At 35.9% G+C, this 1153433-nt stretch overlaps 4 protein-coding genes and 1 long non-coding RNA gene across 9 annotated transcripts; 2 read left to right on the top strand and 3 right to left on the bottom strand.

The window, feature by feature from the left end:
• Positions 1-11355: 11355 nt before the first annotated feature.
• LOC145684073 (uncharacterized) lies at positions 11356-178041 on the top strand. 3 transcript variants are annotated; one of them, XM_081755929.1, is made up of 16 exons: positions 11356-11474; positions 22776-22808; positions 26234-26262; positions 30474-30506; positions 56498-56539; positions 60691-60723; positions 79584-79619; positions 82524-82559; positions 102390-102425; positions 115976-116011; positions 129209-129288; positions 133172-133263; positions 141408-141531; positions 152989-153102; positions 165193-165333; positions 177798-178041. In XM_081755929.1, exons 4-16 carry the CDS (start codon positions 30497-30499, stop codon positions 177972-177974), a joined length of 957 nt encoding a protein of 318 aa, XP_081612055.1. In that variant the 5' UTR covers positions 11356-11474; positions 22776-22808; positions 26234-26262; positions 30474-30496; the 3' UTR covers positions 177975-178041. The 3 variants fall into 3 exon arrangements, with proteins under 3 accessions (XP_081612055.1, XP_081612054.1, XP_081612053.1); XM_081755928.1 differs by having other exon boundaries at positions 11362-11474; positions 26234-26266; XM_081755927.1 differs by lacking the exon at positions 11356-11474 and adding an exon at positions 11506-11728 and having other exon boundaries at positions 26234-26266.
• Positions 178042-237301: 59260 nt separating this feature from the next.
• Positions 237302-240357, bottom strand: LOC145683516 (uncharacterized). Its single transcript, XM_081754856.1, has 2 exons — positions 237520-240357; positions 237302-237420 (listed from the first exon to the last, which is right to left on the bottom strand). Exon 1 carries the CDS (start codon positions 240196-240198, stop codon positions 237805-237807), a length of 2394 nt encoding a protein of 797 aa, XP_081610982.1. The 5' UTR covers positions 240199-240357; the 3' UTR covers positions 237302-237420; positions 237520-237804.
• A 141151-nt stretch (positions 240358-381508) lies between these two features.
• LOC145683515 (leucine-rich repeat-containing protein 66-like) lies at positions 381509-394006 on the bottom strand. The gene is made up of 2 exons (XM_081754855.1): positions 393891-394006; positions 381509-382815 (listed from the first exon to the last, which is right to left on the bottom strand). The coding sequence occupies exon 2, from the start codon at positions 382778-382780 to the stop codon at positions 381800-381802; it is 981 nt and encodes a 326-aa protein (XP_081610981.1). The 5' UTR covers positions 382781-382815; positions 393891-394006; the 3' UTR covers positions 381509-381799.
• An 11573-nt stretch (positions 394007-405579) lies between these two features.
• On the bottom strand, positions 405580-932515 carry LOC145684072 (uncharacterized). 3 transcript variants are annotated; one of them, XM_081755923.1, is made up of 2 exons: positions 932380-932515; positions 405580-407589 (listed from the first exon to the last, which is right to left on the bottom strand). In XM_081755923.1, exon 2 carries the CDS (start codon positions 407563-407565, stop codon positions 405844-405846), a length of 1722 nt encoding a protein of 573 aa, XP_081612049.1. In that variant the 5' UTR covers positions 407566-407589; positions 932380-932515; the 3' UTR covers positions 405580-405843. The 3 variants fall into 3 exon arrangements, with proteins under 3 accessions (XP_081612049.1, XP_081612051.1, XP_081612050.1); XM_081755925.1 differs by lacking the exon at positions 932380-932515 and adding an exon at positions 538479-538612; XM_081755924.1 differs by lacking the exon at positions 932380-932515 and adding an exon at positions 494449-494473.
• Positions 932516-980599: 48084 nt separating this feature from the next.
• On the top strand, positions 980600-1123935 carry LOC145684071 (uncharacterized). The gene is made up of 3 exons (XR_014131242.1): positions 980600-980807; positions 988168-988329; positions 1123208-1123935. It is a non-coding gene; the product is annotated as an uncharacterized LOC145684071 (long non-coding RNA).
• The last annotated feature ends 29498 nt before the right edge of the window (positions 1123936-1153433 follow it).

Genomic DNA, 1153433 nt, shown 5'->3' with positions numbered 1-1153433 from the left:
TAGTAGTAAAATTCATCTTAAACCATCAAATATGAAAATATTTAATAAAGTACACGTACATCTAAAGACGACATTCAATGTATGAGTATGCATGTTGTTCATTATAATGAAATAAGAGAAAATTCAATTGGAAAACGTGCTTTGTGTTAAGCATAAACAATTATGTGATTCAATCAACTTCTTTATATAACATCGGAATAATTTATAAACGAAGACTTTCGTGCTATATCAGAAAATGACCACCTTGTTGTTAATTAATACAATTTAGTAATATTTAAAAGACGCTCAGAACTGAATAGAGTTAAATCTAATTTATTTTTTAATTATTTTCATTGCCTTTGCTGTTGAAACAATGGGTGCTTTCAGTAAAGAGGTAAAGAAATCAGTGAGACCAATTTGTTCACAGCTGGTTGTGAAAACAGGGGATACGCGGAGAAAACAATTTTTAATAGAAAGACTCAGTTTAGCAATTCTGCGGGGAAACGCATCTTGTATTTTGAAATCATTCCCCTTTGCTTCTATTATGGAAGAGTTTTTTTTATCTTAAATAGTTGTAAGGGACATTGTAGCGTTCCCATCCGGCATCAACGTCAGAGTCGATGCTAAGAGATCAATATTCATGGATAAAATAATCGCAAGATATGTTGACCCGTCAGCAACACCCAAAAACGCAACCACAGAGGGATCTATGAGGACGGACGCCACCCGGAGGTATTATGTGAAGACCGCAGTCAGAGAAATATAATTTAGCATTTATCCAATAAACAAGCATTAAATACCAATCATAACAATATAAATACACTTATATCTAATAAATAAGAACAACAACAATTCAACTCAATAATTTTATTTACAATATATATATATATATATATATATATATATATATATATATATATATATATATATATATATATATATATATATATATATATATATATATATGTATATATATTTACAGATGATATCTGCCCAATCAGATATCTAAACGGTATTATTATATTCTCTGTCGGCTTGTGTCTAATAGGTAGAAATTCTCAATCTCGAATTTAGTTTATGTAAAATTAGTAAAATATCAATTATCATCAATCCGTTTAATTTCAAATCTCAAAAATATGTAAATCTTCTTCGATATTTGACAAAGTTTAGTATTCCAAGAAGAAGAGAGAAAAATTATTTGCTTAGCCTCAATTTCTCGAGTAATAATAGTCAAGCATATTCATGAAATTCAAATGACCCAAAAGTCGGGGGGAGAGTGAACTTTAACCACAACTAAATCCAGAAGGAAAAATCTGAGATTAAATTTCATACACACAGTTACTTTAATTAGAATCCAACTAAGATAATTTCGCAATTGTGTCTCACCACATACGTCTGTCGTATACGGCATCACATTAAATCTCTCAAAATATTAATATTCACTAGGTAGCATTCAAGCTGATATTAGTCCAATAACTAACAAAGGTATTCAAACAAACTCCTAAATGGCTCACAGCCCATATACTAAATGCTGAATTATCAACGTGATCAAAAGTTTATTCACAAATTAGATAAATGATTAGACCTCAATTGAAACTCGGATGGAGACAATTAAACAAACCACAAGCATATAACACAAACAAAGGACAACCAACTAGAAAATTAAGTTAAGTGACACTCACCTCACGCTGACTCCATTATCATAGTTACCTCCATATACTTCCTTGGTTTGGACTGCATTTCGACTTATGCAAATTTGAAAAGAAACAAGAATAATTTGTTATTGGTGTGTTAAACTGTTTCCGAATTCCGACCAAGACTTAGGTCAATTTGAACACTAAGGTAAAAATCTTATTTTTCTCTTGACATGTGACCACTACACCAATTAGCTCTCTCTTACAACAAATTCAACGAAATTCTCTGCACAATATATATATATAACCCAGCTCAATAGGAATTATATTCAGACCCGATTTTTCTTCACTTTGTTTATTCGAACAATTATCTGTCCTGCGATATCCCACATTCGCATTTCACCACTTGGTCAATAGAACTCTCACAAAAATAAAGAGAAAAGAACTTTAAAAAGATAGTAAGACCAAGCCTATTTTGAGCAAAAACCAAAGTTTGATCCTGCTTATATTTGTATCTCCTGCATCGGCATTCCACCATTTAGTCAAATTCCCAAAAGTAGCACATATAACAAGTACTACGGGGAAAGAGCATTAAACTACAAACACTTTGGAAAAATTGATCCGTCTATAGTAGGATATCCATAACAGTTCTTTCTTGAATTTCCCCATTCACATTCCACCAATCTGGAAATTGAAACAAAACGATACTAATCTTTGTCTTTTTTTTTTTTTTTTTTGAATAGGGAAATTCAATGAATGCGCCAAGCTTAAGCATAAGTGTCTCAGCAGGTTAACAAGACCCTTTAAAACTGGTTCCAATATAAAGAGGCTACTGAATAAACTTCCATCCTCTAAGAACACTTTAACTGGGCTCACTTATAAAGCTTAATTATTTCTCACGATAACGTGACACTCAACTTCCCACAGCACTTCCTTTTAGAAAAACACACAAAATAAGCACACATCAGAAACTTCTTATTCTTGTTTCTAATAATATTCCACCCCATACTGAAGTTCGCAGAAAACTTTCAAACGAATCAAGATTGAAATCAAACGACCCATTAAAAGACGTGCTCGTTAGACTATAGTATACACGAACAGACCAGGGACATCCTCTCTCCTTGGGCACAAATCTATCAGTTCGCCGCCGAAAAGGCAGAGCGAACCCACGAAGCTGAACCGCGCTACGATCGCGTCAGGTGAGACACTCAACACGCAAACGACCTTGAGACAATCAAACACAAGAATTCTTTCTCTCTCTCTCCTTATCTACAATCAAACTCACTCAAACCTAATCTTCTTACTTAAAAAAAAAAAAAAAGCAAAGACAATTTCAAGGGAATCTTACATACAACTACAAGTCTTTCTTTCAAAGAACCAAACATACTTTTACATAGTAGAAATTTATTCCTTATTTTTTTTCTTTTTTTTATTATCTTCTTTCTGATCCTATAGTAACGAGATCGTTACAACATTGAGGACGAAGATCGGCCTAAGTACCAAGAACATTAATTCTTTTAATCCAAATGTCTAATACTTGTACTTCATTTGCATCAATAGTTTAATATATATTATTCTATGTATAGTATGTGATGTATTCAGTATTGTATGTGCATTTTTTCTCTTGGCGCACTCGTGGCTGTATGCTGTTGTGTCAATAAACCCTAATATTATGCAAAAAATATTTTTTTAAAAATACAAATACAAACCAATTTTACCTAAAGAGCATAAGTACGTTAATAAACGTAATTAACAACAATCTCTGAATACAATTAAATTGTTACTCAATATATATTTTCTGCGCCTGTTAGAGTTTTGGATCTAAATAAAGAAAATAGTGCTTAAAAAGAATCTGGAAACGAACCAAATATCGAATGTGCACAATCCAATGTAAAACTGAATATGATGTAAAGTGACGGTAAAGAGGAAATCTTGGAGATAAATGGTCCTCTATGTACACTCATGTCCAAAATGATTGTCGCATATCTATAATTTTCTTCTTGTAAGAAAATAATTAGATAATGATTTTGTAGGGTACTTTTAATACTGATACTCTGTGCATAATCGGGAAATGTATATTTGTGGCAAATTTCATAGGAAAATAATTATAAATACGAAAATTAGAATGAGTAAAACAAAATGTTGCTAAATGGACAAGAAAGTTTCATTTTTGTTTTATTGTTCTTATTTACTGCTCTTTTGACATGAAATTCGCCACATACATGTATTTGCCGATTATACACATACTAACATTATAAGAAATACCGGGCGAATTCGTTATCAAATTATATTCCTACAACAACATATTATAGACATGCGACAATAATTTTGGACATGAGTGTACATATATAAATTCTCAACTTAGTGTTGACTTATCTCCTTACACTGTTCATTCTCAGATAATGGTATCTTTTCAGTGTAAGATATTAGGAAATTCCAAAAACATATCATAGTGAATATCTTCTGTCGCTTTTCCTTTCTTAATCTGGGTATATAATCAAAAATATTCCTTGGATGATTTCAAAACCAGAAATAGTAAATGCTGGAAAGTCTTCAACATATACTGGGTTACGTTAAAATTATTTTTGAAATAAAGTAATCGAGGGGTGTAATTTTCAAAATCGAGACACAAATGTATATTCACCTTCTTTATATTAATCAGTTTCAACTCCAAGAAATGAAGATGATAAGGATGCAATAAATGATTTTACGTCAAGATCAAATATTATTTAAGGAAAATATATATGTATTTTTAGCACTTACATTACATGCATGTGAATGTAATCACATTACGTGTATACGTATGCTTCTGATATGGAGTTTACCCGTGGATATCAAATCCATATTACAGCACTATTTCCTGGACTGGAAGAAAGAACACTTAATAAGATCGGTTAAATTTTTATAGTGTTATCAGACATCATAGATGTCCACAATGGAGGGTAAGGTCAATTATCCCCACCTGTACTTTCGAATGGTGTTCGGTTCTTTAACATACATGTTGAAACATATCAGATTTACTTATTTACTAGAACATTCTTTAATACATTTGCTATAGTTAATAACGTTACGTAATGTGTGTCTATAATAATTATTTTACATGACGCATTATGTACATGAAGGTATGTATATTCGTTGGTTCACTTATATGTTTGTCTCTTCTTCCCCAGTCGCATCCCTCTTTCTTGTTAAACTACCTTATGTGCGTATTTTTTTAAGATATAGATTTAGATATACACGAACATTTAAGTGTACGTTTAGTAGAGTAGATGTTGTGCTTTTTACGAACTCTGTATAAGTATGTTATTAAGCTTACCATAATAATCTTATTTTTCAATTAGTAAAACAAGCAGCGAAGTAAGTGTGGGGTATACATTACATCACTTTTCAACTTGACGAAAGTAGTTCAACTTTGTATCGTGCGCTCACACTGGAGTGAGTACGAAGGAAGAGAATTACATGAAAGTATCAGTTTAATTTTCATCTAGATATTCTTCATTTATCTGAGAATTAAATGAAATGAAATGAAATCTTTAGTTTTACGTCCCACGGTTATGCCGGTTAGGCTAAAGGAGACGGTGATGATGAGTGATGAATGAAATGGTGGAATGAAGAAAGTGGGAGGAAACGGGAGAAACCCGAGAAAACCCACGCACACGGTGTTTGTCCACCACAAAGTTCACTTGGCGGGGGCTGGGATATCTGACAAGTAAACCTTACGTTTGGGTGAATCGAGTTGCTGACGGAGACACATATGAGAAAGTAGTACTAAATGTGGTCAGTATTTCAGTGAAGTTATAGGTGCGAAGCTCCAGCGGTTTAGGAGATATAGCTACCAGAACATTACATGGAAGTACAGAATAGTCTTCATACAGTTGGAGGTAAAAGCTCTATAAGACCTCTTGTAACGACAAAAGATGAATAACAAATATATGGGCACATATTAGGACTAGGGAGAAGTCATATAGTAATTGTATACCTGACGGCGGCCATCTTGAAATCCGCCATTTTGAATTAAGGTTAAGTTTTTAAAATAGGAATAGGGTCATGTGATACATGATTTAAGACTCGAATGTAATCAGAAGAACAATGGTGACGTTAATTTTGATTTACGCGCAATTGGTAAAAAGTTACAGGGAAATTAAATATTGTTGCAGCATATGTATTAGTCCTCTACCCCACCTTGTAAATTTTGTGTTAATGATAATAATTAAATAAAAAGCAGGTGGATAAATATTAGGTCTATGGTAAGAGTTGCCTTGATGGCGGCCATGTTCAAATCCGCCATTTTGAATCAGACAAAAGTTTTAAACAAAACGCATAACAGTGACACCTTATTAATAGCAAATTTGCCATAAATCCAACGGTATAACCATTTTTGCTTTATCATTATCCAGCACAAAATTAAATGGGAATAGAGTAATGCAATAGATGACTTCGGGCTAGAAGTTAATCAAAAAAAGAATGGTGGCGTTACAATGTTAGTTGTTTGATGCTGTACTTGCACGCCATTTCGTTGTTTTTCTTGTATCATGTTCACATCTATTTCTCGTTCGCTATTTAAAACTTTGTCTGATTCAAAATGGCGGATTTGAACATGGCCGCCATCAAGGCAACTCTTACCATAGACCTAATATTTATCCACCTGCTTTTTATTTAATTATTATCATTAACACAAAATTTACAAGGTGCAGTAAAGGAATAATACATATGCTGCAACAATATTTAATTTCCCTATAACTTTTTACCAATTGCCCATAAATCAAAATTAACGTCACCATTGTTCTTCTGATTAAATTCGAGTCTTAAATCATGTATCACATGACCCTATTCCTATTTTAAAAACTTAACCTTAATTCAAAATGGCGGATTTCAAGATGGCCGCCGTCAGATATACCCTTACTATATGACTTCCCCCTAGTCCTAATATGTATCCATATATTTGCTATTCACCTTTTGTCACTACAAGAGGTCTTATAAAGCTTTTACCTCCAACTATATGAAGACTATTCTGTACTTCCATGTGATGTTCTGGTAGCTGTATCTCCTAAACCCCTGGATCTTCGCACCTATAACTTCACTGAAATATTGACCACATTTAGTACTACTTTCTCATATGTGTCTCCGTCAGCAGCTCGATTCACCCAAACGTAAGGTTTACTTGTGAGAATTAGAGGATGATTTAAAACACTGCATATCAATCCACTACTATTTATGAACAACAATGGTACTTACATTTATCTCATTGAGTATTAGAGATGCAAAAAAGCCGGCTTTTTTGAATCGATGGTTTTTTTCACATAAAAAGCCGGCTTTTTTGGGAAAAAAACGAGAATTTTGGAAATTTTGGCTTTTTTCAACTTCATGATTTTTCTATCTAAATAGCTTTCTTATAGTATATTCTATAGTTAGATAAGAATTCCATGACCTGAATGTGATATTTCGCTCTGAAATTCACCATCAAGATGGATGGAGCACATGTTTTACGAATTAAAGCTAACATGAAGAATGTAGTATTTGAGGGTAATTTTAGAGGCTATTTAACTTTATTTTAACTTTTGAGTTATCGTCATATTTTTTCTTCTCTAGTTTGTCATCCGTGTTTCATTTCTAAGAGCTTTTAGTACTCTAGTTTCTAGCGCAAAAGTTAAACTTGCCCATTTTTCTATTTATCCGTCAAAGCGTACGTTTTTCAATATATCCGTCAAACCGTACTTCCACATTTCTGTTATACTGTGAAGTGATTTAGCAATAATTTTCCGGACACAACCTTGAATACCAATTTATACAAATAATCAGTAGCGGATTTAGAAAAGTACTTTAGGAGGGTTTTTTCTGATTGTTTCGTTTCCTAAAAAGTCCTAATTTTATTTGGGAAGTGCTTGAAGTTTATGAGTACAGGCATAACTAATATTTCGTTTCGTTTATATGTTTAGCAATAATCTTCCGGATACAACTTTAAAAATCATTTTATACTGAGAATCAGTGGCGGATTTAGAAAAGTATTTTGGAAAGAGTTTCTTACTAATGTTTAGTTTTTTTAAACGTTCGTAATTTTTATTTGACGGGAGCTTAAAGTTTATGAGTAAAGGCATAAATAATAGATATTTCGTTTGTTGCAGACATTCCGTAACTTTGGGGAACGGACTTCAGTCCGAAAGACCGCCCCCCTAACCTTCGCAAAACCGTCACTGCTGGTAATTAGTAATAATAACGATTTAAAAACAATAAAAAAGGAAGTCGCCCAACTCACAGTACACGCACTATTTCTACATTCACAGATGGAATGAAGAAAAGCTTTGTCAGAATGGTCAAATGCTGGTTGAATCCCGGACTTCCCGATAGAAGCGCAAAAGCTAATCACTCAGTCATGTTTGTTGTGCAGTTGTATTTAGCTTAACTTAAATATATTCCGTAGTCTTTTTTTTTGGGGGGGGGAGTTCCGTAATGATATGTTGAATCCCTCTTGTTAAAAATTCAGAAAACTTGAGGATCGGGTAAACTGTGATGGTGGTTCTATGAAACTTAACTGTAGAATTTCAAGAATATACAGAACCAAAAGCTCTAGATGTGCAGTCTTTAAGTGTATCATATAAATCTAAGTATTTCTCTTATGTTTTATTTTAATTTTATTTTGTTTCAAAAAGAGGGTATGGAATATTTTGAAGTAAAAATACTACATACTATTTTGCTAGTTATTTGTGTATTCTTTAAAAAGAAGTGTTTACTTTTAGGGTTGGCTGATTTACACCAACTTTTTTTTTTAATAACTGGTTTAAACCACAAAAATAAAAAGAATGAAAAATGCGAATCGCGTGAACTTCATGGTAACGTTTCCAGATATCAAACCAGCTGCAATAGTTTTATTTCCCTTTCACCTTTTAATCAAGGTGTCCCATATTCAATTCTCGTCGAACCACAATCCTTCTTTCATGCGTAACCCAAGTAGCGGTTCGGATGTCAGTTTAAGCGAAAGTCTTCTCCTTGATAACCTCGGTATTTCGTAAGGATGTTAAGCCTAAATATACGAAACAAACCAAATTGTATATTTCTACATGCCTAAATGCGTGTTGTTTTATAAAGAAGCCAATATTGCTTAAATATATTGATAGAAATTGGCAAAATTTACCGATTGCCTACGTAGCTTCCAATATTAGCTTGGGTTGGACTTTCAATGATATCTACGTACCGGTACCGGTACTAAATTTGTAATTTAATACCTCAGTTTTAGCGTACTGATTATGGTACGTTGACCTTTAAATTTTACATGCAAAGCAATAACAGGATTTTCCCGTTATTGTCTTACATTTCAAGTAATGACGGGATTTTCCCAATGGCTAGGGCGGGAGATTCTCAACTTAAGAAATTTACTGACCGCACTTCTTTAAGCTTATGGGAGTTCTTCCGGCATAACCCCGCTGTTGCATAATAACATCAAGGCGAAACAAACTTAGGCTATTTCTGTGAATGTGTAATATAAATACATAAAGCAAAAAATCTAAGTCAAAAAAGCCTGGTTTAAACCAAAAAAGCCTGGTTTAAACATCCCCCAAAAAACGGGTTTTTGGCATATTCAAAAACAACCACGGTTCTTGCCAACTCTGCTTACTTTTGTATATAGGAGGTTAAAAATTCTTATTATATACATTGGTTAATCCTCTGGAATTCATAATGTAAATATGTTGAAGAAAAATTGTTTGAAATATTTTTTCGAAATTCATAGTTTATTTTCGATGTTTTATATTATTATCAGCATCAACCACTAATTAAATGATTTTTTGTGTTATAGAGAAGCGATACAAAGTCTGTTTTATCAATTTAAAGCAGTATTTTGAAAAAAGCCCAAAATTTCCGAAGCAAAAAAGCAAAGCAGAAAAAACCGAGTTTTTTTCCAAAAAAGCCGGTTTTTTTCCGAGCCCTTGCATCTCTATTGAGTATATTAATGAAAGGAAAATCCAAATGCTAATCCATTCTTTTTTGTGCACGTGTGTAGAGGACAGAAAAGATTCTTGAGACCTAAACATTGTTAATAAACATTCAAGGAAAAATAAATTCCCTAACACTGGACAGACATGGAGTAATAAAATGTAATCAAGGGACTATAGTCTTACACCTAAACATTCAATTGTTCTTGAAATATTAAAGTTATGTAATTATTGTTTAAGTTTATTCTTTCACATACATTGTGCTGAGATCAGATCATGTTCAACACACTTGGAAGTAAAAGTTCTAATTATGGAACATTAAAAAAATGGAAATAAATTTATAACAAAATGAAAAGTACTTTTATTATTATTATTATTATTATTATTATTATTATTATTATTATTATTATTATTATTATTATTATTATTATTATTATTATTATTATTACTTTATCTTTATGGAACGTTTCTTTACTGATTTTACAATATCAGTTTTGACAAATGGTTGAGAATTAAGGTCTCAAGTTCTAGAAAGATGGCAACTGCTAAACGAACTTTTGTAAATGGTTTTATGATCCTTAGTATTGATAAACGATGAATTGGCAATAAGCAATCGATATGCGATAAGGCAGTCGATATTAATCGTATATTAAGGGGCATCGTCTATTAGTATTTCTATAGTAGATGATTGATGAAGCTTTAGAAAATGATTTTGTTCTATGGAAATATAATCGTAACACTTTTTTGAACTGTGAATAAGCATACTTAATATCATAATTTGTTAAACAAGGTTTTTAAAATGTTTTCTGAAACTACAGTTTATTTATTTTTTTTTTCAATAAGATTTCAAATTATTACATGCATTCACTTACTTCCTAAGTGCTATTAGTAATGAACGTTTACAATATTCATAATAGTACTTGAAATAAATCATTTCTTATTAACTATGTTATTATGTTTCTATAAAAATGAATAATTATATCTCTTACTACTATCTAAAAAAATATAGCCTGAGAGACAACAATAGTACTTCTGAAAAACAATGGTACTTATATTTATCTCGTTGCGTATGTGAATGAAAGGAAAATTTTAATGCTAATCCATTCTTTTTGTGCACGTGTGTAGAGGACAGAAAAGATTCTGTGCCGCAAACATTGTTAATACACACTCAAGGAAAAATAAATTCCCTAACACTGGACACACATGGAGTAATAAAATGTAATCAAGGGACTATAGTCTTACTGCTCCTACTCTACGTAGAGTAAAACAAAGATAACTTTTAAATTTAAAGCATAAATGATAAACATACCTGACTTCAATTGATTCATAATTGTTTCTTAATTTCGTATATTGAAGTTGTAATTGATAATCAAGTATAAAAATTTTTCTTCAAATTAGCATAACACTCAATGAGCTACGGTTTCATGTAGATATCTGTAGTGTATAAAATTACTAGTAGATAATAATTGTACTGAAATTACTTAAGTAATACGAGTCGAAAATATTGCATGTTCATTTTATATATTTTACAAATTTTACAGAGTGAAATCCTAATGCATTACCACGTGTGTAGTGTAGTATAGTATACTCAGTTGTATTAAACAGTACATTCGTTATTGTAAGTGTTATCGCGTATGACAATGGTTATTTTTTTCATTACATCAGAAATTATATACTTACAATTTTATTTGTGATACAGAAACAATACAATGGATTTCATCAGGTAATATACTATAACATTTATACTTAAAACAATTACATTGCACATTGTGAATTAAACATGGTTAAGTGTTTTAAGATATTGTAAAACTATAATTACTAATATATGTCTTAAACTATGAAACTCAATTTTCCATTCTGAAGACGTTTATACAAGTATCCTCAACACGCAAAAATTTCCTAACATTCGGGTTTTACTTTCTTCGAAAACATTTAGGTATTATCACATATAGCATGAAAAATTATATTAGAGTGTTTAGTTATGAAAGAGTGGTATCAAATGTTATTTCGTTTCTTTTGTTTTAAAGTGTATGTTTTCATAACAGACTGTATAGCATGGAGCACAGAAAAGGGATGTAGTTGCTACAATTCAGATCGTTAGCAATGAAAATATTAAATAAAGGAGTGCGATGCAATTCATTAATATTTATAATATTCTTATCGCAGTTACATATGTATGTTACTCGCAAGGTAAGGAAGAACAATTTTTTCTCTCTTGTCGTTGATTTACGAAAATCTTTACGTTTCCATGAAAATCGAAAGCTTGCCCATCACGTAGTAGTAGTAATTTATTTTAAAAGCATTTAATTTTAACTAATTACACAAGTCATCCATACATAATAATAACACACATATATTTATAGATGGATAGCAGGGTTCCCACTTATTTCCCAAAATCAAATTCCCTGACTTTTCCAGGTTTTCCAGGTCACTTCTCAGAAATTTACAGGTACACCATTTTGTAGAACACATTTGTACCGGTGCATAGAAAAATAGAATTTGCACATGAAGGAAAAGAAACAAAACTTTTTAAATTATGAAATGTCCCCTACCAAATAGCCGGATAAGGCAAAAAGTGAAATCTGGTAACTTTTTAAAAAAATAGGAAAATAACCTGTACGTTATTTATGTACTTTTTCTGGTCAAGAATGTTGCCAATGAATTTATGAAAGTGCGCAACAGTTTCAATCTGAGAATGACTTCATTTTTCATCCTGGATGGGGTATGGCTGTTTATTTTTATTTATTGCTACAAGTATTCTATTATTGTTCCTTTTCACAGAAATAATTATAGTAAACATTTACAATCGTTTAAGTTGTTAATGGACGGATTCAGAAGTTAAAACATTTTATCATCAGTTCGATTATTTGTGAGACTTGCTGCAGCTATATATTTTCTGTCTGTCAAGAGAGCTTTCTGCACTGATGATACATGAGTACAGACGTTTTCGCAAGTCTGTTAATTTTTTATGAATGTGTGCTTCGTCGCGAGATAAAGATGTAATAACCTTGGACTTCTTAGTTCAAGTTCTCTTATTTGAAATTGAATGTGTCTCTTCTGCAGTCTCTTTCTATGTCCATCTGATTGTTCACTTTTCTTTTTCTGTAATGTATCTGGATATCTTGAGTAGGAGCAACGTACATATTGAAGCATCTTGTTGGTCACGTACACTTTTAATGGAGCACCCTCTACCTAAACTGAGTCATACACCATTGTTTGAGAAAATTTTTGATGCAAATTCTCTTCATGCAAATTTTTCACTAGTAAGTTTTCGTTAATAGAAAATCCACTTTCAACATTCGCGTTGCAATATATTCCGTTCTTCATACTCCGCGTTCTTTATATTCCTTGTTGTCTCTTAATATGTTTGCGTACATTTGACAACGATTATCATTTTCAAGAGAAAATTCCATGAGCTGCTGCTGGACTTTAGTATCTGAAAGAAATCGGGAGTACTGCTGTTTTGCCACATCTGCTTGTGTGGTTATTATCATGTAGGTAGGAGAGTTATGTATTCACCCGATTTTCCGCCTTACTATTATCTTGAAGGATAACTGTGGGGTTCAAACAAGAAACTGCATGTACAACACCATATTTAATAAGACTTCTTTCGATCATTTTCAATATAGTTCCTACAAAAAAATTCTGACATTGATTTAAAAATTCTAGCTTATGTTTTCCACTTTAGTAATTGTTAGCTGCTTTCTAGTAGAAAATCCTACATCAATAGATTGTACAAGAAGAAAATTAACTTCGGAGTTCATGTCAATTTTCAACGGGTTTGGATAATTATTTTGCAGGATCTGTTTCTTTATACAACGACGTATTAAATTGAACAATACGTCAGGAAATGAACTATACAAGTAAGGTATCATTGAATCAGAGGTTTGAGATTTCTTCAAGAACAGTTCAAGTACTGATGCAATTGTGTTGAAAAAGCAATTTTTGACAATGCCAATGGATCTTCACAGGCTTCACGCAAACAGTTTACAGATACAGTGGACGGTAATTTACTTGTTGAATTCAAATATTTCTTTACACTGGGAAAGATTTCCATGGCTCTTCTCGAAACGTCTGCATTTTGCACCCAACAGATTTGACAGAACTGCAGTGGACCAGTTATGGCAATGAAGTCTGTACGACCAGCAGGGCTATCTTTGTAAACTGAGTACATTGCTTTGAGAGTACTATTAACCTTCCACTCACTTGCTGTGTGACCAACCTGAAAAGAACCATTTACCACATGCAAACCACATGATCCTATTTCCAATGGCATAGGGTTACCAGACTCTTTACTTAGATCGTCTTTAAGTCCACTAAAAGAATTTCCAGTTTACATTTGGTCCATCCATTAATACTTGAAGGTATTTTGTAAAAGGGATATCTTAGAGAGCTGCTGTGAACTTCTCCATTAAGTCTGGTGCCCTTGTATGCCCAAGAAAGGTGGAAGTCAAATACCTAGATGAAACCTTTCGAAAATCATCGTCCAAGAAACGAAGTATAATATCCATTTGTGAACTACCGAATTGAGCGAATCCTCAAAATAAACCACTATCTTTTCAGACTTCTGAACTTGACTCGTCAGCTCCTCCTTCAAAAACGGAGCTAGTCCATATGAAACTATGTACACTACTTTTGTTGTATGAAACAAAAAGTGATTAGCTATTTTACTGCCAGAGACCATGGATTTAAAAAGATTTGATATATCAACAATTGAATTGTAGGAAAAATGATTTGCTATCATTTTTAAAACCCACTATAATTCAGCTCGAGTAACTTCTTTTAGCATAAATGATCACAGTATTTTCATTAGTTTTATATCCTTCTTCCTCTGGAAGATGCATGGTTTGTTCCCTATTTTTAATTGAAGGACTACCCTTCAGGCTTGAAGAATCACTGGCAACGGACACATGCATGTTTAGTTGAAGAACTTTCGATCGGGATTGAAGAATCACTGGTAACGGACACATTATCGTTCAAATATATAACTTATTTTTGGAGTTTTATGTCCTGTTGCACTCGTGTGTGATTTACTATTCATATGACTAACTACAGCCTGACGAACCATGTTACTCAGCTCGAAGATCTTTTTGTAATTGGAACAAAACGCTTGAAACTGTGTTCAAGTGGCTTCAGAAACTTGGTCTATTCAGGATTTAACTTATCATCCATCCAATCAGAAACGGATGTAGAATTTTTCCTTTGTAGCCATTATCACGAGATATACTGCCCTACAAAAGATATATTGATTTAATTTATCTGCAAGAGGAATAGCTACATTCAATTCATTAAATATATACATCTATAGAAGTATCACTAAGTTGCAATTAAAGTAATCATTAAATTATTTCAACCTAATTAGACTTCCAAAAAAAAATTAGCATACTCAATCAGTGCATTGTTGTAGTGCTTTCGAAAATGAAACTCCGATAAGATCTGAGACAGAATTCTGAACATAAAATGATGATGTACATTTAAAAAAAAAATTGCCAATAAGAAAATGAGTTTTCTTTTGTAAAACTCTCTTCATGGGATAGAGGAATTTTGGCTTTGCTATTAAAGCTACATTAGCTTCCAAGTAATTTCAAAAATGACCTAACATTATTTTTCCATTGTAGAAATCTGAATCGTCTCATGTTTAGATACTAACAACAAAGAAACCAAGTACATTCATATAGTAACAGGGCACACTGGATTATATATTTTCAAGAATCATGCATCACTATAAAAAATATTTGAGATTTTTCACCTTTGTAGCGAGAAAAAAATTCAAAACATTTTTTGATAAGAAAATATCCCTATAATACCCAGAGTGTGATATCATAGAATCAAAAAAATATGCTTTCAAGTACTTCTGGGAGGACAAAATGACAAGAAGTTTAGCAATAATCCAGTAGGTGGTGTTGAGCATACTGTTACAGATGTGTCACAGTGGGCATTGGCAGCAAAACACCATTGTATTCAATATAAAGAAGTAAAATCCCAATGTTACATATACGTAACGCGGGGTATTATAGGGATATATGTAAAATTGCAGAAGACTCTTTGACTTTCAATGTTAGAAATACAGAAGTCAAACACATTCATGCATTAACACAGGCATTGCCCTGTTATATTTTTTTAAACTAAAAATATTAAACCACTGGCTCTAGTAGCAAGAGTTGCCACCTATTTCAAGGATTTGTCATTACCTAAGAAATACCTGCTGTAATTAAATGAAATTTAAACAATAAGTTATGAAATTCCCCGACTTTTAAAGGTTTTCAGGCATTTTAGTGAAATACCCTGACTTTTCCAGGACACTTTAGTGCTAAGCTGAATTCTCTGACTATTCCAGGTTTTCTAGGTGAGTGGGAAACCTGCTATGATAGATAGATAGGTAGATATACGAGATCCAATTTGTTTCAACCTCCAATGGAGCTTAACAAAAAGAAACTTGAATCGCAAAATCATTTTATTACCAAAAGACAAGCACAATTACAGTTACTTCACCACATAGTCATCACAAAGATGAGGTCATTTGTCACTCGGTGAACGAAATTTCCAATACCCTCTTCATAAACGGTTGCCGCAAGCGAATGCAGATAGATCATCACAACATTTTGAAGTTCTCCATTGGTGCGAAAGTCCTGTATTCCCAAATCTTGTTTCAGCAACCGAAAAAAATTAAATTCAGTAGGCAACTCATTCTTCGAACCACTTGATCCACTCGCTGAACAAGCTTCACGTCATTCGAAAACAGACTTTCCTCGTTTCCGTCTTTATCATCAACATCTGTACGGACTTGATTTAATTTTCTACACCACTTCCGCACAACTTCCTCACTCATACAGTGTGCAGCATAAACACGGATCTTTCGCGATGAATTTCGGGTTAACTATTTCCTTCTACTTGTAGAAAACGAATGATGTTTCGCAACTGACACTTTGCGGGAAGCATGTCCTATAAAACCAAATAACAAATATTCTCAATATTGCAAAAAATTTAACCAAAAATTAAAAATTTCTATTAATTTTCAATCACATCTCAATGCATATAAAAAGGAAGGTTCCGATCTGCATTCGAGGCAATAATATCAATCCAAATTAAATTATATATTCACACGAGATGAAACAACAGACAGAAAAGAATTTTCGATTTTATGAACTGATTTGCAGAACTTGAAAAACAAAAGTTAGTTTCCCATGATGTGGAGATTATTGAAAAAAAAAAAAAACAGATTCAAATGCCATTCAGGAAATTCTACAATATGATACTGAAAACAAAAGCAGATACAGAAACACAAATGAATGTTTATACACAAACAGTAACTTACATTAAAATGACAGAAACTAATGATGGTGCCTTAATATGACAAAATGAATTAATTGGTCCTTCGAAGAACTAGCGATCAACACGGACCGCATGGTATGCTCTAAAACGAGCTGCAATGCAGCTCACAGGGCGGGTAATGAGTTTCTCTGGTATTCACCACCATTCCCTCACCAGCACTGTTGACAACTATATAATAGCTCTTGGTGCATCTGGTCTTTCTGCAACATGCCTTTCCATAGCACCACTTACATATTCATTGACCATCCAATTCACCTTTCAGCATATTCAAAGCTTTCTCGAAATTATGCTAAACTTCCACGTTTTCAGAGGGATTCAACATATATATAGCTTCACATTCTTTTATTTCTTTTAAAAATCATGTTTTTATTGCTTATGCTACAATCGCTTAATTCATAAACTTCGTATTTTCTGAAAGCCTATAATACTTGAAATAACTTTATCTAAATTTAAAATTAGTATATAACCTAATTCACTGATATTTATTTATGTTCAGTCTTATTTTTAATACTGATTTCCACGTAGGGGTTAAGAGAGTATAAAGGTTCATAACGGAACAAGGGAGGAAAATTATTTAAAAACTGCCTAATGTAACAATCATGGATAACGTCAGCTCCTGTTTCTCAGTGATGGGAAGGAGAGTTGCAGAGAAATATTTAGGGGTAGCTGTTAGTGTGTATACCAGAAACGTAGGAAGATTCAGGAAGTGTTTGTCTCCTAGCAGACCAGATTTCATTCATGAAAGCGTGGTGAGATAGAAAATAAAACTTTTAACGTTACATTTTCAACTGATCAAGCAGGAGTGAATCATGGGTCCCTTTCTGACCGAAAATAATTGATCTTATTACTGGACCTGCTTCACAATACCTTTCTGAGAATACAAATGAAGGGTAGATGTATTTAACGGAGTCTTAGTTACTCTTCTATTACCATAGTCTAGCGCCTTTGTTAACAACCATCTTTTACACGTTATGTGTATTTTGTTCTCATAAGAAGACAGGAAATTTACAGAATTAGTTTGTTTTTGATTAGTCAGAGATCCTAGACTTTTAAGTATAAAAATCAAGAGTACAAGTTCCAGAAATATTAATTGTGTAAGATACTCACTTCAAAGTGCTAGAAAAGCAATGAAGAAGAGCTATAAGTAGAATGGGGATAGATTATGCAAATTGTGCAAGGAGGGATTATCTACAAGTTCTTGTCTTTTTTCCATGGCAAAATAATTTAAACTATAGTGCTGTGTTTAAAAATGTGTGGAGTTTTACTTCGCCTTTATACTTTTACAAATATTACTTATGCTGTATTGCTAATCTACTTATGTTAAACAATGTATAGCAATATTTCTTTTCAATACGGCTAAAATAGATATATCGGGTGTTGCAAAATTAGTGTTACAACTCTTCGGAGATGACTCCTGCCACTGAGACAAGAAAAAAAGTTCTCTTGAACTTTCGGCTATCGGACATAGTTTCAGATCTACAAGGTGCCGAAAGCGTGGGAAAATGACTTTCGGACGCCAATAGTTCGGAAACTATCCAACGTAAAGAGGGCGGGTAAAAAATTCACTGAAGAAGTCATACCTGCTGTACTGAATTTTGCATGTTTCACAATCCTACCATGCACGCGCAAGGGATTCCCCAAAGGAACGTAGGAAGTCCCGGATAATATGCCAAATGAAACTTGGTCTAAATGGATATGAATTGATAGGGTTTCTACCAGGTAACAATAATCCGTTTCTATTAAGTCGATATCTGGAACAAATACAAAATGGCGGACACCTTCATGCCCGTTGTGTGTGGTTGCATAATTGCCAGGTACGGATTCTGGCTAACAGTGACTTCTGAGTATTAAGTGTAGCGAATTTGTACTCAAATGCTCTAGAAAGACATCTGGAGTGTCAGTAGAGCATAACAGATAAAGCAGGGTGATTCACATGTGTGGAAACACTTAACGAAAAATGCCCAGAAATGCACTCATACTCAGTAAACGTGAGTTCAAAGCGTCGGAAATATAAGGATTAGCGTCAAGAACATGAAAGCCATTGCCAATTCACCAATAATATTCCTTTAAACCGATGCAATATGATGTGCACGGTTGCATACCAATAAGGATGCAACAACTGAGGCCAAGTTGAAATTGTGCAATTGGACTCTAAGAAACTGGGTAAACTAAAGGAATGTCACTAGTGGGATCGCATGATCGATATTGAAATGTGGCCAATGTGTGTGTTGATATCAACATATAGCTAATGGACAAATGTCAACATGTCGCACTATTGCTGGGACACGTCTCACGTGCGAAAGCTAGGAAAATAACGTTGTACACTCTGCTCTTACATCTGTTGCACCTTTTGGTAGAACTAAATAGAACACGATTGTATCAATGTCCCTCTTTGTTTGGGACATTGTCCCACAGTCGACGCATATGAAAAGAAATCTCTTAATGCAGGGTTCAAATTCTGATAGAGCGTGAAAATAATAAACTTGTATCATGTCCCACGTCTTCTGGGACATATGATGTACTCGTAATATAGGAAAATACCTCCAGAAATTCGTATCTTACACACAGTGCACATGCCAAGACAAAGACGAAACTGAATCATTTTGGCATATTTAACACTACAGTTGGAATACCATACATATGGAAAATAAAACGACATGAGAAATAGGAATAAACATCTTAAAGGTCTGATTGTTTACAACTGTGCAGTAGGAGTAACAAAATGAAACACACAAGCATGTCGGGAGGAGGCTGTACAAGGGCGCTTGCCAAACAAAGTGGGTGCTCCTCAAAGAAATAAATACAGAGAAAGTAAGGCTCCTTCGAACCTCACGGCTAGAGCACTCGCTTTTGCTCGCGTGGTTGCAGTTTCCAATCCTACTGGGAACCCACGGCCTCAGATTCAATACCCGAGTAGTTATTTTCCTATTTTTCGCACGTGGGACGGTGTCCCAGCAGTAGTGGGACATGTTGACATTTGTCCATTAGCTACATGTTGATATCAACACACACATTGACCACATTTCAATATCAATCATGCGATCCCACTAGTGACATTCATTTAGTTTACCCAGTTTCTTAGTCAGTCCGATTGCACAATTTCAACTTGGCCTCAGTTGTTGCATCCTTATTGGTATGCAACCGTGCGCATCATATTGCATCTTACATTTCCGACGCTTTGAACTCACGTTTACTGAGTATGAGTGCATTTCTGGGCATTTTTCATTAAGTGTTTCCACACATGTGAATCACCCTGCTTTATCTGTTATGCTCTACCGACACCCCAGATGTATTTGCAGAGCATTTAAGTACAAATTCGCTACACTTAATACTCAGAACTTCACTGCTGGTCATCATTCGTATCTGGCGATTATGCAACCATACACAACGGTCATGAAGGTGTCCGCCATTTTGTATTTGTTCCAGATATCGATTTAATACAAACGAATTATTGTTACTTGGTAGAAAGCCTATCAATTCATATCCATTTAGACCAAGTTTCATTTGGTAGATTATCCGTGACTCCCTACGTTCCTTTGGGGAATCCCTTGCGCGTGCATGGTAGGATTGTGAAACATACAAAATTTAATAGAGCAGGTATGACTTCTTCAGTGAATTTTTTACCCGCCCTCTTTATGTTGGATAGTTTCCGAATTATTGGCGTCCGAAAGTCATTTTCCCACGCTTTCGGCACCTTGTAGATCTGAAACTATGTCCGATAGCCGAAAGTTCAAGAGAACTTTTTTCTTGTCTCAGTGGCAGGAGTCACTTTCCAAGAGTTGTAACACTTATTTTGCAACACCCGATATAAATTATGGATCTATGTTAAAAATGTGGTAATTGCAGCCTTCCTTATTATTTACCATCATAGTGCCGTCTTTTTTCCACGCTACACTTATTTGGTGTTGTACACGGCCACAATTACACCTCGTGGCGAGAATTGGAACTAAATTTAGTTTCTACATCCATGTATTATGTATGTTTCAAAATGCACCCCTACCAAGTTTGTCAAGTGATTATGCCTATTGTTTTCTGTGAACAGCGATACTTATTTTATGATAATCTCGTATATCCGATCACATAATTAAATAGTCATTCTAGTGATCCCAGTAACTAATGATAAGAGACTTATAAGGCAAGTAGCAAACTCCACCCAAAGTATCCTACGACATTTCCCTGTTTCAATTTTATATTTTACACCTTTTGTGTTAAGCCGTTGATCATTCTAAACAGTCTCCATTTTATCTAACTTTTTAAGAATGCATATATGGACTAGAAACGAAACAATCAACACTACAAAATGTTTATTTTTCGTTTAATTTTCACTATAATTTATCAAATACTAGATTTATTTAATATTTAGGAATGGTCACCAATTTCCAATCATAGGGGACTTTATCAGCAAAAAAGATTCTTTATTCAATGCGAAGTACCTCATGTTCTTACTCGATCTTCTTTTATCATTTAATATAGTTTTTTTTTCAAAAACACTAAACGTTTTATTCAAAACACCATGCACGTATGTATCCAAACCATACCCTTCAGTTTTAAAAATATTCAACGACAATATCAAGAGGAAGTACTATGAACTTATGAGTATACTTTTCACAATCAGAACCTAGATACGTACGTCAATGAATCAGAAACAAATAAATGTCAAAATAAAGAGATACACTCCCATCACACATATACAAATATACCTTTCGGTGAGTACGGAACATATCGAGTAAGAAACGGATACAATATTGTTGACCTAGCATACACTATATCACGTAATTACTAGAAACAAAATAGAAGATATTTTATTGTTTCTGAGGAAGCTTTCCTCATTTCGGTATAGGTGCTCACAGTGTTACTTGTGTGCATACATCAAGTCCGAAGGTACCATGAAGCACTCAAATTTCATTGGTGATGTTTCATCACTAATTATCATCATCCATGGAAACTGCAATTATATTTAACTGCATTCAACTGTATTTAACTGCAATTCATATATGAAAGTGTTAAAAAATCTACATTGATAAAGGATGTTTGCTACAATAACTTAAAATTCAAATTCGATATCTTTAAAATCAAATTCAAGTGATATTCATCTGAGAGCACCACTGTCTATTTTTTGAAGAAGGACGAACGTGGCACGTTATAGGTTCAACGGAAAATATTATTGCTTTTGTTAAGTTCTATACAAAGAATTTCTAGTTATACCGAACTGAATAGCGAATTTTTACAAGCTGTTGTATGTGAGAAGGTTATAATGCTTCAGTCTTTCATCATCGAGACATAATTGTCAATAAAATATACGATCCATGGCGTTCCTACATATAAGAAATGTATCAAGTCCTGATACTGTTAAATTGCCTGATAAACTGCTCGATTGTCAGTACGTGTTCACAATTTCATCAACTAACTCATAATCAACGTTGGACGGCAAACCACACACACGAGCACAGTAGTTTTGCATTACGATGAGTTGCTTTGTATTAGTTTAAGCATTCGTTCTTTATACTCGTACAGAAATATTTTTATTAAGATCTTTGATAACATAAAGACCTAGTAACATTTGTGTTTGAAATTCATTTACTACACATTTGAAAAGTAGGCACATGATATATAACGCTATTTAAAGTTGTGAATACTTAGTGCAGAGTTTCATAGAAGTTTGATATATGTTTATTCATCCATCTTGATAGGAGATCTCCATATATGGAATCTGACTTAACTATAACAAGCAACTTACAAAAATTATTTGTCTTTCTTATATACTTTGCCCAAAAATACAAATTACTAGTACACTGTATAATAATGCTAAACGTCTCAGTAAGTTAATTTTGTTAGTTTTATTTTTGGGTATATATATTTAAATTACCTTGAAATAACACAATTCTGTTTTTTCTGTTCTGTACAGATATTGAGGATTCCAAAGATGACATGATACCAAGTAAGTATCACAAATATATGTTTAAATTAACGTGTAGCAAATCGCAATATAAGCAGAAACCATTAAAATAATTTGTTATTCTGCATTTGTTTTTGTAAAGAAAACAGTCGTCACAATTCATATAACACTTTAGTAAGATACTCTAACAGTTAACACAATCGATCTTACTGATACAATATACCTTCAAAAATATTCAAAACAATTTTAGTAGCATAGCAACAAATACCTATCAATTATGAAACAAATTTAATAGCATTCATATATGAAAGTGTTAAAAAATCTAGATTGATAAAGGATGTTTGCTACAATAACTTAAAATTCAAATTCGATATCTTTAAAAGCAAATTCAAGTGATATTCATCTGAGACCACCACTGTCTATTTTTTGAAGAAGGACGAACGTGGCACGTTATAGGTTCAACGGAAAATGTTATTGCTTTTGTTAAGTTCTATACAAAATGTTATTGTTATTTTGTTAAGTTTGTTAAGTTATTCAAAAAAATTCAATTACTCAAAATTTACCGAACATTCCAAAATACATAAACATCTTTTATAATAATCGGGCAGAGATGCATACATTGCTGTAAGACACGAAATAATGTTGATTATTATATGAACAACTCAATTATTTAGCATTTCCTTTGTAGCAAAATATTCTGAATATTAACACTGTTGTTCAATACATTTGCAGTTTAGAAATGTTTGAGATGTGAACTTGCACTTTACCGTGGAGTCCAATAAATGTTTAACTACTACGAATAGAACCAGGGTTCACACCGAAATCATGTATACTACCCTGCAACAATGAGGAGGTTGTATAGGATGAATGCTCTAGAAATTTCTACATATTTATATTTACATTCTTCCTAGTCTTACGATGTAATAGCACTTAAAAGATTTCATATGTTCTATGCTTATTTAACCTGTGGCTGTTTGTGTATCGTGATACTTTTATTTTCTACAACAGTTTGAAGAAAGAGATGTGTGTTAAGAACGTCATTTTCTACTCAACACTTCCCAGTGAAGATTTTAAGATTATATCGGAAGGGTCATTGTTCTTGTTAGCGATTCCGTAAACTAAATTCGATCTGACATTGGTCATTTACTTATATATATATATATATATATATATATATATATATATATATATATATATATATCCCCTTGCACAATTTGCGAGGAGCTGACTTTGGATTTATATCGCATCAGAAGTTTAAATGCTCATTTTAGCGACATCACAAACTATAGATCAGGCACTAATATCTGTCATTTTCGATCATTTTTAATTACTTTTTCTTCCTTTAAGTTACATAGCAAAACAGACACGACACGAATCATCTCAGGTTTAAACTTCTTCTATGTTGAAACTTTGATCTAGATCTTTATGGTGATTGAGGATTTATTAAGTTCTATTTAGTTTTATATATCCCCCCTTCTATCTCCTCCCATACGTTCTATCGTTAAAGTGAATAAATAAATACCATTCCAGACCCGAACCTCATCTATGCTGAATATGTAATCGAGATCGGTCATATGGTTCAAGAGTGAAGACACACTTTCATTTTTATTTTTTCATATATCTCCGCCTCCCTCTTTCCATCCACTTAGTTGCACCGTCATGGTAAATAATAAAAATTATCCCAAGCCTAAATGTCATCTACATTATAAAATATTCTCGAGATCAGTTGGGTGGTTCAAGAGTTATTAAGTAGATTAGGTAGATTAGGTTGTGTGGTTCAAGAGTTATTAAGTTTATTTATTCTTATATATCTGCCCCTTCCCTTCCCACCCACCTAAGTTCTACCGTCACAGTTAAAAGATGAAAACCGCCCCAGGACCGTACTTTGAAAATGTAATTAAGATCTGTCCTGTGATAAATGCTTGGCGAGATCATAAATACCGTCACTTTTATTTTCATTCTTTTTACATATATCCACACCTTCTGCTTCCCCTGAGTTTGACCGTAAACGGGAAATGACGAAACAATCCCAGGCCCGAACCTTATCTATGTCGAAAGTTTGTTTAAGATCTATCTGGTGGTTGAAACGTGATGAGCTCACAAAGACAGTCACTTTTATTTTTACTTTTCTGACATATATACCCCCTCCCCTAAACCCTTCGTTGCACTTTAAATGTGAAGTAAAAAAATATCAGAGTAAAATCATATTTATGTTGAAACTTCGATCGAGATCGGTCGGGTGGTTCAAGAGATATTAAGTTTTATTCATTTTCATATATTTCCCTTCCTCCCCTCCCCATCTCGTAAGATTTACTGTCAAAATGAAATGACAAAACACTTTTCAGATTTTACGCCATATATGTTGAAAATTTGATTGAGATGAAGAGTGCGTTAAAATCAAACAACAATCGAGATGTCCTTCAAAATCTCTCACAGTTACACTTATGTGCATACATCAAGTCCGAAAGTACTATGAAGCACTAAAATTTCATTGATGATGTTTCCTCACAAATTATCATCATCGATGCGCACATTAGTATTTTGGTGCAATTCATTAACTAAAGTGCTAAACAATACGCATTCATAAATTATATCCATTACAATAACACAAAATTCAAATTCGATATCTCTAAAGGCAAATTCAAGTGATACTAATATGAGAGCACCACTGTCTCTTTTTCGAAGAATGAAAAACATGACACGTTACACGTTCAAGCAGAAATGTTACTGATTTTGTGAAATTCTATACAAAGTATTTCTGGTTATACCCAAGTGATTAGCGAATTTTTACAAGTTATCGTACGTGAGAAGCTTACAATGCTTCAGTCTTTCATCATCGAAACATAATATTCTATATAATATACGATCCATGGCTTTCCTAAATACAAAAAATGTGTCAACTCCTGATACTGTTAAATTGCCTGATAAACTGATCGATTGTCAGTACTTGTCACAATTGTATCAACTAAAACATAATCAACGTTGGACGGCAAACCACACACACTAGTACAGTACTTTTACATTACGATGAGTTGCTTTGTATTAGTTTAAGCATTCGTTCTTTATACTCGTACAGAAATATTTTTATTAAGATCTTTGATGACATAAAGACCTAGTAATATTTGTGTTTGAAATTCATTTACTACACATTTGAAAAGTAGGCACATGATATACAACGCTATTTAAAGTTGTGAATACTTAGTGCAGAGTTTCATAGAAGTTTGATATATGCTTATTCCTCCCTCTTGATAGGAGATCTCCATATATGGAATCTGACTTAACTACAACCAGCAACTTACAAAAATTATTTGTCTTTCTTATATACTTTGCCCAAAAATACTAATTACTAGTATACTGTATAATAATGCTAAACGTCTCAGTAAGTTAATTTTGTTAGTTTTATTTTTGGGTATATATATTTAAATTACTTTGAAATAACACGATTCTGTTTCTTCTGTTCTGTACAGATATTGAGGATTCCAAAGATGACATTATAGTAAGTAAGTATCACAAATATATGTTTAAGTTACCGTGTAACACATCGCTATATAAGCAGAATCTATTAAAATAATTTGTTTTTCTGCATCTGCTTGAGTAAGGAAAAAATCGTAGCACTTCACACAACACTTGAATAAGAAACTGTAACAATTAATTAAGACATTCGATCTTACTGATACAATATACTTTCAATTATATTCAGAACAATTTTAGTAGCATTGCAAAAGGTACCTACGAATTTCGAAATAAATTTAATAGTTTATTCAATTATTCAAAATTTGGCAAACCCTCAAAAATACATAAACATCCTTTATAACAATCGGGGATTCGTGCATACATTCCTAAAAGACACGATTAATGTTGATTATTTTATTAATAACTCAATCATTACGTATTTTCTTTGCAGCATACTATTCCAAATTTTAACTCTGTTGTTCAAGATATTTTTAGTTTAGAAATGTTTGAGATCTGAACTTGCACTTTACCGTGGACTCCAATAAATGTTTAACTACTACGAATAGAATCAGTGTTTAGCACACCGAAATCATGTATACTACCCAGCAACAATGAGGAGGTTGTATGGGATGAATGCTCTAAAAATTTCTACATATTTATATTTACATTCTTCCTAGTCTTACGATGTTATAGCACTTAGAAGATTTTCTATGTTCTATGCATATTTAACCTGTGGCTGTTTCTGTATCGTGATACTTTTATTTTTTACAACAGTTTAAAGAAAGAGATGTGTGTTAAGAACGTCATTTTCTAGTGAACACTTTCCAGTGAAAATTTTATGATTATATTAAGCATCCAATACGCGCAATGATTTTTGCAACATGGATAGTCGCGCGTTCAACTACGGAATATCATTAGCTTTTATTTTATTGTATTGCCTAGCTTTGTTAATATTCTATTTTTCTTGTATAGAATTGTGTTTATAAACTGTTTTAAGGTTTTTCTACAGAACTAGCATAAATTACCCGCTTCGCTCGGTTAATTTAAGAAAAAATAACGTGTTTCGTTAGTTAGTCACCTTTCAATATTACCAAAACACTATATAGTATCTTTCATTTTCTAATATTTATATATATCGTCTTCCCCTCCACATGTTATGAGCACGGTACCGGAATGGTAATAGTTCTTGTTAGCGTTTTCCTAAACTAAATTCGAACTGATATTTTTCATTTACTTATGTATATATATATATATATATATATATATATATATATATATATATATATATATATATATATATATATATATATATATATCTGTGTGTGTGTGTCCCCTTGCACAATTTTCGCGGAGCTGACTTTGGATTTATATCGTATCAGAAGTTTAACTGCTCATTTTAGCGACATCACAAACTTTAGATAAGGCACTAATATCTGTCATTTTCGATCATTTGTAAATGACTTTCCCTTCGTTTAAGTTACATAGTAAAAGAGACATGACAATATTCATCTCAGGTTTAAACTTCATCTATGTTGAAAATTTGATTTAGATCTTTATGGTGGTTCAGGATTTATTAGTTCTATTTACTTTTATATATCCCCCCTTGTACCTCCTCCCATAGGTTCTGTCGTTAAAGTGAATAAATAAAGAAATAAATACCATTCCAGACCCGAACCTCATCTATGTTGAATATGTAATCGAGATCGGTCAGATGGTTCAAGAGTGAAGACACACTTTCATTTTTACCTTTTTCATATATCTCTGCCTCCCCCTTTCCCTCCGCTTTGCTGCACCGTCAAAGTTAAATAATAAAAAATATTCCAAGCCCAACCGTCATCTATATTAAAAAATTCTCGAGATCGATTGGGTGGTTCAAGAGTTATTAAGTTTTATTTATTCTTATATATCTTCCCCCTCCCTTCCCACCCACCTAAGTTCTACCGTCACACTTATAAGATGAAAACCACCCCAGGACCGTACTTCATCCTTGAAGACCTAATTAAGATCTGTCCTCTGATTAATGCTTGATGAAATAATAAATACCGTCACTTTTATTTTCATTCTTTTTACATATATCCACAACTTCCTCCCCTAGGTTTCAGCGTAAACGTTAAATGACAAAACAATCCCAGGCCAGAACCTCTATGTTGAAACCTTGATCGAGATCGGTTTGGTGGTTCAGGACTTATTAATTTTTATTCATTTTCATATATTTCCCTTCCTCCCCTCGCCATCTCCTAAGATTTAGTGTCAAAATGAAATGACAAAACACTTTTCAGATTTGAACTCCATATATGTTGAAAATTTGATTGAGATGAAGAGTGTGTTGAAAGCAAACAACAATCGAGACGTCCTTCAAAATCAAAAAAAGACGAAAAAATGAAAGAAATCTGGATATATGATTTGCTCAAAATGGCGGATCACTATTCGACAACTTTACGAAGAACTAATCTGTGAAGACCTATGGACAGCCTTCGTGAACTGTAATCCATAACAAACATTATTACACGAACACTTATTTGTTTAATCATTTTTTCAATTGTATATTCGATAACATAACTTGTTAGTTAAGAATTCTAGTGATCACAGTAACCAATGATAAGGGACATACAAGACAAGTGGCAAACAGCAGTGTTTTTTTTTATTTTCTTCATAAACACTAAACTATTTATTTGAAACACCATGTACGTATGTCTCCAAACCATGTCATTCCGTTTTAAAACTATTAAGCGAAACAATCAAGGGATATTACTAGGCTATGATCTTATGAGTTCACTTTTGACAATCAGAACCTACTTACGAACTTCAATGAATCAGAAAAAAATGAATGTCAAAATAAAGATATACACCCCGTCTCACATATACATACATACTTTTCGGTGAGTAGGGGAGAAATCGAGTAAGAAACGGATACATTATTGTTGACCTAGCATACACAATCTCACGTAATAACTAGGAATAAAATACGAGATGTTTCTTTCTCTCTGACGAAGGTTTGGACATTTCGGCATAGGTGTTCACAGTTACACTTATGTGCATACATCAAGTACGAATATACAAGGAAACACTCAAATTTCATTCATAATATCTCCCTACTACTTTTCATCATCCATGTGTACATTAATACTAAGATGGAGTTCATCCATTAAAATGTTAAACAATGCACAATCATAAATTGTAATCCTTACAATAACACAAAATTCAAATTCGATATATCTAAAGGCAAATTCAAATGATACTCATCTGGAAGCACCACTGTCTATTTTTAGAAGAATGACAAACATGCCCCATTACAGGTTCAAGGAAAAATGTTACTGCTTTTGTAAAATTCTATACAAAGTATTTCTAGTTATACAGAACTGAATAGCGAATTTTTGCAAGTTGTTGTATGTGAGAAGTTTATAATGGTTCAGTCTTTCATCATCGAGACATAATTGTCAATAAAATATACGATCCATGGCGTTCCTACATATAAGAAATGTATTTAACCTGATACTGTTAAATTGCCTGATAAACTGCTCGATGCAGTACGCGTTCACAATTTTATCAACTAACCCATAATCAACGTTGGACGGCTAACCACACACACGAGCACAGTACTTTTGCAATTCGAGGAGTTGCTTTGTATTAGTGTAAGCATTCGTTCTTTATACTCGTACAGAAATGTTTTTATTAAGATCTTTGATAACATAAAGACCTAGTAACATTTGTGTTCGAAATTCATTTACTACACCGTCCAAACATTTGAAAAGTAGGTACATGATATACAACGCTATTTAAAGTTGAAAATACTTAGTGCTGAGTTCCATACAAGTTTGATACATGCTTATCCATACTTCTTGAAATTAGATCTTCACAAATGGAATCTGACTTAGCTACAACGAGCTACTTAGAAAATTTGTTTATCTTTCTTATACACTTTGCCCAAAAATACTATTTATTAGTACACTTCATAATAATGCTAAACGTCTCAGTAACTTAATTTTGTGAGGTTTTTTCTGTATATACGTATATATATTTAAATTACTTTGAAATAAGTCTATTCTGTTTATTCGCTTCTGTAGAGATATTGAGGGTTCCAAAGAAGAAACTTATGTCTCTTTGTTATACATTTTGCCCAAAAATAGTAATTATTCGTATATTTCATAATAATGCTAAATGTCTCGGTAACTTAATTTTGTTAGTTTTGTTTCTTGATATACATATTTACATTATTTTGAAATAACACAATTGCTTTTATTCTGTTCTGTACAGATATTGTGGATACTATAGATGACATGATACCAAGTAAGTATCACAAATATATGTTTAAGTTACCGTCTAACAAATCGCAATATAAGCAGAATCTATTAAAATAATTAGTTACTCTGCATTTGTTTCAGTAAAGGAAACATTCGTAACTCCTCATATAACATTTTAATAAGAAACTCTACCAGTTAACACATTCGATCTTTCTGATACAATATACTTTCAATTATTTTCAGAACAATTTTTACAGCATTGCAAAAAGTACCTATCAAATTTGAAACAAACTTAATGGTTTATTCAAGAAAATTCGATTATTTAAAATTTACCGAACCCTCGAAAATACAAAAACATCTTTTGTAATCATCGGGGAGTGCTGCATACATTCCTATAAGACACGATACACTGTTTCTTATTTTATGGATAATTCAATTATTTCGTATTTCCTTTGCAGTAAACTATTCTGAATATTATTTCTGTTGTTCAATATATTTGTAGTTTAGAAATGTTTGAGATCTGAACTTGCACTTTGCCGTGGAATCCAATAAATGTTTAACTACTACGAATAGAACCAGGGCCTAGCACACCGAAATCATGTATTAAACTACCCTGCAACAATAAGGAGGTGATATGGGATGAATGATCTAAAATTTTCTACATATTACTATTTAGATTCGTCTTAGTGGTACGATGTAATAGCACCTTCAAGATGCTCTATTTTAATGTTTATATAATCTATGACTGTTTGTGTACCGTGATACGTTTATTTTTTTACAACAGTTTGAAGAAAGAGATTTGTTAGAAACGTGATTTTCTCGTCAACGTTTTTCAATGATGATTTTATGATTATATTAACCCTTCGATACGCGCGGAGGGTTTGTGACATGGACAGCTGCTCGTTCAACTACTGAAGATCATTGATTTTTATTTTATTGTATTGCCTATCTCTGTTAATATTCTATTTTTCTTGTATAAAATTTTTTTTATAAATTGTTTAAACTCCTTTATACACAACTAGCATAAATTACCCTCTTTGCTGTGTTAAATTAAGAAGAAAAGTAACATTTCCGTTAGTCAGTCACTTTTTATTATTACTAAAAGGCTCTAGGGTATCGGTCATTTTCGATTATTTTTGTATATCCTCCTCCCCTCCCCATGTTGCGGGCATGGCATCGTAAGTGTCATTGTTCATCTATGCGTTTCCGAAAACTGAATTCGATACGGATATTGGTCTTTTTGATTATATATATATCCCTTCCCTCCTGCAATTTTTGCGGAGTTGACTTTGGATATAAATCGCATCGGAAGTGTCACTCTTCATTTTAGAGACCTCAAACAGTATAGATTAGACACTAATATCGGTCATTTTCGCTCATTTCTAAATGTCTTTCCCTTCCCTTAAGTTACACCGTCAAAGAGATATGACAAAAATCATCTCAGGTTTATACTTCATCCATGTTGAAAATCTGATCTAAATTTTTTCGCAGATTCAAGAGTTATTAAGTTTTATTTATTTTTATATATCTCCCCCTCGTACCTACTCTAATATGTTCAATCGTTAAAGTGAATAAATAAATACCATCCCAGACCCGAACCTCAACTATGTTGAATATTTAATCGAGATCGGTCAGATGGTTCAACAGTGAAGACACAATTTCATTTTTATTTTTTTACATATATCTCCGCCTCCCCCTTTCCCTCCTCTTCGTTGCACCGTCAAAGTTAAATGAAATAAAATTATCCCAAGCCCAAACGTAGTCTATATTGGAATTGTGTAGATTCGGTTGTGTGGTTCAAGAGTTATTAAGTTTTATTTATTCTTATATATCTGTCCCCTCCCTTCCCCCTCACCTAAGTATTAGCGTCAAATTGATTGGAGAAAAACCACCGCAGGACTGTACTTCATCCTTTGGATATCTAATTAAGATCTGTCCTGTGATAAATGCTTGATGAAATCAGAAAGACAGCCACTTTTATTATCATTCTTTTTACACATATCCACACCTTCTGCTTCTCCTGGGTTTTACCGTAAACGGAAAATGACGAAACCATCTCAGGCCCGAAACTCATCTGTGTTGAAAATTTGGTTAAGATCTATGGGGTGGTTGAAAGTGAAGTCACAAAGATAATCACTTTTATTTTTAATTTTCGGACATATGTTCACCTCCCCTAAACCCTTCGTTGCACTTTAAATGTAAAGTAAACAATATCAGAGTAAAATCATATCTATGTTGAAACTTTGATCGAGATCGGTCGGGTGGTTCAAGAGATATTAAGTTTTATTCATTTTCATATATTTCCCTTTCTCCCCTCCCCATCTCCTAAGATTTACTGTCAAAATGAAATGACAAAACACTTTTCAGATTTGAACGGTATATATGTTGAAAATTTGATTGAGATGAAGAGTGTGTTAAGAGCAAACAACAATCGAGACGACCTTCATCATCTAAAACAGATTAAAAGTCAACGAAATTGGCATATACGATTTGCTCCAAAAAGCGAATCACTATTCGACAACTTTCCGAAGAACTAATCTGTGAAGATCTATAGTCAGTCTTTGTAAAACAGAAATCCATAATAAACATTATTACACGAACACTTCTTTCTTTTATCGTTTTTTTAATTGTATATCCGACATGACTTAGTAGTTAAGAATTCCATTAATAACAGTAACCAATGATAAGGGACTTATAAGACAAGTAGCAAAGAGCAGTGCTTTTTTTATTTTCTTCATATGGGATGAATGCTCTAAAAATTTCTACATATTACTATTTATATTCTTCTTAGTGGTACGATGTAATAGCACTTAAAAGATGTGTTATGTTCTATGCTTATTTAACCTGTGATTGTTTGTGTACCATGATACGTTTCTTTTTTACAACAGTTTGAAGAAAGAGATTTGTGTTAGAAGCGTCATTTTGTCGTCAACACTTCCCAGTGATGATTTTATGATTATATTAACCCTTCAATACGCGGGGGGGGGGGATTTTTGTGACATGGATAGTCGCGCGTTCAACTACTGAAGATCATAGGTTTTTATTTTATTGTATTGCCTAGCTTTGTTAGTATTCTATTTTTCTTGTATAGAATGGTATTTATAAACTGTTTTTATCTATAACAACTATCATAAATTACCCGCTTCGCTGGGTTAAATTAAGAAAAAATAATAACGTGTTCCGTTATTCAGTCACTTTTTAATATTACAGAAACGCTGTAAAGTATCGGTCATTTTCATGGTTTTTATATATCCTCTTCCCCCCCCCCCCATGGGTGTGGGCTCGACATCGGAAATGTCATTGTTCTTCTCAGCGTTTCCGGAAACTTAATTCGACACTGATAATGTTTTTTATTTTATATATATATATAGAGGGAGAGAGAGAGTGAATCAAAAGTCTGGATACGGTGGAATAACATGAGAACTGAACTGCGGATCGAAAAACCAAAAAACACCTGTTTAGTAATATTAAAAAAAATATCTGATGTAGCCAAACTCGACCCTCTATAACCATCCTCTGGGGGTTGGGGTGGTGTCAACTTTGAAATTTCAAATTGAAACCCTGATTTTTGATTGCAGATTTGGATTCTACGGCACAAACTATGTGAGGTTTCATCAACACTTTTCCGTCGATGCATAATTAGTGATGGGTAAATTCCCGGGAAGATATTTTTCGGGAATATTCCCTGGGAAAATTCCCGGGAAGATTCCCAAATTGGGAATTTATCCGGGAATTTATGTACAATCAGAAAGAAAATTGCAATCTATTACTATATTATGATTTCAAAGTGGAATTAATTTTTATATCACAGCATATTATTACTGTTCTCCCCAGAGGATTCTTTAAAATGGATATTCTGAACGGTACTATGCTACTTTATTAACACTTTATTATATTTAAGAATACGCATAAATGTATATTTATTTACAATATGTTCTATCAATTAAATATGTGTGAAAAAATTATATAGTAATTCCTAATACTTTTAAACCGCTAAACAGTTTAAATTTATATGTGAGTGGATTTGCTAAACTTGACTCTACTACTAATATTATAAACACATTAAATTTATGAATGTTATAAACCAATTAGATTGGGTAAATGCCAGAAGATACATGTCTCACCAATTTATCAACATTTCCGCATACATATTTATGTTCACAAAATTTGCAACATACTCACTTATCTTTATATTTTAGCACGTAACACTGCCATACACGACCTTTCATTCACCTATTTCTCGAAATTAACATGTAATACGTTAATTCACATGTAAGAGAAGTCCGAGAACCTCTTCAGAAATTAGTGTCAGAGATAGTGATTGGTAAATTCCCGGGAAGATATTTTTCGAGAATATTCCCCAAAATGGGAAGTTTCCGGGAATTTATGTACAATCACAAAGAAACTTGCATTCTATTATTATATTATGATTTCAAAGATAAATTCGTTTTGATATCACAGCATGTTATTACTGTTGTCCCAAGAGGAGTCTTTAAAATGTATATTCTGAACAATGTTATGTTATTTTATTAATATTCTATTATATTTAGAGATAACGCATAAATGGATATTTATTTACAATAGGGTCCTATGAAAGTAAATATATTTCAAAAATAAATTTACATGTAAGTGGCTTTTCTAAACTTGACTCTATTACTGCTATTATAAACATATTAAATTTTTAAATGTTATAAACAATTTTGTCAACATTTGCGCATAAATATGTATGTTCACAATATTTGTAAGATATTTTCTTATCTTTATAATTTTGCATGTTACACTGCCACACACGACCTTTCCTCCTGCCCATTTCTCGAAATTTCGTGCGTTAATTCACACGTAAGAGAAGTCCGAGTATCTCTTCAGAAATTCCAGTCAGAGAGGGGAGACAGATCGAAGTCTATTACTAACTGTGGTTCAGGGTTTATTAATAGTACTACATCTCTATTTCTACATAACTCTAAATTACTTTACAAAATGGTTCCTTTTCATCATTTGTAAGTTAGTACTTTGCTAATTTTGGCTGTTGTTTAGCATTGGAGGCCAGCTTTTGCACCTACTTTTTTGCGATATTCTATTCCGATGCGGTTGTTTCATGGTTTCATACGTTAAACTACGTTACCAACATTAAATTCAGACAGCATTGCAGAGCGAGCGTTAGCGAGTGAAAGCGGGTTAGAGCCCCGCATGGCACGTTGTTTTATATCTTCGTTACCAACAACTCACTTTCTTTTCTCACAGAAATCACTTCCACTTATCTTTACGGTTTGTACAATGCGCGGCAAAAAACCTGCAACATGAGCATATAAGTTTATTGTGAAATGACGAAGTCTTTTGTTCCAAAATAAGTGTGCACGGGAGGAGGCTGAGGATTATGCTGGCGTGATTAATTCCACTTAGACGTTATGTTCATTCCCTGTGCTGTTAGGCGTAGTTTCACAATAAACTTACATCCTCATGTTGCAGGTTTTTTGCCGCGAATTGTACAAATCCCCTACTGCCTTAAAAAATTGTGTTCGATACTTTCATGACTACTTGAACATCACTATAAACTCATTTCTTTCGTAAATCATCCTACTTTTTTCTAGTTTTGGCCCCCAATATAGACAATTAGCTTACAATTAGCTTACCTTTTAGTCCAAATTCAAATGGAACTTAAAAAATCATATTATTAGTTATATAAAGTACAGTCAAAGAATTTTAGATTTTTAACCTCCAAATTCTTTAAAACCTAGAAGTAAGTCATAATATTATATATTAAAATAAAGTAATTAGTCATATGGTTCTTATAATTTTGAAGATAAAGTAAACAGTTGGAAATAAATTCCTTCCCGGGAATTTATAGGTCAGGGAAAAAACCCGGGAATATTCCCATTTTTAAATTCCTTCCCACCGGGAATATTCCCACTGCCCATCACTATGCATAATATGGTGCTGCAATCGGGGAAAATAAATGATCCCTAAATAATTCTATTTCGTTCATGAGCTTGGTAGTATTTCCGACCTCTGTTCTCGTTCAGTGTAACTGGTTCACTTCTCTGTTTCTTCTCGTCACTGGATAGAAGCACACTACACACAGACAGAAGACACAGAGAAAGGCACACTTTCTTCATTCGGACTTTGGGGAGTATCACTGTTGCAAACCAGAATATTCAAAAGCGGTGAGTAGAGGACAAAAACTAAAACAATTAAAAGTAAAAGGAAAATTAAAGAAAAGTATAGCTATTGAAGTATCTGCTTATTGCACTATGGTGTTTTTTTCTTATGTGTCTGAAATGAAAATGTATTGATATAACTATTTTCTAATCGCTAAAATATGACATTCATTAGGGTCGATTGTACCATTCTCTGATAAATTATCGGAAAGATCCAACCTTGTAGCGGTAGTAGATCTCATTTTACACAAAATAACACATGGCCAATGTGACCAGTGTTATCTTATCTGATTAAAAGATATCAGGATAGTGTAGAATTGGCCCTATAACGTACAAATGTTCAAATGGTGTGAAATTATCAAAAATAGCCTGTAACTGTCAATGTAATTTATGTTTGAAATAACGGGTGAACCAAAAGTTTGGCCACGGTAGAGCAATTGGAGAAATGCACTTCTGATCAAAAAGCGCAAAAAAATGTATTTAATATGTTTTAAGAAGCTACCTGATGATATCAAACGCAACACTCTACCCCACCTTCTGGAAAGGAGCGGGGGGCATTGATTTTTCAAATGGAAGCTCCAATGTTTTATTGAAGATTCGGAGACTACATCCCAAATAATGTAAGGTATAATCAAAATTTTTTCGTCAATGTGTGATATTGCGCTGTAATCGGCGAAATTAGATGCCCCCTCTTCGTTCATGAGCTTGATATTAGCTCCGACCTTCTGTACACGATGCAGTATTTTGAGAAATATGGGTCGGATCAACAAAGTTATTCAATGGTAGCAAACACGATACCGCACCCTTCCGCTAGGTGGGGCTAGCTGAAACATTGGAAATGGAAGCTTTTATTTCTTATTGCAGAGTCGAATTCTGCGCACAAACGTGTATAAGATTTAATCGAAACATCGTTGTCGCTGTGTGACGTGGCACTGTAATGGCGAAATCAGGAGAACTTCCTACATGAACTTGAATTAGCTTCAATGCTGTGGACATGGTGAAATAGGTATACATGTGATCAAAAAACAAAAGAAAATGTATGACTATTGGGTTTGTTAGGGTGTTTATCGTTCCTATTCCGCAGTGCGACGCGAGAGACGGGGCCTACAGTTGAAAGTGGGATCCGAACCTTATTAGTTTTGCAACCGAGACATTCCCCATGAACAATTGCCGACGAAGTTCGTCCGACCGTCGTCGGTTATTGGGTGGCAGCAGCAAAAGGGATGAGCTAGTGCTGGTTCAAAGGCAGCTGCATATTTCGGCTTGACAGCGGACACTGTGACGTCTCCGACGCTGTTCAGGAATGGCAGCAATGAGACAGACGGTTGTCTTCGGCCCAGCAATGGCACGACGTCGTCCCCCAAAGCGACGGCATCATGAAGATTTTCGCCATCGTTTCGCCTTACTTGTACCAGTAGTTTTGCATTGTTTTAGATGGGTGAAATAATTATGGAATTCTTTCTTTTCTTCTTCTTCTTTCTCTTCCTCCTCCTATTCTTCTTCTTCTTCTTCTTCTTATTATTATTATTATTATTATTATTATTATTATTATAGTATATTATATTATTGTCTGCTAGTAGTAGTAGTAGTAACAGTAGTAGTAATAGGAATTGTAGCATTAGTTGTAGTAGTAGTAATAGTAGTAGTATTACTACTACAAGTAATAGTATAGTAGCAATGGTAGGAGTATAGTAAAAGTAGTATAGTACTACTAGGAGTTGCAGTAGTACTAGAACTATGTAACGCTCCTGTCCCGTTGGGCTAGAACCGGAAAGAATTCAGAATAAAAATAAAATATAAATAAATTAATTCTGAGCTCCACCCAGTAATTCCCTAGAAGACGGAACTAGTGTCGAAGGACCTCAACGGTTCCCAAGATTCATGTTGACTAATACTGTTATGGAACAATCCAATACTCCTCTTAGAAAAAACAAAATAAATACATATATTCAAATATAAATGAAATAACAACACAAATTTCAGTTTTGAACAACAATTTTTATTATAATAGTAACAAGTTCAGAGTAGTGTATATGCACCAATGCGATTGAATGATGCATATACACTTTGTAAATTAACAATAACCAATAACTAATAAATGAGTATATCCGCAATTAATAAATTAATAAAAGCTGAACTCTGAATATAATTATATATATATTATTAATTAAAATATTTGAATAAATGAATTTAATATTTATTAAGAAAAAACTACCCTATTCTCTTTTAATATTGAAACTTCGGAATTAATTCCTAATACCAAAATTCCTTTTTTTTATCCATAAAAAAAATTTTATTATCAAGACTATATTCATTGAGTCGAATTCTAAATCGTCAAAAATATTTGTATTATTTTTAATTAATACTTTCATTGCATTTCAATTAAACTCCAATCTAATTAAATTTCAAAGTTGTCAAAAGTCTGTGCTCTGATTCAATTTTTAATAGAACTCCAAAGTTCTTCAATATCGAAATAATTCATTCAAAATTAATTTATTAGAAAACACATTTAAAATGCTAATAACATATCACGTCTAATTCTGAAATATTTACTATCAAAATACTTCTTGAATCGAATAATTCTCAATCCAGACAATAATCGGTATATTTCTTTCGGACTCCCTGTATATAGTAATTCTCAACAACTCAATGCGCATTAACTCACAATATTTCAATAGTTTAATCAATCCCGATTTCATACTCTAAATTCAGAAAAATAAAGAGATTACCAATGTATGATTCAATTAAAGCAGTCGAATTCAAATCGGTTGAAATAATTTCACTTAATACTATAAATTCTATAAATAATTAAAAAATATATGAGGAATAAATTGAAGAGGAATATTGGATTCGTATCGTCAAATTCTTTCAAACAAATGTCCCATCGGATTAAAATATATATATTGAAATGGTAATGTGGGAGGAAAAAGAATTCCGACTTTTTTTAAAATAAAAATAATCTTGAAAGAAATATGCGGATTGGGAAGAAAAGGACTTCCAAAGCAGAAATCCAACCGAAAAAAAAGATTCTATAGAATGATGATGTGGGAGGAAATAAAGTCAAATTTTAAAAAAATAAAAAATGTAAATTGGGAAACAAAGACCTTCGTAGGCAAAGCGGTGCAGAACAACGATCCTATCCAACAACCTTTAACACACACAAACTTGACGCAACACTCACTGTTAACTTGAACAAAAATTGTTCACTCGCCTTCTCAAAAATCACTTAAACACCACTCTTTTACCTCCTCCTTGCTGCTTCGCCACCTCTTTGGAATGCTGTCTGACTTCGCTCAACACTCACGCCAATCGAGACAATTCAGTTTGAATGCCTTATATTTCAGTATTATCAAACTGTAATCTTGGGGGGGGAGGGGACTGCACAAGTAGCTCATGAGCCCAAGAAAGATTAGCTCAAAAATCTCGGCAATTTAGTTGGCCGAAAGAAACCACAAGTTCATAAAGAACCAACGTCTTTTAATACAGGTTATAATAACCAGAATTGTCTTTCAAAGAAGCGCAAAGCATACATTCATTGAGCTACGGTGCGAACTTTTAGATAATAAAAATTAACATCACCTACTATAGTCCACTCGGCCTCTAAACAAGATTTCAAAGGTACATAGCACACGCCTTTTGTAAGGTATACACTTTCCTTCCGCACTGACATTCCACCCTAAAAAAAAAAACAAGGTGAACAAGAATTTCTTTGGAAGGAAATTACTTTGCCGAGTTTATTCATAAATTTAATACTATCCATAAATAACTTGGCTAGAGACTTGGACTCCCTTTTCTTTCCTTATTAAACCAGGCACGTTGCCACCAAACCACTACTGATTTAAAAACGGTAGCAAAACTAGTCATAAGATAGCAGCCAAATTATTCACTGCCTCTTTGCGTTCAAATCTAATTATCATGAATAAGTCTTATGATTGTGACTCTGAACAAAACAGGTTCTTGCATGCTACCACTGCACTACATTTCGTGTGCTACCTTCAGAGAAAAATACCTACAACACATAGCTTTAATAGGCCAACTACATATATTAAATGGCACTCTGGCGCCTGCTGTACTAAGCTTATACTAAATAAGCATGCGATCACTGATTTACTTTCCTTTCTATAAAAAGGAACAAAAGTTTCACATACAAAAATATTCGATATAATTTAAAAGCCCATCACCATTAACTTGACTACTATAGCAAGTTATTTCGCTTTCGAGGACAAAGTGCCCCCTTGTTTCATAACCTCTTAGAACCTTGCTTAGTTCATTTGTTGAACAAGAAGTTGCTAAATTCGTGCCTTTAATACTCAAATCCATCAAGTATGTAATCAAAAGAAGGAAAAGTAGTGATTTAAGTTTTGGCATTCAAACACTTTTGTTCAATACTCACTTGCTCCACTATACAGTCATACGCTACAAAGTAGAAATAGCTGGACACGACCACTCCAACAGTAATATAGAGAGCGGAGCTCCTTCTTCACGTCACCCACAAAACGTTAAGACAAGGCAATCACCTTGCGTATCGGTGATGAAGGCTCGGAGGGGAGGGAGCCGCGCCAACAGCGACTCACGCGAACTACCGAATTGTCTCATACATTGGCACTCTTCACTTTCTATTCTTTCTTTTTTTTTTTTTTTTTTTTTTACTTTTAACACCTATTTAAAAAGGAGAAAAATTAACTAATTTTTATACAGAACAACTAGATGACAAGTTCAACAGTCCTTTCATTAACAATTTTCCAGTTATTCTCAATCTTATTTTACATTTTCTTTCTTCCTTTCTTTCTTTTCTTTTTCTTTCTGTGAAGAAGCATCCTGGAATAGAAGTTGCATCAACGCCCGCAGGATGGTTTCTTTACAACTAGTAGCAGCTGTAGTAGTAGTAGTAATTGTAGCATTAGTAGTAGTAGTTGTTGTAGTAGTAGCAGTAGTGATAGTAGTAGTGCTATTAGCAGTAGTAGTGGTAGCAGTAGTAGTAGTCTGTAAAGGGTAGTAGTCTGTAGTAGTATTTTTTCTTTTTATTTCTAATCATTTCATCCTTTAATTTTTAAATATCTATAATGTGTCATCAACAAATTGACCCTAGACAAGATTTGATTCTGTCGTTCCAATATAATTTCAAAACTAAAGGAGTTACCACTAAAGAGCATTGTGTGAAGAGTGCACATTTTATTACGTATGTATGGTACCACCTTAATTTCGTGGCATGGAGGCCTCTTAAGTACGTTGATCGAACTTTCGTTCGGGATAGACATGACGAAGGTTATAGACGTAACCTGTAATTTCGGCATTATAGTGGAGCATTTGTACAAGAAGTGATATATGTGTTTAGTGTGTGTGTGTTATTCGTTTCATTATTGTTTTCTTTTCTCACATGCAATATATGGATGTGTGAATTATAACACGTTTAGTGACACCTGACATGGGATTGCAACATTGGGATGGCATTGCTCGTTCGTTCATTCACATATTAAAGCGACTTTCACCTGAACAATTCGTTTATAAGTGGCAGGTCTTTAACGGTGACGGATCTATTGGTAACGATTCTCGAGCTAACAGCAAAATGTCTTTCTTTTTCACCCCAAACTGTCAATTTACTTTCGCCGATTATCGACGGAAAAGTATTGATGAAACCTTACATAGTTTGGGCCGTAGAATCCAAATCTGCAATCAAAAATTTTGGTTTCCATTTGTAATTTCAAAGTTGACAACACCCCAGCCCCTAGAGGGTGGGTCTAGAGGGTCGAGTTTGGTTTCATGAGTTTCTTTTCAATATTACTAAACACGCGTTTTTTGGTTTATCGATCCGAAGTTAAGTTGTCGAGTTATTCCACCGTGTTCTTCAGACTTTTGATTCACTATATATATATATATATATATATATATATATATATATATATATATATATATATATATATATATATATATATATATATATATATATATTAGGGTGGTCCCTAATATATAAATTTTCAGATCGGGCTGGTCTCACCCCCTATATGGGACTAAATTAAGCCAGGAGAAAAATTAGCTTCATTGAATAATATTAATGGTGCCCAAGAGACCTAAAATTTTGAATCCGATTACAGCACATATTTTATGGGGAAAATCTGCAATAAACTCATGTAATTTAGAAACGGCTAAAGGTAATGCGAAGATACCCTGGATAATAGAAATAGAGGAAGAAACATACGTAATTCTGTATAGTACTGTCATTACGGCCATCTTGAAACCCGCCATCTTGGATTCAGGTCAAAATTTTCAAATAGAAAGAGGGTCATGTGACATATCGTTTTGAGGTGTCGTTTTACCTGAAGCTTAAATCTGGCACTATTTTAAAGAGAGCTTTACTCGTGTAAGAATTATTAACTGTGAAAAGGTTTCTCCTTTTCAGAGGTAATAATTCTCACACTACTAAAAGTGCAGACATGAGATTGAAAGAACGATAGGGATATGCACGGTTTCAAAAGAAAGAGGAACGCGAAAGAAAATGCATTCTGAAATTGATTTTTTTAAACTTTATACACCAAAAGATATGGAGAAGTACAAATAATGAAGATTAAAACCCAGTGTGGAATATTAGAGAAAGTGTAAATACGGATGCGTGTGCGCCCGGACCGTCCAAGTGATGTAAAAGAGGGAAAAACTAATTTTATTACTCAAAGACTGCTGTTGCTCTTAATCGATAAAAGGTCACTGATAGAGCAGCAATACATATTCTGACAGCGACTGCAGAAGCATTAGGCCATAAGGTAAAGGGGTCTTCAATTCACCGATGCTGAGACAAAACCCGTAGCGAAGTCGCACAGAACCAAAATAAACCATTTCAGAGTGCATCAAGTGCGTTCGTTGTGCATTGGAACGGCAAACTACTGCCGAATTTGACTGGCAGAGAGACTGCCGACAGGTTGTCAATAATTACTACAGAAGGTGGTCATGAGAGGCTAATTGGTGTCCCCATTTTGTCGTCATCAAGAGAAGAGCATACTGCATCTACTGTAGTACGTTCGGTTGAAGAATGGAACTTGATAAAGTTCGTGCAGGCAGTTTATTGTGACATTACTTCCTACAATATGAGTCATGTCATCAGTGCTTGCATTCTGCTAGAACAGCAGCTCCAAAATAACCTTCTATACCTTCCTTGTAGATACCACATTTATGAAACAGTTTTAAAATGTGTATTTGATAAGTGTTACGTTTCGTTTGCATCTGGACCGGACGTTCACCTATTGAAGTGTTTCAGAACGAGCGGTTTAGAGTAGATTGCCCTAATTTATTCCAGGAATTGATGATGATGTAAGGAACAATATTTCCGATGTAAGAAATGAAGTGTTCAATTTTGCTATCAAACTTGTAGAAGCAGGACACTACAGAGAAGATTACAGGGAATTCTTAGAACTGACCATCATATTCCTGGGTGGCATACCTCCTCGAGGAGTTTTCTTTTGTTTCCCTGCAGCAATTCACCATGTAAGGTGGAGTGGAAAAGCAATCTACTATTTAAAAATATTTCTCTTTTGCCACAATTTCGTTTAACGAAGCAAATAGAAACGGTTCTTCGGAGAGTATGCACTTTCTGATACGACTATATGTTCACACTTGGCTTAAAAGTGATCAAGCATCCCATTCACCATTACAAGACCTAAAATTTTTGAAAGGTTTGTACAGTTAAAGACAAGTAGATGCTGAATTACCTGAAGTTTCTCTTTCTAAATTTTCACGCCAACTGTGGTACTTGGGGTTTTTTGATGATGGGGTTACCATAATGAAAAATAAAAAATGGTTGAAAGAATTAAAACTATAAGGGCAAACCGTGAAGCATCAAAGGGGCTTGACGCAAGAGATGACACCATTCTCATGAAAATTCTTGTGAAAAGAGAAATCAGTGATTTTGTTGCAACAAACACACAAATTTTCCTCGAACGATTAATACGAACGATTGAAAAACTAAAATAAAAATGGTTTCTTGAGTGTGATCCGACTTCATGGCCAAAAAACAATGACTATCTTCAAGGAGAGACAATAGTTATATTCATACAGGTACCAAACGGTGCAGCAGAAAGGGAACTGTAACTAATAGAAGATTACAACAACGTTCTTACGAGAAATGAGAAGCAGAAACAGTTTCTTTTGCAGATAGTAAAGGCCAAAAGATAATCTTTTTCTGTATGCGACAAAGTGAGCTATGTAGCAAATAAGATTCATAATTTACCAAAAAGATACTACACAAATAAGGGATATTTCAATTTCTTCCACGTTATAATTTAACCTTTTCCTCATAATGATTTATGAATTATATTGATGGAAAATCTTATTCGTAGTTCAAAGCGAAACAAGAAGTTAGTAGTATGGGGCTGACTTGACGGCACTCTCGATTATCCAATTTCAGGCCACCATCGACCATAGTGAATGAATCGCGGATGCTTTGGCCCGGGATTGCGTCACCTATTGAAATTTTGCTTATGCTTATTCAGGGGACATGCACGCTGGTGCGAATGAGTCAGAGGTGCTTTGGCCCTGCTATGACGTCATTGAATTTTGTGTTTTGGATCAGATGTTATGATGATTCTTTAAAATTACTAAAAATATGGTCTTGATAATTAATTACGTTATGAAATAGTACAGGTTTACGAATGATTTTTATTTTTCGTTCCCTTTTATGGCATAAAATTTGGAGATTGTTATATCTTTGATGAGATGGACTAACACTGGTGCAAATGAAATAGTTAGTTTTACGTCCCACGCTTATGCCGTTTAGGCTAAAGGCGACAGTGACGATGAGAAATAATTAAAGTGTGGGAGAAAATTGGAGTATCCTGAGCATAATGTTGCCCACCATAAAACTATTTTCGCGGGGATTGAACCAGGGACCACATACAGCAGAGGTGAACGCCCTACCACTAAGCCACCGCACCTCTACTGGTATGAATAAATTAGATGTATTTGGTTCGATCTAATATGTTCGTTTCACGTCTCTGAACTAAGACTTTTAGCTTGGAGGTTATGATGGCTTTTTCGTTCCCTTTTATGGGTATAAAATTACCAAAACAAGGTTTGATCTCTTTCTTGATGACCTATTACATTATGAATTAGTAGATGCAGTAATAGTATAAATTAGTATTAGTATTAATATGAAACTCGAAAGCTTTGGAGTTCCCTCGTGGCTAACCGGTTAGCGTATGCGCCTTTAACGTGGGAGACCAGGGTTCGATTCCCGGAAGGAGCTCATGCGGTTTGGATTTCACGTTAATTAGTAGGTTCTATTTTTGCTGGTAAACTCAAAATCAACTTAATTCGACAAATTTGGGAGGAATACTTGATTTTTGATTAAGATATAGTTTTCATTCACGGGACTTATGGGATTCGAACCACGATACTGAATTGTCAAAAAATTTGTCCAGGAAAGCATACATTTATTGAGACGCATAAATGCCGACTAGGCTAAAGGAGACGGTGACGATGAGAAATGAATGAAAGTATGGGAGAAAATTGGAGTATCCCGATCATAATGTTGCCTACCACAAAACTACTTTTGCGGAGTTTGAACCAGGGACCCCATACAGCATAGGTGAACGCTCTACCACTGAGCCACAGCGCTTTGTACTGGTGAGAATGAATTAGAGGTATTTGGTTCGGGCTTATGTGTTTGTATGACGTCACTGAACTGGGATTTTTAGCTTGGAGGTTATGATGGCTTGTTTCGGTAAAAGAAGGAAGGTAAGAGAAGGAAGTGATGAGCTGACTTCGAACCTAGTTAGTACCTTTCGTTTTCGTTCGCGGATAAATAATAATGACGTTACATTTACTCTTTGCTTAAATCTGATTAGTTCATTGTAATAACTCTCACAAAATATTGTTATTGGTTTGAACGATTTAAACGTTCAGCGTTTGTTTTTCTTGGTTTGAACTTCTAGGTCCAAAAATTTTCATTTCAAAATTTCGTTATAAAAATTTTTAGTTCGAAAACAGGTTCAAACTTTTAGTTCGAAAATTTTAGTTTCCACTTTCTAGTTCTAAAATTTGGATTGAAATGTTTTGATTCGAAAATTTTGATTCCATTTATCGAAAAAATGTAATTTAAAATTTCTAGTTCAAAAATTTCAGTGTGAAATTGTGTGGTTTGAAAAAATTTAAATTCGAAGTTTTATTTCAAGTTTTTGTTCGAAAATTTTAGTTCCGACTTTCTAGTTGTAAAAAATGGTTTGAAATGTTTTGATTCGAAAGTTTTAGTTTAGAATTTGTAGTTCAAAATATTTCAGTGTGAAATTGTTTGGTTTGAAAAGTTGAATTCGAAAAGTTTTATTTCAAATTTTTGTTCGAAAATTTTGGTTCGATGTTTATAATACGAAAGTGTCAGTTTGATTTCTTTTGTTTGAAAATTTGAATTCGAAAATATTGATTTCAACTTTTTTGTTCGAAAAGTTTAGTTTCATGTTTTTAATTCGAAAATTTCAGTTTGAATATTTATGATTTGAAAAATTTGAGTTCGAAAAAATTTAGTTTCAGATTTTCACTCGAACTTTTGTAATAACTGGAAATTAGTGGACTCAAAATTTAATAGAATAGTTAAAAACCGTTTATTTGTTAATCGAATAGTTAAAACCGATAATTTTTAATCGAATACTTAAAAACCGGATAACGTTTGACGGTTAACCGTGAAACGTTTCCCTCTTTGCATTCTCTGAAAATTTTTGGCACATACTAAAATATTTTTGAAATGATGATTTAAACTAAACTGTCAATTTCATTTAAGATATAAGTTACACGAATTAACACTAGGACCAAGAAGGTGACCTTAAAGTAACGTGGTTCTCTCATCAAAAAGCTTAAAAGGGGTGCATTTAGGTACGCATATCCTCATTATATGTAAATAAAGTAACAGCAAACTCTACTTTGCAGAGCTCAGACAACGTCTATGTGGAGCATAAATCCTAAACAGCACAAGAATTTAAGTTAATATCAAAGTCATATAAACTCTCATCGAGAATCAAACTCATGACCTTCGGGGACTAAATATAGAACGTGCATGGCTATAACGTAATAAAGAGAATACATGAGGCTAGAAACCTTCCCAAATTATATCTTTAGCAATTTTAGGTGATCAAATACTAACATTAGTTCTTTGGACCATGACTTTGGTTCTGCCAAATTAACACACAAAAAGTTGGTACCAATCACTTTCGTCCATGTCGCATCCATATACTGTAATAAAGAACCAATCAAGCTTAGAAATATTACACAATATTGAGAACATTTTAATCATGAACCTAAACAACATATAACAAGCATATAACAAGTACTGTCGGAACAGTTTTCCATCAGCTAAGCCCTTACTAATTAAACTAAACACAAACGCTAAACGTTTAAATCGATCAAACCAATAACAATGTTTTGTGACAGTTATTACAATGAACTAATCAGATTTAAGCAAAGAGTAAATGTAACGTCATTATTATTTATCCGCGAACGAAAACGAAAGGTAGTAACTAGGTTCGAAGTCAGCTCATCACTTCCTTCTTTTACCTTCTCTAGGAATGAATATATTCTTTCAAAGTAAACCATTACACATATATGTTCTTCTTTTGTCATAAGAAATAACTCCTCAATGTTATCTCGTTACAAAAGTAGATTAATCGTTATTACAATGAACCCATCAGATTTAAGCGAAAAGTAAATGTGACGTCATTTATTTTAATTCACAAACGAAAACGAGAGGTACTAACGAGGTCGAAAATCACATCATCCCATCCCTTTTATCCTTCTCAAAGAAGAAATATATCCTCTCAAAGTAAACCATTACACACTATTTGGCAATTAAACACCGTATTTGTTCGAACAAACAATGCCAACGATACTGTGACAACGAATATGTAAGCATAGGTAACACGATATAGCTGACGTTTCCTCTTCAACATATGATTATAAGTCAATACAATAAGAAAATTTTTTAAATCTTTCCAACAGTTTTATTTAACCCACAAACGAATACGATATAAATTATTGTTGTTAACCAGGTCCGGGATCGTCCCTCCCCCTCCTTTATGCGTCTCAATAAATGTATGCTTTCCTGGACATATTTTTTGACAATTGAGTATCGTGGTTCGAGTCCCATAAGTCCCATGAATGAAAACTATACCTTAATCAAAAATCAAGTGTTCCTCCCAAAGTTTTCGAGTTAAGTTGATTTTGAGTTTAACGTACCGTTCAGCAGCGAGGGTAAAACCTACTAATATACGTGAAATCCAAACCGCATGAGCTCCTTCCGGGAATCGAACCCTGGTCTCCCACGTTAAAGGCGCATACGCTAACCGGTTAGCCACGGAGGAACTCCAAAGTTTTCGAGTTTCATATTAATACTAATACTAATTTATACTATTACTGGGTGTACTAATTCATAATGTAATAGGTCATCAAAAAAGAGATCAAACCTTGTTTTGGTAATTTTATATCCATAAAAGGGAACGAAACAAGCCATCATAACCTCCAAGCTAAAAATCTCAGTTCAGTGACGTCATACAAACACATTAGCCCGAACCAAATACCTCTAATTCATTCGCATCAGTACAGAGCGCTGTGGCTCAGTGGTAGAGCGTTCACCTATGCTGTATGTGGTCCCTGGTTCAAACTCCGCAAAAGTAGTTTTGTGGTGGGCAACATTATGATCGGGATACTCCAATTTTCTCCCATACTTTCATTCATGTCTCATCGTCACCGTCTCCTTTATGCTAATCGGCATAAGAGTGGGACGTAAAACTAAAGATTTCATTTGCACCAGTGTTAGTCCGTCTCATCAAAGAGATAACAACAAAATATCAAGTATTCCTCCCAAATTTGTCGATTTAAGTTGATTTTGAGCTTAGCAGCGAAAATAAAAACCTGCTAATTAACGTGAAATCCGAACCGTATGAGCTCCTTCCGGGAATCGAATCCTGGTCTCCCACTTTAAAGGCGCATACGCTAACCGGTTAGCCACGAAGGAACTTCAAAGCTTTCGAGTTTCATATTAATACTAATACTAATTTATACTATTACTGAATCTACTAATTCATAATGTAATAGGTTATCAAGAAAGAGATCAAACCTTGTTTTGGTAATTTTATACCCATAAAAGGGAACGAAAAAGCCATCATAACCTCCAAACGAAAAATCCCAGTTCAGAGCCGTGAAACGAACATATTAGCTCGAACTAAATACATCTAATTCATTCATACCAGTAGAGGTGCGGTGGCTTAGTGGTAGGGCGTTCACCTCAGCTGTATGTGGTCCCTAGTTCAAAACCCGCGAAAATAGTTTTATGATGGGCAACATTATGCTCAGGATACTCCAATTTTCTCCCACATTTTAATTCATTTCTCATCCTCACCATCTCCTTTAGCCTAAACAGCATAAGCGTGAGACGTAAAACTAACTATTTCATTTGCACCAGTGTTAATCCATCTCATCAAAGATATAACAATCTCTAAATTTTATGCCATAAAAGGGAACGAAAAATAAAAATCATTCGTAAACCTGTACTATTTCATAACGTAATTAATTATCAAGACCATATTTTTAGTAATTTTAAAGAATCATCATAACATCTGATCCAAAACTCCCAATACAATGACGTCATAGCAGGGCCAAGGTACCTCTGACTCATTCGCACTATCGTGCATGTCTCCTAAACAAGCATAAGCAAAATTTCAATAGGTGACGCATCCCGGGCCAAAGCATCCCTGATTCATTCACTATGGTCGGCCCCAAATTGGATAATCGAGAGTGCGGTCAAATCAGACCCCTACTACTCAGTTTGTTTCAGTTTATGTAAAAGACTTCCAAAATTCTTACAAATCTGTGTCCCATAACTGCAGTAAAATAACATTAAGTGAAGAATTTTGTTTTTCACACGTAATAACTCTTGGCTAATTCCATTTGTGACTTACACGACAACAGACGTCAGACGGCAGTAAATATTATGTATTACAAAAATTATAAGATATATTCATGGGCAAGTTTTAGGTTATAAATAAGGGGCAGTAAGTCCTTCATTCATTTTTATTTGCAGCATTTAAATATGTAAACAAAATGGCTGAAACAAGTCTCTAAATATATACGTGACTTACACGACAGTAGGAGACATCGTGTTTTAAATAACGGTTAACTATATGAAAATTCTGTTCTTCTATTGCTGCAAGAAAACTAAAACTTTTTACATATATTAAATAGGTATCAAGCTATAAGACCAAAAGAAAATTATTACATTTTCTATATTTATTTTAAAATATATGCTACAAATATAACGTGACGTACACGACATAAATTTGTGACTTACACGACAAGTCTAACATCATGTCTTCGTTTAATTACACTTTCAAAATCTATTGGCAGACAGAGTGGCACTAATGATTTAGAGAGATAAAAGGAAGTTAACAGACAAAACAAGAAGTTAACAGTTCTTTTATTCGAGCAAAATTTGTCAAATTCTAATTTATGTCTGTGATCAATGTCTGTTAAACGCAACATAGGCCTAATCTTTCTGTTGCGGCCAATAAAATTCTTTATCTTGATGGTAATGGCGAAGAAATGTTACATACAGTTGTTCTGATTCTTTTCTCCACATCTAACAAATATTTCATAGTTCTTCTTCCGGCGAAGGGTACCAATACCCTGTCTCCAGTAGAGTATTTTCATCATTTCGTCGCTGCTTTTATTCCCTTCACATGCGCCAGTGAACTGTTCTGGAATGAAATCAAACTTCCTTCGTGGTGAAGAAGTATCTTAGATGAGAGAACATTTAATAGTATATGCTGAAACACTATGAAAGTAGTGCTAGTTTCGTATTTTTGGAATATTACATGTTTCTTTCTTATGAAGTTTCCATTGGAGCATGAACTCAAATTTTTGAAGTAATACTCTTTACTACAGTATATCACATTAATGTTCGGACATGCGTGCTCTCAATAAATTCTAAAGCAGATTGAGGATCAATTTGTCTTTGAGAGCCTTTTCCATAGTTTGTAGCCGAAAAATAACAAGACATTTCAACTTTCTGCAATGATATTGAACAAAGTGAATAATGTTGTGCACCATCATCCGACTGACAAATTCACATTGTTGATCGGAAAACCCGGATGACGCCCTTCAAAATCTTCCATAAGTGTAGACTTAAAACAAGCAAATGAAAACACATCTTGATGCATACAATCAGATATAATTACGAACGAATCATGTTCTGTGGTTTCCTTTTCTTCAGGAAAATATATTATTGCAGTTTACATAGCACAACCGTGCGATATCCAGTGAGCGGTTTGTATCTCTTCGTGGTACATAAAACAGTAATTTCCACTAAAATCCATTTGATGCAATGTCATTCTTTTCAACTTCTCTATCTATTTCCGCTTCCATTCAGCTTTTGAACTAGGAATATCTGAAAATGCAATAGAAAAGCCAAGTGTTACATATTTGACATGACCTAATTTCATAATCTTAAAGTAAACTTTGATGTGACTTACATATTTTCGTTTGAATAAGCATGTTTTCTACCAAGGAAGCGTGACAGAGTAGTAGCTTGCTAGATTTGGCTCGGTAGGTTGCGGGTTTAAAACATACAGCTGGCAAATCCTGACTGAGGTGTTCCTCATTCACACCAGGCAAATGCTGAGATGATATACTTTCAATAGATCTGAACGAATCCTTTCCCACATGCCCACCTGCGTCCTATACCGGCCTGAGCTTTAGATGCCTAAAGGCAATAATTACCAATTTACAAGCATGTTTCCAAAACAACAAAAGAGTACGAGAAAACCAATAATGGTATTAAAAGTAGCTGGGCTAGAAACTTCGGAATCACATATGCCGGCATTGTTCGAGAGAGAGTAGATACTTCCTGTCACATTTTTAAAACTTTCTAGATCACATTGATTCATATTGTTTAACTTTTCATTCATTTGTTACATTTATAGTCCAGTCAAGTACATTTTACATCCATACTTCATAATATTGCTTTTATCCTCCTTATCTTTCATTCTCTTACACTAAACATGGCACTTAATACATTAATTGAGTTATCAATTCACTATTTATATGTTTTACTGCAGTTAGCTACTATTGATCATGTGGTAACATTGCAACAAAATGTGACTTACACGACACGCATAATGTGACTTACACGACATATTATATTTTGTATTTAAAAGAGTTACACGTATTATTTCAGGACTTTCTGCACGGCCTTTGATTACCGTCTGTCCAAATGAAGAAAATTTAGAATAACAGCTTTTTTGTTTAATTATGTATATAAATACATAAACTTATTTATGTTTTCTTGTGACTTACACGACAGCCTACTTGAATAAATCAATTATTATAATTTTCATGCTATTATTAAATTATGTGCAAAACAATTTCACCGATGTAAACACAAACATTACCTTAATAAATACCATACGCGATCTTCACTTCCCTACAGAAATTACCAGGAAAAAACTTTGTGTTAAAATCCAAACGTAGGTACGATATTCTGCGACATGAAAGTGGCCATATTTTACCTCCTGCAGAGCCATCTACAAATCAATGTTGGTATCATCTTGTTCATGTATGAAAAATTCAGCATTCTTAAAAAATAATTTTAATACTTATGAAGGCCAAGGTGAAACTTCAAAATTTTCCTTCGTAGGGTCACTTACCGCGGAATTGATCTCTTGCATGATGGCAACTTAAAAATAATACTAGATTTGAGCCTCGGATGAAATGCTACTTCAAAAAGATATGTCACATGACCCTCTTCCTATTTAAAATGTTTGACCAGAATTCAAGATGGCGGACTTCAAATGGCCGCCATGATAACGCTTTACAAGATTAGGTTAGTCTCTTCCTCTAGTTTTATTATCCAAGACAACTTTTCATTCCCTTGAGCCGTTCCTAAATTACAAGTGTTTATTACAGCTTTTCCCCATATACTATGTATTGTAAACGAGTTCAAAATTTTAGGTCGTTTAGGACACCATTTAAAATTATTCAATGGATCTAATTTTTCTTGCGGCTTAATTTGGTCCATATGGAACCTTTTTAGGGGGTGAGTCAAAAGAAATTCCTAAAATTATTTTTTCCCACATAAATTTGGACCACCCTAATATTATCAGAAACTATAGATTAGGCACTAATATCGGTCATTTTCGAACATTTGTAAATGTCTTTCCATTCCTTTAAGTTACATCGTAAAAGAGACAAGAAAAGATTCATCTCAGGTTTAAACTTCATCTATGTTGAAAATTTGATCTAGATCTTTAATGGTGGTTTAAGAGTTATTAAGTTTTATTTAATTTTACATATCTAACCCTTCCTACCTCCTACCATAAGTGGTATCGCTAAAGTGAATAGATAAATACCATCCCAGGCCGGAACCTCATCTATGTTGAAATTTAATCGAGAGCGGTCAGGTGGTTCAATAGTGAAGTCGTACTTTCTCTTCACTTTTTTTTACATATATCTCCGCCTCACCCCCATCCTCCCGTACGTTGCACCATCAAAGTTAAATGAAATTAAATTATCCCAAGCCAAAACGTAACCTATATTGAAAATTTGTGTATATTCGGTTGTGTGGTTCAAAAGTATTTAAGGCTTTTTTATTCTTATATATCTGTCTCCTAATTTCCCGCTCCTTAAATCCTACCGCCAAGGTCACAAAATGGAAACCAGCGCAGGCCCGAACTTCATCCTTCGGGAATTTTATAGAGATCTGTTCAGTGATCAAAAGCGTTATGAAGTCACAAACATAGTCACCTTTATTTTGATTCTTTTTACAATTATCTCTCCTTTCTCCATCATCTAGGTTGCACGGTAAAAGTGAAATGAAGAAAACATCCCAGGCCGGAATTTCATCTATACACTTCCATCACACATATACAAATATACAGGGTGCGGCACGTAAAACCGGCTCGTAAAGTGAACACATAAAATGAAATGTAATGTATTGAATATGATTAACTACAACACATAAATGAAATGTAATGTATTGAATATGACTACTCACCTTCACAGCAGCCTTCACAGGAGGTGCTGAAAGTGTCCTCCGCCCACTTCAACACACATGTGAGCACGATTGAGGAGATTCATATATAACCTTGTCAGTTCTTGTATTGTAATGCTATTGGTGACATCCTGGATCCTGGTCTTGAGTTCTTCAATTGTGTGTGGGTTTGTTTCGTATACTCTTCCCTTTAACAGTCCCCATAAGTAAAAGTCACACGTGGACAAGTCTGGTGACCGAGGACTTCTTGTCATTATCTCCTCCACCTGCATCTTCATAATTCAGGTGTGCAGACAGATGGTCGTCTGTTCCTGGGAACATTTTGAACCGATCCTGTACGCCGCCATTTTTCAATCAATTCCTGAAAGGTGCTTTTTGCTGGCACAGAACGTCCTGGAAATTTTTCCCTAAACAAATTCCTTGTTTTCACAAAAGATCCAGTGAGAATGAACCCTTCAACAACGGCAACACGCTCGGGTATCGAATACGGCATTATCACACACTGACACTCAGCCGGCTTAACACAACGAGGCCTTTTTCTCAACTGGTTTCGACAAGTTTCACTGGCTGCGGCTGCACGTGACTGCTGCAGGTCACGTAAGTCGACCCGACCTCGACACGCCATCTCTTGGTAGGAAGGTAGATTATTTAAGTGTTGCCAAAAACACAATATACCAGAATATTACGACGGGCCGGTTTTACGTGCCGCACCCTGTACCTTTCGGTGAGTACGGAGCAAATCGAGTAAGGAACGGATACAATATAGCTGACATAGTATACACCATGTCACATGCTCACTTGAAATAAAATAGAAGATATTTCCTTTTTTCTGATTAAGATTTGTACATTTCGGCATAGGTGCTCACAGTTATACTTATAAGCATACATCAAGTCCCAATGTACAATTAAACACTCAACTTTCATTAGTGACGTTCCCTCAATAATTATCATCATCCATGCGCACATTAGTATTTAGCTGCAATTCTTCCCTCAAAGTTAAATGATATTCACTACAATAACATAAAATTCAAATTCGATATCTCTAAAGGCAAATCCAAGTGATATTCATCTGAGAGCACCACTGTCTATTTTTTGAAGAATGACGAACATGCCACATTACAGCTTCAAGGAAAAATGTTATTGCTTTTGTGAAATTCTATACAAAGTATTTCTAATTATACCCAACGGATTAGCGAAATTTTACAAGTAGTCGTATGTGAGAAGCTTATAAAGCTTCAGTCTTTCATCATCAAAACATAATTGCCAATAAACTATACGATCCATGGCGTTCCTATATCTAAGAAATGTGTCAAAACCTGTTACTGTTAAATTGCCTGATAAACTGCTCGATTGCCAGTACTTGTCACAATTGTATCAACTAACTCATAATCAACGTTGGACGGCAAACAACACACACTAGCACGGAACTTTTACATTATGACGCGTTCCTTAGTATTAGTCTAAGCATTCGTTCTTTTTAGCTCGTACAGAAATGTTTATGATTAGATCTTTGATAACATGAAGACCTAGTAACAATCGTGTTTCCAATTTAATTGTTACACCGTGGTAGCATGTATACAACGCTGTTTAGAGTTGAGAATCCGTAGTGCTGAGTTCCATTTAAGTTTGATATACGCTTATTTATCCATCTTCATATGAGATCTCCATTTATGGAATCTGACTTAACTACAACGAGCAACTTAGAAAATTTATTTTCTTTCTTATACACTTTCCCCAAAAATATTAATTATTGGTACACTTTGTAATAATGCTAAACGTCTCAGTAACTTTATTTTATTAGTTTAGTTTCTGGGTATAAAAATTTTGCAATCCTTTGAAATAACACAATTCTGTTTATTCTGTTCTGTACAGATATTGAGGATTCTAAAGATGACACAAATTCACAATTTCCAAGTAAGTATCACAAATATATGTTTAAGTTAGCGTGTAGCAAATCGCAATATAAGCAGCAACTATTAAAATGATTTGTTATTCTGCAAATGTTTGAGTAAGAAAAGAATTGTAGCAATTCAAATAACACTTGAAGAAAAAACTGTAACATTTAACACATTCGATCTTTCTGATACAATATACTTTCAAGTATATTCAGAACAATTTTAGTAGCAAATCAACAAATACCTATCAAATTTGAAACAAATTTAAAAGTTTATTCAAGAAAATTCAATTATTCGAAATTTTGTGAACCCTCCAAAATGCATAAACAGCTTTTATAATAATCGGGGTGTGCTGCATACATTCGTATAAGACACGATATAATGATGATTATTTATGAATATCTTACTTATTTCGTATTTCCTTTCCAGCTAACTAATTTTACATATTAACTCTGTTGTTCAATATATTTGTAGTTTAGAAATGTTTGAGATCTGAACTTGCACTTTCCCGTGGGATCCAATAAACGTTTAACTCCTACGATTAGAACAATTGTCTTGGACACCGAAATCATGTATACTACCCTGCCACAAAAATGAGGAGGTTTACGGGATGAATGTTATAGCAATTTCTACATATTACTATTTACATTCTTCCTAGTAGTACGATGTAAGAGCACTTAAAACATGTTCTATTTTATATGTTTATGTAACCTATGACTGTTTGTGTACCGTGAGACGTTTATATATATATATATATATATATATATATATATATATATATATATATATATATAACAGTTTGAAGAAAGAGATTTGTTTGAAACGTCATTTTCTCGTCAACGTTTCCCAATGATGATTTTATGATTATATTAACCCTCCAATACGCGCGAGCATTTTTGTGACATGCATAGTAGCTCGTTCGACTACTGAAGATCATTGTTTTTTTTTATTTTATTGTATTTCCTAGCTCTTTTAATATTCTATCTTTCTTGTATAGACTTGTATTTATAAATTGTTTTAAAGTTCTTTTTTAAACAACTAGCATAAATTATCCGCTTTGCTCTGTTAAATTAAAAAAATAGTAAGATTTCCGTTACTCAATTACTTTTACTATTACTAAAACGCTTTTTGATATCGGCATTTTCGATCACTTTTATATATCTTCCTTCCCTCCCCATGTTGTGGGCAAGACATCGGAAGTGTCCTTGTTCATCTCTGCGTTTCCGAGAACGGAATCAGACAAGGATATTGATCATTTTCATTATATATATATATATATATATATCCCTCCCCGTTTGCAATTTTTGCGGGGCTGACTTTGGATACAAAATGAATCAGAAGTGTCACAGTTCACTTTAGCGACCTCATAAACTATAGATTAGATACTAATATTAGTCATTTTCAATCATTCGTAAATGTCTTTTCCCTCCTTCAAGTTACATCGTCAAAGGGATATGACAAAAATCATCTCAGGTTTACACTTCATCCATGTTGAAAATTTGATCTAAATTTTTCCGCTTGTTCAAGAGTTATTAAGTTTCATTTATTTTTATATATGTGTCCCTCATACCTCTTCCCGTATGCTCGATCGTTAAAGTGAATAGATAAATACTATCCCAAACCCGAACCTCATCTATGTTGCATATTTAATCGAGATCGGTCAGATAGTTCAAGAGTGAAGTCACACTTTCATTTTTATTTTTATACATATATCTCCGCCTCCTCCTTTCCCCCCGCTTCGTTGCACCCTCAATTTAAATTATAAAAATTATCCCAAGACCAAACGTCATCCATATTAAAAATTTTTCGAGAAGGTTGTGTGGTTCAAGAGTTATTAAGCTTTATTTATTCTTATATATATATGTCCCATCCTTCCCCCTCCCTTAAATTCTACTCTCAAAGTGATAAGATAAAAACCACTCCATCACCGTACTTCAACCTTTGAAAATCTAATTAAGTTCTGTCCTGTGATTAATACTTGAAATCAGAAAGACAGTTACTTCTCTTTTTATTCTTTTTACATAAAACCGTACCTTCTGCCTCCCCTAGGTTTCACCGTAAACGCGAAATGACGAAACCATCCCAGGCTCGAACCTCATCTATGTTGAAAATTTTGTTAAGATCTATCGGGCTGTTGAAACGTGATGAGTTCACAAAGACAGTTACTTTTGTTTTTACTTTTCTGACATATATATCCCCCTCCAAAAAGCCCTCCGTTGCACTTTAAAAGTGAAGTAAAAATATCAGAGAAAAATCATATCTATGTTGAAACTTTTATAGAGATAGGTTGTTGGTTCAAGAATTATTACGTTTTATTCATTTTCATATATTTCCCTTCCTCCCCTACCCAGTCCTAAGATTTATTATCAAAATGTAATGACAAAACACTTTTCAGATTTGAACTACATATAAGTTGAAAATTTGATTGAGATAAAGAGTGTGTTGAAAGCAAACAATTATCGAGACGTCCTTCAACGTCATAAACAGATTAAAAGTGAAAGAAATTGGCATATATGATTTGCTCAAAAAGGCGAATCACTATTCGACAACTTTCCGAACAACTAATCTGTGAAGGCCTATGATCAGTCTTTGTAAACTGTAATCCATAACAAACATTACTACACGAACCCTGGTTTGTTTTATCATGTCTTCAATTGTCTATCCGATCACATAACTTACTAGTTAAGAATTCTAGTGATCACAGTAATCAATGTAAGGGACTTATATGACAAGTAGCAAACAGTAGTGTTTTTTATTTATTTTTTTCTTAAACACTAAACATTTTATTTCAAACACCATATACTTATGCCTCCAAACCATGCCTTTCAGTCCTCAAACTATTGAGCGACAAAATCAAGTGGAATTACTATGATCTTATGACTATACTTTTGACAATCAGAACCTAGGTACGAACGTCAATGAATCAGAAAAAAATGAATGTCAACATAAGGAGATATACCCGTCACACATATATAAATATACCTTTCGGCGAGTAATGAGGAAAACGACTAAGAAAGGGATACATTATTGTTGACCTAGCATACACTATGTCACGTACTCACTTGAAACAAAATAGAAGATATTTTCTTTTTTCTGAGGAAGGTTTGAACATTTTGGCGTAGGTGCTCACAGATATATTGATCTGCATGCATCAAGTCCCAATGTACAATGAAACACTCAACTTTCATTGGTGATATTTCCTCAATAATTATAATGATTCATGCACATATTAGTATTTAGCTGCAATTCGTCAATTAAAATGTTAAACAATACGCATTGATAAGTTATATTCATTACAATAACATAAAATTCAAATTCGATATCTCTAAAGGCAAATCCAAGTAATACTCATCTGAGAGCACCACTGTCTATTTTTTGAAGAATGATGAACATGCAACGTTACAGGTTCAAGGAAAATGTTACTGGTTTTGTGAAATTTTATAAAAAGAATCTAATTACACCCAACGGATTAACGAATTTCTACAAGTTGTCGTATGTAAGAAGCTTATAAAGCTTCAGTCTTTCATCATCGAGACATAATTGTCAATAAAATATACGATCCATGGAGTTTCTATATGTAAGAAATGTGTCAATTCCTGATACTGTTAAATTGTTTGATAAATTGCTCGATTGTCAGTTCTTGTCACAATTGTATCAACTAACATTTAATCAACGTCGGACGGCAAAACCAAACACACTAGCACAGTACTTTTACATTAACACGAGTTCCTTTGTATTACTCTAAGCATTTGTTAATTTTAGCTCGTACAGAAATGTTTATGATAAGATCTTTGATAACGTGAAAACATAGTATGAATAGTGTTTCCAATTCATTTATTACACCGAGATAACATTTGAAAAGTAGGTACATGATATATAACACTATTTAGAGTTCAGAATCCTTAGTGCTGAGTTCCATATGAGTTTGATATATGCTTATTCATCCATTCTGATATGAGATATCCATATATGGAATCTCACTTAAAACAAAGAGCTACTTAGAATACTTATTTGTCTTTCTTATACACTTTGCCCAAAAATATTAAATATTCGTACATTTTATAATAATGCTAAACGCCTCAGTAACTTAATTTTCTTAGTTTAGTTTGTGGGTACAGATATTTAAATTATTTTGAAATAACACAATTCTGTTTATTTTGTTCTGTGCAGATATTGAGGAATCTGAAGATGACATTATAGTAAGTAAGTATCACAAATATATGTTTAAGTTACCGCGTAGCAAATCGCAATATAAGCAACAGCTATCAAAATAATTTGTTATTCTTCATTTGTTTGAGTAAAGAAAAGAATCGTAGCAATTCATATAACACTTTAATAAGAAACTGTAAAAATTAACACATTCGATCTTACTGATACAATATACTTTGACGTATATTCAGAACTTTTTTCTAGCATTGCGACAAATACCTATCAAAGTTGAAACAAATTTAATAGTTTATTCAAGAAAATTCAATTATTCAAAATTTAGCGAACCCTCCAAAATACATAAACATATTTTATAATAACCGGGTAGTGGTTCATACATTCTTAAAAGACACGATATAATGTTGCTTATTTCATGAGTAACCTAATTATTTCGTATTTTCAGTGTTGCAAACTATTCTGAATATTAACTCTGTTGTTCAATATATTTGTAGTTTAGCAATGTTTGAGATATGAACTTACACTTTATAGTGGAATCCAATAAATGTTTAACTATAATACTACGAGTACAACCAGGGTCTAGCGCAGCGAAATCATGTATACTACCCTGCCACAAGAGGAGGTTATATGGGATCAATGCTCTAAAAATTTTTACATATTACTATTTACATTATTCCTATTGGTACGATGTAATAGCACTTAAAACATGTTCTATATTCTATGCTTGTTTACAATGATACGTTTATTTTTTTTACAACAGTTTGAAGAAAGAGATGTGTGTTAAGAACGTCATTTTGTCGTCATAACTTCCCAGTGATGATTTTATGATTATATTCACCCTCCAATACGTGAGGGGATTTTTTTACATGGATACTCGCGCGTTGAACTACGGAAGATCATTATTTTTTATTTTATTGCATTGCCTAGCTTTGTTAGTATTCGATTTTTCTTGTATTGAATTCTATTTATAAACTTTTTTAACGTTTTTATACACTACTAGCATAAATTACCCGCTTCGCTCGATTAAATTAAGAAAAAATAATAACGTGTTCCGTTAGTTAGTTACCTTTTAATACTACCAAAACGTTCTATAGTAGCTGTCATTTGCAATCATTTTTATATATCTTCTTCTCCTCCCCATGTTATGGGCACGGCATCGGAAGGGCCATTGTTCTTCTTAGTGTTTCCGGAAACTGAATTTCCACTGATATTTCTCGTTTTTATCATATATATATATATATATATATATATATATATATATATATATATATATATATATATATATATATATATATATATATATATATATCCCTTTCCACAATTTTTGCGGAGCTGTCTTTGGATTTATATCGTATCAGAAGTTTAACTGCACATTTTAGCGACATCACAAACTATAGATCAGGCACTAATATCGGTCATTTTCGATCATTTGTAAATGTCTTTCCTTTCCTTTAAGTTACATCGTAAAAGATACATGATAAAAATCATCTCAGGTTTAAACTTCATCTATGTTGAAAATTTGATCTAGATCTTTATGGTGGTTCAAGAGTTATTTTTTTATTTAATTTTATATATCTCCCCTTCCTTCCTCCTCCAATAAGTTCTATCGTTAAAGTGAATAGATAAATTCCACCCCAGTCCCGAAGCTCATCTATGTTGAAATTTAATCGAGAGCGGTCAGGTTGTTCAAGAGCGAAGTCACACTTTCATCTTCACTTTTTTACATATATCTTCGCCTCACCCTCACCCTCCCCTACGATGCACCGTCAAATTTTAAATGAAATTAAATTATCCCAAGCCAAAACGTAATCTATATTGAAAATTTGTGTATATTCGGTTGTGTCGTTCAAATGTATTTAAGGCTTATTTCCGTCCCCTAATTTCCCGCTCCTTAAATTCTACCGCCAAGGTCATAAAATAGAAACCAGCGCAGGCCCGAACTTCATCCTTTGGAAATTTTATGGAGATCTGTTCATTGATCAAAAGCGTTATGAAGTCACAAATATAGTCACTTTTATTTTGATTATTTTTACAATTATCTCTCCTTTCTCCATCATCTAGGTTGCACGGTAAAAGTGAAATGAAGAAAACATCCCAGGCCGGAATCTCATCTATATGGAAAATTTGGTTAAGATCTGTCAGGTGGTTTAAATGTGATGATGTCACAAAGACAGTCACTTTTATTTTTAACTTTTAAACATATATCTCCCCCTCCCCTAAACCTTCATTGCAGTCTAAAAGTGAAATGAGAGAAAAATCTCAGACCCAAATCTTATCTGTGTTGAAAGTTTTTTGAATAACTTAATTATTTCGTATTTCTTTTATGGCAAACTGTCCGAATATTAACTCTATTGTTCAATATATCTGTAGTTTAGCAATGTTTGAGATCTGAGCTTGCGCTTTACCGTTCAATCCAATAAATGTTTAACCACTACTAATATAACCAGCGTCTAGCCTCCAACAATAAAGAGATTATACGGATTAATACTCTAAAAATTTCTACATCTTATTATTTAAATTATTCCTATTGGTACGATGTAATAGCACTTAAAAGATGTTTTTTTTTTCTATGCTTGTGTACAATGATACGTTCATTTTTTACAACAGTTTAAAGAAAGAGATTTGTATTAGAAACGTCATTTTCTCGTCAACACTTCCCAGTGATGATTTTATGACTATATTAACCCTCCAATACGCGCGGGGACTTTTGTGACATGGATAGTAGCGCGTTAAACTACGGAAGATCATTAGCTTTTTCCATTGTATTGCCTAGCTTTGTTAGTATTCTCTTTTTCTTGTATAGAATTGTATTTATAAACTGTTTTAAGGTTTTTATACACTACTAACATAAATTACCCGCTTTGCTCGGTTAAATTAAGAAAAAATAATAACGTGTTTCGTTAGTCAGTCTCTTTTTAATAGTACCAAATCGCTCTATAGTATTTGTCATTTGCAACGATTTTTATATATCTTCTTCCCCTCTTCTTAGTGTTTCCGGAAACTGAATTCTCACTGGTATTAGTAATTTTATATATATATATATATATATATATATATATATATATATATATATATATATATATATATATATATATATATATATATATATATCCTTCCACAGTTTTTGCGGAGCTGTTTTGGGTTTATATCGTATCAGAAGTTTAACTACTCATTTTAGCGACCTCACAAACTATAGATTAGGCACTAATATCGGTCATTTTCGATCATTTGTAAATGTCTTTCCCTTCCTTTAGGTTACATCGTAAAAGATACATGATAAAAATCATCTCAGGTTTAAACTTCATCTATGTTGAAAATTTGATCTAGATCTTTATGGTGGTTCAAGAGTTATTTTTTATTTAATTTTGTATATCTCCCCTTCCTTCCTCCTCCCATAAGTTTTATCGTTAAAGTGAATAGATAAATACCACCCCATGCCCGAAGCTTATCTATGTTGAAATTTAATCGAGAGCGGTCAGGTTGTTCAAGAGTGAAGTCTCACTTTCATCTTCACTTTATTACATATATCTCCGCCTCAACTTCACCCTCTCTACGATGCACCGTCAAAGTTAAATGAAATAAAATTATCCCAAGCCCAAACTTAATCTATGCTGAAAGTTTTTGTAGATTCGGTTGTGTGGTTCAAAAGTATTTAAGGCTTATTTATTCTTATATATCTGTCCCCTCCCTTCCCCCTCCCTAAGTTCTACCGTCAAAGTGATAAGATAGAAACCAACCCATGCCCGAACTTCATTCTTTGGAAATTTTATGGAGATCTGTCCTGTGATTAAAAGCCTTATGATATCACTAACATAGTTTTATTTTGATTCTTTTTACAATTATCTCTCATTTCTCCATCATCTAGGTTGCACGGTAAAGGTGAAATGAAGAAAACATCCCAGGTCCGAACTTCATCTATATTGAAAATTTGGTTACGATCTTTCAGGTGGTTTAAATGTGATGAAGTCACATAGACAGTCACTTTTATTTTCAATTTTAAACATATATTTCCCCATCCCCTATCCCTTCGTTGCACTGTAAAAGTGAAATGAGAGAAAAATCTCAGACCTCAATCGTATCTGTGTTTAACGTTTGATCGAGATGTTAAATAAACCAACACAATTCAGTTTTCAAAAGTAATACAGGAATAAAGTAATAAAAGTAAATATGTTTAGCAATGAATGTATTAACCTTGCTAATTTAAATTTTAATTGGTCGTACATATATAAGTAAGAATAATTAAAAAAAAAATATATGAATAATTTTACTAAAACTTAAAAACGAAGGACACAAATAAACATATTATCTATAAAGCATACAGTGTGGACCATAAACTCGGATCTCTTGCGATGAATTTCTGGTTAACTATTTTCTACTGTTCGTAGAAAACGAATGACGTTTCGCAACTCACACTTGGCGGGAGAATGAATGATGGAAGTCATGTTTACTCGCCTGTAGCTCTTATTGCTACTAACGTACTGAACCTAGCAGTGGCTGATCTTATTTTGGAGTAGTTGAGCAATAGCACAGTGCGCAGGTCCGCATCCTTATGCTTATCTGGTCACGTAAAAGGGCAACCCGAGGTTGAAAAATAGCCTCTTATGTATTAAGTATTTAATTACCTAACAAGGCCAATAGTGAAATAGAAAACTTTTTAAAGAGTTCTATGCATATAAAATTTAGAAAAGATTATTTAAAATATATCTGATATGATGACTTGTAAACTTATAATCATAATCTCAAATTTTTTTGGACATTCTCACAGTAATACAGTTTTTTGCTTTTAAAAATCTTCCCACAATGTGCTCTAAAAGATATATTAACATATTAGGGAGTTACGTTCGAATTATCACAGCTAGACACTAATTTAAGTATTTATTTTGCTTTTCTATATTACTTTATTTTCAAAATGAATTTACTAGACACTTATTGTACTATTTCCAAAATCTATCAAGAATACAATTATCATTATGTCGAGAATATATATTTAACTTAGCAGAAGTTTGCTTTCACGTGAGAAGTTATCGTCACGACATAAAACGAAAAGAAATCATGATATTGCAAAAACCACATTTGCCTGAGAATAGCACATTCTCTTCCCCTCTACAGCAAGAAAGCATATATATTGCAAGATTAAGGAAATTGCAAACATAACTTTGAAGACAGGCAAGTCCTATAAAACCCCATAAGAAATATTTTCAAATTGAAAATATATTACCAAAAGTTAAGAATTTCTCCTTATTTTTAATCACATCTCAATGCATATAAAAAGGAAATTAAATTATATATTTACACAAGATGAACCAAGAGACAGAAAAGAATTTTCGATTTTGTGAACTGATTTGCGGAACTTAAAGAACAAAAGTTAGTTTCGCATGTTGTGTCACTACCAAGTGGTGGAGATTGTTGAAAAAAAAAACAGATTCAAATGCCATTCAGGAAATACTACAATATGATATAGGAGACCAAGAGAAAGAAAAGATTATAGATATAGAAATGGCAACTTCATACATAAACAGTAACTTACATTAAAATGACAGAAACTAATCTGTGAATATTTGTGGTCAGTCTTCGTAAACTGTAATCAATAACAACATTTTTACACGAACCCTTGTTTGTTTAATCATTTTTTCACTTGTATATCTGATCACATAACTTATTAGTTAAGAATTCTAGTGATCCTAGTTGCCAATGATGAGCGACTTATAAGAAAAGTAGACCTCCACCCAATATATTCTACGACATTTTCGTTTCTCAATTGTATGATTCCACCTTTTCTTATGAGCCGTTGGTGACTTTAAACATTGTCAATTTTATCTAACTTTGCAAGAATGCATATGTGGACTAGAATGGCACAATCAATATCACAAAATGTTTATTTTTCGTATTACTTTCGCTATCGTTTATCAAGTTTTGGATCTATTAAATTTTATGAATGATCACCAATCTCCAATGATAGGAGACTATATCAGCAAAAGAGATTCTTCAGCCAATGCGAACTATCTCATGTTCTTTCGCGATCGTCTTTCAACTTTTCATATCCAGTTTTTACTCCTTTTTTGTACACAAACCTCGAAACATGTACTTCTCTTACGATTTCTCTAAAAAAAGAACCTATAAAACACATTTACAAAATTGGTAATAAGAACATAAATCCTGTCTCCACTTTCAGAGATCTTTGTGTTATCGTTGACAGTAAGCTTACTTTTGTGGGAGCACAATATCTTGTACAGCTATGAGAAAACTTGGACTCCTTTATAAGCTTTACTAACATAAAAAGTCCTAATTCCTTAAGCTTGTTCTGTAAGTCATATGTTGCTCCCACTATTGGGTGCTGTTCTTCTATCTGGTCTATGACTTGTCCTACTCATTTTAAAAAATAAATTCCGTAATTAATTTATTCTTAGCCATTGTAACCTACCGAGTATCTCACCTCTGAACACTTCCAAAAAATGACGTTTTAAAATCCCTTAATATCAAACCTCCCTAGTGAGAAACAAAATTTCTGACCTAATATTTTTGAAAAAATTGTAAATGTCCACATATCATGTGAACAGTTGTTAAGTCAGATCAATATTCGCGTACCTGCTAGAACAACACGGTCTAGGGATCTCTTTTACAGTCGAGCGGCGAGAGTTAACATTGTCCAAAGGTCCCTTCTAAATCGAATTGTCAGAACCTATAATAAGCTACGAGAAACTGTAGACGGTTTCTCAAGTGAGTATACTTTTTGATTATCTATAAATAATCTGTTTTGTAATGCCGCTGTTGTGTTGTACTATCTTGATCTCAAATTATGTTATCAAATTGTTAAAATGTTTCAGTGTAAAATGTCCTAGTGCTGTATCTGAAACCTGTTATAAATAAATAAAAAATAAATAAACGCTAAACGTTTTATTTCAAACACCATGCACATATGTCTCCAAACCATGCCATTCAGTTTTAAAACTCTTCAAGGACAATATTAGGAGAAATTACTATAATCTTATTAGTCCACAGTAATGAATAATTCAACTCGGTCGGGCGTGGGAAAATTTTTAAAAATTTTCCCACGGGAACGTGGCGTGGGCGTTGTTGCTGACCTGGTATACGTATGCGCGGGGCACCTACCGGTTGTAGAAACAAGATGAAACATGCCTTTTCCTCTTCATATTCTTCTCGTTGTGTATTCGCTAGTTATTTTTATCCCCCCAACGCCCCAAGGCCCCCTCTTGCAAAGTTATGACCGGAAGGAGCTCGTAGCATTGGGTAGCTATTTTGAATCCTCACCTCAAATCTTTGATAATCAGTGATCGAAGCTTCCCAACTGATTGGCCTTAGTCTTCTCGTCTAGTATTGGATAACTATTTTGGAATCCCTTAGCCCTCTGACGAAGAGTATACTTATATATTGTTTGGCGTTGGGTCCCCTGTAGTGTAGCATATGATATTTATCGTTTGAAGCTCTTCATTTCGAAGCACTATAATGTTTTCAAGTGTCCAATGTTCTTTCTCTCTCTTTCATCGAGAATTGAACCCGGACCCTCCACATGCAAGTAAAGATGCGTTAATTAGTATTCAAAGTCAGTTTTTCAGATAGACCAAGTATGAAATTACGTTAATCGAACTTAGGAAAGATGTGTTAAAGATTGTATGTATAATCGAACGCTCCGAGAGAGAAACTATGAACACGATGTTGTTTATCATAAAATTAATCCAACTTGGTGTGAGCACTCTGTCACTGAGCCTCAGTGCCCGCATACAGATCAGATTTGTATTTTAAAGAAAGCTTCGAAATATAAATATATATCACTTTTGCAGATAGACCAAGTACGAAATTACGTTAATCGAGCTTAGGAAAGATGAGTTAATGATTTGTGTATGTATAATTGAACTATCTGATCCTGAACAATGTGATATTAAAACGTAAAAAATATTATATATTTTACTTTCAACGGAAATCGAACTTAGACCGTAAATAACAAACAAAAATATATTAAAAATACAGCATCACATTATTATTATTTATATTATTATTATTATTATTATTATTATTATTATTATTATTATTAATATTATTTTGGGGGAGTGAAAAGTGAAGCAGACAACTAGCCTTGATTGTACCTTTGTTAATTTACAATATAAATTTTCTGTACACAAAAATCCATTTTGGTTGGAGATGGGATCGAATTTAGTACTTCACGATTTAGAGTTGAATTAGTCCTTAAATGAAAAAAAAGAATTTCATGTATATAACACTTCGCATTGATTTTCGTTTCACGACAGAAAAGAACGAATTAACTTAATCTCTTAAAATATTTTTCATTTCTCACCAAGAATCTAACCCGGACACTAAATATGCTTTCATTTTGAAAGCTCTGTTACCGGAATCGAACGCAAGACAGTTGATTGTTCGTAAGTGTATGGAATATGTATAAACATTTTCGACTGACTTCCACATCAGCGGAACCGAACTCATGATCTTAGGGTCAATACTCCCCTCGGAAGTTCATGTTCGTTAGATTGGAATTTCGTTTAGCTTTCTGTACCGTACATATGTTGTTTGCGGATGACAATAGAGACTAGGGTGCATACTGAGGATTGAATAAAGGTATATATTCTGTACAAACATAATTTGCTTGATCATTTTATCCACATTTTACCTTGCTTCTTTGCTAAACATTTTAGTATTTGCCAGGAACTGGGATCGAATTTGATACTTCATGATCTAGAGTTGAATTAAGTTTGTCTTAGTGTCGCTTTCCGTACCGCAAATATGTTGTTTGTCATATGCCATTGTGCACATACCGAGGATTGAATATTGTAATGATGATGAAAATAAAAAACAGTAATATTGTTTGGGTTTTGGTTTGGGTTTTTGCAGCATATATCCTTGCATGAAAAAAAATTTTACGTATATAGCACTTCGCATTGATTTTCGTTTTCACGACAGAAAGGACCGAATTAACTTAATGTCTTAAAATATTTAATGATTTCTCATCCAAAATCGAACCCGCAACCCAGGGATCGTGGTCCTTCGTAAGTGTATGGTATATTACGCTTAGTTTAGAATAGAATACGTTTTAATGTAATATTTTCTTGATAATGAATCAGAAATTTGTACATACAAGCAATATACCAGCGTTGGTTTTTGCGACTCCATTTTCTAGAATGTAAGTTATATTCTGTATATAGGATAGGTTAATGTTTTTGTTTCTTTAGACATAAGTTATCTTTTGTTATTCAACATTACGTCACTTGATGTGAGAACGTCACGTTTCATATTTTTTTCGCTTCTCACTTCTTGTTGATGTTTGTCTTTACAAGTGGATTTCAAACTTTTAATGAAGTCAATCGATTCTTTTATTGGTAGACTTTCGTTTTGAAAGTAATTACTTTTCTATAGTGGATGATGAGCTCTGGTGTACCCTGCAAAACTTCTCAAGAAGTCATTATTACCACCCTGAGAAAATGCAGGGTGATTTTTTTACTTTTAAAAAAAATATTTAATTTCAAAACCCTTTTATACAAACTATCTACCAAATCAAAGTCACCGAGAAACGTGTATAGATAGTACAATCAATAAAGCAAGCAAGCAGATAGTGCATACATTATTATTATTGTTATTATTTTCGACATATTCTTCATATCGCTTGAGGCACGTGTGGCATCACAGTAGTAACAAAGGTCAGTCAATGCGTTACAAATAAAGTTCACTATAACTGATAATGGTATGCATTACACATCACCAAACAAGTTAGTTATTTTTAAAAGTCCTATGTTTCGCGTAGTTTGCGTATCACTTTAAGTACATTCTCTTTCTTATACAATTTAAAAAGAGAAGAAACAAATGTGAACACACTATTAATGGACGTAGAAACCTTTCGGGAGCACTAATAGAAAACCCACTACAAACACGATGCTCTTCATCACAAATTTACTTGAGTAAGGATTGAAGCAACGACCTCCACACATGTTAATCCTCTAAACGAACTGAAAGTTGTAAAAATTAATACTTTGTAATTTCAACTATAAATAACATACTTCAAGCAAGTTTCACTTAACATTGCAATTTGTCTTATGTCTTACCGTTGTTGCTATATGATGATAATATTCAATCCTAAAATGAAATGAGATGAAATAAAATCTCTACGTCCTACGATTATGCCGGTTAGGCTAAAGGAGACGGTGATGATGAGAAATGAATGAAATGATGAAACGAACGGGAAACGGAAGAACTCCGAGAAAACACACAAGCACGTTCTTTGTCCATCAGAAAGTCAAGAGATCCACGGTTCGACTTCGTCTGAGAACTGCTGAGATTTGGATTCAACGTTAATTAGCAATAGTAGACCACAAATCAACACAATCAAATCATACGTTATGGGTTTGTATTTTAGGAATGATGAACATGAATAGTAAAGTATGATCATGTTGTAAACGTAATAAGCATTTCATTAATTAATTAATTTAAATCTTATAGTTTTCAAATTCAAGAAAAGAGTATACTTAAATTAGATACTAGTAATAATGAATTCAAATACGATTTTTCATACAATATAAAATATTACTGATCTAATGAATGTCACATTTTCAGAAATGTATAAAATGTATCACTTTCACTAAAATCCGTACACTGAAAAAATATTTTTCTTGTCATAATAATGAATTCAAATACGATTTTTTCATACAACGTAAAATATTACTGAACTAATGAATGATACATTTTCAGAAATGTATAAAATATATCACTCTTATTAAAATCACTAGACTGAAAAATATGTTTTCTTTCTTTGCGTGCTCCATTTCACTAATGCAATAGTACACCTGATAATGCATATTATTTTCAGGTAGTGAGACATTCTTCACATGCTCTTTTCACTCAATTTATGTTATAAAATATATCACTTTCATTGTAATCACTGAAAAATATTTTTCTTCCTCTTTTTTATCAATACATATCCATTTCATCGATATCCTCCAAAGGTTGAGTATCAGTTTTCCCCACCATGGCTGTGTTTGAATCCTGATCTGCTTCTATATTTTTTGTTTACATAATTTTTTCATTTCCAATTTTAATCTTTCAACATCGATGTTTAAATCACCGTCCTTCTTTAAAGCAAGAGATATATTCGGAAAACGAATGTTCATTTCACTAATAATACTTTGTTCATCCACACATCTATGAATACCCTCTAGTCCAGCACATGCAAGAATTTGCGATTCTGCATGAATGCGAATAGTCTCTGTACACAAATGAAAATATTCACGTACCGCATCAATGCAAAGTTTATTCTTTTTTACAGCATGCTCAATACACGGCGATATTTCCAAGAAATGAAACCATTCGCTTGAATTTAATTACTCAATGTTTCGAGGAGCATGAGGTGTTTCTTTTTTCTCTAACAATACTATTTTTTCATCTATTAAGTTTCGCATCAGCAGTTCATTATTTCGTCCAACAAAATTTATAGATGTAATTTCCACTTCCGAATTAAATAGTCCGTAACAAATGGGATCAAAAGTACAAGTTTTTCCCACTCCGACAAATTTATCTTCACTCCAAACACAAATCCTTTACTAATACGAATTACTGACTCAAATGTATCACTATCCAGACCAATACAAATTAATTTTCTTTTCATTGAACATGGTCCATATTGAGCATTTAACAACAAACACTCTTTCTTAGTTACCATAGTCGATGTACAAATACTCATGGACATGTTACTCCAATAGCTGAACAGTACAGAATAATGTCACTATACACTCATGTTTGTATGAGAACACTTGATAGGAGGAAGAAAGAGGTAATCATGTACATGCCCATACACTTACGATGTGGCCAACTCAGTGAATTAAATATCGTGCATGCTATGGCCCGTTAAATTAATCTTTTTTCCTTTGTATATTAAACACACGCTTCCACTTTGCAAATATGATAACAATGCACCATGATCTGCTTCTACTTTTTCAGTAAATCGTCCTGGTAGAATCACTTTTCGTCCTGCTTCAAATGTCACACAAACCTTCTTTCCATATAAGGTTGTAATTAATTTGCAATCTACAACACGATAGGTTTTATTAATTTCTTAGTCTTGTAATTTTGTAAAAGATACTAACGATGGTGCATTAAGTTTGGTTAATAAATTCATTGACTCTGTCATCTTTAAGTAATAGATAATATGTTCACTTTCGAAGACGTATTCTATATGTATGACCACTAAATAAGCTTGTTCTCATTGTTTTAAGAATGCAAAGGATACCTTTCTTATCTCTCTGAGGAAATAATAAAGGACTCTCTTGCGTGAGACACAAAACTTAACACATTCACACAGGATTGAAATTTCAAGCTCAATTTTCCTAAGCATATTGTGAGAACATGATGTCTTAAGAAATCACACGATCAAAGATCATTTGCTGGATCACATAGGAAGTAAATTGCAAACGAAACAAGCTGAATTGCATAAATAATGAAATTTACAACTAAGGAAGTTAACGAATAGTGTAATGAGAGAATTTGTTCATCATGGGTACAAAGAATTACATTAATTTTACAGCTAAAAAAGTGCTAATGTTATATACAAGCATATCAATTATTTATTAACTTGAGGAAGGCACACAATTCGATTATGTGGGAAACAATGTATAACTTTCTTACAGAATTTGAAATACTGAGAAAAGCTATTTAAACTAATTAACATATGTTTAAATGAATCAAAAAGTAATAAATTTTTCTTCACGAACTATGAGAATGCCCTGAAACAAAGAGAGATACCTTGACGCCCTTATTATTATACTGAGCACCTAGACTAGTAGTACATGGACTACAACTTGATGTACGATTCGAAAAGGCCAGAAATCTAAATATTATCCTAATCATAAGTTTTAGTGACACGTGAGGACCGTGATCTAAAACCACTCGAAATAAGATTGTTAATGTTTCTAACTAAATATATATATAGGGAGCATTCCTATCTTTGATATGAGAGATAAAAGTATAATTTTAAATGGTTGCTTATTTGATTCGAAATTAAAATGAAATCTTTTACTTTAATGCCACGAATATGCCCAAAAAACAATACTTTGAATTAAACTACTTTTATACAGGGAACGTATCGTACCCATACCTAAATATGAATGTTCGGTACCGTTATCAAGCTAAAAAAAACTTTTCGCAATTCAAATGAAACAAGAAACTTTTTTCCCTTGATTGCAAATCCTCGAATGAAACAAGAAGAAAATACTTTCACAAATCTCTAATGGCATAGGCGAGCACTCTAGTACTGAGCTACCATGTTCCTGACATCTTCAAATTCATTTTCATACATACTTTGTGAAATGAAAGCTGGGAAGACAGTTTGTTTTTCATTTCCTTAAAGAGAGGCGGAACAAATATCTCTAATAGCAAAGTAAACGCTCTTCTTTCGTTTCCTGTATTATCCTTCATTCTTTCAGTCTATTTATTCAAAACTTTGGTCCTGAGATCGATTTCCGATGTGGACATTCTATCGAACAATTATGCATTATAGGTTGATCCTGGGATCGATTTCCGAGGCGTAGTGATAAGTAATTATTGAGGAAAACAAGATTAAATGTAGAATTATATGAAGGATTGTAATGAGATCGTAGTTAGTGAAGTAGCGATTCATCGAGTCTACGAACTTCATGTTTTATTATCTAGAAAGTATATGTAGCCATACTGAGAGTACTATAGAAATGTACAATGGAAGGCAAAATTTGTATGTCATGTCTTGTGCTTCCAAGTCGGGTTGCCATATTACATGATTTAACGAGTACCATCCAATTGTTGATGAACATTATAGCCTTAATTTAGAACAGTACTAACAGAGTGAAGCCTTATGTGTAACTTTTATATGGGGTTCAGTCCAACATTAATAAATTCAGTCCAACCTCCTCATAATTTTTTGTAAAAGTCTCGTCTGTTTTTGCTTCTCAAAGTATTCTATCTCGTCTCGATAATGAACTATATCATGACGGACGTGCCCTCGCCACAGAATTAAGATTTCCTGTTCGAAGTAATTCTACTTAAGGAACGTCTAAGACGACTTTCCGTTTCCTTTATTTTTATAAAAATGTAAATTTCCAAAGCTAACCAAAGAACAGAAACACGACTAAATTCTAGAATGTCATTAACGTTGAAGGGAAAAACAAGTGTGCAACGAAAAGGGGAAATCTTTCAGTTTAGCGTCTCACGAATATCTCTTTTAGGTTAAGATGAAGGGATGATTAAGGTAAATGAAATGATATAATGAGATGAAGCGAAAGTACTCCATGAGAATCAACGGACACGATGTCGTCAACCACAAATTTATTTAATTTCCTACGATTATGCCCATTAAGGGCACCATGAGCTAATATATTCGGGAGTCAAATTAGGGACCACATACACCAAATGTATGCGCTCTGTCGCTGTACCATCTGCCCCCTTTTCTGTTACTAAGTTCTTTTATCCTCCCAAGCTGGTCTAATAGCTAGCACGGACATGTGGTGAACCTGGTCCGCGATTTCCGTAGGGAGAGCATTGAACTTTAAACCATGTGTCCTCTTAGCGAAAAAGGACATTTTCTGGGACGTTAAACTGAAAGATTACATCTCTCTCTTATCAAACGTAGGTCTGGTTTAGAAGTATTTTGCGGTAAATAGCATTGTAATGTCGTTATTAATAAAACCATGTTCGGTTCAATTGCACACCAAACTGAACTAGATGATCATTATTAGTTAGCATTCTTTGTGAACCAGATAAGGATATCGACTGGACTATACAAAAAGCAGCTCAGCAAAAATACGATAACTCGCAAACACACCAACAAAAAATTCATAAATTCTATATATACATTAAAGGTAAACGCAATCGCGAAGCAACACGATCACTTATATAAAAAAGTACAGCATATCTGAAGAAAAAGATAAAGAGAGCTTATTATGATGAAGGTTCTCAAGAAACATGACATTTTCCAAGTGAATGCAACCCCTCACTTCACCCTTGCTACATTTTATATACTTATTCAGTTCCACGTCTGAAACAAAGTTATAATGTTAACTCATTTCTTTCTTCACACACATTATTCGATAGGTGTATCAAATATCATCTTCAGTAAATCTTATCCTTCAACAAAATTACTTTACATTACACATAGTTCAGCGTTTTCGCGAACTTATTTTACATTACACTATCTTCAGTGGCACGTGAGTATGTTGTATGTGAAGACGAAATCAAACATACATGCAATATCAAATGCTGTATACGTTTGAAAAAAGTAATGCAATGGGATATTCACCTTAGCAACTAATATCTATTCGATCAAAGGACAGCCTGAAAACAAACCCTATTCCCATGAACACCTACAAGTGAATTCGTGAGAATCCCAACAACAAATTAGATAAACCAAATAGCTTCAACGAAATATTATATCAATCTCACAAGTAAACCTTGCGTTTGGGTGAATCGAGTTGCTGACTGAGACACATATGAGAAAGCAGTACTAAATGTGGTCAGTATTTCAGTGAGGTTATAGGTGCAAAGCTCCAGGGGTTTAGGAGATACAGCTACCAGAACATCACATGGAAGTACAGAATACTCTTCATACAGTTGGAGGTAAAAGCTCTGTAAGGCCTCTTGTAACGACAAAAGGTGAATAAAAAATATATGGATACATATTTGGACTAGGTGGAAGTCATATAGTAAGGGTATCCTTGACGGCGGCCATCTTGAAATCCGCCATTTTGAATTAAGGTTAAGTTTTCAAAATAGGAATAGGGTCATGTGATACATGATTTAAGGCGCAAATTTAATCAGAAGAACAATGGTGACGTTAATTTTGATTTACGCGCAATTGGTAAAAAGTTACAGGGAAATTAAATATTGTTGCAGCATATGTATTAAACCTTTACCCCACCTTGTAAATTTTGTTAATAATAACAATTAAATAAAAAACAGGTGGATAAATATTAGGTCTATGGTAAGAGTTGCCTTGATGGCGGCCATCTTCAAATCCTCCATTTTGAATCAGACAAAAGTTTTAAACAAAACGCATAACAGTGACACCTTATCAATAGCAATTTTTACCATAACTCCAACGGTATAACCATTTTTGCTTTATCATTAACCAGCACAAAATTAAATGGATCGCTCCTTACGACTACTGCTTTGGCAGACATGTTAACGACAAATGTGTCAAGTGTAACTCGATTGCCTTTGTCAGGTGTGCTCACTGTGAGCAGAGCATTTGTGCAAGTCATGCACTCTTTTCTGAACTACATATTGATTGTACTAATTGAGGATTTTTCTGGAAGAAAGACCCAAGTTCAATTATGACTCAATTCCACTTTGGTCATTTTTCCTTAAATTAGCAACTTGTTTATACGATAACAAATGCTGGTTAATGATAAAGCAAAAATTGTTATACCGTTGGATTTATGGTAAAATTTGCTATTAATAAGATGTCAATGTTATGCGTTTTGTTTAAAACTTTTGTCTGATTCAAAATGGCGGATTTGAACATGGCCACCATCAAGGCAACTCTTACCATAGACCTAATATTTATCCACCTGCTTTTTATTTAATTATTATACACAAAATTTACAAGGTGGGGTAAAGGACTAATACATATGCTGCAACAATATATTTAATTTCCCTGTAACTTTTTACCAATTGCGCGTAAATCAAAATTAACGTCACCATTGTTCTTCTGATTAAATTTGCGCCTTAAATCATGTATCACATGACCCTATTCCTATTTTAAAAACTTAACCTTAATTCAAAATGGCGGATTTCAAGATGGCCGCCGTCAAGTCTACCCTTACTATATGACTTCCCCCTAGTCCTAATATGTGCCCATATATTTTTTATTCACCTTTTGTCGTTACAAGAGGTCTTACAGAGCTTTTACCTCCAACTGTATGAAGACTATTCTGTACTTCCATGTGATGTCCTGGTAGCTATATCTCCTAAACCCCTGGAGCTTCGCACCTATAACTTCACTGAAATACTGACCAAGTTTAGTACTACTTTCTCATAAGTGTCTCAGTCAGCAACTCGATTCACCCAAACGTAAGGTTTACTTGTCAGCAACTAATAAAAAGTGGAGTCTTTACGATTCCCAGCCTATGACTTCAAACCATTATGAATTGCTATGGACATTGTTGGGGATCCGAGTTCAATTCTCGATGAAAGAGAGAGAAGAGCATTGAACACTTGAAAGTATTATAGTGCTTCGAAATGAAGAGCTTCGAACCATAAATATCATATGCTACACTACAGGGGACCCAACGCCAATCAATATATAAGTATACTCTTCGTAACAGAGCTAAGGGGGTCCAAAATAGTTAACCAATACAAGACGAGGAGAAAAAGACCAATCAATTGGGAAGCTTCGATCACTGATTAAAAAAGAGTTGGGGTGGGGATCCAAAATAGCTACCCAATGCTATGAGTTTCTTCCGGTCTTAACTTTGCAAGAGGGGTCCTTGGGGTGTTAGGGGAATTCAAATAACCAGCTAATACACAACGAGAAGAATATGAAGAGGAAAAGGCATGTTTCATCTTGATTCTACACCCAATAGGCGTCCAAGAGTATGAGTATACGCATACCAGCGTAGCAACAACACCCACGCCACGTTTTTGAAAATTTTCCCAAGCCCGATCCAAATGAATTATTCAATACTTCCACTTTTGACAATGAGAAACTAGGTACGTACTCCAATGAATCAGAAAAAAATGAATGCAAAAATAAAGAGATACGCCCCGTCACACATATGCAAATATCCCTTTCCGTGAGTACGGAACAAGTCGAGTAGGAAAACGATACAATATTGTCGACATTACATACGATATGTCACGTAATCACTAGAAACAAAATAGAAGATATTTCTTTCTTTCTGAGGAAGATTTATTTGTTTCCGAATACGTGCTCACAGTCATACCTCCGTGCACATATCAAGTCCGAAAGTACCATGAAAGACTCAACTTTCATTTGTGATGTTTTCTTACTACTTATTATCACCCATGCGCACATTAATACTTAGCTGCAATTCATCCATTAAAATTTTAAACAATACAAATTGATAAAGTATGTTCATTACAATAACAAAATTGAAATTCGATACCTCTAAAGTAAATCCAAGCGATACTAATTTGAGAGCACCACTGTCTATTTTTGAAGAAAGACGAACGTGGCACATTATACGTTCATGGGAAAATGATACTGCTTTTCTGGAATTCCATACAAACTATTCCTAGTTATACCCATCTGATTAGCGAATTTTAAACTTGTCGTATGTGAGAAGTTTATAATGCTTTAGGCTTTCTTCATCGACACATAGATGTCAATAAGATATACGATCTATGGCGTACCTACATATAAATGTGTCACATCGTGATACTGTTAAATGGCCTGATGAACTGCTCGATTGTCAGTATGTGTGCACAATTGTATCAACTAACTCATACTCAACGTTGAATGGCAAACCACACACACAAGCACAGTACTTTTACATTATGATAAGATACTTTGTATTAGTCTAAGCTTTCGTTCTTGATAGCTCGTTCAATAATGTTCAATTTAAGATCTTTGATAACTTGAAGACCTAGTTCCAAACGTGTTTCCAATTCATTTATTACACCATGCTAACATTCGGAAAGTTGTTACATGATATACAGCGTTTTTTAAAGTTGAGAATTCTTAGTGCTGAGTTCCATATAAGGTTGATCTAAGCTTATTCATACTTCTTGAAATGAGATTTCCATATATGGAATCTCACTTAACTACAACGAGCTACTTAGAAAACTTACTTGTCTCTCTTATACACTTTGCCCAAGTCGTGGCAACATTTTGCTTCTAGAAATAATATTTAAATTACTTTGAAATAACTCAATTCTGTTTATTCTGTCCCGTACAGATATTGAGGATCCAAAAGAAGATTACACGATAGTAAGTAAGTATCACAAGTATATGTTTAATTTAGCGTGTAACAAATAGCAATATAAGCAGAAACTATTAAAATAATTTGTTATTCTGCATTTGTTTGGGTAAAGAAACGAACCATAACACTTCATATGCCACTTTAATAAGAAACTGTAACAATTGACACATTCGATCTTACTGGCACAATCTACTTTCAAGTATATTAAGAACAATTTTAGTAGCCTTCTAACAAATACCTATCAATTTTGAAATAATTTAATAGTTTATTCAAGAAAACTCAATTCTTCAAAAGTTAACGAGCCCTCGAAAATAATAAACATCTTTTATAATAATCGGGCAGTGCTGCATACATTCCTATAAGACAGGATATAATGTTGATTATTTTATGAATAACTCAATTATTTCGTACTTTCTTTATAAAAAACTATTCCAAATATTAACTCTGTTGTTCAAGATATTTGTAGTTTAGAAATGTTTGAGATCTGAACTTGCACTTTCCGTGGAATCCAATAAATGTTTAACTACTACGAATAGAACCATTGGTTAGCATACTAAAATCACGTATACTGGTCTGCAATAACGATGAGATTATATGGGATAAATGATCTAAAATTTTCTACAGATTACTATTTACATTCTTCGTACTGGTACGCTGTAGTGGCACTTAAGAATGTTCTATGTTCTACGTTTATATAACCTGTCACTGTGTACCATGATGCATTTATTTTTTAGAACTGTCGGAAGAAAGAGATTTGTGTCAAGAACGTCATTTTCTCATCGACACTTCCCAGTGATGATTTTATGACTATATTAACCCTCGAATACCCGCAGGGATTTTTGTGACATGGATACTCGCGCGTTCCACCACTATAAATCATTGGTTTTTATTTTACACAATTGTATTTATAAACAGTTTTAAAGTTTTTATACACAAGTAGCATAAATAACCCGCTTTACTGGGTTAAATTTGGAAAAAGTAGCAACATATTCCGTTAGTCAGTCACTTTTTACTATTGCTAAAACTCTCTATGGTATCGGTCATTTGGGATGATTTTTATATATACCCCTCCCCACCCATGCTGTGGGTACGGTATCCGAAGTGTTATTGTTCATCTCAGCGGCTCGGAAAACTGAATTCGACACTGATATTGGTCATTTTGATTATATATATACAAAGGTTGGACAAAAAATTCTAAAAACTTGCAAAAGTGTGAAAATCATACCTAAAGTGTATTCAACGTAAGAACCACACCTGAGATAAAGAAAACAGTTTGTATCACTCCGCGTCAAGCAGGTGCTTCTCGGCGAGATTTCTGCTTCGGTCAGCTGTTCTGTTTCCGTGCGTTCCTCGATCTCAAAAGCAAGATATATCTATGTTATAAAGCAAGCATAGCTACAAGGTAATTTCGTGGAGGGGTGTCCGAGGTTCCTCCCCCGGAAAATTGTTGGATGAAAAACGCGATTTTAGGCTTAATTTTAATTTCGGGGGGACGGAACCACCTAATTCCTACGCTACTGAATGGAATTAAGTAATAGCGCTAAGTAAATGTTATTAACAACATAAAATGAAATAAAAGATAAAATAATTATGAATTACTGACGTTATTCTGAGGTTTCTTCTCAATCACTCAACGCAGTAACTTGCAGGTCTTCATCAGAAAGTTCATCAGATTCGTTGTTTATGTTCATTACATGGCGATCCACCAAGGTGTCAGAAAGTTCGTCCAGATTATACATCTTCTCTTCTTCTCTCAGCACATGACAAATATTGTTTTTCCACATACCTGGTGCCACTTGAGTCAATGCAGTTTCAAGCAGGAGTCGAACGTCACGTAACTTAAACGTGGTATTGTTTCTGGTTAGAAGACCCTTAACAAACGCCCACACAGTTTCTATCGGGTTCAAATTGCTGTGGTAGGGGGCAGTCTCTCCTCATTCTCCCAGTCTGTTTTGCGATGCTGTCTACTACATATAGGTTTTCGTTGTTGAGAGCAATGCTTTGCGCTTTATTCAGTAGTTCAACTTTAACATCGGACTCTGAGAAATACACTTTCTTTGCTGTCAACCACTCAGTTATTTCTTGTTTTCTCCATGAGGAGTTTGGACGTCGTTCGAGACTTACGCTATGGTATGAAGCATTATCCATTACAATAACACACCCAGGATCAAGTTTAGGCAATATTGTTTCAAACCATTCACGAAAAACGTCACCATTCATGTCATCATGGTAATCACCACCGCGCTTACATTCAAAGATATGAGCACCACCATCTACAAATCCACCATCACTGCCTATAAGAACAATTATTAGTCTTTTTCCTTTGCGCGTATGATTTTTTAGGCCGGTTGATTTTCCAGACAAAAACGCCTGCTTTTTAGAACATACAGTTGTGTCTACCCATACATTGGATGTAGTGTGACCTTCGTTCACCCAGATTTCGTGTACGTAATATATGCTTCTATTTTCCGCTCTGTGTTTACGAATATTTCTCAAATATCGTCGCCGCCATAATGCAATGCCATCCCTATCTAAAATAACGTTCCCTTTATATCTCTTCAGAAACTGAAAACCAATATCCAACAACAATGTGTAGAACGTAGTTCGTTTGAAACTAGGCAACATAGCGTCACTATTTACAGAACTCAAAATTTTGTTTAGTGTAGGTGGTTCATTTCTTAGAAAGAAATAATGCACTTTGCTCCGAATAACACATTTCACAAAGTCGTCCGCCTTCCCTAATTCTGTTTTCAGTCTGTTTCTGTTTTTACCCGGTGTTTTCAACAACCCCGTTTCTTTGAACTCTTACTTGCCTCTCTTATACACTTTGCCCAAGTCTTAGTAACATTTTGCTTCTAGGTATAATATTTGAAATACTTTGAAATAACTCAATTTTGTTTATTCTGTCCTTTACAGATATTGAGGATCTAAAAGAAGATGATATGATAGTAGGTAAGTATCAGAGATATATGTTTAAGTTAGCGTGTAGTAAATCGGAATATAAGCAGAAATTATTAAAATAATTTGTTATTCTGCATTTGTTTGAGCAAAGAAATGAATCGTAGCACTTCATATACCACTTTAATATGAAACTGTAACAATTAACGCATTCGATCTTACTGATACAATCTACTTTCAAGTATATTCAGAACAATTTTAGTAGCATTCAATTTTGAAACAAATTTAATAGTTTATTCAAGAAAACTCAATTCTTCAAAAGTTAACGAACCCTCGAAAATACATAAACGTCTTTTATAATAATCGGGCAGTGCTGCATACATTCCTATAAGACACGATATAATATTGATTATTTTATGAATAACTCGATTATTTCGTATTTTCTTTATAACAAACTATTCCGAATAATAACTCTGTTGTTCAAGATATTTGTAGTTTAGAAATGTTTGAGATCTGAATTTGCACTTTCCGTGGAATCCAATAAATGTTTAACTACTACGAATAGAACCAGGGTTTAGCACACCAAAATGATGTATACTGCTCTGCAACAACGATGAGGTTATATGGGATGAATGATCTAAAATTTTCTACACATTACTATTTACATTCTTCGTACTGGACGCTGTAGTAGCACTTAAGAATGTTCTATGTTCTATGTTTTTATAACCTGTCACTGTTTGTGTACCATGATGCATTTATTTTTTTTAGAACTGACGGAAGAAAGAGATTTGTGTCAGGAAGGCCATTTTCTCGTCGACACTTCCCAGTGATTATTTTATGACAATATTAACCCTCGAATACTCGCAGGGATTTTGTGACATTGATATCTAGCATTCCAACACTGTAGATCATTGGTTTTTATTTTACTATATTGCCTAGCTGTGTTAATGTTCTATCTTTCTTGAAATGTGAAAAAATAGTTTCTCTCTTTAACCAATTACAAATAAGCAATGACTTCAATCTAGGAACTATATTTATAACTCCAGCCAATTATATTTCATTGTAGTAGGTCATTTGTTTATCTCAAGTGTGTTTCTTACATTGAATACACTTTAGTATGATGTGAGGCTTCCTTTCGCGTCCCAAACAGCTTGTATGGGACGTGGAATGGACGTATGCAGCTCCTGAATCGTGGTGTGTGGAATTTTGTACCAATGCTGCTCCAAAACATGCTCCAGTTTCGTAAGGGATGCTGGTGGAGGGTAATGAGACCGAACACGGCTTTCTAGCTCATTGCACAATGGCTTAATGATGTTTTGATCTGGTGATAATGGGAGCTAGGGGAAATGTGATAGTCATGCTCCTCAAAACACGATTTTACCGTTTTTTGCAGCGCGATAGGGTTCCAAATCATCTTGTTAGATGTCATCACCAGCAGGGAACAATATTTGGGCCATAAGTAGAACCTGGTACCCCAAAACGCCCTCATACACCTTAGCATTCATCATTCCATGCAAAACTATGATAGATCCTACAGAAAACCACGATATCACTGTTCTTACTGTAACAGAACCAACCCATGCTTTAAAGTTGAGAGCAGACAGTCTGTATTATAGGCATGCGAAGGTGTTCTCCATACGTAAACACTACAGGTTGTTGGAAACAAGGTGAAGGTCGATTCATTGGACCACATTACGGGTTTCACTGCTCATGAGTCCACTCCTTGTGGTCCTTACATCAATATATATGCCTCTTCCCATTTACTGCAGTGACCAGGGTTTGGCGATAGCGGTCCTGCCATGAATTTTCATTTTATGAAGTTCCCGTCGCACTATTTTAGATGAAACTGGGCTCTGTAGGCAGGAAGTTAGTTCAGACGTAATTTTCATTGCAGTGGTCTTCTTTTTAGCTGTAACAACCCGTTTTAATGCTCACCGGTCCCTATCTGTTAGGATTGTCTTTCGACCACTGTTGTGCACTGTAGACGTCATCTGCCCATGAACTGTGTATGCCCTCGTGACATTGGACACAGTGCTTTTCGATACCCCCACAATGTTCTCCACTGTTGCCATTGAAGTTCCAACCAGACTGGCACCAACGATCATGCCTTTTTTGAAATCTGCCACGTCAAACATTTTACCGCACCACTTTTACACCAAGACACTCACTGGTGAACTAGTTAATGCTGACGGAAGGGGAAGGTCCACAGGATACATTGAAAACAAAACACGATCGGCAACCCCAACAAGTGTTGTACAGTGGACGACCAAACTTACGTATCTTGCATGAAGTGTTTTTAGATTTATTGTCTAAATCCTGCATATATATATACACCTCCCCTCTCATAATTTTTGCGGGGCTGACGTTGGATTTAAATCACACCAGAATTGTCACTTTTCATCTTAGCGCCCTCAAAAACTATAGATTAGGCACTAGTATCGGTGACTTTCCCTCATTTGTAAATGCCTTTGCATTTCTTTAAGCTACATCGTCAAATAGATATGGCAAAAATCATCTCAGGTTTAAACTTTATCTGGGTTGAAAACATGATCTTTCCGGTGGTTCAAGAGTTATTAAGCTTTATTTATTTTTATATATCTCCACCTCCTACCTCCTTCCATAAGTTCTATCGTCAAAGTGAATAAATAAATACCATCTCAGGTCCGAACCTCATTAATGTGGAAAATTTAATCGAGATCGGTCAGGTGGTTCAAGAGTGAAGTCACACGTTCATTTTCATTTTTTTCCATATATCTCCGCATCACCCTTGCCTAATATCAATATTGCAAAAAGTACATTTGCCTGAGACTTATCCATTATGTTACCTTCCACAGGAACAAAGCAAATATATTAAGTATTAAGGAAATCCTGCAAGATTAAGGAAATTGCAAACATAACACAAAGGCAAGCATGTCCTATAAAAGTCCATAACAAATGTCCTCAATATTGCAAAAGATTCAACCAAAACCTTCGAATGTCTACTTATTTTTAATCACATCTCAATGCATATAAAAAGGAACGTTCCAATCTGCAGCATTCGAGGCAATAATATTATTCTAAATTAAATAATATATTTACACGAGATGAAACAAGAGACACAAAAGAATTTTCGATTTTATTTGCAGAACTGATTTGCAAAACTTAAAGAACAAAAGTTAGTTTCGCATTATATGTCACTACGAAGTGGTGATCATTGAAAAAAGAACAGATTCAAATGCCGTTCAGAAAATACTACAATATGATACAGGAAACAAAGGGAAAAACAAAAGATTATAGAATCAGTAATGGCACTTTTATACGCAAGGAGTTACTTACATTAAAATGACAGAATCTAATGATGGTGCCTTGACATGACAAAATGAATTAACTGGTCCTTCGAAGAATGAGCGATCAACACGGACCGCATGGTATGCACTGCAACGAGTTGCAATGCTACTAACAACGCTGCTAATGACTTTTTTGTATTGACCTCTATTCCCTCACCAGCGCTATTGACAAATGTATGATTGCTCTTGATGCATCTGGTCTTTCTGCAACATGCCTTTCCATTGCACCACTTACATACTTTTTGAACATCAAATTCGCGTTTCAGGATATTCAAAAATTTCTCGAAATTATGCTAAACTTGTAAGGTTTCAGAGGGATTCAACATATATAGCTTCACATTCTTTTATTTCCTTTAAATCATGCTTTTATTGCTTATACTATCCTAGCTCAATTCATAAACTTCGTATTTTCTGAAAGCCTACAATACTTGATATAACTTTATATACATTTAAAATTAGTATACAACCTAATTCACTGATATTCATATTGTTCAGTCTTATTACTGATTTCCACGTAGGGATTTAAGAGATTATCAAGATTCCTTACGTACGAGGGAAGAACAATTATTTGGAAACTGCATATTGTGACAATCACGGATGATGTCAGCATTGTGTCTCAGTGAGGGAACGTAGAGTGACAGGGAAGTATTTAGGGGTAGCTCTTAGTGTGTATACCAGGAGCCTAGGAGGATTCACGGGATGTGACTCCCAGTAGCCCAGATTTCAGTCATGAAAGCATGGTGAGATAGAAAACAATCTTTTTCCCGCTATATCGTCAACTGATCTCGCAGGAGAGAATCTTGGGCCCCTTCCTGACCACAAAATATTGATTTTATTGCTTGACCTGCATTACAATATTTTTCTGAGAATACAACTAAAATTTTTTTGTATTTAACGGAGGCTTGCTTGCTCTTCTATCACCACATTCTAGCGTCTTTGTTGACTAACATCTCTTACATGTTATGTATTTTGTCCCCATAAGAAGACGGGGACTTTACAGAAGTAGTTTGTTTTCGATTGGTCAGAGATCCTAGACCTTTAGGTATAAAAATCAAGAGTATATGTTCTAGAAATATTAAATGTGTCTGATACTGACATTAAAGTGCTGCAAAGGCAATGAAAAAGAGTTATAAATATAATGGGGATAGATTATGCAAATTTTTCTTGGAGAGACCATCTAAAAGTCTTCGTCCTTTTTCCATGGAAAACGAATTTAAAGTATAGTGTTGTCTATAAAAATGTGTAGAGTTTTAAATTGCCTTTATACTTTTCCAACTATTACTCATGCTGTCTTGGTAGTCTACTTATATTGAACAATCTATACCAATACTTTTTTTTCGAATACGGCTAAAGTAGACATACAAATTATGGATCTATGTAAAAAAAAAAAAAGTGTGGTTCTAATACAGTCGAAAATTGCACTAGAATTGAGACTAATGATGTTTTCTCATTTTGCTATGTATTATCAAATCGTTTGTAAAATATAATTCCTAGATAGAAGTAAATAAAGTAATTATATAAATTCGAAGAAAAGCTTTTAAAACCTCATTGAAAACACACTTAACCAGGATAATGCACCAATAATGGAAAATCTTTGAAACTTACTTCCCAAGCCAGTGTTGATACGATACTTCAGATATTGTCAAGTATATGTCTAAATGTGTTACATGGCCCAATTTCAAAGCCAATATCTTTCATTATAACTTGGTTCCACTTTGGATTTGAGGCCGACGTCCGTACCGATACTTTGTGAATGTAGTATGATTACTCCTTTATATTTCTATTTATTGGTGAGGAGGTTAGCCTATTTAATATATAAAGTATATTTGACTTCCAATCAAAATGATCATTCAATGATATAGGCAATTAATACAATTTTAACAGCCGCCCTACTAACTGTTGTTATCATTTGTCTAATTATTATACTGATTTCAACTCATTATGATTTACCAGATTATGAAATACATAATATGAAATAGGTAAGATTGTATTCGTATCGCATCCACCATTCTGAGCTAATTTGAACCTCAATATCATTATGTGTGTTACGTTTAGATGAATAACTATTTTTGTTCTAGTTTTCTAAATTACATTAGTTTTTAATAATTGTTGAAAGTATATTTACTTGAGTGCACTATATATAAAAAAACGGTTGCTTCATTCTTGGAAGAAACCTAAAACCTAGTATAACTTGTTAATCTCTCATGTTAATGACTGTGAGAATACGAAGTAACTCATATATGGAGCACAATAACTACACATTTTTTCATAAAACATGAAGAAAAAGTTCAGAAACCTATTTTATCAATATTTGAAGCAGAGAGAGACTGTGCTACTCAACTTTAGAAATAAAAAAAATAGTTTTACAAGGTCTGATCAAAACGGATGGTGAATGTAGTTCCTCAGTGCAATATATCAACGATGTATCCATTTTAAGTAATAAGTCCGGTAACCTAAATCTTTGGTACACTCAGTGTCGAGTTTGAGCGAGTTGTGACATGTTAGTTGACTTCCAGAGACAGAGGATTGAGGGTATGGTAAAAGTGTCTGTCAAGCGCTAATATTATGATTTGTACTAAGCTGGAAAAAGTGCCAAAGTAGCTCACGAAATATCTAATCAGTGTGTGATGATTAAACGTTGTACTTGAAGACTGTTTACAAGTTGTATGAGAGATTCAAAAGCAGCAGGAGTGTGTTGAAAATAAATAAAATCGAGACGTCCTTCAACGTCAAAAACAGATGAAAAAGTGAAAGAAATTGGCACATATGATTAGCTCAAAAAGTCAAATCACTATTTGACAATTTTCCGAAGAACTAATCTGTGATGACCTATGGTCAGTCTTGGTAAACTGTAGTCAATAATAAAGATTATTACACGAACATTTGTTTGAATTATCATTTTTTAGTTGTACATCCGATCACATAACTCACTAGTTAAGAATTCTGATGATCACAGTACCCAACGATAAGGGACTTATAATTCAAGTACTAAACTCCACCTAATGTATCCTACTACATTTTTCTGTTTCAATGTTATATTTTCCACTTTTTGTGTTGAGCCGTTGGTGATTGTAAACACTGTCAATTATATTTAACTTTGCAACAATGCATATATGGACTAGAAACGGCACAATCAACATTACGGAATGTTTATTTTTCGTCTTATTTTCATTATCATTTATCAAATTATAGATCTATTTAAATTTTATGAATGATCACCAATCTTCGATCATGGGAGACTGTATGAGCAAAAGAGATTTTTCATTCAATGCGAATTATCTCATATCTTTCCTCGATCTTCTTTTATCTTTTCATATCCAGTGGTTTTTTATACTGTTCATAAACACTAAACGTTTTATTTCAAACACCATACAAATATGTCTCCAAGCCACGCCTGAAACTATTCAACGACAATATCAAGGGGAATTACTATGATCCTATGAGTCCACTTTTGAAAATCAGAACCTACGTACGCACTTCAATGAATCAGAAAAAATGAATGTAAAAATAAAGACATACACCCTGTCACACATACACAAATATATATTTCGGTGAGTAAGGAAGAAATCGAGTAAGAAACGGATACATTATTGTTGACCTAGCATACACTATGTCACGTAATCACTAGAAACAAAATAGAAGATGCTTTTTTCTTTCTGAGGAAGGTTTGGTCATTTCGGTATAGGTGCTCACAGTCTTGTGTGCATAGATCAAGTAGGAAAGTACAATGAAGCACTCAAATTTCATTGGTGATGTTTCCTCACTACTTATCATCATCCATGTGCACATTAGTATTTAGCTGCAATTCATCCATTAAAGTATTAAAAATACACATTGAAAAACAATTTCATTGACATGACAAGACACAAACTCCAGTGTTTTTTTATTTTGTTCATAAACACTAAACGTTTTATTTCAAACACCATGTACGTATGTCTCAAAACCATGCCATTCAGTTTGAAATCTATTCAATGACAATATCAAGGAGAATTATTATGATCTTATGACTATACTTTTGACAATCAGAACCTAGATACGAACGTCAATGAATCAGAAAAAAATGAATGTCAAAATAAGAAGATACACCCCGTCACACATATACAAATATACCTTTCGGCGAGTAAGGAAGAAAACGACTAAGAAACGGATACATTATTGTTGGCCTAGCATACACCATGTCACGTACTCACTTGAAACAAAATAGAAGATATTTCCTTTTTTCTGAGGAAGGTTTGAACATTTTGGCGTAGGTGCTCACAGATATATTGATCTGCATGCATCAAGTCCCAATGTACTGTGAACGGGAGGAAGGATGATTGCATGTGATGAATAAATTTAACAAAATAATTAATATACTGGAATGGAAATGTGGGAGGAGACTTCACATGCACACTCAAAATTACTCTAAATTAATGCAACCTCCACTCACAAAGTTAATTTAATGAATTTAGATCAGTCGGTAGAGTCTTATTTAAAATAAATTAAAATTTAGAAAAGTTAGACAATGTTCTCTGTAGCATGAAACTCTAATTTTCAAGGAACCCGTGGTTTTAACAACCATCCTGAATGTGAAAGTTACCCAAAATACGCACGTCGTATTCACGACTCATTGATAATCCCAGCATCTGGCCTGAAAAGGAAACAAATAGACAGAAAAAGGGTAACACATACCTTGCAGCCACACTGTTGTAAAGAAAGAGAAGTTCAAAATTCCTGTGGTAATCCTTTTAATGCACCTCTCCAACATTCCAAATACACAGAATATTGTATTATACAAGAGCACACGCGCGCGCGGTCTCGCACTGAGACCCGAAAGAAAAAAGAAAAAAAACATAATAATATTTCCTTTTGAAATTTTAAATCACACTTTAAGAGATCTCATTTTAATTGTTCGTGCACGGTTATTGTAATTGCGCTGATCTCTCTTCTCTCTTGCAGTGTCTCTGCATGTTAACACTTCCTACTCTTCACTGTAGCGTTTCTTCCGTATTTGGTGACCATCCTCCTTCTTCCTCTGTTGTGCTGCTTTGCTCTTTTACCGGTCATTCTCCCTCTAACATCGGAGTTCTGCTGCATCAGTTGCGGTTCAGCGGGTAGTCCTCTGTGCGATGGTACTAGCGAATCGTTGAATATGTGATGAAAGTTCACACTAGTTCTCCATTATATGACGCACTGCACTTTTATTTCTGCTAAACGCGCCTAACTCGTTTAAGGGTAAATGCTCAGTTCTTGTACCAAACGTTATTTAAATAAACTGTACGGTATTATAGTACTGGTCATTGCCTAAAGAATCAAGCATAGAGTTTGTCTTTACCAATACTATAATTAAATTCAGTAATCTCCGCACATAATGTTAAACATGTGACACGGCGCTTGACGTATGACTGAAAAAGTTAATACTTGTGCGAAACACTTCACAAAACATACTATGAAGCAATGTCTCTTCACACTTGCAACTTTTGTACATGTATTTACTTAATGTAATATCAACTCGCTGACATTTCCGCAAACCGCACCTTCTTAACTGTTAGGAGTACTTCCTACACTCTCATTCCACTAGAAAATGAGTTCAGTGTAAACGTAGATTATATGACAGTAACTAACTTTTAAGTGCTCATTTCGTAAAACACACTCACAATGTATTTACTTTTAAACTAACACACTGCCTTTCGACCACAGAGCTTAGCACGACCGATGTTGTCGATTTCAATATTTCAACGTGACTGTCGGTTAAAATAAAACTAAGAGTTTCGTGACCGAAGTTCGCGATTCGAATATTCAAGAAAGACTGCCTCTCTGGTTGTGTCCCGTACTGTTTTATTCAGCTGAAGTTCATTGTATGCTGGAACTTTTGTGTTGGGCCAAACCACTATTGCCCGCTTTCCCAAAATAGGTGGGGAAGGAACATCACTCACCTGTAGGCTTCCAATGACCTACTTACTTCCGATATTGAACAGTTTTTCATGTTTTTCTGTATTTTATGACTCACTCCAATTACATCGTTAACAGACACTATATGTGTTTAATAGCTTAATTACTAAGTTTAATCTTGTGTATAACATTCACTAACACTGTGCTGTACTTATTAGCAATATTTAAATAAACAACAAAATCATTTAAACTTGGTCACTCTACAGGTTCACGTACTTGGCTTGACATGTGGAACCACCTAGTGGCGACACGTGTAACTTTTTGTCCAAGTGACATTGAATATAGCATACCACTGAAATTGATGCATTGAAGGATTTTGATTATTATATGGTTACTCATGCTAAATACACAATTTAAATATACTACACAAATGCTAATATGTTAAATGAGTCCTAAACAAGGCTGTCGTAGACTGACACATGAAAATAAGTATAATAATACCATTTGAGAGTTCTCTTCTCTAACAAACAGTAGTGAATCTCGTTGATGTTAAAAAAAACTGAGGTTTGTGTTAGTCTTTTGAATACTTCTCACAATCATCAACCAGGCCTATCACTGCCATTAGTACAAGCCATTAATATTATTCAAATTACATATCGATCTAAATATATCTAAATACTACGGGTACATCCAGAAAGTTTATTTACATATCATAACGCATACTATTATAGCAAATCATGTACCAGCGGAGCAGACGAAAATAATCTTTTAACAGAGACATCTTACGGATGTTTCTGTACTATTACAAACAGTATTCTGGACGACTACAACTAGGACTAAAATGAACTCGTCCAAAATTTCAAATTTGTCAACTTCCTCCTCTCTGACGGCAGTTCGTTGACCAAGGGACGCTTCCAGTGACTAGAACGCGAAAAGTAGGCGTGTCTTGAAAATCTAGCACCTCTTTGTATCATCAATTTTGCCACAGATACGCCAAAAATTTTATTGCTCTGAAACCATTCTACTTGCGGACATAGTGTCTCTCTAGTGTCACATAGTGTATGTTCCTACCTATAACTACACTAGGAATTGAGACTAGCTCTGCATATATGCGAAGAGTGGAGCTCATAGTTATTTTACCCCAAATAAAGATAGCTACATTGATTCACTATTTCTTCCCACGCTGCGGTAGACCAAGGCTCCGTTAGAAACGCAAGCTTTCTTAATGTTTTTTTTCTCTCTGAGGCCTTCTCTGCCTCTCTGCAAGCAAAATAGCGTATCTGAACTCTAGAATGTTCTATCTTCTTCGAAGTAAATTTTAAATAATATTAAAATATCGTTGGACCAATATGATGTCCCGTCCTGTTGTTAGTCAATGTTCAATTACATACTCAAACTAAACAATATATATACATGAAAATACCAATAAAAGTTATCTGCTCCCGCTGATACGTATGCAAATTCCAATAAACTACATATGTAAATCCCTAATTAAATGATAAAATATTCATAAATTGACGCAAAAATTTAGTATGCAAATCTTATCAAAACACAGTTCATGTGCTGTTCACAGTACAATGAAATACTCAACTTTCATTGGTGATATTTCCTCAATAATTATAATCATCCATGCGCACATTAGTATTTAGCTGCAATTCATCCATTAAAGTATTAAAAATACACATTGAAAAACAATTTCATTGACATGACAAGACACAAACTCCAGTGTTTTTTTTTATTTTGTTCATAAACACTAAACGTTTTATTTCAAACACCATATACGTATGTCTCAAAACCATGTCATTCAGTTCTGAAACTATTGAGCGACAAAATCAAGGGGAATTACTATGATCATATGACTATAATTTTGACAATCAGAACCTAGATACGAACGTCAATGAATCAGAAAAAAATGAATGTCAAAATAAGAAGATACACCCCGTCACACATATACAAATATACCTTTCGGCGAGTAAGGAAGAAAACGACTAAGAAACGGATACATTATTGTTGGCCTAGCATACACCATGTCACGTACTCACTTGAAACAAAATAGAAGATATTTCCTTTTTTCTGAGGAAGGTTTGAATATTTTGGCGTAGGTGCTCACAGATATATTGATCTGCATGCATCAAGTCCCAATGTACTGTGAACGGGAGGAAGGATGATTGCATGTGATGAATAAATTTAACAAAATAATTAATATACTGGAATGGAAATGTGGGAGGAGACTTCACATGCACACTCAAAATTACTCTAAATTAATGCAACCTCCACTCACAAAGTTAATTTAATGAATTTAGATCAGTCGGTAGAGTCTTATTTAAAATAAATTAAAATTTAGAAAAGTTAGACAATGTTCTCTGTAGCATGAAACTCTAATTTTCAAGGAACCCGTGGTTTTAACAACCATCCTGAATGTGAATGTTACCCAAAATACGCACGTCGTATTCACGACTCATTGATAATCCCAGCATCTGGCCTGAAAAGGAAACAAATAGACAGAAAAAGGGTAACACATACCTTGCAGCCACACTGTTGTAAAGAAAGAGAAGTTCAAAATTCCTGTGGTAATCCTTTTAATGCACCTCTCCAACATTCCAAATACACAGAATATTGTATTATACAAGAGCACACGCGCGTGCGGTCTCGCACTGAGACCCGAAAGAAAAAAGAAAAAAAATATAATAATATTTCCTTTTGAAATTTTAAATCACACTTTAAGAGATCTCATTTTAATTGTTCGTGCACGGTTATTGTAATTGCGCTGATCTCTCTTCTCTCTTGCAGTGTCTCTGCATGTTAACACTTCCTACTCTTCACTGTAGCGTTTCTTCCGTATTTGGTGACCATCCTCCTTCTTCCTCTGTTGTGCTGCTATGCTCTTTTACCGGTCATTCTCCCTCTAACATCGGAGTTCTGCTGCATCAGTTGCGGTTCAGCGGGTAGTCCTCTGTGCGATGGTACTAGCGAATCGTTGAATATGTGATGAAAGTTCACACTAGTTCTCCATTATATGACGCACTGCACTTTTATTTCTGCTAAACGCGCCTAACTCGTACAAGGGTAAATGCTCAGTTCTTGTACCAAACGTTATTTAAATAAACTGTACGGTATTATAGTACTGGTCATTGCCTAAAGAATCAAGCATAGAGTTTGTCTTTACCAATACTATAATTAAATTCAGTAATCTCCGCACATAATGTTAAACATGTGACACGGCGCTTGACGTATGATTGAAAAAGTTAATACTTGTGCGAAGCACTTCACAAAACATACAATGAAGCAATGTCTCTTCACACTTGCAACTTTTGTACATGTTTTACTTAATGTAATATCAACTCGCTGACATTTCCGCAAACCGCACCTTCTTAACTGTTAGGAGTACTTCCTACACTCTCATTCCACTAGAAAATGAGTTCAGTGTAAACGTAGATTATATGACAGTAACTAACTTTTAAGTGCTCATTTCGTAAAACACACTCACAATGTATTTACTTTTAAACTAACACACTGCCTTTCGACCACAGAGCTTAGCACGACCGATGTTGTCGATTTCAATATTTCAACGTGACTGTCGGTTAAAATAAAACTAAGAGTTTCGTGACCGAAGTTCGCGATTCGAATATTCAAGAAAGACTGCCTCTCTGGTTGTGTCCCGTACTGTTTTATTCAACTGAAGTTCATTGTTTGCTGGAACTTTTGTGTTGGGCCAAAACACTATTGCCCGCTTTCCCAAAATAGGTGGGGAAGAAACATCACTCACCTGTAGGCTTCCAATGACCTACTTACTTCCGATATTCAACAGTTTTTCATGTTTTTCTGTATTTTATGACTCACTCCAATTACATCGTTAACAGACACTATATGTGTTTAATAGCTTAATTACTAAGTTTAATCTTGTGTATAACATTCACTAACACTGTGCTGTACTTATTAGCAATATTTAAATAAACAACAAAATCATTTAAACTTGGTCACTCCACAGGTTCACGTACTTGGCTTGACAAGTGGAACCACCTAGTGGCGACACGTGTAACTTTTTGTCCAAGTGACATTGAATATAGCATACCACTGAAATTGATGCATTGAAGGATTTTGATTATTATATGGTTACTCATGCTAAATACACAATTTAAATATACTACACAAATGCTAATATGTTAAATGAGTCCTAAACAAGGCTGTCGTAGACTGACACATGAAAATAAGTATAATAATACCATTTGAGAGTTCTCTTCTCTAACAAACAGTAGTGAATCTCGTTGATGTTAAAAAAACTGAGGTTTGTGTTAGTCTTTTGAATACTTCTCACAACCATCAACCAGGCCTATCACTGCCATTAGTACAAGCCATTAATATTATTCAAATTACATATCGATCTAAATATATCTAAATACTACGGGTACATCCAGAAAGTTTATTTACATATCATAACGCATACTATTATAGCAAATCATGTACCAGCGGAGCAGACGAAAATAATCTTTTAACAGAGACATCTTACGGATGTTTCTGTACTATTACAAACAGTATTCTGGACGACTACAACTAGGACTAAAATGAACTCGTCCAAAATTTCAAATTTGTCAACTTCCTCCTCTCTGACGGCAGTTCGTTGACCAAGGGACGCTTCCAGTGACTAGAACGCGAAAAGTAGGCGTGTCTTGAAAATCTAGCACCTCTTTGTATCATCAACTTTGCCACAGATACGCCAAAAATTTTATTGCTCTGAAACCATTCTACTTGCGGACATAGTGTCTCTCTAGTGTCAGTGTATGTTCCTACCTATAAATACACTAGGAATTGAGACTAGCTCTGCATATATGCGAAGAGTGGAGCTCATAGTTATTTTACCCCAAATAAAGATAGCTACATTGATTCACTATTTCTTCCCACGCTGCGGTAGACCAAGGCTCCGTTAGAAACGCAAGCTTTCTTAATGTTTTTTTTCTCTCTGAGGCCTTCTCTGCCTCTCTGCAAGCAAAATAGCGTATCTGAACTCTAGAATGTTCTATCTTCTTCGAAGTAAATTTTAAATAATATTAAAATATCGTTGGACCAATATGATGTCCCGTCCTGTTGTTAGTCAATGTTCAATTACATACTCAAACTAAACAATATATATACATGAAAATACCAATAAAAGTTATCTGCTCCCGCTGATACGTATGCAAATTCCAATAAACTACATATGTAAATCCCTAATTAAATGATAAAATATTCATAAATTGACGCAAAAATTTAGTATGCAAATCTTATCAAAACACAGTTCATGTGCTGTTCACAGTACAATGAAATACTCAACTTTCATTGGTGATATTTCCTCAATAATTATAATCATCCATGCGCACATTAGTATTTAGCTGCAATTCATCCATTAAAGTATTAAAAATACACATTGAAAAACAATTTCATTGACATGACAAGACACAAACTCCAGTGTTTTTTTTTATTTTGTTCATAAACACTAAACGTTTTATTTCAAACACCATATACGTATGTCTCAAAACCATGTCATTCAGTTCTGAAACTATTGAGCGACAAAATCAAGGGGAATTACTATGATCATATGACTATAATTTTGACAATCAGAACCTAGATACGAACGTCAATGAATCAGAAAAAAATGAATGTCAAAATAAGAAGATACACCCCGTCACACATATACAAATATACCTTTCGGCGAGTAAGGAAGAAAACGACTAAGAAACGGATACATTATTGTTGGCCTAGCATACACCATGTCACGTACTCACTTGAAACAAAATAGAAGATATTTCCTTTTTTCTGAGGAAGGTTTGAACATTTTGGCGTAGGTGCTCACAGATATATTGATCTGCATGCATCAAGTCCCAATGTACTGTGAACGGGAGGAAGGATGATTGCATGTGATGAATAAATTTAACAAAATAATTAATATACTGGAATGGAAATGTGGGAGGAGACTTCACATGCACACTCAAAATTACTCTAAATTAATGCAACCTCCACTCACAAAGTTAATTTAATGAATTTAGATCAGTCGGTAGAGTCTTATTTAAAATAAATTAAAATTTAGAAAAGTTAGACAATGTTCTCTGTAGCATGAAACTCTAATTTTCAAGGAACCCGTGGTTTTAACAACCATCCTGAATGTGAATGTTACCCAAAATACGCACGTCGTATTCACGACTCATTGATAATCCCAGCATCTGGCCTGAAAAGGAAACAAATAGACAGAAAAAGGGTAACACATACCTTGCAGCCACACTGTTGTAAAGAAAGAGAAGTTCAAAATTCCTGTGGTAATCCTTTTAATGCACCTCTCCAACATTCCAAATACACAGAATATTGTATTATACAAGAGCACACGCGCGTGCGGTCTCGCACTGAGACCCGAAAAAAAAAAGAAAAAAAAATATAATAATATTTCCTTTTGAAATTTTAAATCACACTTTAAGAGATCTCATTTTAATTGTTCGTGCACGGTTATTGTAATTGCGCTGATCTCTCTTCTCTCTTGCAGTGTCTCTGCATGTTAACACTTCCTACTCTTCACTGTAGCGTTTCTTCCGTATTTGGTGACCATCCTCCTTCTTCCTCTGTTGTGCTGCTATGCTCTTTTACCGGTCATTCTCCCTCTAACATCGGAGTTCTGCTGCATCAGTTGCGGTTCAGCGGGTAGTCCTCTGTGCGATGGTACTAGCGAATCGTTGAATATGTGATGAAAGTTCACACTAGTTCTCCATTATATGACGCACTGCACTTTTATTTCTGCTAAACGCGCCTAACTCGTACAAGGGTAAATGCTCAGTTCTTGTACCAAACGTTATTTAAATAAACTGTACGGTATTATAGTACTGGTCATTGCCTAAAGAATCAAGCATAGAGTTTGTCTTTACCAATACTATAATTAAATTCAGTAATCTCCGCACATAATGTTAAACATGTGACACGGCGCTTGACGTATGATTGAAAAAGTTAATACTTGTGCGAAGCACTTCACAAAACATACAATGAAGCAATGTCTCTTCACACTTGCAACTTTTGTACATGTTTTACTTAATGTAATATCAACTCGCTGACATTTCCGCAAACCGCACCTTCTTAACTGTTAGGAGTACTTCCTACACTCTCATTCCACTAGAAAATGAGTTCAGTGTAAACGTAGATTATATGACAGTAACTAGCTTTTAAGTGCTCATTTCGTAAAACACACTCACAATGTATTTACTTTTAAACTAACACACTGCCTTTCGACCACAGAGCTTAGCACGACCGATGTTGTCGATTTCAATATTTCAACGTGACTGTCGGTTAAAATAAAACTAAGAGTTTCGTGACCGAAGTTCGCGATTCGAATATTCAAGAAAGACTGCCTCTCTGGTTGTGTCCCGTACTGTTTTATTCAACTGAAGTTCATTGTTTGCTGGAACCTTTGTGTTGGGCCAAAACACTATTGCCCGCTTTCCCAAAATAGGTGGGGAAGGGACATCACTCACCTGTAGGCTTCCAATGACCTACTTACTTCCGATATTGAACAGTTTTTCATGTTTTTCTGTATTTTATGACTCACTCCAATTACATCGTTAACAGACACTATATGTGTTTAATAGCTTAATTACTAAGTTTAATCTTGTGTATAACATTCACTAACACTGTGCTGTACTTATTAGCAATATTTAAATAAACAACAAAATCATTTAAACTTGGTCACTCCACAGGTTCACGTACTTGGCTTGACAAGTGGAACCACCTAGTGGCGACACGTGTAACTTTTTGTCCAAGTGACATTGAATATAGCATACCACTGAAATTGATGCATTGAAGGATTTTGATTATTATATGGTTACTCATGCTAAATACACAATTTAAATATACTACACAAATGCTAATATGTTAAATGAGTCCTAAACAAGGCTGTCGTAGACTGACACATGAAAATAAGTATAATAATACCATTTGAGAGTTCTCTTCTCTAACAAACAGTAGTGAATCTCGTTGATGTTAAAAAAACTGAGGTTTGTGTTAGTCTTTTGAATACTTCTCACAATCATCAACCAGGCCTATCACTGCCATTAGTACAAGCCATTAATATTATTCAAATTACATATCGATCTAAATATATCTAAATACTACGGGTACATCCAGAAAGTTTATTTACATATCATAACGCATACTATTATAGCAAATCATGTACCAGCGGAGCAGACGAAAATAATCTTTTAACAGAGACATCTTACGGATGTTTCTGTACTATTACAAACAGTATTCTGGACGACTACAACTAGGACTAAAATCAACTCGTCCAAAATTTCAAATTTGTCAACTTCCTCCTCTCTGACGGCAGTTCGTTGACCAAGGGACGCTTCCAGTGACTAGAACGCGAAAAGTAGGCGTGTCTTGAAAATCTAGCACCTCTTTGTATCATCAACTTTGCCACAGATACGCCAAAAATTTTATTGCTCTGAAACCATTCTACTTGCGGACATAGTGTCTCTCTAGTGTCAGTGTATGTTCCTACCTATAAATACACTAGGAATTGAGACTAGCTCTGCATATATGCGAAGAGTGGAGCTCATAGTTATTTTACCCCAAATAAAGATAGCTACATTGATTCACTATTTCTTCCCACGCTGCGGTAGACCAAGGCTCCGTTAGAAACGCAAGCTTTCTTAATGTTTTTTTTCTCTCTGAGGCCTTCTCTGCCTCTCTGCAAGCAAAATAGCGTATCTGAAGTCTAGAATGTTCTATCTTCTTCGAAGTAAATTTTAAATAATATTAAAATATCGTTGGACCAATATGATGTCCCGTCCTGTTGTTAGTCAATGTTCAATTACATACTCAAAATAAACAATATATATACATGAAAATACCAATAAAAGTTATCTGCTCCCGCTGATACGTATGCAAATTCCAATAAACTACATATGTAAATCCCTAATTAAATGATAAAATATTCATAAATTGACGCAAAAATTTAGTATGCAAATCTTATCAAAACACAGTTCATGTGCTGTTCACAGTACAATGAAATACTCAACTTTCATTGGTGATATTTCCTCAATAATTATATTCATCCATGCGCACATTAGTATTTAGCTGCAATTCATCCATTAAAGTATTAAAAATACACATTGAAAAACAATTTCATTGACATGATAAGACACAAACTCCAGTGTTTTTTTTTATTTTGTTCATAAACACTAAACGTTTTAATTCAAACACCAAATACGTATGTCTCAAAACCATGCCATTCAGTTCTGAAACTATTGAGCGACAAATCAAGGGGAATTACTATGATCCTATGAGTCCACTTTTGAAAATCAGAACCTAGATACGAACGTCAATGAATCAGAAAAAAATGAATGTCAAAATAAGAAGATACACCCCGTCACACATATACAAATATACCTTTCGGCGAGTAAGGAAGAAAACGACTAAGAAACGGATACATTATTGTTGGCCTAGCATACACCATGTCACGTACTCACTTGAAACAAAATAGAAGATATTTCCTTTTTTCTGAGGAAGGTTTGAACATTTTGGTGTAGGTGCTCACAGATATATTGATCTGCATGCAAATTCCAATAAACTACATATGTAAATCCCTAATTAAATGATAAAATATTCATAAATTGACGCAAAAATTTAGTATGCAAATCTTATCAAAACACAGTTCATGTGCTGTTCACAGTACAATGAAATACTTAACTTTCATTGGTGATATTTCCTCAATAATTATAATCATCCATGCGCACATTAGTATTTAGCTGCAATTCTTCCATTAAAATATTAAAAATACACATTGAAAAACAATTTCATTGAAATAACATAAAATTCAAATTCGATATCTCTAAAGGCAAATCCAAGTGATACTCATATGAGAGCACCACTGTCTATTTTTTGAAGAATGACGAACGTGGCACATTAGAGGTTCAAGGGAAAATGTTAGTGCTTTTGTGAGATTTTATACAAAGCATTTCTGGTTATACCACACTAATTAGCGAATTTTAACAACTTGCCGTATGTGAGGGGTTTATTATGTTTCAGTCTTTCTTCATAGAAACATAATTGTCAATAAGATATACGATCCACGGCGTTCCTACATTTAAGAAGTGTGTCATCTTTTGAAACTGTTAAATTCCCTGATAAACTGGTCGATTGTCAGTACGTGTTCGCAATTGTATCAACTAACTCACAATCAACGTTGGACGGAAAACCACACACACGAGCACAGTATTTTAAAATTACGATAAGTTGCTTTGTATTAGTCTAACCTTTTGCTTTTGATAGCTCGTAAAGAAATGTTTATGTTAAAATCTTTGATAAAACGAAGAAATGGTAAGAATTGTGTTTCCAGTTCATTTATTATACCGTGGTAACATTTCAAAAGTCGTTACATGATATACAACGCTATTTAAAATTGATGATTCTTAGAACTGATTTCCATATAAGTTTGATATATACCTCTTCACACTTCTTCAAATAATCTTTCTATATATGAAATCTGACTTAACTACAACGTGCTACTCAGAATACTTATTTGTCTTTCTTATACACTTTCCCCCAAAATATTAATTATTCGTACACTTTATAATAATGCTAAATGTCTCAGTAACCTTTTTTTGTGAGTTTTGTTTCTGGGTAGAGATATTTAAATCATTTTGAAATAACACAATTCTGTTTATTCTGTTCTGTACAGCTATTTATGATTCTAAAGAAGATGTCATGAGAGGAAGTAAGTATCACAAATATATGTTTAAGTTACCGTGTAAGAAATCGCAATATAGCAAAAACTATTAAAATAATTTGTTACTCTGCATTTTTTTAGCAAAGAAAGGAATCGTAGCACTTTATACACCACTTTAATATGAAACTGCAACAATTAACACATTCGATATTACTTATACAATCTACTTTCAAGTATATTCAGAACAATTTTAATAGCATTGCAACAAATACCTATCAATTTTGAAGCAAATTTAACATATTATTGAACAAAATTAAATTATTCAAAAGTTACCAAACCCCCAAATTACATAAACATCTATTATAATAATTGGTGTGTGCTGCATACATTCCTATAAGACACGATATAATATTGATTACTTTATGAATAACTCAATAATTTCACATTTCCTATAAAGGAAACTGTTCCGAATATTAACTCTATTGTTCAAGTTGTTTGTAGTTTAGAAATGTTTGAGAACTGTACTTGCACTTAACCGTGGAATCCAAAGTTTTACTACTACGAATAGAACCAGGGTTTAGCACACCGAAATCATATATTTTACCCTGCAACAATGAGGAGGTTATAAGGGATGAATGCTCTAAAAATTTCTACATATTACTATTTATATTCTTCCTACTGGTACGCTGTAATAGCGCGTAAAAGATTTTATGTTCTATGTCTATTTAACCTGTGAATGTTTGTGTACCATAATGCTTTTATTTTTTTACAACAGTTTGAAGAATAGATTTGTGTTAGAAACGCCATTTTCTCGTCAATACTTCCCAGTGATGATTTTATGATTATATTAACAATAAAATACGCGCGCTGATTTTTGTGAAATAGATAGTGGTTGTATTTATAAACTGTTTTAAAGTTTTGATATACAACTAGCATATATTACCCGCTTTGCTGGCTTAAATTAAGTAAGATAGTAATATCATTCGTTAGTCAATCACTTTTTACTATTACTAAAATGTTCTCCGATATCGTTCATTTTGCTTATATATATATATATATATATATATATATATATATATATATATATATATATATATATATATATATATATATATATATATCCCATCCTACAATTTTTGCGGGACTGAATTTGGATTTATATGACATTAGAAACGTCACTGTTTATCTCAGCGACCTCCGAAACTATACATTCGACACTAATATCGTTTATTTTCTATCTTTTGTAATGGTATTTCCCTCCCTTTAAGCTACATCGTCAAAGAGATATGACAAAAATCATCTCAGGTTTATGCTTCACCTAAGTTCAAAATTTGATCTTCGTCGGTCCGGTGGTTCAAGAGTTAAGTTTTGTTTATTTTTATATATCTCTCCTCCTACTTCCTCCAATAAGTTCTATAGTCAAAGCGAATAGATAAATGCCATCACATCCCGAACCTTATCTACGTTGAAAATTTAATCGAGATCGGTCAGGTGGTTCAAGAGTGAAGTCACAATGACAGTTACTTTAATTTTTAACTTTTTACATATATCTCATCCTCTGCCTCCTCCTCCCCTACGTTGCACCGTCAGAGTTGAATCATAAACATTATCCCAAGCACAAACGTCATCTATATTGAAAATTTGTCGAGATCGATTGGGTGGTTCAAGAATTATTAAGTTTTATTTATTTTTATGTATATATCTGTCCCTTCCTCTCCAACCCCTAAGTTCTACCGTCAAAGTGATATGATAAAAACCATTCCAGGCCCGAACTTCAACCATATTGAAAATTTGATTAAGATCGGTCCCGTGTTTAAAGCGTGATAAAGTCACAAAGACAGTCACTTTCATTTTGATTCTTTTTACATACATATCCCACTTTTATCTCCCCTAGGTTGCACCGTAAATGCGAAATGACGAAAACATGGCAGGGACAAACCTTATCTATGTTGAAATTTTTATCAAGATCGGTCTGGTGGTTCAAGAATTATTAAGTTTTATTTATTTTCATTGATTTCTCCCATCCCCTTCCCCTCTCCTAAGTTCTGTCGTTAAAGTGATATGATAAAAACCACCCACTTCACGTCCTAGTCTCATTTATGTTGATATATTTTTTAAGATCTGACGGGTGGTTTAAGCGTGATGAAGTCACAACAAGTTACTTTTATTTTTACTTTTCTGACATATATCTCCCCTCCCCATTCTCTTCATTTCACTGTAAAAGTGAAGTGAAAACAGAAACATCTCAGGACCAAATCTTATCTTTGTTGAATGTTTGATCAAGATCGGTCGGGTGGTTCAAGAGTTATTAATTTTTATTAATTTTCATATATTTCCCTTCCTCACGTTTCCTACCCTAAGATCTATTGTCAAAATGAAATGATAAAACACTTTTCAGATTACAACTTGATATATGTTGAAAATTTGATTGAGATCGATCGGGTAGTTCAAAAGTTATTAATTCACAAACATAGTTTTTTATATTTTTATATTTATTGATTTTGGTATATCCCACTCACCAACCCCTCACTAAGTTGCTCCGCTAAAGTGAAATGAAAAACAAAATGCCAGTCCCGAACCTCATCTACATTTAAAATTTCATCAAGATCGGTCGGGTGGTTCAAGAGTTATTAAGTTTTATTTATTTTATCTATCTCCCCCACCTCTTCCTGCTATAAGATATATCGTCAAAGTAAATAACTAAAAGCACTCCCAGGCCAGAACCGCTTCTACGTTGAAAATTTCATCGAGATCGGTAGGGCGGTTCAAGAGATTAAAAGTCACAAACATAGTCACTTTCAATTTTATAATATAGATTTGAGAAATATCTTTATTTTGTAAGGTATGTATCTATAAAGAAGACCAACTATATTCATTTTTTCAAAAGTAATACACGATTAAAACTGTAAAAGTTAATTGTATTTAGCAATAAATGTACCAATCTGGCTCATTTTAACTTTTCTTTATCGTAAACATATCTGTCAGAATTCTTTAAAAAATATTTATAATTTTACAAAACCTTTACAAACGAAGCTTACAAATAAACTTATTTTCCACAAAACATACTGTTTCAGTGAAGTATTTTTCTATGATTTCTTGCTATCAAAGTTTGATTACTATTTTGCATAATTATACAAATGCTATTTACACTCATATATTTTTCTTTTTCTGTTTTCCTATTCATGACCCTCTAATCATCTTCTGTACCCAAGTGATGAGTGGCCAATGCTCCCTTTCCTCCAAGCATTGACCAGTCATCAAAAGTTTCAAAAAAACAATAAAGGCATCTATTCCTGTGTCGTCTGTAAGTTTTGCATCACGGTCACGTACAACTCCCTTTCTAAGTCTGTCAATGTAAATGTGGTACAATCATCTATACGTCTCAAAATGTTTGCATCTAAAAGCAATTCTAGACATTCAACTTTCGACAACAGACCTATCCTCACCGTTAGGTTCCGGAAAACGAAGCACAATAGTATGAGCACGGGTGCGAATATTATGAGTAGGAGTGTCTTTTTTCCCTTTGGAAATTGTCTTTTGCTACGTAATAGTTCACTTGACAACTGTCTTTACTACGCATCATCAACAGGTATCGGTGATGTCTGTCGTCCGGAATTCTCAGTCACAGCTTCTCAATTTTCACTAAGTATTTCAGTGTCCGAAAAATGTTCTTCTTCGGTCTCAAAATGTTCTTCACCATCACTATCACCATCTAGAAAACATTCCTCATCAGAACCGTCATTTTGCAGACTCATTGACCATCTTATCAGCACTGAAACTATGATGAGAAAACTTCCGACGTTTTGGAACACTCATGATAACAATAGTCGCGCGGGCTACATGCGTACCTCATGAAACTTTCAAGCAGAAACACAATGAGCTCCTTTCCATTTTACGATCGAGCACACACGTGCAGAATGATAGTTGATAGAAAGGTACACAAACTCCCCTTGTGTTAACATCTCGAGCTACTTTGCAGCAAGGAAAACAAAAACGCTGGGCTACAATAGTAGCCCGCGCGCGTATTTCAGGGTTAAAGATATATTCACGAGAAAATAATGTATTGGGCTACTTTATTTTGTTTTTAAGGATGTAACACTTACCACTATTACAGTCCACAATTAATTTGCGGAAGTTGCACGTGGTTGCATATTTCTCAGTAGTGAATTATTTTTCTGAACAACATCCATCCACGTCTGTTATTACCAGGGCCCGGATCTTGTTGACAAGTCAACTTTTTTCTGTTACGCATAGGACAAGACAAGTTCAAATAAAAACGATATCCATCAACTCTTGGTTCTAAAAATATTTTTTTAGGGTCAACTTTTGGTCACTTTTTGCAGTTTTGAAGTTTCAGGTCAATTTTTAATATTTTAAGGTAACTTTTAGGTCACTTATGGTCTTTTTCTTCTACATAAGGAAATCTTAAAATGAAAACTGTTTACGGATTTAAAAACACGAAGTTAAATTATCTTTTTTTCTGCTTCCTGATTGTTGGGGTGGAAAAGCTGCATTCCTAACAAGTCAATGAACACTAAGCTGTAGCTGGTTGACGAGGGATGGGGGATCGTAAGTGGCCAAAGCAGATGGTTGTAGGTTGTTTACCACAAAGAATATGACTACGTGAATAACTAAAAATAGATTAGAAAACGTACAAAGATTTTAAACGGGGTTTTTATCTATTATTCTCGTGTATACAATCTACACTTGCGAATAAGTTCGCTTCCTAGTTTCAACTCGAGAATCAATTGATGCTTTGAGTATGTAGAATGCCGAGACCTAAACCATCTACAGCTTCTCATTTAAGACAGATTGTTTCTGAATTTGGTGAGGATGTTTTTAGTACTGACAGGACAATATTGTTTTGCAAGGTATGTGAAGAAAAGTGACAGCAGAGAAAAGATACACTGTGCTAAAGCATATCAGAAGCGAAAAACATTTACGTGCAGTTGAAACCAAACATAAAACCAAGTGTTCGCAGTTGTTACTTGTGGAGAGTGCTTCGAATAGTAAAGGCAAATCCTCAGTTTTCAAAAGAGTTGTGTGAAGTTTTTGTGTCTTCAAATATTCCTCTTTGGAAATTCAACAATGTGAAATTGCGGGATTTCCTGGAACGTCATACAGGTCGTTGGAACGAATCTTAGGGGGAAAATGCATGCCAAAATGTAACGAGGACACAATAAGAAAAATAAGAGAGGAACTTTGGACTCAGAAAATTTTTGTTTCTATAGACAGACTAGTGATGTGGAGAAACGCTATAGCCCTATAGTCAATATTATTATTAGGGCAATGAAAGCCGCCGAACCTAGCAAAATATTTTTGCTAACTGGTGAAGTGTTGGAATCTGTCAACCATTTTACAATATGTAGACTTTTCGATAAATCGATATCCCTACTTTGGCCTGAAGGTGTCCAACATGACCATGTTCTTTTTGTAACAAATGGTGCTTCGTATATAATTAAGGCTGCTAATTCAATTAAATCGTAAAAATGTTTACAGCTATCTACTGCAATGCCGAATAAGGTATGAACTAAATTTTGAGACGATTACAAAGTTCCTGAATTAGTTTGTTGTATCACAGCTTATAAAATGTTTATATGTTGCTTAACTGGATATAGGCCTATATATCTGTAATTCAAATATGAAATGCTTAGCCATTTACTAAATTGGTCAAAGTTTAGTTTTAATATTATTGCTTTTTTAACCAGACACAAATGATCAATGGACTGCAACTAACCGAAACAAAACTTCTGAAAATGTGTGAGAAATGATTATTGAAATTCAATAGATATTCAAAAAAATGTCAATGTTTTAACGAAATAAACGTTTAAAAAAACTGCAAGTTTTAAGGTCAACTTTGTGAATTTTAGGGTCATTTTACAGGAATTTTAGTGTCATTTTATAGGTCACTTTTTAGAAAATTTTAGGTCAACAAAATCCGGGCCCTGGTTATTACCGTTAATCTGTGCTTGAAATGATTGATAGTGAATTCAACATTTACTCAATATTTGGGACAGAAGCAAACATTAATGGACCCTGCATCTTTCCGTGTAATGAAGAACGTGTAATGACATCAGGGACCAAGAAAAAACTCAATGATAGGTTTAGCACTTCAGAAAGATTATATAATAAACGGCGTTATGCAGTTAAATATACAAAAGATCAACGTGGGATCTTAATCACTTTAAACATTGTCGCGACATTAGATTTCCGGCCTTTTCTTCGGTACAGCTCTGTTAATACGTAAGGAAAGTACAAACTCTTATTTGTTACATATAAAACTCCCAAAGAGGTTTGAATCTTATGATGTCACTTACTCAAACTCTATTATATGGATACACTACGAAATCCAGATGGAGTTCACGAAGAGGATACCTTGCCTACTCGAAATGCAAAGTACAAAACTCCTCTCATCTCATATTGACTACGTAATCACAGGAATTTTCATTGGCATTTTTCTTTTCTGGACGTGCTACATTTTCCTACTTTCAAAGACACGAAACAACAAACTACCATTTTCAACTTCAATAATCACAAGCTTAGGATCTAACTTCGAATAAAAGCTACCTTAAACCGCCATAACATTGTTGAGGAGATATATCATTACCAATTTCAATACTGTTTAATGACAGTGAGTTTTCAACATAAACGCAAATGAGAAAGCAAATTATTTTGAATACATTCTGAACAGATTATATGCGTATAGGTTTTGATAGATATGCTTTGGCGCTATCTCAATATGGACGGGTGAATTTAATAAATTCCAATTTCTACAATAATATTCATAAGAGCGTTAAATCTAAATTTAAACGTAATTGTATACGTTTCTAAATTTAACTTCTCTAAGATAATATTTTATCCTCTAAAACGCACCTTTTTTCATCATATGACATCATTGGCACTTCCTCTTTTCGTAGTGAAAATACATTAAACATTTTATACATTTCGTAAATTTCTTTATCTTCAAATTGACAATCTTTCGAAGATTTAAAACATATTTTTGATTTAACGGTGTTTGAATTTTTCCTTTTGCTTTCGTTATTTAATCCTTTTTTCTCTATATCTTCTTTATCATCGTTACCTTCTTTTCTGTTAATAGCATATTTTTTACATTTAACACCTATATTTCCTATATTTACACATTTAAGCTCATCATGCAGTTTCGCAAAAATGTTTTGACTAATTTCAATCCATATTTGTTGTTTTTCTTATAATCAGATACATCTAAATATGAATATATATCTCTATCTTCATGTGCATCGTCTTTTGGTATATGCGTTATAACAGAATAAATATAACTTATCAATAATTTCACTTATTTCTGTATTTACAGTCCGGTCCAAAAAATATCCCCACTATGAATATTTACTTTAAACGTATATTTTATTTCAGATTTTTAAACAAATTTATTTCTTATCATGCGTTTTAGGTTAAATGGGCATTGTAAATAATTCGTAATATACTTAGGAATAATTCCATTGATATTGCCTCTAATTTTATGGATTTTGTTAGAGAATAGATGTCAGGAAACAGGTTGGCCTGTCTTGTTTAACATGTGTAGTCATGGGCAATGAGAATATTCCCGGTGGGAAAGAATTTAAAAAATGGGAATATTCCCGGGTTTTGCCGTGGGCCAAAAATTCCCGGGAAGGAATATATTTCCATATATTTACTTGATGTTCTAAATTATAAGAACTATAATGACTAAATACTTTATTTTTATATATTATGACTTACTTCTAGGTTTTAAAGAATTTGTAGGTCAAAAAATTAAAAATATTTTGACAGTACTTTATACAATCAATAATATGATTTTTTTTAGTTTCTTCCCATTTGTATTAAAAAAAGTAATTATTTAGTATTGGGGGCCAAAACTAGCAAAACGTAGGATGATTTACGGAAGAAATGAGTTGATATTAGTTTTCAAGTAGTCAAGAGAGTATCCAACACTTTTTTTTTTTTTTTTTTTTTTTTTTGGTAGTAGGGGATTTGTACAAACCGTAAAGGTAAGTCGAAGTGATTTATGTGAGAAAAGAAAGTGAATTGTTGGTAACGAAGATTGAAAACAATGCGCCTTGCGGGGCTCTAACACGCCTTCACTCGCTAACGCTCGCTCTGCAATGCTGTCGAAATTTAATGTTAGTTACGTAATTTAACGCATGAAACCATAAAACAACAACATTGGAATAAAATATTGCAAAAACGTAGGGGCAAAATCTGATCCGCCAAAGCTAAACAATCGCCAAAAGTAGCAATGTACTAATTTATAAATAGTGGAAATAAACTTTTTGTAAAGTAATGTAGAATTATGTAGAAGTAGAAATAAAGTACTATTAATAAACCCTGAACCCCGTTAGTAATAGACGTCAGTCTGTCTCCTCTCTCTGACTCGAATTCCTGAAGAGGTACTCGAACTTCTTTTACATGTGAATTAACGCATAGAATTTCGAGAAATGGGCGGGAAGAAAAGTCGTGTATGGCAATGTTACATGCAAAATTATAAAGACAGGAAAGTATCTTGCAACTATTGTGAACATATATATTTTTGCGCAAATGTTGACAAAACGGTGGGATATGTGTGTTCTGACAGCTACCCAAACTAATTTGTTTACAACATTTAAAAAATTAATATGTTTATAATATCAGTAGTAGAAGTTTAGAAAATCCACTAACGTGTAAATTTAAACTATTTAGCGGTTTAAAAGTATGTGGACTTACTATAACATTTTTGAAACATACTGTATTTACTGTTATAGAACGTATTGTAAAGAAATATCCATTTTGCGTACTCTCTAAATATAATAAACTATTAATAAAATAACATACCATCGTTCAGAATATACATTCTAAAGACTCCCCTGGGGACAAAGGTAATAATATACTATGATATAAAAACGAATTTAACTTTGAAATGATAATATAGTAATAGAATGCAATTTTCTTTGTGATTCTACATAAATTTCCGGACAATTTCCACTTTTGGGAATCTTCCCCGGAAAATTCCCAGGGAATATTCCCGAAAAATATCTTCCCGGGAATTTACCCATTACTGAACATGTGGTAATATGCAGTAAGTTAAAATTACAGAAACAGTTCATTTCAAAACTTTAAAATTAGAGCAACAATAGAATTTTAGATGACATTCGCGTCTTTTTAGTTTACAAAAATCACCATTTCCTGGTCTTTTCCGCTAATCACGACTTCCCGCTCGAACACTTTCCCGCCATTCTGACTCAGCTGTTGTTGCGGAAGCAGAGCATTGGAAGTATGGACTGAAGGTTTAGTGTGATGATTTTTGAGTGAACTGATGTTCGATTCTGAATTTCACAGTGCTGTAGAAGTGTATTTGTGTAATTTAATATTAATTTCACTCGAAATTATCAGTATTTATATCATGGAAAAGGCGAAATACCTGTCTCCTCGAAAGCAAGGAAAAATTTTAGCATGGAATTCGGAAGGGATATCTAACAGGGAAATTGCTAGAATGCTACTCATTGATCATAAACAGTTGGTAACGTTTTGAAACGTCAGGCAGAAACCGGAATGTCAAGTTTAAGGTATAGATGTGGGCGTAAAAAGAAGACAAACGACCGACTCTGTAGGACAATCAAAAGGATTGCTAAGTAAGATAGGAAATTAAGTTCCAGGCAGATTGCTGTTAAAATAAGTGAGAAAGTAGGGGAGTCAGTTTCACATCAAACAGTGCTCCGACGGCTTTCTGACATGAACATTAAGAAGCAAAGTCCTGTAAGGAAGCCACTTTTGTCAGGCAAACACGTTACGGACAGAAAGCGATTCGTAGAAATGTTTGGAAACTGCACAACTGAAGATAGGAAGAAAGTTATCTTCTCAGATGAGAAGAAATTTAGAGTTTTTGGGAATGATAGCGGTGTAAAATTGTGGATGGAGCCTGGAGAGAAGTTGCAGAAAGAATGCACTAAAGAAAAGAAACAAAAAAGTTTAGTGGTAGTGTTATGTTTTGGGGGGCGATGTCTTCAAAGAGAGTGGGAAGATTGAAAGTGTGCGTTGGTTCAATTGATGGTTTGGAATACTGTGGGATACTAAAAAAGGAACTCTTATACACAGCCAGGGACGATTTCAGTGGAGTTAACTTGGGACCATTTATTTTCCAACACGATAATGCTGCGTGTCATCGCTGAGAGATTGTTAACAAATGTATTCAGATCTTGGTATCCAGAGATTGTGGTGGCCTGCAAATTCACCGGACCTAAATGCTATTGAAAATTTGTGGGTCATTATGTCATCTAAACTAACAAATATTGTATTACAAATAAAAGGGAACTAACTGAAAAAAAATTGTTCATGTTTGGTATCATGAAATCGAGCCAGGCACTTGTGACAATCTAGTTGCGTCAATGCCGAAACGAGTACAGGCACTGAAACAAGTTAAACGTCATCACACAAAATATTGAAATCGATGTCAGATGTGTAAAAGAAATTGCGAAACGCATGCACAATCATGTTCAAATAGAGTCTTATTATAGTAGCAAAACTTGTTTCAGCAAAACTTCAAGTGAGGATATGTTTTGGACTGGACTGTATTTAAAACATTTAAAAGAATTCATACAAACAAATTTTAAGAATTGTTTAACACAAACATTTTAAAATATATATGTTTCCTAAAGTAATTTTATTTTTGCACATATAAATATTCGCAATCTTTTTTCATTAGATTGTTGTTATTTGCAAGTATTATATCAATGTTCTTATATCTTCCAGAGTTTTATTTCAAATACAACGTTATTTCCAAGTTTATAAAATAACTTTTTCGAAATCATTCTTTGCTCGTGGTAGAATTTGTGTGTTTAAATCTGTATATTTCTCTAATCATGCTGAATGTTTAAATGTTAATAATTCGTGTATACTATAAGATCTTGATATAAATTCAACTTTAGATGTAAATGTAATACATAATTCTATTCACATTAAGGTATGGTCAACAGTTATGAAATTTTCTTATCGTTTATCTAATTTGCTAGAGCTCGTAGAAAATCTGAGTGTTTATTATCAAGCTCTTTTGAATATTCGAAATCTAATTCATTGACAGTAATTGGTGAAGTTTCTTTCAAAATTTAGCGTTCCACACACAAATATAAACAGAATTTGACCATTGAAATCCTAAACAATGAACATTTGTAAAGTATGTTTATTGCAATATCACATAATTCGTATGATATCACTAAAAACAGCTTCAAGGGATACTTATACGAGAGCACTACTGACTACCTTCTAAGGAATGCAAATGGTGGTCCATTGTAGCCTTAATGAGTAATGTTATTTTTGCAGTGATATTCTTTACAAGTTATATAGCTCGTTGGTCAGACATTTCGTTAAACTGTTCTTTCTGAATAGTGTGTAATATTTCCGTGCTTCATCACGGAAATGCCAGTGGCAACAGATGTATGGCTCACTGCGGCCAAACATAAACAAGTCATTTCCTGACTTTGTGAAATTGGAATATCAAATGGTCGGTTGTCTAATTATGTGTGTTATATCGACAAAATTACGTTCAATATACTTCGGCTAAGCACTCACACGAGCACAGTACTCGTACATTACGATAACTGGCTTTCCAGTAATCTAAGATCATGATCTTGATTTTTCGTGCGGAATACTTAAGTTCTTTCTTACCGAGAAAGAACCAATAATACTTCTATACTCCTACAATTCACTTGTTATACCCTGCAAAACAGCTCAAAAGTAGTTGTATGATATTCAGCGCCATTCCACGATGAGAATTTTTAGCACTTAGTTTCTTATATATTTGATGTATCCTTTTTTGCACTCCTTTAATCAAGGTCTTGTTAATGTGCACCTACAATGAACTTCAATGCGCTATTAACTAAAAATGTTTGTCTTTCTTGTACACTTTGCCTTGTGCATTTTACTGTGAGATGAAACCTCAAATATTAAACACATACTGTTTTCATCATACAACCAAGTAGCTCCAGGTATCCAATTCATGTCGCCATCAAACGCTTTCCTCCTTGGAGCTGCTCTCTCAGATGAATCAAGAAGAACTCTATTAACTGAGAAGATTAACCAGTTAGACATGTATTTCTCACGTCTATCATCAATATCTGTTCATTCTGCCTTTTACTTACTAAGAACATCACTTTGCATCCCAAGATTATTATACTTCCTGCGATGTTCACCTTCATCGAAAGAAGAGGATTTATTAGAAAGATACGACAACAGTATAAAATCTGGTTTGGAGTCTATCCTAAATTGTGTCCTTGAAGATAGCACATGGCTTCAGGCATCTCTCCCAGTTAATCTTGGTGGATTAGGCATTCGAAGAGCCTTAGATTTGGCTATTCCCGCCTTCTTAGCATCATTCTACGGCTGTCAATGTCTAATAAAATCACTTCTCCAACAGAACAACAATCTCCACTGGGATTATGAAGTTCAAGATTGCTCGTCTACATGGTCATTGTTGGTGGGCTCCTATTTACCCGACTTCAGTTTCAGGGCTAAACAATCCACATGGGAAGAACCTACCATACAATCAAAATTTTTCATTTTTACTACAGTCTTCCGACAACCCAGAAGACAAGGCGAGACTGATCGCTGCATCGCCCATTGAGGCAGGTGCTTGGCTCAAAGCTTTGCCCTCACGTCCTCTAGGCCTTCGCCTGAATGATGAATCTTTTAGAATAGCAATTGCGTTAAGACTGGGAGCAATTATTTGCGAACCCCATAAATGCCAAGCGTACAAAAATCCTGTTGACAAAAAAGGACTACATGGTCTCTCCTGCATAAAAAGGTCTCTCCTGCATAAAAAGCACAGGTAGACACCCTCGACACTCGAGCTGCAACGACATCATTGTGAGAGCACTCATCTCCGCACGTGTACCGGCAATAAGGGAGCCAAATGGCTGTAGTAGAACAGATGGAAAAAGACCAGATCGGATGTCCTTAATTCCTTGGAAAAAAGGTAAAGCCTTAATTTGGGACTTTACATGCACAGACACTTTTGCACTTTCCAACCTTCCTTTCTCTTCAATCCAGGCGGGCAATGCAGCAGGTCGGAAAGAGATAGAGAAAAGAAGAAAATACAACAACTTATGGAAAAATATCAATTCGTACCAGTTGCAGTTAAATCCGGTGGCTCGTAGGGAAGGGAAGGCCTAAACTTCATAAAGGAAGTAGGAAAACGCATCACACAGTTATCCGGTGACGAAAGAGCAACCAGCTTCTTAATGCAAAGAATAAGCATGGCGGTGCAGAGAGGTAATGTCGCTTCAATACTAGGAACCATACCTCCTGGTAAAGCACTGGAGGAGATTTCCTTACTTTAAAAACAAGAGTAATGTGTCCATATTGTTGTATACTAATTATTCTTCATTGTTATTCATTATTGTTTCAACTGCAACAATGTAATTTTAAATTACAACTAATGTATTTGGATGAAAGAAATGAAGAAATAAAGAACTAAATTTTATTAAAAATATTAAATCACTCTTTTTCGTTATTTGGATCTCAAGAAACAACAACGTGATTTTGTATTTTTTTCGTAGTATACATATTTCAAATACTTTGAAATAACTCAATCCTGTTTATTTTGCTTTCTACAGACATTGATTATTCTGAAGAATACGATATACTGGACAGTAAGTATCATGCGATTAGATTACAGTGTAGTTAATTGCAATATAAGTAGTGAAGTAATTTAATTGATTTGTCTTTCTATAATGATTTGAGTAAAAGAAAATAATGGTAGAATTTCAATTATTAAATTAATTTAAAAATTAAAGAATTAATACACGCAAATTTACAGATTTGATGTACTTTGAAGTACATTCAGGTACACGTGAGATACACTTAAACACCAACACACCAATTTGTCACAAATTTAATGATTTACTCAAGAAAATTAAACTATTCGAAAGTTTAAAAACCTTCCAAAGTATATAGAAAATTATGATAATGGTGATTATGAAAATTATGATTATGATACTACTACTTATGCTATTGTAACATTCAATTATAAATATGTTACTGGATATATATTTCTCTTTTATATATGTAAATTGATTTACTGACCAGAATATGTACTTGTGTATTAAAATTGTATTAATTCGTAACAGTTTCCATAACATAATGTCTGAGGAATATAACGTTACGTTGCGGAAACTGTTACGAATTAATTGAATTTTATAAACAAGTACATACTCTGGTCGGAAAAATATGAACTATTTAAGTAACAATTCTAGAGTCAACATGGGAGGAGTTATAAATTGATTTCTTCTTTCCTTTAAGGCGAACTATTGAGAATATTAACTTTATTGTTTAATTGTATTCTTGCCCTCGTTTTTCTGCAAAGAGGCTGCACGAGAATTGTACCTACACATTTAACATGGGATCCAAATCATATGGTTAACTACTACAAATATAAGCTGGGTATCCCGCATCAAAGGCTTCTACACTAACGAGCAATCACCTACCGTACCAGATTATATATGGTGGTTGCTGGTATATTTTTTCAATACTACTACTTACGCTATTACTATTAGTACGCTATTGTAACATTCAAAGAATAGACCTTTCCATGTTTCAACTACTCGTGATTGACTTTTTAAAAAATTGATTCGTTTAATTTTGACATCAACTTGAAGAACTAGATTTGTGTGAGAAACCTGAATTTCTCGTTAACACTTAGGAGTAATAATTTTATAATGAATATGAATGTACTTTAACGCGACAATGATCCCTAGAGCTAATTTAGTTTGCTTTTAATGATGAAGTACATTAAAGTAGAACAATACAAAACTTGTTTACCTTATTCCTATGTGATTGCATATTCCTCAGTAACAAATTTCGTAGTTATTCATTCACGTGTATGAATGGATGCTGATGCTGAGCGTGTTATTATTGAGATAGTTCCAACTTATGAGATATTGTGAGATTAAGGTATCTTTTCCATTGACATGAAAGCAGTGCATATGATTCCACATTGTTACTTGAACGATTCCCTATACACCTTGACGGAATTTTAAACCAAGCTCCTGCCAATTGACGTGAAGAAATCCTAATAAATTACACCGAGGTAATTCAAGTTTGGAGTGCTATTGTTGCATGGTACGGGCGTATTAGTTCGAACCAGAAACCAAATAGCAATCTACTGTTTAGGTGTTTCTAAGTTAGCCAAATCAACAAAATTGTTCGTTAGAAGGGTTCTGCCGGTCGAGTAAATGGTTACCGGTCGACAAATGGTTACCGGTCGAGTAAATAATGATATGCTTACTAAGAGACAAAAAATTGTTCGTCAGACACCATCAACGAAATACGTATTAAAATCCCAAACATTCCTATCGCTATTCATCACCACAACGCCAGTCAGGGAAAACTCTTTACTTTTGATAGCAAAAATTTCAGCTAAACGAAGATTTATCCGGAGGCTACTAATTTAACATTTAATTACTTTTTTCTAACATGTTAAAGATAGGATTCACTCTAAGCAATTCGTATCAAATTAAGAAAATGTTAACGTATTCGGAACAGCGCTGTCGGATATACCTCTTCAACTTGCTGAAAAATAAAAGATACAAGCTAATAGAAACAATCACTTATGATCATAGAACGGCCAATTCTTCCGAATTTTATAATACCGGAACATTTGTCCTATTGCAAGTATCAATTCGCGGAAGCTTTTCTAGCAGGATTCCTATTACAACATTCAAGTGGCTTCTTGCTCATTTGAATATCTTTCTTACGTGCTGGCGAATTCACCTTTCAAGATCATCAGTGTTATATAATCTACGCACATCTTGTTAGAGAAAATCTTGGCATGGTAATTGATTTTAAATAATACTTGAATATATAAATTTTACTTTGAAACTGACTTGTAAATCTACACAACGAACTCCCAAATTTAAGAATAGGAGGCCTACAACTTGCAACATATGTCTTTATTTGTCTTAAGAATAGAAATAACCACAACATGTGATGGGTATAAGAAAACAATGGGATAGTGGACCTCATTGTACTTTTAAAACTAAAATGTTATTTCTTTTTTTCAGCATTATTGTTTGCTGCACTACATTCTCCGTTCTGACAGAGCGTGTTGTAATGTTACCGCGAATTATGGTGCTAAATAGTCCAGTTTGAAATGTACCTAGGTATTTGAAGAAATAGTTAATTTATGGATTTGATGATTATCTGTTGTTAGTAGCTCTACATTGAGTATATATATTTTTTCTGTAAAGTTCTGTAACAATGTGAATGTTCGTTCTGGATGCAACTGCCAGAGCTAACTACTATTTTTAAGTCGCTTTCTTTGAGAACCATAGATGTCTTCCAATTTAGAGCATGAATATTATGTTCATCCCATTATCCATGCTAATTTGTGCAGGCCCTTTTGAGCATTTGTTGGTTGTCTTACAATGAAGAAGATATGCAAGAGAATCGAGTGAATGAATTATCAGTTTTACTTATTGTAAGTAAAACAAGTGGTAATAAAACTCTCTATCGATAACGTCTCAATGATATCTCCCACATCTTCAATTGACATTATGCTTTTTTTACCCAAACCTATTTACGAGTAACTGTTACTAGAGAAAAAGATAAAATAATGTACTATGATTATTAGAAGCCGTCCTTTCCAACATCTACTCTTTAACTTAATAACCGTGTAACGGAGGAAGATATCCAAAGGTGACTTTTATACCATTTAATAGATCATATTGAGGTGAAAGAAGAGATATCCGCTGTGTTACAGTTCATGTAACGTTTTCAATGAAATATAGGAGAAGCATATAACGTTTAAATCTAAACATCTATGATGTACAAGAAACATGCAATTTCTTAAGTAAAATGATATCCATGCATACCCTCATTAACTCTTTGGGGCACGGTGGGAAGGAAGGCTTACCACTTTAATATTCTGCAAAGTGCACGGTGGGAAGCAGCACTTAACAGTTTATCTTTTAACCCGAATTTTCTGTTTATAGAAAACTTCATAGCACTTCCTACTTTTTTGTTCAAATATTAATCTGTAGATTGAAAGCAAGTGATTGATTACATGCTCTAAACATAGGAGAACTACAACAAACATTCATTATCAAAGTTATTGTGATATCGTTGTTATGAAGTATTGGTATTGCTAGCAGGTTTTTGTTGTGAACAATCCCTGAAATTTATGATTGAACAAAATCAAACGATTTAAGGTTCTCGCCTAATACTGTGTGCAGTGTAAAAATAATAACATTTTCTGCTCATTAGATCCCACCAAAGAAACAATTGCTTTCTGGGTTATCGATGTACATATGGCATGTGTTATTTGTGTGAAACATTTCGTGAGCCATTTTCATTGTCTTATGAGCGTTCTTTGTAGTATGAATGTTTCAGAGTAATTTCTGTAGACAATTTTCCATATCAGAATTTTTTGTCAACGAAAATGACTCAATTTCTGAAGACGAAGAAATTTTTTAGATTTGAAAGCAAATACCTATTGACTCCGATTGTAGTTTATCTGATGACTGACGATGATCTAACGTTCGAGACTCCAGGAAAGAAGATATTTCCTAAGCCTCTTGATGGACCTGAAACAAAATTGTTCAGTGTACATATTAGTGGTATATCTAGTGATAGTGAGAACATTAAATTCGATAGAATCGTGATAAAATTCAATGGCCGAAATTCAATGAAACAATTTATGCTTGATAAACCAATCACGCGAGGATGTAAAGTGTGGATATTGTGTGGTGAGACAGGGTAAAATCTGAAATTTGAATTGTATACTGGAAATACCGTGGACAAGGTGGAGAAAGGTTTGTACTAAAGTTATAATTTCTATGTGTAGTAACTTCTTCAACAAGAACCACTTATTGTTAATTCACAATTACTTTATGTCCCCAGAACGGCCCCTCTTCTTGCGCAACATTGGAATGTTCGCATGTGAAACTGTGAATCCCGCTAGAAAAAATCTGCTACAGGTAAAGGACGAGAGAATATGCAGAGAAGAGAATACGATTGGAAGCATTGTGATGAAGGATTATGTGTATTTAGATGGAAAGGCAGCAAAGATTTAAATCTGCTGTCAAGCTATCATCATCTATCTGATAATGTTTCAGTAAAAAGAAAAGAGAACAATGGCATATTAAAGAAATTCCTTGAACTATAGAATACAATTCTAACATGAATTATATGGACAATTTTGGTCGTAAGCCCCATAAATGGGATTTACATATTTTCTTTCGTTTGGTACATGCTTCAATAACCAATGTCTTTCTGCATAAAGAATTGGTGAGCTCTCAAAAGCAGCTAACAAACAAAGCATTGGACTTGAAGTTTACAAAAATATCTTAGCAAAGTGGCAATTAGGAATATTCTCAGCCAGAGCAACACAATCTGTTCCTGCTGCGCATGTAAAAGATCACAAACCTCATGTCGCTGAAAACATTAGGTACCTGGAGGTAAAACACATGCTTCAGCATTCTATAATGAAGCGGTGTTCTGTCTGCAGCACAAAGAAGAAAGAAGTGAGGACAACATGGACATGTTCTACCTCCAAAGTACCACTAGTTTTGAGAAAAGATAAATTTTGTTACCAATCTTTTCACACTTGTTAAAATTTCCATTTCTACATTGCATAGTTAAAAACGAACAGGCAAGGAAAATGTTCTGAATGTTTGTTCTTTCTTTATGTCTCTTTAGTAGCCTCTGGATTAGTATAGTAATAGGATGGGTCGTTTTGCCACTTTTTCTTCGGAACGAAATGTAATACCTGGCAAAAGTGGCCAATCCACGTGGACATTTCAGGTATAATTTTTTTTTTTTCAAATCAGATAATATCTTCTGTGAGAACTATTGCATCAAAGTTTCAAAATTTCACTGAAAATTGCAAAAAAATACCAAAATTGTTCATTTTTTTAGTTATGTTAAAGTAAACATATTTTTGGGTTTATACATGCCAGATGCTATGAAAACTGACATTCCAGTCTCAAAATGCCAGTTATGTGCGCTTAGGGGGGTGTAGGGGTGCCTTCTCTGGGGCCGGAAAAGAGGGTAAATTCAGTACAATTAAGCGTTTCTACAGCTTTTTTCGTCCTTGCTTTTTCCTTCGGGACCTGCTGGACCAATATGAAGATGAACGTGACAATTGTTTTGGATAGCGTCGTCACTGGAGATGATACGTGGTGTTATCACTACGAGCCGGAATCCAAAAGACAGTCCATGGATTACCCATTTCTACAAGTGCTTCATGCAGGCTCTGGTTCATCGTTGGAAAAAGTGCATAACAAATGATGAGAACTATGTCGAAAAATGAGTCTGTAGCTGAAATATTGCTCTGTTTAGCTGTGCTGTTGTTAGTTATGTATCTCCATTAGTTTCCATAAAAAAGAAGGCATTACTTTGGGAACGACTTTCGTGGATTTGACTGAAACTGTTATGATTGCTCAGAGATACAATGTAAAAATGAAATGAAATCTTTAAGTTTTACGTCCCACGGTTATGCCGGTTAGGCTAAAGGAGACGGTGATGATGAGTAATGAATGAAATGGTGGAATGAATAAAGTGGGAGGAAACGGGAGTACCCCGAGAAAACCCACGCACACGGTGTTTGAGATACAATGTAAGCAAGAGGGCTGCGGCACATATAACAACTGTGCTTCAGGCAGCTTCAAAGGCTGGAATCACAACTTCTCAAAAATCTAGCGACATAACATCTGCTTTAACTGTAGACAGGAATATAAAGGTGTGCGAAACTTAAACTTGCTCGAAATTTAAAAGAAAGTTCTAGAAATGATGATCCCATTAAAATCCTATACTTTGATGATAGAAGGATGACACTAAAATACACACAGACATCGTTAGAGAAGAGCACTTATCACTTGTGGCTGAACGTAACTCTCAATACGTTGGTCACGTGACACCATCCTCTGGCTCTGCACATGACGAGACCAGAACTATTTTCGAATACATCATGAACCAACTCAGAGTTGGCTTTGATAAAGTTGAGGTTCTTGGGTGTGATGGAACATACACTAACACTGCTTGGAATGGAGTTGTTCTTCGAAAATTAGAGGAACTAACAGGAAAACATATGCAATGGGTTATTTATTTGTCTCTTGCATTTTAATGAACTGCTGTTCCGAGCTCTCTTCATGCATATTCACGGCGCTTATTCAAGCCCCTATTCTTACACACGTCCCATAGTTTTAAAACTATCTAACTGTGAAAAGCTTTCAGTGTTGCTATTCAAACTAATAAAATATGACTTACCTCATCATAGTCCAGAAGAGCACAGAAAACTCAGTAAGGACCTGAGATGCTTGTTCCAGATATCTCAAGCCATTGACTCCAGAGCATGCCCGGAAGAGCTTGTTTCTATGTTCCCTGGCAAACTAAACAAAGCTAGCTACAGTGCCCGAGAATTATCTTGGCAGTGACGTAGACACCGCTATTGCTCAAATGCAGTCCCACTGGTTAAAACAGACGCTTCGTTCAATTCAACGTCCAATCCCAGGAATGAGAAAATGCGGGAACACAAATACCAACTTAACAGCAAGCAGTGTTCTCTACAACAGGAAAGCGAAAGCAAATGAACAGAAATGGGAGATTAATTTCTGACAAATATACTTGTTATCTTTGTATAACGATAACTGGAGTTCGAGAAGACGTAAATGCTATATTTTTTGCTTTTCAATTTATATAACTTTCATGAAGAATATGATTATTTTATATTTGACTTTTATATTATAAGTATGTGGAAAATAATTTTAAATGATAGCCACTTAGTTTTTATTCTGTTCTAACAACATTCAGATTTCAACATGCTACAAACTTCCGTTCTGTTGAAGATAGACACAAACATGCAGTGAACGAAATGGAAAGGGAAGTTTAAAGTTTATTTTAAAGAAAGCCCCATGTTTTTACCTATCACAGTTCTTGAATTAGAGGATGATATGTGAACGTGTTTCTTGCGCGCGGAAACAGAGCGTGGGGGTTGTGAATGTAGCTTCGAAAATTCTAATATTTACCGATAGGGCACAGGAACAGCGCTTCCAGGAAAAACACACACACACCAAACAAAAAAAAAAAAAGAAACGAAATGAACTGGAAAGCGCGTGTTTTCTTTGTGTAGGGCTATACAGTGTGTAGTGACTGGTAAGAGTTGTGAATCCTTTTGTTTTGTTCTCGTGTTTGAAATTTTGTGTATAAAAATGGGTGATAGTGCCGTAAAGAAAGGCAAGCCGTTGCATAGTGATGCAAGAGACATTGTTTTTAATGTTTACAACTTTTTTGCATCAAACAATAATAAATCTGATAGTGTGCGTGAAACCTCCCGAGCAACATGTGTCAGTGAGAGATCCGTGTGGCGAATTGTGAAAGAGAAGGAGAAAAGTCTAAATACAGGACAACCCGTCGTGACACCCGGTAAAGCAAGACCAAATACCCAGAAAAGGCAAACAAATTTAGATTCTTTCGACGAAGCAGTAGTTCGTAGAACAATTCACAATATGTATGCTGAAGGCATTGCCGTGACCGTAAATAAATTATTGTGTGAACTTAAGGAAAGCATTAACTTCAAGGGTTCTGAGTGGGCATTACGACAAATACTGCGGAAGTTGGGTTTTAGGTTTAAAAAACATTCTATTGGGAATAGAAATCTGCTTCTTGAAAGAAGCGATATTGTCGTTTGGCGACATAAATATATACGCGAAGTGAGGAGGTTGCGCGTAAACGAACCTCAAAGACAATTTGTGTACTTGGATGAAAGTTTCGTTCATACGCATCATACTGTACCGAAAGTCTGGTTAGATTCGGAGGGCTGTGGAGGGTTACGAGTTCCGACTGGAAAAGGTCCTCGGTTCATTCTCGTCCATGCCGGTAGTGAAAACGGGTTTGTAGAAGGTGCAAAGCTGGTCTTTTTCTCTAAATCAAGTGCTGGAGATTATCATGGTGACATGAATGGCGATAAATTTTTTTCGTGGTTTCAAGAGCAACTCATTCCAAATTTACCAGAAAACTCAGTGATCATTCTTGACAATGCTCCATTTCACAACAAACAAATTGAAAAAGTTCCAACTTCCAATAGTAGAAAATCAGAAATGTTGTCCTGGTTATCGGCTCATAATGTACCCCATAGTCCGGATTTCTTGAAAGCTGAACTTTATGAATTGATAAAGAAAAACAAACCTCAACATGTAAAATATGTTATTGATGAAATTGCAACAAGCAAAGGACATAAAGTAATAAGACTACCGCCATACCATGCTGACCTTAACCCTATTGAATTAATATGGGCAAACGTGAAGAAATACATCGCTGTCAATAACAAAACTTTTACCAAACAAAGTGTAGAGAAGCTTATTGAAGAAGCTTTCAAACAAGTAACGAAAGAAGACTGGAGGAAGGCTGTTGAAAACTCGCGAAAATGGGAACAGTTTTACTGGGAAAAGGACTGTCTTATGGATGAACGGATTGACAATTTAATTGTGAGTGTTGGAAGCCATTCAGAATCCGATAGTTCTGTAACAGACAGTGATCGGGAAGACGGGCCTGGAATTTATAGCGACGATTCAGACGACCTCGGTTGCTCACCAATGATAGACTAAAGGTAAGAGTAAATTATTTCTACTTGTATTGTTGTGATTTATTGTGTACATTTTAAAATATTCTGATAATTGTTAGTGTAATATTATTTTTTCTTTCTTTGTCATAACAATGCACATATATACTAGAATTATACAAATCAATTGTTATCTAAATTCTCCCATAGTTTGCTAACAGCATATTATTACACTACAGTTTCGACGTGACGTACAAAGCGTTCAGTGAGCTTTCGAAGTACTATTTGTGAGTAGCGTAAGTTGGTAGCCTTGCAACTGAGAGCGCTGACGTCACTGCCAAGATAATTCTCGGGCACTGTAGTTGACTAGTGCAAAAAGAATTTTAACATTGTATATGAAAACAAAAAACCAACCAAGAAATTAATAGAATAAAGTTCTTCTCGGGCAATCAGCCAGGTGAAAACTGGTGAATAGGCCAACGTTTCGAGAGCTTTCAGTACCACAGCAAAGAAAACGACACACAAACATTCAGATAACCCTCAGCCAATCAATAGCACGGACTACGGAACATAGCCAGCCAATCACAGCTCCAGTTTTTCAGATTGAACCAGCCAATCAGGAAGCAGCATTTTCAGCCAATCAGGAACCAGCATTTTCTCCAGCCCAGAGTATATATTACTTATATCCGCTGATCTCTACATAATTGCCCTGATGACGAGAACGATGACAGCTCTCGAAACGTTGGCCTATTCACCAGTTTTCACCTGGCTGATTGCCCGAGAAGAACTTTATCATATACGCCGCCAGGAAAGCTTCAAATCTTACTTCAAATTAATAGAAATTGCGACATTCCCACTTAAGAGTCTGTGTGGTTATGAAATGCTGTATTAGAACATAGTCTTTCATTGCTGATGGTCCTCTCACGTCTTTGAGACCATTCAAGGTCTAGACACTTACCAAGGGAATACCAGGCTGTAATCCGTTCATCCATTCAGACGAATGCATTCTTTGCACTACCAGAAAATTTCTTCTCGCCATGATGACTGATGGTCTACTTGCTGTCCGACAAGATGCATTACACAAGATTCTTAGTGCTCGAGAACACGAAGCAGGGAACCTCCATAACTCCATTAGATATAACATTCCAAGACTGAATTTTGAAGCGAACGATTACACTGCAATGATCTTTTGGGAAAGCACTGATGTTTCAATAACTGTACTACCAATAAGTTCTATGGACGGTACCAAACAAATAGCTCATGGTCAAACTTTCACTTCTAGACAACACTGTGCCAGAATGGTCCTTCACCGTCCATCCGTGCCACACAGTGGCAGTAGGACGGGTAGTAAAATTATTCACTGAAGAAGTCTCCCGAGTATGTGCCAGTGATGCTAGAGGCGGAATAATCAGATCAACTTTACTTTCTAGGCAAGCTGCGTCTAAATTTCAATCAAAGTCCCAATTTGTGACATTTTTTCCTGACAGTGACTAATCGGATCAGTTCATCCGGCCCAACATATGGTTGGTTGATTGGATAAGTCTAGCAGAGGAGCCCTAGGTGCAGCCACCTCTACATGGTGGGCTCTGGGTCACTTGGCCATGCTATATTACCAGGTGAGCGAGGAGCTGCACAACCGCCTAACTGTACTGTATTTGCCCCCTTTTCTGGCCCCAAAGGAGGCACCCCTATTCCCCCCAAGGGCATATATCTGGCATTTTTATACTTGAATGTCAGTTTTCATAGCAACTGACATGTATTTAACCAAAAATATGTTTACTTTAACATAACTAAAATTAATGAACAACTTTGGTATTTTTTGTAATTTTCAAGTAAATTTTGAAACTTTGAGGCAATAGTTCTCACACAAGATATTATCTGATTTGAAAAAAAATCTACACCTGAAATGTCCATGTGGATTGGCCACTTTAGCCGGGTATTACATTTCATTCCGAGAAAAAAGTGGTAAAACGCTGCACCCTAGTATAGTAATCAATTGAGAAAGGTGGTGAGCATTACTCCCCACCATTAATGTATTTCAATTTTCATGGTGGGAAGTTGTACTTACCACCTTTGATATTCATTTTTTGGTACAACTATTAAATGTAAAATAAAATAAAAATAATTTGGTGTGTTCTGAGATTGTCTAGAAGTATAATTTTAATGAAATTTTTAAAAAAATCCATTAAAAAGTTTCGTACAGCAAAGGGTTCCTTGACATTTCCCACAAAGGGGAGGGGAAAAACACGATGCTCACAATTGTAATGGTTTGTACTTAACCCCTAATAATCCTGATACTCACAAAGTGACGGTTGTGACTTATAATGCCTTTTACTAGTACTAAACAGTATACTTTTTTTCTTTTCTCAAAACCAGATTAACACTTAGAACACAATAAGAAAGTACCAAGCAATGACAATGCTTAATGCTCACATTACTCGTTTGCGTAAAACTTGGTGAATCATTTTCCGTCCTTGTAAAGGCGCAGATACAAATTACATTTTCGTACACTTTGTTCGGGATCGTGACATGTAACCCTGAAGTCTGTAGCATCTTGGAGACTAAATTTTGTCCACTATAGGTCAGTGATTATACCCGTCAAATCTTTTGTTTCATGATAGGATTGTTTTAGGTCTTCTATTCTTAACTATTTTTTGATGGGGTTTAGGCATTTTCTGGTCCTTCAAACTGATCAGGTGAGCGCTTCGAGTTGGTCCATCGAAGAGGCACTGTAAAATAGAGAGACGAAAATCCAGGAGATCAACCTGATTTTGTTTCTTGACATTTAGTATCTCACAGTCTTGACGGTACTCGAGCTATGAGTAAACAATTGTCAAGTCAAAAAATTAAAAATCACTTTAAGATTCCACTTCTTGGTTCTAATACATGTCCGAAAATATTCCAGCATTTGATCATTTAAGTCCTAACAGCAGGACAACGATCATTATTATATTCCTCGTTCTGATTGTTTCATATTCGGACATCTTCAATGGCTTTGGAGCCAGTGCTAGGCGATACAATCGCAATGGATTTGCTGTACTTCCAATGTAGTAGAGGTATTTTGTTATTGTCTCATGTGAACTCTTCGAATTCTCCCTTATGTCTTACTCTTTAGAAGTTTCACTTCCTACAATATGAATTATTCTTGGTAATTCTTTTAAGTTGAAGTGCTCGAGTTTGATTTTTTGCCTTTCGCTTAACTATTCTAGCAGAAATTAATGACAAACATATTTCGAAATACGTTTGCAGGCACGTTTTACAGGAAACATCTAGACCAGTCTTAAGATTACTGCCGGACCATAGCATACACTGGTATCTGGATAAGGAGTACTAGAGTCCTGACGGATTTCGAAGTCTACGACTATTTGCGTATCGTTTAGCACTAGCACTCACTTTTGTGTGGGTTACTAATGATTGTCCAAATAGAGCATTAAATTTGTAAGCAAATTTCATGACATTCACTGAGCAACATCTTTCAACATTTAATGTAGCAACGCATACAATAAGAACACGAAATAAAACGGCAATAGTAATATTTACAGAAGTTTTCAAAATTACTCGTTCAATAGCCCCTAGCTAGCAATATCCTTCAACAAAAAGAATTCAGTATGGCAGAAACATGCAAACAAATTAAATTGATGCACACCAATTCTCGTTATCACACTTGTTCGAGCCCGGTCCGAAGTTTTTCTAAGCAACATACGTGTAATTCAATTATTTTGAATATACCCTCACAAAAGTGAGTGTCACGTCTGGAAGGGATAGAGTGTTCGAATTAGCCATACAGGAGACATAAGTATTACTATGATAGGAGGCAGCAAACTACACCTCGAACACTGATTGTATTACCACCCCTACTACCTAATTATTACTTTTGTTCTGTAGTAACTTATGATCTGTTCTTTTATTTCCTTATATATATATATATATATATATATATATATATATATATATATATATGTGTGTGTGTGTGTGTGTGTGTGTGCGTGTGTGTGTGTGTGTGTGTGTTTGTGTGTGTGTGTGTGTTAATTTGCATTCTTGTATGTGAATAATTTGGTTAGAAGGAATATAATCTCTCGCGTTTAAGAAAAGAAAGCTAATTACACACTTGGATACTATCGAAATTCACCCTTTTACGTTGACCGGAAAAAAATATACATTACTTTTCGGATTGTAGATTATAAAGTCAAATAGCAGGTGTTGTTGTTATGGAAATTGTATGTAAATCGTGTAAATTGTATATACAATTTAAGTTATCGTCTTAATTGCCCTTAATATATATTATTTCTTTCAGAGATCGGTAAGGATATTTTTCCCCCTGAGCACACTATTTACAACGGAGCCCCAGTAGCGCCAGGAGAATTTGAATTTATGGTAATTAATGCTAAAGATATTCTAAACGTTGTAATTATAGAATATTATTTACTTCGTAAAATGTTCTGTATTAACTTCAGTTCATTTCCATATTGTTTAATGTACTTCAACAGTGTCAAATAACTATTTTATTTACACTTGATATAGCTTCCCTACATATACGAAAAGTAGAAATCTAATTTTCACATATGATTGAAAATATGCATTTACATGTTTAAATACATTGTCAACTTCCTCGAATTAGGTTAGTTACGCCCAATAGCTCAATATTTTTATATCGAATATTTGTAGTTTGAAATAAATATCTATCATAATAGCATTTGCAGTCTAAGTTATTGTTAGCGATGAAATTTAAAAAATCCATTCAGACGTAACTTAGCGTAATATAGCTGTATTAATCTGAAAAGAAAAATATGATTGAATTTTAGAAAATGCCTTTATGTATTAAATTAAATATAATTTTGTACATGGAATTATTTGAAAGTATGATGAAAAGATCACAATAAAATATCACACGTTGCATATAGAAAATTGTGAAAAATGTCTTAGCTTAGAAGTGATAAACTAGTTTTCTTCCGTATCATGAGAAAGTAACTCACTGAGTGATACATATGTTTTAATTGAAGCCTCCACGTTTATGTTTCTATTTTATTATTAATCTGTGGACATACTTGCTATCAATTAAGTGATATCAACTAAGAAAAGCATTTATATGTTCCTGGCAATTGCACTTTTAGTTGTTGATCACAAATTCGATATTCAATACTTTCTGGGAGACAAACATTCTGCGAATGGATTTTCTCGGGTTCTCCCGTTTCCTCACATTTTCTTCATTTAATGAGGTCATTAATTCTAAGCATCATTGTCTCTTTTAGCCTTGACATGCCATGACTGTTAGATGTAAGAATCAGAATTTTCATTTTTTTCTAAACTGTTCTTCTATTAGTGCCTTACTTTAGATAACTTGTACTTTTCTGCTTCTCCTTGCACCGCATACAAACTGTATTCAAATTGCTGTGTTGTTTGTAATCATTTTACATGCATAAGTTACATTCTATTGCAGCATTCTCTACTTTCTGGGAATACATACACAATCTTGTACGCATCTTATCTCGGGTTTGTTGACAGATTCATCTTGGAAATTCAGTGAATCAGGATAGGTTCCTAAGCATTTTTGTGAAAGTCAGTAACGCTTTGTCGATTGTTTGCAGGGTCGATGCATGGCTCCGCCTCTGAAACAAGAAACAGGGATATTATCTTAGAATAAAATTAATTTACCTCTCTACTTCAATAATTAAATATAAAGTAGTCTGTTTCTGTTAGGAAGAATTTCAGCTTTTCAGAATTGTTGGTCTAATTTACTGTCGCAACAATTTTTTAGTGTTTGCAAATGTGAAGTTTGTAAAATTGTTATTGTTTGTAGCATTCCTGAACGTTTAGGTTCATGATCCTACAAACAAAAGGACTGAAAAGACTATATAAGTAATTATTTATAAACTCAGATCTTGAATCATTAATAATAGAATAGTCATAAAATATAAATGTAATAACAAGAATAGCATCGTGCTCCGAACTGTCATCTACTGTCCCACCAAATACAATTATAATGATAAGGGACTTTAAGGTCAAGTATTTATTTTTTCTTTGAGCCTATCATCCTTATATTATCACTGTTATTATCAAAAATAAACTAAAAAGATAACTGAGTGTTGTGAAAAACGGACTATGTCAATTAAAACAAATGACTTTATTATATTTTAATCAAGTCAGCTTCGTATGAAATATATTAGTTATATGTCTCAAAGGCTCATATTGTCATTACTAGGGTTAATAAACCATGGTATGTTGTAATCGCCAGAATAGGAACATATTTAATAATTCTATATAGTGAAACTCGAATGGCAAGATAAGAACTTAGTATTTTAATTTCAATAAATTAATGTTGAACATTTATAATAATTAAGAGCAATTGAATACAATATTTAATATTAATAGTATTTATTATTAAGTTTGATAACTCTGGCACTTAGGCAAGCTAAAATCCGAGTTTCCCACTAAGACACTAAAGTCATATAACAAGCTAATCGTATAACGGTTATGCACTTATTTTAACTTCAAAAGGCACACTAAGTAAGTATGTTAAAAGGAAATTAAACATCCTAGTATGAGTCCTGAAACATGATTCATCTATAGTAGATAATATATTTCTAGAATTATATATACTGCAAATTCAAGCTACGTTAGGAATAATATATTTTAAACAATCGATTAGAATTGAGATGAGCATATATTAATCCTTTTCTTTCTTAACCAGTTACGTAACCTAAAAAGTAATGCAGTACTTAATGTTTCCTTATTGCAAAGCATATAATTTAGGATACTTTGTAGTACAAATGTTGCGCGAAAATATAATTTGCCTTAATAATGAAAAACAATAGAAGCAAAATATTTAACACATTAAAATTGTTAATTATTTCCTTTCCACAAATAAGTATTAAAATGTACTTGGCAGAAAATATACTAATCCATCAAGTTTTAAATTGTTATCCGGCCACTTTCCTAGAAATAATAATCAATGTGTTGAAAGCTTAATTGCTCGTAAAACAGCCATATTATACCCTATTTTATGTCATTTATCGACGTTTTTCTACAATCGTTTCAGTTGTTCGAATTATCTATTCGAGCAACATCTATTTTTTAACACATATGTAATTAATATTGTGATTATTCTGACTGTGGTTCACTATATTTAACATGCATAATACAAAATGTTTAAACTTCTTTCCCGTTAGTTTGGAGAACGAAGTTCAGGGAACAATCTCAGTCACCTTGGTTAATTTGATGGCAGGTTAGCATTTCCAACTCAAAAGTCTGTTCGTCACTTTCTTGTGGCTTAGTCTCACTTAAAAACAATGTACCGGGAACTTCTTTGTTGCTACGTAAGTGATATTTTTACATTATTGAGAACGTGGCCCTCGGTACGAATGAATATGACATCAGAAGCAAAAAGAAAATTCGAGAGACACCCAACGTAATAATAACAGACTATCGAAACTTCTATATGGCTATACAATTAGCGTATACACTTTTTTCTCGGAAGACATGGTTCAGCGCTTCGTGTGAGTACGTGATTTATATCTTGCGCTAAGCTGTGGATGCATGTATCACATACCTTTGTTGTTGAACGTAACGCTCTATTCGTAATCAAACAACTTACAGAGAATCATAGCGACATAAGTAAAAGAAGTAATGCTATACTTACCATAAAAAAGAGAAAATTAATAAAACTATTTGTCTGAAAATAGTAATTAGGAACTTACTCCTACTCTACGCTTGAAACTGTCGATGTCACTAATTCAATTTTAGGTTGTTTGTTTTATACTTGCTACGTAATAATTTCTATAATAATAACATATATTCTAAAGTACCATGCTGGGTAATTTTATATACAATATTTTAAAACAAAAGAAAAATAAAATAATGTATTAAGCATTCTCTCAAAACGGACGGAAATATACTAACTTGAAAATAAACTGTATTTCTTTGAAAATAATTAAAATAAATGTTAATAACAATTATATTAATATTCTAATCATTAGAAATAAACAAAAGAGTGTTATTCTATTAGCACTTTTATTATAATAGTTTTATTACTGCTAATCGTATAGCATGTGGAAAACAATGTTAACTCTCATTCCAAAACGAGTGAGTTAACTCAGACAAAATACCATAAAGAATATGATGCAGTTTAAAACCTGAAGTCTTTCCAAATTTCACATGAGCGTTGCCATTTTGTTCTGTACTAATCTCACTAGTTTTTAGAATGAACATTACCTTTTTTTCACAAACATCCTTCTATTATTCAATGTTTTAATCGTTTTAGGCTTCCATCATATTAATGGAGACAGTACCTTGGTGTGGAGCGGCAATCTTAAATGAGGAATGGGTTTTAAGTGCATGGCATTGCATTAGCGTGTAAGTTTTAATTTATCAAACATTAATAATGTACTCCTCACTTGCTTTCTCTAGTGCTATGTTATAACGTAAATCGTTATAAACAGGTCCTCAGTCATAATTATAACAAGATATATCTTTAAAACCACTTCAAAGAAATCGATATTGCATTTTAGCTTTCCTCGCCTTTATTGAAGCAATTATTGAAATAAATACACACCTTTTTAATTATGCATACATACTTTTGTATAATGGTTCCGGAATTATTTCATTTATTTACAAGTCGTTACTATGACAACGAACAGACAAAAACTCAACACAAATCATCACATTATAATCAACTTCTGATTCTCTATCCTTTTCGTATTTTTTCCTTCTTCTTGAAACTGGTTAGTGCATATTTTAAAATTATACATTGCCGAGAAATTTAAAAGTACACTGAAAATACAAGATGTTGTTACATCATGTCGCCCGAACTATGGAACTCTTTTATTGGATTTACTATTAAAAGAAAATAATCCTGGATCCTTAGGTAATACGTATTAATCACTCGAGTTTTCAAATGCACCTCATATATTCGAAAATTACAATTCGCACCCACCCACCCACACAAACACACACACACACACACACACACACATATATATATATATATATATATATATATATATATATCATATTTATTTTTATAACAATATTATTATCATATTTATTTGAAATTTTATCATTGACTTCTACATTTCAACGACGATAAGGCACATTCAAAATTTGACTTACAAGCTATTTAATTTTTTAAGTCCTTTCTGAGTCCATTAAATGTAGTTACAAGTTAATAATCTTTACTTGGGTATAATAAAAAAGGTTTTGAAAAATATGTATTTATGATATTCATATGGTTGTTCTTTGAACGAAAAAGCATCAAGTACATATATTTTTTAAAAATATCAATAATATTGAAGATAAAAAATTACAATTAATATCAGAACAAAAATTAAGTTATACTCTGAACAAGAGACAAGATCTTATCGTAATCATGTGTGTACAGAATTTATATAAAGAATGTAAACGTTAAACGAAATCAAAACTACACTTACGGTAAATCAAAATACAAAATTAATCGAGTATATTACAATTAGCTTATATGTCCATCAAATTCATTAATTTGGTATTAAAAGTTATAAATTAGTATAAAACGTGACATGTTTTATATCTCTAAAGTTCTTTGTTCTCCATTTTAAAATTAATGCCACTTGTTACAAGTCATTTATGTTAATTTTATTCATAATTTCAGATGAAACAAAAGTTTTTAACTAGTTCCATCCATTTACTTCTAGTATACTGCGAAGGACGCCATAGCTTAAGTTCATCAATATTACGTAACCCCAAATTTTATCCAGTCTTCACATGCATTACTTCAAAAACTTTAGGATTAACTTGTTTTATACAAAGATACGGTCCAGCAAATGAATCACGGAACTTATAAATTCTTTTTAATGATGCATCACTTTGTGGATGCAGTTTTACAAAGACTAAATCGTTAAGCTGAATCTTAGTTTTACCTAATTGATGTTATATTTTCTGGTTGCGAATCTTAAGTTTCTGCATCCTGCGAAAGTGCACCATACTCACAAGATGTGAATAGTTCGTATCATCATTCTCATAGAGTGTAATACCAAAATGTTGCTCAATCTGTTGTATGAAATCGGTTCCAAAATGGATATTAGCTGGCGCTACACCCAATGTATCTGATACCGATTTGATTCAAAAAGTAAGTAATTTCAGTAACATATATAATCCAGTCAGAGTGCTTACCACGACAATAATATCTAAATAACATACCAATGTTTCTGTTTGTTTTCCACGATAGAACTACTGGGATGGTAAGGAGTAACAAAATGCACCTTAATATTGGCTTTGTTCATTGCACGTATGAACAAATTACTTCAAAATTGTCCACCATTGTCACAAAGTATATGTTCTACACGAAAACAATGAGATATATATATATGCATTTAGGATTCGATTAACAATTGCTGAGGAAATCGCTTTACCCAAAGGGTATGCTACTAAATATTTGGTAAAAATATCCATGACAGTGAAAAGGTAAGTTTCATCTGTAGGCGCTCTTCTAAGAGGTTCCTACAAATCTACTGAAATAAAGGAATGAGGTAGTTCAGGTATTATTGACATCATAGGTTTATATAGCGACTGATAATTATGTTTGATCTTCATACATTCCTCACAATCGTTGATATAATTTCTGATTTGGGATCTGAGAAATTTCCAATAGAAAGATTTGCTAATTAAGGAATACACCTTCAAATATCCGAAATGTCCGAAATCATCATGACATGCCTTTAAGATGCGAGGCACCAATATTAGTGATACACAAATTTTATTCCTATATTCATATTTAAAATCTTTGATAACTAACACATCATTAGACATTCGATATAATGCATTCAAGTACGAGGACAATCACAATTTCCAGAACAAGATGTTAAATGATGTATAATTTTTGCATATTCTTCATAATTTCTTTGATGTTCTCGCAACTCCTCCAGAGAAATTTTGGATATTTCCTCTCGTAAGATTTCAAATTCATTTATAGATAATACCTGATGATGCTCATTCGGAAACAATCTAGATAATTTATCAACAGGGACGTTATCCATCTCCTTTATATGTTGAACGTTAAAATCAAAAGATTGTAGTTCTAAGGGCCATCTTAATAAACGACTGTTATACCCTTGTACCTTCTTAAGATGAAGTAAAGAACTGTGATCAGTGATGACAGTAAAATGACATCCACTAAGATATGGAGCAAATTTTCGCAATGAGAAACGCAGAGCAAGTAATTCAATTTCTGTAGTAGTATATCCCTTTTCGGCATTCTTTAACGTTCGGCTGACACAATGTATGACAGCTGGTTCATTAGGTGAAGGATTCCGATACCAAAGTATCCCAGAAATTCCAGACAACGAGACGTCACACTGTACAAAAAATGGACAATCATACGTAGGATGATTTAAACGGATATTTTCATAATGCACATTTTAAATTGATGGAAACTTTGTTCTTGCAAAGTACCCCATTTCAACGGTATTTCATCTTGGTTATAGAAAATAAGGGTTCAGCAATTTCAGCAAACCGAGGAACAGATCTTCTAAACCAATTAAATAGACCAAGAATTTGTTTTGTTTCCTTTACGTTGGTGGGAACAGGTAAATTTTTAATGGCCTGTATTTTGGAATCACTAAAACACATTCCACTGGCATCAACAGAATACCGTAGAAATTCGATTGATTCCCTGAAAAGTTTTGATTTTTCAATATTGATAGTCAGACCTTAATTTTCTAATCTCTCCAAATCAGTGTCCAAACTATTCAAATAATCCTTAGGTGTTTTCCCCATAATCAAAATGTCTTCGGCATAATAAACAACATTATTGCGTAAATCCTTATTGTACAAAGTCGGTGGTGACGAAAACAGCTCTGACTTACATGGTGTTTTTATGTACCAGTAACGTTCAGTATACCTTCAAGCAGTATAGGGTGAGCTGTTGTATATGAATCCTTGAACACAGTTATCCTTTAACTGGGATCAGATTAGGATATTTGGCTTTTCTACTGCTAGAAAACAGATAAAATATTTCTCTCTTACCATACATATGATAATGCATTGATAATTTGAAGAAAGAGCTCTCACTCATTGGACTGAATCACTAAGAACAAAACAAACTAATTCTTTAAAGATGATTTCTTGAAAATTATGGATCTCCCGATGTTATTCGTTTTATAAAACTTAATCAGAATGTATTGGTTACATTTGATAATAGCAGAAATTCTCCAAAACTGTCAAAGAATGTTTTCATATCCTTTAAAATGAAGGAGGGGAAACGGGAATCGATCTCAATTACAAAATTGCAAACAAAATCACCAAAATTATTACAACATTTTTTTTCTGCAGCGATAATCAAAGATGAAGTTGCTTTCATAATCATGTGAGATGAAAATTTTACTTGATCATTCAAAACGGTGTTGCTTTGATTTTCATGTAAAACGAATATTTCAGCTACCACACATCGAAGTAACAAAACTCTGACTTTTATTTATATTTTCACACTCGAAAAAACCTGTTCTTCCGTTTTAAAACGCTGCCAATACTATATGCACATGAACCTTGAAAGAGCTTACAAAGAAAACTAGCAGGATGCGAGATTTTTTTCGTTAAACTTGGATAAGAATATATATGATCAGAATATTTTTCCTCTTATTGTTACTACTTTGAATTTAAATACTATTTTAAAGAATTTACAAATTCGCCATGCTATTTTGTTATTGTACATTGCGTAAAAAGAACATATAACTTATGTCGTAATCTGTAAAATTTACGAAAGAACAGAAAATAATACGAGATAAAAATGCAGGGAAACTTCAAAAATAAATATAGAGTATCGAAAGAATAAAATAGTAAATGTGTATTTTCATAATGTTATTTGGAAATGACTGAAAATATTCCCAATTTTGGCTTCTAAAAAGCTGAATGTTTTTGATTAACCTGATAATACCAAATCCTAACTTAAGTATATTCTATATTACTCTTACCCTTCTATGACACACAGAGACAATCAGTGATCTCTCTTTCTCTTTATGTGCAGTATGTAGCGAAATATACATTATAAACACAACGGATTATGATATCATTGATGAATTGAACTCATTGGACAACACGCTCATCAAAAATATGTCTTTAGGCGTCTAGATTTACCAATTGCTTGAAACGTTATGTGTAAGTTGGGTTGCATCTGTCCAGCAGTTTGTAAGAACAACATGATTACCGAACCCAACCTGATTGACTTGTAGCAGCCAGGGATTCTACTAATTTTATCGCTGAGTGTACCACAGGTGACTGAAGACGCAATAAGAATAAGACAGATGATGATACTGCATTGCCAATGAGAATACATCTAGATATATCTATCTTTGTTGTAATGAACATTTGTCAAGAAACATGGATAGGATGTGCATTATAAAGCAGATTTCGCCTCTAACTTTTCTCTATTTACAACCCATGCATTAAAATGTTCGTTTACGATTATTCCTATGGCGTTTTAATGATTGTCCTTGAATAGTCTTGTGTATTTGCGAAAGCCTACAACGAAATTCTTCAATCGTATTTAGTAATGACTGGCAACTAATGTTGCATCATGTCACATCAATGCCAATTAACAAAAAAAAACTTGTACTCTAGAATATAAAATACAGAAGAACCCTAATTTCATATGATTTGCGACTGCGAGCAGACGATGATTCATGCATATTAGATCTGCACCAACAACAGCAGAACTGTTACTTCGTATCTACTGCACTACACAGACGCGAGATCAATCTATACTTTGCTATTTTCTCGAATTTTCAACAAAAGTTTTTCACCTATGTAGCTTCATATTCGTGGTCACTAATTCCAGAAGAATTGTCAAGTGATCGACGTTTGCAAAGATATTTTTACAATGCTCGGAAGACATATCTAGGAATATATTTTTGGGGAGATGCTTTGTATTCTAGACTTAAGTAGTTGAATATATTATCGTAATATTATATTGACCCTTATTTGCTTTATTTTAACCTGTGCATTATACTTTTATTTGTTGTTATCATTCTAATTTCACATGAGTAAATTAGTACTTAATTAAAATCACTTTCATGTAACCTGGGATAATATTTTATTCCAAAAATTATGCGTTATCCACTTTATGTGGATATAAATATAAAGTAATGTATGAATAAATAAATTATCGAAACGAATATTGAAACAAAGAGCGAAATTAATCAGAATTTTATTGAAACGTACGGGAAAAGGGAAAATATTGACTCTTTGGAAAATTATGATTCTACTATTAAATCTGTGTATCACCGATACTGAGTATAATCTCTTTTGGGCTCTTAGGTAATGGTGAAAGTAAGTGCAAAAACGCATAATATTTACAATATACAAATTTTAAAGAAAATAATATATATCATAATGAAACTTACGTGTTATGTCAATCTTAACAAACGAACACAGTAGTACGAGAGGTGAGTAAAAAATTCAAAATTTTGATAGTAGCAATCCAAATGAGGAAATCTGTATGCGTTATATATCGTTGGAGAGGACACATCGAATAAACATCACAAGTGAAATATCTCGCTTGAATGGGGCCTGTAGAAAGCGTTGCGACCATTTGAAGATGAGAGTAAAACATGCTCCGAAACACCAGAAAACGGTGGTGAAATAGGAAGCTATGATGTAATTGTTTTGAGACGTGATAAATATATAGGTTTAAAAGATATTTCAACACGAATGACACCAAATGTTAATAATCAAAATGACGGATCCAACTTGGCGGACACAAAAACAAGCTATGGACCTAAAATTGGGTATATAGAGATATTAGACGTCACTATGTGTGAATCGAATACCAAAAGTATAAAACTCAAAATGGCGGGTCCTGGATGGTAGACAAAATGAAAAACACTGCTATGAAACTGAAAGCGGGTAGGAAGAGGTTTTCGTGGTAACAGAGTACGAATTCAATTTTAAAAGTTCAAAAATACAATATGATGGATTCAATGTGGCCAACGAAATGTCCAAAAAATAACAATAGAACGGACATACGTGATTCTTACACATGTAGTAGAACAATACCTATAGTAGATAACACGGCAAATAGGGGTATGTGATGATTTATAATAAAGACGACACGTGTTTTGCTATACAATCATTTCATTGAAGCACGGAATGCAGAGCAAGTTTTGTAACGCTCATGAAAGTTTTATGATACGAACAAATGGCAATCATAGATAATAATTATTTTAGTACCAACTCCCTCCCCACCCCCAAAGAGATACAAGGGGATCGGGATGTATTATATATCATTCTAAACCTCGCACCGACTACACTTAATATCTGTAATATCTCGCTTGAATGTCGCATGTAGAGTACGTTGTGAATAATTGCAGTTATCATTTGAAGATCCGAACGACAGCGAAAAGTGCGCGTTGGAGTTTAAAAGATCGCTGTGCTTTCGTAACTATATTTCCGTTTTTACATTATGCTGTGTAAACTTCTCAGATATATGTACAACGAAAGTCCACTCTCATGAGTACGGATGGTACCGACAGCGAGACAAATCTCAATCTGGTCTCGGCCTTGCCCCTTATTCGAGACCGAGATGTACTTTTCCAAATCGAGACCAGATCAAGACGAAGCCCAGGCTCGTCTCGATACAATATGCCCATTCTGTATTTTTGTGTTTTTTGTCCGTCATATTGGATCCGCTATTTTGAATTTTATACTTTTGGTATCCGATTCCTACATAGTGACGTCTAATATCTCTGTATACCCAATTTCAGATCCATAGCTTGATTTTTTTTCTTGTAAATTGAGTACACCAAGTTGGATCTGACATTTTGATTTATAAACATTTGATGCCAGATTCATATTTAGCTACCTTTTAAACCTACATATACCACATCTCAAAACAATTACATTACATCTTCCTGTTTTGTCCACGTTTTCTGATGTTCCGTTGCGTGCCTTCTTCTGATCTTCCAATGGTCGCCATGCCCTCTATAGTCACCATTCAAGACAGATATTTCACTTGTGAGGTGTACTTAGTGTAACATTTCCAATGGTATATAACACATGTAGATCCCCGAGTATCACTTCCAGTACTTCTCTTGTAAGAAATAATTAAGAAATCTACTAGTTTTCGAAAAAGAACCTAATTGGCTGTGTATATTCCAAGAAATAAAGATAAATTACGACGCAAAGAAAAGATATTTTGATTTCTGATTGAAAAGTGATTTTCATATGTATATTAGCATTTTTTAGTAAAAAAGTTAACTTATACTATTTAAATTACAAATGTATCTACTATCTAGAAGCATATGTAAATAATCGGTAATCTTTTGGAATGTAGTTGATTGTGATATTTGTGTGTAAGTTTTTTCAAAGTCATTTCGGAGCTAGAAAAAAAAGAGGACTTTGTAATTTTGAATGTTTCCATGATATTAAAGACATGATTTTTAAAAATAATAATACAGTGTACACAAAGTAATATAATAATTATTATATGTTAAGATGTATTTACCTTGAAAATTAATACCTACAAATTATTGCAGATACCCAATGCACTATTACACTATTCTAGTGGGTTCAATATATGTTGGCATTGGAACTAAGCACACCGTTATAGATTGGAGTTACTATGGAGGAGAATATCAAAATGATATTGCAGTACTAAAGGTAACACTTAACTTCGCGTGAGTAGAAAAATTAGTCTTATACTGAGCCAATGTATTTCTTTTGTAGTAACAACATGCTTCTGAATGCCTGAAGTGATCTAGCCATAAATTTAATTCAAATATTTATCAGTAAATTTCTTTACCACAGACTAAATTTTATTCAATAATTCGGCTTGTGAGTTACTAAACATTGTTATTTTTGCGTGGTCCATAGAACATTGCCATCAGTGGCACATGTTTACTTGATGATACTTTAATATGAACAGTAATTAAACATACTTAATTATCAACCGTAGAGTCTCTAGATTTCATGAGTTGTGGATAATGGATGTGTCTAATCACCAATTAACACGTTCGCTGCGTTACGAGTCTCCGGTAGCTCGTGCGATACTTCGCATCTGGGCGGTGGCTTTGCATGCATTGTGTTACCTCTGTGCGTTTGTGATATTTTCGTTTTTATATATTTTTAACATTACTAGCATCCACGTGCTACACGAGTCACAGGTGACGCATCCTGCTTTTGCGTCATAGCTTCAGATTCTGTCAACAAATGGCTGAAGTATGAATTTGAAATATCGTGTCGAGAAGATCAAAGTAAGATCTGTGCACGAGTCATTGCTGACTCGTAACGCACCGACCGACAAATCTTCAACGAGGCACACGGTGACTCGTATAACACTGAGATCCAAACTCAGTTTTATACTGCCGCAGAGAACGTGTTAAGAGAACAGTTAAGTTACATAATTATCCTTTTTATAATAGTTGTATATATATATACCGCACACAGCATACGTTACTAATACATTGGAATATATAAAATACAAACTATCATTAATGGGAAATACATTACTTCCATCCCCGCCATAGACAAAAGTTAAAAAAATATTGCGGGAAAAAGTGGAAACTTTACCGTCAGAATTAACTTTTCCCACCTACGCCTGGTAACATCGGACGGCGCTGAAACAACTGAGCATCAATATTGTATATTTACCTCCATGCTTGTTGGTGTGGTGAGATGCATTTTCTCTTGACGTACTGTGCTAATAAAAGATAAACAACATTGAAACGCGTGTTCCTGTGACTCATAACTTGTGGATCTTTTGTTGTGAATTGGGTAACATTTGAAAACATTGTTATGTTTTTTGTTTTATAGTTGTACAATTTTGAATATGCATAGGAAGTGTAAAAATTATCCTGACAACTTCTGTTATGTGTGTGGACGCATAACTCCAAAACCGAAGATCCTTAGGATAATGCTTGATGTGAAGAAAACGCATGAATTAAAATTTTCATCGAAAGTTGACGTAGATAAACCCTGGGCACCGAAATTCCTTTTTGTAAATCCTGAGCAGTAAATCTAAGGGGCTGGTTACGTGGTTCTCAGAAGTGTATGTCATTTGCTACACCAATCTTATAGTTTGAATCACGTGATCATGTACACGACTGTTACTTTTTTCTGTCAAACGAAAAGGGAATAACCTCCAATTGTAAACGATAAGCACAATACCCAGATCTAGAATCAGCTAGAAGAACCATCTCACATGAAGATTTTCATGTGCCACTGCCGCCAGACGTATGGACAGTAGACAGCTGTGATGTTGATGAAAGTGAAGATATTATGGATACTGAGGGTGAAGACCCTACATACAGTGTACGTACCAAAAAGCCACATTTGATAACGTAAGAGGAACTGAACGACCTTATTAGATACCTGAACCTACCCAAACAACAAGCTAAACTTTCGCTTCAAGACTTCAAGGTTTGAACCTTCTTCAGAAGGAAACGAAAGTGTAATTTTACCGTGATAGACAACATGACTTCCTCAAATTTTACAGCAGTAGTGAAGATTGCATATATTGCACTGAGGTAAAAGGACTTATGCAGGCATTACAAATAAAGTATAACGTTGATGAATGGTTTATTATTGGACTCGTCAAAAGCAGGCGTTCACCTCCGGTGCTTGGGGTCCCTGGTTCGATCCCAGCTCGCGCCGTGTGGAGTTTGTGGTGGACAAACAAAGTGCTCGTGGGTTTCCTCGGGATTCTCCCGTTTCCTCCCACTTTCTTCATTCCACCATTTCACTCATTTCTCATTATCTCCGTCTCCTTTAGCCTAACCGGCATAACCGTGGGACGTAAAACTTAAAGATTTCATTTCATTTTTCGTCAAAAACAAGTATGAATGTGTTTTCCACAACGGTAATACGTACCCTTCCATTCCAATTTGTGTTTTCCTTTCATTTAAAAGAGACCTATCAAAATGTGAAACTCCTTTTAGACCAAGTGAGATATGCTGAGCATCAGTGGAACATATGTGGCGACTTGATTGGTTTGGTGTTAGGGTTAGAATTGGGCTCTACACAGTATCATTGTTTTCTGCATCAGCGGGACAGTAGAGCAAGGGATCTGCACTACACACAAAGAGAATGGAATGGAATGGAATCTTTAAGTTTAACGTCCCACGGTTATGCCGGTTAGGCTAAAGGAGACGGTGATAATGAGAAATGAGTGAAATAGTGGAATGAAGAAAGTGGGAGGAAACGGGAGAACCCCGAGAAAACCCACGAGCACGGTGTTTGTCCACCACAAAGTCCACAAGGCGCGAGCTGGGATCGAACCAGGGACCCCAAGCACCGGAGGTGAACGCTTTACCACTGAGCCACCGCGCCCCCTACACACAAAGAGAATGGCCAACTCGTACATCCCTCACTCCCGGAATTAAGAATGCGAAAGAGAAACCCCTTGTTGATCCCAAGATTCTTTTTCTGCCTCCCTACACATTAAATTAGGCCTTATGAAGGTGTTCGTGAAAGGGTTTGAAAATGAAGAACAAGGATTTAAGTATCTCCAGGAAATGTTCCCAAAAATATCATATGCTAAACTGCAAGAAGGTGTATTCATTGGACCCCAGATACGTCAATTGATGAAAGATGATATATTCGAATCAAAACTGACTGAGGTGGAACGGAAAACCTTGAGTTCTTTAGAAAGTGTCTCAGAAAACTTTCTGGGAAATACCAAAAGTGCAAACTATGTGCAAGTAGTGGAGGCGTTGTCAAACTTGCACACTATGGGATGCTACATGTCACTGAATTTGCATTTTTTACACAGTCGTCTGTGTTTCTTTCCCGAAAACCTAGGAGCTGTGTCTGATGAGCACGATGAAAAGTTTAACCAATCCATTCATTACCTGGAGCAGCTATACAAAGGAAAATCTGATGTGTCAATGCTCGTAGATTTCTGGTGGAGCTTGGCACGCCACATGCTCCCTTCATCACACAAAAGGCCAGCTTCATAAGTTTTTCTTTTCGTTTGAGTGCCAATGTATAAATGCAGTGATTTCAGCCGCGGCTTTTGCTTACTTATACTTGGAAACTTCGTAGTTTTCATTGTTAGATACGTAGGAGTTTTCCGCAGTTTGACATACAAAATGTCGCATTTGTTTTTTTACAAATCTCGCATATTGTCGCCAAGTAAATTAGTTTACAAGATTAAATATACAATATTATACAAACTCTATAATACAGGCTTAATATACGTACTTCATCAATATGCGAAAATCCCCTTTTCCCTATTCATTGCTTGTCAGTCTAATATGAATGAAAATGCCACGAAATACAAAGATATATATTTTCGTTTATATTTCTCAAATCCAGATGTGCCACGCATATATTTTTACAACATCTCGTTTTTACATTAAAATCACAATATTTATTGAAAATCATACATTAAAAAAGCCTTTTAATCTTTATTTACAAATTTCTCAACAACAAAACCTGATACAGCATATCTGACTTTATATTCGTAATCAGAAGGTCAAAAACTATAAACAACACCTACTTTCATTCAGGAAAGTGAAAAAAGTGAAAATTTGTGGAACAGTGTAATTTCTAACCTAACAAAACAAGAGAATAGAATATGCAATCCTTCTGACGTTCAAGTACCCGAACTTTAATTGGGGTCCAGATATTGTAGCTTTATATATTTAACTTCAAAGTTTGACTTTACGAAAATGTATTTAATTTATTCTACACTTAATTGTTACACTGTAATAAGAAAAAACAAATTATTTAATCAATCTCTTTTTAAATGTCTAAGAAAGAATAGGATGAAACTCAGAAAATAAATCAAAGGATATATAACTGTGATAAATATATATTTAGGAATGGTTACCTAATTTTTTTTTCATTCGTTTAAGAGTATTGTAGTTTAGAGTTAGTTTATGTAATGGGAGTTAAATTCCAAGAAGTGTTTCAAAGTTACTAATTTTCCTCCTTTCACATCCATAAAAATCTTGAATGCAAAATAGTATAAATTCTTAATATCTTGATGTGCATGGAAAGGATTAATGTAAATAATGTAACCATTTCTTTAATTGATGAGTGATAGTGGAGATTCAAAAACTTTTACGACTGTAGAGTGTTGGACGAACATAAAATGTTTCTTGGCTCATCTTTTAAACTCTAGCACCTTTACGACTGTAGAATGTCTGGCTATCATATAATGCTTGTTGGCTCCTCTTTTAAACTCCGAGAAAAACATTGCATTAAATTCACACAAGCCCTGGGTAATTAGTGTTTCATCAGCGCCATAAATACTTGAAAATGTGTTTAAAGTTGTCCATTTTACCATTGAAGATTATTCATGAAATTGGAGGTCTCCAACGACAACCGACCCGCGAAGCAAGTGATGCTCTCCACGATGTGAAATTAGAGCATTGTCAAATATACTCCCAGAAATTAACCCAGAAACAAAACATTTCACAGAGAAATGTTTGGCCCGTTATAAGCAGTTCGTCTACATTCGCAGGCTTTAAAGAAATTGAATGATTTAATGTCCGAACAGTGGTCAGAGCGATAAAGAAATTGAAACATTGAATGCAGAGTCGGTGTGTTTTTAGGTTTCTGCGTATATGTATTTTTAGTGATTGAGAACGAACGCTTACAAAATTTCTAATCTTGAGACAAAGAAGGAACCTTTACATGAATAGCTCTATTCTTGGTCTGTGCTGCGAGGAAGTGTAACATATAGAAATAATTAAAACAGGTAATGATTCTATCTTATGCGACGAATATAGTATCATGTATGTAAACTTTCTGCTTCTTAACTCTCAAATCGCCGACGAATATTATGATGAAATGTTTAGTCCGCAACAGGTGACAATTAGCAGGAAACGCCTTGGAACATTATCCAAGATGATTCTTAACTTGCATGGGAACTGAGCATTCTGTTGCTACAGAATTTGACAAACTGGTATTCTAGGTGATTCATTATACCTATATTCACCTAATATGGTTCTCTCATCATATTTGTTCCACACTTAAAACAGTACCTACAGAAATATCATTTTGATTACAAGAGAGTCGTTTTGCATGCAGAATAAACGTGATATTGGGCTCAAGCAAAGGAATTAGAAACTCTCCAATATCGCTGTACGAAGTGCACCATTTCAAAGAGGAACATATATTAAGTTGCAATTTCATCCATGTGTTCCTTAGCTTTCTTCTCAATATCAGGATCTTTAAGCACTCTCACATATTTGATACTTTTATGTTTATATTGGTATAACAACCGAAAATATTAGTTGGCTGACTCTCCATTTACAATGATATTGCCTGCAAGTTTTCAGTTCCTAATTTAAAGTTATCATAAGGATGAAGACACTATATCAGAGACTAAACGTATTTCAACAACTATACAATGATATTACTTGTCACTCCATAGACGTTATTATTTGCTGTAGCTTCACTGAGAGTTACTAGTTTTCTACAGAAATTTTAGCAGAAAGTTCTTCAACAGTCAAATTTGTAACACTGGAAATTGGACAATGAATATAGAGAACGTTCTCGGACTGAAAAAGAGAGCCTTCCTTCAAAATACTTTGCAAAAAATTACTAGCCAGATTATTAAAAATTAACGTGTATCTTGTTAGCTACCACCGAACAGCAGAAATATTAAGCTCAAGGTATTTGAATCAAAATAGATAATAAATCTTAAAGAAATTACCCTCAGTTATTCATTTTCCTAACTTAAAACGAAAATAACATTTCTAAGTAAGATTTGTTCCAGGAGAATGTATCTCAATTCTTAATGTCCGTAGAATATAAACATTGGGCATACATAGGAAATTATGAAACCATGTATGACTGAGAATAAAGAATATAACGAAATAGGATTTATCGTTATATTGAGGTTAGTTAGATACTTCAACGAAAGTATAGTAATTCTGCTTTTAAAATTATTCAGTTTTTTATACAATGTATCCCATCATTAAACAATTCACACTGTCTTTATTCTTTCTCGTTGTTCTGTATGCTACAGAATAGACTTCTTGTAATAATTATTCCAACACCCAGTCTAAGTGATTCGAACATAATATAAGTAAAGTCCGGAATTAATGGCAAAATGCCCTAAGTGTCATTATTGCAATTTTCATGATATTTTCAAGAAAATTGCAATTTCACAATTTAGAAGCAATTTGTTGCCATTGCCAAAGGCTTTCTCTTCCACTACTCTTTATTCACTCATGAATGACAGCATACTACAGATTTGAGTCGCTCTTATCTGGCCAAGCGATGTTGGTGTCTGATAATAACTGGTCTATTCCCGTTGGAATTTGACAAGTGGAGAGGCAGGGATGCTAGTGCGTATTCAGTTCTTGGAATTTTGAAGCAGTGTTCGGTTATCGGAAAGATAAACGAAAACTCTTACTTTCAAGAAGTAGTCAGGTGGGCAGTTATTGTGAATCTTAGGCGTGAGTGATACAGAACTGGCATTTATGTGCGTTTTAGTATTGGTTTCTCTAGGAAACAGAAGTTGGAAAATTTTGTGAGTAAATTCGGGCCTACTGTGTTTTCAACAGACGGTTCAGTACTGTTTTGTAAGTTATGTAAAACTGTGGTTTCCGCTGTAAAGCGTTATTTTGTAACACACCATATAAGCACTGCAAAACACAATTCTGAAAGGACAAGCAAATGAGCTGGTGAAAAGATTCAAAATCTTCTTGGAACAGTCACGAACCCCACTTCGAGTACTAACAGTTTTGTGAATGATTTGTGTGAAGCTCTAATTAACGCTGGCATTCTTTTATGCAAGTTAGAAAATGTTTCCTTTAGAAACGTTCTCGAGAAATACACAAAAGAAGTTCCAAGTGAATCATCTTTGAAAAATACTGACGTTGATAGCGCGTACAGCAGAATTATCGACGATATCCGCAAAAGCGTTGCTGACATAAATATATGGATTTCAATTGATGAAACTTGCGATATTCTAGGACGTTCTATTACCAACGTTGTAATTGAAACTTTGAGAGGGGAAGAAGACACACAAACATTTTTGATTCCATCAGCATTTCTGGGAAAAGTAAATGGCACGGCAATTGCACAGGATCTTACAAAATTGCTGAGTATTTTGTGGCCAGAATGTGTAAAATACGATAAGGTCCTTCTTTTGGTCACAGACGGAGCTACATACATGAAAAGTGCAGCAAAAGCCCTTAAGGTTGTATTCCCACGTATGCTGCATGTCACCTGTCTGCCACACGACTACATAGAATTACGGAGGAAGTTCGTTCGCATTTTCCTGACGTTGACCTTCTTGTGTGAACTGAGAAAAAGGTATTTCTGAAAGCTCCGTCGCGAACAAGTGCGTTTCGCAAATTAGCCCCTGAACTTCCCTTCCACCACAGCCTCTTAACGAGATGGTGTGCATTGATTACAGCTGTTATCTATTATGCTAACAACTGTGACCGCATCAAAAGAATCATTGATACTTTTGATGAGGATGATGCGTCTTCCATTAAGGTTGATCAAAGTTTGCTTAAGAATAATTCCTTGAAAAAGGACTTAGTCTTCATTGCAACACATTTTGCAAAGATACCAGGTGCTATTGCCAAGCTTAGAAAAGAACATACTCTCTCTAGTTCTCTGAAAATCTTCAATAATATTCTCAACGACCTGAGTATTGTACCTGGTGACAAGGGCAAGTACATTCGGCGTAAGAGTGATCGTGTTGTAACTGCCAATCCAGATTTGGGTAAATTGAAGGACATCGCTACTGTTATGGAAGGTGATGCTGATAGAACTGTTGACAATGAAAGGAATCTACACAAATTACATGTTTGAAGTATGCTCCGGTGACATCTGTAGATATGGAAAGATCATTTTCACATCTAAACCGAATTCTTTCTGACAGGAGACAAAGTCTTTCCTTTAAAAATCTTAAAAATATGTTAATAATTTCAGAGAAAAATAATATGAAAAACCTTTAGTAAGTGAAAATATATTGCTTGTGTAGTGTAAAATGACTTCACTTTAGTATTTCTTGTGCTTTGAATGTTTGTGTTAATGTAACCGCGTGTGAATAAAATGTGATAGTGTTTTTAAGGTATTGTTTCATTGTTACTACTGAAGAATGGCGAATGAATTGTTAGATGTCGTCCCTTCACGGGTTGCGCAAGTTTCCACAATTTTAAGTGGTAAGTATAAAGTGCAAAATGAAACATATTATTCGATTAGTAAAGGAAATATAGCCTATTATAGTTTTTACATATTTTAGTATCTATTTTATTCCCCGAAGTTTATGATTGCTTGTTTATTTTATTTTGCCATTTTACCTCCCATTTTTGGGCTATTATTTCGTCCTTAATTCCGGGCTTTAACTATAAGTAGTGTAGAATTTGTATCAAATATCACTTACGCATGAAATATTTCCTTCAAAACTAATTAAAAAGCAGAAAATAAATACTTTTGCAGATGTTTTGCTAATATGATTTAGTCACATTAACTAATCTACAAGAATATTTTACTAGACAAGTAAACGGTTTACGCTCGCTGGTGAATGCTTTAAAAACTGCAGCATTAACATACTTTCGTACTAACTGTGACTTTGAGTGAAGCATTTTCCCCCCATTTGAAGAGTTTGACCCATGACTTTTACGCTGTGAATGACAAAGTGTCATGTGGATCAAGTTCTTATTATTCATTGACCAGGTATGTATTGTGTGGTTAGAAACAATTGCATTGAGTTATATTATAGCGACGAAATACTCCTGTATAACATTATTAAGCAGTGCTTGTATGAAATGTCTATTTAATTTTTCTTCAGAACTCTTTTCATATTTCAAAATTTTCAGTTAGTATACAATAACAAACGACATTTTCATAGGCAGTGATACATCAAACTCTAATCCAGAAAGTTACAGTTGGAAAAGATACTAGTATCTGGCTTATTCGTTCCTCTGAGAGTTTCGTGTACATTTTCTTTGATAGTGAAGAAGAATTTGATAAATTATCTCTTTCCTAGTGCTCAAGAATCGATGGACGTTATTCTGGCAGCACTACCATCCTCGGTTTAAAGCTTGTTCATAACTGAAATCACCTTCAATGTTCCCAGCATTTGTTCCATCGTCATCTATGAATAGTGTGTTCAACTCATCAACAACAACCTTTTCCTTACACAATTGTGTTTATTACCATTGCAAGAAAACGTTCTTCTGTCATTGAGGTTTCCTGCGAGTAACAAACACATCCTCTTATAGCTTCACACCTCCAGCTTGTCGCATTTTGCACACATATACACATTATAAATGAATTCTACGATTCCACTGCACTGTTTCATTCAAACTACCTGAAGTTCGTGATCATACTGAAACAACTGCATTCATATACAATATTTCTACATCCCAACTACAATCACTGGTTTTATCTCGTACAATTATACCCCTCGCGCCTATCTACTTGCGCATGGCCCTCTATTTCCGCCTCCTGTAGTCTATAGCATGAAATATTTGATCTCATTTCTCTTTATATTATAGCACAAATGTCAAATTGTATTATTGTTATTCAGCTCCTATTACGCAGATGATAATAACATAATTTATATTTTTTCTAAATTTTAGTATACTTATCTTAGTTTTAGTATTCTAGAGCATTCGATGTCTCCATACAGTTACGAAACAAAAAGAAAATTGGAGTGTATTTTACTAGGAGTCGAAACCTTAACACTCTTATTCTGTATAAAACACTCTACTACTTAGTTAAATTCAACGGCTTTGCGACACTTGAAAGTTTTGTGATCCTTGAACGTTTAATACCTCAGACTTCATATATTAGCAACATACATAAACGACTGTGCATTGATAGTTGAATTTTCCTTGAATTGAGCACCGATAATTGTCAGCACTTATAACCAATGATTAATTTGTACCGGGGAAGCAAGAAAATTGTCTCGTCTAGCTTTGCTATTCTTTGCACTACATTAATTATTTTTCCTATACTGTTAAAAATATAATAGTATTCTCATAAATGCAACTAATAAATAGAATTCTAATAAATAGTGATGATATGAACTCTAGACATGTTCCTTACAGTTCTCGTTGATTTTTAGAAATATAAGATTTGTTATGGGTTATAATATAGTGTGTACACAACATCCTCTAACAATAGACAAGAAAATGAAACTTTTTTAGAGAATCTATGAACTAGTTTTCATAATATAAGCAAAATAATTTATATACGGTAAGTGTTGAACTCATATACTTCAGTACAAGGTTCATGAAAGTGCTTTCCTGGCTTAGTGGATCACTTTGAAAATGCCTTCACAGATTCTCAAGTAGTGTTCGTGATCGTGTAATCTTTGAGAGACATTACGAAAAACTATCAAAGTAAATTTTTGTTTATAAAGTGGCTATGTTTTAGGGTGCTTCTAATGTCTTCAAGCAGCTCATGTATTTCCAAGAAAGATCAGGAATTATCATAATAGCTGCGCCCAAGGTTCAAACTCTTGTACATGTATTTTAAGCCTTGGAAACTTTTGAGATACTGCCTTTGCTATTTTAAAGAGCCTTTTCTGGTACCTCAGTAACAAATCTTTAGAAGAGTCTCTTCATAGTTGTGAACGTATAAGCCTAGTTCTTACGAAATCTTATTGAAAAACATCACGCCTAGCTTTTCGCAGAAAATTTTTAATTGAATTTTAGCTTGATGGGATAAAAATTAGTCAAGAAATTAGGTAAGAAAATGTTGAGTGGTGAACAGGAAGTACCAGAAATTTGAGAAAAATATTTTTTTCCAAGTCATCTAAGGTTTGGCAATAATTTAAGAACCCATTATGTAACCTAACTGAGTAGAAGTGAACCTACTAAAAGTATTTAATACTGAATGTTCCTCCAATTTCATCTGCTGTCGTAGGTGGGTACAATTGTATTTTTCGTCAAATTGGCGTGAAGTTCTGGTTCTTCCAAATAATGAACCACATAAATTCTTAACATGGAGACATGATAAGTACAAACAAGAAAACAGATTGGAATATACTGCAGTAAGAAGATTAATAGGTACTATATTCAAAAATATTCTGCTATATATTTTTCTCAAATTATAACATTGAAAAGATTATACTGTCACAGTTAAGGAAAATGACATTCTAATAATATGACTAACAGTTTAAATTAAATTTTTCAGGCATATCCACCATTTATATACGATGGCTTTAATGTAGGACCAGCTGTATTCTATTTTGGACCAGACATTCCTGTCAATAAATACGTAACATTACTAGGATTTGGACTAACAGAAGTAAAGTATAAGATTTCATTTGAACTTAGTTAATTACAGTTATTCAAACCTTAATTCAGAATAACATTGATAGACATAGTATAAAAATTTAGAAGTATAAGTTTCTTGTATCTTAATCAAGTTTTGAAATTGCTATTAACAAAACTAGAACAACACAGCTTTAATACTAATTTTACATGAGTCACTATTATTAATACTATTCTCAAATTAAAACCGAGACAGAAAATAATTTGAAGCAAAGCAGATATATTTGACGGAGTCTACCAAACTTCGTGATATATACTTGATAAATAAAATGAATGTAAGTAAATATCAGTCAGCTTTATATCAAATATACTACCATAAAATCATTATTACTTGAATTGTTCGAAGACCGAATCAAGAATCCATTTAAAATTATGCGCCTTAAAATGTATTATGGACAGCAAGTTATTCGTGTACAATGCCGGAAGCGTAATTTCAATGTAGTATGGAATATACCTACCAACCATGTTGCAAACACTCTAAAAGCTCTCCATGTACCTCTACAAGTTTCGGAAGTAACTTGAAATATATATTTTTCTGTAACTGCAATCTGTTGTGGTATGTTTCAAGATGGAAAGACATAGTGTAGAACGACGAATGAATGACTCTCCCTGTTCAATTGAAATTCTAATATATGCAATAAAATGTGTAAATAACAAGATACGAATTTTAATGTAAATCAAAGGTATAAGCATAACAAGGTGAATAATTCAAGCTATTTCAACGGAATGCCGAGATATTGTTGGACTGTGAAATTTCTTTCTGTTGACAATATGGAAATTTAACACTCGAATATCCAGGATTTTTAACAATTTCAAACCCCAATTTGTGGGATATTTTCGTTAATGACATTTTATTCGTTTATCATTAAGTAAGTGTTAAAGATACATCAAAGTTAGTTTATGTGATTCTTTTTGTATCTTCTTTTTACAATATTGATGAAGTAGGAGGATAAACAAGGAGATAAGGGTGCACTGGACCTCAGAGTAAGATATAATTGTGTACAGTTTTTAATTTTTTAAACTAATTTTCGGTAGATGTTAAAAAGCATCCTTTCATCCCATCTATTTCGTTCTTTCCACATCGTTTCGCTAACTAATACAGTTCGAGCTTTAAAACTTACTGCCTTACGGTAGCATGCGTGGTGCATTTTTTGTGTTTTTCCTCACATACAATCAGCAAGAATATCCTCCGTTAATTTCTGAATAAACACTCTTTTCTCGATACATTCAACGCTTTTACAAATACGTAGAAGACACTTGCATTGCTACCATCAATTACTGTCTGATTTTGAGACAATGTACCAGTAAATGGACAGATCTTATTGCTAAAGAAGAGCTATTCATACGTGGTTATGTACTGTCCTGGTTTTTGAAAAAAAGTAACATTCCAATGAATTTCCTCTAGATCTCGATAAATAACGCGAACTTGTCGTTTTCGAAACGCTCCTTTCATGTTATTTGTACGTAAAATTAGAGATATCAGTATCTCGAAAAAGCAATTACATGCTATTGTTCCTTTACAAAATAGGCGCACGATAAATTTTAGATCACATAATATGAATAACATTATTCCTACTGTCATAGATGTTGTGTGTATACATTATTCCAACAAACGCTTGGAGTTCTCATTTCGCTTGATCCCTGCTTGTGTTTAAACAAATGAAGGACCTGTTTCCCTTACTATGTTTTATGCGAGTTTATACTGTTAGCACTCAACAGTATTTATGCAGTTACCGCAATCTCCATCGAAATACAGTATTAAACTCGGCGTGGAGGGGTTCTCTTATGTTCCCTTTAAGAGAAATAAGAAAGTATGTTCAACATGGCTTCCAAACGTACAAGTATTTTTACATAGAGCCTTCCTCCAGATATTTAATCTGTTTCCTTCTTCAATTTATTTTTCTCGCGCCATCTTTTTCGAACTGTAACTTTCGATGTGATAAGTGTGTAATGTGCCTTGTTCTAGCTTCGTCGTGGGCAAACGACCTTTAATGAAACGGACAAGTATCTATACAGGGAGACAGGTCTTACAATGATAATTGTTGAATGAGGGAAAATAATGGAAGTTCCTTCTATCTCAAATAGTATATATACTTTCTATAATAATTCTCGTTTATCGTATCAACGCGTATTTCAGACTACCAAAACAAAAACCTGTATTTCAGTAATCAAAGAGGTAATATAAGGCTATAAAAATAAAAGCTGATATATCTATGAATTGCATAACTTTATTAACAATAAACAATCGAGTAATATAAAGTGGAAATTGATTTTAACAAGAATAGAAATTTGTAATAATTTGTGAATTGATATCCTTACATATATATATATATATATATATATATATATATATATATATATATATATATATATATATATATATATATATATATATATATATATTAATTCACAAAAACTGTTCTTGCACTAAGTCTAATTGAGAAGTTCAACACATCAGCAAAATATACCCTCATACAATGCAGTAATTTTACTTGCAATAAATTTATATTTAAAAACTTTTTGATAGGGCTTTGCTAAATAATTTACATAGATATATATTTACTCCTCAATAGATTAACACTTTCAATGAGAGAAAATAACACAAATACAAACCCTCACCTACTGCCGAAAACAGGTAAATATCTATATACACCTCAAATTTAATTATTTTATGTAGCACCATAGTAATTTTTAACTATACAATATCGTAAACAATATTAACACTTTTCTGTAATTATGTAACAATGCTTTTGAAATTATATGCATTTCTCTCTATTGAAGAAACTGTTAACGTCATTAATCCTGACACTTGTAATATATAATTACGTTATAGCTGACTAGAATAGAACAGTTAGTGCCCACTTTCACAGTAGTGATCGAATGGCTAAGCCATCCTCTGCAAGCACCTTCGTATGTACGTAATTCACAACTTTCCACCAGAGGCACTAAAAAAATACATCTTTATTTAAGGTTGCATGCTCCTCAGGCAACCTTCCAAGATTTTTTCAAGTGTGGATAAAAATTTCCGCACGCAACAAGCGGTAGTCGAATATCTGGTACTTACTAAATTCTACAATTTTTCTGTTATAGAGGACACTTATCCTCCGCAAATTCTTAAGTCTCATGTATGTTTTCATACTCGTAGAATACACACCTGAGTCGTTCTAGTTTCCTTGATTTCTCGTTGCAGTAATTTACTTGAGTATTGTTTTCGTTTTCTTTATTTCACACCACACCAAACTTTTCGTTTTATTTTTTTTTAATTTCTATGTTTCTCATCCTTCAAAAGGAAAGAAATGGTGTAAATAATGATCAACAAGAATGCTATGCGCCAAATAAATAAGTCGAGAACTGCTGTAGTGGGTTCTACAGAGAACAGAACTACGGGAATGCAAGAAATACTATATCTTGGATTTTGTCAAATCCACTGGGAATGGCATTCTTATGTTTCTTGTTTATGTTTAACTGCAATGTACATAATGAAATGTTAGTTAGTAATAATACTAATCTTTGATTGTTTCTAGAAATATACTTTTATTATTATTACGAAAGTAGATATTGCATTACAACAAAAGTAGCCGACATGTCCTAAAAATGGAATAAAAGTATGTTTGCATCACTAAATCAAAGCTTCATTATTGTGGACAAATTGTCCGCTGTGGGGCGTTTAAGGTAAATTGTTATTTTTATGGAACGTATTGAGGAATATAAAACATAATTTTTTGTTAGAACATTCTTTAACTCAACTAAGAACATTTAAGAAGCGAATCCAACTTAGGATCAATCTTAACGGGCTAGTAAACAAAACGAAATCGAAAGCTAAAATTTGTCCATCTTTAGCGGTTCGCGTGAAAAGGTATTTTCAAAAAAAAATAAGAGAGAATTAAATGTTCTAAATATGTTATAAGAACCAACGATATCAGATATTAGTTTATTCAGGATTTTTTTGTAAAATCAATTTAGAAAAAACAAATATCTTAAAGATTGTCTCTGAGACAAATGTTATCTCATATACAGTATAATAAATAATAAAATGAAACTTATTACTTGAACCGATTTAGAAATCATCACTTGCACAGACTGAAATCTAAGTTATGAATTTCACTAGCTCCATTCTACACGTATACTCTAGTTAATAAATTTCAGTAAGCAACTTCATAAGGAGGGTGTGAGTATCATGTGCTAATAACAACTTAATAAGAACGCATACATCTTCAGAGAAACGAGAAAAAGTAAATTAAACAACCTCGACGTAGAACAATCTTTTTAATTACTATTACTTGTATAAATTATGAAGATGGCTTACATTTTTAAACCCTTTATAAGTGATGAGGAAAATAAAAGCGTGTAGTTTACACCAATTAATCTTATAAGATATATACGATTAAGTAGACAAATTAGCCTTGATGATTCAATCATGTGTTACAGATAGTTATACAGGGAGGACTAACCCACCATCTTGTACGTATTACTAATTCTTCACGTATATCTGCGCAATATATTATAGTTCTATGCATTATTCTTAATGGACAAGACATTATGAATCCGTGAACTCTGAAGTCACCGTCGTAACAGAAGATGATGGCATGCACCAAATTTAGATGTTTTGTTCTCGATGGGACACAGTGTCGTCAGTACTAAGTTGACTGTACTAAACAAAAACAATGCACTTTATTTCTTTTATATAATTCTTACACTTATTGGTCCCTACTATCTTATTAGGTCTAAGACGTGTAATGATGCACCTCCTATTTGCATTCGATGCATTTTTATCATTACAAAAGATAGGAAAAATAACAAAATATAAATTGTAATATTTAATTTATAATACATCTTATTAATAAAGTATTATTTATTTAAGAAACAAATCGTAGTTTCTCTTGCTTCGAAACAAGTAATATCAGAAAGAACCAACTATGTCTATTGGTAGATTTTAATGTCTTCAGTTAACTAGTGGGTTGTGAAAAGTAATTAACAATTTTTTGGTGCGAGTCAGGCAGAATGACAGGAAGGCCGTTAATATTGGTGACGTGTCGTGTTAACACGAGGAAGAAAACTGAAGACAAGTTACTTCACCTTGTAAGCACCAGTCCTCTAATACGGACATAAATATGTTATTAGCTTCCGCTATTGAATTTGTTTGTTGAATCGGGCCTCTAAATTTCTTACAAAAAATATTTTGTATACGAAAAGTAATAAAAACATATGTGCGGTATATGGCATGATATGAATGTAGTAATTTGGTGAAAGAATAGCTAAGTAGCAGTAGTGTTATTCTGCTCTACTTTTCCCCTTGCCAGAAGTCTTACAAGAAAGAATTAGAGCTTTTTGGCTCGTTGGATTACTTATCTTTTCCTTTCTGGAATTTCTCCGGAACTTGTAGTCTTGTAGAAATTCTCAATTTCTTAAAGTCAAGTAATGTACCACCAGAATGAAAGATAGCAGCATGAAGGTTTCGTATGACTAACGATTAAAGTTAATAAGATAACATGAGGTAAGCGAGATTGTAACCTTTATCAAATCGTTCTGTCCTTTGTTTACTGTGAAAGTTCACTACCGTTTATTGAATGTGTACTCGACTCCTTTTACATTAAATGCGTCATTAGAGACGTTGTATTTTTTACTAAGTGGATCATATAATATTTATTATAATCTTCAGTTAATTAAGTAACTCCAAAATTTTAATTGACTTCAACTGGAAGAATGTGAATTATTTTGAAATCGCAATAAACACCTACATCCCACTGCGGTAAAATCGAACAATATGTACGAACGTTATCGCAGAACATATATTTTTAAACATTGTGGGAGATAAAGTACATCCTCCTGTTCTCAACTGATTTTAAATACAAATAATGGAAATAGTTGTGAAGCCTCGAAAACTACAAAACATACTTCATGAATTATATTTCTACGAAAGATATCTGGGATTATATTTTTGAATTGAAGAGGTATAGTCTATATCACACCATGGAGCTAAATTGACCACTCATGTTTCCTGTTTTCAATCCCAAGCACAGAGATTGCAGGAAGTAGTCAAGAAATTATAAATAATATTCTTTAGAATCCAACTGAGTTTTGTAGTGGAAGTTACAGATATCCATTCAGAGTCATACCACCACATTATACTTCACTGATATCAGCTCTAAGCGTCGTGAATAATCGGCAGGCCTTATAGAAAATGTATGAAATAAACTTGAACAGTTGTATCACAATATTTCGTGGGGCTTTTCCTTTAATTAGGGGAGGCTGCCGGAGTAATCCATATCACATTTGAAGGCTCAATCAACAGCTCATTCGTGATTGATTTTAATTCTAAGCACTACCTAATACGGAAAAGAATAAAAGAAAATGTTCATTATATAGTATCAAAACCGAATGAATAATAGAAAATTTATCTTAGAGCTCGGAAAGAAATTGGGGTGTGGGAGCGTAAATACACTACTTTATTCATTACTGATTTAAACATTCTATAAATATTATTCTAGAATTGAGCATTTTCTATCGAAAATTATCACGGAACGTATGTACGAAATTGCATGGGAGATCAATTATCACTAACATTCTTGGCACATTTTAATCTAAGTTGTGGGGATATTTCCTATCCCAAAAGTAAGGTATACATTAACCTTATTCTCATAATGGGAAGCTTTTACCTGGCTCATTTCAAAAAACTCTTGTAATTTGGAGTGGATTTAACCCCTTTATACCTGTTGGATTGGAACCTCATACGGTATGCTTAAGTCTCCAAGTGGAAGGAAAACTTATTTAATGTTTTGTCGAAATCGTGGAAATTTTATGAGAATTAATAGAAGCAGAAAAATGGAGAGACCTGAGACACACGAGTAGAGTACAAATACTTGTCGAGTTGAGTGACAGTAACTTTGGCATATGCTCACCTGAATTATGCTCGTTGCTTGTTGGTTTAACTGGTTGTTTCGAAATTCAGCGTCTGTCTCTCCAACAAGGCTATGCGAGGCTTCTGAGGTTATTCGAGAGTCATTCTTGAATCATAACAATTGCCAATGCTTTACAGATTGAATTCACTTCGTGATGGGTCAGGTCCATTCTATGAGAGATACGATTTTCATTCGACAACATATCGGACGGAGAGTTTGTCTCTGAAGTCATTGCCATGTATTGGCCTGGTAACAATGATTTTAAGGACCTATATTTAAGTCTGTTGGTTTAGCTGTTACATTTGGAATTATATACATACTATAAAACTCTATAAGAGCAACTTGCTTAATGTTGTAATTGTTACATTTCTTATCAATTAGTTTTAAACTTACAATTGCGAACGTACCCGGTAAATATATTACGATAATGTTTGTTTTGGTGTTTTTCACACTGGTAGTGCAGTATTTGTAGTGTTCAGTAACAAACACATACCATCTCTTAAAGTATGGCCATCTGTCATTAGCTTAAGAAATATTAAGATCAAGTGTCCATAGATAGCATCACCAATGTTCCGATTTATATTTGCATTATACTCTAGGAGCATAGCGCTTTGAACATCACGGTATAGATACTAAATATGTGACGCTAACTAACTTGAATGACACTAACATAAAAGTCATAAATATAGACATAAAGACTCTTACTTTTACTAACATACAACACTCGCCTGATGGAATTGACGGCGGACATTGGCGCATTTTGTGTTCAGCTCATCTTTTCTGTTTTCATTCTACTTTATTTAACTTCTTCTGCATTGGCCGCAACAGCGAGCAAAAGCTCAGTTCCATCAATATCTGATTGACACGCCATACTTCTCCAGCACAGTAGGGTCCATTATTTCTGATGCAACCAGTAATAGACAAGTCAATATACAAACTTGTAATTATCGACAAACAAATCAATATTAATCTGTATATTTTAAACTAGCTTTCTTTGTTTCTTCTAGTTAGTGCAATACTTAAAAGCGGTACAATTGCCCAAAAGCTGGTTATATAAAAACATTATGCAAAAGTTATCATTGTACCTTGAACATTAACTACAGGGTGGTCCGAAAGTGGGCGTACCCTTAAGTTTCAACAGTATGGTGTTAGTTATGGTAGAATGTCTGTGCACAGTTACCTTGAAGTCTTAAGAATCATAAACCTCGGTATGATCACCATCCAGGACGTAACACAGCTGAATTCTGCGCCAAGTTCTCGCAGATGTTTTGAGGAGATACTCCGGATTCACGAGGGTGAAGGCGTGTTTCACAGCTACTCGCAATTCCTACGTTGTTTGATATCGAGTGTTTCTTACTTGTTGCTTTATGAAACCCCAGAGAGCATTATCCGGTGTCATGAGATCGGGATATCTTGGAGGCCAGGCAAAAGGATCTGGTGAAGATGCACAACCTCTTCCAATCCAGCGACCAGGAAATGTTTGATTCAGATAATTGCGCATGTGAATCCCGAATGCAGTAATCATAAATGTTTCCAGACAATGCCAAGCAATCCTATAAGACAATGAAAAACAATGCTACCAAACAAAATTGGGTAAAACTTAAAACCGCCAGAATACATCAATTAGGGGTACACCCAATTCTGGAGCACGCTGTACAGTGCTCATGTTTGTTATCAACATTCATGAACAATTGGCCATCTATAAGAAATACTCATTAGCAATTTGAATAATTAAGTGTCATTCGCTTTATTAATTCATTTTATAGAGTGTGATTCATAATAGTCATTATGCAGAAATCATTATCAAAGTAGAGATCCATATATAAATGTATAACGGCAGAAGTCAAATATGATCGGACTGCTACAGTTAGAAACTAGATAGCGTTGTGTTTCTAGAAAGTCGGTATCATAGGAGTCTCCTTTAGAGAATAAATTAAAGTTTCTACAGAATAATCGAGGACACTGAAGTAACGAAACTAATCCCTTAAATATAAAATGTCCATAAAATACTAATCTTTATTCCAGAACGCCCGGAAAATAGTTTTTCAAGAACAACCAAAGTGTCCACTTCGACCTTTGTGTTTATGAGTCTGTAATTGAAAACTTATATCAATAAAATATACATTTATTTTCCTATGCTAGAAGCGATAGAATTTTAGGTATATATCCACATTCTCAGCATACTCTATATCAAAACATACCGTATATATAAGTCGAAAGTTGAATGATATAATGCAATTTTTATAGAACTTTAGTTTATTTATCTATTATAAAAGTTTAAAATTAATACTGTAAAATTTACTCACATTTGAAATGATTTACGCCAAAACCAGTAGCTATCACATAAATACTACTTTATCCAGGACAGGTATAGTACAGTATATATATTGGAACAGTCATTATGTTCTATCTATTAAAAAATCCATCGCTCATAAATACTGGTATAAAGACTTGTTTACTTTACACTTCTTAATCTGACATTTCTTTCCTTTTCCTCTGAAAGTTTATAATGCTACTCGTAGAATATATTATAAAAACAGTTTTGCCTTCTACCTTCAACTTTAACATAACACATATGGGCCTACTAACTCGATTAGGGCTTACCAATTCGGTGATCACTCATGATTCCTACGTAGCTGTGATGTGAACTAAATAGGTCCCTATCAGTACATTTTACATTGGAATTTCGTATTTGCAGGTTCGAACATGTTTAGAACCCTTTTGTCATTAACAATCTTCCATTATTGATTTTTTCATCATTCAAGATAAAATGTGCCTTTAGATATTGCTATACATATTTATAGACAATTGTGTTGTTGTCTTGGAAGATGCAAAGACGTAAAGAAGTTACCACATGTTACATGTAGTCCATCCGAAGTATAAGAATGATTTCATAAGGAGCAGAACTATATGCTTGGTAAGATAGATTTTTATTACTCTCTGTTCAAAGTTTCATATATAATGGAAAACTAATCAAATTATTTTTATTATTTAATTCAACAACGATATATAACTTAATATCATTTGCTTACTACTCATGAACTGAATAAACACACAGGAAAGTGATCTACTGGTCAAAATGACTCCCTAAGGAAGCTCTGGGCAAACCCTTCCTTTTCGAAAGAAAAACAACAATATATGTAAACTATTATTTATGAATTGAAAGGTATGAATACATAAAGAACAAGCGGTACTATCTATTGAGTGAATTACAATTTTTGTTCAAAATATAGAATGTTGGATACTACTGAGCGGTCGAAATTGTTACTTCAATACTATTGATAGTAATTACCTCAGTATTAGGAAGAGTAAACATACTTAAAGCATTCCCTTAGAAGACCACAAGGCATAGCATTTTTGAAATGAAAATTAGTTGGATTAAATCATAATCAGATAATGAACGTCACATTGCAGCATAGTCTACTAAAGGCCCATGCTTGAAATTTATTGCAATAACATACATTATAACTAGACAAAATTTGTAGTTGTTCAAGATGTGCATTTCTGTAACTTATGTAATATGCAGTACTCTTCTACTTTTATCCTGAATACATGAATTTAATAAATATTTTGAAGTAACTTGTTTCGCTTATTCCATCTCCATTATATATTAAATTACTATGCATATTCTATCATATTATTTGCATTTTTAAATCCGAGGTCTGTTGTCATCAAACTCAAGGTTACACAGATTCAGAAGTTAGTAGCAAAAATTCAACTCCAAGTATTTTTATAGTTATCTTGTCTTCTTTCCCTTTTAATATTTATTATTTAAGTAATACTTATTAATATAGGTGCATAAATCCTCAAAATTAATTATTTATATGTTTATAATAACAATAGTATCTTTTAGAGAATGTATGCTGCATTTCAGAAATCATTATCAAAGTTATTTCGTTTAGAATATGTTAGTCAGCAATTTCTCAAATCACTTAGATAGCAATTCAATAATCAAATAACGTTTTAAGTTCTCTATCGTTATTAGATGTACGTATATATTGTATTTTGTTCAAATATGACAATTACACTCATAGAATCAAATTGAATCGTAAGTTTCATTTATACTGTCAGGAAAACTTTACGTTAGACCCATGGAAGTATTTGATAACTTTATGAGTAGATGAGCTTGGAATAATATATGAGTTGAAGTATTTACTGACGAGTACTTTAAAATACGCTTAGAATCACAAAATGGCACACAGAAACGTATCAACTTTATTCTTCCAATATATCTCTTTTGATGTCACTGTGCGTTGGAATGTCACATTAATATGGTACGAAAACTATACACGCTGTTCTCTACTATGTTCATAATAAATATATTTTTTCCTATTATTCTTAATTGTGCTCCCCCTAAAATTAAAATTACATAAATTGCATACATACATCTAAATCAAATATATATATATATATATATATATATATATATATATATATATATATATATATAGTATTAATAAATTATACAGACAAACTGTGAGGAGTACTACTCACATAGCAATAAAATAATCGTGAGCATGTAGCGCAAAGTGCAACGTTTCGAATTTAGGAAGTTCACATGTGCAAGGGCGCCCATCAGGGGGCAAGGTGGAGCGCTCGCCCCCCTTGAAGAAATTGTACTTCAGAATATAGAAAACCCAATAGAATTTTTACATTGGTTACACCAAAATTTGAAACTATATTTGAAACGTCACTTATACTTGCCCCCTTGGAAACCGCAACACGGGCGCCCTTGCATAAGTGTGAAAAAGTACATGTAATTTCGAACGCAAGCAACCTTGTAACTTGTTATCCCTAACACTTCTAACTCCATGTCAATTTATTCCGTGTTCACTGTGAGAAAGCATACTTTCTGACTAGTTTGGAACCACCTCTAAGTTCGAACATATCTGGATGCTATGTTGACGTAAATTCTACGCCAATTGGATATTGCTTAATTATGCAGTTCTCGATTGTGTTTTGTGACCTTCTTTACGCCGATTTGGACCACGAAATTACATGTGTTACAATGTTTTTTTTTCCATGGATTTAGCCCTCTCAGAGGAAACTAGCTCCTAAGTTTTGCACTCTCACCCCAGGACAATATGATTTGCTTTCTTAATTTGATTTGAGGAATTACCTCTTACACCATGTTCGTGATCTATTCTTATGTTCTATTCTTCCAGCAAGGGACACCTTCAAAAGTTATTAGAAAAATACTTCTTCCAGTAATGGATTCCGAAGTTTGCCAGGGATTCTATGGTTTGGCACTTCCTCATCAAGTTTTTTGTATTGGAAATCCTTATCGTGATGACGGAGGATGTGGGGTACGTATATATAAAATGATGCTGTGCGCTATTTACATAGAAGTATTTTAAAGCTTAATGGGATTCAAAACCATCGTCTACATTACATATATAACAACAAAACATATTTTTGCTAAATATTATTTAAAATAAAACTGAAGGAAAGAGCATTTGATCTCATAACAGCGTGAGTAAGAAGAATATGCATATAATTTACAACTTTGCCTATTTCTCTCAAAATATATTTAAACTGTATATAATGGGTCGAAAATTTAATCTTTCTATATTAGAAAAACAAAGAGGAAAATAAAGAGAAGGAAAGAAGATTTTTCTGTATAGATCTAAATGATTGATATAGTACTAAAGGTATTTTCGTCCACTTTGGTTATTTCGACCAAAGAAAGAAACAATTACATTCTTTTAGTTTTGATAGTTATGATCAAATTTGGCTTTCAGTGTTGCGATAAATGTCACAAGGGTCCAGGATGTTGATGCATTGAAAGAACAGTTTTCTTTTTTTTTTTTTCATCTTCGAATGGTAGTTATTCGAAAGGGTTGTTTCGAAACTGTTTTCTTCTCCTTTAGCAACATGCAGTATTCAATATATTTCGATTCTTATTTGATAATGAACAACTTTATGGATCAGGTATGTAAATACCTTTATGCATAATTATCAAATATTCGGGCTATTCTGATAGAAGTAAAAAGAAGGTATTTCTTTGTCGTAGTGTTTTGCTGATCGGGGAGCTGATTCTGATCCCATCAGATGGTGAATGTCTTAATTTAATGAAAGAGAAATCTGCTAATTGAAGTAGACGTTTAGATTTTCTTGTTTGCTGTGATTTGTTGTATAATTATGGAGAAATAGATTGCATATTAAAAACAATTGATTTGATAATTTATGAAAGTTTTTCGAGTGGGAACTGAACAGCACACGTGGTTGCTTGACTCCCATCTTTTGCGGTGTAAAGTGCTATCATTCATCCAATTGCTTGAGAAATAATATTCTAACACAATATTGAAATCAGATTCCATCAAAGCAAATAACAGTTCGGATTGCTATGGTGAAAATAGCATAGTCTTTGTCATTTTCTGTTATATTTTAACAGTAAATTGTCGCTTTCTTAGTGACAAGTTGTCGCAAAGGTTGGTGTTCACAATTGCTAGAATAAAATTTTATGTGGGACAGCTTTTATCGGTAGGGTGTTAATAAAGTATACCGGTACCGAAAAACATGATTCCGTGCAACAAAATAAGAAATCTTTCATGTGAACATGTAGAGAAAGCTACTAAAGCAGTGCAGAAACGTGGAATATATAACGAATCCAGCGTCATTTCGAGGGTCAAAATCTGTGGAACTGTTGGCGCATAATACTTTTTGGCTTCCTGTACTGACTTTCGGCATTCCGTCTTCTCGGCTCTAAAGTTGCACTTATTGGACTCAGCTGTAGATAAGAGCGTGACGGTATATTCCTTATACCCTGTTGTTGTAAATGTATGGCTTACCATTGCACAGTGATGAAATATGAATTTTAGGGTGGTTTATGTTTGAAACTTTTTTCACTGAAATGCACTGCCGCTAACGTATGTTATTGTTTATTTTGTCACGAATTCAGACTTTCGTACCTCCAAACATATGCATCTTGAGGAAGGATTTGTTCATAGTAACTTCTCTTTTCATTTTTGATATGCAAAACTAACTTATAAAATTCATCAATCTCATTCATCAAGACCATGTTGTTTGACTAAGCTAATATTTTTCTTCCAAAATGTATTTCTTTTGTCTCATCCCGGTTGTACATCTCACTCATTTTCACTTAAAATGCCAATAGTCTTACCTTTTCCATACATAAAACTCTATTACACATTTCCTTTTTGTCTTACTACCACACTTTACTTAGATAATACTTGCGAACGATTTTTTGAAATGTATAATTTTCCATTGGCCTGAATGATACATTACACACAGCTTTATAAACGAATTCCCATTGACAAATTATATCAAATATTTTTGCACACAAATCTCCATCGGTAACCATTAGCATACACGTTAATAATTTACAAACTCACTCTTTCTCTTAAAATTGTACATATTCTGGAAATAAAAATATGCAAATCCGGAACTGTATAATTTAATCAATAGCAAAGATGCCATAGTTCTAAACTGTGGGACAATGTTGTTATTATTTCTTTTAAGTATTTTCAAAAACACAGACTGCTGACACTACTAATTTGTAATCTTTACTTTGTGTACGAGTGGTAAAAAAATTAAATGAAATCTTTATGTCCCACTGTTATGAAAGCTAGGCCAAAGGAGACGATAATGAAGAGAAATGATCGAAATGATGGAATGAAGAAAGTGGGAGGAAACGGAAGAACACTGAGAAAACCCACGAGCACGGTGTTTGTCCACTACAAATTTCACATTGAACGACTTGGGATCGAACCAGGCACCCCAACCTTCGGAGGTGAACGCTCTACCACTGAGCCACCGGGCCCCCAATATGTAAGATTGGTATTTAAATATCAAGAGGTTCGAATTAGAAATACAGAAAGAAAACAAATTTTCGTTTTTTTCTTTCGATTGCATTAGGTACAAGGATCGTTCAAATTTGACTGGGATTTTCGTACGTAAATAATAGATGAATAGCCGGATCATAATGAAACTTGCCGGTGACGTAATGCATTCTTTCTCGAGTAACTAGCGTCGACATGATGAATTTGATGCATGCGCAGCAGTTGCAGCGAACATGGCGGAAAGCATGTCTGTGGCTATGGAGCAGCGGTGTGTAATCGAATTTCTTGTGAAGGAGAAAGTTAAATCACCTGAGATTTTCAGAAGACTGCAAGCACAGTATGGTGAACAATTGATGTCACGGACAAGAGTACAGATGTGAACAGTTAACGAACGACGGGAGCTGGTGACAAATGAAGCGCTTGGACACATTCGCCCGACTGCAGTCACACTAGTAAATATCGCATGTATTGAGCAAATGATTCTTGAGAACCGGCGAGTAACAGGGCGTAATATTTCTGCCGAGGTGAATATCAGTGTTAGGAGTGTTGAGACAATCATTCATGACCACTTACGCTTCCACAAAATCTGTGCAAGGTGGGTTCCCCGCCATTAAACATTTGATCAGAAGTGGACACGCATGACGGTCTGTGAACAGCTGGGAAGTTCTTCCCCATCCCCAAAACAGTCAAGATTTATCCACCAGTGATTATAATTTGTTTGCACCTCTTAAAGACCATCTGGGAGGGAAGGAACTCACGACAGTAGAAGCATTGCGGAACGATGTCCTCCAGTGGCTAAAACAACAACCAAGTTTTTCATTCTCCAAGGGAATCAGGGAGCTGCCATAACGATGGCAATGGTGCGTCGACGCGCACGGAGAGTACTTTGTAAAGCTGTCATAGTTTGGTGCTTCTTGTGTTATCTATTTCCTCTGAAGAAATAAAAGTCCCGGTCGATCTTGAGCGGCCCTTGTAAACGAACTGAGAAGTTATATAATTAAGAAAAATCACAATTTCCGTTCCCTTTTAGTACTGAATATCGTTGTTTTCTATGATTCTTTAGTGTTTTAGCAGATGTTTCAATTCAGAAAGTTTTCCATTTATAAGCAGATATATAAATGAAGAAGACATGTTTAAGTTACTCTGTTAGTGCCAGGAAGACGCATGACGAGAAGGTTCTAAATAGCAACAGTTCTTAACGTTGGGTTGAACATGTTGTTTTGAGTTCCCATCTGACCACTATTCCTCTTTATTGATGTGGTTAAGTTGGCGTTTTCTATGGTGCCATTAGTGTGGATACTGCCCCTAGCAACAAACCCAACCACCTTGACACTTTATTGTCGACCATACCACATGACCAAGAGTCTGCAGTTAGTCCTCTTTACAAATGAAACCGACCAACCACTTTACACTCTCATTATATGATAATCTGCTCAGTTCACTGCACTCTGCCGGTCAACTGCACCATACGTAGTACGAAGTTCGTCCTTACACACACTACCAGTAGCACGTAACTGCAGTCTCAGCTTTGTCGTTGCTAACCCACATATTTAACTTGTTTCCAATTCCATTAAATTGATATTGGAGACTTAACTTATTGCAGAGAATGTATTATGTGAAATAGCTACATGTTCTGTCGTTAGGAATTGACTTGTACCCTCGAGATAGAGTTGAGTTGTTACAAATAACAATCACGATTAGGAGTAGAAGTGGCACATCCACATTGTGATGTGGTAATGTTTCAGAGGTGGAAACAAAGTTGTGCAAAGATATTCTCTTATCGAGTATTGAACAAAGATCAGTGTGTACAAATTTATACTTTAATAGAACTTTTTGCCTTCACACTATCCTACAAATCTTCTTTATGATATTGAAATAAGAATATTCCAAAGCTAATATCTCCAAAATAACCATAAATGATTCTGTAACATTTCCAGAAATAAATTTATGTAATTTTTCTACTTGTTTCTCATTTTGATTTCTGTCTTTTATGTTCTGATATCTCCCTTGCACTTTCCGAATTATGTTTTAAAGGTGTAATGTTTTCTTTTTGTGCCAGGATAACATTAGAAACAAAATTTGTTTTATCACTATTTTCTGTCGTTCTATTCATAACGCTAAACATCAACTACGACCATGGTGCATCTAAGGATGGACATGCAATTTTCACTTCTAACAGTATTACCTTCCTTGTTATATAAAGGTAACTAAGAAAGTTACGTCATTTTTGTGGTGGTCTGTGTTCAATGGGACCTCACACCGTGAGTTGATTGCGAATGGAGATACGGCGAATGTCAGTTGTTGGTGTGGGTATATACAACATACTACATGGTTGTGACAGTTCAGTTACGCCGTGAACTTGGGTCAGGACAGAGTGAACATGGGACCTCCACAGAGCGTAATAAGACCATGTATGCTTACGAGTTCTAACTGGAGTCAAATGCGCTGCAGCGGGGCGGGGAAAATGCCACGTCTTTGGTGAGGGTGTCATGAATACTTGTATAGTGCAGTGGCGGTTCAACAAGTATAAGGACAGTGACAAAACACTCGGAGACGCACTACGAGCCGGAGGACCAACATATGAAAGAATGAAGACCTTCAGGCAGCAATTCAGGCCAACAGTAGCCAGACATGTGTGGAACTGGGACTACAATTCAGTGTGAGTAGAGAAAACATTCCGCACCTCCATCAACTTGGGAAGCTTTATAAGTTGGGTGGATGATTCCCACATGATTTGACTTTGGGTCAGAAGGCAACGCCAGCAAAAACCTGTGTTTCTTTGCTGTCTCGTGTGAGGAAGGAGCCATTTCTCGACAGGGCGTTGACTGTGATGAGAAGTGGATCCTGTACGAAACTGTCGAACTTTTACTTATCGTCAAAATTGTCAAATATTTCCAAATTCTGCTGCTGTTTCAAAATAAAAATTACTAATAGCACCAGAATTGTGTACTGAAACATTTTAGAAAGTAACTTCTGCCGAGGTAACAATCCACTTCACTTGGAGAGATTAATAATTATGATTGAACTATGAGAAACAATTAAAGGTTAAATAGGATCTGATCACGTGAGCTCCCGCCGGAAGTCAAACTCAGGTCTCCGCGCTAAAAGTGCATACGTCACCTAGATCCAAAAAGTATCATACATTTAGGAGACTCATTAGACATGCACAAACTGGACCTAAACGAAGACAGTGAGCTGCATATAGACAAACGAGTGCAAGATTTATGTACCGCATTACATCAATGGTGGTGAAGAATATTACTGACATAATTCTTATTATTTGGTCTCCATTGCTTCTGTTATGTTTTGCTTGCTGAAAAGTCAAGTCTTTAGTAATAGTTTCCGTTTAATCCCTTCACTAGCTAATCGCAATACAAACTGATTTGAAATTTGTCTCTTCAGGTCTAAAACAATGTTAGAAATTTAGAGATGGAATTAGAATTGCAATAAGTAAAACCTTCTCTACCGTATTCACCTTGAGTAGGCCTACATTTCTTCACATGTCTTAGCACCAGGTAATTCAAATAAGTAAATGCTGGATATTTATTTCATATGATTTATTTCGAATACACAGTAAGAATACCTATTTTCATGTTCTTTGAAATTTGCACAGCAACATGAATGTTTCAAAAACGATCTAAACCATTATACAACTACGGAGCGCAAAATTCAATAACCAATGTAACTTGTAATATTTTGTCTGCTTTTATTCTTCTCTATTATCATAACCAAGAAAATAAATTGTAATCGAAATATTTTAAGTACAGTAACAATAACAAGTACACGAATGCAGAATAGTCCGCTTCAATACTTACTACTAACAACACTTGACAACGGTGTTTTGTTACAGACGCACTGGCACCTGTTTCTTGCAGAGTTTGATGTTCTGAATTCAAATCTGTCATCAGATTTTCCCATGGGGCTCTTTTTTTGTAATTTGCATTTCTCGTCTGAGTGTTAATAACTATAATTTGACATAATGCTACAACTTTCCAGCATATGGAAGCCAAAAAAGGGATATATGAAAATTGTCTTATCAATACTTTACCACAGTAATATAACTTTACTATATTTTGTGTGCCGAGAGAATCATAAAGGATCTTTTGTAGTAACTGATTCGTAATTCATAATTCATTGTTACACAGCTTTGGAGAATCTCTCTAAATCCTTTATGTAATAATTTTTGTAGAAGTGAGTGAGACAATTTTGTTGATTTTGCCAGCTCCATAAAGACTACAAAGCCGGACAAAACTTTTATTCCTAACCAAACTACAATATCCACCGAAATCAAGAACAAAACTCAGACCACCACAGACGTTATTCGCCATCTTCTAATTGATACAAGTGTTGAAGACATCACAGCAGCCCTCAGGAGAAGCATTTTCCAATATTCTCCTTGTCACAAATGGGAACCCAGAATCGTGTACGTGGGAAAGGGAAAGTCGCCATTCAACTATTATTGATTACCTTAAAGGAAACTCTACAAGCTTCAAAGAAGACTAATTGATACACATGAACATTCTCATAGAACCACTACAAAAGAATCATTACATGCAATGCTTCAAATGCCAAAGAATTGGACATTTGCAAGCAACTTGCCAAGATCTGCCTTGGTGCATTAAGTGTGTCTACTCTTATTGAACGTACCAATACGAAAGGAAGACAGATACACAAGCGAATTGTGTCAACTCAAAAGACGCTCCTACTGCTAATTGTTATGGATGTCCACGACTGCAACAAATTCTACAAGCAATAAGAAAAGCAACACCAGCTAGCACAATCTCACATTCAGCACCTCTTCAAGACACCACTGCTACATCCACATTAAGATCTTAGCCTACATTATCAAGCAGCATCAACACGGAAGACGTCCACAGATAACAATTCATTCTCTGAAGACATCATTCAAACTATTAAAAATGTTTTTCAACTCCTGAAAGATATAAACCTAACCAACATAGTACACGCACTACGCGCCTACAATGTTTGAAAGTTACTTGATTCCAAAAGAGCTGACTGCGTGGCAATCTTTAGCCAGCATCGCCAAAAACTTTCTTGGTAACTACTGAGCCGACAACTATGAAGTGCTTGTTAGAGAACTATAAACCTACAAGGAAACTGGATGCCGTATGTCTCTAAAAATTAATTTCTTACATTCCCACTTGAACCTTTTTCCTAGTAATTTCGGAGCTGTCAGTGATGATCATGAGGAAAGGTTTCATCAAGAGTTGCCAACCATGGAAAGTCGTAATAACGGCAGAAAGAAACTGCAGGATGCTGGCGGATTATTACTGGAGCATAAAAAGGGTCCTCCTAATGCAACATACAGCAGAAGTTCGACATAAGTACATTTTATGCGAGTATACATAGCGTATAATACACTATATTACAATGTGATATTATATAGTGTAATGCACTATATAATATAATAATAATTGCGTTTTCTCACTTTGACGCTCTCTCATTTTTCTTCATTTTAAGATTTTGTTCATTCTCACAAATACTGTATCCCTTGCATTTGGATCTTGATTGGGGGTCCTGAAATAAATTAAGGATCTCTATGTGCAAGTGAGCAAATATCTTAGCAAAAGGAATAGCGGTTAGGTTTCTTGCAACGAATTATTTTGTTGAGTTAAAATATATTTACTAGAATAATCGTCAACACACATATCACAAAATTTATCGTCAACAGTTTCAAGGATAGTACGAAAAACACACGACTAACTGCAAATATTGTGTCATTTAAGGTGGTCAATGGAGAAAGTGATTCATCATGTATTATTACGACTAAGCAAAACGACACTGCTCATCATTACAGTGATGTGCTCAATATAATATATCGCAAAATTCTACATAAACTTCAAAAGTCCATTTTACTTTCAAATAACATGAAAATTTTCCATGAATTGAAATATATGAATGTTTTCTTTATTAACCTAATCTAAAAACATGTTTTCAGCATGTCGATGCCATCTTGTTTCTTGTTTCGAGAACTTTCCTCATTACCGGACAGTACAATGTGCCATTGATCACTTTAACACATTACGGATACATCATCATAGAATTACCTGTATCATCCAAGGAAGACTAAATAAGTTTGGATGGAGGCATTGTCTACTTTGAATAAAAAGGTAATCTAGTATGCATTGTTTCGGCCCCGAAAGTGACACTCCCTGGTAGAAGGGGCACGGTGGCTCAGTGGTAGAGCGTTCACCTCCGGTGCTTGGGGTCCCCGGTTCGATCCCAGTTCGCGCAGTGTGGACTTTGTGGTGGACAAACACCGTGCTTGTGGGTTTTCTCGGGGTTCTCCTGTTTCCTCCAACTTTCTTCATTCCACCATTTCATTCATTTCTGATAATCACCGTCTCCCTTAGCCTAACCGGCATAATCGTGGAACGTAAAACTTAAAGATTTCATTTCATATTTACTCCCTGGTTGAACATTTCAATCGTATAAACAAAAAGTCTTCTATTTACTTTTACAGTATTTCCTTCTCGTAACATTGACTTGACTGAATAATATAGAAAAGAACTTACCTTACTGGCAGAAAGAACTACCCCGAACGAACCTACGTTACACTCAAGTGACTTCAAACAATTTTCCTGTATTTTAGCAGCAATTGTGTAACTTTGAAAAAATCTTCGAAATGAACTTTATTACACGGTAAGTTGCGAATACGGAAAGTTCACTGCTGACATAGTGTATTTGCGTCGAAACTTCGAAATTGAGATCCTTAATAATGAGATATATCGAGTTGAAAATTCCCGAATGTCGTGTAGCTACCAGTGAAATTATGCTGTAAAAGAATGGTTGCTGGGAAAGGTAGCAATAGTTCTTTTTAAAACAACAACAGAAAACTGGAACATTCTCAGAAGAATGTATGTATAACCAATCTAGTGAGCACAGCTAAACAAATCGTAGGCAGGCAAATGCAAGTTGGAGACATTCAAAAATATTTCTGAAGAAGGGGACCACGTTAAGGCAACCATCATGAGAATATCCCTGATGTCCATCATTAAGTTCGCCGTCGATTGGCGGAACAGGAGAATCTACTATCCAATGCAGGCACAATCCAAATATTAAATTCAGCGCATGAACTCACCATACTGCCATGATATGAAGTTTGAGGTCTCTGAAGTGGAAAAAAGTTATGGGTAATGATTCTTACTTCTAGCAATCTACCATGACTCGTATTTGTTGGAAATGTATCATTTCTTTTACGGAGACATAAAATTCCAGGTAAAGATCCACGTAGACGAAGGATTCATCCAGAACATCTTATGATATAATTTAATGGAGCAAGAAACGAACATCTGTAGCATGTCCGTCTATATCATTTCTTTTGTAGCCCGGAGGTCAACCTAAGGATCTCAGCGAATTTTCCTTTCAAAAGGGCATTTACAATATTGATCATACTGTCTTATGGAATCCTGCCCATAGAACGAGAATGGATTCGATATGGCTGTGATACAAAATAGTTTGATGAAGATAAAATATCGAATATAGCGGAAGTTTATTATAAAGATTGTCAAACAGAACACAGTTGCTGGTAGCATAATTAGGTAGTAATGCCTGTTGTGTAATTAGGCAGTAATGTCTGTTACGTAGGTAAATAAATAAATAAATAAATAATAGGACTTTATACGGTTTAAACACTTTAAAAATGATACAGATTTAATCAGATAAAACTTTTCCAGCATATTTCAGAATTTTAAAATTTATCCTTTGATTAATCCATTGAAACCTCTGTCAGTATTGAAGATTTTACAACAGATACTGCATTATTTTACATGCAGAATACTTGCATGTTTTTCCAATTTGAAGGTAACATTACTCATGACCATGCAACCAATGTAGAAGATGAACAAATTCCTTAAGAAAATTTTCGAAATGTGACTAAGGTTTACAATCTAAGTATTAAATACGTATTCTTTATTTAGACAACATCCAATAAAATATGCTACTTCTATTCGGATGATGTTATCTACTTTCATTCCTTGTATGCACGATAGGTGTAACATTATAAATAAATTTTATAATAACCTTGTTATGTGATTGTGCCTTCTGAATGTTTGCTCCTAAATATTAGTTCTATATTATGTTATTTATATGCATACTTCATGAATACTTTACCCTGCAGAATGGACCAAATGCATACAGGTCCGTAGCCAGCCCAAAAATGTAGTTAGGGGGCGATCCAACCATATTATAGTTCATTTTCAAGCCTACCGTGAAAAATTTTAGGGGGCCGGAAAAATTTTAGGGGGGGCGGTCCCCACTAAACCCCTGGATACGGGCCTGAATGCATATCGGAGCCATAAAAGTATCATTGCGATTACATTACAATTTTCTGAAGGCATATCTTGTATTAATTGTGTTTCACACTTACAACACTCACATTCATACGCAAGTAGAATGGAAGTTACTCCCTCACAAAAATCACCAAAGATATATGTTTTTAAAATGTCTAGTTCCGATTCTAGCTAAAAATAAACCGAGATTTAACACGCATATTTAATCCATAATATTCAATAACGAATACTTACATAGTTGTCATGCTTATATAAAGGGTTTCCAAAAAGTTTTGCGCAGTGATCTCTAATTGTTTTATTTGTTGCAGGAGGAGAATGCATTTTTTTGTGAACATACTTGGAACATTGATCTATAAGTCGCTATATAAAAGTATTTTCTTTCATTTACAGATGAGCAACAATGGACCGTGAAGTAAATGTCAGGTTCCAACAACGGTCGATGATGTAGTTCCTCTTCAAGACCGTTGATGGCTCTGCCACATCGATTCACAGGAAGTTGCTCCCTGTTTATCGGGAGGACACATTGGATCGCAGGAGTATCCAGCGGTGGTTGCAGAGGTTTAAAGGTGATTTCTCTCTACTGGACAATCCACGATGCGGTAGACCATCGACGGTAGTGAGTGATGTGAATAAGAGGACCATTAATCAAATCATCCAAAATGACAGATGTGTGACGACACGACAGCTTGGGCAAGCTGCGACATGCCATCAAGACCCACAGACCACAGCTTCAGGGTAAGCTCATCAGACTACATCATGACAATGCCAAACCCCATACAACCCTTGTGACGCAGGAGAAAATCACGAAAATGGGTTGGAAAAATTTTTCCTCATTCTCTCTGCAGTCTGGACTTGGCTCCGTATGATTTTTTTCCTCTTTGGTCGTCTGAATGCCCACCTTCGCGGTAAACCATTTGATAGCGAGAAAGATCTTACTTCTTGTGTCAATCGATGGTGTAAAAGTCAATCCCCAGAATTTTACCAAATTGCTTTTACATCATGAAAAGAACGTTGTTCCAGATGCGTCACAACTGATGGAGGCTACATTGAGTAGGCTCAGTGTATAGCTAAATGTTCCAAGTACGTTCACAAAAATATTCATTCTCCTCCTGCAACAAATAAAAAAATAGACCACTGTGCAAAACTTTTTAAACACCCTTTGTATATATATATATATATATATATATATATATATATATATATATATATATATATATATATGTGTGTGTGTGAGTGTGTGTGTGTGTGTGTGTGTGTGTTAAGTTTCTCTCTACGTTAGTAAAGAGTTTGAATAATTTTATTTTCTCATTTTCCAGTCTGCAAAATAATTCTTAATTTCAAGTGCAAATAATTCATCACAGCATTCTCATAAGAAACATATACAATGCAAACATTTTAACATTTAGTTCTTTAATAATTATACTATGGGGCTTATAAATGAATCGTTGCAGAATTGAAATAATTGATCGTGATAAATATTCTATATTGAATATAGTCTCTTTTCAGTATCAAATCTATATCTACTTTAAATATTGTACATTGGGAAACAGAATTAGTTATGTGTATACGAAGACGAGCAAATGTGGAACTAACTGTATTTTTATTCTTCTTTATTTGACTTAAATGCATAAACTAAATTTAAATTTTATTTTGCAGGGGGATTCTGGCAGTCCAGTTGTAGTGTATGGTGTTGTTGTGGGACTTATATCACAGGGAAATATAGACTGCTCAGCTGAAAGATTCATGCCAACAGCATCTGTTAAAGTTTGGCTGTATATCGATTGGATTCAAAGTATAGTTGGAAACATTCAAATAACCTATTACCTTCCGTAGAAACAAAACATACAGACTTACAATTTTATCTCCTGTAACAATTCGAAATATAAACATGTGGTACAGATCTGCTTATATTATTCAATGAATAGTAAAGCATTTACAAATCGCGTTGTAACCAGGGGCGGATCCAGGACCGACTTCTGGGGGGGCGGTGGTTTGTCATACTGCTACTTTTAACGGCTCCAAACTTTGGGATGGGTTTTATTTACATATAAAAAATAAGAAAATTTCCTCTTCTGGGGGGACGATTGCCCCGATCGCTCTCCCTGGATCCGCCCCTGCTTGTAACTTAATTCGAAGTTGGCCTTGATGCATAAAATTAACCCCAAAACTCGCAAAACATTGCTAAACTCATGTAATTGTTCATACGCTTAGCACGAGTAGACATGGAAGTTCACCATCAGCCTGAAGGTCATAGTACTTCCCAAAACTCAGAAATGTTCATTATGAGTAATTGGCTCTACCCTATGTAAGCTAAGTAAATAAAAATAATTTCTCGCAAATAACAGAAAATCGAAAATGAAAACGGTCAATACCACTGAACCTGGAAAAGTTTCTATCCAAGTAAATATAAGGGTAAGTCATGATTCTTACGGTAAGTTAAAATTAGGTTAACATGCAATGTGCACCTCCGATGTTCGGTCCTAGCCAGCAACCTGGCAGTTCCTGGGTACGACATCCTATGCCTAAAGGCAAACAAATAAGTCGACCAATTCTATTTCTTCCTCCTGTTGGTTCGTGAAGCATAGTCATTTCAAGAAATGGACCAAGGGCCGAAACACTTTGTAATTCGAGGAAACAAGTCAGAACAATATGCCGGGTATTTCATCAGTTGATGGCATTAAATTTGTCAATTTGTTGTTGTGTTTCCTCAAATTGAGTGCTGTTTTGCGTTACTCTGCTGCAGCACTGTGCGATTTCAGTTCACTAACGTAGGATAATTTTAGCATAGTGCAGCACACCTGTATTCTAACGGTATAAAGTAAAGGTCGGCGTTGATGTTTCCACTGTTAGAATTGAACTCGAAGTGAATTACTCCATAGGATTTCCAAAACACAACCAGAGCAGGAATTCATCCTGAAATGAACCTGTTTGACAACCGGTTCTTGAATCTGACCTTGGTCAACCAGTGTTTCTGCACTCCCGTTTATAGAACAAAGACTCACTTTTCTTCACATATGAAAATCTATTTCAGAAAACGCACACCCTCTCTCCTCTGTGGCTCTGCTGGGATTTATTCATCTAGCACAATGCGACAACTCGTTATGATTTTCCTGATTTAGTGCACAACCTGCACAAATTTCTCGAACAGACGAATTGTTGGGCTTTTCTTTACTGTACCTTCCCCTTTTTGCATGACAAATATTTTATTTTGTTTCTGGAGCGTTATATACGAATTGGAAATGATAAAATAACAGTTCAAATATCGAAACGTTGTAGAGCACCTATCGTCATTGTTATAAAAAAAGACTGTTTGAAGATACTGACAGAGTGGTGGCTTCCATGTTATATATTTATCTTAGCACACTACCTCTTGGGTTAGTTTGTACTTACAGTTGCTTATGGTATATAGTCGCACTTGCTGTTTTGGTTTTAGATATATTGCATGACTTATGACTATTACTTCTATATGCACAGTTCAGAACTAGCAGTAGTCTTAGACCTGAAAAATCAACAAAATGCCCTAGCAATTAGCATAACGAATTCTGAAGTATGAAACAAGTTTATGAAGAAATATTACGACAGATTATGTGTTAGTTTCGCTCGTTAGCTACGCTTCTTATAATCTAATAATTAGTTATGTAATAAAGTGTACCGAGTCTTGTCTTACTGGGATTTTGTGGCTATATATAGCGTCAGGGGATCTGAATGCCATGCTGCCCCTGAAGGCGTAAGATTTAAGGGTTAGAATATTTGACTGAAACAGATCCCAGCCTTCTAGATTTACAGGAGTCTAACACTGAAGATATCATTGATCGTGCTCGGTAATTTGAAGCAGTACGTGTCAAAAACCCGAATCTCTCAGTTCATCGCTAGTCTTCAAAATTCTCCTAAACAAAATTTAGGAAGCCCTATCTACTTTGAATTAGGGATGTTCTGTATCATAAAAACAGGACCCATATTTCCTTAGTTGATGTAGTACCACATGCGAAACAACCATCGATTCAATGTCTTCGGAATTTTATACTTTATGTGGTATTTTGCCAATCAGGGTATGTGTTATAACTAGGGCCCGGAAGTTGAAGAAAACTCTTCTTTTTTACGAGTGCCCGAAGACAATGTTCATTTTGGGTCATTGCAGGCCAGAACATGATGGATTAAATTTTGTCCTTCTTACCTTATTCGGAGTTTTTTTATTGGTCCTTTTTAAGCTTTTCACGGGGCTTAACGTCTTTTTTGTACTTCATCTTTCGACATTAAACTTACTGGTCATTAACTCAAATCCACACCACCTCTTAAAGATCTTATCTTTAGTAAAGAAAATTCAAAAGATAAGACATTCTTCAACGACTGGACTGATAAGACCAGATCTGCAACAATCACAAATGAGATAAGGAAGCATAACAATGTCCTTCAACAAGGGGACGGGGTTGGGGGTGGGAATGATTTCTTATTTTAGTTTGTACCTCAGTTTGTTAAAGAAGGACACACTGTTAATTTACCAGAAGCTTGTATTTCTTGAGCATTATATTCATTAAATATTTACTTCTAATTAAATTGGGTCTTATTTTTACGCCTTTTTTCAGTTTTTAGGGTCTTTATAAGATATCTTTAGGTCTTTTTATAGGTCATTTTTAGGTAACTTTTAGGTCTTCAACTTCCGAATCCTAGTTATAACTAACTATTTGACTTGCTGTTTCGTCCATATGCATGGCTGTTTTCTATACTTTGGCGAATGTTCTGTCCTTTTGCGTGAGAATTCGTACTGTTGTTTTGCATGGCTGAACCGTTTGGAATTCTGACTGTCGGAGATTCGAGGAATTCTTCTGCGTGACATAAATATTGGATTTTCTTATTGAACACGTTATTACGTTTGCAAACTTTCTAAACATTTTAATTGACATCATCACAACTGCACGAGAAAAATAGTTTTTCTTTCAAAGTTCTAAAATTCAACTTAAATCTCCAAACATGCAAGTATTTAAGAAAGTTTTAATACTTATAAGAACGAATGCTCAATGTATGGGTATGCGTCTTGCTGATTATAGTGAAATAAAAGAAAATGATTAGAAAACAGTGTTATTATATTATAGATAATCAAGTATGTCATTCATTCCACTTTATAGACATAACACTGCAAGAAATTATAAACGAATTTCGTACTATACCAGAACATGATCAGCTTTGTACTTAATCAAGACGATTGAGTAAGGTTTAAAAGGTGTTGATAACTGATTTGAGTTAAATCAAATGTATTTTTTTAATACTAACACTAGCTGAATCTGCGCTCTCTACACAGCGCATCATTCGCATATGAGCATAAATGTCCTTATCATTCCTCACAACGTCTGTACATATCCCTTTACAGACACAAGTGAAAGACGTATTGATTTAAAAAAAGCCAAGGGGTATCATAAACGGGAGACCTTTTTCGATTAATTTTCGATTAATTTTCAGAGAAATTTCAAAACAATTCATGTCTTTAGTTTCCATGATATAAGACTGAAAATTTGCATACGCATTCTGTCCACAACTACGTATTTTTCAAGAGATTTTCAGATCTCTATGTGAATTATTCCTGAGCCAGAGAGGCGAAATATTTCGGGGAGTGTTTTTTCAGAAACAAAATTAGTTTTTTCCCCGAATTTCTTGATTCAAGTGTATGACACGGACATGCAAGGAGTACCGTTCAAAAGAGCAAGTTATACTGAAGAACATGGCGTCAATCATGACTCTAGGCCAAATAATAATGAAGCAGTAAATTTTTAGAAATCTTCAAACATTCAAAAAAAATTCTGCCCTTTGTTTTTAAGATACAAGATTTGAATTCTGCAGACCCGGGGGCAAAAATTTTGAAAAATTCCCGTTTTCCTGTTTCAGTTATATAATATCGACAAGCGAGTGGTACCAACTGGAAACAATGCCCTATTGTCAAGAAAACGAGTTATGAATGATGACACTACGATAAATAGTGAGGAAGTAATAGCTGTTTGACTAACAGTTTAAAATTACCTTTAAAAAGTCGAAACCCTAAAAGGGTTAACGAACTCGGCCGAGGTAATTTCCTCATCTATCTATTGCTAAAAGGTAGAGTTTGAAAAATCTTGTAGAAACAAAGGGTATTAACTATATATAACCATACTTAAGTTGCCATTCTTTGCTACTATATTAATATGTATTGCCTCCAATAACAACTGCGGTCGAGGTAGTATGCTTTAGCGATCTCTATTGCATGAAACATTAATGCGTAAAGAATTTTTTTTTACATTTAGAGAGATATGAGCTATAGATACCCACCGTTAAAGTCATAAATATTGGCCAATACGTTAACTGATTTACAACATTAATTAACTTGGCTGATGTAATTGCTCAATCTTTCTCTAGCTAAAACAGAATTTAAAAATTTCGCATCCGTTCGAGAATTATAGTCGTGCGGAGTGCAGGACGAATGGACATACTACCAACGCAATATTAGAAGTCTCAGTACGCGATCTTAATAGAATATAGAACACAAAACATTGCACATTTTTTAAAATATTAAACAAAACAGTAGAAAATTTACCAACGTAAGGATTTTCTTTGTATTTAAATTCAAGTATTTATTGCACCTTCTTATTTTAATAGTTGTTATTCCATATTTTCATTATTCCAAACAGAACAGTTGCCGGATAATGATACACATAGGGCAATGATTGTATGAAATGGATTATTCTTGGTAGAAAGAATGTCCAAGCATTATACCAGAAGAGAATAGTGTCATACAAGGAAGATATGCAATGAATTGTGAAAACTATTGGTTTCACGTCCTGCTAGCAACATGTAATTCAGGTTCTATGCACTACACATACATAAACTCTAGCAAAATATCTGATTGGTACAATTTAGTCATTCTTATCAGCTGAATATCTTCTCTTGCCAGCCTTGTTGGCAATTTACTCATTGCTCCTCCGTGATCAGTTTTGAAGCAAGGAGCCATAGGCCTATTTATTAATTTCCTCTAGCGTTAAAAAAGATATAAAATAACTCTTTGTGAAACGGGTATGATTAAACCCCACTTTCATCTTGGCAATCCAGTATGTGTAGTCAAAATCTGCAGGCATGTCAACCCTTAATGTAAGGGAAGCATTTTAGGCAATCGCTTATTAGTACCGTACAAGAAAGAAAAGGAAATTTGCAATATAGAAAACGAAGACCGTTTGACTTCTTGTCAAAGATATGTTTGTCGTATATATAATGAATGAAAACGAAAATAGACATGGTCAACTCTCGTTCTATTCGGATACAAGAAAAAACTACGTGAATTATAGCAGGATATACACGAATTTGATACAAACAACTTTAGTTCACAAGTCACCAATATGTCTTTTTAATTTTATTTCTATTGTTTCCGCATAGTAGGATGTTCACGAAATCGATACAAACAACTTTAGTTCACAAGTCACTAATATGTTGTTTTTTTCTTCTATTTATATTGTTTACCGCAACCTTGGGAGTCTTAACATAAATGTGGTAATGCAAATAGCTGAACATTCAATGTAAAGGAAATTATACAGTAATTGGTTGTTGTATCTTATGATACATCACTAAACTAAACAAAACTATGATAACATTTCAAAATTGTATGTTAATTATTTAATATCAAGAAAAAAAATATTAAATTATCCAACTTTTATTGATTCAAACCTGAAGAAAACATAAAACCCCACATCCAGAGTCAAAAAGTCTTAATTAGCTTTTGAACTTCCCACATTAAACTACATGTGATTGATTACAAGATAATGATAATAATAATAATAATAATAATAATAATAATAATAATAATAATAATAATAATAATAATAATAATAAGTGAAACTAAACTATTTGATCTTCATGAACATAAAATTGCTTGTTAATTAGTATCCCTTAATCGAAAAAAGTGTAATTTTTATTGTCAGAAATGTAGTGTGTATATCATGCCTATGTCTTATAAATCAGTGATTACCAACCATTGTGTCGCAACAGACTGATGTGTCACGCCTTCCAATTGGATGTGTCGCCAAGTTTTAGAATGTAATGTACTAAAAAAAAATAAATCCTTTAATTTAAGGTTTCACGATTATGAACTTTAGGCTAAGGAAAACGAAAGATTGATGCAAGAGAATGATGCTGGAACAATTATTTGGTGGAATGAGAATAATGAGAGAGAAAGGAAGTATCCCAAAAAAGCTCACGGACACAATGTTGGCCACCACAATCTTACTTGGCTGGGGATCGAACGACGGTTCCCTTGCACCAGAGGTAACCGCTGTATCACTGAGCCACCCACGTAATGTATCTATCAGTTAAAAATTAAACGTCGTGACAAACATCTTGGCATTTGAAGGCGGCGCTCCAAGTTCCCTTTAAATGCTGCCAGCAAATGAGAGGCCAGCGGTATTGCCACGTTTATTTTGCACACATCCACGTCTATCCCCTGTCACCTGATCGCGCTGGAGTTTGTCTGCGTACCCATAGCCACACCCCTTTACCACTTGGCAACGTCACGCCAGAGCTTGCGTTTCATTCGTTTAGCTGAAATGCCAAGATGTTTGCCACAGGCCTTAATTTTGAGACATGTTATGCCAGTAAACGCCTTTAATGGCAGAAACAACACTCAGTACTACATTTAGTCGCTACTTTATTAAACCTTATAACCTCACACTGTTATCAGTGGTGTATGCAAAGGAATTTCGTACGTTTAACCCGCTTCATTAAGATATTACTGAAAAATAAGAATGATCTATATTATAAAATCATGCGCCTTCAAAATGGACATAAAATTGAGTGCTTGAATACCTATTGATGAAATTCTCCGTACGCCACTGGTTATTATAATTTTCATCATTTTAATAAAAAATCAAAATACGTGTCACGATGTCTTAGGAGTACAGAAAAGTGTGCCATCATTCGGAAATGCTTGAGAATAACTGGTATTAATGCACATCCTTCATACATGTTTAGAGTGTTTGTTATTATTTTCGAACAAAAGTCGTTGGTTTCTCTTCAATTTGTGCGTGTGTTCTGACCTTTGTAACAATCATCACACAAATCAACAATAAAGTACATGAATTTAAGGGAACAACATTAATCTTATTACCAAATTTCGAATGGCTTGGGGTGTTAGTAGTATCAAGGATGATCATAGTCCAAATTAAACAGAATTGTTCCATATTGAGAACACAAAATATTCTAGCAATTAATTAGCACATAACAATATTTTAGCATGAAGGTTTGGTATTTCAAAGGATTTTAATTAAATGAAATCTGTGAGTTTTACGTCCCACGTTTATGCCGGTTAGGCTAAAGGAGACAGTGATTATGAGAAATGAATGAAATGGTGGAATGAAGAAAGTGGGAGAACGCCGAGAAAACCCACGCACACGGTGTTTGTCCACCACAAACTTCACTTGCCGGGAGCAGGGTTTGAATCCAGGACCCCATGCACCAGAGGTGAACGCTCTACCACTGAGCCACTGCGGCCCCGGATTTTAAGTAAGTGTTACATATACGGTCATTGTGAAAACACTATTTTCTTATATTTTCAACTACATAATAAACACTGTTTTGTTTTATATTTTAATTTTGTGGAGGGCCATAATATATTCCTGTGAAAATAGTTATGAATTTCAAAATAAGTTTCATCTGCAACTTGTGTGTATATTTGAGGAGTTTTATGCAATAAGGGCGTAAATGTGGAACATGTAGTTGGAGAAAAACGATGTTGAATATTTAAGTAATGCTTTTCTCTTACATGAAACAATGTAATATGCAGCATTTTATTCCGATATTGAATTGAAGTGTTACCAGGAGGCTAAAGAAGCATGGCAAAAGTCACAAATGCGTTTGATGCAAAAAAAAAAAAAGCGTAAGCTCTCTTACAACCTTATTGCATCAAACTCCTCAATTATTGGTTGGAAACTATGGGCATCTCAGTAGTCATGAAATGAAGGTTACGTTCAAAATTCTCTGACAAAGAGAAATATATTTCTATGTTATGAAAAATAAATTATTTCACATGATGCTGGTTATTACTTTAGCAACTGTATTAAGTTTCCTGGTTTCTCGTTGTCCCGTATATTGATTTTTACCAAAAACAGTTCGTTAACTGAAGTTTAATCGTTATCTATAAAAAATGGTCACACATTTATAACCGAAAGGACGTAGAAATATAACACTTATCCACTCAACCGTTCACTAGTTATTCATAAACAACTATTGCTAATAGTCAGTCGATAAGTGATCAGGGAGTTGATGGGAATCGAATGTTAACGTGCATTGACAAAAATAATTTTGTATTTTTTTAATTGTACATAATTGATGGAACTGTAAGAACTGATCTGTTATGTGAAAATATAAAACTTTTTTCAACTGTGTTTAAAACATACGTAATTTCTTATACAAGTTTTTGAAATATGTTCTGAGGATACTTTTTTTGTTTGCATGCTACTTCAAATTATTATATCTATTCACTTTGTTCCTTAGTATCGTTAGTAATGAAAGTTTACAATATCATAATAATACTCAGCACATATCATTTATTAATTACGTTGCTTTGATTTTATAAAGGCGAATAATCGTATTTCTTCCTACTACATTAAATAAGTACAATCTCAGAGATAACTGCAACAATCCACTGGTCCTACTCCACGTAGAGTAAAACAAAGATATTCTAAATTTAAAGCTCAAATGATAAATATACCTGACTTTATTTCATTCATAATGGAAGTTTCATTTTATATATCGAAGGTTGTAATTGATAATCAAGTATAAAATTTGTACTTGAAATTAGCATAGAATTCAATAAATTAGTCTTTCTATTTAGACATCTGTAGAGTATAAAATTAATACTTTACAAAAATATTCATACGGAAACCACTTGAGTAATTCAAATCGTAGATAGTGCAAAATCTCAATTAGGAACGTATATTTTACATGATACCTTAAAGATTTGACAGACTGCGTTATAACGTGTGTCCTTTCGTAAAGTTTATTTAGATATATTAAGTATTCAATTCGATGACATGCTATCATGTATGACAATGCACACTTTATTTTTATCACATCCGTAATAATATACTAACAGTTTGTTTATGATACAGAAAGAACACAATTGAGTTCCGCAGGTAATATCCCATAGCATTTATACTTGAAAGAATAATGCTGCATATTAATGCATTGAACATGGTTAATTATATCAAGATATTATGAACATCTCATTACTAATATGTGTCTTAAACTATGAAAGCGTACTTTCTATTCTCAACACGTCTACCCATGCAATAATTTTCAACATGCAAAAATTCCTAACATGTGTGTTTTACTTTCATTGAAAATGTTAAGATATTACCACATAAAGCATTAAAAGTTATATTACAGTTTCCAGTTATGAAAGAGTAGTATCAAATGTTATTTAGTTTTTGGCTTTTAAAGAAATGTTTGCATAACACATCGTATTGCATGTAATAATACAGGTATAATTCAACTGGACAGGAATGAAAATACAAAATGCTGCACGATGCAGGTCTTTAAAATTCATAATATCCTTATAGCAGTAACATATGCTTGTTATTGGCTAAGCAGATACTTCTTTTCTGTTTGTTATTGGCTTACCGAAGTGTATATGCTTGCATGAAAATCGAAACCTTGTAGATAGTTTTATATTTAAATCTGTTCATTACTGGAAAAAATAATTATATTAGAAGGGTAATAGTAAAACATAAAATAGTTATAAGATTTCTTTGCATCTAAAATTCAGAAATGTATTATTTCAGGTATATCTGATATGATAAACCGTAAAGTGATATGCATAATAGAAAACCTTCTTGCACATACTCAAAGTAATTTTATTTCTTACCTTTACAAATATTCTTACAGTGTTCTCTAAAGAAAGAAGACATTAAAATAATAATAGTTTTGTATCATGATCACATAAAGCAACTAGAAACTAAAGTAAGTATTTATTTTGCAGTTTTTTATTCATTTATTTGCGAAAGGAAACTACTAGACACTTGTTGTGATATTCCATAAAACACAACATGAAAAATATCTTTATGTTGATAATGTGTCTGTGGCTGAGCAGAAATTTGTTATATCATGCGAACTTTTCGTCACAAAATAAAACAAAAAGAAATATTGAGATTTTAACAAATACGTTTCCTTTAGAAACAGAAAGGAATTTTTGTCGACTCTCAAGTGGGGTAGATCATTAAAACCATACATTCAAACATCATACGGGAAATACTACAATGTGATACAGACAACAACAAAAACAAGTCATTATATAAACAATAATGTCACTTTATACCAAAGAGTAACTTACACTCTAATGATCTCCTTGACATGGCAAAATGAGTTAAGTGTCCTTAGATGAATGTGTGGTCACCACGGACCGCAGTGCCTTCTCTGCAACGACCTATCATGCTGTTCAAAGGTCTGATAACGGGATTTGTTGTTTGGAGTTCTACTTCCCCACCAGCGTTGTTGACAACTGTTTGATTGTCCGTGGTGCATCTAGTAGTTCTTCAAAGATCTCTCCATAGCACCCCTTAGGTGCTCATTGGATTCAAATATTGGGAACAGGCAAGAACAGGTAAGTAGGTGTAGAATGTACCCCTGAAAAGTACCAATTCGGCTAGATGTACAGTGTCACAATAATCTTCTCCAGTATGTATATCGTTTTGAAACATTTGGTGGTCTTTACGCCTTATACTATTGTGCCCTCCATGCAAGAACATTGCACCACCAATTGACTTTGTTTGACAATTTTTTAAAGCTATTTGTGTGCTTCACCTTTCGCAAGATGAGTGTACATGCAGAACCATTATTCCGATTCAATCTACTCTTATCTGATAACCCAACTCCACCATTCCTAAGTCCAGTTCTAATATTGGTAACCACCGAAAATATTGCTACCGATTTGTAGGTGTCAACGAAACACAATGTAGTGGCGTTCAGCGAAGGGATCACCTACATACAGGTATCGTACCACTGTATGTATCGTAATTGAAGGTTTCAATTCTTGTTAAATGTTCCGTAATTGCAACCCCAGTATGACGTTGTTCTTTCCTTTCCTGTTCCACAAGGTTACGGTCGTCTGCTGTTATGATTGACGTGTCCGACCACTATATCCCCATATCACAGTATTGTATGTGGTTCAGAACAAGTCACGTGTACGTAAAACAATGCTGTAATTAATACCAAGGTCCAAACGACACTCGTATTTTGTCCTGGTAATTTATTACCATGTGAGGTATTCTAAATGTTGTATCTGGGTCATATTTCAGTGGGTAACGCTGCCACAATAAACCATAACAGCTGTTAAATTGATGCGCTGTCTCGTCCTATCATTTAATTTTTTCGTGTTGGGAATTGGGTGCTACACTCACGCAGGCTTCACGCCATGACACGTCATTCTTCATTTTTACTGTATGTATAGGAGACCCTTCTTTATTATTCTTCCGTTATTTCATTCCTTTCTATCAATTACACATTATATTTTGTTGCTTTATCTATCAAGTCCCAAATATTTCCCCCAATATAGATGGCATTTTGTCCTTTAGTTAAGAAAGTGTCACATTCTCGTAAGGATCGCAGTTTCCCACAATATCATAGCACGATGTCTTCCTCCTTGTCCGAAAGGAAGGGGAATAGTTGTCTAATTTTAGCGTGCTAATATGCTGTGCAAATTTACGTTTTAAGAAGTGTGTATTAAGTTTAATATTTAGAAAGAAGGAAACAAGGCAATTATCACATCACTAATAAATATCAGTATTTGGTTCTGCACGTTTAGATCTTATAATTTATGGTCGGGGCTATGTATTTTGAAACTCATGGAAATTTTAACTTTCCTTTCTGTTTTTATTTATTTAAATGTATAGTTTAGTTATGTAAAAAATTGAAACTTACATATTTGTCAGTTTAAAGTACTGTGGTTCAAAACATTGTGTTTTACCCGTCTTCAATTTATATTATAGGTAACTGAAAGCTGAATGTCGTTTCATTAAAATGTTTAATTTGTGGAATATTGATCTTTACGGTACATATGGTAATGCACGGTTTGAAATAAGGATTCTTCAAAATTATCTCTTTTCTCTATGTTTATTAAACTCCCAAATTGAGTTCATCTTGATATGAGTTTAACATTATATCTACCCTTCAGAGTACATTATAATTTCTCTAAATGCAGCTGAGCATTCTAGTTTTGTTATTATAATGTATATTAAGTTTCAAAGCCTTTTTTAATTATTTTAAGAAAATTCATGTTTTAGATAGCTTATGTTTTCTTCACTTCATTTTTGCACCTCGTACTTTCTCCAAGAATACAATGCTTGAAGTATAGCACTAATTCATTGATATACACAGGAACAGCTGTTATTGTGTATACTGAATGTTCAGGCGGATCCACGGAATTGTTTGCCCCCATTCCTAAACCTAGCGAACCAAGTGCCAATGAGGAAATCGCGGTGATATAGAGAAAAGAGATTTTTTTACCGTTTCAACTGTAACTAACCCGGCAGGAGAGAATCTTGTTTCCGTCCATACCGAAAATAATAGGATTCATTGCTTCCCCTGCATTGCAATACATATCTGGGAATCAAATGGAAGGTAGACGTATTTATTGGAGCTTGCTTACTCATCTAGCGTCTTTACTGAAAACGAGCTCTCAGATATTATATGTATTTTGTCCCCAGAAGAAGGGGAGAACTTTAAACATGTACTTGGTATTTGTAATAAAAATGTTCCATTAGGGAAGATTCAAAGTGTTCTGTGTGTGAAATTAAATGTATATATAAGTGAATCATTGTTGAAAATATTCATAGACTTTCTGTAATAAATACTCATAAAGAAACTGAAGGGTGTGCAGGAAACAGTGAATCTCTAGAGAAACCAACAAAGGATCAATTTTTATTGAAATGTAACTAACATTGAGAATTGACTTGATGTTGCAAAAGGTGTACCAAATTCATAGGCATATTGATATTTTTGACAGACTCGTTGCAGCGTTCAGACCTCGATCAAGGGTAAATATATATAGATGAAATCTGCAAATTATAAAATCAGCCCGGTAGTATTATGTGATTTCGTTTGGAATAGAATAAAAACAACGATGTGATGACCACTTCAATAAGAGTTATGTAGAGCATTTACACACACTACATGAAACTGTGTGCAATCAATCAGAAGTGTAAGATTCTTAAATACAAAAACCAAGAGCATAACTTCCAAAAGCACTAAATATGTCTGATAATAACTTTCTAGTGACAGTAAAAAAGTGAAAATGATCTTTCTACAAGCGGAATAAGGATAGATTATACTATGCACATAGTGTAGGAAGGGATGACATGAAAGCTAATTACCACATTCAACTTGAGAAACGTAGTTCAGCTTTGTACCGTTAGATGTCACCTAGCCACGTCATACACTAGCGCCCGAATTGGAGTGTGTGCCAAGAAAGGGAACTACATGAAAGCATCAGTTTGATTTTCATTTAGACGTTCTTCATTTATCCTCACTTTACCTGAGATCTAAAGGGATAATTGAAGCAATTGTCATTTAAAACAGTGCATCTCATTCTACAACCATTTATGAACAACAATAGTATTCATATTTATCTCATAACATGCATGGATGGGAGATAAATTTAAATGTTAATCCATGCTTTGTTCGTGCACGTATGTAGAGGACATAAAAGATTCTCGGGATGCAAATATTATTAATAAAAATTTAGAAAAATAATAATGCACTAACACGCGACAGGCATGACGTAATAAAACACAACCATTATTACATAGGTTCAGTGTTTCTTTCAGAAAAAAAATGTTCCGGGGGCTACACTTAATATTTAGGGGAGTACTGCTGGTTTTGGTCTCCTCCGAGGGGCAGTCTGAGAGCTCCAGGGAACAGTGTTCCCCCAAAATCATGTTTGAAAGAAACACTGCATAGTTTAACACATAAACGTTTAGATTTTCTTGAATATGAAAGTTTTTGAAATTATTGTTTAATTGTATTCTTTGACATGCATTTGACAGGTGTCTGATATGTTCAAGACAGTTGAAAGTGAACGTTTTAATTAAAGAACATTTAACAAAATGGGAAAAAAACTTACAGTAAATGGAAAAGTGCTACTTATTTTTGTTATTATTGTTAATGGTTTAATGGAACTTTATTTTTTAATGGAATTACAATTAAATTTACTGAAATTAGCCTTGACAAAGAATAAAAGATTAATATCTCAAAGTTAGAAAGATGGCAATTCCGAAACGAACCTCTGTAAGTGTATTTATAATAGATTGAACACTCATATATATATATGAAGCAAGTTAAACTGATAATTCCTAATGTCAGAATTTATTCTGTGAAATATAATAAACATATGTTACATGAGATATGCGTTTCGAAAGGTAGACTCTCAAATTGCTTTCACGAAGTGTTTCCACTTTCAACCTCAACAGCGAGAATGAAACGAATTGCTGATATAGACGCAAACATGATACCATTAAAAAAAAAAAAAAAACAGCCTATCGAGTTGGTGTGCCGTGTTAAGAGAGGTGATCACAGAAAACTTGCGATATGTTTTTTAAGAAAACTTCGGCAGTTTACCTTTCCTAGCTCTTGTATTACAATGAAATATGTTTACTAAATTTCATAGAATAAATTTCTGAAATCGATGCCATCATTTTGACTTCCCCTATATATTTTGGTGATTCGAAAAAAATATTAATTTTCTATTTCCGGAACGCTATAGTTCGCAAAAGTTGCCATTGGTATAGGCAAGAAAAAATAAAAAAAAAACTTTTTGATTTACATATCTTTCGGTCCCGCATCGCCGTTGAAATTTAAAAATTCTGGTAAAAACAATAAATTTTCAATCTTTTTCTAAAACGACTGTATAATATAGGATGATGACCCTATATAGCCTAAAGATTTCTTCAAGTATGTAAAAACAATTTTAAAATAAATACAGTATATTTATATAGTATCTTCCGGTCGCACATCGCTGTCAAAAATTTGCGAATTTTACAAAATTTGAGAGCTTAACATTTTTTTCTTTTCTTAAAACAAGTATGATAAGGACACTACTCACCACAAGGGGATGGCTGCACTTGGAGTTCCACTACCCAACCAGCCATCCCATGATTAGGGTGTATTATTTACTATTGCATTTACAAATTTATAATTTTACATAATTCGTACCCTACAAACTTCCATTTTTCCCTTAATTTTTGTCCATTACTAGTGATTACAAATACTAGTAATGATTTACGCGGGGACACCTGTGGCAGAGTGGTAGAGCGTTGACTTCTTGTGCATTGGGTTTTTGATTCCATCCCAGCTCGCGCCAAGTGAATTTTGTGGTGGACAACCACCGTATGTGTGGATTTTCTCAGGGTTCTCCCACTTTCTTCATTCCACCATTTCATTCATTTCTTATTATGACCGTCTCGTTTATCCTAGCGGGCATAATCATGAGACGTAAAACAAAGATTTCATTTTGTCATTTTTTTCTGATTTTTCCGAAAATGTAGGATGATCTTGACAATAATGTAGTTCTGATGAGACCTCTATTTTTGTAACAAAAGAGCACATACAAAATATTCTTGATCCTGAAAATTAGGCCTATTCAGAAAATTCAGAGTCCGGCATACAGTCTTATCTCGATTTCTAAATTTAAAAGTAATCCAATAGTGCATGCTATTCTATAACATTGAAGTAAAAGATTGGTAGAACTGTAAACAACATACCAATAAAACAAACAATGTAACAATAAAAGTAAATGAAATAAAATTCCACACGGAGTTATGGCGCACTTGCCAACCAACCAAAAATGCCATACGCCAATTAACCCCAAGCCCATGTTGTGCACCGAGGTCACAATTACTCAGCAATTGTTTAGCATTTACGTTTTATTGTTTGAATATCCATCAAAACAAAGTTCAGATCTAACTAATGCTATATTACTTACCTTTGTACTCCAAGTAGTGACGATTCTGTGATGTTGTAACGGAGAACTGAAAAAATACTTCAGACTGACAAAAACACTCTTTATCTAGCAGACGCCATAATCCGCAAGTTACAAATTCCATATAAAGGTGGCAGCTGCATCCATAGGTTGCTCTTTTATGACAGCAGCAACAGCTCATTATTTTAATTAATGAAGGAGTTATATGCTGTTCGTCAACCAGCCCCTGCTGCCAACCAGCCCAGGTCTCCCCTACTATATAAATATTCTGTATTTATTTTAAAGCTCATTTTACATACTTGAAGAAATTTTAGGCCATATATGGTCGTCGTCTTACATTCTTTAGTAGTTTTAGAAAAATATTAAGAATTTATTGTTTTTACCGGATTTTTTAAATTTCAACCGCGATGCGTGACCAGAAGATATGTAAATTTAAAAAAAAATATTTTGGGGTTTTTTCTTGTCTATACCAACGGCAACTTTTGCGCACTATAGCGTTTTGGAAATGATTTTCTTCCAACCACCCTACTATCTATCTATCTATCTATCTATACATATATATATATATATATATATATATATATATATATATATATATATATATATATATATAGGGTGTTTGAAAACAACACCGACAACATTTGGAAGGTGATTCCTGACACCAAGATAAGATAAAAAGTATAGACCATCATGGATGCACAAATGCTTCCTTTCGGAGTTTTGGCTGCCGAAAAAATGAAAAATTGAACTGTAAAGGTCCATAGCTCTAAAGCTATGGAACCTACCGTAGTCGGGTCACGACTTCACTTAGGAAATAGTATGTGCCCTATCCAAAAATACATGTTTCAGAATCCTAGGGGACTCACGAACCAATTTTTATAGAGGGAGTTTAGCTACGGTCATATAATTTGAAGTACTCTCCAACTGCCTCTATAGAAATTGTTGTGGAAGCACCGAAGGTTTCTGAAACATGTATTTTTGAATAGGGCACATACTAGTTCCTAAATGAAGTCTTGAGCCGACTACGGTAGGTCCAATTGTTTTGGAGCTATGGACCTTTAAAGTTAATTTTTTCATGTTTCCGGCAGCCTGTAACTCTGATAGGAAGCATTTTTGCACCCATCATGGTGGATACTTTTTATCTTATCTTGGTGTCAGGAATCACCTCCCAAACGTTGTCGGTGTTGCTTTGAAACACCCTGTATATATATACATATCAATGGGATATCAATGGGATGTATATATATATATATATATATATATATATATATATATATATATATATATATATATATATATATATATATATATATATCAATGGGAATGCAAATAGAACTTTGAATGGAAGGCAATTAGGCAGAAATCAGTTGTTATTTCTTATGATAGTTCACTAGACTATAAAGAAAAATACTACAACATTTCAGAACCTTTAAAATTATGTATTATTTCAAGCAGAAAATATTGTCACATTAGCTAACCTTCACAGTGCAGCTTAACTTATGCGTCAAAGCAGACTTGCCACATCTCAGTTCTGTAATAATTAATGAGTCATTCCGACCTCTATTTATTCACAATACCGCGAATCACTTCTTGATATTATTTTTGTTAATAATAATATACATGTAAATTACAATAGTGTACAATTTTAAGTTATTTATAAGGTAATGACCCAATGTCATACTAAGCGTTGTTGCTAGTAGTGAACATGTTGACTGGTACACACTGTCTAAAAATTGGTTTTAACTAGTTATTATACTATTTATGATTTTTAAATTCTAAAATTTCCTGAAACGCTCTGAAACAGTGCGACACACCGATTGGCAACCACTCAAAAAGGTAGTCAGCAGATTAGGATGTAATATCTACAGTGGATTAATTATATTTACATTAATTTCGATGTGAAGAATAATTTTCAGTTTACTACGATTTCGGTTCACGAACAGTGTTACGGAACGAATTAGATTGGTAAAGCGTGGGTCCATTGTAGTGCGCAAAAGAAGGCCTAGTGTTATATTATAACTATATAGCCCTATACACCAGCTTTTGCCAACCAATATGTCGCGACATACTGGTGCGTCATTGGATGTACGAAATCTTATAATGTAATTACTATTGCCATTCGTCCCGGAAAATCCGGGACCGTTACGAAACCGAGAAATGCGTCCCGGCCTCCCGAAAGTATTTCTCGGGACGCTTAAGTATCCCGGATTTCAGCGAAGAAGAAAGAAAGGTAATATTAAGTTTGCTTTTTAACAGTATTAGGTATATAATTATTGTAAAGGGATTTGTGTGTCTGTGCTGGCGCCCACATTAAAGACTGTCAGTGATCGACCTTTCATTGATTGATTGATTTTGTACATATCGTATTTATCAGCGAACAATGATGTGGGTTACCTATTTTTAGCCATGCTGTTTGTGTTTTGTGAGATTTGGTGTATTTCAGGAAAGGGCAAAGATCTTTTCAATATTATTGTGTGTTTATATTACGTCGCAAGAAACAAGCAAAATGTGGACTAATTCTCTAAAGAACCAGCAACCGACTGTTCTGTGTTTTGCTGAATCAGTACTTTGTAAATGTGATATAATTTATGTCCATTGTTTTTGCATTTTGTAATAAATGTGCGAGAGACCTTTTCCTGACTCCTCCCACTACCTCATACCATACCTCCCGTGACGTCTGGGACTCGCTTCTTGGCTCACCTGTAATAGTCACCGAGCCCTGGGCCCGATCTTAAATAGGACCGGAAACTTCCGCTTTGGGAAGTTGGAGCTGAAGTTGGATTGCGAGCTGGCGGATGGATGTTGCATCTGGCCAGTGGACGAGACTCTGATCCACAAGAGCGAACTTCGACCAGCTGACCACAAGGGCTCTTGAGAGAGTAAGGAGCCCAGCCTTTGGATACAAGACCTGATCTTGAAGGAGTGACAGCTTTACACCCAGACGTCGTGATGAAGGTATTCCCATCACTCTCCTAAGCTTCTTTCCAAATCCAGTCTCTCTTTTCTAGAAAATCATCTTGCTAATTCCTTACTATATACTTATGCTTTTACCTCACAGAACAGCCATCCGATCTTAGTACTCTGTCATCTAGAGCTAGATTCCCCACTTATTTCTTCTGACGGCTAGTGGTGTAGGAAGAGTTTTTGCAGATTTTTCCTCCCCTTTACACGCCCTCTTCATTATTCTCTTCAACTTCCGAGTATGGCAATTCAAAAGTTGAATTCTTGTATATATATACAAGAATCATACGTATCCAATGAGTATGAAATATTTGCTTGAATACCCCTTGACGAAACTCTGTGTACGCCACTAGATATTATAATATACTATTTTAATATAAAATAAAAAATATGAGCTAAAGCTAAAATATAGTTCAAATATGCATTGAAAACCATAGAAACCGCATTTTTGTGTTCCCAATAGGTAAAAATGCACCTATTTGTAATTAGTGTACTATAGCCAGGATCAAATATGACAAGTCATAAATATCCTAACTTTAGTTATAAATGTTATATTAATTCTATATTGAGATTCCGCAAAAAAAAAAAAAAAAAAAAAAAAAAAAAAAAAAAAAAACTGTCCCATAACAGAACGGTTCTAATTCTTATAATTCTATTAATTCATTGTTTCGTTTTATTATATTTATTATATGAATGATTTTTGGTTCTTAGTTCCTTGATTGACTTGTGTTGGTGTCTTTCGCCAGCAGCGAGGATATTTGAGATGAAAGCCACACTTCAATGCATGGTGTAAACTGTAATGTGTTCAAGTTTCTCCTATCGGGAATCGAATCTTTTACCTCGTGCAACAAAGGTACGTTCTCTAACTATAAAGATCAGAGAGGAAACCGTTTTGATTCTACTGTTTTCCTCATAAAAATTATTCTTTACTGATGTATTTTTTTCTTTCTTCCAAAAGAAACAGTGTATCAGCGTAGCGTAGTCGCTAACGCTCTCGCCATCGGTGCGAGCGGTCCCAGGTTCGATTCCCTGTAGGAACACTCGGTCGAAAAAGTGTAAAAAGCTTTCTTAGGCCAGCCATACTGAATGATGTTTTCCTGAGATTTCCTCATTCATACCAGGCAGATGCCGGGTTAGCACCTTAACTTATAGGTCCCACGTCGCTTCCTTCCTTCCCTAATTATATCTCTCTTCCCTTTCACCGAATAGTGTGCTCGCGGAGGGGCGGCATCCCTCATACGTGACGAGCTAAATGGCTGTACACGCCGAAAGCCCAGAAATGTAAATCCTAAATCCTCTCCTTGTAAAAAAAAAAAGAAAGAAAAAAGAAAAGAAAAGAAAAAGAAAGAAAAGAAAAAAGAAAAAAGAGAGAAAGAAAAAGAAACATGCATCCGTGTCTAACATCATTTCGAATTGCATTCTCACCAGTTCTATATCTTTTCCTATTCTAATGACAAGTCATAGATTCATGAAATTAAAACGAAAAGAAAAGGGTATAACTTAAGGTTAGCGTTATTGCCCTGTAATCTAAAGATACTGTTGATGACACAGGACGAGAGGAAATATAAAACGTTGCCATTCTATCTCATAAGTTTTAAAATCGTCTCGTATTGTCGCGATTTTTTAAAGAATTATTTTTCTTTATTTTGTCTCAATTTCGAAAAGTTTCTCTCATCTAGTTTTGGAAATTTATGTAATTTATGAATTGATTTTTTTGTGTTCTTAACATCACAAAATAGGTCTACAAATGGTGTGGCAACATTTCTTATTTAAATATATTGTGAAAGGGCTTTAAATATATTGTGTAAATATATTGTCTCTTCAAACGTTAATAAATGCTCTTCTTTGTGTTCGTGCAGTTATTTTTTATCAATTTGTAGCTGTATTTATAATGAATCATGTCTGACTATAACAGATTTTAAGACCTTCTATTTGAAAGAACTACTGTTTCTTTCTCGTGTCGTGTCGGAAATGGTTTAAGAGTTGTCATCTTGCCACGAATTTAGAAACGTATTCCTTGCTACGATTTCGAGAAGATATCAGAAATTTCTCGTCTTGTCCGCAACAGTACCTACAATAGGCGAAAGATTAATAAGGCTAAATGATTATAAAAAATTTAGTGGGATGATAATGAAGAATGAAACAAGTATAAAATAAACACATGTAACGTCCATAATCAATTCAAATAGTGTGAATAAAATCATTGACGTCCAAGACAAAGACGATTGCTTTAAAGAATCTTTATACAGGGTGTTTCAAAACGACACTGACATAGTTTGGGAGGTGATTCCTGACACCAAGATAAGACAAAAAGTATAGACCAACCTGGGTGCACAAATGCTTCCTTTCGGAGTTATACGTTGCCGAAAATATGAAAAAATAAACTTTAAAGGTCCATAGTTCCAAAACTATGAAATATACCGTAGTCGAATCAAAACTTCATTAGGAACTAAAATGTGCGCTATCCAAAACTATAGATTGCAGAATCTTAAGGTACTCATGCAACAATTTTTAAAATGGGAGTGTAGTTACGGCCATTTAATTTGAAGTACTCATCACCTACCTCTATAAAAATTGTTGCGGAAATATCGTAGGATTTTGAAACATGGATATTTGGATAGGGCACATATTAGTTCTTAAGTGAAGTCTTCAATCGACTATGGTAGGTCTCAGTTTTGGAGCTATGAGAATTTAAAGTTCACTTTTTCACGTTTTCGACAGCATATAACTCCGAAAGGAAACATTTGAGTTGAGTTGATTTTGAGTTTAACATCCCGTTCAGCAGCGAGGCTATATGAGACGTGGACCTACTGATTAACGTGGACTTCGAACTACTTGAGCTCCCGCCGAGAATCGAACCCGGGAAGGAAACATTTGTGCACCCATGTTGGTCTATACTTTTTGTCTTATCTCAGGAATCACCTCCCAAACGTTGTTGGTGTTGTTTTGAAACACCCTGTATAGTTCTACTAAACCAAGACTTTTTCCACTTAATTTTACTCGTTTTAATTCTGATTCTAAATCCTATGTAATCCACATCGAGAGAAATATGGCAACAGTGATGTTTCTGATGGCAGCTAAGAACATCCATTTTCTTTCGGTGGACTTGAACCCTCAATGGGGTTTTGCCTCACGCTTATAAGAATAACGCCTCAGATACATTATGTTAAACCACACCTGCTATTCCAGAGTCGCCCTGTACACAGTTGTTGGTTCACCAGCTAAAAATACCTGGTCCTCACAATGGATGAATACGTTTATGTAGAGCTTTTGAAACCCCTTTCCTCTTAGAATACGAATGGCGAGTGAATTTGGACTTAAATCGTATCAGGAAGGTGACTCGTCATCTCGGCAGTCTCAAAAACTATGGATTAAAATCTAATATTTCTAGTTCTCGATTATTTTTCTTATATATTACCCTCTCGTTAATTCTCATCCCTTGTGAAAAATGTGTTAGAAATCTAAGTTCGGTCAGGATATTGTAATGTAGAGCTCCTTCGTGGTTTAGCGGTTAGCGTACGCGCCTTTGGCTTGGGATAACTGGGTTCGATTTCCGGTGGGAGCTCATATGGTTCGCATTCCAAGTTAATCATTAAGTCCATGTCTCATACAGCCTCAGTCCTGCAAGGGACGTTAAACTCAAAATCCATTCAAATGGATGCTCTCTTGTACGAAAATCATCAAAGTCGGAACAGCAGTCAAGAAGAAGTTACCCGTCGAATATTTGTGATATTGTAACATGCATGGCTTCTAGTAAATTTTATAAATTTGACGGAAGCCAGCACACGAAATTGAAAAATCAAGTTTATAACAAGTAGAAGCATGATTTTTTCTTACGCGTTGAATAACAAATAGTCTGTTCGTGCCTATCAACAACAAGTAATATATATTAATGAAGTTCCGAAATAATAATTTAGATAACGTATCCTTCGAATAATTCTTAACCATAAATTTCCTCTATATTTAATACTAGAAATAACACTTGAAATAGTCTAGAGGTAAGCACAAATGATTCATATATAAATGGCCTCGTGACAGGTTAACAATTTGGAAAGTTAATAACACTAAATATGTATATTGAAATGCGGCCTTTTTATGCCGAAATGGTACCATTGAACTTCCTTTCCCATTTACATACTATTATAAAAGAACTGTAGTTATAACATTATATAAATTTAGACCTAAATTAGGCGAGGATATTATTCCTAACCCTACGTCTTACCTGCTAAATCCAAAGTGAGTGTTATTCGGCACGGCACGGTTTAGTTCCGGCTCTAATACTGTAATTGCCCACCAGATGGCAGCACACTTCAGACACAGGCCAGCATATATTATATTATCTCTCTGTGCAGAGTTTTTATCACTGTACTCTTACAAAATATCGTTATCGAGGATCAGAAACTAAGTTTACAAAGTCGATATTTCTGTAGTTTCGTCTGTTATAGAGGAGTGTAAGTGTAATACATGGAGTTAGCAACCGTGCACAGTTTCAGCCATCTGCCACCTATGGCGCTACACTGAGAAAAAAATTGTAGGTGGCGTACTTCAAAAGGTAGGCTACATGCATAATTCCTGTAGTTTTTAGACTTAACGTACAGCAGAAGTATAACTGAAAACTCATGTTTTATAATACTTTCCGTATAAGTGTTCCATCTATACAAACTTTCCGTATGAAACAATATAGGCGGTCATGATGTCACATACAAATGGACGTATATAACATGTAGCTCAGGAATGTAACATAAGTATATGCATCTCATGGGGAATATACAATATTTAGTATAAGTTGAATGCAATTTGTCTTAAAATCCTCGTTTATCCCTTCAGCATCTGGATGCTCCCCCCCCCCCCAAATTTACCAAGAAATCAGCGTCCTTGATTTCTATTATACTTTTTTTCGTCTTTCGTCATCACTTCTCTGTAGTATTGAACATATTATTTCAGAAACAATTTTGTACTGCTCCTTTAACTTGTCATTTGGAACATACAGTAGCTGACGGAATAATAAAAACAAAAAGTTGCGTGGAAAGAAAGTTCTGTTAACATTTGATTCGAACAGAGAAAGGAAAGCAGTTATTGTAAAATATTATACAAGATATTATTGAATATGTCCTTTTTGTAATAGTGGATATGTATTTTTTATAATAGTTGAGATCATAATGAAAGGAAAATTGTTATATTTGAATGAACAGATGAAGGAACGTAGACATTATAAAGTCTTTTCAATATATTTTTTTAATTTTTTTTTTACTTGAGATTTTTTTCATAGTTTTTTTATTAAAATACTTACTAACATATCCTCGTTTTATGATCCTAACAAACCAATATGTTGCCAGTAAAGTAGCTTAGATTGATTGAGCTCCTGGGCTTTCAGTATTTCATGTCACGCCCCCCCCCCCCCCTTCAATCACGAAATCCTGCCTAACGAACCAATATATGTTCCAGTAAAATAGTTTAGAATGATCGAGCCCCTGGTGTGAAGACCACAGTATTTAATGTCACGGACCCCCTCCCCGTTTACGAAATCCTGGCTACATGGCTGCTCCAAGCAACTTTCATCTGTTCCCGCACTTGAAGCAGCATCTAAAAGACTATTGTTTTAGTTCGGACGAGGAGGTGAAACACTTCGTGACAACGTGACTCAACAAGTAAGGACAGGATTTTTACCAAAAGGGAATCTTCAAATTCATCCCACGATGCGACAAGTTCCTCAAGCGGTAAGGAAACTGTGTCGAAACATAACCGAATGCATGTACTCAGGCCCGTATGCAGGGGGTCTAGGGGGTACGCCCCCCTAAATTTTCACTGCCCCCCCCCCACCTAAAATTTTGATGGTAGGCTTGCAAATCAACTATAATATGGTGAGGAACTATATTATGGTTGGATAGGGCCCCCCTAACTTCTGTCGGCCCTCCCCCTAAATTTTTGGGCTGGCTACCCCTCTGCATGTACTATCTGTTGGCTAATATATACACGTTTGACTGCAGGTTTTGTAATTTTACTTTCCGATCACTACTCATAATTTTTAAAGCAAGAAATAATTAAAACTTCAACACATTTTTCGTCGTTGCATGGTAGCAATTCTGTTTCAATTCTAGATCCTACCAGGCCCGTATCCAGGGGGATCTAGGGGGTAGGCCTCCCTAAATTTTTACTGGCTTCTAAAATTTGCACTGTAGGCTTACAAGTGAACTTTAATATGGTGATGACCTATAATGTGGTTGGATCGCCCCCCCCAACTTTGACCGCCCCCCCCCATAATTTTTGGGCTGCCTACGGGCCTGGATCCTACTAGCCAATTGTAGAGTTGTCAAATAAGAAGTTATTTAATTAACAGTAGTATTTGGTAGGTATCGAAGGTACCAGACCTTTTCAACTACATCATATCATTATAAGAATAATAAATAACGAGTTAAAGTACATGTAGGGCCTACAATGAAATGGATATGAAGACTAAAAGGGTTAAGCAACTAAATATACAGAATTGATTGTACGATATTCAACAAGAAATAAATGGTAAATAATAACAAAAATATTGTATAAAAATAATAATTATTAAAAATGCAACGAAAAGGTTATTTTGGGGGGAAATGGAGAATGTACACTCGTGTCCAAAATTATTGTCGCATGTCTATAAATATGTTGTTGTAGAAATATAAATTCATAACGAATTCGCCCGGTATTTCTTATAATGTTAGTATGTGTATAATTGGCAAAGACATGTATGTGGCAAATTTCATGTCAAAAGAGCCGTAAACAAGAACAATAAAACGAAAATAAAACTTTATTTTCCATTTTGCAACATTTTGTTTTACTCATTCTAATTTTCGTATTTATAATTCTCATCCTATGAAATTTACCACAAATATACATTTCCCGATTATACACACAGTATCAGTATTAAAAGTACACTGCAGAATCATTATCAAATTATATTCTTACAAAAAAAAAAAAAAAAAAAAAAACAGTTATAGATATGCGACAATCATTTTGGACATGAGTGCACATTTCCCTAATAAGCCTACTCATAGAAACTTAAGCCCTCGACTTTGAGCAGAACCCAATGCTTCTTCTACCTTTCAGTGCATTTCATTAAAGATACCCTAAAAAAAATACGTTATTTTCCATATTATTGTTATGGACTATATTCGCGTGCTATGAATTGTCTTGTCTTCCACACATGTGCGGAGACAAAACATCCTATTTGCATATAAATTTATCCTCCTTTCATAAGCATGGAGATCCTTATCGCATAAAATGACCTCTATTGTTGTTTATAGATTGCTTTGCAATAAAGGGTATTAGTTTAAATGACAATTGCCTCAATTACACAGCTTTTCGACTTGCGATAACTACAATGGAAGTGTTAAGATATTAATACCTTTAGGTAGTTCGTACTTTTGCCGCTGGAGGGAGTCGCCATTGTATCCAGTCATTTGTGACATCTGTCGGAAGAACCGTAAACTAAATAACACGGATTGAATATCAGCTGTTCCTACTAAATCTTTGGTGCACGGTCAAAAGCACTCAAGTTACTTACAGTTACTTTTACAGTTTGAGATACATTTTTGTCAAGAAAGAAACTATTATTCATTTGGTCCTATGGGTGTATATCTGAGTACAGTGAGGAATGTTCCTTTCACCATACTTCATAAGTTTCTTTCTCAGTTTTAAGATTTGGCAACGAAATACTTTGACGTTTGTTTCGAGTCATCTTAAACACTATTATTATTACTATTATTATTATTATTATTATTATTATTATTATTATTATTATTATTATTATTATTATTATTATTATTATTATTATTATTATTATTATGCTTAAGTTATTTTGACTGTCCACCAAAGAATTAATCACGAAATAAGCTAAGTGCAGGTAAATACGCCATGTTAAGGGTGTTGGATTTTTTATGGTCTTAATTTTCATGAAACTCAAAGAATAAGACATGTGCGTTGCAGAGTGGCCTTTTCTGCGTGTAGAAAAAATGTGGGAATGATGAGACTCATATCTATTTTATACCCAAGATTTAAAAAAAAAAGAGTTACAAAGTGGGATATTTACCAGCACGTGCTGGTAATTAAGCCAAATTTACGATATTACTATAAACTTGTACTACATCTTGCAATTGCTTACATTGTCTGTATTATACGAACTCAAGTATTACTACACAAGATGGCAGAAGCAAAACATAGAATAACCAAAGTGCAAGATTAAGATTAAACGATAAAATGTAAAAATGAGAATCTCCAAAGTTGAAATGAAGTTCCAAACCGTTAAGTTTTAGTCTCTAAGAAGATAAACAAACAGTGTCACTACACTGTGACTTTAAAAAACTACACCGATATTACATGGAACATGTGGGATAAATGACAACATCTTTGTCTTCTGCAGTCAGACCTGCACAAGCCCTGGCCTTTTCGCTGCACCATGCTTGGTATTTATTTAGTAGCTATAGACTCACAAATACTGAAATTACACTTATGAAGAAAGTTGAGTTGACTTTGAGTTTTACGTCCCGTTGAGCAGCGAGGCTATATGAGACGTGGACCTACTGATTAACGTGGAATCCGAACCACATGAGCTCCTGCCGGGAATCGAACCCGGGTCTCCCACGCCAAAGGCGCGTATATGAAGAAAGTGTTCCTAGACGGACACGAAATAAGGCATACATTGCTGTAAAAAATCGGCAACGTTCTGAGTTAGTACGGTACTAATAACGGATTCTCATCTCTATTGAAATAATAACATCCTTCTACGGAACCTTCCCGAATCAAACAACACTGCACGGCGTAGCGGTTTCACCGCTGTCTCTCAGAGTATTCGTCAAATCGGACTTGTCCAAGATCGTGGCACACATTGGAGGCGCATCTTAGCGGATTTTGTCGGAAACGTCCCAGTACTGAACACTTGGCATATTTAGCTGCACTGGCGTACATACCTACAGTTACCTTATTACTTGCTAATATGAGTAATGAAAGTAATCAGCCGTACAAGTTTTCTACTAGCGGGAAAAAATCGTCCTTCATTTATTTTTAAAGAAAACCTTTGTTAACATTGTTTTTGAGAAAATTTCAATGCCTCACCCCCCTCCCCCGTATTTGATGGCACATGACTCAGAAACCTCAAGCATACATGCTATAAAATTTCACAATTTTGTATGGCAGGTCAGAGTCTACCAGGATAGAAAGTTTGATTCAGATATGATGCGTTCGGTTGAGTTTTCCTATTTCCAATTTCCAATTTCAGATCAAAATTTCGGGAGCGAAGAGCCCACATACCTTAATGGGGCCGCGGTGGCTCAGTGGTAGAGCGTTCACCTCTGGTGTTTAAGGTCCCGGGTTCGATCCCAGCCCCCGCCAAGTAAACTTTGTGGTGGACAAACACCGCGTGCGTGGGTTTTCTCGGGGTTCTCTCGTTTCCTCCCACTTTCTTAATTTCACTCATTACTCATCATCACCGTCTCCTTTAGCCTAACCGGCATACTCGTGGGACGTAAAACTCAAAGATTTTATTTCATTTTTCCCACATACTATAATACTTTAGAAGTTTATGTACCAGGTATATCTTTACCATTGTGCCAAGTAGGTCTATGTCGAAAAACTTTAATTAAACTAGTACGATTTATAATGTGCTTGATTTTTAAGGGTTAGGGAACCAAAGAATGACGAAAATGAATCAGTCATTCCTGAAAAGCTCTTTGTCTTTCAATAGTAGTACTGAGAAAATGAATAAAGCTATTTTCAATAATTAGGATTAGTATATTATTTTAATACATTGTGCAACTGAACAAAAGACGCAAGAGGTTCTTCTAACAGAGAATGCATGCATATTTCCATGGGAATGCGGCGTAGGATCCACACTGCGTAGGATCAAAAAATTCAGCTCAAAATCTGTTTGGATCCTACGCAGTGTTGACCCTACGCAGTGTGGATTCTATGCAGTTTCGATCCTACGCAGTTTTGGTCCTACGCCGTTGCCCTGAAATAATTTAAGTTTTAATCATGCGCTCAAAAAAAAATAATTTTTATCATTTCTTTAGTTTGTTTAACCTGTGCAGCTATCAGTTAGGGTTATATTCATGGTCTCCGCACGACCTAAACTGCGTAGAATCCAAACTGCGTAGAATTCACACTGCGTAGGATCCACACTGCGTAAGATCCAAACTGCCTACACTCCACACTGCGTAGAATCCACACCGCGTAGAATCCAAACTCTGTACGATCCACACTGCGTAGGATCTACGCTGCATACGACCAGCGGCGACGCTAAGTAGGGAAAGGGGGGAGCAAGTCACCGACTTCTGATCGAGTTGGCATTTCCTTAGTTACCCAGTTGTTGTGAATTATCAATTCTTTTACGGACTTGGCAGTTAGCACAATTGAAGATTTATGTAATTAGTCTAGGTTTCTGGCTAGGTGGGGCTTCGTCCCACATTTACCAAATTTTGAACAAGTTGGCAAATTAAAATGCCTAGTTGCCAGTTATTACTTTGAAGACTATCGTCACCTTCAATCAGAGCCGTAGCTAGAGGGGGGCCAGTGGGACGCAAGAAGAAAAGAAAAGTGTTGAAAATGAATAAACGACGCGGCGCCCCGTAAAAGTTCTGGCGCCCTATTAAACTAATGTTGTCGGTTAGCAAAGAAATGGATTTGTTAAAGATTTTCTTGCTCGCTCCGCTCGCAACTCAAACGTTTCAATAACAGTCACAAGTTTTTCACTTATTAAAGAAAGTTATTATATATGATTTATTAATGACGATGTGATATCAAGGTGCCGAGTAATGTCTTATAGCTTATGCAGGAGAATTTTCAAAGTCAAACGATCAAAATCTGAAATATGTTTCGATTGTAATGAATTTTCTTAGTTTATCACACCTTTCTACCCAATCGGGTTTATCACGATGGTGAGAATGAAGGTATGAAAAGTGGAGGAATGAAGAGAACATGCAAGCTGTTGTTTGCGCGGGAATATTAAAAATGAAAGTAAACAAGAATAATAACATTTTCGAACTTGAAGAAGTTGTAAAATAGAGGCTTAAGAGGTCAGAACATAACCAACGATTTTGTCTTTTCCAAAGACTGATCACTACCAGTGATTTTTAAAAATTCAATTGACATGAATTGCTTCCATTTGAATGTTTCTGTTCGAATCATTTCTCCATCGATATTTTTTCTGCATATGTATCTAGTTGTGATATTTTTACCGATTCCGATTCCTGTCAGCACAGTGGTGGTCAGGAACCAGGCCCCCACCATGAGGTCGCAGAAATGGGGTCCCGATGTTTTGCGCATGAGCCCCTTCTATACGCCTATTAAACATGAATTGTTGTACGAGGGTGATGAAAAAACTTGTATCTTGCTTCAAAAAAAAAAAACTTGTATCTTCCTTACAATTATTAGATAATAATCTCAGCTCCTAAACACGTATAAAAGATATCGAAGTTATATTTCTTACCATAAAACATCTATTTCCATGTGTAATGATTGAAATGTATTATACTTTGCTTCCCTCCCAAATAAACAAATAAATAAACGATTACAGTCGATAACAGAACCTATTTTCCGAAATCTAAAGCAAATCACGCAGATTGTTTATTGCTTGTTCGAGATTGTCAACATTACATTTTCGGTTTTTCATTGCTTGTAATTAACTTATACCATAACAGAAATTCCCGCTACGAACAAATTAACTATGGGAGAACGAAAGCTGAAATTTGGTAGCCCATCCAGCCCACAAACAGTACTATGTGGACCATTCATTCTATGTACCAGCCCAGAAAGTTGGGGGGGGGATCACGTTAAATTAGTGCCCGAAATCTTTGGCGCGAATATCTCATTAACTCTTTCGGGACAAAATCGATTTTAGGGTTTTCGTAGACTTTCAGTTAATAATTTATTGCCCAAACACTGTTAGCCTGATTGATATCGTTTACATCTTGTATTTTAGAAGAGGTACATGGCTATTTTTTGGTGTAAGTTAGATTGCAGTGTTGCAAACGGGGGTGATTATTGAGAAAAATGTAGGAGTGAAATTTTTGAAAAAAATTCCCTAGTCGAATTTCATGATTTTTCTAGCTGGCAACACTGAAGCTACATGGATTCAAGTCACCTAAAAAGAATTCTTTCGTATGTTGACAAGATACAGTAAAAACCTGAAGTCGCTGGCTGCCATACAAAGAGAGAAAAAATTCTCTCTCATAATACACATGAAATTTTGGCACTTCTTAGCGTCAGAAGCAAAAATCAGCATACATGGTGGTTCACCGGCTTCCCTAATTATCCAATCGTGCTCCTCTATGGTGTATTTTGTAGGCCAAGAATGATTTCAGACAGTTGTGCGTTGGTTCGAATATAGCCAACGACACTGAAATAATAGGAAGGAAAAGTATAAATTTCCCAAATTTCTCACAAGAAATTAGAATTAACATTTTCTGTAGCTGGCAACATTGCTATCAGACAGACGCAAACATTTTTAAAGTAACCTTTGGCCCACCACTAATATATTCAGGTAGTTTCATGATGATATCTCTCAAATTAGCATGTAATTTTAAAAAATATATCATTTTACCTAGATAGTCACTATTATCCTTAAAATTATGTAATATGGTATACTATAAGACCTGAATTGTAGTATCCCTAATTATTCAAGTGAAACTTTTTATAGTGCGTTGTGTAGGTCAAGGATGAGGCTTCCCGAATCTGATATGTTTGTTATAATGTAGCCAATAGAAGAGAAGGAAATAAGAGGCAAATTTTAGAAGGGAAAAAGGGAACTTTTTTACCAAAAGTCTGGAAATAAATAGTTCTATGGCTGGAAATACTGCTAAGAGACAGATGCAAACTATCTTAAAATAAACCTTAGCCCACCACTAATATATCCTGAAAGTATCATGTCGATATTGAATAAACGAAGCTAGTAATTAAAAAATAATAGATTATGGTAAATATAAAAGTGAGAAAAATCAAGGATTAGAACCTTAATACGAAAATGACATAAAATGAAATCTTTGAGTTTCACGTCCTAAGGTTAGGCCGGTTACGCTAAAGGAGACGGTGATGATGAGAAATTGATGTAATGGTGGAATGAAAAAAGTGGGAGGAAACGGGAGAACCCAAGAAAATCCACGTACACGATGTTTAGAACTAAATACGAATTTATGGTGCGCCACCTAATTACCCAATTGCAACAATCTGTGCCCACGTTTGTCGGTCCTTACTGAAACTTCATTTCAGTAGGATTCACTTTTGGCTATTTTCCTGTGAGTTTGTCTCGAAAAGCTACAATCATGCCAAGTTTAATCATTGTACCTCTACAGGAAGTGCTCAATAATTTGCGGGTGTAAAAGTTGTTCCATATAAATAACACGGGGAAGATTTTTCAGGGATTTAGTTATCTTATTCACTAAGGCATTTACATATACTTTTGGCGCCAGTTCCATGGGGCCTCCATGAGCATTCCTTTATTACACTGTCCTTACTCGTCACACCAAATACAGTAGAACTCCAATTATCCGAACTCCGACTTTCCGAATCGTTTTCAGAATTTCAGAAAAAAAATAAGACAGAAACATACTGCGATTCGCAAAATAATGATTCTCTCTACGCGCTCAATTGTCCTTCCCTCCGGCATTATTGGAATTATGAGTCATCTTTTCATAGTGTATGAGTCATCATTGGCCGTCGTCCGTTACCAGATGGCCTTCCCGGCTACCTGTCATTGTTCGTTTTAATTAGTCAGTCAGTGTGTCCTTGACCTGCTACTGTGACGGTACTCTTTCGTGTTGGAGGGTTGTTTTGTTTCTGAGTGCGTTTCGTCGTTCATCATGACTTCTAAGAGAAAACGTGTTGTGTTATCGTCAGCGGATAAACTAAATATTATACAGTAATCAGGTAAAGGAGTTACGGGTAAACAGTTGGTTGAGAGGTACGGTGTTGGACAATCAACAATTTCAGACATTAAAAGGAGCAAAACCTATACTTTTAAACTGTCAGTGCTTGAAAATAAAGATGGAAGTTCTTCAAGAAAATCAATGAAAGCAGCAACAAATGAAGCATAGAAGATGCCGTTTTCAAGTGGATTTTTCAGCAACGTTCTATGAAAAACCCAATTTCGAGTCCGATTCTCTGTGAAAAAGCTAAGATCTTACCTCAGAAGCGTGGCTGTTCATCCTTTAAAGCAAGGAACGGCTGGCTAAGAAATATTAAGTCCGGGTACGGTGTCCGTGAATTAGATCCAAGTGGCGAGAATTTATCAGCAGACTCCAAAGCTGCAGATTTTATTGAAACGTTTAAAGTTGTAGTGGACTCTTACGATCCTGGCTTTTTATACAGCGTCGATGAAACCGATCTTGTTTGGAAAGCTCTGCCTAGATCCACTGTAGAACTTAACTGTGCGTTTTGAAGCAGACACGGGACCATCAGCTAGTGAAGAATTTGCCGACCTTGAAACTGCGTTGAAGTGGATGGCGCGTCAGCCCAAGTGTGACCACATGAAACTTCTCACTGCCAAGCGGATACGCGACTTGGCAGCCCGAAAACGGATGTGAGACAGTCAAACACCCTACTTTGACCGAGATGTTAAGCAAACAATGACTTTCATTTACAGCACGGTACAGTACGTACATACTGTATTAATGTACAGCACTTGTAAGTACGCTTAACATGTAGAAGTATTGCCTTGTCATTTAATTTATTAAAAGCTCGTATTCTTTAAAAATGGTTTTTCTCCCGTTTTCAACATCATACAGTAATTAATTAAAATATACCCTTTTTCAGATAAAATCTAATTATGCGAAGTTTTAATTATCCGACTGCGGTCCGGCCCCAATTGATTCGGATAACTGGAGTTTTACTGTATATATCTTAACATTCTCATACCCAAGTCTTCCATCTTCTTTTCCTAAGCCTTTGCTATTGCACAAGTTTCACTACTGTATATCATGACCTTATAACCATCTCATAGGACGGTCTTTAAACATACAACTTACTTTCTTGTTACAGATCACCCCGCGTTTCTTTCTCCAGTTTAGCAAGCCATATTGTATTCTGTCTTGGCTTCTGCATATAATCCTCCATCCTGTCGTGATACAAGAATAGGGATGTCAACCGGCTCGGCTCGAGTCCTGAGCCATTCTGTGGCACTAATAGTTTTCATGCAATTAATATTTGTAATCAGAGACGTTTCATGTGGACGCCCTGTATTGCTGTAACGTTTGAGGTGAGAGCAGTTTCTGCGAAACACTATTGAATCGAATTTATGTGAATCACTAATCAAATGTTACTGCATAAGACCAACATAGCTTGTCGCTTATATGGCTTAAGTAACTAAAGTGGATTAAAGTTTACCGTTTCCATTCCCTCACTGAGACAAGCCTGTATCAAAGCACATTTACAGTTGAATATAGTGTCCAATATATATGAGATTCTAGCGGAAATAGAACTGGGATCTCGTTAACTTAAGACAGATATCTAAACATAATAGCCAAATGGGTATTATTTTACTCACATGACAAGGTGTAATGGTACGTACGTAGACAGCGAAACTAGATTTTGTTCGGAATCAATACTAATAATAGGTCATTACCTCAATAACGTTTCGATTCCCGGAGGGAGCCGATGTGATTCGGATACCACGTTAATCTGTAGGTCCACGTCTCATATAGCGTTACTGCTACAAAGGACGCTAAATCCAAAATGAAATTAAATCAACTCTCCATAACCTCGGTGCTGTATAAAAAAGTGAAAAATAAAAACAACTTTTCAAACGAAATTAAGCATGATATTTGAAACATATCAATAATTTTGACTGCAATGGCACAGCATAAGATATATTCCCAGACTAAACTTTAATTTCTACATCGAAAAGATTTCACACATCTTCAACCATATTGTTGGTTAGTTTCAACGTAAGAAACGTGGTTCGGAAGCAATAATATGTAAAAATAAATAACAAAAAGCTTGAAAAAAAACTTTTGGCGTAAAAAAAAACTTATGGGTCTAAAGGGAAGAAACCTGGAAAGTCTCGTTGAAGCACTTACTTTCAAAACTCTTGTGAGTAACGATTGGTTCTTTAGAGTTCTCCGCACGTTGTAGGACACACGAGGTTATAGAAGTTGTATCCGAAACCAGGCCGAGAGAAAGAAGGTGCTTCGAGATACTTCTTGAATACAAAATCCTCCAAAACAGTTTTTTTTATTTTTTTAACTGGTTCAATTTCATTTCTTTCTCTCTTTTCTTAAATAGGTTACACCATTATTAGCCTTTTAACCTACTTAAAATCATGTCCAAATTACGGCAGGAAATGCACTGTAAAAAGGGTTGAAATCTACAAGGTTTGAATTGTCTCATTTTCGTCTAAGATTAAAGGGAAGGTAACTGTAGTGAGATTAGTGTGTGATTGTAAAGATTAGTTATTCTCATTTTTTTTCTTTTTCAAGTGGGAAATAGTTCGGATTAATCGGAATATTCTACAGACTATTCTATTCTTGTCCCCTTCAAAAGCAAATTTATCATTTACAAAACAAGTTTTGAGCATATGGGCCAAGGATGTTATAAATAGAGGATCTGCCCATATGTATCTTCATAGTATTAAATAATGAAGCTAAAAAAACAACCGAGCATCGGCACGTCTGATTGGCTACTCTCGTTTCCGCCATCGTCTGATTGGTTACTTTCGTTTCTGCCATGTTTGTTGGCTCAAAACATTGCGATCTTATTGGGTGGAGTGGGCAGAGTAGGGGTGGCGAAACTGTGACGTATGGCTTCAAGATTTTGTTGTAAGGGCAGATCCTCTATTTTATAAGATCCTTGATATAGGCCCTACTAATACATTTTTCAAATAAGCCTACATAATCAAGATGGCATATCGGTACGAAGTAGAATGATAATATACATACAGTTTGCAGATCTTGTGGTATTTGTGACGGAATCTGAAAAGAAAATCAATAAATGTTAGAAAATTTGAACAAGAACTGTGAAGAATATGGGATGAAAATAAATGTTAGTAAAACATGCAAAAAAAAAAAAAACATAATTAAGTGAATGCTGTGGGTAGTATAGCGTATTGAAAAGATAACAGAATAATTTTCTATATAAATACCATCAGAAGGTTTTATTGAGGTAGATACATAATTGTGATTGAGGTAGATACCAACACCATGAAAAAGTACAAAGGAAAGGTTCATGAATACAATGCTGAGTGAGATTTGGAGGTCACTAACGTGATCCGAAACGACACAGAGTTCATAATCTCGTATAGAAGTCAAGTCTGTTTAGTGTCCATTTCTTTATAAGCGCTTACTATGGTAAATAGATAATTCATGAAAGGCGTACTCATAGTCCACAAGAGTCCATGGTTGTAATTAGCACCGCACTTTATCCAAAGCACCAACACTAGCGATAGTCAGAACGTCGAAAGAGTTATTGTCTGAACGAGTGATTGTTGAAAGATCGTTGGATGCTCGCTGAATGATGATCTAGTAAAATTTGTTAGTGTTTTTATAGTCACTTTCTTGTAACCACCAAGACTCCCATTTTCTATTTGTAATTTCATATTCGCGGAAGTTGAAGGCCATGAGGAGAGAACTGTTTTTAAAATTGTTTTAATTTCGCCAGGGCCTTCCGTGGTTTCCTATAATGCACGTTTACATTTTGCCTTGTTTGTTAAGTAAATGTTTATTCTAATGTATTTTGGAACGAAATTTTACTACGTGATATAATCGATTTCACTTTTACTTTTCTTATTGTTTTCCGTACTTTTGAAAAGAATGTCTGTCTCTATTTCTTGTTCGGAGGAACAGGTAAGTTCTTGGATTTATTATTTCTGTTTCTTTGTATCACAATTGTAGAACGTCTTATTAGAAAGACAAAAGTCACAGCGATTATTACCAAAGCGGTTAGTGTCAAATATAGAAATAAGAGGGGGAGGAAATAGAACAGGTGGCCAGTTTTCGATACCTGGGTAGTATTATTAGTGATGATATAAACTCCGAACGTAAAATAATGGATAGGATTGAAAGGGCGAAAGAAACCTTTAGGTGGAAGAAAAGTCTCTTTTGTGAGACCTTAAATAAAGAACTAACAAGGAACCCTAGGTATCTATCAGAGTCCAGTTTTTATGAAATTTTGTATATAGAGAGAATACCTAGGGAAAATCGCACAGCCAAAATTATAGCTGCAGAGTCCAAGACGTTGGGACACTAGGGCCCGAGATAGATCAATAGTGGAACGTCATTACATTAAGGACATGGTGAGAAAATGCACGTTTTTCTTTAAAACTAATCATTGTGGCGACATGAAATGAGCATATATGGATACGAGATGGTCGATATGATCTGTTAAAAGTTATAAAAAGAATATCCACCATCTTGAAAGAGGCCATGTTGAAACTCGTGCGATTGGTGTAAATGAGAAGAGGGTCACCCGATTCATTAATTTGAACGTAAATAGTAACAAAAATTTGTTGGTGAAGTCGGTTGTGGGATTACACTTGTGCTTCTGGTAGAGTGATTTAGGTACAAGATGAGCAAAGTGTATCTTATGACACTCGAGCTTTCTCGGGCCCTAATTCTATAAGACTTCTGACACGTATGCATAACACAATTTGGAAATTTAATAATGAGAGAAAAATATAACCAAATAAAGGTCGTAATAAGGATAAATATGTATTGGAAATGCTCAGCATAATAAAAGAGAAGTTCTCCAAAATTAGAATCTTATTTCCGAAGAGAGAAATTCATGCTATTTTTAAACAACGTGAAAAGACTGAAACCATATATTAGGTGTTAGAAAAAAAGAAGTATGTCGAAGGAAAGGAGCGAGAGGAATCTAATAAAGATTGGAAAGAACAAATCCTGATTTTGAAGTTATTTACGAGTCTCGTTGTCTCTGAAAGTTGGTCGCTACGCTGTGAAATACCACTGCTGTGTCTACTCTCACCTTATTTCCATTTGCTCCCGTGTTTATTTTTGTAAAAAGTCACAACACATGCTGCACTTCTACCAGATCTGAACACGTTGACATTAATTTTCTTTGTTCTTCAAAGACAATATAGCCAAACAAGTTTTGTTGATCAGTGTTGCAAATTCAATATATTTTTTCGCGTAAGAAAAGAAACGAAATAAGAATGCAGATCAGAATTGGAAATCGTAACGTGCTGTAGTTAAGCTCCGCCATGGGTCTCTGACCATATAGACCACGACAAGATTTTTGCTCAACGAGACTACAAATTTATAGATTCCTTTTTGGAAAAATGATGGAAAATATCATATTATGATTTAATATCAAAATATAGGCTCAAACAGTATATTGTCCAAAAACCCAAAAATAATGTCCTGAAAGACATAATTCAATAATTATACATTGAAATTGAATATATATTTAAAACTCATTAAAACAATTTAATTCTAAATAACGAAAAATTTCAACAAGTATAAAACCAAAATATTTAATGAATACATTTCATGAATATATTTCTTTTTCTTCATAAATTACTCTCATTCTAATAAACTAAACTAGAAATTAACCAGAAATGAGAAATTTTGGTCAAATATTACGCTTATTAATGTACGTACTGATAATATACTTATATACTCAATATTAATAATTTATAATTACAAATTTATTAATCTCCTTCTTCCAATTATGCAGAGTGTAAAAAATAAAAAGAGTCCCTGTGTGATACTAAATTTGCAGCTTGCTGAGAGTTGTTACTTCTTAACGTTAGCGAAGCGCTCGAGTGGGGTTACTTTGTGTCTTTCAGCGGTTTAGTGATGATTGTCAGTAGTCAGTTTCAGGGCCGCAACTAGGGGGGGGCAGAGGGGGCACGTGCCCCGGGCGCGTGGTTGGAGGGGGCGCCGGAAAGAAGATATATCAATTGTTTTAAAAATCGCACCCTTTCCCTTGAGGAACTTATTCTAGAGGTTAAAAGAAATCAAAAGTTTACTTGGCCTTTTCCATGGGACCTCTTTTCGTTGATTATATATATCTGATTATATTTACTATAGGTGTAATGTCATACATTAAAAACCTAATATTGCATGCATTTGTTCCCTTGGGCGACCACAGAGAATCCGCCCCCCTTTCCTTTTCCTACCACAAGGAGCTGTTTGTTTGTATAATTCCATTGAGAACAGCTCTGAAGTTTAAAACGCTGTTATCAATAGGTGCGGGGGCGAAAAGTTCCCGATTTTTGTTGCTTGCTGGTGGTTGAAGAGTTTAGCTCAGACGCGCCCCCTGTAATGTTACGCAATTGCTGTAATGTTTTTAAACTAGAGGGCAGTTTTGTGGCGGAAAAGATAATTTACACGCCTCGGTGTATTTAATTGTTTCTTGTACGCCTACCAAGAGATTTTGCGAGTGAAGGCTGTATGAAGCTTTATCTATTAGTTTTGCTTGAGAGCTTTTCGAGGCATTTTGAATTGTTATCTATCAGTCCAACTCATGCTTTATTATGCTTTATTGTTAATTTCAATATATATATATTTTTTTTACATTAATCGTGTGTAATGTATAATATTTACTATACATTAAATCTAAATATCTTGATCTATTTATTAATTTTTTATGAAGTAATTTCTTTCATATTTAATGAACTTTCTAGTTAATGCACTGTAAAGAGAGATGCTTTGCTCGAATCAGTTTTTTCTATCACTTGTGTGCACCTTAGAGGTGCATATATACACAGGGGTGCCCATCCCCCCCAAAGCTGATGGCGCACTCCCCCCCAAAACTAATAATCTCTTCCCTCCTCAAAACTCAAGTCCTCTAAAAACAATTGCCCAGTGTAGCAGTAGTTTTTGTAGTACTAGTAATTGTTATTTTTGTTGTTTTTATTTCCTGTAGTAGTATTATAGAATGCTTGTAGTAGTAGTAGGGGCAGTAGTAATTATAAAAATGGCATTACTTTTATTAGTAGTCTTGGTAGTGTACAATACTAAATATGTTCTATAAGGATATTGAAGGGTATAAAAACTTCTACACACTGTGTATGGCACAGGTATTCTTTTTTTACAATTAGTAGTAGGTATTATTTTTTTCTTTACAAAATATTGATATAATTCCCTTGTACATGAAAAGTAAGACGCAAGTTACAAGTTATTGAGTTTGATACCAAAAGAAAATGTTATCCTCGAAATTAGCCTACAGAAAGAAGTGATGTCCAACAAAAAACATTCCTGTAAAAGAGCCAAGTACGAGTGGCCTTAAAAAGAATTGAAATCACAAAAATAGGCGCCAAGTTCTGGTGGACAACAGTTACAAACACTCACTGGCTCACTTCAAATTTAGATTTGAAACTTGGCTGTTGTCTGTATGGTTACCACTAGCTCACAATTAGGCCTATGTCAAACTACTTTATAATTTTCAACAGACAACATAGGCAAGTTTCAAATCTAAATTTGAAAGTGATTCCTTGAGTGTTTGTAACTGTTGTTCACCAGAACTTGGCGCCATCCTTTCATATAGCAACTTGCGCGGTACTTCATTCATAGAGTTTCTAAGCAGGGGGTAGGGGGATTCATTCTCGAGATTTAAAAAAAATGCATCGTATTCCAATGTTATTCTGACGACAGCAAAATTACTTATTCGACATTAGAGTAAAATTCTTCCCCAATTTTTTTTATTCTCCCAATTTTTTTCTCGATGGCACAACTTGCGCCATTCATCCCTCCTGTGGGCGACCCTTCTCTCTTAAAACGAACCAACCTTTCCTTTCATATGGCTACTTGCGCGGTACTTCATTCATCGAGTATCGAAGCATGGGGTACGGGAGTTCACCCCGGAAAATTTTTGAAAATTAGCTTCTCAAAATCGTGTTTTAATGCTATCCGACAGTAAAATTGCTAGTTCGAAAGTAGAGTAAAATCCCCCCCAAAATTTTTCTCAATGGCGCAGCTTGCGCCATACATCCCCCCTGTGGGCGGCCCTGTATATACAGAAAGAGAAAGTATACAGAAAGGTGCCCAAAAGGTACAGAAAGTGCTCAAGTTCGAGAGGTACACATAACAATATAGTGTGGAGTTCTTCTGTGCTTCATTGTTGATGGAAAGTTTTCTTCTTTTCTCCACATCAAAGGATTACACCGAAAAATTTACAGAAATAAAAATAAGCTTTTCATTGTTGCATTGTTATGTTCTCAATGATTTTGGATCGTAAATATTGGTTTTAAAAACATTTCTAATCAGAATTGGCATTTTGCAAACTCATTGACCATCTGATCAACACTCAAACTATAATGAAAAAAAAACTTTGACGCTTTGGAACACCCGTGACATCAATAGTCGCGCGGGCTACAGATGTAGCCCATGAAACTTTCAAGCAGAATAACAATGAGATCCTTTCGATTTTACGTTTGACCACACCCTAAACACGCAGAATGATAGTTGATAGAAAGGTACACAGACACCCTTTGAGTTATCATCTCGAATTACTTTGCGGCAAGGAAAATAAAAACACTGGGCTACAATGGTAGCCCGCGCTCGTATTGGAGGGTTACAGTACTTAAAAATCGATATAACTGGTTTCATTAAGAATGTTATTTACAGTTGCAATCCATAAGTGATACTTTTCGACTAAACCTTGGGGGGGGGCGCCGAATTGTGTGTTTGCCCCGGGTGACAGAAACCCTAGTTGCGGGCCTGGTCAGTTTGACGCTGGTGTATGAGAATACAGTTATGCAGAATGCCTTTTTCAATCGAACAAAGAATTACTATTGCAATTTGTTTATTGTTGCAATTTATTTTGCACATAAATCGTTTAGAACGTTAAATGAAAGGTACACGATAAAACATCCAGAGACAGGTGTTCCTGCAAAAAGTGTTGTGCAGAAATTTAGAGAAACAGATTCAGCCGCTAACACCAAACGTAATCGTGCAAACACATTATATTCAACCAGGCCCGTATCCAGGGGGGTCTAGGGGGCCGCCCCCTCTAAATTTTTGCTGGCCCCCCTAAAATTTTCATGGCAGGCTTGCAAATGAACTATAATACAGTGATGAACTATAATATGGTTGAGTAGTTCCCCCCCTAATTTCAGCCACACACACCCCTACATTTTTGGGCTGGCTACCGGCCTATGTTCACCTGAAAGACATTTTCAGCACCTCCTGTGAACTATTGATATTGAATGTTCAGTACGTAGTTATTGATAATGATACATTGCTTCATTATAATAATTTACTATTCTGTAATCTGTATTTACAATAAACGAGTTACAAGACATGAGGCCTCTTATATCTTGACCATCCTGTACATTTCGATAGATCAAATCAAATGAGTTACAAAAGTATCTAAAAAAGATACAAAATTTAACATTCACCCAATAGTATTTCTATTGCCTTGTACCTCTACCACTTCTCTCTCTCTCTCTTTTCCGTAATACAGAGTGTCCTATATACAATGCATCCCAGAGTTTGGGATAGTAGAACTTTTGAACCTAAAGTGATGCACAAATATAGGTTATACCAAACTGAAGCCTTGCTCATGCATATAATTTTAAACTAGGAAGCAACGACTGAAGTACACTAGGAACTACACGGTGTTGCCAGATGTAACTGAGGGTGTAAATCAATTTCTTTTGCAAAACATGTAAATTGAGTCATAACTCATACGTATGGATGTTCTGTTGTTAATTTTCCGTTTGTTTAGTTGGAGTAGCTTCGAAAATATGGAGTAGAAGAAAGAATTTTTTCATTTGCACCGATAACTAATTAGATAATGCCTCTGTAAGGGGGAGCTAGGGAAATGGTAGTTTTCATAAATTGGTACTCTGAATTGGCAACTCTGCTGATGTTTCAGTGCATCAAAAGGTGTATCAAGGATCTGTCTACATTATGCAATTCCTGAAAAAAATGAAAAACTAACTTTGAAATTATCATGATGAAAGTGTTACTTACATGCACCCGGCAACACTGCTATTCATTTCTATAGGGCTATTTAAAGCAAAAGGTATACAAGAACAATTCTCGAACTATTCAAGACCTGGAAACGAACATTCGCAGTGCCATTGAGAACATTAACACTTCTAATCTTCGTAAAGTTGCTGTCAACCTGGTGAAACGTGTGAATCAGTGTTCGAATCAGAACAGGGAACACTCCGCTGTATAGCTGGTAACTCATTTCTGATAGTAGCAGTGTTGCCGTGTGCATAAAGTAAACGTTTTATCATGATAATTTCAAAGTTTGTTTTTCATTGTTTTCAGAAATTGCATAATGTAGACAGATCCTTAACATACCTTTTGATGCACTGAAAAATCAGCAAAGTTGCTAAATCAGAGTATTAATTTATGAAAAATACGGTTTCCCTACTTAACCCTTACAGAGGCCTCATCCGATTAAGTATCGGTGGAAATGAAAAATTCCTTTTTCTGCTCCATAGTTTACAAGCTACTCTAACTAAACAAACTGAAAATTAACGACAGAACATCCATACTTATGAGTTATGAGTCAATTTACATGTTTTGCAAAAAAGTTGATTTACACCTTCGGTTACATCTGGCAACACTGTGTGGTTCCTAGTGTACTTCAATCATTACTTACTAGTTTCAAAATATATGCATGAAAGAGGCTTCATTTTGGTATAACCATTATTCGTGTATCACTTCAAGTTCAAAAGTTCTACTATCCCAAACTCCGGGTTACATTGTATATTTTACACCCTGTATATGCACTAAATATTGATATCACATTGCATTTTACGCTACAATAGAACTTTCCAATATACAGTAATACATAAGAGATTCAGAACTGAACACATTTTTTATTAAAATTTCGTTTAACAGCGTCAGCCTTATGCAGAGTCGTTTTGACGTATGATTAGCGTCATACTAAAGGCCTGACTACTGCAGGAAACATATGTTAGTCAAGCTCTTTAGTGTGACACTAATCACGCGTCAGAACTACTCTGTATACGGCCCCGTAAATTTTGACTTTCAATCTATAAGACAAGCAGAAAATTTGCAGTTGTTCCCATTACTATCTATTAACTTCAAATGAATTAACCGTCATCGAGACGAATATTCGAAGGTTAGAGTTTCCAAAAATTTCCGTCTGTGGCGATGAACATATAGATAAACCAAACGGATTGTAGGTAATAGGTTATAAACTCTGTCTTTATATATATAGTGCGTTCCACGAATAACACTAAGGCCCGTCTCCTGAAGAAACCAAGGCAGATAGAAACATGAAACCTTTTGTAAGCTGCAAGGCACATAAAAGACATTATGCTGATATGGAGACCCTCTCCCATGAGGTGCGCTCAAGGTGGTTACGGGGGTTAACTACAAAATTGTAAATAGCAACCCCCACCGTGTGGTATCTCGTTTGAAAGGTAATCACATGTAGATACCAACTTTGGAAACTACATGTCGCTAGCGTGTCCCTATCCAACATGGCAGCCATCCGTAAAGTACGGTGAAATAAAATGAACCATGAAAATATTTTAAATTGCAAAGCCATTAAAAAAAAATAATTTATTTTACCACGGTTTCCTAAATTTTATATTGAACAAAATTCCTAAACATAAAGATTTTGTTTGTGAATTTCAAACGTAATTATCAAAAATGGCTAAAACAAGGAGGCAGAAAATTATTAAAATAATAATGATGACAGTCAGACCTTCAGAACATTTAAGGATAATTTGAACGAAAATACAAACTGATTCAATTGTCCTGATATTCACGTATATCATTTTACATTTTTAAGAGGTAAATTACCAAGATCAAACACCAAAACCTTTAAAGAAATAATTATACAAAATCACACTCACGAATTATAGTTGTAATGTTATATCGCTCGATTCTCAATATGCATAAACCAGAAGAGTCTGAAATACGAATTGATAAATTATTATTCAAAATATATGCATCTTTATCTAAAATTTAACCTGAATCCCTATATACTCTAGTTTTTCTTTACTATTCACCGAATGAAAGTATAATTTCGAAGTTAATTCGAACTCAAAAACTCAATGGGTTCCTGAGCCCCGGAGCACCCACATAGTCGGCGGCTATGGTTGCAATGGTAGAAGAAATAAAAGGTACAGGTCACCGCACTTAATTTTCTTGTTCCAATTCCCTAAACTAAATCATATTTTGCTGCAGTTAATACTGAAATATTTTCTTGGAAATACGAGTAAAATTAACTAAGGCCTATTCGAGAAACTTCGCCCAAAGGAAACTGAGCCATAAAAGGCAGATTTTTTCATAAGAAATGACTTTATTCCAAGTGCTAGAATTATAAATGGAATGTTTAATTTTTAAGATATCAACAAAATTGCATGAGTCATATTTCACAAAATTGTCAAAAAAAAAAAATACCTACAAGTAAGCTTCTTATGGATATTCTTATGTCCCTGACTTAGGAATCATTATATGGATATTAATAGAATATGTATTTATGAAATATGAACAAGATCACCTGATTTCTTTTTGAAAATTCATCCTCAAGAGTAAATCCCTTCTTGATTTCTCCCAGATAAACCAGCCATACCATGGTGTAATATGTTTAATAAAATATTGATTTTTGAAATAAAAAAAAATCGCTAGAGCCGTTATTCGAGAAAATTTCATTTTTTTTTTTTTCATTTCCACACTTCAATAAACTACCCTTAATTTTTAGAAGAATGAAAATTCGAAAAAAAACCTGTGAAGAATCACATGAAAACCTTAAGTTATAAACTTAATTCAGATACTTTGGACGGTATAGCCGTTACGAAAGTGTGCATCAGAACGAACAGAAGGACAGATGTCGAAAAATCACGTTTGCGGAATGTATGGACCATGAAACGTGTAAATCCGTTGAAATCTCATTTTTTAAACATTTTTTTCACGATCAATACTTTCTTTTCTCCTTTTGCCCACTCGAAAGTAGAAAAGGAATATACTTTAAACAATTTCGAAAAGGACAGATAAAATGTAATGGAATTTATGCTCTAATATGTAAAACTTAAGGAGAAGCGTAAACTTCGCATGCTATGACACTTTCAAGCTTCAGAGATTGGTGAAACTTTTAACCATACATAGAAAGTAGTGCTAAAATATGATACAGAAAGAAACATGTGATTAGAGAAACAAAAATTGAACAAAATTGACACTTTCAATCGTCCCAAGTTTCAAAAATTGGATTCTGTGTAACAAAATACATTGAATGCATACCCTGGGATCCATCCACAGAACTTATATATATGTTTGTGTGTTTGTGTGTGTGTGTGTTTGGTTGTGTAATAATTAAGCAAATAACACTTGAAAGAAACACCAACCAAGTAATAGCACTAAGTAACTGCTATTAAAAATTATGCCATCCTTTACAGTACAAAACTGTACGGAAATGTATCAGATAATATATTTTTTATTTATTTTAATTTTCGTTTTTTTTTATTTATTTATTTAAAAGGCAGTAGCCAGCAAGAAACAATACAAGTATGTCCTCAACTGTAGACTGCTTCCTAAGATGAGAGACGTTTGGTCCTAGGTTAAGAACCAGAAATTGAAAGATTGAAGTCTGCTGTACCAATTGTGAACACTTTCAGCAACCATACTGGGTCTTAATCGATGGAATAATTCTATATAAGCAGAACTTTTAGCTTCTTAAATCTCCACTCAGGGTCGTACGATCTTCCCCAAAATCTGGATAAATCCAAGTAAATTCAATTTAATGGGATGAGTTTACAAATTTTAATATAATTTATTCTGATATTGAATTCCTCTTCTCACTTGTTTTGAGCTTTACTGAATATCTTAAATACCTTTGGACGGTGTTAGGCATCAATTGACCAAGCGCCATTTTCCGATTTTCGAGATTTTTACAAGATTATGTAGGAGACAATGTAAATAATGTAAAAAAAAAATGGAAACCCTAATATTTGCTTAAACGTTCTTGAAAAGCTATTCGACAAAGCGCCAAGTACTGGATCGTAATGGTAATATGTTTGTGTTTCTTTCAATATCTCAGGACCATGTTTTGGCGCTTGGTCAATTGATGCATAACACCGTACAAAATGAATTCTGAAGGAACATAAGATATGTACAATGTTACTGAATGAAATACTTTTTAAAAATTATATTTTAAAGTTATTGCGTAGTACAGTGTACACCAGCTTTCTCCACGGCTGTGTCGCGACATATTGGTGTGTCGCGAATACATGTCAGATGTGTCGCGAGATTTTAAGTTTGATGTCTTCTTATATTTCTGATGGTAATATTCCTTTATCATATTCCTGCTTAAGTGTTATAAGTTTTCTTTTATGCTAACATGTTTCTATTCAAAAGTCTTTGCGTAATTTGAGAATTGTATCTCATAGTTGTTCGATTTTTTTTTTTTTTTTAAGGTATTGTATGTATTTTTACGTGTTTGCTTTTAGCATCTAGGAAGCAAATCACATGCAGGGGTGTCACGAAAGCTTGAAACGTACAGCTCACAGATGACGAGAAGAACCCTAGCAGAAGTAGTGTGACGTAGGTATGGGCTCGCCCACTTTTCGCACGGGGGTTTCAAATGACACCACGGAATAGCACACATATAACTTTACCCGGAGTAGCAGACGACATCTAAATACAGAGAACATCTCAAAAACCGAAAATGGACTTGACCGTGTCGTTGACCTTTCCCCGCTTCCCCTGTTTTAGGGTTCTTCTCGTCATCTGTGAGCTGTACTTTGATGTGCCACAAGGAAAAAAAATGTTGAGAAGTGCTGGTGTAAGCATGTGAATGTCTATCAATTATGATGTAATACAACGCGCACAAATTTCTGCTATATAGGAAAATTCTCTGAAAACGTTACAAGTAGTACACTAAATTGCATCTTGCTGAAATTATAAGATCCGCTTTGTAAATGTACACTCATGTCCAAAATTATTGTCGCATGTGTATAAATATGTTGTTGTAGGAATATAATTTGATAACAAATTCGCCCGGTATTTCTTATAATATTAGTATGTGTACAATCAGCAAAGACATGTATGTGTCAAATTTCATGTTTAAAAAGCAATAAATAAGAACGATAAAACGAAAATAAAACTTTCTTGTCAATTTATCAACATTTTTGTTTTACTCATTCTAATTTTCGTATTTATATTTCTTTTCCTATGGAATTTAATACAAATATACATTTCCCGATTATACACATAGTATCAGTATTAAAAGTACCCTGCAAAATCATTATCAAATTATATTCTTACAAGAAGACAATTATAGATATGCGACAATCATTTTGGACATGAGTGTACATAAGTATAATGTTCTTCATTGTCTTCACTAAACCTCGAGAAGTGAGGCGGTACATTGCGTAGTGAAATCCTTTAAAATTTTCAAATTTAACCCCATAACATACTGCAATGCTAGACTGCTTATCTCATTGTGTTTTCTACTAGCCACAACATTGCAGACACACAAAATGGTTCTTCTGACTTTGTGTAAGCGTTTCAGAGTGTATCTTGTTCTTTTGTGTCGTTTTAAAAATCGAACACTTGAACACCAACTATTTCGTTCTCAATTCACCGTGAAACTTTAAAGTTGTTCTTTCATTACCTTGATCGGAGCAGTTCTCGTTTATAAGAAGACAATTGCAGGACGATTCCACTCTGTAATTTGGATCCCTGTGAACCCCGGGTCACGTTTCTTTGTTGTTTTCTTTGTTATTCTTCTTTGTATTTTATTCATTCGTCTCTTAGCTTATTTGTGCTCCCTCTCATTTTCTATTTGTTCTTTTCTTTTCAGTGGTAGGACTATGGTTTTTCTCCATAGGAAAACTAGCTAATGTTAAAGGTTTATTTGGGAATGACACAAACCTTCTGCGCATTTTCAAGTTTCAACGCGTACTCCCTACGAGTGGTTGGACCGTCTGATTTGACTGTTAAAAAGTCGTTCTCTTCCCTTTTCTCATCTGAATAACAGGAAATAAATTCTGTTCCAGGAATGCTACTGTTTTGTTGATAGAATTACCGCTTTACATGAAGAAAATAATGAAAAAAACGAGGAAGAATAAGGAAAGATAAATTTTCACTAGTGTAATGATACTTTTTGTAGACAGGGAGCCGGGCCGAGGTAGTTAAGTGATAGAGCTTTCACCTCTTGTGCATGGGGTCTTTTGTTCGATCCCAGCTAGGACCAAGTGAATTTTCTGGTGGACAAATACCGTCTTTGTGTGTTTTCCTAGGGTTCTCCTGTTTCTTCCCACTTTCTTCATTCCACCATTTCATTCATTTCCCTTCATTACCGTCTCCTTTACCCTTAGCCTAGCCTAGTCCTTAGATAATCATGGGTCGGGAAACTTGCATATTGTATTTCATTTTCTTTTTATAGACAACCAAAACATGAGGTAATGATGTTTACGTTTCCCTGTCCGGTCTTTCCTGTCATGTCTTTGAAGTACGAGTTCCCAGACTCGACTCCCATTAAGAGAGCACGATTATTTAGAGTAAAGTGTTCCTTTTGACCACCGAGACTAAATGAGACGTGTACCTATAGTTTAAGATGGAATTCTATTGCCCATGCCGGTGCCTCAGTTGACTTTTCCAATTTGTCTCTTCATCTAAACTACCATAACGTGTTCCAGAATCAAGGCTCTTAAACCGGAAATCGAACCCAGAACCCTGAGCACCGAAGATGCTCGCGCTGTCCAAAAGACCAGCACGGGGGCCATAGAACATCGAACGCACAAAGCAGACCCGCACTAGAGGGGGCTTGGCACCCCTTAAAACTTTTGGCCCCAAACCATAATGCATATCACATTTTGTATGTGTTCCTTTAATACGAAAAAATATAATTTAGATATTTCTATGAGATCCATTATAATAAATTCATTATACGAGTAATTCCCATCCACTTCGCTAGCCATTTGCGTTGACGCAACGCGAATTTTGCGTATTTATTTGAGGTATCAGCACAGCAATTATAATTCATTTTTGTCTTTTTCGTATATAAATATGTGAAATGCGATTTATTTGGTGCATTCTACATTAGTGCTTAATTTAGTGCTATACATTAGAACGGTTCGCTTTTTATTAAAATTAATTGAGCCTCTATAACGCAAACTTTCACTGTCATAATCCCATTTATTTATATATGTTGTCCTGACAACGACGTTCCAAAGTCTTATTATTTAAACATTTGAATATATTTTTATATACATTAACATTAACTAATCGGATGAGGCCTCTGTAGGGGGAAACTAGGAAAGTCGTAGTTTTCATAAATTAACACTCTGAATTGGCAACCGTGCTGGTGTTACAGTGCATCAAAAGGTGGGTTAAGGATGTGTCTACATTATGGAATTCCTACAAACAATGAAAAACAAACTTTGAAATTATTATGATAACATTTTTTCATATAAAAGTTATATTTTCTTAATCCAATTGACGTTCATATTTATTTATGCAATATAAATTATCATAATCCCTTTTACAAATAATTGTCACATACATTTCGTTGCAGAGCAGTAAATATTTACAACTGAGACCATCATAAAGCTGTAGGCTTAAAACAAGATAAGGCATGAATAAAGCTTCTAATTACGGAAATAAATGTATGAAGCAGAAGTCCTATAGCTATTGTTCGATTTTTACAAGTGAGCAAGGCTATATGGCTAGAATGTGAACAATTACAAAGTATAGCACAGCAACCGTTAAGAAATCGTAATAACGAAGTTTAAGCTTGTGTCTGTAAGTACCTGAACTATTCAGTTCCATCAGCTGCCACCGATACTAGATGCCGTGATTGATACTGACTAGAATAGTTGTCTTAAAAATCCGAAGAAGTATTGGTATCCAAAAAATAAATGAGGTCTCTCGTGACTAAGAAGTTAGAGTACGAGCCTTTAGTGTGGGAGACCGGCGTTCGTTTCCCAACGGAAGCTTATGTTGTTCTGATACCATGTTAAGCTGTAGATCTACATCTCATATATCCTCACTGCTGAATGTGACGCTAAACCCAAAAAACAAATCGAAGAAAAGTAACTCTCAGTGTCGAAATGAAAATGCTGTTACCTGACACAACTTTTAATGTCAAATGTCTGTGTGTGGTTCAGTGGATCAATCTTTGATGTTCCTTTGCAGACTCGAAAACACATTTCTTTTTAAGATTGCCTAATTCATAATCGGTCAACTAACCGCTAAAATATAAAAAATCTTTGACAAATAGTAAATTAACCTCTGCATGTAGACAAAGAGGTTATAGAATAAATAAAATATCAAAATTTAGGTTTTTCTAACTTTTTGAGCGATTTTATATATATATATATATATATATATATATATATATATATATATATATATATATAATCTTTTAAATACACACACACACACTCATAGACATATTATTGTTCTAAAAATATATATCGGGTGTTCTAAAAAAATGGAGCCCACGGACAATTGAACACAATTTTTCAGCTCAAAATAAAGCGAAAGTACTATATAATGTTATACCCTTCGGGGCCTCCTTCGTTTCCATGTGCTATCAGAAGTTTCAATGTGTGGCAACGTCGCATATTAACTTGGAACGGTTAGCATTGATTTACGAATCCTTCAAGCAGTTACATTGATTCTTATGCTAATAAGTGGTGCTTGGGTTAATGGCTATTGACTTTAACTGCCATCTGGAAAAATTCAATATAACTATTTGATGGAATAGTAGATCCGGTTCTTTATCTGCGATGTTGTCACATAGTGCATTTCATTTCGCCTCTCCAGACGAGGACCCGAGAGGTATACAATTTTATATATAGAATATATATATATATATATATATATATATATATATATATATATATATATATATATATATATATATATATAGGGGAGACTTGCCCAAGATGGGACAGGTCATAAGACGGGACAGTGGCAACACTGCTTCAGAGAAAGCATGGGCTCACGTGATTGTGGCGTCAATTTGATGAGTACTCAAGAAGGGATAACATACTGTGACAAAGGATCAGCAACTGGACAAAACGAAAGAAAGAGAAACAACATGTAAGAATATACCATATTTTCTAAAATATATCTGGAACATTCAAAACCTGTTTTCTACTACTCACAGGCACACTTTTTAAAAATGTTTGTCTGCACAGACATGTGTCATTTTTTAAAGAAAATGGACAAAGCATTGTAGTGCCACATTGGCTAAGGTTATATGTAAAAGGTGTTGAAAACTGTAACGGAAGTGTATTTCCTAAGACGGGAAAAGCGCGAAATAGAAAATAGAAACTGAATAGGATCTCAAGTTGTGTCCCTACCCGTGCATAAACTTTCAAACGTACTTACTAAGAAAGGTAAGAAGCAGGTTGGTGTCCTAACGTCCGCTGAACGCGGTAGAAATGTTACAATTGTGTGTGCTGTGAACGCCTGTGGAAACTATGTCCCTCCAGCTTTCATATTTGCACGAAAGAAGAAAAATCTTAAGTTGACAGACAAAGATCCAGAATGTTGTGTTCAATTTGTTAGTTCCAATGGATGGATCACAGGTGAAGTATTTCTCGCGTATCTCAAGCATTTTGCCTCTTACGTTAGACCAAGCCAACAAAACCCGGTACTATTGATTGTTGACGGCCACACCTCGCATACAAAAAACCTTTCCACTTTGGATTATGCGTCAGAAAACGGTATAGTGCTTTTGAGCTTACCACCACACTGTACCCACAAACTCCAACCGCTAGATGTGAGCGTGTTTGGTCCTTTGGAACTTTATTGTGATCAAGCGGTGGAACACTGGCTTTGGCATCATCCTGGAAGATCTTTTACTGAGTATCACGTTGCGGAAGCGTTTACAACAGCTTATGGTAAAGTAGCTACTTTGGCAAATGCTTCAAGTGGTTTTCGTAAAACAGGAATCTGCAATGTCAACCGCGATATTTTTTAAGACCATGAATTTGTAGTTCAACCTGTGGTTAGAAGGCTTGATACGTCTGATGTTCGAGATATCAGCGACGGTGCAGAACCTCCCGTTCCTACAAATACCCAGCCTACGCATTCTGTTGACCTGGTACCTTGGGCTATAACCCTTTCCACTTGCTAATCAGTCAGTAGTCAACCAAGATAACGCCCTTCCATCTACATCCAAAACACAATCTTCTAGCACGTCTGCACCTCAGACATCGCACGTAAGCCTAGAAGACATCAACCCAGTTCCTACATTAGGCCTATATTCTCAAGGAAGCAGTCCAGGAAAGAAACTTACAGCATCAATAGGAGCGACTATACTAACCTCTACTCCATATAAAACTCTTCTTCGATCAAAAGTGGCATATGTTCGTCCTACCCAGGCTGCAAAAGCGTCTCACAGTGGTGCAAAAAGGAAACTCCAGCTGGGACCTACTCAAACTTTAACTTTTGGAGTAACCAAAAAGGGAAAAGGAGTCAAGAACAAAAAGGAATGGTATTGTTTGGTGTGCGGAAATCCATATTCCACTACAACTGTAGGCTGGATTCAGTGTATGGGTTGTAAGAGGTGGGCTCATGAATCATGTTCAGCTGCAACCAATGGTGTTTATTATTGTGCGGAGTGCAATGATTAGGAGTGGCCAGTGTTGAGGATTGTGATCATAATTCAAGGATTAAGGCGCATCTAAGGTACATTAGTGAAAGATACCGGTTAATGTAATGCCTAACTATGAATCGTTCCTTGGTAATAATAATCACAATAAACTAGTTATGACGAAGTGTGTCGCACAGTAGCTACACTTTTGTGTTCTGTAATTGTATCTTCATGTCTAGCCTAATTTTCTTTGTGTGTTTCTCTTTGTGTCATTTTCTTAGTATTCCAGATTTTGATATTACTATCATAATTATCTAATTGCTCAAAATATTGTTTATTTGCAACTGAATTTGAGTTGATATCAAATTTACAGTAATCTGTGGTAGTGACTTGTGCTTGTGATAAACAGTTTATAAGTTCATAACATAACCTACGTTATAACTTTTATAACCTACAGGATGTCCCATCTTTGGAACTGCCTTGTCCCAACTTATGCGCACTATTTCTTAAGACGGGACAATCACAAGCCTTTTTCTTTCTTTACAAAAATAATGTTTAGTATTGTGGCATGCCACTTGGACTTTGCATTTGTGGAGCAGAAGGACGATACATTTGAATGCATGTGTTACCCTTCTTATTATTACATTTGTGTCTTTTAAATAAATTCTTATTTGAAAAGTGTCCCATCTTGGGCAAGTCTCCCTATATATATATATATATATATATATATATATATATATATATATATATATATATATATATATATATATATACATATATATATCTTTGCATGATTACAATCATATGTATAAATCGGAAACATCTCACTTTCTGAGAAACACAAATATCCACAGCACAAAACATTTAAGAGTTACAATTTAGATAAACAACTGGACGAAAATATTTAACTTTGTCATATACACAACACGACTCACTCTGTGAGTTACGCTAATTTCTAATAGTTCACAGTCCGGCCAATAGATACCACTAACTGCATTGCCTCATATCTGTTACCAATAGGCCCGTAGCCACGGAAATCTAGGAGGGGTCGAACATCACCAAAATTTTTGCTGCACCCCTAAAATTTTCACGGTAGGTTTGCAAATGAATTATAATATGGTGATGAACTACAGTATGGTTGGATCGAGTACCCCCTAACTTCTACCGGGCTCCCCTTCCCCTACATTTTCGGGCTGGCTACCGGAATGGTTTACCAAGAAATATCATTAGTGTACATGTAATTTCCAAACAAGGTGAAGACTTTGAGAACAGCTAACTGAATATAATTGTAATAGTAATATTCCTTATTTTTATTATTTTTTCGCTTATTACTGAGTCTAACATGCACCATGATGCTGCTACAAAAGCACAAGGTAATTAGAACTATTTCTTATGTTACAATTAAATCAGAATCTCATCCATTTTGCTTTTTGAGATAAACTTACGAAGTTACTACCATTTTGAAGTACTTTTGTTAGTAAGAATTGCTTCCATTTTGACCTTTCAGACTGAAAATTTGTGTTTTTACTTAAAATAAAAGACATGTAGAGACCCTCTCTCTCTCGTGTTTGTTCTAAAATACTGAATGCTGTGTTGAGAAGAAGATTCCCGGGGGTTGAGCTACAGAATCAAAGGATTCTAGGCCAGGAAGCTCTCTCACACCCTTCCGCACCGCTTTCACTAAAGCTATAGAAGGCAAACCCTTTGTGTTTCGAACGGAATGGCGAAATAGAGCCGTCCCTTTTTGCATGCCTATTACGAAAGACTGAAGCGGAAAAGGCTGCATAAATACAACGCGTTTTTTCTTTGTATCTAAGCGCTTGGGCTATCCTCTTCTGTTCCATGCACCAGATTCAAACGGCAAACCATGGACTCTGGAGAAAGAAGTGAAAAGCGTAGAAAGGAGAGCCGGTCTGCTATCATGACGTTTCGAGATCTACCCACTCTCCCCGTAATAGTGAGTCGTCCGAATGAGTACTTACTAATCCCGAGTAATAGCCGAGGATTCCTCTGTTGCGTATAGGCGAGATTTTGCTTCTATTTCGTACCGTTCCTTCTGAGAGCACTTGTTAAGGTGATAATTACAAGGAGTGGATTAGACGATGGAAGAGCAGAAAGCTCTTTCCATCTGAGATGCTCGAAAATGGATAATTGTTCCACTAAGAACAAGAAAAAGAAAAGGCTCTGCTATCGACTAACTAATTTCCAACTTCATAGACTTAGTCCCTCATAAGAATGGATAGATTTAGTCTCTTGTATGGTTTTCTTAAAACACCTTCAGCAGACTCTTCGCTGGGGTATAATTAAACGAAAGTATTACATGAAATCCCTTCGACTGTACACAATGTGAAAAAAAAACTATTATCGAGTAATAACCAGGGAATAGATTAATATAACGCATTTTAGGAATTAAATAATACTATATCTGAATAAAAAAAAAATATGCAGTCACCTTATAAAGCTAAAGTCAGTAGCTAAAATGCATACATCTGGATTAATGATTTTACATAAACCTCTACATTAAAAATGATCCTTATTAAATTTACATATAATCAAATGTGCGGATATTATATAAACTCGTTAATCCTCTTCGATAGGCTTGTGATTAGCAGCATGCTGTTAGTGCTTAAGAGGCTTAATCACTGCGAAATTAAAATACCGCTAATTTTAAGCAATAGTGTGATATCTTCAAATAGATAAAAGACAATCAAAATGTAGAACAAGAGCGCCCTAGGCAGTATTATTTTCCATGAGGTACAGTTATCACAAGTCATCTAGTAGCTTTCCGTTTGCAGCCATTTAGAACCGCGAAAATAAATGCCGATTTTCTAAATGGCTGGAAACCGAAAGCAGATCAATGAGCCATGATAACGGTATCTCACGTAAAATAATATTGTCTATGGCGCTCTTGTTCCACATTTCGATTATCTTTTACCTAATTGAAGATATCATCTATGATGTAATTACTGTAAAATCAGCTGTATTTTAATTTCGCCGTGATGAAGCATCTTAAGGTCCCGGGTTTGATTCACGGCAGGAGATCATCTGTGATTCAGATCCCATTTTAAGTTCTAACTCTTCTTCTACACCAACCCTTGATATTATCAAAGGATGTGAATACAATTAATCAATTAAACCAAGTGCCACTTATCACCAAGTAAAGAGTTAATATGTGCTCAGTTTTATATATGTAAACCTTAATTGTGTAATATTCCGAAATGTAATGTATTATTACCGTCGTCTAGGTATTGGATTACAGACATATCTAATTCAGAAAGCCACTGTTATTACCAGACACTGAATTAATGTGTATTTAAAATGTGTATTATGTTTCTGAAATATGTATTTACATACAGTAAACAGGTTGAATTATCTTGAAAATGTAAGATTAAACACTAATAGTTATCTTACAAAGTAATGTCTTTAAAACTTTGCATTAAACATCTTGCGTCCTACGGATTAATTTTTGCGCATTTAAAAATGTATTGAAATGTACATAAATATCATAATCTTAGAAACGTGAAAGTAAATATCTAAGTGTTTTACGAAACAACGCTATCAATAACGAAAGGGTTATCGTATACAACTCCTACATTGTGTGTGTGTGTATATGTTCCAGCATAACTGGAACATATAGAGTAATTTCAACCAAACTTAGTATGCATACTATTTTCAATCTGGAAAAGAATACTGTGAGGGTAAAATCCCTCTTGCATACCTAGGGAGAGTAGGAGGTGGTGGCATATAAAAATGATCGAAAATGACCGGTATTAATGTCAGTAGTAGTGGTCCGCGTATGGCGAACTGAGTCAGCAAAAATTCCTCGATTCTGATTGGCTGAGAGAGGTCACGTGACGTTAGGCCCCGCCCACGCGGGAAATTCAAATTTTCCAGGTCACGTGGTATGACGTCATGAGTCACCCTGCGGGGAAATCCCTCATTCTCTTTTATGACCGGGATTTTTGAAATTTGTTCCCTTTTACGGGTAAGATGTGTGATTCTGATTGGTTGACAAATGTTACCCCTGCGGGGAAATCCCTCATTCTCTTTTATGACCGGGATTTTTGAAATTTGTTCCCTTTTAAGGGTAAGATGTGTGATTCTGATTGGTTGACAGCTGTCACGTGATCTTAGACCCTGCGATATTTGAAATTCGTTCCCTTTTACGGGTAAGATGAGTGTTTATGATTGGCTGATAGAGGTCACGTGATCTTAGGCTCAGGGATTTTTTAAAATTCGTTCCCTTTTATGGGTAAGATGAGTGGTTTGGTACCTTGAATTTGATTGGTTGATAGCGGTCACATGATCTTAGACCCTGGGTTTTGAAATTTGGGTATCCTCTTTGATGAGTACTTTGGTACTACGATACTGATTGGCTGATAGAGGTTACATGATCTTAGACCCGCTACACGCTGAACAGGTCACATGGTATGACGTCATGTTTTACCCTTGCGGGGAAATCCATTACTAATTCGTTTCCTTTTACGGGTAAGATGAGTGCTTTGGTACCTTGATTCTGATTGGATGATAGAGATCACGTGATTTTAGGTCCTAGGATTTTTGAAATTAGGGTGTCCTTTCTGATGTATACTTTGGTATCTCGATTCTGATTGGTTGATAGAGGTCACATGATTTTAGACCCATCACACGGTGAACAGATTACATGGGAAAACCCCTCACTCATTTGTTTCATTTTATGGATAAGATGAATGTTTTGGTACCTCAATTTTGATTGGAGGATAGAAGTCACATAATCTTACCCTCACCCCAATGCTAGACATTCAGAGTGGTATGACAGTGATCACCCTCGACCTGGATTTTTTTTAATGGTTATCCTTTTTGGTACCTTAAAGTTCCCGTGGAGGGTTCAACCCATCCTTAAATAACCCTTTTATGGTATGATATTGTACTGAAGTTTACATTAAATATTATCGTTCTCTCTTTGACAGATAAGATGATTCTTACCTTGATGGAGATCCTGTCCTTGAATTAGTAGCCTATGTCTCTGGAAGTAACAATGGTGAAAGAGGGGTGTTGCTTGTAGATTTCTTATAACACATTGTTGTGAGTTTAAGCGATTTATTGCTCAGTAAGCGCTTCATTAATGGAAACAGTGTTGCCAGATTTTTTTTACCTAAACTGCTCCGATTCTTTTCGAAACGGTTCCGCAGAGTGCAAGAAATTTTAAACTAAAAATTTTTCGAACTAAAAAAAATTTGTAACTAAAAATTTTAAACAAAAATTTTCAAACAAAAAATTTTCGAACTAAAAATTTTGAAACAAAAATTTCAAAAAAATTCGAACTAAAAAATTTAAACTAAAAACTTTCGAACTAAATTTTCAAATCAAAAATTTTCGAACTAAAAGGAATTTAAAAAATTTTCGAACCCAAAAAAAATTCGAACTAAAAAAATTAAAATTTTTTCGAAAAAATATTTTAAACTAAAAACTTTCGAACTAAATTTTCAAATCAAAAATTTTCGAACTAAAAATTTTAAAAAAATTTCGAACCAATTTTTAAAAATAAGTTTCGTACTAAAGATGTAAACCACATTTGAAAATTTTCAAATCCAAATTTTTTCGAACTAAATTAAAAATCAAATTTTGGACACTAAAAAAATTCTTTAATTATTTTTTCGAACAAAATCATGTAAACCAAATCTTGAATATATTTTCCACCTTAAATTTTCAAGATTACCATGATTTGAAAACAAGTGTTCAGGGTTTCAAGAAATAATAAAACATATTTTTTTTTCAACTTGTTGTATTTAACGAAAAGTATGTGCTCTTCCTATACATGTTTATTAACATAATAAATACAGGATCTAGTTTAATGAATATATTGGACGTATCATCATCTTCGAATGTTGTAGACGTATCCTGTAAAGAAAAAGAAGAAACGACGGATTACTTTAAGAATTTCTTTTTTCTGAAACAATAAAAATGAGTCAATATTGATAAGAGAGAAATAAAACTTACTCGTAAATGATGGATGTGCTTAGGCTCATCTTCCCCCTCCTCGGGTACATTTCATCCACTGATGGTGGTTTACGAACTTTTTCTGGGTACTGCATTTTTCTAGGTGTTGCTCCTTTATGGTCAAGGTTCCCCCTTGGGTACGAGATGACTGCATTTTCTTCCACTGATGGTGTTGTTGATGGTTTATGAACTCTTGTGGGTACTTCATTTTCTTCTTGGTGTTGCTGCTTTGTGGTTAAGGAAGGGAAAGAAGAAAAGGAAAAGGAAAAAAAAGAAATGTCGGCCTTATTGGGTGTTTACAGTTTTTTCTTCTTCATCTTCTTTTTCCAGTTCCATCTTCTGTTTTTTAACGTACCCGTACGGAACCGTATCATAAGAATTGAATTCTTTAAATCGACGTTTTGTGTACTGGATACTGTACATTTTTTCTTCTTTGCGTGTGACGATGGTATGGTCTTTGGTCCTGCATATTTTATGTGGGATAGTGATGGTGACTTGTCCACGGCATTGATTTGTAATCATTTCTTTTAGCGTATTGAAATTTAATTGTTGTCCTGCATTGTAATTTAATGTAAATCCTCTAATTTTGCATATGTAACTGGTGACGTTGGTATCCGGATTGTATATTTCTAGGCTGTAATTTTTTGGTCCTCCACTGACAAATGTCTTGATGTATGCTCGTGGTCCGTAAGATTCCATCTCATTCGATAAGCATCCCAAGTACGTTGAAGGTTCAATGGTTGGCTCCCCGGGCTTCTCCGTAAATATCACAGAATCCGTGTCGAAATATAAAACACGTTCCTGCAACATTTCCAGGTACTTGTACAGTTCCAGACGTGCCTGACATGTTGTAAATGCACCTAACACGACATTGGTGTTTCGGTTTTGAACAGGCACATGTTCATTGTACTCCCAGAACGCATACAACATCGTATCATTGATGGGTACAATTTGATGGAGTTTAATGTCGGGGGAAGTGAGTTTTTCATAAAATTCTTCCGGCCGATCAATAATTGTGGTCTGGCTAAAGTTTGTACGCTGGCAAAGCTTTCCCCATAGAGAGTTCCCACAAAGCTTAGATAAACTTCTTCTTGCAGGATTATTTTCAATTTTGGTCGGATCCAATGCAATACCTTCACGCTCCAGGACGGTTTGTATGAATTTTGATTTGTCTTCTTCGGTCACACAGGAACTGGGCCAGCCAGACGCTTCCATTTTTGATTTTAAAAATGTATTGATATATTCCGTGAACAAGCCACCTGTTTTCGTGATGGGATCATATTGTTCAATGTCATAATCCCAAATTTCAAAAATTTCCACCGGTTGATATCCTAATTCTACTGCTTTCTGGATTTCATATGATACCCATGTTCCAGTGAGGCATCGCTCCTGATCGTTGTGTGTACACGTTGCTGTAGGGTCTGGGTTCATTTCTTCGGCACACGCAGCACACAGTGGAAAGAGTAGTTTCTTGTTACATCGGTAAGGCAGGAGACCATGATAAAGATGGCGACTTGGTAATATCGACATTTTGATTAGACCATTGACTTTATTTATTGGTGGTATATTTTCATCACCCTGTAGATAAATTCGTGGATGGCCTACAGGGTATTTAGCACACTTATTGATGTAAGGATAAAGCGAGACAATATCGAAATATTTTATTACTTCTCCTGCTTTTTCATCGACTTGGTGGTACAATTTCACGCAATTGGTCCTTCCTCCAAAAAAGCTATCTCTTGGATTTAATGGTCTGCGGTTCATGTACGGGTGATTCTTCAGATACGTCGCCATTGCAGGATTTTGTTTTAAGAATTGATTAAATTCGCACTCCCACATTTCATGTACAATGTACCCCAATTCACGCAGTCTTGCATTTTTGCGTTGCGTTCGTTCATAACGGAATTCCATGGTGTCTTCTGGATTGGTGTAGATGGGCTGATTACGGCCTGTAGTAAAACATACTTTACACCCGTGATAAAAGCAGCCGGCATGCTCGTAGACGTGCTCCTCTAACGTCTCAGGATCTTGGTAGTAACCATCAACATGGAATCCCGCAATAAACACTTCTTTTTGTCGGGCCGCATGTAAGATTTGTTTTTCTTCGGTTTTTTCAATGTAGGCCAGCCATTGCATTGCAGCGATCGATTGGGTACTTCTCCATCGATAGCCATGTGCCGGTAGAATTCCAATGGTATTGGGTTTAAGGAAATTCCGGCGAAATACTAGATTGGAAGCACTGGCAATCGTGATCGTCTCCAAGAAGGGATTCACTTTGGTTTCTGTTTCAAATGACGTCATAAACGAAACACATGCTTGTCGCAGTACATTGACATCTTGAATACAATATTTGATAATTTCTTTCTGGAAATCAAACGTGTCATTACGATGATCGTTGTACCACTGCATGAACTTGTTTCTGTCTTCGACGGCCATTTCATCTGCACCATAATACTTTGTTTCTGGAAGTGGTCCAATATACGATTGATTCTCCTTGGTGTTGAAGAAATGCGGGAAGTAGCCTTTGGTTGCGGGTAAATTGAACGCTTTTGACAATTTACTTAATGCCATAGGTAGGAAGTTCAACGAGTCAATGAACGTCAGATTATTCAACGTTAAACTCAGTATCTTGGTCCCATTTAATATGACGTCAGGTCTCCATTGGCATTGTTCTACCATGGTCTTTAGGATAAAATGTCCATCGTATCCCTTAGCGTTGTGCGCGACACAGAAAATCCTATTTATATTGGGACGACGTTCCCGCAAGTACTGGAGAAAATTATAAACTGGATCCTCTCCTTGGAAAATATGCTGGCGCTGACCACACGTACTGCAAGACTGCTGGATATTATCGTTTTCAACACATGCATAACATACTTGTTGTGTAACCAATAAATTTGGAATGTGTACATACGTATTATCGCCAATATTCGTGTCCTGCATAGATTCTATATCATAGAATATCAACAAGGCTTTGTTTGCGTGCATGAGTGAAGGAACACCTGGTTTCAAGCATTGTCGATCAGGAAGCATAAAACATTGATGTGATCCCGGAACAATCTTCTTACAAACATTGCAAAAGATCTCATTGCAATCATGAAGTCGTTGTCCTGTATGCACAAAAGAATAAACTCTGTAGCATCTAGTACATTGCTTCACCATTCTGCATACAGGTTCCCCACGATGATATACAATATTACGATGATTGTTAAAACATTCTTCGCCGTAAAATTGACGATTGCAGTCGTTGCACTGCACTAGCGTTTGGTTCTTGTCGCAAAGAGGTCTCTGTAAACATTTGGAGCATGTTACAGGACAATTTTTCACATGTCTGTTACGTTCACTGTATTTTTTATGGCACGCTTCACAGTAGAACTTGGTTGCAAAACAAGCAGTTAAAGATTGGATGATGTCAAAGTGACCAGCCAAACAAATCAAATTTATGGGAGTGCGATTTTCATCGTTCGGTCCCTCGTACATGATATCATGGCCTGTGAAACTGGTGTACACTGTAATTTTATATTCTTTGAGGTATGCCTGGAATTGTCGAATTTCATTTACACTGGCACCATGATCCAAATTGACTCCTGCATTTGCACATAGCGCATCGACTTCTTGGTCCACAACACATTTTGATTGATCTTTATATTGCTTATGTCGTTTTACATCTACATTCTTGTATTTTTTCAGGCCAATAGCAATAACAAGGGCGTACGCCAGGCACCTTGAATCTTGATTTTTTACACGTACAATCCCACGCTTGCAACGTAATAATTCTTCATTTTGAAGTACTCCTTGCCGCAAACCACCGCCGTAGCCACGTGGAATATCCACACGATGAAAATGCACGGTGAATGGTTCGTGCAGGAGAAATGCATTGTTACTTTGTAACACTCTTTCGAACGAGGCCCACATCGTTTCCAGTGTCAAGTTTCGTGCTTGGCGAAAACTCACCCAAAATGGTTTATTCGTGTTCCGTGGCGATATTACCGATAAACCAACCATCGCCTCATCGTCGACATTGGCTAACAAATGGTCTAGCATTGCTTGGAAACTATTATGTACATACTGTATGATATCGGTTCCTACGGGCGGTGCGTTGAATTGAACTTCGAGCATTCTGCCTTCAATGTTAAATCGTCTATAATGACGAGTGATTTCATTGCGAACAGTAAAACCCGATTCGGCCATGGTTAATAAAAGGAGAAAACAAACAAACAGGTACAATTACGGTAAAACAAATATGTAATGGGAAAAAAGGAATTGAGCAGCGTGAATTTACTACAAAAGAAAAGAAGAAAGAAAAATCTTAATCACCTGATAAACAGGAAATCATAACATTCATGATAAATTCTTAACTAAGCAATTCATGTAAAGGTCCTGAGTTTGATTCCTGGCGGTGACGTTCAGAATCTCATTATGAAAGCATATGTACTAGAAATCAAAGTTTTTTTAAAAAATAATTATGTTACTGAAATGAGTGTTTTATTGCTGTCAAACTCGAGAGCATTACATCAGCATGTAACTGACCTACCATTCTATAGTGATAAAAAGAATGCATGAAATGAATGAATGTTTCATCAGTGCTGAGATGTGACAAAGTACGCGTAAGCATTTTTTCTACTCACAACGACCTTTAAATGATGCGTTTGCAAGTTGAAGAGACTCATCGAACATTAACGATACACATACGTAATTGTCGAAACAAAATCTGTATAGCGTATTTTTTTATTATTATTGTGACTAAGCGGTTAGCGTACATGCTTCGGACGTGGAAGGTCCTGGTTCAAGCCTCGGTGGGTTTGCTTTCCACGTCGGTGCATGTCAAGCCTTTTCTGTAATTTAATATTCTCACACGTTATCATACATTCTTTTCAAAACTAAGCTAAATGACTGACGTACACCTCATAATACATAAACGTACATAAATCGTCTATAATGACGAGTGATTTCATTGCGAACAGTAAAACCCGATTGGACCATGATTAAAAATGAAAACAAACAAACAGGTACGGTAAAACAAATATGTAATGGGAAAAAAGGAATTGAGCAGCGTGAATTTGAGTTGATTTTTTGATTTTTTAGTTTAGCGTCCCTTTCAGCAGCGAGGCTATATGAGACGTGGACCTACTGATTAACGTGGAATCCGAACCACATGAGCTTCCCGCCGGGAATCGAACCCTGGTCTCCCACGCCAAAGGTACGTATGCTAACCGCTTAGTCCAGGAAATCATAACATTCATGATAAATAATTAACTAAGCAATTCATGTAAAGGTCCTGAGTTTGATTCCTGGCGGTGACGTTCAGAATCTCATTATGAAAGCACATGTACTAGAAATCAAAGTTTTTTAAAAAATAATTATGTTACTGAAATGTGTATTTTATTGCTGTCAAACTCGAGACCGTTACATCAGCATGTAACTGACCTACCATTCTATAGTGATAAAATAAAAAAGAATGCATGAATGAATGTTTCAACAGTACTGAGATGTGATAAAGTACGCGTAAGCATTTTTTCTACTCACAACGACCTTTAAATGATGCGTTTGCAAGTTGAAGAGATTCACCAACCATTAACGTTACACATACGTAATTGTCAAAACAAAATCTGTATAGCGTAAATCTTTTTAACCAAATATTCATGCACTCTTTTTTATTTAAGCGGTTAGCGTACATGCTTCTAACGTGGAAGGTCCTGGTTCAATCCTCGGTGGGGTTTGCTTTCCCACATCGGATCGCTGTCAAGCCTTTTCTGAAATTTAATATTCTCATGCGTTATCATACATTCTTTTCAAAACTAAGCTAAATGATTGACGTACACGCCTCTGGCCCAGGTTCAATCCCAGGTGATTGCTCGAATATCACGTTAAGCTGAAGGGGACGCTAATGCTTTCAAAGGGTATCGAACCATATTGTTCTCAGGCATAGTTTCTGAAATTTTGTAATGCATTCTTTTCAAAACTAAGCGCACACATCTTTGGCCATGGTTCAATTCCCGACGGGAGTTCACATTCAACATTAAGCTGAAGGGGCGCTAAACCATATCATTTATCGTGCTTACTTTTAATGTGTGGGGGTTCCTGATTCGTACTTCCACTTTCCCATTCCACTAATTTCTTCATAGTCTAAATATTTCGTACTAAAAGTAAAACAGTGTATTCGTGATCCACCCCCACAAATATAAAATAAAAATGATTTTTCGAATCTTGTGTGAAAAATAAAATCTCACTGAACTTACCTCAAATTCAATGAACAAAAAGTCGGTGCAGTAAAGCTTCTTAAATAAAGACACTTTTCAAGAACAGACCTTCTCACACGATAGTTGAGAGCGGTGTAAGATTTGAAAAATGAAATTTAGATTTTTATTTAGGTCGCTGCGAAAACGACGTCACCGTCAGCCAATCAGAAACGAGGAAATTTATAAAATGATGTCATAACGAACCAATCAAAACGCTCGCTGCTTTTGTCATGAATCACGAACCAAAACGATGTGTAACAATCGATCGTGACGTCATTCACGTTTCTCAATAGTATCGCAATTCCGATCCCAAATGATTTCTACATGTCACTACTTGTCGTAACTGTGACGACATTTCATTTTCATCATATTCCATACGAGAATGTCAATGTTTGCTTTTTTCATGAATCATGCTGACACGTTCGTAGTAAAACTAAAGTAATGCGATCCGCGGACGTTTGCATTTTTTCAATCATATGTGCTTCTATGTCGTCACACAAAGAAGTCTATCAGCATTTTATTTTAATCCACGAACGGAAGCGTTACACTGTCAGATTTATTTTCTTAAAGTATAAGTGTATCCTTTTCAAGGACCATGGTTCGAAACCCACCAAGCATGATTAAATCCGAATTCATTCATAGCTAAGCGGTTAGGATACACATCTTTGGTTTGAAAGACCTGAGTTCGATTCCTGGAGAAACATTTCTTAGGATTTTTCTAAAACTTGGTTTCAATTTCTAGTTCGAAAATTTTAAAAGTTTAGTTCGATAAAAAGTTTGATTTGAGAAGCGTTACACTGTCAGATTTATTTTCTTAAAGTATATGTGTATCCTTTTCAAGGACCATGGTTCGAAACCAACCAAGATCGATTAAAACCGAATTCATTTAAGCGGTTAGCATACACATCTTTGGTTTGAAAGACCTGAGTTCGATTCCTGGAGAAACATTTCTTAGGATTTTTCTAAAACTTGGTTTCAATTTCTAGTTCGAAAATTTTAAAAGTTTAGTTCGATAAAAAGTTTGATTTGAGAAGCGTTACACTGTCAGATTTATTTTCTTAAAGTATATGTGTATCCTTTTCAAGGACCATGGTTCGAAACCAACCAAGATCGATTAAAACCGAATTCATTTAAGCGGTTAGCATACACATCTTTGGTTTGAAAGACCTGAGTTCGATTCCTGGAGAAACATTTCTTAGGATTTTTCTAAAACTTGGTTTCAATTTCTAGTTCGAAAATTTTAAAAGTTTAGTTCGATAAAAAGTTTGATTTGAGAAGCGTTACACTGTCAGATTTATTTTCTTAAAGTATATGTGTATCCTTTTCAAGGACCATGGTTCGAAACCCACCAAGATCGATTAAAACCGAATTCATTTAAGCGGTTAGCATACACATCTTTGGTTTGAAAGACCTGAGTTCGATTCCTAGAGAAACATTTCTTAGGATTTTTCTAAAACTTGGTTTCAATTTCTAGTTCGAAAATTTTAAAAGTTAAGTTCCATAAAAAGTTTGATTTGAGAAGCGTTACACTGTCAGATTTATTTTCTTAAAGTATATGTGTATCCTTTTCAAGGACCATGGTTCGAAACCCACCAAGATCGATTAAAACCGAATTCATTTAAGCGGTTAGCATACACATCTTTGGTTTGAAAGACCTGAGTTCGATTCCTGGAGAAACATTTCTTAGGATTTTTCTAAAACTTGGTTTCAATTTCTAGTTCGAAAATTTTAAAAGTTTAGTTCGATAAAAAGTTTGATTTGAGAAGCGTTACACTGTCAGATTTATTTTCTTAAAGTATATGTGTATCCTTTTCAAGGACCATGGTTCGAAACCCACCAAGATCGATTAAAACCGAATTCATTTAAGCGGTTAGCATACACATCTTTGGTTTGAAAGACCTGAGTTCGATTCCTGGAGAAACATTTCTTAGGATTTTTCTTAAACTTGGTTTCAATTTCTAGTTCGAAAATTTTAAAAGTTTAGTTCGATAAAAAGTTTGATTTGAGAAGCGTTACACTGTCAGATTTATTTTCTTAAAGTATATGTGTATCCTTTTCAAGGACCATGGTTCGAAACCCACCAAGATCGATTAAAACCGAATTCATTTAAGCGGTTAGCATACACATCTTTGGTTTAAAAGACCTGAGTTCGATTCCTAGAGAAACATTTCTTAGGATTTTTCTTAAACTTGGTTTCAATTTCTAGTTCGAAAATTTTAAAAGTTTAGTTCGATAAAAAGTTTGATTTGAGAAGCGTTACACTGTCAGATTTATTTTCTTAAAGTATATGTGTATCCTTTTCAAGGACCATGGTTCGAAACCCACCAAGATCGATTAAAACCGAATTCATTTAAGCGGTTAGCATACACATCTTTGGTTTGAAAGACCTGAGTTCGATTCCTAGAGAAACATTTCTTAGGATTTTTTCTTAAACTTGGTTTAAATTTCTAGTTCGAAAATTTTAAAAGTTTAGTTCGATAAAAAGTTTGATTTGAAAATTTTTAGATGTGATTTACATCTTTAGTTCGAAACTTTTGTTTTTAAAAAATGTTTTAGTTCGACAAAATTTTGTTTCAATTTTTTTTTAGTTCGAATTTTTTTTGGGTTCGAAAATTTTTTAAATTCCTTTTAGTTCGAAAATTTTTTGATTTGAAAATTTAGTTCGAAAGTTTTTAGTTTAAATTTTTTAGTTCTAATTTTTTTGAAATTTTTGTTTCAAAATTTTTAGTTCGAAAATTTTTTGTTTGAAAATTTTTGTTTAAAATTTTTAGTTACAAATTTTTTTTAGTTCGAAAAATTTTTAGTTTAAAATTTCTTGCACTCTGCGGAACCGTTTCGAAAAGAATCGGAGCAGTTTAGGTAAAAAAAATCTGGCAACACTGTTTCCATTAATGAAGCGCTTACTGAGCAATAAATCGCTTAAACTCACAACAATGTGTTATAAGAAATCTACAAGCAACACCCCTCTTTCACCATTGTTACTTCCAGAGACATAGGCTACTAATTCAAGGACAGGATCTCCATCAAGGTAAGAATCATCTTATCTGTCAAAGAGAGAACGATAATATTTAATGTAAACTTCAGTACAATATCATACCATAAAAGGGTTATTTAAGGATGGGTTGAACCCTCCACGGGAACTTTAAGGTACCAAAAAGGATAACCATTAAAAAAAATCCAGGTCGAGAGTGATCACTGTCATACCACTCTGAATGTCTAGCATTGGGGTGAGGGTAAGATTATGTGACTTCTATCCTCCAATCAAAATTGAGGTACCAAAACATTCATCTTATCCATAAAATGAAACAAATGAGTGAGGGGTTTTCCCATGTAATCTGTTCACCGTGTGATGGGTCTAAAATCATGTGACCTCTATCAACCAATCAGAATCGAGATACCAAAGTATACATCAGAAAGGACACCCTAATTTCAAAAATCCTAGGACCTAAAATCACGTGATCTCTATCATCCAATCAGAATCAAGGTACCAAAACACTCATCTTACCCGTAAAAGGAAACGAATTAGTAATGGATTTCCCCGCAAGGGTAAAACATGACGTCATACCATGTGACCTGTTCAGCGTGTAGCGGGTCTAAGATCATGTAACCTCTATCAGCCAATCAGTATCGTAGTACCAAAGTACTCATCAAAGAGGATACCCAAATTTCAAAACCCAGGGTCTAAGATCATGTGACCGCTATCAACCAATCAAATTCAAGGTACCAAACCACTCATCTTACCCATAAAAGGGAACGAATTTTAAAAAATCCCTGAGCCTAAGATCACGTGACCTCTATCAGCCAATCATAAACACTCATCTTACCCGTAAAAGGGAACGAATTTCAAATATCGCAGGGTCTAAGATCACGTGACAGCTGTCAACCAATCAGAATCACACATCTTACCCGTAAAAGGGAACAAATTTCAAAAATCCCGGTCATAAAAGAGAATGAGGGATTTCCCCGCAGGGGTGACATTTGTCAACCAATCAGAATCACACATCTTACCCGTAAAAGGGAACAAATTTCAAAAATCCCGGTCATAAAAGAGAATGAGGGATTTCCCCGCAGGGTGACTCATGACGTCATACCACGTGACCTGGAAAATTTGAATTTCCCGCGTGGGCGGGGCCTAACGTCACGTGACCTCTCTCAGCCAATCAGAATCGAGGAATTTTTGCTGACTCAGTTCGCCATACGCGGACCTCTACTACTATGTCGAACCCATAGTTTTCGGTGTCGTTGAGATAAATAGTTATACTTGCGATACCGTTAGTCCAAATTCAGCCTTCATCGGTATGGAGGGTGAGAAATGGTGAAAAATAACGAAATTAGTGTTGAATCCATAGTTTTCGGAGGCGATATGCTGTTAGATACTAATCCCTATGACATTAAGCCTAAATTTAGGGAAGAATGGGCATATCAGCTTGCTCGGAAACTTACAGGGGCAAGCCTGAATGGGTTCCTCGTATATATATATATATATATATATATATATATATATATATATATACAGAGTGTTGATTAATTCGTGTGTCAATTTCATTTGTTCACTGTGCAAAAGTGGTATGAGGTAAAGCCGTGGAATTTGGTGTAACTTTAGACAAAGGACATAAGTTTTGTTTCGCCACAGAAGCATGTCACTTGTACTGGAGATTGAAGAGATATAGGGCCAAAGATCAAATTTCGATTTTTTCCTTATGAGGTTCCAATGTTAAATTCTGAAAGAGCCTGAAATAACGTAAATCGAAGTGATAACAAAAAAAGCTGTATGGTATGATTGTATGTCGCAAGCCAACCAAATATGCGTCAATTAAGTGTCATGGTCAGAGGTCACTCAGATCAAGGTCACAGGTAACCTTGAGAACCCATTTGACATGATGAGGTACGGACAATGCGTTTTTTCAGTGTAATCAAGTAGGTTCTCAAGATGACCTGTGACCTTGATCTGACCTTGACACTTGATTGTCGCATATTTGGTTGGCTTGCGACATACAATCATACCATACAGCTTTTTCTTTGTTATCACTTCGATTTACGTTTTTTCAGGCTCTTTCAGAATTTAACATTGGAATCCCATAAGGAAAAAATCGAAATTTGATCTTTGACCCAACATCTCTTCAACCTTCAGTACAAGTGACATGCTTCTATGGCGAAACAAAACTTATGTCCGTCGTCTAAAGTTACAACAAATTCCACAGCTTTACCTCATACCACTTTTGCACAGTGAACAAATGAAATTGACACAAGACTTAATCAACAATCTGTATATATATAAATGGAGAATATGTATGCTCGTGGAATGAATGTTTCAGTATATCTCTGGAACACCTAAGGCAATTTCAACCAAAATTGCTACAAGTATAACTTACAATTTAAAAAAAAATACTATACGTGTAAGATAGCTATATTATCCCGTAGAGGGAAGGAAATAACATGTAAAATAATCCAAAACGTCCCATAATGTTTTTCTGGTTACTAACATACATAGTGGCACTTATAGTGCTGTAATATATTTAAAACATTTTAGTCAGTACTAATCCATTTTTTCGTAACGCTCCTATGAGGTGGAAAGCGGTGGTATGTAATAATAATTGCAAACGACCAATTTTAATGATGCAAAGTTTATAATTTTCGCAGTCGCTACGGTGAATACTAACACTCCCTACATGTGGTGGGAAGACGTAATAATAATCGAAAACGACCTACATTAAAGTCAAGTAGTCCATAGTTTTCGCAATTACGAATATTAACACTTTCGATTACGTTTAAGACAATATTCAGCCCGCCATCGGCATGGTTGTTGAAAAAGGGCTAAAAAATTAAATATTCTAAATGACCGAAAATGGTGTCGAATACATGGTGTCGGGAAAACTGCTAACCTGTTTGAAATAACTTTAAGAAACATAGTATCCACCAGGGGTATCACCCATGGGGGTTCGCTAGGTCCGAACCTTTCATCCTGAAACTGACAAACTTAACATGCATTTCCTTACTCTCTCAATTAAATTGTACTTGTTTAACAGAGAGACGATAGATGTAGCATGAAAATTTGATATTACACTTCATCTGTACCCTTCTCTTATATATATATAAAATAGTTCTATCATTTTTTTTTCTGAAAATATGGGTGGAGGTATGTTATAATTACTTATCGTCTTTTCGGGTGCATAATAGACCTAATACCCGTTCAATCAGTAGCGGCTAATGTTAGTGTTGCAGCGTTGATCAACGACCAAAGTATTTCAAGAAAAAAATATTATTGTCAATAGTAGTAAAGAACAGAAAAAATACTTTTTAATACTCGCATATATACACTTTAAATAACATATTTTTTACTTCTGTAACTGTCCGTTCCGTTAATCCATTTTAAAAAGCGAAAAATAATCCGTAACAGAGTCTCTAATTTACATTGTGTTGCAGCGAGCATGCAACGACCAGATTCCTTCAGCGCGGGAATTGGAGCAAATGTTAAGTCTTCTTTCCCCTATATCAGAAGTTAAAGGAACTGGTCGTTGCAGTGCTTCTGCAGCACAGCACGGTTTCCAGTGAACGAGAAGGTTTTTCACGCTAAATAAGATTTCTGAATTTTCTTTCACTAGCAATTAAAAAATGGGATTTGTTTTTATGCATTCATATTTTTAAATTACAGGACCATACTGAAGCAAATCAATATAATGACAATTAAAAAAAGTGATAGCAAAATTACAAAATAAGAAAGAAAATATCCAGTAGAGGAGAAAACAAATGAAAGTAGACCCACATTTACAAGTTAATTCTTAGCTTATATTGATAATGAAGGCTTCTTCTACAGTAATTTGTGAATCAAATATTAATAAGTCAGTATGTAGAATCGTTCCCCCTCCCCCCTCTGTGGATAGTATTTTAGTATAAACATATTTCTTTTATAAAATAAGTATATTTTATACTCTTGATAATTTCCACATAAAATTGTATGATGGGGAATGCCGCATTGAATTTGGGACTAATTAGCAATGCTCAGGGGCGTAGCCACGAGGGGGTCCAACGGGTCCGGACCTCCCAAAAATTTCGAAACTTGACTAACATTTGTAGACTTTCTTAATAAACTATACTTTTCTAACACAGAAAGGATTGATGTAGGCTAAATATTCTTATTTTACGCCTCATCATGTACTCTTCTTTTCTTATAAAAATAATCGTTCTATCATTTTTTCTAAAATTATAGGTGACAGTAAGTAAGAATTAGTTATTGTCTTTTCGGGTGCAGTATAACACAGGTTCCATATTATGTAGACGTATTGCACCTCTCTCAAATATTTTGGACCCCTCCCAGTTAACATTTCTGGGTGTAGAACTGGCAGTGCTGCTTGTTTTGATGTTCTTTGATTTTTTTGGCTTCTGTTACATGCTGATCCTTCATCTGGCGGGTTTCGAGGTTTCCTTTCCAGAGCATATCACATTGGTAGGCATTGTTTCGCCTCATGTGTAAGTATATTGTGTTCATCGTGCATTGCGTAACAACCAAGACGGATGATTTGGAATGTAGTTTTTTCTTTTACGCACATGTGTGTGTGTGTGTGTGTTTTGATGTATGAACATGTGACATTCGGAATTCATATACCAGTACCTATTTTGTATCAACTGTTTTGGTTTTTAACTATTAGGTTTAATTTTATTGTGTGTGCTTTAATTCTGTAAATAACCTACAAATTCTGAATGAATTGCATACCATGACTTCTGTAAATAAATTACAAAAAACATCGACCAGCTTTCAACTGAGGAAAAATTTGCAATTAAGGCTTAGACAAAACAAGCAAAGGGCAATTCAGGAGAGTGTTCGAAAAAAAATCCAGTTTAAATTTACAGGATATCTTATGCAGTAGTGTTGTTTGCGCCAGATACATTTCCTCAATTTATTTTAAATTTTCCTGGATAAACTGTGAATAAAGTGTGTTCAATGCACATTCTTTATAACACTAATCTCTGCTATGAACTCTCTTCAGTCAACGCTGAAGAGGAATTGGGATCACTGTCAAGGACTGAGTTTGCTAGAATGAATCGTTCGCAATAATCTAGAAAAAAATATTTAGTAAATCTACAAAGCTTTGAAATTAATATGAACAGTACCTATGGCCTCAGCAAAAGACGAAAAGTTTTTTTTCCACATGAGAAAGAATTGACACTTTCAAGGAATTGAATGTCCCAAGAAAGGTTATCCCCATATCCCCATTGGTTATGCTTTCCATCGAAAAAGACCTGACAATAAGAATACCAGAGTTCAACCAGCATGTATTAGACAGATTTCCTCCAATCAAGGAGAGGAGAATGAACTTACTAATTAATGAAGGTGATTAATTGGATAAAATATTCTGCATTTTTTATTTTTTAAAAACAGAATTTTATTTAATTTAACATGTCACATAGCATTTACATCTAAAGTTATGCTGATTAGTCAATGAGTCAACTTTATATCTTCTGTCTCTTATCGCTCGTACTGCAACACCCGAAACCACAATCCACCGACCGCCACTGCGTTCAAAACTACATAAATAGCAGATTGTAGTATTAGAGAAACATTCCCAAAACTTGGACTCCTAAGAAAAAAAATCTGGGTGCGGATCTCGTATCTACCTCGATTTTTTTTTTTTTTTTTTTTTTTTTTGTCATGTTACTTCGATTAAAGTTTTTATTCTACAGGGTAGAGTGTTTCAAACTTTATGCTAAAAGGATAATATTTCATGGATTTGTATTACTATAATTTCATTGAAATGCATATCCTAAGAGCGAAGAGATAAAAAATATTTCCTATACACCTATTCTCTCTGTATGATACAATGAACGGAATTTTAGCTTGTATGTAATTATTAAAACATGTCAGACAAAAAATTAGTAATTTTTAACTTATCCTAGTTGCCATCATCACAATAAGGAGTTAAGTACATAGCCACTTGCAAATCTTATATCATCATCAGGAAATGGGTTAGTAGTGACTACAATGTTTTATATATATTAATCTGTGATACGTTTTTATCTTTAGAATGTTAAATTAAATATATCTCTATAATGTTATCGTTATTAGCGAGAAAGGTGTTAATAAATACCAAAAATATGTTATACGTGTAAATTTGTGCATTTTTTTCTTTTCCTTGAATTAGTAATCTTTCATTCTTTTCCACGCTGCTGTTCATTCTTCTCCGTCTTGAGCCAGATTTTAAAATTCCTTATAGCCCTCCTTCTCTACAGTTTGTATTATTTGATTCGCATATTTCAATCCAAACCTTTCTTTGACTATGTTTTCCCCTCTGGTAGCAAATAGTATTTAATCCATGTCTCATAATGTGTTCAATGATTGAACTTTCGGTTTATGAAATAACACAGGTGTGCAAAAATAAAACAATGCTATACTGTTTTGGTTTAGTTAACTGATTCGTATGTGTTAGGGTGCACTGAATCCAGGAATGACAACCGTTTTGTTCTGGGGCGTCTGGGTTTCGAACAAACGGGTGGTCATTGCTGAACAAAAATATGCGATTTACAGAAACACCAATAACAGCGTAACAAATTAATGTACAGAAACACGCACACACGTGTAGACAAAAAAGTAATACTACTCTCAATCAGATTGCTTGTGAAATCGTCTTCTTTTAAAGGTCAAAGTTCGTTTGGAGCTTGTCCTTTTGTACGTGTCTGCCGGAAGATTCCTAAACAACATCCAGCACTAGTCTGCTATCATCGGAACACTCCAGTTCCCCTGATAACGTCGTACCAATTCTTTGATATATTGATGGAAATGCTCCCCTGCTCTTCACTCCCTGCTTCTACATTCTCAGAAAAGTGGCCAAGGTGGGAGTTAAGAAAATGGACTTTTAAGCTCATGGAGCAACCAAGCTTCCGGAACTTGCAACATTTTTCCATCATTTCGTTGAACAGTGGGTCCTTTCGGTTTCCTTAAAACGTTTTGATGACCACAGTAAAGGCAACCCAAGCCTCTTTTTGAGTTGGAGCCATTGAACTGATGAAGTCTTTGTCGGATATGTGTTTTCTAATATCAGGGCCAACCAAAACCCGCGTACTCGTATTATTTGAGCAACCACAACTGCTTACCGCAAACAGTGTAACCACAACTGCTTACCAACATTTTACAAAACTAAGATGTAATCTTACTAAATTCGTTTTATGAGCAAATTTATTGTTTTTTCTTTGTAATCACGTACTCTAATTCATGGTTTCATTACGATATGTGTCAGAGATCCCCATCCGGGCCAATATACATGTGTTTTCATGTTTCGGTAAGCATATATACATTTAATCTTCCATGTTCATTTTAATTTTCGGCTGATGCATTTGCAATTTAGCTATTTCCAACTACCTGTTTGATCATGTTATATCTCGATTGTGCAAAAACTTGACGTCCCAGGAAGAAACGGGGATCATTTTCAACTTCGATGCACCCAGAAGCGTAAAAATTTAATTTCCAATATTCTTAAATAGCACCATATCTTGAAGATTTCTATTATCTGTTAATACACCGTATTTTTCCCTTCGAGTTCACGTCTCACATCCATACACATTGTTTCATCAACATTTCCAAACGTTCTGTTGATATTTTCAATTTGTCTTTGTATTTGCCTGTCTTCATATGTCTTTTCTTCTGAGCTATTGGAAAATGAAATCTTTGAGTTTTACGTCCCACGGTTATGCCGATTAGGCTAAAGGAGACGGTGATTTTGAGAAATGAATGAAATGGTGGAATGAAGAAAGTGGGAGGAAACGGGAGAACCCCGAGAAAACCCACGCACACGGTGTTTGTCCACCACAAAGTTCACTTGGCGGAGGCTGGGATCGAACCCGGGACCCCAAGCACCAGAGGTGAACGCTGTACCACTGAGCCACCGCGGCCCCCACTGAGCTATTGGAATCTCACAGCTTGTTATCATTAATTGTCGCTTGTACGTACACCATATATTGCGAGTTTAGAATCTAAAATTGGATCTTAGGGAGGCAGGGGCGGATCCAGGACGGACTTCTGGGGGAGCGGTGGGTTGTCATACTGCTACTTAGAGCTACTTTTAAGAGCTTCAAACTCCAGGAGTTTCAATGGGTTTTATCCCCCCCTGTATCCGCCCCTGTAGGGAGATGGATAATAGTAATCCAGATAAGAATTCTTTAATCTATATTATAAAATTGAAAGTGACTATGTTTGTGACTCTTAATCTCTTGAACCACCTGGCCGATCTCAATCAAATTTTCAACGCAGATGGGGTTCGGGACTGAAAATTTTCTTATAATCTCGCTATGATGGTAGTACCTAGGAGAAGGGGAGGGGGCGGGTAAATAGTGGGTCGATGCATAAGTTCGTGCAGTTCTCTTTTGGGTTGACAACAACACGGCGTGAAGCGATCGTTTATCGTTATTTCGTTGTTTTACCGTACTTTGGAGTTTGTGTGTTTTGAAACAGAGGTTTTCTTGATTGTGAACGTATTATTATATATATTTCAAACAAACTAATATGGAATGTCAAGCTGAGAAAAGTGATCATTTCCGCCACATTTTATTCTTCGAGTTTAACCGAGGATCCAGAAACTGCGAGAACAATTTGTACAGTGTACGTGAATGAAGCAATTGCTGAAAGAACAGCACAAAAAAAAAAAAAGCTTCTATTGACCAATGGTTAACAGATTTCTTCCAGTCAAAACTAAAGCAGTTCTACAGGCGAGGCATTGAACTGCTACCTGCACTTTGTCAGGTCATAAATAGTGAAGGTCAATACATCACTGAGTGATTGTGAGTTAATGTGAGTGACAGTAAAATACGTATATGCAATGTATTGTTACAGTCGTAGAATATGTTAATGTTATGTCTAGGTTGTATTTGTATTTGAATTAACAGAACAGCAGAATAAAAATAAAACATAGAATGTAAGAATCACACGAACTTATGCATCAACCCAATAATTTTAAAAATAAATAGAACGTAATAACTCTTGAACCACTCAACCGATCTCTATCAAATTTTCCACGTAGATGAGATTCTGGCCTGGGACGAATTTTATAATTTTACCTTGACGGTACAACGTAAGTAGGGGAAGAGGGTGATATATATGTAAAAAAAAGAAAATAAAAATGAAAGTGGCTGTCTTTGTGACTTCATTACTCTTGAACCCGACCTATCTCAATCAAATTTTCAAAATAAATGAAGTTTGGAACTGGGAATGGTCTTATTATATCACTTTGAGGGTAGAACTTAGTATTGGGAGTGGGGAGGAGGAGCTATATAAAAATAAATAAAACTTAATAACCCTTGAATCCAATCGATTTTGATTAAATTTTCAACATAGATGAAGTTCCGGGCCCGGGATGATTATCATTTTACTTTGACGGTGCAACGTAGAGGAGAGGGGATACATGGAGAAAGTAAAAATGAAAATGACAGTCTTTGTGACTTCATTACTCTTGAACCACCCGACCGGTCTCTTTCAAATTTTCAACAGTGATGAAGTTCCAATCTGCTGTGATTTTTATAATATCAATTTGACGATAGGGAAGGGGAAGGAAAGGGACATTTGTAAATGATCGAAAATGACCGATATTAGTTTCGAATCTAAAATTTTCGGGGTCGCTGAGATGAACAGTGACAATTCCGACGCTGATTAAATCCAAACTCAGCACCTTAACTTATGTGAGAGGAAGGAAGGAGATACATAAAAATTAGTCAATATTAGTGTCAAAGCCATGGTTTTCGGAGTCCTTGAGATGAACGGTGACCAAATGCCGTCCCCGCAATATGGGGGAGGGGAAATATATAAAATCATCGAAAATACCGATATCAGTGCCGAATCCATAGTTTTCGGGCTCACTGAGATGATCATTGACACTTCTGATGCCTTTTAAATCCAAATTCAGCCCCTCAACTTGGGGGAGGGGGAGGAAGGAGATATATAAAATTGACGGACGACCGATATTAGTGCTCAATACATGATCTTCGGGGTTAGTGTTAAGAACAGTGACGCTTCCGATGGCGTTTGAATCTAAATTCAGCCACTTCAGATGGGGGACGAGGAGGGAAGGGAAATATAAACATAATCGAAAATGACCGATATTAGAGAGCGCTTTATTAATAGTCAAATGTGACTGACTAACGTAACATATTAATTTAACCCAGCGAAACGGGTAGTTGATCATAGTATAAGATAATATCAATTCAGATAAGGCAAGGAGTTCAAGTAGCAATAATATTCAGGTTCAAATTAATTAATGTACTAAAATTCGTACATTTTTTATTAAATGTAAAAGTATTTACTAAAATTTTTAGAGTATAGCATGAAGGAACGGCTTAAAACGTATGATGAAAAGTTTATGTATTCACTAATGAAAAAGCATTCAAGAACATCTCATATGAACTCATGGACTTCACTCGAAGTTGGTAAACAATAAGAAGATAACGAAAAGTTGTAGTGATCCCAATGTAACATTATTATCATCCTGAATACGTTATACAGGGTATTCTGTGAAGATGCACATTCCCGATGCACAATCTTTTCTGATAGCGCCGAATATAGTCTCGAAAATGTGCAGAGGAGTTATGATCTTGCTACACTTTGCAAAATTAGGTCTTCCATGTTCACACGTCCATATGGGTTACTAATATGGCTTTAGTTGTTTTGGAGGTCATCGTCCTGCCAGTCAAGGCAGTGAAAATGGTCCTTCCGTCCAGATGCTCCCCGGTGCGTCGCAGCACTAAGAGATGACCTGTTTTGTAGCAACCGGTTTTCTCATGTGTTGTTTCCCATCAATGAGTAACTGACATGTTCCAACAAACGAAGGAAGTAGTTCTGTCGAACATCCACCCGACCTCTCATAGCGCCATTATTTGGCAACGGTCGAAGTCAGTTAATTGCACATTAACACCAGAAGGACCGAGCAAATTTACCCCCACTAAGAACCAAGGAGTCAATTTGACGCCTACATTATTTTTGAAGGTGGAAGCGAATTATTGGCGATTTATTGGATATCTTCTATAGTATTATTTTATGACATCCGATTTTCAATTTGTTAATTATATCTTTTAATGGTTTAATTACTGTACTTTATAATAAGTATCTAGAAATAAAATTTTCTACACAGCAGTGTTCAATTTACTTTTACCAGTGTTATAAGTATGTAATATATACAGATATTTATACATTTTTGCGATAAGGAACATAAATTTTAAAAATCTTAACCTTGTGTATTTATTTTAGACTAAATTTTAAAATATCATTTGAAAATGGTATTTTGCAAAGATAATTTGGATGTAAATGTTTTAGATTACCGCTGCAATGTATTGTATTTTCTGCAAAATTGTAATAGTCATATGTAAAACAAAAATAACTAAAAGAGTACAACTATATTTGAAATAATTTCAAAATACTTTCATTTACCAGAGGATATCTATTGCGTGGTGATGGAAATCAGTTTTCATGTTTTATACGGAAACAATTTCGACGTAAATGAATCACTTTTCTGTTTGTAGTGTTTGTAGTGTTTCTGTTTGTAGTGTTTCTCTCTTCAAATTGATCATTCAATTAGAATAACACCTTTTACGCAACACTTGCTTGCTGTGTTTACCGACACACTTCCCACAGACACACTTCTTACATACCTTGCACATATCCATAGTTTTATTGCCATTACATAGCTAAATTTGGAATTGTTTTCCTTTTTTTGCACTGTGCTTGCTCATGAACATACGAGAAACTGTCAATCTAGTTCTGTACATGCTCAGCTTTATTCAAACATTCTGCGAACTGTCTGAGGAAGTGTCTTCTTCTTATATCTTTTCGTTATAAACAATTCAGAAATTGAGACATGCTATATCCATCACGTGATAAAACATATGAACCAGCCATCTCCTGCTGGGTGATATTACAGAGCACTTCCGAAGCATCTGTTCAACGACATAGACACCCAATTTTGTTTTGTTGTAATAAAGTACAGTCGCAGATATCTTCTTCTTACCTTGTAACACACGAACTGTCTTATGTATAGCACTGAAAATAGCTACTCTTGTTCCTCTTGCATTTATATAGGGCCTATTGTCAGTGCGTTATCGCTACTGTCTTTGTAAATATATGTAGTATACAATTCCTTATTTTTTTGAGAGGTAATTCCTTTCGGAATTTCCTTTCGATTTTGCCAGATTGTACCAACTAAAGTATTATTATTATTATTTAGGTTATTATTTTTCATTATATCTGGAAAAAACAGATCGCAGTCTTCTTCCTCTTAACTACAAATTACACATTTTGAAGTTTGTTACATCATCAGGGGGCAATATTCCGCAACACTCCCTTACTGACACTGTAAACATATTTTATATGCAATTAATGGGCCAGTAATTTCGTTGCGATTGTGGTGTGTGAAGTTATTGTTATTAGAACAGGTGTAAACATGCATTATATATATATATATATATATATATATATATATATATATATATATATATATATATATATATATAGATAGATAGATAGATAGATAGATAGATAAGTTCCTAGAGCTGTAAAGAAATCATTTTATACTCTCAAATAGGTAGTTTTAACTAACGACATGTGCTATGCCACAAATTTAAGAACTTTAGTAATACCTTATAAATCAATCAGTATATGCATCAAGTGATATAAGATTTTATGTAATATCTCGAAACACAATACACAGAGAAAAACTTAACATTTCATAAATCTGTCAATTTAAATCAATCTGAATGTAACCTTTGCTTTCCTACGCTTGTCATTTTTTTTAATTTCAAGTAAATTTATATTTCGTTCTCTTTCTCGTAACGGTGGATGGGAAGAGGAGGGATTGGCGTAGAGGTACATTGCTGTCTCAACTAATTCGCTTTCGCTCGTGTAAGCAATCTACCTTAACTTCTCGCTGTGGCAATTGCAGGACTCTACAATTGTCAGTCCTAATTAGCTAAGCATTACGGAGCTCATGCGTGATAATGCACAAATTAAGGCCCCCTTTTCGTAGACGAGGAAAAGAACGCTAGCGCACTCCCTAGGCTTTCACAAGGCGAAAAGAATTTCTCCGAGAAAAGGGAGAGATCAGAGAGAGAAAAGGGGTAAAAGGAAGTAGAGATATCTCTGAAGCAATGTTGCCAGACTTTCAAGTTAAAACTCGTTCCCAAAATATCGATTTTTAAAATAATGTTAGTCTTACATAATGTAGGGCAAATTTTTAAGACTAAGACAGTAATAAATACAAACCAGTCAGTCTCATAGTAATTGCTGAAAACATACAGTATAACTCCAACTAACCGAACTTTAGTCGTTTGGATTTCCAATTATTATGATCGACATCAGAAAATAATTATATTAAAAAAAATTACTGAACTCCGAACTGTATGCATTCTTTTGTGAAATATACGATCTTCTTTAAATCCATTTAAAGTCATATCGTAATTTAATATTTTCAACTAACATATCTAAATGTATCTGAGTACTGCTGCACACTTTGCTTTATTTTATAAATTGTAAAATAATCTTACTTAAATTAAATTTTTTGATCTAACTTCTTACTATACAAGTAGGGATTAAGTAGGTAAACCCAACACAAAGGTTCTCGGTCCCTGACCGAACTCGATCACCAAAAAAACTATCATTATTTCTTACACTATGGGATACTTGCGCGACAAATTTGGTTGAGATCCTGTCAAAGAGCAACCAAGTACCACATGCTAGGTGACTAAGGTCTAACCAAGCTCGGTCAACAAGTATAGTGATCTTTATTCTTTATACGATGGAATACTTGCACAAGAAATTTGATTGAGATCCGGTCAGTAGTTAAAGAGAAACAAAGTAGGCCTACTACGTACTGGGTGGCTGAAGTCTAACCGAGCTCGGTCAACCAACAAAGCAATCTTTATTCCTTTTACTCGCTACTTACCCACCAAATTCGGTACGTACCCGGTTAGAAGTTACCTAGAAATAAAATATCACATAGATACACACATACACGCACATAGAATGAAATAATAAACCACCGTATGCTTGCGCTGGGAGCTGATAATAACAGTCTTAGAAAAATTTTTATTTCATGTCATCATTTTTTGATTGATGATTGCTCCAATTATTCGGATTTCTGCACATCCAGATTGTGTCCAAAACTAAGTAGTCCGAATAAGTGTAAATAAAACTGAACCATTTGCTTAATATGGTATATACGTACTTGTACTTGCCCTTCTATATATTACACCCGTATATATATATATATATATATATATATATATATATATATATATATAGTACGCACATGATTTACACGTGAAATTCAGTTATACAAATATAAGGCATCTCATAACTTTCCATACAAAGGAATTTCTTTTAGAACCATTTTTATATGTTCTTATTTAACATCTTATATTATTAACCATAGAGGACACGCACCGACACGTATTTTCAAACACTGGATGCCATGTGAATCATATTATATAAATAGAAATGGTTTTCATGAAAGAAATGCTTATTTTTCCTATGTAAGGAAACTATTGGGTCATCCTATATACATGACATAGCATTCACAAGAGCATAAAGATATAACAAAATTATAGCATGTTGCGCTAGCATGCTCGGCTACGAGGGCCGACTAACAAAACTATGGTTATGTAAAAGTTTCAGTACTGTGTCAACTTCATCAGACATAGAGTCTGAAAAAAAGAATTACACCATCTCTCCATTTGCCTGGTAGAACAGAAAAATCTGTATGTTTGTAAATGTCTGCGATATTTGAGCTAGAGAAGCTTCAGTTTATTAAACAGAAACCTTAACCATTTTCTTTCATCTATACAGCATCAATGTGCAATAATACAGTATAAATGCCACCTTTTACACATGAGAAATCTACATCAGTTATGCACAAAAAGGTTTAATTACTCATAGAATACATACATACATACATATGCATTATACCTAGTGTTGGAAAATTTCATGAAAAGTTCAAACTTGAAAAGTTCGCCGAAAGCTCGACTCATTTTTTTTTAGTGTCCATTTAAAAAGTCCCTGTAAAATTACAAACATTTTGGTATATAACATGGCTATATTAAAAATCGAAGTAAATTTATTTTAGTTTTTTCTCTTTCTGATAGTACATAATTTTCACATTTTTTCAAAAGACGTTACGGAGAGTTACAAGCATGTATTTCAAATTTCAAGCCTATATCATAAAACAGTATGTTTTCGGCAGAAACCTTCAATGTTACATGATGCTGACAACCGAAAACTTAAATTTGACTTGCACAAACAAGTTTATATTATAAACTCACGCATTACCAATACAAAATTAATCATTTTATTTAATATTTTTTCTTTGTGGAAAGCACTCATTCAGTTACAATAATGTGTTTTAAGTGTTTATCCATATCATGTATAATGTCAATATGTGTCAGTCCATCTTGTATCATTATGGTGCAAATAACTATACTGTATACTACATAGCTAGCTCACAGTCATCACACTATGTTCAGAATAAGTTATTATAAAAATGAGTGTCGCTAATTAGTAAATAAAAGAAAGCGAAAGCTCGGGATAAGTTGCTTATAATGAAAATGAAAGTTCGCGAGAAAAGTTTGCTCATTTACATCTCTAATTATACCTCAAGAAGCAAATTTTGATTTTGTGATCATTGCTACATTTTCCTTACGATGAAATGCTACCAACCCGAATCCAGTTCATAATTGATTTAAGTTGGTTAAAGTTTAACGTCCCATTTTAGAACTGAGGATGTCTGAAACGTGGATGTGCAGTTTAAGATGGAATCTGAACCACTGTAATCTACTCAAATTTCAAAGATCTCACCCGGAAATAGAACCTAGGATGCCATGTACCAAAGTTGTACGAGCTAGTTACTAGACTTATGGAGAGGACTTACAATGTTAGACTTTGAAGACATAAAAGTAAGTTTTTTCTATTAGTAAAATGGAACAGATAGACATAAAACTATGAATTCACTTAAATATTAAAGGGCACAACCAACCACGAAAAAATTTGCAGCAGTGCAGAATAATCCTTGCTAGTGGTAAATACTTGAGTTTTAAATATGGTTATAACACCTGATAACATGAAAATTACGAACTTTCTTTATGAGAACCCACATCTATAAAACGAATCATGAAACACAGTTAATCATTCACAGTTAATTCGAATGTGAAATTTGAATTTCGAATTTCTTTCATTTTAATGGCTACTATGAAAAGTTTTCAATGGAGTAATATCATTTTCGAACAATTTACATATTTGAAAATGAAATGAAATGAAGTCTTTGAGTTTTACGTCCCACGGTTATGCAGGTTAGGCTAAAGAAGACGGTGATGGTGAGTAATGAATGAAATGGTGGAATGAAGAAAGTGGAAGGAAAGGGAGAACCCCGAGAAAACCGACGCATACGGTGTTTGTCCATCACAAATTTCACTTGGCGGGGGCTGGGATCGAACCCGGGGCCCCAAGCACCAGAGGGGAACGCTCTACCACTGAGCCACCGCGACCCAATTTACATGTTTGATTGTCATTCAGAATCTTGTTACATTCCATTAAATATGTGATTCTTGGTTTATCTAGAAATAGATTTGTTTTATCTATTTTATTTGATATTGTTATATAATAATACACTGAGGTAAACAAGAGTGTCATTTCACATTTTGTATCGGGAGTGTGAAGAATTTTCACCGAAACAAATACAGTTTCAAGTTTTTCAATAATACGTTACTATACTAATGATACGATACTATATTAATAATATTGTACGCCTCTTAACCTAGAGAGAATGAAGGTTGAAATCTACAGCTGAAGTCGACCACGATCAAGAATTTTATAAGATACTTTAAGACTTTGTAAGATACTTTATAAGATAAGATACTTTATACTTCGAGTAACATTTGAATCTTCAACTACAATCAAGAAATGCCAGTAATAGACAAAATAAGTTTTCTGGAAACTGATTGGCACAAAAGATCGCGATAATAAGAGAACCCTTTAACATTTCCCCCTCATAACAAAATATTACAAATAAAATGTCAAGGAGACACGGTTGTTCAATGGTAGAACGCTTATCTGGTCCGTGATTCGATTCCCGACCAAGATAGTTTGTGGTGGACAACATCGTGTCCGTGCCTTTTCTCGGGGTACTTCCTTATCTTCCGCATTCCCATTCTACCAATGCTTCCATCATCATTCACTACATATAATCATCTCTCCCTTAGCCTAACGAGCATAATCTTTGGACGTTAAACTTAAATATTTCTAAACTGACAAGATTAATACAGTCTGGTTTAAGCAATTCATGCATACCTGGCAACACTGCACCGCAGAGTCAAGAAAAGAAGTAGGTCCTCCGAGAGAACTAAAGTGTTATTAGACTTGCGAGTTAAGGGAGACGGGTGTATTACTCTACCGTTATATTTATACTATTACAGTAACATTAGTATATAACGCGTATTTATTATAATTATTCAAGAAGGAAGGAGCATCATAAACAGCACTAAGACACGCTATTTTATCATTACATCATAGTTAATTAGAACAGTTATTACAACAATACTACGTTATATTTCTTCATCTTTTTAGAGGAAGGAAACGTCAACTCCGTTTTCACTGCGTTTTCTTTACATAGACTTCATTTTAAATTATGGGTACGTCGTACATATCAATTCATAATTAACACCAGTTTCTAACTTCATATCGTATTTATACAGGGTGGCCCAAAAGTAGGTATACACCCCTGCATTGATCAAGTATAACATTCTAGTTTATGGATTTATTTGCTTCGACTATTCCGGGCTTAAGGTATAAGTAAAAAGACGTTAAGATCAAATAATGAAGAAACTAGGCCTACCTGTTTGATAACAATAAGAAATGATATAAAATACGGGAAAGTACTGTATACCTACTTTTGGGCCACCCTGTACATTGTATTTCATAATTTCCTTTTGAATTTCGGAAATTTGTAATTCAATGACAAATTCATCCTTCAGAAGAGAAAAACACGCCATTTGCAAAAGTAAGTGACCAGTCTTGTAATCTACCTTACAAATCATCATATGTCGTCTTTTCATAGCCTACAAACTTCAGTCATTAAATGTAGTTCTTCCCATACTACTTGCAGTGTGTCAACTTAGATGGAAACTGCAATCGTGCTTCTCTATCGAGGCTAGACTAAATATATTTATAACAAATATGCATTTGAATAAGGGTAGTAATGTATACTGTACGTCAGTAAACCGATATGAATTGTATATAATTAATATACTGGATGCCCTACAAGTTCATTCATAAACCGTATGTGTTCAGTGCATCTGTGTTCTGCTCCTCATTCTCGCTGCATAAAATAATACAACACATCATTCTCTGAGACATTCTTGCATAATAGCAAAGGTTATTGCTTCATATGTCATGACAACAGCTATACTCACTTCATCATTGAATTGCAATATTATTTTGATACAATGCCCTTCACATATCAGCAAAGAGTTGTTACACACTGTGGAACTCATATATGTTTAAGGGGTCACCGTGGCTCAGTGGTAGACCGCTTATTTCTTGTACGTGGGATTCCTGGTTCGATCCTGCCAAATAAGCTTGTAATTGATAAATTCATGTCTGAGGGTTTCTCGGGGGTATTCTCTATTTCTCTCACATTATCATCCCACTATATCTTCCATCATCCATATATACGGTATCTTCTTTTCGGCCATCTGTTAAGAAAAGTGTTATCGAAAAAATCCAGATCCAGAGGTCTTCTTATTCAAACCTAATCTCCTTCTTGATTTCAAGTTCATTGAGTTTCAGTATAAGCTGTAAATATCTTAAATTATCATATTAATGTTCAACCATGTATTGTAACTTGTAAGCATGAACACTGTTTATTTACCACAGTAGATCACGTTATGCAATTAACCTTGTCGACATCAATATTCATTCCCTTGACATCTTCATAGTTTAATTCCCTATTTAAATACTATTGAACCAAATTTTTTTAAAGCTCGATCTTTGATTTTCTTCTTCTTTGATCAGATCGCAATCAACCAAATCCAGGTTAGAGTCAGAAGAAGATGCCTCAATGTAATCTTCCTCTACCTGCGAGTAACTGTATGAACAACCATAATAATTACTAAAATCGCATTCATTGTGATTATATCTTCAATTAAGTAATTGTGCTCAAAATATTTGCAGATCACCGTATTACTTCTTCGCTATTCTCTTTCCTTCAGTTCCAGCTGTAATAAAGCTTATCAGTATGTTACTGCTGCATAGTCTAATAGGTATGGCTCTTCTACCTCTCCGTTCTTCTCCTCTGAAATCTGTGTTATTTGCAGTTCTTCTTTACTCTATATTTTCTGCTCATTCTATACTATTCGTATTCTTACTTTTTCTTTCTGTCGTATGCGAACGAAAAATGATTGCAGCCTCCAAGGAAACAGATTTTCCCAAACGTCGGACACTGTTGTCTGAGGTGGTATTTGGCGCCGTTTTCAAATGGACGATATCAGCGCTGTTTTTGCTGGAAGCTTCAAATCTACGATCCGGTTTGTTTTTTTAACTATGTTTGATAGAGATTCAGTTTATACTTTGTGTCAGGTCTTAAAAAAAGTCATCTGATCTTCAGTTTCCTTAGCAGCACAGGCTGTTTACTGCCTCCTATAAGGTTAACTTTATCGCAGTGATAATTTTATTACGAGCAGCGTCATTTCTCATACCCACTATGAGCTAGTCCCGAATCATATCATTCACAATTGATCCATATTCTAAATAAGAGACTTGTTCACGTATAACTGTTACAAACTGCATCACTATGCATCTCCGATTGAATCATCATATGCAGATAGAAACTCTCTGTGCAATTTGACTTTCTGCCTCTAATGTGAGAACAATATTTCTTTTAATTCTTAGACCCTCTGGCCATGTCACACAAATATCCTCAAAATACTACCTTACCATTAATACCAGACAATACTGTTAGTACTTTTCTTAACTGACGTGGTTACATATCACTTCCTCATTTTTTAAGATACTATAGTATGTTACATTAGGGTGATTCTTATATTTTAACTTGAATTTTTTTTGTCTCACCCCGTTTATTGTTCCATGTCAGCCCAAAGTAACAAATGAGAGAAACTAGTTCTATTGACTAATGTTAAATGATGCCCAAAGCGATCTCAAATCTTCAATGCGTTTACAGTATACAATATGAGACAAATACCACATAAGTTTGGGATGTCTAGAAGGTGTGACATCATATTTTGGATATTGGTAATGGACATAGAATTGCATCGAGTGGGCTTTGAACCAGGTTCGAAAGTATTGCATTAACACAGAAATAGAATACTTAACACGCATGGCTATACCAGCAACTACAGAACGCTCCTTTAGTTGTATTGATAAAGAACGAACTCCTTAGCTACCCTTCTTTTTATCACGATTTTCTTTTGTGTGTGTGTGTGTGTGTGTGTATGTGTGTGTGTGTGTGTGTATCTGTGTGTGTGTGTCGAGAAGTGTGTGTGTTTTCTTAACAAAGTTTTCTGCGTTAATGTCAAGGTACTGTTTTGTACTAAGAATATCATTATATGAAGTAACAAAAGGGAAACTTTGAATTTCAAGCTGCGTCTGTAAGTTCGTCGTTCCTTTTTCATTCCTTCCTATCATCTCACTACGAATGCGTTGTTGACAAATTTACAATTTTAAGGGACTTATAAAATTTTACTCGCGCAAATATAAATTGGAGAAGTGTACATAAATTGTTTTATTCATTCTGTTAAATATAAAACACAATTTATTTGCATGAACAAATGTACAACTGATTAGGCTGATTAAAACTCTATATGCACACAAATTGGAGTCCAATTTTACTACCGTAATTTCCATCGAAACTGTAACTGATAACCAGAACATCACAACATTGCAAGGCTATTTTTAATGTTAGATTTCAGCCTCCGAAAATACGCATTATTTGACCGCTCCATATAACTTGACTTGCTCCCTACTTAAGGGCCTACGATGACTCAACCGACAGCGTTTACTTCTGGTGCGTGGTCTCCTTAATTCTATCTCAATCCGTGCCAAGTGAGCTTTATGGTGGCTAAACACTGTCTGTGTGTTTTTTTCTGAGTTCTCCCGTTTTCTTCCACTGCTTTTATTCCACCATTATCATCATCACCGGCTCTGTAAGCATCTGTGCATAATTGTGGGATGTCAAAACTTTAGAAAATTCCGAAAAAAACCATTATTGGATTATATTGGAACACGATAGTTTACTGGTCTATCAAAGAAGTACGCTCCAATAATGTGAAACACATTAAGTGTTGCTCACATTATAACATAAGATGGGTTGGATTCAAGTTCCTCAAAATAATGAGGATTCTCTTGAGCTCAAAAGTAAACGTTTCGTGAATTATTGAAACGGTACATTGCGTACTAGTCCGTAAACATGACTTGCCCTTTAGTAGGGGTTATACTGAGAGTTCGCAGTAACTCATCACTGGCCATTTTCCTATTTGCTATATCAGAATTGCTCAGTTTATTCACAAAAGTGGATCACCGTGCTTTTACTTCCAGACCTTGTTTTGTAAATGTTTGCACATTTGACAGCAGAACACAAATTTCAACCGATCTTTTCCTGTTAACTTTAATTGTGAGTAACGATTATTTTACACTAGCACATGTCTCCCTACGTTGGACTCATTTTCTTTTAGCATGATGCCAATGTTGTTAAACATCCAGCATAGACGTCGGATGATTGGGAAAGAGTGATATGCTTAGCTCTATCATCGTACTCCTTATTTCAACCTCCTTTCCGGAGAAAAGTGGCCCAATGCCACATTGTAAATGAATGCTGTTCATTCTAGTTTTGGAACCATGTTACCTTAAATATAAGTAAAATCGCTTTTAATGGCTAATAATGTTAATGTATCATTGCCTTCATCAAACATACTATGAAATAAAATCTACATTCTGCAGTTTCGTATATATCTCAGCAAGCGAATTATTTATAAGAACCAATGAAAATCTTCCTTTCATTTTCAACAACTTTCAATAGCACACAGATCACCACTTTTAATGATACAAACTTTCACTTTATTAAGAATTTTTACATGTTTTGATTAGCACACTTGTGTTACTCCATCCATGTCGTAACTTTTAATAAGGATCTATAAACGTTCACTATACTTAAATTACATACATCCCTGCACTATTTCTTTTCTGTTCTTTCCAAAATCTTCTCCACTATTCCGTTGATTAGTTTCTCTCCTTGTTCTCTCTCCCATTTTGTATCTTTTCACTTTTATAAAATGCTTCATTTTCTTTTTCTAGTCTTTTCATACCTTTCCAGTTTATTTCATGTTTATATACCGCGCTATTATCCCCCGTTTTTAATCTAGCATCGTTAGTGTGTTGTTTAATTCTTTCTTTTAACCTCTTTTCTGTTTTCCTATGTAATTCATTTAGCATTCCTTACGCCTAATTCTATGCACTACATCTTGCTCACTTTACTGAATCCCCGTTCCTCCTCTTCTCTTCCTTCTCACTAAATCTGAAATCACCAAAACTTTTCAATACCTTCCTATTCCCTTTCTGTACGTTCTTACTTCCCCTATATGCAATAACTTATTCAAAACTTATACTTTATCCCGAACTTTATTAGTGATGATATGAAGTGTGAACGTGGAGTAAAAAAGGGATATGTATGGTGAAAGAAATCTTTAGGAGGAAGAAAAGTCTTTTTTGTAGGACACTGAATAAAATGTTGAGAAAAAAACTCATAAAATGGTTCGTATGAAGTATTGTACTGTATGGATGAGAAACATGGACATTTCACAAAAATAATGAAAAATGACTGGCAGCTTTCGAAATGTGGGTGTGGAGAAGAATGAAAAGAATAACTGGGTAGAGCGGGAAACGAATGAAAGGGCGTTAGAAATTGTAGGGGAGAAAAGAACAATCTTAAATATTACGAGGGTCATTCGGAAAGTAAAGAACGTTTTTGTATAAACACTTTAATAACTTATATACAAAGGCAAAATTTGTGTTACATACTATGCGATACTTAAGTTACTTTTCGACATAGTCGCCGTGTAAATTTAAACACTTGTCATACCGTGGTACAAGTTTTTCTATGCCTTCGGCATACACAGTTGCCGCCAAACTGTTGAACCAATCACTAACAGCTTCCTTAAGTTCATCATCATCGTGCAGCCCATCAATAGTGAATCGCCTATCCTCTTGAATTTTCCGCTCAATTCTTCCTTTGAGTTCGTCAGTCACAACAGAAGGCCGGCCCGAGCGTTCCTCATGGTGCACATTCATCCGTCCGTCATTAAACATAATGCACCACTTACGAACTGATGCTTTATTCATTACATTTCCATACATCTCAGTGATTTGTCTATAAATTTATATCGGATGCACTTTTCTTGCATTCAAAAATCTTATCACACTACGAACCTCACACTTGGCGGGATCAGTAATTGTATCGCACATTTTACAGTCGCACAGCGAAGCAATAACGGATCGCAGCTGGTGCCAGACTGAGGCTAAAGCATGCCCAGGTCAATAACCCAGCGGCAGCGGGGGTGGGGGAACACGCGCACGAGCTAGCGCAAAACGTTCTTTACTTTCCGAATGACCCTCGTATTAAGAAGAGGAAGAGATACTGGTTGGGACAGTGGCTAAGAAGTAACTGTATCATGAGAGACATGCTAGAAAGTGTGGTGGCAGGAAAGAGAGGGAGGGGTTATGGAAACCACAATTAACGAACGATATGAAAACAGAAGAGGATAGCGGAAGACCGTGAAGCATGGAAGATTCTCAGTTGCGGCAAGTGGCCTGCCGATAATGGCAGAATATCTATGATAATGATTATGATCATGTAGCTTCAGTACCAAAACAGGACGTTGAACTTTAAAACTTTTCATCATGTAAATGAATAGACAAAGTTACATAATTAGAACTTAACAGTAGGTAATTATATAAACTTATATATATATATATATATATATATATATATATATATATATATATATATATATATATATACCGTACTTATGTATATACACTGTAAAAAATCGTTGTGTTATTTCAACGACATGCGTATGTGTTAACACGATTGTGTTAAAATATAACACAAACAAGTGGTTAGAACAACTCACTCTCCATTTGGAGTTGTGTGTCAAATGCCGGTAGTTGAAATGACACACAGCCTGTGTGTTAAATTAACACAAGTGTAGAATCTTCGGTGTTGCTTTCTGCGTGATTGCCAAATATGTTGGGCATCTAATTATAAAGGCTTATGAATTGAAGCTATAGACAAACACAGTAAAAAGAAATACTTAAACAAATCCAGGTATACGCAAAATTTCCAAATGCAAACCGCTCGTTGTGTTTTCAAGTGTTTTGCATAATGTTTCTGAAGAAACCCTAACAGCACGAGATTTGCTAGGCATGTGCCATTTAGGTGTTCTAAATTCATCTCCCACATTTGATGCATTTGTTGCTTCTTTTTCTAAGCGATTGTGTACTAGAAGCAACAAACGCATCAACTTTATTAGATAGCAACTGGCGCCGATCATTTGAAAGTGAATATGGAAGAACTATAAAATAAAGTAAATAGACAGTCGTCATTTTGTTATAAAAGTAGGTCTACATGGCGAGCAGATTTTATCTTATCCCGAACGGTTATCGTCCGAATATACGCGGCTTAAAGGAGCACTCTGATTAGCCAAGTTCAAAAGACCTCAACAATTTCTCCCTCTACAAGCGACATTTTCTTCATCGCCTCCGTGGCCAAGTCGGAAGAGCACCCGGCTAGTAATTGAAAGGTTCGTGCCCCCCCCCCCCCGCCACTGGAGTAATTTTTTTTACTTGTTTAAAGTGTTTTTTTTTTTTTAGACTCAGCATAATGTAAACACATTACGCATATAAGCGATTTAACATATTTTGGGGGAGTAATTTTGTGGTTCATTAACGCTTTCGGCACGGCTCAACACCGGTTGTGTGTTAAAGACGTAACACACACCCTGTGTTAAACGCTAACACCGCGGGGTATATGTTTGAACTAACACCGCATAGTAGTAGTCATGCTGGAACTGCCCTGCCCTGTGTTAAAATTGAGTTGAATTAACACAACCATTTTTTACTGTGTACGTATAGACCACTTCGTTTAGGAGTCGTCAATCTCATCGTCTACAGCTTATGGTGCGAGAAGAATAATTAAACAAAATTTAAAGATTCTATGACTAATAGTTTTGAAGATTTGTTGATAAGAGAACCAGTGACTGAGTCGGTTGATTTACTCTTTTATAATATACATACAATTCACACACCACACAAAAATAGTTGTCCTTTCACTTAAGTTCGAAGAATTAAGGAATGATTGAAACGTCTCATCTTCAAACGGGGAAAATATGTAAAGTATTTGAACCCCTCCCCTCTCAGGTTTAATGATAGAAATCTAGAATATTATCCCCTTTCTCTCATGTCAATGGGAATTTGGACTTGAATCCAGGTCGTTTCGATTATTTTTGCATGTCATTCCTCAATTCTTCGCCAAAATAGAAGTACAACCTCTCGTTTCACCTCTTAAAATACTGATTTTCGAAAATGCTGATTCTCGGGTCCATGTATTTTATATACCGAGTTTAATCTTCTTAACTTGATGGGATTATGATACCAAATTTTATATGAATTATGACCCCTATTCCACCCTCCTTAAGAAACTTATTTTCATAAATTTAACATCATACTATCCTTGGAAGGCATAAGATAGAGACTCATGCCAACTATCATTTTACTTGGTTCAATAGTTATTGCCTGTTGCGATCTTATTTTATTATGTAGATTATCCATTAAACATTTTTGCGTGTCTAAGTCATGGAATATACAAAGAATATGACGGTACAACATATTCGAGCTCCAGTTCATTCCCTCTAACTTACACTCTTCTCTGATTTACATCACTTTCTTTCTTATTCCTTAAAATGCAATAAAGCTGGATAATACTGTATTTCACATTTCCTTTTGGGGATAATCTAATACGCAGTACTGATAGTACTGACCCCGTTATATCTAGTCGAAAAATCTTTAAGTTTTTTGCTCCACTGTTATGACGGCTGGGTTAAAGGAGACAGTAATGATGAGAAATGAATGAAATGGTAGAAGGAAGAAAGTGGGAGGAATCGAGAGAACCTTGAGAAAACCCATGCGCACGATGTTTGTCCACCACAAGGTTCATTTGGTGCGAGTCGGGATAGATCCAAGGACCACATGCACCAGAGGTTAAAGCTCTACCGCCAAGCTACAGTGGCTCTCATATCTTGTCGAGTCAACAAAATTTTGTGCATGATTCGGGGTCAATGACCTAACAGTTTGGCCCGGGTCAATTACCTAAGAGTACTTAGGACTGCCATCTGTAAATTCTGCCAGGGTTATCTTGATATACCTTTAAATTTTGGGAGGGTACATAGGACTACTCCCATTAGATTTTGGAAATTGCCAATACGTAATCTAAGGGGCGGAATTAATTTTGAATTTCCGGCGGGATGTGACCTTATAATATCATGCCACGTGATCTAGGAAGCGGAGCTAATTTTGAATTTCCTGCTGGAGGGTGACCAAAGATCACGTGACCTCTAAGAACCAATCAGAACCGTCACGTGTTCTGAATCCACAAATCAGTGTTGTGGGAAGTCACGCGTAGATGAAAGCAATAAAGTTTCCTCCTCTTAGTTTGTAGCGATAAAACTTTCATGTTTACCGATGTGACTTCACTTACAAGTCGTCACAGCAAATGTATAACAAAAATTGGAGAGTGAGAAGTCTGTTTGACTAACTGGTTCATACTAGCTTTGCTATTTTAAATAACTGAAACTATGAATACAAATCACTGTTACACATTCATTATTTTTAAATAAAGATTGCTTTGTTCATTGTTTTGTATTCCTAGTTTAAGCCTGTTTGATTATGGTTACATTGCATTGGGAAAAAAAAAAAAGAACTCAGAACTCCTAATATAAAAGACCTGATGGTCAGGAAAATGAAGAAGGTAAATTGATTTTGGATGTTATTTCTTTCTTTTGTGTCAAAGAGAATTGTCATTAATTCAATGGTAACACAGGGACACGCCTTTTTCTCTTGTGAAAAAAATAAGAATAAACTCACAAAGTATTGGTGGCCGAGAAATGAGGAAGAGGAAACCGAATCCATTGCCAAGTTCCTGACCCACCGGAAATTCTGGTTCATTTCCCGAGTTTTGCCTTCGTCGGCAATTTTCTTCTTTTGTATCTTGTGTTCTTTTAACGAGACTTCACTTGTCATCGAATTCGTTCTCTCTTTTCTCCTTCACATTTCTTTCAGTTCTTTTCTATCACTACTTTTCTTTTGTCTTCTTAACGGTTTCTACTTACTTTTTTACCTTATTATTCCCTTTTTCCCAACATTCTATTACGACAAAAAGATATTCTTCCTTTCAACAAAGAGAAAATCTGAGAAAATCCAATAGTCTTAACAGTGACAACGATTCATTCAAGTGGAGAGAACTGATACTTTTTTGTTTCATATGTATTTTTGTTCTTTGGAACCAAGTTTTTAGATGTTTTGGTACTAGTTTCAGGGATGTTATGTGGCCGTAGGTTATTCCTTAAACACAATAGCAACCCTCCCTCCTGGTCTAGTAACTAGTGCGTACGCCTTTAATGTAAGTTGTCACGTGTTTGATTCCCGCTGATGGAGTATTAAAATTTGAACACATTATGACATTTCAGATTCTAAAATGAAATGTAGGCCCATGTCTCATGTAGACTTAATGCTGAAAATAGTCGTCAAATTTCAAGAAACGGTCATCAATCACAGCAGTTTCCTTAGGCCTCTATCAAATTACATGCATAGGCTCATACAGTCTCTTCTTAATTTCTACCTAATCAATCGATGAACGGATCAAAATAACAATGATCATTATAGTCATAGTGCTACTCTAACTTGTAGTGAGATTGAATCAATAGATATTTTATTTTAACTCGAAGTTACTCTATGAAGATTTGAGTCGATTGAAGTTGCACGTCTCTTTCAGCAGCGAGGTTATATGTGACGTAAACTTATCCGAACCACATGTCCACCAACCGGGAATCGAATTCGGGTCTCCTGCGCAAAAGACGTGTGCGCTTACCATATAGCCACTAGGAAACTGTTCTCTTCGTAAAATATAATACAATATAACATTACGGGCATAGTTTGTGGTGCTTGAATATACTGTATATTCGAGAACCCAAAGCAAAATGTGGATTTAAGGACAACCTTATACTGTTGGCTATACAGTTTTCTAATCATAAAGTATAAGTATTTGTAGGAATGTATTTTGTATGTATTAGTGTGTGTGTGTATATGTGTGTGTGTGTGTATTGCATAAAAGTTGTTGTACGTATATCTTTAAGCAAATATAAACTCTCCAATGTCATTAGAGTTTAACGAAAAGAATTCAAATCAGATGCGCACTCAGAAATATTAGTTGGAAGCAAGGTCGCTGATTTCTCTGTAACTTTGGGGGAGCATCTATTAAAAAATACATGTAACAATACATATAAAAATAAAAATACAAGTAAAAAATAGATATTCATAAAAATACATAGGGGTCCACATGGGCTTTGGGGGGGGGGGGCTGGGAACTCCCGGCCCCCTAAGGATCAGTGCCCTTGGTTGGAAGGGGTCCATGCTTTGGGAGGGGGGTACTAACACTACAAGCCACTGCGTCTAGGTAGTATTGAAGGGTACTATTATTCTGCGGTAATTGTAAAATACTTCCAATTATATTTTCAGAACAAAATGATAAAACTAGATTGTTTTTTATAAGAGAAAGAATACAGGTGAAGTGTAAGATCAAATTTTCATGCTACACCAATCATTTACCTGTTAAACAAGTATACTTTTATTGAAACAGAGTACAAATATACGTTGAGTTAGAAAGGTACGTGCACTGCTGGTCCAATTACATACCAATCGATAAATTTGAGTGACCTAGACAATATTATATGAGTGAATGTAAATCTGCAAGTGTGGTTTTAAACAAAATGGAGAAAAATATATCTTTTCTAAAGCGTAAAAGTGATGTTGTTGGATAACTACGCCACCTACTAAGATCAAACTAACTGAAGTATAGACTATGAATAACCACGCCATCTACTAAAATCAAACTGAGACTGAAATATAGAGTATCAATAACCACGCCATCTATTGAGATCGAACTGACTGAAGTATAGACTATGAATAACCACGCCATCTACTAAAATCAAACTGAGACTGAAATATATAGTATGAATAACCACGCCATCTATTGAGATCGAACTGACTGAACTATAGACTATGAATAACCACGCCATCTACTAAAATCAAACTGAGACTGAAATATAGAGTATCAATAACCACGCCATCTATTGAGATCGAACTGACTGAACTATAGACTATGAATAACCACGCCATCTACTAAAATCAAACTGAGACTGAAATATAGAGTATCAATAACCACGCCATCTATTGAGATCGAACTAACTGAACTATAGACTATGAATAACCACGCCATCTACTAAAATCAAACTGAGACTGAAATATAGAGTATCAATAACCACGCCATCTATTGAGATCGAACTGACTGAAGTATAGACTATGAATAACCACGCCATCTACTAAAATCAAACTGAGACTGAAATATAGAGTATCAATAACCACGCCATCTATTGAGATCGAACTGACTGAAGTATAGACTATGAATAACCACGCCATCTACTAAAATCAAACTGAGACTGAAATATAGTGTATGAATAACCACGCCATCTATTGAGATCGAACTGACTGAAGTATAGACTATGAATAACCACGCCATCTACTAAAATCAAACTGAGACTGAAATATAGAGTATCAATAACCACGCCATCTATTGAGATCGAACTGACTGAAGTATAGACTATGAATAACCACGCCATCTACTAAAATCAAACTGAGACTGAAATATAGTGTATGAATAACCACGCCATCTATTGAGATTGAACTGACTGAAGTATAGACTATGAATAACCACGCCATCTACTAAAATCAAACTGACTGCAGTATAGAATAATCAAATTTTTCAATTTTGATATTCCCAAGACAACAGTGCATGGTAAAGCTAATTAAATATGGCTCATAATTATGATTAGCTTTTAATCCTTAATTTTTGTTTAGCTTTAATAACATTGCACGAAGATAAGACATAGAATGAATCACATCAATATGAGCAGAATGAGACGCCTGACGATAAATTCTGATGCGTGGTTTTCGAGCCAAATAGATAAAAATATTTTTATGGTCTTGTAAATGATGTTGTTCGTCCTCAGTCTCGTGTATCTGATAGTTCTTATGTTTAGAATAGATCATGCACGTTATTATATAACGAGTTAATCAAAAAGAAGAAACATTTAAAATTTGTTTTCCAATGAACAAGAAAAGATAGAGAGGCATATTGGATAGAGGAGAGTTCAAATGGCGAAGGTATGCTAAGAAAGAATGTTTATCAGATCTTAACAGTGCATACGTGAAAAGTGAAACGCTATAAAATCCCATCTAAAGAAGGAAAACATCCCATTTTGCATCCAAATTTCCCATTGCATTATTATTATTATTATTATTATTATTATTATTATTATTATTATTAATAATAATAATAATAATAATAATAATAATAATAATAATAATAATAAATATTGTAATGAAAGTTAATTATGACATGTGTTACTTTCTTCAATTTCAAGGTTAAATAGCAATGAATTTCGATCTTCTACATATATATGATGAAACTTCGTGTGGAGAATAAGCGTTGCCAGGAATGTAGTGACTCCATGACACTTTTGTACTATCACATTATATTGAGCCGAATAATACTAGAAACGTTTTGTTCTCCATACATTTCATGTGGAACGTTGGGAAATAATTGTTTCTCGTTCTGATATTTTACTTTCTGTCTTTTATTCGTACATTGGATTGCTTTCTTCTGTCTTCGTATTCTTGAGTAGGGGAAAGTCGGATAAAATCGGGTAGGTGGATAAAACCGTAAAATGGGTTTTCTGGCTATATTAGTGCCACTATCTGTCGGCCAACGCATGGAATTAGTTGCAAACAGCCGCCATGTCATTCTTAGTTGAAGAGAAAGCTGAGTAAGTGGCTCCTTTGTTGTTGGCGATGTGTTAAAGAATCTGTGTAGAAAAGTTTTGATTTGTCTCCCTCCAATAATATACTACTGGAAGATTGACTTATGTAAGTATACATCATATAATAATAACTCTTCCTGCTGTTTTTTCATGTCTTGAATCAGGATTTTTGTGCTCTTTGAGAGATACCGTACTAGGCCTGTAGTTCTGAATAATGGCGTAGTAGGATAAAACCTGGACATCAACAGTCGGATAGGACCGGGTAGTACAGTAAAGCTGAGAAGGTTAGATACAGTGTCTTCACTGTAAAGTATGGGCACACAAAGCTTGTAGCAATGTGGACTAATATGATGAAACTTTTATTTGTGATTTTTGTTCTTAGATTTAACAAAATCGTGAACTAAAGTTATTTTTTCTATGTTATTGGTCTAATAGTCTAGCCCTCTATATTTTTCGTACTTTTAAAGCTCACATATTTTTTTCAGTTGTATTGATTCTTACTGTACTGGTTCTTGGAATAATTACATATTTTTATTGTACAAGAAAAGTTTTTGTAATTATTTTATATGTACCCGTTTTGTCCAACCTGGTCGCACCAAACCGAGTTTTTGCATACCTTGTAAAAATGTTTTTGCTCTCGAAATATGCCAGCTTTTTCCACTGAAATAAACATTTTTGTGTCAATAACAGATCTATTTAACATTTGAAAACTAATTCAAGCTGTACTATCCACATAGATGCTTAGGAACAAGCAAAAACATATTGGGTCCCGGTTTTGTCCGACTTTCCCCTACAAATTTCTTTTCTTGGTACTTGATTTTGAAAAACCACATACGATTAAGTCCTCACTAGCATGGACTTTGCCGATAACAAAGTGAAATTTTAGACTACAAGTTGACAACACCAATGCGCTTGTTGATGATTCAGTATGTTTGTTCTGTTTCGTAGAGAATTTTGTTGGAGTGGACTACACACAGCGAAAAATCTCATCTATATAGAAGAAAATTCAATTTATACTATTCCAAATAATTAATGTCAAAAAGTCCCACGAAATGAGATTCTTACCACGAGCTGGCATTACTGGATTTAAATTTTGCGAATTTTATCTGGGTACATAAGGGACAGTCTGTATGTACCACCTATGTCTGCTACTATTCAAACTCTACAAGATTGAATTGTTATTCCAGCAGTAAGTTCAATAACCAGACTATTTAATTCATGCGTAACAAGAAATGGGCTAACGATTCCACGTTTGTCGCATAACAATTGATACTCATTTGGAATGCGTAAAATAAACCTTTAATCCGTATGTGTCTCTATCTACTGTCATTCATTAGAAAAAAAAATATTTTATAATTTTTCATTCTTTTTGACTAACCCTGTGGCATCCATACTCGTGACAGTAACACACATAGTATTAATAGTTACACAATTAATGCTAACAGTGACAGAATTAGTAGAGGAAAACAGGGGGTTATAAAATACCATTTATATATGTGAAAATAACTATTCGAGGATATATGTTAAATAAATAAATGAAATGAAATCTTTGCGTTTTACGTCCCACGGTTATGCCGGTTAGGCTAAAGGAGACGGTGATGATGAGTAATGAATGAAATGGTGGAATGAAGAAAGTGGGAGGAAACGGGAGAACCCCGAGGAAACCCACGCACACGATGTTTGTCCACCACAAAGTTCACTTGGCGGGGGCTGGGATCGAACCCGAGACCCCAAGCACCAGAGGTGAACGCTCTACCACTGAGCCACCGCGACAGAAACGTATTTTCGAGTCAAGACACGAGTCAAGATAACATTTTTTCGAGACAAGTCGAGACAGGATTAAATCTCGACTGACTCTACTCGACTCGAGCGCATCCCTACGAACAATCAATACATGCTTGTATTTACAAATAATACTACATGCTTCCTTCTACAAGCTACTACAGTGGGAGACGACATGAGCACCAGGTACATTACTAGTCATGTAACAAAAAAGAACTATCAGCGCCACCGCCACATTGAAGCTCTTATAAAACCAGGAGGTATCAGTCTTTGACTGGCCAATTCTACTCTCTCATCCTGGAGCTTTGAGAGGTACCTAATCAAAGCCCTTTAGCTTGCCTGGAGGTCTAAGGCACTCCATTCTGCTTGCCTGGAGCACTGTTGGATTGCAAACCCCCGGAACCCAGCTTGCGTGGATCATGGAGATTCTAAATCCACTCCACTTAGTTTGCGTGGAACTCTGCGAGGATCCTTCTCTAGGCTACTTTGTCCTTGGGACAATTATTTATCCTAGATATTGGAGAAGCTTTTTGTAGTGACGCTGTATTATACCGTTTATAACAGGAAATTTTGTAATAAAATTGATAATGGGATAAAACGATTCCTACGTATGTGATTTGCTCTACCTACGGTATATTAAGCAGAACTTTACAATATCAACTAATGAGAGACATTAAAAATAGAGTTTAAGATAGTGCTAATTGCAAATAAGACTATAATAAAGTGAGAGAATAGTTGTCAGTGAATGATTATTATTTTAACAACAAACGTGTGGTGTTCATCTAGTAACAAATGGGTCTCTAAGTGTGCTGACCATACGTTCCCAAATGGTCAGCTTTAGTCTCATGGAATTCAAACCAGAGTGTTTATGTGTCATTCTGAATTGACGCTACTAGAGTCAATGTGTTTCTATTACTTCTTAGACCCATTTCTGCTATACTCCATAAACTGGTAATTACCCTACCGATCACATTATCCTTATTAGGTATTCATGGACCCTATATATCAAGCAATGCGGTATCTGATACGTACCACTTAAACTTTGGAAAAAAAAACAGTGAATGAAATTAGCTATTCAGCAATGTCTTACGCATCGCAGCGAGACGGTTACGGCTTCTAAATGGAACAACTCTTTCTTAAGGCTATCGCCCTCTTTTCCGGAATCATCATTATCAGCCAAATTGCAATGCAGTTACAATACTGTTCTCTGCAGCATTAGAATAAAACTAGAAATTGGTGAATTTCTTTCTATCTCATTCCTTTTATTTTTCTCTCTCTTTCTTTCGTTATCCTATTCCCAGATTCTCTCCTTCTCTATTTCTTCTTTTTCTTAGGGGCTAGTTTTCGTTCACAGTATGAGAGATCTTACTCTCCCAGATTCCATCCGTTTCTTATCTTCCTTCAATCCACTTGATTCTAAATAGGTTCGAGCTAGTGTTGTCAACTGTCAAAATTTGGGACCAGAATTATTTTTTTTTTTTGTTCTAAATTTCGTAAAAGTATCGATTTGAAACATACCTTCGGAGATTAATCAGATAAGCACACTGACCAATTTAAATGTCGCATATAGGACCACGGCATCTCAATGATAGAGCACTCACCTCTGGTGTTTGGAGTTCCTAATTTGATCAGAACTCGTGCTAAGTGTGCTTTGTGGTAGATACTTGGGTGTGCGTGGGTTTTTCGAGGCTTTCCCCTTTTCCTTCCACTTAACCCATTTCCACTATTACATTCAATCTCACCGTCCCCTTTAGCCTACACTGAGGGTAACAAACGTATTTGTCATACGTTAAAACGTAGGTTACATGGGTAAAGCCTGTAGTTTTTCGATTTAACGTACAGCAAAAATGTATAACTGAAAAAGTACGAGGCGTGGCAAGTAAATAAGGAGACTGCCCACCTCCTGCGGTGCAGGATCGTTGGTGGGAGGTAGCTAATGATGTGTTGTTGATCTTGAACCGTCATGAGCAGCCACTGTTTGTTTCATGATTCTGAAAGCTTTTCTTTTCTTTGCAGGCTTGCATGAAGAGGACAGTGTTCTGCAGTAGTGCCGGAATCATGGTGAACAGTAAAGTTGAGCAGCGCATTAACATCAAATTGCTGGTGAAATTAAACAAAACACCGACCGAATGTTGTGCAATATTAAAAGATGTGTATGGCAATAATGCTATGTCACGTGCAAGAGTTTTCGAATGACACAAACCATTTTCAGAAGGTAGGGAGGAGGATGAAGATGATGAACGACCCGCACTCCCTTTGAGTTCAAGAACGGGCGAAAATGTTCAAACAATTAATGAACTTGTGCGGAAAGACAGACGTCTGAACATTCGAATGATCGCAGACGTGGCGAACATTAAGAAAGAGACAGTAAGACAAATTTTGCATGACAATTTTAACATGACAAAAGTTTGTGCAAAAGTTGTCCCGAAAAACCTCTCTCAATAACAAAAAGACATTCGAAAGACCTTTGCTGTGACGTCATGGAACGACTCAAAGCAGAACCAGACTTGCTAACACGTGCCATCACATGTGGTGAAACATGGATTTTCCAGTATGACCCCGAGACTAAGCGTCAATCCATGCACTGGAAGACTCCCAAATCGCCAAGAATAAAAAAAAGCAAGAATGAGCAAGTCGAAAGTGAAGGCAATGCTCATCGGTTTTTTCGATATCAGGGCTATCAACATGACTGAATGGATGCTTCAGGGTTAAACGGTGAATCAGACCTACTATGAAGAAGTCCTAATCAAGCTGGGGAAAAGAATAAGGAAGAAGAGACCGGATTTGTAGAAGAACTATGCATGGATCCTTCACCAAGACAATGCGCCTGCCCATAATGCCCTTTCTGTGAAGCAGTTTTTAACATCCAAGAGCATTCCTGTGCTCGACCATCCTCCGTATTCCCTAGACCTGGCTCCATGTGACTTTTATCTATTCCCAAAAGTGATAAGTATATTGCAGGGAACACATTTTCAGTCTGTGGAAGAGGTGAAGCAATAAAACGGCAGAGTTGTTGAACAGGGTGGCATCTGATGACCCACAGCATTGCTTTGAACAATGGAAGGCACGTATGCAGCGCTGTATAGATAGGGGAGGGGAATATATTGAAGGGAATAGCAGTCAATTGTAACTTTCTTTGCAATACATCACATTTATGACATCAATCTCGTTATTTAGTTGCCACACCTCGTATATTTTATACTCGGTGTACAAGTGTTTAAGTACAAGTGGTAGCAATAAACGTACTTCTCATACGAAAGAAAAAAACTGTATATTGGCGGTCAGAAACGTACATAGAGACGGATGTATGTAACATATAACTGATGTATGTAACATACGTATATGTATGTAATATACGGAAGACTGTTATATGTTTATAACCTAACTCGTTATACGCAGATCCACAGTCATAATTATAGCTAGATTAAATTAATATTAACTTTCCTGGTTTTTATTGTGGCACACACTCTTGGAAGTAAATACACACCTTTTTAATTATGCGTTTCACACTTTATGATGGTTCTTGAATTTTATCGTTTATTTTACAAAACGTTGTTATGACAACGTAAAGACAAAATCGTATCACAAATCATCATATTTACAAGATGTCAATAATAATCTTAGAATCATGTTTTTAAATTTCTTTTTCATATTTTTCTTCTTCTTCTAACTGGTTAGTGCACATTTTAAAATCACACATTGCCCGGAAATATAAAGAAATTAATTTAAAATTTTACAGAAAATACAAGATATCGTTATATCATGTCGCCCGAACTATGAGACTTTCTTTTATTTTGTTTACAATTAAAATAAAAGAATCCTGGATCGTTAGGTAATACATATTAATCACTCGAACTTTCGAATGCACATCGTATATATGAAAATTACAATTCGTATATATATATATATATATATATATATATATATATATATATATATATATATATATATATATATCATATTTATTTTCATAATATTATTATCATATTTATTTTAAATTTTATAACTGCCTTCATTTATCTATACATTTCAACGACCATAAGGCACATTCGAAATTTGATTTACAAGTTATTTAATTTTAAGTCCTTTTCGGGTCCATTAAAAGGTTGTTACAAGTTAAAAATCATTTACCTGGGCATAATGAAGAAGGTTTTGAAAAAGATGTAAGTATGATATTCATATAGTTGTTCTTTGGACGAAAAAGGATAAAGTACTTATATTTTCAAAAAAATACCAATAGTATTCACGATAAAACATGATGATTAACATCATAACAAAAATTAAAGATACAGTTTGAACAACAGAAGTTCTTATCAAGGTCATAAATGTACGAATAAATGATCATAGAATTCAAATGAAATGCAAATAACAAATAACATCATAACGCTATTTATAGTGAAGTGTAACAAAAATCATTTGAATATATTCTTTCGGACGCCACAACATTAGCCTAAGGTACATTACCAATGAATTCGTTTAAGTTGCATTGAAAGTCACAAATGAGAATACAGTCTTGTACGTTACTTACTTCTATTATAGGGAGCTAGCTTGTTTACCAACGGGGCCTGAGGTAAAGGGGGAAAATTTCAACAATTTTTCTGCCTGACTATTGCAATACTCCCTTACCCTCCTTCTATATGTCAGCGTTGCCAGGGTTAAAAAATTGTCACATGAATGTCATTCTGAAGAGTTAGTGTGAGTTGGTTATTTGTTGTATGCTTTTGTGGTTGCGGTTTTGTTGCTTATTATTTACTTGACAATGGCTTCACAGTGTAAGAGAGGGCAAACTATACACAGCGAAGCTAGAGAAGTAATAAGGAAGGCCATAGTGCAGTGCGACGAAGAGGCGAGGGAGAAAAAACATTTGTTATCACAGCCTAATTTGCGTGTGTCCACGTATACAGGGATCTTCGATAGGGATTGCATAATTGCATAAACCCTTTGAATTAAGTGAGTATTAGCTGAATTTTTTGACAGAGCACTAGCAACCCTGCCCAGAAAAGTCGAGTGGTCGTTTCTTGGTGACTGGGTGGGGAACCTGTCAATCAACTCTGAATTCCTCAGCCTCGCATTTAAGCCAGCTCCCTATAATACAGTTGTTTGTTTCTTACTTTGAGAATTTGTACCATCTATGAAATTTCTACGAAATCCAATTCGAACGAAATTAGATCTAATGAGTACATTCTTCTTAAGTGTACGGTTACTATTACTGTTGCTACCAAGATTATGTTCGGTTATCTTACAGGTAAAATTAGGTTCAGTTCTCATTCGTTTTACTGGTGGCGAAATGTCGTGTCTCCTAACGGATTTGTACTTGTCCTTTACACGATATTCACGGTAGTCTGTCCTACCACAGTTTCTGTTTCTTCTGTAATTAAGTTCGGTTACATTACCGGTATACATGAATGTGACATCACCTTTTACATTGGTATAACACTTTAATCTTACATGGATGTTTCGAATTTGGTTTCGATTTAGGTTAGTATGCTTCAGATTAGTACCGCATTCCACCATTGATGGATTTTCAGAATTTTGCAATGTCATACATAGATGATTGAAATCAACGCACTGCAACACGTTATGTAAAGGCATCATCAAATTGTTTATTAACATCATTTTAGTCTTTTCGTTCAGTGAACATTTCAACAGATTCAACTCAATCGGCCAATCACTACAAACATTGGTAGGAACACACGTTCTCTTACTGAATTTCACGAATACTGGAATCAACTTTCTTCCTGCTACATGAACTAATGTCGTATACATATCATTAAACGGTTATATTACCACTACTTCATCTCCAGAATTAATGTCATGTTGAATATACCATGAACACAAGCAACCAATAACATTCATTAGACGAAGATGGCCATAACTTTTCGCATATTGATACATACTAAAATCTTCATTACACGCAGCATCAATAAGATAATCAAAAACATTCGAATAAAGAGAAAAGTCAGGATAATTTGATCCAACCAATACCGCAGTATGTTTCTGAGAAAACTCAAAAAAAAATTCATCCACACATTTAAATCAATGACGTCACATTCCTTCGTCGATGCAAATTTAGGATCTGTATTTTCCATAATTTCAGTGGAAGGTTCAGGTTCACTTATTTTGGTAGTGTGATCATTAACTATAGTTTCTACCACTTCGATGGAATTTTACATTTCACTGAATCTATGTATAATTCGTTCCCATTTAAGGTCACTTTGTTCAATTCGTAGAGTTGTCTGGTCGATTTTACTATTGAGTTGTGTCATCTGTTCACCAAGATCTTGCTTTAATTGTCCCATCTGTTGATCAATTTTACTGTCAAGTTGGCTCATTCGTTGATCCATTCAGTCACCAAAATCTTGCTTTAATTGGTTTATCTGTTCCGTTTGTTGATCCATTCGGTTACCAAAATCTTGCTTTAATTGTTCTATCTATTGATCAATTTTACAGTCAAGTTGGTTCATTCGTTGATTCCATTCGGTCACCAATATTTTGCTTTAATTGGTTCATCTGTTCCGTTTGTTGATCCATTCGGTTGCCAAAATCTTGCTTTAATTGTCCCTCAAGTTGGTTGATTCGTTCCATTTGTTGCTTCGATTGTTCCATTTGTTGCTTCGATTGTTCCATTTGTTGTTTAATGATATCGACCAGGTCAGGAAAGCTCATTTCCCTGTGGCCAGCTGATTCAGATGTATTTTCAATACAATGAGACTCATTTTAATATTCCTCGAAATTTTTGTGACACTTTTCAACACGGTAAACTCCGTTTTGTTATCTTTCTTAATGAAATCACCTCGTAGCCTTATAGTCAATCTGTACTGATGACATTTATTATTTAGAAGACTGCCCACTTTACTTCAATGAATCTCCTAAAGGTTCCTGGCGGCAAACCACCAAAATTTTATAACCTAACTCTTTATACGCAGGTCCACAATCATAATTATAGCTAGATTAAATTACTATTAGCTTTCCTGGTTTTGATTGTGACACGTACTTTTGGGAATAAATACACACCTTTTTAATTATGTGTATCACACTTTATGATGATTCTTGAATTATATTGTTTATTTTACAAAACGTTGTTATTACAACGTAAAGACAAAATCTCATCACAAATCTCATATTTACAAGATGTCAACAATAATCTTAGAATCATTTTTTAAATTTCTTTTTCATGTTTTTCTTCTTCTTCTAACTGGTTAGTACACATTTTAAAATCACACTTTGCCCGGAAATATAAAGAAATATATTTAAAATTTCACAGAAATACAAGATATCGTTATATGTTATACATCCTGCAACGACATGATGTAACATTAAGCGGGAAAAGTACCGATAACGGATGCGGATGGATATGGATAGCCTATGCTCTGTACTGATTTCCGCAGCAAACGTAAGGATTCCCTACATTTGTACTACATAGTGGTCTACCGCTGTCCGTGTATACAGCATAATCTGAGATGTAAAGCAGAAATATTACATATTTTAATATCGTACTTTTTTATATGTTTGGACAATTAAGTGGAATTCTGATGATGATTGCACTGGAAGTTTACTTTGCAACAACAATTACCAAAGAACTGATTTAACAATTAAGAAATATTTGATTTGAAGAAAGATCAAGTATATTTTTCAATTATGTGTGCAACATTCCAACATAGCCTAGTAGTTCTCACTTTGCCCCCACCAATATTTATTCTGTAATTCTTAGTGCTATACATTATTATTTGCTATTAACTCATGATTCTGATAGACGAATTGATACATGTACACTGAAGTAAGGAGAAAGATATGTTCATCCAATGGCGGATCTAGGCCAGGGCCGGGGGCCTAGCCCCTCCCCCAGTGTTTTCAGTGACAAAATAATTTAAGCTATTATTTATATTTTTTGGAAAGTTTATATATACCAATCATAGTCTGGGTGCTGGCTGCCCTCCCCCCAGTTTTTACCTTCTAAATCCGCCACTGTGTTCATCTCTATTTGGGAAAGTCCAATTGGGGCATGCAGGGTGTGGAGGTGAAGCTACACACATAAATCAAGTTTGGCACTTAATTGAGATATATTTAGCTGCACGGTCCAGTTTCTTTTAACCTATTGGTACCCGTATTTAAAAGAAAACTGAGTGAACTTCTTAAGTCACATTCAAACGATGATATAAATGAGAAAACAAGCCGCACTCCAATCACGGACCGAACTTGACCCGTACGGTTGATACCAAGGGCTCACCTAAATGAGGGTCCAACAGGTCTGGACTCCTCCTCCCCCCCAATAAACTTAGTAAATCGACATGTATGTCTATGCTTTCTTAATAGAACTATACTCGTTTAGCAGAGAAGTGGTGGATGGTAGCACGAAGATTTGATCTTAACTTTATCTATACTCTTTATTTTCTTATAAAACAATTTAGATATCGACTTATCGAGTGTAAAATAACACTGGTTCAACATTACACAGACGTAGTGTCTTGTATTATATTGGATTTTACAAAACAATGGACCCCTCCAGTAAATATTTCTGAGTGTGTGCCTGGTTTGTTCATGATTTAGTTACCGAATATACAACCGCGTCTCCAATAAATAAAGCAATCAGAACGGTTATAGGATAGGGGTGGGCATTCTTAAGGTGATCATCGAAACTGTTTCTATACCCTTGAAATTATAACATGAAGATCTTTTATAGTGAGAAATAGAAGCGATGTAGTGAGAAACATTGAAATGGGAAAAATACCAAAATCGTTAACATGTCAATATTCACTAGACAATTTTTATTAAAGTGGTATTTCATTTCCATCCAGTGTTGCCAACAAGGTCTGCAGAAAATAGGCTAGATGGCCTTCAAAATAAGCTTTTTCACTCAAAAATTGCTATGGATCACCACCCGGAAGTCAGTATATATTTTAACTCATTCCCTTAACTACTGCGCAATGAAACGTTACATATTATAAATATTGTACTATAAGATAGAGTAATGTTTCAGCTACAGCACAAGACACTGATTCATTTTGCTATGTCTATTGATATCCAAAAATGTAACAAGCAAAGAATATAATTTGATTCGTTTTATAATGAGCACACAAGATGGCACTTGCTGTTAGATCTTACTAGAAGTGCTCCGTTTTATGAAATGTTTATTTGTATATGAAACGTATTTTAAAGTAACAATCTTAACACGAAAAACGGTCAAACAATGTATTTATTTCGTCCGTTTTTCGTGTTACGTTTCATATTTTATTAAGATATTAATTTACATTTAAGGAAATAGATTTTGAGAACGCCATAATGCGTTGTTGCCAAATTTGTACGTTTACTGTAGTAGTCACAATAAGAAAATTCCTGTATTCTAGCGTTGCAGTTGGAGAAGCGGAACTTAGCTATGAATTGTGGTAAAGATCCAAAACTAATTTCTGCAGTACGTAAATAAGTAGAATTCCATGATTACTCCCTTTATTATCTGGCATCAGCAAACAATCGACACTATCTGGCATCAGCAAACAATCGACACTATCTGGCAATGCCGCACTATTCAAGCAGCATTTAGCATAGCACCGAGAACACCCAGTGATCCAACTTAAACTCCTTTTTTATGTGTAGAATTATAAGTGTGTTATAGTACAATTTGAAATGAATTTTATTCGCTGAAGACTAACAAGGAACATACATGGCTTTAAGTTACAATAAAATTCATCAACAACTCACCTGATTTGAATAAGTCAACAGCCATATTATTAGTTGAATTGAAGTAAGTCATCATCAATTACGTCGCAGCTAGCGGAGGCGCTGGAACTGGATGCACCATCTTTGGATTGTGGATTGGTTGTTTTTGTAGACCGCTATTGTCCCAATTTTCGGTAGTACTTCTTTCGACAGGTCATGGTCCTTACAAACACTTCTTATTTCTTCGTACACTCTCATGAAACATCATGATTGCATTGAGAGTTTTTAAGCTAATTAGATATCCTATTTGTTTCCTTTAACAAATAATAATAATAATAAAACAATCTTCGTGGCTTGAAGAACCGAACAGTTTACTAAATTTGTATTAGAAAATTTTCATTCTTGCAAAGAAATGCGAAAATTAAGATAATTAAAAAGTAGCAAACAGACACGTTACGAGAGCGACATTAAAATTCTTTGAGTCGGTAAGTTTTGTTATGTAGTTGTAAATCTGTGGGTAGGGAGAGAGAAGAAAAATGAAAAACAAGTTTGTTGTGTAATAATCCAGAGAAATCAATTAATAGAATAATATATAATAAAACACGCTCTGTCCAGAGAAATCAATAGATACAATAATATATAATGACTTATAGGCTAATTATTAAAAATTAGACTTTTATTTTCAAAGAAAATGTATTTTTTGAATTAATTTAAGGGCTAATAAAAAAGCCAAAAATACAAAAGACAATGGCGCCGATTTTTATAATTTTTTGTGGGGCGGCATTTAGATGCAGAAGGTATATATATGAGGATTTTAAGACAAATTGCAATCAAATTGTGCCAAATATTGTATATTCATAAATACAATAGAGGGGCCCACATGAGTTTTGGAGGGCCCGAGCTCCCGGCCCCCCAGGATCGGCACCCTTGGCAAAAGAGTTTCATAAAACAAGGTATATTTAAGGCTATAAGCATTTCGTAGATTTTTATGGCTAAACGCTTCTTCAAATAGGCTAGATTTAGCCAAAAATAGTAATTTGGCATCACTGTTCCCATTTAAAGATGGGTGACGCTTTCTTTTGAGTCATACAGGATTTATTTATTTATTGCTATTTGGCTGTTTACAATACAAAATTCATACAACATGCATATCTAGAGAAAACTTAACCATTTTGTGTTTTGTAGTAAATTTCAATGAACGTACCTTATATCAAATTTACATATATTTTGACTGCTAAGGCTCGTATTAAGCTAAGAAATAAATGCATAATTCCTCACAATCTTATAGAACCTTGTATGGTGCGCACATGATTTTTTAATGGATGTAGAAAAAGTTTACTGACTATTTCACTTTGAGAGTACAACTTAATTTCTTAAATTCTGAAGATTCTATTGAGAACGGGGACACCTCGCCACCATATTCTCAAACGTCTAGGCTGAGAAAAGTCCGTTCTCCGAACAGCGTTATATTGTATTTTACAAATGTACGGAATCCCCTTGCTTACTACAGAAATCAGTACGGAGCATACGTTATCCATATGCTACATAGGCATTGCCCTTAGATGTTACATCATGCCGTTGCAGGATGTCTGATATCTAACAGTTTTCCTTATACTACATATATATATGGGGGAGATGGTCAATGGCGATCACCTAAGAAAAATGTTTTATTACCTAGTTTCATTTGCAAAATATATTGAAACAAATTTGTAAATACGTACTCCAATCCTTCTATAATAAGTGTGTAAAATAAATAGAGGATCATTCTTTCAGTTCGGGAACACGATGGAAAAAACTCAAATTGCTACTTCGGTCGCCATTCCCATCATATGTTGGTAATGGCGATCACAGTACAAACTTAATAAACACACATAGTTTCATAGGCAGTTCAAGTTTTTTTTTCTATACTGCGCCTTCGAAAGACTGAGAAACGTTTACTGAATGTTTTATTGACGTTTTTTCAAAGACACGTCACAGATATATCCATGTGGTAAGTCCACAACAGTACAGTCAGCATGCACCCACGATCCACAAAGGTTACACCGATACCAAAGTTTCAGTGTTTGACTCAAGTAGGCGTATTTCCTGTCTTAGGTCTAGCCTCTTTTACAATTTTTGGCTGGAGAAGTATTCCAAATGTTTGTTAGGAATGGCGATCACCATGATGGTAAACCGATCACGTTGATCGGCATTCCCAACATTGTTCCATTTTGAAAATTGAGCTGGTTATACTATAAAACGTAGTTTATTTCAAATATAACTATGTGTCGTGCATTAGACGTAAATATAACTTTTTTATGAATTTTAGTAACTTCAAGATCTTACGACTTAAAATTCTAGGTATCGTGAGTTGAAAAATGCAGATCCTTATAAGAAAATCAACAAAAACAAGTTTCAGCAGGCTATAGACTTCAGTCTTCTCTGGCAACTTCCTCGACAGTACACAAGAAACCTTGTTACAAGAGGCAGATGGCAGCACTAGTTTGACTTCTCGGGTCATGCAAGAGGGCAAAGTGGGCTGATCGCCATTCCTTTCCTTTCCCATATATATATATATATACATACATATATATATATATATATATATATATATATATATATATATATATATATATATATATATATATATATATATGTACATATATATATATATATATATATATATATATATATATATATATATATATATATACATACATAGATAGATAGATAGATAGATAGATAGATGTGTGTGTGTGTGTGTGTTTCCTTCGTCAGCTACACCGTATATGTTATATACGTCCATTAGTATGTGAGATCCTGATCATCTATATTGTTTCATACCGAAAATACGTACAGATGGAACACTTATAAGGAAAATATTATAAAACATGCGTTTTCAGTTATACATTTGCTGTATGTTAGGTCCAAAAACTACAGGATTTAAAAATCTACCATACGATTTTAAGTACGCCACATACATTTTTTCTCAGGGTAGCAACGGATGTTTCGTGGCAACTTTGAAATTGTTTAAGTAAAAAAAAATGTAATGCAGTGTATTGAATGTGGGTACAGCTTTGTGAGTTAATCATTAGTGATTTGGTTAGGAAAATCAAATATATATGTTTATGATATTTTTTTAAAAATCATATTAAGGAATATATTACATACATTTCATTTAACGCATGTGTTCACTTTTTGTTCTTAGAACGTTCTGGTTCGCTTCTAATTTTATTTCATTGAAAGAAGCTTTCAAAATATGGAAATTATTGTCAAAAACGTAAATGTTCTAAATAAAAGGGTACGATATGTGCTGGTGTCCAGTTTTTTGATAATTATACTTACATAATGTATTTTCACCAAAATATCAAAATAAAAATAAAACTTTCAAAGTAGCTACATGTTTCTGAAATTTAAAGCAAAAGGGATTACCATTAATTTACAACAAATTATTATTAAATGATTGCACATACAAAAGTTTAGAGAGAAAAACCTACAAACATGTAGACCTATTTCCTCTAGAGAAAAGTATGTTTTTATCTCCCAACAGACCAATAACCCCAAAAACAAATGTTTAATTAAAATAATGGCTACCTTTAAAGCCCGTGGATTTTCTCAGGATATACCCATTCTCTCAAATTCTCATTTCGCACTTCAAAAAAAAATGAAATTTTTGAGTTTTACGTCCTATGGTTATGCCAGTTGGGCTAAAGGAGACGGTGATGATGAGAGATGAATGAAATGGTGGAATGAAGAAAGTGGGAGAATCCCGAGAAAACCAACGCACACGGTGTTTGTTCACCACAAAGTTCACTTGGCAGGAGCAGGGTTTGAACCCGGGACCCCAAGGACGAGAGGTGAACGCCATACCACTGAGCAACCGCGGCCCTATTTCGCACTTCATTCCACATAATTTAGTTTCATTTGTAACATATAACTGCATGTACTTTTATTCGTAACATGACTTACTTTCATTCATAACTCAGAAACAGTGTAATTCCGTTTTTCTATTATGCAACTGATACATAGTATATAACTGATATCAGAGATTTATTTCAAGCCTTCATCTAGTTCGAGCCTGATCGGGCAACGACTTGAGTCTCCTTCGGTATAATCTTTCCTTTAGCTCAAGACCATGTAAATTTGTGGTAAACAATATTGTGTCTACATCAGTGGCGGCAATTGGACGTTAGAAGTGAGGGGGCAAGACATGATCTGAATATGTGCATATAAATGTTACTTTTCCTGGTTGTTTCTAACATTTCGTTTGACGAAAGGTTGTTAACTAATAGGATACTATCTTTTTCAGTTAAAATACGGTATATCGTATTTTATATTTTATTAAGTAAATTGACAAGAGCAACGCCAGTAGGATGTAGCCCTTTCTACACTTAAACAACGAAAGTGTAAGGAGAGATTTGATTCCTTGCTCATGAACATCTTAAAATTCTGTTTGGAAAATTGAGTGATCAGATTATTGAATAACAAATTTGCAAAACAAATAAATAGAAAGGATAATATTAATCATAGTAATGAGTAATGATGCTTGTTTTGCAAAAGTTATATTGAAACAGGGTTTAATAAACTACTTAATTTTTAATTCCACACATGCTATTAAATGTATGTTATTACTCTTAGAAAATGAAAGTCAGTAAATACTACAAGCATATGCTACTACATTTAAAGAAATATTTGATTTTGCAACTTCACGAAACACGTTCGTTGCCATTAGGTGCAGTTTTCACTTTCTTGTAGCACATCAAAACACAACAATGCTTAGAATAACTCCATACTCTAGTTATACAAAATGGTCATAAAACCTAGAATTATGTTGAAATCTCTAAATTTAATTGTACAGTACATACACTCGTACACCCGTAACACACCACTTCGCTCGTATATTACACTACAAAACAATAAAAAAAGGTAGAAGTTGTTTCTTATTACGCTTTTTTCCCTTACATTTTAGGAACTGTCAACTTTGTGCAAGTAAAGAATAACTTGTGAAAGTCTTTTTTTTTTTTTTTTTTTTTTTGCGAAATGTACTCTCAATTAGTTTTTAAGCGGGTGACGAACATATGGAGCCTTCGTAAGAAGTGAAAGTATGCTGAAATTGTTGTGCTCAATAGGTTAATTTTGGGTTATTTTCTGTGGCAATTAAAACGCAATTCCTGTACTTTTCTTTACTCCACGCGAACACAACCAATACGTTCTCGTAGAACGGCAAATATATTGCACCATTTTTCTATGAATCAATAATACATACAAAAACTTTACATTTCTAAATGAAACTATATATTTTAATGTGTTACTTCAAAAAAGTGCGGGAGCAACTGCCCCCCTTTGCCCCCCTAATCGCCGCCCATGGTCTATATTGCCATTCCACCAATTCTTTCACAATCTCTCACTTACCCCCACAGCAACTAAGAATTGCGCATTGGCAAGATATTTTTACTGCTTTGCTTGTTTATATTTTAACAATAATGAGGATTGTGAAAATGTTAAACACAGCCCAACGTAAGTTGAGAGTCAAATATCTTTCTATCGGGAAGTGAACCCGGGTTTTCGAAACTATAGAAGAGAATGCTATCCAATATATTTTATTTCAATAATAATAATAATAATAATAATAATAATAATAATAATAATAATAATAATAATAATAATAATAATAATAATAATAATAATAACATTATGATACATTGAAGAAAAAACTTTTGTAGATTTATGTCCCACGGTTATGCCGGTTAGGCTAAAGGAGACGGTGGTGATGAGAAATGAACGGAATGGTGGAATAAATAAAGTGGAAGGAGACGGGAGAATCGAGAGAAAACTCACGCACACGGTGTTTGTCCATCACAAAGTTCATTTGGCGGGGACTAAGTGAACTTTGTGGTGACAAACACCATGTGTGTGGATTTCCTCGGGGTTCTCATCATCACCGTCTCCTTTAGCCTGTGTATTAATAGAGAAAAATGAAGAGAAAGTAATGAAAAGATCTAAATTTTACTTGTATATGAGTATAATGCAAAGGACAAATACAAGTACTCACATATTGGTCCATTCAGTCGAAGTTTGGAAGTGTAATAGCAATAATTTGTCTCAAAGATAGAAATTTTGTATCTTCGGTTTCCAGACAACTTTCATTTTATCTCATTGTCATAGAATTGAATAGCATATATTGCAAAAATTGACCTGATATCAATACATATCGTGACGGACATTGATCATACAACGGTATCATTGAAATATCTCATTATATTCTAAATAAAAATTTGAATGTAATTGACCAATCTTTATTAACTTAGACGGACTGGTAATTGTTTACATATTTTGTTGCTGGTTAGAAATTCTGTTTCCTCCGTTAAGACATGATAGGCGATCGAGGATTGCCTGTTACAATAAAGGCAGAATATAAAAGACTAGTTTTGACTAAAAGTCATGAGCGTTATCAAAGATGACCTTGAGACACAAATTTTCAGGTGTATGCCTTACGCCGGCAGGTAAAGCTAAGCCGGCTGAGTAGTGGTAGTGCTGTCAGCTTCTTTCTCTTGTGCTAGTAAAAAATATATAGAAAAAAAGAAATTGAGAACCTAGAATGAAGTGGCATATTGATAATTAGGATTTCTGATATCAATTTGTTAATAATTATTATAATAGCAAATGTAGGTTTCGGGGCTGCGGTAACTCTATAGCAGAGCGTTCACCTTTGGTGTGTTAGGTCCCTGGTTCGATTCCAACTCATCCCAAGTGAATGTTATGGTGAACAAACACCGTATTCCTGGGATTTATCAGGGTTCTACCGTTTTCTCCCATTTTTTTCGTTCCAGCATTGCATTCATTTCTCATTATCATCGTCTCCTTTAGCCTAGCCGGCATTATCGTGTGACGTAAAACTTCAAGATTTCATTTCATTTTTAAATGTAGATTTCATTACGTAAGCAGTCATATTCAGTGGAGTAGGGAAGGGGGGCCAGAGGGGCCGCCCACCCCCCAAAACGGTCCGACAATTTACTTTGGTACTTTGATGTTTGTAATTTTCAATATATTTTTATGGTTATATATTTTTTGTTTGTAATTTTTCTATATGTACCTATAACAGCACTTGCCACCCCCAAACACACATCCTGGTTACGCTACTGGTCATATTCATTCGTAATGATTTTCTGTGTAACAACACATTATTATTATTATTATTATTATTATTATTATTATTATTATTATTATTATTATTATTGCATATTTGGAAAACATTCGGCTCTCAAAGACAATTATTTTTTTTTCTTCATTAGTTTGTTAATGAGTAAAGAGTTAATAGTGAACGTTTCGTAATTAAATACTGAAATTAAATTTTTGAATTATCTCTATTTGAATATTATATTAACGTAAGTGCAGTACGCAAGATCCTTTAGAGTAATAGAAAATTAACAATCAAATTACAATTACACACATATATAAATGTACACTTATTTAACTTCTTCATATTCTGTTGTTTCTTATTTATTTATTTATTTATTTGCTGCACTAGTAATACGAGGGCTAGTTAAGAAAGACTTGGACTGATTTTTTTTTCTAGGCAATTTATTATTACTCAGCAACAGGCACATGATCCTTTTCAAAGTAGCCCCCGCCCATTTGAATGCACTTTTTCATTCGAGTCTTCCAGTCCTCAAACACGTGTCGCAGGCCATTCTTTGAGAGGTCCTTCAAAACCGCCTCCGATGCCTTCAGAACCTCGGAATTATCGGAGAAGTGGCGTCCACGCAGTCTGGATTTTAGGGCAGGGAATAGAAAAAAGTCGCACGGTGCGGTAGGCGTCTCCACCATCCTCAAACCTTTGTAACAGCTCCCTGCAAGTCTCCACTCGAACGGCCTTCTCCTCTGGTGTCAGGAGTCGCGGAATCCATCTCGCACACACTCGGCTCATGTGGAGGTGGTCATGCAAAATTTTGAAGGCACTGCCATGAGATATGCGTAGTGCGGCTGCCAGATCGTCAATACTGATGCGGCGATCTTCTCTAACAATGACTGCTGCCGTGTTAATGTTCACCTCAGTAACAGCTGACGCTGATACACCTGGTCCACCAGCTTTCGTGATTGTCATTCGGCCCTCTTTAAACTCTTTGAACCACCAGAACACGGTACTTCGTGGCAGAGCGTCATCTTTGTAGGCTGCTCTCAACATTCCTAGAGTTTCTGTTGCACTTTTCCCCAGGCGATAGCAGAACCGTATAGCTGCAAATTGTTCATTTCGTAATGACTCCATTTCTTCTACAGGCGACTTCTAGAGGCGGCGCAGAACATCACCTGCAATAAAAAGTCGTGGTTACCAAACATGCAATGATTCCTTAACAACATTTTATATATATGCACAGCAAGACCCACCCTACTTGTATGCCAAACTATGAAGCTCCAGCGTTAACAGAACTGCCGGGAAAAAAATTAGTCCAAGTCTTTCTTGACTTGCCCTCGTATAAACATTTAGAAAAATTCGAGCATGAGTGCAAATGTATAACCCCAACATTGGAAGTGGCATTCCATGAACCAAAGTGCGGACTAAAAATGTTTTAAATAAAATTTACTTTCTTAAAAAAAAATAAATAAATAAATAAGTCGAAGTTCAACGTAACTATCGACATGAAATATTGTATGTATATGAAATAAGACCTACTGTTTAACGTGGAATCTGCACCAATGATAAGATACTGTATGTTTAGGGCTACTTACTACTACCACTAGAACTTAAGCTACGATCACACATATAGAAATATGTGTGTGCAAGGAATGAAAAGAAATTTCAAAATAATAGAAATACTTCACTCTGCGGCGTAGGAAACAGTATAGTCAGTCATATTTAGTATTTCACGAATGAGCTTGTTTTGAAAGATTTGCTTTGAAGTTACACATCTCGAATGATTGGCATTTAACTTTAAAACTAGTTTCATAGATGCAACATAAATAATTGATTTAGTTTTATCCATATACAGTAAAACCTGCAAACTTACCCAGGTCTCTAAATTGGACTGGTGCTATTTTCTTTTTCTTTTTTTCTTTTGTAGGATCTGCATTTTTTCGTAAGATGAGCATTATATAGAGTGTTAATGAACTATACCGATAACCTGAAATAAATGATTCCTTCCATCAAAATAAGAGAAAAGTTTCAAGAGCCAAAATCAAGCTAAATTTCAACAGGCCCAATTTCGAATTCGAGAAACTATGGATGATGGTAGTTGTCAGTATAAAGAGAGTCACGTATACGCAATCCAAAAATGCATATTTCGTCAGTGTTCAATGGGTGTGCAGGGTATCCTCTACAGGGTGTTATTCATTTTTTCTTCGATTTTTTTCAGAATTCTTTTTCTGGATATTTAGGGGCCTATGCAGAGTCATCCTGACTCGTGATTAGTGTCATACTAAAGAGTTCGACTAACATATGCTTCCTGCAGTAGTCAGGGCTTTAATATGGCACTAATCATACGTCAAAACGACTCTGCATAAGGCGGCTATCTTGAAAATATCCTCCACGTTGAAACATCCAGTGTACCATCGATCAGAAAGGAACTAGTTCAGAACGTGAAGTGTCAGGTTTCGCACTAAAATGGTAAGTAAATATTTTTTTTTCTAATTTTGTTTAGTAAGTAAATATGTTGGTTATCGTTATAAGAGTTTTTGTGTTTCTGTGTTGTTAGTGTACGACGAACAGGTTTCTACATTGAATGGAGCTATGCAATTCTTGTGAAAATGTGATTCATTGTCTCGCACGGCCGTCAACATCAGTAAGTTCTCCATAAGTAGCCCATCCACTGTTTCAGCTTGTACATGCCCTGATATAAATAGATTACATATTACAAAGATATTTGGTAATTCAATCCAGACGGATTTGGCTGTCCTTTGTTTTCGTCACTCTTTGAAAATGTTCTTCTGAGGAGTTTGCAGAGAATTTAGAACAAATGACGATCAGATTTATGTCGCACAGAAAAGTAATAACAGGATAAATACTTCCCTCTTCCATTCCTTTGTCTCTGATCACCAAAGTTAAGAAAAGATAAATGTAGCTGTTTAAATATGCAATAGATCGTGTTTGGAGTTTCATTTCTTAGAGGAGTGAGACGCTATGTCTATTTTGAATATTACTTGGTACTTATGATCTTATATTAATCTATTGTCATAGTTAGGGGGGAATAATTACAAACCGAATGTGCCGTGAGGCTTAATAACTAATTAGAAAATTGAAATTACAATATTAAACACACACCGTGTGAATGACAAACTAAGAAAGATATTAGTTACATACAATGCCTTTTATGTTGCAGAAATACAGACTGAAAGTACATTTATTCGAGAATAAAATCTTGAGAACAAAAATTAAAAGCCAAGAGGGATGGGAATGTGGAATGGCAAATCTCCACTAAGAGAAACTGCATAATTTATATGATTCACCAAACATTGTTAAGGGTCATCAAGCCTATATATAAGGCTCAGGGGTACAGGTCATGTAGCCAAAATGGAAGAAATTTGAAACGTTTTCGAAGTTTTAACTTTAAAACTAGTTTCATGGCTGCAACATAAATAATTGGTTTAGTTTTATCTAAATACAGTAAATCCTGCTAATTTACCCTGTTACCTAAATTGGACTGTTCCTTTTACTTTTTTTGTTTGTTTGTTTAGAATCTGTTTTTTCTTGTGAGATTTGAAGTTAAGGAAGTTCAAATTGGAAGAAGGCCAATAGGCAGACCTAGACGCCTATATTAAGTATGATCTCATATAAATTGAAATGCAAAGTAGAAATTGGTAGACTTGGCTAAGGACAGAAAACAACTAAACAATTTTGTGTATGTGACTACTATATTGGACCTTCGGGTTTCATAATACATAAAATTACTTACTTAATTATATTGCAGAAATAATTTTCTGTTATATATTATTTTTTTACAAAGTACAAAGTAATATTTAGATGATAATTATCAGCTGAAGTGATTATTACGACCTAGAATAGTTTTGACGTCAATATTAATTTATTTTCTTTAAGATATCCAGCTTTCTATAATGAGTCTCCCACTTCCCAATAAAATCCACTATAGTTACATAGACAGGTACAACTGTATATATATATATATATATATATATATATATATATATATATATATATATATATATATATATATATATATATTGTATAAAAGATGAAATTCGGTATCCTTATTTCAAGGTAAGGATAAATTTCTGTATGAATTTGATTGTTTTAAAATTGTATATATTAAACATTTGTTTTGAACGATATGACATTTATAAAAGTACTCTCTTTTCAACTTCGGCTATACAGTTTATCTTTATTCTTTGAAATAGTCATAGCGTAAAAAATTTTCTTTCACCACAATGAGTGTTATATGAATTACAGTAGTTGGTATCACTGCGACTGTCTTTCTCTAGATGCTGCCAGTTTCCTGAAATTGGACGTGGAGACCGGATGTCTTTTTTTTTTTCATCTCTTCCTTCTACAGCTTCCTTTTCATCCCGTCGCGTGATTTCTCTGATATTGTGGTTCAATCCTCTACTCTGCTCACTCTCATGCCGTAACCAATCACATTCACTGTCTACGCGACGAACAAATGAGTGTGAAAATAAATAAATGAATTCTTTCAGTTCCAACACTGGAAATAAAATATATTAAAAATAAATCAAGAATTAATTACTTTTCTAAAAAAACCTGAAAAGAAGAAATTAATAATTATTGATTACACAAAGTAGATTTATTTACGTTGGTGTTTCGCCTCACACATTATTTTTTTATTGATTTACTTACTAACTTGTATTATTGTCAGTGTATTAATGCTTTGGATTAGTATCAAACCTTGCTTCGATCGTAGGTATCGAACCTAGGTATATAATGTAATTAATGTAATAAAATGAATGTGTTTTAATGTGCAGTATATAAACTCCTAAGGCCTTATGCAGAGTCGTTCTGACGAATGATTAGTGTTATACTAAAGTGTTCTACCACAGTAACATATGTATCCTGCAGTGGTCATGCCTTTAGTATGACGCTAATCATACGTCAAACGGCTAGTGTTTTCATCGTTGATGTAGTGGTTACCTCATGTTCCTTTGATGCGTAACGCCTAGGTTCAATACCAATCCAATCTAAGCCTTATGCACCAAAATAACATGCGATCATCAATAGATCAGTGATGAAGAATTAGGAGTTTATATACTGCACATTAAAACATGTACATTTTATTACATAATATTATAATATCGTATTGCACATAGTTACAAATGAGGTATGACACATATAATAATGGTTGCCAGGATTTTTGATTGGACAAAAGAGAAAAAAAGTGAAAAATTTTTCAAAAACGACGTCACAAGTCTTAAAATATAATAAGCAACCGAAACATCAGGCGTAATGTGATCGACCGTAAGAAGAACGTCTAACTAGCCCAATAGGTAATATATAGCAAGCTAAATATTTAAAACAGAGGTCACCACCCCATCAGTTTTTAATGGCAGTGACGATGAGTGCGTAACAACCTGATTGAACTCTTACACTGTATGAGTTGGAACTCTAGCATAACGCTGGGGCAGCAACTCAACACTTGAAATGCAAAAGGTGAAAGTTCAGTGTAAATACAGTACAGCAAGTCGTTAGTTCCAGAAATTTCGTGCAGATTGTAAAAATACGAGTACAGGTCTGTCCATTCGAAAGTAACAGATCCTGTGGTCATACGACGCACCATTGAAGAAAATCAATTCGCCAGTACACAATGATTGTTAAACCACTAGACATGTCCCAATCTACTGTTGGCACCTTCTCGCATTCTCCGATTATATATTTGCACCGAAAATACTGAAGAAGCACTTTGTTGACTTGCACAGTATGTCAGCAAAGCATTTATACAAGTTTGGTTTGAAATGAAGTGATATTCTTCTCTCACCAACGGGACGCAAAACTTGCGGCTACTCGCCCGATCTTCTTCCTTTCTTCCAGAGAAATTAAGAAGAATTGCGTAAACAGTGATTAGCTCCAATGCTTACCTTGCCCATCCGGAAAGCATGTTGTTGGCAATGATCACCGACAGGAACCAGGACACCCGAGCTTTAGGATGGAGAAGAATAAAAAAAGTGTCGCAGAAAGAGATCAAGTCTACGTGAATTCGATGTTCCCAAAGTAAATTTAGGCGCAAGTAAATATCATGAGATGATCGATTGGTTCTCAACGGACGTCACCGAACAACCATTAACAAGAAAACTTTCTTCAAGCGAAATAAAAGAACGGCGGCTACAGCTTCTGAGGAAATTCGATGTTTTCCGTGCCATACACAAGCGGTGAAGAGGATGATAAAAGTAGTTACAGCATTAGTGTGTGGAGCGGATCGGAGAGATGGCTTTATCAGGGCAAAATTAGTCTCTCGAAAAAAAATGCAGAAGTTGGACTCCCAGAAGGACTTTCAAATATAAATGAGCACAAAAAAAAAAAAAAAAAAAAAAAAAAAGAAAGAAAGAAAGAAAGAAAGAAAAAGATCGGAAGCAAGTGGGTGGACGGGTGGAAGTCGATTTGCAGTCACCTCCTCGTGATGGGTTCTGGGGAGTTTCGGAATGTATGTGCCAAGACGAGTTAAGAACTGCAAGGGAAGGTTTATCAACAATTTTTCATGACCTATATTTATAATGTGTTTGAAAACATCAATACAATTTCTTCGTCTAATTGATTATAATTTTTTTAACCACATAGGAACAATATCACATCTCACTTCTATCTTGAGTTTTATTTTCAGCCTCAGAATGCTTCAGTGTGAGAAACAACCAAAGGTTATAGCTGTGCAGCACAATTTTCTTCGTAGTGTTGTGCGGGGTGCATAGCCGCAGCTATAAAAGTATTTAAGTCCCAGAGACGAAAGAAGGGCTTGACCAAAAAAATCCAAATTTTGTGTGTTGACTACTATTAACATGAGGCATCTTTTCCGCAACCCGCCCAATCGAAATTAAAAAAAAATCGGCCCACCCTAACATTGCTATCTGACATTCCCTGAACTACTTGGCTAAATTTACATAAGATTTTGAAAGCAACTAGTTTATAGGCCCCATTTTCAAGCTGTTTATATAAAATGCTATAGTGACCGAAATTAAAAGCAAACGAACATGCACACACACACACACACCTATGCACATACACAATGCAAACAAGTAACAGTGTCGCGTGCACACAACGCAGAGGAGTTTGGCTTGAATGCAGTGGTATTTTTTGATTAAATATTTAAAAGATAGTAGTTTTTTTTTACCATTTTCGGTTTTAGTAGAGAGATTACAGTGCAGATCTAATATATGTATATTCAAGAGGCTTAATGGGATGCAGAAAACACCTTCTGCTATTCATTACGGTTTCTTTTCTAGAGCGATCAAAGTTGAAACCTTAATTGATTGATATCTGCTACTTTCGGTTTGAACAAAGGGGAAAAGAGAAAGGGTGATATATATTCTGCTAACGTTAAATTGATTCTTTTTTTTTTTTAATAGACGTTTCATGCTATATCTTACCCTTTTTCTTCTTTTATACAGATCAATTGAAATGGCAAGTTGTAGTAGGATTCTCCTTCCGGTTTTAGTGCACAGTTAAGAATTAGGAGGACATGTACTCTTGAGACACTTAAAATACATCTGAAAATCTCTTCTCGCTATATATATCAGGGCCGTTTCACGATTAGGGTCGATATTATAGGTGCAAAATCTAATATATATATATATATATATATATATATATATATATATATATATATATATATATATATATATATATATATTGAAATATTTGAACGTTTATATTTTCTGAAATATTTGACAAAATTCCCAAACTCAGTAGATTTAAAGGAGTTTACCGTAACTCTTTTTCCAAATTTTGTTTTTATTATATTACAAATTGACAAACCTACAAGTAAAAATATTTCGCAATAAAAATCTAAAAGTATTAGTAGTTCTTAGTAGTGTATTTAAACAAAAAATATATTATTGTGACGGTAATGACGTAAATGTCACGGTAATGACTAATGACACACAGGGTGGCAATTATAGGGTTACATTTGACAGAAAACAGTGATAATAATGTAATAATATAGTACTTTTATATCAGGGGGCTGGTGCAGAAATAGAGTAACCCACAAATAAAATTAGAAGGTATTTTTGTATTTGTTCAATTGATTATAGTATTTATAAACCCAAACATTTTTGTACTTTTTTTCAGGTATAAGAAAAGTGTACAAAATATTTGAGTATAACAATACTATAATAAAGTCACAAAAAGTACAAAAATAGTAGGAAATTTTGTGTTACATCATTTCTGCTCCATGCCCCTACTATACAGTTAGTGAATAATACAGTTCACATCCTGATTAAGAAATACATAACTATTGCTGCTGATGAAACAGATCAGTAATATGTAGTTACTTCAGGCCAAAAAATTTAGTTATGTTAATTTTTGGTACTGCTGATCTGTTTCAGAAAAGAGGAAAGAATGCTAGCATACAAACAAGCTTCTTTTGTAATAATATTGAGTACAGTTATATTAATGAACATCGTGTTTTCTGAGAGCCCGCGGTGGCTCAGTGGTAGAGCGTCCACCTTTGGTGCATAGCGTCCTTGGTTTGATCCCATCTCGCGCCAAGTGTGCTTTGCTGTGGACAAACGCCGTGTGTGTTGCTTTTCTCGGGGTTCTCCCGTTTCCTCTCACGTTCTTCATTCTACCCTTTCATTCATTTCTCATCATCACTGTCTCCTTCAGCCTAGCGGGCATAACTGTGGGACGTAAATCTTAAAGATTTCATTTTCATCGTGTTTTCTGACAATAAAAAATACAAGTGTTATATATTTAGTATGTCTATTTTTTAGACCTGAAACATTTGGGAACACTTTTGGATTTTTTCAGAAACAGAAAATAATTCTTACATGCAAAGGAGTTTCTCTCTTTCTCTCTGTGTGTGTGTGTGTGTGTGTTAGTGTGTGTGTGTGTGGAGAGAGAGAGAGAGTAAGATTCTTTGGTGCAGTTTCATCATACCTGGTATCTTCGGCAATTTTGTAGAAACTAAGGAATCAACAGCCAAACTTTTAGAAAAATCAATGTAAAAGAACTTAATTGTTGAACTTTCGGACCTACTTAACATATTGAACATTGTTCACACGAAATTAATGCGTCATCTTGTCATTGAATTGTCCCACCAATAACGTCTGCAAAACTTTTTCCGTGGCTTGTTTCATTGACATTCCATGACACAAACTTAAAAATGTACTTGCTATAAGACAAAGTTGAAAACGAGAATACGTTTTTTTTATAACAATACTGGTTTGTCGGTCCATCATTAATGATAAGTAATCAATCTCTGATGTGAGTTTAATGTAAATTAGTACGGGACATAAGTGAGTATATTGGTGACGCATTGTGTCTTGTACCTTTTGAGATAGTGCAAAATGACAATATATTTTCTCGGTGAAACGAAGAAACATAGACAACACATGTATGTAATGATACCTGCTTGCAAGAAGCACCTAAATGAATCTGCTATATTTCTTCCGAACATTTACACTGATAATTCTGGTAAATATTCTTCCTGTTTAAGCGTAACGTTAATAAACGTAACGAAATTTCACGTAACGTTAATGACCGTTACGGTAGTGACATTTCTTCATATTACAAAAAAAAAATCTAGAAAATATTGGATAGGTAACAAGTCGAAACGAATGAAGGAAGAAATTGATTTAAAAGGTTTACAAAACATACGCTAAATGTCACAGTTATACGTTAATTTTATAACTCAACTCATCTGAACACAAAAGCAGTAAAATACTTCAGCTCGCTGTGCGTTTGATTCCATGTGCCTTACAACACATGCAAAAGATCCAAGACACGCTGCGCATTTGTTTGGACGCAATGTTACGAAACCAAAAACATTTAAGAACGAAGAAGTAAGTTAGTAACGTTAGTGACAGTAAAAGCTAGGGATACCACTCTCATCACAAAAATGTCCCTTAAATGAAGAGAAAAGAAAAGTGCATTTCTGCATTTGTATAAATGGTCTCATGTTCTCTAAACACGTAAAGAAACAAGTAAACTTTCTCACATGTAAGTACTATAAAATACAATGAATGTTCGTGACTTGTTGTTGGGGACATGTTACAGTAGTGACATTTACAAATAAAAGAATTAATTTTTAAAAAAGTAAAAATTAATAATTCAAACTTAAAGTATAGACAGTAAATTAGTGTGACATTAGCTAGTTATGTATCCCAAAAGCAAACCGTATTTGTAGTTAGAAAAGGTGATTTTAATAAGGGAGATTAATTTTGAACCTAATAGTGAACCTAATAGCTCATTACTCTTTTTGCTCTATAGTCGTAAAGATTAAAACCAGAATTGGTTTATTTTAACCATTTCCGGTTTGAATATCACCTCCATCAACGAGGTATGTAGTGCCGAGGTTTTGAACCTGTACATCCTGGTCAAAGTTTATAGACATTCATCAAGTAGTTCTTGAGATATTTTGTCTCCCGGACGAACAGACAGATAGGGTAAATATATAAAGAAGTTTCGACGGACACATGGACAGACATGGTAAATATAGAAAGAAGTTTGGACGAATACGTGGACAGACAGGGTAAATATAGAAAGTATTTTGCAAGGACACATGTACAGACAGACTAAATACATAAAGGAGTTTGGATTAACATATGGACTGACGAGGTAAATATATAAAGAATTTTCTACGGACACATGGACAGACGGGGTAAGTATATAAAGGGTTTTGGAGTGACACGTGGACAGACAGTAAATATATAAAGGAGTTTGGACGCACACATGGACAGTGTAAATATATTAAGGAGTTTGGTCGGACACATAGACAGACAAGATAAATATATAAAGGAGTTTGGTCGGACACATAGACAGACAAGATAAATATATAAAGGAGTTTGGTCGGACACATAGACAGACAAGATAAATATATAAATGAGTTTGGACGGACACATGGACAGTGTAAATATATTAAGGAGTTTGGTCGGACACATAGACAGACAAGATAAATATATAAAGGAGTTTGGACAGACACATGGACAGTGTAAATATATTAAGGAGTTTGGTCGGACACATAGACAGACAAGATAAATATATAAAGGAGTTTGGTCGGACACATAGACAGACAAGATAAATATATAAAGGAGTTTGGTCGGACACATAGACAGACAAGATAAATATATAAATGAGTTTGGACGGACACATGGACAGTGTAAATATATTAAGGAGTTTGGACGGACACATGGACAGTGTAAATATATTAAGGAGTTTGGTCGGACACATAGACAGACAAGATAAATATATAAAGGTGTTTGGACGGACACATGGACACACAGGGTAAATTATATAAACGAGTTTTGGTAAACCTAACTCCTTAAAGATAAATTATTAAAGAGATGTGAATGACATTTGCGTAAAACTGAAGAATAATAGAATAAATTTTAGCGCAATGCTTAAAAATATTTTGAAAGTTTTCGTAATTCCTTTGAAATTTCTTCTATTTTCTTTAACATCTTACTTTAAAGGGAAAAAACTTTTTTTTTATCATAATGTTAACTTTAAATCTATCTGAACATATCTTTGTTAGTGTTTCTAGTACAAGCACGAATTTCCGTTAAGATGTCCGAATGAGGTCCTCGCTTGATTAGTGTTGGAAATTTAAAGGCTGCTAGCTAACTAACCATGCTGCAGCCACGTATGTGACCCAATACTTCAAACGTTTTAGCGGATGCTGCTCCCTCATCCCACCACTCTCTCGCATTTGTTCCTTTTGCCTATTCCCAAATGACCCTACATCCACGTGAGTTGGTGGCGAGAATCAATCGATAACTTCATGGCATTCGCGAAAACTGCCCAGTTCACTTTACTCCTCCGGGGGCCTTTGCTAGTCCTCATAAAATTTAGCCATTCTCAAAAAAACTCTCTGCAGAATTTCACCTCGTTTTTTTTTTTCACTCCAGTTGTCACCTTTATTCTCTATCATAAAAACAATAGTTTATTATTATTATTATTATTATTATTATTATTATTATTATTATTATTATTATTATTATTATTATTATTATTATTATTATTATTATTATTATTATTATTATTATTATTATAACATTAAATTGAAAACATAAAATACTCAGAAGAATGACAATGTTTTACAATATAAAATGAACAGAAATGTTAAGAGAAATAATAGAGCAATTCTTACAAAAATTAAACTGTTTCTACTTTATGACAAGAGCTCTAGGTGCCAATCTTGATTTTATTGTTATTGTGTATTCACAGTGTACTTTTATGTTGTAATCTTTTTTTTAAAAAAAAGAAAAGAAAAGAAAGAACCGAAACTTCTATGTTAAAATATGACAAAAAGTGACCAAGATTTTTTCATGCTGGATGTGCAATTTTAAGCAAGTTTGACTCATTCTTTTAAATGGTAGTTCAATGAGGCTAGTTTGCATAATTATATTAATTATATATTATGAAGTTGACCGTTGTTTTGAATTTTTGTTTTATATGTCAGTTTGAACTTCATAATTCTAATATATTGACCTACTGACAAAAACCTTCGTCTGCTTATTCTATATTATAAATTTTATAATATAAATTTTCTAGTCTGCTTAAAACTTTTACATAATGGTTTTAACATAGTGGTGTATTTTTGGCTACAAGGTGTTCACACCATTTAAAATGAAGTTCTTCTTCTTCTTCTTCTTCTTCTTATTATTATTATTATTATTATTATTATTATTATTATTATTATTATTATTATTATTATTATTATTATTATTATTATTATTATTATTATAAGAAAATCGTTTGAATTCAAAAACCGTATTGTTACTTATCTGTGTAACACTAAAAGAAGGACATTAAAATATATAGAAATGTTTTGTTAGCTGTTTGCAGCAACATCTTGAAGTAGATTACCTTTCTATGATATGAATTGCAGTCTTTTCTAGGAAGGAGCCAACACAACAATATAGGATTTATTTATTAAGAAATGTAATTGAAGCTAACGTAGCTAAGCTCCTATCATACGACTCAGACGACATTTATGAATCTGTCTGTCCATTTACCTCTGGTGGGTGAGTTCCTATTTCAATCCCCGGCAAAGTAAGCTTGTGGTGAATGAGATCTTGTCCTTGTGTTTTCTCGGGGTACTTCCGTTTCCTCCCACCCTCTCATTCTATCATTTTTCCATTATCATTCACTTGTTTTCCATTATCATTAGCCTAAAGGACATAATTATGTGTCGTTAAACTGAAAGAATTCATTTCATTTCCATTTCCGTGTACCTGGTGTACCACAATAACTTTCGTAAAACCTTATCTGATTTTAATGTATCTTCCTCCGACTTTCAGAAATAACCATATTGTTTGGAGTTGAAATTCGATAAAAACAAAAGAGTTATAAGAGAAGTAAATTTTGTACGTTAACAATGAATGTGGCGACTTTCGGATAGTATTAACCCCTTTCTGCATTACTTTTTTCTTTTAACGAAAAAAAAAAATCAGTATTGGGAATCCTCATATGGGAACTTGAAAAATGAATTAAAACTTGAATTTTAGATTTTTCACTTAATTCCGACGAGAAATAAGTAAGTGCCATATATGACACACTTACAATACACAAAGAACATGCCAGATGGCACCAAAGTCTCTTATTCATACACGTCAATATCTCACACAGCAGACAAAACAGTCATTTGATGCCTTTGATAAATCACAAAAAAGCTAAAGTAAAAAAGGGCATGTGCCATATATGACACGCACAGTGCGTCGAGCATATGGGAGTAATGGACAAAAATAAAACAAATCATACTGAAGCTTTTATCACATATTTATTGTGTCGCAAGGCGTTCTTTGCTCACTTAGACTGAAGCAAAGTTGTTCTTGAAGTTATCGAACTTGACAACTGTACTTATATAGAAAATAATATCCCGTTCAGAGATGTAAAAGAACTATGTTAGACATTTAAGGCATTATGCAGAGTAGTTCTGACGTGTGATTAGTCCCATACTAAAGAGTTCGACTAACATATGTTTCCTGCAGTAGTCAGGTCTTTAGTATGACGCTAAACATACGTCAAAACGACTCTGCATAAGGCCCTTACTGTTTACGGCACTCGTAAACACGAACCCATCCGACTCAAAACTACATAACACTAAAATATAATGAAAAACAGTGCATGAAATGACTGAAACAGTTCTATTTTTTTTAGATCAGTCAGTACCATCACTGCCTAAGTTATCAAATTCCATAACTACACAATTTATGAAGCTGGGCAGCATCAGTTTTGAAATAACTTTCCAGATCCGTATCTGTCCTCCTTTTCTTTGCGTGAATCTGTATCTTGGAGGAGACAATAGGGTAAGATAGAATAAGCATATGCTTCATCAACTCTAAATAAGTATTGAAGAGAGCAGTTTTCCGTATAAGATCAAGCCTATTGTGACGGAAGACTTTGTGGAGGGCTTCTAAAGCTTCTTTCGCATAACCGACAAGCCTTTGGACTATTCGTCATTTCTTGCTGTATTTAATTTCGCTGCTGCTTCTTTGACAGCAAAGGCAAGCTCCTCTGCCGATTTAGTCACTACAAGATCTTCCTTTGTGTTTACTGAACACTCTGCGAACTGTTTACTGGTTCTACAGCGAGTAGAGCAAGCTACATCGGTCTTCACGTTGCTGTGATATCGAGCAGTTATCACTGTTGAGACATGGTCCGGAAGTGTACATGCACGATCAAACCACTCTTTATTTTTAGCTAGGAAAACCGACCAAACTCTGTGCGACATCCTCCATTTTTTTACTCAAGGTCATATTAATAAATTTCTCTAAACTGTTGTACACATCTTCCGTGGCGACTTTAAGTTTATAACGACTACAAATAGCCTGCATAGTTTCCGCTTTCTTCCGACTAGCACTAGTGGTTGTTATCCACCTTTCAAAAATGTCTTTGTTTTTCACGGCGTCTTCTTTCGCAATTTCACTAATTACAGTCAATATTGCGGACACTTGCATACACACTATTGCTGATTCCAAAGGAAATCATTAAAGGAAGATATTCCTGCAGAGATCTCAAGACATGTTTAGGCTTTTTAGAGATATTCCAAATATACCAGTAAAAAATGATTACCAATCGTTCGTCGTAAAGGAAAGAACGTACCTGTGCTATAACTGCCCACTAGTGACAAAAAAAGTCTCACCTTTCGCTTTGGTCTAAAACACCAGTGCGATCGCTATGGAGATAATGAGTCAGGTCGGTCTAATATAGTAGTTGTGCATGCGAATTGTTATCTGTAAGAGTGTCATCTCGACTCGGGTCGGTATGATGTGGTAACTTCGTGCGCGCCCTCTGTAGGATGACGGGTTGTCATCAGTTTGTGGCTAGGGATTTCTGTCTTGTGAATCATTTGTGCTTCATTCCATGCTATTTGCAAGTCCGAAGAAAATTGTTTCTTTTCTCATTTTTGTCCATTGGTCGACGCACTGTGCGGCATGCGGTAAGGGGTTAAGAATATGGAAAGATTAAACTTCAGGGCTTTGCGGAACTTTAATTTAATTAGACTGGACAACTAGAGGTTACGCAAACTTGGAAGTATCTTTGTCTTCGAGATTCAGATATTACCTTGTTTTTTGTATGTCTAAAGTTTTGAATACTTATTACCATTGTCACAGATTATTTCATTCGGAGCCTAATTATAGAACTTTAAAATAAAAAAGAACGCTAGTTTAATGTTTAAAGTTATTATTTAGCTGTTGTGTACTATTCCTTGACCAACTTGTATTCCATAATGTTAAGATTGTGCTATATTAAAACCATTAACTGGCTACATTTAACTTTTTTTTCTTTAGTTTCGGGCGGCGATAGGAGAAAAGAAAGTGTGATTATCATGAAACAAAAAGAAAGAAAATAGAATTCGAGATTTTAACGAAAACTAACGTTTCATGGAACACATATGCTGAAAAACAGATTATTGAATGTCTGTCTGTTTGCTTATACCAAAGCAAATAGGTTCGTTTACTCAGATTATCTATCAATTACGTTCACCAAATTTTGAACTTAATATTTTTTTTATTAGATTCTCTAGCCGAGTTCTTCGAATTTTCCTCCTACACCGAAAAATAAGGATAATTTGCTGAAGGGTGAAAAAAATAAAAGTGCGATTTTCTCGAAAATGACTAACAACTTTTGTGTATATCCTGTATATCAATATCTCATTGACAACCGTATATTCTGGGATAAATCATTACTCTGAATAAAATCCTGAAGGGGTAGTTTGATCTAGGGATGAGCTCTTTTGAAACGATCTCGTCAAAAACGATTAAGGTTATTTCAGTGATAATTTACAATAAATGGGGGCGCAGTGGCTCAGTGGTAGAGCATTCACCTCCGGTGCTTGGGGTCCCTGGTTTAATTGCAGCTCGTTTCATGCGGACTTTGTGGAGGACGAACACCGTGCTCGTGGGTTTTCTCAGGGTTCTCCCGTTTCCTCCCACTTTCTTCATTTCATTCATTTCTCATTATCACCGCCTCCTTTAGCCTAACCGGCATATCCGTGGGACGTTAAACTCAAAGGTTTCATTTGACTTTTAGGATTGAGTTTCTTTCCGAATGATTTTCTCAAAAATGGCTCAAGTTAGTCTGTTCATATTTCATAAGAAAATATTTTATTAATAACCCAATAACATCTAATAAGTCATTTCTCATTAAGGAATGCATAAGGAGTAGTTTATCCTTGGTGGGTCAGATTCTTTTCGGTCAATTTTCTCAGAAACGAAAATCGACTCAGGAAAATTTCCTCATATTTCATAAATAAACATTTTATTAACAACGCTATAAATGCTGCGTAAATCACTTCTCGTAAGAATATCCATAAGATGTATTTTATGTTGTTTTTATTTAGGGTTCCACTTCCACAAATACAGCATTTGCAATTTTTTTGTTATATCATATTACTAACCCTAATGTTTTGACATATGTCATTTTATTATAAAGAGTCCAGAAAGAACTGGTGTATTTACGTTTGAGAGTGCGTTTCTTCTTATGAAGTTTCCAAACAACACTATAATTTCGATTGTATTTCAAAAAATAAACGTTTCAGCAATAACTGTAACATTTCACAAATAAATGGTTCAGTGATAACTGTAACATTTCACAAATAAACATTTCAGTAATAGTTGCAACATGACATGATTTATTTTTTAAAAAAAAATTGGAACGAGAAAATATGATGCGGAGGCCCGTAACATTTATTTTATCAGTTTGTCCAACAACTTACTTACAGTTACACAAATACGGTATTAATGCTCAAATCTAAATATTGTTACGGCCCTTTTCCATTTTTTTTTTTTAAGAAGAAAACATTAGATTGAACAATACAGTTTAAGATGCAGTTAAATCGTAACAGTAGTTGTAAGTCGCACGTACCTGCATACTAGAGATGCCTATTGGCGTCAGGCAGTGCAGATAGCAACGTAACTATTTATTATTAGGAATTAGAGTGACGCACGGAATGAAAGTCTAAGAAATTCCTCTTTTATAATTAATATTTCTAGTTATTTAAGTACAAATACGAAATTGAAACAATTATAATAATTAGAAACTCCAATAAATAATATTTCGCTTGGCATGCATTGATAGAGCAACATTATGCGATGAACCTCTCTCCCTTCTAAATGACCTTGCTGCTGGTGGTGCTGCTTTGATAGTAGTTATTATCAAGATCAGTGGTTCTCAAACTTGTTGTTACCGCGATGCACATTAAATATTAAAAAGTACTTTGTAGCCCGCCTACTTTTATTCAAATACACATTGTCATTTTACGTAATGGTGAACTCCCTTGTGGCTAAGCGGTTAGCGTACGCGCCTTTGGCGTGGGAGACCCGGGTTCGATTCCCGGGGAGCTCATGTGGTTCGGATTCCACGTTAATCAGTAGGTCCACGTCTTATATAGCCTCGCTGCTGAAAGGGACATTAAACTAAAATCAACAAATCATCTACGTAATGGTGGTATTTCAATTTTGTAAATCATAATTCCATTTTTTTCCATATGAAGGTAACACAGAGCTCTCACTATTCCCTACTCCGTGACAGATTTTGACTCACCCATCCTCTTTCCATTCTAACCCAGCATCTCTACTGACTGTACAACAGGGCAGGGCTCTGAATAACCACTTACTCTTCACCTCATTAACAAACGCTTTCAATTTTCACTTCCAGAATGGTACTTACTTTACAACATATGTATGTTTCTGCATCAAAATAAAATTTTCACAATTAAAAGGAAAAGCTTCTCGCGACTTACCAAAGAAACGGCCAGCGACCCACACTTTGAGAAACACTGATCTAGATACGTAGATGGCGGGAGTATATTCCACTTGTGACGCAGTTGCGGCAAGGTAAGAACTACGTGCGTAGTTTATAGCGACAAGGTAAGTTCTCACTTGATTCTATACTGGAGGAACACGGTAGCTCAGTGTTGGATGAGGAAAATTTAGATTTCTGGGCTTTCGGAATCTATGTCTATGTTAGCCCGTCACGTTTTTGAGGGACGACGTCCCTCAACGATCACACTATCCTTGGAAAGGGAAGAAAGAAAGGATTAGGAAAGGAAGGAAGCGGCCTGGAATTTATACGTTAGGTACCACCTCGGCATTTGCCTGGTGTGAATGACGAAAACCCATAAAAACCTCAATCAGGGTGGCTGGCCTGAGCTTCTACACTTTTTTGACCGAGTGTCCTCACCGCTAATCGAACCCGGGACCGCTTGCACCGAAGGCAACAGTGTTAGCGACTACGATACGCGGGGCCTCTGGCCAAGTGGTTATCGTACGTACCTTTGGAGTTTGGAAACCCGGGTTCGATTCTCGGCTCCAGCTTATGTACTTTGTATTCCACGTTAATCAGTAGGTCCACGTCTCATAGAGCTTCACTGCTGGAAGGGACGTTAAACTCAATCACCTCACTGCTTACTTATAGTGGTGGAGTCCCTAATTAGATCCCTGGACAAGTAAGTTTCTGGTTAACAACATTGTGTCCGTGGATTTTCCCGGGGAAATCCTGTTTCCCCCCACCAATTTCATTTCGCCGAATCTTCCAGCATCATTCACTTGCCTTGATCATCCGTCTTCCTTAATCTAACGAGCATAAGCGTGGGATGTTAAACTGAAGGAAGAATCTATACTAGATAGAGATGGTTGTCGGAATAATGCAAACACTTAAATACTTGCAATATTACCAGATTAATATTACGTTGAAATACATTTCGCTCTCAGAGCAGCTCTGATGTCACGTGCAATAGAGTCCCTGGGATCGTGCACTTATAGTCGAATCAATAAAGGTTTTATGTCGGGACTAATTAGTAACAACCTGAATTTTTCCGGAACGTTAGACCACAATATAAGGAGTATTTTCTGAAAAGGCCCCACCCCTTCCCCTCTTACTTTCGCTTCAACCTTCCTTAACCCTTTCAGACTTGCATTTCTGAAGAAAATGCTTACTTTCAGTTAAGTAGCTACTACTTCAGTACTATTCATCCGAGTATCATAGATTGTACGTCATTCTCTTCAGAATAAAACATGCTTTCAAATGGTATCATGCGCGTATTTGTATGTTGTACAGGGGAAGGGAAATTCGAGATAAAATAGAGAACTTCCGTTTTGAAAAATCCCTTTCTTGAAATTTAGTGCCCTTTGGATCAACCCTGGCTACAGGTACCTGAACATAATCTACTTTGCAAAGTACTATGGTCTATATGTAATGCGTGTTCCAAGTTTTATTGCAATATCTAGAATAGTTACGACGGAAAAATATTTCTCAATCCTACTTGACAATATCTTACGTAGATTAGGGCCGTTCCATTATCTATCACCTATGGACCCGCCGTGTCCTCGACTGGCAACAATCGGTAGCTGCTTAACAGTACAAAATAATATACTTTGTACTGTAATACCATCACGGAGCACCCACCCAAAATACACACATTCTACTTTCTACAACGTTACTACACATGGTGGAACAATCTAATCCTACATTTCTACATATAGTTGGCGCAAGATTATTCACTGCTGCGAGAAACGAGACGAAGATCACCAGGTGCAAAGGTCTTAATGCTTGGTATCAAAACGTTCCTTTAACATGTTCCATCTTCACGATAACGGTCAAAAACGACAGTGACATTTCTTCCGTATACGTTTACAATGTATACTGTGCTCACTGCACTGACACAAAAAAGTGTGGCGAGTAGCCGAGATGATTATAATTATGGCCTGGTACACGACTGGTAGTATTACAGAGAAAGAACATACTCGAGGCTACATATTGGCAGAAAGCAATTATGATGGGAGGTGGGCAGGATTTATCCGCTTTTTAATAGAGCGTGATTGTGGGTACCCGAGCAATAGGTACGTCAATACCCAGACAGCAATACTTGTCGGATGCGCCCTTTCCTGTATAATGAAGGTGTACAAGGACTGAGAAGAAAATTGGGTGACGGTCTCCATTGGCAAATATGGGGACGTACCGAAGCTGAAAACGTGGGGCGCGCGTCGCATCAAACTGTTCGTGACAGCCAAACGAACTATCAGTGTCCGGGAATCACGTGACCAATACAATGGTGGATGAACAACACCCATATTCCACGCAACTATACGGCGTACACAGACACGCATGCAGGTCCACAGCAGATTACACACTCGTCACCCACTCTTCAGACTCGTTACCACCGACTTCGTCGCGCTTGGGCTCAGGAACACGCTAATCGTACCATGGATGATTGGAAAAGGGTGTATTGGTCCAATAGATCACTGTTTGTGCTACTCTTCTCGGATGGGAGTGTGCATGTGTGGTGCCAACAACACGAAGCTATGGATCCCTCGTGCATGGTGCGTACTGTACGGCTGTATGGGTTGGGGATGCTTCTGTTGACATGGATTGGGACCGTTGGTGTGTATGAACCAAACGAGACATCCGTTGTGTACCTGCAGGTGTTAGAGAGTCACGTACACCATATAATGGAACACTTCCACCCACACGAAGACGGCATTTTCTAGGACATCAATGCACGGTGCCACCAGGCTAGGATTGCACTAGGTTAACTTAAGGAACATTTCACGGAGCCGTAGCATATGAATTGGCTCCCTATCTCACCGGATCTTAATTCAATAGAACATTTATGGGATGTTACGGAACGAGCTGTTCGAACCATGACTTCTGCACCAACATCTGTGGGCTAGTTGTGGGATGTCATCAGGAATATATGGTATCATATACCCGTGGAAACATATCTGCAACTACCAGAATTCATGCCATGCCGTGTTCACGCCGTCCTCTGAGCAAAAGTGGACCAACAAAGTATTAGGTAGGTGGTCGTAATGCAATGAATACTTAGTGTAGTTGCTACAGTTTTGAATAACATTTCCGTAAGTACAAAGGGTGTTCAAAAGTTTTCCACAGTGGTCTCTATTTTTCTTTATTTGTTGCAGGAGGAGAATGAATTTTTTTAAGAGCATTTATTTATACACTGAGCCTACTCAATTTAGCCTCCATCAGCTGTGACGCATTTGGTCCAACGTTCTTTCCATTATATAAATACACTTTAGTAAAATCCTGGGGATTGACTTTTACACCATCGATTGACACAGGAAAAAAAGATCTTTCTCACTATCAAATGTTTTACCACGCAGGTGGGCCTTCAGACGATCAAAGAGGAAAAAATCAGACAGAGCCAAGTCCAGACTGTAGGGAGGATAAGACACAATTTTCCAACCCATTTTCGTGATTTTCTCCTGTGTCACAAGGGCTGTATGAGGTTTGGCATTGTCATGGTGAAGTCTGATGAGCTGCGGTCTGTGGGTCTTGATGGCACGTCACAGTTTGTCCAATGACAAACAGTAACGGTCCTTGTTAATTGTGGAGCTTGTCCTTGGATGATTTGATTAATGGTCTCCTTATTCACATCACTCACTACTGTTGGTGGTCTACCGCATCGTGGATTGTCCAGTAGAGAGAAATCACTTTCTTCAAACCTCTGCAACCACCGCTGGATACTGCTGCGATCCAAGGTGTCCTCCCCATAAACAGGGAGCAACTTCCTGTGAATCGATGTGGCAGAGTCATCGCCGGTCTTGAAGAGGAACTCCATCACCGACCGTTGTCGCAACCTGACATCTACTTCACGGTCCATTATGGCTCACCTGTAAATAAAAGATTATACTTTTGTATACCAACTTATAGCTAAATGTTCCAAGTATATTCACAAAAATTTCGTTCTCGGGCTGGATACTGCCTTTCTGCTGGTCCTCACGTAGTATGGAGCCTATCATAATACACCACTACTAAGAAGAAAGTGCTCTGATCGTCTTTTTAACATGACAAATTATACAACTGGCGTGTTTCCAGCTCCACTTGTTTTCATTACTTTGAAAACCATCTGTATATTGCTGCTGCATTCATATCATTTCCCTATACGCTGTATTTTATACTAGGTTCGATGACGCAGGCGTGTGTCATCGGCTGAGATTCGACTGCATTTTCATCACAAGTCCTGATAATACGCTCATTTAGTTATACAGTTTCTGAGCGTAATGACAAGGCAGTGGGACACAATCTCGAGAAAGTCAGAAAAGAACTTGTGAACATTTAGGCCAACGAAATCAAAATTTATAATGTTCAGTTTTCATTGGAGAACAAATGTGTCATAAAAAAAAAAAAGCGTTACCCAATCAGGATCGTGTTGCGATCGTCCGTCTTCAACATGCCAAATTATACAACTAACGTGTTTCCAGCTCCGCTTGTGAAGTTCGATACAGTTATCTTAAATAAGCTCAAACAAAATTATAGGTTACCTTACCTTATTTTGATAATAATTCCTCATTAAATCATTGAAATCATTTAGAATCCTTTTTCCTTATAGAATGATCTTGACTTTGTCTTGAATCAATGCAGCGTGTTGTATTTGTTCTTTTGTCGCTGGTGACAAAGTACAAGTGAGTGTTTGAACTGAAGAGTCCGAATTACAAATACTTCCTCCTTCGTCAGTTGGCGTGAAACTGGTGTCGTACTCTTTTCGTGTTCAGAGTCAGAAGATTCACTTTCTGATACGACGATTCTGGAGGCCGAACTGCTCAAGTCACTAACTCTATTTGTGAATGTGTCGTAGAGTCTCTCACGATGTGTAGCTTCATTGAAATATTTCTTCCAGCAGCATACGGTAATCAAACAACATAATACACGTACATATCTTCTCATGGTTTCAGAAAGATATGTTTTCAGCATTTTCTGAACCATTTTGTAATCCTATTTGTTTCAATTTAGCCATCTGAAAAATTAAACCTACTCAAAAATATTTCTATTTAAATTTCTAATTTTCTCTACTCTTAATGAAAAGTTACTTGTTTTCAATTTTATATATTGTAGGGTGAAGGAGGACACCAAAAATGCTTACCGCAATAAAAAAAATCTTATGATATCAAACATTCTTTCTTTTATAAGCGTAACTCAAACTACCTACTTTCTGTTGCTCTCGCGAGTTTATATATCAAACCATTCGACTTCAAACATTACATTTTTTATATTTTTTTACAGGAAGAGGTCCATAATAATATTGCCATTACATCAGGCCCGCAATCAGCCACAGAGGTTTGGGGGGGACACGAATATGTTTGGGGGGGACAAATCATTAAACATTCTCTTACCAAGAGCTAAATTGTGTTTTTTGTATTAATAATAGCATTATGTGTTAAGCTCTGGAGGGGCCACGAAAAGATTTTTGGGGGGTAAGGCCTCCTAGCCCCCTCTCTAGTTGCGGCCCTGCATTACATTATCAGTGGAAATGCAGCAAGGTCTATAAAGTATTGCGTTACACAAATAATTTTGACACAATTCCCCAAGATCTCTGGTAACACTGTTTATTAGATTAGTTATTTCTATCTGCTGGCGACCACAGTGGTCTGTCAAATCTAAAACTAACTTTATCATGGGCTCCATTAGGCAGCGGTTTGCATCAGTGTAATGCAAAATATTTGCGTTTTGTTTTTAGTTTTTGATAATCGGTATAGCAACTATAATTACTTATTGTAATTTTTGCGTTGTGTTATGATCCGCAAATTATACGAAATCTGAAAAGTGACAGGCCTCGGAGCTACTGATCAGATGGCAAATTACATCACAGAATCCTATCATGATTAAATTTGTTATAAAGTTTGAAAGCTTTTTTTGAGAGAGGAGTAAGACAACACTTTATTACTTAGCACAAGATTTATGTCTAAATTAATACTATCAATAAAAAAACTCTTCAGCAGTAGGGTATACTAATCGCAATTAAATAAGTTTGACACAGAATAGAATCTTGTTTCTGCTATAATGAACCAATTAGTTTCTTAAGCTATGAAATAAACGAATATGTGGCTTCAAAATGTGTATTAAGAATATTAGTTAAACATTCCGCTAAATTGAAATGTGCAAGTCAGTATCGTAGACACGAGGAATGATCAAAAAGTAAGGTCACCATGTCTTCAGTGAAATGTGTATATATTATTTCATACACCTAATACAGCCAACACATAGTACATACATTAGGTTATTTTTCGATACTTTCCATATCGGTTAAGGCATTTGTCGAATTGTGCGATGAGTTTGAAGGTTCCCTCCTCATAAAAAAAAAACCTGTCCTTGCATGTTCGGATACGATGTCACGAACTGTTTCACCTCTTCATCTGAAGCGAAGCGACGACCTCTTAGGTGTTCCTTCAAGTGCGGGAAGAGGTGAAAGTCTTTTGGAGCGAGGTCCAGGCTATAGGAGGGTGGTCGATGATGTCCCAGAGAAACTGCTTCAACACCGTGCTGATCTTCTGGGTTGAATGCGGGCGAGCGTAGTCGTGAAGGAAGATGACGCTCTCGGTGAGAAGTCCTGGTCGCTTCCTCCTGATTGCTCAGCGTAATCGTGAATTTCAGCAACGGTTACATGTTTCGCAAACATAAATCTACGAATAACTCATCGGACTTCTTCCAAACGAGTCGGCATTTGGATGTACTAGCACCATAGGTGACTGAAACTCTACACAGTTGCCACCCCAATGTATTAAAAAACCGCACACTCATCATTGCTCTATAATAGACGAAATTGCAGAAATATCGCCCTCGTAATCATCATTTCTGACCATCCCTCATATATTTTATATACTGTAGAGAATGTTTCTACGGTGATTGAGACTAGCTTCTACGTTTCTTTTTTCAACGTCTTAATTCATTGTGTAGTTCCAAGAACTGATTATCATGGAAAGAGGAAAAATATTGGAAAAAAGAAGATCAAATTGGAAGAAACAAGAAAACAAACTGAAATTCATTGAAAGAAAAATTGGGCGTTAAGGGATAAGGGAAAAGAAAAGGAGCTGTCGTCCTGTTTCACAAAGTTACCGCTAGGAGGAGCAATAGACGCTAGCTACTTTCTTTTTTTTTAATGTTAGAAGATAGTTTCGAATCCAAAAAGATAGAAAACCAGGTGGTAAGAGCAAGAAGCGACGGCCTGCCATGATATTGTTAGACCAAACCTGACAGTTGACTACTGCAATGCGATCTTCAGATGGTTCTTATTTTCTTCAACGCTGTTTTTCTTCTCTACGAGAACGGAAAACAGACAACATGATAAGAAAAACACACACAGAGAGGAAAAAAGAGAAGTTAAATAAATAAAAATGGCTCTCCAAAGGAAACTTTCATCTCTTAAAAACGCCAAGAAGCAAATGTTCAAGTATTGGAAGCGACGTTTGTCGTTTTCCAAACTGGATTACCAACGAAATGCATCTTCCAACTACTAATTACACACACACACACACACACACACACATATATATATATATATATATATATATATATATATATATATATATATATATATATATATATAGGGTGTTAGGTAACTCCACCGAAAAAAAATGGGAGGCGATTCCTTATACGAAATGAAAGAAAAAAGTTCTAATAAACATGGGCCGAAAAATGCCTCCTTTCAGAGTTATGATCCATTGAAAATTCGAAATATCATTTTTCAGAACTCCCTAACTTCGAAACTAGGACCTATCCCGAGCGGTTTAAGGAATTACACAGGAACTAGTATGTTCTCTATCTAAATACCCATGTTTTACCATCTTCCGTTATCGGTAAAAGGAACTGTGAAAATGAAGTTGTATAGGAATATTCCTTTAAGTACTAGTTTCGCTGGTACCGGTTACTTCTGAAACATCGATATTTAGGTAGAGCGTATACTAGTTCCTGTGTAATTCCTTAAACCGCGTGGGATAGGTTCTATAGTTTCTAAGTTAGGGAGTTTTGAAAAATGATTTTTCGAATTTTATTTGGACCATAACTCTCAAAGGAGGCATTTTTCGGCCCATGTTTATTAGAACTTTCTTCTTTCATTTCATATAAGGAATCGCCTCCCAAAGTTTGTCGGTGGAGTTACCTATCAACCTGTATATATATTGAATAGATAGATAGATAGATAGATAGATAGATAGTAATCTGCAAGTGGTCTAGTTGCGGAAATTTGTCGGCAAAAAGACCACTTTTCATTATCTACTTTTATGAAAGTGGCCTATTTGCTGACTGAGGTGGTCTATTGGCGGAATCTTGGTGGTCTATTGGCAGACTTGGGAAATTTGTGGTCTAAATGCGTAATAAGGCTTGCCAACCTCTGCATTCTCTACAACATAACCATGCACAGTAGATAGCATCATTGCTTGGCAATCATGCGATTTAAGGTATACCGTTAGTCAGACATACTGGCTTAGGGTTTCCTGGGTAAATCTAATTTCAGGGATAGACGTATGTTATCATTTCAATCAGAATATATATTTCTTCTCTAAAAATAGTTCCACCTCACTAGTTCATCATATTTTATTTTTCTCACGCTAGTGACTACGCCTTCTTCTACTCATTTGACATTGTTCTTATCAGCATAAGCCGCTAGGAGGTAAGACTTAATCTCATTTCAGGGCTACACATTTTATAAAGGTGACCAAGAAAGTTTTTTTCGCCTTTTCACCCACCGCCTTCGAACATCGATATGTCACCTAAGACGTACCTGGAAGATCAAAAATGATCCCCACCAGCATTGACATTATTCTGCCAACGTTCTGGAAAGCCAAGGATTCCATCGCGGTAGAACTTGGTGGGCCGTGAAGCGAAGAAGGTATCAAGTACATTTCGCACCTCTACAAGTTATTTGAACTGGCGTCCTCTAAGGTGATTCTCCAAGGAATGGAACAGGTAATAATCGGAAGTGCAATGTTCGGGGAGTGTGGCGGTTGCAATAGTGTTTCCCATCTAAGGCGTTGAATGGTGTCTCGGGTCATCCTGGCCACATAGAGCTTAGCGTTATCCTGTAACAGGAGGACCCCATTTTGAGTTCTTCTTGAACATGGTTCAACTGCTGACAGCACACAGTTACATTGATGGTCTGACCAGCTTGTAACAGGTTCCGATGCACAATGTCGCAAGCAGTCCACCAAACACACAGGAGGACGTTCTTCTGTGCAGTGCTGGTTTCGGCTGCTTTGTAACCGGTTCATGGGATGCTAACCAATAATGACGGTATCGTGGACCTTCGTACAGGTCCCACTTCTCATCACATGTCAACACCCTGTCCAGAAATGGCTCTTTCCTCTGATGAGAAAAGAAAGAAACACAGGTGTCTGCTCGCGTTGCCTTCTGGTGCGGAGTCAATTCATGTGGGACACATCGTGCCAACTTGTAGTGCTTCCCAAGTTGATGCCGAATGGTTTCTCCACTCACATAGAATTGTAGTTCCAGTTCCTCACATGTCTGGCCACTGTTCGCCTCAATTGCTGGCTGACGATCTTCATTTTGTACATGTGTTGGTCTTCTAGCATGTGGGGCGTCTTCGAGTGTTTCATCACCGTCCTTAAATTTGCTAAATCAGCGCTGAACTGAAGCGTAGTCAGGAAACCCTCACCAAACGCCTGGCATATCTTCCGCCCCTCTGCATTGGCGTTTGACCCCAGTTGGAACTTGTACACCATACAAGCACTTATGACGTTCTGTGGAGGTCCCATGTTCATTCTGTCCTTAAGCAAGTTCACGGTGTAAGTGAACTGCCAAAACCAAGTAGTATGTTGGATATACCCACACCAACAACTGACTTTGGCATTATCTCCATTCGCATTCAATTCACGGCATGAGAGCCAATTGAACACATATCTCCATAAAAATCGACAGAACTTTCTTGGTTACCTTCCTAATAAGTTGTCGTGGAAGTCCGTCAATACAATTTTGTCAATATATTCATCTTTTAATATTCTCAAAGTTATAAAACACTAATATTCTGGAATAGGATTTCTAAATGACGACAGTTTATATTAGTAAATATTTGTTTGGTTATTAATAATATGAATTAAAGATGCACTGATTTTTTTAAATTGAGATATGAAATTAGCGGTGTTGCTTAGATAATTAGAAAATTCAAGTACACTGCAACCTGCTACAATCACTCTCAAAAAATGTACATAATTCAAGTGCATTTCATACCATGATGTTTATTTTAAACGTGTGAGTATAGGAAATACTGTATTCAGCAATTTTGTTGTATTTTTTTACTTTAACATATTTATCAATATACGTATTTAAATTATGTAAAGTTTATTACTTTTATAGAAAACATAAATTTAGATTTCTAATACAGTACTTTAATTCATTTTTCGTTAAATAGGTAACGAACTCAACTATAGATGCTCAATGGTAAAGCGCTCATCTATAATGCGTAGGATCCCTGGTTTGATCCCGGTTTTCATTTAGTTTTTTTTTTTTCGGTGGCAAAAGTATGTGCATTGAAATTTCAAGGAGTTCTGTTCTCACTCGTCTTCATTCCACAATTTTGTTCATTATCATCATCACCGTCTCCCTTAATCTAGATGCATAACGTGAGAAATTAACTAAAGAAAACATCGTGTTTGTGAGTTCTCTTGGGTTCTCCCTTTCCTCCCACGTAAAACTCAAAAATTTCATTTAATTTCATTTAATTTCATTTCAAAAATAGAAGACTTACGAAATTGCCGTGGAAATATTTTATTTATAATCAGGAGGGATTCACTCCCTCATTATTGACATGTGTAAAAATAGAACAATGTTACGTATGTAACTGTAGAACACTTCTACTTATTTGAAGACCGGGGAGATAAGATAATGTCAATGTCTAGTTCTCGATTGATTTTAAATTCACGTAGTAGGGACGATTGTGAAGCCTCAAAAAATATGCACCATATTGAGTCAATTTTATTATTATTATTATTATTATTATTATTATTATTATTATTATTATTATTATTATTATTATTATTATTATTATTATTATTATTATTATTATTACGAAAGTTATAATGTAGCTTATCCTGCAAAATTGTTTTAAATGTTTACAACCTGGGGTTGCTTTGATCCACCTTTCACTCCTTTAAGGGGAATTCACTCTGTACTAGGGATAAAACTATCGATTTATTCCTTTTTGATCCCAAGCACTAAAGACTGTGAAAAATCTTAAAAGAAAATAGTAACTAAAGACCTTTTATCAAAATCGATTGACATTTACTTGATATCTTGGATTTTTTAAAAATCGTCGGATGGAATGTAATCAATCTCTTTATATTTCACTAATTTCAATTCTTCCAAGAGGGGCTCAAAGAAAATATGCGCCATGTTGCGTCAACATTTTTTAAAACGAAAATTATTGTGGAACATATTTATTTAAATGAGGTATAAATTCACCCTTCAATTCTTGGCAAATATTAGAGACGAACTAGGGTATTATCGGAATCCTCTAAGAAAACTTTACATTGTATTCTCTCGAATAATTATTAATATTATTAATATAATATATATGTAATTATTAATATATATACATTTATAACTAATGTAATGTACTGAACAAAAAGGAGAATATCTACTAAATGTTTTACAAAATGAAGTACGTTACAATGCGTTTCTGCAGGGAAGAATTTGCCATTAATATTGTTCCTAACAGCAATATTTTGTTCTATGAGCTGGCTTTCGTTCCTGTATACACAAACTGATGGAAGGATGTAACTACAGGAGATTTTACAGTAATCTGTTCATGTAATAATTTACTTTTACACTTAAGGTCTATAAAATGTTTGTATTAATATACTTCTCAAACAACTATATTATCTCTTTAAATTCTACAATAGGTTATTGTACAATAATTGTCCAAAGATGAGATATGCATATCAATCGATAAATCTAGTTGAACCTAAGAACCTGAGATGCAGGGGATAAAGCCTTATATGTACTTTTCTGGAAACTCTGCAAAAATAAATATTTATGGTGCTTAAAACATGTTATTAGTGGCCAACAATAGCAGGCTCAGTAACATTACACCTAATAAAGCGAAATTGATGTTAAAAACTTTACAAAGCATTTCATTATAACACCAGCAAGAAAGCAGTACGTTCTTTGGTTAAAAATACAATAACTTAAAATCATCATTAACTTTAATTTTAACAGAATATATAAAAAATCCAGGATTGTAATTGTAATAATGTATCCCCTTGAACTAGGATCATATGAGTCTTACCGCCTCGGACAAGGCACTGATAACTATAGCAAATATGTGAAAAACGTGTGAATTGCCATCTCGCCACGTTTTTGATTCTTAACCGAAGCCATACTTTCAGGCTCGTATTTATGTAAGTGCTATTCTGTGCTCGAGCACAGGGCGGCAGAATTTAATGAGCTGCAATTTTTTTTTTTTTTTTTTTTTTTTTTTTACGATTCGCAATAAAGTAATATTTAAAACTAGCAACCCACAGAGTCCTGTGCAAGCGCGAGAAAATATCTTAATGTGTTTAATTCGCACTAATTACAGTAGTTACTAATTAGCTAACTTATCTGATTGTTTCTAAAATATGCAGTCCTTTCAAAGAATATTATTCTGTTCAGTAGCGTAGGCGAGGGAACAGATTTCGGGCCTTGAAATCCTATTTGAGTAAAATGTTATGTAAAAGAAGTAAAAGATATATATATATATATATATATATATATATATATATATATATATATATATATATATATATATATATATATATATAAATACTTGAAATTATATGAACTTGGGAGTCTGAATCCCCCTTGACGAACTTGTGCGTAAGATACTGATTGTGTTCCTCTTGTCTCTCTCTCTCTCTCTTTTTTTCTGCTTTCTGCTTTGAATGAAATTTGCAAGTACACGGCAAGCGTGAAGATGATCACCAGTTTTATTATCAAAATATATTTAATGCTTTTCGATTTTTCTTCAAAACAATCAATAACCCAAGAAAATAAACTACTAGTGTGAAGTTGGCTCACCCAATATTATTTTATAAACGACTCTTAATATTTTTCGAAACAAATTATATTCTCTTCAAACCAATCAGTAAAAAACGAAAAACAAATGATTGGCATGAGTCGAATTCAAATTTAAAAGTAGAATTAGTAGTATGAATTTGACCATCAAATGAATCCTGTAAATATCTGTTTTCGTTTTTCGATTTTCTTCCTCAAACAATCACGAACAAACGAAAAATATGCCACGTTCATTAATGTAAATATATCCTTATGTTTATCGAAACAAACTACTTTTCTTCAGAATGATCAACAACAAACCGATATAAAGAAAATTGATTTTGGTTTTGAATGAAATTTTCTAAGTGAAGGAACTAAGGTAAATTTGACAACATTCTAGCTTTATTTAAATATATCTTTATGATTTTGGAAATAAACATCTCTTTCTTTTAAAATCCATCAATAACTTCAGGTTTGGATCTAAATTGAAAAGTAGGGTAGGGCAGTGAAAGTGTAAATATGTCTTAATAATTTTCGAAAGAAACTATTTCTTTCAATAGAATCAGTAACAACTATAAAACAAACGATTGGCTTCAGCTTCGAATCAAAATTTGAAAGTGGTGGGTCAGTATGAAGTTAGTCCCAGCTTTGTTTTAAAAATATATCTTAAAGTTTTTCGAAACAAACGATTTTTTAATTCAAAATAATCAATAAAAATGAAAAAAAAACTATTGATTTTGGTTTCCAGTCAAATTTTGAAACTGAGGGACAATGTAAAGAAGCCCCAAACTTTATATTGCAAATATCTCCTGAAGTTTTTCGAAACAAACTATTTTTTTCCTTCAAAACAATCAAAAACTAAAGATTGATTTTGGTTTTGAATCAAAATTTGAAAGTGAGGGGGTCATTGTTAATTTGCCCCCAACTTTGTTTTGTATATATCCCTTTATGTTTATCGAAACAAACGATTGTTTCTTCCAAACAGTCAACAACACACACATACACAAAAAAAAAAAAAAACAAAAAAAAGGATTGATTTTAGTTTCAAGTCGAAATTTTGAAGTGCGAGGGGGGAGGCAGCTTTATAGATGTATGTGAAAGTGGTCTCACAAATATCAAATGTAACTCACTGATCAGATCAGAAACCTTAGTCTCTGTTTGTGTGATTCTCCGCATCTCCTCCCTAATGCTGTTAAATAATATTTGCTTTTTTGGCAATATAAGCAAACGATTGAAATCTAGTTTTAACTTCGTAAAAAAAATGTGTGGCACACTTAATTCATGTCCGACATTAGAAAATTTTATCTATTGTGTATCGTTATATTGTAGTTTATCTACTGTGCAAGGTTGGCAGCCTTGCTCCGCATTTAGACCACAAAAACACAATGTTGCAAACTAAGTAGCACGTAATAAAACATTAATTTATCAAGAACATTAATGATGTGACTTTTAAAAGGAACCGTATAGTGCATTTTCTCATGTCAATTAGGAATTCGTATTCATAAATTGAATGTCACCATTAACTTACACTCGGTTTCAAGTATTTGATTTAAAACATCGGTCAAATGACAATGAAGTACTCAGATAGGAGATGGTGACACTGAATTCTGCAAATAGACCACAAGCAGCTTCAATTATTGTATGTGGATTATTAAGTATCTTAATGAAAATATTGAAGTAAAAATTGTCATGTACAATTTCACCCTAAAGGGAAACATATTTCAAACCTTATTTTCCTTAAATGTTTACTGAGAATTAGATTATTTCAGTTTTTGGCGAAATCTTGTTCTTTTTTCCGCATATAGACCACTTTTTTTGGTTTATAATAAATATTTTCATATTAAACACTCAATTAGGATGGAAAACCTATTTTAATAGCCAATAACATCACATTAAACAATTATAGATACTCACAACAGTTAATATCAGAAATTTTAAAAATTCAATTTTTTTCACTTTTTCCTCTGATGATCGAACATCATTTTTGACTAACACATTGACTTTTTTGTCCCAAAAATTCAAACTTTTTTATTTGAAGGTTGATAATATAGTTGATAAAGATTAAATTGTTCCTTTCAGCTCTTTAATGCCTATCAAACATCAATATTCTAAAAATAAAACATTTTTTTTTTTTTTGTGATTTTCATAGTCGGCAAATAGACCACTTTGGGACATGTTTTTCCCAGTTGATAATACAATTTTGCAATGAAACACCAGTCGGCTTTTACTTTTTTGGTTAATTCTACGCAATTCACAGCACCTACTATAATTTATTATGCCGTCGTACTATTTTTAGACCTATAAATTACGAGTCCGCAAATAGGCCACTTTCAAGCAGCTATAGATAGATAGATAGATAGATAGATAGATAGATAGATAGATAGATAGATAGATAGATAGATAGATAGATAGATAGATAGATAGATAGATAGATAGATAGATAGATAGATGGATGGTTTTCCAACACCTGAAGTATATGTAAGTTATCATATTAACATGGTTGCTGTGGGACTACCGCTAGCCTGTGGAACAACTGCGATTCGTAATGAAATTGATGCATATAAGTTATTAAGAGTTGCAAGAGGAATATTGTATATACTACCTTCCTCATGGAATGTAGCACGCAATTTCTTCCCCGAAAATGTAGAAAGATAAACTACTCTTGAGTATGTGCTCGTTTGAATAATGCTGTAGTTAGAAGATTTCGGGGGTGTACCAGGCACGTAGCCAAGGAGGGGTCTGGGCCCCCCTTCGAAACCAGAAATGATAAAAAATAAGGAAGGATGAAACAAAAAGAAAAGAGAAAAAGAAAAATCACCGTTAGAAATAAAAAAACTACAGCAAGCATTTGGTTACTGTTTCTTATGAGGAGGTTCTTGTGAAGGAAACGGGAGTGAGGAGGATCAAGTTAAAAATGAATATTATTGTTATATGGGACCACAATAATGATAAAAAGTTATGCGGAAATTAAATTCTGTTAACACTTGTGTCAACAGAGAAAGAAACGCAGATATTCTAAAATATTTTAAATACATTATTGGATATATTCTTTTTGTAAGGCCGTCCATCAGGAGGGCAAGGTGGGGCGCAAGCGCCCCCAAGAAAAAATCGTACTTGGGAATATTGAAAGCCCAATAGAATATTTACACTAGTTATAGCAAAATTTGAAACTATATTTGAAACCTTGCTTATATTTGCCCCCTCCCTTGGAAACCACAACATGGGCGCCCTTGATTGAGATTATATTGAAAGTTACAGTCTTGTATTTAAATGAACAAAGGAAGGAACGTAGATGCTGTAAAAATCTTTTTCAATAATATTTTTATATTTTTTTACTCGAGATTTCTTCATAGTTTGTTATTAAAATACTTACTAACATCCTTATTTTATTGTCCTAACAAACCAATATACTTTGTATGATGCCAGTAAAATAGTTTAGAATGATCTGGTGCGATAACCACAGTATTTCATGTCACACACACCACCGCATTACGAAATCCTGGCTAAACGAATCGATATGTGTTGCCAGTAAAATAGTTTAGAATGATCTGGTGCGATAACCAAAGTATTTCATGTCACGGACACTCCGCCCTTCCGTTACAAAATCATATCTACGTGGCTGGGTACTTTATCATGATATTTATAAAACCACGTCTCAGCAAATCCAGCAGTGTAAATTAACTAATTTTAAAATTGAATAATAATAGCATCACTGAAGGGAAACCACATCTGTGCATCAGTACGTGACTCCTTCCCCTTCCCCATTTTGGAGGTTGCGATAATCTTGGATGCTGTTCCTTAATACTAGAGGTTTTCACGGGCCAGAATTTTTAGCCCGGGCCCGGCCCTGCCCGGCCCGTGAATTTATTATGTGAGACCCGACCCAAGTCCCAAATATATTATAGCATTTGGGCTCGAGCCCGGCCCGAGCTCCTGTGATAATGAAATGAGCCCGAAAGAGCCAGTACACAAACTTAATAATCAATGCAAAATTGTATTTTTATTTACAGCAATTAGAGGTTTAATTTTGGAGTTGTTCTTTAAAAGTTCTCCAGAAAGAACGGTCCAATAAATATCTTTGTACAGTATATTTACAAAGTTAGGCCCGTAAAGGTCCGAGAAATATGGTTGTATCTTTGAAAATTTACGGCCCGAGCCCGACCCAGGCCCTAAGTAATAATACATTTTTTAGGCCGGAGTTTGGCCAGCGAGCTCGGCCCGAGCACGTGCAGACCTCTACTCCCGACACAAGTAACACACTGGACACCTTTAATGTACTTACGCTAACTAACCGTGAAAATCTTAATTTTGCAAGCTTTGAAACTCAGAGAGATGGAGCAACGTATTTACGTAGTCACAGAACGTACCTTCAGAGTGGTTAATTTTCAACGGTCACAATAATAGAGTAAGACTAAAGGAAGATAAAATAGTTCAACAGATTCCAAATATTACTAAAGTTCAACGAAAAACCATTATCCAAATATTAGATATATACTGTAACAATCGATATGTGTTATTCAGAAAAATAAAATATATCCTTGAATGTGAGAGAGTGTGAGTAATGTTTCGCCGAATTGTAGAAAGAAAAAACAATTTGTAAACCTAAAATTTGATAATGTATTCTAACTATACTACTTATTTATGTAAAATTAAAACTGAAGTGTATCCTCATTACTTTCTTCATTATTATGCTAGCAAAATCACACACAATACCTAGTAAAGTGAATTAGATTTAGACGTACCCTAAGATTATCATTATAACTCTTAAATTTTAACTTATATTCAGTTAAAATATTGTGTGTAAGTCATACACGCCGAGCTAAAGAAAATAACGTACCTGAGGAATTCCCATGTGTAGTTTTCACAAATAATATAACTTAGCGAACTTTTGTGACCTTACAAAATTTGTCGTTAATTATCAATAACAATTAGCAGTTTATATTGTGCTGGAAGAAATTATTTAATTCCGTAATGTTCATGTAACAAAATGCACGGTTAACTGGCAGATTGTTTCGTGTTGTTTCCTCTTTATGACGTACATACTCTTCTTTGCACTATATATATATATATATATATATATATATATATATATATATATATATATATATATATATATATATATATATATTGTGTGTGTGTGTGTGTGTGTGTGTATGTGGGTGATTGTATGTGCATGTAATAGTCTACTTTCATGTCTGGATTTACGTTCAACACAAAATAGGCCTATGTTGTATTCAGTTTTTCCCAAAAATTTTCAATCTTCCATATTGAAAATTTCTTGATACGCGACTGTGTCACGATATGTTACAACAAGTTAGAAACAAATTACAGGGTTAGTAGTTTTGAGAAATAGGTTCCTGGTGTTTTAGTGATAAAATTTATTGCAACTTACAGAATACACTGGTAATTATCAAAGTTGAATGTTTGAAATCCTTATTTCACCACTTCAATAAATGCTGAGTTTGTGGTCCGTAGAAATTTAACACACAATAGTTATTAAACAAATGAATTCGTTATTATTTCTTAGCAGCACTTAAGTTGAAACGCTCTTTCAGTTCTTCGTTCCATAACACAGAGAAGAAAATAAGTGAATCCCTTTCATAAAGACTATCAGGAGGTCATTAAAGTTCCCTTAGCAATAATGAACATGTCACCAAATGGATTTCCCAATATCCTTTTCAGGTTGTCTAGACACCAGAAAGATTCATCAACTGAGATCCTTCCGTGTGGTCAATATCATAGACTGCAGCAGGGTCTGTTCTTCATATCGCTCTCAAACATTTAAGCGTCATAAATTAGATATCAAAATTACGTATTAAAGTCGTATAAATTATGCCTTTGAAAAGTATCTTAAAACCTCTATAAATGACAATATCAGTTAAACTTTGCCAACTTTTGCGTAGATAATAGGAATATTACGATCTGTTTCAGCAGTAAAATTTCTTTAGCTACCACGGACACGAAAGCTAAGCTATTATTGTAATTTTACTTAACAATGTTGAAATACCATGAATAAACTGATTAATTTTGCAATAAATAAAATACCATACTTTTTTTTAAGTAAAGTACCTAATCTCATGCAAATGAAACACAATTAAAAATATGTTGAAATATGTATTGTCAATTTGATGTCGAACGTCACTATCTACGTCAGTTAAATAAACAAAAACTTATCTGAAAAGATTGTACGTATGTAATAATTTTAGCACACCAACTGGTATTCGCTTGATTTAAGGTTCTTTGGTGTATTTAATCAGGAAAGAAAAATCTTCCGATATGCATGCGGATATGTTACTGTAAGAGTTGAAAGAAAAATCACTTAGTTTCTTAGTTGTCTAGACATACAAATACTTATCCGCCTGATTTTATTAAAATATTTTAATAATAAATGCAATTTCTATATCACACAGTGATATTTTCCCTTTTTCATATAATATATAAACATTTAAATTATATTAAGCTTTTTAAGACTATAATGTGTGTTGTTGCTTATCTAAATAGCTTAGTTTGTCTATATGCCTACCCTAAGGTTTTTAGATAGCAAGAACACAGCTATGCGACCCATCTTTTGCTTATCAAAAACATCTAGTGTCAACATTCTTCAATCGGAAAACGTTGCAAACAGTTTCAGAAAACATTTTATCGAACGGAATACTTTGTTTTCCACCTACTATATACTTTTTTTTTTAACCAAAAACATGCAACTATACACACTGAATCTTAAAATCACCGAATTTCATTTGTTTTGTTTCGGCCTAACGCTGACTGGCAAATTTCTGTCGGGCAACCACCTGGTTACCCTGGCTAAATGCATTCCGCCTTGTGTAGAGTCGCTTTGACGTATGATTACCGTCATACTAAATACTTGACTACTGCAATAAACATGTTAGTCGAACTCTTTAGTATGGCACTAATCACGCGTCCGAACGACTCTGCATAAGGCCCATTGAAACTTACGAGACTCCGCTCACTGCGGCGACGGCGACAGAAAAGTTACCGTGGTGTATCCAAGCAGGGCAACATCTCGGTGACGGAACAGTTGCGCAACAACTAAAGATTCATTGAATCTTATGGAATTCGCTCACTGCGGCGACGCGATAGAAAAGTTGCCAAGGTGCCTCCATGCAAGGAGTTAAAATTTTAATTCTATATAAGTTTTTTTTCGCACAAAAGGTCGTTCAGTATGCAGAGCGTGAAAAGAAGTATTTGCAATGGAAGCTAATATGTCTTTAATTAGCGATGAAGGCAATGAAAAATTAATTGAGGAAATAAATAAACGCCCAGCGTTATATAAACAAAGTCGGCAAGAATATTCAGATGTGAATTTAAAGATAAAATTGTGTTTCGCTGTTATAAAAAAAAAACTGGAACGAGCTTGAGGAATAAATCCCTATATAGCGTGTAAAATTTTCCCTCCAGCAATCACTCGTTATATATAAGATACACTCAGTATATCTTTTTTTCTTCTTTTTTCCTTAAATGCAACATTAGCACACAAGTAATAGCACACTCTTCGTAGTCTTTTTTACTGTGTCCAATCCCACCAAATTCTGAAATCAAATGCCCGGCAACTTGTTTTGTTGCCGTCGTCAGTTAACGAGTGTGTGGCAACAAAACTGTTTTGTCTCCGTGAAATCGCTGACTGTAGAACACAGCGAGGAGATAGTTCTGTTTTGTCTACAGTGAGCGGTAGGCCTTACAATTATAGAGAGTATGCGTGTAGCGCAAAGAAGAGTATGTACGACTTAAGGAAACGACATGCAACAATCTGCCAGTTAACCGTGCATTTTGTTACATGAACATTACAGAAGTAAATTATTTCTTCCAACACAATAAAAACTGCTAATTGTTATTGATAATTAGCGACAAATTTTGTAAGGTCACAAAAGTTCGCGAAGTTATATTATTTTCGAAAACTACACATGGGAATTCCTCAGGTACGTTATTTTCTTCAGCTCGGCGTGTATGACTTACATACAATATTTTAATTGAATATAAGTTAAAATTTAAGAGTTATAATGATAACCTTAAGGTACGTCTCAATCTAATCCCAGATATGTCTCCAGTATGTTAAATATACTCAGCAACGCTACGGACACAGAGTTAATGTCGTTTTTGGTGGTTACTCAGGTCCAAGAATGAAAGATGAAGAGCACGAGAGACGAAGATGTAAAGAATCAGCAACAGAGACAATAATCAACAATTCGCAAACCATCGATTGTATCCCAAGGACTGGTTTTGGCAAACGTCTCCAACAAAAGAAGATTTATAGAACTTTTAATAGAGCATCTTCAATCAGCGAGTATTATGGTACTTAAAGCTTTGGCCGACGCAGAATTCTTGGCTGTTTCAACATCAGTTACCGTAGCAAGAGCAGGAGTATCTTCAGTTCTTGTAGGAGAAGACATTGATTTGTTAGTTCTTTTGGCTGCACATGCTGATGTAGATTTCGAAGTTTTGATGCTAATACCAGGAATAAGAGACAATCCTCACAAAGTTTACAGCAGTAAAAAACTTCAAGCTGGCCTCGGAGAAGTTCCTTCTAATATTATTTTCCTCCATGCTGCAACTGGGTGTGATACAACTTCTACGCCGTTTAGGAGATGAAAAGAGATAGCTTTCAGGAAATGTCGAGAGAACCTTTTTTAAGAAAACGTGTAAGTGTATTTAATAGATCAGACACAACTCACGAAGAAATTACGAATGCTGAGGAATCCTTTCTCCTTGATTTATATGGCTTCGTTATAAATGGTAACCTAGATAAAGCAAGGTACCGCCAATACATGAGAACTGTGACAATACAGTTTGTTAAGTCAGCATTTGATTTATCTTCACTTCCACCAACATCAGCTGCACCAATGCAATATTCCTAACGAGTTTATCACTAGGTTCAGCAGTGGAACGGCGTGAATTTATCACCAACGGATTGCGGATGGATGTTAATAGATGGTCGTTACCAACCGCACAGACTTTGCAAAATTTGTGTGGGTACTTATCAATGATGGGACGTGTTATGTTTTCAGGAGAGTCTCTATATTTTTTGATTAATTCCCTTTCAGTTAAAATCTTTTTCTGAACACTGTCGTAAAGGGCTGTGCTCGATCCTATTAACAATATAGTTCCATTTTTACTGTGGGAACTGCCTTTGGCTAGGCCATAGCAGTTCTGCTAGTATTTTGCATAAAACACCTCTAGAAAGAATTGGACCGAAAATATAATTTATTCTTTGAATATTTATTTTAAAAAAATAATTGTTTCAAAAGAAAACAATATTGATCAGTTGAATCATTAAATAGAGAAGTATTTTTCAGTATTGAAAAATTAAGTTTTAGAAAAATTATAACATTGATTTGTTAGTTCTTTTGGTTGCACATGCTGATGTAGATTTCGAAGTTTGGATGCTAATACCAGGATTAAGAGACAATCCTCACAAGGTTTACTGCAGTAGAAACCTTCAAGCTGGCCTCGAAGAAGTTCTTTCTAATATTCTTTTCCTCCATGCCGCAACTGGGTGTGATACAACTTCTACGCCATTTAGGAGAGGAAAAGAGATAGCTTTCAGGGAATTTCGAGAGAACCCTCTTTTAAGAAAAAGTGTAAGTGTATTTAATAGATCAGACACAACTCACGAAGAAATTACGAATGCTGAGGACTCCTTTCTCCTAGATTTATATGGCTTTACCTCTTAAGAACATTCCGTAAGCTATATGTTTCACACTTATTTATGGCAGAAATATAACAAAAGTTATCCCGAATATTGCAACAATTATTTGCAATAAAAATTACGTTTACTTCCGTTTTCAACATCATAAATAATTTTGTTGCTCTCTTTTTAAAAGATAGTCGGTTGCTGCGAATTCTACATTAAATTGGCTAGCTCCGTTATTTTTAGAGATAGAACAATAGTTTTAGGCTCGTTGGAAAGACCTTAAAACAGCAAATAACGGTTACTTCAGAACATTTTTCCGTATATAATGCCGTTTCAAAGTTATTCATAATTAAAGATTAAAATTCAAATTGAAAATACACATTCCTTTCACCTTAAGACGCCATTAAAAGACGATGACAGTGTATGACAAGAAGTCGTTATAAATAATAATTCTGAATCTATTCTGAATAAAATGAAGCAAAACGAAGTTTCTACCTTCAAATGTCGAGAAGATAGGACGTTTTAAAATTTAAGGGATAAATATAATTCTGTCGTCGGCCATCTTGATGACGTCGTATCTTGGTTTTCCCAAGTGGGAGTTTTTGGGACTTAGAGTGGGTTGTTCAGAACAACAATGTGAACATCTCCACCAATTTTCACCTTGTTATTATAAAATTCCTGGCTTTGATCATTTTTTTTTGTCTAATTGCACTGGACTACTTCCATTACGCACAAATTGATACATCTGAATTGTAATGGAGTTTCGTTTCGTTTCGTTGTTCTTGGCGGGTGTTTATTGTTCCAAGTAACGAGCGTGAGCTCTTGCCTTGCATTTGTGTTTGTTTGGCTGGCTTTTTGTGTTCCATAGTCTTGTATTGTTCGGATCGCTACTGTCGCAGATTCCCTGGTAGTTGGGCCTTGGGGAGGTCTTGGCATCCTGTAGACTTGTCGTCGTGGTGCGTGGGTTCCAATGTCTGCAGTACTTGGGTTGGAGTGGTTCCTGACCGTGTTCCAGAATCTGGCGGAGGGGTTCTCTCGAACTTCTTGTAGGAGCGGGAGATCCAGATCTTCATGAATTTGGGCGATGCTGGTTCCAAGAGCGTGTCTGGTTATGGCTCGTGCCGCCTTGTTTTGCACAACCTGAAGTTGACGTTGATGGAGAGGTGCTGCGTGCTCCCAAGTAGGATGTGCATACAACAGGATTGGCCGAATGCAGACTTCGTAGATGTGTCGTCGTGTACTATGGCTGAATCTTCCGCTGAGGATAATTGGCAGCAGTACTCGCAGTCTTCTCGTGGCCTTGGTTGATGTTGCTGTGAGGTCTCGTCCAAACGTCAAGCGATGATCCAGGATAACTCCGAGGTACTTGGCTTCTGTGGATAGGGATAGCGGGGTTTCAGACATCGTGATGCCAAAGTCTCTCTTTGCGTATCTTCTGGTGGTCTACCAAGGTGGTTTTGGTAGGGTTGATTCTGATTTTCCACTTCTGTGTCCACTCTTCTAGTTTGTTGATATGGCGTTTCATTGCCCTTTCCGCGTAGCGTTGGTTCCGGTTCTGGGTAAAGAATGTCATCTGCATAGGTGGCTAAGAGCGTTCCATGACCCGTTGGTATGTCTGCAGTGAAGAGTGCATATTGAAGTGGAGAGAGGCAGGACCCCTGTGGTACTCCTGCGTAGATTGGCCTGGCGTCTGTTAGATGTCCTGCATGGTACACTCGAAATCGGCGAGCAGTCAGTAGCTCTGGATGATCCTGGTTTGATATGTTGGAAGGCCAGTTTAGTGTAGCATATGGAGGAGTCCATTGTGCCACACTCTGTCGAAGGCCTTTTCGATGTCTAGAAATAGGCCAAGGGTGTGGCCTCCATCGTTGTACTGGTGAGTGATTTTCTCTACCACCCGGACTAGCTGGAGGGTGGTACTTTGCCCTGACCTGAATCCATACTGATGTTTCGGAATGCTATCCCGTTCCTGCACCTGGTTCAGAATTCTCTTCTGGATCATTCTTTCTACTATCTTGCCAAGGTGTGAAAGAAGAATCGCCGATAATTCTTCGCTTCTGTCCTATCCTTCGGGATCATGATGATACGAGCTTCCTTCCATGCTGGGGGAAGTGTCCCGTCCGCATGATGCCGTTGGTGATTCTCGTGAGTGCACATTGTTTTGACAAGTAATTACAAATATCTCATTAGCTGAATTTGAGAGTTTGTATTTATCTTCTATATTTTAATGTTAGCAAAGCTTAACTCGGTATATTGGGACAGATATTTACATCAAGTAACAAACAACACTTTTCCTGGTGATATTTTGCCGAAATAATTCCCTGAATATATGGACATTTTGTCAAAATTTACATTAAAAGAAATTTCGCCATCTGTATTTAATCTTTTGTTACATCTACTCGGTGTATTACCTCATATAAATACTCTTCGAAATAAGCTACGCTTAGAACAACAGATACAGAGTTTTTAATTGCTTTGCTGGTCATTTTCTGGATGTTCTTTCTTGACTAAAGAAGCGTACCAAATCGCAACATTCAAGTCTACTATGTTATTCTTCCTAGCTGACTATATATTTCGTTCCTTGCAACCAAATATAAATAATTTATGACAAACTATATTATCCCATATACCTTTTACTGTTTAATAATAAGAAAGATTTTTCCTCTTTGAACACGTACATTTTTGGTAACTCTACAAAAAAAAATAATAATGATAATGTCAATGTTGCGTTACTAAAATGACTCGATATTGACAGTCGTAAATCCATGTAGTTGATTTAACTACTATTAACAATTGACACCTATATAATATGGCAGGGCGCAAAATTTCCAATCGCCAGAAATTTAGAGATGGCGACCAGTGTCCAATAGGAATGGTTTCTGCCTAAACTCACAGGGTTACGCAGTTCATGTTTTGCACAAAAATAATCCTTGAATTTGGTGTGGAAGAAATTAAAATGATTTTTAAATACTTGCAACCAGATTTATACAATGAAAAAGTGAATCTTGTTTTACCAAAGTCGACAGAATATAAATTAGTTTGTTTTCCTCATTGACGTTGAATCAGACACTGAAAAAGATTTACAGTAAAAAAACTTCATTGCGAGATTCTGAAATTTTCTTCCAATTGTCACATTTTGTGTAGTTTTACCTTTGAGTACTGCTTCATGAGAAAGAGGCTTCAGCAGTCTCAACAGAGTTAAGACTGACACACGATGATTTGCTGACAATTTCCATCAATGGCCCTTCACTTAAGGACTTTGATCCGAAAACTGCAATCGATAACTGGTACTTCAGTGCAGAGAGAGAGAGCGTTACACAAACGTGAAATCTTAAGGTAAGAAACTTTTTAACATGTATATGAATTGCTCAATTCAAAATTGATTATAATGATCTGGTTGTCTGGTTTTGAAATTTTATGCCCTAATGTAATCTCTTTCTTTGTCAAAGCAAAGGACGTGGGGGGGAAGGAATCTGTCATAATTTGTACGAGGGTTTACTGATAAGTTCTCGGCCCGACCCAGAAGGACTTGAGCTGTGCAGGCATGAAAGTGTGAGGCTATTCAACATAGTCCCGTCGAAGGTCAACACACGTGGCACTTCGATGCTGCAACTTCTCCAACCCCCCCAAGAAAAAGAAATTCTCAAGGCCTTCAAAAAAAACTGTTCCGCAGCCTTTATCACTTCTTCATCACTGTGAAATTTCTGTCCTTTCAGTGCTGTTTTGAGTTTTCGAAACAGATAATAATCGGAAGGGGCGAGATCTGTCGAGTAAGGTGGGTGGTCAATGCACTGAAACCCTAGGTCCCACAGAAAATCCATTGCTCTGCCAGCCTTATTTACGGGAGCATTGTCCTGGAAGAACTAGACACCTTGTGTCAACTTTCCCTGGCGCTTTTCTTTACCAGCGTCCTTTACCTTAGGCAGCAGACTGCAGTAATACTCTGCAGTTAGGGTTTGGCCCTTTGGAAGGTAGTCTGAGAGCAAAACACCACATCCTTATCCCAGAATATTGAGGCAAACACCTTTCCTGTGACCTTTTCCGCTTTAAATTTTTTTGGCCTTGGAGATCCTGAGTGGCGCCACTCGCATGACTGCTGTTTGGTTTCCGGATCAAAGAATGCAACCACGTTTCATCCTGGGTAAAAGCCGATTCAAAAATTCGTCCTTGGAGTTCGCAAAATGCCGTAAAATCACTTGCGATGATCTCACACGTTCGCGTTTCTGATCCGCGTTCAAACATTTCGAAACCCATTTCGCAGAAAGCTTGCACATGTAAACTGATCATGGATTATTGACCCAACAGGTTCTTTGGATATGTGCACTTTGTCAGCTATCTCCTGAAGCGAAATCCGTTTGTTGCTCAAAATCAGGTCATGAATCTAGTCCACTTTTTCCGGAGTTGACACTGACACTGGCCTGCCACACCTGTCACCATCGTTTGTTGAAAATTCACCACGCTTGAAGTTTGCACACCATTTCTTCACAGTGGAGTATGAAGGGCACTGTCCACCCAATGTGTCTAGCATGCAACCATGGATTTCCTTGGGCGACTTCTGTTCCAGGAAGAAGCAATTCATTACACCTCGCAACTCCTTTTTGGTGAATTCGACATCTGGCTCCGCCATGGTTCATTCAATTACCTGTAAAATAAAAACCGTTCATGGTAGAATCGTGAAATTTGGTACTTAAACATATAAAAAATCAGCATTTCACATGACATCAATTACATTAGGGTAGTACATTCGGAAGGGGGTCGGGCCGAGAACTTATCGGCCGACCCTCGTACGTGAGAGATACTAGCGACCATCATTTTTGGATTGGCGAGTGCGGCTGACTTCGAAATTTTGCGCCCTGTACTATGAAGTCTTAGCAATACAAGACATGCATAAAAATTTAACACATGTATGTAACATAGAACCAATGTGTTGAATTAACACAGCGATTTTTCAGTATGTATAAATTAAGCAATGCAAATATATATTTATGTCTACAAAAGTTTTCTGTGAAGTGTGCTTTCGTAAGCTATTGTCCTACGCACATAATTATACAGTGTCGTTAGAACAAGGAATGGTAACAGTTAAGGATATCGACACCAACAAACTTAGAGAGAATAAATCGATTCCAAGAATATGAGAAGTGGACCACTAGTAACTTGGAAAACTTAATGGGAGTTATACAGAGTCGTTCTGACGCGTGATTAGTGCCATACTAAAGAGTTCGACTAACATACGTTTCCTGCAGTAGTGAGGCCTTTAGTATGACGCTAATCATGTGTCAAAATGACTCTGCATAAAGCACAATACATTTAAGTAAGTCATCTTTCTACCCATTTGGAAACTGTAACTTGACTGCAGATGCTCAAACTATTCAACAGCTCCGCAGTTACTTTTACCGCGTTCGCTCTATGATTCATTTTGACAATCTCCTTCAATGCTCGGTTCTCGAAGACACTAAGGTTTCTGTAGGCCCACTGCTGTACTTCTCTATTGTTGATTTAGTAAGTGTTATGTAGGCCATTATCACATTCTGACACTGTTCCTTACGATATCCATTACACACTGGTCATCTTGGCCACAATTTGGGTTCTTTGAGACTCAGATTGATCCCTCATTTTGTATCATCACCACCTGCCTCTTGAATATACATCTACGTTTCCCTGAACTACTACAGACGACCGGTTAACTCACTACTCACAACTGCTAGGCACTGCACAGCACACCCATCCTTACTCTCATCGTCTGGTACACCTTACGCGCTGCAAAATATATGTATTTCTATACCGTTTTTGGTTAGCATCTGTATATGATTGCATACCCAAAAACAATCGGAATATCCTGATAAAATGCATATAATTTATTTTTTAATACTTCTTTTTTCAAATACAACTTTAATCAACCTCAACGTACTCTGCATTGGTAATAATGCCTTTGTCCAAACTTTCATTCTATTGTTTGAAACGCCTTTGCTGATTCAACATCTTTGATCCCTTTTAAAGCCATCGTGAAATTACGTCTGACTTGACCGACTTCGGCAAAACGTTTGCCTTTCAAGTCTCACTTCCTCTAACGGGACAGGAAGGAGTTCGCGAGAGCTCAATATGGCAAATAGGGTGCGTGGATCGTCTGTAACTGCATCCTTCATTGCACGACAGGCTTCCATGTGATAATTCCCTTGCTTTTCGGTGAAAAATATGGGCATAAACTTAACAGCCACTCGTTGCATTCTCAAATCGTCTTGTAAAATGCGCTGAATGGAGCTCCAAGATGATCCGAATGTCTTGGAGTTACTCAATTGTTCTGCGTCGATCTTTCACAATGAGATCACGAATTTTGGCAATGTTGTCCTTGGTTCACACACTTGAAGGACGATCGGAACAGGGTTGATTTTCAATGGTCATTTTTTCCCTTTTAACCAGACCAAACCTAATTCGTACATTTGCGTTTTACTGAGGGCGTGTTCTTCGTGAACTTTATGTACCATCACAACAGTTTCTCCTGCGTTCTTGCCGAGTAAAAAACAAAAGTTCACAGCAACACGTTGTTCATGAGAATCTGCTATTTCTTCGTGTCACGAGTGCACCACAGACACACACATAGAACTGCCAGAGAAACAACACGCATCGTTATCCTACACTCAGCCAACGGTTTAAACTCTTACTACAAGTACATGATACGCAGGAGTACGGTTCTTGATATTTTTGTATCCTCCTCGTATAAACCACGTACGGAAATCTCATGGAAGGAAAATTAAATGTTTTTGCTGTCTCTAAACCTAAAAGTTACTAAACGAATTGAATATATGTACCGCCACAAAGTCCCGTTATCCCTGAAAATAAGTAACATAAACCAATAAACGTACGTAAATAACTACACGGAAAGAACTGAATGTCATAAACAACAATACTTTCGAGAAGATTTATTGAGATAGGAAACATTAAGTTTCCAAAGGATTAGTTTGTCGACCGTCATTCTCATGGGAAAATATAATACGCCGCCAGGTTCTGCGGGACATTTTGCGGGGAATTGCAGGGGTAACTTGAGTGAAAACTTGTTTCACAGCTTCTGTCAGTTTGACCGTAGTATCATAACGGTTTTGTGCAACGATGCCCTTTATAAATAATCATAGCACATTATCATAAATGGTGAGGTCTCGGCTTCTTGGTGGCCAGACAAGTGGTGAGGTCAGATAAGGACAACCACGACCAATCTAACACCCAGGAAAGACTTCCGAAATATATTCGTGTAGGCGAAGGTATAGTGGGCAGGTGCCCCATCATGCTGAAACCAACATGTTTTTGATTCCGTGCTCTTCCAAGAGAGGAAAAAAAACCGTTCTGCAACATGTTGAGGTATAGGTGCTGTATTCACAATACCATCAAAAAAGAACATCTGCTGTCAACACCTGTCCATATCATTACATGCAGGGGATTGTGTTCCAACTATACATACGTTAATTTTTGTTTTAAAAGTATCCTTTCACCGTCACTGCACAGATATGACAGGTAAAGAAACTTTTCGCTTATTGCTCAAATTGTTCATTTGTTTAATGAAATTTGGCGTCTCTTTTCAACAGCGATGCCAGTATGATATGTCCATGTCTCTACATGAGACGTGGACATACTGTTTAAGAGTCTTCATCCCGGCGAAATTAAAATACCGCTAATTTTGCAGTAATTATGTGATATCTTCAAATAGATAAAAGATAATTGAAATGTGGAACAAGAGCACCCTAGACAATATTATTTTGCGTGGGGTACCGTTATCACAAGTCACCTAATGGCTTTCCGTTTTCAGCTGTTTAGAAACGCGAAAATAAATGCCGATTTTCAAAATGGCTCGAAATCGAAAGCAGATAAGTGAGTCGTGATAACGGTTTCTCATGTAAAATGATATTGTCTAGGGCGCTCTAGTTCCACATTTTGATTATCTTTTATCTATTTGAAGGTATCACATAGTTACTGTAAAATTAGCGGTATTTTAATTTCGCCGGGATGAAGACTCTTAAGGTGAAATCTGAATCTCCGCACGTGTTCAAATTTAAATGCTCTCCTATCGGGAATCGAACCCGTGATCACATGCAACTAAACAAGCGGATAGAGGAATGAACTTATTTCCACACACACACACACTTCAGTTCCTAATAACAGATTTCACGTTACGTTTGATAAGCTACGAGTGTGTTCGATTTTTTTCCGTGGTTACTTTTCAAGTTAAATTCCGAGTTTTCTTTTTTAAATATACACAATTGTAAATCACTTTATAGATATTTGCACACCACTCTAGCCTTCTTTAGGGAAACTCATGAACATAAGTGGTATCTTGTACTGCTATCAAGCTTAGCGTAATAAGTCTTCTGAAAAAAATAACCCAACGAGCTGCACTTCGGTTTAGAATCATTTAATCAGATCTCCGTTGAGCCGTCTTCTTTAAGGACCTTTCCAGTTCCAGCTGAGCCGTGGGTAATGAAGATGGAGGCCTCGAGGCAACGAACTGAAGAAGGAGGGGAAAACAGAGAGAGAAGAACGAAGAACGAACCTTGAGATTTTGGAGCGGCCAATTTTCCGCCCTTATATATCCAAATCCTAGAACCACTACTTCCTTATAAGAAAAGTGAAAAAAATTGGAGGAAAAAAATCTCAGGAACCACTCTTTCCAATATCCAACAAGGTATGACGAACTAAAGTATTCTTTTGTTTTCCTCCTTTCTCTCTCTCTCTCTCTCTTTATCCATATCTTCTTTTTCATTCTACTTTCTAGTTTTTTTCTTTTCCTCCTAAACCATCCCAGATGTACTCATATATCAAGAATCGAAAAGGATTTTCCCTACAACAGAGAAACGTAGACTTTATGTACTAAAACTAAAATAGAAGAAAAAGATAAGCTAAAAATGATCTTGATACGGAAAGAAATATTTGTTGTTGTTGTGCTTATGATTTAAAAATATATACAGGGTGGGCCATTTTAATTAATCCACGGAAATATCTGAAAAATGATAAAACATAGAAGAAATGTTTGAAGTACACGTTATATATTGCTAAGGGGGAAAACCAATTCCGCCAAAAGTACCCCTCCTCGCCCCCCGTAAATGGGGGTAACGGGGGGTAACTTTGAAATGTCAAATGGGAACATGGGTCGAGTAATACCTCGTTCGAAAGGTCTTGGAAAACTAAGTAACGCTGTACCAAAAGATGTTTCATATTGTGCACCAGTTTCAAAATGGCCGCCATGATATGGTTCGGAAACTCCAGTACCCGTAGTATGAAAACCATGGAAGGTAAATGAATGGAACAAAATTGAAATACGTAAATATCATAGGATGATCCCTGTGATCCCAGTGGCCTCCCTGAAGGGGTCTTGGGGGCTAACTTCAAAATTTCAATGTCCGACCGGACAACGGTTCGGGCGTACGCTTGACCTACCCAATGCTGTTTGGAAGGCAGACTTCATGGATAGAGAATTGGTGCACTGAGTTAATGCGGATGGCCACAGTTACATTTTGAGTAACTATTAGCGGCCTTTTGAGAACACTGCCATTTCACCTCAATCGTTTTCTCCTGCAAGATCTTTGATTTTGCAAGATTTATCGAACGAGGTACCACTCGACTCATGTTACTATTTGAAATTTTGAAGTTAGCTCCCAAGACCCCTTCAGAGAGGCCACTGGGATCACAGGGATCATCCTATGATATTTACGTATTTCAATTTTGTTCCATTCATTTACCTTCCATGGTTTTCATACTACGGGTACTGGAGTTTCCGAACCATATCATGGCGGCCATTTTGAAACTGGTGCACAATATGAAACATCTTTTGGTACAGAGTTACTTAGTTTTCCAAGACCTTTCGAACGAGGTATTACTCGACCCATGTTGCCATTTGATATTTCAAAGTTACCCCCCGTTACCCCCATTTACGGGGGGCGAGGAGGGGTACTTTTGGCGGAATTGGTTTTCCCCCTTAGCAATATATAACGTGTACTTCAAACATTTCTTCTATGTTTTATCATTTTTCAGATATTTCCGTGGATTAATTAAAATGGCCCACCCTGTATATATTAATTTGGGGCAACATATTATTAAAGATGTTCTGAGTATGAATTCCTAATATTTGTTCTAATTTTTGTAGACTCATCGACAGAAATAAATATCAGATGTTTATTCACTCTCTATATCAGTAATTTCAAGCTGAAAAATGTATAAAATAGGAGTAAGGTTTCTACGACCAGAGAAATAGCTCTGAGAATTAGATGGAGAAAATGATGGGGGGTTTCGAGGTAGAGGAATGGAAAAATTTAAATGAAATTTTGGAGTTTTACGTCCCACGATTTTGCCGGCTAGGTTAAAGGAGACGGTGATAGTGAGAAATCATGAAATGGTGGAAAGAAGAAAGTGGGAGGAAACAGGAGAACCCCGAGGAAACTCACGCACGTTTGTCCAACACAACATTCTCTTGGCGCGAGCTGGGATCTCATGCACCAGATGTGAACGCTCTACCACTGAGCCACCGCGGCCCCGGTAGAGGAATGGAATGAAGCATGTCGGTAGTTAGTTGATTGAAGATTAGCGTCCCTTTCAGGAGCAAGGCTATACGAGATCTGGACCTATAGCTTAAAGTGGAATTGAAATCACGTGAACTCCTAAAAGGAATAATAAATTAAATATTGACAGTGTACTAGTAACCTTGAATTCACGACTAACTTATCTGCAAAACCATCAATGTTCCTTTTCTTCCTATCACCACTGTAATTTTTAGGAATGCCTAAAATTTTCCGGGATCTTGATTTCGGAATCGAATTATTTTCCGGAATGGGACATTTTACTTTCCAAATTCCAAATTCCGCAGTTTTTTCAAAATCCGAATATTTTCCGAAATCGGGAAATTTTCCGAATTCCGAAGTTTTCCGTTTTTGTTTTCCGGATTCCAGGTATTTTTAAGCTCCAGGTTTGATGTAAGCTTCTTGTTCTTTCTCGTGTGATGTACTGAGGTGAGAGCTGCAAACTGTGAAGTCAGAGATCTTTGAAGTAGAAATGACTTCTCTATATGAAGCATATTGCCCGACCTATTTACTATCTTCAATTACTATATAAGTCTCTTGGAGTAGAGAAGCTTCTAGAGTTATAGAACTGCAGTCGTAGGTGTGAAAACCTGGCGACTCGGACTACTTCACACGTACTCCTTAATATTGCAATGTTTTGTTCGGGAGTGTCTAAATAACAAAGTCCATGATTTAAACCTTTCACTTTTTTTTATTGCAAAATAATGTCTTTATAAAAGTCTTTGAAAGTATTTGTAATCTTCTAAATGTTCTTCAGTGTTTAATAAATTCTTCAGCACACAAAAGTAGCCTCGGAAAAGGTTCAATTGTGTCATATAATAAATGAATTATTATGTAATAATAATGCATAAGATTTTTTAATATTGAAACGGAACAGTTAAAATCTGAGTTACAATACAAGTATTTGCATCGAAGCAGTCGAAAGTAGGAGCAACTTATGATCAAGGTTGTGTGTGAAATAGAAAGTCAAATTTTCCCATCGGAAAATAACATCCAAGTGACGTCAATGTGTGCTTCTACATTCCTGGTACGCATATAAGAATATAAAAACATATAGTGGCATTTTGAGATGAAAAATAAGACATGGATTTTTTTTAAAACTGGACAAAGAAACAAACAGCAGCAATCAATGTTTCATATTTCAGTTCAATAATAATATTTTCAGAAAAGTCAAAAATACTGTATCAAAAATTCCCGGAAAACAAAAATACTTGGAAATACAAGGATGATGGTGCGTATTAAAAAAGTACGACTTCTAAAGTGAATCTATTATTCAATAATAATTCAACGATCATTCTTCCAACGTTCATTTCGGGCACCAGATCCATTCAACTCTTCACAACTTCTTCATGAGGTCTCTGAGTAGCAATGAGGACATTAATTATTAGAGCAACCTAAAAGCATAAAAAGCATAACAGCAATTTGCACATATGGTTGGTACCTTGAACATAGTTGTGGTTGTTTAAGAGTCCTGAAGAAACTAATTTTAAAAGCAGAATAAAGTATAATTTTAGAAACTAAAGCATAATTTAAAATATATAGCACAATTCTTTAAAAAAAAATATCTTTAACTACAAGTTTAACATACTGTATTAATACTTTTTAAAACCAATATTTACAATACAAAAGCATTGAGAACAACAATGCAACAACGAAAAGCTTAATTTTAATTCTGTAAACTTTTCGGTGTAATTCTTTGATGTGGAGAAAAGAAAAAGAAGAAAACTTCCGCCAACAATGAACAATACACAAGAACTCCACACTATATTGTTTGGTGTACCTTTCTAACTTGAGCATCTTGTGTACTTTTTGGTATCATCTTTTACTGTCCCTTTCTGTATGTGTGTACCTCTAAGGCGCACACACTAGTGATAAAACAAAAACTGACTCTAGTAAAGCACCTCTTTACAGTACATTAAGTAGAAGGTTCATTAAATATGAAAGAAACTGGTTGCATAAAATATTAATAAAGAGATCAAAATATTTAGAATATTTAATGTATAGTAAATATTACACATTATATACGTTTAATGTAAAACAATGATTGAAATTAATAATAAAGCATAATTTGGAAAAAAATAAAGCATAATTAAACAAAAAATAAAGCATAATATGGATTGCTCTATTAATTATAAATTTAGAAGGAAACGAATTGGTATGATTGCATTGTATGGGTAAAGTAAGACAACTTATATAATGGCATTCTCACATTTCTATGCTATATGTATGTTTCCTCTTTTGTATTTTATTTGTGTATTTGACTTATATGTAATTGTTTCTTTTATTCTGAATATTAATTAATCACATTATGCATTAGTATTATTATTTTTATTCAATTTCTTTACCATCTGTCACAGCTGAATGATATGTCATGCATCATTTGGTTGTTGAGTTGATTTTAGTGTAGCGTCCCTTTCAGCAGCGAGACTATATGCGACGTGGACCTACTGATTAACGTGGAATCCGAACCACATGAGCTCCCGCCGTGCATCATTTGGATATTGGTCTCCATGTCACAAGTAGTACACTATAACTATACTACCGGTATTACCCGTTCTATTATTGTGGTATACAAGTATGCTGTAATGAATTTAATTTTTTATATATATGTTAATTGCTTTTAGCTCGAAATGATTTTAACAGGTAATGAGGATAACTCCTTCGTTCAGTGCAGCCTCAGGAGTGGATGATTAGAGGATGTCTCCTTTGCTCATAGAAGACTGGGAAGACAGTTAAAGAAGTTCTCCGTAGCTTATAACAGACCCAGGAGAAAGGTGATTAAAGGATGTCTCCTTTACCCATAGAAGCCTCTGGAGACAGTTAAAGTTCTCCGTAGCTCATAACAGACCCAGGAGAAAGGTGATTAAAGAATATCTCCTTTGCCCATTGAAGCCTCAGGACATGGTAGACCTATTAAAGGATTTTTCCATAGCCCATGGCGGGCCAGGAGAAAGATGTTGATAAATAAGTGATCACCTGTCAACTGATCGATTTCTCCTTTTGAGGTCTTCTTTTATAAGCCACTTCTTGAAGGGGAGCACATGTAGGGACAGTCGCCTTTCTTCGTAGGATTCTTCGAATCTTTCTTCGTGTATTCCTGGAGGTGTGTTCTTTTTACGACACCTATTAGTTTTTTTTATTTACGAGCGTAAAACCATGTGCTTGTGGTAGACATGTGATTAAAATGTATGCTGGGATGGTATCTTACAATATTGTTGTGAAGGTAGCTGAGCAAAAATGATGAGTTGTCTCGCTAAATGTATATGTTTATATTGAAGCATGTCTATCTCGTCTCACATACTGCCATTAAAAATCTGTTTTGTCTCGTCTCGTCTCTCCGACAACCCTAGAACGCTCTTAATGTTTTCATCCCATCAGCGCTTACGGCTACAGTACTTTGGTAGTATAATCAGCTAAATACTGATGACCTGGATACCTTATATGCTCTTCTGTCAAGAGATTCGTAACGAGTTAAAACAATGTTAATCATGTCTTTGATGCTGACAACAGAATTGCCAACGAAGCAAAAGATAATTATGTCTCGTGTTTAAAAGAAGTCATGAACGTGACAATTCATATCAGACTATATATATGTGGGTCAGTCAGAAAGTTAGTTGTACTCTTTCGTAAATATTTTCGGTCAAAGGCTATTTTGATAAAACTGTGTGGCAACACTGCAGACATGTAGTTTTATCGTGCGACGTAGCGGCTTTCACGAGGCAAGTGGAGGTGTTCTGGTAATCAGTCGTAAACATGTCTCGACAGCTGCAAGTGGCGTCCAAATTGGAAATGAGTGGGCAGATAGGTGTAACTGCACTGAACTTCATCGAGGACTAGCTCAGGAGAGTAATGCTCCTGGAAGTAGGAATGCAAAACACAATGAACTCTTTTGGCGTGAGTTCAAACCCGGCCCGGGGTAAGTTTTCTTTAACATTTTTTTTACATTTTTATAATTTTTTAAATTAAAATAATATGAAAATAATATTGAAAACAGTGATTTACGTACTTTTGTGCAGATAAGAAGTAGTAGTAGTAGGAACGGGTTAGAAGCCCCGCAGGGCTCGTTTTGTTCCCCTTCTACTCCATGATATAAATTTTGTGACCAATTTAAAATAACTGGCTAGGATACCGCGTAAAACAGCTGGCTAGAGTAGCGCGCAAAAAAAAGTACTTCCGAGAGCATTACTCTCCCAAGTGGGTCGTAATTTATCGGCAGTTGCATGAAGTGTGTAGTGAAAGTGGAATGTCACGTCAAGCTATCGCAACATATATGACAACGGATGTACAGATTTAGATGATGCTGAGCGCGAGGAAAGACCATCAACAGCGACAAATCCCGAAATCGCTGCTCGGGTGAATGAATGCATTCTTGCAAACAGAAGAAATACAATAGACGAACTTTCAAAGTAACAATACCGCTCGTATGATGAGGTGAAAGCTGCAACCTAAGAATGGTTATCAGGCATTGGACCGGATTCTTCGCAGAAGATATAGAAAAACTTTTACCAGACCTCGACAAATGCTTAAATAACGGAGGTCATTACCTTGAAAAGTAGATTGTGAATGGTACTTTATGAATCAAATAGTTATTGTAAAATTTGTATCCTGTTTTATTTTCTTAAACAGTGCGACTAAGTTTTTGACTGACTCTCGTATGATTCTGTTGAAAAAGATTTTATTTCGTCTTGTATATATCGTATACTGAGCACCACTAGTAGATAGATCATCTTTCTTTATTTAGTACTCCAAACTTCATTTCAACTCGTCAGTTTCTTCGAAAGTTATTTTCAAATAGTAGTAGGATAGGTACTTCAATTTTTATTACTTTAGGATAAGCAATCTTTAGTAGTATAGTGTCTTATCAAGGTAATGGAGACACCTAACAAAATGCAAATTACCAGATTAATTGCATTGGTACACAACCTTTCACCCTCAGAACAACTCTCATGTGACGTGGAACGAAATCATAAGAGGTCGTGAATTGTAGGGAGTGAAATATTACAATTTCTCCTTGAAGTGCATTACCTAATACCGCGACAGAAGATAGAGGCAGAAATTTGTGTCTGATTCGTGTCACTAAAACGGACCAAACATGTTCAATTATGTTCAGATTTGGGGATTGGGCGTGCCAGGAAAGGTATTCAACTTAATCGATGTTCTTCAAGTACATCGGAGCAGCTCAAGCTGTGTACAATGGCCCATTATTATAACGGAAAGCGGCGTCATTGCCCGGAAAAATCTAAACGATATTGTGACAACGAACCAACGAACCCTACGGTGGCAACATAATCATGGGCAGTAACGTGACAGATAAACGGCAGCACGAACCTACAAAAAAAAAAAAAAAAAAAAAAAGATATTGTAACAGAGTTTCAGCATGACAGAACCGTTGACATATTTCATGATTGAAGGAAACACAGCGGATCATGTGCTCTTTGAGCGTCCGCCACACACAAATATGGCCTGTGGTTTTGAAATAAGATTAAGGACAACTCATCCGACTGCATCACATGTTTCTAATTATCAACACTCTATATTCCATGTTCGGGGCACATTGGTAGCGAGCAAAAGCGCAACACTCCATTATAAGCCGTTTCTTCCTTGAAAGCCGACCTCATATGTTCATGTATTTTAAGTTGCAGAGAACTGTGATTGTCGACACAGGCTCTGAGATGTACTGTTTGAACTCGTCCTATACTTGCACCCCAGTTACACGATCGTTGTGAATGACAACTCGCTTTAATGCAAATCAGGACTTGTTACTCTATACTCTCTGATACAACCAGGTAAACAGTCTTGCCAACCAAGCGAAAAGTTCTATTTTTTTAAAAATGGCACTGTCAGGCCATGACACATTCCAAACATCCCTATTAAAAGGAAGCATACTATACTACGCTTGTCATACATTGCTTCAAACTAAATATGTTACAGTACCACAAACATTCAAAATTTGTTGACCTCTGCAGCAGTAGTAATGCAGACGCTACAGATAGGATATTGCACATCCAAAGTACTTTATGTCTAACACTATGATCATGATCATGGGCGAACGCAGAATATTTTCCAAGGGGTGGGGGAGGCAAGACACCCACATACACACAATTGGTAGAATGAAACACAACAAAACAAAACTTCATTGCTATCAGCACCACGTCAGCAAAAGAAACAACAAAGAGCGAAATTATCTTTTCAGCTCAACTGACAGATACCACCATTCAAGATACTTAGCATTGCATGCAGCATCAGGCTGAATATAATTATTACTGAAAAAATATGAAACATCACATGGGAGAGAGAAGTAGATTAAAATCTTAGGATGTGTTTGACTAAATTTTGTTACTCTAAATCATTTAGTGAATGTTGATTTTAAAAGTATACTATTGTCACCAGAAAAGCCTATAAATGTTAACCTTTTTCGAAAATCCAGGGAGGGGCAATTTCCCCCTCTTGCCCCCCTCTGTGGGTGCCCATGATCATGATATGACGGATTTTGAATGAATACGAATAAAGTTACAAGGAATTGAAAATCTGTCTTTTCTAAAATTCTTTATCTAGAAAAGCCGATTAGATAAATACCTACATCAATTGTATAGACGTTCTTAAATAGGTGTCATTATTACAATGCCATTTAGAGAAAATTGATATCTCAAACGTTTCTGGAGATACGATTTTTTTTAAAAAAAACTTTGAAACAGTGCTTAAAATTATGTAATTCCAAGAACTTTTTGTAATTACCTACTACAAAAATATATTTTTGGAATGTAAGAGAAGCAAAATCAATTTTAAAAAGTTGTTCTAAAAGGTTCCAACAAATACGGCATTTTAAGCAATATATCAACTTTTTCCATTTTTCATATCTCCCAAATGGTTTGAGATATCAAGCTGCTATGAATGACTTTATGACTATATATTTAAAATCATCTACATAGTTCGATGTGAAACACATGGACTGTTTCGAAATACTTCTCTGAAAAAAAAATACTTATTAAAAAAAGTGAAAATTTTCAGTTCCTTGTTACTTTAGTTCTAGTTGTTCTATGACTATGGTAGTATTAGAGAGTAAGGTATTTTGGGTGTAGATTACCTTATTCGTCTTACTTGCGTTATTACTGTTGTAGAATCCTCCTAAATTTGGTTATTTTTCTATGTTTATGATACAGTAGTATCCATAGTTTGAGCACGGCAGGACAACTGTATATACCGGTATTTGTTTTTGATTTGCATGTAGATTTAAATCATATAATAACAATATGTAATACTATTTGAAAAATATAACTTTATGTTAGGTTTGCAACACTGTTAACTTTGTGGTAGTGCAAAGTATATCAAACAATGTCCTTCTACCGATATTTGAATGGTATAAAATTATATCGTTTTTTTGGATTCATTAGTAGAAATGTTACAAGGATGTGTCAAGATTAATCTATAATTCAGTTATCTCCAAACCGTCCATCGCGAGCTGCTAGAATCTCAAGGGGACATTTTCGGTAGATCGCGTTAACACTCTGGTTACACCTAGTTTATATTCAATAAACGAATGTAAGATTTTTTAAGTAGGTAGTTTTCTTTTGGTTGGTAGATCACAGTAGGATTTAAACACGGTACGATAGTTCAAAAGTTTCATAAATCTGGCGACCACTGATTTATGTAAATAAAAATGAAAGTAACTATGTTTGTGACTTTATGGCTCTTGAAACACCCCATCGATCTCGATCAAGTTTTCAACATAGATGAGGTTTGAACCTGGGATGTTTTTTCTATGATTTAACTTTGACGGTGCAACTGACTGTGAGGGGATGGGATAGATATATAAAAATGATCGAAAATGATCGATATTAATGTCGAAATCACAGCTTTCGGGGTCGCTGACAGTGAAATGAACAATAACACTTTCGATGTCGTTAGAATCCAAATTCAGCCCTTTAACATGGGTGGGGTGGAAGAGAGGAGGTATATAAATATAATCAAAAATGACCAATATCAGAGAGCGCTTCAATAATAGTAAAAAGTGATTGACTAACGTGACATATTACAATTTTTTCTTAATTTAACCCAGCGAAGTGGGTAATTGACGCGAGTGGTATATATGCAGGAAACACTATAATGAATTGAGAAGTCCAGCTTAGAATGGAAAGTTGTGTGAAACCAATGGAAAGATTATTGACTCAAAATGAATGTACAGTACGGTCTAATTAAAAATGATTTTACTTCGTACTACAATATTTCAATAAATCACTCTGTGTAATATTCCCAGAATAATTATAGAGATAATAACACAATCAAAAACGAACAATTTCAGTAAAGTGGATACTAATAACTTTCACTTTTCATTTTTTCTTTCCAATCTTTGGCCGTTGTGTGTAATAATTAAACGTTTTATCCAGAAAATTGATTTTAACTACCAGTGTGTATGTAGCTATTGTTATGTAGAAAAAACTACACATCATACTTCATACATATATGTGAGCAAAATACATACATCTACATGGTCAAATAAACTCTCACACACGCACTATTGCAAATGTGCATTGAAACTAAAATATTCTCTCATTTGTTCTTTCCCTCTCCCCCTATGCATGCGTGTTGATGCTTGCAAAGTACAAAGTATATGTGAGTGTGTTTGTGTGTGTGTGTGTGTGTGTGTGTGTGTGTACATATACAAAACACTACACACGCACACCCTTTCCCTCCCGTTACACACACCTAAAGTATCCGATGCCTGCAGCACATGCCGTTACATGCGGGCTTTTTGGGAAAATCGCGTTCACTCGTGCAAAACAGCGTTAGAGACAGTTAGCGTACGCCTCATTGGAAAAACCGAACAACAGATTGATGAGGGTAGAATGTTATGAATGACAAGTTCCAGGTACGGTGAATGTGCGTGGTAGCAGACAAACAGGAAGAATCAAAAGCTTCTGTGTTTTCGAACAGAAAACGATTGAATGTTGATGCAGGAGAGAGAATTCAGTCGATACATACACAACAAGCCGTTAGGTAGAGATGTTTACGATAGTAAATACCAGACAGAACATACCACATGAAAGGGAAACAAATACCAACCCTACTTTTTATAGTTATACAGATTAAATCAGAACTTGTTCAGATTTACAAGTATTGATTTGTCATTAACCATTTCATTTTACCTAGAGTTAGATGGTGTAAATTTTTTGCACCATAACTCGTTCTGATGAACATGATAATTGATTCTAACTAACTAAACTAACTAACTCTATGGCCTATGGAACCCGGAGGTTCAGTGCCGCGTTCACAAAAGCTCTCCACTGACTTCTATCCTTAGCTAATTGGATCCAGTTTCTACTTTGTATTCCTATCTCTGCGAGATCCATCTTAATATTATCCTCCCATCTGCGCCTAGGCCTTCCTAATGGTCGTTTTCCTATGCGTCTACCAGTCAAGACTTTGAAAGCGTTTCTACTTTCTTCCATTCTAGCTACATGACCTGCCCACCTAAGCCTCCTAGACTTGACGACCCTAACAATGTTGGGTAAACCGTATAAACTATGTAGTTCCTCGTTATGAAGCTTCCGCCATTCCCCATTCTCGTTCCTCTTGGGTCCGAATATTCTTCTCAGGATCCTGTTCTCAAATACTTTCAGTCTATGTTCTTCCCTCAGAGTAAGCGACCATGTTTAGCAACCATACAGAACAACAGGCATGATTATCGTTTTATATATTTTAAGCTTCAAATTCCTCGACAGAATTCGCGACGACAAGAGATTTTGAACCGAATAGTAACACGAATTCCCTGCCTTTTAGTCGACATTTAATTTCTTCGTGAATATGATTTTCGTCTGTTAATATTGATCCTAAATATTTGAAAGTATCCACTTTATCAAAAGTATTATTTAATATTTTAACACCTCCACAATTTGCCGTATTACGGTCCCGACGCACTTCCATGTATTTAGTTTTCTCTGCATTTACTTCTAAATAATTGATTCTTCTGAAGTGAATTAGTATCAAGTTATAGAAGAAACTTATATCCTAACTATATATAGAATTACATGAACTGACATAAAATAAAAGGGTACTTCCGGTTGATGTGGAAAGTTCTAATTTGGCATGATTGTACCTTTCCAGAACTAACTCACAAGAAAATTGCCAAAAGATATTTTTTTTTTTTTAATTTTTATACGGTCTAAAGGGGGATGAAGAACTTTTTCATGTTATTTTAATGTTTTCTTTTACCTATAATCTCATGTTTTAAGTATTTGAAATTAGAAGACAAACTTGAAATTCGGTATGCTTGTACGTTTTCTATAGGATTATTTAACAAAATCACACAATCATAGTCAACGTCTTGCGAATAAAATCAGAAAAATAAACACACTGCTGAACAAGACTGCACTTATTTAATATAAAAACACATTTACACGTGACGTTTCGATCTTCTAGCCAAGATCCTCATCAGATGTACACACGTGAGGATAACAAAATCACTAAAAATAAAAGAAACTCTAACTTTAGAGTGGTTTTATCGGGAACTGAAAAATCTTCCACATGTTATATTATATGGGACACCCTTTACATCCCAAAATTATTGGGCACTTCCTGTAGGGTTACAATTTAAATTTGACATGATTGTAGCTTTTCGGGACTAACCGACAGGAGAATTGCGAAAAGTGAATATTTTTAAATTGTTTGAAGTCTGACAATGAGCATGATCACCACCTGGCTTCCTCTCCTTCACGTAGCAAAATATCCTAATCACAGATAATTTTATCCCGCTGTAAGGGGGTAGGGGAAGCGCTTTCAATATACTATTTATGAAAGTAACTTTCGGTTAAGCACGATTGGAGAAATGCCCCGAAGGAATTTCATAGATTCGGGGGGAAATTTCCTACCTGGGTCACCCTCTAAAATGATCACTGGTCCTAGCGGTAATAACTTTAAAGGTTTACAAGCGTTTATGGAGTTTATACTTTCACAGCAACGAATCCAGCAACTTGTTTGACAAAAGTGCAACTTACGAAGTAGCTTTTTAAGCGCCGAAACTGTCTGCTTCCTTTTACTCGTAGCTTTTTAAGCGCCGAAACTGTCATCTTCCTTTTACTTGTATCGGAGCTTTAACAAACTTTAGCAACATTACAGCTATAAAGGGCTTTCAACAGCGCCGGGGAGGGCAAGCATTAATACGCGTATTTGGGCCAACTAGAAAAAGTTGTTTTTCTAATTCTTCGGCCCCCTCTTTCCATCTTACTCTTACTCTTTATGGGCCCCCCGGAGCCTGTGGGCCCAAACGCACGGTAAGGTCTGCGGGGCGGTTAGTTACACCCCTTTCTCCGTTTCATACAAAAATTAATTAAGGGGTCAATATTGGCAAATCTGAAACCCATACGAATACATATTATTTCTAGGGTAATTAATAGTATACATTTTTTACTGAAATGGGCTCACCACTCGTTTTTGTTTCATTTATCTTTTGTGTGCTGTTTTGTTTATGTAATGTATTGAACCTGTTTGATGCTTCATTTATAATTTCATGTTCTTATCGTGTATAGAGTAAGAAAATTTTGTCTTAAAACGGGCTCCCCTCGAACGGCAGGGAGCTTCCCTCGGAGGCAGTTGCCTCCTGCTGCCCCCAAGTTACCCCCCTGGGTTTCAAGTATAATTAGTGTTTTAGAAATACTGCTACTAATGATGGAAAAGAAAAATATTTCTTGATATAACGGGATACATAGGGGGTCTATCCTAAACTATCAGCAATGAGAATTACTTCTGCTATCTTTAACAAGTTCGTGATATTTCATTTTATGAAGTACTTCGAAATTGGGGATAGCCTACTACCAAATTAGGCATACTTGTCATATAATTTCAGCATATGGTGCGTTGATATATTTTATATATTAAACTGTGTGTATCGTCTTATATAGCCTTGCCGCTGAGACATAACGTAAATGCTAATTAATCAACTGTATCGATAGATAAAAAAAAAAACTAATCTGTTTCGTAACGAATTAGTACTTCAACCAAAGAAAAAGAAAACCATTGAAAGGGCAGTTGCCCCCTCCATGGATTCGCCACTGCCCTAGTTTTTGAGTAATATGTTGAAAATGTGTGTAGGGCGGGATATTAAATTGAATGGACATCCCAATGGCAGATTACACGTAAAATATTCTTGAAGCGAAATGGAAGATTGACTTTTTTTTTTTTTTATTTGTTGTTACTTTCTGAGCTACAATATGGGAATGACGTCCTTTAATTCTATACAATGCCAGAAGGTAGTTAATAGCTTGTTTCGTAGTACAGAAGATCGAAAACAACGTCTTTCTTTTTTCAACTTCTTAGAACGTAGTTGCGTGATTAACATTAATTACAGTTATTAATATTACCTCTGCTTTTGCTGCTATTAGTAGCCTACTGTTACGTTGTATGATGGATGCTTCCTGCAGAATGATTCAGCGCCTCACATTGAGTCGTGGGAACGAAGATGACAGAGCACCTAGTGGTACAAATCGGAAGCAAGTACTAACATGTCAACGTGCCTTTTGTGTAAGCATCAGAAAGCTAAAGAAAAGAAAATATTATCTTCTGCAAAGGGGAAGTACGGTCTTCGATTGCATGCTGAAGGAATTACTTTGAGGCCGTCTTCACCGCAGCGATTCATTAGCGAGAAAATTAATTGATTACATCACAGTGGTAATTAATTGTAGAATGTCCTTTCATTCCTACCAATAATGGAGTTTCAGATATACAGTATTGTTTTTAAGAGGCGGGAAACTTCGATCAAGTCACCTACTTTTGTTCCATGTTCTTCAAGTCGATTTTCTTACACTTTCTTTTGTTATGTGTTATGGGTATTTTCTTTAATTAGTTTCTCATTACCATGAGAATAATGTAACCATATCTCTTGTGTTCAATTTAAGATCCCATAAGAAAGAAATATAAATCACCCACTTTCTTTCTACAGTCATCAATATTTATTAGGTATTTAGAGATAAACTTGTAAAAAAACATAGGAAATGAAGATTGTATACAGGGTGTTCCGAAAGACCATTACCAAATAGAAATATCACGGAGCGCAACTCCTATTAGTACCACTTTAGTTCTTTGATATAAGAACAAAGGGGCCGCGGTGGGTCACTGGTAGAGCGTTCACTTCTGGTGCATGGGGTTTGCGCCAACTGAACTTTGTGATAAAAAAAAACAATGTGTAGGTTTTCTAGGGGTTTTCCCGTTTCTTTCCACTTTCTTCATTCCACCATTTCATTCATTTCTCATCATCATCTCCTTTAGCCCAACAGACATAACTGTGGGACGTAAAAACTTAAAGAAAGATTTTTGGTATAAAGTCAGTTATGTAGATTATCGGACACTATATCCGTCACACACTAAACAAATCGTAAAGTTTTTAACCCAAAAAAATAAAAATAAAAATAAATAAATAAGAAAGAAAAAGAAAGTATGTAGTGCCGAGGTATCTGGTTACCTCTAACACGCTTTCATTTCTTCCCCGTATTTCAAATGGTGCATTTTTTTAAGAGGCAGACTACTGATACAAAAGCTAACCATTTTCTTTTGCCCGCTTTTCGTAAGTGAAAAGAAATTATGAAATATAACTTACCCCAAAAATACATGTTATTTTACGCCAGAAACTACAAGTCAGAAGAATTTTCAGTGTTGGCACCCTTAGAAATTACAGTGTGGCCAGAAAATGAATTACCAAAAATCTAGGTTAAGACAGCGACTAGAAAAATTAGCTCAATGGCAATTGTTGAATTATCATATTGTCTTGGCTCCTTGTTATCTACTTGTTAAATAATATTTGTATTTATTTTGCAATAAACAGAAAGTGTAATTTTAATAAACTGTGGGCCAAAATGAGCAGAGAGCAGAAACTGTGAGCCAACAGCGCCCCTGAAAAGGGGTACATAGGCATACAGGACCTGATCTCTGTACCTCTGGCCGTTGATGGACCCAGCTTCGAAAATATGCAGGTCAGTATGACCATTTATCATAATGCCTGCTCAGACCAATACGTCGTTTGGGATGTAAGCGAGTTCACGCCAGATTAGAGTGCGATGGGAATCGCTCTAGGAACTGAATCGGGATTCATCCGTGAACAGTACGCGGCAACATTCGTTGGGAGTCTACTGGTGATGTTCTCAACACCACTTTGAACGGGTCCTTTTTGAACCTGAGTCACTGGAACACATGTTGCTGGTCGTCGGGCATACAGACCACTGGCACTCAATCTCCGATACACTCTCATTCCTGTCGATTCCCGGCGGGAGCTCATGTCGTTCGAATTCCACGTTAATCAGTAGGTCAACGTTTCAAATAGCCTCGCTGCTGAACGGGACGTTAAACTCAAAATCAACTCAACTTAACTCTCATCCCTGAGACGGTTGCAAGCTCCAATGACAGTTGTCTTTCAGGCATGGTTCGGTTCCGATGCGCAGTTACGGATAAGTATCGGTCCTATTGTGAAGTCATTACTCGTAGACGTCTTCCACCGGGCCTACGGCTGATGTCCCTGGTGTCGATAAACTGTTTCCACGTCCTAGATACGACACTTCATGGCACATTGATGACTCGTGCTACTGCTGTATGTGTTTCACCTTTTTCCAATGATCTGTCCTTTGGTAAAATGACGTCTTTGTGCCATATTCCATTAATCTATTGCCACATTCAACTCAGCAGTACCCTCCGCTTACTACAATACTCCATTCACTGCACACAAGGAGTGCGCCTATTTCGAATCCAAGCACTAGTGTTCGTTTTCTTTCCATAAGGAGCCAGGCGGATATTTTGCATAGCCGGTTCAATACTCCTCACAAGCAATACACGCCATTCACCATAACTCATATGCTTGCGATGCCCTTCCCGGACTTTACATGCAAATTCTTGCATTATGTTTAAGTTTTGAATACTTGTGTAGAATAAATAGAGTATTGAATAAGTACGAGTATTAATTCCAAAACCAATAATACATAAATAATCCAGCTGAGGAGTTTTTTTTTTTTTTTTTTTTTTTTTAGAAAGTTAAAAAATACCTATCGTGTGTGCCCTGGTTCCAAGCGGTCTCGGAATCATTTCTCTGAGAGATCCAACTAATGTTGCACACAAGATGAGATAAGGCAAGAAATAAGGTTATCTCATATTGTTTCGGTTTTTTTTTTTTTTTTTTTTTTGTTTCTTTTTTTGGTAGAAATATCGTCTTGTCTCGGTTCTCAAAACCTCTTTCCGCGCCTCATCTAAAAAGTTATCTAGTCTCATTTTCAAAATTTATGTACAAATTGTACGCCCTCATTTTTTTCTTATATTCATCCAGAAGTTATCACAATCTTCCGTGTCACACAAAGTGCAAGAAGGGAGTGATACAGAACTATTTAAACCATGTTTATTATTAGAGTATATTGTGTAATAAATTGTGTATCTTTAAAAGATGGTAAGTCTTCTTCATTGCTTTCATACAATCAATTAGTGTATGTATCACGTAACACTAATAAGATGGTAAGTCTTCTTCATTGCTTTCATACAATCAATTCGTGTATGTATCACGTAACACTAATAGGATGGTAAGTCTTCTTCATTGCTTTCATACAATCAATTCGTGTATGTATCACGTAACACCAATAAGATGGTAAGTATTCTTCATTGCTTTCATACAATCAATTAGTGTATGTATCACGTAACACTAATAAGATGGTAAGTCTTCTTCATTGGTTTCATACAATCAATTAGTATATGTATCACGTAACACTAATAAAATGGTAAGTCTTCTTCATTGCTTTCATGCAATCAATTAGTGTATGTATCACGTAACACTAATGAGATGGTAAGTCTTCTTCATTGCTTTCATACAATCAATTAGTGTATGTATCACGTAACACTAATGAGATGGTAAGTCTTCTTCATTGCTTTCATGCAATCAATTAGTGTATGTATCACGTAACACCAATAAGATGGTAAGTATTCTTCATTGCTTTCATACAATCAATTAGTGTATGTATCACGTAACACTAATGAGATGGTAAGTCTTCTTCATTGCTTTCATACAATCAATTAGTGTATGTATCACGTAACACTAATGAGATGGTAAGTCTTCTTCATTGCTTTCATACAATCAATTAGTGTATGTATCACGTAACACTAATAAAATGGTAAGTCTTCTTCATTGCTTTCATGCAATCAATTAGTGTATGTATCACGTAACACTAATGAGATGGTAAGTCTTCTTCATTGCTTTCATACAATCAATTAGTGTATGTATCACGTAACACTAATAAAATGGTAAGTCTTCTTCATTGCTTTCATGCAATCAATTAGTGTATGTATCACGTAACACTAATGAGATGGTAAGTCTTCTTCATTGCTTTCATACAATCAATTAGTGTATGTATCACGTAACACCAATAAGATGGTAAGTCTTCTTCATTGCTTTCATACAATCAATTAGTGTATGTATCACGTAACACTAATGAGATGGTAAGTCTTCTTCATTGCTTTCATACAATCAATTAGTGTATGTATCACGTAACACTAATGAGATGGTAAGTCTTCTTCATTGCTTTCATACAATCAATTAGTGTATGTATCACGTAACACTAATAAAATGGTAAGTCTTCTTCATTGCTTTCATGCAATCAATTAGTGTATGTATCACGTAACACTAATGAGATGGTAAGTCTTCTTCATTGCTTTCATACAATCAATTAGTGTATGTATCACGTAACACTAATAAAATGGTAAGTCTTCTTCATTGCTTTCATGCAATCAATTAGTGTATGTATCACGTAACACTAATGAGATGGTAAGTCTTCTTCATTGCTTTCATACAATCAATTAGTGTATGTATCACGTAACACTAATAAAATGGTAAGTCTTCTTCATTGCTTTCATGCAATCAATTAGTGTATGTATCACGTAACACTAATGAGATGGTAAGTCTTCTTCATTGCTTTCATACAATCAATTAGTGTATGTATCACGTAACACTAATGAGATGGTAAGTCTTCTTCATTGCTTTCATACAATCAATTAGTGTATGTATCACGTAACACTAATAAAATGGTAAGTCTTCTTCATTGCTTTCATGCAATCAATTAGTGTATGCATCACGTAACACTAATACAATGTTTGTGATCTAAGATGTGGGTGAACTAGTGTTGCCTAAGAGAGAGGAGAAATTTCTTGTTCAAAAACGAGGTTAGAATTTTAATGTTTCTCGTCTGGTCTCGAATTTGAAAATGCATTTCTCGTCTTGTCTCAAATTAGAAAATGTATTTGTCACCTCGTCTCGAATTTGAAAATACATTTCTCATCTCATCTCGAATTTCAAATTGCATTTTTTCGTCTCGTCTAAAATTTAAAAATGGATTTCTCGTCTCGTCTCGATTTTTAAAAAGCATTTCTCATTCAACTCGAATTTGAAACTGAATTTCTCGTCTCCAATTTGAAACTGCATTTATCGTCTCGTCTCCAATTTGAAACTGCGTTTATCGTCTCATCTCCAATTTGAAACTGCATTTATTGTCTCGTCTCAAATTTGAAACTGTATTTGTCGTCTCGTCTCAAATTTGAAACTGCATTTATCGTCTCGTCTCCAATTTGAAACTGCATTTATCGTCTCGTCACCAATTTGAAACTGCATTTATTGTCTCGTCTCAAATTTGAAACTGTATTTGTCGTCTCGTCTCCAATTTGAAACTGCATTTATCGTCTCGTCCCCAATCTGAAATTACATTTATCGTCTCGTCTCCAATTTGAAACTGCATTTATCGTCTCGTCACCAATTTGAAACTACATTTATTATCTCGTCTCAAATTTGAAACTGCATTTATCGTCTCGTCTCCAATTTGAAACTGCGTTTATCGTCTCGTCTCCAATTTGAAACTGCATTTATTGTCTCGTCTCAAATTTGAAACTGTATTTGTCGTCTCGTCTCCAATTTGAAACTGCATTTATCGTCTCGTCTCCAATTTGAAACTGCATTTATCGTCTCGTCTCCAATTTGAAACTGCATTTATTGTCTCGTCTCAAATTTGAAACTGTATTTGTCGTCTCGTCTCCAATTTGAAACTGCATTTATCGTCTCGTCCCCAATCTGAAATTACATTTATCGTCTCGTCTCCAATTTGAAACTGCATTTATCGTCTCGTCACCAATTTGAAACTGCATTTATTGTCTCGTCTCAAATTTGAAACTGTATTTGTCGTCTCGTCTCCAATTTGAAACTGCATTTATCGTCTCGTCCCCAATCTGAAATTACATTTATCGTCTCGTCTCAAATTTGAAACTGCATTTATCGTCTCGTCACCAATTTGAAACTACATTTATTATCTCGTCTCAAATTTGAAACTGCATTTATCGTCTCGTCTCCAATTTGAAACTGCGTTTATCGTCTCGTCTCCAATTTGAAACTGTATTTATTGTCTCGTCTCAAATTTGAAACTGTATTTGTCGTCTCGTCTCAAATTTGAAACTGCATTTATCGTCTCGTCTCCAATTTGAAACTGCATTTATCGTCTCGTCACCAATTTGAAACTGCATTTATTGTCTCGTCTCAAATTTGAAACTGTATTTGTCGTCTCGTCTCCAATTTGAAACTGCATTTATCGTCTCGTCCCCAATCTGAAATTACATTTATCGTCTCGCCTCCAATTTGAAACTGCATTTATCGTCTCGTCACCAATTTGAAACTGCATTTATTGTCTCGTCTGAAATTTGAAACTGTATTTGTCGTCTCGTCTCCAATTTGAAACTGCATTTATCGTCTCGTCTCCAATCTGAAATTACATTTATCGTCTCGTCTCCAATTTGAAACTGCATTTATCGTCTCGTCTCCAATTTGAAACTACATTTATCGTCTCATCTCCAATTTGGAACTGCATTTATCGCCTCGTCTCCAATTTGAAACTACATTTATCGTCTCGTCTCCAATTTGAAACTACATTTATCGTCTCGTCTCGAATTTGAAAGAAGCATTTCTCATCTCGTCTCGCATTTGAAAATGCATTTCTCGTCTCGTGGACTGCACTAGATCCAACACATTATGATGATTTGGAATTCCCCTTAAAATGTAGATCCACTTCTCACATAGCCTCAGAGCTGAAAATTGGTGCAAAACTTTAATTAATAAACGAGACAATTTTTCTTTGTTTACAGAGTACTACTGAAAAATGTTTGATTCAATACTTCATTTTCGTATAAATTTTGTTTCGTGATGAACTATTAGATTAATAAAGTAACCTTGAGAAAAGAGACGTTCTAAATTAAAATATGTAAGATAAACACAATACATATATATAAAGAGAGCTAGTAATAACATTGAGGGGGAGATCTCTCAATTTTTTTGCTCTTCTTTTACCTGGGTTATTCTTCAAACAATCTACTTTCATTTGTACTGTTTCCTTATTCTTTGAAAATTACATGAAAAAAAGAAAAAAAGAATGTAATAGAAAAAAAGTCTGGCGGTGCTCTCTTCATTGTCTGCTGATGCATTCTGACTCTTGGTATTAGCATGAATAAATCAGACCTTTCATATCCGACACAATCAGGCCAACTTCCTCACTAACTGATTAGTAATCTCCGGGAAGAAGGGAAACGGAACTAAGTGGCTTTGCTTTCTTACTTTCTTTCTTGTCTTCTCTGCTTATTTAATCCTTTGTTTCTTCTTATCTGCTTTGTGTCTTCTTCTTCATGTTCGTTTCTTTTACTCGCTGTTTTTTACACAATTGTCTACAATGAGCACTTTTATAGCTATATGGGAAGTAGTATTTCCTTTTCTTATTTGGCTGAGGTAAGGGCAAAAGTTACGCACTATTTTTAGACTTCCAAATTATGCTATATACACAGTCATGACAATCCGTCCTTCCGTCTATCGACACGTATCATAATACAAAACGGCAAAAGAGATTGCGAGAAACTAAGTTCTAACATGGATTCAGTGTCCAAGACTAGGTTTCAGCGCTTACCTGGTCTCCTTATTCCCAACAAAAGGGTACACATTTGTCATTTCCTGTTTCAGTGATAATTTTAATAGATAAAAAAAAGTGGTAAAACAACGCAACATTTCTTTTTTGTGGATTTAGCATGTCAAGAATATGCCTTTATCAGCCGTGTTCTGTGTCCAAAAATAGGTTCCATCGCTGTCCTCATCTCTCTATTCTGAAAAGAAGTATAGAAATACTGTATGTCATTTCTTGTTTCAGTGTTAATAGATAAAAAGCAGGAAAAGATAGCGAAAAACTTCTTCTTCTTTTACAGATTCAACTTGTCAAGAATATGCCTTTAATCAGCCGTGTTCTGATAAGAATTTAGTGTCCAAGAATAGATTCCATCGCTGTCCTCGTCTCTCTATTCTGAAAAGAAGTATAGAAATACTGTACGTCATTTCTTGTTTCAGTGTTAATAGATAAAAAGCAGGAAAAGATAGCGAAAAACTTCTTCTTCTTTTACAGATTCAACTTGTCAAGACATATGTCTTTATCAGCCGTGTTCTGATAAGAATTTAGTGTCCAAGAATAGATTCCATCGCTGTCCTCGTCTCTCTATTCTGAAAAGAAGTATAGAAATACTGTACGTCATTTCTTGTTTCAGTGTTAATAGATAAAAAGCAGGAAAAGATAGCGAAAAACTTCTTCTTCTTTTACAGATTCAACTTGTCAAGAATATGCCTTTAATCAGCCGTGTTCTGATAAGAATTTAGTGTCCAAGAATAGGTTCCATCGCTGTCCTCGTCTCTCTATTCTCAGCAGAAGGATAGAAATTTGTCATTTCTTGGTTGAATGCTAATCTCAATAGATAAAATGCGGCAAAAGCGAAAAACTTTTGTTTCTTTATGGATTCAGCATATCAAGAATATGCCTCTAATCAGCCGTTATAACTCTACTGACACCATAAGTGGTTGAAATCCACTGCAGATTTTCTGTTTCAGTATTGATAATTCAGGTTGAATATATTAATGGGGTGTTCTAAGAATGGCGCACACAGACACAGAGCACTGTTCTACAGGCCAAAATAAAGTGAAAATGTTATATAATGGTATGCCCTCCGCAAGGGTGTCGATCCTGGGGGGGACGAGGGGACTCGGGCCCACCCCAAAGCTGATATGGGTCCCCTTATTGTATTTAAGATTTGGTATAATTTGAATGCAATTTGTCTTAAAATCCTCATATGTGCTTCCTGCATCTGAATGGACTCCCTTAAATTTACACAGAAATCGGCGCCCTTGGCCCTCTTGAGTCTCCTTCAGCCGCTATGGAAAATCAACATTTCATAATGGCGCAACGTCGCAGGTTAACTTGGAGCCATTAGCATTACTCTACGAGTACAAGAAACAGTTGAATCGATTGTTACACTGATAAAGTCAATAAATATCGAATTTAGCTGCCATCTGGAGAGAATCGATATAACTATTTGATAGATTAGTAGGGTTCTTTATTTGCGACGTTGCCACATAGTGGCATTTTTACCTCCAAACGAGGACTCGAAAAGTACTTCATTTTAACTTGTAGAATAATGCTCCGTGGTCCGTGGGTGCCATTTTTAGAATAGCCGATATATATCGGGTATTCTAAAAATGACACCCACGGACCACGGAGAGAGAGAGAGAGAGAGAGAGAGAGAGAGACTTAGAATGAAACTATACACTCATGTATCTCATGTATGCTAGTGCCGAGAGATAATAATAATTTTAGGCATGATGGCTGTTTCCTACAAGTTTCAAATGCATAGCTATTTCTATGAAATACTAAAAGGAAAGAAAAAAACGTTTAAGTTCTGCAAACTTTATATTACAAATATCAGACCTTGTATTTACGTACACTCCTAGTTTTGGAGGATTTGATATGATTTTAGCGTCCCGTTCAGCAGCAAGGTTATGTGAGATGTGGACCTACAGCCTAACGTGAAACCTGAACCACATGAGGTCCCGTCGGGAATCAAACCTGGGTCTCCTGCGCCAAGGTACATGCATTCGAATCCAAATGTTGTGCGTAACTAGTAGTATAAAAAACCGAATACTGAACGTGAAGGCCTCAAAAAAAAGTTAGCTTCATATTGGGTATAACAAAAATTACGTTTCGAGTAATTGAGCGGAAGGTTGAATGAATGAACAAATAAGGAAAGTAAGAGGAAAAACTTGGACTTAGCAGAAATAAAGATAGAAAATATGTTATTGACTTATTAAGGGTTATCGGGAAAATGTATAAGGAAAACAGAAAAAAAGTGTGCTGCTAACTGATCTAGAAAATGCTTTCCAGCCACTGAATTAGCAAATGTTAATGGAAGTGTTAAAGTAGGTTGGGTAGGAATAAAAGAATCGGAGACACTTTTCAGAAATTTGTATGTAAACAAGCAACCAGAACATTAGAATATGGAAAGAAATAAGAAGGGAAATTTAATTGGATGAGATTACTGAACATGGATGTTATCAGTAGTAATACTTGCTTAATATATAGAGTGAAGAAGAATCTGCATAAGAATAACTGGTTCTAGATAGAAATGGAAAGTCTACCCCATCAGGATTCTGCCGCCTACAGTCGGATAATTTGTCCATGCCGACCAGATGCCGCGGTCGGATTGCCGGCGTCGTTCAGCTCGATTTTCGACCGCAACGAATAGTTGCCTTGCCGAGCAGTTGACAAACAGCCGGAAATGAGCATTAAATGCGCCGGCGCCGCTGTCGAAAAGAGGCCGGCATAAGGAGTCAGCAAAGGGTCGTAAAGAGGCCTTTCCGACTGTTTTGCCGATTCTGACGGTCGGAAACAGTCGGCAAAGAGTCGGCAAAGGCCATTTTATTTTACGATTTTCGACCTTTGCCGCCTCGGCAAAAGGTCGGCAACTTTCAACAAGTAGATCGTCGTGCCGTCGCGACTTCCTGATGGGATAGGTGTATACAATTTGCAGATAATATGACTCTTGTTGAATCTTAACTGAAAATTAAAATAATAATAATAATAAGACTTGAGAAAAATGGCAAAGAAAGTAGAATGAAAAATAAAAGTTCGATCGATAAAAGTAAGGAGCAAAAGTGCGTTTCAAAAGATGTAATACACCAGTCATGCATTAGTACAACAGTACGTAACATTGACTTATTCCTTAGGAGCACGTTGTTTTACACTCTGTAAAGAAAAAAATAGCGACACCTCAATTCTCAAGCTAACTTACACAGAAAGCCATAGTTGCAGCCCGTTAGAAGAGGAATAGAAGGATATGAAGAGTGGGATAGTTCATTTGCGTTATCTGTGACACCTGTGGTGTACGACATCGCTTGCCAATTGTTTGTGTATCAGTAATATTTTCGCTAGATGGCACTGAGCGCGTCTCGTAAATTATTGTAGTGAAAATTTTGCATTGCATTTGTGATGTGTAGGCTGAGGTAAATAGCATTGTATGATTGTTCTTTGTTTTCTCATTGTTTGAACAGTGTCAAGTGGCAAAATTGTTGTTGTGGAGCGTTTTTTGTGTGTGATATTGTTGCTACATGTGGAATGTAAACAAATAAGATGAGTAAGAAATGTGACTTGTTGCCATGTGAACAAAACATAATTATTGCTTTGCGCAGCTAAAGCAAATCTCTAAGGGAATAGCTGGAATACTGAAAATCCATGATTCTACGACAGGAAGAGTAATTCAGAAGTGGAAACAGCATAACAAATCATCCCTTCGTCAACAGTGTGCAAGGAAAAAGAAAGCTCACCCAGAGCAGATTGCTAAATGAAATCAATAGCACTGGCGATTCAGGAGTGATTTCCACAAAAGTCGCTTCTGTAGTTTGACATGATCTTGGAACTGCAGTTACTCGTACAACTGTATTGTCTTGACTGTATGAAGAGGATATTACAAAGAAGAAACCGCGTAGAAAGTCCAAACTGACAAAACCGAGAGGACTTCAACATTTAGTTTTGTTAGTTGATATGCAACTTGGACTTATGACAACTGGAAGCACGTCCTTTTCTTCGTTGAAAAGAAGTTTAGAATAGAGGGAAACGATGGTGGTGTGAAGTTGTGGATACGAACAAGCAAGGAACTTGACAAGGATTTTGTTTAAGAGATGCAAATATTCAGTTACTGAGTAATGGTATGGGCTTGGTTCATCGTTAAAGACGTCAGAACAACGGATATATGTGAAGGATCGTTTGATGCACGAAAATATCTTCAAATGCTGGTACGTAAAGTTCTTACAACAGCTAAAGACGACCTTTCTGAAGAAAATTTGGACTACTTCCTTTTCCAGGACGATAATGCTTCATGTCACCGAGCGAAAATCGTTAATGCGTGGTTGAAGAATATGACTATAGAGACTCATGTGGCCTACAAACTCACCTGACATGAATCCAGTTGAAACTTTGTGGATCCATATGAGTAGAAGATTCAATAGACAACTATCTCAAACAGAATTGAATTCAAGGAACAGATAATCCGGGTGTTATTCCTTGAAATCAAGGTTGAATTTTGCAATAGCCTTGTTCCAAAGGGCTCCGATGATTCGCTGCACTGCAGATAGTCCATGGTGCACACACAAAATACTAGTTTGGTGTATGGTGCTTCCCAATGTTTGCACATAATATGTCTTACCCTTAAGAAATTCCATTTCTTGTTTTCTGCTATTGTTGTTGATCTTTTTCAGTTTTATGTATAACTCTTCCTATAAACGATTTTGCTCAAAACACACATAGCTACTTATATATGCATATAAATTCGTTAAATTCATGTCAAAAGCCTGAAACTCTGGCGCAAATATTAAGAATGAACTGCATATTAAGAATGTACATTGTAATAATATCAGGAATTTATGTAAAAAATCATATTGATTAAAGTATGTTGCGAAAACCATATCCGAGCAAGTGTCGCTATTTTTTCTTTACAGAGTGTAAGACTGATAGGCTTGTAGTTTCTCTTAATCAAGTATCATTTCGCCCATTGCGATTCAGTCTCGTCAGTTTCTCTATTAGTACTTTACACTCCCTATTAGAAACCATTATATCTGAAACTCTAACAGAAAACTGGTCTCTCACTATTTGTGTGCAGCAGCTGTGTTCACAGAAGACGCATTTAATGAGAAATATTAGCTCCTCTTAACTCCTGGACTATACAGATGCTGTAAACAGGGCTTTAACAACGCTGAAAATGAATCGCAATGATTTGGGCAATGGCTATACATTGGATCGACTATACCAACGATCACAACGCGAAGTAAGTACGGACTAATTGAGAGCTAAGTAACTTCAACGCGCCTCTCAGATAGGCCTAGTCCAATTGAGGTCTTCTAATCTCTTCTAATCGAGATTTCCACCAACCGATCCCAACAATTCATCGGGGGCCGCGGTGGCTCAGTGGCAGAACGTTCAACTCTGCTGCATGGAGTCCCGTGTTCAAACCCTGCTCCAACCAAGTGAACTTTGTAGAGAACAAACACTGTGTGCGTAGGTTTCCTCGGGGTTCTCCCGTTTCCTTTCACTTTCTTCATTCCACCATTTCATTCATTCCTTATCATCACCGTCTCCTTTAGCCTCGCAGGCATATCCGTGGGACGTAAAACTCAAAGCTTTCATTTCACTTCTTTCAGTATTACACAGGCATCCATTAATATTGGAAGAATATGTTTCGGTACTTCCGCTGCTGCGCGAACGTTAAATGAAACTGGCTATCTGAAAGACGATTTGCAAACAAATTATATGTCTCCTATTTTATAACTCCATGTTACTAGTTTTCTGACTACTCAATTACTAGGACAAGAGCACCCATACATTCCATTTGCACTGTGTCCATATCCACGACTGAGAAACGATAACATGTAAATGAAATCTTTCAGTTGTATGTCCCACGTTTACACCAACTGGAATAAAGGAGACGGTGATGATGAAAAATCAATGAAATGGTGGAATAAAGAAAGTGGAAGGAAAAGGGAGAACCCCGAGAAAACGGTGTTTGTCCACCATAAAGTTCACTTGGCACGAGCTGGGATCGAATCAAGGACCCCATGCACCAGAAGTAAACGCTCAACCACTGAGCCATCGGGACTGAGAAAGGAAAATTAATTTTCTTACAAAATTTCAACGCCAACGTAGTACACTCATGTCCAAAATTATTGTCGCATGTCTATAAATATGTTGTTCTAGGAATATAATTTGATAACGAATTCGCCCGATATTTCTTATAATGTTAGTATGTGTATAATCGGCAAAGACATGTATGTGGCAAATTTCATGTCAAAAGAGCAGTAAATAAGAACAATAAAACGAAAATAAAACTTTCTTGTCCATTTAGCAACATTTTATTTTACTCATTATAATTTCCGTATTTATAATTCTTTTCCTATGAAATTTACCACAAAAATACATTTCCCGATTATACACATAGTATCAGTATTAAAAGTACCCTACAAAATCACTATCAAATTATATTTTTACAAGAATATAGTTATAGATATGCGACAATAATTTTGGACATGGGTGTAACTGTACAATGCGGCACATAATCTGGTTACGTCGCTAGCCCATACAATCGACCGTCCCGTTTACAGCGAGCGTATAGTCCAGATCTAAGTTAACAATTTCTAATGCAATGAACACACTAGCTAGGTCACGGAAGCAAACTATATACAACACAGGATTACCAATCTTTGAAGAAAAACATTACTCACAGTCCTCGGAATATAAACGCTCCACATATAAGTCGTGTTTACTGTATAGTTAGTTTTCAAAAGTAAGCATATTGTATTATAACTTTCTTGCTTATTTTTATATATTATTTGCGTTATTTGCCATTGTTTAGTAGAGTGCACTCATATTCAACTTCAGTTATGTTATAGACTTCGGTATTAGTTTTAAAAAATAATCCTTCTCCTGTTACACATGATCACATTTTCCATCATACATTGGCAACTAAGATTGATTTCCATGGTCATTACTGCATGCAGTACGGGGTAAAATTAGAACAGATTGCACAAAATAATAGCAATTGAGTAAAACAAACCATATATATATATATATATATATATATATATATATATATATATATATATATATGTATATAACATAGTTTTAAATACTAGGCCTAATATAATGTTTTGGCATAGCATTTCCTATCATTACAAGTACTAGAATTGATATCATTGCTTACAAACAATTATAAACAATTAGATATAAAGTATCATATGGACATTGGAGATATGGATGTTTGATCAATTATGTCCATTATTTTCTGATTGCATGTGAATTGTAGTTTGAAAACATGACAAAATGAATTTTTTTTTAATCTTTCTTTAATGCATGCTGCTTGTACATTTAAAAAAATGGTTTAAAAAATCACTAAGCAGGATTGGCTCAGGAACAAAACTCAAACAATCGTATAGGGGCACCGTGGCTCAGTGGTAGAGCGTTCACCTCCGGTGCGTGGGGTCCCTGGTTCGCTCCCAGCTCGCGTAAAGTGGATTTTTGTGGTGGACAAACACCGTGTTCGTGGGTTTTCTAGGGGTTCTACCGTTTCCTCCCACTTTCTTCATTCCATCATTTCATTCGTTTCTCACCATCACCGTCCCCGTTTAGCCTAGTTGGCATAACGGTGGGACGTAAAACTGGAAGATTTTTTTCAAACAATCGATGTGAAAATGCGTTAAAATTATAACGGACATGTGAACTAAAAGCAGTTAAACGTAAAGATCATCCCCATATGCCACTGGGCATATGAGACCCAAGGGATGGGACAAGCTAGTGCTCTTCATTTTCTAAACAAAGGGAAATGACATTAATTAATTGTCTCATGCTTGTGTCTTTCAGGCTAAAGGAGACGGCTGTATAAGGAAAGAAATGATTGTGGTAGATTTGGCTCAACGAGAATATTGCGTGGAAATGCGAAACTCCAAATAACTTATGACACGGTGTTGTCCACCACAAACTCATATGACGGGATCGAAAAGGAACCTCCAATACCCGTGTCAGCGCTCAATCACTGAGTTACATTTCCCCAATACCTTCTGGACGGGAACCGGTCAAAACCCCCACAGCCAAAACCCCCACACTCAAGAAATGTCAAAACGCCCACACAAACGGTCATAACCCCCACACAAATGGACAAATCTCCCAAACGCACGAACGGTCAAAACCCCCACAGCCAAAACCCCCACACTCAAGAAATGTCAAAACGCCCACACGATCGGTCATAACCCCCACACAAATGGACAAATCTCCCAAATACACGAACGGTCATAACCCCCACAGCCAAAACCCCGACACTGGTAGTCGGTCATAACCTCCAACAGTCATAACTCCCACACAAATGGACAAAACAGCCACACATAGAAACGGTCACAATCCCCACATAAATGGACAAAACCCCCACACAAATGGACGAAACTCCCACATGCAGAAATAGTCACAACTGCCACACAAATTGACAAAACCCCCATACTCATGCATTGCCCTTGTACTTTTTAATAACATTTTTTATTCCACTTAAACTGATGTTGCAACTATTCTTCTTGGGCGTCATAAAGAGCTGCAACAAAGACGTGAAATGACGATCATTTCAGAGTGTGGGGGATTTGTCCGATTTTGAGGGAGTTTTGTCCATTTATGTGGGGATTATGACCGTTGCTATGTGTGGCTGTTTTGTCCATTTGTGTGGGGGTTTTGACTGATTGTGTGGGTGTAATGCGCCGCTATTGTATAGCTGAGCGACGCATTACAAACTGTTGTTGAGAATATTTAAGGGATAGTGGTCCGTACCGGATGATTTAAAACATTCCAAATCTAAAAGAAATTACATTTTTTCGAATCGTTTTTGGATAAACAAACTGATATAAATTTTATAGAAAAGAAGACGTTTTGTGAGTTAAGTAATATGCATTGTAAAAATATGTGTCTTTAAAATTTGTGAGCCTCGGATCGAACATCGACGCTATCCGAACTGTAGTTCGTATATAATATTGTGATTAAAATTAAAACCATCAGATAGTACAATGAATAATTTTTATAACGCAGAGTAATGGATAATTAGCTGGATGATGATGCCTACATGTATATATTGATATGTGATCCTAATGCCTTATTACTAAATTCAGCCCTTGACAATATAAAGTGATAAATATAATAATAATAATGGAATAAATATTGAAAATAAGTGTGATTATATGTGATAAGTGTATGTTAATAATAATAATAATAATAATATGTAAATTGATGAAGAGGCTGATAAAAGTGTAACCGAATTAATCTTTAATTAAGTATATCTAGCACGTTGTTTATTGAATATCATCCAGTAAATAGTACAAGGAATCATATTCTGCATGTACGTTTGATATGGATAGTAGAAAACATAATATCCTTTACTGTGGAAGTCTCCATCAACACGCAGAACCTAAAATGTAAAATGTAATAACCCTTCTACACTGTGGTGAAAGTGGGATATTACAAAATGGCGACCGTGACAGGACGTAGGATATTTGGGTGTAGATGAAGAGCACGATGGCAGTAAAGAAAACATCCTGTGAAAATGTAATACAGTTGGAAGCGGTAGATGTGATCCGAGGTAACGTCATGAAAATAATGAAGACAAAAAATGCTATTAAGACTGATAACACCTGCTCAGAATTCTTGGACTGTATGAGGAATGAATTCGAACGAACCATTGTTGACTTCAAACAAGATTTCAGAAATAAACTTAATGAAAACTTGTCATCCCTAATTATGCAACTCGATAATAAGTTTTTGGAACTTCGGCATGAGGTGCTTGAAGGTAGAAAAGAGCTTAAAAGGACCGTTGACGGAGAAAAAGAAGTAATAGATATTACAAATGAGGATTTGCAAGAAATTGGAATAGTCGTAGAAGGCAGCAGCAAGGATGAACAAATAAGGCATATGATAGAATCTGAAGAACACAGTGATGTAAGTGATGTAAGTAAAATAGAAGAAGCAGAAAATGATTATGAAGAGCAAGTTATTAGTGATAAAGGAAGCGACAATTCTATACCGACTATCTATAGCAACTTTGAACAAGAACTATCTCAAAGATCTCCAACCGTGACAAAGTATACAGATAGGAAGAAAACCAGGAAGTGGAAAAAGTACTGGAAGAAGAAGAAAAAGAAAGCTCGAAACTATGTATGGAACCTTAGGGAAAAGAAGAAGAGAAAAAGGAAAGGTAAATCGGATGAAAGATGGAACAAGAAACTGGGAAAAGAAAGAAATGGTAGAAACCTACATAGAAGGAAAGAAAGGAAGAAACGGAAGTGCCAAGAAAAGGTAATCGATAGACCAAAGTGGAAAAGAAAAAGGATAAGAAGTATAAGAAGTAGAAATAGAAAGAAAGAAAGGAGGAAACAGAAGGACAACAATAGAAAGAAAGAAAGGAAGAAACGGAAGTGCCAAGAAAAGGTAAGCTACAGACGAAGGAGGAACAAAAGAAATATGAAAAGACAATTGGAGCAGTGGAAACCGCACAAACTAAGAAAAATAAGAAAAAGATGCGTGATTCCCAGGAAGAGGCAAAAGAAGAAACTTGATATGACAGGACAATGTCGGTGTAAGGACAACCGAGGAAACTGCCATCGTAAGAAAAGAAAAAAAAATATTGGTGTGAGGACGGATAGTACGCATTTGTTGTTGTTGAATACTGTGTTAAATTGGCAAAGTTTAAATGTTGTTAATGTTCCTTTTAAGTTAATTATTTTATGTTAATTTTATTTATCTAAATGTTTCAAGAAACTTAATTACAAGTTTCTAATATCACAAGTTCTACTGTTACAAGTTTCACGAGACTGCTCTGCATGAAAAAATATATATATTTATATATATATATATTTTTTTTAGACAAGGGGGAGTCTGTAATGCGCCGCTATTGTATAGCTAAGCGACGCATTACAAACTGTTCTTGAGAATATTTAAGGGATAGTGGTCCGTACCGGATGATTTAAAACATTCCAAATCTAAAAGAAATTACATTTTTTCGAATCGTTTTTGGATAAACAAACTGATATAAATTTTATAGAAAAGAAGACGTTTTGTGAGTTAAGTAATATGCATTGTAAAAATATGTGTCTTTAAAATTTGTGAGCCTCGGATCGAACATCGACGCTATCCGAACTGTAGTTCGTATATAATATTGTGATTAAAATTAAAACCATCAGATAGTACAATGAATAATTTTTATAACGCAGAGTAATGGATAATTAGCTGGATGATGATGCCTACATGTATATATTGATATGTGATCCTAGTGCCTTATTACTAAATTCAGCCCTTGACAATATAAAGTGATAAATATAATAATAATAATGGAATAAATATTGAAAATAAGTGTGATTATATGTGATAAGTGTATGTTAATAATAATAATAATAATAATATGTAAATTGATGAAGAGGCTGATAAAAGTGTAACCGAATTAATCTTTAATTAAGTATATCTAGCACGTTGTTTATTGAATATCATCCAGTAAATAGTACAAGGAATCATATTCTGCATGTACGTTTGATATGGATAGTAGAAAACATAATATCCTTTACTGTGGAAGTCTCCATCAACACGCAGAACCTAAAATGTAAAATGTAATAACCCTTCTACACTGTGGTGAAAGTGGGATATTAGATGGGCGTTTTGACATTTCTTGAGTGTGGGGGTTTTGGCTGTGGGGGTTTTGACCGTTCGTGCGTTTGGGAGATTTGTCCATTTGTGTGGGGGTTATGACCGATCGTGTGGGCGTTTTGACATTTCTTGAGTGTGGGGGTTTTGGCTGTGGGGGTTTTGACCGTTCGTGCGTTTGGGAGATTTGTCCATTTGTGTGGGGGTTATGACCGTTTGTGTGGGTGTTTTGACATTTCTTGAGTGTGGGGGTTTTGGCTGTGGGGGTTTTGACCTAGATCCTTCTGGACATTATTGTATACAGGAAATTTAGCTAGTATCACAATCAGCCTTCTTTTACAACCTAAGTTTTTCCAGAAACCGAGCGAACTCCAGAGTCGCATTGCAAATAGAATAGAATGTGAAACTATTTCTATCTCCACCGAGATTTGCATGGGGCTGCCCAGTTGGTACGTAAGTTCCGTTGTTATGAATACTGTAGTGTCTTTTATTAAGTAGGTAATGAACTTTGAAGTTGAACTGAGTTAGACAAAGTAAAACTAAGTCTTCAGATTCTGCAAGTATGCTTTGTAGGCTAAACGACAAGGATGATTAATGAAAAGTCAGTTCTTATAAATGAATTTGTGAAATGAAAATGTAGAAGGAAACAGAAAAAATTGGAGAAAAGTCATGAGTACCAAACACAAAGATGACCTGGTATTTTTCTCATAAAACCTTTACACCTTTACTCATAAACACCTTTACACCAAAAGTGAATGTTCGCTCACTGAATCAGCTTGCCCACACAATTGAACGGAAACTATAGATCCAAGTGCAAACGCAAATAGATATTTGGTAATTTTAAGTAATAGAGAGGCACAATTCTCCTTCATTTCTTGATATCACAAAATATAATCTGCTTACTCTTAAAAATGCATTCAAGAGAATGACGAATTTGGACTTTACTGCATCCTATGTGAAGTTGTTAATAATTTCGGATTTAACGTTAAACACTGACTATGAGGATAGTGTCAATTGTACTGAAACCCAAATTATTATTGCTGAAACGAGGTATTCGAAGTTGATTTTGCACGGTACGAAATATTCAAAGTATATGTATTTTATGCACGAAGTTTATAATTTAGTCTCAAGAGAGTGCAAGCTGTATGTCTAATGTGATCTCTTGTGGTAAAGTGTTGATAGTAACTGATTTGTGAGATTAAGCTGTTAGCGTATGCGCTTTTTAAGTGAGAGACCCGGGATCGATTCTAGACTGGAGCTCGGTCCACTTCTCATAAAGCTTTGTTGCTAAAAGGGACGCTAAACTTAAAATCAATCTCTTAAGATCAATCCTCTGCATGATCTTTCACACCGTTTAAAATTTGGTGAAGATTGTTGAAATCACAAATGAATAACTAACTAACTAACTAAACTCTATGGCCTATGGAACCCGAAGGTTCAGTGCCGCGTTCACAAAAGCTCTCCACTGACTTTTATCCTTAGCTAACTGCATCCAGTTTCTACTCTGTATTCCAATCTCTGCGAGATCCATCTTAATATTGTCCTCCCATCTGCGCCTAGGTCTTCCTAATGGTCGTTTTCCGATTGGTCTTCCAGTCAAGACTTTGAAAGCGTCTCTATTTTCTTCCACAAACATGACCCGCCCATCTAAGCCTCCTAGACTTGACGACCCTAACAATGTTGGGTAAACCATATAAATTATGTAGTTCCTCGTTATGAAGTTTCCGCCATTCCCCATTCCCGTTCCTCTTGGGTCCGAATATTCGTCTCAGGATCTTGTTCTCAAATACTTTCATTCTATGTTCTTCCCTCAGAGTAAGTGACCATGTTTCGCAGCCATACAGAACTACAGGCATAATTATCGTTTTGTATATTTTAAGTTTCAAATTCCTCGACAGAATTCGCGACGACAAGAGATTTTGAACCGAATAGTAACACGAATTCCCTGCTTTTAGTCGACATTAGACTAAAATAAATAAATAAATTAAAACGCACAAGAATATTATTGTTTCGTACTTTTCTGAGTAAAGAAGTTACAATGAGATAAACATATTTGAATAATACTTCTGTTTTTAAAGAATTGCTTTCGTCAAAATGTCCAAGTATTGCAAATGAAATGCAGTCCTTTCTGCTGGGCTAATTGGTTGTGTGTTTACCTTTGTGGCACAAAGTCCTAGACTCGATTATTGGTGGAAGAGCATCGAACACATAATCCTATTTCACACTCTAGGTCGTCTTCCATGTACCGTCACTGTTAACAAAGAACGTAACTTTTAATCAATCTATTCATCTTTCAACACGTGCAATACTCATTTTGCCAATTGTCTTGAACTTACATAAGATCGCATAGATCTAGAGTAATAGTAGACTCTACTACCTCTGCCCGACAGTCGTTTATATTGCCTTCGTGAACAAAAAATAATTATAATAGCCAACACCATTATGACAATACCCATAACTATTAATGCCGACAACATTATTGTAAACCACTCATCTGCTGTAACTGTAGAAATTTCGCTGATCTGAGTGGAATTGCTGCTGCCACACTCCAATCTAGAAGATGAGGCAGTTGTGTTGTCAAAATCGCAGAAAACATCGTCATTTTCCATTTCCAAGTGCTTTTGCAGCAACCATTCGGAAATATCTTCCACAATACATTCACACCATAGTGGGTTATGGGTTAGGTCTAAAGTCATCAATGTCTGTAACGATTCCAATACTGGAAGATCGATTGTTTGAATATGGTTGAATGATAAATCGAGTTTTAGCAAGAAAGGCGTTAAGATGAAGTTAGACGGAAATAATGATTTTATACCACAGTGGCTAAGATCCAAATATGATAGAGAACTTGCATTGAGGAATATTCCTGAGGGCATCACCAAATGTTGATTTCCCTTTAGGCTAAGTATTTGTAGGTTGCTGTTCCGGGAAAATATATTCACACTTAGTGTTTCAATGTTATTAAATGACAAGTCAAGAACACTCAATCGTTTCAAGTTCCTAATTTCTATAATATTTTGCTTTGTGCTTTTGGAACTTTCTACACGTGTATCAGGTAGGTGCTTAATTTGATTTTGAGATAAGTCTAAAATGTAAGTGTCGATGTCAATTCCTGTAGGAACACTGGAGAAGTTTCTTCCGCTACAATTTGTTGTCACTTGCTGATTCCAAGTGGAGGCGACCCAGGTACATTTATCATGGCAGGTTATGGTGCTCTTCAAGACGGTGAGAAGTATACTGAATACTGTATAGTGTAGTAGCTGTTGATCAACTCTTTGATTGCCTGTCATTTCTGATTTCTAAAGATGATGATCCTTTTCGGTACCTAGGAATGAAAAATACTTATATTTTAACATATAAAATAAATAACTTAGTTTTCTTGCTATTTACATTATCGGCAAGAACTGTAAAAATAACTAAAGAGAGCCATTCGATTTGAATAGACGAAACGTTAACATTACGGCTAGGATACATAAAATGATTGTATTAAGTAAAACTATGTAACTAATAAAAATTATCATCCTGTAGTTTTCCCATATAGTTTGGAGTTAATTCACACATTATTCAATGCATGTCCTCAAGGTATATTCAAAACTTATACCGGCGGAGGGGGACTCGGTGGCTCCAATGGTAGAGTGCTTAGCTTTGGTGCGTGGGACCCCTGGTTCGATCCCCCGGCAAAGTAGATTTGTGGTGAACAACATCGTATCCAGGGTTTTCTCAGGTTACTCCTGTTTCCTCCCACATTCTCATTTCCACCAATTCTTCCATCATCATTCACTTGTTGAAATTGTCGTCTCCCTCGGCCTGAAGGACATAATCGTGGTACATTAAACTCAAAGATTTCACTTATCAAAAGTAATAGTTGTGTCACAATTAAATTCAAACGATATGCAGCGACATAAAATTCACGAGAAATATTACTTTTGATATTGATTACCTTCGCATTTCGATCATGGGTTGAGAATATAGCAATCGACGCACTCCATCACGTTAGTTCAGTATTTATCGATATTGTTCGCGAGCTCTCTCGGTTCAGAGTGGAAAGAAATAATACTTTTGATTTACGTCACATTTTAATCATAATGTTGTGATTATTTTAAAATATTTATGCGTTCTAGTTGCAAGCAATAGGGATGCGCACGAGACAAGATTTGAGGCTGTCTCGTCTCGAAAATGTGCTGTAAAAGTGATGTCTCGACTCGAAAAACGTATATTTTTCTATTGGAAAAGCTGTGTCTCGACTCGACTCGTGCGCATTCCCAGCAAGCAAGGACTTTTTTAAAAAAATGTTTGATTACGAGAAATAAGAATACTGAACGATATTTACTTTCAGAGTAGTTCCTATAATTGAGTTTCTCTCCCGGCAATCGTCACATCATTTGCCCATGTTATGTACCGCACTTTCGGTCAGAAGAGGATAAGAATCTCCGTATAAGTCTAGCTATCTTCTTGACACTAGATTTTCTAGCATGTCTTATTAAGCTCCAATTTATCAGTACTAAGTTCCATTCTTTGCTCGGATTATGCTATTAGACCTACCGTATTTCCAATTGTAGGAACTCAAAGTCTCTCTCAGACAAATATTTTATCTAATTTTAGTAGCAATATTTCACTTATTTGCTATTGCTGAGAGATTGAGGGTAATCGATTAAATAAAAGTTTGGGAAAATTGGTGCTTGCCTTTCTGCCTATCATTTTTCTCGTATAATTTACGCGATTCTTTTTTATATTTAGGGCGCCGCGGTGGCTCAGTGGTAGAGCGTTCACCTTTGGTGCATGGAGTCCCGGGTTTCAACCCTGCTCCGGCCAAGTGAACCTTGTGGTGGACAAACACTGTGTGCGTGGCTTTTCTCGGGGTACTCCTCTTTCCTTCCACTCTCTTCATTCCACTATTTCATTCATTTCTCATCATCACCGTCTCCTTTAGCCTAACCGGCATAACCGTGGGACGTAATATTCAAGGATTTCATTTCGTTTCCTTTTTTTTATATATATATATTTGTATTATTTCTAGTGAGAGCAACTTTCATTCGATACAGACTTTCTAAAACTAGAAGTCTGAGTGGAAATGTTTGTTTGTTTGTTTGTTTTTCACTTTCTGCACTTGAGAACATGGAAAACTAATGTAGTCAATATCACTTCCCGGCTATCCTTACTCTAGAGCTCTGCCTAATACAAAGTTTAAATGAATTCCTGAGCTACATATTGCAACGATGCTAGATTGGGAAAATTATTTCGATTTGACCAGAGATCAAAATACATCCAATTGGTAGGTAGATGCCTCATCAACTATGTCGTTGTAGCTGCTTTGCTTCAACCGCAAAGTATCGGATTGTATTCAAATAATACTACAAAATATAATTTTCGTTTTACAGGGAAAAATTGTCCAAAGATCAGAACATATTAACATCGCTTGATCTCAATATACTGAACACAGTAAGGTTTAGCGCAAAACCTCATACGCAGTCTTAGAAAACTTAAGAAAACGATTATTTTTGTAAACATACGAAGTGTGTTTAAAAAGAAACTGAACTTTTGCTATAACATCTTTATTGCTAATTGTATTCATTTTAAACAATATCCCCCTCAAAGTAGTCCCATCTACTGACAATGATATACCGTTCCTATTGTGTCTTCCATTTTTGGAAAGCTCCCTGGAACACCCTTTCTGGAATGGTGCGCAGGTCTCTTATCGCATTGTCCTCAATATTCTCTATGGTTTGGAAATGAAGTCGTTTCAAAATGATTTTAAGTTTTGAAAACAGGTAAAAGTCTGCTGCGGCTATGTACGGAGAAGAGGGTGGATAGAGCACAACGAAATCTGATGTTTTGTCAGATAATTCCGGATGAGGAGTGAAACGTTAGTAGGCAGACTGGCACGGTGCTTCATCCAAATCTTGTTTTCCAAAACTCTGGCATCTTCCTGCGTACAACATCCCTCAACCGCGCTAAAATATCCTGGTACAACTGTTTGTTTACCATTCGATCACGTGATGCAAATTTATAATAGATAATTTCTTTTCAATCAGAAACCAGAACTAACATCACCTTGATCTTTGACCGAGTCATGTGTGCTTTTTTGGATGAGGAGACCCTGAATGAATTGAAAAGCAATTCAAGTGTCTCTGTAAATGTTTCGCCAAGTTTGTAGCAGAACTTCAAACACGCGCGTAGTTCTTCAAACTCTTTCACTGTCACAGTATCATTAATCTGACAAACAGTTAGTGCACGTATTCACTTCAGCTCTTGTAGCTCGGCAATTACCGGTCATAGTGAAACGAGAAAAATGACAGTTTGCTGTCTAAATCTGACGTCAGATGCACACAGTAACTGTAGTAGGCTCCCTCTGTCGGTTGGGGCGCTATTTCAAAAGTTCGGCTTCTCTTTGAATACACCTCGTAAAAATTTTGCTTTACGAAACCCACGCAACCTATTTAGGTAAAACTGATGCTCAAGTAGATTCTCGTCAAGCTTTTTACTAGCTGAACTACACAGTAAGTATCATAAGTAAGAAAAATACACAAAAGTATTAGTAACATTTACAGTTCAATTTATGTTTAACTAAAACATTTTACAACGACGAAATATAAGGGGATATATCACTTCAAACTGAATAAATGTAAACCCACATAGCACACTACGTCCCTGGGATGTCCCATTTTGATCCCAGTCGTCGCATTCGGTTCCCGGGATTACCGGGACAATGACAAGACATCCCATGGACGTCCTGCATGGGACGTCCTGAAGGATTCCCATGTAGGATGTCCACGGAACGTCCCAGATGGGATAGGAGATCCGAGGGAAAACCAATAGACATCCCTTCGTTGTCCCGTTGAATATTCCGTATCCCGGGATATTAGCGGACATCTGGATATCCCGCGGAATTCCTGTGGATGTCCCGGGAACACATTCGGATAATCGCGGGATGTCCCGTCGTCCGTTGCGGGCTCAGTCTCGGACATCCCGTGGACGTACTTGTGCTATGTGGGAATGCTTAAGAATAAGTCGTGTAGGGTAGTTTTCGTGTAAATCGCGAGAAAGTTGGCGCTGAAAGGCAAATCCTTCGTTGTCAATTAAAATTGTAAGTCTTGTTCAGCTGAATTATTTATTTATGTATTATTTATGTATATGTAAAATAATACGTCGTTAGCTAGCAGTTAATATCTATTAATCTTCTAATGGTGACACACAAACTCATTACAGTACACGATGAACATTACCTCGTGCTTTACTTTATACGTACTTTAAATTCTGACCTCCCAATTCCAGTTTGAATAGAAAATCTAAAAGAACGGCTTTGTACGCTATTAGGCATATATGTGAAGACCTATGTGCGAAACATTTGCTGGTTCTAGGTGACTGGTTTCTATGCAAGAATCTGGTAAGAGCCACACACACACTCACAGATATATACATAAGTTATTTTATATATTAGTATGCTAGTATAGTATAGTGTATTAGTATTAGTGTATAAGTGCGAGGGTGATTCTGAAACGAATACCTCCAAGCCCACTACTTGGCCAATAGTACAGCAAAAATTCGGAACTGCTTATCATTAATGCACTAATGTTTAAACTATACAAATATCTCTTCTTTCACCTTCCTATCTCTTCTCGTTCCAGAGTAATGGAGTAGTCCATGGCATTCAGTTGTGACGTCCAGTTGAAACAGTGTTTTGTCATTAAATTTATTGACTGCTAAGGGTTGTGTGTCCAGGAACATTCATCGCCGGCAACGAGTCATAGATACACCATTACGTCTTGGAAACAAAGCGTCAGTTCATGGGGTACTACCACACATCCTCTCCTTCGCCAAAACATTCAAAGTTGTTCCATCTGCTGGTGAAGTGTTGTTAACATTCTGTCTCATCCTGCCTATAGTCCGGATCTTGCGCCCTGTGACTTTTATCTCTTCCCAAAACTTAAGGAACATCTTAAGGACGAACACTAGAGTTGTGGCTCGGAGGTGCAAGCAACAGGTCGACATTGGTATCGCCAGCAGCCACCACAATTCTTTGTCGACGGCATGGAAAACGTTGTTTCGCGTCAGCGCAAGTGTTGCCCGTAATGGGGACTATGTTGGAAAATTATACCACCATTTGTAGCTGACATTGCAAGCTTTCTACTGATATCTGTATTGGTGCTATCTATCAAACACAAATATAGGTATCACCTTGGAGGCATTACTTTCAGAATCACCCTCATATATTATTGTTTATATATAAGTATAGCTCAAATGGTGAAAATACTGTACAGTGAGCCACATAAATAACTGCACCTCTGGCTGCTACCACTTTTTTTTTTTTTTTTTTTATTTTTTTTTTTTTTAGTATTACAAACGTTTTGGACAGAATCAACTCAACTTACTACATCCAACATTTCAAGCAGCCAATGACAATTGGTAAACCCGTGGAGCGTTGAAACAAGCTTTTGTTGTTCAGTTGAAGTATCAATTTTAAGATGAATTCTCTATTATTTGGAGCTCATTTTGTCCAATGAGCTCCATATATCAATGAATATATCTCGTTTGTTTGTGTAATGTGTTTTTTCCCTCTACATATTGCATGTGAGAAGAAAGAGGAAACACTGATCATACATTGAAATTGAAACATGTTAAAAAGTTCGGGTCTTATGGGACTGGAACCCTCGTCTCCTGCGTAGAAATCCAATGCGGTAACCACTTTTAATAATTTTCTAATTAGCTGATAGAACTGTATAAAGGGCATATTCGTGGAACATTGATCAAAATGGATTGGATCTCAATTTTTCAGAAAGTTACTGAAATACAATATTATTCTCTGGTAACACTGTTTTATCAGTTGACATATTTTCGGACTTGAAGTTAGGATTATCTTCTTCACAATTAACAAAACGGAAACTATCAATTTCTGTGATATGTGAAACACAGCTGTAGCAATAAGTCTTCCGCGAAACCGTTACTTATATGACAATATAGCAAAGCCATTATCCTGGTACTGTTTGTTTAATGTTAGTATTTGACGATATCTTGAATGTGTATAAAATCTTCTACTGTGATGCATGTTCTTCTTGAATGGAAAACCAAACGCAACAGAAAAAAATAGCGGAATGGGTAATGTGGATCACTAGGTGTCCTCGGTGCTATGCTAAACGATGCTTAAATAGTGCGGTGTTGCCAAATAGTGTCGAGTGTTTACGGAGGCCAGATAATAAAAAGGAAGTAATCATGGAATTCTGCTTGGATACTTACCGGAGAAATTAGTTTTCGACCCTTACCACAATACACAACTACGTTCCGCTTCTCCCACTGCAACGCTAGAATCCAGGAATTAAACGTACAAATTTGGCAACAGCGCATTATGGCGTTCTGCGCAAATTTCATCTCAAAATCTATTTCCTTAAATGTAAATTAATATTTAAATAAAATTGGAAATATAACACGAAAAACGGTTAAACGATATATCTATTTCGTAATAAGATCGTTACTTTAAAATATTTTACACAGAGCTCCCTAGTGGCTAACTGGTTAGCGTACGCGCCTTTGGCGTGGGAGACCCGGGTTCGATTCCCGGCGGGAGCTCATGTGGTTCGGATTCCACTTTAATCAGTAGGTCCACGTCTCATATAGCCTCGTTGCTGAAAGGGACGCTAAACTAAAAATCAATCAATCAATCAATATTTTACACATACAAACAAACATTTCATAGAACTGAGCAGTTCTAGTAAGATCTAACAGCAAGTGCCATCTTGTGTGCTCATTGTAAAACGAATCAAATATTTTCTTTTATTTGTTCCCTTTTTCAATATCAGGTGACACAACCAAATGAATCAGTGTCTTGTGTCGTAGCTGAAACATAGCTCTATCTTATAGTACAAAATTTATTATATGTAACGTTTCATTGCGCAGTAGTTAAGGGAATGAGCTAAAATATGTAGTGAATTCCGGGTGATGATCCATCTTAAGATGTAAACCATAGTGTGCCACGTAGGAAATCGGTACGCTAACTTCCAGCCCATTGCGGAAACTAAGGAGTAATATTCATTTTAGTGGTTTTTACGTCGTTTTCTCTCCCTAAACTAATTCTTTGATGATTATTTTGTTATATTCACTCTTATATTGTACAGTTTTCATTCTTGAAGTAGTTTGACATGAAAATTATGTTAAGAGTCTAGATATATTACCGTACTTTAAAACTATTTCGTTCAGAATATTCTCTATAAAAATATTGAAAAATAAGTGTTTATTCTGACAACATTGTTGAATATGTACACGTTTCTGTACTTGAGGTTAGAATATACCTCTTTGGACGTACTTTCGTCAAAAATTACTACTTGTTTTCGAGTATTTTGGAATCTATGGATCAAAAGTGTAGCAATTCATTTTCTTAAATGCCTTTTATAGTTTGCAACACTACTACGTATTAGACATATATTTTAGTTCATTGTTATGTAGTTACGATATATGGCCAACAACATGACGTAGTGCCATTTGAAAATAAAAAGTTCATATTAAGTTGACAATACTCCATTATTTAAAATAATTGGCGATATTGCCTCTTGTTAGACTCTATATTGTATACTGACTCTATATTGCCTTGTTGCCCGACGACGGTACACATCGATTTGACTTTGCGGTCGAAATGCTATCACGTATTGAGGACGATAATGGTTATCTCAGACGAATTGCCTTTTCCGACGAAGCGACATTCTTTGTCAGTGGAGTAGTGAATTGCCATAATGTACGCATTTGGGGTTCAGAACCCCCCAGGGAGGTCAGGGAGTTCACCAGAGGGAGTTCACCGATCCCTCCAGTGATGTTGGCTAATGTGTGGATGGAAATTGAATATCGCCTAGATGTGCTACGTGCTACCAAGGGTGCTCATGTGGAAGTGTACTGATGTGACCAAAACTTTTATAGTTTGTAAACAATTCAACATCAGTTTCATATTTCTATCTTATTTCTAGCCTGAGTTATCAATTTCTGTAATCAGGGAAGGACTTCTCGAACACCCTGTACAGTAGAGCGTCATTATCCGAAGTAATTGGGGGACATGGGTGTTCGGAAAACTGGTTTGTTCGGATAATCGAACTGTACTGTACTGTACTGTACTGCACTGTACTTCTACAGCCAGTGCCAAACCGACAGAAGTGTGGTGATTGTTGAAACACAGCGACTGGCGGCTTGGCCGGTCAGCAGCGCCTTATGAATGCCCCATTAGAAGCAATGTTCCGCCAGCGGTGGCTCAGTGCGGCGACTACTGTGGGAAACTTGGTTTGGGAGTGAGGGGGATGATGGCCGGTAGGGTGGGAGAGTAACAGGTGCGAGCGAGTACACAGTTCGGTTAAGCGGTCGTTCGGTTGACCGACGTTCGGATAATCGACGCTCTACTGTATTTCGATTAAAAAAAAATAGATTGCTTAAATAGGTTTGAAGTTATTTGTATTTATCTTTAAACTTTATCGCTGTCTGGAGTCGCTTTCCCCAAATCTTTATTGTGTCATAACGTCGTTATTTATGTCCATTAGTAGCTATAATCTTGAAATAAATTACACAATTAGATGAGCTATCTAAGTCTGTTTGCAGAAGATTCAAAATCCATTTTACGGTTGAGAAACTTCCCTAGTTAGACTAATCATGAGAGTCCTTTATCTATATGTTGAATTACATGTTACTTGATTAAATTAACTCTCTATACAGGAAGTTGTTGAATCTTCTATTATTGACACAAATGTTACAGGTGCCCTGAGAGAGGTCAGAGGTCATAGTTTCTAGTTCAACTAATGGAAATGTTATTTTTTTAAATCCAATTTTGATGCATAATCAATTTATTACTCCATTAGTCAAGTATATTGCTATTTTTGAGTATCTGAATTAAAAAGTATAAATTTCGTGCCTTTTGACCTCTTCTGTTACTGGTGACCTTATTCTTAAGTTTAAACTAAACTATGCATTGCCCCTTTATACATATATTGAAGAATATGAATCTTGATTGAATTAGGAACGGAGTGGCTCTGTGGTAGAGTGCTTATCTCTGGTGCGTGAGGTTCCTGCTTCGATTCACGGCTAAGTAAGTTTGTTGTGGTCAACATTATGTCCAATGGGTTTGCTCGGTGTACTCCCGTTTCCTTCCAAATTCTCATTCCACCAATTGCACAATCATCAGTCACACGCCTCAATGATGTGTCTCTTTTAGCCCAATGGACATAATTGTGAGACGTTAAACTGAAAGATTTCATTTCATTTTTCATTTCATTTTATTTGAATTATTTTTATACAGTGACATTTTGAATTTAGTGTAATTTGAACCAAAGTCACAGCTGATCTGGTCAGGTCAACTCTAACATTTATTAGTTCATATAATGCCACAATTATTTTTTTAAACCAATCTTAATGCATAATCAATTCATTACTCCATCAATCAAGTATATTGGTATTTTACAGTACTTGAATATTACACATATGCTTCGTGACATTTGACCTCACTTCAGATTGCTGACCTAATTGTTAAGCTTAGATTAATCTTGAGTGAGTACACACTAGAGGCAGTTCTCGCTATTAACATTTCCACTCTACCAATGGTTAATGTTCAAACCGGATTTGGTAGGAGTAAATTATCGTAGACATGGGCGGCGATTAGGGGGGGCAAAGGGTGGCGGTTGCCCCCCCACTTTTCTGAAATGGCCTATTAATCTACTAATGTATGTAGTTTCAACCAGTGAAATTTGTATATTAACATTGATATACAAATATTCAGATTATGTCTTGCCCCCCCCACTTTTAACGTCCAATCGCCGCCACTGATCGTAGACATGAGCTACTCTTGTTACACTGTCACCGTGTATAGTACATTTCAGGACAGAAAATCCGTCTTTCGTGTTTCACTTTCACAGGCTAAAGAGAAAAAGAATATTACAACGCCTAGTTAGTCTCTGGCTGCAGACATACACTTTGATCAAATTTCAGTCAATGACTGAATTTCTTGATTAAAAAAAAAAAAAAAAAAAAAAAAAAAAAAAACACGAGTCTGAGATGTGAATAAGTGCTTATCCACATGTACAACTTGGACCGCCTGGTCATCAAGGTAATTATTTCCTGCCAAGAAGTAATCGAAATGCAGTGCCAGATTTACGTATAAGCTAAACAAGCTATAGCTTAGGGCCCCCACGCTCTTGGGGGCCCAAAAGTTGAAGCAACAAAAAGAATGCGCATTTCCAAAATATAAGAAAAACAAGAAATAAAGCAAAATCAACATATAGTAACAGTGTTTCATTTGTGTAAGCCCTTATAATGTAAGTAATGGGGCCCCTTCTGCTAGCCTGCTTCCTAAACTATCACTAATTTCTTTATTTCTGTATATACGATCTGTACGTTCATCTGGACACATATAGGACCCCATATTCTTCAGTAGCTTAGGCCCTCACCAAACCTAAATACAACTCTCTCGAGATGCCAGTAAAGGTAATGTAATCTGTGGACGAAACATCAGGAAAAGACGGTGAATTTTACACTGCAATTCCTGAAAAGTCTTCAGCGTCCTTTACTAAGACTTGACCAAGCATTGTCGTGCAACGTGAGAACGCCATGTTTGTTAACTATTACGTTTTGGTTGCAATGCATTTCATTGGGTTCACAAATTTTACGAGTCGCAGTGATAATTTTCCCTCAGATCTCTCTTGTTACTATATGATTAGCGTGCGCGTCTTCAGCACGGATTCAATTCCACTTGGGAACGCATGTGATTTACATTCCCAGTTAGGTTGCAGTTCCACGTTTCATACAGCCTCGCTGCTGAAAGGGATTGTAAGAATCCATGGTTCAGAATCGTTGGAGAATATGGTTCATCTGCAACCCTATCATATATGACGTGGACGGATAGTTTTGGGAACTATCCTAGATGTGGATTATAATCCATTTACTGTCCTGGTTGTTTTATGAAAATAAATGAAATAATGTCTTTCAGTCTAACGTCCCATGATTATACCCTTTAGGCTAAGGGAGACGGGTGATGATTAAGGTAAGTGAATGATGATAGACCAATTGGTGGAATGAGTATGTGGAAAGAAAAGAGGATAACCGAGAAAACCCACGAACAAGATGTTGTCAACCACAAATTTACTTGACCGGGCATCGAACCATACCGCGTCTCGAACCAGACCGTATCTGTTACCGGTTTTGCTCTGATACCTGTGAACAGACAGACGGACGGACGAAAACAAACATTCTATAAAATTTCCTATACATATGCATAGCATAGTTTATACTTCTAAAATTGACAAATATAAGCCTATTCAATAATACTTTTTTCCTTAAAATAGTGGCTATAGCTTACATTTCAAACAAACTTAAATTCACATTTCGATTTGATCAGTACTCTTACTTCTTAAAAAAATATTCAAAGTACTTAACTATCCAACTTACCAGTTTCAAATGCTGAAAAATCTGAAGATTCACCAGGTCTTGCTCACATCATACTGTGTGAATTAAGTATGAAAAGCCTGTCTCATGTCATAAATGAAGTTACACAGTTGTATGTTATTAACATTACCATGGAAACGCAAACAATTACATGATAAAGTTATCAGAGGCTTTCAATAAAGCGGGAAATGATAGTTCGTTATCATGTGTGTTTATATGTGATAAGAATTATAGTTGTTATTGTTGTATTATCTATGTTTTCTTATTCTGTTATTTTGTTCACACTGTGCTTAATCTATCCATGCAATTCGGTAAAGTTGTTGCAATATTCTACGTGTATAACGGATGAATGAACTTAAACCCTTTAATTATATATAGAGCCTATGTATGTTGTTGAAATGCTACTTCTTTTCACGGGGAGAAAAGTTTGATGGAATTCCCCCTTTGTTAAATTAGGATTTAGGTTTCCAGGCTTTCGGCATCCATGACATGTTAGCCCATAACACTGATTACTCTGATGAATCACTATCTATATAACTAATGGAAATTAATTTTTTCCCATAATGCAACGAAAGTGATTCTGCGACATTACCGGCTAGAATTATAACTAACTACATCGTCTGCTACTGGCAGTAGCTAACTATATCATTGGCTAATTCTATCAGACTCACGCGCTCTGAATGATTTGATTCGTTCTTGCTTTTAGTAGTTCGTGGTACCCAACTTCCTTGAGTGGTGGCGCCACGGTCTCCACAGTTTCAGCGGAAAAAGCAGCTGAAACCTCTTATGCTATGTAATTACTCTATGGCCCATAACGTATGAAGGATGACGTTCCTCGGCGAAAGGGAAGGAAGAAAGCGGTTTGGGATCTGTATGCAAGGTACTATCCCAACATTTGCCTGGTGTGAATGAGGAAAACCCAGGAATCCCTCACTCAAGATGGCTGACCTGAAAAAGCTTTGAATGAATTTTTTTTCGACTGAATGTCCCCACCAGGAATCGAACCGGGGACCGATCGCATCAAGATCGAGAGCGTTTGTGACTACGCTACGTGGAGCCACTAAACCCCCTTATTGTGCACATATTAATGAAAATGTAATGACGACAATCCATGATGTAACTTCCTTTCCTCCATGCCGATGGGGATGAATTTGGACCTAAACGGTATCAGGAGTGTCCTTATTCATAACAACTACCCAAAAGTACCGTTTGAATAGTAATATTGGTGGTGTTCGTTTATCGTTGTGTTAAGCCTTTCCCACTCCAGCACTAACCCCGTGCCCAGGGAAAATGGATTTGGACTTAAATAACATCGGTAGTAACGATATTGATCTCAGCAACCACGAGAACTGTAGATTGGACACTAGTATTAGTTGATTATTTTTACATGTCAATCCTTCCCCGCTCCCTCATCTCTTCTACTTCCCATAATAAAACTATCCATGGCTTTAGGTTGGACCTTGTAACAAAGGAAATTCTGGCCAAAGCTTAAACACACTGTATTTTAAATTATAATGTTACAGTTTCTGATATCTACCATATCCTTCATCAGACACTATAGAATATAAATGAAGACCTGAAGTAAAATTCGATCTAAATGCCATTTTCTGAAGTTTCGAGTTATAACCGGAATGATGATCTATGGGCCAAGCCAGTTTAAGTATATTCGGATCTAAGCGCCAAACCTGTGCGTAGTAGTTCATACCATTGCCAAAAGAATGCGTAAGGTGTATGTGCACGGCAAAAATTCTCGAGCAAAAACATCATTATCTCAAAATTGTTCAAATGGCACTTAGATCTTAATTTGCTTCAGGTCTTCATGAAGATATAGACATATATAATATAGTCATCCTTATGAAAAAGTCTAAATTCTATTGACTGAAGCCTTCAGCCAATCCCGTAGATCTCCATGTCAATTCTTCAACCAATCACCTGCCGCTATTTTTGGTATTTGCAAGGGCCATTTTCAATTTCATCTTTCTGTCTATGCTATCCAAAATTCTCTGCTATAATTCATTAATAGGTAAGCCCCTCGTCCAGTTCATCAGCTTATCTCTTCCTACTTTCTTTATCCAATCTGTTTCTTTCCACTTCCTTATTATAATTCTCTTCTCTATCTCCAATACTTCCGTCTTATCCCAGTATGTCTGTGTCTTCAAATGTAAATAAATATGTTCTATATTGACTATATAGTGTCTGATGAAGGATATGGATATGTTAGATATCCGAAACTGTAACAGATAATAGTTTAAAATACAGTGTCTGTTTAAGCTTTGGTCAGTATTTCTTTTGTTACATACTTCCCATGCTGAAAATTATCAATGTAATATCCTACATTGGATTCTTGGAAGGTCTAATACTGATAATCATGCCAAAATCCCATTTAAAGATCCTTTAATTGTTTACTAGTTGTTGCGCGACGAGGTCACACATAAAATCATATTCGTTTCACAAAGTATGTCAATGTTTATAAATCATAAACAGCTGATGGTATTCAAAAAAACGAAATAGAAAGTGAGATGGGGAAAGGTCATAGAGTGCGTTGAATGAAACAGGCAGCTTGTTCCACAGATCCCCTATCATGGTACTACAATAAAAAATCCGAAAATTGCTTTCCTCTTCTTTTTCTTTTATTTTTGTGTCTCTGAAAAAAGACTGATTTAAAATAGCAGTCACTAAAGGGTTAATCTTCTTGACATAAACTCATATATCTCCTCATATAATATACCATTAAAAATTCCACTCATAACCTCTAATTAACTGTACAGGCTCGTCCTACTAATTATCAGCAACTGAATCTGTTTACAAAATTTGATCCTTTTCTGCCCAGCAGTTAGTACGTCTCTGTTCAATACCAATACTGTGTCAGGCAGAACTTTGTGTTTTGTAATTAAACCCGAATCACTATATTTTCCATCTATTAATACCGAAAGTAGTAAAACTTCCACTTTGTTTCAATATTGGATTATTCAGATTTCACAGAAAACAGGAACTATGATATTCTGTTATTGCATGACAAGCGATAGTGGTGCTTAAGCCATGGATAATTATTTCCTCAAGTAAAGATTAAAATCAAATCTACCTTTCGTAAACTACAAAGGAAGTTTTTCAGTGAACAATCTAGGTTTTTCGGCACTATAAAAATCGCAGTATCTTAAATCAAAGAAAGATTCGTTGATACGTTGAAGTGAATGTCTGTGTAATGGCGAGCCATACTTACTTAATTCTTGTATTACTAATATTTTAATCTTTACGTGTAGTATGGGTATCACTGTTACGAGAAATCGAACAACAATAGACACAATGTGCTACGTAAGGGTACGGTTATATCAAAATTTTCCTATATCATCCTTCCTTTTTCCTCCTTCAACTGGACCAAAAAAGCAAAACAAAACATTGTTTTAAATGGAACCTGGTGATATCGCATGTTGAATCAAACTTTATATCTCCTTTTCTCTTTAGCAAATCAAGCGCTCAAGTGGATAGCGCACTGATTACCTATTCTCTCTTACACATACCCACACACACAGCAATTCTGCTTGCTCAGTAACGTTTAAAACAGAGTTGCAGGTGTTTCTTTTCGAAAAACATGTAGTTAGTGACTGAGCTGCAGATAACTTTTTTTTGCCTGCCTTGAATTTCCTTTGAGTAAGGACAATTCATTGCTAAACTCGGCATAAATGCACTATTCTAAGAAGGATGACGTCATTTGAGATAGGAAAATTGAAAAGGGAAGGTTAAAATAGGAAAATTGCGGCATAAGTGTACCTTAACAGTGTGTGTATTTTTCATATACAGTACATAAAATAAATATAAAAAGTTTATTCCAACAGAATAAAAACTATCAAATTGTATCAGATTATTGTTTAAAGTCATAAAAAAAAAACTCATTTCCTCTATTTTCAAGTACACAGAGTGAATCAGAATATACGCTCAAAGATGTTTTGTTTATCTCACTCTGATCTATTCTATCGATATGTATCTTATCTTTGGACACTATTTTAATTAAACTAAGATAGAAATTTTAGAGCTAATCACAGTTTAACGCTCAATCTCATTAACTATATTACGTGCTGTCATCTTCCTAACGTCATAATGAAAGGCTTAATGAAAATGTAATTTAATATCTGTTTCATCTTAATAAATGGCATTGTTATTGTTCAGCATTTCTTTTTATTTACAAAATAGTTTTTTAAAATTATTTTTTCGAAAAGTGCACATGAGGATTTGCTCTCATCCATATCATTTTGTTTCGGTTAGTGAAGTCTTTCTTTCATTTGGTATATATAATATATATACCAAACGAAAGACTTCTCTAATACTTTTAAAGATGGATTAATAAATTAAGAAGCATTCTTAATGTTAAATGAAAACCAGAAGTGTTGGAAGAAATGATTTTTTTTAGTTCTATAAATATGTCCCATGGTTATGCCGGCTAGGCTAAAGGAGACGGTGATGATGATAAATGAATGAACATGGTGGAATGAAAACAGTGGGAGGAAACGGGAGAACACCGAGGGAACCCACATACATATATATGGTGTTTGTCCACCACAAAGTTCACTTGGAGTGGGACTGAACCAGGGACCCCATGCACCAGAGCTGAACGCTCTACCACTGAGCCACCGCGGCCCCAAAATTGTCCGAATAGTGCGTCCGAAGAGTATGCTATATATGCCCGTATATATAGCATACCTTGGAAGACTAAAACGGACAAAGCTAAGTCTATTCAATAATACCCTCTCTTTTGAAATAACAACTGTAGATTACACTTCGTACATGTGAATTTCTCAATCCATCTCTTTACTGCAGGTCCCTAATATAAAGTTTTTGATTTAACCATATGAACGTCAGAGGAACGTCCGCTATGTAAATAGACTAAAGTTTACCTTTGGAAGGAATACTTACGAGGAAACCTTTTCTGATGCCACACGAAATGTGGAACGAGACTATGGTCAATCGATTTGTGTTAGTGAACACGAAAAGCCATAGGCGGGAAACATCCGTTCCGTACTGATGGGGGAAAGAGTAGGGACACTGCCAACAAAATACGTTGCGGATTATGAGACGAAATATGGCGCGAGTTCGACGAAAATACGCATAGAAGTACTGTTAAACATATACTAAAACCTGACATTACATTCGACAATACTCTGACAGGTGGGGGCAGAGGTGTAGCACATAACGACAGAAGAGGGGGCGGATAAGCGCAAGTAAAAATGTTCATATAATTGAGGAAAACGAAGGAGCAAGACGTCAGGGGAATTGTAAAGTAATAATACATGGTCAAGTAATCAATCACAAACTACAGACAGCCTGTAGACGTCAACATAAGGCAGAAATGGAAGAAAGAGAGCTATGGAGGGGATTGACCGTAGAATCCGGACCCCCCTCTCCTCGTAACGCTCGATGTGTATAGACTGTTGTAGTAGTGAGGGTAGCACTTGGTCTTACTTTTGGCCCATGGGTTCCTGCCTCAGGACCCATGGTCCCTGGCCCAAGGTCAATGACCTAGGGGTACTTAGGGCTATCCCCTGTAGATTTTGGCAGGGGTACAAAAAGAGATGAGTACCATTTATGTGTCACAGAGAAAGAGTAAGAGCTAAAGAGGGAAGCAAGGGGAACAGGTTCCACTTGTTGAGGATTGTCAAGACATTCCATTTTTACGTAATGATAATCAAGTTATACATGTATGTATATCATTTATACATTAAAATGATCAAAGCATATTTTAATATTACGGTGGTCAAGACATTTCATATGTACATCATGATAATCAAGTTATATCATATATGTGTTATGACAATCAAGTCATATTTTAGTGCTATGATGGTCAAGTATAACGGAATATGATTAAGGGACCAATTCATCTTTATTCATCTCTGGGAAGCAGTTGTCTAGCACCGAGAGCCAAGCAGTTCATACATTCCTGTGTTCGAGTTCAATCGCCTAGATGATGAACATCAGCGGACATTCACTTTCACGTCGCTAGCTGACAGCAACATTATAACATCTAGGAAACAAGTTCGTTTTCTATTTATTGTTTGCTACTTACAAGGAAATCCTTGTTTTTGCAAAGCTTTTGTGTAACAAACTGTGGTAGCAATTTCTCTAATCTTTCGCCCCTGTCTTCAGCTTCCACTATGCTTCATTATGTTTACAAAGTCTGGTACATGCTGCCTTAAAGTTTAATTGTAATGAGATCAGGCGCTTTCTCAATTAATTTATATTTTACTGGCGTAGCAGTCGTATATCAATATCCAAACAGTTCCTCTTCGATCGTTCATACGTCACTCGTCGCAGCGACAAGGAAGTATTGATAATCGTAAACAAGAACTTTGACGTCCATGAATAATTATTCCTTGGGTTTTGGAACGCAACTTCTAGCAACACTAGCAGCTTGGTTCCTAAGCCTAGCCAATTTGTGTTGGGTCAACTGGAGGATGCAATAGGGACTTTGTCTGCTTTGATTTGGAATAAGTGACCACCTCTGTGTTACGTATGTTGAAGGACATGGACAATCCGATCAAAAGAAACTCGAGAGATCATAACTTTGGTCATTTTCCTTTTGGTCATTTTATCCATTGTCATTTCTCGGTCATTATCCGTTTAGTCATTAGTCATTCTCGGCTTCGATCTCTTAAATGGTCGTCTTTTGATCGAAAGCACTTTCGAGTTAGATACCCTTGCTCTTCGACACTCTTTCACTTCGACAACGTCATTCTAACCTCACCAGACAGAGAGAGGATCATGGACTGACAACCTTGGTGAGATCGTTCTTAAGATTATATTGCTATGCCCATTCTAACATCTTTAGCTTCATCCCTATTGCTACCTGCAATTCATTTATTTGAATTATGTTTTTTCACTTAAGAAGGTTTCAAATCAAAACACCTCCTTATATTGCGTTCCCTCTCCACACTATTATCATAACGTTTCGCAAGATATTCCATATTTTTCATTATAATGAAGGTTTGCTGATTTACGTTTTTAGTGTAACACCGTAGTAATGTTTACATTATATTTTAACTACACCATTACCATGACGAACTTTTCGGAAATGACTTGATTGCTTTCTTCATATTTTAGATATTATCTCAGTTCTATTTTCTTGTGTTCTTACTATTGTTTAATGAAGGTATTTATAATGTCATAAAATAAATCTTTGTAATAGTTTACACACATTAATGAAGCTCAAAATAAATAAATGTACACAAATTTTATTTAAAAGTCCATGTCTTTTTATTTCTTCTTAATTTCGCTATATCGTACATCTTCGACACTTGCAGATAAAAATTTCACAGCACATGTTATTTACAATATATGTACGTACGTGAAAGTACTAGTATATAAATATAACATTATTGTCAAATAAATCAAGCAAAAACAAAAGAAAACCAAAAAAAAGTCTGAAAATTGTCCCAAGGAGATGGTCAACAAAGTAGCTAAAATTAACCTTAACATCCACTCAATAATGTGATAGCTAACATAAAGGGTTTCGCTGATTAAGTACAAGAAGTAGACTCCCTGATATTAGTAACTTTATTTCTTTCGAGCTTACCTACTAATACAATGTATTTGGGCAACTCAGGCGAAACATAATGGTATATCTAACTTTCGAATACTTTGCAAAAGAAGGTTGATCATTCTTTGAAATTCAAAGCAATAAGAGGTACAAAACAAGCTTCTGCATTCTGTAGATTCTTCTCTGAAATGAAACTGCATACTCTTCTGTGGATTTTTCACAAGTTATTCTGCCTAATAATTCAATTTCAGTGGAAGTTAAACTTACCATAATATTCGCCCAATCCGCTCATTTTTACTCAACTCTGTTTATATAAATATTATAAGATATTACAAAATCAAAACAAACACCAACAATATGATATTTGCTAGAGTAACTAGTGAAAGCCTTACTTTTCAAAGACTATTTCGTACTTCGAAATTATTTTATGAAAATACATATGGTACAAATAGTGAAATTATGAGATACCTTCTCTAGCCAAAATGCATATTTATACCGACCAATAGATAACAAAATGTATCAAGGAACAGAATTTGACAATCATGTTATAGCAAAGTGAGAAAATGATATTTTAACAAACACTTAAGAAAACAAATCTGTGTTACTTCATTTTTTAAATTTTTATTTAAGATTTAACTGTAGATGTATTAATGTAATACATTGAGCCTTTGAAATTTATATGATCATGACACTAGGCATATGGTATTCTCAAATCATGACTATGGTAACGGGATCCGTACAGTTCTTATATCAGCGACACACTTAACTGTATTAAGTGTTTCCCAAGTTATGCAGTAATTTGTACTCATTAGAAATACATAAAAATATATCGTTGTAGTTAAACTAACCAAAAACCAAGTTTATGAAACGTAAGGAAACAATCAGGATTTAGAAGTTTTGATTCATTTTCTTTATCTTATTACATAACTCAATGAAGATTAATCTTAAACCCAAAGTACATAATATTGGCTTTTTATGGTTTATTTATTCAATGATACAGGATAGTTTTTTAAATCTTTTTGAAGAAAGGTTTAGAATTCTATTTTCATGACGTAACCGTTTATTACTTACTATGTAATGAAAAATAATCTCGTTTCGCAAAAGGTTTTCAATGTTGACTAATATTGTAGTGACAATTTATTGACAACCACTTAAACACTAACAGCAGTTGACCTTAAAAGAAAATTGAATAGGTAATTGGAAGAATAATATAAGTCGAAAATCACACTTCATGAATACTTCAACAAGGAAATTATGGTATGTTATATTATTATATGTGAAGTTCATTTTCAAATTACCTAATAAGTTGAATACTACTTTACCAATCCATAGGAATGTGTTTCTTATGCATTCAGCGATTATTTTTGACGTTAGGTAAAATGGCCTGTTTTGGACGTTTGTTCTTCCACTCACCAATTCAATGCTACTGTTGTTTTTTCTATGACTAATTAGAAAGGTAGAGTTACTTTTTTTAATTTTTCAGTGTGTCACAGCCTAGAATAATAATAATTTCCGAAATGGTATCACGTATCAATAAACATTAATACATAACGAAGAGGTGAACAATTCAGAAATAATCTTTACATATACAGCGATGTGCTTCAACAAAGATTCAACGTATGTATTACCCGCTACATGTACTTCCTTACATCCTGACGATGCAAAGAGAATGGAGCTTATGATTACAACACTCGTAATAAGCAGAAAGATATATAGATATATAGGTTGAGATAAATCAGCAATTAGTTTATTACTGATTCTATTATTCGCATATATGCAGTATATAAATTAGAATTTTCCCCAAAAATATATATATCTCGCTAAATTATTTTGGAGAAATGGTAAAATTATTTCATTTTGTAAAATTGCCTCTTTTCCCGAAATGTAGTTGTCCAAAATCAATTCTACTGTATCTCAAACTTTCAGATACAAACTGCAATATGCTCTCTCAGAGTCTGTTACCAATATGCATGTTATTGGTGGTTTTCATTTCACCATATTTGAAAAACATTTTCAGCTAAACCTTGGATCTCAAATGACTTTTGTATTTTGTTTTAAAACCCGAACTAAAATGAAAAATACAATACCAAATAAAGTCATGATAAGTTCAATAAGTTAATAACTATTCTCTTATATGTTTGTAACACACATCAGGGAGTCTACCTTTTGAACAAAAAATTATAGCATAAAACTTATACAGTAATTCATATCTACAAATATCACTTTTCAAAACACACTATTTTACACTCCTGAACACGGCAGGAGGTGACGCAATAACTTTGAAACAAACAAAATGCGTCATCAGTCTTCTGAAGAGAAACAAACAGAAAGATCTACAATAGAAATAAAAAGGATAATGAACAATTATCATTATTATTAATAATATATAACAAGTAAATGAGTAATCTTTTATTATTCTTTGTTTCGGTAATTAAAACTAATACTTTATTCTTATACCTATATGTATTAAATATAGCATTGTTTTATTCTTTAAAGATGTACTATTTATTTTAAGTACCTATTATTATTATTACATTTTCAGTTTCTCTATTATTATTTGGTTTTCAATAACGATTTAAAAATCAGTCTGATAACTTTGCATATATGAAATTGCATTGCAAACTTTTTTTCTCGTTTTGTTTTTTTTCATTTTCCACTTGGAAGTGTATATTTTTTTTTAAATAAATACTTTTCATATTCACTTAGTTAAAACACACATTCTAACTCTTTAAAACACCATTCGCTCATCACTTAATTTACACATATCCATTTGTTTTCCGTACGGTGTTTCGAACAATAATCTTTCTTCTTAATTATTTTTTTTCTTCTCTCGTAAAGAACAATTTAAAAACCATACATTTTTTTCTGTATTTTTCCCAGCAAACTATGTCACAACTTTTTGCTCTTTTTCATCCTTGTCGCTTTGTTTATTTAGACATTTCTTTTGCACTCGCATCCTGCATAAAAAAAGAATCTCTTTTAAAGGGAGAAAGGTTTTATTTGTATTTTCTACTATACTGTTGTTGTTTAATACCACTAAAATTACTTTTCCGTTACCCTGCTTTTGTTTGTACAGCATGTAATTGTGGTGGAAGTTTCCTTGTTTAAATAAAAATTATATTTTACAATGATTCATATATGTCTTCCGGAAAAGAATCATAATTTACTTGTTTTATTAATGTTATCTCGGAAATATACATATTTGTATTAATTTATCACAAGAAAACATGTTAAGTTTTATAGATTACTATTCATTTATTAAATAACATATACAGTATGTTTAGAAGTATGTAGACCCTAAGTCTCGTTCAAAATAATGATTACACTCTAATGCTTTAGAGATTTTGTACCCATACCATGCGCACAATTATCATACCATATTACCGTAAGAGTATTAAAGAAATAAAGAAAATATTTGCTTTGGAAAAAGAACATTCTTTGAGTTGGAGTTCAGAGATTCTTGAAAGTTAGTAAGATATTTCCTTTAAGAAGACTTTATAGGGTATTTATAAAATCAGGCCATATGTAGTATGTTATTTCTAGAGTCGCACCGTCAATATTAAATAACATACTCCATATTTATGTAAAATATGTATATAATATATACCCTTTTTCTTTTGCTGATATCTGTGCGGATATTTTCTATGAAATAAAGATTGACCAATCCAGGTATCATTTTAAGGTGAGTTTTCATAGGCTGGTTGTGTTTGTAAATTATTCATGTACAAAATGTGGTCCCATGTACATGAGACCAGTAGATAGGTATACATGCTTTCTAATTGACCACTAAGAGTGAACAATTCTACAAGATTTTAAGTTTTATTAGCTTTCTATAGAATGTCGTGTTGAGATTTTGTGATTTTAAACCTCTTAACCTGGATGAGACATATATTATACTTCATATAAAAGGTATAAACAATCAGGTTATTGTTTTACAATTAGGGTTCCAATTCGCTATCTTATTATAGTATCACTTTCCAAGATTATTACTATAATCAAGATAGCGAATTGGAACCCTAATTGTAAAACAATAACCTGATTGTTTATACCTTTTATATGAAGTACTAATATATGTTCATCCAGTTAAGGTTTAAATCACAAATTCAACACGACATTCTATAAAAGAATATCACTTAATTTCTTGTAGAATTGTTCACTCTTAGTGGTGAACTGGACGTACTGTTACAAAGTGATTACCCGTACATTATGGAAGTTTTAGTGTTCTAAATTTGGTACTAAAACAGCATATATGCTGAGAAAAGTTAATCATCACCGGACTATAAAAATTGTGCCAACTGTATTAATTTGTCAGTAGTATTATATCAAATAAAACCTTTCTCAGCTATGCATGGATATATATATATATGTGTGTATATATATAATATTTATGTATATAAATACGAAATAACTAAGGTCATAAAGTAATATCGTTTACACGTATACTATCGGAGCGGATTTGGTCGATATCATGCTAACATCCATATAATCGTTTTCGTATGAGTCATCTAGTTGTTTTGCAGTGTCCCAGGTTGCTATTGTATGCTGGAACGCCACCGGATCCTTAAGCGTTCCATTCTGAGTGAGCGTTTCTGTTGGTGGTTGTTTGTAGCAGCACTTTCCCGTCCCAAAGAAGAATAGAACTCCACATGTGAGAGCAAACAGAGCCATAACGCAAACAGTTACCATCAGGACGGCCATCCACGGTGTCTCACACAGAACTTCCGACTCTGGTACATCAGCCACATAGAATCCTTCCACAGATGGAGGGCCTCCACATCTTACGTCATCAATTCTGGGAGTTGTGTTCACTTGATGCACCTGCTTCCATAGCCACAGAAGAGAGCAGTTACAGATTAGAGGGTTTCCGGACAGGTAGAGGGTTTGCAGTTGCTTCAGCGGAAAATGTCCTGAAGATAGTGTGATAATATTATTATCTCTTAGCCAGATATTCTGAATGAGAGGATTATTGTGAAATAGTTTCTGTGGTATACTTGACAAAAATGGATTTTCATCCATGGCAACACCTTCCAGATGAGTATTATCTACGAACGCACGAGGATCCACAAAACTCAATTCTGGTTGACGGCTTAACCACAATCTCTGCAAGTAAAATAAACTCTGGAAGGCCACTGGACCAATAGCTCGGAAATTGTTACCACTTAAGTCCAATTCAACAAGGCTAGCCAGTTTAGAGAGCTGTGACGTAGGCACCTCAGTCAAGTTGTTGTTTCGTAAGTCCAAGAATTTCAAAGCATGAAGGCCATTAAACGCTGTTGAGTGTATCTCAGATATACTGTTAGTATCGAGAGACAGTAGGAGCATCTCTTTCAGAATTGGAAACGCATAATCTCCAATGTATTCGATATAGTTCCCTCCTAAGTTGAGTTCTCTTAACGACAGAAGAGTTTCCAGATTTGACGTCGGTACAGATGTTAGACTGTTGTTCTCCAAACTTAAAATTCTTAAGTTCACCAAATGCTTAAATGCATCTTCATCTATGTAGCTGATGCGATTATTGGACAAATAAAGTTCCCATAACTTGTCTTGGTTATCAAACAGTTCTTTATGAACATATTCTAGTTGATTATTGCTAAGATTAAGAACTTGAAGAGCACGCAGTGCATGGAAGGTGTGCAGACCGATTTCTCTAATTTCATTGTTGCTAATATTTAAGGAAATAAGTTCATTCTGCATATTGAAGTCCAGTTTGTTCAGGCGTTGGATTCGATTGTGGGACAAATCCAAGTAAAGTAGACTACGGTAAGAGTTAAGGGAGTACTGTACTTTAGAGATTTTGTTTCTACTCAGGTTAATAGTTTTTATACCAGGATTAAGTTGGAAAGGGATCACATCTAAGTTACCACCTTCACATGACGCTGTCGAAACTTCCTTATCGCAAGAACACGGTGGGGGACAAAACGCGCTGCAAACTCCCGCTAGCACTGCTAGGAACAGAAGAAGCACTCGAGGCACCGTCACGTGAGTCCCTGATGTCGCAGCAACGACAGATGTTGCATGAATGTGATAGGTTTGTTGGTGCTGATGACCATGCTGGTGTTGTTGAAGAAGAGGCTTCGGTTGTTTCTGGAACTGGTGGCAGAATCTCTCCCCAGGATAACCACATCCTGCTCGTCCACGCTGCTCATCCTCCATTCCACGGGACGCCCCTCATGGGATCTGTAAGATACAAATGACCAGAATATCAATTAGTATAATCATAGAGTTTAGTGTACAGGTATTTATATCTAATATCCAAAATTGAAATTTTCATATAAAGGAAGACTATTATTAACACATTTCAAAACATATAAACATAGTCATATATTAATAGAATTGCAGTTGACAGTACTAGCATTATATGCGCTCGATGTAGGAAGATTTCTCATTTAAAGTAATACATCTATTATTTTCTTGTAGAAACCATTAGACATGATTTTTTTTACTGAGGGGAATAGTAAACTTTTTATGTATATATGCATCCTCTTTGTTCCCCAGGTCCACGTGTGTGGACTTGAGTTCTGAAATGTTATGCTCCTACGCATTGGTAATTCTTGCGTATCTGTGCGCACAAATAGCATTACTGGGTTCTCTACTTGAAAAAATTGTCATATGGTTGCACATTTGTTGATTGGTTTTCCACGTATTTTGTTTTGTTTCTATGAATTCTGAGTCAAGATGGCTTCGGTAGAGCGGAAGGCAAGTAGCCAAGCTTTTTTCTATTATTTTCAATGTTTCGAAGGCAAAACTTTTTTTTTTTTTTTTAGAGATGTGCCTATTACCTCTAGAAGTAGTAGCAATTTTATACTTTTTTGATCTGCGTAGTAGTATTTCGGCTACACGTGTGTTTAGCGTAGGTCCACAAACGTGGACCTCAAGTCTACAATACAAATTCTTAGAGAAGTATCGCCCAATTCGTGACATAAAATAAAAATGCTAATAAAAAGTATTAAATTATACAAAAACAAATTAAAAGCATATATGACATACATATTTTATCATTACATATATGTACAGATATTTTCCATTTGAGCGGTGATATGGCTGGGCATAGGAGGCACTGGCCCCACGAACTTCAAATGTTAATAGGTAAATATTTTTATTGTATGTGTAACAGTTAATTATTTAAATTATTTAAATGCCTCTGGTGTCCGCATTATTGAATGGTTATATTACTGCTGAAGTCGAGTTGAGTATTCAAAGTTGGAGAATGAGGGGACTGGGGAGGGACAAGACTAAAGGTATTTTTCCTAATTTTGAAAAATAAGTACGCCAGGTACTAAATTACTATTAATATGATGCTATGTACACCTATATAAGTGTTAATCCATTTTCTCTGATTAATATCTAATACTTGTGTGAACTTAAAGTTGGAATAGGAGGGAAAAGTACCCAAAACTTTATCATTGGGTTCATATTGTGCTATATTAGAATTTAGAATTTTTTTATAATGGCGTCGCTTAAACATATTGCATTAAACTAAATCATGGAACATTTATCTTGTTTTCTTCGATTTCTGGGTTGTGTGTAATTTCTAACAGTGGCAGATTTAGAAAATATTTTGGAAGGGTCTTCGCTTAGGAATACTTCCTTTTCCTCAGAAATTCCAGCATTTTTGAAACGCAGAGCTTCAGGTTTATCATCAAAGACATGACTATATTTAGCTCTTTATCAGAAATACCGGAAATTTGGTTACTTCAACCCGAACACCCCCTAACCCGTAAATTTGCTAATGGTGGTCATTGTTGCAATAACAATTATTTGTATTTATTCCTAGTTATATGAATAAATTCTCTTGTTTGTTATTTGAGTTGTGAAGCCCCTCGATGATCGTGAAATACAGAACCTTCTGAAAGTACAAACAGTGGCCTAATCGGTTTCATGTCAAATTGCAAAAGAATTTTCTTGTGCTAAAGATAATCCTTCGTCATGTAAATACAGTATTCACTTTGAATCAACACTATATGTTCTGGGCCCAAAGTAATAGATAACCATAGTTTGGGAAGCCCCGATGTACTTTTATTTCACTCCAATAACTTTTTTTGCAATAAACAAAACCAACTTGCAGGCTCGTAGCTAACCCAAAAATGTAGAGGAGGGCGGTAGAAGTTAGGGGGGAGCCGATCCAACTTATTATACTTCATTACCATATAGTGCAAGCCTACAGTGAAAATGTTAGGGGGCAGTAAAAATTTAGAGGGGCCCTGTGGAAAGAACCAGCCCAAGTCTAGGAAAAAAGATCAATAACGTTCAGAGATACAATATATGTTTTAAAATTTGATTTAAACTAGAAATACAATCACTAAACAAAACAACGTTTATTTTAATATAATAACTGTTGCGGCCAACTGACTGAACATATTGGTTTCATTAGATGTCTTATCAGTGCCTGATGAAGCTAATATGTGCAGTTATAGTTGGCGAAACTCTTACAGAGTTATTATATTAAAATAAACATTGTTTTGTTCAGTGATTGTATTCATTAGATATCTTATCAGTGCCTGATGAAGCCAATATGAAAATGGCGTCTAGTTTGTTTTAGCACAACACGATACAACTGTAAGTTTATATTCCATATGATATTGATGAAGTTGTTGTAGAAGATTACAAAGAAAAGGAAGACTGAGAAATATAATATTGATGAAGTTGTTGTAGAAGATTACAAAGAAAAGAAAGACTGAGAAATATAATATTGATGAAGTTGTTGTTGAAGATTACAAAGAAAAGGATGACTGAGAAATATAATATTGATGAGGTTGTTGTAGAAGATAACAAAGAAAAGGAAGACTGAGAAATATAATATTGATGAAGTTGTAGAAGGTAACAGAGAAAAGGAAGACTGAGAAATATAATATTGATGAAGTAGTTGTAGAAGATAACAAAGAAAAGGAAGACTGAGAAATATAATATTGATGAAGTTGTCATAGAAGATAACAAAGAAAAGGAAGACTGAGAAATATAATATTGATGAAGTTGTCATAGAAGATAACAAAGAAAAGGAAGACTGAGAAATATAATATTGATGAAGTTGTTGTAGAAGATTACAAAGAAAGGGAAGACTGAGAAATATAATATGGTAGCTATGAAACAAAATTTCACAACATTATTTGCTTTTATTGTTGAAGAAATTATCCAAAGATAAGTAGCATATTAATCCATAGATCCTATTGTGCCGAACCAAATAATATGGGTGACTGTAAATCCTCTCCACAGAGGAATGAACCAGGTTCTTCTGGAAAATTCAGGTTCTTCACTAAACTCTACCATTATTTTTTGAATTTTTTAAAATAACTTGAACACCATAAAGAATATTAAAAATTTGACAAGTGAATTTTGTTTCACTGTAAAATTACGGTAGACTTCCAAACTATACAACTTCAATACTTAAATTTGATGCAGTATGTAAATACCGAATCTATATCAAAAACTTATTAGTCGCTAACTCTTAATTTTTCGCTCTTGCAGATCGGAAATGGTGATCGATTTCAACCATTTCCGATTTTGGTAGAGTTTAGCGGGTGGTAGTGATGCTAAAGTGATTGCAAGAAAAAACAACTCTTGTCGTTATTTATTACCGTTTCTGTTCTATGCTGATCAACGTTGAAACCGGAAACAGTATATTTATACTACTTCCGGTTTCAATAGAGAGTTAAAGGAGAAGCTGGAACGCTGAATCGATTGAAAATTATAAACACTTTTGACATTTCTTGTTGTTCTTGCTCTATGGAAATCAATATTGAAACCGGAAATACTAGTAAATTTCAATCAATTACGTGTTTGGTAGAGTGTTGCAGGTTGTGGTGATACGTTCTCTTGAGTCTCTGAATGAATTGCATAAAACCGTGGTCGCTATTACAGTTCTTTTTTCTGTGGCAATAAACGTTGAAATCATGAAAATGCAACAAGGAGAAGGAAACCTTGTAGAAGTGTAAGCCCGCAGAATATGTACAGCATGAAGAGAATTGAATAGCATGACAGCGCCTTGAAGTAGCAGAGACGCCAGGAGACAGTCCAGAGAACCATAGTTCAGTCCTAGACGATGGTGAGTATGTGCATGGGGTTCAAGGATGCCTCGTTGTCGAATTCGGCAGACATTCTAGAGGTTTCAGGTTTTGATTGCGGAAGAATAATGGCATATCACGAGTGTGGTTTATACTTCAACGACATTGGTGCCCGAATTAAACCGAATTTGGCCACAGTTCAGTGTGTATGTCTTTACAAAGGCGCTACGCAACCACACACTCGATTCTTACAACGCCATATCATAGGTCACGTTGACAAATGGCTTGTGCGTAGGGCTCTGAAGGAAGGACGTCCATCGGCGATCACAATATCCAAGGAAAAGGAATGAAGGAAGCGTCCTGGTACCTATATGTTAGGTACCATTCCGATATTTGCTCAGTGTAAATGAGGAAAATCCTCAGCCAGGCTAGCTGCCCTGAAAAAAGCTTTTACATTTTCTCGACCAAGTGTCCCTACCGGAAATCGAAACCGGGACCACTCGCACCAAAGGAGAAAGCGTTAGAGACTACGCTATTCGAGCTCATAAAGCTAAAACAGTCAGAAATAGAAAGTGTTTCTTTCTGATATATAGGCTGATCCAAAGTGGTTCAGCAGCATAGGCACAATTGGTACAAAAGCAGCGTGAGATAGAAAACAGAGAATCTCCCCCCATGTTCCCCACAAGTCTGTCCTTGACACTACCTATAATCAGTCAGCATTCTCAAAAATATGTTTTATCTCCTTTCCTATCCGTCTATTTATGTGGTAGGAAACTATGGCTTCCAGGTTCACCATTGATGCTCTTAAAGGAAACCTCTAGTACGTAACGTTAGCGTGATATTAAGTTTTGGTATGGATAAGCGTTCCAAGTATGTATTTCATCTCCGTACTTATTCCTCTTTGAAACCGGAAGCTGTAGATTTAACTACTTCCTATTTAAATATACGTATCTTAACTTCATAAAGTTACAGGGATATGATGTAGCGAGATTTTTTTAATAAAAAAAATATGAATTTAGCGCTCCAAAGACAGTCATACTTTCAATCTCTGCTGTATTAAACCATAAGTTGTCGAAATCTGCCTATTTCAGTATTACAAAGATGTCATTTGGAAGTCTGCTGTAGTTTTATGGTGAGAAACAAAATTAACTACTTATTCTAGACCAAAAAAATGCTATATATGCAGAATTTACCATGCACGATTGCAGGAAAAGTAATAAAAATATATTTGTGACTAAGAAGATAGTGCGGAAAGATGAGGATTTTAAATATATCAAACGCTAAACGTTAGGAACACTTCGACATACTTATGGTGGCGGTTTAGTCTTTTAATACCACTCGTATTTTATCATTGCGTAGATAACGAGCGTTGAATTGAGGTAATATTTGCTCTTCTGATTCCTTCCCTTGTGTACCCTACCAAGTCATATATATATATATATATATATATATATATATATATATATATATATATATATATATATATATATATTAGCAAGAGGTAAAAAGAGTGGGAGAAGAAATATTGGACAAAGAAGCTCTCTTTTATCCTTTCCAGCTTTTTAACCCTTTCATCCAACCTTATCTAAAGAAACGAAGAATTACGACAACTGACATTTCATTTTGTGACCTGTAATTCGTTCTCCTACAAGTATACGCTTAAAGGCTTCTCTCATGGTTTGTCTTTTCTTGATAAGGAATGTACAGTACACGGATGACGCAAGGTTTATATTCAGAATCTTTTTTTTTTTTTTTTTTTTTTTACACAAGCAGCAATATATTTTATGTCATTACAGCATCAGTATGCCTTTAGAATATACAATGGAATACAATAATAATAATAATAGTACTACTACTACTACTACTACTACTACTACTACTAATAATAATAATAATAATAATAATAATAATAATAATAATAATAATAATAATGTATGCATATATAGGAAATTTTCGAATGTAGTTTACGGAACGAGTGCGAATAAAATCCAGTTTCTTGGCAAGTCGGTAGTAGGTTATAATATTATAACATCAATTATGAAGGCATTTAGAGAGAGTAGAAGATGTGGTCAAAAAAAATGCGCTGAATGTAGTTGTGCAGTGCCATCTATTGTTGTTGTATTAATTTCAACTAGTAAGACCGGTAGCCTAAACTTTGATACAGTCAGTGTCGAGTTTGAACGAGTTGTGACACGTTAGTTCGCTTCCAGAGGCAGAAGAGTGAGAACGTGTTAAAAGTGTCTAGTCGCGCGCCAACATTAAGTTTCGTTCTAAGTTTCGGCGGTGACATTGAATCCTTTTTACAAGTGGTATGAGCTATTCAAAAGGGGAAAGCAGACGGTTGAAAACGACGGTTTGAGCAACAATCGAGACGTCGTTCGACGTCAAAAACAGATGAAAACTGCAAAAATGGTACAAATGATTTGTTCAAACAGGCGAATAACTATTCGAGAGCTGTCCGAAGAACTGTACATCTCATATGGATCCGTGAAAAGCATTTTAAGTCTTCATCCCGGCGAAATTAAAATACCGCTAATTTTACAGTATTTATGTGATATCTTCAAATAGATAAAAGATAATCGAAATGTGGAACAAGAGCGCCCTAGACAACTCCTCTCACCAGAGATTAGAATTCTATCATGTATTCCCTTACTATGGTGTGTTTCTGAATCTTAGTAAGACTTACATATTATGTTATACTCTCCATACGTTACCAATAACTGAAGGCTCTCTTTGAAATGTGATGCACGATAATGTTGTATTATTGTCTCGCTACGAAAACCCACAGCGAACATTGCATACAGAATGTATATGTCAACATGCTTTTTCTTCTTATTTTTTTTACCATACCAGTGTCCCAAAATTCACGCAAAAAGTAATTTTGATAGAAATCACAAGTTTAAAATTAAAACTTGTAAATTTGTTGTTGATTCATAAGATATAGTGTACAAGGTTATGTATGGAATAGAATATCGGGTAAATAGCCTCCATAGCTTTGCTAGTACATACGCACTCTTTTGTTAAAATTTTTAATGGCCGTTTTTAATAAATGTGGCTGAATTTCCTTGATACAGCGCTCAATTTCCTCCTTCAAGGCGTGGGTGGACGTGAGTTTGTTGGTGTAAATCTTAGAGTTCAAAAAGCTCAAAGTAAAAAGTCCAACTGCGTTAAATCGCATGATCTGGGCAGATAATTCTCATCACCAAAACGTGAAATTAAACTACCAGGAGATGACTCATGCAGAAATTGAATTATTTATCGGATTGTATGGCATGTGCCACCATTTGGTTCAAACCACATGTTATCCATAGCCATATCTTGCAATTTAGGTACAAAATACTGGTTTATTATGTCGCAATAGCGAGCACCATTAACTGTTATTCCCTGATCAGATGCATTTTCGACGAAGAATGGTCCGAAGATACCTCCAACCCAAAATTCGCACCGAATATTAACACGTTGTGGATCATTTGTTTCTTAACAAACAATTCTGGATTTACTGAATCTATGATATAACACATACTTTAGTCTTTAGACTTTATGTAAAGTCTGTAATATAAAGTGTATAATGTAATGTCTATGATATTAAGTCCATAATATAAAGTCTATGATATAAAGTCTATAATATAAAATCTATGATATTATTATATAATTTTGAATTATTTGATGTGTATTAAAAATTTTTGTAAACCATTGTAAAAATAAGTTTAAGGAATGCATTCTGGAAAACAGGCAATTTTCACTTTCCAGGGACAAAAGACTAGAAATAATATCGAAAGTGGAAAACAAAAACAGACTCAAGGTAAAAACAACAGGTGAAAGGCCCTACAAGAATATAATATATAAACGGGATACAATATAAACAAGGGAAGAAAAACTGATTCGACGCTCATTCAGATTGTGATTATTCTCAAACGTCTCATATTAGTTAGATCACTAATCTACAACCATATTGGAAGAGGATGTTTCCCCATCTTCATTATCTTTGTAACATGAAACATTTATTGGTTATAAAAGGAAACCAACAGAGAAGACGTTCATGTGCAAAAAGGTCTCCCTCCGGGCAGGCTTAGTTTATTCTCATTCAGTATGTCAACGTTATTCTAGTATTTCATGTAAGCTTGTATAAGATGCATATAACTCCTTTTTATTTCTACCGAGAAATTTAAGCTATTCAAGTTAATCACTGCCTTAAATAACTTAATGTTAATCTGTTTAGAAAATGACAATTTTAAAATTACAAAACAGAACTCTTTCTTTATTTTAAAGTTAAGAACCGATATAAAGTCTATATATTTTACAAACATTGGTACAAATTGACCGGAAACCTAGGAATTCGAAAAATTATTTTCAATTGGACCCTGCAACTCCTAAATCCGGCCCTGCTCGTGTGTTCTTAATGTGCACGTATGACTGTCCTCAAAAGAAATTCCATTACATGTTGTCCGTTTTGTTCTCTTGAAAACATTGTACATACAAAACAAAAAGGGGTAACCACTACCAAATATCTGTTGTCACTTCTAAACATCTAGTTCACAAACTCCCTCTGCGCCAGAGTTGCCAACCTCAGAGAACAAAATTATTGATTTTCCTTTTAGAATTATCGTATAGTACAAAAACTAAAACTTATATTTGTTATTCATGTATTAATTATAAAAACAAGTACAATACTACTAATAATAGCAATAGTAAATAATAAACGTATCTATTAATCTTTAGTTTCGAACTCCAAATCGGCGTTAATACTCGCCATTTTTGAAATGCTTATTAATACTACTCTGAAAAATAGCAACATCTCCACCACCTCGTGAACGTAATTGAACTTAAAGAATAGATGCAAGGTTATCATTTGCCAATTAAATCGATATTGATTTATTTTAGTGGGAATCACTGTTAAAAACCTCACTGTATGTGTGTTTTATAATTATTTAATGCACATTTACATTTTATTTTGCACTTTCAAAAACTACAAAAAAAAAAAAAAAACTGCGTTCTAAAATTATCTTACATTCACCTTATCGTAAGGACGTTATCAGTGGCGGATTTATGACGGGACCAGGGGGACCTAGGACACCAGTTTTTGAGAGACAAAAATAATTTAAGCTATTAGGCTATTTTTGGAAAGTTTATAGTAAACTCTTGATACATTTATCATAGTCTGGGTTCTCGCTGTCCTCTCCCAGTTTTTAGCTTCTAGATTCGCCAGTGAGCGTTATATCATATATCGTAATATTAAGGCTTAAATTAGTATATCACGATAAATTATTGTACGGTTGGCAATCCTGCTCTGCACTAATATACAGCAAAGGGTTAAAACTTTTTGTTGACCATTGTGAAACTTCATGTTACTTATTATTTATTTACTATGTATTTATAAAGGCAAATAGAAACTTCCCATTGTCTATAGATGTAAAATGTTATTATTATTTAGACGAAAGCAAAACTTCAAAAACAAACGAAGAATACCGAAAAGCGTCGCAACTTTTTCATTTCTCTCTCGTTTGATGTTGGTGCCATCTTACGGAGACAAACTAAAAAAAAAAAAAAACTTACAAAATATCAACCACTCTAAAAGTCATTACCCTTAATTTCAGCTGTAATGGATTTCTCATCAAATGGATACTTTTTCCCCCCTCTGTCTTTGAATGGAAAGGAGGGAGGCGGGCGGAAAGTAAAGTTTTAAAGCATCTGCCTCTGATGGCAATTTTCCAAATTAAAACTAATCTGAGTTTGTTTGTCTTTTATAAAACTTATTATTTAGGCCTAAAAGAAGTTGATCTATTTCTAACTAATAACTTTGATGAACTTTAGTAAAATTAGTTTGTTTTTGTATTGTTGAGAAGAGAATAATAATAATAAAAAGAAATATTAATGTTATTTTAAGAGAGTATACTATCAATTTTCAATCTTACTATAAGAAAAGTAAGTATAGAACCGCTTTTATTACTTATAATATTAAATTAAATATGCCCTTTAAACTTTATTTTCTCAATATTGGAATTCAACAATATAATGAAAACTTTTCCTTCCTAAAGAGTTCTTGTTCAATTTGTATTTGTTTATACAGTCGATAGTTGATTTTTTCGAAAAGGGCAACATCAATCATCACAACACACGTGGCATAGGAACTTATCTCGTACGTTACTAGCATCAATTAACCGCTTTGCTAGGTTAAATTAAGAAAGAAAATATAGTAATATGTGCCGTTAGTTATTCAATTTTCAGTATTATTAAAGCGCTCTCTTATATCAGTCGTTTTCGATTCCTTTCATATTTCTTTCCTCTCATCTTCCTCACTGGCGCAAATCCGGGAAATGAGAGGGACATGTCCCATCAGATCTTAGAACTGGGAGTACTGTAACCCCCCCTTCATAAACAGATTTGAATGTTTTTGGGGGGAAATGTGATGATTTGTGTCCGATTGCCACGAAGGAAAGTGAGATGAAATTGATGTCCCCCGCAGAATAAGCCTCAAATCTGCCCGCCTCCTAATTTTGAAGACAACTCTCCTTCCTAATCCTCAACAGGATTGTTTTTCAACTTCAAAATTATTTTGAGCATCGCTTAACAAAAAATAATAAAAAGTAACGGTCTTACTTCTTCCCCCCCCTCCCCAATGTTTAAGATAGGTTTGCGCCGCTCCTCTTCTCCAATGCTGCGTGGCTCAATTTGGATTTAAACGACGTGAAGAGCGTCACTGTTCATCTCAGCAAACTCCAACACTATGGATTCGACACTAATATCTGTCATTTTTGATGATTTTATATATTCCTCTTCCCATGTTGCGGAGCACGGTATCGGAAGTGTCATTGTTCGTCTCAACGACTTCGAAGAGGAAAGAACGCCACGTTATATGGTCAGTCGCAATAGAGAATTCGAGCACAAAACATCATGTTACCTCAGTTCCTAGTTATCACGGAATTAAGTCTGTGCCAGAAGTGCAACGTTTTTTTAAGACGAACTTTAACGTTGATATCTCCACGTTCTCACGAGTTCACACCATGTTTCATATCCAATGAACTAGACTGGTAGTGTTTACGATTCAAACTTCTTCCCCTAACCAATATGATAGGAGACGGAACCTTACCATGTCGACCAGCCTGTGCATTCCTGAAACAATAGAGAGTCATCTGTGCATATATATATATATATATACATTAATGAGCCGAACTGCTTTTATGCATTTGAAATGCATCTTATCTGAAAGGCAGAGAAAGGTTCGATATAAGTAGATTAAGTCGTAAATTAATAATTTGAATCATTCGAATAATAATCAATCATTCGAAAGAATATGATTAGGTCGCAAATCAATAATTCCAAAGAACTGGATTATATCGTAAATCAATCATTCAAGAGAAGTGGATTAAGTCGTAAACCAATCATTCGAAAGAACTGGGTTAAGTTATAAATCAATCATTCGAAAAAGTGGATTAAATCATAAATCAATTATTCAAAAGAACTGGATTAAGTCGTAAATCAATCATTCGTAAGAACTGGATTAAGTCGTAAATCAATCATTCCAAAGAGCAAGATTATGTTGTAATCAATCATTCAAAAGCAGTAGATTAAGTTGCAAACAAATCATTCGAAAGAACTGTAAGTCGTAAATCAATCATTCGAAAGAGCTGGATTAAGTCGTAAATCAATCATTTCAAAGAGCAAGATTATGTTGTAATCAATCATTCAAAAGCAGTAGATTAAGTTGCAAACAAATCATTCGAAAGAACTGGATTAAGTCGTAAATCAATCATTCGAAAAAGTGTATTAAGTCGTAAATCAATCATTCGAGGATTATGTTATAAATCAATTATTCGAAAAAATGGATTAAATTGTAAATCAATCATTAGAAATAACTAGATTAAGCTGTGAATCAACTCTTTCGAAAGAACTTGATTAGATCGTATATCAATCATTCCAAAGAGCTAGATTATGTTGTAATCAATCATTCAAACGAAGTAGATTAAGTCGTAAATCAGTCATTCGAAAAACTGGATTAACTTATAAATCAATCATTCAAAAAAGTAAATTAAGTCGTAAATCAATCATTCGAGGATTATGTTATAAATCAATTATTCGAAAAACTGGATTAAGTTGGAAGTGGATAACTTGCGGAAACGTTCCATAGAACGCACCAAGTCTTCACTCAAATTGTCAAATGTCAGTTTTTCTTAATCGCACAGTAGATTTTGGTATATGAAAGAGGCGATTAAAGAGCATCGCTCTCCGGCCAATTTCGCTACCCAAGTACCGTTTTATAAATTAGATAGGGGTACTTCTGAAAAGAACTGCCACAAGAGTAGAACGAGAAAGCAATTCCATCCTTTTCGTATCAGAAATCGAACACGGTCTGCCCAGTTTGTAAATTGAAGTCTTAGCAACTTACACTTGCATCTCTTATTAATAAACAGTAGCCTGCTAAGTCATCATACTAAAGGAGAAGTTAAACCCTTGTGCCACCCGTATTCAAATTAAAAGTTAAAAATGAGAAAAGACAAGTAAGATTGATCTGTAGAGAGAATGGGAAAAATGCTGGTCGTTAAATGTTAATTCAGTTGTTTGAACATAGATGGCTCTGCCTGATCAAAGACCCAATGTTCTGATCAAGAAGTGAGTTAGAAGTATTCTTAAAGTCGTTTTCTTGCCAATAATGGCTCTCTCGTGCAGTTCCTGTAATTGTTGCCTTTCTTGCATTTACGCCAATTGTTTTCCCCCAGTCGCTTAGTTCCTTTTTTTCTCTCTCTCTCTGTAGCATCAGTTATCGGCGTTTGTATTAGCTTCCCGAGATTTCGCAATCCCAACTTTATTTGGCCGTGGAGGAATGGAAGGCGCTACGGGAATTTACGATTCCCACTGTTACTACTCATACAACCTCCGCCTCGTTCCCTTTCCTCCTTTGTAGCCCCTCTCTTGCCCATACAGCGCACACAGAATCGATCGAGACGCCTCACACCGGATAATTACCCACTTAATGTTAAGAATTTGTGGTCGCTGCTATCCAAACCCACTGTTCCGAATCACTCCCACCATCTCCTACATAGTATAAACCAAAACCAGCACTAGTAAGTTTTCTCTGTGTGGTAATTGAATGCCCGATTCCGTTGTGAAGATAATTATTTTACTTAGAGATTGCACACTGTTTTGACCCAAGACGAGATTTACTTTTCAGAAGATTTACGCTCGGATTCTTGTTGACGATTAGATCGAAATCACAAGTATTTGTACTACAAAGTAGTAAACGATTAATTTTCTGACTTTTATATTTAACCACACACACACACACACTAATTACTAAAGATCGTGAATATGTGAAAAATATTCAGCCCTCAGAAAAATGTATACACTATTTAAAAAAAAAAAACTATATATCATATTTTTTAATTACATTTAATTATTGTTCAAACGTGTGTTACAAACCTTCAAGTAAGGATATGCTTACATTAGATGTTCAAACTGTTGGCCGTAAACGGCTAAACACCTAACAGAACGACGAGCTTGCGCTCCAGTTACAGCGGTCAATGTATCAATGAAGACCGATGCACATGCCTCTGTAATCTTCTGGCGAAGGTTCTCGAGCGTGCGCGGCTTACTTCGATTACACTATATCTTTCACAGTTCCCCACAAGAAGTCCACGAAGGTAAGATCTGGCGAACGGGGACGGAACTCAATGGGTCCTCTTCGTTAAATCCAATGTCCCCGCAGATTGTCATCCAGGAAAGTTCGTGCTTCTAGGTGGTACTAGGGTGGTGTCCCGTCTTGTTGGTAGAAGACCTCATCGTCTTCATAAAGCGCACGCACACCTGGTACGTAACATTTGCAGATACGCTTTTCCAGTGACGGTACCATCAAAGAAGAAGGGTCCTATCAAACCCCGAGCAGCTGTACGTCCACACCAGACACTAACCGCTGGTACAGATTGACTGCCTTATCAATATGTGCCTCAAACTTGTCAACAATGAGTTTGATTGTTAGGCAAGTTGATGGTTCAGTGACCAAGCTCCCCTCTCCACCGACGCTTCACTTCGATGGCATTCGCAAACCTGATAAAACACTTCAAAATAAACTTACGCTGCTCGAACGTCAAGCATGCTCCTACCATTTTCTTATCTCACTAACCGTGCTGACAGTACCGACATCTGTTGAGCTAAAAAACGTACTACAACATAATTTTAACTAAAAATAATTGACAATGCTGACATCTGTTGGGCAAAAGACTACCACAACATACCTAAATTTCAGAACAATTATTGTCTATACCAGTATCCTGACATAGGACGACAAAGAGTGTGTACATTTTTCTGGCAGACTCTGTATTTGCTACGGTATAATGCACATTATTTCGCCAGCACATATTACAAGCTTGCATCTGTGAAAGTAAAATATAGCCGTCTTCTTTCAATATAAATTTGCACCATGTACGACTTATCTAATTATTAAACACTACTTTCCTCTAAATAAAAAGAAAAAAAAAACGATAACTAAACCAGAATATAAACAAGAGAAAGTCTTTGAAAGATTATATTTTGTAGGAAAACTACTCTACTGTAAATTTAATTTTCATTTGACGATGTAGATTTTTTCTTCATGTAGTATTCCTTTTGTTGAGTTAATCCTAGTGAATAATTATATTTTCCTCGTAACGCTAAAAAAATTTTAAAAAAGGAGATAAAACTAGGTTTTTTTTTCATTAGTATTCCTGGACATGGAAGTCCGACGTAATGTAAGCTTAAAATTTTTATCGAAGAATAAATGCGTTCCACTTCAGAATTTCTTTTGAATTAAAGTACTGTATGTGTGTGTGTGTGTGAGTGTGTGTGAAAGACCGTGAGCGAGAAGAGGGAAAAAAAATATTATAAGAAAACGTTTGGCCTAGAATACTAACAACGTTCTCATAGAGACACACAGAGACATCTAGGGGTAGATTTTCGCAAATTCGTCACTTACTGCCAGTTTTTTCTTCGTTTTTTTTCTCTCCATCAGTACTGGTTCCTACTACTTCATTCAAAGTTAATACTCCATGACAAGGGACTGCTGATTGTGAAGGAGGTATTTTTTTAGTCAAAATAGTAAGGGAAAATTACTTTTCTCTCTCATTTTTTTTCCAAGCAAACTTGTAAAATAAAAATCAGATAACAATTACATACATTTTTCCCTTCTGCATTAGACCAACTTTAACTACATTACGCCCCTCTATTCTTTGGTACTTCCTACTTTTAAGTGCTGGAAATTTAGACTTTTTTTTCTTTCTCAACTCTGAAATCTTAAAAGCAACCCTCATCTTTTCTAGGTCGAAATGCACATTGACTATTCAGTTCAGTTTCTCTTTTTCTTGGCGTTGAATATTTATCAATCTCAAATGGAGCGATTATTTGTTTGGTAAAGTTGTCAGTATGCGAATGGGTTACTTGGCCATTACACGCTGTTGACCTCCAATTCCTTTTAAAACCCTATTGACTCAACTCAAGAAAACTTTTTTTCTTTCTTTCTTTTTGATATGATACGGTGAGATGGGGGTGGGGAGGGAGGGAAAGTTACTCATAATCGATTACGTCAATTCAAAAGAAAGAAAAAAAAAAGGTAAAGTGGAGAGATCGTATCGGGTAGACATGTCTATCCATTTTACTTTGTCAGAATTTTTATTCATATGTATTTTTTTTCATTCTCTTGACTATTGACGGAAAAATAAAACTGAAAGATTTACGGATTTAAGTTCTTTTTCTTTTATCTTTAAGTAGACAATAATATTGCCGGAAATTTCATGAAAAATTGTACAAAATTGTTGTTTACTTCGCTTCTAAAATTACATTACATAAAATAAAATAGTGGAAACAAATAAATTGTTCATTTTAATGTCACACGATTATGCGCTTTCTTTAAAGGCTAACACCGAGATTGGAAGGGAATTATAAAGAAACCACTTCTTGCGGAGAACAAGTTCTTAAGAGACCTAATCAGTGCGAAATTAAAATAATGCTAATTTTACAGTCATTATGACATATCTTGAAATAGATAAAAGATAATCGAAATGTGGAACAAGAGCGCCCTAGGCAATATTATTTTGCATGAGGTACCGTTATCACGAGTCACCTAGTAGTTTTCCGTTTGCAGCCATTTAGAAACGTGAAAATAAATGAAGATTTTCTAAATGGCTGGAAATCGAAAGCTGATAAGTGAGTCGTGATAATGGTATCTCATGTAAAATAATATTATGTAGGGCGCCCTTGTTCCAAATTTAAAATTATCTTTTACCTATTTGAAGATATCACAAAATTACTGTACAATTAGCTGTATTTTATTTTCGCAGTGATTAGGCCTTTTAAGGGTACTGAAACTACATTCACTTCTGAGTGCAAAACGCAACAGAGCCCAACTTTTAAAGCAGATATTCATCTATAATGACGTCACCAAAATGGCGTTCACGAAGTAAAGTATTTTCTTGAATGAAGTTACTTCTTAAACTTATTTGACTTATATAACAACTTACTTTCATAAAAAATTATAGTTTGAAACTTAAACAATAATAAATCCAATAGACCAAATTAACCTTATAGGATTGCATATGGTGACTAACATGGCCGCCAAAGTCGAAACAAAGGTCGCAGATATATGGCTATAATTGGTATCAAATAATATGTTTTTAAGGTAATGGAATCTTATGAAAGCACCAAAAATACTGACAGACAATCGTGAAAACAATAATAATAATCATTTTGATAAAATCCTTTCACCGACCGTCGGTCATACTTACAACTAAAAGAGGAAGTACTAGATTTTATATTATACCCAATTCAATGTCAACGCATGTTAGAATTTCTTATATATTTCTTTCATACCCAATAAAACAAGTCGTAACATTTATTTTTTTTTTGTATTCCTGCACTAATTATCTAATTACTCCAATGTATTCTAATTACTTAACTTTCTTGTCAGTACATGCTTCTCAACTAAGAAGAAATGTCACAATAAATAACAATGAAATAAACATGACGCAAAGAAATGATAGTTCTTATAGAAGTAAGTTACGTGATCTAAGCTATTTACATATGTTTTTTTTATTTATGTTGCTTATTTGTTTGTTTACTTATTATTTTTTGTTCCATTTTCCAGTCACTGTCTTGAAAATCATAATCCACACGAACGATCATAGTGCGTCATCATATTCTGTGACGGAGACAAACTTCTGAGCTAAACAATTTAGCAAGAAGCCCTTTTTTCATACCGAGTAGCTGACACATTACAGTTTTACCTTGCAGAGATACCAAGTAGAAATTGCAGTTATCAAGAAATTATAACCAATATTATTCCATAAATGGAATGTGAATTCTCTAAGTTTCTCCTAAATTCTACGTTTATAATTTGTTCTAGAATGCATGTTTAAAAGCGTAGTCGTAGCGCTTGCATTCAATCGTTGTTTGATCAAATTCATTATTTCCTAAACAATAGCCTTTGAATGAACATAACTAGATATGCTGTAGTCCGTTTATAATGCATTTGCGTTGTTTTCTCTTTTTACGTGTATCTCTAATCCAGGGTGCAGTTGTTTTCTCTTTTTACGTGTATCTCTAGTCTAGGGTGCAGTTTTTTTCTCTTTTTACGTGTATCTCTAATCCAGGGTGCAGTTTGTTTTCTCTTTTTACGTGTATCTCTAATCCAGGGTGCAGTTGTTTTCTCGTTTTACGTGTATCTCTAGTCCAGGGTGCAGTTGTTTTCTTTTTTTACGTGTATCTCTAGTCCAGGGTGCAAAATTTCAAAGTCAGACGCACTCGCCAATCCAAAACTGATGATCGCCAGTATCTCTCGCGTAAAAATTATGAAAGGTCTCTCCCCCCCTCAGGTCTTTGGTTTGACAAAGAAAGATTTCACATTCCGTGTTTTCTCTCACTGAGTGACAATTATTTTCTTACGAAACAGAAACTACACAGCTCTGCGAGTTTAGGCAAAAATCATTCCTACTAAACACTGGTCGCCAGCTCTAAATTTCTACTCGCCAATGGCGACCGGAAATTTTGCGCCATGCTCTAGTGAATGATTACTATGGAAAAAACGACACAATTAAACACTGGGGGAAAATATACGATGTGGGTATTAGACTTGATAATAACCACTCATGTTGAATGATATGTTGCATGGTCTATTGCTGTGTGTTTGTTATAAGCATAGAGATTATGAAAATATTACAGTTTGATGTGGAACCAAGGCTTCAACTTCTAATACGATTATTTCTTGATTGTCCTTTACTTCTTCTTAGTTCAAAAATGTTTCCATTGTTTCACACTGGATGAACTTCGGGAAAATCATTTTTATCTACTGGCAACAAAATTCACGACCACATGCAACTAAACCACGTGACTACTAATTTGAATAAGGAAATAATGAATAAGCCGGACCAAGGCAACATGAAAACACCTTACCTTGTATTTGTGTACTATCATATTAACTTAAACCATATTTCTCCATGAGAAAATAACGAATTATTTAAAGTTAATATTACTTTGTAAACTAAAGAAAACTTTGCTGCTTGTAAAACAAAGTTCAAGAAGAAAACCGCTTTCAACAACTATGTTGTGTGAACAAAACTGAACTTTCTTGTATAACATATGTGAAAACTGAATTAATCTTTCGGAAAGAGTGGACTGTGTGTGTTTTTCTATAGAGAAACTTTGTATTGAACCTAGTCAAGTTTGGTGAAGCCATACAGAATAAAACTTTAGTTGTTTCGGTGGATATTCCTGGAATTTTCTGTTTGTCTGTTCTGGTGCTTTTTTAACTACATATTTTCTTAAATTTTCTTATTTATTTCTTTTTTAAAACTTACAAAAAATTTCTTCAATCTTAACTACAGAAATTGACGTACTAGATTCATACAAAACCAAAACTGACATTTTTCTGGTTACGAGAACAGACTTCGACAAGAACTATGCTGGAACCGGAAGTACGTGATTTATCTAAGAAAATGTATGTTCTGCGTTTTATGGAATTAACGTACGAGGGCAATGCTTTCTCCAAAATCTTGTATACCTAGAAATTTCCTATGTAAGTATAACAAAATGTGCCCATCAAGTTTTCCATTAGCAAGTCAACTATCAGACCAATCCAATGAAGTGTCTGTCGTCTTTGTATTTTCTAACATAGGCGTTAGCAGGCACGTAGACAGGATTTCGTGAAGGGAAGGGGTCCGTGACATGAAATACTGTAGTCATCACACCAGGGGCTCAATCATTCTAAACTATTTTACTAAAACATATATTGGTTCGTTTAGCCAAGAATTCGTAACGGGGAGGGATGGGGGTGACACGAATTTCTGAACGCCCAAGAGCTCGATCAATCTAAACTACTTTACTATCAACATATATTGGTTTGTTAGGACGATAAAATGAAGATATGATGGTAAGTATTTTAATAACAAATATGAAGAAATCTCGAGTAAAATAATAAAAAAAGGTATTGAAAAAGATTTTACAATATTTACGTCCTTATTCTGTTCATTCAAATATAACAATTTTGCTTTCATTAGGACCTCCACTATTATAAAAAGTACCTACTCAATCATGCCTTGTAAAATATTTTACAATATCTGCGTTCCTTTCTCTGTTGAATCAAATGTTAACAGAACTTTCTTTCCAAATAAATTTTTGTTTTTATTATTCCGTCAACTACTGTCTGTTCCAAATGACAGGTTAAAGGAGTAGTAGAAAATTGTTTTTGAAATAACATGTTTGATAGTGCAAGGATGCGATAACGAAAAATTATGATAAAAAAATGTCCATGCTGTTACACAACTGTACTATACTTTCGGAAGCTTGAAATCTCCCTGACTAGTAGCAGAAATTCTGAGAATTCAGTAACTATTCTAGAAATTCTGAGAACTCCGTAATTTTTCTAGAAATTTCAAATCTACCTCACCACCATGTATTGCAAGTAATAGAAATCTCCCCATAAGAAAGAGTAACCAAAAGCCTCCTGATTTTTTTTTTTTAAATTTTTAACGCGACCCTTCTTCTCATTTCATTTTGTTTCTTCCTTCCTTATTTTTTTTATTTCTGGTCTCGAAGGGGGACCGGACCCCCCTCCCTTGGCTACGTGCCTTGCGTTAGACTAGTAGCCCGCGAGTATGTATAATTTTTAAATGTACGATTCCTTTTCTATCAACTCAACGAATAACATGAAGATTGTAACTGGCGTCATTATTATTATTTGAATCAAGCCTTGACTTTTCCCTGTGAAAATATTTTCTTCAATTTTTTGGTTTCTAAGTCTATTCTGAAGGTAAAACCATTGGTATCAGGTCGACATTTAGAAAATGAAATTTTTCAGTTTAACGTCCCACGGTTATGCGTGTTAGGCTAAGGGAAACGAATGGATAAGGTAACTGAATGATAATGAAAGAATGAGAACGTCGTTAAGGAAATGGAAGAGCCCCGAGAGAAAGCTCACGGGCACCCCCTCCGGAAATGCTATTTATAAGCTGAGAAAAAAGATGTCCACAAAATTAGGGATGCGCACGAGACGAGTCGAGACAGGATTTTCCTGACAAAATTCGAGTCGAGACATGACTCTTGCAATAGAAAAAATATACATTTTTCGAGTCCAGACATCACTTTTCGAGACGAGACAGCCACAAATCTTGTCTCGTGCGCATCGCTACACAAAATTTACTCTTAAAACTGAGTTGTTTGCGAACGATTCTTTATAAATAGAAGGTCCATTATATAAAGCTTTCACAATGTTCTGTGATTTACATTCCATATTATATATAAATACTTCCACATAATATTACGTAGATATACATTAGGGATGGGCAAAACCGGTTTTTATAAAAACCGAAAACCGGTTTTTTATAAAAAACGAAAACCGGTTTCTATGAAAACCGAAAACCGAAAAACCGACATTTCGGTTTTCTCCAAAACCAGTTAGGTTTTCTCCAAAACCGGTTCGGTTTTCACCGAAACTGGTTTCGGTGAAAACTTTTCGAAAACACACAAAACTATTTCTGTGAAAATGGATTCGGTTTCCGGAGAACAACGAAACACCATTCTGGTCAGAAATAGAACAAATTTTGGAAAAAAATCCGGAATCGGTTTTGAAGAAAACCGAAACCGGACCAGGTAAAAAACCGAACCGGTTTTGGAGAAAACCGAAACCGGTTTCGGTGAAAACCGGTTTTTTGACAAATTTCCAAAAACCGGTTTCGGTTTTTCTAAAAACCGAAAACCAAAAAACCTGTTTTTGTGCCCACCACTAATATACATAAGTATAAAAATTGCTTCAGAACGTCTTCATATGAAATCTTTGAGTTTAACGTCCCTCTGTTATGGGAGACGAATGATTAAGGAAAAGTGAATTATGACGTAAGAATTGGTGGAATGAGAACGAGAGAGGAAACAGTAATACACTGAGCAAAACCACGGACACGGTGTTGTTCACCACAAACTTACTTGCCAGGGGATTGAATCAGGAACCCCACAAACCAGAGGTAAGCGCTCTAGGACTGAATCCTCGTAAACTAATTCCTAGCACTGAGTCTAAATCCTAAATTTGTTTTACATGTAAAAATAAATAAATAAATAAAATTTAAAAATGTCACTATTAGTTTTAATTATTGGGTTTTACTAGAGACGAAACGGTAAGATACAACGAGAAATTACTTTTCTTATGTAGTTATGTAGATTGATCGAGATTAGATTTCAAGTCCCTCTCCTTAACCATCAACTGAAACTGGATCTAATAAATCTAACATCTCAGTAGAGCCAATCCATTCTAAGTGATCAAGCATGTGCCGCTCGACCATCTCCAAAAAACTATTTTTTTTTTCATGAAGGTTTATACTATATCAGGGTACTTCAAAACAACAATTAATTATTTTTTAAACATCCAATGGTGACACAACGGCTGCCACCATTTTGCGTTTTCTCGATTTCAGGCGTTTACGTTGTTTTGAATATCTCAGCATGTATTTATCCTAGCAAATTGAAAACTGCTCGGCAGTCCAACTTGTACAGAGATAAAACTTTGTCCTCTTAACATTTTTGCCTAAAACCACTTGAAAGGGGTGAAATCAGGGCCTACAGTAGCAACGTTTTTGGACATTGGAGACATGTTTGGGAAGAGGAAGAAACTGACGTAGAGGTCTGAATTTGTGTGTGCATGTAGTCCGGGCTCATAAGTTTATACTCATAAATTTGCATACTGTAGCTGCTCCCAAAGGCCTGAAAAACTATCGTAAAGTTGGGGAATTATGCCAATTTCCCATATTTCACTGTCCAATATCTCCAATGGCCTTGGTTAAGAAAAAAAAGTCTGAAATTTTGAGAATAGTTACTCCTTTAGCATACCATAATACACAACAAAGTGCGTATTGTGTTTTTGAGCAGAAGGGGGTCAAAAAAATGAAATGAAATGAAATCTTTGAGTTTTACGTCCCACGGTTATGCCGGTTAAGCTAAAGGAGACGGTGATGATGAGTAATGAATGAAATGGTGGAATGAAGAAAGTGGGAGGAAACGGGAGAACCCCGAGAAAACCCACGCACACGGTGCTTGTCCACCACAAAGTTCACTTGGCGGGGGCTGGGATCGAACCCGGGGGGTCAAAGTATTAAGGAATGACGTCATACTGTAGGAGGCGTTTTGTTCACAAATTCAACTGGAAATTCGTTGATGTGAAGTAAAATAAAATAGGATGAATGGCTAGGCTCTCAAGCTCCTTTCTTTCCTCTAGTTGTGACTCACTGTCTTCACCCACAGTAGCACTTGTGAAGGATGTCTCTATCAGCAGAAGTCGAGAATAGTCAAAATGCTTGAAAAAAAAAAGTCCGTAAGTACTCATTTCTCTTGCTGCCTGCTATATCAATTATATTCAGTTCTGTTTATTGTTGTTTTAACCTCTCAACTCATGCAGGAGACCGTTGTTCTTTCGTTAAATTTGCGTTCCCCAGTCAGTGTTTACAGTGACTGAGGGAGTAACTGGGGAATGTAGATCAAATGAAAGGAAAGCATGAGTTGACAGTTGAAACAAGCATAATCATGTTTGAATATCATTGATATAACAAGCAGCAAGATAAATAAGTACTTACAGACTTTGTGTCAAATGTGCATTTTGACTTTTCTCGCCTTCTGCTGATAGCGGCATTCTTCACTAATGCTGCTGTGGGCGATAAGATAGTGACTCACAACTAGAGGAAAGAAAGGAGCTTGAGAGCCTAGCCATTCATTCTACTTTATTATACTTCACATCAACGAATTTCCAGTTGAATTTGTGAACAAAACGCCTCCTAGAGTATGACGTCATGCCTTAATAATTTGATCACCTTTTGCTCACAAACACAAAATGCGCTTTGTTGTGTGTTATGGTATGCTAAAGGAGTAACTATTCCCAAAAGTTCAGATTTTTTAGCCAGGCCCATTGGAGATATTGGACAGTGAAATATTGGTAATTGGCATAATTCCTCTTCTTTACAATATGTTTTCAGCCCTTTGGGAGTAGCTACAGGTATGCAAATTCTTGACTATAAACTTCCGGACTACATGCACACACAAATTCAGACGCCTACGTCAATTTATTTCTCTTCCCAAACATGTCTTCTATGTCCAAAAATGTTGCTACTGTAGGTCCTGATTTCACCCTTTTCAAGTGGTTTTAGGCAAAAATGTTAAGAGGACAAAGTTTTATCTCTGCACAAGTTGGACACGCCCAGCAATTTTCAATTTGCTAGGACAAATACATAGAGATATTCAAAACAACGCAAACACCTGAAATCGAGAAAACGCAAAATGGAGGCAACCGCTGCGTTGCTACGAGATGTTTAGAAAAATATAATTCTGGGTTTGAAGTATCTTGATATAGTATAAGCATTCATGAAAAAATTAGATTTTTGTGAAAAGGTCGGGCAGCAATTTTTCTTTTTTCTCGATCACTTGGCATGGATTGACCCAGTATAGAATATTGGACCTCTTTAGTTTCGAAATCTTTTTTAATTTCACTATTTTGCTATACTTATGCTGTATTCTTCCATAATTTTTATCTTAATCTAAAAGATAAAACTGGATGCTTTTGCAAACGAACTGAATAACGTGTTCTTTTATATGTTCCGACTTGTTAAAAATTACATTAAACTCAAACTAAGAGAAATGGTTTTTATTTCATGAGAAAATAATAATAAAAACTTATTATCTGTCTTGCATATATAAATCTGGCAAGTAGCTACAGCGTGGCACTCTCACAATATAAAATTTGAGAAGCGGAAAAGAGTGATTGCAGAGCGCTCTGGTGGCGAATACACAAACATAATGTGCTTATAAGAGTGTGAACAGGCATTCTCCGTTCGTACATGTTATTGGATATTTTACAACAAAAGAACGGGCAATAGGTTTTTTGCCTAAGCGAGCGGGCAGACATATATATATATATGTATATTCACAAACAAAATGTGAACAGGGCGTTGCTTGCACACCATAGTTTATACTAGCCACGCAGCGCTTGCATACACTATTAGCTTCTGCATGATTGAGCACTTCCTCATTATTCAGTTACTGACGAACAACAACGAAATCGAGGCTCAAGAGAAAAATAATAATTTCCTGGAGTGACTCGCTTTTTTTTTTTTATTATATCCCCGATTCCATTTTTTCTGAGTTTGCTCTGAATCTACCAAAGTTGCAAGCACTCGGCTGTGACTATTGATTTCAAGTTGAGTTTTAAAGCTGATAGAAGATCTTCTGTTTTCTAATTTTCTTTTATTAGATCTCTTTTTAGCTGAATACAAAGAGGAAGTTCACAAAGAGAAATTGAATTTATGGGCATTTTGGTACACTAGCAAAGTGTTAGCGATCACGGTGGCGTAGTGGTAGAGTACTCACTTCTGATGCAAAGGGCCCTGGTTCGATTCCAAGCTATGTGAGTTTGTGTTGGGTTTTCCTGGGGCTCTTCCGTTTCTGAAACCTCAAAAAGCCCTTTAGGTTAATTTATGCGAATTTTTAAATTTCCTGAATAAAAGAATGTGTACTGGAGACAATTTTGTTCATTAGGTATCCGTAAAACTTAATTTAATGAAGTAAATTTTTTGAGTTACTTGATAAAATGAAATTTTTGAGTTTTACGTCCCTCGGTTATGCCGGCGAGGCTAAAGGAGACGGTGAAGATGAGTAATGAATGAAATGGTGGAATGAAGAAAGTGGGAGGAAACGGGAAAACCCCGAGAAAACCACGCACACGGTGTTTGTCCACCACAAAGTTCACTTGGAGGAGCACGGTTTGAACCCAGGACCCCAAGCACCAGAGGTGAACGCTCTACCACTGAGCCAACGCGGCCTCTTTGAGTTACTTGATAGTTCAGTAGTCTGTAGACGAAGGGTACGATTTACCCCTTTTCTCAAGCATTTCGAAAGAATAATTTTGCACCAGCTTCTTATAAGTGTCAAATTTCGGACGACATCATGTTTGGTTAAACACGAACAATGGGTGTAAGAAATTTGAATCCGGTTTTGTTTAAAACTTCGTATATCATTGTGTAAATTGTGGCCATGTAACAGACGCTTATACGTCTGATACGTAGTGTTTAGGTACTTATGTGTCCCTTCTGGCTGGTTGTTACTGGTGTAGTGTGGTCAAGTGGTCTGATGCGTTGTACTACCGATTGTGAGGTGGAACCCATTGAGGCTTCAAACATGAAATGAAATGAAATCTTTCATTTTATCATCCCATTATTATGCCCTTAAGAGGGATGATTAAAGCAAGTGAATGATAATGGAAGAATTCGTGGAATGAGAGTGTGGTAGGAAACAGGAGTACCCCTAGAAAATCCACGAACACGAGGAGTACCCCTAGAAAATCCACAAACACAAGGAGTACCCCTAGAAAATCCATGAACACGAAGAGTACCCCTAGAAAATCCACGAACACGAGGAGTACCCCTAGAAAATCCACGAACACGAGGAGTACCCCTAGAAAATCCACGAACACGAGGAGTACCCCTAGAAAATCCACGAACACGAGGAGTACTCCTAGAAAATCCACGAACACGAGGAGTACTCCTAGAAAATCCACGAACACGAGGAGTACTCCTAGAAAATCCACGAACACGAGGAGTACCCCTAGAAAATCCACGAACACGAGGAGTACCTCCTAGAAAATCCACGAACACGAGGAGTACTCCTAGAAAATCCACGAACACGAGGAGTACCCCTAGAAAATCCACGAACACGAGGAGTACCCCTAGAAAATCCACGAACACGAGTACTCCTAGAAAATCCACGAACACGAGGAGTACCCCTAGAAAATCCACGAACACGAGGAGTGCCCCTAGAAAATCCACAAACACGAGGAGTGCCCCTAGAAAATCCACGAACACGAGGAGTACCCCTAGAAAATCCATGAACACGAAGAGTACCCCTAGAAAATCCACGAACACGAGGAGTACCCCTAGAAAATCCACGTACACGATGTTGTCCATCACAAACTTGCCCGGGGATCAAACCAGGGATCCCACAAAACCAGATGTAATCGTTCAACCACTGCGCCGTTGTCCCCCCCCCCGCCCGTTTATTGAGGCTTCGAGTCCCTCTAAATAGCATAATCATCATTTAACTGTACTCGAAGTTAATGTGTTTGTGGCCCTGTCATAGAGCATGGAAGCAAATATCTTGGTTTGGACGTATTTTTTTTTTTAAGATGGTTCCACATTGCAAAGCACAATTTGTCGTGACTTCGAGTCTCACTGAAGAACATGAACTTTTTCTAGTGTATTTTTTTTAATAGTGGAAACAGGGTGTACACAAACACAAAAGATTAAATTATAAATAATTCTTTATATTTGCAGAGATAATATTGAGATATATTGTCTATAAAGAGTTTGGAGAATTTTCTAATGATTAAAGTGCTAAAGATAATTAAAAGTGTATTCTGAACCAAAACTGATTTTCTTTAAATAAATATATATATATATATATATATATATATATATATATATATATATATATATATATCTTTGTTTGGAATTGTCCCAGTGGGGAGAGTAATCCCGTATGTACAGTTCTAAATAAAGTATCCTTTTAAAAGATGCGAAATTTAATAAAAACACATTAGAAAATACAGTAGGAAGTCGAAAATCCGAACTAATTGGGACCACAGGTAGTTCGGATTTTCAAATTGTTTGGATTTTCAAAAATGACCAAAGAAATACCGTTTAGGCTTAAATATACTGTATGATATGTCCTTTTATCGATACAGTGGTTATAGAGTACATACAATAATTACAATACCGTACGTAAGGCTGTAATGTTTCTGAAGAACCTGCTCGTACACTAAATTATAGTTCTTGTAACTCATACTTAAAACTTAACTTGTATAGGCCTAAGGGAAAATAAAAATAAAAATATGTATGACATAGAACTACATATGAATGAGCTTCTGTAAAAATACTGACTTCACACAACGCCGACGGACAACCCTATTGTTTATTTATCGCTAACGCTCGCGTAAGACAAAATGTAAAAAGCTTCTAGGAACCGCATTCGGATTTTTGACGTTCGGATTATCGACGTCCTACTGTGTGTATATATATATATATATATATATATATATATATATATATATATATATATATATATATATATATATATATATATATATATATATATATATATATATATATATATATATATATATATATATCTTTGTTTGGAATTGTCCCAGTGGTGAGTGTAATCCCGTATGTACAGTTCTGAGTAAAGCCTCCTTTTAAAAAATGCAGAATTTAATACAAACACATTAGAAAACACACTATAATTTTATTATATGAAACAAACTCGTCTATTATCTTTTGATTTATTTCAAAGGAAAGCACATCGTATCGACGGGTTTTCTCAGGTACTCATCTCTCCTCCCATATTATCATTCCACCAATTCTTCCATCAGAAGTCACTTGCCTTTATCACCCGTCTCTCCCAGCCTAAATTGACGTTAAATTGAAAGATATTTCAAGAAAAACTATTCATAGGTTCAGGCGCGTACCCAGAAATTTTGAAATTATTCTGTACCCGATAAGTAATTGTAAAATACTTCCACCTACATTTTCGAAAAAAAAAATGACAGAACTAGATTTATTTTATAAGAGAAAGAGTACAAATGAAATGTAAAATCATATGTTCATGCTACATCAATCATTTCTCTGATAAGCAGTGGTCGAAGTGAGACGGTATGTGGTGGTATGTCATACTGCCTCTGGTTTTTCAGTGATGGAGATATAGCACCTCTGGTTTCTCGGTGATCAAGACATACCCTCACTGAAAAGTGGTTGCTACAAGGCACGTCCAGAAAGTAACTTCCGTTTGGTAATAAAATTAAATTGTGTACAGATACAGAAAAAAATTATTTATTGCACAAAATTCTACAACTCTTAAACTACTTTTCCACATAACTTCCGAAATTTTGCAGGCATTTGTCATAGCGTGGCACAAGGTTTTGTATACCTTCTTCATAGAAGTTTGCCGCCTGTGTCTTCAACCAGTTGGAAACAGTTTCTTTCAGCTCGTCGTCATTGTTGAAGTGTTGACCGCCAAGGAAAGACTTGAGATGTAAGAACAGATGAAAGTCGCTAGGAGCGAGGTCAGGCTTCAGCGCATTCAGAAAACGAATCACCGCTCTGATTTCACAAGCGGCGGGATTTTCAATCAACACCGACATTGTAAACAAGCACAACAAAGCGTACGTGACTGACAGCGATCTCCAAAGGGCGCACGTTTCTTCTCCCTGATACACACAGAGCGTCTACTGCGCATGTGCGGAACTGCGATCGCAGCGCTGCAGCGGAGATAAATTGAAACGGAACTTACTTTCTGGACATGCTATGTAATATACATTGAATAAATTCGTTTTCATACACAGAAATTGACGACTAGCTTTAGATGTCGAAGATTTTAAGTTGGTAACAGCGAGATGTATGTTATATTTTCCTAAAATCTTTTGTTTTTAAAATGAGGTGTCTACAAAGAAGTTCATCCCTTAAACCTACGCAAGAACTGTGTTGGTTGTGTTGGTTGAAGGTAAGGACTACATAACAGAAAGGGATAAGTCAAGGGCCCAATCCAAACGAAAGGCAGTGTATTGAAGATGCGACTCGTATAAACTAAATCGGAAAGTATTGTTATGAGTTCATCAGGATTTCCTTTGTCTACAGTGATAAAGAAATACATAACTGAGTTCGGTATTTACGAGAAAAAATCAGATTATGCAATCAAAAAATCTGTTGTTTTGCTTACATGTTTTATATTAAATCTGTCGTATTGCTTATTGTTTTATATTAAGCATTTTATATTTTATTGTGAAATATTCAATTGTTTCTTTCTTATGTATGTGTGTATATTCTTGTCTTAATGCATATAATTGCCTTGTTTTGAGCATAGGTAGATTTAAAATTTTGTCGTGGAGACGGACCTTCCGGAGGTTGGAATACCCCTCAGTCGAGTGGGGCGTTCCGCGGAAAATTGTTTAGAAATTGTTAATGTACAAACTTGGTTTTCGATCATTTTCATGTATAACTCTCTATAATACAACATAAGAAGATTTTTATTTATTTATTTTTTTTTTTGGTAATTTTTCTCAGAAAGTTGAGGACGGGGAGCAAAGTCTCCCCATGCCTCCCTGTAACTATGGTGAAACTCTTTCATGCTTTTGTGTCATTATGTGCATAGAAATGCAATCTTTTTAGGCAACATCCCCTCATTGTATTTCAACATTTAGATAGACGGTATGTCAAGTCAAAATTGTAATAAAACACACCGTCTCTGCTTTTTTACCACTTCGAACACTGCTGATAAGTATAGTTTTATTAAGAAAATGTACAAATGTATGTTGAGTTAGGAAGTTTCGGAGAGGTCCGACCCCAGTGGGCCCCTCCGTGGGTGCATCTCTGAATAGATTAAACTAAAGGTACTCCAGTGAAACAGATAAAATAATATTAATTTAAAAATATTATCAAGAAAATGAAAACATAGCATTAGGTATAAGTGCAGGAAACACAGATGCACGTATTAGCCTTTCGTTTTCAAGGACTCCAGTTTTTGTGAGTTCAATTGTTACATAGAGTGTTTTACTCGAGGGTAATGAAGAACTCTTTGTCCAGCATTGCTCCTTGAGACGCCATCTATTGTAAAGATTAAAACTACTTATTGAGTGCATTATGGCCAGTGATAATAGTCAAGGGCGCCGATCCTGAGGGAGCCAAGGGGGCCCAGGCTCCCCAAAGCTCATGTGGGCCCCGTGTATTTTTATGAATATATATTTTTATATGTATTTTTATTGTTGTATATATTGTTTATATGGTTATGTATATTTTTATGGATGCCTTCCCCCCCCCCCAAAGTTACAGAGAAATCGGCGCCCTTGATAATAGTACACAGAATTAATGCTAAAATATGGTATGAATCAGTGGCGTAACTAAAGGCTTGGGGGCCACCCCGCAGACAGCGTGGAGTGGAGCCCCTTTCCTACGTCCCACTTCAAGAGTTGGGGGCCCCTTCATGGCTTGCTCCCCCCGCAATGCGGGGTTTGCGGGGCCCTTATTTACGCCTCTGGTATGAAAATTATAGACTGATTTGTAACAATTTAAGTAAACTAGGAGTAATCTTAGCTTGGTTAGAATGTAGACCATAGGTTATAATTAGGGATGGGCAAAACCGGTTTTTATAAAAACCGAAAACCGGTTTCTATAAAAACCAAAACCCGAAAAACCGACATTTCGGTTTTCTCCAAACCCGGTTCGGTTTTCACCGAAACTGGTTTCGGTGAAAAATTTTCCAAAACACACAAAACTATTTCTGTGGAAATGGATTCGGTTCCCGGAGAACACGGAAACACCACTCTGGTCAGAAATAGAACAAATTTTCGAAAAAAAAAACGGAATCTGTTTTGAAGAAAACCAAAACCGGATCAGGTGAAAAACCGAACCGGTTTTGGAGAAAACCGAACTGGTTTCGGAGAAAACCGATAACCTGTTTTGAAGAAAAACCGAAAACCGGCTTCGGTGAAAACCGAAAACCGGTTTTTTGAAAAATTTCAAAAACCGGTTTCGGTTTTTCTAAAAACCGAAAACCGAAAAACCGGTTTTTGTGCCCACCACTAGTTATAATACAATCGGGAAAAACGACAAAAATCGGATTACCGCCAACACGCTTAATGACTGTCACACAGCTGTGAACTACAGGTTGCCAAGGTTCTCCGATAGAGCGCAGCGCTGTCAACTGATTTCTAAAAGTCATTCTTGAATCGAAAAAGCGGTGTTCGATGTTACCTTGGTGTTCAGCATTACCCCAGTCTCCTCACCATATTTATGTCGTATTTTGTAGATTATAGAATACTAAAATGAATTACCAAAAGACTATACAGAGGCCAGTTTCCGTTTGAGGTGCATCATTTAAAATTAAAAAAAAAAAATAGTGGCCCTGCGCATGGATGCCGATTCTGGGAGGGCGGGGCGCCCGGGCCTCCCGAAAAGTTGATGTGGGCCCCCTATTGTATTTATGAATATACAATATTTGGCATAGTTTGAATGCAATTTGTCTTAAAATCCTCATATATATACCTTCTGCTTCTGAATTCCCCCCCCCCAAATTTACAGAGAAATCGGCGCCCTTGGCCCCGCGTAGCGTAATTGCTAACGCTCTCGGCTTTAGTGCGAGCGGTCCCTGGTTCGATTTCCCATTAGCCATCCTGATTAAGGTATTTCCTGGCCTTTTCACATTCACACCAGGCAAATACCGAGATAGTGCCGAACACAATGGACGCAGGTCGCTTACATTCTTCTCATTCCTTTAATTCTTTCTTCCTCTCTCATTCTCTGGGCAGTGCTATCGCCAAGGGACGTCATCTCTCATGTATCTGACGGGCTAATATGGTCATAGATGCCGAAGGCCCAGGAGCCTAATCCCTAATCCTCTAAAAAGTAATATACAGAGTATTGCTACAGAGTGCTTTCTCTAATCCTGAGTTTCATTCCTGATAGACAGTGACAGTATTTACGATTTTGTTTCGGGGGGCTTTGCTAACTTTCGGGGGGGGCTTTGCCTGAAAATGTGAAAATTCTGCAGTTATTTCATATACTTTACTATAGTAAGATTTCGGGGGGGGCTTAAGCCCAGAAGCCCCCTAAATACGCCACTGCTGATAGGAATACTTTCCTAGTACACAACCCCGAGTAGTGCCCGTAATCGCACTATAAATAGCAGGTGGGACCGCAGTGACTTAGTGATATAGCATTCGTCCTTGTGCCTTGAGTCCCTGGTTCGATCCCAGCTCGCGCCAAGTGAACATTTTGTAGTGGACAAACATTGTGTGCGTAGGTTTTTTCGGGGTTCTCCTGTTTCCTCCCACTTTCTTCATTCTATCATCCCATTCATTTCTCATCATCACCATTTCCTTTAGCCTAGCCGGCATAAGCGAGGGACGTAAAACTGAAAGATTTCATTTCATTTTAACAGCAAGTCTCGTCTCGTGCAGCCTCGGAGGTGAAAAAGATCATTCAATGAACTAGTCAATCCACGGTTTTCTGATGGTGAACGAATTCATAGAAGCAGCCTCGTTTCTATCATTACCGCGTGAAGAATTTAGTATTTTTGCAACACAAGTTGTGTGTTTCTAATGACTTGCCAGCAAAAAATATGATCCGAAACACAGTGACGCATTAACCTTCACCTCGTTCTCGCGTTGGAAAAAAATAATATTTTGTATCCAGTCATTTCTCCCATCTACTGATGCTGTATTTTTGTTCTCTCACATTTAACTGCTTCTGCTTTGCCAGTACGTATGTTTTTATTTTCTTTCCTACCAGATCCCTCCCCCCCCCTCATCTCATCTCCCAGCTCATCTCTGTGTGTCTGTCTGCGTGTGTGACCGAGAATATTTGCCAGAAACATTTCTGGGTGGCGATTTTGGCGCTTTGCTATCTGCCATTTGCGTTGGCTTTGTTTCAAAGCTTTCCTTTTAGAATAGAATCACTTCAGCGTTAAGTGACCATTACCTACAAACCCGTCATGCATACACACGAATATTCGTTGACAGACAGAAGCTCCATTTTAACTGTAAAGTTATTTTTATTCAGTGGCACTATGATTACATATCTTAAGATCTTTGGGTTCTTTTGTTAACTTGTTATGTAATATCTTTCTTCATTTATTGCATTTTACATGTAAATATTAACGGGCTTTAAAAAAAAAGTCAAATCTTACGTCTAGCAATTCAATGTATCATGCTTTTAAACGCGTATGAACGCCGATATTGTATGTTATATTCTAGTGGGTGATCATGGAAGAATTGATATTGGTTTCATTTCGCATTGTGAAACCACAGTAGTCTTCCAAACTATGAAGTTTCAACATTGAAACCGGATGTACTACATATATATCTCTTCCGGATTTGGTTTAGAGATAAGTGCATAAATAGTACTCTCCCTTTCGCCAAAGCTCTCTCGCTTAGCAACAGCTGAACCCTTATTGGCTCAACGCGTGGGTGTGTCGAGGGTGTGAGTTTTAGTTCGCATTTTTGCCACTGCTCAAGACATTTTGGCAACACTATAGTGTAGTATAAAATTGCCATTTACAAGAGTTGGTGTTACTTCTTCAGACTTGCCTTCTAGTTTGCTAGTATGTTGTTTCCATAGTGCAGTGAGACATACCAATTTAGAGATCTCAGTAACAGTGACAGTGTACCGCTTCCGAATATGCGATAACTAGGCAATTATATATATATTTTTTTTAAAAAAAATATATGGCTTAAAGGTTGTCACTGAGTTTTCCTGACAGCAGAATTTCAAGGTCCTCATAGTTCCTTTTAAAAAAAAGAAAGAAAAGAAAAGAAAAAATTCTTTCAATTTATTAATTAAAAGATTATATTCTTTAGGAGTCAAGTTTTTATTGTATTGTTTAATTTCCTGAGATGTAATAGTATTTAAGCGATACACATGTCTTTCACGTGCACAATAAAGCAAGACACAAAAAGGGTCACTTTAATTTTATTTGAAGTGTGGTCTTACTGATTGCACAGTACATCATTTGTTTTGTTAATTAGATTTTGAAACATCTTTCTCCTTACTACTACTTTTAACTTCATGAAAACACAATTTCTAGATGCAAATTTCTAATACAAGCACAATTAAACAAAAGAAGTGTTTGTATTATTCGTTTTATTTCCTTGAAAACTTAAGAAATTACTGATGCTTCAGTTTTTCTTGTCTCCTTTATATTGGAAAATAAAGGAACAAAAATTATTTTGAAGACGTGTTATTTCTTTCAACAGAACATTAGTGAAAGAAAACCAAAATGTGACAGTAACTCTTTTGTCTACTAACTGAAGAGTAAGATAGTATAATAAACGTTATGTGGCATATTTTGTCACTAATATGAATTTCTGAGTAATAGCGTAATAAATTTAAACTTTTAGAGCATATGTGTCATTGTTAGGAATAAGTGGATTCTGTACGCCACTGTTAAGGGCATTTAAGTCACTATTAGAAGTATATGTGTCACTCTTAGGAGTCTGTACGCCAATGTTAAGGGTATTTGTGTCATTCTTGTGATTCAGTACGCCACTGTTAAGGGTATTTGTGTCAATATTAGAGTATGTGTGCCACTCTTATGAATCTGTACGCATGTAAGGGTATTTGTGTCAGTATTAGAGTCTGTGCCACTCTTAGGAGTCTACGATGCTGCTAAGGGTGTTGGTGACACTATCAGGAGTCTGTGGTCACTCTTAAGAGCCTGTACGCCACTGTTAAGGGGATTTGTGTTACTATTAGAGTATGTGCTACTCTTAGAAGTGTGTACGACATCGTTAAGGGTATTTACTGTACAGAGTCTTCCAAAAGTCCTGCAAAAAAGTAAAATGCTGTAACTTTGAAAGTACTATTTACAATTTTGTATTTTCTTTGTAATGTTTAGCGGAAATGTTAAAATTTTTGTTGGCAACAATGAGCGGATGTAAAAGTTGACGTCATAACCGCAAATCACGTGACAAAGATGGCGTATACTCAAGAGAAACCGCAGTGTGTGGCGTGGTTTTGTGAGTTAAAATCTAGTGTTTTGGTGAGAAGAAAATTCCCACAAAAATATCAGAAACAACCACCTGCAGGTTCAAGTATCAAGAGATGGTACGATAAGTTCCTAGCTACGTGAAGTGTCTTGGACTTGCTTCATAGAGGAAGGCCAACAACCAGTGTTGATGTGATTCAGTCCGTGCAGGAAAGCGTGTTGTGAACTCCAAAGAAATCGTTGAAACGCAGATCCTTGGAGCTGCGAGTGGCAATGATAACGATACACAATATCGTTCGTAAGAAAATGATGCAGAAGTTTACAAGCCAAAACCGAAAGATTTTCAGAACCTCCAGAAGAAGATACGTGATGTGATTGGGAGTATTACGGATGAAGCACGTCGAAATGCCATTCCTGGATTCCCAAAAAGACTTCAGCAATATTTGGATGTAAATGGTGCTCAGCTGGAGGTTTGGCGTTGAAAAGATGCTTGGAAACAAAATTTCAGACTTTCTTACAAGTCCACTAAAAGTATTGTACAAACACAATAAATGGTTACAAAGTTACAGCTTTTTACTTTTTTGCAGGACTTTTGGAAGACTCTGTATATCACTTTTAGGAGTATGTAGTCACTGTTAAGAGCCTGTACCCACTGTTAAGGGTATTTGTGTCACTATTAGAGTGTGTGCCACTGTTAGGAATGTGAAAGTCATTGTTAAGGGTACTTGTTTCGCTATTAGGAGAATACGTGTTACTACTAGAACTCTATTAAGGGTATTTGTGTTACTATTAGGAATACGTGTGTCGCTTTGAAAATTATTAGTGTCTAATACCGATTCTTGAGATAAGTCACACAGATAGAAAAAATAACATTTTAGTGCCGATAGTATTTTATTCTTTTACCGATGTGAATTTTCTCAAGAGACGTCACTGTTTGTGTCACTGATAATGGAACATGTGTCATCGTTTTTCGTTATACACTTACACAGTTGTATAGAAAAGATAAATACGTAAGCTAATTTCCAGTGCATGACATCCATAAATATTCAGACATTTGTAGTCAGTTTAAACGTTCTGGAGGCTAAAGTTGCGAATTTTAAAAAAGAAGAAAGTATTTCAAAACTTATTGCTAGAACACGCCACTGATTTTATCCATTTTTCTTCTATACATTCATCTGTCTCTGTATCGACTCATGTGACTTGAGTTCATTTTCTGGTGGGAGCTCACATGCTTCGGATCCATGTTAAGCTTTAGGTCCACGTCTCATACAGCTTTGATACTGAAAGGGGCACTAAACCTCAAGTTAACTAAACCATCTGTTTCTCTATCCTCGTTCTCTTCATTTAATGACTTGACATTTTTATTTCTTAGTTTGTTGGTGTGAATATGACAAAAAGTGAACTTGAAAATATTTACAAGTAATTTCAAATTATCGACGAAACTATAAAAAAGGTACATAATAGTCTTATGTTATCTTATATACACTTACTATTTATTTATTTTCCTATAAAACGTTGTCACATAAGCCTCAAGGTGGGAAAACAGCAGGGGGAAGTCAATTTTACCGGAAAAGCCTGCGAGACTCTTGTAATCTTATTTTTAAAGGAGGCAAAAATATATATATACAGAAGGAGCGATGTGTAATGGAAGATGAAGACGAAAAATGTGATCATCGAAACGTCTCCGCTTTAGATTAACTCCTCCCATCAAAGAAGATCTCATGTGGGACCAGCAGTTTTCCAACAAGAGAAAGTCTCAATAGTGCTATACGAAAGATCACTCAATTTTGCGTTTCGCCATTTTGGCGGAGGGGGGAAAGTGCGTCTCTCGTGGAGGAACTAAGAGCTAAGAATTTTGGCTTGAAGGATGTTTTCTGTCATGGTTTCAGCCGATAAGGGAGGGAATGAGGTTAAAAGAAAGCCTGAAGAAACAGAGAAGAAGATAAAGGGCACCAAAAAAAGCTGGAAAAGGAATGGCCAATGTGTGAAATGTTACTATTTGTACAATAACTTAGGCATTAAGGGTGTGAAAACATATTCTCTCAAATTCGCCTAATAGATTACTGCATACTACCATTCCTGAATATGTTGTCTTGTCTTTATTCTCTCTCTAGGCATTAAGGGTTTGAAAACATATTCTCTCAAATTCGCCTAATAGATTACTGCATACTACCATTCCTGAATATGTTGTTTTGTCTTTGTTCTCTCTCTAGGCATTAAGGATGTGAAAACATATTCTCTCAAATTTGCCTAATAGATTACTGCATACTATCATTCCTGAATATGTTGTCTTGTCTTTGTTCTCTCTCTAGGTATTAAGGGTGTGAAAACATATTCTCTCAAATTCGCCTAATAGATTACTGCATACTACCATTCCTGAATATGTTGTCTTGTCTTTGTTCTCTCTCATTCTCTAGGGAGATTCGGTTTACTTTCAACTACTTAGATTGAGGGCATTAAGCCAGCAGAGAGTACATAAGATAAACAGTTACCTTTCTACCTTGCTTTAAAATCATATATAAAAAAAGGAAGTAATATTCGTGGGTAAGACAAAAATAGTCTGCAATGTAGCTACATACTTCATACTGACATCTGGCGTCGTTTACTTTATTGTAATGCTGTTGTGGTCATGCTATGAAAGTTTGATCCTAATTCCTCCGTTTATCTTTCTTTTGTTGCAGATAGATCATGGCCGCTCTATGAGAAGTTTACACCAAAGAGGAACAACGAACAGTGATCCGGTTTTTGTGGTCAGAAGATGTACTCGTATCAGAAGTAGCAATCCATTCATAAAATCCATGAAAAATTCAAAAATTGTTGCACAAGTGTTACGCACGAGGAAGGAGCCGGGCGACCATTCGTAGACACTCTTTTGTGACAAGATGTTGTTCTCGTATTGTGCTCAAAGTCTTTGATGGATTGCAGCCCCTGATACACCTTCCGACCTCAAAAACCGGATCAATGCTCGTCATTCATCTTTGGTACAGCGGGGGACACTTCTGGATGGTACAGCCATATGGAGATTTACGGCAAGAGTGCTCCACCAGTTGAGTCCAAAGTATTTGCCGGGAAGTATTGCAACCGAATTAACTTAAAAAGAAGGCGGGTGGCATAATCGCCAGGCACTGAAAATTCCCATACACTTGGGTGAAATTCCCACTACCGTCTACAGCATCATTTTTCCAAAATGAGATGAATCTTAGACGTTTAGTTCTTATGCCAAACATACTACTTGATATTTGTCCTATTCGTGAAGATAAAGTGCAACAACAAATGAAAGCCCAATCCTGTTGCTGTTGGAATGAACTCTCTTTAAGTCGTTTGATCTGAAATGACTTTGCAGAACCTAAATAAATATTCTGTCACTTCAGGAGGGGGGGGGGTAGGAAGAGCGAATGCTCCCCTCCTACAGTATAAAAACATATACTTTTAATCAAATGCTTAGCGAGAATGAGCCCATTGGTATAGCGCTTTTATGATTTGAAATCTTGCTCCCAAGCCATCTTTTCTCATAACTGACAACATAGGAGAGCGGGAGATGCAAATATGATGAAGGAGAAACACACTCACATGTGCAAATTCAGAATTGGAGACAAAATGTTCGGATAGCATCCATATTTTGTCGAAAATTTTGATTTTGTAAGTAGACATGTAAAAGCTCACCCGAACTTGAGAGCATCCCATTACCAGTTGTTGAATTCAAGTGGAGAACTCAGTTGAGAGCATCAGATGATTAGGGAGGGAGAGAAACATCTTAAGATATGGGGAACGAACAATGGAAAAAAATACCAACTGGCCTCAACCGGACTCGAACCCTAAACCACATGATTACCATGCCACGCCTTTGCTCACTCATCCACGGAGCCACACAGAGTGAGAGACGGTCATACGTCAGTAAAGCGTTCGTTACGACCAGTGATTTATTTGTAGGGGGAAGCTAGGGAAATTCTCCGTCTCTAGTTTTTCTTTCCTTGGCACTAACTTAATTACTGTTGTCCCCGCCTGAGAAGAATATTTTCCACCTCTCTAGAAAATTTCCTAACAATTTGCATACATTTTAAGCAACACAAAACATTTATTCATCGCTGTTCTGCATAATTATACTTACACAAAGGAATTATTTCCAATTCTATGAATTCCCGTACCAAGTAAACAGAAGTACTGAGTATGAAATTCTATATCTCGCGAATAGTTTTGCAGAAAATACCTAAACTAAATTTTCTATTGGGAACAGGGAGAAGCACACACGCGGGGCTTAGGAAGCAGATTGCGCCCATAAGATTTGTTTTGGTCAGTAAGGGACATAAATTTACATTCAAATGGCAAAATCACACGTTTAATTATGCTATAATTTTACTTTTGGTTTTACTTAAACTTTTTCCCGGGGTGAACCCCCGGACACATCCCAAATGAACATTTAGCCAGCGGTCCTCCTGAATTCAAATCCTGGCTACGCCCCTGCTACCAAGTGATATATTCTCTGTCACATAAGAAAATTCATGTTTTCCGTGGGATACTATCTTTTTCCCATTACTATTAGAATGAAATCGCTACACATTCCTTGCTACCGTATCGCGATTTAATTAAATGTTTTAAAAGTTTTTAACGCTCAATCCCTAACCAAATTGATAACTGCATGATCTATCTGTTTGCAGTTCACTTAAAACACTATAGAAATATCGTAAAACTTAATTAAAGGAAAAACAGTTCTTTCACAGCGTGAAGCTTACGATTATCGCCATATACTTATAGCGTAGATGTTTCGTGTAGCTTCTTCCGTAGCTCATTGGATCCGAGCAGAATTCCCATTCTCTCGACCCGGGTTCGAATCTTCGCCTAGTTACTTTTAATTTTTATTTTATTATTGATCAGGTAGGACTCCACTAGAAAGAAACATATGGTTACAGTTCAAGGTGTGATTCGATATTCTGCAAGTATTTATTTATTTTTTTCTTGTCAAGCGAAAAAATGAAGTAGAATTTTAGATGCGTAAAACTTCTAGATTTGATTGTTAATAAGAACTATGAATAAGATTACAGCTCAAAATAAACTGAATTCTCTTCAATTGTAGTCCATAATTAGCTATGGTCAAAGAAATGGATTTAAGCTGTTTTGTGTGTGATCAGCACATTCATTGACTTCGATCATCCCTATTTCTGGAACTAAATATCACTAATTTTTTTTTCGTTTATATATAAAATTCTCATCCTTTAGTCCTTAACAAAACAGAGATTATTGTTCAAACTGTCACTATGGGATTACATTTCATTATATAAAGAAATGAAATTAACTATATATATATATATATATATATATATATATATATATACTTAAAAATATCGAAAATAATATGACAAATATTATGAACAATTTTATAATAGAACTAAGCAATGTTTTATAATACACTAAATTGAATGAAATACAGGGTATTTGAAGTTAGCGATAATATTGCCAGTAGATTCTGAAATACAAGTTTCTTGAACAGATAGGGACACTTCACCTTGAAATATACACCTTGAATTTGATTCTCGATAGAATCTGAAATATGTTAAGAACTTTAAACCTTGAATAACGCAACACAAGTTTGAATCCCGTGTTGTAATTGTGTCGTTACAAACTCACTCTTTTTATATAAATCAACCAATTTAAAGCCGGATCTTTGTTCAAAAAGTATTTTATCCTTTGCGTATATTTCAGGGAGAACATTTAATGCTAGCATTAATCAAATTGAATAATGCTAAAAATAGCCTACTTCGCTTGCTAGAACTTATGTTTGGTAGAAGTTTATACATCAAATCTTTTTTTTTTTTTTTTGTTTCTTGTTTTTTTTTTTTTTTTTTTTGTGTCTTAGGTTTCTGAATACTTCGGAAGATTTTAACAGAATCCTTGTAATTATACATTTATGTTTGCTCTGTTTGATATGAAAAAAAAAAAATACTTCTTATGAAGAATATGGTCTGCAGAGCTCTTTGTAGAATGCCTGTTATTAGTTGTAGTAGTTGCTTTTACTTTAGCGTCCCATTCAGCAGCGAGGCTATATGAGACATGGACTTATAGCTAAACGTGGGATCCGAAACCATAGGCTTCTACTGATAATCGAGCTCCGTTTTTAGAAAAAAAAATCTAACCACAGTCAGTTCCTACCCGTTGGGGTTAGAACATACCCTATTATTATACTGGTATTTTGAAGCAGTGATAATTGGTTACGGATTTCGCAATCACACTCGTGTCCCGGCATGACCGGAACAGACCTGAAGACGACGACACGTCGTCATACGCACGATGAATGTGTATGATACTGTTAAATATTAAAGTTTATACATCATTTTTATATCAATAAATAACTTAAATAAAAAAGACAGTAACAATGATATTAACGTATATCTACATAGTATATAAATTAAAAATACGTTGTCTATCATAGCGAAAAATGGCTGAACCGTTTGAAATGAATTTTATTGACATAGTTAACCTCTAGCTTGGACTGGGTTGTTGAGATCTTGCTCGGGAGAGTACTCCCGGTAGTAGTAACTAAATACACGATTCTGATTGGTTGGCGTTATCCGTATCTTGCTACGTAGCCTGTATCTATGTATATAACAGAAATCATATGCTTGTTGCTATCGGTCCTCGTGGTCGTGTGCGCTAGCATTGTAGGCTAGTAATAAGAATTGCTTTTGGCGTGAGTTCAAATACGGCCGAAGGAAATTTTTCTATTTTTTTAAATCGTTCATAACACTTTTTTTCAATAAAATATGATGAAAAAAGTACTCAAAAAGGAGATTTGCTTACTTTTGGGGAGATAAGTAGTAGTGGTAGTAGTAGAAGTAGTAGTAGTACAGAAGCGAAGATATATATATAACTTTCCATGAAATCATGAAAATAAAAAAAATGACTTCCAACTCTATTCAGAAGGTAGGTATATTGGCACGTGTCGAACCGAGTTGTTTGCTACGCGACGTTATGCCTTCAGGCAAACTTCTGGCTATCGACTAGGTAAGTCTTAAGGGCCACCATGCAGAAAGAAAGAAAGAAAAAGGTATGCTTATTTCATGGGGAGAACAAAATATAATAGTCTATCTGCTCCTTGACATTAAGTGTTTGAAACCAATGCTGTTATGAATATCCATTTTTCTAATTTCCTTAGGAGACTAAAGAGAAACGTTAATTCTCCTATATATGAAAGAAAAATATAGTATCTCATATATCACACAGATAACGAAATAAAATAGCATATTTATCTATGCCTTGGCATTAAGTGCTTTAAAATTGTTCAGAATATTTTTCCTTATTCCCATAATAAAAAGAAAAAATGAGAATTGTTAATTCCCATAGAAGAAGAAAGAAAAATATATTTATATTTATTAAACAAAAAGAATAAAATAAAATATATTTAAAATATATTAAAATAAAATATGACTAAACTAAGTAAAACGTTTACTCTGAATAGTCTCTGCAAGTAATTTGTAGAAAATTGTCAGAAATAATGCATAAACTATATTAGTTGTCAATTAAAAGTGTAGCAAGTGATAGTTCTAAACTCAAGTAGAATATTCACTCTGCTTCATTTAAATAACAGACATTTTACAAAAATAATGATCTTTTGGCTGTATCGTAAATATTTTAGTAAATAAATAAATAAAATACATATTTATAATTTAATCATCGCAACTGGATAGCTGATTCTGTGGGTGAAGATAATGAATATTACTACAAACTGTAACAAAGGTGGGGGTCGCAGTGGCCCAGTGGAAGCCGGTGGGTGTAGCTAAGCAGCCTGTAGTGTTGTCAACGGCTCGAGCGGCTCGGCTCACGACTCAGTCACCTCAACATACCGAGCCGGTTCGAAATCCATAAAAGTGATTAGATGCTAATACAATATGAAGTATATGTTGTATAAGCCTTTCCCACAATTCTACTGCTTGGGGCTGAAATCAGTCAATACTGAACTAACTAACTAACTCTATGGCCTATGGAACCCGGAGGTTCAGTGCCGCGTTCACAAAAGCTCTCCACTGACTTCTATCCTTAGCTAATTGCATCCAGTTTCTACTTTGTATTCCTATCTCTGCGAGATCCATCTTAATATTATCCTCCCATCTGCGCCTAGGTCTTCCTAATGGTCGTTTTCCTATGGGTCTACCAGTCAAGACTTTGAAAGCGTTTCTACTTTCTTCCATTCTAGCTACATGACCTGCCCACCTAAGCCTTCTAGACTTGACAACCCTAACAATGTTGGGTAAACCGTATTAACTATGTAGTTCCTCGTTATGAAGCTTCCGCCATTCCCCATTCTCGTTCCTCTTGGGTCCGAATATTCTTCTCAGGATCCTGTTCTCAAATACTTTCAGTCTATGTTCTTCCCTCAGAGTAAAGCGACCATGTTTCGCAACCATACAGAACAACAGGCATGATTATTGTTTTATATATTTTAAGCTTCAAATTCCTCGACAGAATTCGCGACGACAAGAGATTTTGAACCGAATAGTAACACGAATTCCCTGCTTTTAGTCGACATTTAATTTCTTCGTGAATATGATTTTCGTCTGTTAATATTGATCCTAAATATTTGAAAGTATCCACTTTATCAAAAGCATTATTTAATATTTTAACGCCTCCACAATTTGCCGTATTACGGTCCCGACGCACTTCCATGTATTTAGTTTTCTCTGCATTTACTTCTAAACCCATGTCCCTGCAAGCGTTTAATAAGATCTCTGCATTTATTTCTACTGTTCTCCTATCATCCCCTATTAAATTTACATCATCAGCATATGCCATAACCTGGTGAATGCCGTTCAACTCTAGGCCCTGGTTGCTATCTTTGATTTTCCTTATGGCGTATTCCAGCACAAAGTTAAATAATAATGGCGACAACGCATCTCCTTGTTTCAGGCCATTTTCGACGTGGAAGCTCGTGGACAAAAATTTTCCTACCCGGACTTTACTTTGGGATTCACTTAAACATAGCTTAATTAATCTAATTAGCTTTCTCGGTATTCCAAGTTCTGTAAGAACGTTGTATTAAATATAATGTTTCTCTCCTAACCGAGTCGTAAGCCTTTCTAAAATCAATAAATAGTTGATGTACCGGGGAATTGTATTCCCACTTCTTTTCGAGTATTTGGCGAATGGTAAATATTTGGTCGATAGTTGATCGATTTCGTCTAAATCCGCACTGATAATCTCCAATAATTTCATCTGCGTATGGGGTCAATCTTGCTAACAGAATATTTGAAAGGATTTTATAGGATGTTGACAGAAGAGAAATACTGAGGTCGTCCCTGGCTGAAAACTGTTCCGCGAAGACATCTTTAAACAAATCCCATTTTTATGGAACATAGTGAAATTGATCAAAGACAAGCGCTACAATTCGACTCAACTTACATTTGTGTGTATGTGCGGCCGTTTGCCTGTTCCACAACTATCTTTTATTGTTTTGGATTCATTTTAATGAAAATTGGCTTATGGTTTCAACTAATAATCCTATTGTTTGGGATTTAACTCTATCAAGAATAAGGGGTGAAAGCTAAAACACTCACCCTTTGCACATACACATATAAAATAATTTTGTGTTATAGGCAAAACAAATTGAAGATCATTTGATTAGACAAAACATAGGCTATTTCTACTTTAGGCCATCCGCATCATTCGAATTGGTTGCGGGTGAAATTGGCAATGGATAAGCGCGTAAAAGGGACCAAGTTCCTCTGAACTTCGAAACTTGGTTATTTAAATATTATAATAAAATATGTTTAAAAATTACTTCCACCATATTGAGTCAATTTGATTCAATATGGCGTATATTTTCTTTGGGGCTTCTCGATCATCCCTATTAAACGAAGTCAATTGGGGTCAAGAGAAAAATGAAATTAATTTGTTATTGGGAAACAGTAATGAAACTAGATAAGAATTTCATTACCTGGATCCGGTATGACCTAACAAACCTGGAGACGATGGAAATGAAAGTGCCTACGACAGAGTTAAAGAAGCCCTAACCGTTTCTGTTGATCTAGTGGGTAGCGTGTGCGCCTGTGGTTCGTTTAGTCTGGGATTCGATTTTCGTTAGGAGATCATTAAAACTTTACTTCAAGAAACATTAGTTTCGTTGATGATCCGTCTCCTTTAGCCTAAAGGACTTTATCGTGGAACGTTAAACTAATTTTTCATTAATGTTCATTTAAGTTTTAAGTGGAATTATAACAACACGATTCTGCTTTCTCTTCTTACTAAATTTATATTTGCCTTTCTTGTTTGATGAGTGCGTCTGTGTGTGTCAAAACATTGCATTGAAAGATAACTGCAAGGTCTGTAAGAGTATAAGCGCTTGAGAATAACAGAAAAGATAAGTTATTTGATGTTAAGCGATTGTCAAAATTCAATGAAGCGAGCCAGTAAAATTTGTCTTGTAGAATGTACAGGGTGGGGAACGGGGGTTATTGCTACACGATCCTATTGAAATGGTCAAAGCAAGGAAGTAATTTAACTGTTTACAATGAATTTTGAACATACGTAGTTAACACGTGAATTGACTGGGATAGCTTTTATCATTCGCTGTTTTTCTGGGAGAGGAAATTGGCTTAAATATTTCCCAAATAACATTTTCGTACACTTATTCTTCTCGTGTGGAGAATGGAAATTGTAATTAGTTGGTTGATAATTTTTAAACTGATGTGAACAGTTGAAAATCCAGATGAATGCAACTATGTGTCTAATTATTTTTACATATTTCTTTTTAAACCCTGGGTTTACAGTTATACTCAGTCAATAATTTTAAATTAATTGTTGATTCTATTGCTTTGAAAATCCAGACGAATGCAACTATGTGTCTAATTATTTTTACATATTTCTTTTTAAACCCTGGGTTTACAGTTATACACAGTCAATAATTTTAAATTAATTGTTGATTCTATTTCATGAGTTTTAGAATATATTTAACTACTAGAGATGCGCACGAGACAAGATTTGAGGCTATCTCGTCTCGAAAATGTGCTGTAAAAGTGATGTCTCGACTCGAAAAACGTATATTTTTCTATTGGAAGAGCTGTGTCTCGACTCGAATTTTCTCAGGAAAATTCTGTCTCGACTCGACTCGTGCGCATCCCTATTAACTACTTTGCCAAGCTTATATTAGGGACCCATAGGCCCAATTTTTAGAAGCTAAAAATCTGAAATTTAATTATATGTCACGATGCTTCAGCGAGAAATGAACTTTTATATCCAGCATTGTGATTCTCATTGTGGCTTTTTTAATTGCAACGCATCACGGATCACACCAATCACTTTCTCATAATCCTATGAGCTCTAAGACTGATGGATTGAATGGTTAGAATTTTAACTTAACTTGCAGCACCAAGACTATATGAGACATGGGCCTACAGCCTAACGTGTTATCCCAAACCAGATAAACTCACACTGGAAATCGAACCCAGGTCTTCCGCACCGAACACTAAGATAGAGTGTACTTCCATTTTTTCATTTATCGTTGCATAATCATAAAATGTTACATTTCCTCTGAATCTGACACGAACTTTTCCAGGTATAATACAAGGTTCCAGGACACATACGGCCTTTAATGATAATAACACTAGTTTATTAACCATATTTTGGTTAAATACAGGACATGGTTTATTTTTCCAACATGCTTAAAGATCTAATAGACTGACGCGGATAGCTCATATTTTTTTCTTTCCTCTCTTTGTTTTCACAAACAGACCAATATTTCATTGACATAATGTGTCAGAACTTAGCAGAAGAAGCAAAATGCTTCACTTCACAGGTAAACCAAAGACAAGACACGCATTTCAAACGACCTTCAGGCGATATTGCTTTGCCTTTCTTTGCCTCTAGCGTTTAGTGATGACTCATTGAATAAGTAGTTGCTTACTACTGAAGGAAATTTCATTGGGTGAACAGCAGGGTGGATTGATTTAAATCACGAATTTAACCAAGATTTAAATCACTTGATGTTTTGAATAAAAGTCGTTGGTTTAAATCAAAATCCGAAATAAATTAATTTAAAGTGAAAATAAGTAAAATCCCGTTTCTGTTCTGTTATTTCGATTATGGAAGATAATAAGAAAATACAATGAGACTCAAATTATGTAAGCACAATATGAAAACGAGTATCATGCAGAGGATGATTAGAGAAAATCCCGTTTTGAACGGGTAACGGGTGAATCCTGCTTTCTTCTCTTAGTACCATAAGGTTTTCAAATCGTTAAAACTGTTCCAACGGAGAAATCATCATGAAAATTTAAGACGAAAGTTCTTTTGTGCCCACGTCTATTTGTTTGTTTTCAGGTAATAGGGTCGTATTTAAGAAAGCTCGATCACCTCTGCGAAAAAAAATAATAGATTTTAAAACTTCAGGCGAAATTTATGTACTAAATACATAGAAGTTATTCGGGATCGTAATACGGCAAATTTTGGATGCGTTAAAAAAAATAATAATTCTTTTGATAAAGTGAATACTTTCAAATATCTAAGATCAATATTAACAGACGAAAACGATATTCACGAAGAAATTAAATGTCGACTAAAAGCAGGGAATTCGTGTTATTATTTAGTTCAAAATCTCTTGTCGTCGCAAATTCTGTAGAGAAATTTGAAGCTTAAAATATATAAAACGATAATCATGCCTGTTGCTCTATATGGTTGCGAAACATGGTCGCTATCTATGAGGGAAGAGCATAGACTGAAAGTATTTGAGAACAAGATCCTCAGACGAATATTCGGACCTAAAAGGAACGGGAATGGGGAATGGCGGAAACTTCATAACGAGGAACTACATAATTTGTACGGTTTACCAAACATTGTTAAGGTCATCAAGTCTAGGAGACTCAGGTGGGCAGGTCATGTAGCCAGGATGGAAAAAAGTAGGAACGCTTTCAAAGTCTTAACTGGAAGACCTACGCGCAGATGGGAGGACAACTTTTAGATGGATTTCGCAGATATAGGAATACAAATTAGAAACTGGATCCAGTTGCCTAAGGATAGAAGTCAGGGAAAGCTGTTGTGAACGTGGAATTGATCCTATGGGTTCCATACGCCATAGAGTTAGTTAATTTTAGGCGAAATTTATGGACTTTATATGTATTTCGTGCGTGTAAAAAAAAATATGGTCCTGCCAAACATCAGTAACTTTCGTAAAAAGAAAAGTGTAATATTGATAAACGTTGCTGTAAGTTTTTTCCTTAATGCTTGAGACACATTGTTTGGGATTGAAATAGGTAAACGATTGGGGATTAATTCAAAATTAAATCCCAATACTTCCACCTAAATGACATAATTAACATTTAATACTAATTTCTAATGTCTTTTCTGTAGTTCGCGACTTGTATTATACGAGGAGAAAGTTTTGATTCAAATAAAACAATCGATTTAAATTTAAAACATCAACAAAAATGATATTTAAAAAAACATGATTTTTTCACCCTGGTCAACAGTCTCACACCCAAAAACAAATAAAAAGATCCACACTCTTCATATTATTTTGTCAAAAATAGAAAAAGAGTTTAGTTAGAGTTATATTTATATTTGCGGGTAGTAACTTGCTTCTTTACAAAAATAAAATTAATAATACTCACAATGAACATGCATCAATAAATAAATCAACACATAATATTACTCTGATCCTTAACACACGCCTTCACATTCATACATCCTGTGGAGTATTTCGTTTGTGATTCTAGTGTCAGCAAAAGTGCCTAGAACTAAAGACGCTTTGGAGTTAACTGCCGCTCAAAAAGGCGAAATTATTGGCCGTGCTGCTAATGGTGAGAAATTGTCTCTCATTGCTAAAGATTTTGGGTGTGATCCTAGAACCGTGAGGAAGTGGCTGGATCGTCATGGGGAGCAGGGAAACAGAGAATGGACTAAGTCAAGACCCAGAAGTGGAAGACCGCGGGCAATATCAAAGACCCAAGATGAAGCTCTCGTTGAAGAAGTACAGAACCATCCTTTGCGTCATCGGTCTGTGTTGAGAGACAAAGCTGTTGAACTAGGATGTTCACACAAGACAGTAAGGCAACGGTTTACTGCGGCTGGACTCCATCACGCACAACTAGCTATGAGAACTATTTTGACAGATTACCACAAGGAAAGGCGTTCAGAATGGGCTAAGAAGAACGTGAGTCTTCCACAAGCCTAATGGTATCTCGTCATCTGGTCTGACGAGAAGGTGTTCCTCTCTGATCTGCAAGGGAGAATGATATTATACAGGCCACGCGGGACACGATACTTCCACAACATGTCATTCGCACCGAACATTCGAGACGAGTTTCAGCTCATTTTTGGGGCTATATGACAGCTGAAGGTCCGGGCGAGATCGTTCCTGTTCCTCGACGAATGACTAGTGCGACTTATATCCAAGTACTGGAGGATACACTGCTTCCTTCTCTACACGAAAAATTTCCAGAACAAGAGGAATTCGTGTTTATGGAAGACAACAGCGGTGTTCATACCTCGAGGCAAACTCAAGCATGGTTGGAAGATCATCCAGAGCTAATATGTATAGAATGGCCTCCTCGATCGCCAAACCTTAACCCCATAGAACATCTTTGGGCGTTAATGGTTCAAGAATGGGACGAACGTCGACAAGACCGTAACAAAGGAATTCTTGAGGCACATGAATAGAACTCTGGAATAATATCCAACAACATCCAACTATATTCTCGAATCTTGTAGCTAGTATACCTAATAGTTTGGGTGACGTTATAGAAGCAGAAGATGACTACATAAAATACTAGAATTCTTTCATTTCCAAATATTTGCCTTTTATTGATCTTTTCTTCTTTTGTTGAATGGTAAAGAACTTATACATTTCATTTTTGTTCTCAATTAACCTAAAAGACATTTGAAGCTGGATTAAATGTCTTACGTTTTCTTCATCAAATTCAACTTTGATTTTATTTTCATCCCAATTAATGTTCAAGAGACCTTTGGAGCTAAAGTTAAATATTTTATTTCGTTTTTAGAAAAATTAGTTTTAATTTTATTTTTTCCTAATTAATGCCGAAAAGACATTTGGGGCTAGAATTACATATTTTACTTCTTCTTTACAAAATAACGTTTTATCACCACTACTTGTGCTGTGTGTTAAAGAAGCGAGCGGATTTCTTTTCAACTTTTACATTTACTTTATCTTTCTCTTCATCAGTTTCAGTCCCTACCAACAATAGTAGTTCTTACACTTTCAAAAAAAAAAAAAAAAATATGTTGCTTCATGAAATCAGGTTTAACAAAAGCACAGAAGTTATCGTAAAATGTAATCTTGAAATTGGCTTAATTTCCCCAACTCTCATGCATAACAGCATAAACAATAGACCTAACTACAGCCTGAAAGAAAAAATACCTACTATTTCATGAAAATTGGGAACTTTGGAGAAAAAATGTTGTTAACAGTTTCACGAAATGAAATTAATTTACCTTTTTTTTCCTCCAACTTCAACTCAAAACAATAACTTTATGCCTCTAATTTCAAACAAAACACATTATGTTTCACAAAACTCTAATTTGCACGAAATATTTCTTCTTACATGACAAGAGGAATGAAATTTACTCCTTTATTATTGGCCAATTATAATTCCAAACAGCGGAGTTAATTGAAAACCTACAAAATATTTGGAATTTTCTAAAGGAACATGATTGGGAGGGGGCGATTGGTCATTCTTGACTGATTTTACCCCTAAAAGTGTGGCTTGTTTATAAACTCCAAATTACACTCGCATCATATTCTTTAAAAATTAAATACTTTTTACAGAAGTTATACTGGATCTTTTTAAAACGGCAGGGTAAAGTAATTCAACCTCTAATTCTTGATAGCCGGCTTACTTCCGTCTCCTCCCACATTATCATTCCACCAAGTCTACCATCATAATTCACATCCCTCAATCATCGCCCCCCTTTGTCTACAGGGCATAATCTTTGGACGTAAAACTGAAAAAGTTAATTTCATTTTTCTCTTGACCCCAATTGACTTCGTTTAATAGGGATGATCGAGAAGCCCCAAAGAAAATATACGCCATATTGAATCAAATTGACTCAATACGGTGGAAGTTATTTTTAAACATATTTTATTATAATATTTAAATAACCAAGTTTCGAAGTTCAGAGGAACTTGGTCCCATTTACGCGCTTATCCATTGCCAATTTCACCCACAACCAATTCGAATGATGCGGATGGCCTAAAGTAAAAATAGCCTATGTTTTGTCTAATCAAATGATCTTCAAGTTGTTTTGCCTATAACACAAAATTGTTTTATATGTGTATGTGCAAAGGGTGAATGTTTTAGCTTTCACCCCTTATTCTTGATAGAGTTAAATCCCAAACAATAGGATTATTAGTTGAAACCATAAGCCAATTTTCATTAAAATGAATCCAAAACAATAAAAGATAGTTGTGGAACAGGCAAACGGCCGCACATACACACAAATGTAAGTTGAGTCGAATTGTAGCGCTTGTCTTTGATCAATTTCACTATGTTCCATAAAAATGGGATTTGTTAAAGATGTCTTCGCAGAACAGTTTTCAGTCAGGGACGAATAATTAACTTCCTCAGTATTGACTGATTTCAGCCCCAAGCAGTAGAATTGTGGGAAAGGCTTATAGAACATATACTTCATATTGTATTAGCATCTAATCACTTTTATGGATTTCGAACCGGCTCGGTATGTTGAGGTGACTGAGTCGTGAGCCGAGCCGCTCGAGCCGTTGACAACACTACAGGCTGCTTAGCTACACCCACCGGCTTCCACTGGGCCACTGCGACCCCCACCTTTGTAACAGTTTGTAGTAATATTCATTATCTTCACCCACAGAATCAGCTATCCAGTTGCGATGATTAAATTATAAATATGTATTTTATTTATTTATTTACTAAAATATTTACGATACAGCCAAAAGATCATTATTTTTGTAAAATGTCTGTTATTTAAATGAAGCAGAGTGAATATTCTACTTGAGTTTAGAACTATCACTTGCTACACTTTTAATTGACAACTAATATAGTTTATGCATTATTTCTGACAATTTTCTACAAATTACTTGCAGAGACTATTCAGAGTAAACGTTTTACTTAGTTTAGTCATATTTTATTTTAATATATTTTAAATATATTTTATTTTATTCTTTTTGTTTAATAAATATAAATATATTTTTCTTTCTTCTTCTATGGGAATTAACAATTCTCATTTTTTCTTTTTATTATGGGAATAAGGAAAAATATTCTGAACAATTTTAAAGCACTTAATGCCAAGGCATAGATAAATATGCTATTTTATTTCGTTATCTGTGTGATATATGAGATACTATATTTTTCTTTCATATATAGGAGAATTAACGTTTCTCTTTAGTCTCCTAAGGAAATTAGAAAAATGGATATTCATAACAGCATTGGTTTCAAACACTTAATGTCAAGGAGCAGATAGACTATTATATTTTGTTCTCCCCATGAAATAAGCATACCTTTTTCTTTCTTTCTTTCTTTCTGCATGGTGGCCCTTAAGACTTACCTAGTCGATAGCCAGAAGTTTGCCTGAAGGCATAACGTCGCGTAGCAAACAACTCGGTTCGACACGTGCCAATATACCTACCTTCTGAATAGAGTTGGAAGTCATTTTTTTTATTTTCATGATTTCATGGAAAGTTATATATATATCTTCGCTTCTGTACTACTACTACTTCTACTACTACCACTACTACTTATCTCCCCAAAAGTAAGCAAATCTCCTTTTTGAGTACTTTTTTCATCATATTTTATTGAAAAAAAGTGTTATGAACGATTTAAAAAAATAGAAAAATTTCCTTCGGCCGTATTTGAACTCACGCCAAAAGCAATTCTTATTACTAGCCTACAATGCTAGCGCACACGACCACGAGGACCGATAGCAACAAGCATATGATTTCTGTTATATACATAGATACAGGCTACGTAGCAAGATACGGATAACGCCAACCAATCAGAATCGTGTATTTAGTTACTACTACCGGTAGTACTCTCCCGAGCAAGATCTCAACAACCCAGTCCAAGCTAGAGGTTAACTATGTCAATAAAATTCATTTCAAACGGTTCAGCCATTTTTCGCTATGATAGACAACGTATTTTTAATTTATATACTATGTAGATATACGTTAATATCATTGTTACTGTCTTTTTTATTTAAGTTATTTATTGATATAAAAATGATGTATAAACTTTAATATTTAACAGTATCATATACATTCATCGTGCGTATGACGACGTGTCGTCGTCTTCAGGTCTGTTCCGGTCATGCCGGGACACGAGTGTGATTGCGAAATCCGTAACCAATTATCACTGCTTCAAAATACCAGTATAATAATAGGGTATGTTCTAACCCCAACGGGTAGGAACTGACTGTGGTTAGATTTTTTTTCTAAAAACGGAGCTCGATTATCAGTAGAAGCCTATGGTTTCGGATCCCACGTTTAGCCATAAGTCCATGTCTCATATAGCCTCGCTGCTGAATGGGACGCTAAAGTAAAAGCAACTACTACAACTAATAACAGGCATTCTACAAAGAGCTCTGCAGACCATATTCTTCATAAGAAGTATTTTTTTTTTTTCATATCAAACAGAGCAAACATAAATGTATAATTACAAGGATTCTGTTAAAATCTTCCGAAGAATTCAGAAACCTAAGACACAAAAAAAAAAAACAAGAAACAAAAAAAAAAAAAAGATTTGATGTATAAACTTCTACCAAACATAAGTTCTAGCAAGCGAAGTAGGCTATTTTTAGCATTATTCAATTTGATTAATGCTAGCATTAAATGTTCTCCCTGAAATATACGCAAAGGATAAAATACTTTTTGAACAAAGATCCGGCTTTAAATTGGTTGATTTATATAAAAAGAGTGAGTTTGTAACGTCACAATTACAACACGGGATTCAAACTTGTGTTGCGTTATTCAAGGTTTAAAGTTCTTAACATATTTCAGATTCTATCGAGAATCAAATTCAAGGTGTATATTTCAAGGTGAAGTGTCCCTATCTGTTCAAGAAACTTGTATTTCAGAATCTACTGGCAATATTATCGCTAACTTCAAATACCCTGTATTTCATTCAATTTAGTGTATTATAAAACATTGCTTAGTTCTATTATAAAATTGTTCATAATATTTGTCATATTATTTTCGATATTTTTAAGTATATATATATATATATATATATATATATATATATATATATATATATATATATATATATATATATATATAGTTAATTTCATTTCTTTATATAATGAAATGTAATCCCATAGTGACAGTTTGAACAATAATCTCTGTTTTGTTAAGGACTAAAGGATGAGAATTTTATATATAAACGAAAAAAAAAATTAGTGATATTTAGTTCCAGAAATAGGGATGATCGAAGTCAATGAATGTGCTGATCACACACAAAACAGCTTAAATCCATTTCTTTGACCATAGCTAATTATGGACTACAATTGAAGAGAATTCAGTTTATTTTGAGCTGTAATCTTATTCATAGTTCTTATTAACAATCAAATCTAGAAGTTTTACGCATCTAAAATTCTACTTCATTTTTTCGCTTGACAAGAAAAAAATAAATAAATACTTGCAGAATATCGAATCACACCTTGAACTGTAACCATATGTTTCTTTCTAGTGGAGTCCTACCTGATCAATAATAAAATAAAAATTAAAAGTAACTAGGCGAAGATTCGAACCCGGGTCGAGAGAATGGGAATTCTGCTCGGATCCAATGAGCTACGGAAGAAGCTACACGAAACATCTACGCTATAAGTATATGGCGATAATCGTAAGCTTCACGCTGTGAAAGAACTGTTTTTCCTTTAATTAAGTTTTACGATATTTCTATAGTGTTTTAAGTGAACTGCAAACAGATAGATCATGCAGTTATCAATTTGGTTAGGGATTGAGCGTTAAAAACTTTTAAAACATTTAATTAAATCGCGATACGGTAGCAAGGAATGTGTAGCGATTTCATTCTAATAGTAATGGGAAAAAGATAGTATCCCACGGAAAACATGAATTTTCTTATGTGACAGAGAATATATCACTTGGTAGCAGGGGCGTAGCCAGGATTTGAATTCAGGAGGACCGCTGGCTAAATGTTCATTTGGGATGTGTCCGGGGGTTCACCCCGGGAAAAAGTTTAAGTAAAACCAAAAGTAAAATTATAGCATAATTAAACGTGTGATTTTGCCATTTGAATGTAAATTTATGTCCCTTACTGACCAAAACAAATCTTATGGGCGCAATCTGCTTCCTAAGCCCCGCGTGTGTGCTTCTCCCTGTTCCCAATAGAAAATTTAGTTTAGGTATTTTCTGCAAAACTATTCGCGAGATATAGAATTTCATACTCAGTACTTCTGTTTACTTGGTACGGGAATTCATAGAATTGGAAATAATTCCTTTGTGTAAGTATAATTATGCAGAACAGCGATGAATAAATGTTTTGTGTTGCTTAAAATGTATGCAAATTGTTAGGAAATTTTCTAGAGAGGTGGAAAATATTCTTCTCAGGCGGGGACAACAGTAATTAAGTTAGTGCCAAGGAAAGAAAAACTAGAGACGGAGAATTTCCCTAGCTTCCCCCTACAAATAAATCACTGGTCGTAACGAACGCTTTACTGACGTATGACCGTCTCTCACTCTGTGTGGCTCCGTGGATGAGTGAACAAAGGCGTGGCATGGTAATCATGTGGTTTAGGGTTCGAGTCCGGTTGAGGCCAGTTGGTATTTTTTTCCATTGTTCGTTCCCCATATCTTAAGATGTTTCTCTCCCTCCCTAATCATCTGATGCTCTCAACTGAGTTCTCCACTTGAATTCAACAACTGGTAATGGGATGCTCTCAAGTTCGGGTGAGCTTTTACATGTCTACTTACAAAATCAAAATTTTCGACAAAATATGGATGCTATCCGAACATTTTGTCTCCAATTCTGAATTTGCACATGTGAGTGTATTTCTCCTTCATCATATTTGCATCTCCCGTTCTCCTATGTTGTCAGTTATGAGAAAAGATGGCTTGGGAGCAAGATTTCAAATCATAAAAGCGCTATACCAATGGGCTCATTCTCGCTAAGCATTTGATTAAAAGTATATGTTTTTATACTGTAGGAGGGGAGCATTCGCTCTTCCTACCCCCCCCTCCTGAAGTGACAGAATATTTATTTAGGTTCTGCAAAGTCATTTCAGATCAAACGACTTAAAGAGAGTTCATTCCAACAGCAACAGGATTGGGCTTTCATTTGTTGCTGCACTTTATTTTCACGAATAGGACACATATCAAGTAGTATGTTTGGCATAAGAACTAAACGTCTAAGATTCATCTCATTTTGGAAAAATGATGCTGTAGACGGTAGTGGGAATTTCACCCAAGTGTACGGGAATTTTCAGTGCCTGGCGATTATGCCACCCGCCTTCTTTTTAAGTTAATTCGGTTGCAATACTTCCCGGCAAATACTTTGGACTCAACTGGTGGAGCACTCTTGCCGTAAATCTCCATATGGCTGTACCATCCAGAAGTGTCCCCCGCTGTACAAACTTCTAATGAAGCGGCCATGATCTATCTGCAGCAAAGGGAAGACAAATGGAGGAATTAGGATCAATCTTTAATAGCGTGACCACAACAGCGTAACAATAAAATAAACTGGGACAGAGGCCAGTATGAAGAATATAAGACAAGTGGAGAATTAGAACCAATCTTTCATACTGTGACTACAACAGCATAACAATAAAATAAACTGGGACAGAGGCCAGTATGAAGAATGTAAGACAAGTGGGGGAATCAGAATCAATCTTTTATAGTGTGACTACAATAGCATAACAATAAAATAAACTGGAACAGAGGCCAGTATGAAGAATGTAAGACAAATGGAGGAATCAGAATCAATCTTTCATAGTGTGACTACAACAGCATAACAATAAAATAAACTGGGACAGAAGCCAGTATGAAGAATGTAAGACAAATGGAGGAATTAGAATCAATCTTTCATAGTGTGACTACAACAGCATAACAATAAAATAAACTGGGACAGAGGCCAGTATGAAGAATGTAAGACAAGTTATAGCTACAATGCGGATAATTTTTGACCTACCTTCGTACTAGGGAGAAGGAATAAGCCGAGAGTTAGGATTGGAGTTTGAAAGATAAGAATTTGGCGCCTCTTTTGGGCACCGAGGCTATATGAAACGTGGGCCCACAGTTTAACTTGTAATCGAGAACCATCGGAATACATTCAAATTTCAATGCTCTCCCACGTCGAATCGAACCTGGGACCTCGTGCTCCAAAAGCGTGCGCTAGCGAAGACCAGTGAAGAAGTTAATTTTAATAACTATGTTTTATAAACATAGTTCTATCATTTTTTCTAAGAATATAGATGGCAGTACATAACAATTACTATTTTATCTGGTACAGAAAAACAACGGTTCAATACTACTTAGAGTAATGTTTTATAGTATTGGACGCCTTAACTTTGAACCCCTCCCAACAAAAAACATTGGGTATTCTTCTGATATCAGATGTACTATTTTGCTACTAAATCACTATTTAACCTTATGAACAAGTTCTCTTAAATTGGTATTGATGGATATTCATAGCAAGAGACAGTACCGGTATACATTTTATCGTTTCGAAATGAACGGTTATGCCGGCTAGACTGAAGGAGACAGTGATAATGAGAAATCAATAAAATGGTGTAATGAAGAAAGTAGAAGGAAATGGGATAACCAAGAGAAAATCCACGTACACAGCGTTTGTTACACAAAGCTCACTTGGTGCAAGCTGGGATCGAACCAAGGATCCCATGTACCACAGCTGAACACTCTTCCACTGAGCCAGCGCGGCCCCATTTTTTTTAACTTTTCGATAATATATAACAGTATTTGTATTAGATATAAGAATACATTTAAAAATACATAAAACATAATAGTCTATATACCGGTACATCCCATACAGGCATGCACCCAGAAAATATTGTTCGGAGGAGCAAGCCCGTATCCAGGGGGTCTAGGGGGCGTCCCCCCCTAAATTTTGGCTGCCCCCCTAAAATTTTCACGATAGACTGGCAAATGAACTATAATATGGTTGCATCGGGCTTCCCCTAACTTCAGCCGCCGCCCCCCCCCCCTACATATTTGGGCTGGCTACAAGCCTGCGGAGGAGTCCAAGCTTTGAAGTGGGGGTCCAGTACTACAAGCCATTACATCTATGTAGTATTGAACGGGTATTATTTTGCAACCGAAAAGACGATAATTAATTGTAAAATACTTTCACCTATATTTTCAGGGAAAAAAAAAAGAAAGAAAAAAGATTCGTGTCAGCTTAAGCGTCAGTTTGAAACAGAACTTTCTTCCTACATGCTTACAACTACATATGGCTTTGTGACAAGTGTGAAATGCGTGGTAACACTTGTGATATGCGCGAGAGATGTCGTACAGCTACAGATTCTGAATACCTGGTTTTGGTTTTTAGTATGTTCAGTAACTGCACAGGTGTACAAAATTCGTATTTAATTTTTATTTATTTATTTATTTATTTGTAATATATATATGTCTTGTGGTCTATAACAATATATAGCTTTCTTTCGTTATTTCTTTTCAGGTGGGGTCTGGTTTGAAGACTATAGAAGGTGGCCAAATGAATAATTGTTATGTGAACACGAAAATATTAGAGCAAAAATGGAAAGTTTTGATGGCAGGAAACATACTATAATGAAAGTATGACAAGACGAAAATTGGTATTGAGTCGTAACTGGTACTAGTATAAAGGTAGCCGAAAGGGGTAGAAGAGAGTGTGAGATTTCTAGTCCCATCCCTTAACTCATTTTTTCTAGATAGGGGAGAAATTCGTGAAGGGAAAGTGGTATGAGACAGAGATGGACTATCTGAGTGGTTTCAAGGGATGGATAAAGTAATGAGTGAGATGAACCCAAAGGAGAAGAAAAGGAATGTGGAGAGAAGAGTAGACCAAGATGAAGCACAGGAAAGAGAGAGGTGCAACCCACATACAATCTCCATTCGTTGCAAAATAGGAAGTGACTTTCAGTGGCTCTTCACTTTACAACCTCCCCTTCCGGAAGGGCCCTTGTGCGTATAGATAGAGCGAAGAGGAAAGAAAAAAAGCAGACTTATTTCCATTCTTCTTTTCTTCGTTTTCCTTTATGCCCTGAAAGCAACCCCCAACACCGCAAATGTGATTGTTTTTCATACACGTATAGTAACATGGATCTATAAACTTAACATTCACTCCCTCCAGAATATTTTTTTTCCTTTTTCCTTTCCCTCTTCTTCGTTCCGTGTTGTTGTGTACACTCCTGAGGATTAGAAAACATCCGTATCTTTATGTAAACTCGTTTTACGTTTCTTTACCTAGTGGTGAACGTGTTGGAAATAATATCTTACTACATTTCGTTATTCGCTATATTTTAGTTCACATGAAAATAAACTAAATTCTATCCATATGGCTTAGTACATGATTCTTTGTGTATTACTTTCTATAGAACTAGTTGTTCCATCCAGGACTTAAGGTCGCTGTCCAATAGGTTAAAATTGTGTGCTTAATTAAAACATCTAACTGCTTTCATTCTTTTAAATTTGTTCACCAACCACACCCAACTCATACTGTATTTATGCAATCGTTCAACGAGTTCGTTACATAGAAAGGCTGAATTGAGTTGAGTTTCAGTTTAGCGTCCCTTTCAGCAGCAAGGCTATACGAGATGTGGACCTACTTATAACGTGGAATCTGAACCACATGTGCACCAGCCGGGAATCGAACCCGGGTCCCCTGCGCCAATGGGACGTATGTGAACTACTTAGCCACAAGAGGGTTTTACACAGGAAAGCGACAGCGCAGACAATTATCTAATATTGTCAGGCAGACAAGCGATAACACGTAGTGGGACCTACTAACGTCAGGAAGACAAGCGATAGCGCAAGTAGTTATATCTAATATTATCAGGCAGACAAGCGATAGCGCAGGTAGTTATATCTAATAATGTCACACAGACAAGCGATAGCACAGGTAGTTGAATCTAATAATGTCAGACAGACAAGCGATAGCACAGGGAGTTACATCTAATAATGTCAGACAGACAGCGATAGCACAGGTAGTTAAATCTAATGTTGTCAGGCCGACAAGCGATAGCGCAAGTAGTCACATCTAATATTATCAGGCAGACAGGCGATTGCACAGGTAGTTATATCTAATAATGTCACACAGTCAAGCGATAGCACAGGTAATTGAATCTTATGTTGTGAGGCTGACAAGCGATAGCACAGGTAGTTATATCTAATATTATCAGGCAGACAAGCGATAGCGCAGGTAGTTATATCTAATAATGTCACACAGACAAGCGATAGCACAGGTAGTTGAATCTAATAATGTCACACAGTCAAGCGATAGCACAGGTAGTTACATCTAATAATGTCAGACAGACAAGCGATAGCACAGGCAGTTAAATCTAATATTGTGAGGCTGACAAGCGATAGCGCAGGTAGTGACATCTGATATTATCAGGCAGACAAGCGATAGCGCAGGAAGTTACATCTAATATTGTGAAGCATTTCACGTCTCATAGTACTGAAAGAGGCGTTAAACTCCTCACAAACCGAAAGAAATGAATGTAGGCATCATGTATTCACCTTTATATAAGTACGTATATACCAAGGAAAAATGTATTCCTAATACGTTGAGTATTTGGAGCATTCGAAGTATAAAGGAATCAACCCCCATTATCAAAGTTGTGAGTAAAAGAAACAATATTTGTGCAGTACGCATATACCAAGAAAAAATATTCTTAATACGTTCAATATATGGAGCGTTCAAAGTATAAAGGAATCAACCACAATTACCAAAGTTGTGAGATAAAGAGACATAAAGTTTGTACAGCACGTATATACCAAACAACGAAAAAATCCTATTATATTGCGCTGAGTATATGAAGCGTTCAAAATATAAAGGAATCAACCCCAATTACCAAAGTGGTGACAAAAAGAGACATAGTTTTTTACGGTACGTCTATATCAATGAAGAAAGTATTCCTAATACGCTGAATATATGGAGCGTTCAAAGTACCAAGAAATCAATCACACTTACCAAAGTTGTGAGAAAAAGAGACAATGTTTGTACGGTACTTATACACCAAGGAGAAAAGTATTTCCGGTATGCTCAATATATGGAGCGTTCAAAGTACAAAGGAATCACCCGAATTACCAAAGTTGTGAGGAAAAGAAACATAATGTTTGTACGGTATCTATAAACCAAGGAAAAAAGTATTCCTAGTACGCTGAATATATGGAGTGTTCAAAGCATAAAGAAATCAACCTCAATTACCAAAGTTGTGAGAAAAAAGAGACACAAAGTTTGTACGGTACTAGTGATGAGCAAATGCAAGACCAAGACCAAGACCCGGGTGGTCTTGGTCTTGGTCTTGGTCTTGCGCATGCGGTCTTGGTCTTGGTCTTGCACTGGAACCCTCGGTCTTGCTCTTGGTCTTGGTCTTGCACACCTAGTCTTGGTCTTGGTCTTGGTCTTGCACACCCAGTCTTGGTCTTGCTTGCAAGAGTCTTGCAAGTTTTGCTTTTAAGAAATCTATGATTTTCATAAGTAAATTTTACTCTGGATATAAGGGGTAATAAATCCTACATTGCGTCAATAGTGAGGGAAATACAATGTATATTTCTAAATGTAATATAATTATTTTACCTTCGTGTAAGTGTGATGATACTGTATAACATAGGCGATGACCTTTACGTTTTTTTTTTCAATGGGTGATCACGCTTCACTGCTTATAAGATAAATCACATTTCGTAATATTTCTATATGATTTAACAGATCCAATACTCCACTGGTTCCCAAACTGGGGAGGCTACCCCTGACAGTGAGACGCATGAAAGAAAACCAAGGCGGCACAGATTACTGAAATACCATAAATTGCAAAATTATTTTTACACTCCAAAGGCGTCAGATTTTTTTCTTTCCAACCACGATTAGCTCACCTTTGTATTGAACAAACTCCCAATATTGAAATGTTGTTTTACTGATTCTAATATGTACTGTATGGGCAGAAACAAGGACATTACGCAAAAACGATGAAACAATTAGACTTTCGAAATGTGGGCATGGAGAAAAAAGGAGAGAATCAGCCGGGTTGAACGGAAAACGAATGAGGTGTTAGAAATAGTAGCAGTCGGGGAGAAAAGAAGAATTTTAGATGTAATTAAGAGGACATTGACTGAGGAGGAACTGTATTATGAGGGACGTGTTAGAGGGAGGGAGCGAAGGAGATTGTAATTGAAGAAAGATATTAAGACAGAAAATTGCTACGTTAAGACGAAGAGACTAGCTGAGGACCACAGTCATCGAAGCTTCTCAGCTGCAGCAAGTGACCTGCCAATAATGGCAGAATAGCTATTATTATGACGATGATAATATGTTTTGCAATATTGATCAAAAAAAAAAAAGAGGCAAAAAATTAAAATAATAATAATTAAACCTCTTAATATTTTAGAATATGAAATGAAATTAAATTTGTGAGTTTTACGTCCCACGATTATGCCGGCTAGGCTAAAGGAGACGGGGATGATGAAAAATGAATGAAAATGGTGGAAAGAAGAATGTGGGAGGAAATGGGAGAACCCCGAGGAAACCCACGCACACGGTGTTTGTCCATCATAAAGTTCACTTGGCGGGACCCCAAACACCAGAACTGAACGCTCTACCACTGAGCCACCGCGCCCCCAATATTTTAGAATAATTTGAGTGAAAACTGAAAACGACTCAACTGTTTATGTCTTTTGTGTAAACTCAATTTATATAAATATTTTTGACTTATATTAGAAATACATAATAACGGCATCAAACTTCAAACTATTTGAAATAAGTACGAAATCACTCTCAGTTGTGAATATAGATTATTTATTGTTGTATAATGTTATATCATTGAATCCTAGATATGCCGTATACCTAAAGGGGCTATAAGTTATATTGATAAACAATTATTCAACGTATAAGTATCCGCCCATGAAATCAAACTTGCGGTCACATGCGCTAAGTTTTTGTCAATGTCATGAAAATGTTATTTCAATATTAATTTTATAAGTACACATTAAAAATTTCCAATGGATGCTTTAACCTCAGAGCCAAGGCCATACCTATGTAGTCGGCACCTATGGTGTACGGAATTGCCGATGTTCAATACTACATTTCTTTAGTTTTGGAAGAAGAACACCACTAATATGTTTTGAAATATCTACTGTAATGTCCCACGATTATTACACTGAGGCTAAGGGAAACAGTGATGATGAGAAATGGTGGAATGAAGAAAGTACGAGGAAACGGGAAAACCCACGTAAAGGGTATTTGTTCACCAAAGAAGCTCACATAGCGCAAGCTGCGATCGAACCAGGGCCCCATGTACCAGAGGTGAACGCTCTGCCACTGAGCTACCGTGTCCATAACATGCTCTAGTTTATTTTTGCTTATCCACTTCTTATGGACACAACTATTCTTCGTATGATTTTCCAAAATCCAATCATGGGCCGTCGTGAATGATCAAATGATGGCCAAAGTAAATCAGACATTGAAGTTATTATAGCTTGTAACGATTCATAGAATTATGCTGTCGGTCGTCTCGTGAACAACCGATTCAAAAAACGACATACTGTAGCTATACGTTACAGGAGCAGATCGACTCACATGGATTGCATAAACTACTGGGAACACATTCACTCCGGTGGTATTTTTACTGGAGCCTAGAAGTTCACGTGAAAGATGTAATGGTTTTTCCCCTTCCTTTTTACATTCTATAAAAAATCAAGTAGTACCATACTTGTGCAAGACTCTTGCGCAAGAGTCTTGGTCTTGGTCTTGGTCTTGCAGGTATGGTCTTGGTCTTGGTCTTGGTCTTGCACCCCTTGGTCTTGGTCTTGGTCTTGCATCGGGATACCTGGTCTTGGTCTTGGTCTTGGTCTTGGTCTTGCATGCAAGACTCTTGCAAAAACTGCAAGACCAAGACTCTTGCGCTCATCACTATACGGTACGTTAAAGTGCATGTAAAAGTTAGTGTTTTTTTTTTTTTTTTTTTTTTTTTGTAAGTGTTACTTACAGTATATAAACATGTATATTTTTTAAGCCCTGAAAGGTTCTTCAAATAGAGGTATTAAATATAAATGTTCAAAATGACCAAAAAAAGTGGTTTCCTTTTACATTGAATGCATCCTATTTTGAATCCCATTCCTAGCATTCAGTACTGCTAGCATTCCCTTTTATTAAGAAGAATACGCATTCTATCTCCTCGCTTCGCTGCATAAGCACACAACACCTTTGGTTCAGGACGCGTTGACCTCAAACTACGTGTGTCAGAGATAAACGTTCCGTCAACGTCATATGTATGTGTAATCTGATAAATCATCAACCTGCAGAGCGCGAACCCCCGTTTGCGGGTTATCTTCGGAGTAGCTCTGTAATATTAGAGCGTTCTGTGATGTTATAGGCTAAATACTTTAAACTATATCAAATTTACAAGAGTAACACACTGAGATGCACTTTGTGGCTGGTCGTAGCCAGATTTGCGATGCGCCTTAATTAGACTTCTCAGTTGTCTTGGCTGGTTGTAGGCAAATATGACATCACCACAGGTTACGCAATACGACAATTTTGAATTGTAGAACAATCTTCAGATGCTGTTACTTCTGGGTTGACATTAGCGTGGACAAAACATCGAATCTGACCATCACATACGATCAGGAGAATACGGTAAGTGTTGAGAGAATATGAGCAAGTACAACGGAATAAAGATCACATTGCAGGGGACATATAACATCGTGACCTAGAATTTTCCATGAATGAGAATTCCATTAACTAACTACAATGTTGAAGAAGATAAAATATGAAACATCAAATAAATATTATTCTGATTTATACGGAATTCTTATTATAATAAGTTAAACCAAATAGATACAGATGTGTAAACTCATTTTTCCAAATTGTCTAAATGATACCTTTTATACAATTAAACGGGATTTTACTGTATTGATTGTTATTAAGAAGACGAAGGCACCCAACGAAGAGTCACTTAGAGACACGCCAACCGACCACACAGGACGACTAGCCAGTCATAGCCCACAGAGACGTACCAACACGAACATCAGAATAAGTCATCAGCATAGAAACTGCCAACAGAAGTTAAGAAACAATGGGTGATAAACAGCAAAAGAAAAAAAAATGAAATGAAATCTTTGAGTTTTACGTCCCACGGTTATGCCGGTTAGGCTAAAGGAGACGGTGATGATGAGTAATGAATGAAATGGTGGAATGAAGAAAGTGGGAGGAAACGGGAGAACCGCGAGAAAACCCACGCACACGGTGTTTGTCCACCACAAAATTCACTTGGCGGGGGCTGGGATCGAACCCAGGACCCCAAGCACCAGAGGTGAACGCTCTACCACTGAGCCACCGCGGCCCCTAAACAGCAAAAGAGTTTTCAAACGCGTTAATGCATTGCATAAAACAAGCTCAAGAGTCTGAGTATGTGATTGAGATAAAACACTTATATACGGAAAACTTAGCTTCAATAGCAAACTATTGTGTTTAAACCCATTTCTTGATGGAAATGACGTTATAAGGATTGAAAGACGCCTGCAAAATGTTAATGTAAAATATAATTTGAAATGATTGAAGGACGCCTGAACATATTAAGCATCTTCATACAAGTCAAGTCCACAGTTACTTTTGTCTATTTTGCAACGAAATTTTTGAATCCTTGTTGGCCGTAATTTTGTAAGAGAAGTTATAAAAGCTGTGTGATGTGTCACAAACAGTCAGGTGTAACAGCATCTCAATTTATGAGTCAACTTCCTATTGATAGAGTTAACACCAAACTGTCCTTTATCGCACTGTGCTGTGGATTATGCTGTCTACTTACGTTAAAAAATGTGAACATCAGAACAACTCGCCGGCATGGAATGCGGAAACCAAAAAAATAGGTATCTGAACACGAAGATAGTGTACTTCGTTGTGTCTTCGACTTGCAAATAAAGCAATATCGTTCCTTAAACATAACACATTTTTACATCAAAAGTGATCAAAGTCTCTACCTTTGAGGGCGATGAAGATAGAATGTAAAACTCTTTATCGTTATCGGCTACTGACTCCGAACCTGTATTGCCACTGTCATTGCTCAGTTCAGACGTCGAGTCCTGAGCAGCAGTAAAAGACTGTGTGCTTTGCTGACTTGAAGTCGAAGCATCCGTCACTAACTCGTGGATTCCGCGGTAATTCTTACAACACCTCTCTCAGACATAACGTACATCTTCATTGGATATTTTCAGTCTCTCACATACTCTTCCAGTTACTTTAAACTGTTTCACACATTTTTTTTTTTTACGTCGTGTCATATTCCGAAATAGTTTGTTACACATACCACAAACATCATTCATATTGTGAAGGTTTGTCGTGTGAAGGTCACACACAAAGTCTGAATCCGCCATTTTCTCCAAGCTCCGTTACAAAAGATTGAAACGCATTATTTCAGTTGCAGATATCAAGATCAACTGAAGTAAACGTCGACTTACATTACTGCACAGAACTAGATAGTGTGACCGCGCAAGCACACCTCATGTCGCGTTGTTTACTCACTAAATCTTTCATTTCTGATATTAATGTCCACTGTCTGAGTTATAAACAGATATGAAGTCACTTTCAGCAGTGTTGGCATGAAAGGAACCCTTTTTCAGGTCTCGTCTCGTCTCGACAACGAGCAAACACTTCGAGACGAGACCGGCCTATTATTTACGAGACGAGACACTCAACAGTGTTGTAAGGAGACGAGATGCGACAGCTCCAATATCTCGTCTTGTCTCGTGACAATACTAAAGCAAAGGCTAACGTAAGAAATCTGTGACGGTAGTTACGCAGGCTTGTTCGGGTCTCGACTAGCATATAGTTGGTTTTCCCTTCATTTTTATCGCGAGTTTTGTCTCGTAATGTTCTACGAGACGACATGAAAACCGACATCAGGCACAGGTTTCGAGACAAAGATATGAGACGAAACCAGCCTCTCATTTTTGCGACGAGACTGTTTCACGCAACAAGATGAGACAATCCTAATCTTATGGCCACACTAACTATATATAGATAACCCAATGGCCTATGTTTTTGGCACGTTTCTTTAAAGCATAAATGCCTGCATCACACTGCTGTGTTTCAATAGACCGCGACCATAGGCCTGATAGTTTATCCTCACGCTCTCTTAATACTGTGTTACTGTTGTGCAACATTGATGATCTACAGTACTTGATATCGCTCTCCCACGCGCGGTGGGATGAGAATGTGGGAGGAAACGGGAGTACCCCGAGGAAACCCACGGATACAAAACGGAAAACGACAAACAATTTATGTAACCAATTAAGAGTCAAAAAAATATATTCCATCTGTACTTAAATATTTCTATTTAAGCTGGAAGGGTAAAAAAAAAAAAAAAAAAAAATCACTTCCAATTTCAACGGTGATCATATAGAGTAAAAATGATAATATACAAAAGTTGTTTCTATAATCGATTAAGCATTTAAATAACACAGTTCGTCTAAATTCTTAACTTTTTTTACTCAAACCGGAAATGATAGAAATCTACTACAACTAACGGTTTCAATATTGATCTGAATAAACCAAAAACTCTCACAAATATTGAAAAGCGGTTTTATGGGATCGATTTAACGTACTAGGATACCATCTTATTTTTAACTTTCCATTCAAAGCGGAAGTAGTAGAAATCGATCACTTCCGTTTTTAATGTTTATTATAGGGAAAAAAAAACTAACAAACAGCAAGAAGCGGTTTTCGGTAATCAATTAAACGTCCCAAGAATGTGGTTAATTGAAATTTCTTTACTAAAGCTGGAAGTGGTAAAAAAAAAATCAACCACTTCCGGTTTAAACTTTGATCGTCCAGACGTGTATCATGTGTAAAAATAACTACACGTTGTATAATTATAATAAGTTATTAAATGTGTCTGTGAATGACCAGTACAGTTTTGTGAAAAAGAATTTCTTGTGTTTTAATTGTTTGTATGATAACTGTTTCTTAAAAAAAAAACGTAATGGTGAAGCAGGGTTGACACATTTGTAAGAAAATGAAACATCATATGTCTTTGCAATTTGAGCAAAAAGATAAGGTATACTGGACAAGCCAAGATGATGGACCCAATTTCATGAATTTATTCTACTATCTCTAATAAACTTATGTTATTGTGAGACATGTGCTAAGAAAAGTAACCTCTCAAAGTTGTGATTTTTTTAATATAAAAAACATACCGCAAATGTTCTACGTGTGAGCACTTCGCGTTACATGGTACACATCAAGCTGATAGTCTATCTGCTGCCAAATCTTGTAATCTTGCAATTTTGTAGCATCCCACATAGCACAAGTACGTCCACGGGATGTCCGAGACTGAGCCCGCAACAGACGACGGGACATCCCGGGATTATCCGAATGATCTCCCGAGACATCCCAGGAATTCCGCGGGAGATCCAGATGTCCGCTAATATCCCGGGATACGGGATATTCAACGGGACAACGAAGGGATGTCTATTGGTTTTCTCTCGGACCTCCTGTCCCATCTGGGACGTCCCGTGGACATCCTACATGGGAATCCTTCAGGACGTCCCATGCAGGACGTCCATGGGATGTCTTTTCATTGTCCCGATAATCCCGGGAACCGAATGCGACGATTGGGATCAAAATGGGACATCCCAGGGACGTAGTGTGCTATGTGGCATGTTGCAATGGTCAACATCAGCAGTTCATTTCATGCTTGCTGTTGATTCTTAGCGGTAGGAAGTGGAAATATTGTGTGGAAACTAAACTTTGAAAGTTAACCTTTTCGAAGCTCATGTCTTACAATAATATATCTTAATTTGATTTCACAAAATAAATGTCTGAAATCAGGTTCATCATTTTGACTTGTTCTCATTCCATAAATAAGAACTTAATTCCTTAGGTGTTGTTGTTCATAGCTGTTATAAACATCAAAGATAATTCAAATTAGTTAATACAAATTCGTGCTCTTATTGATTGTAGTAGCGAATTATCATTTGTAACTACGTTACGTCCAGAAATTACGGATGAACAAAGTTAAAATAAATACAGGTATATCAGGTGTTACTGATTCTCGTGTTGGAGATTTTACTACAATAGTTGATCTGTGTTTTCAATCATTATACGCTATTGATGATATTCATACGAATGCAATAATTGTCCCTAGGATTACAAATAATTTACTCGGAGTAACTATTGAAAATATAGTTAATTGGGAAACTGTGAAACGAGTAAATTTAACAGATTAATTATTTAACAAAAGCGGACCTTTTGATGTGTTGTTCGGTGCCGATGTTTTATCTCTGTTCTTGCGTAGTGGGAGGCACGTACATTCCATTCTGCCATTGAAACTGTGTTAGGTTTGGTATTGTGTGGTCAGATTAATTTATTGAATAACACATCAAGTGTTCAGTCATATTTGTATTTTGTGTCAATCTATCTCAACAAAACATGGCAAAGAATTCGCGGAAGTAGAAGAGTTGCCAACTGTATATTTATCCATTGAAGAGCAAAAATGTTTACAGTTTTTCGCTTAAACATATAAACGTGACGATGATGGTAAATATATTCTAAAATTGCAATTTAAATAAAATGAGAGTGTCTAGTTATATCGCAGGCACAGCAGTAAAGCGATTATGCCAGATGGAATGTAAGTTACAAAAATATCACTATTTGTGTAAACAATATTGTGATTTCATGATTGAGTACTCATACCTAGATATTACCAAAAAAAAAAAAAAAAAACTGATGCAAAACTTCATACGGATGTATTTGAATCATATTATTGCCTCATCACTTGGTCTTGAATTCGGGTGATTCTACCACTAAATTACGTGTTGTATTTGATGGTAGTGTTAAATCTAGCAATGGTAATATATTTCTTAATGACAATTTAATGGTAGGTCCAAAATCAGAAGATTATTTTGCCCCATTAATATTAAGGTTTAGAGCTAGTAAAATTGCATTGGTTGATGACATAGCATAACAATATAGACAAGTCGAGGTAGATGAAATTATTCATATTACCAGAGAATAATATAGAAAAAGAGAGTTGGTCAATTTATTAATGGTTTAAGATTGTTAACTGTTACTTATGGAATCAGTTCGGCTCCATACCTTGCTGTGATTGCTCGTACAATCAGGTGTAGATTAAGATAATTTTAATCCAAAAGCTGCAGAATTAGTCATGCATTTTTAATTATTACAATTTAGTTTGGGATATAGCCAATGCTAATGAGTCAATGGTATTGTACTCAGAGTCAACAGTATTATTATACAAATGTGGCTTCGAATTAACCACACAGAAATCAAACGATATGGGTATGTTAAATAGTATACCCTGTCTCTTAAGGGAGATTGAATCGTTTATTTATTTTAATAAAAATGAGAACGTTAAAAAAAAAAAAAAAAAAAGCTTTAGGTTTACACTGGAAGAATTTAAGTGATTCATTTTCATTTTCTATTGTTATTCTCATTCACAAGAAAGTAGTAACAAAGGATATATTACTGTCTCGGGACTACATACAACAATCATTTTCCAGCATTTGCTGCTATCAACATGGTTACAATTGAAAATATATATATTTTTTTTCTTTTTCATAAAGTTTATTATATAAAATCTTTTCGATTAGCAATCCAATTAACCATCTCATTAATCAGTATATATACATATACGTAATTTACATCATATTTGTTCCAAAATAAACATCGGACAAATAAACAATATCATTCGGGTCTTTAACGATTTTGAGTAACAAAGTAAAATCTGTAGATAATGTTGCTACCACTCCCAAATTTACCGGTATTAGCCATGACTTCCAACAATGTATATTTATCCAAACTGGATTCAAAACATTCTTCATGAACATAGTCAAAGTGGTTGTCAGCCTCCTCGGATATGTCTCCTTCCGTCTTATTGTGTGTTATAGAAGAAAAATCTCGTCCAGTTCTTTACCAGGAGGTAATGTGCCTAAGATCGATGACACATTCCCGCGCTGGATGGCGATGCTGATACGTTGGAAAAGGAATGCAGTAGCTCGGGGGTCACCAGTTTTGATTGCTATTCGATGACCAACTTCATTAATGAAATTAGATCCTTCGTGACCCCAAGATCCACTGGTTTCTATTGCTACTGTTACAAACCAATATTTGTCCAATAGGTTTGAGTATTTTAGTCTTTTGTCTGATTCTCTGTGAGCGGCGACGAGACCTGCCTGAATTGAAGAATGGGGTAAGTTGGAAGGAGCAAACGTATCGGAACATGTGAAATCCCAGACTAGTGCTTTTCCATTTTTCCACGGTACCAAGGTCATGCCATCAGGCCTTTTACCATCAGAGCGGCAACAACCATTTGGTTCTTTTATTGAAGGAACTCCCGCTGAAACGAGGGCTCTACAAATAATGTCGTTTACAATATGATGTCGAGATTGTCTTCCCGCACTTTTTTACATGAAAGGCCATGTAATCCTTTATTATCAACATATGCGTTGCAAGCAGGACAAAAGTGAGGCTCACAAATATTAGCATTACTGTCTGATATTGCAAAATGGTATGATTCTCTCGGTTGATTATCTCCAGTATTCCATTGTTGTGAAATTGTTATTGCAATTATTATGGAAATTAAATATTGAATTGAAATAAATGTGAACAGTTTGCTGTAGCAATTTCTGTATAACTTAATGTTACAGTCTCATTACGTTTTGGGTATCTTAGAAATAAAAGATGTTACTATACACTACAATTGTTTAGTACAAATATTTTAGTATAAACAAAGGTATTTCCGTTAAACGATTTTGCTTTTCGTTTCCCTAAAAGAAAGATATTGTGTAATTCTTTCCTTTTTCCACTTACCGATTCAATTAGGTTGATTAATTACTAAAGAAGCACATTTTTTTCTTTGTTCCTTCTTTTTTCTTCTTAATAAGAGAAATGAAGTGTAAAAGGTCACTGAAGAAGGAAAGAGAAAAAGAAAACGATCGAAATCAAATTAAAGATTTGAAAAGAAGAACAAGATAAAGAATACAAATTAACCAATCGAATTAGAAACAAAAATGAAAATTATGATAAAGAAAATGCCTCTCAAATAGCATGCTATGGTATTTTTTTCCCGTAAGTTTTCTTGAAAACTAATTCTTTATGAAGTTAAAACACTTAATATGAGTTCAAACAATCACCAACTGTGCTTAATTTTGTGTTTTTTATGTGTCTTTTAAAATATATTTAATCATGTATCAAAATTCCAATTTTACATAATATTCTTTATTTAAGGAAATAGAACTTGAAATATAGCTCTCTCAGCGCTGAAGGTAAGGGTTATGAGCAGTAGCGCCCGAAGAAAATTTTCTAGGGCTAATTTCCATGATTCCTATATTGTGTCGGATATTTCTGGTAGACTATTTAGTATACGTGGTTTGCTATAGCACATACATTTTCCTGAACCAGGGGGCCTGGGCCTCACCCTGCTCCCCTTTCGGTCGCCCATTGTTATGAGTTTTATGATCTGTAATCAAGAATCAATCAGGCCCACGACCCAACAGACCTGGTATGACGCAAAATAATCGGACTTACCCGTGACTCAATCAAACCCGATGTGACCTACAGACAAAGGAACTTCGTCATACATATGAAGAATATCTAGTATGTTCCATCATGACACTTTCTTTCACTAAATGTCAAATTTTCTTCTTTGCTACATGTGCATAGGTGTGTGTGTGTGTCAAAATGCTTCACTGAAAGATATTGTTTTGGGCTATCAGAGTACGAGGTGTATTCAAAAAGAAAACGAACTTTTGAAAGGCCTATAGCACGCCAACCTACAGAGGGAGCGCGCTACGGCTATTGAGCGCACCTAGCGACAAGTTTAAACAACAAAGCGTCATTTGCCTTGTTTCGCAATGACCATTAGTAGCCGAGCTACAGCCGCTGACGAGTGAATGTGCACAAGTTGTTCATCTGATTAAATGAAAGAGCTTGAAGAACATGTGTGTGAAAGGGTCTTTCCTGGTAAGATAGTGAAATCGGCGCTTGATCCAAATTGGGTCGCTATTGGCCCAAAAGGTTACCCTTGACTTAAAACTACCTCAAAAAAAATGTTGATTCCCTACCCCCTCCCCTTACCGAAAAATCGTATCGTACATGCTCAAAATTGATTTTTTTTTTAAATTTTAGTGGTGGTGGTCCAAAAATTTTGAGTTTCAACAGATTGTAAATACTATCTAGTTGCAAATGTGCAATTTTTTCAAAACTATCGATGCATATTTTCTTTATTTCTTTGCGTCTTGAAAATTTCAAAAAATTGTAGAAAAATTTTGTTTTTGGGGGACACATTCCTGATTTTCTAGTTTAAAAATTTGTCATACCCTTAGGTACAACATATATTTTTTTCGGGACCTGAAAGTGATGGTAACATTGTCAAAAAAGAAATAAAACTGAAAACAAACGTGTTTTTTGCACACTTTTCCACCATTTTAGGGCCCTCAAGGTGAGGGCCCCCTTCAAACAATCCTTTGCCAAAGTTCACAATTTTCTTTTCTCTTGCGTCCCTTCTGCTTCTGTCGTTTTTCGGCTGCTTCGATTGTGTCCATTTCGAAACAGTAACACCAAATGTATCACTGCAACAGTGCTTCCACGTCAAGCAACTCTTGCACAAAAAAGTTACACACAGCTCGCGGTAGAGAGCGCTGCCGGTAGAGAGCGCCACTGTGTGCGGCCAGTGAAGCAAGCACTGATAGATACGAGGAAGCGACGCGAGGTATGTGTTTGCAAGAGTCGGTAGAAGTTGAAGCACTGTAACGGAGGTATATTTGGTGTTTCTATTCCGAAATGGACACAATCGAAGCATACAAAGAACGACAGAAACAGAAGGGACGCAAGAGAAATGAAAAAGAATTGTTTGAAGAGGCCCTCACCCTGAGGGCCCTAAAATAGTGGGAAAACTGCGAGGAGAAAAAAAACGTTTGTTTTCAGTTTTATTTATTTTTGACAATGTTGCCATCACTTTCAGGCCCCGAGAAAAAAATATATGTTGTACCTAAGGGTATAACAACTTTTTAAACTAAAAAATCAGGAACGTGTCCCCCCACAAAAAAAAAATCTGCAATTTTTTGAAATTTTCAACACACGAAAATATAAAGAAAATACGCATCGATAGTTTTGAAAAAAATGCACATTTGCATATAGATAGTATCTATAATCTGTGAAACTTTCAAACTTTTTGGACCACCCCCACCAAAATTAAAAAATATTCAATTTTGAGCATGTATGATACGATAATTCGGTAAGAGAAGAGGGTAGGGAGTAATTTTTTTTAGGTAGTTTTAGGTCAAGGGTAACCTTTTGGGTCAATAGCAACCCAATTTGTATCAAGGGCCGATTTCACTATCTTACTAGGAAAGATTTGCTAGAAAGTTGGCGAAACAGCCAAGTTTGGTTTTCTCACCATTCAGGCCTTTCTCTTGGCACAACGTCCCTCAACCGTGCTAAAATGTCGTGGTACAACTGTTTGTTTACCATCTGATACAAACTCATGATGGATAATGTCTTGCGAATCAAAAAATACAACTAACATCACCTTGATCTTTGACCGATTCATGCATGCTTTCTTCTTTTTAGCACAAGGAAACCCTGAATGAATTGAAAAGCAATTCAAATGTCTCTGTAAATGTTTTGCCAAATTTGTAGCAAAATTTCACACACACACATGTTGTTTTTCAAGTTCGTTCATTGTCATTGTATTATTAATCCGACAAACAGCTTGTGCACGTCCTCACTTCAGCGACTCGTCTAAACCTGCCGCTAGGTGCACCCAGTAGTCGCAGCACGCTACCTCTGCCGGTTGGCGCGCAATTTGAAAAGTTCGCTTTTCCCTGAACATATCTCATATAAGTGCGTAAGAATTACATAAAATAAATACTAAGAAAGCTATGTGTTTATTTTTCTTGTTAGAGATATCAAAGAATAAGGTAGCAAGACTATAAAACTACAAAAAGGAAAAAAAGACTGACGTAGATGTGAGAGGTGCCGATTAGCTCAAAAAGTGCTTTATTAAATTTTCATTTTTTAAAACACGTGTTCAAGACCACTGTATTGTTTTCCAGGGTAGAAACAGGAATAAACATAACATTATATGTAAAATATTCAAGACATGATATCTTGATTTAGCAATACCATTACATGGAGAACCAAACACTTGAGAACTTGAGCTCCAGCAGTGGTCATCATCATCATCATCATCATGCTCCAGTAGTGGTCATCGTCGTCGTCATCGAACTCCAGCAATGGTCATCGTCATCATCATCAAGCTCCAGCAGTAGTCATCGTCATCATCATCGAGCTCCAGTAGTGGTCATAGTCATCATCGAGCTCCAGTAGTGGTCATCGTCATCATCATCGAGCTCCAATAGTGGTCATCGTCATCATCGAGTTCCAGTAGTGGTCATCGTCATCATCATTGAGCTCCAGTAGTGATCATTATCACCATCAATGCACTATTATATTATGCAATAATGCTGTAGACTTCATATTATTTTGCTCCTCTCCGGGTCACTGAACCACGAAGTGAAATCTTGAAATAAAATATTCCAAAGATCGTTTGATGTATTCTGATGTGTATGTCTGGGATGAGCAATTCCTAATTTTAATACTGGTTATAACGCCGCTCTAATTTCTTTATTTAAAAAAATATTTCGTTGGATCACCAAGTTTGAGACATAAGACTCAAAAGTTTATGAGCCGAGTAAAAATTATGGCAGAAGTCACTCAGATAACCATTGATCCATGTCATTACTATCTATAAGAAATTTTTAAAAAAAAGCTTCCTTTGGCTATATGGTTAGCGTACTAATTTTTGGCGTAAGGAAACTCTGGTTCGATTACCTGTGAGATTTCATGTAGTTCGGAACTCATGGTAAGCTGTAGGTCCACGTCTTATGTAGCCTCGCTGCTGAAAGATACGTTAAAGTCGAATACAAGCAATCAAATTTCAGGTTAGCTACGTGCATCCTATCCTCCCCACCCACAACCCACACTCGGAAATAGTATTTGGTTTTCAGGAATCATCATCATCATAGATATTCTACCTTTATTGGCAGGTCACTTGCCGCAGCTAAGCAGTTTCCATGCTCCACGATCCTCCGCTAACCTCTTCGTTTTCGCGTATGATCTTCCTGTTTTTATATCATCCATTAATTGTAGTCTCCTTCTCCCCTCCCTCTCTTTCCCGCCACCATACCCTCTAGGACGTCCCTCATGATACAATCTCTTCTTAGGCAATGTCCCAACCAGTTTCTCTTCCTCTTCCTAATAATATCTAAAAGTGTTCTTTTCTCACCCACCATTTCTAACACTTTCTCATTCGTTTTCCGCTCGACCCAACTAATTCTTTCCATTCTTTTTTCAGGAATAATTTATCCTAAAATGTATTATAATTCAGTCAAATCTAAAACATCGTTATTTAATCTTTGCACAAAAATAAGGAATTTAGTCAGGATAATCCATGATCATTTTAGCTACAACTAGTATTTGCGTCAGAAAAGACAAACACCAATAGGAAAATTTACTAGTTAACAGTGTACTTTGCTAATAAATACACAAATAAATATAAATTTCTTTTAGTGAAAATAAGAACTGTAAAATGTTATTGGCAAGGAAAGGCATACTTTTTCTTAGCGGTACAAAATTTTGCGTATTTGAGATCAAAAGTTTTCGCGAAAATTATACACGAGAATTTTCCCTCAAGGACGTTATGTTTTTCTGTTCGATATGATCTATCAACTGACATATGACTTATATTTAGACAATATTTTAGTCAATCAAAAATGTTTAAAAAAAATAATTAATTGATGATAATTTGTCCAAAAGAATCCGTTGTTTCTTAAGCTGCGAAACTGGTTTTTCCTTTATGCTAGCGGGAGGACGATAGCAAGTAGCAAGCAAGACGTCCCAGAAAGTTGCACATGGTTCAACTCCTTGCAAGATGAAAAAAAAAAATGTTGTGTGACCTTTTCAAGATTATATTTACATGGAGAAATATGGTAAGGTTTCAAGATTATTTTTTTTAATGGCAGCTACAAGATTCATGTAGCGTGGCAACGTATCTTTAGCATGCCTGGGCAGAAAAGGCTTTTTACACCCTTTTCGACCCAGTGAAGTGTTCTCATGTTGCTGAGAACACTTCATTTTACACCTCACTGTTAACATATTCTCCAATTAGCTAAACTCTGTCAATAACAAAGGATTTATTATCTTAGGTATAAGAACATGAAGGAAATGCTTTACACAACTGGAAATCATTGCAATGCTGGAAAACATGCTGGAAAACGTGCTTTGCAGTTGTATTGCATAGTGATAACAACCACAAAAATTATCACGCCAGTGCTCATCTTAATTATCATGTGAGAGTACGGTTTCAAAAAAAAAACTTACTTTAAGCTAATTACACTAGTTAACAAAGGTTTTGTTACATAAAAGGAAATACCTGAATTCGCTGAATTCGAATATGCATTCGGTTTTTCTCCATCACGTACTATTTTCCCGTAACAGAGGGATTTACGGGAAAATCCCTCAAAAATTTCCCTTTTCGTTTATTTTACACCCCAAGATCTTGTCCCCTTGCATATACTAACATAGAAATTATACCTAAGTATACTTTGATTCATATTTAACAAACCCTCCAAGTTTCGTAATAATCGCTTTATTCTTTCTAGAGAAATAAATATGTTTGTATGTATACTGTGTGTACTGTTTATTGCACCTTATAGTAATGCTTTCAGATCTCTTAAGTTGAGGTAAAACGTTTTGCTTTATTACCACAATCACATATATAAAATATAATACAATATAATTTACAAGTGTGACAATTTACAATAAACAATAATACAAATGTACCAAAAGGTCATGAAAAGACAATTAAAACTATCACAATATATGAAACTTCCATTGGGTTACAAAAACGTACACTACTTCCTTCTTTTGTAAGAAATGTTGCATTCTCTAACAAGACCCCAACAATAGTCCCCCATCATTGAAGGATCCCATCGTCTCTGGTACCTTTTCTCCATTGCCATTATATCTTAGTGAAATCTTTCCCCCTGTTCGTCGCTGAGAGCACCTAGGTTAGCAGGAAAGAAGCTGAGGTGGGAGTGCAAAAAGTGGATTTTTAAAGACATCCTACAACCCAACTCTTTGTATTTCTGTATCATGTCCTGTACGATTTCTGTGTAACTCTCAGCTTTGTTATTGCCCAGAAAGTTGCGCACAACACACTTAAATGCTGTCCAGGCAGCTAGCTCAGCACTGTTTAACTTGCTGTCAAAGCTATCATCAAGCATTAATTTCCTAATTTGGGGACCAATAAACACTCCCGCTGAAATCTTAGCATCACTCAGGTTAGGGAACTTATCTCGCAAATACTTGAAACCTTCACCAGATGTGTCCATGGCTTTGACAAAGTTTTTCATAAGTCCTAACTTGATATGAAGTGGCGGTAGTAATATCTTATTAGGATCTACTAAAGGAGCGTATTTGACGTTGCATTCTCCAGGTACGTAATTCACTCCAGGTTCCCATTCCTTCACTTCATAATGTTTGTCATCAGCTCGGCTATCCCATAAACATAAAAAACATTGGTACTTCGTGTAATCGCACTGCAGTCCTAATAAAATACCAACTACCTTGAGATCACAACATATTAGCCAACAATGGTCCTTGTAATTTATAAGATTTAGCAAAGTTGACATGGTGTCATAGGATTCCTTAATCTTCACTGAGTGCGCAAGTGGTATAGAAGGTTTTTTATTTCCATTATGTAAAAGGACAGCTTTAAGGCTGACCTTTGACGCGTCGATAAATAACCTCCATTCTTCTGGAACGTAAGGAATTCCTAGCTCCGCCATCAACCCATTTATATCCGTACATACGCACACATTATCTTGCATTGAGAAATAGCTTGAAAATTGAACATGCCTTTTCCTGTACACTGATATGTTCGTTTCTGCATCCAATAAGTTCCACTGCTGGAGCCTTGATCCCAGAAGTTCCGCCTCTTGTTTTGTCAGGTGCAAATCACGGACTAGGTCATTAAGTTCACATTGCCGGATGAAATGTGGCTCGCGAACACAGTCAGGGATGAACGTTGGATCCTTGGATGTACATGTTGATGTCGATGGTTCATCAAGGTCATGATCATCATCAGAGACTTTTGGCCATATCTCTTCCCAGTTGGTAGGGGGCTCGGGAAGTGGAAGTTCTTTTGCATTCTGTTACATTTGATAACAAATATTGATAACCATTTCATGAACAAAACGAAAAAAACTTGGAGAATTGTATATATATGTATTAAGATATACATATACTGTACGTTTAAAAAAAATATACGTTGGAAGTACATTCTATTTTTATACACGTTTCTAATTTACAGAGAGCAATACAAGTGTGTTGTTGACTATTGTAAATATTCATTTTTATGTCTGTGTTTGTAGTAATAAAGCAAATCGTTTTTACCCCAACTCAGGAGATCTGAAAGCATTACTATCAGGTGCAATAAACAGTGCACACAGTATACATACAAATATATTTATTTCTCTAGAAAGAACAAAGCGATTTTTACGAAACTTTTAGGGTTTATTAAATATAAATCAAGGTATACTTAGGTATAATTTCTATGTTACTATATGTAAGGGGACAGGAGCTAGGGGAATAAAATATCTGAAAAAGGGAAATTTTTGAGGGAATTTCCCGAAAATCCCTCTGTTACGGGAAAACTGTACGTGATGAAGAGAAACCGAGTGCATATTCGAATTCAGCGCAAAAAGTTCCTTTAAGATCAGGTGATTTTTCTCATGTAACTAACAAAAAGTTTAAATTTGTTAACTAGTGTTATTTACTGAGAAAACTTTAGAGGTAGATGAAAACTTATAAACTTTTATTGTGTAGTGTTGGCATAAAATTAAAGTTTATAAATCGAAGATTAATATCACACACTTTTGTTTCCTTAAGATCTAAAAGCTCTTTGATAAATCAAGTTATACGAGGTGTGTTCAAAAACTATCCAATCTTTGGTTGGCAAAAATACATTTATTGATTTAGAAACTAATCCCCTTCAAAGTAATCTCCTTGGTAATGCACACACTTCCCCCAGCTCTCCCGCCATTGTTGGAAACACTTCTGAAACGCAGTATTTGGAATGGTGAGCAACATGCCGTCGCATTCCGCATGATATCATATCTTGACTCAAATTGGGTCCCTTTTAATGGCATTTTTAGTTTGGAAAATAATCAAAAGTCACACGGAGCCATGTCGGGTGAGTAGGGACGACACACACGACTGTTGTGTTTGGCGACGAAAGCCGGAATCAAATTTTGCGGACACTCTCCTCATACCCAAATTCTCGTTCAAAATTAAATGTACCGATCCGATGGAATGGTTTTCGCTTGGTATTTCCAAGTTTTGGCAAAAATTTGATGCAACATCGCTGTTCAAGTGCTTCTGTCATTTTACCAGAAAAAAAACTGAAATCCGATGACTGCTCACTACACCACTGTCAGCGACTGACGCGGGAAAAGGATGCACGACTGCGCATGAGTGTTCCCTCTACATCTATACTAAAAAAGCCTCCCACGTGAAAATAAGGTTCGATTGTTTTGAACGCACCTCGTTTTCCACAAATAATAAGAGAAGAAATAAAATTCAGTCACTGTAGGGATTACCGCGCACTACTCTTCACGAAGACTAGTCATTTACCATGAATACTAAAGGTTTTTAGCATATGCAGATTAAAAAGAAAGAAGAAAACTGGATATCCGTGGTAACAAAGAAAATTAAAGTATCATGTTATAAGAAATTTCATTTTCTTTATGCCAAAAAGATGTATGTTTAATTTGGCGCAATACAAAGAGCAAGCAAAATCCCATTGATGAACTGGGTGAGTGCTGGCTGATCTACTTCTTAAGATTCATACATTATTTAAAATGGTTTTGGAAGAGACTGAAAGTTGTGGTATCGTTGTGAGCTTTATTCCAACTACTCTCAGGGCAGAAAGTAGTAGTTGGGGCTCGGCAAGAAATTAAAGCAACCCACCGAATAACGCTGTATGGCACATTTCACTAAATTCGAGAAAAAACAAAGAGAACTATAATATGTTTCGTGTCCGCTCAGAGACCAGTTTGCCAGCATATTTGTGTCATCACTTGGTCCATGGAGACACAAACCTTTCAATATATGTCAATCATGTTCCGCACAACACTTGATTACGCTGGTAAGTCAGCACATTCCAAAATATGCCAGTGGGATGCTTCAATTATACGTATGGCATCTATGTAACAAATGAATTGTGGTGAATTCCATGTTTAGCGTACGCAAATATGTTTACTTCCGTACATCTTACATTGATTATACACAGGGTAGTAATGAACTATAGCGACAAACTGAAGGAGGTGATTCCTGACATCAAAATAAGAGAAAAAATTCATATGGACCTATGGCGAAAAGTACATAGTTTTAAAGCTAGGGCCGTCCAAAATCGCGAAAAAGCCAAATTTTAACAGGCCCTATTTCGAATTCCAGAAACTGTGGATGATGGTTCTTATCGACGCATACATAATCCAAAAGTTCATATTTCGCCAATTTTCAATAGGTATACAGGGTATTTCCTGCAGGATATAATTCTCAAATATGTTCTCAATAGAGTTTTCATATATAGCCTGATTTCAAGGAGGGTTCAAAGTAGGCAGATGAGAGCCGTGACAACAATGGACATCCAATGCTTCGGAGGAAAGTCAGAAGTGTTAGGAACCGGCAGCTCTATGTCTTTTTTGTGTTCGGATAATATGTAATGTCCGCGTAACCAATAATGTCCGCTTCTCGGATGTACGTGGTCAGAATCCGAAGTCTTTAGAACTGCACCAGAACTGAACGTGTTATTAATCTACAAATACATTTTCGTTAAGTTACAGTGAATAACTTAAAACTTTGATGCTTTGTAACCTTTTTTTTTCGATCATTCCTCGTACTTTCCATTAAGCTATTTCTCCTCGCGCGAAAAGGCAATATTTCAACTGGTTATTCAATAAGGTATCTTAAAAAGAATACGGTGAGGATTGATACAGCTAGCACATACTGTTATACAGACATTCGGCTTTATACGTGGCTCGTTCAATATATATAAGTTTCCCTAAGCTGTAAAATATTGTTTTTAAGATACATTTATAAACTATACATAAATGTGTAGGAGGGTTATTCCTCGCCTCTTCACATAATTCCCATCGAGATTCATTCATTTGTCTTACCATTGCACTAATTCGTCCAAATTCTTTGCCAGAAAAATAAATAAATAAATAAATCAGATCTCTGGCTATTTAGCATTCTCCTCACATTTCGCTTCACTTCTTCATCACCAGTTGACAGGAGACCAGGTCGTTTATGTTAAACCTGAACTCTTCTTCAGGAAAACGCAATTCAACTTAAGCGACCTGGTCTCTTGTTGATAACAACGCACATCCACACTTAGCACAAAAACAAGACTCAAAATTGAAGAATTAGCATGGGAACGGTTGCTCCACTCTCAATACAGCCTCAATTTAGCGCCGAGTTACTTCCATCTTTTTCCGGTGTTAAACTCTGCATTGCAAGGTGAACATTTCGAAACAGATGAAAAAGTGATGTGAAATGTGACGAGAGTGATAAATAGTCAGAGATCTGATTTATTTATTTATTTATTTTATTTATTTATTTATTTTTTTTTTTTTTGGCAAAGGATTTGGACAAATTACTGCAATGGTAAGACAAATGAATGAATCTCGATGGGAGGAGGTGGAGAGGCGAGGAATGACCCACCTACACATTTATGTAAGTTTATAAATGTATCTTTAAAAAAAATAGAGCTTAGCGAATATATTGAGCGGACCCGCGTATAAAAGATCATAGTTGCTGTGGTGTATTAATCTGTCTAAGATTACATGCGTCTCAAAAGTAAACTAAGCTCCAAATCATCACATTTTAGGTACATATGGCTTTGTTTATAACACAGAACAGACCGTCAAGTTAAAATTGTATTGGACTGTACTGGTTAGCTACAGTCCTTTGTAAACTATAGTACCATGGAATTATATTTTAAACTTTCCAATGAATAAGGAATAACAGCATGCAATTACAGCAAACACGGTTATACGATGCAGAGTAATACCATTTTAATATTAATTCTCCTTTCCAAAACTGGCAGTGTTCTAAGAAAAAGAAAGCAAGGAAAAAAGGAAAGAAAGACAATTGGATAGAAAGCAAACTTGGAAATAAGAAAGAAATTAAAATAGAGGTCAAAGGACGAGGGGAGGTAAGGATATGTAACTGATTAATTCCGAAAGTAGTAAGTAGAATTTTTCATATTTTCTTTCTCTTTTTTTCTCAATGTTTCTCATACTTTTTTTCTCATTTTCTTCTTTCAATAAAAAGAAAGAAATGAACAATGACTGTAAAAAGGTCAGAAAAAATTAAAAGATAGAAAATACAGATGAAATAAGACAAAGGAATATTACAGATGAACAAAACCAACTAAGAACTTTAAAATAAAAAAGGGAGAAAAAGCAATGAGAAGAAATAAAAAAATCTATAGCATTGATGCTACAAGAAAAAGAAAAAGAAGATGCAGAAATGAAGAATGAAAAGTAACCCCAGAAATGAAGGGAAAAAGGGGGCGAGAAGACGAAATGAAGAATGGTAAGTGAAGTGAAGAAATAAAAAAAAGAAGTATGAAGGATAGGGAGATATAGGAAGAAACATTGAGCGTGTAGAGGAAAGAAAAAAGAAAAAAAAGGAAAGACTTATGAGAAAGTTCATCAAAGTATAAATCGATAAAATCCTCGGGGAATTAAAAACGAAAGGGAAGACAAAGAATGACAAATGGCAAAATGATGAGGAAACGAAAAAAACGGAAAGAAGAAGGTAGAGGCAAAAAACGGACACGAAGGTGAGACGAATAAGTCCTTTTTCTAAAACCTTAAGAAGAATTTTGGGGATGAGGAAAATAAACTTGTGAAATTCAGGAAATACGAAATGACACCATAAGAACCAAAATTTCCTGCTAAACATTTGGTAAGCAATGAAGTAAAAGTGGAAAAGACAATGTAATAATAACGTGTTGGTACATGACTAATATCCAAAATGTCATCACACATCCGCCAATTGTCATTAAAACCTCCCAATGGAGTCATCAGTTACGAGAAGAAACTTAATCTCAGGCGTTCTTGGAGATGAAGTCCATTTTATCAAGTTAACCCTATTAAGATTTTATACGTTGCCATTATTACATGTAATCTATCCCATTCTTCTGTACGGTTCCGAATCATTTGATTTTGCAAGCTATTTGTATTGAGGTATACATAGTGCAATAATTGAATGCAATCTGAACAAACATTATGCCTGCAGTGACGGTTTATTTGATGGTCTTTTGTTAGTTCACAAACGTCAATTACCCGTTTCACTAGGTTAAAATAAGAAAAATTAGTAATATGTTCCTTTAGTAAGCGCTCTCTGATGTCGGCCATTTTCTATCATTTTCATATATCTCTCTTCCTTCCCTAGGTTACTGGGCTGAATTTGGATTTAAACGGCACCGGAAGTATCACTGTTCATCTTAGCGAACCCGGAAGCTATGGATTCTTCACTAACATAGATAATTTTCGATCATTTTTATATATATCTTTCTTTTCCCCTCCTGTATGTTGCACCGTCAAAGTGATATGATAGAAATTATCACAGGGCTGAACGTCATCTATGTTTAAAATTTGATAGAAATCAATCGGATGGTTCAAAACTTATTAAGTCACAAACATAGTCACTTCCAATCGGGACAGCACAGGATCAAGATTGAGCAACACTCCATCCATATCTCACACGAGTCACTTGCATGACTTCATGAAACGTTTTCGGAAGAATGAACTGTCAGCAAGAGTTTATGGACATACTGTCTACTAACTTATTCAGGTGGGATTTTTATTTCTAAGAAAATTGAGATAAGTGTACACCAATAGTCTCTATACTCTGGACGAGTCTACAGAAAACACCAAAAACACTATCGCAGCATCACTGTTGAAGAACTTTAGATAATATCAATAAGCACGTTGCTATGTGGTGAGAAATTACATTGAGAGAAATGGGGACAACTTTCAGCACCACTTATAACATGCTAGTATGTTATTAAATCTTTGAAGCAATAATAGTGCAAGTGTTTCAGTTTCGGGCTTCTCGAGAAATACCCTGTGTATTACCAGTAAATGGAACATTTTTAAATAAGCATGTATAAGTAGTGATTACCAAGAATCATATAAAATGAAGCATACACGCACTTATAAAACACAGTTCTGACCAGAGCAGAATGAAATATATTAAAAACTATACTTACACTTATAATGCTTACATTTAACGCAGATTTTAAAAAAGTTATTTAAAGACGATATTCGAAATATTGTCTGAGATCGATTCAATCTTATCGGCTAGACTGACTGATAAAAACACCTACACTACCTGAAACGTTTAGTGAGCATGAGCTATGATCACATTTTTTTTTTTTTTTTAAGTAATCTCGCATTTTAAAATAATAAGATGTTACTTCTAGAATTTTATGGTGCTCCGCGTAACGTAGTCGTTAGTACTCTCGTCTTTGGTGCGAGCTGTTCTGGGTTCGATTCCCGGTGGGGAAACTCGGTCGAAAAAATGTAGAAGCTTTTTCATGCTAGTCATCGTAAGTAAGGTTTCCCTAAATTTTCCTCATTCACACAAGGCAAATGCCGGGATGGTACCTAACTTATAGATTCCAGGTCGCTTCCTTCCTTCCCTTTTCTTGGATAGTGTGATCGCCGAGGGACGTCATTCCTCCTACGTGACGGGCCAACTTGGCCATAGATGCCAAAAGCCCAGAAATCTAATTCCTAAATCCTAGAATTTTATGAGAAAGCTTTGTATCTTCGGATTACGAACAGCATTCTTTACCGAAACAATGCAAACAAGAGTAGTCACACAATATATAAAATAAGTTGGAAATGATAAATGCCAAACTATGGTCCAAAATACGTAGAAACTTTAGGACAACATACAAAACCGTGAAAATCCTAAAATGAGTAATTATAAATATCACGTCATATTGCTCCGATAGTTCTTCTCTTGGTTATCTTTGGAGCCGCGGTGGCTCAGTGATAGAGCGTTCATCTCTGATGCATGGGGTCCTTGGTTCAATCCGAGCGCGCGTCAAATAAACTTTGTGCTGTGCAAACACCGTGTGCGTGGGTTTTCTCGGGTTCTCTCGTTTCCTCACACTTTTGTTATTCCATAATTTCTTCATTTCTCATCATTACCGTCTCCTTTAGCCTAGCCGGCATAACCGTGGGACGTAAACCTTAGAGAATTCGTTTTAATTTCTTGCATATCTTTGAAATTGGCGGTCGACTTATACTTGACCAGAAGAGATTAGGTAGACAAGCACCACTTCATTTCGGTTGAAATATTTGAAAAAAAAAATAATAATCGAACTACCGGAATCGGCCTAGTTGATACGATTTAGTAGCAGCTATAGAAAGTCGTGGGGCCAAACTGAATAAGTGAAAACAGGACTTCAGTCAGATCACTCACCAGATCTCTAGTCGATTATACACGTCTGGCCTATGATTGCATAAAACCTTGCAATGCAGAAAATATCCCAGTTAAAGTTGATAAGATCTGACAACCTGTTGCAGACGTATGGTTTTCCTATCTCCTGAGGACATTTAAGAACTCACTTCCTCTATCCCTCATCATGCCGTAGCCTCTGGACACTGAATATATATTGGAATATAACAGTTGGGTAATTTATTAAGCTTAGCGTTCGTTTTCTTTGAATGCATGGATCTTTATTAATCTATATATTCTTGTATTTGTGTAAGTAGATATTGCTGTATACTTACAATACTATAAGCCATCTTCAAGGGATCTTTTCTGTCCTTTGATTTAATCAGTGCAGAACTGTTTCTTTGTAATGAAAATAATCTCAAAACTCACCTGAAAGAGAAAGAAAAATATAATTGTAGTATAATGACATGTTATGTTGGTGGATGTTTTAATTACTTTTAAAAAAAATACTATTTCACTGTAACAATTAGCAGGAGATAATATATAAATTAAAAGATACTGAAAAAGAAAAATGAACTGAGACTACACGTAACTAGTTGAAATGTACTCTGAATGTGCTTCCCTACAGTCAAATGGCTAACAAAAGAAATTTTAATGTGCGTGTTCCTGCAGAGAACATAATTTTCATTTATTATTGCATGCAACAACATTTCAGCCAAAGGTTGATTTAAACTGCAAAATGTAACAAATTAATAAGTAAGATAGTAAAAATATAAACTTTAATAACCGACACTACAGGCATAAGAAATACAGAATCATCAGAAAGTAATTATGTGCTCTGAAAGTAACATCATTTTAAAATGCTTTATAAATAACATGTTAATACAGATCTATTCGGGCGTACACACATGCCTGCGTATATTTCTTCATCTTAGTGTATCGAAGATCTCTCTTAAGACATGTGAGGTCATACAGTACTTACATACAAGCATGAGTTTATGGTCCACACTATTTTATGGACATCCTTTATAACATCAGAAAGAGACATATACGTATAGTTTGTACAAATATTTGCATTCAGTGGTTATAAGTACCCACTTCCAGAACTGAATACATGAAAAGATTCGTGAGATAAATTAATATGTATATTTGCATGTATGTGATAAATAGGGTTGCCAACTTTTGAAAAATTGAAATACCGGACACCCTCCTGGAGTACGTATACTCTTAAGAGTCTTCATCCCGGCGAAATTAAAATACCGTTAATTTTACAGTAATTATGTGATATCTTCAAATAAATAAAAGATAATCGAAATGTGGAACAAGAGCGCCCTAGACAATATTATTTTACATGAGAAACCGTTATCACGACTCAATTATCTGCTTTCGATTTCGAGCCATTTTGAAAATCGGCATTTATTTTCGCGTTTCTAAACAGCTGAAAACGGAGAGCCACTAGGTGACTTGTGATAACGATACCTCACGCAAAATAATATTGTCTAGGGCGCTCTTGTTCCATATTTCAATTATCTTTTATCTATTTCAAGATATCACATAATTACTGTAAAATTAGCGGTATTTTAATTTCGCCGGGATAAAGACTCTTAACATTGTGACATCATCGCTTGTCCAAAATGTGAACAATCTGAAAGTGGTTAGTACTTCACATAAAATTGAACGGTTCCGAGTTTGAATTTATTAAGAATGAAAAATGAAGCGTTTGTTGCGTAACAAAACTCCCTGTCTTGATAAATCAATTAATATAATAGATTGTATATACTGTAATGACAGATAGGCTTATTTTTCAAGTTTACACGTTATTTTCAAAGAAAAAGTATTTTTAGAATTCATTTAATGGCTAATTAAAGAAGGCCAAAAATGGAATTTTTGTAAAAAAAGAAATATTTAAAGCTATAAGCATTTCGTATATTTGTATAACTAAATGCCTCTCTAAGTCGAAATATGATACATTTAGCCTAAAAATAAGCCATATTGGCATCACTGCCACCTTGCAAACGATAACGTCACTGCCACGGTATAATAATGAATTTATTGAGGAATGGGATTGCGCTATGGCCGTGACCAGCCGGTTGTCAAATGCGGTTGATTTTAGAATGCAGATTCAACTAAATCTAATTTCCACGGAATTAAACAATAATCTCAATAGAACAGACAATAGAACTAGTAAAAAGGAAAAATTACCGAATACTTAACGTTCGGTTTTGAGGTCATACCAAATACCGGACAAGGAAGTCAAAAAACAAATTGCCTGGTAAAATACAAACAGTTGGCAAAGTTAGTGACAAAGACAGCGTTGTATAATTGATGTATTGGGCTAGCTACATTAAAATGGTGGACGTAACGACTTCTAAATGAGAGTACAGGTGAAAGGGTAAGTTTATCGTGTGCTAAATGTAATACAATTTGGTAAGTAGTGCACAGAGTTGAGTTGAGTTGATTTTGAGTTTAACGTCCCGTTCAACAGCGAGGCTATATGAGACGTGGACCTACTGATTAACGTGGGATCCGAACCACATGAGCTCCCGCCAGGAATCAAACCCGGATCTCCCGCGCCAAAGGCGCGTACGCTAACTGCTTAGCCATGGAGGAGCTCAAGTAGTGCACAGAGCATGAGTCTCACCAATTATCATCTTAAAAAATAGGAAACCATGTTTTTTTTTTCGTTATCATGGCTCTTCTGTTATCTTTGTGATGTAGTTTTGCTTTTTACACTAGATCTCAATATGATGTGGTATAAATAGCGGAAAATTAAAACATAATACATGTAAAATCGAGGTTTCAATACAATTTTAAAAAAGGAAACAGCAAAGAACCTTTAAAAATGTTGTAAAAAGCAGTAAAACCTTAAATGCGGGGACGAAAAAATCCCGGGTATCACTGTCATTAAATTATGGTAAACTGGAGACATAGTGGCTCAGTAGAAACCTCCAATCTGGTGAAACGAATTCCTGTTTCGATCCAAGGAAAGCGAGTTTATGATGGACATCAGCGTACTTGCGGATTTTCTTCGTGTTTTCCCGTATTCTCCCTCCCACATTCACATTCTACCAATTATCTTTATAGTCATTCACTTCCATTATTCATTCATTCACCTTCTTTATACTAAAGGTCATAATCGTGGACCATAAAAAAAAACTACAAACTTCTTTTCATTTTGAAATTTCGGCTAAAACTCATAAATGGTATAATGGGTAGATCTTGGCAACACTGCAGCAATACATACGTTTAAAGCGACGAGTATTAATCTAAATCTTCACATCCAATTCTCCTTTGTGAACCATTCTTTTAAGAGTTTTCGACTCTTAACACCACGTATGGCACCTAATTTTCCTCTCATTTCTATCCCAAGAGCTGTTCGCTGGACCATCTTTAGCTAAAGTTGAAAAGGGAGAAGAGAGATGTGATAGTGTAAATGTGAGGAGGGGAGAAAAGACCAGGAAATATCTCTTCTCATCACTCACGGTGGGATAGATGATCGCAAGAGGGGATGATCCCGTAACTGGCGTCTCCGTGATCTCTTTTTAAAGTTGTCCCAGGCGTCGAAGAAATCCTTCTCTGACACCCATTTCCCCCCTTCTATTTTCATCGTTCTCCTTGAAGTATCAAGCAAGATTTCAACCACGACTGTGACGATTAAGTTCAACCGGACTGCTTCAATTATCGCTTTGATCTTTGCTGCAGACAATTCTGCGTTTCTTCCCAATGTCCTCTCTTTGGTCTCTGTAAGGTATAACGGCTCCTTCTTAGATGGGAACATTTGATAGAAAACAGTGCTACCAACTCAATGATCCTTTGAGAAGACAGAAACGTGTAAAGATTAAAGTAGGTTTCTAAGCAGTTTTGTTTATTATACTCTTCAGAGAAGTCTTAAAACTCCAACAAACATATTGAATTGACCAATTGGCAGCTAGATTACACTATTTTAACAGAACATAAACTATTTCCAGCTGCAACCTTGAAAGTATTATTCAGGTATAGAACTGTATTGTAAGTTTTGATTTTCAAAGGAAAAAAATCTGGATTGAAGATTGTATAAGTTGTGATCAAAGAATACGATGAAAGAATTTTTTTTTAGCACTAACTGCTGACGCTAGCACCATTGGATGTAATTTGTCCGATAGCCTGATCCCTTGATACAGGCAGCGTCAAGTTGGAACATGTTCTGACTTGTCAGTCAGCATCCAGAACCTCTAGAGTGAGAATGTGTTTACCGTGTCTGTCGTGGATTACGAACAACGCATGAACAGTAATTTATGTCTCGATTTGCAACAAAAAAAAGAAAATGCCAAAGAAACGCATGAAATGTTGAAATTGATGTGTGGGTGTAATTGTTTACAAGTTGTATGAGCGATTTAAAAGCGGAAATGAGAAGATAGAAGATGAGCAACATTCGGGATGTGCATTAACCTCAAAATCAGAAGAAAACTTGGAAAGAGTGTCAAAAAAAAAAAATTTTCGCTCAAACAGGCGAATAACTATTCAAGAGCTCTCTGAAGAACTAATCATCCCGTGCGGGTCCGTGAAAAGCATTTTAACAGTGGATTGGCAAAAGAGAAGGGGTAGGTGAGAAATTCGGTCCCCCACACCTCCCTTTTGACAGCGCGTGTTTTTGGCCGAAAAAAAATCCCCGTTTGTCCATATCCACGGTAATCTCCGGATATTGCAGCACACTACTTCTGGCTCTTCCCAAAAGTCAAAATTGTGCTAACAAGATGACGTTTTACAACATTCTTGACACTGAGAGAGCCACGACAGAACAGCTGAACGCCCTTCCAAAAGAAGGTTTCCAGAAATACTTCCAGTCATGAATTCAACGTTAGGATAAGTGCATTGCTACTCAAGGACAATACCTTGAAGGAGACTTACAATGAATTTGTAAGTACTGGTACTTTCTATACATGTTAAATTCAGAATAAAAGTATTTTTTGTAAAGAGTGAAAACTGAATTTCTATTTGAATGTTGTTCATTCCAGCTTTGGGATTACTCTCAACAAAAATTACAATAAAATCTTACTAAAGCATCCATTTATAACTAATAATATGTGTTACAGTTTCAGCATTATATCATTGCCTTCATCAAACGGCTTCATCACCATGTGTCCGATGAAGCCAAAGATATATATTCCCGTTGGTCAGATGTTACTTTTATTTAGTTAGACTATCATGTATGAGTCTATACAAGGAAATGAATAAATGTCCGCAAGGCTTTATTACAGTCTCCACACCTTCGATGAAAGTAAAGGAATGTACGAAATACATAACAAACAGCAATTCCTTCGACGTTTTCACCCCTGCCGATCTCCAGGCCAGTTGACACCCACGAGAAGAATACAGGTTAAGAGCAATGCCTTTTCCGTTTGTATTCCCAAACCTTTGTTGAAAGTAAAGGAATGAGAAAAATATATAACGAAGAGCAACACCACTGATACTCCTCCTTCGAAAATAAAGAAATGACTGAAATCAATAACGAAGAGCAACGTTTTTGGTACTGCCTCTTTGAAAATAAGGAATTGATGTCGAGGAGCAACGAGTTTGTCAATACCCGACAAAAAATGAGAAAATGAATGAATTAAGTAAAAGCGAACCTTGGGCGTTACAGCTTCAGATTTTCAGGATACCTAACATGCCCCTTCTCTAAACTTGGGTGTAAATGTCATCAAAAGTATCAATAATCATCTTAGCGACCCCGAAAACTATGGATTCGACATTAATCTCAATCGTTTTCGATAAGTTTTATATGTGTGTTCGTTTTCACCCTAAACCAAAGAAATTATACCAGTGCCATATCCCCCAGCAACTTTTCCAGATTGTAAGTTTCATTGTACCAAATTTGGTTGAAATTATTGCTGCAGGTATTCCAGAGTTAAGCTGTAACACACACACATATATATACGCACAATTTTATAGATGCCTCCTTAATACGGAAATTTTCAGAAACGCTGGGGCATTTGTTTCATATGAAGAGTTTATATACCGAACTTCATCCTAACTTCACCGGTTCGTGAGATAGTCATTTTTTTGCATAAATCACGGCCCCGTTCTCACACTCTTATGATATATATTTCAATAAATTTAATATATGATCCTTAGGACAACAAGATTGATAATCTTGCCAAACACCATTACAATTGTTATCAGACAGTTTGAAGTATACTGTGTAATGACTTCCGTATCTTTAAACATTGCTAACTACTTTGTATTGTGTTCGTACAATCACTTTATCCATTTATAGTTTCTACACTACCGTGTTAACTAACGTTAAAAACGTTTACCATATCTATGAAAATGTTAAAATTTTTATTGCATCTTTTAAGTATTAAAAACTTTTGTACATGAGTGTACAGGAACTGAAACACCTACAAACATGATTTATTTTAAAAAATATAGATACTTTCAAATACATAAACAACTTCAAAATAGTCCATAAGGATGTGTGACGTCCGAGTTGTTTGTGTATTTCAAGCCAGTGAAAGTATTGTAGAAATATACATAAAAATACTTCCCAAAATTATCAGTCAGAAGAAATAGAAGAAAAGGAAGGACTACTTGCTGAAGTCAGTTTTCAATATCCACGAGAAATGAAAATTCACTCAGCTCGGAACTTTGTATGTAAGTTAACCTTTTTTTCTATAATTGAATTTGTCTTGCTTTGAGAATGTATTTTTTACATATTCTCATGGAGGTCTCCTAACAGGCCTACCAATGATCAGAACAATCAGATCTTTGTATTCTCATAAAGTTGTTTTAATAGTAGTAGTTCAAATAGTTTAATAGTAGTTCAAATTAGTGTGCTTGTTCAAATAATCAGATCAATGTCTTTTGAGCCAGCAGACAAATCAAGTGCACTTACTTACTTAATCAATATTCATATTAAATATGTCTGCCACAATTGTATTTAATTGTTTCTGTCAAGTAATCATTTATGATTAAATAAATGTATATTGATTGTAATTTCATTTTAGATATATTAACCTAAATTAACATTAAATATGTAAGACATAACCAGTATACTGCCAATCAACTATAATTGGATATCAGAATTGGTACCAAATCAGAATGGAATTAAAAATATAACTTCTTAAAATCTATATATGCACTTAATCTATCTATATGTACGAAACCAGTACGAATTACGTAACAACAAAATAATGTTTGAGATCTAAGTCTTGCGTTAACAAGTTTTGCTTATGAGGCTCCTCAAATTTCTCGTCAGGGAAACAATACAAGAGTTGTATATTTTTTTAAGTGTCGTCTCAAATCCAAAAAATATTTCTCTCCTCGGTTTTCCTCTCGAAGACGAGAACGAGAATCGAAACGTGGCGTGAAATTTTTCATCTCAAGGGCAACTCTAGTCGCAACCTCATCAGTTCACGTCAAACGTCAATTCTGCTGACGCACAGTGTAGTAACCACTGTGGAAAAAGTTTTGTTTATTTTAACTACAGGGAGAAAGAACTTCGCATAAAATATCAAACGTATATCTCATTCCATTTGTATTGACAAACGATGATTTCTTAAAAGAAATTGTACACAAAGGATACATAGTATATAGATAAAATACACAGACAATAAATGTAGTAAGTAAAGGCTAATCCAGGTTTGAAAACTAGAAAAATCCTAGGAAACCCATGATCACATATTAATTCCATTAACTCATGACAATCTCTTATCACCCTGAAGCCACGGATCTTGAACATTAGAGTTAAACAGTAACACGGAGTAAGATTTCTTTATACGGTTGGAGTTCAACGCTTCTTTTTTAGCATTGAAGATTAATGAGACAATTGAATTTCGAACGCAAAACACATAAATACCCAAACCCTTTGTTTCTCCACCAAAGACTAAAATCATAACCACTAGCCAGACGGAAGACTTTGTCGCTATTCAGGGTAGACAGACACACGCAGTAGCAAAGCGAAGACTATTTATTATATGGGCACCTCTTCCTGTCAATCTAGATTTTGTATTGGATTGCCTGAATGGAATGGCCGTCATGTTCTGGGCATTCTCTTTTTAAAGGGAAGACTCAGATAGACCTCTTTAGCGTTTTGAGTCAAATAAAACACGTCATTTAATATCATGATTTGTTACTCCATGAATTTGGGGCTGCTGTGGCTTAGTGGTAGAGCGTTCTCCTCTGATGCATGGGGTCCTTGGTTCGATCCCAGCTCGCGCCAAGTGAGCTTCGTAGTGGACTAACACAGCGTTCGTGGCTTTTCTCGGGATTCTCCCGTTTTCTCCCACTTTCTTCATTTCACAATTTAATTCATTTCTAATCATCACCATCTCCTTTAGTCTAGCTAGCATAACGTGGAACTTAAAACTTAAAAATTTAATTGCATTTCATACTGCATGCATCGTCATAGCGAAATAGTTCATACTTTGGTGGCCATGCTTTCGGTTCGATTTTCGGTGGCTGTACATCATGTTCTTCGCTGAACTAGCATTGTGTTGTAATAGGTAAGTTACTTGAGTTAGAAGAGAGAGAAAACTTCGATATAGGGACAGATGTGCTGGCAACACATCAAACTAACTGCAAAATGTTGTTGTTCCGTCATAGCACATTTATGCTATAAGGACTGTGTCTTAGCCGGTTCTTTACTTTTGACAGAAGAGTAACTTTAAGTACAAAGAACAAAAAATAAGTTAACCAAACTATTTCTAGAGAAATATACACCCTCATAAGAAAATATCTCTAGCGAAATATTTTTTTCTTCTGTTTTTCCAAGTCAGTAACTTAACTGCTCTATCCCCTGCTGAGCGATCTTTAATTCGTTCCCCAACTTCAACCACTTTTGGAGCTGGTGACTTCTGTTTCCGGCAGAACACTAAAACTCAGCTGGAAGTTGAAAGCAGCATTCAGTTGCTCAAGGAGAGATGATTGTTTCGGTTGTGGAAATACTACAAACAGTTCGTTGGTTCTTGTAACTGTATTCGTTTCATAAGATATTTAATATCAACACTGACTCTAAAGCAAACATTTCTTTATGTAACGTGAAACGTTCAGAGAGGTCATATTGTCATTTCATAAGTATTACAGTTTCTAAGGGAATAGGTTAACAACAGCTTTGGAATACACTTAAAGAAATTCTAGCTTCAAATTGAGAAATATTTTTGTTTCTCATTTGTTCATTTGGAGTGACTTCTCAGGATCACGACAATATTAAATGTCGAGCTATAGTTTAGTATTAGATACAAACCGGGTATACTCTTACAAGTGATCGATTTCTGCTTTCCCCATACTGACGAACAGAACCACTGGATACCAGAAAAGTTAATTAAATTTACTGTGTTTCGCAATATGTTTTTGACAAACATAATTTCAAATTAAAGTATCTTGCACACGTACTTTCCATTTGCAGAATAACGTTAGCAGGGAATGGAAAAGGTCAGAAACAAAAGCAGAAAAATCAAATTTGCTAAACAAAAAATGTGACTGATATTTGAGATCTTTACACACATTTGCAGATATTTTGAGAGATGAATATTGGATAAGCCTTAGATGTAACGATAGCCTAAATTACAATAGATCTAACGTGATAAGGTTAAACGATACGTAAGTAGTATTCGGATCTTGTTAGATCCCAAGAGTTTGATCTTAAAGTCGATCCGCGATCCGGATCTATTCATTCACTATCGCAGAATACTCATTATCATTATTAATCTGAATTTAAGATTAGGATCCAGATCTAATATCCGGATCTCGGATCCAGGTTAGGATCAGGATCCAGGTTTGGAATGTATAATCATACAGGTCATCTCTATAGCTGGAATTTATAATCAGATTACCGCTTATAATATGTCTGTTTTTCAAAATTACTTCCAGGCGGCTGAGTATTGTCTAAAATAAATCGCTAAACTAAACTAAAACTAAACTACTTTTACATGACAGTTAGGGGATGCCTTGCACTGTTACAACAAAGAAAAGGGATATAGAACATTCAATCCCATATGTAAATGAAGTTACCTGATAGAGGAGCACATTCTACCTTGTGAAACAATCGAAATTTTGAAGCGTGATCTGTTGTGGATTAGCAATTCTACTTTTTAGCAAAATAGTGTCTTTTTTACTTCACACCGAAACGTAAACTTGATGAAATCGCAGATCATGATGAAAGATCACCTCGAACAGAAGTAGAGAACAACGGTTTTTTTTTCTTTTTTTTTTTTAGCCGTAGGACTTATATGTGTTTTTGAAGGTGCTTTGTGAAGCTAGGACTCTCAACTTAATAAGTAAGAACCCTAAGCACTATCCCAAAGTCCCTTTGTGTAACATTTAAAGGAGGACAGGAAACTTACTGCGGGTATTCTTCTAGCTGTTGCTCCTATCCTGGGTGTCTGAAACAATAATAGGTTCTTCTCTTGAATTTATGAAGTATGCTTAATATGGAAAGCGTTTTGAATCACTGATTGATAATCGGGAAAATAATTATCTTTTTACAGATGTAATGTTTTGCGTAACATGTAGTAGAGCTTGGCTCGTAATGTACTCGCATGGAGAATCGAACCTAAGTCCCCAACATGGAAATTGGCCAAATTAAGAATTCTGCCATTCGAGAACTCTGTGGGTCCGCTTTAATGTGACTTATTCTATGGACGAATGGCGATTATCAGATTATCATCAAAACTTTTTGGTGCTACGTGACATTTCTATGGTCAAAAGTGTAGATATATTCCAAACAATAAGATCATATTTGAACATCGTAGACAAATATAATTGGAAGTTTGCATGATTTCTAGTTGTCCAGCCTAATTAAATTAAATTTCTGCCAAGTCATGAAGTTTACGCTTATCCTTTGCCTAGGAGCATCCGAAATTTGTCACATTCATTCTTAACGTACCAACTTTCATGTGAAGAATTGACCTGACTTGTATTATACAAGTATAAATTAATGGCAAAACTTTCACAGATGTGTAATTTCGGAACTAAGCGATCCTTTCCTAACCTCTCGCTTATTATACTAAGACGTATTCATCTAAGTTCGTTAGAATGCGGAACATCTTTTACAGAGTGAATCTTGGATTCAGTTCCGGACAAAGAACAAAAGAATCACAGAAATCGTCATCAGCATCAGCATCATCAGGAGTTAGTTGTAAAATCGGAGGAAGAAACGAAGGAAAAGAGGCTCGTTGTGTTTCCATAGCAACTGGAGGATCCAAGTGGTTGGACAATAGAGATGGTGGAAAACCGAGAAACGTCTGTTGGTGGGAGAACTGTAAGAACCAAAAACTGGAAGAGTAAGAAGAAGAAAAAGAGATGGGAGAGTTTTAGAATTGTGGAAGGAGATCAGCCAGACGAGGCTTGTTGACGGAAGGAGGGGTTTAGGCATGTTCCCCTTCTCTTTTTTTTGGAAGTGCGAAGCAAAGTGTCACGTAAAATGTCTATTCCACGTTCTCCAGAAGCAGCAGAACCTCCTCCACGGGTCGTGCCACTTTCTCTTTTTTAACTTCTCTATCTCGTCCGCTCGAGTTTGGTAGCTTTTTTTGACGCCTGCTAAGTTTGTTCTTCCAAATTAAACCTTTAAAGAGGATGGGTTTTTCTTTAAAAATTTTTCCTTTCCTTTAAGCCCGACGACCGCTTCCTATTCTTTCTTGGCCCTCTTCGAACAAAATCATGAAAGGAAATTTAAGCAACAATTTATTTATTCTTGATATAAGGGTAAATTTCCCCAACTGCAAAAATAAAAGTAGTCCTTCATTGACGTTGAGTTGTAAATTATTGTTAACATTATTTTGCGTTCACACCCACATATAATAGCACACAACTCGGGAACAAGAAGCTTGTACAACATCACAATCTACCACCATGTAAAGTTTTATCAAGATCAGAAAATACTGGTTGAATTCGTACGATATAATATAGTGAAAAAGATCAATGCACAGAAATGTCTAACCAATTTACACTAATACTTGTGAAAGAGAACATGAATTAAAATAAGAAAGATTGTAAAGAGGAAAGAATCAGAGCTAATTGTTTATGGCTCCCTCAAAATTCCAATTAAAGATTGGCAGCAAAACTCATTTTGATCTTCTAATGGTTGACATCATCATCACTTTCACTCCTCTTAATTCAGTACGTGGATATTTTGGATATAAGATGGATATTCAGTACGTATGTCCGACATACTTCAACAGCGAAATAGACAGTTTTAAAGTCAATGTAAGGTGTCTAATCAGTGTAAAGAACAGACAGATCCATGAGCTCTGCACAGTGATACACTACTGACTTTTATCATTTTCTCACTAATGCTCTTCGATGAGCAGTTGATCTAAAAAAAAAAAAAAAAAAAAAAAATACCATACATAACACAAATTGAAAATCTAAAGCTATGTTGGCGCCCGTTCTCTTTGAAAGTTTTTAATTAAAATATTAGGGACGATTCAAAAATCATGACAACAACTTTTTCTCGCAAACCGGAAACAACATGAAAAACCTAAGGTTTTATTTGAAAGTATGTTGCATCTAGTTCCAAATGTTGCCTTTAATGTAAGTATGGGCGCAAGGCTGTGAAAGTGAGCACGTGCTCAAGTTCATCGTTGATTGACAGTGTTCTGAAATAGAGCTGACGAATCGCGAGCAATATACTTTCTACGTAACCGTTCTTCTCGATAGAAATTACGGGAATGCCATGAAGAGCTACAAGAAGCAGAGGAAGGGTGTTTATTCCCTACCCGCGTGCCTGCCTCATTCCGAACGGTATTGAAGTGGGTGGAGGCTTTCAAACTGAGCAGAATGTATGCTGTCGAACTGTTTTGCAGTGAACGTCCTATGCCCACTGACAAACATGTACGTATCATGCTGATTGAGATGTACTTAAGCAGAAGAAGACACTGGACAATTTTGGGATTAGCCCAGTAAGTAGTAATTTCTGTGTCCACAATGTATCGCATTGTCAAGAAGGAAATACACATATAGAAATGTGTGTGTGTGTAGAATAGACAACACTTCACTTAACCGAAGCACAGAAGTTTAGATGCTACGAGACATATTTCATCAGTCTGGAGAGTTTTCAGCAAGGATGGTATGCCATGCCACTCTGCTTTATGTAAAAACCTGCACCCAACTTGTAACTATTCCATAAGGCAGGAAATGTGCTCTGACTTCTTTCTGTAGTTGTGCATGGCATTCCCATGCATCTCTGCTAGAAAGAACTGATAATTTGAAGTACGCATGTTACTCATGATTCGTTACCTTCATCCCGGAGCACTGTCACATAATGACAGAACTTCGGTACTTGCTCACATCAACCATCCTACACATATACCCAATCTGATGGTAATATTTGGAAGTCGCCTGAGTTCACACTCTGAAATGTATAACCAGTAGCGTACCCAGGAATTTATTTCGGGGGGGGTTCAAACTAAATATGAAGCTATTTTATATTAAAATTGCTAAAATTGTCCCTAAAATTAGGCTAAATTTTTAAAAAGTCGAAATTTCGGGGGGGGTCCGGACCCCCGTGTCCCCCCCTTCCGTACGTCCCTGTGTATAACTTAATTTATTTGTGTTATCCCCAATTTGCGAGAAGAAAATAGTTGCTATGACTTGCAACTCATACCTTGTATATCTGAACTTTAAAATATTTATTTTCAACTTTTGCTGATTAAAGAAAATGTTAGGTACTTAATCTAGCTGGTGTGCAAGGACAAAAGTAAGTTTCGCATGCTCTGAAACTTCCCAGTGGCATAGTTCAGTGAAACTTGAACCGTGCATGGAAAGTAGTGCTACAGTATGATAGCACAACAGAAAGAAATACATGATTAGAACAAAAATGACACTTTTATACAGAAGCAATAACCTACACTGAAGAACTGCCGCGCACGATATCCTCCTGACATTAAAATTGCCCTTAGAACAGTGTGTGATCACCACGAACAGCGGTTCAGGCTCCTCAACTCGTCACACCTAGACCTTCTTCCAGTTCCCCGATTATTCTTTCCTGTGTGAAGTTATTCAAATGCTATCACCGTGACATGTTGTTATGGGTAACACCGCAACAATACACCTTAACAGCTCTCTAACACACGCTGTGTAATACTTTTCATTCAACCGCTTGGTGCTGGGAGCAGACCCATTTAGCACTACGATCATGCTGACATCAAATCATGCTCACATATAGCTCCTTCGTGACTAAGCGGTTAGTGTACGCGCCTATGGCGTGGGAGACCCAGGTTCCATTCCCGGCTGGAGCTCATGTAGTTCGGATTCCACATTAATCAGTAGGTCCCGTCTCATATAGCCTCGCTGCTAAAAGGGACATTAAACCCAAAATCAACTTAACTCAACTCAAATCATGCTCACGTGTGGGAGGCCTGTGATAACATTCTACCAGGATTTCATTAATTTCCACTGACTATACGATATTTTATGTTACGTCATCATCTCGTCCTTCGTTCACCTCTGGTGCTTGGGGTCCCGGGTTCGATCCCAGCCCCCGCCAAGTGAACTTTGTGGTGGACAAACACCGTGTGCGTGGGTTTTCTCGGGATTCTTCCGTTTCCTCCCACTTTCTTCATTCCACCATTTCATTCATTACTCATCATCACCGTCTCCTTTAGCCTAACCGGCATAACCGTGGGACGTAAAACTCAAATATTTTATTTATTTCATTTCATCTCGTCCTTAAGTTTTGCCAACTAGTGTAGTTCAAATACATACATAAAGTTTCAGTTCAAATAAATACAAAGATGAATCATAAGTCTTGCAAATCTACAGAACCCGAAAAGTAAACGTGCGTTCATCCAGAAAGTAGTAGGATTGATTTCTTCTCGACAAAACGTGGTGAACGAGGGGGTTGTTACTGTGCTGGTTGGGTGGTGGAGACCTTAGTTACCAGTGCACTAGTCGCCAGTCGTCTCCAAGCCTCCATGGAGTGTAGATCGAGTTTAAGGTGAACACCTTTCAAGATGCCTTATCATGTCCACAACAAACCGTTTGTTAGGAGCACCGTTACACAGTGAAGTTTTTTTTATCAAACTGAGTAAAACTGCGAATGAGACCCATGACATGATTAAGACTGCTTATGAGAGCTTATGAGAGATGCTCTGGATAGATCAAGTATTTTTGAGTGGCACAAATTGTTTCGGAAAGAAATTGATCATCTTTTTTGGCTGCAAAGGGATGGTTCACAGAGCGTTTGTACCGCCTGGTCAGACTGTCAATGCTGCATTCTACGTGGAAGTACTTGAAAGACTCAGAAAACAAGTCGTCTGCGTCCGTCCAGCAATCGCTGTATCATGGAAGCGTGTATCACGACAATGTGCCGAGCCACACCGCCTTTGCTGTCATGGACTTCCTGACCAAACATGGCGTCACACAGCTTTCCTAGCAACCCTACAGCCCAGATGTCACTTCTGCCGACTTCTTCCTCTTCCCCCTACTGAAAAGGGTCATGAAAGGACGGAACTACAGATTACTCCAGGCCATTCAAAAGGCCATAACGAGGGAGGTGAAAAGCATTCCAGCTTCTGCGTTCCAGGAAGACTTCACTGATTGGTAGAGTCGCTGGAAACGCTGAGTTGATGCAGAAGGAACATAGTTTGAAAACTATTAAGTTGATGTGTCACAATTGTGAATACATTTTTTAAAAAAATCAATCCTACTACTTTCCGCACAAACCCTGTATACGCTGTGATCGATCGTAAGTACAAATTCCATCTAGATAAGAGGTAGTGTGGTAACGCGGAGGCTACGATTCACTCAGGTTTTAGTAGCACTATCAATGAGTGCTCAACAACGTCTGACACGTGAACTGTTACCGCATAAGTTCGAACTGGGGCATAATGCTGCAGCAGGAACCCAAAATATTAGTCATGTGGAAGGAAAAGGTGAAGTGAACCACAGCACAGTACGGTAACTCGTTGGTTCCAGAAATTTGGTGCAGATTACAAAAAAATGTGAAGATCAGACAAGGTCCGACCGTGTGCCCTGGTGTTTTCCAAAATTGTGCTTTCGAAGGGAGAAAGGGCAATTTCTATATCTTTTTCTCCACGTTCAAATCGCCATTGTCTTTCTTATCATCACGAGAAAACGGTTGTTTTTTCTGCGCATAGTTAGTATTTTTCCCGAGCCAATTTTTTAAATCATTTTACTTGCATTGAAATGTATCCTAAAGGGAAGAGAGAGTGGTTAAAAAAATATTCCCAAAATAGAGTATCTCATGAAATTACCATGTTAAGGAGATGCAACTTGGTATATACATTTCTTAATTATAACAAGTGGTCACGTGCCCTAGTATCTTCAAAATTCCATTTCTAGCGGAGGGTGGGGATAATTTCTATAATATCTTCAATGTAGTCTTCTCACCATCACCAAAACGGCTGAATAGTATCAAATGAATTTCGAAACACTGTCGGCATTTGGCTTGAGAACGGGTTTTATCATATCACTTTATCCACCCTATGTACTTCAAGGGGAGAAATGTTTGCTTGAGAACGGGTTTTATCATATCACTTTATCCACACTATGTACTTCAAGGGGAGAAATGTTCGCTTGAGAACGGGTTTTATCATATCACGTTATCCACACTATGTACTTCAAGGGGAGAAATGTTCGCTTGAGAACGAGTTTTATCATATCACTTTATCCACACTATGTACTTCAAGGGGAAAAATGTTCCAATACTCGTATTTTCTATAGGCCCTAAACCCATTCTTTGTGAGCAAAGGAAGGGCACTTAGCTGCTAATACATATATGTTTATATTTGTAGAAACATTATATGTTTATATTTGTTTCTTACAAGAATACCATTTGTCAGCCGAAAGCAGTTTGCGTTCAATCTTCATTTTTTAAAACAAATCCGAAACAGTCAGTGGTTTGTATGAACAATCTCTCAGAGCTGCGAAAAAGTATATACTTTTGTTATGAAACTTTAAGTAGAGTGAAACTCTAGGGTAAAATAGTTATATAAGTGGGAAGCTAAGATAATACAGTTCACAGATAGTAAACTGAAGAAACCCATTTTTGTGGGCACGTCTCAGGAGCCCCAAAAACAACAAACTTAGTTAACAGAATTTTTGAGTCATGTCAACCGGTAAGATAGCGAAGTGTTTAATTCCCAAAGCGATAATTCAACCAACAGAACATGTCGTTGATACTTTCCTCATTTTAGGAGACGACCTTCTTTTATTCTTTACTCCAATTTCTTTTTAGTGTCTCTCTACATAATGTCGAAAACCAATTATCTCCCCTTCTTCGATTTTTTTTTTTTGTTCACTGTTTGGTGAATTGAGTGAGAAAAATTTTTCGTTGTTCAAACAACGATCAAAATAAAAAAAAAAAAAAAAGAGAGAAAAGATTCGTGCCTTTTTGTTTTTAAAGAATTTTGGCCTCTTGTACGTTAACTACTGTTAAGGGACCGTGCTTTCGTTTTGCTATGAACAGAAAGTTTTTCTTTGACTGTTTCCGGAAGATACTGAACGATTGTTTTGTACCCAAGGAAGATAATATTTCAGAAAAGTTCATTTTAAAAGAAGAAAAGGCAAAACGTAAAACAAATGAATAGTTAAAAAACAAAGAGAAGTGTTCCTTCATCTTGCCATTCTTCAATCTCTTGAGCTGAATAAAATAAAATATTTTTCTCCATATATATATATATATATATATATATATATATATATATATATATATCAGAACTACTGTTTTCTTTCTACTGATCCGCCATTTCTTTTTTAATAACCACTATCTTTACTATTTGGACGAGTCGCCCTTAAATTGAGAAAACAGAAAAAAGTAGAGAAAGTTTCTGAGCTGTCTGTTGAGAATAAGAAACTTTTATTTTATTTAACATTTTTCTTACTTTTTTTTACTATTTTTTTAAGTTTCATCTGAAAGGAAGGAAGGAAAGATGGAATCACAGAACGTGAAAAGAATTTGAGGCTCAGAATGTTGAGTAACTCTCTCAAGAAAAAGAACGCATTGCCAAAAGGCACTAGGAAAAACACACAAAAACAGTGAAATATGAAGAAATAGACTTTGTGTAGAATTCCGCTAAGTTTTGTCTTTCTGTAGTCAATGTTGCCATATTATAAGATATACTTGTATGAGGCCACTAGTTCAGTGATTTATTTACGACTAGTGAAAGTGCTTGTTCTTTCAGCAGGATAGGCATGTTATGAATACAAAATCGGAAGTTAAAATATCATTTTTTTAAAAAAATCCCTTTTTGAAAATTTCTCAGCATTTCCTGAACACCGAAACTTTTAACGATAAACTCACTTTGCTCAAAGTGTGTACTATTCTCACTGTGTCCTGATCATATTCATACAGTGGTACAGAACTGTACAGCACAATTCCCAATACAACGGCCTAGTTTCCTATTTCTTATTGACCTTGGCGAGGTTGCCATTCGCCAGAACTCGAATCTTCACACCGCACCGCACCTCACTCCAATTGTAAGGTACACTGGCGAATGTTTGCTGTTTTTCTTGAGGCGTGGTCGATATCACTTCAGATGACTTTAAACTAGTAAACATAAATCCATAAATCTCCCATCCTTCCTTGATCATTTGCCACAAACCGCATGCAAATCGGAAATCAGTTAGAAATTCTAGACCCAAATAAAATCCATGAGTTTTAAAAATATCACCTTGTATATTAGTAAAGATGACGAGTTTCTGTACTGAGTTCCATTTCCGTAACCTCTGGGGAGAGGGAGTCATGTCATATTCTACTTTAGGCATTCAATTTAAGTTTCTTTCCCTTTACGATACGTATTTTATTTAAAATGAAATGACAAAGCCCCGGTACGAGTCTACTGCTAATTATGGTCAAAAAGTTATTTTAAACGGTTTAACTATTTTGTCATGGAAAGGCTACATCAATTTCAATCTATTTATGTAGATAGAGCGATAAATCATTTTTTCTGCTATTAGATGTGGATTTTTATGTTTACTATGATTTACGAGGAGAGATCTTGTTTGATCTAGGATTTAGAATAACTATATGAAATTTGAATGTTTAATCTCAAAAATGAAAACCTACAGAAAATATCACGTGTGCCAAATGACGTATCAAGTTGAAATATGACGTACACTCATGTCCAAAATTATTGTCGCATATCTATAAGTGTCTTGTAAAAATATAAGTTGATAATGATTTTGTAGGATACTTTTAATACTGATACTATGTGTATAATCGGGAAATGTATATTTGTGGTAAATTTCATAGGAAAAGAATTATAAATACGAAAATTAGAATGAATAAAACAAAATGTTCATAAATGAACAGGATTTTTTTCGTTTTATTGTCCTTATTTACTGCTCTTTTGACATGAAATTTACCACATATATGTCTTAGCCGATTATATACATACTAACATTGTAAGAAATACCGGGGGAATTCGTTATCAAATTATATTTCTACAACAATATATTTATAGACATGCGACAATAATTTTCGACATGAGTATACAAAGGGATTATTATGTTCAACGTATTTATTTTTATTTCCCGACTTGGTAAAATCATTGAAACATATTTACAAAAATAAGTGAATTTCCACATCAAATTTATTCAATTTCTTAGTAATAAACACTAATTTTGGATCCGGAAGAAATATTATCCTCTTTTTTTTTTTTTTTTTTTTTTAAGTCACTCTATAATACGATTTCCTAACAGCCTGATAGCGGTTTTAGATTTCTTAGTTTTTTTTTTTTTTTTTTTTTTTTTTTTTTTTTTTTTTTTTTTTTTTTAGCAAAGACTAATGAACATAATTGATTTACTGCCGAAAATAACTTCAGGATTTTGTCGAAGATGGGTTCTGAACTGAGAAATTCCCTAAATATTTTGGGAGATATACCTACAGTTTGTAGTTAATTACAACAACTCTTAGAAGTTATACGTTATGACTGATTAAGGTAAACTTGATTCATTTATACCAAATATTTGTTTTCAATGACTATATCAAAACTTATTTATGCCACGCCCCAGGTTTATGCTCTTCAGGCTAAATGAGACAGATTATTAATGAAAATGAATGATCGTGAAATAAAATTGATGTCCTCATCCACCGAGAATCAAACATGAGAGCACATCAACTAAAGACATACATGCGATTTATACCCACTACATCGCTTTCTATCTCATCGCTCCTCGAAAGAGAGGCATGGTTTGGACGACTTCATCATTCGTGATGGTGAATGTGACTTTTCCTACTCACCAAATGCCATTTCATAGCTCATAAAATTTACAATCTTTATTGCTCCAGTATTTCCTTAGTTATTTTCTCTGTTAAATAATTTTAACTATTATCGTAGTTTGTAATAGTATTTATTATATTAGACTATGTAATTGGTTCTCATTGGCTGTTGAGGCCATTCCTTGACCAATGTGAATCGTCTATTTGTTTACATTTCTGCCTCAACTTCACCACTTAAAAGGAGTAAGCGCGACTACTGGTGAATTTTTCGAAGTTATTCATAGATCGAGTCAACTTCGCTGTTTTGAATAATTTAGAGACCTAGTGGAGTCGAATTTTCAATAATTTAGGTCGAGGTTTTCGATTAATTGGGTATATGATTAAACTTGAATGAGTGCTCGTTTCTTTCCTCCAATGACGATCATGGCAATAATGAAAGCATGACAAGGCTCCTATAGAAGCCGCCTAAGGTCTTGAATGGAATCAGGCGCGCACCCAAAATTTTTGTTGTGGGGGGGTCAAAAGCTTTCGGGTGGTCCAATACTAAAAGCTACTACATCTATGCAGGGCGGTAGCCAGCCCAAAAATTTAGGGGGGGGGGGCGGCTGAAGTTAGAGGGCCCGATCCAACAATATTATAGTTCATCACCATATTATAGTTCATTTGCAAGCCTACTGTGAAAATTTTAGAGGGGGCCGGCCCCCCTAGAACCCTCTGGATACGGGCCTGCATCTATGTGCAGTATTGAACGGGTATTATTCTGCACTCGAAAAAATTACAAGTAATGGTAAAATACTTTTACCTACAGTTTCAGAAAAAAAATATATAGAACTAGGTTGTTTTTGTACGAGAAAGAGTACAGAGAAGTGTAAGATCAAATTGTCATGTTACATCAATTATTTCCGTGTTAAACAAGTATAGTTTTATTCAGAATGTATACACATGTATGTTGAGTAAGGAAGTTTTTGAAGTGAATCCAGACCCGGTGGACCCCCGTAGATTTGCCACTGAATGGAATGTATAAATAGATCTAGTTCATACATTACAAATTTTCAGGTGTATTGCACATGATCTCTACGTAGAATCTCCTGAGAAACTGATGGTTTGCTTACTCTTTTTCTTAATTTTGCTATATATTTCACATTTGCAACTGTTCATTTGTTTCGAGCTGGTTTCTTTCCTCTGAGCGGCAAAATGGGAGCTCATAAGCAAGAAAAATAACATTCGCCGCACAACGAGCGATGAAATGGGCCAAACCACGCCTCGTTGTCGAGAAGCGATGAGATGGGAAGTAATGAAATAGGAGAATACCATCGATAGCAGCTAAACTAGCGAAGGGGACTGTGTAATAGTTTTATGTCAAATACAAATTGTGAAAAACTGTAGAAAGCTTTATTAATTGGTATCAAATACCAAGTGATTCATGACTGACAATAGAAAATTTCACCTCTTTGTAATAAATTATCTGAAGCGGACTTCGTTAATTGAGTCAATCTATTACAATTTTAACGGCTAATGGCAACTTTTACGGTGGATATCTATATTCCGTATCACATGCATATAAACTGAAAAAGTAATCTTGTTTTTCGTAATAGGTAGGTAGAGCGATTATCTTTGTCCAATTCGTTAACGGAGTCAATAACGTCACATCTTAAGAGGCCAAATCACAGCGAAATTAAATTCCGCTCTTTTTACAGTAATTATGTGATATCTTCAAATAGATAAAAGATAATCGAAACGTGGAACAAGAGAGCGCTAGACAATATTATTTTGCGTGAGGTACCGTTATCATGAGTCTCCTAGTAACTTTCCGTTTCTAGCCATTTAAAAACGCGAAAATAAATGCCGTTTTTCTAAATGACTGGAAATCGAAAGCAGATAAGTGTGTCGTGATAACGGTATCTCATGTAAAAATATTATTGTGTAGCGATCTCTTGCTCCACTTATCGATTATCTTCTACCTGTTTGAAGATATCACATGATTACTGTAAAATTAGTGGTATTTTAGTTTCGCAGTGACGGGACCTCTTAAAGGGTTTCATCTGTATATTCTATATCCCCTACATGAAAGCGATTTTTGTTTTCAATTCTGTTCTTTGTAATAGATAATTAGAACGATTAGAAAACTCCTGCGCTTCCTTCGCACGTGGAGAATAAGGTTTATGCAACATAGGGTGGTTGTGCCAGTGTTCGACCACCCCCTAGTTGCCGACCACTTTTCACTTTAAAACTATGTATTAGGCTTATTTTCCGATGAAAAAGCATGCTTTTCCGTTATAATTGAATTGCAGCTTATTCTGAACCAATCACAAAGATACTGTCAAAATATATTCCACATACATTCGGTAATAGCCAATCAAATGTATGCCTACGGAAGACGCTCTGAGTTTTCGACAACTTTAATCTGTTGCAAATGGGAACGACAGCGCCCTGTTTTTCATACTTTTCCATAGTTTTATCGCACCAGGTAAAAAATGCACATATTATTCTGTTGCATGGAGCTGTCGACCACATTTTAGTAATTAAATTTTAGTGATAACTGTAAGGTTTGAGGAATAAATCGATAAAATGTAGTGGTCGGACAATGATTTATGAAATATTCTTTGTTAACTAGTGTTCGACCATGGGGCGGTCGAGCACTGAAAAATTGTAGAAATGTCAATAACGACTAACTTTCGATTCATCTGCATGAAATAGGTTCCTAGTTACCAATTCTGAAGTTATAATGGAATACAAAAACATTTACTAGTGTTCGACCACTACTTTTCGTGATACATTCGTACTGGTCGAGGATTAACTTTCTTTTCAATGTCCGACCATGACTTGCGTGTGTACTTTCTCGCAAAATTTCTGGATTCAAGCATTAATTCAGTGATCAATTTACATTTGTATAATCATCTGCTGAGTCTTACCGTTAGTACGTGAATATTCACCGAATGGCCGTGGCTCAGTGGTAATGGTGAAGAGGCAATCCATTGAGGCTTCGAAACCCTCTAAAGAGAAGGGCATTTTTAATTGTCCTCGATATTTCTGTGTTTGTGTCTCTGTCATGATTGGATTACCTCCAATTGGCGCGAGAAGCATTCAGGCTCAATGTCTCGTTTGAGACGAACTTTAAAATAAAAAAAATAGTAGAGCGTTGGCTTAGCATTCGGTAGGTCCTTGGTTCGATCTCAGCGGTCGACCATTCTGACAGTTCTTTCGGGTTTTTCCTCAGTCATACCAGGCAAATGCTGGGATGGTACCTACAAAATAGGCCCTGGCCGTCTGTCTTCCAACATCCTCTCCCCCACCCTATTCCGGCCGGAATCGTAGGTGCCTAAAGGCCATAAAATAAATTCAAATTCAGTAACTGAATATTCATGTAGTTTCCCAACATTTTCATGGAAAATTGACGGCACTGTTAGGCTATGACATTTCATTTGAATAATAAATTTATTATATTTGGTCTGATTCGTTTAATACTGAACTACACTATTCTCGCTTCGTCGTGGAACTGCATTCAAATATTGTTAGCGGAATAGCTATTATCAGCTTACGTCTGGAATACATTTGTTTTCCTTGCATGTTCTTAATAATTTTTGTTTCTTTCAGAGATAATGAGAGAGTAGGCCTAAGCTTAAACTGCCAGCTTATTCAAACGAGGATCTACAAAAAGCTGTAGAGGCTTGTCGCAAAGAGCGCTCCATATGAAAGGCATCAGTAATCTATGGAATTCCTTGGGTAACGCTGATGGATAAATTTCATGGTCACAGTTCCAAAGAGTGAAAAATGGGTCCAGAACCATACCTAACACAGAAAGAAGAAGAGCGATTAGCAAACTGGCTCCTTAATATGAGTAAAAGGGCTTTCTACAAAAGAAACACGATCTTCTGAACAGTGTTAAAAATGGTCGATTCAGAAAAACGTAAAACGCCGTTCAAAGACAATCGAGCTGGTGAAACCTGGCACTACACTTACTTGAGGAAACACCCACAAATCGTATCCCGAAACTTTGAACAAGGCGCGATACGCTGTAACCGAGGGAAACATTCGCTTGTGATTTTAGGACCTTGAGAAATACTTGAAAGAAACGGGACAATCTGATATTCTAAATGATTCTGAGCGAATATTTAATGCTGATGAATCCACCTTTCAACTGTGTCCCAAATCAAGAAAAGCGTTGGGGTCCAAAGCGTGGAAAAATATTTACGAGGTGAAGGGCAACGAGAAAGAAACATTAACACTGCTTTGCACTTTTTCCGCAGCAGGAGAAATTGTATCCCCGATGGTCACATACCTGTATATAAGAGATCTTTCAAAGGACGTCATCAGTGGCGTGTCTTCAGAGATTTTCATAGGCAGGCCAGGTCAGATAGCGGCTGGATACGAAGTGAAACACTCTACGAATGGATAGTAAACCACTTTCTAAAATGTGTGGAGGATGATCCCTCTATTAAAAAAAAAAAAAAAGTCCTTCTGCTAATCGACAACTGCAAGACTCACTTGGCAATGGAAGTCAGCGAATTTTGTTCCAGCCATGCTATAGTACTCTATTGCCTTCCACCAAACAGCACACATATTCTTCAACCCAGCGACGTATCAGTGTTCAAATCGTTAAAAATATTCAAATCCTTAAAAAGTGAATGAAAGAAGATAGTTCGAGAGTTCTACATGGAAACTGATGAAAATGTTACACGTGATACTTTTGCACCACTAATTAAAAAAGTGATATACAAGATAGCAACACAATTAGTAAGTAAAAACGGATTTAGAAGATGGGGTTTATACCCCTTCAACCAGAGAAGACGAAGGCTGTTTGGTGCTGCATTCCACTGAACCTTAAATGAATTTGGTGGTTCCTTTCTTGACAAAACTATCACAAAATTACTTATTCTCAGCGACTATTGTGCGAAACTGTGAAGTGATACCTGAAAAACTAATAATGTAACATCTACCGATTCTATTAGTTTGGTAAAGTTATGCTTTAGCCTTCATACTGTAATTATAAGCACATTAATTGAGTAGTGGTCGATGACTAAACAGTAGGCGGTCGAACATTAACGAAAAGTGGTCGAACACTAAAATAAATCAGTCATTGGTGTTTCTCCGACTAATATTACATAAATGGTATACGTTATCTCAGTTTTGGATAAAATATAGATAAAATATAGCTTTAGGAACACGTGTGAGCTAGTTGCATCCTCCTAAGTTGTTCCATTCAGTGAACAGCGATTAAGAACCATACGAAAATGAGTTAGGTGGTCGAGGACTGGCACATTTACCCTATCACATTTGAAAGTAAAGAAGTCATTGAAATAAATAAATAGCGAAAAGCAATTCCGACTGGAAAAGGTCCACCGTTGCTTTTACTCACATTTCGCAAGGAATCCTTCCTGAAAAGTGGATTTAATAGACCCTTTCAAGATTTGACATTTTCCGATATTGTAGCTGCTAATAACCATAAATAATGAAAATACGACATAATAACATCCCAAATATTTCAGGATCATAAATCCAGACAATAATGAAAAACTTTTAGATAGATCAATAAAACATTTTGAAACGCATGTAAGCAATCAATTGGAAACATAGTTATCTTAGAACACTCAATACAGCGTTGCAAACTTCGAGAGAAACACTCATAGATCAGCTGGTTAGAAATGGTTATATACATTCAGATCAGGCCCTAACTTCAGCCCCCCCCCCCTACATTTTTGGGCTGGCTACAGGCCTGAGTAAGATATCTTTTAACCGACACTCAATAAACTGGCAACACCGAAACAACAAAATGTTTGTGTTTTTCGTCGATTCGCTTCGCCTCAATCGCGCACGCCCAGAATGAATACTTCACACAGTAGCTTACTCTTAGACTATCCTAAGCTAAGAGAGATCACGTGTTTTTTTTTTTTTTTTTTTTTTTTAATTTTTCGTGTATTACGCGGTCAGAATTCGCGTCAGAAAACCTCATTCGAGAAATAGTTGAGTGTATGCCACTGTACTGAGTTTAAAGTCTGCAATTTCTACAGATGGATAACGAATATACTCGGCAAAATTCTCAAAATATCTATCCGACAAAATCTTGTATCCGGAAACGGCCAAGTTCGGTTGTTGACGATTACTAGAGATCTTACTGTACATGAATATAAATATCAACAAAATGAAACTATCATTTCAAATTATATTGTACAGTAATTTTACTTCAGGTTTAGGGGAACATTTTAATTAGAGCAACCCACATTATGCTTTATTTTTTGTGTAATTATGCTTTATTTTTTTCCAAATTATGCTTTATTATGCTTTATTGTTAATTTCAGTCATTGTTTTATATTAATCGTGTAAAATGTAAAATATTTACTATACATTAAATATTCTAAATATCTTGATCTATTTATTAATATTTTATGCAACCAGTTTCTTTCATATTTAATGAAATTTCTACTTAATGCATTGTAAAGAAATATGCTTTACTCGAGTCAGTTTTTGTTTCACTTGTGTGTGCGCTTAGAGGTGCACATGTACAGAAAGGGAAACTAAAAGTTATCACCAAAAAATACAGAAAGTGCTCAAGTTCAAGAGGCACACATAACAATATAGTGAGGAGTTCTTGTGTACTATTCGTTGTTGGCGGAAAATTTTATTCATTTCCATTTTTTTTTTCTCCACATCAAAGGATTACACCGAAAAGTTTACAGAAATAAAAATTCATTGTATCATGAGGGACGTCCTAGAGGGTATGGTGGCGGGAAAGAGAGGGAGGGGGCGAAGGAGACTACAATTAATGGATGATACTAAAACAGAAAGATCATACGCGAAGACGAAAAGGTTAGCGGAGGACCGTGGAGCATGGAAGCTTCTCAGCTGCGGCAAGTGACCTGCCAATAAAGATAGAATACCTATGACGATGATTTCATTGTTGGATTGTTATGTTCTCAATAATTTTGTTTTGTAAATATTGGTTTTAAAAAAATATTAATATAGTATGTTAAACTTGTAGTTAAAGAGAATTTTCCAAGAATTGTGCTATATATTTTAAACTAGCAGCGTTCACCCCGCTTCGCTGCGGTCACCCCGGAACGCAATAAACTTTGTTACTTAGATAATTTTTACTTTTTCGCTTTCAAGTGATATGATAAAAACCATAGAAGATTGCAGTAAATGTTAACATTATATCGCCTGTCATTTATGTTAACCCGCCCCGCTTCGCTGCGGTCACCCCGGAACGCAATAAACTTTGTTACTTAGATAATTTTTACTTTTTCGCTTTCAAGTGATATGATAAAAACCATAGTAGATTGCAGTAAATGTTAACATTATATCGCCTGTCATTTATGTTAACCCGCCGAGTGACACGGTCATGCGGGTTGCATATAAATACGTTTATTTTTACCTATGATGAACTAACAAAGGATTTGTACGTTATGGACACTTGAATGGTCAATTATCTCAAGACACTGGTAATTAAAAATTAAAGTGATATGATAAAAACCATCTAGGGTCCAAATCCTAATAACCCCCCAAAAATGAAAGAAATTGGTTCAGCCGTATTAGCGTGATGAGGGAACAAAGGATTTGTGCGTTCTCTTTTATATATAAGATTATGCTTTATTTTCTAAAATTATGCTTTATTATGCTTTTAAAATTAGTTTCTTCTGGACCCTTAAATAACCGTAACCATGTTCAAGGTACCAGCCATATGTCAAAATTGCTATTATGCTTTTTATGCTTTTGGGTTGCTCTATATAATATTCTCTAGATGGTATTCGATAAGTTTGTCACAAATAACGATTCTAAGATCTCTGCTGTGAACATGTAGATAATATATTTTGTCATTGTCGTCAGATCGGTTCAGTTGCAAGTTGCCAACTTAGCATTCACCAGGGCTCTCCACCAGTTTATCATCTTGCCATGAGAATAACCAATATCATTCATCAATTGCAATATATGTCTTCCCTTCCTATATTTTCCTTCCATCGCAGCTTCTAGTATGTTCCTCATAATACAATTCCTTTTTAACATCAATAACTTAATATTTCTAATTGAATACACCATGAATTAGCTTGTAATACATATATCGATAATTATAGTAATTTACTACGTATTGTGATTATGTGCAAAGTGAGGAATGAAAATAAATAAAGAACAAACGCATTGAGAATTGAAATGAAAGTAACAGCTTGTACTACAGAAGCAGTGGAGAAAAAAACTTTCAGACTTCAAATACGATAACCCATTAGTCGGAATCATAATATACTGTATGCACAAGAAAATGTTTCATTTGCAGACCAATTAAACTAAGGTCTAGACCAATCAAATTAAGGTCTATCTCCATGCAAAGATTGGTCAAAGTCTGATAGATTCTATATATTGTAGCAATTATTGATTTTTTTTTTTTCGAAAATTTCACTGTTAAGTACGAACTCTAAACCAAAACTCAAGGATCAGAAGTTTTCATAGAATTATGAAATAAATGAAATAAAATTTTTGAGTTCTACGTCCCACGATTATGCAGGCTAGGCTAAAGGAGACGGTGATAATGAGAAATGAATGAAATGGTGGAATGAAGAAAGTGAGAGAACCCCGAGGAAACCCAAGCATACGGTGCTTGTGCAGCATAAAGTTCACTTTGGTGGGAGCAGGGTTTGAACCCGGGACCCCATCCACCAGAGGTAGTAAACGCTCTAGCACTGAGCCACCGCGGACCCATTTCATGGAATTATGTTTCACACGCGTACTAAGGAGGTGAAGGTTTTCATTCAAGTCAACTTTGATTAAGATCGAACGATTTTAGTAGACCATACCAATTGGCAATTTCTTTAGATACTTGACTAGGTTCATACTTGAATTTTATGTCCCATAACTCAGAAAATGAAATGATATTTCTCAGTCTAACATCCCACGATCATGCTCTTAAAGCTAAGGGAAGTGCGTGATTAAAACAAGTGAATGATGACGGAAGAATTGATGGAACGAAATGTGGGAGGAAGCAGGAGTACTCCAAGAAAACCCACGGATACGATGTTGTTAACTAAAAATTTACTTAGCCAGGGACCAAACCAGAGACCACTTTCACCAGAGACCACTTTCACCAGAGATAAACGTTCTACCACTGATCCACCGAGTTAACCGTTCCGTAAGTCAGGAGAGGAAAATTTACACATAAAATATTTTAAATGCAAACTGAGCTTACCACGGTCGAACTCCGTGCCAAGTTTGGTCAAAATTAAATGAGCTCTGTCAGTCATCGCTTTTCATTCCAAAATTTGGCGAAATGGAAACTTCAAACTTGGTTTGTAAACGGAAATATTTCACATTTGTGTTAAGCAGATTAAGACCCACTTCTCTGACAAGTTTGACAAGATTGGAAGTCATGTAAACTACGTGCGATAAAAAAAAAAAAATGGCCTTGAAACTTTTTTTTTTCTTTCAGATGAACAGTTTTCAAGTTAAATTGATGTTGCTCTTAGCAGGAATAACTTGTTTCAGAACTGGTAATACAAGTTTGTTTGATCGTTTCTGAAAGCAGAAATGAATAAGATTATCTTGCAAAAGAAAGGGAGAGAGAGGGAGCCATATACTGTATATATATATATAAACTTAAATGAAAGATAAGAAAACAGATAGATGTATACATGTTTTGTCTTTGTCCAAAATTAAATATTTTTATTGGAATGTATGAACATTTTCTTTTATAAATCATACAAAGTCCTTCAGATTTCGAACAAACCCCGAATACATATTAAGCTCCCTTCATTATTCAATCATTTCTTCCATTATTATAATATTTCTTACATTGAGAAATAAAAATCTTCGAAGAGTTTCTTGGTTTCTTTTTTTTTTTTTTTTTTTTTTTTACTTTCTTTCTTGTATTCCCTACGATTCACAACCAATATCTCCTCCAACCAAATTTTTGTACGCGGCCCCCTTCTCTGTTTTTACTTCCGATTCTTTTTTTTTTTCTTTAAGGATATAACTAAATTTAAAATTCATTTTTCGTTCTTCATCGAACGATTCTCCTTCTCCCCCCCCCCGCCCCGCCCCCCATCCACACACACACTTAAAAAAAAAAACTCAAACCGTAGAAGAATGCTTCCGGGAATAAAACATTGATTGGTGGTTAAAGAGTTTTTTTTTCTTTTCTTTTCTTTTCTTCCTAATTTTTCTTGGTCGGAATATCTTTCCTTTGCGCAATTCTCCCTTAAAAAAAAAAAAAAAAAAAAAAGATGTATCCGAATTTTACCAAATGTATGCTCACGGCTAAACAGAACAGAACAGCACAAAATAAAGCTGAGAGAAAATTAAGAGAGAAGCACGTTTATTCTGTACATCTGTGGATTTTATTTCTTCAATATAGTACTTTTCTTTATAGGCAGCTAAATACTCACAGAAGGAAAAGTAAGATTATTTATATTATTGTAATACAATTTTATATTGTCTGAACGGATTGAAACTTTCGATGGATACTGTATGCCGAGGAAAGGTACTAAGAAAAATCCGTTATCCGAACAGCGGTATAATTGTACTAATATACAGAATCCTTATGTTTACTACAGAAATCAGTGCGGAGAATACGTTCTCCATACGCTACATACGCACTGCCAATAGATGTTACACAATGTCGCTGCAGGATGGCTGACATCTAACGTTTTTTCCGTATATTACACACGTATACGTATGTTACATACGTCTATATGTGACCGCCTACATACAGCTTTTTCATCCTTTCGGAAGGTACGTTTATTCAGAACACTTATACAGAAAGTACGTACAAAATATATTTTTTCAGTTGTACGTTTGCTGTACATTAAGTCCAAAAATTACTGGATTTACACATGTAACCTACGCTTTTACGTGCGCCACATACGATTTTTTCAGTGTGTTTTCGTAATTAGTTTCTTCTTCTCCATATATGTACAGTAAGCGACAATAATTCTTTCCGTTTCGTAAAATTTATTTTGGGAATAACGGTGATATACTGAAAATTACTGAAAATGTACTGAAAATTACATTCCTTTTATTTCTAATTTGCTGTAAAACGTACTCAAATTGTCCTTCCATTCTGAAGTTATTTGCGAAACTAATTTCCTCAAAAGGAAATAATTTTTGTCTCTGACTGTACATATTCCTATACACCATGCCGAATCAACGTTTAGGGTCTCTTTCACCACTGAGGCAATATGAAAGATGGAACTAAAGCTTAACGTGCTATCTGAACTACATGAGCTCCCACTGGAAACCGAACCCGGGTCTCACACTCCAAAGGCGCTTATGCTAACCGCTTAGCCACGAGGGAGTTCATTATAATTCTTTTCCTTTCAGCAGCGGGGCTATATGAGACGTGGACCCACAGTTTAACGTGAAATCCGAATCACATGAGTTTTCTTTGGAAATTGAATCCGGGTCTCCCACGATACAGGAGCGTATGCTACCTGGTTAACAATGAGGGAGCAAAATAATACAATAATTAAATAATTGGATTAATATTACTATATATTCCTAAGTACCTACAAATATCCGGAACGTTTTATAAATATTCTGTAAAATAATTAATTTCTTTCAAGACATTATTTCGAAACTGTAAATATTCATTAGCAAGAAGAAAAGTTTTATTATTATTAGCAGTTTAGTTTATTATTCCTGTAACTGATTAAATTTTCACTAAACGTATATTATTCTCGAAGACAGGTTTGTACCTTCTGGCGATTAATTACTACAAGCGTCACCAACGTAGAAATTCCATTCTAAGTAGAAAAGGTATGTTGATTAACAAATTTGAGCTCCTTAATTACCTGTTAGGCAATTTTCACTTTCATCTGTTAATTTCAAAATTAAAAAAGAAAAAGAAGCACAAACCTTTCTGTTTTATTTATTTCGTATTGAAGTTGAAGGTATTACTGAGTGACAATATTGTTTCAAAGTAATAGTATCTTTTACTTACGTATGCCATTTTGACCATAATAGATATCACCATGGTAAAACTTAAAGTTAACGTAATTAAGATAAAGTCCGAACTATGGTGTAAAGTGAAGCTTACATTGGCTTATTGATAGAGCTCCTGGTTCAATACAAGATCACGTGACTTAATGGTGGAAACACCGTCTAAGTTTTACGGGCCGCGGTGGCTCAGTGGTAGAGCGTTCACCTCTAGTGCATGGGGTCATGGGTTTAAACCCTGCTTCCACCAAGTGAATTTTGTGGTGGACAAAGACCGTGTGCGTTCTCCCCGGGGTTTTCCAGTTTTCTCGCACTTTCTTAGAGACCTCTCGTGGCTAAGCGGTTAGCGTACGTGCCTTTGGCGTTGGAGACCCGATTCGATTCCCTGCGGAGCACATGTGGTTCGGATTCCACGTTAATCAGTAGGTCCACGTCTCATATAGCATCGCTGCTAAAAGGGACGCTAAACTAAAATCAATTTAACTCAATCGTCTAAGTTTTTTTTCTCTTGGTTATTTCGTTTCCTCCCACATATTCATTCCATAAGTTATTTTCATAATCATGTACTTTCATTGATCATCTATCTCCTTTTCTGTTGAAGATTTTAATCATGGTACGTTAAAATAAGGATCCACTTAAAGTACTTAGAAGCAATATTTGATTCCAACCTCAACTTGGAACCATCAACAACAGACATACTATTTTTAAGAAGTTTAATTGCAAAAGTTTGTTTGGGACTTAATGTCCTTAATCGTCATACACTTTAGATCAGGTATATTTAAGTTTGAACAGGGGGTGAGCTAATTACACAGGACTTACTGGTGTTGAGGGCTATGTGAAACACTGTATCTATAACACTTTCATAACAATCGAATGGCCATATTTAATAGAGAAACAAGTTCATTGTACACTAACATGGCAGGAACACAGAAATAGTTATAATGATAACCATTTTCTTTATTTCCTAAAGAAAAGGAAAAACAAATCTATTTATTTACCATTTCAGAAAGGTATTTAATTCTTCATGTTCTGAACTATTCTATCAATGTTTCGTGGTATACTGGGTGTTCCAACGCGATGATACTTTCTAAGGTGGACATCAGTTATCCAGGAAATATTTCCAATTCAGTTTAAAATTATCTAAGAAGTATATTTCAATAAGAGATCAGGCGGGCCCGGAGTTCAGTGGCCCGGAACTGGTCCGGAGGGCAACTGTTGCACATGGCTTCTTTAGATCAATATTGGTAATTTATTTTAACACGGTAAATTTAAGAATGTCAGGCCTTATGGCTCGCATACGACATTTAATGTTCTAGGCCGCCCTTTTGCTGTATCTGTATACGCATTTACCACTTATTACAGACATCTCGAACTTTACGCACTTGAAAACAAGAGGATTCAGTTTTGTATTTTAGGTTACCAAACCATAGGAATAAAATATTTAACCTGGTACTGGTACATCCGGCACTTCTGGTTGCAGGATACAGGCAGGGTCGGATATAGAGTCTGTGCTTGAGACGCAGAATCCTCATGAAAAGAGAAAACAATTATCATTACCTCTTGTAATTTTCAACACTAAGAGGGATCACGATTACCTGACACCAAATCCACACTAAAAACCGATTCCTGGTATCTACTACCGTTTCTTTTTTCTTTTTTTTTTTTTTACCGACGACTAATTTTGATACCGGAAATCTACCACATTTCGAATATGGAAAGAGGAACTTTCGACCGTGGGATTCGTGTCTAAATCTTGTTTTTCGCTATTTCTTATGGCTCTACTCTACGAAGATCAATGTTAAAACTAGTGATGGACACAAAAGCCGGTTTTTCGGTTTTTACAAAAAAAGAAACCGGTTTTTGAAAATCTTCAAAAAACATTTTTTCACCGAAACCGATTTCGGTTTTCTCCAAAAAAAAAAACAGGTTTGTTTTTTCCACCGAAACCGGTTTCGGTTTTCTTCAAAACCAGTTCCGTTTTTTTTTTTTTTTTTTTTAATTGGTTCTATTACTGACCAGAACAGTGTTTCGTTATTCTCCGGAAACTGATTCCTTTTCCTCAGAAATAGTTTTATGTGTTTTCCAAAACTTTTCACCGAAACCAGTTTCGGTGAAAACCGAACCGATTTTGAAGAAAACTGAAACCGATTTTGGAGAAAACAGAAATGTCGGTGTTCCGGAATTCCATTTTTCTAGAAACCCGTTTCCGGTTTCTATAAAAACCGGTTTTGCCCATCCCTAGTTAAAACCGGAACTGGTAGCTGATTTTTACAACAGTGGAGATATAACAACGATATCTATTACTGTTTCTTCTTTACGACAATCAGTGTTGAAACTTGAATTCTATCATACTTCGGGTTTGGAAAGAAGAATTTTCCACGGCGGAATTCGTGTCTAAAAAATATTTCTCGCTGTCTCTTACTGCTCTACTCTGTGGAGATCAACATTAAAAGCGGAACTGGTAGTAAATTTCTACAAGAGTAGAGATAGAGCAATTATTGAGACGCTAAATCGATTTCAAAAACTTGCTTCAAGCTGTCTAGTACCGAGTTTAACGCTGATTATCGTTAAATCTGGAAATAATATGCTTCTACCAGCTCTTGTTTAAAGACGGTGTTAAGAGGGAGAGGACGTAACATATCATTACGACTAAATCTTTATCAAAAAACAGCTTTTCAGTGTCTCTTACTGTTTTACCTCTGATACCTTTTCACAGACAGATGGACAGAAGTATGGATATTACCATTCTATAAGTCTTCCTTACTTATCTTAGAAAGTCCAAAAACAAAATGGTGAGAGAAGAATCCATGTTGTCTTCAAATGGCATGACATTGATATACATAAGGCTACTTATGTTAGTGCTACCTGGCTGAGTTCGATAATGAAGTCAATCTATTAACGGGTAACGGTGACAATAACGATGTTAATTTATATCTCATGCACTTAAGCTTTTTGTGATAATCTTCTTTACTGTTTTTATCAGAGTTCATTTTCTTTTCTTATTTATTTTCATTTGCATTAATTTATGAAAATGATGGAAAAGTGTCTGGGTTTGATTTATTAAAATAAAACGGACGAAATCGTTTAGCAAGGAATATATACATATATAAGGTGTTAATGAACTATACCGACAAACTGTAAGAGGTGATTCCTCATACCAAAATAGGAGAAAAAGTTCATATGGACCTATGGCGAAAACTCCATAGTTTCAGAGCTAGGGCTGTCCAAAATCGCGAAAAAGATAAATTTCAAGAGGCCCTATTTCGAATTCGAGACATTATGGATTGTGGTTCTTATCAGTGTAAAAGAAGTCACGCATACGCGTTCCAAAACTGCATATTTCATTAATGGTCAATTGGTATACAGAGTGTTCCTTGCAGGATGAAATTCCCAGACATGTCTTCAACCGAATTTTGAGATATGATCTGACTTTATGATTGGTCCAAAGAAGGCAAACGATAAGCCTTGATAGCAGTGAACAAGGACTCATTTGGCGCAATGTTGGAAGTGTTAAGGATCGTCAGGAGCACGGTCTGTCGTACTCGGGAAAACTCATGTTGTGATGTTTCCTTCAACGCTTATAAGTGAAGAAAACGTGAAATATGCCATGACGAAATATGTTGCATTACACGTTGTTCCGAACACACACACACACGCACACACACACACACACACAAAAAAAAACATGAAGCTGCCAGTTCCTAACATTTCCGACTTCCCTCCGAAGCACTGGATGTACAATGTTGTCAAGGTTTACCTCCTGCCTACTTTGGACCCTCTTTGAAATTAGGGTATATCTGAAAACTCTATTGAGAGCAAATCTGATAATTACACCCTGTAGGAAATACCCTATACACCTATTGAAAATTGATGAAATATACACTTTGAAATTTAGCTTTTTCATGATTTTGGACAGCCATAACTTTGAAACTATGCACTTTCCGCCTCAGGTCCATATGAACTTTTTCTATTATTTTGATGTGAGAAATCATCTCTTACAGTTTGTCGGTAGAGTTCATTAACACCCTATATATATATCTGGCAATCCTAGGCGGGGAGGGAAATAGATCTTCCATTAATAGAGGAAATGTGAACAGCAAATCTTATGTCAAAGTCAGGAACCGCGGTGGCTGAATGGTTGAGCGTTTACCTCTGGTGCATAGGGTCCTTGGTTCGATCCCAGCTCGCGCAAGTGAGCTTTGGGCAAATACCGTGTGCGTGGGATTTCTCTGAGTTCTCTGGTTTCAACCAACTTTCTTCAATCCATCATTTCATCATGGCGGCTTTAGCGGGTAGGCCGGGTAGGCACGGGCCTACCCAAAAATTTTGAAAAAATATATAGACGGTAACAGTATATATAAACAGTATATTCTGCTTTTATTAGTTCACAGTAGCTTCTGTTCCTGACATCAGTATATTCTGCTTTTATTAGTTCACAGTAGATTCTGTTTCTGACATCAGTATATTCTACGTTTATTAGATCACAATAGCTTCTGTTCCTGACATCAGTACATTCTGCTTTTATTAGTTCACAGTAGCTTCTGTTCCTGACATCAGTATATTCTGCTTTTATTTGTTCACAGTAGCCTCTCTTCCTGACATCAGTATATTCTGTTTTTTTAGTTCACAGTAGCTTCTGTTCCTGACATCTATATATATAAAAGAGAACGCACAAAATCCTTTGTCCGCTCATCACGCTAATACGGCTGAACCGATTTCTTTCATTTTTGGGGGGTTGTTAGGATTTGGACCCTAGATGGTTTTTATCATATCACTTTAATTTTCAATTAGCAGTGTCTTGAGATAATTGACCAATCAGGTGTCCATACGTACAAAAAATCCTTTGTCCGCTCATCACGCTAATACGGCTGAACCGATTTCTTTCATTTTTGGGGGGTTGTTAGGATTTGGACCCTAGATGGTTTTTATCATATCACTTTAATTTTCAATTACCAGTGTCTTGAGATAATTGACCATTCAGGTGTCCATACGTACAAATCCTTTGTTATTAGTTCATCATAGGTATAAAAATAAACGTACTTATATGCAACCCGCATGACCCTGTGACTCGGCGGGTTAACATAAATGACAGGCGCTATAAATCACTTGAAAGCGAAAAAGTAAAAATTATCTAAGTAACAAAGTTTATTGCGTTCCGGGATGACCGCAGCGAAGCGGGGCGGGTTGGGGTGACCGCAGCGAAGCGGGGCGGGTTAACATAAATGACAGGCGATATAATGTTAACATTAGTGCAATCTTCTATGGTTTTTATCATATCACTTGAAAGCGAAAAAGTAAAAATTATCTAAGTAACAAAGTTTATTGCGTTCCGGGGTGACCGCAGCGAAGCGGGGTGAACGCTGCTAGTCAGTATATATTGCTTTTATTAGTTCACACTAGCTTCTGTTCTTAAGATCAGTATATCATGATCGACCGAAACTATAAATATGATATGATGAATTTAAGAAAATATATCAGATCATAAATTTTTGCATATAAATTTATTAGATGAGAAGAGAAGGACTTTGTAAGAATGAGACAAAATAAGAGTTCTTTGAAAATTCAGATAAGACTAGAAAACACTGCTTCTGTCTCATTTGGTCTCATCATGTGAGCACGCCATTCCTCCTTCAAACGTATATAGATGACCTACCTCCAAGCACACACGCTACCAACTATCAGAATTAGAATTAATTATTCGCATTAGTGTACACTTTCCTTTTCTGAGACTTTCGTAGAAAGAAGCGCAAAAGGAAATAAAAAATAAATATTCATTATCGAGAAATTTTCATTTTAAAGGCAATTTTGTCAAGCATATAATGTAAATTAACTTTACATCAGCGTTTAATTAAGAAACTCTATTTGACTAAACTCCTAAACTTTTCTCACGAGAATCAAATGAAAAGTAAGCAAAATTTTATGAAGACTAACAGCCATGAATAATTGAGAGCCATCTACCGGTATAGAAGAAGATAAATCATAATTCTTGTTTTACTTTACTTTTAAAAGTTAGTACTGTTAACATTATCAACGTAGGCGTTTTATGCACCTAATTATATAGAATGTTAATTTATTTTGTCACGTTCTAGTGTATATTTTTTTTTACAAATTTCTTTTTCTTTTTTAGAGCCCTAACTTGGCAGAACGGTTTACGTGTATACTTTTCATGGGTATATGTGTGTTGTAAAGTTTGAAGTTGGCTTCTTCATTGGACCAGTCAATTAGGGAGCTCTGGTTTCGAAGAAATGAAATCAATTCTTTAAGTTTTACGTCCTAGTGTATGCAGGTTAGGGTAAAGGAGACGGTGATGATGAGAAATGAATAAATTGCTGGAATGAAGAAAGTGAAAGGAAACTAGAGAACCCCGAGAAAACCCATGCACACAGTGTTTGTCCACCACATAAAGTCCACTTTGCGCGAGCTGGGAAACTCTGGTTTCGAAGTCCAAACTGGATTTGCTCCCGGTCTAACGTTTTCCTGTAAGTTTTACTCTTTTCTGGCACATTTTACATTATACGACGTTTTCATTTTTCAACTAAAACAATTTCTTGCACTTTTGCTTTTAATAAACACAAAAAATTATGGCTCTGAACATTTTAAAAATGATTTTTTTTTTTTTTTGTATATGCTTGGGGTCTTTTTTAATTAGAGGACCCGATTTCTCTAACAGTATTAGCAAAGCAATACAACAACGTGCATTCAGAGGGAAAATACAACAGGTTACGTTTTCATCAACTACCTAGCCGCACTTCAACCTTATCATTAAGAATATATATATATATATATATATATATATATATATATATATATATATATATATATATATATATATATATATATATATATATATATATATATATATATATATATATATATATATATATATATATATTTTAGCACCTTAGCCTTTCTCTGTCAACACTGTCTCAATCATATTGTATTTTGTTTATCGTAATATACTGATGTCATGAAACGAAGGTACTGTGAACTAATAAGAGCAGAATATACCGATGTCAAGAACGGAAGCTACTGTGAACTAATAAAAGTAGAATATACTTGTGTCAAGAACGAAAGCTAATGTGAACTAAAAAAAAATAGAATATACTGATGCCAAGAACGGAAGTCACCGTGAACTAATAAAAGCGGAATATACTGATGTCAGACACAGAAACTACTGTGAACTAATAAAAGCAGAATGCATTGATGCCAAGAAAAGAAGCCACTGTGAAGTAATAAAAGCAGGAAAAGAAGGAAGGGATTGTGAATTTTGGTATGTCCGCAACTATTTTTTCGACGTATAAAAAAAAAGGTATGGGATCGTTCAGAAAAGAAAAGTTTCCATTATAATACAATTAAAAGGTTACAAGGATTTGTGTTAGAGTTTAGCCTCACTTTCAACACCCAAGCTATATGAGACGAAGAACTACAGCTTAAAATGGGACCTGAACCACATAAGCGTCTGTTGGGAACTGAGATCTACTTTCTTGTGTCTTATGTGTTTCAATTATTTTTAATGAAACTGTTCCAGTTTCCTGTTAAAATTGTTCTAATTAGCACGAGAAACTATATACTTGTAATTGTGATTATCACAACTACGTATATCTTCCGTTTCTTCTCCCTTAAAAATCGTTAATCTTCCTTCTTTACCTCTGAAAAATCTTGTAATTCTGGGCTACACTTAACGAACATGGAATAACTAAGAGATGGCTCCTTTTCCCTTCCTGCTTCATATTGACGAGTACGATTCCCTGTGGGAGTTAACGTACACTACATTTATGATATCCCCGAACTCCACTTTAAGAAAATTGTAAACAATTTTTTTTCACATTTCAATTATTACAACAAGAAACTGTTTACATGTGACAATTTGTTCTTACATAAGGATGAACAACGAAGTTCAACATTTAGAGGTTGTCAGAAATGTTTACCATCAAACTACTAGTCACAAGTTAACACAATGACACATATTGGGGACCAGTTTGTGCAATATTATGACTGGGATGTCGCTCGCTGCACTGGTTTGTTCTCCTGCAGGATCTGGTTAGTCCTTGGGTTGTTTCTGTACATTATGTTCTTAAGATAGCCCCACAAATAAAAATGTTGTGGTTTTAAGTCTGGCGAGGGAAGCGGCCAAGTTTTTCGATAGACCGACGAAAAAATGTCTGAGCACCATTGACTCATTTGATGTATGGCTCGTTGCTCTGTCCTGTTGTAACCAACAGTAACGTTTGTCTTTCTCAAGCGAAGCCACAAAGTGACTAATGGTGTTACTATTGATTAATAGAAATGATTAATCTATATATATAAAAGAGAACGTACAAATCCTTTGTCCGCTCATCACGCTAATACGGCTGAACCAATTTCTTTTATTTTTGGGGGGTTATTAGGATTTGGACCCTAGATGGTTTTTATCATATCACTTTAATTTTCAATTACCAGTGTCTTGAGATAATTGACCATTCAGGTGTCCATTACGTACAAATCCTTTGTTAGTTCATCATAGGTATAAAAATAAACGTATTTATATGCAACCCGCATGACCGTGTCACTCGGCGGGTTAACATACATGACAGGCGTTATAATGGTTTTTATCATATCACTTGAAAGCGAAAAAGTAAAAATTATCTAAGTAACAAAGTTTATTGCGTTCGGGGGTGACCGCAGCGAAGCGGGGCGGGTTAACATAAATGACAGGCGATATAATGTTAACATTTACTGCAATCTTCTATGGTTTTTATCATATCACTTGAAAGCGAAAAAGTAAAAATTATCTAAGTAACAAAGTTTATTGCGTTCCGGGGTGACCGCAGCGAAGCGGGGTGAACGCTGCTAGTCAAATATATAGTTTAATATGGTACTTGATTTTAGATTATATTATTTACTGGTAAACAGTATTTTAAGCTGTTAAAACTGTGTATAAGAAGTAGATTTTAATTCTTTTCTTTTTCTTTTCTTTTCTTTTCTTTTCTTTTTTTTTTTTTTTGGTAGAAGTTAAGTAAAAGAGTTTGTTTTACTTTGAAATGCCTAATTACAATTTTATTAACACAAAATGAACTTTAACATATACAAAAGGATATTAATGATGCTATTTGCATATTTTTTGAGTTACTTGTTACAAAACTATTTACGTAAGGAAACCAAAATTAGAAAGCTCAGACTTTTTTTTTAAAGCTTTTACATGTGGTAGCAATTGAAATTTGTATGAGTATATGATAACCTCTCACCCGAAGTCCAAAGTTTTTGTTTTTGTACATAGCTAAAATTGTTTTAGTTGCCTTTGTTTCCACTTTTCCTTTTGCAAGCCTGAATTTTTATTATATTACAAAATTTATTAGTTTTTAATTTGAAATTAAGTGCTTAATTTATGATTTTTATTTATTTATTTATTTTTTGCAATTAAAAAGTTTTATTAGTTTTTATTACCGTTGTCCCTTAGGACAAGTTATTATAAGAAGGAAAAACATATTAATGGTTTTTATTACTTTTTAAGGCTTGCTTTTATAATTATACTTAAATACCATTACTTTTTAATAGATTAGCATATTTATTTATTTATTTATTTATTTTAATATTTTTTTTTTTTGTTTTTAACACACTATACACTACTGAATCAACATTCGAGTTCAAAAAATAGACCCACAATTCTTCTTCTTCTTCAAATTGTGTACTACACTCCTACTTGCTCAGAATGAAGTAGAACTTAATGTACTGTATGAAGATTTTCCGTAGTCCATATCCAAGTATGAAATAGTTTATAGATAAAATTATTCTTTGGTGAAGATTAACTTTAGGAGCCTATTTAATCATATTATCACTATAAGTTCATAATTTTCTTGCCATAGTTCAAATTATACCGCCATAAAAACTATTTTACATCTTTTGCTAGGATACTATACCCCATTTGCATACATGGTGCGTGAGATCAGGATTCGACCCCCAGTGGATCTCAGGTAGCTCGAATCGCACTTTAATATGTAGAGCTAAGTCTAATATAACGTTGGTGCTGATAGAGGTATTAAAGTCTAATAAAACCAACCAACTAACTGCATTGAGCCCTCCCCGCTAGGCTAGTGGATTGGCGCACTTGACTTTGGTGCTTGGCGTTTTGTGTTCAATTTCTGGCAGCAGAATCTTCAAATTTGAAGACATTACGTTAATTCAGATTTCACCTTAAACTGTACGTCCACGTCTCATATAACCTCGGTGCTGAAATGGACGTTAAACTCGGATTCAACCAAACAGTTGTGTACATAACAATATTTGTGCAAACTTATATGGTATAAATACTACGCGTGCAACGGTATGTGCATAAACTAGGGGTGGGCAAAACCGTTTTTCTAAATAAAAACTGGAAACCGGTTTCTAGAAAAACCGAAATCCGAAAACCCGACATTTCGGTTTTCTTCAAAACCGGTTCGATTTCCCCCCAAAACCTGTTTGGTTTTTCACAGAAACCAGTTTCTGTTCTCTCCAAAACCGGTTTCGGTTTTCTTCAAAACTGGTTCGGTTTTCTTCAAGACTGGTTCGGTTTTCACCGAAAGTGGTTTCGGTGAAAACTTTGGGAAACAGATAAAACTATTTCTGTAATAACGGAATCGGTTTCCAGTGAACAACGAAACACTATTCTGGTCAGAAATAGAAGGAATTTTGAAAAAAAAAAAAAAAAAAAAAACAACTGGAACTGGTTTTGAAGAAAACCTAACCCTGTTTTGGAGAAAACCGAAAACAGTTTCAGTGAATAACCAAACCGGTGTTTGGAGAAAACCGAAGCCGTTTCTTTTTAAAATTTTGAAAAATTGTTTTCGGTTTTCCTAAAAACCGGAAAACCGGTTTTTGTGCCCACTCCTAGCATGAACACGACAAATTCGAAAACCACGCACTACTCTGGACTAGGCTGTACAAGCTAGCTATCCATCTATTCTTGCTAAAGTCAGGGATAAACTGAAGTGTAGTCAAGGCAGTAGTTCGTCCATAGAAACATCATATCCTCACATATCTCTCCAAGCTGCAAGCGGCAGGAGAGACTTAACTTTACCTCCGATTTACATCGGTCAACAAGTTCCTTTAGACCCAGCTGCAACGGACGTGGTAGTTTCAAACCAACAAACCCTAAACCTTCGAGTTGCTATGGGCAGTAGGTCCAACTTATAGAAGAAGAACTATTACAGAAATTACTTACCGGAATTTATAATCTAGTATACAAACTGTATAAAAACTTTTATAAGAAAAATATTAGGAAAAGCCTATGTACCGTTACCTTACCGTCACCAGCAACTCTATCCATCACGACTCGGGAACTCACTAAAGAAATAATTAACACATCTGACCAGAGTATATACACTTATTTACTGAAACTAAAGTACAGTGTAACGGTTTCGACATCTTAAAGTTATCTTCGTCTAATGAATTAGTGTCTGATGAAGATAACGTTAAGTTGTTGAAACCATTACGTTAATCTTTATTTGTAAATGAAACGAAACATATCATCTCATTCTACAAACCTTTCTTTCACTTTTCCATGTAGTCTCCCGTTTTTGCACACATTTTTCCATCGTTCTGCAAGTTTGTAAGTACCCTTGAGATAGAAGAACGTTCCAGCTGCCCGTAAACACTGACGCACTAATTGCCGGATATCCTCCAGTATTTCGTAGCGATGGCCTCGCATCTGTTTCTTCACATAACCGAAAATATAGTAGTCGGAGGTTGCCATGTAGGGATGTAGGGAAAATATGGAAATGTTTCCCACCCAAATCTCCTGATATGCTCCATAGTTGCAGTGCAGTATGCGAACGCGCATTATTCTGTTGAAAGATGATATTCTTTCCAGAACGTTTATCACGTAAGGCATGACGGAGCTTCAAAAGTGTCTAGATGTAGCGGGCAGAATTTATGGTTTGTCCAGGTTCAAGAAAATCAATCAGAATACAACCCTTTGCATCCCAGAAGAGGCTCCCCATAACTTTTCCTACCGATTGCGCTGTTTTTGCTTTCTTCTTCGGTGGAGAATCCAATCGTTTTCTTTCAGGTTCATAATGATGGAACCAGTTTTCATCTCCAGTCACAATACTCGTCAAAAAGTCATCACCTTCGTGTCGAACTCTCTGAAGAAGAGTTTGGGTAAAGGTTAGTCTCTGACGTTTGTGGTCCTTTGTTAATAAACGGGGACTCAACGGACACAAACCTTCCGATAACCTAAGCTGTGAGTCATTTCTTGCACCGCACTATTTCAATACCAAATTTTGCACCGATGTCATTCAGAATGGCAGGCCTATCTTCCTAATCATGAACCCTTACCTTGTTTCGTTCTGCGGAGGCAGTTCGAGGGTGCCCACTGCAAGGCTCATCTTCGATACTCGTGTTTCCATCTTCAAAATGTTTCACCCACCTCCTAACATTGTTGGCATCCATGCAAACATCACCATAGGCACGCTGCAGTCTGCCGTGAATTTCAGAAGCAGATTGGTCCTCTTTAACTAGCAATTCAATCACAGCACACTGTCGAAACGAAACATCGCTGCTCGCCATTTTGGAAATGCTGCCTGTGATTACGTGCTAGCAACAAACAGCGCCAATGTCTGGAAAGAAAGAAAGAAAGAAAGGTCTGTAGATTGAGGTCTGTAGATTTCACTTACAACCAAAGATTACGGTTGTGAAAACATGTTGCTCACGACTTTCAGTATGCTCCTCGCACTTATCGTTTTCTATACAGGTATGGACTTAGTTTCGTCTTGACTTGTTCTTAACTTCTTTTTACTCATACTGTACGCTCGAAACAGACTGAAGCAAACAAGTTTATAACCTTAATAAACTAAAATGTCATACTTGATCAATGCAGAGCTCTACACCTACTGTTAATACACTCATGCACATATCTATATACAGGATGCTTTTTAACTTAAAACTGCAAAATACCTGAAGATATCAGTATCGGAGTTAAATATTGTCTGAAATAAAAAGTTAACATTTTGGAAGGAGGAATTCATCTCTGACAAAATTAGCTCGTCTCCCCCTCTTGGAGATGGAGATGCAACTATGAAAAGCTGAATGACATATTTTTTTTTTTTTTTTTTTTTTTTTTTTGCGTATTTGGACTGTACGAAAAATAAGTAAAATTTTATTCCAATTTCTTTTCTCGATTCGTGATAAATGGCGCTGTGATCAGTGAAAACTAGTTTCACCAAGGTTTCTGGAATTTGAGATACCCATATTAAGAAAAAAAAAGTATCCCAGAGTTTAAGAAATTTCTCATTTGAAGCTGCAAACGGGGTATTTTACAATATATAAATGTTTCGTCATGTTAAAAGTTGCGTTGTTTGTGATCCCATCACGAGAAAACGACTGAACAGGTTGAATCATAGTATCCACTCCGAGTTAGGTACTCATTTTGATTTTAAAATGCATCACAAGGATATGTGGTTCAAGATTTATGCAAGAAATAGAGTAACTGATGAGCCTCTTAAATAAGGAGAATGGTTGTCACTGTCAACCTGCGACCAATGAAGGATCTAGCCCGGGGCCGGGAGTACCTAGGCCCCCCAGTTTCTTAAGTGAGAAAAATAATTTAAGCTATTATTTATATATGTTTTTGGAAATTTATTGTAAACTCATGATACGTATCATAGCTTGGGTTCTAGTTGCTCCCCCCCCCCTAGTTTTTACCTTCTAGATACGCAACTGCCTGCGAGGCGCACGCCTGAAGGTAATGAAGAGCAAGCAAGAGCACCCAAGCTACTGACAGAAGTAAACTTTGAAATAATGGTTAAAGCACTACTTGCAATCAGTGTTCATCATTCGAGGAAAATTTCCCTCAGCTAGGAATAATTCATTGGCAAAGTTATCAGAAAGGAAAAAAAAAAGAGAATTTTTCGATAAAATGTGGAAATCCAGGGAAATTCTCGCGCTGACTGATTGGCAAATATAAATGCTTAAATTTGTCTTTGTTCTTCAGAAAAGAAAAAAAAAACAATAACAACCAAGGATCTTATAAAATAGAGGATCTGCCCTTACAACAAAACCTTGAAGCCATACGTCACAGTTTCGCCACCCCTACTCTGCCCACTCCACCCAATAGGATCGCAATGTTTTGAGTCAACAATCATGGCAGAAACGAGAGTAGCCAATCAGACGTGCCGATGCTCGATTGCTTTTTGGCTTCACCGATTTAATAGGATGAAGATATATATATGGGCAGATCCTCTATTTATAACATCCTTGATAACAACAGTATGTGTGTCTATTCAAAGTAGCATAATTTGCACTCATTGTTGACAAAAAAAAAAAAAAAAAAAATAGAAACAAAAAGGAAATGAATAACAAATATTGTTAGCACTTCCTTTAATATGGCTAAATTAATCTTATCACAACTTCTGTCATAGAAATTGGATACAACTAGGGAAAATTTGACAAGAAATGGGAAAATTTTGTGAGTGGAGGGAAATTTTCTTTAGGAAACCTGCTAACACTGTTTGCCATGACTAATTACAATATGAGCTTTAGCAATCTTCAAAGATGCTTCAAGTTTGACATTCTGCCTTTGTTATAGGAAGAAGTGGAGCGTAAAGTATGCATGTTTTACGAAGAAGTGGTGCCAGATAAACAAGATAGAAAACTACTGAATTAGGAAGATTAATCTGGTCTTGTAAACTCTTATTACAAATAAGTAGACACGTGTCTAAACATTTCCAAAATTCTGGTTTTAATAGGATGCGGGGATATTTCCTACATATTTTCCCCTTATCAACGTTATCTGGTGTTTGTGATCGTGTCACAGGAAAACACCTGCACGTTTTGAAGTGAATTTCGAAGCATGCATTACCTAGCTTAATCTGTTTCTTTATCATATCAAGATGATAAAAGAGCGTACCCTAACTGGAACAAGTTATAAATTTTATGACAGAAAAGATGTACCGGTATCTTATAGGTTCTTAACATTTCAATTTCATTGCAATATGTTTCCTAGGGTGAAGGGTTGAAGTATTTCCCTTGAATGTTATTCTCTCCATGCGAAGAACAGGATTTCAGCTAGTGTAGGGGAAGGTGAGGCACGTTGCAACAGTGGGTACGTTGCAACGGCGCTTTTTCTGCTTTAGCGTTGGCTCCACTGTGTTGTATTTTGACGTGTTTGAACACGAAACGGAAGAGGTCTGTTGTGATCAGTTTAACAACGGAGGTCCATGTCCAAAGGTGCTGTAGGCGTAGCGGGCGAAAGTTTGTTTTTTGTAGAGGTAAGTAATTTTTTTTTTTTTTAACTTTTGTCTTTCTTTACTACATTTTACACATATCTAACAACAGTAAATAATATGTGGTATCCCAATAGTATCACAACTGAAATATAATTACATTATATTTCTGTTCCCGTGTTACCTGCTATTTAGTGGCGAGGAAAGCTTTTATGTACAAACATGTCGATGGGGTAAATTGCAACTTCTGTTGCAAGATGCCCCATGGCATTGAAAAAGATATTTTTGCCGGTTAAGCATTGTTATATGCACAATTGTTGTCGGTTATAAAACAAAGAGTATTATGATTGTTGTCGTTCTTATTGTCGTTATTATTATTATTATTATTATTATTATTATTATTATTATTATTATTATTATTATTATTATTATTATTATTATTATTATTATTATTATTATAAGACAACAGTGATTGCTTATGGGTTGCAGTGCCAAGTAGTAGTTCTTTCCCTTCATCTTCTCACTTAGAACTTCAGACTGCAAGTCAAAGTGAGCTTCATGGATCACCTGCAAATGAATCTAACAAGGTAGTGCAGAATCCTTCAGATGGTCAAATACCAGGGAAAAGTGGTCTTCCAGACAAACCTGACTTCTCTCCTGAATATGTACGGTCCTATCCAAAAGCTGGACCTCGAAAACTGATAGCTCGAAAAAGGAAAAGATGTGCTTTTCTCACACTTCAGAAATAAGTGCTATCGAAATAGAAAAGAAGTGTCTAAAAAAGGTGGAAATGTGAAATCAGTAGCTAACAAGAATTTATTCTCAAGTTCTTCCACAGAAGATTGTTTGGTTTGTGAAGAACCGTATGAAGAAGAGGATGCAGAAGAAGACTGCATATAAGTTGTGAGAAGTGGTCTCATTAGTCGTTTGCCGATTGAAACTAGATTTGATAGCTAGATTGGAACTAAATTTAAACCAAGTTCGATTGTTGCAACTTACCCCAGATGATGTTGCAACTTAACCCATTGGTGGGGCAAGTGTCAACAGTCGGTACTTAGTTCAGAAAGTTGGTGCTATCAAATGTACCGTTCGATGTCTTGCGCTTAAATTTTTTTTGCTATGTAGCTAAGACATGTACCTTTTAATCCACTCAATATAGTTTTTGTATCTATAATACGTAGTTTCCGAGTAAAAAAAATCAGTCCTGAAAAGTATTGTAACTAGCCCCACCTTTCCTTACGCTATAAAGATTGGCGTACTTCTGGCGATACAGTTTCTAAATTCTACTCTTTTAAGAACTGAACAAACTCCTCTTCTCTCCGAAGTTGATAAGAAGTTATTAAAATCCTTCAGCAGCGTAACCATAATCGTTAATTAATGCGAGACCGAACCAACTACCAAGAAAATGATTATATTTTCGAAGATTCTCCTACGTTCTTATACAAAATTCGATTTCTCGAGTCTCGACCAAGAGAACTTTTGAGCTTAGAAGAAAGGCTTGATGGTTCACATAAAAACGATATTATATAAGAAGTCGTGAAGAAGTGATTTCCAGAAGCTTTTTCCGACGTTTGTTCTACAAGTAACTGAAACCTGTCGTATAAGGCGGTGGAGAGAAGGTTATAGGACTTTGAAATGGGGTTGTACTATGCGGGCGGTTCAACAAGATGAAGACTATAAAAAATCTTCTTGTTGGAGTTTAAAAAAAGGAAGAAGAATACCAAGAAAGAAAGAAAGAAAGAAAGAAAGAAGTATAATAGAGGCTCTGGTAGCAAATCCCTCAACTTGCCCGCATGGCGTCGTCGCCTCTCAAGCTTTTCCTCCCGTCCTTCTTTTCTTTCAGTTCTTTTTCCCTTCATCTTTCCATTCTTTCCTTTCTTGGTTCGTCTTTGGATCGGAGCCAGAGTAGAGCCGCCGACCTCTGGAGATTGTCGGGTCACCGCCGTCTATAGCTAGGGAAGCGATTCTACTTACTCAGAATTCGTTGTGACGACAACAAGAAAGAAAGAGAAGGAAGAAGGGAAAAAGTCAAATCTATGAAGAGAAAAATGAAAGAGGATAGAAAATTGGCGTTGAGGGGATAGAGTAGGTTATTTTCCTTTTTTTATTCTTTCGTTTGGTTGAAAATATGATCTTCCGCTTCTTCCGAACACGACGTATGATATGGGACATAAGAAAATTGCTTTTTGTATTGAATATACTGTATATGTTTCATACATAGACAATAAGGAAGAAACCAATATAACTCTTTAATCTTCTCAAGAAACTCTTCTTTCTCTCTGCATCCTTCTACTACCTTTCTATATATCATTATATGTAAAACTAGATAAACTAATAGTATGTCCTGTAGAAGGGTTACTGCTAGATTGATTGATTGGTCTATATTTAATGGGGACGTCAGCAGCAAGCTATTTGTCCCCGTCACGATAATTTGTTTGCTTGTTCGTTATATAATTAATAGGGACGTAAGCAGCCGCATTATCTATCCCCGTCACGATAATTTCTTTATTTGCTTGTTTGTTGTATAACTAATGGGGACGTCAGCAGCCGCATTATCTATCTCCGTCACGATAATTTGTTTGTTTGCTTGCTTGTTATATAATTAATGGGGACGTCAGCAGCTGGCCCATTTGTCCCCGTCGCAATGATTTGTTTGCTTGTTTGTTGTATAATTAAGGATATCGTCAGCAGCCGGATTTTTTGTCCCGTCATAAAAATTTGTTTCCTTTCTTCTTTATTGCATAATTAATGAGGACGTGAGCAGCGGGACTATTTATTCATTCATAAAAAATGTTTCTTTGCTTCTTTATTGTATAATTAATGGAAACAGTAGCAGCGGGAATACTTCTCCCCGTCACGATAATTTATTTTTTTGCTTGTTGTATAATTAATGGGGACAACAGCAGCGAGGCTATTTGTCCCCGTCACGGCAATTTGCTATTTTGCTTGCTTGTTGCTTTGTAATTGGAAACGTCAATAGCGGGGATGCCTGTTCCCTGCGTGATAACCTATATGTTTGCTTGTTTGTTGTGTATTGAATGGGATCGTTAGCAGTGGGGCTATTTGTCCCTGTGGTGACTATAATTTGTTTCTTCGCTTCTTTGTTGTATCATTAATGGGGACGACAGCAGTAGGGCTATATGTCCCATCACATAGACCAATGACCTATACATGCTGTGGATTGAAAAATCAAAATAAAATTTAAAAAAAAAAAGGTAAAATTCGAGTTAGTAAAACAGTATGCCAGAGGAATAAGACTTTAAACAAAATAAAATTTAAACAAAACGTGAGAATGTTATGAGAATAAATAGCAAAATATAAGAAATATAACTAAAGAATAATTAAAAATGGAATAATAATAGCACATGACAGGAAATAGTTTTTAAGGAAAACCCTGAGAGCGCGTTAATTATTTTAATTTAACGAACACAAATGAAATACGGTCATCAGAAATCGTTCTAGCCTCTGAACCCTGATTAAGATTTTTAGGTATCACTAAACGCTATTTCAGGTATGAGTATTCTGGATATTCTATAAGAGTGTGCCGAATACTTATCCTCACAATACACCATACACCAAATAGGAATAAGTGAAACAAGTGCCCAATACGCAAGTGTGTAAGGATCATTTCACTTCGGCGACTGGTACGTCATGACGTCTGCCAATTGTCCAAAATAGGTTTTAGTGAGTGAAGTTTATTTTCGTTTGATTTTGTTCCAATCAGTTTCTCAGTGAGAAAGCATCTGTTTAGTGAAATAGCTACGGAGATTAGAGCACCGAAGAGAGTTCTCCAGTGGACCAACTGAATGTCAGACACCTACGAGACAACGTTGGGACAATATTGATGCTGTAACTGGTGGTACCTCTGAAGAATATCCTGCGTTAGAAGGTATTTTCTTAAAGACATTCTGCAGACTTACTATAACGCTTTGTGAGTCAGTGCAGTTAAGTACACGAAGCAGCGAAAGTTGAAGCGCATGATCGAGAGCTAGCTTAACTGCTGCTAGTTCAGCATTAAATATTGAACAGAGGCGATTCACACTAAATTCTGAACTGTCCTCATTTGTGAAGAGGGCGCAGTCAATAGAATTCTCACTTTTTGAATTATAGGTATACATCACATTAGAACTGGAATGCTGCTCTAGCAACGCTCCGAACTCTTGTTAATATTTCTGGAAATATGTGTGCTGTTTGGATTTAAGATTTAGAATTTATATTTCTGGGCTTTCGGCATCTATAGCCATTTAGCCCGTCCCGTATGAGGGATGACGTCTCTCGGCGATCGCAATATCCGTGGCCTGGGACCTATAAGTTAGGTACCATCCCGGCATTTGCCTGGTGTGAATAAGGAAAACCCAGGAAAGCCTCATTCAGGATGGCTGGCCTGAAAAAGCTTTTAAACTTTTTCGAACGAGTGTCCCCACCAGGAATCCAACCCAGAACCGCGCTCGCACCGAAGGCGAGAGCATTAGCGACTACGCTACGCGGGACCATTTTGTGCGCTGTTTGGAATGCGATGACAGTCAAAAGTCGAGTTCTGTTGGAGCCCAGATGAAAGGGCAAGAACGTGTAGCAAAGGGAAAGAGATGACCATTCAATTTTTCTTTGATGAGGCTCTCGTAATCACGAACGTACCGCAGGACGTGTAGCCCGACGGTGTGGTGCATAGCGGTCGTAACAAGTCTGGCCACCACCCAACAGAAAGCAACAAGGGTGGTCATAAATGCAACGCATATGGGCTGTATAATTTCTGAGAAGTCTCTCACGACGGTGCGCTAACAATGGTTCCTTTGCTTCTGCATAAAGGATGCTAATAACAGTAGTACGGAATGCACCCGTAGGTGGACTATAAGCACGTGATTAACAGTGTCAATTTGTTTCAGCAGAGAGAAGCGAGAAGTGGAATAAACAATACAACCATAGCCTAACTTGGACTGAGTTACACTTTGTGTGGTGGAAAAGTACATGAAACAAATTTATACCTTGGAGACAATAGTATTTAAAATTTCAAATGTGGTCTCCACGTTAAGCGGCCATCAAAAGTCAAACCCAAAACTGGACTGTATCAACGAATGAAAGAAGAGTGTAACGAAATGCAAATCCAGATCAACAATACAAGTGTGTTAGCTCCAGATGTGTACACATTGCGTTTTTTTTTGGCCATTAAACCGAAAGCCTGTCTCGTTCGACTAGCAAATAAGACGAATTACGTCATTTGATGCTGTCAAGTAATACCGGGAAGGTATCTGGATCGGCAATAAATATCAAGATCATCAACATAGAGCAGATCAGACAAAGGAGCCTGGATTGCAACAACACTGTTGATGATGACAGCAGTGACACGAATAAACGGCCTTGGTGGCACCATTTCCTGCAATAATCGCTCTGAGCAACTAGCGTCTACTCTCACCTTAATATAACGGTCATCCAGAAAGCTCTTTATAAATGACGCCATGATCACGAAGACCCTAGATACATAGTTGTTTTAAAATTCTTTGAAGTCTGTAATGAAGAATAAATTGAAGTTAAAGTCGTCAATTTTATTTCAGATTTTGCTTGGTTGTGAGAACAAGGTTCTCCACCTACACAGGGGTTTGTACTGATTTAAGACATATTTTTAAAAATGGATAATAAAAAAATATTAGATCAGTAAACATTTGGATCTATAAGAGCTTTGGCCAATAGGTTTGTTAGTAGCTTATAATGCCAGTAGTAGAAAATAGTTGAGTTAATTTTGAGTTTAACGTCCCTTTCAGCAGCGAAGTAATATGAGACGTGGGCCTGCTGATTCACATGGAACTCTAACCACACGAGATTCCCGCCGGGAATCGAATCCAGATCTCCCACGCGTTCGCAAAGCACTTCGCCATGAAGAAACTCTGCAGCATTCGTTGTAAACTAGCATGAACCGATAGAAATCTTGAAGGAAAAATTGTGAGTAAGTGTTAAATACAATATCTATTTTACGTAAAGTTTTGGATGCCAAGTGAATATAGCTATCATAGTATAAATATCTGGTGTGTTGAAAATTATAATGAGTTATAAAAGGAATTGAATTATTACTTACTCTTTCCATAGAGATTTTTTTTTTATCTATTTTTGTCTTATTGCCTGGACCTGTTTAACTGTAGAGTTACTTTTGTTCGTTTTTCTTGTGTGTTTGTTCATATAAAGCAAATTGTTAAAAGTGTTGTAATTTGTCTTTTTCGAGTTGATTATAAAGCGATGATTTTCTTAAATTAAATCTTTTCTTTGACCCTAATTCGGTCAAAGGAATAGCTGTTCTGTAAGTAATCTGTGAGTTTTATGTCCCACATATATCAGGCTAGGTTAAAGGAGACAGTGATGATGAGAAATGAATGAAATTTTGGTATGAAGGAAGTAGGAGGAAATGGGAGGAACCCCGATAAAACTTACGCACATGGTGTTTGTCCGTCACAAAGCTCATTTGGTGTGAGCTGGGATCTGTAAGGGACCATTAGGAGGATGCTAAAATTTACTTTATATTCAAAATTCCTACACTGTATAGATGCTATCTTATATCTGATTTATTTTTATATTAATTTAGTTTTGTATTCTTTTATATAATTTTATTAGTAGTAGTTTGTATAGTTTATCAGTATATATTTATCTATTCTTTTGAAAATAAAAAGAAAGTATTGCTTTACTGGTCATGGCTGAATAGCTAGCTACAAAGATAGCTACAAAGTTAGAGAAATCCCAAAAAACGGAGGGAAAGACGCCAAACTTAAAAGTTTGCTGAACTCACTGTTATGCAGTGTTTATAACCATTGAAAATTCATTTAGTCAAGATTTTTTTTAAAGGAACTTATCTCTTTTGGTATGGGAACAAAACACATCCTTGTTTGCTATATTTCTAACAGTTGACCACAGTCTGAACGAGATGTCAAGTTTCTGCGTCTATTTCGTTGCAAAAACATTATGTCCAAATGTAAAAAAAAAAAAAAAAAAAAAAGTCGGATGACGCTAAGTAGTCATACAGCCTTTCCAAATTGCTCTCTGGCTTTGTTTTATATATAATATTTAAATACGAGGGTCACTACGAAAGTTTTGAGACACGCATTGTTGTGGCACAGTATTTGAATTACAACAATTGCGTTCGGTAGTGGTATCCAGAGCGAAGAAGCGAAACAAGTTTCAACTCGTCTCGCTTATCGGCGTGGCCATATCACCTTCACTTGTTTGTTGATGTGAGCAGTATTCGGCTGTCTAGAATGGAACTCGAAAGGAAACATCGGGCAATGATCCTTTACGATTTCGAAAGTGGTTTGAACAAGACACAAAGCCTTGACCGTTTGCAGGAGGCATTTGAGGACCTTACTCCTTCTTGTGCTACAATTTTTCGGTGGTTTGGTGAATTCAGATGCCTCTCATGATGAGCAGACAACCATGGCAGACTTTGGAAGTACAGGTATTTATAGCTAACTTTTTAAATGTCATCCAAATGTCAGTACTTGTTATATAAGCAAAAATATGTAAGGTTATAGGTGTACACGAATTCGAATGTATACGTGTTTAAAATTGTATAAACTTAATTTTCAAACTAAGGGTTGTGGAAAGATGAAAAGCAAGCAAAATACACCCGCTGTCCTTTGTTTTAGGTAGAAAGTTTAAAAAAATAAAACAACTAGTTTAATGAAAAGGGCAATACAACAATACATAATTATCTAATAGAAACGCAACAAAACATTGCATCTCTTTGTCCACGGTGAGAAACCAAAATTCAAAAGGTTTTTCTTTTATATTTTTGTTTTACGAGATACACAGGTGTTTCGAAGAGGAGAAAAAAATTGTGCAAGTCCATAAAATCTAACGTGTAGTCCCTTGGAAACAAAAACCGAAACCGATGGCTTGGGCAGTCATTAGAACTGTGATCAGTGTAAAACAAACCTGTGACAAAAGTCCAGCTGTAAAATGAAGGGACTACAAATATACACAAAATATCTGCAACCAGTTAGAAATGAAAAATAAGCAACTGAAGTATCTTATGGTAAAGCGGTCATATTCAGAGAATATAGCTTTATATAACCGAAAATTTTGAAAACCATAGTTATATCATAATGAACCTCCATAAAGTGTGTTCAAGACACTTAAAAAAAAAAAGAACTGGAGCACAGCCATGAACTGTTCTTCAGCAGTGTGCATAGGGAGCATATTCAACAATCAAAATCTGAAGATGGAGAGTTAGAAAGGAATTAAACAATGTACTCAAAAATATAAAACTAAGAGAAATTTCAATTTCTTTTATTTTATTCTCTCGTTTTTTTTTTTTTTTTTTTTTTTTTTTTTTATCACAGCAACCGAAAATAATAAAAGTGCTAATCGTTGGGTAGGGATGTGTTATTGCAGTCAGTTAAAGTGTGTAGTGGTGCTAGAATGACAGATAAGTCCATATTAAAAGGTCTTTTTTTTTTTTTAAATCATGAGTATTATTAATTCGTGTATAAAATAAACACATGTGTTTCCACAAGACTGTACGGTAAGTCCAGACTTTTCATTGTTTTATATGTTGCATGTGTGTTTGTCGGGGAGGATCTCCTGATGTTTCTTTGCAGGTATTGTCCAACTAGCATTTATGTATCATAGTTTGGTTCAAGGGTCATGGGTTCGAGACCTCATACCAACGAAACAAGTCTGTGAGGAGTAACAGACTCAAATGTATGAACCCATTGTTTGCAGGTGGTGCGCATAGCAAATGAGCCCCACACTGTAATAATATCCACTCTTATGGAGATAGACCTGCAACTATAGAGATCGAAACAAGGACCCTATGCACCAAAGGTGAACGCTCTACCTTGAGCTATCGCGGCCCCAATAACGATTCTGGTTTGAGTACCGAATTCAAGACTTCGTTCGGCTAAACTTGACTTTAAATTAATGTGCGTAATTTCATACCTGAGGGTCAATGTTAGTAGGCGACATTTCGAACTTTTATAGAGTTCATAAACCATACTAAGAAAGAATGGTCCATTTCTTAACTGCTGTCATAAGATTTCATTTTTCAAGACACGGTCACTAGATTTAATGTCACGACGATAGATCGAATAAAAGAGCGACATCAAGGGACCAGTGACCGCTTTGTCCGAGGAGACGAAAGAGTGTGTAACAAAGGAGAAATTTAAAATGGCCCCCGAATTCGCTCGCCTATCGCTCGTCACTTGTCACACGCAAAGGTGACTTAAAGAGGGATGGAAATTGATGTGACCATCGGCGGATATTGTTCGCGACCTCACCTTCGTCAGCACTGACCTTATCAATCTTCCTACAAGGATTTCCATCCCCCCACTCCACAGCACATCTCACACTTGCTGATGCTTGCTGGACCCTCCCTTATACAACTGTCAATCCCCCTTCCTCTTCGACACCAACGCCCTCTTTAGCTAAATCTACGAAACAGTTTGCCAACTTCATATGAATTTTCTTCCCAGCTATAAATAAAAGAAAGCAAAAGTCTTCGCGGTAATTTTTTTGTACATTTTTATGTTATGGAGTTTTCGAAAAACCAGTTGATAAATAAATGAAGTACATTGTTTAAGTGTTAATGAATTTCGTGTGTAAAATAAAAATCCTTATTTGTTTAAAATATTTATTTCATATAATAGAGACAAATGTTACAATATTTGGCAGACTAAAAATTCATTAATTATGTTATTCGTAGGGGAGAATGGGGGAATGGCGGTCACCTAAGCAAAAAAGTACAAAAAGTTTCCCCGATAAGTCTATCCTATAGGTAATTCCGTCTAGGGTTTATTGTGACCAATTTCAAAATACATATCTTATTTCATTGCCAAGCTAAAAACTAAAATATGAACATACTCAATTTACCGTTACTTCCCACACGGTTGGGTAATGGCAGTCAGGGATTTCCCCATGCTTTACATATGAAAAAAAAAAAAACTTCAACACCATTAAGATTTCAAATTTATTCGTTAACTTTAGAACAGTTGGGTATCTACAGGGACAGATAATAAACCTCAGTTTCGCGTAAAGAAGATTTGAAAAACTACTTATTCATTGAAGTTACATATAATTTTTAGTCAACACCTTAATTTGAAATATAAATCTATTGGTATTGCCATACAAATGAAATGAATATATACGCCTGGATCCAATGGAAGTTCCTTGTTCAACTTCATCATCTCTGGCCTCTGAGTTAGATTACACTTGAAGAGTTTTGTTTGGTGGTTGACTATCAAGACTTGTTTATTATCATTTATTTTAATGTCAGGGAGCCCCGGTCACTGACTGCCATTACCCCATCCGTTTGACCGGGGCTACCCAAAACGCACGTTCTGAGTAAAACACGGTCAACACCAACAAACAAACAAATGAATACATTAATTTATAGATTACTTTAGAACTACGTAAGCATAGTGTCTACCTAAAAAGTCACTTAATAAAATTGTCAAATGGAATAGTGTTTATAGTGTCGAATATTTTGCCTAATATTACATCAAACGCAGCGCAAAAAAACACGTCTTCATTTAATACCTACCACTCCTACAATGGCGTCGAGCTCAAAATTAGTTTATCTGACAGCTGCCAGTAAGGCGCCATCATCTGCTTCTATTTACGACAAGTTTTTCACGCTATATCGCCCAGACCGGGGATACCCCTCCTCCCCTACATATATTAACGTAACGCTCATTAATGAAACAATACACTGCAGGGGGCTATGTTTAACTACAATTATATAAGTCATGGCAAAACAAGTCAAAACAGGATATAAATTTAAGTTTAACCACCCACATTATGCTCTTTATGCTAAAGGAAACGGATGGTTTTGTTGGAAGGGAATGGTTGCGGATGTTTATGTACTGTCCTACCGGAATCGAACCCCGCACGATGTGAACCAAAGGTTCACGGGCTAGATTTTTTTTAAAAGGATTGCATTAACGGTTCAATTATATATACAGCGTTCCGCTATAACAGTGATACATAAGCAGTTTTTTTTTTTTTTTTACTATACAACAAAAGAAAAATAAAAGAAATGTTGACAAGTACGAAAAGTAGATATAAATGTTATGGAAGTAAGACAACAAAATAATTTGGAAAGTGTTTGCACGGATTATGCACACGGATCACATGGAGGCTCAGTGGTAGGGAGGCTCTGGTGTGTGGAATCCCTGGTTCGTATCCCGGCTAAGTAAATTTGTGGTGTACAACACTGTATCTGTGGGTTTTCGCGAGATACTCTCGCTTTTTCCCATCCAATTCTTCGACAGTCATTCACTTGCCTTACTCGTCCATCTTCCTCAGTCTAAAAGGCACAATCCTGGGAATATTTCATTTCATTTTTGGGGCCAACACGCATCTGCTCTTTGGGTTGTGAAAGTATTGTAAGACTTATGACTCAGCCTTGCTAAAATTTTTGACTTCGAAGATCGCAACAGTTTTTAATTTTCGACTTCCAGACCTTGTTCCACATAAGAATGGAAAGTCATATACACTAGAACGACGAAATTTATGTGTCCTCCCATCACATAGCAAGTACAGTACAGGGTGGTAAAAAACTTTTATTTTCATAGAGATTCAGCGTCCCCCTCACCAAATTAAGCCATTTTTCTATCGTTTCTACACTAATGAAACCGTAAATGATAGAAATATTCCATCTTCTGGTTTAATACTGGCCCGGTTCAATCAACAATCTAAAATTGGTTCATGTATAACGGCAAAACGTTCGCATTTACGTTACATTAATATGACAGCCAATAACATTATTAATAAGAGTTTAGATTCTATTGAGTTGAATTCACTTTCTCTTTACAACATTGGACTATATAACGAGGAACTACGATTTAAAGTGGCATTCAAACCTCTAGTCAGGTTTGTATTCGAGACAAATATCATTAGCTCGTTAGGCACTCGGCCAGGCTAAGGAACGCTCGTGAGTGATTTATGTAGTTCAGTGTCTGAAACTCTTTGAGGTTGGCTTTGATTTTCATTGAATATTACAAGGATCCATATACCCATACGTACTGCAAGTCAGATGTTTCCACTACAATCTCGGATTTTAATAAATATAAACAAACTGTGCCAGACGACAGAAGAAGACTATACCTCTAGGACCTAACGAAGAGGATTCGAAGAACTACGAAGAAAGCCGACAACCCCTCTGCAAGCCCTACCTCCAAGAGGATGGCTATAAAAGAGGACGATGGAACGAAAAAGTTATCAGTGCCAGTGCTGATTACTCACTTACCAAAACCTTCTCCTGAAGCCACCGTGGGCTACGGAGACTTCCTTTAATACCTACTGCCAATGCTGCTATAAGCTACGGAGCATAACCGGCCCCGTCTGAGGCCGCTGTGGGCTAGACTCTCATGGCCACATCGTGAGTCAAGGGACTTGGCACTTATTCTACAATGAAAACACTTAAATACTTACAGAAAAAGATTTACAAGAACTTTGTAAAAGTTTTGTAAGACCTTTTTATACAATACAAATGTTAAGGGTTAAAACTTCCGAGTAAATTGTTTTCAAACTGTACCTACAGAACATTGCAATATTAACTTTCCATGGGAATACGGAACTGAATGCTGTACAGTGAGCAAGAATGAAGTGTTACAGTTGCGCAGTGGTAGATCTCGTTCAATTATAGTGCTACGATTTTCTGTTCTGATCCCATTTCATGTGAGTTCACAATCCATTACACCGTGTTAATGGAGTTTCTCTCTTTTTGTCCGTTTTCTTCCAAATTTTCATCTCGCCAGTGGCGGATCTAGGCCGGGGCCGGGAGGCCTAGGCCCCCAAGTTTTTTGAGTGAAAATAATTTAAGCTATTATTTAAATATTTTTCGAAAATTTATAGTAAACATGATATACATATAAGTCTTGGTTCTGACAGCCCCCCCTAGTTTCTATCTTCTAGGTCCGCCTCTGCATCTCGCCAGTTGTGTTATAATAATTTTCTTTCATTATTCAAACGCTTCCTGTAGCCTGTAGAAGCGTTGAAGATTTCATTATATTTCGTCAGTACAAACAAATAAATAAATCAAAATATCTAACTATTAATCACTAGATCCATAACAGCCTAAAGTAAGACGATGCTTTGCGCTGCTATTGTTCAATTTTGCTTTAGAGTACGCGTTCAGGTATACCTAGGACTAGCCTTTTCCACCCTCATTTACTCGGCCTACAACCTCGCACCTCTTAATGGCACAAATCTAGCGAATTTCAAGTTTCTTTTCCTATTTCAACTATCTAAAGGTAAGATTTTGTACCCCAAGAAAACAAAAATTTAAATAACATGGGAATTTCTTCATCCTCCCTTGATTCCCTAAAAACTAAAAATATTCAGTTTTGCCAGTTTTCTTGTGGATTAGTCCCAGAAAGCTAGAATCAAGCCAGATTTCCTTATTCTAATTCTGCCAGGTGTGCCTAAACATTTTAGGGTGCAGAAGATATCTCATATTAATAACATAGGAAAATTTTTCAGTTCCCCATAAATCAACTCTAAAGTTGGAATTTTATTTTTAATAACTTTATTAAATAATCCTATAGAAACGTACAACCATAACGAATTTAAAGTCCTTATTTCAATCCCAAACACCTAAAAAATTAGATGAGAGTTTTTTTTAAAAAGTGCCATTCAAATAACATGGGTAATTTTTCAACCTTTAGATCGACTAAAACTTAAAAATATTCACTTTTGGCAATTTTCTTGTGGGTTAGACCCGAAACGCTACAGTCATGTAAGTAACATTTCAACTTTCAACGTCAAACGGAAGTACCCGTCATTTTATATCAGTGAGTTCATGTACTCTTATATATAGTTAGTCAAAGAGGGAATAAGAAGGATACTTTTTTTTTTTTTTTTTTTACGGCGATTGAACTAAGGGTCCCCCAACATACAGAGTTAGTTACAATAAAAATGCTGTTTGATCTTAATTGAATGTGCTGCCCTATATCGTCATGTTTTTGATTCAAAAGGAAAACATGGACAGATCTTAATACAATTAACGAAAACTATACAATTATCACCCTCCCCCCAAAATATTAACATAAAAAAACAATAAATGCCGTATTGATGCGAATCAATTAGACTCGGTCGAAAAAACAACATCAAGCCACCATCCTGAGTGAGGTTTTCCTGGGTTTACTAATTCACACCAGGCAAATACCGGAATGGTACCAAACATGCAGATCTCTGACAGCTAACTTCTTTTCCTTTCCTCGGATACTGTGATCGCCGAGGGATATCGTCTCTCATACTTGATGGGCTAACATGGCCACAGATACCGAAAGCTCATAAGGAACGGACATGAACGTGTTATCCGGACATCCGAATTAAACCTAGTCTATTCGATAAACATAACAAAGATATTATAGAGATGTTCTCGGGATATCAGCCAGGTAAAGTCCGACGATAGAGCCGACGTTTCAAGAACTGACATCGTTCTCGTCTTCAGAGCGATTAACCGAATCGCCCTGAAGACTAGAACGATGTCAGTTCTTGAAACGTCGGCTCTTTCGTCGGACTTTACCTGGCTGATATCCCGAGAACATCTCTATAATATTCGCCGCCAGGAAAGCTTCAATTCTTATAACAAAGATATGTTCATGCACAAAAAATTAGGTGCCTTGGACAACGGAGTAAGTCCCTGGGGCCCATTAACCCTGTTAGTATAAAGAAAATCGTAGACTCGCAGTGGCATAGCTATTGCATCAACACTGTTCATTGAAGAGTCATGGCCATTCTCTTCAGCATGAAACAAGCTTTCTAGAGGTGCTATGTATTGGAGCCCACAACGTACTTTAACAGGGAATATTTGGGAGAATGTAGGGAAAATTCACTCAATAAATCCCTCTCATCAATTTTGGTCCCCTCTGGAGTGGCCCCGAGTAAAAGCACATAATCCAAGTGTACCGCAAAAAATACTATTTGGGATAAGAAATATGTGTACCAAGTTTTGTTTTGATAGACGGTTCCGTTTTGTATGTACAGAGCGTATTGGTATACAAGCTTTCCCCTCATACCTACACGTTCATGTCCGTTCCTTGTCAGAAATCTAATTCCTAATCCTAATTCTAAAATGATGCATTGCATCTCTTTAATGCGTCCTACTTCTGTGTAGACTTGCCTGCAAGACAAAGACAAAACTTGAGGCTGTCTTGTGTCGAAAAGAAGTCGTGGAAATGATACTTGTTACTATTGGCAGAGCTCTGTTTCGACTGGTCTCGCGTCGTGATCATCTATGGCAGAGTTCTGTTTCGACTGGTCTTGTGTCGTGAACATCTATGGCAGAGCTCTGTTTCGACTGGTCTCGTGTCGTAAACATCTATGGCAGAGCTCTGTTTCGACTGGCCTCGTGTCGTGAACATCTATGGCAGAGCTCTGTTTCGACTGGTCTCGTGTCGTGATCATCTATGGCAGAGCTCTGTTTCGACTGGTCTCGTGACGTGAATAACTATCTTTCGTGTTCCCAATATAGATATGGTTAGCATTAATAATATAGACAAATAAATAAAATAACAATTACTTCTCAATTAAAGACTATTTTCATTGGAGGCCGTAATCAATTCCTCCTACACAAGCCACACGAAGGACATGAGAGTTAGTGCGCCTGTGAACCCGAGTTTAATTTTATAGATGTGACATATGTTTATCTTTTTTATACAAAAACTGATGTGACCACAAATAACCCAATAAGACACCTATCTGAGAGACTATAGACCTTAATGGGCTGTATGTATTACAGGCAAAACTATTTTATAATTGATATTAATTTAGTGCGAAACACAATCGGTTAGCAACACTGTATGCGATCGGTAATAAGTTGGGTCTTTGGCTTATCTGAAATAGGCGAACCAATCGGAAAAGAAGAAAGCAAAAATTGGTCCATAGATCCTTCACATCTCCCTTTTGCATCATCCTTCATTCTATGCTTCTCTCCCCCTTTGCATGCTTCCTTTTTTATCCTTGGACATTTTTTTCTATCCCTCTCCGCTGTCCAACGTCGAGAAAATAAATAATAAAAAAAAGAGCACACACGACTGGGACGCCACCTTGCGTAACACCTCGAGCTCGACACTATTCCACAACTGCGGTTCCATTTCCTCCCCTGTCATTGCTACCTAATATAAGAGGGGGAAGGAGAAAATAGCAAAGGGAGATAGGGCAAGAAGCAGATACCAAAAAAAAGAAGACCTACATATACCTATAGAGAAGGGGGAGAAAGTAGAATCTAAAGGTGTTATCTCGGACAATTTCTTTCGTAATTTATTTGGCCAATAAAACATGTCATGCCGTATTAACGGCAATACATTTATCTTCGACACTTTTGCTTATTCCCTTTAGGGGGAGCCTTTCTCACGCTGCTCACCTAGGAAAGCAGTGTGCATTCTACAATGCTGTTGGTACCATATAAGGTTGATAAATATGCCTTTTATCTTAGCTTTAAAATTTTATCTGTTTAAGAGTCTTCATCCCGGTGAAATTAAAATACCGCTAATTTTACAGTAATTATGTGATATCTTCAAATAGATAAAAGATAATTGAAATATGGAACAAGAGCGCCCTAGACAATATTATTTTGCATGAGGTACCGTTATCACAAGTCACCTAGTGGCTTTCCATTTTCAGCTGTTTAGAAACGCGAAAATAAATGCCGATTTTCAAAATGGCTCGAAATCGAAAGCAGATAAGTGAGTCGTGATAACGGTTTCTCATGTAAAGTAATATTGTTTAGGGCGCTCTTGTTCCACATTTCGATTATCTTTTATCTATTTAAAGATATAACATAATTACTGTAAAATTAGCGGTATTTTAATTTCGCCGGGATGAAGACCCTTAAGATATGTTGTATTAGTAGCTCACGATTTAGAGATAAAACTGCAATCTGTTAAAAAAAAAGAAGAGTAAAACCGTTGGTAGTAAGGATGGGGCAAGTAGGGCAGTAGCCCGAGGGCCCGCGCTCGGGAGGCATAGTGCAAAAATAGGAAAATTATGTAGCTACTATTGTTTACTATTTCTGAGTCATTCTTGGGACTCAAGATATTTTAAAGTCGGTGATTTCTTCAATTGAATCGGTGAGTAGAAAAAGGAGAACATTCCCGAATATCTTACTTTCGGGAAACTAAAAAAAACTATTTATTGAGAAATCTGTTGCTCATACAAGATTGTTTTGCATTATAAACTTGTAGTGTATGCTAAGGATTATTATTTGCCACGAAGAAAAAACATTTAAATATGTTATATTTCCGGCTACACAGGAAATTTGTTTGCGGAATATTCTCCTTTTTCCACGCAACAAACAAATGTGGCAAAAAAGTGTACAAAATATACAGAAAAACCAATGTTATTTCTAAACACATGGTTAAAAACCGTCAACTCATTAATACATGGTACATTTAGTGAAAAACTTATTTACATTGGAAGTTTCAAAACAATATTAGTGACATTTTCTTTTAAAAATGAAAAGTTATTTATAACATCAGTTTAGATGCGATACAAAACGTAGAAAATGTATAGTAAATGCATTTAGAATAAAGTTTGTTTAAACAAAACACCTTTGTATCTACTCATCATCAATGTCACTACTAGCATCTTCAGAAACTGGCAACTGCACGATATTGTTATAGAAATCTTGATACACCTCCGGCACGTAATGCTTAACTTTTTCAATGTCTCTGAGCTTCTTTGGATTCACTGGTACTTTTGCCCTGTAAGCAAGGTCTTGAGGAAACACCATCTTGCTAGCGTCTGTTTTGTTCAGTTTAAAAGTTACGTTTTTTATGCCATCAATGTACTGATAGGCTTTTATGCAGCCTTTAGTTTCACTATTGTACACAAGATGTCTATATTGACTAATAGAAAACTTCTCACCTTTTTTCTCAATGTCTGTTGTAGTTTTCTTGAAATAGTAAGGCCACCAATCCTTAAAGTTAATGATATCATCGTTTTTGACACTCCTTACCTCAAACTGTGGAAACGTCTTTTTGGCTGTTTTAATGATGTCTTCATATTGTTTTGGTGTATAAATGCGATCATACCTTTTTATTGCCCTTTTAATAACTGAGAAGTTTCGATCACATGGCAGAAAGCTGTGGCCCCGGATTGGAAAATAATGACTAACCACTTTAAATCTATCATTCATGGTTAGGCCCAAAAGTAATCTGCTGAGGGTGTGGTTCCGATTCTGACCCCCACAAGCATCGCAAAATATATGCAGTTCTGTAACTTCATCTGGGATGCTATTAATGAAACTGTAAATGAATGAAGATACTTCATTAGGGCCCTTCTTCGCCTCTCCTTCAGTATATGTAAAGAATACTGATTTCTGTCTACCTATATCATGGATATTAAAAACATAAAACCAAAGTTGCCGTAAATAAAATATTTCCTGAACAGGAATGAACGGTAGGGGAAGATTCTGCATATAGTCAAATGTTATGGCCATGACGTCATTTCTACTTTTACACATGTCACTGACTTCCTTGAATTTAGAGTAAAATTTGTTTGCCCGCCTTTTATGGACAAGTAATTCTGCTACTGCAACTTTTTTTGCTATATCATTAAGAGTTGTAGATTTTATTTTCGTGTTTAAATCTTCACATGTGGGACACACATCCACTTGTGGACGTCCAAATCGGTAACCATAATTTTCCCGAAAATAACGTAAGTAATACTCATATTTAACAACTGGTTTTAACTCTGGATGTTTTTCTACAAACAGTTCGTGCATTGTTTTCACTGTTAAGTCAGATTGTAAATAAGTAATGGGCTGAGATGTGTAATGTGAAACCTTTGTGGGGAACGAGGCAATATGCTCATCTAATTTATTCAAAACTATAGCACCTAACGTATTTCCCCGGTTAGTGTGTTTACCTCTCTTATCCTCTGGTTTCTGATTTGTTTCTACTAGCTTAGTTAAACGTTCAACTGCTTTATTAGATTTTATGGCATGAAGAGCCATGTAAGCTTTGCGACACACCTCTATTCTAGTATTATATTTCATTGCAAAATATTTAAAAGATGAAGTATTACGCTTAGATTCAGTTGTCAAAGGACGATGACGTGCAACATCATGTCGTTCAATTAAGCCTACAAGATACGTATCACGTTCGTTCTTAGGACGTCCACAGAAAAGAACATTTATTATACATCGTTTTTCTTCTTCAGTAAACATTTCTGTACATTTTTTGCGACAGTTACAATCATTACCTGTTACTCTTGTTTCCACTAAATGCCCCTTACTTGTCACAAACTCTTCTCCGCGTTGTCAAGCTTGTTTTTCAATTTCTTCGATACGCTGGTCTTTATTGTGCCTACCCTTTTTCCTTTTAGGTTCATACATATCGTCTTCAGACGAAGACATTGTTGAGACACAATTTTAAAGAATACTTCAAGGCACTAGAATATTATTTTGCAATGTTCATAACACGTAGCATTCCGGTGTTAACACGACTACTTTACAGTACACAACCTTCCACGACTGATGTGAAAGCCTACCTGTGACTGGCGCATCATCTAGTGGCCGATCAGGGAATTACTGGTGTTGCGTGGAAAAAGGAGAATTTTCCGGGAATGTTCTCTTTCTTCCACTCAGCGGAAATTTCAAATCAATGTCTAACACTGGATTATGAAGTAACACTCTCTTTTTTACGTTCATTCCATGTATTTACTCATAGAGAACAAAATGGCTATTTCAGTTTGTTTTCGTTATTTTTTGGAATATTCTCCTTTTTCGTCTCACCGATTCAATTTTAAGACACTTTTGCAATTGTGCATTATTAACGACGGAAACTGCACCCATGACGTCAACAATGACTACACTAAACTTAAAAAAAAAAAAAAAATCGAAACAACACACACACAAATTACTATTTACAAGAAGAATTAGATCTATATAAAGAAAGCAGCAGCATCACACTGTATATCACGTAAAGGAATTTGGTTTGTCACATGAACACAACGTAAAAGTTGAGTTTTTTTTAACAGCTCAATATTTCTCCCTCATCGTGCATTCCCCATTCAAAAACTTCGGTCGTGAAAACCCATTTTTTTAAACAAAAATGAAATGAAATCTTTAAGTTTTACGTCCTACGATTATGCCGGTTAGGCTAAAGGAGACGGTGATAAGGAGTAATGAATGAAATGGTGGAATGAATAAAGTGGGAGGAAACAAGAGAAGTCCGAGAAAACCCACGCACACGGTGTTTGTCCACCACAAAGTTCACTTGGCGGGGACTGGGATTGAACCCGGGACCCCAAGCACCAGAGGTGAACGCTCTACCACTGAGATACCGCGGCCCTTTTTTAAACAAAAATATATTTAAAATTTGCTAATGAAGTGATACTTTCTCAAGTTTTACTGAAACCGGAAGTGGTATTATATTTCTGTCACTTCCGGTTTCGGTATAGAGATTAGAATGGAGACTAAATACTGTACTTCATGGGCGCCCGATGGAAATTTCCTAGAGAGGGAGCTCAAATCCCTGGTTTCTATATTAAGTTCCGTATTTTTTTTATTTGTGTTGTACATTTTTGAGATCCAGAGGGGCTTGGGCTCCACCCTGCCCTCCTCTTCGGGCGCCCATGCTGTATTTGGAACGCTTAACTGGTTGCAGAAAACCACTTCTCGCTATTTCTAATCGTTTTTGCTCTATATACAAATAGGTCAATATTACAACCGGAAGTAAAGATTTTCCATCACTTCTAATATCATAGTCATCACGATGACTGAGCTCCTCCATGGCTAAGCGGTTAGCGTACGCGCCTTTGGCGTGGGAGACCCGGGTTCGATTCCCGGCGGGAGCTCATGTGGTTCGGATTCCACGTTAATCAGTAGGTCCACGTCTCATATAGCCTCGCTGCTGAAAGGGACGCTAAACTAAAAATCAACTCAACTCATCACGATGACTCATGAAACTAGGGCTCTACACCAATTGAATGAGTTAATGCAAAGAGGGCTTCAGTCAAACAAACTTTGTTTTGAGAGAAATAAGAAAAAACATTGCAGTAACGAAACTGTAAACTCAAAATGAAACAATTGTTTTTCCGTATAGATAACAATTACACTAATCGAATGCTGTATAGGAAAACTAATTTTGTGCTCATTACCATGATGAAAAAAATACTTTCCGCTGTGGAATGAAGCCCTTCTTGCATGTAAATTATAGAAGAAGCCCTGTGTGCGTGTAATTTTATTTAGTTATTAAGTTTTTCTCTCTTTTTTTAAACACAAAACTCTATTAAAACGGGAGGCCGCGGTGGCTCAGTGGTAGAACGTTCACTTCTAGTGCTTGGGGTCCCGGGTTCGATCCCAGCCCCCGCCAAGTGAACTATCTGGTGGGCAAACACCGTGTGTGTGGGTTTCCTCGGGGTTCTCCCGTTTCTTCCCACTTTCTACATTCCACCATTTTCATTCATCACTCATCATCACCGTCTCCTTTAGCCTAACCGGCATAAACGTGGGACGTAAAACTCAAAGATTTCATTTCATTTTTTTTTTTTGTATTAAAACGTTTTCTGCCAGCTTCCAGACGTTGCAGGTATACCCATCGAATGCGACGAAATCAACAGCTATTGCCACTAACATAGGGCCGTGCAGTGGGGGGGGCGAGCGGGGCGACGGCCCCGGGCGCCGGAGTAAGGGGGCGAAAAATTCGTGAGAGAAAAGAAAAAAGATAGGAAAAATTGCTTGAAATATATATGTATGGGGGCGCCGTCGTATACTCTCGCCCTGGGCGCTAATTTTCCACGGCATGGCCCTGCACTAACATATAAAACAAATATAATTCTCCATGCAGAAAGGGATTCAGTCACAGACTCAAACTCATGCTGCCTAGAATAATCGAAGTTGACGTCTGTTTATAAAATATTGGACCAATGAAACTGAAGCTCTTTATGCATAGAAAACATAAGTGAACCCAATAGGAACAAAAATCCGATGGTAACTCAATTTCGCTATTTTGGTAACTGAAGCCCTTTTTGCATGAACTAATTCAATTGTAGGAGTGCTTTTCCCTCACGTGTAATGCATCGCAAGAATTCGATACCATTCGTGGAGCTGCCTTCCGAAGGTACACTTGAGGAAATGTAAAACAACAGAAGTGCACCAACAATGTTGTCTAGTGGCGTACTTACGATTTTGTTTCGGGGAGGGCTTTGCTAACTTTCTCGGGGGGGGGGGGATTTGCCTGAAAATGTGAAAATTCTGCAAGATATTTCATATACTTTACTATAGTAAGTAAGATTTCGGGGGGGCTTAAGCCCGGAAGCCCCCCTAAATACGCCACTGATGTTGTCAAACATAGAAGACCTGGCGAACAAGCGGCACAAGAACAGCACTTAAACAACTATAACACAAACACTAACAATTATTCGAATTAATGGTAACACTAATCATAGAAAAAATATAATCACCCCAACAACAATAACATATAAAACGAAACTTAGCGGCAATCCGACAACACTGTACCTTGAGGAGATGTTCTCCTTATGTAAGACACGACAATAGCAATATTTTGTGGGCGGGGATTTACAACAGGGACACACCCTCGCGTCCTATTTGGGAGATTAAATTGGCATTAGTAGGTCAAGCTTCACGACACCTCGCTGTTACTATAGCAGAGAGTTAAGGATGGAGACAAAATGTACTATTGGGGCGCTTAATCAATTGTAGGAATTATTTCTCGCTATCTATTATCGTCTACTATCTATGGTGTTCATATTTAAAACCGGTAATGGTTTATTTCTGTTACTTCTAGTGATTGGATCACGTCATCCACGATCTTGATATCTTAATTTTTCATCTTTTACATCTTGACTAACACTGATGGTGATACTTCAAGCAGTTCTTGAGATTTATGTCTCCCGGACGGACATACGGACAGATAGAGTAAATATGTAAAGGAGAATTTGATAAACTCACTTAAAATACATGAAATGAAACTAATCCGTTAAATATAAAGATAACAAAGAAAGTTCTCTTGTTTCTTCACCCACCAACTTCGAACATCAAGTTACCTAAGACGTACCTGGAAGATCAAAAATTCTCCCCATCAGCATCGACGACCTTCTGGTTTCTCCCAAATTTCTGGGAGGCCGTGAATTCCATCGTGGTAAAACTTGGTGGGCCGTGAAGCGAAGAAGATATCAAGTGCATTTTGCACTTCTGCTAGGGATATGAACAGACGTCCTCTAAGATGATTGTCCAAGGAATGGGACAGGTGATAATCGGACGGTGTAATGTCCGGGAAGTATGCGGATGCTCTCAAACCAAGGCGTAGAATGATGTCCCGGGTCATATTAGTCGCGTTGGGCTTAGCGTTGTTCTGTAACAGGGGATCCCCTTTGTGATTCAGAAGTGCTGGCTCCGGAGGTTTGCATTTTTCTTGAATACGGCTCAACTGCTGACAATACACATTTGCATTGAGCTCTGACCAGCTGGTAGCAGTTCCCGATTCACGATACCGCCAGCAGGCCACCAAACACACAGGGGGACCTTCTTCTGGTGCAGTGGTGGTTTCGACTGTTTTGCAACCTATGCTAACCAATCATGATGGCAGCGTGGAGCTTCGTACAGGACCCACTTCTCATCACATGACAACGCCCTGTCCAGAAATGGCTCCTTCCTTAGACGAGACAACAAAGAAACACAGGTGTCTGTTCGCGTGGCCTTCTGGCCCAGAGTCAAATCATGTGGGACCCATCTACCCAACTTGTAGTGCTTCCAAAGTTTATGGAGGTGCTGCTGAATGGTTTCTCTACTCACACTGAATTTTAGTCGCAGTTCCTCAAATGTCTGGCCACTGTTCGTTTCGATTGCTGCCTGAAGATCTTCATTTTGTACGTGTGTCTTGGTCTTCCGCGACGTGGTGCTCTTCGAGTGTTTCGTCGCCGTCCTTAAACATGTTAAATCATTGCTGCACTGTCCGCGTAGTCACTACACCCTCACCAAAAGTCTTACATATCTTCCGCCCAACTGCAGCGGCGTTTGACCCCAGTTTGAACTCGTACAACACACACGCCCTTACGACGCTCTTAGGAGGTGCCATGTTCACTTTGTCCCTACGCAAGTTCACGGCGTAACTGAGCTGCCACAATCAGGTAGTATGTTGGATCTACCCATACCAACAACTGACTTTCGCCTTATCTCAATTCGCGTTCAACTCGTTAGTGTGAGAGCCAATTGAACACAGACCTCCACAAAAAGCGACAGAGCTTTCTTGGTTATCTTTATATTAACTGAGATCAATGTTAGGCAAATTAATTATGTACTTAACAATAAAAATTTCTTGAAATGAAAAACAAAAAGTATTTTTTCTTTTTTCGCAATTTATGAACTTACTGGTTCCTCCATAAAATTAATATCAGTATTTAATTACTTTGATTGCATCACCAAGGTTTTTGATTGCAAAAGCCGATCTGATAACTACTTACTATTATAACTTCATAGATAGCAAAGTGCTTTGCTGTGAGAATTTCTTAGTATATAAGAATGTGTTAGAAGGAATGGCATCTCCTCCCGGTTTCAGAGCACCAATGGCGATGAAGTTTGTGTTACAATCACAGTTTCCGCAACATTACCTGCGTGTTTTACGCTTAACCATTGTCGAGTAAGGTGGAATGAGGATAGGGCTTTTTCCCTCCGTTACAACGTCAAATGTTGCGTATCATCATTGTTGAAAAGGCCTTTAACAACCGTTGCGTTACGCAATCTCACTCTTGTTTGTTTCAATTAAGTGTATGAGAATGCGTGTGCAAGGCTTGTTAACAGCCACCACAACAATATAATGCTTACCTCAGCGCTTTGTTCTTCTTCAAAAGAAAACAATCCAGCATCTAACTATCATAATCGTACAAACTAAAAGCTCTTTCTTCTCAGAAAATTCTAGGATTAACTCACATTTAATAAATCAAGGGATCATTTTATATTATACACACGAACTTATACTGAGTAGTTCGCAAAGTATGTTGAAACTTCAGCACGTAAGTTAGGCTTACCGCATGACAGAATTTCAAAAAGAGGACAGTTTTAGATTTCACAAAAAGTTTGATATTTTTTACAATACTTTTAACGGAGTTAGTAAGTTTATGTCCTCAAGGGCGTAACTAGGCCTAATATTGGCCAGAGGCTCCTCCTCTCAGTGGCGTATTTAGGGGGCTTCCGGGCTTAAGCCCCCCAATTCTTACTTTTTATAGAAAAGTATATGAAATATCTTACAGAATTTTCACAATTTCAGGCAAAGCCCCCCCCGAAAGTTAGCAAAGCCCTCCCCGAAAGTTAGCAAAGCCCTCCCCGAAACAAAATCCTAAATACGCCACTGCCTCCTCCCCCCAGAACTATTGAAACGTAGGTCATAACGCATTTTCCTTTATTTTAAAAATATAAGTAACAATAACGTACACAAGGTACATGACCATTGAGCAGCATCTTTTTGAGGTACATGGGTTCAGGGGCGCAACCACGCGGGGAGTCCACTGAGACCAGATCCCCCAAATCTTCGCAACTTAACACTTACTTAATAATACTATGCTTGTTTGGTAGAGAATGATTGATGTAACATACAGATTTGATCTTACACTGCAACTGTACTCTTTCGTTTCTGATAAAAAAAAAAAAGAATCGATATACAGAGTCTTCCAAAAGTATTGCAAAAAAAGTAAAAAGATGTAACTTTGAAAGTACTACTTACAATTTTGTATTTTGTTTGTAATATTTAGTGGAAATGTTAAAATTTTTGTTGGCAACAATGGGCGAATGTAAACGTTGACGTCATAACCGCAAATCACGTGACAAAGATGGCGTCTACTCAAGAGAAAGCGCAGTGAGAGAAGTGGTTTTGTGAGTTAAAATCTAGTGTTTTGGTGAGAAGAAAATTCCGACAAAAAATATCAGAAACAACCACCTGCAGGTTTAAGTATCAAGAGATGGTACGATAAGTTCCTAGCTACCGGAAGTGTCTTGGACTTGCCTCGTAGCGGAAGGCCAACAACTAGTGTTGATGTGATTCAGTCCGTGCTGGAAAGCGTGTTGCGAAGTTCAAAGAAATCGTTGAAACGCAGATTCTTGGAGCTGCGAGTGCCAATGACAACGCTACACAATATCGTTCGTAAGAAAATAAAGGCAAAGCCTTACAAGTTGAAACGTGTACAGGAATTGACGCAAGAAGACTGTGACATAAGATGTGAGTTTTGTGAAATGCCATCCTTAGATTCCCGAAAAGACTTCAGCAATGTTTGGACGTAAATGGTACTCAGCTGGAGGTTTGGCGTTGAAAAAATCCTTGGAAACAAAATTTCAGACTTTCTTACAAGTCCACTAAAAGTTTTGTACAAATACAATAAATGGTTACAAAGTTACAGCTTTTTACTTTTCTGCAGGACTCTTGGAAGACCCTGTATAACAGTATATAACGATTCTCTGCAATCTTTTTCTGAGAATATAGCTGGAAGTAATCCACAATCACTGTCGTCTTTTCGGGTAAAGAATAGCACTACTTCAACACTGCATACGTAGTGTCGTGTAACATTGCAAGCCCCGAAACTCTAAACGCCTTCCAACAAAAATGTCTGAGTGCGCCACTCCGCTACATAGGTCCATAGCATTATTTTTCATAATTATATTTTAAGTAGTATTTTGCTTTTGAAAATTTTAGTTTCCTTAACCAAGAAGGGTAAAAGAATATATAAGCCTTAGCATGTAAATACGCAAGCGGTGGGTCCTGGTAGTGCGGACCTTCCCGGAAATGCTGACTTTTCTGAAAATTTATTGTAATTTTAGGGATAGTTTTCCAAATTTTGAAATAATTAATCCTCATATTGAATTTTCCCTCTCCCCCCAAAAATTTTGAACCTCTTCCGAAACAAATTCATGTGTACGTGCCTTAGCTTTAGTCTTGAGAAATTAATATAAATATATTAATAAAATTAAATAAATTCACACTATACAGTAAATTTAAAATATGATTGGAGTTTTATAGACTTCAGTGTGTGTTGCAAGGTTAAAATAATATCTACTTATTGGGATCAGATTACATTGAAATACAAACTAACTTCATAAACTTCAAATTTCTGTATTCCACTGTATTTTCAAACCATTTCCTTCTTTTTTTTCAGCGACTTTGACATGTAAATTTTCCTTCAATTAACAACACTGGACAATTTTGAATTTTTTTTGTCGTTCTCTACGTGTGTAACGTGAAAAAAAAAAACATTGAAAGACGTTGAACAAAAGGACTTTATATTTTTCATAGACTATTTTTAAACTCTCTCTTGTCTGTCGATTAATTTTATGAACGAAAGACATGTCTTCCTCTCTACATTCCGTAGAAAAACATCGCATGTTTTCAAGCGGTTTCTTTATGAGATAGTATTTAAGCAATGAAAGAAGAACTATTTTCAATCGTGTTTACCAAGACATTCTTCGACTTTAGTTTTTATTTTAATGCTGGGTCTTAAGTACTGAGAAAAGGAATTTGTGACAAGACCAAAGAATGAAAATTAGACAATTGTTCCGAGAATCTAAACCAGTAAATCCTGTGACATCTACAACAAACACACTTAACTTTACACTTCTATTTTCTCTAAAACTGTATCTTCCGTGTTTTCATCCAAGCTCTTTTATTTTTAAACTATTAAATCTTGATAAGCAACTGTTGACTACACTCGCTCTATAGTTCTCACATGTACTTTGACAGTTAAGAGGTAAATTTGTGCTGAGTTTAACCAGAAAGTTAATTAATTAAGTTCTTAAAAATAACCTAAACCAGTGATCGTCAAACCGTCGATAGCGAGCTACTAGAAGCTCGCGAGGACTTTTTCGGTAGATCGCGTTAACGCTCCGCTTGGCTAACTTTGATTCCTCCACTGACCCGACGCTAACGACAGGAGGCGCTACCGACAACAACTGCTTGTTCTTCCCGCGCAATTCCCATTTTCAGCCTCATCTCACAGCACGGTAGCTCAGAAGTTTCATTGAGTTTGGCAACCAATGATCTAAAGTCACGTTTAAATAAAAGTCTCTGCAGTTCCAAAGATTATAATCGTTACCTGTCAGAACTAAAGGTTTAATGAATTCAGTATAGTAGTGCCACGTTTGTATTTGGAATTTTAGCAAGCCTGTTACAGATGGAGAACTAGTAAATTAAACAAATAATGACAAGGGTCATGGAAAAATAAAAATTAGATTATTGTTGAGAAATTCGTCATACTATTCTCTTCAAAACCTTTAACTCGTAGCGCCATTAGTAAAGCCCAAAAATTTAAAACTCTATTTCTACTTGTGATTCTAGTAATGTATGGATGAGGAAGTTTGATGTCATCAAACATGAATGCAAATACTCTATAGGAACTCAATACTGAAGCGGAATATTTTTAGTTTTTATAAGAGATGCTTACTAACTGTAAAACGGTTTTAAAAACCTAGACCTAAACTGTATGTTTAACAGATTAGATACTGAGATTTAACTTTTCCGTACTTAAATAAATCTGTTAATGATCTTAAATAATAAAGTTAACTAGAAGTTTCCATAAAATAACTAGGATCAAAGTTAAGAGACCGAAACCATACTCACGAAAAAATTACATGTTGACTAAAAGCAGGAAATTCGTGTTATTATTCACTTCAAAATCTTATGTTGTCGCGAATTCTGTCGAGGAATTTGAAGTTTAGAATATATAAAACCATAACCATGCCTGTTGTACTGTATGGTTGCGAAGCATGGTTGCTTACTGTGAGTGAAGAACTTAGACTGAAAGTATTTGAGAATAAAATACTGAGACGAATGTTCGGGCTCAAGAAGAACAGAAATGAGCAATGGCGTTAACTTCATAACAAGGAATTGCATAATTTATACAGTTTACCAAACATTGTTAGAATCATCAAGTCTAGGAGGCTTCGGTGGGCAGGTCATGTAGACAGAATGGAAGAAAGTTTGCAAAGTTTTATCTGAAAGTCCAATCGGAAAACGACCGTTAAGAAGACCTAGGCGCAGATTGGAGGATGATATTCTGACGGGTGTCACACCAACAGGAATACAAAGTAGAAACTGGATCCAATAGGCTAAGGATAGAAGTCAGTGGAGAGCTTTCGTGAATATGGCATTGAACCACCAGGTTCCATAGGCCATAGAGTTAGTTAGTTAGTTAGAAGTTTGAATTTCTTGCATCTTCAAGACCAATCTATAGTGAGCACTCCAATCTTTCAAAATGATAAATGTCCAGATTCACAGGGCTGAAAATGTTAGGACATGCAAGATTTAAAAGGAATATTCAGGCAGTCTGTCTCATCGGATCTAGCCTATAAATCTGATACAAGTAAATCAAATCAAAGATCTATGGGCCGATTTACAGAAGCAAATAAAACTCGGAAATGTGCATCACCTATTTTGCTGGAAATAGGAGACCTATTGATGAGCAAGTGTAAACACATAAATGTGTCATACTTGCAGCACCTCGTGGAGTCACTTCCAGACATCATCCTGGATAAAGATAGTGTTGACCAATATTAGGTAAATTATATGGCGGTGCCATTTTTGTCAGGTGTACTTAATTAGGAATATCATGTTCACGGAATTGTTGAAAGATTATTTGGTAATGTCGTGCTTTGAAAAAGGGAACCGAAACCAATCCGACGTATCCATTATGTTCACGAAACAGGAAAACCATAAGTTGAAGTGCTTCCATAACATAATCATACATATCGGTTTTGTTCTGTTCACGGTATCGAAAAACTGAACTTCGGTGTGCTTTGGGAAGAAAAATGAAATGTATTTCCACTATTAGTTCAGTTTAAAATATCGAAAAACATCTTGACATATAAGTTCTGTTCAAGAAAGCGAAATCCAATGTCACATTAAATTATATCAATATCAGACTGTCTAATAACTATTGAGGCTTTGAATAGAAACTTCAGAATATATTTATTGTGATTTGAAAGTAGCATTAGGAAACCTTTTTTCTGTGACTGACTAGCATTTTTTTCCGCAACACTGTAGTCTCGTCCTTACAGACCTTATTGTGGTTTCTGGTCAATGTTCTGACACATGGTTTACACAGACTTCTTTTGAAACTACACTACGTGATCAAAATATCCGGACACCCCCAAAAACATACGTTTTTCATATTAGGTGCATTGTGCTGCCACCTACTGCCAGGTACTTATTATCAGCGACCTCAGTAGTCATTAGACATCGTGAGAAAGCAGAATGGGGTGCTCCGCGGAACTCACGGACTTCGAGCATGGTCAGGTGATTGGGTGTCACTTGTGTCCGAAGTCTGTACGCGAGATTTCCACACTCCTAAACATCTCTAGGTCCACTGTGTCTGATGTGGTAGTGAAGTGGAAACATGAAGGGACACGTACGACACAAAAGCGTACAGGACGACCTCATCTGTTGACTGACAGAGACCGCCTACAGTTGAAGAGAGTCCTAAAGTGCAATAGGCAGACATCTATCCAGACCATCACACAGGAATTCCAAACTGCATCAGGATCCACTCCAAGTATTATGACAGTTAGGCGTGAGGTGAAAAAACTTGGATTTCATGGTCGAGCGGCTGCTCATAAGCCACGCATCACGCAGGTAAATGCCAAACGACGCCTCGCTTGGTGTAAGGAGCGTAAACATTGGACGATTGAACAGTGGAAAAACGTTGTGTGGAGTGATGAATCACGGTACGCAATGTGGCGATCCAATGGCAGTGTGTGGGTATGGCGAATGCCCTGTGAACGTCATCTGTCAGCGTGTGTAGTGCCAACAGTAAAATTCGCAGGTGGTGGTGTTATGGTGTGGTCGTGTTTTTCTTGGAGGGGGTTTGCACCCCTTGTTATTTTGCGTGGCACTTGATGTTTTAAGCACCTTCTTCCTTCCCCAAGAAACCTTCGAGCACTTGATTGAAAGTATGCCTGCGAGCGTGCAAGTTGTCATCAAGGCTAAGGGGGGGGGCACCATATTGACTTCCAGTAGTACCGGTGGAGGACGCCATGAACTTGGAAGTCATTTTCAGCCAGGTGTCCGGATACTTTTGATCACATAATGTACCTTAACACCCATTTAGAGAATTCTGCAGAAACAGGAACAAATGATAGTCCGACGAACCCAGGCTTGGGATATACGGTGAATGAGCTGAAACCTCCCAGAGAATTCCTCTCAATTTCTGGCGGGTTGTTAAAGATGTATGAGGCCTGACGTTGTCAGCGTGAAATACGGCACCCTTTCTATTAACAAGTTTCAACCGTTTGTCTTGAGGTGTTAGATGCGCTCACGCTGTTGTCGATAGTAGAGGTCCGAGACTATAGTTCTGCCCAGTGGTAGCAGCTCATGATGCACGATGCCTTTTCAATACCACCAAACGCACACCACAGCATTCCTGGGCGTCAGTGTGAACTTTTTCTACATCTTTCTGATACATAGCTGTCATAGGATATCCACTTTTCATCACTCGTGGTCAATGGCTTCAGAAATGGCACGAAGTCATTACGTTTCAGTGGAGATTCACAAATAGATACTCTACCAAGTAAATTTCAACCAAACGTCCAGCTTCTTTTCGTAGCCAGCTTTCTTCAAATGGCTTAATACTGTTTGTTGATGAATGTTTAGGTCAATGGCGATATCAGAACTACTTACATGCTGGCATTGCTGGATTTGTCCAAAATATCATTTACTTTTCCTTTGCTTGGTTGTCCACTGCGAGAAGCATATTTAACTCCAAAATTTCCAGAACGTAAGTGAAGTGACTGAACCATATCTTGGCTGCTGCTTTTGATAATGCATTTTGCTCATAAGCAGCACAAATTTGTCCATGGCCTTGCGCCTTTATCAAAATAAAATTGTAAAATCTAGCGCAGTTTTGCTGAAAATTGAAAGGATCCAAGACTTTTCGCACATCTGCTCGCTTCAATTATCACCTATCAAATGATATTTGGCTTTACCTGCTGAGGCTCCTACATCCTCAGATTTGGGACACTAATGCCATCTCGTGCATAAAAGACTCAAAGTCATTTTACACTAAATTATATTTTGAAATCATTCCATCACCACTGTTTGCAAACATTGTTGATTCAAGATTCTTATAAACTGTAAGCGATTTTAAACAAGTGTAAAATGAATACTCGAGTAAACTATCTACAGAACCAAAAGGTTTTATTACAATATAGGTTCCGATAACACAGAAGAAAAACGTGTGTGGCGTACGTAAAAACGTACATTACATGCTTAAATCATGTAGTTTTTGGATTTAATCAGGGCCGTGCCGTGGGGGTGGGGGCGAGCGAGGCGACGGCCCCGGGCGCCGAAGTGAGAGGGGCGAAAAAAGGAAAAAGATAGGAAAAATTGCTTGGGATATATGTATGGGGGCGCCGCCGTATACTCTTGCCCCGGCGCTGATTTTCCACGGCACGGCCCTGGATTTAATGTACAACCCTATGTACAATTCTATAGCAAACGTCCGTATAAGTGTTCCGTATGAAGAAACGAACTGTATATAGGGAGTCGGGATCTCACATACAGATTGACGTATATAACATATAGGTGATGTGTGTAACACACGTATACGTATGTAACATACGGAAAACTGCTTGATGTCAGACATCTTGCAGTGTAACATCTAAGCGGGAAAAGACAATACGTATGTAGCATATGGATAACATATGCTTCATACAAATTACCGTAGTAAACATAAGGATTCCGTATATTTATTTGTACAATATACCGCTGTCCGGATAACGGATATTTTTTTTCAGTGAACGGTCTAAATACATGTATTTCCCGGAAAATCAGTTTCGTTTTCGGAACTAGAACAGGTTTTCCTTAAAAATTAATTTCAGTATCAGGACGGAAAGTGTATGTATGAAGGACTTTCTTTCGACTTTGCACAGGGAATCATTTTGTTGTGGAAAATGAGCTACGGTTCCGGAATGAGAAAGTGGGAGGAAAAGAGAGTACCCCGAGAAATCCCATAAGCGCGATGTTGTCCACCACAAACTTACTTGGCCGGGGTCGAACCAAAAACCCCACGCACCAGAGGTAAACATTCTACCACTAAGCCATCGTGCTACTTCAATAGTAAAGATGATGATGTGTAAGCTCAGTACGAAATATTGAATAAAAGTAACGTTAAAAAAACAGTTGGAAACCAACATACGAAGAGCACTACTTTCGTAACCTTTCGGAAGTTAACCCAAATATACCAAAGTTAAATGCGAAAAACTAAAGTTTAAATTCTTTTTCTTCTTCCTAAAAAAAAAAACACAGAAACAAAGAACTCACAAGTTCAGAAAGAACTCTTCAAATGCACTTTGGGTTCTTCCTGAATCTTCTTTCTAAGTTCCCCATTTTCTCTCCAGATGTCTCTTTTGTCGCTCAGGTAAAAAAGCAGGAAAGAAAGGGTAAAGTTTAACCAGTCGTAAATCGAAAGAAACCAAGTTAAAAGAAAGAGAAAGAGGAGATTGGTAAAAGACATGTTAGGTGAATTTGCGGTTTATAAAAAAGGTGCCACGGTGAAGGAAAAACCCGAAACCAGATGCTTTAAAGCGTTGCTTCAAATGCCTCCCAGGGAGCTATGAAGAAAAAAAAGACAAAATGGTACATAAAGAGAACAGAAAAAAAGAAAAATATCTAGAGTAAACTGTGCTTCTAGAACTATCACCCAGCACACACACAGCTCTTTTGATGGGCTCTTCTCACAACCACTGAGGAACTGTAAAACGTCCCGGAATTGTTGACAACAAGGCCGTCTGGTTCAACCGTTTTATTTTGTTTAGTCCCTGCACGTCTCAACAAATACTACCTCCGATAAACATACAACAGTCGAACAAGGAAAGAAGGAAAATAATTCTGTAACCTTTGATTTTCTATGTTGCTCGTGAACAATAGTATAAAGAAAGAGGACTCACGTGTTCCAAGCTTCCAATATTTAGTTTCAAGTACCTTAAGACGGGGTTACTTTGCACAAGAATTAAGGCATTCTAAAGGAAATCTCATGTAACTTACAAACGCAATGATTTAGAACGCTGTATTTTAAACATGTAGTAGCTAGATATATAAGAAATATATTTGTACGAGTGCATTAGTAAATATTCAGTATAACCATAGTCAGTGGCGTATTTAGGGGGCTTCCGGGCTTAAGCCCTCCGAAATCTTACTTACTATAGTAAAGTATATGAAATATCTTGCAGAATTTTCACATTTTCAGGCAAAGCCCCCTCCGAAAGTTAGCAAAGCCCCTCCCGAAACAAAATCGTAAATATGCCACTGACCATAGTTATTGAAATATAAACTTTGGTACAAAGTAACCCCATAACTGAGGATACTTTGCACAACATACAAAAGAGTATGTTCAACATACGAACATAATGTTTATGTGCAATGTTTTCCCTTGAGTATTTATACATTTCACTTCTTACACAAAACTGCATGCAGTCTACAAATATTGATATTAGAATGATGTACTGGTACCAGTACTTACTATGAACAGGAACAACGTTCCGATAGTTTAGCATATGCCTCACAAAAATGCCAACTCAAGAACATAAAAAAAAATCCCCGTAAACTGATTTGCCTTGGTTGCTCTTTATGTCCGATAATATCATCCAAAACGTAATCAGTGGAATATTTACCGGGTTTGGGACTTTCAGGCACAAGCCCACCCAAATTGCATGATTTTTTAAAAATCTAACGTTAGTCATTCCTATGCGTACAATCTTCAAGCTCCCCCAAAAAAGTCTAGTGATTTCTTAAAAAAAAAAAAAAAAAAAAAAACTAAGTTTTTCTGACAAGTAACACTTCCCAAGTGTAACACTCCGATTATGATAAAATTTGGAAAGTAGATACTACACATGAAATAAACGAATACGCATTTTTTTAATTTTCTGCGGAAAAACAGCTTTAGGAGGCAAAAACCCCACCCAAAATTTAGAAAGTTGACGCCCGAAAGGAAAAAAAAAAAGTGAACCCCGAAGTAAACAAAATTGTACACGCATATTGTAAACATAAAATGAGGGAATACGTGTTTCTTATTTTCCTGGAAAAAAACGGTTAGGTGGGACACGGACCTCTCCAAACCTTTGAACACGAAATATCAAAAGTTCTAGTAACAGTACTCGTTTATCAGATACGTGTAAAGGACATGAAGAATTGGAACGAAACTTTGTGAATTAACAATACGAAAAGAATAAACGAATACGTTTTTTTTTTTAATTTTCTGCAGAAAAACGGTTTTAGGGGGACAAAAGCCCTCACCCAATATTTTGAAATTTGACGCCCGAAAGCCAAAAACAAGTGAACCGAAGTCAACGATATTGTACACATATATTAGACATAAAAAGAGAAAATAAGGGTTTCGTATTTTCTTGAAAAAAAAACGGTTGGGTGGGGCATGGACCCCTCCAAAATTTTGATCGAAATATCAAAAATGCTAGTAACAGTATGTCAGATGTGTGTAAAGGACATGAAGAATTGCAACGAAGCACGCACAAAATAAACGAATACGGTGTTTTTATTTTCTGCACAAAAACGGTTTCAGGGGGACAAAAGACCCCGTCCAACATTTTGAAAGTTGAGGCCCATAAGGCCAGAGAAAGTGAACCGAAGTGAATGAAATAGTACACAGATATTGTAGACATAAAATGAGGGAATACAGGTTTCTTATTTTCCTGAAAAAAGAACAGACTTTTAGGTGTACACAGACCCCTACAAAACTTTGATCGTAAAATATCAAAAGTGCTAATAACAGTGTGTCAGAAGTGCATAAAGTCATGAAGAATTGGAACGACACATTGTGTATGGGCAATACACAAAAAAATAAACGAACACGTCTTTTTATTTGCTGCGGAAAAACGGTTTTAGGGATCAAAAGCCCACACACAAAATTTTGAAATTTGAGTCCCAAAAGGCAAGAACAAGTGCACCGAGTTGAATGACTTTTGTGCACAGATATTGTAGACGTAAAATGAGATAATTGGGTTTCGTATTTTTCTCGGAAAAAGCGGTTGAGTGAGGCACGGACCTTCTAAACCCTTGATTACGAAATATCAAAAGTGCAAATAAGCGTACCTCAGAATTTCCTAAAGAATATGGAGAATTGCAACGAAACTTCGTATAGGGACAATTTGCAAAACAATGAATGAAACGTGTTAATTTGTGCGGAGAAATACACTGTAAAAAATGAGGTGTTGAAACAACACAAAAGGACTATCACTTTAGCGTGTTATTTGAGTGTTAATTCAGCACCAAGTACTTCGGCTTCCGAGCATATCAGAAATAAATCGTTACTACCTGAGAGAATATGCATTGGTATTTATCGTTTAATACGAGCAAAGCTTCGCGAAATATCTTTGGCACTTTTGCCAAGTAACGAATAATGTTCTATGTTTCCTGTAATCGGTCACAATAATATTGTTGTAAACCTGTGAATCGTCCAACAACAGTTACATAGGCAACAGTTCTGCCATCTTCTGTTCATACATGCTAAGACACAAGAATAACAGATAAAGAAAACAGATGGAAGCTGCTATCTGTGTAACTGTCGTCAAATGATTCACAGGTTTACAACAATATTATTGTTGTAAACCTGTGAATCGTCCAACAACAGTTACATAGGCAACAGTTCTGCCATCTTCTGTTCATACATGCTAAGACACAAGAATAACAGATAAAGAAAACAGATGGAAGCTGCTATCTGTGTAACTGTCGTCAAATGATTCACAGGTTTACAACAATATTATTGTGACCGATTACAGAAAACATAGAATATTATGAGCTACTTGCCATAATGCGAAATATACTTCGCAAAGCTTTGCTCATACCAAACAACAATAATGTAACAAGAATACGTAAGGTTATATATATACTATGTTTCGACTCTACATTAGTCTATATTTTAGATAAATATACACAGTTAATCAAGTAATGGTTGTTATGCCTAACACTTCATAAATGGATCAAATCTTCATTGACACAGTTCAATTTTTGACTACCTAACAGCAGCACGCAGGAGTAATCTGAATGGCTGTTTCGCCATCGAAGCTTACTTGATTTCGTGCTGGTTTAAGCTTATTATTCACAATGCAGGTGGTGAGAATAGCGAGGAGCCCGAGCCTTTAGCAAGTCTCATTGAGAAAGCGAGCCCGAGTCTATGAAAGTGCAAATCTGAGCTAGTATGAGTTTCATTAAAGACAACGACTCTAAGCTCGTACGAGTGTAAGTTGGACCTAGAGTGAGCCTCATTGCGATTACTTACCACAAGCCTCATTATGGGTAGTAAGCATAAACCCTTACGAGACCAAGTGAATCCCGATGGTAAAAACAGTCTGTACTAGAACTGGAAGAACTTGTTTTACCTCCGGTCTTATCTCTCTACTAGAACTAGAAGAACTTGTTTCACTTCCGGTCTTATCTCCCTACTAGAACAGGTAGAGCCTGTTTCACTTTCGGTCTTATTTCTCAACTAGAACTGGAAATCTTGTTTCACCTCCAGTCTTATCTATCTACTAGAACCAGTACTAGTCTATCTATCTACTAGACTTGTTTCGCCTCTGGTCTTATCTCTGCTACAACCAGAAGAACTTGTTTCACCTCCAGTCTCATCTCTCTACTAGAATCGAAAAAAGTGTATCACTTCCAGTTTTAATATTATTCTCCATAAAGCAAAAAATGGTAATAGACCACAAAAAATGGTTGTTTGATATGGATGTAATAGCCCTAGAGTAGATTACATTTTCCTCCTTATTTGTCTATCGAAACCGAAGTGATAAAACCACAACCGAGTGAACCCTGATGGTAAAAACAGCCCTCCAGATTACCCCTGTATGCTACGCTCGGAGAATACGTGTTTATCTGTGCCGAACGTAGTGAGATCAACTTTCTACGAACCAAGTGCACTCTGCTTTTGTATAACGGAGGAAGGCAATGTAGTTATCGCATGCTGGAAGATGAGATATTATATATTTACATTTATCATTAGTTAATTGCATATAATTAACAGAAAAATTGGTACTATGACAGAACGAAAGAAAAAAGTAAGAGTAAGAAAATAAGTGAACAAATCATTGAGTAAATGGTTATTTAAAAATTAGCAAGAAGTGAATAAATATATTTATCGATCCTCCGATCAATATTACTGTATTGTCTTTGGTTTTTCTTTTCTTTTGTATATTATATTCATGCATATTTTATTATATCTAGAAGCATATTTTGAACTCTCAAAGACCTGTGCAGTGGTGTTTGTAACTGAAGAATTTACCTTTATAATACAAACGATTCACTCAAACTTGTTTTATGATAATAATATGCGTTAAAAGGATAGGAATTCCTTTGTAATAGTTATTGCATGACGAAGCATCTGTACATGTTATTGCATACATTGATTATACATCTAGTATAGGAAGAAAAAGAACGTACGTGTGAGACTTCAGAAAGAGCCATTTTGCTCTACAACTAGACGTTACCAAGCAAGCCCAATAAAGCGGATGGCAGAATACGAGATTTATTAACTCTCTGATCGGAAGTGCCCATGCTTTTGGTATGAGTAATCCTGCGATTTAACTTCCAGTGCAAGTACAGTCTAGTATCTTGAGGTAAGTATAGAGCTACCTGAATTGAGAATGGCAAAGAAGACCGGTGTTCAATTCGTGGCTGGAACTCATAAGGTTTGATTGCTGTTTGACCATGGAACGCATAAGGTTTGACCATGTGCGGCTATGCCTTGGTGCTAAATAATCGAAAGAAAACTTAAATTGTTTTCGATTGTAAATTTAGCGTTCCAAAAGTAGATTCTATTTTTGAGCTGATCCGTTTATAGAATCTGAAACTCATAGCTGCGCTATTTAATGAAAAAGGAAATATTTCTAATATTTGAGCGTTCCATGACTTCTCTAGGCTAAAGGAGACACATTATTAAAGAATTGGTAGAATGAACATGTGGAAGAAAACGGAGTAACTTCAAGAAAACCACATACACAATGTTGTATGCCACAAACTTGCATGGCTAGGGATCAAACCAGAGACACTTTGCATCAAAGGGAGTACTCTACCGCTGAGCCAGCAGGCGCCTTACCGATTTAAGATTGAATATTAATCACCAGAGAGAGAGAGAGAGAGAAGGGTAATAGATAACGAACTATTTTTTGACATGATCCACAGTTCATCAGCGCTTCAATATCTCTACTAAACCCACCCGAAAGTGGTAGGATTCTAATACACGTTTCTGCTTCAATATTGATTTACGATACGACATAATGATTGTAATATGGATTACGCATCCAAGAATTAGGTAATTTCCTCACTTACAAGACTATTCAAACTGGAAATGATACAAGTCTACCATTCCCAGTTTCAACATTAATTACCATAGAGTGAAAATATAATACACACATTCTTTCAGTTTAACGTCCCGCGATTGTGCCCTTTAGGCTAAAGGGAGACTATAATTAAGGCAAATGAATGAAGATTTCTATTGGTGAAATAACAATTTCTGGAGTAAGAAAGTGGAAGGAAACGGGAGTACTCGGAGAGAATCTACGGATACAATGTGCCTCATCATCGAACCAGGGCCCCCACGCACCAGTGGTAAATGCTCTACCACTGAGCCACCATGTCTCCCTGGTAATAGGCACAGAGCGATAATTGCATTGATATCTATTCAGCATACAAAAATTGGTTCCATCTGAACTGTTACTATAATCAGAAGCAGTAGAAATCTGCTGCTTGAGCAAAAACTGAAAATGGTAACGAGAAACCGTTTTATAATATGGATTCACCGCCCCGAGTAGAAGTTTTACATCCGAACTTATCCATTTATTGAAACCGAAAGTATATGTACTTACTCCGCTTTTAAAAATGAAATTTCCGTAAATTAGAAATTTAGGGTGTCTTCACAATGTAAAACTTAGTAAGTTAAAAAAATATATATATGTTTCTAAATATTGAATTAATTATTTAATACATACATATATAGAATAATTTTTCGTTACTTCTTGTTTACAACTAGCTGTAGCCGTGCGTCATTGCCGGATCTTAATTCAGATTCTGGATAGAAAGAGAGAGAAGAAGAATATCCTTACTTTATGGTCCAAGCATTTATCCTTTGCTGTTATGTAACCTCGATTAACCAGTATGTAATGTTGGTTGCATATACTTCAGGTGTTTTAAGGAACTTCGAAAAAAAAGGTGCGCAAATTTGGGCAAACATTTGGGATCCATGAAAACCAATTTTTGAACTGAAAATTGAGAAAACGGCTTCATACACGATTATAACTGGCGCAGGTCTATCTGTCTACAAAATTGGGTGGCTCTACGCGTCTCCTTTCTATGCAAAACACACACATGATTATTATTATTATTATTATTTCATTCCGTAGCATTTCGTTAGAGTACTAGCGTTAAAACGCGCTTAGTGTGTGAAATGTATGAACATACACACATACACAAACACATGTGCTCTTTCCCTACGCAATTTATTCTCATACTCTTTTTGCTCTTCTTCTCTTTCTAATATTGAGCCAACATTTCTGTTTTAGTGCTTCGTGTTCACTAGTTCATGATTCATATATAATTGGGTTTCTTTCATTTATTTATATATTTCGTTGTTATGATCGTAGCTCTATACGTTACACTGCTTTCAGAGCAGTTATGATCATTGATGTGTATTTAGTGTGTGTGTGTGTGTGTGTATCCTTTACCATTAAGCAAACAACAGAACACGACAAAATGATCATTACACCATCCGCTGCTTTGCTACTTCGTTAGTTATTCATATTCATATATTTTTGTATAGGTAAATGCGACAAAAAGCCCATGATAAATGTATACTTCTATCGTATATGTTTGCTCATTTCTCTTTTAGATAACGAAACTATGCTATACATAAATGTCGTAAGCCTTGTCAAACAGCTACGTCTGTTCTGCCTGTCGGTCGATAGTAGAGCAAAATAGTAAGAAATAGTATTCTACTATAGATTCAGTGAACTATAAAGAATAATCATACCGTCAATTATCTCTCTACAGCAACAGTAAATGGTAGAAATCCACATGTTCCTGTTTTAATATGGCTACTATATATATAGGGTGTTTCAAAAATACACCGACAACGTTTGGGAGGTGATTGCTGAAACCAAGATAAGACAAAATGTATAAACTAACCTGGGTGCTGAAATGCGTCATTTCGAAGTTATAGACTGCTGAATGAACTTTAAAAGTCCATAGCTCCAATAATGTGGGACCTACCATAGTCAGGTCAAGACTTCACTTAACAACTGATATGTGCCCTATCCAAAAATACATGTTTCGGAATCCCGCCGTACTCAATTTGTATAGAGGAAGTTTGGCTACAGACATATAATTTGAAGTACTCACCAATTCTCTCTATAGAAATGGTTGCGTAACTATGGCAGGATTATGAAACATGAATATTTGGATAAAGCATATTCTAGTGAAGTCTTGACTTCAATATGGTGGGTCTCATTGTATGGGAGCTATGGATCTTTAAAGTTCGTTTTTTAATGTTTTCGGCAGTCTATAACATCGAAATGACGGATTTGTGCACCCAGGTTGGTATATACATTTTGTCTTATCTTCGTGTCAGGAATCAGCTCCTAAATGTTATTGGTGTCGTTTTGAAAGCCTCTGTATATAAAGTAAGAGGGTTTTTCTTTGCTGATTCATTAGAGTTCAGCGCCCCTTTCAGCAGCAAGGCTATATGAGAAGTGACTTCAGGTTAACGTGGGTTCTAAATCAGTTACGTTTCCACCGATGATTCAAATCGACTCTCCTGAACCATATTAGGGACAGTGACATAGAAGGAAGAGTCATAAGTCTTGCAATATTCTGATACACAGCATACCTGTATTTATTATAGTACGGTGAAAGACGGTTAGAAATCAAAATATAGTCCCTTGTGTCGGACTGTCTGCAATTGACTTCCTGCCAGCTCATTGATTCCACGAAGATACCATGTCTTGTCTTTACAGGCAAAGAAACAAGTCTCTGCTGTTTAAAAAGATCCTGCTGATCGGTGAAGGACCAAGAATTCAGTAAATGCACTATGAACAAAAGGAGCAAGGTTAAATGTTGATGTCGATAATTTTCTATTGCTGTTCTCATCAAGATATTGTTGATTCTCATTAAATCAGAGTTTGAACTTCGATCGAGGCCGTTTGAAGCAGAAATGCGTATCCGTGTATAGTTGTTTTATGTAAATTAAAAATAGTACTGCCAATTAAAGAAAATGAGGGGGATCAGAGAGTAATGTTACGAAGCATGAAGTGAAACGTGTGTAAACTATTCCATGCAACCATGAAGATTCCCTCCTGGTAAAAATCCTGTCCTTGCGTGTTCAGCCACGTTGTCAAGAAGTGTTTCACCTTCTCGTCTGAAGCGAAACGACGGTCTCCTAGGTGCTCTTTCAAGGGCGGAAAAAGACGGCGAAACTCACTTGGAGCGAGTCCAGGTTGTAGTGATGGTAGTCGATGGCATCCCAGCAAAATTGCCCCAAAAGAGCGTGGTGTTCTTCTGGGCTGTATGCCGGCGCGCGTTTCCTCTACCAGCTGCAAACTTTCGACACCATTCCGTGGCATGCTGACGAGACATTAAAGTCTCTCCGTAAACCTGTATCAGCTGTCGGTGAATTTCAGCCGCGGTTACATATTTCGCCCACAAAAATTGAATAACTGTGTTATTCATCCATAAATAAATTTTTGTTAAGTCACGGCGAATAACGTAGAAGTTTGATTTCTTGGCGAGACCAGTTTTCCAAATATCCCGCCATTTGTGTGTACGTACAACTAGCGCTGTAGGTGGCGGGTAGCTAAAACTCTGCGCGGTTGCCAAATCTATGTATTAAAATTACTCCGCACTCCTCATTCTTGTATAACAGACGAAACTCCAGAAATATCAGCCTTCTAACTTTAGTTCCTGATCCTTTCTCGTACATCAAGCATGAGCAGACGTGTTTGATGGGATTTGTAACTACTTTACTCCAGATATTTCATTTGCCTTGAAGCGAATTTACAAAAGAGGTAAAATATAATTCTTACAAAGCCTATTTACTCATCAGAATGAACAAAGAATTTTGTTATTGTCTAATGAATGGAATGTCCCGAAGACACAATGTGAAATTATATATATATATATATATATATATATATATATATATATATATATATATATATATATATATATATATATATATATATATATGTATATATATATATATATATATAGTGAAAACTTCCTCATAGATTACATCATACTATTTATTTACAATTTTTAATTAATTAGCGAGTATGTACTTTGAGCTGAAAGATATAATAAATTCAATAAAGTTGGAAACTCATTAACTCCATCCAGATTTTTAAAGTATTATATACCTCTAAAGTCGGAAACACACTTAATTGTTTGCATACTTCCACAAAACATACAAACACCAAATTTTGCATACTTGTTCGTCATGGGATGTGAGTAATGGGAAAATTCCGATATCACGAAAAAGGCGACATTTTCCATGTAAATGAAGTGTCGAAATTTTTCGTAGTTTCGAAATGCTGGTTTTTAGAGTTGTTCCGCACACCATAGAAACGTCATATTTTGTCAGGCAGTGAAGCTAGGAACATAGTTTATGATAGAAAAAAGAGCATTAAAATTCGTTTCCGTTTCGCGGCGCAAATCGAAAAAATGTGAAATTTGTAATGGCTGTATGTAGAACGTTGAAATTTCGAGATGATGTTTATTCTGATGCGTAGTTTGCGAATCCGCCCTCAAACTTGAAAAAATAGTCATGTTCGGTGTAAGAAAGTGCTAGGAATGTTATAAGGGGGCGTCTAATTCTACACAACTTGTAGATATGGTGGAATCACGAAATTGCGTTCAAGTGTGTAGATTACAGGGCATGTGAGGGGAAAAATCCGACATGTTGGAAAAGTCGCCATCTTCGATTCAAAATGGCGGCTCAAAAATTTGTAACCATGAAAATTGTAAGTTGTGCTCTTGGTAGGTAAGCCAGGTTTCGCTATCTTATTAAGGACGTAGTTCAGTTTAAGTGAAGAAACAAATCATTGGAGAAGTCGCCATCTTGAATACAAAATTGCCATATTTTTGAATTGCCTTCATTTGGACTCTTATGTGGTATATTGAGGAGAATAAAACAAACAGAATTCAACGTAGTAAGTTAGCTCCGCGGTAAAGTGTCTGCTTTCTGAGTAGCAGGTCTGGGTTCGATTACCCGCCGAACCTTGTTTTATCTAACGTTTTCTTCTTATCACGTTGCTTCGTTTTATCGAAATAGTTTCTGTTGGCATTGCGTGAACAAAATATTTTCGTTATTACAGACATAGACGAAAAGAATATATTTATACACTAACTGTTGATATCGTCTCGAAACTAGGCAGTATGTTCGTGTAAAGTTTCGAGACGATACTGAAGTATTTAAAATCAAACATATGCAGCTTTGGAAATGGAGCATCACCAGTGTCTCTATCGGAAGCAATGTTCGGGAGGGAGTATTACCCCGGGGGTACTGCTGATAACATTCTATTTGTTACTGTATTATAAACGTATTATTTTGTTCTAGCCAGGGGCGCTCTGAGGAGGCAGTGTCCCCCAAAAAGAGTCTGAAAGAAACATTGGGCATTATTTTCAGGATATAGTGTCCATACAAGACAACAATACATTTTGTCTCGCGACAACAGTGTCTACTTCAAACCGGAAACGATTGCAAAATATCTCTCTCCCCTTTTATGTCCCTCGTTAAGATACATGCGAATACCAAATTTGAAGTGAATAGCAAAAAGGGAAAGTATAAAATATTAATTTTAAGGAAATACGCACACACACAGGGACGTACGCAGGGGGTGGGTCCTTGGGGTCCGGACCACCCCCGAAATTCCAACTTTTGTGTAAATTTAGCCTAATTTTTGGGACAAGTTTAGGAATTTCAATATAAAATACACTGATATTGAGTTTGGACCCCTCCCGAAATAAATTCCTGCGTACGCCACTGCACACACACGCTCATACACACACACACACACACAAATGGGCACCTTTTGAAAATTGTCTCGTCGGTAGCGTACATATTTATAAGATACGTGGAAAAGTGCCCCTTTCGATTTAATAGTTTTAGTTGTGGGTCCGGTTGGAATGAAATGCCGTATATAATAGTCAAGCTTATTTTCAATCACCTATGCTATAAAAATAAACTTTCGAAGAAAGAAAAAGTGAGAGAAAAACTTGCTGGGAACCGAACCCAGGTCTTCTGCACAGTAGGCTCACTTCTTTCCCCTACACTACTCAATTCCTTATATTTGGTATTTCCTACTTACTGCGCAAATAATACTGGTACGTAGCGGGCCCGCGTCTGTGGAATTATATACCTCTATAATCGGAAACACACTTAATTGTTTGCATACTTCCACAAAACATACAAACACCAAATTTTGCATACTTGTTCGTCATGGGATGTGAGTTATGGGAAAATTCCGATATCACGAAAAAGGCGACATTTTCCATGTAAATGAAGTGTCGAAATTTTTCGTCGTTTCGAAATGCTGGTTTTTAGAGTAGTTCCGCACACCATAGAAACGTCATATTTTGTCAGGCAGTGAAGCTAGGAACATAGTTTATGATAGAAAAAAGAGCATTAAAATTCGTTTTCGTTTCGCGGCGCAAATCGAAAAAATGTGAAATTTGTAATGGCTGTATGTAGGACGTAGAAATTTCGAGGTGATGTTTATTCTGATGCGTAGTTTGCGAATCCGCCCTTAAACTTGAAAAAATAGTCATGTTTGGTGTAAGAAAGTGCTAGGAATGTTATAAGGGAGCGTCTAATTCTACACAACTTGTAGATATGGTGGAATCACGAAATTGCGTTCAAGTGTGTAGATTACAGGGCATGTGAGGGGAAAATTCCGACATGTTGGAAAAGTCGCCATCTTCGATTCAAAATGGCGGCTCAAGAATTTGTAACCATGAAAATTGTAAGTTGTGCTCTTGGTAGGTAAGCCAGGTTTCGCTATCTTATTAAGGACGTAGTTCAGTTTAAGTGAAGAAACAAATCATTGGAGAAGTCGCCATCTTGAATGCAAAATTGCCATATTTTTGAATTGCCTTCATTTGGACTCTTATGTGGTATATTGAGGAGAATAAAACAAACAGAATTCAACGTAGTAAGTTAGCTCCGCGGTAAAGTGTCTGCTTTCTGAGTAGCAGGTCTGGGTTCGATTCCCCGCCGAACCTTGTTTTATCTAACTTTTTTTCTTATCACGTTGCTTCGTTTTATCAAAATAGTTTCTGTTGGCATTGCGTGAACAAAATATTTTCGTTATTACAGACATAAACGAAAAGAATATATTTATACACTAACTGTTGATATCGTCTCGAAACTAGGCAGTATGTTCGTGTAAAGTTTCGAGACGATACTGAAGTATTTAAAATCAAACATATGCAGCTTTGGAAATGGAGCATCACCAGTGTCTCTATCGGAAGCAATGTTCGGGGGGGAGTATTACCCCGGGGGCACTGCTGATAACATTCTATTTGTTACTGTATTATAAACGTATTATTTTGTTCTAGCCAGGGGCGCTCTGAGGAGGCAGTGTCCCCCAAAATAGTCTGAAAGAAACATTGGGCATTATTTTCACGATATAGTGTCCATACAAGACAACAATACATTTTGTCTCGCGACAACAGTGTCTACTTCAAACCGGAAACGATTGCAAAATATCTCTCTCCCCTTTTATGTCCCTCGTTAAGATACATGCGAATACCAAATTTGAAGTGAATAGCACAAAGGGAAAGTATAAAATATTAATTTTATGGAAATACGCACACACACAGGGGCGTACGTAGGGGGTGGCTCCTTGGGGTCCGGACCACCCCCGAAATTCCAACTTTTGTGTAAATTTAGCCTAATTTTGGGGACAAGTTTAGGAATTTCAATATAAAATACACTGATATTGAGTTTGGACCCCTCCCGAAATAAATTCCTGCGTACGCCACTGCACACACACGCTCATACACACACACACAAATGGGCACCTCTTGAAAATTGTCTCGTCGGCAGCGTACATATTTATAAGATACGTGGAAAAGTGCCCCTTTCGATTTAATAGTTTTAGTTGTATATCCGGTTGGAATGAAATGCCGTATATAATAGTCAAGCTTATTTTCAATCACCTATGCTATAAAAATAAACTTTCGAAGAAAGATAAAGTGAGAGAAAAACTTGCTGGGAATCGAACCCACGTCTTCTGCACAGTAGGCTCACGTCTTTCCCCTACACTACTCAATTCCTTATATTTGGTACTTCCTACTTACTGCGCACATAATACTGGTACGTAGCGGGCCCGCGTCTGTGGAATTATATACCTCTAAAAATCGGAAACACACTTAATTGTTTGCATACTTCCACAAAACATACAAACACCAAATTTTGCATACTTGTTCGTCATGGGATGTGAGTAATGGGAAAATTCCGATATCACGAAAAAGGCAACATTTTCCATGTAAATGAAGTGTCGAAATTTTTCGTCGTTTCGAAATGCTGGTTTTTAGAGTAGTTCCGCACACCATAGAAACGTCATATTTTGTCAGGGAGTGAAGCTAGGAACATAGTTTATGATAGAAAAAAGAGCATTAAAATTCGTTTCCGTTTCGCGACGCAAATCGAAAACATGTGAAATTTGTAATGGCTGTATCTAGGATGTTGAAATTTCGAGGTGATGTTTATTCTGATGCGTTGTTTGCGAATCCGCCCTTAAACTTGAAGAAAATAGTCATGTTCGGTGTAAGAAAGTGCTAGGAATGTCATAAGGGGGCGTCTCTTTCTATACAACTTGTAGATATGGTGGAATCTCGAAATTGCGTTCAAGTGTGTAGAGTACAGCGCATGTGAGGGGAAAATTCCGACATGTTGGAAAAGTCGTCATCTTCGATTCAAAATGGCGGCTCAAAAATTTGTAACCATGAAAATTGTAAGTTGTGCTCTTGGTAGGTAAGCCAGGTTTCGCTATGATATTAAGGACGTAGTTCAGTTTAAGTGAAGAAACAAATCATTGGAGAAGTCGCCATCTTGAATTCAAAATTGCCATATTTTTGAATTGCCTTCATTTGGCCTCTTATGTGGTATATTGAGGAGAATAGAACAAAAAAAATTCAACGTAGTAAGTTAGTTCCGCGGTAAAGTGTCTGCTTTCTGAGTAGCAGCTCTGGGTTCAAATCCCCGCAGAGCTTGTTTTACCTTGCGTTTTTTTCTTATCACGTTGCTTCATTTTACCAAATAGTTTCTGTTTGCATTGCGTGAACAAAATATTTTCGTTATTACAGACATAGACGGAAAGGATATATTTATACGCTAACTGTTGAGATGGTCTCGAAACTAGGCAGTATGTTCGTGTAAAGTTTCGAGACGATACTGAAGTATATAAAATCAAACGTTTGTAGCTTTGGAAATGGAGCATCACCAGTGTCTCTATCGGAAGCAATGTTCGGAGGAGGTATTACCCCGGGGGCACTGCTGATAACATTCTGTTTGTTATTGAATTATAAACGTATTATTTTGATCTTGCCAGGGGCGCTCTGAGGAGGCAGTGTCCCCCAAAAAGAGTCTGAAAGAAACATTGGGCATCATTTTCACGATATAGTGTCCATACAAGACAACAATACATTTTGTCTCGCAAGAACAGTGTCTGCTTCAAACCGGAAACGATTGCAAAATATCTCTCTAACCTTTTATGTTCCTCGTTAAGATACATGCGTATACCAAATTTGAAGTGAGTACCAAAAATGGAAAGTATAAAATATTAATTTTAAGGAAATAGGCATACACACAGGGACGTACGCAGAGGGTGGGTCCTGGGGGTTCGGAATACCCCCGAAATTCCAACTTTTGAGTAAATTTAGCCTAATTTTTGGGACAAGTTTAGGAATTTCAATATAAATAACATTGATATTGAGTTTGGCCCCTCCCGAAATAAATTCCTGCGTACGCTACTGCGCACACACGCTCATACACACACACACACACACAAAAATGGGCACCTTTTGAAAATTGTCTCGTCGGCAGCGTACATAATTTCAATATATAAGATACGTGGAAAAGTGCCGCTTTCAATTTAATAGCTTTAGCTGCGGGTCCGGTTGGAATGAAATGCCGTATATAATAAAGTCAAGCTTATTTTCAATCACCTATGCTATAAAAATAAACTTTCAAAGAAAGAAAAAGTGAGAGAAAAACTTGTTGACAATCGAAACCAGGTCTTCTGCACAGTAGGTTCATGTCGTTCCCCTACACTACTCAATTCCTTAGATTTTGCACGTCCTACTTACTGCTCATATAGTACTGGTACGTAGCGGGCCCGCGTCTGTGGAATTATATACCTCTAAAGTCGGAAACACACTTAATTGTTTGCATACTTCCACAAAACATACAAACACCAAATTTTGCATACTTGTTCGTCATGGGATGTGAGTAATGGGAAAATTCCGATATCACGAAAAAGGCGACATTTTCCATGTAAATGAAGTGTCGAAATTTTTCGTCGTTTCGAAATGCTGGTTTTTAGAGTAGTTCCGCACACCATAGAAACGTCATATTTTGTCAGGCAGTGAAGCTAGGAACATAGTTTATGATAGAAAAAAGAGCATTAAAATTCGTTTCCGTTTCGCGGCGCAAATCGAAAAAATGTGAAATTTGTAATGGCTGTATGTAGGACGTTGAAATTTCGAGGTGATGTTTATTCTGATGCGTAGTTTGCGAATCCGCCCTTAAACTTGAAAAAATAGTCATGTTCGGTGTAAGAAAGTGCTAGGAATGTTATAAGGGGGCGTCTAATTCTACACAACTTGTAGATATGGTGGAATCACGAAATTGCGTTCAAGTGTGTAGATTACAGGGCAGGTGAGGGGAAAAATCCGACATGTTGGAAAAGTCGCCATCTTCGATTCAAAATGGCGGCTCAAAAATTCGTAACCATGAAAATTGTAAGTTGTGTTCTTGGTAGGGAAGCCAGGTTTCGCTATGTTATTAAGGACGTAGTTCAGTTTAAGTGAAGAAACAAATCATTGGAGAAGTCGCCATCTTGAATGCAAAATTGCCATATTTTTGAATTGCCTTCATTTGGACTCTTATGTGGTATATTGAGAAGAATAAAACAAACAGAATTCAACGTAGTAAGTTAGCTCCACGGTAAAGTGTCTGCTTTCTGAGTAGCAGGTCTGGGATCGATTCCCCGCCGAACCTTGTTTTATCTAACGTCTTTTTTCTTATCACGTTGCTTCGTTTTATCGAAATAGTTTCTGTTGGCATTGCGTGAACAAAATATTTTCGTTATTACAGACATAGACGAAAAGAATATATTTATACACTAACTGTTGATATCGTCTCGAAACTAGGCAGTATGTTCGTGTAAAGTTTCGAGACGATACTGAAGTATTTAAAATCAAACATATGCAGCTTTGGATATGTAGCATCACCAGTGTCTCTATCGGAAGCAATGTTCGGGCGGGAGTATTACCCCGGGGGCACTGCTGATAACATTCTATTTGTTACTGTATTATAAACGTATTATTTTGTTCTAGCCAGGGGCGCTCTGAGGAGGCAGTGTCCCCCAAAAAGAGTCTGAAAGAAACATTGGGCATTATTTTCAGGATATAGTGTCCATAAAAGACAACAATACATTTTGTCTCGCGACAACAGTGTCTACTTCAAACCGGAAACGATTGCAAAATATCTCTCTCCCCTTTTATGTCCCTCGTTAAGATACATGCGAATACCAAATTTAAAGTGAATAGCACAAAGGGAAAGTATAAAATATTAATTTTAAGGAAATTGGGGTCCGGACCACCCCCGAAATTCCAACTTTTGTGTAAATTTAGCCTAATTTTGGGGACAAGTTTAGGAATTTCAATATAAAATACACTGATATTGAGTTTGGACCCCTCCCGAAATAAATTCCTGCGTACGCCACTGCACACACACGCTCATACACACACACACACACACAAATGGGCACCTTTTGAAAATTGTCTCGTCGGTAGCGTACATATTTATAAGATACGTGGAAAAGTGCCCCTTTCGATTTAATAGTTTTAGTTGTGGGTCCGGTTGGAATGAAATGAAGTATATAATAGTCAAGCTTATTTTCAATCACCTATGCTATAAAAATAAACTTTCGAAGAAAGAAAAAGTGAGAGAAAAACTTGCTGGGAATCGAACCCAGGTCTTCTGCACAGTAGGCTCACGTCTTTCCCTACACTACTCAATTCCTTATATTTGGTATTTCCTACTTTCTGCGCACATAATACTGGTAAGTAGCGGGCCCGCGTCTGTGGAATTATATACCTCTAAAGTCGGAAACACACTTAATTGTTTGCATACTTCCACAAAACATACAAACACCAAATTTTGCATACTTGTTCGTCATGGGATGTGAGTTCTGGGAAAATTCCGATATCACGAAAAAGGCGACATTTTCCATGTAAATGAAGTGTCGAAATTTTTCGTCGTTTCGAAATGCTGGTTTTTAGAGTAGTTCCGCACACCATAGAAACGTCATATTTTGTCAGGCAGTGAAGCTAGGAACATGGTTTATAATAGAAAAAAGAGCATTAAAATTCGTTTCCGTTTCGCGGCGCAAATCGAAAACATGTGAAATTTGTAATGGCTGTATGTAGGACGTTGAAATTTCGAGGTGATGTTTATTCTGATGCGTAGTTTGCGAATCCGCCCTTAAACTTGAAAAAATAGTCATGTTCGGTGTAAGAAAGTGCTAGGAATGTTATAAGGGGCGTCTAATTCTACACAACTTGTAGATATGGTGGAATCACGAAATTGCGTTCAAGTGTGTAGATTACAGGGCAGGTGAGGGGAAAAATCCGACATGTTGGAAAAGTCGCCATCTTCGATTCAAAATGGCGGCTCAAAAATTTTAACCATGAAAATTGTAAGTTGTGCTCTTGGTAGGTAAGCCAGGTTTCGCTATCTTATTAAGGACGTAGTTCAGTTTAAGTGAAGAAACAAATCATTGGAGAAGTCGCCATCTTGAATGCAAAATTGCCATATTTTTGAATTGCCTTCATTTGGACTCTTATGTGGTATATTGAGGAGAATAAAACAAACAGAATTCAACGTAGTAAGTTAGCTCCGCGGTAAAGTGTCTGCTTTCTGAGTAGTAGGTCTGGGTTCGATTCCCCGCCGAACCTTGTTTTATCTAACGTTTTTTTCTTATCACGTTGCTTCGTTTTATCAAAATAGTTTCTGTTGGCATTGCGTGAACAAAATATTTTCGTCATTACAGACATAGACGAAAAGAATATATTTATACACTAACTGTTGATATCGTCTCGAAACTAGGCAGTATGTTCGTGTAAAGTTTCGAGACGATACTGAAGTATTTAAAATCAAACATATGCAGCTTTGGAAATGGAGCATCACCAGTGTCTCTATCGGAAGCAATGTTCGGGGGGGAGTATTACCCCGGGGGTACTGCTGATAACATTCTATTTGTTACTGTATTATAAACGTATTATTTTGTTCTAGCCAGGGGCGCTCTGAGGAGGCAGTGTCCCCCAAAAAGAGTCTGAAAGAAACATTGGGCATTATTTTCAGGATATAGTGTCCATAAAAGACAACAATACATTTTGTCTCGCGACAACAGTGTCTACTTCAAACCGGAAACGATTGCAAAATATCTCTCTCCCCTTTTATGTCCCTCGTTAAGATACATGCGAATACCAAATTTGAAGTGAATAGCACAAAGGGAAAGTATAAAATATTAATTTTGAGGAAATAGGCATACACACAGGGACGTACGTAGGGGGTGGGTCCTTGGGGTCCGGACCACCCCCGAAATTCCAACTTTTGTGTAAATTTAGCCTAATTTTTGAGACAAGTTTAGGAATTTCAATATAAAATACACTGATATTGAGTTTGGACCCCTCCCGAAATAAATTCCTGCGTACGCCACTGCACACACACGCTCATACACACACACACAAATGGGCACCTTTTGAAAATTGTCTCGTCGGTAGCGTACATATTTATAAGATACGTGGAAAAGTGCCCCTTTCGATTTAATAGTTTTAGTTGTGGATCCGGTTGGAATGAAATGCCGTATATAATAGTCAAGCTTATTTTCAATCACCTATGCTATAAAAATAAACTTTCGAAGAAAGAAAAAGTGAGAGAAAAACTTGCTGGGAATCGAACCCAGGTCTTCTGCACAGTAGGCTCACGTCTTTCCCCTACACTACTCAATTCCTTATATTTGGTACTTCCTACTTACTGCGCACATAATACTGGTACGTAGCGCGCCCGCGTCTGTGGAATTATATACCTCTAAAGTCGGACACACACTTAATTGTTTGCATACTTCCACAAAACATACAAACACCAAATTTTGCATACTTGTTCGTCATGGGATGTGAGCAATGGGAAAATTCCGATATCACGAAAAAGGCAACATTTTCCATGTAAATGAAGTGTCGAAATTTTTCGTCGTTTCGAAATGCTGGTTTTTAGAGTAGTTCCGCACACCATAGAAACGTCATATTTTGTCAGGCAGTGAAGCTAGGAACATAGTTTATGATAGAAAAAAGAGCATTAAAATTCGTTTCCGTTTCGCGACGCAAATCGAAAACATGTGAAATTTGTAATGGCTGTATCTACGATGTTGAAATTTCGAGGTGATGTTTATTCTGATGCGTAGTTTGCGAATCCGCCCTTAAACTTGAAGAAAATAGTCATGTTCGGTGTAAGAAAGTGCTAGGAATGTTATAAGGGGGCGTCTAATTCTACATAACTTGTAGATATGGTGGAATCACGAAATTGCGTTCAAGTGTGTAGAGTACAGCGCATGTGAGGGGAAAATTCCGACATGTTGGAAAAGTCGTCATCTTCGATTCAAAATGGCGGCTCAAAAATTTGTAACCATGATAATTGTAAGTTGTGCTCTTGGTAGGTAAGCCAGGTTTCGCTATGTTATTAAGGACGTAGTTCAGTTTAAGTGAAGAAACAAATCATTGGAGAAGTCGCCATCTTGAATTCAAAATTGCCATATTTTTGAATTGCCTTCATTTGGCCTCTTATGTGGTATATTGAGGAGAATAGAACAAAAAAATTTCAACGTAGTAAGTTAGTTCCGCGGTAAAGTGTCTGCTTTCTGAGTAGCAGGTCTGGGTTCAAATCCCCGCAGAGCTTGTTTTACCTTGCGTTTTCTTCTTATCACGTTGCTTCATTTTACCAAATAGTTTCTGTTGGCATTGCGTGAACAAAATATTTTCGTTATTACAGACATAGACGGAAAGGATATATTTATACGCTAACTGTTGAGATGGTCTCGAAACTAGGCAGTATGTTCGTGTAAAGTTTCGAGACGATACTGAAGTATATAAAATCAAACATATGTAGCTTTGGAAATGGAGCATCACCAGTGTCTCTATCGGAAGCAATGTTCGGAGGGGTATTACCCCGGGGGCACTGCTGATAACATTCTGTTTGTTATTGTATTATAAACGTATTATTTTGATCTTGCCAGGGGCGCTCTGAGGAGGCAGTGTCCCCCAAAAAGAGTCTGAAAGAAACATTGGGCATTATTTTCAGGATATAGTGTCCATACAAGACAACAATACATTTTGTCTCGCGACAACAGTGTCTACTTCAAACCGGAAACGATTGCAAAATATCTCTCTCCCCTTTTATGTCCCTCGTTAAGATACATGCGAATACCAAATTTGAAGTGAATAGCACAAAGGGAAAGTATAAAATATTAATTTTAAGGAAATACGCACACACACAGGGACGTACGCAGAGGGTGGGTCCTTGGGGTCCGGACCACCCAGGAAATTCCAACTTTTGTGTAAATTTAGCCTAATTTTGGGGACAAGTTTAGGAATTTCAATATAAAATACACTGATATTGAGTTTGGACCCCTCCCGAAATAAATTCCTGCGTACGCCACTGCACACACACGCTCATACACACACACACACACACACACAAATGGGCACCTTTTGAAAATTGTCTCGTCGGTAGCGTACATATTTATAAGATACGTGGAAAAGTGCCCCTTTCGATTTAATAGTTTTAGTTGTGGGTCCGGTTGGAATGAAATGCCGTATATAATAGTCAAGCTTATTTTCAATCACCTATGCTATAAAAATAAACTTTCGAAGAAAGAAAAAGTGAGAGAAAAACTTGCTGGGAATCGAACCCACGTCTTCTGCACAGTAGGCTCACGTCTTTCCCTACACTACTCAATTCCTTATATTTGGTATTTCCTACTTACTGCGCACATAACACTGGTACGTAGCGTGCCCGCGTCTGTGGAATTATATACCTCTAATGTCGGAAACACACTTAATTGTTTGCATACTTCCACAAAACATACAAACACCAAATTTTGCATACTTGTTCGTCATGGGATGTGAGCAATGGGAAAATTCCGATATCACGAAAAAGGCAACATTTTCCATGTAAATGAAGTGTCGAAATTTTTCGTCGTTTCGAAATGCTGGTTTTTAGAGTAGTTCCGCACACCATAGAAACGTCATATTTTGTCAGGCAGTGAAGCTAGGAACGTGGTTTATGATAGAAAAAAGAGCATTAAAATTCGTTTTCGTTTCGCGGCGCAAATCGAAAACATGTGAAATTTGTAATGGCTGTATGTAGGACGTAGAAATTTCGAGGTGATGTTTATTCTGATGCGTAGTTTGCGAATCCGCCCTTAAACTTGAAAAAATAGTCATGTTCGGTGTAAGAAAGTGCTAGGAATGTTATAAGGGGGCGTCTAATTCTACACAACTTGCAGATATGGTGGAATCACGAAATTGCGTTCAAGTGTGTAGATTACAGGGCATGTGAGGGGAAAAATCCGACATGTTGGAAAAGTCGCCATCTTCGATTCAAAATGGCGGCTCAAAAATTTGTAACCATGAAAATTGTAAGTTGTGCTCTTGGTAGGTAAGCCAGGTTTCGCTATCTTATTAAGGACGTAGTTCAGTTTAAGTAAAGAAACAAATCATTGGAGAAGTCGCCATCTTGAATGCAAAATTGCCATATTTTTGAATTGCCTTCATTTGGACTCTTATGTGGTATATTGAGAAGAATAAAACAAACAGAATTCAACGTAGTAAGTTAGCTCCGCGGTAAAGTGTCTGCTTTCTGAGTAGCAGGTCTGGGATCGATTCCCCGCCGAACCTTGTTTTATCTAACGTTTTTTTCTTATCACGTTGCTTCGTTTTATCGAAATAGTTTCTGTTGGCATTGCGTGAACAAAATATTTTCGTTATTACAGACATAGACGAAAAGAATATATTTATACACTAACTGTTGATATCGTCTCGAAACTAGGCAGTATGTTCGTGTAAAGTTTCGAGACGATACTGAAGTATTTAAAATCAAACATATGCAGCTTTGGAAATGGAGCATCACCAGTGTCTCTATCGGAAGCAATGTTCGGGGGGGAGTATTACCCCGGGGGCACTGCTGATAACATTCTACTTGTTACTGTATTATAAACGTATTATTTTGTTCTAGCCAGGGGCGCTCTGAGGAGGCAGTGTCCCCCAAAAAGAGTCTGAAAGAAACATTGGGCATTATTTTCAGGATATAGTGTCCATACAAGACAACAATACATTTTGTCTCGCGACAACAGTGTCTACTTCAAACCGGAAACGATTGCAAAATATCTCTCTCCCCTTTTATGTCCCTCGTTAAGATACATGCGAATACCAAATTTGAAGTGAATAGCACAAAGGGAAAGTATAAAATATTAATTTTAAGGAAATACGCACACACACAGGGACGGACGCAGGGGGTTGGTCCTTGGGGCCCGGACCACCCCGAAATTCCAACTTTTGTGTAAATTTTAGCCTAATTTTGGGGACAAGTTTAGGAATTTCAATATAAAATACACTGATATTGAGTTTGGACCCCTCCCGAAATAAATTCCTGCGTGCGCCACTGCACACACACGCTCATACACACACACACACACACACACAAATGGGCACCTTTTGAAAATTGTCTCGTCGGTAGCGTACATATTTATAAGATACGTGGAAAAGTGCCCCTTTCGATTTAATAGTTTTAGTTGTGGGTCCGGTTGGAATGAAATGCCGTATATAATAGTCAAGCTTATTTTCAATCACCTATGCTATAAAAATAAACTTTCGAAGAAAGAAAAAGTGAGAGAAAAACTTGCTGGGAATCGAACCCAGGTCTTCTGCACAGTAGGCTCACGTCTTTCCCTACACTACTCAATTCCTTATATTTGGTATTTCCTACTTACTGCGCACATAATACTGGTAAGTAGCGGGCCCGCGTCTGTGGAATTATATACCTCTAAAGTCGGAAACACACTTAATTGTTTGCATACTTCCACAAAACATACAAACACCAAATTTTGCATACTTGTTCGTCATGGGATGTGAGTAATGGGAAAATTCCGATATCACGAAAAAGGCGACATTTTCCATGTAAATGAAGTGTCGAAATTTTTCGTCGTTTCGAAATGCTGGTTTTTAGAGTAGTTCCGCACACCATAGAAACGTCATATTTTGTCAGGCAGTGAAGCTAGGAACATGGATTATGATAGAAAAAAGAGCATTAAAATTCGTTTTCGTTTCGCGGCGCAAATCGAAAACATGTGAAATTTGTAATGGCTGTATGTAGGACGTAGAAATTTCGAGGTGATGTTTATTCTGATGCGTAGTTTGCGAATCCGCCCTTAAACTTGAAAAAATAGTCATGTTCGGTGTAAGAAAGTGCTAGGAATGTTATAAGGGGGCGTCTAATTCTACACAACTTGTAGATATGGTGGAATCACGAAATTGCGTTCAAGTGTGTAGATTACAGGGCATGTGAGGGGAAAAATCCGACATGTTGGAAAGGTCGCCATCTTCGATTCAATATGGCGGCTCAAAAATTTGTAACCATGAAAATTGTAAGTTGTGTTCTTGGTAGGTAAGCCAGGTTTCGCTATCTTATTAAGGACGTAGTTCAGTTTAAGTAAAGAAACAAATCATTGGAGAAGTCGCCATCTTGAATGCAAAATTGCCATATTTTTGAATTGCCTTCATTTGGACTCTTATGTGGTATATTGAGGAGAATAAAACAAACAGAATTCAACGTAGTAAGTTAGCTCCGCGGTAAAGTGTCTGCTTTCTGAGTAGTAGGTCTGGGTTCGATTCCCATAACGTGTTTGGTTGCTGGAGTGTGTGGACGTGTGCTGCGCGCTCTCTGCGATTGATTCACTTGCTAGTGTTTGGTTGTCAAATACCTCGCTTTCTACGTGGGAGTGTTTGTTTTCCCGTTGTTTCATATAGTGAAGGTTATATTTATTGTTTTTCAAGTGTTTTTTTTTCTTTTTTTTTAAGTTTACGTTTTCTTCCTGTTGAATACTGTGCTCCATTTGAAGATGTCAACTCTCAAACGGGTAAACACTCTGAAGTTTGATTTTGGCCCTGTCTCTGAGCGACCTACGTCTCTTGTAATTCATGAGTGGTTGCATAACACCTTCGCCTTTACTGTTGATCAAGTTTTGAGTATCGAAATGGACATGTATCGTAAATGTATTTTTGTCAAATTGGTCTCTTTACATTTATGTGAAAAAATCCTTCGTGATACAAATGGTGTTGTAAAGTTTCGCGATTCACAAAGTTCATATGACATAAAAATAACTTGGGCAAATGTTAGCATTCTAACAGTGAAACTGCATGTTACTCCGTTGGAGTTGTCACATAATGAAGTCAGGGATGTCTTTGAGAAATACGGTAAGATATATAGTATACAGGATGAACTTTATTCAGCCGACCATTTCTACCCTATACGAACTGGTACTAAGTTGATCAAAATGGAATTGAAACATGCCATCCCTTCGTTCATAAGTATTCAGAACAGTCGATATTGTGTTACCTATCCCGGTCAACAAAAAACATGCCTGCGCTGCAATTCTCTCCAACATCTACACTCGGCATGTCCACTTCGTCCTCCCCCACTGGCTGTTTCTGGTACCTTGAGTTATGCTGGACGAGTATCTGTTCCAAAGCCCTCCAATTTATCATCACCGCCGGATTTTGTTCCGAAATTTTCCAACCTTGCCCCACCTATTCTGCCACGAGGAAGTGAAGCAGGTTTACCTGCAGTGTCTCCAAAGGTTTCAGTGTCCGAAAGTTGTGTTTCCCATGTTAGTGTGCATAATACCGTAACGCCTGTTTCATCTGATATCAACAATACCAGTGATTTTCCACCCCTCATGTCTCAATGTGCTGCTGATCGTGACAAAACCTTTTCATGTGATAATGAGGCTGATGAGTGCCCCTCTCTGAACAAACAACCAGGTGATCTTCCGGAGGCAAAACCGCAACCTCAACGTTCAACTCCCTCTCCACTTGGCACCCCTTCTAATATGGTTACTTCCTTACCCCCTTGTCCCGAAGATGATTCCAGTACCATGATTACCGACGAAAGTGCAACCCCCATTCAACCAATCTTAGGAACTCTCAGTGCTTCGTCTCTGTCTTCCCCCGTTCTCAGTCTTCCAGCAGATGATCAAGTGCAGGACTACCCGTCTCCACGAGAAACAGTAAGAAGTGCACCCAGTTCCCCCGACCATACTAAACGTAAACGCACAAAACGACAAGAACTGAGTAGAGCCCTCTCTCAGAGAACTGATCAACAGTCTGACCATAGCGTTTCTACATGTTCCTCCGATAAAAAGTAAGTACTCTAACCTTAGGTTAGTTGTGTACAGTATATGCTTCGTGTCTGTTCCCTGTTTGTCAATTTCTTGACAACATTGAACGTTGTATGACATTTCCGTTTCCAGTAATAGTGCAGTTTGTCGGATATTTCTATTCAGCATATCGATTCTCCCTGATTTCAATAGCTTGTGTAAAATATGATGTACTTACAAACCGATTTACATTTTTCTACAATGTTTTTCTTTTTCATCATCATGTCTGTTAAAATAGCAACTATCAATATTAACAACCTGCAGTCACCTACCAAAGAATTTTCGTTACGTGATTTTCTAATTCAGTCGCATATAGATGTCGCGCTATTACAGGAAGTTGGCTTAGAAAGGCTAAATCTCGGTGCAGCTTATACAGTTTATAATAATTACACCACAAATGGCACTGGTACTGCAATAGTGGTCAAGAGTGACGTAAACTTCACACCTGGCACATTTCACCCAACCGGCAGAATAATGACTGGCACTTTAGGAAGCATACAGCTCGTAAATCTGTATTCACCATCTGGATCACAACATCGTGTAGAAAGGAATGAATTTTATGTACATGATGTTCCATCTGCCTTCTCCTCAAACACTGACCATTTTTTACTGGCTGGAGATTTCAACGCCGTACTCCGTCCTGAAGACCAATCTCCTGGTTTTAACTACTGTCCTACCTTAAATGAACTGGTTAAAGGGTTTCACTTACAAGACAGCTGGCCATTGAAACGTCCACACGAACGTGGATATACTTACGTTCGGAATAATTCCGCTTCAAGAATTGACCGTATCTATTTGTCTCCCAGCCTAGCTAAAAAGATTATAGACGTAGAAGTAACTCCTACCATCTTTTCTGATCATCACGCATACGCCATATCTTTGAAAATTCCTGATGTCAAAATTGAACGTGGTAGAGGATACTGGCACCTCAACACTTCCCTTCTCGCTGACACTAATTACTGTGAAGCTTTTACAGCTAAGTGGCACTATTGGGTGACACAACGACGACATTTTCGAACGCTCAGCGAATGGTGGCATCAATATCTGAAACCTCGTGTTTCTAGTTTTTCCAGATGGTATTCGTCAGAGAAGAGTCGAGATGATCGTAACCTGTACAATTTTTATTACAGATGTTTATGTGATGCTCAACATTCAGCACTTTCTGATCGTACGCTCCTATATACTGTTAATAAATTTAAAGCAAAACTTTTAACCATGACCAGAAAAAGAATGAAAGGTGTACTTATCAGAAGTAAATCTCCCATATTCGACCTCGAAGAAGAGCCATCACTACATCATGTTATACAGGAGTATAAGCGTGGTGCGAGTAAATTAGTAGCACGCATTCAAGATGACGAAGGGAACACATTTTCCTCTTTCCCTGAAATCAAAACAGCGTTTTACACCTACTATAGTTCCCTATTTGGTGACTGCGGCGAAGCAAACACCCAACAACAGAGTTTCCACAACATTTCTCCAGTGCTCGATTATGATTCAGCTAGAGCGATGGACACCCCGATTTCGAAAGCAGAGGTAGAGTCTGCTGTGATGAATGCACCTTCCAACAAATCTCCTGGTCTAGATGGACTTCCAGCAGAATGGTACCAACGCTTCTTCCCTTTGATAGGAGACACATTAACAGACATAGTCAATGAATATTTCAGTGATGCGCCTGTGCAAAATTATAAATCTCCAGGAGTGACAGTCCTTATTCCCAAAGTAAATACTGCGACTTTAGTTACTGATTACCGACCCATCACACTAATGAACTCTGACTATAAAATTCTGGCCCGCTGCTTGAATAACAGACTACAACCACATTTGGAATCCTTGGCAGGGCCATACCAATTTGCAAGTGTAGGAGATAGGAAAATCTATCATCTTCTGCAAACGATTCGGGATGTAATTGCTAGTTGCCAAGCTTCCTCTAGCACTCCTGCTGTTTTATCTATTGATTTCCATCAGGCATTTGATACAGTAAATCATGCTTATTTATGGGCGCTTCTACAAAAGTTTGGCATAGGGGAGAAATTCATCAGATGGATCCGTGTACTCTATGATGAAGCACAAACAAAACTTAAACTAAACGGATTTTTGAGTGAGCCCATAAAAATAAAACGCAGTGTCCGACAAGGCTGTCCTCTGAGCATGACCCTTTTCATTATTTCCCTTAGTCCTCTACTCAGGCACATTGCAGCACATATACAAGGGATTTCTTTTCATAATAATGGATTAAAAGTTTGCAGTTATGCGGATGATGTGACGGTGTTCTTACGTGACCAAGAGGATCTTCATTCTGTAGAAGCATGCATTGAAGATTATGTGACTATGTCTGGCACTCTGGTAAATCGTGCAAAGACTAAAATACTGCCACTTGTTCAGAACTCTTTTATCACACAAATACGAACTGTCGACCAATTGAAAATCCTTGGAATAACCTTCACGCCTCTCCTTGCTGAAACCATACAGTTAAATTATAACCAGTTAGTTAATACTGTGCGACATGTTCTCCCACTTCACAGATCCCGTCCACTCAGCTTACGGTCCAGAGTGTATTTTCTAAATGTCTTCGCATTTTCCAAACTATGGTATCTAGCCCAGATTCTACCTATGCCCTCCCACATTGCGAAACGTCTTACCAGTGTTGGGAATTGGTTTCTTTGGCACGGTCACATCTTCAGAGTCAAATACCCATATACCTGTCTACCCACCAGACATGGAGGTTTGGGTCTTGTTCATATTGAATGTAAAGCTACTGCTTTATTCAAGTTCCGATCATTTGAAAATATTCACCACAATGTAAATTGGGTCAGCCATGGTATCTTAGCTGATTGTATCGAACGTATAGGTAAAAACTTGCCTCTACATATTAATTCCATCCCTTGTTGCTACTGGTATTTCAGAGACGTGGTTGCTGATTATATTTATATGAGTGCTGAACAACAAGCATCAATAACTTCAGTGAAGTGCTTTTATATATTGCTCCTCAACCAGCTGAACCTTGAGCCTCCTCGTATGGAACTGAAACATCCAAACAACAATTGGTCCCAGATTTGGGGCAATGTGTTTGCTCGTCACATTCCACGATCTGTTCAATCAACTTGGTACACTGTTGTCAATGAGCTTCTCCCCACGAATGCCAAAAAGCACCGTCTCAAATTTAGTGACACTACTAGTTGTGTCACATGTGGTAATAAAGATGATATTGTGCATCGCTTAATTCAATGTGGATCTGCAGCGACAATATGGCTCAAATTCCAAACAGCTGTCAGCAAAATCTGCCGTACAGTTCCTGCTCTTACCACAGTTCGCATACTCGTTCTACCGGACTTTCACTTTTATCCAACCACTAAACTCAATTCAATTACCTGGTTAGCAGCTCATACGATTGAATACATACTACAATCCTCAAAACTACGCTTTGTAAGACTATCAAGATTTCTTGTGCACTCAATACAGACACTTTCCGCCCGCTAGAAAGAAAAAGCTATTTGCGAACTACCTGGACGTTGTACTTTCTGAATATATTTGAAGTTCAAAAATAACATGGTAAAATTCTACTTCTTTCCATCAAATCACGATTTTAGCACTCTTGTATACCATTTGTCGATATCTGTGTGACACTTCTCTACTGTATACATGCTGTAAACATTATTGGTATATTCATACTGTAATCATGTAATACTTCTGCTGTTATAGTATATTGTATTTCTTATGTAATTACTCTGTAATCCTTAAAGAACAATAAAAAAGTGTAAAAAAAAAAATTCCCCGCCGAACCTTGTTTTATCTAACGTTTTTTTCTTATCACGTTGCTTCGTTTTATCAAAATAGTTTCTGTTGGCATTGCGTGAACAAAATATTTTCGTTATTACAGACATAGACGAAAAGAATATATTTATACACTAACTGTTGATATCGTCTCGAAACTAGGCAGTATGTTCGTGTAAAGTTTCGAGACGATACTGAAGTATTTAAAATCAAACATATGCAGCTTTGGAAATGGAGCATCACCAGTGTCTCTATCGGAAGCAATGTTCGGGGGGGGAGTATTACCCCGGGGGTACTGCTGATAACATTCTATTTGTTACTGTATTATAAACGTATTATTTTGTTCTAGCCAGGGGCGCTCTGAGGAGGCAGTGTCCCCCAAAAAGAGTCTGAAAGAAACATTGGGCATTATTTTCAGGATATAGTGTCCATACAAGACAACAATACATTTTGTCTCGCGACAACAGTGTCTACTTCAAACCGGAAACGATTGCAAAATATCTCTCTCCCCTTTTATGTCCCTCGTTAAGATACATGCGAATACCAAATTTGAAGTGAATAGCACAAAGGGAAAGTATAAAATATTAATTTTGAGGAAATAGGCATACACACAGGGACGTACGTAGGGGGTGGGTCCTTGGGGTCCGGACCACCCCCGAAATTCCAACTTTTGTGTAAATTTAGCCTAATTTTTGGGACAAGTTTAGGAATTTCAATATAAAATACACTGATATTGAGTTTGGACCCCTCCCGAAATACATTCCTGCGTACGCCACTGCACACACACGCTCATACACACACACACAAATGGGCACCTCTTGAAAATTGTCTCGTCGGCAGCGTACATATTTATAAGATACGTGGAAAAGTGCTCCTTTCGATTTAATAGTTTTAGTTGTGGATCCGGTTGGAATGAAATGCCGTATATAATAGTCAAGCTTATTTTCAATCACCTATGCTATAAAAATAAACTTTCGAAGAAAGATAAAGTGAGAGAAAAACTTGCTGGGAATCGAACCCACGTCTTCTGCACAGTAAGCTCACGTCTTTCCCCTACACTACTCAATTCCTGATATTTGGCACTTCCTACTTACTGCGCACATAATACTGGTACGTAGCGCGCCCGCGTCTGTGGAATTATATACCTCTAAAGTCGGAAACACACTTAATTGTTTGCATACTTCCACAAAACATACAAACACCAAATTTTGCATACTTGTTCGTCATGGGATGTGAGTAATGGGAAAATTCCGATATCACGAAAAAGGCAACATTTTCCATGTAAATGAAGTGTCGAAATTTTTCGTCGTTTCGAAATGCTGGTTTTTAGAGTTGTTCCGCACACCATAGAAACGTCATATTTTGTCAGGCAGTGAAGCTAGGAACATAGTTTATGATAGAAAAAAGAGCATTAAAATTCGTTTCCGTTTCGCGACGCAAATCGAAAACATGTGAAATTTGTAATGGCTGTATCTACGATGTTGAAATTTCGAGGTGATGTTTATTCTGATGCGTAGTTTGCGAATCCGCCCTTAAACTTGAAGAAAATAGTCATGTTCGGTGTAAGAAAGTGCTAGGAATGTTATAAGGGGGCGTCTAATTCTACACAACTTGTAGATATGGTGGAATCACGAAATTGCGTTCAAGTGTGTAGAGTACAGCGCATGTGAGGGGAAAATTCCGACATGTTGGAAAAGTCGTCATCTTCGATTCAAAATGGCGGCTCAAAAATTTGTAACCATGAAAATTGTAAGTTGTGTTCTTGGTAGGTAAGCCAGGTTTCGCTATGTTATTAAGGACGTAGTTCAGTTTAAGTGAAGAAACAAATCATTGGAGAAGTCGCCATCTTGAATTCAAAATTGCCATATTTTTGAATTGCCTTCATTTGGCCTCTTATGTGGTATATTGAGGAGAATAGAACAAAAAAATTTCAACGTAGTAAGTTAGTTCCGCGGTAAAGTGTCTGCTTTCTGAGTAGCAGGTCTGGGTTCAAATCCCCGCAGAGCTTGTTTTACCTTGCGTTTTCTTCTTTTCACGTTGCTTCATTTTACCAAATAGTTTCTGTTGGCATTGCGTGAACAAAATATTTTTGTTATTACAGACATAGACGGAAAGGATATATTTATACGCTAACTGTTGAGATGGTCTCGAAACTAGGCAGTATGTTCGTGTAAAGTTTCGAGACGATACTGAAGTATATAAAATCAAACATATGTAGCTTTGGAAATGGAGCATCACCAGTGTCTCTATCGGAAGCAATGTTCGGAGGGGTATTACCCTGGGGGCACTGCTGATAACATTCTGTTTGTTATTGTATTATAAACGTATTATTTTGATCTTGCCAGGGGCGCTCTGAGGAGGCAGTGTCCCCCAAAAAGAGTCTGAAAGAAACATTGGGCATTATTTTCAGGATATAGTGTCCATACAAGACAACAATACATTTTGTCTCGCGACAACAGTGTCTACTTCAAACCGGAAACGATTGCAAAATATCTCTCTCCCCTTTTATGTCCCTCGTTAAGATACATGCGAATACCAAATTTGAAGTGAATAGCACAAAGGGAAAGTATAAAATATTAATTTTAAGGAAATACGCACACACACAGGGACGGACGCAGGGGGTGGGTCCTTGGGGTCCGGACCACCCCCGAAATTCCAACATTTGTGTAAATTTAGCCTAATTTTGGGGACAAGTTTAGGAATTTCAATATAAAATACACTGATATTGAGTTTGGACCCCTCCCGAAATAAATTCCTGCGTACGCCACTGCACACACACGCTCATACACACACACACACACACACAAATGGGCACCTTTTGAAAATTGTCTCGTCGGTAGCGTACATATTTATAAGATACGTGGAAAAGTGCCCCTTTCGATTTAATAGTTTTAGTTGTGGGTCCGGTTGGAATGAAATGCCGTATATAATAGTCAAGCTTATTTTCAATCACCTATGCTATAAAAATAAACTTTCGAAGAAAGAAAAAGTGAGAGAAAAACTTGCTGGGAATCGAACCCAGGTCTTCTGCACAGTAGGCTCACGTCTTTCCCCTACACTACTCAATTCCTTATATTTGGTACTTCCTACTTACTGCGCACATAATACTGGTACGTAGCGCGCCCGCGTATGTGGAATTATATACCTCTAAAGTCGGAAACACACTTAATTGTTTGCATACTTCCACAAAACATACAAACCAAATTTTGCATACTTGTTCGTCATGGGATGTGAGCAATGGGAAAATTCCGATATCACGAAAAAGGCGACATTTTCCATGTAAATGAAGTGTCGAAATTTTTCGTCGTTTCGAATTGCTGGTTTTTAGAGTAGTTCCGCACACCATAGAAACGTCATATTTTGTCAGGCAGTGAAGCTAGGAACATGGTTTATGATAGAAAAAAGAGCATTAAAATTCGTTTTCGTTTCGCGGCGCAAATCGAAAACATGTGAAATTTGTAATGGCTGTATGTAGGACGTTGAAATTTCGAGGTGATGTTTATTCTGATGCGTAGTTGGCGAATCCGCCCTTAAACTTGAAAAAATAGTCATGTTCGGTGTAAGAAAGTGCTAGGAATGTTATAAGGGGGCGTCTAATTCTACACAACTTGCAGATATGGTGGAATCACGAAATTGCGTTCAAGTGTGTAGATTACAGGGCATGTGAGGGGAAAAATCCGACATGTTGGAAAAGTCGCCATCTTCGATTCAAAATGGCGGCTCAAAAATTTGTAACCATGAAAATTGTAAGTTGTGCTCTTGGTAGGTAAGCCAGGTTTCGCTATCTTATTAAGGACGTAGTTCAGTTTAAGTAAAGAAACAAATCATTGGAGAAGTCGCCATCTTGAATGCAAAATTGCCATATTTTTGAATTGCCTTCATTTGGACTCTTATGTGGTATATTGAGGAGAATAAAACAAACAGAATTCAACGTAGTAAGTTAGCTCCGCGGTAAAGTGTCTGCTTTCTGAGTAGCAGGTCTGCGTTCGATTCCCCACCGAACCTTGTTTTATCTAACGTTTTTTTCTTATCACGTTGCTTCGTTTTATCAAAATAGTTTCTGTTGGCATTGCGTGAACAAAATATTTTCGTTATTACAGACATAGACGAAAAGAATATATTTATACACTAACTGTTGATATCGTCTCGAAACTAGGCAGTATGTTCGTGTAAAGTTTCGAGACGATACTGAAGTATTTAAAATCAAACATATGCAGCTTTGGAAATGGAGCATCACCAGTGTCTCTATCGGAAGCAATGTTCGGGGGGGAGTATTACCCCGGGGGTACTGCTGATAACATTCTATTTGTTACTGTATTATAAACGTATTATTTTGTTCTAGCCAGGGGCGCTCTGAGGAGGCAGTGTCCCCCAAAAAGAGTCTGAAAGAAACATTGGGCATTATTTTCAGGATATAGTGTCCATACAAGACAACAACACATTTTGTCTCGCGACAACAGTGTCTACTTCAAACCGGAAACGATTGCAAAATATCTCTCTCCCCTTTTATGTCCCTCGTTAAGATACATGCGAATACCAAATTTGAAGTGAATAGCACAAAGGGAAAGTATAAAATATTAATTTTGAGGAAATACGCACACACACAGGGACGTACGTAGGGGGTGGGTCCTTGGGGTCCGGACCACCCCCGAAATTCCAACTTTTGTGTAAATTTAGCCTAATTTTTGGGACAAGTTTAGGAATTTCAATATAAAATACACTGATATTGAGTTTGGACCCCTCCCGAAATAAATTCCTGCGTACGCCACTGCACACACACGCTCATACACACACACACAAATGGGCACCTCTTGAAAATTGTCTCGTCGGCAGCGTACATATTTATAAGATACGTGGAAAAGTGCCCCTTTCGATTTAATAGTTTTAGTTGTGGATCCGGTTGGAATGAAATGCCGTATATAATAGTCAAGCTTATTTTCAATCACCTATGCTATAAAAATAAACTTTCGAAGAAAGATAAAGTGAGAGAAAAACTTGCTGGGAATCGAACCCAGGTCTTCTGCACAGTAGGCTCACGTCTTTCCCCTACACTACTCAATTCCTTATATTTGGTACTTCCTACTTACTGCGCACATAATACTGGTACGTAGCGGGCCCGCGTCTGTGGAATTACACCTCTAAAATCGTAATATTAATCGTTTTATATATGTGTTTTTTAGGATGATTAAGGAAATGATGTCTTCTTATTTCATTGTAATATGAAATTTGAAAGACACGATTCTAGTACAATGTTCTACTACAGTGTAGAAAGTGGTGTTGTTTAAATTGCTATAAACAATTTTTTTAAAAGCCTCCAATAATATTCATATTCTAAATTACCTAGTAAATAAACGTCTTCATTGAAAATATAAGAGGAAAGATACAGGAAGACTGTATGTAATTGTCCAGTATAAATAAACATTTCAACATTCCTGCTGCCCAATTATTACTTTTGTACCAAAGGACAGCATTATAATACAGTGTACTACGTTACTGTGCAAGAACTGGTGTTCAATCAAATGTTATGAACTAATGTTTAAAAAGCCTTAACAAAATTCATATTTGTAAATTACGAACACATTTAGTCTTCATAAAAATACAAGACAAGAGATACAGGTAGATTGCAAGAAATTGTCCAGTAAATATGAAATATTTCAAAAAGTCTTGCTGCAATTAATATGTACTACTATGCCGAAGGATTCAATTATAAGGGACTTTCTATATTACAGTGCAAAAGTAGTGTTCTCTCAAATGTTACCAACAAATGTTTAAAAAGCCTCCAACAATAATCATATTTGTAAATCACCTACAAATTGTAGTCTTCATTGAAAATACATGAATAAATATACAGGGAGACTGCAAGAATTTGTGCAGTATATATGAAACTTTTCAAGAAATCTTTCTGAGGTAATATGTACAACTATGCCCAAGGTTTCCATTATAATCCACTGTACTACATTATAGTACTAAAGTAGTGTTCACTCAAATGCTATGAAAAAAAATTAAACAATCTCCAACAATATTCATATTTGTAAATTATCTAGTAAATTGTAGTCTTCATTGCAAATACAAGAGTAAATGTGCAGGAAGCCTGATATATTTTCCCACCCTTATATCACAGATATGAATTACTTTTCCTGCAGGTAATATGTACAATTAACTTCAAGGACACTATTATAATACATTGTACTAAATTACACTGCAAAACATAATATTAAAAAATACTACGAATAAATATTTGAAAGGTTGCAAAAATCACATTTGTAAACAGTGAATGTTTTCGCAAAATGCAAGGTTTAATATGTAGGCTATTGGAAGACGGTGTCCGCTGTTTATGTTTGAGAAAATAAATTCTGTTATTGTCTCTAACATGTATAGGTGTGCGCAAAGTGTACATAATAAGCCATGCACATGACTGCCAGAGTAGAAGTAGTAATAGAGTTCTTTCTAATGAATTGTGTGCTTGTTTTTCAAAGTTACATGGAAGGAATAATACCGGTTGAATTGAAGTATGTGTTCGTAACAGGTGTCTGCTGTAAAGGGAAGTGAATTCCTGAAGGAATAGTTTTCTAGAACATGACACCTCATGGCAAAGGCCTGACCAGGGGTCTGGGGGCGGAGCCCCCAGCGAGCTTTAGCGAGTATTTTTATATGATCACAAGCAATTAACTATAATAAATTTTCCGTAATCAGATGGCACTCGATTAGACTGTAGCTTCAAATTAGAAGTAAAACAACATTTCTTCTTAACATTTTAACGGTAGAACTTCAAAATACGGTTATTGTTCTAGCAGACAGAGGTTTATTTCCTTCAGACGCTTTTCGAAATTTGGTAGAAAAACTTCTTTAATTTGTTTTTATTTTAAAGGCATTTCTGAAATCTATAGAGCTTGGTCTTTCAGAAGATATATAAATTGTGGGATGCGAATCCCAGGGGTTCGGCCTCCAAAATTTCCCTTTGGCCTCAGAATCTGGATATATTTGTTTACATCTTTCATCGAATTTATGCCGATGAAATACATATATCGTAATCTGCCACTCCTCTCAAGTTATACAGAAATCGGCTCCGGTGATAATTTGTAATACTTATACGAGGAATGATCGAAAAAGTTACAAAGTCTATTATGGTTTATGTGTGAGACACACTTGGAAGATCAATGCCTGATGCTTTTGTAATAACAAGTCCTCGGTGAAATCACAGGTTTTGTTCGACTACTTATCACAACGGCAGGATAAAGCTTTCTATACCATTTGTGTAAAAATCCGCGTCAAGTTGTCGTAGCCATGGTGAGGCAGCGATTTCGATATAACCATATGTTAGAAAATAGTAGCCAGCAATTTTTTCTTTTCTTTTCTTTTTCTTTTTCTTTTTCTTTTTCTTTTTTCTTTTCTTTTCTTTTCTTTTTCTTTTTTTTTTTTTGCTTTAGACCAAGCAAAAGGTGAAAGTCACTGCGGCTAATTCAGAGCAGTAGAAGGGGTACTCTAGTCGTTGCAAGCGTAACGCCAGTGGTTGAACTGGGTCTACCACTGTGTCCATGGTTGTCATGAACAATATTGGCCCGTCTCTCTTTGAACGCACGACACCACTACCCTACATGTTGCTTTGAAATTTAGACATCCCCGTACACTTCTACAATCTACCTAGGAATGCCAGCAGGTGTAGTGCTTTTGACCTACAGGAACCACACCACTGTCTTCCCTTGTGCTCTTGACCAATATTCCAGATTAAGTCATCAATTTTAATGTCCGCTTCTCGGGTATACATGATCAGGATCCGAAATCATCAAACCTGTATCAAGACAGATATGTTATTCACCCACAAATAAATTTTTGTTAAGACACAGTGAATAACGTAGAAGCTTCATACTTTGTAACCTTTTACTTCGATCATCTCTAGTAGTTGTTTTTACATTTTCAAGTCTTTTTCGTTAACACTTCTAAGGAAAGAAAATAAATATAAGTTTATATTAGAACTTATTGTACATCTGTTATAAATATTACGAAACTGTGAAACTGGTGTATAATTATTTTAAATCAATAGTTCAAATATCTAATTTCATATTTCTGATCTAAAGAGATTCCGAGATATGGGCATCTTATTATAATAATTGTAATCTCCAGCCCCATTGCTTCCCCTTTAGTACAGATATCGAAACAACGCTGAAACAAGGATCTAATTATTTTATGTGAGAAGTCTGTATACCAAATTTTATCTCTTTAACCTTCAGAGATTCCAAGACATGGACATTGAGATAATAATTGCCACCGTCTTCCCCCCCCCCTTTCCCGGCCAATTTCCAAAAATCCGTGCTCTGGATGTTGATCAGTCCAGTACCCCCTCACTCAGGACTTCTTTTATATAGAGAGATTATAACGTAACTTTTGATTCAAATTTATAACATGAACCGTTTGCTTTACATTAATTCTAAATTATTTTTTTTACGTTATAATAACCACATTTTATATTAAACTAGCAGAAAACCCGTTCTTCGCACGGGCAGAATACGTTTCATTCTGAACATAAAGGAGTGAATTTGGATTTTTAACGGCATCTAAAGTGTCTCTGTTTGTATCAACGACCCCGAAAACTATGGATTCGACACTAATATCTGTCATTTTAAATCATTTATATATATATACCTTCTCCTCTCCTCCTCCTCCTCTACTAAACTGCACCGTCAAAGTGAAATGATAAAAAATCATCTCAGGCCAGAACCTCATCTATGTGGCAAATTTGATCGAGATCGGTCGGATGGTTTAAGAGATATGAAGTTATAAACACTAGTCACTTTCATATATATATATATATATATATATATATATATATATATATATATATATATATCATAAAGATACTTACGAACTATAACTTACGAACTATATTCCTTTGTTCAAAAATCTGGTAATGTCATGTCTCACACTCACCTGAAATAGAAAGACAAAGTATATTAGAACTTTCAATTTGAAATACAACGTAATGTAATACCTAGGTACAATTACAGGTATAATAATGTTTTGTTAATATTTTGGACACTTTGAGTGGGTCGAGAGCTTTTGTAAGGTATTACACGAAATAAATATCACCAAAACTTTTAATTCAATCCATCTATTCCCACCAGTCCGCAAAACTAAGGAAATGAGACTTAACCAACTAAACTAAACATAAAACATCAGCAATAGTTAAAACATATTGTATTTCCAAGAATAAAAACAAAAATGTTGCTGATTGTAAACAAGTCCTCAAGATCAGTGTTTAAAGGATATAATATTAGTATCCTTGTATTAATTAACATTTTGTAAATACTAGCTTTGTCTTTGAAATTGGATGATGAATTGATGATGCAAACGGACTCTATCACAGGATTTTTAAAAATAGGAAGGATGTCGAACGAACTCTTGATGTAGGGATCCTTTATTATAGATGTAGCCAAATGGAAGGCGAAAGTAACCAAGAATTTATCTTTATTAATTATTCATTATTCTTGGTTTGACTCTAACAAAAATCAAAATTTTATTTATGAATAGTCACATTATTCTGGGGGTACGTCATCTGAAATCTCCTAGTTTGCCCGAAATACAGGATAAAAAATCCGGTAGAGGATCGAGAAGGTAAAAAGTTGGGTCAGAACCCAGACTATGATAGGTATATCACGAGTTTAAAATTTTTCATGGGTCTCGCAGAAGTTTTCAAGTTAACTCTCTTCCGATGGATATTAGGGCTAGATTAGACGTTGACATTGGGACCTCAAGTATTGTTTTACTCATTGTATAATAGAAAAACTGCATCTAAAACTATATCTAATGTTTGAAAATTTTCCAATAAAGAATAAAAGGCAACACTTACTGTAAACATTCAAAAATATATAAATAAGAGCTTCAATTACATTTTCACTCGAAAAACTAGGGGCTTAGTCCCCCATAGCCCCGGCCTAGATCCCCCATTGATAAAATCACCGACAGCTTTTTGTCATAGGGCAAATTAAGTACGTGTCAAGATGACAAGCTGACATTACACATGAGAACATATAATGTAATATGAATGTACAAAAGAACTTAGTACATCCAATGAAAATAATCTCCTACTTTCTAAGCTACATCAGATCAGAAAACGAACGCTCAAGTTGTGACAATGTTCAAAGGCGGATCCTCAACTACGAAATCGCTGAAGACAAATGTTTGATCAGAAACAATAAATCAATACAGCAAAATATTTTTTTAAAATTTTCTGTGAGAATGAAGTGTTTTTGTAATTGGTTAAACTTAATAAAAGACAGAAAATATTTTATTTTAACTTATTTAAAACGTGAGTTGATAAATCTGTTAGATATGGAAGCGTGTATCCAAAATTAGATACAAATTTCAGCTCATTAAGGTGCCAAGCACTTTACCCTGAAGGGGTATTCAAATACCCTCAAGTGCTTAATCTTCTTAGCATTCTTGATAAAACAATATTACGCTCTAAAGAAGAAAGCAGGAACATGTTGTGCATAGTTGTAAGAACGGTCACCTAAAACTACCAAGATATATTTATCTTCTCTTTATGGAAAGCGAAGTGAAGGGGAGATCTTGTTATTATAAAGACGTGAATAATGAAGCTACGGGTCCCCAATGGAACGCTGGACGATCTACTTTAGCCAACTTTTGTCTTCTTCTTCTTTTTTTTAGCTACAGCACGTGAACTACCTGAAGAATTCCAAGTATGGTCAGTTGACGGGCGCCTTGACCAATGGGAGGTATTTACTTTGTGACAACTTTCAGTGTTGCCACAGATTTCAAAATTTACAGGGAATGTCCCTCGTGCGCAGTTGCAATAATACAAATTAAATGCACTATCCCTTTGTAATTATGACTATGAGTATCTATAAAAAATCTTGTTAGAAGGGAGGTCTGGATTCCAGCTGAAAGCAAAAAACTGTTTTAAAAATTTTGATATATAAATATTGCGTTATTTTTAACATAATCTTTTTGCCTATTTTTATCATGCATTTGATTTTCTTTCACAAATAAATCAAAAAACTACATTTTGCATGCGGTGAAGCTGCATTTGGTATATTCTCATTTCGTCTCCCTGAGAAGAAATAGCTTCACTTCGTTCCCTGAACCAATTTAAACACCTGGAGTAGTATCGTCTCATCTTTTTTTTTTCTTTTCACCGGAGGATATGAGATTCATTTTTAACCGTGTCTCACCTGCTTGTTGCATTTCATAAGAGCTTCTTTAAACTTATTATTTATTATGTAATTGATACACGTAAAATATATAATTCAGAATAACATGCCATCAACAGAAGAGAAAAGTTGAGTTTGGGAAAGGTACAATAACTCGGGAAACAGCACTAGTATTGTATGGTTTAAAACTTATAATGTAAGGCGGTAGGCATGAGGAATAATACTGTCTTTATATGAGGTCGATAAGTCACGTGCTGACCGAGATATTCGTTATCTTGTTAAAGCTGAAAAGTAAGGTTTGTAAAAGATGACAACGCTGCACAGCGGCGGTTTCCTATTGTTAACGTCATAATCATTATCAGCGATCTCAGAAACCCAGCGAGTACATAAACAAATGGAAATTGCAGGCTGTTCTCATATTTTAACCAGGTTGTTAGAATTCCAGCCCACTTTGCAGCGTTGCCACCTTTTAAAAACCTTAATTCTCAGCTTTAACAAGATAACGAATATCTCAGTCAGTACGTGACTTATCGATCTCACATAAACACGGTACTACTCCTCATGCTTATCGCCTTGCATTGTAGATTTTACACCATACAGCACTAGTGACCTTTTCTAGTTATTGTATCTTTTCCAAACTCAACGTTTCACTTCTGTTGATGACAGCACTCTTCAGCGGACCCTTCTACATTTGAAGTCAGCGTAAACAGTTCTAATCAATATTTAATTTAAGGTGTACAAACAGTTAGTACCTCACTCCCTGTGTGCGCGCCAACGGTGTTTGCATTTAACACATGTTTCACGTTATTTCCCGAAAAGTTTGCAACACTGATCTGCGTTTACCGTATCTTTTGTCTTTATTTTCATTGTTTCTTCCAATGATGATATCCAATTTAGGTCATTCGATTTACAAGAAACATAACTTTCTCTTGGGTTTGCAGCACTGTTCATCCGGTGATGTTTGTCAATACACAGGCAGATGTCGTTCTTTCTCTAGTTGCTTCGTGCAAAGTTTTGTTTCTTTGTCTCTTTTAGTTTCGCCATCATTACGGTTGGAAATTCTAAATTATGGTAGTATCCGAAAATTCTAAATCAATTGAGTGGGTTTGAGAATATATTTAATTTGGGCTTTGGCAGAGCGTCGGTTCAAAACCATTGATTGATCATTAAAAGATAAATGGAAGTTGAACAATTTATTTTAGCATAACTACATGATATTACGGTTGGAGAGGTATTTAGTATATAGACATACATAGAACGTTCCTACAAGCTAATTATACAGACATTCATAGGTAATAAAAACATTTTCGGATGAGTTTTCAGTAAAGCGGGAAAACAGGGCATGGAAATAAAGCCATTATGTTCTTCCAGGTTCCATAAGCATCAGGAGAGAAATAAAAATGTAAAAAAAAGCATACCATTTCTTCTCTTTTATATTTTTTAATTGTCATTTTTTTCTGTTTATGTAATACAATCACGTTCTACTCTGCTCCAATACTGGACTATTAAAACTAAACAAACAAAACATTTCAGGACACAAAAGACAGTCGAAAACATCATTTTAGTAGTGTTGGACCTGTTTTATAGAAAGGCAGAGGATGTTGCTGGAAGTCGGGGGTGATTCTGGAGACAAAATTGGGGTAGAAAAGAGGACTGGGAACAATTGTGTGATCCGAAAAGATCTCCCCTAATTGGCGACTAATTGCTCGGGAAAAGTTTTTTTTTCTCTGAACGCACTCCGGGAGAATCCCACCCTTTACCAACAACACACACACACACAATATAATGTTTAGTGGATCATTTCGAGCTGCCGGATACAACAGCTATAATAATAATCAACCGTCGACAACCCAGGCAGCTTCGAAACAAATTAAATCACATCGTTATCCGCCTTTTTGGTCCAGGTTTTTGAAGGGAGAGAAAACATCAAAGGGAGGGGAGGAGGAGATGGAGAACTACTACAAGCCCTAACAATTTCCCCCTCCCCCACCTTCCACATACACAGAAACACAGAAAAGCAGCAGAAGGCATGAAAAGAGACAGAGGGGAATGGTGGTAACATTTTCTGTCTATTGTTTCAACAGCGGTTAAAGAAAATTATGGTGTTTTGTCATTATAATGTTTATGGCACCTTGTCTCAGAGAAAATGGGCATATACACAGAACTTAATGCAGCCATTTGGGAAACCATTAAGATTGTTACGGGTATAAACAGTACACTGTAATTATAAAAGCTAGTTTGTTCCTATTTTAAGCATTTTACAAAATGAACATAACACTTCGAATTCAAACATAAATACAATTATTATCATTATTATTGCAATTACTATTTTTATTATCATTGGAGGGATTGTACGAATGGAAAGGTACAAGAAAGTGTCTTTATACATGCACCAGTTAGAAACACTTTCCTCTAGCATACAGGGTAGCAATCTCTGTTTTGTCGGCCGCTATAAGCATTGCTTGGACATTTACGCCCAAGGTATATTTAAGTAGCAATACATAATAAACTAATTAACAATCTACCTCTAAGACCAATACAGCCCTAAAGTTCAATGGCGCATTTACTATAGCCCTCCTTGACTTCTGTCCTGAGCCAATTAGATCCAGTTTACCTTTGTATTTCCATCTCTGCGATATCTATCTTAATAATGTTGACATATTTGCGCCAAAGGTCTTTCTAATAGTTTTTTTTCGATTGGGTTTCAGCTAAAATTTCGAAAATATTCCTGTTTTCTTGCATTTTGGGTAGTATCTTCCACCTAAGCCTTCTAGATTTAATTACCCTAACAATGGTTGGTAAACAATATAAATTATGTAGTTCTCAATATGAAGTTTCCTCCATGCTTCCTTTCCGTCTCTCTTGCGTCCGAATACTCACCTTGGGATATTATTTTCAAACAGGGCCGTGCCGTGGAAAATCAGCGCCCGGGGCGAGAGTATACGACGGCCCCCCGTACATATATTCCAAACAATTTTTCCTATCTTTTTTCCTTTTTTCTCTCCCGAATTTTTCGGCCCCTTACTTCGGTGCTCGGGGCCGTTGCCCCGCTCGCCCCCCCAACGGCACGGCTCTGTTTTCAAATACTTTCAGTCTGCATTCCTTTGTCAAAGTTAGTGACCATGTTTCGCAACCATTCCGCACAACAGGTATAATTATCGTTTTATATATATATTTTAAGCTTAAAATTCATCAATAGAAATCGCAAAGACAAAATAATTTGGACTTATTATTAATACGAACGTTCTGCTTTCAGTCCACATTTATTTTCTTTCTAGATGTGTTTTTCATCTCTTAATAGACATTGACAATAGATATTTGAAAGTATAAGGACACGATAAACATTTACGTCAAACAAGGTAGTACTTTCATATTGGTGATAAATTGCCACTGTCATCAATGCAACTGCGTTCGAACAATATTGGAGTTGCCAGATGGATTTTTATGACGTTGTTGTCATTAAAGACAACATTTTATTCGTTTCACTGTATCAAATCATGACAGACTCTATGAAACCAAAATTATTAGATTTCGGAGAGATGGGACGATGAATACATACACAATAAAATATTCGATATCCCTTATCATTTTTGATCTATGTGGATAAATATAAAAACCGGAAGTAGTGGTAAATTTCTACATCTTTTCTACCCTTAATATAGATACAAGGCATTTCAAATATACTTGTGCAACACTAAACGCCCTGTCCTTTGAGTTTTCTCAAAGTTATGGTTTCCTCTCTCATTTCTGGAAGTACAGTGGATTTGTGGTGGAGCCCTTACCTCTATTGCGTGGGGTCTCTGGTTCGACCTCAGTTCTTATATGTTTACTAGAACTGGAAGAACTTGATTTACCTCCGATCTTATCACTCTACTGGAATCGGAAGAACTTGACTCACCTCCGGTCTTATCTCTACTGGAATCGGAAGAAGTTGATTCACCTCTGGTCTTATCTCTCTACTGAAATCGGAAGAACTTGGTTCACCTCCGGTCTTATTTCTCTACTGAAATCGGAAGAACTTGATTCACCTCCGGTCTTATTTCTCTACTGGAATCGGAAAATCTTTATTCATCTCCGGTCTTATCTCTCTACTGGAATCGGAAGAACTTGATTCACTTCCGGTCTTATCTCTCTACTAGAACCACAAGACCTTGTTTCACTTTCGGTTTTATCTCTCTATTAGAATTGGAAAAACTTGTTTCACTTCCTATATTATCTCTCTACTTGAACTGGAATAACTTGCTTCACCTCTTGTCTTAGCTGTCTACTAGAACCAGAAGAACTTGTTTCACCTCTGGTTTTATCTCTCTACTACAACTAGAAGAACTTGTTTCACCTTCTGTCTTATCTCTATACTATAACCAGAAGATCTTGTCACCTCCTATCTTATCTCCCTACTAGGATCGAAAGAAGTGTATCACTTCCAGTTTTAATATTATATTGCATAAAGCAAGAAATGGTTGTTTGACATGGATTCAGTAGCCCTAGAACAGATTACAATTTCGTCCTTATATGTGGATCGAAAACGAAGTGATAGAACCACAACATCCGGTTTCAATTTTAAATCACCAAATTTCGGAAATCTAACTAAAGTTTACATGTGAAGCAAAAATCCCACTTACTCTATTTAGTTATTTAGAAGTATATGAACTCTCTAATGGTACATGATTAGTGTACACGCTTTTGGCATGGGAGAACAGTTTGATTTTTGGTAGCTTATTGGGTTTGGATCCTACATTAAGCTGGTAGCCCATGTCTTATATACTCTTGGTGTTGAACGAGACACGCTCCAAATCAGCAATGTAATTTATTTTATCTGCTCTTTTCGTGCGAGCAGTCCCAAGTTCAAAAATGTGTAACGGATTTTTCAGATCAGCTATTTGAGTGAGTTTTTTCCTGGGTTTTCCTCATTCACACCATACAAATGCCGTGATGTTGCCTACATATGGTTCCAGGCCGCTTACTTGTTCTCCCATTCCTTTCTGCCTTCCTAATTTCCCGGGAAGAGTGATCGCCGAGGTAATTGCCTCATACATAACAGGCTAATATAACCGTAGAGGCCGAAAGCAAAGAAATCTAAATCCTAATCCTAAGGAAACGCCCTGTATAACAGAAGTCATTACTAGATTATCATTTTAGTACAAAATAGTTATTAAAAGCTCTTTATATACAAGTATGTAATGTATGTGATGTGATTATGTGTATCTTCATGCGTTAAACAAAAAGCGAAAAATGAAGATATAATTACACAAATTATATTTAAAATATGTATATATGTTCACAAACACACATAGCCGTTGATACATATGTGATAATTTACTACGTAATTAAGGCAGTGTTTAATGGTAACTTAGAGGAAAAAGCAAAGTGTATATGCTGAAGTTAATTACTCCAATGTGACCCCGTTATGCACACATTTGCTCATATAAATATATTCCACTAACACCGCCCTGTACTCCCAGCTGGTATTTTAGTCTCTACGTGGCTTGGATGAAGGTTCTCGTTTAATCCTGAAGAGCGAGTGAACAAAAACAAGGAAAAAAGGTAGTTATGGTACCAGAATCAACAACATTTAAAAAAAAAGTTTTTTTTAATACTAAAATTTAACTAGGTTCAATACCAAACCTAGTGTTAATTTAATTTAATTTGTGTTCTTAGCTATGTTAATAAAACAAATAAATGAATGAGTTACTTTATTGGAAATTCAGAGGTACGAAATATCGTTAATTTTATTACAAGCTCAGTGGTCAGTGTCCAGTTACGTAATCATATACCAAAATTATAACTAATTTTATTATCAAATGATAACGTGTCAGTCTGTGTGTCGCGCTAATTCCTTGTTAACAAAACAAATAAACAAACAAAATTTATTTATTTTATTGGAAGCTCAGTAGATATATTATATATATATATATATATATATATATATATATATATATATATATATATATATATATATATATATATATATAAATTATATAAAAATTATATATTATATATATAAATTGTGAGGTCATTTTCACGTGACCCTATGGAAGGACTTTCACTGGATTCACCATCCTCAAATTAGATAAAACGTGCAATTAAAAATACGAGGTGTTTTCAAAAAGAAATGGAAAATTTGAAATAGCGCGCCAACCGGCAGATGGAGCGTACCGCGTAGGGGCGGATCGAGGGAGGTGGGTTGTAATACTAATACTTAGAGCTACTTTTAAGAGCTCCAAACTCTCAAATGGGTTTTATGTATATATAAAATAAGGAAGTTTCCTCTTCTGGGAGGGGGGCAATCGCCCCGATCGCTCCCCGCTGAATCCGCCCCTGGTATTGCGGCTACTGAGAACACTTAGTGGCAGGTTTAAACAATAATATATCATTTGTCTCGTTTCGCTATGACCGTTAGTTGCAGAGCTACAGATATTGAAGTGAACACCTGCACAAGCTGTTCCTCGGATTGATGATAGAATGACAATAAACGGGCTTGAAAAACAACGTGTGTGTGTGAAATTTTGCTACAAACTTGGCAAAATATTTACAGAGACACTTCAATTGCTTTCAATTCGTTCAAGGTCTCCTCGTCCAGAAAAGCAAGCATGAGTCGATCGAAGGCCAAAGGTCGATGTTGGTTGTGTTTCTTGATAGGAAAGGAATTATTATCCATTAAGAGTTTGTATCACGTAGTCAGATGGTAAACAAACAGTTGTACGAGGACATTTTAAAGGGGTTGAGGAATATAGTGCAAGAGAAGAAAACGCTCACAATGCGGGACCTGGGCCGTTGCCCCACTATTCATTCCTAAAATCCGCTTCTGTTCAAGATACATTTTATCTATCTGTTCCATTTCAATAGTTTTTTCTTTGTGAATTGTATAGGCAACACACACCACTGTTCTACTTCGCAGGTCAGTATAAGTACCAGGGGAATTTTTGAAGAGTGTAATACTCGAACTTTACTTCAAGTGAGAATGAGTTACCATATACGTGAAGAACAAATATATTTCTATACTAATATTCTTTACACTAATATATTTTTGTAATTTAGCTATAGACAATGTCCGAAATAGTAAAGTTTATAAGATGGTCATTTACGTCATATAACAATTCAGAGTGCTCCATCGTGGCTAAGCGGTTAGCGTACGCGCCTTTGGTGTGGGAGATGCGGGTTCGATTCCTGGTAGAAGCTCATGTGGTTCGGATTCCACGTTAATCAGTAAGTTCACGTCTTATATAGCCTCGCTGCTGAACGGAACTTTAAACTCAAAATCAACTCAACAATTCAGATTTTTTTCTCCTTTCTATGTTTTCAAAGTGTATTTACAATCCGGCAAATCAACTATACTTAATTTACTGGAAGAAACCCAATAAGGTTGATTACGGCTCTCTGTTTATCTTGTGTTAAATGATCTCGGTCACCAGATACAATCACTCTTACCATCTACCTTCCCAGTTTCGAGATTCGCGTGTTTACTATTTTATGTACGTATTTTTCTTAAATTTATTTTAAAGAAATTAGAACATCTCTAATTTTTGTATAGAAACGCCAAAAGCCATGGCTCCATATACCAATTAGAAATATATCCAAGCTCAGCCAAGAATATAGCCAAGAAAAAGGACTGGAAGCTTTCAAAATGTCAGCGTTGAGAAGAATGGAAAGAACTAGCTGGATGGAGCGGAAAATGAATGAGAAGATGTTAGAAATGGTGGAGGAGAAATAATAATTTTAGTTATTATCAAGAAGAGGAAGAGAAACTAGTTGGGACATTGTCTAGGCAGGAATTGTATTATGAGGAACGTCCTGGAAGATATGGTGACAGGAAAGAGAGGGAGACGGCGAAGGAGACTACAATTAATGGACGATATCAAAACAGAAAAATCGTACATGAAGGCGAAGAGGACAGCGGAAGGCTCTGGAACTTCTCAGTTGCGGCAAGCGACCTGCCAGTAATGACATAAAACCTTTGATCATGATGATATAGCAGATATATTGAGTTTGAAATTTCCCTTTCCTAATATCAACATAAGATATTTCAAATTTTAAACTTAATTCTAAATGATTCAGTCTTCAAATTTATTTTGGAAATGGAAGGTAAAGGAAATTAAGTAATAAGAAACTGTTTCAATGAAACTTCACACGCTACAATTATTATTTTAATATCGTTCAAATATATTTTCGTAGCTATGCACATCCTAAAAGTAGGACAAAAGTATATACCTTTATATTACCTAGTACTTAATTTCTTTTTCACAGGTAATTCGCATGTTATACACCCTTCAGAAAGGCAATTTGAACGCGATGTACAATAGTTGATGTTTGCCGCTGTAACTATTTGGATATACCATTGTTTAACAAATATAAATTATACCCAATTATAAAAAGATTTTAAAATTTATCACTTGATAAGCTCCTTACTGATTTAGCTAAGTACAAACACAGATCTTTATTATGAAATAGGACGAGTGACCTACGGGCGGTGTGAAAATCTTCACAATTCCTTGACCTGTGCACATATGGAAGATACTGTGGTCAGCTGCACGCTCTTACAGCCTGTAGGTCCAAATTTCCTCAGATGCTCGTTTGATATAGGTCGCTGAATTCCTGTGCAACGTTTGAACAGGGGATATAAACAGATAATTAATCATATTCTATGCGGAGACCGAATCCGAGTAGTTTGGTTGGTAGAAAGTCGCATTACTGCTTACGTCATTGCGGTAGTGAATAGATAAATGACTACATTTAGTATTTATATGCGTAAATTCCTAAAGCTATGCTAATGCCTTATGAGTAACAATATATCTGTTATTTAGTTAGTATGTTAAAAATATATTTAATATATTTTAGGGGTAATAGCTAAGGCAGTTTCCGTTGCTTTACAATTGTAGCCTGTGATCTGGTTTTAGAGAAAACCAGTGGTGTCTAACTTTTGTCGACAATGTCGCAGCCAGGCATCTATAAAACCATTATGTCTCCCACTATGAAACTTTTTCTTCCTTGCATTACTCAAAGGGTTTATGATTGGAAGAAAAAAATATTAAAAAACTACACATAACAAACTTTAAAAACACTATAGTAAAGTACAAGAACAAAAATAACTAGTTTAAAAAACACAGAAATACTAAAGTTAGAAATAATTAAAATAACATCCAAATTGTATTTTCTTTAACTTGTGGCGTCTTCTTAACAAGGTATATTTTCACAATAAGTCAATATTAGTACACTGATCATTAAGTACGTGAGAGGGATAGTGATGACCCCTTTAAATTATGATTTTAAAACTGCATTATTATTTTTTTTTAAATCGACTGTATCATTACAAAATTTTAATCATTGTTACAATTCGTATTCTAATGATAACACAAACATATGTCAGTTTGTACGTAATGATAATTGCTAACAGTAAAAAGTCAAGCTAACCGGTATCGCTACCTGCACCTGCCTTATGCCAAAAATGCCCAAAATTGCCTATTTAAAATGTAACGTTAATTGCTAATAGTAAACAGTCAAACTAATAGGCGTGTCTATCTGCACTTGCTTGATGCCTATAAATGCCTAAAATTGCCTATTTAAAATAATTGTGATTAGTCATGTATGCAAAAATACATTTCGGGAGGGTTTCAAAGCATTAGGAGGGGTTCAAAGAGAATAAATTATATTAAAATTTGTAAAAATCACTCCCAAAATTAAACTAAATTTACAGAAAAGTCAGTATTTCCAAGGGGTATAGGACCTTCAGAATCCACCCCGTGCAAACAGCTCTGATTCAAGGTGGATGAAATCCCCAAAAAGCTGGTCAAAATTCAAGAACCAAAGTTTCTATTTGCGAATTTTTAGATCTTGGATTGTATAGTAGAATGGTTGAAGTATCAAATTTCGTTAAAACATCCGTCCTTTTGTAATACCTGCATAGCGGGCAGTCATTTGAAAAGTGCTGTTTGACCGCTTCAGATGTAATTAACGTGAACGTGAAAAAAAAAACAACAACAACAACAAAGTATGATAACTGTTATAATTTTCGACATTTTTTCGATTTCCAAAATGGGTAACATACCTAGTGTAGCCATAAATTCTGTCACACACTTTTTTGTGAATATATGAAATACGGTTTGAGATTTTTCAATCTGCTTTTAATATGTTATAACCACATATATTCTTTACAATTGGCACCTATCAAACTTCAAAATGTCCACTATTGGCACGCGCACAGGCTTTGAGTCTCTTGGGCCAGTCATCTATTGCAGTACGGAGAGTATCAATCGGAAAATCCGCCACTGCTGCCACCAAGGAACGCTTCAAACTTTAAAGTGAAGGGTCTTTTCTTGCAGACCATGCCTTCTAACACTGCCCACAGTTTGTAGTCCAGAGGGTTTTAATCGGGGCTACCAGAAGGCCACTCAGCACTGTAGATGAAATTTGATACATTGGCCTCCAACCACTGTTGTGTCATCCTTGCCTTATGAGCTGGCGCAGAATCCTGCTGGAAGGTCCAGTGATCATTGTTAAACATGGTGTCACTCAAGTCCTTCACAATAAGCTCCAGAACAGTTTCCAAATATACCCTGGCACTTGTTTTTACACCTTGCTCACAAAAGTGAAGTCTGATGTGGCTTTCATAGCTCACACCCCACCAAACCATGACTGAGGAGGGGTGATGACCTCTCTGAACCTTAGGAACTCTCCCACGAGCTTCTCGAGAGCTTGCTGCATATATCCTATCATTTTGGCAGTTAAAGCTGTCTTCAATGGTAAAGATTTCCTCGTTGGCAAAGAGGATTTGCCGATGTCCATTGTTGGCGTACCGCTGTAGGAACTGTCTTGCTTCAGTTTCCTCTGTTGCTTCAGCTGTGGTGTCAAGAAATGGTCCGTGCTCCGCCGATAAGCTCTGACCTTCAGGTCTTCAGAAAGTAACCTGGATATTGATCTTGGGGCCATGTTGAGCTCCCGTGCCATGATCTTCTGCTTCCGGAGTGGATTTCGCCGCACACGAGCAGCCACTGCTTTAACAGCTGCCACTGTTCTCACACTGCGAGGACGACCATCCCTTCGCCGGCCACGTACACTGCCTGTCTTAGCAAACCGCTGGATTGTGCGGTAAACAAATCTTTTGCTGATTTTCAGAAGTTTCAGCAGTTTGAAAATCTCACTTGGTGAATTTCCACCCTTATGCAAGACAAACACTGCAACTCTATTTTTGTACTCACTCCATTCCATGCTTAAGCGAAGCAGATCCACCCGTTCTCTTTCCCTGTTCGACACACACTGGCCAGGGCTGACCTTGAGCTAAATTGTACCTTGCCACCTGCACAACAGGTTCTACAGTCAAAGCCAAAAGTTTGTGACAATATTTATGGCTAGACTAGGTAGATAAAAGTATATAGAATTCACATTTAAATAATTTAAGCCGAGAAAACAATTGACGTTATAGCAAATTACCATTAAAGTTAACAAAAAATAAAGAAAAAAGTAAATAAATGCAGAAAAACAGTTATGAATTCTGCTCAACTCTATCGACATATTGATTTTATGACACACGCAATACTATAAGCTAACAGGATTCACAAAAAAAAAAAAAAAAAGAAAAAAAAGAAAAGAAAAAGAACTGGTCATAGGTGCGCTTGGAAAAGTTATGCACGTGTTTTCCAATAGATGCCCAGAATACCAATTTTTAACAACTATTAGTAATTTGAAACCATAATAATAAATACATATATATTATTTTGTTATATTACAATTTACTTCATAACCATTTTGCATGTTGATATTCTGACTTTATTATCGCTATCAGCGACCTCAAAAATATGATGACACTAGTTTCCAGCCTATTTGTAAAAGTTTTAAAAGATTTTTCCCGCCATATTGGATCTGCCATGTACAATATTTGATTTTGTGACCTGATAATCGTTATCAGCGACCTCAAAAATATGATAAAAACAAATTTTCAGCCTATTTGTATTCTTTTTAAAAAATGTTTGCCCAAAGTATTGGATTCACCATTTTCAATTTTTGATTTTTGACTTTATAATTATTCAGTGACCTCGAATACTTATATATTCATATTAGCATACAAATTGAATGACATTTCATACTTTGATCAACTTTATGGGATTTTAGCAGATTATGTGATTGTGACGATTTAATTGGAAAATATTCAAAATGGGACAAGGTCCACCGTAACCATATCTACTGTAGATTTAATCATTAATATTTGTAAAAATTTTATAGTTGTGTTGACTTAATTTTCAAATAAAACTGTATTTCTCAAATTTAATTTTATTTAAAAATGGATAAGGGTTATACTCAACATGAATACGCTTTACTGTTTACTATTACGAAAATTAAAGAATCAGAAATTTTAATTAAGCATGATTTTAGACTAAATTGTACGGGATCCCGAAGGGTTGAGAGCAATTAGTAATTATTTTAATAGTAAGACCAATTTTGTAGTAGAAAATCCAACCAGGTTGTAAAAGTATGTACTGAATACTTTTCCGCCATCCCATCTTTTCATATATAAATATATGAATTTATCTGGGAAAAGGAAAAGAAAAATGTTTATCTTTTTTCTATCATTTTTGATCAACAACATTTTTGTATTTTGTTTGTTGTTTTCCATTTTATAAATTACTAGTGCCAATCACCTGCTTCACTGGAGTGAAATAAGAAAAATTAGTCAGTCATGTTTTACTTTTGCTAAAGCGCTCTCTGATATAGGTCATTTTCAATCATTTTTATATATCTCTCCCCTCCTCCTCCTCGTCCCCAAGTTCCGGGGCTGAATTTGGATTTGAACGGCTTTGCAACTGTCACTGGTCATCTCAGTGACCCCGAGAACTATGGATTCGGCTCTAATATCCCTAATTTTTAATCATTATATATATATATATATATATATATATATATATATATATATATATATATATATATATGTATCTATCTATCTATCTATCTATCTATCTATCTATCTATACATATATATATATATGTATCCTCCTCTTCCGTCTAAGTGAAATGATAAAAAACATTCCAGACACAAACCCTATCTATGTTCAAAATTTGATCTGTCGGATGGTTCAAGAGTTATTAAGTCACAAACTTAGTCACTTTCATTTTTGTTTATATTGATTTATAGTACGTATTCCCTCAGTAGGGCGCGCACCCTATGTTGAGAATCACAGAACGAGAGCAAATAATTTCCAAGTGTATCCCCTGTGTGACGTCAAAGTCTGCTTCCTTCAATCTTAATTAACCGTATAAAGAGAACAAGGAGCTAGCATAAAATGTTACGTTAGTAATAACTGAGGTGGCAGGTAAATAACATTATTAGCATAGTGAATAGTTCTGTAGACACTTTACTCGTGTACCAATGGCTACTAGCACACTGACAACATTTCTTTACTGAACTCCCCTACCCCATTCTCTCTCCTCCTTTGCTGTAAGTGTTTATTTATGTCGGCTTTTTTGGTATTAAAAAACGTATTACTGAGTCATGTATGGGCCAGCTCAAAATGACTGGCGTAAGATGTACGACGATTTTGATAAAGGGAGAGAGCGCAGATACGAAGGTGGTTGTGCTCTCTCTTAAGTAGAAGAAAGTTTCTTTTATAGCTAGATTCTTTTTGAACTATTTTATGAGCTTGCCCCCCCCCCCCGCAGTTACTGGTATAGTAGTTAAAATAAACGTCTGTAATGCACCGGGTACCTGGTTCGATTCCCGGTGGATTAACATTGGAATTTGAAAGCATTACAATAATTCGAATTCTATCTTAAACTGTAGGTTCACATCTCACATAGCCTCGGTCAAGGTTTACCTCGCATATACCTTCCAACGGCTTGCGCACAATCTCCAAATTTACCATTCTTCAGTTTGATCATAGCATTTTCAACGAGAAACTGTGCACCAAATATTCCCATGAGCGTATCCTGAGCCCTAAAACCTGTCTGTGGCCACAGTTTGCATCGGTACTGCTACTAAAAGAAAGCTAAACTGCAACAGATAATAACAATTTGATAAGCTTGATTTTACGTCACTGAGAACCGATGACCGTAAGTACTCGTTTAGTATTATACTTCTGCCGCTGTAACTCCCGGCCTGGCCCAGCCAATTTTTTTTTAACCCTTGCTGACCTGAAAGAACGTGAAATTTATGCTGTATTGCAATTTAAATCACATCTCTGATCTTCTCCAGCTTTACGGCTTTTATTTATTGGCGTAACGTGGCAACAGTTGAGTTTTTCATGGACATAAAGCCACCAACAGCCAATGCCAAGCGCGTTGTGTCCTGGTTTAGACGATAGTGCTACGTGGTTGGAGGACGGTTCATACACTGGCGTGACTATAACATACTTCGAAAATTTGTATAAACACTGAATTTCCTCCGTTACATTTAAAACAAAAGTAAAATCAACAGACAACTTAATTTGATTTAATCAGTAGTGTTCTCTATATATTGTTCTAATCTATTTGCACAGACACATTTGTATAAGAACTGCTTGGAGCGACATTTATTAATTAAGAAGCAAAGCGAGTATTCACGTTGGAAGAGCCCAAAAACCTTTAGTTAGTGATTCATTGATATGCTTGAGGGTGAGGTAACATTATAAAAGAGCTCAAGACGCTTAAAACAACGCACTTTACATACATACAGTCGCGTGCGTGTGTAGATGTAGGGGGGAAAAAGCAGAAATCAAGAGAAAACCAGCTTCTATGAATATAAATGTGAAATACAAATATTTGTAGGTACACACCGACAGGGGAAGCACACAAACGGTGTGATGATTCCAGCAAATGAACTGGAAGGGAGCCCTGGGCGCTGTTGCTTTCCTCTCATCTACACCGGTGAGAGGGCTTTAGAAAGATACAACAGCAACCCTAGATGACTAGATGGTTCGAAGGGACATGCAAGAAATTAAACAATAATAATACAAACATATATGGAGGTAGGTGTACTGTACAGGAAGTTACTGGATGTAGCCCTATTTGACTAGGAGTTATAATACTCATGTTCCACCACGTTACAAGGCATGAAAAGAAACACTACACGTATCTACTGCAATGTATAAGGTGAACCAGGATAACATATGCTTAGTCTACTATCAGAATTCTTGCATTTGTAAAGAATACAAGCTTTCACGTATCATTCGGAAAGTAGCGTAACAACACTATTTACCTTCTTTTCCTAAATCGGGGTGGGAAATATTGACAATTGAACTTCCTTTAAATTCAACAAAAACGAGCTATAACAGACGTTCTTCAGTTTAGACTTGCGACATACTCATGAAGCAAGACACACTAATAATATAAATTATAGGTAAAATAGATATGAAACTATTATTGGAATGGAATTTTTTAGTTTAACGTCCCACGATTATGCTCTTTAGGCTAAGGGAGGCGGATGTTTAAGGCTAGTGAAGATGACAGAAGAATTGGTGGAATGAGGATGTTGAAGGAAATGGGAGTACCCCGAGAAAATCTACGGACGTTATCTTGTCCACCACAGACTTACTTGGTCGAAGATCGAACCAAGGCCCCTCGTACCAGAGGTATGAGACTATTTATTATAATATAAATCTTAATAGTATAAAATTACCAATTTCTATAGCTATAGTATTATATAAGTATCGATCGGCAAATGCAATTGAGCATTGAAGCTGGTGTTAACTAGTAAGGCCTATCTAAAAATTTATTTTAACTTACGTATTATTAAAAGCTTCATGCTAGGAGTAAAATGTGTCGTATAAATTCTAGATTCATAGGCCACCTGGACGATATATATACTTTTTTAATTATAAACTTTTGCGACACACCTAAGGAGCTGAGCGAGACATTTATATGTCCACTGGATGAGAAATCATGATCACGCACATGATCAAAAAACGCTCATAAACGGCGAACATTTCGCATATTCTAACATAAAAAACTCTTCTCTTTTATTGCCGCCATCTTGTAGAGTGCCGATACAGGCCTGCCATCTAGCGTGCACGCGAGCCACGAGGCGGACTTTTTAAAACTTGGTTAATGTATCTATCTTTTTATGTATCATCCGTCTTTGTACGTTGTATATTTGTCATTAAATAGTGCTTTGAAACCCGATGAATCATTTCGGCTAACCCGTATAACAATGTGTAACGAAACTGTAATCATTTACTATAATAAGATAATGGTATTAATTTATGGTATTTTCAACGAACTGTCCGTCTGTTTGTTATTTGCGAATTTTTAAATGTTGAGTCCTCCATTCGATAGAGCATTAAAGCCTATCTGAGAAAATGATGGAAGCTTTCGCATTACTCTTACCATTCCCGAGATATTGGCCAAAAAATGGCCGATTTCCAGAGATTTAAGGAGTAATATCTCGGGAACCGTAAGTTATAAAGAGATGATATTAGTGTTGATCAATACCTAAGAGGATGGTAAATATTTTGGTACCTGTAAACGGTGGCCACTGGTTTGGCGAGTGGCCACCAATTAATATCGGTACTAAAATGTTTACTACCTTCTTAAGTATTGATTAATATCAATATCATTTCTCTATGATTTACCGTTCCCGTGATATTGGCCAAAAACAGTTCCAATTTCGAGGAATTAAGGAGCCATATGACGGGAACCGTAAGTCATAGAGAGATCATATTGGTGTTGATCGATACCTAAGAGGACGGTGAACATTTTGGTACCTAATAGTAAACGGTGGCTACTGGTCAACTGGCCACCGTTCCCCAGATATTGACCAAAAAAGTTCGAATTTAGGGAGATATAACAAGCCATATCTCGGGAACTGTAAGTCATAGAGAGATGATATTTTGTGAAGTTTTGCGGGAAACAGAACAAGGTGCGCGTAAAAAAGATTTTACTTCTACATGTAGTAACAATCACAGTTATCTTTCCCGCTCCATCTCTCCATTCTTTTTAAGTTCGTTCTAACAATCCTCTTGGATCATTCTCAGCTGGTTGATTATTGAGCAGCAGTTTGGAACTCCACGAAGATTGGCATGTTTATAGCGTGATAGTATGGCAGTAAGATAACATAAATATAGTTCGTTTTAGTTCCTCCTTTCTTATTACATGAGATTTTACTTTTCTCAGATCAGCCTGCACTTTTTTTGTGAATATAGGCATATGTAAAAAAAAAAATACCCCATTAATAAGCTTTTGATATGTACATAAAAATAATATACATTAATAATTTGCTTTTAATCATACGACACACACACACACAAAAGTCCTTTCTCTCTCAACGTGGACAAATTGCAAATTCTGTGTATTTTATTCGTTCTATATAGCGCCAGAATAGAAGGGAAAAAGATAGTGTTTTTTTTTATCCTCTGCCAATAGAATACCTTCGAGCTTTATTACCGAGTATCAAAAGCAGGCTCATTAACAGCAAACCCTCCAGGGAAATACTGACATTGACAGTTTGCCCAACCCATCCTTCAAAAACCCTTCCCCAAATCCTGTATCTTTTATATGACAGAATAACTGAAAAAAACTACAACTTCAGGAAGTTTAAAAAAAAGGTACCTTTTTTTTTTAGAATATGCGCAATTCAAAACGAATTCCATTTCACTGGTCCATTATCGTTTTTGTCCCAAAAATGAAATTTTAAAAATCAGTTTTCAATACAACAGATGCTTGCCATATATGTAACGTTAACAAGCTTTTTTTTCTGTCCTGTATTTCACTAGCTTGTTTCTATCTGGGAAGTCAATATTCTATGATGTATCATCAACGGTCAGTACTTAAAAAAATGTATGTAATAAGCTTTATTACTTTTGTAGATTTTTTTCTTAATTCATAACTTAGTATTTCTCTAACGAGACGGTTCTCATCTTTTGGTTTAAGTTTTATATTTGTAGTTAATCAACATTATTAACGTTTAATGGAAAAAATAACCCAATATTATATATATATATATATATATATATATATATATATATATATATATATATATATATATAGACCTATATATATATCGAGTGTTATAAAAATGACATCCAAGGACTACAGAACTACAAGCCAAAATAAAGCAAAAAATATATAATTGTATACCTTTTGTGCTCTTTCCTCGAGATGTAAATTGCACTAGGTAGCAACGTCGCAGATAAAGAACTACAGGTAAAATATATCAATCCATCAAATAGTTACATCGATTCTTTTCAGATGGCACTTAAAGTCAATAGATGTTGACACTAGTACCATTTATTATGTAACAGTCGATGTTACTGCTTGATGGATTCGTAGAGCATTGCTAATGGTTCCAATGAATCTACGACGTTACCACATAATTCCTTTTTTGAATCCTCATAGTCGGTGATATACTAGTATTATATAATATTTTTGCCTTATTTTGACCTGTAGAATAGCGCTCTGCTGTCTGTGATCACCATTTATAGAACACCCGATATATATATATATATATATATATATATATATATATATATATATATATATATATATATATATATATATATATATATGGAGCAAATCAAAAGTCCCTTGCCATAGGCCAATTCTTTTACTATTGAAGATATGAAAACATAATAAGAGAGCATTTTGATTGTCAAGTGTGGGTTGTCAATCTAAAATGGTGGAAATTTCGTAATCGGAACAACCGTTTAAGCTCGACACAAAATGCAACGTTGCCACGTCAATGGAGGACAAGATGGAATGAAATAATCTGGAGCGTGAAATGCCCTGGGCCAAGGAGAATAGAAAGGGGAGCAAATTAAAGAACAAAGGAGCAGTGGCACGTAAAACCGGCCCGTCGTAATATTCTGGTATATTGTGTTTTTGGCAACACTTAAATAATCTACCTTCCTACCAAGAGATGGCGTGTCGAGGTCGGGTCGACTTACGCGACCTTCAGCAGTCACGTGCAGCCGCAGCCAGTGAAACTTGTCGAAACCAGTTGAGAAAAAGGCCTCGTTGTGTTAAGCCGGGTGAGTGTCAGTGTGTGATAATGCTCATAGATCCACTAATGCTCATCATGAGTGACGAGGCATGGTTCCACCTGTCTGGGTACGTAAATTCCCAAAACAACCGGTATTGGTCTACAGAAAATCCACACGCAATCCACCAGGTACCCTTGCATGATGAGAAGATTGGTGTTTGGTGTGCCATTTCCGCCACACGCGTTATTGGGCCCATATTCTTTGAGACAACAGTGAACAGTGACGTGTATATGGGAATCCTGGAGAAGTTTTATACACACTTGACCGTCAGTTATGTTACTTTCAGCAGGACGGTGCAACATGCCACACATTAGCTGCGTCATTGTCCCTTGTGCATGAGATGTTTACACCAGAGAGGACAATCAGCAAAGGCTTGTGGCCTCCTCGGTCACCAGACTTGTCCACGTGTGACTTTTACTTATGGGGACTGTTAAAGGGAAGAGTATACGAAACAAATCCACACACAATTGAAGAACTCAAGACCAGGATCCAGGATGTCACCAATAGCATTACAACACAAGAACTGACAAGGGTATATATGAATCTCCTCAATCGTGCTCACATGTGTGTTGAAGTGGGCGAAGGACACTTTCAGCACCTGCTGTGAAGGCTGCTGTGAAGGTGAGTAGTCATATTCAATACATTACATTTCATTTATGTGTTGTAGTTAATCATATTCAATACATTACATTTAATTTTATGTGTTCACTTTACGGGCCGGTTTTACGTGCCGCATCCTGTACTTGCAGATCCCACGACAATGGTGTTAGCTAAATCCAAGATAATGTAGCCAAATCCAAACTATCAGTGAACTCAGTATGATGTGCTTATTCCGTAGAAAATACAAAAACTCGATTTAGGAGCCGTTCAAAAAATTTTGTGGCCCCTGATCCAAAAACTAATTATTGGCTAAGATCGCAATCTTTTGATCCACTTCTGCTTTTCCTAATTTTCGTATTGTAATCCTAAAAATTGACCGCTTGCATGCCAAATGATGTGAATCAAATATGATGGGATTCTCTTCTAAGGAGAAAGCGTTGAAGTTCAATATCTTACGAAAAATTCATATTTCTTTTATGGTTGCGACAAAACAAAAAGTAATTATGAAGTTTATTTTCTAATTCTGATAGTGAATAATAATATTTTCTTAATGCCATTTACATGAGATGCTGAAGTTCGAAAGTTCTCACTTGGTGTTCGAGTAGTTCCAATTGATGCTGTTCAACTACAATGTTATCTATTGGATAATGATATTAAAGTACACTATCATTAGGCTATCACTAAGTTTTGTTCTAAGCTGCTAAAAACGTGCCAAAGAAGCTCATGAAATATCAAAATAAGTGTATGCTGATGGCGCGTTGACATTGAAGACTCTTTGCAAGTGATATGAGCGACTCAAAAGTGGCAAGAGTCAGTTGGAAACGTGCAATGATTGAGACAGTTCTTCAACATGAAAAACAGATGAAAACTTGCAAAAAGTGACACAAATGATTTGTTTAAATAGGCGAATGACTGTTGGAGAGCTTTCTGAGGAACTAATCATCTCGTATGGGTGCGCGAAAAGAACTTTAACCGCCGATTAAATGGGCAAGTAGCTGCCTTCTTCAGATCGAAAATGCGCCGAGCCACACGTTGCTTTTGTTAAGCGTGATTTTGGCCGAGAAAATGTTCCTGCCTGTCCACATTCGCTGTACTCTCCAGATATAGCACCATGCGACTTCTGGCGCTTCTTCAAAATTAAAATCATGCTTAAAGGAAAACGTTTTGACACCATTCCTGATATTGAAAGAAACGACAGAGCAGCTAAATGCCCTTCCAAAAGAAGTCTTCAGAAATGCTTCGAGTCATGGACTCAGCGTTGGCATAAATGCATTGCTAGCCAAGGACAATTACTTAGAAGAAGATTTAATTAAAGTCTATGTCATCTTATTACTTTGTTTCTGATAAAGTTACTCATAGTATTTTTATCACACCTCATATTGTTCAGCAGAACCTTATATGCTTTGGGTAATACTAATAATTTTCAAAGTAGAATTGAATTCATGTTTGAGTCGCGGGATTTGAAGATTTCTAAGCTTTAAAGGATTGTTTTACTATTTAGTTCAAAATATGTTTTCTACATACGTCGGATATCCACACAATACTTTAAAAGTATCAGCCATAGGTAAGTTTTAAGCCTTATATCGGTATTTTCTCTACTGATAACCAATAATCACATTTAAACGGGAGAATTCGGGCGTGGGATCCATTTCTTTCTATTCTCCATCTCATCATATTATCTCTCTCTCTCTCTCTCACTCTCTCCACAAGATTTTCTTTGTTCTGGATTTCATGTCCATTTCTCCCTTCCTGTCTCCCGGACTAATGCTTTCGCTTAAGACAACGAAGACTGCTGTTAACTTTATCACTGGAGATCCGTCTTAAAGACGATGGCCGCAATCTGATTTTCCAGAAATAAACCCTCCACTTCTTGACAATTAACCGAATCCAGGCCTAACGTAATTTATTGATCGTTAAACTGTCGAGAATTATAAAATCGTTCGGCTTTGTTACTGCGAAGAAAAAGAACGAAGAAAAAGTCAAGATTTCTCGAGTTCTATCATGTAGGAAGATATTTTAAGACACACAAATAATTAGGGACCTATCTACGCACTGAGAAATATCCGTTATTCGGATAACGATATAGGCCCTATTGCATAAATATACGGTGTCTATATGCTTACTACGAAAATCTAAACGAAGCATACATTTTCCATATGCTGTCTTTTTCCTCGCTTAGATGTTACATAATGCCACTGCAGGATGTGTAACATCTAACAGTCTTCCGTATATTACATGCGTATACATATGTTACATATGTCATCTATATGTTATATAGCTTACGTCTATCTCTACCGCCTATGTAAAGTTCTTTCTTTCATACGGAAAGTACATGTAGATGGAATACTTACACGGAATGTATTATAAAATATACATTTTCAGTTACACGTTTGTTGCAGGGTGTTACATGTGGTCGTAAGTTAAGTGCAAAAACTGCAGGATTTACGCATGTAACCTACGTTTTTACGTACCCCACATAGGTTTTTTCTCTTTGTTGTTTTTCACGAATTAATTTTATACTATATAAAGAAATCAAAAATCTAAAATATAAGAAGGTCCGAAAATTGATCAACAAAAGGAATAAAATGATGATATATCATTTTATTCATTGTAATGTGTAATTCAAATGCAACAAATGTTATGTTATCCTATGTAAAAATTGATTTCAAGAGCGCGTGGGTGAGGTTATAGCTTTTGTTTATCAATCAAATTTCGTTTTTGTTACTCGAATGCAAAGCTAAAAGGGGGCGTTTAACATATACGTAAGAAAACCTATATGACATCTACGGTTAGATATTTTCCCTGACATGAGCTGGAAAAAATTACAGATATTTTACATCTTTGGTGTAAGTTTTGTAAGAAGAAATTAATGTTCTCGTTGGTGAATCGTAACTTTAAACAGAATGATTGGATAGATATTCCAAATGGGTTGCACTATTAAGCATCCTATCTGAATACGTTGTCATAGTCGGAAGAAAGTTAAATGAATGTGAAATCTTTCAGTTTAATGTCCTTTGTTTACGTCCTTCAGGCTAAAGATTTAGAATTTAGGATTTAGATTTCTGGGCTCTCGGCATCTAAGGCCATTTAGCCCGTCACGTTTGAGGGATGACGTCCCTTAGCGAGCACACAATCCGGGGAAGGGGAAGGAAGAAAGGATTGGGGAAGGAAGGAAGCAGCCTGGGACCTATAAGCGCCTGGTGTGAATGAGGAAACCCCAGAAAAACGTCATTCAGGGTGGCTTGCCTGGAAAGCGTTTTTACACTTTTTCGACCGAGTGTCCCCACCAAGAATCGAACCCGGGACCGCTCGCACCGAAGACGAGAGCGTTAGCGACTACGCTATGCGGGTGTACCCCTTTAGGCTAAGGGAATCGGATGATTAAGGCAAGCGAATGATGATGGAAATTCAGTGGAATGATAATGTGAAAGGAAACAAGAGTACCCCGAGGAAACCCATGGATACGATTAAGTCCACCACAAGCTTTGTTTTGAGAGGGGGTCGTACCAGAAACTCCCGCTCATCTGAGGTAAGCGCTCAAACACTAAGCCACTACGCTACCCGTCATTGTCCGAATTAAAAACAACAAAGAGCAAACCGTAGCCTTTATAGACTACATAGCTATAATCAGTACATCAGCCAATTTAGGAGTGTGTGTCTCCATTACTAGAAAATAAACAACAACAGATGCTATTTAACACCGTAATTTCATACATATATAGTGAAAGAAGTCACATCTGGTGATGGTTTCAGATTTTCTCTGGGTTCCGGAATTTCAATACACTGGGGGATGAAAAGAGTATTTATGGGGATTTATGTAAATACTGGGAATCTACATTGAGCACGATAATATATATATATATATATATATATATATATATATATATGCGTGTGTGTATGTGTACTCAGGGAGAGATTTCGTTCTTCTGTGGAGGTAATTCCCCAGGGCCACTCCCTGAAATCATCACTGGTTACACACCGAAAAAAAAATCCCCGTGAAAGTAAAAGTGGAATATTTCTTAATGTACTAATTTTTGATTACAACACTTAATTCATTAGATAACTTTTATTTCCTTAGTTTCAAGCGATACAATATTAACCTATACTAGTGTGACCTCCCTGATGAGCTGCTTTTGATCAGAAAGGAACTATCACACATTTTCTGACTTATCATTTTTTTTAAATATATATATATATATATATATATATATATATATATGACAATTTTTTCCCAAGCCTTTCATTTTGTTCAGATGGATCTCGCCAAAACTTTAATATGCGTCTTATCTTTGCTCAATATTGTAGATGAACAAAAGTCAAGTTCAAGTGTCAATCAAAATTCGTATCTCTTATTAACCATACTGAAACTGTTGTCCTACTAGTTCCATTAAAGCAAAAAGTGAGGGAAATATTTTGGAGCATCAACTTCATCTAATCGTTTGGCATGGTTATCGTGCAGTATAAATTTGCTAAATTTACAAGAAGATTCGTTTTTCTCAATTATATCTAAGACTGCGCATCAGAAATTTACGTTCATTCATGTCATTTTGTCTAAATCAATGAGATGAATCGATTGGCTTATGTATCATATTTGTACTATAATTGATATATATATATATATATATATATATATATATATATATATATATATATATATATATATATATATATATATATATAATCACATTTATACTTTAATTGGTGTATGTATCAACTAGGTACTTTGATTGGTGTTTGTATCAACTATGTACTTTGATCGGGGCATGTATCATCTTTGTACTTTCACTGGTGTATGTGCCATCTTTGTACTTCGATTGGTGTATTATCATATTTGTACTTTGATTGGTGTATGTATCATCTTCGTACTTTGATTGCTGTATGTATCATATTTGTTATTTGATTGGTGTATATATCACTTTTGTACGTTGATTAGTGTATATATCAACTATGTACTTTGATCGGGAAATGTATCACCTTTGTACTTTCACTGGTGTATGTGTCATCTTTGTACTTTGATTGGTATATGTATCATATTTATGTTATACTTTGATAATATTGTTGAATTATTTATGTTTGACACATTCAGTAGTACCATTTTGGATAACATAGGCAGTTGTTATTTTATATACAAAACAAAACTGTTCTTAAATTCATAACTTCCTTTCTCATTACCACAGCAAAATTTTGACCAATAACGTAACTACCCGAATATGTCTTGGTTGTATGGGGCTCTAAAAATAAGCAAAAAAAAAAAAAAACAGAAAATCAATTGCGCTATTGGTATTTGAAGGAGACAAAATTAAGGTTAGTGTAAAGGGACAAGTTTTGGCGATAGATGTCACTACAATATTCGTATCTGTCCCATATATTTTTTACCTTCCACGAAAATTTACAATTTCTTTTCCAAATTTCAACCGAGAGACCTCAAATTTTTAGAAAAGGAACTTCGTAACCTATTAAAGGGAACAATTCGTGCCGATTTTTTTTTATTTTGAATTGTCTTCATTGTTGAAACAGTTCGATTGTTAAAGGTTTGGATATCCATTTCAACAATCAAGCCATTTCAAAAATGAAGAAAATTTTAATTAAAATATCGGCACGGATTATTGCCTTCGATAGATTATGAAGTTCTTTTTCTAAAAATTTGAAGTCTGTAGGTTGAAATTTGTGAGAGAAATCGCGAATTTTCGTGAAAGATAAAAAAAATACATGGAAGAGATACGAAGACTGTAGTGCCATCTATCGGTAAAACTTGTCTCTTTAAATCAACCTTAATCTGACAACCAGAAGATCTTGCTTCAAACCATCACTAGATCAGATATAAGATTTTTCTGCGTCCGTTCTTAATCAAGATCAGTATTATTGATTAATATTCGTATAAATATTACAAACTCAAATATGAGTAGTTTGGCTATTGGTGCAACTTTTATACCTAGGTGTTTGCTTGACAAGAGGTTGCAGAAAAAGAAAAACAAAACTGTGCAATGTTATTTAACATTAGCGCACCTTTCACTAAGTAAAGTGAAAACTAGGAAACAAAAAGATGATATTGGTGCAGTACTTTCATTTTTTTCGTCGTTGACATTTGATTCTGCTTGCCTACCCCCCCCCCCAAAAAAAAAAAAAAACTAAAAGCAAAATTGAACGGTAAAGCGCGGTCAGTTTAGTCGTTTTTGCATTCTTTTGGTCCTTTTTTTCTGTTCTCTGTGGCTGTACTGTGTCAATGAAATCTTTGATGAATTAATTGAAAATGTGCCCTCTCGTCGTGGTTGCGGGTGAGTACGAAAACTGATTGGCACATAGTTCACAAAAGAGGGCGGGGAAATCGTTAGAACAAAGGGGAATTTATTTACCACAATTAGGGATTCTTTTCTGTTGCACAAATGGAATGTAATTATTTTCCTTTTTAAGGTTAAAGCTGTAATGAGTTTTCACTATTTGTGTATTCAATTGTATGAACTCGAATTTCTGAGTTCAATTCACTCTGATAAACATTCTGATTGAAATTCTACTCGATATTTCCATTTATATATCAGAGACTGCGAAGAAACGGGGATCTTAAGATTATCTTGCGCAGAGAAAATATGGATAGAATTCATTTTAACACTCATTTCGGCACTGAAGCTATATGAAGCAGGAAACAGTGTTTAAAGTGGTATCTGAACCATGTTCCGGGTTTCTATACGAAGCAATATCCCAACCGAGAACCGAACCCAAGACTACACTTACTTAATGCACATTCATTAGCCGCTCTCGATCATGAAGAAAAACACGGAAAAATATGTTAAGAAAGAAACAACATCAAAATATGAATTCATTGCAGTCTTACACTAACAGTATTGTTAAGTATTGTAAACAAAACCTGTCCCATTGAGATTATGTCACATAGTGATTCATTACATTCAAATATTGTGAAACAGTGCATTCTAACACATTGAGATACTGTGTAATAAAGTGATCTGTCACATCAAAATGTTGAGAAACAAAGTGGTCTCAAGTTCGTTACAATATGACAGTATCACAATATTTCAACGTGACACACCACTCTACGTTTCAATCAAACATTTCAATGTGACAAAACTTTGTTTGACAATATCAAGAAGTGTTAGACCGTTTCAACTAGAGGTCTGCACGGGCCGGAATTTTTAGCCCGGGCCTGGCCGGCCCGTGAGTTTACAATGTGACGCCCGACCCGAGTCAGAAATATGTTTTAGTATTTAGGCCCGAGCCCGGTCCGAGTTCGGGTGATAATCAAATGAGCCCGAAATAAGCCCGAATTACAGAAAAATAATAATTAATGCAAAATTGTGTTTTTGTTTACAGCAATTGGAGGTTTGATTTTGCAGTTCTGATTTAAAAGTTCTCCAGAGGGAACGGTGTAATATATATCGTTGTACAGTATATTTACAAAGTTAGGCCCAAAAAGCCCGAGAAATATGGTAGTATATTTAAAAATTCACTCCCCCGCCCGAAGTGATATATGCTTTGTAGGCTCAAGCCCGTGCAGGCATCTGGCTTCAACACTTTATTGTATCACAGTACTTTGTTTAACAAGATTTTACTGTTAAATCAAGTGCTCTAACACACTGAAATATTATGAAAGGAACTGATCTGTCACATCTTGGTATTGCCAAACAAAGTATTCTGTCGCATTGCAATGTTGTGAAACAAAGTAGTCTATGACACTGAGATATTATGAAAAAGAGTGAACTGTCATATTGAGATATTGTGAAACAAAGTGATCTGTAACATTGAAATGTTGTGGAACAAATTGATCTGAAGTTCGTTACTATATCATAGTATCGCGACCAATTGTATTTCAATGTGACTGATCACTCTTTGTCGCGATATCTCAATGTGACAGAACACTTTGTTTGGCAATATCAAGAAGTGTCAGACCGCTTCCTGTCACAACATTTCAATGTATCAGAGTATCTTCTTTAACACCATTTTATTGTTACACAAAGTGCTCTCACACCTTAAAATATCGTGAAAGGAACCGGTCTGTCTCATCTTGGTAAGTCAAACAACTATCACGTTGCAATGTTATGAAACAAGGTAGGTATGACACTGAAGTATTATAAAATAAAGTGCACTCTCATATTGAGATATCGTGAAACAAAGTGATCCGTCACATCAAAGTGTTGTGAAACAAAAGTGTCTCAAGTTCATTACTATATGACAGTACCACAACATTTCAATGTGACAGATCACTCAATGTGACACAACACATTGTTTGACAATATCAAGAAATGTTAGACCGCTTTCTTTCACACCATTTCAATGTACCAGATTACTCTCTTTAACAAAATTTTATCGTTAAACAAAGTGCTCTGACACATTAAAATATTGTTTCAGGAACTTGTCAGGCATGTCTTGGTATTGTCAAACAAAGTGTTCTGTCACACTGCAATGTTGTGAAACAAAGTAGTCCATGACGCTGAGATATTTTGAAATAAAGTGAACTGTCACATTGAGATAATGTGAAACAAAGTACTCTCACGTTGATATGAATTGATACGAGATGGTCTCCAACAATACGATATTGGATACCAAAAGTGAGGGGAAATAATTAACTAACGGTCATTTACCCAGCAATAATACCCAAATTTACATACCACTTCTATTACAGCTCTTTTAAACACTAAACATCTACGAAACCTCATGTTTTTGTAATATTCTTTCCGTTTCGATTACTTTCAAGTCATAAATATAAGACGAATTTACTGAACCAATTTATTGTACCAATGAAATTAATCAAAATCCTTATTAGTTATATGACACAGTAAAACGCTTGCCAGTTGACATGGGAATCTGGTAAATCTGTTACAGGTGTATCCCAAACGTAGGGTACAGAATAGTCACTCAATGGTCAATGCAGTGAAAGAATCCTTATAGATTGTGTCTCAAATTTCATCTATATTTTACAAAAATCCCCCAAATTTTATAATGGCACCTTCTGCAATAGGCTTGAGAGTTATATTATAACAAAGCAACTTTGGATGTAGGAAAGGAGAAGGTTAGAGATCTGTGAAGTGCATACTAGACATACATGAAATAAAGTCATAACCATAGAAACAGTGGAGATTAGAAATAACTTATATGTGAAATAACAGATAGCAATTTAATTCCCCTGGAATGCCCTTGAAACTGTTTGTTCTCTCCAAATGAGACATAATCTCTCCTCCCTCAACGTTAAATGATAGAATACTTGATTTGACATACTGTTCATAGAACAAAATGATGTTCAATCCAAGTATGTGGATTTGTGTAATTAGAGCCAGTTGAAGTGAAATTGAAGGAAATTAAGGCGAATATAATAATAATAATAATAATAATAATAATAATAATAATAATAATAATAATAATAATAATAATAATAATAATAATAATAATAATGAATAGAATTCAGTGCCCCTTTCAGAGGCGAGGCTGTCTCTATATGAGACATTGGCCTACAGCTTAAGGTGGGGCCTGAACCACATAAGTCCCCACTGGAACGAATTCATGTTTCTCGTGCCAAAGAGACACGCTAACCATGTAGCCATGAGGAGTCTTTATTACTATTAGTACTATTACTATTATATGAAAATGGAAACGCGCTAACCATGCTGTAAATGGTTTGTTCGGTTTAGGAGTGGTAATTTCCATTTGGAAAACCAAGATCACTATTATGAGGCTGTATGTGAATATAACGAGTTTGTGCAAGACATTGTGAATTATTTTATAATGCACCTACTTCTAATTCGACGCACTGAGTCCGGCAATTCATAGGAGAAGCATCCGCAATTAACTAAAGAAAGAGGATTCTCTTTAAGATATTTGCAACGCCAAGCTGTGATCTATTTTTTCTTTTTTTAGACTCAGCTGAAGTTTATGCACTTGGTTAGAATGTCGTATGTCACCAGTTGTATTCACTGGATTTCGCACCTTCATATTACTACGTAGTAAGGCGTTTCCAGAAATCTATTTATGACAAAAACTTCAATTGACTGAAAGAATTTGGAAACAAGCAGAAATATTTGACTTGGCAATGTACCAACTTTTGTGAGGATACAGCATTTAATATTATGATGAGAAACGAAGTACTGTATATAGTTAATTAAATATACTAGCACGTACACGCACATTAAAATTATTTGCCAATTTCAGCAAGTTAAGACTACAAACTTCTGCTATAGCCCGTTATTAACTCCGCGTGATACCACTACCCAAAACACAGAAATCTTAATTGGGCAAAGATGCAGATAGGGACTCATTAGTGAGGCATGTGTAAAATTCGAAAATTCGTTCATGCTAATGACAGTGACGTGGGAATCATGAATATAAAGTTCTGTAATTAGAACACAAACAGAACCCTCCTTAAGTAAGAACCTATAATTTCTATTTACAAGATGAATTCAAAAGGATTAGGGGCAGAATTTTTTTTCAGACACAAGGATGTACAAAATAATTTAATTTTCAGATTTAAACAATTCCATTTTGTGCAGCAGTTACACACACACACAATAAAAGTCCCAGTGTATTGACTCGATGTATTTTGTTAAACAGAATCCAAATTTCGAAACTCTACTACGATCGATTGTGTCAATGTTTTATTATGAGCGACAAACGTGATCGATTTTGGATAGTAGGATACATCGAAACACAGCCATACCAGAAAACAAAAGTTCTGTGCAGCAGACTCCATGGTTCGATGTATTTTGTTACACAGAATCTAACTTTCAAAATCCAGGACGATTGACCTGTCAATTTTTTTATGGGCGAAACATTCGAGCGATTTTCGATAGGAAGGACACATGTTCCCATAAAACAAAATTAATAGTGTAAATCGTCCTAAAGTTTCCAAATTTTGAATCTGTTTAACAAAATAAATCGAATTCATAACCTGGGGTCTGCTGCACAGAACTCTTGTTTTCTGGTATGACTGTGTTACGATGTATCCTCCTATCTAAAATCCATCACGTTTGTCTCTCATAATAAAACATTGACACAATCGATCGTCGTAGGGTTTCGAATTTGGATTCTGTTTAACAAAATACATCGGATCCATACCCTGGGGTCTGCTGCATAGAACTTTTGTTTTCTGGTATGACTGTGTTACGGTGTATCCTCCTATCTAAAATCGATCACGTTTGTCTCTCATAATAAAACATTGACATAATCGATCGTCGTAGGGTTTCGAAATTTGGATTCTGTTTAACAAAATACATCGAATCCATACCCTGGGGTCTGCTGCACAGAACCTTTGTTTTCTGGTATGACTGTGTTACGGTGTATCCTCCTATCTAAAATCGATCACGTTTGTCTCTCATAATAAAACATTGACACAATCGATTGTCGTAGGGTTTCGAAATTTGGATTCTGTTTAACAAAATACATCCATACCCTGGGGTCAGTGCACGGAACTTTTTGTGTGTGTGTGTGTGTGTGGCTGCGTCATTGAAATAGCACGTACACACACACACATACACCTTTAAATAAATGCCTAATTCTCTCGACATAAAAAAAATATTTGTGAAACGTAAATAAATATACAAAATTATTAATTGAAAATTATGAGTTATCCTTCTTATATGGTAGCAATTTTGATAGTAAATCCAATTGTATGCCCTTACATTATATTGATCGTGGTATCATATTCTAGAAAGAAGAGCAAAATCTCAGAGATAGATCATTGTGAGAAATCATCAGACCCTCTCCTGAAATAATTCTTCTCCATCATATGCACACGTCGGCGATATAAGCTAATAAATATTTTCAAGTATAATAGATTCTACATATATGCTAGGCGTATATTTTCTATAGTAAAACGAACAAGGCTTTCTCATAGGGTGGAAGAAAGAAAACATATAATATACATTTGTATGTATAGGAGTAGTGTGTGTGTGTGTGTGAAATTATAACAGATTGTCGTCATAATTGAAATTTCATGTTCGCAAGGGGTCTCGTGTGTTTAGACTCCTATTGAAGTAGGGAGGTCTTTACCCAGTGGAGAGGGACGGAGAAAGCTGTTCTATTGTTAAACCGGAACAGGCAGCTAACTAATGTAGAAAAGATGGCTAGACGGATGAATGCATAGATGGAAAATGAGGTTAGGAGACGACGATAATGATGATGGTGGTAATGATAAAGAAGAAGAAGATGACGAAGAAAAGGAAGAAAGTAAAGGTAGTAACAATGAAATCTTAATGGGAATGCAGCAAGAGAAGTGAAAAAGCTAGAATATGAAATATCAGCATTCCGGAAAAGCATTTCAGAGCAAGAAGTTGGGAAAAAAGTTTCTGTGTGAGTGTGTGTGTTCTATATCCTACTTTCCTGGCTCCACTCATGCCTGGCGTACCCTTTCTCCTTCCCATGTCTACCGTGTTTCAAATACATCCACTTCCTAAGGCGCCCCGTGCTCCGAAAACCAACGGGCACAACTTCCGCGCCCGTTTGAACACAGTGTTGCTACTTCGTGTTGTGCAATGTACCAAAATATCATACCAAAACACAGTTAAAAATTTCTTTTTGTTTTTCATTTTTCTTTGACTTTTTTCTTTTCCTCTTGTTTCATTGTTACTTGCCGTGGAACTAAACAGCAATACTGTATCATAACTAGTAAATTTCCTTATACTGAAAAAAAGAAGTTGTCTTTCATTTATTTAACAAACCTAGTAAATTCCTTTTCTAGCGAAAAAGAAATCCTCCTTAATTGATTTAACATATCTAGTAAATTTCCTTATAGCGAAAACAGAAGTCATCCTTAATTGATTTAGCACACTTAGTAAATTTCCTTATAGCGAAAAAAGAAGTCATTCTTCATTGATTTAACATACCTAGTAATTCTCTTTATAGAGAAAAAGGAAGTCATCCTTTATTGATTTAACATAACTAGTAAATTTCCTTATAGCCAAAAGCCAGTAAATTTCCTTGTAGCGAAAAACGAAATCGCCCTTCACTGATTTAATGTAACTAGTAAATTTCCTTATAGCGAAGAAAGAAGTCGTCCTTCATTGATTTAGCATATCTAGTTAATTTTCTTATATCGAAAAAAAAACACACACTTAAAAATTTCCTTGCTCAGAAAGGAGAAAAATGCATATTCAAAAGAAAATAAGTAATTTTTACTCATATTTGAGACAAAATGTCTAATTATTTTCAAACGTGTTTTCATTTGGGATGTCAAGGGAAATTTTCAGGTTCCCGTGTATGAGAAGTTCCCAATTCTTAAAAATGAGAATGAAATAGTGCGTGATTTGTAAAATAATAGATGATAAAAAAAAGTAACGATAACAATTTTACCAAAATAATATTGCTATGCTTTACTAGGGTGTAATATTGCTAGGGCTTAATTACTATACAGGAAACGAGATAATGCATTTCAGTTGTGGCAGAGTGCGAATGGATACGAGTACGCAGTACGGTGATGTGGTTGAAACAGCATGTGAAAATAAACCTATAGATTTGATCAGACAAGATTCGTGGAAGTTGTCAGTTATATTGTGTTAAGATTAATATTGTATTGTAAGTTCATGTACATGTAGTTTAATGGTAGAACACTATTGTAGTAATTGAACAGTAAGAGCACAGGTAAAGAATAAATGGATCAATTGCTGTAAATACTTTTTTCTTATGTAGCAATAAATAGAATGGGGAGACATGTCAATATTTTACACCCTTTCCTATTCGTTATAAGGCGCAAAATAGCTTATGTATGGAAACAAAGGACACGTAAGTCATTTATATACGTAGTTAGAAACAGCATTAAAAAAGTGTAATTTATTATTATTATAGAATTGTAATGCAGCGGTACTTTGTACTGATCATCTAGCATAGATTAGTGCCTCCTTCTTTCTCACCAGTAATCTTTATAATGACATACGTTTGCAGGTTGCTTGTGGCATATAGTCACTGTGCGAATTGAATATTTCGTGCAGATTGATTATACGAATTCATACAGAAATTCATGAAATATATACTTCTTTCTTAATTCACTTTCTGTACCTTTAGCAATCATTTTTGAGGTGTGCCCTTGCATTCCCAGGTCCAGATTCACTTTAAGAGGTGTTGTTCAGAAACACCAACCAACCTGTGCTAAATGGCCGCTAAAAAGCGCGAATGCTATCTAACCGAGTCAGAGCAGGAGTGCAGCAAGGTGCCTCGCGTAAGCGCGGGGGTTCGTCCGTAGAAAGCAGTAGCGTCAGCGATGATGCGTATACGCGTAAAGGAGGATTATGGAAAACCACTGCTTTTACGATGCAAAGATATATTTTTGTTAGCCATTTGCTTGTTACATTGAGGAGTGCACTGACATTATCCGGAACAGATTTACTTTAAGAGGATTCACTTTAAGAGAGCAAATCCACCAACCAACCTGTGCTAGTTGGCCGCTAAAAAGCACGAATGCTATCTAACCAACTCCGGGATTGAGAGCAGCATGGTGCCATGCGAGGGTGCGTCCGTAGGGGGCAGGCAATTCAGCGATGGTGTGTATACTCGTATACAAGGATTATGGAGAACCACAGCTTTCACACGATACAAAGATAACTTTTTGTTAAAGTCATTTCCTCGTTACATTCGTCGCACGTCACATTATCCTTTATTAATCTACCACTACTTACCTTATGTGGAATACGTGCATACCAGGTTCGAACCTTCATTAATATATTTTCACGTAAATACGCATCTCACAGGTGAGAAAACACCATGTTTTTATTACATACACACTAGTCCATTAAAATATTATTACAAATTTCTTCTGTAAACTTTACTAATATGTGGATCCGTATAATCAATCTGCACCGAATATTTTTCCCAGGGGGAGGGATCAATTTCACCCATATAGCATGCAGTGGTCACACACGTATACTATATATATATATATATATATATATATATATATATATATATATATATATATATATATATATATATATATATATATATATATATGTAGTATTTGAAAAGTTATCCCTGCCAGGGATGAAAATTTTCTTCTCCAGAGTGGATACATTTTTCTCAGAGGGGAAATCCTAAACATTTCCCGTCAATTCGCACACTGCATATAGTAAATAGTAATGTATCCATTTGTTCTTAATTTAACATAGGGGCCGCGGTAGCTAAGTAGTAGAGCGTTCACCTTGTACGCGAGGCTCTTGGTTCGATCCCAGCTCGCGGCAAGTGGGGCTTTGTGTGGATAAACACAGTATGCACGAAATTCTCCGGTTTCTTACCACTTTCTTCACTCCACTATCTCATTCATTCTCATCATCATCGTCTCCTTTAGCCTACCCGACACAACTGTGGGACGTAAAACTCAAAGATTTTATTTCTTTTTTTTAATTTAACGTCCCAAGATTGTGCTCCAAGGCTAAGGGACGCAGTGATAGAAATGGATAATAATGGTGTAGTGGAAATGTGGACGTTTGTTTCTCGGCAGTTTTTACAGAATTTACGAGTATCTGCTTATTTATTTATTTATTTATTTTATTTATTTATTTTTTTGGTTTGTTGTAAAACAAACGTTTCGTTATTAACGAGTGTAATTTTCTTGCGTTGAAATGAATGTTTAAGTGTGTTATATTTTAAATAATATATTTGTAAAATGTTTATTTAATATAAATTCTGTATGTACTAATAGTTGATTTTTTGTATGTTTATATCCTTTCCCCTTCTCCTTATCTTATTTGAAAGCCCTGTGTCTGTGCACCGTTTCTCACTTTGGAGAGAGACATTTCTCTTTTTTTTTTTTTTTTTTTTTTTGAGAAGTGTGTTTCTCAAAATGGAGGTTATATGCCTCATTTCCTCAGGTGTTCCCTTCTCAATTTCAAGAAAAAATACATTTTTTCTCAAATTTGAGAAAGCATTTGCATCCTCAGAAATGAGCATAATTCCTCGCGTTTGAGTCATTATTTCTCAAAATGATTTTAGAAAATCGAAATCTCACTTTTAAGAATGTATTACGCGGTGCACAGATAAGAAACGGATATTCTCAAATACGAAGACTTTTTCTCGAATTTAAGAAACCATTTTTAACAGTGAAGAAGTCGTCCTTCATTGATTTTCAACAAATCATTGTAAATACGAATTGCACTTCCTTTCAACCACAAGTTTTTAAGCCCAAACCCGAAATTTGATGGTCAATAACTCAGGAACTAAAGGTCTCTACTTGGTCAAATTTGAAATGTTGGTATCCCTTAAGAAGATCAATATTTGTGTAAAATATCGTGGTGTGAAGGAATTTGGTTGTTGAGGTATTGACTACCAAATTAGGAGTTTGGACTCCAGTAAGTACAAACCCCAACTTCGATTACAAATAACTCCAGCGTCAAAGATCTGCACAACAAAATATTTCATTGCGCAGTAAGCTCATAAAACATTATGCCAAATTTGAAAAAGATCGGATGACTTCCATCATTCGTTTTTATCGAAATTTCTTGATTTCATTGAGTTCAAACATGACCTCGATGGCCAATAACCTAGAAACTAAAGATCTGCACACTCGTATTTCACCTTATACCCGAGTGTGCACAAATCTCGCCAACCATTACAACAACACTATGTTTGGTCAAGATGGATGGGTTTTATCGATCTTGATTTAGTGATACTTCTTCATTTCACTAAGTCCAATTCCAAATTTGATAGTCAATAACTCAAGAACGAGTGGTTTGTATACCATAACATTTGTTATCGTACTCGAATGCATACAAATCTCTTAAACCTTCACCACAACAAGTTGGGTCATTTTATAGGGCGTGTCGATTTTTTCAATTATCAAAATCCTAAAATGAGGGGTGCTAAAAAGTTGAGACCTGGCATTGTATTTCGAAGCATATATTTACAAATTCGATATAATGTTGTTTTGCTAGGTAAATATCAGTCCAAAGTTTTGTCATTTTCGTTCTTTTTTTTTACAAATTTACTTTTGTTGCTCATAGATGGCGCCAGCGTTGTATTTCATTTATTGAGCAAAAATACATGCTTGTTAAGATTAGTTTTATCAATTTGCACATTGCTGTATTACAGTTTTAATATTATGTCAAATTTATATTCTACAATCATTAAATTAGATACATTTTCAATTTTAAACGGGTGCTAAAGTTTTCACATTTATTATATAATAACTCCAAGGGTATAAGAGAGAGCTTCAAATTTAAGTGTGTAAACTTTTTCAACTAGTCCTTATATTAACATCGTGGTTCCTTGATGTTTCTTTACAATGACTTCTAAGACAAAAACAAAACGTAATACATTTACACATAGGAGTAATTTGATAGGAACCGGCAGAGAATTGTTACCTTCTGAACTTCCCGTCATTAAGCTATGTGGTCATGCAGAGCATTTGGTATGGTGTCGGCTTGCGTGCCATAGCTGCCATATCTACTGCCTCCCTTATGGATGTTAGCTTGATGACCGACAAAGACCAAAGGCTTGTGATTGATCACAATAAAGTGAAGAGAGCACAAGAAAAAATAATGAAATCCGTGGACGAAGAATTTGATGAGTTCTGTCAGCAAGGTATAATCGACTGCATCTTCTTTGACGGCCGTGAAGATATTACGAACGTTATGTTGGTAGCAGAAAATTCAAATCACCACTTCCCTGGGATTATATGAGAACAACACTATTCTGTTTACAGCGAGCCAAGTGGACGCTATCTTCATCATTTCACTCCTCAGAAAGATTGTGACAATAAAAAGCAAGATGAAATTTTTGCTTATAATCTTTAAGATTTTAGAAGGACATTGATAAAATCTTACAAGCAATTGGAGGTGATTCTGCTACCGTCAACACTGGTTGGGAAGGTCGTACTATGCATTGGGTAGAAGTCAAACTCGGTCGTAAGCTAAATTAGTTAGTATGTGCTCTTCACACCAGCGGGTTACCTCTGCGACACTTAATCACAACACTGGAAGGCATAATTTTGTCAAGCAATCAGTGGAAAGGTACTATTGGAGATATGCTAGACGCAGTTACTGGACTTGAAATCGATCCATCATAGCAAAAACTCCCAACTAAAGAGCCTCTTATTGCGCTGAATGAAAATATCGTAAAAGATTTATCTACAGATCAAGCATACGGATATCAGATTACACAGGTCATTCTTAGTGGAAAACCTCCATGGGATCTGGCGCTTCTTGAAATTGTTCTAGTCAGTCATTCAATATGGTTGACTACAACAAATAGACTGCATCGTTTGTGGGTTTTTAAACACGAACTTAACGTCAAATGTCTCATAAATCTTAGGCGATAGTGAAATACATTGTTAGTGTTTATTACCCATGCTGGTTCAACATCAAAGTCAAGCATTGCTGGGAAAAAGGGCCACGCCACATCTTGTTTCAACTGCAGTGACTTAATATGCAGAGGAAGATTGTTGTGGATGCTGTACTTCAAAAGATACTTAACTTGAGAAGTGAGGCAGTACAAGGAAATCTCTCTGTACATCCGAGAAAAACACCTGCTATCAACCCCAAAGCCTCGTTCGTGCTAGAGGTTGATCGACTGGTCTAAAGGTGTTTACGAACCTCCCTTGACATGCAAACTTTCAACGGTAGTAGTAAAAAAATTTGTAGACGTTCCGATGAAAGTACCACAGTGGCCAAATCACGCTCAAACTATAGAAAGGTGTATGAAACAAGTCACAGAGGCAGCAGCAAAAGTCTATTCGCATGAGAAACGTGAGGGGTACATGATAGTTCAAGAAGCAAATCCACAGATGATGTCTGAAAATGAATCAAAACAGAACATAATGAAACTTGTTTTGTGAATAACTTGTGCGTTAATAGTATTGCTTACTTGTTCCTGTTTCTTGAAAACATTTGTATTAAGTAAAACAAGGACAACTTTGTCACAAAATGTAACACAAATGTAGCATATATATAGTAATACTATACTAGTAGGCCTAAGTAAGAAGTGTATGAACTGTATGATGCAGCTGTTACAAAATAATTCATTATAATTGAAAATAAGGAGTTTGTCAATGTGGTTGAGTAAGGTATTTTTAAAATCAATGAAAAATGTGTTTCTCAAGATTTGTAACAGAAGCTACACACTTCAAACATGGAGAATGATACATGTTTTTACTAAAACAATTATAAAGTACAATAGTATGTAATAAAAATAATGCTTTCTGTTCTTAGTAACTGCAATGCAATAATATAAGGTCTAAATACAGTATTTCAGTACGTACGTCTATGTATGCAAACATTTTATTGAGTGTTTTCTCAAAGTATTGGTTACATACTTTTCTTACTGTACCTCTAGCTTTATTAATATGTTTGATGATTAATAAAATGTTTCATACGGAAAAATAATTTATTTTATAGCATTGCATGGCATTTTCGAAAGTATTTAAGTATGAAATTCCGAAAACTGCTCTTGTGCTATATTCAAATCTTGATTTACCTAGCTAGAATTTATTTAATCGCAAAACTAAGTACAGATTTGAATTTCTCATACCTAAAAACATACTTTTAAGACCCCTCATCATGAAAAATTGCAAAAAGCATGTTTCACCCTCAAAAATGACACGCCCTATTGGGTCAAGGTCAGATAGGTTTTATGGATCGTGAGTGAAAGTTCTACATACTATGTGTAATTACGTGTAAAGGCATGTTATCAAATTTATCTAGTCTTACAAAAAAAACTTATTCACTTAACAGGGTTTTGTTAATAACGTTTTGATATAGTTGTAATAATCACAGGAGAAATTAGTTATATGACGTCTATTATTAAAATACACCATGGCGAAACTACATGCAAATTTTGACGTAAAATGAAAAGATACGATAAAATTTAATTAACCAGTGCCGATAGATTTATCTTCGAAGTGATATAGTTTGTAATCACATAAAATTTATAAGTGGATATTAAAAGATACGTTGTCCCATGTATAGCCAAAATGACATAACATATTTCATGAACTTAATGTTAATAAATTCAATATTGTCTCCAAAGTGACACTTGATGTCATATTAATGCAATACGGTAGACGCTACTGTACATGTGAAGTGCAGACTCTATATACGTTATATATCACACAAGCTAGCCTCAATTAGGTTCAGGCTTAAAAAATAAGATTCGCATCCTCTTCGGCTCGTTATTCTTAATAAGGCTCGCAGTAGCTAAATCTCGAATCCATCTATCTCATTATTCTAGCACTCGTTTAACTCAGGCTCTGGGTCTCTATTCATTTCTCTCTACCGACCCGGGTTCGATTCCCAGCTGGAGCTTTTGTAGTTTGGATTCCACGTTAATCAGTAGGTCCCGTCTTATATAGCCTCGATGCTGGAAGGGACCTTTTACTCAAAACTAACTCAACTCATTTCTCGCCACCGATATGCTAGCCGCTTTGTTATTGCGCTCGAGGCACATTGAGCCTGAGAACAAGCCTTACAAATTTATTAGGATCACGTTAGTATGCCTTATAACATTAAAATTGTTTGCGCGTACTCTATGTACGGCCGTTATTATACATAATAATTCTGGAATAGACAGCTAGAGCCATTACCTCGGCCAACTTCGCTAATAGAGACAATCCGTTAACATTTTCACGGATAACGGTGGCTACACATGTCCCGCTTAAAATCTAGAATATTCCCTACCTTCTATGCAACCTGCACAGTAGCAAAGACATGTGGGTTGCCTATAACAAAAGAATATATATCATTGCGGTTATCTCGGCGGAATCCGTTAATCCATTAACATCTTAACGGATAATTGTGATTTTAACGGTCACTATCTATGTTCCATATATGGAATTCAGTGATCCTCTTTACAATCTTTGGTAAAGTTAATTGGTCAGATTAGAGTTTATTGCCCCTTTCAGTGGCGAACTATGAGAGATCCACAGCTTAAAATGATATCTGAACCAGAACAGCTTCTACCATGAATCGAACACAGGCTTCTCACACCCAAAGCGCGTACACTAATCATATACGTAGCTACATTAAGATCTTTGGACATCTCTGGTTGATGAGGCTTTTATTACGTACATCACACACACAAAAAAAAAAAAAAAAAAAACACGAATAAATAATTGCATTAAATTTGCAAAATGTTCCTTTAATTCCTAAGGGTGTACGATGGGCGTCTATAAAGTCGGGGTTTCTGACACAAGCAATCAAACCGTTCCTAAGATAGATTTAGGAAAGGGAAAAATAGATAAATAAGCGAAATTCGTTTTCTCTCTCTACTGAAGAATTTAGCAGTAAAATTTTCTTGCATCGACTGGGAGAATTCACTAAAACAAGTTCCCTCGTTGAGAAAAGGCGAAAACGACTAATGCAAACGAAAGCTCTCTCTACATACACAGACATGCCTCGATCGTGAAGGTATTAACAGAGAGAGGGAATCTAGCAGATGGGATATTTAGCCGTGAACAACGGGAGCGGAGTAAAGCGTTGTTTGCCAAAGCTCGAACGCTATATAACATCACAACAGTTCTGTTTCGTTTCGTTCTCTTCGAGACTTTTGTGTTTAATTTTGCACAAGGGCAACGCCACGGTTGCTTGTTAGAAAGTGAGTGTGTTGATGACATAAGGCAAGGGAAAATGGTGGGAGGGTAGCCTTGGGGGCAGGGAGAAGTGAGAGGTGAACTGAAATATTCGAGGAGGTATTGAGAAGAAAATGAGAAAAGATCTTCAGGAAGCAAATTATGTGTTTCATCTTGATAAGATCTAAGTCCTCTGTTCTCACGAGAGAAAAGATTATTTAAACCAATGGTTCTCAAGGTGGAGTGCCTTGTAAATCGTGCCGGAGACTTAAGATTATGCAAAATTGATTAGTAGAATAGTGTGTAAAATAATACGTTAATCAACAATCTTCTACAACTACCAGAGGCATATGTAATTTCATGTACAGTAGACTATCAGGTTTGCAACTATCCGGCCTCCGTACTATTTGGCCTAGTTTAAAAAAAAAGAAGAAAAGAAAGCAAAAAGCAAAATAAAAACTCCGTGACAAAGTGAGGAATAGTTTTCTTGAACTCGATTTCTAACACCTTCATAAAATCGCGACTTCGCGAAAGAAGAGCAATCATCTATTAACTAGGAGCAGGACTTCTTCAAAACCTAAAAACTACAATTTTTTTAATTTTTTAGTCCTTTCCATATTAGTGAAACTTTCTCTTAATAAAGAGTACACACAAATTTAGGTAATTTATTTAAGATTTAGGCCTACATTTTACTGTAATGTTTTGTTTATTTTAAAATCATATTTGTGCACAGTTTATATCATTTTATGTTTCCAGTAATTAAGCTAGACATTATAGAATTTATATTAAAATGTGTACAATATTCTTTTTTAATTAATTTTTGGACATACGTTCTCTATAATAAATTTTTAAAACGTACAAAACAGTATATAAGAGAAATTAATGACGTACTGGCCTATATTAAGAAGTCGGAAAATATGAATATCAGACAGCTTTGGTATAATTAGTGTGCTTTTAATGATATGAGTGAGGCAAAAAAATAGTTACAGAGCTCCAGCATGCACATCTGCCATATTTGGCCGGATAGTTGACAGTGAGTATACTGTATCACTTTCTTCTCAACATAATAACATTTCCCCTTCATTGTAATGTTTTATGTTACATGCTTTTCTGATTCCAAAGAATTCCTCATGCTCAGCGTTATCTGTACTTGTATACATAATTATCTTAATTTTTTTTTTTAAAAAAAGAAGACTTATTCATCTATATGCTACCAGTTGTTCAGAGATCAGAAATGTCAAAAAAAAAGCATTATCTTCACCCAATGCGCATAATAATCTTAAGACAAATAGTATGTTTATCCGTCCATGCGCTAAATCTGAAGTACGATAGTGACAATATTATCTGTACTACTACTACTTAAGAATACATGCAATCTCAATAATAATAAAAAAAGTTTGTGTTTATTCATCCATGCGCTACCGGTTGTTAGATAAATAGCATATGCTTTGAGAAAGCAAATAAAATGATCACCTACAAAAATTAGGGCACCTTATATGTTTGTTGAGATTGCATATAAGGTAAAGTCAGGAGAAAGAATGTAGAAGGGAAATTCGCGCAGGGGGGGGGGGGCAGATGGGGAGGATGAAAAATGGTGGAGAGTTGTAACGAACAGATAATTGGCAACTTAATTAATAATGTCGTCGTTGAATTCATATATCGATGAGAGGTATGTTCAACGTTTTGGAAGAATAGTGCAAAGTAAGTGAGTATATCTTCACAAAAATTCGGTATAAATTTATAGGAAAGTTGTGATGTCGAATATTTAAAAAAAATGCGTTCAATGTCCAATCAAGCGTTGTACGTACCATACCGTCAGTCTACAAAATTCTACCCAAGCTAAGCGTGTTCGTTATTTCCTATTTCAAACTGTACCTTTCGGGCAATCACACAATAGGAGACATCGAACGCAATAATACGAGGAGAGATTGCGCACGTAGGATAAGTAAAATATTGTTTGTAAACGTTATACTAAAGACAGCAATAAGGAAATATGCAATAACTAAGTTGCTTTCTGTACTTGCATCAGGCCCGCAGCTAAGACTGACCAGGATGGCTGAGAACTCACTGTGACTACCTTCACCTCTGTCCTCTGCTCAAAAGCTCCCACTTATACAATTGTTAACAATCTCCAAAGACGCTTCGTTGTATCAGGAGCCTGTTCAAAAGCTTGCAACTCGTTCACAGGAGGTTATAGAATGCGTCGACAATTACTTGCAATAAAAGAATCCACCGTCGTAGTCAAAATAGTGTACAAGTCAAAGAATGTCATCACCATCACGCTTAATCTAACAACAAGGCTCCAGAAAAGTTATAATTTTTAGTTCCAAAACGAAATGTCTACCGGATAAAGATCGCGTAGGTTGATGTTTCATTTTCTTTTATTCCACTACGTTTCGTTACATTCCTTATATGTAACTGATCTATTTGTTTCTTCAAGTTTATTCTTTCGCAAATTTAAACAGAAAATGCAATCTCGTGTTTCACTATAATATTTAAAAATCAAGTGCAAGGTATAAATACTGTAAGGTTAATATGTAATCTATCCCTTTGGAACCCACCGGATATAAATAATGCCAAAAGGATTGGCGAAAATACGTCATACTTGAGTAACCAATCCATAGGCACAAATTTCTTTGATTAGTTGATACTCATACCGTAAGTACCATAGTTCTTTATCCATTTGTATGTCATATATATTATATTTATTTGCTATTTAATTGTGTTTGTCGCAATTTTAACTATAATTGTACTTATTCTACTCTTATTCTATACTTTTAATTTTATTTATTTGTTTATTATTTTGAGAAGTTTGAAAGCTATGCTCTCATTCTTTGTTAGAGAAGGTAACAGTATACCACAAACACAGCAAATAGCGAAGGATAGTAGGATGGGAGATATTTCAATATTTTAGTTCCGTGACTAGGTGTCATTTGCACACTTTTGTTCTTGATGTCTGAAGTGTGATGGGGGGAAACCACAAACATACACGGTCACAGTTCAAATTTCAGTTTCTCTCTTTCTTTTTCCTACACTCTGTGTGGTAATAATTCACAAACCAGAAAACAACTTTTCATCTTTCCACTTTTATATTCAGAATTTCATATTTGTTATTTTTATAGTTAATATCAACTGTGTCAGAACTTTTACTTTATGTTTCTGTAGGAATTTAGAGTACTTTATATCATCATCATTGCAAATATTCCACCATTATCGGCATGTCATTCGTCCCAACCTAGCAAGCTTCCATGTACCGCAGTCTTCGGTGCTAGCGGTCCCGGGTTCGATCCCCGGTGAGGTGACTCAGTCGAAAATAAAGTAACACGCTTTTTCAGACCAGCCGTCCTGAATGAAGTTTTCCTCATTCACACCTGGCAAATGCCGGGGTGGTACCTAACTTATAGGTCCCAGGCCGCTTCCTTCCTTCCCCACTCCTTTCTTCCTTCCCTTTCCCCGAATTGTGTGCTCGCCGAGAGACGTCATCCTTCAAAACGTGACGGGCTAAATGGCCTTAGATGCCGAAAGCCCAGAAATCTAAATCCTAATCCTAATCCTAGTGACGGGCTAACATGGCCATAGATGCCGAAAACCCAGAAATCTAATTCCTAATCCTAATCCTAGTGACGGGCTAACATGGCCTTAGATGCCGAAAGCCCAGAAATCTAAATCCTAACTCCTAAAATTTTAGGAATTTGTGACAAAGCTAAGGAATCTGATATTTAACAAATGTTTGTACTGTAGATCACAGCCACTTTATGGTTTCAAGAAGTGTTAGTTATGTCTTAAGCTCACTGCATCTCAGTGTTTTTTTTTCTTCTTTTACGTAGTAGCAAATCAAGAAAAGATTTTTTTTTTTTTTTTTTACATTTCTTACAACTTGACAGTAAGCCAATGTGTTTCAGTGAATATTACAAGAAAAGCATAAGCTGAGAATTATCTGTGTTGACTTTAGACTTTCGTTAAGTTGAGGAATTGGCTGAGGCTGATGCTTTTTTGCTTTTTTCTTTCTTTCTGAGCTCCCTCGTGGCTAAGCGGTTAGAGTATGTGCTTTAAGCGTTTGAGAATCGGGAGGGACTCATGTGCTTAGGATCCCACGTTAAGCTATAGGTTCACGTCTCATATGGCCTCCCTGCTGAAATGAACTTTAAACTCAAATCAAATTTTCCTTCTTGAGGCTGTGATGGCTCAATGGTAGAGCGTTCAATTCTGGTGCGAGGAGTCCTTGGTTCGACCCTCGCTTAAACCACGTGAACTTTGAGGAGGACAAACACCGTATTGGTGGGTTTTCTCGGGGGTTTCCCGTTTCCAACCTCATTGTTCATTCCACCATTTCATTTATTTCTTATCATCACCGTTTCCTTTAACCTAGCCGGTATAATCGTGGGACGTAAAACTGAAAGATTTCATTGTTTGCTTCTTTTCTGTACAAGCACTGGAGTCCATGGCTCACAAGTGAAGTAAATGTAATTTTTGTATCTCTAAAAATGTTTCAGTTACATATATGATTCCTGATTATTTTTTATTTTTATTTTTATTTTTTTTACAAGTGTAAATGTTTATTACGTGCCTAATTGAATATGATAAAAATGAAACTACAACTTTAATTTTATGCTTTTGTACATACTGCGAAGACAATCCACTTACCAAGAAAATTTATGTAATGTTTACACAAATAAGATATAACTTGTATAACTTGTTTGTTGTGAAGATTTAGGTGTCGTTTCGTTACACAAAATTTTGTAGTTAATTTTTTCCCCTTATTTTCCTAATTTTTATTTTATTTTATTTTATTGATAAAGTTATCAATGCTTCAAAATAAGAGTCTCTAGCTGTAAATCAGTAAGAATGACATAAGTGAGTACTAAGATATTGCAGCTTGTAAAATCACTATAAATCGAACACAAATTTTACCACTCCCGCCAGTGTTTATTTCATCCTTTGTGACACATTAAGTGATTGTAATTACTTATTTACGATATAACCACAAACATCATTGTGATCGTAATAAATAAGTAAGTGCACTTAACGACTAATTTTTATGTTTGGTAAATCTCTACGGGCTTGGATTGATTTTGAGTTTAACGTCCCGTTCAGCAGCGAGGCTATATGAGACGTGAACCTACTGATTAACGTGGAATCCGAACAACATGAGCTCCTGTTGGGAATCGAACCCGGGTCTCTCACGCCAAAAGCACATACACTAACGGCTTAGCCACGAAGAAATTCTAATCTATGGGCTTGTGTGTGTGTGTGTGTGTGTGTGTGTGTGATTAGTTTTTTATGCATTTATTGGATTTGGTTGTTTGAGTTCAGCGTCACCTTTAGCCTCGAAGTTAAAGTGAGACACGAACCTGCATTTTAATATGAAATCCGAATAACAATATTGAGCTCAAATTTCAAGGCTGTTCAACGGGAATCGAACACAGGATCCTGTGTACCAAAATCGCGCTTAGTAGCCATTAAATCAGCAGGATGGTCTTTAGAACTTGTGCTTTCCAAACTAAATATTAAGTACTATTCCAATTTTAACTTGTTTGTATTTCTGTTAGTGTTTTATTTTTTTTAAAATTTTAATTGTATAATCTAAACCCTTTTGGGAACTTGTTTTTCTATTCTTAATGGGTCGTGGGATTGAAACCAGCTAAACTTCGAAAGAAATTGGTCATAGAATGTCGGCTGGATTCCTTTTTCTTTCTCTCTCTCTCTTTTTTTTTTTTTTTTTTTTTTTTTTTGACCCCAAGGTCTGGATTTTTGGTTCCACTCTTTGTTGGAAGATTGCTATAATCACTAGTCAGACGCCGGCTTCCAAACCAGTATCTGCCAATGCAAAGGAGAAATACTGTAAACGTACTGTAAACGTACTAAACTTTTCTAAATCAATTTTCCAGTTCGGAGACATTTCTTTTGTTTGAACTTCAAAGAAACGTTTTAATTTAGTTTTTTTCTAATTGACTTCACTCTTTGAAATACACAAGGTGGGGTTCATTTATCTTGAAACTCTTGGTCCTGCGTAGTGTAGTCGCTAACGCTCGCACCAAAGATAAGAATGGTCCCGGGTTCGATTTCTGGTGGGGACATTCGGTCGAAAAATGTAAAAGTTTTTTCCAAGCCGGTTATCCTGAGTCAGGGTTTCCTGGGTTTTCCTCATTCACAGTAGGAGAATGCCGAGATGGGACCTAACATATATTTCCCAAACCGCTTCCTTCCTTCCTTTTCCTTGGCAGATAGTGTGATCGCCGAGGGTCATTTCCCTCAGACGTGAAGGACTAACATGCCTATAGTTGCCGAAAGCCCAGAAATCTAATTCCTAATCCTAATCCTAGTGACGGGCTAACATGCCCATAGTTGCCGAAAGCCCAGAAATCTAATTCCTAATCCTAATCCTAGTAACGGGCTAACATGGGCATAGATGCCGAAAGCCCAGAAATCTAATTCCTAATCCTAATCCTAGTGACGGGCTAACATGGCCATAGTTGCCGAAAGCCCAGAAATCTAATTTCTAATCCTAATTCTAGTGACGGGCTAACGTGACCATAGTTGCCGAAAGCCCAGAAATGTAATTCCTAATCCTAATCATTATATTGAAACCCCTTTGAAATATTATAACTAATAAATAAAAGTTCTAAAATTTCGTACATATAGACTGGAAAAGCTGTTTGACATACTCCGCAGCATCAGATTAGCAGTGATGATACAGCAACATAATCAGATCGAACTCAAGATAAAGACACATTTAAAATATAGCTCTCTGCCAGATTATTACATATTTACCATCTACATGTTAATCGAAAACTTATAATACTCTGACTTTTTGCTTCTGTAACGTTATAATAATATTTTTTGTGTCAGTTGTAATTACATCCAGTTCTCGTATTATATAATTTTAATAAGCGTTGCAAAATTTTACCGATTTTTACCATACTTCCGTAACGGATTTCAGATATCAAACTGTTCTATGTGGCACTGTGATCTTTAATAAAAATCTATATGTTTTGATGTGATACTTAACAACACACACATTTTCAAAATAAAATCTTTCGAAAAAATGTCAAATTCACAATCTCTTGTAACTTTGTTCCAGAAAGTCTATTTACGCTTGAACTAAGTGCGTGTAATAATGTAAGATGTTACGATATTTAAGGTTTGAACCTCCCATTCTGATCATTGGTATGGCAATAGTGTTCCTCACGTGAATTTCCACGTGATTGCATCGTAACTTGTCCGTTGACCAATTCATTGTCTCCCCTTTCGTGGTTTTGTGGACAACAATGGCAGAAACCAGTGATTTCAGTTTGGAGGAGTGCTTAGTGGTAAGTATGTGGGTCCATGTACGGAAGCACAACAACGAAAATATGCCACAGGTGATGGATAGGTTTCGTGAAAGGTTTTGGTAAGGATCCACCAATAACAATAAATGTAGGTGTAAAAGGTCTTTCTGACCACCCTGTACATGTCATGACTATAATGTTCGGCACTAAGGTATTTTGGTGTGCATTGTCCAATCTGTTTCACCTGCATTGATACTATTGTAAATGTCCCCCAAAATGTGATTGTTTGTGATACTGTAATGTCCTTTACTTGTAACACGGTATAATAAGTATGATATTACATGTTTTCTATCAGCATTTAGATTTGAAATATGTACTAATCTAAGGTAATGCCATTTCTTTTAAAAAAAATCAACTTAGTGTTGGTTTGCTAACACTGATTTTTCGTTTTCCTTACGTATAAATGTTAGAATAAAGTTTGCGCTATATTACACGTTGAATGGTGCTGACTTCGTATGGTCTTTTAGATTACTTTTAACCTCAAAAACCAAACACTCTCTTCTATTTTAGTATCCATAAGTTAGCATCTAACACATTCCATAACTTTCAGTTTCAACACTTTCTCTACTTTCATCTCACAGGCTTTTCCGTTCACATCCAACCAATAGCATCCATTATAACTCCTACGAACAGCACTATGTACCACTTTCATCATCACGTCTTTTCTAGTGTGTGTCTATGTGTGTACGAAAGGGAGACGACCGTTTGAATTTCCGTTCATCGATTGGTCGTTAACAGCAGCGTGTGCGACCTCTGCGAAAAGATGTGTCTCTGAGAGGGGTCACCAACTTTCACTGCCCCCACTCTCAGCACCCCGAAACCTGATGTCGCCCTTGGTTTTTCTCATCTGTGACACCACTTCTCGTTGGCTTTCTCTTTTCTTTTAGGGAAGAGCGTCCCTAGTGATCTCCTGTGTCCACATCGAGACCGAACGAACAAACGTCCTACTGTAGACATTCAGCAAACGATTGCTACTCTCTGTCCATCACGCATACGTAGCATTGATCAATAATGGGATTGCTCGGCCATAAGATAGTGGCTGTTCCAACATTAGAACATTTCTAAATAGTATACTAAGTAGTATTAGTATAAATCTGGGGAAAATATCCAAAAAATAAGATATAGAGATCAATTAATAGATCTTAGTGAGGTGAACAAAGTGATAATGGGTAAGTATAAATTCTCATGCGAAGTTTTCGAGAACATCAGGTTTTAAAATATTATACCTGCATGTTGATGTTGTACAATAACAACAAAACATATTAGGATAGAAAGCGATACTGAAGTACTAGTTTGGTGCGACTGAAACGTCCGCTTTGACATCTGGTAAGAAACTCTGATGAAAACAACAACACGATGATGATGGAATAAACGAAGTGTTACACCTCATCATATCATAAATCCAGTACACCTCCGACAAACAAATTGGGTACCCATAGACAATCTATAGACTGTGCATTGTTGAACAAGGTCATAAGAGAAACTGCACCATTTGCGAGTGATTTCCTTCTGCCCCTCGATACATAAGTGTATTTTGGCCAGGAATGGTGAATGAGCGCATCATTCGCTCTTGTTTTGTCAAGTTTCGTTTTGGTGCATCAAAAGTATAAAATGATCCTCCTGGGTATTGCTCAACATCATATTCAAAAGGTGAATGAGGTGAATGGAAGTAAATTCTGGTATCACCTCAATAAAGCAAGATCAATAAAATGCGAAGAGATTCTCTGCTGCGAGAGGAGAGTCGTCCCACTACCAAGTGAGATGGATGATCTGCAAGAATATTGGCACGTTGTACTTCAACTGTAATATAAGATAGTCAGGACTACCCATCTTGTTTTCTCGGGTTTCCCAGAACATAGGTGAAATCTGCCGGGATGTGGTTACATCATAGGATTCGGTACCTCACAGTGTCCGAGCGAGCCCTGGAACCAAAAAAAAAAAAGTGTGTGAGCTCGCCTTAGTGCTCCTGTTCCGATACTATAGTTGTGGCTAGGGTCCAATTAGGTAGACGAGTTATCTCCATCATTAGGTATAAATTGTAAATGGGACTCTACCCTTCACGCTAATGGGTTGCCTCGTTACGGTATTTTGAAAGAGTTTATTTTTGATATTGGAACATTAAGACGAAGCAATTTCTATCCACTAAAAACTATGGACCAGGTTAAATATATAGTGTAACTAACTAACTAACTCTATGGCCTATGGAACCCGGAGGTTCAGTGCTGCGTTCACAAAAGCTCTCCACTTACTTCTATCCTTAGCTAATTGGATCCAGTTTCTACTTTGTATTCCTATCTCTGCGAGATCCATCTTAATATTATCCTCCCATCTGCGCCTAGGTCTTCCTAATGGTCGTTTTCCTATGGGTCTACCAGTCAAGACTTTGAAAGCGTTTCTACTTTCTTCCATTCTAGCTACATGACCTGCCCACCTAAGCCTCCTAGACTTGACGACCCTAACAATGTTGGGTAAACCGTATAAACTATGTAGTTCCTCGTTATGAAGCTTCCGCCATTCCCCATTCTCGTTCCTCTTGGGTCCGAATATTCTTCTCAGGATCCTGTTCTAGACGACGAGATATATAGTGTACCATTTTAAAAGAAAGGCATCTGTCTAAAACATCACGGGTGATGTCATTCCAATTATGTCGAGGTTATGAATCCGTTTCCCCATCGAATGAGTTTAAAAAAATCTATATATATCTCCATGTATGAGTCTTCTGCTGGAAGACAAGTTGTAGCTCACATATCCTAACGTAGCTAGATTTACCTACTCAACCAGAAAAGCAGAGATGGGTTAATTAGTTCGTTTTCCTTGGTATAGAAAGGGTGATGGAAAGCTGGAGTAGAGGAATAGATTGAACATTATAATTAGGGACACCAGTATACAAGACCTGTGTAATTCTACCTTGATTACACGGGTAATAGTTAATAATATTCCTTTTGATATAAACTACTCTGACTTTTAGTAGTGTCATAGAAGCCAGAAGCTTCAGAGAAGACGATACGAAACACAGAGAAAGAGAAATATAAAAATGTCAAGTAATAAACTGCGGTAGACAGTGAAAATGGATCACGCACTAGGAGTTTCAATTTCGATCGGTAGATGTCAGCCTCTGAATAAAGTTTGTTACCATCTAACGGCACAATGTGTAACTGCTACAATCTTCGTTTTTCGATGGTGGAAAATACGATATACATAGTTGCCTTAAAGTCACCGTTACTCATGAAAGGTGTCAAGAGATTGACTCTATTAACGAACTCGGTCGAGGTAATTGCAGTAAGAAAAGCTGCATATTCTTTTGTTGTAGGCAACCAACATTTCCTGTTACTATGCAGGTTGCATATAAAACAGGGATATTATAGATTTAAAATGGAATATGAATAACCACCGTTACCCGTCAAAGATTTTAACGGATTGACTCCATTAAAGAACGTGCCCGAGAATATCATATTAAGAAAAGCTACATGTTCTTTCGTAGTAGGCAACCAACATTTCCTACATATTGTGCGGGTTGCATAGAAGCTAGGGAATATTCTAGATCTAAAAGGAATATAAATAGCCACCGTTACCCGTGATGTTAATGGATTGACTCTATTAAGGTTAGTGTAAAGGGACAAGTTTTGCCGATAGATGTCACTACAATCTTCGTATCTCTCCCATGTATTTTTTACCTTTCACGAAAATTTATAATTTCTTTTACAAATTTCAACCTAGAGAGTTCAAATTTTTAGAGAAGGAATTTCATAACCTATCAAAGGGAAAAATCCTTGCCGATTTTTTATCTTCATCTTTACCCGTTATGAAGTTAACGAATTGACTCACTAAATAAATTCAGCGGAGATAATTGATCTTAGCTATTTATTGCGAAAGTTAAACAAAAACTCGAAAATACGTTTTCCTTAAGAGTTATCGTGAGAAGTAATATACAGAATAAAGTTACCGTTATCCTTTAAAGATATTTATAGATTGACTACATTAACAAATTTGACCAAGACAACCGCTCCAAGCTATGCATTGCCGAAAAAAAGAATTTTAAAAAATTGCCTTCTTTTAAAAATTATCGTGTGAAGTAAAAATTGTACGTACGTACATACTAATAAGTTGTAAATTCTATTTCCGTAATCCTACTAAGCGGGCAAATACTCAGAAACATTTCTCAACTCAGTAAAAACAAAAAGTGTAGTAATTGATGTACATGTCTTTGCTGTAGAAAGTCTCGGGATGGATTTTCTGTGTGAATGCACCGAACGCAGTACAGTGATTGTGATTCCTTTTTACACTGTAAGTCTCGTCCTTTATAACCTCGGTGCTCACGATACGACATAATTAAAAACCTATCCAACCATTCCTATGACTTTCGACAAAATTTACGAGCACACTTTTGCTTAATTGCTACTCGACATTCTAGAAAGAAATGTGAATGCTGATTTTTTTTCAAGTGCATTATCTGACAACTGTAACCGTCACAGTTATCATAAATTGTCAGGATTTTGCCCGATACAAGTATGACAGCGTCCACATTTTCTTACGGTATTTGGCACTATTTTTCTCGTCGGGAAGTCTGAGGCATCCACATATGATGCTAAATAATTTACAGCCTATCCTTAACTTTGTATTCTGCATTTTGCATGGCTTCTGCTGTTATTTCTTCTGTATCTAGTCCTTTTTTCATATTTCAAGTTTTGTAATACTTTGCCAAACTCAGATCTAAGTATGAAGTATTTGCCAATTCTACTTTAACTATGCTTTCTAGTTCCTCCAAGTGCTTACCGCTTCCATAGAACCTTTCTTAATATTTCATCCGTGTTTACACCTTATCTTCGGCTTCAGTTGTCAAACTTCCTTCTTTGTCTTTTTACATAATGCTCTTTGATCATTGTAATTTGAAGATGCTTTTAATCTTATATACCATTAGTGTTGTCTGTGAGGCGAAAAGTGCAATTTTGAATTGAGAATTGAGACGAGACGTGAAGTATCATAAAAGAATCTCTCTTATCTCAATTCTCGAAAATTTTTGTTAGTATTTATGAAATGTAACTGCACCAACATTAGTCACTATTTAAAAGTGAGTAAACATGAGTGAACTGCTTAAACTGAGGCGAAATATGAGAAAGCTTGTATATCTATTAATTACGTTCCGTACTATAAAGTTAGGTTTCGAGCGTCCATACAACTTTTAAACTTAAATGCACTGATACTTATTGAGTATTTTATTTTGCGATATTTCCATATTCTATATTCAATATTTCAATTGCCAAAAGAGATTCAAACTAGTCACATGTGTACTGTACATCTTAACATATTTAGAGGTTCAACCTACAAGAAAATGTTCATGAGAGTTGTAAGAAATCCTATCCGATATATTCTGTTTCTTTGCACAGATACAATCCTGACTACTAGACATTCCAAATAGAGCATGTGCAATCTTCTGTGTTGCTATGAGTCAGTTCCAATTCCCAACAATGTTACCTTCATTTCTAACCAAAAATTGTTCTGTAAGCTGAAAATAAAAATGCTATGTTGTATTTCGAGGCTGATCGAATATCCAAGAAGCAGAAGAAAAATATGTAATTTTTTGCTTGTTGTATACGTACACAGAGTTTCTTTCTTCTTCCTAGTATGGTTAGAGATACTACTTAATCTGTAATTTACTGCCTGATAAGCGTTTCTTCAGTTCTACAATACGACTGTGGTCGTTACGTGTGTGCTACATTACATCTGCACCGCGAATATATATATATATATATATATATATATATATATATATATATATATATATATATATATATATATATATATGAGATTTTAGTAAGAGTAGAATGACATTCCGTCGCCTTTTAACTACGAAAATGTTCTTAGTGTTTGTATTGGAATATTGAGGTCATAACCAGGGCTTGAAAACTCTCGGGTGCCATGTCGCTTAGAAATGAAGTCTAACAAACACCTTGCTAATTTACGGCCAAAACATATATGCCAATGTATCAAATTAGATTTGTATTATTATGACACTTGGCTTTTAGAATTGGCCCCTAGATGAGTAGAAAATTTGTAAAACATTAATTATATCTATACCTGAATTCTAAATACAGGTTGAAAAATACTTACACAGAATTTGGTTGGATTTCCAGTAGACAGACGAGAAAATAACTTGAATAATAGCATTGTAAAATTGATATAAATATGTTTGTGTAACTTGAAACAGAACCTATACAGCTTATTATGGTAATATCATATGTAAGACAGAAAAGAAAGTTAAAGGTTGCTGAAAATATGTCAAAAAACCATTTGTTCGAAATTCTCCCGTTTTTAGTATTTAAAAATATAGTAAACCTTCATGAAGTTCGACTGGTCATTCATGAACGATTTCATCCAAATATTGATAGAGTATGTTTGTTATTGTATAAGATTTAGTTTTCTTTTGCCTGTATTAATGTGTTAAAAAAAAATGAGTCGTTTTCGTACCCCAGAAGTAGCAGCAATGTAGAGCAGATTCAAAACGTCGATTTCTTTGATTCTTGCTCAGTTTGTATGTCTTTTCATCTTTAAAACTTTCTTCAAATGATTTTCTACAGTCAAATGATCAACGCTTAGTTTTTCTGCAAGCTCTCGTGTCGTTTCCAGATCTGCTTCCGGGATCAGTTCCAATTCGTAAGTCTTCAACAACCGAACGACATTACTAATGTGTTTTTTTCTTTTGTTTTCCAAGGTTAACCTCCATGACAAGATCTTCGGAACCAATCTTCAATTGTATGCTTGCTCACATTGCCTTAATTTGACTCTCCCGTTCATTAATCTTTGAATTGTTTTGGCTCTTATGCGACTGATTTAAATAGTAACGCTGAAGTAGATTTTGGGAAACTCGTATTTAGGCTTTCCCTTCACTCAGGCATGAAAAATAGACGAATGTCACTAGTATATATCAAAGTAGAAGCACCGGAATTTCTACAATTATTTTGCGTAATACAACGAAATAAGGCATGGGGATATTCTGCAGTCTATCAGAAAATTATACTCTTGAACGTCTCTAGGAAAATGGTCATTTCATTTTACGGCACTCCAGTCATGTTGGATTCACACACGGACCGGCACTGGGCCTATTACTAAATTAACGTACCAAGACTACCGCTTGCACTATTTCTAAAAGTCAAGTGCTATAAATTGTTGTTTATAGTGTTTAAGCGTGATGAAGTCACAAAGACAGTCACTTTTATTTTGTTTACATATATGTCCCTCTTTCCTTCCCCTACATTGTTCCATCAAAGTAAAATGATGAAAACATCCCAGGTCCGAACCTTATCTATGTTGAAATTTGATCGAGATCGGTCGGATGGTTCAAGAGTTATTAAGTTTTCTTCACTTTCATATATTTCCCCTCCTCCCCTCCATCATCCTACCGTCGTTCTACCATTGTTCTACCATCAAAAAGAATTAATAAAAAGCTGCCAGGTTTCAACTTCATCTATGTAAAAAAAAAATGATTGAAATCGATCGGTGGTTCAAGAGTTATTAACTCACGAACATGGTCACTTTTATTTTTATATTTTTTGATTTTTGTATATCTCCCCCTCCTCCCCAATCCCTACGTTATTCCGTCAAAGTGAAATGGTAAAATCCATCCCAGGCACAAACGTCATGTTGAACATTTGACCCAGATCGGTTGAGTGGTGCAAGAGATTGAGAGTCACAAGCATAGTCACTTTCAATTTGGATTTGAAGTTTATTTATTTACTTATTTATTATTATTATTATTATTATTATTATTATTATTATTATTATTATTATTATTATTATTATTATTATTATTATTATTATTATTTGATGTTTGTTCACAGACATCGCTATTAATATATAGATTAAATATAAAAATGAAATATAATATGTGACTGTGCCAAGGAGAAACAGTCATCTTTGAAGAACCTTTTCTTGAAAGATAAAAACAGTAAGTTTTATCCGTTTTATACCTACATTTTCATGTTTGTGTAATCATTATCAATGTAAATGTTTAGTTTATTCTAAAATTGTATGTATGTATAATGTACATCATGTTCCTCCACTTGTGATACACGTGCCGGTGATGGGTGGCATGTGAGACTTAGGGTAGCACACCAATAGAGAAATTCAAAACCCCTGCTTTACATTATTTCATGTTTCCTGCAATTAAGTTACATATAAAATTTATCTTAAAATGTGTTCTATATTTTTGCTCTCGCATGTTCTTTTTCTGCAATTTTTCAAACGTCCGGTACAATTCACAACAAATATTTATAAAATACTGGCCTGTACTAAGAGGTCAGAACATTAATAAGATCGGGATTTGATATAAGATGTATATTTTCAATGATATGGGTAGCGCAGGGGAGAACTCCAATCTACCCACCTTTTCCATATCCGTGTATATATAACCAAAACGGTGAAATGGCATAGCAACATTGCCGAAACTGTTCGTATGAAGATGCCACATGAAATAATAACTTGGAGATTTTCAGTTGCAGATTTGCACTCAATAATAATAAAATACCAATTACAGATACCAGAAGATAGATAAGTATATTTTCATTAATGAGCTACTTTAGTCTAATTTCCATGGTTTGTGTGAAGCTTCAATGAAATAGTAGGATTGTTCTTATGATCTTTGAAAATTCTTTGCATTAGAGACAAATATAAAATTTGGTCGTGGTAAGAAATTTTGAACCTTTTACTTTGCAGGTATTCCATAATATTTTCCCAATGGTTGTGTAAAACTCTTTAAAGTTCCAGTTAGGAAGAAAACACAGTATTCTCAATCATTTGATAACGTAGTAAAAGTAATGTTTCTGCGGCAATAAAATTTCGAAAGATGTTCAAGGTGAAATGTTGGTGTATTGCATTTCGTTATATAGTAGGCTCACGAAAAACGTTCCGGTAGCGAGAAAGTCACTCAGCTATGTGATTTTTGTTTATAACTGTGATTTTAAATCGGACAGAAACTAGTTTGATGAAAACTATAAATATTAGGACACACACCAGGTCCGTATCCAGGGGGTCTAGGGGTACCGCTCCCCCCTAAATTTTTACGGGCCCTCTATAATTTCCACGGTAGACTTGCAAATGAACTATAATATAGTTCGATCGTCCCCCCTAACTTCTACCGCCCCCCTACATTTTAGAGCTGGCTACCGGCCTGACACAGACGAACCATTTTGTACAACGATTAGAAGCTATAACCTCAGCCTTGTTTTATAAATACTGAATTAGAAATAATTGAATTATTCATGAAGAGTACAATAATTTGTTATTTTACATGGATACTTACTATATTATTTGTGTAAAACAAAATTATTAACGAGTTGCAAATTAAGTGAAATGTTTAATTACTAATTCAATAGCTGAAGTTTAAAGGTAAATAATAGCTGGGATAGACAATACAAGTTGGCAGAAAACGTAACAAACACACTGGAATACAAAATAACTTCAGACATTTTCCACTTCATGTTTCCTTTACTTCACCTCTCGTACGAACCTTATCAGTACACAACGACTGCAAATAGGCCTATATGTGCTATATAACCGAGGTGTCTACCAAGCAAGCATAATCAAATTCCCTGACTTTCCCTGACATTTTCCCTGACAAAATTATAACTTTCCCTGACTCTGTCGCTATCTTTTTTCTTAGTACAACTCACGAAAAATAACTTAAAGTGAACTGTAGGTTTTTTTTATCATGGTTTATATTCTTATACAATATTCTACAAACGTACAAACGAACCAATTCATTTATCTGTAATTTATAACTATTTTAGTGGCCTCCCTTCACTCCTCACAGCCACCCTTTCCACTCCTATTTATTTTTATTATTTAGTCATCAGACCATAATAGAATTTAAATGCAAAAACTTTTGGAAATGGGTTTTACTATACATTAACTTCCTTGTTTACACAAATGGTTAACTTAGACCATTATCACAGACGTTATACAATTTTCCACAAACATACATAACTTACACTGAGTAGTATTAAATGTTCATTAACAAATATACAGCCTTAAAACTGTATTTACCTACATTTCATAAAACATTTCATACGTTTACAAACTTTTGGAAATGGTTTTTACTATACAATGACTTTCTTGCTTACACAGCCCATCAACTGGGACCATTATCACAGACGTTATACAATTTTCCACATAGATACATAACTCTCACTGAGTAGTATTAAATGTTCACGAACAAATATACAACCTTAAAACTGTATTCACATGCACTTCACAACGTTAGTCAGATTCGTTTCTGCGATTTACCGTTTCTGCGACACTTCTATCTGTTGTCCCAACTGGGAGGCCTGGGTTTCTTTTAGCGTTAACTAAGCAACAAAAAATATCAATTTTAGGTGGGTTTTATGGGAAACTAAAAAATCTTTCCCATGTTATTTAAGCAGCACATATTCTGAATCCCAAAATGTTGGTACTTCCGGTAAGACCATAATGACGAAATTTGGCATGCTTATACGTTTATGAGGTGCGAGATCGTAGCCCGAGCCAGCGCGAGGGTTTTGGGGCGAAGCCCCAGCTAGCCTTAGGTTAGTTCCCATTACAGAGGTCCTGGGAAAGATTTTTCCCTGACACATAATGAAATTCCCTTACTTTCCCTGACATTTTCCATGACCCTACAAATTCCCTGACTTTCCCTGACTTTTCCTGACTGGTAGACACCCTGGAATACACACCCAAATAATTTCGTTTAGCTTACTTAATGTGAATCAACTCACAAACTCTATAATCTAACATTTCATAAGCTTATCAATTCATGCACAATGTGTATTCGTAGCTATCTACAGCAATTCTTTGATTCATTGTATGTGACAATTATCCCTAACTCTTTTTATCATACGATTACTAACTTACCACTTGGCTTAGCAGCCAGTGTGAGCTTAAGCAGTTCCAATTCCATTTGTTAGCGACCAAACACGGGGTCACTAACAGGCGTATCAGAAGGTTTCTAGACCGTGACCGTCACGTCTTTTCATGGGCTCACCTGTTTGCCTCACGACGCTGACGAGGAAACCGATTCAAGTGTGATACGAAATTGTGGAGGAGTTTAAGCGCAAACGAAGTATTTTTTGTGTACAATTCAGGGCCGTGCCGTAACGGGGGCGTGCGGGGCGACGGCTCCGGGCGCCGAAGTAAGGGGGTGAAAAATTCGGGAGAAAAAAGGAAAAAAGATAGAAAAAATTGCTTGGAATATATGTCTGGGGGCGCCGTCGTATACTCTCGCCCCGGGCGCTGACTTTCCACGACACGGCCCTGGTACAATTAAACCCATTAGAGGGGAAAACTTTCGATCTCAACCGTCCAGGAGATATAGAGGAATAAGGGGGAGGTTGGTGGTCCGATATTTTGTCAAATTTCGGCTATGTTGCGAGTGAATGCGTTTGAAAATTGCATTGAAAAGTTAAGAAAGATGCACCAGGATGGACTAAAAGTGGTGTTGAATGTTGAGGTGAGTGCCGTAGCTTTTACCTGGGGCCGGAAAAACAAGGATCTTAAGGAATAACAAACGCCATTGAAACGACGAACAAAATTGTATGATATTACATGTTAATATATCATGCCATAAGTTCGGGGAAAATGAGAAAAGGTGATATAAAAAATGTATTAATTACACTGCCAAAGAAACAGAGACGTTATTGTGTGAACAAAAATTCAATGTTATATTCTGTGCAAAAGTGCTATAGAAAAACAAATTAAATAATATGAATCATAAACACATACTGTTGCAAACGTAAGTACCACAGTGGGTAGTTGTGTCACATATATTTAAACGCAATGTGTGGATCAATAAGCAAAAATAGTATCTTCAACTTAAAAAATGAAAACCGGTACGCCTTATATACTGTGTATCGGATACAGTTCCGATCGATTAATAATTGAAGAAATTATAAATGTTTGGAAAGTTCGGACGGTTACCATTTTTTATATTTTTCATCCTATTTGACTGATGATGCTTTTATTCGATTCAACGTACCAAGAAACCTGAGCATAGATACTTGACACGCCTATTTCAGGCAACAATGAAACTGCGGTATTTTCGCCTTCCCAGTCCAAAACATTCTTCCCCTAGATTTTTTTTTTTTTTTATTGACTCTTCGGTTTTGTAACCCTCATGTCTAAGGCGATGTATTACTATAGTTTCCTGGATGAAAGAATTATTCATTTTTAAAAGACTCTTTTACTTGTACTAACGCTACATTTTCAAAACTTAGCAAAATATGGGAGCATCATCCTTCCCCTTATTCCTCTATATCTTTGGAACGGTAAAGAAAGAGGGTTTTTTCGTCTAATTTGTTTAATTGTACACAAAAACACTTCGTTTGGGCATAAACTCGTCCACGATTTCGTGTCACACTTGAATCGGTTTCCTCGTGAGTTGACGCTGAAAATACGGAAATACCGGCCGGCAATCGAGCCCGGGACCCGGGACGTGAAATGAAAATGAAATGAAATATTTTAAGTTTTACGTCCTATGGTTATTCCGTCTAGGATAACGAAGACGGTGATGATGATAAATGGATAAAAAGGTGGAATGAAGAAAGTGGGAGGAAACCCACGCATACAGTGCTTGTCCATCACAAAATTCACTTAGAGCGATCTGGGATCGAACCAGGGACCCCATGCACATAGGCGAACGCTCTATCGTCCCCCCATAAGGATATGAGTCCAGCCTTCTACTACTCATTGAAGTACGGTGTCCCTATACGATTACTACACAAAAAATATATCCCGTAATACCATCGTATCCTTATATATACTTTAATCCCTTGCACTTTTATCGTGAGCCTCAAGTTGGGAATCACTAGTAAAAGGAAACGTGTATTTTAATACATCCTGTATTGTCGACAAGACTCAAGTATTTTGTGCATTGGAAATCCATTAATAACAGAAGATTCTTTTAAAGAGAGGAGAGTGTTGATGGTTCCCTTTTCCAACAGTTAATGAGAAGATTGGAGACATAAGCTACTGTCGTAACATGTTTTTCGTCAAAATAAAGCGTACGGAAGAATGAAAAGAGAAGAACCCTTATATCGCTATTTTAGATCCAAAGGTGATAACAATGAAAGAGAAAGAAAGGGACAGAAAAAAAAAACACTAAACAAAACTCACTCTGCCCTCGTGGAAAAATAGATATAAAAAAAGAGGAGACCAGTGGAGTACTCTTTGGGGCCCGGAGAGCCACGTGACTTGTTAGTTTAACAACATGATATTGTCCCTCCGCGAGAGGGATCATTCAAGGGTTCTCCACACGTGATAACGAAGCGAGTTTCTCTTTTTCTTGCTCCCTCTCTGTGTATGTGTGTGTGCGTATGTGCAGTGAAGGTAAAAAAAAAGAGAGGGCAGATATGAGGACGAAGGGTAACGGAATGAAAAGGCTCTTCACAGAAGATGGAAGGAGGGAACAACGAAGGAACCATTTCCTTCCTCTGTTCATGGTTCAGTACAATACAGCAACAACAACTTCTTTCCCAACACATCGAACAGGATACAGACGTTGCAGCAGGAGATGGCTAGGAAGAGAATCGAAAAGTTTCAATAGGATATATAGTGAGGTTACAGTTTCACCTTGACCGAGTTTCACACGCTAAAGCAGTCATAATCGACTGGCTGCTATATGACGCATGAGCGTTTCTTTTTCTTTTTTTCACAAGCACAAAAATTGAAGTGAGAAACATGTTGAGCATGAGCGCTTTTTTCTTTTTCTACAATCATAAAAATTAAAGTGAGATACACATTGACCATCGAAGTTTTCTCTTCTTTTTCACAATCATAAAAATCGAAGTGAGAAATACGTTGAGCATGAGCGTATCTTCTTCTTTTTTACAATCATAAATGTCGAAGTGAGAAACATGTTGAGCATGAGCGTTTACTCCTTTCTTTACAATCATAAAAATCAAAGTGAGAAACATATTGAGCATGGGCACTTTTCTTTTTCACAATCATAAAAATTGAAGTGAGAAACATTTTGAGCATGGGCATTTTTCTTGTCTTTTTTTTTACAATCATAAAAATCAAAGTGAGAAACATGTTAATCATGGGTGTTTTTTCTGTCTTTTTTACAATCATAAAAGTCAAAGTGTGAAGCATGTTGAGCAGAGACGTTTTATCTCTTGTTTTTACAATCATAAAAAACGAAGTGAGAAACATGTTGAGCATAGGTGTTTTTTTTTTTTTTTTGTTTTTTTCTTGAGCATGGGCGTCCTTTTACAATAATAACAATCGAAGTGAGTCTTGAGCATGAACGTTTTCTCTTGTTTTTACAATCGTAAAAATCGAAGTGAGAATCATGTTGGACATGGGCGTTTTTATTTAGCATGGAAGTAATTTTACAACAATAACAATCGAAGTGAGAAACATGTTGATCATCGGCGTTTTTTCTTGTTTTTACTGTCATAAACATCGAAGTGAGAAACATGTTAATCATGGGTGTTTTTTATAATCATAAAAATCGAAGCGAGAAACGTGTTGAACATGAGCAGTTTTTTTCTTTTATGCAATCATAAAAATCGAAGTGAGAAATATGTTGAGCATGGACAAATATGTATATATGTGGTAACGTAGCTGTTTTAATATCATTAACGAATGTAGCGTCCGCAAAATAAACGTGCAACAGGTATTGTTAGTATTTTCCTACCATGTTACGCAAACCCTCGGTACATCTATGTTCAGTGCGTTTGTTTATTTGTAACTATAAGTTGGAAATAAAGGAAAAGTTTCGAACATCCCACGGTTATACTCTTTAGGCTTCAAGATATGGAACATGTTTGAATCATCACGGAAGTATTTGTGATATTATGGATCATACCAAACTTACATACTCTTTCATACTTGAAGAGTTGGAGTAGTCATTCTAAAGTAGGTGGAAACTGGAGAACTTCGAGAACAGCCAAAGAGATTATGTTATTTTCCATGAATTCACTTGGTGTTGAATAGAATCAAGAATATCTCGCACCAGAAGCGAGCTATCCAGCACTAAAACATTATGTTCCTCTAAAAGAAACGTTCATGATTATAAATTCAGTGCTGGCATTTAAATGCGTGAATATTTTATAATTTAATTTTCCGTATTAAATCAGTATTCTGGGTTTTAACCTAACATTAGATGAACTTCGAAAAAGTCATTTAAGATTGTATTTTAAATATCTGCATGAGTAAACGCCTTGCGGACGATAGTAATAGCGAAATCCTAACGTGAAAATCCCTTTGGACTAATTTGATCCATACCATGCATTGTAGGGTTAATTAAACGAAGAAGCTTTGAAGTCGCTATTCGAAAAAGTTGTGGACGAAAGCACAAACCGAACTCATGAAATTCGACATTGGTTGCATGGTCTTCTAATCCTATTCTCTTCGAGATGAGATAATAGAAACAGGCTACACTGTAAGACTTGATTTAACAATGATGATCTATGCACCCGCGAAGTACAACGTATTGAAGGCCTGGTCGTATCTCGTAGTTCAGTGTTGTCTTTTGTAACCTCTGTATTGCATAACATAAAACACAAAAACTTAAACTTGAATGAAAACAAGCTTCGTTTTGCCTAGGCAATTCCATTAAGTTCAACAGCTTACTAGCTTTGCCAACAACAACAAATCGAAGGTCCAGTAGTGTTTCAGAGCTCAGGTTATTAGTCCCGTTCTTCATAATAGTCGTGTTGCATAAGGACATAAAACACAAAATCTTAAACTTGCATGCGCACGAACTTTGTTTCGCCTAGGCAATTCAATTAAGTTCAGGAGCTTACTAGCATTGCCAACAACAACAAATCAAAAATCTGGTCTTGTTTCAGAGCTCATGTTATTCGTAACTCTCATCCTTCATGCATAAGAACACAAAGCACAAAAACTTAAACTTGAACGTACCCAAGCTTCGTTTCGCCCAGCCTAATAATTCAATTAAATTCAGTTAACTAACTTTTTTTTTTTACAAAAATTGAGAAAGTTTATTATTAATCATTATAAATTTGCATACAAATCGATCTTTATACGAAGTAAGAACGAAAAAATATTATCTCAGTATTTATAATTTAAAAAAAAGTATCAAAAAACGGGCTGGAATCATTTATTCTATACGTATATTTCATCTAAATCCCTTACATAAAAAGAGAAAGATAGAGATACTTTGCACCTGAGAGAGATAGAGAGAGAGAGAAAGAAAGAAAGAAAGAAAGAAATACAAGATATGTTACAAATCATCTCAAGAACAGGTTTTCCTTTATGTTCAGAAATTTAAAAAAGAAAAGAGAAAGAAAGATCCGCAAGCAATAATTTTCGGGCATCTGGAAACCCTGATGATAGAAGTTCCCATAAAAGTATGAAGAAAGCGGTGAAATGATCTGTAGTCGACTGCGTCTTCTTGAAGGAAGAATAAAAATAAGAAAGAAAGAGAGAAAGAAAAGGGGTAGAAGATATCATAACAGGAAAAGCGCGAAAACTTGTATAGCGTTGAAACGTAACACATTCCCAAAAGAAAAACGCCTATACTTATTTCAGCTCCATAAATTTTGACCTCCATGTCTTTTCTCTTTTTTAATATATATGTTGCTTTGTCTCTTGAATGTTGTTCTGGAAGACAAAGAAAATAGATTTTATATCCGGAGTTCTGCTTATTTTTTTTCTCTTCAGGAAAGTACTCAATGTTGCGGTTCAGCCTGTTTTTCTCATGTTTACATCTTCTGTTTGATGTTCTTTTGTCTCTAGATCGTCTAATATATATATATATATATATATATATATATATATATATATATATATATATATATATATATATATATATATATATATATATATATATATATATACTGGAAGTGAGTTTATGTTTATATGTATCCCGCATCCTCTCCAGCTCCGCATTATTGAAATATTGGAAATTCTTTGAAAAGACCAAATACAGCGGATCAGAGAACTTGTGGTGGATGATGCAAGGCACTTTCTCTATTGAATACAGTGGCAGATCATGGATTCGATTCTCGATGGAAACTCCCATGTAGCTTCCATATTCTCGTTTAAAATATTACCCATTTTCTGACTTTTGGATCTTATAGTTAGTGTATGTATATGGATTACTATAAACCGTCGTTCTAATGTAGATTACGGGTTGACTCCATTTCTTGCTGTTAGTTACCTGGAGAAATTTGAGAGAGAAGATAAAGGTGACTTCAGCGTGCTACTGGAACTAACTAACTCTATGGCCTATGGAACCCGCAGGTTCAGTGCCGCGTTCACAAAAGCTCTCCACTGACTTCTATCCTTAGCTAATTGCATCCAGTTTCTACTTTGTATTCCTATCTCTGCGAGATCCATCTTAATATTATCCTCCCACCTGCGCCTAGGCCTTCCTAATGGTCGTTTTCCGATTGGTCTTCCAGTCAAGACTTTGAAAGCGTTTCTACTTTCTTCCATTCTAGCTACATGACCCGCCCACCTAAGCCTCCTAGACTTGACGACCCTTACAATGTTGGGTAAACCATATAAATTATGTAGTTCCTCGTTATGAAGTTTCCGCCATTCCCCATTCTCGTTCCTCTTGGGTCCGAATATTCTTCTCAGGATCCTGTTCTCAAATACTTTCAGTCTATGTTCTTCCCTCAGAGTAAGTGACCATGTTTCGCAACCATACAGAACAACAGGCATGATTATCGTTTTATATATTTTAAGCTTCAAATTCTTCGACAGAATTCGCGACGACAAGAGATTTTGAACCGCATCTCTACTACTACTACTACTGGAACATCATCTACAAATAGTAGAGGCGAGTTATCGTGAAATCTTATATTTACACCTCATGTGGATCTACCCCTGACGTGTTCAGATATGCAGAGAAAACCTCTGCCTACCTTGTTAGGGCAAAAGACTCCAAGATAGTGTTGGACTCCAGGAGGAAAGGACTGGAGTTTCCTTTGTCTACCTCATGTTACGCCAGAGGTTCCATGTTCGTTGAGTTAGACTCTCTCACGCTGTAGTCAATCCGTGGAACTTCGTATGGTATGCTGCCTATTGGCAGCTTTACAGTGAAGTGATTTCAACTTAACTCTCCGTTTCTGACGCTAACTAACTTAACAGCTCCCGGCTTCTTAGAGTAGTTTCCTCCACCAGTAAGTATAACTGAAAGATGACATCGACTAATCCTACAGTGGACGTATTGCTATTAAACGTCTTCGGAAGGATGTTGGCAGCCGACTTAAGAACGATAGGCAGTTCGTTGTAATGAGCCCCAGTAGGAGTACGTTTTCCGCGAGTTAGGAGTATCCTGATCAGGCCAGTAGTCAGCTCAAAAATGTAGGGGAGTCTGTTTAAATTAGGGGGGTGATCCAACCATATTATAGTTCATTTGCAAGCCTACCGTAAAAATTTTAGGGAGGCAGCCCGTCTAGAGCCCCCGTTGATACGGACATGATCGTGACTCATCTTCGTAGTGGAAGAGCATAAGGTATAAGGTTCATAACGCAATAAATCCTGGGTCATATAGAGGAGGTGTTCTGTGACTGTTCATAATTTGAAACTCATACTCGCACTCCCGTGGGCCAGTTGATTTATCAGAAAATACAAATATTTCTATATAAGTAACTGTATCCCCAATGAAGCAGGTTCTGCTAGATCAGAAGAATGGCTAGCTAACCTTTCCTGGAAACATAGCAAATTGATCCATTGAAAGTATAAATTTTGCTTTATAATGAGGTTGTATTACTGGTAATTACTGCAATCACTTTTAAATACGAACGAGTTTTCCGGTCTACTGGAAAGATGCACTAATAGAGATTTATTTTTGAAATTAAGTTTCTTGTATAACGAGTATTTAAGGCCTTTCTTGCTATTCTAGTGACAAACGCGCCAACGTTTGGTAGGTATGGTTCCGGTTTCGATTTCCGAAGGGAGAGCATTGAGCACATTATGGTTCGGATTCCACTTCAAACTATAAGCCCATGTCTCATACAGCCTCGCCGCTTGAGAGAAATGCACAACTTCAAACAACGCATAACCAAATAATATGTCTACTCGTATTTATGAGCTAAAGTAATGCCTATTTAATTCGTTAGTTTAAAGTTCTAGATTAGTGTCCTGTAGGACAAAGAAATGAATACTAAGATTAAATGAATGATCGAGATAAAATTGGGATATAAAAGAAAAAGAGAGACAATTATCAGAAACACTAGAAAACATACTGCAGACAAACATGCAGAGCTGGCATAGCTTGGAATCAAACCACTGACTACAATTTATCAACGAAAAAATAGGAAGTAAAGTAAAATTCCTGTTTTTCTTTTCTTTTCTTTTCTTATTAAGTAATAAGTATATGTTACTATTCTCTGTTCCGTCTAACTTCCAAACGACTGTAAACAAATCCATAAGCTCATCACTATTATGGAGCCTATAGTAGCCGAAATGACGTGTGACGTTGAGCAGCTATTCTCACAACCAGTAATTCACTTCCAGCGACATTGTCAACGCTGTGATGTAAGACTCTGATTAAACTTGGCAGGCTGTATGTTTTTAATGATCTGAGAATATTATCAAACTATTACAATCTATTCACTCATTAAAAACAAGTTTCTCACAGGGAGTCTTAAGCTCACTTATTCACGTCAAACGTTAATTCACCCACTGCGCAATACAAAAGAATAATTTTAGCTATGAAACAACCATATACAATTTAGTAACTATGTAATGCAAATATAGATAATAGGTCTAATCGTGCTGAAGAAAACGATATAGGGGTCAATCCATACGAAGTGGTCCAGAGCAGGTTGCTCAACGATCTCCGAAAATTATATATTTAAAAAATTGAGTATGACAAACCTTGTATATGGGAAGGTCAATAACACTACTAACGTTGTTACATTATTCAGTTGTGCAAAAGCTTGCGAGTAGCGTTCGTTCCATCTTTCTAGCTCCATGATCATTGCCACGTCTATATGGTGAGAGGGTTAGCTCCCCCTTGCACCCTAGACATCCATCGTCGAACTGGACCGCGGTATTAAGACACTTAATGTATCAGCAAAGTGACATTGAAATCCAATCCCAGTTATGGAAGTTAATGTGTTCACAAGGTTGCGTTACATCTATTTATCATATATAACGTTCCTTTCCTTCCTTCTATAAGCGTAGTAATGATAAATCACTACCCAATTAGGTTTTACAATAGCGGAAAACGTAAAAAGTTTGCTTACTGTTGTTTAGAAGTAAAAAGAAACAGAGACTAAGTAGCTAGATTCTTTTAACTAATAACACTTCTGGTTATTAGTTAAAACATTCACGTGTATAATTAGCTTCTCCTATAAGCGTAATAATGATAAATCACTAGCCAATCAAGTTCTACAGTAGGGAAGGAAATAGTTTGTTTATTGTTGTTTAAAAGTAAAATGGAACAGATACTAAGTAACTAGATTGTTGCAACTAATAACACTCCTGGTTTTATATCCTGATTAGTTCAAATTTTCTGGGTCCAAAATATGAAAAAGAAAAGAATCAAAAGTAAATGTGAAGATTTTATTGTCTAGTTCTGATACAAAATTACCACTACCGCTCCGTAAAGCACACTTGTACTGCGTGAATCTTCCTGAATTCTCCATATATTTACTGCTGTTTTGTACGTGTCTCAATCGTGTACACCAGGAACGAAACATTCCGTGTAAAGCATAAAATTTGTATTCAGTACAACACTGTTCTTCTGAATAGCACCCATTGAAAATGTTTCAAACATCCGTGTATGTTGCTATCTTTGAACAGAAGTGTTTCTCCCCCAATTTGAAACCCTTCTTGGTCGTAAAATTTCCATCTTCGTAGAGTGATCTGTTTGTATCGTCTCCTTCAAGTAGAATCATCGAGAGAGGGATTCTAGAAGGAACATCTTTCTTCTGCAATTTTGTTTTGTGAAAATGACACGTATAAATCCTATGTAAAAATGGCGGCGCCCTCTTCTCTCCCTGTAGGTACTAACTTGTTCATAGAGTTCCACGTAAGAAGGTATTTCACTAGTGTTTTTTTTTTCTCTTTATCCCTCTCCCTATCGTACGATACTGGACACAAAATTCGCGACTGTCATTTCGTTGATGTCTTTTAGTTTTTCTGCTTTGCTAGCTTTGGCGAACAAGTCACTTTTTATTTATTTCTTTCACTTTTCTTTATATGTGTATATTCAAGCTAACATTTCACCAGTTTTCCCAAGTGGGTGTTACAGTTCGGAGATCAAAAAAGGAGAAGAAGAAGAGGATCGAGTTTTTTTTTTGAAGTAGATGATGCAATGATACTTGGAGAGAGGGGGAGGAGAATTTCATGTAATATTACGATGCCTTTTTCACCCATATGGTCATTTTGTTCCACTTTACCCTATGTGACAGAAGTTTAGTATTTTTGACTGGGAAGCGAGGTACGAGGCAGGAGAAAAACCTATTTGACTTCAGATTTAAGGGTATATCACAAATCTTCTTTTCCTTTTCTAATAGACAAGTGGCTTTAAGCTGGACAGTTTATAGCGTAGACAGGAAACTTCGATCACCAAGAGCGCTTTGATCGGTCGCTTTTTGTCAACTGGACCGTAGCAGTAGTTCCTTCTTTCATACATCTCACTCTCCCCCACCTTATTCTTTTTTTATCGTGATCTCACCATAAATCAACGGAAGCTGAGTGCGGAAGGGAACGGACGAAAATAGATGTATGAAATATAGCTGCAGAAAGCTTTGCCCGGCATCAAAGTGCTTTTAGGAAATACACAACGTCCACTTTTTGGTATTAAATATAGAAGATATTCATCTATGGACCATCTAGAAAATAATCACCAACAACGCATACAAGAAGGGGAGTCACACTAGACTGCAAGTGGTGATTGAAACACAAACAGATTTCCAGTCTGCTGGCATTGGTTCCCCCTTCCTTTCCTTCTCTCAGCACTGTCTATATATATGTATAAGAGCTATGCATACACATATTTAGGGTCGCGCATCGCAGAACAGAAGATTACAGCTTATGAGTTCGGTCATACTTCACTGATGTTCAGATGGATTTAGCCTGTGTCTTCGCGTCATTCAAAGTTCATCGTATTTTCTATTGGGAATAAGTAATGTAGGGTAACGTTGAAAGGAACTTATAAAGATAGTTTAGGCCTCTTAGACATGATCACATTTCCATGATACATGTACTTTATCAAGAATTGCATTGATCGCGTACAAGGATGGGTTGTATGCAACTTTGCCTTGTTGCAGTATTCTACTTCTATTCAATACTTCTTCAAACAAAACAATACAACTTTGGGTTGATGTAATATCCTACTTCTATTCAAGATTTCTTTAAACAAAACAATGCAAATTTTGAGTTAATAAACTATCCTACTTTTATCCAATATTCCTTTAAACAAAACAATGCAACTTCGGGTTGATTCAATATCCTACTTCTATTCAATATTTCTTCAAACAAAACAATACAACTTTGGGTTGATGTAATATCCTACTTCTATTCAATATTTCTTCAAACAAAACAATGCAACTTTTGAGTTAATACAATGTCCTGCTTCTATTCAATATTTCTTCAAACAAAACAATGCAACTTTGTGTTAATACAATATCCTACTTCTATTCAATATTTCTTTAAACAAAACAATGCAACTTTGAGTTGAAATATCCTACTTCCATCCAAACAAACTTTATGTTGAAGCAGTAATCTACTTCTATTCAATATTTCTTCAAACAGACTTTGGGTTGATGCAATATCCTACTTCTATTCAATATTTCTTTAAACAAAACAATGCAACTTTTGAGTTAATACAATGTCCTGCTTCTATTCAATATTTCTTCAAACAAAACAATGCAACTTCGGGCTGATGCAATATCCTATCTCTATTCAATATTTCTTCAAACAAAACAATGCAACTTTGTGTTAATACAATATCCTACCTCTATTCAATATTTCTTCAAACCAAACAATGCAACTTTGTGTTAATACAATATCCTACTTCTATTCAATATTTCTTTAAACAAAACAATGCAAATTTTGAGTTAATAAACTATCCTACTTTTATCCAATATTCCTTTAAACAAAACAATGCAACTTCGGGTTGATTCAATATCCTACTTCTATTCAATATTTCTTCAAACAAAACAATACAACTTTGGGTTGATGTAATATCCTACTTCTATTCAATATTTCTTCAAACAAAACAATGCAACTTTTGAGTTAATACAATGTCCTGCTTCTATTCAATATTTCTTCAAACAAAACAATGCAACTTTGTGTTAATACAATATCCTACTTCTATTCAATATTTCTTTAAACAAAACAATGCAACTTTGAGTTGAAATATCCTACTTCCATCCAAACAAACTTTATGTTGAAGCAGTAATCTACTTCTATTCAATATTTCTTCAAACAGACTTTGGGTTGATGCAATATCCTACTTCTATTCAATATTTCTTTAAACAAAACAATGCAACTTTTGAGTTAATACAATGTCCTGCTTCTATTCAATATTTCTTCAAACAAAACAATGCAACTTCGGGCTGATGCAATATCCTATCTCTATTCAATATTTCTTCAAACAAAACAATGCAACTTTGTGTTAATACAATATCCTACCTCTATTCAATATTTCTTCAAACCAAACAATGCAACTTTGTGTTAATACAATATCCTACTTCTATTCAATATTTCTTTAAACAAAACAATGCAACTTTGAGTTGAAATATCCTACTTCCATCCAAACAAACTTAATGTTGAAGCAATAATCTACTTCTATTCAATATTTCTTCAAACAGACTTTGCGTTGATGCAATATCCTACTTCTATTCAATATTTCTTTAAACAAAACAATGTAACTTTGTGTTAATACAATATCCTAATTCTTTTCAATATTTCTTTAAACAAAACAATGCAACTTTGTGTTAATACAATATCCTACCTCTATTCAATATTTCTTCAAACAAAACAATGCAACTTTGTGTTAATACAATATCCTACCTCTATTCAATATTTCTTCAAACCAAACAATGCAACTTTGTGTTAATACAATATCCTACTTCTATTCAATATTTCTTTAAACAAAACAATGCAACTTTGAGTTGAAATATCCTACTTCCATCCAAACAAACTTAATGTTGAAGCAATAATCTACTTCTATTCAATATTTCTTCAAACAGACTTTGGGTTGATGCAATATCCTACTTCTGTTCAACATTTCTTTTAAAAAAAACAAAGCAACTTTGTGTTAATACAATATCCTACTTCTAGCCAATATTTATTTAAACAAAACAATGCAACTTCGGGTTGATTCAATATCCTACTTCTATTCAATATTTCTTCAAACAAAACAATGCAACTTTGTGTTAATACAATATCCTACTTCTATTCAATATTTCTTCAAACGAAACAATGCAACTTTGTGTTAATACAATATCCTACTTCTATTCAATATTTCTTCAAACGAAACAATGCAACTTTTGAGTTAATACAATGTCCTGCTTCTATTCAATATTTCTTCAAACAAAACAATGCAACTTTGTGTTAATACAATATCCTACTTCTATTCAATATTTCTTTAAACAAAACAATGCAACTTTGAGTTGAAATATCCTACTTCCATCCAAACAAAGTTTATGTTGAAGCAGTAATCTACTTCTATTCAATATTTCTTCAAACAGACTTTGGGTTGATGCAATATCCTACTTCTATTCAATATTTCTTTAAACAAAACAATGCAACTTTTGAGTTAATACAATGTCCTGCTTCTATTCAATATTTCTTCAAACAAAACAATGCAACTTTGTGTTAATACAATATCCTACTTCTATTCAATATTTCTTCAAACAACAAAATGCAACTTTGGGTTGATACAATATCCTACTTCTATTCAATAGTTCTTCAAACAGAACAAACGAAACATGTGGTGTATCACTTACGGGCTGAAATGTTCGCTCACGTCACGTTCATCCTTATTGACAAGGAAGTATCCCAGTTGGTGGCTATCGCATAACAAATACGTGTATAAAACTCATAAAAAATCACTTATTAATATATATATTTCATTCAAAATATTCACAGCTATTATCTACTTCAAGATAGTAACATATTTTAGTGCACACTATCTTACGTAATCTCTAATCAAATTGTAACAGTTCACTCTAACCGAAAAAAATACCTTAACAATGCATTTGGGCAAAAATGGCGAATTAACGCAGTATTTCCTCTGTATAAGTCACAGTTGAAACGCTTACTAAGTCAATATATTCTACTCTCCCTCTGACCATCACATACCCATCATCTCGACCATTTTTTTTTTCAGAGGAAAGATCGTACCTGATGATTGGATAGTGCAAAGTGGGATTGAGGGCTTCTTGATATTGCAGACTATATATAAGTTTCCATTAGTACGGAATCCAATCAATGGCTAATCAAGATTACAGAAAGATTTTGATTAACGAATTATTGTAGTTTTCATGTATTTAGTTACTGGTCTTTTGAAATGACGCATTTGGAAAGGACATTTCATTTGCACCAACATAATAATATGCAGTATACTTTAACAAATTAAAATAAAATTATTTAGTCACTATGAATTAATTATTCTTTGTCAGTGCTTTAATAATTCTTTCAATTGAGATTTTTATATTTTGTAATTTTGAAACAATAAATTGGGTTAACTAACTGAAGAGCAGCTGTTTGTAAAGATCTGCGAGATACTGCCATTCTTGTTTAGCGACCACATAAACATTCCTGGCCATGAATTAGTTGATCACATTGCCAAGCTGGCTGCCACCTGAGTATGTAGTTCACATGCAACGTCTTTACTATTTATAGATTTCGTGAAGATCACTAATTGCTGAAATACCTAAACTACTATGTCATAAATAACTTTAAAATATTTTAAACAATTTCCTTCCTAAACACATATCACAGAGTACTAGACTTCCAAATTGTGTTATTATAAGAACGGGGCATCTTATATAAAATGGCAATGTCGATCTGTTAACATCTATGTGAGTAAAAATGCAAACTGATGTCGATCAATCTTTTCCAATAGAGGCCGCGGTGGCTCAGTAGTTCACCTCTGGTATATAGCGTCCTTGGTTCGATCATAGCTTACACCAAGTGAGTTTTGTGGTGGACAAACACCGTGTGCGTGTGTTTTCTCGGGGTTCTCCTTTTCTCCCACTTTCTTCATTCTACCACTTCATTTCTCATCATCACCGTCTCCATAGCCTAGCCGGCATAATCGTGGGACGCAAAACTTAAAGATTTCATTTTTAAAATTTTTCAGTGGTTTCCAAATATGGATTCAGCATCTAAGTAATACGTCTTATGTCGAATCTTATTATTTTATTGAAACCAGAAGTAATAGAAATTACTATTACTTCCAGTGCTTACTATCCTAAGTTACCACGCACATGGATGGTGATAAGTGGTTTCCAAATATGGATTCAGCATCTAAGTAATACGTCTTATGTCGAATCTTACTATTTTATTGAAACCAGAAGTAATAGATATTACTATCACTTCCATGTTTAATATCCTAAGTTACCACGCAGACGGATGGCGATAAATGATTTCCAAATATGGATTCAGCATCTAAGTAATACGTCTTATGTCGAATCTTATTATTTTATTGAAGCCAGAAGTAATAGAAATTACTATCACTTCCAATGTTTAATATCGCAAGTTACCAAAATGGTCGGCTCAACATTGCTTTGTGGTTGAATTGAATTTTTGTACATAAAGTAACTTTGAGACACAAGCATTTTATGGAAGTCACAATCCTTAAATTAGACCGAAGAATTTTCACTTTTTTAAAATTCAACTACAATTTTGTAGTTGTTATTTTCATTGAATGCAACGAACCAAGATGACGAACGTTAATTTTAGTTGATTAAGTTAAAAGCTAGCTGTAAAATTTGGTTTCCTTTCAAATGACAATTGGTTGGTTTAAAACTAGTGCGACAAAAAGAACATTACCAATGTATTAGCTAGCGTCGAAAAATTGTGATTCTACCAAAAACGTCAACGATCGTTGCCAAACAATCATTTGGTTACTTGGATACGACTCCTAAAGATCACAAATGATGCTAGATAGCAAAGGGGTACTTTTATACACATGGATTCCGTGTCTCGAAGACGGATTACATCATTGCTTTTATTTTCGTATTGAAATCTGAAACAGAAGAAACAGTAGAACATATCTACTATTTTGTTGACATGTACACTCTTTTAAATGAATAAAGTACTGCTTCCTGTCTGTTTTTGAACTTGATCCTATTTTGTGACGTGTACTGATTTTTTTGATAAATAAACCACGGCCTCCTGACTGTCTAGGAACTTCAGTTTATTTTGTGATATGTACTGAACTCGTGACGTTAAATGTGTCACTTTAATCCATTCTAGTGTTGTGTTGCTGAAGTGAGTTTCCAACCAGACGTCAAAGCAGGGCCGTGCCGTGGGGGGGGGGGACGACGGACCCGGGCGCCGATGTAAAGGGGCCAAAATATTCGGGAGAAAAAAAGATAGGAAAAATTGCTTGGGATATATGTAAGGGGGCGCCGTCGTATACTCTCGTCCCGGGCGCTGATTTTCCACGGCACGGCCCTGCGTCAAAGTGGACATATCGTTCGCAGCAATCTAATATTAACATAACAGTATTCTAAAAGTGGTTCCAAACTGTAATAAGAATTTCAATATGTATGAGTAATACGATGGAAACTAAAGTAAGTTATGAATTTTCGGCATTGTACATCTTTTTTTTTTCATTACATTTGTTGTATGTGTTTCATACAGAAGGCATTTCTTTCTTCTGTATGGCCCTCACATGAAGACCTTGGAGAGTTAGCTAACAACCAGTTTAGACTAACATAGCTTTGACATGGAATGAAATATTTGCTGTCTTTGCTACGATGAAACGTAAGCAATAAAGTCAATTAAAAATTTATAGTTTGTAGAAACAAGCATTTCTGTGATGGATTCAGAGCTATGTATTACATAGAAATTTTATATATTTTCTGCTTAAAAATGGAGTTCAATAAAAATTCAGGTATTCTGCAGAAACATAGAAGCTAATAACCTGAATATTGCTGGTCTCTCAGAACTTAAATTTCGGTTGCGTGACAAACTGATGATACGAGGAACTTCGAATACAAATTATTTCTCATCGTATATCCTTCTACAGTTTTGATTTGTGGACTATATGATACAAATGGATCTACGAAGATCGTGGGAGAAAAAGACACAAACACACAGAAACAAACAAAGCAAGCTTAAGATAATGAGAATAGTATTTTAGGCAAATAACAAAGAAAGCCAACAAAGCAGAATAGGAAAAGGAAGTTCTTATAATTAGTATATTATCTTCAGAAAATCAAAAAATAAAACTAAGATAAATGATGAGAAAAGAAATCGAAAAGGAAAATTTCAACGTTCGTGTCTTCCTATACCACCCACATTATTCATGCAATTTGTCGTTACAAAGAATTGGAGGAAACATTTACTTAACTAGATGCAAAATTCTTTCAAGAAACAATTTAAATTGTGGTCATCTTACGCTTTAAAAATAATATAGTTATGCCAATTAGAATTGTGGTTGAATGCAAATATATGGTGTTATTTGTGTGACACCAAAACACGGATTTTGTTCTCATTAAATCGTTCTTTTTCGTTGATTATTTGACGCATTTTCCCCTGTTCGATATGCTGAGCAAGACATTTCATTTCTTGTACTTGTCCTTCCCTAAATCTTGTATTAATTGGTCCGTATATTTCAATTGTGGTTTAATCTAGGGATTTTCCTTTCTATTATTTCTTTCATAGCTAATAGTATGATTCTTCCAAGTTTCATAATATGTCTAATCATCCTATCCCCCCTCCCTTTCTGAGGAGGCAAGGTGGCTCAGTGGTAGATACCTCTGGTGTGGGGGTATCTGGCTGGATCCACAGCCAAATAAGTTTGTGGTGGACGACATGTACGTGGGTTTTCTAGGAGTATTTCCCGTTTCCTCGCACGTTTTCATTCCGCCAACATCATTCACTTGCCTTAGTCATCGTCTCCTTTAGCCTAAAAGGCATAATCATGGGACATTATGCTGAACGATTTCATTTCATTTCATTTCTTCCGTTTTGAAATATTAATCAGGACACATTTCTTTTCCTCTATCATTTTCATCATTCTTTTACTTGATATCTTATTTTCCCATCTAATTTCAAGCTGGTTCTACAATATCGTGTCCGTGGGCTTTCTCGGGGTACTCCCTTTTCCTCCAATATTTTCATTCCACCGATTCTTCCATCATCATTCACTTGCCTTAACAGTCTCTTTTAGCCTAGTAGGCATAATCGTGGGACCTTAAACAGAAAGATTTTACCACATTTTGCATTCCAAGCTCGTTTTATAGTATTTACAACCGATCAAGAAGCAAATTTGCTTAAGAAAATTTTCGTCGCCCAAAAGTCTTCCCATCATACAAACCAGAGGTATCCATTGGTTACGACGTCTCGTTGGATCATAAGTACTCGTATATTGAAATATACTTTTTTTTTAATTATTAGAGACACAAAGTCTGAGAATTATGACCCTAGTTGTAGGAAGACATGTAAATTCAGTACCTAGTTTATTTCTCTTTTCTTTAATAGCCAGTCTTTTCAATTATTATTGACTGGTTCATTTTGAGTTCAACACTCTACTCAGTACGACGTAGTCCTACAATTTAACTAGACCATACTGAGTTTCAAAGGAAATAAAACTGGTTAATTTTGAGTTTAACATTCTATTCAACACGACGTAATCCTACAGTTTAACTGGACCACACTGGCTTTCACCGGAAATAAAACTTTTTCTCTTTTCTTTCAAATATTATTACTGGTTGATTTTGAGTTTAACATTCTATTCAACACGATGTAATCCTACAGTTTAACTATACCACACTGGCTTTCACGAGAAATAAAACTTTTTCTCTTTCCTTTTAATTATTATTGACCGGTTGATTTTGAGTTTAACATTCTATTCAGCACATCATAGTCCTACAGTTTAACTAAACCACACTGGCTTTCACCGAAAATAAAACTTTTCTTTTTCCTTTATTAACTAATCTTTCCAATTATTATTGACTGGTAGATTTTGAGTTTAACATTCTCAGAATCAACCTACAGTTTAACTAGATCACAGTGTATTCCATTGGAAATCATACTCGAGTTTCCCGTAGCGAGGTTAAGTACGCTAACATACAGGTACAAAAGAGTTCTTCCAAACTGATTAAATGACTTTATGAACACTCTGTACTTACTTTGAAAGCACGGTTATAATCAAGAATGCTGTACATATCTTATTCATATCGAAGATACGAAGTTAGAAAGCATCGTTTCACTTGTGACTACATCCCCTTTAAGATAATCCAGCGTCTTCCTGCAACTAACGTAAGATCAAGGGGAAAAAAAAAAGAGGAAAATGTCTGGAGGTTTGTCCGTATAAACATGGTGATTACCTATCTTCATTCTTACCAAAACACACTCTCACTTCATTATCCTTCCGGTAGAGGCAGGAATCTCTTCATCTATATTTCGGCATTGCTCTTTCTTCCCCCTCGTTATTCTACTCTCATTTATTTTTCTTTCCACGTCTCTCTATTCCTCGTATGTTTTTTTTTTCCTTCACTCATCTTCATATTCTTCCTCAGCTTTAAGAATAGCGGCACATCACCTCAAACATTGTTTGAAAGTAAGTAAATAATCATGAGAGAGAGAAAAAAAAATAGAAGAAAAGCTTTGCGCTCAAATAATTTAGCAAGCATATTTCAGGAGTAGTAATATTTATTTCATTTCCTAATGATAATACTAGAATATAAAGTAATTAAAATTCATTTAAATACTAATCTAGTCGATTTACGAAGTAATTGAGATCAAATTATAAAACGCGTGTTGCTTAGGTTCACGAAGTCATAAAATGTTGAACAAATATTTATTACTAAGTTTACCGAAAGCAGCTTTGGGACTGGAGTCCAATACGACAAACCACTACATCTAGGTAGTACTGAACAGGTATTATTCTGCGAACGGAAAGACGATAACTAATTGAGGGAGCGTTTTTTTTTCAAAACTCGATAGAGCACAAATTTTGAGAAACGTAGGTGTATATATGGGATACGTATGCTTTTTATGCTTACCAATCGAACTGTGAAATCAGAAATGGCAAATCTCGATATGTATCGTGTGTATAGTATACTGAATCATTAGCATTTTGTCAGAACTCGATAGAGCTCATGCACAGCAATTTCTCAAAACTCGATACAGCACATAGCTGAATACTACCGAATCCTGCAATCTCGTGGAGTTGTCAAAGTTCTTAATAGGAACTGGTAAATCAAAACACTGAAGGAAAATTCTCAGAAGATTCTGAAAGCGAAGTTGCCATTTCACATACGGATGCAAAGTATCGTATCCTACAGAGAACACTTACATTGGGTTACCTGTGGAGGTTTCTGTTGCAAATCTGGAATTAAAACATGCCACAAAATACTGAGATTTTCATGCCTACAGAAGATGAACATGGTGTCCAGTGAGAAGGACAAAAAGAAACTTATATACTTTTTTTTCTTTTTTTTTTTGAAATGACAGAAGAAGCAAGATGTTCTCAGAGACTTCTAACTACAACGCAAATGTATGCTTCATTACTTACAGTTACTACAGAACTTTGTATTCTTACATTCTGGTGTTACTTTTTGAAATTTTACATAATGCCTATTATTTTTTAATTCGTGTAACAATGTAGAAGTAATCCATTACACTTTACACAAAACTAACTCAATAAAACAAAATATTAATTAAAACTAATGTGTGCGTCGGGACCGTAATACGGCAAATTGGGGGGGGGGGGCGTTAAAATATTAAATAATACTTTTGATAAAGTGGATACTTTCAAATATTTAAAATCAATATTAACAGATGAAAATCATATTCACGAAGAAATTAAATGTCGACTAAAAGCAGGGAATTCGTGTTACTATTCGGTTCAAAATCTCTTGTCGTCGCGAATTCTGTCGAGGAATTTGAAGCTTAAAATATATAAAACGATAATCATGCCTGTTGTTCTGTATGGTTGCAAAACATGGTCACTTACTCTGAGGGAAGAACATAGACTGAAAGTATTTGAGAACAGGATCCTGAGAAGAATATTCGGACCCAAGAGGAACGAGAATGGAGAATGGCGGAAACTTCATAACGAGGAACTACATAGTTTATACGGTTTACCCAACATTGTTAGGGTCATCAAGTCTGGGAGGCTTAGGTGGGCAGGTCATGTAGCTAGAATGGAAGAAAGTAGAAACGCTTTCAAAGCCTTGACTGGAAGACCCATAGGAAAACGACCATTAGGAAGACCTAGGCGCAGATGGGAGGATAATATTAAGATGGATCTCGCAGAGATAGGAATACAAAGTAGAAACTGGATGCAATTAGCTAAGGATAGAAATCAGTGGAGAGCTTTTGTGAACGCGGCACTGAACCTGCGGGTTCCATAGGCCATAGAGTTAGTTAGTTAGTTATTAATTAAAACTAAGTAAAGAATATATCATGACGAAATAAAAATAAAATAACAATAGTAATACAACAATGTAACAGGATAAAGACAATAATGCTAGCAGCAAATTCAGGTTCACTCACATTTCTTTGTTTCCTGTCCATGTTCTCTATCGAGTTTTGAAAAAACCTGAATTTTTTAAGTAGCCAATTCTATAACAAATATTTGTATCCTCTAGGAGATTCATGCTGTCTGTACTTGTCCCAGAATAATAACTAGTATTACCTACAATTACGTTTCTTTAGTAAAATGTTATGTACAATAATAACAAAAATGTAATTCCTGTAAAAATGATTTGTGCTCTATCGAGTTTTGATAAAAACGCTCCTCAATTGTAAAACGTCCACCTATATTTTCAGAAAGAATGGTAGAACTAGGTTTATATATATATATATAAGAGAAAGAATATAGATGTAGTGTAGGAACAAATTTTCATGCTACGTCAATCATTTCCTTATTAAATAAGTATAGTTCTATTCAGAGATTTATTTGTAGCCAGGGAAGCCTGGGAATTTCCCCCCTTCCAAGTTTTGACTTCCTTGTCTCTTAGTTCAGTCTTCCCAGGGAAAATACTCCTTTTATAGGCTATATAATCTGTTATAAACTACAATAATTCAACTTCACATTTTAGTAGCAATCCTTTATAAAAATTCCCCCCTTCTACAAAATCCACAAAGAAATCACTGGTTGTATTGAGAAAGTGAACAAATGTATGATGGGTGCGCCTCTAGACTTCCGTCTACCATTACTCCACTGCAGAACCTACGCCTTACACTTCCTAGCCCAAATAGTTTTACATTGATTTAAAAGAACGATGAACATTGAAATTTAAAAAAACAGACTTCACATGAGCTTAGATTATGGAATTTGTAAATAAAATGCTCTGTTGAATTTTAAATTTTTAATAACTGCAAATCACTTACTGGTCACTACAGATGAGTGAAATCTACCACTAAAGAAAATTGTTCAACATTTCTGAAACATAAGGGATTCACTTTTGTTTCGTCTCATGACAAATTGAAAAATGGATTTAGAAGTTTTTGCTTCTAAATCCCTGAAATATTTGTTTTTTTTTTTTTAATATAAATCCAGCAAGAAAACTTTCCTTCGAATATATATATATATATATGAAGCACACTTTTTATCTTTGAAATGATAGACTCTTTTTAATTTCATTTTTAGTTTTAGAAAGAAATAAACTGTGATTTAATAAAATCATCTATGTCTCATGGGAGTAAAAATTGGATCAAAACACATTTAATATATATATATATATATATATATATATATATATATATATATATATATATAAATGAAAACACCACCTCCACAAAAGTGCCGCTCTACTCCTGGCGCAGTAAACAAAGCCTCCTTGAAACAAACTCTTTTCAATAAAATTGGAAATCTTCAATTAAACAAAACACTTGGAGGAAAAAAAATTCTCGTCCTCTCAAGAGTTCATAATCCCTCACAATGGAAATATTTGATTTTTCCACTATCTATAAAACATATTGTGAAATTCAAGAATACATTTTTCTAGGTATTAACCATAAACAGCCTAGAAACAAAGAAAACTTTAGGCTCACCATATTATGGTGCATTCGTTTCGTAAACTTTGTATTGAGTTTGCAATTTAACTAGTGTTGACAAATTAAATTTGATCCCAAGTTAAGAAACAATGTGGATGTCGATAAATATAGTTCCAAGTTACTTTGATGCTAATATAAGAAATATCACATGAATAAAGGTAGGCTTACTTCGAACATTTACTTTATTTTATTGAAATGGATTTACAATTAAAAACCATGGTACAACTTTGATAGACCTCCAAGCTATGGGAATTCAGTACTCTAACTTGAAGTAGTACATCTATAACTAGATGTTCCAATAGATTAATAGATTAAGATCAAAGATAGATACAATAGATTAATAGATACAACAGATTAATAGTTACAATAGATTAAGATTAAAGATAGAAACTGTTCCTCAGACGCTGAATTCATATCAAAAACCTATACTGGCTATGCCTTATTGATGTTGTTCTGCGGCGATTAAAAGTTGAAAACAAAATCGTTAACTTGAACCACTTCCGTTTAAGGGAGAAAATATAAATTACTCTTGGAAAGCTGAATTGAGTGGAAAAAAATTGTACCTCGATTTATCTCACGGGAAATACGGAAATCAGTATTACAATCGGAAGTAGTAGTAAATTTCCAGTTGTGGTAGAGTGTTATGAGCTCTGACGATATATTCTCTCGACACGCTGAATTGATTACAGGCAACATCTGGTCGTTATATATTACCCTTTTTGTTCTATGACGATAAATGTTGAAATCGGAAATGGTTAGTGTTAACCACTTTTCGATTCAATAAATGGTTAAGAGAGGAATTAGAATCTACTTTTGGTACACTGAATAGATTGCAGAAGAATGTATCTTGATATCTGTTACCGCTTTTGCTTTACGGAAATCAGTATTAAAATCGGAAGTAGTAGTAAATTTCAAGCTTTTTTACTTTTGGTACAGTATTGCGGGTTGTGATGGAATGTTCTCTTGACACCCTGAATAGATTGCAGAAAACAGTTTGTCGCAATATTTTATGGTATTAAGTGTTGAGACTGAAAATTACTAATTTAAATAGAGAGGTCAATGAATAAAAATGGAATTATTCTTGGAACAATGAATTGATTACAGAAAACGGAATCTCGATATCTCTGACCGTTTCTGATCTAGGCAAATCAGTATTAAAACTGGATGTAATATTTCATTTGGACCACTTCCGTTATTGGTAGAGTGTCGGAAATAGTCACGATACGTTGCCATGAGACGCTGAATCGCTTCCACAATTCCGCGTCTCGCTATTTGTTACCGTTTCCGTTTTATGACGATAAACGTTGAAACTGGAAATGACTAATCTGAACCATTTCTGATTTGAATAGATTCTGAATGGAGAAGATTAAACCTATCCTTTAGACGCTGAATCGATTTAAAAAAAAAAACGGAACTTGATATCTCTTACCGTTTCTGCTCTGTGCAAATCTGTATTGAAACTGGATGTAATATTTCATTTGGACCACTTCCGGTATTGGTAGAGTGTTCGGAATACTCACGATCCATTGTCGTGAGACGCTGAATCGTTTCCAGAATTCCGCGTCTCGCTATTTGTTACCGTTTCCGTTTTATGACGATAAACGTTGAAACTCGAAATGACTAATCTGAACCATTTCTGGTTTGAATAGATTGTTAATGGAGAAGATTAAACCTATCCTTTAGACGCTGAATCGATTGTAAAAAACCGCAACTCGATATCTCTTACTGTTTTTGCTCTGTGCAAATAAGTATTGAAACCGGAAATAATATTAAATTTGAACCACTTCTGGTTTCGGTGCAGTGTTCAGGATAGAAATGCTACGTTACATTGACACCTTGAATCGTTTGCAAGAAACCACTTGTCGTTATCTGTTCTTGTCTTCGTGTTATGGCAATAAATGTTGAAACCGGAAGTTACTAATTTGAACCACTTCCTGTTTGATTATACAATTAACGGAGAGGATGAAACCTATGGAGTAAAGATAGGATATATTCTCGGGAAGCTTAATTGGTTGCAGAAAACCGCTTCACGCTTTCTTTTAGCATTAACATTCTACAAGGACCAAAGATAAAAGCGGAAGTAGTTGATTTATGTCACTTCCGGTTTTATTACAAAGATTAGAGTAAAGACGGAATATGTTCTTAGGACGCTTAACTGATTGCAGGAAACCGTTACTTTAAACTCACTGTTACCGTTTCCACTCTATAACGATCGTTATAACCGGAAATGGTTACTTTCTACCACTTCTGGTTCGACTGTCGGTTCCAAAATACGATCTTGGTACGTAACTTTTGACCCTCAATATTTTGACCAAACTTGGTGATGATTTGGTTAAAAGTCTTCATTCCGGCGAAATTAAAATACCGCTAATTTTACAGTAATTATGTGATATCTTCAAATAGATAAAAGATAATCGAAATGTGGAACAAGAGCGCCCTAGACAATATTATTTTACATAAGAAACTGTTATCACGACTCACTTATCTGCTTTCGATTTCGAGCCATTTTGAAAATCGGCATTTATTTTCGCGTTTCTAAACAGCTGAAAACGGAAAGCCACTAGGTGACTTGTGATAACGGTACCTCACGCAAAATAATATTGTCTAGGGCGCTCTTGTTCCATATTTCAATTATCTTTTATCTATTTGAAGATATCACATAATTACTGTAAAATTAGCGATATTTTAATTTCGCCGGGATGAAGACTTAAGTAATTCTCGAGATTTTTGTCTCCTGAACGAACGGACAAGGTAAATATGTGTATGAAGCAGCTTTGGTAAACCAAACGTCTTAATACTAATATATTCATGCACGGTCCGGCGAAAAGACTTCCCATATTTGGAGAGAGCGTTGTGTGAGTTGTGGTAGAAATACGGCGGAGTAGGGGGTATCCATCAATAGCGGTACACGTGCCATTTTCAGTAGTCGCAATGGCGTGGCGAAGTCTGCCGTGTCGTGACAAAACGCTGTAACTTTGGCGAAGAAGTTTTGCGAAAATGAGCCTTAAAGTTTTCATCCGAAAATGTGATCTGTATCGTGTAGAAATAGTGTATCTTGACTTTGGAAACACGTGGTTACATGTAATGTTACGTAAATGCATGTTGTGTGATTAAATTTGGTGAAAATTGATTGGTTGACCATTATTGCCTAGTTACACTGGTTCTACACGATACAGATCACATTTTCGGATGAAAACTTTAAGGCTCATTTTCGCAAAACTTCTTCGCCAAAGTTACAGCGTTTTGTCACGATACGGCAGAAGTGAGCATCGTGCGTTTGTTGTGAAGAAGTATATTCGTAATGGTGGTTCTGTGATTTCTACTCAACGGGTATTTAGCATTTGATTCGGACTTCGCCGACATGATTTTGTTCCGAATAGAAAAACTATTCAAATTTGGGTATTAAAATTCAGAGCAACAGGTTCTATATTGAGAAACAAATCGCCTAGCAGACCTGTTTAAGTGCTGAACGCTTTGGAGATTGCTGGATGGACTCTCTCACACGTGCCATATCTTCCGGCGTTGTTACGGTCCGAGGTTGGCCAGGCAATGTTTTTTCTCAGTGCAGAACCTGCTGCTCTAAAGTATGGTACCCAAACTTGAATATTTTTTCTATCCGAAACAGAATCATGTTGATGAAGTCCGAACCGAATGCGAAATGTAGCTGAGTAGTGATCACAGAACCTCCATTATGAATATAGTCCACCACAACAAGGGGCCGCGGTGGCTTAGTGATAGAGCGTTAATCTGTGGTGCATGGGGGTGTTGGTTCGATCCCAGCTTCCGCCAAGTGAGTTTTGTGGTGGACAAACACCGTGTGCGTGGTTTTCTCAGAGTTCTCCGTTTCCTCCCATTTTCTTCATTCCACCACTTCATTCATTTCTCATCATCAAAGTCTCTTTTAGCCTAGCCGGCATAATTGTGGGAAGTAAAATTTAAAAATTTCATTTTACTTTTCCTTTACAACAAATACACAATACTCATTGCGTCACGCCATTGCTACTGCTGAAAATGGCACGTATACTGCTATCAATTGATACCCCTTCTGCCGCCATATCCCCACCACAACTCACACAGCGCTCTCTGCAAGTACGGGAAGTATTTTTGCCGGGCCCTGTATATGTATGTTTATACAACCGATTTAAACTAAAGCTTATTTGAAAAGTATGTTATATAACTACAACACAAGGTAAAAGCTTAATCAATCCTTTTTTATTATTCTAAACAAACCATTATTTTTTAGTTTGTGCCGTGTTTTGTTGTTTAATCTCCTAACGAGTGAATAAAGAATGAAGTTTAGATTTCTCTTCTTGTAAAACCATAGGAAAAAAAATGAAAATAAAAGTTTATATATGATCGATTTACTGCAGCAAAAATGATGACAAATTATAGGCAGGAGTTTATCGACATGACTTTAACCACGCGTAATCCTCTTTCGCATGTAAATCGTTTCTGTATCGTAGCAAATAGCATTATAAAGGTATAACGGCCGGCCATCGACATCTATATAATTCATGCGGGGATTTTTCTCACAATGACCTCTTTAATTTATAATGCGTCAAATGATTTGGAACGTTTAATACGCAGAGATTAATTGAATGGGTCGTTACGGGATACGAGTAACGGACACGCGCTCGTTTTTCGCTGTACATATGAGACATATAATGGGAGCGATGTGTTTGATACCCTTGGGAGAGCACGTATTACTGCAGCTGTTGCCGTTACTAGCTGCATAGAAAGGTACGTAAGATTCTCAACTCTGCAGGAGTCGCAGTTTGACCCTGTTGCAAACTCACTGGCTCTAAAATATTCATACAAACGTCTGTGGCGCGCACATTTAATTGAGTGATGCGTGGACAGTCCATCCATCAATTCTCAATGCATTTATTTCTTCTGTCATAAGGTGTAATAGTTTGAGAAGAAATAGTGAAATATGTGGTAATGTCTAAAAGATAATAATGATATTGTCCTTGGATTTATTTATTGCTGGAACAATTGATTTAAGTGGGGTTATTGTTTGTGTTATCTACTTAAGATATTGAAAATAATAGAGAGTTATAGTAAGAGCACAACTTAGAGAGAAAGATGTGTTTATTTTCATGTGAGTTATCTACAGAGTGGTCCGTAAGTCTCTGCGTATTCATAAATCTTATATATTAAGTGTATCTCTGTGTGTTATGCATTCTCATTCATAATATTGTGCGACACCTTGATCCGTGAGATACGTATTTTCACAACATAGCAAGATCCTCCATCCCTATGTTGTTATGCTATGTTAGATCCGGACTTGAAAACGTGTGATAACTCTGTCTGGAATACATAAAAAAATTGTATCATAATAACGTTATAACTCCACTTCTGTATTCGGGACATCTGTTTTGCTGGCATTTGGAACAATAATTCCTGCTATGTTGCGAAAAATAGCATGCATCGTCACATTACATTACGCAGCTACAAGGAGGAGCTGCATAAGACACATTGGGCACATAAGATTTATAAATGGATAGGGACTTACGAGCCACACTGTATAATGCATATACTGTATGCATTATTTCTACAGTACAAAATAAAAGAGGTAAAGTATTGAGTGTTTAACCTGTGTAGATGAGTTTGCCTCTGTCTAATAAAGGTTTAGTAAGTTGGTCAGTCCGTGCTTCGAAATAGGTTGACTTGACATAGGCTCTACGGACACAAAAATAATAGCTTTTTATAATAGTAACATAAAAATGTCACAATTCGCGAGCTTGGATTTCCAGTCCAATAATTTAGCACGAAAGCTATATGAATAGCAAGCGCGACCTTGCGTCCGAGTCCTCACAAGCCCTCACGAAGATAATGACTGGAAGCACAGGTAGCTGCAAGCCCCATAGAGGACAGTGAGCCCGAATCCAATTAGGTAAATGGGCGCGAGAATAGCATATCCGAGCTCGAGCATCTGCATTTGTGAGATAGCGCGGCCTTATTAAGATTAAAAAGAGCGAGCGCCTTTGAGATCAGAGAACCTGAGGCCCAATTGATCACGATTCCAAAATCACTGATTCCAACTATGTGTTCATATTATTTACTTGGTTCAAACCTTAGGCACTAATTGAACTGTGTGGTCATATTGTTTATTATGTTTCAAAAGTTCGATACTAATAGAACTATGTGGTCATATTGTTTATTGTGTTTCAAAAGTTCGGTACTAATTGAACTGTGTTGTCATATTGTTTATTCTCAAAAGTTTGGCATTACTGGATCTGTGTGGTCATGTTGCTCATTATATTTCAAAAATTGTGCAGCATTTGAACTGTGTAGTAGTATTGTTTATTGTGGTTCAAGAGTTCATCATTATTTAAAGTGTGTACCAAAATGTTTATTGTGTTTTGAAAGTTCTGCATTATTTGAATTCTGTGGTCACATTGTTTACTGTGTTTCAAAACTTTGGGTTTGAAGTTGATTTTATAGCATCGCAAAAAGAGCTCCCGGACGTCTAATAACAGCATACAAGGGTATTTCCAAATGTTCTAGCCTGGCACTAAAATATCACGTCGCTGATAATAAACCGTTTATATCACATAGTGCCATCTATGGAAGAAATAATGCATTAGTTTCAACTGTCTAACTGCGTCAGTTCGTTGGAGGCAGTAACTGTATGTTGACCTAGTATAATGCATAACAATGTTTAGTTCACACTGTCTGTCAAGTCCACAATGCTAAATCCTCTTAAAGCCGCATTTTCCAGTGAAGCCTTGGCAACAACACCCGTGTGGGCTGCAGCATTATCATGCTGTTTACGAGTTCAACGCACACCCACTGATTCAAATGACTACCTCCAACGAACTTACGCAACTAGACACTTCAAATTTATACATTATTTCTTCCATAAATGGCACTATATGCCATAATCGGCTTATAGTTAGTAGCATAATATTCGAGTGTGAGGCTAGAAACTTTTGGAAAACCCTTGTATATGTATATTTGTATATGATACGAACGTCTGTATCGTGAATTTACAAGTAGTTCCCACATTAAATCAAAATCAATGCAATAAAAGAAAATATTGATATAAAGAAAGTAAAGGTACAGTTTCCTATTTTAGACAAGGCTTCTCATTTTGAAGAGCTTGGCAGTTGAGAAAATACGGTTGTCTTTATGTCTCAAGTTTCTCTGCGTAAGGTCGTCGTAAGCGGCCTTCTGGACGAGGATTAAACTAAAATAAACCCCATCCCGTTCGGGAATTGATTTAGGTAAAAGATAAACGCTTTGTCGAATACGTCACTACGACACTCAATCTGGCAATATTCCCACAATAATAAAAACAAACAAAATGAACATTTACTGCATCAGCGATAGTAATATAAAGACCTCTGGATTCAAACGTATTTGAGAACTTTAGTAACTTACAAGCTTAGTATTCATCCGAAGTTATTTTCTCTCTTTTTTTCTTAATTTTAAGAAAAGAACTGAAAATCGAAACGCAATTTTCCTCTCTCTCTCTCTCCTATATCAGTAGATAAATTATTAATACATAAAAGTCAATTTTGATTCTCGATTGGAGATCATCTAGCCTAATTCAGTATTAATATCTTAAGCAATATTCGCAAGTCCCTGCCCAAAAAAAGCTTCGACACTTAAACAAATAGTTAAGCTCAAAAATATACAAGTACAAAGCAAAATTAATTAATATTTGGAGAGAATATGGCAGTAGCAATTTACAGAGTTTCACTTTCTGTTAGTTTAAAATTAGACGAAGAAAATTTCGCATATTTTCATTTTCACCCAAGGAGCCACATGGTGGTCACTGCAGGGCGTCATAACGTATACAATTAAAAATGTAAGTTGCAAAATGCTGATCCACGCATAAGTTAGTGGTAATTGTGCTTGCTTTGCAATCAGGATATCTCGGATTTAAATATGGAAACGCCCATTCTGAAAGATTTGTTTCCAGTTTTCTCTCAACTTCACAGGCCGAATGAAAAGGTGGTACCTTTACATATATGCCGCGGTCGACTTTCTTTACTAATATTGGTTGTTATTAATGATACCAGTGTACTTTTCCTCACAGGTTGTATTCGGATGTTCGTTAAACAAACTATACAGTAATTGAGGAGTTAGGTGCAAAAAAGGCGTAAGTCTGAAACATGTAGTTAAAGAAAAACGATGTTGAAAATTTAAGTAGTGCTTTTCCTTACATAAAACAATGTAATATGCAGTATTTTATTCAGATATTGAATTGAAATGTTACCAGGAGGCTAAACAAGCATGGCAAAAGCCACAAATGCTTTTGATGCAAAAAGCGCGTAAACTCGCTTACGCCCTTATTACATCAAACTCTTCAATTAATTTTGTAGTAATACTACTTAAATTATAGAGCTCTAGCTTTTGTCAAATTTTAATATTATTGCTATAATTTTTGATTGATTGGTTGGTTAGTTTTGTGTCATCAATGCCTATTACTTGACTGATTGAACTGATGTAAGTCATCAATTGGCCCACTAGATATATCCCTCGATCGATTATTGAAATCACTTGTACTAGGATCCAGCAAATAGGACTTGTAAGATTGTAATGTTAGTACATCTATCCGCCGTTACTCCAGAAGATAACTCTTGAATAAGATTGTAATGTTAGTATGTCCGTCCGCCGTTACTAAACATGATACCTTTTAAATAAGATTGTAATATTACTACGTCCGTCCGCCGCGACTTCACAAGATAATACTTGAATAAGATTGTAATGAAGGGGCCGAGATGGCTCAGTGGTAGAGCATTCACCTCTGGTGCTACGGGTCCCGGGTTCGATCCCAGTCCCGGCCAAGTGAACTTTGTGGTGGGCAGACATCGTGTGCGTGGGTTTCCTCTGGATTCTCCTGTTTCCTCCCATATTCTTCATTCCACTATTTCATTCATTTCTCATTATCACCGTCTCTTTTAGGCTAGCCGACATAACCGTACGACTCAAAACTCAAAAAAGATTGTAGTGTTAGTACATCCGTCTACAGTTACTCCACAAGATAACTCTTGAATGAGATTGTAATGGTAGTATATCCGTCTATCCTTACCAAAGAAGATAACTTCTGAATAAGATTGTAATGTTAGTACATCCGTCTACAGTTACTCCACAAGATAACTCTTGAATAAGATTCAAATGTTAGTACATCCGCCTACAGTTACTCCATAAAATAACTCGTGAATAAGATTGTAATATTAGCATATCTGTCTACAGTAGCTCCACAAGGTAACTCTTGAATACGATCGTAATGTTAGTACATCCGGCTTCACTTACTCCACAAGGTAACTCTTGAATACGATCGTAATGTTAGTACACCCGGCTTCACTTACTCCACAAGGTAACTCTTGAATAAGATTGTAATGTTAGTACATCCGTCTACATTTAATCAAGAAGATAACTCTTGAATAAGATTGTAATATTAGTACATCTATCCGCCGTTTTTCCAGAAGATAACTCTTGAATAAGAGTGTAATGTTAGTACATCCGTGTGCAGTTACTCCACAAGAAAACCCTTGAATAAGATTGTAATGTTAGTACATCCATTCGCCATTACGAATAACTCTTGAATAAGAGTTTAATGTTAGTACATCCGTCTACCGTTACTCCACAAGATAACTCTTGAATGAGATTGTAATGTAAAACTTGAGGAAGGGCTGCAAAGAATATTGGATGAAGATAAATGTTAGAAAGACAAAATCCATAGTGATTGGAACGAAACGGTCAGTGTCTATTATAAAATTAGGGGGAGAAAATAGAACAGGTGACTAGTAAATAATAATATTTGTGATGATATGAAGCGGAGACATGAAACAAATGCAAGGATAAGAATAACAAAAGGGGGCTTTAGGAGAAGGAAAATACTATTTTGTGAGACCTTGAGTAAAAAGTTGAGAAAAACTCACGAAAAAAGTCATGTACAGTATTGTACTTTATGAGGCAGAAACATGGACATTACGCAAAATGAGGAAAAACCTCTTGAAGCTTTCGAAATATGGGTGTAGAGAAGAATGTAGAGAATTAGCTGCGTCGAGCGGAAAACGAATGAGACGGTCTCAGAAACGGTGGGGGAGAAAAGAACAATCTTAGATATTATTAAGAAGAGGAAGAGAAACTGGATGTGATTTTGGCTAAGAAGAAACTCTATCATGAGGGACGTGATACAAGGTACTATGGCAGGAAGAAGAAAGAGGGAACGAAGGGGCCTACGATTAATAGATCATATCAAAACAAAGAAATCGTGCGTGAAGACGAAGAGGTTAGCGTAAGACCGTGGAACATGGAAACTTCTCAGCTGCGGGAAATGACTTGATAATAATAGCAGAATTACTTATGATGATGATAAATGTCCATTTTCACTTAATTTATTAATTAATTGGAGTGTTATCAACGTTCTCTACCACATGACTGAATGGTCTCACGTTATACATCATGACTTCATTGATTACGTAATTTCAAAAACTATTTATCACTTGACCAATAGATTAATCGTGAAGTCATAAATTTCAATTATCACTTGATTAATTAATTAATTGAAGTATCAAGAACTGATTTGATGGATTAGACGATCTCATAAATATCTATAACTAAATTGATTAATTAATGGTAGTGTCATAAAAACGTAATATTACTTAATCAATTTCTTGGAAAAAATGAAATGAAATTTTGAGTTTTATGTCCCACGATTATGTCGGCTAGGCTAAAGGAGACGGTGATTATGAGGAATAAATGGAACGGTGGAATGATAAAGTAAGAGGAAACGGGAGAACCCTAAGGAAACAAATGCACACGGTGTTTGTCCACCACAAAGCTCACTTGGCGCAAACTGGGATCGAACAAAGGACCCCATGCATCAGAGGTGAATTCTCTACCACTGAACCATCATGGTCCCTCAATTTTTTGGAATTCAAAAACCTCCGGCACCCAAATTTTAATATTTTACAGTTGTTTCAAAACAAAAAATGAACATTTTATCTGAAATAACTAAGACTTTCTATTAGCCCTTAGAGTAGTGTAGCATGAGGAAATATATAGGACTACATTAGTACCTATAGAAAGATTTTATGATATCCTGAGTTGTATATCTGGATGTCTATGACTTGCAGGACATTATTTCCTTCAAAAGTAGCAGTCAATTTCTTTGTTTGTTGTCTTTTTCTCTATTCTTTATTAAAAGAGAAGGAAAGTGGAATGTAGATTTCATTTGTTCTTTAACTAGGTAGGAAGCCGTCTTTCTTCTTTCATTTTTTTAAACTTCTTTTTTTTCATACCCAAAAGTTAAAAGAAAAAAGTACCTTCTCAACATTTTTTTTATTTTTATTTTCCCTCATTTCAACCTGTGCCCGCCTTCTGAGACGGTTCCATCCCTTGTGTTCATCACCTTAGACGACTTTCTTCATTTAAATTTACAACTAATGGCGGAGAAATATGGTATTGCATTACAAACGCCGACAGTTTCATCTACATCTACTTAACAGTAACACAACTTCTTCTTTCCCCCCATTTCTAAGTCTCGTTCGTTTTTTTTTTCTTTTTCTTTCTTTTTTTCATACCGCCACGACATCCAGAACTCAGCAATTGAGACAAGGAAATTATCTTAAATTTCTTTCCCCAAATGAGCTATGATGATCTTGGCGTTAAGCCTAGGGGAGACGAAGCATAGTGGAAAATTAAAAGAATCGTATCGTCTTATGGATAAGACAGAGGCAAGAAACAGCAGTGTTTCCTAATTAGATGGTTTATGAGAAAAAAACGGATTAGTATTGTTATGTGTTTTGATAGCTTGTATGAATACCATCCACCACTTTTAGGATCTAATAGTATGCTGTATATGTGCCTTCAAGTGTACAACATATCAAATATACGATTATGACGTTCTCAATCTCACTTAGCAAAGGATGGCGTACGGCCGCTTTTTAACAATCAGAAAAATCACAGTGCGAAACAAGTTGAGCTCCGACTAACGTAGAACATTTATTTGTTTAATTAACGGTGTGAGTGTGTCTTAAATAATTTCCAATATAGGCTCATGTTAATTTCTCTTCCTTTATTGGAAAATAATAAAGTCGTTTTTCAACACAGACTATACCAAAAATGTTTAACAATACATATGCTTAGGCTCATCTTCCTTTAACTTTATGTTGTAAACGACAAGTATTAAAACTTCGTTCGATTAAACTTTGACAATCCCTCATAACGAAAACATGTAGCTAATGGTCTCTGTGATTCTTACACATTTATATTCTGATCTTATTGTAGTTATCTTTCAGTGCAATGCCTTGACACGCACCGACGCAAACAACAAATTAGAAATTTAATGAGAAGACAGAGAGAGAGAGAGAGAGAGAGAGAGAGAAAAGAGGATAGAATCGTGTTTGTTAGAATCACATTAACAGCCTATGACTGCAGGCTCATATTCCCCATGTATCTGTAACGATGTTTCATCGTATCCCGGCCAGACCAGGTCACTAACAGTCAGACCGGATGATGGCTCTATCCAGGTTACTGTATCAGATTGGAAAACTTCGGGTGATACGTCTGTCCAGGCTACAATATCACTCCGGATCTTCCGAATTACAGGTCATGACTGCATCTTTTATGCCTCAATGCGTTTGATCCATTTTTACTCTAAATTGTCTTTCTGTGGCCGTTGGGAATACTTGCCTAACAGTGGTTTGCATCTTACTGTAATGGTAATTTCCATCTTATAGTCTCACTGATGAAAAGAGACTTTGAATTCAACTTAATCATTCAATCAAGTGGTACTGGATATTTGATTTTATTTGATTTTCAGTTTAGTGTCCTTTTTAGCAGCAAGGCTATATAAGACGTGAACCTACAGCTTAACATGCTATCCGAGCCACATTAACTTCGCTGGGAATCAAACTCGGTGCTCCAGAGCTAAAAATATGTGCGCTAACCGCTTACTTACGAGAGAGCTCGATAGTGGATATTAATAGCACACTAATTCAGTAAAGCACTGGAAATGAATATTGATTACGCTACAACTAGTCAATAAATCAACTGACAAAAGACATTAATGACGATAAAATTACTCAGTCAATGAAATTACAGCAGATATTGATGACACTTCCACTAATTGGTCAATGGGGCGATAGAAGACATTGATAACACTCCAATTAATTAAGCTAAGTAGTGATAACTGAAATGATGAAATTCTCATTGTGGACATTGATTATAATCCAATTAATCAATCACGTGATGTTAAACTTGGACGACACTCTAAAATTAATCAATCAATTAAGTGATAGTAGACACTGATGGCAATTAATCAATCAATTGATAATGGGCATTGATGACACTTACTTTAATTAATCAATCAATTGATAATGGGCATTGATGACACTTACTTTAATTAATCAATCAATAATGGACATTGATTACACTTCAGTTAATAATTAATCAAATAATAGTGGTCATGGATTACGCTTCAATTCATCAATCAATAAATTGATAGTGGGTATTGGATATGCTTCAATCAATTCATTGAGTGGGCATTGATTACGCTTCAATCAATCAACTGATATTGGGCACTAATGAGACTTCAATTAATCAATCAACCAAGGGCGGTAGCCTCCGTCGCCCTTTCCCGGGATCCGACAGTAGTGATAGTGAACACTGATGAGTCTCCGACAGAAAAGAGTAATTACGTAATTGTTATAATATCGTGTCACTTTTTTCAGCTAAAACTAACATGTCAACAACTTTTGATCACTTCGTTTCATAATAATTCATGTATTCTTTGCCACTTTCTTATACAAAGCTTAATATTGTCCTATTTTATGGCTTTAATTTTGAAAATTTAAAAACGCGAATTTTAAGGATGCTACTTATATGATAATAGAAGAATAATCGATTATTACTTACTTACTAAATATACCGAATTTTTAGATGAATGAGTTTCACTCTTCTGTTGCATGTATGTAACAAATTTTCTGTGTGAAATTTGGGAGGGGTCAAGCTTCTCACCCAAATAAGACCTATTGTCGCCATTGGTTAAAAAGAATAGTTATTGCGTAATTAATAGTCTATTGACACATGTTACGGGACATAATGGTTCATCCAGGTAAACTGGCTAACTATGCCTCTTCCTCCAATAATTCGGAAGGTCCAATTTGCCTTTTCAAGCCATAAGATTTTTGCTATCACAAATTTGATTCTATTTTAGCAAACTAGCGTCTTTCCTATCCCTAACATATTTCGCATTTTCTTCTTCCACTTCTTTTTTCAAGATACCATCTGCACCCTTCTTGTGTTTCTTATGCGTGTATTTTGGAGTTCATCTTGTGTGACGTATTGCCTTTTGGGAAGACGAGCTGGAAATGATCTGTAGGGAGCAGGGAGCATAGTAAAATGAATGAGAAATAGCAGAAGGGACAGCGAGAAGCAACTGAGAGAAATTTCATACAACACACAACCGAGATGAAGGAAGAATGGGGGGGCTAAAGGTGAACATGAAAAAACAAGATGGGTTTCGGCTGATTTACGACTTGAAGTTATCAGGAGGGAGGTATAAGTAACATTCTTCTACTGTATAGTGTCGACATCTATAATAAATGTCAGAACACTCCATATATTTTTTGTTGTCTTGCCCTTGTATATGGTTTGCATACTAGACCTATACATGGAACTTCATCGGTGAGTAAAATGGCGCCAACATGCCATATTTTATTGTTTTTCTACCTACATTTCTTGGCTGTCTTAACAAGACTTGTTAGTTCCTTCATTTAATGTGTCTCGCTTATGACGTCATTAAGATGGCTGACTAAGTTCGTACTTTCCTTCCATTTATTATATCGCGGGGAACTAAAGACAAGTAAGAATCTAGTTAGTTTGGTTGTATGAAGGATTGGTATTAAGTCTTACTATTCCCCTCCCCAATTTCGAAAATAACCAAAAAAATATTTAATATGACAAGCTTGCTTTTAAGGTAAATGTTAAGGAATCCCAAAGGCTACTGTCTTTTCTATCTTATTTCTAAACAGTTATAAGCTGAACTATTTGCCTCTATTCTAAAACCTTATTGGCTAGTAATTCTCCCCTCTTTAGATGATAAGTTTTACTGAGCTTTTGATGAGAATTACAGAACGTGCAGTCGTAAACTGGCAGCGTAATGGAAATAACACGTTTATTCTCTTCCTTGAGTAAAAATGAATCAATTACAGTGATACCTAGAAATTCGAACTTAAGAGTCTTCATCCCGGCGAAATTAAAATACCGCTAATTTTACAGTAATTATGTGATATCTTCAAATAGATAAAAGATGATCGAAATGTGGAACAAGAGCGCCCTAGACAGTATTATTTTACATGAGAAACCGTTATCACGACTAACTTATCTGCTTTCGATTTCGAGCCATTTTGAAAATCGGCATTTATTTTCCCGTTTCTAAACAGCTGAAAACGGAAAGCCGCTAGGTGACTTGTGATAACGGTACCTCACACAAAATAATATTGTCTAGGGCGCTCTTGTTCCACATTTCAATTATCTTTTATCTATTTGAAGATATCACGTAATTACTGTAAAATTAGCGGTATTTTAATTTCGCCGGGATGAAGACTCTTAATACGTTCCAAAACTTGGTTCAAATTCCAAAATAATTTTTCCCCTTTAAAGTAATAGAAACTGCATTCCGTTCCTAAGTCCCATGTACTTGAATGATTGTACAGAAAATTCACCGGATTTTAAGATAAAATATAACTTAAAATAATAATAATAATAATAATGTTTAATTAACAATCAATACAAGTAAAGAACACATAAAATCAGCAGTCAAAATTACATAAGATGATTCCACTACAGCTACCAACGATAAACTCAACGACAAAGCATACGGGTGATTTTTGTGCTGGGCGTTCGGATTCCAAAGTAGCGTGGGGTCACAGTGGTTCAGTGGTAGAGCTGTTGTTTACTGTCTGTGGATTTTCTTAGGGGGCTCTTGTTTACTCCCGCTTTCTCATTCCACCAATTCTTCCATCATCATTCACTTGCTTCTATCGTCTCCCTGATCGTAAACGACGTAATCGTTGAATGATAAATTGAAAAAATTAATTTAATTTATTTTTTTTAACAAAAGCAGCGTCCGAATTCGAAAGCAGTGTTCTGATTCCAAAGCAGCGTACGGATTCCGAAGCGAAGTTTCATTGAATTTTTTGTTCCGATTCCAAAAGTTCTGAGGCGGTTCGTATTCCGGAGACAACATTGCATTATAATATTATCAATAGATTTAATACCATTAGTACATATAAACCATTCTGGTGCTTGTTTCAGTTGTAAGCAGAACACACTCTCAGACAGCTGAAATGTAAAAGTTTCAATATGCATTTCTGAAATTTGACTCAACTACTGTGACTATTGTCAGTTAATAAGTCATAAGAAAGTCATTCACCGTGCATAGTTGCAGGTAATACTTCTATTATTCCATTGTTTATGATTGTAGTGTCATTGTTCTGTATAGTTGTTTTATGGGAAAATAAAACTTCTAGTCATGAAAGAACATGCGTAAAGATATGCGTGTCAGTAGCTCAGCAGCCAATCAGCAAACTACAGTTATAGAAGCCTTTGTTTATATTCGTTCAGAAGTATGGACGAGAGTTTCATGTAGAAAAAATATACCCTATATCATCATTATCATAGGAATTATGTTATGAGCTGCTTCGGCGCAGAAGAACAGGAATTGATTTCCGGTAAGAGTTCTGGATTCCTATTCATATTGTAAATTTATTCTCATCTATTCTGGGTGATAAACGGGACGTTAAACCGCAAATTAAAAAATCAATTGTTTCGGATCGAATTCCTGAACAGAGAGCATTCAATGATGAAACATATTACGGTGTATTCGGGTTACATCTTAAGCTGAAAGTCCAGGCCCCATATAGTGTCAGTGCTGAAAATGGACGCTAAATTTCAACAAACAAACAGGCAAACAATCTTCCTCAAAGGGAACATGGTTAAAGACGTGGATACCGTCAAGTTGACCGTATCGACAGAACTGTAGAGCAATCAAGAATACGGTTACTATAACAGTGTCTAGTCGCTGTACAACGACTGAATTTTTGTGCATTTGAGAGAAGAGGTTACTACGTAGAGAATTGAAGTTTCACTAACTGTCTGCAGATTATGGTTTTCACTTTATCCAATTAGTCCGGGTACATTATTGTATAGTACTTATTTTACAATTTATTTTTAAGTTCAAAGATATCTAGTGATCATGTAATCCCATCTTTCTACCAACTACTGTATCCTATTACGTGTTATCTCCATTATGTTCTCCATATGTCTTGTAGACGTGATGATTTTCTGTTTTTTTTTCTCTACTTTTCCTCTCTTTCGGCGCTTGGTTAATGCAAGATGTTATTTTTCACTCGTGTGAGATATTTTAAAGAGATAAAAAAGATGAGAAGAATTTCTGGAACAATCGCTGCTATGAACAGCTGGGAAGAGGTTGGTAGTTAGTGCGTTGAATATGGAGGGTGAGCTAGAAATCTGTGAAATTAAGGAATGGTATATCGTTACGGATGAGATGAGGGAAGGGAGCTAGAATAGAGTAACTCTTTTTTTTTAATACATTCAGCTAACTACAAAAATATAATGTTTTTTTACACCCTCCCTTTTTCTAATGCTATCTCCGTTTCTCTCTTTTTGTGCTAATTTTGAGGGTTCCAGAAGGAAGTCATGGATGCTTTCTCACGTTTCAAAGTGCTCTTATTCCATCCAGTTTTCCTTATCTTTTTCCACTTACGACAGAAATCAGGGCAGATTCTGACTTCTTCATTTACACTACTAGAACATTGTACAAGTTAGAACGCGAGCTAATGGTTCTAGCAGCAGGCCTTCTAATTAAAAGAAAATATTAAAAATGAGGCAGCCATATGGTGGAAGATTATATATCTGGAAACTGAAAATATAGTTAAAGCCTAATCCCTAATCTATATCACCGCAATTCGATTAACTTGATTGAGGTCATCATCCATCTGTTTCTCGCATGGATTTCCAGGAAAAGAGTTGCTAACACTTGTTTTGTGTATGTCTTAACAAGACGTGTTTGATTTCCGGTGATACGCAGGGTGAAACATACATAGATAAACAAATCCGTACATTACCATACATTAGTTTCTCGCAGAATTCCCAAAAAACTAAGTTGCTCGCACTCGTTTTGTGTATGCTTTATCCCATACCCGATAAAATGCAAGTTGTAACTTGCAGGGATTAACTCAGGGGCGGATCTAGGACGGACTTCTGAGGGGGCGGTGGGTTGTAATAATGCTACTTAGAGCTACTTTTAAGAGCTCCAAACTCTGAGATGTTTTTTATTTATATATAAAATTTAAAAACGTTTCCTCTTCTGGGGGGGGGTATCGCCCTGATCGTCCCCCCTTTGGATCCGCCACTGGATTAACTTACCTGTATAGTTGCTATGCAGGTTAGAAAATTGAGATCACGTACATCTGTTTTATGCAACACTTCCTAAGAACTGAGTACGTATTAATTGTTTTCTCAACAAACATAGTAGAGAAATAAAATATATTTTTAAAACATTAACATGTGAAACACACATTTACGTTATTTCTATTCCTGAAGTTATAATTTCGTCCGGTAGATGTCATCCGCTGGAGAATGTTTGTAGTTATCTAAATACGCGATGTGTAACGTCTAGCATTCTAGAATTATACAATTGTTCCAATAGTAGAAAATGGGTTATGGATAGTCACTGTTAAAAGTCACCATTAACCAGTGTTGGGAAGTAACGTAACGCAAGTAACGCGTTACTTGTAACGCGTTACTTTTTAAGTAACGTTTCCTAGTAACGCGTTACATTTTTTCCAAAGTAACTGTAACGGTAACGCGTTACAATTTTTTAAGTAACGTACCTAGTTTGCGTTACTTTTTTCGCGTTACATTTCGGATGAGTAACTACAATATATGTATATTTTTTTTTGGAAACAAATGTTTCTTTCCTGTAAGTGAATTTCTCAGAATGAAACAATCGAGCATGAACTACGTATGTTAGTGACCGACAGTCACAGACACACAGAGAAACAGATAAATTTGTAGTGCCACTTGCTGTTTTTTGAAAATGAGGACAGCCTTTGGGAAATCACGTGTACTGATTGCAAGCACCTGGAAGATTTAGTCGTAGATTTTGACAGCTCCAAATCAATGCATTCAGTGGGTGAACTAGGAGTGCAATGATACCGGTAGCCTATTTTACTTTAATTGATGTTGTTTTTATAAAGAAAGATGGAGAACGAAAATATTTTACTGTTCGAACATTTGAAAGAATACTTTTTTCTTAAGAGCTGAGAATGATGGTGGACAGAATTTAAAAGTAAAATGTCTGAAGTGCCCCGGCGGAAAATATTTATCAACAACTAGGGTGCCATAATTAACGATTTACAGTAAGGGGTTAATATGAATAAACTGTTTTGATGAGCAGACCTACTTTATTACTAGACAATAGTTTGCTGATGATATGTAATATTGGACTTCTTTCAGATCAGTTTGCTTATCCTAGAGTCCCGTTGATTATAGAGTAGTGTAATGTTTCTCTATATTCTTTATTTTTAATTTTACATAACAACATTGTTATTATTATATAATTAGTTTAGCAGAATAATTATACGCAACCATTTTTGCTAACGCGTAGGGATGAGCACGAGTCAAGCTAAAATTCGACTCTACTCGAATTCAAGTCGAGTTTCGAGTCAAGTCAAGGGTAATATCTTCGAGTCGAATTCCGAGCCGATTCAGTTTTTTTGCGTCGAGTTTCGAATCCAGTCGAGTTTGATTAATGGCTCGTTCGTTTTAAGTCGTCTTGAAATCATGGCCTGATTACACTGGAAAACGAAAGCCATGAGAAATTTAAGCTAAACAGTTATATAGAATACTTTTAGTGTTTTTCACGAGATGGGACACTACTTGCATCTCGTCTCGTTTCGATAACGAGACCACAAGAGATTTTTTTTATAACAAGCTCATCTCGGCTCGGCTCAACTGAAAAGATGGCTCGAGCCGGCTCGGCTTGGTAGGGATGAGCCATTTGCTCGGTTCGGCTCAATGAGCCGAGGGCTCTAGCCGAGTCGGTTGGGTGAGCTGTTGGCTCGGCTTACTTCCCGGATCTGGTCGATAGTGAATGAGCTGTGAGCCGAGCTGCTCGAGTCGTTGACAATTCAAAATCCGGGCCGAGCAGTTTTGAAGATATTTGGCCAGTGGCTTATAACTTTTAATAGTGTTCGGCTCGAGCCCGAATACTCAACCTAGACCCTCAACTCAAATTCTGAAGCTCGTGAACAATGTCCTTGACTCCTAGACTTCACGACTACCGAGGTTGGCAATCAACTATCTTTTTAGTATTCAAATACAAACCGCCTGCCTTGCTTTTTATATAGAATTATTATTATTATTATTATTATTATTATTATTATTATTATTATTATTATTATTAATAATAATAATAATAATAATAATAATAATAATAATAATAATAATAATAATAATAATAATAGCGGTAGTAATAGTAGTTCGGAAAATTGAAGTCATAATATTTTTCACATTTTTAAAGTTTCGGACCTAAAAGTAACGCGTTAGTAACGCGTTACTTTCGAAGTAAAGTAACAGTTACTGTTTGGGGGCAAGTAACGCGTTACTAACGCGTTACATTTTAAGAGAAAGTAAAGTAACTTGTAACGCGTTACATTTTTACAAGTAACTTACCCAACACTGCCATTAACCCATCAAAATGTAAGCGGATTGACTCTATTAGCGAACTCGACCTTGATAGTTCGCATGGGTCTTGTTGTTCTAAAAAATTTAAGTGGATTACGTGTTTTTGAGGTCGCTGATTCAGAATATGGCATTAATATTTTCCTATCACCATAGAATTACTAGCAATCCACTAATTACGTTCGAACCTAATAGTATCTGTTTGCTCTGTAGTTCACCAAGCGCTCCCTAGATAGCAGCAGTGCGTCTGTTAGCAATTATGCAGCTGATGTAGGTATGAGAAAAGAAAAGAAGTTATAAATTTAGTCTATATAATTGATATTTATTTTTATCTACAAATTAAATTGTATAACATGCATAACAATGTCCCAGACAATCTTTGGTATGAATTCTTTTCTAGGTCAAAGATTGATTTTTATCACTTTATGTATGAACAAATTAACTTGCGTAACATTAGGATTTTAGTTGCATTTGCTTCTGTGATCCTGTGCTCCTGTGCTGTAGACAAAGAAGAATTTACATCATAGTTGTAAATATAGTCCGAATGTGTTTTCTTATATTTGCGGTGATTTTGTTCCTAAGAAACAACGGCAACGCTGTTCGGAATTTGTTTAAAAACCATATTACGCATATTTTCATATAAAACTTGGTGATCAATCAAAACCATAAGTTCCACATAAAGTGCGCCGTTCTTTTGTTGAATTTTTGAGAAACTGGAATAAGGAAAAATAGGCGTCTGTGCCGTTTGGAATTTCTATGGCTTGTAGGGACCAAAAATCATACTGACGATTGTTACTTCTGCTGTTGTGAAACTGTTGGCCTCAATGCTAGAAATAAGAAGTGTATAGTTTACCCAAATATTTAATCAGCTATAGGCCCTGTGGGTCATAGTCCAGACATTCCTATCCCAAAACCTTCATCACTCCTACAGTGTGTTAGTGATTCTAGTTCGCCAAGCCAGAAAAGTGGCATAGAAGATGACGACTTTGAACCGCCTAGTGGTTCATCTCAGCCTATTCTTTTTTTCACAAAATGATCTCAATGATTTGGTTCCGGACTTAAATCTGTCGAAGGAGTCAGCAGAAGTTCTTAGTTCTAGGCTTCACAAAAGGAACCTTCTAGCATCTGGAACGACATTTGTCCGGGACAGACAGACAAAAACAATTTTTACCCTACTTTGTACAAGAATCGCTTGTGTACTGTTTTTCTCTACTTCCCACTAGCTGGAGACTGTTTATTGGTTCTAACAAAACAAGTTTAAAATGTGTCCTTTTACACAATGAAAATAAGTACTCATCTGTATCTATTTCCCATTCGATTTCAATGAAAGAAACGATGAAATTAATTCTAAAGAAAATTAAATATCAAGAACATGGATGGGAAGTGTGTGGTGATATCAAGATTTTGGATATTTTACTAGGATAGCTATCAGGATATACAAAGATGCCATGTTTCATTTGCGATTGGGATAGTAGGACAAGAAGTGAGCATTGGGTAAGAAGGGAATGGCCATTATGAGTACTTTGGAATCCAGGATCTAAAAATATTGCATATGATCGTTTAGTTCGTCAGGACAAAATCATACTTCCACATCTTGACATTAGGTTGGAACTCATTAAACAATTTGTGAAAGCATTTGACAAACAGGGGGCAATGTTTCAAGTTTATACATAATACATTTCCATTCTTGTCCTATGGAAAAGTGAAAGAAGGCATATTTATTGGCCCCGATATACGAAAACTTATGGAAAACAGAGATTTTAAAGCAACAATGAATACAGCTGAGAGAGATGCCTGGGTGGCATTGAAAAGTGTAACAGAATTTTCTCGGTAACTACAAAAGTCCAGATTATGAGAACATTGTAGAAACTATGTTGTTGAAATTTCAAGAACTTGGGTGCGACATAAGTATTAAGATACATGTCTTAAATTGACATCTGGATTACATTCCAGAAAATCTTAGTCAAGTAAGTGAGAAGCAAGATAAGAGATTTTCCTAGGATATGAGAGATAGGGAGCATAGATACCAGGGTAGGTGGCGTGTTAGCATGATGGCTGACTATTGCTGGAGTATAAACAGAGAAACGGCGGAAGAAAAGCATAAGAAACTCACGAAAGCTTACAGAAAAACAACTGAAAAGTATTTGTTTTTCTTACATATTCATCAGATGTTCATCAGATGTTACATATTCATCAGATATATATAAGAATGAAAATATTTTTGTACGTGAGTGTATTTATATTCATTCAGATCTACATTACAGTACAGACAGACATCTATATAGTTCCTTCTTATTTCTGTTCCCATATATAATATATGCATACAAATTTTGTGGTATTGGGTTGGATTTTCAAAGTCAATTTGCGGAAAAACCTAGGTGATGAGAAAAAAACGGACTTCATTTTCGGAATCAGCCAGTCAAGAACTATTAAATTCACCTATCAAAACAAAAACAAGTTCCAGATGGTTCTCATTTGCAGCCCTGTGATAGCAGTAAGAAAAGTTTTGCATCCTTTTGTTATAGACAACCAACATTTCCTTGCTACTGTGCAGGTTGCATAGAAGCTAGGTTTTTTTTTTTTTTTTTTACAAATTTAAAACGGGATAGGAATAGCCACAGTTACCCGTGATGTTAACAGTTTGACTCCATTAACGAATTCCACGAAGATAATAGGACCGCGGTGACTCAGTGTTAGAGCGTTCACCTCTGGTGCATGGTGTTTTTGGTTCGATCCTAACTCGTTCCAAGTGAACTTTGTGGTAGACAAACACTGTGTGCGTGGGTTTTCTCGGGGTTCTCCCCTTTCCTCTCACTTTCTTCATTCCACCATTTCCTTCATTTTTCATCATTATCGTCTCTTTTAGTCCATATAGTTGCATATTTCATTTGGACCAAAATAATCGCAGTAAGAAAAGTTACATTTTTGTTATAGGCAACCAACATTTCCATGCTACTGTACAGGTTGCATAGAAGTTAGGGAATATTCTAGACTTAAAACGGGATATGAATAGCCCCCGTTATTCGTGATGTTAATGGATTGATTTCAGTAACCAGCTCGGTGGAGAGAGAAAAGACAATTTAAAAAATCGTTCGAAAGTTGTGGTACAGTGCAATGGACATAACGTTAAAAAATGGATAAGTGAACTTAGTAACATTACAATCTTTAAAATCCCACTTGCACAGAAATGAAAATAAACTGACAACTAACGATGTATATTTCAGATCTACCCAGAACTCTTGATTTTCTCGAAAACAACGCATCATTCACCCTGATTTCGTTCAGTTTATTTTCGTCTATCAATACATACTTATATGTATCATGTTTTCCAAAAATTATACTTAAATAAAAATAAAAATAAATATTAAATTTGGACTAAACCTCACTAAATGTACTGTGCATTGTCGTCTTGCTAAATGCCATATAATGTGAACCTTGATTACACTACTTCTTCAGTATTAGATTCATCTTAATATATATTGGGTTCTTATAGTATAGCATCAACTTTTAGATTAACAAAAGCTAGTTTTATATCGATTTTCTCGAAATTCACGCGATGTCTCGAGTAGCATAGTCGCTAAAGCTCTTCTCCTTGGTGCAAGCGGTCCTGAGCTTGATTCCAGGTGGGGGTATTCGGTCAAAATAATGTAAAAGATGTTTCAATCCATGCATCCTGAGTGAAATTGTTCACATTCTTATTCAGCCAAATGCCGGGATGGCATAATGGTCTCAGGCCACTTTCTTCTTTACCTCATTTCTTATTTTCTTCCCGAATTCCGTGAGCATTGTGATCGCCGGAGATGTCATCCCTCATTTATGACGGGCTAACATGGCTATAGCTGCTGGAAGCCCAGAAATCTAATTCCTAATCCGAATCGAAATCTACGCATGAAAATTTACACTTAAACATATAATTTTCTTGAGTTCAATGGAATTTATCTAATTGTTACTGTCTTATTGTTGGCACTAACAAACGCTAAACGCATTGAACACTAATAATATTGTAAGATGGCCGTTACTTTTCTTATCTTTCTATTGATCTATTGAGGTACTTAATTATTAACTTAAGATGTCTTTCGCTTACAGCCAATATCAACTGACAGCCTTGTTAACCAAAGAAGGTGAAATGTATGCTATATGGTGTGAAATTTAACACCATAAGAAAGAAAGATTGAGATATGTCGGAATACTTCGAGATTTCCCTCTTAACGACATAAGAGAAATGAGACAGCGAAGAATCTCTCTTAAAGGCAACGAGAAAATGTGGAAAGACAAGAAAAAAAAATTAAAGAGATTCGTGGAAAGAAAGGGGGTGCAAGATAGAATTAAGATCGCAAGAATTTGAAGTATTACGATGCGGTTGAAATCATTCTTGCAAAAAAAAAAAAAAAAAAAAAAAAAGTCTTTTTTGGTTGCCAGTGGTTAGAATAGTTGGGTTGCCTCTGGATAGATGGCGTTAGTATCTGTGCATAGGGGGAATATGGAGGTATGGGGATGAAAGCTCGACAGATTCCCTTATACTCATTATGTAGAGTTATTTGAGCCTAAAATGGATACGGCTGTCATTAACTACGCGCGGATGCTGAACTGGAAAGGGGAAAAGAACTGCTCAAAGACCGTGGTGGCGCTGAAATCGAGGAGAGGTGGTTGTTGGGAATGGCGCCCTTTTTCGTGTCTTGAATTCACGCATCTCAATGTTTTTGCCTCCCCTTCACTTTTTTTTTTTTTTTAATTCCATCTCAAGCATCATCCGCTAGTGTTATTATATGTCTTCCTTGGTCCGTAGTGAATAGATGGTGGTTTTGTCCGGACGGGATTGTATATAATGGTTAACGATAATGATTCCGGAACGATCACAAGAAATGGAACGGAATCGTGAACTAGTTATGTACGATTCCATTTTCTTTCTTGTAATTTCTAAATTTGGTTCTAATGAAATGATTGTGCTAATTGCAGATGACATGCAGACTTGCTGAAAAATGAATATTGTGCTCCCGTGTTGACGAATAATTATCTTACTTATCTCTAGTGCATGTAGTCTCGCGATTTGATTCTCAATCATAAAATGAAATTTCAGCAATCGTAAGTAAAGTTAAGGGCTTGCTTGAATTAAGGCAAATGAATCGGAAGCTTTAAAATGGGAATAAGTCCAAAGGCCAAAAGGTTGAAAAATCGAAGAAAAAATTGTGTAACTGGTAGAGTTTTCACTCAAAACCACCAAGTTCAGGATTAAGAGCAAGAGTTAGATTTCTAGACTGTTGACACTTATAACTATGCGCGTCACAGCAATCATACTGCCAGGAGAATTGGGGTGGAAGAAAGGAATGGGGAAGGAAAGAAGTGGCCTGTGACTATTATGTTAGGTACCATCTTGGCATTTATCTGGTGTGAATTAGGAAAAGCCAGGAAAAACCTCATTTAGGATGACTGCCCTGGAAAAGCTGTTATATCTTTTCAATCGAGTGTTCCCATCTACAATCAAACCCGCGACCATTCACAACAAAGGTGACCACCAAGTTTGGTCTTGACTCGAGAACTATACCATCCACTTGTAGAGCGAAGCTTGGAAATCAAGCAGGAGATAATGTAGAGTGCAAAACGCTATTGTGTCTTTTCTGGTCTTCATTTTGTTCTTAAGCCTCACGATTCAAATATAACTGGTCTAAAACCACCCGAATTGATAAAATGAAGAACCAATTGCTTATTCTGTGCAATAATACGTCCAAATAGCAGCGAATGACCACTTACATACAGTTGCTTATGAGACAACACTTGAAGCTGTCTCGTCTCTAAAAGATGTCGTGAAAATAATGTATGCTCTCGGATAAGGATTTACGTCATCTTGTATTTCGTCACGAAAATTATGTCTGGTCTCTTCTCGTGGGTAACCCTAATCACACCTGACACCACATTTGACCCGACAAATATTGAAAAGAAATGACACGTGCAAACCGTAGCATGTTGTCTACGACAAAGAGTACAAGAACTGGGCCACTTATCTCTGTAGGACCCTGTGCATCCAGCAACATTAAGAAGAGCAAAGTGCACTAAAACTGAAATATCAGGAGGGGAAAGAATAATTGTATCTAAATATATGGTTCACGAGAAATCTCAAACTACAGTATATCTATTATACATTTCACACTACACAATATAAATCGTATTTTTTTAGGCATTCGTGAACCTCCAAACTTTGCCCTCGTGAACCAGTACATGTGCCCTTTGTCTCAAAAAGAGAAATTTACCGGAAATCCGACGTCTTTTGAACGGTTAATCCGAACATGAATAACGGTTACGTAATTCATGGAATTATATTATAAAGTATATGATTTACTTTATCTATGTATAGCCTATTCATCTAGGTATAGCCCACGTGTTTATTTTTTTCTACTGTTTTAGGAAGTAAATTCGCATGTTTAGGCCACAACTAGTCTAAAACTAAGTATGTTTAAGTAGTAGATGCGTGAAAGTAGTAAAAACCGAAAATCTACTTTTACGGTTACAAACAAAATCTTTCATGCTTAACGTCCTATGATTATACCCGTTAGGCTAAGGGAGACGATGAATAAAGCAAGTGAATGACGATGAAAGAATTTGTGAGATGATAATCTGGCAAGAAACGAGAGAACCCCGAGAAAACCCACGAGCACGATGTTATCCCCACAAAAAATACTTGACCGGGGTTCGAACCAGGGATTCCACGTACCAGAGGTAAGCGCTCTACCGTGCCCTCTAGTTGCAAACAAGTTGGTGGTACGAAATCACTTTTCTTTCTATAAAATCGGCCTGCTACTAATAGCTTTGCTTTTCAGAATGGGGTTTGTGACCAAAAGGTTAGATTAATATATTTTCATAGACAGAAAAAATCGCTTCAGTTCAGGTATATTTGATGTCAAGCTTCAATGTCCCAGTTACACATGAAGTTACGAGTGAAAAAACGAATATATTCAGTTTTACTCGTGAACCGGATGAGACATACTCTCCAGCCAGATCCAGTTCAGGAGCAACTACTCACTGAACTGAACATTTAATGTAATGTCAAAACTGCTGTAACTTATTATCATAAACAGTGATTTGCGTTCCGGAGCAGTGATTTCTGTTTGGAAACTAACTTCTAATCCTTTTGACTAAGGTTCGTTCTCTTCCTCACTAAAAGAAAAAGAGTTATGTGTCATTTTTAATGTATCACTGAAATTTATTACTGTAATACTCAATTTTAAGAAATGCAAAATGAACGAATCACCTTTCGTATCTATGCAAACGGTAACGAGTTCGACATTCATTTTATAAATTCTGTGGTGGCTTAATGGAAATAATATTACGTTCAATTTATGAGGATTTCTGTTATTTTTACTGTATGTTCTCTTTCTCTCTCTGTCTCATACGTTCTTTAGAATATAATTTAGATCTCACTCGACTTTATCTGAGGAAATAGAAGCTAAATTTACGAGATGCCCTTCTTACAAACAAAAGCATTTGTCTTACGTAATTCCGTGTTTTGAAGGAGCAACCATCATTTATAACCACCGTCATAAAAATTGTTTTAGAATAAAACACAGCTTGTATAGTTCATACATATTATTTAGTGTGTGGTATTTGTGTAAATGACTAGTAAACAGAATATTCTATATACATATGAGATTAGTTCGCAATATAGGGTGTGCCAAAAGTTTGTATCATATTGAGTTCCTTTTATTTTCAACAAATTTAATTTCGTTACTGAGTACAGAAGATTTATGGAGCCGTATCTCGGGAACCGTAAGTCATACAGAGGTGATATTTTGCGATTTTTTCAATTTTGAGCCCTCCATTTAGAGCATGTGTCTTCTTAAAACAACATATCATAGAACGTTTTATCAAAACCTTTAAGCAAAACATGTGGAAAAATTTTAGTAGTCAAGGAAATTATAAATGGATAGATATACCTATATTACAAGGATTTAATGAGTACAATAACAAAGTACATAGAACAATTAGTATAAAGCCAATAGAAGTTAAGGGGCCGCGGTGGCTCAGTGGTAGAGTGTTCACCTCCGGTGCTTGGGGTCCCTGGTTGGATCTCAGCTCGCGCCGTGTGGACTTTGTGGTGAACAAACACCGTGCTCGTGAGTTTTCTCGGGGTTCTCTCGTTTTCTCTCACTTTCTTCATTCCACCGTTCCACTCATCTCTCATCACCACCATCTCCTTTAACCCAACCGGCATAACTGTGGGAGGTAAAACTTAATGATTTTCCAATAGAAGTTAATAAGAAAAAATAATTCTTTTTAAGTTCATTTTGTCAATGCTCTGGGAGCATTCTTAAGAGGCCTCATCACTGCGAAGTTAAAATACCGCTAATTTTACAGTAATTATGTAATATCTTCAAATAGATAAAATATAATCGAAAAATGGAACAAGAGCCCCCTAGACAGTATTATTTTGCGTGAGATACCGTTATCACGACTCATTTATCTGCTTTCGATTTCCAGACATTTAGAAAATCGGCATTTATTTTCGCGTTTCTAAATAACTGCAAACGAAAAGCTACTAGGTGACTCGTGATAACAGTACCTCATGCAAAATAACATCGTCTAGGAAGGTCTTGTTCCACTTTTTGATTATCTTTTATCAATTTGAAGATATCACATAATTACTGTAAATAGCGGTATTTTAATTTCGCAGTGATACAGACTCTTAACTGGTTTACGTCTTTGTTCATTGATAAAAAAGCTTCTATAATTATATTGGTTAGTAATCAAAGTTAGCGAGAAGTAGGTAATAAGTCCAATATTTTGTATTCTGATAGATTTCAAATCAACTACAATTATATGAGCAATGTTAGGAACAGGTTTCATGACAAGACGTGTAGAATCATAGGCAAGGGCTCCCATGTTGTGATTTCCAAGGGGGACAAGAAAAGGCGACATTTCAAATATAGTTTCAAATTTTGCTGTAACTATTCTAAAAATTCTATTGGGTTTTCGATATTCCGAAGTACAATTTCCTCTAGGGGGCGAGCGCCCACCTTGCCCTCCTGATGGGCGCCCTTGATCATAGGCCTTGGTAAGCCCCTTGATAACAGTACAAGCAGTACTGCATTAGCACCGTGTATTAGGGCTGTTGAATGCAAGCATAACCTTGTTTTTCTTAAGCTATGGGTTTACTTAAATAAATGTTTCCTTTTCTTTCTTTCAAAATGGCTACCGGTAGTAATTTTAATGATAAGTTATTAATTTTACTTTCCTGTTTTCTTCTTCAATTCTATTTAAATGTTTCCATGCTTTCTCAAAATGAGTTTACATTATAAATCCAATATATATCTTACACTATACTGAACTTAACAAACATTAAATTCGTACTGTCCCACTGCAGCGCTTGTAGAATAATATTAAGATACCTTTGATTTTGTATATATGTACGAGGGTCATTTGCAAAAGTCATGCCAACTATTTTTTTTTCTCAAAAATGGTAACGAATAAAAAAAATCTGAAGGTTAGTTCAAATGTAAACATTACAGGTAGGGAGGTGGATGAACACACACACCACCATAAAGATATAGCACGAGAAAAAAGATGACAAAAAATTTTGTCGTTTCGAACGTGTTTTACTGTCAATTGTAACAGTACACAATAGTACAGGGCAGGAACACGTACCTGTGGCATCTTAGAGTCCCTACCATCTTGTGGATTCTTGAGGAGACTCCTGATGCCATGGAATCAGGCCCGTATCCACGGGGGGCTAGGGTGCCCCCCTAAATTTTCACTGACCCCCACTAAAATTTTCACGCTAGGCTTGCAAATGAACTATAATATGGTGATGAACTATAATATGGTTGGCTCGGCCCCCCCTAACTTCTACCGGTCCCCCCTACATTTTTAGGCTGGCTACGGGCCTGCATGGAATGCACGTAGTTTATGAAGGATGCTATACTTCAATCTTCAACTCAACAAAACGTTTACTGGGCAATAAAAACTCAACATTTGCTGTAGTGGAGTGTTTCTTTGCTGTAGTCCATTTTACAGAGAGAAAGTTTTTTTCGAAACACATTGTACATTTCAGAATTTAATTTTGCAACAAAGAAACGAATCTTTAGCTAACGTTAAATAAAAACTAGTAAAATCAAACCATTACGATCAAATCTTAAAATTTTCATTTTAAAAGTCTGTATCACTGTGAAATTAAAATACCGCTAATTTTACAGCAATTATGTGATATCTTCAAATAGATAAAAGATGATCGAAAAGTGGATCAAGACCTCCCTAGACGATGTTATTTTGCATGAGGTACCGTTATTACGAGTCACCTAGTAGCTTTTCGTTTGCTGTTATTTAGAAACGCGAAAATAAACGCCGATTTTCTAAATGGCTGGAAATCGAAAGCAGATAAATGAGTCGTGATAACGGTATCTCACGCAAAATAATACTGTCTAGGGAGGTCTTGTTCCACTTTTCGATTATCTTTTATCTATTTGAAGATATCACATAATTACTGAAAAAATTGGCAGTATTTTAATTTAGCAGTGATGAGGACTCTTAAAGAAAGAAAAATGCTTTCCTGTTTCCATCAATAGGCTGAGAAATCAAAATGACGCAGCTCTGATAACCTTAAATAGCCCGAAGAATTCGAAATACTGTATTTTGATCTAACTCTTCACATATGCAGGGATGAAAGGTGCAGAAAATGATACTCCTGATGGTATTCAACGTCTCTTCCGCCATCGGTGGCATCGTGTTGTGGATAATGCGGGAGATAATTTTGAGGATTTATCAGAATGAGACGATTTTTTTGTAACATGTGCACTAACACATATGCATGCCACAGGGCCGCTTGGGTTTTCTGTCATGCTTTCCACAAGCAAAATATCCGTATAGATCTTCCTGAAAAATAAAACCTATCAATTATCATTGCAGACAAACGATATGTTTTTACCCCACAAATGTTCGTTTTTATTATTTTACGGTACTATCATTTTCTAGAAAACTACAAATAACAATTTATCCTCAAGCATGCCATGTTGTTGAACTCGATGTGAACTGTCAAATTAACACATATCTAATTTTTGAACAGTATTTTAGTTAAACAGAAATTAAAATTTAAGACTTTATGATAATTTTAGGCTACGATGTCTCGCTAATGTCATAATGAAGCCCTTAATATATAACGGTATATTTCTATATCAATTTAAGCTTATTATGTAGTGACATGAGTCTTGTACAGCATCACTTTTTAGGTTTTTACAAAGAAATGTGTTTTTTCTTTATTTTCTCGGAAACTGCGCATGATGATTCATATTCACGCACTTCAACGAGAACTATTAATTATGTATATGCCTCATCTTTGAGCAATCGTTTATTTTCCTCCAGCCCAAAATAAGAAATATCAATTGATACAAGTCTCGTATTTAAACAATCGTTTTTTTTTTCTTTTTTTAGTTCAAGTGCAGTATTGTATTTAATTTCCCTCCTTTTTTTCGTTAAACGCTATCTATCTCGTAAAATGCTACAACAGCAATTTAAAGCGTCTGAGCTCCAACCTATAACTTTAGCTTTCAAATCTTTCATTTATGATTATGCGTGATTTCACGTTTAGGAGAGACAAACATTTTAAGTATTTGCACTTTAAATAGTCTAATTTAGTTAACTATATCTTTTTCATATAGTTTATGATATAAAATTATTGTTCAAAGCCTTTGTATTTTAATAAGCCTTCTCTAAAATCAATGCATGTGAATTGTGCTTCCATCTTCCGAGTTCTTTTAAACTATATGTCGAGGGCGTTTATATGTTTGTGGTCAATCCTTTCGACAATGAGATCTCGGAAACTACAGGCTCTAGAAAGATGATGTTTTCACTGATCGATTGGAAATTTTGCGTAGATTGTCCAGTTCTAATTGAATATTTTTTAAAAAAACATAGCCATTGTTTCTTTATTACATTTTTAAGGGTACACTGGAAGCGTTGAAATTAAAAAAAAAAATTAGCATCATATCCTATGCGTTATACATTCCAACACCACATTGTTGTTTACTGGGGTTGTATATGTCTCCGGCGCTTGTTTCATGGCCAAATAATAGTGAAAAAGGAAAGATAACCATTTCTCGAGCCTAAGATAAATCTTTATTGTTTGAAGTGTTTTGCCCAATGAACACCATATATAACTGACATTATAATTAATTGTATATGTAATGTATTTGCTTATTATATACTGCATGCAAGAAGAAAGAAAACACTGGTCATACATGAATTAGAAACTCCAACCGGAAGTAGGCTCAAATCTTGGAAACGGTGCGAGATATTGAGAAAAAATAATCGAAAAAATCTTCCCTTTATGATATCCCTTGCTGATTTCTTTTCTTTTTTTTCTTTTTTTTTATCAAGACGCCTTTCACTTGTGTCTGTAATATGTTGTGAGGAAAGAGAAGGAGATTTATGCTCATATGCGAATGATGCGCTGTGTAGAGAGCGCAGGTTCAGCTAGTTAACATTGTAAAATTCGTTCAGCTGGAAAGTTTCATAAATACAGAAAAAAACTCTTCGTCTCCATGCAATGTAGTAAAGTGAAACGATCAAATTTGACGTATGTACAAAGGTTACATGCAGTAGTAAGGTATTCCACAATCTTAATCTCTGAAAATGAATTTCACTTTGTGTTAGACATGTGAAAAGATTTTCCATAAAAATATTCCTACTAATAATGGCTTTATATTACGTTTAATTTTGTTACGTTGAAGCTAACACTCAGATTATTCTGTCAGTGGGGATTAACGTGTTGAGAGTGAATATTTTAATCCAGAACTGATGTTAAAGGTATTTGTGCTATTGCACAATGTTTTCCACTTGTTTTGTTTGAAGTAATGTTGGATGAAAACGGAAAATTACATCGAAAGTTGTGTTCAATCCCAAGATTGCATACAACTCATCATCACACACGTCAATCTTTAGCCCTTCTTGCTAGCTCATATGCTTTAGATGCACAAGGTTTCGGGTTCGTTTCCGGTGGAAGAGCATCGAACACACTACAGTGTCTAAAATTCCATTTTCAAAAACAGGTTTCGTCCTATATGATCTTCCAGCTAACAAAGAATTCATACAAACGTATGTGTAACTAGAGAGGGATCAAGGATTCTATGCTCACCTCTAAAAGAAATATTTACTCTCTCTTCAGTACCGTTGGACCACTGAAAGATACTTTCAACCCTCAGAAGTAAGAGGACGCAGCTCCCCTTAGCAAAATATCCTGCTTACGCCAGTGAATACATGTATTAAGTAGTTTAATACACCGAACCATCTTTAAGACGAAACACCGTTTTTTTTGTTGTTGTTTTGTTTTTTTTTTAGTTTGTCTTCTTGAACTGTCCTTTGACTCGTCTGTTAAATAAAAGGAAAAAATCTCAACCTGATCCAAGAAGTAGTTACGTCCTGGAATATTACACAATTTTTATGTAGCGTATGCATAATGTAGCACAAATTTCATTAGTATTGTACTGTATAGCATATGTATTGTATAGCACGTGTTAGAATTTTTGAAGTTACCTAATTTATTTGCGTTACAGATTAGGTTGGGATGCTAGTAGAGAAACTGAACTAGTGCATATATCTTGGTTAGTTATCATATTAGGATACCGTGCCTCGAGTATATTGTTTGCACGTTAAGTTCACTACAACATAACAGACTCAGAGTTTTACGTTTCCATGGTGGAAAGTACACAAATATTCTAACGTTGAAAGACTTTTTTTTATTTCTCCATTTCCCCATCATGATTTTATTTTTTCCTTCAAAACGAGAGAATTGAAAATGGATCTTGAATCACCTGCACACGTGGAGAGAGCGTTGGAATCGCGTTTTTTTCCCTCTTTCTATTCTGGAAACTAGTTTTTCGCTCATTCATTCCTTCCGGAACCATTTCCTTGTGGATCCGCCGTCGAGAGTGAAATCGGCTTCTAGAAGTGGAGCGAGGAGAGAGACTCAAGGGGAAAATTCGGCACTTCTTTTTCTCCACTCTCGTCTGGAATGGACCGCAGCGTACATCTATCGATGCGTGTGTGTGTGTGTGTGCCCGAAGGACCCTTTGCGCAATCTACCCCACTTTACCCTCTATACTTAGGTGGTAGCAACGTAGTGTTCTCAGGGAGGGAAAATATCAAGAAAGTACAGCGACAACCAGAAAAAAATTCTCTATCACCAATCTGAATTGAACTGGAATATTATACCGCAATCCAGAAAGTTAGGGGATTTTTTTTTAGATTTTATTTTTTTTTTTTATTTCTTGAGTTTGAATATCAAAACCAGCAACAAGGGAAGGAAAAACCACCCCGTTGACAGGAACTAAGTTGACTTTCACCACCTCAAATATTTCTATTCCCTTATCTTGTGATGAAAAGGAACGAATTTCTTTACCGAACCACTACACAGGTATAGCTTACTAGTTGTACCATTGTAGAGAACGTGTTGTAACATGTTTTATTTTATATTTTATCTACAAGAGACATATTTCAGATTTTACATTTAAAAAAAAATGCCTTGAGGTTAAATATCGGAAAGATTCAGTAGCAAAAGTGCATACGTGAGCAGAAATTCTTATCTCTGTACATTCTACGCTTTCTTGAATGAGTTATACGAAGATTAAGGTACCAGAAAAGTAGCATTCGATCAATGTTTACGATTTGTTGAATGTGAAAATTTGACTGTAGATTGGTTATGTTAAAGCAGTGGTTAACAACCTTCTTTACCTAGTGACCGCTTCATAAACCTTGCATACTTCAGGCCTTCCTCTTTCCCGTCTTTTCTGGTCGTTGGTCGTACGTGGTTTAGAGGTCTGTTAAGCCCGACCTGGCCCGCGGGCCTACGAAGCATATATCACTTCGGGCCCTGGCCGTGAATTCTTAAGTATACAACCATATTTCTCTGGCCTCTTCGGAACCAACTTTGTAAATATACTGTACAACGATATATATTGCATCGTTCTTTCTGAAGCACTTTAAAGCACAACTGCAAAATAAAGGCTCTAATTGCTGTAAATAAAAACTCAATTTTGCGTTAATTATTAAGTTTTTGTAGTTCGGGTTCATTTGATTATCCCACGAGCTCAGGCCAGGCTCGGGTCTAAATGGTAAAACATATTTCTGACTCGGGTCGGGCGTCACGTTGTAAATTCACGAGCCGGGCCGAACCCGGTCTAAAGATTCCAGCCCGTGCAAACCTTTAACATGGTTAAGGAAGACCCCTTCTGCGACTTCAGATACAGCTTTGAATCTTCAATAATTTGATTTGATTTTGAGTTTAGCGTCTCGTTCAGCAGCGAGGCTATATGAGACGTGGAGATAGTTTAACGTGGGAACCAAACTATATGAACTAGCGCCGGGAATCGAACCCGAGTCTCACACGCTACGAGACTCGTCGAAAGAAGCGTCGGCTTAGCTACGAGAAAGCTCAACTTCATTAATAATATTAATATTAATAATAATAATAATAATAATAATAATAATAATAATAATAATAATAATAATAATAATAATAATAATAATAATAATAATACCAAATTTTGTTTTTTGAAACCACAATTCTAAATAATATATTTATTTTGCGCTTCTACAATATTTAATTTAACGCCTTTTTGTAACATTTATAATATTTGTATATCAAATACCCATAAGAAAAATCGTAATTTAGTATATAATACTTTCTTGGCTCTTTATAGATCTGTTATAAATTTTTTAAATGTCACTTTTATTATTTTTCAGTATTCTCAAACACACCAACATATATTCAGTATAGTCTAAGGAAACGCAACACATAATATTTAGAGATGATTAAACTGTGTACAAGCACCCGAGACAAATTTGAAAATTACAGAATTCTTTATATTATTTATTATTTGGAGGAATTCATAATTGTTTCAAAAAGTTATAAAAAATTATTATTTCTCAATTCTAATTCTGAGATAACTATTATTACTGGTATATAACGTTAAACAACTCATTCTGCACTGAAATGTGCATTCTGGTAATTGTACTTTAGAAATAGTGATATACCTATTCCCTGTTCAGCATAAGCTCTAAACTCCGATAAATAACATATTTGTATCCTTCCGCTTGTCACAAATACGATTAGCTACTGATGTATCACTCCCTCTTCCCACGGGGAGGAGCAAATTATACACGTGAATTTTGACAATACTGTCTCGTGTTGTCCAGATTCTTACAGCAGCAGCAGAAAAGAAAGAAAAAGACTTTTAAAAAACATTTGAATTTCGCTGGTAAACAATTGTTGCTTAGTGAGTAAAGGTTTACCTTGTTGGTGTTTCAACACAACACTCGCGGAACCGGGATTCATATCAGCTATCTTTCAGACTTAAAAGCAGAACACGCCCCCACAGTTGAATTGGCGCCATAATTACTGCGCATGCTTAGTGTTTTATTTCTATTGTTTCATTAGCCATACTCGATTGCAGCATTATTAGATAATCCGTATTATAGTTTTGTCATTTATAATAATATAGTAGTTTTATAGGGAGCTTCATAGTAAAAGTAGTAATCCAATTACATGAACTATTTTGCGGAGGAGTACAAGTGTAGGTAGTATAACAGCAAATCAGCAAAATTTAGTTTCACGTGGTTTTGTTTATCGTAGTTTAGAGCTTATGCCGAACAAGGTTTAGATATGTACACTCATGTCCAAAATGATTGTCGCATATCTATAACTGTCTTCTTGTAAGAATATAATTATTTTGCAGGATACTTTTAATGCTGATACTATGTGTATAATCGGAAAATGTATATTTGCGGCAAATTTCACAGGAATAGAATTATAAATACGAAAATTAGAGTGAGTAAAACAAAATGTTGCTAAATGGACAAAAAAGTTTTATTTTTGTTTTATTGTTCTTAATTACTGCTCTTTTGATATGAAATTTGCCACATACATGTCTTTGCTAATTATACACGTACTAACATTATAAGAAATACCGGGCGAATTCGTTATCAAATTATATTCCTACAACATATTTATAGACATGCGACAGTAATTTTGGACATGAGTGTACATGGTATATGGAGACTGAATTCTTTGTGACGCAAGTAGGAAAACAACAACAACAAGGCGGCAAATGTAAGAAAAAGTGTAGGGCCTATTTTGGTCTGGCAAAGAAGTTTTACGTATTATGCTTTTAGCATTGAGAAAAACCATAAAAGAAAAATGACCATATATTTTGTAGCCAAGTACTTACTAATATCCGATTGTTCATTGCCTTAACTTCGTGAAGGATATTTTACTGGATTCTGACTTACCTGTAATGGAAATAAAACAAATCGTAAATATTTCAGTCATAGAAAAAGACATTAACACTACGTGTACATTATAACTCACAGATAAGAGGAAAATTTCAATGAATCGTTACTTTAAGAGCATACATGGTTTGAATAAATGGAATATAAAATATGGACAATTTGCGTGAAAAAATAAAATGGTGTTAGCCCCGAAACATGTTCAACTTGAATAAATTTTAATTATAGTTTGTGAGGTTATAATAAGATGTTAAATTTTATGTAATCAAGTATTGTTGGGCCATTATCCTAAACGAAAATAATGTCTTGAATGCTTATGGTCATGATAGCCGACGAATTTGATTGTCTTTGGTAACATATGAACGAAAATATCAATGATTGTGCAGATCCACCACTTGTTGATACATAATTGTTCATATACTGCCAACTCTTCTCTACACATTTTACCGCTTCTCTTTACCTTTCCCTTTGTTCATCTTGTTTCACTCTGTCGCTGTTTCGTAACCACACTGCGAAAAATCCGTTCTCCGGACAGCGATATATTGTACAAATATACGGAATCCTCTTGCTTACTACAGAAATCAGTATGGGGCGTGCGTAATCCATATGCTACATACGCACTGCCATTAGATGTTACATCATCCCGTTGGAGGATGTCTGACATCTAACAGTTTTCCGTATATCACATGCATATACTTATGTTACCTTCGTCAGCTATATGTTATTTACGTCCATTTGTGTGTGAGATCCTGACCGCCTATAATGTTTCATACGGAAAGTACATATAGATGGAACACTCATACTGAAAGTAATATAAAACATGCGTTTTCAGTTATACGTCTGCTGTACGTTAAGTCCAAAAACTACAGGAATTACGCATGTAACCCACCTTTTTAAGTACGCCACCTACATTTTTCTCAGTGCAGGGTTGCCAACCATCCCGATTCTGTCGGGACTGTACCGATTTCTGACTTATTTGTCCCACGTCCCGACCGGACACTCGTCGAGACACACCCGATTTATCGATTTTCGAATTTAATTAATATTTTACTGGGCCATTTTTACAAAGGAATAACTTATTCTTTTACACGTACAATTTTATGTATAGAGTCAATTTAACAAATTTGTGTTTCAATTTGACTCATGAAAGATAGTTAGCAGCTCGTCTTTAATTTATAGTTACTCCCTAATTGTTTTGAGTTGATAATCCAGTCGATTAGATGATAGTATGGGCATCCAGGACAAGAGTGAACACTTTTTGTAAATCAAAGAATTTCGGTTGAATGGTGACAGAGAAAAACGCAATATGTTCTCTATGTGAAAGCCTGTTATCTCTAATAACATATACAGTTTAATTGCGGCAAATGAAGCCAAGAATACAGAGGAATAACACAGTTTTGACGAATGAAAAATTTTTTACTCTTGCCCCATATAGTGGGGTAAGAATAAACAATGGTTGGGGTAACGATGTATAGTCGAATCAAAACATAGAAACGTAGACATAAACACCAAAAAATACATTGAATCACAGATATATATGTACTGATTACATGGAACTAAGGAAGTTATAAAATACCAAACAAATTAGTGTCAAATGGAACTGCCAACAAATTTTACAGTACTGTATATTATACATACTATAATTACAAAATATGAAAATAGGAGAAATCAGTTCAACATTAATCACGAAGAACAAAAATGTTACTTCCGGTACACACAGTGGTCACACACGTACACAGACTTCCTTTGATCAAGATTGGAACATTATTCGTGAGACCACTCGTTGTATATGATACAGGAAATCCTCATTTCACCGTTTGGTGTATCTGAAAACAATTTCCCACTGAATTGGCTGGGCGTACCCATGAGTGTGGATGACTTTGATGACAATTTCTAGGTTCTTTTGTGTTCCCGTGTGACATGACATATGCTCAACAACTCGGGCTTCAAAATTCAAAACGATAATGCAAACATTTTGTTAGTAGTCTATAGCCGCCAACGTCTGTCTTACCTCTGCAAATGTTTTTTACTCAATGTTATGTGTTGGCTCCTACATTTTCTTTACCCAACTTTAAAACAAGCGTAAAGTGTGAACGTTCACACTTGCCCCGCTTCAGGTATCTTCCAATAATTGCCTGCCATCTCCCGCCAGAGCACCTTTTTCTTTTGCGTACCACTGATAAGAAATACGAACTTATACAGTTTTTCCAGGAAATATTTCCAATCCTACACCTTCAGCTGAAACTACGTTATAAACTGTGACATTTGCAACAAACTTTCTACTCTGCTGCTCTTGACACTGCACGCACACGGCTCCCCTCCTTTTCCGTTCCTACATGTGTCATGCCGAACAAATTTTCAGCATTTGTTTGTTTACCGACGTTGCCACTTCTTCGTCAATAGCATTTTCACTCTTGCCCCAGCGTTCACTCTTGCCCTGGTTACCCATATATCCCATGCAGGAAAATAAAAAGTAAGGTACTGCATTCATTCAGATTCGTGTTATTCAGCTGATTATTTACATTGTTTGCAAAGACTCGCCGTACGTCTAGTCGTCTCCGGGGGCGGCTCCAACACCGATTATCCCGTCCCGATTTTTTCTTAAGAAAAGTTGGCAACTCTGTTTGTAACGGAGTAAACGGGTATAGTAACTCATAAGTCTGTCACTTACAAAGGACTAGCGTAAGGTAAAGAACGTGGATAAAACGAGTGTGATACAAAAAGTAAGATGACAGGAGATCTTATGGTTACACCGTAGTTTTTAGGCAGATACATACTTTTGTTTTACAAAGCAGAAAGGCATTCGTACACATTACTTACCAAATATTCATAAGTATTCTTCAATCATTTTTCCCAACAGGACACCAGTGCGTCGATTTCAGAATAAGGGCATATCGTCGATGAAGGGGCTAAGTGTCATACCTTGATTTTTATAATTTTACAGATAGTGGTTTAAATTTTTATGTTTAACGATATAGCGCGCTATACTAATTTCAATACACATCATTTTCAAAAAGTTCATGTCTCTGTTAATGTAAGGAATTTAACTGTGAGTGCTTTATGATTGATGGAGCAGGATAAATAAGAATGGATGTTGTGCGTAACTCAAGTCACCATTTTTCAAAAGTTACGCCACTTCGCCCCTTCACCGACGATATTTGTGTCAACCTAAAGTCACGTCATGACGCCTTGATGAACTTTGGTGTTGGTGGTGGATCGCTTATTACTACCCAAGTGCTTCTTCAGTGATCTGAACACCATTGGCGTAGGGACAGTTTACGTTTCCATGTTTGGTCGACCAGTTTGTTGCTTAACCTTGTATATCCGTCTTGTTCGAAGTCCGCAAGTGTTTCTACGATATAACATTAACATGCTACACCTCAAAGAAGTCGTGGGGGCGCGGTAGCTCAGTGGTAGAGCGTTCACCTCCGGTGCTTGGGGTCCCTGGTTCGATCCCAGCTCGCGCCGTGTGGACTTTGTGGTAGACAAACACCGTGCTCGTGGGTTTTCTCGGGGTTCTCCCGTTTCCTCCCACTTTCTTCATTCCACCATTTCATTCATTTCTCATAATCACCGTCTCCTTTAGCCTAACCGGCATAATCGTGGGATGTAAAACTAAAGGTTTCATTTCATTTCACCTCAAAGAAGTCAACGTTGAATTCGTGCGAGTGAGGTGCCTTTTAGAAGGGAAGCATTGGATCACACTACGTACTTCCATTCATAAAGAAATGATACTAGAAGATTTAAAGAAGTATGTTTCAACTTTTCAAATTGAGAGGCAGCAACAACGACTCGCTCGTGCTGACATCTAATGTGAATTGTGCTTAGGGTTGCCAACTCTGGAAAATAAAAAAAACGGCACCCCTTCAAAATCCCCTATGATATAGGTCTAAATGTGAAGTACCTCTGTTCGGACCCATCCATGGGAAGGAAATGTACTATCGTGAACAAAAGTGCATTAGCACCTGTACTCTGTATATCCTTAGTACATTCACTAATAAGCTTAATAGGTATCCTGTGCTAAAAATGAGAAAGTGAAGTCGGCGTTCATCATTTTATTGTATTTACCAGTAACTGACACTTCTTTAAAATTATCGAAACAAATGAACAAATTTGTATTAATCCTTTTACGTGACAATTTTGGATTTACAAAATGAAATACTTCAACTACAGGAAATTGCTTTAAGACGTAATTTTTTCATTTTCAATAAATGTATAAAATTCCTTACAAGTTAATTTCAAATTTCCCCTGATATAGGCCCTGTCATCTCTTTTTAAAATTATCTGAGCAGATGAATAAAATATATTAATCGTTGATAGATGGTGAAAGATGACAGCTTTGGATTTATAGAATGAAAGTTACTTTTTAAATCTATAGGTGCTACGAACTAGAGGAAATTGTTTCGAAGATACGAATTTGACAAAAAAAAATCATAAAGAAGGTAAGAAGATTATACTGGCCACCGGTTTTAACAAAAATAACTGCAATATTTCCGGCCAGGATGGTGAAAAACTGCCCAGTTGGCAACCCTAATTGTGTGAAAGAAAAGAGGCGCCTCTTTTTGATCCTCCCATTAGATGTCAGCTCTAGTTGTGTTGTTTGTTGATCAATTGAACCTGTCCATGTGCTATTTGCTTCAAATTTCAAATATAAACGTTAGTGCGGTATTCACTACTTGTAAAGGGTGCTGGTGATTGGGCTTTACATATATTACAAAGTATATGGCTAAGCAAAAAATGTATTTATATTTCAACTACCAACAACCGCTGCGGAAATTCTGACTTTATCAAATAGAATCAGTAAGTGCTAATGTAACACTCTGTACAAGATGTCTTCTCTACACTCATCTGCACCCCCAAGTCTCTTAATTCCTGTAAATTCCGCGAAAGGAGCATTAGCTCGGATCCTACTTTCAATGATATCTCACAGATTGTCAATGGGTTAGGGTGATCATTGCAGCAGTTGAAATTCACTACTGTACTCCTCTACCCACTGCAGCACAACATTGGTCTTATGAGCGTTGTTCTGCTGACAGCCAGTTGGAAGTATAACTGACATAAATGGGTGTACGAGATCAGCAACGACCTGCTAATAGCTCGTACCCATCATGGTGCTCTCCACACGCAATACCTGGCCGATGGATGACCAAGTAAAGGTTCCCAAAATCATATCGAAACCATTATCGCCCTGTTGTCATCCTACTGTGCACTTCTCAGGCAACTCTTCCCCTAGAAGACGACGAATTTTGACTTGACATCGGTCTACTCTGCTCTCGCTCAAATGTGCAGCATAAAGCTTGATCTCACTGTTTACGTTTACTGCGTGTACTGCTCTTCAGTATGGATAGGCTACCCTGCCGTCAATTAGCGGCCGGCAGGCCGGCCTTATGCAGCTTTATCCTCTTCACTTCTTTCATTCATGGTTTGACAGTGTTTCAGAGGGTACAGTTCTGCAACTATATTAGTAAACTGGGAGACTGAATCAACGTGTGGAGCGCTTAGAGCATAGGGGAATCGAGTCATGTTACTGAAGATATGAAAAAGATACATAAAATTTGTATGGGACGCTTAAGTGCTTGGAAGAGTTTACACTAGTTTTTACATTATGAGAGTTATTTAGAATATTTGGACATGAATCTTTTTAGTTCTAAAAAGAGCTATAGACAGAGATTTTGATAAAATGTGTCCATAATGACCAAAAGAGAAATTGATTGTACACTTAACATGCCATATGTGCAACCTAGCAGAGGTGTGAAAAAACAATAGTGACCTGATGAGTTTTAGTGGTGAAATCCAACAAGAGAAGCAAAATTACATCCGTAAGATGCCTTGTTACAATATTTTGGGAACCACCCTCGTAAATACAAGGAAATTATTATGGTGGAATGAGAATTTTGGAGAAAACTAAATAGTTCGGCTAAAAAAGACAGAATCGCTCTTATTCTCCGGAAACTCACATGATCTGTATATACATTAAACTCACACAATATAAGTGTATACATTTTTAGCAACCATTTGTAACAGATTAGGATCTATCCCGGGGGCGGGAGGCCAGCCCCCCATTTTTGAGTGACAAATATAATTGAAACTATTATTTGTATATTTTTGAAGGTTTATAATAAGCGTTGCATTTTATTCTTTATTGGAAAATTTTTGAAACACATGATCTGGGATCCGAACTAATGACCTGTCAAATCAGACACACACAATAGGTAGACCCTAATAATGACGAGTTCTTTCCAAAAACAATTCTTCTCCTTCCATTAGTATTAACTTCTTCAAGTACAGAATTACTATATGTACAACCATAATAATAAATAAGTAAATTTACATACAACAAATTCTTTCTTCAGTACAGTATTACACACACATACAAACACAGGGGCCGCGGTGGCTCAGTGGTAGAGCGTTCACCTCTGGTGTTTGCGGTTCTGGGTTCGATCCCAGCCCCCGCCAAGTGAACTTTGTGGTGGACAAACACCGTGTGCCTGAGTTTTCTCGGGGTTCTCCCGTTTCCTCCCACTTTCTTCATTCCACCATTAGCATTCATTACTCATCATCACCGTCTCCTTTAGAATAACCGGCATAACCGTGGGACGTAAAACTCAAAGATTTCATTTCATTTTACACACACACACAGAGAGAGAGAGAGAGAATATATTCTATTCTATTAATATCAAACAAAATCCAGAGTTTCAGTATATTGTTCAGGTTAGCTGATTATAAAAGTTGTCCTTTAAAAAGTTATTCACATACCCACATGGGACGGAAGAGAGCATGTTCTAAAATACATTGACGAACACCGAACAGTATCATTCCAATTCATGTTTAACCCGTTAAACGACCTTCAAAAAGCACACATATGTGGCTGGAAAACACGGAAACTGAACATGTGTACATGAGCAGCATATGCGGAATATATATATATATTATGTGTGTGTGTGTGTGTGTGATAGTGCCAGTACAGAGTGGTGGATTGTGGATACGAACACGTGAACATGTTGTAGTTTCAGCAGAATGGGAAGGGATTTGTAGCATTAAAGAGGGGGAAAAAAGTCAGTATACTGTAACACATTTTCTCTGTTCTCTCGCTTGAGGATAGGAGATATTTTCAAAACAATGAGACCCGTAATTGCGTCAATGTTATTGCATTTTCAATAGCAGCTTTTAATTGCGATGAAAATATCTACTAATGAGCTTTTCCCATCAACAATAAATGTATAATTGCTTGTCCTTTTTTTCGATCTATTTTTGCTTCTGTTTCGTAACTAACTTCCAAGAGGTGAATGGTAAATTGCAGAGTTGTATGTTTAAATGTAGTGTTGTAAATAGAAAAAAAACCGTTCGTTTTTTTTCAGAAATGTACGTTTTTTTTAGAAAAAAAAACATTGCCTCTCGTTTTTTTTCTAAATTTCGTTTTTTTTCAAATAGTCATTTGTAATGCATCTTACATCTATTTAAGTATTAAATATTTTTATGTAGGTATAATCACCGTAAAATGCAACATAAATTAAACGCTAGATACTGATATGCTACAAATATTTTACAATTTATATGAATACCATACCTATTAACAATTCGGGTTTCAGCAGTTTTCATCAATATCAACTAAGAAATAAAAGTAGAAATGAAATTTTGTTTTTTCGTGAAAGCAGGCCTTTAATAAGTACGAAAATAATGTCACGAACAGTATAAAATTCATATAACTTGTCTAAAGATAAAAAGTAATACTAATTTGCCTAATAGTATTTTTCTAAATGTCATATAAAAATAATTTGTCGACTAGATACATATGATATGCAGAGCCGGCTCTACCATATATGCAACACGTGCATTTGCGTGGAGTGGCAAGTTTGGATGGTCCGGCAAAATCTGTCATAAGTATATTATTTAAATTAAATATTTCTTGTTGGAAACAGACTTTATGATGATGGTAGTTACATTTACTAAGCTGACCTTCTATTTGAATACTACATTCATAAATTATGTTTAGGATGCATTAGGTTAAGGCCGCATGGACAATGCTAAAGCAAATAGTCGAATAAATCCGAGCACAAATTGCTTGATTGTTGCCAAATGCAAGAATTCAATTCTCGAATAGTAGTGAATATCTGTTCCATTTAGTAAGTTATCACAGTTTTGATATGACAACTAGTCTTGTTTTTGTCAGAAACAAGTTCCTTATCATTGAAGATAGAAACAAGTTTTTTTAAAAATGTTAACAGATATAGAAGAGAAATCAAGAAATAAAGATAAAAGAACTAGTTGCACTAGAATTGCAAACTGATACATTGAGATTGAAGCTCGATAGTGAATTCTATAAAAAGGATTACCATTTTTCCTCTGCAGGTGTGTTTTCTTTATCTTTCACAAACATAATAGATTAATATTTAAAGAAAAACAAACAGACACAACGGGATTGCATTTTTAGTAAATATTTAAGCCTTTCTGAGTGCGACTGTACTTACCCTCACCTTTGATGTTCATGCTGGAGTAGCATACTTAAAATTATGACTTTTAAGATTTGTTCTTTCTGGAGAAAGGGGGAGGCGGCAAATTATGCCATTGCACGAGGCGACAAATTGACTAGGACCGGCCCTGATGATATGTACGTAAAAGGAATGAATGTAGGATGACTCTATCTGAAGTAATGCAGGGTGTTTCAAAATTAATATTAGGGTTTTGAAACTTTGTAGTATCTATTACCATTAACTTACAATTATAAATATTATATCAAATGAAAGAGCAACTCAAACAGTTTCGTACGCATGCATGTACATGCATTGTTTCTTCTGTCTGCCGTTAGAAACAGCAAGCAGCAAAGATGTAGACTAGAGAGCAGAAAGTTTTTTGTGTTTTAATAAAGACTGAATCTGTACAGTGCAACGGTCTGTGTGAAGAATATTAAGGAGACGCTTGCAACTACGTCCTTATCGTTTGCAGTTGCTACAGGTCTAAAACCTACAGACTATGGTTTACATGCCAATTTCGCAAGTTAAATATTGCTGCATAACAATGAAGATTTTCTGGATCGTGTCGTCTTCAGTGGTAAATCGACATTTCACCTAAGAGCTAATGTGAACACTCATAATGTTTGTATCTGGCCGTCAGCAAATCCTCAGGAGATGGTACACTTGAAACGATACTCTCCTAAATTGAATGTGTTTTGTGCCATATGGCGGAAAGTTTATGGGCCTTTCTCGCCTATCGACTAGATGTGTGCCGTGTGACGAATGAATCTCACATTGAACACTTGTAGCAAAAGACTGTTTGAGGTGCTCTTTTACTTGATGCATTGCTTATAATTGTACGTAAAATGTAATAAGTACTACGAAGACTTAAAACCCCAAAATTAATTTTGAAACACCTTGCATTTCTCACCAACAGTGTTAGAACTAAGATGTAAAAAGGAGAAAATTTTCCTTATAAAGTTATTGTTTACAACTACGATAGTATTATTAGTCGAGACTATAACTACAACAACAACACGAGTTATTAGTAAAACAAAATGTTATCAAATGTAATCAAATGTATACTCAGTGGCCCAGGTGGCCAAAGTGGCACACACGGGTGTGTCATTTGTTTAATCCACTCCTGTGTGGACACTAATTAAGATATCGGGATATTATTCTTGCAAAATATAGTTGGACTATAGTTTATTATATTAATTTTTTTTTCTGGTGTCGAATTTCCTTCTCAAATTTCACCCCAGTCAAAAATGCGAGAATTTTCTGATTACGATTTTCCTTTACTACGTTTTTCCCTGTGGCTTCCTACGTTGTAGAAAGACCTCCTTAAGACTTGCTAGATAGATACCTCGGATGGATACCTAACTGATGACATAAATTGGACGGGCCTGCGCGCAGTGTTGCCAATTAGTGAAATTAAAATTTTCCTAAATTTGGGCAAAAATTAGAAATTTTTATTTATAAATCCGTACCTATACGTCCGAGTGCAAGTCAACTTACGCCAATCGAACATTTGTCCTTACTTAAGAAAGGCAAGTTCAGATCGTTACAATGGGATAATTAGGGAACGCACGAAGAATTCATATTTAGGTTCTAAACCTTGATTTTTCTAGTTTTTCCCTACTTTTCTGTTTACCGTAATATATTTTTGGTAATTACAAGTTTTGTTCCTTAAATATCGTCATAACACTTGTAGGACATATTAGTGGTGTACCAATGTTTAATTTAAGATAGTTTGCGTCTGTCTGGTAGCAGTATTACCAGATACAGAAAATTTTAATTCCAGATTTTAGGGGGAAATTTTGGAAAAAAAATATCTGTTTTGTCTCTATTATTTCCCTCTTGTTGCCTATATCGGACCAAACGTACCAGTATCTGGAAGTCTCGTCTTTGCTCTACACAACGCACTATAGAAAGTTTCAATAGGATAATTAGGGGAAGTACAGTTGAGGTTTACAGTAGACCTTGTTCTCTAATTGGGAAGATAACTGTGATTTTTTTAAAGGTAGAATGAGATATTTTTTATTGACATGCTTACTTTATTAGATATCGTCATACTACTTGTACGATATATTAGAGGGATACCAAATCTTATTTTAAAATAGTTTGTGTGTGTCTGATAGCAGTGTTGCCAGATACAGAAAATTTTAATTCCAGATTTTAGGGGCAAATTTTGGAAAAAATTCCCTTTTTTATTTCTATTATTTCCTTCTTGTTGGCTACATTCGAACAAACGTAGCAGTGTCTAGGAGCCTCATTCTTAGCCTAAGCAGCGCACCATAAAAAGTTTCACTAGAATATTAGGGAAAGTACAGTTGAGGTTTATAATAAGAAAATGGTAAGTGGTAAGAAAATGGTGAATTTCTGAGGTAGAATGAGATTTTTTTTTTAATTTCATGCTTACTTTGTTATATATCGCCATGATACTTGTAGGATATATTCGTGGAGTACTAAGGTTTATTTTAGATAGTTTTTGTCTGTCTGATGGCAGTGTTTCCAGCCAAAACAATTAATTCCCGCTTTTAGGTGGAAAATTCGGAAAAAATCCCTTTTCCCCTATAATATTACCTTCTCACTGGCTACATTGAAACAAACGTACCACTACATGAAAGCTTCCTCTTTGCCCTACAGAACGCACCATAAAAAGTTTCAATAGGATAATTAAAGAAGTTGTAGCCCCGGCATATTTGATTTTTGCTTGTGAGGCGTAAAAAGTGTCAAAATTTCATGTGTATGACAGAAATTTTTCTTTCTCTCTTTGGATGGAAGCAAGCGACTACAGGATTTCACTGTACCTTGTCAACACACCAAAGATTCTTTTAGGTGATTTGAACCCATATAGCAGGAGTGGTACTAGATACAAAAAAAATTGAAATTCGGTTAGGGATTTTTTTGTAAATTTTCACCCCTACATTTCGCTCAATAATTTCCCACCCATTGGCAACACTGCAATGCAACTTATACCAAAAAATAGTCACATCTATTTTCTAAAAAACAAGGCCTTAACCATATCAATCGAATGAATGGTTTTTGAGCAATAAGTCACTAACTGGAAATGTAGGAAAACGCCAAAAATGACCTGGGGCCGAAAGGAATAATCACACAATTTTGCTAGTATATAGGTACAAAGAAACAAAAGATTTGTAAGTTACGAGGGCTTCGACTCAAGTTCTGTTTATTATTTCAATAATCTGCAACGTAAATCAATAAATAATAGTTGCCAGAAAAAAAACAGACATTTGAAAAAAACATGAAAAAGAACGATGTTTTTTATTGAAAAAAAACTTCACAGAAAAAAAACCGTTTTTTTACAACACTATTTAAATGGAAAATAGGAATTCTCCCATCCCACGTCCGTGTATGTCCTACTTGCAGTGGTGAGTTGTGCAATGGTATGTGGGGTGGGGCACTAGTGAATTCAAATTTGTAGTTTGGTGGAAGTAAATCAGCTCTAGACGATGAACTCAGGCTCGAGTACAAATTTTACTTCAAAATACAGTAAAGTGGTCCAATATGCAGAATATGAGTATATACATTTCTAGCAATCATTTGTAACTGATAGGGATCTATCCCGGGGCCGGGAGGTCAGCCCCCATTTTTGAGTGACAAATATAATTGAAACTAGTATTTATATATTTTTGAAGGTTTATTGTAAGCGTTACCTTTTATTCTTTATTGGAAAATTTTTGAAACACTAGATATAGTTGCAGTTTTTCAGTACTGCAACGTGTAAAACAATATTATTCGTCCACAATGTCAACGTACAACCTAGCCATAATGTAGATTAAATTTTAGTTTTGTACCCAAAGTAACACAAATTAAGGATTTGGGTGTCACTTTGGATACAAAACTAAAATTTAATCTACATATTGATAGAATTGTTAATGAATCCTATAAAGCTTCAGGATTCATAATTAGAAATTCAAAGGAATTAAATAACGCAGAAGCGTTAGTTAAGTTATTTAATTCACTAGTTAGAAAAAAATTAGAGTACGCTTCATTAGTATGGTCACCCTGTTATGATAATCAAATAAGGAAAATCGAATCAATACAAAAAAGATTTTTAAGGTATTTATGGTACAAGAGATTCAAACTCTCTGCGTATGAAATGAAACTAAACTATAGTGTTATCCTAAGGCAATTTAATTGTACGTCTCTGGCGAAAAGGAGGGATATAATGCATCATGTTTTTTCTGTTTAAAATTATTAATGGTATTATAGTTAACCGAGATTTTTCTGGAATTGTTAAAATTTAGCACTAGTAGATCCTTAAGAGTACGATTACCATTTGTCATACCTAAGTCTAAAACAATCTCCCATAAAAATTCACCACTTGTGAGACTTTGTAAGAAACACAATGATATTATAAAATCTGGAATAATCGTGGATTTTACGTTGTCTTTGGAAAAATATATAAAATTGATTCAACTGTTTCTGAACTCTGTTTATGTAATGTAATGATTATATTATCACATTCAAAAAGAAAAAAAGGAAAAGAAAGAAAAAATTGCCTGCACGAATGTTGCTATGTTAGACTTTTTTCTTTCTTATATTTATTTTAATCCAATAGATTATTTAGCAATTTCTCAATTGTATATTGTATTTGTATTCACCTGTTGTAATTGGAGCATTTGGGCTCTGTAATAGGTGTGTGTTAAATAAATAAATAAATAAATAATATCCATTGGGAGAGAGTTAAGTTGGAAGCTTCTGCAGAACCCATTAAAAATTGTAAACTTATGATGTACCTACCATGGTTTAATATCTATCTATCCTCTTCCAATTTTTGCCTTCTAGATACTCAACTGACTTGTAATGCCTCTTCTTCGTGAAATCTTGATACCGAGTGTTTAGAATCAAAATTTTATTTAATTTGGGTCTCCATGTTGCTCTACAGTGGCGGATCCAGGGGGCGATCGGGGGGTTGCCCCCCCCGCAAGAAGGGGAAACTTTCTTATTATATATATATATATATATATATATATATATATATATATATATATATATATATATATATATATATATATATATATATATATATAAACAAAACCAATCCCAGAGTTTGGAGCTGTTAGAAGTAGCTCTAAGTAGCAGTATTATAACCCACCGCCCCCTTCCAGAAGTCCGTCCTGGATCCGCTCCTGTTGCTCTAGCAACATTTTCTGCCTACACGATTTCCAATACACTTAGTTCTTTGTAACACATTAAGCCAATACGCATTGGGACGCGTTTCAGGGAATCCAGACCCTTGTACAGATAGCGCAGGATAGAGTTAACGGATATTGTTTCGTATAATTGTGACAGACTTAAAATATTGATTGAAATGACAATAAGCTTAAGATGATCAGCATTTGTGTTAATCAGCAAACAGTAATGCAATACAATTGCAGACAGGTTTTCGTGTATTCGTTTTAGTGCAAACTTCCTAATCCGTAGTAATTGGTAGCACATACAAGGCCATAGACAGGAAAATATCATACAGTAATGTTGAACGTAAAGTCAACCTAAGATCTAGAACATTACAAATATCAATTAACAGCAGAGTACAATCTTTAAATAAACGGGGTAAATAGTTAGGATTAGGTATTGTATTTCAGGTCTTTCGGCATCTATGGTCATGTTAGCTCATCACCTATGAGAGACGTTTCTCAGCGATTACACTATCAGAGGAAAGGAAAGGAAGAAAGCGGCCTCAAACCTGTATGTTAGATACCATTCCGGCATTTGCCGGGTGTGAATGAGAAAAATCCAGGAAAATCTCACTCAGAATATCTCGCCTTAAAAAGCTTACGTGTTAAATAAAAAAAAAACTTAAAATACACATTTATTATTCTGTGTCGGAAACTAAGGATGCTACAAATTATCGCAAAATTCCAAATTTGGAAGCTTCTATCATACTGAAAACAGAGCTGAAACTGACAAGATAATGTAAATTAAAAGTATCTTACTGCTGGATACAGTGTCCTCATATGATGTAACTTGAATAAATGGGAATGAAGTTAGAAGAAATTGAAAATCTAGCTTTTTTCGAAAAGCTTTATTAAAAAAAAACACACACTTAAATAAGCATCCTATCTAAGTACTTGCATAGTTTCCATTAGACGAAGTTATCATTATGCCGTTTATAGCAATTTGATATCTCAAACTGTTCCAGAGACATAACAAACATTAGTAATGCAATACAATTGCAGACAGGTTTTTGCATATTCGTTTTATGTGCAAACGTTTCTAATCCGTAGTAATTGGCAGCACAGTTTGTAATAAACATTGCTTAACATCTGGTGCTTGGGGATCCGGGTTCAAACCCTGCTCCCGCCAAGTGAACTTTGCGGTGAACAAACACTGTGTGCGTGGGTTTTCTCGGGGTTCTCCCGTTTCCTCCTACTTTCTTCATTCCACCATTTCATTCATTTCTCATAATCACCGTCTCCTTTAGCCTAACCGGCATAACCGTGGGACGGAAAACTCAAAGATTTCATTTCATTTTGGGGCCGCGGTGGCTCAGTGGTAGAGCGTTCACCTCTGGTGCTTGGGGTCCCGGGTTCGATCCCAGCCCCCGCCAAGTGAACTTTGTGGTGGACAAACACCGTGTGCGTGGGTTTTCTCGGGGTTCTCCCGTTTCCTCCCACTTTCTTCATTCCACCATTTCATTCATTACTCATCATCACCGTCTCCTTTAGCCTAACCGGCATAACCGTGGGACGTAAAACTTAAAGATTTCATTTCATTTCATTTCATTTTAAACATTGCTTAACATCGCGTACACCCCTATTTGAAAATGGTTAAAATTATTGTTGTTTTCAGTGTGCTTTTATAACATTACCGCAATAGCTTTTGGTAGTTGTAATTTTAACACATATCATAATTTTTATCATTTAATTTATTACATTCTTACTGTTAGGAATTAGATTTCTGACCTTTTGGCATCTAAGTCAATTCAGCCTGTCACGTATATGAGGGTGACGTTCCTTTGGCGAGCACATTATCGATGAAAAGGAAGAAAGAAAGGATGGGGGAAGTGTTCTGGAAACATTATGATAGGTACCATCCCGGCATTTGCCTGGTGTGAAGGAGGGAAAAACCTTACTCAAAATGGTTGGCCTGAAAAATCTGTTACATTTTTCGACCGACTGTGTCCACCGGGAATCGAACCCGGGACCACTCGCACCGAAGGCGAGAGTGTTAGCGACTACGCCACGCGGGGCAAGTACTTAATTTCGTATTGCAGAGTATGACATACGATTTCCTTTTCTTGATATTATCTTTGTACAAAATTTCAGCTTTTAAAAAAATATATATTAGTGTAGAAGCTATACAATAGTTTCAAGTTAAAACCTTCCCATCCTAATATACACACACACACACACACACACACACATATATATATATATATATATATATATATATATATATATATATATATATATATATATATATATATATATATATATATATATATATATATATATATATATCAAAAGTCGGGGCAGTAGACCAGCTCCGTTATGAGTAAAGATATGACCAGCTGTGTAACCTTACTTTTTGAATCATCCTTACAATTTAAGTTCAAAATTTGAGCAGTCTGAATTATTCGTAATGAAACTCGTATTTTACCTGCATCTGTACGATAGTTTGATAGATTTTGTTACCTTACTTTTTGAATCACCCTTATGATTCCAGTTCAAAATTCCTGCAGTTTGAATTAATAATAATAAAACATGTCTTTTTTACCTGCATCTGCACGATATTCAGTACAAATTTAAATATTTACTTTAAAATTCATTTTATCTTCTTCTTTTTTTAAGCTGGAAACTGATTCTATTAATATAAATGAATGAAAAGAAGGAGAAAAAGCTTTCGTTAATATTATATGAATTAATTACGTCTAAGGGGGGATACTTGTTGTTAGCAAACATAAAAGCGTCGTTAAACATTCAGGTTTAAGGAAAAACACAAACATAGGTCTATGACCGCTGCTCTGAAGCGCTGGAATAATAATAATAATAATAAAAAAGACATACTATTTGCTTCTTATGTTAGTAAATACCACTTGCTTTTCTCCGTCTGTTTATTTTATTTCGTTAGAACTAGCCAAACGAAAATATTTCAATATAAAATGCGTTCATACCGAAAGTAATCTTCGTTTCCCGTTTTTTTTCACTGTTTTTTCGTAATTCGTGTACATGTTTTTGTTTTATTTGTTTTCTTTCTCTCATTTTTCACTCTTTTTCCACACTCATCCATATACGAAGATGAGCACACGCACTTGTGCAAATATCATGTTTCTCTCTTTTTTCTAAAAAACAAGTAATGAAAAAAAAGAAATTTAAGTCATCATTTATTCAAGCGAAATGCTTAACGTACCAGAGCTACGAGACTCTCTCTGTGCTAGCTAGCTTTTAGTTTGTTTCAGAGCATAAACTTTCCTTCAGTTTCGCTAGAGGTCGTTGGCAAGTCTTTTACACAGTGTTTGTTACTCTAGACATTAAGAACTATTTTCAGACATTTTTATAACAAATGAATGGATTTTTTCCCTTTGTGGTGTTTCTCTTTCTTAAATTTTGAGGCTTTTTCCCCAAAGAAGAATGATGTGGTTTTTCTCCAATTCAACTGTTCATAAGCATAAAATCAACCATATGTCAATAACAAAGACATACTTTCTTTCAAGAAAATATTAAGGTGGATCACCACCCGGAAGTCAGTACATATTTTGGTTCGTTTCCTTAACTATTGCGCAATGAAACGCTACATATTATAAATATTGTACTATAAGATAGAGTTATGTTTCAGCTACAACATAAGATACTGATTCATTTGGTTGTGTCATCTGATATCGAAAAAGGTAACGAATAAAAGAAAATATTTGATTCGTTTTACAATGAGCACATAAGATGGCACTTGTTGTTAGATCGTACTAGAACTGACCAGTAAAATGACGATCTTATTACGAAATATATCATTTCTTTGACCGTTATTCGTATTATGTTTCACATTTTATTTAAATATTAATTTACGTTTAAGGAAATAGATTTTGAGAAGAAATTTGTTCAGAACGCCATAATGTGTTGTTATCAAATTTTTACATTTACTGCAGTGATCACAATAAGAAAATTCCTGGATTCTAGCGTTGCAGTTCGAGAAGCGGAACTTACCTGTGAATTGCGGTAAAGATCAAAAACTAATTTCACAAGTATCCAAGCAGAATACCAGGCTTACTTTCTTTATTATCTGGCATCAGTAAACATTTGGCACTATCTGGCAACGCCGCACTATTCAAGCGTTTAGCATTGCACCGAAAAAACCTAGTGATCCACCTTAATCGAAACTAGATTTCGTATTTTGTACTATGGGTAAATAAGGCACACAGATTTAAGATTTGAAGGATGCACTGTGGCTTAGTGACTTAACTGCTCACATATAGAACAACAGATCCTTGGGTAGATCAAGTGAATAGAAAGCGAAGAACACATATCATGTGTGTCTATGCTGGAAGAGCACGGATCATGTGAGCATGTGTTTCTTCGAAGTTATTCCGTTTCCTTCAGCATTTACTTTCCAGCAATTATCTCACAATTACTGGTATTAACATTCATTACAAGGCCCCATCGCGGCGAAATTAAAATACCGCTAAGTTTACAGCAATTATGTGATATCTTCAAATAGATAAAAGATAATCGAAAAGTGGAACAAGTGCTCGCTAGGCAATATTATTTTACATGAGATACCGTTATCACGACTAACTTATTTGCTTTCGATTTCCACCCATTTAGAAAATCGACCTTTATTTTCGCGTTTCTAAATGGCCTGCAAATGCAAAGCTACTAGGTGACTCGTGATAACGGTACCTCATGCAAAATAATATTGTCTAGCGCGCTCTTGTTTCACATTTTGGTTATATTTTATCTATTTGAAGATACCACACAATTACTGTAAAATTAGCGGTATTTTAATTTCGAATTGATTAGTTCTCTTAATTACCTTGATGTAGCCACAAGAACATAATCCTGAAATGTGGTACTAAAAATGTATATTGCTTTCTCATCATTTGAAGTTAAATCACTGAAGTAGGGTATTACTAAAATGCGAATAGAAATCACTACTATCTAACTATATTAAGCAAGTATTACCACAGTGCTCCTGAAATATAAATCGCTGAGAAATATCTTTTGTTGTCACCCACCCCCATTGTTACTTTTCATCAGCATCAAATACACTAATTATTCTTAAATTGACACATTGAATATTAACGTTATTTTGAGCACCAAGGCCATAGAAGACAATCTCTAGATATTTAGCGGAACCGATTTCTGCATAACTATCGAGTAGAGAGGGGAGGAAGTTCGTGTATGAATTAGAGGTCTGCATGGGTTCGGGTCGAGTCCGCGTTCCGGACTTGGGCGTACAACGTATCACTTCCCCGGCCCGGGTTCGGGCCGTAAATTTTTAAATATACAACCATATTTCTCGGGCCTTTTCGGGTCTAACTTTGTAAATATAATGTACAACGATACATCACCGTTCTTTCTAGAGAATTTTTAAAACACAACTGCAAAATTAAACCGCTAAGTGCTGTAAATAAAAATACAATTTTGCGTTAATTATTATTTTTTCTGTAATTCGAGCTTATTTCAGGATCATTTGATTATCACACTAGCTCGGGCCGGTCTCGGGCCTAAATGCTAAAACATAGGCCTATTTCGGACTTGGGTCGGGCCTCACATTATTAACTCACGGGCCGGGCCGGGCCCGGGCTAAAAATTCCGGCCCGTGTATACCTCTAGTATGAATATTTATTGTCAATCATATCGACAAGTCGTTCTATATGATTAGTCAAAACTTGAAAACGTCAGCGAACTCCTTTCTCATTGGCCTCACAAAATATGCATGTATAATATATCTATTTTTGACTCATGTGGCCTAATTTTGTGTGTGGCTCATGTATACTTATGTCCAAAATGATTGTCGCATATCTATAACTGTCTCCTTATAAGAATATAATTTGATAATGATTTTGCAGGGTACTTTTAATGCTGACACTATGTGTATAATCGGGAAATGTATATTTATGGTAAATTTCACAGGAAAAGAATCATAAATACGAAAATTAGAATGAGTAAAACAAAATGTTGCTAAATTGACAAGAAAGTTTTATTTTTGTTTTATTGTTCTTATTTATGGCTCTTTTGACATGAAATGTGTCACATACATGTCTTTGCCGATTATACACATACTAACATTGTAAGAAATACACGGCGAATTCGTTATCAAATTATATTCCTACAACAACACATTAGACATGCGACAATAATTTTGGACACAAGTGTACATATGTGTGTACGTGTGCCTTTGTGGATCCTTATCTCCCATTCTGGCTACATGATCTGCCCATCTGAGCCTCCTAGATTTGATGAACCTAACAATGTTTGTTAAATAGTATAGATTATGCAGTTCCTCGTTATGAAGTTTCCGCCATTCCCCATTCCCGAATACCATTCACCTCCTCTTGGGTCCGAATATTCGTCTCAAAATTTTGCTCTCAAATACTTTTAAGTTTACTTTCTTCCCTCAGAGTAAGTGACCATGTTTCGCAACCATACAGAACAACAGGCATGATTATCGTTTTATATATTTTAAGCTTCAAATTCCTCTACAGAATTCGCAACGACAAAAGATTTTGATCTGAATAAAAACACGCATTCTCTGCTTTTAGTCGACATTTAATTTCTTCGTGGATATGGTTTAGGCCTGATAATATTGGTTCTAGATATTTGAAAGTATCCACTTTGTCGAAAGTATTATTTGGTACTTTAATTCATCCATAATTTGCAATATTACGATCCTGACAAAACTTCCATGTATTTAGTTTTATCTGCATTTACTTCTAAACCCATGTCCCTGCAAGCCTTTAATAAGATCTCTGCATTTCTTTCTATTGTTCTCCTATCATCCCCTATTAAATTTACATCATCAGCATATGCCATAACCTGGTGAATGCCGTTCAACTCTAGGCCCTGGTTATCTTTGATTTTCTTTATAGCGTATTCCAGAACAAAGTTGAATAATAATAGCGAAAAAGCATCTCCTTTTTGGGGACAAGGTTATTATTATTATTATTATTATTATTATTATTATTATTATTATTATTATTATTATTATTATTATTATTATTATATAATTACTGAGCTACTACTGAATAGATATTTACAATTTGTATCAAACGTAACTGTTATAGAGTTGCATCATGCATAAATATTGCCAAGTTTTCAAAGTTTTCAAAGTAGAAAACAAAATGGATTAAATGTATAACATAAAATGTGGTCATGCAAAGAAAATACATTTAATTAGCTATAGAATAATAGAAGTGACATTTTGCAGTGCAAAAGTGTTACTTGAAATTACTTTTCAAACATTGTGTTGTAGATGCTCAAAATAATTATATTAACTAACATTTTGGTGGCAACTATAGAATAAATATTGCATCACACATTACGTACTCTATTACATCTATGGACGATGGTTATTGAGCAAGATTACCATTTCAAAAACTCCAACTTTTACCATTCTGGTCAATTTATTTTTCATACTACAAAAAAGCTAGTTGATTTGTTTTTATTCGGTAGCAAAGCTTGGGCAACTGCTTCGTATTTCGACTGCAAGTGTGAAAGTTGGAATGCTCTCTTTGTAGCAGTCCAAATGACCTTTGAGATTTGTGAGCAGCAAAAACTAGATACACCACGGTCGACTCGCTCTTGCCGCGCCGTTGCTAACAGTAGAAAATGTGATTTTATTTAGATCGTCCTGACATCTGGCGGCGATACACAGATTTTCAAGCAAATTCACTATTTACTTCCTGTAAGAGCTCTGCAATCGTTATACGTTATGTTACGTTTTAGTAATGCAAATGGCACTGTATCACCAGAATTTAAAAAAAGCGATTTCCCATGCTAACTTACCGTTAGCTTCGGTAACATACACTAATCATTTTTAACGATTGTTAAGTATGATTAATGAGTAATTAAAACCTAATATAAATAAAATAAAGAGTTTGTTTGTCTGTGTGTCTGTCTGTCTCTCTGTATGCGGCCTGGAGACCAGATGAGTAGACCGAGAGTTACCAAATCTTGGTCACGGGTACCTTGATTCAGACCCCAGACCAAGACAAAGCATTTGTTTTTTAAAAAAATCGAACCGAAGGGGTCTCAGGGGGGCGTTTACCGAGACATGAAAAGTAGTGGAAAATGACCGATATTAGTGTCAAATTCATAGTTTTCGCGATCGCTGCGATCAATACTGAAACTACGATCGCATTAATTTCCAAATTCACCCCCCTTCGGCTGCGGGCCGGGGATCACCGGTGGGATACCCAGACATGTAAAAATAATCCGAAACGACCGATATTAGTGTCAAATTCATAGTTTTCGCGGTCACTGAGATCAATGGTGACACTTTCATTAGCGATGACTTTCAAATTCAGCTACAACTGCATGCGGGCCGGACCGAAACATGTAAAAATAATCCAAAATTACCGACATTAGTGTCAAATCCATGGTTTTAGCGGTCGTTGAGATGAATGGTGATACTCCCACAGGCACTGACTTCCAAATACAGTCCCCATGCGAAGGATGGGTATTTTCGGCTAGTTAATAATAATTTAAATAAGTGCAATTTTTTTACAACAAACGAACACTTTTGTAATAAATATTCTTCAAAGTTGGTAAATTTGAAAGGGTTGGTGCAGAATGAGAGTAGGACTGTTGATGCAAAGTTACTACACATATCCTTCTGGATAAATTTGACTTTACTTAGGTACATACCGACATAATTTTATATTATATCCAATATAACATTCCCCGGTGCAGATTTACTTCGCAATGGCGTGGCATATTCATAATGACTATGAGTGTAATTTTAGGAGCAAAAATAGTCTAAATCGACTAAAAACCGGTTATCTGTTTTATACTAGGACCGGTTGTCATCACTGGAGATAAGACGTTCCAGGAAGCGTCGTCGAAGGAATGTCATTGACACTATTGTAGTATGAGTGGTGGCACCATTCTCCTGCATCCACATATCCCTTAGGCTAAGTCGTCTCATTTCGAGAATGAAAAATGTTCCGAACATTGTGTTGTACCGTTCAGCGCTGACTGTGTCATTATGTTCGTTCTTGCACAAAAAAGGAGAGCTATCACACATGTATGACTCACTGCACAACCTTGAGCCTGTACAATGGCATTTCATGAACAGTTGCTATCCCAGAATCAATAGTTTTGTTTATTGACATAACTACTGAGGTGGAAATGAGCTTCATCGGAGATGATAAGATGTTTGCATAAAGTCATCACATTTGCTGATTAGCCATCACAAAATGTGGTTCGTTAAACCTTGTCGTGGTCGAACAATTTATTCACCACCTCTAGGTTGCATGTACACGTCACACATGTGTACTTTGAATTGATTTTGAGTTTAACGTCCCGTTCAGCAGCAAGGCTATATGAGACGTGGACCTACTGATTAACGTGGAATCCGAACTACTGAGCTCCCGCCGGGAATCTAACCCGGGTCTCCCACACCATAGGCGCGTACGCTAACCGATTAGCCACGAAAGAGCTCACATTGGTACTTTGAATATGCACTTGACGACACATTTGCCGTGTTGACCTTTCAGGATTTGGTCTATGTCATTGGACACACCTTCAATGTTTATTGCACTACGCGATGATCGAGGTCTCCCAAGGGACCGTTTTCTGTTCGCCTTTGCAGTGTCACGAAAGCTGTGAACAGCACGTAGTATAACATTTCGGGCTGGTGTTACTCGTTTATTAAAGTGTTGTCTGAAACGCCGTTGTACTGTAATGATGGATCTCCCATTACTGAAAAATGCCTCCGGGACTTACGAAATTTCAACGGCAGTCCACATCACTATGATTCCCTGCAACAGTGGAAGAAACTTGTACCCGTAACCCCCAACCTCACACTTCCTGTTAAGCTATATGACAAACATGTATGACTGTTATTGCTAGAAGTATTCAAAATATAAATATGTCCCATATGAAGTATTCATTTTTGCAGTATATAAAAAAAAAGTCGTGTCTTAATATCATTTTAAAATTTTATTTTGCCACTTTCGGTGTTTTAAGTTGTCACAATTGCCAGTCTTCAATTATCGCATTTCATGCGATCTTTCAGTACTCTTTGCTACTTTACGTGGTATCTACAAAAGTAATTCTAAAGAGAATTAAATTAAATATCTTCATCATCGAAATTCTGCACATTGGTTTCTTCCTGGATTATTCCATCTACTCGTCGTTCAGTTTTATTTCTCAATTTCTTCATTATTACGTGCTTTACAGATATGTCCTATACCAGCCGTGTGCAACTGCCGGCCCGCGGGCTATATGCGGCGTGCCTAACCCTGTCTTCCGGCTCGCTGGTCAGTTATTGAAAACAATAATTTTATATATATATATATATATATATTACCAAACCTGTTAAGAGTGAACTAGAAATTTTCCATCGATCACACAGTGCGAAACGTGGTAACGCCATGAAGACAAGCACTTTGCAAGCGCAGGTACTTGGGGGAAATTTCTCTCGGTATAAGAATTGCTAGATGTACCGACAAAGTTCTAAATACATTATTCTGCTTCTATTTAGTGAGGAAATATTTTGGTTACTAGTATAACGGTTGTTTTGTGTTATTGTGATGTAAATTACGATGAACATGTCCCATCATTTAATACTATACTATTCAGTTGTCATAAAAATGATATACCTACAGTGAGGCCCGCAACGCCATTTAGTGCTTTAGTGATTGGCCCGCCCACTTTTCAAGTTGCACACTCCTGTTCTATACAGAAGAGATGTGAAAGAGCGCCCACATCTGTTGTGATTGATTTGTGATGGACACAAGGCCCGGTCATTTTCTTCCACATTCTGATGTCACCAAATTCTTTCATAATCATTAAATTTCATTGACATACATCTACTTTAGCCTTACCTTCGTACGCGTGAGGTGTACAACTGAAAAATTGCATGACTTTTCTTAAATTTCATACTTGGACATTCTCTTTCCCTCTTTCTGATATAAAATATTTTATCTATACTGCGTTCTGGCAGCCCTCTTTTCAATTATACATGCAAAGGAGAAACGGTACAGGATCAACTCCCCAACAGAAGAAGTAGAAAGACTAGTCTACAACTAAATGTTAACGTTCACTTAATGAGTTTTGATGTCTCTCCTAGACACGACAGCAGAGTAAATGGAACAAGACACATTATTAAATCAAACATCAACTCCATTAGCTTTCCTTTTAATTAACAAATGCATGTTTTTTCAGCATTTTCCCTGCTTTTTCAACTCTCCTCCTCAGCACTAAGAAAATTAAACCCTGGCTAAATTCCGTAGCACCGCAGCCACGTGAAACGTTATCTCCTACCAGTCAGCAAATATTCAACTGACCGTTAAGTGTGACACGTGACAAGAGGAGCGATTCCTGGGGCTATTGTGTCCGACTTTCTTGAATATTTTTCCTTATTTAAAAAATAAAATCTGACTACAGCAAATAAGGTATCATGGCCTTTATCAGGTGCATGTGAAATAAAATCTAAATGCTACAGTTTACATATCTCAGAAAATGGAAGCAAGTACCTTCTAAGAACCAATGAGATCCTTTCTTTCATTTTTAATGTTTTAATTGTATATAGATCTTAACTTTAATGATGAAACTTCCACTTTAAAAAAAAAGAATTATAATTTTAATTGAACACCTGCGTACTCTACAGATGCTTCAATTAGAGGTCTGCACGGACTCGGGTCAAGCCCGCGGGCTTAAGCATATATCACTTCGGGACCGAGCTGGGCTCGGGCCGTAAATTTTTATATATACAACCATATTTCTCGGGCCTAACTTTGTTAATATACTCTAAAAGGATGTTTATTAGACAGTTCTTTCTGGGAAACTTCTAAAGAACAACTGCAAAATTAAACCTGTAAGTGATGTTAATGAAAATACAATTTTATTAAGTTTCTGTAATTCGGGCTTATTTCGAGCTCATTCGATTACCTCACGAGCTCGGGCCGGGTTCGGACCTAAATGCTAAAACGACTCGGATTGGACCTCACAGCATAAATTCACGGATCGGGCTGGGCCCGGGTTAAAAATTCCCGCCCGTGCAGACCTCTAGCCACAATACATCCTGTGCTATCTTTTCTTTCTTTTCTACTCTATCTAAAATCTTTCTTCATGAATCATGAATATTCAGTCCACTACTCCAATTCATCAGTTTCTCCTTCTCTCCTCTTCGAATCCATCTAGCCTCTTTCCAGTTTCTTATTACGCTTCTTCTTTCCCTTTTCAGTCGTTCCACATCTTTCAAGTTTATTTCGTATCCTGTTTCTCTCATATGCTTATTATATATTGTGTTATTATCCCTTCTTAATCTAACATCTTCCTCGTTTTGTTTAATCGTTTCTTCTAACTTCTTCCTTGTTTCTCCTTTATAAATATTTTTGCTGTTTTGTTGTAGGTTACATAAAGTAATTATTCAATTATCTCATTTCATCGAAAATTTCCTATTGTCCCCACAAATTTAACCAGGAACCAGGTACAGCTAGCGTACGAGCACTAATCACTGATTTAAATGTTCTTTATACTTAACCCCAACATGTATATCATAGAGTTGAGGCAAAAGCGTTAGTTGCATTTGTGTGATAAACAATATCATTTAAGATGTTAGAAAAAGACATCTTTTATTTATCTGGTGGCGTGGCGTTACGTGATCAATCTAAAAAAAAAGTTCATCACCAAAATATTCTCTATAATCGTTAAAGAAGGTTTCTTACTTTCCGAAGAGAGATAAGATTGTTGAGAGTGATGTGGCCTTCCGGTACGCCGCTTTATTTGACTCAATGCTCTTGTTCATATGTATCAGCTTTTGCTTTTCAGATCTAAAAGGATCTTGAGAAAGCGTGCACGTTGAGTAGATAGAATGCAGAACTAATAATACGAATCTTAACATAGCTTCGGATATTTAAGCTGACGTATGTAAGTTATGCGAAACTCGTTGGTAGAATTTTAAATGTAATATGCTCATGGTTCATAATGTTAGCTGGAAAACCTTAAATAAAATGACCAAGAAGAAATACCTCTAAGATAGTAGACCCAACAGTTAGAATCCCTATTACCTAACGTTAGCCTTACATTATAGTTCGTCGCTTTGCGAAGCATTTTCCAACCAAGTCGTTTGCCAATGTATCATCTATAAAACAAGCATGCGTGTGACAGAATCCGAAGTTGAAGGTGCAGAAATGACGGTGAATTGTTGCTTGGCAAGCAGAGATTACAAATCACATTAAACCAATGGTTAAAAGAAAGCTTCAATTTCGCAAATACGAATTCTCAATATCCTAGCCTTTAGTCTACGTACGGCTTAACAAGCCCTGCTAGGAAGGAGGTATATTTTTGGATCTTATGAAGGTATGCAATAAAGACTCAGGTGCAATAATACCCAATGGTAATAGCCTCAGTTTGCTACAGGACACGATACACAATATGGTCAAAGTTTTCTGTTTCTGTGGTGATCAACCACCGGACACTACAGAGCCCATATTATTTACTTCTTGTACTCTGCCAACAATGAGAATTACAGGTTGATACTGCTCTATGTCGCCGTGCCGCAATGATGCGCAACTGGTTTCAGGAACATTCTGGCTACTTCCAACACATGAGTTGGCCCCATAGGTCTCCGGATACGAACCTTATCGAGCACATGTAGGATATTAGGGAACTGCCAATTCGTGTCCAGAATCCATCCCCAACAACCAGCTTATTATGGACGACAATCGAGGGTACATGGTTACGCATACCTTCAGCGTGCTACTAGCGCCTTGTCGCGTGACCACAAAATTTAGATGCTGTGTTTATCCATGTTCAAGGAAGCTTAATGTTACTAGGTAGCTATACCATTACTTTCGGCACTTCAATGTATAACTTCTCAACTGTAACTTTGAGCGACCATTGCATATGCTGCAGCACTGAAACCCACTACCTCCTGTTCCAATGCGCTCTTCAGCACGAAACTCGCTATCCCCTGTTCAAAATGAGCTCTGCAGTAACTGATGTAAATACAACACTGGCGTCCTCAGTCAAAATCGGAACTCTTATTCTGGTCAGGTAATAAGAATCCCACCGTTTAACCACAACATATTAAAGTTTAACCCGATCCAAATGTTTGGCTCGAGTCCCGTCCACATCTACCTCATGTTACGACACAAATACTACGTGCCTTACCGGATGCAACTCAGCAAAAGTACTTTGTCAATTTGAGAGTGAAAAAAAAAACTTATTCTTCACACAATTAAACTTCAATCAAATAACTTCAAATTTACAAGTTTGGAAGTCGATGTGGTTACAGCAAATAGAAATTGGCCGTCTGAAGTAGTTCGTATGTAGCTATACAAAAGTCCGGGAACACTTTAAAAAAATTATTGTAGCCAACTAGTAGCTTTGTAAACTAACAAAGTAAATAATTTGAAACATTGAAGTTGTAATTTTTTTCATTGCAGGTGTAACGTGTAGTTCCATGTATCGCCACTAGGTTATACCAAAATCTAGATGGCGCTTTCTGGAGATGAGAAGGCTTTCTGCGTCCTACAATTTGACAAAACAAAGAGTGCAACAGATGTCCAACGAAAATTTAGGTTGAAGTACGGTAAAGCAGCACCAGCAAGAAAGGCAATCTACAATTGGCATGTGAAGTTCGTTGAAACAGGGTGTCTGTGTGCCAAGAAGAGAAGTGGTAGGCCAAGTGTGAGTGCAAATGACGTTGAACGAGTGAGAGAAGCTTTCACAAGGAGCCCCAAAAAATCGTTACGCAGTGCTTCACTTGAGTTGCAAATGTCAACAACGTTTCTGTGGCGTGTTTTGCATAAAAAAATTAAACATGAAACCATACATACTACAGTTATTGCAAAAGTTATATCCAAGAGACAAAGAGGAGCGATTCCAGTTTTGTTGTGCATTGCAGGACAAAGAGGATGGGAGGTCTCCAGATATCACCCCTTGCGATTTCTTTTTGTGGGGGTACGTAAAGGACCTTGTATACGTCCCTCCTTTGACAGGTGATGTTAGGGAATTGAAAAGGAAAATTGAGCAAGCAACAGCGACAGCCTCGGAAGACATGTTGGGTCGTGTTTGGCAAGAGTTGGATTATCGCGTAGACATTTGTAGGGTCACACGTGGTTCCCACATAGAGTGTCTGTGAAATAAGCATTGTTCAAAACAAACTTTACAGTTTAGCCTTTACACTTATGCAATTCGTTACTTTCCAATGTTACTAGTTTCCCTACAATAAAATATTACAAGTGTTCCCGGACTTTTGAAACACGCTATACTTTGAACGTATAGTGGTAAATTTTCAGAGCTGGTACTACTGATTATGGAATGAAGCAGTGCGATGGTTGCTATGTTTTGTCTTTATCTTCCTCGTGAGTGCGTGAGTGAAATGTTTAAACAATTCTCTGTACTCTTTATTCACTCCATCCCCTTCCTTTAAACATGAGAAAAGACCGTAGAATAAAGGACAAGTGGTCGTAAGATATCTGGGCCTACTCTTTTCTACCTACCGTTTTCTGAGTCTTGATTTATTGACGATCGTTCTGCTTCATTATTGATCAGGGGTTAGCGCGTCCCTCAAGATCCCTCTTCACCTCCTTTGCCCCATCAAACATTTCGCTTCTATCTGCTCTCCTTCCCACTTAAGAAAAACTCAGAAAATCTCCTGCTACATAGCCTTTTTTTCCTCACAGATGTGGGTTTTCTAGCGATTTTCATTTGTCCATACGTTGCGGCATCTTTTCTCCTTCCCCAACCAGATCATCCCCCAATTCACCTTCAAACACGTTAGAGATATAAAGAAGGAAATAAAAAAAAAGAATGAAATTCTTTTCTCTGATATACGTAACAAGGGATTATATGACAAATTATACGAAAAAGTAGTACCATTTGTTCTTTTGTGATTAGATCTAAGTTGATAAGTACCGAAACGGATTTTGATCAAAGAGGAAGTACAATATAATTCATATTGTTAGAAAAGTTTATGCTAGTAATACAATTACAGTTGGATCTCGATACCTTGAATTTTTCACATTCTCTTGAACTGTTCATAACATTCAAGGTTCAAATAATCAATTTAAGTAGAATGTTTAAAAAATTAAAACCTCAGCAGTTGAATTTTAAGGCTTCCATAATCATATTTAAAAACTTCAGTAACTCAAACTTTGGTATCGGTAAACCTCTACAAGTTGACGTGTACCTCCATAAGTCGAATTACCCTTGATGTAACCACGATAACTCGAAGCTCTAATTCTATGCTTTCACATAATTGTCATTGTAGCTAATTCTGCTATTGTTGCTAATGTGTACTGTAATTGTGTTTCACTCATGCTCCTTCCATCTGTTTATAGGTCAATAACTCTTTTTCTTCTTTGAAACTTTCACAATTTCGAATTATAGAGGTTGAACGAATGAAAGTTCGATTTATAAAGGTTATATAGTCACTTTTAGTGAGGAAAGCGGAACTAGCTACAATTTCGATTTTTTGTTTATCCACCTTGATAACCCGAAACTTAATTACTCAAAAAAAACTCCGATAACTCGAATGTTTACGTATTAACCTTCAGCTTCGAGTTATCGGGGCTCCACTGTATTACATTTCCAAACTGTACTATGTATGTATAACTGGGAAATCTTGAAAGACAGGCGTCAGTCTGTTCCTTTGTCGAAAAGTATCAAAGTAAGAAATTTAAGAAATAGCAAAAAAGGCTTTCTTGCTCTCCTAACTCTCATATCAAACCGGAAGTGGTACAAATCAACTATATCCGGGTACGAAGTTGATCACCATAGGGCAAAGATGGTAATAGATAGCAAGATGCGGATTTTTTAAAAATGGATTCAGTATCTTAATCACGGATTTCACCTCCAACTTAACTCTATCAAAATGAGTGGCAGAAATCAAATACCACTTCCGGTTTCATTATTAACTTCCGTGGAACCAAAACGGCAAGAAAGCGAAAACTGACCGTTTGACAGTGATTTTTAGAGTCTCAAGAATAGATTTCGGTTTCGCGCTTCTATTTCTAGAAAAGTCGGAAATGTGCAGTTTTTATAGAAAAGTCAGAAGCTACAGTATTTCTTGCTAAAGTCGGAAGCGGCTATATTTCTAGAAAAGTCGAAAACTGCAGTTTTACTAAAAAAGTTGGAAGCTACAGTATTTCTAGAAAAGTTAGAGACTGAAGTATTTCTAGAAAATATTTATAATAACAATATTTAACTTATATTCAGGATATAAAAGCAGGTTAAAAATGTTTGGAGGAAGTTGGAAGTGTATAATAGTTTGCTCTTCCAAGAACCTTCTACCTAATTCAACGGCTGCAAAAACTAAATGCTGGCAATGGTCTCAGTATAAGATCAGGTGTAAATAAACTCATTTCTTAATCCTCCCCCTAACACTCATTGAATTATTATTAAAATGAAGTGGTGAATTTAGGCATTATGCGGCTCTAAGCAATTTATGACTGGAGGACTTTCACCTACCACTATCCCTCCCTTTCCCCCCGTGCAAAATTATCCCAACATGTCTTTGACAGTTTTGCTTTAGCCACAGACCGTTTTACACTTTATTTACTATCCAGCATATAAACGTACCTTTTGTGTCAGCATTTAAGTAGATGAAGTCACGCAACTCTTTCTGACTTGAGGGGGCGCGGTGGCTCAGTGGTAGAGCGTTCACCTCTGGTGCTTGGGGTCCCGGGTTCGATCCCAGCCCCCGCCAAGTGAACTTTGTGGTGGACAAACACCGTGCTCGTGGGTTTTCTCGGGGTTCTCCCGTTTTCTCCCACTTTCTTCATTCCACCATTTCATTCATCTCTCATCATCACCGTCTCCTTTAGCCTAACCGGCATAACCGTGGGACGTAAAACTCAAAGATTTCATTTCTTTCTGACTTGTGTTTAGAATTAACTAAAGTCATTTTGACATAAAATTTAGGTTTGCTATTTTAAAGTAATATTGAAATATGCTGCACATAGCAAGCGAAACGTGAAATGTTACAATAAAAATTAAAAAAGGAATTGTTCAAGAAGTTGATTTTGCTTTTGCGGCTCCTCTGAGTTGTGCGGCCCTAGTCAATTTACCTTGTTTCCCTGGTCGGAAATCTGACACTTTAAAATCACACTAGTGGAACTTCGAAGATTGTAGAATACTAGTAGTCTGTTAATCCAAATACTAACTCTTGAACAAATGTATATTTTTGAATTATTTCCTGTAATAGACAGGAATGTTAACATCTTCACGGTGAACGGTGGCTATTCAATCCCATTTTAAGTTTATAGCATTCCCTAGCTTGTATGCAACCTGCACAGTAGCAAGGAAATGTTGGTTGCCTATAACAAATATGTACCTTGTCATACTGTGATTATCTCGGTCGATAATAGTCAATCCGTTAACATCTTCGCGGGTAACAGTGGCTATTCATGCCCCGCTTTAAGTCTATACTCTACAGTATTCCCTAGTATGTATGCAACCTGCACACTAGCAATGAAATAATGGTTGCCTATAGCAAAAGGGTATGTAGCTGTTCTTAACTCCGATCATCTGAGGCGAATGAAGTCAATCCCCTAATATTACGGTAACGGTGGCTATTCATTCCCGTTTTAAATCTATAATATTCCCTAGCTTCTAAGGAATAGCAAGGAAATGTTGATTGTGTACAACAAAAGAATTGTAGATTATCTTACTGCGATTATCTCGGCGAGTTCGTTAATGGAGTCACCACACCACGGTGACTTTAACGCTTTCTATCCATATCCCATACATAGAATTGAGTGATTTCATTAACTGTCTTTATAGCAGAGTTTATACTAAATCTTTCTCTGCATCCATCACCTGCGCATGGAATGACCTTTCATCCAACACCACACGAGAAATCTCATTCAATGCAGCTATTATATTTATAAAAGCAGTTCAGCAAATTCTTTATATTTCATTCCAGTTTTCCTGTAACCTGAACACTATTGTCTTTTTCTTTCTTTTTTCCCGTTCTTTATTCCCGTTCGCTTTTTTAATATATTCTTTCATATTTAGAGGTATCTAAATATATTATATGCGTGTTTGTAGTTGTCCGTACGTTTTGTGTGTGTGGGGAACGGTATTTGCGAATGTAATGTATGATTTTCTCGCATTATTACAACCACTTTGTGTGTACTTGACTATATATAATTGTGTGTATGTGTAACTGTAGATATGTGTTATCTGTAACTGTAAAATTTATACTATGAATTAGCGTAATTAAGTAACAGACAAGGCACGGTTAGCTTTAACTTCGCAACGTAAAATAGAAAATAAATAAATAAAAGGAAATAAAAAGATAGTTACTCTCAACTGAGCTTCTGTACTAAAGTGCAAGTCATACGGTTGGTAATATGCCCTGCTCTGTGGGAACGCAAATCTCGGACTTCTCGAAACTGTAGGTATTCGTTAATTATTATTATGTCAACTGTCCTAACAGAAAAATGAGCCTGTTTCACAACTTAGCGACATGTTTATTATTCGTCAATAGTCAAGCATCATATTTCCTACCGGTTAAATGTTCCGGACAAGCCTCAAATAAAGAACTCTTTACTTTAAGTGATATTTTCACCTGAAAATAAAGAAAGAAAGTCCTCTGCCTGAACAACGCACTGATCTACGGCAGTCTTTAATATTTTTGCACTATTGAAATGCATCACTAACGTTAAGTGTTTAATCACTATACTGTCTTAAGCTTATTTTGTAAATTTTACTCGGCTATTTGCCTTCATTAAGAATACGTTTATAACAACCAGCTATTCCTCGTGTGCACTAACAAACTTGTCAACCATTTTGTTTAGGTGACTAACCATAGTTTCACGGCTTCACCGCGTCATGCAAGTCGATACTTGTCTTTTATAAGTACGACAAACATGCGAGACACAAAAAGTCTCAATTTGACTTGAACCTCCCTCGTAGTTCCATTTTACTACACTTTTGAGCAAAAGCATTCACATGAAATCTCTTTATAGTGGATGACTTTTGAGGAAAGGCAGATTGGTACAGGCTAAGAGAAGAAATCTTAGCTGAAGTACTAATTCTTGTATACAAGCATTAGAGGATATTAAGTAAATTTTCTTCCCTTAAGCTAAGGGAAGAAATCTTGCCTGATGTACTAATTCTTGTATACAAGAATTAGAAGACATTAGGTGAATTTTCTTCCCTTAAGCTAAGGGAAGAAATCTTGCCTGATGTACTAATTCTTGTATACAAGAATTAGAAGACATTAGGTGAATTTTCTTCCCTTAAGCTAAGGGAAGAAATCTTGCCTGATGTACTAATTCTTGTATACAAGAATTAGAAGACATTAGGTGAATTTTCTTCCCTTAAGCTAAGGGAAGAAATCTTACCTGATGTACTAATTCTTGTATAGAAGAATTAGAAGATATTAAGTAAATTTTCTTCCATTAGCTTGCAGCGTCACAATTCTAATTTTTACTTATGGGGCTTCTTTCAAAGGTCACCACGGCTCTTTATCTATATCTATATCTATATCTATATCTATATCTATCTATATATATATATATATATATATATATATATATATATATATATATATATATATATATATATATATATATAAGTGAAGGCTACGGACTACACAGCATTATTCTACAAGTCAAAATAAAGCGAAAAATACATATAATTGTACAGCTTTCGGGCCTTGTCTGGAGACCCGAATTGCACTATATTGCAACGTCGCAGTTAAAGAACCACAGACAAGATCTACCAATCTATCAAATACTTATATCGATTCTTTCCAGATGGAAGTTAAAGTCTATATACGATTACATTAGCACCACTTATTAGTGTAACAATCGATGTAACTGCTTGATGGATTCGTAGAGCAATGCTAATGGTTATAAGTTAGTCTGCGACGTTGCCACATATTGAAATTTTGATTCCTTATAACGGCTCAAGAATGTCCTGGAGGTTATGTCATTATATAGGATTTTTGCTCTTTAGACCTGAGGAATAACATTCTGTTGTTCGTGAGCGCCATTCTTAAAACATCCGATATATATATATATAGGGTGTTAATGAACTATACCGACAAACTGTAGGAGGCGATTCCTTACATTAAAATAAGAAAAAAGCTCATATGGACCTGTGGGGAAAAGTGCATAGTTACAGAGCTAGGGCTTCCCATAATCATGAAAAAAGCCAAATTTCAAGTGGTCCTATTTCGAATTTGAGAAACTGTGGATGGTGTTCCTTATCAGCGTAAAGGAAGTCACGCATACGCAATCGAAAAATGCATGTTTCATTAATGTTCAATGGGTGTATAGAGTATTCCATGCAGGGTGAAATTCCCAGACATGTCATCAACCGGATTTTGAGATATGCTCTGACTTTATAATTAGTCCAAAGTAGGCAAACGATAAGCCTTGATAGCAGTGAAGATGGAATCCTTTGGCGCAATGTCGGAAGTGTTAAGGATCGTCAGCAACACGGTCTCACGTACTCGGGAAAACGCATGCTGCAGTGTTCTCTTTCACGCTTATAAATGAAGAAAACATGAAATATACTGTGATGAAATACATCGCATCACACGTTAATCTGAACACAAAAAAACATTGAGCTTCCGGTTCCTAACACTTCCGACTTCCCTCCGGAGCATTGGATGTTCATTGTTGTCAAGGCTTACTTTCTGCCTACTTTGGACCTCCTTGAAAACAGAGTTTATCTGAAAGCTCTATTGAGAGCATATCCGAGAGTTACACCTTGAAGTAAATACCGTGTACACCTATTGAAAATTGACGAAATATGCACTTTTGGATTGTGTGTGTGTGACATACTTTACGCTAATAAGGATCATCATTCACACAGTTCCAGGAATTCGAAATCGGACCTGTTGAAATTTCGGCTTTTTCGCGATTTTGAACAGCCATAGCTCTGAAACTATGCACTTTCCGCCATAGGTCCATACGAACTTTTTCTCTTAATTTGGTGTGAGGAATTAGCCCTTACAGTTTGTCGGTATAGTTCATTAACACCCTGTATATATATATAGGATGTATCAAAAAACTTTACAACTTTGAAAACTCATATTAATTTATTTATTTAGGTTACAGACTTGGTTTTGATACCATTTTGTAGCTAAGTAAATCAAATCTTAACCTTATAGTGTTATTAAGTTTAGTGTGGCTTCCATTGTGATACGGTACACATTCCATCTGAAGTCTCACATGCTCTACAACCTTCAGTCGTACGGGAACGATCTGAAAATTTGTTGTGTCTTACCGAAAATCTAGTTTCAATAAAACACTTATACCACGGATAAATAGGAGGCCAACCGGGAGGGTCTTTATCATACTTTGTTCAAAAATTACGTTGCATAATTGTCGCAGACTTGGATTCTTCAAACCAAAACACACAGCTAGCACGCTCGGGACCAGTAAAGGCAGCCATCTTTGCTGCGAGTGCTGCTAGCGCTTGTGATGGCTTGTTTCTGAACTATTGTACTACATGAGTCAAAAACTTTTATGTACTTTGCCACAAAATGACACAAAAAACATATCTGTAAGATAAATGAATGAGTAAATGTGAGTTTTCAATCTTGTAAAGACCTTTTCGATACATTCTAAATATATATATATATATGAGTGTATATATATATATATATATATATATATATATATATATATATATATAATTTCAGGTGATTTGTTAAGGACAGATTGATGAACTATTTTCAAATGTAACCTGATTAGTTATTATTTATCTGAAATCAAATGTTGGATCTTCATATTGCAAACACAATTTACCATCTGATACCAATTTTCTTTATTTGCAATACGTGATGTATCAAGCAACTCTTTTTTTTTTCTATTTAAAAAGTATTCACTGGACGTTTCTTTTTTTCTTGCTTAAAAAAAAAAGAAATTTGTATTTGTATTATATATTATCGAAGTTCGACCTTTTGACCGACTCTCAATTGTTTCCGGTTCGATACACTACTAGTAGTGTATAAAGAAGAGCCAGCGAAAAAAAAAAGTGTAAAAATGCGTTTGCTTGTGGCGGTGGCGGATAGTAGGAGAGGGGGATGAATTTTGGTGAAGAATTGGGGGGTAGGGGAATCCTCTAGCATTTCAAACAAGAATACCAACCCGATATGAAACTGGCGGAGCGTATACCGCGGAGGAGAAGGGGGCACGAGCAGTGGAAATAGAAGAGTTGTAGCAATCGACAGAGAGAGAATAGGTTATACAAACTAAGGATTGGACCGATAATCGAGTCAAAAAAGCTCGTAATCCGATTAGCTTAGTTTAGCAGCTAGCAACGGGGGAAGGGGGCGGAATGGATTGAAGTTTTTGGAGGAAATAAGAGTGGAATCGAGGAGGGAGAGGTTGAAAAGCGATTGATTGAGCTTGTGACGTCAAAAATGGACTCGTCACACAGGAAATGGCAGTAGGAAACAAGGTTGCCAGACAACGTAAGATTTCACTGTAAAGACAAATAGCTTCACAATGCATTGTTTATACGTCAACCGTTGGAGAATATTAACATTCCTACTTTTACACTACCAGTAAGTTTTAAAAGATACATACTATTATCATTACATACCTCTGTTAAGAGTGTTCTTTCCTGGCCCTTTCCCTTTGGTACACGAGGTCCTTGATTCGATTTCCGATATTACTGCATCGAAAACACTACAGTGGTTTAGATTACCAGTGTGAACTGTAGGTCTTGTCAGATACAGCCTCTCTGCTAACAAAACGCGTAAATACAAATAAATACAACTATTTAAAACTGTAGTACGTTTTGTTTTATATGTTGTGGAGTCATTTAACCGGTTCGTCCGAATCGTTATCAAGATTTTTGGTTATCAAACTGGTTATTAAATTTGTCTCTCCGTTTCCACATCAGAGGCGGCTCATAAGTAAAATCACATTTGTTAAAAAGAAAGATTTTTTGCTTGAAACTAAAAGAACAAAAGTGTTTTAATGTTTTAATTGTTGTATTCAATAATTAAAACATTAGATAACTTTTATTCCTTTAGTTTCAAGCTATAGAAGTTTCGATGTTAGTCTGAAGATAATATTTGACTATAAATTAGCTCGGCAGTGATATGTCTAGTTCTATTGAGCCTTGCTCTTTACAAAAGAAATAAATACAATGCTCAATCTCCATTAAACTGTAGGAGGCTACAGTGGCCCCCTCACTCTTACTACAGCTCAGTGGTGCATTCTTACTACATGAGAATTCTCTTGAAATGTTTAATTCACTGTCACCTGTACAACATATTTTCTTGTAAAGTTATATTGTAAAATATTTCTCTGAATAAATATTTAAAAAAAAAAGTGGTGGTGCGCTTAGATTTGGTGCGATGGGTTCGTTTGTTCAATTCCCGGCCAAGTAAGTTTGTGGTGGACAACATCGTGCCGGTTGAGTATTATCAGGGTACTCCTATTTCCTCCCACTTTCTCATTCTACAATTCTTACCATCAATCACTTTGACTTAATCATCATCTCCCTTAGCCTAATAGGCATTATCGTGGGACTTTAAGAGTCCTTATCACTGCGAAATTAAAATACTGCTAATTTTACAGTAATTATGTGTTATCTTCAAATAGATAAAAGATAATCGAAAAGTGAATCAATACCTCCCTAGACGATGTTATTTTGCATCGTTATCACGTTATCACGAGTCACCTAGTAGCTTTCCGTTTGCAGTTATTTAGAAACGCGAAAATAAATGCCCATTTTCTAAATGGCTGGAAATCGAAAGCAGATAAATGAGTCACGATAACAGTATCTCACGCAAAGTAATATTGTCTAGGGAGGTCTTGTTCCACTTTTCGATTATCTTTTATCTATTTGAATATATCACATAGTTATTGTCAACTTAGCGGTATTTTAATTTCGCAGTGATGAGGTCTCTTAAACTGAAAGATTTCATTTTATTTCATTTCATTTGTCTTTTAAACTGTAGTTCTCGCTCTACTTATATAGTCTCACTGGCAGCTTTAGCGGAAGACATAATAAAAAAAAGATTAAACTTTTATTACTTTACTCTAAGCGATAAATACTTACCTGCAGGCCCGTATCCACGGGGGATAAGGGGGGCCAGGCCCCCCTAAACTTTAGCTGCCCCCGTAAAAGTTTCATGGTAGGCTTGCAAATGAACTATAATATGGTGATGAAGTATAATATGATTGGGTCTGCCCCCCTAACTTCTACCGCCCCCCTAAATTTTTGGGCTGGCTACGGGCCTGCTTACCTGTTGCACTAACTCTTGAATTCAAGAATTGAAACATTAGGTAAGTTTCGTTTCCTTAGTTTTCGGCGGTAAAATGTGCTTTTTACCGATGTGATTTTCCTGAAGAGCTGCCACTGCTTCTGACAACGGATGTTCAAACTAAAGGAATCAACTAATCTGTTCCGAGTTTGTGTTCGTAATTGTAAGATGTGAAAGAACCCTACGTCAGAGAAACATTAATTGACGATTACAGGAGTATATTTGGGTAATGTAGGTGTTACCACAGACAGTCAGATCCCCAACGGGTACCAGGACAGTGGTGCTGCGTAGCCTTCAGGTATTTATTAGAATTCTTGTACAGATGGGACTAGTGTGAAACTAATTATACATCTTAGGTTCAGTTGTTTGGTAAACATGCTTTTAAACAGGTTAGAGCAACAACAGTTTTAGGAAGAAGCAAAAATTTCCGATCATAATCCCTACTAGTAAATCTTATTACTTTGCTTTGACACTGACGCCACCTGTACAAGAATTCTATAAAACATTTGAATACTGAACACTGCTATCTAAACAGCCGTTCTTCATTCTGGGTAATCTGTGCTAATAGTGATGACCACGAGATGAGAAATTTTTCGTCTTGAAGACGAGATGATAAGTACGTTTCATTGAAATTCGAGACGAGACAACAAACCTTGTCTCGTGGGAAGCATTACTTCACCCATGTTTTTGATCTTCAAACATGTTTAGTGTTGCATGGCTCATAATATAGTGACTATAAATAGAAACTCATTATATGAATACAATGAATACCACTTATCAACATTTAAAACGCAGAGCATTGCGCTACCTACTTAAATAATAGGTGCTCTTTTTCATTTAACGTCTCGTGCCTTTTAGGGTAAAGATGATTAATGAAAGTGAATCATTATGAAATTATTTTCCTACCTGGAATCGAATTCAGTACAATGTAAACCAAAGGCACAGGCGCTAGCCACTGCATCAGCAGAAAGGACTTCTCCAATAGTAAATATGGTCTAAATGCTATTATATCATACACTTCGTAAACCTTTCGTAGCGCAGAAGGATTCTCGTAACTTTCAGATGCAATTAAAAGACAAAGATCGAAGAATACATTTTGTACATAAAATTATGAAACGAGGCAAGATAACAAAACATTTTTTGAGAATCGGAATGAAATGATGTTTTTAGAAAATTGAAGAAACGAGAAAACTTTAGTTTTCATCTTATCTCGTGCACAAAACTAGACTAACTACTCCGTCTTTCTGTAAGTGATACTTCTAAACTTAATTCTTAACATATTATTGTGCTTCTCTTGGTTGGCAAATGGCTAAGCCCATAGCTTCTTTCCACGTTATTCCGGTTTAATCCCAGCTTTATCGTTACGGATTGTAGAAATCTTTTAGCATCCCACGTTTACGCTTGTTAGGCTAAGGTAGACGATGAATAAAGCAACGGCATGATGATGGAAGAATTAGTAGAATAAAAAGTGGAAGGAAACGGGAGCACCCAGAGAAAACCCATGAGCACGATCAGGGCTCATACAAAAATATCGAACTCAATTTCCCTGAACTTTCCAGGTTTTTCCAGATATTAGTTTTGTAATTTCCAGGTCTTAAATACTTTTGTTCTATACTTGAATACATTCAAAATACACAAAATTATTGAAACCAATTTCCCTGATATTTCCAGGTCGATTTCCCTGAATTATCCAGGATTTTTTTTCCAAAATCAATTTCCCTGAGATTTCCAGGTTTTCCAGATAGTGTATGAACGCTGACGATGTTGTTCACCACAAACTTTCGTGGTCAGGAATCGAATCAGCGACTCCACGCATCACAGGTAAGCGCTCTACTACTGAGCCACCATGCCCCCACGGATCGTAGAGTAGGGTAGGGTTAGATTAGTAGAGTATGTTAGGTTAGTATAGTAGGTTAGGTTAGTACGGTAGCTTAGGTTAGTGCTTGTATGTTTCAATTATAAATTCTTTAATGTCACTCTTTATGATATGAGTTCCCACAGCACTTGTAATGATTTAATACTAGTAAATCTACTCGTTTAAGCATAAAATACAGCTATATTATTTACTATTTAAATTAGTCGCATATAGAAATCTGTTGCTGATAAATATGTCTTTCAATGCAGAATGTTCAATTTTTCTGTAAATTTTGCAAAATGTGGTGTACTTAAACTTAATCTGCACCGAAATAAATATATAACATGCAATGCATACACTTAAATGACATTAACAAGAAAATATAACATACTATAACCTAAGAAGTAGGTTCTCAGGGAAAAAGATATTCTAACGGAACGAGCTGTTTCACGTAAAAAAGACCTATCCAAATTTTTATTTCTTCTGGTATCGAGTAAAAAAATTACTACCGTGTTGTGTAGAAGTAAGAAATCAGAAGCTTAGAATGTGTTTTTCTTCAATTATTCTAATTTCTGAGTTTTCTTGTAGAAATAGTCGGCTACTAAGAAGCAATTATGATTTCTGGAAAATGATAAAATGAGGCCAAAGGCATTCTTATATTTAAAAACCAAAGAAAATCCCATATTCATGAAGCATCGTACAAGTACTTTTTAGAAACAAGGGAAATCCTGTATTCATGAAGTATTGCTCAATAAGTACTGGTTAAAAAGAGAAGAAATCCTGTATTCATGAAGCAGTGCACAATAATTACTGGTTAAAAAATAAAGGAAATTCCGTATTTATGAAGTATCACACAGTTAGTACTGGTTAAAAACAAAGGAAATTCCGTATTCATGAATCATCGCACAATAAATACTGGTTAAAAGCAAGGGAAGTCCTGAATTCATGAAGCATCACATGAAGTATCACACTATTAGTACTGGTTAAAAACAAAGTAAATCCCGTATTCATGAATCATCGCACAATAAATACTGGTTAAAAGCAAGGGAAGTCCTGAATTCATGAAGCATCACATAATAAATCTAATGTCCATATAATCTATATTATAAAATTGAAAGTGACTAAGTTTGTGAATCTTAATCTCCTGAACCACCCTACCGATCTCGATCAAATTTTCAAAGTTCATGAGGTTCGTGTTTTTATCATCATTTCACTTGGACGGTAGGGGAAGGGGGAGGGGAGATAAAAAACCAAATGACCAATCTCGATCAAATTTTTAACATACATGAGGTTCGTGTCTAAGATGTTTTATTATTATTATTATTATTATTATTATTATTATTTCATTTTGACGGAGCAACGTAGAGTACGGAAAGGAAGGAAGATATACAAAAATCAAGAGTGACTATAAGTGACTAAGTTTATGAGTTAATAACTTTTGACCCACCCTAACAAAATCAATCAAATTTTCAACGTAGACAAGGTTTGGGTCTAGGATGTTCTCGTCATTTCACTTTTACAGTGCAATGTAGGGGAGAGGGAGGGGAGATATATGTATAAAAATGAAAATGAAAGTGATTGTGTTTGTGACTTCATCACTCTTAAAGCACCCGAGCCATGTTAATCAAAGTTCCAACATAGATGAGGTTCGGACCTGGGGTGTTTTTTGTCATATCACTTTGACAGTAGAGCTTAGGTGATGGGTATGGGAGAGATATAACTTAATAACTTAATATATATAGCTTAATATAACTTAATAACTTAATAACCTATATGTATAACTTAATAACTGTTGAACTACCCGACTGATCTTGATCAAATTTTCAACCTAGATGAGGTTCGGACCTGAGATGGTTTTTATCATATCACTTTGACGGTGTAACATAAGGGAGAGGCATTTAAAAGTGGTCGAAATTGATCGATATCAGTGTTTAATCTATAGTTTTCGGTGTCGCTGAGATTAACAGTGACGTTTCCGATGCCGTTTAAATCTAAATTCAGCCACGCAACATGGGGAAGAGGAGGGAAGAAAAATATAAAAATGATCGAAAATGACTGATATCAGAGAGCGCTTTAGTAATAGTAAAAATTGACTGACTAATGGAATATATTACTATTTTTTTCTTAAATTAAACCAGCGAAGCGGGTAAGTGATGCTATAGTTATGCCAAAATGTCTTGAACCGTGGCAAAAATGCGTTTTCATGTTGCAGCAGGACACGTTTTCGGTTCACGAATTAGAATATATATATATATATACTGTTTAGTGTTGCATAATCCAGTACAACTGTTTGGAACAAAGTTTGGTATTTATGGTATGACCGGTAGGAATTAACTCGATGTGAGTTACTCTCGTTTCACCACACACAGAGCATGACTATGATCGAGACAGCCTGTTTGGCAACCCATTCTTTGAGTTACCTCTTGTTCAAGTACTGTTTTTGCACAACACACACCCACTTTTCGGAGCATATGTGATTCCATTTCAGGTAACGGACATCACGCGGACTTTGCAGCACATATACTTTTCTCTAGGTCTGAGATGGGCTTATCTCATGTCGTACAGTACGGCAGCTTCCGAATTCGTTAAAGTGACGCACTACAGTGGACTGGAAAACGCCGAATTGGTTTGACAATCATCGTGCGCTGGTGGATGGATGCTCCTAAACGGTGTACCGTATGACTTCAGAAACGTTACTCAGGAGCACCCGGACCTTGACTGATCTTCGACATATCTTTCAACCTACACGAAATGTCTGGAACCAAAAGTTTCTGTTTTGTAGTGCACTGCACCTTCCCCTTTCCCATGACAAATGTATTGGGTTGTTGTCACAGCGTTATGTAGTAGTTTGAACTCACACAGTAATAGTTCACGTACGTATAAGACGTTGCTGATCACTCATCATGAATGTCACTGAAAATTGACTGAAAATATTGACAGAGTAGAGAACTCCATATTAAATAGTCCGCTTACCACACTACCTCTTGGTTCATTATGACCTTATACTTAGGTCGATTAGGATGTGTACACGAGCTTGTGGAAATTACAGCATGATTTATAAATTACCTTTGTAGTTTTATATATTTACTTATTTTGTCAATAATGCATAGTTGTCATAACAGAATACTGTCTATAATAATGCATATAATAATTTTCTCTCTTTCGTTATTCATTCAGTGTTGCAATAATATTATAATATTTATTAGAGTAAGGTACATGGGTTTTCTTATCACTTTTTTTTTATTGTAAAAGATGTCTTATACAGTCTGTACACAGATTACAAATAAGTAAGTCTCTAAAAGTTCTTTGTTTTATAATTGGACCTCCTACCAGTTGTACCTTGAAGGTTTGAGGTTGGTTGGTTAAGAATGACCGTGCTCCTTGTAGCTGGGCCTAAAGGAACCACTTGCATGTTGCAGCTCAGAGGTGTAGGATTGGTATCTCCTGCCTGTTGCAGCTTAGAGAAATATGTGAGGGTATGTATGACCAGTTAACAACTGATGTCTTCTGCCTCGAAGCGTCCGCTTTTATAGCTAGTCCTCGGAGGCGGAGCCTATGGAGAGGTCCTCTTCGTATCTCTTCGTGTCCTCTCCGTGTTCCATCGGTGTGACGGCATCCGTCAACTGCTTGGTTGTGTTTGTGCTGAAGCATTTGGTTTTATTTTATAATACAGGAGACTTCCAATATGAGGGGATATTGTAATATATTCAAATTCTTCCCTTATTTCTCTAGGAAAAGCGGAAGTTGTAGAAATCCACTACCATTATTGGTTTTAGCATTTATCTATATCGAGAAAAATCTATAATTGGCGCCGAGAACTTTTCTATAATGCTGTTTAACGATTGTAAAAATTATTTTTACTTCAGAGCTTATGTTTCTGTTGAAACCAGATATGGCAGAAATATACTAACAAATTCCCAGTTTCTATATTGATTCCAATAGAGCAAACGCTCCTATAAGAGCTAGTGAGTGATAAATGATTATTCAATATGGATAAATAGTCTATCTGAAGGACATGTTTCATCTCCGACCTTACACGTCTATGCTGAAACTGAAACTGGGGACAAATAGCCTCAATGTTGACGTCTCTATAAAGTCACAATCAATCAATTAATCAATAAACTGGAACTGATGTATGTATACTTCAAGTTTCAATATTGTAAAATTCTGCTTGTGCAAGTGTAAGTAGAGAATAGATAGACTAAATTATAGAGCGGAATTGTTTTTCCATTGCCGGATTTTATTACAAAATTCCACTATAAAGCAAAATAGATGCAAATTCTCTGATGTTGTTGGTTTAAATAGGTGTCCCCTCGACCTGACTCTCTCGGGAAGGAATTCTCACGGAGAAAGCTACGTGAGAAGGTATAGTACACTTGCTGCTCCACTGCAAGCAGAGAGGGGTTAGAGTCCCGACAAAACTCCGCTGCAAGTTAGGCGCGGGTTTTGATTAGGAATCTCCCGTTCCTCCACTGCAAGCAGAAAGAGAGGTCAAGTTTCCCACAAGACTCCACTACAAGCCAGGAGAAAAATGAACCGATAGCTCTACTGCACGCTAAAGGCTGTGGGTTTAGGTGAGGTACTTCCTGGTTCCACTGCAAGCCAAGAAAGGGAATTTGACCAGTGTCCATGGAATCCTCTCGGCTATATAGTGCTCCAGGTGATGGGGTGGCGCTGCTCTTCCCTTGTCTGCAGCTATAGTATTCCGAATATGAGATTATTCCGAATCCTGGGAGAATTAGAATGTATACTTCAGGGTGAACAAAGAATCAGAATAGGTAGTAAGATGCACATGGTTGTTGTTTGTAAATAGGAGCACATGTCGGATGTTTGTAAACAGAAGCACATGATGGGTGTTTGTAAACACAACCATATGGGACATTACAATATTTAATAGCTATGTTTGGGATTTAAAAAAAAATACGTCCTACGATTGCTTTTCGCTGAAGGTGGTATATTATTGATGAAAGTGAATGATTATGAAAAAAAATGGTGATGAGAATGTAGAAGTAAACGGGAGAACCCCCAAAAAATGGTGATGAGAATGTGGAAGTAAACGGGAGAACTAAAAAAAATGGTGATGAAACTGTGGAAATAAACGGTAGAAGCAAAATCATTGGTGATGAGAATGTGGAAGTAAACGGGAGAACTCAAAAAAATTGGTGATGAAACTGGAAGTAAACGGGAGCACCCCCAAAAAATGGTGATGAGAATGTGAAAATAAAAGGAAGAAACCAAAATATTGGTAAAGAGAATGTAGAAGTAAACGGGAGAAACCAAAAAAAAATGGTGATGAGAATGTGGAAGTAAACGGGAGAACCATAAATACGATGTTGTCACCCATAAACTTATATGGTCTATGATCGAAACAAAAACCCGTAACACCATAGGTAAGAGCTCTAACACTAAATTACCCAGTGATGCCAACCTGAAGCTTTACAAAATCCCATCTTGAGATGCAGAAATTCCCATTTTACTCTTGAATTTTCTTATGTTAAACTAATTACAAAAAAATTTAAAAAGTTTATAAAATATGAAAAATTGAAGTTACTCTCTAACACTATTTTTTTTCAATATATGCGTTATTTATTTGTAAGATTCAACTTTCTATATTTTGGAATAAGAATTTTTCTTACTAGAAAGAAAGAATTGAAAATGTTAACGAAGGCAAGCAAGTAAATTTTGTTGTCAGAATTTAGTGGCGCCATCACGCTTTTGAGTCATCATCTGCTCAACGCAATTATAATCGAAAAATTTGATTTTGCATTGAAGAATCTCCAATCATTTCATGTGGCAAGTTTTGAAAGTGGGTTGTTTTTCTTTTGATTTTTTTTACTTTCCTCCGTTAATTATTTTTTGTTTTCTTTTTTAAATACCAGAGCACGATTTACGTTCCGTGATGTTATTATTGTTGTTTCTTTGCTTCTTTTTTTTAAGGATATCAAATTACTGTATAAAATCACTTCCGTACTAGCATGCATTTCTTCGGTAACAAAATTTGATAACTAAGCAAGAATTTTATAAAATAGAGGACCTGCTCATATCCTCTATGAAGCAAAAAAATCGAAAATAGGCACATCTGATTGGCTACTCTCGTCTCCGCCATCGTCTGATTGGCTACTTTCGTTTCCGCCATCGTCTGATTGGCTACTCTCGTTTCCGCCATCGTCTGAGTGGCTACTTTCGTTTCCGCCATCGTCTGATTGGTTACTCTCGTTACCGCCATCGTCTGATTGGCTACTTTCGTTTCCGCCTTGAATGTTGGCTCAAAACATTGCGATGGTATTAGGCGGAGTGGGCAGAGTAAGAATGGGGAAACTGTGACGTATGACTTCAAAATTTTGTTGTATAAGCAGATCAGCTATTTTATAACATCCTTGTAATTAAGACTGATTTCATTGAAGATTTAGCCTACTTATAGACCACAGATAACTTTTGTTGGCATTGGTGAAGTATGAAAAATCTCACATATGCTACTAATTTCGAGGAAAATTACTACCATTTCTTTTTGGAGAAATTAAGGTGAAAAAATCGCACAAAATGGAATTTTTCCTACGGGTTGGCATCACTGGAGTAACCATGTCCTTATGATTGAAAAATCTACTTAAGTTTCACAACGTGAAGATATCTCTTGGTTGGTGCTTAAACTACAAATGCTGAATCTAATTAATATCGAAAACAGAGCTACTAGTATACGGCTTATTGAATGAATTTTAGTGAAAAATTCGTATTTGTGCACTTGTAACTTCTAAACAAATCGTTCTGCTTTCAACTATCACATACCAAGCCGAAAATATTTAAATTGAACATCATGCAACTTTTAACCGTATACATCTGGCAACTCTGACGTAGGGGAGTTGGTCTTTGATATGAAAAAAGAGGAGGAGAAAGAGCAAAAGAGAATCTGAAATGGAAAAAATTGAACGATTTTGTGCTTTAAAAAAATCTGAAACGAAAAATTAAAACGAAAAGAAAGAGGAAAAGGTAAAACTAAATCGCGCAATGTCCAGCTGTTTCCATCATCAGCTGACAGTCCCCAATGCTTGACTATTGCTTTATCTATTGGAATCAACTGGCAAGTAAAATCACATAACCTATACCTTTTTTCCAAAAATCTCTGTTGCTTTCTTTTTTCTTCCCAAAATCTGCTTTTAATTGCATTAAAAATCAAACTAGTTAGTTTTCCCTTTTTTGTTCTTACCTCTTCAATAATTAAAATGCAGAAAATGGTGGAAAGAAATGCCCACCAAGATTAAAACAGCACATAACAAAATACAAAAGAAATAAAACATTTTCCATTTTAATCAAAGTATTGTAAAGGGAATGCATATTTATATCACAAAAGAATACTGTTTGCAGATCTATACAGTAGAGTAGCGAAAGTTCGAATCTCTGTAAACAGAGGCACGATTTGCTACCGAAAATTTCCGAGAATGTTAGTATTCTACCCAAACTAGTAGCAGTACGAACTTTTGGCGGTAGATGTGTCATGATGTGTGCAGTCTGCCAAGCAGTGATTCCAACCCGGGAAAAATCCCATGTTGTATTTTTTTTACATTAATTATTGGGAGTGGGATAAAGGGAATTTTCCTCAACATTAGCAACAAATATGGGATTTTTCACCATATGTATAGTTTACATCAACAAAATTTTCTACGACTGGGAAGTAGATATAATAAGTCATCAAGAGCATGTCAGTGTTTTCAGCTTTTAACCTGAAATCTTCGCTTTATTATCAGCAAAGTGGATGCTAGTGAAGAGTGACTTAGTCATATGTGATTCTTAAAAATCAAGTTACCAAGAAACGAAATTTGTGCTCCGGTATTATATTTGAAGAATGAAGAAAACAAAGCAGTGAACAAATTAAAGAAATCATGTAAAATACTTTGTATCAAACGGGAAACAATCAATTTCCATAAGCTTCGCACGAAATGTGTGGAGAATAAAAGTTTTCTAGCATCATTTGGCTCAGTATAAGATGATGGTACAAAGATATGATGGAGTCACTGCATTTCTGACAACATAACAAACTATACTACTTCTCGATTAAGGAAAATAGTTACTTACAATATATTTTATAGGCGTGGAGGATCGAAATTTATTGATAATTCACCCAATTTTTTTTAAAAAAAAAGTTAAACCACACGATATACATAAGTATAATTTTGACCTATTATTATTATTATTATTATTATTATTATTATTATTATTATTATTATTATTATTATTATTATTATTATTATTATTATGGTCTACCCAACATTGTTAGGGTCGTCAAGTCTAAGAGGCTTAGGTGGGCGGGTCATGTAGCTAGAATGGAAGAAAGTACAAACGCTCTCAAAGTCTTGACTGGAAGACCAATCGGAAAACGACCATTAGGAAGACCTAGGCGTAGATGAGAGAACAATATTAAGATGGATCTCGCAGAGATTGGAATACAAAGTAGAAACTGGATGCAGTTAGCTAAGGATAGAAGTCAGTGGAGAGCTTTTGTGAACGCGGCATTGAACCTCCGGGTTCCACAGGCCATAGAGTTAATTATTATTATTATTATTATTATTATTATTATTATTATTATTATTATTATTATTATTATTATTATTATTATTATTATTATTATTATTATTACAAAGTAGGACATTCAGATGCAAAATGGGATTTTTCGCCTCTCTAAATAAGATTTTATAGCGTTTCAGGTTGGCACCACTGCTGCCAAGTGGCATTGTTCTGAGTGGAGCTGCTTCTCAATTTTAGCTGCGTTCGTAACGTTGTGATATGCTCTTTCTACTAATTTCGAAATTAAGTTTAGTTTCAAGGTGAAGAAAACTGCAGCTGAAACCCACCGAAAGCTTAAGAAGGCGTATACTGAGCAAAATTTAAACCAAGTAAGACTATTTGAGTGGTTTAAGCGTTTCAAACGTGGCCACAAGTTTGGAGAGAATTAAGTTAGTTGTTTCAGTTAGGATTTAACGTCCCTTTCAGCACCGAAGTTACACAAGACATGGATCTACAATTCAATGTAAGTTCTGAACCACTGTATTTCCATACAAAATCTTGAAATTAATCATTTTATTTCCTTCTCAGCATAATCCAATCTTTTCTGTAATCCAAGATAGTCTTAACTTGAAAAAATTGATTTTTTTTTTTTTACGAAAATTACCGTGGAGCAGTTAGAAATACTGGTTGACTCGAATGAGTAGTAGATCGCTTGCAGCTAAAATAAAAGCGTAAAAAACTATGAATATATATACAGGGCTGTTATAAAGGCCTTGTTATAAAACAAATACTTATAACTTTTAAAAATAATGATATTGCAGTGAAATACATTTTAAGTTGTGCGATGGTCTGTAAATTTTTGGTTTGCAACACTTTGACAATGATAAGGTTGGCAACACTGGTGACAACAAAGATCATGAAAATGGCGATGGTACAAGAAAAAGCACAGTGTGTTTGTATGTATGTAAGTATGTGTTGATATGCAGAACTGAAATCAGGTGTTTTGGTGCAGCGAAACTTAAGACGAGTGTACAAAATAAAAATACCTCCTGATGTCATAAGTATAAAGAGCTGACACAGCAAGTTTCTTTCTACCGGAAGTGTGATATGCAAAGAAGTGGTCGGTCGCCAGTGAGTCCAAACACGGTGCGAAGGGTTGTCTACACTTGACGACAAAAACACTGTGACAGGGGAATACCTTCACATGTTTACAAATTTCCTGATGCCTAAATTGGTTATTTTGGGAATCAAGGATCACATCCACCACCCGTTAGACCGAGCTCCCCCACCCCACATTTCGCACAAAGTCGTCAGGGACTACCTAGACCGTGAGATATCTGGCAGGTGGATTGTGCGCCGAGGCTCCACCCCTTTGGCCACCAGGTCCCGCAATTTGCAACCCTGTGATTTTTGGTTATGGTGTCACGTTAAGACCCAGGTGTATGCGAAAAACCAAAGAACTTGCAGGGCCTGAAAGTTAAAACTAGTGAAGTGATCCATGACATTTCTGACGACGCTAAACGGATTAACATTCATGGATTTCGCTGAACTTTGTAGGAATATATGGATTTCAACGGAGGTCAGCTGGAGGTATGGCAATGATAGCGGCAGTGTATCAATGGATAGTGATACAAAATGTAGGTCTTAATAAAGATCATAACATTTATTTCACTGCAATATCATTATTTTAAAAAAGTTATAAGCATTTGTTTGTGGCAAGGACTTTATAACAGCCCTGTAAATTCTACTGTGTTGCGGTGCAGAACGCACTGTATAGAAGTATAATGTGGAGTACATAAAAACGGAAAAACCTCATATCAATAGGAAATCGTATTATCTTTATGCTAGAATTCAACAGCATTGTTATCCCCAGATCAGCGAGCTCTAAAAGCAGACACTGTGTGTTTCTTCGTTAGTTCCCCTCCTCCCGCCGTAAAGCAGTAGATAATGGGGGTAGATGCTCGCTCTGATATCCCGGAGGATATTAGATAGCGGTGTTATAATGTAGGCATAATGTGGTTTATCTTACGGAATAAACAATTCATCACTTAGGGAAGTCAGAGATCATTATTCATACGAAGTATATGCAACGTTAAAAGGAAGTGCAGGGTGTGAGAGGCCGCTAGCCTTCCATTTACTACTTAAGTATTTTTCTCAATATGGGGCCGCCATTTTCTTCTTTTCTTTCTTCGCACTCGCTATAGGAGATCGAACTTGAGCGATTTTTAATGGAAAATCAGGGAGAACCTCATCTTTAGTTACTCTCCGTTAATGAATCATTTTCCTGTTCAAAACGTGATGGATAGACATGGATTATACAGCAGGGATGAGTTGTAAAGCATTCTTTTCATTTAACCAAAACCTTTCACCACATTCTTTAAACCTTGTGGAGGATTCTTTTACACTCAAATCTGAAGGCCTGGAGCATTGTAATGTAAGAGCTCCTTTTTTTTTTAAATAAGTTAGTAGTTTTCTACGGGGAGAATGGAACAGTTGTTTTGATGAGAGGTTCTTGTTTACGTAACAGTTGATTGAGCCTTGCTTGATAGATGATGAGAAACTAAAAATAAGTAATAACAATAATAAAATCCTTAGATAGTGTTATAGAACTTCCTTCAATGTTGCCTTATCGAAATTCACAATACGTTCTCACAAGCGAAGAAAATATAGAGTTCAAAATTTACCGAAGTCCTGTCTAAGTTCATCCTAGATAATAGGAAACACTAGCCGAAACCATTCTTTGCACGGATTCCAGAATTTCCCAGTATACAGGTGCGAGAAAGTACTTTATTTGGTTTCATAGATCGAGCACAAACTGTCACTTTCTTTCTTTGTTTTATTTGATACACAAAGGTTGAACACAAATTATCGATTTCTTTGTTATTTGGTTTGACAGATCGGACACACATAATCTATTTCTTTGTTGTATTTGGCGCATTGGACAAAAGTTGTGGATTTCCGTTTTTGATCTGACAGATCGGACGCAAATTATAGATTTCTGTTTAACATAACAACAGACACAAATTGTCAATTTCTATGTTTAGTATAACAAATCAGACACAAATTATCGATTTCTTTGTTGTTTGACTTGACAGATCGGACACAGATAATCGATTTCTTTGTTTAATTTGACGCATTAAACAAAAATTGTCGATTTCTTTTTATTATTATTATTTAACAAATTATCCATTTCTATGTTTAATATAACAAATCAGACACAAATTATTATCGATTTCTTGTAAATATTCCAGCTTTATTTTGAAACTAGTCTTCGGCTAGCTGGGGACTTTGCCACCAGACCTCCGAGTTGGCTCGACCTATGGCCTCCGACCTCATATTTCATCCTTTGCTTCCATTCTTTGCATGGCAAGAATACGATTATGACATTATTCTTTGGAAAAACTGTAAACCTTAAACCTCTCTCACCATTAGAAAATGCATTTCAATCAAAGCTAAGTAATACAAACTCATGTCGGCCCAAGTGCTAATTGTGTTCAAAAATCTATTTCATATAGTTTAATCTCCCCTCCCCCCGCTTTGCCCCTGAGTATGAGACTGACAACCTCCAAGTCATTTTTATAAAAAGAAAAAAATAGTTTGATCATCTTCTCTCGTTAAAAGCGGAAGCGTTCATCTATGGTGTGTGGAGACCCCTTGGTTTGATCCCAGCTCATGCCAAATGAGCTTTGTAGTGGACAAACCCTGTGTGTAGGGGTTTTTTCAAGGTTCTCCCGTCTTCTACCACTCACTTTCTACATTCCATCATTTCATTAATTCTCATTATCACTGTTTCCTTAAGCTTGCACAGCATAACCACGGAGATAAAAGATTTCATTTCACTTCATATTAAAAGCGGAATTTTGGGAAGCGCTTTGGCACATGCCCACCTGTCATACATATTGGTATAGATGATTCAACATAACTCTATACTTTACAAACCTCGTATTCATAATTTTCGTTCAAGTTCGAGAATTTATTGACCACAAAGAAATTAGTTTGTTGGTTGATCTGAGAATCTCATACCGTCTGTTTCGAGCACCGACGCTATATGAGACGTGAACTTACAGCTGTAACATAGAATCGAAACCAGGTCACCCGCTCATAAGGTTCATATACAAGCAATATAGCCATGGGGAAAGTGGACAAATTATGCCTAGACATATCCATAATCAAACTATCAAAAATACATTACACTAAACATAGACATGGTGTTTTTCTGTGGTCAGAAGGCTATTCAAGGTGAAAGCAAATTTAGAACACCACGTTGCATAATGTCACAGGCGTAAATACAATTAAAAGTGACGATATGCTTTAAATGGCATTGTTATAGGAATGAAAGTAGAGCTTATATACTACAATATTCAGTGCCATAAAGATACGAGTACTCTACCAATCTCACATTGGTGATCTTAGTTTTTCATAGAAATGAATCGATTGAAACAAAATTATGTTTTGTATTTGAGTTTAAGGTGGATCACTAGGTGTTCTCGGTGCTATGCTAAACGCTGCTTAAATAGTGCGACATTGCCAGATAGTGTCGAGTGTTTACTAATGTCAGATAATAAAGAAAGTAATCATGGAATTCTGTTTGGATATTTACTGGAGACTAGTTTTCGACCCTTACCTCACTTCACAGCTAAGTTCTGCTTCTCAAACTGCAACGCTAGAATCGAGGATTTTTCTTATTATGACTGCCAAAGTAAACGTACAAATTTAGCAACGGCGCATTATGGTGTTCTGCGCAAGTTTCTTCTCAAAATCTATTTCCTTAAGTGTCAAGTAATATTTAAATAAAATGTGAAACATAACACGAAAAACGGTCAAACAATATATCTATTTCGTAATAAGATCGTTACTTTTAAAATACTTTACACATATAAATAAATATTTCATAAAACTGAGCACTTCCAGTAAGATCTTGTGTGCTCATTGTAAAACGAATCAAATATTTTGTTTTATTTGTAACCTTTTTCGATATCAGAAGACACAACCAAATGAATCAATGTCTTGTATTGTAGCTGAAACATAACTCTATCTTATAGTACAATATTTATAATATGTAACGGTTCATTGCGCAGTAGTTAAGGGAATGAGCTAAAATATGTACCAACTTTCGGGTTTCGAACCACCTTAATAGTCTTTCATTGAATATTTAGGAAATGTAGAAGCTTTAATGTAATATAGTGAATTTTTGTATCCAAGGAAATATTTCTCTCTCATTAACCTGCTGTTCGCTCTCACCTCGATTATTTCCTCTTGTGAACCTGGAAATACCTCTTTCTTATAGACTGATGAATGAGACTAGACACGATGTCCATTGGATTCACTACTTATCCAGTGTAGCAGAGAATTACGATTGTTGGTAATTGAGAGTCTTTCGTCTCACGGGATACGTTGAGTTCAAAGTTAGTGTTAAGGACTCGGCTGTTTATCTCTAAAATGTTAGGGTGTTGGTCTGCTAGTAACGGGTAACCATAGATACCGAATTGAATGAAAATAGGAAGTCCTTAGTTCATATACCACGAAAGAGGTAGTACTGAAACGTAGAAAAATGCTACCTGTGGGTCTCAAGGTTCAAATCTCGACGTGTGCAGAAAAATGTCAGTTTACAAAGTACAATTTTTAAATTATGGTACAGCTAAAACTTCAGGATCCTTAATCTCGGTGCTGGTATCCTTAACAATTAAGGGGTGTAAAACATATTTTAATTATCTTTTCCTTTTGTTTTAACGTCTCACGTTTTGCTTAAAGGCTAAAGGAGACAGTGGCGATGATAAAAAGAAATGAAATGCAATCTTTCAGTTTAACGTCCAAAGGCTAAGGGAGATGATAATTAAAACCATCGAATGATGACGGAACAATTGGTGAAATGAGAAAGTGGGAGGAAACGGGAGTACCCCGAGAGAACCCACGGAAACGATGTTGTCCACCACAAACTTACTTGGCCGGGAATTGAACCAGGGATGCCACACATTAGAGGTAAGTGCTCTGCCACAGAGTCACCGTGTCCCCTAGTGATGGAGATAATAAATGAAATGGTATAACGAAGAAAGTGGAAGGAAACGGAAGAATACCGAGATAACCTACATGCACGGTGATTATCCACTACAAAACCCACGTGACACGAACTGGGTTCGAACCAAGGATTTCCACATTAGAAGTAAGCGCTCTGCCACAGAGCCTTCAATATCTTTGCTGAGTATGAGATATCACACCATTGATTGAAATTTACAACATCTTTTCGCAACAATGTGACATTATGAAACTAAATCGAATGCTATAAGCGGATTTTTTTTCTAAAATGACTACTTTGTTGCTTTTTTTCTAAATCAGAGGTTTAATACCTAAACTTGGGATCGAACCTCACGCGCGCAGAAAGATTAGCTACAACTACATTGTCACAAAGAGTACAACGATCTTTTTGAGCAAAAATCTTAAGTGTCCTAGAATTCAAATCTTAGGACATGTTCTTCTACTCCCATGTGTAAAATTCTCAATTAGCAACACTGTATTTAATTGTTATATAGTATCTCTAATATACAGAGTGTTTCAAAACAACATCGACAACCTTTGGGAGCTGATTCCTGACAAAATAAGACGAAAAGTATAGACCAACCTGGGTGCACAAACTACCTTTCGGAGTTATAGGCTGTTGAAAACATGAAAAAATGAACTTTAAAAACCCATAGCTCCAAAACTATGGGACCTACCGTAGTCGGGTCAAGACTTCACTTAGGAACTAATATGTACCCTATCCAAGTTTCAGAATCCTGAGGTACTTCCGCAACAATTTTTATAGAAATAGTTGGAGAGTACTTAAAATTATATGCCCACAGCGAAACTCCTCCTATAAAATTTGCTTCGTAAATACCTTAGGATTCTGAAACATGTGCTTTTGGATAGCGCACATGTTAGTTCTTAAGTGAAGTCTTGACCCGCCTACGGTAGGTCCCATACTTTTCGAGCTATGGGCCTTCAAATTTCATTTTTTTTTTTTCATGTTTTCGGCAGTCAATAACTACGAACGGAAGCATTTGTGCACCCAGGTTGGTCTATACTTTTCGTCTTATCTTGTCAGGAATCAGCTCCCAAAGGTTGTCGGTGTTGTTTTGAAACACCCTATATATATATATATATATATATATATATATATATATATATATATATATATATATATATATATATATATATATATATATAAAGAGAGAGAGAGAGAAAGAGATTATTCTCAGCGAAAGGTGCGAAAACAAAAAGACGAGCTTTTTTTACGAGAAGGATAAAAATACGTAAAGATGGTGCACCATTTGTTTCCCTGAGAAGCCTGCTATGTATAGGGTAAAGTGGAGGGGTAGTGAGACGTCTCTTTAATGTCTGGCTGTGTTCGTCACTCAATATTCTCTCACTCAGCCTCCTTCCCCTCCTTGAACAGACAATCTTCTTTCCACGCAGCTCCCTCTGCCAACAAAAATACTTGTTCTACTTCGTACATCGAAGACAAGAGTTTCTGAAGGGATAGAGAGAGAGTAGGGGGCATCTCTATACATGAATAGTGGAGGAAGATGAAAATTTTTGCAGTCTGATCTTCAACTGTTCATCTTGAGTGGTATGCAGTGGCAGAGAGAGGAGAAAAACAGGTAATTGATGGATGTCTTCGTTTGGAGCTTGGGGAACACATTAATGCACATTAAGCACGTGTCTTTTTTCACCAGCTGTATTATTTTTTTATATATGACATGTGCTTTTGTTGTAATATAGTATTCAATCTCTTGTCTCCCTTATTTTTAGGTGGGGAGGGATATTGTTAATGTTGCTGCTGCTATTGTCTGCATTGTTGATGAAGAACAATAATAGTAATAATAATGAAAACGGGTTGTAATAATAAACGTAAATGCGAAGAATACACTCATTGTTGAATGCTCAGTAATACGTCTCCTGAAATTAGTTTGGTCCTTTTTCTCATAGAATTTACTACTATTCCATTTTCAAATAGTGATTATATTTTTCTTTCCTGGGAAGGACTTTCAATACAAAGGAAGTACGTCCCGCGCGGGGGAATATCTCGGGACCACCTTCTGAGACCATGACTCCGCTGATATATCAATGCTTGTCCAATGGGAATCGAACCTACAGCTCCATACACCAATGGTATTCACGCTATCTACCAGACCAACAGGGGGTGAAATGGAAGTTGAAAACAAAGAAATGAACTATTTCAGTTCAACGTCCCACGATTATGTCCTTTAGGCTAAGGGAGATAATGATTAAGGCAAGTGAATATCCCAGGATTATGTCATTTAGGCTAAGGCAGATAATGATTAAGGCAAGTGAATTTCCACGATTATGTCCTTTAGGCTAAGGGAGATAATGATTAAGGCAAGTGAATATCCCAGGACTATGTCCTTTAGGCTAATGATTAAGGCAAGCGAATATCCCAGGATTATGTCCTTTATGCTAAGGGAGATAATGATTAAGGCAAGTGAATATCCCAGGATTATGTCATTTAGGCTAAGGAGATAATGATTAAGGCAAGTGAATATCCCAGGATTATGTCCTTTAGGCTAAGAGAGATAATGATTAAGGCAAGTGAATATCCCAGGACTATGTCCTTTAGGCTAATGATTAAGGCAAGTGAATATCCCAGGACTATGTCCTTTAGGCTAATGATTAAGGCAAGCGAATATCCCAGGATTATGTCCTTTGGGCTAATGGAGATAATGATTAAGGCAAGTGAATATCCCAGGATTGTCCTTCAGGCTAAGGGAGATAATGATTAAGGCAAGTGAATATCCCAGGATTATGTCCTTTAGGCTAAGGGAGATAATGATTAAGGCAAGTGAATATCCCAGGACTATGTCCTTTAGGCTAATGATAAAGGCAAGCGAATATCCCAGGATTATGTCCTTTAGGCTAAGGGAGATAATGATTAAGGCAAGTGAATATCCCAGGATTATGTCCTTTAGGCTAAGGGAGATAATGATTAAGGCAAGTGAATATCCAAGGATTATGTCCTTTAGGCTGAGGGAGATGATGATTAAGGTAATTAAATGATGATAGAAGAATTAGTGGAATGAAAATGTCAGAGGAATCAGGAGCATCCTGCGAAAACCCACGGACACAATGTTGTCCACGGCAAACTTACTTGGCTGGGAATCGAACTAGGGCTCTACGCACCAGAGGTAAGCGCTATACTACTGAGCTACCAGCCCCTAGAAATGCAAGTTGAGTAATACTAAGTAGGCTCCACATTATTCTTAAGGTTTATGTTGTATTCAGAGACTTGAACTTTACTGTATAAAATTACTTAATTGTGAAGTTGTAGATGTACGGAGCTGTATGTAATAATTGCAATGTAAATTCAACTCATCAATAGTAAAAATAAAAGAAACAAACAGGCTGTTATTCCGTAAACGTACTTTCAAAGAAGTGAAATCTAAAAATGAAAGTGAAAATGTCAAAATAAAAAATCAAAATAAGGAACTTATACAGGTGGAAAGCCAAAAACGGGGTATTTAAACTAAACAAAGGGTTAGTCACTGGGCCAGCCATTCGGTTAGTCCATTGATCAGTCAGAACATGCATTGTGAGTCGACCTGAGATTGGATCCTTGTCAATATGGACCTCAACCTATACCATCAAACTTTCCTATAACTACTTCATTAATTATGCTAAGAAGCAACACATAAGAAGTTCGTGCACCAGGGGCGGATCCGAGGGGGGGAGCGATCGGGGCGATTGCCCCCCTTCCCCCAAAAAAGAGGAAACTTTCTTATTTTATATATATAAATAAAACCCATCCCAAAGTTTGGAGCCCTTAAAAGTAGCAGTATGACAACCCACCGCCCCCCACCCAGAAGTCGGTCCTGGATCCACCCCTGTCGTGCATGGAGGTCTTCCTCCATGACAGGCGTAAATTGTTAAAATGTATAAATTCTATATTTATTAACTTAATTAGTAACCCTTTCTCTATGTAATTTATTTCAATAATAATCTAGATGCATCTGAAGTAGTATTGTCATTCTACCGAGGATAACAATAAGCAATATCCTATAATCATTTATTCAAATTAGCAGCAAATCTATTTATTTTATTATTTTTTTTTAATGTTACGAAACATAATTGAGACGGTCTACGTAAAAATGGCACATAGGTGAAAACTATGTCTCGAGTAAACGCAAAACTCTAGCACACAGAACTCTAGCGGCACTGCTGAGAGTAATGACTATTTTCGATACTCGTTAAATGACGACGTTTTCATTACAAGCACAGCGTGTAATCATTTGTTTCCTCCATCTGTGAGGTGTGACACTGCTTGAAATTTATTGCCAGTTGAGTGCGGAATGTGATGATGGTGTCATGGATGTGTCTAGTGGATGCAACAGTTCAAAAAAGGCAGAACGCCGTGTGACAAGAAGCAAAGACAATCTCAGCTTCGCATAAGCCGATCTGACAACAGTATGCACAGATTCCAAGGAAATGCCACCTTTCGAGGCGATATATTCCACATTCATTCGGCAATTCCCCGAAACAACTTTCCCCACTCGTTCGATCATGTTAGACCGATTTGTGCGAGGTTGAGATTGTCTTGGTTTATTGTCACACGATGTTCTCCTTCTTTGAACTGTTACACCCACGAACGTACATTAGACACATCCATGATACCATCATCACATGTCTCACTTAACTGGCGGCGTCATACCACGCAAATGGAGACGACGAGTATTGTATCAAAAACAGTCATCTTTCTCACCGCTACCGCTAGAGTTGTGTGTGCAATACGGGGTTGCCATTTCTGTCGCGCATTATTAGCAACGAGTGCTCGAGTATTTTAAAACAAACAGCCTGACAGAAGATAATATGACCTCCCATAGTATGAATGAACCAGATCTTACATGTTTGTTCTTAATCGTCGTCGAAAGTCCGTACCTCAAATCTTTAGTTCAAGCACTACAGAAGGACGTTATGAACGGTAATGAACTTAACAAATTAATTTTGGTTTAAAGTAATCTAAAGTTTATCAGATTACTCCCTTGATTTCAGACCTTAAACGGTAGTGAACATATACTTTACATTTTGTAATCTCAAGGTTGCAAGTTTTTCCACAATACCAGCTTTTAAATGGAGGCAAACGCGTGAATTGATTAGTTGAGTTGCACTTTACCGTTCTTTTCAGCAGCAAGGCAATGTAGGACGTGCCCTAGCTAACGAGAGTGCGATCCGAACCATTTGAGCTTCCGCTACAAATCAAACCCAAGTCCTCCGCGCCAGAGACGCATATGCTAACCATATAATCATGAAGAATTTCATTAAACGTGTGAAGTGCTGGATTTAATTTAATAGGAAGTTAACCAATTTACCTTGATTCCAGATTTTGAATGGCAGCAAACATGTGAAACGTGCAAGATTGTCAGTTCTTCCTTGGTTCCAGATGCAATCGTGAAAAGCAAGTGGAGTATATTTTGCTGCAAAATAATCTGAAGTTTTTCTGTTCTCTCGTGATTCCAAACTTTAAATGGGGACAAACATGTTTTGCTTTAATGTAATCAGAAGTTTATCAGTTTTCGCTTGGTTCCAGATACAATTGTCAAAAAGAAGTGGAGTATATTTTGTTGTAAAGTAATCTGAAATTTTCCTATTCTCTTGATTCCACAGTTTAAATGGTGGCAAACATGAGGAGATCGTTTTACTTTAAGGTCATCTGAGGTTTATCCGTTCTCCCTTGGTTCCAAACACAATTGTGAAAAACGGAGTATATTTTGCTGTAAAGTAATCTGAAGTTTTTCTGTTCTCCCTTGATTCCATACTTTAAATGGTGACAAACATGTGAAGCACGTTTTACTTTAAAGTTATCTGAAGTTTATCAGTTCTTCATTGTTCGAGTTTAAACGCAACCTGTAGAATGAAATATGCTTACACTTGGCGGCTTGCATACTCGTAGAAATTGCTTTTCACTAGCAAAAATATGGAACGTAAAATGTACGAGATAGCTAAATTTCTCTCTCCAATATATTACTCACTGTAAATATTACTTTCTAGGTTACAACAATAAAAAATAGAAAGTTATAAAGGGTAAAAAATTGTTTGAAATATTCCAAAATACAATAATTTATTTCAGCTTTTTTAACCATTTCAGAAACAACTTTTGACACTTACCTATATAAGTATATATATAGTTTCAACATGTTGCACTGTCATATTTGATATATAGCGGCAACTAACGCATACTACCTTTTAACAACGAGATCTTTTTTTTTCATTTCCTTTTACGCAATACAGATATTTAACACTTGCTGTTGTTTCTTGTATCCAATTGTCATTCCAGGTCAACATATTTACGCGTCCAACAGTTCAATTGTTTTTAATAATTCTACATAATTATATACTTCAAATCATGGTATGTTTGTTGATATATATATATACTAGCATGATGTACTATGTAGGCACAGAGTCTTATCGGTTGTTAGCGTTTAGTGAAGCGAATAGTTGCGGTGGATAAACCTGGTCATTATATGAAATGATGACTAGATATCCCTTTATTATCCACTCTGATTAAATAGCCGCCAGGTTAATAGGCTGTAATCAGCTAGTTCATCATATTGTTCAAAAACAACCGACAATGAACGAGCTAGTTTTCAATCGATACATAAGCGATTTGTGGTTTTGCTTTATGAATCGATAACATTACATAATAGTTAAGTATTTTTGACGGCTAAAAAGAAAAAAAAAATCATTTTTCTTAAATAACAGGGTGTTTTGTTTACATTGAAATATGAAACAAGGAAGAATATAGTACATTGTAAAGTTTAGTCTCATATAGGTTGTAGGTAGAGCATGTAATAAAAAGAGCGTCCGGAATCGACTCCCACTACCAGTTTTATTATAAAAGCTTCCACTATAAAAGTATTTTCACAAAATACTATACAAAATAATCTCTCTAATATGAAGAATTAGTCCCAGAAGCGACAGTCCTATGAGCGACAGGAACTGTTATCTGTCCTATGAGCGACCAATTCATTTAAATTGAGATGATGGAAGATATGATTTCATCTCGTAATATATGTTTGCCTCTGGCGTTATTAGCGCCCGAACAACCTTAGTATGAAATATACACGTGCCAGTGATACTGTTCGTCAAATATATTTTTCCTCTACTGTGAGTGCAAATAAAACTTATTTTAATTTTGAGTTAGATTTGACATAAACATATCAAATAACTTAACGAGACAACAGGGATATTTCCATGAAAAGTATATTCCTAAAGGTAAAACAATCCAAAAGGTACCGGTACACAAACGCTTTAAACTACCGCCCCCCCCTATTGTAAGCTACTAAAACGTAAACTAATTGCTTAATTTGCCTTCCTCCCTTGTTTTGACTTATACATAAAAGCTTGTCGTGAAGCAATCTGAAATAATCCCTTATGACTAGACGAACTGTTAAGTCCTGCGAGAGATTTGTAACTTGTATAATAATTTCTTCGAATACGCCATGTTTTTAGGTTTCTTTGATATCCTCTAATGGTGAACACCTTTTTTTTCATGGGAAGGCAGGGGGTCGCCCCCCCTGGCTTACAAAAATGTATACGTAATATAGTAAACCACGTATATTAAATACCAGATATACCAGACATGATATAGCAACCATGGAGATGCCCCTCCCTAGAAAATTTTCTTCGGGCGCCCATACCTCTTTCTGATTTCTTTCTTATGCCATAAACATACTCAATCTAAACTTATGCTCCGTATCATTTTAACATGAAATTTTTAATTATATTAGAATCATAGACAAAGGCGGAGCTACTCTAAATGCATTTAGTTAGTTTTGCCCTTGATAGTCAATGTATTCATAGAAATTAATTCAAAAATATAATATTAGGAAAAACGTACAAAATATTGTTAATGTAATGAGAGTATTCTCACGTTTTAAATTCAGGTAGAGCGAAATTTTTCATAGCACATTTTGTTAGGTTCTAGTCACATTAGGATAAAACAATTTAAAGAAGATAGAACCTTATCTTCTTCCATTATCTTAGTATGAACGAATTGGTGACTCATAGGGCAGTTAATAGATCGAATCGGTCGCTCATAGGACAGTTAACAGTTCCTGTCGCTTATAGGACTGTCGCAAGTGGGAAGACACCAATATGAAAGGTTAGAAATAGGCAGTCTTTGACCGTAAGGTCGCAGACAGGATCTCCACAGAGCCCCGTAGCAGGCTAAGCCAGGAGATAGGATAGGCGTAGTCCCGTAGCAGACTAGAGGCCTGGGGTTAGGTTACTCCAAAAGTCCCGTAGCAGACTAGAGGAGGGTCACCAGAAAACTGGTGTCGAGTTGTCTTCGTCCATCCAATTTATAGGGTCCTTTAAATTGGGTGGCGGTGGCGCTGCTGCTCCAATGTCGTCTTCTGCTCCGTGGGAGGGGCCAGAAGCCGTCGTCTGCATGTGACTGTAGATCTATCTGGTGGAAGATCCTCTTGCCGAACCACGTGGTGGTGTTTGTAAACACTGATGCGTAGAATTGTTTGTTTACATCACATAGGATATTACAATATAGAATGGCTCTTATTTGTTGTCGAATGAAAGTATATAAGTCATGAAAGGTTTTCACATTAATATTGTCATTTTCTCATGCCGTTTAGTCACCAAGAATGGAAAAGGGGCCATGCTTCGAATTCTGAACTACAGAACTTACCATTAATGTTCAATAGTGTTGAGGTCTGGAGATTTATTCGGACATATGAGGTGTTGTAGTTCATTTCTACGTTTATGAAATCATGCCTAAAAAGTTCCAGCAGTGTGAAGTAATGTCATCTTGGAAAATTTAGTCGCTAGCCAGAAAAAAAACTTCTTGGCCATAATATATACCTAGCCATCTAAAATGTCTTGACAGTCATTATAAATATTGCGTCTTCTAAGAGTAATAACAGGTTCTACGGAATATCGGAAAACTTTGGCCCACAGCATCACAGAGCAGCCGTCATGTTTCGTGGAAGGGACGAGACAATTCACGTTGTAAACTTCTTCAGGCACCCATTATACATGAACATTGCCTGTTGTTAAAAATAGGTTGGAACAAGGGCGCCGATTTCTCTGTAAATTTGGGGGGAGCATTCAGATGCAGAAGGTATATATATATGAGAATTTTAAGACAAATTGCATTCAAACTATGCCAAATATTGTGTATTCATAAACACAATAGGGGGCTTACAAGAGTTTTGGGGGGCCCGGGCCCCCTCGGTCCCTCAGGATCGGCGCCCTTGGGTTGAAATAAGACCCAACGGATCATGTTACTCGCTTGACACTTCCAATCATTAGGATCCACTTTGCAAGTTCTCGGCACCATTTTCTTCGCACTAGAACGTTATTGACCATGATAAACGGTTTGAATATTATTAATACAACCCAACTGCGGATGTTAAAATTCTGAAACTTGCGCCGGACTGTGATTTCTACAATAGCCTGCTTTAGATGCAGATTGAATTCGGCATCATTTTACCACATTCGTTTCATAGTCCTGGTTGACAATCCTAAATGCTTTCTAGGGGGCGCGGTGGCTCAGTGGTAGAACGTTCACCTCCGGTGCTTGGGGTCCCTGGTTCGATCCCAGCTTGAGTCGTGTGGACTTTGTGGTGGACAAACACCGTGCTCGTGGGTTTTCTCGGGGTTCTCCCGTTTCCTCCCACTTTCTTCATTCCACCATTTCATTCATTTCTCATCATCACCGTCTCCTTTAGCCTAACCGGCATAACCGTGGGACGTAAAACTTAAGGATTTCATTTCATTTCATTTCCTAAATACTTTCCAATCTCTGCTACTGGGGCTTCTCTTTCCTCCATTACTGAAAGTAACTTGACAGATCTATGAGGCAACGAGTACCTCATATTGACAATAGTATTGACATTTGAAGTAGGTTGGACACGTCACTCGCAATGAGGAACAGACCTCTGGATAGACCAAGTAGGAGGTGGGAAAATAAACTGAAGAAGGATCTTAAAGTAAGTAAAAACAATACCGATCTGTATCGAGTTGATAAGGGAAGACGCAAATAGCAAACTTTTGTTTCTGTGGCGAAAATCTTTCTCTGTTAGTTAAAAATCGCAAAATGTACTTCCAACAAACGTTGGAGATAGTGAATCGATAGTAGGCCTCTAGTGCTTGAGGATTTATGGTTCGACATCAATTCACACGAGCTTACAGGACACAACAGAGGTACTTGAAGGCTAGCAACATTTTTGGAAGAGGAAATATCAAGAAATTTTTAAGAAACTACTGCAGTAAATGAAATGTGTATTTACAAATTATATATGCGGCCTTCTATTTCTGTAACATATTGCAGTGTCTTTTTGGTAAAGTTCTTTTTGTTGCATTGTAGAATAAATATTTTGAAAATTAATCCTACGCCTAATCCTCAATCTATTTCTATACTCAACTATTAATCAGTTCGCTATATACCTCTTTGAACCACAGAGGAAGTGAATTGGCTACGGTACTCAACGATTGACCTTTATGTTATGGAAGAACACTGACAAGTGATACACTGGCTTACACGGTTCATATAGACTCGAACCTGGAAAGGAATTAAATTTCAAGGTATCTATCATTTCCAATGTCCTAACCATTACTGGAATACCGATTCTCCTGGAGATTAACAAAATCAAACAGTGCCGACTCTCGTCAGAGGAAACATGGGTGACCACTTCTAATCACCAGATGGATGACCATTGGCATTACGGCATCCGGTGTCGTGAAGATAACGGAGGAAGTAGCAAACTCCGATCTAGAAAATGGGGATTAACAACGTGGAGAGCAGATGTTTTAACTGCAAATCACACCGCAGCATAAGTGTGATATACTGCCTCGTATTAATTGACCTCCTACGGGCTATTACGCCAGGAGTTCATTTTAGTTATATATAGCTAATCGGTATTCCAGTAATGGCTAGGACATTGGAAATGATAAATACCTTGAAATTTAATTCCTTTCCAGGTTTTAGTCTGGAAAGCCAGAAGTAATGGTGTTAGACCAGATGCATTGAGATGCACACTCAGTTGAACATATGCAATGACAGCCGCCAATGTTCCCAGATCTGAAGATTGTGCTCCAATAGCAGCGAGTTTGAACTTTTTGTAGCCCAAACATAAAAATGAATCACTTTGCAACTATACAGGGTGGCCCAAAATTAAATATACACCCCTTGTATTGATCAAGTATAACATTCTAGCTTATAGGTTTATTTGCTTCAGCTGTTTCGAGATTAAGATTTAAGTAAAAAGACATACGAACAGATAGTAAAGAAACTAAGTCTACCTGATGGATAACAATAGGAAATGATATAAAAAGCAATGAGTTGATCAGTATGGGATTGTATACCTACTTTGGGGCCACCCTGTATATTTTTACTTATCATATATATACTAATCATATCATCTAATGGAAACGCCTAGAGTTGAAAATAGTCAAATTTTTGGGTTGGGAACACTTAGTTGGCGACTGCGGTTTCGGGACTGTTGGCGGAGCGTGTTACTGCAAACTCCCTACTACGTCAAGAGCAGTAGGATTGCAGTCTGCAATGAACTAGACAGACAATTATAGTATAGAATGAACGACCTCCCTTATTTCCAAGGAGACATGTTTGCTTAGTGGCCTTTGAAATACATTTTTTCAACGTTTACAGTATGCATTTTTACTATTGTTCCTCAGTTTTTTAATTCATATGCTAAATTCTTTATCTGGAAACGGCGGATTTTGCAAGTATTTCTTGTGCTTACTCCACTTCACTCGTTATGTTATATGACCAGCACAGTAACACAATTAAATTTGTAATGTTCACGTCTACACAACTCCGTTCAACTATTAGCCTGTGAGACAGTAACACGGTCAGACTTACCGTGGATAAGGGCCTGTAGTGACAGAACCTTAAACATCGCCCTATCCACTACTTACAGCCCAATCTGGCAACACTGCGCTATTGTCCAGTGGAATTAAGAATAACTTTAGAAACAAAATTTTTCCATGAAATTCAGCAATTGTGTGATATGATTCAAATGGTTGCGTGAAAATTTTCAGTAAATACTGTCCGTAATCTTTATGGAAATATTGTGTTTGTATTCCCTGAACCAGACATCAAAATGTAAGATGTACTAAAACTATTTGTCTGCTGCAGAGCACAAAAAAGATGAGTAAAGCATTGAAGCTTCTTATGTACAAGAAAACAAATGAAAAAAAGAGAATAAAAACATAACAATTAAATATCCTTAGGACATAAAATTCTTTTAATAAATGAAACTGTTTGCAAAATAACGAAGAAGCACGAAAGCAATTAATAAACAATTGTCAGACAGAGAAATGAGATTTCCTCTTTTTTTTCAACGTTCTTTTTATGTAATAAATATCAGAGCATTTTCAAAAGAAAGAAAACAAAAAAAAGATCCATGAAAGAAGAAGAAAGATCAAAGAATTATGGAAGACGAGACAAACGAAGAAGGGGAAAAGGGAGGAGGATAAATTTAATGAAGAACAGGAGCTGAAGAAAAGCTTAATAAGATGAGGAATGTTTAAGAAAAGACGATAACCGACAGAATAAGAAAATAAAAAATAAAATGCCGTAACTGAAGGGTCTTTAACGACACAAAAGACGCTTAAATGAATGCTTGACATGTGATGCTTCGCGGAGACGTCGCGTCGCATTGTGAAAGGTTTCCTTTAAATAGTCACTTCCTCCTTACTCCAATATATATATATATATATATATATATATATATATATATATATATATATATATATATATATATATATATATATATATATATATATATATATATATATATATATATAGGGTGGTTCAAAAAACGGGAAACGTATCGTGTGACATAATTGTTTCAAGACAGTCTGATATCACCTTGAGCTATAAGCGAAAACTAAAATACAATAGTGTTTCGATAATCAAAGTCTTTTTAATTTGATGTTCTGTATATTCCTAGCTACCCCTGACTCCCCACCCCGGAAAAAAGATCCAATCGCTAACAAAAGGTAATTCATTTGTGGCGCTCATTTTAAGTTACTTTCATTGTCCAATGTTTGGTCTGGGTATATATAGTGATTTGAACACACTTCTTTTCTTTTTGGCCTCTCCAATCAAGTTCTGGTTGTAACACAACATATTCACTTCTATTGCACGTTGTAGTAAATTTTAGTTCTTACATTTGATTGAAAGAATGAGTACTGAAAATATATTTTAAAAAAAGAAAAAAAGAAACAATTTTTGTACGAAGTTAGAGGTAATCTGGAGACTACATTGAAAAGAAAACTTAAAATAGAATTGCTGCAAAATGTGAAATAGTAACAGTATGAAACACGCATTAAAAATGAAATAGTTCTGCTCTTAACAATTATCCGAACATCCAATATATATTTTCTGTAAAGAAAGTACGTATAATACTACTTTTATATATATCGGGTGATTCCGTTAGTCCGTACCAGGCCTTTAAATCGTAAACGGTCCGAGATATGTACAAACTGAAAAACACGTATCCCATTAGTTGCAAAGAACAACAGATCGAAGTAAAAAGTTTCGTCCCAGGATCCCCCGCAGGGTCCCAGACGAAGTCCAACTCAAAATTGTCAAATGGAAAGAGGGGTCAAGTGGTGTATCGCTTGAAAGCTCTTGTAAAAAGAAAGAAGCTACAACAAGTCCCGATTCTCTACGATCACCCTATGCAAAATGGCGGCGGGTCTAAATGTCATCAAAAGTTGCATTGAAAACAATATGGCCACCCCTATAAATCTGAAACGGGCAGCCAGACGTAAAAACTGAAAAACAAGTGTCTCATTATTTCAAAAGTACAACATATCACGGTAACCAGTTCTAGATATCCAAGCAGGGTCCATATCCAAATTAGCAGTTGTTTGATTGTTCTGGAGGGAAGACCCTGAACATTTTGAACAGCTATATTTCCTTGGTATCATACGTTTTCCGGGTACAATACTACAGAGACTGTTCAGTCCTCTTTCGTGACACTATTGAAAAGTGTTGTCTTGTCTCGTCTCGTAATCAACACTGGTAACATACACAGTATGGAAATGAAAGCGTTATGGTGGACAGGCAGTGGCGTATTTACGACTTTGTTTCGGGAGGGGCTTTGCTAACTTTTGGGGGGGCTTTGCCTGGAAATGTGAAAATTCTGCAAGATATTTCATTTATTTTACTATACTAAGTAAGATTTCGGTGGGGGCTTAAGCCCGGAAGCCACCCCCCCTAAATACGCCACTGTGGACAGGTAACTTCCTAACTCAACATCCATTTCCACAATTCTCAATAAAACTATACTTATTTAACAGGAAAATGATTGACGTAGCATGAAAATTTGATCTTACACTTCATCTGTACTCTTTCTCTTATAAAAACAATCTAATTCTGATATTTACAATTACTTATCGTCTTTTCGTGTACACAATAATACCCGTTCAATACTACATAGACGTAGTGGATTCCCCTCTCCCCCCCCCTCAAAGCTTGGATCTCTCCCAACAAAAAATTCTGTGTGCACGCCTGGAACCACCCCAACTCCTCTTTCTTCCCATCTAGATCAGGTTACTTTCTTTGAAAAAACGCTGAAACGCGTGTTTAATAATTTTAAGTAAAAAATGTAAATATCAAATTTCATGGCCCTCAACTTAAAAGAATTCTGAGATATGAACATCTTGTTATAACTTCCGCATTCCACATCGAATATCCAAAAACTTTTTTGTTATTGGTATCTTGTAAATCCTATCTACTGTTCAAAGCTTCAACTTTCTATCTTACGAAGTTTGGCTTAGGCGTTGATTAGTCTCAGCCAGGACTTCCTCTTTTATATGTAGAGATTTTTCATAAAGTTTGTTTACTTCATGAGATTTTTTAAAAACAAAGTTTACTTATTATATGTACTTTTCATTAATTTAGTTAATAATTGCTTACTCTTACATTGCTGACGTTACTAACGTATGCGAGCCAACATCAAGAAGCAAATTTCAGCCCATTATATGTTTTTCTCAATCAACTGACATTGTATTTGTTGGTGTGTGCTAAGTCCAAAATTGCTCCAATGCTATGAAATGATTGTAGAATTACTTACATTGCAAGATATCGAACTCAGGTCTGGAAAGATAGAAATAACGGGTTACATTCATAAGTCGTACAAATTCGAGCGCAACATCTAAATTGTAGCTTTTCTGAGGTGAGGGCTTTTGTGCTTTAGGATTTATGCAGTTAGATAAATTTTCAAAACTTCTGAAGGTAAGGACTTTTGCATATTCTTAAGAGGCCTCATCCCGGCGAAATTAAAATTCCGCTAATTTTACAGTAATTAAGTGATATCTTCAAATAGATAAAAGATAATCGAAATGTGGAACAAGACCGCCCTAGACAATATCATTTTACATGAGATACCGTTATTGCGACTCACTTATCTGCTTTCGATTTCGAGCCATTTTGAAAATCGGCATTTATTTTCGCGTTTCTAAACGGCTGAAAACGGAAAGCCACTAGGCGACTTGTGATAACGGTACCTCACGCAAAATATTGTTGTTTAGGGCGCTCTTGTTCCACATTTCAATTATCTTTTATCTATTTGAAAATATCACATAATTACTGTAAAATTAGCGGCATTTTAATTTCGCCGGGATGAGGCCTCTTAACACTTGATTTTCTTGTATTTTAGGGCTTTTGAACTTAAGGACAAGCGCTGGTAGATAAAATTGATGACTTCTGTATATTGATGACTTGTTGTGCTTGTACGTGTGAGGTTCAATACAGGTTAAAATTTACTGTAGAACCATTGAGGGTGGGTGAATTTTATAACTTCTGCATGTTGACGCTTTTAGAATTTTTGCAATCTAATTGCGGTGGCGGTGAATGCATCTTTGGATTGCACATTGTAATGTGTGGCAATATATGTTTCTTTTTCCTCATCTTTTATTATCAAAAGTTCTATACAGGTTCTTTATACAGGTCTTTTAGGACTCTAGGCCCTACGAGAATGGATGAATTTCGGGACGTTGCATGTTGAACGCTTTAAGTCTCTGTCTGTGGGATTTAATACAGTTTAGGACTTCTGCGCTTTGGAACCAGTGGCAGTGGATGAATTCTAGGACGTTGCATGCTCAACGCCTTAGATCTCTGCCAACGGGATTCGATACAGTTTGGGACTAGTAACGGTGAATACATTTAAGGATGTTGCATGTTGAACGTTTTAGGTCTCTGCCTATGGGATTCAATACAGTTTAGGACTAGTGACGGTGGATACATGTTAGACGTTGCATGTTGAACGCTTTTGGTCTCTGCTTCTGGGATTCAATACAGTTTAGAACCTTTGCACTTTGAACACAGTGACGGTGGATGAATTTTAGCACATTGCATGTTAAACGATTTAGGTCTCTGCCTATGGGATTTAAACAGTTTAGGACTTCTGCACTTTGGGACCAGTGACGGTGGATGAATTTTATGGTGTTGGATGTTGAAAGCTTTAGATATCTTCCTGTGGGATTTAATACATTTTAGAACTTTTGCACTTTGGTACCAGTGACGTTGGATGAATTTTAGGATTTGACATGCTGATCGTTTTTTTAAGGATTTATGTGTGTGAGGTTCAATTCACTTTGTACTTGCGCATTTTATGACATCTGGTGTGATTTCGAAGTAACGATGACGCGTAATGATATGGTTACCAGAAATCACCAAAAATAATAGTATTCTCTGGTCTTTCCTATGCTGTAAATTATTGAAGATTTGCTTTTCTTGAAAAGAAATCTAAACCGGAAGACGAAAAAAAGAAATTAAGGTATTTTTAATGTAACGATACAGTCTTTATTGAGATTAACTAGTTGTCTTTTTCCAACTCATTTTATAATCAAATGTGTTTCTCTCCACCACCATCAATTCAGCTAGTGTCCCTCCCCTTTCCTAATCCCTCAGGCTGTTAAGTCACTTTAAAAAAAAAAAAGAAAAATAAGAGAAAAGAAATACCGTCGACGTCTGGATTGGAGGCTATTTAAACTCCACGAATCTTCCTTTATATAAGAAGGTTTGAGAAAACGACAAAGTAACGCCTCCTGTTCCAGTTAGTCTCACAAAGTTCAAAGATTTTTCCCATCATTCTCTCTCTCTCTCTCTCTTTCTCTACTTTGCTTTGCTTTTTTTGCCCTTTCCTAAATGCTTGTGATTTAATTTCAGAAAACTTTGTGGTGATAATTAAAAGAAAACACTAATTAAAAATTTAAATTCACTTCTTATACATTAAAGAAACGAACACACTCTTTTATTTTCGTTTTTTTTTTTTTTTTTTTTTTTTTTTTTGTCTGAGGAGAAAATCCAGTCATTTACAATGGATCTTCTTGTTGAATTTGCGATACCTTTAAACAGTCCAAATTTTCTACAATAGACATGCAGCTTGTTCTTTTAAAATCTAGCAAATTTTTGGTTAATTTTTCACATGAAAATAAGATTTCTTCCTTTCTTTTAATTAAACGGGGGCGCAGTGCAGGGGCGTCATTTACGGGGGGCAGGAGGGGGCAATTGCCCCCCCCAAGGGTTTGAGGAATACATATACTTTAATCGATTCTCTGCAAACATACTAGTACAAAACGTGAAAGCCCTATGTCGGTGGTGCTCTTGCCCCCCTCAAGCGAAGTCTGAAATGACGCCCCTGGCGCAGTGACTCAGCGTTAATGGGTCGCGGTAGCTGAATGATAGAACATTTACTTCTGGTGTGTGAGGTCTCTGGTTTGATCCCAGCTCCAGATAAATGTTCCTTGTGGTGAACAAACACCGTGTGCGTGGGTTTCCTTGGGTTTCTTCTGTTAGCCGGTGAGTGTAGCCAAGCGGTACGAGGCGTTAGGCTAACGATTATGAGGTGAAACCCATTGGGAGTTCGAGTTCCTTATTTGTAGTAACATGGTCGGGATTTTTAATTGTCCTCGATATTTCTGTGCTCCTGTCCCTGTTATGAAAATGAAATCTTTAAGTTTTACGTCCCACGATTATGCCGGTTAGGCTAAAGGAGACGGTGATGATGAGAGATGAGTGAAATGGTGGAATGAAGAAAGTGGGAGGAAACGAGAGAACCCCGAGAAAACCCACGAGCACGGTGTTTGTCCACCACAAAGTCCACACGGCGCGAGCTTGGATCGAACCAGGGACCACAAGCACCGGAGGTGAACGCTCTACCACTGAGCCACCGCGCCCCCTGTGTCCCTGTTATGTTTGGATTGCATACGAAAAATGAAATGAAATCTTTAAGTTTTACGTCCCATGCGTATGCTGGCTAGGCTGCAGGAGATTGTGATGATGAGAAATTAATCAAAATGATGAGGGAGGAAACGGTGAAAAAAGGGGAGGAAACGAGAGAACACCGACGAAACCCAGGCACACGGTGTTTGTCCACCACAAAATGGATCACGTAGGAATTATTTGAGATGACCATGGAGACCAGTATCGCGGTTGGGACTAGTCAATTTTATTCATTTTTTTTTTTCCGTTTCGGTAATCAGTGAAAACCAGTTTTAATAAGGTTTCTCCTATTCACAACTCCCGCGTTTTACCAGAAAAAGCCTGCAGTTTAAGAAACAAGTGGTAGTTTTCAAAGCTGTTCCTCATCCCGTCCCGTGGGGACGGGTTAATTTTATCACAGATGGATTTCCCCTCCAATTTTTTTTTTTTTTTTTTTTTTTTTGGTCCGATGCTTATTTCTCTAGATATTTTAAAGTGTCAAGTCAAAATCCTGCTGGAGTTTAATGTTCCAGGATAATACACCAAGGCAAAGAGCAAGTGATGATTAGATGGATTCTAACGGTAGATTGACGAAAGTAGGAAGATTTGGGAGAATCTCGAGAAAATTCACACATACAATGTTTGTCCACCACAAAGTTCACTTGGAGGTAGTTGGGATCGAACCCACGTACCAGACGTGAGCGAACTACCGCTGAACCACAGTGGTTCATATAACAAAAAATAACCGATTTAAGTAGATATTATACATCCTATGCATAGGCCTATATGTTACATTCTAATGTATAGACGAGGAGCTGCGGTGGCTCAGTGGTAGAGCGTACACCTCTGGTGCTTGGGGTCCCGGGTTCGATCCCAGCCCCCGCCAAGTGAACTTTGTGGTGGAGAAACACCGTGTGCGTGGGTTTTCTCGGGGTACTCCCGTTTCCTCCCACTTTCTTCATTCCACCATTTCATTCATTACTCATTATCACCGTCTCCTTTAGCCTAACCGGCATAATCGTGGGACGTAAAAAACTCAAAGATTTCATTTCATTTTCTAATGTATAGACCTATATGATATGTTTCAATGTCTAACTCTATATGTTACGTTCTTATATGTAGAACTATATGTTACGTTCCTGTGTATACGTTATTACGTATAGGTTTACATTTTAATTTCCTATGTGTAGACGTATATGTTACGTTTCTACGCATAGGCCTATATGTTACGTTCCTATGTATAGGCCAATATATTTCCTTCCTATGTGTAGTCTATATGTTACATTCCTAGTATGGGCCTATATGTTACATTTCTATGTATAGACCTAAACGTTACGTAATTAAGTTTCGGCCTACATTTTAAGTTCCTATGTGTAAATCTGTATGCTACGTTTCTATGTGTAGGTTAATGTGTTACATTCCTACATATAGGCCTATATGTTACCTATCTAAATACATGGCTACTGCCAGCCATTGTTGTGAGGTTTCCTCTTATTTGAAGGCTGTATGTAATAAAGTGGAAATCAGCAGTTCACCTCGGTTAAGCTGTAATGTCCTTTCATCAATGTACGGCTGACTTAAAAGAATAAATCCCGAGAACAGTTAATCCCACTTTTGGCGGTGTGTGACGTGCCAGCGTACTTTAACAATCTGGGAAAAGCAGAGAAAAATACAATGAGGAAAGGAGAGTGCGAGCGTGCTTTCAAAATCTGAGAAAAGCAGAGGAAAACACAATTACGAAAGAAGGGTGAGGGCGTGCTTTCACAATCTGAGAAAAGCAGAGAAAAAACACAATGAGCAAGTGCTGTAAATGTATGAATAACCATGGATAGTGTGACTATAAAACCATCGCCTATTCTATCGATGTTCTTGTTTGCCTGTCACCACAGTCTGATTACATGCCTACTCCCTCCCTTCTCCTCGTGGTTTACTGCGAAGTGGAGCAAAAAGCTGTGACGTCCCAGAGCATTCATTTGAAAATTACTGTTCTAAAGTATTGAAAATTTTCCACATAAGATTAGGTGGAGCGGGAATTCCTGGTTCGCCCACATTTAAGATGAAACACAGATGATAATGTTTTATAAGTTGCCGGCAGAACACGAAGACATCACTTCAATTATGATATAGATTATAATAGTCGTGATAGTATGGAAGAAGATAAAATTGTCCAGCATTGAGTAAAATTTCACATATGTTTCTCTGCAATAAAGACGTAATTACGATACTACAAAAATTCGCAATTAAGGAAAAGAACAATAAAAAAGTAAATTAATTCTTTTCCCGAACTCGTTGATGAAATATGGTATATGATTTCTTTTTGCCTTTAGGAATATATATAGTAATTGCAAGCAAGTCGTAAACTTTGCCTGACTTTGACTCTAAACAAAGTTATAGCACTGGGACCCGTCACGCTGGACTTCCAGATGGCAACCAAAGTGGACACATTTTATGAGAAGAGTTTTTGTCAGCAGGGATAGAGCGAAAGGACCACAGCATCCTAGGCAGCCAGGCACGTGGAATGTATGTGTGTTTGTGTGTATAAGAGAGAGAGAGAGAGAGAGAGAGTACATAGTGAAATTTGTCTTTCTTTCTTTTTCACATCCGTCGTCAGAGCTTGCTTGCATTTGAAGATACGACAGCAGTTGTGGGGGTCTCGGATGTCTCCACAACTACGCCCTCCCTAAGAAAAACTTTCTCCATTTCGGTTTGGGATCTCCTTCTGTCACACACACTACTTCTTTCACTCGATCTCTTTCTCTTCCTCATCCAGCAGTGTTGCCAATGCTCATTATAGTTATTAAATTGTTTTCGAAACATCTGTATTCCATATGATTCAAATTAAATTATGAAATTAACTTAGAAAACCAATGAAGGGGGGGATTAGGAATTAGATTTTTGGGCTTTCGACATCTATGGCCATGTTAGCCCGTCACGTTTTGAGGGATGACGTCCCTCGGCGAGTACACAATCCGGGGAAAGGGAAGGAAGAAAGGAGTGGGGAGGGAAGGAAGCGGCTTGGGACCTGTAAGTTAGGTACCACCCTGGCATTTGTCTTGTGTGAATGAGGAATACCCAGGAAAACCTCATTCAGGGTGGGTGGGCTGAAAAAGCGTTTTACACTTTTTCGACCAAGTGACCCCACCGGGAATCAAACCCGGGACCGCTCGCACCACACTATCCGAGGAAAGAAAAGTAAGTAAGCGGCCTGGAACCTATACGTTAGGTATCATCCCAACATTTGTCCATTGTGAATGAGGTAAATCCAGGAAAACCACTCAGAATGGCTGACTTGGAAAAGCCTTTAGACTTTCTCCACCAAGTGTTTCCACCAGGAATTGAATGCCTGGTCGCTCGCACCAAAGACGAGAGTGTTACCAAAGAAAACCAATGAAATTAATAGTTTAACTTTAACGTCGTAGTTTTAACCCGTGTGCGCTAAAGGAGACGGATAAAAATGAATCTAAAAAACAAGAAACTGAATGTTTATTAAGTGATTGGTGCAGTGGCGGATCTAACCCGGGGCCGGGGGGCTAGGTCTCCCCAATTTTTGAATGACAAAAAATAATTGAAGCTAATATTTATATATTTTTGAAAGTTTATAGTAAACTTATAATACACCTATCATAGTCTGGGTTCTAGCCGCCCCCAGTTTTTACCTTCTAGATCCGCCACTGGATTGGTGGAATGAAAGTGTAGGAGGATATCAGGGAATTCCAAGGAAATTTACGAACATGTTGTTTCAAGCCAGAAACTCATGTCCTGGGATCGAACCAGGGACTTTTTGCATCTGTCATAAGCGTTCTTTAACTGAGCACCTTTGTGCTCCTTAAATTTTCTTGGTATAAACTCCGAATATTATTTCCAGGTTGTTTTATCGATCGATTGGCTATATTGATGGATTAATTTGCATTCACGTCCTTTTGCTATCAGCAGCAAAACTATTTAGGAGGAAACCTAAGCGTTAAAGAAGGATCTGAAACAATATAGACCGGTCGATACTGTCCCATCTGGAAACGAACAGAGATCTTTGTACAGTACAGATATACACACTAGCCACAAACCAGCGTGAAGAACTAGGTTATTTCATCAAGTTTTGGACAACGAAGAGCGAACAGAAGTTTGATTACAACATTTCACCAAGACATGTGCAAATTTGCAAACAAAATATCGATTTATCATCAAAATAATTGAAACGCATGAAGTTTGCTACACTGAAGATGCGTATGCAGTACTTAACCCTTTAGCAATGATGCCAACCTGTGCGGAAAATAGCATTTTGTGGGATATTTTGACATTAATTTCTGCAAGACGGATAAAAGGAATTTTCTTAGATATATAGGGTGTTTCAAAACAACACTGACAACGTTTGGGAAGTGATTCCTGACACCAAGATAAGACAAAAAGTATATACCAACCTGGGTTCATAAATGCTTCCTTTCGAAGTTATAACCTGCCGAAAACGTGAAAACAATGAACTTTACATGTCAATAGCTTCAAAACTATGGGTCCTATCTTAGTCGGGTCAAGATTTCACGTAGGAACTAGTATGTGCCCTATCCAAATATCCGTTTCAGAATCCTAAGATACTCACGAACTATTTTTATAGACGGAGTTTGGCTACGGACATATAATTTGAAGTACTCACCAACCATAACTCAAAGGAGTTGAGTTGATTTTGAGTTTAACGTCCCGTTCAGCAGCGAGGCTATATGAGACGTGGACCTACTGATTAACGTGGAATCCGAACCACATGAGCTCCCGCCGGGAATCGAACCCGGGTCTCCCACGCCATAGGCGCGTACGCTAACCGCTTAGCCACGAAGGAGCTCATAACTCAAAGGACAACACATATGAGATTTTTCATGTATGCACACATATATAAAGTCCATATTAACGAAATGTACGGGTGAAAAGTAGATATAATAAATCATCAATAGACACGAAATGAATTGAACGTTAAATTCGCAGTCTTTGCACGAAATTTTTCCTTTCCTGTTGGGATAGTGCATGCTAGTGCGGAAGCCGTTTCTGAATTAAGTGGATCATATGCAATGATTCAAAAACAATCGCCAAGGATCATAAGAAATGAAAGAGAAAATAAAACAAATTGAACAAATGAGTGAAAGAGGAAAGTAGAATACCAGCGAGAAACAATCCAAGTAGCAAGAAAGCTTTTGGCCAGTTGGCGCGTGATTGGCTTTTGACTTTCTACGCTTGCCTTTTCAACGCGTGTTTTCATACAATGTGTCTTTTGTTGTATTTGTAAGCAATACTTTAGATCTTTCGCAGAGCGTCATAGCATCACTGGCCGTTCATTGGCTATTGACTTGCCGCCTACGTAAAACAGTTGCGTCAAGCTTGAATGGAACACTGAATGCAAGATTGCCAACATGTAAGTTTGTTACTGGAATCCAGTTTGCGGCATGCTTGCACGCCTTCTAATCAAGCCGAATGCAAGTTTGCCGACTTCCAATGCAAGCTTACAGTAAGCGATTTGCAAGTTGTGTCTGCTACTAGGGAATCAACTTTCAGGATATTCCTCACGAAGTATACGGAGAATAAAGTTTTTTTTTTCATTATCGCTACAGCCAATAAAAGCTCATGGAACAAAATCGTGGTATAGAGACTGAACTTGTGCCAACCAAATACATTTGTTTCCAATTAAGGTAACATTTACTCATAAACTAGTTTATAAATATATCAGATAGATAGAAGATAATTCATTCAGATCTTATAAAAAGTGACTAATTCACAGAAGTATTATTCTCCATATTACATATCATATTTGTAGCAAGTATAACAAGCGAAATTCAAAGGCAAAATGACAATTTTAGCTCCTTGAGATAGGATTTTAAAACATTTCAGATTGGCATCACTGAGTGATAATGTTAGTTGATCGTCAGGCAGGGTAGAAGTGACACGTGTGTTCAAAGGGCACAAAGTGGTGATACAAAATGGTTTCCCCGTGTTTTCCTACATTTTCATTTCACAAATTATTTCATAATCATTTATGATTATCCGTCTTTTATTAGAATAGAGGGCATAGGCGTAGAACGTTCAAATAGTGTTCTTTCTTTTTGCACTAAGTAACCGGACATTGACTACAGTATATTGATTACAGTATACTGATTACAGTATATTGTAACGTTCTCCCTGTATAGGGGTAGATAGAGCTTTGGTAGAGTAAATTATAGTCCGGAATCGACTCCGACTATCGATTTGTTTATAAAAATGTTTTATAAACAGTATTGTGCAAGAATAGTACAAATTTCTCTAATACAAGGTACAGAAAGGTAACCTAAGGCCCGAGCAGCCTAGAGCAGGATCTTCACAGAGGTCTGCAGCAGATAAGGTGGAGTGAGTTAAGAATCGCCAATGCTCCAAAGCAAGCAGAGAGGAGGTTAGGAAGCAACAAAAGTCCGAAGCAAGTTAAGTGACTGAGGTTAGGAATCTCGACAGAGCTCTGAAGCAAGCTAAGCGGGAAGAAGAGAAGCCTAGAGTTCCCAAGCAAACTAGAGGCTTTGGGTTAGGTATCTCCCAGAGCTCTAAAGCAAGCTAGAGGAGGGGTTGACCAGTCGAGAATGATGTCTTTCTTTTGAATCCTCTCGGTTATATAGGCGCTCCAGGTGAGACGGTGGCGCTGCTGTTCCCTCGTCGTCATGTGACTTTTGGTGTCACTGTTGTCTCCGTCGTCTGCAACTGTAGTACTTCATAGTAAGGTGCACGTGCTTGTTGTTTATAAATAGGAGAACGTGTAGAATGTTTGTAAACACAAGCACAAGTTTTGTGTTTCTAAACACAAGCACGTGATATATTATAGTATTGATTACAGTATACTGATTACATTGATAGGACACTGATTACAGTATTTGTCTGTGATTATTGGTCCTACGCCCTAGGGCGTACTAATGACGTAGACCCCAAACAACGACTATGGCTTGAATCCGATGCATCAACCACTACAGTACAGACTGTACGCACACACTGTCTCGTCCCCAAGAAGGCTGGGTCGCATTATCGGTCCCTTCTATCAAGGGCGTCGATTTCTCTGTAACTTTAGGGGGCCCAATCAGATGTGGGTTTGTATATTCATAGAAAAATGCATATAACAATACATATAAAAATACAAAACTTTTTAAAAATACATGGGGGTCTACGGGCGGGCCCTTGCCTTCTATGAAACGGTTGAATTACCTTTTTCTGACACTACAGTGCTTTTTTGTTTGTTTACTTGCTTTTCTCTTATGGAGTTGAAGGACAATATTTTCAGCAAGAGGAAAAACTTGTTAATATTTTTTTAAAAAATTTCAACGAAATTCCGAAAGGAAAACAGAAAACCAGCAAATGTAAAGAGAAATGTAAAGATCTGAGTAAAATAATGCTGGGGGTAATTGACTTCAAAGAAGAACCCAAACACAGTCAATTAGAATTGGAATACAATTATTGACATCAATGATCAAGACTCCATCAACAAACTCAGTAAATTTCAATTTTTCAGTGTGTAAGTTAAACACTGCTTAATCAAAAACAAAAGAGATATACCATACGGTTTCAATGTGAACAACTCGAATCCTGAATGGTTTCTTCCTTAGAGGCAGGTCCTAATCATACTTTTCTTCCCTTTATACTACGGATAAAGTTAATTTTTTTTCTAATTGAAACTATATTTGTACTTTGAGAATTACACTATTTATTTCTTTGCATTTAAAACCAATGAAGCGGTGTCAAACGAGAAGAGATAATGAATAATAAATCTCATCGCTTCAAAGTTAGAAACACTGAAATTTGCTACGAGCAGCGATCTGGTTGTGATTCTAGAAAGCACACTGAATATACAAACCAGTTGTGTGTTGAGTGTTTTCCTATGGGCTATATACATGTGCTCATTGAACAACGTAACAAGAGGAGTGGTAAGCGCTGTGTATGGCGACCACAATATACCACACTAACTTGTACTGGAGTAGTACAGAGATTCCGAGAAGGACGTGTTAATTAGTTCAAGACGACGCTCGTCCAGGACATTCCAATCATGTTATTTTTCCTGACATGAATGATTTGTTCAATATATCTAGCATCCTTCCTACTTGCACAGATATCTCTCCCAACGATTTCTGCATTTTCGGAGAGCTGAAGAGACACATAAATACACAGATGGTTATCAAAATAATGGAACGGGTTTTAAACCACATAATGTGTTACCTGGTAACAGTAAGAGAACGTATCCGTTCGCATGGAATTGTACGTGTATGAGTTGATTAAATTCCGTTAAAACAAAAGTACAGTTAGTCATATGTAGTTTGTGAGACTGTTAAAAGTAATATGTGTCATCTTTAGAAGTAGATAAAAACAACTGTCATTTTTAATCACACACCTTTTAGCACAATAAAATTCGATTTTCTTAAAATTTTTGCATAAATAATCATTATATATATATATATATATATATATATATATATATATATATATATATATATATATATATATATGGTATTCTAAAAATGGCACTTATGGACAACAGAGGACATTCTTCAGATCAAAATAAAGTGAAAATGCTCCATAATGATATACCCTCCGGAGCCTCCGACAGCCGGTATGGAGAATCAAAAGTAGCAACGTCACAGATTAATTTATAACCACGAGTATTGCTCTACGAATCCATCACGCAATTACATCTATTGTTAACGTTAGTACGTGGTGCTAGTGTCAACATCTATCGAATTTAACTATCATTTAAAAAGAATCAATGTAACTATTTGATAGATTGGTAGTTCTACTCTAGGTTTTCTTTATCTGCAACGTTGATGCATAGTGCAATTCGCATCTCCGGACAAGGATCCGACAGGTATATAATTAAATATTTATTTTTGCTTTGTTTTGACTTGCAGAATAGTGTTCTTTAGTCTGCGGTGGCAGTTTTAGAACATTTGATACGTATATAAGCAGGGTTTGTATGTGTGTAACACTTTAATCATCAGTAACTACTGGGTGGATTTGAATTAAATTTGGTGAGCAAGTACCCCATGAACTAGGGAATAGAGATCTCTATATTTCGTATCCAGACTCGGCTCGGTTCAGTTCACTTTATATATGGTACTTTATTTCTTGGTAACTATTGGCCAAATCTGGACGAAATTTGGTGGACGAGTACCCTGTTGTCCGAGTAATAAAGATCGCTATATATTCGGTTGCCAAACTTGGCCAGCTCGGCTTGGTAACAGAAACTTTTGTTTTTGTATGCCAGGAGCTTCTGAGTTCATTTCACTTTCTCTTGTTTTGCTTAGCTTGATTCCATATCATATGTGGATAATAGTGTAAATAAATAAGAGTTTAAGTTCAACAGTTTTGATTTAGTGTACGCATGGAGAGAGCGCCCGCGGCCGTTCTGCCTATTTAATGGACCGGTTCACCCAGTCCGTAGTTACTCCCTCTTGGATGTATATCCTCATGCACTTATTGTTAGTGCACCAGCAAGACTTGTCCCTTATCTTGACTCGCCTTAGCGATGTAACCCCTACTATCTAAAGGTGTGGCGTGGGAGACCCGGGTTCGATTTCCGGCGGTAGCTCATGTGGTTTGGATTGCACGTTAATCAGTAGGTCCCGTGTCATATAGCCTCGATGCTGAAAAGGGTGTTAAACTCAAAAAATTACCTCAACTCAACTCTAAAGGATTGGGATACGCCCACTGCGCGGTCAGACTGAAGTCCTGAGTGCGTACCAATTATCTACAGGTGAAGGCGGACTGCTGGCATGGTGCCCGAGCGTTTTGACGAATTTTGGGCTAAATCTTATTAACAGTCACCTTGCTAGTGTTATAATGACAAGCTTGTTACCGGTCTTCTTCAATATCAGTCTATGTTAATAGGTGGCACCGCTACCATATATCATCACTTTTTAGGAATAAATGAATGAGTACTCAAAATCAAAGCTATATGTCCGTGTCACGAGCATGAACTTTTATTTATTTATTTATTTATTTATTTTTTATATTTTTTTCGAAAACTACACCTGAGGATTTACACTCATACTCACACATACATTTATTAATTTATTTAACTTAATTAGATCAACATCGATTGATATATGATTCTTCTTTTGGACGTTTTTTTAAAGATTTTGGTTTACCAAAACTCCTTTAGATACCTATTTACCTTGTCCGTGTGTCCGTCCATCTGAAAAAAATCTTAAGAACTAATTCATCGATCACCATAAATTCTGCCCAGGATATAGCGTGTGAAAAGTTAAGTCAGGTTCGTTGATGCATATGATATTCAAACCGGAAGTGTTAAAGTAAATCATTTATGATTTTAACGTTTATCAATGTAGAGCACACACGGTAATAGATAGCGAGAAATAATTTCCGGCAACCAATAAAGCGCCTCAAGGACATATTTCATCTCCATTCTTAACTCTCAACTAAAACCGGTAGCGATACAAATGTATCTGTAGTGAACACTTCCGGTTTCAATATTGATCTATATAAACCAAAAACAATAAGAGTCGTGAACAAATTGGAGAGTCACGTGAATAAAAGATACAACGGCCACTCTAGGTCTAGAAAGCAAGGATGTTATAAAAATAGAGGATCTGCCCATATGTATCTTCATCCTATTAAATCGGAGAAGCCAGAAAGCAACCGAGCATCGGCACGTCTGATTGGCTACTCTCGTTTCTGCCATCGTCTGATTGGCTACTTTCGTTTCCGCCATGATTGTTGGCTCAAAACATTGCGATCCTATTGGGCGGAGTGAGCAGAGTAGAGGTGGCGAAACTGTGACGTATGGCTTCAAGATTTTGTTGTAAGGGCAGATCCTCTATTTTATAAGATCCTTGCTAGAAAGCTTCTGATATGTCTGTTAGCGACGTAACGCAATGACTACGTGTTCGTTGCTAGGCTCGACGTAATTCAGGCGATCGCTAACAGGTGGCGTTGGAGTGGCTCAGGCTCATAGGGCTGTCATCCCAGTAGCTTTTTTTCGTTAATAATGGGAAGCGGTTTTTTGAGAATCGATTTAGTATTCTAAGAATAGATACTATGTTCTCTCTTAAATCTCTATTCAAACCGATAATGGCAGAAATCAACAACTTCCAGTCTTAACGTTGATTTCTATAGAGTGAAAACTGTACTATATAGCTGAAAGGGGTTTTCTGTGATTAATTGGGCGTTACAACATTTTATTCCATCTAATAATTATGAAACTGCATGAAGCTCCGTAGAAACCAAACTTCTTCAAATGGTGCACATCTGACACTGCTGTTTTTTTTTTCTTATACCCTAATAATAAAATAGAAATTTGTGTACCTAAAAACAACAAATAATTTTGTATTGGTTGGCAGTTCTGTCTCTCTATCCTGTGTATCCGAGTACATATGTGTCTCTCTGTGGTGGTGTCCTTACTGTAAAGTCTTCCCTAGACGCTTCTTCAGAATTCTCTGAGAGATCATCCTGTGTCCGCTCTATACAGACTCGAGTTTCCAAGAGAAGTGGCATGCATCTGACATGTCAACTCTTCTACCTTCTAGGTATACATATATATATATGGAAAGAGACACGAACAAATTTCTCTCTTAACGTTTTCGCCTTTTGCTTTCACTACAGGAAACTCATCTCTTGTGACGTCAAACCCAGTTTCCTTTAGTTATATTCTTTGTTCTAGGTATTATAATAACTCACTTGCGCTCTTCCTCATCTAATGTATGGTTGATAGTGTACGTGCGAATACACATACATTAGCTCCAACACAAAGAGTTAAGATGCTCCTTAGAGGCAAACATTTACATTTAAGCTCCCATTTTCCTTCGCTTCTCGTTTGGTCAGCTCTTTTGTTGTAGCGTCTCTGCTATCATCATATAATCGTCGGCACGCTTAAAAAAAAAAAGAAAAAGCGTCTTTCTCTTGTTTTAAAAACATACGTGCTATGTCTCTTCATTTTGAAGTGGCCTCTTAGCGTCTAAGGATTAATTACAAGTCCCTTTTCACACAAAAAGGTTCTTATGAAGTTGTCCTGTACATACTAACACTGTAATGTAATTTTACATTTTTCAGCCAAGTTACGCATGAAGGATGTGGAGTTTTGTAAAATACTCTGTAGTCCATCTGTCGACAGGTATCCGAGGAAAACGATAAGGGATAATGAGATATTACTTTTCTGATAGTACTTATCCTTCTATTGTAACCTGAAGTGGTACTAATTTAGTACGCTTCCGCTTCAAATATTGATACCCATACATTAAAAACGGTAAGGGTATTCGTATTCGTTAGGGTATTCGTTTACCATACATAAAAATGGTCAGATATACTCGTACAAAAAACGGTAAGTTATACCCATACATCGGTAAGAGATACCCATACATAAAAAATGGTAAAATATGCCCATACATCAAAAATGGTAAAATATACCTATACATCAAAAACGATAAGAGATTTTTATACATCAAAACCAGTAAGAGATAACCATACATAAAGAAAATGGTAAGATACCCATACCTTGCCATTTTTATGTGTGAGAACCGTGGGAGAATATCGTGGTTCTAATATACAATTCTAATTTACAAATATTATTCAGTCTGTAAACGAATGCTGAATAATTTAAATTAGAATGCTAAATAATCTTAAAATAAGAAACATAGACTTAAAATTTCTTATTCTCTTATGATTTTTTTTTTTACAGAGCTTAGATTTGGTATCTAATACATCAAAAATCTCAATTTGTATGTTGTATTGTAGATTTGTATTAGAAATTGAGAGTAATTATGTAATTTGTTTTTATTTATTTATGTTGTGAATCTAGAAATCTGGATGTTGGCTAGACCACTATTGCACCCAGATCCACAATTACAGGGTGTTAGGGGTAAATTTGAAAGTTGGTTTTATTGCACGTAGATATGAGTGTTCGGAAGGTATTGCCAACGTTTTCACATATTACTTCTCTTTGGTTTCAGATACAGCTGTGAAGTCAAACAGAACTGCAATGGACGAGTGGAAGCCACCAGAATATTGGAAAAGACTTACCTGCAACATGATGATTCGTGCCGGCCAACCAACTTCTGCAATCAAGACGGCTACTCAGCGCTCCTTAAACACTGTGAAAGCGATACGCAGTGAAATGCAGAAGTGCGACGATGACTCCGGTCCTTGCTATACTACTGGGTAGATCCAGAAGTAGTTGCGTGACAATTTGTACGACTTCATCAGTCGCGACATCTGGGCCCCTAACTCCTTTGATTGCAATCCTATGAGTTATTATGTGTGGGGCGTGATAGAGCAATGCACCAACTGCATTGTTAGCAATACAAAGACCAGCTCATCAATATGATTCAGACGGCACTTTCAACTCTCCCTAGGGACACCGTGAAGGCTGATTGCTCCAGATTCAGAAGTCGACTTCAGGCTGGTAGCCACAAAGGTTCTTTCTTTTTTCTTTTCTGATTGAGTTTTCTACTGTACAATTTAAATACAATTCAATACAATTAGTTTTGAGAACGATATTCCCTGTTTTTTCCTATCACCCAAAAGTGTCAAATTTATCTCCAACACCCTGTATGCCTGAAAAAGTCATCCTTATTTAAATGTATCTTGCTGTAAGTCAGATTAAAGTTGAATTCTTAGCACTACTAGTGCAAGAAAAGACAAATTACTAAGAGAATTTTGTTTCAGTACTTTTTTTCTGTTATGATACAAACAGAATATTTCCCCCTATCATTTTCACTGAGTGAACAAGAAATCAGTACATAAATTGTTTTCTCTTGCTTCGCTGTTGACTATGGTGTGGTGTTTGAAGTGAACCAATGGAGGCTCCTCAAGAGGGGGCAAAATGTGAAACAAAAACACATCGCGGCAGTCAAGGACTATTGACAATACCACTAACGTTGGAGTATCAGAGGCAAGTTATTAGTTGCAATGTTACATGTTTCCCCCCTTCTTATATATCTCTTAGAATGCACTCATATGCCACTATGCTTCTTCTTCCGTATCTTATGATATTTCTTTTATTTGCTTCTTTTGGTTTCTTTTTCTTCCGCCAGATGTCTCTGATGATCTTTACAAGAGGTACTTGGACTTCTCGTATCGTTGATAGAAGTACAGGGTTGCCAAGTATAACCTATTCTCTCTCTCTCTCTCTCTCTCTCTCTCTCTCTCTCTCTCTCTCTCTCTCTCGCTCACTCGCTCGCTCTCTCTGTCTACTTTCCTTTTACTTTTTTACTTTGGAAATTAAGTACGATTGAAGAAAAGCCTGGCAATCGCTTATGTAAATTCTACAAAATTCCTGGTCACATCGTGCCCAAGTACGAGCTAGCATTTATTATTTCAGAGCGTGTGGTCCTGGGTTCGAGTTTTGTGCTGGGGTTCTTAAGGGACGCCAAACTGTAATGAATCTATGGTTGCCCTTGTAGATGTAGTACCATGCATAGATTTGATAGTGTAATAAAAGGTTCGATTTCAGATGAGGATAAATTTAACTCCTCTTACCTGCGACCCTTTGTTTGCATTTTACGCCTCACAAACAATGTTTCTTTTCAGGCACATTACCGGGTGACCTTTGCTACCAGAAATGACCAATCCCTTGACTTGGAATTAATATAAATTAAGTTCCGATCACATGTCATCAAAAACGATAAGAAATACTTATACATAAAAAACGATAGATTCTACCTATGCATCGGTAAGATATAACCATACATAAAATTGGTAAGAAATATCCATACATCGAAAACAATAAGAGATGCCCATATATCAAAAACGGTAAGAGATACCCATACATAAAAATGGTCAGATATGCTCGTACATAAAAACGGTAAGTTATACCCATACATCGGTAAGAGATACCCATACATAAAAAATGGTAACACATTCCTATACATCAAAAATGGTAAAATATACCCATGCATCAACAACGGTAAGAGAAACCTACACATCAAAAACGGTAAGAGATTTTTATACATCAAAACTAGTAAGAGATAGCCACACATAAAAAAATGGTATGAGATGCCCATACCATACCATTTTTTATGTGTGAGAACGGTGGGAGACTATCGTGGTTCTAATATTAGTAGTTCTAATTTACAAATAAATTTATTTTCCAGTCTGTAAACGAATGCAGAGCACTTTCTTTACAAAATAGTGTTCCAGTGCAATATTCCAGCACCATATTTTGAATTTTCCCTCCCGAACAATTATTTTCTTCTAGAAGAAACTCTGCTCGGCGCTCTCAACCAGTGATGGAGCAGGCCACGAAGTTGGCTTGTAATATATATTCTCATATTGATAATTGTACCCCTTTATCATATTTAAAAAAAAAATACGGCGATTAAAATGTGACCTGTGACACGGAAGACATGGAAGTACAATACAAAGACCCACCAGATCCGGTGAATTAAAGGAACCCGAGACTCAGAAATGACGATATATCATCATACACATGGAGAGACTGCTAATGTAATTCTAAAACCAAGATTCTCTCTTCTCTATCTATTTTCACTAAATATATATTTTTATTTGTATCTTGGTGTATTTGTGTAAAAACATTGCATTGAAAGATAATTACAAGATCTATCATAGCACAATTGGGTCAGAATCATTGAAAAGAAAAGTTATGTTTCTCTTAACAGGGATAATCGAAGTTAAATTGACCGAACATGGAGAATACAAGAGATACCACTGAGCCCAAACCAAGTGTTTTTGGGTAATGATTTGTAGTCTATGTATAAAACTTCAATATTATTTTTCAGCATGTCAAGACGAATAAGCATTAAACTATATTTGAAACGTGCCTTGATTTAAAGAAATGTTGTATAGAGAATCGAACAACCTGTAAAACTAGTATTTCAGCATTGGCTAGCCTAGGCTCCCAGTTTTTTGACCGAAAAAATTATTGAAGCTACTATTTACATATTTTTTTGAAAGTTTATAATATACCTCTCATAGTCTAGGTCCTGGCTCCCCCCCCCCCGAGTTTTTACCTTCTAAATCCGCCACTGTATTTCAGCTACTTCCGGGTTAATGATCTATCTGGGTCATCGAGTCAGTGCGGATTTTAGGGTCAGTCCGGGTCATTAGCTCAAACAGAATCTGAGAGAACAGACTCAGATCTGAATGACCCAGATAAGAATTGTGATCCAGCGATCTTGTGACCCGTGATTCGTACCATCACTGTTCCCAGCAGTAGGCATTGTTTTGGAAATGTGAGATAATGTTACGATTTTAATTATTGTTATCCTTCACAATTTTCAACAGCCTGAGAATTTCGGATCTCGGTTAAATGAAAATTCAGATTCAAGCTCGAATATGATAAGGAATCTACCCACCTGTCCCGATTTTACGTAAATACACACTTGGGTTACACGTTTAGACAAAATTAAAATGTTCACTAGTGCACAAACCACATCTTTTTTTTTTTATTTTTGTCTGCTAATTCAGAAAAACTATCGCCTGTAAAAGCCACAACACCCATAGCCAAATTACTACGACAGGGTAAAAGAAAATATATTTTTTCTTGGGTAAGGGCTAACTTGAGATACTCTTACATTATTGAACATTTATATTTTGAACCAATATTTATCTTAACTTACATCTAAAAGTTTCATATGCTAAAGATGATCTTAGTGGGGCCGATCTCACCTTGTCTCTTCTAGGGTAAGGGCTAACTTGAGATACTCTTACATTATTGAACATTTATATTTTGAACCAATATTTATTTTAACTTACATCTAAAAGTTTCATATGCTAAAGATGATCTTAGTGGGGCCGATCTCACCTTGTCTCTTCTAGCTACGAGTCTAAAACACAACTATTTTAGAAAAGTATTTTGTAAGACATAGCTGCATGAAAACCACTGAAAATGAATTCTACATTTAGCGCATAACCATACTTTAGCACAAAGAGAGGCTCTTCTTAAGATAACAAACAATCATATTAACCACTCCCACTTAATAAAATAGTTAACGAAACAAGCGTACCAACTATTCGTACTTAATTAAACGATAGGCAGCGTTAACCAAACAAGTGTACTAACTATTAGTACTTAATTAAGCAATACACAACGTTAATACAACAACTGTACTATCAGCACTAAATTAAAAATAAGTAGCGTTAAACAAATAAGTTTACTAATGTGAAAGGTTATACAGATTTGGAGACTGAATCAAAACATTATAATGCATAACCGGGTCAATGAAATGTGCTTGTAAAGTATTTCTTCATGATTTGTAAACTTTTGGAAATAAATCACCGACAACTATCCTTCCCAACCACATTTCTTTGAGGCCAATCACGTCATTGATCCATTCAAGTACATTGACTTACTCCGTCATTGCCAACGCTTTGGATTCGTCTTCCGGATGATAGACAAATCGAGGGTCAGAAGTTTATAGAGGGAATGACGATGCCGGTGTTCGTTAGCGAGAAGTTGGAGTTCGAAGATTGTTCGAAAAAGCCAAACTATTCTCGCCCAAAAGCACAGGCACTATAGGAGAATATTGGTTAAGGTCATCGTTCGTTACCGAATAGTTTTCCCCAATAGTATTCCGGTTTCAATATTTAATTTCCAAAATTTGGAAGTCGGGTGTGGTTTCACATTGTGAAAGAAAACTCACTTGTTTTAAATACGGTGGAAAATGATTAAAGAATCAGATGCATGTAATCAAGAACGCAGAAACCAATTAATCCTAATGTACAGAGATAGCACTTATTAACTAAGATTACCAGATCCCCTCCTTTACTTGCGTGTGTCCTCTTTTTTGGTCCCTAAAAATGATCCGGGCGAATTGTGCTCCTTTCGGAATACTTTGGACACCTGCTCGTGTATTTGTAAATTATTCTTAACAAAGACGGATCTAGAAGGTTAAACCTAAGGGAGGGCAGACAGACCCCAGACTATGACCGGTATATCATGAGTTTACTATACACTTTCAAAAAATTTATAAATAATAGCTTAAATTATTTTTGTCACTCAAAAAGCGGGAGACCTAGGCCCTACGACCTAGGCTAAATCCGCACTGATTCTTAATGTCAACATTGATGGACTATTTAGTTTCCAAGAAACTAGAACGCATGTAGCTGTAGGCACGGAGTAAAGAAATTTAATATTTATGTAATCGGTGTTGTGAAAATTTACTTGTATAAAGTATGTTTTCTTTGTATTCAATTACAATATTTGTTGAGTAATGCTAATATTTTCATGGAATCGAAAAGTGTCTTCTTTTTTCAAAGTCTGGCATATGAAAGCCCTATTATTAACGAAAACGTGGCTCATGTATTTATTTATATTTCTAGGCTCTATAACCTTAAGCCCATCACATAGAGTAAACAAAGTAAGTGGCTTACTTAAAAAACGTACGTTACATGCGTAAATCCTCTAGTTTTTGAACTTAACATACGACTATATGTGACATACTGCAGCAAACGTGTAACTGAAAACGTCCGTATAAGTGTTCCATGTATACGTACTTTCCGTATGTTTTACAATACTTTCCGAATAAGTGTTCCATCTATACGTACTTCCTGTATGAAAGATAGGACTGTATACATGCGGCAAGGATCTTACATACAAATGGACGTACATATTCTAACATATAACTGGCGTATGTAACATATGTATACGTATGTAATATACGGAAAACTGTTAGATGTCAGACATCCTGCAGTGGCTTAATGTAATATCTAAGCCGGAAAATGAAAGTGTGTAAGTAGTATATGGATAACATAATGGTCCGAAAAGATTTCCGTAGTAAACTTACGGGTACCGTATATTTGTACGTACAATATACCGCTGTCCGAATAACGGATTTTTCTCTGTGAACGTATAAGAGATGACGTCCCTTGACGAGTACACTGTCCGGGAAATTGGGAAGGAAAGAATTTGCCTGGGATCTACATGTTAGATACCATCCCAGCATTTGCTTGGTGTGAATGAGAAAAATCCAGAAAATACCTCACTCAGGATTGCTGATCTGAAAAAGCTGTTATATTTTTTTCGATCTAGTCTTCCCACCAGGAATCGAACCCGGGACCGCTCGCAACCAAAGGCGGAAAGTGTTAACAAATCCTGACACATGATCCAGAGATTAACAATCGGTACACAATCTGGCTCGAGCGAGTTCAGGTTCAGTATGAGGATCCAACGAAGTTGATCTACTTTAAACGTTCTAAAAACATATTTTCTGTTGAGTTGCGTTCCGCAAATTGTTGCAAAGATTGATATGGAATGAGGCTCATAGACACGGCCTGGCAACGTTGGCAGCCAAGCAACGATGGATCGGTGAATGATCCGTTTGCGTTTAGATTCTTAGATGCAGGGGTTAGAGACGACGGTGAAGAAAGGGGGAGAAAAGAAGTAGGGCACACCTTATCTTCATCCGGTCCCTGACGAAAAAAAAAAAGATTTAAAAAAAATGTATATAAGATCAAAAGAGCATCGCTTATAAGTATCTCGTTGACATTAAAAGTCTATTACTAGTTTATATATGCGTCAAAATGTTTCGTGTTAAGAAGCAAGAAAATAAACGAATTAAAAGAAAAAAATTCTTCAAGATGAAACGAATGACAAGGGGTGAGAGGACTCGAAAACATGATCCTAATATCTCTTCTTTAGATGGCGGCATTACTTAAGAGCCAAGAAAAGGGGGGAGAAACATATTTGTTTATTTCTTCCTCCACGAGATTTTTTTTTTTTATTCTATAAAGTTATATTTTCTCTTTTAGAAGCTGTATCAAATGAATCCTCTCTTTTTTTCTTCCGTTTTTTTAAAAGTAGTTTTGTAGCACGAATTTCTGAGAAATACTGACAGATAAATGTATATATATATATACATTTTTAGGGGAACTTTTGAAACAGATACGAAACTGTATATGCTAATCAAAGTCCATTTTGTGGTTTTAAGTATCAGGAAGTTTACATTTTGGAATCCAGCCATATTGCATATGAAAGTAAATAAATATGGGTGTGCTTTCAGCAGAATTTTCTAATATTTTTATCCAGCATATCCAGTAGTCCCCCCCCCCCCCCCTTATGTACAAGATGGACCATTTAATTTTGATACAACCTTATAACTTTTAAAATGATAGATACAAAACGATTAAATGTCATATCATGCAAATACCGGCAGGAGGACATATACTGCAATATAACTAGATTAACAGTGCTGTCAACCCAATTTAAAGTTGTCTATTTTTAAAATACGAGGGTCGTCCAGAAAGTAAAGAACTTTTTGGTATGGTTAAATAAAAGCAAAAATGTTAGCACAAAATTTTATTTAGCCTACAAAGCCACAAGATCTTAGTCTACTTATCTATGTAATCGCCATAGTTGTCAAGACACTTTTTACAACGTGGGACAGTTTTTCAATGTCGATGCTATACTCATCTGCTGCCAAAAATTTGAGCCAGGCTGCCACTGTTTGCTTGAATGAGTTTCTTGTAACCAAGGTGCACTGTCAATACTTCATGTAGGAGCGATCATGAAATTTGTGGAAAAGATTCGTGTAACGTGCTCAAAGTGAAACGTTGGTTTTCCTGATTTTTTTTCCTTTGACTTTTTTCCTTCAGTTCTTCCATAAACAAGTGATGGCCTGTCACTCCGATCTTCATCTTGCACGCTGGTCTTTTCTTGATTAAATATAATGCACCATTTCCTCACTGCCGACTCGTTCATTGCACTATCACCCCCTAAACATTCTTTATTTACGTATAAATTTCAATAGGATTAACTTTTTGTGCGTTCAGAAAACGAATGACACTCCGTAGTTCACATTTGGCGTGATTTTTGAATGGCACCGCCATTTTGACTGCAAAAACAACTAAAGTTTATTCAAGGAACGTTCAGTACCTCATATAAACAAATACACGTGGTGATTGTTTCATTTTATTGGTCAAAGAACCTTGGAACATCCATGCGGCAGAAGAAAATAGTCCATTATCAAGTTAGCTGTTTTTGAATGTTTTTGTTGCTTATAAGGCTCATTATCAGAAGTGCAATTTCCTTACAGTTAAATAACAGAAACAACATTATATCTAAGAACTAAATTGAATTAATGCAATAAAAGAGAATACGCATGCGTAAAAGGTGGCTTTGACCTATCTTACGTGCAAAGCACAGTTTACAATGTGGCCGCGTGCGGGAAGTATGTAAAACACGGACAGGATACAAGCACGTGCTTCTTGAAAGAAGCGCTGACCGATAGCCAATCATCTGATGACTGGCGGACTAATACCATTCTGCAATGTTTACTTCTGGATCAGAAGGTTCGTTGATAAACTTTAGTGCGATCGCACAGCATTGATACTCCGCTGACACGGAGCTGAAAGAAGGACCTAACTGCCGTGCATGTGATCGCAGTGATAGAGGGCCGGTGCCGCGCGCCACGTCCAATCGTTCTTTACTTTCTGGACGGACATCGTAACACTACGCGTGGCTATTATATATTTCAAATCTACACATTAAACGAAACTTTACAATAACACACTTTTTAAACAATGTTACACACTAAGGATCTAAAGTGTTTATATAATGTTCCTTCTGGAAGTATGCAACGTGTGGTTTTCAGGCTAAAGACGATTCCATACCATATTAATTTTCTGCAAGTTTTATTGTTTAGGTGTTTCCTTTATTTTGATAACTATCTGTATGTATAGTAACTGTTATTTGTTAGCAGACTACTGCATGAAAGTCTCTCCAGCTCTTAATGTTTCAGCACTATGGCTATTTGAAACGAGAGATAACATTAAAATTGGATCCGAACTACTACTCAAGGTTTCTTCAAGTGTCCCTACCGGCAATTAAATCCGGAGACAACGCAAGCACAAGCACATGAAGTACTTATTTGGATGTAAAGAAGGTTATAAGTATAGTACATATATTCTCGGAGACTCAGTCACAAACAGAGATAAAGTGACTTATTCTGTTGAAATTAAAAGTAAATGGCCTCGTGTAGCGGAGTCACTAACGCTCATTTGTTGGTGTGAGCGGTCCCGAATTCGACACCCGGTGGGGACGCTCGGTCGAAAAAGTGTAAAAAGCTTTTACAGGCCAATCATCCTGAATGAGGCTTTCCTCATTCACACCAGGTTAATGTCGGGATGATACCTAACATACAGGTCCCAGGACGCTCCTTCCTTCCGTTTCGTCAGATAATATGACCAAGGATCTTTTAAAATAGAGGATTTGCCCTTACAACAAAATCTTGAAGCCTTATGTCACAGTTTCGCCACTCCTACTCTGCCCACTCCGCCCAATAAGATCGCAATTTTTTGAGCCAACAATCATGGCGGAAACGAAAGTAGCCAATCAGACGATGGCAGATACAAGAGTAGCCAATCACACTTGCCGATGCTTGGTTGTTTTTTGGCTTCATCGATTTAATAGGATGAAGATACATATGGGCAGATCCTCTATTTATAACATTCTTGAATATGACCGCCAAGGGACGTCTAATCTCTCATACGTGACGGGCTAACATGGCCACAGATGCCGAAAGGCCAGAAATCTAATTCCTAAATTAAAAATAAGTACTGACGCTTAACTGTACGATTTACATTGATAAATAAAAAAAAAAGAAAAGAGAGAGAGAGGAGAAAGCCGAACAAATAAAAATCATGCTCAACAATGCTTTCTTAGATCCTCTAACAACATTAACTAAACGATGTTATTAATTTCTTTAAAAAAATAATAAAAATTAAAGCCTTTATGTGTTAAAAGAAATGACTTTACACGGTTTAATTGTAAAAGGAAGAATTAAAACGAAAAGAGCATGCGAAATAGAATTGGTTAAGCCACTTGCACGCGGGAGCAATATTACAACTCGTATAATTGCTTTGCAATAAAGTACAAGGGCACAGTTTATGGTTGTTTTAATTTTAGTTCTTCTTGACGTTTTAGCAACATTTAAACAGAAATATTTAGCATAGATTTTTCTTTTTTCGTTCGTTACGCTCATACAATAGCATTGTGAATAAGAAACGGTATTTTGAAAGACTAGTTTAATTTACTTGAAAAAAGAGAAAAAAAAGATAGTGTTGTAGCACGCAAATATAGAGAAAGAGAAGCTTGACCAAGAGCCAACACATTCGCAAATGTGAAAATACTTGTTTTGTTTGCCACCTAATTGCATTACATGTGCAAGAAATAAAAAACGGAAACAAGCACGTTGTAGCTCTAAAATAGTAGCTTGACCTTTCAACTGTTTCTTGTGCGATTTTGTGACTCGGAAAGAATCACTTTCACAACTTTTCGTCGAAAGCAAGTAAATAAAGTACAACACACGGAAGTCAAGAATTTCTATGTGAACGCACTGTAAATTGGACAACTTAATTTAAGATTGCTGTGCAAGCACGTGAAAATGACTTTGGTAAAATGCGTTATGTCCTTAAAATATATATATTTAATTTGTTTTTTCCTAGTAATACTGTGTTTTGAATTTTCAAGTAGTGCTGTGTTAATAATAAGTATTCACTACTTTTCTTAATATATCAAAATGACTGTAGTAATTAAAGAGATAATAATATGAAGGAAAAAAATAAAATATGAAAATATACGAGGAGCATACTATAACAGCTTACACTTACTTTTTCTGACATATTCATACGGGTTACGCAGCAACTGATATATCCATCTTCTCAATGTAATCTCCCTTTATCTTTATGCACTTCTGCCAGCGGTGTGTCAGTTTTAGGGAGAACCACACCCCTCAGCTTGTTCAAGTTCATGAGCATTTGCAAACCGACGACCACGCAGGGATTTTTCATTGCTCCGAACATGTGGTAATCGCTGGGAGCTAAGTCTAAACACTAGAAAGGATGTGACAGCACTATAAATCCTAGTTGATCAACGGCAGCAGTGGTTTCCCGGCTGGTGTGAGGAGATGCGTTATCATGTTGCAGAAGCACTCCTTTACGACTTGTGTACAAATTCCCTCACGCTAGCAACATACAGCTTTCAGGTAAACGGCATCACAGTTAGTGACAACTATTACTCTAACTGCAGGACCGTAACTTGTGGCGGGTAGGGGGGACAATTCCCTTCTTCACTTAAGTCTCTCGCCGTTCGAAGGAACCTACATCAAGATAAAACCTGCTGTTACTCCATTTCATACAATACGAACATGAATGTATAAATGAAGCATGGGAGATCTACTGGGTAATTTTCACCACCAGTGCGGGATCTAGAAGGTACAAACTAGAGGCAGCCAGAACCTTGACTATGAGAAGTATATCATGAGTTTACGCAAACTGTTTTGATATGAAACCCAACTTAACAGGAACTAGGAATAAAAAATGAATAACTCCTTTCACCAGTTACAGTTAGACATGAAGTATGAAGTAGCAATTAATAAATTGTAGGCATTTACAGGTACAGTAGATAATCAGATTAATCACAAGACATTGATGTCTATATGGCAAAAAAATTGTAATTAACATTCAAGTTTCAAATTGTAGAAGAGAATAAACGTTGAATATAAATATACAACCCATCATTTATTAATGTTATCCTAGAAGTGTCCAGTAGAAACCTGCACGTGCCGAATGTTTCGGCCCGAGCCCAATCCAGCCCGAACGTACCTAGGCCCGGCCCAGCCCGGGCCTGAAAAGTTTTGGAGATTTTCGGCCCGGCCCGATAAGCTTTTCAAAATCTTGGCCCAAGCCCGGCCCGGGCACGATAAATTTTAAAAGTTTTTGGCCCGACCCCGGCCCGACCCCGGCCCGATAAATTTTTTTAAAAAATTAGCTCGAGCCCGAATCTTTCTCAAAATTTAGTACTAAATTTGACCTAACCCTCAGAAACATTTTCTAACCTCTAGTTCACAACCTGACGCTTGTCTCCCGAATGGTATCAAGGCCTCCTAGAACTTTGCCTGTCACCGAGAGAACAAAAACTCCATTCCCTGTAACAAAAATCTAACTTAATTGATTTTTAGCATAAAGTGAAGATGGCAATATTGTTTAGCGACAGGCAAAACATTCTCACCTCTTCTTTTTATATTTTGAGTTTAATGAAGGTCAAGGTCAGAGCTCAATTTACCGCATAATGCCTGCAATCCTCTATAGTGAAAGTGGAGCCGCTAAGCAACACAAACTGTAAATAGCTATTGCATTCTTTGTAACATTTTTCACGGACACACTTTTTCAACGTTGGGCTTTATTCCAATTATCGTTTAACGAAAGTCAATAATTATTAAAGAATTGCAATTAATCGGCCCCACCCCGACCCGACCTGAAGAGAAATCAGTGTCGGCCAGCCCAAGCCCGGCCCGGCCCAAAGAAATAAGAGTGTCGGCCAGTCCAAGCCCGGCCCGGCCCAAAGAAATAACAGAGTCGGCCCGTGCAGGTCTCTAGTGTCCTGTGAGCCTCTATTGGTAGATGACCATTTTTGTCATCTACAAAAATTGGAAGGGGCAAGTTCCGCTACTGTTCACCACGTCCCAAAAACCATGTCCATACAAAATAAAGAAACTTTTCAATCAAATAAAAATGTAATATGTACCTATTTCAGTAAAATGTCTACTAATAGAGCCTCTCTCTAGAGTAATATTTATTTCTTAAGGCTTCAAATTGTGTCAAATAATGGTCCACAAATATAACTTGTGAAGCATGAAATGGGCCCACCATATACTTTTTGCAAAAGAACAGAAAATAATTTAAAATGCTGGTGCTGTTGATCCATCATCTTAACACAATATATTTTCCGAAATGAAGCATAAATGTAATCCTAGCAATACTTCTGCAAAACACCAATTAGGGACCCTAATAGTAATAAAAAATGTTTATTAAAGTTTTAAATTCTATTTATATTTTAATGTGGAGACCCAAATATTAATGTTTCCAATTTTATTCCAAGAAAATTTCTGAGTTACGGTGCTACGCTCCTGCATGACTATGAACTGTTTAGAATTAGCGTGACTGGCAGAGTGAGACGTTTTGCGTCTATAAGGATTAGGAATATTAGAATTAGTATTAGTAACAGGTAACAAATCAATAACCGGAAAATTTGCATAAAAAATTTTGACAAAGTTTGTGCTTCTTTAATATTTATTTATTTATTTAATTAATTAATTAATTTTTTATTTTTTTACTTTTATTTATATATTTATTTATTTATTAGAAGTGCTAGAACTATTGTCAGATGGACCTGGAACGCCTGCCTCGCGAACGGGATGCTGGGAAACAGCGAAACAAGATGGCGGTACCGTTGCAGTTTTCCATCAACGTGGAGCAGTGGAGTGTCATTAGATTTCTGTTAGCTGAATGGTTGAAACTAATCGCAATTGACCGTCGGATGCCAGTGAAATATTGTCTAACATAAATGTACGAGTGGGCTGATAAGTTAAAACGGTGTGTAACAACTGTTGAAGATTTGCCAGGCCCAGCAGAACAACAATGTGAGGGTTGATGAATTGATAAGAGAAAACAGGCATATTACACTTGTGCTCGATTCAAACAACTTTCACCATATGCACTGCCATCCGACGGTGAATTTCGATTGGTTTTAACCCTTCAGATAACAGAAATCTAACTGACACTCCACTGCTCCACGTTGGTGCAAAACTGCAACGATACCGCCATCTTGTTTCACTGTTTCCCAGCATCCCGTTCGCAAGACAGGCGTGGCAGGCCTATAATAGGTCTAGGATATCATCAAAACGTAACAAAGAAGCACAAACTTTTTCGAACTTTTGTATTTTTTATACAACTTTTTCGGTTATTTATTGAAAGGACCTGTATTTACGCCTGGATGTTTATGCAAAATGTAACTTGTATTAAATGTTTTGAAATTTGTATCTAAGTGATACTCATAGGATAATGTTTTGCTCTGTGGCAATGATTAAGTTTGAATGTCTTAGCTGTGTATGTCTGTAGATCTCGAAAAGGACTAATCATTTATTCAAATGAATAGATCTTAGTTTCCCATTTTATCCACATATAGTTAAATATAAACCTTAAGGAACAGTGAAACGACAGTATATTTCATCTACAATAGTAGTTTCAGGAAATCTCATTCTGCGAAAGCTAAGAACGTAGCGAAAGGGAAAAGAAATGAGAACTCGTGTTTTGTTGTTTCTCAATTCATCCTTCACCGCACTCGATTAAGTTAGCAATCTGGAAAAATCGTTTTCGTGTTTCTGATGCAGAACGGCAGATGTCACTGCGTTGAACAGAAGTAGATTGTGTTTTGTTCACGGTGCTGGAAAGATAAGCAAGCAACGAAAGAAAAGGTAAGACAACGAAGAAGAAGAAAGAAGTAAAACCCATCGCTCAACACACAGATTATCTTTTTAACCACGCCTTGTAACAAATGAGCATCGCAAAAGGTCGACTTTTGCTGTCTGTACGAGAGATACCAATCCTTGAGTGCTTTGTTTGAAAACGGAAAATAAATGTGAACGCGAAGAAATACAGCTAAAAAAGGGGAACACAATAAGCATTAGAAGAATGTGGACAAGACTCAGATGTTTGTGTGCTTTTCACAGTGTTGCCAACACTACCATCACTTCAGGTTTTGCTCGTGGAAAAAGAAGAGGTAAAATATTATTAATATACGGTACATCAAACAGAGAGGGCAATCTGGTAAATGACGCCTCAAGTTACAAACATTGCTACAATTACAAAATTATGTGATAATTAGCTTGCTTCAACGTGCTTTGCCGGGATCAGCTATAGGAAATAAAATTCTAACTGAAAATTGCCCGATAAAATAACAAGAAAATAAAGAATAATTAACAAACAAAGCAAAATAAAAAGAATTGTAAGTTATAGAGCAATACGACAACAATTTAAAAATGAGTAGTGGGTCTTACAACATAAGGTTACGTTCGGGAGACTAGAGTCAACGCTAATGCTAACCAGTGACTCCATTACAATGTAGTAATGGAAACTTCGGTGATCAATTATAACAACTTATGGATAGCTGATTGTCCAAGTGAAATAATAAAATCACATCCCGACATAAATAACATATTGAAAAAAATGATTTCAAGCAATTTATCCCTTTTGTCACGAAATGACGACACACATCGATTTTGTTTTCATATACAGTATGTATCATGCTGAAATGCCCGTTCTTCGCGAAAGAAGAATAATGTTCTTGCAAAATGTTTGAAAATGAAGAACCGAGAAGAACAAATAACTAGAATAACGCATTTGACGTGGCCCTTGTCAATTCCCGGGCCAATGGAAATGCCTATTCTTTGCATGGCAACCCCTCCTCCTACGGATATGAATTTCAATGAAGGTGTTGCTACTCCTGTTGTGCAGGCAACAACTAACATTGTACTGAGTTGCGAAGTGTTGGTTAATCTGTTAGGGATGTTGTTAAATGTAGCCCCTTTCCCACCCCAGCCCTTCTAGACGTGTCTTATCCCCAACAGCATTTTTTTTTTTTTTTTTTTAAAGATTGTGACTCAAATACGTACGAAATTTGATTGAAATTGTTCCTGACGTTACAGAGTTATGCTGGAACATACATACATACACAGAAGGTTGTTCGCTTTCTATCCGACCATTTTTGACGAGTATTTATCTTAAGAGATACCGCGCCACCACCACCGACACGACACCACTGATCACGTTCTATTTGACCACCTGCATTGGGGACTATCACACAGCATTGCAGTTTCCATTGCACCAAACTCTGGTGCAGGATAGGCATGGGAATCCTGTGCCACTCTTCCATGCAAACTTTCCATAAACCAGGGTTTCTCAATCTGGGGATCACGAGCCCTAGGGAGTCGCGAGAAGCTTTCATTTAGGGTCGCGAAGAGATAAATATAATTAGAATCTAATTCCGGGAAATATTTTTAAATATTTGAATTTTGTTCTGATAGACATGTTTTTATTTCTATACATGCTGTTAAGAACAACAAAAAATAGGTTTACTAAACATTTTCAATAGGTGCAGAGTTGTTTAAAAATAAACCAGAAATTATTAGGGGTTCACTGGCAAGAGGATGTGATGAAACAGGGGTCGTGATAGAATTAGGATGAGAACCACTGCCATAGATCATCCAGGGTGTGCGGACGGTGATGTTGAAGACGTTATTTCAATAGTTCAAATGGGTAAAAATTCATTGGACTGTCATCTGGGCTTTTCACAGGAATTTCTTCAAGTGGAGTGACATGAATTACTAATTCTTCTGCCATTTCCTGATAAAACGTAGTGATGTTCTGGAGGTATGACTCATCTGCATATGGATCATCACTGGTTCGCGTCCATTCCATAAATTGTGGGATGTCTCTCCGATAGATAGGTATCAGAATGGATTCTTGGAAGTATCTTGCATTAATCTTCACGTCTTCGTCGGGAAATTTTCTTGGCACGCCAATAGAGGGATCTCCCTTAGCACTGCGGGAGTCACTTTGCTCCTAGCCCCTCTTCTAGTGATTTTCGTAGGTGAATGTTTCGCAAGGGGAGCCTGTTGCATGTAACGGGCCACAATAGCTTTCGCAGTAGTCACCCCGAGTGTTAGCCCATTCTCCCAACACCGTTTCACAATGCACACGTACGAAAACTTAGCACGGGACAGGGCCATTACGCAACCCGCCCAATTTTGATTTTCGGCGCCATTTCCTAACACTCATTACCAACATTCAGGTGCCTATAAGGTCAGACACAACGCTGCTCCCGCCAGCAAAAGCATGGCTCTGCATGATACACCAGGTGGTAGCTCCGAGTTGAAAATGATCGGATATACAGCGAACAATCTTCTGTATTTTTATATGGTGTGTGTTCCAGAAGTCAATTGAAAACTTCCGTAACCAAAGGAAAGAAACTCCAGAGGGGCAAGGAATGCTTAAAAATTATTTGTGTGCTACGAAACTCGCATTAACTACATTAGGTTGAACAGTCTGATTCTTTGTGCACCAAGTTTACAAGCACATCGGACAAGAAAATAGTTACACAATCCTCTTGAATTAACATTGGTCCATCTCTCGTTAAAGATGGTGTTTACTAGCAATACGTAACTGAATAAATCATTAACTCGAATGTGTGAACATTACAGTTAACTGGAATCAGTATGTCAGTTGGTGCTTTAGAAAAATCTAATTAAAATTGTGTGATAAAAATGTGGGGTTGCAACTATACCTTATCTTTTGCCTGTAATGACGGCAACTTCTGAGCGACTATTCAGTAAACTAAAAGCCAACAAAACATACACAAGCCAGCCAATATATTATGGTCACCAATTAATTTTTGAACGAAATCGTTGGGCTGATGTATGAGCCACGGGACATAGCAGAACCTCTTGCCACACGGTGATAGGAATCTCACTAGATTAGTATAGTGACAGGGATCTCAGTCGGGTCAGTGTAATGCTTGTGTGTACTATTGGGGAATAACTGTGACATACTAGAGTTGAAAAGGTGAGCAGACGGCTGGTTATGGCATTTCGGAAACCGCGCGATTTGTCCGGTATTGAGATCTGTCGTGCTTAGTGTCTTCCAAGGTTGGGAAAAGGATGATGAAATCATCACCAAACCAAACCACAAGAAAAGGCGGGTACATCTCATTTAAAATGTCGGACGTCATAGATTTTCGAAGTTGGTGCAACAGAAAGGATAAAATGTGTGGTACAATTAATAGCAGGTTGTACGTACTTCAATATTTCAACAGATTGTACGTACAGTGGCGCACGAATGTGTTTGAGCATGCAGTTCACTGTATGCTGTTAGATATGGGTCTCTGCACCTGACGTCCCACACGTGTACCATGATAACTGCACGGCATAATTGATAACAACTGGAATGAACACGTGCCAATCGTCATTGGACCATAGAGGAATGCCACAACTTGCATGATGAGATGAATCACGATACTGTCTTCTTTACATTGATGACCGGGTCAGAATCGTGTCTTCCACATTCTCGAGATGGAACAGCTGCTTCAGATATGTAGATCACAGTGACAACAGACAAGTGGTGACTCACTTATGATTCGAGGAACCTTCACATGGTCACTCATGAATCCAGTACTGCGTGTGGAGAGAACCATGACAGTTTCTAGCTATCGGCAGATCATTGCTGACCACACACTCATTCATGTCGGCTATGTCTTCAGTTGGGAATGGAATATTTCAGCAGAACAACACCCCTTGTTACAAGGCCATACTTGTACAGTGGCTCGAGGTCTGTGGTGAATTTTAATCGCTTCAATGGCCTCCAAACTCACCCTATCTTAACCCAATTAAACTCCTCTGGGATGACATTGAACGTAAGATCCGAGCTTATCGACTCCTTCTGTGAAATTTATGGTATCCAAGTAACTTGTGTGTGTGCAGATGTGGTGCGTCACGTCTTCAGCCTCGTACCAAGGTCTCATTCTTTCCATACCAAACCACACTATTACTGTCCTGCGAGGCAAAGGTGGACATATCAAATATTTAATAGATAGAAGTCAAAATGCTCTGGTTGGCTAGCTACTGCTACTGTACATTAATAGCATAATGCCACAGATGATTGAACATTTTCTCAATCTTGATTATTGTAAGCCATGAAAATCACCATATTGATATTACCAAAATAGACAACGAATTTCTCTTCCAAATGATTCACCGCTTTTCTAAAGTTCTGAGCAACATTGCGAAGTTATGGTGAGTTCTCAAATATTACTTGTACACATTTAATGTGTTAATTTGTTTAGGAAGAATATGTTTCTCTTAACTGAAACTTTTTAGCTCCATGCAATTACTTCAAAAACTAATTATTATTATTATTATTATTATTATTATTATTATTATTATTATTATTATTATTATTATTATTATTATTATTATTATAGCATTATGTGCAATTTTCCGCATAATATGAGGAGATATTGACTGACTAGATGCAACATCCAAGATTAATATGTTTTCTATAAATTATACGTGCCTTCATGAACGTGACAAGTCGGGTCCCTTTTGACATTTTTGCAGGGAGGCCCACGCACTCTTAGTTACGCTACTGCATCCATGGAATCACGAGAAAAATGACCTCAAATTCGAATATTTATATCCCAAAATTTCAGACCATTTTTCTCATGAACGCCAAGAACGGATATGTTTAGAAATGATTTCATTGGATTAAACATCCTAAAATTGTAGAAATTTACCTGAGCATGGACACTTTTTATCAGCAGCATTAGCGTTAGTTCTTTCATCAAGGTTGATCGTAGAGAAGATGTGGCATAATAATAAAGAAACAGTTTTTGTGTTTCATCGTGCCAACTGCCACTCAGAAAAATGCAGTTAAACTTTAATTGCTGTATAAAAGCATACTATTCAACAAGACTACAACGAATAATTTAACATACGAATGAACGGAAAAGGGTGTCAGAACTAACCTAGTCCTCAAAGATATTCAGTGGAACCGCCGTTGAATTTAATATCTGGTCAAGGAAGGTCGCTTTAAATGCCGACAGGACTTACTACAGGCCATTATAACCAATTTTTGAAAGAGCAGTCCAAAAGTTCCATTCATTGCACAATTGGAGTGGAGTAATATGAAATACATTGCTTCTCACTGAGGCGAATAAAGCAAAAAGTCTACAATGGACTCAAGAACATTGACACTAAATAACAATAAACTGAAAACGTATATTGTGGTCTTATAAGTAGCATTCCTTTGCGTATTATAATATGATGCAAGATGATTTCACCGAGAGTTCAATCAATAAAGCAAGTTTTTATCAACAGTAAGTAGAGCGTGCAGTTCAAGCTTAGAAGAGTTTCAGTCCTGACAACAGTGAGTTACATGTCACTTAGAAGAGTTTCAGTGTGATTGGTTATTTTGATAGTTCTTGGTGCAACCCCTCAGACAATCCTGGATTCGGCCCTGCCTGTATAGGCCTATGAATATATGATAAAGGAAACAGATGATTAATGAAAGTGAATTTTGTCAAGAATTAGTGAAATGCGAAAGTGCAAGTCAACAGGTGAACATCGAATAAACATATCGGCATGGTGTTGTTCACTACAAAGTTATATAGAACGACGTACCTCAAAGTTGAACCTCCTATCACTAAGCCACTGTATCCCTAGGATTATATTATTATTATTATTATTATTATTATTATTATTATTATTATTATTATTATTATTATTATTATTATTATTATTATTATTATTATTGTACAATGTGTCAGAAGAATACATTTAGTTGGTTTTACTTTTAAACAGTAGCCTGTATTTAAAAGAGTGGCCTGAATAAAATATAATTGTGTGTGTTTATATTGTAATATCCTATGTGATGTTGTAAACAAACAATTCCACGCCTCAGTGTTTACATACACCACCACGTGGTTTGGCAAGAGGATCTCCCACCAGATGAATCTATAGTCACATGCAGACGACGGCTTCTGGCCCCTCCCACGGAGCAGAAGACGACATCGGAGCAGCAGCGCCACCGCCACCCAAAGGACCCTATAAATTGGATGGACGAAGACAGCTCGACACCAGTTTTCTGGTGACCCTCCTCTAGTCTGCTACGGGACTTTTGCAGTAACCTAACCCCAGGCCTCTAGTCTGCTACGGGACTCTTGCAGTAACCTAACCCCAGGCCTCTAGTCTGCTACGGGACTACGCCTATCCTATCTCCTGGCTTAGCCTGCTACGGGGCTCTGTCTGGGAATCCTAACCTCAGCCGCTTAGCCTGCTACGGGTCTCTGTTGGCCACTTAACCCGCCTCTGCTTGCTACGGAGCATTGGTTCCTTAATTCCACTCCTCATAGCCTGCTACGGGACTCTGTTGGAGATCCTGTCTGTGACCTTACGGTCAAAGACTGCCTATTTCTAACCTTTCGTATTAGAGAGATTATTTTGTATAATATTTTTGTGAAAATACTTTTATAGTGGAAGCTTTTATAATAAAACTGGTAGTGGGAATCAATTCCGGACGCTCTTTTTATTAACTGCTCTACCCAAAAATCCTATATGAGACAAAGTTTTACAATATAAATTACTTGCAAGATCAAAATTAGAATTTCGTTCGGTAATTTGGAACAGCGTTTCTAAAACTGACAAACAGAATAGAATCTATGCAAAAAAAGTTTCATTTGATTGCTATATTTTAAGATGAAAATGAGCAACTATTCACATAGCTATGAATATTGGAATGATTATTGGGCTTTGGAGACTCTTACAAACAAAAGAAAAAATTCCGACAGCGTATGCACAGCGAAGTAACTATGCTAGTTGTTGCCCGGGGCAAGATCTCGCCTTAGCGCCCCACTGACCAAAAAAAACAAAAACGAAAACGTTCCCTCAAATATTTGCCCAATTTTGCGCCCTCCCAATCTGGCGCCCGGGTTATAAGCCCCGTTTGCTCCACCCTAGTTACGTCACTGAGTATGCATACCAAAAAACACTAGATAAGGTTTATATCAGTGAATACTGTTTACGAAACACAGGTTTTAAAGTATAAAATCATAGCATGAGGAACAACAGAATTTTAGTTCCCCCTGAATTGGAAATGTGAAATTTTGAAAAAGACTGACAGATTCATTAAGCACATAAATTTAGACTTATTGTATTAAGTAAGTAAAAATTTTATGAGATCTGACTGAGTTTTTAAGAGTAATTTTATGAGTTTTTAAGCAACGACATTCAGAAACATTAAACTAAAAATGTGATTTTAAAACTGTTGTTCTTAGTTTATCGTTGTTTTAGATAAATACAGAGCTTCACAATTTTTAGAGCCTTGACAAATAATTATTTCTGTTTAAATTACATTTTTCCATATTGGGTTTTATATTATTACTCTTCTTTTTACAGTTTTCTTATTAATTATTATCTTTAGTATTATTGCCAGGCCCAAATTTAAAATTGAAAAAAATCCTTATTAGTCCCAGGACCTGTTGAAAAGCAGAATACTTAATATAATAATAATAATAATAATAATAATAATAATAATAATAATAATAATAATAATAATAATAATAATAATAATAATAATAATAATAATAATTATTATTATTATTATTATTATTATTATTATTATTATTATTATTATTATTATTATTATTATTATTATTATTATTATTATTATTATTACACAAATCCATTGAATATTGTGAAGTTTGTAAGATAACTTCTTCCAAACGAAGTGTTGGCAACACTGGTGTGTTAAAAGAAAATGTAGAAAATAATGTGAAAGAGTATGTCTGTTCTTTTCCTTTTTCATAATCTGTTAAAATGACTTGGTGTGTCTGTTGTAATTGATGTTATGAGGCGTTGATTCATCATGCTGTAACCATATTTGCTCAGCAGGAAAACTTAGGGGAGAAAAAAATAGAAACGAAGGTAAAATGAAAGAAAGCAACGACATTCGGGGGTGGAGAACGCGCAATCCATCAACTGGAACATCTTTATATATCATTCCTTAACGATTGCTTCCCATTCTTTCTTTCTTTCTTTCTTTCAAGTGTTATCTATTTACATTTGCTTTCTGTAGCAAAGGTAGTAGATCTTAATTTTGTTAAACTTTCTAGGCTATAATTGTGTTTCAAAGCAACGTCCGAACGGAAAGGATAGTCAAAATAAGTTACTAGTGTTATGAACTTCACTGTTTCGTAATAACTTTAAACACAACTTTTGCAATAGTTCTTCCACTATAATAAAAGCTAAAATCTACTTTGAGTTCTACACAGTAGTTGAGCAATACTATCCACTCGACAATTATATTTTTTATAAGCAACATACTTTGTTCGACTTCTCCAAAGTCGTGAACTTAACTGTGTACACCCAATAGTTACAGTTATTTAGACATTTATTATAATCTTCTCACAGTTACTTAGATTTATTATATTTGCAAGATGGTAAGCACGCTTAAGTTAAAATATGGATGTAACTGTTTGATACACAGGATTTTGAATGAGGTATGATCCTTTTGTTAAGAGATTATTCTTAGCAAATGAAAGGTTTCACTGCTCAGTGACGAATAACGCAGTTATCAATACATTAATAGTCAGAACGTTACTAACAACACAAGGTGTATATTGATAGATCATGCTGTTCTTATTTTTCAATTCCCTTCGTTTATTTACCTGTCTAGTTGTCTAAAACGCCTCCAGGGTGTTATTTTCACACTACTCAAAACCGGCTCTGTGTGAAACCGGTAATTCTTGGCCTGTGTTAACCGTAACATCGGACCCCTGATGTTGGAGTAACACGTTAATGTGATAGTCATATTGGAATCACTGGCCTATGTTAAAATTGACTGCTAATTACACTGTCATTTATTGCTGCCTACTAGCGCACAGGAATGTTTGCGGTCTTTGCGTCTTTCGAAAAATCGACATGTAAAAAAAGTTTTCACAGAAGCAAAAATGTTAACACTTCCCAGCTTATACATTTATTGATTTATTTCTATTACTGTGAAAAACAGGCATCTTTTTATCTTTAACAAAAATGCTCAGAGGCATATTACAAGACGAGGTAGTGACATGATTGTGATGCATCAAAAATATGCTAATATAAGCAAAACCGTGTATATGAATTGTGTCAAGTTATATCATGAACTTCTTGTGTACCTGAAGAATATGACCAATGTTTTCGTTTTTGGTAATACGTTATTTAATCTATTTGCTGTAATGTGCTATTATACTATTAAGGAATATTTAAATTATTCATTCACTGAAGAGTTGGTAAAGGATAGTAAACTGTGGCAAAAATATTTATAAGTGGTTAAAATGAACAAAATATAGCGGGCAAGAAAGAGATGCATATTCAACATAGAAACAACAAATGGCAGCACTTCTACTCATGTAAATGTTACCAGAAAATTCATACAAAAAAGATTACAAGAAGTATAATACGTTGCTTCTTACTTGATATAAATGTTAAAATATACCACGTAAATCTTTGTTTATAAAAATAATAAGAAAATAATACAAATTCTCAGTCAGTTACTAAATACTTTATTTATGATATTTTTGGAAGGCAATGTGTACGCTTAAAATTATACTATAAGTATATCTATTTGCTACACAGGATTTTACAGAGACTGTAATATCTTTTCTAAGTTACTGTTCTTAGCAAATGAAAAGTTTTGCTGACCACTGACGAATAATCTATTATTAATGTTAGTATCTCAATGGCCTGCTTTCATAACGCTAGCTACTAACAACACGAGATGTCTTACAGAAAAAATCATCATGGTTCTGTTATTTCCGCGTTTCTTCGTTTACCCATATAGTTCTGTAACACCGCTCTAATGTTATTCTCACATCGCTAAACACTGTCTCTGTGCCAAATCGGTAACTCCAGACTTGTGTTAACTGCAACATCAGACCGTTGGTGTTGAAATAACTCGCTAAAGTAGTAGTCATGCTGTGATATGGGGCCTGTCTTAAAACTACTTTAACACCATCATTTTTCGCTATGTGGATAAAACAAGTAATTAAAATAGACAAAAACTAGCTTTTCTAGTTTTTCACACATAGTTCTGCTGCATTAACTAAAATAAAATTGAAAACTGTCATTGCATTTATCTTCAAAACTTTCCGTAAAGGTACAACAATAAACTTCCACTTTGAATAAGATAGAAAGAATATAAAGAGTTCATTAGAAGTTGAAGTTTTTATATCTTGAAGTATTTGTATATATGTCTACATATTTATATATAAAAAAAAGAATGGGTTACTAGCTTTACAGAATAACATCTTCGATCGCACAATCAATTTTGAAAATAAAAATTTACTACCAAGAAGTAAGACTAGAATTCGTCGAAACATTGAACACTATTAGAAGAGAAGGGCGGATGGTTTTTTTTTGAGTACGGGAGGGGTGAATATAAAGTTTTACAATCTTCTCACGCGAGCGGTAGTTTCTGGGGAAGACAGAATTATAAAAACTCTGTTCCTGTATTCATAAAGCAATAATATCCACCGTAAATCAATTTGTTCGCTGATTTTGTAAACGATACTTCACGATATTTTCCTTCTTTCAGTTTATTTTTGTCGAGTCGCCCTTCCTGTCTGTACCCATCACATTCTTCTCATCCTTCTGCCCTTATATTATTGTTATTAGTACTTCTCTTTGTTCATATTCCTTTTTTGGTATTCTTTTTCATTACGTAGTTATCACGCAAGATCGCATTACCCTCCTTATTCGTCATTGCTGCTCCATGTAGCGGTCCAAACTTTCTTTTTTTATTTTTATTATTTGTCAACCATAAAAACAAAAAGAACGCTAAAGTTGGAAATATGAACCCCTCGTATACTCAGATTGCATCAACACGAACGAATTATGTGTAGATTTCTTTCTGAAGAATAAGAAATATGAATTACAAAAACTATGGATTCTGCCTTGACTTCGTGTTGTTGTCACAGAAATTTTTAAATATTTATATATTTTTTTCTTTCATTTATTGTATTCCGATAGGTGAATGTGTTATTTCTTTTATAGTTCATTTTCTGCTTCCAAACATCTGTCTGCCTATTCGTGCGTCTGTCTGTCGATCAGAGATAGAACGGGGCAAGAGTTGCCAGGTCACTTGCGTCATGACTTTTATCTGGGTCATACAAGTCTAGGTCTCGCTTCTCTGGACCTATTCTGAACCCAAAGACCCAGGAAGATCTAGTGAGACAAACATGCCCGAAGACGAGAAAAGCAACCGAAAGATCAACTCTGTAACATTATAATTTTATGTTTATCCTTCTTCCCAAACACACACACACACACACACACGCAGTGAGTTTTATAGTGGGGTAGGGTAACCGAAGATTCTTGCAAATCGTGATACAAACATGCCATTTGGTGACGTGGTAGACCAATACCTAAGGATAAAATTTAGATGTAGACCCCAAACATGAAACCCTTTATTCGGCTCTGTGACGTCATCATACAACATGGCCGCCCGGACATTACAGAAACATCGTTTCTCACTATAAAGGCAAATAAAACGGCGATTACAAACGATTCACGTCAAATTTTGAATTCGTATTACTCATATTTGCTAATAAAAGGTACATTTTTTTTGTCACTGAATCCTGTAATTAGTATTATACAGGATGAAACAAAAGTCCGTTGAAATCGGCCAACTCCGTTATTATTGCAGAAATAAAGAAATGTAAAGAGAGCAAAATTGTTGGAAATATATCATCTTCAATTTAATATGTTGCAACGTTTAAAACTGGGCAGACTTTGTGCTGTACAGTCACCCACATAAGTACCTGGACCTCAAGTAATGGAACTATAATAGTCAAAACTCTAGGTACATATCTGGGCGACCGTACAATGTTATGAACCCCAATGTTAAATGTAAATGTGATTGAGATTACCTATTGCAACGGACATTTGCAGAATTGACGTTGCAGAATTGATTTAAGGAGCTTGCTTACAGAATTCAGAAGATGTTGGAATGTGTTTGGCTAGGGCTGCATCCATCGTGCGGAAGCACATGTTTAAACCTTTCCCACAATTCAATGGGCATTTTACCACAGCTTGCCAGGAGCAATCAGTTCCACAATCACCAGTAACACTTGTACGAATGATTCTTGAAGGTCCTAATATTGCAAATGAAGAAACTGTTGATGTAAGCCGTGCTGCACTGTCAGTGTCTCAGTTACTGACACGCAGTGAAACGAGAAAGAAAGCAAGGACAGGGAAATGTACGCTATCCACTATCTAGCGAGACTGCGCTGCCCCTGTACATTGGATTAATGATCCATTCAAAAGCGCGGAACAGAGGGATCATAGATAGACTGAATAAAGTAGGTGTGAGTGTATCATATGATCGAGTTCGGGAGATATCGGCCACCATGACCAATGCACTGTGCGAACAATTTGAAACTAAGAAGAGAGTACATCAAGATAACCTTCAAACTGGCGTTTTTACTTGTGCTTCCATAGACAATATCGATCACAACCCGTCGTCAGCAACCTCTATGCAAGCATTTCACGGCACAGGGATATCTGTAATTCAGCCATCTTATCCTCGCAGCGATACTGGCGTTATAATCATCAAGTGGTCCGGCAAATGCACAGGTGACCTGCCTGCATGGTTCACAAATGTTCCTCAGATGTCAATGCTTAAATCATATGTGCCTCTTTCTACCGTTAATAGTGTTGAATTACCGCTACAGGAAGATATTTTATCAAATATGTGGTTGAAAGCAATCGAGATTATTGACACAGAGAAGGCGCAGTATTTCTGAAGAACATATTACCTGGGCAGCTTTCCATTCTCAGCAACTTCGTGATAAGATTCAACCTACAAGTCGGTGTGTTCTACTATCCTTGTCGCCAGACTCCATAAACTCGTCTGCCATTATTCGTCATTACATTGACATAATCACTTATACTGTGTCCTCACTTAATCCTTCCCAAGTCCCCGTGGTTACCTGTGATCAACCCGTTTCTGCTGTAACGCAGCAAGTTCAGTGGTCCCAGCCTCTTCAGTATGGGGAAGACAAGATGGTAGTTATGATGGGTCCACTTCATATTGAAATGACAAAGTTAGAAATGTTGGGTAACTGGTTGACTGAGAGTGGGTGGACTAATCTTCTAGTGGAAGCAGGCGTAACCACTGCTGGAAAAGCAGATAATTGATTACATGGATTCCACGTGAAGCGAGCGAGATATGCTCGCGAAGTGACATCTGCAGCCCTGTACTAAATGCTGAAGAAAGCATACTCTGAAAGTGCATCGCCTGAATGTCCCCAAAGAATTGAACAGTGGGTTAAAATTAGACAGAATGAATGGTGTAAGTATTTGAACTTGAAATGCTTCTCTTTAGGCTCTTGCACAGCTTACGTTTTGCAGATTTTGAACTCTACATCACTTCCCTATCAGAGTTGTGTCCCTGGATGTTCGCCTTGGACCACACGCACTACGCACGTTAGATGCCAATATTTGTTACAGGAGCTCAGTTGCAGACATCCTACCATTTATGAAGAGTTTGTGCGAGGAGGTTTCGCTAGTACTAAGACAAGTCGTTCTCATTCTTGTATGGGCCATGATGAAATGCATGAACAATGCAACAAAGTCGTCAAGCCTGAAGGCGTAGCAGTTGGAATAATTGACAATTCTTCAGCGCTCTTGAAGTGGATGGTGTCTGGTCCAGTTATTGCCAATTTCATTTCCAATTTTGAAGAAGAATATAGATTGTTACTTGATGAAGGTGATTGTCAAACTCATCACGAAGACACTTTGGCTGCCAATAAACGATTTGTAAAAGACGTCTCAAGACTGGTGTGTACATTTTTTGAAGACGACAGAAATCCTTTCAAGCAAGACGGCACTGACGTAATTATGAGCGAAGATGCAATTGCATCACTGTACAATGCTGAAAACCTCGGCATAGACCAGTACGACAGCTTCAAAAAAGAACGCTTAATGCAGTGAAGTAAATCAATTTTTGAACCAATTCATCGAAATAATCTAACCCTCCACCGCAAACAAATCACAAAGATCACTGCCGCACACCGTAAGGTTAATATCATGAAAAATGATTGTTCTCTTTTCAGCGGAATATTTATTGCTTGTCAGAGCCGATAAGGCGATCTTTCTGACTTCTTCGCTCATGAAAATTTGGTGTATCTTCCATCACTTTCTGGCGATGGTTTCATTCGCAAGGGAACTAAGTCAGATGTTGTTACGTGTCTGGAAAGGTTCGAAGATTCCCAGCATAATGCTCCCCAGGCCACATGTGTGATACCTGATGGTTCTGCTGTCATACACATGTTGAAACCATCTTCTACAGAAACCTTCCGAGATTACTTTGATACGAAAGTGAAACCATATATATTATCAATTCTCACGGACAAAACTAGAGTGGACTTTGTTTTTAACCGCTATCTACCAGGCAGCCTGAAAGCTGAAGAGCGTCGAAAACGAGGAATTTCGCCACGAGTAAGAGTTGGGGACTCTACGCGGATTCCTAAAAATTGGACCATGTTTCTGCATAATGAAGACATAAACAACGATTATTCCAACTCATTACAGACTTCTTGTCAAATATTGACACACCAGAAGGCAAGACTGTTGTCCGCACTAAAGACACTGGCATATGGAGCACGCCCAATGTTGATGTTTCCAAACTCGCACCCTGTACACATGAAGAAGCCGATACACGACTACTTCTGCACGCCAAACAGGCCAGTGACTCTGGTCACAAATCGATTATCCTCAGAACAGTTGATTCTGATGTGGTGGTCCTAGCTTTACATGCCTTTCCCAACCTAACCCTCTCTCATCTATGGATTGATTACGGAGTTGGAAGGAACCGAAGATACCTTCCTGTCCATGAGTATGCAAAAAAGCCTGGAACCAAGATTTTCAAAGCAATTCCATTCTGGCACACATTCACTGGCTGCGATACGGTATCAGCCTTTGCAGGACCTGGGAAGAAAACAGTCTGGGAAGCTTGGCAAGCAAACTCATATGTCACTAATGCATTTGTGGAGCTTTCACAGTGTCCTTCGGAAATTGAAGACAGTGCTTTCGGGGAAGTGCAGCGCTTTACTGTGTACTTGTATGATCGCAGAAGCACCGCAGAGAGTGTTAAAGAATTTCGGAAAATGCTCGTCACCAAGAAAGGTCGTTCACTGGAAAGTGTACCTCCAACTGAGAGAGCACTTCTTCAGCATTTGAAACAAGCAGTGTTTCAAGGTGGATATATTTGGTCTTAATGGCATAAGTTAAAACCTAATATACCTGATCCTCAGCAATGGGACTGGAAGAAAGTTGATGCTTCATACTCATCTTTATGGTCTTTACTGAAACAAATGTCTGAACACTGCCAAGAGCTTTTTCATTGAGGATGTAAATCACTGTGTTCGCGTGCATGTAAATGTGCTAAGTTATCTCTTCCCTGCACGCCTGTGTGTGTGTGCGATGGTCAGTGCAAAACAAATACTTCCAATGGAAATTAGTGATCTGTGAGTGATGGAGGTATGCTAATGTAAGAGGAAAGAAATATCGTGTAATCTGCACACTCTTGATAATCTTGATACCAGAGGCGGCTTGTGAGGGTAGTTACACCGGTAAAAATTAATGTTTTTTCTCTTCAAATTAAGTAAAAAAAAGTAAATTAATATAATAATTGTTATATATAACAATCAGTAAATTAGGAAAGTTTCCATCTTTTAGTTTTAATAGAAAAATCCAAATCTTACCTGTGTGACTTCCCTCGCGAGCCGCCTCTGTTTAATACTCGTTATATAGTGATACTTTTTTCTATTATGGCAATGTGGAAGACCTTAATCAAGACAATTCAGTTCATCCATCAAAATATAGAATATATCGTTTGTAATCAACGATTTATGTGCCTTCACTGTGTTTCTGTAATGCTCATGTCAGCCATGTTGTATGATGACGTGACAGGGGCAAATAAAGGGTTTGATTTTTGGGGTCTACATCTAAATTTCATTCTTAGGTATATATCTACTACATTACCAAGTGGCATGTTTGTATCATGATTTGCAAGATTCCCCTATCTCGTGACGTTACCCTACTCCACTATTAAACTTAAAATATAAAGATTTAACAAAGCTTTCTTAGAACTCAGATGCATCTTTTATATTCTAGACATGTTTTGTAGGTCTGGTCAATTAAATGTTGACTAGACCTCGTAAGAGAAACATGTAACTTATCTTTTTTTGTGATTCTCATGTGTTTATACGATAATAAACCCTGTACTTATATTTCAGTGCAACAGTCTGAAACTTAGATACACACATAAGACAGAAAGAAAATTATAGATTTAGTGTGAAGACAAAGAGAAATGAGATAACTGTATTGTTTAGAATGATATTAGCTGACTCACATATATTCGCCCCGGGTCTGTCCGGGTCACTTCGGATTATGGGTCACACCAGGTCATGGGTGTTTCTGGGTCATCGGGTTGGTGGATTGTTGGTTTGACTGCCTTTGGTTCTTCTGGGTCAGTCCGGATTATGGGTTTACCTGAATCACATCGTGTCATAGATCTGTCCGGGTCATCTGGACTCGTAGTTAATGGGTCTAACTGCCTTTGGTTATTCTGTTAGTCCAGATCATATGTTATCACATCGGGTCATGGGTCTGTTCGGGTCACTAGGGTCATGAGTCAGTCCTGTTCATAGGGTCACCCAGTCAAGGGTCTGTCCGGGTCACCTGGACTGGTGGGTCATGTGTTTGACTGCCTCTGGGTCTTCCGGGTCGCGGTTCTTTCCATCAACTCTTGTAAACAATCAAAGGAGTCAGGCACGTAGCCAGGATTTTGTGAAGGGGGGGGGGGTCCGTGACATGAAATACTGTGGTCATCACAAAAGGGGCTCGATCACTCTAAACTATTTTACTGGAATATATATTCGTTCGTTTAGCCAGGATTTGGTTACGGGGGGGGGGAGGAGTGACATGAAATTCTGAAGGCCCAGGAGCTCGATCAATCTAAACTACTTTACTATCACCATATATTGGTTTGTTAGGACAATAAAATGAGGATATGTTGGCAAGTATTATATAACAAGTTATGAAGAAATTTCGAGCAAAATAATAAAAAAAAAGTATTGAAAAAGATTTTGCAATATTTACGTCCTTCTTCTGTTTATTCAAATGTAACAATTTTCCTTTCGTTATGACCTCAATTATTATAAAAAGTACATACTGAATATCCGCCCCACATAAGCTGCCGCCGGCAATCGAACACGAGTCTCCCACGCCAAAGGCGCGTACACTAACCGCTTAGCTACGAAGCCCTGGTGGCATTGTCGTCCGCAGTTCTTTTCCTGGCATATAGCTGAGACTGGTGATATTGTCGCCCACAGTTCTTTTTCTGGCATATAGCTGAGACTTGTGTCATTGTCTTGTAACTCAGCTGTCTTGGAAGTGAGATAGTGTAGTGTGAAGAGATCCATATTTTGAGGGTTGATCTTTATCATGATGGGTATCACGTCAGAAAAATTCATACAAAAGGGCGAGGAAAGAAAGACCCGACTCAAAACAGTCAAGCGACAAAAGTACCCGACCATAAAGGCCCGAATGAAAAGGGCTCTACGACAAAATAGCGACGCGTCAAAAGGATCCCGCAACAAAGTGTCCCGATCATAAGGGCCTCACGTCAAAAAAAAAAAAAAAAAAAATCCTAAGATATAGCCTGAAAATTATAATAACGCTTTTTAGATTAAAAATATTCTGGGGATAGTACCTGATTTATTTCTTTTGAAAGAACATACATGTGGATCTGTATACAAGGTTAGTCAAAAGTATTATGACAGACCTGTAATAACAATACGTTTCAACGGAGGAAAAGTAAATGTTGCAAATGTGTATTAATACAAAAACTACATTGACTGGGGTATTAATCTCATGGCAGATACCTTTGGTCCCGTCGTATTACATATCATATATTTTTTTAAATGGAAAAAGTTATGTTTGACACATCAATTTAGGCTAGAATATTCCCACAAATGAGAATGTGAATTATTTTCTTTATCTATCTTCATTCGTTTACGAGATAGGATGTGCTGTGTCGAACTGCAATCAACTTCCCTTTTCAACTAGAATCCCAACAAAGATCCTGATTAACCCAGAACATAAACGGACTGTGTAAATCGTCTGATTGTGCGAAAAGAACCTCGATCATTCCTGATCTTAAGCGGTCACTCTGTACACCGCTGTACTGTCTGAAAAGGATCACGATCACTTGGGGACTCAGGTGGACAGTTTGCAAATAACTATCAGAATGTGCAGGAAGGACCTCAGTCACACTCCAGAAGCCAAATGGATAGTTTGTAAATGACAGTAACTTACGAAAAGGATCACTAAAGAACATAAATAATCAGATTCTCGATAAATCATCGGAACGCGGCGATGATTAGACTAGAACTCTTGCTGGTCATATACAAACCACTGAGCACTCTGCTCGAATCCAGCTAACCTTGAATGAAAAGAAATGAAATGTCTATTGTGCAATCTTCTTAGTTCACCTAGAAATGGTACAGTATGTTTGTTTATGCTACATATATGTCCATACTTTCCAGCTATAACATACGTAAAACACAAGCTGAAAGCTTGTGTTTTAATGAGCATGAGATTTTATTATTACCACACGTAAAACACAAGCTAAAAGAAGCACGTGTTTTAGTGACCCTAAGGTGGTATTATTATTATTATTATTATCATTATTATTATTATTATTATTATTATTATTATTATTATTATTATTATTATTATTATTATTATTATTACACATAAAACACAAGCTGAAAGAAACGTGTGTTTTAATGAGCCGGAGGTTTTATTATTATTATCACACACAAAACACAAACTAAAAGAAGCATGTGTTTTAATGACCCCGGCAAAAAAAAGGTGCAACATTCACGAAAAAGGTGGAACAAAGTGCATTCATTTCAGTTCGTTTTATGCCCGGAAATACATATTTTGAACTTTGGTTGTTATAACAACTACATATTTAGAAAAGGTGCTGCACCTTAAAACCGCTCTCTAATCATTATTATTATTATTTATTAATAATAAGACAATTGAAGCAAGAAGGATAAAGATGTTCCTCACACATTTGACTAAATTTGAGTGAATGTTAAGTACATTGGAAAAAATAGGGGAAACGTCGCTACGATTTTTTGGCTAAATTTTACTTGTATAAAATTTAAATTTTGTGAGGTAAGTATACTATATCTTGAGTTTGCCTTGAAAACATGGGATAAAAATTACTTTAGATAGTAAAGTAAGTTTCTTTTTCGCAATTTTACAGCATCCTCCTTACTTTTTCTTATCTTTTTTTTTTTCTGGTTTCCTGAAAGTGTCACTGGAAGGGATGTTAACACAAGGTCGTTTTTAAAGCAAAGAAGATGTCTAGGCTTTTCCAACACGAAATTGCTCTTTATATTTTAGCGACAGACCTCTATTCTCTTCTCTCGCTTTCTCTCTCTCTCTCTCTCTGTTTCGAGGTTTTAAGTTTTCCAAAGAAAGAATACAATTTCTTTCCAGAAAAGTTCCTTAAAAAAATGTGTTATGCAAACCTTAAAGTACAAGACACTTCGCGTAGATATTTAAGTTCATGATAGACATATGGTGATTTATTGTTAGGGAAGTGTTCGGTAATTAACATTCTCTCAATTTTAACAAGACATATGGTGAATTATTGTTAGGGAAGTATTCGATAATTAACATTCTCTCAATTTTAGCAAGACATGTGGTGAATTATTGTTAGAGAAATGTTCGGTAATAACATTCTCTCAATTTTAAGAAGACCTATGTGAATTATTATTAGGGAAATGTTCGTTAATTATCATTCTCTCAATTTTAACAGAGATATGGTGAATTATTGTTAGGAAAGTGTTCGGTAATTAACATACTCTTAATTTTAACAAGATATATGGTGAATTATTGTTGGGGAAGTGTTCGGTAACATTCTCTTAATTTTAACAAGTCATGTGATGAATTGTTGTTAGGGAACTGTTCGGTAATTAACATTCTCTCAATTTTAACAAGACCTCTATTATTATTACAAAAGTGTTCGGTAATTAGCACTCTCTCAATTTTAATAACTATGATGCGTTTTTCATCACAGTACTTTTCGGGATGTAGATTAGAAACTAAAATAAGAGGTCACATCGAGAATATAGTCGTAAATTACTTTGTTAATATTGATAATTCCAAACATTCAAGTATTTCAATTACCTAGATGTGATCACATTGTTATAAGAAGCTTCAATATAAAGTGTTGAGCATAGATTCAATATTGATTAAATGTTAGTTATTGTATCTGGAAGTATGATTGAGTTATCGTGAAACGTAATGGACCGTAGACAAACATACTTCTAGACTATCAAATAGTTGCTAGAATGAAATCTTTAAGTCCCACGATTATGCCGGCTAGGCTAAAGGGGAGATGGTGATGAGGAATCAATGAAATGGTGGAATGAAGAAAGTGAGAAGAAACGGCAAAACCTGAGAAAACTCACGCACACGGTATTTGTCTTTCACAAAGCTCACTTGGTATGAGCTGGGATCGAACCAAGGACTACATGAACCAGAGGTGAACGCTCTATCAGTGCTGCCGCGCCCCCTTATTGCTAGAATAATATTAAAATTTGCATACATATCGCCTTCAGCCGTGCCACTAATCTATTAGCTAGCGCACTCTTCTTTGGTGCACAGGGTCTTGAGTTCGATTCCCAATATGAGAGCATTGATATTTGAACGCCTTCTTTTTCACATTAGTCATGCTCGTTAAATAAGAAGTAACTTTTCTTGGGCAAATTATATTTTGGCGAGGAATGTTGACATTTTAAAAACTATGTTTTCACACAAAAAAGTGAAGGTTGAGCCCACTCTGATTTCTGAATAACTTTGGAGTGGATAATTAGCATTCAGGTTTCTCAAATTTCAGCTAACAAGACATCAATGTGAATTTTAATATAAATATGTAAGCCAGGCAAACTTCACTTGCGGCTTGGGCTTCCCCGTTCACCAGATCGCCACCCATGGCTGAGCTCCTTCACTTTTGGGAGACGGAGATAGGCTTTATTGTCGATATATTTTGATACATTTGCCAATAATCCTTTCTTTATTGACTCACCCGGAATATAATATGTTTGCATGCTGTGTGCTATGAATCAAAACCAGTGACAACACTAGCTTTCATTATTTGGGAGGGGATGAGCGGAGCGAAAGAGACTCTTTTGGATGGGAACTATTTTTTGTATACCGTAAATAGTGTCGTTTCGTATTACTTGACGTACGTGAAGTCCAAATCTTTCCTGATGCAATATCGCATTCAGAAGTTGCACCAAAGTTGGTAGCTCACGTCCGTTCTAACAAGGCATTGCTTGCTTCAAGGTACCTTACGCTATGAAAATGACAAAGTTCACACGAAACAAGGGTCAACTACTAAGTATATATTATGATTATGAGTTTTTTTTTTTTTTTTTTGTTTTACGTTCTTATAATACAACATCGGGGTTATGAAGGAAGTGATCTACTACTAGCATGAGTTAAGAGGCCTCATCACTGCGAAATTAAAATACCGCTAATTTTAAAGTAATTATGTGATATCTTCAAATAGATACAAGATAATAGAAAAGTGGAACAAGACCTCCCTAGACAGTATTATTTTGCGTGAGATACCGTTATCACGACTCATTTATCTGCTTTCGATTTTCAGCCATTTAGAAAATCGGCATTTATTTTCGCGTTTCTAAATAACAGCAAACGAAAAGCTACTAGATGACTCGTGATAACGGTACCTCATGCAAAATAATATCGTCTAGGGAGGTCTTGATCCACTTTTCGATTATCTTTTATCTATTTGAATATATCACATAAATACTGTAAAATTAGCGGTATTTTAATGTTGCACTGATAGAGACTCTTAAGAACTATGATCAGGGCTCAAATTCGGTACAGTTGGAGGATGCACATTCCATCAAGAATGACTCGTTCCTGAACAAATTATCGCACCTTGGATTGACCTGGATTACAGGAGCAACACCACCGGTATAAGCTAATATGAATGTTGTGAGTATCTACAAGTTATAGGAAGATAACCTGCAATATTATAAGACATTAATCTTCCCTCTATAGTTAATATGATTCTCTATAATTGTTAGAAGAATGGCCCCAATAAACGGCCTCGTAGCCCCGCAGCGCAGAGACAACTGGATTACAGGACCGTTTCCAAGTTATAGAACTCGATCCGTATAAGTGTTGCTTTTCCTTTCTGCGTTAAATCAAGAAAACTGGTTTTGCCGTCACAGCTAATGAGCAACATGACTTATAAATCATTCTATACTTCGTCCCAAAGGGCAGACTCGAGGATTGTATAACTCAAAAGTACAAAACAAAATGAAAAAATGAAAACTCTTCAGTTTAAGGATCCACGATTATGCCTGTTAGGCTAAGGAAGACGGATGATTAAGGCAACTGAATGATAATGGAAGAATTGGGAGAATGAGGATGTGAGAGGAAAGGAAATACTCCGAGAAAACCCACGGATACGAGATGTTCTCCCCCGGGGTCGAACCAGAGGCTCCACGCATCAGAGATAAGCGCTTTACTGAGCCACCGTGTCCCACAAAACAAAATAAATAGTTAACATGTATAACAACATTTTTAAAATAAAATCTTCTTATTTCCATTATTATTCTAGAAAATGGCCGAGCATTTCGTGTTCAAATTCTATTATTATCCTAGAAAATGCCAACCATTTCGTGTTCAAATTACATTATTATCCAAAAAAATGGCCGACCATTTCGTGTTCAAATTCCATTATTATCCTAGAAAATGCCGACCATTTCGTGTTCAAATTCCATTATTATCCTAGAAAATGGCTGATCCATTATTATCCTAGAAAATGGCCGATCATTTCGTGTTCAAATTCCATTATTATCCTAGAAAATGGCAGACCATTTCGTATTCAAATTCTCCTCGATATGTACTTGCTCTTAAAGGGTTAAAGAGGATGTGATATATTAACTGTGACAATTTTTCGTGTACAACACCATGCTAACTGCAATATTGGGAATAGAGAAACAAAAAGTTAATAAAGTACCATATATCGTTTAGTATAATGTAATTGAGTGTTTAATAAAAAGTACCAACGTAATGAAGTACGTATGTAGTGCGATAAAAAAAAACTATGCCTTCTTTTTCTTTTTTAATACAACACCTTTAAATTAAACCATGTCCAATCCTACGATTTAATTTCGTTTTATTGTTGGCGAAACGGGACAATAGCGAAGAGTTAAATTACACAGTCAGATAGATGTTCACATTATTATAATTAAACTGTTCTACCCTCGTAAATTATTGGGAAAAAGTAGTAACGTTAATTTTAATTAACAATATACCCTTTTAATATCATCTACACATATTCAGAAAGCAATCTGTAGTTCCTTTAGAGTGCAGGTCGATTTTTTTTTTTTCGTTGTTCATGGTGTGAGGTTTATAAGTTTGGTGTTAGCCCCCACACTTTTCTATTGATAATTACCATTTCCCGTATTCTCGCTAATATTAAAAAACAATAGATGCGGTGAAATGAGCCTTAGGCCGTAACGATATTCGATATTATACGTACTAGACTAGAAGAGTTCATGTTACAATATACATACAACAGTAGGGTGTGTTACATGTGTGAAGAATTCTGATTAAACAGTATATTGGAGTAGGAGAGATTTTTTTTTTTGTTTCAGGAGGAAAATTTTATTCTATTTACATACGTATTTTAGAGCATTTTATGTAGCGAATTGCTAAATAAACCCAAATTTGCAAAACAGATTATACATTTCCCATAGCGTTTTAGACAACGAAGGAAAACAGTGCTTATACCAAATTAACGAAAAAGATGTCTAATCAAATTAACAAACCTACAGTTAACATTATTATTATTATTATTATTACGTATTTTATTCTTTTATGTGGACGTAAAATATTTTTCTATACTATAATCGATATAATAATTGAAAACAAAGTCAAAAAGTATTATGGCCATTATATATATATATATATATATATATATATATATATATATATATATATATATATATATATATATATATATATTTAAAAAGATATTAACTTTATTGTTCTACAGGCCGTGTAACCTGTTAGCTAGCTTTGAATCTAGTTATATGCACTCCGTCCTTTTATTACTGATTCCTCCCAGCCCCCGCCAACTGAACTTTGTGGTGGACAAACACCGTGTGCGTGGGTTTCCGTAACTTTCACTCCAGTATGTTGTTTACTGATACTAGCCAAACCTATGACTCTCATGGATCCCAGAGTCCCTAGGTTAGGACTGAGAAAACAATTCATTTTTTTTTTTCACAGTATGACATAGAATTATAATTCTTTTTCTTAATATTGCCTATTCAATCATTCCTGTTGTGCTGTATGGTTATGAAACATGGTCGCTTACTCTGAGGGAAGAACGCAAAGTATTTGAGAATAAAATGAGACGAATATTCGGAAGCAAGAGGAACCTGAATAGGGAATGGCGGAAATATCATAACAAGGAACTGCATAGTTTATGCCATCCAGACATTGTTAGGGTCACCAAATCTAGGAGGCTCTGGTGGGCAGGTCATGTAGTCAGAATGGAAGAAAGTAGAAACGCTTCTAAAGTTTAAACTGGAAATACAATCGGAAAACGAACGACCATTAGGAAGGCTTAGATGCAGATGAGAGGAGAATATTAACATGGATCTTGCAGAAGTAGGAATACAAAGTAGAAACTGGATTCAGTTGGCTAAGGACAGAAGTCAGTGGAGAGCTTTCGTGAACGCGGCATAACTCAAGATTTCTGGAGAAAGGCTACTACTACTACTACTATAATAATAATAATAATAATAATAATAATAATAATAATAATAATAATAATAATAATAATAATATACCTGACACTTTATGCAACTCAGAATTCATATTTGTGTTTCTGGTTGCATAACAAATTCATTACATATAGACCTAAAGAATTCTATAACCTAGACCATAATATGTAGATATTGATTTTTTCATTATAACAGCCTCTATCATTCTTCTGAATGTTCCGCAGCTTTGCCAGTAGAAGATTTTAAATGTCAGAATAATTCTGCCGTTCGAAACATAGTGTGTCATCGCTATGAGAGAAAGACTAAGTCTAGCGGTAGAGCTTTACCCTCAATTTGTATAGTCAAGCCTACTAGAATGTTCAACTTCTTTATATTAGTACATAGGCGCTATTGACAAACAATAATAGGTTTTGTTATTGCAGTGTTGAATCTACATTTATTGATTTTTTTTTTTTTTTTTTTAAGAAATGAAAGTGAAATCTATATACGTGTAAGTCATCCATATGAAAGAAAAGTTTCAATAAAAAAATGAAATGAAATCTTTAAGCTCTACGTCCCACGGTTATGCCGAATAGGCTAAAGGAGACGGTGATGTTGAGAAATGAATGAAATTGTGGAATGAAGAAAGTGGGAGGAAACGGGAGTACCCCGAGAAAACCCACGCACACGGTATTTATCCACCAAAAAATTCACTTGGAGCGAGCTGTAATCGAATCAGGGATCCCCACGCACCAGAGGTGAACGCTGTACCACTGCGGCCCTAATGTCAAGGAAAGTAACTCCTTAGAACACTGTAGAAAGCTGTCTCCAGGAGACTAATAACATTCAATTTAATATATAAAATATTACACATCCACTTCAGAACGTTTTATTCAAGTCATTTAATTCAACACATACTTCAGAATCCAAGTTATGAATACGTCGTGTCTACGTTTATTCCATAAAGGACTCTGCTCTGACTGCACTAGAGAAACTGAGTCAAGTGCGTGTTATCGGCCGTTTACATTCCGAAGTGCCATTCTAAAGTGTGGTGAAGGTGCGCGAAAGCCAGGAATACGCAAAGAACGTCCAATTGTTGATGCTGACAGCTATAGCAGTAACTACACTGGTCCTAATCCCTCTTCTAGCAAACTAAATTATACCGTCGGGAGAGATCTTTAGAACTAACGAAGTTGTAATTAATTTTTGTCAAGGGTGTCCCATAAAGAACGCTTACTACTGGTGTGTTGTGTACTTGGTTCGATCCCCGGTCAGGTAAGTCTGTGGTAAACCACATAGTGTCCTTGGGTTTTCTATAGATACTTGCTTTCTCTACCAGATTCTCATTCCACCAATTCGTCCATTATTATTCACTTGCCTTAATCATCCGTTTCCCTTAGCCTAACAGGCATAATCGTGGGACGTTTAACTGAGAGATTTCGTTTCATTTTATGTTAGATTCGACGCGTACTGAGCTGCTGGTAACTGCACCAGGAAGACTCCCATCGGCAACCACGTGAACCACAAACTTGCAACTGACATTAAGGGGAAACATTTAGTTTCGAAATGTATTTCAAAATTCGCTGCACGATAACGAGGCGTGTCCGAAAAGTAAGTACCGTTTTTTTTTTTTTTTTTAAAAAAAAAAAAGCACTAAAACAAATTTGTTCAAGCCTAATTTACTTCTACATGAAAGAGCACGTTTTCAACTATTTTTCGACTTAGTTTCCATCATTATTCAAACATTTGTCAGAGCAGTGACGACCAACTTGTACAAACTTTCCTCAACGAAACATACCGCCAGTGTCTGGCAAAGTACGTACCGTTTCGTTTGAACGCCACTGCAGCGCTAGTGTGCAATCCGTAACTTAAGAGAGGAATGCTTAGTAAAGAAGTTGTAAAGTGACGACGACGCGAAAAAACGCGCCGTGGAGTTACGGTTGACTTCGCCGCTGGGATGTTTCTTTGAGGGAGATTTGGACACGTACCGTTTCGTTTGAACGCCACTGCAGCGCTAGTGTGCAATCCGTAACAAAAAAGAGGAATGCTTAGTAAAGAAGTTGTAAAGTGACGACGACACGAAAAAACGCGCCGTGGAGTTACGGTTGACTTCGCCGCTGGGATGTTTCTTTGAGGGAGGTTTGGACACGTACCGTTTCGTTTGAACGCCACTGCAGCGCTAGTGTGCAATCCGTAACAAAAGAGAGGAATGCTTAGTAAAGAAGTTGTAAAGTGACGACGACGCAAAAAAACGCCGTGGAGTTACGGTTGTCTTCGCCGCTGGGATGTTTCTTTGAGGGAGGTTTGGACACGTACCGTTTCGTTTGAACGCCACTGCAGCGCTAGTGTGCAATCCGTAACAAAAGAGAGGAATGCTTAGTAAAGAAGTTGTAAAGTGACGACGACACACAAAAAACGCCGTGGAGTTACGGTTGTCTTCGCCGGTGGGATTTTTCTTTGAGGGAGATTTGGACAAATCGGTCATCCGCTATGATAAGCGTTTTAATATTGGTGGAAACTATGTCAAAAAATAGTTGAAGGTATGTTATTTCATGTAAAAATAAATTTAACAAACCTGTTTTAGTATTTTTTAAAACGGTACCTAGTTTTCGGACACGCCTCGTATATCTTAATTAAAGTAAAAATACATCGATCGCCTTGTGAATTTGGATGATTCTTTTTAAAACACCCTGTACATTTTTTTTAAAAAATATAAAATGAAAAGTAAGTAAATATAGGGATACTCCCGTTCGGGACAGACCTTAGAAAGGTGAAGAGCTGGGTGGATGTGTGATTTCATACTTCTTAAATTCCGATGAAAAGTTCTCATGAGACAAGACAGAATTTTCGTGAATGAGATGATGAGAGACAAGAAAGGAGTTTTTCCACACACTGCAGAGACGATTGATTGGTTTGATTGGAATTTAGTGTTCCTTTTCAGTACCGAGGCTGTATAAGACGTGAACCTGCAATTGTAATATGGAATCCCATTTATCGTAATGCATTCAAATTTCAACTGTCTCATGCGGAATAGAACCTGCTACCTTGTGAACTAAAGGCATGCACATTATTCAGACACCAGCGGAAAGGTAGGTCTTTCGAGGACGACAAGAGATATTAATTTCTAGGACATATTTTCGAGACGAGATCGCCTCAAACCCTGTCGCATATTTTACTCTTCTTTGGCGCGCACAGCAGATGATTTTGTCAGTAGCATACTCCGACTTTTACACTCAATTTTCCGAGGCATTCATTGGACAGAGTTCAGGTGTTAACGCCTGAGTAAGGTAGAACAAGAAAAACTCCAACCACGCGAGCAGTGGCGGATCTAGTAGGTAAAAACTGGGACGGCAGCTAGAACCCAGACTATGATAGATATACTATAAACTTTCAAAAATATATAAATAATAATAGCTTCAATTATTTTTTCACTCAAAGAAATAGGGGGACTAGGCCCTCCGGCCTCGAGCTACATCCTCCACTGCACGTAACGATCGAATCTAGGCCGTACTACTGGTAGTAAGCGCCTTTCTGAATACACCACCGTTGTTCTAAAGTGAAAAGCAATTAAGAGGCCTCATCACTGCGAAATTAAAATACAGCTAATTTTACAGTAAATGTGTGCTATCTTTAAATGGATAAAAGATAATCGAAAAGTGGAACAAGACCTCCCTAGACAATATTATTTTACGTGAGATACCGTTATCACGACTCATTTATCTGCTTTCGATTTCCAGCCATTTAGAAAATCGGCATTTATTTTCGCGTTTCTAAATAACTGCAAACGAAAAGCTACTAGGTGACTCGTGATAACGGTATCTGATGTAGAATAACATCGTCTAGGGAGGTCTTGATCCACTTTTCGATTATCTTTTATCTATTTGAATATATCACATAATTACTGTAAAATTAGCGGTATTTTAATTTCGCAGTGATAGGGACTCTTAATCAAATTTACAAATAGCACGAGTGTAAACACTTGATAAAGAAACGCAATTTGATTCTGATAAACGTTACAAAATCGGGCAATTATTGACGAACATTTTCTTGCAACAAAGTGGACTTTCCAGGATAGAGATAACGAATATATTATTATTACTATTGTTATTTTAATATTTACTTCGGTCGAGTCATATATGCTTATTAAGCACATGTGACTTCAACCGAAGTAAATATTACCTGAGCATCCATATATATTTCATTTGCACGGTACAGCATCTTTCGAAGGGTGGCAAAATCTGTCAGAACTATATTGTTTCAAATAAATAATATTTCTTGTTGGAAACAGACTTCATGATGATGATAGTTAAATTTATTAAGCTGACTTTCTATATGAATATTACATTTATAAATCATGTTTACGTAGCATTAGTTTAAGGTCATATGGACAGTGCTAAAGCAAATAGTCAAACAAATCCCAGCATGAATTGCTTGATTGTTGTCAGATACAAGAACTCACTTTTCGAACAGTAGCGAACACTTGTACCATTTAGTTAGTTATCACATTTTTGATATGAAAACTAGTCTAGTCTTTGTCACAACAAGTTCCTTATCATTGAAGGTGGAAACAATATTTGAAAAAAAAAATAACAGACTGGAAGGAAAATCAAGAAATAAAGATAGAAGAGCTAGTTGTACTGGACTTGCAAACTGATATATTGAGATTGAAGATGGATACTGAATTCTATAAAAAGGATTGCCATCTTTCCTCAGAAGGTGTGTTTGCTTTATCTTTCACTAACATAATAGATTATTAGTCAAAGAAACAAGAGACATAACGAAATTGTATTTGTAGTGTTTAGGTCTCTCTGAGTGCGAGTGATACTTCCCTTCGTTGTTCATGATGGGGTAGCATACTTAAAATCATCTCTTTTATGATGGCATTTCACGGGGCGGCAATTGCCTGGGGCCGACCCTAATACTATTCATTACATTAAAACTTACCATATTGACTGAAAATAAAATATATCAAAAATTCCTACCTCACCAAAGTAAAAAAAAAAAAAAAAATCAATGACATAATAAATTAACTTAATAACATATCTGAGGGTCTAAAAATACGTGAGAAATGTAATTTTAAAAATGAAAGAGAACTATATATTTGCATATATGAACAGTAAGAATCAATCATTCGTAGCGGCGAAAATGTCTATTATAAGTTTAGTTGAAGACAGGGCTGACTCTGGTGCTATGCAATGCAATCGATCCGGCGGACCGTGGGTTTGTCACGCATTGTGACAGGGTTGCGTGTGAACCGTATCTCGGAATTGGTGCCTTGCCTCGTCCCAGGGCGATTGAAGTAAATAAGTGTTTCAGATAAAAGGAAGTATATTATAGCCCTAGCTTATATATATATATTTTTCTCTTGTCTGTGTTTTATGAGCAGACAATTTGCTGTTTATATTTCAGTCAGGTAATATTTATAGACTTCAGATTTCGTGGTGCTGATTCATGATATACTGTTTGGCATTCCTAATTCTTTTTCAACTTTTTTTCTTTCTTTTGGTTGACAGAACACCTGCAGAACAGACACATATTCATGGTGGTAACTTTAAACAGCAAATTGTCAACGTAAACTACAGTAAAATTTCAATTGATCATTCTTACATTACAGAGGAAACGTTCAACTTACATTTGGAATGATCATACGTCTCTATTAATAGAGATCTAACCGCTGCGAAAACAAAATGTTGCTCCGATAATAATAATAATAATAATAATAATAATAATAATAATAATAATAATAATAATAATAATAATAATAATAATAATAATAATAATAATAATAATAATATCTTATTCTATTCTTTTAAGGAAAACAATACATTTTCTCTAACTAACTATTTGGCCTGGTTTGGGTACAAAACCTCGCGGCCAGAAACTCGCGGCGACAACCTCGCCTGGCCAAAACCTCGCGGCCCAAAATCTCGCCGGGCCAAAACCCCGCCTGACCAAAACCTCGCTGCCCAAAACGTCCCCGGGCCAAAATCTCGCGGAGCCAAAACCTCGCCTGACCAAAACCTCGTTGTAATGATCTCGCGACACAGAATCTCGCCTGGTCTAAATTAAGCGAGACGTAGTGTCGCCTGGGAAGAAATGTCATCAGGATAAATCCTCTTCACAACGATTTCTTCAATGTAAAATGTTTTATATTGGCGAGGTTTTGGCCCGGCAAGATTTTAGGCGGCGAGGTTTTGGCAACGCGATGTTTTGGGTGGCGAGGTTTTGGCCCGGCGAGATTTTGTCCCGCGAGGTTTCGGGCGGCGAGGTTTTGGCCACGCGAGGTTTTGGGCGGCGAGGTTTTGGCCACGCGACGTTTTGGCCGGCGAGATTTTGGGCGGCGATGTTGTCCGTATCCCATTTGGCCTATGAAACCCGGAGATTTAAAGAAGCGTTCACAAAAGCTCTCCACTGACTTCTACCCTTACCCAATTGGATGCATTTTCTACTTTTTTCCACTGACTTCTATCCAGGGTTTGCTAAAGTGGGCCCAGCCCGAAAAAACCCGGTGGTTTTTTTCGGGTTGGACCCACCTGAAAAAGCCCACTTTAAAACTCACCTGGGTTTTTGACCTATTTGTTAGTATATTATTGATACAACTAAGGTGATTACATTGTAAGTGATTTTTATCAGATTTTACACTTTTCTTGGCCGAATTAGAGGGGTTTCACGTTAAGGTATACAATAACATTCAACATAAGACCTTTGTAAAGTTCTGAATGCACTAAATGAATTTAAAAAAAAAACTTAGCTTGAGATAGTTATAGAACAAATTATTGTATGGATTATGCTTATAGCCTATTTGAAGTAAAGTAAGCAATTTTGTACTTTAGAAAATATTTTCCGTGAATAGTAAGCTCGTCGACTTGGCGACGCCGAGGGACATTATCACTCATACGTTTGACGGGTTTAAGGTACTAATAGTACATATGTAAATACATTAGTAAAACTATTAGTATTATTTCTTACCTTTGATGTAAAACACAGGGTTCTTCAACTAAAATTTGGTTTTCCAACAATAACAATTTAATTCAGTCATTTGTTGCTACTCTTCAAATAAGCATTCTGTAGAATCAACACCAGCAATAGCGTAAAAATTTTTGTCAAATTTAAGAAGCTTAATGCTCGGGGTTTCGAAGACTACGTAACGCTTACTATTTCAAGTGCTGAGTTCAAATTTCCGTACTAGTGGAAATTTTGATGTACACGCCGTGAAAGGAGTGCTCGGGAAATTCCCGAATTAAACGCAGAAGGATCGGAAATGAATACTTCAACAATAAAACTATTTATTTTACGCTTAAGCCTGCCATACGTCAATTAAAAAACGGGAAGGTCCCTTTTTGGGCCCGAGTGTCCCGCGTTCCCGTAAATTTAGTCGGGACAGCGAAATGTCCCGTATTTTAACTCCATTCCATTTCTGCTATCAATATCAGATTATTCGAAAAGTGAAAAACAAAAAATTCTGACATTGGCTGGGAATCCTGTGATTAGTGAATGAACAGTACGCTGTTGCATGTAACAGTTTCGAGGAAGTTATAACACCACCCTGTTCGACTTGATAGCGAGCGAAATTTGCAATGCTACTTTTTCCATTGCACTTGATGGAAACTCAGATAATCCCCGGAACATTAAAAAAAAAAAAAAAAATCTACATTTACAAACACAGTGAAGATGACTAACCTTTTTTTTTTTCAACAACACGTTAGATAAGTTAACAAGAATTATAATCTTTTTCAGAGGCTGGGGACACAGATTTGTGCTTTGGTCCAAGTCTTAGAAAAATGTAAATCTGGTCCTGATAATTACACACGACACAAGGAGAAAAATCAGCTTTTCATCAGATTAAACTGACGAACGTAATTTTGGCAGATACAGCCATGTAAATAAATATTGCTAAACGCGCGAAAAATATTGAAAGTAGATTGTACCACTGATTTAAATAATTTGCATATTGTTTTCCTGTAAAGCATTTTTATAGCACATCTTAAATTTTTTAGACATCTTCAGTCTATACAATTAATTGCAGGGTACGAACAGAGAAAAGCAGCTGCTGCTTAGTAAACTTTCGCTTATTATATTGTTGAAAAAAAAATAAAGAAAATGAAATCTTTTAGTTTTAGTCTCACGGTTATGCCTGCTATGCTCAAGGTGACGGTTATGATGAGAAATGAATTAAATGACGGAATGAAGAAAGTGGGAGGAAACGTGAGAATCTCGAGAAAACCCACGCACAAGGTGTTTGTCCACCACAAAGCTTACTTAGCGCGAGCTGGGATAGCCCCATGCACTAGAGGTGAACGCTGTACTACTGAGCCACCGCGGCCTATTATACTTTTGTTCATAACCAGACTACAGTTCATTGCATTGTGTTGGAAAGTTGAGGAAGGGCGGGGGAGGGGATCTGAAGTGTCCCGTATTCTCATGGAGAAAATATGGCAGGTTTATTTACGCTGGAAGATATTAATTTCATATAAGACTTTTAAAACATTTATTTATTTCATACAACATGTATTGTATCTTTGTTTTAAATTAATAGACTCCTTTTGGTATTCATATTTGGCGAATGTCAGTCAGGCTTCTGGATGACTTGATCTACATTTGTTCGTTTGTCTGCCGAGCTCCTTCATGGCTATGCGGTTAGTGTACGCGTCTTCGGCGTGGGACCCGGGTTTGCTTCCCGGAGGCAGCTTACGTGGTTCGGATTCCACGTTAATCAGCAGGTCCCGTCTCATATAGCCTCGCTGCTGAAAGGGACGTTAAACACAAAATCAACTCAACTCGTTTGTCTGCCTCTACCACACACACTACAGGGTACAACTTTTGGCCTTTTAAGTTAAAATTTTCAGAATACAAGCACGAGACACTCTAAATTTCCTGTATAGATTTTGGCGGCATACCAACATAAAATATCAAAATGGCGGCCATTTTTTTCAAAACAGCGAGTATCCACGCTACGAAGTGCAATTTTCAGTCTTTTAAGTTGAAATTTTGACGGTGGGAGCACGAGATATGCTAAATTTGCTGTATAGATTTTCTCGGCGATCGAATGTAAAATTTCAAAATGGCGGTCATTTTTTTCAAAACAGCAGTAAGTAGAAAATTTTTGCAAGTTGTGACAATGACAATTTTGAAATATAAATCACATTTTAACACTTTTACCCCAAAGACATTGAAATATTTCGAAAAAAAAAACAATTAAACCCGAAAAAACCCAATTAAACCCGAAAATACCCTAAAAAACCCATATGGGCCCAGGTGGGTTGGGCTTTTTCAAAAAAGCCCGGGTTTTTTCAAACCCTGCTTCTATCCTTAGCGAATTGGATCCAGTTTCTACTTTTTTCCACTGACCTCTATCCTTAGCGAATCGGATCCAGTTTCTACTTTTTTTCCTATTTCTGAGAGATCCTCTTAATGGCCCTCCCCTCTTTGCCTAAGTATTTCTAATAGTCGTTTCCCAATTGGTCTTCCAGTTAAGACTTTGAAAGCATTCCTACTTCCTTCCATTCTGGCTACATGAATTGCTCACCTGAGTCTCCTAGATTTGATGACTCTAACAATGTTTGGTATACCGTTAAATTATGGAGTTCCTCGTTATGAAGTTTCCGCCATTCTCCATTCCCGTTCCTCTTGGGGCCGAATATTCGTCTCAGGATCTTGTTTTCAAAATACTTTCAGTCTATGTTCTTCTCTCAGAGTAAGCGACCATGTTTCACAGCCATACAGAACAACAGGCACAATAATCGTTTTACATATTTTAAGCTTCAAATTCCTTGACAGAATTCGCGACGACAAAAGATTTTGAACTGAATAATAACACGAATTCCCTGCTTTTAGTCAACATTTAATTTCTTCGTGAATATGGTTTTCGTCTGTTAATATTGATCCTAGATATTTGAAAGTATCAACTTTATCAAATACAACATTTGAAATTGTAACACATCCATAATTTGCTTTGATTTTTTATTACACAACGTGTAATCTACAATTTACTTGACATAATGATGAAATCTTTATAGAATCCCATAATATAGCATAATACTTCTAATCGGTTCAAAACCCACATTGCCTAACTTAATCAGCCACTGACTTCTCCAAGATAAGGATGTCCACCATCATACGTCTAATAGGACTTCGGTGCTGAAAGAAAATTTAAATTTTAAACGAAATTAGCCAATATATATGCCCTATAGAAAATACATGAGATGTAAAGTATAATTTTAAAAAAATAAGTAATTAAATTGACAATGATTTGGTCAAAGATGAATATGAAAACAGAGTGACTCAAAGCAAGTCATTATATTTTGGAAACAAATTATATTTAATTCAGACAATAATTGTCAATCCAATGCTGGATGAATGTCTCTCGAACTCTTCTCCACAATCATCTACCTTTTGCAACCGTTTTCCACGTTATTTTGGAGCGTTCCTCGATTTTATCGTACAACCTTGTATAAAGAGGGGGCGCACAATGTCACTTCTTGTTTCTTGATATCTAATTAAGGATTGTTTGGTCTACCTATCATGATCATCATTTTCTTTTGTTGCAGTAGGTTTCTTCAATGCCTTTAGTATCGTGCTAATATCCGTCGCTTTTGTTATCTTTCTGATCCACGTGATTATTTTCCTATATTTGCGTGTAGTTTCCAGCATACATCCCTCCTTGCTTCGTTCTGATACTGCAGATGTTTAAAGTCTGATTTTGTTAGATTCTTTCTGTTTGTTTATGTTTTTAGCGTTCCTTTCCAACATCGAGACTATATGAGAGATGGACTTTCAAATTGTAATCCTATGCCATTGGGAAACGAACCTAGGATCACGTGTATGATTTAGCGACTAGAACGAGGAGAGTTGATTTTGGAGTCGACGTCACTGACCTATATCAAAACAGGGGGTGAGCGATATAATCGATACCTGATGGTAAACACATTCTAATTCATATTATTGCCTCGTTTGTTAGTTACTTTGAAATTCACATACAATAGAGCAGGTTACTGTCGTCAGTGAGAACAATGATATTAATGTAGTTTTACGTTACATAAATCCCTTATTAATGTTTTATTACAGAGATATTAATGGGAAATATGCGAAAGTAAAAGACAACACTTCACGGACTTTCGGTCTCTTTCCCATTTACTGCTTTACGAGCACTGTCTTTTAAAAGAAGGTATCTGAATATTATTCATAAAAAATATTTGTGTATGTACCGTATTCTGACTCCGCAATATTGTATTTATCAACTTTAAAGTAATCACCTTGTGTTGCTATATACTTTTCTCAACGGTTTCCCATTATTGGAAATAGTGCTGAAACACTTCTGTTGGGATTACGCATAACTGTTCCGTCGCATTCTGCATGTCTTCTCTGGAGTTCATGTTAGGGACATTTTCAACTTTGGGAAAGGTCAGTAATCACATGGATCCATGTCGGGAGAGCAAGGAGTGTGACGAAATACAGGTGTACTGTGTTAATCAGAAGTGTTGAAGCAGTTGCATCACTCCGTCATCTGTATGCCATTGATTCATCTCCGAAGACATGTTGACTCTTGCAGATCTTTTCCATTTCAGATTCTCCAAACTTGACACAAACTTTAACACAGTAGCGTTGTTCAAAGTTTTTCAGTCATTTTGTCTAAAACAAAAAATTCCGGCAACACTCGCTTATATCTCCTCACTTATTAAGAGATCTGCCGGTGACTGCCTGCTTCTGAAGATTGAAAAACAAGACAGGGATATGCATTAGGATCACCTAAATATATCCATCAAATCATGCCTCAATAACTACATTTTACGCCATAATAATAATATTATTATTAAAGTTGGATTCTTTTCCAACATACTTAGAATATGTCAGGAGTGCGCAGAACTATAGAGGAGTGTAGTGACAAGTCTTGTCTAATATGTGATTAAAGAACATGTAGATCACTCGCTTTTTGTTCGACACAATACGTTAAAAATGGCAACTTTGTTGCAGCGACTGTAATTATGCAGATTAAATTCTTGGCTGCAAGAAAACTCCAGGAAGAAACATACCTATTGTTGACCAATGTGCCTTCTTTGACGAGCACTTTTAATCATTTTTTTAAAAAAAGTTACAGGATTTTCTTCCTGTATAAATTTCAAGACGGCTACGGTCAAGGGCGCCCATGTTGTGGTTTCCAGGGCGGGGAGCAAGTATAAGCGACATTTCAAATGTAGTCTCAACTTTTTCGGTAACTATTCTAAAAAAAATATATTGGGTTGTCTTCTTCCGAAGCACAATTTCCTCTAAAGGGGGAGCAAGCGCTCCACATTGCCCCCCTGATGGGCGCCCTTGGCTACGGTCCTTCACCACTTTATGAGAGTTTTCTTGCAGCCAAGACGCAGAAAGGAGTCGTTTTTGACGCTTGTGTACATAGGTCTTCTGTTTATTTTGTTGTATATATTCACCCAACAGACATAATATGAGCATCAAAATACCCCTGTACATTTTGGCGTTGACCCAGGAATTTGTCAAGCGGAACTAAAATACGATAAAATGTCATATGTGTTACTTTACCCATTATAAATTTGAACTTAAAGGAGATATAACTCCCATTTGGATTCGCGTTTATCTATACAGAGGAAGAAGACAATAATCGAATATTTTTGGAGTGGGGGTTTAGTATAGTGTTAGTGTTAAGCCTCAATTTAAAAGAGGTTGTAAACCCTTACTAAAAGAATTTACCTTGTTGAAAACGAAATATCATACTTGGAAAGTAATTCAAAGGTTTTACTATATATATATATATATATATATATATATATATATATATATATATATATATATACTAGTCTTTGTTAGGTTATGAAGTGCCAAACCTTTGTATCTCGTCCAATAACATTATGGATTTGATCTCGTGTGCCAAGCTTTCAGTATATTGTGCAAAAGACAATGTTTTTCTTTGCGTATACATACGTTTGAATGTCCCTGAATGCTCTTTGAGACAGGTGTTATCTAGTATAACAAACGATTTCTTTTGAGTTCAACCTTCTGAAGTGTTGTCACTTAAGTACACTCTGTCCTTTAGTTTGTTTGCACTTCAGGTGGAACTCGCGCTTTGATAATCAGGAGTATTATTACACATAATATATAGACGAGGTACGAGGCAAACTATATTGACATTAATATCGCGGAAATGATGTAATCATTTCCAGACAAATGAAGATCGAAAATCATTATTATCCAGGACCTTTTTGTTCATGGTTTATTGTGTACTACCCTATGCTTTAGGTTGTGCGCTCTTAAATGCACAAATGGGCGAACTGAAAAATTTATATAATAGTATATGATATATTTAAATAGAATTCATTGATACACTGAAGGTAGAATTAAGAAAGAGTAGTAGTCAACACTTTTTCTGTGCTAGGTTTTAGAAGACGATGACTGTTAGGGTACAGTTATACCAAAATTTTCCTATTCCACCATTATCTTTTCTTTCTTCAACGGAACGGAAAAACCAAACAAACATTGTTTTAAATGGAATCTCCTGACACCTCATACTGAATTAAGCTTTATAGAGGTATCTCTTTTCCTTTTTTCAAAAATATAAATGCTTTTGTTCTTTGCAGTGGGTGTTACAGTGAACAGCGCGCTAATTGGCTACTTTCTCTCTCACACACACACACAAAAACACACAGCAGTAGTATTTGTTCAATTTCATTTAAAATAGGGTTGGAGGTGTTTTCTTTACTACAAATGTCCTGTTACTATCTGAACCGCAGAGAACTCTTTGAAAGTTTTCTGCCGCCCATCCTGATTTGCCTCTGAATGAGGAAAATCGATCGCTAAACTCTGTATAAACACATTGTTCTATGAAAGATAAACATCAGTTCGAGATACGAAAATTGAAAAGGGAAATATGAAATAAAACAATTTTGGCGTAACAGTACCCTTACTTTTATATGATTTTTCTGTAACTTACAATGCTTTTACCATGTCCTCAAATTTTGTAACCCTAATTTCTCATTTCCCGACAACATACAAAGAAATTTAAAATAAATTGTAAGAAACTATTAGCTTTTGGTTCTAATGTTTTGGGAAGGCGACTATCATATAGCCTATGCTTTAATTCGCCTATAAAAATATATAATCCGTTCATGATTACTTTATGTATTATTTGTCTCTGAATTCAATAGATGATCAGACACGGCTGGTGGTATGTTCCTGTAATCAAGCTCCAGTGGCGGATCCAGAAAGTAAAATCTGAGTGGGCAGCTAGAACATAGACACAAATAGGTATATCATGACTTTACTATAAACGTTCAAAAATATGTAAATAATAGCTTAAATTATTTTTGTCGCTCAAAAAACTGGGGCAAGATTAGGGCTAGATCCGCCAAATGACTTATATAATATGAGGGTTGATCTTGGATATGGGTCTGAGCATCCACCAAGTGAAACCAGATTCAAATCCCACTCGTGGTTCGTAGCTCATGTTCATAGTTGCTCATACACTTCATAACCTTGGTATTGGATAGGAACGTAAACTTTAAAACTCAAATTTACTCGGTAGTTGACTATAGAGATAATTTAATAAGAATTTCAGCGGAAAAGTAACAACTTGTCGTTTATACACTGTTAAAAATTCATTTTAAACATCCTTCTCTTATTAGTAATCTGATTTTGCTTGAACTTTGGTGTATGCGTAATCGATTTATCCCCATCTCCTTTCAAAAAAAAAAAAAAAGCGAAAAACCTTTAATTTATTTTAAAAAATGTAAGATCAATAATAAAATATACCTCAAAACAAGCAACATGGAAAGCTTGTTACCGTAATTAATGATTAGGTGGGGTTGGAGGAAAAGAGTGAAAAAAAAAGGAAAAAATTAATTCCTAAAATTTGTCCGCTTTTTCTTTGCGTTTTTCTTTTGTAGGGAAAAAAGTCAAAGTCAAATGCCAATATTGGTATATATATATATATATATATATATATATATATATATATATATATATATATATATATATATATATATATATATATATATATATATTTTTTTTTTCTTGGCGTCTCCCTTAATAACAAGATTCCCAACTGGCGATGATTTCTATGAAAAAGAACTCCCGAAATAGAATTTTCTCTCGTTTTAACGGCACGTCGTCCACAGAGGAAGGGAATCTCAAAACTCCAACCATGGAAAGTTGTAAAACTAATTTTCGCCCCCTCCGACCAAATCATTGATTTCCTTTCAATTATTTTGCAACTTCGGCGCTTTCGCTTCTTCCTTTTTTCTTTCTTTCTTTTTTTCTCTCTTACTTCTTCTCTGCGATTCCTTCTCTTCCTTTTCTCTTCGTCAACTTCCGGTTAAGCATCGTGCACAGCGTCTTGTCTAAGCGCCCCGCGCCGGTAGCGAAATTAAGCCCACTTTCGCGTTTCACTTAATTTTAACGTAACGTTTACGTGGGACACTAAGAAACCTTTTGCCAGGATGTTGGTTTTGGAAGCGTGACCGAATGGTGATTCTCTAGCGGGAAAACAAATAACTAACAGAAAAACAAAGGAACTAGAGTCTTCCCAATCTTTCCAACAGTATTTTACTAACCATGGTAAACTCTGTTCATGTTAGCCACTGTTATTTGCATTCACCTTATACACGTGATCAATTTACAGAAAATAAGTGTATTTTGGAGCAAAGACAGTTATTCAGAATGAGACATAAGTCACCTTTCATACGAGATTACATTTGTTCTACGTGATTGCCACCGCTGTCGAAACATATTTGTAGGCGTTGATCCACATTGCATATTATTCAGATTACCTACTAATTCTGACTCCCTCCCCCAAAAAATACTTCTAGGGTCAAAGCAACACAAAATCTACGTTTTAGTTTGCGATAAAAGGCATAACAGAATTGATTTTTTTGAAGTTTTGCGTTGCGTCATGCTCTTCAATTTTTGAGAAGGTTGGTAGTACGGAATAAGGGCCTAAGACAATTAGCTCGTCCAAATGATTTTTTGTCTTAAATTTTTACACTGTGTTCTTTGGTTTTCTAATAGTCTCACACGACAAAATTCCTTGGATTCAAATTCGAGGATCGGAGACCCATTCCACGGTTTTCGAGGAACAAATTTATTGATTGGAGTTTTCATCAAGCCAGTGACGTAGATATCTTCAAGCCATAATGAGTGATGGCCCGTAATTATAATTTACTTACACATAAGGAAGTAACTAAGAATTGTAAACATATTAGTTCCTATCTTCGAAACTAATGTAAATATTAAAATATCCTTTATGTAGTACAAAATCATTGCGATATAAATACTGTATATATCTGGCCTTAGGTGTTGATTGTACATGCAGTAATGACTACAGTCTTCACCACTATTTCATAAAGCTCACTTGTTAAGTAATAATTAGGTAATACAGTACGCTTTGTGGAGATAATATTAGTACACGGGAAAACATTGCAGGGAGTGTGAAAAAGGTGACACCCTGCATTTGTTTACTAGAGCAAAATGAAACATTTTTCGAGTGTAGTACCGAAAATTAGAAGCTTGTGACATGGTTGGGTATGCTTGTCGCGCGTATTTTAGTAAGATAAAGTGAAGGGTAAGGGGAAAAAAGAAGGAATGTCACAAAACTGTATTTTCGAGAAAATGGCGTTTTAATATTGAAAACCGCGTAAAAAGAATAGGGTTAGTTAAATCTTTTGCCTCTTTTTACATGGAAATTTTTCATCTACGCATGCATGGCATATACAGTCAAATAGTACCAAGAGTCACCAACAGATAGGACAAAGCACCCGAAAAAGCTCATACATGGACATTATTTGTTTTTCCCCTTACCCTTCAAGCGCATTTCATTTGACTTACCGCATGATTGCGACAATGAAAAGACATGCTTTATACTTGCTTCAAGCTTGCAGTAAGTGAAGAAGACTTGTGTTTGATATGCTGCAGAGTTGTTTGGCTTGCTATTGTTTGGAGATGCAATGACATACTTGCGTTAGATTTGAGACACTTGCTTTAGCAAGAAAGAAAAAAAAAACTTGCATTAAGCTTAAATGGAAAGCTTCTTGCAAATTTGCTCCATATAACTTCGTTACTGAAATCAAGGTTGAAACAAACTTGCACGATTCCCACGCAAGCAAGATGCAAGCTTGCCTGACTTGCAAGGTCAGCTTGATCCAGTTTGATGCAAAGTTTCTTCACTCGCTACAAAGGATCAATGTTCGCCGACTAGAAACATTATGAGCGTGTTTAATATTGTACACTCACCTCACCACCATGTTCTTAAACTAATATCTTAGTTCGCTGAGTGCGGAAGTCACACGCGTGGCTAATATAATCATCAACAAGTCTTTATTATCAAAGTTTTAGATTCAAGACGTTATGAGTGCGGCTCTTAAGTTTATCATTTATGTTTTATTTTAATTTAGTTTATTTTATTTTTGAGTGTAACGTCCCACTATTATGCTCCAAATCTAAGGGAGACTGTGATGAGAACGCATGAAACAGTTGAGTGAAGAGAGTGGGAAGAAACCGGAGAACCCTAGAAAAACCCACCACAGTGGTGTTTGACAACCACAAACCACATTTGGTGCAAGCTAGTCTCGAATCGGGGACGTCTGGGTACACTACTACTGACTCATAGCGTCCCCCACTAGTTCTCTAATTATTATCAATGCTCACCGAATAGAAATATTGTAAGGGCACCTACTAAATTTAAAACTAGTTCACTAAACTATTATCAAAACTTCTGACTAGAAATGTTATGAGTGCGACCACTATACTTACCACTATTTCTTTTAGTCAAAAGTCACTGACTAGAAGCAATTTGTCTGCGACTACTATGTCTATCACAATTTCTTTAAATATTACCAAAATGCTCTCGGACTAAGAAAGAAATTTCAGCAAAAGACAAAAGTGAATGGCCATCTCAAGGTAGAGTCTATTGTGTGTCTGGCTACAATTACTGAGGTAAAATGCGTATCACTGAATGGGATCTCTTTGGTTCTTTTAGTTTCCTTTGTGATTCACCGCGAGGAAGCTTATCTAACATTAACGTACGTACAAGATCTAAACTTAACAATGCATCTGAAATAAACTTGGACTGGGCAAAGTACCAAGGACTCCTGCAAAGTCACCGTTAAAGCACAGAGACACATCCTATGTTTTAGCTTCACCTTTAGCAATATCAGTGTAATAAGACCTTACTTGTCATTACTCTCGAGAAATATTTTCCTTAACAAAAAGAACATTAAATCTTTATACTCAACTGTAATTGAGGTAATATTAGTGTTTTTTTTTTTTATCTTTTCTAAATATCCATAGATAGTTTTTGCATTTTTGTCCCCAATACAGTGTACTATCAATGTTTCGGAATACAGAATATTGGAGATTATCGAAGTTCGAAATATTCGCCGAGCTTGTTCGTGGCTAAGCGGTTAGCGTACGCGCCTTTGGCGTGGGAAACACGAGTCCGATTCCCGGTGGGAGCACAAGTGGTTTGAATTCCACGTTAATCAGTAGGTCCCGTCTCATACAGCCTCGCTGCTGAAAGGGACGTTAAAGTCAACTCAACAACTCGAAGTTTTGATAATTCGCTTGAGATTCGAGTTATTGATGTTCCGTTCTGTCCCTTTCAATCTTATTGAATGGTTCTATCCTCTTTCCGGATAACTTTGTGGTGGACAAACACCGTGTGCGTGGGTTTTCTCGGGGTTCTCCCGTTTCCTCCCACTTTCTTCATTCCACCATTTTCATTCATCTCTCACCATCACCGTCTCCTTTAGCCTAACCGGCATAACCGTGGGACGCAAAACTCAAAAATTTCATTTCATTTTTTCTTTCCGGATAAGATGGTGGTTAAATCGTGTTTTATTTGTGTCAAATACATATCTTTTTAGAATGAGTTTATTAAATTTTCTAATCGATTTTAATGTTTTAATCAGTAGTGTCCTTGAAGAAAGTTAATAAAATTCACACAAGTAAAAAATAAATAAATTCTATCACTAAAATCTAAGGGAACCTAATGCATTAATTTTTCTCACAATAACGTTTTTCCTTACCGATATGTCTTCTATTAAGATCCGCTACTGATTTCAACATTTTTTTCTTGACTCCTCCATACAATTGAAATGAAACGTTCTTCTTCTTGCCCTCCTCCCTGGCGTTAGAAGCACATTTGAGTTCAATCAAGACTAGTATTTTACCTGTACTATCATTATAATTTAATATGAGAACAAATAATACATTACCCTATTAACATGCATTATGCATATACAGGGTGTTGAAGGACTATACCAAAGAACTGTAATAGGTAAGTTTTCACATTAAAGTAAGAAACAAAGTCCATATAGACTTTTGGGTAAAGTCCGCCATATGAGAAACCAATCCAGATGAATATAATCTCGAGCGTCGAATATATCATAAGCATCCGTGTATATATATCCCTCATAGCTGGGTTTTCATCCTCACTTTTTATTGTCATTTCTACCAGAATTTGTCTTCACTGAATTTGCCCTAAGCCGCCCAAGGACACAGGACTAAGACACTTTATTGCGGAGGACGCAAATTCTACCCTGTCTAACTCACTCTGTAGAGATTTTCTACTCTGTAGACATTTTCATCACTAGATCTATATACAGAAGACTTCCGAGTATCCGGCTCGCGACTATCCTGCCTAGTTTTCTCTTATCGTAATTAAATGAGGAAGGCAAGACGTTGTATTGGCAACATTGCCAAGGCATTGGAAGCGGGCGTCTGCTACGATCCTCCTACGTGTCGTGTGCAAAATACAAGTTGTGACAGGAAATGAGCAGCGTTTCTGCTCCTTGTTCATTGTTTCGTCAGTGTGTAACGGGCCACAAAACAATCCGCTTGACGCTGTTCCTGATTATAACTGTACAGTACGCAGAATACTGTATTCGTAAATTGTTCTTGGGATATATATTAATATATATAAATGAAACCTGTTTACCATCCACATACAAAACACTAATCTTTACATCATCATTCTGACCTTAGAGAAGATGTCACCATCTTGCTGATTGGTATAAAACGTAATTATTTAAAAAAAAAAAAAAAAGTCCGCCACTTGCTCAAATTACACCAAACAAAGGATGATCGAAATTCTACTGTAATTAGAAAATTACTTAGTACTTATTATTTAGTAGACCTATTTTTCCCCCACATATTCGTCATTCTGGGAGAATGTGTCTGGAAATTAACTATGATATCATAAGTTGAGACAACGAACAGAGTACGAAAACAAAATCTTCTCAGAGATCTTACTAGAAGAGTAAACAGAAACAATATATAGGCTATTACTCCTTTATTTCAGAATTAGTTTGGGAGAGAAAAGAAATGCAAAAGAGGGAATAAAATTGATAGGATAACCTAAAAGGTATAACGGTTACGTTTTGCTAGGAACAATAAAATTTCAAGCGAAAAATCCTACAATTCCACAGACAATCAGATTATCAGAAGATTTTATTCTTAAAATCTGAGTCTCTGTCTTATTATTTTTACATCTATAGGTATAAGCATTAAAAAAAAAGAAGAAGAAGAAGAGGAAGAAGAAGAAGTAAAAAGAAACGAATTACCTACCTTTGGTTTTCAATATAATTATGTAGTAAACTATAGGCACTTGTCATCACTTACCTGAGAAAGAAAGAAAAAAAAAGAAAAATTAATTAAGAACTGTGAACAACAAAAGAATTCACACATTAATATAAAACACAAGCGCAGTAGACTGTAAACTACCCGGTTCGCAACACCCCTTTACTAATTTTTTTTTCCTTTTCTTTTCCTTCCTCCAAATCAAAAATTTTGGTTGTTTGATTTCTGCTATAAATATACCACATTGACTTGACACCTAGTCTTCCGTTTCAGGCGCTGCTATCGGCTGAAGGAATACCACTCTCTTTCGCTAAGGCTCTCTCGCTTAGCAGCTGCTGAACCCTTATTGGCTCAGCGCGTGGGTGTGTCGGGGTGTGAGCTTTAGTTCGCATTTTTGCCATGGCTCAAGGCATTTTGGCAGCACAATAACAATGTTATACTCAATCTCTAAAATTATATTTTGCTTGATTTCCCCTAACAGTGGTATACGTAATCCCCTTTAATTTTCCTTCCTAAATGTATTCTCTTGTGTATGGAACACCCTTAATTTTTAGCTTCCGGTGTAAGAATATGGAAACTTATAGTTTTACTCCAAATGTGCGCGTGTATGTATGTATATAGTACTTTATTTATCGGTAACTATTGCCAGGTCTGAACCAAATTTGGTGACCTATGGTCTAAGATATAAAGATAATTATATTTGGTAATTAGGCTTGGTCAGGAAGATCTCGGCTCGTCTTTCTTGTGGTATTTTATTTCTTGATAGCTACTCGTCGGATCTAAACGAAATTTGGTGGGCAAATAGTCCATCATCTAAGGAATAAAACTCGCTATATTTGGTAGCTGAACTCGACTAGAGATAGAGTTGGCTCGACAACAAAAGCTGTTTTCACAGCTTTACACGCTGGGAGTACGTTGACTTCTTAAAAAAAAAAAAAAAAAAAAAAAAAAAAAAAAAAAAGACCGTCAAATATTAAGGATGTGCAAAATACACGCAAGAGATAAATATAATACAGCAGCTTGTTAAAAATACTGTCCAGTATTAAGGATATGCAAAATACATTTGAGATATGATATAGGTAATACAGCAATGCAGAATTACTTCCTTCTGGTAGATGTATGAAACATAAGATATCCACCATTGTTCTGAAGTTATCATTGTCTGCTATTCAATTAGGTGAGAGTAATTAGTAAGGTTGTAGGTCCTTTTGAGAAGAATCTTCTTTTTTTTATGAGTAAATAAAGTTTCGTGCAAGTATAGAAACAGTGGTTTCACTTTTAGCTGTTTTAAGCAAGCGTTACTTACAAATACCTTTTCAGCTATATTCGACTTATAGACGTGAATATTTTTCAGAAATTACAGGAAAAATTAAGCTGTGAGGAAACACAGTAACTTGAGTATTTTTTTTAAAGTATTACTCATTTACGAACTCAATAAAAATCAAAATGACATTTAAATCAAAATGGAAATACGACATCTTTATACACGCTCACATTGAAAAAAAATGCTCTGGTCTTGTCGTGTAACCATCGAAAATTAAATCCAGATCTTTCCAGTATAGAAAGTGGCATTTTTATAGCTGTAGAGGTTATGGTGTTTCCTGGTTTCCGTTATTACTATATAAAATTTGAAATATTGGCTATAAAAGTATTTTTTTTCATTATATCTATTAAATCTTTATCAATGTCAACATTTAGACATAATTTCTAATTAGCTTTTTGTCTTGTTTTAACTTTCTACGTAACTACAAAAATATATATAAGAATACTTGAAGGGTAAGGGGAAAAAACAAGGAATGTCCATATGTGTTCTTTATCGGGTGCTTTGTCCTATCTGTTGGTGATTCTTGGTACTATTTGACAGTATATGCCATGCATGCGTAAATGTCGAAATCTCCATGTAAAAAGGGGCAAAAGATTTAAGTACCCTATTCTTTTTAACGCGGTTTAAAATATAAAAACGCCGTTTTCTCGAAAATGCAGTTTTGTGACATTCCTCCTTTTTTCCCCTTACCCTTCACTTTATATATTGCATAACAACGTCTAAAAGAAAAGTTATTTTGATACTTAATGATATGAGATAGAATCTACAATAACAATATGATCTCTTGTACAGAGTTCTATACCGAAGAAAAAGTCACAAATAGTATTGTTGTCACTCTTAGAACTATAGAGTTCTATATGGAGTAAAGAGTTACAGATAGTATAGTCGTCAGTACGTGTGTTATGCAAAGTTGTATACACGGGGGAAAGAGTTACAAGCAGTATGTTTGTCATTCTGGGTTGTACAGAGTTCTGTATGGAAGAAAGAGTTACAGGTAGTACGTTTGTAACTCTGTGTTGTACAGCTTGACTTCGGTTCACTTGGGCCCGGGTTTGATTCCCGGTACGGGTACAGTCGAACGATCAAAGTGATTCGGATTACATTATAATCAGTAGGTCCACATCTCCTTTAGCCTAGCAGGCATAAGCGTGGGACGTTAAACTAAATCAAACCAATTCTATGTTGTATAGAGTTCTGTATGGAAGAAAGAGTTACAAGTAGTGTGTTTGTCACTGTGTGTAGTACAGAGTTCTTATGGAAGTAAATAGTTCAGATGGTATGTTTGTCACTCTTATGGGTACGTGTTTTGTACACAGTTCTATGCGGAGGAAAGAGTTACAGGTAGTATGTTTATGGCTCTGTGTTGTACAGAGTTCTATGCGGAGGAAAGAGTTACAGGTAGTATGTTTATCGCTCTGTGTTGTACAGAATCTTATATAGAGGAAAGAGTCACAGGTAGTAGTAGGCCCCCCGTTATATTGAGCCGAGTCAGCAAAAATTTTCTCGATTCTGATTGGCTGAGAGAGGTCACGTGACGTTAGGCCCCGCCCACGCGGGAAATTCAAATTTTCAGGTCACGTGGTATGACGTCATGAGTCACCCTGTGGGGAAATCCCTCATTCTCTTTTATGACCGGGATTTTTGAAATTTGTTCCCTTTTACGGGTAAGATGAGTGATTCTGATTGGTTGACAAATGTCACATGATCTTAGACCCTGCGATATTTGAAATTCGTTCCCTTTTACGGGTAAGATGAATCCTTTTGGTACCCCAATGCTGATTGGTTGATAGAGGTCACGTGATCTTAAGCCCTGGGATTTTTGAAATTCGTTCCCTTTTTACGAGTAAGATGAGTGTTTTGGTACCTCGATTCTGATTGGCCGACAGAGGTCACATGATCTTAGACCCGCCACACACCCCATGAGTGAAATATAGAGCGATATGTCGGTGATCACCCTAGACCTGTATTTTAGAATTTTGTTCCCTTTTATGGTTATGCGTAAAGTTCCCATGGAGGGCTCAACCTCCTCCTTAAATAACCCTTTTTTGGTATCATGATATTGTACTGAAGTTTACCTTAAATATTATCGTTCTCTTTGACAGATAAGATGATTACCAGCTTTCTTACCTTGATGGAGATCCTGTCCTTGAATTAGTAGCCTATGTCTCTGGAAGTAACAATGGTGAAAGAGAGGTGTCGCTTGTAGATTTCTTATAACACATTGTTGTGAGTTTAAGCGATTTATTGCTCAGTAAGCGCTTCATTAATGGAAACAGTGTTGTCAGATTTTTCTTACCTAAACTGCTCCGATTCTTTTCGAAACGGTTCCGCAGAGTACAAGAAATTTAAACTAAAAAATTTTTCGAACTAAAAAAAAATTTGTAACTAAAAAAAAATTTTAAACAAAAATTTTCAAACAAAAAATTTTCGAACTAAAAAATTTTGAAACAAAAATTTCAAAAAAATTCGAACTAAAAAATTTAAACTAAAAACTTTCGAACTAAATTTTCAAATCAAAAAATTTTCGAACAAAAAATTTTCGAACCCAAAAAAAAAATTCGAACTAAAAAAATTAAATTTTTTTCGAAAAATATTTTAAACTAAAAACTTTCGAACTAAATTTTCAAATCAAAATTTTTCGAACTAAAAATTTTAAAAAAATTTCGAACCAATTTTAAAAACAAGTTTCGAACTAAAGATGTAAACCACATTTGAAAATTTTCAAATTAAAAATTTTTCGAACTAAATTAAAAATCAAATTTTGGACACTAAAAATTCTTTAATTATTTTTCGAACAAAATCGTGTAAACCAAATCTTGAATATATTTTTCACCTTAAATTTTCAAGATTACCATGATTTGAAAACAAGTGTTCAGGGTTTCAAGAAATAATAAAACATATTTTTTTCAACTTGTTGTATTTAACGAAAGGTATGTGGTCTTCCTATACATGTTTATTAACATAATAAATACAGGATCTAATTGATGAATATGTTGGACGCGTCATCATCTTCGAATGTTGTAGCCGTATCCTGTAAAGAAAAAGAAGAAACGACGGATTACTTTAAGAATTTCTTTTTTTTTCTGAAACAATAAAAATGAGTCAATATTGATAAGAGAGAAATAAAACTTACTCGTAAATGATGGATCTGTTTAGGTTCATCTTCCTCCTCGGGTATAGGATCACTGCATTTTTTTCACCGATGGATATTTATGAACTCTTCTGGGTACTGCATTTTTCTTGGTGTTGCTCCTTTATGGTCAAGGTTCCTCCTTGGATACGAGATGACTGCATTTCTTCCACTGATGGTGGTGTTGATGGTTTATGAACTCTTGTGGGTACTGCGTTTTTTTTCTTCTTGGTGTTGCTGCTTTGTGGTTAAGGAAGGGAAAGAAGAAAAGGAAAAGGAAAAAAGAAATGGCGGCCTTATTGGGTATTTACAGTTTTTTCTTCTTCATCTTCTTTTTCCAGTTCCATCTTCTGTTTTTTAACGTACCCGTACGGAACCGTATCATAAGAATTGAATTCTTTAAATCGACGTTTTGTGTACTGGATACTGTACATTTTTTCTTCTTTGCGTGTGACGATGGTATGGTCTTTGGTCCTGCATATCTTATGGGGGATAGTGATGGTGACTTGTCCACGGCATTGATTTGTAATCATTTCTTTTAGCGTATTGAAATTTAATTGTTGTCCTGCATTGTAGTTTAATGTAAATCCTCTAATTTTGCATATGTAGCTGGTGACGTTGGTATCCGGATTGTATATTTCTAGGCTGTAATTTTTTGGTCCTCCACTGACAAATGTTTTGATGTATGCTCGTGGTCCGTAAGATTCCATCTCATTCGATAAGCATCCCAAGTACGTTGAAGGTTCAATGGTTGGCTCCCCGGGCTTCTCCGTAAATATCACAGAATCCGTGTCGAAATATAAAACACGTTCCTGCAACATTTCCAGGTACTTGTACAGTTCCAGACGTGCCTGACATGTTGTAAATGCACCTAACACGACATTGGTGTTTCGGTTTTGAACAGGCACATGTTCATTGTACTCCCAGAACGCATACAACATCGTATCATTGATGGGTACAATTTGATGGAGTTTAATGTCGGGGGAAGTGAGTTTTTCATAAAATTCTTCCGGCCGGTCAATAATTGTGGTCTGGCTAAAGTTTGATCTTTGGCAAAGCTTTCCCCATAATGAGTTCCCACAAAGCTTAGATAAACTTCTTCGTGCAGGATTATTTTCAATTTTGGACGGATCCAATGCAATACCTTCACGCTCCAGGACGGTTTGTATGAATTTTGATTTGTCTTCTTCGGTCACACAGGAACTGGGCCAGCCAGACGCTTCCATTTTCGATTTCAAAAATGTATTGATATATTCCGTGAACAAGCCACCTGTTTTCGTGATGGGATCATATTGTTCAATGTCATAATCCCAAATTTCAAAAATTTCCACTGGTTGATATCCTAATTCTACTGCTTTCTGGATTTCATATGATACCCATGTTCCAGTGAGGCATCGCTCCTGATCGTTGTGTGTACACGTTGCTGTAGGGTCTGGGTTCATTTCTTCGGCACACGCAGCACACAGTGGAAAGAGTAGTTTCTTGTTACATCGGTAAGGCAGGAGACCATGATAAAGATGGCGACTTGGTAATATCGACATTTTGATTAGACCATTGACTTTATTTATTGGTGGTATATTTTCATCACCCTGTAGATAAATTCGTGGATGGCCTACAGGGTATTTAGCACACTTATTGATGTAAGGATAAAGCGAGACAATATCGAAATATTTTATTACTTCTCCTGCTTTTTCATCGACTTGGTGGTACAATTTCACGCAATTGGTCCTTCCTCCAAAAAAACTATCTCTTGGATTTAATGGTCTGCGGTTCATGTACGGGTGATTCTTCAGATACGTCGCCATTGCAGGATTTTGTTTTAAGAATTGATTAAATTCGCACTCCCACATTTCATGTACAATGTACCCCAATTCACGCAGTCTTGCATTTTTGCGTTGCGTTCGTTCATAACGGAATTCCATGGTGTCTTCTGGATTGCTGTAGATGGGCTGATTACGGCCTGTAGTAAAACATACTTTACACCCGTGGTAAAAGCAGCCGGCATGCTCGTAGACGTGCTCCTCTAACGTCTCAGGATCTTGGTAGTAGCCATCAACATGGAATCCCGCAATAAACACTTCTTTTTGTCGGGCCGCATGTAAGATTTGTTTTTCTTCGGTTTTTTCAATGTAGGCCAGCCATTGCATTGCAGCGATCGATTGGGTACTTCTCCATCGATAGCCATGTGCCGGTAGAATTCCAATGGTGTTGGGTTTAAGGAAATTCCGGCGAAATACTAAATTGGAAGCACTGGCAATCGTGATCGTCTCCAAGAAGGGATTCACTTTGGTTTCTGTTTCAAATGACGTCATAAACGAAACACATGCTTGTCGCAGTACATTGACATCTTGAATACAATACTTGATAATTTCTTTCTGGAAATCAAACGTATCATTACGATGATCGTTGTACCACTGCATGAACTTGTTTCTGTCTTCGACGGCCATTTCATCTGCACCATAATACTTTGTTTCTGGAAGTGGTCCAATATACGATTGATTCTCCTTGGTGTTGAAGAAATGCGGGAAGTAGCCTTTGGTTGTGGGTAAATTGAACGCTTTTGACAATTTACTTAATGCCATAGGTAGGAAGTTCAACGAGTCAATGAACGTCAGATTATTCAAGGTTAAACTCAGTATCTTGGTCCCATTTAATATGACGTCAGGTCTCCATTGGCATTGTTCTACCATAGCCTTTAAAATAAAATGTCCATCGTATCCCTTAGCGTTGTGCGCGACACAGAAAATCCTATTTATATTGGGACGACGTTCCCGCAAGTACTGGAGAAAATTATAAACTGGATCCTCTCCTTGGAAAATATGCTGGCGCTGACCACACGTACTGCAAGACTGCTGAATATTATTGTTTTCAACACATGCATAACATACTTGTTGTGCAACCAATAAATTTGGAATGTGTACATACGTATTATCGCCAATATTCGTGTCTTGCATAGATTCTATATCATAGAAAATCAATAAGGCTTTCTTTGCGTGCATGAGTGAAGGAACACCAGGTTTCAAGCATTGTCGATCAGGAAGCATAAAACATTGATGGGATCCTGGAACAATCTTCTTACAAACATTGCAAAAGATCTCATTACAATCATGAAGGCGTTGTCCGGTATGCACAAAAGAATATACTCTGTAACATCTAGTACATTGCTTCACCATTTTGCATACAGGTTCCCCATGATGATATACAATATTACGATGATTGTTAAAACATTCTTCGCCGTAAAATTGACGATTGCAGTCGTTGCATAATATCGGCGTTTGGTTCTTGTCGCATAGAGGTCTCTGTAGACATTTGGAGCACGTTACAGGACAATTTTTCACATGTTCATTGCGTTTACTATACTTTTTATGGCACGCCTCACAGTAGAACTTGGTTGCAAAACAAGCAGTTAAAGATTGAATGATGTCAAAATGGCCAGCCAAACAAATCAAATTTATGGGAGTGCGATTTTCATCGTTGGGCCCCTCGTACATGATATCATGGCCTGTGAAACTGGTATACACAGTAATTTTATATTCTTTGAGGTATGCCTGGAATTGTCGAATTTCATTTACACTGGAACCATGATCCAAATTCACTCCTGCATTTGCACATAGCGCATCGACTTCATCGTCCACAACACATTTTCTCTGATTTTTATACTGCTTATGTCGTTTTACATCTACATTCTTGTATTTTTTCAGGCCAATAGCAATAACAAGGGCGTACGCCAGGCACCTTGAATCTTGATTTTTTACACGTACAATCCCTCGCTTGCAACGTAATAATTCTTCGTTTTGAAGTACTCCTTGCCGCAAACCACCATAGCCACGTGGAATATCGACACGATGAAATGAACAGTGAATGGTTCGTGCAGGAGAAATGCATTGTTACTTTGTAACACTCTTTCAAAGGAGGCCCACATCGTTTCCAGTGTCAGGTTTCGCGCTTGGTGAAAACTCACCCAAAACGGTTTATTCGTGTTCCGTGGCGATATTACGGATAAACCAACCATCGCCTCATCGTCGACATTGGCTAACAAATGGTCCAGCATTGCTTGGAAACTATTATGTACATACTGTATGATATCGGTTCCTACGGGCGGTGCGTTGAATTGAATTTCGAGCATTCTGCCCTCAATGTTAAATCGTCTATAATGGCGAGTGATTTCATTGCGCACAGTAAAACCCGATTCGGCCATGGTTAAAAATGAAAACAAACAAACAGGTACGGTAAAACAAATATGTAATGGGAAAAAAGGAATTGAGCAGCGTGAATTTACTACAAAAGAAAAGAAGAAAGAAAAATCTTAATCACCTGATAACATTCATGATAAATTCTTAACTAAGCAATTCATGTAAAGGTCCTGAGTTTGATTCCCTAGCGGTGACGTTCAGAATCTCATTATGAAAGCATATGTACTAGAAATCAAAGTTTTTTAAAAAATAATTATGTTACTGAAATGAGTGTTTTATTGCTGTCAAACTCGAGAGCATTACATCAGCATGTAACTGACCTACCATTCTATAGTGATAAAAAGAATGCATGAAATGAATGAATGTTTCATCAGTGCTGAGATGTGACAAAGTACGCGTAAGCATTTTTTCTACTCACAACGACCTTTAAATGATGCGTTTGCAAGTTGAAGAGACTCATCGAACATTAACGATACACATACGTAATTGTCGAAACAAAATCTGTATAGCGTATTTTTTTATTATTATTGTGACTAAGCGGTTAGCGTACATGGTTCGGACGTGGAAGGTCCTGGTTCAAGCCTCGGTGGGTTTGCTTTCCACGTCGGGGCATGTCAAGCCTTTTCTGTAATTTAATATTCTCACGCGTTATCATACATTCTTTTCAAAACTAAGCTAAATGGTTGACGTGCACACCTCATAATACATAAACGTACATAAATCGTCTATAATGACGAGTGATTTCATTGCGAACAGTAAAACCCGATTGGACCATGATTAAAAATGAAAACAAACAAACAGGTACGGTAAAACAAATATGTAATGGGAAAAAAGGAATTGAGCAGCGTGAATTTGAGTTGATTTTTTGATTTTTTAGTTTAGCGTCCCTTTCAGCAGCGAGGCTATATGAGACGTGGACCTACTGATTAACGTGGAATCCGAACCACATGAGCTCCCCGCCGGGAATCGAACCCTGGTCTCCCACGCCAAAGGTACGTATGCTAACCGCTTAGTTCGGGAAATCATAACATTCATGATAAATTCTTAACTAAGCAATTCATGTAAAGGTCCTGAGTTTGATTCCTGGCGGTGACGTTCAGAATCTCATTATGAAAGCACGCGTACTAAAAAATCAAAGTTTTTTTTTAAATAATTATGTTACTGAAATGCGTGTTTTATTGCTGTCAAACTCGAAACCATTACATCAGCATGTAACTGACCTACCATTCTATAGTGATAAAAAGAATGCATGAATGAATGAATGTTTCAACAGTACTGAGATGTGACAAAGCACGCGTAAGCATTTTTTTCCACTCACAACGACCTTTAAATGATGCGTTTGCAAGTTGAAGAGATTTACCAACCATTAACGTTACACATACGTAATTGTCAAAACAAAATCTGTATAGCGTAAATCTTTTAACCAAATATTCATGCACTCTTTTTTATTTAAGCGGTTAGCGTACATGCTTCTAACGTGGAAGGCCCTGGTTCAATCCTCGGTGGGGTTTGCTTTCCCACATCGGATCGCTGTCAAGCCTTTTTTGAAATTTAATATTCTCATGCGTTATCATACATTCTTTTCAAAACTAAGCTAAATGGTTGACGTACACACCTCTGGCCCTGGTTCAATCCCAGGTGATTGCTCGAATATCACGTTAAGCTGAAGGGGCCGCTAATGGTTTCAAAGGGTATCGAACCATATTATTCTCAGGCATAGTTTCTGAAATTTTGTAATGTATTCTTTTCAAAACTAAGCGCACACATCTTTGGCCATGGTTCAATTCCCGACGGGCGCTCGCTGAAGGGACGCTAAACCATATCATTTATCGTGCTTACTTTTAATGTGTGGGGGTTCCTGATTCGTACTCCCACTTTCCCATTCCACTAATTTCTTCATAGTCTAAATATTTCGTACTAAAAGTAAAACAATGTATTCGTGATCCGCCCACAAATATAAAATAAAAATGATTTTCGAATCTTGTGTGAAAAATAAAATCTCACTGAACTTACCTCAAATTCAATGAACAAAAAGTCGGTGTAGTAAAGCTTCTTAAATGAAGACACTTTTCAAGAACAGACCTTCTCACACGATAGTTGAGAGCGATGTAGGATTTGAAAAATGAAATTTAGATTTTTATTTAGGTCGCTGTGAAAACGACGTCACCGTCAGCCAATCAGAAACGAGGAAATTTATAAAATGACATCACAACGAACCAATCAAAACGCTTGCTGCTTTTGTCATGAATCACGAACCAAAACGATGTGTAACAATCGATCGTGACGTCATTCAAGTTTCTCAATAGTTACAACATCTAGTATCACAGTTCTGATCCCAAAATGCTTTCTGTCAGGATCATGTCACTACCTGTCGTAACTGTGACGACATTTCATTTTCCTCATATTCCATACGAGAATGTCAATGTTTGCTTTTTTCCATGAATCATGCTGACACGTTCGTAGTAAAACTAAAGTAATGCGATCCGCTGACGTTTGCATTTTCAATCATATGTGCTTCTATGTTGTCACACAAAGAAGTCTATCAGCATTTTATTTTAATCCACGTTACACTGTCAGATTTATTTTCTTAAAGTATATGTGTATCCTTTTCAAGGACCATGGTTCGAAACCCACCAAGCATAATTAAATCCGAATTCATTCATAGCTAAGCGGTTAGGATACACATCTTTGGTTTGAAAGACCTGAGTTCGATTCCTGGAGAAACATTTCTTAGGATTTTTCTAAAACTTGGTTTCAATTTCTAGTTCGAAAATTTTAAAAGTTTAGTTCGATAAAAAGTTTGATTTGAGAAGCGTTACACTGTCAGATTTATTTTCTTAAAGTATATGTGTATCCTTTTCAAGGACCATGGTTCGAAACCCACCAAGATCGATTAAAACCGAATTCATTTAAGCGGTTAGCATACACATCTTTGGTTTGAAAGACCTGAGTTCGATTCCTGGAGAAACATTTCTTAGGATTTTTTCTTAAACTTGGTTTCAATTTCTAGTTCGAAAATTTTAAAAGTTTAGTTCGATAAAAAGTTTGATTTGAGAAGCGTTACACTGTCAGATTTATTTTCTTAAAGTATATGTGTATCCTTTTCAAGGACCATGGTTCGAAACCCACCAAGATCGATTAAAACCGAATTCATTTAAGCGGTTAGCATACACATCTTTGGTTTGAAAGACCTGAGTTCGATTCCTGAAAAAAACATTTCTTAGGATTTTTTCTTAAACTTGGTTTAAATTTCTAGTTCGAAAATTTTAAAAGTTTAGTTCGATAAAAAGTTTGATTTGAAAATTTTTAGATGTGATTTACATCTTTAGTTCGAAACTTTTGTTTTTAAAAATGTTTTAGTTCGACAAAATTTTGTTTCAATTTTTTTTAGTTCGAAATTTTTTTTGGGTTCGAAAATTTTTTGTTTGAAACTTTTTTGTTTCAAAATTTTTTTGGGTTCGAAAATTTTTTGTTTGAAACTTTTTTGTTTCAAAATTTTTTGTTTGAAAATTTTTGTTTAAAATTTTTTTTAGTTTTGAAATTTTTTTAGTTCGAAAAATTTTTTAGTTTAAAATTTCTTGTACTCTGCGGAACCGTTTCGAAAAGAATCGGAGCAGTTTAGGTAAGAAAAATCTGGCAACGCTGTTTCCATTAATGAAGCGCTTACTGAGCAATAAATCGCTTAAACTCACAACAATGTGTTATAAGAAATCTACAAGCGACACCTCTCTTTCACCATTGTTACTTCCAGAGACATAGGCTACTAATTCAAGGACAGGATCTCCATCAAGGTAAGAAAGCTGGTAATCATCTTATCTGTCAAAGAGAACGATAATATTTAAGGTAAACTTCAGTACAATATCATGATACCAAAAAAGGGTTATTTAAGGAGGAGGTTGAGCCCTCCATGGGAACTTTACGCATAACCATAAAAGGGAACAAAATTCTAAAATACAGGTCTAGGGTGATCACCGACATATCGCTCTATATTTCACTCATGGGGTGTGTGGCGGGTCTAAGATCATGTGACCTCTGTCGGCCAATCAGAATCGAGGTACCAAAACACTCATCTTACTCGTAAAAAGGGAACGAATTTCAAAAATCCCAGGGCTTAAGATCACGTGACCTCTATCAACCAATCAGCATTGGGGTACCAAAAGGATTCATCTTACCCGTAAAAGGGAACGAATTTCAAATATCGCAGGGTCTCAGATCATGTGACATTTGTCAACCAATCAGAATCACTCATCTTACCCGTAAAAGGGAACAAATTTCAAAAATCCCGGTCATAAAAGAGAATGAGGGAGTTCCCCACAGGGTGACTCATGACGTCATACCACGTGACCTGAAAATTTGAATTTCCCGCGTGGGCGGGGCCTAACGTCACGTGACCTCTCTCAGCCAATCAGAATCGAGAAAATTTTTGCTGACTCGGCTCAATATAACGGGGGGCCTACTACTCAGGTAGTATGTTTATCGCTCTGTGTTGTACAGAATCCTATATGGAGGAAAGAGTCACAGGTAGTATGTTTATCGCTCTGTGTTGTACAGAATCCTATATGAAGGAAAGAGTCACAGGTAGTATGTTTATCACTCTGTGTTGTACAGAATCCTATATGGAGGAAAGAGTCACAGGTAGTATGTTTATCGCTCTGTGTTGTACAGAATCCTATATGAAGGAAAGAGTCACAGGTAGTATGTTTATCGCTCTATGTTGTACATTATCCTATATGGAGGAAAGAGTCACAGGTAGTATGTTCATCGCTCTGTGTTGTACAGAATCCTATATGGAAGAAAGAGTCACAGGTAGTATGTTTATCGCTCTGTGTTGTACAGAATCCTATATGGAGGAAAGAGTTACAGGTAGTATGTTTATCGCTCTGTGTTGTACAGAATCCTATATGGAAGAAAGAGTCAGAGGTAGTATGTTTATCGCTGTGTTGTACAGAATCCTATATGGAAGAAAGAGTTACAGGTAGTATGTTTATCGCTCTGTATTTTACAGAATCCTATATGGAAGAAAGAGTTGCAGGTAGTATGTTTATCGCTCTGTGTTGTACAGAATCCTATATGGAGGAAAGAGTTACAGGTAGTATGTTTATCGCTCTGTGTTGTACAGAATCCTATATGGAAGAAAGAGTCACAGGTAGTATGTTTATCGCTCCGTGTTTTACAGAATCCTATATGGAGGAAAGAGTTACAGGTAGTATGTTTATCGCTCTGTGTTGTACAGAATCCTATATGGAGGAAAGAGTTACAGGTAGTATGCTTATCGCTCTGTGTTGTACAGAATCTTATATGGAAAAAAGAGTCACAGGTAGTATGTTTGGCACTCAGTGTTGTATATTGTACTATATGGAGGAAGGAGTTGCAGGTCGTATGTTTGTTATTTTTAGAAGTGTGTGTTTGTGTGTGTGTTGTAGAGAGTTCTATACGGAGGAAAGTGTTACAGGTAGTATGTTTGTCAGTCTGTGTTGTACAGAGTTCTATGCTGAGGAACACACTGTGTTGTACAGCGTTCTGCATGGAGGATAGAATTACAAATGAATCACTGATTTGAGAAACGTCATAAGTCAATAATGTGAATAATGCCATAAGGTAATGATTTGTGACGTTTCTCAACTCAAGGATATTTGCTGCAGCTCGATATTGCACGAACTATTAGCGTGACTTCTGACACATCACAATCCAACGAAGAAGCTACCCTTCACGAATCAAAGCTTCATGTAAACTCATTTTCGGCATATGGCTGACTTATAACGTTTCTCAAATCAGCGATTCAAATAGTATGTTTGTCATTTTGTGTTGTACAGAGTTCTGTATGGAAGAAAGAGTTACAGATAGTTTGATTGTTACTCTGTGTTGTACAGAGTTCTATACGGAGGAAAGAGTCATATTTAGTATGTTTGTCACTCTTAGGAGTATTTATATCTCTATTAGAAGCATATTTGACCCTTCTAGTAGAAGACAAACAACATAGATACAATTTTCATTTAACAGTGTATTTATTTTATATAGGCTATTCAGTATAATAATATCTATTAATTATTATTGACATCAAACATGTTTATGCTTTAGTGTCATAAAAATCGTTTTAATCAATTTTCTCTGAAAGTACGCATCATAATTTTCCATCAAGCATCTCATTTTATTCAGTACGATATTGCCTATCGATTGATACATATATTATCTTTAGACAACACCACAGTTCAGGAAAATAGTTAAGTATAGAAGTAAGAGGGGAGAAAATAGAACAGCTGAGTAATTTTCAATACCTAGGTAGCATCATTAGTGATGATATGAAGCGTGAACGTGAAATAAAAAGCAAGGATAGGAATATCAAAAGAAGCATTTATCAGGAAGAAAGGCCTATTTTTGTGTGTTCTTCAATAAATAATTACAGAAGACTCATATAACGTTTCGTATGTGTGAAGTATGTACTGTACGGAGCAAAAATGGGCGTTACGCAAAAAACAATAAATAAAGTATAGAAGCTTTCAAAATGTGAGTGTGGAGAAGAATAGAGAGAATTAGTTGGGTCAAGCGTGAAAACGAATGAGAGTATGTCAGAAATTGTGTGGAGGGAAGGGCACAAAAGAACAAATTAAGATGTAATTGAAAGGAGAAAGAGAAAGTGATCGGAACATTGGCTGAGAAGGAACTGTATCATAGGAACGTGCTAGAGGGTATGGTGATCTTGTTAAGAGTCTTCATTCCGGCGAAATTAAAATACCGCTAATTTTACAGTAATTATGTGATATCTTCAAATAGATAAAAGATAATTCAAATGTGGAACAAGAGCGCCCTAGACAATATTATTTTGCGTGAGGTACCGTTATCACAAGTCACCTAGTGGCTTTCCGTTTTCAGCTGTTTAGAAACGCGAAAATAAATGCCAATTTTCAAAATGGCTCGAAATCGAAAGCAGATAAGTGAGTCGTGATAACGGTTCCTCATGTAAAATAATACTGTCTAGGGCGCTCTTGTTCCACATTTCGATTATCTTTTATCTATTTGAAAATATCACATAATTACTGTAAAATTAGCGGTATTTTAATTTCGCCGGGATGAAGACTTTTAAAGAGATTAGGAGGTTAAAGAAAGCTGTAGTTGACTGTCGGTATATGCCAGAATACCTATAATAATAATGATAATAGTTAAAGGGAAGTTATAATTTATGAGTTAATAGTCATTGTAGGCTATATTTTATTAACCACACTTGCACTACCGTCTTGCTAGAGCATACTTCAACATTATTTTCAATTTAACAGATGACAGAACAACATGAGTTCTTAGATTTAGAAAAAAAATATAGTTTTTCTCGATTTTCTTGAGAACTAATATGAGGATTTATACTCACTAATATCTTTTGTTTAGCTCAATGATATCTGACGATTGATATACGTATGTCTTACTTTTGGTCACTTTGGTCATTCTAATAATCTTGTGGAAATTGTTTTACATAAAGCCCTGTATACAGCTATAGTACAGTTTCATTCAGTGTGTGTACATAATTTCTATGAATGTCATTTCCCAGCATGCGAATGTAAATTTCTGAAGCATTTTCTGTGAGTTTTTTTTTTAAAAAGTCATTTCCCTACTTCATTTGCATTCAAAATGAACTCTTGTTACTAGCATTTTTTTTAAACTAAAAAAAAAGACTAGCTACTGATGCTTTTTTTCTTTCTTTCTTTTCAACCTCTCGGTATTCCAACCTACCCTTAGAACATTTCATTTTATAATTCTCTTTCACCATGTACACACCCCCTTCATACATTATCCCTTATTTTTCCATCTTTCTTACAGAATGTCTGGACCCTTTGTGTAGTAAGGGGGAAAATACCACCCTATAACTACCCTTATTTTAACTCATATCTCAATCCAAAAGGCTTTTTTTTTTTTTTTTTTTTTTGTCGTTGTAAAAGAAACGCCTTTTCCATGTGCCGACTTCCCAATATAATCTACTTTAAGAAACGAAACCTCTTGTAGTATTCTTAAGGACATATTAAATAGTTATCATGGGTATAGGGCTTTTATTATTTGCTGCTCTTTCGTTGAAACACGGTTAAATATGTGTTCAGTTATATGTCTAAGTTAATTGACAATTACATAATTGTTATAGGAATACGATTTCTATCGAACCAATATTAAAAATGTCCTGTATTTATTGTAACTAGCAGAATGCCTGTTCTTCGCACGGGAAAATACGTTCCTTTTGGACAAATCTACAAATTCGACACTAATATCAGTCATTTTTAATTATTTTTACATGTCAACATCGCCCCTTAGAAGTACTAATGGGTGCTAAATTTGGAACTAAATGGCATCGGAAGTTTCACTGTTCTTCTCAGCGATCCCGAATAGTAATGGGAGCTGAACGACACATCGGATGAAAGGATGCTTGGGGACAGTCATCACCTCTATGATACAAATCTGTTCCCATACCTGCAGGATGTGTGCCCCTATATGGTGGTTGCCCCATTTGTGTAACAAACTCATGACAGTACAGCCAGATTAGCTAGTGGTCTAAAAAAATTGATTTTTGAGTGGCCATTTTGGATTAAAGTTTCTTACATTGTCGTGATCTATTCGTAATCATACAACGTACATCTTCATACCAAGCCGAGCGGTCTGCGGCGATAGACCATCGGCTTGAAGGCCACGGGTTGGGTCCCGAAAGGGTCATGTGTATGGATTTTAACAGCATTTGTTTTTCCGCATTGTGTCAGGGGGCGAAATCGTACGGGATAAAAGGATTTCAGTCTGAAAGATTTGGAGAGAATATTCTCTCCAGGTTACTTTCATGGGAGTAAGGAATTAGTAAAAATATAGGATATACATTTTGTAGCAGGGTTAAAAATATGGCTTGGGTATCCTATTTCTTTTCTGTTAATTATGTTCTTCAATGTCCGAATTTTGATAATTCTCATGATATTTACTGCTTTCAACGGAGTTCCATGAATATTATACCAAATGTTCTTTACACTTATCAAGTTCGAAAGGTTTTATGCGCCTGCAAGAAACCATTTCTGAAGATAATTCAGGTCCTAGTGAATATTGTTCGTTAGGAAAGGGAAGTATTCCCCTCCTCTCAACATTGAAGCAGAGGGCAATTTCGCACTCTGGTCAGATCAAACATTTCCGCGTAACAAAACGAAGGTCCCCCTGTAAAACCTCTTCACCTAAAGTGTTATTGTTTGTATCATAGATTTGCTGAAAGCAAACAATTTGAAGGGTTCGTCGACAATATCTTTGCTTTCTTTGTACTTCGTCCGCCTTCCAAACGAAGAGGTGAATTTTACAACATGATTGCTGTAAGCGAGCGATTGGTAAAATGGTAAAAGTGTGTTTTTATGTGTGTGTGTGTGTGTGTGTGTGTGTGTGTGTGTGTGTGTGTGTGTGTGTGTGTGTGTGTGTGGGTGGGTGGGTGGGTGGGTGGGTGGGTGGGTGAGAGAGAGAGAGAGAGAGAGAGAGAGAGAGAAGACAAAATTTTAGTTGCAAGATGAGGTACTTCAATTGCCGTTTTCGGTTCATTTACCAAAAAGAATACCGCCACCAGGGAATAAAGACAAGTGTAGTCTGCTCTCTTCCGCCACCTCAGCCAGAACTTTCAACTACAGCCTGTGATGACTGTAGACCTTACCCAGTCTCCAAATTGAATAGATGATGGTGGTAGTTCGGTTTCTTGACCTTGTAAAAATCTTTCCTGTCTTTGATTTTGTTTATCATCGTTCCAGCCAGAAATGAAAAAAAAAAATGAGAATTCCTCAGTTTACAGCAAGGGGAATTGGGGACAAGACATTAAGGATAATATTCCTGGAAGCTTATGTATCACGATTGTTTCATTCAATAGACAGAGGACACTTTTCTATGAAGGCTTTTCAACATGTTTTCTCACAAAGGGGATTTTCCTTTTGCAATCTATATGACCACTGGCAATTTCAATCTTGGTCATTCCCGCCAGCGTTTTCATTTTCGAGACACGAGACGTGACAAGATATTTCACGAGACGTCCCGTCTCGTCTCGTGTCTCGTCTAAAAGGGTTCTGTCTCGCCTCGTCTCGTGGCAACACTAGTGTGCGTGGGTTTTCTAGGATTTCTCCAGTTTCCTCCCACTTTATTCATTCCTCCATTCTAATCATTTTTCATCATCAGCGCCTATTTTAACCTTGCCGGTATAACCGTGAGACGTAAAACTCAAAGATTTCATTTTTCGATTTGTTTTGGGTATATGTATGTTTGTTCTCTCCAATTCAAACAAAGCCAAAGAATTCTTTATCTTCAGAAACTTAAATCATGAATTAAGGAACCTCACTTAATCCTCTGCCCTCTTATAGGGCTATAAAACATAACTCGCATCGAGGCGCGCATTCAAAAGTCTTTATTGGGAGGGGTTCAAGCATTTTGAGAGGGGGTCTCCAATACTACAAAGCATTACGTCTATGTAGTATTAAGCAGGTACTATTCTGCACCCAAAAAGACAATAAGTCATTGTAAAATACTTCACCTATATTTTCAGGGGGAAAAAATGATAGAAATAGATTGTGTTTATAAGAGAAAGAGTACAAGTGAAATATAAAATTAAAGTTTCATTCTACATAAATCAATTCCCCTGTTAAACAAGTACAGTTTTATTGAGGAAATGCATAAATATATGTTGAATTAGGAAGCTTTGAGAGATATGGAACCCCGTGAATGCATCCCTGCTGTAATCTACATTATCTATCTACAACAACAACAACAACAACAAAAAAAAAAAAAAAAACTTTTTCCCATTTCATTATAAAAATAATTTTGACTCACACTCTAATGTCTAGATTTCCAAAACTAGTTTACACAATATTTTCTTTTCAACCTCTAAAGTCCATACCGTTTCTCTCCATTAAGTATATAAATTTTTCCATTTACATTATGCAAAAGGCATGAATCTTTTTATACTCTTACACGTCCACATGTATAAGAACGAAAACTAAGAAGAAAAAAAAAGTTAGGTTTCTAAATATAAATATGTCAGTCACGATGCTTATGAGCATATGAGTATATGACGAAAACACAATGAGAGTTTACCACTGGTTAATTTTGCCTTTACGAACGATGGTACACATAAATATCCATTTTAAGCCAGACATGTGTGACGTTCATTAGAAAATAACCAAGCTCGCAGATTTTTATGATCGCCAGTTTTTTGGTATCTACGTTGTTATAGACAAATGTATGCCTCAAACAGAACTACAAATGCATTTTTATAGCTCCAACTAATGGGTTATATTGTGCAGAGACCGAGTCTCGTGAAACAAAAATACTAAAAAAAAAAAAAAAGTAACGGGAAAATATACTATAAGTGCGCCAAGAAATGTTTTCTGCTAATGGATTGAAATGTTCGTAAGAAAGATAGATACTCCTTTTTTGGCGGATTAATAGTATGGTTTTCACTGTCTTGATTGAATATTATGTGTGGACACGCGTCATTCTGTTGTAATCGCATTAGTGCGTAAGATGTCGAACAGAACATAAAGAAAATATTTCTGAACTTTTTTTTTTTTTTTTTTGAAAAACAGAAACGAGCTTCGTTAATTGAAACTGATGTAATAAATGGAAAACTCTGTGCCTCAACTATCAGAAAGAAAGAAAGAAAAAAGGTTTTGAAATTACATTCGTAAAAATTAAGCTGAAACATAATTAAATTACACGCACCGTATTATAACTTTATTTATTTATTTTTATTTTTATTTTATTTCATTTTATTTTTTATTTTTTATTTTTATTTTTTTTAATTTTATTTTTTTGCGTAAGCCTTTTACATATTCGCACTGTTCTTCATAGTCTTGCACGAATCAATTGCTGGAAAATCTGCACAATCCATTGTTTTCCCTACAATAATCATTTTCAAAGCACTGAAATATTAAATAACATTTAATATATATATATATATATATATATATATATATATATATATATATATATATATATATATATATATAATTTCCTAATTCGTTTATTTTTCTTACCACAAATTTCAAATTTACGCGAAAAATAGAACTATACTTTTTCTTTCATTCTTTATGTCAAGCTTTGTGTATGTTGTCATTATAAATAGAAATTTATTTATTTATTTATTATGTTACTTTTTTCTTTAATTGGCGCGAAAGACATCTGATGGCCTATACCGTAATAAAGAATTGTCACGTGACCGAGTCAACGCCAATCAGAATTAGAAGCTAGAAACAAAAATAAAAACAAAAAAGTTGTTTTGTCTTATCAATGTTGCAGACGTATTACTGGATACAGGGAAACAAACTATACGAATTCAACATAGTAAGCGAAGATTTTCTTTTAACTGTGTAAACTATAATTTATGAGAACGGCAGAAATGTGTATATGATGTACTTTCGAGTTATTGTAACCTGCTGATTTCATATTGATAAACTGGGTTATGTTTTGCTCTATAAATTCCGTCTTTTGAATTATTGCATCGTTTATGTTTCTAGCATTTGCAAGCGGAAATACTAATGTCAACAGCAAGAAACAGTATTCAAACCAACTACAATCATTTTTGCTACGTTATAATTGGCTATATTTGCCTACCATTTAGTAACATATTCTACATTGCCAATGTATTCACTACCAGAGAAGTAAAAAGTCGAAACTGTTGGAACAATGATAGCACATTGTTGGCTCGCCAACGTATACTTTAAAGTACGTTGCAACAATGTATTTTTTAACTTTGTTTTTCCAATTTCTAACACATGCTGCTGCCATTAGCCTTACGTTGTATCACCTACTAAATGTGTTGGAAGAGTACGTATATATAGTTTTAAAAGAAAAATGGTGAACTTCTCTAACAGTAAGTGTCCCAGGTTTCTGATAACAAAGCTGGATTGGATATGAGTTTAGCGTTCCTTTCAGTAACAAGGCTATATGAGACATATACCTACACTTAACGTGGGTTCCGAATTATATGACTTTCCACCGAACCTGGGCTACCCTTGCCTAAAAGGCATACACTAACCATATAACCACGAAAAAACTCTCTGTAAAGTATCTACAATAGATTTCTAAAGAAAAAATACCGAACGAAGTAGCTCAAGTGGTAGAGCATTGGCTTCGCATTCGGGAGGTCGTAGGTTCGATTCCCGCTGCCAACCATCTTGACTTTGGTTTTCCAGGGTTTTCCTCAGTCCTACCAGGCAAATGCCGGGATGGTACCTAATAAACAGGCCCTGGCCGATACCTTCCCAAATCCTTTCCATTGTTATTGTTGTTGTTGTTAGATATCCAGTGTAAAATGGTCTCTGAGCTGTATCTGGTGATTGTTAAATAAATAAATAAATAAATAAACATACATTTTAAATATCCTCCGTTCCTTGAAAAATTCTAGATTAGATTTATTTTTTAAATCAAATTAAGATAAAAATGAGAATATACACTGAATGTTCTCGCATTCCACTTTAAAAATTAAGAATAGATTCAAAAGAAAAATGAAGCATAATCTGTGGAAGCACATTGTAAATTCCCCCGGATTTTATATATATATATATATATATATATATATATATATATATATATATATATATATATATATATATATATATATATATATATATATATATATATATATATATATATATATATATTAATTTAGATGAGCTCCTTCGTGGCTAAGCGGTTAGCGTACGCGCCTTTGGCGTGGGAGACCCGGGTTCGATTCCCGGCGGGAGCCCATGTGGTTCGGATTCCACGTTAATCAGTAGGTCCACGTCTCATATAGCCTCGCTGCTGAAAGGGACGCTAAACTAAAATCAACTCAACTCAACTTGAATTTAGATCTTTAAAGGTAACATGACGCACAACTGAAAATTTTCCAGGATCCTTTCAAACATATCCATATACTTACAATAAATAGTTATTAAAGGAAAAATCTGGACATAACCGTGCATACAACCAAATAATGGTAGAAAGAGAGTTAAGATTAAATTTACGAAATATATACATTTTAAAGAAATGAAATTGAAGTTTTATGTCCTACGATTATGCTGTGCACACTAAAGAGACGATGATGATAAGCAATGCATAAAATTGTGCAACGAAAAAAGTGGGAGGAAACGAGAGAACCCCGAGAAATATCCCACAGTGTTTGTACACAACAAAAGCCCACTTGGTGCGAGCTGGGATCGAACCAAGAACGCCACATACCAAAGATGAGCGCTCTGCCATTGAGCCTCATATTATAAAGAAGAAACGTGGTATGCACTACAAGTGTTTGGATTTTGTAAAATTAACTGAACAAATAAACAAAAATAAAATAAATTTACAAAAGATTTTAAAAAAAGAATCAAAGGCTCACATTGTAAGTAGGTTTATACCTGGTATCAGTGATAAAATCTGATACATATTTATTGTTTATATAGTTATTTTGAAAAGTGTAAATTAGCGGGAATTTTACTGAATAAGTTTAAAGGTAAAGATAGTACTTATGTCAAAGAACATTAGACTACATATAATTAGCATTGTTTGGTACTACATTTAATTTTGATTTACTAGTTTTTGTTATCCGATGTTGAGGCTAAAACTACATTGAAATCCGTCTGTAAAAAACAAAGAAACAAACAAAAGAAAGAAAAAACTGTTTCAGACTCCGTCTTCATTGGACTCTTGTACCTTCCAGAATATTCTACGGTAAGAAATAGTTTAACACAGAGTTTTTATACACCCCACCGGGAATTGAACACTGGATCAACTATTAAAGGCATACGCGCTAACTATTCCTAGTTCCCATTTCAACACGGAACCTGCCTGAACCATTGTTCCGATTCTTTGTGATCTTCACTGAGAATCGAACTACAGTTTCCTGTCTCTAAAAATGAGATGGTTCACCACAAGTCCACAAACAGTGATCAGAATGAATAAAATCAAAGCTACGTTTATCTCTACTCTCATCTGCTTTGTAATCGCTCCGAACAAACTGGAAGCTTACAACCTCCAAACACCATTATCTCTGTTGACAAATGAATGTAGTAATTTGTCTAGGATGTTCCTGCTACATTTCCTTTCCTTCTCACTCATTCCTCAAACATAACAAAAAAAGCCCCGCCTCACCCTTATTTGTTGCTTTTTTCTTACTTGTTTTTTTTTTTTTTTTTTTTTTGCCTGTCACACGTCTTATTGTGACGTCAGATGTGTGTGAGATTGATGTTTGAGTCTCTAGTGCGAGAAGTCCTGCCTTTGTGATGAATCCCAGTATGTGTGTTTCTCTTTGCCTTTCCTTCTTTGAAAATAAAACAAACAATCCAGTAAGTATAGTTAAGTCTCTTTCGCTTTCACCTACGAAGAGCTATGGCTCTTTATTGTGGTGAGCGCAAAAGAAATGTAAACAAGGGAACCGAACGTAACCGTACCGAATTATTTGTGGTGAACGTAAAACCTCTTGAACTTTATTATTTTTGCTTTCTAATTAGGTTTTGACAACGTCTTACTTCAAGTAAGCAGGGAACCTCTCCTTCCCAGCCAATCACAATTGAGGCCATAGACTGGCGCTGATTGGACGTTGCCATTGACCAATCAAATTTCGTCCCCTTCCACCCAGTACCTATATAATAAAGATTTCAGTTTTTGATATCTCACCCTGAAGACGAGAACAACGTTATGGAATTTGAAAGAGAAAGAACAATTGGTTTGAACATTGTCTAGGAAGAAAGTGTACTATGAGAGACATGAAAGAAGCTACGACGGAAGACAAAGAGGAAAGAAGCGAAAGAGACAACAATTGATGAACAAAATATATTAAAAGAGAAAAAAAGGAATTACTACTAGAAGACGGAGGGAATTATCTGAAGACTGTGGTATATGAAAGATTTTCAGTTTGTGGCAAATTATCTACCAATAAGAGATTTCCATTAATACTATAAGCAATATTGTTAAAATTACAAGCAATTTTCAGCAGGTATTTTCTCCTACGCTGTAAATGAAAAACTTCCCACTTTACTCTGGAGTGAAGTAAAAGTGCAGGGCCAAGAGGGGAGAAGGTTAGTCAGGAAATAGAAAGAAACAAGACGTATTGAAATATAATGTGGTGGAGTCATGAACTGGAAGGTTAGTCAGGAAATAGAAAGAAGCAAGATGTATTGAAATAAAAGGTGGTAGGGCCATGAGCTGGACTGTTAGTCAGGAAATGGAAAGAAGCAAGATGTATTGAAATAGAAGGTGGTAGGGCCATGAGCTGGACTGTTAGTCAGGAAATGGAAAGAAGAAAGATTTATTGAAATAGAAGGTGATAGGGTCATGAATTGGACTGTTAGTCAAGAAATGGAAAGAAGAAAGATTTATTGAAATAGAAGATGGTTGGGTCATGAACTGGAATTCAGAACTTAAAATTGATGAACATTGGAATAAATAGTTAAGGAGCCTTAAAGATTGCATAGTTAATTGTACAGGTTTATTTATTTAAATTTACTATTATTTCTTTATTTATTAAAAATTATTTATTTAGTATTCGTATTTAAGAGTAAGTTGTAAAGGTTATTTTTTTAATTAGATATGTATTTATATGGTGTCAACAAAAGGTGAAAGGGAATAAGCGATTTTTATTTCTGTTTTATATTCCAGTTTGTGATTGAAAGGAATTGCTTGTAGTATCCTATGGTAACCAATCAACTTTCAGGGAATTTTCACTGTCTCTCATACACTGTAAAAAAATGAAACAGTATTTAGACACTTTTAGTACAGATGTTGAGAGGGAAATGTATCAAATGTGTGTTTATAAAGTGTGCTTTGTGTGTCCGAAAGCGTTCATTCTCCGAAAGCAGTATCTAGCATGACTTATTTAAAACACTTTTTCGCGGTAAACAGTTCGAAAACAAAGTGAAGACATACATTTTGCACATTTTTTACATACATCTGGGACATACTTGGACAACGCAGTATCTACGGGGGGTGAAAATGTGTCATCTGGAGGCGTTCAAAGAGTGTCAGTAATGTGTACAGTGTCCTACTACGACTAAAAGTAGTTTCTCTCTATTTTTTCTTTTCTTTTCTCTTTTCTTTTTTATTTTCTTTCTTTTTTTTGCAGTATATATAATAACTGTCACTTCCTGTGTATTTATAATGTCTGATAAAGCCAAGTGGAAAGTTGACATTTTGCTCAGCGAGCAGTTTAAAAGTTAAACCTGCACAATGGAAAATATTCTCTCTTTATGATTGGAGGTCGTTCAATATGAGTTTTACTGTAGCATCTGATTAAATCTTTCCCGTTTTAATTTCCTAAAGCGCTTTTTAAAAGAGAGATTGTTAATCATTTTACGATATTATGAATTTCCTTTGTAAAGCACATAGGCGCAGGAAGCTGATACCATCCGTGTTCTTGTAAAGAATTTTAACCTTCTTAAGTAAACTGATTGCCGAGATATAGGCTGTTGTAAGACAAGTTATCAATATTAATGACTGATCAACGTGTTTGTCTTTTTTTTTTTTTTTTTGACAGTGTTTTCGTTTCTCCTTTTTTTTTCTTAAATATCCAAGACTTTGGTTGGTTTATTTCTTTTTCATATTTCATCGTCTCCTCGCTTTGTAATCTTTAGCTTCTTTCCCTCCGTTGATTATTGCTCGTCTGTCGTCTGGAGTTCGTGCTTTCACTTTAATTAATGTAATTACTCAGTTATCTGCGCCTTGTCAAGAGATTTATTAAAGCATTAAGTTGCGAGAAAGGTTTTCTTCGTTCTTTTTTCTAAAAAAAAAAAATCCTCTTTTTTTAATATTGCCCTCTCCTTGTTTCCCTTCAAATCCAAATGAGATCGTTATACAAAGCATAGATTTCAAGGCTGCACTTCAAATGTATTGAAAAGTTTTGTGCAAGTTAGTAGATAGCACAATGAAATGGAAATTTGGTGTGGATAATTAATTACATTCGAAAAATATGTATTCATACAGGTCAAGTCAAAAATAATACACCAGATTTCAGAAATTTATTCTGGGAAATCGAATAAATATATGTTATTGCTAGACATGCGCTTCGAAAGGTTAACTTTCAGAGTTTAGTTTCCACACAGTGTTTCTACTTTCTACCGCTAAGTGTCAGTAGCGAGCAGTTAAGAAAAACGGAAAAAATGAAATCTTTAAGTTTTACGTCCCACGCTTATGCTGGCTAGGCTAAAGGAGACGGCGATGATAAGAAATTAATGAAATGATGGAATGAAGAAAGTAGGAGGAAACGAGAGAACGCGGAGAAAACTCATGCACACGGTGTTTGTCCACCACAAAGTTCACTGGAAAGAGCCATGGACCACATGCACCAGAGACGAACGCAGTACCACTGAGCCACCGCGGCCCTTAAGGAAAATTGCGTTGACTAGAGAACAAACATGAGCTACGTAGCTAAGTGGTTAGTGTACGTGCCTTTGGAGTGGGAGACCCGGGTTTCATTCCCGGCCGGAGCTCATGTGGTTCAGATTCCACTTTAATCAGTAGGTCCACGTCTCATATAGTCTCGCTGCTGAGCGGGACGCTAAACGCGAAATCAACTCATCTCAACTCGAGAACAAAGATCTTTCAGTGTGTTTGATTATCATCTGAATAAGCCTTTGATAAATGTGCAACGGCATTTCCGTACCAAATATAGTCGACATTCACGTACGGGGAAAGCCATTCGTACCACCATTTCTAACAACATTGAAATGTCCTGCGTGCCTGCATCACAGCAGCCATTACTAAAGCCTGTGACAAACATCTTGGCATTTCAGCTAAACGAATAAAACGCAAGCTCTGACGCGACGTTGCCAAGTGGTAAATGGGTGTGGCTTTGGCTAAGCAGACAAACTACAGCGCGATCAGGTGACAGGGAATAGACGTGGATGTGTACAAAATAAATGTGGCAATACCCTGGCCTCTCATTTGCTAGCAAAATTTAAAGGGAACTTGGAGCGCCGCCTTCAAATGCCAAGATGTTTGTCACGCCGTTTAATATTGGTCAGATCATGCTACAAAACATTTGGCAGGAGACAGATTATCGGCATGATGTGTGCCGTGTTTCACGAGAGGCTCACATAGAATACGCATGATATTGAACTTGGGCAGTTTTATTTTCTTAGCACATTTCTCAAAGTAACATATGTCTATTAGATTTCCCATCTGCTCCCCAGAACCCACCAAGATACAAGTACAAAATGATATATACAGTCCAAACAGGTTTATCACATCTCTGTGTATATAGAACTGGGATTTAATAACAGAACATATTCGATATGTTTACCACACATATCAATGATTTTGTGCAATAAGATTGCAAAATTAGATAGCTATCACTTTCCGTGAGAACATCGGAGAGAATTGCCAAAAAAATTCACGTTCGTTATAGGTTATTAGTTCGCCTAAGGTCCTATGATTCACATTATTCTTCAAGTGATCACATTAAAAGATATGCGGTGGATTAAGGTCGAATGAGATAAGAATCATAATTCTTTGAAATAATCCAACGTGATGACATTTTATCGAAATCTTCATACAAAAGTTTGACAATGGCAGTTGTGAGATTAAGAGGTGTACTATCTTGCACACACACACACACACACACACACACACATATATATATATATATATATATATATATATATATATATATATATATATATATATATATATATATATATATATATATATATATATATATATATATATATATATATATATATATATATATATATATATGTGTGTGTGTGTGTGTGTGTACATGCAGAAGCTGTTTGCTAACCTTTCACACTTTTCTTGACTTGCAGTCAAACAGCTACTTGCAAACTTGCAGTCAAAAAACTACTGCATCATCACAAACTATCCTAGGATCTTGGTTTGTACTCATTCTCTTCAGAATAAAACAACATTTCAAACGGCACTATTCTCATGTCTGTATCATATACCTGCAAAACGGAATTCGAGGAAAATGGGGATTTTTCTGAGAAATTCCTTTTTTTTTAAGTTTAGGCCCCTCTGGGCTAGCAATATTTTAACAAAGAGATCACAAAATCACTTGAAATATATTAAGTAGTGTACGCAATGCGTGTGCGAAATATCAATTTCATATCTTTAAAACCAAGAAGGTGAAAATATTTGACAACGAGCGATGAATATCTCAAAAATAATGCAGAAATCTCGAAACAAGGACATAATGTAAAAATTTTCTAACAAATCACCATATATCCTAGGATGTTGTTTCATATCTCATTCTCTTCAGAATACAGTCTATTTTTCATTGTTTACATTTTATCACCAACAGAAAATGCTTTGTTCTAAACAGAATCAGTTGAATCTTCTTCCTTTGTGTTTATATAGAAAGTAGATTTTAAACTGAAGACTAATGTCCTTTAACTCAAAGTAAACAATGATAAGGAAATTGTACAGAGTGGAGGGGAGAGAAGAAGGAGGAAAAAAGCCATAACACATGTACTCTGTCTAATGGTAATGTTGACAACATACAGCATATGTATGTGTTCTTGGATTCCATAATACTTTTTAGACAGCCTTTGCGAGAGAACAAGATAAGCGTTTTGCGTTGTACTTTCGAAGACCAAACAGATGATGTCATAACTCCCACCAACGTGATGAGCTCCTCAACACACATGTGACCTGTTTCGTAATGCCAATAGGACTGGGCAATAAAAAGTCCAGCAATGGTAGATGTTATAGAAAATTTTAAAACAATACACACACACACACACACACACACATATATATATATATATATATATATATATATATATATATATATATATATATATATATATATATATATATATATATATATATATATGGGTGTGCAGTTTATGACTTATTGATTCTAGAGTGCCCATATTTATACACTATGTGAGAGAGATCTTGAAAATACTTATTAGTTCATATAATCTCATTTTGTAGATACTAGCTGGCTCTTTTTGTACATTTTTTTATTCTTCGCTGTCTTTATGTTACACACTACTTTTTTTTAAAAAAAAAATGGGAATTAGCTTTAGGGAAGACCCTTCTTGCTCTTAAGCACCTGGTTGTACCTTTGGAATAACACCCTGCCCTCCAAAACCACTGGTTCCCAATCTCAACTATGCACCTACTTGGTCCCGCAATCCCAAAGGAATGCCACCCAATCATACATTTCGGATGAGAACTTGACGGAATTGCAGCATGGATATTGTCTCATCCACATATGCGCAAGTTCTTCCGCTTCACATAACCATCCAGCCAAAAAAATTACCTCATCCAAAAATCAGATAACACCCTATTCTGTCTCCTAGGGTTTGCAAATTGTAGTTGTTATCCCATTCGTTTATCTGTGTGCAAGTTGTTATGGAGTTAATATGGAAACAAATACAGATTTAGCTTCAAAATACGTCGCACAGTGCTGTATGCCATTCCTGACATCTAGGATGCACGCTTCGTGGACCGTTTTTTGGACTACTTGCGAGGGTTTCACGAATTTTGGAAATGTTCTCTTGACATTTCGATATAGGTCTAGTTGGACTTGTTCCGTATAGATGATAATCCAGAACGGAACTAGTCATTCTAAATTTATTCAGTACGTTTGTTATTGTGTGTTTGTTTGCGCAAACTTCAATTCTAATATTCACTTACAATGCTCGCCAGACTCGTTCTGGACTTTAAGCCAAGCGATGGGATGATTGTGAAGCCTAAAATAAATATCCAATATATTGCATCAATGAAGAATCAGTTTGCTGAAAGTTATCAAACAAAATTATTTTCTTATGTCATTAAAATATGGGAACTTCGAAATTTGGGGAAGCACACCCTCTTTTACCCACCTACCCTTGAACTATTTCAAGCACAATCTAACAAAATGTGTACCCACTATGTTTTATCAAAATCTTTTTTTTTTTTTTATACGAACTTCACGTTGAGAAAATGTTTTGCACGTATGATGCAAGCTTACAATATGGGGTGGGTTTACCTCTCTTACCCTCTCATTGTTAATGGATATTATCTGCAAGCAACAAACTAATTTCAGAATATTGGAAGAAGGCACATACAAAGTTTCATTAAAATCTTAAGATTTATGTGAGTTGTCTTGGAACAGACAGACGGACGGGCAGATACAGAAATGGTTGATTAGAATAGTAAAAACATAAATTAAATGTGTTGTGATTAAGAAATATCACATCTGTAATCAAGTCGGTGAATGTTCGAAAATGAAGTCTTTCGGTTTAACGTCCGACGATTATGTCCTTTAGGCTAACGGAGATGGATTATTAAGAGTACTTATCACTGCGAAATTAAAATACCGCTAATTTTACAGTAATTATGTGATATCTTCATATAGATAAAAGAAAATAAAAAAGTGGAACAAGATCGCCCTAGACAATATTATTTTGCATGTGGTATCGATATCATGAGTCACCTAGTAGCTTTCCGTTTACAGCCATTTAGAAGCGCGAAAATAAATGTCGATTTTCTAAATGGTTGGAAATCGAATGCAGATAAGTGAGTCGTGATAACTGTATCTCATGTAAAATAATATTGTCTAGAGCGATCTTGTTCCGCATTTCGATTATCTTGTATCTATTTGAAGATATCACATAATTACTGTAAAATTAGCTGTGTTTTAATTTCGCCGTGATGGGGCCTCTTAAGGCAAATGAATGATAATGGAAGAATTGGTGGAATGAGCATGTAGCAGGAAACGAGGGTACCCCCCAAAAAAACCCACGAACACGATGTTGTCCACCACAAAGGTCCTTGGGCGAAGATCGAAGATCGAAAGTGAATGTTTGAGTATCATTGCTGGACATCTAGTGTAAAATTTTGCAATAATACTGCCAAACTGTGCTATGATTTTGGATGCTTCAAGGTTACTGGGTTATTTTGGGTCATCCGTTAGACCGAGTCTGAGAAGCGAAACTGAGATAAATACCGTGACTCACGTGAGAACGATCAACGGTGTGATACCGGTACTTTCCACCAAAAATCACAAGAGCTGCGAGGAAGACAAAAATTGATACTGCTCATTATTATAGACGAATTAAACAGATCGTTCAGAATCTATAAATGAAGAGCTCAATTATAAAAGAGTCTAAGTCAGAAAAGTAAGTTTTTCAGGAGACGATTTTTTTGTATCTGTTTCCATTATTGAAAGAAAAGTAATTGGCTACTTTTCGTAAAATAACGATGAAATTATCATCTATAGCAAGAGTTTTATAAGTGTTTTTAGGTGTGAGTCAGAAAATAACTTCAGAGAATACTGCTGACTAAGGACATTTTGGAAAGCAACGCTATTTTCTTTTACCTACAGTTAATTTGATTTATGGTGTTTTCGCATGAAACTCAGTTCAATATACGGAGATGCTGAAATGGAACTTAATAGAACCAATATCTCAAAATTGACAAAAATTGACTTAGGCTCTTTTGGAATTCACCCCTTCAAATCAAAGTTACATCATTGTAAAAGAATTAAGGAGTACTAACGAGGAGTTCTGATACCGAAAGGTACATATCCATCTGAAACAGTTTTTGGCAATATCATCATAGGTATTCTGAAATTATTGACAGGTTACTTGCCGCAAAATAAGAAGTTTCCATGCTAAGCTGTCTTCTGCTAACCTCTTCGTCCTCACGTGTAAAATTTCTGTTTAGATATCGTCCACCAATTGCATCCTCCTTCGGGCCCCCTCCCTTTATTTCCTGCCACCATACCCTCTAGCACGTCCCTCATGATACAATTTCCTTCTTACCCCATTTCTATACCAGTTTCTCTTTCTTTTCCTAATAATATCTAAAACTGTTCTTTTCTCCCCGACCATTTTTAATATCCTCCCATTCGTTTTCTGCTAGACTAATTTTCTCTATTCTTCTCCACATCTACACTTCGAAATCTTCCAGTTCTTTTCCATCATTCTTGTTTACTGTCATGTTTCAGCCCCACACAGCACAATACTCCACACGAAGAATTTTATGAATCGTTTTGTCAAATCTTTAGTCAAGCTACCACAAAACACACTTTTCTTCCTCCTAAAGGCTTCTTTCACTATTCCTATCCTTTCTTTTATTTCACTCTTGCACTTCACACCATCACTAATAACACTACTTAGGAAATAAATATGAAAAAATCTATATGGTCATGATAGGATTACATGCAAACTACAATTTTTCAGGTGATAAAATATGTCAATTATTCTTGGTTGTAATTTATATATTTTATTATTTTATTCGAACTGTATATTTTATTCGATAGACACGCAAACGAAATATAATATCAAATTGAAATCTCAATTTGGAATTTTTGGTGATATATATATATCCCTCCTTTTCGTTGGTACCTCCTTATTTTTCTTCACCAAAAATAAATACTCTTTTGAATTGAGTTTGAGTTTAACGCTTCTTTCAGTAGCGAGGCTATATGAGACGAGACCTGATTATCGAGGAAACAGAACCACACGAGCTCCCCGGGAATCGAACCCGGATGTCCCACCCCAAAGGAGCGTACGCTAACCGGTTAGCCACAAAGAAGCTCTAAATACCCTTTCCTCTGCACATAAGTGTCGGAACTGAAGTCCTCCGATACAAAGCCTTCCTACTGTGTCAAGAGGCCAGAAACTTTCCAGAGGGATGCTGAAGGAAGAAAAAAAAATACTAGCCCGTATAGTGACACACAGGTACCTTTGAAAAAAAAATAAATACAAGAAGAATATTCGTAATAATCCAGGTGAACAAAACTCTTTGGTTACAAATTAGTTGTTGAATCTCAAGTAAGTTCACAGCAGAAGATCAAAGGAAAATGTCAGCGTAAAACGGTTCAGAGAAATTGACCTGTGAATAATCCACTTAGCCTGATTTTAAGTGAATTAGGTCTGCAAGTTACGCGAAAGCATTAAAAGCTTTCATAGACTCAGTATCGTTTAGTATATTAATGTTAGGAAAGAACTCTATACAGCATGTATAGGTATTTACTTCTTTCAAGAGAAAAATGGATTAAATTCTTGTCATATTCTGAATACTCTGGAGTACTTAAGTTTGTATGGAAGAATGATTTCCTTGTTTATTCGTAAATATCATGTATTTGTAGATTTTTTTTAGTTACTTCATACGTAAGTGTGAGATGTCTTATAGAAAGACGATGTCTTCCATCCGTCTATTAGTCCTGTCGGAAGATATCGAAGAGAAAATCGGTAAGATAGCGAGAGATGCCCTATATCATCAATTAAAACAGGAGTTTGTACACTTAACCACTTCCAGTTTCAATTTTATTGTGTTTACATCTAACTAACTAACTAACTCTATGCTCTATGGAACCAGAAGGTTCAATGCCGCGTTCACAAAAGCTCTCCATTGACTTCTGTCCTTAGCCGATTGGACCCAGTTTCCACTTCATATTCCTATTTCTGCGAGATCAATCTTAATATTGACCTCCCATCTGCGCCTAGGTCTTCCTAATGGTCGTTTTCCAATTGGATTTTCAGTTAAAGCTTTGAAACCGTTCCTACTTTGTTCCATTCTAGCTACATGATCTGTCCATCTGAGCCTCCTAGACTTGATGATCCTAACAATGTTTGGTAAACCGTATAAATTAAGCAATTCCTCGTTATTAAGTTTCCCCCATTCCCATTCCTCTTGAGTCCGAATACTCGACTCAGGATTTTGTTCCCAAATACTTTCAGTTTACGTCCCCCCCCCTCAGAGTAAGCGACCATGTTTCGCAACCATACAAGACAACATGCATGATTACCGTTTTATATATTTAAGCTTTAAATTCCTCGTCAGAATTCGCGAGACAAAATTTTTTGAAGTGAATAATAACACGCATTCCCTGTTTTTAATCAACATTTAATTTTTTTTCGTAAATATAGTTTTGGTCTGTTAATATTGATCCTAGATATTTGAAAGCATCCACTTTATCAAAAGTATTATTTGATATTTTGACACATTTATAATTTGGAGTATTACGATTCCGACGAACTTCCATGTATTTAGTTTTCTCTGCATTTACTTCTATACACATATCCCCGCAAGCGATTAATACATTTCTTTCTATTGTAATATGCCATTACAGTCTAATGATATTATGTTCTTAATAGGAGGGTGCCCGAAATTTTTTGCACCGACTGTACTTGACGTTTAACAAAAAATTTCTGGCTGTTCATATAATTCGTAATTTTATTTGTTATTCTATTTCAAATTAACATGGAAAACTGTAAAAAAAATTCATTGCGAATGATAGTTTTGGGAATCAATATCTTTATTTATATTTTAAATTAGTTATAAGTCTTGCATATGTATATGTAAATGGATTATTACAATTCTTACGGTGTCAGTGCTATCCGAAAATATAGATCCACTATTGGACGGAACTTTCCAGATCAAATAACCAATCTAAAATTCGACAGAATTTTCAGGACCACCCTTCACCTCTCTTTTAGATACCTAGGTCCTTCTAAAATCTAGTTTAATCCAGATTTTACCAAATTTTATTCGTTTCAAAGCCCCACCGCCAAAATGCTTAGTTTTGATTGGCTGATAAACCCACGCTATGATATTAGGGCGCAATTATTCCATTCCATGCCTGAAAATTTTACTGACAACAGCCAGATTCGGATCTTCTCGATCATAAAGTTGAAAAAGGAGTAGAAAAGCTGCAAACAAGGTAATATTTGGGAGTTTTTTTAACATCTAAAATCTCTGGAAGTCTCGAGGTGCCAAAAACTATTAAATTTCGTAGTAAAAACTGAACTAAAAAGCTGAAATAGGAAGCATAACTCGGTGACGCCATGTTGTGCAGATATAGTTCGTGATGGACAGAATTCAGGATAGTGTGTGCATTTAATCTCCTTTCCCAAACCCAGTTTGCAGTTCAGTGAATCGAATAGTTAAATTTCCCTCTTGCCCCTCCTGAATCAGTGTAGGTTCGGTCAGACCTGTCCGTTCAGTAATCTGTCTGTGTAGTTAGTACGTGATTTTTTTTTCATATATATATATGGCGGTATTTTTAGGTCTATTTGTAGTGTTAGTAACCATCAGCATGTACGTGTAAATTAAGCAGAGGGCTCCTATCTGACTCCCAAATTGGGAGTACGGCTTCCAGCGGGATGAGTTGAACATGTAGTTTGTTCCGGGTTCCTGCCCCTTCAGGGCAGGGGTCCTATTGTTAGCTAATACTTCGATACGTCCCCTCGGGGGCATTAATTAAACACTCAAGAATGTGATTCAGTAAATACAAGGGCCAGTTGGCCCTGTTCCTTTCTTTCCCTTTCGAGCCGATTTAAAATGGTAAAATATGAATGTTTTCTGTGTATATTTATTAGTATAACATGTATTAATGATAGTGATGATTGGTGTGTATTGGCATGATGTGTCTTGTAGTTTGAGTAGTATGTGTATATTTGTAATGTAGTATCAGTAATTGTGGTAGTTAAGTGATGAAAGAGTGTGTGAGATAATTAAACATGGACAGTGTAGTATTTACTATGCGATAAATTTTTATTTTTCCGTCATTAAGTGAACTCATACACAATATTTAAAAGTGAACGTAATATAGTATAATAATTCCGTGTACAAGGTCACATTCAGTTGTTCAAGGGTTGATTATATCGTCGCTAGCCCTAGTGTCAAAAGTCAGTACTAACCGCCATTCTTCTGTCGAGGTGCTTAGTGATTTAGTTTTCATGAAATTGACCTTTCTTTCCGAAATAAAACCTAGAAGGTATAATTCACAGCCCATATGAATGTACAGTTAGGTCAAGTGACCCAAAATTAATATATTCTGAAAATTTCAACATTCTGCCTAGTCTAGAAATCGAAATATTTAAGTAAATAAACAATACGTAAATTTTTAACAGAAGTCGGGCGATATGATGCTAGTTCTTCGCTTTGAAATTATATTAAATGTCCATTTTTTCTTCGTGGCTGCAGAAGTTCATTGTTGCTGCAGAATTTCATAAACATTAAACATTATCGCAGATAATTCTAATTTCAGTGAACATACGTAGGATTTTGTTTTTTTTTTTTCTTTCTTCTTAATAAAGCTACCGAGTATTACATAGTATTGTGTGTGTGGTGAAAGAGTCTTGAGTTCGAGTGAGGTTGTCGTGCGGTGATCAGAATGGGAAATGTTTGTAGTGATTATAGATTTTAAAGTGTTATGATGAAATGTGTATATAGGCTGGGCGTAGATAGAGGAAACAGGGTGTTTGTAAAATATAGCGTCTTAGTAAATGAAAGGAATGATGATATGAATATTAATGTGAATATGAATATAAAGTATATGAATATTGTAATAAATGAATATAGAATATAGGACACCCATATAGTTAAATATATAGTAGCCCAGTGTTGATATATAGATCTTGAATAGATACGTGTAGCTACAAACATCTCGGGTTCTGACCCCTGCACCATGATATCACTCGGACAGGAGGGCGATATATATTCGGACTATGGTAATACTTTGTAGTTTTATGTGTTATAATAATAATCAACCATAGTAATACCATCTGATAGAATGGGTAGCATCATATAATCGTTGACTAGACATATTGAATAATAAATTATGAAAAGACAATAGTAGTTATACAACAGGGCTGTAGTGAATCATATCTTCTGGTCGGTTTTAAAAATAGAATGTACCACTCCGTGAGATTTTTTTTTCTTCACGTTACCTACTCAGGCTAGCTTACAATGTTCATGGAGGCAACGGTTCTGATAGGGTTACAGAATCAAAACAATTAATTATTGAAATTTATTATACCGTACCCGGGCATCGACCTCTTCCCCCTCGAATATTTTCGTTTTCTTTTCTCAGTTTCCAAACTAGATAGTGATGGAAATTAATCGATGCCTCAGAATTTAGCGCATTCTGCGAAGGGGAGCTATCGGTGAAGTTTGGCAATAGAAATCACCGATCCAAAATTCAGTTTATTTAATTTTTTTTTATTTCGGCAAATCATTAGTTAGGGATATCTTAGATAATACTTCTATTCTAGTTTCATTACTGTCCTCGAACCTTCTTAGTTTTTCTAAGGGGTCGAATATTTTTTTTTACTTAGAGATTTCAAAATTGGGGACGCAGTTACCTGGTCCCTTCCCCCTCTCCTTTTATCCTGCTGGTTTGGGCCGGATACGGGGCTCGGATTTCAATCTTACAACCAAATTCTTGTGGGATTGGGATCTGATGGACACAGAACTTGCATCCTTGGCAGCAGGGCGCCCCCTTGAGTCTACGTATTTGAGTAGACCACCCTTTTGGCATATTAAGGATATTTTGGCTATGGATTTGTTGAGTGAAATTCGACTTCTATCTTTGTAGCGTTAGTTATTTCTCACTTAAGTCTTTGGCGCCCCTATTCTTCGTCTTCCTTCTTCTCTATCTCTCTCTCTGTCTTCTTTTCTTCAAGTTTTTTTTTAATTTTCCAACCTCCCCCCCCCCCGATTTTGAACTTGTTGCTTACGATTTATTTAACGTACAACTCTGATCTGAAATTACCAGCTGAGACGTTGCAAGACACGATTCATGAATGGAGTAGATAATAATTGGGTCCTCCATCACATTTTGACCTATCGCTGAAATGAACAAAGACTTAGTATTTGACGACACTTCGATTACGTTCTTTCACCGTCGTCCCCTTACGGTTTTTTTAAATCCGTTGGTCACTTTCCTTTCTGTTTTGGTTTTCGATTACCTTGTAGTTGATCTGGGCCCAGAAATTGTATTTTGGTTTATCTAGTTATATCTTTAGAAATGCTCTGTGTCACGTGCCTGCCTCACAAAGTTTTTTTTTTTTCATGATTTAAGCACGAATTGATTATATAAAAGTGAAAAATTTATAGATGCGCGGTATCAGGTAGAAAAGCGATTTTCTTTTTCATATGTAACGTCGGAAGTCATTTGTTTTGGACAATGTTGCAACCTTTTCAGAAATTATTGTTGGGGTGATTAATTTAAATGTGTGCGCATTTATTATAAATATATATATATAGAAATGAGTACGTCGAAATGTATATGTACTTAGTATGTGAATATGATTTTAAAGTGAAAGTATGATATTAAATATATTATATGAATATATGTAAGAGCGCTCGTGTCTGTCCCCCTAAACGTGTGTTGGTTGCTATAGTTTACCAGTGCGTCCTCCGACGAATATAAGAATGTAGATTTTGTCAAGAATACCGCCGTGCACTTAAGTAATTTTCCTTTTCTTCTGAATCAATGTAAATGATAACCTTTGTAATTATGTAATGGCATGTATTGAAAAGTAACGGCAGGTCTAAACGTAACCCACATCATCATAACGAATATTATTCCTGAACTACCAACCTAAAACCATTGTGGAAAGTGTACCTTGAATCCGTCTCACCTTCATATGTATCCTGTGACTTGACCAGTTTTTTTTTTTATCCTCAATTTGAACCATCATACTCCGTACACCTGTGGAAGATCATTTTTTTTTAAAATCCGAACCATGTATAAATATATACGAAAGTGATCCTAAGGAAAGGCCTCATGACGTGTCCCAGTGTTGCATAAATAACTTAAAACTATTCAATTAATAAGTTTGGAAATGGACCGTCTAAGAGGAGAAACATCCTCTAGCGATAGTGATTTTTCGAAATCCCTGGATGGGTATAAAGCGTCGCAGTGTGCGATTGCAGATATAAACTGTTAAAAGTTATAAACCAAGTATAGACGACGAATGGTTTTGTAAACCAATAGATATATATATAGAGAGAGAGATATATATAAACACGAACGAAGTTAAATGGAGCGAAATGTTCTGGACACTACGAGTAGTGCGTGATTTGTGATTTGAACGCTCAAAATCATTAATATTTTATTACCCAATGTGAGGTAGAGACTCATATAAGTTCTGATACACTTAAAAGTTTTTTTTTCTTTTCTTTCCTCTTTGTTCATATATTTTTTTTTAGTGAAATAAGTGTCTTCTTTGCGTATGTCGCAAATCATAATTTGCTTTAGCATGCCTAAGATATGATACATGTAAATAATTTTTTTCCTTTCCATTTGTCAATATGATTGAATATATAAAGATTTACTAAAGTATAACTTCATGTACTCTATTAATATATAACCAAGAACTTGTGCTTTTAATATTTTCTTATAATTATTTGTTTTGTCCCTTTTTTTTCCACTATGAATGTAATAAACTATTTGTACCTTTGTAGTTAGTTGGTTTCCTTTAAACATATATACACTGTCCTGAGTGAGTGAGCGTGTGAATGCATGATGGATTTAATTTAAGTAATTTGTGTGATATCATTTGTCATATTAACATCTGCAATATATGTGTCATGTTTTAACATATGTGTTAAGGTAAATAACCTAGGTCATGAAGAACCGTCACTAACGGTTTAAATCGGCTCGAGGAGTGAAGCAAAAATAGCAGGATGAGCCTAAATACGACATCTTTCTTCTAGGAAGTCGAACCTTTTATTGATACGATACATAAATTTATATTGAGTTAATAAGTTTGGTTTTTTTTTTCTCTTGGCTAATTCATATGTGTGGTCGATCCTAGAGAACAGAGTTCAGATGCTGGATGGTTATCAATCACCGGTTGGAATAACAGTACAAAGAATGATTTCACTTTTCTCATTTCCAGGTCTAGGTCTGGGCAACCCCACGATCGTGGTGCCTGGAGCTAGGTCTGGGTGGTATGAGGGAACATGTGTCTATTCCGAAGCATTCCAAAATTGATTAGTTGTTAATAACCTTTAGAATGATTCATCTTTCAACGACTTTCCCGACCTTTTACTATATTTCCGGAATTATCCAGTAATCTGCTTCTTATTAAAATACCCTATTTCTTTTCTTTCTTCCTTACCTACCTCCTTCTTTTACCCTTCTACTTTCTTCTCTTTCTTTTCTATTTCTAAATGAAAGAAAACGGAGTCATGATTGAGAGTAGTCGCTATTGGCACGGTCAATAAGTTGTTTAGATGAGTTTTCTTCGGGAGTCCGATATGGAATAATTAACAATAACAAAAGGTTTATTGGAAGTTACTTTATTGAAGAATAATCATGATTTCGATTAGTAGATGATGTTTCGTAAATCGTTCTCGTTCAAAGAAAGTTAATTTTTAGCGACTCCTCTACATTGCGCCTTATCTTCGTTTACTACGATATATTTTTTTTTCGTTTTCTTTCAATATTATTCTCCTATCATCCCCTATTAAATTTACATGATCACAATTCAACTCTAGGCTCTGGTTGCTATCTTTGATTTTCTATATAGAGTAGTCTAGGAGAGAGTTCAATAATAATGGCGACAACGCATCTCCTTGTTTCAGGCTATTATCGACGTGAAAGCTCGTGAACAAGAGCATTCCTACCTGGACTTTATTTTGGGATTCATTTAAATATACATTAATTAATCTAATTAGAGTTTTCGATATTCCAAATTCTGCAACAATGCTGTACAATGTTTCGCTCCTAACCAAGCTATAAGCTTTACTAAAATCAATAAATAATAATGGATGTACCGGGATGTTGTATTCCTATTTTTTTCTTGTATTTCTCGAATGGTAAATATGTGGTCGATTGTTGATCGATTTCGCCTAAATCCGCACTGATAATATCTGATAATTTCATATGCGTGTAGGGATCAGGGGCGGATCCAGCACCGACTTCTGGGGGAGGGCGGTGGGTTGTCATACTGCTACTTTTAAGGGCTCCAAACTTTGGGATGGGTTTTATTTATATATATAAAATAAGAAAGTTTCCTCTTCTGGGGGGGCGATTGCCCTGATCGCCCCCCTGAATCCGTTAAATAATATTGAGCCTTTGGAGATCCAAACTGAGATTTCACGTATTTATAATTTAAAAACGCCATTATGAAGCAGCATGTGCAGCGTTTCGTTGAATGCCCTTCTGTCATTTTTTTTTCTGCCACGCAGTACCATAATCCCGTCGTTCTAGAACTGCTGTGAGGTTTTGGTCAAAATATTATGACAGGTAGTTTTCATAGGCCTGTCTTGAAACTTAATACCGTTCGTGAAATTTTGTAGAGACTGGACCAAATTGACTGATGGTGTCAAACCCGGGCTATATGGTGGATGCATTGAAATCTCGCCTCCATATTCTCTCAATTTCTGATGGGTCGTTAAAGACGCATGCGGTTTGGTATTGTCAACCTAATTCATTCTATTTGAATTCCGACTTAAGATTTCAATATATTGTACCCAAAATCAGTAATGGGCTCTCTTGAGCTCCAAATTTACTTAGGGTAAATTATCACTTATGACATTTGATCGTACTTTATATGGTCAGAGTAACACATTCAGGCTATCTTCCAGCAGAAAATTTTGTCCGAAGAGGCAAAATCAAAATAAGCAGAAGTGTGAGCGAACAGTGCACAAGAGTAAGATGTACAGTAATTGTACTTAATTTATCTTAACTACAGCTTTAAAGCAGTTGGCTTTTTCCCTTCGGAAGTATACCTGGAAGAAACACTGAATACATACTTAGTGTGTGTAGCTCTCTCAACAAAAAGGCTAAAGAATTGCTTTCTTAAACCTTTTTATGAAAATTTTAAAAACCTGAGAAAAGTATTTTTTTCATGTCCCCACATTAAAAGTTTGTCAAATTCTACAAATTTAGAGAAATTATCTCTGGAACGTAACAGCCCTAATATAAATTTTCTAGTTCATTTACTTTGAAACACTATTATTTACATATATTCTGAAAAAAAATGTCGCCAGAGAAAGATTACATATCTTTTATCTATTTAGTGTAATTCAAAATATCAACAAATATCTGCTTCTGATTTGTAGTAATTGAATATTATCAAGAATTCTTGCTCGTAATTGGCCAATTATTATTTTTTTTTTTCATTATTTAATTGGTACTGTTCTATAGATTATGATTTTGTAAATGTCTTTCCGTTAATGAATGGCATAGTCGTTTATTTGAAGTTAAAATAAAATCTACTTTTTCCGTTAGTAGTGTCACGCATAAGGAAAACGATGTTATATTTTTCTAATTAATGGTAGTGAAATGACTAAAATGAGAGAAGTAAACTAAACCAAACGAAAAAAAAACTTCCTGGAAATGAATTAAAGTGTAATACGCAAAAGAGCATTAGAAACAAAACAAAATTTAAATCGTTAATCTTCTAAATAATAGGTACTGCACTATAGACTACTGTTAGTTACAATATATATATATAGCAAATTAATGTCAATCAGTGGCATATTTACGATTTAGTTTCAGGGGAGGCTTTGCTAACTTTAGTCCTGGAAATATGAACATTTTTTTTCAAGATATCTCATTTACTTTAATATAGTAAATAAAATTTCGGGAGTGGGCTTCAGTCCGGAAGTTCCCCTAAATAAGCCACTGGTTCCAATGAAGAACTTGGCGGGCGATTTTCCGCGGTGCGTATATACAGGGGATAGACAAAACAAATCTAAAAACACTTCATGCAGGACACGTAAGTTTGGCCCTCCACTGTACAACACGTGTTGCGGTTGCCGATCTTTTTTTTTTTTTTAATATGTCATGTGGACCTTCCTCTTCCGTCAGTAGTAGCTAGTTTACCTGTGAGTGTCCTGGTATTAAAGTGGTGCGGTAAAATGGGCGACCTGACAGACTTCCAAAGAGGCATGATCGTTGGTGCCCATTTGGTTGGATCTTCAGTGGCAACAGTGGTGAACATTGTGGAGGTATCGAAAGGCACTGTGTCCAATGTCACGAGGGCATACACAACTCATGAGCAAACGAGGTCTGCAAAGCACAACTGCGGTCGAAATACAATCCTGCTTAATAAAAACACCCTCTGTCTAGAGAAATCAATTAATACGAGGCTGTTTTAAAAATTACACTTTCTTTCCAAAGAAAAAATATTGTTAGAATTAATTTAACGGCTAATAAAAAAGTTAAAAAATGGCAAAAGTTCTATAAAATAAGCTATATTTTAGGTTATAAGCATTTCATACGTTTGTATAGCTAAATTTTCTCCAAATAGGCTAGATTTAGGCAAAAATAGGCTAAATTGACATCATTGCGTGGCTGAACACGCAAGACAGGATTTTTACAAGGAGGGAATCTTCAAACTCATCCCACAACGCGACAAGTGTCTCAACCGAGAACCGATATGGAGACTATGTCGAACAATAACTTAATATATGTACTATAGGCTATGTTGGTTGTATGAAATAATATATACACTTTTCACTGCAGGCATTGTAACCTTACTTTCTGATCATCCCTCGTATGGTGTATTGGAAAAAAAAAAAGAAAATTCTTTAACATTTCAATATGCATTATAAAATTACCTCTTACATTCTTATTACTGAAAAGTGCCCCTAGCTCATGTGGATTCATAATGAATTGAATGGGATCGAATTAAACCTAACAGTTTCACATGGCTTCATGACGCGTTTATCTTAGGTATTTTTGCAGATTATCATGCATGGCCGCATCTGACGCATTTGAATAGGAATTTTCTCCATGGTCGCAAATGACGTTATCGCAAATGACGTTGTCGCAAATGACGTTATCGCACATGACGTTGAGCCCCTAAAAATCTATAAGTACAGGTTAGTTACGGCAAGTGTTTGGAAGTTTAGAATATCACCATAGAATTTGATTGGTCGTGTATATTTTCTTTCTTCCTTTTTTTTTCAGAACTGAATGTGTAATACGAGATATAAATTAAAGTCGTGGTATTAGAATTAACTTTCTCACCTTTATGAATAGAACACAATTCGTGCCTCCGACGTACACAAAAAAATTAAACGGATGAATATTTTTATTGATTGGCCCACTAAAATATATATATATATATATATATCCATAAACACGAGCACTGCAGTTTGGTTTCTATTATTTAGCAATAGACAGATAGAGTAAGAGAGAGAAGGTAAAGCTGTAGCAATACCTGTTGGGAAAACATAAAGCTTTATCTGTTATTCCATCTGGCGAAGTGAGGTAAAACTCCCGATGAAAGCCAGTCTTTCTCTCCTTCGAATGCTCGAGAGTGATTCAATTATTTCCCAATTATGGCGGGTGTTCCATTTCTAGGAATATCCCTCGCTCGAGTCCCTGGATGGAGAATACTGCAGAATGGTTGATAGGAAGGGGGCACAAGGGGGCGGGGTGAGTTAATATCCATACCCAAAAGGCCCTTTGATACTCCAGAAGGGGGAATGGGGAAAAGGTTATTCTATATACAGGAGACCTCCCAAAGTGGATTGCCTAGAAGTGAAATTAGGTCGAGAAGCAAGCAGGAGAATTTTCGGAGAAATTCTACATGCAGAGGTAGTATAAACCGAGTTCAATTTTTTTCTCTCTCAATCTTCAATTTTTTTTTTTTTTTTGTCTTGATATTTGGATCGTTCTTTTATCTTCTTCTTCTATACTAGATAATTTCATTACCTTGTTTCGTTTTATCTCTCTCTGTGCCTCTATTTATTTTCTTCTAATTTGAAAAAGAAAAAAAAAGATTGTTTCATTTTTAGAAACCAAACGAAGGACTCTGTTATTTTAAAAGAAAAAAAATATGTATATTGAGGTTAAATATTAATTCCCCGAATTAATCCCCGTTCTTGGGATCACTTAAATAATTACTAAGTTCTCAATGTGCTGGACATATGTAAGCATCGGGAAGATTTAAAACACTTATATTTTTAAGTTCCAACTAATATCCCTTAGTCGTTCTACAATTTACTATATGATGGTCTATAAATTATTAGTGTTATTAGTTATATTTATTATTAATCAGAGCTGGATTTAAGGTTGATGAGACCCTAAACTATTTCAATAATGGGGCCCCTTATGTGTAGCTGTGCTTTGTGAATGACTATTTTTCACTGTTTATTTGATTTGAGTTTAGCGTTTCTTTCCCAGTTCAGCAGCGGAGCTGTATGAGACATGGACCTGGGATCTGAACCATACGGGCTCCTTCCGGATATTGAACCCGGATTTCCCATGCCAAAGGCGCGTACGCTAGCTGTTTAGCCAACGAAGAAGCTCTTGCTAGTTTTTAAAAATGAAATCATTGAGTTTAATGTTCCACTATATCCTTTAGCCTAAGGGACACGGTGATTAAAGCAAATGAATGATGACGGAAGAATTGATGAAGAAGAAAGTGGGAGAATCCCGGGAAAACCGACGAGCACGATGTTGTCCACCACAAACTTGGTCGGGAATTGAATCAGGAACCCCTTGAACCAGAGGTAAGCGCTCTACCACTAAGCCATCATGTTCCCTCGCTGTTTTTTGTATTGAATATATTATATGCTACCACTGAGCCACCATGCCTCCTCGCCGTTTTTTGTATTGAATATATTATATGCTACCACTGAGCCACCATGCCTCCTCGCCGTTTTTTGTATTGAATATATTATATGCTACCACTGAGTCACCATGCCTCCTCGCTGTTTTTTGTATTGAATATATTATATGCTACCACTGAGTCACCATGCCTCCTCGCTGTTTTTTGTATTGAATATATTATATGCTACCACTGAGCCACCATGCCTCCTCGCTGTTTTTTTGTATTGAATATATTATATGCTACCACTGAGCCACCATGCCTCCTCGCTGTTTTTTGTATTGAATATATTATATGCTACCACTGAGCCACCATGCCTCCTCGCTGTTTTCTTGTATTGAATATATTATATGCTACCACTGAGCCACCATTCTCCCTCGCTGTTTTTTGCATTGAATATATTATATGCTACCAGTGAGCCACCATGCCTCCTCGCTGTTTTTTGTATTGAATATATTATATGCTACCACTGAGCCACCATGCCTCCTCGCTGTTTTTTGCATTGAATATATTATATGCTACCACTGAGCCACCATGCCTCCTCGCTATTTTTTGTATTGAATATATTATATGCTACCAGTGAGTCACCATGCCTCCTCGCTGTTTTTTGCATTGAATATATTATATGCTACCACTGAGCCACCATGCCTCCTCGCTGTTTTTTGTATTGAATATATTATATGCTACCACTGAGCCACCGTGCCTCCTCGCTGTTTTTGCATTGAATATATTATATGCTACCAGTGAGCCACCATGCCTCCTCGCTGTTTTTTGTATTGAATATATTATATGCTACCACTGAGCCACCATGCCTCCTCGCTGTTTTTTGTATTGAATATATTATATGCTACCACTGAGCCACCATGCCTCCTCGCTGTTTTTTTGTATTGAATATATTATATGCTACCACTGAGCCACCATGCCTTCTCGCTGTTTTTTGTATTGAATATATTATATGCTACCACTGAGCCACCATGCCTCCTCGCTGTTTTTTGTATTGAATATATTATATGCTACCACTGAGCCACCATGCCTCCTCGCTGTTTTTTTGTATTGAATATATTATATGCTACCACTGAGCCACCATGCCTCCTCGCTGTTTTTTTGTATTGAATATATTATATGCTACCACTGAGCCACCATGCCTCCTCGCTGTTTTTTGTATTGAATATATTATATGCTACCACTGAGCCACAATGCCTCCTCGCTGTTTTTTGTATTGAATATATTATATGCTACCACTGAGCCACTATGCCTTCTCGCTGTTTTTTATATTGAATATATTATACGCTACCACTGAGCCACCATGCCTCCTCGCTGTTTTTTGTATTGAATATATTATATGCTACCACTGAGCCACCATACTTCCTCGCTGTTTTTTGTATTGAATATATTATATGCTACCACTGAGCCACCATGCCTCCTCGCTGTTTTTTGTATTGAATATATTATATGCTACCACTGAGCCACCATTCTCCCTCGCTGTTTTTTGTATTGAATATATTATATGCTACCACTGAGCCACCATGCCTCCTCGCTGTTTTTTGTATTGAATATATTATATGCTACCACTGAGCCACCATACTTCCTCGCTGTTTTTTGTATTGAATATATTATATGCTACCACTGAGCCACCATGCCTCCTCGCTGTTTTTTGTATTGAATATATTATATGCTACCACTGAGCCACCATTCTCCCTCGCTGTTTTTTGTATTGAATATATTATATGCTACCACTGAGCCACCATGCCTCCTCGCTGTTTTTTGTATTGAATATATTATATGCTACCACTGAGCCACCATTCTCCCTCGCTGTTTTTTGTATTGAATATATTATGTGCTACCACTGAGCCACCATGCCTCCTCGCTGTTTTTTGTATTGAATATATTATACTCTACCACTGAACCACCATGCCCCTCGCCGTTTTCTGTATTTAATATATTATGCTCTACCACTGAGCCACCATGCCTTCTCGCTGTTTTTTTGTATTAAATATATTATACTGAGTATTTCAGTGAAAAAGGACTATAATTTGGGGAATGTTAGTTTAGGCAACTCTAACCAAAATAGTGTATTTGATAACGGATCCTATTCTCATCGGTTTGAGAAAGGTGATGAAATAGTCTTTCCAACGATATGCAACATTGTGGCAGTGATGAGGAAATGAGGAGAAGCAACAACGTTTCGTTCCAGATGAGGAGATGAAACTCTACATGGCAACGTGGCTGAATACGTAATAACAGGATTTTTACAAGGAAGAAATACTCAAACTCATCCCACGCACGATGCGACAAGTGCCTTAAGCAATATGAAGACTATGTCGAAAAATAACCTAATGTATGTACTATATGTTGGTTATGGTTATATTGCTTGTATGAAATAATACCACACTGCGGGTTTGCAACACTTTCTGATCACTCCTCGTATTTCAGATATGCGATTGAAAAAAAAAAATAGAAAAGAAAGAAAGAAAACGTAAGGTAATCTAGCTGCAATTAATATGATGAGCATGTGACTATTCTTTGTGCTAAAACTAGAATTCATGTTCTTTCCACCAGGAAAACTTTCTGTCCTGCTGGACGTATACAAAGTACTCTAATTTATAGATAAATATGGTAGGACTTCTAGGACGTTACGTCCTGCCAAAAGGACGTTGTATGTTCTAAGCACTGTTTCTTCCAGACCTGTGTTTGGAGGGGGCACTGTCCCACCTGGAGCTCTGAGAATTCCCCCCCCCCCCCCGAGCAGACCAAAATTATAAGTCTATAAATATAATAATAAATAGAATAGTATCAGCAGTGCCCCCGGAAATACTAAGTGTGCCCCCCACGGAACATTGTTTCTGAAAGAAATACTGGAAGAGTTATTAATACGGTTGTTGGTTATTTTCAGTTGCTTCACACAAATAAGATTTAGAAATACTTTTCATACTAGTTGCGGCTTATACACGAGAATATCTTTTTTTCTCTCTCTCTGAAACTGTAGTCACAAACTAAAGATGCGGCTTACATACACGACAAGGTAAGATTCACTGGCTTTTAATGTCATGAATTGACTATTTTATACAGATAAATGTTGCTAAAATCAGTTTAAACCTATGTGCAGCTTTTTAACAAAATATTTTTGCCTCTTTTTACATGGTACGTTATTAATATTATTGATAAGGTTTCTATTAGACAACACACGCCAGCCAATACGTAAAGAAATTCAAGAGCTTTTTAGATTTATCATATAAACCATGCTCCTTTGAAGAGATGAAAGCCGGTATATCAGCAACACAGTCTTTTACATGAGGTTATAATTTATGAAGATTGCATGTAAAGATACTCTATATCAGAAACCGACTTGATAATTCACTTTCGAGCTAAAATACGTGAAATTCTCCGTAAGCATTGCCATTAAATATCATGCATGAGCATTCCCTATGGAATATTTCGCGTTGATAGCACGTCTATTGTGGAATTTAATATAGAATATTTACATAAGCTGATTGGAGAGTGTATGAATTTATCTGCAATCTATGTTGTAAGAGTGAATTTTATTATAATACATACAACACGAATACGCAAACAGATTATTAAAAAAAAAAAAAAAAAAAAAAAGAACGTCAGCCGACTAGTATTAGCAAATAATCGTAACAACACGTACACACACAGACACACAAACATACATGTATAGGAAACGTTGTGGGCGGAGTGATAGGAGTTGCTAATGGAAGGGGAAAAATAATAATTTTCTCTATCACAGTTCCCTTAGCCATTATTCTTAACCAATTACCTGTTTACAAAGTACCAATTGGCGTCTCCCATATTACGGCTCGAATCCCACCTTGTTAGGTCGCCTCGACGCCCAATTTCCTTCTCTTGGTCACGCGACGCTCACTAGCCACCAGAACGCCAAGGCACGATCAAGCCGCAAAGCTCAATTATTTAAAGTGTTGCCAACTGCATTAAACTAAATATATCCACTAAGTATATCCAACTCATCTCTTCACTGTTAAGGTACTGCAGCATTAAAAGAATATTTGAAACGCTTCATATTGCTCTGATAGTGTAGGCCTAATAATGAATCTTTTGTCGTTTGAAGGTTGCTTTAATTCAGGATATTTAATTGAAATGTTGAAATTTGGGATGTTTTTCGTCCTTTCCTGAAAAAAAGAAAGAAAAAACAAAAAAAGGGCCATTATATTTCGTACACGATCCTTGCAGAACCCATTCGATTTTGACTAAAATGAGCATGGAATTAGACTTTGATTTAGTTCATACGTATGTGAAATGTTTTTATACATAAAACTTCGATTCCCGAAAAGTTGTGGGCCATCACAACTGAGGTTTGGGGCTTAGGCGCGCACCCCGATTTTTTTGTTGGGAGGGCCCCAAGCTCTTACTACAAGCCACTACGTCCATGTAATATTGAACAGGTATTATTCTGCACCCGAAAAGACGATAAGTAATCGCAAAACACTTCCACCTAGTATTTTCAGGGAGAAAAATGACAGAACTAGATTGTTTTTATAAGAGAAGGAGTACAGATGAAGAGTAAGATCAAATTTTTTATGCTTCAGCGATGATTTCCTTGTTAAACAAGTATCGTTTTATTGAGGAAGTGTACGAATGTATGTTGAGTTCGAAAGTTTTGGGGGTCCAGACCCAGTTTACCCATCGTCGATGCGCTCCTTGGCCTAGAACACTACATGTCTTACGTAGGGTCATCATACTTTTGGTATTCCAAACCTTGGAAGGAGGTAAAGTAAATCTTGCGCAACAGGATACTTTAAAGCGGGAACTTAATTTCGCTTAATTGTTCCAACCCTTTTGATTAGTGCCTTGGCTTATATATTTCAAAAGAATTAAACAGTGAAGAAGGTTAATAACTGCAGGATTTACCAGTGGCGGATCAAGGGGAGGCGATCGGGGTGATTTCCCTTCCCCCCCAGAAGAAGAAACTTTCTTATTTTATAGGCCCTATATATATAAATAAAACCCATCCCAGAGTTTGAAGTTCTTAAAAATAGCTCTAAGTAGCAGTATGGCAACTCATCGCCCCCCCCCCCCAGAAATCGGTCCTGGATCCGTCCCTGGAATTTACTACCAGTTATATGTAGAAGTACAAGACTTTCTAAAGGAATGTGGTGGCACTGTTTTTAACAAGACTATACACAGAAAATGGTAAATCTGCGGTTTTGTTTTACTTGGCAACTTACAGATCTAATAAAATTATTTCTCAATTTTTCATATGCACATGTTTTACAAGGGAGATTCCGTAAGGTGCAGTCGCCTTACAACTGATGTGGCAAAGTAGTGATTACATATTACAGTCTGGTGAGAAATTCGAGCAAAAGGAGATTTGTGAGACATAATTAACTTACTTTCTGAATCATTCTCGCATAGTAGCATTGTTTTTTTCATTTGCCTTCAAATATTTGAAACTAATGACAATTACAATTGTATTGTTATCACTGCATGTTTGTCATCTGAATTTTCCGTTATAGCAAGCCCATAAAACGGTTTTCGAACAGCAGAGGATAAATATTATGATATGAAATTTGCAAAGAATCTTCCTTATAACGGTTCACTATCTTTTCTTTCTGTTTCCGGCACTGCTTGCAAAACAATATACCCACAGACTACCTTCCGCGTAAAATTTACCAGAGTTGTCACCAGGAGGCAATAGCTTCTCTGGATCGCGGAAAACATGTACACAGAACATACTTAAAAATAATAGTCTTCAAACGCAATAGGCAAGATCAAAAAATGTGTAGCCAAATGGTAACGAAAACTCGTTAAGGGTTAACTTTTTATTTTGTACAAATAGTGTTTTCATTATTATTTTATTTTATTTTTGGCGTATTAGATTTGTCAATTCAAACTGGCCAATATATGACGAAGAATACAGTACGGTTTTGCGATTGGAAAAAATGAAATGAAATCTTTGAGTTTTAGTCCCACAGTTATGCCGGCTAGGCTAAAGGGGACGGTGATGATGAGTGAAATGAAGAAAGTGGGAGGAAACGGAAGAACCCCGAGGGAACACGGTGTTTGTACACCACAAAGTTTACTTGACGCAAGCTTTGATCGAACCAGGGATCCCAAGCACTGGGGGTGAACGCTCTACCACTGAGCCACTGCGCACCCTAGTTGTGTTCTAATATTCATGATTCCTTGAATAACGTATCTGCAAAATCATCGACATTCTTATTTGCCCGTCAAGATTATTGTCTTCAAAGCCAGGTTTAAATGTGTGATCATTGTTTATCTGCGTGGTTTACTGAAAACACGAGAAACAAACTGTGACGTCATATATTAGCGAGTTGGAACTTACTATTGTAGATCGTAAGAAGTAATTTGTGGCATTAAATTTGGCATTAGACCTAAATTTAATGTGGATCTTGGTGGGCAAGGTTCACGGACATTCGTGCGGCAACTGTTTTAACAAATGAAACCAAACGTATTATAAAAGGGATCATTGTTGTTCAATTATAGAATATCACTTCAGAGATATAAACACTGAGAGATCCTGTTAGTTTTTAAAATTTTCGCAGAATTCTTCCTTTCACTACATGGACGAAGAATTTTACATAAGGTAGAAATCCATAATAAATTCATCTCATTCGGATGATATGTGAATAAGAAGATTGACACGCTTCAGATAAACTTATCGCGTTCGTATTAAAGACATGGGAGGTGGATAAGTGAAGTTTTAATCTCTGGTAAACAGAGATTTAATAGACCAAAACCAGCGGCGCAAATCGGTCTTCAACACTGAGAGGACAAGTTTTTTGTTGTTCTTGTTGCTAAGCGATGCTCAAAGTATTTGTGAAGTTGAAAATCAATCCTGTGGAGGATCAGGGAGCAGAGTTGTTTTCAACATTGGGAGACGGGCAGATTTTAGGCTTATTCTGGGCGCACATCAATTTCATCTCACTTTCCTTTGTGGCAATCAGACACAAATCATCACTTTTTTTTACCCCCCCCCCCCAAAAAAACACATTTCAAATCGGATTATTTGGGGGACAGTCCCCCAGTTCCAAAATTGGAGGGGACATGTCCCCCTCATCCCCCCGGAATTTGCGCCAGTGACCGAAACAGATATGGTAAGAAAACGATAAAGTGGCTCCTACTCTGATGGGTAAGTGCAATTATATTAGTCTATCACAGAATACATCAACTGATGGGATATTGTTTCTCCAGTGAAGAACCTTCATTTCCTTCAGTCATGCGATTAAATTTCATCATCATCACAGTTATGCTTGCAACGCTGTTACATCTCTTGGGGCAAAGTTACAACCAACGGTCCTAAGCCAGTCTCGTCATGTTGTCGCAGGAGTTGCTGTTTGTCTATTTAATTTTATTTTTAAGGATTATCGTTGTAATTTTATTCCCTCGTTCCGTCAATGTTCTTCTACTGCACCCCTTCCATTATAGCACATATTCATGAGACATCTTTTAGACGTCTCACAAGTTCCATACATATCCCTGGACATTCAAGTTCTCATATCAACTTAAGAATACAAGTTGGCATTCAAAAATCCGACCTTCTCGGGTCTCAAGAGTGTCAGATTTGTGAAAATGCTTGATTTTGAGTGGTTATTTGTGCTATGTACTATATTTAACGAAAATAACTATCTATACAATCCTTTAGAGAAAGAAAATTCAGCAAACAAATGATGAAATTAGAAGGAATGTCTGTTAGCAGGTGCGAAGAAAACCCAACAACTGTTTATCAAGTACAGTGCTCTATCAAAGGATAAATTTGAAAATGTACTCCGAAATCCATATCGGAAATTTGAAAGAACCGGTTTATGGATGGTCGGATTTTAGAATGTCAACCTGCAATAGAAATATTCATGTAACTATGGTTGAATATCAACATGTTGTGCCTGTCATGGGACCACATTTGAATGCCAAAAAATAGTCGTGTAATTATTTATTTATTGTAACAACACAACAGGCATTCCACCCATTTACAGTGTTAGTTTACATATATGGTAAATGACACTGTTTTACAGAGAAGAAATTTAAAAAAAGAAAAAATGGAGATTTTTTTTAACTGCCTATCTAATTAATTCAGTTTATTAAATTACAAATTGTGTTTCCAGATATTCTATCGGGCAAACCGAATACATCTACCGTTTCACACTTTAATTCAATATTATTGTAGTAAGAGCTCATTCACCATAAAGGGGATTTATATAGGATGTCGAAGCGTGTTTTTTTGTTATTCCGCAGACAGCTGTATATTTAACTTCTGGAACGTAAATGGATATAAGAATTTCTACAGAATAAGCATGGAACATTCACTGGTAAAAGTGGGACGTTTCATGAACATTCCAGTACCTCATGATTGACGTCCCTTAGAATTCCAAGATGTGTCTCTTTCTATGTGGGTCCTATGCTAACTACCATCAGTGGCGTATTTATGGTGCTATCAGGCTCAATCCCCCCCCCCCTGAGATAAATTTGTTGGTTTTTCGCATTCCACGTGCAACAATAATCCTTCTTACCATTTCTAAGAATTTCATTGACGTTCTATTTTCTTATGCTCTTTGTTCAGAAATAATACTGCATTTGTCTAATTTCATTCCATTTAAGTACTGCGTTCTTTTTTCTTTCTTTCGTGCATTCTAATCTTGTTTTTTTTCTTAGTTGTTTCTTTCGTTTTTCCTATCATACTTTTGACCGTTATTAAGTTGTGATTCAAGTCGGCCGTCGTCAGTAACACCAAAATTAAGAGAAGCTGATAAGCAAAACTAGTGTTCCACACTAACTTGCAACAGCACTTTAGTTATTATAGCAAAGCAATTACATTGTTTAGTTATAAAGAAAGGTAAATGTTTGGATTTAAGAAAATCAACAGGGAGGAATAAGTATCTAGTCCAGGAAATTAGGTAGGAATGTTTTTTTTTTTTTTCTAAAATGAAATCAGTTAAGTTGAAATGAGATTACAAATATTCAACATGTGTTTGTATTAGCGTCATTTTAGATTTGCCTGCGGGGGGAGGTAAGATCTTTCACCGACACACGAGTTTCACGATTTTTTTTCCTAGTATATTAGTAGACAATCGATTAAAATATATCTAATTCTCAAACTCAGGTGGATAATTACCCCCTGCTTCCTCGTGTTGTGCATAGCGTCCCCCTGCCGAAACAAAATCCTAAACACCCCACTAACCACTATAATACAGTTTCTTCTCAAATGGTGCCCTGAATATATTTTCTTTTCCTATTTCTAATTATGTTTAATGTTGGGTAGGGATGCATTCGAGTCGAGTCGAGTCGAGATTTAAGCCTGTCTCGACTCGTCTCGAGAAAATGTTGTCTCGACTCGAAAATATGTTTTTGTCTCGACTCGTGTCTCGACTCGACAGTCTCTGTCTCGACTCGACTCGAATTCGAGTCGAGACGTCTCGAAATTCGAGTCGAGACAAAATGTACGAGTTAAAATATACGCACACATCAGCCAGACCATCATGACTACCTACCTAATTGTCAGTATGTCGACTTTTGGCATGGATAAAAACGGCGACACGTCTTGGCATACACGCAATGATCCTTGATAGGTCGCTGGAGAGAGCTGGCACCACATGTGCTCACTCAGGTCACCTAATTCCCGTAAATTTCGGGAAGGAGGGTGATGTGTTCTGACGTCACGTTCAATCACATCCCACAAGGGACATCACTCAAATGTCCGGCTCCAATTTCAATGAAACTTTTTTTGCTGATAGAAGGCATGCATGCATCATTACTTATGATGACAAATTTTTGCCATGATGCATGTTTTCTATTTTTTTTAATAACTTTTAAGAATTGTGATGTGGTTATTAGAGATTACTACAGAAGTCCCTTACTACCCTTTGTAAACGGAGCGTTAATGAAGAAAAGTGAAGAAAAACCATGTGGATACATATAAGTCCTGGGGGGGAAGTCGTATGGTAGATATGACCTTGATGGCAGCCATCTTGAAATCCGCCATTTTGAATTAAGGTCAAGTTTTCAAAATGGGAATAGGGTAATATGATACATAATTTCGGGCTAGAATTTAATTAGAAAAATAATGGTGAGGTTAGTTTTAAGATACACCCATTTGGGGGAAAGTTACAGGCATATTAATTGTTTTTACTTACTGTGTGCGTAAGTCCCTTCTTACTTTCGTCTCAAGACCTGTAAATCGATCGCAACGGCAGAGCCCGGTTTCGCACTAGTGTTTAAAAATCTTTAAACTCACTTGAGGCAATTATAAAAGGTGAGTAAGGTGCGTATGTATTTATAAGAAAGTTTATTTTACGAGTCTTTTGTGGTTCCGCAAACCTATTCTTTAGTTGTTTTTTTTTTTCAAAATACTCATATCTCATAAATAAAAGAGCTATTATAAAATCTCTTACCACTATTCTTTAATACTTATAAAATTTTATTTATTGTAAAAGCACTGGCGAGATATTTCTTATCGCCCACTAAAATTATGGTGGAGCTCGTTCGTGGCTAACGGTTAGCATACTTGCCTTTGGCGTGGGAAACCTGGGCTTGATTCCCGGTGGGTGTTCATGTGGTTCGGATTCCACGTTAATCAGTAGGTCCACGTCTCACATAGCCTCGCTGCTGAACGGGACGTTAAACTCAGAATCAATTCAACTCAAAATTATGGTTTTGACTTTATTATGATGTCATTAGTTTAAACGCCCAACTGCCCAGTAATTATAAACATTGACTACATTATAAAATTGTAATTTGTGACGACTAAAATATCAGAAATTAAAGATTATTCTTTGGGTTTTGGAACATTTTGAAAAACGTGAAAAACTGGTACTGCACCGATACAACACACCTTTTGGATTTATCATAACATGTCTTACATAGCTTTGGTTCGATTCTCAACACGGACTGCAACTACCCGTTAAATTGTGCATCCGAAAGGCACTCTTTGTTAAACCTCGCTTATCACCGCTCATCTTAATAATATATATAACTTCACCGCGAAGCAAATATTGCACTTCTCTCTTTCATCCTAACACAAAACCAAACTAACCACAGCTGTGACACAAAGGAGCTATTTCGAAAAGAAACAAGCTATGCTTCATAGAGATGTGTACCAAATGATAGAAGTATAAAGTATTGTTTTCTTTACTGTTTATTGATATCAGTTGGTGTTCTTAATGAGTTTACTCATTAGTTTAGAAAGAGTATATATGGAATTTGGACATTAGTTGTACGTATTCTCCTGAGAAATTGATGAGACCAGAAAAGTTATAAGGATAGATGGAATAGGTTTAAGCGCATCTACGTGACTTTATCAAATATTTATTCTCCATAATGGTACCACGCGGAAAACTTGGTATAGGCCTACTTTTATCTTTGCCTCCCTCTCTTAGCTGTTTCGTATCATATATATCGGATGGTTTTGATATTTCTTCTGATCATTAAAACAACAATGGTACCTGTGTGCGTGCAGAAATGCAAAAGCACAAGGTAACTTCCTATTTGTTTTGGAAACAACAAACCCATTTCACGTGTGCGAGAGAAATTGAGCACAGCGAGATCGGGTGTTTACTCACGGTCAGTTCGCAGAAGAGTCCATGGTAAAAGATTTGGCTATCTCGAAAACACTCGCAAAACCTTACAAATACAAAAGACTGCGCTTCAAAGAAAGTTTAGACACAGATGTTTCAATTTTCTTTTAGCATCTTTCTTCAGCAAAAGAGTCGGTTCATTGTATTCGAAAAAGGGAAGGGAGAAAGGGTGAATTTATATTTTATGTGGGGGGTAACGTTGTAAGTAGTATAAACAATACATACCGCTTCCGACTCTGTACTGAAGCACTTCCTTTAGCGGTATATCACTAGATCTATTCTGACCCTCATCCCACCTCAAATTGTAAAGTAGAAAGGGACAGAAGTATTCAACATGATTGCGCACTTGAGTTTCAGTTCACAATACGAAAACCAGTGAGCAAGTAAACAGTCTTTTGTAGGATCGTGTTTTACTTCTTGAATTTATTTTTGAACATTTCTGTGAATTCAACAACAGAACGCAGTACAAATACGGACTAGTTTTTAATCCAACCATTACTTTCGCTCCAACCCAGGGATGCCACATTTATGATTTCGTACTAGATTTAGTGATTTTACTATTGAACTAGTGATCTAGTACGTACTTTGGGTAAATAGGCACATTCTAGTGATTTTTTTTTGAATTTTTTTCAAATGCAGACAAATGAGAAGGAAATGGTTCTTAAAATAAAAGGAAGTATATTGCACTTCAAAACAAATGTAGAAACCTTAAATTATTTTTTCTTTTCCCTCTGACTGAATGAAACCCCTGCTGTGTAACGACCTTAGGTAAACAACGGCTATCTTTGGTCCGCTACCTCCTTTTGTTAGCCGACATGAGATGGGTTACTTTTTTTTCTGGAAGAAAGTGAAGAAATAATTATCCAGTACATTTACGTTTTGTCAGGCACACAGGCGCAGTCTGTACTTGTTTCCTAACGAATTTTAGCAACCTAACATAAATGAAACATATGTACCAGAAAATGGAGGCAGTACAAACGGAAATTTTCATCTGTTACACATTTTATGAGAAATATAGTTAGATGTCACGTGCAAGCACTCTAAACATATCCTATCCTGTAATTCTATTCGTATGTTTATGTAGGTGAGACTGAGAAATCAAGAAACAATAATAACTGGTTTTCTTCCAGGGGACTGGACGCCACTGTTTGTTACATTACACAAAATAGTTTTATATATATATATATTGAGTTTTAGTCAGGGTTTTCATTCTGCAGGAGAGGGGGGGATAGTAATACCTGACGAACATTTTCTATTCTCAGAGTGTTGCAATTTTAGCATTTCCTCCATTATAACTTGGCCAAGCTAGTTGCATTATATGTAAGATTAAGTTAGCCTAAAAAGCTTAAATTTCTATGCCTGTTTTACTCTGTACCATATTATATCTATGGTTATATGAGGTATGGATCTACAGTTTAAAGTGGGATACCGGTAACAACTTCATGAGCTTCCACCGTAAATCGAACCAGTCTCTCCCGCGATCAAGGCGTATGTGTTAACCATACAGCCACGAGGAAATTCACATAAGCACACACACATATATATTGTTGAGTTGATTTTGACTTTACCGTCTCTTTCAGCAGCGAGGATATATGAAATGTAGATCTACTGATTAACGTGGAATCCGAACTACATGAGCTCGCGCCGGGAATTGAGCCCGAGTCTTCCACGGCAAAGACGCGTACACTAGCCGCGGAGTTCACACACACACACAGAATCAGAGTCCTCACACACCAAGGGTGAGAGCTGTGCCACTGAGTCACAGCGGCCACGGGGCTAGATCGAGTCCACTTTACGTTCATAGTTTCTTAGTACATAAATGTTACGATTATGAAATAGATTTTCCTTAATGAGCTGCACAAAAACAAAAGCTTTCGAAATGCATTAAACAATTAGCTCGATTTGAGTTTGAACTTAAAGTTATATCAGAGTGTAAATACGGATACGCACCAAAGCTCGAAAACTTAATACACTATTTCTCCTATATAGTCAGCATGTATCAAGCAATCGTTCAGCTTTCATTTGAAAGGATGGAAATCGAAGGCCCCTGAACAACTATGTTACTAATGTGCGGAATGTATTTATCTTACAGTGAACTGCTTTGATGCCAAGTGACCTAACTCCAAAATTGAAATTTTCCAGGAGTGAAAGTTGAAGTTCAATATCTCATGAACAATTCATATTTCTTTTATGTTGGGAACCAAAACCATAACTACTGTATGTAGTTCATTGTTTTATAACTTAGTGTTTACAAAAATCCTTTTAAAAAATACCTATTCATAGAAGTGAATGATACTTATCTGTACTAGTTCTTGGCATCCAAGCAGTCCATTTATTGTAACACTAGCTTAATATACCCATTCTTCGCATGGGGGCTGTATTTGGAAGTCAACACCTGTGGAAGTATCACCATTCATTTCAGTGACCGCGAAAACTATGGATTTGACACTAGTATCAATCAATATGGGCTATTTATACATGTCTCGGTATTCCTCACCCGCTGACACCCGGCCCGCATACAGTAGTAGCTGAATTTGCAAGCCATCGCTGATGGAAGTGTCACCATTGATCTCAGCGACCGTGAAAACTATGGATTTGACACTAATGTCGATCAATTTTGATTACTTTTACTACATGTCTCGCTAAACGCCCCCCTGAGACCCCCTGGTTCCAATTTTGACATAAACGCTTCGCCTTAGACTGGGACCTGGACCAAGGTATCCGTGACCAAAATTTGGTAACTCTCGGTCAACTTGTCTGGTCCCCAGGTCGGTCCCAGTAAACGTCCCCCCCGAGACCCTTCTGGTTCGAAATTTAAAAAAACCGCTTCGTCTTGATCTGGGACCTGGACTAAGGTACCCGTGACCAAATTTTGGGAACTCTCGGTCCACTCGTCTGGTTCCCAGGTCGCATACAGACAGACAGACAAACACACAAACAAATCTTTATTTTATTTATATTAGATAAGATATACTATGTAAAATAGTCTCGTATCATAATATGTGATTTACAACAAATGTTACATTATATATTATCCGTAGCTCGTGATATGCTGCAACAAAGTAAAGCCTCAGAATAGTTGGGCAAGCGAATAATCCAGAAGTTACGTAACCCTATTGCGTTCATGGGAACGAAAACACAATAATTATAAATGCTAAATTACTATAGACTACCAACTGCTCATTCAGAGAATTTATGAAGTTCACTTTATCGCAATAGTTTTATACAAACTAGATTTAGACTACGGATAATAGTTTTATACAAACTAGATAATCAATTATTATTATTATTATCATTATATTTGCAGTACAACCAAATACAACGACATTAACTATTAGTTCTAATTAACTGAATTGAGCTGAAAATTAAATCTTGATCTTTAAAGATTAACTATTAATTTTATGCGTTCTGTACCTTTCTGAAGGAATAAAAGCTGGAATTGGTTTCAAGGCTGTTTCTGAGTGAATACTTTCTTCAAAATAATATTAAAAATTATAGAAAGATTTTCGAGACATTCGAGTCGAGTCGAGATTTTTAAGAGCCGTCTCGACTCGACTCGTGTCTCGACTCGAAAATTCGAGTCGAGAAATACGTTTGTCTCGACTCGTCTCGAATTTTACAAAGTGTGTCTCGACTCGAATCTCGACTCGAATTCGAGTCGAGTCGAGTCGAGCTTCGAGACATGTCTCGACTCGAGCGCATCCCTAAATGTTGTTATTTTCACGCCCGACAAAGTTATAATTCCTCGTTGATTTTTCCTTCACCCAACTAATCTTTTTTTTACTCTTGTCCATAACTACATTTCGAAGGCGATTTATTTAGTCTTATCATCTTGTAGAGTTCAAAGAAAAAATATCATTTCACTGAGATTTTAGTAACATTTTTAGGAAACTTGTACTATTGGATTACATTTTGTTAATTTACTTTCATATTTAATATAGAAAATACACATTTTCTTGCTCTGAAATTATCACCCCCACTCTCCCACTGGCGCAAAAGAGGGGACAGAAGATTACATATAAGAAATTGAAAGAACAATCAGCCATCGAAACAACTATGAACGACTGGCTGATCAGGTGATTTATCACTGGTATTTTGTCTCCCCTTATTCACTGTTAAAGAAAAAAAACCAGCAGTTTCCTCTTGTGGTTACTTCCCCATCCTCTTTACTCTGTGTATCTTGTACCCTCTATTTGAAAATTCACATGCAAACGGGTAATCAACGCCTTTCGTTGCACAAGTAAGTGGGTGAACAATAGGGATACAACAATATATGTTGGGAGAAGAATGGACAGAATAGGAGAGAAAGAGAGAGAAAGAAAAAAAGGACAGATTCCATCTATGTTTGTGTTTTTTGGTGCAAAAACAAATGTAAAAAGGAAGTGGTGATAAAAACATGGGGGGAAATTAGTGGAAGCAAAATTCCCGAAGAGATACCACAATATTTTCCCCCGCGTTATTACTCGATTTTGTTTATTGCGTTTACTCTTATACTTTAAATGTTATAGAAACTTGAAAAATCATGGTATTGTCCGTTTGTTAGGACTACACGGTAGTTTTAAGTTGGAGGCTAACACTATAGCAGTCGTGAATACAAACTGAAAGATTTCGAAAAAATGAGATCTTGAGGAAAAATCTACAATATTATTTGCGACTAACGAAAAAAAAAAAAAAAAAACAATGTTCTAAGATCAGCCATGATAGAATTTACCGAGCAGAATAAAATTATGTGCGTCAATGTATCAAAACTCATGCGTTTTTTTTTTAAATGTAAACCATAAAAAAAAATGATGGTAAACGGAAACCGCGTTCTATCAGTGACGACCGAAAACCACGTCATCTATCGAAGTGAGACTGAAGCTAAACGAAAATCACGCCATCTATCGAAGTGAGACTGAAGCTAAACGAAAATCACGCCATCTATTGAAGTAAGACTAATACTGAAGTATACCCTCGTATGAAGCTTTTCCTTGTGGCTCCAACAAGACGACCGTGCGTAGTATGGTTAATAAGAAATTTCCTAAAATTATAATTAACTTTCAAACTTCATTTCATATTTAACTAAAATACTGTTCAACAATAAAGGAGAGAAGCAAAAATCACAAGTTCTCTTTCGATACCTGGCTAAACATGAAACAAAAGTAAGGTTAGGAATGGTGAAATGGATCTACAGAAAGAAGAAAACAAGCTATCAATTTTTTTTTTTTAGATTTTGAAGAAAGAATTGATAAATATAATCAAAGAATTCTTGATGTGGAATACTGTTCTGTACAATGCAGAAATATGGAAAAAGAATATGAAGAATAATAGAGAAATCTTACTTGGGAAATAATGTTCAATAAGCAAGCACTGGGAAATGAAAACACGACAATACTGTTGATCAGTGTTGCAAAAGAAGAAAAAGAAATTGATTTGGACATTGCTTGGGAAGAAATTGTGAAGTGACGGCCGTAATAGAAGATATGATAGAAGGAAACAGAAGGAGAGGAAGAAAATGATTTCAAAGTTAATGGACAAGGAAAACCTCTTAACATCAAAAAGTATATAATAAGAGACTTTTGGACAAGTGACATACCAGTGATGGCAGAATTTCTAAAATACTGTTTATGTATATTTTTTTTTCTTAATTTACATGCAAATAATCTAAGATCTTGAAGTTCAATAAAGAAGCTCAGAGAATATCAGAATTCCAATCACGTACGTATTTATGAAATAAGCTCCAATATCTTGTGTCAAAGTTGGGATAAATTGAATATTAAGAGGAGCTTAGACACCATCACTGCTATAATTCTGCAGCGACTTAGTAAAGGAAATTGCAAAACAACTTCTGAGTACAAAATATCAAACTTTAGCTGTTGCCCATCTAACGCACCTTCACGAGACATGTTGACGTTAACAATGTTTCATCTCACCCCTTTGACACGTTAAGCTTTTGGTCAGTACTGGTTGTTTATAACTAACAAATCCACCTTATCCACCCTCCTTTGACCCTGCTCTCCAAAGATTTTTTTTTTGCTCCTTTTCTTTCTTGCATAATCTCTTGAACCCTATCCTTCCGCATTCAGTAACACCCCTGGCTAAAACCCTTTCCCTTACCCCCATCTTATTTTCTCTGAAGAGTAACAACAAGGTCTTGCGTAGAAATCTCCATCGCATCTGCTATATAACCCGAGTGGCCAAAGCCTTGCTGGATCTGAAGCCATCACACGGAAAGACAAACACAATTCCTCGGGCAATCCTTATCTTTCACTCTGTAATATCCGCTTAAACTTCACCCTATCCACTTGACTTAGCTCCCAAATGCGAAAATCAGAGTTGCAATCTCTATATTTCAAAATTTTACCAAGCTCTTTATTTTTTCATTTAAGATTGTTTTATTTTAGTAAAATATGTAATTTGTACCATAAAATAACTTACTTGTCAACACTATGCTTTCCATCACTCTTTTTTTTTTTAAAAAAAAAAGAATCTCTTTTATATAATTAGTATGTCTGTGTCGTCAGTCTGGGATCCAAAAAAAAATGCAAATTTTCTAAATTTATCTCAGAAAACAGCAGGCGAATGCCTAATTACAGTTTTCCATCATGATAATATACTTTAAAATAATACGATAACAAAATATTTTAAAATGCATATAACATGATCTATACCTTATTTATTTAAAGTAAAATTCTGTCTATAGCTAGTGGTAAGAGCGTTCACCTCCGGTGTTTGGAGTCTCTGGTTCGATCCCAGTTCGCACCGTGTGGACATTGTGGTGGACAAACACCGTGCTCGTGGGTTTTCTCGGGGTTCTCCCGTTTCCTCTCACTTTCTTCATTCCACCATTTCACTCATTTCTCATCATCACCGTCTCTTTTAGCCTAACCGGCATAACCGTAGGACGTAAAACAAATATTTCATTTCATTTTTTTTCTGTCTATAGCTACAATTGTCTATCTCTGGGTGCTTTTCTGACATCTTATTATACAATAAACACATTTTTCTGATAGGCGATACATCCAATGCATTAGTCCTTTGCGCCGAGAGACGGAATATGCTATTATGGGGTCTGGTTGCTTTATATGGGACGTGAAGTTTGATTTCTGGCAATAAATATTCTGAATCTACTGTACTATGAATTATTTTATGTAAGAAAGATAAAATGAAGTGAGTCCTCCTGCTTTCAAGTGATTGTAATGAATATTTGTTTCGAATATCTTCATATTTCTCAAATTTCGGATATATCCTTGTTTCTTTATATGTTAAAAAGCGCACAAATTTATTTGAAATATTTTCGATTTTATTTGTATATTTCTTACTATCAGAACCCCATATTATCGCTGCATATTCCACCTTAGACCTTACATAGGCAATGTATAGTGTTTTGAGGACATTGGTGTTAAAAAAAAAATCACTTCCTAATCTTATCACAAAGCCAAGGTTTCTAAAGGCCTCACCACAAGGTGACCAGAATTTTCACTTGCGAAAACGGGACGCATACGAATCGGCTACGGGGGGAGGGGAGATATCTGACTTCCAGATTGCATTTTGGGACAGCAGTGTTCTCAATTTACAAAATACACAAGTAAGAGTGATAACACACCGTTTCTAACTTTACGTGTACCACACAACAAATAATAGTTCCCGATTGCAAACTCTACCCAACAATTCTTTTAACTAGTTGAACACTCAGAATTCCCACTTGAGCCACGAACATTCAATTCCCATTTGAAAATTCAGAAGTTCTAGACACGGCTGAACCTTGGCAACGAGTGTTGGTACGGAAGAGAGTAGAATTTGCATTGACGATTTATATTTTGAATAATAATTATGGGACACCTAGGTCATTTTTACTTAAAAACGGGACATTTAGGCGTCCCGTTCAAGAATCAGAAAAAAACGGGACAACGGTTGGAAAAAAGGGACTGTCCCGGCTAAAACGGGACGTCTGGTCACCTTGCCTCACCAACTACTCTGTTGATATGAATACCGAATGGTAGGTTTGACTCCAAGAGTGACTCCAAGATCAGTTATATAATCCACTCTTTCAATTGGCGTTTGATTAATAGTGTACACGCGGCCCACATAGTTCATTTTCTTGGTATACGACACTACTTTACATTTTTTACCTAAGTTACATAACTACTTACTGCGTTATCACCAAATTTGGTTAGGGTTAAGAAGGTCAAAAGTTACAAAACCAGTCTGTTGGTAGAAACGATATTCAAACCGGTTTCTACGTTGATCAGTTTAAAGTAAAAACGGAAACATATAGCAAAAAGTGGTTTTCTGCAATCGATTAAGGTTAGTGTAAAGGAACAAGATTTGCCGATAGATGTCATTACGGTCTTCGTACCTCTCTCGTGTAATTTTTACCTTTCACGAAAATTTACAATTTCTCTTACAAATGTCAACCTAGAGACTTCAAATTTTTAGAGGAGAAACTTCATAACCTATCGAAGGCAACAATCCGTGCCGATTTTTAATTTATAATTTTCTTCATTGTTGAAACAGTTCCATTGTTAAAGGTTAGGATATCCATTTCAACCATTAAGCTATTTCAACAATGAAGGACATTACAAATAAAAAATCGGCACGGATTGTTGCCTTCGATAGGTTATGAAGTTCCTTCCCTCAAAGTTTGAAGTCTGTAAGTTGAAATGTATAAGAGAAATCGTGAATTTTTGTGAATGGTAAAAAATACATGAGAGAGATACGGAGACTGTAGTGACATCTATCGGCAAAATGCCCCTTTATACCAACCTTAAGCATCCCCAAAAATACATTTTATTGTCATTCTTAATTTCTATTAAAACCGGAAGTGGTAAAAAAATCACTACAACTTCCGTTTTCAATATTGATCTACTTAGAGCAAAAGCGATTTTTTAAAAAAAGAGGTAGAAGTGGTTTTCTGGAATCCAATTATCGGCCTAAAAAATATGTACGATTTTCTCTTTTAACACCATATTCAAATCGGAAATGACAGAAATCAACCTCTTCCGCTTTTAAAATTGATCGCCATAGAATAAAAACCGTAACAACAAGTGGCTTTCAGTAATAGGTTAAGCGTCCCAAGAATATCTCTACTGTAATATTTCTACTAACAGTGATAGAAATCTATCACCACTTGCGGTTTCAATATTCATTAAGAATATATCACGGAACATAAACCAAATTCCTTCACGTGGTGTACACGTAACATAGCTCCTTGTTTACATTTGGGATTAACTTGTAGACATAAAAAAATATAGAAATTTAGAAAGTGAAGCATTAATTATGATTACAACGCCGCAATAAATTGACTAATTGATTCGTATTTGACGTCATGGATTAATTGTGAGCAGTAAAGACATTTAGAATGATACTTAATTTATAGTTTAAAGTAGTATCTGAATAATTGTAATATGTACGATGCTCTCCTTCCTCTCCTCCACGAATCGAACTCAGAATCTCGTGAACTAAAGACATGACAGCATAATTATCAGATACATAAATTCTCTATTTTGGCAGGATCCAAACAAAATAAATGTTACTTGACTTAAAGGTGTTTTCCATCTTTTAACAGAACTACTTGTGAAAGTATTTTTCGGGCTTCATTTCAGCTTAATATTCCCCTTTCTCCCTTCAGCATTGAAGCTACACGATACGTGAATTTATAGATTAAAGAAGGATTAACATATATGAACTCCCACTAGGAATCGAATCCAAGTTTCCCACTTCGAAGGCGCGAATTCTAATTGTTTAAACAAAGCAAGAGAAAAGTTAAACATGGAAGGACAGCTAAATAGTTTGTTATACATACATTGCACTATAGAGATAGGTAATAACAGCTACAAGATCTGGAATGAATTCAGTTCTTATATATGTATGCAGGGCCGGATCCAGAATTTTCTGAGCGGGGTGCACCAAATAACAGCCAGTAGACCTACATTGAATTAAATTTGAGTTCTTAAATGACTTTTGGCATCTGTGGTGTGAATGAGGAGTTGCCCTGGAAATGCTAAGTATCTGCTCTCGATGATTATTTTTTCCTTCAATCTTCAGAAAATTGACTGAAACTATTGATTTTGCAAAATTCACTGCTAGCTTCTCACTTTAGGTAGTGTACATTTACAACAAAGGGGGGAGGGGGTGCACGTGCACCTTTGCACCCCCCTAAATCCGGCCTTGTATGTATGTATGTTCCCGCATAACTCTGGAATGCCTTGAGAAATTCGAACCAAACTTGGTTCAGAAATGACTTATAATTTGGAAGAAAATATTGGAGCGTAAGTTATTTCCTAGCACTACTATGGAGGAAAACATATTCTTGTAAAGGAAAAACTTCAGATTTTTATGCCTGGGAAGTATACAATCGTATTTGCTCTGAGTTTGATTCGGTTGCATACTTGTAAGGGATATTTTTAACTATATAATGTTATCTTATTTTATATGTTTGGTGTATTTGTGTGTGTGTGTGTGTGTGTGTGTGTGTGCTGTTGTATGCATGTCCAGCTTAACTTTGGAACGCCTGAAGTAATTTCAACCAAACTTGGTACACGTTTTTTACTTACAATCTGGATGACATACTGTGTGGATAAGACGCATTTACTGATTGGAGCATTTTTTCCACAGCGACGTTATCTCTTGCCTGTGATTACATCACTGGAAAACGATGACTAGTTTGAAATAAATTATGGAACCTTGTTAGCACCTACCTCAAGCTAAGTTTTGTTTCATGTTGTAATATTAAATAGCATATTGTAAGGGGGTAGAGGATAACAAATTATAACAAAGTATCTCATGGGTTTCTTACCACTTACAATTTCATTGAAATGTGCATTATAGGAGAGAATTGGGTTTCAAATATTTCCATTAACTTATTCGCTCCGTGCGAAGAACGAGATTTTCAGCTGGTTTACAAATACTAGTAATAACTGCTGCCCCTACAGCTTACGAAGATTGATTATCATTTACATTTGACCACAAGATAGATTATTATGTAAAATTAAATTAAATCTTTGATTAAACTGTCCTACAGTTAGGCTACTAAATAGGCTAAAGGAGATGATTAATGGCGGTAAAGGATCGTGAAATAATTGGTGGAATGAGAATATAGGAGGAAACGGCAGGACTCCGACAAAATCCGCCTTTGCGATGTTGCCATACAGACAGACACTTGTATGTGCTCAGTGATAGGACCAGGAGCCCCTGTTGCACTAGAGTGAGCATTCTATCACTGAGCCAATATGGCCCATAAAAAGGAGAGATTATTATTATTTATATATTGAAATGCAAAAGTTCATATTTTCAGAAAACAGGTGTTATCTTTCATTGATAATCAAACGAACACTCACATCTGTAGCAAACTTTCATACATACTTTCATACTTTGAAACAATTGTTCATGAGTTTTACAGTCTGTACTATACAAAAAGACAAAAAATGGCCAAACTAATAAACAATGAACAAGGACGCCCATGTTGTAGTTTCCAGAGGGGAGCAAGTATAAGCGACATTTCAAATATAGTTTCAAACTTTGCGGTAACTATTTTAAAAATTCTATTGGTTTTTCGATCTTCCGAAGTACAATTTCCTCTAAGGGGGGGGCGAGCGCTCCACCTTGCCCCCCTTGATGGGCGCCCTTGACAATGAAGTATTTCTATTTATGAAGTCAATTGATTATCTTTTCTCCTAAATACTGAATTGTTTATTATTTGGCTAATTAGAAAAAGAAACGTTATGATGGCGATTTTCATTAGAGAATGTCAATAGCGTTGATTATAGAATAATAATTTAAATCTGAGTATACAGAAGTATTCGCGTCACAGAATGTTTGTCAGCTGAGGACTTGTTGATCTTAATTTGAAGGTTTCAGCACATTGGCCAGCGCAGAGGACAGAGTGATCGTAGTGTCTTTAAAGGCGAGTTACCACTTGTTTGAAGGTTGTCAAACAATGTAACGAGTGCAAAAGACTCATTCTTAAATAAGCGCCAACTCCGACATTAGATATGATCTGCAACAATATTTATAGGTACGAGGGTTGCCCAGAAACTAAAAAAGAACAATTGGGAATGGATCTCAACAAAAGAAAATATTTTATAGCATAACTTCATTTACAACAATACTAAACTTAACATTACTTTCTACATGGCCGTCATTGTTGCTGAGGCATTTGTCATAACGAGACACCATTTTTTCCCCCAATGCCGATATTATACTTACCTCTGCCGTGAATGACTTAATCCATAGAGTTGCTGCTTCTCTAAAAGCATCATCACCTTGAAACTCGAGAAACCTATTCATTTTTGGAAAAAAGATAAAAATCACTAGGTGCCAAGTCGGGACTGTAAGAGAATGTTCAAAGTTGTCATTTCGAGAAATTGTCAATGAAACGAACATGATCGAACAGGAGCGATACTCAATCAAAATTGATTCAGGTTAGAGAGCTAATCGGCAAGCATTCAGTCGCCACGAAGGGGAGCCTCCGTGTGGCCTAATGTGCCATTATTCTTTGCTTTCTGGTAGAAACTTCATGCCTTCAGTGATTGGTGGCAGATGAGTATAACATCAGGATTGAAAAACTTGTACCTTGTTGTAATAAATACCTCAGTAACAATAGCGATTATATACAAAAGTAGTGTTGGGTTTAGTTTGTTGCAAATGAGGTTTTGTTTCGATAGCTTTTTGTTTATCCGATTGTTTTATTTACTATTTGAACGACCCTCGTATGAAAAACATTCTTTCATCATTTTGATTCTTCTTAATCTGATCTATATCACGTATGAGGTATTGCACGAGGTTTCCGTTTCGGTTCTCGGTGGGAGATTATTGAACGCATTACTGTAGTATAGATCTGACTCTAAACTCTAGTACTTGTGATACATAGCGCGTTGCTGGTAAAGGGCGTAAATGCATGTAAATCAATCAATCAGATAAACTTAGTATGAGGATTCCAATTTCGGTGTACGTTAGGTACCGGCAAAGGGAGACACCTGTCTGCCTTTGACCGATGAAGACTATTATATTATCTTCTGGAAGTTCAAGGAAGATTTTGACACGAAAAACCAACTCTTTTACTTCGATCGGATTGTAATCAGTTAAACATGATATATTATCTTACACCACAATTTAAGTGTGTATTATAATAAGAACTCGATTGCAACTATTACAACATATACCTTAGAATCCAGACTATGCTCCTGATGAATTTGGAGAGTCCAGGTTACTGGTATCTGAGTCAGTGGATTTAGTGGGTCACAAATTTTCCGAATCTTTCACTGTTAGTCAATACCAAGGGTGCTTAACTTACTTAAGTTTCTTCCATGAAGCTTTTTAAGTAAAATTAATCACATTCGACATGTATTTTACTGTACAGTATGTCTCAAAAGTTTCCTGACATACGGTAACTCCGTTATTATCAGAGTTACAACAAATGTAAGAAGGGAAACCGTCTCCATATTTGATGTTTTCAATCTAAAGTGAAGGATTTTTTTTTTCTTAATCGGACGAGCCGTTTGGGCTGAACATTCTTTATGCGCCCAATGTTAAATGAAAATGCAACGTTGCCATTTACCTGGATGCATAAGGAATGAAGTTCCTGTCGGCCTATGTTTAGCAGAAGAGGTCCAAGTCCTTTTTCTCTTTTTTTAAAAAAAAGAGTTACAATTTTGGTAATTTCTGTTCACATTAGGTTAGTTCAGGTTAGGTTAGGTTAGTTTATGTTATATTAGTGTAGGAGTCCTGCATAATTTAGCAAAAAATGATAGAATTTCGCTTAGTACGTTACGTCTTAGTACTTGCGTCATCCATTTCCTGTAAATTTTGTATTTTATATCTGCTTCTGAACATCTTCTGCTAAACATTCTCCTTACTGTCTTTGGCCTATGTTTAGCAGAAAGGGTCCAGCTCTTTTCTCTAGAAAATGTTACAATTTTGGTAATTTCTGTTCATATTCGGTTTTTTAGGGTAGGGTTGGTTAGTTTAAGTTAGGTTAGACTAGTTTAGGTTACGTTAGGTTAGTTTAGTTTATGTTATATTAGTGTAGGAGTCCTGCATAATTTAGCAAAAAATGATAGAATTTCGCTTATTTCTACTAATATTACGTTAATTTAGGTTAGCTTAGGTTAGTTTATGTTAGGTTAGGTTATATTTAGCTACGTTATGTTACGTCTAAGTACTTTTATCACTCATTTCTCCTGTAAATTTTGTGATTTTTACGTGCTTCTGGACCATTTGTACTAAACATACCCCCCGTCTTTTCCGCTACGTGTCGATGGCCAGACCCATTCACCATACTCTTACAAAATTTATCCACTTCCCGTAAATGGCAGCGTTGCACTTTCATTTAACATTGGGCGCATAAAGAGTGTACAGCCTAAACGGCTAGTCCAATTTTAAAAAATCCTTCACTTTAGATTGAAAACATGATATTTTGAGACGGTTTCCCCTCTTACATTTTGTTGTAACGCTGATAATAACAAAGTTGCAACGACTCAGCACACACCTTATCATTGATATGATCCGTAACCCTATCATAACAACCAAGAATTCAAGAATCCATATCTGCAAGGTTATAAATAACCTACATTATCTTATACAGCAGCCAGAAAATTCTACCTAGATAAACTGTTACGGAGTCTTTGATTCATTTCTGTACTTTTATTTTGATAGGTGCAATACAGCCAATATTAAACATAAAAAAAGCAAAGAACAGCAAATAAATTCAGTTCCTTTTCTTTTTCAATTCTCGCAACTTATGTGCTTAGGGGGTCTAATTCTTAGCACTTTCAGTCTCTAACCGTACAAGAGCTACCCTATGTCAGGGTACTTTTGAGACACTTTGTATAAGCATGTGATGATTTCAAGCCACCCTGTTCATCTTGATCCTACTGGCGCATTATACAGGGTGTTTCGAAACAACACCAGCAACGTTCGAGAGGTGATTCCTGACACCAGGATAAGACAAAAAGTATAGACCAACCTGGGTGCCCTTTCGGAGTTATGGGCTGCCGAAAACATGAAAAAATGGAATTTTAAGGGTCAATAGCTCCAAAACTATGGGGTCTACCGTAGTCGGATCCAGACATCATTTAGGAACTATTTAATATGTACCCTATGTTTCAGAATCCTGTGGTATTTCCACAACAATTTTTATGGGGGTAGTTGGAAAGTTCTTCAAATTACACGCCCGTAGCCAAACTTCCTCTTTAAAAGTTGCTTCGTGAGTGCCTTAGGATGCTGAAACATCTATTTTTGGATAGCGCACATATTAGTTCCTAAGCGAAGTCTTGACCCGTCTACGATAGCTTCCATAGTTTTGGAGCTATGGATCTTTAAACTTCATTTCTTCATGTTTTCGGCAGGCTATAATTCCGAAAGAAAGCATTTGTGCACCGAGGTTGGTCTATACTTTTTGTCTTATCTTGGTGTCAAGAATCACCTCCCAAACATTGTCGGTGTTGTTTTGAAACACCTTGTATACCTATATATAATGTCTAGATATATATACTTATTTTCAAGTTCTACCTTGTAAAACTTTGCTCAGTGTGTTAAAATCTTTGAAGCGAAGAAAAATGATTGCCCAGCTTGATTAATGAATGTCAAATATATTTTAGAACAAAATTGCACTGCAGAGCTATGCACGTGTTAGTAACGAAATAGACTTTTAAAATTCATTATCTAATATTATACGAGGAAACGTTACGTGTTTATAATTTGTCAACTAAGCAGTCATGAAAATCTGGAATTAAGAGCCTTAAATATGCAAATAGTTTTCTCAAAACTCTTGATGATTAATACTGTGAACTTCTTTGAACTCTTTGCTACACATACATAAAAAAGAAACATAGTTCTTCAAGCTTTCAATTCTGTTTTAGTCATAATGTCACGAACATTGTTCATTATTTTAACATTGAAAAATGTTTCAAGTGAAATTCCATAAGAACAGAAACTTTCCTTTTTAAGTAGCTACAAAAGAATAGAACGTGATATGCATTTTTTTTTCTTTTGTTATCTAGATTTTGGCATGTAATACCTTGTATAAGAAAGTGTCAAAATAATTTGAGCTGCAATGCAGAAAACACAATAAACAAAAATTATATCAACGTCTTTAAACAGATACGAGGAGCGACTAAAAACTTTAGAGCCTAACACAGAAACAAATGAGGAAGAATAGGAAAATCATACGTTTCATAATAATACAATTTTTGTTAGTAACATGTGCCAACTTTGTGGTTCTACGGAAATTATTTTGCCTCCGACAGACCCTTAAAGTGAGTTAAATATCATGAGTTGGGAAAATGAAAAAAAAAAAAAAAATCGAGTATAGGGACTCTAAGGGTCACTATTATCCCTAAACCAATCAACAATTCAAATAGCGAAAGCCCACCCTAAAGAGGGGAAATATTACCCATTCAGCTCTCAAGCTAGTGGCGTCAGTTTTTCATTGGAGGGGATTCCAAACATATGGTATTCATTGATTATCTTCAATGGGGTCGCATCATCATCAGACAATATTATGTTGACTTTGTGTAAACACCCAGAGCTCAAATCCAAGTAAAATGGCCACGATAGGACAATGCTCGAGGTCATACTTCAGAAGTTTCCATAACTATTTATTAATGAAGCTTTTTTATTCTTTGCCATCCACCTTATTCACCAAATGTGATCCCCTCATACGCCAACTTGTTCCCAAATTTTTAAAGAAAGGTAGATGGAAGACGTTTTGTAAGTGATACTGCCGTTACTGCAACTGTGGTGGTGTTCTTGTGGTCTCAAATTAAATTTTTTTTCTACTTGATAAGGGCACTTCCAACCACTGGAGGAAGTGTATTGATGTATAAGGGAATTATATTGAAAAATGAATGCATTTCACACTTGTACCTCTTACAGATTCTTGAAGGCTCCAAGCTTTCTTCTTATAACTTCTTGAAGATCCTTGTATACAATTTGTCCGTGTTTATCAGTAACCGTGGGACTGGCACGTAACAACCGTGATAAACTTATCGTCTCGTCGTCTTGTCTTTCCTCGCCGCACGTAACGTTAACATCACACTACGTATACTATAGATGAACGTTCCAGCATCGCCGCATGCATACACAATCTGATTGGTTGACTACCCTAGCTGCACAGAAAGGAGATCCAACCGCGTGAAATGATAGGCTAGCGAAATGCCACCGTTGATCGTACATTGTAAATGACTGATTTGTCAAGCATTTACGAACCAAATCAGTTTCTAACATAACCCTTACGAAAGAATTAAAATTGCTATTGGGAGTACACACAGAGCCCGAAGACATTGATATGGCATAAAAATATATGTCAAACCTGTCCTTAATAGGGCACACACACATGTCGTAATGATACTAAACACACTGCCAACAATGTGAATAATATTGTCACTAAACACACTGCAAGAAGACGCTAGAAATATTAATTTTAGTGGAAATAATGCTAGTTTTGTCACAGGACAACATTTAAAAGGTCTTAAATTTCTATTCTAACAATGATAAATGAACCAATTGTTTTTGATAAAAATATCCTTAAAAAAATTCTAGATCAAGCAACAAAGCGCTATATTGGTAACACTGATAACAAGAGACAAACGACAACAGCCTCACGTTTCCGCGCATGTCTATAAATTTTTGACGTACAATTATATCATCTCAAACAATGATATAATTGCCCCAATGATCGAAACATAACATACTAATCCGTCAAAACTAATGAAAACAAGGCAGTAGATCATTTTCACATACTATAGTTGCTCACATTTTTTATGTTCATGGCGGACATATCCGTAATGTCAAAAAATTGACATATTTCCTTATGTCCACCATTAGAAGGCAATTCATTTGTACACATTAAAGTATGTCCAAATTTGAAGACATGCATTTTTGTGCCGTTTTGAGTCGTTTCGGGCTCTGTGTGTACGAGGCTGAAACCATTGGATAAATAACGGCAAAATGTTGATTGGCCATTACACACATTAGAATCCATTCTTACACCAGGACATTTATATCTGACTCCGATGAGTTAAATTATGTCAGTGCATATGTAGTTTCTTTCTTCTTCTCATTTATTTACATTTAAACGTTTAGAAACAAAATACTATACAGTTTCGGAAGTATTTTTTTTAAGCAAAAATATTTTACTTGTCCGTGAATTTGTTGCAATTTGCGTTTTTTTTTTCTTTCTTAAAAACTGGTGTGTAACATGTAATAATAAACCGTTACTAATAAACCAGAGCATAGGCAAACAAGTAGCATAGACAAACAAAATATTTTCAATTACATACAATTTAATTTAGGTTGCTTTAATGTCCGTACTAATTAAAATCTTGTATTTGGACAAATAACCGTTGGTTAGCAACACTTGTGTGAGAAACAGTACCTGTCTCAAAGGTTAGAAGGTGGGGGAAGAGCTTGTACCGTTCGCTGAGGGGAGAGCAAGAGGTGTCACGTACAGAATTAAGCAAGGCCCCAACCGCGCCCTGGGGGGAAGGAAGTTAGGATGCTGGAATTACTACAATGAGAAAACGAGCAACACACAGCCTGTGTGTGAAAGAGAGAAAGACGTGAGAGAGAGAGAGAGAAATGCTAGCAGGTAAGGTGCGCTTTCTGTGAGCTGCACAGAGCTGCTAGTTAGTCGATGCCGAGGGAGATAGGGAGCTGATGGAGACAGCAGTCGTTGAGTTTACCGAAAGCTCCTGCATTCCTGGAGACCTCTCTAGAGTTCTCAACCGTTTGCTTTGGACCATGTCCGAGAACGCCATAAGAGAGAAGCTAAAGGTTGACCGCTATGGCAGAAAGATGTAAGCCAACGACGCCACTAAAAGACCACCGTCCATCCCACAGCGTCAATAATGACTTTAAGGTATAATAATGAAATGTAACTTCAGTAGAAATGGTACATTATTGTCCCCAAATCATATACTACTTGGCGGTATATTTAATTCTCCACAAGAAATGAGCCTTCCTCGCTAGTTCTAACTACTATAGTGCTGCCAAAATGTCTTGAGCCGTGGTAAAAATGTGAACTAAAGCTCACACCTGCTACACACCCACGTGTCGAACCAATAAGGATTCAGCTGTTGCTAAGCGAGAGAGCCTTAGCGAAAGGGAGTGGAATTCCTTCAGCCGATAGAAGCGCTTGTAATAGAAGACTAGGTATCAAGTCAATGCGGTATGTCTTTAGCAAGCACACCTTTGGTGCACGGAGTCCTGGATTCGGTTCTAGGTGTAACATTGATATTTGAATGCATTACGATCTTCAGATTCCATCTTAAACCGTAAATCTACTTTTCACATAGTGTCAGTCGTAAAAAGGAACGCTAAGATCCTATCAATCTAAAGTAAATGATCTTGTGTATGGCATGCAGTATTTTCTCTATCAAAATTACTTTTTTTTTTCAACATCTGATTATAGTAATGCGAAATAAACGCTCTCTCCAAAATTTAGTTGAATGTTTGGCGCGCATGTTTTTGATGTACAGGGTGACCACGAAGTCCCGTTACCTCTGAAAATAAGTAACATAAACCACTAAACGTACGTAAATAACTACACTGAAAGAACTGGATGACATAAACAATAATGCTTTCGAGAAGTTTTATTGAGGTAGCAAATATTAAGTATCCAAATTATCAGTCTGTCGACCGTCATTCTCATGACAAAGGGTAATGTGCCGTCAGGTTCTGTGCGTCATTTTTCGCACAATTACAGGTGTAACTTGAGTGAAAGCTTCTTTCACAGCTTCTGCCTGTTAGGCAGTGATATCGTAGTGGTTTTGAGTAACGATGCTCTTCATGAACCCCTAAAGCGCATTATCACAGATTGAGGTCTGCGTTTCGTGGTGGCCAGGTAAGTGATGCGGGCAGATTCAAACTACCACGACCAATCCAACGCCTAGGAAAGTCTTTCGTAAGATATTCACGTACGGCGGAGGGCACAATGAGCAAACTTATATAAGCATTTATCAAGGGATAACGGGAAAACTTACCTTAACATTTATCAAGGGATAACGGGAAAACTTACCTTAACATTTATCAAGGGATAACGGGAATTTTGGCCCCCCTCTACATGTCCTGAGTTCGATTTCCAATGCAAAGACAGGATTTTTTTAAAAAAAAATTGAACGTGTAACAAATCGACACATGTAGAAACTAACGAAATTGCTCATGTAATTCGTGCCATCGGTATTTTGGACACACTAATTTTTAAATAATTATTTTCAACTTCATTCTTGCTCCGTGCATTTTACGCATTTCTCTTTACCGTATCATATGAATTTCTCTTCCTTAAATACTTGTCAATTATGGATTTTTTTTTCTTATAGAATAGCGTAGTGCAAAAGATATTTCGTTTCCGGATACCAGCCTGTCATTTTCAGGATAGCAAGTATAAAACACGAGAAATCAAAAAATGACGAGATGTGGTTTTCCCTGGCTGTAGGTGGGTGTGGCAAACATTTTCCAACCAATGTGTGGGCGTAAGTCAGGTACTAAGCGCTCTACAAAGGGAATATTAGTATATATTCACAGGTTTTCAAAGTAGCTAACCTACTAGAATAGTTTCTCAAACAGTCAGATATATACTTTGTGTTCTGCCATTTCTCAAGCTTAGTGTAACTTTAGCCCTATATCCACAGATTCAACGTCGTCTTCTTGTTGTTCACCTCAACAATAGTTTGGTGGGCAACATGGAAATTTCTAAGCTTTTCTCTCCGTTTGGAGAGCTGTCTTATACTTTAATAGGGTCTCTTCTTCGTAACTGCATCTAGATACTCTTCCTATTCCTGGTTTTCCTTCTGCCTTTCCCTCTATCAGCACGGTGATCCAATCGGATTGCCGAATAAGATGGCCAAGCATGCTGTTTCTTCTTTCTCCTATTATCTTCATGATCTGTCGTCCTTCATTAGCTTCCTTTAGTACGTTAGTAGGGTGGGGTCACTTGGCGCTGTTTTTTTTCCTACTGCGCATGCGCAAACCCTCGACGCTGATTGGCTGGCGCAGGTCACGTGACCCCGCCCCCTTGGCCACGCCCCTTGACGCTGATTGGCTGGCCACGCCCCCGGCCACGCCCCTTCACGCTGATTGGTCGGTGTAGGCCACGCCCCCTGCCACGCCCCTTGACGCTGATTGGCCGGCCACGCCCCTTAACGGCGATTGGTCACGCTCTTTTATGACCGCCATTTTACGAGTATTTACCGCGCTGACTGGCTAGCACCGGACCCCGCCCCGTTCACGCCGATTGGCTGGCAGCGGACACCCACCGATTGGCTGGCGCCGGACCCCGCCCCTTAACGGCGATTGGCCGACCACGCGCACGGTCTGCGCAGATCGGTCGACGCCGGACCTCGCGTACCCTTTTATGAGCACTTTACGAACACATAGCAGAGGATATATCACATTTTCCATTCACCTATTTAACGCAGCACATATTACATAAGATTCGTTCCCTTTTATGAGCACTCTTTTTAAACATAGCAGAGAATAATGGGGGAGTATTCGCCCTCCATTTTGAGACCAATTTTTGACCTACTGCGCATATGTGCAAACAACACACACACACACACACACACACACACACACACAGCAGACCGCAGATTGTTCCAGTTCAGGAGCAGATTACGGCTATGCGCAGAAACATAAAATAAGCCATAACACCCCCGTTCTCTTTTACGAGAATAAAAAATAACAACACACACACACACACACACACACAAAATTGATTGCTAATGCGCAGTAAAATTAAATTTCCAATTAATTACACATTGCACGCATGCGCAGAAAAATTACACTAGACTACAGCCTGTTCCGGTTCAATAGAGCAGAGTACGTGCAACGAGCAGGTCATAAAAGACTATGACCTATTTTTCATCCCCTAAATAACATAGTATACACCCACACTTGGTTGCGTATGCCAAATCCGATTTAGTACAAATAACACGCATGCGCAGAAACATTTACATTTCCGATTCGACCATGCTGGTAAAGAATACCACACTTATTTCTACCAGGGTCTTATAGTTTTTTGTGGGATACGCCCTTTCTATGATAATTTTAACCGATTTGGATGAAATTCGGTATACAGGGGTTTTCGGCCATGCTGAGTACGAATATCATTCTTATTTTTACCTGGGTCTTATGGTTCATGTGGGATACGCCCTTTCTATGATAATTTTAACCGATTTGGATGAAACTCGGCATATGGGGGTTTTCGACCATGTTGAGTACGAATATCATACTTATTTTTAACTGGGTCCTATAGTTTTTGTGGCATACGCCCTTTCTATGACAATTTTATCCAATTTGGATGAAACTCGGCATATGGGGGTTTTCGGACATGCTGATTACCAATACCACACCTACTTTTACCTGGGTCTTATAGTTTATGAGGGATACGTCGATTGTATGACACTTAAAACCTAATAACTCAAAAACGGATCCACATATTGAGGGCGTGTTTCCACATTTAGTAACGGGTCACCAGCAACCACAAGTTTCAAAATAATGACCATCGAGGTCAAAGGTCAAGATACTTAAAACCTAATAACACGAAAACGGGGCCACATATTGAGATGGTGTTTCCAAGTCTGGTAATTGGTCATCAGGTACTACAAGATCCAAAACATTGACCATCGAGGTCAAAGGTCAACATACTTAAAACCTAATAACTCGAAAACGGATCCACATATTGAGATGGTGTTTCCACATTTAGTAATTGGTCATCAGGTACTACAAGATCCAAAACATTGACCATCGAGGTCAAAGGTCAACATACTTAAAACCTAATAACACGAAAACTGAGCCATATATTGAGGTGCTGTTTCCAAATCTAGTAACTAGTCATCAACTACTACAAGTTCCAAAATCATGACCATCGAGGTCAAAGGTCAACATACTTAAAACCTAATCACTCAAAAACGGATCCACATATTGAGATGCTGTTTCCAAATCTAGTAATAGGTCATCAGGTACTACAAGTTCCAAAATAATGATCGTCGAGGTCAAAGGTCAACATACTTAAAACCTAATCACTCGAAAACGGAGCCACATATTGAGATGGTGTTTCCAAATCTGGTAATTGGTCATCAGGTACTACAAGTTCCAAAATAATGACCATCGAGGTCAAAGGTCAACATACTTAAAACCTAATAACTCGTAAACGGAGCTACATATTGAGATGGTGTTTCCAAGTCTGGTAATTGGTCATCAGGTACTACAAGATCCAAAACATTGACCATCGAGGTCAAAGGTCAGCATACTTCAAACCTAATCACTCGAAAACGGCACCACATATTGAGGTGGTGTTTCCAAGTCTGGTAATTGGTCATCAGGTACTACAAGATCCAAAACATTGACCATCGAGGTCAAAGGTCAACCTACTTAAAACCTAATCACTCGAAAACGGATCCATATATTGAGATGGTGTTTCCAAGTCTGGTAATTGGTCATCAGGTACTACAAGATCCAAAACATTGACCATCGAGGTCAAAGGTCAACCTACTTAAAACCTAATCACTCGAAAACGGATCCATATATTGAGATGGTGTTTCCACATTTAGTAATTGGTCATCAGGTACTACAAGATCCAAAACATTGACCATCGATGTCAAAGGTCAATCTCGAAAACGGAGCCAAATATTGAGGTGGTGTTTCCACATTTAGTAATAGTTCATCAATCACTGCAAGTTCCAAAATAATGACCATCGAGAGCTCGTAAACGGAGCAACGGATAAATTTTGTACAAAGCAGAAAAAGTGAAGGAGGAATAAATTTGAGTGGCCTATTGAATTTTGCACCAACGAGCAATCTAATCTGTAACTAGCTCAAAATTTCTGTACCTGTTTGGGTTATTCTAAATAATTTGGATGGACTAACGAAAAAGAAAGCAAAGATATGCCATTTTAACCAGCTGAGAAGTTGAAGAAACAAAGGGAACCTACTCAATTTTCTATCAACGAGAAATGCCTTTTCAACTACCTCAGAGTTTATGTGCCTTTTTGTGCTAAGGTCTATTTTAACTCTTCTTGACTAACTAAATAAACGAAGGAATATTGTACCGATGAGAAATGCCATTTTTTTTCTAGACCATGTTCTAATATTTAAACAAACGAAGGGGTGGATTTGAGTGACCTATTCAATTTTGCACCAATGAGAAATAACGGCGTATTTTAAATCATTTTGTACTATTTAAATGAACAAACAATCGGATAAATTTAACCGGCTCAGAAGTGTACTATTTAAACAAACGAAGGTCTCTTGAGTGAGATTTCCAGTTTTGTAGCAAGAAGGACTATTTTCTAACTAACTCAGAATTTCATTTCATATTGTAATACTCAAATTTGGATGGAGTGTTTAGTTTTGTTCGAACCAGAAAAATTTGATTGGATTATTTCCTTATGTACCAACTGGAAAAAGTGAAGGAATAAATTTGAGTAGAATATCTAGTTTTGTACCTAACAAAATAAGAAAAAGAAGTGAAGAACGAATAAAATTTGGATGGACTATTTTCTTATGTACCAACAAAAAATGGAGCACCAGCGACAAAAAAGAAACCGAAGGAGGAATAAATTTGGGTGTTCTACAGAAGAAAACGGGAAGGGCCATTTTATGTAATTTTGTAGTACTCAAAATATACAAAGATATAAATCTGTGTGACCCATCCAGTTTTGTACTAAGCAGAAAATTTGTTGGCTTTTTTAGAAAGACCATTTTATCTTTTGTATTCAGATTTTCCGGCTACTTTTTGTGCCAACGAGACCATTTTTAACCGACTTAGAATTTGTACCAAACAGAAAAGAGCTACACAAATAAACAAAGCAATCAATTTTTAACTAGCTCAGAATTTATGTGCCTTTTGTAACGAAGAAACAAATTTGAAGGAGGTTCATTTTAACTAATCCTGCTACGAGTAGATCAATTAGTACATAGTAAAAAAATAAAACAATATGGCATTATTGCGACTTTCATTTTCGAATACATACGAATTAGGTCACTATGGCAAAAAATACTACTCTCTCCTTATGCTTTAGAAACCCACTAGTAGGGTGTCGATTCAGTAATCCATATTGGAGTATACCTTTTATACAACAAACAAGTCTACGGTCTTCGGCACGCATTTTAGACCAAGGGCGGCAAGATTCGATTCTCTCGATCTTCTGCTTTACTTGGAAATTATCCACATCTTAGAATCTATCAGGTTCCATCTAGTAAAAGAAAACGAACAGATAATTTTGAGACAGTTCCATAGGGGTAAATACAGTATTAGTAGAGATAAGGAGAGAGTGAAAAAATGGAAAATTAAATTTTAAATCATTATTATTATTATTTTAGAGGTCAAAAGGAAGAATAAATGAATTTGAGTGGCATATGTACGGAATTTAGTTTTGTATCGGGCAAAAAAAAAATTTGAATGTAATATTTTATTTTGTACCAGCGGGGAATTTAGTGTTGTACCGTTGTATCAATTTAAGTATTTTTGTACTATTTAGTACCACCGAGAAGGTGTAGAATATTTAGTTTTGTTGGCTTCTTTATTTTGTATTAACGACTAAAACCTTTAACACATACTTGGTTGTGTGCATTACAATGGCCGAAGTTTTTCATTTCCCTGTGGTACAACGTAATGGTCGCCCCGCTTATTCTAGGTCTACAGTTAGATATTTTCGATTGGATAATGGTATAAAGCCACGTTTTGTTGAGCACAATGCCCACTATAACGATGTGGTAGACGATTATTTGATGGATAGATATTTGTTTAATAGTCGCTATAACAAATGGTATATGATAGAATTTGTTAAGCATTCATCGCAGGTCGTTGGTTACTCGTTTAACCGCACACAGTTCTCTTTTCCAATCAGCCGCCTTTTTTGCTATGAAAACTAAGGGTAATAGTTATACTGTGATAGCTTTCTTTCGCTATGGAGGACACTTTGGATGAGTTATTAAAGTTTGGGAATCATGTGTGCGAGTTCAGGCCAAGTATCCATATTGCAGATTTACTTGGTTGCTTTACACGATGTGGTAAAACTGGCCTTTTTGCGGTATCTCCTGATACCTATCAATTGGACCTCGCGGTATTTGGAAACTTGGAGAAAAAGAATAACAAATGGTTTTTCTCACAATAAAGCTATACATACAGAATTATCCATTATGGCAAAAAATACTACTTTCTCCTTATGCTTAGTTGGAGTAGACTTCGATACATTGTGGAAGAATTTCCAATTAATAGCGGTATTGCACTGTCTGTAATAGTGCAGTTTATTGTAGTCTACCAGCAATAATGATCTCTAAGAGAGTTATTAGGTAAAGATAACAATTACACCGCCATTCTGCGAACAAATTTATAAGACCATATTCTGCTACTCAAACAAACGAAGGAATAAGCTCAGAATTTGTATACGTTTTGTGCTATTCAAATAAACCTATTCACTTTTATACCCCTTTTAGTTTTGTACCAACCACAAAAAAGGGAAGAAGTATCATTATAACAAGCTCACTATTTTTATACCATTTTGTATTACTCTATTTCATTTTTGTAACAATCAGAAGAAAACAGCTCAGAATTTTATACCTTTGTGGTGTTACATTTTGTATATTTTTGTGTCATCCAGAGAACAATTTAAATTGACTCTTCCTTTACTATATGGGAATTGACGTGTGTTTAGCGAATTAGGTTTACAAAATACTAACGGCGACGCTAAAGTCCAAAGTTTCCCGGTCACTAACTAAATTGCGTCATAATTCAATTATAACTTAATCATTAGCAATTAGCGTACCAAATAAAACTGATGAAGGACGCCAAATCATGACATCATACTTTGCCATTTTCGATCACAACAGAAGAAATCATATCAAAGTAAGAAAAGTTTTTAATGTTCCATGTTCCACACCATCTATAAAAAGTGCTGCAGATAATTAAGCAACGTTACGAATGCGTTACCTAACATTTGTATTGCTAAGGTAGTGCCTATTGCTCAACGATTCAATTATCTTTTAAACTTTCTTTCCTCGTCTAAGTCCAAAAAGACAAATATATATTTTTGCATTTATGTATTTTATTATAATGGAATATAAATTTATGGGGTATATTTGGAAATAATAGAACATACATCATGACGTTATATTAACGAATTATTTTGCACTACCTTGAAACATATTATTAAACACGGCGAATGCATAGAATGCTTTTATTGTAGGTATATAAGTAGATGTGTCACACTTGATTTGTTTTTGCTGAAGAGCAGAAAAATGACTAGCATGGAAATTGTTTATGTTTCACCTAGAGAAAAAGAAATTCAGCGTGAAAACGAAAAACCTATACTGTTAATCCAGCCGTCTGACCCCGATTTGCCAGATGAATTACGTGATAAAGTGAGAATCATATATCCAACACAAGAAATAGAAGAAGTGTATTCTTTTAGACGCTATAATAGATATAATGATGAAATACTCCCGGAAAGTGATGATGACAGTGTTTCAAATATTACCTGTTTTGAACTGGGAGCTAATGAGTGCGAGTGTACTAGTGAAAGTATTAGTCATACATGTGTTATACAATTATTTAATGAGTATACACCAAATTCAGTATTATTATGTGAAGCATGTTCTAAACATAATGAGAATGAAAAAGATCACAACTGTTTGTTGGAGTATGATTACGAATTATTGCAAAAGGTGTGGACGCTCTTAATTAAACGTGAAATGAGAGAGAAAATCTATAAACTTTATATAAAGAAGCATTTTAAAAGTTGTAATATTAAGAACACTTATACTTTGGAGAAAAAATTTAATCTGGTATATGAATACATTACAGAGTGTGATTATTATATCAACAAAATAGTAGAAATGTTTTTAGAAAAAGATAAACAATTATTTAATTCTGTAAATGAACACTGAGCCCACTGTAGCATATGTATTTGATTGTGTAAGAATAGAAGAACTTGACCTGTTAACTATATTATTTTATAAATGGATCAATTTGTAGTATTGTAATATTACAAACATTGGACTAGCACATGTAAATACTAGTTAGAGCTAAAATGCTGAATTACCGGCAACTGAATTGTCAGTGAGAGTCAATTTAAATTGTTCTCTGGATGACACAAAAATATACAAAATGTAACACCACAAAGGTATAAAATTCTGAGCTGTTTTCTTCTGATTGTTACAAAAATGAAATAGAGTAATACAAAATGGTATAAAAATAGTGAGCTTGTTATAATGATACTTCTTCCCTTTTTTGTGGTTGGTACAAAACTAAAAGGGGTATAAAAGTGAATAGGTTTATTTGAATAGCACAAAACGTATACAAATTCTGAGCTTATTCCTTCGTTTGTTTGAGTAGCAGAATATGGTCTTATAAATTTGTTCGCAGAATGGCGGTGTAATTGTTATCTTTACCTAATAACTCTCTTAGAGATCATTATTGCTGGTAGACTACAATAAACTGCACTATTACAGACTATTATAAGTACAGTGCAATACCGCTATTATTTGGAAATTCTTACACAATGTATCAAATCTACTCCAACTAGGCATAAGGAGAAAGTAGTATTTTTTTTGCCATAATGGATTATTCTGTATGTATAGCTTTATTGTGAGAAAAACCATTTGTTATTCTTTTTCACCAAGTTTCCAAATACCGCGAGGTCCAACAGATAGGTATCAGGAGATACAGCAAAAAGGCCAGTTTTACCACATCGTGTAAAGCAACCGAGTAAATCTGCAATCTGGATACTTGGCCTGAACTCGCACACATGATTCCAAAACTTTAATAACTCATCCAAAGTGTCCTGCGTTCCCCCATAGCGAAAGAAAGCTGTCACAGTATAACTATTACCCTTAGTTTTCATGGCGAAAAAGGTAGCTGATTGGAAAAGAGAACTGTGTGCGGTTAAACGAGTAACCAACGACCTGCGATAAATGCTTAACAAATTCTATCATATACCATTTGTTATAGCGACTATTAAACAAATATCTATCCATCAAATAATCGTCTACCACATCGTTATAGTGGGCATTGTGCTCAACAAAACGTGGCTTTATACCATTATCCAATCGAAAATATCTAACTGTAGACCTAGAATAAGCGGGGCGACCATTACGTTGTACCACAGGGAAATGAAAAACTTCGGCCATTGTAATGCACACAACCAAGTATGTGTTAAAGGTTTTAGTCGTTAATACAAAATAAAGAAGCCAACAAAACTAAATATTCTACACCTTCTCGGTGGTACTAAATAGTACAAAAATACTTAAATTGATACAACGGTACAACACTAAATTCCCCGCTGGTACAAAATAAAATATTACATTCAAATTTTTTTTTGCCCGATACAAAACTAAATTCCGTACATATGCCACTCAAATTCATTTATTCTTCCTTTTGACCTCTAAAATAATAATAATAATGATTTAAAATTTAATTTTCCATTTTTTTCACTCTCTCCTTATCTCTACTTAATTAAAAACTATCGTTTCTACTAATACTGTATTTACCCCTATGGAACTGTCTCAAAATTATCTGTTCGTTTTCTTTTACTAGATGTAACCTGATAGATTCTAAGATGTGGATAATTTCCAAGTAAAGCAGAAGATCGAGAGAATCGAATCTTGCCGCCCTTGGTCTAAAATGCGTGCCGAAGACCGTAGACTTGTTTGTTGTATAAAAGGTATACTCCAATATGGATTACTGAATCGACACCCTACTAGTGGGTTTCTAAAGCATAAGGAGAGAGTAGTATTTTTTGCCATAGTGACCTAATTCGTATGTATTCGAAAATGAAAGTCGCAATAATGCCATATTGTTTTATTTTTTTACTATGTACTAATTGATCTACTCGTAGCAGGATTAGTTAAAATGAACCTCCTTCAAATTTGTTTCTTCGTTACAAAAGGCACATAAATTCTGAGCTAGTTAAAAATTGATTGCTTTGTTTAATCGTGTAGCTCCTCTTTTCTGTTTGGTACAAATTCTATGTCTGTTAAAAATGGTTCTCGTTGGTACAAAAGGAAATAGGACAACCCCAATGAATGGCAGAAAAAAGTATAGAATGCTGATTCTGCTTATTACAAACTGATTAGGTCACCCAAATTTATTCCTCCTTCGGTTTCTTTTTTGTCGCAGGTGCTCCATTTTGTTTGTTGGTACATAAGAAAATAGACCATCCAAATTTTATTCGTTCTTCACTTCTTTTTCTTATTTTGCTAGGTACAAAACTAAATATTCTACCCAAATTTATTCCTTCACTTTTCCCAGTTGGTACATAAGGAAATAATCCAATCAAATTTTTCTGGTTCGAACAAAACTAAACACTCCATCCAAATTTGAGTTAGTTAGAAAATAGTCCTTCTTGCTACAAAATTGGAAATCTCGCTCAAGAGACCTTCGTTTGATTAAATAGTACACTTCTGAGCCGGTTAAATTTATCCGTTTGTTTGTTTATTTAAAATAGGAGGTTATTTCTCATTGGCGCAAAATTGAATAGGTCACTCAAATTCACCCCTTCGTTTGTTTAAATATTAGAACATGGTCTAGAAAAAAGTGGCATTTCTCATTGGTACAACATTCCTTCGTTTATTTAATTAGTACAAGAAGACATAAATTCTGAGGTAGTTGAAATATGGCATTTCTCGTTGATAGAAAATTGAGTAGGTTCCCTTTGTTTCTTTAAATTCTCAGCTAGCTAAAATGGAATATCCTTGCTTTCTTTTTCGTTAGTCCATCCAAATTATTTTTAATAACCCAAAATGTACAGAAATTCTGAGCATGTTAAAAATGGCGTTGTTTTGATTTTTTTCTCGTTAGTACAATAGCAAATAAGTCACTAAAATTTATTCATTCTTCACTTTTTCTGCTTGGAACAAAAAATGAATAGGTCACAGAAATCTCTTGCTGACTCCGTTTACGAGTTATTAAGGTTTAAATATTTGACCTTTGACCTCGAAAGTCAGTACGTTTTTTAACGTGTACTCGTTGATGACCTATTACTAGATTTGGAAACCGCACCTCAATATGTGCCTCCGTTTTCGAGTGATTAGGTTTTAAGTACTTTAACCTTTTGACCACGATGGTCGTTATTTTGGAACTTGTAGTACCTGATGATCAATTACTAAATGTGGCAACACCATCTCAATTTGGGGGTCCGTTTTCGTGTTACTAGGTTTTAAGTATGTTGACCTTTGACCTCGATGGTCATTATTTTGGAACTTGTAGTACCTGATGACCTATTAGTAGATTTGGAAACACCATCTCAATATGTGGATCCGTTTTCGAGTGATTAGGTTTTAAGTATGTTGACCTTTGACCTCGATGATCGGTATTTTGGAACTTGTAGTAGTTGGTGGGCGATTACTAAATGTGGAAACAGCACCTCAATATATGGCTCAGTTTTCGTGTTATTAGGTTTTAAGTATGTTGACCTTTGACCTCGATGGTCAATGTTCTGGATCTTGTAGTACCTGATGACCAATTACTAGATATGGAAACAGCATCTCAATATGTTGCTCCGTTTTCGAGTGATTAGGTTTTAAGTAGGTTGACCTTTGACCTCGATGGTCAATGTTTTGGATCTTGTAGTACCTGATGACCAATTACCGGACTTGGAAACACCATCTCAATATGTGGATCCGTTTTCGAGTGATTAGGTTTTAAGTATGTTGACCTTTGACCTCGATGGTCAACGTTTTGGATCTTGTAGTACCTGATGACCAATTACCGGACTTTGAAACACCATCTCAATATGTGGATCCGTTTTCGAGTGATTAGGTTTTAAGTAGGTTGACCTTTGACCTCGATGGTCAATGTTTTGTATCTTGTAGTACCTGATGACCAATTACCAGACTTGGAAACACCATCTCAATATATGGCTCAGTTTTCGTGTTATTAGGTTTTAAGTATTTTGACCTTTGACCTCGATGGTCAATGTTCTGGATCTTGTAGTACCTGATGACCAATTACTAGATTTGGAAACAGCATCTCAATATGTTGCTCCGTTTTCGAGTGATTAGGTTTTAAGTAGGTTGACCTTTGACCTCGATGGTCAATGTTTTGGATCTTGTAGTACCTGATGACCAATTACCAGACTTGGAAACACCATCTCAATATATGGATCCGTTTTCGAGTTATTAGGTTTTAAGTAGGTTGACCTTTGACCTCGATGGTCAATGTTTTGGATCTTGTAGTACCTGATGACCAATTACCAGACTTGGAAACACCATCTCAATATATGGATCCGTTTTCGAGTGATTAGGTTTTAAGTATGTTGACCTTTGACCTCGATGGTCATTATTTTGGAACTTGTGGTTGCTGGTGACCCGTTACTAAATGTGGAAATACAACCTCAATATGTGGACCCGTTTTTGAGTTATTAGGTTTTAAGTGTCATACAAACGACGTATCCCTCATAAACTATAGGACCCAGTTAAAAATAAGAATGATATTCGTACTCAGCATGGTCGAAAACCCACCTATACCGAGTTTCATCCAAATCGGATAAAATTATCATAGAAAGGACGTATCCCACATGAACCATAAGACCCTGGTAAAAAATAAGTATGATATTCGTAATCAGCATGTTCGAAAACCCTCATATATCGAGTTTCATCCAAATCGGTTAAAATTTTCATAGAAAGGGCGTATGCCCCATAAACTATAGGACCCAGGTAGAAATAAGTGTGGTATTCTTTACCAGCATGGTTGAATCGGAAATATAAATGTTTCTGCGCATGCGTGTTATTTCTACTAAATTGGATTTGACATACGCAACCAAGTGTGGGTGTATACTATGTTATTTAGGGGATGAAAAATAGGTCATAGTCTTTTATGACCTGCTTGTTGCACGTAGTCTGCTCTATTGAACCGAAACCAGCACTGCAACTGGAACAGACTGTAGTCTAGTGTAATTTTTCTGCGCATGCCTGCAATGTGTAATTAATTGGAAATTTAATTTTACTGCGCATAAGCAATCAAGTGTGTGTGTGTGTGTGTGTGTGTGTGTGTGTGTGTGTGTGTGTGTGTGTGTGTGTTTGTGTGTGTGGTTGTTATTTCTTTATTCTTTGCTCTATTATGTTGCTATAAGGTGCTCGTAAAAGAGAACGGGGGTGTTATGTCTTATTTTATGTTTCTGCGCATAGCCGTAATCTGCTCCTGAACTGGAACAGTCTGCGGTCTGCTGTGTGTGCTGTTATTTTTTTAACTGCGAAATCGGAACAGTTTTGCGCATATGCGCAGTAGGTCAAAAATTGGTCTCAAAATGGAGGGCGAATACACCCCTATTATTCTCTGCTATGTTTAAAAAGAGTGCTCATAAAAGGGAACGAGTGCACCCCTGCTATGTTAGATAGTCTTATGTTATATGTGCTATGTTATGTGTTCGTAGTCTCTCTGTAATTTCTGCTATGTTAAAAGTGCTCATAAAAGGGAATGAGTGCACCCCTGCTATGTTAGATAGTCTTATGTTATATGTGCTATGTTATGTGTTCGTAGTCTCTGTGTAATTCTGCTATGTTAAAAGTGCTCATAAAAGGGAACGAGTCTTTGCTATGTTTAAAAGAGTGCTCATAAAAGGGAACGAGTCTCTGTGTAATATGTGCTGCGTTAAATAGGCGAATGAAGAATGTGATATCTGCTCTGCTATGTGTTCGTAAAGTGCTCATAAAAGGGAACGAATCTTATGTATTATCTGCTATGCTATGTGTTCGTATTCTCTGCTGCAATGTGGCATGTGCGCAGTACGTGAGTCCAGTGGGTGGGGCCCGGCGCCGACCAATCAGCGCGGTACTCCTAAAATGGCGGCCATAAAAGAGCGTGACCAATCGCCGTTAAGGGGCGGGGTCCGGTGACAGCCAATCGGAAGGGGGTCCCGCGCCAGCCAATCGGCGCGTACGGGGCGGGGTCCGCTGCCAGCCAATCGGAGGTCGTAAAAGAGCGTGACCAATCGGCGTCAAGGGGCGTGGCCGACGCCAGCCAATCAGCGTCAAGGGGCGTGGCAGGGGGCGTGGCCTGCGCCGACCAATCAGCGTGAAGGGGCGTGGCGGGTCACGTGACCTGCGCCAGCCAATCAGCGTCGAGGGTTTGCGCATGCGCAGTAGGAAAAAAAACAGCGCCAAGTGACCCCACCCTACTTACGTTTTCATTCCTTTTCCTTTTGGTCCATGTCCATGATATGGGCAGCATTCTGCGCGAACACCACATTTCAAATGCTTCCAGCTTAGATATTTTACGTATTTCGGCTTTTCTCAATGTCCACGTCTCTGATCAATAAAGCGCCACGCTCCATACCAAGTCAGTTTTACAAAATTTCACTGTCACGGAATTGATTCACTTCTGATTATACTGATAATTTTAGACTAAACTGTGCAGCTCATTTGCACACATATGCGGTCCTTACTGAGAAAAAGCTTACGTCAGCTCCTACAATCTTTTATTGCTTTCAGAAAAAGAAAAAACTTAAATGTTCGGTTCAATGTGTGGTAATTACTATAGACTGCAATTAAATTGTTTGTAAATTCAATAATTACATAATTACAAAATAGAATTAAAATATACAGATGAATAAAACAGTATTAATTGCCACTAAGTAAAAAAAACATTAACTTGCGTTTGAAATAAACAAACAAAAAATAATAGTGGATAATAATATTTAGCGGTACAAAATACGTATTATCTACAAAAATATTATAATAAAATTTAAAGAAATAATTAAGAACCTAATTTACAGTTATTCTTAATGAAGCAAAATAGTGTTTCAAACAATTTGAACTTAAGTTTTATGAAAAATCACTTTTAGAAAGAAATGTTATCTATATTATAAAAGAGAACGTACAAATCCTTTGTTCCCTCATCACGCTAATACGGCTGAACAAATTTCTTTTATTTTTGGGGGGTTATTAGGATTTGGACCCTAGATGGTTTTTATCATATCACTTTAATTTTTAATTACCAGTGTCTTGAGATAATTGACCATTCAAGTGTCCATAACGTACAAATCCTTTGTTAGTTATTCATCATAGGTAAAAATAAACGTATTTATATGCAACCCGCATGACCGTGTCACTCGGCGGGTTAACATAAATGACAGGCGATATAATGTTAACATTTACTGCAATAGCGAAAAAGTAAAAATTATCTAAGTAACAAAGTTTATTGCGTTCCGGGGTGACCGCAGCGAAGCGGGGCGGGTTAACATAAATGACAGGCGATATAATGTTAACATTTACTGCAATCTTCTATGGTTTTTATCATATCACTTGAAAGCAAAAAAGTAAAAATTATCTAAGTAACAAAGTTTATTGCGTTCCGGGGTGACCGCAGCGAAGCGGGGTGAACGCTGCTAGTATATATATATATATATATATATATATATATATATATATATATATATATATATATATATATATATATATATATATATATATATATATATATATAGTTTCAGCTTTCTCAGAAAAAAAACATGCTTTATCCGTTCTTAACTCTCCACTTAACTAGAACTGTGTAAATGTACGTCTACCAAAGGCTACTAGACCGTGGTAGGTACTAGACTAGGTAATGAATGTTTGTAGAAAGGAAATTGTGATAAAATAATACGCAGCGGCTGGAAATCAGAAGTGTTGAAGACTGCAAGCGTCATGGTTAATCGTCTTCGGAAGAATGTGTACTGCGAAGAGATTTTACACGATATATATATACATAAATTAAACATAACTTTCTTACAAGGCTGTCTGTATTCTTTATTATAAATTAATGAGAAATATAACAGTTTCGGAAGTATATCACTTCCTTCTTCAGACTAGTATTTCCTGAAATAGTATTTGGAAATAGTAGTCTGAAGAAGGAAGTGATATACTTCCGAAACTGTTACATTTCTCATTAATTTATAATAAAGAATACAGACAGCCTTGTAAGAAAGTTATGTTTAATTTATGTTTAAGATGGACACAAGGCCTTTTTATAAAAAGATATATATATATATAATGAATAAGCGTTAAAAAGACGACATTGCAACATACGTTCTTCCAAATATAAAGAAATCGGAGTTTTGAACAGTTCATGCTTACCTACCGACACATTACCTATTCCCTGCTGCCAAGGTTTACTTTTTTACCCTACATTGGACCAGTGGCGGATCTAGAAGATAACTGGAAGGGGGGGCAGCCAGAACCCAAACTATGATAGGTGTATCATGAGTTCAGTATTAGCTTTCAAAAATATATAAATAATAGCTTAAATTATTTTTGTCAGTTAAAAAACTAGAGGAGGAGGGTTCTAGATCCACCAACTGCGTTGGACTCACCTTTAAGTCCAAACACACTTGGCAATTCTATTGGGACTGTGTCTGGGAATTACACTCTGTGCGGAATTCCTTCACACCCATTGCATATTATTCAAACTTGCATTTTTGAAAACTGTATATTATGTGACTTCATTTATACTGATCTGGACCGCTACTCCCGGTTCATCCTATTTTGAAATAATACGTGTTAGAACTTGTTTTCTACTCTTTTGACTAGGTCTAGCTCTGGAACTTTCCCTCACAAGTCCATATGAACTTTTTGTTCCTATTTTGATGTGAAGAATGTTGTCTGACAGTTTGTCGGTATAGGTCATTAACACTTGGTGCCAGGGGTTTGCGTGGATCTGAGTTCAATTCTCGTTGATGGAACATCGTGAGGAAAATTGGGAAGCTATTTAAACATCAGTTTAAAAGTTTAGAAATACTAGAAGACCGGTTGGTTGAAGTACGATAACTTCATTGAGTGTACTTCAGAACACGAATTCTTTACTGGACTCTGTTGTCTTTAGTGTGTGCAAAAATGTTATTGCCAAACTCTCGATAGGAAGATTGGACGAAACAGAATGTCAGTGACCTAATAAAATATACACTTCACATACTAATAAAATATACACTTCACAAAATAAATGAACAGTCATAAATAAGATTTGTTACGGCTTGGGACTATAAAAGAAGCGTTGTATTACAAAGTAAACAAAATAACCACTTAATTTCCTTAACACAACGAACTTAAAGTCTATAACAAAATAAAAAAAAAAGGAAAAAATAACCACGCATTATATAAACAATAAACAAAAGAAAAGTAATGAAATAAAAAGGACCACCGGAGTAGTGAGTCTTGCATGCGCTGTCAACAAGAGTTACACAGAGTATCATAATCTCACACGTAAACAGTTGGATGAAACAAAGTTTTTGTACGCTTGAAACGTCGACTGTCTTCACGTTCACTGTTGAAGGAAGGAAAAAAAGTCATTAATGTCATGAATGCTACTTTTAACACAAAGAGACATGTCACATACAGTTAATAACATAGAACAGACGGAAATTAAAACTTGACATCCTTGATGAACTTATGAATGTGTATTCGAGATAATGTTGTTTAGAATACGGACACAGTATATGGCTTGATTTAGTAAGATAATTACACAGATTAAAAAAAAGAAATCGTTTCACTTAGTAAAACTACAGCAAGACTTATAAACTGTGGGGAACTCCTTCGTGACTAACCGGTTAGGGTACGCACCTTTAGAGTGAGAGACCCAGATCTGATTCCCGGCGGGAGCTCATATGGTTTGGATTCCACGTTAATCAGTAGGTTCCGTCTCATATAGCCTCGAATGCTGCAAGGGACGTTAAACTCAAAATCAACTCAATTAAGTTGTGGAATTCCAGTATTGAAATTGATCATCGTCATCATCATAGTTATTCTGCCATTATTGGCAGGTCACGTGCTGTGATTGAGAAGCTTTTATGCTCCACGTCTTCCGCTAACCTCTTCCTCAACATGTACGACTTTTCTACTTTTATATTATTCATTACTTCACGTTTATGATAATATATTTCTGCTTTGATATCATCCATTTCAGCCCTTCCCTCTCTTTCCTTCCACCATATCCTCTAGCACGTCCTTCACTACAATTTTTTCTTAGCCAATGTTCCTACTATTTTCTCTTCGTCTTCTTAATAATATATGAAATTTTTATTTTCTCCTCCACTATTTCTAACATCTTCTCACTCATTTTTTTTTCTCCTCAGCTAATTTTCTACATCCACATTTTGAAAGCTTCCAATAATTTATAATCATTTCTGCGTAATCTTTCTGTTTCTGTCCCATACAGGACAATACTCCACAGGAAGCATTTTATCAGTTTTTTTTCTCAACTCTCCACAAACTAGATTTTTCTTCCTCCTCAAAACTTCTTTCGCCATTCCAATCCTTACTTTTATTTCACGTTCACACTTTAGAAATCGGTAGTGGAAGATTTATCGTTTTCAGATTCAATTAGAGATATAAGGAGCTCTCCAACTTGTTTGGTGGCTATTGTATGCGCCTTTGGATGCACAATATCCCGGGTTTGATCCCCGGTGGGAAAGACTTGAACACATTACGACAGTTCAGATCCCATTTTAAACGATAAGTCCATCCAGGAGCGCACCCAAAAAGGTTTGTTGGTAGGATTCCAAAATTTAGGGAGAGTCCAATACTTTAAGACACTACGGCTATGCAGTGTAGAACCGATGATATGCTGTACTTGACAAGCCGAAAGTAATTGCTAAGTACTGACACCTATAAGCTCCAATAATAATAATAATAATAATAATAATAATAATAATAATAATAATAATAATAATAATAATAATAATAATAATAATAATAATAATAATAATAATAATAATAGAACTAGATTGCTTTTATAAGAAAAGGAAGGATGCAGACGAAGCGAAATATCAAATCTTTATCGTACATCAATAATTTCTCTGCGAAACAAGTATATTTTTATTAAGAAAGTATACAAATGTGTACCGAATAACGAAGTTTTTTTTGGGGGGGGGGTCCGGACTCGGTGGACCTCAGTAGCTGCATCCCTGGGTCCACTTCTCATTCAACTTCGGTGCTGAAAAGGGACGGCGAACTTCAAAATCGATAAAGGGATACGGTCGAAAATACAACCATTTCTTGGGAAAGTCAAGCTACACAGAGAGAAGTTTATCATTATCTGTTACTTTTCCACTATGGAAATAAATATTGAGACCGGAACTTGTAGTAAATTTGTACCACTTCCGGTTCCAATAGAAGAATCACATCAGAAAGTCTATTACCAACCGCGGGCACGGTGGGTCAGTGGTAGAGCGTTTACCATTGGTGTGTGGTGTTCCTGGTTCGATCTTTGGCAAGGAAGTTTGTGGTGGACAACATCGTGCCCGTTTCCTCGGGGTATCTAGGTTTCCTCCCACACGATCATTCCATCAATTCTTCCGTCATCATTCACTTGCTTTAATCATTGTCCCTCTTAACCAAATTGTGAGACGTTAAGTGAAAGATTTTTCATCTCTTATTACCAGGGCCCGGATCTTGTTGACAATTCAACTTTTTTCTGTTACGCATAGGACAAGGCAAGTTCAAATAAAAACATTATCCATCAACTCTTGGTTCTAAAAATATATTTTTTTAGGGTCAACTTTTGGTCACTTTTTGCCGTTTTGAAGTTTCAGGTCAATTTTTAATATTTTAAGGTAACTTTTAGGTCACTTATGGTCTTTTTATTCTTTTTCTTCTACATAAGGAAATCTTAAAATGAAAACTGTTTACGGAATTAAAAACACGAAGTTAAATGATCTCTTTTCCTGCTTACGGATTATTGGGGTGGAAAAACTGCATTCCTAACAAGTTAATGAACACTAAGCTGGTTGACGAGGGCTGGGAGTTCGTAAGTGGCCAAAGCAGATGGTTGTAGGTTGTTTACCACAAAGGATATGACTACGTGAATAACTAAAAATAGATTAGAAGACGTTCAAAGGTTTTAAACAGGGTTTTTATCTATTATTATGGTGTATACAATCTACACTTGCGAACCTTTATTCTTTAAGTGTGCTTCCTAGTTTCAACTCGAGAGTGAATTGATGCTTTCAGTATGTAGAATGCCGAGGTCTAAACCATCTACAGCTTCTCATTTAAGACAGATTGTTTCTGAATTTGGTGAGGATGTTTTTAGTACTGACTGTACAGTATTGTTTTGTAAAAGTGGCATGTGAAGTAAAAGTGGCAGCAGAGAAAAGAGACACTGTACAAAAGCATATCAGAAGCGAAAAACATTTACGCGCAGTTGAAAACAAACATAAAACCAAGTGTTCGCAGTTGTTACTTGTGGAGAGTGCTTCGAATAGTAAAGGCAAATCCTCAGTTTTCAAAAGAGTTGTGTGAAGTTTATGTGTCTTCAAATATTCCTCTTTGGAAATTCAACAATGTGAAATTGCGGGATTTTCTGGAACGTCATACAGGTTGTTCTATTCCAGACGAAACGAATCTTAGGAAAAAATACATGCCAAAGTGTAACGAGGACACAATAAGAAAAGTAAGAGAGAAACTTTGGACTCAAATAATTTTTATTTCTATAGACAGAATAGTGATATGAAGGAACGTTATATAGTCAATATTGTTGGGGCAGTGAAAGCCGACGAACCTAGCAAAATATTTTTGCTAACTGGTGAAGTGTTGGAATTTGTCAACCATTTTACAATATGTAAACTTTTCGATAAATCGATATCCCTACTTTGGCCTGAAGGTGTCCAACATGACCATGTTGTTTTTGTAACAGATGCTGCTCCGTTCAATAAAATGGTAACAATGTTTACAGTTATCTACTGCAATGCTGAATAAGGTATGAACTAAATTTTCTGACGATTACAAAGTTCCTGAGTTAGTTTGTTGTATCACAGCTTATAAAATGTTTATATGTTGCTTAACTGGATATAGACCTATATATCTGTAATTCAAATATGAAATGCTTAGCTATTTACTAAATTATTTAAAGTTTAGTTTTAATATTATTGTTCTTTTTTAAACCAAAGACACAAATTATCAATAGACTGCAACTAACTGAAACAAACCTTTTGAAAATTAGTGAGAAATGGTAATTAAAATCCAATAGATATTCAAAAAATGTCAAAGTTTTAATGAAATAAACGTTTAAAAAACTGTAAGTTTTAAGGTCAACTTTTGTGAATTTTAGGGTCATTTTACAGGAATTTTAGGGTCATTTTATAGGTCACTTTTTAGAAAATTTTAGGTCAACAAAATCCGGGCCCTGCTTATTACCAACCAATTACTGCTTTTGCTCTGTGGGAGGGGGGATCAATATTGAAACTGAAAGTGAAACTGAAGGGTAGATCTCTACCCTTCTGGTTGCATTACAGAGCTGATGCCAGAAATAGAAGTATTCTGGCAACGCTGAATCCAGATCTATAACCACTTCCTGCTATCTATTACCGTGTTTGCTCTACAGCGATCAGTTGAAACCGGAGCACTCTTTTTAAGTACCGATCTGTAGCTTAAGGTGAAGTCCGAAGCACCGCGATACATTCAAATTTCAATGCTCCTCCACCGAGAATCGAACCCAGGGTCTTGTGCATCAAAAGGAGCACGCGTTAACCACTAGACCAGTAAAAAGGGCGGAAGTATTAACTTTGTACCACTTGCTGTTTAAACAGAGGGATACCGGTGGAGATCGAATTTATGCCTGGGACGCTGAATCCGTAAAAAAAAAAAAAAAAAAAAAAATCTCGCTCTGATACTTGTCAACAGATGAATGTAGTTCTGTTACAAAGCGCCCTATATTTATGCATAGTAGCTACAGTTTGGAACAGTAAAAAGAAGAAAAGGACATAATTTTCAAACATTTACGATAATCTATATTCATACATAAAATAACGTAATTGAGTCTGTCGCCAATGTTTTTCATAGAAAGGTGTTACCTACTGTCACAAAATACTGTACGAGAATAGATCATCACGAGATTTAACCACGTACGAAGACTTTATTCGATTTTCTACTCGAGACGAAATTGGAGGAATCCCAAATTATGCAAAAACCATACAGTAAAACTTAAGTACATGTGAGGAAGGCAACCAAAGTATTTTTGATGTCGTTCAGGTTGCATATATTTCAGATCTTTGAATTGTTTTGCCGGATTCCACGTCTGTGAAGTTGTCCCGCCCACCTAACGAACTTTTCTTTTATTTATCTACATCGTTAGTTTACGTTAGTTTTGCTAAAATTATCGTTAGTTTTGCAAAAATAACGATTTTATTCGAGAAATAAATGGGCAGGCCAACTTCACGGTTCCCCGCCCACAAACGAATTTCAAAAGTTTATCATATCACATCGTTAGTTTATCGTTAGTTTACGTTAGTTTTGCTAAAACTATCGTTAGTCTCGCAAAAATAACGACTTTATTCAAGAAATAAAGTTTCCCGCCAACTGTAAATTAGCACGCCCATATTGAATTCTCATAAAATTCTAACTCACATCGTTAGTTTATCGTTAGTTTACGTTAGTTTTACAAAACTATCGTTAGTTTTGCAAAAATAACAATTTTATTCGAGAAATAAATGGGCAGGCCAACTTCACGGTTCCCCGCCCACAAACGAATTTCAAAAGTTTTTCATATCACATCGTTAGTTTATCGTTAGTTTACGTTAGTTTTGCTGAAATGATCGTTAGTTTCGCAAAAATAACGAATTTATTCGAGAAATAAAGTTTCCCGCCAACTGTGAATTAGCCCGCCCATACTGAATTCTCATAAAATTCCAACTCATATCGTTAGTTTATCGTTAGTTTACGTTAGTTTTGCTAAAACTATCGTTAGTTTCGCAAAAATAACGATTTTATTTAAGAAATAAAGTTTCCCGCCAACTGTGAATTAGCCCGCCTATATTGAATTCTCTTAAAATTCCGACTCATATCGTTAGTTCATCGTTAGTTTACGTTAGTTTTACTAAAACTATAGTAAATTACGCAAAAATAACGATTTTATTCGAGAAATAAATGGGCAGGCAAATTTCCCGGTTCCCCACCCGCAAATGAATTTCATAACTTTTTTCTATCACATCGTTAGCTTATTCGTTAGTTTACGTTAGTTTTGCGAAAACTATCGTTAGTTTCGCAAAAATAACGATTTTATGCAAGAAATAAAGTTTCCCGCCAACTGTGAATTAGCCCGCCCATACTGAATTCTCATAAACTTCCAACTCATATCGTTAGTTTATCGTTAGTTTACGTTAGTTTTACTAAAACTATCGTTAGTTTCGCAAAAAATAATGATTTTATTCAAGAAATAAAGTTTCCCGCCAACTGTGAATTAGCCAATCCATATTGAATTCCCTTAAACTTCCATCTCATATCGTTAGTTTAACGTTAGTTTACGTTAGCTTTCCTAAATTAACGTTTGTTTTGCAAAAATAACGATTTTATTTGAGAAATAAAAGTTCCCGCCAAATGTAAATACAACTACATAGCAGGCATTTCCTCAGGTACATGAGAATGTGTCCAGTATGTGCCTTATATACTTCTTACCTATGCCTGTTATGTAAATGTGCTGTTAGAGTTTACATTTGTCGAATGAACTTTTATTTGTCGAATAAAATCGTTATTTTTTCCAAAACGAACGTTAATTTTAGCAAAACTAACGTAAACTAACGTTAAACTAACAATATGAGTTGTAAGTTTAAGGAATTCAATATGGATTGGCTAATTCAAGTTGGCGGGAAACTTTATTTCTTGAATAAAATCGTTACTTTTGCGAAACTAACGATAAACTAACGATATGAGTTGGAAGTTTATGAGAATTCAGTATGGGCGGGCTAATTCACAGTTGGCGGGAAACTTTATTTCTTGAATAAAACCGTTATTTTTACGAAACTAACCATAGTTTTAGCAAAACTAACGTAAACTAACGATAAACTAACGATGTGAGTTGGAAGTTTATGAGAATTCAGTATGGGTGGGCTAATTCGCAGTTGGCGGGTAACTTTATTTCTTGAATAAAACCGTTATTTTTACGAAACTAACGATAGTTTTAGCAAAACTAACGTAAACTAACGATAAACTAACGATGCGAGTTGGAAGTTTATGAGAATTCAGTATGGGCGGGCTAATTCAGAGTTGGCGGGAAACTTTATTTCTCGAATAATTTCGTTATTTTTGCGAAACTAACGATAGTTTTAGCAAAACTAACGTAAACTAACGATAAGCTAACAATATGGGTCGGAATTTTAAGAGAATTCAATATAGGCGGGCTAATTCACAGTTGGCGGGAAACTTTATTTCTTGAATAAAATCGTTATTTTTGCGAAACTAACGATAATTTTAGCAAAACTAACGTAAACTAACGATAAACTAACGATATGAGTTGGAATTTTATGAGAATTCAGTATGGGCGGGCTAATTCACAGTTGGCGGGAAACTTTATTTCTCGAATAAATTCGTTATTTTGCGAAACTAACGATAATTTTAGCAAAACTAACGTAAACTAACGATAAACTAACGATGTGATATGAAAAACTTTTGAAATTCGTTTGTGGGCGGGAAACCGTGAAGTTGGCCTGCCCATTTATTTCTCGAATAAAATCGTTATTTTTGCGAAACTAACGATAGTTTTAGTAAAACTAACGTAAACTAACGATAAACTAACGATGTGAGTTAGAATTTTATGAGAATTCAATATGGGCGGGCTAATTTACAGTTGGCGTGAAACTTTATTTCTTGAATAAAATCGTTATTTTTGCGAAACTAACGATAGTTTTAGCAAAACTAACGTAAACTAACGATAAACTAACGATATGAGTTGGAATTTTATGAGAATTCAATATGGGCGGGCTAATTCACAGTTGGCGGGTAACTTTATTTCTTGAATAAAATCGTTATTTTTGCGAAACTAACGATAATTTTAGCAAAACTAACGTAAACTAACGATGTGATATGAAAAACTTTTGAAATTCGTTTGTGGGCGGGGAACCGTGAAGTTGGCCTGCCCATTTATTTCTCGAATAAAATCGTTATTTTTGCAAAACTAACGTAAACTAACGATAAACTAACGATGTAGATAAAAAAATAAAAATTCGTTAGGTGGGCGGGACAACTTCACAGACGTCCGGATTCCGGGTTTAATTCCTTCCCTCAAATTTATCCTTCCCGTACGAAGAAGGCATGTTAGCCGGTCCGAGAATCGATAAGAGTAAATGCCGAAGGCGTTGTTTGTCGTTGTATATTTCTAGCACTTCTGTGCTTTCAAAGGTAGCATAAACATTGTTCTTCCAGTGTGAACAAGTCATTTCAACTGGTAGTGAATAAAACAAAATTCATAGGTGGTTAGGAGAGAGGTCAGCGTTCTCGCTTTGAAATCTGCAGGTTGTATATTCAAACTCCGCACATAAACATCCTAACAGATTGCTTTCTCAGTGTTACTGTAGGTTTTTTTTTCTACATTTGCTTTGTACTGTGAATCACAATAACCTTATCGCATCGCATCGTTTGCTGTACCCACAAACCCTGAAACGCACTTAAGTAAACAAAATTTCTAGGGCAGTTTTGGAGGAAACTGCAGCTCATGATGTTAATTTTCCAGTAAACTACCTTGAATAAAGGATAGGGAAATAATTCGAAAATCCTTCCTCGGATAATCTAATAATAAAAACAAAAAATTAATAAAATAAAATAAAATTTGGTCTCAATATATTGAATGATGTAATCTCTAGGCTTGGGTTTATATGTACTGGACTAAGGGTAGAACGTATGATAATACGGATTGGTACATTTTAAGCTAGTTTTTTCCTTTAAAAAAAAAAGCATAAAATGTTACTCTTTGCTTTTACGCCCGAAAGTAAAAATGTATTAATTTTCTTCTTAGGAGCTTCTTCCAGCATTCAAATTTTGCTGTTTTTTTTTTTTTTTTTTTTAACTTTACATTAATGCTCTTCCACCGGAATCGCACTCTGGAACTCGAACCAACTATCTGAGTGCTAGTCTGTAAACCGTAGGGACCAATGCCTAAAGTTTAAAATGGAATCTGAACTACTGTTCGATCTCTCTCACCGGGAATCGCACTAGGACCTCTTTGAGTAAAATAGGACACTTACACTAATCACTAGACCAACGAGGAGAGCATAAGTTTTCTAAATATTACAGAAATTCTGTATTCAACTGTTTTATACAAGAGAATCTAGCGTGGATATTTTATTCGTTGAATTACCCTCTGTGCCAAAATTCGATGCGTTTTATGCAAGGCAGGAGCGACGAGATCTTGGCACAAATAGGAGTGTTTAACATTCATTTCCAGTAGCCGACCGAACGAACTCGGTTGTCGTCGAGGCGAAATAACACGGCCAGAATGTGTGTCCTGTTTGGCACAGGCACAAAATTCTTGATCTTCAGGAGCGTTCTTTGTTCTTCGATTGTGTCTGTCATTATTCGCCTTTTCTTTCAGCGTTCTTCTTCTCTCTCAACATCTTGTATTCCCCTGTTCTCCTGGCTTCCCCCCTTTTGTACTCATCTCTCTCTCTCTTCCCCTTGTTCCTATCTTTATACCACCTTGTCACAACACATGACGCATTTCTTGATGACGTCAAACTCTCCAGGGACCATTAAGAATGCACAACGAACGATATATATATATATATATATATATATATATATATATATATATATATATATATATATACACGAGGAGAACGGATCGGCCGCCTCTTCTTCTAGAATGTGGCTAAGATGTTGAGTCAACCGGACTATAGTAAATAACACTAAATTGTAAACTTCGAAGGTTTTGGCAGAGTTATACTCCTTGAATCATTCAAATTTTCGACTCATTTCTAAACGATGGTTTTTAGTTTATTGTTATATCTTTAGCACTAGATTTCATCTTCCTTATTAGTCAATTGTTCAATGTGGGGATTTTTATGTGATACTTAGGAGTACTGTAGGTGTGTCACACTTTAGCAGAAATCAAAGTACAATAGGTTCAATGTGGTACTTAATTCTATGCATTTGTCATATATATATATACAGTCAGGGCCGGATTTAGGGGGGCTGCAAAGGTGCACGTGCACCCCCCTTCGTTGTAAATATACACTATCTAAAATGAGAAGCTACCAGTGAAAATAGCAACATTTTCCGAAACTTTTTTTTTTCCATCATGTTTCCGTTTGGAGAAGAGCTTTACAAAAGCAATAGTTTAAATCGATTTTCTTAAGGTTGAGGGAAAAGGATTCACCAAGCAAAACAATATAACATTTCCCAAGTAGGGAAGAATATAGAAGCCAGGAAGAGAGAACACTTTTTCCTGCATAACACTTGCGACCCTCTTTAAAATACTTCCCCCTCCTCCGTTCTATGGATCAGTTCTCAGAGGGTAAAGAATATTATCGAATGTCACTTTGAAGATTTTCAGTGTGATTGGTTATTTTGGTAGTTATTGATGCACCCCCCCCCCTCAGACAAGCCTCGATCCGGCCCTGTATACAGTACATAAACTTCCTTGAGGTTATACTCGTAGATTGGATGCGGCATACTAGACTTCGATTCGTAGTAGGAGTTCCCACGTCAGCCTCTAGGTTCACTCTCATACAGCATCGGAAGAACGGAAGATTGTACGATTTTTAAAGGAAAAACGAAGATTACTACTATTTTTTAGAAGAAAAAACGAAAGATTGCACTATTTTTAGAGGAAAAAGGGAAGATTGTACGATTTTTTTTAGATTGAATACGGAAGATTGTACAATTTAGAGGAAAAACGGAAGACTGTATGATTTTTAGAGGGAAAACGGAAAATTGTACGATTTTTAGAGAAAAACGAAAGATTGTACAATTTTTAGAGGAAAACGGAAGACTGTATGATTTTCAGAGGAAAAACGGAAGACTTTACGATTTTTAGAAGGAAAACGGAAGACTGTACAACTTTTAGAGGAAAAACGGAAGATATATTACATAAGTCTTTGTTTCCTTATAATTATATTTTAATGAATAGCTTGTATCTCTTATCACTTCCACATCCTTCTTTCTTAGGTTTGAAAGGTTGTAGTAAGTCATCGAAATTTACAATACAAGCACTTAGAGTTCTTGATATATATATATAGTTCACGTAGCTTCTGTTCCTGACAGTATATCAAGACCGAACAATGCTGTGATAGGATCGAAATGGTGTTGACAGACATAGAGTGTATATAGCGGTTTCTTTTTTCTCTTTCTAGGGAATTAAGGGAACAGGAAAATAAGAAACCGATATGCCATTTCCAAGATATATTACTTTGTTGGAACATATTTATTTATTTTAACACAGTCAGTTTTCGGCGAGAAACTTTGTGAGAGGCCGCTGAAAAGGAATTAAAAGCTTCCTTTTGATCGTTTCTAAGGTATGTGGATTTTTTCTATTGTCCATTTAATACTATGATTTCTATCGAATTTGCTAGTATCTATGAGAATACCAAATTAATTACTGCTGAAAAAATTATTTATATTTGAGGATTATTCCTAAAAGCGTTAGAATAAAATATTAACTTATTTCACTATTACATTAATTTTACTGTTTCATAATAAGATAGATAAATATGAATTTTAAGCAAGTACTCACGTACTGCAGACATATATTTTACGGAGACGTAGAAAAACACTTACCTGAAAAGAGAGAGAAATAATTACAAGATTAGACAACAATTATCAACAGATTTTACTACATTATAACTTACAAGATACAATATCTATTCCTATCCCAGATCAGTATTTGTAATATATAAGTTCACATCAGTACTTAACGGTTTAGAATCCACCGCTTTTCTAATTTTAAAATATGGCAACCCTACACTTCATAAGTGATTACTTTTCATGTAAAATTTGATTTGCCTACTAACAAGAGAAACTGACGCAAACTGGAACTTGATTGAAACGCGCAGGAACTTGATTCCGAGAAAAAACATTGTGCTACTAAGCTTCAAGTGGGAATAGAAAACATAACGACATAATGATATCATAGCTACCACAATATAATGCATTAACACTACTAAATCAGGGATTTTACTCTAAATACAGTTAGTGACTTTAGAGATGATAACCATGTTAATTAATTGAACAAGATACAACATTTATTAAGAAAGAAAAACCAGAAGAAAACAAAGAATAAATTTCTCCAAATGTACTGAGCTTAAACCATGATACCAAAAACATAAAATATTTTATAAATTCTACAATATCACTTATTACTTAACGGAAACAAACTATCCAAAAATTGAATTAAACTTATAGCACCAAATAGCTCTCGCTAAGCTCAAGAAGATAGTACAGGTGAGTGTAACTAGGAATGACCAATATTTTTCGGAATCGGACATTTCACTTTCCGGATTTCGGGAAAAAATTCCGGAATTTAGAGAATTTCCGGAATTCAGAAAAAATCTGGAATTCGGAAAAATTCTTGAATTTAGAAAATTCCCGATTTAGGAAAAATTCCAGAATTTTACCGAAATCCGAAATTTTGGGGGGGAATTCCAGAATTTTCTAAATTCTAGAATTTTTCCTAAATTCGGATTTTTTCCGATTTTACTTTCCGGATTCTGGAAAGTAAAAATTCCGGAATTGGCCATCCCTAGTATACACCCTCATGAGTAATTTTGTGATTAAACAGAAGAAAACTAGATTTCTTTAAAACCTAATAATTGCTAATAATGCTATTTATTAAGGTCAAATTGAAACTGAAGTGTATTGTCATTAATCTTGCTACTTAAACACCAGCAATATGACAGTACGCCCCGTAGCATGGTTAATGGAATATGGCCTAGAATTATGATTAACTCTCAAACTTTATTATTATTATTATTATTATTATTATTATTATTATTATTATTATTATTATTATTATTATTATTATTATTATTATTATTATTATTATTATTATTCTCATACTGTTAACACTGACACACATACTCCCAATACTGACACAAATTGCTAACAGTGACACATGTAGCGCTGACAGTGATACACATACTGCTAACACTGACACATGTAGTACTAACAATGACACATATACTACTAGGAGTGACACGCATTCTGCTGAACACGCATGCTGCACACATATTGCTAAGAGTGACACATTTACTTAATAATCACACACATACTGCTAGCAGTGACACATTCTCCTAACCGTGACACACATATTCCCAATAGTAACACAGACTTCTAACAGTGACACATGTAGTACTAGCAGTGACACACTACTCTAATAGTGACACACACTGCTAACACACATACTGCTAACAGTGACACACATTATCTTAATCGTAACACTCATACTACCAATAGTGACACACACTGCTAACAGTGATTCACATACTGCTAACAGTGATTCACATGTAGTACTAACAGTGACACACACACACTGCTAACACACATACTGCTAACAGTGACATCCATACTGCTATAACAAACATATTGCTAACAATGACAGACATACTATAGAGATGCCACATTGTCTTGATACTTAGTCTTCCTTTCCAAGCGCTGCTATCGGCTGAAGGAATTCCACTCTCTTTCGTCATCCGTAGAGCAATGTTGCCGCACTTCGGAACGCGATTCTTGCGGTCAGTACAGAACTTGCGAATTCTATACGATAGTTTCTTGTTTTTAAATCTGGCAATAGCGTAGATGACTGCAAGGTTCTCTCGCTCAGCAACAGCTCAACCCTTATTGGCTCAACGCGTGGGTGTGTCGAGGGTGTGAGCTTTAGTTCGCATTTTTGCCACGGCTCAAGACATATTGGCAGCATAATAGTAGGATCTAATAGAAACGTCCATATTACTTGTAATATGATCTTACAAAAATCTGCACTAGTGTTTATTTTTTAACACCGCTATTCGTTGATTTCACTGTTTCATTTGATTAATTTATCAGTTTCTTTTAAGTAGAATTCTGACGATCATGCACTAAGGTTAAAGAAGACAGTGATAATGAAATGGATGATAATGGTAGAAAGAAGAAAATAGGAGGAAATGGAACAAAACAACAAGAAAATCCATATAAACAGTGTTTGTCCACCAAAAACTTCAATTGGCTCAAGTTGGGATCGAACCACAGATGATTCATTGCTTTATATTTACGATCTTGGCTATGTATAGATATGTATAGGATGAGAAATACAATTTAAAGTAAGATCTAAATTACTAGTGCGTTCGAAGCTTTTCTACCAAGAATTCAACTCTCGGTTTCATGCACCAAAACACAAACTTGTTACGTTGTAGACTATCGAGAAAAACTGTAGTCATAACACGGTGAAGGTTGGTTCTGTAGATCTAACACAGAGCGATCTTTTCTCGTTCTGAAGGTTCTTGGTTGGATTAGAGCAGACCATGTGAATTGTAGTGGGAAATGTCTTCTTTTTGAGCGTTTTAGTTTTCTTAAAAAATTTTAATTTCATTATTTCTTCAACTATTATTCATTTTCATTTATTTTAATCTCATTTAGCCTAAAGGACAGCTACATTCTGTTAAATCTTCCATTTGATTTTTCATTTCATTCGTTTAACATTTTTAAAAATTAATTTGATAAAAATTAGGTCGTTTTTTTCTCTCAAATGACTAACACGAATTATTTCTCCGCGCATAGTCCGGAGGAGAGATGATTTTAGTGTTTAATCCTTGAGACAGAGATAGCGTGGGTCTATGAAAACTTGATCCATGACTCACCACCTACCATGAGCCACTCTGCCCTACTACCCACCATGACTCACTCTGACCCACCACCCACCAAAACCCATCGTCATCAACTCTGACTCATGATCCAAGCCCTCCTCTCCACTGACTGAAGACTTTACACTTGTAATAGTACAAGGTTGTAAAATTACCACTAATTGGGGTTTGAATTTCTACGGCCAATCGCTCAAGCACCACTCTGTTACAATACCGGTGAATCCAAACTTTACGATACCAAATGGCAAAGTTTTTGTCAAGGGCCATATTACGATTAATTTCAATTTAATTATCATATATAATTATTTCTTCTTTATTGAACTAAATATTCTTTTCAGTGGAAATATGATGAAATTTGAAAGTCTGAAATCTAGGTAAAGTAGGTCAGCGTAAAGAAGAAGAAGAAAAAAACTTTGGAATTCGATTTTGTCTCGAAAGCCAAGTACTAAGTTCAATTGCTATTATTACAATTACAAATATTAATAACCAAATGTGCCTCAAGTTCTGTTTTCACTTAGATATACTCATCTCAATTAAGTAAATAGAAACATTTGAAAAAGGAAAAAAAATGGACTCCTTGAAAGTGAGCTGTCTACAATGCACTGAGTTACACAGTGAGTTCTCCCCTCCCTCAGGCACAGCGGAGTGGGTCATGGTGGGTCGGTGAATTGCAATGGGTCACGGTGGGTGTGGGTTGAATTGGGTCACGTCCTGTTGACCCACGACCCACTGAACCCACACAAATCAACCCAGTTGACCGACGACCCACTCCATCTCTGCCTAAGGGAGAGAAGAATTCGCTATGTAGTTGCGTTATCTTCCCGGGGCCATACTCCTATCGTGCTCAATGTGTCCTCCCAGTATTCTCGAAATGCTAAATTTCACCTCTAGTGTACCGGTACTGAAATTTCTCAGAGAAAACCTGAAATCAGCACTGGTTTTGAATAACATTTCCGCTTTAGGTACCTGCCTTAGATAGCAATCGCAATAGTAGATCGGATTCTACTACAAAAGGTCATGTTTCATATAGTCTTCAGTTCTGAAAAGGACACGGACTGAGATTGAACCAGAGACTCGATGCATCAGAAATGAGCGTTTTACCATTGAACCACTGTGTCCCTTTTCAGTTCTGCATTGTTATTCTTTTTATTTGTTATTTTTTCTTCTTTCAGCACCAAGTCTTGGAATTGCAGTTTAAGGTACAGTACAGCTGTACATCCGTAACGTGTTCAACGGACTCTCAACTGGAACTGAACCTACGATCTCCTACTAGCTACTAGAATGGTGGAAAAGGTTCAATAGTGCATTGATAAAACATTCAGTTTCCGAGTAAAGGTTCATAAATTCGATCTTAACGGTGTCATATAGGAAAACTCAATTTGAATCTTGTTCGCCGTAATTCTTCCGTTTATGTTTGCATCAATTATTTAAATGTAATTGTTTTGGATTTTTTCATAGTGTCTTGGCCTTCAGGTATACCCAATCCTGGGATATTATAATGAATATTCTCTTACTTCTTTATAATGTTGGGGAGATTTTATCCCACGAACAGCCGGAGCATGAATTTTTTATGGGACTTTTCATTTGTCTTGTAATAGAGTTGATTTGTGAAGGTAATTCAAGGAGTGAGATATGTAGAAGCGGAAAAGAAAATTGCATCCCTTCCTCCTCAGCTGGGGGTAAGAAAAGGGGAGTTAACGCAACGTTTTTTTTTTTATCAGGATAGGAGGAACGCGTTAGATAGGGGAAGTGGTCTTGACGTCACGCAGCGTTCAGTCACACGTCTGTCCTGAAGACAGGTAATCAGAGAGCAGGGGGTGCCGGAATCTGCTGCCTCGTGCACAAATTAGATTCCGTTCCGAGGGACTGGTGGTCAGTGAGCAGATCGCCTCCGTTGGCCCGCCGCAGCTGTTCGCCGTTCCCATGTCAAAAGCCCACTCCCCGTGTAATCGCTGGCACCTGCCGTGGTAAGCACCTACCAACGCTTCCGGTTGCCAAAATCCTACCAATATTTTTTACTTCCTTTTTTTCCTCCCAATTTTTTTGCTACATTCGTTTGATTGGATTGCATGCCTCGAAATCTACGAACAAAAAATTCTGGCAATGGTTTTTGCAGACATATTTTTTTATTATTATTATTATTTCTTGCGTCAGCAAGCAGAAATGATTAGGTAACGATGGCGACTTAAAAAAAAAAGTCACGAGGTAAATAGGGATTCAAAAATGAATCATTTTCTGTGCAAGTAAACAAGCCGTGAAAGTGAAGAAATATTAGATTAATAACTTCATTTGTGATATGCCGCTCACATATTTCAATTTCAATAAGTTTTGTGAAATTTATACATCTTATTTCTGCGTCATTCATTGAATACATCCTCTTTTGCGTGCTATACTAATTCAAGTTCTCTTACTTAGACAGAGAGACCTGTAAAGTAAGAAGCGGGAGTTAGGTGGCCAGATCCTTTCCCATGTGGTTCACGGAAAGAAAGAACTGAAAGTCCTTCTTTTTGGTCTAGTTGTTAGGTCAGGTATCTTTGGTACACGAGGTTTCGGGTTCGATTCCAGGTGTAAAAAACAGCGAATGCTCAAATCTCACTTCAAATTGAAGGTTTTCTCTTCTTCGTCTCATTGCTGACAAAGGACGTAAATACAGGTCAATTCTTCAATCAATTAAGACTGTACTTCCTAATCTTTCTTGACTGGCAACACAAACTTTACTGGCTCACGACATCCCGACACACTCATGCCGGGGTTATGCTAACTTTTTTTTTTCTTTGACTGACGACACACTTTATGAAACACCCACGACATCCTGTCATATTTATTCCAGGGTTATGCTAACCTTTTTTTGACTGACGACGTATTTTACTGAACGTCCACAACATCCCGACACATTCATGCCGGGGTTATGCTAAACTTTTTTGACTGACGACTGAACGCCCATGACATCCCAATACATTTATCCCAGGGTTGTGCTAACTTTTTTTTTTTTTTTTGATTGACGACAAATTTACTGAACGCCCACGACATCCCGACAAATTTGTGCCAGGATTATGCTAACCTTTGTAACCCTTAACACACCAAGCGGGGTCCTCTAGGGACCCTAGAGGGTGATATTTGGTGATACTGCTGCAACTATAAGAACCAATTTATTCTCCATTTTTATATGTGCCCTGTATCCTTTTGGGATATCTGCTACAGAATTAGATCAATAATACGTTCGTTAAAAAAGTGCAATAATAATAATAATAATAATAATAATAATAATAATAATAATAATAATAATAATAATAATAATAATAATAATAATAATAATAATAATAATAATTTGAGAAACTAAAATAATACTTGGGGTCCCTAGAAGACCCAGTTTGGTAAACAACGTTGACGACTTAGGTTTGGTTCGTTAAGGGTTAAACTGATGATACACTTTACTGAACGCCCACGACATTCTGACACATTTATGCCAGGATTACGCTAACTTATTTTGACTGACGGCACACTTTACTGAACGCCCACGACATTCTGACAAATTTATGCCAGGATTACGCTAACTTATTTTGACTGACGGCACACTTTACTGAACGCCCACGACATTCTGACACATTTATGCCAGGATTACGCTAACTTATTTTGACTGACGGCACACTTTACTGAACGCCCACGACATTCTGACACATTTATGCCAGGATTACGCTAACTTATTTTGACTGACGGCACACTTTACTGAACGCCCACGACATTCTGACAAATTTATGCCAGGATTACGCTAACTTATTTTGACTGACGGCACACTTTACTGAACGCCCACGACATTCTGACACATTTATGCCAGGATTACGCTAACTTATTTTGACTGACGGCACACTTTACTGAACGCCCACGACATCCTGACACACTTATGCCAGAGCTATTCTAAGTTACGTTAGAATTAAACATTATTGCAACCGTTGCAGGCTTTGACTAATATAGGCTTTCTAAATAAATAAATAAATAAATCTATTATTAAAGGCTTCAGGTAAAAATAAAATGTATCGTATAAAGACTAAACTTATAAGTCTTTATGAGGTCATAGTATTTATTTTCTTAGTTACGAGGATATTTCCCAAAAAATTCCAGCCTGACACTATACTATCTCACCGCTGCCAATAAGCTGTCCATGATATCTCTAGTGCCATTTATCGCAGATATAATCTATGTTTCAACTGTCTAAGTGCGTCGATTTGTTGGAGGCAATTGATGTGCGTTAAATTTTCAAATATTGTTTCAGTCCATACGGCTGTTATTACCAAGGCTGTAGTACTAGATTTGGGCTATACGGTGGGTGCTCAATCTCTTCGAAGCCATCTTTTACCTCCTAAAATTAGTGTTACCGATAGCTGTGTGAGAGTTTCAAGTTTAGTATGTGACACAAAATTCAGTTAAAATGTGTAATTTTCTACTTCTCTTTTAATAATATGCGGTCTAAAGGACAATAATTTCAAAATAACTATTGTTCCTTAATATAAGGTTTTCACTATATTTTACTTAAACTTTAAGTATGGTACTTGTACCGATTATGGCCCGGATCCCTAATATGGCCCACCCACCATATCTCTGCAGATTTACGTTGGTGCTACTAGATGACAATATAAACTATGTCCTCTGAGCCGCGCAAATATGTTTACGCTTGTCATGAGGACATAGTTTATATTGTCATCTAGTAGCACCAACGTAAATCTGCAGAGATATTGTCTTGGGCCATATTAGGGACCCGGGCCATAATCGGTAAGAGTACCATAATACTAATTTTGATTGCCTTTAATGGATATCCATTTTTATGTATCATTGCATTAATGAAATAGAAAATACTTTGTTACATTTTGTGATACCAGAAACGCTCCCATCATAATCATGATGGGAATTCTGCCATTATTGGTAGGTCACTTGCCGCAACTGAGAATCTACCAAACTCCACGGTTCTTCCGCTAATCTCTTCGTCTTCATGTACGATTTCTCTGTTTTGATATCGTCCATTAACTGTAGCCTCCTTCATCCCCTTCCTCTCTTACCTGCTACCATACCTTCTACCACGTCCTTCTCAGCCAATGTCCCACCCAGTTTCCCTTCCTCTTTTCTTCTCGCCATTTCTGTGACCCTCTCATTTGTTTTCCGCTCGACCCAGCTAATTATCTCCATTCTTTTCCACACCCACATTTCGGAAGCTTCCAGTTGTTTTTCACATTGACACATATACTGCTAACATATATTAATAACAGTTTCACATATTGTTAACCAGAATGCAGTCCGTAGGGGGTCGGTTAACAGGGACTCTACTGTAATTAGCACACCGATGACTTCATTGCTTAGTGGCAACACTTGGATCTTACTCATTTCTCTCTCTATTGGCAACTTTTCACAATTTGTTCAAAATAACGTTCGTTGAAAGATGAAGGCTGAAAGAAAAAAAATGAGCTCCACATGTGTTTTAAGATAAATTATGCGTACAAAAAGAGTTCTTTGCGTGTTCCTTCTACCATGTAACGCTCTTAATGGGCCGATTAGGGTTCTCTGAAACGTACCGCGTACAGGCAGACTGGAGTGGAATTTTGTTCAAAAGTAAATGGTAAAAACTTTATAAAATAGTCTGTGAGGTTCGGTTTTGTGAGTATTTATTAAATATTTTCTACAAATCTTTTTCAGATTTTGCAAGTTTAAATTATAATAATGTAAACTAGCGATGCTGTGTATTTCACAAGCGATCATTTGTTTGTTTGTTTGTTTGTTTGTTTGTTTGTTTGTTTGTTTTAAAGTTTGACATTTACACGGTCTCACCATCAAACTAATAGCAGTATATTTCTTTACGGTCGAAGAAAAGAGACGAGGGACGGACCAAGGCAAAATTTTCACTCGGACAAAGTGACTTTTTCGCGTCCCCATGTCCTAGCCTATATTTTACATTTTATTACCGTGATTTTAATATTATAAACCCATTTTTCAAAAAGAAAAATTAATACTTAAATACATGATACAGGTATATCTAGTACATATGGTGTCAATTACATTGTGTTTATTATTATTATTATTATTATTATTATTATTATTATTATTATTATTATTATTATTATTATTATTATTATTATTATTATTATTATTATTATGTACAGTTGACACTGTCGAAATGAATGATTTGGTAAGAGCCAGGGCCGTGCTGTGGAGGGAGCGAGCGGGGTCACTGCCCCGGGCGCCTAAGTAAGGGGGGCGAAAAATCGGGATATAAAAAGAAAAAAGATATTAAACATTATTTAGAATATACGTATGGAGGCGCCGTCGTGTCGTTTCGCCCCGGGCGCTGATTTTCCACGGCACGGCACTGGTAAGAGATACGCATAGCAAAACAATATCTTCCAGACACTACTTTCAACAGATGCCGACAGTTTGGAGGGGCGGTGTTGTTTTTAAGAAATCAAAAGTAAGTGCTATATATAATGTTCCCCTCCACTACCATTTTAACAAAGTAACATTTATAAAATCCAATAATATTCATTGCCTGGGAGTTCACAAAGAATGTGGCCCACTTTAGACAATACCAACTCCCCCTCCACTCTTTCTTCTACACACCATGTTCCCGTTTATTGATACCTTCCCCCCTAGTACTATGAAACTCTCTTCATCCACGGTGGAATGGATAAAAATGATGTAATTGACGCTACTTTACAAGAAAATAAACCAACAAATCAGTAGAAAACACGTTATAAATTTTACTTTTTAAGGCACGTTTGGCGCCCCCTTTTTGTGGCGCCCCGGGTAGTCGCCTGGGTTGCCCGGCCCTTGGTCTGCCCCTGATAATAAAAATAGCGAAGATTATCCGGAAACATGAATTTAAAGTTTGGGTAAATTTAACCCTTGCCTTGAGTGAAGTATTACTTAATTAGTATTACTTAATGTTTAATTAAAATATAGTGAAAATAAATCTCATTGCGAATTCAAAAATAATGTAGGGGCTGTGGTGGCTCACTTGGTCGCCGGTGGGTATAACCGAGCGGTCTGAGGTGTTAGGCTGATGATCTTGAGGTGAAACCCATTAAGGGCTCGAGTCCCTCTGTACACAGAGAAAAGTCCGTTCTCCGGACAGCGGTATATTGTACAAATATACGGTATCCTCTTGCTTACTATAGAAATCAGTACGGAGCGTATACGTTATTCCTATGCTACATAGGCACTGCCCTTAGATGTTACATCATGTCGTTGCAGGATGTCTGACATCTAACAGTTTTCCGCATATCACATGCATATATTTATGTTACCTTCGTCAGCTATATATTATATACGTCAATTTGTGTGTGAGATCCTGACCGCCTATAATGTTTCATACGGAAAGTACATATAGATGGAACACTCATACGGAAAGTATTATAAAACATGCGTTTTCAGTTATACGTCTGCTGTACGTTAAGTCCAAAAACTACAGGAATTACGCATGTAACCTATCTTTCTAAGTACGCCACCAACATTTTTTTCTCAGTGTAGTAGCAAGGGTGGAATTTTAACCGTCCCTGTCGAGTCTCTGTCGAATCCCTGTCGAATCTAGTAATCCTGTAAAGTGGAGGAAATAGAAAATAAGTCAGGAAGTTCTTTTTTTTAAAAAAAAAAAAGTGGTAGAGAGTTCACCTCTGGTGCATGATGTCCTTGGTTAGATCCTAGCTCGCGCCAAGTGAGTTTTGTAATAGTCAAATACTGTGTGCGTGGGTTTTCTCGGGGTTCTCCCGTTTCCTCCCACTTTCTTCATTCTACCATTTTAATTATCTCTCATCATCACCATCTCCTTTAACCTAGCAAGCATAAAACTTAAAGATTTCATTTCGTTTCAAAAATAATGTATATGCAGTGTTTCATGGATTTATTTTTAAAGGAACGTTATCGCTCGTCTGAGTAATTTCAATTCCAAAAGTATTGAGGTAAGTCTGTAATTTCAAACAATGCGAGAGGGTACTGTGCATGAAACTTTGATTTGTTTTTTTTTTTAAAAAATCGCGAACTCCATTCTTAAATTGGAAGATTGGAAGCGGGTAAAAATTTACCTCCCTCATTATTGATCTATATGAATCTCAAGAATTACAGATAATTAGAAAGCCTGAAAAAAACATACGCCATATTCCACCAAAATCGAATAGGGTTTTAGGCAAGTGTATATATATTGTTAAAGTTATCGTGGATCATGCATATATATAACACACACACACACACATACACACACACACATATATATATATATATATATATATATATATATATATATAGTGTTCCATATATATATATATATATGAAGGTGACTGTTTATGACTTAATAACTCTTGAACCACCCGCCTGAACTCAATCCCTGGGATGTTTTTTTTTTATCATTTTATTTTGACGAAGCAACTTGGGGAGAGGAGGAAGGGAGATATATATATATATAAATGATCGAAAATGACAGATATTAGTGTTGAATGTTCAGTTTTCGTGGTCGCTGAGATGAACAGTGACACTTACGATTCCGTTTAAATCCAATTTCAACCCCGTAACTTGGGGAAGTGAGAGGGAGAAGATACACTGAGGAAAAAAATCGTAGATAGTGTACTTAAAAAGGTAGGCTACATGCATAATTCCTGTAGTGGTTGGGCTTAACGTAGAGCAGACGTATAACTGAAAACGCATGTTTTATAATACTTTCCGTATGAGTGTTCCATCTATACGTACTTTCCCGTACTTTCCGTATGAAACAATATAGGCGGTCAGGATCTCACATACAAATGGACGTATAAAACAAATAGCTGAAGAAGGTAACATACATATATGTATGTAATATAAGGAAGACTCTTAGATATCAGACATCCTGCAACGACATGATGTAACATCTAAGAGCAGTGCCTATGTAGCATACGGATAACGTATGCTCTGTACTGATTTCTGTAGTAAGCAAGAGGATAAAGTGTATTTGTGCAATATACCGCTGTTCGAAAAACGGATTTTTCTCAGTGTACAAAAAATTATCGAAAATGACTGGTACTAGTGCCGAATCCATAGTTTGGTCGCTGAGATTAACAGTGACACTTCCGATGCCGTTTAAATCCAAATTATCCACTATTTTTTTTTATTTTAACCCAGCGAAATGGTTAGTTGACTCTAGTGTATCCAATATTTTTTCGGTACTTAGCATATACATTGGGACAGCTTTAAAGGGCTCTTTCCCCAACCACTGCTTCTTTTCACCCCCACAACCATCGGTTAGTCCTTGCGAGCGTGTAAGCTGTCACTGCTCTCAATGTTGCCGTACCTCCGATCCACTTGTGTAGTTAAAGTCCGGCAAAATAAGGAGAAAGGTTTTCTTCCTATTCTCAGTTAACAACAAAAATTAAAAAAAAAAAAAAAAAAAATCAACTAGGAAAAAGGAATTGAGGCAACATTGGTTTTTAGCCAGAAGGGATCATAAATCTCTACCACGTGTCGCGAAGACTAGATAGCGGAAGGTTTAGAGGGGTGGACAGGGTTTTCAGAATTCCTGGAAAAAGAGCCCTCTCTTTCTGTCCCAATGTATACACACTTTAAACTTAAACTTGAGGATAGGTGGGTTCTCATTTTCAACCTAGGCGATGATGGTTGTGAGTTCTCAGAAACAGTATACGACATATTGGATAATTACGAAATTTACGCAACACGAGCCTTATAAATCGTAGATGGGAGTAATTTATCTTTGAATAGAATAAATAAATTCATCCGTTCATTCGTCTATCGAGATATTCTGTCTGTTGAAACCAGAAGTAATAAATCACTTCTGGCCAAAATACTAAATGACTATATCGTAGTTTTACATAATGCGTAGCGGAACACACTTGTTTTTCTGGATAAACCTCGTATTTCTAATAATAAGATGCCATATACATATCGTTTAAGGGAGCACATATCTAAAGAGAGGGAATAAACATTTTACTTTCATCTTCTGTAACAATCATAGCAAGTTCTTTAACCTCTTACACGCATGACACGTATAAAAATGTTACCAACATTTTATCGTGTAAACATATCTTAACGTGTCCATAATTTTGAAGACATGCACGAATTATTTTGATCCTATATTTTCTTGCATGTGTGGGAAGAATATATAGATGTTTGCATGTGCAATTATTTTTTTTTCTTTTTGCAATATAAAGAAAGAATTTATGTCTTTGTTTGCTACAAATATATAAACAATTCTGCACGATATAAAAAACATTTGAAAGAGTACAATTTACTGTTTCAATGGTAACAATCTAGTATTTCATTTTATTTCGACGAGATTAATAACATATACATAGCATTTTGTAGAAGCAAGAATACGTGAAATTCAATAATCACAAAAGATTTATGTGTATTTTTTGTATTTTATTTTATTTCTATCATGAATCATTTTTGTTTTTGACTTGCCTCTATCATATAGCCAATCTTGTATCACAGATCTGTTTTGTTGAGTATATGTGTACACAGAGCAACAATTGCGAGGGGAAATAATCGTAATCAAAAATTAGATAAAAACGGTGGAGTGAATACTATACCATGCACAAACGCCCATGAAATGAATTGTAAAAAAAAAAAAAAAAAAAATGCTTTTTGTTAGACAACAGAGACACCTGGCGATAAAAAAGGGGAAAAATATGAACAATGAAATGAGTGTATATAAAGAATATAAAGAGAGAAATGGTTGAACAAACATGAGTTAGCGCAGAAAAATAGAGAAGTATTCAGTGTTGTCAACAAGTTACGTATGGAATTCTCTAAACACTTAGAGCAGTGGTTCTCAAACTATGGTATGCAGAATTAATCTATGGTATGTACGTGGGGATGCTAAAATATTTTGAATTTTGAAAGAAAGGGATCAGGATTAAATATTCTTCTTCATAATGGCCAGTCTAGATAGCATCACTGAGTTACTTATGATAAACTTTAACCTTATATGTAATCATTTGAAGTAGGATCATAATAACCTGTAATACGTATACTTTTTTCCTTTCAAAAAATCCTTGGTTCTGATTTACTTTTGTCACACCACATTTTGGAAGATTCACAGGTAAAATTCAATATTTTGCATGAAAAGAACCTATTTACAAAGAACAAATTTCTGCAGGTGATAAAACTAAATAGAAAATAATACGGCAATAGTGTACTTTAGGTTTACAAGTGTGGGGATACTAGTGTAAAATCATTAGAAGTGCTTTACGACTGGCATATGAAAGTGAGTGCATAAAGATGACTGTATTAGATATTACTTTCCACCGGTGGTGTATTTCTGCAGAGTGTACAGAAGCTGTATTTTATCATATGTTTACAAGTGAAGTGCTACTAGTATAAAACCATATCAAGTGCTATTGAAACTCGTATCATTATCAAAATTCAATAGTTTTCACTATCCTTACTTATACGTACCCTCACCGTAAGGTTATATATGTCACTATTAAGGGTATATGTGTCACTGTTAAGAAAACACTTCACTGTTAAGGTATATGCGTCACTGTTAGAAATATAGGTGTCACTGTTAAGGGTGCGAGCGTCGCTGCTAGGAATATATATGTTACTGTTAAGGGTGATTGCGTCACTGTTAGAAATATATGTCACTGGTAAGGGTGCTTGTGTCATTGTCAAGAATATATATATGTTACTGTTAAGGGTGCTTGCGTCACTGTTAGAAATATATGTGTCACTGGTAAGGGTGCTTGTGCTACTGTTAGGAATATATAGGTTACTGTTAGGGGTGTTTGCGTCACTGTTAGAAATATGTCACTGGTAAGGGTGTTTGCGTCACTGTTAGAAATATGTCACTGGTAAGGGTGCTTGCGTCACTGTTAGAAATATGTCACTGGTAAGGGTGTTTGCGTCACTGTTAAGGGTTTATGCAGTGTTGGGTAAGTTACTTGTAAAAATGTAACGCGTTACAAGTTACTTTACTTTCTCTTAAAATGTAACGCGTTAGTAACGCGTTACTTGCCCCAAAAAGTAACTGTTACTTTACTTCGAAAGTAACGCGTTAGTAAAGCGTTACTTTTAGGTCTTAAACTTTAAATATGTGAAAAAATTACTTCAATTTTCCGTACTACTATTACTACCGCTATTATTATTATTATTATTATTAATAATAATAATAATAATAATAATAATAATAATTATTATTATTATTATTATTATTATTATTATTATTATTATTTTAACAACACTGTATATAATCATGGAAAATAGGCGATTTGTGTTTGAATACTAAAAAACTAGTTGATTGCCAACCTCGGTAGTCTTGAAATCCTGGAGTCAAGGACATTGTTCACGAGATTCTGAATTTGGGTTGAGAGTCTAGATTGAGTATTCGAGCACGAGCAAAACACTGTTAAAAGTTATAGGGCACTGGCCAAATATCTTCAAAACTGCTCGGCCCGGGTTTAGAATTGTCAACGACTCGAGCAGCTTGGCTCACAGCTTATTCACTATCAACCCGAACCGAGAAGTGAGCCGAGCCAACAGCTCACCCAACCGACTCGGCTCAATTGAGCCGAACCGAGCAGATGACATCCTAACCAAGCCAGCTCGAGTCAATGGTTCACCCCAAGCCAGCCGGCTCGAGCCATCTTTTCAGTTGAGCCGAGCGGAGCTGAGCTTGTTATAAAAAATCTCTTGTGGTTTCGCTATCGAGACGAGACGAGATGTGAGTAGTGTTTCCTCTCGTAAGCAACACTAAAAGTATTCCATATTACTGATTAGCTTACATTTCTTATGGTTTTTGCTTTTTAGTGTAATCAGGCCATGATTTGAAGACGAGTTAAAACGAACGAGCCATTTATCAAGCTCGACTGGACTCGAAACTCGATGCGAAAAACTGAATCGGCTCGGAACTCGGCTCGAGAATTTTACCTTTGACTTGACTCGAAACTCGACTTGAATTCGAGTCGAGTCGAGTTTTATCTTGACTCGTGCTCATCCTTATGCGTTAGAAAAAATGGTTGCTTATTATTATTCTGCTAAACTAATTATATAATAATAACAATGTTGTTATGTAAAATTAAAAATACAGAATATAGAGAAACAGTACACTACAACTAATAAAATGAGAACACATGAATTGGGGGTGAATCAAAACTTGTCTAAAATCGATACATGCTTTTTAAAGCTAGTTTCAAACTCTATAATAAACGGGACTCTAGGATAAGCAAACTGATCTGAAAGAACTCCAATATTACATACCATCAGCAAACTATTGTCTAGTAATAAAGTAGGCCTGCTCATCACAATAGTTTATTTATATTAACCCCTTACTGTGTATCGTTAATTATGGCACCCTAGTTGTTGATATTTTCCACCGGGGCACTTCAGACACTTTACTTTTAAATTCTGTCCACCATCATCCTCAGCTCTTAAGAAAAAAGTATTCTTTCAAATGTTCGAACGGTAAAATATTTTCGTTCTCCATCTTTATAAAAACAACACCAATCAAAGTAAAATAGACTATCATTGCACTCCTAGTTCACTCACTGAATGTATTGATTTGAAGCTGTCAAAATCTACGTCAAAATCTTGCAGGTGCTTGCAATCTGTACACGTGATTTTCCTGAGGCTGTCCTCATCTTCCAAAAACAGCAAGTGACACTACGAACTTATCTATTTATCTGTGTGTCGGTGACTGTCGGTCACTGACATACAGAGTTCATGCTCGATTGTTTCATTCTGAGAAATTCACTTGCAGGAAAGAAACATTTGTTTCCAAAAAAATATATATATTGTAGTTATATTGTAGTTGTATTATACATATATTGTAGTTACTCATCCGAAATGTAACGCGAAAAAAGTAACGCAAACTAGGTACGTTACTTAAAAATTTGTAACGCGTTACCGTTACAGTTACTTTGGAAAAAGTGTAACGCGTTACTAGGAAACGTTACTTAAACAGTAACGCGTTACAAGTAACGCGTTACTTGCGTTACGTTACTTCCCAAGACTGGGCTTATGGTCACTGTTAGGAGTATGTGTGTGTCACTGTTAAGAGAAGGCAATCGACACTACTTTTTTTTACACATATATATACTAAGTAGCTTATATAAATAGATAAATACATAGAAATTGTTCAACAGAATAAAATCAATTAATTATTACTGTCAATGACCGATATACTTCCTAGTAGTAGCAATAAACATTTCTTTATCGAAAACTGTGCGTGAAAATTCAATCTAAAGCATGTCATTCTGCTTGATTTGATGATATCTATCAACAGTGACGACGTCAGCTTCAATTTCCTGGAGGGCAAGTAGATGGGTAGAAGAATATTTAGGGAGACTTTTTATTTATTTATTTATTTATTTTGTATATGTAAAATGAAATGCAATCTTTCAGTTCAACGTCCCAAGATAATGTTCTTTAGACTTAGGAAGACATATGATTATGGCAAATGATTAGTGTCGAAAGAGCCGGTGGAATGAGAATGTAGAAGGAAACGAGAGAGGGAGAGTATCCCGAGAAAATCCACGGACACGATGTTGCTCTCCACAAACTTACTTGCCCGGGGACCAAACCAGGGGCCCCACGCACCAGAGGTGAGCGCTCTACCACTGGGCTACCATGTTCAGCTTTTGTATATGTAGAAGGATAGCTTTATATTACTTTATATAATTTTGTTCAGGACAATGAAATTTATCGATTATCATGCACAATCAGTGGAAAATCCTGTTACCAGTATCTCCAAGTCTGTGAGTTAACGTTACCAGACTTATGAAACCAGGCTTCATTTATCATGAAGAAGAGCATGAGGTCCAAGTAACTATCAGCGATCAAAGTTAACCCTGGGCCGCAGTGGCTCAGTGGTAGAGCGTTCACCTCTGGTGCTTGGGGTCCAGGGTTCAAACCTTGCTCCCGCCAAGTGAACTTTGTGGTGGACAAACACCGTGTGCGTGGGTTTTCTCGGGGTTCTCCCGTTTCCTTCCACTTTTTTCATTCTACCATTTATTCATCTCTCATCATCACCGTCTCCTTTAGCCTAACCGGCATAACCGTGGGACGTAAAACTCCGAAAATTCATTTAATTTTTTTCAAAGTTAACTCTTGAATGGGCAAGCACTGATGCCATTACCATTAAAATATTTAGTTTGCTTTTACGGTTGAACCTTGTATTCCTGATCATAATTTCGTAATTTTAAAAGTATTTTTGTACATCGGTTACAAAATACAGTGTGTGTATTTCAAAGCAACATTGCCATAAAATAAGTCTTATGTGTAGCTATTGAGCAGCTTTGCCCTAATACTCTCAGTAATTAGCAACAGTTTCGTTGAAATATTTTCATACAGAGTAAGAAACCACAAATTAAAAAAAAAAAAAAAAAAAAAAGTTGAAAAAATCTTTCGCGGAACATAGGAAATAAAGCTTCTACAATACTAAAGCCTGTGACAAACATCTTGGCATTTCAGCTAAACGAATAAAACGCAAGCTCTGACGCGATGTTGCCGAATGCTAAGGGGTGTGGTTATAGCTAAGCAGACGAACTACAGCGCGATCAGGTGGCAAAGGATAGACGTGGATATGTACAAAATAAACATGGCAATACCGCTGACCTCTCATTTGCTAGCAGCGTTTAAAGGGAACTTGGAGCGCCACCTTCAAATGCCAAGATGTTTGTCACGCCGTTTAAATTTGACTGTCCCCTGTTGATGAAGATTAGAAGTATCTAAAGAAGCGACCCGCGAATCATGTAAATGAATATTGTATGAAAGCATTAATGCCAATTTAACGATCACTGAAGTTATAATCTTGCGGATAACGCAATAAAATGCAATGATGCTTGAGAGCAAACGCTGTCCAATAAAAGGTTAACAGCAAGTTGCGATAAGTAACTCATTTAGCAATTGTCTCATTCTTGTAATTCATATACTACGGTCATATGAAATGATCGGCAATGAAGCTATTTTGAGATGATCTCCTTATATATTTATTGGGGCTTCTCAATACGTAACGGCAAATTCTGTTCATCATTGGTTACCGTCTGACGCTTATTCTTCGTTCCATTCCCAATGTATCCTATAGTCCTCCATTTCTTGCACAGATTGTTATACAGTTGAGAGATACTGGTTGTGAGATGCTTGATTCCAAGATATTTCGCCACAAATATTTCCTTAGTCTCAATTCGGCATGGAATTGCAAACTACACACTTTCTTCACAATACTTTCACAACAATTACTTTCAAACTGCCGAATTCTACTCAACGATTACAACTACTAGAAGTAATGTGATATTTTAGTGTAGCTAACTATACTAACCTGATAAGGAATAAGGCCAATACCCATTTATCTAAGAACGCCAGAATGGAACTGAGGCGAACCAGTTTTAAATGAGACACTCAGATCCAACATCATTCACTTGCCTTAATTATAAGTCTCTCTTAGCCTAGCGTACATAATAGTAGGACGTTAAACTGAAAGATTTCATCTCATTTTAGTTCCCGAAACCGGTTGAAACGCTTTGAGTATCTGAAATTGGAAGCTAGAAATACATTTTGAGTTTTTGTGTTTTTCCTGTCCTTATGTAACACCGAAGTTATGAGTGACGGACCAATTAATAACGTAGGCAACAAACCATTACTGGTGAAGTTGGAGATTGAAATGAAATGAAATGAAATCTTTGAGTTTTACGTCCCACGCTTATGCCGGTTAGGCTAAAGGAGTCGGTGGATTTTTAATACGCATCCATGAAAAATCAATTCCTCACAGTATATGCCGTTACCCACAATAAATCTTGTCCTCAAGAGTACTGGGGTTTACAGAATCACGCCACCAAGCCTGACAGCTAAGGATACGATACGTTTCTAAATTTTAAAGTTCGTTGGTATCCAAGAAGAAGTTGTAGACGTAAGATACCGTATTATACTAAATGCTGAACTTCGAATACATTTCTATAAACTGTAAATATGCGGTGCACATGAAAGGTTGGTTTCCTTGCGTAATAATAGATGTTTGGTTCGAATATTCAACTGGTCATTATCATATTTTCTCAAGTTCACCAGAAGAGTGAATCTACTTTTAGTGCATAGGTCTTGATCAATTTCCTTTTGAAAGTTTCTTTCCATATTTTTTGTATTGAAAAATTTATCGTAGAACAGCTTTTCTGCGGTCCGCCAATCATAATTGGTTCCCGAGGTCAGTCATTGTGGTCCTCTCAGATAGAACATTAGTCGAAAAATGAGAGAAATAATAAAATTCAAGTGAATTACATATTGCACACTGTAGCTGACAATCTCAAACACATCTAGAAATAAATTTACAGCTATAGCTATATAAAAAGGTAGATTTCAACAGTTTAATAAGGTAAATATTACTCTAATTCTAATACCTAGGCTATATAGATGTATTATTATAAAATAGTCTTGATAGCCTTCAATTACAGAATAATAGATTGTAAATTTAAAAGGTAAATATTATATAAATTCTAATACCTAGCCTATATAGATGTATTATTATAAAATATTCTTTATAGTCTTCAATTCTTTTTAAAAATAACTAACAAGTATTTTCCACTAATGACATTTTAATTATTACTTCGTTTAAAATACTTACAAGCAGGGCCGGCCCCAGGCAATTCGCAGTCTGATGAAATTACATCACTTGCTCCCCCCATTTCTCCAGAAAAAATCTTAAAAGCCACAATTTTAAGTATACTATCCCACCAGGAACAGCGAAGGAGAGGGAAAGTGTACTCGCACTCAGAAAGGCCTAAAACCTGTAAATTCAATCTCGGGTCTGTTTTTTTCTTTAAATAATAATCTATTATGTTAGTGAAAGATATAGCAAACACAGTTGCAGAGGAAAGATGATAATCCTTTTTATAGAATTCAATATTGAGTTTCAATCTCAATATATCAGTTTGCAGTTCCAGTGCAAGTAGCTCTTTTATCTTTATGTCTTGATTTTCCTTCTTCATAAGTTAAAAAAAATATTTTAAAAAACTTGTTTCCACCTTTAATGATAAGGAACTTGTTTGTGACAAAGGAAATACTAGTTTCATATGAAAACTGTGATAAGTAACTAAATGGAACAGGTGTTCGCTACTGTTCGAGAATTGAGTTCTTGTATTTGACAACAATCAAGCAATTCATGCTGGGACTTGTTTGACCATTTGCTTTAGTACTATCCATATAACCTTAAACATAATTTATGATTGTAGTATTGGAATAGAAAGTCGTTCCCAACAAGAAATATTTCTTTTAAATAATATAGTTATGACAGATTTTGCTGCCCCGTGCAAATGCACGTGTTGCACATATGGTCAAGCCGGCCCTGTCTACAAATATATTGATATCAGCACATGCTCAAAAATAAAATGAAATGAAACAAAATTGCTTTGCCCCTCCCCCCCCAAAAAGTAAACATTCTGAATATTAATAAAAGTGAAAACCATCGTACCAGTCTTAGTAAACTTTTGCGTACAGCAACGCAACGCAAAGAAGTCGTTACAATTGCTGTGTAGATTATCGCAAAGTAAATCGAAAATCTTGCGATCACATTGTCACAAATAGTGATGGACAGTGAGAATATTCCTAGTCGGGAGTAACATATAAAAGTGGGAATATTCCGAGTTTTTCCCCCTGGCATATAAATTCCCGAAAGGGAATTTATTTTAATTTCTTTACTTTATTTTCCAAACTATAAGAACCATATGATTAATTACTTTATTATCATTTACTTCTAGATCTTAGATAATTTCGAGGATAAAAAATTAAAATTCGTTGACTGTACTTTATGTAACTAAACGACCTGACAAACATCTTGGCATTTGAAGGCAGCGCTTCAAGTTTGCTTTAAATGCTGCTAGCAAATGAGAGGCCAGCGGTATTGCCACGTTTGTTTGGCACACATCCACGTCTATCCCCTGTCACTTGATCGCGCTGTAGTTTGCCTGCTTACCCATAGCCACACCCCTTTACCACTTGGCAACGTCACGCCAGAGCTTGTGTTTTATTCGTTTATCTGAAAGGCCAAGATGTTTGTCACAGGCCTTAATTATTAATATGATTTTTAAAGTTCCATTTCCATTTGTACTAGAAAATAGCAAAGTACTAATTGGCAAATGATGAAAAGGAACTAGTTTGTAAATCAATGTAAAAATTCTGTAGAAATAGAGATGAAGTACCTACTATCAATACACCCCAAACCACCATTAAAAATAGTCGTCGGTGTGTCTGCTGTCTCTGACTAGAATTTCTGAATAAGTACTCGAACTTCTCTTACATGTGAATTAACGCATGAAATTTCGAGAAATGGTTAGGACGAAAGGTCGTGTGTGGCAATGTTGCATGTAAAATTCTAAAGATAAGTCAGTTTCTTTTGCAAATATTGTGGGCATAAATATGTATGCGCAAATGTTGATAAAATTGTGAGACATGTGTTTTCTGACAGTTACTCAACCTAACTTGTTTATAACACTTAAAAATTTAATGTATTCATAATATCAGTAGTAGAGGCAAGTTTAGAAAATCCACTTACTGTTCAGTGGTGTAAAAGTATGTGGATTTCCTATACCAAATGGTTTTGCAACATACTTGCTCGCATAAAACATATTGTAAGTGAATATGCATTTATGCGTACTCTCAAAATATAATGAAATATTAAAAAATATAACATAATGCCGTTTAGAATATACATTTTAAAGAATCCTCTGTGAAGAAAAGTAATAAATATAGTGTGACAAAAAGTGAATTCAATTTTGAAATCATAATACAGCAATAGAATGTACGTTTTTTTTTTCTGGTTGTACATAAATACCCGGGATATTCCTTTTTTTTTGGAATGTTCCCGGAAATATTCCTGAAAAATATTTTCTCGGGAAGTTGCCCATTACTAGTCACAAACCGTTACGAAATGTACCCGTTAAACTATGTTCAGCACTGTATAATTGCGAATTTCCTATAGTTAGTGAAAATTGTGTACATTTGTCAACACTGATAGCAGTAAATGTATGTAGAAATATGTATGTATATGTTAGTGTGTGGATCAAAGACCAGAGGAAGGGGAAAGAGAGAGAATAATGAAGCCCGTGCATCTACACACATCGTGCATAGAGATCGTTATGGCTAGCTATGAGAATCGTTATCGGTTTCTACATATGTGATGTATGACCAAAAAGGTAGGGGGCGATAGGTGACCAGCGGGAGAACAACGCGTGTGCTTGTGATATGTAAGAGGTAGCTCTCTACAGGGGATTCGAGAGAGTTGTGTATATGTGTGTGTGTGAGAGAGAGAGAGAGTTGGCAGACTCGCTCGCCCTCATTCAATGAGAATACCGATTGAATCTCTTCGATGAAGGCAAAACAGGTATACTTCAAATCTCTCCGCTCTCCTCTTTTCCCCCGGAGGGGTTCCCTCTCGTTCCCTACATGATATATATGTATGACTGTCATTGCGAACGTAATAGTGTTCAATGTTTGGGAAAGAATTAAATGACTGTATATTGGAAAGAGTTATGTCAGCTCTAAAGACTGAGTTTAAATAATAATCATAAAAAAAAAGAGAGAGGGTTCAAAAAATCACGGAAGAGCGGGAATAAATCATGGATGGAAAACTTACTCAAACAAGAGCGTTTCACTTTGTAAAACATGGTAATTTTCAAATTATGATGGTCTAACATCAAAACTAAAAGTGCGAGATCTATCACTAAAGAGATGAGTTTGAAAATGGAAAATGTTCTTTGAAGGAGGACGGTGGCTCAGTGGTAGATTGCTCACTTCGTTGTTACAAGTCTCTGGTTTGACCTCGGACCATGTGAGTTTGTGGTGGACAAATTCGTGTCCGTAGATTTTCTCCCGTATCCTTCCGCATTCTAATTCCACCAAGTATTTCATACACATCAATTTCATTTGTCAAACCGTTGAAGAAGACATGACAGACCCACCGGCGCAAATCCCAGGAGGATGAGGGGAATATGTCCTACTAAAACTGAGGATAAAAATTTTCTTCCGGAACAAAAATGTTTAGATCATAATCTTTCATGCAGGTATTACAATAATAATAATAATAATAATAATAATAATAATAATAATAATAATAATAATAATAATAATAATAATAATAATAAATTTTTTACACATATCTTTGCCTTAAATTACGAAGAAAATTTAGTGGAATTTGAAAGGGTGAAAGTTGTAGGAAGCAAATACATTATCTCGAAAAACTAAATGAAAAGAGACCGACAAACTTTGCACACATGTAAATAAACTGACAAAGTATTCACTATACTTTGTCTTCTGTACTTTCCTCGACGTTTAACATGTTTGCTTAAATTTAACCACAAGAAGGTACACAAGACTAATGTCTTCTTTTTCTTTAGTTTTCTTTGTTTGTTTGTTGATTAAAAAAAAAAAAGCTCTTCTTAAGTGAGTTACATTATAATTTCCATGACCAGTTTACTTTGAACTGTCTTGAAAGGTTCTAAATTATGGAGGAAAGGCTGAGTGAAAGTTGAATTACATTATAAAAAATATATATATTCTGTCAACCTTACTGAAATTTTTCAGTTTAACGTCCCACGATTATGCTCTTTAACCTAAGGGAGATGGTGATTAAAGCAAATGAATACACGATACAAGAATTGGTGCAGTCATAAGGTGGGAGGAAACGAAAGTACCCCGAGAAAACCCGCGGACACGATGTTGTTCACCACAAACTTACTTGAGAGCTCCTTTCTGGCTAAGCTTTTAACGTACGCGCCTTTGGCATGGGAGACCCAGACTCGATTCCCGGAGTGAGCTCATGTGGATCAGATTCTACATAAATTAGAGGGTCCACGTCTCATATAGCCTCGCTGCTGAACGGGACGTTAAACTCAAAATCAAATCAAAATCAAACTTACTTGACCGGGGATAGAACCAGATACCTCAATCACCAGAGAAAAGCGCACTACCACACTGTATTCCTCACATGAAAACAAGATTTTTTTTTGCGCATGTGTTCATGTGTCAAAACAAGAATCATGTTTTGTCTATCACATACGTTTTCACTACATGGAAACAAGAAGGATGCTCTCCTCACACTGTTGAGTTTGCAACTCAAGGGCGATTTAAAATTTCCCGTGATGATATGTTTTAATGTGTGAGACAACCAAACAATATCTTACTTTTTCTCTAATGGTGACCGAAACTTGAAAACGTATTCCGGCTAAATCCATGCATGCAATTTTATTTTCAGCAGTTTCAAAATGAAGACAATTCTTTTAGCGCATATTTCTGTAATTTAAGAATACAGGTTGTTTTGAATTCTATGCAAACGGTACTCAAATTGACGCATATACTTTTGAAATTTTAGGAAAACAAATTACGGTAAAACCTGTCAACTTCTCTCTAAGTTGGCCACTTGTTCATCTTGGCATGGTTCGTCTTGAACCTGCATTTTCCCACGAGACGTTCATTACTTATTACTCTGTAAGTTGGCCACCTGTCTATCTTGGAAGTAGGCCGCATTGAAACAATTTTTACCCTATGATGATAATGATAAATTTACCTGTGTATCTTAGCCACTCAAAATACCGTTTTGTTATTTTTCTGAACTCTTTCGTATTTCCATATCAGAGGCAGATGTTGTATTTGTGACTGGAAACAAAGAAGCATGAATTCCCACGATTTGTTCTTGAGATCAATGATCAGAATACTACCCTAATAAAGGGGATGGTGAAGGAAGAGATGAATAAGAAGCACGTACATTAATTCAGGAAATGGTTGTACGTACCTGCCTAACTATTAACTATTTTTGCTCCTTTCATCAGTGGGGAGCTTTAGTAATTCCGAAAAATTCTCAGAGTTAAAGCTAACCATCTCAATTGTCAACTATTGGCACCTGACGGATTATCGAAAGGTAGTGGAGGTTTTGAGATATGAATTCCCTTAAGATTTTTTCAAAACATTTTTTGCTCTGAGGAGGGAAACAATTGTAGCTCATTAACAAGAGGTAGTTAACTTCGAAATTAGAATGTGTATATGTGCCAAAAAGAATAAAAGAAATACGTCTAGAATGAACCACCATGAATAAATTTGCAAAACTAGAAATCCTATTCTAAAGATATAGTACACTAATCACACTTATTTTCTGTAAGTTGGCCACTTTTCAGTGGAACAGATGATGGTCAACATAGACATATTTCACTGTATGTAGGTGAATATCAACTTGTGCCGACGATTCTACCACTGAGGTTATTGGTTGGTAATATTTGACGATCTCAAATATTATGCTTCTCCAAAATGAGTATTCAAACGCAAACGTGAAACTCTGAATGAACATACAGTAGCAAATAGCTTCCTTGTATGAACATATTAAATTAGCAACAATATTGGATCATGACCACTAAAAGCTATTGAGAGCCCTGGTTGTGTACAGAAGCTAACCCATTATATTTATGAGAACGTGGGAATGGCGCGAAGAGGATAAAGGAGAAAAAGGCGCGAAGCTATTGTTTCTCCAGTAACAAAGCCCTCTAGCGTCTAATAATTGAGGCTTTAGCTTATACTTCAATGACCCCTAAACACGCGGCACACGTGCGGGCCATGTGCGGGACATTAATGGGCCAACGAGAACAATATTTCTTAACGCTTATGTTATAACACAAGAACAAGAGAGCATACACCAGGGACTTCTAAGAGCTAAATGGGCTTAACAATTTGTGGAGAAGGGTTCCGAAAAAGTAGACGTATTAATTGCATTTTCCTACTGCAACGAGGGATCCAGTTGGCGGATTAAGGAACAAGGAAAACTGAAAAAAAAAAGAAAAAGAAAAAGAACGGGGACAGAAAAGGTTGGTCACTTACTGACGTCACTTGAGTATGCAAATCTCTCTCGTTAGCTCTGATGGATTCTGTCCGAGAAGGGCAAGTGCGTGAGTCAGCACTCAAGCTGAGCTCGGTTCTCCCGGGGTGACCTAACAAGATTACCGAAAGGAGCGGACTCTATCTCGCCGCCCCTAACTTCCTTTTTTTATATTTTTTTTTATTAAAAAAAAAGGAACTTCCAACTTCGTACTAATTTACTCCCTTGTTCACCCACAAATACACCACCTCTTCATTCCTTCTCCTGAAGGGATTTTCGCCATCTGGTTTAATTGGAGGGACCTTTAGCTTCAGGGAAGGGAAAGAAAATGTTACAATCACGCACTTTAATTTCCTTCAATTGCAAATTGTGCTGTAACACTTGTTTGCTTTAATTTTAATGCCTTTGTGTACCTTGCAGCTAGTTACAATTCGAACAGCATTTTTCACTTGAACGATTTATTAAACAGTATCCATCATTACTGTAGGACCATGATTGTTGATTGCTTCTTCCATATACTATAGAAAAAAACAGAAAAAAAAGAAACTCGGAAACATTTGTCATCACATGTACGTCATCAATTTAAGTCCTCACTAAATTTCAATGCATGAACAACATGTATGACTCAATCTTGTAGTAATGACAAGAGGAAAGCATGTAATCCAATCTAGTACCGTCAACGTTGACCGAATACTAGGAGGACCACTGTCTCATATTATTCCATAACAAGATTTATATTAGTTTGTGATAAACAGAAAACAGACTTCGTTTCTACGCAATCATTGGATGCAATCTGTCTCAATATTATCTCATGCTATCCCGATTCATCTAAGTTTGTAAGTATTCAGTCAAGTGCTTTAATATGCAATTACTGTACGCAATCATAGTATGATATATATATATATATATATATATATATATATATATATATATATATATATATATATATATATATATATATATATACAAATACAACATGGTCGCTGACTATGAGGGAAGAACATTTACTGAAAGTATTTGAGAATAAAATCCTGAAACGAATATTTGGACCGAAGAAGTGCGAGAATGGGGAAACTTCATAACGGGGAATGGAAATTTTATACCATTTACCAAACATTGTTAGAGTCACCAAGTCTAGGAGATTCAGGTGGGCAGGTCATGTAGCCAGAATGAAAGAAAGTAGGAGCATTGTTTCAAAGTTTTAACTGGAAATCCAATCGGAAAAAGACCATTAGGAAGACCTACGCGCAGATGGAAGGACATTATTAAGATGGATCTCGCAGAAATAGGAATGCAAAGTCGAAACTGGACCCAGTTCGTTAAGGATAGAAGTCAGTGGAGAGCTTTTGTGAACGTGGCATTGAACCTCTGGGTTCCATAGACCATAGAGTTAGTTAGTATGATACTATCCTGTGCTGCCCTGATTAATCTGGTTTGCGAGCAATTTACACTGGATAACGCCTTTATACACTATGCACTCATTGCATGCCCTAAACATCGTTTGCTTTCCTGACTTAGCGAGATACTGTATTGAGCAGATCTTTATACACTATACAATCATCGCATGCAATTCGTTTGTATCTCGAATCATCTGATATTGCGAACTACTTGTATTAAGCCCATTATACACACTGGAATCATAGTATGCAATCTGCCCTAATAGTATCCTTTGTTTTCCTGATTCATCTGATTTTGCGAAATATTGTGTTTAATAGAGCCCTTATACACTCCCTAAGTATAGTCTATAATCATTGTATGAAATCTGTCCCAATATTATTTTATGTCGTCTCGATGCATCTGATTTTGCGAGTTACTTGTTTTGAATAAATATTTCATACATTATTCAGTCATTATATGCAATATGTGCCAATGTTTTCCTTTGCTGTCTCGAATCCCTATTGAATTCTGTCATTGAATATCCACATTGCATGCAATTTAACATGGAAAATTATAGTGTATGAATTGCAACGCATTACATTCAAAAAATTCATAATAAGGCCTTAAAAGAAATCCTAACACAAAATATACGATTGTAGGTTTGACTAGTTTTTTTTTTTTTTTTTTTTTTTTTTTTTTTTTACAATATGGGGTGAACAAACAGTTTTACGTGTCATTTTGTCTACTTAGTAAGTTTGATCAACCATCATAAGTGATGAGTATTTATTCCTAGTGTAGTAGCCACAGTGGCTCAGTGGTAAAGCGTTCGCCTTTGGTGCGTGGGTCTCTAGTTAGATCCTAGCTCGCGTCAAGTGAGCTTTGTGGTGGACAAACATCGTATGCGTAGTTTTTTTCTCTGGATTCTCCCGTTTCCTCCCACTTTGTTCATTCCACCACTTCATTGAGTTTCATCTCCTTTAGCTCGCACGGAATAAGTGGGACATAAAACTCAAAGATTCATAGTGTAAATTCGGATTTCAATGGCACTAAAGCTCTTGTAGCCGGTTAATATAAAAATTGAATAAGAGTAGTTAGTAGGGATGGCCATATTTTTTCGAAAAATACTTTTTCGAAAAATGGCTTTTTCGAAAACGAAAAACGAAAAATTTTTCGAAAAACGAAAAACGAAAATTTTTTTCGAAAAAGTGAAAAACGAAAAAACGAAAACTGAAATTTCCGAAAATCGAAAAACAGATTTTTCGAAAAAGGCTATCCCTAGTAGTTAGATCATTTTTCTTTTGTTTTAACTAGTAGAAGAGTTCGAGATATGAGTGTGGAAAAGAACGAAGTAAAGTTGTTCGGTGCTATAAAACTCAAATGACAAAGGGGGTAACAAAAGCTATGGAAATAAGAAAATTCTTGGAATCTCAAAAAAAAAAAAAAAAAGTAAAATTAGTTAGCTCATGCTTGAAAAAGAAATCGTGTGTCTTAGGGATGTGATAAGTGGTGGCTCTTTAGGGAAGTCCCATCGGGGAAAGTTACAACCTAACTAATTAACTAACTAACTGACTGACTCTATGGCCTATGGACCGCGGAAGTTCAATGTCACGTTCACAAAACCTCTCCATTGGTATCTCTCTTCAGCCAACTGGATTCAGTTTCTACTTTGTATTGCTATTTCAGCGAGGTGCATCTTAATATTGTCCTTCCATCTTTGCCTAGGTCCTTCCTGTAGTTACAACCTAAAGGAAGAAAACTCAACAAATGCTTGTACTGTAAATAGAAATTAAGATATTAATTAAGTTTTCCATCCTTAGCTTGTAGCAATAAAATTTTATACAGCAATTTTTACCGGTGTGATTTCCTTCATGGCACACTTGATGCAACTAAAAAATATGGTAGAAGATAAAAGAAAGAAAGAAAGAAGATGGATGCATTAATTGGTCATATTAGGAAGGACAGTTTTGATTGTTAAAACAAAGACGTTAACCAATGACCATAGTGATTCATGGAACCTTCTGCGCTGCAATAAGTGAGATATCAGTGTTGATTGCATACTTATATGATTAGGGTGTCATCACTATCATAGGTATTCTGCCCTTACTGGCAGGTCACTTGCAGCAGTTGAGAAGCTTCCATGCTCCACGGTCCTCCTCCGCTAACCTCTTCGTCTTCACGTATGATCTTTCTGTTTTTATATCATCCATTAATTGTAGTCTCCTTCACCCTCTGCCTCTCTTTCCCGCCACCATACCCTCTAGGACGTCCCTCATAATACAATTTCTTCTTAGACAAAGTCCCAACCAGTTTCTCTTCCTCCTCTTAACAATATTTAAATGTGTTCTTTTCTCTCCCACTATTTCTAACACCCACACATTCGTTTTCCGCTCGACCCAACTAATTCTTTCCATCCTTCTCCACACCCACATTTCGAATGCTTCCAGTCGTTTTTCATCACTTTTACGTAATGTCCACGTTTCCACCCCATACAGTACAAGACTCCACACGAAGCATTTTATGAGTCTTTTTCTCAACTCTTTCTTCAAGGTCCCACAAAACAGACTTTTCTTATTTCTAAAGACTTCTTTCGCCATTCCTATCCTTGCTTTTATTTCACGTTCGCACTTCATGTTATTACTAAGAATACTAACGAGATATCGAAAACTATTCACTTGTTCTATTTGCTCCCCCTCCCACTTTTATATTTGACACAGACCTCGTCGTTCCAATCAGTATGACTTTTGTCCTTCTAATCTTTGTAAAAGTTTAGCTGTCCATAACAACACAAAATTTATATATAAGAAGTTCAATAGAGAAGATAAGATCGAAGAATTGTTAGGAATAGTATGTATATCACTGTTTTGAAAGAAAATGAAATGAAATCTTTCAGTTTAACATCCCCTGATATATGTCCTTTTGGCTAAAGGAGACGATGATTAACACTTTCAATCCAGGAACGACAGGCTGTAAACTTAACGTTAAATCCGAGTGTCGTTCGGGAACGACACGTCCATTTAAAATTTAAAATAAAAACCAGAAATGAATTTTGTATGCTCTTTTATTTGAGAAAGTAATTTTGAGTGCTTTGTAAATTATCTATTGGCGAATCTGATTCAAGAATGCCTTTCAGTCATTGTAGAAAGAGAACTAAAGAAGGTATATCATTATCATTCATAAACTCCACCATTATTACTTTCCAATGAACAAAGTTATTGTTTGCAGTGATTTTTCAAATAGCTCATGTTTGGAAACTGGTATATTCTAGTAGATAGGTCCTTTTTCCTATATTTCTGAAAGTTTCAACCGTTTAGAGTAAAAACTTAAGAAGATATGATTTTTAAAAATAACCCTTATTTTCTCCAGGATACAGGACTTTGTCAATTTAAATAACCCTAGGAGTGAAAGTGTTAAGGCAAGTGAATGACAATGGAAGAATTGGTGGAATGAGAAAGTGGGAGGAAACGAGAAAACCCATGCCCACCACAAATTTACCTGGCTGAGGATCGAACCAGGGTTCTCATGCACCAGAGATAAGCACTCTACCACTGATCCACCGTGCCCTCGATCCGGTAGAGAAGTGTGAACAAAACTTAACAGTCGCACTATAAACCTAGGGGGGAATACTTTGTTCCCACCACAGTATGTTTTTTTGTAGGCTAATTACGCTTCTGATCGTTTCTTTGAAATTGTAAATGAAAATAATGTTATTGCTCAACATGTTTAGATAAAGCGTATACCTTACGGTGGTATAAATTAAACGTTAGTCTCATAAATTTGCTATTTTAAGTTGGTGAGCACAAAGTCCCATCCATTGGTAGAAGATGCGACTGACATTTCGAAATGTCTCTCCTAGATGTCAGCATTATAAATAGTTGTTTCCCGCCTATTCTGAATTTGGCGGTTAATCTTATGCCGTTGCCGTGTACTGTTCACTTCGGTCACTATAGACTTTTATTTTGGTGAGAGTTTCAAGTTGGTGTGTCTTTTAAATTTGCTATTCTAAGTTGGTGGGCACAACGTCTCCACCCCCGGTGATAGAATATGTGACTGACATTTAAAATGTTCATTCCTAGATGGTAATATAATAAATAGCTATTAGTCTGAACTGTTCACTTCAGTTACTTTAGATTTTTGTAAGGGTTTCTCATTTTGTTTCCTTTGCTAGATATAGTTAATCTTAACAGGTGGGTACAAAATAACCCCTCCTTGGTACAGGGGCGGATCCAGGACCGACTTCTGGGGGGGGCGGTGGGTTGTCATACTGCTTCTTTTAAGGGCTCCAAACTTTCTGATGGGTTTTATTTATATATAAAAAATAAGAAAATTTCCTCTTCTGGATCCGCCCCTGCCTTGGTAGTCGTCGTCACAAAAAATATATAGGTAGTGTGAGAGTTAAGAAACAACTATAAAATGGCTGAAATTGTCAATAATCACAATAATTGGCAATTTATTTCTGATTTCCTGGTAAATATTTAAAAAAAATAAGAAAGAAAGAAAAATATGGCATTTTGCTACATTTGCAGGTCTTCAGTCATCAAGGAAAGTTTGTTCAGATAATACTTGAGGATCAGTTTCACACTGAGAAAAATTCGTTCTCCAGACAGCGGCATATTGTACAAATATATTATCACTGTATTGCGAGCGGTGATAATAATTAGAAATAACGTAAGTACGGTAAAAGGCTAATAGTCACCGCAAGAATAAGGAATCCTCTTGTTTACTACAAAAATCAGTACTGAGCATACGTTATCGTATGCTACATTGGTACTGCCCTTAGATGTTACATCATGCCGTTGCAGGATGTCTGATATCTATATAGATATATAGTCTTCCTTATATTACATACATATATGTATGTTATCTTCGTCAGCTATATGTTATATACGTCTATTTGTATGTGAGATCCTGACCATTTATATTGTTTCATACGGAAAATGCGTACAGATGGAACATATATACAGAAAGTATTATAAAACACGCGTTTTCAGTTATACCTTTGCTGTACGTTAAGTCCAGAAAGTACAGGATTTACAAATGTAACATACAATTTTACGAACGCCACCTACAATTTTTTTTTTCTCAGTGCGTTTTAATAGATAGTATATTTATAGTACATAATTATATATTAGGTTTATAAAAAGGTAATCATCCCCAATTTTCTCGATAAGGATTTACATTCATCTACATCACCTTATTTAACTCAATTAGATGAATCAACTGGTATATATCTAACCTCTAGACATGTTACACCGGTAAACGTTACCGATCGTGAACAAAACTTAACATCATCTAAGGTTTATGACATCGAGCTATTCTATCCTGTGCTTAAATCAAGCCTCCGCCCTATAATGAAGTCACCTTGGTTCGATTCCCACTGGTATAGACGTTTCCATTATCCGTAATGAATTAATTATGAAATTAATGCATGTTTTGAAGCGAAGACAAAAGAACCATGTCCTTATCTCAATCACATATATAACGTATCCATGACACTAAATTGGATGATTTGTCCACATGAAAGCAGAAGAGAACATGTTCATGCATGCATAATCGCATTATTACATTAATATTGTATTACGTACTTCGTATCGTAATATATACATATAAAGAGACTAGATTCCATCCGGATGCATTTTGCTGTCAGATAACTCATTGAGAGACTGAGCTCGGGAGATTAATTACATGAGTTTTATGTTACTAATACAATGAATAAGTATTGTGGGGAGCCACAAGGCTACTTTTCATCATAAATGTTAAAAGTGTATCTGATAAATGGTAATATATCCCTCTTTTTTTCTTCGGTTGATATAAATAGACCAAGAGAAATAAAGCAACTTGTTTAGAATTGAAATGATATATACCTATTTCAGGGAATCATATTGATTTTCCTAGAATTATCTTGGAAACAGATAGAAACAGTGTGTCCAACTAAAGGGCAACTCTCCCTCTTTGAAAGAAAAGTTAGCTCTTTTAAAAATATCCTAAATGGGAAAAATCATTTGAAACACAATATTTCGTGTGGCTTGTTGTTTTCCAAAATTACAAGCCAAACGCAGAATAATTGATTTGTCTTTCTTTTCAGGAAGAAAGAAAATCGTTTATAAATTATACATAAAGTACATATGTTGGTTCAGCAGTTGGCGTAATAACTAGGGACATAGGTTATACTTTAATAAGACACTATATAGGTCTAAAAATAGCCGAAAAATCGTGTATGATGATGATCTTCATCAAGTCATTTCAGTTTTTATTTAAAATTAATAGATAAAGCTATTACGCTACAGAGATCCAATTGTGACACTCTCACTTACTTGTAATTAAAAGCATCTACTTGAGTACTAGACCCAGTGGCGTATTTAGGGGGGCTTCCGAGCTTAAGCTCCCCCCCGAAATCTTACTTACTATAGTAAAGTATATGAAATATCTTGCAGAATTTTCACATTTTCAGGCAGAGCCCCCTGCCCGAAAGTTAGCAAAGCCCCCGAAACAAAATCGTAAATACGCCACTGACTAGACCTAAGTTACGACTATATTATTGTAGTATGTGAGAACATATTTATTTCAATGCTATTTATTGACAATTAGAAAATATTAAGATTTTATTTGAATTACGTACACAATTTCAACATTGAGTGAATTAAATATCTAGAACATATACAATCATTAAACATATTTTTAATGCTATGAACATATTTTATAATTTAGCGTTCTTTTAACACTTAGGTTTTATTTATAATACACAGACAATAGTTTTTCAGTATGTAATTAGATATCTAGGTCCTATTAGAACTAATCATTTTCTAGTGCGTTAATTTATACATCTTTGAGGAGCTACCGTACACTAATTTCTAAACAATGGAAACTTGAGCTACCTTAATTAAAATATTTTCCCTAATGAAAGTGGAGATCATCTCCGACTGCAATCGAATGCAATCTTATGCTCATTAAACACACACGAGCTAACCATCGGGATACTTGGATCATATTATGTAAAATTGGAAGATAAGGTTTACTACCATTAATGGTAGGTGCCTTTCCCACTCATCTAGAGGCTAGACCATGTGCCACAGGTGCACGAGGTTCCGGGTTCGATTTCAGGTAAAAGAGCATTAAATGCATTGCCGTGGTTTCGACTTCACCTTAAAACTGTAGACGGATGTCTTATGTAGCCTCGATGCTGTTAAAGGACGCTTAACTGCAAAAGACAAACAAACGAACAAACATCATTTAATGATGCATCACTTGCCTCAAGCTTCCATGAACCACGGTCATGAGTTAACTCCTTCGTCTTGCTAAAGCAATTTCCTCTATTAATAAAATACATAACAACTATTAATTGTAGGTTCTTTCATCCTATCTCTCTCTTTCCTTCCACCGTACTCTTTATTACGTCTCTCAATTTACAGCTCCTTCCTTCACAGTATCTTAAGAGTCTTCATCCCGGCGAAATTAAAATACCGCTAATTTTACAGTAATTATGTGATATCTTCAAATAGATAAAAGATAATCGAAATGTGGAACAAGAGCGCCCTAGACAATATTATTTTACATGAGAAACCGTTATCACGACTCACTTATCTGCTTTCGATTTCGAGCCATCTTGAAAATCGGCATTTATTTTCGCGTTTCTAAACAGCTGAAAACGGAAAGCTACTAGGTGACTTGTGATAACGGTACCTCACACAAAATAATATTGTCTAGGGCGCTCTTGTTCCATATTTCAATTATCTTTTATCTATTTGAAGATATCACATAATTACTGTAAAATTAGCGGTATTTTAATTTCTCCAGGATGAAGACTCTTAACCAGATTCTGTTTCTCTTTCTAATTACTGGTATATCTAATGTTAGTTTTTTCCTATGCTACCATTTCTAATACTTTTCTTATTTAAGTTCTTTACTCAGCTAATATTTTCTGTTGTTCTGCATACAAGTATTTCAAAACGCATCAGTTTGCTTTGTCCCGTTAGTGTAGTGTTCATGTTCTTTCTTATAGAACATATAATACTAAATAACTATGTTTATAGCCTATGGAACCCGGAGGTTCAATGTCGCGTTCACGAAAGCTCTTCATTGACTTCTGTCCTTAGCCAACTGGATCCAGTTTCTACTTTGTACTCCTTTTTCCTGCGAGATTCATCTTCGTATTATACCCCCATCTGCGCCTTGGTTTTCCTAATGGTTTTTTTCCAATTGGATTTCCAGTTTAAAAGCTTTGAAAGTGTTCCTACTTTCTTCCATTCTGGCTACATGACCTGCTCACCTGAAACTCTTAGACTTGATGATTCTATCAGAGTTTGGTAAACCGTATAAATTATACAGTTCCTCGATATGAAGTTTCTGCCACTCTCCATTCCCGTTCCTCTTGGACGTTTCTCAGGATTATATTCTCAAATACTTTATAGTGCATACATATAATACTATATATTCCTAAATATTTATTACGGAATTTATTGGAAGTGTACTTAGACTTAAAAAAATAATTTGTAATTCGTGCGGGGTACATAGAATCCTAGCCGAAAAGAAAAAATGCAAAGACTCGTATGGGTAGAGCAAAAAGATGGGAGGATTGTATATAACAGGATCTTACAGAGGTGAATAATTGCAACCCGGAGTGGATTGAATTGACACGGGAAGGAACCCAAGACAGATTTGTTTCTGCGGCAATGAACCTTCGGATTTCCTTAAGCTATTGACATAATTATTTAAAACTTAATTACATCAAACACAACTGATATTTACATTAATGTGCTTTGAAATATTAATTTAGGAAAGTTCAACGAAAGTTTTTACCATATCTAATAAATTTGTAGATCCATATTTTATAGGTTAAGAAACACTGATTTATAGAGTTTACGTCATAGATAAAACAAAGAGTAAATAATACCTTCGTAACAACTGTTGTGGAATATCTGATACAAACCACATGTTGTTATGCATAACATCATCATTGGTATTTATGGCATTGTTTCAACACTGGAATGTAATGTTTTACTAATATTCGGGAAAAAAATATATAAACACGTTATTTTTAATAGCTAAAAGAGCCAATGTCAATACAGCGTGATGTACTACCAAAATACATTGTGATTCCATAATATTATCTCAAAATGGTGAACAGAAAAACGAAAAAGACAAACACAGCATGTGAGAGGTTGAAATAAATCGTTATGTGAGCACATATCTCATTTGGAACCGGACAGCACAATTAGCAAATGCAATTTGGGTATTGATCGAATCATCGATTCTCAAGCATACAGAGTAAATTACTGATGCCTTGTATATGTATTACTCATTCACTGAATTCTATGCAAACGAATCAGAACACCATACTCACTGTTGCATTTTTTTTTTTTTATCAACACAATAATATCAGACAACGTAATCTTATCTGGAAATAAAAGGGCTGCTCAAGGAAGCAGAAATCTTCCTGAAGTAGTACATCTATTCTTCGAAGAACAAAGCACTCTGATCAAATTTTCAACCAAATTTGCAATGGATAAAATAATTCTTATGGAACTATGGTCGAAATCTCACCACATGAGCGTTTAACCTCCCCCCTAATCTAGTCAAATTGTGAGGAATTATATAAAAATGCATTGCCGTAGAAACACAAACACAAGCCTTGCACCGTCAGTGCGTGAATGCCCTTATAATAAAATTAATTTTATACATGCATGATTTCTACCTCACTTCTGTTCAGAGGGAGGAGGCTAAGGCACTCTAGCACTTGGATGTCGTGAAAAGGGAATGGTGTAGTGGGACCAACAGCTTCTTGGAATAAGGACCTCTGATCAGGACCAGAGGATGTGATCAAGTAGGATGCAGACTTAGGCTGATTTTTTTACCATGAGGATTTTACTGAACGCGAAGGAGAATTTGCAACTGGGTGGCTCGCTGCGTCCCATGTCGGTCTCCTGTAGGTTGCCCTGTAATATCATGCTGTCCCATTACTTTCCCAACCCTTTCCTTGGCGGTAATTGAGAAAGCTATCTGTGTGTGACTCTTGGCGCGTCGGCTCTGATGGCGACTCTTTCGCTATTTTTTCCAACTGGTGAAACAGCTGGAGGAAGTGGCTGTTAGAGTTGGGTGCGTCTTTAGTCATATCATAAAGTGAGCTTCAGTATCAATTAATCTTGTGCGACCACTTGTTTTATCAATCAGATATTGTATTCTTTATACCGCCGTAGAAGGAAAGATGGAAGGAAAACGAGGAATAGAAAGGAGAAGAAACATAACGGATGGATAATTTGAAAAATACAAGAAAATATTAGGAGTTACAAGAGAAAACTGAAGATCGAGAAACATGGAAGAAACGTTTCCAGGCTGGAACCTTTAAAACAAATATTAATTAATAAAAATATAACGCATTATTCCCAGGACTTGCCAACAGGTGGAATACTTAATAACAATGATAATTCAAAAGCAATACAGTAAATTAGATTTCTGGTTCACCAATTTTATAAAAATGTATCGTACACACTAGCAGAACTGCTACAATATCTTCTGCTATTTAGGTAACATTTTGTTTTATTTTAGCCAAAAGCAAGATACTTATCATTGTCTTGATTATTTGGTTATTCAGTATTGAGTAAAGTAAATTAATTTTCTGCCATGAAAATTACCTCACTAAGGATACAAACTATATATTTTTTTAAAATAATGATGTAAGAAACAATGTATTTCAGGATATATACCTAGGCATATATATCCTGATCTAGACATCGTTCTCGGCTAGAATATGTGAACAGTCTTCAAAACCATGACCAACACAATAATTACACATCCATCGAACAGTTTAAGGCACTTTTTGGGCACTCACAACTTCGTTCGCAACCGGACTTCACAATAAATGATATTCCAAATATTTTCAGATGTGGGGACATTTTCCTTTGAAATAGGTTTGTAACGACCATTTATCAGCATCCATTCTCAATCCTTTGGTGATAAACCTAATGAAAATCTCGATAGCAATGTTGTTTTGTTGTGGCTGATGTTGGAACCAAAGGGAAGTAAAATCTAGAATTCTTTCAGTTTAACGTCCCACGATTATGTCCTTAAGGCCAAGGGAGATGGATGATTAAGGCTAGTGAATAAAAATGGAAGAATCGGTGGAATGAGAGTGTGGGAGGAAACAACAACAATGCCCCGAGGAGACTCACGAACATGATGTTGTCGAGTTCAGGTTTACTTGGCCAGAGATCGAACCACGAACTTCAAGCACGAAAGGTAAGCTCTGTACCACTGAGCCACCAAGTCAAATCTTGATATACTGGACAGGGTTGCTACAGTTTCTCATGTATTGACGGTGCACACTGTTGCTCTTTCGTCTAGAATACCATCGATATCAAAAACTGGGGATGAGCAAAAACGGTTTTTATAAAAACCGGAAAACGGTTTCTAAAAAACCGAAATCCGACATTTCAGTTTTCACCAAAACCGGTTTCGGTTTTTTCTTCAAGACCGGTTTCGGTTTTCTCCAAAAGCGGTTTGGTTTTCTAAAAAAACGGTTCGGATTTAAGCGAAACTGGTCTCGAGTTTCTTTAAACCCGGTTTCGTTTCTCACCAAAGTAGAGTTTCGTTGTTCTCCGAAAATAGGATCCGTTTACAACAAAAACAGTTTTGTTTTTAAAGATATTGGTTTTTAAGCATTTTCTGTGTGTTCTTCAAGTAATGTTAAAAAGCCATGCTTCAAAAAGGCATGAAGTTTAAATCAGTGTTACTACGAGTAGAATCCAACCCGCGGCTACAGATAGACGTTATGTATGCTAGCTTTGGCCTGAAGAATACCAGAACCGGTTTTAAAGAAAACCGTAACCAGATTCGGTGGAAAACCGAAACCGGTTTCGATGAAAACCGAAACCGGTTTCGGTGAAAAACCGGTTTTTGAAAATTTTTAAAAACCCGGTTTCGGTTTCTCTAAAAACCGGAAACCGAAAAGCTGGTTTCTGTGCGCACCACTAATCAAAACCACGTAAATCGAGTTGAAAGAATGCTTCAGAATTTTCAATTTCTTCGTGAGTTGCACCTGTCTGTCAGAGATACATTTGCATATTTCTTAAAGGAGCGTTTTATCGACAATTTTTCGAAGATACCTTTTATTGCTTTATGGTGCAGAAGTTGCATCACTTCCTTGTGGCATGGAACAAAGGAGTAGACTTCCCGATTAGAAAGAACTAATCCGAGGTCAACTTGAATATTTTTATTGCTGTAAATATTATGAGAATTAACTTTCTTCCAGGTATTGGCATACAAGTTACGATATTTATATTAATGTATGTAGAAATGATCACTAATAAGTCAATATTCTCACCCACAAGAATTGTCTATGTTCTTGTTCTCGCTGAGTTCACTGATGCTAAAATCATGAAGAAGTCTAAAAAGCGTCAATACTCATTGTTTGAAGATGCGTTGTTAAAAATTCTATAAATCTTATTTTGTTGAAGACTTTTACTAAAAACAGTCTTTGGGGTACAATAGAAGGTTTGAGGTCGTCGATAACTGCCTATGTCTTTTGATTTCTTGTGCTTGGACCAGGCCCGCAACTAGGGTTTCTGTCACCCGGGGCAAACACACAATTCGGCGCTTCCCCCCCCCCCCAGGTTTAGTCGAAAAGTATCACTTACTTATGGATTGCAACTGTAAATAACATTCTTAATGAAACCAGTTATATCGATTTTTAAGTACTTTAATCAAACTTACTTTAACCACAAGAATATATTACATTCGTTATGTGCTCACATGTTTTAAGAATAATTTTGTACATACATTTTGTTTTAATGTTGTATGAAGAAATCAAAACAAAATGAACTAGAAAATATCTGCCACATTATACAGTTATTAATTGAAATAACACATTTAGTTTTAATAACCCGAAGAATAATTATGAACATACGCTTTCATATTAAAATAAGAAACTAATACAAAATAAACTAGAAAATTTCTAGTACATCATAAAGTTATAATTGAAATAACATTTAGTTCTAATAAACCCAAAAATAATTTTGTACATAAGCTTTCATTTAAAAATATAAAAACCATACAAAATAAACTTGAAAATATGTGGTATATTATAAATAGAGCAACCCAAAAGCATAAAAAGCATAATAGCAATTTAGACATATGGTTGGTACCTTGAACATGGGTGTGGTTGTCTAAGGGTCCAGAAGAAACTAATTTTAAAGAATAATAAAGCATAATTTTAGAAAATAAAGCATAATTTAAAATATATAGCATAATTCTTGGAAATTCTATTTAACTGCAAGTTTAACATATACTATATTAATATTTTTAAAAAAATATTTATAATGCAAAATCATTGAGAACATAACAATGCAACAATGAAAAGCTTATTTTTATTTCTGTAAATTTTTCGGTGTAATCCTTTGATGTGGAGAAAAGAAGAAAACTTTCCATCAACAATGAAGCACAAAAGAACTCCACACTATATTGTTATGTGTACCTCTCGAACTTGAGCACTTTCTGTACTTTTTGCGCACCTTTCTGTATACTTTCTCTTTCTGTATATATGCACCTCTAAGGTGCACACAAGTGATAGAAAAAACTGATTCGAGCAAAGCATATCTCTTTACAGTGCATTAACTAGAAAGTTCATTAAATATGAAAGAAATTGCTTCATAAAATATTAACCCTCGAGAAGTCGCGCTGAAAAAGTAACGCGAGTAGTCGCGCGCGGTCAAAAGGACCGCACGAACATAATGTGTTACAAATATTGTTTTAAACATTTTTCTTGTATTAGAAACGTAATTTTGTATATTTTCTGATTAAGAGGGAATAACATTTTTATTATTATAATAAGTTTTACAGTAATAACTATTAGAGAAACCTACAGTTAGACATGTCCTTTTTTTAGTTCTCATTTGGAATATTTTTTTTTTCTTTACATATTTCTTTAGATAATAGCTACGCACTGGTTTTATTGAAAAATCTGAATCTGATGACGATCTTTTGTTTTTGTCAACTCTAGTCCGTCTAAAATTCGAAATGCAATAGTAAATTAGTTAAAAATATACTATATAAACATAACACTAAAACAAAGCTTCACGGCGCATTTTACATTGAATTAGAAATTAGCTCACTCTTAGCTAAGCGGTTAGCATACACGCCTTTGGCGTGGGATTTCCGGCTTCGATTCCCGGTGGGACCTCATGTGGTTCGGGTCCTTCGTTAAGCAGTAGGTTCACGTCTTACATAGCCTTGATGCTGAAAAGGGCGCTAAATTGAAATCAAATCAAATTTACATTGAATTATTTTACGGTCCTGTTATTTTGAAACTTCACCTATACAGTACTGCATTGAATTATTTTAGGTTATCTTCAAATTTTCACTGTCCTACACTTCGTCGTCGCTTATTTCGTCCTCTCCTCTGATTACATTCGGGGAATCGCTGGTCATTTCTGGATTTAAGATCTTCAGATTCACTCGCAGACTCCTCACTTCACCTTTCGTGTTCACTCATATATATATATATATATATATATATATATATATATATATATATATATATATATATATATATTTGTTATGATCTTCCGCAGACAAAGCTTCCACGAGATCATCTCGGCTGATTTATCCAAATAGTCCATTCCTAACATTTCCCTCCGTATTTGAAGCTGTTCATTTCTAATTTTCTCTTTTTTCATACTTGGTATCAGTTTGTTAACTCTGACGACCTCTCTTCCGTCCATTAAAATAATATTTATGTTTATAAAGCTTAAAACATCTCCAAAGCAAAGGTCACATGTAGAGCGAAACACTGAGAAAAAACATTACACGGTTAGTCGCGCGCGGTGGAAAGCACCGCAGAATCACTAAACAATCACTAGTAGTCAAACTAAACAACGGATAACAGAGTGATTGAGCAGGAATGTTCGGGAAGGCGAGGGGGAAGATTAGCTAGACGGAGAAGTCTGCCGGACGAACAGAATGGACACACGATCGAAAATAATTTCCCTGCGGTGCTTTTGACCGCGGCGCGACTACTCGAGGGTTAATAAATAGATCAAGATATTTAGATTATTTAATGTATAGTAAATATTATACATTATACACGATTAATGTAAAACAATGATTGAAATTAACAATAAAGCATAATAAAGCATAAGTTGGACTGATAGATAACAATTCAAAATGCCTCGAAAAGCTTTCAAGCAAAACTAATAGATAAAACTTCATACACCCTTCACTCGCAAAATCCCTTGGTAGGCGTACAAGAAACAATTAAATACACCGAGGCGTGTAACTTATCTTTTCCGCCACAAAACTGCCCTCTAACTTAAAAACATTACAGCAATTGCGTAACATTACAGGGGCGCGTCTGAGCTAAACTCTTCAATCACCAGCAAGCAACAAAAATCGGTAACTTTTCGCCCCCGCCCCTATTGATAACAGCGTTTTTAACTTAGAGCTTCTTCGTGGCTAAGCGGTTAGCGTACGCGCCTTTGGCGTGGGAGACCCGGGTTCGATTCCTGGCGGGAGCTCATGTGGTTCGGATTCCACGTTAATCAGTAGGTCCACGTCTCATATAGCCTTGCTGCTGAAAGGGACGTTAAACTTAAAATCAACTCAACTCAATGGAATTATACAGACAAACAGCTCCTTGTGGTAGGAAAAGGAAAGGGGGGCGGATTCTCTGTGGTCGCCCAAGGGAACAAATGTATGCAATATTAGGTTTTTAATGTATGACATTACACCTATTTAGATGAGACTCTCTCTCTCTCTCTCTCTAAAAGAGGTCCCATGGAAAAGGCCAAGTAAACTTTTGATTTCTTTTAACCTCTAGAATAAGTTTCTCAAGGGAAAGGGTGCGATTTTTAAAACAATTGATATACTATCTTCTTTCTGGCGCCCCCTCCAACCACGCGCCCGGGGCACGTGCCCCCTCTGCCCCCCCTTAGTTGCGGCCCTGGCTTGGACCCAGGCCTGCAGCAAGCCCAAAAATGTAGGAGGGGCCCGGCTGAAGTTAGGGGGGGGGCGATTCAACCATATTATAGTTCATCACCATATTATAGTCAATTTGCCAGCCTACCGTGAAAATTTTAGGGGGCCAGCCAAAATTTAGGGGGGGCGGCCCCCTAGACCCCCTCTGGATATGGGCCTGCTTGGACCTGAGTTTTCATCAAAAACATCGACTCGGTGTCTGTAGTGTTGCAAATGCAAAATATATTTCACATACTGGAGACATATTTGACGAAAGTTCGTCAGACACGTCCACATCAGAGATGAAGTAGGGAATATCTGTCTATAGTATATACATATGAAATCGGAGAGCAATATGAGACTTTCAGGAATTAAAAATTAACTAAACCGTGCAATCTAAGCGCTCGGAAATTACATTATTGAGCTGTTCAAGTTGTAATACCAAGCTGTACTGTGACAGTAAGTTTTTCTACCTATTTATTATGCATCTAGTTTCGTTTCTGTAGCTGAACAGTATGGATATTATTCGCCTTTAAACATGCCCTGAGTGTGGAGGTAAATTTTGTTTATGAACGTTTTAAATTTTTATAATTTACGAAAAATTAAAAAAGAAAATAGCAATGTAGCTGTGATTAAATCCATAATATTACGAGTAATTTGACTAAAAAAAAAAAGTTTTAAATATGAATCCTGTATCTTCTGTTTTCTCACCTCTCCCCGCCACACACACAATGACTTCATTTTTTGTTTTTATATAGTATTTTTTTTTCACGTTGCTATCCTTTGTCGGAGATAACGGAAAGCTATCAGCTTATTAAGTGACAAAGACCACAATTGTTGATGGCAACTGTTTTATGATTAACAATGCATCCTTTGTGTATTATGAAATGGTTTGGCCAAAAGCGCTTCGAGGTTTACAGCCTATTATCTTCGTTAGGGGTTACGTGCAGAAGAAGGGGGTTTGGCAAATGATGGCCGGGTTATATGTGTTTTTTTGCAACTCAGGCGTAGAGGGAGCAATAAATCTAACTCTCCCTTTCATCACCAGAGGTCTCCAGTTACACTCAACAAAACAGTCGCTAGGGGGCGGGCCTGTCGTGTCGTGTCCACTCGCTGGAAAATCACACCGACAAGGTATAAATGAAAACAAAATATATAGAGAGAATACAAAAAAAAGCGTGCACAAGGCTCACAGATGTAAATCGATGTTGAATATAGTCCTTTAACAGATCCACGCGAACAATATCCGTCTCCACAAACTGTCCCTGACGGTGTAATAACTAAAAAAAAAAAACGCGAGTACAAAATGTGTATACTACTAACTTCTAGAGTTACAATCAAAATGATTTTGGTTTTCATTCGTAATTTATATACTACATGTCTAGAGATATTTATCTCTTTCAACAAGGGTGTGGAAATGTTATACCAATACGCAGACGTAAAAATTACGCTCAAACTCTCTTTTTAATGATAAACTCTTATCGGAATTTGAATGTTATCTCCCCTTAGTTTGATATTAAATGTAATACGATAAATTGTGTTAGTGGCTATTACCATTATTTAGATGAAAAATAGATATTCAGAATTGAGTTAGGAAGATAGGTTATCCCTTTTTTCATATATACTTTCGAGTAGTCTACCACTGAATTAGCGAATACATTGTTTCATTTTACTTTTGAATTAGAATGTAACAGATATAATATATTACCATAGCGGATGGTGCCGTGTAACAGCAAAGGCTGGAATATCAAAGGCATATGTGCACTAGGGGTTGTCTTATTCCTCAACTTTCGAGGTTTTTGTTTTTGTTTTTGTTTTAAGTCTTATTCCTAACATTGTTTTATATCAGACCGAAGTAGTAACTCTTAGTCCTAGGCTAGTCGAGAAAGCGTTACCCCTGTAGCGAACGCGGCCAAAGTGGGTATTCAGTAATTTTACTTTCACCAGATGTGTAAATCATACTGTGAGCTAGTCAGGGTTTCCAGGTCTTTTTGCCAGGTCCAGGTGTGTAATAGCAGAGTTCCAATACTCTGCACAAACCATCTTCTAAGCAGCTGTTTCTTGCTACAATCCCTTTGCCTGGCAACACGTCTTTCCTTTTTTTCCTTCCTTTTGAAATCTTTTAAACAGCAGGCGGTCTATTGTTCCGACCCGCACCAAATACGCTCGAGCTGACGTTTCCTCAGCGATTTTATTGCTTTCGCGTTTATGATTAGCCATCTACATTTAAATACATGGCCAGCGTATTCCAAGAGTACGCATGAGCAATAAATACGCTTTGCGATCGCCTCAAATAGCCGGGTACTTACGGAAAATTAGCACAATTCTGTAATATTAAATAGTGATCCAAGTGACCTCCTCAAATTTGCAATGCATTTACAATATACAATATTAAGCAAAAGTATCTTGTAAGTTTGGAATGGTTCGAGGGAATGACACTATATCTTGGATACGGGTAATGAAGGTACAACCGCATCTACTACTGTATACTACGATCATGGCGGCCATCTTGAAACACGCCATCCTGGATACAGATCCAAATTTTTTAATAGGAAGGACAATAATGAGACATACCATTTATGGGTTAGAGCAGTGTTGTCAGATTGGGCTACAAGTAGTGGATTGGAAGATTTTTTTTAAGTGGCCTCGCTACCAAAATTTCTAATTGGGCGACACGCTACTTTTGGGCTATTTTTTACTTATCTGCAGAACATCGTTTTGTGTTACTGTATTATCCATTTAAACATAATGAATAAGTTAGGTAACAATAAAAAGTTGAAAATTCATGACTCCAAAATGAAAAATTTAGCAATTAGATTAAACTAGCCAGGAATAAAAGTGAAGAAAAGCATACTGTAAACGTTTTAATGTGTATTTCCAAGCCCACAAAACTGACTTAAGCAAACATGTCTTTTTACAAAATATATCGTAATGGGAACAAAAATACATAACACAATAGAATGCAATAGTAGGTGGTTCACATACGTAAGATAAACAGCAACAGTAATATCAGTACCACGCATGAGTGTCAGCATTACATCACTACGAAAATACGCGTACAACATAATAGTAGTACTAACATTTTTGTTTTTGTTAATACTGGACTGTCTACACATTTTCGTTTCCAACATCGATTTCATCGTTGTTCACATTACGCGATATATGCAACACATTGTGCAGTACTGTCTCGCTGGCTGCCTACACAACCGATGTTTGCATCTTTTTTACGTGTTATCTTATCTTTGTGCATTGAAATGAATCTGGATCTCTTTCGCATACGGACGACGTATGCACCCACAGCAAAAACACGTATTTTCTGTTTTTTTTTCTTCTTTCTTCTTGCTCCTTACCATCCTTTTCGGTCATTTCCGTAACACATTGTTACTGTACACGTGATTGGTCCATTTCCGGATGTTCTGCTTTCTTCGCATAAGTGCGTTCTATCTTGAGTCGACTATGGGTATTATTTCGTACATTTAACCTTTTCCGATTTCTCTTCTCGTTGTTGCTATATCCCACATAATATCATTTTGACCCCATTTTTATGCTCCTATCTGACCCTTTAAATGCGTTTGTTGACCGATATAAAATGACACGTGTCACTTGTTTTTCGATGTTCTCTATGTCTATGCAATCTTATCACAATCGGCGTGTTACACCGGGGTACCGTGCCTTGATAGAATTCAGGAAGGTCGCCCATTTTATGTTATCTCTATCTGCTCAGTTCACTGCACACTGCGTTCTACTACACATCTAACGTAGTATGGAGTTTGCTGTAACACACCACATCCAGCAGTTCAAAACTGCGGTCGCCGTCTGACAGTTGCCAACCCAAACATTTGATGTGTTTCTATCTCCATGTGTTTCTATTAAATCGATAAATGTAATATATATTTTAGTAAAAGTGTATAGCTGCAAAATAATTCATTTTTATGTTTGGTCTATACATAGTTCAAATTTATTTCTTTTGGAGCACACCTTGCTACTTTTTAATCTTGAGAACTGCAACACTGGGTTAGATTCGAACTACAAACACACATCTGTCGTTATTTCCAATTTATTTATAATAATTTAATAACTATTATCTTTATAATGTATGAACATAAACTTACAATAATTGTCTTTCCAAACTTACAAGTTGCTCTTGCCGCGTATTGAATATGTAAATGCATTCCGAACTTGAGAACATTTGGGGAGTTATTTAACATTATCCAATGGAGCTATTTTTTTTCCATGATTTACTTTGGTCTTACATGAAACCATTATAAAGGACGAGACTCAAAAAAAATTGCAGAAGTTAAAAAATAAAATCCTCTAGTCTACACACATGGGGAAGCTTCCAACTGTAACTTCAATATTTAGAAAATGCAAAAAGGTAAATATCTTCTTCTGTATTTCCTCATATTTGTTGATTTTAGTTTACATTTGCTATTATTACTATACTCTTAAGTTATTACTCACTTTCAATGATAAAGAACAATTTACTGTTTAACGTACGTAAGTTTAAAAGTTATTTATTTCTAAACAAAACGTCTTCCACCTCGATCTCATTAAACGCTACTAAAATGAAGTATAGCATATAGACTGAGGCATGAAATATACAGGGTGGACATAAAATATCTCCCTGATAACAAGGAAACAAAGAATGATACAAGCATGCGGTCTAAAAACGTCATTTGTATGATACTTCAAGATTTTGCCACAACCTGTGCTGCCATCTACTACAGCTGAATGCAGCGCGACAGTTATTTGTTTAAAAATGGCGTCAGTGCAGCAGAAAACGAAATGTGTGTTTTGTGGTATCATGAAACAAAATCTTCTGTCACAGTTCAACGAACATTCAGGAGAGAGTACGGACACCAGCCAACAGATGTTAAGAGCATAAGGAGCAAGTTTATCGCAACAGGAAGTGTTTTAGATCGTGATAGAAGCAGTAGACTGAGTGTTAGTGAGAAACGTGTGTAAGCTGTTTGTGTTGCTTTAACTCGAAGCCTACAGAAATCCTTGCGTTGCGTATCACGTGAACTGGGCATCTCAAAGTTAACTGCGTTAAAAATTTTACACAAACGCTTGAAGTTATACGCATATAAGGCGCAGATTATTCACGCATTAACACAAAAAGACCGTCAACGACGCGCAAGTTTCGCATATGACATCGCATGCATGTCTTGAGGGCAACTAATGGAGCACATGCGGAAATTCTCTAAATCAGGTAAAAAAAGAAAGAAAATAAAACTTTTTGAGTTTTCCTATTATTTGCCGCAAATCGCATGCTTCTATTGTTCTTAGTTTTCTTATTATTATTTGTTATGAGGGAGAGACTTTATGTCCACCCTGTATTTTAATTATTATTTGCGATTTCCATTTCATTTAAAACAAAATTTCTATAATATTATGAAGGTCCAGTTCCAGTAAAAGAAGATAACAATCCATGCTACTCAATGCTTCATAGTAGGTTTAAAACATACTCGGAACTTTTTTATGCAACGCTGTGGTAGAAGCAGGGGCGGATTCAGGACCAACTTCTGGGGGGGGCGGTGGGTTGTCATACTGCTTCTTTTAAGGGCTCCAAACTCTGGGATGGGTTTTATTTATATATATAAAATAAGAAAGTTTCCTCTTCTGGGGGAGGGGGGCGTTTGCCCCGAACGCCCCCCCTGGGTCCGCCCCTGGGTAGGAGCAGTGCCAGGAAAGCCGCCTGTAGAAAATAAAATCAACAAATTTTCTTTCTAAATATGATGCATTTTTTCTTCATATACACGTACACGCCAACATGATCTGAAATTGAACCTGGGACTATTTGTACTCGCCTAAGTAAATGGATACATTATAGAGAACGACTATTAACACCAGTCTGACGATAGACAGCGGAGCGAAAACAGAATCAGGAACAGTAAGACATGGTTTCCTGGTGTATATTAATTATCCCAGGAATAGTTCTATCTTCGTCCTTATCCCACTACTTCTACCGGAAATGATCAAAATTTCCTCTTTTTTTTCTGTTTGAATATTGATCTCTATAAAAGGAAGAATGGTAAGATGTGCATGAAAACTTTCTTATATCGATTCAGCATTCCAAAAATTGATACCATTTCCACTCTCAGACACCTTGACCAGTGGTTATCAATCTTTTCTGACTGACGACACACTTTACTGAAGATCGACATATGGTGACACATTTCTTGGACATTTTGTTATTATAAATAAATAAATAATAATAATAATAATAATAATAATAATAATAATAATAATAATAATAATAATAATAATAATAATAATAATAATAATAATAATAATGTCTATTATAATAGGGAAAACAATTAGTTTTATAATGACTCTATATAGCACTGGGCATTATTGCCACCGCTGGAGGTGTTAACTGGTACAGTTTGTCTCGATTTTAACTAATTATTATTAAATTCTTCGGGAATTTTGAATTCTAAAATTTAACGACACACCGTAGGGGACTGGGTGACTCACCAATGGGGGTCGCGACACATCGGTTAAGAACCACTGATCTTGATTACAATTGTCGGTAAAATGTTAGTTCATAAACCGGTTATGAACAGCCAATAATTGGTTTTGCGAGTGTCTTCTCTCCAATGATTGACGCCTTCGAATACTGCCTAAATATTTTGGCTACATTAGCCGGATACCACATGAGCCACTATTCAGTGAATAGTTCTCATGATTGGTCTAATGCGCGAGGTCTCGGGTTCAATACCCAGTAGGAGAGCAGCAAAGGCATTACAGAGATTTGGATCTCGCTTTACACAGTAGCGCTTGTCCTATATAGCTTTACTGCTAAGAAGTGACGTATAATCAATCAATAAATCAACTTAATATTACACGTACTTATGGTGTGAACATTTTCATAGACGTAATAGTGTAAGTCACATATTTAATTCATTCGAATCTTTTCTCTTATTTCAATGTATTATCGTAGAAAACTTTTAGCACGGACAAAGAACACCCTGTATATAAAAGAAGAAATAAGAAAAAAAAGAAAGAAAATAGCTTTACAGACTGCGCAGTCAATGGCAATTCCCCAGAGTGAGGTTTCAACTTTCGAGAAAGCACTGAAATCCTCTCCCCTCGAAAAACTCCTTTTTTTCCTCTGCTGTTTCCCTTATTTTTTGCTTAGTTCCCGTAGCAATTTTCTTCCAAATCTCTAGATAGCTAATTCTAAACTGGACCTAAATGCTTTTGTCCAGTGGGAATATATATCTACTGTATATAGATAGATTTCTTGCTGTAGCAGTTGTAGAAATAACTCAAAAAGCTTTTTATTTTTTATTGTTTGCAAGCTTTTGTTACTTATTCCCAAACTTCACAGCTTTAGAAACAAAGTATTGGTTCAGTATTAAAATGAAACGAGATCGTAACAGCTTTCACTTATGGTATTATCATTATTTTATATTTTAATTTATGGGAACTCTATAATCCTAAATGGTTAGTACAGTGGACTCTTTTTAATTCGAAGTCCAAGGGGACACGAAAAAACTTCGAATTATCCAAAATTCGAATTACCCAACAACATTTTTTCACATATATAACAACAAACAAACCAAAGTACTGTGCATCAAAAACATATTCATATGGTGTAGACTTTACCAGCTTATTAGACAGCGTAGCCAGTGTAGCAGCTTATTATTTGCGTGATCGAATACCGCAAACTAACAAACGACATTGACTCCACATAATTCAAACTACGTGTACAATGGAAAATATATTTACGTACAACACTACAACATACATTTAATAGCCCAAACAATTAAACACCAGTAACAATTTGAATATTCTGTTCTCACTTTTAAGAAGTCGTAAACCTCATTTGCTTAAATTTGATTGTTTTTATACGGTCAATAAATCTTGAATTTCATGTATTGCGTGGAATACGATATTAATAACATTTGGTTGACTTTATCAATAATTCATCTTAAATTTTCAACCAATTCTGAAACAAGATGAGATTGGCACACGTTCTCTATCTTTACTTCTTCCCCAACTCACCTTCATCTTTATCATTACATAGATTTTCTATTTATCTTTTGTATTACTCTTTCCTATGGCTGCATCTGGATAACTGAAAACACGTTAAAACTGTATTTCTCTGTTTACATCTGTCCAACATAAAAAAAAAAAAAAAATTCAACTGTATTTACTTCGAATTATCCAAAACCCAGGTTCAAAAGTTCGATTTATCCACGACTTTTTACTATTGTTTTCAATACAGTTTTCAAGGGGAAGGGACTTCTGTTCAAATTATCCAATATTTCGAATTATCCAAGTTCGAATTAACGAGACTCCACTGTATATATGTCATTCAAACGCGAACCCTTGAGTTCAGTTTATGAGATAGAACATTTTCGATATTACACCACATTATTAGGCAATTACGAAACTGTAATGTTTTCCACTGTACAGTCAGCGATAAAAATTATTTCCGTTTGGTAAAACTTATTTTGGGAATAACGGTGACAGGCAGTGGTGGCAGGCAATTCAAAATTCTTCCCCCATTCTCACTAAACTCAATAATTAGTATACGGAAGAGAGCACTCAAAATTCTCCCCTCATTCTCAGTAAACCCAATAACCGGTATACGGAAGAGGCACTCAAAATTATTCCCTCAAGCTCAGTAAACCCAATAACCAGTGTACGAGAGACACAGAACAATGTGACGTTGTGGAAGCAGTGGTGGCAGGCACTCAAAATTCTTCCCTTATTCTCACATTAAACTCAATAACCAGTAAACGTAAGAGGGCACTCAAAATTCTTCCCTCATTCTCAGTAAACCCAATAACCAGTGTACGGGGGAGACAGAACAATGTGACGTTGTGGAAGCACTGGCGGCAGATACTCAGAATTCTTCAATCATTTTCACTAAACTCAATAACCAGTATACGGAAGAGGCACTCAAAATTCTTCCCTCATTCTCACTAAACTCAATAACCAGTATACGGAAGAAGCACTCAAAATTATTCCCTCAAGTTCAGTAAACCCAATAACCAGTGTACGAGACACACAGAACAATGTGACGTTGTGGAAGCAGTGGTGGCAGGCACTCAAAATTCTTCCCTTATTCTCACATTAAACTCAATAACCAGTAAACGTAAGAGGGCACTCAAAATTCTTCTCTCATTCTCAGTAAACCCAATAACCAGTATACGGAAGAGACGGAACAATGTGATGTTATGGAAGTAGTGGTGGCAGACATTCAAAATTCTTCCCTCATTTTCACTAAACTAAATAACTAGTATACGGAAGAGGGCTCTCAAAATTTTTCCCTCATTTTCAGTAAACTCAATAACCAGTATACTTAGGAGAGATAACATTGTGATGTTGTGGAGGCAGTGATGGCAGGCATTTGAAATTCTTCCCTCGTTCTCACTAAAGTCAATAACCAATATACGGAAGAGGGCACTCAAAATTCTTTCCTCATTCTCAGTAAACCCAATAACCAGTATAGGAAAGAAACAAAACAAAGTGACGTTGTGGAAGCAGTGGTGGCAGGCATTAAAAATTCTATAGTGGAATCAATGGTCTTTTGGTATAATATTCCTTTAGTAATTATCACGCTTGAAATACTTTTTAACACCTACCATTCACCCATCCTTCCGTTTGATTCTTTCGGACTCTTCGGATGCCTATAGTTTGAAGAGTAAGGCACGCTGACGCCATAATCATTCAATTGGAAATTACTACATTAGGGTCTCAGGACTATGATTGATTCATTCATTTGTACCTAGTAACAACGCATACTACGCACAATGCATAGTGCGTAATATACACACGAGCTAGTCATTAGACCAGCGACAAAGGCTTAACAGATGTGAACATGAAGTCTGTTTAATGCATTTACGAGTATAATACATAATGGTCAAACTACACATTTCTCACATGCTGATTTCTGAGAAGGGTCTATCCAATTAATGACCTCAACCTATTTTGAAATATATGAGGTGCGAAAATTCTGGATTTAAATTTCATTATTGCTGCAACTGAAGGAGGGGACTATGTTGAGGAGTGAAATGTTTGAGAAAATCTACTGAAAATGGTGCGGAGAAGTGGACCAGAATTTGCAACAACTATATACTATCTATTATTATTTGTAAGTTTTTTATTGGTTCAAGAATATGCGAAGAAAATAAATGTTAGAATGACAAAGGCCATGGTGATCGGAACGAAGCAGTCCGTGTCAAATACGAATGTAGGAAGGGGAGAAAACAGAACAGATGAATAGTTTTCGATACCTTGGTAACATAATTAATGATAATATGAAGTGCGAACGTGAAATAAAAGCATGAAGAAAGAAGCATTTTAGAGGGAAAAGTCAATTTTTGTAAATCCTCGAATAAAGATTTTAGAAAAAGGACTCACCAAATACTTCTCACAGTTTTGTATTATAGGGTGCAGAAACTACATATTATGCTTACGCAATGAAAAAAAGACTGTAAGCTCTTGAAATGTGGGTGTCGAGAAGAATGGAGATAAATAGATGAGTCAAACGGAAAACGAGTGAGAAGGTATTAGAAATTATGAGGAAGAAAAGGACAATTTAAGGTGTAATTGAAAAGAAGAAGATAAACTGGTTGAGACGTTGGTTGAGAGGAACTGTATCATGAAAGATGTGCTATAGGGCATGGTGGAGCAAAGAGACAAAGGGGAAGAAGGAGGCCTGAGTTGATGGACGGTATCGAACGAAAATTGTACGTGGAGACATAAAAGATGAACTGGAGGCCGTAATGCATGAAAATTTCTCAGCTGCAGCAAGTGACTTGCCAATAATGGTAGAATTCCTATCAAGATATTGCGTCAAAGATTTTACAGATATCGTATTTCTTAATTTAAAGATTTAACAATAGAATTACCATACTCATGGCTTTTTAATAAGAATTTTCAATATACAATTGTACTGTAATCAAGAGAGCCGATGTAAAATGTTTATGGAGTCAATATTATTTTTCGCTAAATTCAAGGTTATAAATTACCAGACATAAAGGTTAGTTTTTTAATCTATGAGTTTTCAAGCTGAAATTGTTTTAGTTTTAATTTTCATCTTTTCATTTAGTTTTCATCTTAGCTAAATTTAAGAAAATCGATAATATTCGGAGTTAAATTGAAGAAAATCGACAATATTTGGAGTTAAGTTGGAGGAAATCGGTAATATTCGAAGTTAAGTTGCCGAAAATCAGTAATATTCTGAGTTAAATTGAAGAAAATCGGTAATATTCGGAGTTAAATTGGAGGAAATCTGTAATATTCGGAGTTGAATTGCAGAAAATCGGTAATATTCTGAATATTACGATTGCTTGGTTTATTTATTCAGAATTTAATGTCCGTGAGATCCGAAGCATATATACTTCCAGCTGGAATCCAACTCAAGTCTACTATTCTCAAGACCAGAGCGTTAATCATGTATCAACTCGGAAATCCATTTTTTTGGTATATTGTTAGTAAGAATTATACGTTGTGAATGGATTTCGAACCAATTTCACGTTAATTCATGAACAAGCCAATTACACTGAGCAAGAATGGAAAATATAATGTACTGCTTGCAAAATTTGACGAGAAGATTTACGAGACTTTTAACAGAAAATTGGTTGACCCATTTTTCGGCAAGAGAATGCTATATAATTTGTCTCCAGATAGATGGGTTACATGTCAGGCGATAAGTAGACCAGATTTCTAAGTGATTTACGACGATCGATTGGTTAACAAACAAACAAACAAACTGAGAGAAACAACGATAACCTTCTGGGATTCTCTCGCTAACTACCTGCCTGTTGGTGCTCATACCAAAAGTAAACATAGTACCTAGATTAATTGGAAGTTCAAATTGTTTACGACTCCTTGATTGGATAACACCCTGCAAACTTCCCTTTAGTTACAACATATATCACTAGTAGTACACTATGTATTATACTGTAATATTTACAATGTTGTTTATTCGATGGCTTGATAACAAGAATGAAACGCTGCTAGTTCTTATCTAATAAGCACAGATTTCTAGAACAAATATTAAGATTAACTAGGTGTCCCGTAAGCCATCGGTCGTAAGATCTTTTGGAGAGCAAAGAGCATGGAAACAGAGTATTTTCTTAGCTACATCTGCCCATTGTTTGTTTAGTTATATATAATATTAGTTTGTGTTTACAGGTTGTTCCCAAACAAAGATAAAATGGTTGATTAATATTTTGTTCCAGGCCTCTGCATTTCATAGATAGCAACAATTATAATTTTATCTTTCTTTATAGGCAATCTACAGAAAGCCAACAAGCATTATATCAGGGTCGGATCCAGGATTTTTTGAGGGGGGGGTGCACCAATAACTACCAGTACATTTGAATTGAATTGAAATTTTAAAAATGTCTTTAGGCATCTGTGGTCTGAATTTGGAATGCTCTGGAAAAGCTAATATCTGTTCTCGGTGAATCCTTTTCTTTCAACTTAAAAAAAAAAAAAAACGATTTAAACTATCGATTTTGCAAAACTTCCTTTTGTTTTAAGGCCAAACGGAAACATAGCAGCAGATTTTTTCGGAAGTGTTGCTATTTTTCAATACTAGCTTCTCACTTTAGGTAGTGTATATCTACAACGAAGAGGGGGGTGCACGTGCACCTTTACACCCCACCTAAATCCGGCCCTGAAACAAATGAAGATATGTAGATACTCTGTTTCCATGCTTTTTTGTCTTCAAAAGATTTCACAGTGTATAAAGGAATTGACTTACGGAATATCTAACTTTAAATGCATATATATCTGAACAAATTTTAAAATTAGTCAATTGTAACTTAAGTTCGTTGTTCAAAATATCGTAAGACTTAGGTATTTTGTACAAGAAGAAGCTCGGAAACGGAATATTTTCCTCATTTTCATACCTTCAGTTTTCGTTCAGTCATTTAATACTGAAACTGGCGTTTAATGGTCAGAAGAAGTTCAGATGTAATATTTTAATTTTGAGTACGTATTAAATTCTCCATTACTACTGGATTTTCCAATGATTCACCGTTTAGCTGGCAGTCATTATTCATTCCCAAGTTCGAGTCTCTGAAATAGCACTTGCAATTTCATTCTTCTCTTAAAATGTGGACCCTTTCTTATTTAATTTTGGTGCTTGAAAAGGGTATAATTAGGTTGAAAAGGGTAAACAGGGTACGACGGCTGTAATATAAATATAAATATGTATATTAAAGAGAAGTTTGCCTATTCAACGATAGATTAATATGTCTTAAATATACCAAACTCTGAATTGAGTTAAATAAAATTTCAGAAATTTTTGTACTAATCACATTTGTTAGTATCAACACACACGTTATTAGATTGAATGCTGTCCATTTACTATAATATTTTTCCAAACTCCCTTGCCTTCTCCCCCTTCATACCTTCTATCACGTCCCTCAAAATAATTGCTTCTCAAACAGGCTAATCAATTTCATTCAAGATAATCATCTCTTTCTATAATTATATTATTGCATTATTTCTAAAACTTCCTTATTAGTTTTTCTGTATCTAATCTTCTCCTTTCTTCCCTATACCACATTTCAAAAGCCTCTCCTTCGTTGCTTATCATCACTTTTATAACGTCGATGTTTGCTTTCCTCTGTACAGTACGGTACTTTACACGAAACATTTGAGTTTATTTCAAAACTTTTGACTTTTTGTTTGTTGAAACACCAACATATTACTTTTTTCTTTCTTTTAAGGGGTTCTTACGCCGTTCCAATCATTGCTTCGTTTTTTTTTTCTCTAACCCATCAGAGTCTAATATTTGCATTATCTAGTAACTGGAAACTAGTTACATGCTTTACTTTCTAGTTAGCTGTTCTGTTTTGTGATAACAGAAAGAGAAGAAAGTTACTTAAATTACTAACATCTGAATATGTATAGGGTGGCCCAAAAGTAGGCATGCACCACTGCATTGATCAAGTATAACATTTTAGCTTTCGCTGCTCTGAGTTTAAGATATAAATAAAAAGACATTAAGAACAAATAATAAAGAAACGAAGTCTACCTAATGGATAGCAATAAGAAATGATATAAAATGCAATGAGCTGATCAGTACATTACTGTATACCTACTTTTGGACCACCCTGTATATATATATATATATATATATATATATATATATATATATATATATATATATATATATATATATATATATATATATATATATATTATATATATATATATAAACTGCTTAGTAGAAAGGAAAAGTATACGTGCGCTGAAACGTGAAAATATATGTTTATTACGTTCTTAATATCTATCTCTGAATCTCTACGTTTACCATCTACTCACATACGCGTAGACCTATGTTATTTTTTTTTTTTACAGAAAAGTTACACATATTTCGCATCTATTCTTTTTATTTGTTCTTGTATAAAAAAAACCACATAGTTCATGTAAAACGAAATAAAATAGACTATATAGTGAAAAAAGGATGACCTTTTACTGCCATCTTGAAATCCTCTCTCGAAAAGTTTTTGTTTTGTTAAAAAAAAAAAAAAATATGGCGAGAAAGAGAAACAAACAATATCAAAGCCATTTGCAGTTTGTTTTTCCCTTACACACATACACGCATATATATATATATATATATATATATATATATATATATATATATATATATATATATATATATATATATGCACACACTCTGCGTGTATTTGTCCATTTTTGTAGCTTTGCCCTACACGTTTCTCTTTTACGCTTCCCCGCATATCCGTCGAGTTTGTGACGAAATCTCGACTAAGTAAATATTTTATTTAAAAAAAAAAAAAAAAAAAAACTTGAGTGTCGCAAACAGTGTTGTTACTACTAGTATTAGCGCAGTAACGTTCACTTACAGGGTTGCCAGATTGATACTCTAAAGGCTCATATTATTCTTGGTTACACTCTAATAGGAAGGAAGAAATTATATCTATCTATCTATCTATCTATCTATAGCCTACCTAGATAGATAGTTATAGATAGATATAGAATCTAGGAAGATTGTCAAGCAAACAAATCTGAAAAAAAGTTGAGAATGCTCCGAAAGCATTGTCAGAACGAACTTAAAAAGAATTATTTTTTCCTAATAACTTCTACAGGTTTTATACAAATTGTTCTATGTACTTTATTATTATACTCATTAAACAATTCTTGTAATATATCTATTCATTTATAATTTCCTTGAGTAATAATTTTTTCCACATGTTTTGTTTAAAGGTTCTGTTAAAATGTTCCGATATGTTGTTTTACGAAAACATATGCTTAAAATGGAGGGCTCAAAATTGAAAAAATCGCAAAGTATCATCTCTATGACTTACGATTTCGGAGATATGGCTCCTTAAATCTCCCGGAATCGGAGATGAAGTGGTGTTGAGTTTGGCATCCTTTCAGCAGCGAGGCTATGCGAGACGTGGATCTACTGATTAACGTGGAATCCGAACTGCATGATCTCCCGCCGGGAATCGAACCGAGGGCGCGTACGCTAGCCGCCTAGCCACGAAAGAGCTCTCCCACAATCGAAACTTTTTGGGCCAATATCTCGAGAACGGTAAAAGTGACGCGAAAAATTCCATCACTTCTTTCAGATAGTTTTTGATGCTTTATCGAATGCAGGGGTCAAAATTGGAAAGTTCGCAAATAAAGACGCACACACATACAGGCATAAAGAATTCAGTAACGAACTTTTTAAGTTCGTTGAACATTTCGAACTTTTTGAACATTTCAAGAAGGATTAGAAGCAATTATTAATACTGTTGAAATTTATTAAGTCGTGCCTTAGAACAACGTTTGGTCAGTAATGTCGCGGGTGCAATCATGTCCCCGGAAAAATAGTTGAACTTTGAACTTCTTTTATATGTGCATTCCGGTTCAAATTTCTAATATCTTTGGCACCTAGAATTACTGTACGTACATATTAGAAATTGACTTTCATCTTAATCTTAGAGACCAGTCGCTCTGCAGTTTGTAAATTACCTAGTTGTGATTGTGCTTACCTGGGTATCGGTAAGGTAACAATAGCTCCAAGCATTAAGAGGGAAAAATTATATACAATAGGACATAGTATTAAAAAATTGAAAGTTAAAAGTGGCTTATTAAAAGTAAGCACATTTTGCGAATATGGAATAGCAGAAGATATAATATACGGCTGGATGAAAAGTGAATAAAAGGTGCCCAACAGTTGGACTGTAAATGAAGCATCCTCGTCGGACAGGATAGTGAAGCCAACGAATTCTTCATAAGAGGTTTATTCGAACACACAGCTAACAAAATTACGAAACTTCCCTTTAACTATCATACAATACTAAGTTTTTTATTATATCGCGGCAAGATTATAACACGCGTGTAAAGCATGTCCCCTCAGGCCGGTAGCCAGCCCAAAAATGTAGGGGTGCCCCGGCTGAAGTTAGGGGGGGCCCGACCCAAAAATATTATAGTTAATCACCGTATTATAGTTCATTTGCAAGCCTACCGTGAAAATTTTAGGGGGGCCCGCAAAAATTTAGGGGGGACCGCCCCCAGACCCCCCTGGATACGGGCCTGTGTCCCCTAACACAGGCTGATACTGTATAAATATTTGATACCAAAATCAGGCTCACATAAACACACAAAAAAAATTTAGAACACAAAACTTTGCATTCTCTTCCTGCTGGCTCTAGTGGCTAGTGTGCGTGCCCTTTAGTGCGCGGTGTTAAGGGTTCGGTTCCCGGTGATTTGGATTCCACCTTAAATTTATAGGCCCACGTCTCATAGAACCTCGATGCTGAAAGAGAGCGCTAAATTTCAACAAATAACAGCAAACTTTTTCATGTGGAATGAAATTTGTAGTTATTTGAGGTGAACTACAGTGTTTTAAATGAATGTAATATTATACTTGAGTTTTTACTTGTTACAATGAAGAGTGTAGTTGTAAGTTTTAAATTATTTGTTACCTGCTTAAGATGGATAATTTTCATGCGAATTTAACAGAGAACAATATAATACTTTTATTGCAATAAATAAATAAATAAAATCAGTTAATGGAGGGGTGAGGATGCTTCCATTGAGCCCTGTTACAACTTTAAAAATCCTTCTACATTTCTAACTGCCCTTCTTCCAAGTAAGAAATAAAAACAAGTAACAATGTCACCTGTACACCACGTGAAGTAGTTTGGCTTTTATGACGAGATATCATATCATTAAATATTGAAGCCGGAAGTGGTAGTATATTTCTGCCACTTTCGGTGTTACTTGAGAGATTAGAGTGGAAATGGAATATATTCTTGATTTTAAAAAAAAAATCGCTTCTCGGTATCAATTATCGTTTTCACTCTAGAGCAATGAACGTTAAAACTGGAAATGGTTGATTTCTGCATTATATGTAATCTTATCTTAGAACACTAAATAGATTCCAGAAAAACCGCTTTTCGCTATCTCTTATCAGATTTATTTTATACATATCAATATTGAAACCGGAAATGGCAGTAGATTTCTGTAGAGAGTTAAGGATGAAGATGATGTGTATTCGTGGAATGCTTAATCGATTTCAAGAAATCGTTTCTCATTATCTAATACCGTTTCTGATCCATAGTGATTAAAGTTAAAAACAGAAATGGTTGACATCTACCACAAACAGAAATAGACAAAGGCGTTTTCGTAGACTTAACCCCTTAAAAAGTGTCCGTTTCTAACTTAATTAGTATATGTGGTCTCCAATACATCCCCTTTGCCAAGGACATAGCTTTCGTTAAATCTTACATTTCCTGAATAATTTAAGATACTTTACACTCTATACATTTTTATGGTAAGTTGAATTCATTGTGGACACTCATAGACGTTACTCTATACACAAAATCAGTGGCCCCGCGTAGCGTAGTCGCTAACGCTCTTGCTTTCGGTGCAAGTAGTCCCGGATTCAATTCCAGGTGGGGGCACTCGGTCGAAAAAGTGTAAAACGCTTTTTCAGGCCAGCCACCCTCAATGAGGTTTTCCTCGGTTTTCGTCATTCATACCAGGCAAATACCGGAGTGGTACTTAACTTATAGGTCCCAGGTCGCTTCCTTTCTTCCCCTTCCCTGGATAGTGTGCTCGGCGAGGAACGTCATTCCTCAAACGTGACGGGTTAAATGGCCTTCGATGCCGAAAGCTCAGAAAGCTAAATCCTCCCCCTCCTGTATACAAGCAATCACAAAATTATATGAATCGGGACGGCACAGGATAATTAAGACAGATTACACGCAATCAATGCATAGTAGACCTATATAAAGACCTTACTCCGTATAAATAGATTCCAAATTCAGACGAACCGGCAAAACACACGCTAATATAGGGACAGATCGCGTGCAATCGTTCCGTTAGATATAAAGGTTTTATTCAATATAAAAAGCTTGCAAAAACAGATGAATCGGAACATCATGGGATAATATTAAGACAGATTGCATACAGTGATTGCCTAATTTTAAAGATCTTACTCAATATTAATAGCTCGCAAAATCATATGAATTGGGACGTACAGCATAACACTGGGACAGCCTGTATACAATGATTGCATAGTGTATAAAGGGCTTACTCAATATAAATAGCTCGCAAAATCAGATTAACCTTAATAACATGGGGCAATATTGGGACATACAGCACAGTGTATAAATGCCTTACTCCATATAAAATAACTCGCAAAATCAGATGAATCTAAACAGCGCAGGATAATATTGGAGAAGATTGCATGCAATGATTGAATTATATAACTTATTAACTTTTCTCAATATAAGAGCTCGCAAAATCAGATAAATCGAGGAGGAACAGGATAATATTGGGACAGATTTTATACAGAGATTGCATAATGTATAAAAACTTTTATACTGACTGTGTATAAATGTTTTCTGTTGGTAACTGATTTCATTGTTTCAACACTTTTTTTTTCTTAATCACCCTTACAAAAAATAATGACGTACCGTGCACCATAGCCCTTCTCCTATTATGAACACTTGCTAGTGAGAAACGTTGGTTGCATTGGTTTCAAAAGAAAAAAGTTATATATATTTTGTCTATGTACTCATGCAAGTACTTTATTAATAGATCTGTATCTGTCACGCTTTTACTATATAGCATGAATCATACTTAATGATTGCTTTGCAGTGCCTCTACTGCTTCCGGTCTGCGAATTACGCAAACAGATGAAAAATGCGAATAACGAATTACACCAACATGCTAAAATTACTCATCCCAAATATTCTATATGCGACTAGAATGTTGTTTACAGTGGAATTGATCCAGGCCGGTAACCAGCCTAAAAATGTAGGGGGGCCCGGTAGAATTTAGGGGGGGCGATCCAACCATATTGTGGTTCATTAACATATTATAGTTCATTTGCAAGCCTGCCATGGAATTTTTAGGGGGGGCAGCAAAATTTTAGCCCGGTCCCCTAGACTCCCGTGGATACGGACCTGGATTGATCCAGCTTTCAGTGCAGTGGTTAAGGAGAAAACATGTAGGTCTACTAGAAACTAAGGAAAATATTAGAATAATATAAACCATTTTGTCTATTTGAAATCTTTAAGTTTTACGTCCCACGATTATGCCGGTTAGACTAAAGGAGACGGTGATGATGAAGAATGAATGAAATGGTGAAGAAAGTGGAAGAAAACGGTAGAACTCCGAGAAAACCCACAAGTACGATGTTTGTCAACCACAAAGTCCACACGGCACGAGCTGGGATCGAACCAGGGACCCCAAGCACCGGAGGAGAGCGCTCTGCCACTGATCCACCGCGCCCCCTATGTCTATTCGATCAAAGTACTTATAACTGAACTCAATAAACTTCAAATAAATTGTGGAGCAAAATATTTACCTTTAAGTATCTCGTTTGGGGTATATCTCATTAAGTTTATTCTGTAGTGTCACAGTTTTAATGTTATAATGATAAGCTTTATAACAGTATATTATAAATCATAATTTTGGGGTATATCTTGCCTCACTTGTTACAATCTAACGTAGCCAAAATTTCGCCTTCCCAAAATCTCACGAGCCATAGTATCACCTAGTCGAAATGTCACCACCCCAAAACTCGCGGACCAATCTTGTAAGTGATGTTTTGGTAGGGATGCATTCGAGTCGAGTCGAGTCGAGATTTAAGCCTGTCTCGACTCGTCTCGAGAAAATGTTGTCTCGACTCGTGTCTCGACTCGAAAATATGTTTCTGTCTCGACTCGTGTCTCGACTCGAAAATATGTTTCTGTCTCGACTCGTGTCTCGACTCGACAGTCTCTGTCTCGACTCGACTCGAATTCGAGTCGAGACGTCTCGAAATTCGAGTCGAGACAAAATGTACGAGTTAAAATATACGCACACATCAGCCAGACCATCATGACTACCTACCTAATTGTCAGTATGTCAACTTTTGGCATGGATAAAAACGGCGACACGTTTTGGCATACACGCAATGATCCTTGATAGGTCGCTTGAGAGCTGGCACCACATGTGCACACTCAGGTTACCTAATTCCCGTAAATTCCGGGAAGGGGGGCGATGTGTTCTGACGTCACGTTCAATCACATCCCACAAGGGACATCACTCAAATGTCCGGCTCCAATTTCAATGAAACTTTTTTTTGCTGATAGAAGGCATGTATGCATCATTACTTGTGATGACAAATTTTTGCCATGGTGCATGTTTTCTATTTTTTTTAAAAATAACTTTTAAGAGTTGTGATGTGGTTATTAGATATTACTACAGAAGTCCCTTACTACCCTTTGTAAACGGAGCGTTAATGAAGAAAAGTGAAGAAAAACCATGTGGATACATATAAGTCTTGGGGGGAAGTCGTATGGTAGATATGACCTTGATGGCAGCCATCTTGAAATCCGCCATTTTGAATTAAGGTCAAGTTTTCAAAATGGGAATAGGGAAATATGATACATAATTTCGGGCTAGAATTTAATTAGAAAAATAATCGTGAGGTTAGTTTTAAGATACACCCATTTGGGGGAAAGTTACAGGCATATTAATTGTTTTTACTTACTGTGTGCGTAAGTCCCTTCTTACTTTCGTCTCAAGACCTGTAAATCGATCGCAACGGCAGAGCCCGGTTTCGCACTAGTGTTTAGAAATCTTTAAACTCACTTGAAGCAATATTTGTGGATTATTGCCTCACACACACACACACACAGAATCAGAGTCCTCACACACCAAGGGTGAGAGCTGTGCCACTAAGTCACAGCGGCCACGGGGCTAGGTCGAGTCCACTTTACGTTCATAGTTTCTTAGTACATAAATGTTACGATTATGAAATAGATTTTCCTTAACGAGCTGCATAAAAACAAAAGCTTTCGAAATGCATTAAACAATTAGCTCGATTTGAGTGTGAACTTAAAGTTATATCAGAATGTAAATACGGATACGCACCAAAGCTCGAAAACTTAATACACTATTTCTCCTATATAGTCAGCATGTATCAAGCAATCGTTCAGCTTTCATTTGAGAGGATGGAAATCGAAGGCCCCTGAACAACTATGTTACTAATGTGCGGAATGTATTTATCTTACAGTGAACTGCTTTGATGCCAAGTGGCCTAACTCCAAAATTGAAATTTTCCAGGAGTGAAAGTTGAAGTTCAATATCTCATGAACAATCCATATTTCTTTTATGTTGGGAACCAAAACCATAACTACTGTATGTAGTTCATTGTTTTATAACTTAGTGTTTACAAAAATCCTTTTAAAAAATACCTATTCATAGAAGTGAATGGTACTTATCTGTACTAGTTCTTGGCATCCAAGCAGTCCATTTATTGTAATACTAGCTTAATATACCCATTCTTCGCATGGGGGCTGTATTTGGAAGTCAACACCTGTGGAAGTATCACCATTCATTTCAGTGACCGCGAAAACTATGGATTTGACACTAGTATCAATCAATACATGTCTCGGTATTCCTCACCCTCTGACACCCGGCCCGCATACAGTAGTAGCTGAATTTGCAAGTCATCGCTGATGGAAGTGTCACCATTGATCTCAGCGACCGTGAAAACTATGGATTTGACACTAATGTCGATCAATTTGGATACTTTTACTACATGTCTCGCTAAACGCCCCCCTGAGACCCCCTGGTTCCAATTTTGACAAAAATGCTTCGCCTTAGACTGGGACCTGGACCAAGGTATCCGTGACCAAAATTTGGTAACTCTCGGTCAACTTGTCTGGTCCCCAGGTCGGTCCCAGTAAACGTCCCCCCCGAGACCCCCTGGTTCGAAATTTAAAAAGAAACGCTTCGTCTTGATCTGGGGCCTGGACTAAGGTACCCGTGACCAAATTTTGGGAACTCTCGGTCCACTCGTCTGGTCCCCAGGTCGCACACAGACAGACAGACAAACACACAAACAAACTCTTTATTTTATTTATATTAGATAAGATATACTATGTAAAATAGTCTCGTATCATAATATGTGATTTACAACAAATGTTACATTATATATTATCCGTAGCTCGTGATATGCTGCAACATATTAAAGCCTCAGAATAGTTGGGAAAGCGAATAATCCAGAAGTTACGTAACCCTATTGCGTTCATGGGAACGAAAACACAATAATTATAACTATGCTAAATTACTATAGACTACCAACTGCTCATTCAGAGAATTTATGAAGTTCACTTTATCGCAATAGTTTTATACAAACTAGATTTAGACTACGGATAATAGTTTTATACAAACTAGATAATCAATTATTATTATTATTATCATTATATTTGCAGTACAACCAAATACAACGACATTAACTATTAGTTCTAATTAACTGAATTGAGCTGAAAATTAAATCTTGATCTTTAAAGATTAACTATTAATTTTATGCGTTCTGTACCTTTCTGAAGGAATAAAAGCTGGAATTGGTTTCAAGGCTGTTTCTGAGTAAATACTTTCTTCAAAATAATATTAAAAATTATAGAAAGATTTTCGAGACATTCGAGTCGAGTCGAGATTTTTAAGAGCCGTCTCGACTCGACTCGTGTCTCGACTCGAAAATTCGAGTCGAGAAATACGTTTGTCTCGACTCGTTTCGAATTTTACAAAGTGTGTCTCGACTCGAGCGCATCCCTATGTTTTGGGCAGCGATGTTTCTGCCACGTGAGATTTTGCCCATATACCCGTATTTCCATGTATGAGACTTAGATACTCACCATTAAGGTCCATTACCCGTGAAGATATTAATGAATTTGACTTCATTAAACAAACTCGAAACGAGAAAATCGCTCTAATTGTTCATTGCAAAAGAACCAAAAAAAAAAAATCGTTATAGTTCAAGAGTTATCTGTGGAGTAACGGCCTGACGTACTAACATTACGACCGTATAAGGCCCTTTAGCGTGGCATTAATAACTAAACGACGACCATGATTATTTTGTAGAAATGATGACCTGCAGATACATTAAACAAGTAACATTCTTTACCGAGGACCTCCATAGTACGGACATTTTTTTTCTTTTGATCTCGGCAAAAATAGTTGTATTGTAAAGAGACGGAATCCCTCTTTTTAATTTTTTTTTTTTTTTTTTTTTTTTTTTTTTTTTTTTTTTTTACGGATACTCTCACATACTAAAATGGTTAGGCTTCTTTCTGCTCTAGCGTTTCAGTAACCCCTTCACGCCGAACAATAATTATTGCCTTTTTTTTTTTTTAATTTGAAAATAAACCTTCCATACGAGACTATAACTAAACAGAAAATCCCTTCTATAACGATCATGATTTGTGAGTTCTATCTATATACTATTTTTGAGTAATTAATGGTAATGTTATATGTTCTTATTGCATTGCTATGATTTTAAGTGACGTCACAATGCAAATTAAGAAGTTATACATAGAATTTCTATTTTGAAAATATTGGAAGTTAAAAGAGGAAACTGAAAATCGAGAAACATGGAAGAAATTTTTCCAGGCCCAAACTGAAAATTATCAAGAAGAAAAGGAAAACAAATCTTTTTTGTCCCAGGCAGAAGGCAGAATACTTAATAATAATAATAATAATAATAATAATAATAATAATAATAATAGAACGATATGTACTTGAGAAACATAGCCACATACAGGACCGGATCCAGGATTTCTTGAAGAGGGGAGCACCAATAACTACCACTACATTTGATATAAATTTTTTAAAGTTTTTAAATGCCTTTAGGCATCTGTGGTGTGACTGAGGAATATTAGGCCTACTTTGTTCAGTGAATCCCTTTTCCTTTCAACCTTCAAAAAATCGACTCAAACTATTGCCTTTGCAAAACTCAGCTTTCTTTTAAGCCTCAAACGGACACATGACAGCAGAAAGTTTCGGAAAATGTTGCTTTTTCACTGCTAGGTTCTCATTTTAGATAGTCTATATTTACAGTGAAGGGTGGGGGTGCATGCGCTACGGTGCACCACCTCTAAATCCGGCCCTGGCCACATATGCAGTATATTTTTGCAGTACACACCCACATAAACATATCTTTCAGTGCAAGGATGCACTCACGGAGTGTCCACCGGGTACGGACTCCCCCCAAAATCTTCGTAAGTTGACTAACATTTGTACACTTTCTTAACATAACTATCTATACTTATTTAACAGAGTATAAAATCTGACAACATGGACGTTTGGATGATTCATGTTGTCCAAAGATTTGATTTTACATCTTCTTTTCATTAAAGAATAATCTGCCAGATTTTCTGAGAATATAAGTGGCAGTAATTAACAGTTACGTATCATCTTTTCGGATGCAGAATAGCAGAGGTTTAACACTACATAGACGTATCGCACTTCTTCCCAGGAAAAACTTTGGATCTCTCCCCCCCCCCAAAAAAAAATCTAGATTCGCTCCTCCATCAGTGATACTTTTACTTCTTTTAGAAGACAGATCCCTAATCTTCCCAGTAATTTAAACACTGATATTTTGATATTAGTTCATTTACGGTAATATGCTTACTTCATACTGTGTTTAATTGTCGAATGTGCTGTAATTTAAGTTTGTGTACACCTTTGATATGAGTGGTCCCGGCTTCGATTCCCTGTAGGGGCAGTCGGTCGAAAAAGTATAAAAGCTTTTTCAGAACAGTCATCCTGAGTGAGGATTTTCCTGAGTTTTCCTCATTCACACCGTGCAAATGCCGGGATGGTACCTAACATATAAGTCCCACGCTGCTTCCTTCCTTCCCCTTTCCTTTCTTCTTTTCTTTCCTCGAATAACGTGATCGCCGAGGAATATCATTCCTCATGCATGACGAGCTACCATGATCAAAGATGCCGGAAGACCCGAAATCTAATTTCTAAATCCTAAATCCACTAAATTCATATAATCACTTTGTAACCAACATCTTTAATTTATGGGCAAATGATCAAGTTTGTCGGTGTCCATTATTTTGGTTTTTCACCGCATAAAGTACGTATGTTCCTGAGTAAAAAAAAAAAAAAAAAAAAAAAAAAAAAAAATCAATGTTAATAATACAGCGCGAACGCCAGTGTTTCTTTCAGAAAAAATGTTCCGGGGGGTACATAATATTCTCATATGGTACTATTTTATTTATTATTATAGGTATTATAGGTATTATAGACACTATTTTGGTCTCCTTCAGGGGGCACTCTCAGAGCTTCGGGAGAGGGCAGTGCCCCCCCCCCCCCCCAAATGCCTCGAAGAAACACTGGTGAACACAACGTAACTCTATGATTATAAAGGTCTATTTCTTGTTCATTTCAGGTCATCTGGAACCTTCGTAACTGCGTAACGAAGAAAAAAGAAATTCAAGTTTACCTGGTAATGTTGATGCTGAAGCCGCAAATAGTTTATTAACTGTTGATCCTAAACGAATGTGCCCAGTTTGCTAGTACGCAGAAATAAAACCCATACTTCAAGTGCAACAAAACTTTCGTCGCGTATGTATATACAACGAGTATCCTCCAATAATAGAGACTATTGTCGTGTAATACTATAATTGAACAGTGATGAAATGATTGAAAGCAATTAACAAATATTATTGAATATGATTGTAAACATAGCAAATGATAATTTTAACTATTGACATTGCGAAACCACATTACTGATGACATTAATTATGATAAATCATTTAGCTTGTCAAATTGCTGGTGCTACAGTGGAACAATTGTTTAAAAAAGACAATAAAAACATAAATGGATGTAGAGTATTAAATACCGTAATAACCAGTAATTTTCCTACAACGAACAATTTACTTTATTTATTGACATGCCATTTTTAATTTGTAACTACTTAATATCACAAAATATGATTATTGGATAGTCTGAGGATTACGCTCTGGCCATATCGAAAGATCACCCAATTATCTGTGACATGTGCATTTAATAAAGTAACAGACATAACACATTGAGATTTTTTTTTTTTGACACTTACATATTTAAGAGACTTCGTTATAGCATTCTTCACACGATCTGATTACCCTTGCAAAAATCAGAAGACGATGATATTCCAAGACGTTTTGCAGCGACGCTAAGAATGAGACTTAAAAATGAGATGATTTTGTTTAGATGAATCCACAGTTTATTTAGTTTTTCAACTGACCCTTTTTAGTAGGTTATACGGCTGTACTTAGGATCTGAACGTATACAGTTTTTCAATATATTGCTTGCTGGCCTCTCTTAAAATGGGAAATTTCTCTTTCTTTACTTTATTTGTGCTTTGAGAATTGATTTTCTTAAATTAATTTATAAGTGAAGATTTGCCTTTGCAGCCTTATCATTCTGAATTTGATTTCTACAAAATACGAATTTAACTTTTCCTTTTTATCATTATCATCATCATCATCATGGGCATTCTGCCATTATTAGCAGGTTACTTGCCCCAACTGAGAAGCTTTCATGCTCCACGATCTTTCGCTAACCGCTTTGTCTTCACGTACGATTTTTCTGTTTTGATGTTGTCAATCAATTATAGCCTCATTGGCGCCCCTCCTTCTCTCTTCTAGCACATCCCTCACGCTACAATTCCTTCTTAGCCAATGTCCCAACTAGTATCTTTTTCTCTTCTCAATAATATCTAAAATTCTTCTTTTCTCCTCCACTATTTATAATACCCCCTCATTAGTTTTCCGCTCGACGAACTAATTCTTTGCATTCTTCTCCATACCCATATTTTGAAAGCTACCAGTCGTTTTTCATCATATTTGCGTAACGTCCATGTTTCTGCCCCATACAATACAATACTCCACACGAAGCATTTTATGAGTCTTTTTCTTTAACTCTTTATTCAAGGTCCCACAAAGTAGTATTTTCTTTCTCCTAAACGCTTCTTTCGCCATGTCTACCCTTGCTTTTATTTCCCGTTCACACTTTACATCATTACTAATAATACTACCCAGATATAACTATAAATATAGCTAATAGATATAAATTCACAACACTATAAAGAAGTAGTGTGGTCAGTTTTGGTAACCAATAGTGTAGTGAAGCAGGCCCATAGCCAGCCCAAAAATTAAGGGGGGGCGGTAGAAGTGAGGGGGGCCCGACCCAATCATATTAGACTTCATCACCATATAATAGATCATTTGCAAGCCTACCGTGAAAATTTTTGGGGGCCAGCCAAAGTTTAGGGGGGCGGCCCCCTTGCCCCCCGTGGATACGGGCCTGTAGTGAAGAGATACAGTGGTAGAAATGAAGGCATTCAGGAAAAGGTCGTAGAAAATGTGCGGTGATCGTTCGAACGAAGTCCAAAGAAGTCAATCAGGTAAGCAGCAAGAGAACTGGCGATACATAAGTCCAAAGTTCACAAAATTCTTCACCATTGACTGCACTTGGACACATATAAGGTACAAATTGTGCAGGAAATCATGCCTAATAATCGATCAAAGAGCAAAAAAACATTTGCTATCACTATGCTGGATTGTATTGTGCATTGTAGTGCCGTTAAAGTTAGAATAATTGACATTCGAATAATGGTTACTTCGAATATATATTCTTTATTCGAATATTTGAACAAAATTGATTATTCAAATATATATCCGAGTAACTACTCGGATAACGAATAAATGTTCAAACAACTCCTCGGATAACGAATAATTATTCAAACAATTACTCGGATAACAAAGAATTATTCAAACAGTTACTCGGATAACAAAGAATTATTCAAACAATTACTCAGATAACGAATAATTATTCAAACAATTATTCGGATAACGAATAATTATTCCAACAATTACTCGGATAATGAATAATTGTTTAAACAATTACTCAGAGAACGAATAATTATTCAAACAATTACTCAAATAACAAACAATTGTTCAAATATTGGAAACGGATTTTCGGATATTCGAATAACAGATTAATATTATTGGAATATCCTTTTTATTGACCATAATGATTTCAGCTGAAGCACTTTTCACCTATCGGGAAAATAAATAGCCACAATATACGAACTTAGGGTTCAGAATATCCTCGTGCAATCACAGAACATACGCGAAACAGTCCAAAAGTTAATTTGGTGTGGTCTTATGAATAATGAAATTGTGAGGCTGCTTTTCTTTCAAGAGGATTCTGTTACTGGTATCTCTAATGCACTTAATTATCTCAGAGAACTTCGCTTTACCACAGACAGTACATGAAGCAGACAACAATATTTCAGCAGGATGGTTTTCCACCATATTAGAACCTTCATATTCGATTTTTTTTTCAAATGTCACATCTCCCTTTCCGCTGCGGATTAATTTCTTGGTTATCATGTTCCGCTGACATTGCCTCATTGGATTTTTTTTCTTATGAAGTAAGTTAAAGACTAGGTGTACGTTACAAGAGTTGACAACATACAGTGGCCCCGCGTAGCCTCCGGTGCGAGCGGTTCCGGGTTCGATTCCCGGTGGGGGCACTCGGTCAAAAAATTGTAAAACGCTTTTTTTAGACCAGCCACCCTGAATCAGGTTTTCCTGGGTTTTCCTCATTCACAGCAGGCAAATGCCGGGGTGGTACATAATTCTTAGGTCCAAGGCCACTTCCTTCCTTCCCCCATCCTTTCTTCCTTCCCTTTCCCCGGATTGTGTGCTCGCCGAGGGACATCATCCCTCAAACGTGAAGGGCTAAATGGCCTTAGATGCCGGAAGCCCAGAAATCTAAATCCTCCTCCTTGACAACATACAGGACTTAAAATAACACACAAGAGATACTATATACTATGACACATTAGAAACTGCACAACACATGGGGTAAAATTGACTACATTTCCAGATATTTTTCGTATTACTAAAGGCATCTCTCTGCAAGTGTACTGAAATAAAGGTATTCATTTGTGTTACGCTAAAATTTCTAAACTAATATAATGTTCATGTATAATAGAGATGCAGTACAAGCTCTCTTTTTCTCTACTTTTGTTTGCAATACTAAAAAAATGAAAAAAAAATGAAATGAAACGTTCCGTGATTATGTCCTTTAGGCTAATGAAGACGATGATTAAAGCAAGTGAATGATGATGGAAGAACCGGTAGAATGAGTAAGTGGGAGGAAACGGCAATACTCCGAGAAAACTCATGGACACGATGCTGTCCACCACAAACTAACTTGACCGGAGATCGAACTAGGGACCTCAAGCACCAGAGGTGAGCGCTCTACCACTGAGTCACCATGACCCCTGTAATATTAAAGTATCACGATGAACATCTTGTATTATTATTTAAAATATCAGCGATATACAGTTAGTTGCTTGAAATCCACCCCTTAAATTAAATTCTGCGTCTGCCACTGGCCATAATTCCTTTTGTAGTACTTTAGGACGTGACGAAATGAGAGGCTTAGACTTTACTTTAAAACTAAAACTTTCGTATACATATACGATAATGCTTGTGTATCTGGCAATATTGATACAACTAGCGACCTCTGTACGATGAGGTGGTGCCCTCTGTGTACCAGGGTAGAAAGCCGACTAGAGGTAACGAGGTTAAAAAAAAAAGGATGTAAAAGAAAAAAAATAACAAAGTAGTGTTTTTGCCAATTTGCCAACTGATTTTTCTCTTTTTTCCACCCCTTGTGTATGTATGCATGTAACCCCCGGAACCCCTCTTATCCTCTTGTTTTACTTCTCGTTATTCCCACTGGGGGATTGTTTTGCCCTTATTCAAACATACATGTCTCACGTGTAAACAAACGAAGGTAGACCCAGACATTCGCTTACACACACATATAACGCACATTCACATACACATAACATGGAATATCGTCTGAAACTTGCTTGCTTGTCATGTATGGTTAGTTTGTCACTTGTAAAACGTACAAATTGGTTTCCCCATGAAAATGTTATTTTCAAAGAGATTATTTTTCCTTTATTTTTTTTATGAGTGTGTACCATATATGTATTTTCGAATTTTATTTCCTTCCGTTTATCTACCATTGTTTCTTAGTTTTGAAAACAACTCTGAAAAATATGCCAATAGGCAAAAAAAAAAAAAAAAAAAAAAAAAAAAAACTTCAATGGTGTAGCAGATACATAAATGATACAGAAAGCAGAAATTTATTTTTCAGTAACCATGTATTTTTACCTAGTGCTCTACTGTAAACGAAGCATGAAATCTAAAGAACATCATAGTTTGTTTTACCTACAAGATAAAATCATTTAAATATATGAAACCATGAGCTATAGAATAGATGTTGCAGAAAATTGGGGAAAGGAAGACGTGGAAACAGGTTGTTACAGAAGAGGGCAGAAAGATGTACAGGAACAACGGATTACGAAGGAAAAAGTTTTACAAAGAAAATGAGAGGACATAGAAGAATTAGAAAGAGTTGGAAAATACGAGGAAATGTACAAGGAGGTGGAAAATGATGGTATTTCGGATGAAACAAGGCGGTATTACGATGGCAGTAGAAAATAAGAATGGGAATGTGGTCAGTGAGAGAAGTAAAGTCTTAGGAAGATGGAAAGAATGTGTTGAGGACATATATGAGAGTAAGGATGGACCGTATGGCCTAGATGTTGAAGCAGAAAAAGAAATACGCGAGAATGATAAACAGTTCTTCTGAATGAGTTTGAAAAAGCCATTGCAATATGACTGAAGTTAATTGGTAAGGGTAAATAATATTTTATTAACTTTGATATCAATATTTTGTAGATTTTCGAATTTTAAATGGGAATAAAACTCAATTCCTACTCTGGTGCTGTTTAGTTCGTTCACATTTTTAGAGCAATCCAGGAAGTCTCGTAGCAAGTTAAAACTATTTCTGGATAAAAGCATTTCTTTTAATAGGAAATATAACTTATGTTCTTCTAATGGAATGGAGGAGGAAATTCTTGTAATGTAAAGGTAAGCGGAAGAAATGACGTTACTAAAAACTAGGAATGGAAGGTAGGTGGACAAACGGAGTAGTGGATTTGAGAGAGTTTTTGAAGTGACCAACACAGAAAAAAGGTTCGATCTCTTGATTCCTCTGCGATCAAATCTTGGAGAGTACATGCTGGTTACGAATCGATAACACACTTTTATCATTCGACATAATTACCAATCTCACTTATATCAGAAATTCTACTTCTAATTTAGGATGACAGTTATTATCAATTTAGTCACAAGGCCACAGCACCAGATTGGGTAATTATCTAAATTTGATGCCTCTAGTTTTATTTATCCAAATTAAGACATTATCATCATAACAAAATTATTGCTCTACCTAAATTAAATGGTTAAGTTTGTTATGAGATTGCACTCTAATTTGCTCCATGCTAACATGTTTATTATTGTTTGAGCTAAGTATGGATATGAGCATGTATGTTGACGTCCGGATTTCGATGCAAGGCATACATTACTATATCCGAGATTAAGAATAGAAAGGGATAGATAATATACCGAGATATATAAGAATATAGGAGACAAGGGCAAGAAGGAAGTGTTCCGACTCTACAATGAAATATATGAAGCAGAAGAATGGTCAAAAGGCTCCCTGAAGGCGATGATAATATTGATGGCTAAGAAATCGAAGTCAAGATGAGAAGATCATAGAACTATTACTCTCATATCTCATGCAGCCAAAATTTTGCTTCGAATACTGAACAGAAGATTGCATGAAGAACAGATGAAAAAGTTGAGGGGAAATAGAGAAGATTCAGGAGAAGTAAGGGCACAAGAGATGCAATTGGATTATTAAGGAAGCTTGGTGAGAGGTTTATAGAAGAAGGGAAAGGAGTGTATGTTGTATTTATTGATCTAAAAAAAGGCTTTTGACTGTGTGAACTGGGAATTTTTGTTGAAAGTTCTAAAGAAGGTTCGGATGGAATGGAAAGATCGAAGACTCATAAGAAACTTATATATGAACTAATAAGTAAGTGTTAAAATAGGGGAGGAAATGATAGAGGAATGTGCAATTGGAAGGAGATTTCTAAAGGGATGTTGTCTCTCGCTTATATGGTCTAATATCTATCTAGAAGAGATAGTGATAGGATTTCGGTACAAGATAGAATGATTAGGTGTATACGGTTTGCAAATGGTATACCACTTGTTTCGGAATCTGAAGAGAAAATCAATAAGATGTTAGAAAACTTGAGGAAAGGTTGTGCAGAATATGGGATGGAAATAATGTTATGAAGACAAAAGCAATGGTGATTGGAACGAAGCGGTCGGTGTGAAGTAAGAGGAGAGAAAATAAAACTGCTGACTACTTTTCGATGCCTGCGTAGTAATATTAGTGATGATATGAAGTGCGAACTTGAAATAAAAGCAAGAATAGGGATGGAGAAAGGGGTCTTTAGAAGAAAGAAAAATATATTTTGTGGGACCTTGAAAAAAGAATTTAGAAAAAGACTTATAAAATGTTCCGTGTGGAGTATTGTATTGTATGGGGCAGAAACATGGACATTGTACAAAAATTATACAAAACGATAGGAAGCTTTCGAAATATGTGTGGAAAAGAATGGAGAGAATTCACTGAGTCGAGCGGAAAACAAATGAAAGGGTGTTAGAAATGGTGTTAGAGAAGAGAACAATTTTAGATATTGTTAAGAAGAGGAAGAGAAACTGGTTGAGTCATTGGCTAGGAGGGAACTGTATCACGAAGAGCGGGTATGGTGATAGGAAAGAGAAGGAGAGGAGAAAAATACTACGATTAGTGGACGATAACAATACAAAAAAAAAAATCGTACGTGAAAACGAAGAGATTAGTGGAAGATTGTGGAGCATGGAAGCTTCTCAATTGCGACAAGTGGCCTGCCAATAATTCCAGAATACCTATAATGACGCTAATTATTGTATTTGAAGTGATTTTTTTGAAAATGAAAATTGCCGTAAATTTGGAAATTACTGAACTTGGTGCTAAAATTACTCCTGAATATAAGCATTAGTCTTCCGTGCGTAGAAAAAGCGTTATTTCCAAGTAGGAACTTAAATACATTTCAAGCATTACATATTTCTGAATTATGAATGCTTATTTTGCGCCTATTGAGACTCTCATTTCGGTGCTATAGTGTGACGAATTTTTAAGCCAGAAAATTTGGTTAAAACTTATTAAAGAACCCATTAAGCATAAAAACAACATATACTCTTCTGTAAACAGTAAAGTTGGTACTAAAATCCCACTATCATTCTTTTACTGTCACAAATTATTTAAAAAAAAAAAGAGTTAAAAATTACTTGTACGGCAGTATAAAATTATTACTTAGAGATTAATCTTAAATTTCTAACTGAAGGAGATGGAATTCAGTTTCATAAACGTTAAGTCAATTTTAGTATTATGTATCATTAATGACATTTATACTTCAGTTCTTTACAATAGACTTCCCTTCTGCTGTTTTTTTGTTGGAATTTCCTGTTTTCACCGTAAGATTAAGATATGACAACACTAGGTAGAACTATCAGTAATATTGGTCAATTTTAGAAACAGTGATCATCTTAATATCTACCTTAGCACAAAACTTAAATATGAAATTATGAGATATTCTGTCCTACTCACAGTAACTACTTACAATTTTTCTACCAAACTGCAGCACCACATAATCTGATCTTTCTCGTTCAGGAAAAGGGGAAATCTGCAGGCCTCCAGGCCACGACGGGCCCTCCTGTGTCACAGGCTATGCAGGCCCTAACGTTACGCTGTTGTCTAAGAGTATGGTTATGGCGAAATTTTCCTATTTCATCCTTCCCTTTTGAATTTTTCCATCTTGAATCAATCTTCACCCTTTATAGAACAACATATTTACACCGAATTTAGCGATCCATTTTCCCTTACTCAGAGGTAAATCAGGCTTGCCAGCAAAACATGCAATGGGTTCTTTGCGACTCAGACGACAAAAGTAAATCTGCAGTACATAGAACACCTGCAACCCTGTTTCAAGCATCACAATGTAAGCAGAACTGCTGTGTGAATGTGAGTAGTCAACTAGTGTGCTGTTCAATGCACAAAAATGTTATACGTTAACTTATTAAATGTTAATTTCAGGTTAAACTTTGTGTTAATTTGTTAAATGTTACTTTTACGTTAAACGTCGAACTGATGTTATACGTTAGTAACTATTAATCGTTAATTTGAGGTCAAATACTAACCGGTTAAGTGTTAATTTGATGTTATGCTTTTTGTTAAGTGTTCAGATTAAACGTTAACCTGTTAAATGTTAATTTTACGTTAAACGTTAACGTGTTAAACGTTAATTTTATGTTAAACATTAATCTGGTAAACGTTAATTTCAGGTTATACGTGAATGGCCCGTTAAACGTTAATTTTAGGTTAAGTGTTAACTTGTTAAACGTTCATATTATGTTAAATAAATATTAACTAGTTAAACGTTAGTTTCTGATTGAACGTTAATTTTAGGTTTAACATTAATTTGAGGTTATACGTTAATAACCTGTTAAACGTTAAATTTAGGTTAAACGTTAATTTGACGTTAAACGCTAACCTCTTAAAGTTACGTAAATGCAATGCGTAGTTAACATTATGATACGGATTTGTTACAATCAATGAAGAATTATTTTCTGTCACAACTGAGGGACTCATTACTCGTTTATAGAAGTTACCGTTATTTTTTTCTTTTTCGTATTAAGTACATTTAAACACTAGAAAAGTTAGTGTTCGCAAGTTTCTTGTTTTATCCTCTTTTTCTTAACGACTCAACACCTAGAAATAAGTGTCTTTTGGATGGAAAGAAAGCACATAACATACTTTATTAAAAATCGGATACACTTCACACAAGTTTGCAAAACAACAAATGCGTGTTATGTGGGAAATGATAAGAGGTCTGTTTGTGATTGCTTTAACAATTACATTGGATAATTGCTGGAGCGATGTACGTAACTTGTAAAAGAAAGCATTATCACATCTGTAAAAAACGTTTGTGAATAATTGAATGAAGAGTTATTACGTAAATTACAGAGAAAAATAACTTTATACATCAAGCTGTGCTGACTAATTACTGTATAAGTTAACGATCTGTCCTAATGTCCTACAGCGTAGAAGCAAGAGAAATATTGCTCTAGTAACAGAAATCTTCTTGGAAGCAGAGTCTATATTCAATAAAAATTGGACTTCATGAAAGAAAGTTATCCTAAAACATGGTTTAAATATGGGAAAAATTCCCACCTTTTCTTATGATTAAATAAATTAAAATGAAATCTTAAGTTTCATTTCTCATGGTTATACTCTTTAGACTCACGAAAACGGACACTAATGAAAGTTAGTGTCGTGAAACAAATAGTGAAATTAGAACGTGGGAAGAAACGGGAGAACCCAAGGAAACTCTCACACACCATGTTGTGTACCATAAAATCACGTGGTCTTTCATCGAACCAGGAATCTCTCACACCAGGGAAGGCTCTTTCACTGAGCTAACTTGTTCCATTACCGCCGAATTAGTTTCGCCCGAAGCGATAGGCCACTATAGGAGTCTACGGACAAAATACAGTATTTCATGAAAATCATCTTAATTTTTCACAATTTCTTCTTAAACATTTTTCTCAACATACTGAGGTAAATTCAGCACTTTTCTCTGATTAATTTTAACCCGAAACAAGAGGGGGTAATTAATCCGGACATCCAAATCAAACCTAGTCCATTCGATAAACATAACAAAGGTATGTTTATGCACAAAAAAATTAAGTGCCATGGACAATGGAGTAAGTCACTGGGGCCAATTAACCCTGTTAGTATAATGAAAATCGTAGACTCCCAATAAAATAGCTATTGCATCAACACTGTTCATTATAAAGTTATGGTTTATATTTCATTCTCTTCAGCATGAAACATGCTTTCCAGAGATGCTATGTATTGGGGCCCATAACGTACTTGAACAGGGGAAATTGGGAGAATGTCAGGAAAATTTCCTCCAGAAATCCCTCCGATGAACTTTGGACCCCTCTGGAGTGGCCTTGGGTAAAAACACACAATTTAAATGTATCTTGAAAAATATTATAGGGAATAAGAGATGGGTGTACCAAGTTTTGCATTGATAGACGGAATAGATACGAGGAAAAAGTTTATATACCATACACGTTTTCCCCTCATATTGATAATCCCCTATATTTGGATTGTGTGCTTTTACCCAGACTCACTCCAGAGGGGTCTAAAGTTGATCGGAGGGATCTCTGGAGGGAATTTTCCAGACATTCTTATAATTTTCCCTGTTCAAGTACATTATGGGCCCAAATACATAGTAGCACCTCTGGAAAGTTTGTTTCATGCTAAAAAAAAAAAAAAAAAAAAGAACTATAACCTTCCAATGAACAGTGTTGATGCAATAGCTATTTCACTAGGAGTCTACGATTTTCTTTATACTAACAGGGTTGATGGGCCCCAGAGACTTACTCCATTGTCCATAGAACCTATTTTTTGTGTATGAACATATCTTTGTTATGTTTATCGAATGGACTAGGTTTGATTCGGATGTTCGGATGACAGGTTCATGTTTTTTCCTTGTGAGCATTCGCTACCTGTCGTGAAAATCAGCCAAGTTAAAAAGAACTGCTGTGGATCATACTTTTTCTTTTTTTCAAATGGGATGGTTAAGAAACTACTTTATTCATCTTTTAAACAGCAATTAATGAAGGTGACCAAAATTCTCTAAAGTAAAGACATAAGTAACTTAGATAGTACTTATATATTAACTAGCTGAATGCCCGTATTTCGCACGGCGAATTAGGATTATAGGAAATATTTGAAAGTTTTATATGTAAACTCCCTTTCCCCATTTAACAGGCGTGTTTCAATCGAAATGGAATGTGAGAATCTAGCTTGTCACGTGTTCACTTGTTGTCTAACTGTACCCGTGCGACTTGTTCTTCTGTTGTTCTAAGTCTGTCGTTCGACACAGATCGACTAATGTGCTAAACATGTTCACTTCTTTCATTCGTTGTATAACATCTGCCATGTCATTCCCTTCTTCCTCCTCTTTTCTAAGTCTGTCGTTGGACATAGCATGCTTATTTTTCCTTTACTTCAATTAATAACGCATGCTTTAATATTATATCTTGTATTATGAGGTGAAGTAAAAACAGTACAATGGGTAATTACAGCTATCATAAGGAGAAATCGTAAGGAGTAATCATGGTCATTGTAAAGCCTAATCATAAACATTATAAAAGATAATAATAACCATAATAAGGTATAATTATTTGCTGAGCAAAACTATATATTTTCATTAAAATTCAACAGGTGTTACAGTTTCGCCAACTAACTCTTTGGCTTCATCAGACACTATGTGATACAGGATAATTGTAAAATCGTATATACATACAACAGCCAAGGTATCTATTTATATACGATTGTACAGTTATGCTGTATCACATAGTGTCTGATGAAGCCAAAGAGTTAGTTGGCGAAACTGTAACACGTGTTGAATTTTAATGAAAATATATAGTTTTGCTCAGCAAATAATTAGTTTATATTTAATTATAACAAAGCAAAGCTTCTACTTATGGAAAATACCATAATAAAGGATAATAGTAAACATTGTAAAGTACAATTTTTAATATGATAACATGTAATCATAAATGTTATGTGTTAGTCGTGAACACTATAAGAAGTAGTAATGAATATTATAAGAGGTAATCACAAATATTGCAATGGATACTTATGAATATTGTAAGTAGTATTCATGAATATTATAAGAGTAATTATTAATATTTTAAGCATTAATCATAAACATTTTAAGGCGTAATGATCAACATTATAAAATGTAACCATGAACCTCATATGGAGTAATCATGAATATTAAAAGGGGTAATGACGGTCATTGTAAGAGATAACCATGGTCATGATTGATAAAACAACATTTAGAGTCTGTACTCACTTTTTTACTTCTGACTTCGAATTTTTCTTGATGCAATACCTTTGTATGTATGTTAGAAATGCATTAAAGGAAGTAAAAGACTTAAAAAAAAACTTCAAAAATCTGCGAACAAACTTGTGACTCTTGTAGTTAGCTTTCTGTTCGCTAACTCTGCATTAATTATCTTGTTCTTAGCAAAAACTTCTAAATGACTTCAAGATGTCGTGATCGAGTTACCAAAGTTTCAAAGGACGTGATCTAATGTTTGACTTCTCAGCATAAAACTAGACAATTCCTTTGAGGAAGGCTGCAAATTAATGAGAGAGAGGGGGATTGGAAAAAAAAGAGAGAGAATGAAACTTGTATTTACAAGTCGAGAATTTTAGATCTACCAAAGTAAAGAGTTTGCTCAGGGTTATTACAGCTCATTACATTTTTACTATCGAATGACTGACTATAGGTGTACTAAACGCGATGGAAGAAAGAGTGTATTTACTTGCAACCAAACAGGAATAAGATCTTGTATATACAATTCAGTGGTGTCAAAGGTCACAGGTCTCCATAACATCTGAGTTATAAATTTCAGAGTTGTTAATGATAACGGAACCAGAAAAAATAAAATGGTTTGGATGCCAAAACCTAAATAACGTTTTAATAAGGTGTGTTTCAGAAAGAGAAGTGAAATACATTTTAACTTCTTCATTTACAAACATAATTAGCTAAAGATCGTTACAATCTTCAAATGATGTTCAGTAACTGTGAAATGTTAACTCGAGCGAAACGATTTTTTAACGATACACGAGACGAAACGGAGTTCTTCCAATAGAAATTTTCCGAGTTAAGGCATCATCTTTCCATGATATATTTTTCAATACGACAGAACTTTCACTCTTTGTTTGTAGCTAACTATCTAAGTACAGTATCAATGCTCTGAAACTGAAAGAAAAATATATTTTGTTTCGAAATAAATAACAGAAATGGACCATTACAATTAAGCAGCTCGGGGGAAGATAATGGTAAGTAACTTTTTTTTTAACTCCTTGTATTCCAGTGATATCCATGTGGTTGTAATAAAATACTCCATTGCAAAATACCAGTGACATCCATGTGGTTGTCATAAAATACTCCATTGCAAAATACCAGTGACATCCCTGTAGTTGTCATAAAATACTCCATTGCAAAATACCAGTGACATCCCTGTGGTTGTCATAAATACTCCATTGCAAAATACCAGTGACATCCATGTGGTTGTCATAAAATACTCCATTGCAAAATACCAGTGGCATCCCTGTGGTTGTCATAAAATACTCCATTGCAAAATACCAGTGATATCCATGTGGTTGTCATAAATACTCCATTGCAAAATACCAGTGACATCCATGTGGTTGTCATAAAACACTCCATTGCAAAATACCAGTGGAATCCCTGTGGTTGTCATAAAATACTCCATTGCAAAATACCAGTGGAATCCCTGTGGTTGTCATAAAACACTCCATTGCAAAATACCAGTGACATCCATGTGGTTGTCATAATATACTCCATTGCAAAATACCAGTGACATCCATGGGGACGTCATGAAAACGTGTCCTTTATTAAAGGTCGTATTAATCTTGGAGTTGATGAAATTTGTTAGCGGATGAAAGGCACGAGTTAGTTCTACTATTTCTTCATAGGTGACAGCACCTTACTGACAGAATATAAAAAAAGTCTTGTTTGAGCAGATGACAAAGGTAGCCATGAGTTTGTTTTGACGATAAACAATTTGTAACTTCGATATTGTATTTCGAGATCGAAAAAAGAAAGATACATCTTGGTCTTTGATCTCCGGTCAGTGTTGGCAACCTGAAGCAACGTAAAATCCCTTCAGAACATCAAAATTTCAATTCTTCAGTCCAAATGTTCCACAATGGATTCTTTTTAGCAGTAATATAAATGTTATCCTCGCGCTTGCACAATAACTATATCCTACATAACGGTCTAGACCGTCTTTTAACAGTAATTGAAAACCTGGTGTTGTAGCAAGCACATAGGAAAATGACATTTGGAACGCAAGGGGTTAACTTTTGATAAACTGGAAAAGGAAGTTCATTATTTCCATACAACGCAATGCAATGACAAATGCCAAACAATCTTCCCCTGCTATTTGTAGGTACACTTCTGAACGTGAAATATCTGCATACTGTTCTGTAGTCCGATTCCAATCAATTACACTTAATAACTTAATTTTTATCAAAAGTGGCGCTTACCATTTTCGTCCCCCGAGCCACTCAATTGTAAATATACAATATTTTTATTAAGTATTTTCAATATCTAGAGTGGTCAACAGATTCGATGAATCAAATAGACAAGCTATACCAAGATACTTGCAACATCATTTTCACTGTTTTTTTTTTTTTTTTTTTCTAAACTCGTATCCTGCATGCAGTTTCTGTGTACGATAGATAAGTTGTTATGTTAATTTTCAAGAGTTTCTCTAACGTTTCTTCCTTTTCGACATACAGTGTTTCTATCGCAGTTGCTGTACATACAAGATATCATTCTTATCCTTAAAAGATGATTGACAAAGCTCATCCATAAAAGTGATTGGTGTAATTGTTCGAAAACATGAGTGATAAAACTATCAACTTATAAATTCTAGACAGAATACTTATAAATAAATGTAATTCTAAATTACTCTGAGAATCTTGTTTTATAAACATATGTTGTCCAAATAAAGTAGATGGATAGGCGTGCGAGCTAACACATTATCTATCTATTCCATATAAATACAAATGAAAGTGACTATATTATGACTTAATAACTCTTGAACCACCTGACCCATCTCGATCAAATTTTCAACATAGATGAAGTTCGGGCCAGAGATGGCTTTTTATCATTTCCTTTTGCTGGTGCAACTTATGGCAGAAGGAGGGGGGGGGAGATATTTAAAAATCATCGAAACTGACCGATATTAGTATCGAATCTATAGTACTCGGGCTCGCTGAGGTGAACAGTGACACTTGCAAATCCAAATTCAGCCCCACAAATTTAGAGAGGGCGAGGATATATATATATATATATATATATATATATATATATATATATATATATATATATACAGGGGTGGATCCAGGATATGATCAAGGGAGGGGCTAAACCATATTTTGCGGTTTTATCCAGTGTAAAGCAGGATTAAAGTCCATTTTATCCAGTGTATACCTGAGTGTCAAGGGGGGGGTATATCCCCTATAGCCCCCCTTGGATCCGCCACTATATATATATATATATATATATATATATATATATATCCAAGATAGATAGATACAGATCCGAAAATGACCGATATTAGTGTTGAATCCATAGTTTGTGGGGTCGCTGAGATGAAGAGCCATTTAAATCCAATCAGAAAGCGCCTCGGTAATAATAAAAAATGGCTGACTAACGGAACATATTATTAATTTTTCTGATTTTAGCCCGACGTTAGTTTTTTTTTTATAAATGATAATTTTGATCATAATCGGTTTCCTATAATATTTTGAATTTTACAGTAAACAATATTATGTTAAGGAATGCTCCATATAAAAGTTTTTGCTTTACATTCCATGGTTATGTCCTTTAAGCTAAAGGAGATGAATAATTCAAGAAAATAAATACTAATGAAATAATTAAACGAATGAATAATATAACGACTCACCAAGGGTAGTCGTCAACCTGGTTCGATCGATGATATATGAATCTTGAGTGGTAGTAATAGTTTGCATGTAAAAATATCTTTAATAATTATACATATTATTATTCTCACCTTTTTCTATCAAAATTATAAAGTCGATGAACGGTATCAAATGGTTTATTAGTTGATACACTTTTATGTATTCTTATTCAAAACGTCATGCACACATACAAGATGATTAGGTATCCATAAACAACTACATAGCAACTAACTACCTAACACTATCCCATAATATATCTTTTTTACATATATTAAAAACATTCTTCTTTTGTTATTATTAAATTAACATTCTATTAAGTATAGTGCACATGTATGAGCACTTTCTGCCCAAGGTACAGGTAATTAATAATCTATCCAAAGTATTTCGTTATATAAAATGTCGCCCGACAATTGGACTGAATATAAAAGTCATAAGCGAGCTTGGCTTTTATCTTCAAGAACCACTGGTCCGTTTACAATAATGGTCTTACACTACTTATGCATTTCACATTTTGATCGCCCCTCGTATGTATCTTCATTACATATCATAGATATAGATACATTTATAACAAATCTTTCATTTCATTAATACTTATCTTTTATTACATTAATTATATTTATTTCATTATCATTCATTACATTATTATTATATTTTATTATTAAAACGTCGTCGCCTATTTATTTAATCTTTGAAGGGTGCGAAGTCAAAATCGTAAGAAGCAATTACAGTTAAAACATGAGTTACCATTATCCAGGGCGCATTATATAATAATTATATTAGGTGATATTTTAAAATAAACATTGGATCAATAAGGCATCAAAATATAGAAGAATTTCATTCAAGATAGTCGTTGAATAATTAACTTAATAGGATGAATCTTATACTTAACATAATCTTTGGCAGTTAAGTTTTCAACACAAGTCAATCTAATATAAATAATCTTTGCTTTTAATCAATTATGAATCGAATTATGATTCTTCACATTAACAAGAAAAAATAAAAATCATTTGAAAATTAACTTTCCAGTCTATCTAAAACTATATTTAAGCACTTCAAGTATTCATAAGAGTCGTTTTCATTATCAACATTAACTCATAAAATTGAAAATAAAAGTTCACAAGAATCTATAACTGATATGGGTTTAACCTAATTTCATTAACGGTAATCAGCTTACATTCGTACTTGCATATGATTCTAATAAAGTACATTGTACTGCACAATCATGATTAGGTTCAACAATATGTTGTACATGTATTTCATCGTGATTCTGATTTTGATACGAAGTGCCATCTCTTGACCTCCAATTACGTCTATCCATGTAGCTTGTTGTATTCTTGTAATTTCGACCTATATTCCGATTGTTTTTATGTCTACTTCTGTTGGGTGATCTGACATCAGGATTACCACGATTAGTTAGATTAGGCTGATTCCCTACGTAACTTTGCCTATTTTGCTCGTTTTGATTGCTAGAATTTACTCGGCTTAGGTTATGTTCCGTATCGTTCACACTTCTGATATTCAGATTCCGAACAGGTACAAAATGATCTGAATTATTTTTACTTTTACCCACTCCTACTTGCTGATTCAAAGCATGGTATTGAGTTTCATAGCATTGGACAAGCATTAATAAATGATTGAAACTCATACATTGTGTAGAAAACAAGATCTGTTGTAACTTAAATGGGAGCAAATTTCGAATCGATGCTATTATTCTAGATTCCGATTGCAAGGGATTAACGACTTTTAATTCGTTGTATGTATTTACAACAAACTGAACAACAGATTTGTGCAAACGAGGATTGAAATGTTGATTTCTTATGGTGGCATCTCGATTTGCAAGCAAAAAGTCATTTTCATAATTCGCGATCAGTGCTGCCTTAAATTCCTCATATGTATTGATGTGATCACGTACTGCTTTAAACCATAAAGAACATGGTGGGAGTAATACATGAGGGATTAATTTCATATATTGTGATCTATCTATACACATTATATTGCATTCGTCCTGAAATTTTTCCAGGAAAGAAGTAGCGTTCTCATTACATTTACCACTGAATTTACTCATAGCCCGTATTTCACTCATCTTAACACTTAACTTTACCTTCCTTTTATCATTCCGTGTACTTATTGGGTGACAATTCCTATCCATGACGTGATGTGTCGTTGCACCATCCCTTTTTCCGCCCATCTGTCCTCTTCGGATGAATTTCTTCCAAAATGATATCCTCATCAGACACAGGTGAAGGCGAAGTCATCTCTGGTGAGTGGGGAAACTCCAAGCGATCACTACCCATATTATTGTGGTATGTGTTGTCCTTAGCCTGTAGCGTTCTAATTTCTTCCTGCAGAGTAGCTATCAATTGCGTATTTGCACGTATGTTGTTAGAATTATTGATGACCTGAATCTTTTGCTGTTGAACAGAAGATTCTATTACTTCTAAATCCTTTTTTACACCACTGATTTCTTGGATTTGGTGGTTGTGCTTATCCTGACAATCCTCGGATATTCTTTTTAACTTTTCCTCGAACTGCGAGGTGATGTCATTCATCGCCTGGACAATTGACTGTTTCGTTTCATCTGACTTCTGTTCCATTCGTCTACTTAATTCCTCATATTGCTTGTTAGATTCTTCGGACTTATGCTCTATCGTCTGCTTTAACTCCTCGTATTGCTTGTTAGATTCTTCGGACTTTTGTTCTATCGTCTGCTTTAATTCAGTAGACATCTGAATCAATTGTCGCTGTAAGGCTAGCAAGATTCGGTCTTCTGATGTCATTCCTGGTGTTACACTATGTTCACCGTTGTCACTATTATTGGATTCTTTCTCGATTGCCTCACCGTTCATTTTTCTTATAATTATTCTACCACTTCTTAGTCTGGTGAAATTTGTATTCATTAACCTTCTTACAAAAGTAAATTCACCCTTACTTTGCTTCGGGATATGAATTTATGAAAAGTCCCGGGTGAGGTAAACCAAAATTTTTAGCTAATCCCGGTGTGAAGGCACCAAAATTTTTATAACGACTCACCAAGGGTAGTCGTCAACCTGGTTCGATCGATGATATATGAATCTTGAGTGGTAGTAATAGTTTGCATGTAAAAATATCTTTAATAATTATACATATTATTATTCTCACCTTTTTCTATCAAAATTATAAAGTCGATGAACGGTATCAAATGGTTTATTAGTTGATACACTTTTATGTATTCTTATTCAAAACGTCATGCACACATACAAGATGATTAGGTATCCATAAACAACTACATAGCAACTAACTACCTAACACTATCCCATAATATACCTTTTTTACATATATTAAAAACATTCTTCTTTTGTTATTATTAAATTAACATTCTATTAAGTATAGTGCACATGTATGAGCACTTTCTGCCCAAGATACAGGTAATTAATAATCTATCCAAAGTATTTCGTTATAATAATAATGAATTATAGCTATCTTCTAGAATCACATTACCATTGCCTATATTGGCTCTAGACAATTTGCCGCCCATTTCTCCAGAAAGAACAAATCTTATAAGTCACGATCTTAAGTATGCTACCTATCATGATTAACGAAGGAGAAGGAAAGCTCACTCGCACTCAGAAAGACCTAAACAGTACAAATACAATCTCGTCGTGTTTATTGTTTCTTTAAATAATAATCTATTATGTTAACAAAAGATAAAGCAAACACACCTTCTGAGGAAAGATGGCAATCCTTTTTATAGAATTCAATATCCATCTTCAATCCCAATATATCAGTTTGCAATTGCAGTGCAACTAGCTCTTTTATCTTTATTTCTTGATTTTTCTTCTACATCTGTTAAAAATTAAAAAAAAAACTTGTTTTCATCTTCAGGGAGAAGGAACTTGTTTGTGACAAAGACGACTAGTTTTCGTATCAAAACTGTGATAACTAAATGGAACAGGTGTTCGCTACTGTTCGAGAATTGAGTTTTTGTGTTTGACAACAATCAACCAATTCACGCTGATATTTGTTTGACCATTTGCTTTAGCACTTACCATGTGACTTTAAACTAATACGACCTAAACATGATATACGAATGTAATATTCAAATAGAAGTTCAGCTTAGTAAATTTAGCTTCCATCATCATGTAGTCTGTTTCCAACAAGAAATATTTATTTTAAATACTATGGTTATGACAGATTTTGAGGTCCCTCGAAACTTGCGACCCGTGCAAATGTTCGTGTTGCCGGACCATTGCAGCAATGTATCTCGTAATTATGTTATGTATTTGAGTATATTTCAAATTTGGAATTTATGTACGCCCTTATTCTTGAATTATTTCAACCCCAAGCCAGGGGTAAAAGTGAAAGGGAACATGGGGGTGTCTTGTCGTCCCACACTTCCTAAAAAATTACAATGGGCGAAGGTAGGTACGGGGGACAGCGTGACGTCAGGCCTCCCCTTGTCGTTTCAGATCCACTTTTAGCCCAGCCCCAGCAATCAATTTATTTTTGGAAATTTCAAAGAAATCAGACACAAAACTTCATTTTCAATCGGAACAACTTCACAAAAGTTTTTTTAAAAGCAGACAAGCTGCATTTCGTTTGAAATTATAGCTTAAATGATAGTGAATTTACGTGTGGCAAGATAGCCTCCCCAATTTAGAAAATTGAAACGAATACTAGGTCATTCGTTTGTACTACGTTTGTACCGTTTGTACCGAAAATATTTTTGTTTGTACCATTTTCCTTATAGGGTTACTTGAGAAGTCAAGTGGGGGACTATCTTGGCGCCAAGATAGCCCTTCCCCCGTATCACAGCACAAAAAATTGAAATATACAATTCGAAAGCTAATCGTTTGTAGCGTTTGTACCGAAAAAATTTTGTTTGTACCCCGATAGTTTTCGAGAAAGAGGGAATGACATTTGGGGGTTATCTTGGCGCCAAGATAGGTCCCCGTATCACACCACAAAAAATTGAAATACAGCATTCGAAAGCAAATCGTTTGTACCGTTTGCACCAAAAACTTTTTTTATACCGTGATAGTTTTCGAGAAAGAGATCATGACCTTTAAGGGGAAGGCTAGATAGATAGCGCCCCAAAATAGCCCTCAAATGTCATCCCCTCTTTCTCAAAAACTCTCAGGGTACAACCAAAACCTTTTTCGGTACAAACGATTTGCTTTCGAATATGGTATTTCAATTTTTGTGCTATGATACGGGGGGCTATCTTGGCTCCAAGATAGCCCCCCCCCAGTTGACCTCTCAAGTAACCCTATAAGGAAAATGATACAAACGAAAATATTTTCGGTACAAACGGTACAAACGTAGTACAAACGAATAACCTAGTAATGGTTTCAATTTTCTAAAGTGTGTGTGTGTGGGGGGGGGGGCTATCTTTCCATACGTGTAAATTTTGCTCTCTTTCTACTCCGGTACAACGGACTCTCACAAGACCAATCCAATACAAATATTAGCTTTACCACATTGTTATGAGCTTGTTAAAAAGCACATTCCATCAATAACGGCATAAATTAATCAGTTATTATGGACGGTTGGTTTAGCTTGATTTAGAGAGGTAATAAGCTGATTAGTTGGAAAATTAATTAGTTTAAGCTTCCTTTAATGAAGTTTGTTGATTTGACTAATACGTAATCCTGATAAATATTTTATTAAACTGGTTACTACGGTTTGATCTGCATAACTTATTTGTATATTTGCTTTTCTGTTTATTTATTTTATGAATGCTTGATTCTTGTTTTCAAAATGTATAAATACATAGATTTAAAAGTGCTGTCTCAAATCTGTATATATATATATGCGTGTGTGTGTGTGTGTTTAGAGAGAGAGAGAGTATTTTTTTGATGTTTACTCCCTCCCGAATGAAACTTCATTTCAATTCTACCGTAGACTTCATGGAGCTCCTTCTTGGCTAAGCGGTTAGTGTACGCACCTTTGGCGTAGGAGACCCGAATTCGATTCCCGGCGGGAGCTCATGTGGTTAGGAATCCACGTTGATCCCGTAGGTCCCGTCTCATACAGTCTCGCTGCTGAAAGGAGCTGTAAACTCCAAATCAACTTACTACAGTAGAGTACCGAAAACTAGGCCTAATGTGGAGCGAAGGGTGTCCGAGTTTGTGAAAATGCCGGGCTATTGGGAATTGGATTTAAAAAAGAATAAATACGAGTGTTTACTCAGAAAATACAGTACTGTACTATATATATATTGGTTTTTGAGAATACAATAGAGAGTAAATTGCCCAACCACCTTTAAACAAAGGAAAAGTACGCACTTTATGAAGATACGTACATACAGCCTTTACTACACAGGAAAATGGACATTAATGAATACACACTGTACAGTAATTTACCTGATAAGACAGACCTTAGAAAAAATACTTGAATGACTGCACGCGGGGTGTTTTCGCCCTACCAGGGTGTGACCGAGTTATCCGGATTGCCGGGTTATCGATTACCGAGTTTTACGGACTCTGCTATATCTACAAGAAACGAAATCGGAAGGCACAGTGACTAAGTGGCAGAGAGTTCATCTTCGTTCCAAGAGGTCCGTGGTTCGATCCTAGGCCCAGTTTACTCCCACATTTCCATGCCACCAATTCTTTGATAACCGATCACTTTCAGTAATCATCCGTCTTCTTTAGCCTAATCGTGGATCGATAAATTAAAAAAAAATAGTTCCTTTATCATTAACCCCTTGCGTACCAGTGGTTACACTATGAAACTACCTTCTAGAATGTTTGTTTCCTTTTCCTGCTACGTACAAGTGAAATCATGTTGCAGCGCTGATTACTTCTGCCATCTGTTGTACAGATTAAACGATTGATTAGAAATGCAACTAACTTTTATCTAGACCCGTAAGGGAAACTACGTACAAAAATAATAGTAAAAAATCTTAAATAATATTTTCTTAGATAAGAATATTATTAGTTAGATATACGCGAATAATTCTTTCTTTCAGAATAATGTTTACATGCGTGACCTTCGGGGGGTTACTTGTCTGAGTAGTTGGTTTGAGGTGCTAGATTGACGATTGTAAAGCAAAACATAGAGGTGAGGATTTGTGTCTCTCTGAAGAGCATGCATGTTTTCAATTATCCTCGATGTTTCTGTATTCTTGTCACTGTCGACTCCAATGGTAGAAGTTCCAATTTCGTGTAGTAGAGGACAGCAAGTGAAGGATGTTTGCTGCTGACATCTAACGGTGAAATTTGTAACTTTCACTACATTCGTTCCAATAACAAAAAATATGATATGGATAGCTCTCGTTGAAGTCACCGTTACCCATGAAGATGTTAACGGATTAATTTCATTAACGAACTCACCGTGATAATCACTTTAGCTATCCCAAAAATCGCTTTTATTGAAGAGTTATCGGACGAACGTAACGGGAGAATGTAAGTCTCCGTTACCCGTTAAGATATAACGGATTGACTCCATTAACGAACTCGCCGTAATGATCACTCTAGCTATCGCAAAAAAATCGGTTTCCTTCAAGAGTTATCCTGTAACGTAACGGGAGAACGTAAGTCTCCGTTACACGTTAAGATATAACGGATTGACTCCATTAACGAACTCGCAGTGATGATCACTCTAGCTATCGCAAAAAAATCGGTTTCGTTCAAGAGTTATTCCGTAACATAACGGGTGAACGTAAGTCTCCGTTACCCGTTAAGATATAACGGATTGACTCAATTAACAAACTCATTGCAAATAGTCAATCTATCTACTTCTTGTTAATAAAAAGAGGATCCAAAATTTTACTTTCGTTCAAGAGTTCGAAGTAACGGATGAAAGGGAGTCATCGTTACTTGTTAAGATATTAACGGATTCACTTCATTAACGAACTTAGTTAAGATAATCTCTTTCTAGACATCTATTGCAAACAAACAGAATTTTAAAATTCGCTTTCGTTGTAGTTACTGTGTGCAGTAACGGGCGAACATAAATCACCGTTACCCGTTAAGATATTAACGGATTGACTCCACTAATGAACTTGGCCGGGATAGTTGCTCTAACTGTTTATTGCAAAAAATAAACTGTTCCAGGAAGTTGTTCCCTTGTAGCGTCGAAACCAGGACCTTCGTCGTCATCCACAGAATCACATATCCCAGATTGGCCATGATTTCAGGAAGTAGACCTCTTGACGAAGCGATTCCAGGACCTCTGACACCAACCACAGGAACAGACATTCCGGACGTGACAACACTGACGTGACGGTGATTTATACACATGTTTTACCTTTCCCCAGAGTTAATACTGGTGGCAGAAGACTGACCAAAAGACGAGGAAAAACAGTAACTTAGATATCATCGTGGTATAAAGCAGCATTGGAAATAAGGAAGCAAAAGGTAACAAACAGAAAGAAGAGAAAGCAGCAGTGCAATGACAAGCTGGCGAAGAGGACAGATCACACACTTGAGTATGCAGGAGAGCTGGCAGCAGCAAGGAAGAAGAAATTGAGAGCTAGTTCATCAGAGGACGTTATATGCCTTTATTGTGCTGGGTAGTATTCCCAATCTAATGAGAGATGGATTGCCTGTATGCTGTGCAAACTTTGGTCACATTATTATTGTGCAGGTTTAGATAGTGACGACGACCAAAAGTTTACGTTTGTAAGTTCTGCCAGCCGTAATTCAGTGTACCCCGTTGTGTCCCGTAGTGTATTCACGTCCATGTGAAAAGACATTACTTTCGATAAACAGGTGTAGGCTAGTACTTAGGTTTGGACTCATGTCAACCAACTACTGGTTTTTTTTGTACCTAAAACTTTTAATAATATGTTAACTTCATTTTCAGTGTTCTCTTGTCATTTTTATTACCCTTATATAGTCATTTATGTGAAGTACCTCGTTCTGTCCCGCCTTCCTCTCTATTTCTCTCTCTCTCTCTCTCTCTCTCTCACACACACACATATATAAAATCCTGTAGACCTTGGTGGATGTTGACTCGGAATGTGGGCCCTCCAAAATTATTCCCAATCTGGCCCTAAAACTTTCAAGGCTGGCCGTGGTTGTGTCTGTGTGTTTTCTTGACGTTTACTCGTTTTTTTTTTTTCATATTCTTTTCCCACCAAATTCCATTAACATAAATTAAAAGATTTATTTCATTTCATTTTTTGAGACAAGATCTACTTAAACCGTTAAAGTTCAACCTCCTGTTTTAATATCTAGAAACAATATTAGTCATGAGTTTAAACCCCAGTGTGGAAATCGAACATTATGAAATGTCACCATGATCGAACCTAACTAGTTTTCCATTAAAAGGTAAGCACGCTAGTCATTTAGTCACGAAGAACGCTCACTTTCTAGTATTTGTTCCCGCGTAGGACACTACTCGATCTATAAGGAAGTGTATATGCACTTTCCATCACTGAAAAAAAAAATATTACTGTATTGTTTTGATAGAATTTATCAGAAAGCACTCCCTACATCACTTTCTCACACATATGAAAGTGCGGATAAGTCAGAGGTATGCAAGATGAATCAGACACAAACCGCTTACATCAGATGCGAGAGCGCCTTGGTCATGTTAGTTAGTGGCGGACAACATCATGTCCATGAGTTTTCTCGGAGTTTTCCCGTTTCCTGCGAATTCTAATCCTACCAATTCAATTAGAGTAAGAAATAGTAATTCCCTTTTATTAAGCTTTCGTTTCCTTTAGCCTAAAGGATATAAGTTCCGGACGAAGAACTTAAAAAACAAATCAAAGAGTATAGCTCAACGACAAAGTTGGAATGTGTTAGAAACTATCACTTTCATGGAATTAACTAGCTAACTCTATGGCCTATGGAACCCGCAGGTTCAATGCCGCATTCACAAAAGCTCCCAGTTGACTTCTGTTCTTAGCCAATTGGATTCAGTTTTTATTTTATATTCCTATTTCTGCGAGATCCTATATTGTCCTCCCATATGCGCCTAGGTCTTCCTAATGGTCGTTTTCCGACTGGACTTCGAGTTAAAACTTTGAAACCGTTTCTACTTTCTTCCATTCTAGCTACATGCCCTACCCACCTGAGCCTCCTGGACTTGATGAACTTAACAATGTTTGGTAAACGACATAAATTATGCAGTATCTCGTTATGAAGTTTCTGGCATTCCCCATTCCCATTCCTCTTCGAGCCCGAATATTCATCTCACGATTTTATTCTCAAATATTGCGTTCTTCCCTCATAGTAAGCGACCATGTTTCGCAACTATACAGAAGAACAGGCATGATTATCGTTTATATATATATATATATATATATAATTTAAGCTTCAAATTCCTCGACAGAATTTGCTAGGACAAAAGATTTTGAACTGAATAATAGCACGAATTCCCTGCTTTCATTTGATATTTAATTTCATAGTCAATATGGTTTTTGAGTCCTTTAATATATGTTAACTTTTCAGAAGTGCAAAGATGTACTTAAAAATGGAGAGATTAAAATGTATACAATGAGAATATTGGACAAAATATCCTCATCTATGTGCTGGGTTGGTATAACTTCTTTTATTATTTATTTGTATGTTTCTTTGTGTGTGTGTGACGGAACTTTTTGCTTTGATTATTTTCTGTTTTGTTTGTTTCTCTTTGAATTATTTTATTATTGTATTTATGAATAAACTAGAGGGATACAAAAAAAAAAAAATAACGCATATAGAAAAACAACAGCTGAAACAAATTCACAGGAGAGAAAACAAATAAACAGATTAGGGGCAACCGGTGTAAAAACAATAAGATTTAAAATAAACATAATGAAACAGTAATATAGTCAGACATAGATAAATAAATTGTGTGAAAAAGAAACAATTTCCATTATGACTAAGATTATTATTAGTTGTATTGTATTGTTTGTTTTATACTGGGTGGACTATTTATGATGAAATATCCTTGTGGTTCAAACTAATAGATAAAAATAGGTATGATCAATTTTATATGACTGCAACTGTCGACAACAGGAACACTTTGAAAACTTTTATGCAATACCATAAGACTAACAGTGCTGCCAATTCAATATAAACCTGGTTGCTTCAAAGTGGTAAGTTATTAGATGTTTCAACTCTATACGATAAACGAAAACTCACACAGCTTTATTGTTACAAACTTATGACGATAAATATAAGAAATATACACATTTTGAAGATATGACCTGTAGTAATAATGGCAATAATCTGAAAAGGCAAGGTCAGGACTATACGCTGAATATGATATCAGTTCGATGCCATTAAGTTCATGAATTTTCGTTATATTTTTCGAGCCGTGTATACTTTTGCGTTATCCTGTTGCAGCAGCGCGTTTTCAGTTCATTAAACCACGATATTTTTTTGGCGTATTGCAGGATACATCCGCTCCAACTGTTCGGATTAAAGATCAGCATTGATCTGGGAAGTATTTTGACGAAAGACGCGTACTAAACCAAAGAGATCAGGTCGAGAATTGCCACAACCAAAGAAACATTCAACAAGAAAAGATCGCTCGTAATTAGCAGGTTAAAATTTAATATTGAACTATGGAAGAAATTAGTCAAGCGTTATATATGGAGTATTGGATTTTATGTTTCACAGACTTGGACATTACGGAAGTTAGAGAAGAAATATTTAGAGAGCTTCGAAATGTGGTGTTGGAGGAAGATGGAGAACAAACTGGACAGAAAGAGTAGTAACAAACGAAGATGTTTTAAAACAGATAGGAGAGAAGAGGACGGATAGTAGTCATTATCCGTCGCAAAAAGGTCAATTGGAATGGACACATTTTGCGAAGAAATTGTCTTTTGCATACCGCCATAGAAGGAAAGTTGGAAAGAAAGCGAGAAATGAGAAGAAGAAGAACACAAGTGATCGATAATTTGAAAAACAGAAGAAAATATTGGGAGTTTAAAAGAGGAAGCTGAAAATCGAGAAACATTAGAGAAACACTTCCAGGCCCAAACTGAAAATTAAGAAGAAGAAGAAAAACCTTCATTAGTCCCAGGACCTGCCAAAGGGCAGAATACTTTATAAGAATAATAATTGATGATATGACCATTAAGAAGGAACTAGAGGTAAACTACCCTCTCGTAGTTCCACCACACATTTTTTTTCCATTCCAAAACGTCTCAAACAAGGATTACATCGAATAACGTAGGATACCTGCCAATACACGCAGAAGATCATTATGCAGTTAACAGATATTTAGTACCTCAAATAGCTCCGAAGTTATAAACATTGTCAAAGTTTGAAACGCTGCTTAAAACTATGCAAAAAATGAAATGAAATATTTGAGTTTTACGTCTCACGTTTATGCCGGCTAGGCTAAAGAGAAGACGTTGATGATCAGAAATGAATGAAATTGAACCCCGAAGGAACCTATGCGCACGGTGTTTGTCCACCACAAAGTTCACTTGGCGGGAGCAGGGTTTGAATCCGTGACCCCATGCACCAGAAGTGAACGCTCTACCAGTGAGCCACCGCACCCCGTAAAATCATGCAATTGCGAAAACTTCTTGTTATTATATCTATCAAAAACTGTTGCTGTAATGGTATAGAAGCAAAGAAAAACAACAATTATTTACACATTTCCCATAAATATGCCATATTAAGGAGTGTATTAGTTATCTCGGACGTTCAGCTTTAGATGGTAAGGTGCAATGCAATCTGAGCTCTAGTTTCACTGAATAATATAGGCGTTTATATTGCCCTCGAATTTTTGTGCTCTTGGTCCTGTCGGTTCAAATACCTCGACTTTAAAATAAGGTGAATTATTATTATTATTATTATTATTATTATTATTATTATTATTATTATTATTATTATTATTATTATTATTATTATTATTATTATTATTATTATTATTACAGTAAAACCTGTCTTCAACGGACCCTTTATTAAACGGAAAACTGTCTTAAACGGGAATATTTCACGGTCCCATGAATTTTGGAGAACAAAACGTGTAAAAGCCCCTTCATTAAGCGGAAACTGTGTTACGCGGACAACGGAAAGAAAACTAAACATTTAACGGAAAATTCTGAGTTCCGGACTACAGCGTTTAGATGTTTAGACATTCTGTGAGACATATACATTACACTGTTTGCGATAAAAATGTTCGTTCTTTTGTTAAATATTTCTGAGCAGTGTTGACCTTCCCCAACCACTACTCATATTCACCACCATAAATTGTCCTTAATCCCCGCAACTTAATCAAGAAGCATAAGGAATGTCGGAAAGAAGAAACGAGATATAGGAAGAAGAGGAATACGATACCGAGTTCCAAGAAGAGTGTAGAATAAATACATATCAAAATGCTCTCAGAAGTTTAAAGGAACTGCAAAAATTTGCCTTACGGAAAAATGATTCTGATTCACTTACTATAATTTCTCAGGCTAAAGTGTGTGCTAAAAGTCAAGCAGCCAAGCAGGAATGCACACAGAAAACCATGCTTGGCTATTAGAAAGATAAAGAAAACGTGTGCATAGCATATTTTGTATTCATTTTAATTTTTTTGTGTATTTATTAGTAGAAGAAAGAGTACTGTAATCGAACAATGTACGCACAGCAATATATTTTCTCAGTATACCCCTTTATAAGCATGTATTTAAAAAAAGAAAGGAGAGGTCTACCTCCACTAAGCGGAAACCTGACTTTAACGGAAATTTTTGCAAGTCCCGCTCGATTCCACTAAAGACAGGTTTCACTGTATTATTATTATTATTATTATTATTATTATTATTATTATTATTATTATTATTATTATTATTATTATTATTATTATTATTATTATTATTATTATTAAGTATTCTGGTTATTGGCAGGTCCTGAGACTAATGTTTTATTATTATTACTAGCTGAACCTGCCATCTCTACACAGCGCATCATTTGCATATGAGCATAAATCTCCTTATCATTCCTCACTACATCTGTACATGTCCCTTTACAGACACATATATATATTGAAAGACATATTGATTTTTTTTAAAAAAAGCCAAGGGGTATCATAAAGGGAAGGCTTTTTCGATTATTTTTTCTCAATATCTCGCACCGTTTGCAAGATTTGAGCCTACTTCCGGTTGGAGTTTCTAATTCATGTATGACCAGTGTTTTCTTTCTTCTGCCATGCAGTATGTAATAAGCAAATACATTACACACACAATTAATTATAATGTCAGTCCATTGGGCAAAACACTCAAAAATAAATGAAGTTTCGTCTTAGACAGGAGAAATGGTTATCCTTCCTTTTCCATTATTATTTGGCCATGAAACAAACGCCTGAGACATATATAACTCCTATATACAACAATGTGATGTTAAAATGTATAATACGTAGGATTGATGCTTTAGATTTTTTTTTAATTTTAACACTTCCAATGTACCCGTAAAAATGTCATAAAGAAATAGTGGCCATGTTTTTAAATATTCAATTAGAACTGGATAATCTACGCAAAATTTGCAATCGATCAGTGAAAACGTCATCTTTCTAGAGCCTGTAGTTTCCGAGATCTCATTGTCGAAAGGATTGACCACAAACAAATAAACATAGTTTAAAAGAACTCGGAAGATGGCAGCACAATTCACTTGCATTTATTTCGGAGAAAGTTTATTAAAATGCAAAGGCTTTGAACAATAATTTAAAAGGATAAACATTGTAAAAGAGATCTCTTTAAGTAATTTATTTAAAGTGCACCTTTTTAAAAATATTTGTCTTTGTTATAAACGTGAAATCACAAATAACCGTAAATCAAAGATTTGATAGCTAAAGTTATAGGTTGGAGCTCGGTCGCTCGTAATTAGTATCGTAACATTTTAATAGATAGATTATTCTTATTTTCGGTTTGGGCCTGGAAATGTTTCTTCCACGTTTCTCGATCTTCAACTTCCTTTTTTTAGCTCCTAATATTTTCTTCTATTCTTCAAATCATCCATCAGTTGTATTCTTCTTTTTCCTATTCCTTGCTTTACTTCCATCCTTCCTTCTACGGTGCTATGAAGAAGACAATTTCTTCGCAAGATGTGTCCAATCCAGTTGGCCTTTCTACGAAGGATGCTGGCTAGAAGTATTCTCTTCTCTTCTATCCGTTTCAAAACATCTTCATTAGTTGATTTTGTCCATTTTGTCTTCTCCATCTTCCTTCAACACCATAATTTCGAATTAAAAATGGCAATTGAGAGGTCAAGATTTAAAATATTTTTTTTAAAAATGGTAGAGTTCTTATCTCTGATGTGAACAGATTCTGGCTATAGTTTGTGGAGGCAACATCGCATTTATGAATTTTATCGAGGTTTTTACGTTTCCTCCCACGCCCTCATTTCACCAATTCTTCCATAATCATTTATTTTCTTTAACCATCTGCCTTTTTTATTCTTAAAGGCATAATCGTAGAACGTTAATTGAAATTTTCATTTAATTTCATTAACTTTATTTCTTGTTAGACACAATTATTATTTTCATGTAGTGCAGTATAAATGTTTGAGAATATCTATATGAAAATTACTGAAATCCTTACGATCATTTTGGATATATCCATTGATGTTTCATCCTGAGTTTTAGTTTCTGTGTTTTATGTTCCTTTTTGAGTTGGAATTTCTGTGTTTTATATTCCTTTCTGAATTTGAGTTTCTATATTTTATTTTATTTCTTTGTTTTAGTTTCTATGTTTTATGGTTCTTTCCGAGTCTGAGTTTCTATGTTTTATGTTTCTTTCTGAGTTCGAGTTTGTTACATGTACTTTTCTGAGTTTGAGTTTCTATATTTTATGTTTCTTTCTGAGTTTTAGTTTCTGTGTTTTATGTTCCTTTCTGAGTTGAGTTTCTATGTTTCATGTTTCTTTCTGAGTTTGGGTCTCTGTGTTTTATGTTTTCTTCTGAGTTTGAGTTTATGTGTTTTATGTTTATTTCTGAGCTTGATTTTCTATACTTTATTTTCTTTCTTAGTTTTAGTTTCTATGTTTTATGTTCCTTTCTGAGTCTGAGTTTCTATGTTTTATGTTTCTTTCTGAATTTGAGTCTCTGTGTTTTATTTTGTTTTGAGTTTCTGTGTTTTATGTTCTTGTACAACACCGAGATTTCGAAGGACAGAACCTACTACTAAGATAGATTCGAAACTACGACCGAGACTTGAATTTGGTGTAGTTGGTAAGTGCAGAGACCATCATGCCCAAAAACAATCCCTAGGGTAAGGTAGTTCCTGTTTACACTACGACACTTCCAAGAGAGTTCCTCCGTGCTTATATGGTTGGGGTACGCGTCTATGGCGCGAGACCCGGGATATATTCCTGAAGAAAGATCATTTGGTCAGGATACAACGTTATGTGTAGGTTCATATCTCATATAGCCTAGCAGCTGAAAGCGATGCTAGTCTTAAAAATTCAGTCCAATCCAATCACCTTTAAGGGACCTGGATTGGATCCATCCCCTGTTCGGATGATATTCTTTTCTGCGTTTTCGTTTCTGCGTATTGTTTCATCATATTAGTGTAGCTCAATGGTAAAGCGCTCACCTATGGTGTGAGTATTACCTGGTTCGATCCAAATCATATGAGATAATATGAACAACATCGTGCTGATGGGTTCTTCCGTTTCCTAACACCTCCTCATTCCAGCAATTGTGTTATAATAATGGGTTCTCCCGTTTCCTAACACTTCCTCATTTCAGCAATTGTGTTATAATTATGGGTTCTCCCGTTTCCTAACACCTCCTCATTCCAGTAATTGTGTTATAATCATGTGTTCACCCGTTTCCTAACACTTCTTCATTCCAGCAATTGTGTTATAATCATGTGTTCACCCGTTTCCTAACACTTCTTCATTCCAGCAATTGTGTTATAATCATGGGTTCTCCCGTTTCCTAACACTTCCTCATTTCAGCAATTGCGTTATAATCATGGGTTCTCCCGTTTCCTAACACCTCTTCATTTCAGCAATTCTGCCATAATTATCCAACTCCTTTAGCCTGCAGGTCATAGTTACGGTATGTAAAACTTAGAAAAAATCATTGTATTTTTTGTTTAAATTTGCATTTCCAACCAATGCAACAAGATAGTTTTTATAAATATATTTGGTTGCCACTTATTCGAGCTTGGGAACTTCTTGTATAAAATAAAAGACAAATTTTTAACCAAAGCATGTACTATCATAATATCATTAAAAGTTGCCAATATGTAATCAATTAAAAATTGTTATAACTGAAAGGATGGATCTTATTGGTTCCTAGATATGACCTTCTCTCATTTTCTGAGATATGTCAGCTGTAATCTTAGAGGTTTATAATGTGTGTAATGAAGGCGAAGATACTTTGCCGAAACTGTAAAGATATTATTTACTAAATAGTAAATGCTTTGGTCAGAATTTGTCTTTATTTTTAGATATTTGGCATTTTAATTCTTCATTTTGTTTATGCTATTTATTTATAGCTTTACTTTTCATGAGTCTACTGTTAAGATTAGAGGAGACGATAATAAAAATGAATAATAAAAGAACAACACACGTCTACTGGGTGAGGTTTGAACCCGCTGGCGTCAGGTCTTGCGATTTCCAGCCCAAAGCAATGTTTTGGACAGCTCATCTGTGGATTTTATAGTTATAAACCATGTTATTCGGGTAAGTCAAATTAAAACCCTCAAAATACCGCGTTTTGTACAGTGAAGTCAATCATTTGACGTATATGTAGGCATCTTAAATCTAAATTAAATTATTCCTTGCACATGAGGTTGTCCGTGACATGAGACAAGGGAGATTGAATTTTCGTGGTGAGATACGAAATGAAAAAAGGGCTCTTTGAATAAAAAAAAAAAAAAAAAAAAACACTTTCCTGGAGTAAACTTTACTTTCTCGACAACTTTTCGAGATGATGAGATCTCAGCTCTTGTCTCTCGTGCCCGTGCCAAAAATGACTTTCAGATTGGTGATATATGGTCAGCATCTTAGCATCCTTTGCTATTGTTTCTTTTCTCTTTCTTTAGACCAGAATTAGTTTCTAAAATTAATTTAAGTATTTCCACAATATTCTACGATTCTAGGGGAATCTTAGACGATAAATCTGTGTCTTATCGTCTCAAGCCATCTTGCAGTACACAGAAATAATTAATACATAAACTTAAAATTATGCTTCACATACGTATGTTAAGAACCATAGGATCAATATTAATAGACCAAAATCATATCCACAAATAAATTAAATGTCGACTGAAAGCAGGGAATTCGTCTTATTATTCAGTTCAAAACCTTTTGAAGTCGTGAATTCTGTCGAGAAATTTGAAGCTTAAAACATAACACAATAATCATTGCTCTTGTGCTGTATGGTTGCGAAATATGGTCGCTTACTCTCAGGAAAGAACGCAACTGAAAATATTTAAGAATAAAATTCTGACACGAATATTCGAATCTAAGAGGAACTGGAATGGGAAGTAGCAGACACTTCATAACGAGGAACTGAATAATTTATACAGTTTAGTAAATATGTTGTCATCAAGCCTAAGAAACTCAGAGAGCAGGTCATGTAAGCCAGAATGGAAAAAAAAAGTAGGTACAATTTTCGTTTTTACTGGAAAGACAATGGGAAAACGACCATTAGGAAGACCTAGGCCCAGATGGTAGGATAATATTATTATGGATCTCGCAGAAACAGGAATACAAAGTAGAAACTGGTTGAGTAAGGACATAAGTCAATGGAGACTTTCTGTGAACACGCCTTTAAACTTCCGGGTTCCATAGGCATAAAGTTGGTTAGTTAGTTAGTTTAAATGTTAGGAACAAGGATTACTATAAAGAGAGTTAGGTAGGAGGCGAGAAAATGTTAGTCATAATTAAAGAACAAATCCACAGTTCACAGTTTTTTTTAAAGAAAAAAAATAGTGTCAAAACCTTTTGAAAATAAGGATTCTTCTCATGTGTCAAAATATTGGAGGACGTTTAATAGTTATATAGAGTTTGGAGAAAGAGATGTCAAAAGAGAAATTTTCGTTAATGACTGAAACATCAATACGGGATAAACTTCCCTGTTTGTATGCTGCTGTGTAAGTTTACTTGAAAATTTAATTAGCAAATTAATGATAGGTTTCCGGCTATAGATACAAATTTGATTTGAAAATAAAAGAAATGAAACCTTTGAGTTTTTAACATCCTATGATTATGCTCTCTAGACGAAATGAGAAGATAATTAAAGCAAGTGAATGATGATGGAAGATTTGGTGGAATGAGAAAGGGGGAGTACTCCGAGAAAACCTGCAGGCATGATGTTGTCCATCACAAACTTACTTGACCGGGGAATCGAAGCAGGGGCCAAACGCACCAGAGATAAGCACTCTACCACTGAGCTACCATATCCCCAACGACTTTGATTGATTCATTTATTGAGGTTTAATGGAGGCACCAAAGTCGAGGTTATTTGTCCCCGTCAAGATCAACATGACTGCTCAAACATGGACTACCGTAAATAAAATTTAAAAACGAAATATCAAAATATAAGGAAACAAAGTGCTGCAAAATAGAGATAAAATCCTAAAAGAGAAGATAAAAGAATAAATATATAAGAATAACTAATAGACAACAATAACAATAAATAGTAAAAAAAACAATAAAAATCAGAATAAAAGATAAAAAGTGCAGCAACAATAAATAAAAGAGCAAAGAAATAAAAAAAAAAGCTCAGGGAACGGAAGCAATGTTACAAGCGTGCATAACACAGCAAGTACACGCTCAAAAATATCAATTGTAGATACAAGTACTGGGGGGTATTACTCATTCCTTTATGACCAAGGCTATTATTACCGTGCTGTGTTTCCACAGCTTCAAACCATGTTCAGATTACTACAAGCTTTCAATCTCAAACACAAATATTACTAATTTGCTTTCAGTTTTAGCGTTCGTTTTCAACAGTAAGAGGACAATACGCAAGACGAGAATTATAGTCAGCAGGGCTGATTGCTATATAACTTTTGAAGGGTGTTTAGGTATATATACATTTCGTTGTCAGATATACAAGCAGAAAATACATTCAGATTCTAGGAGGTCCAAGCAAAACTTGGGGATAAAAACCCTGAATCGACACCCGTCCTTATAGTGAAATGTGGAATTCGAAACCATATCTGAAATGCGATGAAGTAGTTCAGTCTTTATTTTACTTGCAGGTTCTTTATGACCTGTCTGTTGCATAAGGATGTGTACAATGACAATGTGTCACTAAATATCAAAAAGCATAAATCCCACCGCAAAGAACACATTGGGAAGGCTTTTTTTTAATATAAAATTTTATCTCTTAATAGGTTTTGCTAATCTTTTAAAATATAAATGTTTCCAACACGTATTGCAAGTCACTTTTGAACACTTAGCAAGAAACAGTGTTATGAAGAAATAATGACACTAAAATGACATTGAACATTGGGATACATACCCTCCTCAACGACGACATTCGAAGGAATAAAATGCTCTGAGTTCCGAGATTCTGGCGCCTGTATCAAAAAAATATCTGAACATTGGCCAGAATCAAATCCAGCACCAACGAAATAAATAGGAAGTTCAATTATTGTACTTACCGTTACATAGAAATCGGAATCAACCCTGCGTCCCCTTCACTGACCTCACGACTAGTGGAAATCCTTCTAAAATATCCGCAGTAGATTAGATTATCGTTATGGTCTTCTTTATCTTGAATTTCAAAGTAACTTTTTTTTTTACTCTTTTTAAAAAAATTCAAACCAAGAAATTATTATTTTTATTATTAATAAACGGTTCTGATGCGATACACTTTGTAAGTAAAATAAACTCACTGTTTAGTTACTTGAACGTTCAGAAGATGCCGACCGTTTCGTGTTTGCCGGCCACACAAAACACTTTTCCGAAGAATGAAAACACGCAACGCACGACGGGTGTTTTCTCGTGAGCGACGCTGCAAGACGTCCAATCGCGGAGGCGATAGTACTGGCTCTGGTGTCTCACAGAACTCTGCGTCCACAGAAAACCCCTGACTCCGGGATACTACGATTTTTTTTCTCTCTTCTTTCTTCTCACTCTCTGCGCGGCTCTGAGTTCCCTTTTCGGAGCATACCAGTGTTGCCAGGATGCGAATTAGCGCAGACTCCGTATCCCAATAGGTATTGCCAGCGTCACAGTGTTATGGTTATAAATTTTGGATGATGCCAAATAAATGTATAGTTTGATTTCCCGTGACTGTTATGTTACCGAAACTACCGCGTTATCTCTCTTCTAACGCTTTGGAGAATACAGATTATGTCATTTAACTTGAAGTAGGAGAGGTTGATTTAATAATATAAGTCACGTGTTACGTTTGTGAGTTCACTACACGTTGGAAGATAAATTGTTATTGGTCGAGTAGATTTCGCTTTAACCACCGCCCAATGATAAATCGAACTCAGGACATCGCTTTGCGGGAGAACTGAGGTGCCTCGCTGCCGCGCGGTTGCTAGTCGAAAGATATAGTGGTCTGAACTGTATAAGTACGGAGAATGAACTTAAAGCGAAATATATAAATTTTTTTGATGAAAATAATAAAGTACTTGAAGAACATTAGTATTACGTGAGTTTATTCAAATAATCAAACATTGTTACATATAAAATAACATGTATTCTTAATCCACTGCTGGATAAAGATCTCTCTCCGACTGCTCTTCACAACTATTTATCTTGAACAATTCCTTTACAGATTATTACTCCTTTGTCATACCTCTTTATTTCGTCACGCTACATTGTATAGGGTGTTTCTTATGTGTCTTCTTGTTTCTTGATTTGGAATAAATACAGTGCATCTACAACAAATAAGTTACGAACTATGAAATACTACATGTATATTGTGTTTATTGCAAATAATGTCTTATGCATTAAGAGGCCTCATCACTGCGAAATTAAAATACCGCTAATTTTACAGAAATTATATGATATCTTCAAATAGATAAAAGATAATCGAAAAGTGGAACAAGATCTCCCTAGGCAATATTATTTTGTGTGAGATACCGTTATTACGATTCATATATCTGCTTTTGATTTCCAGCCATCGGCATTTATTTTCACGTTTCTAAATAACTGCAAACGGAAAGCTACTAGGTGACTCGTGATAACGGTATCTCATGCAAAATAACATCGTCTATTGAGATCTTGATCCACTTTTTGATTATCTTTTATCAGTTTGAAGATATCACATAATTACTGTAAAATTAGCGGTATTTTAATTTCGCAGTGATAGGGACTCTTAAACTGTCTTTTGAGTTTGGTATATTGTTTTCTAATAATCTAATAACTGCTTTTGAAAGCTATAGCTTTTACTTTTTTTCCCTCCTAAAACACATTCTAGTTGAATATGTCTATTATTTTTTTCCCTTTAATGTTGGCATCCATACCTTTAGTTATATCATATCTCGTATCTATGTATATACGTCCATGTTTGACCGAATATAGACTATCCATGGATATGTATTATAGTTTACAATTATTGTTAATCCACTACTGGATGAAGGTACCTCAAACTCTTTTTCCGCAACCATGAATTTTGAACAATTGTTTTGTAGGTTATTCAGCAGTGGTTCTTGCTTTCGTAACACTATCTTTTGTATGTAGACATTTCCTAGATCGTTTCTAGTCCCTTGGTGTCCGGTGAAAAATTGCTTTTGTCCATGGATCTTCATTTCTTCTTGCAATATATTCGACTTGCTGCCACTATAATGTCTTTATTTTCATGATATTATTATTAACTCCTGTCATATTCTTGATCCATATGATTCTTTTGCCATTTCTGCGGGGAATTCCTAGCATATATCTCTCCATGCTTCATTGTGTATCTTAGAGACGGCGAAATTCGGATTTTCAGTTTAACGTCCTACGATTATGTCCTTTAGGCTAAGGGAGACGGATGATTAAGACAAATGAATGATGATGGAATAATCCGTAGAATGAGAATGTGGGAGGAAACGGGAGTATCACGAGAAAATCCATGAACACGATGTTGTCTATCACAAATTTACTTAGCCGGGGGTTGAACTACGGTCCCCACGTACCACAGATAAGCGATCTACCACTGAGCCACCGTGACCCCAAAAGTCGGATTCTGTTGGTCTGTGTTTTCATATTCACATCTGAGAAAAGGAACGGTATACATTCATTCAAAACGTTAAGCTCTAAACATATTTACATATTACTCTCTAATACAAAGCAATTTCTTGAGCCTCAATGAACTCCAGCGTAGCCGAATACGTTAGTTAATTTCTTCTTTTATGTTATCATACGTATAAATCTAAATAAGGGTGTTAGTAAACTAGTTTGACTTGGGGTTAGGTTCGATCCCAGCCCCCGCCAAGTGAACTTTGTGGTTGACAAACACCGTCTTCGTGGGTTTCCTCGGGGTTCTCCCGTTTCCTCCCATTTTCTTCATTCCACCATTTCATTCATTACTCATCATCACCGTCTCCTTTAGCCTAACCGGCATACCTGTGGCACGTAAAACTCAAAGATTTCATTTTAAAATTAGTTTGACAAACTGTTAGAGATGTTCACCACATCAACATATAAAAGAAAGAAACACACAAGGGCCTATGGGGAAAAGTGCATAATTTTAAAACTAAGTCCTCGAAAAGAGTGGGAAAAAAAATTGTCTATAACGCTTTCGACACTACCCTTTGACGCATTTTGTGTTCAAGGATCAACTTTTGCCGACTTTTGATTTATCTTTAAATTCAAGTATGTCTGAGAATTCTTTACGCACTGTGGGGAATATATTGTTCACTCACTGCGCATGGTTGAAATATGCAGTGTTGGATGGCGTATGTATGACTTCCTTGTGCCACTTCATGGTTCATCGTATTCGAAACAGTGTGTGGCAATATATTCTTCCACCCCTTTCTCGGCATAGCTCCGAAAATATGCAGTTTTCCCCACAGGTCTATACGAACTTTCTTGTTATTTTGATGTGAGGTTTGTTGGACTAGTTGACTAGAATGACCCGACCTTCTTCACTGGTCTAATGGTTAACGTGTGTGGTTTTGGTGCACAGGGCGTGGATCGATTTCCTGTGGGAAAGCATTGAATGCATAACGGTAGTAGGGATTACATCTTAAACCATAGATCCACGTCTGATATAGCCTCAATGCAAAAAGGTACCTTTAACAACCAACAATAACAAATGTACTGTGTGAGTGGTCTTGGGTTCATTCCCGGTGGGGACACTCGGACGAGAAAATCAGCCATCGTGAGTGAGGTTTTTCTGTTTTTTTTTTTTTCATTCACACCAGGATGGTACCTAACATACAAATCCCAGGCTGCTAAATTCCTTTCCCAATCCTTTCTTTCTTCCCTTTACTCGGATAGTGTGATAGCCGAGGGACATCATCTCTCATTCGTAACGTGCTAACATGATAATAGATGCCGAAAGCCCAGAAATGTAATTCCTAACCAATCAAAGTGACTATCGACAAACAATCAACAGATTCGGAATGCCAACTTCAATTTACCATACGTTTCCCATGTCAGGAGCTAAGTATTAGTTAGGCTCTGCGTGACAGAGACTCTATACGAATATTTTGACAGGCTTCAAATAGCTTATGGAATCGTTATAAGGCTGCGTTACAGTAAAAGCAAACAACAATCTGCTGCAAATTTAGGTTAAGCTACTTATTCTTCAAACTACAATTGTTCATATATATATATATATAAGAAATATGTTTTCGTAAATCATCTAAAATATTAATAGTTTCTGAGATGATTATGAATTTGAAGAATATAGTCAGATTTATACCTATGCCATCTATATAGTGCTTCCATGAAATACTTGAAAACTGTACACTCTGTTGTCCGTATAACTGGTGTGTATGTTGATTAACTGTAGTGGCGTCAACAGAAATGCATTTAAACGCATTTCGACTGTAACTCGAATAAATATTTTATAATAATAATAATAATAATAATAATAATAATAATAATAATAATAATAATAATAATAATAATAATAATAATAATAATAATGAAAACTGCTATGGAAAACTTAAGGACGAAACTAAGTATCGGATGCTGTGTTATCTTCAAGTGGCATAGATTGGTGAAACTTGAACTACACAGAGAAAATAATGCTAGAATATAATACAAGAAACAACAGCAAGAACAAAAATGATAGTTTCCTACAAAGGCAGTAACTTACACTGAAGACACTGCGACTCATCATGCCCTACTGATATTACAGAAGGAGTGAAATTGTCTTTAGAAGGATGTGTGATCACCACGGAGAGCGATGCATGCTCTGCAACATGCTCCCATGCTGCTCACACAGTTGGAAAGAAGTTGTTGTGATATGGAGTTCCATTAGTCCAACAACGCTGCTGACAACTGTTGGATAGTTGTTGGTGCATCTGGATGTGCTAAGACGTCTCCTCATAGCATCCCAGACATGTTGAATGGGATTCAAGCAGAGAAAAGTGGAAGACCAGTCCATTTGCCAAATATTAACTCCTTCCAAAAGCTCCTCCACCTGCACTGTACATGTGAAAAGACAAACGAAAAGGAGTACAGTGTCACAATAACGTTGACCGGTAAAAGTATCTCGTTCAAAAATTAGGAAATGGGTATGCCCATACAACATTATGCCTCCCTACATCAAAACACCAGACTATCAAAATGATCATGTTTGTCAGTGTTCCTGGATTCATTTCGTGTTCTTATCTCTCGCCAGATGTGTGTACGTCCAGAATCATTACTCAAACTAACTCTGCTCTCATCGAAGAACAGAGCTCTATTCAGAGACCCCTACTTCTGCTCGGTCCAGTTCTGATGTTCTTGCCATTACCAAATAGTGTTGCCGATTTGCGGGTGTCAACAGTATACAACGTAATGGCCATCGGACAAAGAAACTACCCCAATGCAGTAGATGTGTCATTACGTAGCGTGAGATTGTAGTCCTCTTGGATATGTTTGGAATTGCACCTACCGTTTCATGTTGGTTCCTACTTGTCTCTCGTCCTGTGCTGTAGTTGACAGTGGTCAACCAGATGCACTACTACCATATTTCCTTCGCACAGCATTGCCTGTGGTTCTAAAGGTTCCTCATGTATGTGAAAGAATGCTGTGGATAACACCAAACTCCTGAGTCAGACTCGTTCACTTCGTCCCAATTCCAGTTTCCCTACCATTCTTCGCTATGTAAAGTCACCTAAATGTTGTCTCTGGGCTGCGTTTTTTGTGAGCAACACCAGCACAAAGCACCTAAACGTCTCTCTGACTGACACATACTGTCTCGTCTCTTTCATTTAACTACTTCATGTTGGGGAAGCAGACTCATTCAGTGCTGCGAGTAGGATTAACAGTTAATCACTGACTGGAACGATTTACGCTGAGCTCTCTACTGTTGCACAAAACAAATCTCTTGTCATTTTTGAAGTGGAGTATTGGGGATATGCTCATTACTCGATTGGCAGAAATTCTTCAGTTATGCTAACTGGTATAGAGAGTTCCCCTAACGAATTGATTCTACTGTGTATCCAATAATGACATCGGAGCATTAGGAAAACCACATTTCAACCCAGAAGTCTCAGAAGAAATCCCAACAATACCTGATAGCTTATCCCATAGATTAACCATAGCATGTGACATCGCACGATCGTTCGGATCTGACGCGTCGTTGTGCAACGCTTTCATAGAGCCATCATGTCAATATGTGCTGCACTGTGGCCACATTTCGTCCAACACGCGCACTAATGCCACGGAAGAATAAATCACAGTAGAGATATTCCACTCTATAACCAGTTGGAAGGATTGCCATATTTGACAACGATGTGTTTTTTGATGGTGTGCACATACTCATGTCACGCCAACCTTTGTTTACTATTAAATTGTGACTTTCTGGCCGGCTTGCACTTTCTGTCATTAGATGGCGTACTCAGTACCTCTGCTGCTTCACAGCACCGCAGTGCTAAGCAATTGTTTACACGTCAACGACCTAAAAAATACATATTCTGCAAATTTGAACTACTTACAATGTTTCCTTCTTGGTGTTGCATTTTTAATCGATGTATTTTTAAAGTTGGTACCTTTTCATTAAATTATTTTGTGCAATTACTTTTTTTTTAGTTTTACGCAGAAAGTTACTCCATATCTTTGGTTCCCAATTTAAGACTATTTTTCCAAAGGGATCTCATTCCCGTAAAATTAAATTTAGACATCTTAGCCAGAGATGAATAGGTATCTTGTAATTAGATAGGATATTTTAGTTTGGCAAGGAGGATCAAGAATTAGCAAAACTTGTGTATTCTGTTCAACGTATACGGTTCCATACTAAATCTTTTATTTCATGAATATTGCCAATTTTTACACAGTTATTTCAGAATATTTCGATATTTTGCATAATAATAATAATAATAATAATAATAATAATAATAATAATAATAATAATAATAATAAATATGAATTTACATGTGTTACACATTTTTAAAAATACATTTCACATAAATTCTATTTGAAACAAATATAGAAGTTTAAAAAATGAAAATGAAATATTTCAGTTTTACGTCCCACGGTTATGCCGGTTAAGCTAAAGGAGATGGTGATAATGAGAAATGAGTCAAATGAAGAAAGTGGGAGGAAACGGGAGAAACCCGAGAAAATCCACGAGCACGGTGTTTGTCCACCACAAAGTCCACACGGCGCGAGCTAGGATCGAACCAGAGACCCCAAGCACCGGAGGTGAAAGCTCTACCACTGAGCCACCGCGCCCCCATAAAAAAGTTTAGTGTAGAGGATCCTCTAATACTAAAAGCTGATACCATGAATTGCCAAAACTTCATTTTCTTTTCCTTAAACAGAAAAGAAAAAAACAAATGAAGAAAGAACCTATTTTTGAGTTATCTGAAGGGCGGAAAGTATCAAGATTCCACTGCAGATGCTTGTTTTGTGTGTGTGTGTGTGTGTTATCTGCTTTCTTCGAAATCCTTTTGTACTTGTTCTTGTTTCGTTTTTATTGTTATTGTTATTTGATGTGATTTGTTGTTGTTCTGGGCTTCTTGTACCGTTGCAGCTGTTACGAAACATTCTTCTTTGGAATTTCTTAGCTGCAGGGTTGGAAACTTTTCCTTTCAGAGAGAGAGAAAAAAATTTAAAGACCTACTTTCGTCATTCACACTACAAAAACACTAGTTCGTTCGGTGACAAAGGCGATGTCATGGAACACATTTTTATAAAGTGTAATTGTGAGCGTAAGGGAGATAAAATTCCACTTAGAATTAGAAATGTAAACTTATATATTACTGTTTGTTTTAATTTAGCATCTCTTGACAGGCTATATTAGACATGGACATGTAGTATAAGGTACAATACAAATAATCGAAATGTATTCAATACTCTTCGATCAGGAGTCGAATCTGGAACAATGTGAACCAAAAACGCATGTCCTTTCCACTTTTATTATTATTATTATTATTATTATTATTATTATTATTATTATTATTATTATTATTATTATTTTATTATTATTATTATTATTATTTTAATCACTCACACCAGGATAGTTGTCCTCTTGGTTTTGCACTCTCGTGTTTGGTGCAAGCGGCCCCAGGTTCGATTACTTTGCGGATACTCGGTCGAAAAAGTGTGAAAGCTTTTTCAGGGCAGTCAACCTCAGGAAGTTTTCAGACAAATACCCGACCAGACAAATACCGGAAAGGTGTCTTATATAGGTCCCAGGCCGATTCCTTCCTTTCCTTTCCTCAGATGGTGTGCTCGCCGAGGAGCGTCATCCCTCAAACGTGACGAGCTAACATGGCCATAGATGCCGAAAGCCCAGAAACCTAATTTACAATCTTTCTAATTAATCGTAATCTCATACATTATTATAATTAACTAAATACAACAGAAACACAAAAACTTTTGGGATAAAGACGCCCATTCTTTTCAATGATCTTTGTATCCTCGAAGGGGGTTTTGTCGTACGATTGATCGTCATATGAACACCACAGACTGCTCCACTCCACCACACTGTATGCCCTAAACCAGTAGGCAAAAATAATCTATTATTATAATAAAATTGTAAAAGTTAGTAGTCACGCGAAGCATTAGATTGGTGTGAATGCAATGTCCACTTTGACGCCTGACAGGGACACTCGCCTCAGAAGTACAACACATGAATGGACAAGGTCATTTTCCTAACGTCATAAGTTCAGTACACACCCACTAAAGAGAATGGGATACCCAGACAGGTAATGCATTGTTGAATAGGGTCTACGAAAGCTCACCGCTGAAAAACAAAAAATTCTAATAATTTTTCTTTACTAATACGATCTGGGCCATTCTGCACAGCAAACCAATGAATAATAATAATAATAATAATAATAATAATAATAATAATAATAATAATAATAATAATAATAATAATAATAATAATAATAATATATTTATGTCAGGAATGACAAGAGAATGCACCATTCGACGTTAGTTTGTCAACTTTCTTTCCGGTAACAAAGCATTACAAAATCAGCCCCATGGGCATCGACTAACATCAATCTCAGATGAGCTCCCTCAGGCAGTTTCTCAGAAAGGTGTTCATGTGAATGCACACTTGTTACACATACAACATACTACCGTCGTTCGACAGCTCTGTGCAATTGGAAGGTGAAGAAAGTTATGTATGCTGCATGAGTTGGCACCGACCAGCAAGAATTGCCGTCTGAAGTATGCAGTTTCCTCAGTGTAAGGAATAGCCGTGAAAGTTTTCGGCATTGGATTGTTACTCCATAAAAAGACAAATTTGCTGTAACAACCGTAAACATTCAGGACACACTGAGAAAGAAAAACATACATGGCGTACGTAAAAACATAAATCTTGGATTCGTAAAATCCTGTAGTTTTTGCACTTAACGTACAGCAAACGTATAACTGAAAACGCATGTTTTATAATACTTTCTGTATAAGTGCTCCATCTATACGTACTTTCCGTATGAAACAATATAGGTGGTCAGGATCCCACATACAAATTAACCTATATAACATAAAACTAACGAAGGTAATATACATATATGTATGTAATATAAGGAAGACTACTAGATATCAAACATCTTGCAACGGCATGATGTAACATCTAAGGTCAGTGCCTATATAGTATACGGATAACGTATGTTCCGTACTGATTTCCGTAGTACGCAAAAGGATCCCGTATATTTGTACAATATACCGCTGTCCAATAAAACGAATTTTTCTCAGTGCAGTGGTTGGATCGTGGTTTACGTCCAGCACGGTATCTTGAAACGGCGATTTTTCTTGAAGTGTACTCCAGAACAAAGTTGAATAGTAATGGCGACAACGCATCTTCTTGTTTCAGGCTATTCTCGACTTGAAAACTCGCGGACAAGAATTTTCCTACTGGGACTTTACTTTGGGACTCATTTAAATATATCTTAATTAATATAAGTAGCTTTTTTCCATCACGTTATATGTTACGCACCTATAAGGAAACACCACGATTGTTTATTAAAACATAGACAGCACCAATGTTTCCGGGGAGAAGCGAGTTGAGGCTCATAATTTGTAAGGAATTTGGTTTATCAAAAATGATATGAAATGGAATCTTTCAGTTTAACGTCCTCGATTATGCACTTTAGGCTAAGAGAGTAGATGGTTAAAACAATTGAATAATGATGGTAATAATTGGTGGAATGAGAATGTAAGAGAGACCAGGAGTATCCCGAGAAAATTGACGGACACGATGTTGTTCACCACAAACTTACTTGGAACCTGGGACCCGACGCACCTGAGCTTTTGGTTTATCAAACCTCCTTTATACTTTTACCCTGTCCGTCCGTTCAGGAGATAAAAAAAATTGCGAGAACTTGATAATGAATCACTAACAAATTTGAATCAGAATATAGAGGGTCAAAAGTCAATAACAAAGTTCGTTGATGGAGGCAATGTTCAAACCGGAAGTGTTAAAAATAAACAATTTCTGATTTTCGCGTAAATCTCTATAGAGCAAAAGCGAACTCATTGCGTGAACCGGTTTTCTGCTATCCATTAAGTGTTCCAAATTTTCTTTTATTGTAATCTTTAACTTTCTCCTAGAATCGGAAGTGAGAGAAATTTCTTACGACTTGCGATTTGAATATTTATTTACAAAATAACTGATCGATTCAGCACCGAAGCCATATGATATATGAGCGAACAATTTAACGTGGGATCCGAATATAAGCTGTCCCAGGAATCGAAGTCCGGACTCTCGTGTCAAAGAGAAGTGGTTTTCTGTAATGAATTAAGCGTTTCAGCTTACTGGGTGGCCTATATATATACAGGGTGGCCTATTTTAATCTTTCCACGGAAATATCTTGAAAGCGGTTGAACATAAATGAACTGAACAAAAACTCAAATATGAAATACCATGAGGCAAATCGAATGGTGATAACGTGGTGCCCCACGGCTACTCTTCAAGGGGGCACGGCTAAAATTTTAAGTGGAATTATGGGGCGAGTGACACCTCCTTCGATAGATCTTTAAAATCTAAAAAGCAATGTGGCAAAAGATTTTTTATATCGGTCACCGTATTCAAAATCGCCGCCAAGATGTTACCTGCATCAGATATACGTCCAGTAACACTAATATGAAAATGGTTGAACGTAAATGAACAAAACAAAAACTCAAATAGGAAAGCCATGGGGCAAATCGAATGATGATGTCACGGTGCTCCCCAGGGCCGCCTTTCATGGGGGCCCAGGCCCAAGTTAGAAATTTTAAACGAAAATATGGGTCAAGTGTTACCTCGTTCGATAGATCTTCATACATTAAACAGCGTTGTGTCAAAAGGTTGTTCATATGGGTCATCGTTTTCAAAATGGGCACCAAGACATCGTGCCTGTATCAGATAAAACGTCCAGTACCACTAAAATGAAAACAATTGAAGATAATAACGAATGAACAGAATAAAACTCCTATAGGAAATCACAGAGGGCATTTATTATTCCACGGCTCGAAAATGTTGCAAAAGAGGAAAAGATCATTAAAGTAAAAGTGTCATAATGCAAAGGAGGAAATCTAATTCCTAAAAAATCATCGTTCCAACGTCCTCCGTAAGTGGATGAAGCGGGACGGGAACGAACGGTGAAATTGAATATGAGAACTTTACTTCTTGCAAATTGTATCTACACAAAAAAATATATGAAATGTGTTTTTATAAGAGATAGATGTCTGTAATGGAAAAACGTAGGTAAAATTCTTGTTAAATGATACTTTCTATTTTGATTTCAGGTAATGATTTGTGCAAAAATAAATCAACTGAAATGCGAAACTAATTTGTAGAACAATGCAATTTTAGAATAATGTGTACAAACGTTGGTTTTGCTCAAAAGTTGTCTGCACAATATTGGTTCATTAAAGTACCAGTCCCCTGTACATCCAAGTGTTTCAGGCAAACGATACCTATTGCAAGTAAAAGTGGAGTTCTCATTTGAGATTTTACCATTCAATTTCGCTTCACTCACTTACGGAGGGAGATAGGAAAGATAATTTGTTAAGAATTTGATTTCCCCTTTATCATTATGTCACTTATAATTTAATAACCTTTTTCTCCGTTGGATTATTCTCGAGGCGTGGAATGATAAATACCCTCTGTGATCTTCTATACGAGTTTTATCCTGTTCAATTATCTAAAACCGTTTTCATATTAGTGGTACCTGAAGTTTTATCTGATACAGTACAACGATTCACTCAAAGTAATCGTTAACCTGGTTCGGCTAATAATTTAAGTCAAGTTTTTGTGGTAGTAATTATTCACACTTCAAAATATCTTCTGTGAGTACATTTACTTGTATTCTCACCTTTTATACTGAAATTACAAAACGGTGATACGTATTAAACAGTTTTATTCGTTGATTCTCTATGAACGAATATGCACATAGACTGTCTTCCAATCGTACATATTTGTTAGGTAACTATAAACAACTACATAGCAACTAACTATACAATAATGTATATTTCTTACATATATTAAAACATTCTTCTTTTGTTATTTTAAATTAACACTATATCAGGTATAGTGCTTGTGTATGAGCACTTTCTGCCCAAGGTACAGGTAATTATTAAACGATACAAAGTATCTCGTTGTATAAAAATGTCGCCCGACGATGGGACTGAATATAAAAGTTACAAGCGAGCTTGGCTTTTATATTTAAGAACCACTGGTCCGTTTACAATAATGGTATTACATTACTTATGTCCTTTACATTTTGATCGCCCCTCGTATATATATCTTCATTAAGCTTCATATATATAAATACATTTATAATAAATCTTTCCTTCCATTATCATTTATCTTTTATTATAAAAACGTCGTCGCTTAATAATCTAATCAATGAAGGGTGCGAAGTCAAAATCGGTAAAAGGCAAATTACTTTTTAAAACATAAATCTCAATGATTAACAATTTCAATCATTATTACAAACGGTGATGTAAAGGAAAAAATGTTTGATCTTTCCAGGGCGCATTATATAATAACTACATTAGATGATGTTTTAAAATATACATTGTATCAATAAAGCGTCAGAATATAGAAGAATCTTATTCGAGTAATATGTAAGGTAGCGCATAAAGACAGTCTTCGGATAAATAGCTTAATAGAATGAACCTTATTCCTAACATAATCTTTGACAACAAATTCTCAACACAAATCCATATAATATAAATAACCTTTGCCTTTAATCAATTACAAATCGAATTATAATTCTTCACATTAACAAGAGAGAATTAAAATCATTTGAAAATTATCATTGGTTAATGAGAATTAAAGAAAATTAAATTGAATAAAAATAAAATAAATGTTCATGAAAATCTATAGCTGATATGGGTTCAACCCTTACTTCATCAATTGTAGTCAGCTTAAATTCGTATTTGCATATGATTCTAATAAAGTACATTGTACTGCACAATCATGATTAGGTTCCGTACTATTTTGTACATGTATTGCGTCGTGATTCTGATTTTGATACGAAGTGCCATCTCTTGAACAACGATTATGTCTATACATAGGATTTGTAGCATTTCTAGAATTTCGCCATGTATTTCGATTGTTTTTGTGTCTACTTCGGTTGAGTGATCTGACATAGTTATTGTCACGATTGGTTAGGTTAGGTTGATTCCCAACATAACTTTGCCTATTTTGCTCGTTCTGATTGCTTGAATTCACTCGATTTATGTTGTGCTCCGTATCGTTCACACTACGGATATTTAGATTCCGAACAGGTACAAAATGATCTGAATTATTTTTACTTTTACCTACTCCTGCTTGTTGATTCAGAGCATGGTATTGAGTTTCATAACATTGAACAAGCATTAATAAGTGGTTGAAACTCATACACTGTGTAGAAAACAGGATCTGTTGTAACTTGAACGGTAACAAATTTCGAATTGTTGCTATGATTCTAGATTTTGATTGCAATGGATTTACGACTTTTAATTCATTGTATGTATTTACAACAAACTCGACAACGGATTTGTGCAAACGAGGATTGAAATGTTGGTTTCTAATCGTGGCATCTCTATTTGCAAGCAAAAAGTCATTTTCATAATTTGCGATTAGCGCTGCTTTAAACTCCTCATACGTACTAACGTGATCTCGTACTGCTTTAAACCATAAAGAACATGGTGGGAGTAATAAATGAGGGATTAATTTCATATATTGTGATCTATCTATACACATTATATTGCACTCGTCCTGAAATTTTTCTAGGAAAGAAGTAGCATTCTCATTACACTTACCACTGAACTTACTCATGGCACGTATTTCACTCATCTTTACGCTTAACTTTACCTTCCTTTTATCATTCCGTGTTCTTCTTGAGTGACAATTCCTACCTATGGCGTGATGTGTAGTTCCACCGTCTCTTTTCCGCCCATCTGAACTCCTCGGATGATTTTCTTCCAAAATAATGTCCTCATCAGATACGGGTGAAGGCGAGGTCATCTCTGGCGAACAAGGAAATTCCACACGATCATTAATCGTGTTGTTGGGGTACGTGTTGTCCTTGATCTGTAGTGTCCTAATTTCCTCTTGTAAGATAGCTATCAACTGCGTGTTCGCACGTATCTGATTGGAGTTGTCCGTGACCTGGATCTTTTGTTGACGTACAGAAGATTCTATTACTTCTAAATCCCTTTTTACACCACTGACTTCTTGGATTAGATGGCTGTGACTATCTTGACAATCCTCAGATATTCTTTTTAACTTTTCGTCAAACTGCGAGGTGATGTCATTCATCGCCTGAATAATAAATTGTTTCGTCTCATCTGACTTCTGCTCCATCGTCTGCTTTATGGCTTCCATATCTTCTTTTCAGCTTTGTTCTTGCCGTTCCATATCTTCTTTTCGGCTTTGTTCTTGCCGTTCCATATCTTCTTTTCGGCTTTGTTCTTGCCGTTCCATATCTTCTTTTCGGCTTTGTTCTTGCCGTTCCATATCTTCTTTTCGGCTTTGTTCTTGCCGTTGTAAGAGTAGTAAGATTCGGTCTTCTAGTGACATTCCTGGTGCTGCACTTTGTTCACCGTTATTACTATCACTGATTTCTTTCTCCATTGTTTCCCCGTTCATATTTCTTGAGATTATTCTACCACTTCTCAGTCTTGTCAAGTTCGTAGTCATTAACTTTTTTGCAGAAGTAAATTCACCCTTACTTAACTTCGGGAATTGAATTTACAAGTTCCCGGGTGAGGTAAACCAAAATTTTTACAACGATTCACTCAAGGTAATCGTTAACCTGGTTCGGCTAATAATTTAAGTCAAGTTTTTGTGGTAGTAATTATTCACACTTCAAAATATCTTCTGTGAGTACATTTACTTGTATTCTCACCTTTTATACTGAAATTACAAAACGGTGATACGTATTAAACAGTTTTATTCGTTGATTCTCTATGAACGAATATGCACATAGACTGTCTTCCAATCGTACATATTTGTTAGGTAACTATAAACAACTACATAGCAACTAACTATACAATAATGTATATTTCTTACATATATTAAAAACATTCTTCTTTTGTTATTTTAAATTAACACTATATCAGGTATAGTGCTTGTGTATGAGCACTTTCTGCCCAAGGTACAGGTAATTATTAAACGATACAAAGTATCTCGTTGTAACAGGCACGATATTTTAGCGGCCATTTTGAAAACGGTGACCCATATGAACAATCTTTTGACACAACGCTGTTTTGTGTATGAAGATCTATCGAACGAGGTATCACTTGATCCATATTTTCGTTTAAAATTTCTCAGTTGGGCCTGGGCCTCCATAAAAGGCGGCCCTGGGGGGCACCGCGACAACATCATTCGATTTGCTCCATGGCTTATCTAATACAGGTAACATATCTTGGCGGCCATTTTGAATACGGTGACCGATATGAAAAATCTTTTGCCACATCCCTTTTTCGTTTTTAAATATCTATCGAACGAGGTGTCAATTCTCTCCATGATTCCACTTAAAATTTTAAAGTTGGGCCCCCCTTGAAGATCGGCTTTGGGGCGTACCGTGACATCACCATTTGATTTGCCCCATGGTATTTCCTATTTATGTTTTAGTTCAGTTCATTTATGTTCAACCGTTTTCGAGATATTTCCGTGGAAAGATTAAAATGGATCACCCTGTATATACAGTGACGGATCCAGGATATGATCAAGGGAGGGGCTAAACCATAGTTTGCAGTTTTACCCCTTGTAAAGCAGGATTGAAGCCCATTTTATCCAGTGTATACCTGATGATCGTCAAGGGGGCTATAGCTTCCTTGGATCCGCCCACATGTATATATATATATATATATATATATATATATATATATATATATATATATATATATATATATATATATATATATATACAGTGAAACCTCTCTAAAGCGGACAGCCGTGGGGAATCAAAAATTGTCCGCTATAGAGAGGTGTCCGTCTTAGAGAGGTTTAGATATTTTCTTACGTAAATTAGTAAACAAGGTTATACGCAATTACGAACTATCGAAGGTGATTTATATCTATCGGACTATCGGAGGTTATCGGAGGTTCTATTACTGTGGGCATGTCGACATCTGCGGATTCTTCACAAATCGCTTTGAAAGAAATTTTGTGTCTAATCCGAAACTTCTCTAACCACTCGTTCGAGACCTTGAAATCTGAAACATACATTTCTGTTGCTACCTCCAAATTCCTAACTTTTAGCATCGACCCTAACACAGGAATTTTTTTCATTCCGCACTCTACAAAACCATTCACTTGCACACCAACTTTGTTCAAAGCAATGAGAGACTATTTTCATTGTCATTTTCACACCACAACTTTATTAACTTGTCTTGGTTTTATATTATCTCAGGTGCTTGTGTTTACCGATACAAAATTTTCAGCTAACCTTCGCACACCTCAGTATTCTTCGAAAATTCAATCAATTCGAGTTTAACATTAGCGCTTTTCGTGGCATTTCGAAAGCTCACAACAACTTACATCTTATTGCTTATTCGATGCAGAATGACTTAAAAAGATTTCAGTCTACAAATAGAGGCACTAAGACAATATGCGAATACGCGGACAAAAAATACCAAACATGTCTTCTGCTTGATTCCAGCGGAACAGTAGAATGACGTGTCATCCCAAATGGCAGGCAACTGTCAATCACTTTTGATTTTAAAACAGGTTGGGTGGGAGTGCAATGCAAGCAAAGGATATGAGGGTATTGTTAAACAAAGACGCTTCATCTGAGTTTCTGAACAGCCAGTTGACGAGGAAAAATGTTATTACAATGCTTCCTTGGTGATACATGTATGCATTACTGAAAATATGCTTTTTCTGTACTTTTCAACTTGTTTCTAGAGAAAGTGTCCGTAATATGGAGGTAAATAATACCTATAAGAGACAGAAAAGACTGTCCGTGTCCGTATTAGAGAGTGTCCGCTTTAGAGAGGTTTGTCAACATGGTTTTTCCTATTACAGTGTTTGGGGATTACAAAATATGTCCGTTATGAGAGGTGTCCGCTTTACAGAGGTGTCCGTTAGTAGAGGTTTCACTGTATATATATATCCCATCTCCACTCTAACTTCTCTGGGGTGGATGAAATGTACTACTTCTTTCGGTTTCAACATTAATTGAAAAATACCACGTGATACAAACCAAACTGCCTCAAGCGGCGGGTGTACACTGCCACTTATTATTACAGTATTTTGATATTCACTCTTCACTCGTTCACAATATACACTAAATTATTTTCATGGGAATTCAAGGAGACATGTGGTCAATAATTTATTACGTGTGGCTTCGTTGTGCCTAGTTCGTGATTCGAGTTCCAATTGAAGCAGTTAATTTTTGATATCAGACCACATAAATCTCTATGCAACTGGAGAGGTAGATCTTTTCAATAATGCCGTTGCATTTTCTTACCTTACTGATTGTCGTTTGTCTTCCTATTTTTTGCAGACTTCCAAAGCTATTTATTATTATGGGAAGTCTCGTTGAACGACTATTTTTGTCCGCTGTCTTTGGACAGATATGAGAACGTAAATAGAAAGAAAAATAGCGAAAACATATCGTTTTGTATTGATTCAAGGTGTCAATAAAAGGTTCAATCTTCTCCTGTGATTCTCTACTCAAATTGGAAGTGGTAGAAATCAAGTATGTGTACTTTAAAGTTGTTCACCGGAAATCAAGAACGGTAAATATAGCGAGACATTGTTTTTTTTTAGTTTATTTAGAATTTAGCATCTGTTTCAGCACTCGAGGTTGTGTGAAACGTAATAATACAGCTTAACTTGTGATCCGAATCACACGAGTTTCTATCGGGAATTGAGTTCGGCTAAGTTACGAGATTCCCCATACGATAAAGTGTATGACGATGAGATTAGTCATAGTCCCCTTTTCTTGTTGATTTATTAATCCGTGAGGGGGAGGATCTAATGAAATTTTCTTATACAGGATGTTTCGCCTACATGACATAATCCTTTCCCTCCTTTTCTAAACAATTTATTATGATACCTACTTCCATTTTCTAACTAATAACAGTATTTCTTAAATTGTACTTAGCTTTTTTTTTTTTAAAAAAAAAATCAATCTAGAGTTGATCTTTGTCATTTCTTACATTTTTTTAAAATGTTAACACGTCTGTGAATTATGTTCATCTGAATGTAGTGCTACGTTTACATATAGAAAATGTTCGATTATTTTCAGGGCCGTGCCGTGGGAAAGGAGGCGAGCGGGGCGACGGCCCCGGGCGCCGAAGTAAAGTGGGCGAAAAATTCGGAAGTAAAAAGGAAAAAAGATAGGAAAAATTGCTTGGAATATATGAATGGGGGCGCCATCGTATACTTTCTCCCCGGGCGCTGATTTTCCACGGCACGGCCCTGATTACTTTGACCTTAAGATTGCACTTGAAGGAAAAGTGAAATATACTTAGTTTAAATATATTTCCTTGCTCAGTTCATAAGTTTTCAAGCCAGACTAACAACCCAAGAGAAGAGCAAGCTAAATTATTCTTAATGATCAACTAGCTAAAGCGAATGCATTCTTTGGCTGTGATTTTGAATTCTGTTCCAGCTGGAGATAATGTTTCAAGTTCTATGCTCTTTTGGCTAAAAATAAAATGGATGATTATGAAAGTGAACCAGTATGAAAAAAATGGCTAAATGATAGTGTAGCAAGAACTGCGAGAACCCTGAGGAAACTCCATGGACATAATGTTGTGTACCAATTAATGAGGCTACTTGCATCGAATACAAGTCTCATCAATGATTTGAATTCTAGTTTCAAACAGGGAGTTTGATTTCATGTAGTCTCGGTCTTGAAAAGAGACTTTGAACTCAGGGGCGCTATATGGGTCCGCAGGGACAATTGAAGTACTGAATTTGTGAATTATATAAATTTTAATCAGTAGGATAATAATATATCAATTTATAACGTGAAGCCGTACTTAAGGGGAGGGTATTGCCACTCATGCAAAACCTGAATGATGCTGCTGTTGAACTCCTGATCAATTAAACTATCTTGAAATGAAAATGAAATGAAACCTTTGAGTTTTAAGTTCCGTTTATGCCGTATGGGCTAAAGGAGACGTGGTGATGAGAAATGAATGAAGTGATGGGATGAAGAAAGTGGAAGACACGATATTTGTCCACCACAAAGTTCGTTTGGCGCGAGTTGGAATCGAACCAAGGACCCCATGCAGGAAAGGTGAACACTCTACCAGTGAGAGACCGCGGCCTTAACTAAACTATCGATCATAAGCTAGCCAACTATTGCCCACTCACAAGATCGAACTTATAAATACACACAATTATACGTAAACATTTACTGTTATTGTTATTAAACATCAAATATGAAACTGAACTTTGTAGCAGATTATAATGGCGCCTCAGTCAACCAATATTTTCTGCACTGGTGTCACACTTATAGAAGTAGGGCAACTCGCCACTGCCTTAAAATAAACCGATAATGAAGTGAAATGAAATGAAATCTTTCAATTTAATCACGACTAGCATATATTACCCGCTTCGCTGGGTTGAAATGAAAATTTAAATGCACAACTCCATATCTCATGTGTTTAATACCCGTGAAATATGCTTGCAGTAAATGTTAACATTATATCGCCTGTCATTTATGTTAACCCGCCGAGTGACACGGTCATGCGGGTTGCATATAAATACGTTTATTTTTACCTATGATGAACTAACAAAGGATTTGTACGTTATGGACACTTGAATGGTCAATTATCTCAAGACACTGGTAATTAAAAATTAAAGTGATATGATAAAAACAATCTAGGGTCCAAATCCTAATAACCCCCCAAAAATGAAAGAAATTGGTTCAGCCGTATTAGCGTGATGAGGGAACAAAGGATTTGTACGTTCTCTTTTATATATATAGATTATGCCCTTTAGGCTAAGGGAGAGGAATGATTAAGACAAGTGAATGATGATGGAAGAATTGGAAGAATGCGAATGTGGGAGGAAACGGGAGTACCCGAAAAAAACCCACAGACGTCATGTTGTCCATCAAAAACTTACTTGGCCGGGGATCAAACCAGGGACCCTACACACTAGAAGTAATCACTTTACCACTGAGCTATGCTGATAATGGGACACATAAAACGCTATGTCTAAAGCGATAACTAATCACGCAATAATATCACATTTCCTTCCTAAATGCCGAACACAACATAGGTTCTCGACGATCGGTATCACTACTATCCGGCCTAATAATAATAATAATAATAATAATAATAATAATAATAATAATAATAATAATAATAATAATAATAATAATAATAATAATAACGTTCTTAATAAAATGAAGAATATTTTGTGAATTATATAGTGACTGTTCAAAAATGCCTTCATGAAAACGTGGCTTTGCTGTGGAGAAATACTCATTTATAAAAAAATTTCTTTAACTACAAAGTGCAAGTTCTCTTTTATCGTTAAGTCTATCTTTTCAAATTTGTATAGTCATTTATTAATGAACAGTTAAATAAGTTTATTTTTTTTAAAATAATAATCGGGTCAACGTTTTACAATAATGTTTTGTTTAATTGAAAATGGTATCTATGTACAGTTTTCGTCATTATAGTTTTCCTTGAATTAAGTTAGGCATTATAAAATCTATCTTAAAATATGTACTTTTTTTCTATTTATGGACTTCGTCTATAAAAAAAAATAAAATGTACAATACAGCACATGACAAATAATATTTATAATGTACTGGCCTACAATGTCAGAAAATATGACTAAGAGCGGATTTTGATATATCAACTGTGTTTTAATGGTATGATTGTGAGCTTACTGTAATAACATATTGAAACAAAAATAAATACGAGGATTGTTACCAAAGTTCTAAGCCTACCTATGAACGGAACAGCAAAGAGTATATTGATGGTGTTACTTTTCAACGTTGTCTCGTGAAAAGTCAACATATTTTGCCCATCGATGTTCAAGTGAGTTAATGCCGCTGGTAAAAAATGATTTGTCGTCATCACCAGTGTTAAAATGAGCACCTTCCAACTTTTTTTTGAACTTTGGAAAGAGATGAAAGTCAGAAGGTTCAAAATCTGGGGATTAAGGTGGGTGGGGTACCAATTCGTAACCTTAATCGTGAATTGCTGCCATTGCGATGACTGACTTGTTGGTAGAGGCATTGTTTTGATGGAGAAGCACACCTGCTGTGAGTTTCCCATGAAGCTTGTGCCGAATATTATCCCGTAGGTGTCGTAAATAACAATGCTGACAAAATGAAAGTTTAATTTAAAATTGTCATGTAATCATATATTTTTCGCTGGTGACTTGGATATGCATAGTCTGGCTTTGTTTCTAGTGAGGGCTCAGGTTTTATTATTTTGACCCAGAATCCTGAACTACGGTCTAGAAAAGCCATAAACAATGTACGGCTTGTGAATCGATGTCCTGACCACGAACCTGTCAGGTCAGTATACGCCATCTGAGCGGAGAGACTACAGCGTAAGGTAATTTAGTTTGTAGTCTCTTGATAAGATAGTTTAATTAAAATGTGATTTTCCAATCCTGTCTTGGAGAAAAATGTGCCAGACTTTCACGAAAAAAAAAAAAAGAAACTTTAAAAAAGTAGTCTTCAAGTATTTCTTTCTTCTTTTCTTTAAATCTAAAAGAAAGTTTAAGAAAAAGGAAAGAAAATGATAGAAAGAAAAAGAGGAGACGGAAAAGGCGAAACGAGTCTCGGCATGCCAATAAAATCTCCCCCCACCTTCCTCCTTCCACTAAACCCTCAGCGCATTCTTTGTCTCTTGTCCCTTCACCCGTTTGGAATTTCTTTGTCGCTTGGTGGCGCTGATGTCTTGTCACAAGGAGACAAACACACTGACTGTGTCAAATGCGTCACCATTGAGCGTAGTGTCGGTTTGAGAAAAGAAGGTCTAATGTTGACCATTATACCTCGAAAAGTAATGAACCATTTACCTTTTTACGTTTTCCGTGGTACATTTGTCGGTTTCTATGACTGAGGAAGTAAGATATATATTTAAAAAAAGATAGACTTGACTTTACGTTTGAAAGAACTAAAGTCAACTCCATTAAGTGTAAAAATACGTTTTTATTTTAAAGAAACAGAAACAAAGAAAGTCACGTCCTGAAACTAAATTCTGATTAGTCTAAGTTCTTTTAAATTTACGTAAGGGACGTCTTTTGGAGACGTCAGAGGATAATTATCCTCTGAGTTTGAGAAACACATACTTTTTTTTAATCAATTGTATTCTAAATTAAAAAAAAATGAAACTCATGTCGGTGGGAAACTTTGAAACCCTTTCTCCTAGCAAAACCTGAAATAACAATGCTTTTTTTTTTATGAAAACGAATCTAGATCAAGAAACGTTTCGAAATGTACACTCACCAGCAAAAGTGAGTATTCACGTACATAATTTATTTTTGCGATAATGTCTTTGAGCGTGACTTGGGGACCGCGGTGGCTCAGTGATACAGCGTTCACCTCTAATGCATGGGGTTCTTGGTTCCATCCCAGCTAGCGTCAAATGAGCTATGTGGTGGACAAAAGCCGTGTGCGTGGGTTTTTTCGAGGTTCTCCCGTTTTCTGCCATTTTCTTCATTCCACCATTTCATTCATTTCTCAGCATCACCGTCTTCTTTAGCCTAACCGGCATAATCATGGGATGTGAAACTTAAGGATTTCATTTCATTTCCACCAATTGCCATTTCTTATTCCAATATTGATCTGTATACAGGAAGAACAGTATAAGATAAAGCATGGTCTTTTAAAATATGAGATTTGGTATTCAAACAACGGATAACCTTTCCGACGACCTTAACCCTCTGCTGAAATCGGAAGTTTGTGAAAATTGCTACTACTTATGGTTGCAATATTGATACCTATACTGCAAAAATATAGTAGATAACCTGGTACGATAATTAGATTAAAATTTACTGCACAAGAATAGATTTAATATTAGCTTTAATGTATGCATTGAAACCGGAAAAAGTAGAAATCTAACACCATTTTTGGTTTTAATATGAATCTCCCTAGAGCAGTTATTCCCAATCTTTTTTTTAATGACAACATTCTTTACTGACGTTTGATTTTAAATTGCTAATGATATAAATAATAACCCTGTATAACTGTAATTTCCTATAACTTTATGTAGTACTGGGGATGGATGCTGCTACTGGAGAGTTGTCTGTAACCTATTTTAACTAACGACTACATACTTCATGACTTTTTTAAATTCTAAAATTTGCGACATACGGTATGAGACTGAAGTTGAGTGACACATCAGTTGGGAAAAATGTATTATGTAAAATGTAAAATGTTGGGATCAGTATTAGATAGAGAAAAATGGAAAGAGTATGTGACACTAGGAATTGTGTGTGTGTCTTTAAATATAGATTAGTAAGATCCGAAGACCAAGGTCTAATCCTCCCTCCCCAAACTTATCTGTGTATTTAAACTTAACTGGCGAATCTATAACCATCTGATTAGAATATTGGACTTCTACATTGTGAAGCTCTACCCTACACAATGTGAAATGAAATTCACTTTTGTTCATGGTAAATATGAGAATCAATCGGCTTGATTTCGAAGTTTTCAAGCAAAATATTTTATAGATGGATGATCTTTGATTGACAACTTTTACACTAAACTAATACAGGCATATATATACTGTAACGTCCTGCGGTACATCCACAACAATTTGTATAGAGATAGTTGATGAGTAATTCAAATTATATTCCCGTAGCCAAACTCCCTCTATAAAAATTGTATGAATACTTTAGGATTCTGAAGCATGGATTTTTGGATAGGGCACATGTTAGTTCCTAAGTGAAGTCTTGGTCCGAGTACGGAAAGTCCTATAGTGTTGGAGCTATGAAGTTGCAAGCCATTTTTTTCATATTTTCGGCAGCCTATAATTCCAAAACTAAGCATTTGTGCACCCAGGTTGGTCCATACTTTTTGTATTATCTTGATGTCAGGAATCACCTCTCTACCGTTATCGGTATTGTTTTGAAATACCCGTATAAATTACCTATTCTTTTTCTTAGAAGGTGAATTTTCAAAAATGCTAAGGTATGGTTTTAGCTTTTCTAAACAAAGAGCTTATATGCTAAGTTTAATTTTCCTAACTGGAAGGGCTCCTGAATTACTCTATTCTTAGTAAATTATTTGAACCTCCTTCAAATTCTTAGGGTGCACATTTAAATCAAAATAAAATCGTAAAAACATAGTGCCAATCAATTCCTATGAACAAAAGTTCGTTTCAGACCATGTAACCATTTCTTCACACCAAATGAGAAATTGAAACTTTGTTGAAATATTTCCCTCTTTGAAGCGGAAGTTTCGGAAATGTTCATTTCTCTAACTTGACAGGCTAATAAAATACTGTATTTTTGGAATATAATTTTGGTTCGATCTCCGTGTCCGTGGTGGACAACACCGTGTCCGTGGGTTTTCTCGGGGTACTCCCGTTTCCTTTCACATTCTCATTCCATCAATATTCTCATCATCATCCTTAATCATCGATCTCCCGTAACCTAAAGAGCATAATCGTGGGACGTTAAACTGAAAGATTTCATTTCATTTTGGAATACACTTTGAACCTCGTCTTCTTCTCATTTTCAAATCAAACTTCCATAATAGAAGCCCGACTTGTGGACAATGCTCTAAGTAAGTGGCGACATACAACGCGCTTTTTCATTTTTGTATAAAGAGATTTATAAACTGGCGAATAGCTGTATGGTGTTTTAAGCCGTAAATTCGATTTCTTTTTCGAATCCCTGTTTTACATTTACACAATATCACTAGAATATTACGACATTATGCTTTGCTCATTGTATAGCGCAAGAAATTTTAATGTTTATAGCTAAAAACAAATCGATTAGATGAACATTGAAATTGTAACTTGTTTCGTTTGTGTTCCTTTTGTTTTAACTTCCTGACAGTTGCATAAACGAATAAAATGCGTTGTGTTGATTTATAAGCCAGACCGTTGAAGCAAGGTAGGTTTGCGTGTAAGCAATATAGATAAGAATATGATGTCTCGTGCTAAAACAACGCCCTTAAACTCGAGTATTATCTCTAGCTAATATGAGAAGGATAAGATAGTACGCACGTCACTCTGTGTTCAGAACCAGTTTTAACCGGTCAAGTGAACTGTAAATAGAAAACGACAGCACGGAAACAGGCAAGCAATTTGTCTTATTCTTTTTCATTCGTATGATTACTTTGTAGGAATAATATTTATTTACTGTGTGTTATATTCAATACCAAGTATCCAAACAAAGACAACATTGTATCCAGCAATATTGTGCAGAATACAGAGGATCAGAATTACATCTATTTCTAATCTATTCAATGAGTACACCATGCAGGCTTAAAGTTATAGTTATCAGAGTAAAATTAATTGACATTGACTTTAAAAGGAAATTGTAAACCTGCTTGTAAATTGTGACATAAATCTGCTACTGTATTAAAGGCATACAGATATCTGCCTTGCTATTTCAATAACCTTCCTACGTTGTCATAACTTTATCTTCCGTAATTGAAGTCGGAGGACACGAGGTCCCTGGTTCGATCCCCGTTCAAGTAAGTTTGTGGTGTACAACATTGTGTCCGTAGGTTTTCTCGGGGTACTTCCGTTTCCTTCCGCATTTTCACTCCATCAATTATTCCATCATCATTCACTTGCTTTAATCATCCATTCCCCTTAGCATAATCGCGGGACTTTACACCGAAAAATTTCCATAGATGAAATCTGTTAAAGTTGAAGGGTTCCTTACAAACCATTTGGCTCAGCCAACATTTATACTAGGTTAAGTGTCTCCATCCAAATTACCGTGGCTGCGGTTGGCGTAGTCGCAAACACTCTGGTCTTTGGTACTAGCGGTAGGAACACTCGGTCGAAAAAGTGTAAAAGATTTGTGAGGCCAAGCCATCCTGAGTGAGGTATTCCTCATTGACCCCAGAAAATGCCAGGATGGCACCAACCATTAATGGTCCCAAGCCTCTTCCTTCCTTTAATATTCCTTTCTGCCTCTCTAATTAATTCCCCGGGCAGTTTGCTCACCGAGGCACGTCATCCCTCATACGGGACGGGTTAACATGGCCATAGAAGAAGCCAAAATCCCGGGAATATAATTGCTAATCCTAATTCTAATCCATCCAACTGTCTGTTTCACGATAACTCTTGTAAAACTTAGTCAATTTTAATGAATATTAGTACGTGTCTTCCTCAAACCTTCCAAAATATCCCTGTTGTTTGGTATTCCAATCCATCTAGGGAGGGCGCGGTGGCTCAGTGGTAGAGCGTTCACCTCCGGTGCTTGGGGTCCCTGGTTCGATCCCAGCTCACGCCGTGTGGACTTTGTGGTGGAAAAACACCGTGCTCGTGGGTTTTCTCGGGGTTCTCCCGTTTCCTCCCACTTTCTTCATTACACCATTTCATTCATTTCTCATAATCACCGTCTCCTTTAGGCCAACCGGCATAACCGTGGGACGTAAAACTAAAGATTTCATTTCATTTTTCCAATCCATCTAGAATAAGAGATTAAATAGATGTAACATAAATCCAATTATGGAAGTTTTAGCGTACACATACACAATAATTTTCGGATGTAAACAACGAATTAATTAATTAATTTTGATAATTCAAAGTGTGTATTTTCTTCAAGATACCGTAATAATTTCAGTTTGTAGCAGTTGAAATTGGTCAAGAATAAACGTGCAAAAGGGGATAACATCACCCAAAGTTTTTTTAATTATTATTATTGATTTTCTTTTTGTTTTAAAATTGACCTACTTTACTTCCGATTTGAAAGAGGATCAAGAAAGAGATTATACTTACTCGCTGAACACCGAAAGGTATTGATGTACTGTATCTGACTGTTTTTGCTCTGATTTCTTTTCACATTCGGAGGGAAGAACATTGACGTTCAGTAACACTTCCCCTGTGCCGTTCAGTTGCAAAGTTCGGAAGTCTAATAAATTATTTCTTCGGAATAGTTTTTGTTGTTGTTGTTGAAGAAAAAGTAACTTTAGTAACTATACATGCAAATCTTGCTTTACTTCAAGATTACTCTGTACAGTACATGCTCGCCTCCCCCCTATATTTTCCGCTTTTCCTACCACATATTAAACTAAGCTAACTTTTGGTAATTTTGAGTGCATAAGTCGAGGACGTGGAGAAACTTGTCATCTTATGATTCGTTGCACATGAGGTAACTAGGAAGCAACTAAAGTTTCCAACATAATAGGGGGAAAAGGGTAACTTTCGGGTAACTTACGGAAGTTTTCTCTTATCCGCATTCTTATTTTTGTTCTCTATGCGTGTAATCTTGTCTTTTCGTACATTTAGTATGTAACGCAAGAAACTACGTTCAAAGCGAAAGAAAATATGAAGCCAAAACTACGATGCATAGTACATTTTGAAATCATATATCTGTGAAGATTTCCGTAACTTCACTAAACATAAAGTTAGGATTAATTCTATACTATTTGCCTGTACTGCTTCAGAGATGTATTTCATTGTGAATTAAGGACACATATAATAATATTATTTTATAAGTTGGGAGAGTATTTTTTAAGAAAGTTTTTTTTTTTAGAGAAAACATAAATAATGAGTTTAATACAGAGATATGCAAAAGTAGGTATAAAGTTTATTATGTTTTTTCATTATTTATTATATTCCAGATAATCATGGCTGGTAATTTAACCAACGACCAAAACAAGAGGATAATCAAACAATACTGGAAGACAGAGAATGCTGAAAAGGTTCAACGGAAATGGGAAATGGTCTACAGAATTTAATACACCTTCACCAAGTGAACTATACGCAATAAATTTGATGAAACTGGCTCCATCTGTAATGCACCGAAGAGTGGTTGACCTGTCAATGTAACTACCCAGGACAATGAAATTTAATTGCACAGGCATTTATCCAAAGCCCAAAAAAGATCAAAGAGGAGAGCTTATTGTAAGTTAGACACTTCGCGTAGATTTTTGGAGCGTCTGATGCAAGTTTAGGTTTGAAAATGTATCAGTTAAAGGTACTTCATGGGTTACTAGGATGATCCATATAGGTCGACGAGAACCAGTTTACTGGCCAGGACTATCACCAGACCTTATTTCAATGGACATTTTTCTTTTGGGATGTTGATAAAGATAAAATATTTTCGAGGAAACTACGCACTGATTGACGACATGACTCATTTCATAAGAGAATCGTGCCAAGAAATCAATTACAAGAAAAACATCTGTGTCAAAATGTGTTTGAGTGGGGAAATTAAACTGTAGGAATGTGTAAATGCTGAAGGGCAGCATTATGAGAATTTTAGAGATTGTGCTAGATTGTACTTCCTGTATCATCCTCATTGTGACCTCATAAATTTAATGTTTTTCATAATCAAGAACTCGTTATATAATGCATAATTACTAATAAAGAAACCAAGAACTCATAATTGTGTATACCTTTCACCCTCAGTATACAGTGATTACATCAAATTTTTATAGTTATATTGCTTCCTTACCAGTTAGAGTTCTATATCAATTCTTGGTTAGTTTGTTTAGAGACTAGTGTCATTTTTCAGCAGCTAAGCTATATGACACATCAAACTACAGCTTAACATGACATAAGAACCACACAAGCTCCAATCAGTAATCGAACCCAGGTCTCAAGCACCGAAGATGCATATGCTAATCATACAGTATAATTACAAAAGAGTTCATACATCCGTTTCTGTTAGTTTATTATACATTAGAGTTATTGTTAAACCGACATTACAGTACGGTTCCCTGGATAAAGGATAAGTCGGTTAAAACGAAAATATAACCATTTCATAGCTCCTAAATTGTATAGCATTTCGATAATGGTTAAGAAAGTTTTATGGTATTACAATCCAATAAATGTAACTGGCCAAAATCAGAAGTTTCGACAGAAAGTTGCTTTACTGACAATCAGTTGAACAAAATACTATATGCTGAATAAAATGCACAAAGTCATTACACAAATCACACTCTCATTTATAGTGTATGTATTGATTGAAGAAAATCTCAAACTAAAAAAAAAAAAAAAATACAATTGAGCTTACGAAATGAAATACAGTATTGTATTGTGTTATTGTTATGGGCACCAAGCGTGTCTGATAACGAAATTGGCTTATTTTTTGGAAGATGGGAAGTTAAGCCGGCGGCCAGTTAATGAGAAGATGGTTGAAAGAAAGTCTACTGTCTACTGTATTTAATGATGGTATACTAGTAAAAGTATCCGGTCTTCGCACAGAAAAAATAAATTTATGCAAAATATTTTTCCCTATTAGAATGTGTATTTAAATCAAAATGAAAATGAAAAAATCAGTCTCTATCCAAGTGTTAATTGTTTCAATAATTAGCACAATAATTCAGTAATAATTTAGTAAGAAAAACATCATATGATTGTGTGTTTTTCCATGCTACAATTTCATACGATCCTGTTTGAAAACACAATGCCTTCTGACTATGCAAGTACTCCACCCTGTTTTCCGAATGTGTGCTGAGTTTATGTCATTTGACGAGCGACCTTATTTTATCCTTGTGTTAAATTTCTGAATTGAGTTTCACACCAGACACCAAATATGGACATTTCATTTGCACCAAACTCAATTTTTTAAGGTTCTCTTTTTATCATCAAAGAAAGAAAGTGAATAAACTGTCCGACAAAATTCGAAGTCTTTGACGAAGATATCACACCTGCGGTAGAGATTATAAATGCAAATTTTCGCGTATTTTGTAGATATCAAGGATTTAACTTGGAAAGTTTTAAGACACTGTATGTAAGAAAGTGAAACTGTTTTTTTTTTATAATTTTTTTTTTGTATTCCCAATAACGGTTAACTTATGAAAGGAAAGAACGGACTTTAAGCGTTTAAGATTGACTTAATCAACAGAATGTGACACGACATAAGAGAAGAGAATTTTCGGATTCAAAATTGTTTACTAGACTTCTTCCCATCTACCATTTGAAGTAAAGAATAGGAATCAAGTATATTATCTGCCTTAAGATCCTCAGAAACTCTCAAACTTTTTTTTTTTGCGCAGAATTTGTTTACTTTCACTTTTCTTTAAAAATAAATGTTCGACGTGGATGGAGGTAAGAATACTATTGCCTGTTACTTCCTAAAATATTCTAAAAGTATCAAAATTTTAAGTACCCCACATTCTATAATCTCTCTTTGTGTCTTTCTCAGAATATTCTGCGCTTTGATATTAAAATGTTTCACTATTTGATGGAAATTTTCTTTGTCTTAACAGGAATATTTTATGAATTATAGTATGAAATATCTTCATATGTACGCATTAAACTTTCTATAGTATACATTTTTCTGTTGAGCCATTGCGATAGTAAATAAGGGAAGTTCTAAGATGGACAAAATGCAGTTTAAGAGCTACCAAGAACAGTTTTTAAAGAAAAAAATGTCTGTTACATAATTGGTACAAAATGATACGGGTCAATTGAGCGTATCGTAATGCAGAGCTCGTTAGTATCTAATCAATTTATTTATTTGCAAATTTTCTTATTTATTTATTTATTTGCCAATTCACTTATTTATTTGCCAAGTTTTTTATTTATTTATTTATTTGCCAAGTTTCTTGATACAACTTGAAAGGTCGAGTTACACTGCAAACATGAACAATTATAATAATCATCATTGACAAACCACGGGAAACGAAGTAAAATGAAGTCATATGGGACATATATTTAAGGAATCATTTCGATATTCACCTGCTAAAGGTATGGACAAACCTGCAAAAAAAAAAAAAAAAAAGTTTGGACAACCGGCAACGGGATTTGAGCCCAGAACATCATATTTCAATGAAAGAATGCTAATAACGTTTGGAAAAAAATATAATTCGACTTTCTGTCAGTTAGACATTTTCTTCACGAAGGATAGTGTTTGTAGTTATTTTATTTTTCTGAATCCTTTACATATGACAGGAGTTGCCTCGGTGGTGGAAACTGAGATCGAGCCCATGGTAAAGTAGTGTTTAGTCTCGCTAACTGTGCTCCAATTATCGTGAGTACATACTAGACTATAGTTCTTTTTAAATTTTTATATATTTTATTATTATAATGCAATAATATTATTATAATGTATTATTATAATAATATTTTTTTATTTATGCATTATGATCTTATGAATCCGTTAAATAATGGATATTCTATACATAAAATATTTTTCAAGAATGAGCCGCTAAAATGAATTATTTTTGAAAATTTATAAGGGAAAATTTTATGTTTAATTAAGATAAAAGATTTCTTCTAACTTGTGTGAAGGGAAGGAATTATTATAATATTATATTATAATGTAATAATATATATTATGTATATATGTATATATACATACATACATATATACATTTTTTTCAAATGATAGCAATATATTACTTAATTTACATTTTGATATCTGAATTAAGCTCTCTCTCTCAGCTCAACTTCCATCCGCTAGAACTGTTCTCGGTAAAGCGTTCAGTATAATACTGTGTGTTAACAATACATAGTTTCATACTTTAAATATATGTAATCTCCCGATATACAAAATCATGTGGTAATTGTGAAAGACATGAAAGAAAAGAAAGTAAAAAAAGAAAAAAAAGAAAATATATAAAACGATGGTGCGTAGAAAAGAAAGGACCAAAATGGATATTAGAAAAAAGGAAAATCTGCATAGTTATAAAAGGAAAACATCATCTAACAACTTGCCAGGAGGTAATGTGCCTAAAATGGAAGCCACATTGCGTCGCTGAACTGCTATGCTGATATGTAGTAGCCCGTTTGTCGCCAGTAACGTGTGCAATACGTTGGCCTACTTTTTTGATGAAATTTAGACCTTCGAGGCCCCAAGTGCCGCTCGATTCAATGGCCACGGTCACGAACGTGTACCTATCGAGTAGTTCTTTATATTTTCTCTTTTCTCACATTATCTGCGGGCTGCAATACCTCCTTCTCGTGATAAGTTAGGTTGGATGACGCGAAAGTGTCACAGCAGGTGAAATCCCAGAGAAGAATCTTTCCCCTATCTTTCATGCCGTCTGGCCTTCTGCCGTCAGATCTGTTACATCCCGGAGGTTCACAAACAGATGGAACTTCCGCCGATGTGAGTGCTCTCCAGATAATGTCGTTCATGATTGAATGACTCACATGTCTTCCGCAACTACTTATGCAAGACAGACCGTGTAGCCCTTTCTGGTTGATTGATGTACCACATTTTAAGCAGTTGTGTGATTCACATATGTCTACGCCTAGGGGAAGTGCAACTGCAATACGAAAACTTTCATTTGAAAGGTGTAGTCCTAGATTGTATGAAGATAAAGCCAGTAACCAAGCATCTGAAATTAGAGATGAGGAGGCGAGAAGTCTGGCCTTGTCCTCTTGGCTGTCTGCTTCTTGTAGTATTACTGATTGAAACAATTTGATGATCGGGTTTCCCAAACTGATTGTAAACCATTGCCAGTTATTTCAAGAGAACTTAAACTAACTAGGTTAGACCATCCAGATATGCAGTATTGGACTTCCAATTCTATGTGAGGCTCATTTTCTTGATTGAGGAGTATCTCAGTGGTATGCCGGGATCCATAGAATTGGATGGCTGGGATCCCGACTAATATCAAGACCTCCAGAATCAACTGGAAGGGAGGCCTGTGTCCATGTGTTATTATTTAGGTTACAGTTGAATAACGATTCTAGTCCACTATTCAGAACAATGTCAAACTTACCTAGCAAATTGACTTCACGCCAAGAAGGAGAACAGCGTAAATATAGTTTAATCTTGGCATGGAGAACGACGCCTTAAGAATGTAAAAAGCTGAATGTGCTGAGACTAGAGTCAGACGTGACAAGAAAAATCTAACTTTTTAGTTTTCTCGACTAACAAGTTACCTCAGGAGAAAGGGCTGCACCAAGAAGAAAGGCTGACGAGGTTGTGATAAGTTGTATTCCCGGTGCTTAATTTTTAAACTGTGAATATAACACTTCCATTTCATGTTGCAAAATTCCTAAAAACCCTACTTTCACACTTCACACTTCGAAACAACGACAATATTTGGGAGGTGATTCCTCACACCAAGATAAGACAAAAAGTATAGACCAATCTGGGTGCAGGGGGCGCGGTGGCTTAGTGGTAGAGCGTTCACTTCCGGTGCTTGGGGTCCCTGGTTCGATCCCAGCTCGCGCCGTGTGGACTTTGTGGTGGGCAAACACCGTGCTCGTGAGTTTTCTAGGGGTTCTCCCGTTTCCTCCCACTTTCTTCATTCCACCATTCCATTCATTTTTCATCATCACCATCTCCTTTAACCTAACTGGCATAATCGTGGGACGTAAAACTCAAAGATTTCATTTCATTTCATTTCAAATAATTTTCTGATTTCTTACGAAGCTGATTCAACATTGATAACAACGTATACGGCCCCAGGAGATTGAGTCTCTCATATTGTCCAATAGAGAACTAGGTTAGTAATACGCCTTAAAGTGCGCAACCCACATAACAACAAACTAGTGTTGGTTGCGTATGCGATCAGGGGTTCTGCACTCATTCTCAAAACGGTCTTTTCCTTGGTAGTGAAAGTAACATTTTATTATCCACTAGTCAAGTTAGATAATCTCAGGAGTTTTCTTAGCCCGTAGTTTTAGGTAAATGAGCATATGCACCATCTTTTACTTAAATCATTGCATGTTAATCTACGTACACTAGTGTGCAACACTTAACGCCAAAGTAGGTAAGGTTACAAAATATCGATGGAAATGAATGGAAACCCAAGAGCAGAGGTCACCATCACACTAATCTGGGTGAAGAAAAACTGTTTTCCAATATGCGATGAAGGGTAGTGCAGAAAAGGAGCCACTAGTGACACTAAGTTCACACACACATACACAAAATAATATTTTTAGATCAACTTAATTTGCCGAAAATACCTTAAAGTTTTATTAGAACCGAATTTTAAATTTTTTAACAATATGCTATTTTCTTACCTGTATATTATGCTTAGTGTTCTAAATCCCTAAATAAGCTTCGAATAAGTATTATTTAGGTGTTCTGTGTGTTCTGAATTAGCTGAGGTTTCTTATCATTTCATCGTGTATAAATGCCAAAAGGTTGTAAACATTGTTTCGATCTCCAGCAGAGCCGTGCCTTGGAAAATCAGCGCTCGGGGCGAGAGCATACGATGGTTTCTCCGTACATATGAGTGTGGTCGCTAGACCAGGCGCGAAGCGCCATCATGGTTATCGCGGAGCGTAAAAAAAATTTTCAAAAATAAACTTTGGTTTTCCTTTATTTTGAGCACTTTCATTGCTTTTTCCTTCTTTTCTTTTCTTTTTTCCACCCGAATTTTGCACCTCTCTTACTTCGGCGCCCGAGTCGTCGTCCCTCTCGCTCCCCTCACGGCATGGTACTCATCTCCCGCTGATTTCTTTCTTTTGTCTCTTTATGTTATTTACAATTACTTATTTCTTTTGTTCTGTTTGATGCGTAGATGTATCATATTTTTGGGTGATGTCGAATGGCACACCTTAGTAGCAAGTCCAAAAAAGGAGGAGATTGTAAAATCGGATGGAGCGGTTTTTTTTTTTTTTGATAAAGCCTGTAGCGCGAGGTATTTTTTCGACACAGTCAGATACATTGCGACATTTGTTTAGTGTGCAAGTGTAACCTGTATCTCGTCGGATATAGAGCTTTCTGTATTGTTAAGCTCCTGTTATTTGGGTTGCAAAAATATTCCAAGTCCTGGCTTATCCTTGTACATATGCAATTATGTTAAAAAAATTCTTGTCTGTTGACCAATGTAATAAGAGAGGAAATATTGTACCTAGGATATGTTGACGAATATGTTTATACTAGCCTATGGCTAGCTAAGAGCTTTACCACCATACACCCGCATTAGCTCGGTCTACGACCTCGCACCTTTCGTATCCCTAACATGTTCCTAATCTTAAGGGATTTCGATATTTAGCCATCTTATTATAACAATTGCAACTCCTATCTTCTTTCCTTCCTGTTATCTTTCTTCTCTTCTAAGGGGAAACATCAAAATGTGCAGAAACACGTCTTTAATTATATTAAATTAAAAGCCTAGGTATCAGAATATTCTGTTAACAATTGCAATTTCCATTATTTTTATCTTTGCGGTTTTTTCTCCCGTTGTAAGGGAAATACCTGAAAACTCTACAACACAGCGATAATTATTTTAAATTTAAAATGTAAATTCCAAATGTTTATGTCTCTAACCTTAAAGAATTTCGAAATATACTCATACTGTTATAATAATTGTAACCCCCACCAGTTTCTGCCCTCTTTTTCTTTCCTTCTAACAAGTAAGGGACCATATGGTTGTCGCGCAAATCAGATGCAGACATACGCTATCTGATTGAGCATGAAAAGATATGAAGAACACAGAAATTTAAGGTGCTAAGGGCCATAGGGAGCGGAGCGAGGAAAGAGGAAACATTGAATGTCGGCAAAATTGGAGAAAGTCAGGAATGACGGGAAAAGTTAATTTCGTGCAAACAGGGAAAGAAAGTCATCCAAAAGAAAGAAACTAAACATAACAAGGGCATCAAGGACGAAGAAAGATCATAATCAGGGTTGCCATCCAGACCGCAGTGTTGCCAGCTCTGCATAACATTGATATTGGAAGGTATAGCACAGTATAGCAATTCATGCACAAGGAAAAATATTAGTAACACAAAAGACAATTGTAAAGACTCTGTACACGTGCGTAAAAAAGGTTTAACGATAGCCTAGTCGTGAGTGAATAATGTACATGAGGGAGGACAAATATAGACATGAACTGCACCATGTTTTTGAATGGACGAGAGAAGAACACATCAGCAGGTTGTATAAGGCCTGTACATTTCGGAGGAATCAGGTTTTTGTAGAACTGAACACCGTCAGGAACTGTCATGTTGTAAAGAGTGTCATCCTTGTTTGGAGTCCTGGAGTCAACCAAAAGCAAAATACGATCCTTACCCTGAAGATCAGGTCACAAAACTTCTTCCAGGAAGATTTGCAAATCCCGTTTGGTAAGTGAAGGGGGTACACATGATAACACAGAAACGAAAGTGTTTGGGAGCATCGTTCAGGTACCGCAACGACGCATTCCTATATGATTATGCCGGTGATTGGGATGGACGGTACATTGCTCCCACACATGTATGTTCTTGTTTCGGAACCCAGTAGTAACTTTCCAGCGCGCATGGTCGCTGAATTCCCCTATGTGAAAGCATATGCAAGCAGATCAGCGAATATGACCAAACGGGATTTGCAAATCTTCCTGGAAGAAGTTTTGTGGCCTGATCTTCAGGGTAAGGATCGTGTTTTGCTTTTGGTTGACTCCAGGACTCCAAACAAGGATGACACTCTTTACAACATAACAGTTCCTGACGATGTTCAGTTCTACAAAAACCTGATTCCTCCGAAATGTACAGGCCTTATACAAAATGCTGATGTGTTCTTCTCTCGTCCATTCAAAAACATGGTGCAGTTCATCCCAGATACGTTAGTGTTCTCCAGTATTAATGTGTGGCAACGTGAGAACTTTCTCCGCCTCAGTCATTTGTTCATTACCAGTTTTCCTCTAGGCGATTCCAAAAGATGATACGCTTTGCGTTTTTCAAATGTGGCTACTCCAATGAACATCCTGGACAGTTTGAAACACCTTCCGCATAGTGCTTTGAAAAAGGACTCACAGAGGAATGCTGCAGAGATGCGCGTGACCAGCTTGCTTTCATCCGCTGTGTTCTTTGCGAGAAATGTTTGTGTGTTGACCACGCATTCATTCGTGATCTTCACGTCAACTGCAATTAAACTACAAATGGTGCGTACTGTTCTCTATTTTCCTCCATTTGTATTCACGCACTTGTAATATTCACTCACGACTACGTTAAACCTTTTTACGCACGTGTACAGAGTCTTTTCAATTGTCTTTTGTGTTACTAATATTTTTCCTTGTGCATGAATTGCTATACTGTGCTATACCTTCCAATATCAATGTTATGCAGAGCTGGCAACACTGCGGTCTGGATGGCAACCCTGATTATGATCTTTCTTCGTCCTTGATGCCCTTGTTATGTTTAGTTTCTTTCTTTTGGATGACTTTCTTTCCCTGTTTGCACGAAATTAACTTTTCCCGTCATTCCTGACTTTCTTCAATTTTGCCGACATTCAATGTTTCCTCTTTCCTCGCTCCGCTCCCTATGGCCCTTAGCACCTTAAATTTCTGTGTTCTCCATATCTTTTCATGCTCAATTAGATGGCGTATGTCTGCATCTGATTTGCGCGACAACCATATGGTCCCTTACTTGTAAGGAAAAGTATCGAGAAACGGTAAACCACGTGTCTAATTATTTTAAACGGGAGGTCCATATGTCGAATTTCATATCTCTACCCTTCAGAGATTCGGAGACATGGACATTTTACTATAATAATTTCCTCCATTTCCCCGTCGAATTTTCAAAAAAACCATTTCCCAATGGCAGCTTACGTCACATATAATATGAACTGCCAAAAGTTCAAGTTTCTAGCTTTCTAGCTTAAGCGGTTTTGTTTGGGCGCAGATGAGTCAGTAAGAACTTATTGAACATAAAGATAGAAAGAGAAATACTCATAAGGAGAATGAAAATTATACTATGTAAAACTAGCGTCAATTACCCTCTTCGCAGGATTAAAATAAGAAAAACTAGGAATATGTTTCGTTAGTCAGGAACTTATGACAATTACCGAAGCGCTCTCAGATAAAGAATGTTTCTTCTCTTGAAAATTAAGTATTACTGTTGTGGGCTGAATTTGGATTTAAACGGCATCGGAAACAGCACTGTTTATCTCAGCGACCTCGAAAAACTATGTATTCGACACTAATATTGATCATTTTCGATTATATATATATAGATATAAATCCCTCCTCCTTCCCGAAGTTGCACTGTCAAAATGAAATTGTAAAAAACATCTCAGGTCCAAATCTATGAAAAATTTGATCGAGATCAATAGGGTAGTTCAAGAATTATTAAGTCACTTTCATTTTTATTTGTATAGGTAGACAGACAGACAGGTTACAAAAGCTATAGAAAACACGTGCATTATAAGCAGAAATACAGAAACAGACAGAAGCGGTACAAGCAGAAGTTATAGTGCATTTTGTTTGTTAGTATTAGTTTTCATTCAGGACCTAACTGACATCAATAGGGCAAAGATATGCAGGTTCCTTATAACCTGAAATATTGAAATTTCTAAGGCAGAAAAGATATTCACAAACAATTACATGTTACACATACCAGGGGCGGATCCAGGACCGACTTCTTGGGGGGGGGGCGGTGGGTTGTCATACTGCTACTTTTAAGGTCTCCAAATTTTGGGTTGGGTTTTATTTATATATACAAAATAAGAAAGTTTCCACTTTTGGGGGGCGATCGCCCCGATCTCCCCCCCTGGATCCGCCCCTGGCACATACAACTGAGTTATCACTTACTAATTTGATTTTGGGTTCAATTCTCAGTGAAGCAACATATTTGCGGTAACAATCCAGCGATATGGAGAAATTGTGAATTTAAGAGATATCGAACCCCATACAGACGTAGAAACATACAAATAACGACCGTGAATTGATGTAGGTCTACTGACCATATATCATTCAGTGAAATGTGATCAGGCATAACACTTCATGGACTGTAATGTAGCCATAAACATCACTAATACGAATTTAATATTGACATGTTAAATTTCATTACAGTAGAAAAATTCTGCAGTATACTACACGTTACCTACAATACACGTGCCAAGGATTACAAAGCTTTGATTTGTTCTGTTGTAATGTCATTAGGACTGGTTCATTTTTTTGTATCTTCTGTAACAACATTATCTTCAGTTTTTTTGTTACAAAATTTCCTTCTCTTTGTAATCTCGGCTGACTGAGATGGAACGACGAGAGACGCTAAATGCTTTTTCCAGATCCTGCCCAGAAAGTAAATAAGTATAATAAAATCCATCACGCTAGCTTCTTTATTTCTAACTGATCCTTCTTTGATGTTTTCCAAGTCTTTTTCTTTCTTTTTACGAGTATGTGTTTCAGACTTCTATCTTTTAGAAACAAAGAGCAGAAAATCTTCTACATTTTTTCTACTTCATTTAGTTTTCTTTTTCTATGCTCTTTGACTTGTTTGTTATATGTTATTCTTTATTTTTATGTCAATGGAAGTTGGAGAAAAAGGGGGTGATTTTCGTTACATTTTGGAATGGCGCATTGGTTGCTCAATTTGTGTCTTAAAAGGAACCGCCTATTGGAATCTGAGAGACAGTGATTCTAGCACCACCTGTCGATGAATCTGAGAAGCTAGTTGTCATTTTGCCAAATAACATTTTTTCTTATAGTTTTGTTTGTTTGTTTTGGGGGTACTGATATTGCGCTTGAAGATATACCTAGTCGTCACACACACACACAAAAAGTTTAAGAAAATTTAATGACTTAACGTGTTAAGCACAAATACACAATTTCCAAGCAAATCTTGTTTAGTCTTGTTTGGTTTTGAATAGTCTTAAGAGTCTTCATCCCGGCGAAATTAAAATACCACTTATTTTACAGTAATTATGTGATATCTTCAAATAGATAAAAGATAATTGAAATATGGAACAAGAGCGCCCTAGACAATATTATTTAGTGTGAGGTACCGTTATCACAAGTCACCAAGTGGCTTTCCGTTTTCAGCTGCTTAGAAACGCGAAAATAAATGCCGAATTTCAAAATGGCTGGAAATCGAAAGCAGATAAATGAGTTGTGACAACGGTATCTCATGTAAAATAATATTGTCTAGTGCGGTCTTGTTTCACATTTCGATTATCTTTTATCTATTTGGAGATATCACATAATTACTGTAAAATTAACGGTATTTTAATCTCGCCGGGATGAAGACTCTTAACGAAATAAAAACATCATAGACTTGTATTTATTCATAGGTTACTGGACAAGAAACATAGATATATACATATCTTGTACAGTCAATGACAAAAGTTCTTTCCGTTGAACGAAATTAATTTCGCAAATAATTTCAGAATAGAAGGACAATTTGAGTACAGTTTTCAGTAAATTTCGTAAAAAGAACTTAGTTTTCTGTACGTTCCACCCATACAACCGTTATTCTCAAAATAAATTTTTACCAAAAACGGAAAGAACTGTTGTCTCTGACTGTACGAGAAACCTAGCTGCTTGTGAAAATCCTTGAGTTCGTATCCACAAACTAAATTAAATAAAACTACGATAACGTCCTTTCGACTGTTTCTATCTGTATTTTAGGTCCAATAAATAAAGAGTCTTCATCCCAGCGAAATTAAAATAACGCTAATTTTATAATAATTATGTGATATCTTCAAATAGATAAAAGATAATTGAAATATGGAACAAGAGCGCCCTAGACAATATTATTTTGCGTGTGGTACCGTTATCACAAGTCACCTAGTGGCTTTCCGTTTTCAGCTGTTTAGAAACGCGAAAATAAATGCCGATATTCAAAATGGCTCGAAATCGAAAGCAGATAAGTGAGTCGTGATAACGGTTTCTTATATAAAATAATATTGTCTAGAGCGCTCTTGTTCCATATTTCGATTATCTTTTATCTATTTGAAGATATCACATAATTACTGTAACATTAGCGGTATTTTAATTTCGCCGGGATGAAGACTCTTAACATTTTGTGCGCCTAAAGTTAAGGAAACATGACCTCAAGAAAGAAGGTCACTGGTCAGTTTTTAAATATGATTGAAATATAAAATTCTGAAATTCATATAGAAATCTATTGATAAACAAATTAAAAGTATTGGGGAACTTAAATATACGAGTGAGTATATATGTGAAATAGCAGCACAGAAAAAAAGTCCTAAGAATGTCAAATGAATAATCATTTCAATTATCCTAAAGCTTAAAAGTTACATTGAGAGAATAGAAAATCATTGCTTAATTGCTTAGCCTTAAATGTTCGATAAGACTTCCTTGTTGTTGACACCACACGCACGGCAGGAGATAGCCGTTCATATTTACAGCATAGTTATGAAGTCCTGTAACATTTATTTTAGAAATGAAATTTCTAGTGTTCGAAACTTTATCTTCATGTATGTCTGAATGATAGCGTGTAGCATTCGATCCCCGGTGAGCGAAAACACTCTTTTGACATTAAACTACGAGCTTTTTTACATTGCTGGATAGCTGCTAGTAGGGATTCGCTCGAGTCGAGTCGAGACAGAATTCGAGTCCTGACAAAATTCGAGTCGAGACACAACTCTTCCAATAGAAAAATATATACTTTTCGAGTCGAGACATCACTTTTATAGCACATTTTCGAGACGAGACAGTCTCAAATCTTGTCTCGTGCGCATCCCTAGCTGCTAGAATTAAGAAGTAGTGAACTTCATTGTAGGAAACCAGAAATTAACGTTAATGGAAGACGGCGTGCTGACCGTACATCTCCCGGTAGAAATCCATAGGCTCTTTCATACCTCTTTGTAAACCATGATGGCATGGAGTTGAAAACTTAAGAAGCAGGAGCTTAAACGTTGCTAATTTGAATCTATATATAGCATTGATTAAATCTAGATTGCGGAAACCTCAAACAAGACTTGAACCCATGCTCTTTTCGAGAATTATGTAAAGGCTTTTTGTTTGATCGCTGTTATCGTGGATGAGTGAAATGGTTCATTTTGGGGTTAAACACTTTGGCTTGTGGTCGACCTCGAAACTTAATTACGTATTCCCTTCGCTTTTAGAAATTTTATTTTGGAACGTACATGGTTACTCTTTTCTTTTTACTTTATTTTTTTTTTTTCATTTTTTTTCTCTGAATTATTCCAACACGCTGTATTGAGCAGTTTTAATTTGCTGTGATGGCGGTTTCACTTGACATAATGACGTCGTTTTCTGGTTTTGCGTGTGACATTGGTCAGTGTCTCACACATACATATATAGTCATAGTTCATTTCCAATATATATATATATGTGTACATATCAAAATTTTACTGCTGTGTCATTTATGCGTTTTTATGTGATTTTTTCCTACAACGATATCAGTTGCAATTCAATCTAAAATGCTTTCATATTTATTTTTTGCTGCCGTGACTACAAAATCACATCAATGACAAGTTACTGTAATGTTATGTGTTCTGATATGATTACTAATTTAGATTTTTTCCCTTTGATTAAATGGATCTTATAAATAAAATTGATTGGACTACTCATATTCCAAATACCATTGGCATGTAAACATGCCAATTTTTTTTAATGTGTTAGTGTCACTTTAAAGGGAAACTACCAACTTTAATTTGGTTGTGTGGACTGAAGTATAGCGTCCCTTTCAATAACGAGGTTATAAGAACTATTGGCCTTAAGCCTAATGTGGAATCCGAACTGCAGGAGTTTCTGTCGGGAATCGAACTCGAAACTCCTACGTAGAATGTGCGTACTAACATATTCTGTGCTTACCAAGTCAATTCAATCTCATTTATCTAAGCTTATTTTGTCAGTTTAAAATTTAATCTCCTTTGTAGTCCCTAGTCTACATGAAGCGTACAGTTAGAGCTTAATTTTGTATCAGAACTAGAAATGATCTACCACGAGAAATTGAATCAGAATCTTCATAATAAAAGTAATAACGTCATGCCATGCGTTTGCTGTCGACAAGCAAGGAAGTCTTACAGAACGTCTGTATCCTGTCTTGCGTCTGCTGTCGACATAATTTATATGAGAACAAAATCGGTAACAGATATCCAAAAATAGCATTTTGATATCTATCATCTCAAAAATAGATTCAACCTCTTCACTTATTTTTCTACTAAAACCTGAAGTGGTATGAGTTTACTACTTTCTCCGATTTCAAGATTGATCTCCACAGAAAAAAAAAAAAAAAAAAAACAGGGAGAAATAGCTTTTCGATATAGATTCAGCGTTTCACGGATAAGTTTTCTCTTACCTTCTATTATTCTATTCAAACCGGTAGTAGTACAAAAATCTACACTTCCCAATGCCAACACTGATCGGCACAGTATAATTGCGATAATAGATAGTTAAAACAATTTTTTATGTTTATTTTGTACCACAAGGATAGGCTTCATCTCCGATTCTATTTGTCTATTGTAACCGAAAGTTGTCACAAGGATAGGCTCCATCTCCGATTCTATTTGTCTATTGTAACCGAAAGTTGTCACAAGGATAGGCTCCATCTCCGATTCTATTTGTCTATTGTAACCGAAAGTTGTCACAAGGATAGGCTCCATCTCCGATTCTATTTGTCTATTGTAACCGAAAGTTGTCACAAGGATAGGCTCCATCTCCGATTCTATTTGTCTATTGTAACCGAAAGTTGTCACAAGGATAGGCTCCATCTCCCATTCTATTTGTCTATTGTAACCAAAAGTTATCACAAGGATAGGCTCCATCTCCGATTCTATTTGTTTATTGTAACCGAAAGTTGTCACAAGGATAGGCTCCATCTCCGATTCTATTTGTTTATTGTAACCGAAAGTTGTCACAAGGATAGGCTCCATCTCCGATTCTATTTGTCTATTGTAACCGAAAGTTGTCACAAGGATAGGCTCCATCTCCGATTCTATTTGTCTATTGTAACCGAAAGTTATCACAAGGATAGGCTCCATCTCCGATTCTATTTGTTTATTGTAACCGAAAGTTATCACAAGGATAGGCTCCATCTCCGATTCTATTTGTTTATTGTAACCGAAAGTTATCACAAGGATAGGCTCCATCTCCGATTCTATTTGTTTATTGTAACCGAAAGTTATCACAAGGATAGGCTCCATCTCCGATTCTATTTGTCTATTGTAACCGAAAGTTATCACAAGGATAGGCTCCATCTCCGATTCTATTTGTCTATTGTAACCGAAAGTTATCACAAGGATAGGCTCCATCTCCGATTCTATTTGTCTATTGTAACCGAAAGTTATCACAAGGATAGGCTCCATCTCCGATTCTATTTGTTTATTGTAACCGAAAGTTATCACAAGGATAGGCTCCATCTCCGATTCTATTTGTCTATTGTAACCGAAAGTTATCACAAGGATAGGCTCCATCTCCGATTCTATTTGTCTATTGTAACCGAAAGTTGTCACAAGGATAGGCTCCATCTCCGATTCTATTTGTCTATTGTAACCGAAAGTTGTAGAAGTACACTACCACTTCCGGCTGCAAAATTGGTTCCCATAGAGCAAAAACGGTAATAGAAGGCTACATACATTTTGTTAATATGGGTTCAAGTTCCTAAGAATAGATTTTATCTTAAGTTTTACTTCTCTACTAAAAGCGGAAGTAGTAAAAACTAGTAGAATTTCCGGTTTCAATATTGAAATATTCCGGAAATGGTTCTATCTACAAATGATCAACACGTGCTTATATTTATAAACTACATCACATGCGTCCTACTACAAACTACTACAGTGGCGGATGAGAGGAACACCAGTGCTACTACTAGTCATGTGATGGAGTAACACCAGCACTACCATTACACTGGAACACCTATAAAATCAAGAGGACCAGCACATCTGGCATCAGGCTTTGGCTGATCAAACTCCACACTCTTAGTTTGCCTGGAGCTTTGAGTGGTACCTAACCCAACCCACGCCTTCTAGCTTGCCTGGAGCTCTAGGGACTCCTGAATCAAACCCACTCTGCTTGTCTGATTCATTGTGGGATTCCTAACCGTCGCCCCTAGCTTACGTGGAGCTTTGTGGCTTGCTAGCCTCTCTTTGCTTGCTTGGAGCGTTGAGAATCCTAAATCCATCCCACTTACTAGGGATGATTCCATACCGGGACCAAGGACCTGGATAAAATCTATATATCGTCTGAAAGCTCTTGCCATGAGAAGTACGAAACCGTTTTCAAATCACGGGCAAACCCACAACCTGGCGCTATGAGGGGCCAGTTTTTTGGAGTTCGTGATCCTATGTATGGCATATCCGACAGAAGTAAAATGAATGTTACGATGTATCACGCGTAAGCGCCTGAGCCTATTAGGTCTCTTTTTGGGTCATTGCTAGAACGTGACTCGGGCAAGGCTTTGATAATATCACTTTGTACCCAGGCGTACAAATTTGATCAGTGTTGCTGTAAATACAATGTGGCAGATGGTTTCTCTACCACTGGATGCATATCCATGTAACGTGGCATAAACATAATTCGTCACTAGAGAAAATATACTGTGGACGTATTTCTGTCTCAAGGACCCCAGTTTGTTAGTGTTGCCAACTAATTTTAAAAATGAAAAAGTGTAAAACAGCTTCCATACGATAAGACGTTTATTCATCAAGCTTGGCAGAAATATCACACGACACCATAGCAAAAAGATGTTGAGTGTGACCGTCTCCCAACCATTCTAGGTTGTCAGTGTTGCCAACCAAGTGTAAACATCAGAATGTTACAAATGGTATGCGTGCCACTGACCGAATGTATAACAAAATGTAACATAAGTATAGGGTCACAAACACCAACAAACTGGTCCCTTATAGGGTCAGGTTGTGGGTTTGCCCGTGATTTGAAAACGGTTTCGTACTTCTCATGGCAAGAGCTTTCAGACGATATATAGGTTTTACCCAGGTCCTTGGTCCCGGTATGGAATCATCCCTAGTTAGTTTGCGTGGAACTCTGTGAGGATCCTTACCTACGTTGCCTGCGCCTTGGGACACCTATTTATATTAGTGATTAGAGAATTTTATACTTTTTATAGTGAAATTGTATCATATTGTTTTATCACAGGAAATTTTGTAATAAAACTGGTAGTGGGAGAAAACGATTCTTGTATGTGGTTGTTCTACCTTCTACCCGTTTAGCAGAACTCTACAATATTCCTACATCCTAATAATTACAAGAGATACGAGAAGTTGTTTCTGATGTGGGTAAGCATCCAAAGAACAGGTTCCATCTCCTGCTTTGTCTCTCTATTGTAGCCGGAAGTTAAATGTCTATTATTTCGGTTCGATTTCAGGACTTGCAAAGTTTGGAAGGCGACCGTAGTTTTGTAATGTCAAACGAAACTATCTTGTTTCTCATATAAAATGATTAAATTTTCTTTGTGCCATCACGAAGAAATAATGTACTAGATTTTTTTCTTTCAATAAAATTCAGAAATCTACGACTATTTCGTATTTATACACTGATGTCATACTGCGTAAAGGGTCGTAGATAATGAGACGTTATAGAAATTTACTAATCCAGGTTAAATATTAAAAGAGCGGAGACCAGGGGCGGATTAAAGGAGGGGGCGAGGGGGGCGATAGCCCCCCCCCCCCAAGAGCCGTCTAAAATATTAAAATTACACACACTGCTGCTTCTAGCTTACCGCCACACGAACGAAAGTTTGGGATCGTTCTTGCGTTATTTCAAAAGAGGATTAATTCTTTAAATCCTATTTAAAAATAGTCTCTATCCGGCACGACGCGTTTTCGCTAACGATAACTCGAGTCATAATATCAGATAAATCTCAGGAAGAATGACAGTGTTACTTGAGGCTAGAACATCTGGAAAACTATCCATGGCTGGTTCTTTCCCATAAGGAGAGGATATTTTTGTAAATATTGCTCACTTTTTGCAACGATTTCTTTTGGGGGGGCTATCGAAGAAACGTGCCCCTCCAAACTCTTGGGACTTAAACCTTTAAAGAAATTCACTACTTTCTACGGTATTTTAGAAACTCACAACAAGGCACAATATCACATTAACGCTCTTGAGTTCGGAAAAGCGTTTCTGAAAAACTACTGGGAACCAGTGAAATCAGTCGAGAATCAAATCAACTCGTCAAGAAGACAAATCATCCAAAATCGTGACAAACTGAAGTTAATGTTGCGGAATGTGATATTCCTTGGAAAGTGATATTCCTGGGACGATGCTTGTGCAGATAATTGGACCTCAGATGGTGACGGTGCAGAAACTAAGTTCAACGAGGGCAATTTTCGAGAATTGCTCAAATTTAGAATGGCTTGTACTGACGATCTGTTAAAGAATCACTGAAAGAAAGCATCGAAAAGGATCATTTTTGCCAATAAAACCACGCAAAATGCCCTCATTGAGGGTTGTGGATGAAAAATCACGTCTGTAAAATTGTCAATCGAGTGCGAGAGGATCAGTTTTATTCTATTATGTTTGATGCGATTACGGTCGTTTCGCACACATGTCAGCTGTCTTTGATTCTAAGGTACGAACACATGGGTGAAAAAAGAGAATACTGTTTCATTGATCCTCCACCAGCAGAGCTGAAAGGTGAGGACTTTGGTTCGAGCTCGGAATCCGAAGACGCAGAACCGCCCGAACTCTCACAGATTAGAGGGAAAATTGGAGAAATTGTTCTATTTTTGCTACGAGATTTCTCACTCGAACCGAAAAACTGCGTTGGTGTTGGTACAGATGGTTGCGCCATCACGAACTCTCAAAGTCGCCGGCAGTGCAGGAGATCCAGAAGGAGGCTTCAAATGCGCTGCATTGTTCATATTGTAGTCACAGCCTCAACTTGTCCATCTTCAGGTCGTCGTCAGTATAGTGCGTGAGGAACTGTCTGGGAACAACGAAAGAGATCATTGCGTTTTTCACCGCATCTCAAAACATAATACTGTCCTTAAGCTTACGGTTAGTGGCCAGTTGGAGACATTGTGTGAAACGAGATGGGTTGAACGGAATGACGCGGTATTACAATTTCACGTGAAATTTCAATAAATAAGCGAGGCTCTACAGTGTGTTCCAAGTGGTCCGAGTTAGACACAGCAGCCAAAGCATGGGCACTTTCTTCTGCCATGCACGACAGCGAGTTTATCGTAACTATTATGTGTCTTCAGGATGTTCTCACGATAACCCTCCCTTCAATCGACTTTTGCAGAAGACAAATTTAGACATGAACGCAACGTCAGATGCCATTCAGGACACTATCGCAGCATTAAACAAGAAACGTTCAAACAGCAAAGAATTCAAGGCAACTTTCGAAGCAATATCCAGAATGGCTGCTAGTTTCGACGTGCAGATTCAAACTCCTCATCTCACTCAAAGACAAACACATCGTACGACCTTCAGGGCAGATGACGCGACATTTTACTACTGAAGAACTGTCTACATTCCGTTTATAGAGTCGGTTGTAGAGGACCTCAAAACTCGTCTTGCGCAGGAAGTTTTCAATGTATACGGACTCAACATTTTATTGCCAACACAACTGACTAAACTCTGAGCAACAACTTCTGCATTCTAGCAGAAAGATTTTACAAAACTATCGGAACTCAAGAGAAATTGCTGTTTTCCCTCTTCAATTCTGAATTTGCAATCTGCACTTCTAAATGGAAGAGAATTAAAGAAGGTGGAACTCTATCAAGGACTGCGTTGGAAACATTGCCCACCAGCGACGAAAATCTTCACATGACTGACTATTCGAAAACTGCTGCGCATACTTGTAACCCTGTGGTACGGTTTCCACGTTAATCAGTAGGTCTCATATAGCCTCGCTGCTGAAATGGACGTTTAACTCAACATCAACTCAACTTGTAACCCTGCATTCGAGCGTGGCCAGTGCAGAACGATCTTAATCCACATTGCACCGACTGAAAACGTGGTTGCGATCTCGTTCTGGAGAAAAGCGGCTGAAGGGACTAGCACTTTTAAATGTCATAGGGACATTGTCGTAGATCGCGACAATATTATATCGACAGATACGCCTTTGGTGGTATTCGCCGAAAAGCGTGTTTTGAGTGTAACGTCTAAGTTCTTTTGTCTTTTTGTTTAATTCATTTTACTACCTGTAAAATACAGAAACATTATGAGCGTTCTAAAATATGTTTAACCTGATATTTTTTCTAGCGAAATATTTAGTAAAGCATAGCCACGACCAGGTCTGTAGACAGAATATCGTTTTGGGGGAGGGGCATTGTGGTGAAAATTCCGTGGCAATTATATTTTTTACCCTCTTTTCCTGAATCCGTTTTACCTTTCTTTTTTTTTGGGGGGGGGATTTCGGGGGACATATCCCACTCCACAACAAAGAGCCCCCCCCTTAAGAATTTTGGTTTAATCCGCCAATGGTGGAGACGGTTATATATACCGAGGAACTGGTCTTAGTTTCATTTCAGGAATAACAAGATCATGTTTCATGTCCGCTTTTCTCCCTATATTGGACCCTGGAGTACTTCTGTAGTACGGATTAAATATTTTATTCACATACAGCATAAATGGCGAAAGATAGCGATAAATTGTTTCTCAAATGGGTTTGAAGTGTCAAGGAGAGGTTCTTTGTCAATTTTTTGTCTCTTGTTGAAGCTGAAAATATTAGATACAACCGCTTTCCGTTTCTATGTTGGATTCCTGTAAAGTAAAGAAGTTAAGATATAACGATTTTGTGGTATAGATTCAGATCAGCGTCCAAAAATAGATCCAATTCTCGTCCTTATCTCTTTATTGAGACCCTACCCCACTCGATTGTCAACTGGCTAATATACGTGCTTCTGCGTTCAATTTTTCCTGAGAGAGCATTTCGAAATTTTAACTCAAGACAACAGTCTGGATTCCAACATAAACTGTAGACGAACGTCTTATATAGCCTCGGTGCTGACTTCGACAAAACATTTTCTGAAACCAAAACAATTACATCTATGACTTCAGGTTTCGATATTATAACTTTAAAGTTGGAAATCTACTGTGGTTTCCGCAGTATGAAACGAAACTCATTTGCTTATAATAGAAGACTATATTCATAGTTGTAGTTACTTCTTTTATTTCGTGGGGTCATGGTGGCTTGGTAGTTACCCTCCCGGCTAGTCTAGTGCCTAGCGCGTGAGCCTTTGGTGTCCGTTGTTCCGGGTTCGATTTTCGATGGGAGAACCTTTGGAATTTTAACTGTCCTCGATGTTTGTGTGTTGGTGTCCCTGTTTTCTATAGGTTACTGAAAAAAATGACTGAATAAAGTAAAACATAGTAATAATTAGATAACTAAGCTACTGAGGCACGTTCGGTGAATCAGTTAACTTAAAAAAAAAACTGATAGAGCGCTTACCTCTGATGCATGGGATACGTGATTCGATCCCGGCCCAAATATTTTTGTGGTGGACAACATCGTGTCCGTTGATTTTCTCGTTTCCTCCCACATTCTCACTCCACCATCATTCACTTGCCTTAGTCGTGGGACGTTAAACTTACAGATTTCATGGGGGACTCGGTGACTGAGTGGTAGAGCGTTCACCTTCGGTGCTTGGGGTCCCTGGTTCGATCCCAGTTCGCGCCGTGTGGAATTTGTGGTGGACAAACACCGTGCTCGTGGGTTTTCTCGGGGGTTCTCCCGTTTCCTCCCACTTTCTTCATTCCACCATTTCATTAATTTCTCATAATCACCGTCTCCTTTAGCCTAACCGGCATAAGCATGGGACGTAAAACTGAAAGATTTCATTTCATTTTAAAGATTTCATTTAATTTTTTCTTGTGTTTCATATTTAATATTGAATATAAATGAAAGAAAAGATATTAATGTTTATTTTACGGTTTTGCTTATAGTCTGTAGATGCACAAGAGCACATTAATTATTTGTTTCTATATGGGAGAATAAAAATAAATGATTTAGTAAATTCTATTGACAACTGAGAGGTTTGTTATTAGAATAACACAAAAAATCAAGAGGTAGTCAGTACTTAGTCAATAGTGAGCTTTAATTGAACACGGAAATTCAATAGACTCTGCAGTAAACCAATTTTCGAGACATATTTACTCCATAAAACTAGTCTAATGAATTTTGCTCTACGAAGTACATTCTGTGTAGTCAATACGCAACACGCATTGAACTGCGAAAATTTACCCTCGCAGTCACTTGCATTCAGTTCGATATTTGTATTTGAAGTCACTTGAAAAACTTTACATGTAATATTGGTAATTGAATACTTTTGAATCACACATCAGATGTGATATTGTTCTTTTCGTAAATACTTTGTTTCTGTAGATACACAACGCACTATCTACAGAGTGTTCGAGAAGTTCTCTCACAATGCACTGGGCAGTTATGTAACAGTTGTGTAACAATATAACACTACCTTTTCTTGATCAGATAAGCTATGAAAAATCATTCCAAAAACGAAACTTTAAATATAAACAAAAATGAAAGAAAGGTAAAGCTCGCTCTTTCCAGAGGCAATCAAGTTTTCCCTTTCACATTCTCCATCCATCTGCAGAAAATATTATTTTTTCATCAGATAATTATTATATACTTTCCCCAATTATTTGCACTCCAACTATAATTTTCAATACATGTCCATATAATAATGTTGATTATATATATATATTTAGTTCTTTTCTTTGAGCTCTTTCAGTTCAATTTCATCCAACACTACATTTCATATTTATGAACATTTGCGTGTCTAATTTATCAACATATCCTTGACGTGTTTCTTAATCCATTGATTCCAATTCCGTATCATACTTCTCTTTTCCCTTTCCAGTTATTCTATTTTTCAATCTATTTCTTGTTCTGTTTCTTTCACGTACTTATAAGCTCTTTTTTTCTCTCTTCTTAATCTGATGTCTTACTATTTTCTCCAATCTCTTTCCTGTTTCTTGCATGTATTTTATGTTACAAATTTTACTACTGATTTTATATACTATGTATTCCTCTTTTGCCTTCTTTTGTTTTTTCTCCTCTTTAATTTATCTTTAACTAAATACAGTAGGACGTCGATAATACGGAGGTCAAAAATAAAAAAATACGTCGAAAATCCGAACGCGGTCCCTACTGTGTAGCTCAAACCTCTTGACGTTTAAGACGTGACCTCTTTTTTACAATACCCAATGAAAGTTACGCGAGGCTGTGTAATAGTCGATGCTTCCGATAAGCATTATTTGCACTCAAAAATGTCTTTGTTCATATATAATATTAGTGTATGTTTAGGAAAAAAAGAAAATCATTTCTAAATAAGTAGGGGAGAAAAGCATGATTCTACAGACAGTGGTTCGTTATTTTATTGTAAAATTGTTTCTTTGTACACAGGTCAACCTAAACCAGTGTTTACTCTTTTACCTTCTCGGTTTGATGATTTATTTCGTTCTCGTTATGTAAAGAAACGTTTTACATTATTCTTGTACAGAAAGGAAATGAAATGTGAGAACATCGCTCTTACGCGCCATTGGATTTTGCCAAACGTCAAGAGGTTTGAGCCGGACAGTAGAAGCTTTTTACATTTTGTCTTAGCCCTAGCGATAAACAAACAGTAGAGTTGTCGGTCGGCATTGTGTGAAGTCAGTGTTTTTACAAAAGCTCATTCATATGTAGGTGTTTGTCATACATACTGTATGTTTATTTACATTTTCCCTTAGGCCTATAGAAGTTAAGTTTTAAGTGTGAGTTACAAGAACAGTGTAATTTAGTGTACGAGCATGTTCTTCAGAAACATTAAATGTATGTAGCCTTACGTACGGTATTGTAATAACTGTCTGTACTGTATAACCACTCTATCGATTAAAGAGAAAACCGTACAGTATATGTAAGCCTAAATGGTATTTTCTTGGTCATTTTCGAAAATCCGAACAATTTGAAAATCCGAACTACCTATGGTCCCAATTAGTTCGGATTTTCGACTTCCTACTGTATAATATTCCCTTGCTTATTTTCTTTTATGTTTTGACTCCTACATTAAAACGACTTTGTTAGAAACATCTCAAGAACCTTTTTTTTTAATCACCTTAACACTCAACTCCGAACAACATTCTTTTTTCGTCCTCTTCTACTTTATCTTTGTTTCTATCTCTTTTCTCTTTCCACAAATCTGCTCCTCTATATCCATTTTCTATTGGTAGTTGGTAAAGTATTTCCATGTCCTTTTTTGTTCTTTCGTCATCGTTATCTATCATTTTTATCGTCTTTGCATGTTACTTTTGGTCCCTACTTTCACGTCACTTCTCTTATGACAGCATTCATTCTTTTACCACCTTGTTCTAAACTTTCGACCTACTTTTTCTATAGTAGTGTTCAGGAAACGTATCTTATTCTTCTCCTCCACTACCATTTCTAATTTTATTCCTTTTCTTTTATCTTCAATTGTCTTGATAAATTTCTCCTAGTCCCTTTCAGTATTCTCAGACAAAGAAAAATTTGCAAGTTATTCCATATCCAGAGAACTGCACATCTCCAGACACCTATGCTTACGCTATCCTGCTGACATGTTAAGCATTTTCCTGATATGTATGTACAGTACTCGGCTCTAATATCTCTCTACAACATTGAGCAAAAGACCGTTCAATTTAAGAAATATAATGAGCTGATTTTGTCATTCATGAAAAACTTTATAATAATTGTGTTAGCAATTGTTGCTTAATGTGACTTATCGTTACAAAAACTCTTTTGAAAGTCAAATTCTTTTAATTAATAAAAAGTAAAGCTAACCTAAAAGCATGGCAATCTATTTCAACGAAACAAAAAGAAAGCGTTTAACAAAACCAACACTTCCTGGTAGCTAAGTTAATAATAATAAAAACAACTACTTCCTATCTTGGAGCTCTCACAACTTATTTGATTGTTTGTAAGTTTAACGTCCCGTTCAGCAGCTAGGCTATATGAGATGTTCACCTATAGTTTAACGTGGAATCCGAACCACATGAGTTCCCGCCGAGAATCGAACCCAGGTTTCCCACGCCAAAGGCACGTGCGCTAACCGCTTAGCCACGAGGGAGCCCGGAATAACTTATTGTTCCATACTTATACTAGTCGATTAGGTCTCTCTAACTGTAAATAACATAATGTTGTACTACAAAAGTATATTATCTGATTTGCTTGCTAAAAGTGAAAGTAGTCTATGACGATGGGGAGTTGTTAAACTGCCAATTTTTGCTATGCATAAGCAATGAAAACCTTGTACAACGACTATGTTTATTCATCCGTACATCTGATAAGAGGCATCGGCGCAAGAGATAGCGAAAACCGCTTTTCCGTTTCAGTATTCCAGTGAGAGACTATATCTTCGTCCTTAACTCTCAATTCAAACCGGAAGTGGTAGAAATGTACCATTACCCGTTTCAATGTAAATTATAATAGAGCGAATACTGTAAAAACAATAGCATGAATATGTATTTTTTTAGTTCAACATATCAGAAATAGCCGTCTTTTATGCCCTTATTACAAGAAGTATGTGCGTAAAGGATTAGAATTAGGACTAGGAATTAGAGGGACGATCACATATGAGGAACGATGTAATTGTCCGAGGAACTAAGGAGGAAGAAAGGTATGGGGAGGAATAGAAGTGGCCTGGAGCCGTTATGTGAGGTACCATTCCTGCATTTAACTAGTCTGAATGGGAAAGTACAGGTAAACCTCATTCTGGATGCCTGAAAAAGCTTTTACACCTTTAAGAACGAGTGTCCAGGGGCGTCAAAGCCGGGACCGCTCGCACCAAAATGTACGTACAGGAGTATGGATATCTCAGCTACGTAAAGATCAGCAATAATCTGATAGTTAACAATGTATTTTACTACATATACAAAACGCAAATAGATAATAGTTTCCCCCATTAAATAAAAACTATCTGTTATTGCCACTGAACATGCTTTGTTTTATTTATTTATCTACTTATTTATTTCGTAAGAACAACATAAAATATTTATTGCTCACTTACAATGTCGTGTACGTGACTAATAAACTTGTACACACACTTAAGTATACAGAAGTTGTTTAACAATTGATTTGAATTTGTTTTCAGACATATTGAATATTCTACTACAAGAAATAGAAACTTTTTGTCATATGAAGCATATATTCTCTCCACGTGGAAATTCATGTAGTACGTAAGTTAGATCTTCTTTCTCACGGTAGAATATTCCAGTGCTTGCTATTCTAGTTTAAACTAATGAGACAAGCTAAAGCAATTCTGAACCTGATCCTGGACAGTCAATGTTATCGTTTAATATAAGAACAAAGATGAAATACCCATATTCTTTTTTCCTCTGATATTTGAAAATTAAAATTGATTATTAAGTCTAAGTAAGGGATAGACTTGTATTTTCTTTTTTGTAAGAATTTTTAAAAATGCTATTTTTTCACAATATTTAGTGGTACTTTGCATTCAAACAGTACAACAGTATTCTAATTGCAACCTCACATATGGGAAATATAGTCTTATGAAAGTTGATTCTTTGTAAAAATATTGTCCTATCTTGTGAATAAAGGTTAAGTTTTTATATGCACCACTCGTTATTAGTCAATGTGTTGAGTGATGGTTAGTTTGTTGTCAAAAGTAACTCCTAAATCTTTGAGAGTATTTGATTTACCCAAATATATTCTATTTTTGTGTACATAAAGTTAATTGGAATTTCTTTCTTAGTGAATTATATGGATTTACATTTGGACACACTTAGCGCAGATTCCAGAAAGTGCACCCGTCCGTAACAGGTAAAATATCCGAAAGGATAAGGTCAGGACTATAAGCCGGGTATGACATCAGCTCGATGCCATCAAGTTTCGAAATTTTTGTTACCCTCTTGTAGCAGCGTGAGCTTTCGGTTCGCCAATGGAATATATTTTTGGCATGGTGCAGTATACATGCGGTTTAGCTGTTCGTAATAAAAGTCATTATTTATAATATTATCGTTAGAATGAATTCATAGACCCTCTCGTAGTTACCCTACACATAGAGAAGGGCTTTATGCTCGAAACGGCTCTGTTTGACAACTGGTTCTGGAAGTTGGTCCATCAACCACTGTTTTTGCACATTCAGATTTGGGAAAACACCCACTTTTCGTCGCATGTGATTATCCGTTTCAGCAAGCGATCATTACACGGATTTTCCAGCAGTTGTCAACAAACATCTTCTGTTCTTTGGGCGTGAGCTGGAGTCAACAGCAAACGCTCCACTTCTTGTTCTGTGCCGTGACAAAAACTCAAAAAAAAAAAACAACTTTTGCGCCACACGTTATCCTCACTGTGTCGGAGCTCGGATCCGACTGCCGCCCCGTGCGTCCGTTTAGCTTATACCTGCCACCACAAATCTCCCCGCCAGGAGCGCGCTGTTGGTGACTGAAGCGGCGCGCAGCAGCCACTCTAATTACTTTATGAACAAACCTTGTAGATATTAAGAAATGTATTTTGGATGTAGATTCAGTATCCCAAGTGTATGTTGCATATCATCCACTTTTCCGCCTATTAAAAGGAAGGCACGGTGGTTCAGTGGTAAAGTGCTTACCTCTAGTGCGTGAGGTCCCTGGTTTGATACCCGACCACGTAAGTTTGTGGTGGATAACATCACGTCCATGAGGTTTTCGGATACCACCGTTTCCTCTCGCATTATCATTTCTATCAAGTCATCCATCACCATTCACTTGTCCTAAACTCTTATCGAAATTGGCATAAACGTGCCTTAAACTGAAAGATATTCCGCCTATTAAAACCAGAACTGATAAATCTATCATTTCTAGTTACAATATTGTATTCAATAACTCGGAAATCTACCATTTTTATAATGTGAAATGAAAGATATTTGTTTCATGGTTTCTTCCATTATAGCACATTTTCTACCGAAAAACATTAGGCTAGAATACTAGGAAGCTCTGTTTCCTCATTTTACTTCACTACATAACAAGAAGTAAAAATAAGTTAGTTGCATTTCAACCAAAAAACAAAAGAAAAACATGTTGATCAAATTACGTAACGAACATCAGGACTACGTTAAGGTACTTTTGTTTTGGTGTCCAAACTGATGTGTTGGATGGACAACGCTAGGCGTCTCTTCTATTATTGATGACGTAATACTCTCTCTCGTTTTCTCTCTTGTTCCCTGCGTGTCCTGTTCCTATAGTACTTTCTCTCTCCGCATATAATGCTGTATTTTCATTCTGCTGCCGCTTGTTTTCGTCGGACTGTGTTGTTTGATGCCTGACTGTTTACTGAATCCGTGATGAGTTGTACAACTCTCCATGGGGAGAACAACAAAACGTGAAATGGAACTCGGCTAATGAATAACCGTATTCCCCCTTCCTACTTCAGGAACTATGCCATGTTCCCAAATGGGTGTGACCAATAGGATAAAAAAGATCAGTTTGGGAAGTAATTAGAAAAAAAGAATTCCATGCATTATTATTATTATTACAAGGACTGAGATTTCATAGGATGGAATAAATATTGTAGACTTCCCAAAAAAATATTAGGGGAAGGCGTTGTACCTGTGAACACTTTTAGAGTTTTCGAAATTTTGGTGCTAATATTCAGCACTTTTCCCCCAATTTTTGTCTATATTTGAAGTGCTCTTTGCTACGAGATAGGGTGATTTTTAAACGTGTTACATAATTACAGTAGCTTTTATAGAATATAACAAGAACATATCCGTTTTGTTCACAGGTACATTATGGTCATGTACCTTTGCACAGACCCTCTTGTACCTTTGAGCAAAATGATAATTACAACGTTTTTGTGGCAATAATATAAAAAGAAGCCACAAATATTAACAGTTATAAATTGCAATAAAAGGTTTAGTTATAAAAAGGTCCCCAGAACTGAAATTTTGCTAATTTAATTCAAAATGGAAGAGAAGTTCTAACAAAAACTTGTGAACAATAAAGTTGAGCATATACACCTCTTAACCCTTTTCTTGGCAAGAAGACTTGCGATGCTCAGAAAAAGTACTGCATGGCAAATAGTTGTAAAATAAGATATAATTGCACATTTTAGTTACATGTTTTATTTACACAAGGCTCTGACGTAATATATCCCATAGGATACATTGCCAACAATAGGTAGACATGAAGTAATCAATAATATTAAGAAAAACATTATGTATCCCAAAGGATACATTGCCAAGGAGAGGGTTAACAAGCCTTATCCTACAATCTCAGCAATTCCATAGTTGTCAAATGCCTTTCCAGGATTGTTTGAATGCCATGCATCTACCACTTGGTATGGTCCAAACACAGTTTTGTCTAATGG

Source organism: Thermobia domestica, chromosome 4 (genome assembly GCF_964235325.1).
Source record: "Thermobia domestica chromosome 4, izTheDome1.hap1.1, whole genome shotgun sequence".
NCBI classification, from domain to species: Eukaryota; Metazoa; Arthropoda; class Insecta; order Zygentoma; family Lepismatidae; genus Thermobia; species Thermobia domestica.
Note: the sequence above shows the minus strand (reverse complement) of the source record. Positions and strands in the feature narration are given on the sequence as shown.

What these genes read in the sequence shown, in the direction of transcription:
- LOC145684072 (XM_081755923.1), bottom strand. Translation starts at nt 407,565, where the DNA reads ATGGAGGATGAGCAGCGTGGACGAGCAGGATGTGGTTATCCTGGGGAG.
- LOC145683516 (XM_081754856.1), bottom strand. Translation starts at nt 240,198, where the DNA reads ATGGTAGAACAATGCCAATGGAGACCTGACGTCATATTAAATGGGACC.
- LOC145684073 (XM_081755927.1), top strand. Translation starts at nt 11,668, where the DNA reads ATGCAATTCATTAATATTTATAATATTCTTATCGCAGTTACATATGTA. An exon ending in ATATGTATGTTACTCGCAAG is followed by an intron (nt 11,729 to 22,775) that starts GTAAGGAAGAAC and finishes TGTTCTGTACAG; the next exon opens with ATATTGAGGATTCCAAAGAT. An exon ending in GCATGGCATTGCATTAGCGT is followed by an intron (nt 133,264 to 141,407) that starts GTAAGTTTTAAT and finishes AAATTATTGCAG; the next exon opens with ATACCCAATGCACTATTACA.
- LOC145683515 (XM_081754855.1), bottom strand. Translation starts at nt 382,780, where the DNA reads ATGACAGGCAATCAAAGAGTTGATCAACAGCTACTACACTATACAGTA.